The 1153433-nt window shown below is 34.7% G+C and overlaps 1 protein-coding gene, 2 long non-coding RNA genes and 2 pseudogenes across 3 annotated transcripts; 3 read left to right on the top strand and 2 right to left on the bottom strand.

Annotated features, from left to right (window-relative positions):
- The first annotated feature begins 295260 nt into the window (after positions 1–295260).
- LOC119627282 (uncharacterized) lies at positions 295261–852250 on the top strand. The gene is made up of 4 exons (XR_005243430.2): positions 295261–295604; positions 731389–731471; positions 766373–766494; positions 852124–852250. It is a non-coding gene; the product is annotated as an uncharacterized lncRNA (long non-coding RNA).
- Positions 458922–515429, bottom strand: LOC119627281 (uncharacterized). The gene is made up of 6 exons (XR_005243429.2): positions 515375–515429; positions 510558–510700; positions 509420–509559; positions 496747–496958; positions 491858–492089; positions 458922–459222 (listed from the first exon to the last, which is right to left on the bottom strand). It is a non-coding gene; the product is annotated as an uncharacterized lncRNA (long non-coding RNA).
- Positions 573500–574763, top strand: LOC103219994 (phosphoserine aminotransferase pseudogene; annotated as a pseudogene).
- Positions 852251–866800: 14550 nt separating the features above from the next.
- On the bottom strand, positions 866801–867453 carry LOC140713438 (peptidyl-prolyl cis-trans isomerase A pseudogene; annotated as a pseudogene).
- A 230038-nt stretch (positions 867454–1097491) lies between these two features.
- LRRTM4 (leucine rich repeat transmembrane neuronal 4) lies at positions 1097492–1110150 on the top strand. Its single transcript, XM_007970074.3, has 3 exons — positions 1097492–1097759; positions 1098045–1098195; positions 1100037–1110150. Exons 2-3 carry the CDS (start codon positions 1098192–1098194, stop codon positions 1101587–1101589), a joined length of 1557 nt encoding a protein of 518 aa, XP_007968265.3. The 5' UTR covers positions 1097492–1097759; positions 1098045–1098191; the 3' UTR covers positions 1101590–1110150.
- The last annotated feature ends 43283 nt before the right edge of the window (positions 1110151–1153433 follow it).

Below are 1153433 nucleotides of genomic sequence, written 5' to 3'. Positions count from 1 at the left end.
TTTATAGAGGGCATTAGGGCCATAGAGAAAAGCTATGAAATCACTCTTTTCAAAGAATGCAGAAGTGAATTGACGAGGAGTTTAGTAAGTGGCAATTTCGTAGCTGGCTGTGTTCCTCCAATTTGTCATTGTCACTGGAAAAGTTGCCAAACCACAGTTTTATCCCAGGATAAAATTAAATATAATTTGGTTAACTGAAAACATCCAATATCCACAAATACATAGAGGCATATCTCTATCCCAAGTTCAAGTACTAGGTCGATTGTATTCAACCCGTATATTAACAAATGTTTTTATTAGTTGCTTCAGTAAAATAGAATTTTTATCACTCTGTATATTCAGCAACACTCTCTAAATATAAGAAAGCACTCCTTCTTTTATTCTACCACTATCATTAACAAAAAAATTCAAAGAGTGATATAAATATATATCAAAATAATATTCATATTATAAAACCTACATATGATAATTATGTGAAGAATTACTACTAATACAGTTAACACTTAATACAGAGGGACTTGGATGAAAAGTTATGGCCTCTTAAGTCTGTTTCTTGCTTCCTCTTTTTATCATTCCTAACTAGTAACCCTAACTAGGATACGTGAAGAACCAAAATATACTAAAGGCTGAATACCTTGGTTTGTCTAATTGTGCTCTTTTTCTGTTGGTTAAGAACTTTTGTGGTAGAGATAAAGTCCCAGACAGAGATGTTTTCCCCCTTCTCGTGAATAATTTCAGGTAAAAAGATGTATTCTGGGGGGACTTCTCGCTGTCTTTTTGTCAGAAAAGGTGAGGAATGACTCTTCTACTTATCCATGTGATAAATTGCAATGTGGGAAGATAATTTACTGAAATATTAATGTGTATATATTTTATTCTTACAGTGGTTCTTTTTCCTTCCTCTCAAGAAGATAAATGGGCCTTTTTGGGATTCTTGCCTGGCAGGAGTGGGCTGGTCTGATGAGACTCAGGGATTCATGCTTATGGAGGAAAGGACATTGACAGAAATGGAAATGCCGTGGATTTCTAGAGACAAGGTGGGAACTGAGATCTTCAAATTTTCTGAGAATGGAGACCTATGTGCAGGTCCAGGCCCCTGGTCGGGAGGCATACTCTGGGAAGTGCAAGAACTTGTTTGCATGGTGCACCCCAGGGTGGGATCATAATTTTGTGCTCAAACTCATAATGAAAGTGGCACAACCCGTTGGATAAGAAAGATGTCAATAGCCAGCCGGTGGGTGAGGGACATATATGCAACTTCAGGAAAGGTAAAGTGTCCCTACAAATGACTGAGTGTAGATGCTCTGTTGTTCTGATAAAATAAAGTTTCAGTGTCAGATTTCTTTGATTTGATTAAAATAAAGTAGTATGATATTTCTTTGTCACCCCTCAGTTTGCAGAGTGAGATTTACCCCTGTTAAATGAATTAAATATGATTAGACATATGTTAGATATAGGGATACTGGCTGTTAGGAAGACATATGCTTGAGATATCATGGAATGCTGGGAAGTTTACAATGTCTGTGGGTATGAGAAATTTAAATTCTTACATTGATGCTGTTGAAAATGACTTGATGTCAAGACAACTTTTGGCACACAGCATCCTCCTTCTCCTATACTTTATCTTCATATTTCCTATTCCAAAACGTACTTGCATCTGGTCTCTGTGAGGTCAGCCCATTCTGAATTCCTGGATTCACATAATTTTCTTTCACTACTGCCTTATATTGCATCAAATGACTTTGTAGATATTTTTTGAAACAATTTAGAATGAGGTCCCAGAAACTGTACCCAGGCACTCTGTTGTAGAACTCTCCTGAGGAGGTACACTGCCTTCTAATAACATCCTTGGAAATACTGATAGGCAGAATTTTCACTATGTTCAAAGACTAACATGGACACATTAATGTATAAACATATTTAAGTAGATACCAAAAAAATCACAAATATGCACATATGATTGTGCCTGTGAATATTGCCACACATTGAGAAACCTTAATATACACCAATAAATAAATTATATTTATGTAGATATTTCTATTAGTGTTGTGATTTGTTAATTTAAATATTTTAAATGATTTATAAAACACTCTAGTGTTATGAAAATCACATTTTTAAGATAAAAATGTAGCATCTCATAAAATATAGATTTTGATAACTTCAGTTTATCTAACAATGTCTATCTGGCTATGCCCATTTGGAGCACCAGAACTCAGAACTAAAATGGTTAGTTAGGATTCATTTTGTTGGGGTATCAATATTTCCTTAATATTTCCAGGTGACTTTTCATTCTAGAGAATGATGGAATTACATAGTAAGAATAATTCAGTTAATTTGGTAAAGATAGCTCCTATCTTATTCAATATTTATCTGTGAAAATCTTACACATTCTAGATGCTGAGCTCAGTGCTGGGGCTTCAGTGGTTAAAGTTAGATCCTTCTGGCATGAAGTTGGAAGTTTAACAAGATCTATAAATGTGACTATAATCATAAATGTAATCATAATTATGAATATATGGCAATTACAACCTTGTCTGTAATTATGACTATAAATATACCTATAATTAGAGCATTTACTATTCAAGATTATTTACAACTATCAATAAAGGGTATACCGAAAATTTTGTTGTCTGTTATCCCTCATCAGGAATTAGTGATAACTCTTAATAACTTAATAAGTTAGCATTCTGGATAGGGAATATTCTGCCTGAAAAAAGAGTTATTCTCCCAATGATGGGAGACAGTAACTGCATATTGTTCACATTCTGAGTTTCCATTTCCGTATTCTCTGATACATTATTACTGAGCATTAATTTCACTCCTTTGGAAAACTTCAGACGTTATTACTAGTTATTAATGCCTTCATCTTACAGATCCATCAGAGACTATCACCTTAATATGATATAGCATTCCTAAAATTCATTGAGATGTACATGTTACATGGAAAATGGGCCTTCTTATTATATACAAGAAGTAGAAGGCAGAGGAACATTGCACTCCAGGAAAGAGGCAAGAGTCCAGAGATTTAAGAGTCTAAACTAGGCTGATTGCAGTAGTTTCGGGAAATGAGGATGAATAGAGTGATACAATCAAGGAAGAGCTAACAAGCTTAGTATTAATAACTAAGGAGACACAAGGAGTGAGGGTGACAGGGGATTGGAGCCTTCTAAAATAAATGCCTTGATATTTAGAAGAGAGTCTAAATGCACAAATGAGAAATTCGGGAGAATCAATAAATATGTGGAAAACATGAGTTTATTTTTAAATATGTTGATGACTTTGATACGTTGATGAGAATTCCAAGTGAAAGAGTCCTTTAAAAATTTAGAAATATGGGATTAGATTTCACAAGATAAGGTAGAGCTGGAAACTTAGTTCCCTGAGGACGTCATTTCAGAAAAGACATTGAATGACCTCTATCTGGGTCCTATAAATAAGAACTCTAGGATTTATAGTTTCAATCCATTTATATAGCCTAATTCATAATTTTCATATCTGCTTGCCTTAGTAAAACATTCTAATCATAGTTTTGAACATAGAAAGAATGAGTTTTAATTTAGTGCTAGGAAAGAACAAGGTACATTGGCCATTGAATTCTATCTAAAAAGAGCCATAAGAATTGAGAAATTGCGTGCTTTGGAGATACTGGAGAAAACTGATTTCTTACTTGCTAAGGCAAAGCACACATTTTTGCTGAAAATACCCATCACCTTACCAGCAGAGTGGTAACAAATGCTTTACTTAGACTCTGAGTATTTTAGCATCTCTCTGCCCTAGACAGCAAAGTTTTCAGGAATTTCCTAGGTCCTTGCCAATTCACTTTTCTATTTTAATCATGTATTTCTACTCTTCGCCTCTTGTGGATTCAGAATTCTTAACTCTTTAATAATAGGTCTTGGAAATTGTAGGAAAGAAACAGTCTCAAATTTGGAAGGCTTTTGTGTTAGCATACAGCTCTGTTCATGTTTTGAGGTCTTGTGACTTTTATGTGATTTCTGGTTTATGCTTTGATGCAAATCTGAACATAGAAACTGGTCATTTTTCTTCTCTGGCTAGTCTGTGGGATTACTGATTACTGTGATCAGCCTTTGACATATTAGATGCATATAATAGTGGCTTCTTGATGCTACTTTCTTCACAATTTTGCAAAAATAAAGTTAAATAAAAATAGATATTCCATTTTGTTTCTTCAACAGTTACATATACATTCTGCATCCCCTACCGAAGCTCAGCCAGCTTTCCCACTTACCGTGAGAAAGGCTTTGGCAATACCCTATATCTACTCTGCAGTAGTACTTCTCAAATTTCTGTAGTGAGGAATCAATTGGTTTGCTTTTCAATCAGAGATTCATTATTTTTTAAAATACCCTGTAAAACAGGACAAGTCTAGTAATCACATGTTGGATGTTGTGACTGTGTTAGGTTTCTCTCTCTATATATATATATTTAAATTACTCTCAATTTTATTGCTATCTCATTTTGGACCAGTAACAAACATTTTTATGGCTACTCAAGTCCATCGGCCAAAATTTGGGTCACACTGCATCTAGAACATGTACCAATATTTTGGAGTTCCAGAGCAATCTTGAAAGTAATTTATTGAAAGGGTAAAAATAATAGATTACATCTAAGATCTCTCAAAGCTATAAAGATTGACAATGTGATTAAATGACATTCTTCAGCCATTTCATTCTTCTCTATAACTGTAATCCCCAATACATTTAAATAAAATAAAATAATAAATTATAATTACATCTCACACTATTTACTGTGAGCTTACTACGCATACATCAGGACCCAGGATAAGCAATTTGGAGACATTATTGCATTTAATTCTCACATTGACCTTATGAGAGGAGTAATTTTATAGAAAAGGACTTGAGGTGCAGGGAGCTTAATTATCTCTTCAAAGTCACACACCTACACCATGACTGATAAAACTAACAAAACATCTGCAATCCCAAAAATAAAAATTAATTAGATTACAGCTTTGTCTGTTTCTCAGCCCAGAGAATTTACTCTGGGTATTGTGCTGAATTTCCTAACTCTCAAATCTCCAATAAGAAGACATTATATTCCAAGTTCCAAGCTCCAGGTTGTCATACCATGGCCTTCTGCATACTGATAATAGAAGATAGGCTGTGTTCAACTCCACAACCCAACCGAATGCACAGGACTATAGAAGATGCAAGGGACACTTCTGTACATATCAATCATAAACTATCATGGAACAAGTAACAAAACAAAGCAAGATGAATCTCCCTTAGACCTGTTCAATTTCCCTTAGGCTGACAGAATTAGATTATGAAATATTTTGGGTAGCCTTCCATTTTCACCATATCTTCTCATCTTGCTTAGTAAAATGTGCTCAACACATTTTCTCCTTCGAGTATTTGATGAAAGGTGAAACATGTGATTTGGTGAACTTCCTGTTGCAGGAAATATTGAATATTGTATGAGTGAGACTTTGATTTTTGTTCTGATTCACACACCTCTAATTACAGAGTAAAACTCAGCAGTAGCCTGGACCCCTATGGTAAATAACAAAATTTTAGCAGTAAAATGGAAATGATAAAGACATTTCACTCCTCAAATTCTGTCAGGAAATACTGGGAAGGTATTCACTGCTAATAAAAATGTGCATGTTTGCCAAGGTTGTTAATATATTGCCTGCATTATCACTGAAACAGAATCACAAAGTTTTATAACTTGGTAACACTATACCCAGTCTCTTTTAGACATTTCATAGAGACAAAGCATTTAAAAGGAGCATTGTAATCAGGTAATTCTAAAAGTTACTACTGTGGTTTGTTTAGGGTACCATAGGGAAATTTCAAACTTAAAATTCATCTAGTCAACTATGTGCATTGTATACATTTTACAGGTAGATGATATCCTGTATTTATAATAGTTGTTGACAAACTTGCAGCTCATATACAAAAATGAGTGGCAGGGGCCATGCCAATAAATGCCATCAATTTGTGAAACACTGACGCAAAGCCATGCAGATGTGCAGTGAGTAGTTGTCAGTCTTGGAAAAAGGTATTTTATTACTTCCTTCCTGTGTGTGGGACTAATTAGAGGGTGATGGTGTGCATGTGATGGCCACTAATGTTCATCAAAACCCAGTTGCCAGGATGTGGAATAGGAACTGAAGTAGACATCATCATGTGTGTAATTGCATGTGATTGTTTTATTATGGCCATTAACGTAGATGCCTCCTTTTCCTCTGTCTTTGTGACAAGCCTCTCCTCTTTCTTCTCTTATTTGCCAACATTTTCTTTTTTTAGTATGCTTGGCATCCATTCTGGTGTGGAGCATCACAGTTAGTTAGATTTTCAATTACTTCTCACAAAAATGTAAATCATCTTAAAGGAGTCTTTAACATAATATGTTTGCATATACACATACATATATAGTAAAATCTGATACACAGATTATGTACTATTGAACTATTGTACTGATGAACTGCTGTACTATTGAAAAGGCCTGTGATCCCATGTGGTTATTTAAAAATATATCGATAGATTATTGACACTCTCTTCTTCAAAAGGTGAAGCGTGATTCCCCCTGTAAAAAATGTAGGTTATATATTTTTTTCTCTCTCTTTTAGAAATGGAGTCTCGCTCTGTCACCCAGACTGGAGTGCAGTGGTGCAATCTCAGCTTACTGCAAGGTCCACCTCCCGGGTCCACGGTATTCTCCTGCCTCAGCCTCCCGAGTAGCTGGGACTACACGTGCCCACCACCATGCCAGGCTAATGTTTTTGTGTATGTGTATTTTTAGTAGAGACGAGGTTTCACCGTGTTAGCCAGGATGGTCTCGATCTCCTGACCTCATGATCTGCCCGCCTCAAGTTCCCAAAGTGCTGGGATTACAGGCGTGAGCCACCACGTCCAGCCTGTAGGTTATCTTTTGTAACTCACTCTTAAGGAATAGAATGTGACAGAAGAGTGAATTGTGATGTCTAAGATTAGGAAATAAAATGCACCATGTCTTCCTCCTCACTTTCTTGGAAAATTTGCCAGGTGCCTTATTATGAGGATACTCAAACAGTCCCATGGAGAGGTCCAGTAAGCAAGAACCCTGTAGCAAAGTACAGAGCAAGGAAATGGAGCCCCAAACTAACAGCCGTCTGGGTTAGCTATCTTGGCAGCAAATCTTCTAGCAGCAGTCATACCTTCAGATGACAGCAGCCCTGGCCAATCATTCGACTGAAACCTGATAAAAGACCCTGAGCCAGACCCACCTATCTAGGCAATTCTTGGATGCTTGACCCTGAAAAACTGAGAAGATCAATTTGTTTTAAGCTACTATGTTCTGGGTTAATTTTTCATGCAGCAATAGATAACCAATATGCGCAAACCTCCTTATATAATTTAATTGGACAGTTTCTGATTCTATTTCATCCAGGTTGGCTAAGCCATTACTATGCATTTGAATAAACAGCAAGGAGAGATGCACTGTGATGGCAAGTGCCACTTGACATTAAAAATCACTCAGACACATGACATAGGTTCTGTCTGCAGTGGCAATTTACTTTGTAAATCATTCTACATTCAGCGGAGTTCAAGGCATAAATCTAAATGCTAGGCAACTCTTTAATTTAGTTATTGAGTCTTGAACACCTACTACGTATCAATATATATTACAGATACTGGTGATACAAAGATACTGAAACAAACATAACTGATCCCCTACCTATGATTGTTTAATTAAGGGATGTGTAAATCTAGCCACAGTATTTCTGTTTGGGATTATTTGTTACAAAATACACTTACCATTAAATGTACAATAGGTCCTTAAATTGAAAAATGGAAAGATCTTTCTCTCTCTCTTTTCTCTGTCTGTCTGTCTGTCTCTCTCTCTCTGTATGTCTGTAAGTAATTATTTGTGTTCAGGAATTGTCTACTCAGTTTGTCATTTCCTATTTCTAGTGCATGTGATGTTGGAAAGGCTCTAAAGAAGAAGCAAAAATGATAAAGCAGAATGTTCAAGGCACTGAGTCAGATCTCCCAGCTCTTCTGCAATTTTGCCTGTGACTAGTCATGTGTCTTTGGATGAGTCTCACATGTTTCTCAAAGTCCTTTATGCAGCAATGCTGTGCTCCCTTTTCTATGCCCTAAAATTGTTATTTTTGAGTAGGAAAGGGGGCTATTACTTAAAATTCCCACTAGTGTTCTGATTTCACAGCTGTGTGTTTGTTTGTTTAAAAGTAAAGGTGCAGTTAATTTTAAGTCTACGTGTTTTAAAGTACCTGCCTAAATCGCTTCCTTTGCCCATACTCTCTCCATCTTTTTTTGGTTTCTATTGCAATGTGCAGTTGTTCCTGTCCTCTCCCCTTCTCTTCAACACATAAGGTGGAAAAGTTAACTGATTTGTGCAGATATGCAATCCTCAGTGAACTTACCCAACACCAAAAGTGTTGACATTAATCATAAATTGGATTTCTGACCTTCAGTTTCTGTTTCTTAAAATAGAGTCATGTCCCCGTGAGTCAATCAATCACTACAAAAATAAAATATTCATTGTAAATTATTTTTATTCATAGCACGGTGCTATGGTATTATGAAAAATCTTAACTGTAGTTGTGTAAGTCTTTATCTGTAAAATGTAATAGTGCTACTGGTGTCCATCATTTTAAAGTCTGTGCCAAATTTGAATATACTTTTTATTATTACATTTACACATTTTTGCATAATTGCCATCATGGTACAGAGAAAGTATTTTGCATGCCTTCATCACATGGCCTGATATTGTATTTTCCTTATTTTCTATGTAATCTTAACTATGTTATTAGTTGAATAAAGTTTGTGTAGCTTGCATGTAGTAGATGACAACTCTGAACCTAATGTTCCAATTCTCAAAAATAATCAATCAAAGGCTAAAATATAAGGAGGCATAGCAAACTGCAAAACATAAACCATGAAGTTTATAAGCAGAAAAATGATAAAAATGACTGTCATGTTTTCTTTCTAAGAAAAACCAACAGAGTCTCGAGAGAAACCTACAATGCAGATAATTGTATGCACGGTAGTTTAGAAAGGGAATAATGAGGCTAGGCTGAGGTTTTTTTCTGTTCTATCAGGCAGATAGAGACTAAGGGAGTAGTCAGTGAACAATGGGTAGGAACCAGCCAGTTTGTAAATTATGCCTGGATGCCTCACAAGCCCCTCTGACAGGAATGGCAAATGCTCATCGCTGAGTTACTTATCACTGTGGAAAAATCACTCATTTGTTTGACATTGCTCTCCCACCAAGGGGGCCTTCTGTTGTTATCCCTTTACAATTTAAAAATTTATAGTGAAATTAAATTCTACTACTTCTTGTGGCTGTGTACAGTCTTAAGCTACCATTAATCACAAAGGCAGAGAATACAGACAGATGAGTCCAATGCTGTGTCTTTAAGGAACTGAAAAGAGGTAGGAAATCAAATGCACAACTGGAAAGAATAGGGACTAGATAATGGCAAGAATAGAAGAACTGCCTATTTTGAGACCTTTTCTGTTAACAGTGGTAATAAATTACCCTGTAATTCAGAGCATATGTATTGCATTTGTAACACGTTATTTTGGGAAACAAAGCCAAACTTCATTATGTCATGCTGTGTTATTTCTACAGCTGGTACTATTGTTGGCAAATGTTTTTTGATAAAACTTAATAAGACAAGGAAAATGCTCCAATTGGTCTCATTACTAAGAAGTGATGTTTTCATTTAGACTTTTCACATAGTCTCTTGATCTCCCTTGATTACACGGATATGAACAAATGCTTGGCTTGGAAGAGCCCTTGGTTTCTACAGACCTGGAGTCCACCAATTGCTCTTTCTGGGTTTCATGCGTTCTCTGGGGCACTTTCAAAATATATCCACAGATTCCTTTACACTATTCCCACGACCAGGAGTTATCTGTATCATCTTCCCTTTGAAATCAGGCAAGTTTTGCGATGTTTTTGAGCAACAGAGAGTGTCAGAATTGGCATAGCACCATGTGACTTCTCAGTCTAAGTCACACAAAGGCACTACAGATTCTGCATTGTTTGCTTGAATACTCAGTCTTGAAAAATATTGGCTGCCATGCAAGGAGTTTGACTACATTTTTCTGTTGACATGCTATGAGGAAGCCTAAATTAATTAACACTGAGAGGCTACATGGAAATAACACAGGTAAAGACTCTAAGACTCCTGGAGGAAAGAGTTTTGCCCAGACGTCCCCAGCTGTTCTATCATCCCATATATCTTACTCTATTATTGAGTTGGAGCTGAATGAGAGAACCAAATTATCACCACCTGGTTGAGCTCTTTCTGAATTCCTGAAGTTAACAGAATAAAACGACGTTGTTTTTTAAGCCAGTTGGTGTGGGGCAATTTGCTATGCAGCAATAGATAGTCAGAACATGCGAAATGAAGATGTTTCCTATATGGCAGGATAGGTGAGGGCCGTACTTATGTGTACATTGTTCTACCCCAAGCAGTTACTCAGTAAATTGGAGCACTAATAAATTTTGAAACTATACAAAAGATTCATAAATAGAGGAAAACATCCAGTCAAAATTCCATCCTTCTAGTGTAATAGGCATGAAATTACCCACACTTTAATTGTCTACATCAACTTTGATTTGTTTAAATCAAATAAAATCTGTCTCAAACCATAAACAACGGGATGGGGAGGGTAGTCCAATCTCACTCAGTCTCTGCTTTCTCCCTGCTTTGGATAATCTCAGAACCACAGAGAGAGTGTATTGCTCTGAAAACAGTTTCCCTTCTCAATCAGAAAAGGTCCTGAACCTCATTGCCTTGCTGCTGGATACTGTATCTCCTCCTGTGCCTGCCCAACTCTAATGGAGCCACCATGGCAGAGTTGTACAACTCTCACTTCCGATTCTTTCCATTCTGCATGCATCCTCCTTCTCCAGGGTGTCTGCCTCGAGGTAGGGCCCTTTGTAGAACCCGTAATCTTGATCTTCTTCTTCACAGTGCTGCTAATTTATTTTTTATACTCAATACAACAAATATTAATGTCATTCTCTACTTCCACGATATCTTCTGAGGACTCATCTGGAAGGCCTATGGCTAACTCTAACTTCAGGTGTTAGAAGCCAGAACAGTGAAAATGTCCCTTTTTAATAGAAACAATTCTAGTATAATGCCATTCTGTACACTTTCACTTGATAGTTAATAACCATTTTATATTTTAACATTGATTTTATAGTAAATTAATTAAATAATTTTTAAAATGTATTGTTTTTATGTCTTAGTATAGAACTATAAAATCTTGACTATTTTATAGAACTTTTTTGTATATTTTGTTGAAAAAAGCAAATATAAAATATTATGGTGATTTTTTTTTGGTTTAGATCCAATTACCCAGCATTCAATAACAGCTATCATTCTTATTTCTGTATGTTAACATGTACATTTATGTACAAATACATTTTATGTATACACATATGTATATAACTTGCATTCATGTGTATGCAAATCCAGCATTTTTATGTTACTGAAACTACACTAAAAACAATGTATGACATCAAAATAATCATAAGTTTTTCAGCGAATTGACAATAGAAATAATTGCTATATTTTATTAATCAGTTGTCCAGTTCCTGGGCCAAATTAATTTGGATTTTAAGTGCTATGCAACAGTTTTACCACTAAACAGCTATTAACAATGGCTTAAATAATCTTCTGAAGATTTGATTAATAAATTCATCATTAATAAATAATACTATGATATTGAAGACTTAAATATAAAGTGTATCGCTTCCCAAAAGCAATCTAAAACGTTAAAAAGCAGTTATGATTTGTTCATTGTTAGACAATTTACTCCTCTCTGTGTTAGCCTCAGAGGAAAGATGTGGAAGCAATTGCTTTTTTACTGTTCTTATTCTGACTGATATATGTTTATTCAGTGTGATTTCATGCAAAATGAAGATGTCATAAAAAGGACTCTTCTGCTCTAAGAGTCCCTTTGGAAATCAAGCATTCATAGAAAATATCATTTTTAGATTTAACGAAAAGCTGTCTTGTTTTCAAGTTCCACATTATGCAAAAATCACTTACTTAGAGTTATAGAATTTATGGGCTGTCTTAAAATTCCATCCTGACAAGAACTGCCTGAAAAAAATTTTGTCTGGTGTTCACATAGCCAGTCTCAGTCATGTGCAACTTCACCATGTGTGTCTTCACCATGGCTCAGAAGTCTTCACTGGTTTCTAGTTAGAACAAAAGAGGAAAGGAATAATGAGACCCGATAACACACACTTCTTTTGCTAACTCATTATGTTTAAATATGATACTGTGCTGTGCATGTCTCTCTCACTGATAAGTCCTTTGGCCCCATACAGTCAAATGAGTTCTGTTGTTCTTTGACTTTTTGATTTTTGCAATAATATCTGTGATTACTTCTTGCCTGTTTCACTGGGCAATACTCACATCTCTCACTCATGTAAGCAATGGACATAGGAGTGACTCTGGCTGCTCTGTTGCATCAGGAAAGGATAGAGATGATAGAGTGTAACTTTTATTTTACCAAGAGACAGGAAATAAGAACTTACTTAAAGGCAAAATGGCTAGCTGATGGGCAAGCCAGAGGTGCTAGCATTTCAGTTAGGAACACTGCCACCATCTTTACATGTCAAAAATGGGGGAGGGATTATCATTGTCTGGAGCTGCTGCTCCTGCGGTTATTATTTCAGACTTTCAACTGCATTTTATTACCTTATCTCACCCTTCCAGTGTGCCAGATTTGAGCTACTACTGATTTTTCATCTCATAGGCTGAACTCTGCATTTCCAGATGACATGTGACTCTGTACTTCAGCAGTGCCTGGTCCTCAGCTATTGGGATGTCCTACAAACCACTGTTCCTATCACTGACCAGAGGTTGCTTCCTGTTCACTGCATCGACCTCCTGGACTGTTTTTATTCATCTCTAACCACTGACTTCTTTTCTCCTTAATTGTCTCACCTCTGTTTTGACTATTATCTCCAAGTTATTGCCACCTTCTAATCTTTCTGATTACATGTTATGATAACAGATTTTTCAGATCCTAGTACCCAAAACACCAATAACTGGGTCTCAACTCGTCAAGGTGATGGTCTTGTTTATGCTTATTTTTAATAGAGTAAGTAGACTTGCTTTCATCAGACTAGTACATCTTTCTAATTTCTATAATTTTCATCATGGTAAGCCACATTTTTCCCTTTGGTACCCTCATTTATTTACTTTATAATATAGAGTCAAACCTTTGCCATGCTTTTTAAACATTAGACTAATACAGTACTCCATTTAAAATTTTCTCTTTGTGTGGTTAATATATGTCACTCCATGATTCATGTTAGTTGAAAAGTGTAGTGCTATGTTCTGATAACTCTTATTTATTATTTGCTTTACACTAGTAAGTATAAAGATTGGGTACACAAATGAACAATGGTCACGGTATAAATAAAAATAGAAGTCTGACTCACAACCTGCAGCAATCAGTCAAGGAAGCCAACCTACTGTCTGTTGCAACCACTCTAGGAGGTCAAACAATACCCCCTGTAGCTAAGTATAATTAAAATAGCTTGCTTCCAGCAGGAAGTATAACAGAGAACTTTTTTCTGTATTTCTAATGCTCTATTTCTAAAAGTTTTTTGATTAATTTTTCCTTGGTAGAGAGGATGGAAAACATACCTCCTAAGAAGAAAATACTCAGACTATTATAACTATATTAATTTTGTATTCTTATACGTTTTAAAGACCATGTGATTCCATTTTAAGCAATTGGCTCAAAATGACCAGAACTTGATTAATAACTGAGAGCTTTCCTATTTTTTGCAGCTGCTTCCCAGTTAGGACCAACTGGAGAAAGCAAAATAATGCACTCTTAATCACATATGATCCCCCACTTCTAGTTAGATCACCTCCAGCATTCCCATGCCAACAGCCTCCAGAAAGGGCAGACCTAAAACCTCCTGTTTTTTCTACTACAAAGCTTTCCCAACTCTCAGTCTGCCCAAGTCTCTGTAAAATTCAAGTGATAACTGTTTCTCTTGCTATAGTAAACTCCAAAAAAAACTGCCTTTGCTTGTTCTCATTTGGGTGATCTTCATCTATTTTCACAGTTAAAGTCATATTGTGACGTATTTTAAGACAAGAAAAGGGTTAAGGGTAGTCTTTCTCTGATAGATCCAAGATGACGCTCCTTAGACATGCCTTGAAAACCCAGGAAACTCCCTTGACTAGAATCACCACCACGGGTAGCAGGCATGAATTGGTTACATAAGAACTGGTTGACATATAGGTTTCCTCGGTCACCGCTGATGTCTTACAATCTCTTTGAGCCTAATTTGCCTCGTCTGAAAAGAGGAAGATAAAGAAATCTATCTTATGAGTCAGTTGATTGGAATACATAAAGAAATAAATACAAAGTAACTACGATGGTGTTTCTCAATGCTCCTTTCTTTTATCCTTTAAGGGCATCTAACATTCATCATCAAAGAAAAATTGTGGTGGACTGTCATTTCCCCAGAGGCCATTTTTCTGGTTGAGAATGAGGTATGTGTATTTATTCTTGCTCTCTTTTATTCTTAATATATTAGTTAATTTAATTTAATTTCAGTGAATGCTTACTATATACAAGATTCTTACTTAGATACTGGGGCCATGGAAGAACACAAGCATGATTCCTGCCATCTGACAATGCAAATTTAGGAAAACAAGTGATACACAGTGTGATGTGAACAGATAGAAGGGGAAATTAAAAAATCTGTAAGACTGTTTAGAAGCACTATTTAGTTCAAAATTGCACACTGATAGCATATGTCCAAATATGATTGAAAGAACCATATTATTGCTAAAATAAAAAAAAAGTCATTATCATACAAGGAAGTTTAGGAGTTGAATAATTACTAAATAATAGAAAATAGATGGAATGAAAGTGGTAGAATTATCAAAGAAAACAAGCCAAAGAGAACAGATACTAATAGATACTGAGCACCATGTACAATGCATTGTCACTTAATGCTTGATGAAGTAGATATAACTTTTTTTACTTAGTCTTTTAAATAAGTCAACAGTTCCATGATAACGTGTCTGAAGTCACACAACAGAAGTGAAGAAGCTGTACTAGTAAACCATAGCTTGGCTCCACAGCCCATGCTCTTAACCACTGAATTTTACTGATTCCTGAGGTAAATGAAAGCAAAAATGTAAACAATTATCCTCCATGGAAAAGTGCAGATTTCAAATTCTACAAACAAAAGGAGGAGGAGTTTCTTTCAAGGTTTCTACTTTGGCAATTCAGTAGGTAATTGTGCCGGTTAATAAGATAAAATCTCCGGAAGACCTATGTGGATTTTGGTGGGGTGTTTTGGTTTCTTGGTTTTGTTTTTGTTTTTGACCAGGAAGAGACTGTAGGGTGTTTTATCCAATGTCTACAAAATTGAAATAATAATAGTAATTTAATGATGTATAGTTTTTATTATAGTAAATATATAATCTTTGAGCTAATTATGCTACTGCATTATTTATAATATAGAAAAGCTTAGTGGAGGCTATTTAAGGAAGGGCTATTGCTCTATCTAGAATAGTTTATAAGAGAAGAAGATACAGGTTTAAAAGTATTATTTATTTTACTAACACTTTAGTGAATAATCAAAATGTTTCTTCTGTAAATTATGTTAGATTCTATTGTATTACTTTTGTGCTATATAGTGCCTAGAATATAGTAATTGCACAATAGAACACTAAAAAAAAATACGTTTATTATAATATATATTTATTTAAAGAATTTATAAGTAGAGACCAGAAGTCAGATTTTCTAGATACTGTTGTGTGTGTTTTCTCCGTCTCCTTCTTGAAACAGGAGATGAAGTACAGCACTGGTTAAAAAACTCAAAAAAACAAACATGGTTCATCACCAAATGAACCATGTTTCTAAATTGTCAGTGCAATATGCACTGTTTAACCTTTATTCAAGTTACTGAAACTTTGCAGTAATACTTTTTAAAAAATATTGAGTAACTTTTGAAGAATTTAAAGATTTGGGGCTTTGACATCTGTACGTGTGTGTGTGTGTGTGAGAGAGACACACACACAAACACAAACTTACATCCTCTTGACATTTTCAAATGTCATTTTGATATATTAAATGCTATTATACAATGATAAAAAATCTGCTCCCCACCCCCAGGAAATGTACTTCAGGGAGCCTGAATAACATTTTGGCTGAAAATACTCAAGATGAGCCAAGTATAATGAAAATAGCTTGAAACTAGCAGGAAGTATGACAGAGAATTCCTTTGCTGTGTTTCCAATGTTCTATTTTATTTTAAATTGACTATTTTTTTTTCTTTGGCAGAGAGGATGGAAAACATACCTCTAAAGAAGAAAATATTCAGACTGTTATAACTATATTAATTTTGTTTTCTTATACATTGTGAAGACCATGTGATTCAATTTTAAACAACCTGAAGGAAAAAACAGGTTGTATTAAGATTCTCAGTTTCTTGAGAAATGTATTTATATGGTTTGAGATTTTTGAGCTGTTATGTAAGTAATGCTTCAAATCATCTCCCTTTCCTCCCGCCAGTGTTTTAGAATATCCTAAGTTGATTCTAAATTATTAACATATTTAAGAAGTCTTCATTCTTTCCACAAATTTTCACAGGTAATATAATTTTTCCCTGACCTAGACGAAAAGCAAATCAAAGACATGTTCTTTTCATAATTTTCTTTAACCAATGTCTTTAATTGAGGGAGTAATGAAAATAATTAAACTCACTATTTATGGGCATGGAATGAAGTAGTTATACAAGAAAATGACAAATAAGAGTCTTATCATTCAGGCTTTATCACAAAGACTGCCAGTTTGAAGTCTTTGTCTCCCACTTATGGTAGCTCATTACCTGATATGGGTCCCAGTGTAGGTAGAGATAATTTTTAAGACAACTGTAGTTAAAGGGAATATTAAGGGGGTCTAAATGTTGTCAATGTAGCTACATTTCACTTGAAGTGGTAAATATTCAGACTTCTATCTTCTGTTTGTTGCCATCATCTTTATTTTCTTTAGACTTTTTTAAAATCAAGGTTTCTTTGACTCCACATTGCCAATATTTCTCAATTATCTTTAATTTGTCCTGAAGATTTTTTATGGGAGAATTAATATAAAGCCACCATTAGTGTGAGCATTGCCTTTTAAGTAAAATGTGCATACTATTTCCCGGTAATGTAAAGTTAAATATATTATTTTGGTGATTAAGAAATCTGAAGAAATGAAGCATTCTGGTGAGGTTTAAAAACGAGTCCATTTAAAAATTTTCAGTCCTTATTTCTAAAACTCTTTACGAATACAAATCATCTTTCTTCTGTAGTAGGTGTGTAATGAATTAATTCAATCCTTGTAATATTAATTGAAAACCTCTAGAGAGTCAAACTTAAAAATATATTCTAACTTTTTACTCTTGATAGATTAGAAGTATTAAAAAAGTATTGTCAACTAATGTGCATGTGCATCCCTCCTCCAAAAGTTTGCTTTCTTATTTGCATATTTTTCTTAGGCATGAAGTACCAGTGAATAACTGTCAAATTCTCCTTTGTGAGGTAACAAAGGTTTTTGTTAGCTAATGCCTCACAATTGTTCTTTCAGGAGAACATTTTATAGCACAGAGCAGCATAGTTTATAATTCAATGACAACTTGATAAGCATTGCATTGGGAAAAGCCACCCAAAGTCTTAGTATTGGAATCAGAGTGCCTAGATAAAAATAAAAATCGATTGGAAATTTGAGATTTCTCTGGGGGCAAATAAATAAAATGTGTTATCCTTAAAGGTAAAGTAACTAAAGTTTATACCCTGCAGAGAAAGCATTGTTTTGATTTGAAATTGGAAAAGAAACAAAAATGTAATGCTAACCATTCTTTTGGGCAATCAAGGACCATTAAAACTATCAGTGACAAAACTATGTAAATGCCAACATTGAGGTCTTTAGTAGCCACGCCTCATCAACTGCCAAATTTGGTTTAATTTGATAGGTATGAGGTCACACAGGGATGTCAATTACCAGTCACCATCCATCTGATTTACTTTCTGGAAAATGGAAATCTGTGTATATCATATAAGCCCATTTATAGAGAAGTTTCCTAATAAATCCACAGTAAAGAAAAAAAATGACTGAATTAACATATATGTAAATAAAAATAGTGAAGACTTCCATTCAATGAAGCAGAACACTGAAAAGCTTAACCAGCAGGGCCTCAGTATACTTATTCTTTCACTGCTTTTCTTACAAATGCAGATCAATACAAGAAAGAGAAATATATTCAGTTCTTACCAAAAGTGCTTGCGCACTTGCACACACACACACGCACACACACACACGACAAAACAAACAAACAGAACAAAACAAACAACAGCACCAACGAAAGGCACCATGTTACATAAACCAATTTGGAAATAGGCAATTTAAATTTTATTTTATTTTAGTGCCACAGTATCTTCAGTTAAACTGATCAAATAATAAATGGAGTTAAACACAGCTGGTTTATACTGTGTTAAAATATTCCTCTAATCTAAAAGAAATACATACTCATAGAGAATACATTTGAGTTTGATATCTGTCTTTTTAGTCATTTTTCTCCCATTTGGCATATATAATTGGATATATATTATGATCATTTACCTAAAGGTTAAAAGTTTATATCTAATATATCATATATTTTTGCCACTATGATTTTTAGAGATCACACAATACAGATTTGTCTAAAAAATACCTCAGAAAATTTACCATTTTCCATTAACTTATAATATCTTTCTCTAATGCTAACATATAACCATAAAAATGCATCAAATCTAAGAAATTAACGTAATGAAACTAATAAGTAAACTAGACTTGCTTCGAATTTTACCGTTTTTTCCATTAACATCGTTCTTCTCTTGCAGGATTCAATTCGGTATTTCACATTGCATTTATTTTATGCCTCCTTAGTCTCCTTCTACCTGTGACAGCTTCTCAGTTTTCCCTTTTATGATTTAGACACTTTCGAAAAATTGGTAAATTACTTTGTTTAATGCACCTTGATTTGGGTTTGCTACCAGTTTGATGTTTTCTAATGGTAAAATTGTGTTACATGTTTTTCTTGAGAATACCACAGAAGTACTATTTTCTTTTCAGTGGGTCATATTAGGGGTTAAAAACATTAATATGCCTTATTACTGATGTTACTCTGAATCACTGGTTTAAGGAATAACTGCCAGTTCTCTCGACTATAAGGTTTCTATTTTACTTGAGGTTGATGCAAATATACTATGTTTCACTTGTTATTTTAGTATCTACTATTGAAACTTGCTTGCAAAAATTATTACTGTGGTATTTTAAGGGGATTCTCTATTCCCTTCATTTTTGTACATTTATTAATCACTTATGGTTAACGCTTTTTGAGACTCTGTTTTTTAAAAGTCTGCCTTTCCCAAGCTCTTGAATGAATTATCCTCTGTCATCTTCAATGGACTTTATTGTCTAATTATCTATACTCAGACCTAAGTTTAAATGTATAATTAATTTTTGTGTATGGGATGAGATATGGGCGCAAATAAATTTTGTATGTAAATCCGATTTACCCAACACTATTGATTAAGAAGCTTATTATTTCCCTATTGTATTGCAATGGCACCTTTGGCATAAAATAACTTTGAATGTATGTGTAGGGCCTATTTATGAACTCTACTCTGTTCCCTTTGTAAATGTGTTTATCCTTAACCTGTATGTGTAGGCCTATTTATGAACTCTACTCTGTTCCCTTTGTAAATGTGTTTATCCTTAACCCATACCCTACTGTCTGTCTCAAATACTGTGGCTTTATACAAATTCATGATATTTTGTATTGTAAGTTCTCCAATATTGTTCTTTTTCAAATATGTCTTGGGTATTTTAGACCTGAAACATTCCCAAGTCGACTTGAGAAGCAACTTCCCAATTACTAATAAAACTTGCGGGGATGTTGATTGTGATTTTGATGAATTTATGTATCTTCTTTACCATATTGAATTCTTCAATTCATAAACATGTTACAAACTTCCATTTACTGATGACATCCTCACGTTTTCTCAATAGTGACAAAGCTTCCAGTGCTGAGGCGTTTCATATCTTTCATTATATTTATATTTTCATATTGATGATTTTTTTTTGCTGTTGTAAATGGTATCATATTTATAATTTCATATTCTAACAGCTTGTTGATGTTATACAGAGATAACTTCTCCTTTTATTGTATATTGGCCTTAAATCTCGCAACCTTCCTAACTCAATTTTTATAGTTTCCTTGTAGATTCTTCTGCAGTTTCTTTAATTTTATTTTCCCTGTATAAAAATTATTTCATACAGAGGAGTTGTATATTTTCCCTGCATATTTTCTTGTATGTCTTATTTTTTCTTTCATTATTGCTTTGGTAGTAATTTCAGTAAAATATAACTAGAAATAGTGATACAGGATTTCTTTACCTCCTTCCAAATTTCAGAGGAAAGTTTTCACTTTTTCTGTAAATGATATTTGCTGCAACAATTTGGTTATTGTTACATAACTTCTTCAGCATAATAATGTTCCTTTTTTTTTTAGCTTGCGGAGAGAGTTTGATTTTTATATAAATAGGTGTTATATTTTATAAGAGCTTAATCTGCATCCATTGAAGTACATAAAGTTTTTCTTTTTTTATAAATTTGGAAAATTACATTGGCTGTTTTTTAAATGTTAAATAACCTTTACAGACCAAGATTAAACCCAGTTTTGTCATGATGTATACATTGCTTTGTCATATATATTTTTTAATTGCCAAATTTGCACTTATATTTTGCATCTATGCTGACAAGAGGTATTGTCTAAACTTTTATCCTTTTAATGTCTCTGCAAGCTTTCAATTATCATTGCTTTGCTTACTTCATAGAATTAGTTGATAAATGTTTCTCCTTTTTCCATTCTTTGGAACATATGTTTAAAATTGATATTATTTCTTTCTTAAATGTTTGAAAAAATCTGCCAGTCAAGGTTACTTAATTTGAAGCTTTATTTATGGGAAGGTTTTTAGTTATAGATTCAATTATTTTAATTAAATATAAAACTATTAAGACTTTCCATTTGTTTTGTCTTAATTGGGGTAAATTTAATTATAATATCCTTAAGATCAGTAGTGAATTTGCCTGTATCATTCTTAATATTGGTAAGTTGTACCTTCTTTGTACTTAATTAACTTTTCTAGAGTTTAACCCAAAAGTCTTTTCAAAAACTAACATTTAGGTTATGCGGGCTCTCTTTTGGTTCCCTATGAATTTTAGGGTGTTTTTTTCCAGTTCTTGAAGAATGATGGTGGCATTTCAATGGGAATTACATTGAATTTGTAGATTGCTTTTAACAGTATGGTCATTTTCACAATATTGATTCTACCCATCCATGAGCATGTGATGTGTTTCCATTTGTTTGTGTCATCTATGATTTCTTTCAATAGTGTTTTGTAGTTTTCCTTGTAGAGGTCTTTTACCTCCTTCATCAGGAATGTTTCTAAGAATTTTCATTTTTTTTTTTTTTTGCAGCCGTTGTAAAAGGGGTTGAGTTCTTGATTTGATTATCAGCTTGGTTGTTGTTAGTATATAGCAGAGCTATTGATTTGTGTGCCTTAATTTTGTCCCCTGAAACTTTCCTGAATTCATTTATCGGTTATAGGAGCATTTTGGAGGAGTCTTTAGGGTTTTCTAGTTATATGACCATGTCATCAGAAGTGACAGTTTGACTTCCTCTTTACCAATTTGGATGCCCTTTATTTTTTTGTCTCGTCTGATTGCTTTGGCTAGGACTTCCAGTACTATGTTGAATAGAAGTGGTGAGAGTGGGCATCCTTGTCTTGTTCCAGTTTTTAAAGGGAAAGATTTCAACTTTTCCTGTTCAGTATTATGTTGGCTGTGGGTTTGTCACAGATGGCTTGTATTATATTAAGGTATGTTCCTTGTATGCCGATTTTGCTGAGCATTTTAATTATTAAGGGATGCTGGATTTTGTCAAATGTTTTTTCTGCATCTATTGTGATGATCACGTGATTTTTGTTTTAAATTCTGTTTATGTGGTTTATCACATGTATTGACATGCATATGTTAAATCATCCCTACATTCCTGGTATGAAGCCCACTTGATCATGGTGGATATGTTTATGTGTTGTGTGTGTATGTATGTATGCATATGTGTGTGTATGTATGTGTATATGCATATATGTATGTGTGTGTATATATATATATATAAAAATACCTCTGCTCTTTTACTTTGCTTTGTTTTTAATCAATATTTTTTCTCTTGCTTTAGTTTGGATATATTGTATAGCCTCATCTTTCATGTCACTAAAACTTTTCTCATTAATGTCCACTTGACTAATAAATACATACTGAGTTGTCAAATTCAAGATTGTAATTCTGTTTCTAGAATTTCACTGGATCCATTTTTCCCAATACGAATTCTATTTATTTAGTGAAATATTCAACCTCATAGTCTATTTTGTTGAATACATTAAGTGTTAAATTCTGAAGGCACCTAATGTATTATAACTGACCATCATTAGTTAGGGAGTCCATTGATATATGAATAAATCATGCATTTGCCATTGTTTGGATGATGTGTTTAAGTAATGCATCATTGTAGGTCTTTTTCTGGAATCAAAGACATTTTTTATTGGAAATTTTTAGTAAGTATTTATAAAATTTTAAAGTAAAGTATAAAATATTAAAGCAATTTAATAGATTACTATGTCTGTGAAGAGTGGGGTCCACCTACCTATTTTCTAGTTTATAAAATCTTGATTTGTTGAAGTGGAGATAGATCTAGTGAAAAGTATTAAAGTGGTAATTGTTATAGATTGGCCTTATGCGCTTTATATCTTACTCAAGTGATTAAAGCATGTTAATTTCAGATAGTGAAGCTCTCCAAGTCATTTGAAACTGAATGTATTATTGAGTGAGGATAAGTATGACTTGGTCATTAAAATTAGACAAGCAGCACTGACCTTAAACTCAGACAGAGAATAAAGTACATTTGATTGTAATGGTACAGGTCTATAGTTTGTAAAAGAAAAAAAGCTCACTTTTCTCCCTACTGCTACAAAAGACGGTGTTGACTAATTTGACTATATTCCATTTAAAATAAGTCAAAACCTTTTGTTACATGATTAGGCATAGGGGAGACAGTCCCAGGAGGTATGTTAGTGACTCTAAATTTATGCTAAAGTGACTATTATTAGACCCATACTCAAAGGCAGGTTTGAATCTAAGTTGTATTGTGAGGATAGTATCATAGGCAAACTTCTCTTCATAATTCCTCATTGTTATTAGCACCTGTACTTTATATTAAGTTTAGATGTATATGCTCATTTCTCATGAAACAATATAAACGAAACTGAAAATTGATGTCTAAACATTAGCAACATACATAGGAAGTTTGAAATGAAGAACAAAGTCTTAGTCTTGGCCTGGCTATATTAGTATTACTTATGCATTTATCAGAGTTTGGCTTCAATAGATAATAGTTACATAAACTGTATACCTATTGTGTATAAAAATTTAGACTCAGTATTTAGGCAGCTATATCATCTTTTCTCAAATATGATTTGTTTTCTTGTAGTATTCTTGCTACCTATCTACACAATTTCTCGGCATTTCTAACTTACCAAATCACCCATTTTCTTTTTTCCCTCCCCTCTCACCACTATCTTCCCTTCCTGTCAGATAATCTCCTCTGGCAATACATGCTTATCTAATTATGTTCTTTTTGAGAAATCCCAGAGGCTAAACTTGAAACAAACCAGGCATGGAGCCCCTGTGGAATCCTCCCACTTACAGGGAGTTGGCAACAATTAGTCCACAACCATTGGGTGGATGTCAAGATGTCATCAACCAGACCTCTAGATGGGTGATTACCCAAGATAGCCATTGGAACAAAGACACACATACCCTCCACCTCGTACCATTCCTGCATGTCTCCCATACCAACTTTCCCTTTAAAAACCCTATGGTAAAATTTAAAATGTAGGATGGTACTTTATTCTTTTTATTTTTGTTTTTAGTTTTTGTGGGTACTTTAGAATGCTAGTTCATCATCTCAGTTTTCAAACTCTCTGAATAAATCTGCTTTTCCTCCCACCAACTCCTCTCTCTCATGTCTGGCTTTTGAGCAGCAAGCAGTTGAGCCTGGGTTTCATTACAATAGGATTAGTAAATTGAGTTGGAGTAACATTCTCTAGAATTCAGACCTGTTTTAGTCATCAACATAGAACTTGGTTGACCTTTGAGAATTCATTTTATTTACCTCGTTAATGATTTAAAAAACTAGAGAGATGAATAGTATCTATTTCTTCATTTTATCAAAAGAGTATATTATGTTGATGTAATTCTTTCAAATCTTATTTGATGTCAGCTAAATGCTTTCTTTATATTTGACACTGTTTTCCTATGGTACTTGAAATAAATTCAAACAAATTAAAAGAAAATAAAATTTAAGTGCAATTTCCCATTCCTTTGAAAGGTAACTTTAGAAAATAATCAAGGAACTTAAAACTACAATACCTCTCCATTGTTTCTAGGAAAACATCCAAACTTCTTCATGTGGCTTCCAAAGTCATTTCGCTCATGCAGACATTTCCAGTTTCATTTCTTTCTACTGTTTCTCACTCAAATTCTAAGCTGTAGCTATCCCTACTAACTCTTATTTTTAGAAAATACCATTTTTCTCTCTCTTGTCCTTCTTACACCCCTTTCTCCCTCTCTTTCTTGTTATATCCTTCCACCCTCTCTTCTCTCTTTCTTAAGTATGTACTAAATGCAAGCTGTTCTTTTTTACTTGAATGCATTTTTTTCCACCATCTTCACTCCTGACTTCTCTATTCCTTCTTCACGTCTCAGAGATATCTATTTAACTGCTTCTCAAAGATACATTCTTTACCTCTAAATTTGGTATACTACTTTAGTGCACTACTACTCACTTCATTTACACCATATTTCATACTGTATTATACTTCTCTTTTTGCCTGGAATCCCAGGAATGTGTTAACCTCTTTTTTTTTTTACATATTCTCTTTTTTTAAAATTATACTTTAAGTTCTAGGGTACATGTGCACAATGTGCATGTTTGTTACATATATATACATGTGCCATGTTGGTGTGCTGCACCTATCAACTCATCAGCACCCATCAACTTGTCATTTACATCAGATAAAACTCCCAATGCAATCCCTCCCCCCTCCCCCCTCCCCACAATAGGCCTCAGTGTGTGATGTTCCCCTTCCCATGTCCAAGTGATCTCGTTGTTCAATTCCCACCTATGAGTGAGAACATGCGGTGTTTGGTTTTCTGTTCTTGCGATAGTTTGCTGAGAATGATGGTTTCCAGCTGCATCCATGTCCCTACAAAGGACACGAACTCATCCTTTTTTACGGCTGCATAGTATTCCATAGTGTATATGTGCCACATTTTCTTAATCCAGTCTGTCACTGATGGACATTTGGGTTGATTCCAAGTCTTTGCTATGGTGAATAGTGCCGCAATAAACATATGTGTGCATGTGTCTTTATAGCAGCATGATTTATAATCCTTTGGGTGTATACCCAGTAATGGGCTGGCTGGGTCATATGGTATTTCTAGTTCTAGATCCTTGAGGAATCGACATACTGTTTTCCATAATGGTTGAACTAGTTTACAATCCCACCAACAGTGTAAAAGTGTTCTTATTTCTCCACATCCTCTCCAGCACCTGTTGTTTCCTGACTTTTTACTGATTGCCGTTCTAACTGGTGTGAGATGGTATCTCATTATGGTTTTGATTTGCATTTCTCTGATGGCCAGTGATGACAAGCATTTTTTCATGTGTCTGTTGGCTGTATGAATGTCTTCTTTTGAGAAATGTCTGGTCATATCCTTTGGTCACTTTTTGATGGAGTTGTTTGTTTTTTTCTTGTAAATTTGTTTGAGTTCTTTGTAAGTTCTGGATATTAGCCCTTTGTCAGATGAGTAGATTGCAAAAATTTTCTCCCATTCTGTAGGTTGCCTGTTCACTCTGATGGTAGTTTCTTTCGCTGTGCAGAAGTTTTTTAGTTTAATTAGATCCCATTTGTCAATTTTGGCTTTTGTTGCCGTTGCTTTTGGTGTTTTAGACATGAAGTCCTTGCCCATGCCTATGTCCTGAATGGTATTACCTAGGTTTTCTTCTAGGGTTTTTATGGTAGTAGGTCTAACATTTAAGTCTCTAATCCATCTTGAATTAATTTTCGTATAAGGAGTAAGGAAAGTGTTAACTTCTTAAGGAGAGGCTTGACCTATTGTGTACAACATTGATTGTCCAGCATCTAACACAGTGTCTGACATACTGTAAGTTTTCAATAAAATTGTATTAATGAATAACCATATAGTATGCACTTACAGTTTTAGTAGAATATCTGCAAATGCTACTTGAGAGATTACCAACTGGATATAATTAAAAACTAAATGGCATTGTACCAATCTATGCACCATTAGCTCTTTAATTTTGATTCTGATATATGAGATTTTTAACAGCTGTTTGCTATTTGAAATGTTTTGGTTTTGTTTCTGAAAATATTTGTGGTATTAAACACTCAGAAGGCTGTTTTCAAGATACATTTTTATTACACTAATTTTATTATTGATCAGGTATGTTTGGTGTTTTATCTTGTGATGTAACTTATAAGTAAGTCTACCAATGTCTATTCTTTTTTTTTAGGGGCACTGGGGTGTTTTCAAAAATTACAACAACAGTTTACCTCTACATACTGCACTCTATAATAATGTTCATGTTATCAAGGAAAGAGAAAGCGCATAAAGTTTTTCAAGATGTACGATGGGAAAATTGGCAGTCAACTTCGATAATAGCATAATAAAAACTTTTGGCTAAAATCTTTATATTTTTGTAAAAGAGAAGTTCCGTAAGAGTTCCAAGTTTCATTTGTATTCAAATCTGCCATTTTTTCCTAAAATGAAAGATTCCAATTTAATGATTTTTATAAAGTACAATCTGGAGGTGAGAGAATATGCATTTGTAAAGTTAAAGAGAGAACTTTTCAAAAGCAGTTATGGTTCTTAAACTCAATTTGAATCATTAACACTTTCTCCTATAGTTAAAGAAAATGAACTTATTTAAGAGTATGTTTAAGATTAATATTATACTTCATCCTCATTTCTTAGGATTTGAAATAATACAGAATTGTATATATTATTCAATTTAACTTTATATCAAATAAGATTTCAGACTTCTTATTCCAAGTTTGAAAGCTCATAGGGCAGTCTATTAAAATTCTATTAACAACTTATATTTTGGCATTTAAAACTGACATAATTTTAACAGCTTGGGATTTTTAATGTTTCCATATGAAATGATATCTAAAAATTTCATATAGTTCAAAATACCTATGATTTCATCATGCTTGATTAACATTAACATAATTGCTTTAAGAGGCAAAAAAATCATTTTCTTTGATTTCATTTTATTAAGACAGATGGGTGGCAAATGGCCATTCAACATGTAATTCTTTTCGTTAACATTTCATCTTTAAGGGTATAATAGATAAAAACGAGGCACACTAAGTAAAGAACTACAGTCCTTTCTCATCTCTCTGATCCTATTATCTCCCTTTCAGCTTTCCTTCATAAGTTCTTTCTGCCTTTGCCCTTTCAAGGAAAGAAAGTCTTTGATTTTCCATAGCATCTTGTCTCTACAGGTAGTATTCGTAACCTCTTTGTACCTCACTAAGACTTCCAGTCGTTTTCTTTTCACATAAATGAAAAGGGCTAAACTCCTTTAGGAGCCAAAGGCATCCAAACACAAATTTCTGCATCGTCTTTTAGTTCATCCATTATCTAACAATTTCTGGTCTTTTGTTCATAAAGTATATGAGCTTGCATTTATCAAGTTCCTCATTCTGTCTTCATTCCACACTAATTTCTGCTACCATTCTGGGCAATTCACAGTCTAGTACCTAAGAACTTAATTGCACATTTCGTTTAATGTCTCAGTTCTGAAGACACATGGATCACCCCTTTTCTTAGCTTTTCTGTGGACAATTTCTTAACAAGAATTATAATAACTTAAAATATGAAACCATAGTATATGATACTTTATTCAAAAATTTTTTCTTTACAGCTCTTAGGAAGCCCAGCAAATTGCTTTCTCCAACTTTAATTATCAGATAATTATACACCATACAATTTCATATGGAATGTAGTGTAACCACTAAGATCTCTTTAATTCTTTATTCTGAATGTGCAAACCACAATCTGAAACGACACACATTCTTCTTTGCTTTCCCCAATCACAATCATAGAGCATGTCAATTATCCATTTATTATCTTTTTCTTTGGATGTCATCTTGTCCCATGTCTAGGTTTTTGGACATTAATTATCACTTTTTTTCTTATGGTCCCCTCTTGTCTCTACTAACTCTCTTCCTTCAACATACACATTGATCAAATAATAATTCTTTCTTGATCTATTTATTCATCAAATAAAAATTAATTGAGTACTAAATGCTTGTTATTGTTACAGGTGCTTGAGATACAGCAGTGAAAACATCAGACATAAATCTTTCCTCACATGAAGTTAGATCTTGGTGGAATCCTGAGTCTCTCTACAGCTACCACTCGATGTATTAATTGTCTACTGCTGAGTGACAAGTTACCACATTTAAGGGCTTAAAATAACACATAGTTTCTACAGGTCTGAAAACTCAGTAGACTTGACTGGTGTCCTACAAGGACAAAATCAAGGTATTGATAGGACTGGGCTATTATCTGGAAATTTTGTTGAGTAATCTGTCTTCAAACTCATTGGATTGTGTGCTGAATTCAGTTTCTTGCCTCTGTAGGACTGAAATCTCCATTTCCTTGCTTGCTTTCATCTGGGGGCCGTCCATAGCTTCTGCAGTATACCTGCATTTCTTAGTATGTGTCTCCCACCAGCTTCAAAACCACCAATGGCGGGTAGAATCTCCCTCATTCTTTAAATCTCTTATTAATTTTCTGCTCCCAGCTAGAGAAGGCATTCTGCTCTTAGGGCTCATGTGATTAGATGAATCCACCCAGACAATCTGGCTATTTTAAAGTTGATTGCTCCATATATGATAATCATGAGAACAATATATCATCATAGTCATAGGTTCTAGAAATTAAGGCATGGGATATTGAACTGGATGAGAAGTGCACTTTTAGTATTCTGCCTGTCACACTCCATATTTTTGCTATTTTTTTCTTTCACAATTATGCTCGTTAGTGGTTAAAAATATTATTATTGTGGTTACAAAAATATAACATGAGATCTCCCATCTTAACAAAATTTTAAGTGTACAGTAGAGTATTGTATACTATTGAGAGACAGGACTAGCTGGATTTCCTAGGCTGACTAAGAATTTCTAAGCCTACCTGGGGAAGCTGACTGCACCCACCTTTAAGCACAGGTCTTGTAACATCCGACCAATCAGGTAATAAAGAGAGCTCACTAAAATACCAATTAGGCTAAAAGTAGGAGGTAAAGAAATAATCAAATCATCTATCACCTGAGAGCACAGGGGGAGGCAATAATTGGGATATTAAATCCCCGGCATTTGAGCCAGTGATGGCAACCCTTTTGGGTCCCCTCCAGTATTATGGGAGCTTTGTTTTCACTCTATTAATTCTTGCAACTGCACACTCTTCTGATCCGTGTTTGTTCCGGCTCGAGCTGAGCTTTCGCTCGCCATCAACCACTGCTGAACACTGCAGTCACAGACCCCCCCATCGACTTTCACCCGTCCGGATCTGGCAGGGTGTTCCCTGCACTTCTGATCCAGCGAGGCGCCCATTGCCACTCCCGATGGGGCTGGAGGCTCACCTTTGTTGCTGTGCGGCTAAGTGCCTGGGTTCGGCCTAATTGGGAACACCAGTTGGCTGAACACTAGTCTCTGGGTTCCACGGTTGACCCACGACTTCTAATAGAGCTATAACACCCTCTGCATGGCCCAAGTATCCATTCCTTGGAATCTATGAGGCCAAGAACCCAGGGTCAGAGAACAAAAGGCTTGCCCCCATCTTGGGAGTGGCCTGCCCCCATCTTGGGAGTTCTAAGAACAAAGACCTGCCAGTAACACTATAATCACAACTCTATAAAAGACACCTCTAAACTTTGCCATCCTGACAACCACCATTCCACTTTCTGCTTCAAGGGTCTGACTACTTTAGAAACCTCACATAAATGGGATCATGCAGTATTTGTCCTTTGTTATCTGGCTTACTTCACTTAACATTATGTCCTCAAGGTTAACACAGTTGTGTCATATGACATAATTTCCTTCTTTTTACATTTGAATAATATCTCATCATCTATATAAATCACATTTTCTTTATTCATTCATCCCTCAAAGGGCATTTAGGTGTCCTTTGGCATTTCATTTGGTCCTAAATGTCCAAGTGGACATTTGGGTGTCCACTTGGCATTTCTGAGTAATGTTGCTATGAACGTGGGAGTGCAAGTATCTCTTTGAAAGCCTGATTTCAATTATTTTGGATAAATATCCAGAAGTGGAATTGCCGGATCACATGGTAATTATATTTTTAATTTTTTGAGAAACCTCCATACTCCATACTATTTTCCATAGTAGCTGCTCAATTTTACATTCCCACTAACTACACAGGGGATTTAATTTCCTCACATTCTTGTCAATATTTATCCCTTGTTTATTCATAATAACCATCCTAACAGGTTTGAGGTGATTATATCGCTGTGGTTTGTGGTTCTAATTTGCATTTCCTTTTGTTCCTAGTTTGTTGAGTGTTTTTTTCTTTTTATCATCAGGAACGGGGTTGAATTTTGTCAGATGCTTTTTGTGCATCTATTGAGGTGATTATGTAATTTTCCCTTTGTTCTGTTAAATGTGATGTATTACACTGATTGATCTTTATGTTGAACCATCCTTGTATATCTTAGAAATTAATCCCATTTCATCATGGCGCATGATTCTTTTAATGTGCTGTTACATTCAGTTTATTAATGTTTTGTTGAGAACTTTGGGACCTGTATTCATCAGGGATATTGGCCTGGAGTTTTCTTTTATGGTAGGGTCTTTTTCTGGATTTGTTATCAGGATAAATGAAGGATTATGCATGGAATGCTAGAAAATCTTTACTATTGGCCTTACTCTGTCTACCCCCAAACACAGAGTTCATAAATTCCTTGTCCTGAAATGACTACCTTCACACATGACACTAAAAACAACATATACAAATATTGGTGGTGTTATCTTATTTGTTTTTCAGATTATTTTCTGCTCCTAGGATTCTGCCAGAAATGTCAATCTGCCCACTTCCTGAAAAATTTATCCAATTTGTTAGTATTAAAATTATGTAATGAATACAATGACAATCAAATACAATACAATTTTTTGGTTGGGGGTTGCTGTCACAAAGGGATATCAATGTCAATATAGAAAAAAAATAAAAGTTTCAAGGAAAAAAACAAAGGAAAGAATAATAGTAGGTGTGGACTTATTCATTAGATACTAAAATTTAAAGGTACAGAAGTTAAGATAGGAAAACATTAATAAACAAAATAAGAAATCCAGAAAATTGAAAATATTTTAAAATATATTTGGCATACATGAAAATATAAATATATTTCACATGTATTGAAAACTCAGAGTAGAAATGTATAATTCACAACTGTAGCTGGAGACTTGAAATGCTTCTCTAAGTTATCAACAGAATAATACATTTTAAAATCCTCAAGAATAGAGACTAGCTAAGCAGTATCATAAACTGAATGGATATAATTGGCATTTATAGGACACTCTACCAAATAACAGTAGAATACACATTATTTTCAAGTTGGCATGCAATCATTCATTAGTATTAATCGCTATCTTGTAAAAGATAATGAAACCTTATGCTAAACAATTGAAAGCACACAAGTATGTTCCTCGATCATAATGAAATTAAATATAACTGGAAAATCTGCAAATATTTGGAAATTTAGAAATATACTTCAAAGTTATTTAAAAACTTAAATAGGAAATCCCAATAGATATTAGACAATATTTTGAACTGAACAAAAATTAAAATACAACATTATCAAAAGCAGTGCTTAGAAGGAGGTTTATTGCAATAAATGCTAATATTAGAAAACAAAATCTCAAATCTAAAATCAAAGCTTTTCTAAAGAAATTTGAAAAATTAAAAACAGTAATTCTAAAGAAATTAGGAGAAAAGAAATAATAAAAATAAGAACAGAGAGCAATGAAACTAATAGCAGAACACACACATGCAAAATGAATAAAACTACAAAAAGATGGTTAATGGGAAAAATTGACCAAATTGATAAACTTCTAACTAGTTTGATAAAGAATAAAATGACGGAAGACATAAATTTTTGTCAGTATTAGAAATAAAACAGTGAATATTACTACAGACCATGCAAAGGTTAAACAATTAATAAGAAGATACTGGAAGAAAACTCTATGAACAAAAATATTTACAACTCAGATGACATGAACCAACTTCTTGAAAGGGAAAGGTGTCTTCGTCCCTTCTGTTGCTATCACTGAGTTCCTGAGACTAAGTAATTTATAAAGAAAATATTTCTTAGAGTTCTGGAGGCTGAGAAGCCCAAGATTGGGCAGCCACATCTGGTCAGCTTCTGGTGAGGGCCTGATGCTGCATCATTACCTGACAGAGGCCATCACAAGGTGAGAGAGGTGCATTGAGAGCCAAACTGTTGTTATAATGGGTCTACTCCCATGGTAACTCATTAACCCACCTATCCATTAATCTATTAATCCATGAATACATGAATCCATTTATGGGGGCAGAATCCTCATGACACAACTTCTTAAATGCCCTATCTCTTAATAGTGTTACGTTAAAGTTTCAACATGAGTTACAGAGGGAGAAAACATTCAAACCATACCAGAAAGCCATCAAAATTTACTCAAAAATAAGTTAATTTATTAAGAAACTTAAAATGATGGTTAAAATGGTATGGGAAAGGACACTTTATGCACAAGTCATGTCACTGGGAAGTAATATCAAGCATTTAAAGAAAAAAGTCAATTCCAAAAATTTAAAAAATGGACAGGAAGTAGACCCTTTCCAATTTATTTTACGAGTCAAGAATAGCTGTGATATCAAAACCAAATGGAAGATAGTATGAGAAAATGAACACATGAATTTTCATCATGAACATAGATCTGAAAATTCTCAAAAAAATTAGCAAACTGAATACAGCAATATATAAAAAGAATATTATACCATATCCAAGTAGGTTTTATTGTAGCAATAATAACTGGTTAAAGATTCAAAAAAATCTATGAATGTAGTACATTATATCATCAGTATAAAACAAATAAAAATGTGGTTATATTAGTTGACAGAGAAATAGCATTTGAGAAAATTTAACATCTGTTCATTCTAAAAGCTTCCAGTAAACTTGGAACGTAATAGAATCATAATAGAATGTTTACAAAATTTACTTAACCTACCTAACCTCATATTTAATAATGAAGTACTGAAAGTTTTATCTTAAGATCAGAAAAAAAACCCTGAATGTCTACTCTCATCATTGATATTAAGCATTATACTGGAAATCCTAGCTGGTATAATAAGGCAAGAAAAATAAGTAAAATGACACATATGTTTGAGATTAATTTCCAAGGTGTTCTTTGTGCTTCTGTATTTGGATGTCTAGGTCTCTAGCAAGGCTAGGGAAGTTTTCCTTGATTATTCCCCAAATATGTTTTCCAAACTGTTAGTTCTTCCTCAGGAACACTTTAGGTACCTAGTTTTTGTTGGTTAACATAATCCCAGGCTGTTTGGAGGCTTTGTTCGTATTTTCTTATTCTTTTTTCTTTGTCGATGTTGGATTGGGCTAATTTGAAGAGATTGTCTTTGAGCTCCGAATTTCTCTTCTACTTGTTCAATTCTATTGCTAAGACCTAACAGAACATTTTGCATTTCTATAAGTGTATCCAGTGTTTCCTGAAGTTTTCATTTTTTCCTCTATGCTATTTTCTTGAATATTTCTCCCTTCACTTCTTGTTTTGTTTTTCAGATTTCCTTGCACTGGGCTTCGACTTTCTCTGGTGCCCCCTGATTAGCTTAACTAACCTCTTGAATTCTTCTGCAGGTAAATCAGGGATTTCTTCTTGATTTGGATCCATTGCTGGTGAGTTAGTGTGATTTGGGGGTGCGGGGGCATGTTAAAGAGCCTTATTTTGTCATATTATCAGAGTTGGTTTACTTGTTCCTTCTCATTTGAGTAGACTCTGTCAGAGGAACCGTCTAGGGGTGAAGGCTGCTCAGATTCTTTTGTCTCACAGGGTGTTCCCTTGACGTAGTACTCTCCCAATTTTCCTACGGATGTGGCTTCCTAAGAGCCGAGCCGTAGAAATTGTTATCTCTCTTCTGGGTCTAGCCACTCAGCAAGTTTACCAGGCTCCGGGACTGGTACTAGGAGTTCTCTGCACAGAGTTTTGTGATGTGAACTGTTTGTGGGTCTCTCAGCCATGAATACCAGTATCTGTTCCAGTGGAGATGTCAGCGGAATGGGATGGACTCTGTGAGGGTTCATAGCTTTGGTGGTTTAAAGCTCTATTTTTGTGCTGGTTGGCCTCCTTGCCTGGAGGTGGCGCTTTCCAGAGAGCATCAGCTGTGGTAGTCTGGAGAGGAACCGGCAGTGGGCGGGGCCCTAGAACTCCCGAGTATATGTCCTTTGTGTTCAGTTACCGTGGGTAGGGAAGGACCATTGGGTGCCCGCCGGGCTAAGCTTGGTATACTCAGACTCTCCTTGGGCAGGTCCTGCTGCAGCTGCTCTGGGGGTTGGATGGGAGGTTCCCAGGTCAATGGAGTTGTGTACCTAGGAGGATTATGGCTGCCTCTGCTGAGTCATGCAGATTGCCAGGGAAGTGTGAGAAAGCCAGCAGTCACGGGCCTCACCCAGCTCCCATGCAATCAGAAGGGCCGGTCTCACTCCCACCCTGAGTCTGTTTCCAGGCAGTGGGCAGAGCTGAGAACTTGCCCCAGGTTACCTGCTTCCCAGCTGCTAAACAAAAGGGAGGCTTCTCAGCGAGTTCAAATTGTTACCAAGTTCAGCTAGAGATTTCCTTCTCCCTGTGGCGTTTTCCCCATGCCACTGGCTGCCCTCCAGAAGAATTCCTGTGATGCCAGGCCGGAATGGCCTGGTTAGAGACCAGCGAGCTCCTAGGGCCGTTCCCGGTGCTTCCTCTACCCCTGTATTTCACTGGGCTGTCTAAATGGACTCAGCTCCAGGTAAGGTCAGAATCTTCTCCTGCAAACTAGACCTTCTGTTTCCCCAGGAGGTGTGTGTGTGTTGGTTTGGGATGGTTGGGGAGGGCAAAGGATCTCCCTTTCCCACTTCCGAGTTTGGGCACTCACAGTATTTGTGGTGTCTTCCGGGTCCTGCAGAAGCAGTCTGCTTCCTTAGAGGGTCTGTAGTAGGTCCTCTTACCATTCCTGATTTATTCCTGCGGTCGTTCTGGAGCTAAAATTCACTGCGCGAGCCTCCGGGCACTGCTCTGTCAGAGTCAGAGCTGCAATCTAGTCTGCCTGCCGTCCGCCATGATGGACCCAAAGTGGCACATATATTTAAAAAAAGAAAAAAAACTACAATGGTTTCTCTTCACTGATGATATGATTATCTATTATAAAGTTCTAGTTTTTTTTTTTTTTCCTAAAAATGTCCTAAAACTAATAAGAGAATAACAAGATCACAAGTTATAAGTTTGGCATACAGGAATCAATTGCATTTCCACGTATAATAATTTTGACTTCATAAGCAATTAGAAACTAAAATATCAGTACTATTTAGAATAGCTCTGAAATACAACAAGAATAGCTGTGAAAATATGAACTACAAATCTCACAGAAAATGTGCACTGTCAGCTGAAAACTATGCAATATTGATGAAAGTAATCAAAGACCTAAATAAATGCAGAGACATAACAGGTTCCCAGTTTCGAAGTCTCAGGGTAATAAAGAAGTCCCTTATCCTCAAATCACTTTATGAACTTGAAGTTAAAGTTAGTTTAATCGAGGTCCCAGTAGGTGGTGTCATTGATATTGACATGGTAAATCAAAAGTTTATATGCAAAAGTAAAGGAACTCCAAAAAATGATCAATTTTGGAAAGAAGAATAAAGTTGGAGAAATCACAATACTGGATTTTAAGCCTCACTAAAAACCTGCAGTAAAACAGACAGTGTGAGCTAGAATGATACATCAATGGATTAAAATAGACATTACATAAATATACTCAAATGTACTTGTGCTTCTCCTATACTTCCCCCAACAGTAGTCTACTGTTACTTGTTTTTCAGAAAGCTAGATGGCTTAGTGGTAGGAAGAAATAAGCTGTGATCTCTGTTGTTCTGGTTGAACCTCTGTCTTAGGCATGCACTGTTTTCTTGTGTTTAGGGACTTCTTTAACTCTGCCCCTTCTATGGCTGTAGATGTGGGGTTCAGTGCATAATCCTGTTCCTCCCACAGAACTATAAATTTCTTTTTCTTGTTCCTTTATCCCTTCTTCAATGAGATCTCACCAATGTCCTTATAGGTTTTGTAGACTGAGGCTTTTGTTTCATGGTGCGGATGGTGAAGAACAATCCAGGCAAACTTTTTTGCTGCTTCTGCATAGGTGTGTTCTTTTTCTCCTCCAGGTCTGTCCTGCTACTTAGATTTTTTTTTTTTTAAATAATATTTTCTGTAAGCATCCAATGGAGTTCATGGAGGAAAACGACCTAAAAGATACATATTGCCCCAGTTTTTTTTTTTTTTTTTGCCTGCCTCCTAGGTGTTTCACATTTATGCATCAGCCTGCACTCCATTTTCACTCATTTTTTTCAATTATTCTATATTCTAACTGGTCATATGTGTAACTGGTTACATTTACTCCAGATGTGCACATCCTCTCCTCTCTCTCCCTACAGACATCTCCTTAGGTTTTGGGTTGCTGGTTGTTATGGTACCTCAGCTTCTCTTTGTTAGATTTAAAAAAAGTCATAATTTGAATTTAATTTAGCTCTTTGTCTAGGTCTTTGCGGCCGTGAAGATGGGAGTAATGCTTCTTCCAACCTGGGATGGAAGGTAGAATTCCCTTACAAGTTAAAATTTGAAAAATAATTTATCAATTAATGTTTTTAAAAGTGAATTAGTCAGTCTTATTCATCTTTTTTTGCCTTATTTTAGAATATTTTTCTTTTTTTTATTGAAACAGAATCTTGCTCTGTTGCCCAGGCTGGAGTGCAGTGGCACCATCTCAGCTCACTGCAACCTCTGCCTCCCAGGCTCAAGTGATTCTCCTACCTCAGTCTCCCAAGTAGCTGAGACTACAGGTGTGCAACACCACACTAGGCTAATTTTTGTATTTTTAGTGAAGACAGAGTTTCGCCATGTTGGCCAGGCTGGTCTCAAGCTCTTGACCTCAGGTGATTCACTCACCTCGAGAAAAATGTTTTGAGAGAATCATAGATTCATGTGGAGTTGTAAGAAATAGCAAGATTCTGCATACCCTTCACCGGGTTTTTTCTGTGGTAATATTTCACATAAACACAGCAAAATCAGCAAATTAATATGGATAAAAGGCACCAACATTATTTGGAATCCACAGTTTTATAAGCACTGATTTGTGTAATTCATGTGTTTGTGTGCACGCATCTGTATGTGCATGTATTTATTTCTAATCACTTTTATCAGATTTGACGATACATGTGACAACCACAGTCAAGATACAGAACAGAGAGTTTCATTTCAGCGTTCTTTCCTGATACACTTTTACAGAAACATCCATCTTCTTTCCATCATTCCTTCCCCGGTTCATAATCCCTGGAAATATCAAATCTCTTCTTTTTCTCTCTAATTTTGTAATTTCAAAAATATTTTATAAATCGAGCAAGTATATCTAATCTTATGATTGGAAATTTTTACTCAGTAGAATTATCTTAATACACAAGTTGGTCTGTTTCTTCTTATCGCTAATTAGCGTGTGTTCTGTGGTGTGATTGTACCACATTTTGTTTAACTGTTTACCTGGTGGACATTTGAGGTGCTTCCATTTTGGAGCTATTATGAGTAAAGTAACTATGGGCATTAGTTAATATACAGTTTTTTGTGTGAACATCGGTTTTTCTGTCTCTGATACAAATGTGCAAGAGTACAGTTTTGGGATGTGTAGTAAGTGCATATAGTTCGTAAGAAACTGACATACTGTTTTCTAGAGTGCCTATGTGATTTTGTATTTCCATTAGCAAATGTGAGTTATGCCGTTCCCCTACATCTTCATCAGCATTTGGTGTTATCGTATTTTGTTTATTTGTTAATTTTTAATTTAGTCATGCTGATATGTGCATAGTGATATCTCATGTGGCTATTGATTTGCATTCCCTGAGGATAATGATGTTGAACATCTTTTCATGTTGTCATCTGTTTATACTTCTTAGTGAAATGTCTGCTTCTTCTGCATAATTTTAAATTAGATTATGTTTTTATTGCTGAGTTTTGAACTTTATTCTAAATCAAATGCTTTGTTGCTAGTGTAATTTGCAAATGTTTTCTCTGTCTACAGCTCATTTTTCATCTTCACAGAATCTTTTGAAGAATTAAAAGTGTTAATCCTAAATGTAATTATTACATTTTCCTTTTTTGAAACATGCTTTTGGTGTCAAGTCTAATAAATCTTTGCTAAATCTAAGCTAAGATTTTCTCTTCTTTTTTTTTTTCCTAAAAAGTTTATAACTTTACTTATAAGCCCATGATCTGTTTTGAGTTAATTTTTATATAAAGTGTGAAGTTTTAGGTTAAGGCTCTTTCTTTTACTTGCCATAATTTTGCAATTGCTCCAGCACCATTTGTTGAAAAAACAATCCTTTCTATATTTGTTTCTTTTCTTTTTCAAAATTTGTTTGACCATATTTATGTGGTTCTGTTTCTGGGCTTTTTATTCTGTTCTATTGATTTATGTTCCCTTTTCTCCACCAATAAAGCATTATATTGATTACCATAGTTTAGTATGCCTTAACATTCAATTGTATGAATCCTCTACTTTAATCTTCATTAAAATTATTGTAGTTATTATACAGCCATCTTGCCTTTCCATATATATTTCAGAATAAATTTGTCTATGTCTATTTATAAAACCTTGCTGGGATTTTTATAAGAATTGCATTGAATCTATTGATCAATTTGAAGAGAATTGACATTTTTGCTATGTTGAATCTTCGAATTCATGACCATAATATAATTCCACATTAAATTGTCTTCTTTAATTTCTTTAATCAGTGCTATTTTAGAATTTTTAAATAAAGATTCTATACATTTTTTTTGTTTATATATGAGTCATTTTTTGGAATACTTGAAAATGATGCAGTGTTTTCAATTTTGGCTTTTGCACATTTATTGTTGGTGTTGAGAAATTTAATTGAATTTTGTGTCTTAATATTGTATTCTGTGACTACTATAAATTTACTTATTACTTTTGGAGCTGTTCTTTATAGATTCTTGGAATTTTTTATGCATGTAAGCAGTCATATAATCTGTTAATAGCGACAATTTTGTTTCTTCCTTTCCAATTGGCCCCTTCCCTCTTTCTCTCTTTCCTTCCTTCTTTCCTTCTTTCCTTCCTCCTTCCTTCCCTCCCTCCCTCCTTCCTTCCTTCCTTCTTTCCTTCCTTCCCTTTCCCGTTCCCCTTCTCTTTTCCTTTCCCTTTCCCTTTCTTTCCTTTCCTTTCCTTTCTTCCCAATTGAGAAGCATAGAACTTCCAAAAGTGATGACAGAGGACATCTTTGTTTTGTTTATGATTTTTGAAGGAAAACATGCAATCTTTCCATTAAGTGTGTTTGTTAATCATCGGAATTTTTATAGATGCTTTTTATCATATTGTAGAAATTACCCTTTATTTGTAAATTTTTGAAAGTTTTTTTCATGGCTAGGTATTGGATTTATTCAATGTTCTTTGGTATTTATCCTGTCTATAGAACAACAAGCACAGTCAGCTATCTTAAAATTTAAAAAATATATATTTTTATCAGTGTGGAAAAACTCTGTCTCATGTCTTTTGACCTTGTTTCTTGATTTGGTAAAGAGATACATAAGAGAATTTAGAAAATCCTTTCACAAGGCAGTAGCCCATCTTATAAGACTCTAGTCTTGCTGCAAAATTCTATGTTAAGTGTCTGAAACTAAACATTTATTCTTTATTTTTCATTATATTCATTTGTAATGATCATTTTCTGATCCTTCAGATTAATGCCTGAGTCAAACGGGCAGAAGGTCATACACTAAGAAAAAAGAAAAACATGTTCATATTGTCTAGATATCAACCTTCTCACATTCAAATAGTTGCTTGAAGGAGCTTAAATTTTTAGGCTTTAAGGTCATGAGAGAATACATTGATTTCAAATCTTTCTTAGAGTGCTTTCATATCTGGTTTTCAACCAGAAACCAAAGAAAATTGATTTATTGACCTCCTGTGTGGCCTACTCTCTGTTTCTGCCTCCTTCCCACCACAATCCAGAATTCAGTTGAACAAAAGAAACCCCAAATATAAAAATCTCGAATTATTTCTAGAAATGTCTTGTGGTTATAGTGATAGGAAAAAGCAAGGTTTTCTAATTAAACAACTTTACCCTCATTTTCAGGGAACTCTTTTAGAAAATGTGCCTGCAATTTAGAAAAAGCCAAGATATTAGTTTTTAAAAAGTAATTTTCCTATTGGGTAAATGTATTTTACAAGTATTATCTGTGACTAAAATTAATTCATAAATACTTTTAATTACTGAAATAAGAAAATGGCAAGCATTTTCAATTTCGAACATTTACTTTTTTCTCTACTCTCTATTTCTAGAAGGAATTATAGTATAGTCATGAATGACTGAACAATGGAAATACATTCTGAGAAATGCTTCATTGGGTGATTTTATCATTGTGCAAACATTATAGAGTGTTCTTACACAAACCTAGATAGTAGAGCCCAATATACACCTAGGTTTACGGTATAGCCTGTTGCTTCTAAGTTACAAACCAGTATAGCATGCTGCTGTACTGAAGGCTGTAGGCAATTCTTGCACAGTGGTAAGTATTTGTGTATCTAAATCTGTCTATACATAGAAAAGGTACAGTAAAAATATGGCACAAAAGAAAAATATTTTGTACATAAGAATAGACCTGTATAGGGCACTTACCAGGAATAGAGCTTACAGGACTGGAAGTTGTTGTGGGCAAGTCCGTGAGTAAGTGGTGAGTGAATGGTAAAGCTTAGGACATTACTGTGCACTACTGTAGACTTTATAAACACTGCACAATTAGACTACATTGTTTATTTCAAAGAGTTTTTCTTCAGTAGTACATTAACCTTAGCTTACTTTAACTTTTTACTTTATATACTTTTTCTTTTTAAAACTATTTTATTCTTCTTTGATAAAGCTAGCTTAAAACACAAATGCAATGTACAGCTGTAAAAAATATTTTCTTTTTTTATATCCTTGTTCTATATATTCTGTTTGGGATTTTTTCTTTTTTTTTACTTTGTACACTTTTTTTTTGTTACAAATAAAGCTCAAGCCCACACATTAGCCTAGGCCTACACAGGGTCAGAATCATAAATATCAGTGTCTTCCACCTGCACATCCTGTCCCACTGAAAGGTCCTCAGGGGCAATAATACATGAATCTGTTATCTCCTATGATAACGATTCCTTCTTCTGGAATACCTTTTGAAGGGTCTGCCTAAGGCTGTTTTACAGTTAATTTTTTTAACAGGTAGAAAAAGTACACTCTAAAATAGTAATATAAAGTATAATATAGTAAACACAAGCCAGAAATATACTTGTTTATTATCGTTATCAAATATTATGTACTGAACATAATTATATCTGCTATAAAGTCAAACACGAGATAATGACATTTTGGACAACAATGAACCATGTATACAATGACATTGTAAGATTATAATGGATCTTAATCATTTCTATTGTCTAGTGATGTTGTAATGTCATAACACACTTTATTTTTAAAATGAATTTAGTGTATCCTAGGTGTACAGTATTTGTAAAGTGTACAGTAGCGTAAAGTAATGTCCTAGGCCTTCACATTTGCTCACCGTTCACTCACTGACTCACCTACAGCAACTTCTAGTCATTGACGCTCCATTCCTGGTAAGTGCCCTATACAGGTGGACGCTATTTATTTTTTATAACATATTTTTACCGTATAATTTCTGTGTTTAGATACACAAATGCTTACCATTGTGTTAAATTTACCTACAGCATTCAGTACAGTAAAATGCTGTACAGGTTTGTAGCCTAGGAGTAACAGGCTATATCACATAGCCTAGGTGTGTAGTCTACTTTACCATCGAGGTTTGTGTAACTATACTCTATCATGTTTGCACAATGCCAGAGTCACCTAATGAGGCATTTCTGAGAACATATCTCCATTATTAATTGACTGTACTTTTATACATCATTAATTACACTTTTATGCAAGTGGCAATGCATTAGGTTTGTTTACACCAGCAGCACCACAAACACGAGTCGTGTGTTACACTATGACATTACAACAGGTATAATGTCACTAAGCTCTATTACAATGTTAAGGGACAACCATGTATATGCAATCTATTGATGACCAAAACCACATTATGTGGCATATGATTGTACATAAGTTAAAGAAGGAATCTCTTATCTAAATCTGAGAAGAAATTACAAAAACATATAATGTTAGTAATTGAAAAGATAACAGCGATTATCTAGTTCAGGGAAAAGCAAGTTACAGCCTGTGGTTTAAAATCTTTGCCTATAAAGGTAAATTGGAACACAGATACACTTACTCATTTACATATGACCTATGTTTGTTTTCATGCCACAGAGGCAAAGTGTAATCGTTGAGACAAAGATTATATAGCTCACAAAACCAAAAATGTTTACTATCTGGCCCTTTATATATAAAATGTTGGCTGCCTTGGGTTTAGTTTAGCCTTTTATATTTGTAGATAAAAATTGGTCCTAAAAGACGGATTTTCGAATCATAGAACCAGTGCATTACTGAGCTTAAAATAAAGTGCAAGATATTTGTATTTGTACCTTTGTTTATTGTAGACTGATTTACAATACCTGATTTTTGTGTGTCAAATGGAGATAGATACATAGATGATAGATAGGTTGGTAGGTAGATAGATAGATAGATAGCTAGATAGATAGATAGATACATTACTTGAACTTTGGTTTATAGTGAACGCTCCACTCAAACTCTCCTTCAGGAAAGAAGAACTTATTTCCCCAACTACTGGAAGCTTTGCCAGAAGAAAGCCTTCATCAGTTAGAAACCTACAGGAATTGAGTTGAAAAGAGCTGCCTTGACCAAGATCACACCTGCTTCACAGGTGGTCAGCCAGAAATGGGTATAAAGATCTGTCCCCATGAACTCAAGTCAGGGCAACATTGAAGGGATTTTTCTGCTATATGTCTCCTCATGGATCGGCTAAAGAGCTTTCATGTGGCTCAGTTTCTCTCAGTACCTCACTTTGCTTCCTTTCTTTCTTACTCCTTCCTTCCACAGGTGTTGATCCCAAGAACATTTTCTAATAAGCCTCCTGCTGGCTGCTTCCCAGGGAGCACATCCTGGATAAACTGCCATTAACAAAATAAAGACTAAGAGCACTTCCAATTCAGTGTCTGAGGATCAACTCTCAGATCATTAATTCAACAGCACCTAGTTAGTAAAGATACACTACCTTTCATAAATGTCAGCTTTTCCTGTTTCTTTGTTGAAACGTATCATCAGTTGTTTGTGGAGCTCGTTTTCTGATGTGAGCTAATGGTACAATTATTGGAACTAATTCCTTCAGAAGATAAATTCTAGAATGCTGCAAATTGTGGAGAATCTCTCTACCCTTTACACTGGTAAACAAGAGAGACATCTTGGCCCCTTTTAACCACCATGTTGCTAACAGCACAGTGATTAATGAAAACTGAGAACAGATCATTGTAATGGTGGAGGAAGGAGCACAATAATATCCCACTGCCCACCAGCATGAAGTTTATCCTTCGCGTCTTTTTTTTTTTTCACTCTTTTCTATTTTAAGCCTTTAACCATACAGAGAGAGAGAGAGAAAATAGGTGGTTAGCTTAAATTTGATTTAAATCATGGTTTTACTTACATATTAATGATTACTGATTCAACTTAAGCGAGAATTAAAGGGCTTGAACTACTGAAGTATGCAATAATAATGGAAGGGCTGCTTGAGGAAAAAAAATACAGGTTATTATTTTTATTTCTGCTATCTTGTGACATTTTCAGTGGCTTATGCCAACTGAACGGCTTTACAAAGTGAAACTAAACAAAAGCGAATGGGGATATAGAGAGAAATGCTTAAGTACCCCTGTCAAAGATAGAATGATGAACTATTATAAATATTTGGCATGTTCTGTAAATATGTGGCACTCAATCAAAAGCCATTTAAATCTTGAAAGGACAAGAAACATAATAAAACTGAATGAGACTCTTTCAGTTTTACCTGTTTTCTTAGAATGCTTTATTGTGTTTTTTTTTTTTTCTTTCAGATATGGATTTTTAACTCCCAAATTCACATTGAAGCATTAGCTTTTAAATGTGTCATCAAAATGCATGCTGCTGACACACACACAAAAAAGGATTAATAGTATTTAGATTTCTGTCCTGGCTCATACAATTTACACTGAAAGCTTCCTGGTAAATCACTGCCCTTTCATACTATCACAAATAAGTGGAAATTCACTGCAATTTACTGATTGAATTGAAATTATGACTCTGAAATACATAAGCAACAATCTGAGAAAACTAACACCGTTATGAAACGCAAAGGCCGACTAATGCAATGAAACCTCCAGTTTGTGGTACTATTTGCTAATATTTTTTAAAAGCAAACAAAATTTTAATAAAATATGCCTATTAAAAACAGAATGGCAAACTCAGAAACTGCTGAGATTTTGTTGAGAGAAAGGTGGTCTTGTTTGAAGATTGTTATTTCAGCTGACCCGGTTGATATGTCTATGTATGTTTGTATATATTTAAATGGATGGCATTTCAGGGCAAATCTCAGAATTTAGCAATGATAACTGCTACTAGATGATTATACTAATATTATTACAATAGTTAATGCAGAAATAACAGATCATCCAATTTCAGGCATGAGTGACTGAGAAAATGATAAATATTAGTATGCTCACGTTTTATTTAAAAACATAAATCTATTTTTTTATTAGACCAATGACAAGCTACCTTAAGATCCTTAACTTAATTTTATATTCTAGCACCCAATTTGTTTTTAAATGCAACTGTCCAGTTTCTCAAAGCAAAAGAATGAGAAAAAGCAAAAGGCTTCCAGGGCAGTGTTTCTCAAAGTATGGTTTCTATGGAATACTTGCATCAGTGCTTCTGTGTGATTGACTAAAAATGCAGACAACTGGGCCACACTTCAAACTCCTGAATGGGAAGCTTTGGGGATAAGGCTTGGAAGGTACATTTCCTGGAGGTTAGCCTCTTTAGAATTACCTATCCCCAATATTGTGTCCTGAAGCCTGGTATAAATGGCAGTGGAGCCAGAGGGATTTGTGGCTCTAATTCAGACTGTGGTTTCTAAATGCTCGAATGTAGCCTCCAGATGTACTGGAGACAGTCCATATGCAGGAAGTATGTGCGAGCTGCTGAGGTACGCAAACACTCATCACTCATTCAGGGGTAAGTGTGATCATGCCTTGCCCAGTCTTAAGTGATAAGAGGCTACGATACCTGGAAAAGGGATAATTGGATGCTTTTTAATTTTATCTGTAGCCATCAGTAATTTCCAATTTATCTGGCTTATGGTGGATGCTCAGCATGTTTTGCATTGAATGGGATGAATTCATTTTAGTCCGTGCTTAGCCACAGACACAATTAGCAACAGGCTTCACTTCTCTGAACTTCATTTTCCTCATCTGTAGAATGAGATTGGTAATAATATCTTTCCTCAGAGGTTGTTTTAAGGTGAAATAAGATAACAGGCATGAACTTTCTCTGGAAATGAAAATCCTTCTAGTGATATTAACTGTGAAAGATTTGAAATGTGTGTATGTATTTCACTTATTTTGTTATATGTCAATATAGAAATATTTTAGTAGTAAAAAAACAGTGCCAGTTTTCTCATGTACATAGTTTTAGTTAATAAAGTAGATAATCTTGATTGGAGATATACATTTTTATAAGACTCAAACTCTTTTAAATGTATAGCTTATAAATACTAAATTTTTTACATATTTTTCTAGTTTTTCATGCAAAAAAATATAAGCAGATAGTGAAGTGGTAAGATATTCCTGTACATTTGGGATCCTGCTAACCTCTCCATATTTAACTGCATTTATTCTTCTGTATAGTAACTAAACTACTATCAAATTCCAACCTCTCTATGCTTAAAAAAAAGATAAAATTTACTACATGACTTCTCACTAGAGTGTCTTATATAAATCTCAAACTTATACAGAAAGTAAAAAAAAATCAATTCTAGCTCTCTTCTTTTCATATGCAAATACATAATCCTCCCCCATTCTTCCCATTGGCTGAGTAACATACCATTCATTATATGGATGTAACAGACTTTGTTTTTCTATTTACCAGACGAAAAATGTTTGGTATGTTTCTAATAATTAGCAAAAAACACCATAAGCATTTAAATAAGTATTTTATGTGTGTGTGTGAACATTAGTTATTTTTTCTTGAAGAAAAGAAGAGGCACTGAAACTCTCCCTGGGGCTGTGGGAGGGGGCACCAATAGCATCCTCAGCACTGTCTGACTTCTGACCATGTGCATGTATTAATTTTTTAATTAAAAAAAGTTTACATTGGCCAATAAAAGTCAACTCATGGCCCAGAAAGTTTCTGTCTTTCTCCCCAATATCATCACATTTTTTTTCGCTTTTTCTATGTATCCCATCCTTCAATTTGTTTCTTAAATGTTGAAGAAATCCTTTACAAAAGTTCTTCATTCCATTTGGAAACTTTTCCTCTGCTCCCGTTTTTTCTCTTTTGCCTGGCTTATTCTCCTTTGATCCTTTAGAACAGGTTAAGATACTTGGTCGTACACTCTCATGACAGCTGCAGCATTTTCTTTGCAGCAGTAATGTGTTATTTAGAAAAGGTCCTGTTATAAGTGGGAAAAATCTACTCAATATGAAGAGAAGAAAACTAAATGTCCTCTTCAGTAGGAAAGTCCAAGTTTGGATACTGATTCAGATAAGGCTGCCTTCAGAAACAGGTTTCCAGTGCTGACTCTGCCTTCTGTTCTGTTGCCCTCCCATTTTCAGGTGTCACATGGTAGTCTCCAGCAGTCCTAGGTTCCCATTGTCCACAGTGAGAATCCACTGATAAAGGAGCATTCTTCTCTTCATACAAGCAGTGAATATCTAATTGGTTCTAATGTGTCATATGCTCACCTCAAATTAATCAGTGGAATTAGGGGATGAAATGCTGTGGGAAGGCCACCTACAAATATGTAGGACCTACTTCAGCAATAGAAAGGAGGCTTACCTTCAAAGCAAGACCATGGACAGAAAGTCCATCCTTTGAACTGGGTAAAGGGGAGCTCCTATAACTGATCCAGGTAATGTTAAGACTAGGCTTAGAACCAAAATGTTATTTAGTAAACCCACTCATTTAGCAAGGTAGACAGTACTCAGTAATTGTAGCAGGGAAATCATAGGAGAAAACAGGAACTATAAAAGCATAAAGACTTTATATTCTAACAAATCTTTTTAAAGAATCAGCAATTATAATTTAGGAGAAGCAAATTGACCCTGGAATAAGGACCCTACATTTCCACAGAGGCTGAAACACTCAGAAAACCTTTTTATTGCAAAATAAAGCAAATATACCTTACACAACGCATTCATTCTATCAGAACTTAATAAACTGTTAATGCAGTATAATTATTTGTTCCATTGTCAATGACAGGTAGCAAACTCAATATTCCCAGAAAAAAAATAAAGAAGTCCAATAATTGAATTCTTGAGAGAGGAATTTGTAGATATCTGCAACTAAATACAGGCTTGAGAAGGATAAGGAGATTTTTAGACAAGCTTGTCCTGTCAAACCTTTATGCACCTTATTAAGTTCAAAATAGGAAACTGAAGTTAATGTTTTTACAGAAATTTCAAGATCACTTTGAAAGAAAACATTAAGCAAAGAATAAAAAGTACATATAATTCTTAAATAACCTTAAGTATTTTACCTGCATTACATATATTGATTAATCATAATTATTATTATTAAATAATTATCAGTGACTACTAATTATTTGCACATCATTGCCTGCAGTAGCCGCACAAAAACAACTCGTCTTGAGGAGGCATACTTAAGTATTTCAAATAGCCAGGTGAACAAGAATTCAGATATTGGTCTGATGAGCCCTCAAAATAATGCCAATGTGGTTCCCTTATGGCAATCTTAAACTGACCAAGTGATTCCTAATATGTGTTCACATGAATGTGTTCACATGATTTTGGCAAAAAAATCAAGATGCCCAAGGAGTTTGGTGTGTCTGAAGCCATCCCTGAGCATCCTGTTATCAGTGTGTTGAACTTCTCAGTTTGTGAGAAGTGAACATGTCTGAAGTAGACTCTATGTCCCTAATAATTTGTGTCCAAAGATACCTGTGGTTTTGGAATGATCCTTTTTTCTGGCATACTCAGCTTTTTCAAATTGTTAATTTTGTTAATTATAACTACATATTTGCAGAGGCCAATCTGTTTTGGTTATTTGTATGTACAGAGTGACACATTTGCCTGGATTAGTTTTGCTGTTAGCCATACTGTTGAAATTATCACCACTCCCAATATCTTCAAAAGCTCGAATTCAGGCCTGTTCTTTTAGCTAATAATTCTACCCAAAACACATGTGGTGTTAGGTCTTTCTGGGAATCAGGTCCTCAATGCTACAGCATGATCTCTGGCTCAGATACTCAATCTATTAGAAGCAATCCAGCCCCAAAAGATGGGGAGTCCATTACCAACTGTCACCCCACTTGCCACAATTCTGATGCACACACCCAATATTCCCAAAGGATGGACAACATTAGGTCTGCTCTTGAGCAGACTCTCACCTTCCTTAGCATCTTATCCTCTCATAGCACTGTTACCTAAGACTGAGGGCTTCTAGACAGGTATGACCCCAATATTACATCTTTATCAACAAGTAGTGAGGGTTGTTTGAAGCTGAAAAGATAGCTTATACAGCAGGAGCACAGACACCAGTGTTAGAGAGTCTGCACTTCAGCAGTGTTTGCCACTCAAAGGCTATGTGACCTCTAGCCAACCGTTAAACCTCTGTAAATTTTGGAAATGATAATGTCAATAATACTTAAAAAATAAGGTCATTGCAAAGATTTAATTAGTCTCTGATCACAAAGTAAAATTCCTGGAATAGAGTAAGGATAAAAATAAGTAGTAATTATGATCTTAGCCATATTTCCCTAATTTTCAGTTCTGTAATTTTTATGTAATCAATAGTAGCTTATGTCTCCACTGGTTGACTAGACTGTTGTGGTAGCCAAATTTCTAAGACAACCCAGAAAATTTTCCCCCCTGGTCTATTGCCTCATGTAATCCTGTTTGTTTGTATGTGAGTGGGATTTAAGCACGTGATGGGATTTTATTTTCATTATTATTGTTATACTGTGATCTAATAAGAAATATATATTTGGTTTTTATCCATGTCTCCTGGCACAGAACTTCTAAAACTCTTGTAATTTTCTGAGTTGTGGAGGTGAGGGAAACATCTTTTGTTATTTGTAATATTCCCTTTCAACCATACCTGAGTTCATGCTAATTGAGGTAACTCTTGGTGGGTCCCTGCCTAGCTTTAGGATAAGGGCTGATTACCAGAGGAACCAACCATGTTATTAGAACTCCAGGGAGGGCAGAAGGGTGGAGATTGAGTTAGTCACCAATGGTCAATGATTTAACCAATTATGCATATGTAATGAAACCTTCATTAAAAAAACCTAAACAAGGAGGTTCAAAGACCTTCTTGGTTTTTGAACACATCCACATGCCAGAAGGGTGGTGCAGCCAAACTCCACAGGGACAGGAATTCCTGTGCTTAGGACGTTTCTGGACCTCATCCCAGGTACCTCTTCAACTGGCTACTTACTTGTATCCATTAAGAATAATTTGGTAAGAGTAAATAAAGCACTCCCCTAAATTCTGTGATACATTCTAGACAGTTATCAAGCTTGAGGGTGGGGTTGTGGGATCTGCACAACTTTATGGCGGATCAGTCAAGAGTACTTAAAGCTGATGTCTGAAGTGGGCGCAGTCGCGTGGGACTGAGCTCTAAATCTGTGGAGTCGGTACTAACCCTAGGTAGTTAGTGTCAGAATTGAATTTCATTCTAGATCAGGCATTTGGCCTCTGGAGAGTTGGCAAATTGGTTGGTGAGGTGTGAGGAAAAAACCCCACATCTTCAGTATCAGGATTGTTACGGTTAACAATGCCATTGAATTATGTTATACTGTATAAGAGATTTTGCATATGTAGTTAAGGTCCCTAATGAATTGACTTTGATTTAAACAACATAGAGACTGTCCTAGATGGGTGTGATGTAACCAGATAACTTCTTTAAAATGATTTATCAGGAGTCAGAGAGATTAAAAGTCAAATACATTTTCCTGATGTCCTAGAAAAAAAGCAAACTGCTATGCTTTGGAGAGGGCCACGTGGCAGAGAATGACAGGCAGCCTCTAGGAGGTAAATGACCTAGTCCTACAGATTGAAAGAACTAAATTGGGTCCCAAACCACTGAAGTGACAGTAAACTCTGAACTTGAGATGAGATTGAAGCCCTAGTCAACACCTAGATTTCAACCTGCTGAGAAACTGGCCAGAGGACCTAGCTTTTCTGTACTTAGATTCTTGACTCATAAAATCTGTGAGTTAATGAATAGATATTATTTTAAGCCATTAGGTGTGTGGAAAGTTGCTAAGCAGCAATAGAAAACAAATATAGGAGATTATATAAAAACTATTCTAAGATGAATTTTATATTATATGTACAGTTAAATTATTTCAATACAAATAATATCCCAACCTGTTGATTTTAATTGAAGAAGAAAATAGAAAAAATACACTGTATATAATAAGAAAGGACCTATGTTGATTGTGTTTCCTGAAATAATGATCAAAATTCTATTAACCATGGAAATACTTGTATGTAGCTATTTCAAAAAAGAGAAATTGTTTTGTTATGCAATGTCAACATTACAGGATAATTTCTGCTGACTTTCCAGGGTTAAATATATGTTCAGAATTTATTTGCAGCTCTTATAAAGAAGGGCATTTACTAGCATTTATCTATATTGCTATTTCTTTATTGTTTAGGACATCATAGGGAAAATAATATAAAAGGGGAGCATTTTGGTTCTGTTTATTATCCTCTTTTTATACGGAAGAGAGAAGTCATCAGTATGTCTGTTTGTATAGGTAAATCTCAGAGGCTTTACTGAAAATCGAAGAACAATAAAACCAGATGGTAGTTTTGCGTGAGAAATGCCTATCTTAACTCCACTTCTGAGGTTGCGTAAACATATAGGGACATAAAATAACCTAGGGCAGTACTGAATTATCTCACATCATTTAAATGGTGGCACCCCTAGGAAAAAAGATAGCTGCATATACAATCAATATCATGATTTGTACCCATTTGTTTAATTTCCTATTCTGGTCAAATTTTTATTTAAATGTCAAAGAAATACAAATCATTAGGAAACATATGTATCATCATTTCAGGATGGTAAAAGTTAACATCCACAGGAGAGAAAACTTCAAGGCATTCCTTCAGGGTATCATAGCACAGAAATAATTGAAGGATAGAGGTAAGCATTGGATTGAGTGTGATTTCTAAAACAATGGAGATGGCTCATGCCTGTAATCCCAGCACTTCGGGAGGCCAAGGCAGGCAGATCACGAGGTCAGGACATTGAGACCGTCCTGGCCAACATGGTGAAACCCCATCTCTACTAAAAAGACAAAAAATTAGCCAGGCATGGTGGCATATGCCTGTAGTCTCAGCTACTCAGGATGCTGAGGCAGGGGAATCGCTTGAACCCAGGAGGCGCAGGTTGTAGTGAGCTGAGATCGTGCTGCCGCACTACAGCCTGGCAAAAAAGCAAGACTCGGTCTCAAAAAAGAAATAATAAATAAATATAAAAAAATAAAGCAAATACTCTATTACACAGTTTCAGTGAGGGAAAGGGCACCAGCTGCAGAAAGCAGTTAAGTTCTAAATAAATTTGGGCTATCCCAGCAAACATAGAAAAGTGAAGTTATTATTATTTGAGATCTATCTTGGTCTTGTTGCCCAGGCTGGAGTGCAGTGGCGCAATCCCGGCTCACTGCAACCTCCGCCTCCTGAGTTCAAGCGATTCTTCTGCCTCAGACTCCTGAAGAGCTTGAATTTCGGGCTTTTGCCAGCACGCCTGGCTAATTTTTTTGTGTGTTTTTAGTAGAGACAGGGTTTCACCATGTTGGCTAGGCTAGTCTTGAACTCCTGACCTGAGGTGATCCACCCACCTCGGCCTCCCAAAGTGCTGGGATTACAGGTGTGAGCCACTGTGCCCAGCTGAATACTGAAGTTTTATATAGTAGTGAAGTTTCTGGCCACAAAACCATTTATTTAAACAAACAATAAATAAAATATTAGGAAAAATATTCTAGCAATCTAGGAAAAGAATAGTAAAACATTAAGTTTTTTTCTAGGAGTGCATAGATATTTCCAAATTATAAGTCCTCAAGATTATTTATTTCACCAGTGGGCAAGATTATAATTAGTAAAACTGGGATACCTACTAAGTAGTTCTGCAGTTCCTAGTTTAAGTCACACCTCTAAAATAAAGCAGAAACTGCAGAGAGAGAAAATTATCTGGCCATACCTCCAATGCTCTGAATCCTTGCCTCAGTTCAGTAAGTGTGGCATCTAAATAAAAATATATATGCAAAATTTATTTGGGATGTTTATGTAAAAAATGCCAAGCTTTGGTGAAATTTTAGCAATTTTCTTACAAAGGCAAATACATAATATCTGATTATGGTGTTAAAATACATTTTATGAAAAATATTGATCTGTACTATCCTTGTCTTCCTGACAAATCTGTTTAACTTGCCCTCCCAGGAAATAGTTGGCACCTCCCCCAGCTCCCACCAGAAGACTCCGAGGTCCTTGGGCAACGTGGTGTGCATATATCCTCTTCAGTTTAAAACTACATGGTTGCAAAATTCTGGACCCTGTCAAGAAAGGAGAGGGAGCAGGGAAGGGATTAATGCCAGACGGGCAATTAACAAATGCCCACTAAAAGAATTAAGTTTAGAAAGCCTATTGTAATAGCACAATATTTATGTTGAAAAAAATACACAAAATTTTCAACTCAAGAATTTAAAAAATGAATAACATACTAAACTAACCAATGAAAACTAATGAGAATAAAAAAACAGAGTTGAGATCAAATTTAGATGATCGTTTTAATGATAACAGTACAATACCAAAATTGGCTAGAATCTCATTATGGAAATAACCAGAGGTATTAAATTAGTTATCAAACAAACATAAATAAAAAGAGACAGCCAATATATTTCTGCAGGAGGATCAGTAAACTCCTCAAATAATAGATGGTTTAAAAATTGTATTTCCCTTTGATGGAGAAAACATATTTATTGATGCAAAATCCAACAACAAAACCCAAACCCCAAATGTAGTGTTACAATACTAAAAATGTATTCACGCTTGGTACATAAGCACTCTTACCCCTGGGTATTTGAATAGGATGGTGGTGGCTTGGAGTTCTAAGTTTTATTTACATTGTGGGAAGTTTAGATCCATCAGAGAATATAATCTGTCTCTCCTTGTACACAGTCACTTTTGGACAAAATGCTATCTTTTCATGTTCCACTCTCCTCCTCTTCCTCTCCAACTCTGCCCTCCAAGGCTTGGACTAGATGTTTAGAGAGGGTCCGTGACCTCAGATTAGCAGAGAAAGCCTTATGTATTTGTATGAACATGTTGTCCTCCGCAGGCTTGCTAGACTGTCTCCAGGGTGCCTGGTCTAGTTTCCTCCTGGACTGGTAGCTCCTGAAGTTAGACATAAAACCGTCTGGCTTTTTGAGGTTATGATGCTCCAGTCAGCGGTGGCTGAAGTCTTTGATCCGGGCCGTTTATCGCTTGATTCAAAGTCCCCACAGCTCACACGCCTTTATTTTAAACCCCAGGCCTCTGCTGGTGCAAAAACTTTCTTAACACATCTGTGTTTCCTTACTGGACACATGGACACTTATGTGTCTCTTTCTGAAAACTCACAGCACACAGAGATCCAGAATGACTTCCAGCTCACCTGTGTAGCTGCTTTTTGCCTATTTTACTGCACTGTTTCCCTGCAGTGTTGGGAGAAGTGGCAGACTGTGGAGCATCTCCTAAAGGCCTGAAAGTGGGCCAATACCCCCCAATCCCTCAGGTTCCCCATATAGCTAATTCTTTCTACTCCTGTATCTATGAGTTCATTCTCTGGAGGCATAATTCCTGCATGTTTGACCTAGAGCTCCCTATGTCTCCTGTCTCTTCCCATAATCAATGGGACTAAAAGACTTTGACTTTTGCCAAATCCTTTGAGTCTGGTTATGATCCCCCCCACCGCCTCCAATAATATTCTATATTTATGTTAGCCAGGGCTACCTCTTTTTATGATAAAGGTCAGAATAATGAAATTCAGAAAAGCTTTCTCTCTGAACAACTCTCTACTAAAGAGGTCATGAAAGTCAGCTTTAAGACTCAAAGCTGATCAATGACCTCTTTATTCTAGGAAATAAGTAAAGATTGCAGAACATATAGATTTTCTGTGAAGACTAAATGACATAAAGCAGGCCAAGTCCATAGCACAGTGCTTACCATAGAGTGATCACTCACTGCATGTTGGCTGTTATGATTGTTGTGGTTATTCCCCTGTCATCAAAGGAGAGATTCCCAGTCATTTCTTAAAAGTCAATTTTTCTGTTCAAAGAATGCTTTTGAATATTGTTCTGGATATGAGGTTTCTCAGCAGGGCCCTACTCAGTCTTCTCAGACAGACCTTCCCTTTTCCTCCTCTGTATAACTTGCCCTGAATTCCAATGAATTCCTCTGCATATTCCCTTTGCATACTCCTCCTGCCTACCCCGTCTCCTTACCCTCCCTGCATATCATTCTCCTGGTGCATTTCTCTGCATATTCTCCCTAGTTTCCAGCTCTCTCCCACCCTGAATATTTAGAAGTAATTAAATCCCTCTGTCTTATTTTGCATGATTCTTGTCTTTCCCACGTTTCTAACTTCATCTGTAAGAGCTAAACTTTTCTCTTATAAACGTTTCTAATTCTTTAATTCTTATTGTGTTCCTAATTGGCTTTCAGTCACCTTTAAAGCTAAAGTATTTTTCTTTCAGCTTAAAATACCTCATGGTCCTGCCATCTGCTTTGTCTGCGGTTTCTGTTAGCAATATGATTTCTTTTCCCAAATGATTCTGGATGATACTATTTTTTGCCTTTGCATTTGAAATTATTCTTCTTAGACATGGCAGAAACTGGGAGGTACGTGAGTACTCCAAAATCAAGCTCCACAGGTCATTATTTAGCCCTTTCTTTTACATTTTAGACAATCCCAATCTGCTGACTTTCAGAAATCAGTGTTTACTAAAGACATAAAATATGAAAAATGAGAACAAAATTTTCCTCAAAGAGATTAGACACTTCAAATTAATCTATAGTACGTCATTTACAACACCTTTTTAAAAATAGTGAAACAAACCGCATTGTGGATTCAAAAAAAATGGATCTGAAGATTTTAAGGCAAAATATAAAAAACTATTAATTGTTTTTCCTTCCCCTTGTGTGAATTTGGGCCTCACTTTAAGACGGCTCAGAGATTTACATTCTCTCACCTGCCCTGTTAAGTAAGATATTAGGTGTACTTAGTTGAGACTCTTTAGGAATCAATGGCTTTAAGAATATTAATAACTTAGGAATTCAGAGGTCTGACACTAGATTTGCCTACCATAAATTAAAAAGTGTCTTGATATTTACTAGATTTAGAAGAAATACTATAGTGAAAATTAAAACTGTATTCCCTTTTATTTACTAGTTATTTGACATTATTTCTTTAAGTAGAATATTTTTTCAAAGAACAAATATTGTAAAATGGGTTTTATGTAATTCTTTTGAATCCTAACTACTAAATTGAGGATATTGCCATGTACTTCTGGGAGAATATTTTGCCTGTGGTTAGCTATAGTTACCAGGTGCACAAGATTACAAATTATAACACCAAAAAAAAATTGTCCCTATGTATTAGGTATGATCTAGTTTTTAGGATTTTTGAAACTATACATGGCTTCTTTGGAATTTGAAAGGATGAGAAAGATTTCTAGGTGATAATATTGAAACTCTTTCTTGCTGTTCTTTTATGGGTTACCATGGTGACCTTGCTGCAGGGCTACAAACGGAGAGGAATGGGCCAAATTTCCTATCCATTGTTTTTAAAGAAAGTAAGTCCGGCAACATCTGACTTTTATGTCATGTTTGTTGTATGATCAATAGAATCATTCTAAATTCTGAGGCTCAGTTACCTTCAGTGTTCTTTGATCAAACCTGTCACCCTAAGGCTAATGAGTATCAAGGCTGGGGGTGGAAAATGGATCAAGTTCCCGTTCCTAATTTACTATAATATGGCAGGCTTGGACCAAAAAAAAAAAAAAAAAAAAATTAGAATATAATTCAACTGAGAAAAAAGTAAACTTGCTGATTTAGTGACATGACAGGTGGCTGTGGCCATGATTTGAAAGAATGTAGGGGTTATGGGGTATCAAGTGCCAGGGAATTTGGAAATTATTTTATTGGGAAGCAAATAACTTTAGCTGATAAAGGTGGCGGTGGCAAAGCAGAAACAATGAGTGTTGGATTAAGAAGAAGTCAATAGACTTCTAAATCACTTCGTTGACACTATTTTATATGTCCTCAATGCGTATGTGAAGTAACTGACTCTCTTGGCTCTGATGGGGTGAGGAAATGGGAAGGTGAGGTATGATATATAATACATATACATATTTTTTTTGGTCCCTTGTTCCTGGTACACAGTTTCAAAAATTCTTGGGATTTTCTGACTACAAAGGATGTCTTTAGGCTGGATGCGGTGGCTCACACCTGTAATCCCAGCACTTTGGGACGCTCAGGCGGGCGGATCACCTGAGGTCAAGAATGTGAGACTAGCCTGGCCAACATGGCAAAACCCTGTCTCTACTAAAAATACAAAAATTAGCCAGGCATGTTGGCGGGTGTCTGTAATCCCCGCTACTCTGGAGGCTGAGGCAGGAGAATCACTTGAACCTGGGAGATGGAGGTTGCAGTGAACCAAGATTGTGCCACTGCACTGGAGCCTCGATGACAGAGTGAGACTTCCAGCTCAAAAAGAAAAAAAAAAAAAGTGTCTTTGTTATACTAATAGATGAGTTTTGGTAGAACCTTACATAGTTTCAAGACGGAAGATGGTCATTTGAAAGATGAAACATATGACTTAAGGGTTAGACTTTCATCTGCCAGACATCCTAGGAAAGCAAGGGGTTGGAAATTATATTAGATTATGTGGCCAATGATTTAATCAATCATGTCTACATAATGAAACAACAACAACAACAAATCTTTGGACACTGAGGCCCAGTAGAGTGTGCTAGTTGGTGAACACATTCACCTGGTTGAGAAATACTGATATGCAGGTAGAGTATGCCCTGACTCCACAGGGAAATGGCACAGACACTCTCTTACTTTATATATATATCCTTTATAATAAATCTGTAATCTTAAATATAATACTTTCAATGAGTTCTGTGCATTGTTCTAGCAAATTATTGAATAGGCATGGACTGTTAGAATATCTATATTTTTAGCCAGCCAGACAAACACTAACTCTGGATGGTTAGCATCAAAATTGTATTTCAGTATCCTCATTTGGTATTATACCAATGAAGATAGAAACAGAATAGAAGGGGAAGAATCCTGGTTTTCTGATAAGTGTCTCCTGATTAAGGATGCATAGAGATAATGTCTTTGAATATAAATAGATATTTTTCTGCTTTATTTTCTGGCAAAGTCACTTCCCATTATAGTTAAGAGGAACTTTTTGGAAGTACTTTTCAATATAAGGTGAGAGCAACTTGGTAAATTGGTTTTTCTGAAAGCTGATGCATACCCAGTAAGGAGGGCTGTGTAGTGGGGTGAAATTTGAAAACAGTCACTTAAGAGTAAAAATAAAGCTTGAGAGATTAAACAAGACTTTTATTCTGATATCCATAGGATCCCACTGAATGACTTTGAGCAAGATAGCAACATTTTTAAAGGACCACTTTAGCTGCTGTGCTGAGAATAGGAAAAGCATAGGAATGGCAAGCGTGAACACAGGTGACCAGTGAAGATGCTATTGCAATAATTTGTGTAAGTGATGATTATAACAAGGAGACAGCAGTTGCTAAAGTAAAGGGAAGGGTCAAAAGTAGTATATAAAGTTTTAAATGAAATTACTCATGTAACCAAAAGCAATTTTAAACTTTCTAAATTACCAGGAGTAAAATACACACATACACACACACATACGCACACATGAACTTCTACCTATCCATAAGTAAATGCAGTCTCATCCCAGATATTGAAAGATAAAGAACATTGTATGTGTGTGTGTGCATATATATATGTGTGTGTGTGTATATATGTGTGTGTGTGTGTATATATATATACACCACATTTTCCTTGTCTATTAATATCTGTTGAACAATTAGGTTATTCTCATATCTCCATATATTGGCTATTGTGAATAATGTTGCAATAAAAATGGGAGTGAAGATATTGCTGTAGAAGTCACACTTTTGATTATTTTGTATGTGCTGGATTAGATGATAGCTTATATTAACTTTTGGAGGAACTCCATACTGGTTTCCATAGGTCCTGCACCGTTTTACATTTCTACCAAAAGTATACAAAGAGTTCTAATTTATTCACATTCTCACTGATATTTCTTTAAAAAAAAAAACAACAATCCTAAGACACATAAAGTGACATTTAATTATAGTTTACTGAAGATTACTAATACTAAGCTCGTTTGCATATTCCTACTCTTCATTTGTATGTCTTCTTTGAAGGAATGTCTATTCCATCCTTTGCCCATTTTTAATGAGGTTATTTTAATTTATTCTATTTTATTTTATTTTAATTTATTTGCTATTATCAGGTATACGTCTTGGAAATATTTACTCCATTTCCCTGGGTTTCAGTTACATTCTGTTGATTACTTTCTTTGCTGTGCAGAAGTCTTACAGTTTGATGTGCTCCCACTTGCTTATTTTTTTCTTTTGCTGCTTGTGCTTTTCACATTAATCCAAAGAAACTATTGCCATAATAAATATCATGAAGCATTCCCCTATGCTTCCTTTAAGAGTTTTACAGTTTCAGGTCTATACTTAAATCTTTAATTCATTTGAGTTGATTTTTATGTATGGTGTAAGCATCTAGTCTCATTCTTTAGCATGTAGATATTTATTTTCCTCTGCACCACTCCTTGAAGAAACCATTCTTTCTCCAATGTGTAGCCATCATCCCTTCAGAACTAGAAATCTTTAGCTATTCAAAGTGATCTTTTGACTTCTTCTTCACCATATATGCCTAGTTATGTGCCAATTCCTCTCCATTTTTCCTCCCAAATATTTCCCAACCTGAAATCATACTCTGTTAACTAGCTCCTGCTTTACTAGGGGCTACCACTAATTCTTACTTGAGTAACAAAAAAATTTTTTTTAACAAGGATTCCCCCATTCCCCATGTCTCCTCTCCAGTCTATTTTTTATTCTGGACCAGTTATATTTCTAGAAATATTATTATGCCATTCTTCTGCTAAAAATCTATAATTACCTCTCCATTGTATATAGGAAACCACTCAAACGTCTTCATGTGGCTTTCAAGGTCATTCTGCTTTATGCTGACTTTTCCAAATTCGCCTCTAGCTACTCATTCCCACTCACATTTTAAACTGTAGCTATCCCTCCTATTTATTTCTGGAAAGGATCATTGTTTTCTCTTTGCTATCAGTTTTCTGTCTTAGTACATTCCCTATTGCTTATAACAGAATACATGTGACTGAGTAATTTACAAAGAAAAAGATTTATTTCTTACAGTTATGGAGGTTGAGAAGTCCAAGGTTGAGTGTATGCATCTGGTGAGAGTTTTCTTGCTGGTGGAGACCCTCTGCAGAATCCAAGGCAGTGCAGATCATCACATGGTGAGGGGGCTGATTGTGGTACTCCAGGACTGTTTCTTTTTATAAAACCACCAGTCCCACTCCCACAGTAACCCAGTAATCCAACTCTCAGTACTGCCACATTGGGGATTAAATTTCAATATGATTTTGGGAGGTCACAAATATTCAAACCATAGCACTGTCCTTCCACTGCTTCCTCTCATCCTCAATTCCTTCCTTCCTTCTTTCTTTCTGTAATGTACCAAATATGAGCTGTTCTCCTTTACATGATGTATTTTCTTTACCCCCCTTCACTCCTGACTCCTCTGCTCCTTTCTTATATCTTGCATGTATCAATTTGTCCATTCCTCAGGAAAACCTTCCTTTAACCTTCACATCTGGTATCCTAACAATATATGCTACCTGTCTCATTACACCATATTTTTAACATATATATGTTATACTTAAAATATATATATTTGAACAGATATGTTTCTCATACATTAATATATTCTCTCCCTATATATATTTGTCTCTACAAATCTCTCATTTTTGCGAATCAAAAAGTTCAATTAATTACTAAAAGTAGGAATAATATAAACTATTTTCTCTCAAAAATGCTAGATGCTGAGAGTATAAAGAGACAGAGAAAGAGACAGAGAGAACTCCTGAAAATTAAATATGTTTTTCATAAACAACTATTGAATAAAAGAAAAAAGATAAAAGTTGACATTGCAAAATATCTAGGAAATAATGATAGTGACTAAGATGATGCTGAAAACAATTCATAGACTTAAATGCTCAAATAAATAAATGCATAATGATCAATCCTTGAAAACGTCTTAATTCTCAGTCTTTACAATCAGCTCTGGCAATCATATAAAATTTTTAGAGAAGAATTTTTGGCAACTCCTGAATTTGGTATCTACTTATATTTCCTTTAATTATTATTCTATTTTAAGTGTATGAGGCTTCTGTTTGATATGTTCCATGTTTCATGGCTTTCTATTCTATCTTTTCTTCTCTTTATCACCTTTTCTTGCAGATGTTAGGAGGGCAGGTTGTCTGTAGTTTCCAGGACACTTAGCTCAGAAACTGAACCACAGAATTCTTTTTTGTTTGTCTATTTGTCTGTTTTTTGAGATGGAGCCTCGCTCTTTCGCCCAGGCTGGAATGCAGTGGCGGGAACTCGGCTCACTGCAAGCTCTGCCTCCCGGTGAACCACAGAATTCTTAAGCCCAGCATAGATGAATGAGATGACTAGAACTGGCTAATAGGCTAGGTTTTTTGGTGATGTCCACATGGAAATAAAAGAAAGGGAGGGGCTTTTATTAAAAAAAGTCAGGGTCGATTTAGGGAATTATTCATTCATTAGGATATACAGATTTAAAATATAGGATCCTAATATGGGTCACAAGAAGCCCTAGTGGGTAAAAATTTCATAAACTCCACTGGGAAAGAAATTTTGAATCCCCTGAATTCAGCTTGTTATAATAGCTATATTGATCAATAACGGCCATCTTGTCATTCTCTTTTTTTCCCCTAGCCCTCCTTTTAAGATACCTTTGTGGGGAACTTGAAACATGTTTGTTTGAGGCAGACCACTGGCCTCTATCTGTGTGACGATGCATGGGGAAAGGTGAAGATTCCAATTTTTTTTTTTTCTATTTAGCATGTAATAGTTAGGTAATTAATGATTTTTGACATATGATAATGAGCATTAAGATATACGTTCATGGCCCCCTTGAGTTATAAAGGATTAAGACAAGGTCACAGAAAAGATACAATCATAAGCCTCTCACTTTGTGTCACTTCTTATGAGGGTGACTTGAAGCATGTTTTTAATATTGGAGCCGTAACATCTTTGAGCAAATGGCTTTCTTGGTATCAACCATTAACTGGGTCATTGACTGACTCATAATGTATGAAAAATGCTAACCGATCAATACGATACCCTCCGTATCTATAGCCAGTTGAGGTTTCTGTTATTTCATGACATCCTGTACACCTACCCTCTGCAACAAGACTACAAATAGAATATGTTGCCTTCTGGTTCCAATCTCAGTATTCTTTGATGGATATTTATTTCCAATTATATTAAAACTTATTTTGTGAGTAAAGGTGCATACATTAAAATGATATTTGGTATGTGTTTCTGACTATACTTTGTTATCATTGACCAAAAGTAGGTGAAAGAGAGTTAAGAACAAAAAAAACTGCTTGCCTACAAATAGGCCAATATGTAATCTCCCCACTAAACTCTTCTTAAGTAATGTGGCACAGATTTGTTTTTGAATATTCATTAATATTAGATGCTATAGGAGACCAAAGGGAATAAGGACACACATTTAGGTTAATTACATAATATATGGGTAACTATATATTTTGTATTTTGCTGGAGACTTTTTCTTGTAAACAAATACGTAAATTTCTACCTGTCTACTTATTTCTGGATTTGTTGTTCTGATTAGAAAAATCAATTTGCCCAAATATTATATAAATAATCCACATATTTAAACAACAATACTTGTCTTTACTTGAAAGGAAAACACTGCTAACTTCCTATTGAAAATTCTCCTAAAAATCAGTAAGAGAAAGACTAACATTCAAGAAGTAAGAACATAGCATCATCAGCTATATTTTTCAAGATACAATCTCAATATATGCCCTTCGATTTTAATACAATATTGAATATGTGCAAAATTATCCATCAACCAGGGATGGTTAAGTGAGTACGGGACATCTAAAAATGCAACACTGTGGAGATAGTAAGTGGATGGTGAAGATTGTTCTCTCACTCTCTTCCTTTTTAATGTTCATCAAAATAAGTCATGTTCTCATGGTTGGACTTCAGAATATTTATTTTAAAATTATTTTTTCTTTATTTTTTATTTTTTAAAGATATTTTTCTTATAAAGTTAATTTTAACAAACCAATATTTGAAATTAACTCTATTAATCTAATTGTTTAATCTTCCAGTTTTTTCTATGTATGCTTTTTCATACCTTATTGCAGTTAAATAAAAAGTATTATAACATTTATATTCCATGTCCTAATTTGTGTTTGTGGATATTTGATGTTCCTACTTGCCTTAGTTTTATGTATATAACTTAAGGTTCCAATCATTACTTTCATATGGACCATTGAATTTCAAAATAATTTCATAAATTCACTTGCTAAAATTTGAGGAAGCCTCTCAGGAATATAAAAGCAGTTTTAATGGACTTGATGTTAGAGCAAATGGTACTAAATAAGCCTGAAATGTTACATTGTTTAAAAAAAACAGCTCATTGAACCTCCTCTTTCAAACTGTCTTTTTTGCACCATAAAATTTACCAGAATCCAGTGACCATGTCTATAAGTTTTTGTTGTTGTTGTTAATAGTTAACATGTAAAGACACATATCGGTTATATATTTAAATGTCAAATTTTCAAATCGTACCAGGGTTTGAAGTCACTATCTTTAATCTCACTCTGTAAGTCAGGAGTTTTCGATGTATTCATACTTTAGTCAATGTTTATGACTTTCTGTATATGATTACAAATGATTTTTTCCAGAAGGTAGACAGATTTTACAATGATTACTTTCTGGCAATCAGAATCCTGAATTTCGGCCGGGAGTGGTGGCTCACACCTGTAATCCCAGCACTTTGGGAGGCCGAGGCGGGCGGATCACCAGGTCAGGAGATCGAGACCATCCTGGCCAACACGGTGAAACCCCGTCTCTACTAAAAATACAAAAAATTAGCCGGGCGCGGTGGCGGGCGCCTGTAGTCCCAGCTACTCGGGAGGCTGAGGCAGGAGAATGGCGTGAACCTGGGTGACGGAACTTGCAGTGAGCCGAGATCACGCCACTGCACTCCAGCCTGGGGGACACAGCGAGATTCCATCTCAAAAAAAGAAAAAAAAAAAAAGAAAAGAAAAGAATCCTGAATTTCATATTCTGCCGAGGAGTGTTTCAACTACACACAAACTACAACTAGAAGCTGAGTTGCATCATGCATTCCTATTGTGAGAAAGCTGTCATTCTGAACATTTACAGCTATTTGAAAGCTTTTATTTTCCAAACAAATTGTACTTTTTATAGCTTCATTCTAGCTATTAATTTTCTAAACTTTTGCTCTGTCCATTGTTGTTATTGTATTATTGGGAATAACATTTTTTCTTGGGTGGGAATTTGTTTTATGTGAGTTTGTTTTATATCTTTGAAGATTCAAATCTTTGGGTTGATAGCCCATAATTTGTCTATTAAGAGACAATGGACATGTACAGAAATAAAATGATCAATTGCCATGGAGATGAGCATATCACCATAGCAACTTGCACCATGTATGTGTGTATGAAAAATCCTGAGGGGTGGGTCAGGAAGACAGTGTGTTTGTGTGTGTTTTTTGAATTCTCAAAGACTGAGGAAGAGTCATTTATCTTCTTTTAATTAGAGACTATCTTAGCAATTTGTTGAAGAAATAGATTAACAGTCACCTTGTCAGTTTGAGTGTTTTGCTCTGTGTTTAAAACGTACTCATTCTATAGATTAGTTCTTCTCTTGCTGATCATAATATCCTGATATTTTGGAGTTCATAAATAGCATTTCCAATTATTTGCACAGTGGGTCAGCTTAATTAATAATAATAAAAAAACACTGCAGGGCATTCCGAACACCGTAGGACACAAATAGAATATGATAGATAGAGAATAGGCAATTAAATTTCTGAGATAAAATGGAGACAGGGACAGTGACACAGGTAGATACCAACAAAGAAATTGAATTTCTCATCCTAGTTACATTTTACATTTTAACGATCCCAAACTTAGAATTATAGTGAGAAATACAAAAGTGGTATAGATTGTATTCACAATTAATAAGCCCCCTTTCCTTCCACTTGCCTGTAAGGATATTGATTATACATCTTTGCACGCTGCCATGTGACTTCAATGCAGAGAAATATACCCCCCATTACTTTGACTTTGGATTAGGTTTGTAACCTGCGTTGACCATTGGAATGTGAGTGGAGTTCACCAATGCTGTGTGAGAGCAGGAGCTTTAAGAGACATTGTGGTGCTCTGCCGGCCCTTTACCTCTCTTTTTCTTTGCGCAAAAATGATGTCTCAATCCTCTCAGCCTGAGTCCTGGAATAGAGGATATGTGGAGTACAGTTCTTGCAACTTACTCTCAACCACCGTTATGTACTCTGGAATAACACGTATTACATAAGCTACTTTTTTTTTCTTATGATTGCATAGTTAGCAGAGATACTAGTTAAAGTGACTGACTTATTTATGTTGTTCAGTCATTTCTCATCTCTCCTCCCTTCCCGATTCTTTATGTGCTTTCAGTAGAGCTGGCTCTACCCCAGCATTGTGGCTTATGCTGGATCGACCAGAGTATTGCTTTCTTCATATGGTCTACTGAGACAATAGAACCTCAGCTGAAATTGTTGGAAGAGAGGCATCACATCCCTCATTGCTACATGGGGACAGAGAGTGGAATACAAGTTGGTCCTGCTGCAGCAACTTGCATCAATGAAGAGAGAGCCAAACCAAGAAGAGCTGTTAAATCAAGTAGTATCTGAAGCCACTAACCTTCAATTATTGGAAATAAATGTTTTCTATCCTTGAAACCTATCCAGTTGGGTGTTTTGGTCACTTTGCTCTAGAGAATAAACAATTGTATTTTCCTAAATTTCTATTATTTATCTAAGTTTGGTTATATTAATGCTGCAGATGGGCACATAATGATTAATGACTCAAGCTTTATGTGGATTTTGATTTTAATGAAATGTATCTACTGTGATTTTATTTTTCTAGAGTTCTATTTTGTCTTATGTAATCATTGTTGTACGCACTGGCTACATTTTATTACATGTTGCCTCATCTTTATGTTTTGGTCTTTTTTTCTGTCATTTGATTTTAAGCGTTTCAAGAAAACAACAAATATATGAGTGTTGTTTTTGAGCAAAATGTAATGTTTATCTTAAATAAGTACTTTTATATTTCTTATTTTTAAAAAATTTTTATTTTAAATTCAGTGGGTACATGTGCAGGTTTCTCATGCAAGTATATTGTGTGATGCTAAGGTTTGGGCTTCTATTGATCCCATTACCCAGATAATGAATATAGTACTCAATATAAGTTTTTCAGCCCTTTTTCCCCTCTCCCTCCCTCTTTTTGGAGTCCCCAGTGTCTATCATTTTCATCTTTACGTCTGTGTGTACCCAGTGTTTAGCTCCCATGTGTAAGTGAGGATATGCCATATTTGGCTTTCTGTTTCCGTGTTACTTCGCATGGGATAATAACCTCCAGCTGCATCCCTGTGACTGCAAAGGACATTATCTCATTCTTTTTTATGGCTGCATAGTATTCCATGGTGTGTGTGTACCACATTCTCTTTATTCAATCCACCATTGATGGGCACCTAAATTGATTCCATGTCTTTGCTTCAAATACTTTTAAAGTGATTGTGTATTTTGAGGTTTTATTTTTCCTTTGTGTAGGTTTTCACTGCTCTCCTTTGCTGTTTCTTAAATTATAATAGATCCATTATTCTTTACTTTTTTTTTTTTTTTTTTTTTTTTTTCCCTACGTGTAACTTAAATCATCTAGTTTGGTTCTGTTGGTTAATTCCCTTAGGTTATTATATTTTAAAATTATATTAGCCCAGACTTTACGCAGTGTTCTCCATGATGCTTTTTTTCAACATAAGAAAATAAGATGATTGCTCTTTTATATCGATCACTTCAGAGCAATATCCACATACTTACTTTAATTGCTTCCTAGTAAGCTTTAGTTAGTCATTTTTTTAAATAAAATCTCCTCATTTCACTGATTTATTTTGAAATGCAATATTGAAGTGAATATTTCTGTGCATGGAGATTTTTGTGAAGCAATCTAAATATTTCTTTAATGGAAATTACTGTAACTTTATATCATAGGTCAAACAGTATAGGTTTTTTAAAAGCCTTTGTTACACATTGCCAACTTACTCTCCAGAATAGTTCCACCAATAAATGCTGCCACTGTGAGTGCATGCAAATGCCTTTCTTCTCACACATTCATTCCAACATTGTCCATCTGATGAGTATAAATTATCTTCATGCTTAAAATACGTTTCCATAGATAGTTCTCAATCAAAATCAAGAATACACAAGTATCTTTTAGTGAGGAATAGGATGGGAAGAATTCCGACTCAAAAGTAGACTGCAGAAAAATCAAACCCTGTCTTATCTGTTTTCCAGCTGTTGACTTACTTTTATCTGTATAATGGGGGAAATATAGGTTCTATTTTATAGGGTATGTGTGAAGATTAAGTAAGTAGAGTGATTAGCAGACTGTCTGTGTATAGGAAATACTACATAAGTATTGATCACTGTTATTATTATATGTAAGATAAAATGTTCAACATATTTAGATTTTCTTCTTGCTTTTTATTATTTTTCTTTACAAAATTGTAGAACTTTTTACTTATATGTTGTTCTGCACTTTCCTTCCTTGTCTTTCTTTCATTATTTTAAAAACTTTCATTAAAATGTCAGCAATCATTTATGCTTTATAAATTACTTTTAATCGTTTGGTTGTTTACCATAATTTCTTCTCAAGTAGTGCACTTCAGAACTTAAATATGTAAATTCTTATGCTGTACTCCAGATACATTGAACTAGACATGCTGCGGGGGGAAGGTACAATCCATGGTTTACAAGTTTTTCAGGTAGTTTTGATGCATACTCAAGTTGAGAGCCACCACTTAAAACTACTCTGTGGGGAATAAGGGAAGCAAAGGAAAGTGTTATGACTCTAGTCTCTGAATCAGGTAGTATAGTTTGAAAACTGAGTCTATTACTTAGCTATGTGACCTTAAGCGAGTTAATGTTTCCGTCTCAGTTTCTTTTCTTTTTTTTTTTTGTAAAATGGAGATAAAAGAGTTATGAAAATTATATGAAATAACATTTTTAAGCAGTTCAAGCAGAACCTACTCCAAGGAAATGCTTCAGTGAATGCTAACTAATTTATCTGCCCTTTGCGTGAGTCCTCGGTAGTTCTTTGTAACAGTCAATAGGACTATTTGGTCAACATACAGGATTTTCTGAATCTGTCATTTATTTTCTTTCCCATGCAACATGAAAATGTTAACAAATGAGAAAAAGGAGAAAGGTATAGGATCAATACTTTAGTACATATTCTTATCTTATTCCTGGTTAAAGATAAGTATCTTTAAGTTTACCTAACTCACTAACTCAGTCATTTCTTCTGTTTCTCACTCCAACTTCAGTCAGAGCAGTTCTTCTTTTATCTATATTGATAGTTTTCACATAAAGTTTTATTTAAATAAAGAACTCTGCCCAGAGGAAAAGATAAAAAATCCAGTAATCTAGTCTAATCCTTTCATGTTAAAAATGAGGAAACTGAGACTCTTTAAAGTTAAGTTTCATATACAAGGTCACAAGGCATAACAAAAAATCAACATCAAAGTGCTGGAGCTCTGATGTCTTGAGATTTTATTTTTCAGTAGTTCCACTTGGCAGCATGTGGCTAGAAACATGTCTATGTGCCTGCTAGCTTCTGATGGAAAAGGGATTAGAGTGTCACAGTATGTAAATAAGTAAAACTGTTTAATTTAGGCCTTTTCCTTTATTCTACAATTTACAGCCACTAAGCAAATGGTAAAAAGGCAAGAAATTTGAGATTTCTCAGTCTTGATATTTTCTGCCTAAAGACTCCCTATTTGGGGAAGTTATCTGCTGTGCTTCTTTCTCTATTTTTATTTTATTTTATTTTATTTCTTGAGACTAACTCTCGCTGTGTCACTCAGGCTGGAGTGCAGTGGCCTGATCTCGGCTCACTGCAAACTCCGCCTCCCGGGTTCACTCCATTCTCCTGCCTCAGCCTCCCAAGTACCTGGGACTACAGGCGCCCGCTACTACGCCCAGCTAATTTTTTGTATTTTTAATAGAGACGGGGTTTCACCACATTAGCCAGGATGGTCTTGATCTCCTGACCTCGTGATCCGCCCGCCTCGGCCTCCCAAAGAGCTGGGATTACAGGCGTGAGCCACTGCGCCTGGCTGCTGTGTTTCTTTATTATTGACTCAGTTAAATTATACCTATAACTTTCTATTATATCCTGAGATTTATACAACTGCTTTACTATATTCATAGTTTATATGTTATATATACTATTTATGTATTATAGATATATTTAATATATATTTAACATTTTTTAAAAAACCTTTAAGTTCAGTTGTACATGTGCAAGTTGGTTATTGGTAAATTGATATCATGGGGATTTAGTATACAGATTATTTCATCACCTTGGTGATAAACATAGGACCTAATAGGTAGTTTTTCAATCCTCATCCTCCTCCCATCTTCCATCTTCAAGTAGGCCCTGGTGTTTGTTGTTTCCTATTTTATGTCTCTATATTCTCAATATTTAGCTCCCACTTACAAGAGAGAACATTTTATATGTTTTTCTGTTCTGTTCCTGTGTTAGTTTCCTTAGGATAATGGCCTCCAGCTCCATTCATTTTCCTGGAAAATATGTAATCTAACTCTTCTTCATGGCTGCATAGTATTCCATGGTGTATACGTATCACATTTTCTTTATTCAGTCTACTGTTGATAGGCACTTAAGTTAATTCCATATCTTTGCTATTGTGAACAGTGCTGTAATGAACATACACATGCATGTGTCTTTGTGGTCGAATGATCTATATTCCTTAGGATATATACCTAATAATGGGATTGCTAGGTCAATAGTAATTCTACTTTGAGTTCTTTGAAAAAATCTCCAAACTGCTTTCCACGATGGCTGAACTAATTTACATTCCCATATGTACATAAAGTGTTCACTTTCCTCACAACCCTGCCAGCATGTTAGTTTTTTATTTTTTCATAATAGCTATTCTGGCTGGTGTGAGATAACATCTCATTGTACTTTGGATTGCATTTCTCTAATGATTCGTGATGAGCTTTTTTTATATATGCTTGTTGATCACGTGTATGTCTTTTTTTGAAGAGTGTCTGTTCATGTCCTTTGCCCACTTTTTAATGGGGATTTTTTTTGCTTGTTGATTTAAGTTCCTTACAGATTCTGAATATTAGACCTTTCTCACATGCATAGATTGCAAATATTTTCTCCCACTCTATGGGTTGTCTGTTTCCTCTTTTGATAGCTTCTTTTGCTATGCAGAAGCTACCTATTTTAATTAAGTCTCACTTGTCAATTTTTCTTTTTGTTGCAATCGCTTTCAGCATCTTTGTCATGAAATCTTTGCCAGGGTATATGTCCAGAATAGTATTTCCTAGGTTATCTTTCATGGTTTTTACAGTTTTAGGTTTCAGATATAAGTGATTAGTCCACCTTGTGTTGATTTTTGTTGTATAGTGTAAGGAAAGTCAGTCTTATGCATAGGGCTAGCCAGTTATCCCAACACTACTTACTGAGTCCTTTCTCCATTGTTTGTTTATGTTGGCTTTGTGAAGATCAGATGGTTTATAGATATGTGGTATTATTTCTGGACCGTCTACTCTGTTTCATTCATCTATGTGTTTGTTTTTGCAACAGTACCATGCTGTTTTGCTATTTGTTGCCTTTCAGTATATTTTGAAGTTGAGTAATGGATGACTCCAGCTTTGTTCTTTTTGCTTAGGATTGCCTTGGCTGTTCTGGCACTTATTTTTCTACATGAATTTTAAAATAGATTTTTCTAATTCTGGGAAGAGTGTCATTGATAGTTTCATAGGAATAGCACTAAATCTGTAAATTTCTCTGGGTAATATGGCCATTTCAGCAATGTCTCTTCATATCCATGAGCATGGAATGTTTTTCCATTTGTTTGTGTTGTCTGATTTATTTGAGTAGTGTTTTGTATTCTTGTTTTGGAGATCTTTCACCTCCCTGGTTAGGTGTATCCCTAGGTATTTTATTCTTTTTTTTTCTGACTATTGTGAGTGAGATTGCATTCTCAATTTAGCTTTCTGTTTGGATATTATTGGTAAATAAGAATGCTACTGATTTTCATACATTGATTTTGTATCCAGAAAGTTTCCTGAAGTTGTTTATTAGATCAAGAGTTTATGGTCAGAGATGATGGGGATTTCTAGGAACAGAATCATATCATCTATATACAGCAGTAGTTTTACTTCCTCAATTATTATTTGGATGCCTTTTATTTCTTTCTTTTGCCTGACAGCTCTGGCTATGACTGACAGTACAATGTTGAATACGAGTGGTGAGAGATGGAATCCTCATCTTGTGCTGGTTTTCAAGAGGAGTGTTTCCACCTTTTTCCCAATCAGTATAATGTTGGCTGTAGGTATGTCACAGATGGCTTTTATTATTTTGAAGTATGCGTGTTCAATGCTAGTTTGTTGGTTTTTTTTCTTTTTTTACACAAAGTAATGTTAAATTTTATTAAGAGCCTTGTTTTTAGTTCTATTTATGTGTTGAATCACATTTATTGATTTACATATGCTGAACAAACCTTGCATCTCAGGGATAAAGCCTACTTGCCTATGATAGATTAACTATTTGATGTGTTATTGATACAGGAACTAAAAATAAATTATTTTTCCAGATAGTGAGGTTAATGAGTCTCAGCAAGGCTTCCCTTTTAACAACAAAGAGCAGCCTGTAAAATCAAGCTGCAAACATAGATAAGCAAGCTGAAAACTTGCACAGGTGAATGCTGGCAGCTGTGCCAATAGGAAAAGGCTACCTGGAAGCCAGGTATGTTCAACATGGAGACTCCATCTTCCCTTTCCTTTGTCACCACGTGTACAGTAAAAAAAAAAAAAGAAACAACAACAACAAAAAAAAACAGGCAACATGGCATGAACTAAGTAGAGAACCCATCTGTATAATAAAAGATTAGAGTGGGGCAGCCAGCTTCTTTGTGTACTATGCAAATGGTACACCTGGTCCAACCAATCTTTCATGCCCTATGTAAATCAGACAAGCTCATCTAATAACTTCCTGCAGATTTTTTTTATCAAAGACCCTTTTCTGCACAGATAGTTTTTCTCTTTCTTTCACCTATTAAACTTCCACTCTTAACCTCACTCTGGTGTGTCTGCATCCTAGTCTGCCATGGCCATGGGACAATGAACCTCAGGCATCGCCCTAAACAATGATGCCACTTCACTATTGGATTCAGTTTGCTAAATTTTCTTGAGAATTTTTGCATCCATGTTCATCAAAGATATTGGCCTGAAGTTTTCTCTTTTTGTTGTGTCTTTGACAAGTTTTGGCATCAGGATGACAACAAATGAGTTAGGAAATAGTCCTCCCTTCTCAATTTTTTTGAATAGTTTCAATAGGAATGGTATCAGCTCTTCTTTATACACCTGGTAGAATTTGGCTATATATCCATCTGATCCTGGGATGAATTTTTCGGGTTTGTAGGCTTTTTATATCTGACACAATCTTAGATCTCATCATTGGTCTGTTTAAGGATTCAATTTCTTTCTGGTTCAACCTTGGGAGATAGTATGTTTAGAGGAATTTATTCATGTCTTCTAGGTTTTCTAGAATGTGTTCACAGAAGTATTCATAGCAGTCTCTGAGGGTTTTTTGTATTTCTTTTGGGTCAGTGGTGGTATCTCCTTTGTAATTTCTGCTTGTGTTTATTTGGATCTTCCCTCCTTTTTTCTTTATTAATCTAGCTAGTAGTCTATATATCTTATTAATTATTTCAGAGAAAAAAATTAATAATTCATTGATCTTTTGTATGGTTTTCGACTTCCAATTTTCTTCATTTCAGCTTTGATGTTGGTTATTTCTCATCTTTTGCTACATTTGGTTTTGGTTTGCTCTTGGTTCTCTAATTCCTCTAGCAGTGACATTAGGTTGTTAATTTAAGATCTTTCTCAATTTTTGATGTGGACTTTTACTGCTGAAAGTACTCTCTTAACACTGCTTTAGTTGTGTTCTAAAGATTCTGGAATGTTGTGCCTTTGTTCTCATTAGTATCAAAGAATTTATTGATTTCTGCCTTAATTTAATTATTTACCTAAAAGTGATTCAGGAGCAGGTTGTTTAATTTCCATTAAATTTTATCATTATGAGTGATTTTCTTAATATTAATCTTGTTTTTATTGCACTGTGATCCAAGAATATGCATGCTATGATTTTGAATTTTTTAATTTGTTGAGTATTGTTTTGTGTCATTTGTGTGTTTGGTCTTTGAGTATGTGCTATGTGCAGATGAGAAGAATGTATATTTTGTTGTTTTGGGTGGAGAGTTCTGTAGATGCCTATCTACTATATACACATGACAGGTTCATTTTGTCACATGTCTAGTTCAGGTCCTGAATATCTTTGTTAGTTTTCTGCACTGATGATCTGTCTAATACCATCCGTGAGATGTTGAAGTCTCCCACTATTATTACATGGTTATTTAAGTCTTTTCAAAGGTCTCTAAGAACTTGATTTATGTATCTGAGTGTGCCTGTGGTAGGCACATATATACTTAGAATAGTCAGGCCTTCTTGTTGAATTGAGTCCTTTACCAATATGCTATGTCCTTCTTTGTCTTTTTAGATTTTTGTTGGTTTAAAGTCTTTTTTTGTCTGAAATTGAATAGCAGTCCCTGCTTTTTTCTGATGTTTTATTTACTTCGTAGATTTTTCACCATCTCTTAACTTTGTGCCTGTGGGTGTTATTGCATCTAAGATGGATCTCTTGAAGAAAGCATACTGTTGGGTCTTGCCTTTTTAGCCAACTTGCCACTCTATGCCTTTTCCTAGGGGAATTTAGTCTATTTGCCTCCAAGGTAAGTATTGATATGGGCAGATTGTCATTGTGTTTTTAGCTGGTTATTATGCAGAGTTGGTATGTGGTTGCTTTATAGTGTCACTGGTCTGTGTACTTAAGTGTGTTTTTGTGGTGGCTGATAATGGTCTTTTCTTTCCGTTTTTAGCACTCCCTTAACAATCTCTTGTAAGGCAGGTCTGGTGGTAACAAATTCCCTTAGCATTTGCTTGTCTGAAAATGATTTTATTTCTCCGTCACTGATGAACTTTAGTTTGGTTGGATATGAAATTCTTGGTAGAAATTCTTTTCTTTAAGAGTGCTACAACATAGTATTAGAAGTTCTGGCCAGGGCAATCAGGCAAGAGAAATAAATAAAGGGTATTCAACTAGGAAAAGAGAAAGTCAAATTGTCCCTGTTTGCAGATGACATGATTGTGTATTTAGAAAACCCCATTGTCTCAGCCCAAAATCTCTTTAAGCTGATAACCAACTTTGGCAAATTCTCGGCACAAAATCAATGTGCAAAAATCACAAGCATTCCTATACACCAATAAGAGACAAACAGAGAGCCAAATCATGAGTGAACTCACATTCACAATTGCTTCAAAGAGAATAAAATACCTAGGAATCCAACTTACCAGAGATGTGAAGGACCGCTTCAAGGAGAACTACAAACCACTTGCTCAAAGAAATTAAAGAGGACACGAAAAAATGGAAGAACATTCCTTGCTCATGGATAGGAAAAATCAATATCGTGAAAATGGTCATACTGCCCAAGGTAATTTATAGATTCAATGCCATCCCCATTAAGCTACCAATGACTGTCTTCACAGAATTGGAAAAAACTACTTTAAAGTTCATATAGAACCAAAAAAGAGCCTGCATTGCCAAGACAATCCTAAGTCAAAAGAACAAAGCTGGAGGCATCATGCTACCTGACTTCAAACTATACTACAAGGCTACAGTAACCAAAACAGCTGGGTACTGGTACCAAAACAGAGATAAAGACCAGTGGAACAGAACAGAGCCCTCAGAAATAATACCACACATCTACAACCATCTGATCTTTGACAAACCTGACAAAAACAAGAAATGGGGAAAGATTCCCTATTTAATAAATGATGCTGGGAAAACTGGCTAGCCATACATAGAAAGCTGAAACTGGATCCCTTCCTTACACCTTATACAAAAAATAATTCAAGATGGATTAAAGACTTAAATGTTAAACCTAAAACCATAAAAATCCTAGAAGAAAACCTAGGCAATACCATTCAGGACATGGGCATGGGCAAGGACTTCATGTCTAAAACACCAAAAGCAATGGCAACAAAAGCCAAAATTGACAAATGGGATCCAATTAAACTAAAGAGCTTCTGCACAGCAAAAGAAACTACCATCAGAGTGAACAGGCAACCTACAGAATGGGAGAAAATTTTTGCAATCTACCCATCTGACAAAGGGATAATATCCAGAATCTACAAATAACTTAAACAAATTTATAAGAAAAAAAAATCAAATAACCCAATCAAAAAGTGGGCAAAGGATATGAACAGACACTTCTCAAAAGAGACATTTATGCAGCCAACAGACACATGAAAACATGCTCATCATCACTGATCATCAAAGAAATGCAAATCAAAACCACAATGAGTACCATCTCACACCGGTTAGAATGGTGATCATTAAAAAGTCAGGAAACAATAGGTGCTGTAAAGAATGTGGAGAAATAGGAACGCTTTTACACTGTTGGTGGGACTGTAAACTAGTTCAGCCATTGTGGAAGACAGTGTGGCGATTCCTCAAGGATCTAGAACTAGAAATACCATTTGACCTAGCAATCCCATTACTGGGCATATACCCAAAGAATTATAAATTATGCTACTATAAAGACACATGCACACATATGTTTATTGCAGCACTATTCACAATAGCAAAGACTTGGAATCAACCCAAAAGTCCATCAGTGACAGACTGGATTAAGAAAATGTGGCACATATACACCATGGAATACTATGCAGCCATAAAAAAGGATGAGTTTATGTCCTTTGTAGGGACACGAGTGAAGCCAGAAACCATCATTCTGAGCAAAGTAGCACAAGGACAGAAAACCAAACACTGCATGTTCTCACCCATGGGTGGGAATTGAACAATGAGAACACTTGGGCACAGGGTGGGGAACGTCACATACCAGGGCCTGTCATGGGGTGGAGGGACAGGGGAGGGATAACATTAAGAGAAATACCTATTGTAAATGACAAGTTAATGGGTGCAGCACACCAACATGGCACATGTATACATATGTAACAAACTTGCAGGTTGTGCACATGTACCCAGAACTTAAAGTATAATAAAAAAATTTTTAAAAGGTTTTTAAAAAGAGTGCTGTATGTAAACCCCCAGTCTCTTCTGACTTGTAGGGTTTCTGCTGAGAGATCCGCTATTAACCTGATAGAGTTACGTTTGTAGGTGGCCTATCCTTTCTCTGTAACTGCCTTTAACATGTTTGCTTTAATTTTGACCTCAGAGAATCTGATGACTATGTGTTTTGTGGATGGTCTTCTTGTATAGTATTTCACAGGGGTTCTCTGCATTTCCTTAATTTGAATGTTGGCCTCTGCAGTGAAGTTGGGGAAATTTTCATGGATGATATCCTGAAATGTGTTTTCCAAATTGCTTGCTTTCTGTTCCTCTCTTTCATGGATGCCAATGAGTTGTACATTTGGTCTCTTTACATAATCCCATATTTCTCAGGGGTTTTGCTTATTCTTCTTTAGTTTTTTTCTTTATTTTTGTCTGGCTGAGTTATTTTGGAGAACTGGTCTTTGAGCTCTGAAATTCTTTCCTCAGCTTGGTTAGTTCTGGTGTTAATACTTTTGATTGTATTCTGAAATTCTTGAAGTGAGTTTTTCATCTCTATCAGTTCAGTTTGGTTCTTTCTTAAAATGGCCATTTGATCTTTCATCTCCTGTATCATTTTATCATATTCCTTAGAATCCTTTGATTGGGTTTTGATTTCCCACTGAATCTCAATGATCTTTTTTTTAAATTTATATTCTGAATTCTATTTTTGTCATTGTGGCCATTTTATCCTGGCTAAAACCATTCCTTGGGAACCAGTATGGTCGTTTGGAGGTTAGGAAGACAACCTGGGTTTTTAGTTGCCAGAGTTCTTGCACTGGTTCTCTTTCATCTTTGTGGGCTGATGTTTCTTCAGTCTTCAAAGTTACTGTCCTTTGGTCAGGCACAGTGGCTTATGCTTGTAATCTCAGCCTTTTGGGAGGCTGAGACAGGCGGATCACCTGAGGTCATGAGTTCGAGACCAGCCTGGCCAACATAGTGAAACACCATCTCTACTAAAAATACAAAAATCAGCCGGGCATAGTGGTGTTTGCCTATAATTCCAGCTACTCAGGAAGCTGAGACAGGAGAATCACTTGAACCCAGGAGGCAGTGGTTTCAGTGAGCCAAGATCACACCACTATACTCCAGCCTGGGTGACAGAGTGAGACTCTGTCTCAAAAAAAAAAAAAAAAAAAAAAAAAAAAAGTTGCTGTCCTTTGAATTTTTTTTTTTTTTTTTTTTTTTTTTTGGCTTTTATCTTCTTTGATGTCATTGGTGGTTTTACTGTGGTATAAGGTGGGTTCAGTGGACTGCATTAATTTCTAGAAGATTTTAGAGGGCCGAGATTCAGCTCAGCATTGCTGTGCTGCATGCTCTAACTCCAACAGGATTGCATCACCCCTGGCTCTGTTCTCTGGCCCTTTGAGGCTAGAAACCTGCTGTGCTGGAGGAGCTGAGATATTCTGGATCAATGGCCACAACACTGCAAAGGGTGGTGACAGCCAAAACACTTTATTGAGTGGTGGAACCAGGATTTGTGCTTGTTTGTGTGTGCCAGGAGCTGCAGCAAGTTGAATGTTCGTCTACTGGGGTGACGTACTGGCAAACACAGCTGTGATATCCTCTGTGCAGGTGTTTGTAGCTGTGGCAGTGGTGGAGCAAGGATAAATATGTTGGTGGGTGCAAGGCTGGCAGTCTCCATGAACATATTCATGCCGGTGGCAGTGGCAGTGCAGGGTGGAACCAAGGGGGTCCGTGCACATACTCACGTCTGCCATGGTATCAGCATAGTTGTGGGAATTTGGTGGGCACAAAGCAAGCAGCTTCTGTGTGAATATTCATGCTAGTGGCAGCGGTTGCATGGGATTACTGGTCTCTGTGCGTGCATTTAGATCGGTAATGATGGTGCAGTAGGGAGGGAAGCAGGGTACACTCATGCTGGCAGCTATGGTATGGTGGGGCGCATGCATCAAACACACACACTGGCAGGGAAGGAGAGATGAGATCTGCCTGAGCACACATGCATTGGAAAAGTGATGTGGGGGTGACTGTGGGCAAGTGCATGCTGGCAAAGTGGTGCAGAAGAGGCTGCAGTGGGGGTAGTGTGCAGATGTGCTAAGCCACATCAGTAAAGGCCACTCTGGTGGAGCTCTCCAACAGTCAGGTGTGGTTTGCCAGTGCAGAAGGTATGATACAGGGTCTCTGGAGGCACATCAGCAGGGCATCCAAACCTACACTGCAAGCAAGCATGGCAGTATCAGGCCCTGAGAAAGGCTAGAAGACAGAGGAGTGCTTAGGTTGGAGTGGCAACATCTGATAGGTAAGGGTGCCCTGCTCTGTTCAGATCCAAAAGTTCCCCTAAGGCTACAGTCTCACAGGGAAGCATGGCAAGCCTTGGGGCGAGGGAATTGGGGAGTGATGGGGGAGTATCTCTGCCTGTGTTCCACTGCAGATATTCCTGCACAGACTTGAGTACTGCCCCTACCACCTCTTTAAGCAGCTGTCCCTGCCAGCTCAAGTGTCTATGTGGGTTGTAGGGTCTCCTGCTGCCAAGATTCCAGAGGTTTGTGGCAAGAGCAGATTGCTCCTTGCTTACCTTGCTCACCCCTTCCACAATAATTGTTGACAGCCAGAAACAAGTCCCAGTGCATTGTAACCCTGTGTAGGGTTCCCCGTTTCTTTCCCCTTTAGCCCATCATCTGTGTCCTCCTTCTGTCCATTCTCAAATGAATTCCCTCTGGAGATCTGCTTGGAGTGCCTCGGTCTTCCCAATATTCCAGTTCCTCAATGGCTGTTTCTAGTCAGCCATCTTGCCTCTAACATACTTTTAAAAATTCATTCAAGTTTTGCAGTTGATATTTTCTGTTGTCTTTTACTTGTATTACTGTCTGATATGGTCTGGCTCTGTGTCCCCACCCAAATCTCATCTCGAAATATAGCTCTCATCATTTCCATGTGTCATGGGAGGGACCTGGTGGGAGGTAATTGAATCATGGGAGTGGGTCTTCCACATGCTGTTCTTGTGATAGTGAATAAGTCTCACAAGATCTGATGGTTTTATAAAGGGGAATTCCCCTGCACATTGTCGTGCTTGATGCCATGTAAGACATGACTTTGCTCTTCATTTGCCTTCCACCATGATTGTGAGGCCTCCCCAGCTATGTGGAACTGTGAGTCAATTAAAACTCTTTTCTTTATAAATTACCCAGTCGTGGGTATATCTTTATTAGCAGTTTGAGAACAGAATAATACACTGTATATAGTTAGATTGTATCTAATTATAACATGACTGACTTTATCATTTATTTAACTTTTTTCACTTCAAGCTCTTTTAATGCACCACAAATATTATTCAGTTTAACATTTATTTTATCAGTGTTTCATCTCATCTATCTGATATTCTTAGTTATATTTACTGATTTACTGTGTTTCTTATAATGTTTATGATTTAATTTTTAACTCATACAGTTGCTTGAATCTTGCTTTGGCTTCTTTTGTTTTATTTATTTTAGCTTTATTTTGTATTTTTGTTACTCAGTGTATTTTTAGTATCACATTTGTTTTGTTTACTTTGCTTAGGCAATTGGACACAGGAGATGTAGCTATAGGGAAAACTTAGGATGAGTTGGTCTCCAGGGATCCTTTTCCAGCTTCAATGAAATAACTCCACATTGTCCTCAGTGTTGAAACCCCAACCATAACTACTTAAACTAAAAAGGAATTTACTCCAACTCTTTTAAAAAGTTAACTTTATTGAAATATCATTCACATACCATAAAATCACACGATTCAAGCAAGCAATTCAATGGTTTTTCCACAAATTTGTGCATTCATAACAATAATAATTTTTTGAACATTTTCATTACGCCAAAATATATCCCATGCCCCATTGCTGTCACTCCTCATTCCTGCCTCCCTGTAGACCATAGGCAATCCCTAATCTATTTTTTTTTGTTTCTATAAATTGGCCTATTCTAAGTATCTTATGTGAGATAATACAATATGTGGTCCTTCACAAGTGACTTATTATTATTTTTTTGCATCGTGAACTGTTTTCTAAGCAAAACCATGTTGTAGAATATATCAGTAATTCATTTTTATTGTTGAATAATACACCATTGTTTGAATATATTTCATTTTATTTATCCATTCATCAGTTGATGGACATTTAAGTTGTTTCTATTTTTTGTCTATTATAAATAATGCTGCTATGTACATTTGTTTGGCATATTTTTCATGGACATATGTCTTTATTTTTCTTGGTTACATACCTAGAAGTAAAATGGCTGGGTTATATGGTAATTCTATGTTTAACCTTTTGTTGAGCTACAAACTATGTTTCAAAGTACCTGTACCATTTTATATTTTCATCAGCAGTGTATGAAGGTTCCAATTTCTCCATATCTGTGCCAACCATTGTTCTTATATGTCTCTTTTCATTATAGCCCTTCTAGTGGGTGTAAAGTAGTATCTCGTGGCGTTAAGTGTTGTGGTGTTACAAATTCTTGATAGCTAATTACATTGAGTATCTTTTCAAGTGCTTATTAGACATTGTGTTTCTTACTTGGAGAAGCATGTGTTCAGATCCTTTGCTCATTATTTAATCAGATTGTCTTTGTATTATTGAGTTGTAGCAGTTATTTATATATTCCAGTAACATGGTTTGACTCTCTGTCCTACCCAAATCTCATTTCAAATTGTAATCCCCACATGTTGAGGGAGGGCTCTGGTGGAAGGTGACTGGATTATGTGGGAGGTTCCACATGCTGCTCTAGTGATAGTGAGGGAGTTCTCATGAGATCTGATGGCTTTAAAAATGGCAGTTTCCTCACACTCTCTCTTTCTTTCTTTCTCTCTACCCTGCTGCCTTGTGAAGAAGGTGATTGCTTCCCCTTCTGACATGATTGTAAGTTTCCTGAGGCCTCCTCAGCCATGCAGCACTGTGAGTCAATTAAACCTCTTTTATTTATAAATTACCTAGTCTCAAGTAGTATCTTTATGGCAGTGTGAGAACAGACGACTACATCTAGACACACATGGTTTGCAAAATGTGTTCCTTATCAGATATGGGGTATGCAAAATTTCCTCCTACATATGTGTTTTGATAATTACATTTACTGGTGCTCTTTGTTTTCTGTTTTAGATTTAAACATCCATCTAAGTGTACATGTTTTCGGCCTGAAGATTTCCTTTAGTAGTTCTTGTCAGGAGAGTCTGCTAACAACAAATTCTTTTAGTTTTACTTTATTATGTGAGAGTGTATTTTTGCTCTCTATTTTTGAAAGATGTTTTGCCTATTGCCTCTATTATTTCTGCTGAGAAGTCAACTATTGATGTCATCTTGGTTTCTGCCATGTGACAGTTGTCTATCACTTGCTTCTTACAAGATATTCTCTTCACTTTTACCTTTCGACCATTTTACCACATTATGTCTGGATGTGGACCTTTTGTGCCTTTAGCCTGCTTGGAGTTTCTTGAGCTTCCTGGATGTATAGATTAATGTTTCCAATGTTTATCATCAAATTAGAAAACTTTCAACCATTGATTGTTTCAATATATATTTTTTTCTGTTTCTTTCATTCTCTATTCTTCAGTTTCTGCTAGTGTGACCCTCATGGTGACATGTGGTACCCCTTGCTTGGAAACTGATGGGAGAAGTAGCCCCATCTTTTCAGCCACAGCCACTGCTTTGACATATCTCTGGAGCTTTCGCATATATTGTTAGTCATTCCATTTTCATGCCCACATGTTAGCAGCTTATTATAAGCTTCTTGAAGATAGCGTTGGGTCTTATTTATTTCTAATTATTCAGTAGAAACAGAAAAGTATTTCGTATGTACAATGTAAGTGATAATCAAAAGTGGTGATATAAGTGTATAGTATAAATTAATTACTTTCAAAGATTCCATTTTCTTATTTTGATATGTTTATTGTTACTTTACCAGAAATAGGTGACTAATCTTTTTGTTGTTTAGTAGTAAATCATAAAAAATTAAATTCAAAGATTATTTAAAGTCACTCTTCTCTGCAGTAGTATTTGTGTGATAGCTTGAAATGTTTGTTGGCTAATTACCCAAGGTGTCACTGGTGTCTGAAATTTTTCCAATTGTGAATATTCACCCAAATATTTACATATTTTCTCTTACTTTATACCCAAGAAAAAAGGAAGAAAACTGCATTGCCATAAGCAAACCTTCATGGTTTATAGTCTTGCATAGGTTATAATCAAAGGAAAAACATGATCTGCTTCTGAAATTAGGATATAAAACACTGGAAATAATTCAAATTTGAATCCAAAGACAATAAATAGTTTTAGAGATATATTTTTGAAAAGAGTCTTGTTGGAATTTTGATAACTCAAGCATTTATGTGGACAATGCAAAAAAATACAGGTTCTTTAAGAAAACTCAGGATATATGTTCAGATAGTTGTAGACCCACTTTCTTGTCTTCTCAAAAAACTTCTGATATTAATATTTGGGTGTGTTGTTTAGAGAGTCAGTTTTATTTAGAGTAACTTTTTGCTGAATGAAATTTTTGCTGCTGAATCAATTTATATATGTTTCACCAATATTAAATGACATTTTAAAATATCAATAAGATGCAGGCTTCAGGCAAGTTTAATTTTAATCTATACTTGAACTCAGAAGAACTTTCCTAAACACACCAAGCCATTATTGTTTCATAATTTTATTTCTTAAACAACCTGTAAAAAAGATTAAACACAAATATGCTGGCTGGGTGCACTGGCTCACCCCTATAATCCCAACACTTTGGGAGGCTGAGGCAGGTGGATTCCTTGAGCCCAGGAGTTTGAGACCAGCCTGGGCAGCATAGGGAGGTATTCATATATTAACTCCAAACAAGTATCTGCAGCACATATTAAAAGGAAGGGCTTAATATTCAATATATAGATATATCATATATAGATATCAAATATCTAGATAAGAACCTGTTAAAATAATAATGATAATAATAAATTTCACAAAAAATATTCTTTTTAAAAAAGTTTACATATTTAAAGTATGATCTTTACAAATGCCCACTAAATGATTATACATGTACACACACACACATTCATATATACTCATACATGCATACAAAAACATCTAAAAAGAATTTCAAAGCAAGAGTGTTTGTCACTAACACACAAGAAAAAATTTAAGTATCAATAGGAGTGCTGCAAACAGGACTAGATTGAGAAAAGTACTAGCCAAGCAAGAATTCAAAACATGTGAATGATAAAATGAGGTTTTAGAAGCCACAAGGTCTCTTGGAAAACATTCTAAATCTCTTGATCTTGAAGAAACATTGAGTAGAGCTTAATGTGTACAACAGGCTACAATGTACAGTTTAGGCACACAACAGGCTAAGACGTGTGCATAGGGAGGAGAGACATTAACAACACTGATTCTAAAAAGAAAGTCATCTGAGTATGAGGAGATCAGCCTAGCTAACCCGTAGATGTCACAATTCCTGCAGAGAAATATATATAGGCTGATAGGCTCATAAAGACATGAAATGGTGGAAAGAACTAGATGTGCTCCAGTCAGTGCAGGTGGAGGTGAGGGCAAACTGCAAATCCATGAATGAGTTCACACTGTTCAGCAATGAAATGACTAACCTTGATATTTACTCAAGCATCTTAGAGAGCATATTCAGCAAGCTAACTAAAGCAGAATATATCCAAATTGTTGATAGATGATTGGCATTTTCTTATTTAATTTCTGACTTAAATAATTGAAATAAAAAGAAACTTTGTATCTGGTAGAGATTCCTTTCACCCTTCAAAATTAGTAAATACATAATTTAATAATAAACAAAAATAGAATATATGTATACATGTAGATGTATTTCTGGCCAAAATCTCTGAAAGGCAAACACAGGATTTTAACCTGTATTAGTTCCCAATGACAAGGAAACTGATCTTCATCTAAAAGTACAGCAAGCAATTAAAAATATCAATAGAAATTTAAAAATGATAGTTGTTAAAAGTAGAGAAACTTACATAATTAATTAAATATTTTTCCATATAACAGACTGAAGATCTCATACATACTATAAGATGTATGAGATGTACTGGATAATATTTCAATTGATGTTTATATTAATTTTATATTACTATAAATTTTACGGTTTAAAACAACCTGCAGTTATCTCATAGTTCGGTAGGTCAGAAGTCCAGGCAGGATCTGTCAGGTTCTCTGCTCAGTCTCTCAAGGCTGAAATCAAGGTCTTGGCTGAGGGAGCTGTTAGCTGGAGGCTCTTGGGAATAGTTAGTTTCCAAAGTCACTTGTGTGTTGTCAGAATTCAGGTTCTTAAGGTTATAGGTCTGAGTTTTCCCTTTCCTTAATGGCTGTCTCCTGGGGCTACTGTCTCCTATTAGTGCCTGTTTAAATTCCTTCTTTTTCCTTTTTCCCATTTTCCTTTTTTTTAAAACACTTATTTTAAGTTCAGGGGTACAAGCGCAGGTTTGTTACATAGGCAAACTTGTGTCATGGGGACTGTGGTACAGATTATTTTGTCACCCAGGTATTAAGCCTACTACCCATTAGTTATTTTTCCTGATCCTCTCCCTCCTTCCATCCCCACCCTCTGATAGTCGCCAAGGCATGTGGTTCCCTACTGTGTGTCCATGTGTTCTCATCATTAGCTTCCACTTACAAGTGAGAACATTTGGTATTTGGTTTTCTGTTCCTGTGTTAGTTTGCTAAAGATAATGGCCTCCAGCTCCATCCTTGTCCCTGCAAAGGACATGACCTATTTTCAAAGGTGGCAGCAGCCCATTTGGTTCTTCTCAGGCTTCAGATCTCTCTGACTTTTCTTGTCTCCCAACAGAGAAAACTCAGCTTTGAAAGGGCTTCTGTAATGAGATTGGGCCTATCTGATAATCCTTTGCTTGCACACTTGCTCAATTGGCCCATCAGACTTCACTTAAAAAACGTAAGTTCTAAGGCGAAATTATTAAGTTTAAAGAAGGTGAAAGCAGAGCATTAAACCAAGTGCAAACTCCTTCTGAGCATGAGGCCCCTGCAGCTGCGTAGGCTGCCCACCCTTGAAGCCAGATTTGACCAGGCAAACCGTGATCACTTTCTCCAATATTATATAAGCATGTTGAATAATTTAGGGTGACAACCAAAATTATAGAACCTCCAGCTGTAATTCCAAACCTCCAAGAAAAAATGGGGGAAGAGAAAACTGTTTCAAAATCATGTGATGCAGCGTGGACTGAAATGATTCACTCTACATTCATGTTAATGGTTGTCGTTGTAAAGATTTCAGGATATAATCAAGGACTCAGGGAAAACGTCGAATTGATTAATTTGTAAATTTTTATTTTTTAATTAAAAATCTGACAAAATGCAATATAAAAATATTTGTTTATTTGGGTTGGTAAATACTTGTGTGTAAACAGTAGTCTCTAAAAATGTATGTGTGTATGTGTATGTGTATAGTAAAAATAAAATAAAATAACTTCAGCTGTAATCCCACCAACTCAGGAGGTTGAGGTGGGAGAATTGCTTGAACCCAGGAGGCAGAGGTTGCAGGGATCACGCCCCTGCACTCCAGCCTAGGCAACAGAGCGAGACTCCATCTCAAAAAAACAAAAACAAAAACAAAAACCAAACAACTTCAAATCACTTTTGATTTCTATTAAAAAACAAATAAAGATCTCAAACATGGAGCTGCTATACTAAAATTAAAATGAACAATAAAATCAATTAATCATGTAATAAATAAATACCTGTAACCATGATCTTAAAACATTGCAAATGTAGTAATAATTCTTGAAAGTTTATATGAAAATTAAATGAACAATAATTAAAATGAACAATAAAATCAATTAATCATGTAATAAATAGATACATGTAACCATGATCTTAAAATATTTTAAATGTGGTAATAGTTATTGATAGTTCATATGAACATTGCAAAAAAAGTAATATTAATTGATTCAGTGTTATATTTTTTAACATCTGTAATCTAATTGTCCCAGTATATTGACTGATTTTCGTCATGGATAGAGGATGCTTTTGATAAAATTCAACACTTATAGAAGATTAAAAAATAAACCCTGGCAGACCTGAAATAGAGAAACTTTCTTACCTTGATAACTATGAAATATGTACAAATGGTACTGTACCTAAAGGGAAACTCTAGCATTAGAACAAGAGAAGGCTACAACTTAACATGGAATTACTTCTATCTAATGCAGTAAGAAAGAAAAAAGAAATAAGAGATATCAGAATCAAAAAATTTTAAAAAGTGCCATTATTTGCAGTGTTTGTAAATAGTGATATTAAATAATTTAATATGATTATCTCCTAGGAAAAAAATGGAAATAATAATCAACAAAACATGGTCACTTATAAAAGAGTTTGGTAAAGTCTCCACAAAAAAATGTATATTTACAAAAATCAATTACAACAAACTAACCACAAATAAAAATAAAGATATTCTTCATATTAGCAACAAAAATATAAGGTCTTTAAAATAATACAGAAAACCTCTTTGTATAAGAAATTAATATTTGATTAGAAAACATAAGCAGATCTGAAGCAAATTAAGCCATTTTATATTTTTCACGGGAGGAATCAACAGTATCAAACACTGTTTCCCTTCAACATTTTAAAAGAAGAAACTAGGAAAGGAGTGAAGGAATCCACCTCTCAGATTGTAAGGACTAGAAAACCCACTGATAGACCAAGGCATGTGTAAGAGTATGGTTTATAATGGAGCTGAGACAGAGAGAGAGAGGGAGAGAGAGAGAGAGAACATCAGTAGAAAAAGATGAATAATTTAATAGTTTCCGAAGGTGGACTCAATAATATCTTCCATCACACATGCTATTCTGCAGTGTGACCTGTGACTGAACAGATAATTAGAAGAGAAAAATCCCAAAGGCCTTGTAGCATATGAAGAGATGCTGAAATTCATCAGTAATTAGAGCCAAATAAAGTAGTAATGAAATATCACACTGTACCTATCAGATTGGCTTAAGTGAAAAGTTTTATGTCATCAGTTGGTGGGAGGTGTCCCCTCATTCAGGCTGGCACATCCAGTGAATATTATAGTTCAGAGCAAAAATGAATATGTGGATAGCCTTTTGGCCCAATAATAACAGCACCTTATAGAGATCCAAAAGGAAACATACAAAGATGTTTGTTGTAGTTTTGTTTATGGGAGTTAGAATTTTGAGGCAATGAGGGACCATCACTCGGGCTTGATTAAGTAAAATATGGAAGATACACTATATAGAATATTAAGCAGCAGATAGATGCATGGTATTGAGAGTAGATTTTAAAAAGGGTTCTTTCTCTCTCTTTCTCTCACCCTGCCTAAAAACATAATCACATTTTTGGCAAATACCATTCATATAAAACAAAAATACATGCATACAAATTTCTAATGTATATTTTACAAGAACCCATTTTAAAAGTAAGTCTGTTACATATATTAGAATGATTGCACAAGGGAATGGGGATAATAACTATAAATAAATCAAGAGTGAACCATGATAAAATAGTGATATAAGATGAAAGGTTTGATTAACTGAATCTACTACTTATTAGATTGAAAAGAAATTTATATATTTTCTCAAGACCTAGCCAATAATAATTGAGAGAGAGGATATGCATTCAAGTATTTCTGATCATTTAATTTATTCACTTAAATGTTAAGTAGTCCCTCATTTTCCTGTGGCAACTACTAACGGAGTGGAACAATACATTTGTGCCTTTGGGATTGCAGACCTGAAGTGAAACCTAGCACAGTGCAAGTTGCTGGCTGAGGCAAAGCTTCAGAGCTGCTCCTATATTTCCCAGGCCAAGTCTCATTTCTCAGGTGCCTTTGTCTTCCACATCTGGGAATTGCATTTGCCCCAGCACCTACAGCAGAATGGAACCCATTGTTCTTTTTCATTTATTTACTTCATGTCTTATTTCTGAGTAGAAAGATGTCACTAGCATTCTAAAGACATGAATTCTAGCCTCCCTTCTTAGCATGCTATCGTTGGGAGAATCATCATCAAACATCCAAAACAGAGGCAACGGTTTTCAAGCTCTAGCTCATTAGACAGAACATGGAAATCAGCTATTCTCCTAGCCTGCTTCATTCTGATCACTTTTGCTTTCTTACATTGTACATGCTGGGTTACGTGTACAATTTTGCTTAAAAAAAAAAAAAAAAAAGTCTGCTTCTACAAATATGTAGGGCCATCTACTTTGTGCCAGAAACTGTGCATGGTAAGGACGGTCTTTTCTATAATGTGACAAAATTTTTAAAATCATGAAACATGTCTCCCTTTTCTTCCTTCCTTTCTTTGCACATTTACTGAGTATCATCAAATCATCTGTGGCTGGCTACTGACTAATAGAGACATGTTTTAATATTGTGCATTGTTTTGATCATTGGAACTGTGACCAAAACACAGATAATTAATTATATATGTGTTTCATGCTTAAATAATTATTAATTATTTGAACATATCTAGTTACGGAGGCACAAATGTGCAAGTCACGAGCTATGGATTTTCAAATCTGAGGATTGATACCACTCAGCTGTCCTTATTAATAAATATGCTGAAGTTCCCACAGTACTAACAAACGGAGCAGAATATTTTTGTAATAGAAAGAAAAAAAGGAAAGAATTGATTATAAATGCCTACCTCATTTTAGTTACCATGTAAGGTCAATGTTATTCTCTCTTTTTTCACGGAGGAGGAAATCCTTGAGATCCTGAGACTTTCAGTAACTTGTTCACAGTTACCAAAGCTCCTAAGTAGAACAAAGATCTCAAGAGCTGCTCATTGCATGGCTCACGGATGGCAGTAACAGCCATCCGTTACTGGGAGATTGTTAGACAGGAGGAATTTCAGGCCTCACCCTTGACCTTCTGAACCAGAATCTGTTGTGCTGGAGCCAAAAAAATTGTGTTTTAACAAACCTTCCAGATGATTTTTAGACACACTAAAATGTGAGATCCTAAAGCTATGCTGATTTGTCTCTAAGCCTGGGTTCTCTTCATTATGCTATGAGAAGTTTCTACAAGACTTTATTCTCTTTCCAGCATACTTAAAAATTTTTGTCCTGAAAAAGCAATATAAGGACACAATGGACTAAGGAAAACTGGAAAGAAAATATTTTTGGCCAGGCGCGGTGGCTCACGCCTGTAATTCTAGCACTTTGGGAGGCCGAGGCGGGCGGATCACGAGGTCAGGAGATCGAGACCATCCTGGCTAACACGGTGAAACCCCGTCTCTACTAAAAATACAAAAACAAACAACAACAAAAAATTAGCCGGGCACGGTGGTGGGCGCCTGTAGTCCCAGCTACTCGGGAGGCTGAGGCAGGAGAATGGCGTGAACCCAGGAGGCGGAGCTTGCAGTGAGCGGAAACAGCGCCACTGCACTCCAGCCTGGGCGACAGAGCGAAAACTCCTTCCCCCCCCCCCCCCCCCCCCCCCGCAAAAAAAAAGAAAAAGAAAGAAAGTATTTTTATAGTATTATTTTTTCATCGATCATTCCAAAGAGGAAAACAATGTCGCCTGAGTAACTTACTTTATTATGCAGGGGAATTCCATTGCATACTTGTATTAGAAAGCAAAGAAAATTATCTTTCAAATGATTGTCATTTATGGAGAAATATCCTGAATCCTCTTAAGCCAAAGTTGGGATTTAAAATGAAATACAATTCTTATATGAACTGATGCAGTTGATCCCACCCTAATTAGTCCATTAGTTCAAGGATTAATTGTGCCTTTCATTTCTCTGTTAAGTAGTGAATGTTTAATTTTTGGCTGCATTTGAAGTGTAATTTCATTTGCAGCACTTGCCAATGTAGGATCAGCCCTTATTTCTTTTCAGCTATGGTAATATTTTAAGTGTGATACATGAAATTTTTATCTACTTGTATAGGGTCCAGAAGTCTCTAACAGCTGATTATTTAGAATTCACTATAAACGATTGCATGCCTCACAGGGCTTTATTTAAGTGAGTCCGAATTGCCAGTAAATTTGGAAAGCTGATTAAGATTTATAAAAGACTCTATCAAGGTAGATACACAGAAAAGAAGATATTGCAATTTCAACAAAGATGGCAACTTAGTCGGATATGGATACATTCCTCTTCTTTTAATTAACTGCTGGGTTAAATTTGTAGTTGCTTGATAGTCTTGGTTCAATTTCCCTATCATATGACCCCTACCTTCTTTTAATATTAATACATTTGAAATACTATTGTCTTTAAAAATATACTTAAATATATGTACTCTCCAATATGGAGTCTTTTAAAATGCTCTTTTCTAATGTCCAGGTGCTGGAACCTCTCTCTAATATCCCTCAATACATGGTCAGCCAGCATCTCCAACACATTAGCCCACTGACTTGTATTTAGTTTGAAGGAGTTCAGACAACACCATTCCAAGTGTGTTGCTCAAGTATGTTGAATATTTTTAGTTTAGGGCACTTGAAAAAGAGCAGGTACACAAAGAACTTCCTTCTTGTTCCTAAAAACAGGAGACCAAATTCCCATGTGAAAGATATTCACCCTAAACCGAAAGGAAACTATCATTCCTACCAATGACAGGAAGCTGGGGACACGGAGAATCTGTACAAAGAAAACTTATTAAATTAACCCTTTCCTTCCTAGACTCTTCTCCATCCAACTAACATGTGCCCTTTCGCTTTATCACATTTTCAAAATTTACTACTCTTTGTCCAACTCAGTATGCAAGTGTTCAACTTTAACTGCTTTATGTAGGAATCCATATAACATAAAACTTAAACTGAACAAATGCATATACTTTTCTTCTCTCAGTCTTATGTCAATTTAATTATCAGACCCAACTGAAAAGCTTAAGAGGGTGGAGGTAAAATTTTACCTCCCCTACACCTTTAAGTTGATCTGATCTATAAATATATTATCAAGTTTTAATTATGCTGCAATGTCATCATCATTGCAATTTTGATGAGTTATGATCTATATAAAGCCCTTTACAACAATTTCATACTTGTCATGTCAAGTATTATTTCTCTGTGTACTTCTAGATATCAAAGTCGAGTTCCATAAAACATCTAGCCACACAGTACACTTTATAACCTATGAATATTTCTATATTAATATAAATATCTGATCCTATGTTGTAAAAATATTTGCTCTAAGTAAATATATAAATAGAGTTTTGTATATTTAAACAAAATCGCTAACGTATACATAAACATGTATTTTCTGGCCTAGTTTAATTTTTCTTTATAGAATATATTATATTGTATATACTATCTTGAAACTTGACTTTTTTATATGATGGTCAATCATAGGCAATTTCCAATAGCAGTACATTTAGGTTTATATAGAAAAGTACAGAATTTATATATTCTAATTTTTGTTTCTTATTATCTAACTGTAGAGGTTGGGGTAAACAAAAAAATACAAATGATGGTAATATGTTAATTTTTTGTTTGTTTTTTATTCTTTAATTAAACACTATTATATTTTTCCCCTACCTCATGTGAAAAAATTAAAAATGAGGTTATGATTTAAGTGTTTAGAGTTTACATACTATATAGAATTTTGTTTAAACTATTGGTGAAATAAAAGTTTCATTTGGCTAGTCAACCTGACTAGTAAGAAGATATTGCAGTTTACTAAATTTGCCTTTCTGTGATACATTGGTCTGAGTAAATTGTAACTGAACTGTCTCTTTTTGGCTATCGTGTAAGTCAATTAAAGATAAACCTCTACTTCTGATGTGGTATCACTGGAGGAGAGAAACAAATAAGAAACTTTTTTATGTGTTAAGTCGATAACAGCTTATACTGCACATTTGGCACATCCTTAACCCATTGGCTTGTGATACACTGAATGACATTCCTCATTCTTCAGCTCTCCCTGCATTCCAGTGTATAAAACCCAGAGATCTATGCCAGGGTTCAGAGGGAGCCATTAACACAGCATCTGGCATCCGATTTATCAATCACAAAGGAAAATGACCAGACCTGGGGGAATATTGTATGCCAGGACCAAGCATGCATGTGGTCACGGGTGCTGGTGAAGTGGGGTGGGAGGCGTGCGAACAGTAGACGACTAACTGGTGGTGTGATACTTGGCCTTTTATACTCAGTATAAGTAAATATGTAATTTGGTTGAGAAATGTGTATCCCTTAAGATAGCAGTTGGCAGTTTTTTATTTTTTTTTTTTCCCAGAAGATCTGTGAGTAAATATTCTAGGCCTGCCAGCCTTACTGTCTTTGTAACAACTACTGATTTCTGCAATGTGGTATGAAAGCAGCCGTATACAAAGATAATACATAAATGAATGGATGTGGCTGTGTTCCAGTGCAACTTATGGACATTGAAACTTGATTTTTATATAATTTTCATGAGTCATGAAATAATCTCCTATTGCATTTTTTCAATTATTTAAAAATGTGAAAACCTATCTTAGCTCATAGGCCATACAAAAACAGCACTTAAATAAGCTTATATATGTAAAATTTGGGTTTTAGCCCAAAGGACATATTCTGAAAGAAATAAAACGTAATCTTTAAAAGCAATTTATGACTTATATTTAAATAAAAGGGATGAATAGATGATGTGTATCTAATAGGTGAAATAGATAAGTTATTGATAGGTATGATATATGTCACACAGAAAGATGTTTATTCAGGAAATATTTACTGATGCAGATTATAGAGGAAAAATACAAGATAAAATCCCAAGCCCTAAAGTATTTTTGCAATTTATTGGGTGAAGATCAGCAATAAATATTAATATAAGAACAAATGTGATAAATATTATAAATATTATAAAATTTGTATATTTTCAAATATAAAGGAAGATTAATTTTGATTGTTTAATAGAAAATAGCAATAGTTTAATAGAAAAGGTAGCATTTTATATAAACTTTAACAGATGAGTAGAATTTCAAAATAAATAAAAACTACTTTCAGGCATATGGAGTAAGAGCAGCAAAAGCATTGAGATATTTAACGTTTATAGAAACTGAAAGTTAAAGCTGAATGTTGTTTGGAGTCTTACATGGGAATTAAAGACTAGGTGGCAAAAAATAATTTGAAATGAGGAGCTATTACCTTTATGGATAAAAAATTAGTTATAAACATAGATAACTTGTGTGTGCATGGAAAATATATTGGAAGAGATAGGATATTTAAGAAAGAGACAGGTATTAGAAAAGCATTAATTCAGTCTTGGCATGAATATGTGGTTAAACCAGGGCATTGGCAGGGGAAATGAATTTGTCAGTTTAGAGAAATGTTCTTGAGATATTGTTTATTCTATAGAGAGATGGAGAAGTATGGCTACATTAGCTTTCAGCCTTGGTGACAGGAAGGCGTTAATCCCAAGTGTTTAGGATTTTACAGTTCAAATGCATTTCCACATATGGTATTTCATTTAAACTTCAATTGACCCAAGCAAATCAAGCATTAATATTTCCCCATTATTATTATTATTGTTATTATTTTGAGATGGTGTCTCACCCTGTCACCCAGGCTGGGTGATCTTCGCTCACTGCAACCTCCACCTTCAGGATTCAAGTGATTCTCCCACCTCAGCCTTCTGAGTAGCTGGGATTACAGGTCCGTGAGCCACCGTGCCCGGATAATTTTTTGTATTTTTCAGTAGAGAAGGGATTTCCCCATGTTGGCCAGGCTTGTCTCAAACTCCTGGCCACAAGCGATCCACCCACCTCAGTCTCTCAAAGTGCTGGGATTACAGTGTGAGCCACCATGTCTGGCCTCTCCTTTCTTGAAAGAAAATTTAAATTCAATTAATTAAAATTTTGGTTATGTGGTACCATAAGGGCAGATAACAAAGTATGTTTGAGTCTAACTCTATTATCTTTTTTCATCATTTGAATGTTCCCTAACAGTATAAACTTTGGACAGGCCAAGTTTAGGACTAAAGAGACTTTTTGAAAGTTAGAAATGTAAGAAATGTGAAGTATAGATTTTAATGGATGTTATTATCGAGACAGTAGCAGAAGTAGGGGGAATGAATAAAATTTCCCCAGGGCAGAAAGTCTAAAGTGATAGGAATACAGAAACTAATGTCTTTTTCAATAATGTTTGTGATGTGAACTTGAAATGAAAATACAGGGTGATGCGTGTCATGGCAGTACCCTGCTTATTGACTTTGGGGCATAGCTTGATAAAATTCCTGATGAATGCTACATGATCAAAGTAGCATTTATGTGATCAGATGAGATAGGCACAAGTCAAGGGGGAGAATGCAAAGAAGTAACCACAAGGAAAAACAACTTAGAGCAATTTTCTGTAGCTATAGAGAGCTGCAGAGGGCATAAACAGGTCTGTTAACCTTACATCCTCCCATTAGCAATAGAGGAGTTTTGCTGGGAAAACTGTATATCTCAGACAATGATATGGAGTGTTGAAGAACATAAATATCTGGATTTTGTCACATCTAATATAATTATCTATTTTAAGATGAACCACACTTATTATAAATCAGTAATACAGGCAAACTACTGCTAATTAGATGCTGACAAAACAAATTTTTATACAGAATTTTGTTTTGTGTTTAATAAATAAGTCTTTAGATGGATCTTGATTTATATATAGCTTTGTACGTACGTAAGTGGAAAATATAAGCAAAGTAAATTCAGGATATCATTAAAACTGTGTCACACTCATGGTCTGACCTACTGATGAGTCACTTTTCAATTTCACGTTATCATTTGTCAAAATAGCATCGTCTATGCTGTTACAAAAGTTGATGATTTAATATTTTATTTTAAAAAGTATTAAATATTGGTGTATTGGCTCTGGAATTTTTTTCAAAGATGTTGAATATCCTATGGGGATATGATGTATATGACATGTTCTCAAATGGCTTAGGAAAAGTAAATAGATGATTGATAGACTCTGGTGCAACTTCCTGGAACCACTGAATTGGCTCCTCTGTCTACTTCCTTGGTTTAATTTTCCCCTCTTATTTTTTCGTTCTCTAAAGTTACCTTTCTTTAATTTAAGTACAAGTACATACTCTTTAAGATATATTGTCCCCCACCCCCGCCCAGCATAGAATTGTCTATAAGTTGGGAGTTACTTCTGCCCTATTGCTGGAATAAGAATTATCTCTTCTAATAATTGACACATTCTCACGGAGAACTGAAGAAAATTGCTGCTGCTGTTACTACTAAAACTGACAGAGAAGGAAAGAAGTCCATTGCAAACAGTAAAATATGAAAAAAGAAAGCAATTGCAAATGGCTTCGGGTTGAAAACTTGTACAATCAGACCGAATACTATGTACTGTTTTTCCTGCTTAGTAATCAGACTATCCATGGTACCTTATTATTTATTAACTTGTTCACAATGCCTTTAGATTTCTGTTTAGACACAGGAAAAAAAGTAGTGAAATGTACTTCTCACAGAGTACAATATTATTTTCAATTAAAAATAAGATTAACATAAAATATAACTTTCAAATTTAGATTTTTAAGTGAAAGGAAGTGATATAAATGATTACAATTACAAATACATGTTTATGTGTGTGTATAAAAGGTGTTTATGTATGTATTTGAAAATTGTATTCAAGAACCAATAAAACACTTTTTTAAAAATATATTTGCAGCCATTTATTTTTCCCAAAAATATACATCAAGTAGTTGACAGAAAAATATTATCTATTGTTACATCCACCATGCCTGAGTACTGGAAGAAAGTACTTCCCTTTAGCAACTTTACCCTAGCTCACTGTTTTACCAAGCACTCTCTGGTAGACTGGCCTTGAAAAAGAGGTGTTAGTGACACATAGTCTGGAGAGTATCAGAAAAGGAATAAAAAAGTTATTTCTAGTTGTCTTCTTGATTTAACCATGCATAGAAGTGAGAACTTAGTTCGCTGTTTGTATGTTTCACATAGTATCAAATAAGATTGGAACAGAAGTGTGCAACACTCAGCAGAGGTCTACCAACCTATGACCGCTTATATTTATGCAACTAATAATACTCATTTAACAGATAAATACAGTATCTCACACAAATATGAAACTACATGGATATTGCAGTGACAGGTATAAGTCATCAGTTTTAGGTAAATGGGAAAATATGAACATAATAATTATAACTTTTAGTAACATTTGTGTGCTTTTATATGCTGTTCCTTTCCGTAGCTCTATTACAGATCTAAGAATAGTTACATTTTATCAAAAGGAAAACTTTCCTATAAAATGTATATTTACACTTATTTATAACTTTGCAGTTTAACCCCTAATGTGTTAAACAACAACAACAACAACATGATTTGGATAATGGTATTTGGCTTTTCCAAAGGAACATGCATTTTAATCATACATTTTTATACTTAAAATATATTCCTCACTCAGCTGAGATTTTCAAGTTGGTGCAGTATTAATAATCCTCTCCTTAAAAAATTACTCAGTAACATTGTTCATCTGATGATGGAATCAGTAGCATCAAGAGTGCATTGGGCCAATAAGGGAAGAAAATCATAACTTGTGTTTTGAAAAAAAATGTATTGCCCATTGTGATATTGCCTAGTGTGATTTTTTTTTTTTTTTAGAGAAACCATAATTTCTTGGTAAGGTGTTATTAACAATGTCCAAAATGCCAGCCAGAAACCAACAAATTTAACGATTAGATTTCAGAATGAATCAAAGGTAATTTTTCATTCCAAGTGGAAATTCTTTTCATGTGTATAACTTTTTGCTTTTTGGAATTATTTTTTAAATATGTATTTCAGCCTAAAGTATTGCACACAAACTCAAAATATTTTGAATAATTTTTCTTAGCCCAATATTTGAGTTTAATATATATTTCTAGGGTATTGTAATCTACTTATAGAATTGTGATAATATTTATCTTGTATATCTCTTCTTTTATATATCAATTACAACTTCTTGCTATATAATTTATATTAGTTTTTAACATTCAGACTGTTTCTATTTTTTTTTTCTATTGCATCAGTGGATTACCTGGAAATTTGAAAAATGATCACCAAGTGTAAAATAAAATATAAAATTGAAAAATGGACACTGTTTGTTTGAAGTAAAACTTAATCAGGCTCAGGATAAAATGACATGTCATACTGTACAAGAACCAAATGTTTCTTCAACTAGCTTAAATTTCCCTGACAATGTCTTTCAAAGTTAATAACATAACAAAACACCACACAAAGTGACTAGGAAGTAAACATTAAAAGCATATAATTTTGACTAGTTAGTGGTTATTGTAAATTCCCAAGTCATTGAAGTATCCTTAAAATGTATTGATACATAATAATCATACATGTTTATGGGATGCGTGTAATATTTTGATACATGCCTGCATTTTATCATGATCACACCAGGGTATTTAGGATATCCATCTCATGGAACGTTTATCACTTCTTTGTGTTAGGAACACCTTAAATCTTCTCTTCTATCTGTTTTGGAATATACATTAAGTTATTGTTAACAATGGTCACCTTACTGTGATATTGAACACTGGAATTTGTCCTTCTATTTATCTAAGTGTTTATGTGTACCTGTTAACCAACCTGTCTTCCTCTCCTCTCTTGATTGAATTTAGAATTTAACTTTAACACCAGTAGTGGGAAAGAAGAAAAAATGTAGAAACAAAATCCCATCAGGAGTAAAACATAGCGTCGTTAATTAAGTGTTATTTGGCTTTGGTTTTGAATTTTTTCATATTTGTTATGTCAGCTACTTTCTTGTTTTTCCCAAGAAAATGATACATTGCTTGGGATTTCAAAATATTAAAGGAATTAATTTACATTGCGCTAAAAAGGTCTACATACTTAATTATATTTAAACTTATGTACAAAAAGAATATGCCCTCTCTCCAACTATTTTATGATGTTAGGAAAAAAAAATGACACGCCCAACTGAAATGTTTACTTTTTAATTAATGATAGATGTCTGTGTTTTTAAGCACTTTTCTTGGTTTAATATTGATGCCTAGGGAGCTTTTTGTATCTTAGATGACTTAAAATTAAAGTCTTAAATTCCATGGAGGCAATTATGTTTCTTCATACCAACATTCCCTTTTAAAAATTTTAACAAAATCACTATCAAAGACACTAATGTGTTATTATCTTCTCTTTTCAAGCTAGTTATGGGACTTTAATAGCTTCTATTCCTTTGACAGTATCATTTTTTCCCGACAAGAAAAAATGATCATCCAATCAATTTATGGAAACATTTTTCCTCTTTTTGATTTCCTATTTAGAATGTCCTCTAAATTTAGATAAAGGACAATCTTCTTTAAATTTGAAATGATTCTCAAAATTGATTTATTTCCCTGCTCCCTACTTTTATTATTGCTTCCATTCCCATGAGTTCACAAATTCTTTATAAATATTTCTATTTAAAATCCTCTAAAAAATCAAATGTAAAGAGTGGTGCTTCTGGGACAAGACACTTGACTGTTTTAGATATCTAAATTTCACTTTGAAATAACTCAATCAATATAAAAAGTCATCTACTATCATCACTGGAAAGTAGAAAAGGTCCATTCACCTCCCTAAAATTTAAAGAAGTATTTTTCAAAATAAAAAGTTCAGAGTGAACTGAGAAAAATGGAACACAAGCCAAACATATTTCATTGGGTACCAAAGGAAAGTCTACTGCAATAATAAGTGAGAAGTTCCCATCTTTTCTCCTGCTATCTGCTTGCATTTTATCACAACAGGAACCAGAAGTAAGGACAGGAGGCAGTGTGCGCCGCAGGGGGAGACGGATCTTATCACTCTCAGATCATCAAATCTGCTCCACTGACCATGGCAAGTGGACAGCTCAGAGATCTGTTCACAGCTTTTTCTCCCCACCTGATGTGGCACCATGTCTGTCATTTCCCCACATCATGTGGAAGTAGGACTTCTTTCTCTCAGAAAGCCCGTTTTCCCCATAGTTCAAATCCTTCTGCAATGCGGTCTCAGAGCATATTTAACCCCCCCACACACACACTTTGCAGAACTGTTGAGAATTATTTTATATTTGTTTGCATAATTATATGGTTAATTTCTGTATCTCATGCTAAACTGCAACCTCCGTGAAGGTAAGTTTCTCATCTGCTTTTGCTCACCACTTTATTATAGCCAGCACAGTTCCAGTTATATTGTAGACAATCAACATGTTGAAGAAAGGAAGAGTCGCTGATCTTTATTGGTAGTTTTGTGATAACAAAGTATGAATGCACTCCAGCAAAACAACTTGAAATTGTGTATTAGAAACCATTGCTTTAACATCCATCAGTCATTCTCTGCCATAGGCAATATTTCCACTGGCTATGTCACACTTAGATTCCAGATTACTACAATCTTATTCATTGTCTTTCTACTGATACTTCAGGTACTAGTCAACCAAATCTAACTCCTTTTCTTTGCAAAATAAATACTTTGTAATTTTATTTTTGCTTTTGCATCTTCTTATGAGCTTGCTATTAGATGAGGAGTGTTTCCCATTTACACTGATGGTCATCACAAAGCTATTTTCTCAATGAATGGTGACAAAGTGTAAAATCAGAGTGGTAACTATTTTTTTAAATGAAAATTTCCAAATTCATATATTTCTAAATTCATTTATTTCTTATTCCTATGTGAATTTCCAAATTCATATATTTCTTATGAATTTCCAAATTCATATATTTCTTATTCCTGTATTTTTGTGTTCTATAAAACCATATACATATATATATACACACACACATACATGTGAACTTAAGAGCAGTTATCTCTAAATGATGACTATTTTACATATATCTCTAAAAGGTGAATATATATAATAATATATTAATATATATTATATATATTAATATATAAATATTCAGCATTTAAAGATAACTGCTCTTAAGTTCACATGTATGTGTGTGTATATATATGTGTGTGTATATATATAGTGTGCATGTGTGTACGTGTATATATATAAATGTATATATGTGTGTGTGTGTGTATATATATATCCCAGGAGAGATGTGGTAGGTGTTTAGGGGTATCATAGAAGGTGTTATCTGAAGCAAATACAGTCAACTCTATCGCTGAGCTTAGTGGGTATTGGAACTTCGGTTATAGAGCAGATTGTTGGAATTTCTGAAATGTAGTTTCTGAAATGTCTACAGTGTACTTAGGTAATAGTAAAAAAGTTTGCATTTATAAAAAAGGTTTTAAATAACTAAATTTTGATGATGATCTCTTTCCTCTTATTCCCAATTTTTCAATAAAGCAATCCAAGTACATCTTGTTTGATACAGATTTCTAAACGTCAGCTCAAATCATATCAATTATGAAACATTAATAACTTCACTTACCATGTAATTTAACTCACACTATTAAATTAAAATGCTTAAAACACAGGACTCACATTATATCTATTTTCTTCCACCAATACTTAAATTACTCTCTCTCCACTATACATATGTTTAGAATAAATAAGACACTCTTATCACCAACATATATAATTTTTTTACTGACAAAAATCAAACACTGAAGGAGGCAATGTATCTTTTTATTCTCAGATAGCCTAGCCTGTTCACCACTGATGAAGCCGTTACTCATAAGGATATTCATGCTACCTGGAACCTCCATACATTTGAGCTAAGCTTCACTTCTGTGTAGTTCCATATCTAAAATAGGGAGCTCTCTTTCAGCATAGGTCCTGCATGGAGCAATGGACTATAAATGCTTTACTATATCATTAACTAAATCTGCACCAGAACCTTTTTTCTATAGCCCTGGCACTAAATAATCTTTTCTAATTCTAACAACAATTTCATGAAGTCTGGGGGTGGGGAGTGGGTGGAAGGGGAGGTGAGAATGGAGGAGTTTGCATTTCTTCTTTAAAGATAGACTGCAATAAATAAAAATACCAAGTAGTGAAGGCAAATGTTCCAACTAGATGTTATGAACAAATAATTATTTTTCCCCACCTTATAAAGTGGTATTTCAATGGTTCAGGGGGGAAAGAAAAATGAAAGAAAACTAAAGAAAAGAATAAAGAAACCAGAAATCAGAATCAAAACCAGACTGAAACTATCTTTAGGAGTAGACTCCTTAATTTTAATCACTATTAGGGAGACAGGGAACAGGACTTTAGGAACATGCAACATACAATTTAGGGTTCAAAGTTGTATAATCCATGTGATCTGAAAAACCTTAAATTGTGACATTTATTTATTTATTTATATTTTTTTTGAGACAGAGTCTCACTCTGTCGCCCAAGCTGGAGTGCAATGGCGTGGTCTAGGCTCACTGCAACTTCCACCTCCTGAGTTTAAGCGATTCTCCTGCCTCAGCTTCCTGAGTAGCTGGTACTACAGGCGCCCGCCACCACACTCAGCTAACTTTTGTATTTTTAGTAGAGATGGAGTTTCATGATACTGGTCAGGCTAGTCTCAAACTCCTGACCTTGTGATCTGCCCCTCTCGATCTCTCAAAGTGCTGGGATTACAGGCGTGAGCCACTGTGCCTAGCCAATTATGGCATTTATTTAGGATACCCCTGTGTGGTAGCTCCCCTAGTTACATTCCAAACATTCATATTAACACCATAAACATTAATATTTGGAAGTCATAAACATCAAGCTGCAAATTCCAGAGTATCTACCTCTGGCTGCATGGGAGAGGAATGAAACTGCAAAAAAGTTTTACAGAGAACTGAACATAGTCTGGCAACATTTTGTTTCTTAATCCACATAGAATGAGCATACTGTTTTCTGTAAGATTCTTTCTTAAACCTTTTTATATATCTATATCTTCTAATAATTTACATTTTAAGTAAGAATATAATTAGTTGAATAATTTATTTGTGTGATGACATTAAACACATCAAAAACAATATATTAAGAAAAATATTAATACTACCGTCTTGATAAAAGATTTAAAAAATTTTAAAATTTGCATTTTAATTAAAAGACAAGTAAAATCTAGGCTATCTTTGTATCATATAAACAAAAATGGTTAATACTGATGAATTTATTTCATTTTGCTTTTAACTTAAAACTCTTATTACTTTTTTTTTCTTTTTTTTTTTTTGAATTTGTGGAATATTGATGTGGAGCACAACCCAAAATACACAAAAGGAATAGTTATCTTAGAAGACTATGAAGAATGTAACTGATTTATGAACCTACCAATAATGAATAGAGAAGAAACATGAATAAACAGTTTGCAAAAAAAATTAAAATGGCTGATGTATGAAACTAGCATGTAGATTAGTTTCTATAGGCTAACCTTTTGTCATCTGCAGTGCATTTCAAAATACGTTAATAGAATAGAGAAATTAGAATAAATGTTCAATATTCAGTTTAGTATTCCATTTTTCAGCATAAATTTAGGAAATGTTTGAAGCTTTATTTAGCCAAGAGCAAAGACTCGTAGCCCTGTCTCTTCCTAGTCCTCTTTTTCCTCTGTCATGTATTTCTGTCCCAGAAGAGGAGTGTGTTTTCTTAAGTCACTCTGCTCTTCTTCATTATTTGTTTGCAAGGTCCCTCCAGGTCTCCCTTTCTTTTCTTATTGAAAATGTATGTGAACATCCTCTAGTGCTGTTCTAGCTGTTCTGCTATTGCTTGAGGTTTTTTTTTCTTCTTCTTTTTCTTCTCCTTTAGATCCTTAAATGTGAATGTGCTATGTCATTCCATGTTGTAGCTGATTTTGTCATTCTTTCATTTCTTCTGTTTCCTTACTTATGTCTCTTGATGGTGCCTCTAAGAAACTGTTTCCCTGACTACATGAGCAAGGAATGGCAAGGTGAGAGCACACAAGGACAAACATGTGGATGCTGGGACTCTGGCTCTAGAAGAGCTCCACCTGTACCTTGAAGAGTTTATTACACTAGTAATGAGAAACCCTTTAGACCTCAGTTCTACCTTTCTCTTCCTGGTCATCTTGCATAAACTTATTGAACAATTCTGAGTCAGCATGGAGCTTCTACTGATTTCAGAAGTTTTCTCTTCATATTAAATTCAAAGAAAATGTTGTTATCTCATAGTAAATACAAAAATAAATTGTGCTAAGAACAAACCTTGAGATTTTAAAGATAAATTGAATTTTCTTGTGGTTGCTTTCAAATTATTTTGGGGTACACTTTTAACTCAAATGATATTTAAACACATTAGCATGGTGAAGATTTTGATGAATAGAGCATGTCCCAAAGTTTTATAGAGCTTGGGAGTATCAACAATAGTAATTTTTCGTAACTAGTATTTTGTGAAACATTGGCGGATGTTTCTCCAGTCCACATAATGTAAACCAAATATCTGAACATTGTAAAAGTTCTGAAAATATTTAAACATTTAACATTGAAGGAATGAGAGCATTTATAGCTAGTTCATTTAAGGTCAAACAAAAAAATAAGATTTAGAAAAGTTAGAAGAAAGTTAAATACACATACACACACACACACACGTTTTCATATGACTCTCCGTGATGAATACCACATACATATTTATATTTTATGATTTACTATATAATAAAATAATCAAGCTTATTAACTTATAGGCACAATTATATTTTCTAAAATGTGACATGTGGGACAGCATTGTTTATGTTTTGAAATGAACAAACACAAAAGAGATAAACTATGTCTCCATTTTTCCTTAAGGCATCCTCTAGGATCAAGAGGTTTCATTTCTGCTTCCCTCTATTTTCTGAAGCTTTGTGCTCAAATTACTTTTCTAATTAAAAGCAAATTAAATCATAATTTCTTCCAGGCAAACACACATATACACATAAACAAGAATGATTTGCATTACAATTAGAACTCTTTCCATAGTTAGTCAAAGATAATGAGAGTTAAAGGATTCATACACTTGGATAATATGCAAAATCATAATTCAAAATATAAATCAATGTATTCAGAGAGTATTAGAAATTCATTTCAAATATCAGCCCAAATTGTCAGGTAATTAAACTAATGCTTTATTGTAGGACATGATTATAGAGACCGCCGTATTTTCTGTTGTTCTGACAGCAATGAAATGCCTTGACAACATAGTTACTGAAGGGAACTTCCAGTAGGAAAATAGGCTTTAACATTTTTTTCAAAAATAAGAAAATGTACAATTTCACCAATGATATCTCAAATAATTTTTTAAAATAGGTAAATAATAAATTTGTTGTAAATGTGATGCTGTTTAGCTTTGAAAATGTTTTCACAAGGATTAATTGTTTTGATCAACTATGCTAGTAAGAACATGACCATCATTCTTATTAGGAAGATTAGTAAACAAGTAATTAATTAAATATCATTACATGTATTAGATAATTAATAAACTATTTAATGATATAATTGCAAACATTCCAGTCAAAATTGAGCTCAATGATTCTGAGCCCAAATTGTTATCATGTGTTTATTTTTAAATGTATAATTTCAACTTCCCTTCGTTTGAAAGGCTTTTAAATTACTGGTAGATAAAAAAGGAGCAAGCTATCCTGCATTTAAACCTAACTTCATTTTTATGTTTCGTTAATACATGGAAGATACTTAATCATTCTGAGTTCAATATTAATGTGCATCTTAGATTTCAAGTGATAAAAAGCCAACTCAAATCAATTTTCAAATAAACAAAAAAAGGAAAAGGGACATTTATCTGACTATGCCATTTTAAAGGCCAAAGGTATGCTAATACAACTGGATATGGACCTCAAAGATTCATTTGCTCTGGCTCTTTCTCTTTTCTCTTGATTTTTCCTCCCATAGTAAATCAAATTCATTCTCAGAAAGACTCTTCTTCATAAGGAATATAGTTATCACTAGCTTTTTATCTCTCACAGTAAAAAATATAGACATTTTTAAAAGATGAGATTCCCAAGCTGTCTTGGGAATGAGATGAGATAGTCTCAAGAGAATATCTTGGGATATTCTGTGGAAAATTACAAGTAAAACTCTGGTCATGCTTTTATTTATTTATTTATTTATTTATTTATTTATTTATTTTTTGCCCATCTTTGAAATAATCGTCAGTGGAGTGAATTCAAGTATTCCAGCTGACCAGGTTGAGCTACCTATACTCCATGTGGTGGCAGTAGCAGGCATCTCTGTATGCTTGACAGCTCCTTAAAATTATGATAGTGAAAGAGAATGAGTCACGTCAGACCCATGTGTTGCAGATTGCTTGACAAATATTTTATATATACCACATTATTCTTAGGACATTATTCGTAGGACAAGCATTCCTACACGCTTCTTTCTATATATGCATGCATACTTACACCAAAAACTCCCCCGCTATATACCATAACACTATGTACCCTCATCAAAAGAAGCTGTCTTCAAGTTTTTCAAGTTACTCGACTCAGTTTCAAATCTCCGCTGCTAGGGTGATACTCATTTGTGTCCACCACTGCTTGCCAAGTGATGATGAAGAGATAAATATCATCAACGCTAATACACTCAAAAAGTTTTTAGTAACCTATTTATAGGTTACATATAAAACAATATTTAGTAAAACAGGGAGGAAAGCCTTTGACAAGAATGCTTTTTAACTTACAAATGTGGGTGTGCAAGAAAATATCACATTATTTTATTTTCTATGAGTCAACGTTTTATTTCAAGTCCCTACTCTTTCAAAATAGTGAGAAATCCTACCACGGAGAGCATTGTCCTTCTTCAAGTGCTAATAGCTGTGAGATTCAGAGTATTAAGATATTGAGAGTGGGAAATACAGAAGAACTACTTGTAGGAGAGAGACCCCCATTGATGATTATGAGGACATGCAATATCCTTTATCTACATGGCATGTCTTCTTAAAAAATCTTACAATATTGTCTTCTAACAATTCATTTCATCCCCCAAATGGAGGTTCTGTTAACATTTTTCTTGCATGCAGTGCAAACCTAGATATTTTTGGTGAAAATTCCTCCAGAATATCCAAATCATAGGTAGTTGAATCTGCACACTTATTATTTTACAAAATAAAAGGTGAGAAATTTCTCATTTTTGAAGAACTTTCTCTTTCCTTGTGATTCATACCACAGAAAGTTATTTCTGTATTATATATTGAGAAGGTTAGTCTAATATGGTAGACAAATATTCAAAATGAGGTCCTGAGGAATTTGCAAACTACGCTGTATGTTATAGTTTAAAAACTTACTTTAGTGATTATGCATGGTGAGATATATGTAACATGTAGATATTTTGGTTTCATGTCTTCCAATAGTTCCCAGTAACTCTGAATTCAGTCTAATTTTATAACTTATCATAAGTACTGCTTTCAGTGAGACCGAGGTCAGCCCCTAATGTATTATCAGATGAGGAACTAAGTCTGCCAGCAAAAGTATTAATATTTTTCAAAGTATAACTCTTTCTTGATAGTAATCTTCAACTCAGACTCTGGTTTACAGAAGATCGGTTGGATTAGAAAACTGTATTGCTTTTAAGAACAATGAATTAGAAATTAGATCTTGTATTCTTACACTTGTGTAATTGTAATTTTCAATACAAATATATATGTGTATTGCACATAATCATGAATAATTACAGACTTAATAATGTTAGTGTGACTATATATATGCAGATAAATGTAAGCAATATAAACAGTCAAATTTCTATTTCTATCAAACGTCACTCTTGTCATACTTTTATCTATTATTTTTGCTTTTTGTTGAAGTCTCTGATAAACCACTGCTACCTGGAGAAACAAAGTAACATTATTCTCCATTTCATTTGTGGCAGGTGCTGCCTAATTATGACCATCAAAAGTCATAATTAACACATTTTCAAGACAATTCTTAAATTCAGTAAAAATGCACATTAGCTTTTGTGTGTGTGAGAGAGTCAAGGAATGAGAAATAGGTAGAGAAGATTTTTCACTTGCAGTCTAAGGATTTATGGTTTCTAAAATGTGTTCTGCTCATGTTAGTGGGCATTACATATACTTGAATAGTTCTGGGAATCAAGAAGTTAAAGAAAGGCAGAGGTTGCTTTACTCTTGTAATTCTCAAAGTTTTTCTATTCTAAAGTACAATTTGAACTTCCAAGATGAGTAGGAGAATTCTGTGTTTCTCAGGCTATTTTACAATGAGCCATTTTTATGGCTTATCCCATTGAACAAATATGGGAAAATTCAATATAGGCATATTGTATTAGAGTTGTAAGTATTCTTGCAAATTACCTAGCTGAGCACATTTATTTTATTAATGAGAAAATTGAGGCCCCCCCAAAATTTTCTAAATTTGCCTAAATTCTACTTGATAGTAGAATAAGAAATATTCTCATTTCAGATGAGGGATTTAGAATAACTTCTAAAACTGAAGACTTGTTGGAAGAATCTCTCAGTTCTCAGCTTTAGAAGTTACTCTCACATTGCTTTAGAATATTCCAGTATTGGCCAATCATGAGTTTAATTTTAAAGATTGCTTTCCTATTCAAGTCAGGATAAAAAATAAACCAAAAATATTAAAGTTCTCACTATCAAATGTTAGAGCCTGGAAACTAGGGAAAGGTGACATTTATACTCTCAAACCTTGAAATAATTTTAGCAGGACATGTAACAGTTGAGACAAGACTGTAGGATACTTCCTGTAATGCACATAACCATGTGGGAGGTAAGGAAATGGGACCTTAGCAGAATTGCAATAACAATGTCAAGCTCAGTAGAGAAAGGAATGACAGTGAGGGTATATGAAAAATAATTAAATGGAGCAGGTTTCTTTAGACCTTGAATGATTTATCCCCAATGAAAGCTTCGTGGTTGGAAAGGGGGGAAAGTCTTACTCTGGCTAATTCTTAATGAGGTTAGATTTACCAATTAGTAGTGTTAGTACTAGATAAGCAAAGTCTTTGTAACCTATGTATTTGATCTAGAAAGAATTTGAGATAAACCTGGAATACAGAATACATCAGTTCTACCCCCACTTAGCCACTGATTTATGTGACATCACTGAGATATAGCACTGAGGAGAGATAAGACAGTTCAGGTTTTTCCTGAAGGCGAACATGGGAGAGAAGAATATGTGTGTTTCAATTCATTCTCTTTTTTAAAAAATAAAACAATATGTTTGTTACCCAGGGTCAGAGTTTACCAGATATATATTTGTAATCTCTTGGTCTACCAGTGATTTCATGGGTCAACTCCCCATACATCCACTTGGAGTCAATGAAATGGAAAATTCAGTCTCTCAAGAGTCTCTTTGATTTTTCCTTCAGAAACCTGAAAGATATCAGGGTTGGGTATTACTTCAATTCATTTTAATCCAAAGCTACACTGTACAGTAGATCAATACACCAACCACTTCATTCTCTTCTCAATTTCCCACCTTGATAGTTTACAATGAACACTAATTTATTGTGCTATATGTGCACATACTACAATATCACTGACTTTTTTTTTTCAAATTTTCTATCATCCTATCAAAGCAAGCATGTTGATTCCACAGAAAATATCTATTTCCTGAAAATAAATCTGCCATTTATTTTCTCAAATAACTATTATTGCTTCATATTATAAAAAAGGAAAACAGCTTCCCTTGTCCTCTTGTTCTTCCTTTTTGTCTGTTTCTTTATCTGTCTCTTTACCATTTTATTTCCAGGAAGAAATCCTTATAGGGGTCTTTCTTCAAAGAAAACTGATAAAATTTCTTTATTATATTTTTTTCTCTGAACCAGATTATCTTCTGCGTCATGACTTTCCAAAGCTCTAGAATATCATAGTAATGCCTAGAAAAGTCACGTTTGTCACCTTACAAACTCTTAGTTTAGAAAACACAAGCAAATCCTTAGCAACAAACATGAATACCACAGAAGCTAACATTCTATACAACCTTATACAATAGCATCATCATCAAACCAAAGTTATGCCTTGAGAATCAATACTTAATATAATACAGACCCAAAATTCTCTTACTTGTCAATGGATAGCCTAAATGTGGTATTATCTGGGGAGAAAAAAAGAGAAGGATAGTTTTTATTTTCAGGCAATACATGAAAGTTCTCCAAAGTCCCACTTATGAGCGTATCCTCAAAATGTTAATTAGGACACTAAAACTATATTATGGTAGGCAAATTTTGTTAATAGCTCTAAAAATTATTTTCTCTCTGCAATAAAATCTCACATAATTTAGAAATTTTTAAAATGCCAGCTCTAGTTTGATGATCTTTCTTGAGAACACTTTCTTCACTTATATTTACGTTGTTAAACATCCATTTCCATTTTCTAGAGTGCCTTTCCTGTAATAAGCTAAAAAAGGTCTTTCTTTCATTCAGAAACTTGAAAATCTTACCCTTTCTTTTTAAATCCAACATTAATAATGAAAATACTGATATCAATTAGATTCTTCTTTCATTTGACTTTTTGACTTCATTCTTTTTCACGTGTTTCTAGATACTTTTTTTTTTTTTAATTTTAAGTTCCGGGATACATGTGCAGAACATCTAGGTTTGTTACATAGGTATACGTGTGCCATGGTGATTTGCTGCACCTATTGTCCCATCTTCTAAGATCCTTCCCCTTGCCTTGAACCTTACAACAGGCCCTGGTATGTGTTATTGCCCTCCCTGTGTCCATGTGTTCTCATTGTTCAACTCCCACTCATGAGTGGAAGCATGCAGTGTTTGGTTTTCTGTTCCTGCATTAGTTTGCTGAGGATGATGGCTTCCAGCTTCATCCGTGTCCCTTCAAAGGACATGATCTTATTCCTTTTTATGGCTGCATTGTATTTCATGGTGTGTATGTACCATATTTTCTTTATCTAGTCTATCATTTACGGACATTTGGGTTAGTTCCATGACTTCGCTCTTGCAAATAGTGCTGCAATAAACATACATGTGCATGTATCTTTTTAATAGAATGATTTATATTCCTTTGGGTATTACATAGTAATGGGATTTCTGGGTCGAACTGTATTTCTAACTAAACTAAAGAGCTTCTGCACAGCAAAAGAAACTATGTTCAGAGTGAACAGGCGACCTACAGAATGGGAGAAAAGTTTTGCAATCTACCCATCTGACAAAGGTCTAAAATCCAGAATTTACAAGGAAATTAAACAAATTTACAAGAAAAAACAAACAACCCCATCAAAACATGGGCAAAGGATATAAACAGGCACTTCTCAAAAGAAGACATTAGGAGAAATACCTAATGTAGATGATGGGTTGATGGGTGCAGCAAACCACCATCGCAAGTGTATACCTATATAACAAACCCGCATATTCTGCACATGTATCCAGAACTTAAAGTATAATACAAAAGGAGATATTTACGCAGCCAACAAATGTATTTTTAAAAGCTCAACATCGCTGATCATTAGAGAAATGCAAATAAAAACCACAATGAGATACCATCTCATACCAGTCAGAATGGCGATTACTAAAAGTCAAGAAATAATAGATGCTGGCGAGGCTGTGGAGAAATAGGAGTAGTTTAAAACTGTGGGAAAGTAAATTACTTCAACCATTGTGGAAGACAGTGTGGTGATTCTACAAGGATCTAGACTTCATTCTTTAAATGTTTTTATTGTCTTATTTTTAAGCTTGGTGTTGTTTTCTTCCACAGCTATTAATTTTTTTGTAAATATTTGTTTCTCTTATCATCTAAGGAAATTTTCTTGTATTCTTTAATTTATTTCTATATAAATCATGTCTACTTTGTTTTCTCTATTCTTTCTGGAACTCCTAGTAGTTCAACATTAAACTCTCTACAATGTTTCTCTGTATTTTTTCTCTTTTAATTAAGATTTTTTATGTTTAGGCCTCATAGAATGAGTTAGGGAGGAATCGTTTCTCCTCAATTTTTTGGAATAGTTTCAGTTGGAATGGTACTAACTCTTCTTTGTACAACTGATAGAATTAAGTTGTGAATATCTCTAGTCTTTGGCTTTTTTTTTTTTTTTTTTTTGGTTGCTGGGTTATTTATTACTGCCTCAATTTCAGAACTCATTATTAGTCTGTGCAGGGATTCAATTTCTTCCTGGTTCAGTCTTGGGAGGGTGTATATGTTCAGTAATTTATTCATCTCTTCTGAATTTTTTTGTTTATGTGCACAGAGGTGCTCATAGTACTTTCTGATTGTTGTTTGTATTTCTGTGGGGTCAGTGATAACATCCCTCTTGTCATTTCTGACTGTGTTTGCTTGAATCTTCTTTTTTCTTCTTTATTAGTCTAGCTATTGGTGTATTTTATTAATTTTTTCAGAAAAACCAACTACTGGATTCATAGATTGTTTTGAAGTTTGTTTCATGTTTCTATCTCTTTCGGTTCAGCTCTGATTTTGGTTATTTCTTATCTTCCACTAGCTTTGAGGCTGGTTTGCTCTTGGTTATCTAGTTCTTTTAGTTTTGATGTTAGGTTGTTAAATTGACAGCATTCTAACTTTTTGATGTGGGCATTTAATTCTATTAATTTCCCTCACTGACTTAACTGTATCCCAGAGATTCTGGTACGTTGTATCTTTGATCTCATTAGTTTCAAATAACTTCTTGATTTCTGCCGTAATTTCATTATTTACTAGAGAGTCGTTCAGGAGCAGGTTATTCAATTTCCATGTAATTGTATGGTTTTGAGTGAATTTCTAACTTTTGACTTAGAATTTGATTGCCCTGGCGTCCGAATAACTGTTTGTTATAATTTCAGTTATTTTGCATTTGCTGAGGAGTGTTTCATATCTAGTTTTGTTATTGATTATAGACTATGTGCCATGTGGCGATGAGAAAAATGTATAGTCTGTTTTTGGGTGGTGAGTTCTGTAGATAGCTATCAGGGTCATTTGATTTCATGCTGAGTTTAGATCCTGACTATCTTGGTTAATTTTCTGTCTCAGTGATCTAATATTTTCAGTGGGGTGTTCAAGTCTCATTTTATGAGGCCAGCATCATCCTGAAACCAAAACCTGGCAGAGATACCAAAAAAAAAAAAAAAAAAAAAAAAAGAAAACTTCAGACCAATAACTTTGATGAATATCAATGCAAAAATCCTCAACAAAATACTGGAAATCCAAATCCAGCAGCACACCAAAAAGCTTATTCACCACTATCAGGTGAGCTTCATCTCTGGGACACAAGCTTTGTTCAACACACACAAATCAATAAATGGGTTTCATTGCATAAACAGATCTAAAGATGAAAAACACATGATTATCTCAATAGATGCAGAAAAGGCTTTTGATAAAATTCAACATCCATTCTTGTTAAAAACTCTCAATAACCTAGATACTGAAGGAACATACCTCAAAGTAATAAGAGCTGTATAAGACATACCCATAGACAACATCATACTGAATAGGTAAAAGCTGGAAGCATTTACCTGGAATACCGGCACAAGACAAGGATACCCTCTCTCACCACTCCTATTCAACATAGTGTTAGAAGTTCTGACCAGAGAAATCAGGCAAGAAAAAGAAAGAAAGTTCATCTGAATAGAAAGCGAAGTCAGACCATTCCAGTTTGCAGATGACATGATCGTATATCTAGAAAACTCTATAAGCTGATAAACAACCTCAGCAAGGTCTCAGGGTACAAAATCAATATACAAATATCACTACATTTCTACACACCACAGCAGTCAAGCCAAGAGCCATCTTACAAATGAACCTCCATTTACAGTTGTCAGAAAAGAATAATAAAATACGTAGGAATACAGCTAACTAGGGAAGTGAAAGATCTCTACAAGAAGAAATGCAAACCACTGCTCAAAGACATCAGAGATGACACAAACATATGGAAAATCATTCCATGGTCATAGATAGGAAGAATAAATATTGTTAAAATGTCTGTTCTACCCAAAGCAATTTATAGTTTCAATGCTATTGCTGTTGAACTACCACTGAAATTCTGCACGGAACTAGAGAAAACTCTCTTAAAATTCATATGGAACCATAAAAGAGACTGAATAGCCAAGGCAATCCTAAGCAAAAAGAACAAAACTGGAGGTATCATGCTACTCAACTTCAAACTATACTACAGAACTACACTAACCAAAAGAGCATGGTACTTGTACAAAAACAGACACATAGACCAATGGAACAGAATAGAGAACCCATAAATAAGATCGCACATCTACAACTATAGGTTCTTCAACAAACCCAACAAAGACAAGCAATGGAGAAAGGATTCCCTATTCAATAAATGGTACTGGGAGAACTGGCTAGCTATATGCAGAAGATTGAAGCTGGACTCCTTCCATACACCATATACAAAAATCAACTCAAGATGGATGAAATACTTAAATGTAAAACTCAAAGCTATAAAAACCCTGGAAGACAACCTAGTTAATACCATTCATAACTTAAGCAAAAGCAAAGATTTCATGAGAAAGACATTAAAAGAAATTGCAACAAAAGCAAAAATTGACAAATGGGACTTAATTAAACTAAAACTTCTAGGTCGGCATGGTGGCTCATGCGTATTTTCTCAGCACTTTTGGAAGCTGAGGCAGGAAAATCATGTGAGCTCAGCAGTTTGAGACCAGCCTGGGCAACATGGTGAAACCCTGTCTCCACAAAAAAATACAAAAATTAGCTAGGCATGATGGAATGCAACTGTAGTCCCAGCTACTTGGGCGACTGAGGTGGGAGGATCACTTAAGCCCCTGAGGTGGAGGTTGTGGTGAGCTAAGATTGCACCTTTGCACTCCAGCCTGGGCAACAGAGTGAGACCCTGTCCAAATAAATGAATAGCTTCTGCACTGAAAAATGAACTATCAACAGATTAAACAGACAACCTACAGAGTGGAAAAAAATTGTTGCAAACTCTGCATCCAACAAATGTCTAATATCCAGGATCTCCAAGGAACTTAAACAAATTTACAAGAAAAAAGCAAACAATCCTGTTAAAAATAGGCAAAGAACATGAACTGACACTTTTCAAAAGCAGACAAACATGTGACCAACAATCGTATGGAAAACAGCTCAACATAATTGATCATTAGAGAAATGAAAATCAAAACTCCAATGAGATACCATCTAGCACCAGTCAAAACGACTATTATCAAAAAGTCAAAAACTAACAGATGCTGGTAAGGTTGTGGAGAAAAAGAAATGCTTTTACATTGTTGGTGGGAGTATAAATTAGTTAAGACATTGTGGAAGACAGTGTGGCGATTCCTCAATGATCTAAAGACAGAAATAACATCCAATCCAGCAATCCTATTACTGGTATACACCCAAAGGAATATAAGTCATTCTGTGATAAAGACACATGTGTGCAAATGTATATTGCAGCACTATTCACAATAGCAAAGGCATGGAATCAACCTAAATGCTCTTTAATGATTGACTGGATAAACAAAATGTGGTGCATGTACACTATGGAATATCATGATGCCATACAAAGATTGAGATCATGTCCGTTGCAGGCACATGGATGGAGCTGAAGGCCATTATCCTTAGCAAACCAACATAGGAACAGAAAACCAAATACCGCATGTTCTCACTTATACATGGCAGCTAACACATGAACACATGAACAAATAGAGGAGAACAACACACACTGGGACCTTTTGGAGGATGGAGGATGGAGGGTGTGAGAAGGGAGAGGATCAGGAAAAATAACTCTAACGGATACTAGGCTTACTATCTGGGTAATGAAATAATCTGTACAACATACCCCCATGACACAAGTTTACATATATAACTAACCTGCACTTGTGCCCCGGAAAGTAAAATAAAAGTTAAAAAATATTCTGTTTTTTTCATTACCTTCAGACCTTTTCTTAACTTCATTTTCTAATGATTTATTGGTTTAAAAAATTGGAAATCATATTTCTAATTAATAATGATACCTTTTTGTTTTTGTTTCTCCTTTTAGAAATTATATTGGTCTTGTTTAATAGATGACTAATGTCTTTAATCTTCCCTTAATTATCAGGAAGAAAGCTTTGTCTTATCTTTTCCAACTCTAGCCAATTCTCTTTAGTTATCTGGGCATTTCTTTGCCACAATTTAGGCTTTTCAGAAATATACGATGATTCATGGTTTTCCATTTATTTTTCTTAATGTGACAAGAATAAATCTGCTCTACATTTTACCTGAAATTTATATTTCTGTAGGCACAATTCCTGTTTTATTTTCTGCCTGGAATTTTCTATTTTTAATTGCTATATATCTCATTTTAAAACTGCTTCCTTTATTGTTTCCATCTAACATAGATTTTAAGTTCCTTGATTTTTTTCTATGTTTGTCTCTGCAGATCTCTCTTTCCCTGTCTTGACACATATTTTATTTTATTTTTATTTTTGGCTCTTGCATTTCACATAGCCAAATTGTGTTTTCTTGCTATTTCATTTGTGGCTAATGCTTTCCATTACAAGTGTGTATTTATTTTATTGTGGATTATGTAAACACTATTTCCTTGTCTCGCTTTGAGTCTCATGATGGTGACTGAGTGTTAGAAAGTCAACTTTTCCATTGCTTGATATAGTAGTGCTGATGAGTGGGAAAGCTCAGCCATGAATGGTGGACATTGAACTCCATTTTTCCCTTGGATTTTACTAAAACTATAACAGCATCTTTCATTTAAATACTCTAGGGGATACAAACTTACTTTAAGTTATTCTCAGGAAATAATTAGCCCCAGGCCGCAAGTTGTTGTTGTTTAGTTTTTTTTTTTTTCCCTACATGTTACCTTTTCTTTACTTGAAATTGATACTAATTTCAGTCTTCATTAGAGAGAAAATAAGAAACTTTTTTTTTTTTTTTTTTCTGGGAGGAGGTTTGCCTCTGACATCTACTTGTGCAAAGGTCTAGGTTATGCTGCATAACCTCAAAGTTAGCATATGTTACTCTCCCTCTCACCTGTATAGGAAGGTTTTTTTCTTATCTCCATGTAACAAGGAAAAAAGCAGTAGTTGGGTACTTAATCAAATTATCCAAGGTAATTTGCAAATATTGCAAACATATGAAGTGGGAATACCTACTGGATCTAAAGTCTATAATCCAGAGTCAGTGCTTGCTTTCTGCTTTTTTTGTGTTTTTGTTTTTGTTTTTTTTGTTTTTTTTCCACTTTGGTACTTCTAAATTTGTAATTCATTCTGAAGAGGTAACTGGATTTCTCAAAGTGTTTTTCAAAAAGGACAGGTAGAATTGAAGTGTATCCTTTCTTACTCCCTAACCAAGTTTATTTCACTGTTTCTCAAACAACTTTAAACAACCCAGATCACAACTGAGGCAGGGGCATGGAAAAGGAGGGTGGCATTAAAAATCCATTACAGAAAATCAGTTGAAGGCTCTTTACACTTTGGAATCAAGTAAGGTTTAAATGCTTGATCACAAAGTCAAACATTTTCAGATGCATACACTTCAAGCCAGCCTGTGCATACTATTTTACTACAACTATAACAGGAACTGTAACAGATGGGTTGAAACATTGATGACCAAGGATGGCAGATCCAGTTATCCCTAAGGAAATGTGATTTAAGAAGTATCTTGATAAAGACAGAAAGACGAACTGAACGAAAACAGCTGCAATTGCAAAACAAAATAACAACTCAAATATGTCCTCTATTTGATGTGTATTCTCTTGACAATATAACTGTCCACAGAAGAAATGTGTGTGTCTGTGTGTATGTGTGTGTGTGTATAATCTGCAGACTTGAGACAGAGTTTGCACAAAGAACAGTATCAGCAGTTACTTTTCTTAAGAAATTGAATGGTAAGGATTTTTCATTGTTCTTGATGTTATCTTAATTCATTCTAATGCTTCTTAGTTCTACAATCTCCCAGACACACACATAACAAATTGGCTAACTTTATTGTTAGCATATGGTTAAAGAGTGACTTTTCATGAGGATGAGTTAATTTATGCGTGCACCTGGTGAAAGCAGCTAGAGAATCTTTTGTCTAACCAAAAAGGTTGGCTAGTAATGGAAATGGAAAATAATGTTCGGCATTATTTTGGAAATCAAGACTAATATTACTAGAAGGTAACTTAATCACAACCTTAGCATGGAAGCAAAAATTTAGCTACTTAAATACCGTGGGTGAAAAAAAAAAAAAAAATCTTGTATTCATTGCCAGGTCTTTGCTGAATAAAATGGTCAGCTCTTGCCAAGGAAATTTGCCAGACTCCAAGGTCTGACTCCATCAAAGGCACATCTATATCATTTTAATTGATGTCCTCCATAAACAGATAGTAGAGAATCATCTTTTTTACTGTATATTATTTTACAAGCCAATGCACCTGACCTTGGTTCAGGCACACTATATCAGACTTGGAGATACAAGGACAAATTTGCAAAGTAATCTTGTCAGCAAACTACCCATAGGGGATTTTTGAGCTTTAGGTATCATGTTATCATTGAGCTTTATGGATTCCTTATACTCTGACTTGATTCTGAAGTTTACCTTTTGATTAGAAAACCCAATAAAGGTAAAGTGTCATTGTAATGGCTAATTATGGATGGAAACAATTCTATTTGGAGGTTTCTTAGCTGAGTCAACAACTGTCAAAAAGTTTCAGTACAAAAACAAATAATTTAAAGTAGAAGGGGAGGCATAAAATGAATAGAAAATGTAAGAAAATGTTATGCTAACACATTACCCAGGAGACAGGAAGTCTTGAAAAAGTTTTCTACCTGTCTGAAATGTAGAAAATGCTAAGGATATTTTAGCCACTCCTCTTAGAACCTCTGCAGTGCCATTCTCCAAGTTAACATTTCAGATCTCTCTATGGAATTACACCACAGAGTTTTTATATTTGGTGTTACCTTAGCTAGAATTATGTAAAACTTGGGAAAAGTTGCCCTATATTGAAAAAGGAAAGAATATTGTAATTGAAGAGCAACTTTTTAAACTTTTCTCATTTTTTGATGCTTGGAATAGATTCATGGCTAGTGATTGAAAGAGATGTTCAAATATGCCCCCAACAAAATGTGGTGATGACGTTTGCGTAATTCTTTTGCTTTTACAACGATTGCCTCAACCTAAAATAGCGAACAAAAACAAAACAAAACAAAAATTCTTGGCTTCAGTTAATAGATAATTTGTTTCTTCACACAAATCCAGGATTTTAAAAATATTTTGTTTTTCACAAAGTATATGCTGTTCTTGCAAAGTCTTTTCTGCCCTAATAACTCAAAGCACTGAATCTTACTGGCATATTGTTTTTAGCTGATATATTATTTTAAATTTATTAGGAAGAAAGAATGCACACATTATGTCTTGTCACTTGCAGGACTCTTGGGGGCCACAGAATTTGTACACTTAATGTAATACCTACTTGAAAACATGCTTTTATAATGTGTTCTCATGTATGAAATAAAATTGTTGCTGTGCACTTTTATTTTTATTTTTTGAAATGGAGTCTCACTCTGTCACCTAGGCTGGAGAGCAATGGCTAAATCTCTGCTCACTGCAACCTCCACCTTCCAGGTTCAAGCGATTCTCCTGCCTCAGCCTTCCAAGTGGCTGGGATTACAGGCGCATGCCACCACACCCAGCTAATTTTTATATATGTAGTAGAGATAGTGTTTCACCATTTGGTCAGGCTGGTCTCAAACTCCTGACCTCAAGTGATTCACCTACCTCAGCCTCCCAAAGTGCTGGGATGACAGGCGTGAGCCACCGCGCCCAGCCAAGGACCACTTATTTAAAGAATAACTGTAGTTCTCCAGCCCATGGCCCCCTCTGAGGCTCCCCATTTCATCTGTCACAGGGTCTGTCCCTCTTGGTCACTGGTAGGCATGGTCACTCACTTGAGAAGAGGCCAGACAAGAGGAACCACGGTGGAGGGAAGGTGAATAATGGCTTGTGGGAGCTTAAAAATAAAATGGTATGCATGGCTGAAACCAGGTAAGCAAGACTGATATTAAGAAACATTAAAGCTTTTCTACAATGTATTTTAACCAGGTTTTACTGCTTAAAAAAAATGTATTGCAAGAAAGAAGAAGGAAAGCGATCATCAACCAGGGAACTCACACACAGCACACCAAAATTCTTTATCTCAACACAATGTCAGGTTTTAATGTATATTAGAGTATAACCAAGACCCTCTTCAAGATTTTTCCCACTGATTGGCAGGGATGGAGAGGACTTTTAAATTTCAGTTTATAAAGATGAGACATTCTACTGCTCAACAGGGAGGCATGACGCCTGCATGAAAAGTTATTATCAAATAAGAAAGTTATTTTTGATGTGTTACTCCCTTGAACAAGCTTCCTGAGTCTTTTACAGATCTTCAATGTCCTACCTCCTTTGTTCTTCAGAACAAATATGGTAACTTCCTTTGTTTTTACGTATAAATATGACCTCCTTTCAAAGGCATAGTTGACCTTTCAAATATATGTTATCAATGTACCTTTTAAGTAGCCTCTTAAAGTTTGGTAACTTATGGCTACAACTTTTTTTTCCCATCCACTTGGAATATCTGTTTATTATTTAAAGGTAGTTTTCATCATAAGCTGTAACTTTTTAAACTAAAATACCTCAGATATAAAACCTTATTCTTCTCTCATCTAAGCTAAATGATTTGAATACAAAAAGAACTCACAATTTATAATGCGGGCAATTATATTTTTTGTACCTTAGAAAGAATAAGCAAAGAAAACAAATAGCATTAGGGATATGAGTATAATAAACAATTAAATATAAGTGGAATAACCTGAACATTGGAACAAATATACTTTCATAAATCATTTTGGAAAAAATAAAGTAAATCCTTTGAAAATACTTTGTTTTTAATTGGAATCCTGTGAACCTTTATATTACATATGATCTCAATTTAAAATTGCTGCAATTGAGCAAATGTGATTTTCAGAAACTGTAAAGAATCTACACACAGGATTTGGAGACATGTCAGAAAAATTTCTCCAAAATCATGCAAAAGAATATAGACATTAAAAAGAAATCTGTGATTAGTCAAAGACAGAACTGTAACTAGAGAAATAGACAAAATTATAGGTAGAAATGCTAACATTTAGATACAGAATTTTGAAATTATAAGGAACTAACAAATTAAAGGACCACACATATGAAAAAGTAGTAGTCAAAACTGTAAGAGAAGGAACTAATCCTGAACTGAAAAAAGGAGAAAAAGGGAGTAAAAATTTCATACATATACATTTCAGTAAAAAATACATTGCATAAGTAGAAACATACTGATTAAATCTTGAATATTTTGCACAGAAAAAAAATAATGTGAGCAGCCAGACATTAAAACAAATAAAACAGATGACCTAACTCCTTTCACCACTCTCCCAACCCCTTGAAAATAATCTGGGCAGCAGTCTCATTGACAATAAAAAATAGTTTAGGATAATAAAATAGATTCAGTATTTGTTGTTACAAAATTGTTATTATAAGTTTGTTGTTATAAATTTGTAAACTAAACATACTAATGTTTATATAAAAGGACAAACTAAAAGGCAATTGTTCTCATGTAGGTTTTCTTTTTGTTTTTTGATAAGTTACATTGTAGTACACCTACCAGTCAACAAAACATCAATGACTTATAAAGGTAACATGTTTATTTTCCATTCATACAAAAAAGAAAATATGATCAACATCTCAAAACCCCTCTTTATACATCAACCTGTCCACAGGCCTCTGTCATTCCTTCAGGGCAACAGTATCATGATTTTTATTGTAATATTTCCTTTCATTTTCTTCATCATTTACTACCAATGATTATACAATCCATTTGCATTTTAAAAGCCATTGTTTCTTTTTTCCTCCTATTTTTGCATTTTAAATAAATGAAGTCATGGATGATTGTGTTGGTAAATTTATGTGTCTTGTTTTTGTTTTACTCTAGTTTGTGTACAAGGTTGTAATGGATAATATGCCACAATTTATCCATTTGGCTGTGAATGGGCATTTTAGTTGCTTTCTTTTCGCTATTGTAAGTAGCATATCTTGTATAATATTTTCTGGTATGCACAAACACTCATTTCTGCAGGGTAGGTAACAAGTACAATTGTCAAGACATACTACACAATAGTCTCAATTTTGCTAGATAATTTTTGATTTCCTGTCCGGATTACTCAGGAAGTTGAGCATACACACACACACACACACACACACACACACATATACACACACATATATATATATAATTATTATTATTATTGAAACGAAGGCTGGCTCTTATCCTCCAGGCTGGAGTGCAATGGCACAATCTCGGCTCACTGCAACCTCTGCCTCCTGGGTTCCAGTGATTTTCCTGCCTCAGCCCTCCGAGTAGCTGGGATTACAGGATCCTGCCACCACTCCCGGCTAATTTTTGTATTTTTAGTTGAGACTGGGTTTCACCATGTTGGCCAGACTGGTCTAGAACTCCTGACCTCAGGTTATCCACCCGCCTCGGGCTCCCAAAGTGCTGGGATTACAGATGTCAACCACTGTGCCCAGTGCACCTTTTTTTTTTTTTTTTATTTAAATTTTTTATTTTTTTTATTTTTTTGAGACGGAGTCTCGCTCTGTCGCCCAGGCTGGAGTGCAGTGGCCGGATCTCAGCTCACTGCAAGCTCCGCCTCCCGGGTTTACGCCATTCTCCTGCCTCAGCCTCCCGAGTAGCTGGGCCCAGTGCACCTTTTTATATTTTTTTCTTGTCATTTGAATTTCTGCACTTTGTGATAATTGAAGTTAAGTCTTTGGTGCATTGTTCTACTGGATGGTATGCCCTTTACCTGGAGTTAAGACTTAAAAAAATTACACTGAGTGAGACCCTTTGTTAATTTCCTGAGTTATAAATACCTACTCCCACTCTATGATGTATAAGTATATTCTGTTGATGGAGTGTTTGATGACTAGAGGATTTTAATTTTAGTTATCTCATTTGCCAAACTTTTTCTTGAAAGTGATTGTACTTTTCTCTTTCAAACTTTACTGTGGTCTAGTTCTAATGCAATAGTCTAATATTTATGTACATAATTCAACTGGAGTATGTTTTATATTTATGATATGAAGTATGACTCCAATTTTATTCTCATTCATGTGTGCATCAAGTGTCCAAGTTGTTTATTGGAAAAACTCTTCCTTCTCCACTACCATCTTTTTTAAATTATTGTATGTCTGTATATCTGCGGTTCTGTTTATATGCTCCCTTTTTTATTCATTTAATCTTTAGCTAAGCTGGCAACCTTACCACACCTATTTCCATAATTTGAGCTTTATAAATCTCCACAACATTTTTATCTTCAAGAATGTCTGGACATTCTTAGTCCTTTACATTTCTGTATGCATTTCAGATTCAGCTTGCCATTCTGAACATGACACACACTTACACACACACACACACACACACTCCACCTCACCACCTCAGTAGACACAACTGTTAGCAAAGGATTGAGATTGCACTTTTTGTTAATTATGCACTGAATCTATAAATGCTATGCAGAGAACTGACATCTTGACAACAATGAATCTTTGAATCTAGGAATCTAGTATATATCTGTATTTTTACACTTAACTTCTGGGCTTTAACATATTTAATGCTTTTTAAATGTTTTTGTGTGTCTTTATTTTAAGATAACACACATATTTACTGTGTTTTGCTGCAGTTTATTATGTCATATCAAATTTATGTCCAGTAAATTTGCTGAACTCTCTTAATTTTAATAATGTATCTAAAGATGATTTGGATTTTTTACTGGCATAATTGTAGCATATGTGAAATAATGTTTCATCCATTAATTGTAAACATTTCCTTTTAAAAAATTATGGATTCATAGCCTTAATTTAAATGTATATAAATTATGTTCTAGATATTTGGATGCATCCTACATTGCTTAATGCACAGTATGTTTATTATTCAGATAATTTTTTTAAATTTTTTATTTTGATCTCTGAGCAATGAGTTACTAGAAATGCATTTTTCAACATTCAAGGATATAGATAGTTCTACATGTCTTCATTGCTGATTTCAAGTATTGCTTTGAATCAGACAATATATTGATTGTTGTGTTATTTGGTGACATTTGCTTTATGACCCAGTATACCTAATTTTAGTTAATGTTACAAGTACGCTTGTAAAGCATGCATATCCTATGGCTGTTTGTGAATTATGTGGTTCAAATCTATAACCTATTTTTTTGGTCTGGTAATTCTATAAATTACTAAGAAATGTGTCTTAAAATCTCTCACTGTAATGTAAGGCATGTAGACTTTTCTTTTGTTTTTCCTTATAGTGCTTTTCTATTTAGATTACTGGCTGAATAAAAATTACAGATTGTTTTATCTATCTTGATCAAACGAAGTTTTTATTATCATAAACAGATCTTTATCTCTAGTAATACTTTATTTTGTATTAAAATCTATTTTGCCTATTCTAATAAAATTATTTTGCTAACTTTGTTTGATGTTTAAATAAAAACTTGTCAGTTTTCATCATGTTTTTTTGAATCTTTCTGAATGTTTATGCTTTGATGTGCCTCCTATGAACAACATAATATTGTAATTTTATTTCTTTTTTTTGTTGGCTTCTTTTATTTTTTTTAAGCTACATTTTATTACTGAGAAAGAAAAATATACAAGATGTGGGGAAACAATTATTTGCTTCTACCAAAAAGATTTTAATATATTTTTTGAAAAACATTATAATATATCATAAAAATATTTATATTTCTTTTAAAGATAAAGTGAAAGTTAAGTAAAAATGGTAGCACTATTTCATATTACTCAAAAACTCTAGCCTGTAGATATCTACAAATTTTAGTCTTTTACGGATAACTAATGCCTTTAAAAATAAATTACAATAAGATTAAAATATTGTCTAAAGGAAGAATTTTAGTGAAATTTTATAAAATAGAATACTCCATTGTTCATCTCCTCCACAGGAACATCAAATTGAACAACTTTTTATGTTAAACAAACAAACAAAGCAAAACAAAACAAAAAACACTTTCACAAGAGCTAAGTAAACCAGGCGAGAGATCACAGGACCTGGTTTTAGCATAATAACAAGAAAAGACACATTGAAGAGGGTAGAAAGAACACTGTCACATTGCCTACACAACCCTTCACCTAACCACAGGCAGCAGAGTGTGAAGAAATCTGTTAACTTGGGGAATCAGGAGGAAAGTGTGCATGAGACTTTGCCTTGGAACTGGCCAAGTCACTGTGAGGATGTACTTGCATCCCCTCTTTCCAAGCTGGTGCCCATGGATGGATTTCCTAGACTCATCTATGACAAAAGTAGATTTGTCATATGAACCTGAATCCTAGCTGACTCCCCTGATACCTGTCTAAAGTGGCTTCAGGCTCCAAATAAATTTCATTGGCAGGCAGGCTATAGCGACTATGGCCCTTGAGTGAGCTTCAGTGCTATTGTATTCTGGGAGGTCATGAGCTTTGACTGCATCCCAGCTAGGTACCAGCTGTGCTAGACACAGGAAAGCCTGCTACACTTATCTCCTGCCTCCAGGTAGCACAGTGCAGATAAATTTGAGGGGAAGGAAAGGGAAGAGAGTGATGGACTTTGCATGCTAAACTAGAGAACTCTCCTTGAACTTACCCATGTCCTTCAGGGATAAAGACATCAGAATATGCTATAGAGTCTCAGCAAACAGGGAATTAGGCTGCCCTATAGTGCTGACATAACTGTATGACCACAGGCTTAGGGCTCAACAGTCAGTTCCCTTTGCATTCCTAGAAGGCCCTCTAAACAAGGAAGGGTACAAACAAGGCCACAGTGTGACAACTGCAATAAATACTTAATTCTTCCATACACAGACATCAACATACATGTACAAATATCAAGAACATTCAGGGAAATATAAATTCACTAAAAAGACTAAATAGGACACCCATGACCAACCCTGGAAAAATGAAAATGTGTGATTTTTCAGATAGGAAATTCAAAATAGTTGTTTTGAGAAAGCTTAGTAAATTTTGCACACACACAAACGCACACACAGACAGAAAAGCAACTCAGAAATTATCAGTGAAATTTAATAATGATATTGAAATTATTTTAAAAATTATACAGAAATGTGGGAGATAAAAAATGCAATTGCTATACTTAAAAATGTATTAGAGGATATCAGAGCAGAAGTGATAAAGCAAAAGAAAGAAAAAGTGAGTTAAAAGACAGGCTATTTGAAAATACACAGTCAGGTAAGAAAAAGAAAGAATAAAAAGGAAAAAAGAATGCTTATGATATCTATATGATAGCATCAAATAACAAATGTCAGTCATTAGTCTTCAGAAGGGATTAGAGAAAGAGAAAAAGGTAGAAAGCTTATTCAAATAAATAATAGTACAAAAATTTCCAAACTTAGAGAAAGGTATAAATATCCAGTTACAGGAAGGTCCAGTATCACCAAGCAGTTACAATCCAAATAAGAACTTGAGGCGTATAATAGTTAAACTCTCAGCCGAGTGAGGTGGCTCATGCCTGTAATCCCAGCATTTTGGGAGACCGAGGCAGGTGGATCATGAAGTCAGAAGGTCCAGACCATCCTGGCTAACACAGTGAAACCTTGTCTCTACTAAAAATACAAAAACAAAATTAGCTGGGCGTGGTGGCAGGTGCTGGTAGTCCCAGGTACTCAGGAGGCTGAGGTGGGAGAATGGCGTGAACTGGAGAGGCAGAACTTGCAGTGAGCTGAGATTACACCACTGCTACCCAGCCTGGGTGGCAGATTGAGATTCCATCTCAAAAAATAAAACAAAATAAAATAGTTAAACTCTGAAAGATCAAGAACAAAGAGAAGATTCTAAAACCAGCAAGAGAAAAAAAAAAAAAAAAAGGATAACATATAAAGGAACTCCAATATATCTGGAAGGAGATTTCTCAGTAAATCTTTACAGGTCAGGTGGGAGTGGTATAACATGTTTAAAATGAAGAAAACAAAAACAAAAACCTGTTGCCAACTGAGAATATTGTAGCCAGTTATTCTTCAAATGTGAAGAAGAGAGATAAGGTTTTCCCAACAAAATGCTGAGAGAATTCATCAATAACAGAGCTGTATTTCAAGAAATACTAAAAGGAGTTCTTCAATCTGAAATAAAAGGACATTAATATGCAAAATATTAGAAAGTATAACACTAATTCGTAAAGGTAAGTGCACAGACAAACTGAGAATACTCTAATACTGTAACTGCAGTGCATAATCCATTTGTATTTCTAGTATAAAAATTAAAGATAAATCTATCAAATATAATAATGACAGCAACTTCTTAAGAGGCAACATAAAATGATGTAAATTTACACAATGAAATATCGAAGTATGGAAGGATGAACTGAAAGAGTAGAGATTTTAAATTTTTTGCATTTTTTAGTTTTTGTTTGTTTCTATTTGTTTCTCTGTGATCAAAGGTAAATTGTCATTTATTTTTAATAACTTGTTATATTTATTAATTTTTTTTGTAAGTCATAGACAAATATCTATAGTAGATACACTAAAAATAAAAATGAAGAACTTAAAGCATAGTACCAGAGGAAATCAATAAGATACAAGGAAGACAGTAAGAAAGGAAGATAGAAGTTTCAAAATAACTGAAAACAAGTAGCAAGATACTAATAGTAGGTTTTTACGTATCAACAATAACCTCCATGGACTAAATTATTTAATTAAAATGCAGAGCAGCTGAATGGATTAAAAAAAAAAAAAAAGACCCAACTATATACTGCCTACAAGAAACTAACTGTCCTATATTGACACACCGGGTGAAAGTGAATGTACAAAAAGGATATTCCCTGCAAATGAAAACCAAAAAGGAACATGAATTGCTATACCTAGATAAATTTGACTATGTCAAAATATTTTTTTTAAAAAAACAAAAAAAGGCTATTACATAATGATAAAGATGGCCAGTGGATATAACAACTACACATTTGCTAAGATTTGCTTTGTGACCTAAGGTATGGTGTGTCCTGGAGAATATATTATGTGCTGTTGAATAAAAGGTGTGTGTTCTGCAGCTGTTATGTGAATGCTCTGTAAATTTCTGTTAGATTCATTTGGTCTGGAGTGCTGTCTGTCTCTGATGCTTCTTTGTTAATTTTCTGTTTGGATGTTCTCTTCACTGATAAAAGTAAGGATAATGAAGTTACCTATTTTTATTGTATTACAGTTGATAACTACCTTTAGGACTCTTAATGTTATCTTTATATATTTAGATGCTCCAGTGTTGGGTTCATATATGTTTATAATTGTTATATCCATGTGATGTTATAATTGTTATATCCACTGGCCATACATACATACCAACAAATTGGAACACCTAGAAGAAATGGACAAATTTCTAGACACACAACCCTTACCAAGATTGAATCATAAAAATAGAATATTTTAGCATACAAATAGGAAGTAACAAAATTGAAGCCGTAAAAAGTTATCCCATATGAGAAAAGCTTAGTACCTGAGACTTCATTGTTAAATTCTACCAAATATTCAAAGAAAAACTAATACCAATTCAGTTCAAACTATTTTAAAAAATTGAAAAATAGGAAATAATTCTAAACTCATTTCACAAGGTCGGTGTTACCCAGATATCAAAAACAAACTAGGATAAAACAACAAAAGAAGAAATTTATTTATTCCAGATAAACAAAGATGCAAAAATTCCCAGCAAAAATACTAGCAAACTAAGTTCAACAAAACATTACAAAATTGATTTACCCTGCTCAAATTAGATTCATCCCAGAGTTACAAGGATTTTTCAACATAATAAATTAGTTAAGATGATACATCACACTAACAGACTCAAAGACAAAATTCATGTAATCATTTCAATAGATGGTGAAAAAGCATTGAAAATAATTCTCTTCATAATACAAACTCTTTAACAAATTGGATATAGAGCAACATACCTCCGAATAGTAAAGGTCACATAAGACAAAACCACATCTAACATCATACTTAAAGGGGAAAAGTTGATAGCCTTTACTTCTGAGATTGGAAACAAGGCCAGAAAGTCCATTCTGACCACTTTTGTTCAACATACTATTGGAAGTTCTAGCCAGAGAAATTTAGGTAAGATAAATATATAAAGGACATTCAAATTAGAAAGGATGAAATTAAATTGTCCCTGTTTGCAGATGACATGATCATATATACAGAAACCCTACAGACTCCACTAATCCATGGTTAGAAATAATAAGCAAATCCAGTAAAGCTGCATTATTATAAATCAATATACAAAAATCATTAGCATTTTTATATGCCAATAGCAAACTATCTGAGAACAAAATTAAAGAACAAAATCAAGAAAACAATAACAAAAACAGGAAATACATTGAAATAAAACCCAAATGAATGGAAAGATAGCCTATGTTCATGGATTGGAATAATTAATATTGTTAAAATGTCCATATTACAGAAAAGCAATCTACAGATTCAATACAATCCCTATCAAAATACCAATGACATTCTTCATGGAAATAGAAAAATCAATTTTATCATGTATATGAAAAAAGTGGATTTCAAAGTAGAAAGTAGAATTGTGTAACCAAGAGACTGGGGAGGGGAGAGGGGATGGAAGAGGATGGAACTGGGAGAGGTTGGTTAATGAGTAGAAAGTTGCAGTTAGACAAGAAGAATAAGTTCTGCCCTTCTATTACACTGTAAGTTTACTATAGCTAATAATAATGTAGTGTGTATTTCAAGGTAGCAAGAAGAGAATATGTCAAATAGTCTCAGTAAAAAAAAAAAAATAAATGTGTAAAATGGTGAATATGATAATTACCTGACTTTTTATACAATGCATACCTGCATCAAAACATCAAACTGTACCCCATAAAATGTACAATTATTGTGTGAATTATAAATTAAAATAATTAATAATAATAGAATGAACTATTGATATATGTACCATAGATTAATCTCAACATCATTGAATAAATTAGAGATTGTACCAAATAAATACACATATACACATAATGTATGTGTATATATTACTTACATATACCTATATAAGTATATTTTTGTAAATAATATATAAAAATTTGTTTTTATAGAAGGAAAATAAGCTGAAATAGCTACAGTATCTGATATCTTCAATAGAAGATTAAATGTAACCTTATGTTGACTTTGATATATGCTATGGTGGTGCTAAATGAGAGATAAACAATCAGAGCTAAAAGTTCCATTTCTTTTGGTGCTGTGTATTTTTAGAAATACAGTTTAGTGTAATTATTTGAATATTCTGCTATTTGTAAATGCAAGAGATCAATTTAAATTATGTTCATAATATACACTTCACAGGCCAAATCTATTGATATGTTATGTATGCATCCATCCTATATGTATTTAAATACATTGTATATGTATAAGCAATATTTATTTATATATGTATAAATAATATGTATTATATATAATATAACTACATAATAAGTATACCTATCTATACATATACATATACAATACATATTTAGTCATTCCAAATGGTGGCTTTTAATCACATTTGAAATATCATATGGACTTTACATCATTAAAATTGTATTCAAGGATGACTATTTATAAGAAAGAAACAGAAAATAACAAATGTTAGAGATAACGTGGAGAAATCAGGCCTATTGCTCAATGTCTCTGTAAATATATAATGGCACAGAAACTATTGAAAACAGTACGATGGCTTTTCCAAATAGTAAAATAACTTAGCGATTTTACTTCTGCATATATACCCAAGAGTTGAAGGTAGTGTCTTATAGAGAAATTTGTATACCCATGTTCAAAGCAGTATTATTCACAATAGCCAAAATCCAGACACAGTCAACCCAAGTGTCCATCAAGTGATGACTAGATGAGGAAAATATGATGTATATATACAATGGAATATTTTCCAGCATTAAAAGGAAGAAAATTCTGATATATGCCACAACATGTATGAACCTTGGGGACACTATGCTAAATAAAGTCAGTCAGTCACAAACAGACAAATATTGTATGATTTCACTTACTTGAGATACATAACATAGTCAAATCTGTAGTAACAGAAAGTAGAATGGTGGTTGTCAGGGGTCAGCAAGAAGGGGCCATGGGAGTTGCTGTTTAATGGACATAGAGTTTCAGTTTGCAAGAAGAGTTTTAGAGATTGGTGCACAGCAATATGAATGTATTTGATGCTACCAAACTGTACATCTAAAAGTACTTAAGATGGTAAATCTTGGTATGTATATTTTACTAAAATTAAAAACAATCAATAATGAACAAAATAATTCTTTAAATGTTAAAAAAAATTGCCACTTAATCTAAAAAATTGTCATTGTTTTCCTATAACTTGTGATCTCAGAGAAGTCACTTTTTTCGGACTAAGTATTGATCCAAGAACAAAATGTAACACCTTAAAATCTTCAAAATATACATTCCCACAAAGCATCTGTGAGTGCACTGAAATTCTCAAGATTTTTTAGGGAGGTGGATCATGGCAAGAGAAAGCGCTGTTAAAGGTTTTTAAAGCAGAGTCCTTAAAATATCCATCAGCAGTTCAAAACTGTGTAACTGCACTCACCTCTCAATCTGTCTACACTTCATTGTGTCATCCTTTGTCTTCCTTCTTTCTCTTTCCTTTTCATGACATTAGGTTGTAAGAATTCTAGGAACCATGAATGATGGGCTTATCTTTTAACACAAGTACTTATTACACCATTCTTTCAAACAAAGGCTGTACTCTCTTCCTAAGATGAATATGATGATTAGAATTATTTCCCTCATAGCTGTTATAGAACAACTATATTATAAATAAAATATTGGCAAATGCCACTCAGCTATATAAGAAAAATACAACCCTATAAGATGTTTCAGAAATGTATTAGTCTGTTCTTGCACTGATATAAAGATACTACCCAAGACTAGGTAATATATAAAGAAAAGAGGTTTAATTGACTCACAGTTCTGCATGGCTTGGAAGACCTCAGGAAATTTACAGTCATGGTGGAAGGTGAAGGGGAAGCAAGGGCATCTTACATGGTGGCAGGAGAGAAAGAGAGAGCACAGGAGAAAAAGTGCCAGACACTTATCAAACAACCATATCTCATGAGAACTCCCTCACTATCAGGAGAACAGTAAGAACTGTGCGATCCAATCACCTCCTACCAGGTCTCTCCCTTGACATGTGGGGATTACAATTTGAGATGAGATTTGGGTAGGGCCACAGACCTGAATATATCATGTTTAGACATTAAAAATTTGAAAATATGCAATATTGTATTTTTTAAAAGTAGATTCAGGGAATACATGTGCAGGTTTGTTACGTGGACATGTTGCATAAAGGTGAAATCTGGGATTTCAGTGTACCTATTATCTAAATAGTGAACATTGTATTCAATAGAAAATTTTTTTCAACTTCACATCCTTCCTGCCTCCTACCTTTTGAGTACTCAGTGTCTATCATTTCCCTTGGTATGTCTATGTGTGCTCATTGTTTAGCTCTTACTAATTGATGATAACATGTGATACTTGATTTTCTGTTTCTGTGTTATTTCACTTAGGATAATGACTTCCAGCTCTATTCGTCTTGCTGCAAAAGACATGACTTCATCCTTTTTTATGACTGTGTAGTATTATATGATGTGTATATAACACCTTTTCTTTATGTAATCATACACAGATGGACACTTAGGTTGATTCTATAACTTTGCTATTGGGAATAGTGCTGCAATAGACATATGAGTGCAGGTTGTTCATTTTTTTCATATAATAACTTGTTTTCCTTTGGGAAGATACCCAGTAGTAGAATTGCTGGTTGAATAGTAGTTCTATTTTTAGTTATTTGAGAAATCGCCATACTGTTTTCTGTAAAGTTTATACTAATTTACATTCCCACCAACAGTGTGAAAGCATTCCCTTTTCTCCTTATCTTCACAACATCCGTTGTTTTTTTTAACGTTTTAATAGTAGTCATACGGACTGATGTATGAGTTGGTGTCTCATTTTGGTTTTAATTTTCATTTCAGTGATGATTTGATGCTGAGCATTTTTTCATATGTTTGTTGTCTGTTTCCTCCAAACATAAAATATGAAAGAATTACTAGAATTTCTTTGTAGAAAGAATTGTAGTCCATGTTATAGCAACATAATTTTTACATTATAATCAATTCATTACCAGTATTTTGCTTTTTGTGAGAAAACAGGCACTTTCCCACCAAATAATAACAAAACTTGTATCTGCTATCAGTACAATTATTGAAAAATTTTGATCATTCCTATTAATTTGTTTTGACAACAGAGCAATTAAAAGTTTATAAAAATCTAAATGGTGGATGCAACCTATTATTTTCAGATAACTGTTTATCTATTAAATTCAAGAGAAACAGGTGAACAATTGACCAATTATACCTGCTGAAGCAATAATTATATCATTAATTTTTGCCTGTTAATTCAGACTTCTAAAAATTCAATTTTCGTGTTTTATTTTTTATCTGAAATTATTATTTCTTTTGAAATAATATGATAGCTAACATTGATTAAGTATTGCTATGTTGGGGTTTGGCGAAGCACTTTATATCAGTAATTTCATAAGTAGATATCATTATCTATCATTGACACATTTTTAGTGAGTTTAAAAAAAAGTCTTGATCACAGAGTTTTCTAGTTAGATTTTGAACATCCCACATTCAAAAGCCTTAATAATTCTGTTTTCCTATCCCCACTAGATTAAAAATAAATTATTTCTTTCACATGATAGATTTAAAGCCCAAATTTTATTAAATGTTATTGAAACTGATCAGAATAAATTTAACATTGTCTTTTACTTGAAGTGTGAGTCATTTACAATTTTTTATATTTACCTCAGTTCAGATTCTTACCATAGATGAATGAGGTACTGTTTTTGATATGAAATATTAAAGGAATAACGTGAAATACCATCTTAAAAAAGAACTGCTTGTCCTCATCTAGGTAATACAGAAATGTGAAATTATCATGAGTTTAAAGAGCGGCAAAATACTTTCTAATGTTGTCCATCCACACTAAAGCTGTGAAGGAATTGTCAAAAACCTGTGATACTTAATTCGAATTGCTCATGTTGAGTGTCCGCCATAGTGATGTGAATGTTCCTTCAGTATTCCTTCCTCTAATAATTGTCTGTGAAAGCAGTTTCAATTTCTATCTAGAACAGAAAGTACAAGTGATCGATATGGCCTACCGAAACCTGAAGAGCTAAGCCAGAAAATTAAAGTCTTTCATTTTATTTTTGATAGTAGCCCTGTTTACTTCAGAAATAATATTTTAGGCCTGTTGCTTTAATAATATTGACAACAATAATCTCAAGACTAATGCTAATCTTTGCCATAGACTAGTGAGATGTTACAGTAATATGATGATCTGATTTTATCCTCAAGTCTTCTAGCCACTTTTGTTATCCATGATCAGTCCAAAGTCTTTAATTACAGAATATTAAGGCAGTTTCAATCTGTAATAAAAGGAAAGCTTTTATACACAAGCTCAATTCTGATGGTGCTTGTTTACTGCATTTGGTAGGCAAGACCATCACTTATTTTTAACTCCAAAATCATTCTTCTCTCCAGAGCCCTCTTTCAATTAAGCATATATGTACTTGCCTCCTTCTTTCTATTTAATTTTTCTTTGTCAGCTTTAACACATACAATATCTTAATTATGGAAATCCAACATTGGTTTTAGAGGCACATCTTCTATAGTGGACCAAAGATCTCTTCCACATATTTTCCTGTTCAATGCCAATTTAGGCACAGTCTTTAATTTTTGTATGCTTTGAACTCAATCTAAGTCATGAGATGACGTACTGAATAAATCCTGGTACATTAAGGCATGTAATGTGATGATACAAAGATATGACACGGTATGATATGATTGATATGATATAATTAATATATGAAATAATATGATATAGCGTGGCTGTTAGTATCTGGCCGTGTAAAAGAATCAACACAGATAACTTCTAAACATCTCAAGATCTCTGGCTTTCACATGTCCTAACAATAAAAATCCAACATTTTTGATTCTCTTCTAAAGTGGTAATACTGTAACAGCTGCAGCCCTTCTAATTCTTCCCAGGTTGGATGATGTTCCTGATATAAATACTTTTCATTTTTCCTCCTCTTAGTTTGTCTAAATAATTGAAACCAATTTAAAAACTGTATGTTTGTTCTATAATCATATACAATTTATCAGAACAGCTTATTGAAATTTCTTTCTGGAATATTTGCTAGTGTATCTAATAGTAATTTTAATAATGCCTTATGAAAATATTCTCTACACATAACATATATGATAAATGGCTGGCACACTGTCAAACTTAACTACTTTAACAAGAGAAATAAACCACTGTTGTGTGCTTTTAATGTGAAAATTGGCATCTCGAAATAGATTAGCAATCACAGATGCAATATCCTCACCATAATGTGATAATTAAAACTGATTCAATATGGTTACAACAGTCATAGATGAAAAAAATATATTAAGATCATTAGTTAGTTTGTGTCACCAGGGTTTCAATTGACCTAGTTGGTCCAAATAGCAAATTATTATTTTCAAGTTTTGTATCATAAAGGGAAAAATTTCTGACTTCAATTTCCTGTTTCTTGAGATAATGTGTTAGTCAATTTTCACACTGCTGATAAAGACATTCCAGAGACCGGGCAATTTTAAAAAAGAATTTTAATGGACTCACAGTTCCACGTGACTGGGGAGGCCTCACAATTATGGTGGAAGACAAAAGGCAAGTCTTACATGGCATCAGGTAAGGGAGAATCAAGAGTCAAGCAAAAGGGAAAGCCCCTTATAAAACCCTCGGATCTTGTGAGACTTATTCACTACCAAGAGGACAATATGGGGGAAGCTGCCCCCATTATTCATTATCTCCCCCGCCAGGTCCCTCCCACAACACGTGGAAATTGTGGGAGCCACAATTCAAGATGAGATTTGGGTGGGGACACAGCTAAACCGTATCAGATAACATTAAATGTTTTTGGTCAGTTTTATTTTTTTCCTACTGTGTCGGTAATGGTATTTCTTTTTATATACATATAGAATATTTTTGCCTGTAATCCCAGTACTTTGGGAGGCCGAGACAGGCAGATCACGAGGTCAGGAGATCCAGACCATCCTGGCTAACACGGTGAAACCCCGTCTCTACTGAAAAATACAAAAAATTAGCCAGTCGTGGTGGCGGGCACCTGTAGTCCCAGCTACTTGGGAGGCTGAGGCAGGAGAATGGCGTGAACCCGGGAGGCGGAGCTTGCAGTGAGCCGAGATCACGTCACTGCACTCCAGCCTGGGCAATAGAGCGAGACTCCATCTCAAAAAAAAAAAAAAAAAAAAAAAAGGATATTATTAATATATTTTACATATAACATACATAATTTTTAAAACTTAGAAAAAATTTCAGATTTACTGAATTATTACAAAAATAGTGTTCCCATATACTCTATGCCCTGTTTCTCCAGTATTAATGCCTTAAGTTAGTGTGGTACATTTACCACAATTAATGAACCTATACTGATACATTATTGATAACTAAAGCTCACGCATTAGTTACTCCTGTATCCTCAGTATTCCCTCAGGTTCTTTTTGTCCTCCAAAATCCCATACAGGTTACCAAATTACGTTTAATATTCATGTATGCTTTAGCTACTCTGTGTTTGTTTCTTAGGGCTGCCAAAACAAATAACTATCTGTTGGGTGGCTTAAAACAACAGAAATGTATTCTGTCACACTTCCAAAGCCTACAAGTCCAAAAACAAGGTGTCAGCAGTACCATACTCTCTCTGAAGTTTCTAGGGGAAAATCTGTTCCATTTCTTTCTCTTATTTTTAGGTTTTGCCTGCATTTGTTAGTGTTTCTTCAACTTGGTGTTTAATGTACCTCAGTGTACATTAAATATTTTTGGTCAGTCTATTTTCTAATATATTCACACTGGCATTTCATGTTATATCTAAAATATATATAAATGGATGCAGCACTCTAATCTCTGCCTCCACTGTAACCTGACATTCTCTCATTTGTCTGTCTATTTCTCTTCTCTTCTGGCTATAAGGATACCTATCAGATTATATTTTTCTCTAGTGTACTAAGTTGGAAACTTAGGTTATTTTATAACCTTCCTCTTTTCTGATACGTGATTTGAATGTTATAAATTTCCCTGTAATGACTGTGTTCTCACATCCTACAAATTTTGATAACTTGTATTTTTATTACCATTTACTTCAAAATGCTTTTTACTTTCTTTTTACTTCTGTGCTATTTAGAAATATGTTGTGTAATCTCCAAATATGTGGTTACTCTCTAGCTATCTGTCTGCTATTAATTTCTAGTTTAATTTTGTTGTGGTCTAAGAACATACTCTGTATAATATCTATTCTTTTAAATTTGGTAAGATATGTATTAGGGCCCGAATGTGGCTTTAATAAATATTCCATGAGAGCTTTAGGTGGGTATGTTTTTGTTATGTTGGATGTGGTAGTGGCTCGAAGTTAATTAGATTTATTTTTAAAAAACACTGTACAGATCATCTATATTCTACTAATTTTAGCTTAATGGATTTATCAATTACTGAAAGAAAAATGTTAAAGTTCCGACTATAACAGATTTGTCTCTGTCATCTATGAGTTTTATCAGTTTTTGCCTCATTTGTTTTGATACTCTATGATTAGTTATATACACATATAGAATTATTACATCTTCCTGGATAATTGATCCCTTTATCATCATATAATACCTGTCTTTGTCCCCAGTAATCTTTACTGATCTCAGCTTTCCTTGTCTAAAATTAATACTGGTTTTTAAAACAGTGGTGGCTTCATACAACTTTCTTCATCTTTTACTTTTAACTTTTTTGAGTATTAACATTTAAAGTTGGCTTTTGTAAGCAAATTTAGCTGGATGTTTCCCCCCTCTTATTCACAATATATCATTTAATTGGCATATTTAGACTATTTACATTTAAAGTGATTGTTAATATAGGTTTATTAATATCTATAATATCTCTGCTATTGATTTTGATTTTGTTTCTTCTCCCTTTTTTGTGCCTTCTCTACTTTTAATTGAGTATTTTATATGACCCCATTCTATCTCCTTTAGCATAAATTATACTAAAGGATAGTACCAGGGTATTGGTAATTACCCTAGATGTTGCAATTCACATTTTAACCTAATTAAGTCTATCTCCAAATAACACTATACCTCTTCACAATCAGTACCTCATACAGATAATTCCCAATTTCTCCCACCCCTCCCTTACACTGTTGCTATCAATCATTTCATTTATTCTTATGCTGCCATCACACAATGCATTGATACTATTATTGTATTACCAGTTATCTTTAGATTTTATTAAAATAATTGAAATAAAATGTTTTATTTTACTTTTATTTTTTCTCTCCTAAACACTTGCTTTCTTTACAGAGATCCAAGTTTCTGACTTATGTCATTTTCCTTATGCTGAAAAAATATTTTAGTATGTCTTTCAGGACTGAAAAGATGTAAAAATGGGAGTAATGATTTAAAAACATTTTACATATTGAAGCTGAATTTGGAATTCAGTAATTTAATTCTTAAGCAAATAATTTGCAGAATCTCCCTGCTTCTTTAAAAGTTTTATATTTCTCCAGTTTATCTCAGTGTTTCTTTTTCTTGGTCTATGTGTTTCTTACATGACCTTGTAAATATATCTAAATATCTCCATCTACATATGTTGTTGTTTGTTTTTTTCTGTTTTTGGAGTCATGGTCTCATTCTCTTTCCCAGGCTAGAGTACAGTGGCATGAACATGGCTCACTGCCAACTTGGCCTCCAAGGCTCAAATGATTCTCCTGTGTCAGTCTCCAAAATAGCTGGGACCACAATTGTGAGCCACCATGCCTGGCTAATTTTTAAAAAATTATTTGCAGATATGAGGTCTCCCTATATTGCTCAGGCTGGTCTCGAACTCCTGGGCTCAAGCAATCCTCCCACCTTGGTCTCCCCATAGTGTTGGTATTACAGGTACGAACCATTGCACCTGGACTTATATATCTGTTTTTATTGAAGAAAGAAAGACTGCATTGGTTACTTTATTTATTGGCACAATTTTTCTCTGTTATTAGGTAGGTATTTTCTGCCCCCAAACTATTCTAGATGAATTAGAATATCTAACTGGGGCTCTGTCAAAGAGTCATGGATCAGTGGCATGGCGGCTCATGAATTTTCATTTTTTAAAATTTATTTTCATTATGTATTGAAAAATTATAGTTGTATATATTTATGGGGGTACAAATTAATGTTATAATTTTTAAACATAATGAAGAATGATTAAATCAAGCTAATTAACATATCTGTCACCTCAAATATTTAACATTATTTGTGATGAGAACATCTGAAATTTACTTATAAATCTTCAAAAATTGAGAAGTTGGCATTTACACTGAATCTCTTCAAATGCTAGAATGAGGAGATAATTATTCTAGTGATGCCAGTACCATACCAACAATATTATTTTTTGAAGATAGGTAGTTGCATTTATTTTTAAAAATCTCCCTGATATTTTTCTAAGTAATAAACGGCATTGTAGTAAACTTCTGTCGACAGACTTCCAACTAATGGAACTGTTTTTGTAGCATTTTCACATTCCAGACTCATACCGTCAGTCATCTCTTTTAGGTTTCTATTCCTTCAGTTATTCTCTCTCCTACTAGTATTCAGGACTTCAAAAACTATGGTTTGAATAATCTGTTAGCAAGCTTAATCTCTTTTTCAGCTTTTGGAAATGTGCTTATCATTCTTATCTCACCTCTGCCTCCATACCTCCCCAAACGTCCCATTCCTATTTCCATGTCACTTCATTCTCTCTGCTTTCAGGGATTTTTCCACACTTTTATACGTTTTCTGTCATATTTTGCACAGAGTTAAGTTGAATAGAAGCAAAAGGACTTTGTGTTTTTTTTCTCAGAATGCTTTTGTGACTCATAACAGAAATTCAAATGATGTTATTTGAACACTTTTTGTTTTATAATTAAGTCACGTTATATAGTTACAGCCAAAATTATCTGGTCTGAAGTTGGATAAGAAAGAAAATAATGACACTTGCTGGAACCTTGACTCTATGATACACTATATTTCCTATCTTCAAAAATATTAACATAGAATCACATATTCCATCTCCTGTTATGTTATTGTTGTTTGTGCACATTTAGTTTCCTCCACTTGTGGCTGCAAACCTTAAAGATAAACGATAGCAATGTGCACACATATATTACCTTTCTTCTTAGGTTGCAAGTTCTTGAGGTATTAGAACACACACTCTCCATATTTGCAAACTACACAGTGCCCATTAAAAAAAATTAATATTGATAACATTTCAAAGGGGTATGAACAGAATTGAAGCATTAAAAGCAGCCTGTTAAAATCTATACTGATATGGTCTGATCACATTAAGTTCTTAACTCAAACTCCTCTAAATAGAGATATTTTCTGCAGTATACACAGAAAGAAGTAATTCTAAATCACAACGTTCTTATCCTTCTAATATCAGATTTTCTTCAACGATTTTGCTTTTCCCTCAATAACTCCTGCCCCTCTGTTTTTCCACCTCTGGTGCAGAGAGCAAGATGATTCCACTGGATTAACTTCATATAGACCAATATGCCTGACAATAGATGTAATATTCATGATCCCTCTTTGGCTCCAAATTTACTGCTGCTATCTTTAGTTATTTATCCTTATAGACAAAATTATAGAAGTTGTGATTTGCTTTCAGACATCATCTAAATGTATCTGATGTGCCCAATAGACACCTTTTTGACCTCCTCCTGCTCTGGTCCTAGAACACAAACCCTGGGACTTCGTGGTCCATTTCTCCCAGCTCTGTAACATTGTAATGTTTTCAGTGACTCTTTTACTTCTAAACAACCATCAGAGAAACTGGGGCTCACTTGTTTTTAGCTTGCTTATTTCACTATGTCTAAGGGAACAAGGTTGAATACCACCATAAGCTAAATTATTATGTCCAGATCTGGAAACTAAAAAGTTAAAGTAGTCTCTTATTTATTTACTCAAAAAAAGAAAAAAAAAAGTGGCTTGCTTTGAACATTTTGTTTAAATGAAGGAGGAGTATAAACATCATTTGGTGTGATTATACTTCTCCATTTGGCAAAATAATCAGAAACAACTTTCATTAAGAGATGTTTCATGTTCCTATACTCATCAACCAAAATGAATAAATCAGAAATAATTTAAAATGTCTTTGAATACACATGCAAGCCTTGAAGAACTGAGTTACACACACACACACAGACTCATACACATACACATATTTTCTAATATGGCTCAAGGGCAGAAAATTTAGTCACGAAATAAGAGCTAACAGTGAAAGAGCTAAAAAGATTCAACACTCTGGCATGCACAGAAAAGGCTTAGATTTCTCTTTTCCTATGTTCTTTATTATATAGTAGCTTCTATTTCTTAGAACTAATGGCCTGTATAACTGGAATAATTGTAAAAACTTTGGCCTTCCTTATAGATGAAGTTTTTCCCAGTGTGGACCTCTTGTCTTGATAAAAAGAGACTTCTGGATCATATATTCCCTTCCCCAGCCCAGTTCTCCAGAAGGAGGTCATTTAGGGGTTAAGGCCAAATAACTCTATTAATTAGTGGTCTTTCAGCAACACATTGCTCTCAGGAATATGTGGTAAAGGTAGTTTTCTATTGCCCTGTAATAAATTACTACAAATTTAGCAGCTGAAAATAGCGTGTATTTATAATCTGGAAGTTTCCATGAATAATGAGTCTGGGCAGAAGTTATCTGGGTTTTTCTGCTCACGGTCTCATGGGATGCAGTAAAAGAACTGACTGGGCTGCTTTTTCATATCAAGGCTCGACTGAAGAAGAATCCACTTCCATGCTTATTCAAGTTTGTTTCAGAATTCCTTTCCTTTTAGGTATATGACTGAGGCCTCCAGCATTTTCCTTACTGGCTAAAGACTACACTCAGATCCTAGGGGCTACCATAGTTTCTAGAGGCTTCCAGCAGTACCTTGTCATGAAGGACTTCTTAACGTGGTATTTACTTCATTAAACCAGCAGGGATAATCTCTCTCTTCAGCCTACTTAGATGAAGTCAAATAACATCATGCGGTCAATCAAGTGATATCTAGTAACCTTTGCTTTGTAACGTAACTCAATCGTGTGGCTGCCATTCCATCACCTTTGCCATGTTAGACAGGTTAGAAACAAGCCATAGGCCCCACCCACCTGCAAGGGGAGGAATTATACAGGGTGTGAATATGAAAACACTTAAGTGTTTGTCTGCCACCTCCTGGTTGGGTTGGTATCATCAATACTGCATCCTGATTGTCTCTCTTTCCATCAGAAGTTTTCCTATCATTTTCTGTACATCATCAATTTGAGGTCAATGTATGCATAACACATTATAATTTATGAGAGGGAGCTGTCGAAAAGCAGGATAAATAATTGACAAAATCACACATGGAGGGCAAAATTTCAAAACTGGGGCAAAATGATGTGGTTGGACTGAGATATTGGCAGGACGCTTAGAGTCAAGACATATCTGCATATCTAGTGCATTTTTTACACTATCGGTAATCTATTTGGAAGGGAATTGGATTAGCTTTAAGGACCAGGGCAGCCTCAATTCAAGGATGCAGTTTATGTGTACAAGTATTTGAACTGATGGATGATATATTGTTTACTAATCAAGCTACCTGTTTTTTATTCTTTTACATAATGACAGCTGAGACACTGAATGGCACCAAGTCTTCAATATTCTCATATATATTTATGATTTGAAATATAAATCCAAACATAATATATTTAGGAAAATAATGTTTTTAAGAAATAAACAGATAAAATTAATGTGAAAAATACTATATATACTTTCTGTATTGAGAAGATCAGGAAAAAATGGAATTATCAGAAAGCTAAGCATCAAGGAAAAAGTTAGAAGACCTGTTTTTGGAACACTTTATCTCAAAGAATTAGATTTGCCATGAGGCAAAAGGAAAGCCACAGTTAGCAAATTAGAAAAAAATAAAGTCTTCAGAATTTTGTAGTGAACAAAAAGAAAAGCTCAGACTTTGAAAAGAGGACATCAGAAACTCAGGAAGATATAGGATCAACTTAAAAACAAGTTTTGATCTTGTGGTCAAGACAAAACTTCTAGGCTAGAAAGAGAAAAGAGGATCCAACAATTCTTTTAACCTACATGTGGTAGAAGAAGAAAGAGACCAACCTGAGAAAGAGGTAAAATTTTTTAAATATAGATAAACTTTCATAAAGAAGGCAGATATACACTATGTAGAACTGAAATGTAACAGAAAGTTTCTGTTACATAAAAATACAGTGGGCATGTGCATGTTGATGCTACTTTCAGTAAGAGAAAGTTTCTTCATGGCCTTGGATATTCAGGTACACAAGTGTATAAGGAAGCACACATGGAATATGCTGCTTCCTACAGCTTTAGGATACACAACAACAGCATTCCCAATTCAGTAATTTGTTGTAGTGAGTACCAACTAGGAAATGTTGAAAATTAAGTGTTAAGTTTCTTCAGATATGCTGGATGTAAAGGCTGAAGGAATTGAGAGCCAGAGACGACAGAGTTGCAAAAATAGAAGCAAATGGAAAAAAAAAAAAAAAAAAAAAAAAAAAAAAAAAAATTCCTACCAATATTTTTAGTGGTAAAATTAGCCCGGGATATCTATTATCAGAAATGCAATACTTTGGACATTGAAGAGTAGATAGTTAGAAATATGAATTATCCTGTTAAAGAGAGAGACAGAGAAAGAGAAAGAAAGAGAGAGAAAGAGAGAATTTCTGGGCAGAAAAAATACCTATTTAATCTTGGAAATAAAAGGAAGGTAAAAATGAAAGTAGACATGAAAAGGGAAATTAGGCAACTTTCATATTGAGGATCATACGATGAAAAATATTGCATACATTTAGGACCATACTGTTACGGGATCTCTGGGGTGTCGATTTTTCTGGCCGGAAATTTCTGTGGCTGTGGCCCCTTTGCCTGAATTCTAGTCCTGCATCCAGGAAAAATGAAGTCTACAGACAAGTGAAGGGTGAAGAAGATGAAGAAGAGTTTTATTTAGTGTTAGAACAGCTCAGAGGAGACCCACAGTGGGCAGCTCCTCTCCACAGGCAGATCTTCCCTTGGAGTGTTCAGCTACACCCAGTAGAGAGTAGGCCCTCTACTCCTCTCAGCAGAGAGGAGGCCCCGCATCAATACTAGGGAAACTGACCTCAGCATCACATACTCTTACATTTTGTCAAAGGAAGGTAAGCTATACCAATGGTAAATTTCTCCCCTAGATATGAAAATATTAGTGTTACATTTTAGATATTTAATGATAAATTACTTCAAATTGAGGGGTTTTGCTCATTTCTTTCTTTAAGAGAAGAGGTCTAAATGTGTGCCCAAGCTGGTCTTGAACTCCAGGCTCAGTCTCCTGAGTAGCTAGGATTACAAGGGTGCACCACCACATCAGGCTCTGAGCTTTTAAATTCAGAAGAAAGTTGGGTACACAAGAGAAGCTGAGTCTATTAAGATATTCTTCTCCTTCCCTATCCCCTCTTATTTTCCTGGCCCCTCTCCTTGTCTCTCCTTCTCATTCTCCTCCTTTTTCCTTGTACGTCCCATCTTTCCTAAGTGATATTCAATGTGTGTGATTGGCAGACACAATATAGGTCTAATAGCAACGAGTACTAAATTCTGACTTACATATTTTACTCAGAGAGGGGTATTTTGCTTATTTTTTAAATAACTGAAATAATGTTGTTTGCTTCTTGGCTATTTTAATGTAATATTTGACACATTGACTAATGTGTCAATTAGTATATGACACACATGGGTATGTGTCATATCCCAACAGTCATCACCAAGATCGATGTCATGGAGATTTTCCCTTCTGTTTTCTACCAGAAGTTGTATGGTTTTGCAAATCATGCTTCAGTCTTTAATCCATTTTGAGTGAATAGTTGTGTATGGTGTAAGATAAGGATCCAAACTCATTTTATTTGTGTGAATATGTGGGTACCTAGTGTTCCCAACATCATTTACTTAAAAGACTATCTTTTTTATTGGGTATTTTTGACACCTTTGTGGAATATTATGACCTTTGACCTGGAAGCACCTGTTTCAAGTTGCCCGGCCTTTGCAGACCAAACCAGTATACATCTTACATGTACTGATTCATGTCTCGTGTCTCTCTATAATGTACAATCAAGCTGTACCTCGACCACCTTAGGCTCATGTCTCAGGATATGTCATGATGTGTCCTTAACCTTGTCATAATAATCTTTCTAAATTCATTGAGAGCTGTCTTGGATAATTTTAGTTCACAAGTCTTTTAATATGCTGTTGAGTTTAATTTGTGAGTATTTTGCTGAGGAGGTTTGCATGTGTTTATCAGGGATATTGGCCTGTAATTTTCTTTTCTTGTAATTTTCTTGTCTGGCTTTGGTATGAGGGTAATGCTGGCTTTGTACAATGAGTTTGGAAGTGTTCCTTTCTCCTCATAGATTAAGTGACTATGTTTCAAGTGATATTTCTTGATATTCACAATAGTACATTTACACCAACATAGATATTGGTATTAATGTAAGTGAATCATGATTTTTACAATGAATTCAATAAGAGCAGGTCTGAATAAATGTTTAATCCAAATCAGTGGTGATTTTTCTAGTAGTATTGTAGAAGACTATGAAAAGTAGCATACTGTGTTATTAAAATGTATTTACATATTTAAATAAGTGGAAGTATAATAGTAAGAACTGATATTATGGTCCCTGTGGGAAGAGAATTGCCAGATTTGCAAAACCAAAATAAAAAAATAGGTTTTAGGCCTAATTGACAATTTAAATATTGTCATGTTTGAAAGATTAATTGTTGGTCCTCAGATGCTTAGGAGTTTAGCTGAGGAAGCTGTTTTTTTTATATCCTTAATAAGCAGTTAATGGCCCACAACAGAAGATGGAAAATCTCCCATCAGTCTAATACTGTATGGGGTTTTCCCTTATTGCTCTACTATGTAATTTTTTAAAGTGTGTTAATTGAGTTTTCTACTTCTCTAGAGGGAATCTTAAGATACAAACACATACATAAACAAACAATCAAACAAACAAAAACTAGACTGAATCTGCCAGTGTTTCCTTTAGTCCCTAGTAGGTCTTATTATTTTGTGTTTGCATTAATTTTAGTGGTTTTTTACTCCCTAGTTAATTATTAAATATAACAAACAAATCTATATTCCCCATTTATGCCAACAACAGTAAAATATTATCATGTAGGTATTATTTTTTTCTCTCAACACTTTGGGAAGAAAAGACTTTCATGAACATATTTATGCCTATTGCATCTTCTAAACATCTTGACCTCTTTTCTTGTAAAATAACTCATTGAAATTAATCAAATTAATTATGTATTTTTCTCTTACTGTTTATATTTGATACAGATGGAATTGATACATTTGGTTAGAAACAGAAAAACATATTCCACAGGACCTAATTAGTTTTCAATGTTGTACTCAGATTTACATGATAAAAAATTCAAAAAGAAAAATCAGTATACAAAGAAAGGTTTGAGACATTCAAAGAAACAAGATCAATCTGAGAGAATAGAGATAATATTCCCTTATGAAACTGACATACCATTAGAAAGAGGTCCAAAGAGCTGGATAATAATCTTAAACACATATAATTTGTATTTGTTAATGAGATTTGATATGGCATGTCATCTTTGACATGGGCATAATTGGAGATCAGAGAATGTTGTCTTATGAGCTGAAATATAACAGAGAGGGAAAATAGCACATTGTATCATATAGAAATCCACATCAGTGTGTTGTCAAATGTTAGCCAATATTAGCGCTTCTCATTTTATCTCCATTATCATATGTTTTATTTTGGGGTAGCGACATCTTTTGAGTGAGTGAGTATGTTTTATTAGAGGACAAGCAATCTTACATCCTTGATTATTTACTTAAGTTGTTTATTAAGCATTGGCACTAAGAAATACCTTTAAGGATATGTGTCCACAAACAATTAGCCTTTTACTACCTTCACATGAGCATCCATAATGTGGCAGATATTTTGCTAGGAGATGAAGCAAAAGTAATGGTCATAACATACAAAATGTCTGTTCTTGTCGGGCTTACATCTCATTGAAAGAAACAGATAATGAATAAACAAATAAATATATACTATTTATATAATTTTGGTAAACTTAATAATGCCCCTTCAAAGATATTTTTATCCTAATCCATGGAAACTGTGACTATGCTACTTTACATGGTGATAGGGACTTCTCAGTTGTGATTAAATTAAGGATTTTGAGAAAGGAATCATTTCGTTAATTATTTAATTAGGCCCAATATAATTACAGGAATCTCTATAAGAGGCAGGAACTAAGGTAGGATAGAGAGAAGCAGAAGGAAGCAGAGTCAGAGAGCGATGATACACCACTGGCTTTGACAATGGAGAAAGGAACCATGGGGCAAGGAACAGCAGCCTGTAGGAACAAAGTGGCTCTAAGTAAGAAAATGATTCTCCCTTAGATTCTCCAAAAGAAACACAAGTTTGCTGATTCAGTTGTAGTCCCGTGAACCTAATTTCAGACTTCTGATTCCCAGAACCAAAAGAAAATAAATGTGTGTTAAACTACTGCATTTGTGGTAATTTGTTACAATCAGATTTAAATGATAGTAACAAAAAATTAGACATGGTACAGAAATATAAAACATGGCCATTTTAAATAATATGAGCAAGCAAGAAATAACTTTCTGATAACATGTCATTAGTGTAGATGCATAAATGAAGAAGTGAAACACATAGCTACAACTATGTTCCTTGACAAGATAGTGCAACGTCCCTGAAGCCTGGTTGGTTGTATTCTAGGAATATGCACAGTACCATTGTGGCTAGAATATAGCAACTTCGATGAAACAGAAAGGAGATACAGAAGAGAAGGGAGGGAAGCCAGAGCACTCAGGAACCCATGGACCCTACTAGGACCTTTGCTTTTTTTGTATGTATATGGGATTAGAAAATGCTGAGATGTTTTCAGAGAAGCCATGACATGTAACAAGATTTCCTTAGGTGCTCTGTGAAGAAGAAACTGTAGGATCCAGGAAGCCTACCTGGTGCCATTGTCTGGACAGGAATTAGAAAAACAAGTTTTTTATCCATATAAAAACACTTTTATTTGTGTTTTTTAATATATTCTGATTTAACAAAGCCAGTGTAAATCCTTCATTAATAAAAACAACATTTAATTCAATACATGTATTAGAGTACAAAATCCATTAACTTTTCATTCATTCATTCATTATCTACAAATGGATAAACAATATCTGGTATAGACACAAAACAAAATATTATTCAGACTTAAAAAAGAAGAAAATTATACCATGTCTTAGTCCATGTGTCCTGCTATAATAAAAATACCACAGACTAGGTGCCTTATAAACAACAGCAATTCATTTCACACAGTTCTAGAGACAGAGAAATTCAAGATCAAGGTGCCAGCAGATTCACTATCACTTCCTGGTTCTCACATGACCACCTTCTCACTGAGTTCTCACATAGCAGAAGAAACAAGGGAGTTCTCTGGGGTCTTTAAAAAAAGAACATTAATTCGATTCTTGAGGATTCCACCTTTTAATCACTTTTTAATACCATCACTTTGGGAAGATGATTTTCAACATACGAATTTTAGGGGGACATAAACTTTCAGCCTATAGCAGGCAATGTAAAACAACATGGATAAAACTTGAAGAAATTATGCTAAGTGAAAAATGTCAGGCATTGTAGCACAAATACTGCATGATTTTACTCTTGTGAAATATTTAAAATAATCAAACTCATAGAAGCAGAGAATGGAATGGTGCTTACCAGAGGTCAGGAGGGAGAGTTCTCATCAATGGATATAATGTTTCATTTACACAAGATAAATAAGTTCTAAAAATCTGCTGGATATCATCGTGTCTCTAGTTAAAAGCACTGTATTATGCATTTAAAAATTTTGTCAAGAGGGTGGATCTCATGTTAAATCTTCTTGACAATTTTTTTAAAGTAAAACTCTGTTGGCATATTTTATAGTGTTGTGTTTGAAAACATATTTCCAACATAGAACAGAAACTTCATCAACATATTAGCTTTAATGAAAGACTTGATACATAAAAAAATCAACAATTAAATCTAACATAAAACATCTACTCCTCAAGTACAATAATCATATTTATGTGTACTGAAATATTTTCTGTTTTTAGAAAAGAATTCAAAAGACACAAAAAGCTATTATTAAAATATTTACTTTATTAAAATATTAGAATGACATATTATTCTCAAAATTACATTTTATTTTTCCTCCATTGATTTATTTTTAAAATAGTCCTGTAATCTGAGATGAATCTATGATAAAAATATTTTGCCATATCCTACATATACCTCTTCAAAATTTCTTTTGAAATGACCACACACACACACACACACACACACACACACACACACATACAGTAAGAGTTATAGTAGTAGTATCAGCAATATCCTTAATTTACATGGAATGATGGAAGGAGCTTTGGGAAATATTTACAAGATTAGTGCAGTCAACTATATATTTGAGACATCAAGCTGAAGTAGTTTGGAGTAGTCCGGGGGGGTCGGGGGTAAAGGGAAGACAGCAATTGGAAGTGACCCATGCATTTTTGCAAAAGGAAAACTTGCCATAAACATCAAGATTGACTAACAGGTTTGTAAATGAAGGAGATTTGTACTACAGTTGGAGAGGCATAAACCTTTAATATGGCCTGGCGGAAGTGGTGTTTAGCAAGCTTCTAACACCATCTCAATTTCTTCCCCTCCCTTCCTTATTGTACTCATGGAAAAGAATTCCCTGATTTCAGGTTATACTTAAAGTGTGAGAATTTATACTCTGAAACCTGATGGGCAGAGTGTTTACATAAATTATTGAAATTCTTCTGTATAGGAAATTTGGTTATCCTCCTCCATTTATTTGCATAGTCAATCATGCATTTATATCAGTATAAACCCTTGGAAACTTATTTTATATTTTGGTCAAGGCTTCTGTAACCAGTACCTAAAAATGTGAATGTGGCTTTGAACTGGGTAATTTAGGTAAAGGCTTGGGAATATTGAGGGTGGGATCACTGCCCCAATGGTTCTAAAAGGAGAACATTGAACCAAGGATTGTTCTCAAGACTTGAAATCTAATGAAACTTGCTTTGCTAAGTTTTGAACTTGCTTAGAACCTATCACCTTTTTCTTGCCTCTGATTTATCTCTTTTAGGATAAGAATGTCTGTCCCACAGTTGTATTTTAAAAGCATACTACTTTTTTGATGTCACACGTTCACAGCTGCAGAGGAATTTTGTCTCAAAATGAACAGTACCTTGAGTATCGCACACATCTGCTTTAGATAATATTTAAATTTTGGAATTTTTGCTTGAGAGTTGATGCTGATATGAGTTGAGTCTTGAATTTTTCATATAAGAATATGAATTTTGGGGGCCAGGACTACAGTTCACTATGGACTGAACTGTGTCACTCCAAATTTCATATGCTGAAGCTGTAACACCCAATGTGGTTGTATTTGAAAATAGGGCCTTTAGGAAATAATTACGGTTAAATGAGGTCATAAATATGGAGAATTAATCTGATAGGATTTGTGGCCTTATATTAGGGCTATATGTGGCTTTATATAGATTGGTGTAAAAGTAATTGCAGTTTTTGCCATTAAAGGTAATGAGAAAATCCTCAATAACTTTTGCGCCAACCAACCTAATAAGCAAAAGTTCTCTCTCACTCTCTCTCTGCCATGTGAGTACACAGGGAGAAGTCATCTGTCTGCAATCTGGGTACAGACCAATCTCCAGTAGCCAAACCCTGCTGGGCCTTCATTTTGGACTTTCCAGACTCCAAACTGTGAGAAAATGAATCTTTATTGTTCAAGCCATTCAGTCTATTTTGTTATGGCAGCCCTAGCCAACTAATACAGGTTTATAACCCAACACAACATAATGTATTTTATGCTCAAATTATTCTAGCTTTGGCCATTGGGAGCTCTTTCAGGTGACTTCAGTATCCTTTTTAAGTAGGCTCGTTACTGTGTGAAGTAGGGATGTATGCGGTTTGTGTGTGTGTGTGTGTGTGTATCTGTGTGTGTGTGTGTGTCTGTGTGTCTGTGTGACCACATGCTAAACATAACCTTACTTTCTGGCGTTATAACATACTTCAGGCTCATAGTACATATTTTATGTTCTGCCAAGTCTTAGAATAATTCAGTCATTTCTGTGAGAAGACTTGGTACTTTGTATTGAATATTAGTATTAGAAATAAGTATCTCCTTAATAATATGTTCTGTGCTTCTATGCTACGTTTTATTCTAGGCCCTATCAGCTGATAGATTTTTAAAAATGTACTTATAACCTCTGTACACTCACCTGAACATGAGTTCATAGTGATGTCACCAACCGTAATTAATTACCATACGTATCATTCTAGCCTCTTCCCCTTATATGCAACTTCCCATTTCAACTGTGAAAAAAAATGGTTCTTACCATTCACCATCCATTATTTAATTGTTAAATTCAAGTACACACATATGGTGGTAAAATGGTGGTAAAAGAATTGATAATCTATACATCCATGGGGAACAACTTTATTAACTACAATATAGTACTTACGTCCAGTTTATTTTGTCTTGAGTCTTACATACTCCTTTCATATCAAAATCAGAATTGTATACCACAACCAAGTGGGGTTTATTCCAAGTACACAAGAATAGGATAGACAATTTTAAAGATGTTTACATGTTCTTGTTTAAACTGAAAATCTCTCATATAATTTTAATTTTTATGATGTTGAGAATATTTACTATGTTTTTCAGCCATTTGTACATAGTGTGTGTGTGTGTGTGTGTGTGTTTAAAAGAAAAATTGATAGTCAATCGAAACGAGATAATATTTGAAGTATATATTATTGATAAACGGCATGTAACCAAACTAAACACAAGTCAGTAAGAAAAAGACAAATAATCCAATAAAAAAGATGTTCTTGATATAATTTATTTCTCCACTATTCAGATTTATTGACCACATACACAAAATATCGCCTCATGCCTGGTGCTGTGGCTAATTATTGCCTGTAATCCCAACACTTTGGGGGGTGAAGGTGAGACAATTGCTTGAGCCCAGGAGTAAAAACCGGCCTGGGCAATGTAACAAGATCTTGTCTCTACAAAAAAACAAAAACAAAAACAAAAACAAAAAAACACTTAAAAAAAAAAAAAAACTAGCCAGTGTGGTGATGTGTGCCTGTGGTCCCAGATCCTTGAGAAGCAGAGACAGCAGTGAGCTATGATCATGCCACTGCTCTCCAGCCTGGGCAACAGAGTTAGACCCCATCACTAAAAAAATAAATAAATAAAAATAAACAAATAAATAATCTCCTAAATCTATTCACTTATCTTATTCTGCACTTTTATTATCTAATGCAAAATGTTGTCATCTTTTACATGAACACTATTAATTGCCTGTAAATTATTTCCTTTCTTCTGGATCTGCAAATTTTTATCCTCTGCAGTGAGCTGAGTGATTTTTAAAGCACAAACATAATTCACATCTATGCTTTAAATTCATTAGTACCTTCCAATTGCACATAAGATAATATTCACAATTCACATTACAGTCTCCAAAGCCTAATATGTTGTTACCACTTCAACTTCTTACACCATCTCCTACTCACATATATGCTTTATCAATTCTCACCTTTGTATTGTTTCCCACATACACTGACTAGTATGCTTGACTTACATGATTTTCTCAGCCTGAAATTATTTTATGTTTGCATAGTGAGCTCTTCCTTGTCATTGAGATTTTAACTTAAGTGTCATTGACTAAGAAAACCCTTTTCTTATCATCTAATTTAACATAATCTATGTCAATTCAAATATTTATAGCTATATGTAAGAGAACCTCTTATGCAAGTGGCCTACATCATAAGAATAATATGTAATTCACTTGATACGAAGTCCTGAGTTGGGGCTAGCTTTAGTACAATTGCTAACATGACTCTGTCATCAGAGACTCCATTTTTTCCATTTTATTGCCAAATCATTTTTATGGCATCAGCCCAGGAAACATTACAGAGAAGGCACAATAACAGCTGGACAGGCAACTCATGGTGCCAGCTAATTGCAATCCTTGCTCATAACATACATTTTTTGATAATCCCTTATTCTATTTCTCATTCTATTTCTCAGCCTAGGATTTATTACTATTTGATATTTTCTTATTTTTTTTTAGAAAAGGAATTATATAATGACAAAAGTTACAGATTCTGGAGTTTCTTTGCTTACCTTGAATGTCTGACTTGACTTTTCCCTGTTTAACCAATGTATCTAGTCTCTGTGCCTTAGTTTTCGTAGTAAAATAGGAATGGTTATATTGGGTATCCATATTAAAACACTGTTGTAAGGATTGAGTAAATTAATATAGGTAAAACACTTAAAGTAGCACCTGGCATGTATTAAGAGCTGTGGCAGAGTCTACTATATATTATTACATATAATTTATTGCTTTTTTAGTCTCCCCCTCCACAGTCACACACACACACCAGAGAATAAGTTATAACAGAGCAAGGTTTATTTATGTGACTTTGTGCAGAAAATAGTTAACATAGCAGATCTGAGATTGCTATCCTTATGAAGTCTGCTTACAAAGTAGGCTGTTGTCTGGTATTTGGAAACTTAGATTTCAGAATGGTTCCCACAATTCCATAACTGGTAAGAATGATTCACTCAGTCTAGACTGTGCAAGCAATATGGTTTATGCTAACTACTTGCTTTCCTTCTGGGACTCTGAAATGTTGTATATGTTAGGCAGAGTGTGCTTTTGTGAGGAACATACAATAAAACCCCTGCATACTGAGTCTTTAATGAGCTTCCCCGGTAGACAGTATTTCTCATGTGTTGTCACAACTCTGCTGTAGAAATTGTATTCTGTGTGACTCCACTATTAGAGGCCGTACACCTTGTCTTTGCTAGACTTTTCATTATGCACCTATTCCCTTTGCTGGATTTTCTTTGTTTCTTTTTGCTGTAATAAATCATAGCCATGGGTTCAACTGTATACTGAATATTGTGAGCCCTCCTAGTAAATCACTAAACCTGAGAGTGTTCTTGGGGGCCTTGACACAGACTTGTTTACCAAAATCTAAAGCAGTGACTGATTCATAGTATTAGGTTGGTGCAAAAGTAATTGTGGTTTTGCATTACTTTCAATAGTAAAACCCACAATTACTTCTGCACCAACCTGATAGATTCTCAATGAAAGTCAAATACATAGATGAAATAATAAATGGATAGCTATCGCTCTATATGATCACACACCTGTTTGGACAAACAACAGCATCACCCTTTGGCACAGAGAGTAGGTTGTTTCCACTGCAGAGACTGTGCTCTTTGATGGTTGTTTACTTAACACCATTTATCATAAATGACTCAAATATCAGAATGTTAGGCCATGAGGAAATTGGGGGGAAGGACAAAACATGATTCTACAAACAACTTATTATCTCTGCAAGCTGTTTTGGTCAATGTCTTAACCATCGGCTCAAAATTAGTGTGGAATATAAATGCTGGAGTGCTATAATAAAAAGCTACTTATAAAGATATGATAAGCATTATGGTTAAATCTGATCTTTAATTCTACCCCAGGTGACTAGCAAGGGGTAAGTGAGACAAGTGAGGTATGTAAGCTTAGGTCATTTTAAGTCAATGGAGTTAAGGAAAAGGGAAAAAACTCAGCAGTGATTCCGGAAGATGCAACGGACTACGGTCCCTTGTTCCATGCGTGAGCTCAGCAGTTTCTCATTCTCTTTCCATTTTGAAAAAATTAAACTGTTAAATTAGTATGTTATTTATTTACTTTTTAGGCTGGATTTGAATACGTTTAAGAGTAGCCTACACGATACTGTTGTTGCTTTTTTCTTTCTATTTCTATTCCCTAACATAATGTTTGACAGACAGTAATTGCTCACCAGAGGGAAGTTTAGAATCATGGCTACCGGGGGTGTTCAATCTTCTGGTTTCCCTCGGCCATACTGAAAGAAGAATTGTCTCGGGCCACACATAAAAAATGCACTAACACTAACAATAGCTGATGAGCTAAAAAACATTGCAAAACAATCCCATAATGTTCATGAATTTGTGTTGAGCCTCATTCAAAGGCTTCCTGGGCTGCATGCAGCCCAGGAGCTATGGGTTGGACAAGCTTGATGTCTACCATCTAGCAGGTGAATTCTCTTGGAATAGATTTCCCTTAGCACATTTAGGCAGCATTGGACAAATAATTTGTACTGGGATTTTCTTTACTTATCTGTAAATTGTAATTACATTTAGTTTTCTGTGTCTGTGGGTTCTGCATCTGTGAACACAGAAGCTGACTGGGGGACTTGAGCATCTGTGGATTGTGGTAGTTGTGGAGGAGTGGGTAATCCTGGAACCCATCCCCAACAGATACTGAGAGATGACTGGAATCATAGAACATTTGTAAGAGTTAAGTTGAATACTATAACTTAGAAAATACAAGCACTTTAGAAAGGCTGGATATTATTATTATTATCTAAGAAAGTAGTAAGAAATTAAAGAGCAATGTTTTGTCAGATTACATAAGGACTTGAATGTTAGCATTTATTTATACGACAGCAATAAAATTTTCAGCGGAAACGTGGCATAGTTATTGTTCTGATTTTATTTATATATTTTTATAGCCAAATCTTATTACTGCAAAGAGTATCTAGAAAAAGCTTACCAAGTTCGTTGTGAACATTCAGTTGATAAGAAATTAGCATTAGTGATGATTAGAAGAGAGGATCCTGATCTTTTTAAAAATACATTACATGTTTTGAGACATAATTAGGTATGCCAGGAACATGCATAAGTATTATATGTCAATTAAGAAAAATAAAATTTGTCAAGAGTGGAAATACAAAGAAAATTGTGGGTAGACCACTTAAAGAATTTATCTATATTTTGATTCCTCTTAATTTAGCCTTTCATTTTCAACTAAACAATATCCTGTTTATTAATTTATACTACATATTGCCTGGTATAATTATTTCTTTATAAATTTAAAAATTGGAAAACTTTCTTCCATTATATTTCAAGATTTCTGATAATAACTATTTAGGAGTATACAATTTCTTTTTTAAATTTAGTTTTATTTTATTTTAGATTCAGAGGGTATATGTGAAGACTTGTTACATAGGTATATTGTATAATGCTGATCAGCTTCCAATGAACTCATCACTCAAACCATGAACACAATGTCCAATACATAGATTTAAAAACCTTGCTTTCTTCCCACGTTCCCCCCTTTTGGAGTTCTAGTGTCTATAATTTCTATCTTTATGTCCATGTGTAACCATTGCTTACCTTCCACCTAGAAGTAAAACATGTGGCATTTGAGTTTTTGTTTCTGAACTATTTATCTCGTAATAATGGCCTCCAGATCCATCCATGTTGCTGCAAAACACATGATTTTATTCTTTTCGATGGCTGCTAGTATTCCATTGTGTATACATACCACATTTTCTTTATCCAGTCAATACTTGATGAACACTTATGTTTGTTCCATGACCTTGCTATTGTAAATAGTGATGCAATAAATGTATGAGTGCAGGTGGCTTTTTGATAAAACAATTTATTTTCCTTTGGGTAGATTTCCAGTAGCAAGATTGCTGGGTTGAATAGCAGTTCTGTTTTTAGTTCTTTGAGGAATCTCCATGCTGTTTTCCATAGGAGTTGAAGTAATTTACATTCATACCAACAGTATGTAAATACGTGTATTTCTTTAAACAGCCCATGGCTTTTTAGATGGTTTTTTTTTTAATACAGTCTACATTTAACAAATAATTTTTGATAGAAAAAAATCAATTGCCAAATTAATGAATCATTGATTATTTTTAATCGCAGGAAATCGATAGATGACAACCAAATCCTAACAACCCTTCAGAAGTTAAATCTACATTACTGTGAAGAAAGTCTAATATCTTGGTTTTTAAAAGTTTTAATTTTTTTTTAATGGCAATAAGTTTTGAGGAAAAAAAATGTGCTCAATGATTTCTTAAAGGTATTATTTTTAGGTCATTTGAATTTAATAGTTTATAGGTAATGAAATTTCACTTTTTATTTCTGCATGTTCAACTGTTTGAGGAAAGAAGGCTGAAAGTCAAATATGGTAACATTTTCTTTCACTTAATTCAAAAGGCCTCTGAAAAGTAGTAAGATTTATTCTGTAAATTACTTTATAATTGTTCTTTAACCACACTGTGATATTTGATAATGTCAGAATGATTTTGCTTTAGGGAATGTGATTTTAGCCCCTGAAGAAAATTAATTATTCTCCCTAAATAAACAGCATTTCATATATTTTATATGAACTTAGGGAATGTTTTTAAGGTTAATTAATCTGTCTCTGACGATTGCAGAAAAACTGTAGGAAAAATTACTTATGCATTCAGGTCAGTTTGCTTATGCTAATACACTAACACACAAGAAAAATATCACATTCATTCAATCATATTTGAAGAAAATTACTTCCATTTACTCTGAAATCTAAGATATAACTCTATTGTGTTATCCAGTTCCCAATGTGGTTTCTTTAAAACCTTGTACCAAAAATTGTGCTAATCAATTTACCAAATGCTTCATTTACTCTAAAAAATATATATATATATATATTGCTTGCTTACTTGATATTTCATCCCTTAATGATCTTTTGTATATTATACTAAACTCACCAAGGCTTTGCAGAGAGATATATGGAGAGAGATATATATAGAGAGAGTGTCACAGATTAAAAATCCATAGGAAAAGGTCAAGAAGAACTACATCAATCTGTTCATTGCGCTTATCCTTTGGAAAGAGCAATGAGATGCAGGAGGAAGTAAGGAAAATCTACATGAGCTTTTAAAAATATATATATTTTTTCGGCCAGCCACGGTGGCTCACGCTTGTAATCCCAGCACTTTGGGAGGCCGAGGCAGGCAGATCATGAGATCCGGAGATCGAGACCATCCTGGCGAAAACGGTGAAACCCCGTCTCTACTAAAAATACATAAAAATTTAGCCAGGCCCGGGGGGCGGATCACAAGGTCAGAAGATCGAGACCATCCTGGTTAAGACAGTGAAACTCCATCTCTACCAAAAATACAAAAAGTTAGCCAGTCGTGGTGGCGGGTGCCTGTAGTCCCAGCTACTTGGGAGGCTGAGGCAGGAGAATGGCGTGAACCTGGGGAGCGGAGCTTGCAGTGAGCGGACATCGTGCCACTGCACTCCAGCCTGGGCGACAGAGCAAGATTCCGTCTCAAAAAAAAAAAAAAAAAAAAAAAAAAATATATATATATATATATATATATAATTTTTTCATATTATTTATTTCTCATGACTTTTCATATTGTTCTAATTAATTTGAAGATTCGTACACATATTTTACATTATTTGTCATGTTTTTAGAAGAAAAATAAAATCTCTTCCTCTGTCACTCCTGTAGTAAATGTTCATGACAGAGAGTGGGACGTCCGGCTTCAGAGCAGGAACCATCCTTGTGCCAGCGACGAAAAACAGAATTAAATATGGGTGATGTTAGGAAGGCAAGAAGGTTTTTTATTCAGAAGTATACCAGTGACACACTATGGAAAAGGGAGGCAAGCACAAGACTGGGCCTAATCTCCATGGTCACTTTGGGCGGAAGCCAGGTCAGGCCATTGGATTCTCTTACACAGACGCCAATAAGAACAAAGGCATCACCTGGGCAGAGAGGATACACTGATGGAGTATTTGGAGAATCTCAAGAACTACATCCCTGAAACAAAAATGATCTTTGCCGGCATTAAGAAAAAGGCAGAAAGGGCAGACTTGATAGCTTATCTCAAAAAAAGCTGCTAATGAGTAATAATTGGCCACTGCCTTATAAAACAGAAATGTCTCATGACTTTTGTATGTGTACCATACTTCAATAGATCTCATACGCCAGAATTCACATCATGAATGACTGACAGAATATTTTGTTGGGCACTCCTGATTTAAAACAAAGAGGGGCTTGTGGTTAAATGAATATGTTCAGTTTTTGAATTTTAATAGTAATTGCAATTCAGTAAATGCTATCACTGTTTACCCCTTCTAAAGATATGATTAGACTTCATTCGTAATGTTCAACTTTTCACAAAGATGATGACTGCCATCTTAAAACTTACTGGAATTTGGTTTATATTTAGATTTCTATAACTGGTCATGTGAATATATTTAAATACTGGGGAAATTCCTTCACTGTCTCAGAACCAAGCAAGATTCATCTGTGTTTTGTGTTCATTTGCCTCTTAAAAGCAAGGGCTGAAGATAAATAAGGTAGCAAAGTCTACTTAATATTTTTGGCCTTAATTATGCCAATCTAATTAGAATTCCCTGTATTTAAAATGATTCTTTTTACTTATTGAAAGACATTTTAGTGTAGTTTATGTGTAATATCAAAGATTATTTAACACTTCTCACATTTTATAGATGATCTATAGGGTCACATGTTTTTAAAATAGTAGCAAGTTAAACTTCACTCTTGAATTCTTTACAATCTAAGTCAAACTAAGTTACAATTTAAGATTGTCTAAACAGCCATTCAGATACATAAAACTGCAGAACTGCTCCGTATGTATGATTGTGAATAGTGTTTTTGCCAACTTAAAAGAATTAAAGTAGAGGAGATATACATAAATTTTAAAATTATGTGTGATCATAAAACTTAAGATAATTCAAAAGAAACTCACAGATCATGAAAAAAAATGTTCATGGCAAAGAAAAGACATACTCTAAATACATTAATAATTACAAATGTGTCAAAAATACAATTCTAGAATTTATGATATAGGCATTAAGTTCATAAAATACTATAATGAAATATGTAATTTAATTTAAATAATATTTAGAAATTATATCCATATATTCAACAAGTAATTATTAAGTGTATTTATGTGCCAGATACCATTCTAGGTGCCTGGGATGCATCAGTAAACAGAATACATGTAGTGCTGCATGAAGGAGCTTCCTTTTCAGTGAAGGAGGACATTAGACACATATGTATAAATGAGTCATTGAACAAGATAATTGCTGGCAGAGATGGATTCTATGAAAGAAATAAATCAGAGTGATGAGAGGGAAAGTGACAGAGACATCTCAGCTTTAGGTTGGAGGCTAAAGTGAGGCCTTTGAAAAAATGATAATTCATGTGAGACTTGAATGACAAGATAAAATGTAGAGAGTTAGAGGCTGAGGATTACAGGCCAAGGAAATAGTCCCGTGCATATGTTGTGAGACGTAGCTCCAAGACATAGACATGCATAAAGTTTAATTCAATTTGACTCTTCCAGAAATGAATTGAAGGTCACTAGGCCTGGAGTATCAGGAAGCAGAGGAGAAGCTGTGAGAGAAGAGGTTGAAGTGAGATGTCCGTGTCATTTAATGAAGCAAATCACATGAAAAATATCACTGGCATTTATGATTATACGACTTATTTAAAAACAGCAGTAAAATTTACTTCCTACTTTCTCCTAAGGTTCTGAAGCCCTTTCGATGGTATTCTTGTGGGAGAGTTTACAATTTTGGTGTGTATCATGATTGTAAAGATACCCCGATCTCTTTATAAAATAGAAGTAAACATAGAAATTACAAAAACAACACTTTCCAGGTCTCTTAGTCAATCACTGACAGTATGCAAAATCATTGTCTAGTTGATAAATTCATTCGAGTCTTTCATTTTAGTTCAAGGAGACTTTAGGTTCCTCCTTTTGGATTATAAAATGGAAGTTACCTAGACCCCTTTTGTATATACTATTCATGACTTACACATACCAGTTTTGTACATGTGTTGTAAATAGCTACTATTGTAAAATAAAAAATAATTTTCACAGGAATATTTTCTGTGTATAACAGAAATGGCTTACTTATATGTATTTGCTGAAAATATGTCCATAACTAATATAAGGAATATTCTGAACTTTATTTAAAAATTTTAAAAGAATATTTTTATGGATAAGCAATCTCAATATTATAAAAATAACTTCTCTTTCCATGTAAATGTAAAACTTCCCATCAAATTCTGATAGAACTTAATATTAATGGATCTTGATACAAGACATAAAAATCATGTGAAATATAAGGGACCAAAAAATTGCAAAAATATTTTTGAAAATGAATAAATAAATTAGTGTGACTTAAGCCATAATATAATAAGTCTTACAGCACCTGAAAGTCATATTGTGCAGAGATAGATAAATAGAAAGCTAAGTAAAATAGTGATTCCAGAAATCAATCAATAAATGAACACATACACACATATATTTGATATATGACTATTGCCATTGTAGACTAACAGGAAAAAGAGAAGCAATTTTTTTAAATGATTAAAAATTAGTTATACATATGAAGAAACATGAGATGAGATTAATAATTCCTTCCTTATATTACATATAAAAATAAATGCTATATTTATTAGTCATACTATGTAAACTAACATTAGAGAGATTTTAAAGAAAATATAATAGTATGTCTTTAAAACAAGATATGAAGAGCATTCTAAATAAAAACCCCAAAAGTGAATCATAAAAATGGTTGATAAGTTTGATTATATTAACATAAACCTTTATTTCCTGAAATATACATTCTTCCTGTGCATGCACATGCGTCTGTATATTTAAAATAAAAACAAATTCAGTACAATTTTTATTTGTAAAAATACTAGAAATCTTATATGATGTTGTTCTGCAAGTACTAGACATTTTATATTAAGAAAGCATTGTAATACAGTGTTTAAATATTGATACATGGGAGGATATAAGATCAGTGTCTGTAGCTAATATGAGCATAAAGCTGTAGATCATGAGAGAATAAAGGATATTAGAAAACTGACATTGTTGATAAGCCAATTCTCTTTAAATGTAAGACAATCACAAAATAAAACTTTTCTTGAATTATTTGAATTGCATAATTTCTACTTACCGAAAATTATTAAAAATCATCTGGAACAGTTAAGCATTTATGATAGCAGGTTTATGAAAAAATAATTTTGAAGAGTCACTAGATCTTTCAGATAGAGTTAGCATGCTTTACTTATTAAAACCGAATAATATTATCATAGAAATAAACACATTAATCAAAAAGAAGTATGTAGATGAATTTTATGGTAAAGCTAAGATTTCCAATCATTAAAGAAATAAAGATAAATTCTTCATTGAATTGTTTTGAAAAAATAATATGACTCTATATTTCAAACTTATGCATTATTTTAATTTAAATGTCACAAGGAAGAAAACGTTAATGTTAAAGAAAGAAATTAGAGAGTGACATCAGCAAGATGACTGGCAAGAGATGCCTGGCACTCATTCTCCCACAAGAAAATACAAAAGCAATAAACAGATAGATTAGATTTGCCTGAAGTGTCAGGGGCAAATGTTGGAGTGAAGAGACACTTATGCAGGAGGGCACGGTGGAAGCACCTAACATCCGCAGCCCAATTTCTCCACCTTGATTGGATCTGCCTGGAGGCAGGAGGAACTTTCTGTTGTGGGCAAAAGGTAAGCATAAGATCCCCAACATCCTCTATTGCCACTACCGATAACGATAGTCCTTACTACAGGAGAATCCCACAGTCTGCACAAGCACTGTGCCCGCGTTGGAAGGATGCCAGGAATTCACACAGCTGCTTTGCCTTAGATTAGGAGCCAAGGTGTGCACTGCCACCCCCACTGACTCCCTGTGAGCCAAGCTGCTGCAGCACAGTACCATCTTGAGACCAGGGCCACCTCTGGAGCACACCCTGCTCTGGGGACCAGGCCACTGCACCTCTCCAGCACTGGGGCTCCATCTTCATTATATTAATACCTGCACTATGCAAGGGGCTGAATACCACAACCCCAGTAGCATGGAGCCTGGACCCAAGACTCACTGTGATCCTAGTCCTACAAAGTAGGGAAATCAGCCCCTGCCACCCTCACTTCCACCTAGGGGAACAATCTGCCAGTCCCATGCAGGGCGAACCCCCCTTGATCTGGTCAAACCACTGAGCACCCCGCTGTGACTGGGAGCGAGCCCGGAGCCTCTGAGCAACTAACCCACTCCTGAGCCAGTGAATGGCTGTATACCCATGCCCGGGGCCTGAGAAACAGCCCTGTAGACCATTCCCGGCAGACACTCAACCATGCAGGCCAAGCAGCCATGCACCCATGCCCCAGAACTGTGAAAAAAATCCTGCAGCTGCCCCTGATAGGCCTTCCCTCAAGCCCACGAAGCAGCTGTGTGCCCGTGTCTAGATCCCAAGAGACAACCCATAGGCCACCCCTGTGAGGCAGGCTTCCAGATCAATGGAGCAGTCTTGCACCCATGTTCCAGACTCGAGAAGCACTCCCACGGGCCACTCCTGGCAAACATGCCCAGAGGCTGGATGAGCAGCTACGCTTCCACCTCTTTAGCCTGAGAAACAGCCTCTTGGGCTACTCTCAGTAGACATACCCCTAGGCTGGCCAGGAAGCCTTGCACCCCACATTCCAGGCCTGAGAAGCAGCCCCATGAGCCAATCCTGGCAGACTTGCCCCCAGGCAGGCCCAGCATTCTTCATCTGTCATCAGGAGCCTGAGAAGAAACTCCCACCAGGACACCCCCAGTGAAGAAGAAGTACAATCAAGCCTGGGGCTTGAGAAATTGCCCTTCAGGCTGCTCATGGCAGGCATGCCACCAGGATGACTGAACAACCACGTGCCCATGCTCCTGGTCATAGTACCAGCCCTGTGGCCCGAAGTTGTGGGGCTCCACATGCCCCCATCCTGGGAAACAGCATGACAAGCCCACTCATGGAAAAGCCATATCACCACTACCACAAATTATCTCAGCTGAAGTCACTGAGACACGTACAAACATCACTCGCAAGGATTACAGTTGAAAAAACTACATGGAAACTACACTAGTGCATCTACCTAGAAACAAAGCCAATGTACTCCACCAAACTGACACCCGAGATCCATTCACACAAGTAAGTCTTTCCCTGTGCAAACTACTCCCTAAAATTAGACACCAGATGTGTAGAAATCAGTGTAGCAACACATCAAACAAGGACACATAGCATCTCCAAAGAGATACAATAATTCTCCATAACAAACCCCAATCATAAGGAAATATATGAAATACTAGAAAAAATAATTCATAATAATAATCTTAAGGATACTCAGTGAGATACAACATAATACAAGTATTTTTTATTTCAATGAAATCGGGAGAACAATTTATGTCGTTGAGTCCAACAACCGGTGAATGGATAAAGAAAAAGTTGTATATGTACACAAGGGAATGCTATTTAGCAATAAAAAAAGAATGAAATTCTGTCTTTTGCAACAATATGAATGAGAATGGAGGATATTATAAGTGAAATAAGCCAGGAACAGAAAGTTAAACACCACATGTTCTCAGTCATAGACAGAAGTTAAAAAAAGTTGATCTCAGAAGTAAACAGCAGAACAGAGATTACAAGAGGCCAGAAGGGTCATGGGAGGAAGGGAATAGGGAGAGATTTTTTTAAAGGATACAAAATTACAGTTAGACAAAAGAAATAAGTTCTAGTGTTCTATAGCACAGTAGCATGGCTCTAGTTAACAAAAATGTATTATATACTTTCAGATAGCTAGAAGGAGATATTGAATATTCTCAACACAAAGAAATGCTAAATGTTTGTGATGATGAGTATGCTACTCACCCTGATCTAATCACTATACATTGTAAATATAGAGAGGCATCTTTATGTCTTCCATAACATGCAGATAGCTCAGTGGGCCTGTCCCCCTTCCACACAATAAAAGTTATAACTCAGTATGAAGTTCCAGGACAAATTGAATTAGAGTTATGCAAAGGTAACTTAGAATTCTATTTCTCTAAGGATTCCTTGCGGTGGTGACATCAACCAAACTTCATACAAAAGTGGGACATGAATGAAATTTTGGACCCAGGGCCAGAAGATTCTTTAAAAAAAAAAAAAAAAAGGCATAAAAGAAATGCACCCTCTGTCAGATACTTCAGCTGCTGCTAAACTCCCACTGGGAGCAGTGAGAAACAGAGAGCCACTCATCTGGAGGCTGCCCTAAAAGGCTTTGGGCTCAGGGTATCTCTTAAAGGTTGCATAAGTAAGATCTTAGACCAAAGTAAGATCTATTAATGACATGGTAAGATTAGAAGATTAAATGTAAGTGACTGAAAAATTAAAGGTGACAAGAAATAATCATATGTCATTTAGAATATGTTAGCAGAGATACATGTCAAAATACATGAAAAAAATAATTTTAGGAAAAAAGTAACAAAAAAACTCAGTAAGAAGTTAGAGGGTTTATATGGCAATGCACGAAAAAAGGAGGCATCTGAAAAGGACTTTGCAGTAATTATATTTCAAATTCTTTCAAGAGATAAATGACAGAGTTGTAGTTAGAAAATAAGATTAATAAATTACAATGAGAAATAAAAATAACAGAGACAAGATAATAATGTAAAAGACAATGTTTGGGCTTCAAGGTGGAGTATAGAGAGAGAAAGAAATGAAAAACATCAAAGTGAAACACCATGAAAAATAGAGTGAAATATCTAGAATAAGTAATAGAAGAAATGATGGAAAGGCAATATTTTAAGAAAAACTGGCTATAAAGTTTGTTGGATTGAAGAAAGATAGGTGCTCAGTTACAAAGCACACATAAATAAAAATAAGTGCATACCCAGAAACACTGTAGCTATGTTGTAAAATATCAATGATAAAGAGAGAACCTTAAATGCATCCAGAGTAAAAAGACAGATTATCAATGGAGGAAGAGCAGAGAGACTTACAACAGGCTTCCTGCAGAAACTTCAGATGCCAAGTGATAGTAAAACCTTCAAAGTACTGAGAGACAGTAATTTCCAATGAAGAAATCTATACCTAGTAATACTAGCATTCAAGGAAGAAAAGAAGATACAATTTAAAATTACCACCAAAGACACTGTCAGAAATAATCCCAAAGGGTGTCAGTAAGAGTGACAAGAATACAAAAAGGAACAAATGGAGAAAATGTGGAAAGAAAAGAGAAATAATAAGTTAGATTATTGATAAAAATAGATATAATCCAGTTTTGTAACCAGTCAAAAGTTATTTTTTTTCTGTTGTGAAAATGCAATTAAAATTCTCGATTATAATAGCATGTAAGGTAGGTAGTCACAAAAATTGTGAAGCTATAAACCTGTTCACTTAAAATCAAGATATATTAAATGAAACCATTAAAAAATACATACCTGTATATTTGAAAACATAACAGAGAAGATATAATTTTCTACAATGACCAATAAAAATTAAAATATTTAATTAGTAACCAAACTCTGTCAAACCAAAAATAACTGACCCAGATTTAAAAATTCAGTAAGAGTTAATGATTTTTATTTGAATTATTTCTGAGATCTAAAATTTTAAGGCTGCCTATTTTATTTTATGAAATTAGGTAATCTTGATACAAAAACTGAATAAGAACAATATGATAAAATTTATTTTTAATATTCAATTATAAACATTAGGACATCCACTAACAGTTGTGGAATTCTGGGCTATAGTCCAAATGGAAATTACATGTAACATATATCTAAATATTTGAAAGCTACAACTCAAATTTAAAAACTAAATTACTATTCTTTGTTACTACTTTGAAAAATATATCAGTTTATTAAGGATCTGGGTGGCTATACTGATATTTAGAATTCGAAAATTTATTTGAGTTTCATGTGGGAATAAATTACTTTAGGGAGAGCTGGTCAATATTTTCTAGTCTTCACCTACCCCTTGTCTTTCAGCACTATTTCTTTATTGTACAGTGAATGGTTCTATGTATACTTATGGCCAACATCGATGTTTGCATGTGCAAGCTTTGTCTACATACTACCAAATTAGCTGCCCTTTAGGTACAAGCTCTTATATCCAGGCATGCATACCTACCCATAAAGTAGTTCAGCTTCAGGAGGAAAGACAAGTAAAAAGTCTGTCTTAACCCTGGTAGTATGATCAAGGCCATTGCAGAAAGGCATTCAGAGATCATAAGAGCTCAGATAAGGCATAAGGGATTGTGGGCATCGTTTGGTCACATCTCCTTGACCCTATGACCTTCTTACCTCCTTGAAAAAAGCAGAGTCTGAGCCTAATGATGTTTCCAATAAATGCCAATGCAAATAATCTTAACAAAATGCTTGGTAAAATAAATTTAAAAATATAATGGTACATTTATCATAACCAAACACAATTTAAAGTACGCATGTGTAATCTAATATAATTGTGGATTAAATAAACAAACCATCTTACAAGATGATAAAAAACATGAAAAATTAAATTGTCTTAACATGATGAGAAAGATAATTCTTTATAAATTAAAAACGGAGGAGTACTCTCTTAATTTAATTTGTTAATCATATATACCCACAACCAATCAGAGACATCAAACTTATGATAAACTTTGACAACATCGATTCTGATAAAAACAAAGATGCCTCTTTTTGCCTGCATCTTTTTCAAAATAGTTTTAGTGGCCTTTATTCATTAAATTAAATTAAATAAAAAAAGGAGACAAAAATAATTTGCACGTTATTTGGTATTTTGTGTACCAAAAATTCCTAACAATGTACAGAAATGATTGAAACTGGCAAATTAATTCATCAAGTTGTAGAAGAGAAATAAATGTAAAAATCAATACATAATTTGTGTGCAAATAATCATTAAATCTAGAAAATACAATTTTAAAAGCAGATCAACTATAACAGCTACAAAACTCATGAATTCATGAGTGGACAAAACTCATGAATGGAAAAATTTTGGTAAAAGATATTCAAGAGCCCTATGAAGAATATAAATGAAACTAATTGAATTCATGAAGAGATATATGAGATACTAAGAGGAAGAAATATAGAGAAACGAATTTATAAAACAATAGAGACACAGAAATTTTTAAAGTAATAACCTTATTAATATTACTAATGGCAAGAAAGAAAAAAGAGAGTAAAGAAAAAAATCATTAAATATAGAACTTTTAAGAAAACTACATGGTAACACAAGAAAACAATTCAAAAATAGAGAAATTTAACAAAAAGATTATGATAATAAAAAATTGGAAATCTAGGTGCGTTTTCCCCAACTTCATCTCTAAATATAAATTTAAGTAATTTTAATCACCAACAATGAAATAAGATGCCTAAAATTCACATGTAACTGTAAATACACCGAAATACTCGAAAACCTTTCTTAAAAACAAAAACAAAAATGAGGAACTTTTTTTCTACAAGGCATTCAAACTTGTAAAAAATTAAGCATAGCAATTATTTAACTTTTACATGAATAGTAACTGCGAAAAAGCTGCTGTTACCATAGTATGGTAATTGTTACAATAAATAGAGTCAAAGACAAAGAATAGTGTTAAAATAAATTACTTAAAAATAACACATGCCAGGGAAGAAATAATAAAATGAATTATTTAGAAAATACTGCTATTTAATGCTAATGCTGTTTTATTATATTTGTTTTTATTTGTCTTTTAAAATGTATGTATAGCTCACATTTATGTCCATTTTTTAACTTTTTATTTCAATCGGTTTTTGGAAAACAGGTGGTATTTGTTCATATGAATAAGTTTTTTAGTGGTGATTTCTAAGATTTTGGTGCACCCATCAACTGAGCAGTGTACACTTTACCCAATGTAGAGTCTTTTATCCTTCATCCTTTTCCCACTCTTTCCTCTGAGTCCCCAAAGTCCATTGTATCATTCTTGCCTTTATGTCCTCATTAGCTTAGCTCCCACTTATGAGTGAGAACATACGATGTTTGGTTTTCCATTCCTGAGTTACTTCACTTAGAATAATGGCCTCCAATTCCATCCAGGTTGCAACAAATGCCATTATTTTGTTCCTTTTTATGGCTGCGTAGTATTCCATGGTGTGTATATATACCACATTTTCTGTATCCACTTATTGATTGATGGGTATTTGGGCTGAATCTGTGAATTGTGCTGCTACAAAACATGCATGTGCTATTATCTTTTGTGTATAATGACTTCTTTTCCTCTGGGTAGATAGCCAGTAGTGGAATTGTTGGATCAAATGGTACATCTACTTTCAGTTCTTTAAGGAACTCCATACTGTGTTACATAGTGGTTGTACTAGTTTACGTTCCCACCAGTGGTGTAAAAGTGTTCCCTTTCACCACATACACACCAACATCTATTATCTTTTGATTTTTTTACTGTGACCATTCTTGCAGGCATAAGGTGGTATCTCACTGTGGTTTTGATTTTCAGTTTCCTGATCATGACTGATGTTGAGCATTGTTTCATATGTTTGTTGGGCGTTTGTATATTATATTTTGTGAATTGTCTATTCATGTCCTTAGCCTAATTTTTGATGGGATTGTTTCTTTTTTTCTTGCTGATTTGTTTGAATTCCTCGTTGATTCTGAATATTAGTCCAATGTCCGATGCATAGTTTGTGAAGATTTTCTCCCATTCTGTGCATTGTCTGTTTGTGCTGCTCCTTATTTCTTTGGCTGTGCAGAAGCTTTTAAGTCTAATTAAGTCCCATCTCTTTATCTTTGTTTTTCTTGCATTTGCTTTTGGGTTCTTAGTCATGAAGTCTTTGCCTAAGCCAATGTCTAAAAGGGTTTTTTCGATGTTATAATTTTTACGGTTTCAGGTCTTAGATATAAGTCTTTGATCCATCTTGAGTTGATTTTTGTATGAGCTCAAAGATGAGAATCCAGTTTCATTCTTCTACATGTGACTTGCCAGTTATCCCAGCACCATTTGTTTAATAGGGCACCCTTTCCCCAATTTATGTTTTTGTTTGTTTTGTCTAAGATCAGTTGGATGTAAGCATTTGGCTTTATTTCTGCGTTCTCTATTCTGTTCTATCGTTCTATGTGTCTATTTTTATACTAGTACCATGCTGTTTTGGTGACTATGGCCTTATAGTATAGTTTGAAGTCAGGCAATGTGATGCCTCCATATTTGTTGTTTTTGCTTATTCTTTCTTTGGCTCTGTAGGCTCTTTTTTGGTTCCATATGAATTTTAGGATTGGTTTGTCTCGTTCTGTGAAGAATGATGGTGATATTTTGATGGGAATTGCACTGAATTTGTAGATTGCTTTTCACAGTATGGTAATTTTTACAATATTGATTCTACCCATTCATGAGCATAGGATGTATTATTATTTGTTTGTGCCATCTATAATTTCTTATTATTTGTTTGTGCCATCTATAATTTCTTATGTTTTGTAGTTTTCATTATAAATGCCTTTTACCTCCTTGTTTAGGTACATTCCTAAGTATTTTATTTATTTTATTGCAGCTCTTGTGACAGGGGATGGGTTCTTGATTTAACTATCAGCTTGGTTGCTATTGATGTTTAGCAGAGCTACTGATTTGTGTATATTAATTTTGTGTCTTGAAACTTTGCCGAATTCATTTATCAGTTCTAGGAGCTTTTTGGATGAGTCTTTAGGGTTTTCTATGTATACAATCATATCATCAACAAAGAGTGACATTTTGACTTCGTCTTTACCTATTTGGATGCCAATTATTTATTTCTCTTGTCTGATTGCTTTGGATAGGGCTTCTAGTAATATGTTGAATAATAGTGCTGAAACTGGATGTCCTTTTCTTGTTCCAGTTCTCAGAGGCAATGATTTCAACTTTTCCCTGTTCAATATAATGTTGACTGTGGGTTTGTCATAGATGGCTTTTATTACCTTAAGGTATGTCTCTTCAATGCCAATTTTGCTGAGGATTTTAATAACAAAAGGATGCTGAATTTTGTCAACTATTTTTTCTGCATCTATTGAGATGATCATGTGATTTTTAAAATTCTGTTTATGTGGTGTATCACATTTGAATTGTATATGTTAAACCATCCCTGTATCCCTGACCCACTTGTTCATGGTGGATTATTTCTGTGATAATGCTCTTGGATTTTGTTAGCTAGTATTTTCTTGAGGATTTTTGAATTTATGTTCATTAATAAATTTATGTTCATTAATAATTGATTTGTAGTTTCCTCTATTTTTTTTTCTGGTTTTGGTATTATCATGATACTGGTTTCATAGAATGATGTAGGGAGGATTTCCTCTTTCTTTTTTCTTTTTTCTTTTTTTTTAAGATGTAGTCTCACTCTGTTGCACAGGCTGGAGTGCAGTGGCACGATCTCGGCTCACTGCAGCCTCCACCTCCAAGGTTCAGGTGTTTCTCCTGCCTCAGTTTCCCAAATAGCTGGGACTACAGGCACTCGCCACCATGCCTGGCTAATTTTTTTTTTTTTTTTTTTTTTGTATTTTTAGTAGAGACGAGGTTTCATCGTGTTTGCAGGATAGTCTCAATCTCCTGACCTCATGATCTGCCTGCCTCGGCCTTCTAAAGTGCTGTTATTACAGGCGTGAGCCAGACAATTTCCTCTTCCTCTATCTTATGCAATAGTGTCAATAGGATTGGTCCCAATTCTTCTTTGAATGTCTGATAGAATTCAGCTGTGAATCCATCTGGTGCTGGACTATTTTTGTTGGCAATTTTTTTATTACCACTTAAATACTGCTGCTTCTTTTTGGTCTGTTCAGAGTTTATATTTCTTCCTGGTTTAATCTAGGAGGGTTGTATATTTCCAGGAATTTATCTGTTTTTTCTAGGTTTTCTAGTTTATGCGTGTAAAAGTGTTCATAGTAGCCTTGAATGATCTTTTGTATTTCTGTGGTATCAGTTGTAATACCTCCTGTTTCATTTCCAGTTGAGCTTATTTGGATCTTCTCTCTCCTATTTTTGGTTAATCTTGCTAATGGTCTATCAATTTTGTCTGTCTTTTCAAAGAACCAGCTTTTTGTTTCATGCATCTTTTGTATTGTTTTTCGCTTGTTTGTGTTTCATTTAAACTCTGATTTTTGTTATTTCTTTTCTTCTTCTGATTTTGAGTTTGGATTGTTCTTTTTTCCCTAGTTCCTTAGGTGTGAGCTTAGATTGTCTATTTGTGTTCTTTCAGATTTTTGATGTAGGCATTTAATGCTATGAAGTTTCCTCTTACTTCATAGTATTGAACTACCATCTTTGCTATATCCAAGAAATTTTGATAGCTTGTACCACTATTATTGTTCAGTTCAAAGAATTTTTTTCATCTTGATTTAATTGTTGACCCAATGATAATTAAGAAGCAGGCTATTTAATTTCCATGTGTTTACATAGTTTTGAGAGTTCCTTTTGGAGTTGATTTCTAATTGTATTTCACTGTGGTGTGAGAGAGTACCTGATATAATTTCAATTTTCTTAAATTTATTGAGACTTGTTTAGTGGCCTATAATATGGCCTATCTTGGAGAATGTTCCATGAGCTGATAAATAAGGTGTATATTCTGCAGTGGTTTGGTAGAATGTTCTGTGAGTATCTGTTAAGTCCATTTGTTCTAAGGTATACTTTAAGTCCATTTTTTTTGCTGTTGACTTTCTGTCTTGATGACCTGTCTAATGATGTCTGTGCAGTACTGAAGTTCTCCACTATTATTGTGTTGCTGTCTATCTTATTTCTTAAGTCTAGTAGTAATAGTTTTATATATTGGGGAGATCCTATGTTAGGTATATATGTGTTTAGGATTGTGATAGTATCCTGTTGGACAAGTCCTTTTATTATTGTCTAATGTTCCTCTCTGCTTTTTAAACTGCTCTTCCTTTAAAGTTTATTTTGTTTGATAGAAGAATAGCTACTCCTGCTCTCTTTTGGTGTTCATTTGCACGGAATGCCTTTTTCCACCCCTTTACCTTAATTTTATGTGAGTCCTTATGTGTTAGTTGAGTCTCTTGAAGACAGCAAATACAAGGCTGGTGAATTCTTATCCATGCTGGCATTCTGTATCTTTTAAGTGGAGCATTTAGGCCATTTACATTCAATGTTATTATTGAGATGTGAGGTACTATTCTATTTATTTTGCTATTTGTTGCCTGAAGACTTTTTTAAAATTGTGTTATTGTTTTGTAGGTCCTATGAGTTTTATACTTTAAGGAGTTTCCATTTTGATGCATTTCAAGGGATTATTTCAAGATTCAGAGCTTTTTAAAGCAGTTCTTGTAGTGGTGGCTTGGTAGTGGCAAATTCTCTCAGCATTTGTTTGTCTGAAAAAGATTGTATCTTTCCTTCATTTATGCATTTGTTTGTCTGAGAAAGATTGTATCTTTCCTTCATTTATGATGCTTAGTTTCACTAGATACAAAATTATTGGCTGGTAATTATTTTTATGGAGGCTAAAGATAGTACTCCAATTTCCTCTAGCTTGTAGGGTTTGTACTGAGAAATCTGATGTTGATCTGGTAGGTTTTCCATTATAGGTTACCTGATGCCTTTGCTTCACAGCTCTTAAGAATCTTTCCTTCATCTTGACATTAGATAACCTAATAACTCTGTGCCTAGTTGATTATCTTTTTGAGATGAATTTCACAAGTGTTCTTTGAGCTTCTTTTGTTTGGATGTCTAGATCTCTATCTCTAACAAAGCCAGGAAAGATTTCATCAATTATTCCTTCAAATATGTTTTCCAAACTTTTAGATTTCTCTTCTTCCTCAGGAACACTAATTATTCTTAGATTTAGTCATTTAACATAGTCCCAAATTTCTTGGAGACTTTGTCCATGGTTTTTTGTTGTTGTTTTTTTTTTTTTTTTTTTTTTTTTTTTCCTTTTTCTTTCTTGTTGAATCGGGTTAATTCAAAAGCCTTATCTCTGAATTCTGAATTTCTTTTTTCTGCTCATTTGATTCTATTGCTGAGACTTTGCAGTTTATTTTGCATTTTTCTGAGTGTGTCCTTCATTCTCAGAAGGGGTGATTGTTTTTTATTTATACTATCTATTTCTCTGGAGGTTTTCCATCCATATCCTATACTTTTCTTTCTTTCTTTTTTTTTTTTTTTTTTTTTTGAGACAAGGTCTCACTCTGTCACCTAGGGTGGACTGCAGTGGCGCAATCTTTGCTCACTGCAACCTCTGCCTTCTGGGCTCAAGCAATTCTCCTGCATCAGCCTCCTGAGTAGCTGGGACTACAGGTACTAACCATTGTTCCTGGCTAATTTTTGTATTACTTTTGTAGAAATGGGGTCTTGTTATACCCAGGCTGGTCTCAAACTCCTGAGCTCAGGTGATCCACCCACCTCAACCTCCCAAAGTGCTAGGATTACAGGCATGATCCACTGTGTTTGACTATTTTGTTAAATTTCTTTGAATTGGTATTCACTTTTCTCTGGTGCCTCCTTGAGTAGCTTAATGATTGACTTTCTGAATTATTTTTCTGGCAATTAAGGGATTTCTTCTTAGTTTGGATCTATTGCTGATGAGCTAGTGTGATCTTTTGGGGGTGCTAAAGAAACTTGTTTCAACATATTCCTGGAATTGTTTTTCTAGTTCCTTCTCATTTCGGTAGACTACATCAGAGGGAAGATCTGGGGCTCAAGAGCTGCTGCTCAGATTCTTTTATTCCACAAGGTGTTTCTTGGATGTGGGAGCTCATGGATGTGACTTCCTGAGAACCAAACTGAAGTGATTGTTATTTCTCTTCTGGATCTAGCTGCCGGATGGAGCTACCAGGCTCTGGGCTGGTACTGGAGTGTGTCTGCCAAGATTCCTGTGATGTCATCCATCTTCAGGTCTCTCAGCCCTGTATACCAGCACCTGCTCTGGTGAAGGTAACAGGAGTATGAAGTGGATCTGTGAGGGTCCTTGGTTGCATTTTTGTTTACTGTGCTGGTTTTCAGTTGGTTTGACACCAGCCAGGAGGTGGCACTTTCAAGACAGCATCAGCCGCGGCAGTATAAGGAGGATACAAGATTACCCTAGGGTTACCTGGATGTGTTTCTCAGGTCGTGGGCAGGGCCATAAAGCTCCCACTAAATTGTATCCTTTGTCATTGGCTACCAGGGCAGGTAGAGAAAGACCATCAGGTGGATGCAGGGTTGGATGTGTCTGAACTCAGACTCTTCCTGGACAGGGCTGGCTGGGGCTGCTTTGAAAGATAAGGGTGTGGTTCTTAGCCCAACAGAGTTCAGTTCCCAGGGGGGATTATGGCTGCCTCTTCTGTATCATGCAGGTCTTCAGGGAAGTGGGGGAAAACCAGCAGTTAGAGGCCTCATCCAGCTCCCATGCAGCCTGAAATGTCAGTCTCACTCCCACCATGCCTCCCCCAACAGCACCAAGTTCATTGCCAGGCAGTGAGTGAGCAGGGCTGAGGACTTGCCACAGGTTCCAGGCCTCCCTACTCGGAAAACAAGCAGGACTTTCAGGTTTTGCACCTCACCACCTGCCACAACTTCTGAACTGTGTCTGCACTCTCGTTTCACACTCTCCCCCAGATTCTGTCCAGGAAACTCTGCATTTGGTTGAAATTGTTACAAAGTAAAGCTGGAAGTTTCCTTCTCCATGTGGTCTTTTGTCTATTCCACTGGCAGCCCACCTGAAAGACGCTTCATTGAGCAAAGTCAGAAATGGCTTCCCTGGGGACTGAGAGTGCCCACAGGGCTCTTCCTGCTCCTTTCTCTTCCTCTGGATTTTGCTCAGCTCTCTAAGTTTGTCTCAGCTCTAGGTAAGGTCAAATCCTTCTCCTGTCATCTGGACGTTCAGGTTCCCCAGTGGGGATGTGTGTTCAGGGACAGACGATCCCCCTTTCACACTTTAGGCACTTACAATTTTTTGGCTGTCTTCCAGACCCTGCAGCAGCAATCCTATTTTAATGCTAATGTTATCTTAACTAGTGTGATGTAATTGTGTATAATCTAGTGTGATGAGTTCGCATAGGACCTAAAAAGATATTTATAATAATAGGTTTTGTAAAATGTTGAAAATGAATGAATATACAAATTAGGAAATCACAGAAAAAAAGAAAACCAAAGAGAATAAAAGGCAAAATATAATAAAAATTTCAAAAATATTGTGATAAATCTGAAATATAATTTAAAAAAAGTTAAACAGGTAATTTTCAAGGAACCTGTAAGAAAACATATCTTAAAAAACTAAAACAAGCCAGACAGTGAAGACTGAAATAAATAATCCTTGAATGTGAAGACATAGTTGTATGATCATAAGAAACAAGAGCAAAGAGGTAATCATGACATCCTCAGACAGATCAAGAAGCGAGTAACTGACCCTAATGAGACAATGATATATATTTGAGCTCTCACGTGAAGAATTAAAAATAGTACTTGTAATAAAACTACAAGACAACACAAAAAAGCAACTCAGAAATCTATCAGAGAAATTTAAAAAGAGATTGTAATAATAAAAGATTATAATTAAAATATCAAATAGAAATCCTTGGACTGGAAAAAATACATTTGTGAAACTGAAAAATACATTTGAGACTCTTAACAGCACAATGGACTAAAAAGAAAAGAGAGTCAGTGAGCTTGAAAGCATGCTAATTGAATATAGAGAGTCAGAAAATCAAAAACAATAAAAAGGAACAAAGAACTATATCTTATAGGATATAGAAAATCAGCTCAAAAGAGCAAATCTGAGAATCATTGAGATTCAAAAGAGAGCTGACAAATAGTAAGGGCTAGAGTGCTGATTCAAAGAAATCATAATACAAAACTTTCCAAACCTTGAGAGCGATAGAAATACTCAGGTACAAGAGGGTCAGATATCACCAAATAGATTTAGCCCAATTAAGACAATCAAAAGGCATATAATAATCAAAACTTCCAAAGTCAGTAGAAAAAGACAGGATCCTAAAAGCAGCAAGAGAAAAAATAACCAACTAGCATCATGATGTTAGCATTAAATTCACACATAGCAATATTAACCTTAAATATAAATGAGCTAAATGCCCCAATTAAAAGACACAGAGTGGCAAGTTGGATACTTCAAGAAAGTCTCAGGATGCCAAATTAATGTGCAGTTGGTTACAAAGACAATGTGAAAATTAATGGTAAGTTGGATACAAAGACAAGACCCCACCAGCATGTTTTGTTCAATAGACACATCTCATGTGCAAAGACATACATAGACTCAAAATAAAGGAATGGAGAAAAGTTTGCCAAGCAAATGGAAAGCAGAAAAAAGCAGAGGTTGCAATCTTAGTTTCTGACAAGATAAACTTTCAAACAACAAAGATAAAAAACAAAAACAACAATAACAACAACAACAAAGAGGACATTACATAATGGTCAACGGGTCAATTCAACAAGAAGAGCTAACTATCCTAAACATACATGCACCCAATACAGGACCACCAAGATTTATAAAACAAGCTCCCAGAGACCTACAAAGAGACTTAGACTCCCACACAATAATAGGGGAGACTTTAACACCCCATTGTCAATATTAGACAGATCATCAAGAAAGGAAATTAACAAAGATATTCAGGACTTGAACTGAGCTCTGGATCAAGTGGACCTGATGCATATCTACAGAACTTCCCATGCCAAAACAACAGAATGTATGTTTTTCTTGGGGCCACATGGCACTTACTCTAAAACGGATCACATAATTGGAAGTAAATCACTCCTCAGCAAATGCAAAAGAACTGAAATCAAAAGAGTTTCTCAGACCACAGCACAATCAAATTAGAATTCAGGATTAAGAAACTCACTCAAAACCATACAACCACATGGAAATTGAACAATCTGCTCCTAAAAACTCCTGGGTAAATAATGAAATTAAAGCAGAAATCAAGAAGTTCTTTGAAACCAATGAGAACAAAGAGACAACATACCAGAAACTGTAGGATGCAACTTAAGCAGTGCTAAGAGGGAAGTTTATAGCACTAAATTTCCACATCAAAAAGCTAGAAAGATCTCAAATTGACACCCTAGCATAACAGCTAAAAGAACTAGAGAACCAAGAGCAAACAAACCCCAAAGCTAGCAGAAGACAAGAAATAACCAAGATCAGAACAGAATTAAAGGAGATAAAGACATGAAAAACCCTTCAAAAAATTAATGAATCCCGGAGCAGTTTTTTTGAGAAAATTAATAAAATAGACCACTAGATACACTAATAAAGAAGAAAAGAGAAAAAAATCAAATAGACACAATGAAAAACAATAAAGGGGATATCACCACTGACCCACAGAAATACAAATAACCATCAGATAATACTATAAACAGCTCTATGCAAATAAACCTGAAAATCTAGAAGAAATGGGTCAATTCCTAGACACATACACCATCCAAAGACTGAATCAGGAAGAAGTCAAATCCCTGAATAGACCAATAGCAAGTTCTGAAATTGAGGCAGTAATAAATAGCCTACCAACCATAAAAAAAGAAAGAAAACCCAAGAGCAGATGGATTTACGGCTGAATTATATGAGAAATACAAAGAAGAGCTGATACCGTTTCTTCTGAAACTATTCCAAACAATTGAAAAGAAGGGACTCCTTCCTAACTCATTCCATGAGGCCAGCTTCATACTGATATCAAAACCTAGCAGAGATAAAACAAAAGAAGAAAACTCCAGGCAAATATTCCTGATGAACATCAATGCAAAAAATTATCGATAAAATACTGGCAAACCAAATATAGCAGCACATCAAAAAGCTTATCTACCATGATCAGGTTGGTTTCATTCCCAGGAGGCGAGGCAAGGTGGGTTCAACATACAAAAATCAATAAACGTAATTCATCACATCAACAGATCTAAATACAAAAACTACATGATTATCTCATTAGACACAGAAAAGGCCTTTGATAACATTCAAGGTCCCTTCATGTTAAAAACTCTAAATTAACTAGATTGAAGGAACATACCTCAAAATAATAAGAGCCATTTATCACACACCCACAGCCAATATCATACTGAATGGGCAAAAGCAGGAAGAATTCCCCTAGAAAACCTGCACAAGACAAGGATGCACTCTCTTACCGCTCCTATGCAACATAGTATTGATTGGAAGTTCTGGCCAAGGCAATCAGGCAAGAGAGAGTAATACAAGTATTCAAATAGGAAGAGAGGAAGTGAAATTATCTTTATTTGCAGATGACATGATCCTATATTTAGAAAACTCCATTGTCTGAGCCCAAAAGCTTCTTAAGCTGATAAGCAACTTCAAGAAAGTCTCAGGATACCAAATTAATGTGCAGAAATCACAAGCATTCCTGTATACCAGCAATAGGCAAGCAGAGAGCCAAATCATGAATAAACTCATTCACAATTGCTACAAAGAGAATAAAACACCAAGTAATACAGCTAACAAGGGAACTGAAGAACCTCTGCAAGGAGAACTACAAACCACTGCTCGAAGAAACCAGAGAGGACACAAACAAATGGAAAAATATTACTTTATGCTCACAGATAGGAAGAATTAATGTTGTGAAAATGGCCACATTGCCCTAAGAAATTTATGGATTCAGTGCTACTCCTACCACTGATATTCTTCACAGACTTAGAAAAAAACTATTTTAAATTTCATATGGAACCAAAAAAAGGCTTGTATAGCCAAGACAATACTAAGCAAAAAGAACAATGCTGAAGGCATCATGCTACCGGACTTCAAACTGTGCTATACAGCTACGGTAACCAAAAAGGTATGGTACTGCTACAAAAATGACACATAGACCACGGAAAAGGATACAGAACTCAGAAATAAGACCGCACATCTACAATTGTCTGATCTTTGACAAACCTGACAAAAGTAAACAATGGGGAAAGGATTCACTATATAATAAATTGTGCTGGGAGAACTGGCTGTCCATATGCAGAAAATTGAAACTGGATCCATTCCTCACACCTTATACAAAAATTAACTCAAGATGGATTGAAGACTTAAATGTAAATCCAAAACCATAAAAGCCCTAGAAGAAAACCTAGGCAGTACCATTCAGGATATAGGCACAGACAACAATTTCATGATGAAATTGCCAAAAGTAATTTTGGCAACAAAGTTTTGCTTTGTTTTGCTTTTGAAACAAAAACATTTGACAAATGGCATCTGATTAAACTAATGAGCTTCTGCACAGCAAAAGAAACTATCATGAGAACAAACAGGCAACCTACAAAGTGAGAGAAAATTTTTGCAACCTATTCATCTGACAACGGTCTAATATCCAGAATCTACAAGGAACTCAAACAAATTTACAAGAAAAAAAAATTAAAAAGTGGGCAAAAAACATGAACAGACATTTCTCAAAAAAAGATATTCATGGAGCCAACTAACATACAAAAAATATCTCAACATCACTGATCATTAAAGAAATGCAAATGAAAACCACAATGAGATAACATCTCATGCCAGTTAGAATGCTGATTATTAAAAAGTTAAGAGAAAACAAATGCTGGCAAGGTTGTGGAGAAATAGGAACTCTTTTACGCTGTTGGTGGGAATGTAAATTAGTTCAACCATTGTGGAAGATGGTATGGTGATTCCTCAAAGATCTAGAACAAGAAATGCTATTAGATGCTGCAATCCCATTACTGGGTATAGGCCCAAAGGAATATAAATAATTTTATTACAGATATATGTGCATGTGTATGTTCACTGAAGCACTATTCACATTAGCAAAGACAAGGAATCAACCCAAAAGTCCACCTATGATAGACTGGATAAAGAAAATATGGTATATACACACTATGAAATACTGTGCAGCCATAAAAAGGAATAAGATCATGTATTTTACAGGGACATGGCTGCAACTGGAATCCATTATCCTCAGCAAACTAATGAATGAACAGAAGACCAAACACGGTATATTTTCATTTATAATAACTGGGAGCTGAATAGCAAACACATGGAGACATGGAGGGGAAAAACATACACTGGGACCTGTCAGGGGTTGCCGTGTGGGGAGGGAGAGCATCAGGATAAACAGCTAATGCATGCTGGACTTAGGATCTAGGTGATAGGTTGATAGGTGAAGCAAACCACCATTGGACACATTTGCACTCGCCTATGTAACAAAAATGCATGTCCTGTACATGTATCCCAGAACTAAAAATAAAAAATAAAATAAAATGTATTTATGGGCACTGAAAAAAAAAAATGCTCTAATTTGTCCTGAAATGGACTTCTCAGAATTAACATTACATGCCGGAATGGAGTGGAAGGACATATTCAAAAATAAAAATACAAAAAATACAAAAAATACAAATACAAATAAAAAACAAACTGTTACTTGAGAATACTTTGTCTAGCAAAGCTATCCTTCAAACCTGAAAGAGAGATAAAGTTTTTCTCATACCAAAGCTGAGAGAATTTATCACTGCCAGACATGTTTTATAAAAAATGCTAAAGAATGTATTTCAGGCCAGGCGCGGTGGCTCACGCCTGTAATCCCAGCTCTCAGGGAGGCAGAGGCGGGAGGATAGCTTGAGCCCAGGAGTTCGAGACCTGCCTGGGTAATATAGCGAGACCCCGTTCTCCACAAAAAGGAAAAAAAAAAAAAAAAGACAAAAAAAAAGAATGTATTTCAATCAGTAAAAGAAGGACACTAACACACAAAACGGAAACATTTGAAGGTATAAAACTCATTAACAAAGTAAACAGACAAACTCAGAATACTCTAATATTGTAATTGTGGTGTGTAATGCACTTGTATCTAGGCATAAAGACTAAGAGACAAACCTATCCAAAACAGTACATAACTAAGAGATAGGTAATATAAAAATGTATGTAACTAATTTAGAGTTAGGTAACATAAAAATTTAAATAGAGACAACAAAAATTCAAAATATAAAAGGATATGTATTTAAAGTGAAGACTTTTACTAAGTTTTTTCTTTGTGTCTATTCTCTGTGATCAAAGATAAGTTGTCATGTGTTTAAAATAACTTGTTACATATATTAGATTTTTTTGTAAGCCTCAGGGTAAACACAAAGCAAAAACCTATTACAGATACAATAAATGTAAAAAGCAACAAATTAAAACATACTTCTGGAGAAACTCACTTAAGCATGAATGAAGATAGTGAGAAAGAAAGAAAAGAAGACAGGAACTACAAGACAACCACAAAACAAGTAACAAAATGGCAGTGGTAAGTCCTTATCTATCAATAATAAAATGTATCTAAATGAACTAAATTATCCAGTTAAAAATATAGTTAGATTCAATAAATTTTTAAATAACAAGACTTAATTACATACTACCTATAAGAAACCCGTGTCACCTATAAAGACACACACAGAGCAAAAGTGAAGGAATAAAAATAACAAATTTCATGTAATTAGAAATGGAAAAGACCAAGGGTACACATACTTATACCAGATAAAATAAACAAGTCAAACACCATAAAAAGAGACAAAGAAGGTCACTATATAATGATACAGGATCAATTCAAAGAAAGGTTATAATAAATTGTAACTACATGTGCACACCCAACATCAGAGCACCCAAGCAAAGAAAGAAATCATTAATAGATCTAAAGAGATATAGTCTACAATATAATAACATAAACACACAGTCTCAATAAAGGTCACAGCTTCCAGAAACAAAACACATCAAAGTTAAACTGCACACTAGATCAAAGGAACCTATTTGACATTTAATGAACAATTCAGTCAACTGGTGCAGAATACACATTCTTTATATTAGCACATGAAAAATTTTTCAGAATACAGCATATAACAAAACAAGTCTCAGCAAACACAAAAAGTCAGAATAACATCAACTATTTTTTCTGGTACAATGGAATAAAACCAGAAATCAAAAATGAGAAAAGTCTGGAGACTATACAAGCATATGGAAATTAATAATATGTTCCTGGATTATTAAGAGGTCAATGAAGAAATCAAGAAGCAAATTTAAAATGTTATGGAAAACATGAAAATGGAAATACAACATACCAAGGTCTATGGTTACAGAAAAAGCAGTACTAAGGGGGGGAGTTTATAGCAATAAATGCTTACATCAAGAAAGTAAAAAGACTTTTTTTAAATAAGAACCTAATGATCCAGCTTAAGAAACTAGAAAAGCAAGAATGAACTAAACCCAAAATAAGCACAAAGAAGGGGATAATAAATCTCGGAGCAGAAATAAATGAAATTGAGACCAAATAACAAACAATATGAGAGAAGAATAAGATGAAAAGTTGGTTTTTTGAAAAGGTAAGTCAATAAACCTTTATCTAGACAAGCAAAGGAAACAAGAGGAAGACCTATATAAATAAAATCAGAAACAAAAAGAGGAAACATAACAACTGACACCACAGAAATACAAAAAAACAAATCATTAGGACACACTATAAACAACTATATGCCAAAAAATTGAAAAACCTGGAAAAATGGATAAATTCCTTCAGACATACAACCTGCCAAGATTGAACCATAAATAAATAGAAGACCTGAACACACCAATAAAGAGTAATGGGATAGAAGCAACGATAAAAAGTTGCCCACCAAAGAAATCCCAGGCTTCACTCTGAATTCTACCAAACATTTTTTAAAAAAACTAATACTACTTCTATTCAAACTATTAAAAATATCAAAGAGCATGGGATATTTCTGAATTCATTATTGATATTGATAGCCAGTATTATCCTTATGCCAAAAACAGACAAAGCCACAAGAAAACCACAGACAAATATCACTGATGGACGTAGTTGCAAAAATCCTTAGCAAAACATAAGCAAATCAAATTTAGTACATTAAAGAGGGCATTCACCACCATCAAATGGGATTCATCCCAGGAATAAAAGGATGGCTCAATGTACGCAAATGAATAAATGGCATATATCAGAGGAATCCATAACAAAATTTATATGATTAATTCAATGGATGCTGAAAACACATTCACTAAAATTCAACATTCATTCATAATAAAAACCCTCAAGAAACTGGGCATTGAAAGGAACATATCTTAAATCAGTAAAGGCCGTATATGTCAAACCCACAGCTAACATACTGAATGGAAAACAATGGAAAACCTTTACTCTGAGATCTGGAATAAAATAAATATACCCACTTTTACCATTTTTATTGAATATAATGCTGAAAGTCCTAGCCAGAACAATTAATCAAGGGAAAGATATAAAGGGCATTCAAATTGGAAAGAAAAAAAGTCAAATTAACCTCATTTGTAGACATCATTACTTATATTTAGAAAAACCTAAACACTCCACCGAAAAACTTTTAGAACTGATACTTGAATTCAGTAAAGTAGCAGGATAAAAAAGAAAACACACACACAAATTTAGTAGCATTTCTATACCCTAATGGCAAACAATCTAAAAAAGGAATAAAAAGTCAATCCCATTTATAAGAACTACAAAAAGTATACAATACTTAGTAATTAGTTTTACCAAAGAAATTAAAGATTGTTACAAGGAAAACTCTAGCACACTAATGAAAGAAATTGAAAGCGACACAAAGAAAAATGGAAAGATATCTCATGATCATGGATTGGAAGAATTAATATTGTTAAAATGTCAATACTGCCCAAAAAACTTTACAGATTCAGTGCAATTTCTGTCAAAATATCAATGATACTAGTCACATGAATAAACTTAAAATTTGTATAGAACCACAAAAATCCCAGAATTATCCAAGCAGTCTTAAGCAAAGAGAATAAAGTGGGAGGTATTATACTACCTGATGCCAAAATATACTACAAAGTCATATTAACCAAAACAGTATGGTACTGGCATACAACAGACACACAGACCAATGGAACAGAATAGAGAACTCAGAAATAAATCCACACATTCACAGACAACTCTTTTTGACAAGTGTCCCGAGAACATACATTGGGAAAAAGCCAATCTTTTCAATAAATGATGCTGGAAAAACTGGATAACCATTCACAGAAGAATGCAACTAGACCCTTATCTCTCACCATATACAAAAATCAAATTAAAGTAAATGAAATATTTAAATTTAAGACATGAAACTATGAAACTACTAGAAGAAAACATAAAGAAAAATGATTCACAAAGTTGGACTGGGCAAAGATTTTTTTGAGTAAGACCTCAAAAAGCACAGGCAACAAAAGCAAATATAGGCAAATAGAATTATATCACACTTGATCTTAGCCAAAAGGCCAAGAAGCGATAGAATTATATCAAACTAAAAAGCTTCTGTAAAGCAAATGAAACAATCAGTAGTGTGAAGAGACAACCTATAGAAATGCAGAACACATTTTTGCAAATTATCCTAGAAGGGGTTAGTAACAAAAATACACAAGGAACTCAAACATATTAGAAAAATAAAGTAACCTGATTAAAATATGCCCAACATATCTGAATAGATATTTTCAAGATAAGACATACAAATGGAAAGCAGGTGTATGATTAAATATTCAACATTGCTAATCATCAGGGAAATGCAAATCAAAACCATAGTGAGATATCATCTCATCTTAATCAAAATGGTTTTTATTAAAAAGACAAAATACAACAGATAGTGGTGAGGATAGGAAGAAAGGAGAACACTCATACCCTGTTGATGTATGAGTATTTCCACTATGGAAAACAGTATAAAGCTTTCTCAAAAAACTCAAAATAGAATTTACCATAGGATCAAGCAATATCACTGCTGTATGTATGTCCAAGAGAAAGGAAGTACATGTATCAAAGAAGTATCTGCACTGTCTTGTTAATTGCAGCTACTATTCATGTTAGCCAAGATACAGAATCATTCTAATTATTTATCAGTGAATGAATGAATAAAGAAAGTGTGGTATATATACACAAAGGAATATGATTTAGCCATTAGAAAGGAAATCGTATAATTGCTGCAACATAAATAAAAATGAAGACCGTATGTTAAGTGAAATAATCCAGGCACAGAAAGAGAAATACCACATATTCTTGCGCACATATGGGAGCTAAAAAAGTGGTTCACGTGAAAATAGAATGTTCACCAGAGGCAGGGAAGGGAAGGGGAAAGGGAAGATGAAGAGAGGGTGATTAATGGGTACAAAAATACAGTCAGAAGAAATAAGAACTTGTGATTTATAGTTCAGAGGTTAACAATAATTTATTGTATATTTCAAAATAACTAGTAGATAATAATTCCAATGTTTCTAGCATCTTAAAAAATCAGAGAAATGTTTGAGGTGATAGATATCCCAATTACTTTTATTTGATCCTTACACACTATATGAATGCATCAACATATTATATGTAATTCAAAAACATGTACAATTCTTAGGTATCAATAAAAAGAAAGGTGGTCTTCAAAATACATGTATCTGGCATCATGATCTAATGTAAGCATTTCCTTTAAAAATCAAGAATAAAAAACGAGAGTAATTGTTTTCATCGTGTTTATTCAAAATGTTACTAGAAGTTACAGTTTGCAATGTAGAATAAGATAATTAAATAAAAAGTTTAGAAATTTGAAAAGAGAAAATGAAATTCTTACTGGGAAATATAACATGATTGTCTACAAAGTATATGCAAAATTTATGGGAAAATATTACAATTAATAAAGTCTAACACAGCCAATAGGTCTCAAATTCACCTGTTTACATTTGCCACAAGTCTAAAAATATGATTAGTAGATCATAACTTATAACAATAAAGAAATGTTAGAAAACTTTTTAAAAATAATAAAATAATTGATGTGTAAAACAAGAAAATTATAAAACTATTAAAAACGTTTAACAATAAATATGAAAATTTATGCTATTATCATAATGAGTAAATGTAATAAAGGTATTTATAGTCTATAATTTTTTTCTACAGATTTGATGTACTTTAAATTGAAATCTGAAAGGACATTATCTGGGGACTTTGATGGATGATTTTAACTTTTATATGGAAATAAAATCAGATATTGAGAAAATACGAAATTATATTCATTAAGTATGATGTCAATAAATTGCAGACAGAAATAGAATAGTGTGTTTTCATATGTAGTCTGTCTCCAAATGGACAATTGAGACACCACATGCAAAAACCAAATTAAAGTGGACTGGAACTTAAATGTAAAAAACAAAATTTAAACACTTTCAAAGTAATGTATTGCAAATGTACATGCATATATAAATGCATGCATATATAAATATATGCATATATATACATGCATATATAAATATACATGCATATATAAATATATACACACACATACAATTTGTATATATTGTAGTATGTGCACATATACTACACACACACGCATACATTTATACATAACAAAAGACAATCTGTATACAAAATATAAAAGCAACCCCACTAAAAAGTTAATAATAAATTTTTAAAACTAGGCAGGAGTAATAAAATATTAATCAATATTAAAAGACATTGTATTTAATGAAAGTAAAATATACTTTCACGGCATTGACAAACATTTAAATATCTGATAATGTGAAGTGTTAACAAGGAAGCAAGGAAAGGAAATAAGATGTTACTAGGTGGATTATAAGTTGTTTTGGCTTTTGTTTGTTTGTTTGTTTGTTTTATTGAGACGGAGTCTCGCTCTGTCGCCCAGGTTGGAGTGCAGTGGCAGGATCTTGGCTCACTGCAAGCGCCGCCTCCCAGGTTCAAGCGATTATCCTGCCTCAGCCTCTCGAGTAGTTGGGTGTCACCATGCTCGGCTAATTTTTTGTATTTTTAGTAGAGACGGGGTGGAGTATAAGTTTTTATAGTAGTTTGGGAAAGTCATTTGGCATTTTCCATTGAAGCTGACAAACTAGCAGTACCTACAAAGGCTTTCATAACCAATGATTGTTCAATGGTGTAATTAAGAGAAATCAAGTCAATACAGGGAAGTGTAAACTCCTTACAGCACTCCACTGGTGGGGTTAAAATGATGAGGGCAGCAAGATTTCAAGTGTTGGTAAAACTCCCAACTTCCTGTTATTTACCAGTAACAACACGAGCGGAAGCCTGGGTTTAAATATCAGAGACGCACTGTAAGTCATGGACTGAGGAGGAATCACATGGAGAAATCAACCCCTATTTTCTCTGGTAAACTAGTAAAGAGGGTCCTCTGAAAAGAGGGCAATTAGTTGAATTGCACACATAATCCTTAGAAATTTATTCTTCAAAACTCTCACAAGAATTATTTCTACCTCCATCCTACTCCTCACCTTTTCTTTATCATACGGGTAGTTTTGTTTTGTTTTTTTTTTTTTAGGAAACAAATATAGTTATCTTCACATCTAATAATGTATTATATTCTAAAAACTGCATTGTTAACTCCCTAGATTTGCTTAATTTGAGAATTATAATTAGCTTCAATTTTCTTGAACAGAGCGAATGCAAAGTGTATTGGATTTTAATTTAAAATGCTATTTCATAGTTGATTTAAGTACTAAAATGTTATACACAAATTGCACCTTTAGTCAAATGACTCTCAAGTATTTTTTGAAGTGTATAATTAAAATAGTTAAATGTGTAGTGACAAGCCACTTTCAGAAGCTCTGGAGTACTCCTAAAGGTGACTTGGAAAAAAACCCAAAACCAAACTTTCCTCCTTCCACAACACCTGGTAGCCACTTTGAATAATTGGTTTTTGAAGTACTTCAGAATAAGGATGCTTTTCACTAGTTATTAACATGACTCAGCAGAGTTAGTGTGGTTCCCATTTTACAGGCATTTAGAAGCAGGATATATTTTCAAAAGACTACACCTCATTACCTGTAATAAGAGCAACCTTATGCTCTTTCAATAGAAGCTATTCACAACCTTCATTGGCAAGCGTGATTTAATAAACGTGTTTATCTTATGCACATAATCATTGCCATCTCATCATAATAGAACCTTTTAAGCCCTTGACTTTTCTTCAAAAGAACTTATTCTTAAAAGTAAATAACTTCGATAATTTTTTATGTTGACTTTCCACATTTTCTCAAAGAGCTCAGGTTGCCTGCAAGATACTGTTTTGTCATCTAAGCTATGTAGCCAGCTGAAAGAGACATGTGGTATTATATTTTATCACATGATAAAAGTAAGGTTGAAAGGTGGTTGTTTCATTGATCCTCTTGTCTCAGTAATCTCATTGTTTACTATGTTGTACTGTGTATTGGATCAATAATTTTCTGCACAATGTGTATCAGTTACAATAATTTTTCACACAGTGGTTTGTATGTTAGTCTGTGGGTTGAAATTTATCATAAATCCGTAGAAGTTTATAAACTACTCACATTTTCCCTGATATTAACCCAATTTTAGAAATCCAAATTGTCATTTATTAATGTGAAGGCCATCGATCTCCTTCTTGTCAAATGTGATGTAAACCCTTTCCCTTCTAGAACTCATTAGGGCATACAGTGTCTTTTAGCCTTAATTTATCTCACATACATGGTATGCAGACCAGCCCTGAATCAGATGCTGTCTGTGTTCTCTGGTTATAAGACAGAGATTCAAAACAAGACCACTTTCTGTCCTTCATCAAATAAAAAATTTTGTCTTAAAATGAAGTTTAGACTGAAAACATATATCACTTAAGAGAAAAATTAATTATAGGATTGGTGTAATAAGCTTGAAACTCACTGATAGCATCCTGGTACAGTTTCAACAAAATGAAAGTAGCAGCTTTAAATATCCATGCATTATCATCCATGAGTGTATATTGCTTGCCTTCAGGGTCATAAATTAACAGCTAACACTCAAGTGCAATAATTTTCAAATTGCAGTCAATGATCAACCTGAATCAGAATCTTCTGAGGTCTTTGTCAAGAATGCAAACTACCTGGATGTTCTCCAGGCCTACAGAATTGAGTATGTGCAGCAACATGGATGTAAGTGGAGGACATTATGTTAAGTGAAATAAGTCATGCACGAAAGACAAACTTCACATGTTCTCGTGTATTTGTGGGAGTTAAGAATTAAAACAGTTGAACTCATGGAAATAGAGAGTAGAATGATGGTTACCAGAAACTAGGAAAAGCAGTGGGGTGGGGGTAGTGAGGATGTTTGATGGGTACAAAAATATGGTTAGATAGAATGAATAAGATATATTATTTGATAGCATAACAGGGTGACTACAGTCCACAATAATTTATTGTACCTTTAAAATAACTAAAAGAGTATAATTAGAATGTTATAACACAAATGATAAATTCTTGAGGTGTTATATTACTCATTTACCTGATATGATTATTATGCATGGTAGGCCTGCATCAAAATTTCTCTTGTACCATATATATATATATATGTATATGTATATGTATGTACACATATATGTTTGTGTGTGTGTATATATATGTATATACTATGTACCCACAAAAAAATGGAAAAAAAAATACTCATTTAACCAGCTAGACCAACAGTTTTCACTGTATGAAAGCCCTGGAATCAGAGGAGTAAGAGCCACATATATCAACCTGCCTTACAGCTGCAGATCTGAAGAGATGATGTGAACATCAATACAGTGAATAGAAAGTAAAGTAAAATTGTAATACCAATAATTCCAATAGAAAAACACAAAGTGAGGCCATACTCTATTTCTGACATATTTAAAGGTATGTTAGAAGTACTAACATGAAGAAAGCAAGTAAATATTACATAAGACAGGTTCGAAAAGCAAAAATACTGCAGAGCAAAGAAAAAAGCACCATGCTGGAAACTGGTAGGATGGTCAGACTTCTGAAAGTTGTTTCTATCAAAGCCGAATTCTTAGACATCCTCTCTCAGAGGAAGAAATCCTTGTGTACTAGTGAAAGAGCAGAAAGGCTCTTTGAGAACATACTCCTTCAGTGAGTCTTATGGAAATGGGCCTCTCCCCCTCCAAGGATGAGTGCTGGGATTTTGGAAGGGAGACAACAAAACAATGAAATTGACTAAAAAATTTGAATAACTCTTTGCCCTCCTGGGCAAATAGGGCCTAATAAGCTCCAAAGGGCGGTACTCCTAGCACAGGCAGTCACATCTTTATTGGGTTCCTCATAGTGAGAGCAGGCACAACAGACAGAACAGGCTTAGAGAAGCTTCTAAGTTAGAAAACTGTGGGAAAGACTGTGACGCAAAGAATAGATATGCCCTGAAGAATCACCAGAAATGAGTATTTCTCAAACAGTGCTGTATAAAGAAATAGAAGAGCATTTTGGAAAAAAGTATAATTTCGGGTTTTTTTTTGAGATTTAAAAAATGTCTATTTTTGAAACTAGAACAACAATTTACATGAAGAAAAATGTTCGTATTTAAAAAGTGTGACAGTAAGATATAGTACAGGATCATAGCATTTTAATTATAATAGAGTGAGCATTTCTCAAACATAAAACAGAATTTCATCAGCATAAAGAAAAACAAAAAGAGGGAGGATAAATGTATGGATATTTTTAATTAAGAGAGAGAATGATCGGTTTATATTTACTTAATGGACATTTTATTTTCGTAACACCAGACTCGTCTTTTGCTCTGGCTAACCTACCTTGGAACTGGGTTTTCTTGTCATCTTTTAATTTCTAATTGCTCTTTTGATATACATTATTTCAACTTTTTTTTTTTTTTTTTTTTTTTTTTTTAAATGCCGTTTCACTTCTGTTGCCCAGGCTGGAGTGCAATGGCACGATTCGGCTTGCTACAACCTCTGCCTCCTGGGTTCAAGCAAATCTCCTGCCTCAGCCTTCTGAGTAGCTGGGATTACAGGCATGTACCACCAGGCCCAGCTAATTTTTGTATTTTTAGTAGAGATGAGGTTTTCCATGTTGGTCAGTCTGGTCTCGAACTGCTGATCTCAGGTGGACCTCGGCCTCCCAATATTTCAAGTTTTTGGACATTCTATGCCATCCATGTTTTCTTGATGTTTATATTTGCTGCTGCTGTTGTTGTTGTTGTTTGCTTGTTTGTTTTGAGATGGAGTCTCACTCTGTAGCCCCAGGCTGGAGTGCAGTGGCAGGATCTCAGCTCACTGCAACCCCCGCCTCCCAGGTTCAAGCAATTCCTCTGCCTCAGCCTCCCGAGTAGCTGGGACTACAGGTGCGTGTCTCCATGCCCAGCTAATTTTTCGTGTTTTAGTAGAGACAGAGTTTCACTATGTTTCACAGGCTGGTCGCGAACTCCTGAGCTCAGGCAGTCTGCCCTCCTCGGCCTCCCAAAGTGCTAGGATTACAGGTGTGAGCCATCGTGCCCGACCTATGTTTGCCTTTTAAATGTGTTTATTTTATTTAAAAATAGTTCAATGGAAAATATTTTTCTTCTATATCTTTTGTCTGGTGACCATTTAACTCTACAGAGCAACCCCTGTTGCCAAACTCTTAAGCATTTTGAAAGGAACATAATGAAAGAAAAATAATAAAAGGAACATAATATGTTTACATAATACATATCTATAAATGACCATGTGTATATGTTTGTGTATATATATGTCTATATTTATCTATATATCAATCTCATGTCTATGTCTATATCTACGTATACTTTTGATTATCACAACAGGAATTGTACCTTCTGTCTGAACCTTGCTTTTTTTTATTATTATACTTTAAGTTCTGGGGTACCTGTGCAGAATGTGCAGGTTTGTTACATTGGTATACACATGCCATGGTGGTTTGCTGCACCCATCAAACCATCATCTACATTAGGTATTTCTCCTAACGCTATCCCTCCCCAGACCCCCACACCCCAATAGGCCCTGGTGTGTGATGTTCTCTTTCCTGTGTCCGTGTGTTTTCATTGTTCAACTCCCACTTACGAGTGAGAACATGTGGTGTTTGGTTTTCTGTTCGTGTGTTAGTTTGCTGAGAATGATGGTTTCCAACTTCATCCATGTCCCTGCAAAGGACATGAACTCATCCTTTTTTATGGCTGCATAGTATTCCATGGTGTATATGTGCCTCATTTTCTTTATCCAGTCTATCATTGATGGACATTTGTGTTGGTTCCAAGTCTTTGCTATTGCGAACAGTGCCACAGTAAACATGCATGTGCATGTGTCTTTATAGTAGAACGATTTATAATCCTTTGGGTATATACCCAGTAATGGGGCTGCTGGGTCAAATGGTATTTCTGGTTCTAGATCCTTGAGGAATCGCCACACTGTCTTCCACAATGGTGTAACTAATTTACACTCCCACTAAAAGTGTAAAAGTGTTCCTATTTCCCCACATCCTCTCCAGCATCTGTTGTTTCCTGACTTTTTAATGATTGCCATTCTAACTGGTGTGAGATGGTATCACATTGTGGTTTTGATTTGCATTTCTCTAATGACCAGTGATGATGAGCTTTTTTTCATCTGCTCGTTGGCTGCATAAATGTCTTCTTTTGAGAAGTGACTGTTCATATCCTTTGCCCGCTTTTTATGGGGTTGTTCTTTTCTTGTAAATTTAAGTTCTTTGTAGATTCTGGATATTAGCCTTTTGTCAGATGGACAGATTGCAAAAATTTTCTCCCATTCTGTAGGTTGCCTGTTTACTCTGACGATAATTTCTCTTGCTGTACAGAGCTCTTTAGTTTAATTAGATCCCATTTGTCAATTTTGGCTTTTGTTGCCATTGATTTTGGTGATTTAGTCATGAAGTCCTTGCCCATGCCTATATCCGGAATGGTATTGCCTAGGTTTTCTTCTAGGTGAACCTTGCTTTTTAACATGCATTTATATATCTCAAGTATTGTTACATATCAACAACTTAGTACATTTTAAAGAATGATATAATATTATCTTAAATGAATACTAGAGAATTTATTTAACCAGTCTCCTACTGGAAGACATTGAGGTCATTTCTTATCTTTTGGTATTACAAACTATGCTGTGATAGTATCTACGAAAATAAGACATTTTGTATATTTTTGCATGCATCAATAGGATATAGTTTCATGTGCACCTATAATATCACTTCCTAGAAGGAGAATTGCTGAGTTATAGAGCATTGAAAGATATTATTTAACAAATGTATATCATAAAGGTTTTCTATTTTATAATCCAATTATTAATACAGAAGAGTATTTATGCCCTTTCTTAGAGTACATTAAAAAATTCATTGATTTCTGCTAATCAGAAACATTAAGACTATTTTATTGTATTTCAGTATTTTTTCTCATTTGGAGTGTGTTGAGCATAATTTCTCATGGGTGTAATTTTTTTCTTTCCAGATCATTAAAATTGAATAAGACTCACATATTTTTTCTGGTGTTATTTACCTTTTGCTTTGATTACTATTTATTTCATTTTGTTCTATGTGATTTTTTTCCTGGTTTTCCCTAATCTTAGACCAAACAAGCAGTTGATTGCTTCTCTAGCTCAAAACTGATCACTTTTGTAACTTTATTATTAATATTTTGCATGATACATGGCATATATAAAAGTTTCTTATAGAGTAATGTATTCTAATCACTAAGGCAAAATTTTCTTTTCTCAGTAATTGAATTATTTTGAATTTTTTAAATCCACAGTGAAGTTGAAAGTACAATAAATACCCAAACATTTCTCTTCTAGATTTGCTAACTTTGAAGATCTTGCCACCCTCTCCATATCTATATCATTCATATCTATGTCTATATCTACATCTATATCTGTATCTATATATCTATCTATATCTACATCTATCTAGATCTATAACCGTCTGTATTTATATCAAATATAGACATAGATCTGTGACAGACATAGGTTCATATATCTGTCATCTATCTACCTCTTTATCTCTCTGTATGTCTTTTCATCCACCCACAAACACTTCCCTTTTGCTAACTCATCTAAAGGTAACTATATTGATAGTCCATCCCTAAATGTTACCCCAAATAATTAAATTCTTCTATGAAACTATATCACATGAAGCATATAAGATAATCAGCATTATTTCAATGCCATCATCCAATATATGGCCCACTTTCAAATTTTTCCAAATACTTTCAAGATGTCCTTCATTTTTTTCAATACAAAATTCATTCAATGTCCATGCATTGCATTTGTTGTTATGTCTTATTAGCCTCCTTAAATAAAGAAAAATACCATTGCTTACTTCTTTTGAGAAACTCAGGCCAGTATTCCTGACAACATGTAATTCTGAATTCAACTGACTGTTTTTACTTGATTAAATTGAGGCCAGTAATTTTCAGCAAGAGTGACACATAAGTCATGTACTTGTTCCACTGCATTACATCACAATGGCAATGCCAAGTTTGACTGGTTAGTTAAGACCATACCATCAAATCTTTCCATTGTAAATTCTTTCCTTCCTTCCTTCCTTCCTTCCTTCCTTCCTTCCTTCCTTCCTTCCTTCCTTCCTTCCTTCCTTCCTTCCTTCCTTCCTTCCTTCCTTCTTCCCTTCCCTTCTCTTCCCTTCCTTTCTGATGGAGTTTCACTCTTGTTGCCCAGGCTGGAGTGCAATGGCACTATCTCGGCTCACTGCAACCTCCACCTCCCAGGTTCAAGCAATTCTCCTGCCTCAGCCTCCCGAGTAGCTAGGATTACAGGCATGCGCCACCACGCCCGGCTAAGTTTGTATTTTTAGTAGAGACAGAGTTTCTCCTTGTCGATCAGGCTGGTCTCGAACTCCCAACCTCAGGTGATCCGCCTGCCTCAGCCTCCCAAAGTGCTGGGATTGCAGGGATGAGCCACCGCACCCGGCCATATTTCTTTTTTATAATTAAATGTAATCTGTGCAGTAATACTTTGAGACCTTGTGAATATTCTGTATCCTAACTTTTTGCCCATTAGTGTTAGCATCCATTGATGAAATTGCCTGATACAGTTATTATATTGGTTATTACGAAAAGATGATTCTGTTCTAATGAACTGAAAAGTCTTTATATGTGCTGTAATTGTTTAATAAAGAAGATAATGTTAGAATGATATCTGTATCATTCACAGTGATAACATCATAATATGATTTAAAGGCCTTATATTAAAAACTATTTTAAAACCCACCACCACCAATTCTTATCCAAGAAAATTCATTCACTTTTGAAGTCCTTAACTTGGTTTAATAGCTTTAGTGTTTATTCTATTTTAGAGTTTTTGTTCTTTAATTTTCAAATAGATTAGCAATTTCTGTGAACAAATTAAGTTACAGAATCACATGCCTATGTTTATGATTAATGTTTTACTAATATAATCTACAGTATAGGCAATATTCTTGTTGATGATCAACAATTCCAGTCATAATTAGGGATGAACAACTTATTATGGCAGCAACAGGAGAGTCATGAGGATTTTCCCATAGACAAGCAGCATTGGTAATGCTCTGAAAACAGAGAACAGTTTTAGGGCAAAGTACATCAAGGTATAAAAATGTAGAGGTGAAAAAAATACCCAAGTATGGAGAAAATGTATAGGTAGCCATGTATCTATGTGATGTGGATAATCGTTACAGTTCTGTAACTGAATAAGCATAAACACTATGATTTGAGTACATCATTCACTTATAAGGCACTGATTTATATCATTTTGCTAAAATAAAATGATCAGCACATAATTCATAGCAGGATCTTTTCTTGTTTAACAAATTGAAGTACTTGGTTTGTAACTAACCATGTGAAAAGCTCATAAATATTAATGAAATATTCTGAAATGTTCCGTTTATTGTCCATGAATAGTCGTGGAAGATAGTAAAAGAACTTGATTGAAAATAAGCCTTAAACTTCTGTAATAAAGACACACTCCATTGGAAATTTTCCTGTAATGTCACGGTTTTATCTTTTGTTATTCTTTTTCATCAGTAATAAAGAACAGTGCAGTGAGGTGACTGAGAAGTAAAGGTCTTAGACTACTTACCATAGCAAAATTCATTGCTTACATGAGGCTTAATGATCTTTACATTTGTTAAGTATTTGACTCTGTAGATAGTCCTTTACCATACTCAACCAGAATATGATACAGTTAAATAATTTATCTTTTTTAGTTAATTAGTTATGATTCAAGTATGGAAAGATCAGATTATTAGGAATTCCATCTCCTTCATGGGAATCTTCTCTTCACTTTTGATTTTCTGAAGACTACACGGATCTTGCGCTGCCCAAAAGAGGTGTCAGTCTGATTTCCATAAACAACTGGGAAAGGTCCAGTGCCTGAATTGCAGGCTACTACTGCTTATTATTTTGGTGCACAGTATCACTGCAGAAGCTCCCCAGACTGGCAGGTCTTTCCTTCAGTATGAAACCATTCTAAGGCAGTCTTCTATTGTAGAAAAATAAGGACAGTTATCCCACTGCTTCCAAGCAAAATTAGAAAAAAAAAAATCTTTGTGAATTTGGATTTCACAAATATTTTTTTAGATAAGATACTAAAAGCAAAATTCATTTTAAAAGATGCATAAGATTTCATCAATATTAACATTTCTTTGCTTTTAAAGAAACTATTAAGAGATTAAAAACACAAGCTAAACCTGAGGAATAACACATGTAAAACACAAATCTGGTAAAACCTGTGTCTAGACTACATTAAAAATATTCATGTGCTGGGTGCGGTGGCTCATGCCTGTAATCCCAGCACTTTGGGAGGCCAAGGCGGGCGGATCACCTTAGGTCAGGAGTTCAAGATCAGCCTGGCCAACATGATGAAACCTGGTCTCTACTAAAAATACAAAAATTAGCTGGGCGTGGTGGCAGGCGCCTGTAATCCCAACTACTCGGGAGGCTGAGGCAGGAGAATCTCTTGAACTCGGGAGGCAAAGGTTGCAGTGAGCCAAGATCACACCATTGGACTCTAGCCTGGATGCCAAGAGCAAAACTCCATTTCAAAAAATAAATAAATAAATAAATAAGTATTCATAGCTTCATAAGAAATAAACTCATAGCTCAAAGAAGAAATTCATAGCTCAAATAAACAACAGCAAACTAACAAAACAATTAAATAGGCTAAAAGTTTGAGCAAAAGAGAAATGGATGACAATTTAACACATTTAAGATGCTCAACATTATTACTCTTCAGTAAAATGTAAATTAAAACCATAATAAAATATCACTACACACATATTTGGATGGATTAGAACAAACATACAGCTGAAAACCTGGCTATATCAATTGAAAAAATATTAGAATACTCATACATTATTGGTGGGACTGCAAAATAGGAAGGTCATCTCAAAAATATTTTGGCAGTTTCTTTTAAACACATTCAAGAAACAACAAGGAGGCTCTTTTAGTTTTTAAATACAAAAAATTTAAAAAAGAACTAGTGGGAAATTTGGAGACAATGCCCTCCATAAATTTTAGGGAAGGCCTTCCAGAAAAAAAGAAGTTTAATTTATTTTTTCTATGAACAGCCAGCTATTTGAGAGTTTTGATTGGGATGGGGGAAGTAAAAATTATTATTTTGTCTGTTCTTTAGTACCTCTGGATTATAGAGGTACCAAAAAGATACATACGATTTCATCAACACTTAATCTATAATCCAGAGGTACCAAAGAAAAATCACGTACACAGGTTAGGTAACACTGCAATTGTCTATGAGGAAATCATCATTAGATTAAGTTTATAGATTTGTAGGTAGAGTGAAATGGAAGGATTTCACGTGTATTTTGAAAGAATAAGAACAAATATTTTCTGATTTACAGCTTTTTGGCTGTAATAACTGCATAAATTATAGTACATTTCATGAGAAGGGTAATAATAGGGGAATAAAATGTTCAGGGAAGATGGGATTCTAGTGGCAAACAAGATTTAAGATTAATCTAATCTTAATCTTAAAATTTAAGAACTTCTCCTTTCATTAAGCTATGTTTCTCGGTGTCCACATAGACACTTGCCAGAGTTTTCTAGGCATGGTTACTACAATGCCGATGGCCATGTCTATGTTAGGATTACGGAACTTCTTATCAAAAAGCACCTTCCTAACAAAAAGCACTGTGTGTCCAAACTCCTTTAGCACATCCAATTGTATTGTAAAAAATAGACGGTGTTAAGATAAGTTGGGAAAAAAGTACAGAATAAAGGAAAAGTGAAATCTTGCCAAAAGTATAGAGTAGATTAAGAACCAATAAGCCTGGAGGAATTCTTTGCAAATAACACAAATGATTTTGTATGTATTTAGAGTATGAGTTGCATGATTGCATTCACACAAATAGTAATTAAGTATGAAAAATGTAGCCATTTCAGATTAACTCCACTAGGCATGGCAGGCCCAAGTTTTCTTTTTTGTACCCAACAGAAATACATCACACTTTGGAATTTCTGATAGTGAATTTGGGGCTCCTCTGGCCATTTTTTCTAGACTGCAAGGGTCTTTGTGTTTCATACTGGTCTAGGTGAGAAAAGACAAATCGTGCAGGTTTATGAAGAAGAGCAGATGAATAGGATATATTTAATTGATATCTAGAGGACTAGTTTTACATTAACTATGTTTCATATATAAGGCAATCTCACTGATTAATCTCTTCATTTGAAGAATTCTATATAACAGTCTTGTAATTTGAGATATCAGTATGTAGTGGGTGGAAGGGAATCCAGCTTTTCTTTATACGTGGCATTGGGACTGGCAAGATGAAGGCATTTCTGTCAAGAATGGTGACATAAAAGGGCAGGTATGAATTTTTTCCAGAGGAGCAGGCTTCCTTCAGTGAGACTGAAAGGAGGCAATGCTAAGTAGTTCCTTTATCAATTCCCTCAGAAGTAGGTTTATGTTGTGCATGTCATGACTCACCATCTTTTTTCCTTCCTTCCTTCCTTCCTTCCTTCCTTCCTTCCTTCCTTCCTTCCTTCCTTCCTTCCTTCCTTCCCTCCCTCCCTCCCTCCCTCCCTCCCTCCCTCCTTTCTTTCTTTCTTTCTTTTTCTTTTTCTTTCTCTTTTGACAGAGTCTTGCCCTGTTCCCCAGGCTGGAGTGCAGTGGCATGATCTCAACTCATGTAACCTCCGCCTCCTAGATTCAAGCGATTCTCCTGCCTCAGCCTCCCAAATAGCTGGGATTACAGGCACCTGCCACCATGCCCAGCTAATTTTTGCATTTTTAGTAGAGATGGGGTTTTGCCATTTTGGCCAGGCTGATCTTGAACTCCTGACCTCAGGTGATCCACCTGCCTCAGCCTCCCAAAGTGCTGATTACAGGCGTGAGTCACTGCACCATGCCATGACTCACCAATTTTAATACAAAGAGAGACTCAATACACTCATACTGAAGGCATGCGTGAATAATATAGTTGCATAAATTTTAGTACAACTTTGGGTCTTCATGAGGAAAGGAGAATGGTCTGCGTTAATGAATTAGTTTATATCTAATTCACTATCTACAAATTTTATTTTAGTAAAATTGGGAGACCATGAAACTCACAGGTTTTAGCTTTATCCACTAGGTTTGCTGCCCTGATATCTTCCTTCAACCCTCAACACTGCATATGGTCTCATTTAAGCTATATAGAAAACAATTGGAACCCCATGTATAGATAGCTATTAAATATGCTTATGTTGGAGTCAACCACAATTTCACTACGTGAACAAATACACTAATCAGTGCTGTTAGGTGATTCAAATGTTCTCAGTAAGTGTCATGCAGACTGTAGAACATAAATATGACCACAATTCTTTATGTTCTCAGTTAAGAAGTAGAAGGAAATCTTGGGACGGAAATCTTGGGAAGGAAATCATGTGTACTTGGGACCTACTGCACTGAAGAACATTCTAACTTAGAAAAGAGATACCAACCTTCCGCCTACCCTGTCCCCCAAAAGTAGCTTAATTTTCTGCAGTTTGGAGAAACCGTGGTAGTACTCATAAAATTGTGTTTGGACAAGCATGATACTATACATGTGCTCAAGGCCGAAAGACTCTGAACTACCTGCTACTTAATTCTGCTAGGGACACATTAAGTTATGTTAGGAGGGTGACTGACATTTCACTTTTTCTGAGACACTAAGGAGTAGAATTCTCAAGCAACTTGACACCTCAAATGATTATTTTCTCTCTAGGTGGATGAGAGAAAAATGCTAAAGCCTAGTGAGTAGTATCCTGGTGCTCAGGATGAACACAGAAGCTTTTGTGGTTTTTTTTGTTTGTTTGTTTGTTTGTTTTTTTTTTTTTTTTTTTTTTTTTGAGATGGAGTCTCCCGCTCTCTCCCAGGCTGGAGTGCAGTGGCGCCATCTCGGCTCACTGCAAGCTCCGCCTCCTGGGTTCACGCTATTCTCCTGCCTCAGCCTCCTGAGTAGTTGGGACTACAGGTGCACGCCACGACGCCCGGCTAACTTTTTTGTTTTGTTTTGTTTTGTTTTGTTTTGTTTTGTTTTGTTTTGTTTTGTTTTTGAGACGGAGTCTCGCTCTGTCGCCCAGGCTGGAGTGCAGTGGCTGGATCTCAGCTCACTGCAAGCTCCGCCTCCCGGGTTCACGACATTCTCCTGCCTCAGCCTCCCAAGTAGCTGGGACTGCAGGCTCCCGCCACCTCGCCTGGCTAGTTTTTTGTATTTTTTAGTAGAGACAGGGTTTCTCGATCTCCTGACCTCGTGATCCGCACGTCTCGGCCTCCCAAAGTGCTGGGATTACAGGCATGAGGCACCGCGCCAGGCCAAAGCTTTTGCTTTTTGCAAGTGGTTGTAGGGTAGAAGAATAAAATACTGGAATCAGCTCCTTAAGAATTGTGAACCAAGATCTTCCAGTAACACTACTGAGAAGACCGTGGTAACTTCTTTTAATATGTCTTATATGTGGCTTGAAAACAAAACAAAACAAAACAAAAAAACTCTTGAAGATTTAAGATGTCTTTATTTGAATGTTCCAAAATTTCACTGTGATAAGCTTGGTATAGGTGTTTCATTCTCATTAAGCCAATTGGTTGGAAGATTCTTTCAGTCTGGGCACTAGCAACCATTAGTTCTAATAATTATTCTGATACATATTAAACTTTTCTGAATTTCGGCTCATCTGTTTTCTCTGTTCCCTCTTTCTGAGACCCCTAGATTGCATTCAATCCACTTTTCACATCCGTTCTCTCTGTATTTCTCTTTTTGTGCTCTTTAATTCTATTTGCTAAATGATTTCTCTTTCAGAAGTTCTATAGCCTTTTTAAAATATATGGTATCATGATTTTCTTTTTCAAATAACTTTCTACTGACTTTCTAATTTCACCTTTATTATGTTAGATCAATTCTGTGCTTTCTATCACGTTTACTTCTGTTTCCTCTTAAATATCTTTCTCAGTAAAGGTGCATCGGTCATAACTTACAGTAAGCAACATTCTTATTTATATCTTTACTTTTCTTTGAAAGTTTAAGACTGTGGTTCAGTTTTCAATTCCTTCCACATAACAACCCACCATGCCCACAATCCGTATCTATAAAACCCAGAATCATCTCACTGGTTTCTCCTATGTAGACTGATTCTCACCACCACTGAAGACTTCTTTTGCATCTCTTCTTTTTAGCATTTGGCTTTATTTACTCTCATCCTTTTATGCTAGTGTTCTAAACTGGTGGCTACTGAAAAAACATAATTGTCTACTCAAATTACTTTCTCATTACTCCTGCAAGCAGATATTGGGGTTGTGGTAGTGTTAAGAGCTGGTTTGAGTGGTTTCAAATTCTTTTACTATCTTCAGTATACCAATTTTTTTTTAAATACTATGACATAAATCTGAAATACTACTGTTATGTCGATACTGATAATGTTTTCTGAATTTTACTATTTTGATTTGATTTGTTTAACTTGTACTGGTAGTAAGATTCTATGTATAACATCATTGTTTTATCTTTGACTGAGTACAAGTTTGTTTTTGTAACAAAAACAGAGAACCCTAAGCCAGAAATTTTACCTGCATTCCAAACCTAAGCAAAGATTATGACCTAAATCTACATTCTGATAAAATCCACTAACAAATTTTCTTGGATTTTTCTCTTTTAAATGATTTGAATATGTATTCAAAGAAATTATCAGCAAAGTAACCCATAAGAAGTCAAATCATATCTGTAACCTTTAAAGAATAAGAACACAAAGACTGGGCATGGTGGCTCACATCTGTAATCTCAACACTTTTGGAAGCCAAGGCGGGGGGATCACTTGAGCCCAGAAGTTTGAGGCAAGCCTGAGCAACACAGCAAGACCCCGTCTCTACAAAAAATAAAAGAAAAATTAACCAGGTGCAGTGGGGCATACATGTGGTACTAGCTACTCAGGAGGCTGAGGTGAGAGTACCTTTGAGCCCAGCAGGTTGTGGCTGCAAGTGAGCCATTATCAGGCCACTGCACTCCAGCCCGGGTGACAGAGTAAGATCCTGTGTCAAAAACAAAAAAAAACAAAAAACAAAACACGGGGTACATTTTTATTCCTTAACTACAACACACTTGGAATTATAGGAAGTTAATTACTTTTTACTCAAACATTTTCAAAGCTTATGGTTCTAGTACATACAAAGCTAGAATTCTATTAAAACATATAATTAAGCATATCACATTTTGGCTAAGGCACACACACTAATAATACATTCTGAGGAAAAAGTTTTCTAGAATATTTATGAAAATAAAACAAAAATAAATTACTTAAAAGATATTATTGTGAGCAATTGTTTAAAAACTTTTGGCCTGTGATTTATCACTTTTATTGTCATATTTATACCAAATTCTCTAGTTCACACAATTACTGAAACTGTTGGTATCGTAAACATCCCATTAGAATGGAAACTTTCTGTTCTAAGAAAGAAAAATTGGAAACATAAATTTACAAAGGGTAGTTCTTTACTATTTATATTGAAAAGTTTGCAAGGCTTCATAGGAAGCTGTCTATTTATGATTATATTTATTGTATATATTTATGATTATAGATCTTTTTTTGTTTGTTTGCTTTTGAGGCAGATTCTTGCTTTAGAGCCCAGGCTGGGGTGCAGTGGCACAATCTTTGCTCACTGCAACCCCCTAATCCCAAGTTCAAGGTATTCTCCCGCTTCAGCCACCCAAGTAACTGGGATTACAGGTGTGCACCACCACACCCAGCTAATTTTTGTACTTTTAGTAGAGACAAGGTCTTGCCCTGTTGCTTCGGCTGGTCTTGAATTTGTGAGATCAAATCATCCTCTCTCCTTGGCCTGCCAAAGTGCTAGGATTAGAAGTGTGAGCCACTCTGCCCAGCCTATTTATGATTATAATTATAATTATATTTAGGATTACATGGTTTTTTTTGTATAACTGTGGTAAGCAAGAGTAGCTTGCAAAATTGTAAGAAGACAAGGCTCTCTCCTTTCCTTGCCTAACCGCTTCTTTGGGATTTTTCACGTAGTAGCATTCCGTCTCTCAATATTTCTTTGGAAGGGTACTAGTTTATAAATTGTTGATTGAGAAACATGGAAATCAAATTCTATGTCTTTATTCATCGATGGTCATAATATTTATAAACTAATCAGAAAAAAAATTATTCTGTGTGGTAAAAATAATATATATTTATAATTAGAATTGCTTGAGATGTTGGTCATCTTTTCTTATTGTTTTCTTATTCCTTTGTATAATACATTAAATAACTACTTGTACATTAAGGTTCATCATAAAAGATGTACGCTTGATAGTTTTGATTTTCTAATTGAACACAAACCAGAAAATGAGGAGTACTCCTCAGTAAAGAAAAATGTTAGCTCTTTCAAAGATGAGTCCTTTACTAATATATCATATTTAGCAGCTAGGATGAGAGTGGAGGTATGGCAAAGAGGTTGACTGTTTCAGTCTAGGAGATAGCATGATTATGTTCCTATTACTTCCTCATTCTATTCAGCTCATAAAATCATTTTTTCATGTTTTCTTATGTAATTTGAATGTTTCTTAATATTTTCTAAATATGTATTAGGTGTCTTTGTAAGCAAAAAAAAATCATCATGGGCCAGAAAAAAATACAAATTTGGCTAGCCAATGCTTTCAGCATAGATTAATAAGAAAACTTCAATATTAAAATCATGATACTTCAGTTGAGGTAATAATGTCTGCATATTCAATACACTGACTATATTTTTGAGATATGCCCTTTGAACAATTCACTCAAAAAATAAATAGAAATGGTCTTTAGAAGTTGTATCATGTAGTCAAGATGTTATTTATGCTGTCATTTTTTAATATATATTCTTTCTCATTTTAAAAGTATGAGTACCTTTCTCTTCAAATCAATTGTGCATCTATGTAAATTTAAAATATTCTATGTATATTTAAAATATAGTTCCTCTTTGTTGGCATAAGGCACAGGAAATACAAATTGTCTTTATAAAAATCATCTAAGATTTCAGTTAACATTGAAACAACAAAATGAAGAAATGATAACTATTCTCTGTGAATAAATACTGTTCAGTAGATATCTAATTATATTTTTATTTGTATGATAGCACTTCTTCTTCTTTACATATAGTTGATACTCCAGCAGCACTAATTTGAAAACACCTATTGAGATTTACATAATAGTTTGCAAAATAAACTTTAAATAAATGTAAATTTCCTCACAGTGTAATGGAGTTCCACAGATAAGGGTACAAAAACATTCATCAAACACACTGATCTCTTACATTTACCACTTGTACGCCAGGAATTGTTTTGTAGTTTGCATATCAGAGGTTTAATCTGACTGTAAAACAGTATATTTACTGGGACATGTATACATCAGTAACGGCTATTACAGATTGGGTGTCAATACAATTATGGAATGTGAAATAACACCATTTGATAAATATTTTTTTTCTAATAAAATATCATGTTTCTTTCCCAGCAGAGCACATAATGCTTTCCATCAATTTTGTGATCAGTATTCAAGCTTCTCAAAAAAAGTACACTGGTACAATTCCATCTCTTAGTTTCCTTTGAGAAAATACTAAAAATATTTTCTGGTTGTCCAGACACTTAAATTGTAACACCGGAGAGCTCCTTTTTGTAAACATGAAAAGTTTTCACACTCTTTCTCCTTTATTTGGACAAAGGGTTTTTTCGTTAAAACTATCACACAGATTCAATTCTCCAAGCCCAAACAGATTCATAATAGTTTGGTCTCTATAGGATCATTTTACTATGCATACTTATTCTAAGTTGTAATGCTTATATTAATATTTTTATCTCTAGCTTTCTTTTTATTAATTCAGTTTTTAACTGGAAAAATGCACATGAATGACAAATAAAAATACAAAATTAATGTAAACAAGAATAATTATTTACCTACCTTAACCAGCTAGAAAAAAAAGTAACACAAAATAACAATTTTCAAATGAATAGGCAACACAAAACTCCAATCCCTGAAAGAAGCTTTAAAAAACAAGTGAGCATGACAATTTCATCAGATCACTATAACTGAAAACAATCCCAAAGCCATAATTCAGGAAGGGAAAATTCAAACAGAGGAAAGCAATTGTTAACATTTAGCTTCATAGGTCAACTTTGCTAGGTTATGGTGTCTAGTTGTTTGGTCATACACTAGTCTAGATATTGATGTGAAGGCATTTCCTAGATGTGATTAATATTTACACCGCATTGATTTTAAGTAACAGAGATTGCCTTTAATAAGATGAGTGGACCTCCTACAATCAGTGGAAAGCCCTAAAAGCAAATATTGGGATTTCCTGCAGAAGAAGAAATTCTGCTTCAAGACATTAATATAGAAATGCTGCTTGAGTTTCAATCGTGCTGGCCTAAACTACAGGTTTCAGACTTGCCAGCTCTCATAATCATGTGAGCCAATTCTTTAAAATAAATAAAGAAGGTAAACAAAAGCACAAATATGATAAGGAAAAACATCAGGTACGTAAGTGATGAAATAAAAGTTCTAGAGATAAAAATATATCAGGGATTTTTAAAATACCCTGAAATGAATTAATATCAAAAGAAAAATGTCAATGAAATTAAAAATATATCAATGGAAATTCTCCAAATGATGCAAAAAATATTGAAGAAAATTAACAGAGGATCAATGACATGTGGAACAATCTCAAATTCTCTAAAAAAAAAATGCATAATAGGGAGAAGGATGTAAAAAATATTTGAACAAAATTGAACAAATGTGATAAAAATATAAACCAAGACATCTAAGAAGCTAAAAAGCTACTCAAGCATAATACACATAGAGGAAACCACATAATGCATTGTAATTGAAGTACATATATCAAGTAATACAGAAAAATTTCAGAGCAACCAGAAATAAAAATAATTTAGTTATAAATGAATGAAGAAAGATAGTGAACTTCATATTAGAATATGTGCTAGCTAGAGGCAACTGAACAGCATCATTGGAACACAAAGAAAAAGAGAAGACAATATATCAACTTGAAATTTCAAGCACAACAAAAACACCTTTGAAAAATGAAAGTAAAATAAGGCACTTTTCAGATAAACAAAAGCTGAGAATATCCATTGCCTACATACCTTCACTATAATAAATATCAACTGAATGTTTTTAAACGAAGGAAAAATTTGCCAGATGAAATTTTGGAGCTGCCCAAATAAAGAGTGCCAGAAATTGCGAATATTTGAGTAAATTTAAAAAAACTCTCTTTAGAGGTTAATGGAAGGAATTCTGGGTATCCAAGGCAACAGTAGGAATTTAGCTCTGATATTCCCAATTCCTCTTCTACAAAACAATGAAAACTAATTTTTAGTATTGGTGTGAGGATATTTATATACCCAATGGAGATAAACACAAAATCCCGAAGTAAGACCACATACTTACATCCAATTGTTTTTTAACAACACGCCTAGGTAATTAATTTGGGAAGTAATATTTTTTCAACAAAAGGGCTGAAAAATGTTACTTATATCAAAAAAAAAAAAAAAAAAAAAAAACCCGGAATAAGGTTGACATCACATCCTACATAGAAAAATAAAAATGCACCATAAACCTAAAGGTAAGCGAAAACTAGAAAACTTCCAGAAGAGAACAAGAGAATGTTTTTGTGTCATTATGATAAACATAAAGTTATCAGTTAAGACAGGGCAAAAATATCCATGATGCGTTAAAAAAATGAATAAAATTATCTTTTTCAAAAATAAAAGTGTTTGCACTTTAAACAATACATTTAGGAAAAATAAAAGGTAGTTCCCAGATATGAAGACTGTATTTATAATGTATGTATGAAGGATATGTATCTAGAATGTATATGAAAGTCTTGCCATTCAATAATAAGACAAATAAACTGATCCAAAAATGGGCAAAATGTTTGAATAGAAAGTTATGAGTTTTTAAAAAAAGAGTGGATATGCAAATGGAAACTAAGCCTGTTAAAAATAATGTTTTCATCCACTGGGGCAATAGAAAATGAAATTATAGTGGCATCCCACTACACACTGACTAGAATGGCTAAAATGAAAAAAAAAAAAGAAAGAAAAGACAGACAAAAGCATTTGTTAATGAGAAAATGGAGGAACTGAAATCCTATATTGCTGTTGGAATGCACAATGACACAGCCATTTTGAAAAATAATTGGCAATATCTTATTAATTTAAATATGTTTATAAGATATAACATTCACACTCTTAGATATTTATACTAGATAAAAACATATGTCCACACAAAGGTTTCTACTTCAGTGCCCATAGCAATTTTATTCATTATAGCTAAAAATGCTGGAAAATACCATTGTTCCAAAAGAGGTGAATAGGTAAACAAAATTTCATATGTTGACATACAATTAAAGACCAATAATAAAAGCAAAAGAATTACTGTTACGTAGAACAACATGGATGAATCACAGAAGCACATTGCCCAATAAAGGAAGCCCCAAACAAGAGAATATATATTATGAAATTCAGTTTGTATGAAATTCTAGATTCTAAGGAATCAAATAAATCGTTTCCAGGAGCTCAGGTGGGCCTAAGGAAGTGTCTGCAATAAAATACAAAAATACTTTTGGCCTAATGGAAATATTCTATAACATAATTCTGATGATGGGTACAATACTGTATAGATTTGGAAAAATTTTACCAAATAGTATACTTAAAATCAATGTTTTTTATTATATGTAAATGATACAAGAATGAGGCAGCTTGAAAAGAGAAATATATATTGATGCACTATTAATCACCAATTTAGTACGAAGACTTTTCTGTACTTGGCCTCAGTGTAATTAGTGATGACTCAAGATCGGTATAAAACTTCTGAAACTGCTTTATGGGAATTACAAGGAGTCCGAATCTCTCTCTTCCATCAGGATTCAGATTGTCTTTCATGTTCATCCTTCCTGTTGTTTATGCCATTCTCACTTTCAATTCTGTTACATTTGTGTGTGTATATCGGGGGGCAAATATTGGATGATAGGACACAGGTTTATTTCCTTTTAAGATAGGCAGACAAAAACTCAAGTCACGGTGTTCACATTATTTGCCGTACAGAGATAAGTTTATTTACAGCAAAAAATTAATACTTGTTAGGCCAGGTTATGCTAACCAATGATATTTATTTTTTCTTTATACTTTAAAAATGATAACTACGCACAATAAATGGGTATTTAGACTAATTTCTAGACTGTAGCACTAAAAATAATGTGGAGGAAAATTCTAAATAATAAACAGAATGTTTTCATCCTTTTCAAGAAGAGAACATAAAATGCAAAATTTAAGAATTATCCCCTGCAGAATCCCAATTTAAAGATGAAGAAATCAAGGCTCACTGTAGCTAAGATATTTGACAGCTAATAGGTTGCAGACATGAAGTTATGACAGTCAGTGAGGTGCCCTTTACATTAGATTTTTTTCACATATATTCAGTCAATAATTTTTGGTCTGTACAGGCAGAGTGAAGATAAATTCACCAGTTATAAGAGACATATAGATGTTGACAAAAAATTGTGATACAGATGATTGCAGACATGTGGGATTCTCCCTACCTGTCAGTGGTTCCTAGTTAAAAATTAAAAGTTTGTGGGGTGCATGAATGCCACAGATGTGAACTGAAGGGGATATTGTGATGCGTCTCTATAATCACTGTTGATGCACATACATCATTCTTGATTGTAAATACACTGAAGTTAGTCTTCTGGAAATATTATCATACACTGCAAATCCATGGTTACAAGTTAAGTGCGTGTGTATATTTGTGTGTATTTATATATATATATATATGTATTTGATACCTCACATCATGTATACATATATAATGCATACACTAAATATATACACAAATGTACACATAATGTGAGATATACATTCTCTATATACACATTTTAAAGATAGACACCTAATCTATTAGGAGTACATATCCTAAATGTTCAAAAGCTGTTCCTTAACTTTTAAATATTGGAGAAAAATAAGTCGTTTAAACATGATTAACAAAGTTTAGGAGAAAAATAAATACATTTATATTGAATAGCTTAATTTCAGATTTCAATTTTAAATAGTGTTTTTTCTCCATCAGTGTAAGTGCTTGATGCCAGCCTGTGTGATGTTTAAATTCACACTTTTGAATAAGTTTGAATATCTTCCCTCAACAATTTGACAGTTTAATCAGTAATGTCAGGAATAAATGTAAATTAACAATGAAGTAGAGTAAGATGCAGCTTTATAATTTCTTGTTAATATTTCTAGCGGTAACATTGTATTCAAAGAGATTATAAGATGCCTTAGTGAAATGAACAGGCTGTTATGCTCATTAAGAGCTCTTAATTAATTTACTTCCTTCAGGTGACATCCTTGCACACTGATTTAGGACACTGCACAAATGACAAGGATGCCACTGGATCATTAAGAAGGTTATTTAATGAATGCCTAACCTAATAAAGTACTGTGTGAATCATTTAATTGGATGAGTTACTTAAATAACTGTTTTGTTCTGTTTTAGTTTAGTTTGGTTGTTTTTTCTTTCCTACTCCTTTCATCTCACGTACAGAGGTGACTTTTCTTTATTTGTTATCATTTTAATACTATATAGATAAATAGAATTGAAATTGAAGTAACCTTTAAAATACCTATTCTCATTAATCCTCAAAGGAATTTAAAATGTTAGTAGGGGCATTATTTCTTCTCTATATGATTTATTGTTTTTCATTGCTTTTCATTTACTATAAAAATAATGACATGTTTAGCTATTAATATTTGCTTGTGAAATACACGTATGTGGTGGTTTACAAATCACACTGATTTCAAAACACTTCATAAAAGAGAATAGCAAAGATGATGAAAATTGACAGGATTTTCTGTTTAAGTAGTAATGACTGACTAGAATTGGCAATTCAACACGTGGGGACACGCTTTATTGGTTCTAAACATGGTTTCTATTAATTTTTCAGATAACCAAGAAGGTCATTTTTTTTAAACATCTCGATCACAGCAAGGATGGAAAGTTGCATCAAAGAAGATTTACTTTTACTATAATTCTCCTTTCTCCCAAATCTCATAGATGTTAGAATAACGTTATTCCAGGAAAGATGATTCTGATAGATAGAATTGAACATTTTTGATATTAAAAATTACTCTCAACTTATAATGATTTTGGAAGAGTCAAATACATATATAACGTTTTCCTCTGTTTAAAAAATAACCTGGTATAGTAAGTGATCACTCATGGTTTATTCTATCTCTAAAACAAATTATTCTAAATATGTTTGGGTATAATAGGAGCAATTTGAGGATGAGAGAAATTCACCCTGTTCTTCCTAATTACTTACTATTTGATGTACATTTCCTTTGTCTTTATTCTGCTTTGCCCTGACAGTTATGAAATTTAATTCTTCTTTATTTTACTGTGGAAAAGTTATTTTACAAAATCCTTTTGCCTCTACATGCTTCAAGTTTTATGTTTTCTTCTGACCTAGCTTTAGTTTATTAATTCTTCTTTTTCTTCATGAGAGTCTCTTGCAAAAATAAAGAGCCACAGTTTTTTTTTTTTTTTAATAATAGGCAAACACTATTTATATATGTTGCAATCACTGAAATTTACTTTTGTCATGTTTGTGTATTTCTTATTTACTGGGTTTTCTTGTTTCTTTCATTCTGAACATTTTCTTCCCAATACAAAATTCTTCTACACTTTTGTGGGTCACAATTTGCCAGGAATTCCAAGATGATTCTTTCTTTGTCAACCAAACTCCTTTGACAACACAATTTGGAACAGAAATTGAGTTGGTTAATAGAGCGATTCTACCGCTCTACTTCTTTAGCCTGAGGACATATTCTCAGACTATCTAGTTAAGGAGAATTTTTCTGGTAGTTAAACTTTCTAAAAGGCAGTTAATATTTACCTTAGTATTTGTCCCCAAACTCTTTTCTACTCTTTCTCTTCATAACTTGGATTTTTAAGCAAGTAAATCACGTAGTCTGACCTTGGTTGTTGCCTTTTCCTGTGTGTGCCATGTTTGTTTGACTTTGAGTATTATGTATGGTTTATGTATTGCTTTGGGGCTAACTCTCTGCTCTGCTGTGACTATCAGTTTTGTCTTGTATTCTATTTGTGTTCCAGAAATTCAACAGTGTTTCTTTTTATCTGTTGCTGTTTTGTGTACGTATGTTGGGTGGTGGATTTATTGTTCTTGTTTACATCTTTTCTGCCACTTCAATAGACTTTGAAGTGAGATAGAGGTAAATGTATCCCAGCCTTTATTCATTCCAAGAACTATTGATTGTGGCCTAATTTGTATCAAACATTATTCTAAGTGTTGGAGATATAATAGTGAATAAAACAAATTTCCTAGTCTAATGGCCCTGGCATCATAATATGTGTTAAGAGAGATAAATGCAATATAATATATTGATAAAACTATACTATTTCAAATACTGTGTTATACTATTAACAACAACAAAAAATAAGGCAGGGTGAGCAGGTAGAGATTGAAAAGAGGGAGGTGCTGTTTCAGATACAATCATCAGGATCAGAGAAAGCTCCGTTGATAGCAGTCATTTTCTCAGTCACCTAAATGAAGTGAGGGGTGAGCAAAAAGGAAAAAAATCACGAGAAGTAGTCATAAACATATTAGATAATGGAATACAATTAAGGAAGGCAAATAAGGATAATTTTGGTATACAAGAGAGAGATCAAAGAGATGGTGGTTGCCAAAACTTGAAGCTTCCTTCCCCATCAGATAAGGAGCATTCTGAACCATATGGCACATTTGGAAGACTTACATCCTCCTCAACATCTAATGCCTTGGCTCAAACTTAATAATTCTTCAGGAGTGCTTCCTTGGGGAGAAGGTTATTAGAATTAATACTGCAGAGACAATATTTTAAAAGACAGGTTTAATACAGAAGCTATGGAATCTATACCCTCTGTCATTTTCAGAATAGCACACTCACAACAGCATAAGGAAATGAGATATAAAAATAAAATGAATAAATTTCCAACAGTGGAGAGTTCTCTGGTATCTGAAATTATTACCAAGGGTTTAGATTATTGAAAATCGAGAAAACAATGTAGATTCAAATCCTCATCACCACAGAATGGGACATTCCACAATGTAATAAAAATGAAAACCTAGCAACAAAGAACTTAGTACCAAGAATGTATGGAAATATGAGATAAAATGTTGACTACTGGCTAAAAAGGATGAATTTAATGGATATAATAATTTCCTCTTTTTAAAATTTAATAAATGAGAAATAAGATAATGTATAAAGTAACATAGACAAATAAAACCAAATTGAAGATAAAGACACGTAAGTTTCTTTAAAAGATTGCAGGATGGAAAATAGAAGGAAGGGAGATAAATCCTGCTAACAGCAGAGCAGAGGAAGTTGAAATGTTTTAGCTCTCAACAGGAAAATGAAGTTAAAAAATAAATTTTTTGTCATCCTTGTTTGTTTGTTTGTTTGAGACAGAGTCTCTGTCGCCCAGGCTGAAGTGCAGTGGCGTGATACCAGCTTACTGCAACCTCTGCCTACCGGGTTCAAACGATTCTCATGCCTCAGCCTCCCAGGTAGCTGGGATTACAGGCATGCACTACCACACCTGGCTATATTTTTAGTACAGACAGGGTTTCACTGTGTTGGCCAGGCTGCTCTTGGAGTCCTGACCTCAAGTGATCCATCTGCCTTGGCTTCCCGAAGCACTTGGATTACCACGCCCAGTCCCTCAAAAAGTTTTTGAATCTCAAGAACCCAAATGTCTCTGAAATTGGTTGCAGAAGATACCTGTGAAGCTTAAGTGTTTATGGAGCTGAAAGGAGGTGATCCGGTTGACACTCTGTATGTTAATTAACACTTAAGATTTCCACCAACAACCCCCACTAGAGATATAATTGCTTCTCATCCACAGTTATCTATGACAAAGATTTACCATATGCAAAACATGTGCCTAAGAAAATGTAGAATTTGGAATATCAAAAACAACTGTGTTAGGCATAGGGGACAGTAAGTCAAAATCTGCATACTGAATGGTGAGACATTGCACCAGCTGATTTCATCTTCCTGATTCCCATGGTGCAGTGTGCAAAACTGGAAATTGGAAGTGTCATTGGTGAAAAACAGTGAGTAGCCAAGTATTAATGTTTAGTGGTTTCCCATTAAAATACCAGACATGGCCGGGCACGGAGGCTCCCACCTGTAATCCCAGCACTTCGGGAGGCCAAGGTGGGCAGATCACCTGAGGTCAGGAGTCCAAGATCATCCTGGCCAACATGGTCAAATCCTGTCTCTCCAAAAAAAAAAAAAAAAATTAGCCGGCATGATGGCGAGTGCCTGTAATCCTAGCTACTCAGAAGGCTGAGGTGGGAGAATCGTTTGAACCGGGGAGGCAGAAGTTGCAGTGAGCCGAGATCTTGCCATTGCACTCTAGCCTGGGTGACAGAGCAAGACTCTGTTTCAAAAAAATAAAATAAATAAATAAATACATAAATAAATAAATATCACCAGACGTCTAGTTAATTAACATATGATGAGGAAAGAAAGTCAACAAACGCTACCCATGTAAACATCACCTGATTTCATTTTTAGTGCTCCTTTATTAAATCCAAAGGAAAAGAAAGAGTAAGTTACATTTGAGTGAGGCATCTAACTGGGAAAATAAGGTCTTAGAATAAATACCAGGAAAAAACGGTAAAGTAGAGAAAATTAGTGAATCATCAGAAAACCTAAAAGGACACTGCTCTCTACAAAAACATCCGGAAGTCTCCAAAAAGAAACAGGCACTATAATCTGGAATATTCAGAGAATAATATTAATATTTTGTCAATTAAAAATTTGAACCCATACCCAAAAACACAGAAGTGCTGGAATTTTAAGCAGTCTCTATCCCACAGAAGGTAGAAAAATCCTAGTAACAAACATTGACAATATGAGCAAAAATTCTAAAAATCCAATCAATGAAGGCTAACCTCATGTAAACAGATAGGCTTGAAAGAAAGAACAGAGAAAATGAAGAAGATAAAATTATCACAAAATATGCAACAAGAAAATTCTATAACAAAAGAGTATGGGTCTTCACTTCAGTAGAATCTTCAAAGACTCAAGACAATAACAAAAATAGAATCCCCAGATACACCATTATGAGATTCTAGAAGATAAGATATATGTGTATATAGATATATCTTCTGTATATCTCTACATAGATATATGTTGAAGATATATGTACTATATATAAATATAGATCCACCATATCTATATGTAGTATATATAAATATAGATATATATATCTATATAATTTATATATAGATATATATATCTATATAATTTATATATAGATATATAACATATATACTATTTATATATAAATGCCTATTTATGTATCTTCTCTCTAGATATATCTCTATATGTCTTCTAGATATACACAGAGAGATATATATGGAAGATTTATCTATCTAGAGAGAGAGAGAGAAACAGCAGAAAGAAAGGGAAGGGAGTAAGTTACTTTCAAACATTCAGTAAGGAGAATTGCATTGGACTTTTCAAAAGTAATATTCCCTTTTAGCATAAAATATAAAATATATTTCCAACTTAGAATTTGAGAGTTTTTAAAATAGTTACAAATATGTAAGGTAAAATTAAGACTTTTAAAGTATTCAATGTCTCAAAAATACCACCTATGTACTATTTTTCAGAAAGTTGTATAATTTTATGATCCAGTAAAATGAGGGCCTGGGAAATAAGAGTATCAACACAGGAGAGAAAGATGGGTAATTTGAAGAATGATATGAAGGGTGAAATAAAAGGAAATCTCAGAGTCCTATCCATCCAGAAATTCTAAAAGCAAACAGCAAGATGAAATGTGACCAGGATTCCAGAAACTTCCTGAAAATAGCCATACCTGAGGCTTTTTATAACACTGGATAGAGTTAAAGAAAAGTCTAGAAAATCTTAAGCAGAGGTATATAAAGAAAAAAGAATGGAAGAAATCATTGTTCAGGGCTGTACACTTGAGTGTGCAAACTTGGGTGTGCATCAGAATCTCCTGTGTGTTTATTAAATTGCAATTTGCTGTATTGTGCTCTTCCCAACTCCCAGCCCCCAACATGCACACACAACACGCACATCTGCCCAAGGGTTTAGTGTAATACTGGGGAAAGTAATGAGACTAGTTATGTGAGTACCAAAGAAATGTGGGAAATAAAACAGTAATTTTGCATCATGAGAAGAAACCTTTTCTGGGTTACTGACTAGAACAGAAAATGGGCAGGAAGGTATACAGCCCTTCTCCCTTTTCCAGCTTTGCTGTCTCCCTCAAGTACTTAAGACCAGGAATTAGACGTTAAGCTAAATTACAGAATACTTTAAAATTTAAATATGAGAGTAATGATGATGGGTATTAAGAAATTCATTTAGGAAGAATCCTACCAAAAGCTAAGTCGCTATACGGAGTTTCTCTAATGAGAGACGTGTTGTTTTGGAAATATAAGACGTGGAGACAAAATAAACAAGGGAATTGTGTATGCTTTAATTTAGTTGTTAACAATTGCCTCAAAATAATACTAGCATTACCTTGTCTCTGACAAAAAAGGTAAACTGAAAGTTGGGTGATTTAGCAGCTCTGTGGAAATCAGGCGATTTCATTTCTGTTTCACTAGCCTAGCACTGGCTGCCATCTTAAAGGTTCTTTGATGCTCACAGATAACTGAGGAAGCTCTAACTGTTCTGTGATCTAGAGTGGCAGAAAGATTAATGTAGGAAAAACACAATAGCACACTTCCCAACTTAGTGTCCTGCATGTGGGTTTTCCCAAATCTCACACAGTTTCATGCCATACATTACTGCTGGTGAGGCACAGAAACGCCATCTTTTAGCCAGGCTTTTTGCATGTCTAAATAAGTTGTAGATTCTGTAATTAAAGAATGAGGATGTAAATGTTATTGGCAGGCAACTGGCAGGTGTGTCCCTGAAGCCCGATACAAAAGCTTAAATAGGAGTACTGTGTAATATTTGCTATAATTTGAATGTATTCATCTGTCTAAAATTCATATGTTGAAAACTTAATCCCCAAGGCAAACGTATTAAGGCTAGTGAGGGGGCCTTTAGGTGATGATTTAATCATGAGGGCTCAACCATTATGAATGAGTTAGTTCCCTTATGAAAGATGCAGGGAACTAGCTAGCTCCTATGCTCTTCTCTCTCCCACTATGTGGATACACAGCATTGGCCCTTTCTGCCATTTGAGGACACAGCAATAAGATGCCATCTTGGAAACTAAAAGAGAATCTCATCAGACACCAAACAATAAGTTTAGGGGGAAAAGAGAGTTTCAGGAGAAAGAAATGAACGTGAGAAATACAGTAGTTTCCAGGAGTCCAGATAATGAGTTCTTTTCAAGGGACTATAAATATGTCCCTTCTCTAGCTTTGCCTAGAGAAGTTTAGAATATACAAATTCCATTTCAAAATAAGCAACCTCCTGTACAGTTTTGGGGGATGATAGATATGTTATCCAAGTAATGCAAAACAATACATTATTAGCTGGAGTTTTTGGCTCCGAAGTCTGACATAAAGCTACATTAAACAGGTTCAATCATCCGGGGCTTCTTCATATGCTAAACTCCTAAGCAGTCTTGGACTAAGTGTGACAAAGCTCTATTTATCTCCCCCTACATTAATTCCCAAACCTGACTCTCAGGCCAAACCCCTCTGATGCAAGGACATATAAAAAGCAGATCAACACACACACATCTGTCAACATAAATGGAGAGGAGTCCTTGGCCTGGTGCCCAAGTGGAGCAGGCACAGTGTAGCTATTATGCACAAGTTGCCCTCACATTGCCATGCCTGGCCACAGAGTACTTTCCAGGCTACACATCTAGTACTTGATATGAAAAGTTTTCAATTTTTCAGTCCGTGACCTCACTGATTCTTTGAGGTAAGTACATTTACACAAGAAACCTGGATTCTAAAGAGATTATGTCTCTTGCTCTGATCAGAATGGTTGAGCTGCTTTGTAAAACAAGGCAGCCTGAGTCTATAGCGTTCACTCTTTCCCACCATGCTACTATTAATGTCTCGTTGACAAAGTATTTTCATTCATGTTCTTTCAGTTGACCTTCTCAGCAAAACTGAGAAACACAAAGTAGGTATTACCAGCATTTCACTATATAAGTTAGGAAACCAAGGTTCAGGGGATTTTATTCAATGTCCACAACTGCTAACTGGCAGAGTGGGGGTGACATGTTTTATAATCCCAAATCCAATTATCTTTCCTCTCTGCCATCTCTTAAAATTTGTAAAATTACTGTTGTTTTCTGTTTTCAACTCATATCTAGGCAGCTTCAATTCAGTCACATGCTTTGGAGAATAATATAATACATTTCTTGAATATCTGGGGTCATCTATCAGAATTCGATAGTGACTCATACTTGTACACTTATTTTGCACATTACGTTTTAGTTGATAATAAAAGAAGTGTTCTGAAAGCAGTAGGATTATCAGAGGCTTTACTAAATCATGTGGATCACTTCCTATCTCTGTCTGGACATTTATAGATTCAGAATTCATTCATTTAAATATCAGGGCTCCTAAGTCAAATACACACACACACACACACACACACACACAGCTTATTACAGAATTTGAGGTAGAATATATGTCCTTTAGTTAGGTTGTGTTTAAATTATTCATCCTGCCTGTGGAGTCTGAAACAACAATATGGAAGAATAGGATTTCAAACATGTGAAACATTATTGCTGTAAAGCCAAATTAAGTATCTGGGAGATAATAAAGTTAAGGACTAAACAGAAAATGTTCAGTGGGACATTGAATCAGGAGATCTCAGTGAACTATAGGGAATGTTGGAGGAAGTTGTTGACACATACACAAACAGTACTAGCATAATGCTGAGTCAATTTTCAACCCCAACTTTTAAAATTTGAAAGCAGTCTTTTAAAAAAAGTGGCATCTAATTAAGTTGCATTATTATCAGGAAAGACTGCCATTCCCAAACCTTTTACAAAGTCTTTATTAACTGACTCAGTCCCAATGAAGCCATTTTAAAGCCAGAGGGAAAACATAAAGAGGCATACATGCCTATTAAATATTTAAAAAGAAAACAAACACTGTGCTCACTTAAGAAATATGACCACACTAAGTCATAATGCCAGTTATGAACATTCTGCTCTCTAGTTTTTTTATACTTAAACTTTATTAATCAATTAATCAATGATTTATTTTGTCTATCTATATATGGTATATATATCATCAGTATATCTTTTTATTTCCTATCAATATTTCATATAAATTTTCTATAATATTTTCTCTTAACTTTTAAGGTGAGTTTCCACATATCCACAATAGAGACCACTTTTGTAAATAGTATTTATTTTTAATTTTATTTATGTGTTCCATAAAGAAATGTAATTAGCCAAAACCTTTTAATACTCCATCCTTACTCCAAGGTCCCATTATCTTAATACTATCTTAGACCTATCATAATACTACCATTTTCAGTCTTCATAAATAAGAAAATGATTTACTTTTCCAGTTTTTCAAGTCGTCTTTGACAGCCCTCAGTTGCAATCAAAATTTTTCTTCATTGGGAGCTTATACATTTCCTGCCAAGTTATTCTTTTTAGGTATATTAATTTTTGCATTAATGCAGAAATGAATATTTTATTTCATTATATATGTACAATGGTTTTTACTTTATAGATATATATGCATAGTGAGATAAAGATATATGTTTATATTATGTAATTAATATTGATTTTGTTTATATAGCTAACATACTAAATTATCCTATGTTGTTTTATTTTGATTGCTGCAGTTTTCATAAATAGTTTTGACTTTAATTATGCTCTGTAATCTTACATTTATTTAGCCTTTTTCCTATAGTGAAAGTAATTTGATGCTTACCCCTGAGTTTTTTCCCACAATTTTTCTAGGGAGAAGATTCCTCTAAAAGGTCTTGAATTTTCACATTTCAGAACCTTATCTCTTGCCTTTATCCTTGGACAGTAGTTTGGTTGTGTATAACATCCTTGGATTACAATTCTTGAGGGTTTTGATGGCATGGCCCCACAATTTTCTCATGCACATGCTGTTATGATGAAATCTGAACCTAGCTTTATACTTTCTTCTCTTTTTTCTCATTTGGTCTGGTTGTTCTAAATATTCTTCCTTGTTTTAAAGTTTAATAACTTTACTGGCCTGGAGAGGAGTTAGGCTGGGGATGGTTGGAGAGGAGATCGGCTGCTGGACAGCGGAACTCCATGGGAAGATCATCCTCCCATTCCATCCCTTTTCCAACGTCCCATCCATCCAATTTTAAATGAGGCAATTGCTTTTAACATGTGGATTTTCAGTTTCTATTTCTTTGAAAATATTCTCTGTATTTTTATCATATTTACTTTTCTTGAGAGGCAAGGGATGGACTCCAGTGGTTTATATGCTGGTTTTTCTTTGCACATCTCTATTATCTACCATTTCTTCCTAATCAGGTTCATAATATTTTGCTCACTATTCTAATTTATGATTTGTGTACCTTTTTTTCTGCTTAGTAGTGACCATTCCAAAACTGCTTTTCTATACTACTGATACAGACAGGAAACAGGGAAATACTGGATAGAAAAGGGCAGTTCCCTGGCAAAGACCCCACCCTTAAGCCTGGAAACCCACGGCCCTAAATGGGAACAGGTATTCCTGTTTTTGCACCCAAAAGTTGCCTTTTGGCCCACAATTCCCCCTATCCTCTATCCACATAAGCCACAAACCCCAGGCTCGGCTCCTCAAGAAGACAAACAGACGAAGATGAAGAGAAGAGCAGAAGAATGGCAGAACGGCATGGCAGAGAGAAGAGATGGAATATCTGTATGCTGAGAGGACTTTGGCTGGGGATGGTTGGAGAGATCAGCTGCTGGACAGCCACACTCCATGGGAGGATCATGCTCTCCCTTCATTCCCCTCCCAATTCCCCATGGATCTCCCTGAGAGCCACCTCCACCACTCAATAAAACCCCCACACTCATCCTTCATGTTTGTACGTGACCTGATGCTTCCTGGTCACCAGACAAGGACCTGGATACCAAAAGGGCACTGAGCTGTTTAACACTTAACCTCCATAGACAGCAAGGCTGTCCTTTTAAGTGTGCAATGTAACATGTGCCCACTTGGGCTTCGGGAGTCACAGGCTCCCACCCCTGGACACTGCTGTGGGGCTGGATCCCAGGGGTGCTTGCCCTGGCTCCTGCACCTGCCCTTCTTTGTGCTCTCCCTTCTACAAGGAGTTTGACAATGCGTGGTGACCAAACAGATGAGCCACATCCCTATTGCACGTCCTCTGAGGGGAGTCAGGGAACTCTCCCATTCCACCACCTCTACATGCTTTGTCTTTCTGACACTATCTCTTTCAATACTACCTTTGTTCAAATGTCATCTCCTGAACAGTGTCTCAACATTTTCTACATGAGATCTTGAATACCCAGTTCCCTACTCTACTGGCTTTTTAAAGGTAATAGTTCACTTATATTTTTTTAAGTGAAAATATTTGGTCATAATTTTGTCTGTAGCACATCATTCTTTGGCATTTTGTTTAATCAGTTATGTATTTGTTTTACATTATGTATATTTCCGTCCCCATTATAGCTTCAGAAATATTTCCAGGAAATTGGAAATGTTCACTTAATACCATAGTCTTCAAACTGAAATGTTAACTTTTTAAAATAGAAGTATTAACACATCATTTTTAGTTTTTATATTCTAATGAATCAATATAAGTTTCTAAAATGGACTTGAAGCACAGATTCCGATATTTTGTACCTATAATTTTTAACATACATATTGTTGTGTCTGAATTTAAAACGTTTTGACTTTCCTTTTAATTGATAAGATTTGAAAAACGATCCTTATAAAACTCAAACACATATTCTAGTTTTTTTGTGATCTTTTGGTTAAATTGCATTGAGCTTAGAAAAAGTTGTGTGTATATGCTTATTTATTTGAAATGTGTTATGACTTACTTTGTGATCCATTATATAGTCAACACTTTGTAAATGTTTGAGGTTTAAATAGAGTATATACTTTATTTTCTGTAGAGTCCTCTCACTTACCATCCCCAAATATACATACATATATACATATACAGTTATGGAATAAAACATAGACTTTAAATGTTCTAATTTAAATTTTTTACCATCTAAGGGATTTGCTTCAGAATGCCTGATTAGTGTTTAATTAAAGAAAATTATATATTAGCATTTTCCTTTTTCTTAATTTCCCTTGTTACATATTATTTGCTTTATGATATTATATCTGATACTATTATGACCATTTTATCCTTTTTGATTGCTATTTGTATTAGCTACCTATGACTGATATATAAAATTCTAGCAAACAAAATGGCTTAAAACGAAAAAATTATCTTATACTTCTTGGAGGTCTCACTTGAATGACTTCTGGTGGACTCAAATTAAGGTGTTGGCAAAGCTATGTTCCTCTCTGGAGGTTCTAGAAAAAAATTTATATTGGTGCCTTCTGCTTCTAGAGGTTGCCCACATCCCTAAACTCATTGACCCTTCCTCCATCTTTAAGGCCCCCAAGAGCCAATCAAGTCTTTCTCACACTGCATCACTTTGACATATATTCTACTGTGTCCCTCTTCTCACCTGAAGGATTCTAATAATTGTATTGGGACCACTTGGATAATATAGTTTAATCCCCCCCCCTTTTTTTTAAGATCACTAACTAGCAATCTTAATTACATAAGAACTTTTATTTCTCTTTGCCACGTAACTTTGCATAATCACATGTTCTGGAAATTAGGACATGGACATATATGAGAAGATATCATTCTTCTTACCATGATATTGTCCCAATTTTTAAATTCTATCACTTTACTTTCAACGGTAGGGATTATGTTATTTTATTATGCTTAAGGTAAATGAGAGAAAGTTGGGTTTCTCTGTTCATTTATTTTTATCTTGATTTATTAACCCTTATTTTTGATAGGTGAAGTTATCAATTTGGTTTATTACAATTACTACTGAATTTGCTTAATCGTACTTTCTTGTTTTAATTTTCGTTTTGCTATACGTTTTTATCATATCTTTTTTTTCTCTTCTTGCCTTTATATTCTTTATTCACACATCTTCTTTCTTTTTATTCTGGTTTCCTTTGACTTTGTACACAAACCTTATCATGTAGTTTTAATACAGCTTATTTACTCCATGAATTCCCCATCCTAGAGTTCTTGATATATAAAATTATAATTTCTACTTTATAAACACAAAATACCTTTCTGTAGTCAATAAATAGATTTACTGTGTTATACTGAATTTATTTCCACATGTTATTTTTAATTTCTCGTTTTATCTTTGTCTTCATTTTTTACTCTCTATAAATATATTCTACACTAAATACTTCATCAAGGTTTTGAAGATAATACATTTCATTAGCTTTTTATGTCTGAAAATATGTGCCTTGATTAATACATTTGGCTGAATATATAATTTGAAGTGATAGTTACTTTCCTTCAACATTTTGAAGACAATACTCATTGTCTTTTTGTATCTGGAGTTGTTTATTCTGTTTTTATTCTGTGATTTTTCTGTAATTAGCCTGATTTTGTGTCTTTGTATATCATTTTGCTTTTTTCAGGTGGCTTTAATATTTTCTCTCTAACATCGATATTCTCAGTTTCACTACATTTTATCTAGGTATGAGTTTATTTTCATATATCTTTGTTGGCACTTTTAATAAATATTCCATCTATGAACTCACTTTTTATCAATTCAGATATTCTTAGTTATTGGATCTTTGAGTGTTTAATCTGCCACTACCTTTATTTTTTCTTGACACTCCTTCCATACTTTAATCAAAAATGTGTTAATAATTTCCCATTGTCTTTTAAAACCTCTCATATATTTTAATGGTTTTTCTATGCATTACTCTCTGGGTCAATTTCTTGTTAGTAGAATCCAGTTAGTGTATTTTCACTTTTGCCATGTGTAGTCTAGGTTATCAAAACAGTCTCAAAATTAAAGATGGCCTGTGACTTCTTGAGGGTTCAATTTATGATTTTTAAGCTTTATGATGGTATGAAAGTGAAACACATTCGGTAGAACTGTACTCTGATCTTCATAAAACCATTCTGTTTTTCACTTTCAGTATGGTATACAATAAACTACACAACATATTCAACACTATTATAAAATAGCCTTTGTGTTAGATGATTTTGCCCAACTGTAGGGCTTAATGGAAAGAGATATTACAAAATGAAAAGAGAACTTTGAGTCCCCAAACTTCTATGGGCATGAAGATAGTTGAGAAAACAACTTAGCTGCAAATACAAAATAATTTTTTTATGAAAAATAATGGATAATTTAAGAAGTAGAGTCAAGATCCTAGAAGGGAAGAACCGAGAGCCATGATGAATCATTCTCAAGCAGTAGGACTGAGAACTCATCAAGAAACTAGCTTTTATCTATCTGCCTATTATCTTTCATTGTCTGACCTGCTTACGTAGGGAATTAGCATGGCAGTCTCAGGAAGTGATCTCATTTTTTTTTTTTTCAGTCTACTGTTTTTTTGAGGGAGAGACACAACGTTGATCCACAACGGTGGTTTGAAATATTCCTCTGGATAGAAAGAGATAAAAATGACCCAAAGACCACACAAATATTGACATATTACATTCCCAGCTCAACTCTAACTGTAGGCCATGAAGTTGTTACCCAATGTGCATGTTTGCTTAATTTTCTCCAGAATCTTGAGAAATCATAGGCAGAGTGTCTGACAAACAAATCAATCCAGGGCTAGAAGTTTGCTGGTGAACATAAAGAAAAGAGAAATGGAGCAAAAAGTTGTGTATTCACACAAGGGTTGTTAAGCTTTGTACAAAGCAATGTTACAAACGTAGGAATGGAAACTAAAGTAGGAGAGTTTGACTAGGGCAAAGGTAGAGACCAGGGAATGAGGAACCCCCTTGCCTGCATGACGTAGCTGATTCAGAACAAATGGGTAATGGATGGTTTTGTAGAAAGATGGGTTTAGAAAATAGATGTCTGAATTTGATAATTTGGATTTAGACATTTTGGGATTATCTAATGACTCAAAATATGGTCATGTGAATGAGTAGAATGGAACTAACTTTACCAGAATGGAATAGTTCCATTTAAAGCATTGGCTTGGGGATTCTCATAGACACCAATTTCCCCAGCTTGATGGCAAGACCAAGGACAATTACCTACCTGGTAGAATAAGTTAGTCAATGGTAAGAGGTTGAGATGTTGATGGTTTGACCAAATTGGTAACATGAGCAAGTAGTCATATTGTTATTTAGCAAAAGTAGATATTTAAACAGTATATGTGTATGAATGTTATAACCACTTAATAATGTGTGTGTGTGTGTGTGTATATACACACACACACACACACACATAAAATCCTTAAAAATGACAAGAATTATGTGGAACAAAATGTTAACCATGCTCAATATCTTTGTCTTTTCTGGTTTTGTACATTTTTTCCTTCACTGTTCTACATAGCTTTTTTATAATAGAAAATGAGAAATGCATTTCTTTAAACCATATTTATATACTTTGAAAAATTTTAATGACATCTATAAATGTTTTAACTGTCTTTACCTTATTTTCTTGTGATCAGACATGTTATGGTTCTCATAAAAAGCAATTTATCATTGAGTGATATGATATTATATAAGAAAAACTAGTCAAGAATATTAACTAGCTGAATATTTTCATTTTCATATCTCTTTGCCTTTAGAACAGTCATCTATCTCTGTCTTTTATGTTCGCTATGTGTAAAAGAGTGAATTGTTCTGAATAGTCCTTAAAATGGTTTCCCAACTCTAATATTCTAGTATTTTAAGTGTTTGTTAATTACTTACAATGAACTAATTATTATAAATAGTCTTTAAGACAAAAGACACACTTTGGGAGGCAAAGTTGGGAGGATAGCTGGAGCCCAAGAGTTCAAGACCAGCCTGAGAAATATGGTGAGACCTCATCTCTACAAAACTTTAAAAAACTAGTCAACGTGGTGGTGCATACCTGTAGTCCCAGCTACTTGGAGGGCTGAGGTGGGAGAATCACTTGAACAGGGGAAGTCAAGGCTGCAGTGAGCCATGATAGCACCACTGCACTCCAGCCTAGGTGACGACATGAGACACTATCTCAAAAAAAAAAAAAAAAAAAAAAAAAAAAGATGAAAGGCAAAGAATGAGATGGAATCCCTAACTATAAAGCTATTAAAATTGAGATGATCATATAGCCATAAAGTCCCAGAGGATATTTTCCTGATGTATGTGTATAAGTGTCATGTACAGTTTTGGGGGTGACCTTTAATAAGATTCTAATGTAATTATGCTTATCATGATTTTGCTTGAAAATAATTTTACTAGAAAGTTTAGTAATTTCTTTATACCTAGGGCATATGAATAGTGATGGAAGTATCATATCTAAAACAGTGACATCTGGTGGCTTTAAATGAGTCTTGCAAAGTTACTATATTTAAATTGTAATATAAATGAGAGTAATGAGGCTAAAGTCCGTGATAAAATGTGACAAATATGTTTACATCTATTTCTTTAAGAAAAGATGCAAATACTTGTATATACATGTAGTTTTACCTTACACGATTATGATGTAAACTCTATTATGAAAAAGCAAAAGACACAAGATACCTTTGGTCCAGTATTCATTTTTGTCATGCTGTAGAAATTACAAAAGTCCCACATTACCATAAATTTATGTTTACTTTTTATGTTACCTATTCCAAAATGGAAAATCTTGATTTGAGAGGAAAAAGGTCTAGTCATCTGAAAAGCCCTGTCATATTCCTTGACTTTATAAGATATAAGATGTAAATAATATGAAAAGTAAGGCTCTCTCTCCCTGTTAGACTATTTTTAAGGCTATGTTTTCCTTAAGAGCTTTATTTACCTTTCAGAACCATTTTTCTTTTCTTGCATCTACTGAATCAAATATCTGAATTATGATTTCTTCTGAATAGCCGTAACTTCTCTCATCTCTACCATTTCAACTCTCCAAAAGATTGAGATTATGACTAGAAAACACTTTAAGGGCTTAATGCATCTTCGATTTCTCTGAAGTCTTCCTTGGAATTTGTACAGTGCCAGTAGTGCTGAGAACAAAGTTATGCGTTCAATAAATTCTTACTGAAACGACAGTCATCCTGATTCTGCCTTATTCACCACTGTAGTCATTTCCCTCTCAACCTCAAAGCACACCCTCATTCATACAACCTTCCCCCTTCTAAGGCTAAACTTTCTGCCTAGTCTCTTGACCCCACCTCCAACTATCTCTTCCAGGAACTTGCTCCATCAATTACAAATTCTCTTTCCAGACTTTTCAATCATTTGCCTTTCATTTGACATCTGTTTTTTTCTGCTTTAAAAATGTCTCCTCTACAGTTGAAAACAAATCAAGCCAGCCAACCAAAAAAGCAAGCAAGAAGCAATAAGAAACTTTTTACCTCAAGCATAATTGTCTTTATTTCCTTTCATGGTCAAAATTCTAAAATGTGTCAACTTTGGTGCTTCTTTTGTATCCTCTGACTCCCAACTAATTTAAGTCTGTCTCCAGCACTTTAACAAAACTTTTTATTTGAATTACCTCTCTGAGTACTTTTTTGATCCTAAAGAACTTATATTGAGAATCTCACATTTATCTCCCTATGCCCAATTATATCTGCTATTCACAGTGGCATTATGTACATTGTGCAATCCTGTGCCTTTGTGTCTTGAAGATTCTGAAGTAATAGTGTATTTTACCTAAATTAATGTCTCATCAATCTGTCCCTCACTGATGTGGGGCCCCTACCTGACAACATTTTGTTCAGGTCCACTTCAATCATGCTTCTTATACTTAGAAAAAAAAAATTATTATTATTGTTATTGGTACTGTGACTTAAATTATCCTTCTTTTCCTCAAATTCTGAGGCTCCTTTCTACCAAAATCAAGTCTCGGTTCATAGAAAGTAATAGAAAAATTTATTACTTTATTAAAATCAGTTGTAAATTCCACTGAAATCTCTTCCACACGAACACATTTGCCGATTTTTTAAAAAACAAATGTTTTAAAATCTCCTAAGTAAAAAAGCCAACAACTACTGAAATAAACTCACTGCTCTACCCCATCTTCATATTGAAGAAGTGAATGCATTAATTTATGTTTAAATAACAGTATTTTCAACCAGGTGTAGCATCTCATGCCTATAATCCCAGTGCTTCAGCAGCCCATGGTGAGAGGATCACTTGAGGTCAGGAGTTCAAGACCAGTCTAAGCAACATGACAAGACCTGTCTAAAAAAAAAAAAAAAAAAAAAAAAAAAAAAGAATTAGTTGCATGTGGTGGGGTGCACCTGTAGTCTTGGCTACTTGAGAAGCTGAAGTGAGAGGTTCATTTGAGCCTAGGTGTTCAAGATTACAGTGAGCTATGATTGCAATACTGTACTCCAGCCTGGGAGACAGAGCAAGATCCTATCTCTGAACAAAAAAAAACTGATTATGCTCCATAGCAATCATGCCAGGTATTTTCTACAGCCTAAAATCTTGACTATGATTTATCTAATATTATTCTCACTCCAGTTCACTTCCAACAAGATGTCTTTTTATTACTTCAGCCTTAACATTTATTACTTTATTCTTAAAATAGACTTCTGTTTTACTTCAAATTGTCTGCTTCGTCTGATTTCCCTCTAGTTTTACACTCCTGTAAATAAAAACAATTTTTATTTATTTCTACTACTAGTTTCCCACATGAAAATGGTTCTTCATACATATTTCTTATATATACGTAATTAGATTTACTTGGTTATTCACTTCTAAGATTCATTTGTGGACTTGGTAATTTATCCAATTACTGGACTCATCAGATTTAATATTAAATAATAATGTGGTCATTTCTTATTAAAGAGAGAAGTATGTGTAAGGTGAGACATTTATAGTGAACATTCTCTGCTATATTTCTTAAAATTTACGTATATATCAGGCATAATAAGTGTGTGTGTATTTGTACATTTTTCTGCTTTTTATGCATTCCATTGCATACTTTTTTTCTTGTAGGTACAACTTCAGAAACAATGACAAAAGGACTGACCTTGCTAAAGTAATATTCTGCAAGTCGTAATCAACCTTTACCTGCACATGAGGAGGTTGATGTAATTGTATGTTGACTGAAGCTCACTTAAGTACTTCTCTTTAACTTATTTCTTTGCTCAGCACTTGTAAATTCAATCAAATAATTATATATAAAGATGATGATAAAATGTTATGTATTGTAATATATGTATAACATGCATACAGACATATTCAAAATATATTTTTTAAATATAACAACGTACAAGTTCTGCACAGATCTAATTACCACAATTCCAGCACAAGGTAATGGGAATAGCTTAGATCTGAATCTGATTTGAATCTTCTGTTTTATTATTTCAGCTAGTGATGCTCTATTGATCTTTGAAAGTTCACATTAGTCTATGTCAGATGCTTAACCTTCTGCATCTGAACTCATAAATTAATTTATCTGTCATTCTCAAGTTGCTAAAAACTCAAAGGTTAAATGAAGAGTTGTCATCTATTTTTATATCTTCAGTTCCAATATTATTATATGTTTCACAGATTTATGCACATTGAAATGCCAAGCACATTTAGTGCTTCTTACAGTGCTCTGAAAACAAAAACAAAAATCTTCTACCAAGTTCCTAACATCGTAACATCTAAATATCTTTGACCATGTTATGAGAGGATAGATGTTTATACTGAGAGTGCACAAAGATTGAGGTCTGAATAATAAAGTTCTTCACAAGTCTATATTAAGTTCTGTTGTATAACTAAGGACCTCCAATTATGACAATAGAAAGTTTGCTGTTTAAATATTTGGCAAGCATTTAGGTATATACTGTACAAGCTATTAATGGTTTTGAAAGAAAATGCAAATTCAAACTGATCAATAGAAAAATATAAGATAACATTATGAATATTCAAAAAGTGAGAAAGTTATTTCAGTTTGAGAGATGAGTTCATGAAGATGATATTTAATGTGTATCTTAAAGGCTAAATTAGTCCGATGTTTAATGTAGAGGGTAATCTAATCATCTACATGGCCTTTTCAAATATTATGCTTAGATCACATTTAGGAAGAACTCCCCAATCCCCTTTTGTATTTAGATTCAGTCTATTCTACCTGTGATTTCCCATGGAAATATATACCTCTAGCTTTGCTTGTATATTTTTGGCATAAGATGCCTCTCACTATATCTTGTAAAAATACAATATTATATTATTGTATAATAATAAAGGTTCAATTCAATGAGAAAACTTAACTCTCCTAAATATATACGCACCCAACATTGGACCATCCAAATTTATAAAACGTGTACATCTAGACCTGCAAAATACTTACACAGCTACCCAATAACAGTGAGGAACTTCGATACCCCCTGGCAGCATGGACAGGTCATTGAGAAAGCTAACTAAGAAGTTCTAGACTTAAATTTGCCACTTGAACAATTGGACCAAATAGACATTTAAGTAATACTGAGACAGCTAAGCGGGAAGGGCTATCTGGCAAAACTCCCACTGACCTGCACACTAGAAGGAATGTGCACTGGAGCGCAGCCACAGAAGTCTGCACCCTTTGCAGTGGGAAGGAGCCTGGCCCCACCTCTTCCTGTATGGGACCTGGGATTCAAACTGCAAGGTGGGAAGGGCAACAGCAGGGACTCTGGCTTTGCGGAGGGTCCCTGTTTCCGTTTTTCCTTTTCACCCAATAAAACCCTGCCTTACTCACCCTTCAAAGCATCTGCAAGCCTAAATTTTCATGGGGGTTTCATAAAGAACCCCCATCTTTAGCTGAACTGAGGAAAAGTCTTGCAACATTTTTGCAGTCCAACGTGGGGCTTGCAAGGCGGTGAGTAAAATGGGAACTCAAAACCGCTAACTGGCCGGGCGCGGTGGCTCACGCCTGTAATCCCAGCACTTTGGGAGGCCGAGGCGGATGGATCACGAGGTCAGGAGATCGAGACCATCTTGGCTAACAGAGTGAAACCCGGTCTCTACTAAAAAATACAAAAACAATTGGCTAGGGCTGGTGTCAGGCGCCCGTAGTCCCAGCTGCTCGGGAGGCTGAGGCAGGAGAATAGCGTGAACCCGGGAGACTGAGTTTACAGTGCGCCGAGTTCGCACCACCGCACTCCAGCCTGGGCGACAGAGAGAGACTCCGCACAAAACAAAACACACACACACACACACACACACAAACAACAACAAAAAACCTCTAACTATCATTTCTAAGTCTTTTCATCCTGGAACTTCTGAGGTTAGAGGAAACCAGGCCCCAACCCCTGTCGCTGCAGGGGGTCAGGAAGATCGGCCTAGGTCTCCATGGCCTTTTCATTCCTTTCTTTGGACAGAGGAGCAAGCAGTGGTTCCCCCTTCCCCTCGCCACTTCCCCCTCCCCGCCGGGCTGGGGCACGTGGCTCCGAGGGCGCCGCACTGCTGTTCCCTGCCAAGCACCAGCAGAGCCTTCCTCTTTGCAAACCAAGGGTTTCAACTCTATCAAACAGTAGTTAAACTTTTCTCCCCAGTGGAAAAACCACTTGCATAAGAATAAAAGGTTCTTCCTGAGGCGTTTTTAAACTATTTCTTTTGTTTTATCTTCTCCACCCTATCAGCACTTAACTTTTAAGCCAGGTTTTTCTTTTTGTAAGATCTTTTACTAGGGTAAGAATGATAAGAATCACTGTTTATAATCTCTGTAAAGTTTTGGTTGTTTAAAAGAATCTTGAAGGGACTGAGTTTTCTTCTACTTGGTTGTGTAACTATATATGCGTTGTGTATGATATCTGTAGAAAGAGCTCTAATTAATTTTACCTAAAGGTAGACAAGCACTTAGATCTAATATGTTTTAAAAGGATGATAAAAGTTCACATGACTTTAATCTTCGAGAAATATAAATTTAACAACTATTGATAAAATGCAGGTGTCATCAAAATATAAATAGGTGGAGTAAATTATGGCGATGAGAAGTAAGATTTGCTAAGTGTTTCAAGGTTACAAACTGCTTTTGGGGTTTTGAGAACTATTTGGCTTTCTGGCTTCACAATCGTTAAGGCCTGGGAACATATTGAACTAACCATGCCCTTCATTATGCTGAAAAAGTCAAACCTTGGCTGCACTTAGCACACAATTAAAACAAACAACTTCCCAGGTTTTACATTAAAGTTAAAAATTGGTAGGATTTACCATAATAACATGTAATCGAGATTACTGAAAATAAATTTACACACAAGCTGTGTGAGAACAATAAAATGTGTTTTTTAAGTAAAGGGTTGTAAAAAGGCATGAAAATATAAATTTTTGCCTAGAGTTAAAGGATTGTTTAGAGTTAGATAGGAAAAGCTGAAAGTTCAAACAGGTAGGTAGAAGGATTGTGGAAACTAATCTTGCAGAAGAGGTTCTCTGTGTGAACATATTGAGTACACTCAAAAGAAGGATATTGTATGGTTTTTCTAGAAATTGAACATTGAAGTAGAAGCACAACAAGGTATTCTTAAGGTGCTAATCTGCTTTTTGGCAAAATTTGTAAAGGGTCATGAAAGGTTTTTACTTCTTTAAAATTTCTGAGTCATCATTTTGGCAAAATAAATAATTTATGGTAATCTGGAAATATATTTCATAATATCAAGTGTTTTAAACCTTGAACATATGTAACAGCCTTCCCCAAATCAAACTTGTTTAAAAATTGTCTTTCTTAACGCCTGGCTTTTTGGATACTCCAGAGGGCCCCTGGAATGTCCAGAGAAGAGAGGTAAACAGGATTATTTTACATGTTTAGGCACCTGGGATTACCAAAATGCTGTTGAATCTTCTTTAGGTTATATCTTGGTAAATAATGCTAATATATGTTCCAAAATTGTATGGGATTTCTAAAATTCTATTTTCAAAGTATTTACTATCAATCATAATTAGGGTTGTTATGTTAAGTCATTGTAAATCACGGAGACAACCAAACTTTTTTGTCAATTGTGTTTCTAACTGTAACTATCCTGGACATTTTGCTATTCACAGACAACTGTGGTCTTTTTTCAATCCTTTTCAGTAGATGGTTTATAATAGGCTATAGAACTTTGACAGATGCTCTCAAATACAGGCTTCTGATAATTTTGGAGATTGTAACATTGGAATAAAGGAAAATGTATAGGACTCATGAAGAGCCAAAATGGTCACAAGTATCAAGCAAAACAAGAGTTAACTAAATGGACTGAACTCAGAGAGCTGAAGCAACCTTTCTGATTTTGCTTGGAATATTGCTGATTCTTGTTTTGTTTTTCAGAGTCAAGGAAACTTATTTCAAACTATTTAATAATTGCATAAGGTATACTCCTATGAACAACATTTAGAGCATGTTTCTCTCCGAAACTTTGTTGGTTCCTCTAGAATTTGAAAACGATCTGTCAGTGTTCTTATGGCAATATAGTTGTTTGCATCATTACAATAAGAATCAATTTTTCTTTTGCAACAGGATGCAATTGGAAAAACTGGTCATCTTACCAAGACTTTGAATGGAAGGGTATGCTTCCCTTTAAAGACTCAATGTCGACTTGCAGAGCTGGTAAAACTCCATGGGAGACTGATCTCATACCCTTATCTACACAGCCCCTGCACAGGGTTCCTGACCTGTGGTCAGTAGAGAATGTCACTTTCTAACAGGTCCAAGAACTCCAAATTTATTTTGGGACCTTAAGAGGAAAGGATCACCCAACTCACAGGTGTTTGAGGATACAAACCCATGGCTGGGCTGGGTGTTAAAAGGTCTTATCTGAGATTCCTTGGGGAACAGAGTTCTATTAAAGCCAATCCAATGCCTGTGTAGAAATAATTATTCTTGCCGTACTTTATGCCAATCATCAGGCCAAGTATAAGACTAACGTCTATTTAAACAACTCAGTCCTGTGATGATTTTTCTATTTTTAGCAAAAATGAGGATTAACAACAGAGAAATTATATTTTAAAACTTATCATATATTTGTCATTAAATTCTAAACTAATTAGTTGTTTATACATTTTTTTTTTCTTTTTATACTTACCCTGCTTGTTCCTGTGAACCAACCAGCAATCTCTGGCTGCCCCTAAGAAAAAAACAAGTGGGATGGGTAATGGAAAAATCTGGATTAATATTCTAGTTCTGAGCAATTATCCTGCACATCCTGCCAGGTGATGGGAATAAAAAGGGTGCCCATCACCCGCAGGTTTCCTTTTTGTGAAAGTAAGACCAAGGGAGCTAACCAAAGCCAGGCACTATGCACCCAAATCCTAGCAAACTTAACTATAGCCACCAGTTATCTGGGAATGTCACAAGATATCCTTTACTGTCCTTTTGAGGAGGACTCAATTCCTCCAACAAGGAAGCTTCACCTTAGCATTTAGCTCACGATGAGGAATCCATGCAACCACCTCAAGACACATTTTCATCCCAAACTTAATTCCAAGCTTCAGGTCAAAACCCTAGGAAGAAAACTGGATCTAAGGGATCCAGAGGCAACTGATCACAGGTGTTAAAAGGCATGGTGCAGGGGAACATGGTTGATTCCTGCCGATTCAGCCTAGCCCAAGCTTCCTGTTTTATGGATAAAGACCACGCTAGTATCCATGGTATAAATGAGATCTAAGGGACTCCAAGGCTACTTATAGTAGGTGGGAAAGAGACATAGATGAGCGCAGATAATTCCTATTCTCTAGGCCCTCTTTGCTTTATGGGTTCAAGCTGCTTTGACACTCTTGGTGGTGCCCGCCAAGGTCCCCAGGACTCAGGGATGCAAGGACAGAAGAGGGAAAGAGGATACTCTTTCCTTTCTCCCTCCTGTACCCCAGGTATCTGCTAGGAAAAGAAGGGAATCAGAGATGCCTGCTCCCCTTTTTCCAGATGAGTAGTCATTCATCTTCAGTCTGTACCCCTTTCTAAAGTATCCTGATCCCCTGGGACTCCTTTGAAAAAAAAGTTCTCTTTTTTCCTTTCTCCTCCTCTGTCCTCTCTTCACTAATAGGTAATTGTGTCTTTGTGCTATGGGACATTCCCTTCAGATGCATCCTCCAAAATGGAAAGAGTTAATTTCTCAAATTTCAATGGCTTAAGATTAGGCTCAGGGAAGGAGAACCCAGAAGCCTAACATGCCGGCAAAAGGGTAAAATTTTTGTCTGTTGGGCTTTTGGCCTCCCTCTCCCTGCGCGAACTAGTAAAAGTCTTCAGGATTTCTGAGCTGTCCTTACCCCTCCCCTTGTTTTGTTTACATACATGTTTTCTAATAGTGTGGTTTGTCTGTTCCTGCCTTCAGTCCATCAGACTCCAAATGGTCATGAAACTGGAGCCTCAGAGGATGGCCCCTTCTGCTGAGAACCCTTAGATAGGCCTCTCTTGGGGAGATCTGACTTCTGTTTTCCCCAAAACATCACCTCCTGTCAGCAGGAATCAGTTAAGATCAGTCTGCATCCTCATCCTTACAGTTATTCTAACAGCAGTTAGATATACTTCTTTAAAGGGGGTAATGAGACAGCTAGGTGGGAAGAGATCCCTGGCAAAACTCCAATTGGCCCGTGCACTGGGCGGAATGCGCACTAGGGTGCAGCTGCAGAAGTTTGCGCTGTTTGCAGGAGGGAGGAGCCTGACCCCTCCTCTTCCTGTGTGGAACCTGGGATTCAAACTGCAAGGCAGAAAGGGCACCAGCAGGTACTGTGGCTTTGCAGAAGGTTCCTGGTTTTTTTCTACCCAATAAAACCCTGCCTTACTTTTCAAACTGCCTGAGCACCTACATTTTCATGGTCATGTGATAAGAATACCTGTCTTTAGCTGAACTAAGGAAATCCTGCAACAATACTCCATCCATCAACCACAGAATATATCTTCTTCTCATTTGCATAAATAATATGTTAAAAGGTTGACCACATGCTCAACCATTAAGAAAGTCTCAATAAATCCAAATAATAAAAATTGAAACCTTACCAACCATACTTTCAGACCACAATGGAGTAAAAATTAAATCAATAGCATGAAGATCTCTCAAAACTGTTACAGGTGTTCCATCTAGAGTGACTCCATCTTGAATAGGGGCTGGGTAAAATCAGGCTGAAATCTACTGAGCTTCATTACCAGGAGGTTAGGACATTCTTAGTCATACGATGAGATAAGAGGTTGGCACACACAGTTAACAAAGACCGTGCTGATAAAACAGTTTGAGGTAAAGAAGCCAGCCAAAATCCACCAAAACCAAGATGGTGATGAGAGTGGCCCCTGGTCATCGTCCCTGCTCATTATATGCTAATTATAATATATTAGCATATGAAAAGTCACACCTATCAGTGCCATGAAAGTTTACAAATGTCATGATAATGTCAAGAAGTTATCTTATGTGGTTTAAAAAGACAAGGAACCCTCAGTTCTGGGAATTGCCCACCCCTTTCCAGAAAACCTATGAATAATCTACTCCTTGTTTAGCATATAATCAGGAAATAAAAATAAGTATAAGTAGCTGAGAAGTCCATGCCACTGCTCTGCCTATGAAGTAGCCATTCTTTTTTTCCTTTAGTTTCTTAATAAACTTGCTTTCACTTTCCTCTATGGATTTGCCTGAAATTCTTTTTTTGCATGAGATCCAAGAACCCTCTCTTGCGGTATTGATCAGGACCCCTTTACAGTAACAAAAACTCACAATTACATGGAAACTAAATAAACAGCTTCAGTAAAGTTTTCAGGATACAAAATTGATGTACAAAAATCAGTAGCATTTCTATACAGCGGTTACATTCAGTCTGAAAGCCAAATCAAGAATGCAATCCCATTTACAATAGTGGCAAAAATATAAAATATCTCGGAATGCATCTAACCAAGGAGGTGGAAGATCTCTCCAACGAAGACTACAAAACATTTCTAAAAGAAATGACAGATAACACAAACAAATGGAAAAATATTTCATGCTCATGGATTGGAAGAATCATCATTAAAATCGCCATACTGCAAAAAACAATCCACAGATTCAATGCTATTCTTATTAAACTACCAATGTCATTTTTCACAGAATCAGAAAAAAAACTGTTAACATTTATATGGAACCAAAAGAGAGACCAAATAGCCAAGGCAATCCTAAGCAAAAAGAATAAAGGTTGATGCATCACATTACCTCACTTCAAATTATAATATAAGTGTCAGGCCTCTGAGCCCAAGCCAAGCCATCGCATCCCCTATGACTTGCACCTATACGCCCAGGTGGCCTGAAGTAACTGAAGAATCACAAAGGAAGTGCAAATGCCCTGCTTTGCCTTAACCGATGACATTCCACCACAAAATAAGTGAAAATGGCCGGTCCTTGCCTTAAGCGATGATATTATCTTGTGAAATTGCTTTGCCTGGCTCATCCTGGCTCAAAAAGCTCCCCCACTGAACACCTTATGACCCCCACTCCTGCCCGCCAGAGAACAACCCTACTTTGACTGTAATTTTCCTTTACCTACCCAAATCCTATAAAACGGCCCCACCCTTATCTCCCTTCGCTGACTCTCTTTGCGGACTCAGCCTGCCTGCACCCAGGTGAAATAAACAGCCATGTTGCTCACACAAAGCCTGTTTGGTGGTCTCTTCACATGGACGCTCATGAAAATAAGGTCACCTAACCAAAACAGCACAGTAGTGGTACAAAAACATACACATAAACCAATGGAAAAGAATAGAGAACCTAGAAATAAGCCTAGAAATAAAGCATGTAATGTTCAACAAAGGTAACAAAAATAAGCGATGAGAGAAGAACTCCCTATTCAGGAAATGATGCTGTGATACTTGTCTAGCCATATCCAGAAAAATGAAACTAGACTGCTACCTTTCACCATATACAAAAATTAACTCTAGGTGGATTGAACATTTAAATATCAGATTTTGAACTAGAAGAATCCTAAAAGAAAACCTAGGAAACAGCATTCTGAACATTGGCCTTTAGAAGGCTTTATTACAAAGATCTAAAAAGCAATTGCAACAAAAAACAAATATTGAAAAATGAGACCTAATTAAACTAAAGATCTTCTCACAGCAAAAGAAACTCTCAGCAGAATAGACAGAAAACCTACAGAATGGGAGAAAAATATTTGCAACTATGCATCTGATAAAGGTTTAGTATCCAGACTGTATAAGCAACTTAAACAACTAAACAAGTGAAAAAGAAAAAACAAATAACCCCATTATAAAGTGGAGAAAATCATGAAGAGACACTTCTCAAAAGAAGACATATAAGCAGCCAAAAAACATGAAAAAGTGCTGTGTATCACTAATCATCAGAGAAATGCAAATCAAAGCCACAAGGAGATATCATCTCATACTAGTCAGAATTTCTATGATTAAAGCCAATAAAGAACAGATTCTGGGAAAACTATGGGAAAAATAAAACACTTATATTCTATAGGTGGGAATGTAAATTGGTTGAGCCACTGTGGAAAGCAGTTTGGAGATTTCTTAAATAACTTAGAACTACCATATGAGCCAACAATTCCATTACTGCGTATATATCCAAAAGAAAATAAACTATTCTACCAAAAAGACATATACTCATATGTTCATGGCAGCAATATTCACGACACGAAAGACATGGAATCAACCTAGGAGCTCATCAGTGATGAACTGGATAAAGAAAATGTGATACCCATACACTGTGTAATACTATGCGGCTAAAAAAAAGAACGAAATCATGCTTTTTGCGGCAACTTGGGTACAGCTGGAAGCTATTATCCTAAGCAAATTAACAAAGGAAAACAAAACCAAATACCATATGTTGTCACTTGTAAGTGGGAGCTAAGCATTGGATACTCATGGACATAAAGATGGCAATAATAGACACTGGGGACTACTAGATGGTGGAGAGAGGTAGAGACATAAGTGTTGAGAAACTATCAGATACTATGCTCAAAACATGGATGATGGGATCAGTCATACTCCAAACCTCAGCATCATGCCATATACCCAGGTAATAAACCTGCACATGTACCCCCTGAATCTAACATAAAAGTAGATATTATGAAATTAAATATATGCATACATACATACATAAATTTTCTATTGTAAACTTCTTCGTGTTTCTAAATATATGTTTTTCTGAAAAACGAATTTCTCAATTATTTCTCCTATACTGATATTTTTTGAATATGCTCAGTAAAGATTCCCACTCTCAGTCTTTGAATTTCTAGAAGTAAGATTGCTTAAAATAGAAAGTGTCTCTAAATTTTTTATATGAGAAGTTATTATTAGCTGATGGAAATCTAGGTGCCAACGATTATACTTCAAAATGTAAAATTACTGAGTTGAAGCAATATTCAGAAACAGCTTTTGCCTCCTAGATACCATAGCTTGTCTTCTGTGGACATGATGTACACTGGGAAGGGACTTCAGGCTTCTCTGACTTGTTAACTAAATAGAAAAATAAATAAGCAAACAAAAAAGGGAGCCCATGCAGACTCCAATGTCCTCTCTCATTGCCAAGTGTGACTGTGCCACATGTGTGGGTATCTTGCTCCAGCTGCAGATACATCTGCTCATGCTTTTTTTGGCATCACAGTAGATATCCCAATAGGGTTTCACCAAAACAGCAATCTGTCAGTGCAAATGTTTACCAGCACCATTTTCTGGAAGAAAAGTCTTATTTTTATTTTCAAGAGAAATAACAAACTATTAACACATTTTAATTGAAATAAATCATTTTTACTGAAATAAAAAGTCTTTCATTGTGAACTACTTCTATCTAGTTAGAAAAGATTGAAGAAAAATATAATAAACACTCTTTCACACTCTTAGTTATACCAGTATTGGTTATTATGTGATATTTATTCAGGTCTTTGAAGAAAAAAACATGACAGAGATAGTTGAGAGTCTATGTTTTCTTATCTAATCTTTCCTTCTCACCTCGATGGTAACTTCTATCATAAATTCAATGCTTATGATTTTTGTGTACATTTTACTAAATATTTATAAATATTACTTATCATTGTTTTGCATATAGACTTATTTAGATAGCTGGAATCATACACCATACATATGTATGTGTATACATGCATAAACCTGCAAATTGCAATTTTCTCTTCATTATTTTTTAAAATATATCTATATAATTTACTCATTTTATCTTTTACCCAGTAAAGAGCTTGTACATATATAACATTTTCTTTATCAGTGCTCACATTGACTGACATTTATGTTGTTTTCAAATATATTTTTTAAATATTCAAAAATTCACATATTTGTAACTGTACGCATAGCTGTATGGTTTTCTAATGTGTAGAGAAATAAAGGGAATTCGTCATTTGAAAATCTTCAATTTTACGGTGTATTCTTAGATATCTCATACAAGGATATAAGGGCTTCTTGTTTTACCCATCTTTTGTAAGAAAAGTATTTGTCAACCTTTCCAGGTTTGCAAATGCAATGGATATAAAATGATGCTAGTTGTAGAAATAATATATGTTCTTCGAAAATTAGTAGTTTGAAATTTTTCAAATTATTGATCTTTTTTATTTTCTTTTGTATTTTTATTTTTAGTAAATTTGTCTTTGGAGCTTTGGATGCATTGTAGATAATTACAAGGCTACATAAGAAGACAGTGGTAGTTTTTACCCTCTTGTTCTTGAATTTGATGAGAATGTTTCTTAAGCAAGAAAAAGTTTAATGTTTCTATTTTTTTAAAATAAGTTTTTTTCAAGTCAAGTAAGTTTTTTCTAAATGTATTTGGCTGAGTTTTTTAAAATTCAAGAATGTATTTTGAATATTTTCAATTGCTTTTTCTTTGCTATAATAATATTTAATTATTTTTATCCTTGAATTTTATAATACAGTTTTTAAATAATTTTCTGATATTACACTCTCTAATTTAGGTCAGCTAATATTTTATCTGCAACTTTCTTCTAGTTTTTAAAATTGAGCTATTGTGTAGTGTTTCTGTACTATCCTTAACTAAAAAAAAAAATTATTAAAGTTCAGTATCCTTTTAAAGGAGTGATATGGCTATTTCTTTTTGTTATTTTTCTATAACAATTAATATACACTTAATATGACCTAAGAAATTTTACAACTCTGGGGTAGCATGACAGTATTTGCTTAGTATTTAAATATTCCAGAATTTGTACATAAGAGCACTAGAGGAACTAGACAGCAAACGAAAACCGACAAATAGCATTAACACTAAACTAGATGACAAGGTGTCCTCATGGACCCCAAAGTATAAGTAAGTGCAAAAGGGAAAGGAGGACATAACAAAATGAAGCAAAAACAGGGAGAATAGAGGGGAAACCACAAATACCCAAGATTCCAATATTCACTGGACTGGACGTTGTGGTAATATGAGAATGTCAGTTGTATCTGCTGCTAGAATTGCCTAACTGAATCATGGTTTAATGCAAGGAGTCAGCAGTAAGTTCTATGAAGCTTGAAACATATGGACTCATGTCTTGGAAACAGATACATAGAAGCTTCCTTACAGGACAAGATTAAACACTGAAGGAAAACTTCTGGGAGTAGAATCATAGACAAAAAGATAAGGACAACAGAGTTGAAGGCAAAGAAGGTACAGATAAAGGTGGAGAGAATAACAAAGCAAATAAATCTCAAAAAACAAGAGTCATGTTTTGGAGCACTTCACAGAAACAATGGCTTATGGGACACTGGGAAGTTTGCAAAACTGTCCTGTTCAACGGTCCTTCTATACAGGCAAGGAACCATCACATAGATTAAAAACGTCACTAAACAACAAATAAACAAAATACATGTTAAAATTTTATTTTGATAAAACATTTCTGAAATTAAAAATATTAAAATACATAAACTGCATAGTGAAAAAGCAAATCACATATCTTGAATGACTAATAACAAGCCATAGTCTAGTAAAACTACTGGACTTTCAAGAAAAAAAAAATTTCCTTTGGGCCTCTCTGAAAAGCATGATCCTTAATGTGGAAAAAAATGGATACATATGTAACAAACGAGTGGTTAAGTAAAAACTCCATAGTTCCAAATTGAAGTTGTGAGTATGAGTGTAAATACAAGTGAATATTTATCTTTAGAAATCATAATATTGCCAGGCATGATGGCTCATGCCTGTAATCCCAGCACTCTGGGAGGCTGAGGTGGGTGGATCACCTGAGGTCGGGAGTTCGAGACCAGCCTGACCAACATGGAGAAACCCTGTCTCTACTAAATACAAAATTAGCCGGGCGTGGTGGCACATGCCTGTAATCCCAGCTACTAGGAAGGTTGAGGCAGGAGATTCGCTTGAACCTGGGAGGTGGAGGTTGCGGTGAGCCGAGATCGTGCCATTGCACTCTAGTCTGGGCAACAAGAGCAAAACTCCGTCTCAAAAAAAAAAAAAAGAAATCATAATATTGGCCAATGAAAAGGCCAAGAACAATGATCAACCAGTAACAATTAGCCTTCCCAGCATCCAGATTGTGAATATGAGTTAGCATTTTCATCTGAAAGGAAACAGAGTTTCTTGGGTAAATGGATGATTCCAGGTCTTAAGCAGGAAATGTGTAAGCTTACACTAATGTTAATATACCACCACAGAAGTTAGTAATTGAGCATAGAAGTGCAGCTATTCATATTTCTTTAACATACTAATTTAATTTCCTTTTGATATATACTCAGAAGTGAGATTACTGCATCATATAGTAGTTCTGTTTTTAATTTTTTGAGGAAGCTCCATACTGTTTTCCTGAGTGACTACACTAATCTACATTCCTGCCAATGGTGTGGAAAGATTCCCTTTCCTCCCCATCCTCAACAACACTGGTTACCTTTTTTCTATTTGTTTTTATTCTTTTTTTTTTTTTTTTTTGTAGCTCCAAATTAATTTTGGAACTCTTTTTTCTATTTCTGTGAAAGATGCCATTGGAATTTTGGTAGGAATGTAGGAATTGGATTGCATCTGTAAATCGCCTTGAGTAGAGTGGTCGTTTTAATAATGTTAATTCTTCCAATTCATAATATGGGATATTTTTCCATTTATTTGTATATTATTCAATTTATTTGATCAATGTTTTGTAGTTTTCAGTATACACATCATACATCTCCCTGGTTAAATGTATTCCTAGGTGCTTTATTTCATTTTGTGATGTTAAAGTGATTTTAAAAAATTGGGGAGGAGGAGTTTCATTTATTTGTGTATAAAAATGCAATTGATTCCTGTATGTTGATTTTTGTATCTGGGAACTTTGTTGAATGTATTTAATACTTCTAACAGATTTTTGATAGAGTCTTTAGGGTTTCTATATATATAAGATCATGTCATCAGGAAATAGAGACAATTTTATGTCTTCATTTCTGATTTAGATGTCTTTTATTCTTGCATAGTAATTCTGTCTTCCAGCCCTATATTGAGTAGAAGTGGCAAGAATAGGCATTATTGTCTTGTTCCTGATCTTGGAGAAAAGACTTTCAGCTTTTCACTGTTGAGTATGATGTTAGCTATGGGCGTGACATATATGGCCTTTATTAGGTTGTGGTACATTACTTCTATACTTATTTTGTTGAGGTTTTTTAATATAAAAAGATATTAAATTTTGTCAAATATTTTTTCTGCATCTATTGAGATAATCATAGATGAACGATTAATTTCATCATTCATTCTGATAAAGTAGTGCTTCACATTTATTGATTTCCATAAGTTGAGCTATTCTTACAATCCAGGGATAAATACAAATTAAATATGATATATGATCCTTTTAATGTGTTACAATTAAACATGAAATATGATCCTGATAATGTGTTGTAGAATTTGGTCTGCTAGTATTTTTTTTTAAGATTTTACATCTATTTTCATTGAGAGGACTGGACTGTAATTTTCTTTTCTTGCTGTATCCTTGTCTAGCTTTATTCTCAGGATAAGGGGTAATTATGCCCCTGTCAATAAGTTTAGAAGTGTTCTGTTCTTATTAGTTTTTCTGAATACATGAAGAAGAATTTGCATTAATTCTTCTTTAAATCTTGGTGGAATTCACTAGTGAAACTGTCGTGTCTTGAGATGATTTTTTGTTGAAAAGTGTTTGATTACTGATTCAATATGCATATTCAATATTGGTCTGTTGCGATTTACTCTTTTTCATGATCCAGCCTTTTTAGGTTATATGTTTCTAAGAATTTATCCATTTCTTTTAGATTATCCAATCTGTTGGCATATAATTATTTATAAGAGCCTTTTTTGATACTTTGACTTCCGTGATATCAGTCATAATGTCTCCTGTTTCATTTATAGTTTTATTTATTTGAGTCTTTTTTCTCTTTATCATAGTCCAGTTAAACGTTTGCCAACTTGTTGATCTTTTCCAAAATCATCTCTTAATGTCATTGGCCTTTTCTATTGTTGTTCTATTCTCTTTTACTTATTTCTACTCTGATGTTCATTATTTCTTTACTTTTGCTGACTTTAGAGTTGGTTTGTTGATCTTTTTCTAGTTCCTTGAAGCATAAAGTTAAATTGAAATCTTCCTTTTTTTTTTTTTAACTAATGTAGGCATTTACTGCTATAAACTTCCCTCTTAAAATTTATTGTGCTACATCCTATATTTTTGGATATTATGTGTTCCCATTTATATTTGTTTCAAGATGCTTTTTATTTCTGTTTTCATTTATTCTTTGATATATGGGTTATTCGGGAGTGTGATGTTTAATTTCCACATATTTGTGAATTTTTCAGTGGCCTCAAGTAGGAAAATTTATGTAAGTCAATTAATATATGTAAAGATGCACAATATTATTTGTCATTAGGGATTTTCAAATTAAATCAAAAATAAGATACCACTACATGCCTATTAGAATAGATAAAATCCAAAAATACTAACAGTACCGAATGCTAACGAGGATGTGGAACTCCAGGAACTTTTATCCATTGGTGGTGAGAATACAAAATTGTACAAACATTGTGGAATGTATCTTGGTAGTTTCTTACAAAGCTAAATCACGTCTCGTTAATACGATCAAACAATTGTACTCTTAGGTATTTACACAAGTGATTTTAAAAGTGATGTCTACAAGAGTCTGTATTTGTGCACTTATAATGGCTTTATTCACCCAAACTGGAAGCAGCCAAAATGTCTATCATGGATATAAAAACTGTGATATATTCAAATAGTGAAATATTCAAAAATAAAAAGAAATTAGATATTAAACAAAGAAAAGATACGGAGGAAACTTAAATATATATTGGTAAGTGAAGAAACCATTCAGAAAAGGCTCCCTAAAGTTTAATTCCAATTATAAGATATTCTGGAACAGGCAAAACTTTTCAATCATTAATGTTTGTCAGGGATTTGGATGGAAGTTGGAGGACATGAGTAGATGAAGCACAAGAGACCTTCAGGGTGCTGAAAATATTTTAGTAATATTGTAATGGTAATTGGCCAACACAAAAGTGACTCTTAATGTATGCAAACTAAAAAAAAAAAAAAAAAAAAAAAAATCATTTAAGGGGTCAGGGATCCCTAGAGGGAATGCAAGCTTCTGATAACAGGATAGAAATGTATTACAAATATATGTTACCACCTCACTGGAAAGGGCAGAGGAAATACCAAACTCAGTAACTGTAGAAATGAGTGGAGTCTGTACAACTAAAGACAAAAGAAATTGCATGCAAACACTGTACTCTCATTAATAAAATTGTTTCCTAAGGGAGTTCAGGTTAACTATTCTGATACTGCTTTGTATTCATAATGGAGTTTGTGAACATGTGTGTGTGTGATTATATATAAATATATTTTATTTATTTATCTGCCTCCTGAAAAGCCTAGAGATGATGAGACCTCAGTCACATTAAGCACACTTGGTACCCACATCTTTGTTTCTAATATTATTTTTCAGTAAAAGAAACCTGAGAAACTGGGATAAATGACTGACTCTAGGACTTGAGTAAATGTATAAGATGAGGCTGTAGTATTTTATCAAGTCAGAAAGTAATAAAGTGCTAAAAATAAATAAATAAGAAGACACACATGAAGGGAGTATTTCAAAGGGTCAGAGAAATTAGTTGAAAGAGCTCTCAATGGGCAAAGTTGGAAAAATTTGAGCAACAAAATAAATAAAAAAGTACTAAATTATACTGTAATGTAGGAAATAAATATTCATGAGTCTACAATGATATAAATAAATAATTGAAAAGGTTCATAAGTGAGAGACAAATGACCCATGTAGAATAATTACAAAAAGTTATGTGGATAATCCATCCTCAATTAGATGGAGCTTAACATTCCTTCAGTGTAAGCTGTATGTAGTGACTTACTTCCAAAGAGTAGAATAGAATATGAAACAGAGCAAAATATCCCACTTTGCAGCGGTTAAACCTGACAAGCACTATCTCACCCAGGTGACCATGCCAACATCAACAGTGGTAAGTCATGTTGATAGTATGTACTGTAGATATGATGAGATGAAAAATGGTAATTAACCTCAGTAATCTTCTTCCCCCAAACCAACAACTCCAATGTAATCACATGAAAAATGCTCAACTAATTCCAACATGGAAGCATATACCTGAGCATTACTCCTCAAAAACATCATGGTCAACAAAAACAAAGTCTGAGAAGTTATCAGATTCAAGAGGACCCTAAGTAGACACTACAGCAAAATTTAACCTAATATACTGAATGGGATCCTGGGAAAGAATAACGTTATGCAAAAGCCAAAGAAAAATTGATAAACTTTAGCTAATACTTCTGTACAAATATTTGTTCACTAAGTGTAACAAATGTTTCATCATTGCAATACATTAATAATGAGGATACTGGGTGTTGAATATTTAGGGCCTCCCTCTATACTCTCTTCTCCATTTTTCCGTGTATCTAAAACTATCCTAAAAAAATGTTCAGTTAAAATTAGAAAAAATAATCAAAATTAAAAGAGAGAAAGATTAAATTTTACTTTTAAATTATGCACACTTTAGTAAAAATATAAAGAAGTGCAAAACAGTAACTATGAAAATCATGATGGTGGTTTCTTTTAGTAGATGGGAAAGGGTTGTAATTGATAGGATCCTAATTCTTGATCTTGTTAATGATTTATAAGCATATAAAATATGTATATGATTGCCATTATGTTTCTACAAGTTTTCATTCTATTTTATAATGCATATAATTCATTTTTCTAATCTGATTATCTTTTAAAAAATACAATTCTGCATTCCCAGCTACTCGGGAGGCTGAGGCAGGAGAATCACTTGAACCCGGGAGGCAGAGGTTGCAGTGAGCTGAGATCACGCCACTGCACTCCAGCCTGGAGACAGAGCGAGACTCCGTCTCAAAGAAAATAGTATAAAATAAAAAGATAAATAAAAACATTAAAAAATAAAATAAATACAATTAACATTAATATACATTTCTTATTCAGAAACACACAGAATAAATTTTATTTTATTTTTGTAATTTAAAATTCTTACATTTTTATATCTCACTGACATAAAAAATATAAAGAATATAATTTTAACTAATCACATTTCAGATGCTCATCATAAAATTCTACAAATGTTTTCTACTGATGATGAGATCTTTTCAGGGGACATAAAGAATTGCAGGTTTTCAACTGGCCTCATTGACATCTTTCCTCCGGCTGGCCTATTCTTGTCGCCAATTATTTTTGTTATGATTCGCTAAATAAACTTTATTGAGGTAAACATTACCTACAATAAATTATATCCATTTAAGGTGTATGATTTGGTAAGTTTTGACAAATACATAATACACCTGGGCAATAATTATTACAATAAATATAGAGACTACGTCTACCACACCAAAAATTTTCTCCATAACCTTGGTTTCAATTCCCAACACCTCCCCAGATCTTATGTCAGGAAAGCAAGGAAAAAATAATGTGATTTCTACTACTAAAAATTAGTTTTATTTGGTCTGAAGCTTTATAGAATTGAATTTATATATGGCTGGCTTATATATGACATATTTTTATATCCATTCATTGTATAGGATGTGTCAATATTTTTTTATGGTAAGCTGTGTTAATATCACAATTTTCTAATTCCACTTGTGACTTTTGGACCTATTTCTACTGCTTAGTTTTTTTTCTTCAGGTAGTATGTAACATTTGCCAACCTCTTGGCATCCAGAGATGCTTCTTTTATTAAATTATCGACATGTTCTATGTTATTAGTTGAATGCCTAGATCTTTTTGCACGACTTTAATTACTGTTGATTTTTTTTTTCTTTTGAGTCTTGCTTCATACTTAACAGTAGTGGTTCTAGATTAGCCTTTACTCTTGTCCTAATTTAGTCCTTCTTCAAAGGTATAGCTTTTTTTTTAAGTCTCTACAGAAAATCACTGGTATTCAAGTTTTTCCAATCTAGTTACTTAAAACTTCATTGTTTCCTGGCTTTCTTCTCAATGCAGTAGGTATAATTCTAGAACCACCTTACAAGATTCCAAGTACCTGTCATGCTAACACCTTCTTCAGCTATTTAATCAAATAATAAACTAGATACAGCTGTGGTGGGATTTTGCAGCTATAAATGAAGTCACACATTGTTTGACCTCATAATATTGAGATGATCCAGGTAGGCTAACTTAAACACATTAGGCTTTTTAAAAAAGAGAGTTTCTGCAGAAGAGAAAGTCAAAGAGATATGCTCTGTCTGGCCTGGAATGAAAAACAAAAAAACTAAAGAAAACAACAACAACAAAAACACATCGATACTGTTAACTACCTAAGGGGACCTGTAGCAAGGAATTGTTAGGTGTCCTCTAGGAGCTGAGTGTGGTTTGTGAATGAGACATGGAAGGAAAATGGGGAGCTCTTTCCTACAACCATAAAGAAATTAATTCTTTCAACAATGACTTGGCTTAGAAGACCCTGATTCTAAATAAATCCAAAGCCATGGTTGGCACCTTGACGTCAATTTCATGGGATCCTGAAAGGAAAATTCAGTCTGTCATGCTCACATAACTGATCCATAGAAACTATAAGGTATTTTTTTTTTCCAGCTGCTAAGTATGTAAAAGTTTATTTTTTTCAGAAATATTAAATATACCCCTGTAGTTCTTTGTCTGGCCTTAGGCAGTTTTTACAGCTTAAATTTCTGTAATCCCAGCACTTTGGGAGGCCAAGGCCGGGGGATCATCTGAGGTCGGGAGTTTGAGACCAGCCTGACCAACATGGAGCAACCCCCTCTCTACTAAAAATACAAAAATTTAGCCAGGTGTGGTGGTGGGCACCTGTAGTCCCAGCTACTCGGGAGGCTGAGGCAGAATAGTGTGAACCCAGGAGGTGGAGCTTGCAGAGAGCCGGGATGGCGCCACTGCACTACAGGCTGGGTGAAGAGCCGCACTCCATCTCAAGAAAAAAACAAAAAAGAAAAGGTCTGTGAAGTGCTCTCTGTACGTATTTCCTTCCTTTTGAATAGTATGTCCTACCTATGTCAACTGCTTTAGCCATCACAAACTCAGATTTCTGACTTTTCAGCTCAGGAACAATATCATTCTTTGGTTAGATTATCTCTCTATGTTGTAGTCAGATATATGCTTCCAGGGAAAAAGCTAGAGTAACATTTCTTTTACCCTCAAAAACCTTAGCCCTATGTTTAATATTTGAAAGTATTAAAAGATAAACTGGAGCACAATAAAATTGTAAAGAGTTTGTCTAACTGAACAGCAATTCATGAATTTGGCAGTTTCAAACTGGAGGTTGTTTGGGGACTCAGGAGAGAACAGGGACTGCAAGAGGAAGGCTTTTATGGTGCAAACAGGGCAATAAAGCAAAGAAAATACTCAACTGGTTACAGTGACACAGTTGCCTTATTTGGTCTAACCTCTTGGAAGGTCCCTATATAAGTTAGATGCCAGCTTCTAATCGGTTAGTCTTAAGTATCACTTTTGTTATAAAAAGGTATTTATAAGAAATAGCTTGGCCAGTCCCAGTGACTGACACCTGTAATCCCAGCACTTTGGGAGGCCAAGGTGGGTGGATCACCTGAGGTTGGGAGTTCGAGACCAGTCTGTCCAACATGGAGAAACCCTGTCTCTACTAAAAATACAAAATGTACCGGCCGTGGTGGCACATGCCTGTAATCCCAGCTACTTGGGAGGCTGAGGCAGGAAAATCACTTGAACCAGGGAGGCAGTGGTTGCGATAAGCAGAGATCCTGCCATTGCACTCCTGCCTGGGCAACAAGAGCGAGATTCTGTCTCAGAAAAAAGAAAAAAGAAGAAGAAGAAGAAAAAGAAATAACTCAGTATAAGTTTAATGTGTGTTTGCAAATTAAGCAAGATTAGGACAATTTATGAGGTTTAATTGGCTTTGTCTGCTCAGGGATTCATCATGGCTTGTCTCTGTTTTAATTTACTTTAACAAAAGCTATTGTTTCAAATATTTTGTCAGTTTTCTAGTTGTTTATGGAGGGAGCATTAGTTTGATACCATTTCACCAATAGACCCCAAAGTTGAAGCTAGAAGATTCTTAGGATTTCATCATGCTTTCTTCATTATACAACCCTTCATGTGTAATATGCATACATTTTTTATTAGATACTATTTTTCTGTTGTTTGTTCCCTGCTGGTTTGGAGATTTTGAGCTATACTTACATAGTTTTAGTGATTGCCTTCAAATTTCTAAGCTATTTGGTAATCAATAATATTTTTTCCAAGAAAATCAGCCATTAAGTTTATATTCTTTCCTTTTCACAACATCCTTACTAGGAATTGATCATCATTTGAATACTCTTCTCCAATATTATTATTTAAATATTTAAATTTCCTTTTTGCAAAATGAAAGTTTTTCTTAAAGTGTTAAATACGTTTATCGTTACATTATATTAATTTCTGTTCTCAACAGAGTTTCTTAACATCTTTATCTCAGTATTTCACTTTTCTTTAATACTTCTTTTAAGTCAAGTTCTGTGGGTGGTCAAATTTCCTATTATTCTGTGTGTCTATAGCTGAAAGACATTTTTATTTTGCTTACTCTTGAAAATATTATGCTTGGATATAAAACTATATGTTAGAGTTATTTTCTTTTAACAGTGTGAATATAGTACCCCATTCATTTTTGGCATCTATTGTTGGAAATAAAATGTCCATTGTCAGTCAGGCACTTCTTTATTGTTAAACTGTCTTTTCACTAGCAGCTTTTCTGACCTGTTTTATCATTCATGTACATTTTTCACTATAAAATATCTAGATATGGGGTTATTTATTCTATTTATAAGAACGCAAATTTTATTAGAGCTCTCTTCTCCCCTTCAATTTTGAAAACATTAAAAAATACTCAAATACAGCTACTTCTCCATTTTTTTTTTTTTTTTTTTTTTTTTGAGACAGAGTCTCACTCTGTCGCCCAGGCTGGAGTGCAGTGACTGGATCTCAGCTCACTGCAAGCTCCGCCTCCCAGGTTAACGCCGTTCTCCTGCCTCAGCCTCCGGAGTAGCTGGGGCTACAGGCGCCCGCCACCACGCCCGGCTAATTTTTTGTATTTTTTAGTAGAGACAGGGTTTCACCGTATTAGCCAGGATGGTCTCGATCTCCTGACATCGTGATCCACCCGTCTCGGCCTCCCAAAGTGCTGGGATTACAGGCTTGAGCCACCGTGCCCGGCCACTTCTCTATTTTTTACTCTTTTGTTTTCAACTCTTAAATTATTATTGGAGATTTTGAGTGTATCTTCCATGTCTCCTAAGAGTTTTTTAACATTGTATAGTGCAACCTTTCTACATGTGTCCTGTCTGTTCTGCACACGCATTCTCTCACCATCTTGCATTGACCACTTAATTCTATCCAAGCTAGATTTGCAAAGACTTTTTTGAAAAATATTTTAAGTGAAATATAATTTATGTTATGATTTCTAACCCTTTTTATATTAATGGAATATTATTCTATTCAAAACTTTATGCTAATTTTAAATGTAATATGATACATTATTTCTATAGTTGAATTATGAATAGAGTTTTAAAAAGTATTTGCTGAGATGGTAATGCAACTTCAACAGATAAAAGTTAAAGTTTCAAATATGATTTAAAAAAATTTTTTTTCCCTGACATTGAATTTCTTCAGGGTCTTGGATATCTGCATTTTCAAGTGGGTTTTGTTTTGTTTTTGTTTGCTTTTTTGGTAGTTGTTTTTCTTCGATGTAAAATCTAGTACTCTATATTTGCATTTATGCCTTGTAGTAATCTAGATAACATGGCAAATCTAGTCATCGACCCAAAATGGGATATCCTTTTACCTACCATTCGTTAGCCTGGCACTTGCAATTGCTCTAGGTAGCATTGGGCATTATTATTTTTCAGACTCCGTTCTTTAGCATATGGGGTTCATATGGAGTCTGTAGTTCTAATATGTAAGCATGATTCAGGTGTGCCATCTTGGTTGGGGGACGCTTAGCTCTTTGTTTTCCATAGAAGCAAAATTTCTGGATGCTGCCACCCACTTCTGTATTCATTAAAGCTAAAGGAGCCCATTGATTCAACACATTTGCCATTTTATCTTCTGTCATTGTTATAAAGATGTTTGTCTTGTATTTGATTTTTGACTGGTATGTTTTCATATTTTATATACTATAATTATTTGCCTAAGAGGTGCTTGAAACAAAACCTCAATTTACCATCCCAGATTTTAACTCTGAGAATAAAGTATCATACAATTCTATGTTTGACAAATTGGCAACTCTATTTCTAGTCAAACGTTTAAAACTATTTATTAATGATTTTCCCTTATGACAAATTTTTATTATAGTCATGGTATTCTAGAAAAAAAATTACCCTCATTTTAAACATGTGTAAAACTAAACTAATTTTCCAAGAAAGAATACTTGTTTTATGCATATACATTTCAATGTTTAAAAAAGCATTTTAAAACTTAAAAGTGACAAAATCTTTTTTGTAACTTTGAAATATAAAAAAAGGTTGTAATTAAAATTTTATAATTTTTTACATTGACAGTTGTATTGTTAGCAGGTCTTTTCCTAAGTCATTCTATATAATATAAAATTTGGGCTTAAATAATCATTAAAAACACCTCAACCAATAGAAGCGAATGAACTGTATGCTATTTTATTCAAAAAATTAGGATTTTTTTTTTAACACTTAACTTCTATAATACAACATGCTTGAATGGCAATCTTATATAAATAAAAATATAATTTACTGAAATACTGTTTTTCAAGTTTTAATGGAAGCAAATGTTTGAATTAACTTATTTAAATTAAATTACTGAATTATATTACTTTCAGTAGTAAGCGTCACTAAGTTCAACATTTTGTCTAAAACATTGGGAGACATAATAGATTCATAGTCTCAACATATTAATGTAGACTATTCCCATAAAACTAAGCTGGCATTTAAAGCTGAGATGATTGAAAAAAAATAAAGGTCGGGTTAATCATTCTGATTTCTGATCTCCATGTTTGGATATTTATGTCTTTTAGAAACAATGATTATCTATATGGTTTAATTAACTTATGGTCAGAACAATACTAGTTTCATGATACAGAAAATTATATTTTAGATACATAGTAAATGTAGCATCACAAATCACAAATTTTCTCAAGAGAAAATAAAAATTGCATTTGGTCTTATTAAACTTTGTGTGCACTGTGCCATAAAAGAAGAAAAATTTGTTGTTGAGTCTTTCTGGACTGTATTAGTAAATCAGATTTGGACTTCGTTTTATTTTAAGACTCAGTACGAGGCATCCTGTGCACGCTGCCATGGATTACCCACATCTTTTGCTAAACATTGTTTCTGGGTGTGCCTGTGAGGATGTATATGAATGAAATTAGCATTTGAATCAGTAGGTTCTGTAAAGAAGACTGACCACCCATCAAAATGGGTGGACATCATTCAATTCATTATGGCCTAAATAGAAGGACAAAAGAAGGGATAATTTACGCCTTCTCCCTGACTGCAGTAGTTGGGACATAAACCTTCTCCTGCCCTCAGTCTGAAACTCTCACTATTGATTATCCTAGTTCTCAGGCCTGTTGATCTACATTATTGGTTTTTTGGATCTCCATCTGAAGATGGCAGATCATTAGATTTCTCAGCCTCCATAGACATGTGAGTGAATTCTCCATAATTAAACATATTACACACACACATACACAGACACATATATATTTAGTATGTACAGTTATATTAGTATATATATATAAATTAAATATAATCTTCTATTGGTTCCATTTCTCTACTGAAGCCTAATAGCACACTGTCTTAATATTTAATGTGTTTTTATCACAAAAAATGTTGTGATAAAATATCACATAAAGCATTGGCAAAATATTTTTGTTTCAGCCTTTGAGTTATAATAATATAATTTGTATGATTGCAATAATATCACACATACATTGTTATTTTTCTTTTTGTAGATCTTTATCTCAGTTGTTTTTTGTTATACAAAACTCATAGTTGTGCTTTTTAATAAGCAAAGTATTTACTTGAGAAGATATAAATTACTTTAAGACATTTATATCTTCTAATTTTTGATAGTGCATATTTCGGTTAGAATTCTGAAAATTTTATCTTACATGGGTATAAGTCAATCCATACATTATTGGTGATACTCTGTGAAAAATTTCATAACACAGAAGAATGTATCTTATTGGTGCAATCTTTCCAAGAACGTTTTCTGTAATTGACCATCATTCTTATCATTGTAATTTATTTATTCTATGTCCTTTTATCTGGGTCAAACATAGTACATTTATCCTTTCATCACATACTTTTCTGATATTTCTGTTCTACATTTTTCAGTTTCAAAAGTCACATGAATTTTATTATTGCATGGTTAATTTAATTATAGTCATTTCATTGTTCTTATATCTATTTTCTTTCTACTGTATAGTGTAATATCCCGTGTGTTTTTAATAAACTTTCATTTCATAATGCCTTTAGATTTATAGAAAAGTTACAAAGATAGTACAGAGCATTCCCATGTACCATGCACTCAGTTTCTCTATTAGTGCCTTAAATTAGTACCATTCATTCATTCATCTCAGACTAAGGCTGGTACCCACACAGGCTGACCCTAGATCCCTGTCCCAGCCTGAGCCTGGATCCCTACCTCGGCCCACCCAAGCTGACCCTAGATTCCTTCTGCAACCTGAGCCCAGATACTCACTCCAGGATAAGCCTGAGTCCCTGCTCCAAGCTAAGCCTGGATCTCACTGGGCAAATCAGAGAAACTAGCTGAGATTCTCAGAGCTAGGTGGGAGTGGGGCTAAGAGCCCATCTGCAATCAAGGCCTCATCTGAGGGTCGGACCCTCCCTGTGCCTTCAGCCTGACTTGCTCGTCCCCATATGCTGGCGAGAGTGACTGTGCCACCCTTCTCAACGTCCTAGAGGGGCGAGTGTCGTGGAGAAGCTCCATGGAAATATTAATAATGAAACATTATTTTTAGCTAAATGCCATATTTTATTCATATTTCCTATTTTTTACCCATCGTCTTTCTTTGTTGGAATTCCAACAGGATGCCATACTATATTTAGTTGCTGTGTCTCTTTAGGTTCCTTTGGCCTGTGACAGTTTTTCAGACTTCCCTTGTTTGTGCTTACCTTGACAGTTTTGAGAAATACTGGTCAGTTATTTTGCATTATGCCTTTCAATTGGGATTCGTAGAATGTCCTGGGTATTTTGGGGAAATCTACTGCAGTAAAGTTCCGTTTTCATCATGTCATATCAAGTGTACATACAGTCAGTCTAACTTACTTTTGTTGGTATGTACATTGATCATATGGCTCATGCAGCATTTGTCAGCTTTCTCTGCTGTAAAGTTATTCATCTTCCTCCCCGTTACATGTTGTACTCTTTGGGAAAAAGTCACTATGCGTCACCCACACTTAAGGAAGGGGGAAGCTGTGTTTCATCTCACTGATGGTACAATAGCTCTGTAAACCCTATGGAATTCTTCAGCGCTAGAGGTTGTCTATTCTCCCTCATGCATTTATTTATCCGGCTAGTTACATCGATATGTTTATTTATTATATACCTTTTTAGTGTGTCTGTGTCTTACATGAACATTGCTATATTTCTTTGCAATTTTGCTTTTCATTCATCAATATTTGGGGCTTTTCTTCTTTTGACATCAGTTACTAGGTTTTTCTTTCATTTTATTGGTTGCATTATGTTTAATGACAGATTTGACGGATTCTAAGATGCATAATTTTGGGATATTTTAGAAATTCTGAAATAGAGATGCTTTAAAATTAATGTCATCTTATGCTTACCACAGGTTGAGGGTTTTGTATCATATCTGTCACTGCCTACACCCATATATACTTGGTAAGAGCTCTTCATATTGTCATTACTTCAATTGTGTTTGCCATGACTGTACTACCTGTGCTTAATTTGATATTAAATCGATTTTAAAAGCTTATGGTTTCATTTCGCATTGAAATGAAAAGTTATTTTCTATGTAGGAAGGGGTAGAAACAGACAACAAAGTGGAAATTTAAAATAGAGGAAGTATTCTTCATTGTAGATTAGAATACAATTCCATGTTTGTTTGATTGTTTGCTTTTAAACAACATCCAAATGCTTTTTAGGACCTAAGAAAGGAAGATACCCATAGCAACTATTACTGACAAATGCACAAAAGTTTAAATTTCATATGTCACACAATGCAACTATTTTTTTATATATATATACGAGAGACAATCTTTTTTAATTGTTGAAATACATTTTACAGTAAATAATGTCTGCTTTTTATTAAAAGTTTATAAATAACTACATGAAAGCATTGTATTTTATTTTAACTGTTATTATTTGTAGTTTTCTCAATTATACTTACCATAAAAACTCATATTACTATCAGGTTTACCTTGCCTTCAATGTAATAAAGAAACATAAATTTATCATGATATTTTTAGTTATTCAGTTCATTTATGATTTTGGCTTATTAAAGCTCATTCTTTTATGGATATGTATTTTTATGACTCTGTTTATTTTTCATGTATTTACTCTGGGTAAATATCAAGTAATGAGATTGATGGTAACAGTATACACACACTTTAAAAAATAGTATATGCACACTTTAAAAAAATAGTATACACACACCTTTGAGGCTATTATATTGTTTACCCAGATATTTAGAAAATTTTTTTCAATTTATCAGGAGTGTGTGAGACTATAATTTCTCCCCTCCTTTGAAAATATGAATCATAAAATGTTTAAATTCCATAACTGTAGACATAAAAGTGTTGTGCTAGCAGAGTTGTAACTTGCCATTTAGCTGCATTTACAATTAATAGTCTTTCACTGTTCACATTAGAAATGTCTATCATCAAAATCATGATGATGGAGAAAAAAGAGGGACAGAAATTTAGGTCCTATTTGTTGAGTGTTGGGTTTTGTTCCTCTTGTTTTCAGAGTTGAAAAGGAGCAAACAATACAAATGAATGACACTGTATTTCAGAAACAGTACCATTCCCAAGGACTAAGGCATACTTTGAGTTCTTTAAACCAAATAGAAGATAATCTTAGAAATGTAAAGCAGTACTGAATTGTGAAGTTTATTTATATTATAACAAGTAAAATGGACTTCATTCTTTAAGTGACAAAAGACAGTTAAGCCTTTATACATGTAAGTGACACAATCTGAGCTGTAGTAGTAAAGAAAATATTGACCATGCTATGAGCAGGGTTTTAAGAAATCAGAGGTAAGAATATGCAACTAGTTATATAGAAATGTATTAGCAAAGAGGCAATAGTTATGGAGAGGTTTTTGGAGTTTGACAAATGGAAGGGATACTGTGCAAATGCAAGTACAAAAAGAGAAAGGCAGAGTCAGAGACACTGAAATCATCCTTGCACAGGCAACTAATGGATAAGAAATTCATTTTATTGAAATTCAAATGGAAAGGACCTTCATAAAATACAATAATATAGAAAGCTGTGATGGGGAAAAGATCAACTAACAGAGAGCCAACACCAACTTTAATTTTCCTATCTGAATGAACTTAAAGAGTGGCAATTACCTTTGAGGACCAAATTTGATGATATAAGCACAATAATAGTGACCTCATCTTGTATAATTCATACTAACTTTACTCACAGGGGTATACATAGAAGTACCTTGTATCAGTGGAATCAATTAGGGGAACAGATGAGACCAAGGTAGTCACAAATTCAATTGATGTGGCAATTAAAAAGTCATTTTATTGTGCCTGTCTTGGGTGTTCTGAGGCCCTGTTGAGCTGAATCCATAATGCATAATCCCCTATGTACACCCAGGCTGCTCTCACTTTAGCTTGGTCTTGAGAGAAATTCATTCTCTTTAGCAAATGGTCCCTTCCTATCTCCTGAACCCTGAATCCCACCCCACTGCTTCTTTCTCAATGGCTGAAGAATCTGAATTGGGAGGTCCTTTATTATACTGCCCTTGATGCTACAGCTGATAGCTTTAATAAGTCATCCCAGAGTGACTTCCCACATTCAGCCTTAGAAGTCCAGAGTAAATAAAAGGTATTCCCATCCTTTGTTGAAAAATTTCTCTGAGCTGGCTCTGGCTGGCAATGTTTTCACAACTTTTCCTCTATCCCAGCATCCAACCTCTGTCTTATTCCTGACTCATTCTCTAAACTAGGCCTGTCTGTAGAACAAACCATGGGAGAAAATCTACAATACCAACTTATTAATTAATAATGAAAAATAAAATATCAACTGTATCAAAATGCTTGACTTGAAAGAACTGCTGCATGAAGTTAATTGTAATGTGAAGCTCAGTTTATTACTTTACTGTGAGGCGGAATATTTTTAAAGCATGCAGCCATATTCTTCAGGTAGATCATTCTCTCCTTGTGGGCATAGTATTTGGAAGGCAAAATTATAATCGAATTTGTATAATCATAATTTCATAAGTAGTGCATGGTGTATAATTTGATTTTTAAGTGGAATCTCATAAAAGGAAAATGATATTTAAATCACACAGTCTACCTGAAGTCTATTTGGACATTGTCTTTGAATTCCTGCACTCATTTCCCTGGACAGTGCTAGAAGAGCATTATTATCCTTTGTCTCTTTAGGTTTCCCCTATATAAAAAATATAAGAGATTGTGTATAATCAGCATTGAGTTGGTATATAAAGACAAAAAATGACATATCAGAAATACAGAAAAATGAAGTGAACAGAGGATGTATAAGGAATACAGTACTAAAGTAAATGTATCATGAATTGGCAGACCATGAGTTCAGGGGTAGTATAAAAAAGATACTATGTTAAACTATTAAAAGAAAATGGGTTATACATTTTGTAGCTGTCTTCTCAGAAGAGCAATTGCAAATTTATGACTTCCATGATGATGACGTAGTTTTAGAAGTTACAAGGAATTGGTCATGGTAATGCTGAATAAATGCACTCTGGACAGGCACAACTGCCCACTACATCCATTTCTCACATCAAGAAACATTGTAGAAGAACTATGAGTTGGATCCAGAGGCATTCAGTCCATCTGAGACTCAAGCCAGTCTAAATTTAATCAGACCCTACAGCCAGCCAGAGTCAGCTTTCAAACAGGTAGAACTACTACTCCAAGTATTTTGTTGTAAGGTCACAGATAATCACAGATGGCAAACATTGGGGCTCATCAAAAGAATAAGGAATTTGGGAAAATGTTGCTTCTATAGGCAGTCATCAATACTGCCTTAATTTTTGCATCATACGAAGTTACAAACATAGTTACAGAAAAATATCCAATGAAATATTAAAAACACCTTCTCTCTGAAAGGCCTCCTTAGAAACGTATATATCTCAACAAGAGAAAAAAGGGAATGGACCAACTCTCTTATTCATTCCACCATTGACATATCTAAGACCTGTTGAACCACCTCAATTATGCCAGACTTAGTAAAGGATACTTAATAACAAGTGATTCTCAAGTAATTGACTTAAAATTTTATCTTCTTTTTGGTCACTTAAAACATCTACAATTAGTTGAATTAGAAAGCAAGATCTGATTCCACAGTACATAGGTGATATCCAAGATGAATAAGTAGAAAAAAATAAAAATCCCTCACATATTTACTTTATTTTAAAGTGATGGCTTTCACAATAAAAAAGAGAATCAGAGAGACGTGCTGATATTACTTTAGATATATTTCATCTTATGTATGACTAGTACAGTGCTTGTTGCAGAAAGTTCACATTAGACTTGATGCACACAGTTGAGTCATTAAATTTCACCAGGAATATTCCACATATTCTTTGAGTGTTTGGAAAAGATATGAGGTATTTCTTCTGTACAGTGGTAGTCTGGCTAATGCAATTTGATGTTTTTATCAGTTATTCATAGCAGAATTTCTATTGGGGTACAAAGATGGGAGTTTGGGACAGGATTTAAGTTCTTATTTTTCAGCTTTGATTGGTCCTAAAAGGAGTCATTGTACTGCGGGATAAGGATGAAGGCCATTCTCCAGTCCTTTATCCAGGTTGATAGGTAGATGGGCTTAATCCTATATTCCATACCTTAAATCTCATGAGAAGAAAACACATCTCTCTCTTCAAACACACTAGTCCTGCTGATAGTTGCCATGTGAAAGGCAACTGCTTAGAATATAGTCTTTTCCTATGTTTTATTAATGATTGAAGCTAATAAGGCTAATCTGACTTGTAAGAATAATTGAGGTCAATATGTTCAGACTAGAGAGTGGAAAACTTACTGTTAAATACAAATGAAATTATAATCATCTCTATCTCAACAATAAGCACAGAGAAAGGAACACTCAAGCAAAGTGTAGTCTAAATAATTTAAAAAATTGAAATTCAGAATGCTTGGGTTACAATGTTTACCTACTTGACATTTCATGGTAGACTGAGCAGAGGATAAAAACATTATAGCATAAAATAACCTACATATCTCAATTACTTCTTACTAAACATAATTAAAATTTCTTTATAATTTAATTGCCTGCCATCATGGTACATACAGAAGAAATAAACACATTTCTTAGTAAAATATCACTTGAACCTCTTTTTTAGTAGATTCACATTCAAGAAATCACTTGGTAGATACAGTACTGTAGAAACAATAAAAACATAATTAATTTTAAGTATATGTACATCATTGTAAAATAATACCCAAAGAAGGGCAATGAAAGCAATTTATCTGATTATAAATACACATCATAGAATCAATCAGGGCATGAGACTTCACTCATTTATTTTTTCTTTCAAAATATTTCACTGGACACTTCAATATACTGAATATTGTCCCCAGCACAGTGTAGGCAACAATGACTTTTATGTAATAAGTATGAACAAATATAGGTGATGATGTATTAAACCCGTGTACTTACAGCTTTTAAATAATTTTTTTATTGGAATAATGTGTATCAATAAAAGTAGTAAGCCAAAGAGTAGAAACGTATTTATTGTTAAATTTGTCATCAGACTTGGCACAGTGGGTGCAAGCCAATAATCCCAGAACTTTGGGAGACCAAGCCAAACAGACTACTTGAGCTTAGGAGTTCGTGGCCAGCCTGGGAAACATAGTAGAACCCACTATCTCTACAAAGTATATATTCAAAAACAAAAAAGGTGATGTGTGCCTGAGTCCCACCTACTCAGGAGGTAGAGGTGGAAGGATCCTTGAGCCCAGGGGGCTGAAGTTACGGTGAGCTGAGATTGTGCCACTGCACGCTAGCCTCCAGCCTGGGCAACAGAGTGACACTCTGTCTCAAAACAAAACAAAAAACAAAAAAATTGACATCAGAAGTACTTTTGACAATTAAATTTTAAAAAATTATAGAGTATTGCCTCCCACATATTTTTAAATATACCCAGTTTGTGTATAAAATTAAAAACAGCTTCGCTAAGCACTATGTTGACTATGACCAAAAGTCACATGCCCTCATCTGTGAACATGGCAACTCTATTGTGGCTTTTTCCCGCTAAGCCTCTCCACTCTTTCCTGTGTCTGAGTGAGGTAAAAGCTCCCTTTGGAAGGGAGGTTACTACTGAGAAGTCACAGCCTCAATCAAAACGACAGAGCAGTTACATCCAATAATGCTCTGTTGGAAGCTGGATGCGCTGCTGGAAGAGTCCAGCTGTCAGCCAAAGACCTGAGCTTAAAATTAATTGAGAATGCAAGGAAAATTACCTCAGGGAGACTTCAGGGATAAAGGAATTTGAAGGAAGAAAATGCAGACTACTTAGTCTCCAACTTGGACAAGCTAATAGTATCCTGAGCTGTAATTTGCTGCATAGATTCTCATCCAAAATGAAGCAATAGCCTAAATACTTTGAATGTATCATGCTGATCTATTTCCTCACAGAACCAACAGAGTGAAATGCCAAACAAAAAACAAACGTGATATGAACAGGCTCTCATAAGTCCACAGTTTCTGACCTGAGAAAAATAAAAATAATAACACAGGAAGTATGTTAAACATCAAAGTTACTGTTCGCTTCCAATCTAAACATTTCAGCTTCACTCATTCAAAGGGAGCTGATCATTTGAAAGAAAAATATAGTTTCATTGTTTATATTTTTAATTGAGATATAATTAACATAAAATAAACTCCACCTATTTAAAATATATTATTTGATAAGTTTTCATGTAGGTAGCCCTGTGAAAACATCACAACCATCAACATAGTGAACAGATCCTTCAGCTGCAAAAGTTTCCTTTTGCATCTCACAGCTTCTCCATGCCTCACTCTATCCTCATTCTTAGGCAACTGTGATGGTGTAATACTAAGTGTCAACTTGATTGGATTGAAGGATACAAAGTATTGATCCTGGGTGCATCCGTGAGGGTGTTGCCAAAGGAGATTAACATTTGAGTCAGTGAGATGGGAAAGGCAGACCCACCCTTAATCTAGGTGGGCACCATCCAATCAGCTGCCTGTGAATGTAAAGCAGGCAGAAAAACATGAAAGGACAGACTGGCCTAGCCTCCCATCCTACATCTTTCTCGCACGCTGGATGCTTCCTGCCCTCCAACATCAGATTCCAGGTTCTTCAGTTTTGGAACTCAGACTCTCTCCTTGCTCTTCAGCCTGCAGACAGCCTATTGTGGGACCCTGTGATCATATGAGTTAATACTTAATAAACTCCTTTAAATAAATAAATATATATATTCCATTAGTTCTGTCCCTCGAGAGAACCCTAATACAGCAACTATTGATCTAATTGTTGTCCCAATTGATTGGTTTGCATTTGTATAATTTTACATAGAAGAAATCAAAGAGAATGCACTCTTTTTTGTCTAACTTCTTTCACAAGCTTTATCATTTTAAGCTGATGCTGAGAAGCATTCCACTGTAATGGATATACCACAGTTTGTTCATCCATTCACCTGGTGAACACTAGGTTTATTTTGAGTTTTGGTTTATAACAAATAAAGTTGGATAGAAATATGTGTACAAGTCTTTGTATCAAATGCGTGTGTGTGTTTTTTAATACATCCTTAGGAGTAGAAAGGTTGGATCATATATGGATGTTTATCTTTATAAGAGGCTGCCGAGCCCAGTGCAGTGGCTCACGCCTGTAATCCCAGCACTTTGGGAGGCCGAGGTGGGCGGATCACGAGGTCAGGAGATGGAGACCAACCTGGCTAACACGGTGAAACCCCGTCCTACTAAAAATACAAAAAAGTAGCTGGGTGAGGTGGCGGGCGCCTGTAGTCCCAGCTACTCGGAGAGGCTGAGGCAGGAGAATGGCGTGAACCCGGGAGGCAGAGCTTGCCCTGAGCCGAGATTGCGCCACTGCACTCCAGCCTGATCTGAATAATAGTAACACTGATCACCAAAAATTGATTCCTTAATAAGTGGCAGGCATAATTTCCATTAATTTTTTTAATGTTTTATTTTGTGGGGGCTGAAATGTGATGTTTGCCAAAGGATACAAAGTTTCAGTTATGTAAGATGAGTAAGTAAAACATGTGACTGTATTTAACAATATTATATACTTGAAATTTGCTAACAGGATGGATCTCAGGTATTCTTACCATAAAAACAGAAAGACAAAAATGGTAACTGAGGTGATATATATGCTAATTTTCTTGATTATGATTATTTTATAATGTATATGTATATCAAATAATTAACCATACTATTTAAATATTCATATTTTTAATTAGTAAATATATCTAATGATATTGTTTATAGAAATAGATAAAACAATTCTGAAATTCATATGGAATAACACCAAATGCTACCAAGGACATGGAAAAACAGGAACTCTCATTCATCGTTCATGGAAATATACATGGTTCAGTTACTTTGGAAGACATTTTAGTAGTTTCTTACAGAATGAAATAGTCTCATATCATGTGATCCAGCAATTGAACTTCTTGGTATTTACGCAAAGGAGATGAAAACTTGTTTCCTCACAGAAACCTGAACACACGTTTACAGTAGCTTAATTCATAATTGCAAGAACTTGGAAGCAACCAAGATGTCTCTTAGTAGAAGAATGGTTACATGAATTGTGATACATCCAGATGATGAAATATTATTCAGTGCTAAAAGGAAATTAGCTAAGAAGCCATTAAAAGGGATGGAGAGTTGGGCACAGTGGTTTACAATTGTAATCCCAGCACCTCGTGAGGCTGAGGCAGGAGGATTGTCTCAGGCTAGGAGTTCAAGACCAGCCTGGCAACATAGTGAGACCTTGGCTCTACAAAAACACAAAGTAAATAATAATCCAGACATAGGTGTGTGTACCCGTAGTCCTAGCTACTCAGGAGGCTGAGGAGGGAGAAGTGCTTGCGCCCAGGAAGTCCACTCTGCAGTGAGCTATGATCCTGATACTTTATTTCAGTTCAGGCAACAGAGTGAGACTGTCTCTAAATTTTTTTTTTTAATTTTAAAAAATACAGGGTTGGGAGGGTGGCTTACGCCTGTAATCCCAGCACTTTGGAAGGCCAAGGCAGGCAGATTGCCTGAGGTCAGTAGTTCCAGACCAATCTGGCCAACATGGTGAAAACTCGTCTCTACTAAAAATACAAAACAATTAGCCGGGTGTGGTGCTGTGCACCTGTAATCTCAGCTACTCAGGAGGCTGAGGCAGGACTATTGCTTGAACCAGGGAGGTGGAGGTTGCAGTGAGCCGAGATCATGCCACTGCATACCAGCCTGGGTGACAGAGTGGGACTCCATCTTAAAAAACAAAACAAAACAAAACAAAAACTGTAGAGGAGGTGATTAAATGCGTATTACTAAGTGAAATAAGAGAATCTGAAAGGCTACATGCTATGTGATTGCAGCTATATGACATTTGAAGGAAGGCAAAACTTTAGAGATAGTAAAAAGATGAGGAGTTACCAGTGACTGGGGTGAGGGAGGGATGAATGGGCAGATCACAGAGGACTTGTAGGGTGGTGGAAATACTCTGCATATAATAATATAATGATATATATATGCAATTATACATTTGTTCAAACTCATAGAATATACAACACTAATCGTGAACACTAATGTATACTATTGACTTTGGGTGATTATGATGTGTCAATGCAGGTTCCTCAATTGTAACAAAGGTACCAATCTGTCCTTTCATATATGCCAAGCCAAAAACAAAAAGCACCACCCTGATGAGGGATGTTGAAAACAGGGGAAGCTACATATATGTTGGGGAAAGGGTATATGATGATTTTCTGCACTATCCTCTTAATTTTGCTGCAAACATAAAACTGCTCTAGAAAAATTAAGTCTTTTAAAAATTCAAATAGAAATACAAAAGACCTTCATTAGCCAGCGCAACTTTGAGCAAAAAAACAAAGTTGAAGACATCTCATTTCCTAACTTCAAAATATATTAAAAAACAATAGTTATCAAAACAGTAGGGTACTGGCATAAAGACAGACATATAGACCAATGGAACAGAACAGAGAATCCAGAAACAAATCCATGCATGTACAGTTAATTGATCTTCCAGAAGGTTGCTGGGAATACATAATTGGAAAAAGATAGTCCCTTCAATAATTGTCTTAGGAAAACTGGATAACCCCATGCAAAAAAAAAAAAAAAAAATTTGGACCTCTATCTTACACCACACACAAAAATCAAATCAAACATTTGATTTGCTTGAAGATGTAACCATAAAACTTGTAGGTGTAAAACTCATAGAAGGAAACATAGTGAAAAATTTTCATGGCATTGGTCTTGGCAACAATTTTTTAGAGATCATATTCAAATAATAGGCAACAAAATTCAGCTATATCAACTTGGTTCTTCTTAAAACAAAATAAGATCATATTATTGGCCAGATGAAAAACTGAATTTCAGAATGGCACTAATTACCACAGAAATGAAAATCCAGACTCCTCACATGGTCTGCAAAGCCTGTCTGCACTTCCCACATACAATTTTTCTTTCTACTTTCTGTCCTCCAGACTCACTACTGTTCTTTTTATTCTTTGAAAATTAAAGCACTTTCCAAAACTAGACATGTTGCTCTTGCAAAACTCTTGAGGAAAAACTCTTTATTCACTTCACATGGCTCACTCTTTCTCATAATTTAACTCTCAGTGCAAAAAATCTACTTGGAGAGAACTTGCAGGACCTTTCATGACCTTGTGTTGATTATCACATTAAAATAATTCTTTATTTTTATCTATACCAATAATTATTATACATAAAATGTATTTACTTTACACTTTTTCTCATTAGCATTTTTTTTACTATTTATGTTTCCAGCTATTCAATGTCTTTAAGATACACCAACATTCCCAACTATCTATTTCTATTATTACTTTTGTAATCAAATAGCTTTGAAATTTGAAGTCTTTTTTTTTTTTTTTTCCATTTATCTTCAATACTTATATACATTCATATATCACATTTTCAGGAATATATTTCTCACTCAACCATTATAACTCCTTCTTCTTTTAACACCTGCTATCATATCCTACTTGATAATATTATATATTTGTTATATAATCAAATTTGATAACATTATATATTATCAAATTCTTATTATATCTCTTCTGAATCATGATGTGTTATCAGGAAAAGCAAATATTTTAAAGACCCTTTAAAAATAATATTTAAATTGTTTTTAAATGTTAATTTATTAGGTATAACTAGTTTTTTCGTACTCTTAATTGCATGTTGTTCACTTGAGATTGCTTCACATGAGACTACACTGTTTATATTACTTATGTTTCCTGTTCTTTCACCATGAAACATGCCACACTTATATTGCCAATTTGTAAGAAACACATAATTTACAGGAAATTTTGATAATAAAATCTATTTGACATAATATACAGCATTTTATCTAAAAATGTCCCCATTATATCCATTTTTCCTTGGTCTTATAGAAGCCTCCTCTCTTTGCTTTTACCTCTAGCATTCAATATTTTGAATTTTTACCTCCCTAATTAACTAATATTTTCCTGTATTATTATCAAGGTTCTCTTCACATTGCTTCGATCCCAAGCACAGGGTCAATTATGTAATTTGTTGGGCCCAGTGCAAAATAAAAATGTGGTCTCTTGTTTAAAAAGCAACTAATAAGCTTCACTTTCTCCTCTAGATTTATTTATTTATTTATTTATTTATTTATTTATTTATTAGAGATGGGGTCTTACTCTCTCAACCAGGCTTGAGTTATTGAACTCCTAGGCTCAAGTGCTCCTCCTGCCTCTCAAACTGTTGTGACTACAGGTGTGCACCACCACAACCAGTTAGTTTTTAAAAAACATTTTTTGGGGGGAGTCTCACTGTGTAGCCCAGTCTGGTCTTGAACTTCTGGCCTCAAGGAATTCTCCCACCTCAGCCTCCCTAATAGCTGGAATCACAGGTGCAAACCACTATGCCTGGCCTTCCAGTCTCTTTTTAACCCTCTTATGGTGCTTTTCTATTTGCTATTTAATGATACATTGCCTTTGACATAGTCATACTCATGGGGCCCCCACTTGGGAGGCTCCCAGATGCCCCAACTACTCCACTGTTTGTTACATGGGGCATGGGCTAACTCTAGATTTTCTTATGCCCTGAGCAGGAGCAGAGGTGAGGGCACCTGAAAATCTATTGTAGGAAAAAAGAGAGGCAGTAAGAGGTAGGATTGCATTTCAGCCAGTTTCAAGCCCCTGATGCATGCTCCATTGTCCCATTAGGCTTTAATTACATATCATAATTCGAAGATAAAATTATTATGAGTTTTAAGAGAAAGGACCAGGCACGGTGGCTCATACATGTAATCCCAGCACTTTGGGAGGCTGAGGCTGATGGTTCACCTGAGGTCAGGAGTTCAAGACCAGCCTGACCAATGTGCTGAAACCCCGTCTCTACTAAAAATACAAAACTTAGCCAGGTGTGGTGGCTGATGCCTGTAATCCCAGCTACTCGGGAGGCTGAGGCAGGAGAATCACTTGAACCCAGGAGGCGGAGGCTGTAGTAAGCTGAGGTTGCCCCACTGCACTCCAGCGTGGGCGACAAAACAAGACTCCATCTCAAAATATATATGCATAAAGAGAATATATACATTTATATGTGTGTGTGTGTGCATGTGTGTGTATATATACATGTATATATATGTGTATATATGAGAATTTTGAAGTCTTACAATTATATATACATAATATATATGTATATATAAAATACATAAATACATAAACATATATACATATGTATATATACATAATACATAAATACATATACATATATATGAATTTAGAAGTCTTACAATAAATGTGTGTACATATATATATTTTATATATATATGAAGAGAAAATAACATAGCATTAAATCAAGTACAAAGCTCTTTTGAGTCCAGGACCCTGTGTTACTTGTGGTCCTGTCTATTCAAATCAATATAATTCTAGCCCAATTCAATCTGAAAGCTTAAAAGTTCCAAAGATTATTAAATTTTTCAAATACACAATAAGTTATAGTGCACATGAAGAGATTGTTTGCTCAGCAAACTAAAGATCCTTTATGACAAAAATCAATCTTAGAAGACAGTATAATATGGGATAAGTAACAACTGCATTTTTTCTTCTATGTTCAATATAAAAATGCATTATATCCACTAAAGGTAGAAAAACCAAATTATGTTTTTGCATCCATATGAGGATTTGCATATGGAAAATACATAGATATAACTATGTGTGAAAAATACATGAATTAATTGGATTATCCCATCTGTATGTGAATGCCTAATTGGAACCAATAAATGCTGCCCTCCTGGCTTTAATCTGGTATATCTCTTCGTTTACATAATTAGACTTCAGCTTGGTTCTATCTGTACCTCACCCCTGCTCAAATATGTATATCATTATATTTCATTATTCTTCCCTAAGCATAACTATTATCATGTATTTCTCATCAAAAACTTTGTGTTTTCCCATTGTACAAAGTCTATATAAAACATATAAAAAAAATTCCACAATATAAGCAAAATTTACATTTCAAGCACCAACCAAACTGGATGACGTATTTTTCCTTAATGATGTTTCCATGGTCATTGAATGAACACATATCTCTATTTGGCCGGGGGACTTTTAGAAAAGTATGGTAAATAATTGAATAACTTATTTTTGTAGAGATATCATCTTATTACTTTTCACCAACCTAATACACAACACATGTTTTAACATTCTTTTGTGACATTTGTTTCCTCTATCATGCAATGACATTACACAGTATCCCACTTGTTTACATCTATAAACTCTTCCACATACATGAACCCTGAATGACTCAATGACCACAGAAGGTATTTTTATCTTTCTCTGAGTTAGGAGGTAAGAAGAAGGGAACATATCTGAGAATAGAAGATCTTTCAAAATCTTTGAAGTCAGCTTCCTGCCTTTTAGAAACTCAGCATCCATTTTGCTTTGTTTCTAATGCTAGTTTCCTTTACTTCAGCTACTTGCACATATTTTATAAGACTCTATCCCAAATCAGTAAAGCTTTTATACAAAATTTAATATAATTTAACAGTTCTTAATTCTGCTACTACTGACAGTAAATAGGGCAAAATCACCCCAGTTAAATGCCAAATGTGTAATCAAAATTTTAAGTCTCCATAACAAACTGATACAATTGTTTAATGACCTATCATTAAAGAAAAAACAATTAAAACCGTGGCGGGTAAATGAAATAATAAATGCTTTGTTAATGACCTTTCTGTTTAAGCCTCCACATTAAAAAAAAAAAAAAAAAAAAAATTCAATCCTCAAAATTCCTCAAAGAAAATATCGTTATCCCTGCTTTATTAATACAGAAACTATGGTTCAGGTAATGCATAATTTAAACAAGGGCATGTGGTCAGTAACTTGCATCTGAAGCTAAAGTTTCTGTTCTTACTATCTGTTCTAGCCTTGTTTAACAAAGGTCGTCTGGGGATTGGCTATGACTCTGTGTTTGACAAAGGTCGTCTGGGGACTGGCTATGCCTCAGAGTCCACCATAAGAGTGGTGAAAAGTCAAAGGTGATGGACCCTCTGATGCTTCCCTATCATCAGTGAGAGAAGCCTCATGTTTATGTATTTTCTATGCTGAGATTTCACTCAATATTTAATGTAGAGGAAGGATTTGGCTGTCTAAAATAAATACTATTAATATTTTTAATTGTATCCAATTTGTTATATTTAGCAATATACATTGCTGATTATCTTTGACCTATCTTCTTATTTTATTTATTTATTTATTTATTTATTTATTTATTTATTTATTTATTTTATTCTCCTCTACACTGCTTTGTGCTGAAAGACTGACTTTGCAAATTGAAGTACCGTGGCTCCCTTGTCATCTGGTTGCTGGTTGGATTCTGCCAAGGAGAATGACAGAGTTCTGATTGTAACAAAGGTAAAATCAAGAAGTTACAGGATTAATTTTCTCCACTTGCTCTTTGCCCTACTAAGACTCTAGTAGTAGCTGTGTTTCCCTACCATGTGCCTTTAGGAGGGAGAATAACATAGTAGGTAACGGTATGCCCTTACATATCGGAATCTACACTCAGATATTCCTGGGTTTGACTCCCAGCTCTACTCAACTTATAGGCTGTTTAATATTGGGAAAGTTACTTGACCTTTGTGAACCTCAGTTTTTCTCATCTGTAAAATGGAGATAAGTGAAATAACCAGGCATGCAAACAAGCAGAACAATACCCCCCACTATATACAGAGAAAAAAATAATTGATTGAAACCCATTAAAAAATGATAGAAACTTTAAAAAATATAAGGTCTAAAATGTCAAACTTGATGAAAATTATAAACTATACATACAATAAGCCAGACATACGAAACACCAAGTGTGATAGAAAACTAATGATAAAGAGAATGCATTAAAAGGAGGCAGACTAGACAGCAGTGTATAGATATAGCTAAATAGATGGACAGCGATCACAGGAGGAAAAAAAGCTAAAACTGACTAAATTTTTAACGTATATGATGATAATAGCAGAGCCAATAAATACTGGAATGAGCTTTGTTTTGCATATTACCATGGCATCTACAGGTGATATTTAGGAGAAAAAAATGTTAAAGTCTAAGGGAATATGATTGGCAGACTGCTAAATGCCCATATGCCCATATGTAATAACCCAATTAAAAATTGACTAAAAACTTGAATAAACATTTCTCAAAAGAAGAAATGTAAACACTCAGCATGTATATGAATATTTGCTCAATGTCACTCATCATCAGAAAAATGTAACCCCAAACCACAATGATGTATATAACCTCATTTCCATTAAGATGACTATGATCAAAAAGCGAAAGACAAGTTTTGTCAAGGACGTGGAGAAACTGGAACCCTTGTACACTGTTGGTGAAATGCAAAATGGCTCAGCTGCTCTAGCAACAGCATGGAGGATCATCAAAAAATTAAAAACAGTACTACCATATGGTTCAACAGTCCTACTTATGTTTATTATCCAAAATAATTAAAACGATCTTGAGGAGATATTAGCATCCGATGTTTACCATAGAACTCTTCACAGTTTTCAAGATGTGGAAACAACCTAAATGTTCATTGACAGAAGAATAAAGTAAATGTGGTATATACGTAAGAATTAGTCAAGGTTCTCCAGGGAATTGACACAAATAGGAATTGACTCACATGATGTGGAGGCTCAGAAGTCCCAAGATCTGCCATCTGCAACTTGGGTAACCTGAAAAGTTTTAATTAAATCTTAGTCCAGAGGCCTAAGAACCAGGGTAGTTGATGGTATAATTCCAAGCCTGAGTCTCAAGGCCTGAGAGCCAGGGGTGCTGATGGCTGAGGACAGGGGAAAATGTATGTTTCATTTCAAATATGGAGAAAATGTTTCCTTTTTCCACCTTTTTATTCTATTCAGGCTCTCAGTGGATTGGATGATGCCCACCCTAATTGGTGAGGGTGATCTTCTTTACTCGGTCTATTTATTCAGATGCTAATCTTTTCCAGAAACATCCTTACAGACAGACATAATCAGAAATAATGCTTTACTAGCTATCTGGACATTCCTTAGCCCAGTCTAGTGGACACATAAAATTAGCCATCATGACATACAATGCAATATTATTCAGTCCTTATAAAAGGACAAAATCTTGCAATATGCAATAACATAGATGAACCATGAAGATATTATGCCAAGCAAAATAAGCCAGTAACGGAAGCACAAACACTGAATGATTCCACTTACATAAGGTAGATAAAATAGTCAAACTTGAAAAACCGTAGAGTAGAATGATAGTTACCAGGGCCTAAGGGGTGGGGGAGGAGAAAATTTAAAATTACTAATAAATTGTTATAAAATTTCCGTTAGGTGAGATGAACACATTCTAGAAATTTGTTATACAATATTATGCCTGTGGTTAAATATTGTATTGTATACTTAAAAATGAATTAAGAGGCCGGGCACGGTGGCTCACACCTGTATTCCCAGCACCTTGGGAGGTCGAGGTGGGTGGGTCACCTGAGGTTGGGAGTTCGAGACCAGCCTTACCAACATGGAGAATCTCCATCTCTACTAAAAGTATAAAATTTGCCAGGCGTGGTGGAGCATGCCTGTAATCCCAGCTACTCGGGAGACTGAGGCAGGAGAATCCCTTGAACCCAGGAGGCAGAGGTTGAGGTGAGCCGTAGCAAAACTCTGTCTCCAAAAAAAAAAAAGTATTAAGCGTACATCTCATGCTATATGTTCTCACCAGAATAAGAAAAAATAAAAAGGAAGAAACAATTTAAATTAAAAAATATCTTCTATATAAACCATTTGTCATATGGACACAAAAGTGGAAGTATAAAGACGAATTCAGGAGAGTTTGCAACTTCTAGGAGAGAATTGATGGGGACTTAGACCACAGTGGACATACAGGTGCCAAAGGGAAAAAAAGAAAAAAAAAAGCTGGCTATTTGATATATTTTGTAAATAGAATTGATTTTATGTCTTGCAGAATTGAGTTTAAGAATTTTTTGAGGCTGAAGGAACAGTTAAAGAAATCTAGATTTCATATTGCACAACTTCTTAATGCTAAATATAAGTATAAAACTGTAGAAGGAATGGAGCAATCAGATGAAATTTTCATTAAAGAAGTTTCTATTTAAAAAAATTATTTTGAGATGTTTAAGACATAGCCATGTGGAGAAATCAAGCAGAAATTGGGCAGAGGCTTCTTAAATTTGGGTAATAAATCTATGTTAAAGTAGTAGATCTTAGGATCAACATAAAATTTGTGGACAGAATTAACTCACAGATTCTGCGTTTTAGGTTAGAGCAATGTCAAATATTGTAGATCAATTATAGAAAGAGAATATAGTATAGGAGACTGGTCAAAGGTAAAGAATGCTATTTGGTATTGAGAAATATGAGGATCGAATTTGTGGCTGATTGGATATTGTCTGTAATACTGACAAGAACAGTTGAAATAGCTATTTTAAGCTAAGCACTACAATTTTAAATAGTTCATTTAAAAAGCTGGTAATGAATGCAAGCAGGAAAAATATAGTAGTTGGAGAAGAATGCAGTCAGGAAATGATTTTCTTTAAATGGGAAATAAGGTAATATCTTTGGATGAAAAAAGCAAATACAGAGCAGACAGGGAGAGTCACACAGGCAAGAGGGGATAATACATGCAGCACAACCTTGAGAGAATGGAGAGGACGGGATCAAGTCAATGTGTGGAAGGACTGCCTTTGAGAAGAAGGGAACGGCTACTTTTTTTGTAAAAGAAAGGATGAAGATGGTTCAGTGAAAATAGGACTGTAAATTTGGCAATAGGAACATGAAGAAATTGAGTTGTAATGGGTTCTATTTCTTCAGAATACAGAAAAAAAAATTGTGAGAGGTTTGAAGAGAAATAAATCATTAAGTAATCCTCTCATAGAGCAAAAAAGCATGGCCACTAGTGGATAGGCTTGCAGGACAAAATTGATTACTAAATTCTGATGTGAGATCGTTAAAGTGAAAGTAGTTTACTCAGTTATATGATTTTCTGCAGAAAAGTCATGTGTGTGGATGGTCTTGGACAGCATTAAAGAGTAAGTTTGCTGTCCCTAGCCCATAAAAACACTTATACCAATTCAAGCCTTTATTACTCATTAAATGTGTCAAATATTGGGAAATTGTTATTCTGCAAGCCTTCATCCCATATAAGACCATTAGGTAGGAAGTCAGGTTGCCTATTTGCTTTACGAGACAATAAAGGATTGCTGTGTGTGTGTGTGTGTGTGTGTGTGTGTGTGTGTGTGTATACACACATTCTTTTATAGAGGAGAAATGGAAGCAAAGAGACTACATTGAAAAATCCACAAATAATAATTTACTTTTGAGAAAATCCCCCAGTACTTCTTTGAATAAGATCAAGGACAAAAGCGTGCTCTTTTACATGCCAGAAACCTCAAGAATTTTTCCTAAGGTAGAGTTCAAGGAAAACCAAGCGACTCTTGACTCAACAAATGAAAATGTAAGTCTGTCTGGAGAATTAGTGAACCAGGGCACCCAGTCAGGTTTCTCCTAAAATAAATTTGGAGAGCTGAAAGATATGGAAGAGGTCAGATTTCTAAAAAATCAGTATACACAGAGTGTTTTAAGAGTAAAAAAACAGATTAAAAGAAAAAATAATTTGTAAATAACAGAAGCCACACCTTAGAGATAAAAATAACTGTCCTCTGATTAACAGAACTTCTAGAATGATGAGAAAAATTAATAACACAGTTAAATATATCACAGTGACTTTTAAAAATATTTCAAGGTTGAAGAAAAAATATTCCTATAAGAATGAAGACTGAAAAAGAGAAAGTAGAATGAATCAGGTTGGTATCAGAAATTTCAATGACATACAATGAAGGAATGAAGTGGAGCAGCAGCTATAGTTTTGAAACAATGTATTTTCCAAGGTTCCTGTACCCAATCAAATTGTAACTTATGTGCTAGGACAATAGAGAAGTAATTTTAGCCAAATAAATAATCTGAAATTCTAGCATCTATGCACATTTATTGAAACAAGAAACTCACAGAAATCAAAATAGCAGAGAAATTAATAAATATTCAAATGGAGGAAAATAAATTTTAGAATAAAGCATAAAGAGTAATAAAATCAGTATGACTTTTTGAAAGTATAAAAATTGTTACTTTTTTCTGTGAATATTTGCTCAAATTTAAAGTAGTAGATTTAATGTTGTAGCAGAAACTGCTAAGTATTCAGCCAAGAGGTAGAACTAATAAATAAAAATGATAGTTCTTTTAAAAAAACACAAAATAATTATCTCATGAGTAGCCTAAGAAAAAATCAGAGAAAGCATGCAAATATATAATTTAGAATAAGGAAGGACGTAAAATATGATTTGGAGAACATAAGAGAACATAGATATGGACAAATGTAAAATCTTGATAAAATAAAATTTATTTCTTTTCTAGAAAATACTCATATATTTAAAAAATAAACCCATCCTGGTAATTGTGTTCTAGTTTTAAAAGACTACTCCATTATTAACTGATAATCTATTTAGTGGTGATAAAATATATTTTCATAAAAATGCTTTTGTTTTCTATTAATTTGCCATATCATTACCAAGATTATTATTCATGAGAATAGGGAAAATTCTTCTCTTCCCATGTGTATTATAATATTCCGAAAAGAATTACACTGTCTTATACCCAGCCCTTAACCAATTGCCAAGTGCATTGTGTGTCCTCTATAATTGGGTGAGGAGCATTTAGGGTAATTCAAATTATCTTCCTTGAGGAAATGGTGTTGAGCTGCGGTGGGAAACATAAATAGGAATTAACTAAGAAAAAATGGTGGTAAATTATCTTTTCAAACAGAAGGAAAGCGTATGCACTATGAGAATATGTAATAAGGCTAATGTGACTAGGTGAAGAGAGAGTAATTTGGTGCAAGGTGATGCTGAATATGTAAGTAAGGACTAGTCCAGGAAGGAAATGTGTGTATTAAGTGACTTTACCTTTAACTTTATGAAAACAGAGCATCATTCAGTAGTTTGAATCTGTTTCCCTAAATGACTAACTTCTACTCTCAGAATGGCCTTTGGCTCTGCGGTGTCTACAGCGACCTCCTCACGGTCCTTAATTTTGGGTGGAACATTTGACAACTTCAGTTTAGGAACTGTTTGTTTTCCTCTGACCCAAACAAAACCAGCCATTTGGCAAACCCAGGCCACATAAACAGAACTCCCAGTCAACTTTTCTAATCCTAAAAGAATCCTCCATAGGGGAAACATGTCCACATGTAAACAACAGAGGAAAATTATATAGTTATAATAATCATTGTAATCCTTTATTCCTAAATATCAAAAGACAATTAAGAATTTCTGGGCACAGGTGAATGAATAACCAGCACCATAAAAAGGAAAGATTAAGATTAAATATACGTGTATTAATATATAAAACTAAACTCAAGGAAACTGAAGGTAATTTAGGGCATCAAAAATAAATATATTGCTGTTTCAAGATATTTGGGAAAAAATATTACATCCACAAAAAAGCACAGAATGACCTTCATGCATGTGGTAATTCAAATATCTTTGCCAGACTGTGTTGAAGCAGCATTAGGTACAATCATCTGAAAAACAAAACACCAGAAGTTAAGAATCATGAGCCCCGGCCGGGCGCGGTGGCTCAAGCCTGTAATCCCAGCACTTTGGGAGGCCGAGACGGGCGGATCACAAGGTCAGGAGATCGAGACCATCCTGGCTAACCTGGTGAAACCTCGTCTCTACTAAAAAATACAAAAAACTAGCCGGGCGAGGTGGCGGGCGCCTGTAGTCCCAGCTACTCAGGAGGCTGAGGCAGGAGAATAGCATAAACCCGGGAGGCGGAGCTTGCAGTGAGCTGAGATCTGGCCACTGCACTCCAGTCTGGGCGACAGAGCGAGACTCCGTCTCAAAAAAAAAAAAAAAAAAAAAAAAAAAAAAAAAAAAAAAGAATCATGAGCCCCGAAGCTTAGTTGATCTTCAATCCTTTCTGAATATTTTAAACAGCTATAAGAGCTTTGAGGCCATCCCAAAACCAAAACCTGGCCTCTCTTAACCCAGAAACTGTGATTCAGTGGATGCAGTGGGATTCCTGCACATCAGAAGCTTTTAGATTTCTCCAGAGTATTTGACGGTGCATCCAGGTTTGAGTCCCACTGCTTTAAGACAGATACTGCCACACAACCCTGACCTTTGCTATTTCCACATAATATTTTAAATTCTGTCTGATCTCTATTCCAGGCTGGAGATAATTTTCATAAAAGCTTTTCACACTGTGCTACAGTGCTATGTTCCTCATGTGAATCTGTCTTCAGAATTCATAATAGTGCATGATACATAAAATAGATTGAAAGGAAAAAATAAGTCTGTTTATTGATGGTACTCCTTAATTCCAACAGGAATTTACTAGTTCTAAAATGTATCATTTATAACTTATTATAATGTACCATATTAAGAATGCTCTCAGCTTGCAAATATCAGTCATTTGTGATTCTGTTGGATTTCATTTATTTTACAAATGGTGAGCTGTTCCTTTTGTCTGATGCAGATGTGACTCCAAACTGTACTTGAGGGGAAGAAAATGCATAGCTGCTGTGTTTTATAGTGGTACCAAAGCCATTCAATAGAATGATTGCCTTTTTCTATTATATATTATTATATAGTACATAATATATTAACTTTCTGCCATTGAATAGCAAAAATACCTCTTCTCCATCGTGTGTTCCTACATATTATGTATCACAGTATTAATAAATCTACATTCTCTTAATATTGTTCCCGAATTGATTTAGTTTTATGCAGCAGGACATTCAAACAGCCTTGTCAATTCAGATCATATGTATCATTAAAATTGTAATTGAAATAACAAATCCATGAGAGCCCTTAAGATTTCAAGAATATATTTACATGGCACAGAGCTACAAAATGAGGACTGGTAATTTTTCTTCCTTTTTTCCTGTGGTTACTGTTTCCAAATGCAAAATTTTATGTCCGTGTTCAAATATATTGGTGTTCATAAAAACGCAGAAATTCATCACTTGCTATTAACTCTTATGCCTATAGGCATAAAGTTATAAACAATTTTGTAAGTGCCACACCCATGTGACTACAGCATTAAGGCTTCTGAAACTGGGGTTAGAGATTGCCAAGAGTTCCCTGAAATGGCACAGTGCTCTTAAACTCGTACGTAAACAGTAATTGAATGAGAAGACTTCTATATAAACTGGTCAGATATAATAGATATCATATGCAAATTATGATCAAGTATGAATTAGTTGAAAGTTGAGAAAGATAAACAGATAATTTATCTTTTCAGAAAATTAAATAATCCTCTGAAAACAAAATTTAGTGAGTATATTTTAAAAAATAAGAATTGAAATACAAATCTGTCTTATGGGGAGTCAAACTATTCTGGAAGGGCTCTGAGTCAATCAATCAGCTCCCTTTGCAGATGAGTTTTATTCCTTAGCTAAATTTCTACAATGTATTTCTTAAAATAATGAGATGCAATTTTCCAGCCATATCTTATGTTTTTGCATGTCTTTCAACAAAGTTTGTCTGCACAGGTAGTACAGACAGCTTTAATTCTGCACTATCCTCTTTCAAAGATGTTCGCATCACAAAGAGCATTGAAAAATAGAGATCACTTTGGCTTGTGGAGTAGAGAGCTGGAATGTTTGCTGTTCAATGTAATTAATAGAATGTCTCACTCTGGGGCTATGGTTGAGCACATTTTCCTGCAGCCCATTACAAAACATGTGGATTTCTTAAACTCAGGATTACTTGGCTATGAAGCAATCTCACCGCCTATGAGGCATTCAGGGGTCTACTTACCTCTCTTTCTTTGGAGACAAACAGTTCTTCCCATTATGCAGCCTCTCATTGACAGGCAGCCTCTCAACAGACAGCCTTCACATTGAATTGGCATAGTTTACTATTACTTGGTATATTACTATTAATCTAGAATCTGAGGAGGGATGGCTACCTTAAAAAATGTGGCTTTATTAAGAATAAGAAGGAGAAGATGCACACTATATAAGAAACCAAATATCATTACTTGTGAAAATTTCTGGTATTAGAATTTTAATACGATAACTTGTATCTATGTGTGATCTTGATATTAATATGTATTATCTGGACAGTTTTAGGCTTATTAATAATTTGGAATGATTTTTAAAATTCTCTTCTGAAATTTTCTAAGTATAACATTATGTTATCCACAGAGTGATGATATTTGAAAAGAGGAGGCGAATAAATACATAAATACTTCTCATTATTTTCTTTTAAGCTGTTTAATCCAAACAACATAAAACTATTTTGATCAAAGCAACCATTCTTACCTTTTTTTTTTTTTTTTTTTTGACACAAGGTAGCCCCGTCATCCTTGCTTTGTCATCCAGGCTAGAATACAGCAATGTGATCTTGGCTCACCGCAGCCTTGATCTCCTGACTTCAGGAGATCTTTCTACCTCAGCCTTCCTAGTAGGTGGGACTACAGGCACATGCCACCACACTTGGCTAACTTTTCTGTATTTTGCATAGATAAGGTTTCACTATGTTGCCCAGGCTAGTCTGAAATTCCTGGGCTCAAGCAATCCACCAGCCTTGTCTTCCCAAAGTGTTGAGATTACAGGCGTAACCCACTGCAGTTGGCCAAAATAACCATTCCTGACCAATCATTTCTAAATTTTATTTTAATATGTTTAAATAAATATGTTTTGGCTGGGCACAGTGGCTCATGCCTGTAATCCCAGCACTATGGGAGGCTGAGGCAGGTGGATCACGAGGTCAGGAGTTTGAGACCAGCCTGGCCAATATGATGAAACCCAGTCTTTACTAAAAATACAAAAATATTAGCTGGGCATGGTAGTGGGCACCTGTAATCCTAGCTACTCAGGAGGCTGAGGCAGGAGAATCGCTTGAACCCAGGAGGCATAGGTTGCAGTGAGCCGAGATCATGTCATGCCACTGCACTCCAGCCTGGGCAACAGAGCAAGACTCCCTCTCAAAAAAGAAAAAAAAATGATATATATGTTTTATTATTTATCATTTTATTTTATTTTTTTAGAGACAGGTCTCACTCTGTTGTTCAGACTGGAGAGCAGTGGTGTGATCATAGCTCAATACAGTCCTGAGGTCCCGAGCTGAAGTCATCTTCCTGCCTTGGCCTGTCAACATGTTTGGATTACAGACACGAGCCTCTGCACCCAGCCTGACCAACCATTTTAAAGTCATATTATTTTCTAAATGAACCAACCAGTAAAAAGTGGCTTTCATCTAACAGAAATTTTGAAGCTTAATAAATGGTGGTAAAATTAATCTGGAAGAAATACCAAGAATAACAGTTTTAAAAGGTATATCACGTATAAGCTCCTTACGAAGTAAGAAAAAAATTATAAATTTACAGTAACTAAATCAGCTTGATTGTGGTATAGGAATAGACAGATAAATTACTGAAGGTATGCATCCTATTTAAATATGAATCTGAATATATGTGAATATTTAGTATATGATAAATATGGAACTTAAGTTATCATGAAAATAATACATTTCAATAGTTATGAGACTGCAGATATTCTGGTTGCCTAGTTAAATTATTATACTAAAGATAATGTTGAGATGTATTAAGGATATTTATGTAAAAATGAAGAATAAAAGCACTAGATTAATTATTTTAAAATAACCACATAATCTCTGGGTAGAAATGATCTTTTTACATATTTTAGGCGTAATGTATCTAGATACATTCTACTCTTAAATAAACTGCATAGATGATTCCAGTAAACCCAGTAGTCTGTACTTTGAAAATAAAACCAAGGCTTGATTTTGAGATCCAGCAACTATACTGGAACATTCTAGACGTCTTGTGCTAAGTGTAAGATTGGTTTGTCATAATTTTTATGGCAACAATGGAAAAGTAGTACAGGAAATCCTTGTTTATGTGATACTCTGAGGTCAATTTTTCAGAACTAACAAAATTACAAAATTAATTATTCATTGACTTAAATATGTAATTTCTATTGACTTACATTTCAACCATCCTCAGATGGACACACAGAAATAAAAGATCCAAAGATATTAATTTTTAGCATTGTTTGTACTAGCAAAACTAAAACAAATAAATGAGAACTACATAAATAGCCATAAATAAATTTAATTTTTATAATACACAATATAATAAAATATTCAGCAGTATATTGACATAGACTCCTCACTGTTGACACAGAAATATCACTGAGGTAAAATGTTTGCAGCCTTTTAAAAAAGTTAAAAAGATTTGTATGTGTGACATGGGAATATCGTGATTTTATATCATTGATAAGTGGAATACATTTCTGATTATAGACTCTCTTTTTATATGAATACATTAATCTACAATGTTTTATATCTAATACCCAAATGTAGGTACATTTTTCAGTAATAGTTTTGGGGGAATAATAGAAATAAAAAGTCAGGAAAGTTTTTATTTGTATTTTTCAATCTTTTACATTTTTTAGTTTCTACAAATGCTGGCACTATTTAATAATCATGACATGGACAACTACTTTACACATGGAGCATATCTTGTGTTTCAGGAGGTGGATAAGGTGTGCATGCGTACCTATTATTATATGTGCTCCATATCCCAAAATAAAAGATTTTCATTTACATGACATAATCATAAGAATATACCTCATTGGATAGTGAAAACTAGAGGAAGTAGCCATCCAGTTCCGAGAAAATTCAAGGAAAAAGCACTGGTGGTAAACGTAGATCAGTTTATAGACTGTGCTATGGACATTCATACAACTTTCTTTACTGAGAAACAGCAGCATACTTGGATAACAGGGGGATAACACATTGCAAAAACCCTCAAACACCTGCAGATTTGTAGGTCAGGTTAGGAGACAAGCTTTACCCATGGGTCACCAAAGCAGCAGGCCACATATACAGTCCCTGATGGTGTAAACAATTACAATTCCACACAGCACAGTGGAAAACACAAGTAGGAAGACAGGATTTGGAGATCACTCCTGTTACAGCAAGTTATAGGAAACAGAGAGGGATAAATGCAGCAACGAGCTGGCAGAACGGGTAGCTTAAGAGAAAAGCTATGAAAGAAAAAGCACCAGCTTCATCAAACACAAAATAAAAAAAACACAGAGATCAATTTCTCTTGGACTGCCAACAGTTCTGACACCCCTCCCAATTAAGCTGATTCACTGCTCAAGTAGTAACATAAATTTACATTAGCCAGAGTTGCAGCTTAAGCTTTGAACGGACCTTCTAACAGATTGCAAGTGGACGTTACTGGTACCAAGGAGAAGCCACACATGAAATTTTTAGTAGAGTAAAAAACGTCTGGGTGTCATTCATTGATGTCAGCTAATGAGAAAAACATTCAGAAAAATAGCATAAAGTCTATAAACTAATTTCGCAGCTTAAAGAAAAGATTTGAGACTGAGAAAAGTAACCACTTTTATAAAAATAAATAATATAACAACAAAATTGATAACATGTCAGCTTTGTGTTTTCCAAATCTTGTTTGAAAAAACAGTGGCATTAGACAGTACATATTTAAACTTCTGTGAGATAAGCAAAGAAGTGCTTGGAAGAAAATACAAAGCCTGAAATACTTTTATTTTCAGGGATAAAAGAATAAAAATAGTAAAATTAGCATTCAATGCAAGAAGGCTAAGAAAACTACTAGGAGAAATGAATTCACAAACAGAACCTAAAATCAATGAAAACAGAAAAAATTTAAAAATTAACCCCAAAATTGGTTCTTTGAAAAGATTAGTAAAATTAATTTAAAAATAGTTTTTTAAAAAATAACTATTAAACATCTAGTAAGTATATTGAAAAGTGGGGAAAATATCTGTAAAATGTGAGTCTGTAATATAACATGCTGCAATATATTTTGGAAATATATATTTATATGTATATACTTAACACATAAACACACACAGAGACAGAGAGAATGTGTGTGTGTGTGTGTGTGTGTATGTGTGTTGGTTTTAAACTATATACTAAAGCTGTTTAGGTACTATAATTGAGATATGTTTAGTTCAAGGAGTGGTTAATTATTATTTAATCAGGGATTATAATTCAGAAGTAGCTATCATAAATACTTCAACTTCCTTTAACTCTAACTCACCATTATAGGACTTTTAAAAAATTAGCTGCATGAATGCTACAATTATTTTTTCAAATTGATTAAATTGTGGTAAATCAAATATATGGAGTTGCTAGAAATATAATATAAATACAGTGTAGTATTAAATAAATTGTGCATAAGTAATGAACACTGTAGTCTGCACTTTGAAATTGAAACTGAGCTTGGTTTTGAGTCCCGCAACTATACTGGAACACTCTAGGTTTCTGATATCTAGATAACTGTAAGTTTAGTTGAATCCTGGATTACTGCTATATGTCTCTACGGAACAATTTAGTCTCAAACACCCATTTGTCCCCTTTTTCTAACTTTTGGAACCTACAGAAACCAAATGAGAAACTTGCACATGAACAAAATAGTTCAGGTAAATTTGCAACATGCATACACAAAATGTTAGAATAATAAAGAAGACATTATCATATCTTTTGTAAGTTAAGAACAGTTTATAAGACAACTACATGTAGACTCAAATCAGTGAAATAAGAAAATCCTCGATGAACTAAACAATCTTCTAGGAAGAGGTTCTCAAAGACTAATGAACATAAAACTAAAATTTAAATCCTGTCTTAGATTTAAAAGAATCAAACTGCTTCCCAAAACAAGGCTTAAGATTATTACAAATACAAAAATATTTAGCACTCAATCAGATAAAGTTTACAATGTCTGATGTCTAATAAAACAGTACGAGGTATGGGATGAAACAGGAAAATATGATCTATAACGATAAGAAATGAATTAGTTGAAAACCACCCAGAACTGACACAGATGTTAAAATGGGCAGGCACAGGCATTACAACAATTAGTGTGACTGTATTCCATATGGTAAAGAATAGTTTAGCAGCTTCTTAAAAACTTAAAATTATACCTACCATATGATCCAGATATTCTACATCCAAGAAAATTAGAAGCATATGTTTATACAAAATATTTGTAAGTAAATGTTCATAGCAGTTTTATTTTTAATACCTGAAACCTGGCCAAGCACAGGGGCTCATCCCTAAAATCCCAGCATTTTAAGAAGGTGGAAGTGAGCGGATCACTCACTTCAGCCTAGGAGTTTGAGGCCAGCTTGAGCAACCTGGCAAAACCCTGTCTCTACAAAAAATACAAAAACTGTAATAGCTGGGTGTGGTGGCATGTGCCTGTATTCCCATCGCCTGGGGAGGCTGGTGTGGGATAATCACCTTAGCCTGGAAGTTTGAGGCTTCAGTGAGCTGTGATCATGCCACTGCAATCCAGCACGGTGTCAGAGTGAGACTCTGTCTCAAAAATAATATTATTAATATAATAATACCTACAACCTGAAAACATCTCAAATATTCAGTCACAAGCTATGCGATAAACAAATCATGGTATATCCATATAATGGGATGATACTCTGCAATATAAAGAAATGAGGTAGTGACAGATAAGAAGAATGAATCTCAACATAATTATGCTATGTGAAAGAAGATAGAGTACATGTTGAAAAATAATTTATTTCTATGAAAGTCTAGAAAAAGCAAACAAATCTATAGTGACAGTAAGGAGAACAATTGTCTTCTGAGAACTGGTGGTAGGATAGAGGGTATACACAAACACACAATGATATTTTGAAGGGTGATGGGCATATTCATTACCCTTACTGTGATTATTTTCTTATATGCATATATACGCAGAGAAATTTTTCTCTGTATATACACAGATATATGCTTATACATATATACAGACATATATGTATAATCTATATATATGTGTGTGCTGCCAAAATTTATCAAACATTAATATGTGTAATAGACAAAATGTGAAAACAAGCCAATGTCAATCTACAAGCTAATGGATAAACACTGCTATTTATTTTACGTCAATTTATACTTCAATAAATCTATTAAAATGCCAAGAAAATGTAGTTTTTACTAGCTGGAAATTAAAAATTACCAAGTTATAGAAAATATCTGTACTATTTTAACTGTGTGTCATCATAGAAAACTAAAAAATTTCTTTCATATATTTTTACCAAACATGATTTTAAATTTTTACATAGTACAAAAATGTAGTGTAATTTCACATTTAGAAATTTTAAATAACATTTTGAACAGACTCCAGAATTAACCTCAATAAATTAGAGGAACAATTATTATTGTTTTTTTCCACACTATTTTATAATTCTATTTTAAATATGAAAAATTAATTAAAAATAAAATAATTCACACAAGAAAACAAAAGTATTTCTATTTTATAATAACAGTCTTTGCAAAACTCCTAATACTTAGAAAAACCATAAGAAAGTAGACAATTATTACAAGATCTGATTGAAATGTAGAAATACAAAAAAAGTAGTTTCTCATAGTTCTTCCATAATCATTTATAAAATAAAAGAAATAAAAATTGTACTAAAGAATACAAAATATTCAGAAGTATGTTAACATACAATAAATGTCCTATGTGAAGAAAATAATAAAACGTTACTGAGCACTATAAGAAGGCATAACAATGTTTAAGATATTTCTTATTTTTTGATAGGATAATTTAGCCTTGTAAAGATGTCAGTTGTTCCTAAAAGCTTGGGAATAGTGTCTTAGTTTCATGTTGCTGTAATAGAAAACTGGAGACTAGATAATTTACAAGAAAAGAGGTTTATTTAGCTCACAGTTCTTCAGGCTAGGAAGTATAAGAAGCAAGGCACTGGTGTCTGGTTAGCTTCTGCTGAGGACCACATGCTAGGTTAAAACATGGTAGAGAAGGTCAAAGGAGAAGTAAACAGGTGAGAAGAGAGAAAACTTGAGGGGAGCCCTGGTTTTATCACAACCCATTTTGGAGGAAACTAACCCGTTCTAGTGAGAACTAATCTAGTCTCACCAGATTGAGGACACACTACCACAAGAAAGGCACCAAGCCATTCATGAGGGATTCACCCACATGACCCAACACCACCCATTAGGCCCCACCTCTCAACACCTTCACACTGGGAATTACATTTCAACATGAGTTTTGGTGGGGACAGTTGTATCTGGACTATAGCAAATACCTATATTTAAACATATGGTCTTTGTCCCTGTAGCTCAGTTTTCCAAACACTGTTTTCTGAACTTTAATAATGCTGTGTTAATTTGGAAATAATCACTGATTTTACAGTATAAGTTTTCTATTGCCATTAACTTCTTCTTCTTATTATTATTTTTGCTGAAGATGAAAAGGAAAGAGGGATAATGTAAATTTCTATTTAGGAATATATTCCATTATAGGGGTACTCACAGACATACAGAAATACCTACCTTTTCAAAGAACTCCTGTGCAAAAATAACCTGTGTGAATGTGTCCTGTTTCTTATAGGATATTTCATAAAGTTCTAGGAAAGTCATTGTGTTAAATTTCTGTTTCAAGAGTCCAGGTCCTTAGTGGCTTCATGGTATGAGTCCTATAACTTATACTGCAAACTCCCTGGAATATCGAATGCTAGGAGTGGTTTTTGTTTTTCACTATCAGCTCTCGGCAGCAAAGTCAACCCTAGCGTATTTCCAGTTCATCTGTATCTCTGTGTTATATCATACCTTTGGTCTTCCAGCCAAATTCTTTAGTAGGAGTTACTAGATAGCACAGCATATCGAACATTACAGCATAAAATGTTTTAAACCCTATTCCCTAGCATTTTTTAGGCTAGTACATCTGGGTAAGAGTACTCAGCATTAAATAACTACGGTTCAATCTAGCTTCCTGCTGTTTTGAATCCCCCTTTATATTCATAATTATTGCTTCCAGTGGTGTTGAGTTTTTCCCTATGGTTCTGCTATGAAGAGTTCATTGTTTTTCTCCAAAAATATCAGGATTTCAAATGGAAAAAAATTGGTACAAATTCGTATTCTGCATGAGTCTTTCCACAATGTTCAGGGACATATGAAATCATGTCCTTTAACTATCCGTGGGTCTATCTTGACAAATCACAAAAAAGGGTTAAATCATAAATTAGCAGATCTTGGTTATAAAAATATTGAGAAAATATTATGTACTTAGTACAGTTCTGCCACTGGGGAATCATTTGAAATTTTTAATTCAACAATTATTTATTGAGTACCTACTCTCTCTCTCTCTCTCTGTGTGTGTGTGTATACATATATATATATATGTATACACACACACACACACACACTTTCGGTTATGTGCTTCAGAGGACATGAAGGTATAAAGGTGAATCAGAAACACTCTTTTGCTCAAGCTGCTAGTATTTATCTTGGCATTAAGCAAATGAAAACGTTTTTACAATACAAAGTGTATTTGTACAAGAAGAACAATAAAAATGCTTTGTGGGGTTTGATGATTCTAAAGAGGAACAATTAACTGCCTGAAAAAAAAAATGCACCATGAAGTCAATACTGAATAGGAGACATTTGAAATGAAAGACAAGTTGAATTTTACTATCTCTTTACATTTGTATTGAGAGAGTAAAATACAGTTGTTCTGAACTCTGCATTCTTAGATTGAATTATTATTCCATCTGAACAAACAGTATAACCTGTGTAAGGCTTCAAATACAGTATATATGATAGCGATAATAGCATGTTAGCACAGTGGTGCTCTTAAGTTTAAATGAGAAAATATTTACAAAGCACGTAGCACTGTCCCGGGTATATAGTTCAATCAAAGTTAGCTATTATTAATATTGCTATGATGGTAATTGTCATTATTACATCTACTGGTGGAAAAGACATAAGAACAGTGAAACAAATTGAGCGAAAATCTGGAAGCCACAAAGCATGAACTTTTCTGAGAAACGGTTAAATTTGATTTGATCATAAGGTTCGTTTGGAAATGAGTGACAGAGTAGCAATACTGGCAAAAATAGATTAAGGATCTATGGAGGGCCTTAAGTGCCAGATTAATAAATATATAATTAATTTGGCATACAACAATGAGTTACAGATGTTAATTGAGCATGGCAGTGGCATCATTGGGCCTGTTCTTTAAGAAAACTAGCCATAGATCTCAGTAGAAAAAAAAAAAAGAGAGAGAGAGAGGCAGGAAGGCCAGTTTGAAGACTATTGAAGTTGTTATTGCAAAGAGAATGATATCTTTTACAAGAATAATAGCTATAATAATAGAAAGAAGTATTCTAGGAAGATTAGTGAAGAAGCAACTGAATTTTTTTGCTCCGGGTAAAAGTAGAATATGTGGAGGCATAGTTGACCAAGACCAATCTCTACAAGTAGAAGTTGAGTTGGGATTATAAATAAATACAGGGAAGTAAGGTTAGAAGTGAGTTCGTTCCATGGAAAATGTGGCACTTTTTTCTTTAGTACATAATAAGCCTAATGAGCCAATGAAACATACAGTTTAAGGACAAGAAGTTAAAGACCACGCTGGACATGGAGAGAGAGCTCAGGGCTGTAAACAGATATTTTGGAGATACTTACAATGAATGTAAGTTTAAGACATTGAAGAAATTAAGTCCTAAAGATGAGAGGTTTGAGAAAGAAAATAAGAGGTTGGAGGAGACTCCTAGTTTAATTCTTCATGTCTTCTGACCAGTTCCAATGCAGCTGGGTCATGTAGGAAGAACAATCTAAATTGTGGGCTTCTACAGTGAATTACTCCAAATCTTAGCACACACAGGTTATACAAGTCTGTAGGACACTATGTGCTTGTTCATTTGTAGTTCAAGGTTACTTATCATCCACTATGCAGAAGGGTAGAGGTAGTAACCAAGGTAAGCAGCTGTGTGATCTGTTGTCTATACTGACTTGTACATCAGTAATGAAGCAATGGGTTAGTGCCCTACCTACGAATTCTTCAATAGGCAGGTTCAGTATTAACCCTTTTCCTTCATGATTTTATTCTCAGTCAGCTACTACAACTCAGCTTAATTTCACCCTTAGATTATCCCTCAAGGCAAAACTATTCTGTTAAAGTCTTTCTAAATTTATTATTCACTTTTTTTCATTGTACTTTTCTTTTTGGAGTACCATTTAGGATGAGTGTCATTTTTTCCCTCCCCAGCTGTACCTTTGATACTTTGGAAAACAATGTTCTTGACTCATTCTACCTTTATGATCATATTCTTGCAAGCACTGAAGAATTCAATTAAACATTGAGAGTATCCCCTGAGTTCACTGAATTCAACATTTTATTTGAAATTATGTTGAAATAATCTCCCTTGGCCGGGCGCAGTGGCTCAAGCCTTTAATTCCAGCACTTTGGGAGGCCGAGACGGGTGAATCACGAGGTCAGGAGATCGAGACCATCGTGGCTAACACAGTAAAATCACATCTCTACTAAAAAAAAAAAATACAAAAAAACTAGCTGGGCGTGGTGGCAGGCACCTGTAGTCCCAGCTACTTGGGAGGCTGAGGTAGGAGAATGGCGTAAACCCGGGAGGCAGAGCTTGCAGTGAGCCCAGATCTGGCCACTGCACTCTAGCCTGGGCGACAGAGCGAGACTCTGTCTCAAAAAAAAAAAAAAAAAAAAGAAAAAAAAAAGAAAAAGAAATAATCTCTTTGGAACAATACATAATGCCCTCATCAATATTTTCTAATTAATACTAACGACAGAACCATAGGCAACTCCTCTTTTTCTTTCAACCACTGAAGAAGAAAAATAGCTTTTAAAAAACACAAAAAGAAAATTTTCACAACATGAGAAATTTCCTTTAAAAAGTTTTAAAGGAATGTCAAGTTGTCCAAACACAGAATAACTAGCAAGGAACAATTTGGTAATCTAAAGGTTTTGTTAACAACTGAGGGATACATTTCCAACCAATATTAACAAAGAAAGTTATACTATAAGCTAGAGGAAAATGAGGTCAACACATATCATCAATTATTTCAAAAGTTAGGCATTTATGGAAGAAGATTGGAATTTTCATCTAAATAAAACTATCATATTAATGGTCTTAATATTATTGCCTTTGGTTTTCATATTATGAAAAGAACAAGGAAAACAAGGGGAATAAGGTAATAAGATGGTAAAATCCTGGCAAAGTATTTAAAATAGTATTTATGATTTATTCATATTAGTCAATATTAATAATATTAGGTTCTCATTTGCTTTACCTTCCATTATTTGCCAAAAATGTTGAATCTAAAAATAAATGAATTGATATTTCTAGTTTTTATATCTTATTCAAGTTTTTGGATCTAATTTCCAATTAATAGTTTCAAATCCTATCTCCTCTCCACAGGGAAACAAAAGTGTTCATTCTTCAAAACGTCTCTTAAAATTGTTATTTACTGTCATTCTAATTGATGGAATAGTGTTCTTTTCTTTAATCCCTAGGGCCTGTAAAGAAAAATGTCACAGATTCCTAAGAGACCATTCTTAATAGCCTTTTTTCAAAAAGCCCATTTTATCACAGCTAATATTATTTATCCTAAACCTTTCAACATCTACTTTTGTCTGCAGGGCACTGTCTGTCACTCAGGAAACATGAATTACAGTGCTTACCACCTGTTAACACTCCCTCGAGTTACATCACGCCCATTCTAGACTTTAAATGCCCCTTTGAATAGTTCATGACTATCAAATCCTAACCACAGAATATTCTTACTTCACTGTAATCCTCCAATTTTCTTGACACTTCTAATTCTTTCTACAGCTAACATTCATATTCATAGCATTCTACCTTATAGTTTATTAAATACCTTCATATGTATATCATATATTTTTAAGTTTTACTATCTTTCTTATCCTGGTTCTTGAAGCTAGTCCATTCTATATACACATAATGAAAAAAATATAGTAACATAGTAATTACTTGTCTCTATCTATCTGTATTTAAATACTTCCATAGATATTATATCTTATTCCCATTTTGTAACCGAGAAGAAATCAGTTCAAGGAGGTTAATTGACTTGTCCATATAAGGTAGCTAGTACATGGCAGAGGAAGTCCCAATTTCTGTACCTAGGCCATTTCCTATACTTCAAGCTCACTATTTTCTTTCATTTCCAATTACTTTCTCCACATAAATATAAAAAGCCCAGCACTACAGAACAAAGTGCTGTATATAGATTAGCATTTGTATTTTCTATTTCTTCAAAGTGCTGAAGTGCTGTCATTAAATAAGAACTTTGGGTTTGACTTTGCTTTGGATAATACACCAGTTAAGAGATGCAAGCTTCAATCATACAGGATAATAGATAATCGGCTGAAGACAGAAATTGATTTTAAAGTTGTAATTTACTTGAAGTGTTTGATGATCTCATAAAATACAGGCACAAAATTGAAGTTATTTAGTATTTCATGGCTCCCTTACAGCTTGAATTACTACTTCAGGGCCAAAGTCCTCACAAAAGAGCCACAGGTTCCTGTATTACAGACTACATATTTATTGCAGTGTAAATATATTTCCTGGTACAGAAGCTTTTCCTTTACTCTCTTAATATCTCATTCATAATATTTCTCTCTCTCTGTCTCTCTTTCTGCACCTCAAAAATTACCCAATCCCATGTTCTTTGGCTGTCTGGTCATGGTCTACATTTCTGTCAAAAAATGGTTTTGTTTAGGGAAGTGGAAATGACCCTGTATGTGTTGTTAGCTATCAGCCACTTCCCTTTAACACCTTTCTAGTTTTGTATTATTATATGGGACTTTATAATTTACCTTTACCATTTACCATTATTGGGCATATTTAAGCAAAGACAGTAACATCCAGAAAGGGAATTAGAGAAAAGAGTCTTCTATGGCTTTTCTTTTTTTTCTTTTCTTTTTTTTTTCATTAAAAGAGAGTGAAGTAGTAGCATAAGAAGCTTGAAGGGTTGCTCTAGTGCAGTGATTCTCTATCTAGGAAGCATAATAGAGGTGCCTGGAGACCTGACCAGACAAATCAGAATCTCTGGAGGAAACAGATTTTTAAGCTCTCCAGGTTATTTCAATGTGCAATTAATGACAAGGACCACAGCTTTAGTGGAATCCCTTTATCTGAAATATGAGAACTTTGGAAAGAACTACCCTTTCAATCATGTATATGTGTGGAGATGTATAGGTAGGTATGTAGGTAGGTAGATAGATAGATAGGAAAAGTAAAAATCAAATTAAAGTATGTATTGTATCTCTAAATTGGTCCAAATCTATACAAATGTGATTAATTATCATTAACCCAAGGCTTTACTTGGGGCTAATATGTTGCCTACATCTTCTATAGATATCTGGAAGTGTGAATGACATAGATAATATGGATCTCATATATATATTTTTGACAACTAAATTTCTATACACCTTTTTTTCTATACATTCTTTTTAGTGATGTCTAAAGACCAATTTTAGAAAGAACCATTATTTAAATCAAGTTTGTAAAAGCATATATAGTAAATAAAAGTAAGTGGGACTTTGTTTTGTTGCTGTCATAGTGGTGATGATGGTTTTTGAAGTGTTGTTAGGCTGTGCTTAAAAATAGAATTTTAAAATCACAAAGGCATTTAATTTAAATACTCATGACAATTTTAAGAAAATACTCCTATAATCTTTGTATATATACGAATACCAATATAGTGAATAACTTAGCAGTATTTTGGTACTCAGCAAATAACTGCCTAAAAATTTACACTAACATTATATATTCGATCTTTAGGTAACTGGCAAAGAGGGTAGGTCTATTTTATTTTCACTAATCTATAAAGAATCATCCGTAAATCTTTCCATTTGTGATGGAATTTCAAAGCCAAAAAATAAAGCAAAGAATGATTTTGCAAAACCTATTTTTAGAAATAATAAACATTCAGTAATCATAAAAATAAATATGCAGGGAGAATTAGAATAGGAAATAATTATCATTTACACTCCTATATTTAATAAGGACATAAAATCAATGTACAAAAATCAGTAACATTTCTATATACCAATAACATTCAATCTGAGAACCAAACCAAGAATTCAATCCCATTCACAATAATCACAAAAAAATGGAATACCTAGGAATACATTTAATCAAGGAGATGAAAGATCTCTAGAGGGAGAACTAGCAAACACTGATAAAATAAATCATAGATGACACAAATGAAAAAAACACCCCATGCTCATGGATTGGAAGAATCAATGTCATTAAAATGGCCATACTGCCCAAAGCAATATACAGATTCAACACAATTCTTATTAAATTATCAATTGTCATTTTTCACAGAATTAACAAAAATAATCCTAAAATTTATATGGAATAAGAAGAAAAGCCCAAATAGCCAAAGCAGTCCTAAGCAAAAGAACAAAGCCAGAGGCATCACATTACATGATTTCAAACTATACTACAAGGGTATTGTAACCAAAATAGCATGGCACTGGTACAAAAATAGACACAGAACAGTGGAATACAATACAGAACCCTGAAATAAAGACACCTACCCATAGTTAACTGTTCTTCAACAAAGTTGATAGGAACACAATAAGGAAAACATACCTTACCCAATAAATGGCACTGGGAAAATTGGATAGTCATATGCAGAACAATGAAACTGGACTCGTACCTTTTACGTTATACAAAAATCAACTGAAGATGAATTAAAGACTTAAACATAAGACCTGAAACTACAAAAATACAAGAAGAAAACTTACAAAAAACTTTTCTGGACATTGGCCGACGCAAGGAATTTATGGTTTAAATCTCAAAAGCAAATGCAACAAATGCAAAAATAAACAAATGGTATTTAATTACACTAAAAATCTTCTGCACAGATAAAGAAATAAAATAAACAGACAGCCTACAGAATGTGAGAAAATATTTGCCAACTCTGCATCCTACAAAAGACTAACATGCAGAATTTACAAGGAATTCAAACAAGTCAATAAGGAAAAATCAACCCCTTTAAAATCTGGCCAAAGGACATGAATAGACATTTCTCAAAAGAAGATACAAATGGCCAACAAACATATGAAAAAATGCTCAACATCACTAATCATCAGAGAATTACAAATTAAAACCACAATATGATATCATCTCACATCAATCAGAATGGCTATTATTAAAAAGTCAAAAAACAATAGACATTGGCAGGGATATGGAGAAAAGGAAATGCTTTATACACTGTTGGTGAGTATGTAATTTAGTTAAACCTCTATAAAAACTACTATGGAGATTTCTCAAATAACTGAAAATAGAATCACTATTTTACCCAGCAATCCTACTATTGGATATCTACCAAAAGGAAAAGAAATCATTTTATCCAAAATACAACTGCACTTGTATGTTTGTTGTAGCACTACTCACAATAGCAAAATTGTGGAATCAACTTGCGTGATTCATCAACAAATAATTGGATAAAGAAAATGTGCTATATATACACCATGGGACACAACACATCCATAAAAAGAAATGAAATAATGTCTTTTGCAGCAATATAGATGGAGCTGGAGGCCCTTAGCTCAAGTGAAATAACTCAGAAAAAGAAAATCAAATACTGCATGTTCTCACTTATAAGTGGGAAGTAAACAATAGGTAAAGATGGACATAAAAACGGAAATAATATACCCTGGGAACTCCAAAAGCAGGGAGGGTGGGAGACAGTTGAGGTTTGAAAAAATACCTATTGGGTACAATGTTTACTAATTGGGGTGATGGGTAACTCAAAGTCTAAACCTCACTATTATGCAATATAGTGCATATAACATGCACATAACACACTATATATGCACATAACATACTATACATGCACATAATACACTCACATGTATACATCCTGAATCTATAAAAATGTTAAAAAGGCAAAAAGCCTTTTAAAAAGGCAAAAAGCAAGAAAACATTGGAACCATGAAAGTAATTGTGAAGATACTTTTTAAAATTTGCTGGAGTTATTTTAATGGTAAACATATAATCAGTAGCAAATATGCACAATGTTTGATGTAAGTTAAACTATATGGTAAGTTATAGAATTATAGACATTGTCAGAATGTTGATTTATCAATGATTACACCTAGTAACAAAGTTAATACTCTTCACTGACAACTGTTGATAAGACAAATAAATAAATTCAGTCAGTCATTTGACATTTATCAGATAGTAGTTGCCCAAGAATTTCCAATTTCTAAACAAGAAAGTCTGTAAACTTGTCCTATACCTATAACTGAAAAAGATCATTTTCAAGCTGGTTGCTAACTTACTTATTTGAAAACAAATGAAACTCAGCCTAGAAACTATGTTTTAGAAAATGCATACAGGATGGTAAAGCCATAGTGAGTCTAATGTGAGTATTGTTCCTCAAATCCCAGTTACTTCAGTTTTGCTGCTTTGGGTGCAGAATGGACTCAAATATACACACATGAAAGTCCACTTCCCCACATACACTGCATGAAGAAATGTGTAAATCATATAATAACAGGCCATTCAATTTTTATTCTCTCTCTTTCTCCCTATGTCCCTCATTGTCTCTTTCTCTCTCTTTCTGTTAGACCATAAACAACTCGTTTTACAGTGATGCTTATTTATTGGCCTTTTCTACACTAACCTTTTCTTCCTACATTATTCAAAAGAATCTACGGTCTTCTGAACAAGACTTTTGTTTCAGAGATAGTACATGCATCCTTTGTTTAGCTTTGCATGTTAGCAGACTTCGTTAATTCACTTATCTTTAGAGCCACATTTATATCAGAAAATTTAACTTGATGATTAAAAAATTGGTGAAATACGTGTAGACTTTTGTAATTGGATTTATAGTTTCATCTAAGAACTCACTAAAAATATTTTGAACTTCAGGAAGAGATTTTTAAATGACTTTGGTAAGCCATTTAAAAGTCCTGTTTTCCCAAACGAATTAGTGCTGGTGTGTGGATGAGGAACTTTGCCATTGCTCTCTGAGCATTACCCGATAAGAACTAATCAGATGACAGATGGAATCTGAAGCTTGTTCAGATGAATTTTTGAGGTGAGTTGGTTACACACAATTTCTGTTTTACTAAGAAATTTATGCATAATAACCTATCCTAGGAGAAATCACAGTTAAACAATTTTGACCATTCATGACTATATATCTATGAGTTGAAAATCTCAAGATACAGAGCATCATAACTATAGGATAGAATTAAATTTTTACATTATAATTTCTAATTTTTAACTAGGTGACATCAAGCAATTATCAATTGTTTTGACTGTTTTCAGCCTCAAGCTTTTCTTTAAAATTATTTACAGGTAATATAGCTTCGCAAACTAGGTCAAGGCTTTCGTTTTATAATCGATCTCATTTGAATATGGCTTTAATTTAATTAAATGATGATTTGATATTCTATTTTAAATTTCATTATTTTACATTTAATTTGGCAAGTGATATGGGAATTTTTTTTTTAGGACTGTCACCCTGGCTGGAATGCAGAGGCACTATCTTGGCTCACTGCAACCTCTGCCTCCTGGGTTGAAGGGATTCTCCTGCCTCAGCCTCCCAATTAGCTGGGATTACAGGCATGCACCAACACATCCTGCTAATTTTTTTGTATTTTTAGTGGAGACAGGGTTTCACCATGTTGGCTAGGCAGGTCTCAAACTCCCGACCTCAAAAGATCCTCCCACCTCGGTCTCCCAAAGTGCTGGGATTATAAGAGTGAGCCACCGAGCTCAACTGGGAATTTCTTTAAATGAAATGATACATAATTCTTAGTAATTTTTAACAAATTGAGGAACAAGTGGATTTAAATAAGTAACAGTAACACAGTGGTGTGCAGGTACACCAGATAGTTAAGATGATATAAAAATGACCTAAGTTGTTAAATATTGCTTACATCAGTGCCAGTTATTCTCCATGCCACTTACTTCATATTGACTTACTCTCTTAAAATATCCCCTTCTCAAATATGAAAAATACTATTTGAGCAGAAAGATATCAGACTAGTAGAAGTACAGCAGATAGAATTAGCTATCTATCTCTTTATTTGATTGGCAGAGATTGTTTCCCCAATTCAGGGAAAAAAACCAGTAGGGAATAATAATTAAAAAAAAAAAAAAACTACTCACTTTCACTGAAGCCTGACTGAATTTATTCTGTTTCTCCACTGTCCCCACACCATTCCATGAAGTTCTATCTCCATAATAGTGTATTCTAATTTAATTTTTGAACCTCTAAATAAATATTGGCTAGCAAAATTTTGTAAATATTATTCTTCCAGAATAACAAAATAGTGGCTGGGAGCAGTGGCTCATTCCTGTAATCCCAGCACTTTGGGAGGCTGAGGTAGGTGGATCGTTTGAGGTCAGGAGTTAGTGACCAGCCTGACATGGTAAAACCCCATCTCTACTAAAAATACAAAATTAGCCGAGCACGGCAGCACATGCCTGTAATCCTGGCTACTTGGGAGGCTGAGGCAGGAGAATGGCTTGAACTTAGGAAGCGGAGGTTGTAGTGAGTGAGCCGATATTGCACCATTGTACTCCAGCCTGGGTGACAAAAGCGAAACTCTTTCTCAAAAAATAAATAAATAGGGCTGGATGTGGTGCCTCACGCCTGTAATCCCAGCTCTTTGGGAGGCCGAGGTGGGCAGATCACAAGGTCAAGAGATCGAGACCATCCTGGCTAACACGGTGAAACCCCGTCTCTACTAAAAATACAAAAAATAAAAATAAAAATTAGCCGGGCGTAGTGGCGGGCACCTGTAGTCCCAGCTACTCTGGAGGCTGAGGCAGGAGAATGGCGCGAACCCGGGAGGTGGAGCTTGCAGTGAGCCGAGATCGTGCCACTGCACTCCAACCTGGGCGACAGAGCGAGATTTTGTCTTAAATAAATAAATAAATAGAAATTCAATAAAATCATAAACAAGTGAAACTAATGTAATGAACATATACCACTAAGTCTTCTGCCATATTTTCTTTACATTTTCCATCAGCTAATAAACTGACACAGATACAACTGTATTTAAAACATACTTTGTACTCCCATTTGTAACATAGTTTGAATTCATATTTATTCATTCCTCTCTCTCTAAAGGAAATCAATTTCTGTGTGTTTTAAGCATCTATATATCCATAATAATGTATTTATTCTTTAACATGGTATTGTTTTTTAACATTTACATAAATCTATCATACCATTCAGGTGTTTTGACCTTTTTATTCAAGAAATACGATGTTTTAGAATTAGATATGTAGACAAATACAGTTTATAAGTTGTAAATGCTGTATTGATTCAATGAATGAATATTCTATATTTTATTTATGGTTTCTTCAACTGGTAGGCACTATGTTGTTTCCCAGTTTTCAGTCTCATAAATAATTGTGAAGATACTTTGAAAAATTTACTGGGGTTCTTTTAGTGGTAAACATAAATTGGTATTTCAACATCATAAGCATATTCCACGATTATTCTTGTGCATGTATATTTTTATGTATATGTAAACATTTATCCAAGACAGATTCATAAAGGAAACAATGGATAGTGTTACGGTCTTTCTGCTCCTTAGGTCAGCTTGGTCTAAGTTCTTGTCTCACGAGGAAGCATTAGGTGCACAGACACCATAGAGTGAGTACAGTAAAATTTATTAAGCAAAAGGAAAGCTCTCAGCAAAGAAGGGACAGGGGGGCGGGTGGTTCCCCTATCCAAAGGCGGGAAAGTCTCCCATGTGACTGGTTCTGGGGCCTCTTATGGATTCATAAGTGTGTTGATTGGTTTGTGAGTATGCAAAAAAAGATTAAAGTGAAGACACCACTCAAAGGTAGGCACAATAGTGTAGAAGACCAGTTAGGAAAGGGTAGGTATATGTAAAATCGGTGAAGGGTGGGGATCAATCAGAGGAAAGCATGTCAAACAGAAAGACAAGTTCTCAATCCATTCTGAGGATTTAACTTGTAGCTTACATTTCAGGCTTTAAACTGTCTTCAGCTTGGAGGTGGAGTTTTACTGGGGACCTGCCCCTATTTGCCTAGGTATTTGGTTGTCTCCTGCCACTCTCAATAGGCAGTTAAATATTTCAATCTTAAAATTTAAAATGTACTGCCAAATTGTTATCAAAAATGAATGGGTCTTTATATCCTATTCTATTGTAAGAGAGCTCCATCTTTCCAAATCCTTAATACAAAGTGACAATGTCAATCTTTGCAATTTTGCTAATCTGATAGTTATGAATGTACTCATTTTATGCTTTCTTGATTCCTAGTCAAAAGCACTTTTCACATGCACATTGGCTACTTTAGTATCCTCCTCTGTTAGTTACCTGTTTATATCCTTTGTACATTTCTCCATTTAGGCGGTGGAATCTTTTTTAAATGAAAAAAGAGTATTCTAAGTATTCAATTTTGTTGGTTATATACATTGAAAATACATTTTCCCCGATGTGGCATTTTTCTAGTCTTACCTTATAGAGTATTTTCCATACCAATAATAAGTTTTAAACTTTAGTGTGATCAAGTCTTTTTTTTCTTAATGGTTTGTACTTTGGTGTCATTGAGAAAGGCTTTAATCCCTAGAGGATATGAAAACATACTACTATGAATATTTATAAAAGTTTCAAATTTTTCATTTTACCAATAATTTTATAATCTATGTGGATTTTTGGTATGCTATGAGGTGGTGGCATAATTTTCATTTTCATATGCAGATGCTATTATTGTATACAATTTATTGAACACTTGAATTAATCCCCACTGATTTGCCATGCCGTTTTCTTCTCTGTCACAACTGTCCTTAAATGTTTGGGTCAGTTTATTTTGTCCTCTATTTTTTAGTATTGGTCTGTTAGCTTTTCACTCTGCCAACTCCACAGTATTTTTTTTTTATATATATAACTTCAATATGTCTGTAACTTCAATAAGTCTTAGTAACTGTTAAGTAAAGGTCAAATTTTCTCATGTTTCTTCTTAAAACATAATCTTGGTTATTTCTACTTCTGTATTCTTCTCTATATCATTGTGATCAGCTTAATATTTTACATGTCTTTATCGATGCTGCTTGAAATTAATATATAAATTTGGAAAAAGCCAATGTGGTTACTTATGATATGCTGCATGTGACGTGATTTTGAGTATTCTCATCCATGCAAATGGCATTGTCTGTTGCCTTCTCCTAAACTTGAGATACAGAACTAAGTCTTGTATTTGTGGGTTAGAGATTCTGTATTACAAGTATATTAGAGATACTCTAAATCCAGTCGCTGGATTGTCCTTTCAGTAGGTGCCTTGTCTTTCTTGGCTGCATGCTTGCATATGTTCACCCCAACTTCTCTTCTAAGCCCCTTTATATAATCCAAAAACACATGCTGTGTTTCTCAGCTTCTTTTAAGATGAATATACAGCTTCAAATTTTAAGCAATGAAGCTGATGTTGTTCCTCATCTTGAATTAACAATTTTTGTTGTTGTTTTTCTTTTCAGCAGCTACCTCTCATTTATATTTACAAAATAAAAAGCAGCTGTCAATCAGCTTCAGTTCTAGGAATCCTTTTGTTTACAATCCATATTCTGTTCTTCCACATGTATATTTTGTTATTTAATGTAGATATATTTAATTCATTTTAGTTTAATATTTAACATATCATTATTCTCTATTTGGTTCTGAGAATTTCAAAATATTAACTCGTAATATTGTACTGACCAGAAATCTACTGCTAATAATCTTTAAAAGTCTGAGGGATGAGGCATTTTATATTTGTTTGTTTTGTTTTCAGAGGAAGTTGGCAGAAGCTATATTGGGGCAGTCATTAACAAAATCAGTTGAATTAGATGACTGAGAAAATATTACTAAAAAGATAAATATAGTGAGTATAATGAATCTATTACCTACATTCTGATAAAAGCATTTAATGATAAAACTGTTTGCACATTTATTACAATATCAATGGTGATTGGAACTCATTAGAGATTGTTAAACTGCTATTCCTTAAAATAAAGAAGTTAATTAGTTTACTTGAAGTTCTTATTTACTATCAATTAAAATTTGGTAAAGATAAGTTGTACTCTCAATAGCTCACAATGACTTTTATTTTTAGTTGTAACAAAAATAGTCTGAAGGCTTTGCCTTGAGGAATTTAAATTGAATTAAAGCTAAATAGGAATTAAAGTTATATTTGGCAAAATGACGTCAGGGAAATATAGCCATAGCTATAATTTTTGACTTCAATATGGATATATGAATAGAGATATAACTGGAATACACACAGACATATGCACAAAAAATTTACAAAAACTATGACATTACAGTCCTCACTTATGTATCTGGTCACATTTTAATTGCTGGTATTTATAACTACCTCTTTCCACTACTCATTCTGTACTCCCTTTGTCTTCAGCAAGCGCCTTAGCTGGTCTTGCTTCTTCACCTGGTATGGTGACCCAAATCTTCATTCTAGAAGGGGCTGGACCATTAGTTGTCCTGCCTGAATTGAGTTGTAGTTTTCCATTGACCTTAATTGCAGGGCACGGTAATACTGAGAGACACTCTAAGGAATCTCCTATATTTAAGACATATTTTTCCTTACCTCTAAGTTATAGTAGTAGTCCAATTTCCCTTTGTTCATCAAGATCAATTATCTCCAACAGCATTGTAATTCCTTCTTTGCCTATTGATTCAGAAGTATGAGGAACCCAAAGTGGCCTGCTGGAAGTCTTACTTTCCAGGTCAATGAAATCACTGTTGTGTCTCCTGGTAGAACTATTCCTCCTTCTGAAAGTAAGACCTACAGGCCCCCAGTGCATAAGAGCACAAGAACAGGAAGTTAAAAATTTGCTAGTGTGTCCAATTTCACCCCGTGATTCCTGGGCCCATAAATTCTGCCTATTAGAGGAACAGTACCAAATAATGTTAATTTGGAGTATATAAACCCCTCTGGAGGACTTTGCCCTAATCCTGCAAGGTACTGCCACCTAGCTGGTGTTATAACTGAATCTTCTAAAGGCCTTTCCACTGTTCTAGCAAGCCAGATGCTTTAGGGTTGCAGGAAACATGGTAGGACAAGTGAATTCCATGAATGCCCCCATGTACCCACTGTCACACTTCTTGGGCTAAATTGAATTCCTTGACCAGAAGCAATGCTACATGGAACAAAATGACTGTGGATAGGCTTATTATTCTGTAGGTCCATGGGTGGTTGTTTTGGAAGAAGCATTGCATGCAGGGAAGGCAAATTCTTCTCCAGAGTAAGTATCTATTCTAATAAAGGCAACACACTTGCCTTTCCATGTTGGAAATAGTCCAGTGTAATCAACCTGCCACTAGGTAGTTGGAATGCTGCCATATCAGGGGGTCAGTGTTGATCTCTGCTGCTGACAGATTGGGCACTCAGCAGTGTTGTAGGCAGGCTGATTTTGGTGTGTGGAAGTTCATGTTTCTGAGCCCATGCATAATTTTCATTCTTACTACCATGGCTACTTTTTCATGAAATTTGAAAAATACATTAAAGTGGCTGCATTTTCCTTGGATTCATGGCATTAACTTTTCTACTGCCAGAAGAAATAGAACCTTCACTAACGTGCTAAGGTTTTTTGTTAAAGATACATTTAATTTCTACATTTTTTCCTTCAAGTTTTGCAATTGAAAATTCACCCAATCTGCATACATCTATGTCATCACAATAGCACAAAATTGTTCACAATGCTTATATTTTTTATCATATTTATATATCTATTGATATATCATTAGATATATAATCATATATAATTTCTTAGGATAGAGAGAACTGTTTGGCAAAGTGAATAAACATTTCAGCTAGTTAGTTATATATTTCCAGAATGTTTTTCAAATGTTTTTGATGAGTGGACAGCTACACCTTTTTCAAATGGGAGAAATTGGCCAAAACAAAGGAATTATAGGCCCTGTACAATTCTAAAATCCAATGGGCCAGTCAAATCTTAAAGGTCCAAAACAACCTCCTTTGATTTCATGTCTCACATCCAGGTAACACTGATGCATGAGATGGGTTCCCATGGTCTTGGCAGCTCCACGACAGTAGCTTTTCAGGGTATGGTTCCTCTTTTGACTGCTTCCACAGGCTAACATTGTCTGTGACTTTTCCAGATGCATGGTACAAGCTGTCAGTGGATCTACCATTCTGGGGTCTGGAGGCCTGTGGCCCCCTTCTTATAGCTCCACTAGGGAGTGCCCAGTGGGGACTCTGTGTCAGGGCTTCCACCCAACATTTCCTTTCTGCATTGTCCTAGCAGAGGTTCTCCATGAAAGCTCTGCCCCATTCAGCACACCTCTGCCTGCACACCCAGGCATTTCCATACATCTTCTGAAATCTAAGTGGAGGCTCACAAACCTCAATTTTTGACTTCTATGTACCCGTAGGGCTAACAGCATGTGGAGGCTGCCAAGGCTTAGGGCTTACATCCTCTGAAGCCACAGCCTGAGATGTACCTTGGCCTCTTTTAGCCATGACTGGGACACAAGGCACCAAGTCCCAGGACTGCAGAAAGTAGCAAGGGCCTGCACCTGGCCCAGGAATTTAATATTTCCTCCCAGGCCTCTCGGCCTGTGATGGGAGTAGCTGCCATGAAGACCTCTGACAAACTCTGGAGACAATTTCCCCATTGTCTTTATGATTAACATTTGTCTCCTCGTTACTTAAGCATATTTCTGCAGCTGGCTTGAATTTCTCCCCAGAAAATGGGCTTTTCTTTTCTATTGCATTGTCAGGCTGCAATTTTCCAAACCCTCATGCTCTGTTTCCTCTTGAATGCTTTGTCACTTAGCCATTTCTTCTGCTAGATACCCTAAATCATCTCTCTCAAGTTCAAAGTTCCACAGATCTGTAGGGCAGGGGCAAAATGCCCCCAGTCTCTGTTAAACACAGCAAGAGTGACTTTTACTCCAGTTCCCAACGAGTTCCTCATTTCCATTCGAGACCACCTCAGCCTGGACTTCACTGTCCATATCACTATCAGTATTTTGGTCAAAGTCATTAAACAAGTCTCTAGAACCCAGTCATGATACGAATTTACTATGTTGGTCCATTCTCATGCTACTAATAAAGATATATACAAGATTGGATAATTTATAAAGGAAAGAAGTTTAATTGACTCACAGTTCCACATGCCCGGGGAGGCCCCACAATCATGGTGGAAAGGAAAGCAAGACATGTCTTATGTGGCAGCAGGCAAGAGAGATTGTGCAGGGGAACTCCTACTCATGAAACCACCAGATGTTGTGAGACTTGTACATTACCATGAGAACAGTATGGGGGAAACCACTACCATGATTCAATTACATTCACCTGGCTCCGCCCTTGACCTGTAGGTATTGTTACAATTCAAGGTGAGATTTGTGTGGGAACACAGCCAAATCCTATCAGAGGGGTTCTAATGTTTAAATAATACTTTAATCCTATTTACAAGGATAAAGTTTTAAGTCATGGCAACAGATATGAAGGTAATTATTTATACAAGCACATATAAATGGAGATGGGACTGTGGCCATTTGTGGAGTTTCTAAGTTTGCCCTATTTTCTCTAGAAAGCAAAACATAGTTGAAAGTAAGAATTAAGAAGTATGTGTCAGATATTTGAGGAGAAAGAAGAAAGTAGAGAATGCTTGTCATGAGAGAATGTTTGGACTAAGGAAATATAATATGAGTGCAGGCAAGTGCTATGCAAACTATTTCTGTGCGCACTCATGGTCAAATCTCTCTGTATTGAGTAAAAAGAAGATTTCTCTTTCAAGCATCTTTGCAGTTACTTGGCTCAGTGTGATGTGTTCTGCCCATTGACTCTGAGTAGAAAAGGCATGTGTAATTTCTCATCTGAAGTCAATGGAAGCCACCTTTCAAAATGGTGCCATCAAAGAGTGGGCTAAGTCTGCATGCTCAATTGTAGGTTGGATGTGAGATACCTTGGTAACGTGAAAAACCTATAGCAGACTTGCGTGGGTGGAAAATAAATATATGTATGTTAAGTGGCTGTTTTAAAATAAACTTATGTATGTTAAATGTCTTTGTTTTGTTACTATAATGTATACAAATGTAACCCGAAATAATCGAGCGCTAAAAAGCCACTCTAGCACTAGTGGTTATGACTTTAAAAGTGAGTTTCTTTCTCTTTTCTTTTTTTTTCTTTCTCTTTCTTTCTTTCTTTCTTTCTTTCTTTCTTTCTTTCTTTCTTTCTTTCTTTCTTTCTTTCTTTCTTCTTTCTTTCTTTCTTTCTTCTCTTTCTCCTTCTTTCTTTCTTTCTTTCTTTCTTTCTTTCTTTCTTTCTTTCTTTCTTTCTTTCTCTCTCCCTCCTTCTCTCTCTCTTTCTTTCTTTCTTTTTATTTCTTTCTTTCTTCTCCTCCTCCTCCTCCTTTCCTCCCTTCCTCCCTTCCTCCCTCCCTCCCTCCCTCCCTCCCTCCCTCCCTCCCTCCCTTCCTTCCTTCCTTCCTTCCTTCCTTCCTTCCTTCCTTCCTTCTTTCCTTCTTTTTCTTCCTTGCTTAGTATCTTGCTTTCTGTGCTTTCTTGCTTTCTTCTTTTTCATTCTCTCTCTTTCTTTTCTTTCTTTCTTTTGTTTTTTTTTTTAATAGAGACAGGGTCTCACTCTGTCACCCAGGCTGGAGTGCAGTGCAGTGGCAAAACATCCTGTGCTCAAGCCATCCTCCTGCCTCAGCCTCCTTAGTAGCTGGGACTACCAGTGCAGCACCATGCCTAGCCATTTTTCTTTTCCTTTAATTTTTTATAGAGCCACAATCTCTTGCTATGTTGTCCCGGCTGGTTTCAAAATCTTGGCCTCAAGCAATTCTTCTTTTGCTTTGGCCTCTTAAAGTGCAAACTGTTGAAATTACAGGTGTAAGCCACCATCCCCAACCTAAAAGTCATTTCTTTAAACAAATACGGTAGCAGGGGTCCAGGTAGAAGGCAGGCAGAATATTGGCTTCTCCCAAGGAAGTATAAAAAAACAAGAAAGGGGCACAAAAATTGAATGAGTATACAATGAACTATTAGATTACTGGAGCAATGAATTAATACTGGGTTAGGTGAAAAAGAAGAAAAGTAAAATTCAGGAAAAAGTTGTAGGAGTAATAATTTGTGGTTTCTGAGAAGCTCAGAGAATTGTTGGTTTTGAGGTAATAGGATGAATATGGAAAGACGGAGTGATGTGGAGAGATGGAGTTGTTGTAAAGGAAATGGAGCACTTGCAGTTGCAATTTTTGTGTGTAGGAATATGAGCAAATCTATGGAATGCCATCAGAGTAAGGGGATAATACGGAGTAGGGCACTTGGACAGAGAAGGAGATTGAAATAACCAAGAATTTTGTGAAAATAAATGACCATGTAGTTGGTACATAATGAACCACATCTACTTGAAGATGCGTGTCTTTTCTCAAAATTAGTGCAATTTTCTGCTGTTTGTTTTACAATTTTCTCTCACCTGAAATAATTCTATGTAAAAGTTTCTTCTGATTTTCTTTTAATTTTGTTCACATTTGCTATTATATTGCAATCATTATATTAGAACCATTTATCTGTTTTTCCTAAGTTCAGGAAAAAAGTCTCAAGGTACCCTTTCTACTATACTGGTTACTATTCCCATTGCATAAAATATCTGGCACTGGTATATTTTAAATAAATATTCTATTTTCTTATCAAAATATAAGATATGTAAGAATTATAGAAGAAGCAAATATATCCTGCAAAGAACCAATATCCCTTAATTCTCCGGAAAATTTCTGTCACATAAAGATGTACCTTATGCTTTCTAATGACTACTGATCTCTAAGTTAATACCCAACATTTTAAAACAGCTTCCTCTGAGATTTCTTCTTATGTTTACCTTTGAAATATGAAGCCTGCCTTCCCCCACTTCATGCTCACGTACTACTGGAGACAGGATTAAGTGCTTTGCATTTTATTCCCATTCATTGCCAAAATAATTATATATTACATATATAGGATAAAATATTTAATATATAATTATGTTATATATTAATTACATAGTATGTGCTATCAATATGTTAGATTATGTTAATTATAATAATATATTACATATTAGAAGTCACATATTAAATCATTAAGAAAATCATGGGCTAATATGTAACATAATTACATGGTCATACCTGAGAAATAAAACATAAGAAAAAGATTAATAAAGATAGTTGGAAATAGCATGATTAATGATAAAAAGTTAGCAGATTCTGGAAATTCTAATATTTGAAGTATGTAAAAAACAAAGAACAATTTACTTATGCAATAGTATGATAAACTTGAATTTAAGGGAAATTTTTTAAAAATAGGATTATAATTGAATTTAAAAAGTGTATGAATTTTAAGTTTATATTGTATTTATTTGTAAAAATTGAAATTGTGTAAATATCAACATAGATTTGACATGTTAAAGTGAATTAATTATACAAATAAAATACTAGGTAATCAGGTAATCACCATCTCAAACGTAAAGTTTTTAAAATTGAAATTTATTTTAAAAAATTATTTTGAATATTAATATAGTTTTAAGAGATAAAGAGGGGAGAATCTGATATCAGTGCCATTTTTTTAAGAAAAATGGATAGAAATCTAATTGAAGTAGCATTTCTTAAGTCAGGAAGAGTGGAGAGATATCAACTTAGAATATAGGGGTTTATAAACTTTATAAATGTTGTGAGAAGTACCTTGTTACAAGTTAAGAGACTTCAACCTTTATGTAAATACATAAACATATGCATATATAACTCTACTTATCCTTCAACAAAGCATGAAAATCCCACATTTAGAAAAGTGTACTCTTCCTTATTGATCATAATATCACAAGTGTGAAACAAAATATTTCCTTTGAAAAATTTTAAAAGAGGGAGAAAGAATTGCTTTTTAAACATGAGGTAATACTCTTGTCATACACAATATTATTTATAAATCCACATATTTAAGTGGAAAAAAACTAAATTTGGCTGCAGAGATGTGTCTTAGGATGAGTAAAAATCAGCATTTTATATTTACTAAATTGCTTTTAAATGATTATAAACTACAACAACATATATTTGTCTTATTTCATTTCTATGATGTAATTTTCCTTTATTTTATAAATAAATTTATCCTTTGTTAAAGAATTTATCTGATTTAATTTTTTTCCTCCTGCAGGAATATAATTCTCTGTCATTTGCTTTATTTATTTATTAATTTAGAGACAGTCTTGCTCTGTTGCCCAGTCTGGAGTGCTGTGGCAGGATCTTGGCTCACGGCAACCTCCAACCACCCAGGTTCAAGCGACTTTCCTGTCTCAGCCTCCTGAGGAGCTGGGATTACAGGCATGCGCCACCATACCTGGCTAATTTTTGTATTTTTAGTAGAGACAGGGTTTTACTATGTTGTCCAGACTGGTCTCAAACTCCTAACCTCAAGCTATCTGCCCACCTTGGCTTCCCAAAGTGCTGAGATTACAGACGTGAGCCACCGCCCCTGGCCTGTCATTCGCTTTTATAATAAAGTATATACACAGTATTTGCAAAGACAGTTACATCTGAATAAAATATATTTATAAATTCTTACAATATTTTCTCAAAAACCGCTTAACCACCTTTTAAACTTCAAATATTCTGTGACATTCTGAGAATAGAAGAAAAAACTAAAAATGTTATAGGAACAAAGCAAATAGAGAACTCTTTAACTGGGAGATGGTGGGGAAAAGAAATAAAGGTGTTGACATAGATGTAGCCATAATCTAAAACACATCTCATTTAAATTTAAAGATTAAATTTGTTCCACTCTGGTAAAATGTAGCCTCAAATATTAATTTTGGGTTTGTTATCACAAAGTACATAATGCTATAGACTGTGTAACAATTAGAGAAAGAAGAGAGAAACATAAAGGGCGGCTCGACAGTAACAGTGATAGGTTTATTTTGAATAAACCTGAGAGGGGCAGCTGACCGAGTTAGGTCAGAGCTATACTCTCTTATAGACTAAGAGTTTTTAAGGATTCAGGATGGGAGAGTTTATCAGAGGCTTGGACTGATTCTGTGCCTCTTTGTTGTGCTTATCTGGGAGGGAGAATTGTGTGTCTGTTCCCATACATCTTTCTGCAGCTGCAGGCATACCCGCTGCGGAGTCTGCTTTTAGCCTCCCTATCTCAGTGCACCTGAAAGGAAAGGAATGTGCTTATTAAGGCCCACTGTTTTACTGGGGCCCATTGTATGAAAGTGAAGTTTGGCAGTTACTCGAGAATTTTCTCTCACCTCCCTCTGTGCCCGAGCTGTCTTATCTGTGTTTTATGGTCTGCTCTTTCTGGCTGCTTGTAGTTCCAAGAGAAATGATATACTTGAAATGCATGAGGCTAGAAAAGGAGCTGGAATTTAAAGTGGTGGTGTTTGTGTGAGATGATGGTGCTCCTGCTCTATCAGACTGAAATTTACATTACATACCATTTGATAATTTCAAAGAAAAGAGTACTAAGATATATACTGAAATATGTGTTTCTGTTTCTCTTTGGGCTCTTTGGTCTGCCTTTGTTTCTTTTTTATTTATGCATTTGCATAAAAGATTAATATGTGATTTTTAATTTTAGAGAAATGTACTATTTCTAAAATTTAAATACATTTTGACACACTAGGACTTGATGGTTTCATTCAAGATTATGTTTTTGGAGAGAGTCACACTGATACATGTAGCTTGAATTTATTCATTGTAGCTGCTATATGGTATTCCGTTGAAAAGGGAAACATATATTTATTATTCTAAAGGGGACTGGTTTTAATTTGTTTTTTTTTTTTCAGTTGTTGGAAAAACGTGTTGCAATGAACATCTTCAATATCTTTCCTTAGATATAGCTGTGTGTGCAAGAATTATTCCAGGTAGGCACTGACAATTAGAATTTCCTTGTGATCTGGGCATGCACTTCTATCTGTTTAAAACAGTTTTTCTGCCAGCCCTCAGGTCACAATTTTCAGTACAGATTAATGCTGTACCAGTTTGTTGGGGATAATAACATTCCTTTGCTTTGTTGGCTGAGGAAGGCAGAACTAAGTCTATTTCTCTTCGCTGGAAGGGTTGTAGTAATTTAGGAAGCTCTGATTTCAGATTAATCTTATCAGCATACTCCAGAAAGGAGGCATTTGCTTAGTTTTCTTTCTTTCTGACAACTATCACATCTCTGTCAAATATCTAAATCCTGTTGTATCACTTTTTGCAACTCTGCTTTATCACAATCCATGGGATATTTTGAAAATCCATGATAAATATACATGTGAATTCTATTAAGGAACATGAGAATTGCCCCTAGATGGCCTGTACTGGACTATAGTCTAGGGTGTATAGTCAGTCAAAAATGCAATGAGTACAATAAAATACATCATAAATTATTCTTTCATAAATTATTAGGAATAGGCACAGATCTTGCTCAACAGGATAAATGGGTCTGACCTCTGTTGTCTTCATTTATCCACAATTGTTGCTTCATTTTCATCTGTAATTCAGTCACTGTTTCCTTTCTCAAGGAAATCTTGAGATAGTGATCTTGGTTTTATATTTTGTTTTCACATTACCTTCAAGCATACTGGAAACATTCTACTATATCAGTATGATACAAATAGTGAAGTTGACTAGATTTCACCAAATCAATTTTTAAAATAAAAAAAATACAGATGTTTTGCTGTTCCTGCTCCATTTAGCAGTTTCACCACATTTCTGAATTCTTCCTCAGATTAGGAATATATTTAATTCTGCTCTTGTATTATAAAAACTAACTAGGGTATCTGTCACTGTTGAACGCATGATAGGATAGTGTCTTCCAGGCTCATCCAGATTGTGGCAAATGGCAATATCTCATTCCTTTTTTAGGACTGAATAATATTTTATTGCATATATACATATACCATGATTTATGTATCCACTTATCCATTGACAGAGACTTCGTATCTTGGCTGTTGTGAATAATGCTACAATGAACATGGAAGGTCAGGTATCTTTATTAGGTGGTAATTTAATTTCCTTTGGGTATATCCTCAGAAGATGGATTGCTAAGTCATATGCTAGTTCTATGTTTATATCTTTATTTTTGTTTTATTTATTTTATTTTAAGTTCTGGGATACATGTGAAGGATGTGCAGGTTTGTTGCATAGGTAAGTGCGTGTTTACCTATATAACATCACCTAATACCTAGGTAGTAGGTATTATTCCTTAGGTATTGAGACCAGCATGCATTAGCTATTTTTCTTGATGCTCTTCCTCCAGTTACACCCCACCTGACAGCCCCCAGAGTGTGTTGTTCCCTCCCTGTGTCCAAGTATTCTCATTGTTCAGCCCCCACTTGTAAGTGAGAACATGTGGTGTTTGGTTTTCTGTTCCTGCGTTAACTTTTGCTGAGGATAATGACTTCCAGCTCCACCCATATCCCTGCAAAGGACATGATCTCATTCGTTTTCATGGGTGCATAGTATTCCATGGTATACATGTACCACATTTTCTTTCTCCAGTCTATTATTGATGAACATTTGGGTTGATTCCGTGTCTTTGCTAGTGTGAATGGTGCTTCAATGAACCTACGTGTGCATGTATCTTTATAACAGAATGATTTATATTCCTTTGGGATTCCTGGCTCAAATAATATTTCTATTCCTAGGTCTTTGAGGAAATGCCCCACAATCTTCCACAATAATTGAACTAATTTACATTCCTATTAACAGTGTAAAAGCACTCATATTTCTCCACAGCCTCACCAGCATCTGTTGTTTCTTGACTTTTTAATAATTACCATTCTGACTGGCATGAGATGATATCTTATTGTGGTTTTTGATTCGCATTTCTCTAACAATCAGTGATGTTAAGCTGTTTTTCATGTTTCTTGGCCACATAAATGTCTTCTTTTGAGAAGTATATGTTCATGTCTTTTTGCCAACTTTTAAATGGTGTTGTTTGTTTTTTCTTGTAAGTTTGTTTAATTTCTGTGTAGATTCTGGATATTAGACCTTTTTCTAATGGCAGCATGCAAAATGAGTAGATTTTAGCTGCTCTTACCATAAAAACACACAAAAAATGGACAACTATGTGAGACAATAAATATATTAATTTGCTTAACTATAGTAACCTTTTTGCTATCTGTATGTATCCTGTAACATCTTGTTGTATATCTAAATATATAAAATAACATTTATTTTTAAAATTAAAAAAATGCATGATAGAGAGCCCTTCTTAGAGGCCCAACTGTATATGAACTCTTTTTATTTATCCTTCTAAGTATGTTTTTTTCTGGAACCTGTAGAATCTCAGTTTTGGTTACTATATGATATGGATTGAAAGAACTTTTTTCTATTGATTATGTGTTCTTCCATAAACTTTGCTTTTACCAGGTCCTGACATTTGAGAATAAAAAAGTTAAAATCTGGCCCTCTTTTTCCTTCTGTCTGTACTCTAATCATGCATCCCTTCCTTGAAGCGATAAGTATAACACACCTTAGCTACCTTCCCTACCATAAAGGAATAAAAAGTGATGCAAGGATTCAAAAACAGAACAACAACAAAATATTATTGATACATGAAGACATAAATAATATTAATTCCAGATTTACATATCTGGTTTTAAAAAGGAAAAGTAAGATGGTCTTGATTTATACTTAAATGAAAATAATTAGAAAACAAGGAAAAATCTAGAAATCATCTATTTTCAGTTATTGTACAATAGACAGTGGCAAAGTATGATTCTTGAGAAACAAGAAACAAATGAGGTGAGTCTTACTATGTCGAGGAAATTCCTGACCTGCTTTCTAGTAAGAAAAGAAAATATAATTTGGTGATGTTGATATGTTGAGAATTTATTTATATGACATGAATTTAGAATAGTCAAATACACTTTGAGAAAGGAACACTTTTGGAAGACTGACACTATCTGATTTCAAGACTTAACAAAGTTAAAAAAAAAACACATTTTGGTCTTATTGTAAGGATAGTCACATTGACCAATGGAACTGAATAGATAGGCCTATTCATATATAATCCATTTTTGTTTTGACAAAGTTCCTAAAGATGACAAGTTAGTATATCACAAGAAAAAATAGTATTTTAAACAAATGGTAGTGAGACATACAGATATCCACATGGAGAACAAAAAGAAAGATCAAGCTCAAATTCCATGAAAACAATCCCTAAATAAATCATAAATCTTCAGTTAATATATTCCTTCTATAAACAATAAATTTTGAAAAATGACTTTGGGTTAGGTAGATATTTTTCAAGTAGTACACAAAAAGTACTCAAATTATACATGCAAAAGTATTGAAAGAAATGTTTTTATAAACAAGAAAACGGCCAGGTTCAGTGGCTCACGCCTGTAATCCCAGCACTTTGGGAGGCCGAGGCGGGCGGATCACGAGGTCAGGAGATCGATACCATCCCGGCTAACACAGTGAAACTCTGGCTCTACTAAAAATACAAAAAAAAAAAAAAAATTAGCCAGGCGTGGTGGCAGGTGCCTGTAGTCCCAGCTACTCGGGAGGCTGAGGCAGGAGAATGGCGTGAACCCGGGAGGCGGAGCTTGGAGTGAGCGGAGATCGCGCCATTGCACTCCAGTCTGGGCGACAGAGCGAGACTATGTCTCAAAAAAATAAATAAATAAATAAAAAATAATAATATAATATAATTTAAAAAAGGCACCAATGACTGGATTTAGAGTCCATTCTGAATTCAAGGTTATTTCATCTTGATCCTTAACTAATTACATCGGCAAAGACCCTGTTTCCATATATGATCACATTCTGAGGTTCTAGGTGGACAGGAGTGGAGGGAAGAGGCACTTTCCAAGTCACATATCGTACTTTAAATATAGATTGATTTCGTTTTATTTAGGTGATTATTTTGGCAAGGAATAAATACACAAGTTACATTAAATATGGGAAACTCATCATATGAATATTAAGCATAAAATCAGGAAAGAGCAAGAATCTAAGTCATGAATAGAATGAATGAATAAAACCTACAAAGGTGAGAGCAGGAGTGTTAAAATCCTAGATGACCATGTTTTTTCATACTACATGGGTGAGAATATAAATGTGCTTTTTTCTTTCTCCTGAATTTTTACTCCAAGGATAGTAATGAATTATACAGATGAACATTTTTTCTAGTAAATGCTTTGCTATTATTGTAATACAAAAAACAGGAAATAAACTTACAAAGTACTATCTAAATTATTTATAGTCACGTAATGGATGGAAAGTTAAATGATACTTGAAAAACTACATTAGCTGTCAGAAATCTATATATGATATACTTAAACTACAGAGTACCTTAATAAAAAGAAATACAACATAATTAATTTACGTGTTAGAACAATAAAAGCAACTTAAGATTTTTCTTTCCTATGAAATACAAGTCTGAATCCAGAGTCTTATATTTGTAGTGAGAAATAGTTCTGTAACAACTGTTGTATTTTCCCTCAGTGTTATTGATTTAGTCAGGCTTCCTGTAAACATGGATAGTTCTATCAATCTATATATTATCAATATTTTCTAAGTTTTAGCATAGGCTATAATATATTACTATTTAATTTTTCTAATCTCTTGAGTACTCAAGTCAATATACTTGTTATATTTTATTTTTCATCTATATATTTGTATCTTCTTCCTTTTTAATTGATTAGCCTTACTAGATTGTAACTATTACATTGATTTTTAAAAAAAAAATATGTTTCATAGAATAATTTTATGTCATTGCTTATAAAATAAGCTGTTTCGTACTTAGAAATGTAAATGTGTATATTTCAGAAATTACATCATGTAAATCAATGTGAGCAGACACAAGAACTCTGTGCAACGGCTCTACCCTGAGAAAATCTAGCAATATTAGTCAGCCTTAGCAATTAACTTTAAAGTTATATATGAGTGGTATGTCCAGGTACACTTTGGTTGTTTGTTCTAATGCCTATTGCAGAAAAATAGCACCATTAGCAGAATTTGTCCAAGCTGGTTTGAGAAAGCCTGTAAGTTAAATTTATTTAAACAAACAAACAACAACAATAAAACACTACTGAGACCCAAGTAATTCTGTTATGCCATCCTTTTGAAAGTGTTAAAATTCAAGAAAGAAAAAAAACGTATTTCTCTATTTTACAATGGAGAAGTAAGCATCATTTATTAGCAGAATGGAGTTGATGTCTTAAGAAATATGACATGAGTAGAAAATAAGAGCTTGCCCTGGAGCAGGGCACCTGTGAAGTCAGGGCCCCAAGTGGAATGGAGGATAAATGGCGGTTCCCAAGCAGGACAGCATCTGCTGAGTGTGTGACAGCCAAACACTAAGAGATGTGTTCTGGTAACCAACAAAGATTTTTCTCAGTTATGGGATGAGGCAGGTTTTCTTTTGTAGAGTATCATACTCAATTGTACTTTCAAGCTATTTTACAATGAAGTTAAATGTTATGTATATACTTGTTATAATAAAAATTTTACTATCAAAATAATTTTACATGAAAAAGCATGCATTCATTTAATAATTCTAAAAGATTCACAACTACACAAATACATTTACATTGTTTAAAACACACAAGGATTTTTTAAAATTTGGAATACTGAAACATGAATTCAACTTTAGCTATTCAATTTCTTACAATAATAAAAAAAAAAACTTTTAGTTTCAGAGGTATATGTGCAAGTTTGTTATATAGGTAAATTGCATGTCATGGGGGTTTGGTGTACAGAATATTTTATCACCTAGGTAATAAGTATAGTACCAGATAGGTAATTTTTAAATCCTCACCCTCCTCACACTCTCCACCCTCACGTAGACCACAGTGTCTATTGTTCCTTTCTTTGTGTCCATGTGTACTCAATGTTTAGTTCCCATTTATAAGTGAGAACGTGTGGTATTTGGTTTTCTGTTTCTGAATTAGTTTGCTTAGGATATTGGCCTCCACCTCCATCCATATTGCTGCAAAGGACATAATCTAATCCTTTTATATACCTGCACAGTATTCTATGATGTATATGTGTCACATTTTTTTATCCAGTCTATAGTTGATGGGCATTTAGGTTGATTCCATGTCTTTGCCATTGCAAGTAGTGCTGAGATGAACGTAGGCATGCATGTGTCTTTATGGTAGAATAATTTATATTCCTTTCAGTATATATCCAGTAATGGGATTGCTCTGTCGAATGGTAGCTGTGTTCTAAGTTATCTGTGAAATCATGAAACTGCTTTCCACCGTGGCTGCACTAATTTACATTCCCACCAGCAGTGTACAAGTATTCCCTTTTCTTTGCTACCTCACCAATTTCTGTTATTTTTCTGACTTTTTAATAATAGCCATTCTGACTAGTATGAGATGTTATCTCATTGTGATTTTGATTTGCATTTCCCTAATGATTAGTGATGCTGGGCATTTTTTCACATGTTTTCTGGCCATGTGGATGTCTTCTTTTGAAAAGTTCTGTTCATCTCCTTTGCCTACTTTTTAATGGGGTTATTTTTGGCTCATAAATTTAAGTTCCTTATAGATGCTGAATATTAGACCTTTGTCAGATGCATAGTATGCAAATATTTGCCCCCATTCTGTATGTCGTCTGTTTACTCTGTTGATCATTTCTTTTGCTGTGCAGAAGCTCTTTAGTTTAACTAGGTCCCATTTGTCAATTTTTGAATTTCTGTTGCAATTGCTTTTGGTGTCTTTGTCATGAAATCTTTGCCAGGGCCTGTGTCCAGAATGGCATTTCCTAGGTTATCTTCCAGGGCTTCTATAGTTTTAGGTTTTACATTTGTCTTTAATCACTTGAATTGATTTTTGTATATGGTACAAGGAAGTGGTCCAGTTTCAATCCTCTCCATATGGCTAACAAGTTATCCATAGCTGTTCAATTTCAGAGTGCAAGGTAATGTTTATAAGCCCCCACAAGTTTAAAATATTATAGAATCAAGATGATAAGCAAATTACAATTCATGCACCTGAATTCACCTAAAAGGCAAGATTACTTCAAAATAATGTGTCCCAGAGCACGGGATAAAAAAGACAATGTGTGAAAAGAATCATGAAGGATTTGTAGTTTGGTTATTCTTTTATTCAAAATATTTGCTCGGGAGTCAGAGACACCATAAATAAATATGTAAGTCTACTAGTTACGAGCTGTATGTCTTTTTCAAAATTACTTTATGCATCAGTTTCCATTTACTTGTTTATAAAACAGCACTAGTAATAACTATCTTATTAGATTTTTAAAATAAATATTATATGGGAAAAGATATAACATAGTGAGCCCAGTGACCCATATAGCATTCTCAAAATAGAAACTGTGATTAATATATAGAGTTAAATATTAGTTCATAAAAGTATTGATGACTTTAATTACACTACAACCTTGATAAAATAAAATGTATTTGAATGGTCTTTCTGATTTCCTGAAGGTCTCCTCACTTCATTTCTCATGCCACTAGAAGTTATAAAACGTGGTGTATGTTTAATTAAGAATTCCTATATCCCTATTATAATTATAGAACGCATAGCCTTTGTTAACATACAGTATGCAGAACACGTTTCCTAAAGCAAGTTCTAAATGGGGGTAGACTCAGAGGTCCCTGAAGGCAGTTACCAATCAGCTGACTGCTAAATGGAATAACCTCAGAATTGCATTAGAGACTTTGATCAAACATAAAAAGCTCTTGTTGAACAGACATAATGAAAGAACTCATTAACTATGGGGTAGCTGTGTGTGTGTGTGTGTGTGTGTATGAATGAATGAGATCATATCATTTTTCAATTAGAGAATAGTTAACTAATTGTCTGGTATTTGTATTATATGTGGAGACAGCCCCTGTGTTGGTCTCGATTTGGATTAGATTGCTAAAATTCATTTGCCATTTCACCTTGAGGTTTAAGATCTATTATTAAAAGTTTTACATTTTACTGATTCAGAATTAAAAGATTCTTTTGGCTGGTGAGTCTAGAAAAATATAGAATGCCCCAACTCAATTAAACACTTTTTTCATGCTTTGTGGAAGGAGCAAGTCCTGAGAAGTTATTGTTGTTTGGATTATTTCTGGTACCTGTATTTCTTGGTTGTCTTCCAGTTTTGATTTTTTTTTTTTTTTTTTTTTTTTTTTTTTGAGACGGAGTCTCGCTCTGTCGCCCAGGCTGGAGTGCAGTGGCCGAATCTCAGCTCACTGCAAGCTCCGCCTCCCGGGTTCACACCATTCTCCTGCCTCAGCCTCCTGAGTAGCTGGGACTACAGGCACCCGCCACTTCGCCCAGCTAGTTTTTTGTATTTTTTAGTAGAGACGGGGTTTCACCATGTTCGACAGGATTGTCTCGATCTCCTGACCTCGTGATCCGCCCGCCTCGGCCTCCCAAAGTGCTGGGATTACAGGCTTGAGCCACCACGCCCGGCCCAGTTTTGATATTTAAGCTTTCTATTTTGTAGAAGCTCTTCCACTGCCCGTTCTCTTCTTTTTAAACACAAATCAAAAAGCAGCAACATATTCCATAATTGCAAAAGCTATATTTAAAGCCAAATATGATGAAGTCAAAATTAAACTATTAGCTGGCATACAAAACAACTATGTAATTGCTTTAGTTTACCTTTTAGTTGGTAGTCAAATGTTTAATGTTACAAATTTGAAGTTCTATTATCCTATGTTTAATTGTCCAAAAAAGTTCACTATACAAAATTTGAATCCACCAGTGTAGTAGAGTAGTAAATTATAAACACAATACATTATAACTTGCAATTGCACAAGTTGCGTAAATACCACACATGTAGACTACCACTAGAGGCCTTTTGTCGCAAAATTTCTATCTATCTGTCTATCTATCTATCTATCTATCTATCTATCTATCTATCCATCCATTTATCTTAATAATCTACCTTCTCTTACCCCCACTGTCTTTTGCCCAGTTGCTCTATTCTTTACAACAGGCCCCCTGAGACTTCTCGGAGTTTTTAGGATTTGGCTTGCATCTCAAGCAAGACATGGCATGACATCCTCCTCATTGTACTTCTGTAACATTTTTTCAAAAGCACCCAACAAAGTTTATAATTATTTCCTTATTTGAATTAAGTTTGTGGCTGCCCCATGAGACATGTTATAATTTAATATGACATGTATTAAACTATAACAATATTTGTGTGATTTATGAATTCAAGAAAACAGAAATTAGAGCAATGTAAAGTGCCTGAGTTCAGTAGACAAACAAAAATTAAGTTTTGTGTATGCACTTCTGTGTTTATGGACTTTTGTTTTTTTTGAGATGGATTCTCTTTCTGTCACCCAGGCTGGAGTGTAGTGGTACAATCTCAGATCACGGCAACCTCTGCCTCCTGGGTTCAAGCGATTCTCCTGCCGCAGCCTCCCGAGTAGCTGGGATTATAGGCATCCCCCATCACATTCAGGAAATGTTTGTATTTTTAGTAGCGACGGGGTTTCACTGTGGTTGCCAGGTTATTCTAAAATGCCTGACCTCATGTGACCCGCTCGCCTTGGTCTCCGGAAGGGTTGGGATCACAGGCATGAGCTACGATGTCCAGCCTGTTTATGGACATTTTAAGTTTGTGTATATGCCAAAAATTGTGAAAAAAAATTAATAATTTGATAGTAAAACAAAATATACATGAAGGAGAGTTTTCTGGACTAGAGATGTGTTGAAATCCCTGGGAACTAATGAGATCACAGAGTTAAGCAATTATGTACTTAACTAAGAAAGCTAGAAGTCATCTTCAAAACAGCATAACTTCCAAGTTGTTAGTATATTACGTTAAAAGTAATAGATTATAGGCTGGGTGCATAGGCTCACGCCTGTAATCCCAGCACTTTGGGAGGCCAAGGTGGGCGGATCACACGAGGTCAGGAGATGGAGACCCTCCTAGCTAACACAGTGAAACCCCATCTCCACTAAAAATGCAAAAAATTAGCCGGACGCGGTGGCGGGCACCTGTAGTCCCAGCTACTCGGGAGGCTGAGGCAGGAAGATGACGTGAATCCGGGAGGTGGAGCTTGCAGTGAGCCCAGATCATGCCACTGCACTCCAGCCTGGGCAACAGAGCGAGACTCCATCTCAAAAATAAATACATAAATAAATAATAGATTAAGTTAAAAATTACATTAACAGCATAGAAAGCTGGAAGGAGTGTTGCTTTCATCCTACAACAGGAAAATATCTGAAGTAACTTCATATTCATTTTTTTTTAACCCATTGAGAGCTGAGATAACAGAAACAACTAGCTCCAAATCAAATACAAAGACCAGCAGGGAGAGATGAAATTCAAGTACTTGCTCACCTGGAATATATTAACATGACTGATCACAAGTAAGACGAGTTTAGCCAGAACTGTTGATGACTTGTTGAGGATGGAAAGCAAGCTGGTCGGCCAATTTGAACCCCCAGAGGGCCACAGAACTGATGGAAGTTCAAGACCTTTTGCTGACTCTTTTCTCTTTTCTCAGCAGTCCCACTGATTGCTAAGAAGGGTTCAGAGTGGTGTAGCTCTTAGCTGGGAGGTGGGAGGAGGGCAAAGGTATTGGGAACTGTATGCAAAAGGCGAGAAACTCTATCCAGATACTTCTCTCCTACAGGAAGAGGGGTGAATTCAGAACTTGAAGGGAAAGGGGAAAGAAGCAATGCTTTCCTTTGGCATCAATAAAACTCATGGCAGCTGGGGGAACAAAAAAAACGGGAAAAATTCTACTCTTGCAGTAGAAGCAACATTATACATTGGACAGTAGTTTACATAGCTATAAATAAGGAAAGGACAGGAGAACTAAGAAAGTCACATCTGTGACTTTCCAGGACACATTCAAAACCTTAGAACGATTAGAATAAGAGACTCCTAGCACCAAGCTAATAAGGCTTAAATAACAACAGTTTAACACTACTGGGAGAGAGAAAGGAGAGGAACAAGGTCCTGAAGAATGGTCCTCTCTGATAACATTTCAAGGGGAAGGTGAAAGCTTTGAATCAAACATGCTCCAGTAAATCTACACCCACCCTGTAAACAAAGCACTGCTATAAACTTTGAAGCTTGGGATGCACCATGTACTATGCACATAGCATAACAAACCTCAAACACAGCCAAACCCCTACCTAGCTTAACTCAAACACTCATGACAAACGCCTGGCACAAAGAATGCTTTGCTCTTTTCAAGGCATAAAAATAATTCACCTTAGTCTCTAATGTCTTATACAAAATATCTGGCTTTCTAAAGAAATGTAAAAGCATACGAAAAGGAAATATAAGACACACTTTGAAGAGATAAAATAATCAGTAGAATACTCAAATATGGTACGGATAGTGAAACTCTCTGACATGGGTTTTTAAATAATTATAATTAGTATGTTAAATGCAGAAAAATTCCTGAGTAACATCTAAAAGCACATGAGTAATATGATCAGAAAGATGGAAATCATAAGAAATAACCAAACGGAGCTGCTAGAAATGGAAAAGACAGTAACAGAGATGAAGAATGCCTCCAGCAAGCTCACGGATAGACTTGACACAAATGAGAAAAGAACCAAACAACTTGAAGATAGGTCAAGAAAACACACACACACACACACACACACACACACACAATGAAAGAAAAAAGCACAAAACGTCCTAATAATATTGGACAATATCAAATGATCTAACATGCTGATAATTGGAATTCAAGAAGAGAGGAAAGAGGCAGAAGGAACATTTGAAAAAAATGACAGTTGAGAATTTTTCTAAATTAATGATATAATGATAAAATCCCATATTCAAAAAGCCCGGAGAAGACCAAGCAGGATGAACACCACTGTCCCTTAAAATTGAAGGAGAAATACATATTTCTCAGGCAAACAAAAATGAGATGATGTCTTGCTTACATAACTACTCTACAAGAAATGTTAAAAGAAGTTCCTCAGAAAGAAATTATAAGGGATTAGAGCACAATCTGAATCTATACAAATAAAATAAGAAACGTTGGAAAAGGAATATATAAAAGTGCAATAAAATTACTCTTTTGTGTGTGTTTAATTACTGTAAGAGATAACTGGCCCTTGAAAGCAGAAATGGGACTATTTCATGATGTAATACTTTTTACATATGTAATAAGTACTTCTACTTATTACATATGTAAAAGTAAGCAACATGACAGTATAGCCCAAATGACTGGAGGAGGGTTTTGAAAAAACAGTATTGAAAAGTTTTAAAACTTCATGTTAAATGGTATTAGTTTAATATAGTGTAATGCAGACTCTCTTTAATTGGTAGTTTTAGTTTATTTTAAATGTATAAATGATATGCCAGAAGAGGACAGAAAATTAAACACAAAAAGTTTTGAATTGACACAAGAGAATATTGTGAAAGAAAGGAGAAAAACAAAGAAGCAGAGAGTACAAATTGAATATGAGCTGCAAAGATGGTTGAATGTAATCAATCATATCAATAATGTCATTATGTGTGAATTGTCTAAACACAACATTTAAAAGACAGAGATTATTAGATTGGATTTTTAAAAGTATAAATGATGTTAGAGTTATATTATTATCAAATAAGTCAATTTCTAGGTAGAAAAAAAGTCTCTGCAAAGATGCCCTCATTCTAATCCCTCAAACCTGTGAATACGTTACTGTACATGACAAAAGGGATTCTGTAGATGTGACTAAGTTAGGAATATTAAGATAGGGAGATTATCCAGGAAGGCCCAATGCAGTCACAAGGGGCCTTAAAAGATGAAAGCAGGATTCAGGAGGACGAAAGGAGGAAATTCGATGGTGGAAGCAGAAGTCACAGAGAAAGAGAAAGATTTGTAAAATAGGCAATATCATCCCACATTAAAAAGATAATTGAGAAATACTATGAAAAAAACTCTATGTCACTATGTCCGCAAAATTGACAGCTTTGATAAAATGAACAAATTCCTTAAAATCCACAATCTATCAAAATTCAGTCAAGAAGAAATACTCTGAATAATTTTATATCCATTTTAATTATTCAATAATTGAAATTTTTAGTAAAATAACTCGTAACAAGAAAAACTCCTGAGCCAAATGGTTTCACTGGTGACTTCTACCAAACATTAAAAGAAAGAAAACCAGGAAAAACCAAGAAAATAATAATATAAAAAGTAAAATAAACAAACAAATTCACGCATAAATAAATTTTGAATCTACCTTCTTTTGGCCATCTCTAGCATCATTAGCTCTGCTCATGGACCATCAGTCTATAACTTGTATCATCGCAATGTCTTCTTAACCAGTGTTCCTGGGTGCAACCTTGATTCTTCTAGCATAAAATCAATGCAGACATCCGCACATGTGCATGCTTGTTTACATCTCAATTTATGTCACTTAAAGCCACTCAAATATGTTCCATTGTCTCTAAAGCAAATCCAAATTCCTTACTAGACATACAAGATTTACGGGTCCAGATCTTTTCTTTCTATTGGATCTGATCTTGTCCACTCCTTTCTTGGCTCACTGTCTCTGGCACCCTTGCATAAATAAGATTTATTCAAATTATTTAAGTTCATCTCTGTCCTAGAAATGATACCTCTACCTAGAATGTTCTTGACTATTCTCTAAATGACTTACTTCTTTAATTTCATAGGTTAGGATTTAAATTTCACTTTTTTTAGGAGTCTCCCTGACTAAAGTAGGCTTCTAAATTAAGGTTCTTATTTACACACTTAATAAAACTTATTGCAAATTGCAAGTATAGAACATATAGGTCATATATAGAAAAAGCATAATTTTAGTTCTGTCTCCCTGATACAGGTAAATATGAAATCAGAATTAGCAATCTTTAAAAAGGAACTGCTAGGCGCCGTGGCTCATGCCTGTAATCCCACACTTTGGGAGGCAGGGACGGGTGGATCACCTGAGGTCAGGAGTTTGAGACCAGCCTGACCAACATGGTGAAACCCTGTCTCCACTAAAGAAATACAAAATTAAGTTGGCATGGTGGTGCATGCCTGTAATCCCAGCTATTTGGGAGGCTGAGGCAGGAGAATCGCTTGAACCCGGGAGACAGAGGTTGTATTGAGCCCAGATCGTGCCATTGCACCCAAGTCTGGGCAACAAGAGAGAAACTCTGTCTCAAAAAATAAAAAAATGCATAAATAAATAAATAACAAATAATAAAGAACTCATGTTAATTAGAGAAAAATTCAAAAGCAAATCATTGACTTCTAAAACTGCTTTGTTATTTCCAGTGATTCTTAAACTTGTATGTGCATCAGAATTACATGGAATACTTATAAAAATGCAAATTATTGAGCCACGCCCACATATTTTTTGACTACACATATCTGCGTTGGGTTCCAAGAATTTGTAGGTCTAACTCGTTCTCCCTTGAAGGTGATGATGCTGGTGTAGACACCACTCTGAGAAATACTGATGTATTTATATTTTCATGGCACAACGCAGTGCTGAATTTTTAAACTGAAAAGTGGTATGTTTCTGAAACATATCACTTTTTTTATAATACAGATAGCTAAGCAATTTGAATGACTAACTAGTTTGACTTGAGGCTTTCAATTAAGGTTAAATTTATATCTACTCTGTGCTTTATTAATGTTACCGATTATGCTGTTTTATTTTCCTGTCATCTGATGCACAAAGATAAGGACTCCATCATTTTCAAACTATTTTATTAAAAAGCCGTACTTGACCCATCTGAAATGTAAACCTCTATATTTGTAACACCGATTTGTGATGCACAGTTTATATAATTGTTGAAAATTATATAGCATGTTGTAGTAGGCAGAAAGATAGCCCCTTGTACACCCAAACCTCTGGAAATGTTGCCTTACATAGTAAAAGTGTTTTTGCGAATATTTTTGAGTTAAAGATATTGAGATGGGTGAATTATCCTAGAATATCTGATAAGTCCAATGTAATTACAAGTTTCTTTATAAAGGAAAGAGGAGGTAGCAGAAATAATCAGAGGGGACGTATCAACATAAGCAGAGGTTTAAGTGATGGTATTCCTGGCTTTAAGAGGGAATGAAGGGAAACTAGTTGATTGGTACACATACTTGAGTTAGGTTGGTGCAAATGTAATTGCTCTTTTTGCCTTTACTTTTAATGACAAAAATAGCAAGTACTTTTGCACCAACCTAATAGCTAGAAGAAATCAATTGCAATGTCTGAGAGTAGAATAGGGCAACTATAGTTAACAACAATGCATTATATATTTTAAAGTAACCAAAGAGAGACCTTGAAATCTTTGTAAAATGTAGAAATGATAAATCTTTGAGGTTATAATACTTAAATACTTGACGATCACTACACATTCCATGCATGTAACAAAATATCAGACATATACCATAAAAATGTACAAATAATATGTATCAATGGAAATTTTCAAAAGAAAGATTTATTTTAAAAAAGATTGACCAGGGACCAAGGTAAGTTTAGAAGTTGTGAAAAGAAAGGGAAGAGATTCTGGTCAAGGCTTTCGGAAGACACATAGCACTGCCAAAACCTTGATTTTAACCCAGGGGTACCCATTTTAGTCCTCTGACTTCCAGAAGTATAAGATAACCAACAGGAGGCCAATACATATATTAATATTGGCAAGACGTATGACTCATAAATTATACTTTTGCTAATCATTTTAAATAAAGCTTAATTTGCAATAAGCACAGGGGATTCTTTTTTCTTATTTGTAATTAAAATTATTAACACTGAAATCTTCAGTGTAACTTTGGTTTTGAAACAGATCTTTCAGTAAAAGTGCTTGACTAAGTCTAAATGTAAATATACCAATGTTTATCCTCTGTTTATTTGCTTTTGTGCATGTATTCTTTAGTATAATGCAAGTTTTTAAAAAATTGGTTATCTTGTTTATGAGTATATTCCTATAGCCAGTCACACAGCCTGACATATGATGAACACTCAATAACCATTTGATATAACTACCTTGATTAAAAAGTATAGCTAAATGATACATACTGGATATAAACTATAGAAGCTTGCAATTTCATTAAACTACACCCTGTGAACAACTGCTTACATTAACTTAAAAAATTCTTTGTGTTTTTGAAATGCCTCCCTAAAATTCCTTTCCATGAATATACCACACTTAACCAATTCTCAGTGATAATATGGTTTATAAATAGTGATTTTAGGTGAGAGTATAATTGTTCAGCTACAGTGATTCATCCATCTAATAATTCGCCTGAGATAAATGTACAGAAAAGGAGTCGAAGGATCAAAGGTGGTGGGATTTCCTCTTGGGAGATTGTAATGTGAGAGTCCCATACTACCCAGCCCTCACAGGGCATAATCCCTCCTTTTAGCTATTGCTAGTATAAATGATAATATGTATTCTACTGATGGTTGAATTTTCACTTCCTTCATGTTTAGGGAGAGTTTCTAACACAATGCCTGGAATTTCACCAACACAAGTGAACAACTCGACATGAGTGTTATTAGTACTAAATTTATCTTTTGTTCAACTATCACTCCAACAGATAATTTAGTGAAGACAGAACACATATTTTACAATACTATGTGATAGTACAAGCATGAGATGGTTTTTACCTTCTCCCGACATTAAAAAATGTATCATGAACATAGAATAAAGCAAAAGATATTGTCAACATAATAATACATCAAAATTACATGATGCAAGACAACACTTTCTGGTAATTAGTATTAAAAAGTAGTCAGAATGAATCTACACTCTCACCAACAGCATATAAGCATTCGTTTTTCTCCACAACCTCACTAGTATGCGTTATTTTTTGACTTTTTAATAATAATCACTCTAACTGCTATGAGATGGTATCTCAAAGTTTTGATTTGCATTTCTCTAGTGATGAGTGATGAACTCTTTTTTATATGTTCGTTGGATACATGTATGTCTTCTTCCGAGAAGTGTCTGTTCATGTAGTTTGTGCATTTTTAATAGGTTTGTTTGCTTATTTTATTGTATTTAAGTTCCTTATAGATGTTGGATATTAGACCTTTGTCAGATAGCTGGATTGCAAAAATTTTCTCTCATTATGTAGGTTGTCTGTTTACTCTGTTGATAGTTTCTTTTGCTATGCAGAAGCTCTTTAGTTTAGTTAGATCATAGTTGTCAATTGTTACTTTTGTTCTAATGGCTTTTGGTGTATTCATCATGAAATCTTTGCCTGTACCTATGTCCTGAATGGTATTACCTAGGTTTTTCTCAAGGGTTTTTATAGTTTGGAGTTTTACATTTACGTCTTTAATCCATCTTAAGTTGATTTTTGTATATGGTGTAAGAAAGAGATGGAATTTACGTAAATGCTCATCAGTGATATAGTGGATAGAGAAAGTGGTGCATATACACCATGCAATGCTATGCATCCATAAAAAAGAAACTAGATCATGTGCTTTGCAGGGACATGGATGGAGCTGGAGACCATAATCTTTAGCAAACTAACATAGGAACAGAAAACCAAATACTGCGTGTTCTCACTTATAGGTGGGAGTTTAATGATGAGAAAACATGCATATATTGGGGAAGAACAACACACAAGAGACTCTGTCAGAGGGTAGTGGGTGGGAGGAGGGAGAGGATCAGGAAGAATTGCTAATGGATGATAGAGTTAATACCTGGGTGATGGGATGATCTGTGTAGCAAACCACCATAGCACACATTTACCTATGTAACAAAGCTGCCCATCCTGCACATGCAACTCTGAACTTAAAATAAAAATTGGAAATCATAAAAAGAGTAATTAGAAAATGTAAGCCTCCAAATAAAGGGCAAATGAGGAATCTACAACAGTCTGCCCAGTAAGAGTGAAGAAAAAAAAAAAAGGAAAAATCTGATAGAAGAGGGCAAGGCTAACAGGCAGAAGGAAAAGAAGGAGGAATAATTGAGACAGGAAAAGGCCGGACTCCCATTGGTTTTGCACCATCATGTGTACTTTCTGTATGTTTGTGACTAACACTAGTCACGATCATATTTAGCATTTTCAGAACTTTGGAGTCTATAAAAGGTTCTGTTAGTAAAGAGGTAAAACAGGAAGTTGGGGAATATTTGGCTCATTCTGATCATTGATGTTCCACCTAATCTTCTGCAGTCAAACACTTTTGTGACTATTCTAGACCTCCATAATCAGAAAGCATGTGGATTTTTATATACCTAGTATAGGAAATATACACTCTATATATCTACTTCCTCAAAGACAATGTCTTCATTTATTTCCAGGAAATAATGCCTTCATAATATTTACCATGAGGCAAGTGCTCTCTATTACAAATCTTATGAGAAAGGAAATTCATTTTGAAATCCAAGTCATTCAGCATTAGAAGGGACTGGTTGAAATATAGAGGAAACATTAGTGGGAGGTTGGTATTAGAAAGAGTAAGAAGAGATTTTTTACAACCTTCTGTTATTCGGCTCAACTTATTCTATTTCTTTTTGTACAGTGTTCTTTTGTATAATTAGTATTAGGCTCCTAATATTAAAAGATTTATGAATGCATGACTTTGAATAGTTATGACAGTCTGAATAAGTGATGCAAGCACCTAATTGGAAATGTAGAGAGAACTTGGGTCTCAAAGTGTGAAATCCTAAATTCTAGTCTAATATCTGGCATTTAATATGTATGTTAACTTTGTAAACCATTTAAGTCTTCTGGGACTCAATCTCATCATTTTTAATATGTTTTTGTTACAAAATCATTAAGGCTTAAAGGAGAATGTGGAGGCAACTTGTTAAATATTATTTTTGATAGAAATGTATTGTTTTCAAAAATAATTAATTTTTCCCAGCTGCCCTCCTTTTTGGAAGAACTCTATGTTGTCTGACTATATGCCATGTGGCTCTTGTGGGGGCTGTCGATTACTGCAATCAACATCCAGGGCACCAACCAAAGGTGAAAATGTTATCTCCCCCACCTCCACATCAGTGAAATTCCTTTCCTGGGAATTTTTAATTGGAATCAATGAAAGCAAGTCTTTCTGTCTGATGGTGAGGATGTGATCATGTGGGATAAATAGAAAGAATAAAATCAGCATGCAGACACAGGCAGATATTTAGATAGAATGGAGGCTGGCATATCCCCCTGAAACCCTGCCTCTGGGGTTCACCTTCATTGAAACTCTTCATGTGGTTTTATTCTCTGAGCCAAATAATTTTTGCCCAAGTAGATCAGATTGAGTTTTTGTAACCTGTAAACAAAAATGATCTCATACAACTATAAGAAAAAGGTCAACATTCTTTAGCTTCCCAGTGGTCCTGCAGCCCAAAAAACATCAAGGATATTGTTTCCTGGAGAAGATAAACTTATTTTTCACTACAAATATATTTAATAGGTATTACATAATAAGATATAGATGTTTTTGTACATATTACCACCCTCTCCATAATGAAAGCAGAAGATAATGGAGATAAGACATAGCTATAATTCTGAAGGCAACTTCCTGAATATAAATTTGGTTCTGCCAAAATCTTATTTCCTTTCATTTCTAAGCAAACATTTTACACAGTTCTGAGGTCATTGTTTCCAACCCAGGGTAGTACTGAAGTTTCATTGGTTTGTCAGTATTTAAAAAGTGCTGTGATCTTTTGGATGATGAGTAGATATATCACATTTATATAGTTTTTTCCTGAATACTATCAATCCAGTTCATGATAAATATTGTTTGTCCTGTACAGTACAAATCAATATTATTTGTACTGTAATTAAATCTTCTTTCATCATATGTATTGACATATTTCAAATTATTCATCATATCTGATAGTTTTTAATATAATTCAATTAAAAGTTTAAATGTTTAGCTTGCTTTTTTTTGTTGCATTTTCTTCTTTTTTAAAAAATAACTTCTACTACTGGGGAAAATGCAGGATAGAAGCAAGCTATCCTGCCTGCTCCAAGACAACCCCAAGCAAATACATAGTGCCAAAATTTTTACCAGCAACAAACCACAACTCAAATCTGAGAGTTAAGATAGATCCTAGGGACACAAAGAAGTTAAAACAAAAAACAAACAAAAAAATAAAACCTTCTGGGCAGATGGTAGGACAATCAAACTTCTACACCAGTGATGTGCCTCAACCCTGATTCTGCTCCTATAAGAAGCACACAAAAAATCATCCCCCACCTCATGGTACTACACTGAAAAAAGTTAGATTGAGATGGTTAACCAGCTTTCCCACCATCTTGGGTTACCTGGCAGGAGACCTGTCCTTGCCTTAAGCCATGGGAAGCATGTGACTCTCTGAAGAAGAGCTATTCCTAAGGTCAGTCAGAGACAAAAAAGGGGAAGTGGGATTGTAATTTCTACCTCTGGAAACTTCTCTGTGACTCAGACCAAGGAAATGCTAAATCAGAGCAGTTGTTCGGCAGTAGCACACTGTAGAAGATACATCCCATGGATTCCTTGGGCACAAAACCCTAGCCAGTCTTTCCACACTACCTGGATGATTCCTTGCATCTCTGCCATTTGAGATAAGCAGCACTGGGCTTAAGACATCAAGATGAGCTTAAAAAAAGGCAGAGACCTAACAGTCAAGATTTGTGAAGCAAATATATCCAGTAAAAAACAAATCAAGGCACAAAGATACAACTGAAATAAATAACTAATCTTTAAATGAAAAGACATAGACATATACCCACAAGAAACAGTAGTAAATAAGGAAGCATGACTTTCTCAAAAGGACAAAGCAAAAATCCGGTGACTGACTCTAAGAAGCTGACGGTTAGTGAGCTTTGTGACCATGAATTCAAAATAGCAAGTTTAAGGAAACCCAATGATCTTTGAGCTAACACAAGAAAGGAATTCAAAAATTTATTAGAGGAATTTAGCAAACAGATTGAAATAATTTAAAAAATCAAAAATCTTGGAACTAAGAAATAACATTTGCTGCACTGAAAATCTCAATAGGCACTCTCAAGAGCAGAATGTACCAAGCAGAGGACAGAATGAGTGAGCTCAAAGACTGGCTATTTGAAAATAGATAGAAGAGAAAAAAGAAAAAACCAAAAGTAACAGAGACTGCCTACAAGATATGGAAAATTATTTCAAGAGACCAAATCTAAGAAATATTGGTGCTCAAGAGCACTGGGTAGAAAGAGGATTCAAAGAAAAAATAACAGAAAACTGTTCAAATATTGAGAAAGATATAAATATACAGGCACGAGAAGCTCTAAGGCTACTACAGAGATTTAACCCTTGTAAGACTATCTCAAGTCATATAATAAAATTCTCAAAGAACAAAATAGAGAGAAGATCCTAAAATCAGCAAGAAAGAAGCAGCAAATAGCATATCCTGGAGATTCAATTCATCTGGCAACAGACTCCTCGATGGAAACAATACAGGCCAGGATGGAGGGGAAAATGTTTTTAAAGTGCTCATAGAAAAATACTGCCATTCAGAATCATTGCCTGCAACAACATTATCTTTCAAATATAAAGGAGAAATAAAGTTTTTTCCCAGACAAATAAAAACTGAGAGAATTCAACACCACCAGACTCGTCATACAAAATACTAAAGGGATTTCTTCAGTCTGAAAGAAAATAAAACACTCACATGCAAAAAAAAAACAACTTTCTTTGGTATAAAACCCTGATTAAAAACTGGTAAAATTAAGAACATGGACAAACCCATAATACTCTAATGCTGTAATTGTGATGTGCAGTCTACTTATAAATCTCTTCTGAAGCCACAGAGACAAATCTATCCAAAACACTAATGGCAACAGAGGCTGTTAAAAGATAGGTAATTTAAAAATATGTAAACTGAGCAACTAAGTCAAAATGTAGAAAGGGAGATGTAAAGTGTACAATTTTTGTGTGTTTGCCTATGTTTCCAGTCTTTCATTTGTGATCTAAGGTAAGGTGTCATTTCTTTAAAATAACTTGCTATATCTACAAGATGTTTTTTGTAAGCCTTACGGTAACCACAACACAAAAACCTATAATAGTATCTCTGAAAATATAAAACAACCAAGTAAAACATACTACCAGAGAAAATTACATAACCACAAGGTAGACAGTAAAAAATAAAAAATAAAAAAAGAACCCTCAAAACAACCAAAAACTACAACAAATTAGCTGTAGTAAGTTCTTACTTATTATTAATAACACAGAATATAAATGATCACAGTTCTCCAATTACAAGGCATGGCTGAATGGATAAAGAAACAAGAACTAACTAGATGCTACCTCAAGAAACACACATTATCTACAAAGGCACACATAGACTGAAAGTGAAGGTATAGAAAAAGATATTCCATGTAGCTAGAAACCAATAAGGAGCAGCAATAGCTTTCTTATATCAGAAAAAATAGACAGCAAATCTAAGATTATACATAGAGACAAAGAAGGTCACTATATAATGGTAAAGAGTTCAATTTAGCCACAAAATATGACAATAATAAGTACTTATGCACTCAACACCAGAGCACCCAAATATATAAAACACTCATTACTAGGTCTAAAGAAAACAATAGACTACAGTACAATAATAGTGGGAGAGTTTAACATCTAACTCTCAGCAATAGATCATCCAAACAGATTAACAACAAAGAAACAGCAGAGTTATGATACACACTGAATCTAAGAGGCCTAAGTGATGTTACAGAGCATTTTACTCAACAGCTTCAAAATAAACATTCTCATCAGCACAGAGTACATTCTAAAGAACAGACCATATCATAGGGCGCCAAAAGTTGTAAACAAATTTTTTAGAAACATAATTTTATCAACTATTTTCTGACAATAATAGAATAAAACTACAAATCAGTAATGAGAGGAACCTCAGAAAGTACACAAACACATGAAAACTAAACAACATGCTAGTCAATGACAAATAGATCAATGAAGAAATTAAGGTGGTAATTAAAACATTTTTTGAAACAAAGAAAAATGAAAATACCACATATCAAAACCTATAGGACATGGCAAAAACAGTACTAAGAGAGAAGTTTATAGCAATGCACATTTATATCAAAAAAGTAGATTTAAAATAAACAACTTAATGATGCACCTCAAGGAATTAGAAAAGCAAGAAAAAAAAAAAGCCCAAAATTAGTAAAGGGAAAGAAACAATAAATATCAAAGATAAACAAATAAAATTAGAACTAAAAAATGCAAAGGATCAACAAAATAAATAGTCATTTCTTTGAAAAAGTTAACCAAAATTGACAAATCTTTAGCTAGACCAAAAAATAAGACATAAAATTAGAAATTAAAAAGGAGACATAAAGGAGACCTCTGAAATTCAGTGAATTATTGCACACTTTTATGAACAACTATATGCCAACAAAATAGAAAGTTTAGAAGAAATGGATACATTCCTGAACACATACAACCTACGAAGGTTGAATTATGAAGAAATGGAAAATCTGAACAAACCAATAATGAGTAATAAGATCAAAGCCATAAAAAGTCTCCCACTGAAGAAAAGTTCAGGACCTGATGGCTTCACTGATGAATTCTTCCACACATTTAAAGAAGAACTAATATCAGTCCTACTCAAATTCTTCAAAAAACTGAAGAGGGAGAAATAATACCATTACTTATTTTATGATTCCAGCATTATCCTGATACCAAAACCAGACAAGGACATAACAAAGAAAGAAAACTACAGATCAATATCGCTGATGTTCATAGATGTGAAAATCCTTAACAAAATACTAGCAAATAAAGTTCAATAACACACCTAAAAGATCATTCACCATGGTCAAGTGGAATCCATCCCAGGGATGCAAGCATACATAAATCCGTAAATGTGATCCATCATATTAACATAATAAAGAACAAAAATTATGTGATTACCTTATTATTTGACAAAACAGCATATAAGATTCAATATCTCTTTATGATAAAATCCTCATTAAAATCTTTATTGAAGAAACATACCTCAAAATAATAAAAGTTGCATATAACAAACCCACAGTTAATATTGTATGGAACAGGAAAACTTTGAAGGCCTTTTCTCTAAGGACTGGAACAAGACAAAGATGCCCACTTTTACTTTTATTCAGCAAAGCCCTGTAAGTTGTGGTCAGAACAATTAGGTGAAAAAGGGGAAAAAATGGTATCTAAATTTGAAAGGAATAAGTCAAATTATCCTTGTTTGTAGCCATTATTACTTATACTTAAGAAAACCTAAAGATGCCACCAAAAATCCTCCTTGAAGTGATAAACAAATTCAATAAAGTTGCAGGATGCAAAGTCAACTTACAAAAATCAGTGGCATTTATATACACCAACAACAAACAATCTGAGAAAGGAGTCAATCTAACCAATAAATTAAAGATGTATACAAGAAAACCTATAAAACTCTGCTGAGAGAAACTGAAGAGGACACACAAAATAGTGGAAAGAGATTCCCTGAGCATGGATAGGAGGATTCAATATTGTGAAAATGTCAATACTACCCAAGTTAATTTACAGATTCAATGTAATCCTTATCAAAAATCAATCACATTCTTCACAGAAATGGAAAAAAAAAAATCCTAAATTTTATATGGAACTATAAAACACCCCAAATAGCCAATACAGTCCTGAACACAAACAAAAAGCTATAGGCATCAGACTGCCTGACCTCAAAATTTTTACAAGGCTATACTAACCAAAACAGCATAGCACAGGCATGAAAACAGACACACATAAACCAATGGAACAGAATAGAGGACCCAGATATAAATCTACACATTTACAGCAAACTCAACTTCAACAGAGATGCCAAGAACATACAGTGGGGAAAGGATTTTTTTTTCAATAAACGATGTTGGAAAAACTAGATTAACTGTATGTGGAAGAATAGAACTGGACACCTATGTGTCCCCTAAAATCAAGTTAAATGTATTAAATACTTACATAAAAAACCTGAAACTACGAAACTACTAGAAAAAAACATTGGGGGAAACACTCCAAGACATAGATCTGAGCAAAGATTTTTTATATAAGTCCCCAAAAGCACAGGAAACCAAAGCAAAAATAGACAAATGGAGTTACATCATGCTAAAAATCTTTCTGCACAGCCAAGGAAATAAACAGTAGAGTGAAGAGACATCCCACAAAATGGGAGAAAATATTTGCAAAGTATCCATCTTACAAGAATTAATGACCAGAATACATAAGGAAAACTCAATGGAAGAAATCTGATTTAAAAATTCTGAGTAGATATTTCTCAAATAAGACATAAAGATGAAAAACAGGAATATGTAAAAGTGCTCGCCATCACTAATCGTCAGAGCAATGCACATCAAATCCACAATGAGATGTCGTCTCACTCCAACTAAAATGGCTTTTACTAAAAATACAGGCAATAACAGATGCCAGTAAAGATGTGGAGAAAGTGGAACGCTTTTACACTTTTGATAAGAGTGTAGATTAGTACAGCTACTATGGAAAACTATGGAGTCTCCTCAGAAAAACTCAGACTAGAGACGCCATATGATCCAGCAATCCCTCTGCTGGTCATATATTTAAAGAAAATAAAATCAGTACATTGAGGAGATATTTGCACTCCCTGTTTATTGGAGCACTATTTACAACAACCAAAATATGGCATCCAACTATGTGCCCATCAATGGATGAATGGGAAAGAAAACGTGATACACATATGCAATGGAACATTATTCAGCCATAAAAAAGAATGAAATTCTGCAGAACCTGAGGTAATTATGTTAAGTGAAATAAGCCAAACTCAGAAAGACAAATAGCACATATTCTCACTCACGTATAGGAGTTTAAAAGTGGATCTCATGAAGACAGAGAGTAGCTAAAGGCTAGGAAGGATAGTGGAGGGGGGAGGTGAGGGGAAAACTACATATAAATATTTTTTACCACTGCACCATACATTTGAAAATGGTAAGCATGGTAAATTTTTTATGTATATTTCATCTCAATAAAAAATAAAAATGGAAAAAATGAACTTATCTTGAAGTACCTCACTTGATTAGAAAGTGAAAAAAATCATTAAAATGCACAACTCTAGTGTTTAGAGAGTAAATCTATGTAATGTTCCGTATATTAAAAATAAATGCATTATTGATAGTTGTAATAAAACTCTAGAATGTTACAAACCCAAATTTAAATAGACTATTGAACAATATTTAGTTTTATTTTAAATGTTAACATTTATTTAATGTGTTAACATTAAATTTTAGCATAGATTTTAAAATACACTATAATAAATATAACACCTCTGAGAACTATCAGATTATGTCCTTTGGTTTAAAAAATTCAAGTAAACTAATCAGTGTGGCAAGAAATATATTATTTGCAATAAAAATAGCAACTGTTTAAGAATGAATAAAAATCATAATTGAGGGTAGAAAATCTAGAGATCCAAATGCTACATAACTTTCATAAGTTTCACAAATTTTACTAATTTCATCAATATTCCCATTTATTTTTCCACAGATTTTTCTACCCTAGGTTTTTAAAATATATAGATGTATTGGGAATATTGGTAAAGTTCAATTAAGAAATGAAACTTCTCTTTGCCAATCTGTTCTGTTTGTGTGTGTGTGTGTGTGCACGTGTTTATTCATATTAACTCTAATTACTTATCTTTATCAGAAATAATCTCTACTTAAGCAGTGGCCCTATAGTTTTTTAACACTTTTTCACTGATTAGGATTTTCAGAGTTTATAATCTCATTTTTCAGTAACAATATTTTCGTATTATTCTTTCTATTTTTCAGACATCTCATTTATTCACATTTTCTTATCATATTGGCTTGTTACTCCAGAATATATGGTAGAAATAGAACAATCATCACCAAAAATGCTAAGTAGGATACAAATGCAGTACCACACTGTCATATTCTTTTGTAAACAGCATCCTAGAAACCATTCAAAGAAATTATATGTGGACTCCAATAATAAAATGATCTGAAAATGAAACGAACAAAACAAGTGCTTTAAAAGATCTAAATAATTCCAGTACACAAATCTTGGGCCCATCATTCAGTCTTAAGATTTCTAGGGAGACTTTAATAAAAATGCAAAAGATTTGGAATTTTTAAGATCATTTTAAATTTTAATAGGCTTAATAGCACATCTTTGCATTATTAATAATGTTACTTAATATTGGAGGTAAATAATTTGTAGTCTTTCTTTAATATAATTTTTCTACTGAAGCATGAGTCATTATCATAAATGTGTATGTGTACATGCATATGTATTTGTTTTTGTGTGAATGATTAAGAGTTTCTACTCATTCAAATAGTTTTGAAAACATCATCTTCTTACCAATTTGTAGCAAGTGATTTTGACATTATTGCACAAAATAATCTCTCAAAAATTATTTAATATGATCCCACAAAAATACCCTCCAATCTAGCCTTCTCCTTTTTAAACCTTGGCTGATGACTCTGGGTAGCAGTCCTACCATGTCACAACATCTCAAAGCAAATCCCCACTAAAACACGATAAAAAATCTTCCTAACCATTTTATTTTTCTTTGTTATAGTTCTCGAGTTTAGTAAAACCCTCTGTTGTATCAGTATTTCTACATGACGTTTTGTAGATGTCATGTTAGTCACAGAAGACATTTTACAGAATAATTCTGGGCTCTAGATAGTTATAGATCTTAAATTATTACTTCGAGCAGAGTTTTGGGGGCATAAACTGGAGATAAAAATCAACATGTTAATGACATCAAAACACCTATAATTGGTTGCACTTGACTGGAGGCAGAATATTATATTACTTAAAGAAGTGCATATCTGGCTAAATAACCTCTGTAGTGTCTCAGATGCCAGAAAAGTAATAAACATATGTGAAGTAGGATGTACCCTGTTTTCTGTAACTAATCCATGTGCTGTTATTTTTGAACTGACATTATATTTACAGTCACTTTTTCAACTATTGGTCTCAAGAAATAATCCATTATTAAATCCTTAAGAAGAAATATCACTGTATTTTTATTATAATTCTAATCTCAGAAAGTACCTCATGACCGTCTATGAATTATCCAATAGACTTAACTCTCACTATGCACATAGAAAATCAGAATACTGCTAAATTTTCTTAGTTAAGAATTTCCCTTAATGCATATTATCAGATTATAGTTGTTAATATTCTGAAGGTATATAAACTTACTTACAGAAAAATACTAATTGTAAAACCAGTTTTCTTTATAATCACACAATTTAATATCCCATTATATTTTTAGATATATTGATATTGATAATTTATAACCATCCATAAAGAATAGACCACTCATGCTTCCAGTTCTATCTTATTGTACATGACAAAGGATAGTTATTTCTTTACAGAAAAAGCTTAATATTTTAAACCACCAATGTTATTATTGCATAATTACTTTCATTTGAAACATAACTGATGAGAATTTGTAGATATTGATTTCTAAGATTAATAACCTCTCTCTAGGCAAATTCTCTCTGTATTGTCCCTTTTGTTCTGCAGAGATGACATTTCTCAGATAAATGTTGCTGTTCTTTTCTCTACAGGACCTATGATTAGAATATATAGGCTTTGTTAGTGGTTAAAAAATTATCTCAAGACCAAAATTTTTGAATGCACATGTATAACCCATGATTATACTAATAAAGAACTTTAAAGTTTGACAATAATCTCCCTTGCAAATTTAATGGTAAGCCATTTTTCCCAGATGCTTTTCCTTTAAAATTAAACTGCAATCTAACATATATTTCGACATATTTTTTAAGGGTGAGAGAGAGTTAAATGATCCTGATATCATTCTTAGCAAATTATATATTATAGTTTGATAAGAGATTTACGTGGAAGCAATTACTGAACAATATGGATTATATATTTTTAAAAGAAATATAGTGTTAATAGTCTGAATTACTCTAATGTATTTTTGAACTAAGTTTGCATAAATGCCTAGTTGGGGAACTAATTTAATAAATAAATGAGTATTTGCTAATTAGCATATCAATGCTCTGTGACAAGAGAGAAGATGATATTGTGTGTCAAAATAATTTTGCACATCCAATACCAAATTCATTTACAGTAATTTAAAAGTACTATGTTCTGGTAAATAAAAGTAACATATAACTTTGCACTTCTTTATTCTGCCTAGTTATGCACACACACACAAGGACATACTGGAGGCTGAACCACAACAGTAGTTACTGGGTTTTTCTCTGCTTTTAGGACCATCTAATGTTTGCACTCCAGATCCATTGTCTTTAACCCACAAATAAAAACAGTTTTTGTATCAGTCATGTTACTTGACTGTTGATAACTCTAGCTACCTTAAGTGCAAAAAGAAATTACTGGAACAGTATTAGGGAATCACAGACTCACTTAGAAGCCTGGAGAAACAGGCCTGGAAATGAGCAAGAAGCAAAAGTAGAAAAGTTTCTATAACCACGACCATTGTCAGGCCACTGGAAAGTCTAAAAGGTTTTACAAATATATGATGTTATATTTTTTTTAATTATTATGCTTTAAGTTCTGGGATACATGTGCAGAACATGCAAGTTTTTACATAGGTATACATATGCAATAGTAGTTTGCTGCACCCATCAACCTGTCATCTACACTAGGTATTTCTCCTAATACTATCCCTCCCCTAGCCCCCCACTCTCCAACACACCCTGGTATGTGATGTTCCCCTCCCTGGGTCCATGTGTTTTCATTGTTCAACTCCCACTTATCAGTGAGAACATGCAGTGTTTGGTTTTCTGTTCCTGTGTTAGTTTGCTGAGAATGATGGTTTCCATCTATGTCCTTGCAAAGGATGTAAACTCATCCTTTTTAATGGCTGCATAGTATTCCACAATATATATGTGTCACATTTTCTTTATGCAGTCTATCATTGATGGACATTTGGGTTGGTTCCAAGTCTTTGGTATTATGAATAGTGCTGCAATAAACATATGTGTGCATATGTCTTTATAGCAGAATGATTTGTAATCCTTTGGTTATATACCTAGTAATAGGATTGCTGAGTCAAATGGTATTTCTGGTTGTAAATCCTTGAGGAGTCTCCACACAGTCTTTCACAATGGTCGAACTAATTTACACTCCCACCAACAGTGTAAAAGCATTCCTATTTCTCCACATCCTCTCCAGCATCTGTTGTTTCTTGACTTTTTAATGACTGACATTCTAACTGGCATGAAATGGTATCTCACTGTGGTTTTGATTTGCATTTCTCTAATGATCAGTGATGACGAGCTTTTTTTCATAAGTTTGTTGGCTGCATAAATGTCTTCTTTTGAGAAGTGTCTGTTCATACCCTTTGCCAACTTTTTGATGGGGTTGTTTTTTTCTTGTAAATTTGCTTAAGTTCCTTGTAGATTCTGGATATTAGCCCTTTGTCAGGTGGATAGATTGCAAAAATGTTCTCCCATTCTGAAGGTTACCTGTTCACTCTGATGATAGTTTCTTTAGCTGTGCAGAAGCTCTTTAGTTTAATTAGTTCCCATTCATCAATTTTGGCTTTGTTGCCATTTCCTTTGGTGTTTTAATCATGAAGTCTTTGCCCATGCCTATGTCCTGAATGGTGTTGCCTAGGTTTCCTTCTAGGGTTTTTTTATGATTTGGGGTCTTACATGTAAGTCTTTAATTCATCTTGAGTTAATTTTTGTGAAAGGTATAAGGAAGGGGTACAGTTGCAGTATTCTGCATATGGCTAGCCAATTTTCCCAGCACCATTTATTAAATAGGGAATCCTTTCTGCATTGCTTGTTTTTGGCAGATTTGTCAGGGCTCAGATGGTTGCAGATGTGTGGTGTTATTTCTGAGGCTTCTGTTCTGTTCCATTGTTCCAAATATCTGTTTTGGTACCAGTACCATGCTGTTTTGGTTACTGTACCCTTGTAGTATAGTTTGAAGTCAGGTAGCATGGTTCCTCCAGCTTTGTTCATTTTGCTTAGGATCATCTTGGCTATATGAGCTCTTTTTTGGTTCCATATGAAATTTAAAGTAGTTTTTTCTAATTCTATGAAGAAAGTCAATGGTAGCTTGATGGGGATAGCCTTGAATCTCTAAATTACTTTGGGCAGTATGGCCATTTTCAAGATATTGAGTCTTCCTATCCATGAACATGGAATGTTTTTCAGTTTGATTGTGTCCTCTCTTATTTCCTTGAGCAGTGGTTTGTAGTTCTTGAAGAGGTCCTTCACATCCCTTGTAAGCTGTATTCCTAAGTATTTTCTTATCTTTGTAGCAATCGTGAATGGGAATTCACTCATGATTTGGCTTTCTGTCTATTATTAGTGTATAGAAATGCTTGTGATTTTTGTACATTGATTTTGTATCCTGAGACTTTGCTGAAGTTGCTTATCAGCTTAATGAGGTTTTTGGGCTGAGATGATGAGGCTTTATAAATATACAAATCACGTCATCTGCAAATGGAGACTATCATCCTGAATGGGCAAAAGCTGGAAGCATTCCCTTTGAAAATCGGCACTAGAAAAGGATGTCCTCTCTCAACACCCCTATTCAACATAGTATTGAAAGTTCTGGCCAGGGCAATCAGGCAGGAGACGGAAATAAAGAGTTTTTTTTTTTTTTTTTTTTAGAATGAGATTATACCTTCTATAATATTCTGAATGCTTTGCTTCCTGCACTTCTTCCATTTCCGTAATTAATCAGTCTTCTCAGCTGGCACTCAAGTCACCTGCTCACAAGAGTAACAAATGCTCTTCTCCTTTATGAATCCTTTAAAACTAAAACCCCTGGTGTGTTTAATGAATGCAGACAAAAGGCCTGTACACATTTGCTTCAACTAGTTCCCTAGTGATTACGATGGTATTAGCAACTGTTATGGTGTGACATGTGTCCTCCCCAAATTCACATATTGGATCACAAAACCCAAATGTGACTGTACTTGGAGATAGGACTTTTGGAGGTAATTAACATTAAATGAAGCTGTAAGAGTAGGGCCCTAATCCTACAGGGTTGGTGGTTTTATAAGAAGAGTGAAAGAGAGTTCCCACTCTCTCTCTCCCTGTCCATATGGAAGAGAGATCATGTGAAGGCAAAGCAAAAATGTAGGTATCTGCACCAGAAACTGAATCGGTCAGCACTTTCGTCTTTGATCTTCCAGTCCATAAAACCATGAGAAAATAAATTTTCATTATTTAAGTCACTCAAGTCTATGGTATTTTGTTATGGCAGCCTGAGCTCACTAACAGAGCAAGTATTATTTAGAGTACTGTTTACTGTATCATGTGGTAAGTATGTAAGTCTATAAAATTTGAGTTTGACAAGAAAATTGTATGAAAGCTAGGGTAATTGAGAAATATTCTGTGAGTTTGCTTAAAAACTGCAATCATTTTAGGCAGGTGAAATAGGCTAAAACTCTAGAAAATATGTACTCTAAAAAGTTTCTGTACTCTGTTTTCTTTATAGCTCTCTTAAAATGGTTTCATTTTAAATAAACTCAAAATAGGAATTTTTAAATTTTTATTATGTTGTGGTTTATGCAAGAGATTTAGTATGGAACTACAATCAGTGGACTAGTCCTTAATAATGATGTCTTAGCCCTTACTGAAACAATTCCTGGATAAATGAAACTGAAATGTTCCAAGTGATATGGACATAATTTAAGGCTATTTACATATTGCATATATATTTGGTAAATATTCAGATTAATATTACTTAAATGTTGGCAAATAAAATAAAAGAAATAAATGATGGTAACTATTAACATTAAAGTGTATATGTACATAATCTTAATCTATCAGAGACGTCTAAACCATGTCCCATTTTGTTCTTTCTTCTGTATTAGTTTGCTGGAGATGTCATAAACACATACCACAAACTGTGTCCTTTAGACAACAGAGATTTATTCTCTCACCATCTTGAAAGCTAGAAGTCCATGATCAAAGTGTTGGCAGATTTGGTGTTTTGAAACCTCTCTCCTTGTCGTGCAGATCGATGCCTTCTTATTCTGTCTTTATATGGTGTCTGTCTATGACCTAATCTCTTTTTATAAGGACCCCAGTTATATTATATTAGGGAGCACCTGGATGACCCCATTTTACCTTACTTACCTCTTTAAAAGCCTTAACTCCAAATCAGAAACATTCTCATTTTCAGGTACTGGGGTTAAGACTTCAACTTATTAATTTTAGGGGAACCCTTATCATTCCCACAAAACAATTTTGTGATTTAAACAAAATCCTTCTATTATTTATAAAATATAAGATGATATACCATGTTCAACTCAGACAAGTGGACTTACTGGGAATTTTTCCAACTTTTCACAGTTGAATGAATTTTTGTGTATTTTTCCTTAACATAGTTCACTGATCATTACTAAGGTTGACCAAGACTTCTAGCTATTTAATTTGTTGTTGTTGTTGTTAAGTTAATCTTTTAAAATGTTTGACTAGTTTTCAATTTATATTGTCTTGTTGTAATTTGAAAGAATTCTTTACATCACGTCTTAGTTTGGGCTGCTATAACTTAGTACCATAGACTGGGTGACTTCTAAACAATGAATTAGTTACCCACAGTTCTGGAGACTAAAAGTTCAAGATGAGAGTGCCAGCATGGCTAAGTCCTAATGGGGACCCTTCTCAGGATTGCAGACTTCTGACTTCTTCCTATGTATGTTCTCACAAGGCAAAAAGAGGGCAAAAAAGCTCTTTGGAGTCCTTTTTATAAGACTAATAATGCCATACATGAAGGTTCTACCTTCATGACTTTACTATATCCCAACCTAACTACCTGCTAAATGCCCCACCTCCTTATACCATCACACTGGGGGTTAGGATTTCAACATAAGAATTTTAGGAAATCACAGATATTTAGACTATAACACAGGGTGAGTGTATTCATTCTTTTTTTCTTTTCGTAAAAGTTGCAATTTTTCTATTTTCTCATGTTTTGTCTTATTTATACTTTTCACTTAAAAACATCTACTAATATTTAAATTATGTCTTCTATTTTTGACATTTTGAAGACATTAAATAATGTCTTCTCATTGTTCTAGAGGTCTTCTTACTCAGTACAATACAACTAAAATAGAAATATAAATATTGAAAAGAAGAAATAAAAATAACATTATGCTTATTTGTTATTATTGTATAAATTATGTACATATCAGGTATCTACTAACTATTTTAACTAACTGGGAGATATAATTAGGTCACTGGATAAAAGGTCAATTGTACTTTTACTTATAAGAGAAAATAAAAAATAAAATTAAAAAACATGTTTTACAATAACATTCAAAAATATGCAATTCTGAGGAATAAATCTACTTCTACATGAAAATGTGACATATCGCATATTCAAAGATCTGTAAAATATTTGGCTAACAAATAGCAAGCCTCCATTAATATACACAAAGGATTGCCCTATAGTCCAAGGATATATACATATTTGTGTTTTCTAAATTTCACATGAAAATTTATGTAGTGAGAAAAAACTAAAATTACAATGATTTTCATAAACAGAGATTGTATAGGCCATATCAGCTTATCATATCCAGCGGAGCTGAAATTTTAAAGGAATATAAATATTGAGAAAGAATTATTATGATATTATTTGAAATTTGGAAAAAAAAAATCTCCTTTAAGTTGCTAACACTGGGTGGAGGGTGGGAAGAAGGTGAGGATAGAAAAACTATTAGGTACTATGCTTATTACCTGGGTGGAAAAAAAATCTATGCACCAAAGTCCCATGGTACCCCATTTACCTATATAACACATCTGCGAATGTACCCCCAAACCTGAAATAAAATAAAACCACGACATATTTTAATTGAAAGAATGTACTTTAAAAGGTTTAGCTATGAATATATTTCATGAAGTTCTCCCTGTATATGTCTTTATTTTTATGAATGAATGTTCAATGGCTATATATTTTACACTGAGTTTATATTTTATAATTAAATCATTTGTTTTTTTAAAGTGAAGACATTGACTTTAAATTTTACTTTACTATTCTATTTTTCTTTGTGATTGCCTTGTATGTTTTATGCTTGCATTTTTCTATTCATCAATTTTGCTTTAGGTCAATTCTAAAATTAATGTCTTTAAAAAGTAATTCTGTCACTTGTCACTTATTTTGATAATAGATGCACTTATATTTTTTATATTATTTTCCTCTTAATATGTGTGGTTATGTTTCATTTTCTTACATCTCATTTTTTCAAGACTTTTCTCGTTATTCTGGAAATGCACTAGTTAATCTTAAATATGTATGTCTTTGTTTCATTAATTTTTCCTGATAGTGTTTTAAACCGAAAACTTAAGTAATATTGAGATTTTGATTTTTAAATTATTTCTGTAATTATTAATTCACCATTTCTTAATGTTCTCATCTGAAATTACTAACTTTTAGGTTTTAGGTATTCTACTCTCCCCATTTTTTATCACATTAATTATTTAAAAATCACTTTTTTTCTTTGATGTTCTCAGTGAATTTTCTCTCTTCAGTTTACCTATTCATTTATAAATAAACATGCTATGTTATTCCAGTTAGAAAGAATTATTGGTGTTGCATACTAAAGTATCCTTGATTATTCTCTATGCATTGTATTAAAATTCTCTCCTATAAATGAACCATAATAAATCCAAGAGTTCGTTCTTTTTTGTTTTTTCTGTTTTTTTTTTCAGTCTGTTCAGTCTTGATTGTTCAAATTGCTAATTAATTGTAAATGAATTACAATTTTTATTTGACTGTTCATGTTGACATGTGACCTCAGTACCCAGATAAGTAAGCTATTGGGATGGCTTAGGCAGAAGAAAACAGATGGGCAGTAGAATTTTGGAAAGATTTGTCCTTTATTACCTGGCATCTAATGAGCTGGACAACTGTCACCCTCTGCTGAGATACCATGATGAAGTCTCTTTGCTCCCACATTGCTGCCATTGCAAGTATTATGTTCTTCCAATCACTCAGATTTGGGCTATCTGTTGCACCTGTGGAGACACATGCAAGGTTAGCAGATCTGGGCAATCCTTCCAAGGACTACAGGCAGTAAGCCAGCCGACCACATTCCTTCTCTGTGAATTCCTTAGCCTACCCTCCACAGGAAGGGAAAAATGGTGAGGATTTAGCTCAGGCTTTAATAGCTGGCAAGCATTCTTTAATGTCTGTGTTGTCTGAGATTTCATCCAAAATATTGCATAATGAACTACTGAACTGTCTTAGTCAAAGATACTGGCATAATAATTTATTTCCTTTACTAACACCACGTGAAACTTTAACTACATTGGCAATCATTTTATTCCAAGCAGAGAGCTGAGAGAAAAAGATGGGTAAAGAATTTCTGTTTTGGTCACTGATATACCACTTTTGGTTATTTTTAATAGTTGTACATACTACAATAAAAATATTAATTCATCTAGAAGCACGTGTGTGTGTTTGTATTTAACTCCAAATTTATCTAAAAGTTGAGCCAAATTTTATGATTCCACTTGCTGAGAGAGACACACTTTCAAACTACAACATGTTGGAATTTTATAAACATATTTGTTTTTATTTTTCTGTCTAGTTGTAAAGACAAGCACACGGCACTAATGCAACACCTGTAGACTGTTATAGTATTTTTTCTATTTGAGACATAAACAATTTCATTCTCTTGTTTCCAAATATGTAGTTGAATACTTGCCTTAAGTGTTCTTCTCATTGTTTGTACCTTTTTCTCTTTTGAACTTGTCAATCACCCTACCAGATAGTTATCTAGATTACTAGATATTGGTTATTTTGTCATACTAATCAAGATAAAGTACAAAGTTATTAGTTACTTTGTCATGCTTATCAAGATAAACATGATGAGATATTTTAATTGGTATTGAGAGTAAATGAATTGCTCAGTAGTAAGCCCAAACTTCTTGTGTAAAATTCTTAGTGTGTCAAGACCACTGAAGAGCCCACTGTGGTTCAGAATGATAATATTGTCATTCTATGTGCCACAAGAAAAATCTGTATCATGTGAAAATAGTAATAATAATAAAAGCAGTCATATTACCAATAATATTTAACTTTTAGATGCTTTTATTATGTATTATGTTATATACCAGACACTATTTTAATTTCAAGGATTTTCATTCATTAAGTTATCTAGTCCTCACAATAACACTAATAAAAATGTTATTCTTACTTAGAAATGAGGAAATCAAGGAACAGAGACAGTAAATATCTTACTCAATTTTCCACAGCTAGTGCATGAAGAATATTGGGACCATATTCTTTGTTGAATGGGTGTGTCTCTGTTCCATTTTATTTGATTTCATGTAAGTTTACCTTAATCAAAACATCATGACAGATTTTAAAAAATGAAACAGGCTAGACTTAAATTCTTTTAGTTGATGTAGTAGATTCTTCATCAAGAATGGTTCTCTATACAGGGATAACACTTAAATCACATCCATGTACTTGGCTACTTGGTTCACAGTTGATTACTATCAAAGTGAGCCCCTAAATTAGGATAGAATAGGCATTTGTCTTCCCCAAGAGACACAAATATTGGATTATTGCATTGAATCTTGTCAATTCTATCTCATATACTTTAAACCTGGTATTTAGATACATAGAGTGGTTTTGTTGCCTGTCCTTAAAAAGGCTTAGTTCAATTATTCCTTAAATTCTGTGACAGCCTGCATTATTAATCAGGGGTGTGTGTGTGAGAGTGTGTGTGTGTGTCTGTGTGTGTAGGCATTTTTCATTCTCTAGATCAAGTCCTTTGCTGAAAATAATAATGCCTTCTCAGTTTTTAGCCCATTTTGCTAAATATATATATAAATGATGATTGATAATATATATAACACTTATGAAGGATTTGTAAATAATATAACATTTAATTCTGTAACATTAGTGCATCAAAACTCTATGGTGCCAGGTATGAATTATACTTTATTCCTTGCTTACAATGAACTTCTACAATGAACTTCTACTGCAGTGTAAATAAATAAGAAAATAATATGCTGAAGATGCACATATGCCAAAACTAGTTAAGATAAAATAAACAAAAAGAGAATGTAAAATAATTAATAAAATCATAATTTATGAATAAATGTCTTGTAAAATACATTCTGATCTGACTTGTGTTTCATATATACCTTAGACACATAACCTCTATGTAATTCATACAATCTGTTTAATAATTTTGTGTGTGAAACAAAGTGTGTGTACATGGGACCATCAGAAAGCAAGGATGTCACTATCTCAGCCACCTATGTGGACAATCTTAGTTGATTGGCACCATCCTCGCCTGAAAATTTCTTAAACTTATTCACACATAAGTACTTAAAAAATTTTAAATATCGTTAATGCAGCAAAATATAATGTGTTCAGTGTAACTAAGCAGCACATTAAGATCACGAGAATACCTGGATCAGCTGTGAAACAAAAGCAAAAACAAACAACTGCAGGCTTTCAGTCTCCAATTAAGACGCTGTGTTTTGATACAAGTTAATGTACACTGGCACTCTGGGAGGTTGATGAGGGCAGATCATTTGAGGTCAGGAGTTTGAGACCAGGCTGACCAACGTGGTGAAACCCCATCTCTACTAAAAATACAAAAACATTAGCCAGGTGTGATGATGCACACCTGTAGTCCCAGCTGCTCGGGAGGCTGAGGCAGGAGAATCACTTGAACTTGGGAGGCAGAGGCTGCAGTGAGCTGAGATTGCGCCACTACACTTCAGCCTGGGCAATAGAGTTAGACTCTATCTCAGAAAAAAGTATTAATATACACTGGTTTTAATTTTTTTGTTGAAAAACATTAGAAACATTTAATGGACCAGGAAGCGGTTCCTCTAGTGGTGAGGAGGTTTTCTGTTGAAAGGCTTTTAAAAATATTTTCTCCAGAGTCATCTGTCTCATTAATAATCATTCTTGTCTTAGAAACCTTTCTTTGACTTTATAAACTAACATAAAAACTTGTTGTTACCAATTTACACAACTCTAATCCTTCAAAAAGCCCATCACACATTTTCTTCACGTTGTCTCTAGGCATTTTTTCTCAGTGTTAGCAATATCATCTTCATCATCACTGATATCATAATCACCTTGCTTCATCAACACCAATGGCCAATGAATAAACAACCAGAGCCACATCACTGATGTTAAAACATCTTCAATATCTACTTCTTCCAGCTTACTGACAAACTCTGAAGATATGCTTATTTTTTTGCATATGTGAGATCAGACTTGCATCCACCCATACATCTCTTTTCTTCATCCCTCCCTTCTACTAGCATCTTCTCTCCATTTTTTTCCCACTCAACATAAAGAATCCTTCAAAGCTAGCAGTTTCTTCATCATCATCATTGAACACAGTTACAAGCCAGAGGTTGTGCCGGGCACGCACAACTGTGTCTTTAGTTACTGAGTTCCAAGCATTGACAACAGCATATACAGTAGCCTTCATGCTATATTCCTTTTGAAAACCTTCCAGTCCCATGCCTCCGTTTACTGCTGCTAAAATGCTGTTTAAGAAAGCATTTAAGAAGTGCTGTTTATATTTATTCTTCATTGATCTAAAGATACCCTGGTCACGTGGCTCAATCAGTAGAGTCAAATTTGGAGGAAAGTACATAGCATAAAGTTTTTTGGTGAAAAATTGAGCTTGAAGATGAGAAGAACAGTTGTCTAAATAAATAAATAAATAAACAAATAAATAAATAACAAAATCTTTCAGTTGTTATCCCATCCAGCTTTCTTGCAGCGAGCATAAACCACTAGTACCAACTCTCTGTGGAACCAATCAGAAAACAAGTTCCTGGTTTCCATGATTTTTTATTAGCATAATGTACTGGTAAAAAATCCACGGCTTGAAAATGGTGAGGATGCAAGCTTTTGCCTATCACAGCAAATTTACACTTATGCCTGCCTGCTGTATTGGCACATTCCAGCATAGTTATTCTGTTCTTGGCATTCTCAATTTTTGTAGAAACTGCCTCATCAGTTCCTTTCTCATTAGTGTCTTTCTGTGGCAATAATGTCAAAACTCTAATGTTTCATCAACATTAGAGACTTGTTCTACATCACATTTTCATTGGTGATGACTTTGGCAACCTTGTCAATGAATTTCTCCATGGGTTCATGATTATCAGATGCTTTATCACCGTAGATCTTTAAAAATTTAATGCCATGTATTTTCTTGAATTTCTTCAGCCCACTGAATATTCACAGTTTTCTACAATTTTCTGTTGTGTTAGATGTTTGCTTGTTTCTTGATCAGCATACCATTAGGTGGCATGTGTTCACTACAATGTTAACAGTTTCATTCTTCCAATACACAGTTGAGATCTTCATTTTTAGCTTCATACAATGTTTTCTATTTTTCATTACCTTCTGTTTATCACTAAAGTATATAACTTTAGCAATTTATCTTTTTGTTTCTTCAGGTCACATATGGTGGACATTCCAGTATCATACTCTTCCATATATTTCAAACTCTTACCATTGTTCAGAGTCTCTAGTAGCTTGAAATCTGTGCTAAGTATAAAAAAAAAGTTTCCTCCTTTTATCACTGTTACTCATGTAGGTATCTGCAGGTCTTTTTGACATTTTCAACAATACAATACCTTTCCGTTACAGATCAAAGGTTAGTGGACATAGGTCTTGGCCCCATGTAGAGCATTGTAAGGCCACTGATGTGTATGGCCTTCATAAGTACAATTTTGTTAACATTTGTGGCATGCTTATATAGGGGAATCTGGGCATGCATGGGAAAGATATTGGTATGGTTGGCTGTGTTTCCATCCAAATCTCATTTTGAATTGTATTTCCCACGATCTCCATATGTCATGAGAGGGACCTGGTGGGGGGTAATTAAAACATGGGGGCAGTTATCTCCATGCTGTTCTCATGATAGTGAGTGAGTTCTCACAAGACCTGACGGACTTATAAGGGGCTCCCCCGGCCTCTTTGGCTCTGCAGTTCTCCTTGCTGCCACCATGTGAAGAGGGGCATGCTTGATTACTCTTCGGCCATGATTGTAAGTTTCTTGAGGCCTCCTAAGCTCTGCAGAACTGTGAGTCAATTAAGCCTCTTTCCTTTATAGATTATCCAGTCTCAGGTATGTCTTTATTATTAGTGTGAGAATGGACTCATACAGATACATTCCAGCTGAAGATGGGTGAGATGATCTTTTTACTTTAGAGTCAATGAATGAACTCTTGTGTGCCTGTGTTTTGACTGGACCCATCGAATCCACACCATCAGGTGTGGATTTTCCACTTGTGGTGTCATGTCAGTCCTTAAAAGGTTTTAGAGTTTGGAGCATTTCAGATTTCAAGTTTTTGGATTGTGAATGCTTAACCTATACTTACATCTTTAACATTTCAAATTTTATCATAGTTAAGCTTATTATGTTCAAAAAGATAAAATACAAAATTACATATATCAGCAAAAACAGTGCACTGTGAAAAAGCAGACTATTAAAGTATAGTATAGGAAGAAGGAAGGAAAACAGAGAATAAAGGCTTTCAAAAGACAATTTTAGGCAGATATATTGGTGTGCATCTGTGGTCCTAGATACTCAACAGGCTGAAGCAGAGGGATCTCTTGAGCCCATGAGTTCAAGTCTGGCCTGGGCAGCATAGCAAGACCTGATTCTAAAACACAATGAATTTTATAAAAATTTAAAAAGACAATTTATCTGAGAGCCTATCCTCTTAAAATAATTAATGAATTATAGAGAAAAATGTGTATTTTGTATATTTAAAGGGGATAAAATACTGTACCTATGGAAATATCCTTCAGGAATTAAGGATGAATAAAAATATTTTGGGATAAATAAAAAATGGGATAATTTGTCACCAGCAGACCCACACTAAAGGGAATACTAATGAGCATTCTGAGAGAAAATAAAAAACTATCCAAGAGGAAAAGAATTATAATAAATAATCAACACGATATGCAACAATAACATATGTTTTAAGAAAATATTTATAAAACATCATATATAATATATATATTATATACATAACTTAGTGAAAGCTAAAATTAATTTTTTAAGATGCTTGCCTTATTCAGGCAGAAAATAAAAATGATAAAAATGTCACTTAACATTAAATTTTGTAATTTAAGGCTACATATTGTTATCTTTAAATAACTACTAAAATATAAATATTACAGATTTAAAAAATACAACTATATAAAATATGAACACACACAAATCAGTTGTGTTTCTATATGCCATCGTTAAACAATTTGAAGGAAAATTAAGAAAATGGTTGGTTTTACGAAAGCATTTAAAGAATAAAACACCTATGAATAAATTTAATTAAGGAGGTGAAATATTTTTACACAGAAAACTATAAAACACTGCAGAAGGAATAAAGTCCTAAAAAATGGAAAGACATCAAACGTTCATGGGTTGTAAGAATTAATTTTGTTAAGATGTCTTTTCTATCTGAAGTGATCTCCAGATTCATTGTAATCTCTTACAAAAATTCTACCAATGTTTATTTCAGTACTCAAATTCATGTGGAATTGTAAGGGGCCTTCCCAAATTTGCTACAAAACTACAGCAATCAAAACGACACAGTACTGGCATAGCGATAGAACTATAAACCAATGGAATAGAATGGAGAATCCAGAAATAGAAACAAACATATAATATTAATTGATTTTCAACATAAGTGCCAAGATTATTTATAGGAAAAGAATAGTCTCTTCAACAAATGGTGCTCGAATACCTTAATTTTCCCAGGCAAACAACTGAAATGAAAGATTTTTATGTACCTCTCTCAGAAATGTATCAAGTAAACAGAAAAATGTTACAAAAGCTCAGTAAAAGTATGTAAGAATCGAACAACATTATTAACTAAATGTACCTATTGTATACACGTAGAATGCTTTACTGAACAATCTCATAATACCCATTGTTTTTAGAAACATAAGGAAATTGGTAAAAACTGTTGTATTGTTTGATTTGTAAGAATAAAATGATATATTTAACTTCATGGATAAACAGATGAGGCAAAAATAGAAGATACTTCCTATCTTCCTTCTGTCCTCTTCCCACATGTCTGAATTCAATTATTTCTCCCTATTATTGAGGCATTCTATGTTGTCACTCTAAAACAAGTATTTTGTTTAGTCTAAATTTTAAATTTCAGCTTATTGACAGCTTTTTTTTGCCATAGTTCCTCAAGTGAACTCATAGAATGCTTAAAACAGTGTCAAGAAAAAAAAAATCTTTAAATTTTTACACTTTCAAAATTGTTTTCTATAACTTTTATAGTGAAGGACAGATTGGCTAGATACAGAATTCTTGGCTCAATGTCTTCCTTTGAGTGTTTTTAGCCATTGCTGTATTCTTTTGTGACATTAAATTTTGCTGTGAATAAATCTGAAGGCAAACTTTATTTTTTCCTCTCATAAGTTACTTGATATTTTTATCCTGGCCAGAGAAGGAATCTTTATATTTAAAAGATCAGAATTTTTACTCGGTTATATTGTGGTGTTGATGCTTTTGTTCCTGTTATCCTTTATATAGGGTCTCTCTCTCTCTCTCTCTCTGTATTCACTTCTTGAATGCATTCTCAGATTTGCATTTTATTATTTGGTTTTCTTATGTTTGTGCCCCAATTAGGCATATCTACTAATCTATTCGGCTAAATATATTTACAATCTATTAGATCTTCTTTGCTTACCTATTATGACTATGTTAATTTTCTTGACATTGTAAAACTGTTTTATTGTTTTGTTTTGTTAATTTATATATACTGTGTTTTTCAACTGTTCACTCCACAGTGACTAGTATTTCCTTTCAACTTCAACTTTACTTCCTTAATATTTCCTTGATTTTTAGCTTCTATTAAAAATATATTTTAATTCATTGTTTTATTTTCATTCTTAAATAATATTTACCTATATGGTTAAAAGAGATGTTTCATGTATATATGCATACATTATGAAATGATTAAAGCAAGCTAGTTAACCTGTCCATTACCTCATATACACTAATTTTGTGTGTGTGTGTGTGTGTGTGTGTGATGCAAACATTTAAAATCTACTTTCTTAGTAATTTGGAAATACAGCTGACTTTTCAACTACCTAGGGGTTGGGGTGCTGACCTCCTACATAGTTAAAAATCTGTGTAAAACTTTTGATTCTCTAAGAACATTAAATACTAATACCTTAGTGTTGACTAGAAGCCTTACTGATAAAATAAACAGTTAATTGACACATATTTTGTATAATATATGTATTACATGTCTTACAAAGTCTATTCTTACAATAAATTAAGCTAAGTATTTATTACTTGTTAAGAGAAACTGAATCATCAGAACCTTCATCCTCTTCTTGTTCACATTGAGTAGGCTGAAGAAGAGGAAGGGTTGGTCTTGTCTCAGGGATGGCAGAGGAGGACAATTGCCATTTAAGTGGACCCATGGAGTTCAAACCTGTGTTGTTCAAGAGTCAACTGTATGCATTTTATTATTATTAACTATAGTCACCATGCTGCGCAATTCATCTCAAAAACTTCTTCATCCTATCTAACTGAAACTTTACACCCTTTGACCCATCTTTTCCCATCCTCCTTTCCTTTAGCCACTTATAATCTTCATTCTACTCTCCATTTCTCTGAGTTCAACTTTATATATATATATATATATATATAAAATTGACAAGTAAAAGTTGCATATACATGGAGTACTACTGTCACTTGGATATGGTGTGTTTGTCCCCACCAAAACTCATATTGCAACTTGATTCTCAATGTGGTGGCCTTGGAAGGTGGGGCCAAATGGGAGGTATTTGTGCATGAGGGATCTGCTCTCATGACGGCTTGGTGCCATACTTGAAGTAGCAAATGAGTTGCCATTCTGGTGAAACTGGAACCATTCTCATAGGGAAGAATTGGTTTCCCAGATTCTGGGAAACAAATCTACTGTTATTGGTTGGATTGTTAAAGAGTCTAACTTCTTCAATTTCATTCTCCCTGCATCCTGTCTTGCACACACCGCGATATCCTTTTGCACACATCCTGTCCCCTTTTGCTTTCCTCCGTGAGTGAAAGCCCTCTGAGGCCATCACCAGTTACCCACCTCTGAACTTTCCTGACACCAGAATTATGAGCCAAATAATCCTCTTTTCCTTATAAATTATCCAGTCTCAGATATTCTGTTACAATAAACACAAAATGGACAAGACAGGTACAAGGTGATGTTTTAATGTATGTATACATTATGGCATTTGAGAAATATTATCTACAAACTACTGATTATTAAAAATAACTGCTCATTTTCTTTGTTGGTTCCAATATTTCATTTTGGTGGTATTTTTTGGATGTATAAGTAGTCAACTATATCATCACAGATTACTAAAAGTATAAAGTTTCAGGAAAAAGACGTGTAGTTTACCTAGTTAATGGAGATTTATTACAATCATGCATAAAACACAAAACACAAAACACAAGTAACACTGATTTCTTATTAGTAAGAATTTCAGAGAAAATATATTTTGTCTGTCTGGCAGGTGGTATTGTACTTTGGAATAGTAATTACTTTGTAATTGAAGAGAGAAAACACATAAAATATATTTTTTTAACTAGAAAATTTTCACATTATGCTCTTTTAATTTCTTAATCATAGGCTACAAACTGGGAAAAGTCATTTTATCTCACCTCTAATTTAAGAAATGGAATGTGACTATCAACTTGTGGGGTGCTGACACAAATTTTATCTTCAGAACTATTGATTCAAAGCTTTTATTATTTAGTAAATGAATGTACATTAACTGTAATAGACTTGAGTTGGACTCGCCGGTGGGGTCACCTAAGTAAACTGTTAAAGTGAGGGTTATGGTTCAGCTCCTGAACTAAATAAGATTTTTCTATCATAGATAGACCTAAGAATTTTAATTTCTTTTCTAGTTTTAGAATAAAACAAATGAGAAAATAGACAAAAAGAATGAAAATCACCCTTTAACTTCTTATGCTTCTGAAACATGTCCGAATAAAATTTACACAATGTTACAAGAACAAAATTCCCTTTTTTCTTAGAGCATTGAAGAATGTCTTCTAATATAATTATATGTTACACTTTATGTGATAAACCTTATAAGTCTTTAGAGTAACATTAACGTTAGAATTTCCCTAAACTTAGATTTTAATCTTGTGTGTTGGAAAATGAATGTCCATTACCAAGAAGTTGTGTCGATATTGTCAACACAGCTATAACAATTCAAATACAGTCATGCATATAAAGCACTTTTATATTTTACTAACATGCTTCACAACCACTTTAAAAACGGTTTACTACACTTTACCCATGAGACGTTAAGAAGCAGTGGTGAGGAGAATAGCACAATGCTTCCTCCCAGCAAAATGGACTTGCTTTCTAACACCAAACTCTTACCCAAAGTCCCATGTGCATGATCACATTTCTTACTTCCTATAGACCCAAATTGTCTCTCCTATTTTTTAAAAAAATCTTTAAATGCACATTCCTCTGCTTTTTCACCAGACCCATGTGATGTGTCAGGAAGCTTAAAACTTTAGTATGGTAGTTTTTCATGTCATTTCTAGTCTTTCCTTTTCTTTACTCCACCATTGAAACAAATAGTTGCCCTCATTTAATACATCCAAGAAGGTAAAGAATAGTGTAGATACATACATTGACTTTGACTAGAAATACATATTAAGATGTGTTCTCTTTAAAAATTGAAGTTTGTGACCACTTTGACAGGAAAAACAAAACCAAAAACTCTCTACTTCGTTGTCTCATGGACAAACTCTCACCTTTTATATCATCTGCTAGGGGAGAAGCAAGCTTGAAGTTTCTCCTGAGGAATCTGGAGGCTCTGGGTATCTTGATATGGCCTAAAGTTTAGTCTGACAATCAGTGAAATCATGGAGTAAAATGTGATTTTCGACATGGTTGCATTTAAAAGTGTTTCAGAGTCTCAGAATCAGTTTTGAGGTAAATAGTATTTTTTTTTGTGAAACTATATTTAATGGATTGTGCCTGACTTTTTCTTCAATTCTGGCTCCATGAATCTTTACAGAACATCCTAGAGCTCACTAAGGCCCATTTCAACACTTCTGATAGAGTTGAATTTATTTTTCAACTGAGAAACTGATATCTACAAGGACAAGTCAACCACTCTAAAGTCATCCAGTTAATCCAGAGGCAGAACTAGCAGTAGAATACGTAATTTATCAGTATGACTTTTTGTTCCTCTAAAAATGAGATAGGTCTAGAGATGTAACCGCATCTGAAAGCCATAGGTGCTGATATGGCCAGGAATTATTTTTTATTTGCCAATCAGTCTTTTTATCCTATTGTTTTCTGATAACATATCTTGATTGGGTGAAAGGAAAAAGGATAGAAGACACTAGTAGAAGGGAGGGGTGAAGAAAAGAGATGTATGAATGGATGCAGGTGGCCGGTATTACACATTTCAAAATTTTGCCCAAGGTTTACCCTTGCATTCACTGATGCTATAAAAACACTTTCTGTCAGTTGCTGCCAGGCAATGCTGACCTACTTTACTTACAGGTTACTCTAGGAAGATGATATCAATCCTGTGATGTGGTTCCAAATCAATTACTAAGTTAGATCAACACAAAATATGAAAGAATTTTCAGAGACCTGAAAAAGGTAGACAAGATGATAGGATCAGTTGTGCTTATTTACTGAATGGAGGCAGTAGCCTCTGGGAGCACCACCCTTGTAAAATCTGATGCCCAGTCAACACCTATACCAAGTCCATTAGGGAGAACTTCAGGGGAATACATTTTATCACTCACATATAATATCAACATCTCCATTAGAAATGTTCCTATAACAAAATTTCTGAGATCATAAGCAATTTTTAAACTATAGATATATTTTAGCTATTTGTATACATGTCTACAAATATGCATGGGTTTATGTTTTTTTGAAACATTGAAGAATTATGGAAAAAATGATTCCAGGTTTGAACATTTATTATTTCAACTATTTTTTTCCTAATGTTATCCTGTAAGTCTAATAAAAATTCTCATTTTTGGGACTATAAGTAGGCAGAGCCAATAGATTTCCCATTAAAACTCATCTTTATTAGCTCAGTTGAATATAAACCAATAATAACTCAAATTTGCTTCCTAATTTAGTTACTAAATAGTTTGAACTTTTGACTCCAACAAAACAATACTTAGGCTTTATACAAATATTTAGTATTAGTTTTTGAACATTTTATCCATTTAGTGTCATTCAGCGTTCACTAGAAATATTAGAGATGCAGATGACCTGGCATCAACATACAAGTTCATGTTTTACTAATTTCCAAGTGTATGCTTTAATCACTGAAGCTCTTTACCAGAGCATATTTACTTGAGTTCGCATCAAGTTGCCTAGCCTAAGAATTGCTCTTGTCTGAATATTGTTAGCAAAAAAATTCCTATAATAAGGAAGTGTACATGAAATTTATATAGATATAAATATAGATGTGTATATAGGTAGATAGATCAACAGACGTGGTAATTTATATTTTTTGTTACATAGTGATAGTGAAAAATAACTTTACTGTGAATTAGAAAACCATGTAAGATTAGAGTCAAAAAAGCACATTTTTACGAAATTGCATTTGACATAATAAATATTTATCTGAAGTCAAGACCACTCTGCCCATAGCAAAGATACCACTAACAAGGAGGTATTGCCTCAATCTTTTGAGGAGTACGTATGGTTTATATGTATTTTTATCTCTTTGCTTATTCAAAATGGCTCTCTCTCTTTTTCAGTATATTTTATATTTTTCATTACAAGATAACCTAGTAAAGGTTTTTCAAATACATGTATGTATAAAAAAACTCATAATACTTGGATAAAGCTTAATTATGATGAGTAGAATTAATTCAAGTCACTTATTTATTGCTTAGTATGTGTGTGTGCACGTGTGTGTGTGTGAACATAATATTTTATCTTGTATGCAAATTAATTTTGATAAAGCATCATAAGAACAATATTTTTTAAAACGTCATAGATAAAATGCAGTTTTAGTATCCCTTATCCGAAATGCTTATAATCAGAAGTTTTTGAGATTTATTTATTTTTTTTCAGATTTTGGAATACTTGCATATGCATAAATGAGTTATTTGAAACCAAAGTCTAAACACAAAATTTATTTATGTTTTATATATTTTTATACAAATAGACTGAAAATAATGTTATAGAATATTTTAAATAATTTTGTGCGTGAAACAAACTGATATTGAGTCATCAGGAAGCAAATGTGTCAGGTGTAGAATTTTGCACATGTCGTGTCATGTCAACACTCAAATAGGTTTGAATTTTAGAGCACTTCAGATTTTGGATATTTGAATTAGTGATGCTTAATATGTAATTTTTTTCTTAGGAATGATTGTTTTAATCATTTAACCATACTTGTTATTCTTAAATCAAAATCTGTATTAAAAAATCCTTACATCGGAGACTTTTAGCAATTTATATCAATTTTTGGCAGTAATTTTCTAATTGTATGTAACAATTCTCCAGTAATCTATCTGTATACACATAAAAATGCATACATGTATGTATAAACAGGCATAAATATTTAGGCTTCAGTAGCAATTAAACTCAATTGTGTATTTTAGAAACCCTAAATAAAAATGGTTTAATCAGAACAGTACAAATGTGACTCTTTCAAAAAGAGAATTGAAAAATAAGGAGTTGCGGATTGGTATCATGGCTCAATAGATACTAGAAACCTAATCTCCTTTTATATTTCTACTCTTCTCAGCACATTGCTTCTATTTTTGTTGATACATAATACTTATATATACTTATTGGATACATGTAACATTTTAATACAGGCATATAATATATCATGTTCGAACCAGAGTAATCAGGTTATCCATCATCTAAAGCATCATTATTTGTGTTGGCAACATTCCAAATCTTCTTTATATGACTATTTTGAAATATGAAATGTATTATTAACTATAGTGATCCTAATAATGATCCTACTCTTCTATTGGACAGTAGAACTTATTTCTTCTAGCTAACTATATCTAGGTATCTATTAAGCAATCTCTCTTCATCTCCCTCTCCCTCCTACCTGTCTTATCTACTGGTAACCATCATTCTATTCTGTACATCCATGTGATCAACTTTTTTACTTTTACAGAATAAGAACATGCTATCACTATCTTTTTATGCCTGGCTAATTTCATTTAATATAATCTCTTCCAGGATCATCCATGTTGCTGCAAATAACAGAATTTCATTTTTTAATGCCTGAATAGTACTTCATTGTGTAAACATACCAATTTTTCTTCATTCATTCATTCATGAATGCTTAGGTTGATTCCATATCTTGGCTATTATGAATAGTGCTGCAATAAACATGGGAGTGCAGATATTTTTCAACATACTGGTTTTATTTTATTTTTTGATATATACCTAGCAGTGAGATTGCTGGATCATATTATATTTTTAGTTCTTTGGGTAACTTACATACTGTTTTCCATAATGGTTGTACTAGAGTGAAAACTACAGAACACTGATGAAAGAAATAAAAGAATGCAAAAGAAAGTAGAAGGTCATCTCATGTTTATGGATTGGAAGAATTGATATTGTTAATATCTTTATACTATCCAAAGCAATACCCAGGTTCAATATAGTTACTATTAAAATGCAAATGACATTTTTCACAGAAATAGATCCTAAAATTTGTATGTAACCACAAAAGACCCCAATTAACCAAAGTATCACACTACCTGTCTCAAAAATATACTACAAAAGTACAATAATCAAAACAATGTGGTACTGGCATAAAAGCAGACACATGTATCATTGAAACAGAATGGAGAACTCAAGTAAATCCACATATTTACAGCCAGCTGATTTTCAAAAAACATACTTTGAGGAAAGACAATTTATTCATTAGATGATGCTAAGAAAATGAGATATTTATATGCAGAAGAATAAAACTAGATACCACATACAAAAATCAAGACCATAGGAACCCACCTCTTGCATCAGCATGACCTGGGTATGACACGTGGAGTCAAGAGATTATTTTGGAACTTTAAGATTTGACTGCCCTGTTGGATTTTGAACTTGCATGGGGCCTATAGCCCCTTCCTTTTGGCCAATTTCTTGCATTTGGAATGGGTGTAATTACTTAATGCCTGTACCTGCATTGTATCTACGAAGTAACTAATTGGTTTTTTATTTTACAGGCTCATAGGTGGAAGGCACTTGCCTTGTCTCAGATGTGACTTTGGACTATGAACTATTGAGTTAATGCTTAAATGAATTAAGACTTTGGAGGACTGTTGGGAAGGCATGATTAGTTTTGAAATGTGAGGACATAATATTTGGGAGGCTCCAGGGGTGAAATGTTATGGTTTGGCTATGTCCCCACCCAAATCTCATCTTGAATTGTAGCTGCCATAATCCCCATGTGTCATGGAAGGGACTCAGTGGCAGGTAGTTGAATCAGTGGGGCAGGTTTTCCTGTGCTGTTCTCATGAGAGTGAATACAGCTCATGAGATCTGATGGCTGTAAAAAGTGCAGTTCCTTACACATGTTCTCTTGTCCGTCACCATGTAACACATGCCTTTGCTCCTTCTTCGCTGTCATGATTGTGAGGCCTCCCCAGCCATGTGGAACTGTGAATCCAGTAAATCTCTTTTTTAAAAAAAATAATAATAAATTGCCCAGTCTTGGGTATGTCTTTATTAGCAGCATGAGAATGCACTAATACTCTCATATACTTTTTCTTAGCTCAAAAACTAATAAAGGCTAAGCTAAAAATAAATGTGGTACTGTTATATACTTCAGTAATTCACAAATGAGGGCTTACCTGCCTTTCAGAAATATTTAAAATTTACCTGCATGTTACATTTACTTCAGTCATTTGTTATAAAAATGTGCTTATTTTTACATTTGGAGTAATACATAAGTAGCCAACCACAATGATTGCTTTTTGTCAATAAACTTTTAACATCGGTTTGTAATCTTCCACATTCTTGTCTTTGCATTTTGAAATTGACACAAACGTGCATACTTATATTTTACAGAGATTTGTTCAAATAATACAAATTTGTTATTTTATATTTTTCTTAATATGGAATGCATAATGGACATTTTTCCAATTAAAAATTACACTTTTACATTATTCTAGGTTGGTATGATATTTTATATTAATTTAGATTTGGTTTTACTTAATCTATCTTCTTTGACAAGACTATCAGGCATTTTTCAACAGTACCACTCTCAACCTTATAGAAAAAAGGCTGAATATATACATTTGAAATGGAGAATATTTTCACACACAAAAAATATATCTTTAATACCAAGAGAATTAACCTGTCTTGATGGCATTTTATATTAGGGCAAACCTCTTAATGGCATTTTGTTTCAAGGTAAACGTATTTGCTCATCCCTTTACTAAATCATACCAAGGACATCAAAATAAGACAATTTCTTATAAGATAAACATAAAATTAATATGATACACTGCCTTTGTTTAGCAATTAAAAGCCATGATTATTTTCTGTACATTTTCTAAGTACAGTATAAGAATCCCTGGAAGATGCAATACGGATGCAAAAATGCAAGGTCTCAAGAAATATATTTATCATTAGAAGTCTAACTTTAAAAAAATTTTGTCAGTTGGCATGTATGATCAGTTATCCACAGGTAAACTAAATATTCAGTTCTGACAGAGGCACAATAACAATCCCAAGGCAGTTAAATCCCAAGAACGTTTTTTAAACAAAGCATTTATAGACCTGGTGTCAATTATTATTCAATGTAGAATAATGAGTGAAAATACTGATATGCTAAGAATTAGAATAATTTCTAAAAATAGAGCTTTAATTTGTGTACACAAATTAATTGACTTCAAGTCTACATAGTAGACTACAAATTGACTTCAAGTCTACACAGTTGTTAGAGAGTTACTTGGTTTTCCAGCTTACTTTGCAGATAAGAGTAGTTGTATGAGTCAGTTTTAACCAATGGTATATATGCAGACGACATCTGGGGGGCTGGTTGGAAAAGTCTTGCTCTCTGTTAAAGTATCAAGCATGAAAGAAAGTTGCTTAACTTGCCCCTTGTATCTCTTCTCCCTGACTCAATAATGGACATGGCATCTCCAGCACTACCTTCTTTGAACGATTGTGAGGCATTTAGCACAAAGACAAATAACCTGAACTATAGGGATTATGACACAGATCCTGGGTTGAAATCACAACTGAGTCATTACACAAAATCTAAAATTGCCTATACGTTGTTGTCTTGTTAAGTAATTTAAAATGGCCTCATATTTGCAACCAGTTTTAGTTTGTTACTTTCTCCTGAATGCAATCCTAACTAGTATATTTTTATAGCTGCATAATTTTTATAGCTGTATAATTTTTGCTCTATACATTCCAGTTTAAGAAATGTTACGTTGCTTTAATTTTTCTAATCCCATTTAATTGTCCTTTAATATCTTGTCTTTTGGGGGTGAGAAATATTTATCTCACTCAATCATGGTCAAGGCTGGGGAACTGTTTCCTCCTCACTGGAATTTTACAATTGCTCCATGGAGATTTACACTGACCAGAAAATTGGGGTAAAGCACTTCCCCATGCCCACACTTACTTCCCCTTATGATCTATTCAATACATGGAACCAAGACCTGTGCTCATTAAAAACTTCTAGCTTAGTTGGCTACTATCTTGTTTCTACTATCATTCACATAGACAGACCTAGTTGTCTAGTTTCAGATCAAAATCCTATGTGTCATTTTTCACATTCAGTCATAGGCAATTGCAAAGGCTTTGCCCTGACAAGACTCACAAGGGGATACCACAGTGCCCACATTAGACTTGGTACACAGCCAGTGAATTGCACTCTCTGGAAAAAGTTGCAGCCAAGGACTCAGGATCCTTAGTTGTCCATGTTCTTACATATATCTGAATTCTTAATCCAAGTGCCTCCCATTTGTGGCTTCTTTATCAGGGCCCGTTGCAAAGGCCTATCTCAGGCTCCTCTGTCCAGATCACTTATCAGGGGTTTTTAAAAATGTATTTATCTACTCTGTTCTTAGCTGTCCCATCTGTCTTCCCTCATCCCTTGGGGCTATAAAATTGCAGAAACTTATTGTTCCCAGATTTCTCTGCAGTGAGACAAACCCCATATCTGCAGGAATCTCCCTGACCATCAGCTAGGGCAATTTCAGGGATTAACAAGGAACATCATCAGAACCAGCACTTTCTCCTGTGTAGCCTCTTATTCATACTACTGCAGTAAATGATTATAAAGTTTGACCATTACATTCATTTGACTTGTTGTCATAATTCACTAACTGGACATCTGGGAGCTAATGTCTCCCCAGCTCAGCTCAGCTCTTGATAAGACCCATAGGAGACACATAGTCACACAACGTGTTGGAACTATGACTGGCCGTAGGGACATTTTTTGGGAAAATATCTAATAAACCTGTCTTTGAGGGTATATAGCTTTTTTCAGTTATGTCTTTTTTGTGTTTCCATATTTTGAAACATTGCTCTTCTAAAATTTGAATATCTTTCAAAATATTGTTGGGATTTTACTGTTGTCCCCTCAAATCCAGAGACACCACAATTCCTAGGACATGAAATTTATCTGACTTTGATGGGGAAGATAACAGATGCATCTCTTTTTTTTTTTTTTTTTTTTTTTGGCAATGGAGTCTTGCTCTGTCACCCAGACTGGAGTGTGCAGTGGTGTGATCTCTGCTCACTGCAACCTTTGCCTCCTGGGTTCAAGCAATTCTCCTGCCTCAGCCTCCCAAGTAGCTGGGATTAAAGGCATGTGCCACTACACCTGGCTGATTTTTGTGTATTTAGTAGACACAGGTTTCATCATGCTGGTCAGGCTGGTCTCCAACTCCTGACCTCAGGTGATCCACTCACCTCGGCCTCCCAGAGTGCTGGGAATACAGGCATGAGCCACTGCACCAGGCCCCGCCTCTCACTCTTTAGTGCTTAGGGTACAGTTGCAAGAATAAAAGAGAAATTAGCTTCCATTAAACAATCCTGTCAAATTTGTAATAGTACAACCTGTTTTCCATGTTTCAGTACTGTTCCTGGTTCTTTTATTTCTCCTATATCTTAAGCCAACTACTGTCTTTCTTGAGTCTCACCCTGCGGACTTGCCTCTGCTTCCTATGTGCTTAATATTTATGATAGCAGGTTTTTGACAACATTCTTTCCATTCTCTCTTATGATCTTTTCCTTTGCAGTCCTTTCTTTTCCTTTTTTTATTCTGAGAAAGAAAACTCAGACTCTTGGCCAAACTGCTCTGTTACATAGCACAAGAAAACAAAAATGACAATATGACAGGGAAATGAAGCAAACTCATGCTCATACACACACATGCACGCACACAAAAACACACATGCACCATCAGAATAGTGGATACTGCTCTGTTGCTAATGATGTCGTGCTTTATTCTTCTTGAAACTGTCTTTTTGCATTCTATGAACTTGCCATGCATCTGATGAATGTCTGTATCTAAAAGAGGGAGAAAGACAGAGAGGACATTCATGTCCTATTCTCTTCTCACATGGTTGTCTTTCTCTGTTGAGAAGTTACAGATCCTTTTGGAAAATGTAAACTTTTCCTCCTTAGAAGAAAAACTGGGTTTTGAAAGGAATAACATCATAAAATTTTGTGTCCTGTGGACAAACATAATTGGCTGCTGTAAGTCTAAAGCAAGAAAGGTAGAAGGGAAGATAATACAGCATATATTACGGGAATCTATATTTCTCTCTAAGATTATAAGAATATTATGATTTATTCTATTTCTTTATATTTCCTAAGTTTGAAATGAAGAATGAAGCCAGTCCCTTAAATATTAGTTCTCAAACAAATTTTAATATTTTAAAGAAGGAAAACATGTTTGCTTTGCTCCTTCAATAAACTTATAAAAATTAAATAATTTTGTTATCTTAAAATAGCTTCTAGATGCATCAGAGTTATTAGGATCTGAACAATAGTATAATACCAATCAAAAATAAACTATATCTTCAGTCCTACTTGCCTTTCTTTATGAATATGTAAATGAGGTATTATCAAATCACTCTTCAATTATTTTAGGCAGATCAGAATTCTGCTGTCAGTTGCTCAAACTTTTGACGTTTTCAGGTTGTGATTTTTTACTTGTAAGCTCACAATTCCAGCTGATCTCCAAAAAAGCAACTTCCTATTAAAAAGTCCCTGTATTTTTATTTGCTAAAATAATTACCAAACAAATAAACTAAAATAATGATGATGGTGATGATTATCATTATTATTATTTTGATAGAGGAAAGTCCTTGGAGGGCTTTCTGACTCTTTGGAGATGTAGGAACAATGCTAGTAAAAATAGAATGTTTGCTGATTAGAAAAAAAATCTATGGAAATCAGATTTGCAAGATAATAACAAAACACGTTGTACCACTATTATTCAGTAATCTTTTGATTACATGTGATACCAGTTCAAACTGAATTAAGTCACAAGAAGAACTCATCGGTCCACACAGTGGGAGGGCTAACTAGCAGTGCTAATTTAAGGTAAAGGTGATTCCCAGGGTTCAAATATGCTACTTGCAATGTGTCATTTTCTGCCTCTCTTGTTTCTGATTCTTTTTCTACACATACTCTTTTCATCATCATAAATGTGGCTCCCTGAGCTTCAGTGTAATTAAGCATCTGTTTTTTATGATCTTACATGCAGGGAAAACCTTTTTCTCAGTTTCCATATCAATATCTTCACCTATCTCTCTTTCAATCGCTCTGACAAAAGAATAAGTCACATCACAGCAAATCAAAACAATCAATCAAATAATCAATCATAATTCCGACTGGCTCAGCTTGAAGCAGGGTGGTCATTCTTAAACCAGTTACATGTGTAAGTGGAAGGAGTATTCTAATTAAAAAGTTGGTCGATGTGTGTTGCAGCAATTATTATTTCTAAACAAATTACTCAAAAGCCTAGTCTTAAAAAACAATAAAAAAATTATTCATTTTGCTGGTGGATTTTGTATATCACGAATTCACATCAGGCTCAGTGGGGGAGCTTTGTTTGCTTCACTTAGTGCCTGCCAGGGGGGGCCTCAGAGGCTGTAGCCTGGAATTGTCTAAATTCTTGCCCACTTACATATCTGGAGGTTGATGCTAGATGGTTTTGAGGAGCATAGGTATAGGATAGAGAAGAATCCTCAGGAATCTCTTTCTTGCTCTGGGTGTTCTCTTCTCCTGATCTCCCAGTATGAAAGCTTTAGGGTAGCCATAATTTTACATGTCAGCTGAGAGCTGCAGGGAGAGAGTCAGATGGAAGTTGTATTGTCTTCTTCTGACTTATCGTAGGAAGTCAAAACTCTGGCACTTCTGACACATTCTATGCATTAGAATTGAGTCAGTAAGCTAGTGCATGTTTCAAGGACTGTTTGAGAGGAGGCTTAAAGTATTCTAGGATGTATTTAAAACAATTTCAATGTGACTAACTTTGGGAAGGATAGATGACACACCTTGATAAAAATTCTCACCAGGGAGGAGGATAAGTAACAAAAAAATGTTGTGTGGGAGACTGTGTTTGTTACCAGAGGATGAGAAAAGAATATATAGCTAGAAACTACAATTTATTTTAGCTTCAGAGGTGTAATATACCATAGACATTACCTTATTAATTATAATTTGATTTCACAGTTCTAACAAAATTTCTAATTATTTACATTAACACTGTATTATCCCTAAGGCTTTCCAATTGTTATACATTTTACCAGGCTTGGTGTTTAGGAGTATTAATTTTTATTTTTCTCTCAATTTATAAGATTATGTCTGTATACAATATTTTAAAGGAAAGCAAACACATTCATATTTTTTGAAACTTACTTTGAATATTTTTTATTTAAAAATATGACTGCATAAAAAATTATCTTGTCACAAGCTTTTATTTTTTAACATTAAATTACTGATGCTGTTTTACTTTTTATATTTTTCTTCCATCCTTTTTAGTTTTAACAGAAAAGGTGAGAGTGATTAGTTTGTTTATTTTTTACTATCTGTATAAAGCTGATCTTCATTTTTTACTTTGCTTTTGACATTTTATGAGATGAAATTTCTCCTACAACCCCATTTGTTTTACATGTAGGTGTTTCAAGAATGATGTTGTATGAACTATAGTGAACTCCCTTATTATACATGCAGTAAATATATAATTATGGCTACCCCTACTGCCCTATTTGTTTTGTTCTATAAGTAATCACCAATAATCTGCATTTTAAATTACCAGTTTGCAGTTTCCATAACTACACTACACTACATCTTTTCTCTTTTAATTTTCATCTGTGTCCTGTGTATTCTGGGAAAGCATTTCAAATTTTTCCCTATATTATCTAGTCAATAACTTATTTTGTTCTTCTGAGAATCCAGTACTATTTCCCAAACATTTTTCAGATCAATGCCATAAATCATTTTCAGAATTAATATTATTCTTTGAGTTTTTGTACGTCATTCAATATATTTGATTCTGCATTAGATTTCCCTAAGTTACAAGTTGTCAGTATGTTTATTTTTTCTTTTAATATCATTTGAATTGCAGTCTTTCCAAGATTGTTTATCAACAGATGGAGTAAGTTAACTATATCTCTATCCTTATGACAGTGCCACCCTGTCTTGAATAACGTAATTTGTAGTGAGCTTTGAAATTAAGAAACATACATCTTCCAACTTTTTTTTTCAAGATTATTAATTATTCTGGGTGTCTTAAATTTCCATACGAGTGTTAAAGCAAGCTTGTAAATATCTACAAAAAAAAAAAAAAGTAGAATTTGAAAGAGAATGCATTGAATTTGCAAGTCAATCTAAGGTGGTCTGTTGACATTTAGCAATGTTAAGTCATCTGATTCATGTATATGAGATGCTTTTTATTCATTTAGATCTTCCTCCATTATTTTCAAAGCTGTTTTAGTTTTCAGTGTACAAGTTTTGCACTTGCTTTGATAAATTTATTTTTAACATTTTATTCTTTGTGAAGCTCTGGTAAACAGAATTGTTTTCTTAATTTCCTTTTTTGATTGTTCATAGCTACAATTAGAAATACAATTGATAGTTTATATTTATTTTGTATCCCGAAACCTTGCTAAACTTCAGAATTTGGTAAGTTTTTGGACATTATTGCCAGGTGAGATATCAGAGCCCCAGCATCAAAAAGTGTTCCACTCATGGGTCATATGGTAGTAAGAAGAATTTGCTGACAACAGCATAGCTTTGAAAAGGAAATTTTTATCAGATAGAAATATCGCTGCCAAATTTTACAGCCGGGTGCCTCAGCAAGAGAGAACTGAGCCCACAGTGGATTTTTCCTTAGGGATATTACAGACCTTAAAGTGGGATTTTAAGGGTAATTTGAACCACATGAGCCACATTGGTCATTTTGATGCCTTAATGTCAGCAAGGATTGCACAATGAATTTTGATATACACGCATTCCAGAGATGTATAGAAATTCTAGTTATAAATTTGGGGAAAAGACCCTGGAATCAGATGCCTGCGTTAGATAATAGGAAAAGCTCATTACTTCTGAATTCCTCAGGTATGGAGTTTTGCCTCCGGATAGTCTGCTTGATGTCCACCAAGCGATCTTTGCTGTCAATTATTAATTTTCGCTCTTTGTTCCTTTCCTTTTCTGGAATTTCCATTATGCAAAAATTGGTATTCTTGATGTGGTAACATTGTTCTTGAGACTAGGTTAACTGTTTTTATTCTTTTTTTATTCCTCTTTCTCTACCTGCATGATCATATCTAACCTATCCTTAAGTTTTCTTATTTTTTTGTCTTTAAGGACAATTCAGCTGTTCTGACCTGCTAGTGAATATCTAATTCCAATTACTGTAATTTTTGACTCTATAGTTTTTAATTTTGTTTATAATTTCTCTCTCTTTACTAACATTCTCTGTTTTACAAAACGCAATTCTCATTTTTTTTAGTTCATGAGAAATAACTTATTACTTGGAACATATTTATAAAAGCTGAAATAAAGTCTTTTAAAAGGAAATGCAAAACATGAGTTTCCACAGGGGCAGTTTCTTTATTCTTGTTTTGTTTGTGTGTACCACACTTTTCTGATTCTCTGAATACCTCAATTTTTTTTCTAAAAACTTAACATTTAAAATAATATAATGTGACTATCATGAAAGTTAAGATTTTTCTCCCTCTACAGATTTTGCTGCATTTTTATTTTTTATGTTTGTGGGTACATAGTAGGCATATATACTTATGGAGTGTATGGTATATTTTGATACAGGCATATGATGTGTAATAATCACATCGGGGTAAATCAGGTATTCATTACCTCAAGCATTTATCCTTTGTGTTACAAATAATTCAACTACACACTTTTAGTTATTTTAAAATGTACAATTAAATTGCTATTGACTACAGTCACCCTGTTATATTCTCAAATACTGGATAGTATTCATTCTTTGTAACTTGTTTTTTTTTTTTTTGGTACACATTGACTATTTTCACTTCCCCTCCAACCCCCCACTACCCTTCCCAGCCCCTAGTAACCATCATTTTACTCTCTATCTCTGTTAGTTCAATCGTTTTAATTGCTAGCTCCCATAAATAAGTGAGAAAATTAGAAGTTTGTTTTTCTGTCCTGGGCTTATTTCATTTAACATAATGACCTCCAGTTCTATCCATTTTGTTGCAAATGGTAGACTTTCTTTTTTTCACGACTAAATACTACTTCATTGTGTATATGTACCACATTTTCTTTATACATTCACCTGTTGATGGACACTTAGATTGCTTCCAAATCTTGGCTATTGTGAATGGTGCTGCAATAAATATGAGAGTGTATCTCTTCGATATGCTGATCTAGCAGTGGGATTGCTGAATCATATAGTAGCTCTATTTTTAGTTTTTTGAGGAACTTCCAAATGATTCTCTATAGTGTTTGTACTAATTTATTCTCCTACCATCAGTGTATAAGGGTTCCCTTTTGTCGACGTCCTTCTCAGCATTTGTTATTGTCTGATTGTTGGATAAAAGTCATTTTAAGTGGGGTTAGATATCTCAGTGTAGTTTTCATTTACATTTCCCTGATGATCAAAGATGTTGAGCACCTTTTCATAGACCTATTTGCTATTTGTATGTCTTTTTTAAGAAAAGTCTATTTCGATCTTTTGCCCACTTATTAATCATATTGTTATATTTTTTTCTTGTAGAGTTGTTTGACTTCCTTATGTATTCTGGTTATTAATTTCTTGTCAGATGGATAATTTGCAAGTATTTTCTCCCATTCTGGGTTTTTTGTGTTCATTTTGTTGATTGTTTCCTTTGCCATGCATAAGGTTTTTAACATAATCTGATCTCATGTATCCATTTTTGCTTTGGTTGCGTGTCCTTGATTGTGAGGTACAACTCAATAATTTTTTGCCCAGACCAATACCCTGGAGAGTTTCCCCAAAGTTTTCTTGTAGTAGTTTCATAGCTTGAGGTCTCAGATGAAGGTCTTCAGTCCATTTTGATTTGATTTTTGTATATGGCAATAGAGAGTGGTCAAGTTTCATTATTTTGCATATGGATATCCAGTTTTCCCACCACCATTCATTGAAGAGACTATCCTTTCCCGAATGTATGTTCCTGGCACCATTGTCAAAAATAAGTTTACTGTGTAGATGTATGAATTTGTGTCTGGATTAGTCTCTTCAATGTTTCATTGGTCTATGTGTCTGTTTTTATGCCAGTACCATACAATTTTAGTTACTATAGCTCTGTAGTATAATTTGAAGTCAGGTAATGTGATTTCTATACTTTTGTTCTTTTTGCTGAGGATAACTTTAGCAATTTTGAATCTTTTATGGCTTCATATAAATTTTAGGGCAGTTTTTTATTGCTGTGAAGAATATCATTGGTATTTTGATAGGGATTGCATTGAATCTTTAGATTGCTTTTGGTAGTATAGAGATATAAGCAATATTGCTTCTTTCAACCTGTCAACATGGATTATCTTTCCATTTTTTGTGTGTCATCTTCAATTTCTTTTATCTATTTTTATAGTCTCATTGTAGAGGTATTTAACTTCTTTAGAGTTTCATTGTAGAGGTATTTGACTTCTTTATAGTTTCATTGTAGAGGTACAATTTCATTGTAGAGACATTTATTTTTATTTGTAGCTATTGCAACTGGAATTACATTCTTGATTTCCTTTCCATATTGTTTGCTGTTGGCATGTAGAAATGCTACGATTTCTGTATGTTAATTTTTCTTATCCTGCAACTTTACTGAATTTGTACCTCAATTCTAATCTTTATTTGATGATTTCTTTAGGGTTTTCCAAATATAAGATTACATCATCTGCAAATCAATAATTTGGCTTCTTCCTTTCCAATTTTTCTTTTATTTCTTTCCTTTGGCTAATTGCTCTAGCTAGGACTTCCAGTAATACGTTGAATAACAGTGGTTTAAGTGAGTATTCTTGTCATGTTACCAATCTTAGAGGAAAGACTTTCAATTTTGCACATTCATTGTGATACTAGCAGGGGTCTGACATATATGATATATCATTTTGAGGTATGTTTCTTCTATAAGTTTTTCAAGGGTTTTCATCATGAAAGGATGTTGAATTTTATCAAATGCTTTGTCAGTGTCCTTTGAAATGATCATATGGATTTTGTCCTTTATTTTATTGATATGGTATATTACATTGATTAATTTGCAGATGTTGAATCATCTTTGCATGTCTGGAATAAATCACAGATGGTCATGGTGAATGATCCTTATAATGTCCTGTTGAGTTCGATTTACTTATATTTTGTTGAGGATTTTTGCATCAATACCCATCAAAGATATAAGTCTGTAGTTTTCTTTAATTGATGTGTCTGTCTGGTTTTGTAATTAGGGTAATACTGTTCTTGTAAAATGAGTTGGGAAATATTTTCTCCTCCTTTATCTTCTGGAATCATTTAAATAGGATTGGTATCAATTCTGTCAAAATCTTTGGTAAAATTTAGCAATGAAGCCATTGGGTCCTGGGCTTTTCTTTGCTGGGATATTTTTATTATGGCTTCAATTTCATTACTTGTTACTGATCTGCTCAGGTTTTTTATTTCTTCATAGTTCAATCTTTGTAAGTTGTAAGTGTCTAGAAGTTTATTCTAGATTTTTAAATTTACTAGCATATTGTTGCTCACGGTAGCATCTAATTATCTTCTTTGAATTTTTACAGATCTGTTGTGTCTTCTTTCTAATCTCTGATTTTGTTTATTTAGGTTGTCTCTCTTCTTTTCTTAGTCTGGCTACAGGTTTGTCCATTTCCTTTACATTTTCAAAAAACCAAGTTTTCATTTTGTTGATCTGTATTTTTTTCTTCATTTTGATTTTATTCATTTTTGCTCTGATATTTATTATTTCTTTTCAACTGACCTTGGGTTTCATTTGCTCTTGCTGTTCAGGTTCTTTAAGATGTATTATTAGGTTGTTTATTTGCAGCTTTTCCTTTTTGTTCACATAGGCACACATTACTGTAAAATTATCTCTCAGTATTGTTTTTGGTATATCTCATGGGTTTTGGTATGTTATATTTCCATTATGATTTCTTTTAAAATTGTTTTCAATTTCCCTCTTCATCTCTTCATTAGTCGACTGGTCATTTGAAAACATACAGTTTAATTTTTTTCTATAGTTTCCAAAATTCCTCTTGTTATTGATCTCTAGTGGTGTTCCATTGTGGTCAGAGAAGATACTTATTATGGTTTTAATTTCGTTAAAAATTTCAGACTTGCCCTCTGGCCTAACATGTGGCCATTCTTTGGTACCATATGTGCTAAGGAGAAAAATATACATTCCTTGGCCATTGAATAAAATGTTCTTCAACTATCTATTAAGTCCATTTGGTCTATAGTACAGATTAAGTTTAATATTTATTTGTTGATTTTCCATGTGGATGATCTGTTTAGTGCTGAAAGTGGGATGTTGAATTATCCAAGTCTTATTCTATTGCAGTCTCTCTCTTTAGCTCTAATAAAATTACTTTATGTATCTGGGTGATCCAGTGTTGATTGCATATATATTTATAATTTTTATATTCTCTTGCTGAATTCACCCGTTTATCATTACGTAATAACTTTTTCATTGTTTTTTACAGTTTTATTTCTGTTGAAATCTGTGTCACCTGATGTAATTATAGCTACTCCTATTCTTTTTTTTTTTTTTTGGTTTTCACTTGCATTGTATATCTTTTCTAATGTCTTTATTTTCAGTCTATGTGTGCCTGTATAAGTGATGTGTGCTTCTTGTAGGCAGGAGATCATTTAGTCTTTTTTTTTTTTTTTTTTTCATCTATTCAGCCACTTTTGTCTTTTGATTGGAGACTTTAGTCCATTTACATTCAATATTATTATCAATAGGTAAGAACTTACTCCTGCAATGGTGTCATTTGTTATCTGTTTTTTAGTAGTCTTCTCTTCCTTTTTTCCTTCCTTTCTGTTGTCCTTATAATGAAGGTGATTTTCTCTGGTGGGGTGTTTTAATTTCTTGCTTCTTATTTTTTGTGTATACATTGTATATTTTAGATTTGAGATGACCATGAGTCTTGCAAAGAATCTCTTATAACCCATTATTTTAAACTGATACAAATTTAACACTGATTGTATAAACAAACTAATAAGCCAAAAGAAAACTGTTAAAAACTCTACACTTTAACGTTGTCTCCCCACTTTTTAATGTTTTACTGTTTATATTTATAACTAAATGCGTGGTTTATCTCTTAAAAAATTATTATAGGTATTATTTTTATCAATTTATATTTTCATCTTCATACTTAGGATATGTGTAGTTTACCCACCACAATTACAGTGTGTTTTTTCTAACCCTAATCCTGCCCCTAACCCTAACCCTAACCTGAAGCTCACAAGCTTACCAGTGAGTTGTACTTTCAGACAATTTCTTCTTGCTCGTTAATATCCTTTCTTTTTTCTCAGATTGAACAACTCCTTTGGTCATTTCCTGTAGGACAGGTATAGTGTTGATGAAATTCCTCAGATTTTGTTTGCCTGGGAAAGTCTTTATTTCTCCTTCATATTTGAAGAATATTTTCACCAGATATATTCTTCTTGGGTGAAAATTCTTTTCCTTAAGCACTTTAAATATGTTATGACATTCTCTCTTGGCCTGTAAGGTTTCCACTAGAATGTCTACTGCCAGATATATTGGAGCTCCATTGAATGTTGTTATTTTTCTTTTATCATGCTGCTGTTAGGATCCTTTCTTTATTCTTGACTTTTGGGAGTTTTATTATTAAATGCCTTGAGATAGACTTCTTTGGGTTAAATCTGCTAGGTGTTCTGTAACCTTCTTACACTTGAATGTTAATATTTTTCTACAGGTTTGGGAAGTTCTCTGTTATTATCACTGTGAATAAACTTTCTGCCCCATCTCTCTCTCTCTACTTCCTCGTTAAACCCTATAATACTTAGATTCATCCTTTAGAGGCTGTTTTCTAAATCTCGTTGGCATGCTTCATTCTATTTATTATTTTTTCTATTATTTTCTCTGACTGTGTATTTCCAGATATCCTGTCTTCAAGCTCAGTAATTTCTTCTGCTTGATCAGTTCTGCTATGAAGAGACTCTGATGCATTCTTCAGTATGTCAATTGCATTTTTCAATTCCAGTATTTATGCTTGATTCTTTTAAATTATTTTAATTTCTTTGTCAAATTAATCTGATAGGATTCTGAATTCGTTCTCTGTGTTATCTTAAATTTCTTTGACTTTTCTCAAAATAGCTGTTTTGTATTATCTATCTGAAAGGTCACATATTTCTGTCTCTCCAGGATTGGTACCTAATGATCTTATTTTGTTTATTATTTGTTATTTATTTATTAGGTACCAGGATTGGTACCTAATGGCCTTATTTTGTTCATTTGGTGAGGTCACATTTTCCTGAATGGCCTTGATTCTTGTGGATGTTCATCCGTGTCTGGGAATTGAAGAGTTAGTTATTTATTGTAGTCTTCACAGTGTAAGCTATTTGTACCCATTCTTCCTAAGATGTCTTTCCAAGTCTTCAAAAGGACTTGAGTGTTCTAAGTTTTTCGTCATTGCTGCCCCATCTGCATTAGGGACCACTCCAAGCCCAGTAATGCTGTGATTCTTGCAGACTTGTATTCTTCCACCTTGGTGCTCTTGGAAAATATTCAGAAGAATTATCTTGTTTACCAGTCAGAGACTATTGCTTTTTTCTCCTTACTTTCTCCCAAGCAAGTGGAGTTTCTCTCCTTCTTTGTTCTAAACTGCCTGGTGCTGGGAGAGAAGTGACACAAGCACCCCTGTGGCCACCACCACTGGGATTTTGCTGCGTCATACATAAAGTGAGCATAGCATTGAATTTTGCCCAAGGCCCACTGTAATCGCTATCTTGCTACTACCTATGTTTACTGAGGAACCTAGGGCTCTACAGTCAGCAAGTTGCAAAGCCAGACAGGCTTGTGAATTGCCTGAAGAGCAGGAATTTCTTGTGGGCTTCAGGAAGATCCAGAGTTACTGTGTAGGAGCCAGATCTGGAGGTGAAAACTTAGAAATATACTAGTGCCCTATTTTACTGTGGCTGTGCTAACACAGAAACCACAAAGCAAAGTCTTTCCCACTCTTGCCTCTCCATTTTCCAGGCAGAGGAGTCTCTCATCATGTCCACCACAACCGCAGGTCCATGGCAACTAGTGCCAGGATATGACCGATGTTCACTTAATGCCCAAGGGCTCTGTAGTCAGCTCATGTTGAATGCTTCCAGGCCTGAGACTCAGCCTTCATAGCCATAAACTCCCTTCTGGCCCACAGTAGGTCCAGAAATGCCTTCTAGGAGCCAAGGCCTGGAATCAGAAACCCCAAGAGCCCGCCTGGTTCTCTTCCCCACTGGCTGAGCTGGTACCTAAGCTGGAAGATAAAGTCTCTTTCAGTCTTTCCTCTGCTTTTCTGAATCAGAACACATCTGTCTCCTCTGCCACCACAGCTGTGAATGTGCTAGGTCACAACTGAAGCCTGCACATCTTAGAATATCAACCAAGGCCCCTGGCATGTGCCATCTGGTTACTGCTGCTGATTATTCAGGGACCCAAAGACTCCTTAGTCAGCAGTTGATGAATCCTGCCAGGACTGCATCCTTCCCTTCAAGACAGGGAATTTTCTTCCTGCCCAGGGTGTATTTAGAAATGTCATCTAGGATCTAGGGCCTAAAATTGTGGCCTCACAACTGCCTCATGCTCTATCCTACTGTGGCTGAGCTGGTATCCAAGTTGTAAGTCAAAGTCCTCTTTCCTTTTGTCTCTCCTCTCCTCGAGTTGAAGAAAAACCCCTTTTATACAGCTCTTTCACCTCCTTGGTTACATTCATTCCTAAATATATTATAATTTTTATAATTATTCTGAATAGCATTATTGTCTTAGGTGTTTTATTTCAGATGTTAATTGTTAAGTTCAGAGAAATGCCATTAATTTGTTTATTGATTTTTCATTCTACATCTTTACTGAATTCCCCTGTTAGTTTTTTTAACAGTTTTGTAGGCAAACATGAGGCTTTCTAAATATAAGTTTATATTATTTGTAAACAGGGACAATTTTACTTCTTTTCTAATTTCAATGCCTTTTGTTCCGTTATTTCCCCTAATTACTCTGGCTCAGATTTGAATACTAAATTGAATCGAAGTGATGCAAATAGGCATCTTTGTCTTTTTCCTGGTTTTGGAGAAAAACTGTCAACTTCAGAGAATTAAGTATAGTGTCAGCTATGAGCGTGTCATATATTGTGTTGAGCTACATTCTTTCTATATGTAATTTGTTGAGAGTTTTCATCATGAAAGAATATTGGATTTTGTAAAAATCCTCTTTCTGCATATATAATGTGATTATATGGTATCATAGTAATAGTTATACCAATTTCTAAAATTTTGAGATGAATTCGAGAAAGTTTGATACTGTGATTTGGGTATAATTTGTTCTCAGCAAATCTCATGTTAAAATTTGATTCCTAGTTTGATGGTATTGGGAGGTGGGACTTAGTGGGGATTGTTTGGGCCATGGAGGCAAATTCCTCCTCAATGGCCTGGTGCTGTTTTCACAGTAGTGTGTGACTTCTTGCTCTCACGAGACTGGATTGGTTCTTGGGAGAATAAATTTTTCCTCTGAGAGAGTGAAATGTTTTGAAGCCAGATGTCCCATGGGTTTTCTGCCTCTTCACAAATTCTTCCCCATTGACCTTCTACACTGCATTTGGATGCAGCACAAGAGCCTTTGCCAGAAGCAAGAAGATCCCTGTGCCATGCTTTTTTACAACCCTGAGAACAAAGAGCTAAATAAACCTCTATTCATTATAAAGTCCTCAGCCTTGGGTGTTCTGGTATAACAATACAAAATAGACTAAGAATATTGGTACTGATTCTTTTTTAAGTATTTGGTAGAATTCAGCACTGAAGGTACCTGATCCTGGGCTTTTCTTTGATGGGAGACTTTGTATTACTGATTCAATTTCCTTCCTCATTATTGATAGATTTTCTATTTTTTTTAAAATTTTAAATCTAGGGGGTACATGTGCTTGTTTGTTACATGAGCATTGCATGAATAATGGTGGGGGTTTGGCCTCTAGTGTGCTCATCACCCAAATATTGGACATTGTACCTAGTAGTTAATTTTTTTACCCTCATGCACTTCCAACTCTTCTCCCTTTAAAGTATCCAGAGTCTAATTTTTTCATCTTTATGTTCATATGTACCCTTTGCTCTCACTTCTAAGTGAGAGCATGTGATATTTGATTTTCTGCTTCTGTCTTAGTTCACTTAGGATAATGGCCTCCAGCTTCATCAACATTGCTGCAAAAAATATGATTTTATTCTTTTTGATGACTGTATAGCATTTCATGGTGTACCATATTTTCTTTATCCAATGAACTGTTGGTTAACACTTAGATTGTTTCCATGACTTTGCTATTGTAAATAGTGCTACCATAAACAAACAAGTTCAGGAGTCTTCTTAATAAAATGATCTTTTTTTCTCTCTAAGTGGACATACCGTAGTGGGATTGATGGGTCAAAAGATAGCTCTGGTGCAGCAAACCGCCATGTCCCATGATATACCCCTATGTAACAAACCTGCATATTCTAAACATGTATCCCCCCCTTTTTTAAAGAAGAAACAAATAAATAAAATAAAAAGAGAAAGAAAATCCTATTTTTAATTCGCTAAGATATTTACATAATGTTTTCCATCAAGGTTGAACTAATTTATATTCACAACAACAGTGTATAAACATTCCTGTTTTTCTACATGCATGTGAACATCCATTGTTTTTTGACTTTTGAATAAAAGTCATTCTGTTGGGTATATCTTGATGTTTGTGTGGTTTTAATTTGAATTTATCTAATAATTAGTAATGTTGAAAGTTTTTTATGTGTTTCTTGTATTTCTTCTTTGGAGAAATATCTGTTCCTTTCCTTTGTCCACTTTTTAATGAGACTGTTCATTTCTTATTGAGTTGTTTGAGTTATTTGCAGATTCTGGAAATGATTTTTTTTTTTCCTTAGAGGCATAATACATAAATTTTTTTATGTTGTCCATGAACTTTAGAATATTTTTAATTCTGTAAAAATAGTGTTTGTAATTTAATATGAATGACATTACATATATAGATTGCTTTGGACACAGTGGGCATTTTAACAATATTGATTCTTCCAATTAATGATCATGAAATGTATTTCCATTTATTTCTGTCATCTACAATTTCTTTCATCTGTGTTTTATAATTCTTGTAGTTACCTTTCACCTCACTGGCAAAATGTATTCCTAGGTGGTTTTCTTTTCCTGTGGCTATTGTAAATAAAATTGAATTCTTAATTTTATTCTGGCTTAAATGTTATCAGGGTTTAGAAATGCTACTATTTTTTTGACAGTGATTCAGAATCCAGAGACTTTAGTAAAGTTGATAATCAGGTCTAAGAGTCTTCTAGAGGAGTCTTTAAGGTTTTCATGGTATGTCATCAGCAAACAGAGATAATTTGACTTTCTTTTTTTTTTCAGTTCAAATGTCTTTTATATATTTTTCTTGCCTGAGAGTTCTGGCTAGAACTTCTAGTACTATGTTGATACGTAGTGGTGAGAGTGGACATCCTTATCTTTTTTTCCAGTTCTTAGAGAAAATGGTGTCCACTTTTCCCCATTCAGTATGATGTTGGCTGTGTGCTTGTCATGTATGTTTCCTACTATTTTAAGATACATTTTGACGATGACAACTTTGTTGAGGGTTCTTATCATAAAACGGATGTTGGATATTATGTAGTGCTTTTTCTGCATCTATTGAGATGACCATAGGTTTTCATTCTTAATTCTGTTTGGGTGATGGATTATATTCATTGATTTGCATATGTCGCACCATCCTTGAATCCCTGGAATAGAGCCCACTTGATTATGGTCAGTTATCTTTGGGATGTGCTGTTTAATTTTGTTTGCTCGTATTTTGTTGAATTTTTTTTGCGTCTATGTTCATAATGGAATCTGTAGTTTCCTTTTTTGTTGTGTTCTTGGCTAATTTTGCGTCAGAGTGATACTGGATTCATAGAATGAGTTAGGAAGGGATTCCTTCTCAATATTTTGGAATAGTTTCAGTAGGATTGGTAACAGCTTGTCTTTGCACGTCTGTGCAAATTCCACTGTGAATTCATCTTATACTGGGATTTTTTGTTGTAAAATTTTTAAATTAATGATTTGATTTTATTTCTCATTATTGATATGTTTGGGGTTTCATTTTCTCTAGGTTTTCTAGTTGGTCCTCATAGGGATACTAATAGTATCCTCTGACAATCTTCTGTTTCTCTGATATAAGCTGTGATGCCACTTTTATCATTTCTGACTGTACTTATTACAATCGTCTCTCCTTTTTTTTAGTCTGTCAGTCTGGAAGTTTTGTTTATCTTTTCAAAAAATCAACCTTTCATTACATTGACATTTTGTGTCATTTTTTGGTCTTAATCTCATTTGGTTTTGCTCTGATCTATATTTCCATCTGCTAGATTTGGGTTTGGTTTGCTTTTATTTTTCTAGTTCCTTGAGCCGTGATGTTAGATTGTTAATTTGAGACCTATCTTTTTGATGTAGGCATTTAATGCTATACATTTTCTTCCTAGCACTACTCTTGTTGTATCCTAGAGGTTTTGGTATCTTTGTCTCCATTTTCATTCATTTCAAATAATCTTTTTAATTTTTGTCTTGATTTTGTTGTTTACCCAAAAGTCATTCAGGAGTTAGTTGTTTCCATGTACCTGTATAGTTTTAGGAGTTCCTCTTTGTATTGATTTCTAATTTTATTCCATTGTGGTCCAAGAAGATACATGATATAATTTTTTTTAAATTTATTGAGACTTGCCATATGAACAGGCATATAGTTGATTTTGGAAGATATCCCCTGTGCAAATGAGAAAAATTTACATTCTATAGTTGTTAGGTAAAATATCCTGTAGATGTATATTAGGTCTATTTGGTGTATAGTCCATTTTAATTCCAGAATTCCTTTGCTGATTTTCTGCTTTGATGATCTGCCTAGTGATATCAGTGGGGTGTTGAAGTCCCCCACTATTATCATATGGCTATCAATCTGTTTTCTTAGGTTTAGTCATTTCTCTTGTGAATCAGAGTGCCCCAGTATTGGGTTCATATATATTTAGAATAGTTAAATTTTCTGGTTGCATTGAATTCTTTGTCATTATATAAGGCCCTCTTTTTATTTGTATGGTTGTTAGTTTAAAGTCCATTTTATATGATAGGAGAATGGCTATTCCTGCTCACTTTTGTTTTCCATTATTATTATTATTATTATTGTTATTATTATTATTGCCCTTTTACTTTGTGTCTGAATGTGACTTTAGCCAGTAGGTGAGTGTCTTGTAGAGAGCAAGTGGTTCGATCTTTTAAATCCAATTTGTCACAGTGTATCTTTTAAGTGGAGCATTTAGGCCATTTACATTAAAGGTTAAAATTTATGTGTGAGGTTTTATTCCTAATGTAGTGTTGTTAGCTATTTGTTTTGGAGTTTTGATTGTGTCATTGCTTATAGGATCTGTGAGCTTAGTACTTATGTGTCCTTTTCTAACGGTAAGTATAACCCTTTTGTTTCCATGTTTGGAACTCTTTCATTTCTTGTAGAACCAGGGTAGTAGTGACAAATTCTCTCAGTCATTGCCTCTCTGGGGAAGGCTTTATTTCCCTTAGTTTATGAAGCTTAAATTGTCTGGATATAAAATTCTTGGCTGGCTTTTTTTTCTTTAAGGAGGCTAAAAGTGGGTCCCCAATGTCTTCTGGCTTATAAAATTTTTGTTTAGAAGTCTGTTTTTAGACTGTTTTCATTTGTAGGTGATTGACCCTTTTCTTTAGCTGCCTTAAGATTTTTTTCTTTAGCACTGACCTTGGGTAGTCTGGTGACTATATTCTTTGGTGATGTTCATCTTACAGTATCTCACAAGTATTCCCTGGATTTCTTGTATCTGGATGTGAACCTCTCTAACAAGATTAGGAAAATGTTCTTAAATTATTCCCTCAAATATGTTTTCCAGGTTTTTTAAATCTTTCTCAGGAATGCCAATAATTCATAGGTTTGGTTAATTCTTTATTCCTTGAAGGTTTTGTTCATTAAAATTTTTTTTCTTTGTTTTTATCTGACTGGATTAGTGTGAAAAAACAACCTTCAAGTTCTGAAATTCTTTCTTCTATTTGGTTTAGTCTATTGATAAAGTTTTCAATTTTATTTTGAAATTCCTTAAGTGAATGTTTTATTTCCCAAAGTTCTGATTGATTTTTCTACGCATATTTATTTCTTCCTTTATTTCTTAAATTGTTTGCGTTTTTTGATATTGATTTTCAATCTTGTCTTTGATCTCATTGAGCTTCCTTTTAATCCATATTTTGAAATATTTATCTGTCATTTCTGAGTTTCCATTTAGTTAAGGTACAACCCTAGAGAGCTGACATAATCCTTTGGTGTTGTCACAACGTTCAGATTGTTCATGGTGCCAGAATTCTTATGCTTGCTCCTTCTCATCTGAAGAGGGTGCCACTTCTAATTTTTCAAATGATGTTCATATGGGTAGGATTTTTTTTTTCTTTTTTCCTTTATTTTTTTCTTTCCCATTCCTCCATTTCCAGGGAGTGTGACTGTAGAGTATGTGAGTTTGGATCTTTTGGCTCTGCCTTGATATTCCTATGCAATTCTGTTGGTGGATTTTATTTTGGGCTATAGGGTTCAACCTATAGGCCAGCAGATGACGCTTATGAGTAAGAGCCAGCTGTGACACAAGCAGATGTGACACAAGAGAGCTACTCATAGTGTCAAGTTTACCATGAGGTCTTTGTTTACTATGTTTTACTAGGAGGTACTCTCTGTTTACTATGTTTACTATGAGGTACTCTCTGTTGTTTTAGGTGATGGACTGGACAATGGAGTGTCTAGTGCCCTGAGCTTCCTGTTCCATGGATGTTGGGGTGCACTTCTGTGTGGAGTTGGGTCCCCTTGCTTGCCCATGAATACCCAAATGGTGACTGTAGGCGCCAACCCTGACAAGGGTGGTTGGGCTGTGGAGAACTCCTGGTGAAATTTACTGATGTCTGTGTAAGGTTTGAGGGGGCTGCACTGGCTTCATGTCTTAGATAGGCAGAAATGTGATGTCGTCCCTCTCAAACTCCTGTCCTGGCACTCATGACTGCCTGCTTAGATGCACACTGTAGTTTATTCCCAGACATCAATGTGACTGAGAGCCATGGGAAATACCTATCTTGTGACTCTTTGTGAGAGTGGTTTTGAAGAAGAACCTCCTCACTCGGCCCAGTAAAGACAGCTATATGGCTTCCCTATTCTCCGATATGGTAAGGCTGCTGCTTTGTGTGTGTGTATGGGTTTTACCTTTGGGCTTGTCAGTCTTGCCATTTCCCTTGTAAGTCCCAGAATTATCTCTATCTATTCCAATAGTCCAGTAGATCTAAGTAACTTAACAAAGCTACTTTCTTCAATGCCCTAGTAAAATGTTCCAAATGCCTCATGACATAAATTGGGCCTCCTGATCATCTCTGAAATGATTTCTGTGGGTAGGAGAATGAGAGTTCTTAATGGAGTATATGGTGAGTCAATACCACAGAAACCTTAAAGTATAAATGGGGATTGGAGATGTTATTTCACAGATTAAAAGTTGGGTGCCTCAGTAAAAATTCTGAAGCATAAATGTTGGATCAGGGAACAACAAATATCAACTTTAGGATGAATACCCTTAATAGTATTATGCATTCCCTATAGAGTCATTTTTCTCCACATGGAAGGCTTACTCAGCACGTGTGACACTACTTCATCTCTGTTTTCTTCAACAGTTTAAAGGTTTTCTTAATGCCTTTTTGTTCTTGGCTTCTCCTGTGTCAACATTTTCAGTTCTAACAAGTTTTTTGTTTTCACGCTTTGATATTGTTCATAGGGTGTTTAGATGCTGTTCTGTAACAGAAAGGCTTACATGAAGAAGCAGTACATAAATTTTGCAGCCAAAATCTGTCTTACAACGACAGTCAGTATTGTAGTATTTGTTATTCTCTTGCTCTATTGACAAATGAAAGCAAGTGAATATAATTTGAAGAAATCTGTTCAACTGTGCAATTATCAGGGTCAAGCTAAAGGATGTAGGCTGGCTGCTTCATCTGATTACATATTCATTTGTCCTCACAGGAAAAAAACAAAGAATCAATGATGTTGACCATCTCTGGAGTGCACAGTCAACCCGATACGAAAGATCTCTCTGATGAAGGAATCAGACCAATTTCAGAGTCCCAAGATGTGTTGCACTTTTCTGTAGAAATACAATACAACTTTGGAAACATATTTAAAGTAGGAATGTATTCACATTATAAAACATATATGAAGCTCTGGACTTTTTATCTCCTAGCTGTAGGTGTTAGTTTGAACAAGAGCAAAAAGACAGACCCTATCTTTAAATATAAGAAGTTGTTTAGAGAAAAAATGCATAACTACAAAAATAGCCATAATAAATCTATCTAAGACTGCTGAATGGCAAGGTTTATAATTTTATTTAGGAAACTTGGAGTTTTTTAATGATTAACCTAACTCTTAAACTTCAGTTAATTATTTTACTTGGTTATGCAATGTGTAATGTTAAAGGATTTAAAACAGGCTTTTTTTTTTTTTTTCTCTAACAAAGTAGGCGTTTAATAAACATTAGGGAAAAGAAGGTATAAAAAGTAAAAGGGTATGTCTTGATACTGCACATTTTGTTGTATTGAGAATAAAAATTAAAATGTTATGGAGGTACAGATTTTAATCCTCATGTTACAGTTTATAAAATTCAGATGGTAGATATAAACTTTCTACATCTTAAAAACAATATTGCCAGTGTGGTCAGGCAATCAGGAAACTTTCCAGAGAAGAAAGCATAAAAGACCAATACATACAGTCAGATGTTTTGAGTTCAAATAAAAGAAAGTCCCCAATTTCCATTAAATAGTATATATATGGATTATTGCATACAAGGTATTTAGAGACAGGACTAACAAATTTAGAAATTTCAGCCACCCAATGATGTCAACGGAAATCCACTTTTCATCTTTCCTCTCTGTCATCGTGACTGCCTTTAATTTGCCTTACCTTTAGATGAGGTTAATGCCTGGCAGATAGTAGGGAAGGTACTACATGTTAATGCAGTCATAGCAGAAAAATTCACTCCACATTAAAAGCAACTTTTCCCAAATGAAAAAGCTGATAAAGTTAGTTAGCATAAAGCCACAAGTAAAATGTACAGTACAGTTGCCCATATTACCAAAAACCCTTGAAAAGGCTCCCGTTGCGCCCTTACACAGTCATGTAAGCAAACGTAAGACTAAAGTATTTCAATGAGATTCTGTCCTAAATACATTGATTCCTTGTGCACCTTGTAGAGATTTCTACAAGATTGAGATTTTTCCTCACTAAATGTGAATAATTAGCCTTTTCATCTAGTGTGACATAGGTAGCCACTGCTGTAGTCATTCTGAGAGTCTTATGTGCTCAGTTCTATTTAGATATTTTGTATTTCTTAATTATTCAAGCTAATTTTGTCTGTATTTTATCTAGGAGTAATTTTTAATGTTAAACTTGTGACCAAAATTGTCTATATTGCTGAAAAATATTTTTAGTTATTATATATTTTTTGATTTTATTGAAAATTTGAAAGACTAAGCCAGTAGGTGAAAAAAACACATTCCAGCATTTTTATTCTTTACTTTACAAATGGCAATATAAGGCCATATATTTTCATGCATATACACCACAACACAGTACTAAAAAAAAGTTTTCATTGATATGAACATTTTGATCTGCTGTATTTTCTTAAATTATTTTATAGAAAAAATGAACTATCTGATCATAGCACTGTACGATATATAATTATTGCTATTAATACAATTCATTAAGATAAAAAATAACAAATTACTTTTATTGAGTCTCCTAGACATAAATTTATTTCAGTCTACAAACTCATTAATATCTTTGTAGTATATCCAAAGTAAATTAGCACTCTGATATTGACAGAAGTGCTCTTTCTTTGCAAAGTAACAAACATAGCACATAAAACCATTTTCTAAGAGGCAAGCTTGATATCACTTTCAAAAAAATTAATAATATTTGACAAATTTTCTACTTCATTTTATTTTTATTTTTATCTTTTCAAATGAGTAAACTCAGGCATCTCTATATGAAGATGTGCAGTAGAACCATAAAAAAGCAATTTGAAATAACCAGTTACATAGAAAAAAGTTCATGAATTTCTTATACAAAAAATTGCAAATATTGCTGTATTATTGTAGATATAAAAATAAAAATTGTAAACTCTAGGGTCAAGCTGCTTAGATTGAAATTCTGGATCAAACACTTTCTGATACGGGCAAGTAACTTAAAACCTTTATACCTTTTTTTTTTATATTTAAAGTAAGCACAATTTTAGCATCTTCAAATGAGTTATTACGGCAACTGAATGTTTTAATATAGGTTAAAAACTCATTAGGTTCATATCATTCAAATTGCTAAATAAGAGAATAATTTCCGTACCTTCAACCTATTTGTTTTACATATATAAATATTATGCAATATATGCATATCTGTACATATTATTATATTTGTTAATTATATAATATACATTAATAACAGATATGCTATCCATCCATCTATCTGTCCATTCACACGCACACATACAATGTATGCACAAAGTAGAAAGTAGGACCTTCCAGAAGATGATAAGTATTACTATATTTTGTTGGTAATTTGTATTAGTATTTTAAAATGTTTTTTTCTTTAAAATTTATATTAATTTTTGCACTTACTCATGCTTACCTTTCTCTGCCTCTTTTTGCCTTTAGGTGCATCTTATCATTCTCATAGACTCTTCTGCTATTGGCTTGACACTGCAGTGTATTAGGTCTTAATGCCAACTTTTTAACACATGAATTTAAAATGGCATACCTTCTGAGAAGCACCATGCAAACGCAGCAAATGCAGAGCACAGAAATGATCTATTTGTGGTTAAAACTTGAAGAGATAATTCTACAACAACTAATCACAGTTAACTATTTTGAAATGCTGAGAACTTGGAGGTAAGCACTGATAACCTAATCAGATGGTTTTGTGATCTGTAGTAGTGTTCAATTTTAATGACGTATCTGATCAAAAATTAAAATGCTATGTATAATCACCACTGGACATTTTATTTTAAGATGTATGAGATTCCTGTTGATTTCATGGTATTTGTTGTATTTTCCTTTTTAGCTTGCAAAGGGCCCTAGAACTTTATTCCTTCTAATTATCATCTGCTTTTGGTAGCTACTTCGTGTCGAGAACTGTGTTAGCCTATCATATTTTTTATAAGTCAAGCAAAAGACTCCTGGATCAAGGACAAAATCCTCTATTACTCATGGCACAGAAGCCAGCATGAGCTGTGCACTCACATGAGTTCTCCTTGTCCCCGATTATTATCAAAGTGATGTGCAAGAGGGCATATTGAATGCTGTACACTCAGTGGTTTGTGTCACAGCTGAAGAAACTTAACATTTAAAGGAGAATGCTAGCAAACATTCTCCATTTTGCCCTGGAGGAGGGAGATATTGTCATTAATGTTCTAGACAGCGACCGTAACCACAACCACAACAATGTTGCCCTATTCCCCAGAGGAACACACTATGTATATTTTCTAAGATTATTTGCCATTAAAATTCTTGAAAAGATAGAAAAAAAGTTGTTAGCACCTCTGCTGAGATGATTTAAAGAAATATAATAAACCCATGGAGAATTATGTCCTAATATTTAGGTTTCTTACATTCATTATTATATCAAGGAATGTTACTGGTCAGTGTAAATGGGATAAAATCTTGTATAAAATTTGGGAACATATGCTCTGAATATAGAATATAATTAATAGAACATTTGTCTCATATAATATATTTACAAAAAACCCCTGTGGATTAAAGATTTAATATGAACTGTAAAGTCTTAATCTTTTACAAACATAAATAAGAATATGTTTTGATTCTAAGTTGTGATGTATTTACAAACAACACGCTAAAATTAAAGGATTGATAAATTTAACTGAATTTATAACATAGCATGTGTAAAAATCTTTTGAAAATCAGTTATAAACTTTTCACAATATTAATTCTACCCATTCATGAGCATAGGATGTGTTTCCATTTGTTCTTGTCATCTATTATTTCTTTCAGCAGTGTTTCGTAGTTTTCCTTGTAGAGGTCTTTCAACTCCTTGGTTAGGTATATTCCTAAGTTGTTTTTTTTTTTTTTTTTTTTCCAGCTATTGTAAAAGGAGTTGAGTTCTTGATTTGATTCTCTGTTTGGTCTCTGTTGATTGTGTAGAAAAGCTATTGACTTTTGTACATTAATCTTGTATCCGGAAACTTTACTGAATCCTTTTATCAGTTCTAGGAGTTTTGTGGAGGAGTCCTTAGGGTTTTCAAGGTAAACAATCCTATCACCAGCAAATAGTAACAGTTTGACTTCCTCTTTACTGATTTGGATGCCCTTTCTTTCTCTTGTCTGATTGCTCTGGCTAGGACTTCCAGCGCTATGTGGAAGAGGAGTGGTGAGAGTGGGCATCCTTGTCTTGTTCCAGTTCTCAGATGGAATACTTTAAACTTTTTTTCATTCAGTATTATGTTGACTGTGGGTTTGTTATAGATGGCTTTTATTACATTAAGGTATGTCCTTTGTATGCTGATTTTCTTCCAGTTATTTTGAAATACACAATAAAACACTGTTAACCATAGTCAGTCTGGTATGCAATAGAACTCCAGAACTTATTCATTTTATCTAATTGTCACTTTTTACCTATTGGCCAATCCATTCCTATGACCCTATACCTCTAACCTTTCCAGCTTCTGGTAGCCATTATTCTACTCTCGACTTCTATGCGGTCAACGTTTTTAGATTCCACATATGAGTGAGATCATGTGGTATTTATCTTTCTGTGACTGGCTTATTTCATGTGATATAAAGTCATCCAGGTTCATCGATGTTGCTGCAAATGAGAGGATTCATTATTTTATGATTGGATAGCATTCCCCTGCATATATATATGATCCCAGTAGTGGGATTTCTGGAGCATAGGTAGTTTTATTTTTAATTGTTGAGGAAACATTATACTGTTTTTCATAATGGCTGTACTAATGTATATTACATTCCCACTGACACAGTGTATGAGTTATCTTTTTTCATCATCAGCAGCATTCGATATATTTTGTCTTTTAGATAATAGCCATTCTAAGCAGGGTGTGGTGATATCTAATTTTGGTTTTGATATGCATTTCCCTGACGATTAGTGGTGTTGAGCATTTTTTCATATGCCTAATGGCCATTTATATATATATTTTTTTTTGAGAAATGCCTATTCACATCTTTTGCCCATTTAAAAAAAAATCAGTTTTTTTTTTTTTGTTTTTGTTTGTTTTGTTTTGTTTTTTTACTATTGAGTTGTTTGGGTTTTTCAATACATAATCTCATTGTTAATCCCTTGTCAGATGCATAGTTTACAAATATTTCCTCCAATTATGTAGGTTGCCTCTTCACTCTGTTGACTGTTTCCTTTGCAATACAAAATATTTTTACTTATACAGTCTCACCTGTCTGTTTTCACTTTTGTTGCCTCTGCTTTGGGGGCCTTATCTGAAAAATTCTTGCCCAGACTAATGTCATGAAGTATTTCCCCTATGTTTTCTTCTAGTAGTTTCATAATTCCAGGTTTTACTTTTAACTTTTTAATCTATTTGAGTTGATTTTTGTTTAGTATGTAGCTATCCAGATTTCCAACCATTTATTGAAAAGGCTGTCTTTTCTTCATTGTGTGTTTTTGACAACTTTGTCAAAAATCAATTTTAACTGCCTGAATTTATTTCTGTGTTTTAATTTCTGTGCCATTTGTCCATGTTTCTATTTTTTATGGCAGTACAATTTTATTTTGGTTATTATAGCTTGTCATTTATTCTGAAGTCAGGTAGTGTGATGTGTCCAGCTTTGTTATTTTGCTCCAGGTTGCTTTGGCTATTTGAGGTATTGTTGCTCTATATGAAATTTGTGATTGTTTTTCTATTTCTTTGAAGTATGTCATTAGTATTTTGATAGGGGTTACACTGAATGTGTAGATCACTTTGGGTAGGATGGACAATATTTATTCTTCCATTATATTATCACAAAATATCCTTCCATTTACTTGTCTCTTATTCAGTTTCTTTCACCAATGTTTTCTAGTTTTCAGGATAGAAGTTTTTCACCTCCTTGGTGAAATTTTGTTCTATTTTATTTTTGGAAGCTATTGTAAATGGGATTGTTTTCTTTATTTTTTTTTTTCACATAATTTGCTATTACTGAATAGAAATGCTACTGACTTTTGTAAGTTGATTTTGTATTTTGCAACTTTACTAAATTTTGTATTAGAGCTAACAAATTTTTAGTGGAGTTAGTTTTTTCTATATAAGACAATATATTGTCTACAAACATGAACAATTTAACTTCTTCCTTCTCCAGCTTAGGTGACTTTATTTGTTGCCTAATCGCTCTGGTTGTGACTTCCAATATAATGTTGAACAGAAATGATGAAAGTAAATATTCTTGTCTTGTTCCAGATCTTAGAGGAAAAACTTTTAATGTTTTCTCATGCTGGATAATAATTAGCTGTGGACTTGTCATATATGGCTTTTAATGTGTTGAAGTATATTTCTTTAATATCTAATTGTTAAGAGTTTTTATCATGAATGAATGTCATCAGATTCTTTTATTCATTTATTGAAACAATCATATGATTTTTGTCCTTTATTCTCTTGATATGATGCATGATGTTTATTTTGTACGTTGAACCAACCTTGTATCCCTAAGATGAATCTCACTTCATTGTGATGAATGCTCTTTTTAATGTGCTGTGGAATTTTATTTGCTAGGAATTTTTTTTTGGAATGTTTGCATCTATATTTATCAGGAATAATGCCAAGTTATTTTCTGTTTTTGTTGTGTTGTCTGGTTCTGGAATCATGGTAATGTTAATTTTGTAGAATGAGATTAGAAGTATTTTCTTCTCTTCAATGCTTTAGGACAGCTTGAGTAAAATTGATATTCTTTAAACGTAGAGTTCATTGGTAAAATCATCAGGTCCTCAGCTTTTCTTTGATGGGAGACTTTATTATTGATTCAATCTTATTACTCATTATTGATGTGTTCATATTTTTAATTTATTCATGCTGTATTCTTCTTTGGTTGTATGTGTCCAGGAATTCATCCTTTTTTTCCAGGTTACCCAATTTAGTGGCACATAATTGTTCCTAATGGTATCTTATGATCCTTGCATCTCTGTCATATCAGTTGTAATGGCTTTTTTCATCTATGATTTATTTATTTGAATCTTTTTTTCTCATTTAGTGTGATCAAAGTTGTTGATTTCGTGTATCTTTTCAAAAAGTCAGCTCTTCATTTTGTTGATCTTTTTTATTATTTTTTAATCTCTATTTCATTTATTTTTTTGATCTTTATTATTTCCTTCATTTTTTTTTGATTTTTGATATGGTTTTTCTTTTTCTTGTTTCTTGAGGTACAATATTAGGTTGTTTATTTCAGATCTTTGTTCTATTTTGGTGCAGGCTTTATTGTAATAAACTTCCCTCTTAGAATTGCTTTTGCTGTATCTCATAGGTTTTGGTATGTTGTATTTTTATTTACATTTGTCTCAAAAAATTTTTTAATTTTCCTTTTAATTTCTTCTTTGGTTCTTTAACCGTTAAGAAAAATGTTGTTGGATTTCCATGTATTTGTAAAATTTCTGAACTTTCTCCTGTCATTGATTTCTAGTTTTATACCATTGTGGTCAGAAAAGATACTTGATATAATTCTTATTCTCTTAAATTTGATGACTTGTTTTGTAGCCCAGCATGCAAGCTATCCTGAAGAATCTTCCTGGTGCAGTTGAAAAGAATGTATATCCTGCAGTTCTTGAATAGAATGTTCTGTAAATGTCTGTTAGGACTATTTGGTGTACAGTGCAGTTTAAATATTTTTTTTGTTGATTTTTGGTTTTGATAATCTGTTCATTAATGTATGAGTAGGGTTGAAGCTCCCTAAACATTACGGTATTACAGTTAATTTTTCCTTTTATATTAGCTGGAACTACAGGCGCCCACCACCACGCCCAACTAATTTTTTTGTATTTTTTAGTAGAGACGGGGTTTTTCTTTTTTTTTTTTTTAATCCATTCAACTATCCTATGTCTTTTAATTGGAGAATTTAATCCATTTACATTAAAGGTGATTATTTATAGATAAAAACTTTTTACTGCCATTTTGTTAATTGTTTTCTAGCTGTTTTGTTAATCCCTTCTCTTTTTTTCTTTCTTTTTTTTTTGAGATGGAGTCTTGCTCTTTCGCCAGGTTGGAGTGCAGTGGTGCAGTCTCAGCTCACTGCAACCTCCACCTCCCAGGTTCAAGCAATTCTTCTGCCTCAGCTCCTGAGTAGCTGGGACTACAGGCATGCACCACCATGTTCAACTAATTTTTGTATTTTTAGTAGAGACAGGGTTCCACCATGTTGGCCAGGATGGTCTTGATCTGTTGACCTCATGATCCGTCCGCCTCAGTGTGAATGCTTTCTACCTTTTTTTCCTCTCTTGCTGTCTTTAATTGTAGCTAAATAATTCTTAATAGTTATATGTTTTGATTCCTTGCTTTGTATATTTTGTGTATATATTTTAAATTTTTGCTTTGTGCGTACCATGAAACTTACAAAAAACATTTTATAGACATAGCAAGTTTTTTAAAGCTGTTAACAACTTAACTTTTATTACAATTACAATAGACTTTACTTTTTAATTATACCATCCACATTTTGGATTTTTGATGTCCCAACTTACATATTTTTGTATTGTATTTATCTTTAAAATTGATAGTAATTATTATTTTAATAGTTTTATTTTTTAACCTTCATGCTACAAATGTAAGTAATTTACAAGACTTCATTATAGAACTAGAGTATATTAAATTTGTATATTTTATAAATGAGTTTTACTTTCAAATGTTTTCATGTTACTCACTAGTGTCCTTTACTTTAAGCTTTAAGAATGTCTTTTAGCATTTTTTTAAGATATATGGTGGTGAGGAACTCCCTCAGTTTTTGTGCGTGAGGAAAATCTTTCTCTCTCTTTCATTTTTAATGGTCAGATCTGCCAGATGTAGAGATGTAGTATTTTTGGTTGACGGGTTTTTATGTGTTTTTTTTTTTTTTTTTTTTTTTTGTCTTTTACCTTCAGCACTTTATATGTATCATCACACTCTCTCCTGGTTTGTGGGGTTTCTGCTAAGTAGTTCACTTATACTTGACAGTCCTTTGCATATGATGTGTTTCTTGTCTCTTGCTGCTTTCTTAATTTTTTTCTTCATTTATTATTTTTGATAGTTTGGTCATTATATGTCTTGGTGTAATACTCTTTGGGTTGAATTTTGTTAGAAACCTCTGTGCTTCTGGCATCTATCCCTAGATCAGGGTGCTTTTCAACCATCATCTCTTTCAATAGTCTTTCTGACTCTTTTTCTTTTTCTTCTCCTTCTACAACACCTCTTATGCAAAGGTTTGGTCTCTTGATAGTATCCCATACATTTTTGTAGGCTTTCTTCATTTAAAAAAATATTTTGTCTTTTTTCTCCTCTCTTATTTTTACTTTTTAATTTTTTAAAATTTTTCGATCCAGAGGTACAGATGACTAGATAATTGTAAATACTCTGTCATCCAGCATATTAATTCTTTCAATTCTGTTGTTAAAGCTTTCTATTGATTTTTTTCAGTTCAGTCATTGTATTTCTCATCTCTAAGATTTACTTATTAATGCTATTGTTTCTGTTTATTTGGTGATTTGATTTTTTGTGTATTTTTTCCAGATTTCATTAAATTTTCTATCTGTATATTAGTCTAGTTCCTAGATATATATAAATTATATATTTCTGTATACATATGGCATATATATTTGTATAAATTTACATATACATTTGTATATATGTATATATTTATATTTTTCTGCATATAAATATATAAGGCATATATATTTATATATATATATAAAAAATCCAACTTTTGGATTATCCAAAATAGTTCAATTTTTTTGGCATATTCATATATATATGTATATATAGTAGTCCAATTTTTTTCAGTCATTTCATGATCTCCATTTGGAGGGGCTCTGTTATTAGAGCCTTATTAAGTTCTTTTTGTGGTTTCTTGATTTCCTGATTCTTTGTAATCTTTATGTCCTTGCATTATTATCTGTGTGTTTGAAGAGATAAACCTTCTTCTGGCTTTTACAGGTGCTTGTTGGCTGGAATAAAATTTCACTGTTTTGTCTAGCTTGTTTATAAACCTGAGGCAGAGTTTGTTGTGATTTCTCTAGTTGTCTGGGTCACTGCCTTTGTTCCCATGTCAAATGAGGATGCTAGCTGTGTCTCATTGACCTGTGAGACCACTGGTTGGGGTTACTACAGGGAATTGCTGTTTGCTGGGTATTGCAGTGACTTCTGTTCAAGCTGATCACGTGATGTATTTCCCGGGCAATTCTGCTACTTAAAATCTACAGCTTGACAGGACTGCAGATTGTGCAATCAGGTTCGGTGGAGTTGGTCAAGAAAGGCAGGAACCAAGGCAGTGCTCTTTAGAAATGCATAATTGGAGACTGCCTTCCTGTCTGGGTGGTGTTCCGGGTGCAACTCAGTCTTCCGACAGAGCTGAGTGGCAGTATGACCTTCTGGATTAAGCAGAGTTAAACCTTGTGTTTTCCCAAAATGCAAAGAGTTGGGTGTCTCCCCACCTAGACTGGGTTGGTGAACAGGATTTTTGGCTCAGTAGAGTCTCTGCTTGCTTTGCTGGTTCAAGTTGGTGAAGCCTCTTTAATTCTCTCAGGTCCATAGAGGTGGAAATCTCCCTACCTGGGCCAGGACTTTTGGGTAGGTTTTATGTCTATGTAGGGAGACTAGTAGTCTAGGGGCTGAAGCTAGATTGTACTTCTTCTATAGGAGACCAGCTCAGCTTTGCAGGTGTGATATGACATTACTTCTGATGGAGTACCGCACCTACCAGGAACACCGAGAAGAACACACTCATCACTTTTTTTGTTCCTACGTGTACCCCAGATGATCAATCCATTCCATATCCCCTAGTGTTCCCTGGGAAGTGACATCAGAGTAACATTCCTAAGAAGCATCTCAGAATGCTAGGGAACCAGAATCATGGCCCATGGTTTTTTTTTTTAACCCATGAAGAAACTGTGGGCATAGACAAAAATCTCTCAGTCTGGAAATACTAACTTGGGGTGAACGGTAGGGTTGCACAGTTGTAATAATACTGTTCATCTTAACCTGTAGATTTCATTCAGTTCTGTTTACCATGTGGATGTCTCAGGCTCATTTCCAGATGTTAGGTTATTCAAAAGAATGTTCTGGTCTGCAGATAGTTGCTTGCTAAGCTTTCTTTGAGGAGGAGTTTATCCCAACACCTCTTACACTGCCATCTTGCTGACATCATTTGCTATGCTTTAGATTTTCCATATCCTTGCACCACTCAGTAGTTTAAACTTGAACAGCACTTGATATTGTAGTTTAGTTCTTAAAATCTTTGCTATACATCTTGGTGCCTGTTTGCACATATACAGATAGAGTTTCCACCCAGGATATTTTTTGGTTTACTTAGAATTAATGATTTCTTTTCTTCAGTGCTCTCCTGGAGGATTTTCTTCACTCTCTAACTCCCAAGAGTACTTTTTCTTATTTATCTGATAAGAATGATGTGTTTCCCTCAGAGTGTCAGTCCCTTGGTTTGTTGCATACATAATTCAGCATAGTTTGAATCACCCTCTAGGCAAAGGAGAGGGAGAAGAGGGGCAAAGAAAAAATTAAAAACAATTCTTACCACATTCTTTGAACCACTGTGAACTATTCTCTGGTTCCTCTGAGCGGTGGAATAGGAATTTCTTAGAGTTTTGCATAATGTGATGCTGCTTCAGCTGTATCACAGCTCCATTACTGGGGTCTTCCTTTGGATGAAAGCCAGAAGAGGAGAGGAGGAATAAAAGAAAAAAAGTAAAACAAAACAAAACAAGGCTTTACTCCTTCCCACCAACCCTACTGTCCACTTCACAGAAGTCCATGTTTTTGTCCTCTTGCCAGAAAGAGATGACATCTTATGGGTTTTTGCTGTTCTTACTTTTCTACTGTGCAGTACTGGGCCATCTTCAGGCCAAAGCAGGGAGATGCAAGGGGAAACATCAAAACAAAATAAATAATTAAAGAGTTACTGGTACAGTTTCAAGTTTTGACTTCTTTGCCTTATCTGTTTGAAACAAGTTATTTAAAGTCACAGCCCTCAGGTAGTTGCTTTTTGTATTTTGTTTAGAAATTTAGTTGCAAGTTATGAAAGCTATAAACTTTAGGGGACCTACTCTATCTGGGATGACACAAAAAGCAAATGAAACATTTCTGAAAGTTAGAAAAACTTTCTGTATAGAAGAGAGTTTAAGATGATATACTGTTATCTGCAAGGAAACACTTGTAATACATTTATAAATACCTCGTAAGCATGGATATGAATGGTCCTAGTGCAGGCGGTTGCTGATGTTGGAACCTGTATTTCCGTACTCCATGTATCTTATCTTCCCTATCCTTTTATATTTTCTATGCCATTGTCCTTCCTCCCTAGTTTCACAGATTTTTTCCGTCCAGTCTGAACTTCTTTCTCTCTAATTTGTTCTTTATTTTACCTTTTCTGCTATTTATTCCTTTATTTTTGCTATCAATTTATAATCTTCATTCTTCCTTCTTCCATTTGTTTCTTTTTATGACTTCCTCTTCTTGTTTCATATTACTAATGTCTTATATGACCTTATGGGAGATATTATTATAATAATTATGTTAACTTCTAGATTTTTAAATTCTAGTTATTCTGGTTCATGTTGTACATGTAACTTGATTGATGTCTTTCTTTTTTAGAACTAGAAACTGTGATTTATCTAGTTACTTTAGCAAATAAGTTACATGGCTGACAGTATCACTTCTCCTGTCTGGTAATGTGTAGTGGAAAATATTTAGATCATATGAAAGTTTTAAGCCCTATGAATGGGTTGAGGCAGAAGACACAGAAAACTACTCATAGTTACTTTTGGCTATTAATATTCTACCAGAAAACCACTCCACTCATTAAACACTTACAAAGGGGCTGGCATTGGAAAAGATACTCTCTGAACTCCACAGTTTGATGCACCACTGGTTTTTTGTTGTTGTTATTTTGTTTATTTTTTTGAGATGGAGTCTTGCTCTGTCGCCCAGGCTGGAGTGCAGTGGTGCGACTCGGCTCACTGCAACCTCCACCTCCTGGGTTCAAGCGATTCTCCTGTCTCAGCCTCCTGAGTAGTTGGGATTACAGGTGCCCACTACCACCCCCGGCTAATTTTTGTATTTTTGGTAGAGATGGGGGTCTGCCATGTTGGCCAGGCTGGTCTTGAACTCCTCACCTCAGGTGATCCACCCTCCTCAGCCTCCCAAAGTGCTGGAATTATAGGCATGAGCCACTGTACCTGGTCAATGTACCACTGTTTTTATTAAATGACATTCACGTTGTGTTTTGATTCAAAACCTTTTATCTTTATATAGTATCTAAATAATTACACTCTTTACCCTTACTATTTATTATTCAAATGATACATACTCTTCACATTTCATTTATTGTTTTCAGGAAAGAAAGTATTATCTACTCAAATGGATCTTAAACCCTTAACTATTTAGTTAGCACCATGCCTTATACTTTATTTTTCAGTTATTCTGTATACTTTTAGAGTAGGTGTTAAATGAATAGTTATTCATTGTTAAAGTATGTAATTAATTGAAAAACTGAATTTACTAACCATGTTGAATATTTAGGATTATATTCTACATAATGCTATCTTATCTTTTGGTTGGTTATAACCTCTACCTGCCTTTAAAAGTATATTATTATTATCATGACCATTTATAGCACTATTAAAATAAAACATATTATTTAAATGTGTGAAGAAAATGTAAGTTGTGCTGGAGGCATGTCACCTCTATTCCAGCACTGTTTAATAAAAGATTGTAACTAGGTAGCTTATCTAATACTATGCATTATCTAGTACTCTGAGCATTTCATCAGCAGAATGTATTATTTGCATACTAATGAAGACACATGCTCTGGGACAGGCATTAGATCACTTTTTCACATTTGCTTTGTTTTTCTACAGACTTCTAGCCCAGGCTTCCTACGTAAATATCTGCGTTTCATAGTGAAGAATAGGAACTATTTATGCATTTGAATTCCTCTCAACAATACTTTACCATTTCAGCTTTAAGTAATGAATTATTTTATCTTTCAAATAATCAGGTTATAATAGTTTTAAAATATATATTGATTACAATATTTCAGTTGAATTGTTGAATATTTCAGTTGAAATATTGAATTGAAAATTACAATCTTCAAAGCCTCTGAAAACAAGGAAATGCAAAAGCAATCCTGCAAATTTTCTACTGAGAAACATGGAAATAATACAAATAATACTAATGCATTCTAATGTATGCAATTAAACAATTCTGAAATATGTTCTTGGTGATTTGAGGATTAAAGGACTGGAACTCCTTTTGGATTTTGGATTAAAGGACTGAATCATTTGAAGGAATGAAGTTCAGCGGGGCTTTTAAAAATTAGGGAAAACTGCAAAAGATATTAAAGATTCTTGACAAATTAGAATGGCCACTATTTGTTTCCTCCAAAATCAGCTCTGGAGAAAATACAAAAGTCACAGGTGAGTTTGGATATAAGAAATGAAATAAAAATTATTGAAAAAGCATAGGGATTTAAAAAAAACAGTTATAAACCTTGAACTCATTGAATGGGAGATTGTATTGCCTTCGGAAGAGAATACATTGGGGCAAGATTTAAGCTCTACTTTTGTCATAACCTTAAATTATTTGAGAAAACTTTGATTAACCTACCACAATAGAAATGACTAGCATCAGTCAGGCTACTTAGTGTGAGTGAGATAATGCCATTGGGTTTTTTTGAGCACAGGAATTTGTCTGGCTTGTATGGAGAAATTTCAGAGCAATGTATAAATAGCTATCTGCTACCTTCTCTGCAGTGATATAACTGTACTTTGGCCTGTATTGAGTACAGTTTATGGAAATGTAGTAAACATGGATTTGCAATCTCTATTGAACATAGATTCAAATATTATTTTACTTTTTACTAGTTCTATAACCTGGCCAAGTTACTTAAACTCTAATACTTGAGTTACAATGTCTATGATAGCATTAGCTTATATTGCACAATTGTTTGACACTGTGTTTTAATTCAGTTCCATGACTCTTTTTAAAGAAAAGTAAAGGGGTGTGAAGAGTAGGGCTTAGATGCTCAGGTCGTGTTGATACCTTCTATGAATGTCCTGGTTACAGCCTTTCTACTGACCTCTACCCAGTTCCTACTTTAAATCAGACACTGAAGGCCTAAAGATGACTACATTGCTTAGTGGAGTTTTGCAAAATGAAGGACAACTCCCTTTGTAAGAATATTTTATTGGAAAGGTACTTAAACGAAGCTACCTATGTTACGAAGTCCAAAAGGGATTTTAGTGAAAATCTTTTCGTGTTGTGACTTAGGTGTGTATCCAAAGGGGCCTCAGTTGAGAGACGTATTCAAAAAATGATAACTTTTCTATACTCAAAGTTTCATCTCTCATCTAATGATTAGGGTCCTTCATGGGCTGGGACATTTTATCTAGTTTTTCTTCTGTAATCAATTATCTCCCTGATTAGTCCTCAGTCCCTAATGTGAAGACCATACCATTTGGTTGATATATAAACATGCTCCAAATTGCATGATGGTCAGTGAAATTTTATATTGTTTCTGACTTTTCTTCATAATAAATACTGGGAAAATGAATATCTCCATTTTGAAGTCTTTTTGCTTACAATTGTTTATTGTTTTGGGATCACTTCCCAGAAATGGTATTACTTTTTCAAATAACATGAATATATTTATGATTTCAGATGAACTGTTTAGAAAAAAAAAAACTGTGAATATATTCATAGTTCTTCTAAAAGTGTAAGAACTGAGCCAATTCCACTGTACATGTACCATCACTGGGAATATTAAAAGAAGAAAGAAAAATAGCAAAATGCAATTTAGCATTACGAAAATAAGTTTGAAAAAGATAATATGGATGATTTCTACAAAAACATAAAATATAATATTATCTTAAAGCCAGAAAAATGTGACTATACCAATAAGCTTAAAATTTATTGGATTTTTGTCAAAAAATTACAATACTAAAGGCAGTAATCCTAGAACATTATAAGGTGAATTATTTCAAATACATAATGGTCATACTAAAATCTGATGTGTATCATATTATTTTTAAAAATAAAACAATAGCAATAAATTAAAACTACTTCTACGAAAAACAATTAGCATTCACAATTATCACCAATATCCAGAAAAAATTAGCATAAAATTTTATTCATAAGAATAATGGGAAATATAAACCATTATGACATTGATTTATATACGAAGGACACTCAGAATTAATTTGAGGAAAATAGACAAGTTAGTATCACATATTTAGGGATAACCAATAAATATAGCAATTATTTGTATGGCAATGGTGGAGATGGAGAAGCTGTTCACAATTCAAGTGAATCAGAAATATGTAAGATCAGTAATATAGAAGTAAAATGGAAGATCAATGTGAACTAACTTGTCTTATCAGCTATTAAAACATATTAAACATCAACAAAATTGGTGCCTAAGTAGAAAGATTAATATAAATATCAAATAAAATTTTAAAAATAAATTAATACATGACAAGTTGACATCCCAATCCTGTATTTAAAAAGATCAACAAAACCAAAAGAAACCATAGTGTTGAAATAAACTTATAGCCATCTGGATAACCACATTTAGAATTTTACTCACATCATACTACCATAAGTTCAAAATGAATCAAGAATCTTGAGTAAAACCATTAAAAAAATACAAGTTACAAAAAAACTTTGAATAATACTTTCAAATATAATATACCATAAATTAAATAAACCATTTACAAAAGTGACTCAAATTTGTGTATTATAAAAATAACCTGCAAACACACATGCATACTTTAAAACTAAAAAATAAATTATATATAAAAGAAAACTAGGAATAGTATTTCCAGTTTGAATCAGAGATAAACTCCATAACATATAAATCTCCATAATATATAAGAATATTTGAAAGTAAAAGATCTACAAGAAAAGAATATCAACCTTGCAGAAAAATGCATCAAGTCACATGATACAGATGAATAATTTCAAATGATCTTTAAACATAGGGAAACAATCAACTATATATATTAAAGGAAGCACAAAGTAAAATTACAGTGATACCACTTTTATTAAAAATTGCCAGAATTTAAAAATTTGACCATACTCTCTTAGCAAGGATGTAGGGAAACCAGTATACAAAACGTTATTTGTGTCAATAAAATCTGTTGTTTTACCTACCGAAATTTCAGATATGTAAAGACATTGACCTAGCAATTCTTTTCTATATACTTCTTATATATTTAAGCAATTTCTTAGCATTATTTATTAGGCTTATTTGTAATTGAAAATTGCTTTGAACAAGTGATAGATTCAGCAATAGAGAATAGTTAAACAAATCATGATATGACTGTAAAGTGGAATAGCTAGGCAAAGGTTCAAAAAGGATGAGAACATATTTTTAAGGTAAATCTAAATCAAAAATTCTAAATCTAAATATTTAAAATTATTAGAAATTACAAATGCATGCAAATAAATACAAATAAATCAGAGAATAAAATGAAGGTAGAATTTAATACTGCAAATATATGCATGATTCAAAAGTGAAGACATTTTTTGAAAGTTTGTTTAACCAAGAAAGCCAGTGATTTCCATGGATAGATTTACATTAAGATTACAAAAATTAAAAAATAATGACACTTTCCCAAAATAAATTAGTTGAACATAGAAGAAAGTCAAGAAAGTATTTGAAAATAAATACAAGGAATATAATTAAGGTAACTTTCCAAGTTTGGTAATAAGAACAGAATATTCAATAAATGTAGCCTGGATGCAGTGGTGGCTCATGCCTTTAATTTCAATACTTTAAGAGTCCGAGGTGGGAGTACTGCTAGAGCCCAGTAGTTCCAGACCATTCTGGGCAACATAAGGGGACTCCGACTTTACCAAAATATATATATATATATATAAAAATCAGGTATAGTGGTATGTGCTTGTGGTCCCAACTATTCGAGAGGCAGCGGTAGGAAGACCACTTAAGCCGAGAAGATCGAGGCTGCGGTGAGCTATGATTATGCTACTAAACTCCAGCCTTGGTGACAGAGCAAGACTCTGTCTCAAAGAAAAAAAAGTAAAGAAGTGTATAAAAAATTAATAAATTGATAACTATAGCTTTATCTGATACTCCAATTAAATAAAGAATATTTTTATAGTGGTTATAATAAAATAAAGTTAATATTTGTTGGCCTTTGCTACATGCTAAATATATTCCCTAAATTACCTTACTAATACCCAAATATCTCTGGGTTCATAAAGCTCTTTTACAAATCAAATTGATATTCAAACGTTCAAATAGTTAAACTATGAAAGGTTAAAAGTGTCAGTGGAAAAGGACACAATGTTGCTTGATTTAAAAAATATTTGATTTATAGTATCGCTAGGGCTCATCTGGCATAAAAATGGAGTAAAAATGATCTGTGTGTGTGTGTGTGTGTGTGTGTGTGTGTGTTTCTTTTGTTCTTTCTGTATGTGATGGATTCTTTTCATCACTGACTTCGTGACAAAGAGATGTGGGGAACTTACCTGGCCACCATCTTTAAGACAGATAGTTAACAGCAACACTTTCTCCAAAACATTAAACAAAATCCCAAGGTTAGAGTCTGATTGGTTCTTTTTATGGCACTTACTAATCAACAGAGTTATCATTATGGCCTCAAAATGCTTATATCAATGAAGTTAAGTCTCAGTCACATGCTACAACTTACATGTAGCTGGATGGTGATGGGAAAAAATAGGGGTACTGTAACCCAGAATAAAAGAAAGCTGACTCTATCAGAGAAAACACAAACAATTAATCATGCCAAATATGTGTGACAACTAAAGTATAAACATCACAATATTAAGAATATTCTTAAATCACTGAGATATAAACTAACACTCTTCCAAAAATATCAGTTACGAAAATAATACGAATGTTTCTGTTAAAAAAAAAAAAAAGTAAAACGCTGATGCAAGGGGTGGGGCGAGGCTTGGGCTCTTTAGTAGTGATGAATGGAATGGCTAATTAAACTATAAAGTGATAGAAATTTAGGCCTATAAATTGACCTGTAATACTTTGATTGTCTTAAAATATAATATTCTTGATGATAAGAGAAAGCAAAATGGTTAATTTTGATGCTAATAGAAGTGTAAAGTAATACCTATCTATCTATACACACGTCAATAATTTTAATATCTATGCACAGGCACCAATGTGTGCATAAGCATATTGATATATGCGTGAGTGTGTAGCTAGGATAAATTTGATAATGTCTTTGAAGACCAAAAAACCTTCTCTACCATGGTTTTTAAAAACATTTTTTTAAACTTGAGATACAGGGAGTACATGTGCAGGTTTGTTACACACATATTGCTCTCCGGTAGTCAGCAGAGTACCCAATAAGTAGTTTTTTGACTCACGATCCCCTATCTCCCTCCTCCCTCTGGTAGTCTGCAGTGTCTGTTATTTCCATGTTTGTGTTCATGGGTGCTCAGCGTTTAGCTTCCAGTTTTAAGTGAGAACATGCAGTATTTGGTTTTCTGTTCCTTTGTTAATTTCTTAGGATTGTAGCCTCCAGCCCCATCCATGTTTCTACATAGGACAAGACTGCATTCTTTTTTATGGATGTGTAGTATTTCATGGTGTGCATATACCACAGTTTCTTTAATCCCTCATTGCTGGGTAACTATGTTGATTTCATGTATTTGTTATTGTGAATAGCATGGCAATGAATATCGAGAGTGTGTCTTTATCGTAAAAGAATCTATTTCCCTTTGGGTTTATACCCAGTAATAATATTGCTGTGTCACATGGTAGCTCTGTTTTTAGTTCTTTGAGAAATCTCCAAACTTCTTTCCACAGTGGCTGGACTAGTTTACATTCCCACCAGCAGCATATAAGTGTTACCTTTTCTCCACAGCCTTGCCAGCATCTGCTATTTTTGGACTTTTAATAGTAGCCATTCTGACTGATGTAAGATAGTATCTCATTATGCTTTTGATTTGCATTTCTCTGATGATTAGTAATGGTGAACATTTTTTCATGTTTACTAGTCACTTGTATGTCTTTTGACAAAGGTCTGTTCATGCTCTTTGTCCATTTTTTAATGGGATTATTTGTTTCTTAATTGATTTGTTTTAAGTTCACTGTAGATTCTGGTTATTAGACCTTTGTCAGATGCATAGTTTGCAAATACCGTTTGAGAGAGAAAGATTGATTTGAGAAAAATATACATATATAATAATGGTGGAATTTACTTCTATTTATATAATATCTAGTAATTTCATTCTACAATTGAGAAAACAGTGGGAAAACCTCCAACTGGTCTATAGAAAGGTATTAGACAGTGAGGTCAGAGTTAACTCTAGAAGAGAAGTCCTCTTAAGAGTATCCATAGTCAAGGGATTTTGATTGTTTGAAGTCCGTCAGGATTCATTTTTACCATTACAGACATAGGTCAAGTTAGCAGCCTTATTAAATCTAAGCACAAATATGGTGGTGGATCTGACTTTTATTATGCTTCCTGTAAATGTCATGAGTGTCACTCCCTCTGTTGCAAGATTGAAGCTGACTTTGGGCCAATCAACTGACTCATATGCATAAAAAAGAAAAGTGTAAAGTCACACAAATAGGAATGCTAGGATTGACAACAGTGATGTAATCTGTCGATCTCCAGTAATAAGACCAAAACCTTAGGATGAGTTCCATGTTCTGATACTAACACTCCGGTCACTTTAGCAACACACTTAACGCCTGAAGTATTCACGAAACTATTGCATTCTTTGTTACTACTTTTATTTCAAAATCACTGTTTTTCTCTCTAGCTCTCTCTCAATTTCTTCCCATATATGTATACATGTTTTGTGTGTTTTTTTGGTTTGTGTGTGAATGTGTGTGTGTGTGTATATATATGTGCGTGTGTATATATAGAATCAAATAGAAATTGGAATTCATGTATACTAAATATAATATAGTTTGAGATTTAACAACTGTCATCTATTCATTTTGTGTATTTTGTGTCACACAGAAATGATTCATGACTAGTTTCCACTAATTTTACAACTATATTTTCACAAGCAGTTTTCACAATGTTTCTTGCTCAAAATGTATAACTGAGTCAAACATTCTATAGGGATATTAGAAAAAACAAAGAGCATTAGCCTGATTTAAAAGATGATTTAAACCATATCTATCTGGTTTAAAATATATCTATCACTGGCATGAGAAATACTCTGGCAACATATTATTTTCTATTACAATAGTAACAATTTTAACTCAATCTTACAAATTAGTTCAGTTCATCATTTTATAACATAAAAAATGTTTAATTAAATTAGGAAATTCCAGTAACTTCCTTTTAGTATTAAATAAAGAAAACAAGCTTTCATATTTAACTGAATTATGGTTGAATATAATTTATTTTTAGTTTTTTTGTGTATATGTCAACCTTGGGCAAGCCACCAAATTTATATTGATTATAGGGGTTTACAGGTTCTTATTCATCAGCTAATGCATCTCTGCCTCAGAAGTATTGATATGGTTTTGGTGTCTCCACCCAAATCTTATCTTGAATTCCCACGTGTTGTGGGAGGGACCCAGTGGGAGGTAATTGAATCATGAGGTCAGATCTTTCCCGTGCTGTTCTTGTGATGGCGAATAAGTCTCAAGAGACCTGGCTGTATTATAAGGGGGAGTTTCCCTGGCCAATCTCTCTCTTTGCTGCCATCCATGTAATATGTGACTTGATCCTCCTTTCCTATTGTCATGATTGTGACGCCTCCCAGCCATGTGGAACTGTAAGTCATTAAATCTCTTTCTTTTGGCAATTGCCCAGTCTCAGGTATGTCTTTATCAGCACCTATTGAAAATTGTATCAATTGTATCAATAGGGAAATTATATTGAAATTTTAATCAATTGTATCAATAGGGAAAATATTACAACTGAAATATTTTTGTTTACTGTCTCATCTAAAACCATGGGCAGAGTGAGATTAAACAGAAGTTGTGCAATTGTTTCCCAAGAGGGGAAAATGGCAAAGCCGTAGTATTCGGAGAAAAATAGTTAAAATTAGTTGAAGGAAATAAATGATCACCATAGTGGTGGAGAAGAAAAAGTGAGCTGAATGGTAAAATCTTCAAGAAATGAGGCTGGAACAACCCCACATTCTGTAGAAGGCTAAAATGAAGAGAAGCAGCAGCTTGAATAAGCTTATTGGCATGAGCTGTAAATGAGCTGGAGGTTTAGGATATAAAAATGGAGAGTAAATATGAAAGTGTCGATAAAGAATAAGGAGAATACTTACCCACCTCCAGGCTCTGTGGAGTATTGACTACAGAAACAAAAATGAAAACAAACAGAAAACAAGCTTCACTATAAAACATGTTCAGAGAAGTGCTTGAAAATATAAGTTATTGTACTAATGACTGAAAATGCATGCCAGAGATATAGAGGAAGAGTTCTTGGTTTGTAAAAGAGTAAGGAATTGAGTTAGACTAAGAAATTATAGACCTAAATGGGGATGAGAGTCCATAAAGGAGTCAAAGTAGTAAAGATTTTAGAGGGATTTCACTAAGATAGTTTCTCCTAAAGTTAAGGCACAAGTTTCAAAAGCGTATATGAGTAACAAAAAAATGGTGAAAATGAAGGTAGACCCTGAGCAAGAATAATTATAATGATGGTTAATGCTTCTATATTTATTTTAAACAAAATGGTTACATTTCTATTATGAATATTTAACTTTTATTTAGTTTTCGTTAATTTACAAAGCCCTTCACATAATCCTTTCTACTTGATCCCCATAACCAGAGGTACAAATAAGGTAACAACCTCCACTATTTTCTAAGGTCACCAAGTTAGTGAATAGACAGCTAAATATTTGAATCTGGGTTTTCTTCTGTTATAAAACTTATTTTTTTTAAGCATCACCTCTGTGTATAATAAGCCAAAAGTCCCTGACCCATTAAAACGGACCTCTCAATTTAGAAACAGAGAAGGTTAATTTACTTTAAAAATCTAATGCAAACCCAGTGTTACCATGATTGCATCTACTATGAGCAATAGCATTTAATAATCATATGATATTTGGATATGCTTTGCTAATGATATGTGCATTTATTATATATTAAAAGAAGGACTTGCAGATATTATTTAAAAATTACCAAATGTGTAAAAGTAAATCTATATCAATAAAAATAACAATATGTGCTGTCTAATTAAGTGCAGAGACATCCTGATTAAAAACATCTTCTGGCCTTGAAAATTAAATATAAAGACTGCCAAAGCATAGAAGTGGTTATAATGAAGATCACAGTCTTTATATTTAAGCCTTGTTAAATAAAAGCTTAGAATATATAGCAAAATAATGTTTACGTTTGATGTGAAAAATTGAAAAGGAAATATATGATAGGAAAATATGTAATAACAGTTGTTTGGAGGGTAGACTTATGGGTAATATTCTTTGCCTTTTTAGAAAAGTTTCATCATATGTTTGTCATCATGTTTGAATTATTTAAGAAAGAGGAATGCACATTTTGATGCTACCATCTTGATAATTAAGTGTATCTTTGCATGATTGTACCTATTGGATATTTTTCACTTGCATTTGCCATTACTCATTCTCTGAGCTTTTACTTAAAGCTGTGATTTTGAACATAAATTTAGTGCTTGTAGTGATCCTTAACCTCACTCTGCAAATGCAGAAAATGTTCTTTCTATTTTACCTCTATTATTATTTACTAGATTCTGTCAGGCCAGTTATCCCTCTTCTGCCTGTTGAAAATTGTGTCCAAAGGAGTATGAATGTTGACCCTCGGTTCATATACATAATTGTGGAGAATAGAGAATGTTTATGATATTAGAGCTGACAACAGCCATTAATTCAAGTAAGAAGAACAAGGACAGCAACCCTCAGGAAAGTTTTATCATAACTCCAGTTATGTTATTTGTGGCATTATCCTTTATATTCATGGATGGTAAATGAATTATTCACAATATAATTAAAAATGCACACCCTTAGTTTTACTTTCTTTAGCAATTTAAATGATCAATGTACAGTGTGATTTAACAAGCTCTTTCAAAATCCCTTAAAATGGACAGTTTGTTAATTATCCTAGGCTACAATTTAAATCAGAAATGAATAAAAATGTATTACAATAAAATTCTATACAACTTAAAATATGCAGTTAGTGGGACAATTTAAAATCCTCTGGGAAAAAGACATCAGTTTTTACTATGAAATGCAAAATATATGAGATCTAATTAACAAATTTCATTCACTTTCAATAATCAGCACTTGCCAATTTCATAATCGCTTATTTTGAGCTATTTAAATATCGTTTACTTATCAAGGGTAAGTAACACATTCTGTAGTACTACTAAAAGCAGGACTTACACCTCTTGTGTAATGCTAGGATTTTTCAGGCAATTTTCTTCAGTTTAAGTAGTAACAAACATATCTCACTAAAATAAATACTCTAGTGGATTTATAGAAGTAATACCAGTGAAGGCAAAAGGAATAATTCATGATCAGACCAAAATGATCTTGAGCTCAAAGGATTATTTGGGAAAATATATTCATGCTGATATATGACATGAAAGCTCTAGAACACATGGCTTCCATCTGCTTGTATTCACTCTTGATGATGTTAAGACACAATCACCATCCAAATTCATGAATCTCCCGAGTAAAGTGTCTAGTCCATCAGTCATGGGCATACATGTTTCAAGACAGGTGTCAGACGTTGAGGAAAAGAAACACTGGTGATTTTAGGTAGTTGCATTATATTTAATATTATATTGATTATGAAAGCAAAAAGAAACTGAACAGCAAGTATACCTTGGTATAAAATATACCAGTCTGAATCAATTATTTCCCTTTCTCTCACTCATATTATTTCTGTAAATCCACTAGAGTATTGGTTTTAGTGAGATTTTTTTTCACTACTTAAACTGTGGTATGTGAAATATACTACTCTTTTATGAATAATTTAGAAAAGCCTCTGATTTACAAAAGCTAAAAAGCCAATATTTAACATTTTTTTTTTTTTTTACAAATATAGAAAACAGGAAAAAGGGTGACATGATTAAGAAACAAATTAAGATTACTTAATAAAAATGGCATATGTTTGTTTTAATTTTCATTAAAGAAAATAGTAGCTTCAAGTGAAAACTTATTTAAGGAAAAAAGACTTTATATATTTTTTACCTATAAAGATATTTGATATTTTAAAATGTATACTTTTCATTATATTTAGGAATTCTTCTAATGTCAAGATATTCAATAATATGAAAGTTGGATTTATTTTCCTATTTATTTCAATTTTATTTGTCACAGCAGAAAAATAATAGTGACGAGTATGTTAAGAATATTGAATTTAAATGTAATTATATTTTATTATTAATAAATTTGAATATTAAAAAAGACTGTTATTTAGTGTACTATATAAACAAGATTAAGTTTAAAGATATATTTTGATTGTGACATATATTTATACAAAATGATTTGATGAACTCAGTAATTGGTTTTATGATTATAATTATATAAAAAGTGTATTCTTTTAATATTCATTCAGATTAATATAGAGGAAAGCAGAAAAGACCATTTGGCTTTACTAGCAGTTTTAAATATAAACTGAATAATGATTCTACAGGTGGTACATCTATAGATTTTTACTGTCATTAAATTGCTGGCCAATTTATTAATTGGATATTTGTTTTCCCAGGATGTTAAAAAATTTGTTTCAGAATAATAAATATATATATATAAATCCTTCATGTGTCTTTAAGAGAAAGGAGGCTTAAAATCAGTTTGGATTTCTTTGGTTCATTTTTTTAGTTGCAAGTGTCAAGGAGCATCCCCTCCTCCCAAGGCTTCTGTGATGTGCGAATGTAAATTACCATTCACTTTTGACAGGCTGCTGTTTGGACGAATGTGGCTATTTATTTCAACAGGAAATTTTTCCAGGCTACTAACCTTTCTAGTGTTGAAATGAATTTTCTAATACACAACTGACCTTTCAACTGTCTAACCTCTCTAAACACATAAACAATTTTCTTTTCTATTTTTTAAAATTACTCTCAGTGTATTATTTGTTATGCTTCTCTCTATGTATGCATTTTCCCAGAGTATGGTGAGGGTAGATGGAAGAATTAATAGGAGGGAGAAGTTACATTTGTGAATTCATAATCCATAAAAAATATTTTTAAATGAATTACATTTTTCTTTCACTAATGAGGAAGGATTTCATTCTAATTCCTATAGTAAACTTTATACTTTTTATGTGTTATTTCACCTGTTTTTCTTTGTTTTGAATCATAAAATTTGTGAGTAATAAATCTAAATCATTTAAGAGGTTGTAACATGAAAATAATGGTCCATTGCTAGAGAGAAACTGAAAAAATAATAATAATTATTATTATTTTTTAATCTCCAGGAGTTAAAAATATAAATGGATGGACAAAATAAAGATGATTATTAAGACAAAAACATTTCCTGCTGAAAGATGCCAGGGGTATGAAAATTTATAAAAAGTGACTTCTATGTCATAATAACTTCAAATACATATATGTCCTAAAGTTAGCAACTTATTTAATGGGGAAACACTAGAGTCATCATCACCAAAGTTAGTAATAAGTCAAGAAAGCCCACAGTTTTCATTTTTATTTAACAGCTTGTTGGAAATATTAGCCTATAAAATTAGGAAAAGGGCAATATATGCAGGCATAAAGTTTGCAAAATCACAAATACTATTATCTATATGGATTATATGATTTCCATCACCAATTCCTTTGTGTTGCTCAGGTAGATTAACTCAAAGCAAAAAATTATACACACACACACACACACACACACACACACGATGCAAAATCAACAGACAAAACTAAAGAACTATTGTGTACAAAAAAATAGAAAGTTTAAAATTATAATGAAAAAGAAGAGCTTATTTACCATGGGCATGCAATTCTATCAGAATACCAATGACATTCTTTGTATAAATAGCAAAAATCATTTTAAAATTTGTATGGAAGCACAAAAGACCCCAATTAGCCAAAGCAATCTTGAGCAAAAAGAACAAAGCTGGAGGCATCATACTACCTGACTTCAGAATCTACTACAAAGCTATAGTAAACAAAACTTCATGGTATTGACATAAAAACAGACACATAGATCAACGGGACAGAATAGAATATCCAGAAATAAGTCTACGTTTTTACAGCCAACTGATTTTCGACAAAGACATCAAGAATACACACTGAGGAAAAGATACCCTGTTCAATAAATGGTGCTGGAAAAAAACTGAATTTTATATGCAGGGGAATTAAACTGGACCCCTGCCTCTCACCATATGCAAGAAAAAAGTTAAGATGAATTAAAGCCAGATGTGAGAAATAAAACTAAAAAACTACTAGAAGAAAACATGGGGAAACACTTAGGACATTGGTCTAGACAAAGATTTTATAGCTATTACTGCAAAAGCCAGGCAACAAAAATAAAAATAGATGAAATTATATTAAACTAAAAAGTTTATGCACAGCAAAGGAAACATGCAACAAAGTGAAGAGACAACATGTTAAATAGGAGAAAATATTTGCATCTGACTGGGGACTAATATCCCGAAAACACAAGGCATTCAAACAACTCCACAACAAAACCAAAAGACTCATAATCCCATTAAAAAGTGAGGTAAAGACATGAATAAATATTTCTGAAAAGAAGATGTACAAAGGGCCAACAAATACATGGAAAACACTCAACATCACTCACTAATCATCAGGGAAACGCAAATCAAAATCATAATAAGACAGCATCTTACACAAATAGAATGGCTGTTATTAAAAGATTAAAAATAGTGGGGTACAGTGGCTCATGCCTGTAATCCCAACACATTGGGAGGTTAAGGTAGGAAGACTGCTTGAGGCCAGGAGTTCCAGACCAGCATGGGCAACATAGTGAGATGTCATCTCTACAAAAAGCAACCAACAAAATTAGCTAGGCATGGTGGTGCATGCCTGCAGTCCTACCTAGGCGGTTCAGGTAGGAGAATTGCTTGAGCCTGCGAGGCTGAGGCTGCAATGAGCCATGACCACTGCCACTGCACTTCAGCCTGGGTGACAGAGTAAGAGCCTGTCTCAAAAAAAAAAATTTAAAAAAAAAAATAACAACAACAACAACAAAAACTTTGGCAAGGATGCAGAGAAAAGGGAACATGTATACAGCACTGGCGGCCATGTAAATTATTACAGCAACTATGAAATAATGGTATGGAGATTTCTTGAAAAACGAAAAAGTAGAACTACCATATTATCCAGCAATCACACTACTCAGGATTTATCCAGAGAAAAAGAAATCAGTATATCAAAGGGATACCTGCATTCTGATGTTTACTGCAACACTGTTAACAATAGCAAACATAGGAAACCAAACTAAGTGTCCAGCAAGAGATGATTGAATAAAGCAAATGTGGCATATATAAACAATGAAATATTATTTAGCCATAGAAATATATAAAGTCATGTCATTTGCAGCAATGTAGGTGGAACTGAAGGTCATTATGTTAGGTGAGATAAGACAGGTACAGACAGATAAATATAGAATGTTCTCATTTATATGTGGAAGTTAAAAAAATTGATCTCATGGAGGGTAGAATGATAGATACCAGAAGCTAGATAAGGCATGTGGGGAGGTGGAGGGATAGACAGGTTGGCTAACAGGTAGAAAGAAACCTACAATTAGATAAAAAGAATACATTAAATGATAATGTTTGATAGAACAGTGTGACTATAGTTAAAAATAATGTGTTATATATTTCAAAATAGATAGAAGAGAGGATTTGAAATGTTTGCAACACTTAGAAATGATAACTTGAGCTGATGGCCACCCCTAATACCTTGACTTCCTCACTTTAACAAAACATCAAATGCATGCCATATATATGTGCAAATATTTGTATCAATATAAAATAGTAATGTAATGAAATAAAGAACTGTAGAACTTTAGTATATAATAAAGGTAATATCCTAAATTGCTGGGCCCAAAATAATGTTGTTAATAAATGATGTTAGGACAACTGGATAGCCACTTAGGAAGGAATAAAATAGCATCCATTTTTAATATACACCAGTAAACTTTAATGGATAAGATATTATGTAAAAATGAACATTATAAATGTAGCAGAAGAAAACATAACAGCATTCCTTCTTTTTTTTGAGACGGAATCTTGCTCTGTCACCCAGGCTGGAGTGCAGTGGTGCGATCTCGTCTCACTGCAAGCTTCGCCTCCCGGATTCACGCCATTCTCCTGCCTTAGCCTTCCGAGTAGCTGGGACTACAGGTGCCCGCCACTATGCCTGGCTTATTTTTGTATTTTTAATAGAGACGGAGTTTCACCATGTTAGCCAGGATGGTCTCGATCTCCTGACCTTGTAATCCGCCTGCCTCCCAAAGTGCTGGGATTACAGACATGAGCCACCACGCCTGGCCCGTTCCTTTAAATTCTATATGGAGAAAAACATTTTCAATTACATTTCTAAATTCAGATTCAATAATAATGATTAATAATTGAATATATAAAAATTGTAGATCATTTCATTTTGGAGAGTAAAAGAGTTAGTAATAAGAAAAAAGAAATAACTAACTGGGTTCAAATATTTGCAACATGTGCTGCAAAATAGAAGGGCCATTAACCTTAATGCGTAAAACAGAATTTCTAAAGACCTCGAGGGAAGACTAAAAACTTGTATTAATTAACAAGGCCTGAAATTAATTTTTAAGATGTTCAAAAATATATTAAAAAGGTCTTACATATATGAAATGATACTAAAAATCGCTTATAAGTGAAATACAAATTATAACTACACTTAGTCACAATGTCTCACCTATTGGATTGACAAACTCAAAGACATGACAACATATACTGTTGGCCAACCTGTTGGAAAATGATGTATCACTGCTTTTAGAACTGTAAAATGATACAACCATGAAGGTGAACAATTTGGCAATATCTATCAAAACTACAGATGTACTTACCATTTGTTTCATAAATTACACTTCTCAGAATTAACCCTGTAGTTTTGCTTAATGCATGAGGTGAAAAAAAAATGGCACTAAAAAGTTCTAATTTATTGGCTTTGCGTAGGAAATAACAGGAAAGAAATATATATGAACAGACCTGCTTAGATTTGCAAAAAAAAGTATTGGCTGCTTACAAGAAATAGGATAAAAAGAATGGCAGAGAGAGGAGAAAGACCAATACCTGACTTAAATGTTTTTAATTTTTTGTTTGTTTGTTTTTGTAATATAGGTGAAATTCACATAACATAATAGAGTGAAAATTCAGTGGCATGTATTACATTCACAATGTTGTAAAAACACTATTTCTATTTATTTCCAAAATATTCTCCTCACTCCCAAATGAATCACCATACACATTAAGCAGTTACTTCCAATTCTTCCTTCTCCCCATCTCTAATCCCACACAACTGGAAACTACCAATTTGCATTCTGTCTCAACTGATTTACCTCTTCGAGATATTTCATATAAATTGAATCATATCATATATGTGTGTCCTTTCGTATCTGTCTTCTTTCCCTTATCATAGTATTTTCAGGGCTGATCCACATTGTAACATTCACTTCATTCCTGTTTATGGCTAAAATGTTATATCATCCACTGATGAATACTTGGGTTGTCTCACTTTTTGGCTAGTGTAAATAGTGCTGCTATGAACATGCATGTACATGTATTTGTTGGAGTAACTATGTTCAATTCTTTTGGGTGTACACCTAGGAGTGAAATTGCCAGGTTATGTGGTAATTCTGTTTAACCCAAGGACTCACAAAACTGCTTTCCACAGAAGCTGTACCATTTTACATTCCTGAAGCAAAGTAAAAGCATTCCAATTTTTCCATATCCTCAACAATGCTTGTTATTATATGTCTTCTTGATCATGGCCATTCTAGTGGGTGTGAATTAGCATTTACATTTGCAGTGTGATTTGCATTTACGTTTCCCTAATGACTAATGATGTTAATATTTGCAAATATTAGCTACCATTCCATACATTGTCTTTTTACTTTATTGATAATGTTCTTTGATGCACAAAATATTTTCTATTTTTAGTAAGTCCAATTTGTTGAGTTTTTGATATTGTTGCTGATACTTATGGTTTTATATCTAATAATCCATTGCCAAACCCAAGGTTGTATTTATCCTTATGCTGCCTTCTAAGTGTTGTATGTTTTTAGTTTCTATGAGTAGGGCATTGATCCATTTTGAGTTAATTTTTATGTGGTGTGAGACAGCAGTCTAACAACATAATTTTTCATGCAGTTATACACTTGTCACAGCACCACTTATCCAAGAGGCTGTATTTGTTTGTTTGTTTAATGACCTTGGCCCCCTTGTCAAAAATATATTGCCGATAGATTAGATGTGTGTGTGTGTTTTTGTTTGTTTGGTTTTTTGTTTTTCAATTCTATTTCATTTGTCTGTCTGTTCATATGTCAGAAGCGTACTATTTTGGTTAGTATATCTCTTTAGTAAGTTTTAAAATCAAGAAGTGTAAGTCATCCAACTTTGTTCTTCTTTTTCAAGACTCATTTCGCTATTCAGGGCTCCTTGCAATTCATGTGGAAGTGTTGGAAGTTCATACACGTTTTCATCTGTACTCAGATTATAAGAGGACATTTGGGAGCAAATTAAAATATGATACACGACAAAAGACTGCCAATGTTTGTATACCAGATTCCATTAAAAATATAAGTAAGAGTTTCTAACTTAATTCATTTAAATTTGAAATTTAAAATGCTAAATTAGGAAGGCAGGGAAGAAGGAAGAATGAAGAAAAGAAAAAAAAAGAAGCAACTGGTGAGGCACAGTGGCTGACGCCTGTAATCCCAGCACTTTGAGAGTCCAAGGTGGGCAGATCATGAGGTCAGGAGATCGAGACCATCCTGGCTAACACGGTGAAAACCCCGTCTCTACTAAAAATACAAAAAACAAAAAACAAAAAAACAAACAAACAAACAAACAAAAAGGCCGGGCATGGTGGCAGGCACCTGTGGTCCCAGATACTGGTGAGGCTAAGGCAGGAGAATGGCGTGAACCCGGGAGACAGCTTGCAGTGAACTGAGATGGGGCCACTGCACTCCAGCCTTGTCAACAGAGCAAGACTCCATCTCAAAAAAAAAAAAAAAAAAAAAAGAGAAAAACAATTAGTTCGGACTGGTGGTGCATGCTTGTAGTTTCAACTGGAAGGCTGAGGTGGGAGAATCACCTAAACCCAGGGCATTGAGGCTGCAATGAGTCATGTTCATCCCACTGCACTCCAGCCTGGGCAACAGGAGTGCAGACCCTGTCTGAACAAGACAAAACAAACAAACAAAAAACAAACAAATTTTAAAAAGCTTTGATTTAAAGAAAAAGTTTAAAACTAGAAAAATAATTATTTTGAAAAGTAACATAATTGGAACATTGATGCTGACAAATTTAACTACATAATTGTAAATCTTTACATTTTTATTAAGTACTAGATAATAAATTTTAAATGCAGGACCAATTTGGAAATAAACAAGACAAAGAAAGGAATCCGGAAGAAACTGATACACACCAAAGCTAAAATAAATTATGAAACAGTTAATATAACGAATAAATCCTAGAAAGGTGACTTTTTGACTGCACCAAAAAATAAAAGTCAAAACTAAAAATAATAAAAGTTTGAGATTTAAAAATTAAACTATTAGAAAAAGACAAGCACCTATAGTCTCAGTGACAGAGATGATTGAACCAAAATGATTACATAAACTCAATGTAATATAATTTCTAAATATTCACAAACTTCAATATTATGAGTATATTTTAATTGTATATGAGTATTATAAATTGCCATTATTTATTAAGGTGAAATTTCTTTTTAGACCAATGATCTGGTCAGGTTGTAAACTGTTTCATAGAATTGCAATAAAATATTCTGAAACTGAATTTTTGGCAATAAAAATCTATAAGCAAAGTATTATAGGATATTAAAAATTTCCTAGTTTAAAGAAAAAAGATGCAGTCCAACTCATTTAATAAAGCTAGTCTAAACTGACACTTAAAACAACAAAACAAAAGAAATTACAAAACTAAACTCAGGACCAAGCAAGTGATTACAAATTGCAAATTATAAAAATGTTGCGGGGATTTTGAAAAAATTATTTTATTTTCTAGGTGATTTTATAAAAATATATAAACAGATTATCTTACTAGACAAGAAAATAACATTTAAAATATTCACTGTCCATTCATAACTTAATAGTTTTAAGAATATGAAAATAGAAGTATAAGTCATAATTTTAAAAGATGCAATCTTATAATCAACACCTTACACAGTGTTGATAGCAATCGCTTCTAGTTTTCTACATGTGGCCAATTTCACTTTATTAATAGTCTACATGTGGCCAATTTCACTTTATTAATAGTCCTTGTCTGATACAGAGAAAGAAGTATGAGATGTTGATTAGGGTATTTTTTACTCAGTGAAGAAAACAAAACATCAAAAGAAACTTATTAACTTTTTCTCTTTTCTGGTCACCTTTTTCTTTCTGGGGTTTAAGATGTGATTGCTGTAAGTGCAGGAATCATCTTGCAACTATGAAGACAAAAGCCTCAGAAAAGAACGGCAGAGCACTAAGGTAGAAAGAACTTCAGCTTCTGCTGACCATTGAGCAGCTTCAGAGCTTGTACTCCTACCTCCAGGATTTCTTTGATTCAGTTTCTATTATGAGTATCAGAATAAAACACAAACGATGTTAGCACGATATTTATGTGTGATTTAATTGTGACCATCACTACACTGTGTCATCTATTGTTTTATAAATTATTGATGAAAACTAATGAAAAATAAGAAAAATAAATATTGGAAAAGAGATGCCAACATTATTATTGATGATATGTGTGTTCAGCAGGAAAACAACACTGTCAGTTGAAGAACTACATGCATGGATATACATATATAAAAAATATATATTATATATTATACTACTTGCATGGATATACATATATAAAATATTATATATATTTTATATATATTATATATTATATATATATATCTCTCATTAAAAATAAGGTGTGATTCCCTGGAAAAAAATGTCAGGAATGCAATTTTTTAGTTCTTTTTTCTAAAAACCTACTAAATGTTTAAAGAAAATAAAAATAGGGAAGCACAAACAGTAGAACAATGCTAAACTATAACAAAAATTCTACAATCACTGAAGTTAACAAGTAGAACCAACCACACACTATATGCACCCTAATGAATGTATGGTAAATATTTTTGATCCACATTTAATACAAATAACAACTTTACCAGAGGTTCCTTTTGACAAGGATGGCATGAGAGGAAAGGTCTGGATGAGTAGAGAAAATGCTTAGGAAGAGACAGCATCTTCTTACAGTAGTTACATTTTAGCTACTCGATCTCGATGGATATGAAAGTGTTTTTTTTTTTTTTTTTTTTTTTTTTTTTTTTTTTTTTTACGGAGGCTTGCTCTGTCACCCAGGCTGTAGTACAGTGGCGCGATCTCAGCTCACTGCAACCTCTGCCTCCCAGGTTCAAACGATTCTCCTGCCTCATCCTCCCGAGTAGCTGAGACTACAAGGTGCGCCACCATGCCTGGCTAGGTTTTGTATTTTTAGTAGAGATGGGGTTTTATCATGTTGGTCAGGTTGGTCTTGAACTCCTGATCTCAGGTATCTGTGTGCCTCGGGTTTTCAAAATGTTGGAATTACAGCGTGAGCCACCGCACCTGGCCTGAAAGTGTTTGATATGGGAGCCATTGATGCCAGATAGGAGAGTGACTGTGATGAAATATGAAACAAGTAGTACTAAAAAATGAGACCAAAAGAATTGAAATTGTTTAAAAAGACAGTATTGAAAAATTTATAAGCTATAGATGAATATGAAATAAATTGAGTTTCCTTAACAATTTTTAAAAGTTAAAAAACATATAGAGGTATATGAGTTTCTGTTACCAGAAACAGAACACAGAGTAAAGATTGAGAAGTTCATATATATATGTGAAGAATTTATATGTATCAAATATATGCATTTGATATATATTTATATATTTTGATATATATTTAGAAATGTATAAGAATTTTTATCTATTATATATGTATTATATAAATATGTATTTGTCATATATAAAAATTCTTTACATATATATGAATAATTCACCAATGTTCAAATATACATGCATTCTTTTTCTTAAGTAAAAATCAGCCACAACATTTAAAGGTCTGTGTACGTAATGATGCTAAACTGGGGATATGGCAGAACATTCTTGGGAAAAAATATCAAAGTTTCCAAGAACATATGCTTCAAAAATCACTGTGTCCAAACAAAAACAAGCATACTCTTTACAAAGTCTTATCCTCCTCCGGTATTCTCTGTTAATGCTACCATGACCTTCCCAATCAATAACATTACCTTCATTCCTATTTTTTTGCTCACACACTCCTAACCAATAAGTCACTATATTCTGTCAAATCTTTCCCTTTAATATCACTTGAGTTTATATTGTAATTTTTATTTCTATTGCCTTTCCTTTCGTTCATATTATCATATCTCATTTCAATTACTACAACTGCCACGTAAAACTTTTTTCTAGTATGACCCCTTTTAAATCCTTTCTCTTCTCTGAACTGCAGTTGACTTTCTAAAATACAGAATTGCTCCTGTCACTTCCCAGCTAGATTAATAGCTATAATAGTTTATTTTTTAAAATATAATTGTTTAGGTTTATAGTCTATGCAACCCACAATTCTGGCTGACATCTTAACTGGCAATATATAAAACAGCCCATGGATATTCGACATTGCCAAGTATCTAAAGGGTGATTAATAGAAGACACAGTGTTCTATATAGCTAAGGGAGGATGCATTTTTTTTTAAAAGAAGAAAGTTATCAACTAGAAAAGCTGAAAGATAACTTTCTTTACTAAATAAGAAACACCAAAATGGATTATCAAAACCATGTATTATAATATACATATAGTACACATATAGTATATTGTCTTCTCCAAATTTCTAAAGAAAGAAACGATGCTGGTGTTAATGTGAAAAACTTCAGTATATTCAGCAGTTCTGTAAATGATGTATCATCTACACTCTTCCTATCTTAGAAATGCATGTAGTCTCTTTCCACTGTATTCTTCAGTGCTTCTCTTCAGGTTTATCTCTAAATTAGTGGAGACTCCAAATTGAGGCAAGTTAAAAAAAAAAAAAAAAAAAAAGTCCTCACAGTCTTTCTTCCCTGTGCAGTTGTTTTATCTATTCCTTCTTTAGAGATGAAAAATCTGAAACTCCAAGACAATACACTACTACATCAATAGCCCCATATCTATTTTATACAAGAGTAGAGTGTTGTTCAACATAAGAAAACTGATGAGAGGGTCAGAGTATAGTCAATGTCAAAACAGAAGTACAAGTCTGGCTTACTCAAATTATAGTTACAACTTAATGGTGATACTTGTTCTGAAACTAGGATATCTAGTTTAAAATATGTTTTCTTCCTTTATGCTTTATGTTCTGAAGTACAGGTGCAGAACGTGCAGGTTTGTTATGCACATATACATGTGCCATGGTGGTTTGCTGCACCCGTCAGCCTGTCATCTATATTAGGTATTTCTCCTAATGCTATCTCTCCCCTAGCCCCCCACCCCTGACAGGCTCCAGTGTGTGATGTTCCCCTCCCTGTGTCCATGTGTTCTCATTGTTCAACTCCCACTTATGAGGGAGAGCATGTGGTGTTTGGATTTCTGTTCTTGTGTTAGTTTGCGGAGAATGATGGTTTCCAGCTCCATCCATGTCTCTGCAAAGGACATGAATGAACTCATCCTTTTTCGTGACTGCATAGTATTTAATGGTGTATATGTACCACATTTTCTTTATCCAGTCTATCATTGATGGGCATTTGGGTTGGTTCCAAGTCTTTGCTATTGTGAACAGTGTTGCAATAAACATATTTGTGCATGTGTCTTTATAGCAGCATGATTTATAATACTTTGGGTATATACCTAGTAATGGGATTGCTGGGTCAAATGGTATTTCTAGGTCTAGATCCTTGAAAGAATGCCACGCTGTTTTCCACAATGGTTGAAGTAATTTACACTCCCACCAAAAGTATAAAAGCATTCCTTTTTCTCCACATTCTCTCCCGCATCTGTTGTTTCCTGACTTTTTAATGATCACCATTCGAACTGGTGTGAGATGGTATCTCATTGTGGTTTTGATTTGCATTTCTCTAATGACCAGTGGTAATGAGCTTTTTTTCATCTGTTTTTTGGCTGCATAAATGTCTTCTTTTGAGAAGTGTCTGTTCATATGCTTTGCCCACTTTTTGATGGGGTTGTTTGTTTTTTTCTTGTAAATTTGTTTAAGTTCTTTGTAAACTCTGGATATTAGCCCTTTACAGGTGGATAGACTGCAAAAATTTTCTCCCGTTCTGTAGGTTGCCTGTTCACTCTGATGATAGTTTCTTTTGCTGTGCAGAAGCTCTTTAGTTTAATTAGATCCCGTTTGTCTATTTTGGCTTTTGTTGCCATGGCTTTTGGTGTTTTAGTCATGAAGTCTTTGCCCATGCCTATGTCCTGAATGGTATTGCCTAGGTTTTCTTCTAGGATTTTTATGGTTTTAGGTCTTACGTTTAAGTGTTTAATCCATCTTGAGTTAATTTTTGTATAAGGTGTTAGGAATGAATCCAGTTTCAGTATTTTGCATTTGGCTAGCCATTTTTCCCAACACCATTTATTAAATAGGGAATCCTTTCCGCATTACCTGTTTTTGTCAGGTTTGTCAAATATCTGATGATTGTAGAAGTGGGGCATTATTTCTGAGGCCTCTGTTCTGTTCCATTGGTCTATATATCTGTTTTGGTACCATTACATGTTATTTATATTACTGTATACTTTAGTATAGTTTGAAGTCAGGTAGCATGATTGCCTCCAGCTTTGTTCTTTTTGCTTAGGATCGTCATGGCTATGCGGGCTCTTTTTTGGTTCCATATGAAATTTAAAGTAGTTTTTTTCCAATTCTGTGACGAAAGTCGATGGTAGCTTGATGGAGATAGCATTGAATCTGTAAATTCCTTTGGGCAGTATGGCCATTTTCACAAGATTGATTCTTCCTATCCATGAACATGGAATGTTTTCCATTTGTTTGTGTCCTCTCTTATTTCCTTAAGCAGTGATTTGTAGTTCTCCTTGAAGAAGTATTTCACATCCCTTGTAAGTTGTATTCCTAGGTATTTTATTCTCTTTGTAGCAATTGTGAATGGGAGTTCACGCATGATTTGTCTCTCTGTTTGTCTGTTATTGGTGTATAGGAATGCTTGTGATTTTTGCACATTGATTTTGTATCCTGAGACTTTACTAAAGTTGCTTATCAGCTAAAAGAGATTTTAGGCTGAGGTGATGGGATTTTCTAAATACACAATCATGTCATCTGTAAGCAGGCACAATTTGATTTCCTCTTTCCTAATTGAATAGCCTTTATTTCCTTCTCTTGCCTGATTGCCCTGGCCAGAATTTCCAATACTATGTTGAATAGGAGTGGTGAGAGAGGGCATGCTTGTCTTGTACCGGTTTTCAAAGGGAACACCTCTAGTTTTTGCCTAGTTAGTATGATGTTGGCTGTGGGTTTGTCATAAATAGCTCTTATTATTTTGAGATACGTTTCATCAATACCTAGTTTATTGAGTGTTTTTAGCATGAAAGGCTGTTGAATTTTGTCGAAGGCCTTTTCTGTGTCTATTGAGATAATCATTTGGTTTTTGTCATTGGTTCTGTTTATGTGATGGATTTCACTTACTTATTTGCCTATGTTGAACCAGCCTTTCATCCCAGGGATGAAGCTGACTTGATCATGCTGGATAAGCTTTTTGATGTGCTGCTGAATTCGGCTTGCCAGTATTTTATTGAGGATTTTCGCATCGATGTTCATCAGGGATATTAACCTGAAATTTTCTTTTTTTTGTGGTGTCTCTGTCAGGTTTTGGTATCAGGATGATGCTGGCTTCATAAAATGAGTTAGGGAGGATTTCCTCTTTTTCTATTGCTTAGAATAGTTTCAGAAGGAATGGTACCAGCTCCTGTTTGTACCTCTGGTAGAATTCAGCTGTGGATTTTTTTGGTTGGTAGGCTATCAATTGCTGCCTCAATTTTGAGAACTTGTTATTGCTCTATTCAGACATTCAACTTCTTCCTGGTTTAGTCTTTGAGGGTGTATGTGTCCAGGAACTTATCAATTTCTTCTAGATTTTCTAGTTTATTTACGTAGGGGTTTTTATAGTATTCTCTATTGGTAGTTTCTATTTCTGTGGGATCGGTGGTGATATCCCCTTTATCATTTTTTATTGCATCATTTGATTCTTCTCTCTTTTCTTTTTTTATTCTCTCTAATTCTTCTTTATTAGTCTTATGAGCAGTTTATCTATTTTGTTGATCTTTTCAAAAAACTAGCTCCTGGGTTCATTGATATTTTTCGAAGGGTTTTTCGTGTCTCTGTCTCCTTCAGTTCTGTTGTGATCTTTGTTATTTCTTGCCTTCTGCTAGCTTTTGAATTTGTTTGCTCTTGCTCCTCCAGTTCTTTTAATTGTGACTTTAGGGTGTCAATTATAGATGTTTCCTGCTTTCTCTCCTGGGCATTTAGTGCTATAAATTTCCCTCTACACACTGCTTCAAATGTGTCCCAGAGATTCTGGTACATTTTGTCTTTGTTCTCACTGGTTTCAAAGAACATCTTTATTTCTGCCTTCATTTCGTTACGTACCCAGTAGTCAGTCAGGAGCATGTTGTTCAGTTTCCATGTAGTGGTGCAGTTTTGAGTGAGTTTCTTAATCCTGAGTTCTAAATTAATTCCACTGTGGTCTGAGAGACAGTTTGTTGTGATTTCTGTTCTTTTCCATTTGCTGAGGAGTGTTTTGCTTCCAATTATGTGGTCAATTTTAGAATAAATGTGATGTGGTGCTGAGAAGAATGTATATTCTGTTGATTTGGGGTGGAGAGTTCTATGGATGTCTATTAGATCTGCTTCATCCAGAACTGAGTTCAAGTACTGGATATCCTTGCTAATTTTCTGTCTCAATCTGTCTAATAATGACAGAGGTGTATTAAAATCTCCCACCTTTATTGTGTGGGAGTCTAAGTCTCTTTGTAAGTCTTTAAGGACTTGCTTTATGAATCTGGGTGCTTCTGTATTGTGTGCATATATATTTGGAATAGTTATCTTTTCTTATTGCATTAATCTGTTTACCATTATGTAATGCCCTTCTTTGTCTCTTTTGATCTTTGTCTGTTTTATCAGAGACTAGGATTGCAACCCCTGCTTTTTTTTTTTTTTTTTTTCCTTCCATTTGCTTGGTAAATATTCCTCCAATCCCTTTATCTTGAACCTATTGTGTCTTTGATAAGGGACAGACTGCCTCCTCAAGTGGGTCCCTGACCCCCGTGTATCCTGACTGGGAGACACCTTCCCAGCAGGGGCCGACAGGCACCTCATACATGAGTGCTCTGGCTGGCATCTGGCAGGTGCCCCTATGGGATGAAGTTTCCAGAGGAAGGAACAGGGAGCCATCTTTGCTCTTCTGCAGGCTCCACCGAAGATACCCAGGCAAACAGGGTCTAGTGTGGACCTCCAGCAAACTCCAGCAGACCTGCAGCAGAGGCACCTGACTGTTAGAAGGAAAACTAACAAACAGAAAGGAATAGTATCAACATCAACAAAAAGGATGTCTACTCAGAGACCTCATCCAAAGGTCACCGATTTCAAAAACCAAAAGTAGATGAATCCATGAAGATGGGGAGAAACCAGCGGAAAAAGGCTGAAAATTCAAAAAACCATAACACCTCTTCTCCTCCAAAGAATCACAACTCCTCACCAGCAAGGGAACAAAACTGGACAGAGAATGAGTTTGATGAATTGACAGAAGTAGGCTTCAGAAGGTGGGTAATAACAAACTCTTCCAAGCTAAAGGAGCATGTTCTAACCCACTGAGAGGAAGCTAAGAACCTTGAAAAAAGGTTAGATGAATTGCTAACTAGAATAACCAGTTTAGAGAAGAACAAAAGTGACCTGATGGAGCTGAAATCACAGCACGAGAACTTCCTGAAGCATACATAAGTATCAATAGCCAAATCGATCAAGTGGAAGAAAGGATATTAGAGATTAAAGATCAACTTGACGAAATAAAGTAAGAAGACAAGATTAGAGAAAAAAGAGTGAAAAGAAGTGAAGAAAGTCTCCAAGAAAGAAGGGACTGTGTGAAAAGACCAAATCTACATTTGGTTGGTGTACTTGAAAGTAACAGGGAGAATGGAACCAAGTTGGAAAACACTCTTCAGGCTATTATCCAGGAGAACTTCCCAACCTGTCAAGGCAAGCCAACATTTAAATTCAGGAAATACAAAGAATACCACAAAGATATTCCTCAAGAAGAGCAACCCCAAGACACATAATTGTCAAATTCACTGAGGTTGAAATGAAGGAAAAAATGTTAAGGGCAGCCAGAGAGAAAGGTTGGATTACCCACAAAAGGAAACCCATCAGACTAACAGCAGATCTCTCAGCAGAAACCCTACAAGCCAGAAGAAGACAGTGGGGGCCAATGTTCAACATTCTGTTTTTTGTTGTTGTTGTTGAGATGGAGTCTCGCTCTGTCACCCAGGCTGGAGTGCAGTGGTGCGATCTCGGCTCACTACAAGCTCTGTCTCCCGGGTTTACGCCATTCTCCTGCCTCAGCCTCCCGAGTAGCTGGGACTACGGGCACCTGCCACCACGCCTGGCTAATTTTTTGTATTTTTGGTAGAGACAGTGTTTCACCATGCTAGCCAGGATGGTCTCGATCTCCTGACCTCGTGATCCGCCCGTCTCGGCCTCCCAAAGTGCGAAGATTATAGGCGTGAGCCACCGTGCCCGACCTCAACATTCTTAAAGAGAAAAATTTCAACCCAGAATTTCATATCCAGCCAAAGTAAGCTTCATAAGCAAAGGAGAAATACAATACTTTACAGACAGGCAAATGCTGAGAGATTTTGTCACCACCAGGCCTGCCTTACAAGAGCTCTTGAAGGAAGCACTAAACATGGAAAGGGATGACTGGTACCAGTCACTGCAAAAATGTACCAGATTGTAAAGACCATTGACACTATGAAGAAACTGCATCAACTAACAGGCAAAATAAACAGCTAGTTTAAAATATTTAAGTTTTAAATGCTCACATATTCATCGCTAATGATATTATGTTTCCAATATCTAAATACTTTTACTTTATTAGATGTCTACAGACTGCATTGCGTATATGTTTGCAGTTGTGACAGATAACATGAAATGAATCTAATTAGTTTCATAAGTAAATTAGAATATTAATAATAAATTATGGACTTTAACAGCTGGATGAAAGGATTATTTATTCCATTAACTGTCCAGAGTAACATATACATGTCTATGGACAATTTTTGGATGTTTAACTCTAGATTCAAGCAGATGGGGTTAGAGAAGAAGTATAGTCTCTGGTCTTCTGATCCTATAAGATAAAAATACATTTTGAATGCCAAGGTAATGAAAATTATTCAATTGTTTCTAACAGAAGAAACAGAAAGTTACCAATCATTGATATATAAACAAATGATGTTTACTCTGGTATGTTGTTCAAATAAGTGGATTTTCCTTAAGTGTCTTGCAAAGTGCTTGTTGGCACCTGTGTATATATGTAAGACCAAAAAAATACCCACATATGTCTAATGGTGCATGTAATCCAGGCACTTTGGGAGGCTGAGACGGGTGGATCACCTGAGGTCAGGAGTTTTAGACTAGCCCTGACCAACATAGAGAAACCCTGTCTCTACTAAAAGTAAAAAATTGACCAGGTTTGGTGGCGCATGCTGGTAATCCCAGCTACTCGGGACGCTGAGGCAGGAGAATCGCTTGTACCCAGGAGGTGTAGGTTGTGGTGAGCTGAGATCACACTATTGCACTGCAGCCTGGGAAACAAGAGAAACTCCATCTCAAAAAAAAAAAAAAAAAAAAAAAAAAAGGAGGGAGGCTTTTATTTCCATAAAAGTAGTGAAAAGTACAAAGGAAAAAGGAGTTTAAGTTTCATAAAAATATTATACTTGAAGTGCTGCTTTTATAAGTGCAAATATAAGAAGCAATAAGAATTGATAAAATATAATTATTGAGAATATAAATAACAAAAGTATTAAATTATTTAACATATATAAATTATCTCATATTTCACATTTTAGAAAGTCCTAATAGTTTTGAGAAGTATACAGATGAATAAATGCATATGAACATAATGTGTATAAAGTTGTCAGTTATTTGAAATATACTTATTTCTATTTGTATTTTATTCTACATTTTCCTCTATCACTGATGATTTTATCATGTTTTTGTATATGTATATATTATAAAATATACATATATCTATCGTGTATCTGAAATATTAATCTGTTTCTAAACATAGGTACTGTAAAAAATGGCAAACTTGGAAATTTTACTCCTGTCTTATTCCTTCTATTCTAGTCTATCTTCATCCTTGCCCATCCATTATCACACATCCCTGTAAGAAAACATCTTATGAATTTAAAAATTTATTCTTTCTCTACTCCTTTTACACCGATGAGCAGATATAGGTATATACTTTATTTTTCTGATATATAGAGTTATGTGCTGAATTTTGTTCCCCCAAAATTCATATGTTGAAGACCTAATACTCAGTTCCACAGAATATGACCATATTTAGAAATAGGGCCTCTAGAGTGGTAATTAAGCTTAGATGAAGTCATATGAGTGGACCTTCATTCAGTAGGAATAGTGTCATCATTTTAAAAAGAAAATTTGGACATAGAGACACAGGATGCATAGGTACAGAGAAAAGACCATGGGAGGACACAGGAAGAAGGCAGCCATCTGAAAGAAAAGGAGATAGACTTTAGGAAAAACCAAATTTGCTAACACCTTGATATCAGACTTAGAGCCTTTTTAAAGCTGTGAGAAAATGCATTTCTATTGTTTAAACCACATAGTCTATGGCATTTTTTTTATGACATTCTTAGCTAACTAATACACATCGTTATAAAGCCTTATTGTATGTATATAGTCAGCAATTGACATTTAAATTTGAAAATAAGAATAATTATTAGGGATCATTTAGCCATAAACCTCTGTAAGCTATCTAAGTACATACAAAAAGAATAACTATTAAGTTATGTTACAGCCAGTGGACATAATTTTTTGTAGTTATTATTACAGTTCATTTAGATGAATAATTATATAATGTTTATAACTTTCTGTGCTAACTGGTTCTAGAAACTACATTTGGAAAAATAAGTACACGAGCAATAGAAAACAACTGCAAAGCCTCTTCTTGTGTTGTAGATTTTGTGTGCCACATTACCAACATTAATCTTACCCATACTGGAAGCCCACAAAAGTATTTTTCATAGTTTTGGGATCAATGTTTTGTAAAAATCATATTAGTAACTGCTAAGCCACTGAGGCAAGGAAGCAGGCTGTGTCATATGGTCAGCGTGCCAGGGAGAGGCAAGATGAGCAGTAAGCCCAAGGACAGTACATTGCTCTCAGTCTTTAAAAAAGCCTCCGATGCAGTGCTGGCTTCACCAATTCTGTCAACAATGCAAGAAGAAATATATTTGCCATTTAGAAGAATCAAGTGATGGATGTGAAAGAAAGTAAATAAAAGTGCTATATTTCCTCAGCACAGATGCAGAAATGGCACCAACTGCTGACCTGAAAGAAAGCCTGTCTTTTGCTTCCAACATAGCAAAGTATGATTGAAGCAGTTTGATAGTGAAGACTGTTTTCTGTTTTCTGTAGTATTATTCACCTTAATTTCAGTACTTGATGTACTTCCAAATATCAAGCCTGTTTCATGATGTTAGCAAATTGAGCATTGGGAAATGATATCCTTGCAAACAAAGGGGGTCCAAAAGTAAAACCGAAAATTATATTGAATGGTTGAAATTTCTAAGAGTGAAAGGGAAATTCTCAAAGAGTAGAAGAAATATCTGTGGCTTTGCTTTAGAGATTTGAGTATCCACAGGAATAATCTACTAATTTCCAAACCCATAGTTTGTTTTTACTGTTCAGTTATGGCAGGAAAAATAACCCATGGTCAAAGTGGATGTTTTAAGGAGATTTTAATAAAGGGGGTATTTTTAAAGATGTGAGGAGAATTTAGACAAAATATAAAGAATGGTGCAGTACCAGAGAGCTGGTAAGAGGAGGACGAGGTCTGTCACCATTCCTCTCTGGAAATAGGTCAGATAAAAGGAAAGTAACTACTGGAACTGGAAAGACAGAGTCACAATGTACAGGATCTCCTTGGCCGGAGCTGTGAAGTCCATGGTAACACAGCCAATACGAAACCAAAGGGCTGATTTTTTTGATGTCTTGCTTCTCCCTCCCTCATAACTCCTGCTAGAATTCACCATTTAATAAGCCTAGATGTTAGGGAATATGAAGGTTAATTTTAGGTGTCAATTAGGTTGTGTTACAGTACCCAGTTTTTAGTCAAACACTGTTCTGGGTGTTGCTGTTGAAACCACGTCGTTCGTCAGGGGTCATACCTGAGGTTCGTTGCCTCATGCTGAGGAAATCAAGGACATCGACGCACGTAGAGTAAGGTTAAGAGCAGAGGGTTACTTTGGGAGGCTGAGACGGGCGGATCACGAGGACAGGAGATCGAGACCATCCTGGCTAACATGGTGAAACCCTGTCTCTACTAAAAAAAAATACAAAAAACTAGCCGGGCGTGGTGGCGGGGGCCTGTAGTCCCAGCTACTCGGGAGGCTGAGGCAGGAGAATGGCGTGAACCCGGGAGGCGGAGCTTGCAGTGAGCTGAGATCCAGAGGGTTAATAGGCGAAGAAAGAGAAAAGCTCTCCCTGCTGCAGAGAAAGAGGGGCTACTGAGTGGGTCTTCTGGTTCCCTGGTGAAATGCACGGGGTTTTATAGATGAGTTTCAGGAGGCGATGCCTGATTTTAGGGCACGGGAGATTGGTTGGACCAGATGTGCCATTTGTATATAGCAGGAAGAAACTGGACGCCTCACCTTAATCTTTTATTATACAGATGGGTTCTCTACCTAGTCAGCACCATGTTGCCTGTTTCTTTACTGTACACGTTGTTGACAAAGAGAAGATGAAGCCTCCATGTTGAACATGGCTGGCCCCTAGGTAACCTTTTCTTATTGGCACAGCTGCTGACATTCACCCTTGCAAGCTTCTAGCTTGCTTTTCTACGTCTGCAGTTTGATTTTTCAGGCTGCTCTTTGTTAGGAAAGAAATGATTTGGGGACTGCGTTTGTGTTAAAAGGGAAGGCTTACCAAGGACTCTCTTACCCTCACCAACTGCCTAAATAATTTCTTTTTAGCTCCTGTATCACTATGAAGGTAGTTTTAGAGACATGATTAACATTTATATTAGTAATCATTGAGTAAAGCAGATTACCCTCCATAATATGCATAGACTCCATCCAATCAGTTGAAATCCTTAAAAGAAAAGAGGTCTCTCTGGAGGAAAAGAATTCATCATCCAGACTGCCTTTAACCCAAGAAAGATTGCAACACCCATTCTTGCCAGAATTTCCAGCTGTTGACCAGTCTTGCAGATTTTGAACTTGCCAGGCCTCACAATCACATATCCCAACGTCTTAAAAATGTTTTTCTAGATAGATAGATAGATAGATAGATAGATAGATAGATAGATAGATAGACAGATAACTTCCTTTATTTCTGTTTCTCTAGGGAACTATGACTCAGAGAGAGAGAAAAAGAACTCACTGAAATAGTATATATATTTATATATATATATATCAGCGTCTTGAAAAAAGAGTAGGGTGGAAAAAGGGGAAGAAAAGACCAGTTGAGATGAATAAAAAAAATCCAGCATGATCATCAATCAAATTTTTACGTACAGTATCTGTGCACACATTTTTGCATAGAGATACAGTAATCCTTCCCTATCTCTGAGGAATATGTTCCAAGAACCCTAGTCAATGTCTGAAACCATGGATACCAAACCATATATATACTGTTTCTTTCCCATACATACATATGTAATAAAGTATAATTTATAAATTAGGCACAGTTGGAGATTAACAATAATAACTAATAATAAAACAGAACAATCGGCCGGGCATGGTGGCTCACACCTGTAATCCCAGCACTTTGTGAGGGCAAGGCGGGTGGATCACGAAGTCAGGAGATCAAGACCATCCTGGCCAATATGGTGAAACCCCATCTCTACTAAAAAATACAAAAATTAGCCAGGTGTGGCAGCGCACGACAGTTGAATTGCTTGAACCCAGGAGGCGGAGGCTTTAGTGAGGCAAGATCGTGCCACCACACTCCAGCTTAGGCAACAGAGGGAGACTCTGTCAGAAAAACCAAAAACAATAGTAATAATAATAATAAAACAGAAGAGTTATAACAATATACTGTAATAAGTTATGTGAATTAGGGTTCTCGTTCTCAAAATATATTCCTGTGCTGTACTCGTCTATTTTCAGATGTAATGGACTGCAGGAAACTAAAACCATGGAAAACGAAACCACAGTTAACGAGGGACTAGTATAATACTAGCTATAATGAAAACAATTTGAAAATTTCCAGAGAATACTAAAAGGATAAACAAAACTTTTGGAAGTTACCTGATTGACAATATGTAAACCTTGACCTTAGATAAACCTGTCTTTCTACTGTGCTAATGTAAGTGTCCAAAGACAAACCTAATTATTTTACAGCAATGAAAAAGTCACATTATTATTACCTGGGAAATTGTTAGAAATGCAAATTCCCTGGTACCACCCCAGATGTACAGAATCAGAAACTTTATCGTTAAGGCTAGGCAACCTCTGTTTTAGGCAAGCTTCTGAGTAATAATAATATATACGGAAGTTTAAAAATCAGGGTTAATTAGTAAAATAGAAAATCAAATATATTTTTAACATAGTGCTAGTTTTGTATTTATTATTATATTACTCATTTTGTGATTATAGTAAGAAATCAAAATCACCATACCATTTAAGTATAGTCTATATGCACTTGTACCCCGAACTTAATACAAAAGTTTTAAATAGGAAAATATTGAGTTACAAATTTAGTAAAAAAGTTTTTTAAAAGTAAAGCCTATTGATGTACATTTTCAGCAAATGTACAGGTAAAAAACTAGAACTAGGGCTGTTAGCAGGCTTTTGTTCCAAGCCTGTAAATAGTGGTACCACGGAAGTCATGGACAAATATATGAATATGATACATTAGTCATGATTTTTAGAGAGAAAGTCACCCATGGAGAGAAGGAAAAGCAGCCTTGACTTGCTATAGGAGGGAAATGGCAATGCAGTGTGGAGAATCTGATCCAGGTGTCAAAATTGGGAAATAGACATATTAATGAAATATTAGTGCCTATGTGATCAGAAACTCCTATCCAGTACCGGTCCCAGATGATGACACAGAGAAAAAAATAATCAGTGCCCAGGCTCAGGGTACACCATGGAAGGATGCGGTATGCAGGAAATGGAAGTGGCCAGTCCCAGGTTGTGGTACTGAGACTGCTTTAAGGCACAAACCATCTTAAATTCACCGAAGAGCATAGGGAGGAGCAGGACATCCGCCACTCTCCCGACGTACATATTTAATTACTGCTAAAGTGACTGATGTCATCAAGGGAAATGCACTAATGGAAAAAATAATTAGATAATTGAGGAGTACAATTGCTGTTAAAATAAAGATGACAAGCTGAATAGATTTATAATAGAGAAAATAAAGCTATTGAGGGCTTGATATAAGTATTTGCAATGTGAAAAATCATGGAAACACTAAATGTAAAAACAATATTTTAAGTTTAAAAAATTTAAAAATAGAACAAAATTGAAAAAATAATTATTGAGCAGAATAATTTGAGTAACACTTTTCTTCACAGCAAAACATGATAAAAAATGGGAAAAAGAAAAGAAAATTTAAAATACATGGAAGATAGAAAGAGAAATGCCAATATCTGTATACTAAAGTATACTAAAGTTCAGTAGTTAAATGTTTGAGATCATAATTTCTGTTCTTAGGATGCCACAGAAGTTTGTATTGGACTAAGACTATATATAGCTCATAACAATGATAAAATCTGACTTTAAAAAAGATGATATTTGAAGCCATTGGATAACAACCATATGAAGAAGAAATAACATAATCCATCTCAGGCCCTCTAAATCATCCAGTATGCCAGACACCAGGCATATGAACAATGTCATTCAAGATCACTCAGCTCCTAGCTGGCCTAAACCAGAGCCACCTATCTCAAACTACTAAATTGTTGGGGGAAAACAGTTTTTATAAATTATTGTTTTATGGAAGTTTGTTAAGCAGTAAATACAGATACCCATGGAAAATCACATGTAACCATATATAAATTGGATGTCCTATTTTATAACTTCTCCCATATTGTATTAGAGAAACAATTCACATTATCAATTCTTTTAATTTTAATTATTCTTATCACATGTACTAGTATTTGGTTGTGATTTAACTTTATGTTTTCTTAATGAATAATAATATGAGCATCTTTATGCCCATCACTGTATTTTTCTTTTGGTCAAGTATAACATTTTATTTTATTTTATTTTATTTTATTTTTATTTTATTTTTTTAAGATGGAGTCTCACTCTGTAGCCCAGGCTGGAGTGCAGTGGCACGATCTCGGCTCACTGCAAGCTCCGCCCCCTGGGTTCACGCCATTCTCCTGCCTCAGCCTCCCCAGTAGCTGGGACTACAGGCGCCTGACACCATGCCCGGCTAATTTTTTTAAAATTATTTTTTTATTTTTGGTAGATACGGGGTTTCCCCGTGTTAGCAGATGGTCTCTATCTGACCTTGTGATCTGTCTGCCTCGGCCTCCCAAAGTGCTGGGGGATTACAGTCCTGAGCCACCGCGCCTGGCCAAGTGTACCTTTTTGTTTGTTTGTTTGTTTGTTTGTTTGTTTGTTTGTTTTGAGTCGGATTGCTCTGTCGGCCGGGCTGGAGTGCAGTGGCGCGATATTGGCTCACTACAAGCTCTGCCTCCCGAGTTCACACCATTCTCCTGCCTCAGCCTCCAGAGTAGCTTGGGACTACAGGCGCCGGCCACCACGCTCGGCTAATTTTTTTTTTTTTTTTTTTTTAAATTTTTTAATAGAGAGGGGGTTTCACCGTGTTAGCCAGGATGGTCTCCATCTCCTGATCTCGTGATCCACCCGCCTCAGCCTCCCAAAGTGCTGGTATTACAGACGTGAGCCACCGCGCCTGGCCAAGTGTACCATTTTTAATAGAGTTGTTTTCTTATTGGGTTTTGACAATTCTTCATATGCTGTTATGAGATATAACATAACTTGCAAATATTTTCAACCAATCTTTGGTTTTAATTCTCTTACAGTCTGATTTGAAGAGGAAAATATTTTAATTTGAAATCCAATTTACCAATATGTCATTTTATGGATTGTATTTTTGTAGTTACATCATAGAAATTTTAGTCTAACACAAAGTCACAGAAGTTTTGTTCTATTCAAGTCTTGGCTTAGGTGAGATGAGTAAGTGACCTAAGGTACACAACTTAAGGAGGCACTCAAAATCACAGTCACGCAAGAAAAGCCCGTGTATTTTCCCTTACCTGGGCCCCTCCCACCATTAAAGTATAATCTCTGTAAAGGTAAATGTTTTTTGTCTGTTGAGCTTTTTTCTGTATTCCCAGTTTCTGTCACATACTAGAAATTCAACTGGCATTTGTTCAAAGAGCACATTAAGAAATGTTTTTTAATTTCAGAGAGCCAATAAAAAGGTAACTACAGGATGCGAAAAATTCATTGTACTCCCATTTATGTATGAGATTTAAACCATTCTGCAGAGGACTGATTCATTGATTCTAGAAATAAATATATGTTTATTTATAATAGCTATGAGATTAAGGAGTTAAAGTGATTTCAGTTTTCTTCTTTATAGTCTTCTAGTTGCAATTTTTAAAATAATCATCCATTCTTTTAATAATTGAGAGAAGAAAGGCATGAGGTTGATGAGTTAAGTTAAATCCCACTAGTATAACCAAAGCATGCTCACACATCCTTTTAAATGCTGGATGTAATTTATTTTTATCCTTAAAATCGTCAGAGTCATATAATGCCTGGTATACATTAGAACTAAATAAAAAATGATATACTATTCCATTTCAATTATGAGAGTCATGTATTATCTCATATTTTAATTAGTCACAACTGCACACCATAAGTAGATCTTTAAATATTTAACTATAAACAGTAAAATTATCTGTGTTTAGGTCAAGAAAGTTGTCTCCAAAAAATCATATTGGCTTTTCTGAAAAAGGGAAAAGATCTGATCTCTAGGCTCTAAAAAGCATGTTGCCTTTGTAGATGCTATTACTTTTTACCTAGATGTATTATAAAATAATTTATGTGCATTAAGCCTTCAATAAAGAAACAAGTTTACTTCTCTTTATGGTTCTCCTTCCCTCAATATCTCCACCAAGCAAATACACCTACCACGTAGTAGTTGGGAAGGGTGTGGTCTCTCATGCTTCTATCAGTTTTTTCAGCTTTTTTTAGGAATGACACAGCACTAAGTATGATTCATTCAAAATTTACTTTTGGTTTATCTATCATTGCTATTATTACAGTTTTTTTTTTTCAATTTCTCTCTTCAATTTTTTTTTTAATAAGAGTATTATGTCTAAATCTCAAATTTTACTTGAGGGCTTAAAATAATGATTGGAAAGAATATGAATGCTTAACTTTTGTGAAATAAGTAGGGATATGCATGTGTGTGTCTATGTGTGTGCATGTAATCACAATTGTGAGTAGAGACTATAATTTTAAGTTTTGTTATTTATTTTCTTTAGAATTCTAAAACTAGCCTGTTATGGTTTACTAACTTTGGTTTATTATAGAGTACATGAGTCTTGATTTTTGAAGAAATAATAGGTATCTTTGGTGTTTGTTATCTTATTTATTTTTTTATAGATTGAGAGGGTACATGTGAAGTTTGTTACATGGATATATGGTATAATGATTAGGTTTGGGCTTCTAGTTTATTATTGTTTTATAGTGTATTTGCCCTGAATAACAAAGTCCCTGGAATATTTATACTATTTACATTTTCAATATGTCTAATTTATAATGAGTACATTACTGAAAACACCTATCTAGTCATTAAACCATAATTCTTTAATTTTTAGGTTCTATTTAAATGGGGTTACTAATAAGGCATTAATGCTTTTTGGCCACATTTGTGGCCAATGGTTTAGGAAGTTTAAATCTACCAGAAGAAGCATAGTTTGCTACCAAATTATTTACCTAATTACCTCTGCTTATTTTATTCCCAATATTTGGTACATGTATTACAAATAATGCCTCTATAAGATATTTGTTTGTAGGAATTCTGGTTTATTTACTCAGAACAAATACCTGGTCATAATCAGTAAAAAACAATCTTATAATTAATTGTTCCAGTTTATTAAAAGTGTTGAGGAGCAGGGTAGAGAGCCAAAAATTGCCAACCAAACTTGGGAAAACATAAGAATCTGGAAGGATAGGAAAAATATCTCCCAAATACCTTTTGCTCTGAAGGAATTTTCAAGCAAGAACATACCGAGGCTTTAAATCGGTGATGACACAAAAGTCAAGGTTTAGGATCTCCTCATTATAGGAAACCCATATTTAAAAAGCTGTGAACCCCAAAGATTACAGAATTAGGAATGAAATTAAAAGGAAAACACTTTTTTCCATGAGAACCCTTACTTCCAGGAGACTGCAGGAGTGGAGTAGACAAAAAAGAAAAGGAAAAAAATATATCTCTGAGGAATCTTGGTTGCTATAAGTCACCTCTCTTACGTTGTTGTTGTTTTTGTTTGGCTTATTTTTTGTAGCTAGTTGATTTGATGCTATAAATGTTATTTGCCTTGTCTCTGACTACCAGAAACTTTGATACCCTGCAGAAGCAAAAGACAATCCTCTCCAAAATACCTGTTTTTCAGATGAGAAGGAATCAATGCAGTTAATACAGGCATCACTCATTGAAGACAATTTGGTTCACAATATAGCATATATGAAATACATCAGATATAGAAATTATTGGATGTGTGTTGTAAGACAGTAACATTTGATATTTTTGAAGAAACATAATTTTACAATAGCTATAGAGAAAAAGAAATTATATAGCAGGATATTACAGATATAAGAAAAAAATAGAATATACAAAATCAGGAGTTGAAAGGTCACTTTGACAACCAAAGTGATGGAACAAAGAGAGAATAATCGAACTGGAAGAAGGACCAGAAGAAATTATCCAGAATACGGCTCAAAGACAAAAAAAAAAAAAAAAATTTACCAAAAGAAACAGAGTTTTAAATATTTAGAGGATAGCATGAAAAGGACTGAGATATATTTATTTAGAATATCAGAGAGGAAAGAAAGATAAAAACAGAGGCAATATTCAAAAAAAAATGGCAAACAGTTTTCCAGAACTGAGGGAAGACACAAGCTGCAGATTCAGATTCACAATGGAATTGAGGCAGATTAAATACACATAATTTTACACTGATAGTGCATCCTGATGAAATTCAAACAATTAAAGAAAAGAAAAGAAAAAAAAAAAAGAAGAAAAATAACCAGTGATTATAAAGGTAGCCCAAGGGAAAAGATGGAGTGCCTAAAAAGGAATCGCAATAAGATTGAAGATTTCTTCACAGTTTACTAGAAACCTGAATACAGTTAAATTATTTTTCCATTGGAGAGAGAAAAATAATCACCAACCTAAAATTCGAATATTAATAAAAATGAATTCCACAAATGAGGAAACAATAAGTATAATTTTTAAAAACACACATATATACACACACACACAAATATACACACATTAATTACCAGCAAAGCCATTGTAAGTGAAATTCTAAAGGCTGTAACTCAAGCAGAAGGAGAATGAGCACTGAATTAGAAAATTGATATGGAACCAAAGTATGATAAACAACTTAAGTAGATAATAATAACACATTATGAGATTTTTTTAAAATGGCATAGAATTAATAGTCATGACAAGAAAACATAAGTTGCAAAGTATGTATGTGGCCTAAAGTATTTTAAATGTATTAACTATAAAAAATGGGGTTTTTAAAATTCGACTTATGTGTTGATATAACTTCATGATTTAACTTTGAAGGTAGCAAATGGAGGAATGGACACATATATAACTTTCACATTAGTATAGTGGCAATAAAATTAATGAGAATAAATGAGCCAAACAAGGAAGACTAAAGAAAAAATAAACTTGAGTAAAGCAGAAAAATTATAACGCACAAACAAAATGTATTTAACAGGAATATGTCAGTATTTATATGAATATTGTATGAACCAAATGCTCTATTAGAAAAAGAGTACAATTTTGGAATAGATTTATTTTTTTAAGAGGCCCAATTATTTATAAGGATAAATCTGAAACTAAATTCAAATAATAAAAAAAGCATGAACCTAAATGGTGATACTGTTACGGGATCTTTGGAATGTCGCTATTCTGGTCAGAAACCCTTTGACTGGTAGCACTTTTGCCTGAGTTTTGCTCAGGTCTGCTAGGCTCATTCTTCCCACTTGGCCTGGCAGGTTGGGCTTGGCTCATGCTACCAGACTGGATCCCATGTTTCCAAGGGAGACTGTGAGTCAGGCATGGAGCAGTGAGAGGTGTGTGAGAGCATGGTGTCTGGCCACTGTACAGTCAGACATGCCAGCTGCTTCCGTGGGGTGGGCAGCTCCAGGTGCCAGCATGAGTGCTGGCTCACTTCAAGGCTGAGATTAGACCAGGCACACCTCAACATCTTCCCTGGCTAGCACTAGGTAATGTGGTGGTGCCTGGAAGCTTGTAGATGCCAGGAACCTCAGGGCCCCAAACGGGGAGTCACAGCCCTGGTTCGGGCAGCTCCAAGGTCTCGACTCCTTGAAGGACGACCACAGCTTTTCTTTCCTTCTCTGAGCCTGCAACATGGTGAGCAGGAGACCTGTTTCAGCCCTGTTTGTGTTATAGCTCTTTTAGCCTTGCCATCTGGCAGGGCCCAAATTCTTATCCTGCCACCAGGAAGAATGAGGTACACAGAAAAATGGAGGGCGAGAAAGACTGAAAGGAGCTTTATTGAGTGATAGAACAGCTCAGAAGAGAACCACAGTGAGTAAAACCTTTCTGCAGCCAGGTTTTCTGGACAAATGTTCAGCTCCCAGCAGAGAGGAAACCCTGGAGTGGTAAACTCCTCTCTGCAGACAGGTCGTCCCATTGAGTGCTCATCTTCCCAGAGTGGAAAGCTCTTATCTGTAGGCAGGTCATCCCATTGTCTCTGCATCCCTCATCAGAGAGGGTAGTTCCTCTCTGCAGCTGGTTGTCCCATCTCTCCAACTCTAACCAGAGAGGGTAGCTTGACTCTGCAGCTGGTTCTCCAGTAGTCGGCTCTGCTGTAGCTGAGTTCAAGGTTTTTATGGGCCTCAGAGTGGAGGAAGGATGCCCCAATTGGTACATGAGCAGCCGTGGACAGCCCAGAAAAGGCACCACAAGTTCCCACTCTCATCTGTGGGACTGGTAGCCCAACCACCAGCCCTCGGGACTTCCCTGGCCTACAGGTGGGGCCTCACCAGGGATCCACCCCCTTCTTCCCAAGAGCCTTTCTGCCTCTTGCTGATGTCCATCCACCCAGGCTGTTCATGCCAAGGGGCACCTGTAGGCCAGTGCTGAGCTGCTCTCAGCTCTCCTCTAGACTTCCCCACTGTGCTTGTTGATGGCCAAAGCCTGGAGGGGCCTAAGGCCACAGGGGGATTATGTGTCAGTACTACCCCAACAGTACATACAACCAGCTGGTCTGTGACAGCACCCAGGCTCACCCTCAACCTTTCTCTGAGATCACAGTGGGCACTGGGAGCGGGTAGAGGCCAAGCAGTGGGAGCAGATGCCCCTGAGCCTGTGGGGGGTATGGGAGACTGTCCTAGATCCCTAAGGGTGCAGAGTGCAGAGATGCCTGGTGTCTACACCTTTTTGGTAGGGCTCCCACTACCTCTGTGGAGTGTGCAGACAACCCTGGTCTTGCCTCCTTACAGCTTGGGGCAAGGCTCCAGGTCCTCACTGGGCCCGGGCTGGTGTCTGGGGCAGGATGATGTCACCACAAGTTTATCTTGTGGCCCTGGTGCTCAGGGGTGGCCCAGGGCTCCCCTTCACTTGTTTCAAGGCCCTGACCGTGGGGGGTTTCTTCAGGAGCAGATCGTGGCCCTGGGCCCAGTCACTGGGAGTGTCAGGCCCAGCAGTCACCACAATGCGGGGCAAACCCTGGGGATGCGGCCCTGGTCGGCCCCTTGTGGAGGCTCCTCCTGAGGCCCAGGAACCGAATGCCATCAGCAGAGTGGGCATATGGTGGCCTTGCTGCTAGCCAGGTCCCCAGAGCAGGCACTACTTCTACTTCCTTTCCTGGGACCCAGAAGAACAACCCCAGCTTCACACCCCGGGTCCACACACTCTAAATGCAAATGCAGCACTGCTCCAGCCCCAGCTCCACCTCAGGCCCCTTTCTACACGTCCCTCCATGCCTACCATGCTTCTCTTCTGCTGGTGGGCAACTCGGCCAGGTTCCAATGCAGCAGCCCCCAGGGCAGTGGGCTCCCAGGGGCTCCCAGGGGCAGACTCTGGGGATGGTCCACCTCTTCCCCACATGGCAGGAGAGAGCAACGGTGTGGGGCCAGGGTCTGCAGTGTTGGAAGCTCTGAGCCTTGGGGCAGGTTCTGCCAGGCTGCATGAGGATGGTGGCAGTGCAGTTGGCTGCCTTGGGGATGTGGTGCACAGGGGCTGTGGGGCACAGGGGTCTCACTGCCACCACTGCCGCTCCCGCAGCTGCTCCTGATGTCACTACTTGCACCTCCCCACTGTAGCCAATGTGATGGCAGTTACCATCCTGGATGGCCCGCCAGCTACCATCAATACAAATGTAAAGCAAGCAAATGATAACCAAAGAGAACTGGGTTAAGAATTAAGTATATTTATTCAATAATACTTTCCCAGAATGATATAGCTTTATGCATCTAGACTATAGCTTGAGTATACAACAAAGATGAAAAACTATTAGAATTAAATATATTCATTTTGTCTATTTTTATAGTTGACAAAAAGTGATTAGAAAATGAGAAATGAAAGAGAAAAACAGAAAGAATCAAATATAGAGGGAACTTTGAACATTAAATGGACATTTATAGAAGAATACAGTTAACAATTGTAGAATGTACATTTTTCACACACACATGGATCACAATACTGAACATATACTGAAGTCTAAATATCATGTTGCCTTACAAGAATTATTTGGAAATCAGAAATAAACCAGAATACCCTCATATGTTTGCAAATTAGGAAAGAAAACACTTTTGGATTACAATACAAGAATAAAAACAAAATTTAGAACCAAAGGATAATTAAATGTCCATCCAAGGAAGTATTGAACAGAAAATTTCTGGTTTTATTTAAAAAGAGAAATATCAGAAGATTAAACTAAGTGTTTATCTGAAATGTTGGCAAATAAGGAAAACACCAGAAAAGTAAAAAAAAAAAAAATGTTAAAAATACATATTAACAATGTGATATTTAACCTAAGTCAAGCCATTTAGCAGAATTTTTAAAAAGTCTTAAAATAGTAGGTAGTATCAGCAATGTATAGATTTTACTGCCGTGTTTGACATGCAAATTAATAACAGAATGCTACTATCTTTTTTTATTATTATACTTTAAGTTCTAGGGTACATGTGCACAATGTGCAGGTTTGTTACATATGTATACATGTGCCATGTTGGTGTGCTGCACCCATTAACTAGTCTTTGACATTAGGTATATCTCCTAATGCTATCCCTCCCCCTTTCCCCCACCCCACAACAGGCCCCAGTGTGTGATGTTCCCCTTCTTGTGTCCAAGTGTTCTCATTGTTCAATTCCCACCTATGAGTGAGAACATGCGATGTTTGGTTTTCTGTTCTTGCAACAGTTTGTTGAGAACGATGGTTTCCAGCTGCATCCATGTCCCTACAAAGGACATGAACTCATCCTTTTTTATGGCTGCATAGTATTCCATGGTGTATATGTGCCACATTTTCTTAATTCAGTCTGTCATTGATGGACATTTGGGTTGGTTCCAAGTCTTTGCTATTGTGAATAGTGCCACAATAAACATATGTGTGTATGTGTTTTTATAGCAGCATGATTTGTACTTCTTTGGGTATATACCCAGTAATAGGATGGCTGGGTCAAATGGTATTTCTAGTTCTAGATGCTTGAGGAATCGCCACACTGTCTTCCACAATGGTTGAACTAGTTTACAGTCCCACCAACAGTGTAAAAGTGTTCCTATTTCTCCACATCCTCTCTAACACCTGTTGTTTCCTGACTTTTTAATGATCACCATTCTAACTGGTGTGAGTATATGTTTGGATGGTATCTCATTGTGGTTTTGATTTGCATTTCTCTGATGGCAAGTGATGATGAGCATTTTTTCATGTTTCTGTTGGCTGCATAAATGTCTTCTTTTGAGAAATGTCTGTTCATATCCTTTGCCTACTTTTTGATGGGGTTGTTTGTTTTTTTCTTGTAAATTTTTCTGAGTTCTTTGTAGGTTCTGGATATTAGCCCTTTGTCAGATGAGTAGATTGCAAAAATTTTCTCCCATTCTGTAGGTTGCCTGTTCACTCTGACGATAGTTTCTTTTGCTGTGCAGAAGTATCAAAACAAACATATACAGAGAGAATATTATAGAGTTAATCCATTCATCTAAATTATTTTACATTTATTTAGAAACTATTTGACTACATATTTACTATATAGCACTATAGGCAGGAAAATGACATTAACCATTGCAGAAAGTCTTCTATGGAACAAATAAAGAGAAATATCAAGTTCAGAGATGCTATTATGAGAGATATTGTTAACTGGGAGGTGGGAGGTTAATGGGAGGTGTCTGAATACAGAAATTGGAAATGTGAGTATGGCCTCCTCTTATATGCATTTTTCAACAACTATTTATCGAGATGTTCTTGTATGTCAGGCTTATCTATAAGAATCTGATAAAAGAGTTAATACCCTGCTGTCATTTACCAGATAGTCTAATGTTGAGAGACTTTAATATTAAGTAGTAATAAAAGCTATGACAAACACAAGATTGGATGAGGGGATAGGTGATACAGATGTGAAGAAATAATCACAAGTTGTAAGAATACCTGGGGAGAGAGTATTACCATTTCATAAAAATTTCATTAATTTTTAAAATTTTGAGCAATTCTGAGATGTTACACTTCCAAATTTACATGATGAAGTCATTTAATTTTTAGGCTCCTGGAAGCCAGATTGTTTTATGCTTACTTTGTAAATCCCAGAGGAAAAAGTGATTATTTATTCCAATAATATTGAGATGAAACGGTGTGGGTTCTATTAAAACTTGTAAAAGTTAATGTATAGAAACCCAATACTTTTAAGTGTATTTTAATAGCATACTTAATTAAAGAAAAAAAGAATTTAATGACAACATCCCCAAATCTAGAGGTAGTCATGCCAGTGGTCATGACCAGGGTCAAGATAATGAGCATTCACTGGAAGATTCACAATGAAACAGAAGCTGAAATTATATATACGTACTAATTTCATACAGTAGCTTCCATTTCTCTGCAAATGTCATTGGCAGTTCACTAAACTATTAAATTTTATAATCTCTCCAACTGTTTTTATGGGTAGATAACTAGAGAGTCTGGCATGCTCACATATAAGACACAGCTTGTATTCCTCCTATAGGGCAATGAGCTAATGAGCATCCGGTATGATTTATATTAAATTACTTGATGATTTCTGTCCCACATGTAGCATTTAGAAAGTATATAATATATGCCATTCTTTACTTTGGAAAATATATGATACACACTGGTTAGTTTATTCTTGTTCTTAGAAACAAATTTGTATTGATCCCGGAGTCAGAATTTATGGAAAAAGGGTTTAATACTTCCACTTAATACCTATGTTATGTGAGAAATTCACCTAATAACTTTGAAACTTCGTTTACTCTTCTTTAAAAAAGTTGATAGTGACTGCCCTAGATATATTGTTAAAATTTCTATACAATCTTATATTTTGTAATGTTTACCATGGTATTTGGCACATGGTATTAATAATATAGTTGCTCAATATTAATAGTTATTGCAAAAATGTATTCCAAGTAACTATTTTCTATTTGGATGTTTGTAGTATAAAGTAGAGCAGATAATATATTTTTTGCAAATATGATTCTAAACAAAATAAAATGAATTTAGATTATTCATTAATAAAACAAATGTAGAATGTTTAGCAGTGTCCTGACCTCCACCCATTGTCAGTAGCACCACACTAGTTGTGAAATATAAAAATGTCTCCGAACATTTTCAAATGTTCTTAGGGGAGTAAAATCGCCCATGGTTGAGAACAATTGATATAGATGATTTGTCATCATGAGAAAATTGTACAATCAATATACGATAAATATAAGAGTAAAATCATACTTGTTAGAATTGTAGATGGAAATATCCTTTTACCATTGGTCTCAATCCTGTGTTGCCCCAGAAATTATAGATAGAGAGTGGCATAAAAGTAATCAATCAACTGGGTAAGACATAAGCTCTTCCAACCTCAAAAGACACCCATTAAAAGGTTTATCATTAATTATGCCAATATAGAAGTGACATTTGATTTGCTTGTGACTTTGCAGACAACATTCAAAAAGTTCCTTGGAGGGGGAAAAAAACGGGAAAAGTGTTTTATTTAATCTGCCTAATCCCAAAGGTCTTTAAATGCAAAATGATAGTAGGGTTTTATTGGAGTTCTATCACAAACAAATAATATGAGAAGAAGATAAAATTAATCTAAAAGAGATATGTTTTTAAATCCATTAACATATTTAATAAAAATGTAATTTATTTACACCTATTTCTGGAAGCATGGAACAGTAAGTATGGAGAAGAAATGTAGATACTTTTTAAAAAGTTTTAAATGCATAACTGAGCTACGAAAAAGAGAAAAATCCACAAAGTTAAAATATGTAGAGAAAGCAGAAAATCAGAAAAGTAGAAATTATAAAGATGAATTTGTTTATATTTCACATATTTTAAATCTCATGCATGAAAATCTGCTATTTATTTGTAGTTGAAAATTTTTATAACAATACCTTTTAAAATATTAAATTATTTATACAAATAACATATTTCCATTGACACACATTGAGTAAGACATAAAATCAAAACAAAAATACAAAATTCATCTAAAATTCGACCATAATGAAATAGAAATTTACATTTTCTTGGCCATCTATTTATGCGTAATATATGCCCCAATATATTCATCAACACACTCAAATAGAATTAATGTAATTGAAACCACACATAGCGTTTGTATTAATTTTTAAAAGTCTCATGTGTACTCTTGACGACTTGTTTTACTCCTTACTTAGTAACACACGGTGGAAATCCTCCTAAATCCTTCTCGTAGATTCAACTCATGCATTTTACCAACTGGAATACTAAACAATTTGTTCATTTCCCTATTTGTGTAAATTCATTTTGTAGTCAACATTTACTACAATAAATAAGGCCGCCATAAGCATGTTGGATGCATTTCTATACATGGTAAAAACTTATTTTATAATTTAAAAATTTCAAGATTTAGTTCACAAAGGATAAAATAGTATGTTAATGGACACTGTTTAATGTATACCTTTCAAAATGAAGTGTCATAATTTTTTGAATTTTATTTTCAATTTTTAGATAGAAATTTTTATTTAAAAGTTTTTCTAATTTTAATAATGGAATTTATCTAATGTTTATAATGGAATTACAGCTTTTTTATTTAAAATACTTTCTATCATAAAATTCTCTGACAAATGTAATGCATTTTAAACATATATTTTTGCTATATATGTCTAAAGTCTTACCATCCTCAGTATATAGAGCATATACTATATATGCTGTTGAATTTTATTGAATGTTTGAGGCTAATATAATAGTTTTGTTGCTATTTTTGAATTACTTGGGTGTCACAAAGTAAGATATTTGTAGAGCATATGTTTCAAAATCTCTTCATACAGTCTACATACATTCATACACATATATTTAAAAATATAAAAGAAAAAGGTGCCTAAACCTTAAGTATACAGCTAAAAATTATTTAAAAAAAATACCAGAGATACCATCCAGATCCAAAAAATAAGAATAAACAGAAGACCTCCTGATATTCCTTCTGGATCACTTCATTCTTTCTTCCTCATGAAGGTTAAAAATTGCCTGGGCCTGCAGCACATCAATTTATTATATATTTTTTAAAATTTGTATTGTTAGAGTCTAATAGTGTTGTCTCTAGCCTCTTTCACTCAAAATTATAACATTGTGAGATCTGTCAATATGTTATGTGTATCTGTAGTTCATTTTCAAAGTAGTACTTTATACACTAGTATGCATTGCTGCTTTATAAACAAGTGTATCACAGAAGTATGTGAAGCTCATTAAAAATTATGTAGAGCCTTCCATTAATCAAGTATCATCTGAATCATCTATTTCAGTAGTTTTATTCCACGCTTCCCTCACTTATAGGAAGTTTTTATAATCTTCATGAGTTTTGGATTTCCAGAATTCAATAGTGTAACATTGGTGGTAGATAAGAAGGAATAAAGAAGAAATATATATATGTGTGTTTGCAAGTGTGCATGTGTGTGTATGTGTGTGTGTAGAGGGGTGTTTGTATTCGATGATGACTCTTTTGTAGTTATAACCATTCAAAATTATTCTATTAGTAATACATTCAACTCTTTAAATGTAATTATTAGAAGTGGTCTTCAATTAGTTTATCTCCTATACAATTAGAGGTCCCAAAATGTGAGGGGGTACTACTTCACAGAAATTTTAAAAATGTAAACAAAAAGGTAACTCTCTCATGTAAGTAGAGGAAATCTTTGTTTTATTTAATAGGTGGAACCAAAAGTTTTGCTGATAATAAGAGTAATCTTTGTAGAATTATCCACTGATTTGGAGTGCCATAAAGAAGCTGTTGTCAATAAAAAAACTGTGATTGTTACAATGTTTTGTTCCATTTCTGTGGTAATTGGTTATTATCATTATTTACTACTTTATTTTATGGTTATTGCTTGCAATTTTGGACTTTAAATATGAAAAGCATAAAGAGTGCTAATTTAATTACAGTATTGAATTCTGAAAACTGTATGCAGTGTTAAGATTATTAATAAGTATATTTCAAATGGATATTCTAATTACAATTTGCATTTCTGCCTGGTTTCTTGTTCATCATAATTTTGAGCAAATTGATACATTTGTAGTCTTAAAAATTGTCATGCAGAAATGAATGTCATTCTCATGGGGCTGGTTTTAGGAACTAAATTTCGTGATTTTGTAGTTAAATAAGGAAACAGAATACTGTGATGGAGAGAATTCTTAATAAGTGTCTTAGTGCATTTTCACACTGCTATAAAGAACTACTCAAGACAGGGAAATTTATAAAGAAAAAAGTTTTAATTGACTCACAGTTCTGCATATCTGAGCCTTAGGAAACTTACAATCATGATAGAAGGCACAGGGGAAGCAAGTACTTTCTTCACAAAATGACAAGAAAAAGAGAAAGAAGGGGGAAGCACCAGACACGTATCAACCAGATCTCATGAGAATTAACTCGAGAACAGAATGGGGGAAAATGCCCCCATGATCCAATCACCTCCTACCAGGTCTGTCCCTAAAACATAGGGATTATAATTTAAGATGAGATTTGGGTGTGGACAAAGAGCCAAACAGTATTATTCCTCCTCTGGCCCCTACCAAATCTCATGCCCTTTTCACACTTCAAAGCCAATCAAACCTATCCAACAGTACCCCAGAGTCTTAACTTATTCCATCATTAACCCAAAAGTTCAGGTCCAAAGTCTCATCTGAGCCAAGACAAGTTTCTCCCACTTATGAGCCTGTAAAATCAAAAGCAAGTTAGTTAATTTCCAAGATACAATGGAGGTACAGGCACTGTGTAGATGCTCCCTTTCCAAATGGGAGAAATTGGCCAAAACAAAGGGGCCACAAGCCCGGTGCAAGTCTAAAACCTGGCACAGCTTGAGTTCATGTTTCACATCCAGGGCATGCTGATAAAAGGGATGGGTTCCCATGGCCTTGGGCAACTCTCAGGGACTGTCATTGAGTGCCTGTGGCTTTTCCAGGCACATGGTGCAAGCTGTCAGTGGATCTACCATTCTGGGTTCTGGAGAACAATGACCTTCCTCTCACAGCTCCACCAGGCAGTGCTCCAGTGGGGACTCTGTGTTGGGGTTCCAACCTGACATTTCTCCTTTGCACTGCTCTAGCAGAAGTTCTCCATGTGGACTCTGCCCCTGAAGCAGACTTTTGCCTGGACATCCAGGCGTTTCCATGCGTCTTCTGAAATCTAGGTGGAGGTTCCCAAAGCTCAACTCTGTGCACCTGCAGGCCCAAAACCCACAAGGAAATCATCAAGGCTTGGGACTTGCATTCCGTGAAGCAATGGCCTGAGTTATACCTTTGCCCTGTTTAGCCGTGGCTGGAGCTGAAGTAGATGGGATGCAGGGTACCAATCCTGAGGTGCACAGGGCAGAAGGGCCCTGTCCCTGGCCCACAAAACCATTTTTAACTTCTAGGCCTCTAGGCTTATAATGGGAGGGACTGCCACAAAGATCTCCGACATGACCTGGAGACATTTTTCCCATTGTCTTGGTGATTAACACTGACTCCTTATTACTCATGCAAATTTCCACAACTGGCTTGAATTTCTCTGCAGAAAATGGGGTTTTCTTTTCCACATGGTCAGGTTGCAAATTTTCCAAATTTGTTTGCTCTGTCACCTCTTTAGTACACTTTGCTGATTAGAAATTTCTTCCACCAGATATCCTAAATCTTTTCTCTCTAGTTCAAAGTTCCACAGATCTCTAAGGAAGGGGCAAAATGCCACCAGTCTCTTTGCTAAACAATAGCAAGAGTAACCTTTGCTACAGTTCCCAGTAAGTTTCTCATCTCCATTTGAGACCATGTCAGCCTGGACTCCATTGTCCATATCACTATTATCATTTTGGTCAAAACCATTCAACAAGTCTCTAGGAAGTTCCAAACTTTCCTACATCTTCCTGTCTTCTTATGAACCCTCTAAACCATTCCAATCTCTGCCCACTAACCAGTTCCAAAGTCGCTTCCACATTTTCAGGTTATCTTTATGGCAGTACCCCACTCTACTGGCACCAATTTCCCGTATTGGTACATTTTCACACTGCTATAAAGAACTACCCAAGACTGGCTAAATTATAAAGAAAAGAGGTTTGACTCACAGTTCTGCATGGCTGGGGAGGCCACAGAAAACTCACAATCATGGTGGAAGGTGAAAGAGAAGCAAGTACCTTCTTCCCAAGGCAACAGGCAAAAGGGGGAGTAAAAGGGGGGAAGCACTGGACCCTTATCAAACAACCAGATCTCATGAGAACTCACTCACTATCATGAGAACACCATGGGGGAAAGTGCCTCCATGATCCAATCACCTTCCACCAGGTCCCTCCCTGGACACAGTTCAAGGGATTACAGTTTGAGATGAGATTTGTGTGGTGACAAAGAGCCAAACCATATCAGTAAATTATATATATTCATTATTTAAATACTACTTCTTAGAGAAACATAAAAACTATTCAAATATCATATAATCTGAAAAAGTGTAAAAAGGAAGGACATTTATGCATCGTTCCGTTTGTTTCCTCTTTGATAAGACATGATAAAACATAGGGTTTCTGACAAATGTATGATAGAATGGTATATAATTTATCTCAAACTTTGCTTAATCTATTCAACTTTATACTTTCAACAACATGTAATGTTTATCAAAGCATCTGTGATTTGCATTAAGACCTTAATAGATTTAATAAGTGAGAAAAAATAATCCCATTTGAGCAACTAGAAATTACCAGGAAAAAAGTATAAAAATCGATGTGATTAAGGGTATTTTGAAGGTCTTCTTTCATACCTTAATGAGAGTCAGTACATTTAGAAAGAGTAAGGATGTAAATAATGTGGCAACATCCTCTTGCAACAACATCCTTAGATTGATCTGAGATAAAAGGCATTCCTGTGTAGAGTAGGAAGGGCAATACCCACCATGTACACACATGTAAACATACAAACATATATACACACACATGCAGAATATAAAGATTCAGTGGAGTTTTCAGATTCACAGAAAGCAAGACAGAGATATTTCCGTAGAGACAGGGATGTAACTGAATGTCTTCATCCAGATTTCCTAGGAAAAACTGAAAAAGGAATTTGCAGGCTAGAAGGGTGTTGAGCAGTGTTGTCAGGAATAACATCTGTGAGAGAGCAAGGGAAGCAGAGCTTAGGAAAAAAAAACAACTAATCACCTTCAGCTGGTTCCATCAGGCGTTCTGAAACTGGCATAACCCGTCAGAATCATTGCCCAATGAGACATCAAGGAATCTTAGAATCACTATGCAGACTAGTCACTGGAGGTGGGCTGCTGCTGATGAATCTGTAAACTTGGGCAAAGCAGTTCTTTAAGAGCAAAGGCAATTCTCAGGAGGAGACTCCGCTCTGACCTGTCAGTTACCAAGACTCCTGAAGACTGGAGGAATGAATGAGTTCTAAAAAGAGGAGCTGGGTGGCACATTGTATCATCGACTTCAATGTATGGTTTCTGAGGATGATATATATCTCACAAAGTTCTCAGAGGTGACATAAGCAAGATGGAAAACTAGGAAGCTCCAGACCTTATCTCCCCCGCAGAAGACATCAAGTTAACAACAATATGCAGACTAAAATACCTCTGAGAGACCAGCTGAGAGCACAGTGGCCAGGCCAAATTAAAGCCAAGGAAAGATCCCAGCAAAAGGAACATTCAATGTTTTATGTATCTATATTTGCCCATCTTCTAAGTGGCATAGCACATGCATCCAGGAGGAAACGTCCTATACTGGGGCTTCTCCTTCGGGAGGGAAATGAAAGATTGGTCCGTGCATATATCAACACTCGCAAATCATATATATGATAATGGGTTGACATGCAAAATATATATGAAATGCATACAATTCAGTATCAAAAATCCAAATAACCCAATTAAAAAATAAAGGACTTAAAGAGACATTTCTTTAAAGAAAAGACATGAAAATGGCCAATAAGTATATTAAAAATGTTCAAGATCATTAATAATTAGGGAAATGTAAGTGAAAAATGAGGTATCACCTCACACATGTTAGAATGGCTATCATCAAAAAGACAAAAGATAAACAAGTGTTGGTGAGGATGTGGAGAAAAGGAAATCTTTGTACATAGCTAGTGGAAATGTAAGTTGGTACAGCCATTATGGACAACAGAAAATAATTTAAAATAGGACTACCATATGATCCAGCAATGCCACTTCTAGGTAGATATTCAAAGGGAATATCTGCGCTCCCATGTTTATTGTCGCATTATCTGCAATGGCCGAAATATTAAAACAACCTGAATGTCCACTGACAGATGAATGGATACAGAAAATATATGTGCGCGCACACACACACACACACAAACAGAAATGCACACATTCAGTGGAAATATATGCTACAATTGTATATTACATGCATACATGCAGGGAAATATTATTCACCCTTTAAAAAAGAAAACTGCCATTTGTGATGACATGGATAATGCTAGTGGACATTACACTAGGTGAAATTACCCATATACAGAAAGACAAATATTGCATGATCTCACTTATATGTGAAATCTAAAATCATTAGCAGTGATAAATTTTAAAAATCTCTTCAGGTGGAATTCAAGCATCAACATATTTAAAGTTTCTTAAACAAAATCATGTACAGCCAAGTTAAGAAAACCTGACCTAGTAAGGCATTAAACTAGTCAGTAGACCTAGTAAATGCCTCTAAAACTCAACTTTCTTTTGTATAAAATGAGCATAATAATACTTATTCCCAATATATGAGAAAGAAATTTCTAGACCTCAAGGAATAACCCCCACCCCCTGCACCCAAAATCTAGCTTTAAAATAAAATCTTGATGGTAGAATCTAGATGTTAGGTATCTGGATTTTCATAAATTATCTCAACTCTACTGTATATTTGAAAATATTTTCAGTTAAAAATCAGGTTTTGCTGTCTTGCAACAAAAAATGCTTCCCTCAAATTAGACATTATTTTATAGCACTAAATTTGAAAATATTCTTAATCATTTGACAGAGTTGGTCCTAGTTATTTTCTTTACCTCCCAGTGAGAGAATTGTATTTCATTGCCCTGGGAACATCAGGGTTGGCCTTGTGACTTCTGGGCAATTAAACTTGACCAAGAATGACATATGCCTGGCAGTTCTGAAGTTCTTGTTATCTCTTTTTCACCATGGCTCTTACTTGTCATGAGGTTATCTTTCCCCAGATCCATCCCCCAGGGTGGATTTGCTTCTTCAACCTTGATTACAGAATGAAGAGAAGAACTTAACGGGACCCGTAAGGATATGTAAGAGGAACAAAAATAAAAAATAAAACACTGTTGTTAAAAGCAACTAAGTTGTAGGAGTCTTTTATTAATGCAACATGAAATAAATTCACCTGATGAAGAAGAAAATAGGCTAACATCCGAGGAAATTAGTTTGTATAGGGAGTTTCAGAAACATCTAGTTTTAAAAAATAAACATTTTAAAAAATAAACATCTAGTTTTAAAAAAATAAACAAATTATAGAATGAAGAACATGTAATTAACTATACAGTTGACTCACAAACAACAAGGATTTGAACTGCCCATATCCACTTATGTGCAGATGTTTTTTTCAATAAATATACCGGAAAATTTATCAAAAATTTGTTACAGTTTCAAAAGACTTGCAAAAAAACCATGTAGCCCAGAATATTAAACAAAAAGAAAGAGGTATACCATAAATCAAAAAATATATGTAGATATTAGTCTATTTTATCATTTATTACCATAAGATACACAAATTTATAAGAAGTTAAAATGTATCAAAACATGGACACAAACAATTACAGACCATGCATGGTGCCATTTGCAGTAGTGAAGTAAATGCAGTAGAGAAATAAATGTAAATAAGCAATATTAAATTCTAACTGCATAAATTAACTCTAGGACAAATCACACTGCTGTAATAATTTTACAGCTACTTCCTGTTGCTATTGTGGGGAGCTCAAGTGTGAGAATCTGTTTACAAGGCTGTGCTATGCTAATCATTGTGTGACCAGTCGTGTCTTCAGTAAATTGCATATTACAGTAAATGATCTTACAGTTCTTGAGTATCTCTCCTTGTGTTTGGGTCAATGTTGCAAACTCTTGTAAACTTTGAATAACATCATGGATCCCATACGAAGTGCCACTAGTGATGCTGGAGGTGCTCCCAGGAAGCAGAGAAAAATCATGATATTACAGGAGAAAACTAAATTACTTGATATGTACAGAGGACTGAGGTCTGCAGCTACAGTTGCCTGCCATTTCAGGAAGAGGTTTATTTTATAAACAGATGACATATACTTACAGTATCAATACATACAGTATAGTACTGTAGGTATATTTTCACTTCTTTATAATTTTCTTAATAACCTTGTCTCTTACTTTATAGTAATGATACAGTATACAATACATATACAAAGTATGTGCTAATCAACTGTTTGCGTTATTGGTAAGGTTCAAGAGTAGGCTTTTCGCAGTTAATTTTGTGGAGTTAAAAGTTATATGTGGATTTTCAACAACGAGGGGTGTTGGCGCCTCTAACCCCTACATGTTTAAGGGTCTACTGTGCTCTTAAGTTATATCTGCAACTTCCTGCATGTAACACTGTCTTTTGAGTCATACCTATTATTACAAGTGAAACCTACCATCTTTTTTTGAAGGATTTATAGTATTGCATTTTAAAGCTGTTTATACTTTCTTTAACCAGTTTTCTAGTTGAAACAAGATTTTAATTTAAGTTTTATTAACATGAACAAGGCTGTAATGAAAATCTTTGTAAAATTTAAATACAGTTTACTAGGTAAACTTACTTTCTTGTGTTTTAAGGACTGTGTCTTTAAGTCTGCTTTGTGAGCTCATATCTTCTCCACGCTATGTAAACACGTGTGCAAGTCCTTCAGTTTCTCAGTCAGGCTCAAGTAATAAAATGTTTTCAATCATTTATGGTAAGACAGCCCAATAAATATCATATCAAAGTAATGAGTTTTCATTTGTTTTTCCTCTCCAATTTGGGCCTGCCCCGACTGTGAAATCTACAGTGAAGTAGATAACAAGATAAGCTTGTCTATCTTTCTTGTTCTTATTTTTCTGTTCAGTAACTGCGATTTGGGGCCCCTCTAGGTCTGGAGTATGGAGTAATGGAGAAAAGAGAAAGCATCAGAAATATTTCATTTGACAGGTAGAAAAACCTTGCAAGAATTTTGTCTGGTAAGATTTTAATCTAACACTGTTGGCCTCTGGATGTGACAGAATCCATTGTTTATTCTTTCCCTCCCGTTAGCATGTTTGAATTCTTTAACTAGTCCTTCACCTCAAGTTGCTGAGGATCTTTCATCCACAGTGTATTTGCCATGGGCAATGCAGTCTTCAACTGGCAACTGAAAAATCTTCCTTCCCATTCGAGTTCCAGAAGTACAGCCCTTTGTAAACGGCATCTCAGAATTCCAGAAGTAGTTATTATGGAGTTAGTATCTGTTCCACGGGAAACTTGCACACTTCTGCAACTACAGCCTCACTATACCTCTGTGCTTGTGCCATCCCACAGGGAAGGGCAGCTGCAACGCCAGCATCTTTCTCTTTGGATGAGAGTGAGACACTGAATGCGGAATACTTTTTAAACCACAGGTTAAACACAACAAGCAATCTCTGAATTTTATTGAAGGCCCATTACTTGGCTTGAGAAAAGTGGTAATTCCTTTCTCTCTCACATGGGAAAAATGTGGAATAAAGTTGTGTACTGAAATATTCTTAAGTTATCTCTGAAGTTATCCTCATTAGTGGCTCCATGAATCACTCAATAAAATGATACAATTTTTCTCGGCTAGTGTGAAATAGATGGATTTAGGGCGTGAGGATGATGGCAAATTGGTACAGAAAATAGGAAAATAAGAAAAACGAACACTCATTTTTCTTATTGGTTCATAACTTTATAGTTACATGTAATCTGTGTTTCGGATATATCCCTAGAGGTATAATTGTTTTGTCAAAGAAAATGTGCACGTTAAAGTTATTGTCTTAATACTCTCCAAAGAACCCTCATTCATTTCCACTACAACAAAGAGTTTGAAATGACTTGTTGACCCAGATCCTTGTTTCACTCCATGTATGAAGAATACTACTTTTGTCCTTTGGATACATGAAAACACTATAGTAATTTTTTATTAATTCTTTTAAAAATTAATGAGGTTGCATATCTTTTCATTTGTTAATATGTCTTTTTACAGATCTACTCTGAGTTTGTATATAAAAATATGTACTGCTTCATCTATTTACAGGTCATTTTACAGATAATATAATAATATTTTAAGTATAATTAAATTTCTCTGTATTTGTGTCAGATTGAATAACAATGGGGTGTATTGGGCTGTTCTTGCATTTGCTGTAAAGAAATACCTGAGACTGGGTAAACAAAAGTGATTGCATTGGCTAACAGTTCTGTAGACTATGCAAGAATGGCGCCAGCATCTTCTCAGCTTTGGGTAAGTCTCAGGGAACTTTTACTGATGGTGGAAGGTGAAGTTGGAGCAGGCACATCAGGTGGCAGAGGCAGAGGAGATACAGAGTGGGTGAGGAGGTGCACACACTTTTAAACAACCAGCTCTCATGAGAACTCACTGTCATGAAGCCAGCACTGAGTCATGAAGGATCGGCCCCCATGATCCAAACACCACCCACCATGCCCCACCTCCAACACTGGAGATTACAATTCAACATAAGATTTGGAGGGAACACATATTCAAACTAAATAAGGTATAAATTGTTCAATGATAAAAAGATTCCATTATTATATATTATTTAATTCACTGACAATCATATTGATAATTAAATTGCATAAGCCAGAAATCTCAGCATCATCTTTGACTTATCTCTCTTCAAAGTAAGAATCTTTGCTACATGCTCACTTTTGTTTATTCCCAGGTCACATCACATGCTTTAGAATTTTGTACATATTTTGACTCAGAAATTCTCCATCTAGAAAGTTCTAAAACATGTGTTCAATGATCTATGTACAGAAAAACTGGTATAAGTTCTATCGAGCAACTGAGAAATGTTTATGTAAATTAATTTACTTCCATAGTAAATTAAGTGATTCATAGGCTTGCCATAAAGCATTTATTTCAAATGCTTGTTTTTAAAATATAAAGTAAAAGATATTTTAAATAAGTACAGTATTATATCATTTGCAAAAGCAAATTTTTCCATATATGTTTGAATAAATATAATATATAATTATATATGTATCTAGAGTCAATTCATGGAACATAGAATTTGCAAGCGACATATGCAATGTATGTAATTATGTATGCATTTATAGGCCCATCGAGGGGACTAGAGCTAGATTTAGAAACACATATAATTTAGCTACAGTACTTGGTATATTCTTGCTTTAGGTAATGGGATTGTTCATTCTTCTATTGTTTTTGTTCTTTAAGTACCCTCTATTGATCATGCAAGTTGCACATGAGAAAATAGTTATATGTGATTTTAATATATATGAACAAAATATTTATAACAATTTTAGTGAGAATAAATATAAAATTAGAACAATAATGCAAGTAAATAATAATAATCAATTGTGATTTTAGAAAACAGAAATGGATATATATACTGTTGTATATCTGCTAGAGATGAACCATGAATTCTATTCTTCTTTACACATCAAAACACATAGATAATAATAGAATTACTAAACTGGCAGGTCAGAAAAATCACAAGTTTCGCAGGAAGTGAAAGTTTAGTATCTTTTTCTCTTTTTGTCCATTTAGAGAGGGCCCTGTGAAGTGTAACAAGAGACATCTTTTCAACATTGCTTCTTAGGAATAGTGGCAGGTTTTATTAAGTGGTCTTTTAATACATTCCACGTTCATAAAATAATAGTATGTATTCTATTACTTGAAAACATAAAAATCCTATGCCAAAAAGATAAACTAGCACCAAAACAAAAATAATTTTTGAGGAAGTAGGATGGATGAAAAAGGAAATAATTTAAAACAGGTGTCAAAGCTCATGATTCTCCTATATAAAGTTTGATCTTGATTATATCTTTAAAAGGTTAACATTCCCTGTGGGAAGCTCCCTTTCTGGGTAAAAACATTCTATTTTAGAATTACCCATGATGAAAACCTACACGTGCCCTAAAGAAAAACTATTTCTGAGATATTTAAGTAAGATATTATTTGGAGAAATCTTCAAAATAGAACATTTCTTGAAGGTGCACTGAATGTTCAGAAAAATTATATTAATTGACTATTTACAATTCTACCATGAGAGAATACAGTCTATAAAAAATATCCTGGAGCAAAACTTAGAAGTATGGAGGAGGATGTGTATTGTTTAACCAACTGCTATAAATTTAATGTGGTAACATTGTAACAAAGAATTTTATTGACTTTTTTTCCAAGTTACTTATCTACACATTCATTGTGTGAGTTCCCAAATTTATTTTACTCTGAATTCCAGTAAGAACATATTAATTAGCTGATATTTAAAATGGAAGTAAAGAAACCTGAATTAGTTTGAAAAAGATTTAACTGAATACAAAAATTATGCTGACATTTAAATGCTTCATTTTTGCTTGATTTTGAAAAATGTCACATAAGTTGAAATTTAATTATTTTATCAACAAATGCAGCCTGATCTTTGAAACAAAATTTCAGGTTGTGTTCTTTTCCATTGTGTGTTATATTTATTAATCTAAATGTATTATTCACTTGATCTGTACCAATACCATTAAAATCTGTGGATTCTTATAACAGTTTGCTTAGTTTTTTTAAATACAGAAAGACAATCTGTCATACAGGGCATAGGATAGTGAACCTAGCAAACAGTCTTTAATTGGCACTCTCTTTTCCTATTTTATAACAGTGAATTAAAAACATTAAGATGAATGTCATTTTAGGAATGTTGCTTACAAAGATAGTACTTCATTTCTTAGCTTACTTTTGCTTTTCTGTTTAAATCTGCAGGTGTTCAAATCTGAACCCGAAGACATTTTAATTACTAAGATATCACAACTCACAGTTCTTCCTCTTCATGCAATTCTGGGAGAGAATGGGTTTGTGGGATACTAGTAATTTGTTTATATGGTGCTAATTGTTTGAGCTATATACTTATATTTTGTGCATTTTTTGCATTTATCTAATATTTAAAAAGAAAAAAATCTCTATATTTGTGTCTTTCTATGCTAAAGCTGATGCTCTGTAACCTGATTTCAGCATTTAACGCCTAATAACAGCCCTTATCTGTATTTCATGAATACTGGCCCATGCTTCAGATATTGGAGTTTAAAAGGGCTATTAAATGACATCCCTCCTACCAACTAGCTGTTACTACAAAAATGCTACATACTGCAACATGGCTGAAAACCACAGTCATTTATTCTCATGGATACAGATCAATTGGGAATTGTTGGTGTAGGGTGGGTTTGGCTGTGTGACTCTACTTTGCACCTGGGTTTGGTTTGGCTGGGATTAAATAGGGCAGGCCATTTTCCGTGTGTTCATGATAGTATCCATGCTGAAGGAGCAGAAGCTGAGAAGGGGATCATAATTTGGCAAAGTGCAAGCCTCCCAAGGTCTAGACTTGGGATTGGAACATTGCCAATTTCTCCTCATTCATTAGCAAAAGAACATTCCTTTCTCCTGATTGTAATTCCAAGCCAACTGAAAGAACGAGAAGAAATAGTAACTGAAATGTAAGCTTTAGTTATGGGCTAACTTAGCTCAGTTATGTTTCACCCCTTTATTAGGCTAGCTTAACTCATATGTTTCTGGTATCAGTAAAAAACTGAAGACTCAACTAATTGTGAATTCTGATAAACTTCCAACACTCTAATACTGGGCTGCACATGCCAAATGTGTTCACATACCTCCATTAGATTAACTACTCCTTTTAATCCTGGGGTGGGCCAAGAAGACACATTACAGAAAATTGGTACAGAAAGAAAAATAAGAAGTGAAAAATGAATTTTAAATAAAATAAACAACAAATATAATTAAAAAATAAAACATGTAAAATACATTAACATAAATGAATTTTTAATAACTGAATTTTTTAAAGAAAGAAGTAAAACATAATAAATGGTACAAAAAAAAAAGATATTTGGGTGATGAATAAAGTGGTGAGTCCCTGCTTTAAAGACTATGTCATGGTGAGGGTTCATGGATACATCCCTCTTATAACATATAGTAAAGATATAAAATAGGTTTGATTGTTATTCTTACAGGCATAGAAATAGAATAGTGTCCACAACCTCTTTAATTCTTGGTGTGACAAAAGAAGTGTGCTTATTCTGGAGAGGATGTTACTGAATCCAACACAGTTAGCATTCCAGAAGTCATACCTTCATAATGTTCAATATGTTTGTAGAAAAAAAGCCAGAAACATCTATGTGAATATACAACAATGGAAGTTACTCTAAGGAGAGACAAATCATAGTATTTACTTTTTAACTTGGGTAAAGCATGGGAGAAAACAAGTGGAAGCCTTAAAAGTGGGTAAGAAAAAAGAACAGAAGAGTTAAAAAAAAAACTTTTCAAAAACTGGGCAAAGTCTAACATCGCAATTTAGAATTTCTATGTGTCCCAGACACAGGACAGCATGCATCTACCTGCCAGGAATTTCCATAGGCTTTTGTAGCATCCTCCTGAAAGACACAGGTGCAAGAAAAGAGATCTAAGACTCCCTTCATGGTACAGATATTCAGGACTTTCCAATGTTTGAGGGTAGAGGCAATACACTTCGAAAACATACATCCATAATCCGCTTGTATGTAAGGTGAAGGCTGTATGTAAGGTGAAGAAACAACTGGGTTACAGGCATAAAACCTGCCTGTGCCCTTGCCCCCTACCTGATGCCAGTTAATTGTGTGCTGCCTTTGAGGAAGGGTAGAAAATGTACTCATTCCATCAGAACGTTTTATTGACACTAAATTATAAGACCCTACTGCTTGTGTAGCAGAAACGTGCTTGCTCGTATCTCCAAATCCCTGCTGATTCAAGGCAGAGTTAACCTACCACAGGTAGGAAGCACAGGAAAACAACCTGTGCTAAGTAGCAGTATGCTGGCTAGAGTCTGGAGCTCATTCCATCTCTCAGTCTATTTTTGGCAAGTCTGTGAGCTAAGAATGCTTTTTTACATTTTATAATTGTTAAATTAACATATGTGACTAAAAGCTTAAAATACTTACTATTTGATTATTTATGGAAAATCTTTTATAGCCTTGATTTACAGCCTATAATGAATAATAAGCATTTTTTCCCCCTGAGAAATAGGCAGGAGTGTTATATCAGTGTTGTTTCCAAGTTGTGGTTACAGAGTGCCTACCTAAGACTGAGTCTAAAGAAAAGAGAACTGAGAAACTCCTATGAACTCACTATGAATATTGAATCAAGTAAACAAGCACCAATGGAGAAGAGAGATGTCTTTTGTGATACAGGTGTGCATAGTCCCCTGATCTGAGGATGAAGCGGGATACTGAGAAGAACTCTTCAAGCCCTCTAGGCCTCATATCGCAAGCAACCTAACCCCTTTTTATTGAAGTTACTACTCTGCACACAATGACCTTGAAGCAAATGGTACATTGAAAGTCATCACACTAACATAGTCAATCCTCACTATTTGTGGCTTCTTTGTTTGCAAATTCATGACGTTGAAGCATATGGTACATTGAAAGTCACTAGGCAAACACAGTCAATCCTCACTATTTGTGGATTATTTGCAAATTCACCTGCCGCTAAAATTTATTTGTCATTTCAAAGTTCATGCCTGTAGCACTTTTATAGTTATTTGTGAATGCACAGAGGAGTGAAAAATTTAAGTTTCTTGATGCACACATTTCCAGATGACATCAAACGGGGAACTATTCTGCTTTCTTGTTGCAGACCTTATATTATAAATGCATCCTTTCCAAGGATTACTTAATAACACAGTTTTTTTATTCTTATTTTTATTTTGGCCCCTAAGTATTATGCTAAAGTGTGTTTACTGTTTGGAAGCACAAGAAGGCTAGGATGTGCCTTACGGGGAAAATGCCTATGTTAGATTCTCTTTGTTATATTAAACAAGTTGTCTTTACACAGGAAAACAAACAAAACAAAGTTATATATTGATTGGTTAATAAAAATGTTGTAACCAGAAGCTCTCAGGAACCTAGATCTGTATTTTTCCTAGAAGCAATGGTTCAGTGTCTGGAAACATTTCAGAACATAACTACCAGAGATAATGATTAGTGACTATACAAAATAAACCAATTCCAGATCAGCTACAGATTTATAAGATTCCACCCCAACACTGATATTCAGACAGAAGAAAATACATGTTAAACAGAAATATTATTTCCAGTATCTATTCTTCTGCACACAATGTTTAGAATTAAAATGGAAATAAAGCTATTCACAAATGCAAAAGAACTACAACCTATTATTAACAGGTACAATAGAACGAAAAGAGACACAGAAATGTCTATCAGATGTTGTATCAGAATGAAAACAAAAATAACTATGAAAAATGTGTTAAATAATCTTGAAAAATAAGACAACATATTTGGAAGACACCAGGAATTTCAGAACTATAAAACAGAGTAAAACTGAAATGGCAGAAATGAAAAACACAATTATCAAAGGTGAAGATTTCGTTTGATGGGATTATTACCAGAACTGACAAAAAAGACTAGTATACCAGTTGACGTGAAGATAAACAAATATGAATTCTCCAAAATGAAACACAAGTGAAAAAAGAACAAAGTATCCAGCACCTATGTAAGAATATAAATGCTCTGTACAATATTTAAGAATATAAATGGTCTGTATGATACATACATGTAATTGAAATACTGAAAGCAGTGCAAAGTGAGTGAAAGAGAGAGAGATACATAATCAATTCGAAAGAATTATAATTTTGCAGGTTTCATGAAAGTAAAAAACCTAGGTGTACCTGAAGCTCAGAGAAACATCAGTAGGATAAAATGATAATAATAACCCAGTGTATTATAGTCTAATTTCTGAAGACTGGAGATATAAAGAAAACCTTGAAGGCAGCTAGAGAAAAACAAAATATCACGTATTATCTAACTAGGATTAAAATGAGAGCAGACTTTTCCTCTGAAACTATGCAAGTTAGAGAAGTAAATCATGAATAATCTTTAAAGTACATGGGGGGAAAATAAGTCACAACCTAGAATTACATTCCCAGTGAAATAACTTTTAAACATAAAGGCAAATAATTCATTTTTAAATAAACAAAAAGTGGATATTTACTGACAGAAGGTGTATACTATAAGTATTGTTAAAGGCACTTTATCAGGTAGAAAATTATGACACCTTATAAAAATCAAAATTTATGAAAGTAAATGAAGAACACAAAAATGTTATAACTGTGGGAAAATGTAAATAATTTTATTGGATTTTTAAACTGTATCTAAAGATAATTGAGTAAATGGAATAAAAAACTGATACTAATAGACAATATCTAAAACAAAATTGGCAGGAGAGTGATGTCAGCAAAATGGTGGATTAAAACTTTTCAGCAATTATCTCCTCACAGAAACATCAGTTTGAACAATTATCCATCCACAAAAATACTTTCATAGAACAAAAGGATGCAGATAAGATGTTACAGTAGTTAAGATTAACATGGAAATTAAAATTGATGTATTATAAATGTTAGAAAGGACAGTTTCAAATTATCTACATCATTCCTCTCACAAGCCTGGAAAGCACAGTATGGAGAGAGATATCCTTTTCATAAATAAAGAAGAGTGAATTGAGTATATGATTTCATTGTAAACGCAGCATCAGGCATACCACAGAAAACCTGGGGACAACAGCAGCAGAAGACACATTCTTCTTAAGCAGGTATGTAACAACCTCCATGATACATCATATGTTAGGCAACAGAACAAGTCCCAATAAACTTAAGAATATCAAAATCAGGTCAAATATCTCTATCAACCACAGTGCAATGAAACTAGAATCAGTAACAGGTGAAAAATTTAAAAATTTATAAACATGTGAAAAATAAACAACATATTATTGAACAACCAGTGGGTTATAGAGGAAATCAACGCAAAATTTTAAAAATTATTGATAGAAATGAAAATGGAATCACAACATATCAAATGCAGCAAAAAGCAGTTCTAAGAAGGAACTTTAGAGTGATATATTCTTACATTAAGAAAAATGAAAGATCTCAAATAAACAACCTAACTTTAAACCTCCAAGAAGCAACTTAAAAAATTAAGTCAAAAGTTAGCAGAATAAAAGAAATAACAAATATCAGGGAAAATACAAATAAAATTGGAAGTAGAAAAAATATAAATAACACAACTCAGTTGGTTTCTTTAAAAGATAAACAAAATTGACAAATTTGAGCTTGACACACCAGGACCAAAAGAGAGGGGACTTGAATCAATAAAATTATTAATCAAAGAAGAGACATTACAACTCATGTAAAAGAAATGCAAATAATTTAAGAGACTGCTGATGAGAATTATATGTGGCAAATAGGATAACCCAGAAGCAATGAATAAATTTCAAGAAATACGCACCCTGCCAAGACTGAACAATGAAGAAATAGAAAATCTAAACAGTTCAATAACAAGTGAGGATATTAAATCAGTAATCAGAAACCTCACAACAACCAAAAAGACCCTCAGAACCTGATAGCTTCAATGTTGAATTCTACTAAACATTTAAGTAACAAGTAATACCTATTCTCAAACACTTCCAAAATCCTCAAGAGGAGGAAAAAGTACTAAAGTCATTTTAGAAGATCGCCATCACTCTGTCACAAAAGCCAAACAAGGACACCACAAGAAAAGCAAACTACAGGATAACATCTCTGTTATTGATGCAAACATTCTCAACAAATTTTTATAAATCTGAATTAAGTAGCACATTAGAAAGATCAAACACTAGAATGTAACCTAATCAAACATTAGAATGATCAACTAGGATTTATCCCCTTGTTGTAAGGAAGATTGGACATATGCAAATAAATAAATGTGATATATCACTTTTAGAGAATGAAGGGAAAAATAATAGGATTATCTCGGTGGATGCAGAAAAAGCATTTTAAAACTTCATATCTTTTTATTATAAAACTCAACAAATTAGGAGTAAAAAGAATATACCTCAACACAATAAAGACCATATATGGCAAATCCATAGATAACATTACACTCAATGATGAAAAGTTGAAAGGTTTTTCTCCAAGATCAGAAACAAGACAAGGATGCCCACTCTTGGCCAATCAACCTAAGGGTCCATCAAAGGAAAGATAGATAAAGAAAATGTGTGTGTGGGTGTGTGTGTTCGTGTGTGTATTTGCAACAACACGAATACACCTAGAGAACATTATGTTAATTAAATAAGCCACACACCAAAAGATAAATCTCATACTGCATTATTTCACTCATATGTAAATTCTAGCAGAGAGAAACTCATAGAAACAGAAGGCAATGGTAGTTTCCAGGGATTGGGGGCAAGGGAGTGAAATGGGGAGATGTTGGCCAGGTGGTACAAACTTTCAGATAGACAAGATAAATAAGTTTTTGGGGTTTACCATGTAACATGGTGACCATAGTTAATATGTATTATGTACTTGAAATTTGCTGACAGAGTAGATCTTAACAAGTATTTGTTTACAAAAAATAAACAAAGTATGTGATATGATAGATATGTTAATTACCTTGATTGTGATAATAATTTCAAAATATATATGAAGACATTCCATGGAAAAAAACACAAGCATAGAATAAAAATAGCTGTAAGACCTGCTTACTCTAAGAAAAACGTGTGACAGAAGTTGAAGACAATGAGAAGAATCATAATATCTGGAGTTATTAGTAGGTACTTACCACAAAACATGGAGGGTCTGTCTGGGAACAGCAGTAAAACCACAGATCCTTCAATTCACATCAGAGGATATGAGGTTGACTATGATACGGTTTGAAAATGCTGAAGAAATCTGAGTCTAAGAAACTTTCAAAACCAATAATTTAAATATCCTTTCTACAATAAAGAAATATATCAGAACAAGGACAAAAAAAAGAGGAAGTGCAGTTAAAGTGCAACAAGAAAACAGTGGAGGCAAATTTCAGAGAGTAGGAGGGAACATTTTGTCATTTTACAAAAAGAAGAGAAGAAAGAATTGTCAAATTATGTACGTGGAAAGACTACTCTGATATGTCTTTCCCTACTAAAGGTACAAAACTTATGTATAAAAATTGTGCAACAATAAAGGGCTGTGTTTAAATCTCTCATATGTTTACTCTACATTATTGTAAGAATCAATATAATGATCCAACAGTAAATGAAAGCATGCTCAAATACAACCCTGCAAACTAGTAAAAATAGTTTCTAATTTTACAAAATAAGTTCAAAGAACTTTAGGAAATCTAGGTATATACTCTGATTCATCAAATAAAAAAAATTCAAAGCAATGAAGCAGTATCAATATATAATGTAATAAAAATCAGTGTTATTGTAAATGAGTTTATTACTACTGTCTTATTATTCCTAAAATAAATTTAAACACACTTAAAGCTACATATTGAGAGGACACACTGCTTACCTGCAAAATCAAAGCAGATTAGCCAGCCTTGAAATATATTCTAGTAATCACATTTGTGATTGAAAGAGAAAGAAAAAAAAAATATTATGAGTGTTCAAATAAAGACAATGTCACTTATAAGAAAAAAAAATTGAGGATTCAACAGACAATTTTGACAGAAATGTCCAATTTCAGTGAACAACAGAAAATATAAATATGTGATATAGTCAAGGGGTTATAATTGTATCCAAAAATTTATATTCAGTAAAACATGACTTCAAATATAAAGGCTGGGAAGAACTGTTACTAACATAAAATAACTCAGATAACATAAAAGTGAAACTTTTCTGAAGAATCAGCTAGAACCTTTGGACAAACACAATAAATGATGAGAGATTAAAATAATGGTGGTGCACATTAAATATATTTTACCTATAGAATCAAGGCAATATGATGGCCAACAGGGAGACAGAGCAGTATATAATGGATATATTCTTTCCTAATGTATCTATAAAAAAAGGTGTGAGGTATGAAAATGACACATACAAAATTAAATGAGCTCTCTAAGAGACTTAAGGAAGTATTAACTAAAAATAACAAGATCTTAAATGAGTTGGAGGTAAGGGCAGGGAAAGGAAATAAGAGGCTACTAGTTAATTTTAATATTATTCTTAATGGAATAGCAATGGAAAATGGATTTCTCATCAAAAGTAAAAGATAAAACACTTATATTATCCTTGAGATAATAGTACAAAGGTAAAAAAAATTTTAAAAACCTTCATAGAGAAAAATTATTGATATATATGTGTGTATGTGTGAATGTGTGTATATATACATACAGAGAGAGAGGAAGGGAATACTTTTTCACAGGATTACATAGATAGAAAATCTTTATTTCAAAATAGAAGACAAAAGGCCAAAATATCTAATTTCTGTCTTTGTTCATTTATAAATTTAATGTAATGCTAACAAAAATACTAAGGGATATTTTTCACCTATCAAATGGACAATATCCAAAAGTCTGATGACATACTCTCTTGAAAATCCTATGAGAATATAGTTACTTGCAAAATTGCTGTTGTAAACTAAAAATAATACAACCCCAGTTTCAAAACCCTCATTTTGAAAGACATCACTCGAAACCACTCTGCAAATAATAAATTTCCTTGAACTCATCAGAAAACTGAGATTGTACGGCACGCGACCAAACTGAAGAATGAAATGTGGTAAGATTATAAGGTTTTGAATTTCAAACGATTGTCAGAGGTCAGAAGATTATATTTTACTAGGGGGAAGAAAATAGGTGTGCCTAAAGGAAATGTATTTAAAGTGATTTTTCTTCTCTCTCTCTTTTTTATTGATTTTGGAGAGGAGGAAAATGGTCCAGAAACAACACCTGGTAGGAGAGAGAGAACTAATTTCATTTCCCTAAAGTAGAGAAAACACATTATTTTAGCTAACCCCTATTAAGGGATTCCAGAACATAAACAAACATTGGACACCCTGTAAAATTTGAATATCAGATAGATAAGAAATATGTTTGAGACTTATGTTCCGTATAATAACTGGGATATTCTTATATGAAAACAATTATTCATTGTTTTATCTGAAGTTCAAATTTACCTAGGCACTCTGCATTTTATCTGTCAACACTATTTAGGAAAAATGTGATTAATTTCACCAAAAAAATCATGTAACTACTCATTTATACTATGAATTGTCACTCAGAAGCTTGGCATTTGAGTAATTTTTAAAAACTATATTGAGAGTAAAAATGATGTGAAGAGATAATATACAGGAATCTTTGTTGCAGGTTTTTTTTCTATTTCTCCTGTTATCATGAGTTTATGTTCCTATGTAACTTTATAATCCAACGTGTTACTTAAAAGACAAAGATGTCATAAATATATTTAGTTAGATTAGTATATTATGTAGGGTTCATCGGGTTGCTGGAGAACTCGAGAATCATGACAAATTAAGCTCTTCGGCCATGTACAGAAGTAGAGGGTGGAGTTGATAGATGAGAAGGAAGCAGCTGCAGATTCTAACTTCATTTCTCAATTATATTCATTTTTCTTAGTGGCATAATGAGTATCTAGGGAATGCCTAATGCCAAGAGTGGAAAATAAATAAAGTAGAGGAAGCGTAAGATGAAACAAAAAGATCCAGAAATGCCACATGCAACCTGAAGAAATAACTCACTATTTTGACCCTCATAATCAATGTATGGTGAAATAGAGAATTAGCAAAGGAGTGGGTACCCCTAAAACTTCCCTCTCCATTTTAATAGGCTGCTGTAGACTTTCTAGAAGTAAATTATGTTTTAGCTAGAATTTAAATGTTATGTTCTATACTATAGTTATATTTCTTTCTAATTATAGTATATATTTAGAGAGAAATATGTATGATGGTTTTAATTGTGTTAATTGTTTGGTTTAGAAAAGTCAAGACCTAAAGGATATCGCATAGTGGCTAATATTGCTAGCATAACTTATTTTAATTTTAATTTTAATTTACCCTCTCTCTCTCTTTCTTTCCCTCTCATTCCTCCTTATTCTCTCCCTCCTCTTCCTTCAGATTTTCAGAAAACATGCTTTAAAAGAGAGATTATCATTGCTTGCTATAAAATTCTGGTCTTTAATTGACTCAAGCTTCACTACAAAAAAGCATAATCAATGTGCCCAAACATGATTATGCCTGCCTAGTTGCAGAATGCAACCCTTAAAGTAAGAAGAAAACATTTTTGTGTTCCTAATGGTTAGTTCATTAAGAAATACTCAATGGCTGAAGAGTTGCTGACAAAAGTACTGAAATCTTATTACACTATATCCCATTAAAAAACATTAACAGCTTTGAAATTTTTAAACAACAGAATCATGGTCATGCTTATTTGCTACAATTATTTGTAAGCCCATGGTAAAATAGAAAGCTTCCTGGATCTGAAAAGGAACATTCTTAGAATGATACTAAAATGATCTTAAGTTTCTGTGTCCACCTCCCTGGCCTGGCCTTGATTCAGTTGAACATGGAATCCCTCACAGTGTTTCTCTGTGGATCACATGATCAATAACTACTTATATCAAACAGTGCTATTCCTCGCCGGCCCCCGGAGATGGAGTCTTGCTATGTCGCCCAGGCTAGAGAGCAGTGGTGCAATGTCTGCTCACTGCAAGCTCCGCCTCCCGGATTCACGCCTTTCTCCTGCCTCAGCCTCCCAAGTAGCTGGGACTACAGGCGCTGGCCCCCACGCTCGGCTAATTTTTTTTGTATTTTTTTAGTAGAGAGGGGGTTTCACCGTGTTAGCCAGTATGGTTTCGATCTCCTGACCTCGTGATTCGCCCGCCTCAGCCTCCCAAAGTGCTGGGATTACAGGCGTGAGCCACCGTGCCCGGCCCAGTGTACTATTTTTAATAGGGTTGTTTTCTTACTGGGTTTTGATAATTCTTCATATGCTGTTATGAGATATAATATAACTTGCAAATATTTTCAACCAATCTTTGGTTTTAATTCTCTTACAGTCTGATTTGAAGAGGAAAATATTTTAATTTGAAATCCAATTTACCAATATGTCCTTTTATGGATTGTATTTTTGTAGTTAGATCATAGAAATTTTAGTCTAACACAAAGTCACAGAAGTTTTGTTCTGCCACCACGCTGTGCTCGTTTTTTGTATTTTTAGTTGAGACGGGGTTTCACCGTGTTAGCCAGGATGGTCTCTATCTCCTGACCTCGTGATTTGCCCGCCTTGGCCTCCCAAAGTGCTGGGATTACATTCGTGAGCCACCGCTCCTGGCCCAGTGTTTTACTTTTGTCTTTAAACTTTGTTACATATTTTTACCCAAATATTTTGTGAAGTCCTTAGAAATAGTAAGGTTTATTTTGAATCATGTATTTTCCATAATACCTACCACTTTCTGTGTAAATTTATATGTGAGTCCTTTCTGAGCGGTTACTTATTTAAGCTCTGTTGTTAGGTTACATGCATTACATCAATCACTCTTTCTTAAAATAAGAGTATTATCACTTTCCTCTTTTTCTAGACGTGTAAAGTGAGATTTAAAGAAGTTTTGTATCTTTTAGAAAATCACACATATATTGAATGGCACAGTTACTATTTTAAGAACTAGGGGTATTTAATTTCCCAATTGAAATAGAGATGAGACACTATGCAATCCTGCCCCTCTATATCTTAAATGCCAAATAATTAGTGAATCTATCAATTAATGTGATGTTTCAAAGTACAGACTATCATGAGGCAGATAATAATATTCTAAAAGAAGTGTGAACTTTTTATATTCTTCGTTAGCATAAGTATCTATTGAAAAGAATGTGGGGTTATGGGTTCCAATGTAAACTTCTGATTTTGTGTTAAATGATTGTGCATGTATTAACACCCACTCCAAAATAGTGAAAACTCAAGAATATCTATAGTCCTGTGGTGGGATATTTTAGGAAAATTATAATATAATAATAATAGTAATGCCATGTCTCAGAAGCAATCTATTGTTCCATTTATGGGTTGGAATAGACCTAGTGCTTCTCAACGCGATTGTGCAGAAAAGGCACCTGGGAGGCTGACGTAAGATTCCAATTCGTGGGCTCTACTCCCAAATTCTAATTCAACATATATTGGAATAATTCCATACGTATGCATTTAAAAAAAAAACACAGTTTATTCTAATGTAGAAAAGTCAACACTCAAAATATTCACTTAGCTTGTTGCAACCACATTCTTAAGTGAGATAATTACTTGACATTGTAACAACATTTCCTTCCATTTCTCCTTTAGAAAAAATGGGAACTTCATAATGGTTAAAGAACAAACATAAATTCTCAATGAAATAATGAATGAATGTAAAAGTATTAGATAAAAGATCAATAATTTTAAGTCACTCTGGTAGTTAACAATAAAAACAGTATGAACAATAATTTAAATAATTTTAAATGCTTAAATTATAATTGAATGCAAAACAAGATTTTTGGAGCTAGTTAATTCATAATAGCATTGCATTTTATATGCTTTAAGAGCAATGTTTCCGTCACATATTTTTCACTTGTAATTGTCTTTCTGTTACATTTTAATTGTCTCTCTGTTACATTTTAATTGTCTCTTTTATACGCTGTATACTGTAAGGGAATACCAAAATGTTTAATGCATGATCTTCAGTTATCTTGTTTATTTCCCTTATATAAGCAAATCCCTCTCAAATAAATCAAAACATAGCAATATCTTTAGTTGTAGTTATTTTTATGACATTCTGAGTATTTCTCAAGTTCATGAGCTCTTTTTAAAATAAGACAGAAAGTGGAAGTAATCATATGAAAGGCAGGTTAAGAAAAGAAAATTTAATAAATATAAAATTTTAAAACTCTTATATCAAGTAGGCGTAACTTTTTTTTTTCATTAGGATTAAAGTTGACCCTGAGAATAACTAAAAATAAACAAATAAAAATACCTATTGAACACTTAGAATGTGCCTGATACTTTCTTGAAACATAGTAACAAGTTCATCACAACCTTGAGGTAGGTATCAGGGGAGAAACTGGAAAAGACATTTATAAGTTACTTTTACAAAGCCACATATTAAATAATATAGTTGAAGATTAAAAATACAGATTAAGCTTATCTTAAAGAACATGTTTTTACTGTGCTATAAAATCCTGGGGTGGGGGGGGGGTTTGGAATTATCTTAAATCTTAAAAATATGTAACCTACAAAATTAGATTAAAATTATTTAGTTGGTGGCTGTGATGTAAAACGATGAAAGATTCAAATAGTTTATTTTAATGGGATAATTTATCAACTGTGATAATCCATTGTCTAAGACACTTAAGAATATGATCTATAATAATATTACAATTCTAGATATGTAACCATAGGTAAACAAAATACACAAAAAGCATAAAATAACTGTTAATATTCTTCTTTGCCATCAATATTTTGCATTACTTAACTGTATATGCAGTAAAGCATAAAATCTGAGTGAATCATAATCATTTCTTTATGAAATATTTTTGGCATTTGAAAATCTTGCAATGAAGAAATCAGACACCAAAGTCCAAGCAATTTATCTTACCATAGATAAATGTACAATACATGTGTACTTGATAAGAAATATTAATCAGTTACCAATTAAGATAGTTTCACATTTTAAGTATTATCACAGAATACCTCCGTCATGTGGTTCATAGTAAAACATGGGAGAGATATTTTAAAAATATCTAAAATACACGCACTTTCTTCAAAAAGAAAAACAAATGCCTCTCATAATGTGAAAGAGAAACCAAATCTATAAATGGTAAGAAGACAGAAGCCCCAGGCCTACTGCCAACTAGTTTTTAAACTAATGTTGATGTCAGGGAGCTGCATTTGATGTGACCATAAGGATCAAAATTCCTATCATAGAGGAGTGGATAAAGGATGTTTGAAGGAACTGACAGACACAAAGACAGCCTAATAATAAACAGGATTTTTAAAATACTGCAACTTTTTATAAAACCCTTAAAAATGTCTTTGTTACTCAACTAGAGTTTCACGTATAATTTCTAATTTGAATCTCTTGCCTTGTATCTGCCAGTGATTGTTTTTTATCCCATATGACTGAATTTGACCAGAGGTCACCTACTTACTCCTGACAGAATCAGACATAAACAGTTTCTTGGTTGAATACAGTAAAGAGGGAATTGGGGAGAGAAAATGCTGAGGACAGAAGGAGAAAAGAGGTCTTTTCCTTTGCCATGATCGCACGCGTGTGTGTGTGTTTTAAATGAACCAAAAGAATAAAACTGAAAGCATTTATAAACACATTATTAAGTGAAAGATTCCTGGGTAAAAATAAAATTGAAGCGGTTGACTCAAAAATGACATCAAGCACCATTAAAAATGCATAAATCAAGAACAACCAGACAGAAGATCAACACAGAAATCAGCACTTCTATTTAATATAGTACTGAAAGTCCTAGCCAGAGCAATTAGATAAAAGAAATAAATAAATATAATGCAACCAATAGAAAAAAATAAACATAAAATGGTATCTTCAAAAGACATGATGTTATTCACAGAAAATTCTGAAGAACATACACAAAAACAGTTACACACACAAACCAGTTAGAACTAATAAATGAATTCAGAAACATTGGATGATACAAAAATCAATGCAAATAGCCGCATTTCTATACACTAACGGGAAACTATCCAAAAAGGAAATTAAGAAAGCAACGTCATTTATAATAGCATCAATAGAACAAAATACTAAGGAATAAATTTAACCAAGGAGACAAAAGACTTATGCATCAAAAATTTCAAAATATTGTTGAGGAAAATTAAAGAAGACACAAGTAAATTGGAAGACATTACATGTCCCTGGATTTTCCATGGATTTGAAAATGGTCTTGTTAAAATAGCTATACTATCCAGATTGATCTACAGATTCAATGTAATGCTCATCAAAATTCAAATGGCATTTTTCTTTTTGCAGAAATAGGAAAAGAAAACAAATTCTATGGAACCTCAAAGTAGTCTCAATAACAAAAGCAATTTTGAAAAAGGAAAAGCCAGAGGTTTCACACTTCATGATATCAAAATACATTGTAAAACTGTAGTAACCAAAATAGTGTAGTATTGTCATAAAGACAAATAGACCAATGGAATAGAAAATAGAGTCCAGAAGTAAATTCTTGCATACATGGTCAAATAATTTTTCAAGGGTGCCAAACCACACGATAAAGAAAGAATGGTCTTCTCAACACATTGTGCTGGGAACACTAGATATTCACCCACGAAATAGTAAAATTTGATCCTAATTTTATACCACATGTAAAAATTAACTAAAAATCAATTAAGAATCCAAATGTAAGACCTGAAACTATACAATTTCTAGGCCTAAATAAATGGAGAAAACTTCATGACATTGAATGTGACAACACTTTTTGGATATGACCCCCAAATCACAGGAAAGTAAAGCATTAATAGATAAATGAAAGTATATCAAACTTTAAAAGTTCTGCACAACATAGGAAACAATAACAGAATGAAAATGCATTCTACAGAAAGGGAAAAATATTTGCAAACCACATATCTGAAGAGGAGTTAATGTATAGAATATACAGTTTTAGCATCCCTTATCCAAAATTCTGAAATACAAAAAGTTTTAATGAGCATTTCCTTTGAGCATTATGTTGGTGCTCAATAAGTTTCAGTTGGAGTATTTCAAATTTTGTATTTTTGAATTAGAGCTGACACTTGTGTTAAAAAGTCTTACAACTCAAAAACAAAACACTAGTAATCTAAATTATAAATAGGCAAAGGACTTCGATAGACTAGACTTTTCTCCAAAGAAGATGTACAAATCACCAATTGGTATATGAAAAGATCATCAATATCACTGATTATCATGGAAATGCAAATGAAAACAACAATGAGATATCATCTCGTAGTGTTAGGATGGTAAGTCTGAAACAACAATAACAAGAAAACAAAATAAGAAGTGTTGCCTAGTATGTGGAGAAATTGAAATTCTTATAAACTACTGGTGGGAATGTAAAATGGCATAGCCACTAGGGAAAATAGTATAGAAGTTCCTCAAAAAATTAAAAATAGAAATACTATATGATCTAGCAATCCCATCTCTGAGTATATATCAGAAAACTTAAAAACAGGATTTCGAAGACATATGTCTGTCAATGTTCATTGAAGCCTTATTCACAACAGCCAAGAGGTTGATGTCACCTAAACGTCCATAGACTGAGGAATGGATAAGGAAAATGTGGTACATATACATGTAATGAAATATTATTCAGCCTTAAAAAAGAAATCCTTTCATATTCTGCAAAATGGATAAACCTTGAAGACATTATGGTAAGTGAAATAAGTCAGTTACAAAGAGAAAAATATTGAATGATTCTACTTACATGTGGATTCTAAACTCGTTAATTTTTTAGAAATAGTAAGTAAAATGAAAATTGTCAGAGTCTGGGGGGAAGTGGGGGGAAGTGGGAGTTGTTCCATGGAGTGCAATAAGAAAAGTTTCAGAAATCTGATACACCACAATGTGCATGCAGTTGACACTTTTGCACCACACACTAAAAAACGGTTAAGTTGGCAAATTTTATATTATGTGCATTTACTACAATTTTAAAAATGCATAAATAGTATATAGAAGAAACATATGCTTGTCAAGCTAATGAAATTCAGAGATACAGAAAGAGTCCTTGAGGCAGCCGGGTGTGGTGGCTCAAGCCTGTAATCCCAGCACCTTGGGAGGCCGAGGCGGGTGGATCATGAGGTCAAGAGATCAAGACCATCCTGGCCAACATGGTGAAACCCTGTCTCTACTGAAAATACAAAAATTAGCTGTGCATGATGGCATGCGCCGGTAGTCCCAGCTACTCAGGAGGCTGAGGCGGGAGAATTGCTTGAACCTGGGAGGCAGAGGTTGCAGTGAGCCGAGATTGTGCCACTGCACTCTACTCTGGCGACAGAGCAAGACTCCGTCTCAAAACAAAAAATAAATAAATAAAAGAATAGAATCCTTAAAGTGAGTATTAAAAAAAAAAAAATCAAGTCAATTATAGGAGAACATAATCATGCCGACCTCCAAAGTAACATTCAGTTTTAAAATAGAGAGAGGCATACAGTAAAACTTACTAGAAAAGCAGGTATTTACATGAGAAAGGGAAATAAAGCCAATGTTATCGATACAAAAAGGCACCAAATAGAAAAACGAGCAATGAGAAAGAAAGAAACAAACAAAAAATACACAAAGCAATCAGATAACAATTAATAAAGTGAAGGAAGTGTATCCTCACCAATCAATAACAACCTTGTAGGTAAACAGTTTAAATTCCCCCAAATAAATGCTAGAGACTAGCTGAGTTTAAAAAAAAAAAAAAAAGAAGAGGACCATATTGTACACTCCCTAAGAGAAGGTAATGTCACCTAAGAAGACACACATAGACTGAAAATATAAATGGACAATGACAATCCACACAAATGAAAACCAGTGATGTGAAAAAACAACTATATTTACATTACACAAAATAAACTTTAAGTAAAAAAAAATAGAAAAAACAAAGAAAGTTATGTAATGATAAAGTAGTCAATTTAAAAGGATATAATAATATAAATATATATGTATTCAAAACTAGAGCACTCAGATACATAAAGCAAATATTATTAGAGATGAAGGGAGTGATAGACTCCAAAACACTAAGAGTAATGGACTTCAACACCATACTCTTAACATTAGACAGATCATTGTGACAGCAAATTCATACAGGGGAATCTAATTTAAACTGCACTATAGATCAAATGGACCTAACAGACATTTGGAGAACATTTCATCCAGAAGCTCCAGAACAGACATTTGTATCAGCACATAGAAAATTCTCCAAATAGACCACTTGTTAGGCTACAAAGCAACTATCAACAAATATTTAAAAATCAAAATTATATCACATATCTCCTCAGACCACAATAGAATAAAACTAGAAATCAATAAAATAAGGAGGTTTCAAAGCTGTACACATGCATGAAAATTAAATAAAATGTTCCCTAATTACCACTGGGTGAAGAAAAAAATTAAGGAGAAAATTAAGTAGAAAATCAAAAGATGTCTTGAAACAAATAAAAATGGAAATGCAAAATACCCAAACCCATGAAATACAGCAAAAGCAGTACTAAGAGGAAAGTTTATAGCAATAAATCCTTACATCAAAAAAGTAGAAATATTTCCAATGGACAACCTAATTATGCATGTCAAGCAATTAGAAAAGCAAGAACAAACAAAACCCAAAATAAGTAGAAGGAATGAAGTAAAGATCAGAGCAGAGCTAAATGAAATAGAGATCGCCAGGTGCGGTGGCTCAAGCCTTAATCCCAGCACTTAGGGAGGCTAAGGTCTTAGGATTGTTTGAACCCAAGATCAGCCTGGGTAACATGACAAAACCCTTTCTCTACTAAAAATATAAAAATTTGCTGGGGTGACGGTGCACACCTATATTCTGAGCTACCCAGGAGGGTAGGGCAGGAGAATCACTTGAACCCTGGAGGCGGAGGCTTCTGTGAGCCAAGATTGCACCACTGAGCTCCACATGAAATATTCAATATTCAGCCAGAAAAAGAATAAAATCCTGTCATTTGGAGAAACATAGATGAGCCTGGAGGAAATTGTGTTAAATAAAATAAGGTTGGCACAGAAGGACAAATATTGTAGGTTCTCACTGATATACAGGAGCTTAAAAAGTTGAACTATGGAGGAATAAAGTAGAATGGTGGCTGCCAGAGGCTGGAAAGGGTACGGAAGAAAGTGAGAATGAAGAGAAGTTGGTTAATGAGTACAAAATTATAGTTAGATAGAAAAAACAAGTTCTAATGTATGATAGCACAGTAGGGTGATTATAGTCATTGATAATTTATGGTGTGTTTCAAAATGGTTAGAAAAGAAAATTTAGAATGTCTTCTATCCCCAACAATGATAAATTCTTGAATAGATGGATATTCTAAGTGTCCTGATTTGATTATCACACACTGTATACATGTATCAAAATATTGTACATTCCCTATATATATATGTATAATTTTAATGTATGAATAAAAATGGAACTAGTAGACTCAAACAAATTATACACCATGACTATGAGATATTTATCCTAGAAACATAAGGGTATTTCAACATATAAAAACTAATATGTTATATAAAAATAAATACATATAAAAACAAATACACATAAAAACTAATAACCTAATATATTATTGACATGAAGGAATAAAAAAAATGACCATCTCAGTGTAGAAAGCTATTTGACAAAATTCAACATGTTTTTATATTACAAATACTTAGCAAAAAGGAGTACAATAAATTTCTTCAACCTACCAAAGAGCAATATAAAAAACCCACAGCTAACATCACACTAGATGGTGAAAGACTAAAGGATTATTATCTCCTAAAATCAGGAACAAGAGAATGATAGCCCCTTTCACCATTTCTACTCAACTTTATACCAGAAATGCTAGCCAGAACAATTAGGCAAGAAAACAAAATAAAAGTCATCCAAATTGTAAAGAAAGAAGTGAAACTATCTTTATTTTAATGGAAAATGATTATGCATACATATACACATGAATATATATATACATACATATACACATGGATGTACAGATATGTACCTATACACATGGATGTATATATGTACATATATACACATGGATTATATATACATACATATATACGCACATGGATGTACACATACGTACATATATATACACATAGGTGTGTACATCCACACATATATATGTAAAATCCTAAAGAACTCCCATACATATACACAAGTACACACAACTGCTAGTGCCAGAAAAAATTAATTCAGCAAACTTGCAAGGCACAAAGTTAACACAAAAAATTGATTGTTTTTGTATAACAGCAATTAATCAAAACAGAAGTTAAGATCAATTTTATTTACAATAAAATCTAAAAAATAAAATACCTAAGGAAGTGTAAGACCTGTACACTGAAAGCTATGAAACATTCCTTAAATAAATTAAGGAAAACCTAAGTAAATAAAAAGATGCCTTGCATTCATGGATTGGAAGGCTTACTATGGTGAATATGTCAATACTCAAACTAATCTATACATTCAAGGAAATCCCTATCAAAATCCCAACAGACATTTTTTCTTTTTTTGTTTTTCTTTTCAGAAATGGAAAAACTGATCCTGAAACTCATACAGAACACCAGCTACCTCATGTAGTCAAAAAAATCTTGAGAAAGAGCAGTAAAGTTTGAGGACTCACTTCCCAATTTTAAAATATACTACAAATCTACCATAACTGAAACAGTGTTGTACTAGCATATAGAGCCCAGAAATAAATCCACATATTTTTGACAAATTAATTTTTGGCAAGGGTGCCAAGATTAATCAATAAGCAAAAAATAATAGGCAAAAAATAATCTCTTCAACAAATACTGCTCAGAAAATGATATTCAAATGCAAAAGAGTGAAGCTGGACCCCTACTTTACACCATACACAAAAAGTAACTTAAAGTGGGTTATATCTAAACAGTAAAGCTTTCAGAGTAAAACACGGGGGTAAGTTACATTTTATTGATCTTGTTCAGGCAATGGATTTTTAGATCAGAAACGAAAAGCATGAACAACAAAATAATTTTTAAAAAGCTAAATTTGACTTTATTAAAAATGAAAATGTGTATTAAAGGAAAATATAAAAAAGTAAAAAGACAACCAACAGGGTGGGAGAACATTTTGGTAAGTCATATGCTAATAAGTGTCTAATATCCAGAATATATAAGGAACACTTATAATTCAACAGTAACCACACACACAAAAAAAGCCCAATTTAGAAATGGGCAAAATAAATAGACATTTCTTCAAAGAAGGTATTAAAATGGCCAGCCAACACACAAAATGCTGCTCAGCACAATTAGTCATTAGGAAAATACATATCAAAATCATATTGAGATACTACTTCACAATCACTAGGATGGTGATTTGTTTTTAAAAGAAAAATACCAAATGTTGATAAGAATGTGGACAAATTGGAACTCTCATGCATTGATAGTGGGAATATAAAATGCTGCATCTACTATGGAAAATAGTGATTCTTCAACCAGCTTAACATGGAATTATCTCATGACACATACTCAAAATAATTGAGAAGAGACATTTAGACAAACATGTGTACACAAATGTTCATAGTAACACTATTCACAATAGCTCAAAATGGCAATCCACTCAAATGTCCATTAATAGACGAATGAATAAACAAATTTTGGTGTATATATATATATACAACACAGTATTGTTTAGCCATAAAAAAGAACAATGTCCCAAAACATGGTACAACTTGGATGAATCTCAGAAGCATTAGGCTAAGAGAAAGAAGAGTGACACACAAAGTTATATATTGCACTATTTCATTTTATTATATGTACTGAATGGGTAAATCCATAGCGACAGAAAACAGATTAGTAGATACCAGAAGCTTGGCTGCGGGAGGAATGAGAATTCATTGCTTAATGGGTATGAGTTATTTTTGTGGTTGATGAAAATGTCTTGTCACTAAACAGAGGTATTGGTTGCAGAACACAGCAAATTTACTAAATGCCACTGACTTGTACATTCTAAAATGGTTAGTTTTACGTTACAGGAAATTTAATCCTCAACCACGTGAAAAGAAAAAAGATATATTCAGTAAGATCGGTATATATAGAATATAAGTCACTTACTATAAGAAAAAAAATTGAAGAATGCCATTCATTTCCCTTCAAAAAACTCAATTTCTAGAGTTTCACAGTTAACGTTCACCAATTATTTAAATAATATATTTCTTTAGTGGTTGGATGGGTTCCGAAATATTTAAAAACAAGACATAGCCTTTGATAATTTCAATAATTAAATTATAATAGCTTATTTCTGGTAATAGAAAATGATTTTTATACATGTTGAACTTATATCCTGCAATGTTTCTATCTTTAAAAAGTTAAGTTGTTGATTCTTTTAGATTGTCTATAGAGACAATCATGTCATCTCAAAGACAATTATTTCTTCATTCTAAAATTGTATACGTTTTATTTCATTTTCTTGTGTTACTGTATTGACTATGACTTCCTCATAATTTGAAAAAGCCATTCTTGCTATGTCCTCCATGTTAGGAGGAAAACACCTAGTTTGTCATTATTAAGTATAATGTCAGCACAAGTATCACATATGAAACTACCTCATTTCTTATAAGATTCCTGTGGTGTTTGCACTACTAGCTATATTTTACAAATAAAATGAATAGAAACACAAAATGAAACATTAAGTATGTTTAAGTTATATCAATTGGTCCCATCTATACTCAATATCTGTGTCTCAATAGTGATAAACTGATGATCTGAAATGTCTATCTACATTCTTTTCAACATTAAAACAATTTTAACACATCAAATGTGGCTGGAATATATTAATATTAATATATATTTATAGCATTATAATACTTGCTGATATTTAGTTGGTTACCTGAAGAAGCACATCAGTTGGTTGCAGTTGATATCTGCCCTCAGTTAGCACATAGCATAGACTACCATGCTATTGGTTAAGTATATATGATTCCCTCACCACTGCAAACAATGCATTTTTTTCTATTATAAACTAATTTTTTAAGACTCAAATTAGCAACCTAACATCATACCCAGAAGAACTAAAGAAACAAGAGCAAACCAACCCGAGACTAGCAGAAGTCAAGAAATAACTAATATTAGAGCTGAGCTAAAGAAAATTGAGATGTGAAAAATTGTATAAGAGATTAACAAACAATCAAAAATGACAAAGGAGACATTACCACCAACCGCACGGGGGAGAAAAAAACCCAGATACTACTACAAATGCATCTAGGTACACAAACTTGAAGCCCAGGGGAAACGGACAAATTCCTGGACACATACAGCCTCCCAAGACTGAACCAGGAAGAAATTAAATTCCAAAACAGACCAGTAATGAGCTCTGAAATTAAATTCTTCATAAAAAGCCTACTAAGCAAAAATAGCACAGGACCAGATGGATTTACAGCCAAATTTTACCAGATGCATAAAGAAGAGCTGGTATCCATTCTATTTTAACTATTCCAAAAAAACTGGGGAGAAAAGGACTCCTTCCTAACTCAGTCATCAGGATGAAGCCAGTATCATCCTGATACCAAAAGCTAGCAGAGACATAACAATAACAACAAAAATCTTTAGGTCAATATTTTTGATGAACACAGCCACTAAAATCCTTAACAAAACACTTGGAAACCAAATCCAGCAGTACATCAAAAGCCAATCCACTACAGTCAATTAGGCTTCAACGCCAGGATGCAAGGTTGGATCAACATACACAAATCAATAAATGTGATTAATCACATAAACAGAAAAAAAAACCACCTGATTATCTCAATAGATGTAGAAAGAGCTCTTTACCAAATGTAACATCCTTCATGTTAAAACCACTCAGTAAGCTGGGCATTTAAGGAGCATACTTCACACTAATAAAAGCCATCTATGACAAACCTACAGTCATCATCATACTGAACGGGCAAAAGCTGGAAGTATCCCCTTGGGAAACCAGAACAAGACAAGGATGCTCTCTCTCACCACTCCTATTCAACATAGTACTGAAATTCCTGTCCAGAGCACTCAGGCTAGAGAAATAAATAAAGGTATCCAAATAGGAAGAGAGGAAGTCAAACTACCTCTGCTTGCAGATGACAATGCTATACCTAGAAAATCCTATAGTCTTGCCCCAAAAAGCTACTTGATCTTATAAAAAACTTCAGCAAAGTTTCATTTTGTTGAACAACGGTTTCAAATTATGTCAATTGTAAAATCAACATACACTATTTGTCAACAACATCCAAGCTAAGAGCCAAATCTGAAATGCAATCTCATTTGCAGTTACCACATAAAGAATAAAATGCCTAAGAATACAGCTAACCAGGGAGGTTAATGATCTCTACCATGAGAATTACAAAACACTGCACAAAGAAATCACAGAAGACAAAAACAAATGGAAAATCATCTCATGCTCGTGGATAAGAAAAAATCAATATCTTTAAAATGGCTATGCTGACCAAAGCAATTTACAGATTCAATGTGATTCCTATCAAACTAACAATGATGTTCTTCATGTAACTAGAAAAAAAAAAAAAAAAAAAAACTTTTAAACTTCATGAAACCAAAAACATAGGCCAAATAGCCAAGATATCCTAAGCAAAATAACAAAGTTGGAGGCATAGTGTTTCCCAACTTCAAACTATATTACAAAGTGACAGTAACCAAAACAGCATGGTAATGGTAGAAAAACAGACATATTGACCAATGGAACAGAATGGAGAACCCAGATATAATGCTGCAGAATTACAATCATCTGAAATTTGATAAAGGTGACAAAAACAAACGATGGGGAAAACACTCCTTATTCCAGAAATGGTGGTGGGATAACTGACTAGCCACATTGAGAAGAATGAAACTGGACCACTTCCTTATACCATATACAAAAATCACCTCAAGATAGATTAAAAATTTAATTTTAAAGCCCAAAACTATAAAAATCATGGAAGAAAATCCAGACTATGCAATTCTGGACATAGGATATGGCAAAGATTTAATGATGAAAGTGCCAAAAAAAATTTCAATGAAATCAAAAACTACAAATGAGAACTAATTAACCTAAAGTGCTTTTGCATAGCAAAAGAAGCATCAATAGAGTAACAGACAACCTACAGAATAGGAGAAAATATTTGCCAACTGTGAGTCTGATAAAGATTTATTATCTAGAATCTGCAAGGAGGTTAAACAATTTTATTTATTTATTTATTTATTTATTTATTTATTTATTTATTTTTGAGATGGAGTCTTGCTCCGTCACCCAGGCTGGAAAGTTGGAGTGCAGTGGCGTGATCTTGGCTCACTGCCAGCTGCTCCTCCTGGGTGCATTCCATTCTCCTACCTCAACCTCCCGAGTAGCTGGGATGACAGGCACCTGCCACCACACCAGGCTCGTTTTTTGTATTTTTAGTAGAGACGGGTTTTCACCGTGTTAGCCAGGACGGTCTGGATCTCCTGATCTCATGATCCGCCCGCCTCAGCCTCCCAAAGTGCTGGTATTACAGGTGTGAGCCAAGCCGGAGCTTAAACTAATTTACAAGAAAAGGAAACAATCCTATTAAAATGCAGGCAAAGGACATGAAGAGATACTTTTCAAAAGAAGACATATGCAGCCAACAAGCATATGAGAAAATGCTCAACTTCACTAATTATTAGATAAATACAAATTAAAACCACAATGAGATACCTTCTCACACCAGTCAGAATGGCTACTATTAAAAAGTCAAAAAATAACAGATACTGAGGAGGTTGTGGATAAAAGGGAATGCTAATACACAGCTGGTGAGAAAGCAGATTAGGTTCAGCCATTGTGGCAAACAGTGTGGCGATTTCTCTAAGAACTTACAATAGAATTATGATTTGATGCAGCAATCCTATTACCCGGTATACACCCAAAGGAATATAATTCATTCTACCATAAAGTCTCATGTACATATATGTGTATTGTAGCACTATTCACAATAGCCAAGACAGGGAATCAACCTAAACACTCATCAAACATTAGATTGGACATTAAAAAAAAAAAAAAAAAAAAAAAAGGTGGTACATATACACTATGGAATACTATACATCCCCCACAAGAAAAGAATAAGATAATATCCTTTGGGCTGGGCGCGGTAGCTCACGCCTGCAAGACGGGAGGATCACAAGATCAGGAAATCGAGACCATCCTGCCTAACACGGTGAAACCCCGTCTCTACTAAAAATAAAAAACAAAAACAAAAACAAAAACAAAAAAGCTGGGCGTGGTGGCGGGCGCCTATAGTCCCAGCTACTCCGGAGGTTGAGGCAGGAGAATGGCGTGAACCCGGAAGGCGGAGTTTGCAGTGAGCCGAGATCACGCCACTGCACTCCAGCCTGGGCGACTGAGTGAGACTCTGTCTCAAAACAAACAAACAAACAAACAAACAAACAAACAAACAAAAAAATGCTTCGCAGCAACATGAACACAACTGAAGACCATCATCCTAAGCAAACTAACACAAGAACAGAAAACCAAATATTGTACATTGTCTTTTATTAGTGGGGTTTATAAAAGGAGAACACATGGGCACAAAGAAGGGAACAATAGACACAGTGGTCTACTTGAGGGTGAAGGGTGGCAGGAGGGGTCGAATTTTTAAAAAATACCTATTATACCTTCTCTCTCATCATTGTTTATTCTAATTATGTTTTCCACAAAGATTAAGTATGAAAATAGAATTGTATAATGACATTGTGTCTTTTCTAATAGAAAATGAATTGACCATGAGTTTTTAATTTAATTTTCTCTTGCTGGTTTTGTTTTACCTTAAGCCAATTTGGCATTTCTTTTCATGATAATTTGTGAAGTGATACCTTGTTACTGAGGAGTGCATTGCTTTATGCTTCTGACATGATTCTTTGCTTTACTCATGAAACGTACAAGGAAGTAAGCTATCTTCCTTTGCTTTTAGAATTAGATATTAAAGAAAAATGGCATGCGTCGTATTTCAAAGGATGCTCGGTAACAAAATTCAAGGCATCATAAAATAGCATTAGGCATTTGGTTAGAATAGTGTGTACTCAGGCACATCCTGGTCAGTTGATTTTTAAGTAGAAAACAAAAAATGTTGGGCACACAAGACCACCCTGGAGGCTCATCAGACTCCTGCAGCTTTTGCCTGTGTGAGACTAAACCTCTCCTAGAATTACTTAAGATTGGCAACAGTTGGTATGACTAAGGATGCGTTCATTTTCCTGCTAGCTCTCTTTGTAAAATACACTCCTCTATTAGTTTGAAATGTGAATATGAAAAGCATGTGTGTGTTGATGAGACAGGAAATATATCTATTTCCTAAAGTTGTTTTACTCATGAATTACAATAAAAAATTTTATCCACCAAACAGCAACATCATGATGGAAAAAAATTTCTACATCCGTTTTCAGTCTATTTAATTTAATCATGGAGTGTTATTTATGTCATTGGAGTTTTTTCATGAGGATGGATTTTCACATTTTTATTTATAAAATTTCTCAGGCATAATTTCAGAAACTTAAGAAATATAACCAATTTTACTTCTTAGGATTATTTGAGTACCATTTAATACATCATCTTGTGAGTTTATTATAGTATATTCTATGACTTGTAAGATTATTTTTTTTCAAAAGTTTATAAGGAAATCTATAGAGATAATTTGCACAATTAATAGAAATATACATATAATCCTTTGGACAAACACATTTTTACATGTTATTTGATTTTTAATTTACAAAATTTTTTTATGATTCAAGTTTTTAATCTTATAAAATAACTTGTAAATACCAGATTATTTAAGACTTATGTGCTCTTTGTATACTTTATTGTATTTTACTTGCAGCAATAAATATTATAACTACATAATCACGTTGATGTCATTGCATAAATATGTTTCTGACAATTTCTTGTCTGCATGATACTTTCTAGCAGATGTAGACTATCATTATAACCTTAAGGAAAACATGTTATTTCTGTTTCTTGCAAGTTTAAGTTAAATATGTACAGCAAAGTTGGGTTAATAAAACCAAGACAATGTAGATTTTCTTCATTTATCTATACACATTTGTGTGTTCAATAACAGAATATGACTAAAATTTGGTACATAGCTATTTCTCCACAGGGAATAGATCTCACCATCACTCATTATATTTGTATATAGTAAAACTCTACAGAAAAAGAAAAGTTAGATGTTGAATGTTTATTAAAACATTTTGTGATATTTATTATAGTTGTTCATTAAAAATCTATAATTTAAATATATTTAAATGAATGCATTGTGACCTGTAAAGTGTTAAAATATTATATTTCCATTAAAGAAGAAAGATAATATTGTAGATAATTTATGAATAATACAAAATAAACTATGGTATTAGTCTAGCTATATTGTAGCATTCAAATTCCTACCACTTTGCATACTCTGTATGCAACACATTACAGTTTATCTAATGCATGTAACAATTCATGACTCTGTACTCATAATCTATGGATTTTTCCAGTTATTCAATTTATTGATGGAAATTTATGGATTCCTATCTTCTCATCAAAATACTTTCTTCATTTGGCTTCACTTAAAAAAGAAAATTCTAGGCCTGGGGTGGTGGCTCATGCCTGTAATCCCAGCACTTTGGGAGGCCGAGGTGGGCGGATCACGAGGTCAGGAGATCGAGACCATCCTGGCGAACATGGTGAAATCCCGTCTCTACTAAAAATACCAAAACAAAAAAACAAAACAAAACAAAAACAAAAACAAAAAGAAACAAAAAAAATAGACCGGCGTGGTGGCGGGTGCCTGTAGTCCCAGCTACTCAGGAGGGTGAGGCAGGAAAATGGCATGAACCCGGGAGGCGGAGCTTGCAGTGAGCCGAGATCGCACCACTGCACTCCAGCCTGGGCAACAGAATGAGACTCTGTCTAAAAACAAACAAACAAAAAAAAAAAATGAAAGAAAATTCTAGTTTTTCTACCTCATTGATTTCTTCATTTAGTATATTTCACTATTTTAGCTCACTTTCTCTGTCTCCAAATGCTGTCATGCCTTATTTTCTTCTCTTATTTCTCTCTTTGTTACTGTTTCTCTTCCTAATTTCTTCTTCTCTCTATTTATACCTCTCTTTCTGTATAATCATCCAGTTTTAGGATTTCTAATACCTTTGACCTCTCCATTACAGACCTCTCCACTGCTCTGTAAACGCTTTTGTATTAAATTCCACACAAATATGTAATTGACATTTCAAGATTCACACATAGAAAAAATGTACCAATTTTACCTCTAAATTGTCTCTTTCAACAGCCTTTCCCATATGTATAAGTGGATACACCGATCTCTTTCTACTCAAGGCAGGTATCTTGGAGACTGCGTTTACTTTCTTTTTCTCAAATCTTATAACCAACACATCAGTTAGTACTGTAAGCTATATCTGCAAAGCATTTCAAACTTCTGAGAGTGTGTCTTTATCCCACTGTGCATCAAGCCATGATCATGTCTTATCTGGAGCAACTGCCTACCTAGTATCTTTTCTTCTGCACTTGCTTCCCTGGTGTCTATTTTGGACACAGCAGCCAGAATAATTCTCTTAAGCTGTAAATCAAATCTGGTCACTCATCTACTCAAACTCTCCAGTGGCTTCCTATCTCTCTCAGCGAAAAATACTAAAGTCTTCACAGTGACTTACAAAGTTCTACATGTTCCAGGCTCCTGACACCTTTCTTGAGTCATCCCTTGTTAGTCTCCTTTAGATTTTCTGCTTCAGCTAAACTGAATTGTATCCTGTTCTTTCCATTCGAAAGGGATGTTCCTGCCTCAAGGTTTTTCATTTAAACACTATTCTATCACTATTTGTCTCCTCCAAGTACATGTATGATTCATCACTTTCAGGTTCTTACTCAGTTACTCAAAGATGTTTAACTAATCGTGTTATTGAATTGTAATTGAAACTAACCTCTCCAAGCCCAGAAATCCAATGTATAATTATAGCTTAAGTCTATTTCATAGCACATTTTCTCTTTACCATTCATTCATTCAATTGTTCCTTTCTTATTCATTTATTTATTCGTTTTCTTTGTCTTCTCACTAGACTATAAGCTACGTAACAGCAAGGGGTTTTGTCTCTATGCTTCACTGCCATATACTAAGTACCTAGTATTCAATACATAGTAGATTATTTAATATTTATAAATTAGTGGAACTTATTTTGTATAATATTCTAATTATAAAAGTAAATTTATTCTGTATCATATCAGAGACTACTTCATATATTGCTAACGATATGATCATTATTTTTATTTCGTATTTTTGCCTAATTGCAAACTCTGAGAGAAAGAGCTATCTTATTCATTTTCATATCTCCACTACAATACTAGGCCACATTCTTTGAACTCAACAGATATTTTTAAAGTGAATTGGTGGAACCAATTTCAAAGTGTGGGTTAGCAGAGGTAAAAATAATATAGTGCTGACTAAATACGTAAGTGCTACTGAGGAAATGCTAAAAAGTAATCAATTTAAGTGGTATCAAGAGCCAATTTTTTTCCAGAAATACATAATAATACACAATTCTTTTCTTCAGCTTACAAGGTCACTTTGAGAGAAGTGAATATATCACCCTGGTGTTTACTCTCACCTACTGATACAGAAATTGCTATGTGAATTAAACATATCGCCAAGTGTAGAATGTCAAATAGATTCATAAATATAACTTGTTTCCTGCTTATCAAGTGACAGTTGCCTATCCTTTCTATTCCTCAGCACCAGATGTAGAGGACAGCCATGTATTTTGACCCCACACATTTCTACTTTCAAAGCACACCTCTGCCTAATCTATTAGGGGTCATTAGTACCTCTGGGTGTCACCATCTTTGTGTAAAAGTACTGCCATTTCTGTTTTACTAGTGTTTCTGCCAGAAAGACCATTGCTGGCGGGCCCCACTATCTTCCTCTGGGTACAGGTACTCATTTGGTATTACTATGTTTGCTGCATACCACTTACACATGTTTGGCCCTACAGCTAAGGAGATGTCACGACTAAAGCCTATTGATTGATGAGTTCAGGAGAAATGCCTCTTTCCTCTTTTGGGAATGCTCTGTTATACTTCAGTGTCTCGTGGCTTTAAGAAAGTAATTTTTACAATGTAAATACTTCCCTTTTAAAATCTATCACAACAAGAAACTGAAGCTGACCAGTAACTGAAAACTGAGTAAAAATATTTTATTGTGTTGAAAGCTAGAAGCCATTCTTCCAATGGCAAAGTGTATGTGGACAAATTTGTTCTGTCTAACAGCAACTTCCCTTAGGATTTGTTCTTACTAAGTGAAAGAACTTCATCATTTTCTCATTAGACATAAATGATCAATTTTCAACTCTGCAAAGGATGCAGATTTGGCCCAACCTAGATCCCATCCCCAATCATAAAGTGTGTTTAATTATCCCTCTTATAAATGTCACAACTACTTTGTGAACTTGATCTCATAAGTATTATCTTCATTTCAAAGTTTCTTTGATGTTCTAAGCATTGAAGTGATAACTGTTGAGTAATTACTTAGTGATAGAGTATAATCACAAGTTTCTGTATAAATATAAATAATTGCATTATTCTTTCACAAGAACTCTAAGAGATAATGCAAGAGAAATATTCTGAATGTTACAATGAATTATGTCAGGATAATTACTTAATTCCATAAATTGACTTAAAAATTTATTCTCAGTCTGAGTTTTGAATAACATAAAACATTAGAAATACATTTATAATAGGCAATTTAAAATACTTAGTAGAATTTCTAGCCTAATTTCAGGACAAAAAGTTTTTTTAGTACAGTTTAATCCTTGATAAAGATAGTTTTTTAAAAAAATTGATTGCTTTTACTTAAAAGCATATACCAAAAGGTAATAATCTCAGAATATGTATAAAATAGGTGATACTTCTTAAACTTTAAATATCAATAAAGCACAGGGGAAAGATGTATAATATCATAAGAACCACCTGTTCTGATAAAGAGCAATGCACTTCCAGGTGGAAAATCTGGACTCATTTCACCCAGAGGTACTAGTCACATAAGAAAGGGGGCTCCTGGGTGCTGAAGATGGGAGCAGGATAAGCAGGACTGATATTAAGAGCACTAATCCATAGAGAATTAATAAGACATTGGACAGTGGTAGAATTTTTTTTTTTTTTTTTTTTTTTTTTTTTTTTTTTTTTTTTTTTTTTTTTTTGAGACGGAGTCTCGCTCTGTCACCCAGGCTGGAGTGCAGTGGCCAGATCTCAGCTCACTGCAAGCTCCCCCTCCCGTGTTTACGCCATTCTCCTGCCTCAGCCTCCCGAGTAGCTGGGACTACAGGCGCCGGCCACCTCGCCAGGCTAGTTTTTTGTATTTTTTAGTAGAGACGGGGTTTCACTGTGTTAGCCAGGATGGTCTCGATCTCCTGACCTCGTGATCCGCCCACCTCGGCCTCCCAAAGTGCTGGGATTACAGGCTTGAGCCACCGCGCCCGGCCAGAATTTAAAGTAATTCAAAAGTATAACTTGATTGAAGAATCAACTATAAAGGACTCATGGGGAGGAAGATCCAAACATGAGAAAATGACACAAAAACCTAGAATGCAATTCAAAAGCCAGATGTGAAATGAACACATGGATGTAATGGGAGCCATTTCCTCAGGCTGCAGCATTAGCCACAGCTGTTTGTTTAAGGTCTCATTAGCTTCTACCAGAAGACCCACTGAAGAGCATGGTTCCCCATGGTTTCACCAATTTAATTCAGCCACATAATAGTTGTTTGCCGTTCTTTTTGTTCCTTTAGAGCCAGAATTATAGCTGCATAGGAAAAGAATATTTCTTTACTTATTCAAACTTATTACGTATGTGAGCATGGGTTGGAAATATTTAATTATATCAGTTCAATAGAAAAAGCTGACAAATTGCAATAGGTTCTTTCCGTGGTAAATGACGTCCACTCCAGCTCAAATTCTCAAAAGGAATCTTTAATACTTCCACGTCCCCAACTCAAAATTACTCATCTAAGCTATTTGATATGTACTCACTTGTACACAACATTTTAAAAATATTTAATATTTTAAGAGTCTGTCAAATATCCCAATCACTATGCTACTTAGGGTATATATAGATGAACCCAAACTTATATTTCTTATCAAAGAATTTAACATATGGTGGACTTATCATTTTCTTCCTATTCTGTAGTTGGCTCTGAAATATTGCATCTCTTATGTGGATGATTGTGAACATACCAACCAGCTTACTCTGCCCAGCAATATTTCTCCATTATGGCCCATCTACTAATAGGCTAAATATTTGTAATATAGTATTGTTTATGTCACCTTCTGTAAGGAAAATGACTGTGCTTTAGTTAGGAGTAGGCCGTGGCGGCCTTCTGGAGCAGTGGGTTTCGAGTACAGGCACATAACCCTGCACATTATGTAACCACGCCATGTGAGACGCATTAGGTGGTCACCCACATGAGCTTGTGATGGCCCCTGAGCCACTATTGTCTGTAAAAGGTATAATAAAAGCTGTACATATGGCTCACTCATGCCCAGAGAGAGAGTAAAGCCATGTGAAAACTGTCTACGATTCCTCAAGCGTTTTCCAAGTTACCTGCCACTCGCCGACCAACTCTCCTCAGACTTCAGTTAGAACCTGACAATTAGCATCACGAACAGGGTCCCGAGGTGAGTGAGCCTTCATACCCTGCTAGTTCTGGGTCAGCCATGTGGCTGCAACATGGGTTGTGGTACCCGGTGGCAGCTGTGCTGCTGGGATGGGCCTCAGTGGAAACCTGAGTGGAGGTAGATGGTTCCCAGCAAGCACGGAGAAGGCGCTGAAGCAGCTGGAAGCATAGCATGGAGAGGGAGTGATCTTTTGCCAGAAGAGTTGAATAGACATTTTTGACTGTGCTGCAAGTACATACCCAGTCCCTGAGAGACGCAGTGCAGGTCAGGCCCCTCCAGGTGCAGGCAGGGCACCTAGAGGCCTAGCTACACAGCTTAGAAAAAGAGATAGATACTGCCATGAATGGACGCCTCCAGACACAGGCAGGGCGCCTGGAGGCTCTGCTACATAGCTCAGAAAAATAGATAGAAGCTGCCATGAATGGAGACCTCCAGGTGCAAGCAGGGCCCCTGCAGGCCTGGCTACAGAGCTTGGAAAAGGAATTAGAGGCTGCTGTGAATGCAGGCCTGGGTCCCTCATCTCAGTTGGACATCCCCACTCAGTCTGATACCAAGGAGGAAGAACCCCCGTTGTGCTGTTGCCCAGTGGTCCATCAGAAAGCAGATCACGAACAGCCATTGGGGCCGCAAAGGCAAACTCAGGGACTGTCCAAGGTAAGGCAACATACCTCATATACTGCCTATACCCCAACTGAGTTGTGGGAATTAGGCAAGCATTGCTGTCAGCATCCAGGGGAACCTCTCCCTGCCTGAGTGCTTCATTTGTGGGAAGAAGAAGCAGATAGTATCTCCTGTTCTGCCTTTGAGATGGAAAAGCTGGCCTCTATCACAGCTCACCCCTCCCTCCATCAGCAGTTGCAGATGAGCAGGTGGTTGGTGCAAGGGCAAGGTAGCCACACCCTGACTAAGTGACTAGGGACAGCCATACAGACTGTGGAACGACACCAGTGAAATATGCAAAACCGTGAGTAAACGGCAGTTGTATGCCGATTTGGTGCAAGTCATCCGAGAGATAAGTATGTGGCAGGCTGTGTTTGACCTGAATACCCATGGGCCAGATGATGAACGTTTCACCTCCCACATGAGGAATATTGTGTTGGGTTCTGCACCCCCAAGTACCTTTGGTCCGTAGCTACTGTCCTTATCCCATACGTACAATGCTGCATACGTAAAGTGACCACTGCTCTGGTGGCTCTTGGGGAAGCAGAAGGCTGTCAGTGAAACAGAGGGGTCCACGCTGTAAAGAAGGTGAAGATATCCCACCTGCAGGGGTCCCACAATGGATGAAAAAGGGGCCCCAGTGAGTGGCACACTCACACGTGTGGATAGATTTGATTTTGGCCAGGGTTGACCATGAGCAAATTGATACGCAGCCCAGTAAAGTACTCTTAACTTTGAGCAGACGGTTGTCTCTGGAGCAGCAGTCCCAGAAAATGCCTAAGGGGGAGAAGGATATTGCTGTATGATCCAGTCCCACCGGGTGATGTAGCTCAAAGACTACTTGCTGCAGACAGGCAGAAATATAATGCCTTTTTTGTTTGATTAGGGAGCTGGCCGAGGGGCCCGGCTTAGGGGAACACAAGTTGACTGAAGGCCATGTATGGAATTAGCAATCCACTGGTTCTCCCACCAGTGTACGGTGAGTACAGGCACTGGTTGATACTGGGGCAGATTGCAGCCTTCTTTATAAGAACCTGGATAAGTTTCCTCCTACTTACATTGATGATTATGGAGGCCAGTCAGTGAAAGTGAAACCTGTATCTCTGCTCCTTGGCATCATCCATTTGGCTCTCCATTTTTATGCTGTGTATGTCTCTCTCATTCTGGAATACATTCTGCGGGTGGATATCTTGCATGACCTGATGTTACAAACCATGGCCAGGGAATTCAGACTCTGAGTGCATGTGGTGAAGCCGGTGCTGTGTGGGCATATGCATCACCAGCCTTAGGTCCTACCAAAACCCAAGTCAATATCACTTGCTGGGTAGGCGTATGGAGATAACTGAGACAGTTAAAAAAGCTGAAGGAGGTACAAATAGTGCGTGGCACCCTCAGTCCCTACAGTTCTCCAGTGTGGCCAGTTAGAAAGTCTGATGAAACCTGGTGGATGGCGGTGGACTATCAGGAACTGAATAAAGTGACACCCCCTTTGCATGCAGCTCCACTCTCAATCATGGATTCAATGGACCATTTGACAAGGGAACTGGGAGAGTACCACTATGTAGCGGACTTGGCCAATGCATTTTTCTCCACAGACGTCGCCCCAGAGAGTCAGGAACAGTTCACCTTCACGTGGGACGGGTAACAATGGACTTTTACAGTGTTGCCGCAGGGCTATGTGCATAGCCCCACGAAATGTCATGGTCTAGTTGTCATGGATTTAGCCACTTGGCTATGTCCAGAAGGGGTCTGCCTATTCCATCATATTGATGATATTATGTTAACCTCTGTTTCTCTTGCAGATTTAAAAGTGGTAGCACCCCTCTTGCAGCAACATTTGGCAGCATGTGGTTGGGCCATCAACAAATCCAAGGTCCAGGGGCCTGGATCATCTGCCAGATTCTTGGGAGTTATCTGGTTGAGTAAGACAAAAGCCATCCCAGAGGCTATCACTGATAAGATTCAGGCGTATCCCCAGCCCACCATGGTGAAGCAGCTGCAAACTTTTGTGTGCCTCCTGGGATATTGGCAGGCATTTGTGCCCCATTTAGTTCAAATGATAAAACTGTTTCATATGTTAACAAAGAAGGGAGCTACCTGTGATTGGGATGATGCAGCTGAGACCACCTTCCTGGCAGGCAGTCAGGCTATTCAGAAGGCACAAGCTCTTTGGGTAGTTTACCAGAGGTGCCCATTTGAGCTGGGTGTGCATGTGAGCACAGATGGTTTTGGCTGAGGCCTGTGGTAGCTCACAGAGCACTTGAGAATGCCAGCAGGCTTTTGAAACCATAGAAGAGAGCTGACCTCCACTATTCCCTGATAGAGTAACAGTTGTGTTTGGCACCCTTCAGGCTTGTGAGAGTGTGACAGGATGGGCTGCCATCATCATGTGGATGACTTATTAGATAGCAGGATGAGTGAGTTCATGGGTAACGGCCCCCTGGACTGGAATGGCACAGACATCCACTTTGGTAAAGTGGGGCGCCTACTTGGAGTAGTGGAGTATGCTGAGTACAAGTCCCTTAGTAGCAGACCTGCAAGAGATCTTGGGACCAGTAGTCCTAATGCAAGGTAAGTTCACTGGGCTTGAGGCACCCCTAGACCCTGAGCCTTCACCATTTAAGGAAAGGCATCCCCCTCATTCCTGATGGGACATGGTACACAGATGTGTCTAGCTGAGGTGCTACTGCTGCCTGTATCACTGTTGTAGCCCAACCTAGTACTGACACCATATGGTTTGAAATCAGGTGTTGACAAAGTAGCCAATGGGTTGAACTTAGAGACGAATGGATGGTAATCACCCAGGAGGTGATACCTATGGTAATCTGTACCAATAGCTGGGTGGTCTACTGAGGCTTAGCCTTGTGATTAACTACCTGGAAAACACAGAAGTGGCTAGTCAGCCACCAACACGTTTGGGGCCAAGCCATGTGGTAAGACTTCTGGGAAACTGGACATCAGAAAGAGGCAACTATTTATCATGTGTCACGCCATATGCCTTTGGCCACCCCGGCAATGATGAGGCAGATGCCTTGGCCAAGTTTCGGTGGTTAGAGTCAGTACCTAGACATGATGTGGCCTTGTGGCTACACCAGAAACTGGGACATGATGGGGGTAAACTGATGCAACAGGTCAATAAGCGTTGGGGTTGGTCTCTGCCCACACAAGACATTTGGGATGCTTGCACATGCCTGGCATGTGCTCAGGCATACCCTACACGGAGGCAGGTGCCCATTGTTACACAATAAGTAACAATAGGGTGAGTGGTCTTGACCAGGTGGCAAGTAGACTACACTGGGCCCCTGCCAAATGCAGGGGTGGCCAACCAACAGCATGCCATCCAGGCCCTGAAACACTTATGTGCCTTGTGTGGTCACCCTCTGGCTGTTGAGAGTGATAGGGGAACACATTTCACTGGAAAACAGGTACAACAATGAGCACAACACATGGTCAAAAAGTGGGGATTCTATGTGTTATACAACCCGCAAGCTGCAGGTAGGATTGAGTGATGTAACAGGCTCTTGAAGAACGGGTTACACTTGCATGTCACATTCTGTCTTTGTGGGGTTGGAGTTCTAGGCTGGACCCAGTGCTCCAAACCTTGAATGAATGGCCATGGAAAGGTGACCCTTCCCCGGTGGAGGCTTTGTTACACCAGGCTGCTATTCACATTTAGTTTCAGATACATACCAAGGATGGCCTCCTCCAACCAGGTATGGGGATGAGTGGTAACCTGTTGTTGCCTGCCCCAATGCCCCTACAGGTAGGGGAACAGAAAACCTGGCCGTGACCATGGACCTTCCAAGCCCCCACTGCCAGTGGTTGGCCATCATAGCTCCCTGAGGGGAGGACCTATAGTATGACTTTCATGTCACTCCTTGGGTGTTCAGTGCATGGCCCCCATGGTTGACTGTTCATAGGGAATAGCCAGGGAAGGAATCATCCTCCAGAGGACATATGTATGACAGTCTATGTGGCTTATTATGATCTCCCCCATGACTTTGGCATAGATACAGGACCTAAAGGAACCATAGGGAGCTGAGAAACTGTGGTACCATTGCCCAGGGCAGAAGCCCTTGGAGGCTGCATTGTTATCCAGGGATGAAAGGTTAGCCTGTATTTTGTCTGAGGGATGTGATTTACCTCCATCAGTACCTGTGTCTTCTCTGTCATTTCAACCATAGGTTAACATGCTCCAACTGCATTGTGGACTGGCCCCACACCTATGCGGAGGTGACCAAGGTTTCTAACTGTTGGATCTGTGCCTCCCTTCCAGCAGCAGCTGCAGATGGCTTGCCTTAGCACATATATTCAGTGCCTGCAGAGAACTGGACATGGCTGGAGACTTGGGGTTCCACGGCCAATGCCTGGAATGCAATGTGACAAGCTTTGAACAAAGGATCCACAAGACCCATGGTATACCTGCCCCCTGGTTGGCCCATAGTATTTATGATGTGTGGGGCTGGCTAGTGGGGAAATATGTGGTAGTCCCAGCCCAGGAACCACAGTGCATAGAGCAACACGGAAACACCACTGTAGGGCGGGTACCCATCACGGCCTGTGTAAACATAACACACGTTGCCACTCTGAAGGTACGGTGGAACAAGTGGCCCCACCAAGGTCAGGTCCCGATGGATTTTGTGCCCCCTGGGAGTTTATGGGTCTCTGGGGACAAAGGGTGGCTTCCTTCCTTACCAGTGGATTGAACTGGATGGTGTACATGAGGGTGGCCTTACGTACCTGCCACTGTCCTCCCCATGTTGCCCAGTTGCCCATATAACTGGGAGGAGGTACAACACACTTGTTTTTGTGAGTGTGATGAGCCCCCTCGTGGTTATATCCCTTGGCAATGACTATACCTGGAGCAGGTGCTATAACAGTAGAAGCACAAGTTACTGTTCTTGCAGAGCACACTGCTCAGATTCTAAATTACACCTGAGTGGTCCTCCTCCTGTTAAAAGATGAGGTTGATCAGGTCAGAAAGGTGATATTGCAAAACCAAATGGCCTTAGACATAATAACTGCTGCCCAAGAAGGCACCTGTGCCTTTTTAGGAGCACAATGTTGTACCTTTATCCCTGACAATTGGCAGAACATAACAGCAGCCCTGCAAGGGGTCTCACGGGAGAGTAAGGTGCTCAAGAGCTGTACTGACGACTGCCTGCAGAGATGGTGGGAATCCCTAGGCTCTGGCCTACATTGGGCCTTAATAGTCATAAGTTGCATAGCTCGGATCCTAGTAGTGAGCTGTTGCTCTCTGTATTGCTGTTGTGGGTTATGGAGTCAGGGCTTCGCCCTAATGGCTCGTGTCCCTGCCCAGAGGACAACCTCAGCGTAGAGGGTGGGGTATAAGGGAATGGCTGCGCTTTAGTCAGAAGTAGGCTGAAGCTGCCTTCCAGTGCAGCATAACTCAGCAAGTTTGGAGTTCAGGCATACAATCCCACACATTATGTAGCCATGCTAGGTGAGGCACATTAGGTGATCACCCATGTTAGCTCTTGCTTGGCTTGGAACTATTATTGTCTGGAAAAGGTATAATTATCCTGATAACACCATACATATGGCTTGCTTGTGCTCAGAGAGAGAGTAAATCCATGTCAAAACTGTCTATGATTCCTTGAGTGTTTTTCCAGCTACCTGCCACTTGCCCACTCAGTTAGAACCTGGCACACTCCATCCTGAGAACCTTCATTGTCTTCTCACTGACTGAACCCTGAAGACCATATTTAATCTTCAAGGCCTTTCACCCTCAAGTCCATGTTTATATTTTCAGACTAATCTGCCCATTACTTACCCATAAACATTTCATCTATGGAAAAAATTTCTTTTTATTATTTGAAACTACAGATGCTTAATGCTCATTCTCTTTTTAACAATAGCATGTTAATCTACTCATAGTCCCTTTATGTATTTTGATTTTTTGTGTGTGGCAAAATATATATAACATGAAATTAGTATTGCAACCATTTTAAGTATACAATTCCGTGGTATTAACTGCACTTAGAATCTTACACAACCACCACCACTATCTATTTATAAAATGTTTTCATTATCCCAAACAGAAACTTCATAACCATTGAGCAAAACCCCAATCTCCAATCCCATGGCCCTTGGTAACCTCTCATCTACCTTCTGTCTTTACAAATTTGCCTGTTCTAGATATATCATGAGTGGCATCATATGATATTTTTCCTGTTGTGTTTGGCTTATTTCACCTAGCATAATATTTTCAAGGATCATACATATTATAGGATGTTTCACTCCTTTTTAAGGCTAAATAACACATCATTTATATATACCACCTTATAATTATATATTCATCTGTTGATGAATACTTGGGTTATTTCAATTTTGTGGCTATTGTAAATAATGCTGCTATGAACATCAGTGTCATAAATCTCTTTGAGAACCTACTTTAAATTATTTTATATATATACCCAGAAGTAGAATTGCTGTATCATGTGTTAATTTTTGTTTGTTTGTTTTGAGGACTAGCACACTGTTTTCTGTAGTGGCTGCAACCATTTTACATTCTCAACCACAGTGCACAAAGTTTCCAATTTCTCCATATCCTCATCAACACTGACATAAAGTAACCGCATGAGTGACTGTTTTCATATTCTTTGTGTATATACTAGGAGTGGAATTGCTTAGTCATACAGTAATTCTGTGTTTAGGTTTTTAAAAAAACCTCTAAACTATTCCACATAGGGGCTTCTCCATTTTATATTACCACTAACACAATATCTTCATGGACTTGCCCAAACTTGATATTTTCCTTTTATGTTTTTTAAATTTTTTTAAGTTGTTGAAATGATGCAGAATTTTTTCTCAGCCATTTTGCCAGCTTGAGACCTCCGACTGGAGATTTCCAGCCAGCAGTGCCCCTGCTTGACCCACATTCTCCACAGGAGGTACCCCAACCACTCAGCCACTGGGCCACACCTGGCTTTCACTCTGGCATGAATCCTGCAGCCACCATGATTATGAGTTCAGCCCCTGGATGAAGAGGGTGCATAGGTGAGTGAGTGAAGGGTCTGGCCAGCTGCTTCAAGTACTGGCACAGGAGTGGGTTCCATGCAGGGCTTACAGCTTGACCAAGCATGTTGCAAGTGACTTCCATGGTGGACTCTAGCATGTAGACAAAGGGAACATGAAGGCACTCAAGCAGAGAAGTCTATGACCCAGAAGTCCCAGAGTGGCTGTTACAGTGTGAATAATAACTCTTTTAGTCCCACTGTCCACAGCCCAAGGCACAGTGGCAAGTTAACAACTCAGTCCCATCACACTGCTCTGGCCTGAGGCACCTGGATTGGCTCAGCCCCAGCACTGCTTTCCATGGAGTGGGGCAGTTCCCTTCTGCTGGTAGAGGTTGGAGGCCACAGGTGTTACTGCTTTCTTTGTACCTTTGCTCAGCCGGGTGCTGAGTTCTTGTTTGGAGTCCAAGAAGAATGAGCTTATGCTGACAATCAAAGGGTGAGGAGAGAGGATAAAAGTTTCACTGAGTGATGAAAAAGCTCTTAGTGAAGAGGGAATGTGGTCAGGTGGTCTCTCCCTCAGTGTGGCTGGGTCTGGGGCTTTTATGGGCCCAGAATATGAGAGTGCTGTGCTGACTGGTTTATGAGTATGCAAAAGAGGCTAAAACAAAGGCATCATTCAAAGGTGCACATGACAGTGTAAAAAAGCAATTAGAGAAGGATAGGTATATGTAAAATAGGTGAAGGGTGGGGATCAATCTAAGAAAAGTGCACCAAATGGGGATAGAGGCACTCAATCTGGTCTGTGGATTTACCCAGGACTTGTAGTTAGGCTTCAAACTGCCTTCAACTTGAAGGTTGGGTTTCACTGGGACCCACTCCTGTCTGCCTAGGATTTGTCTACCTTCTGCCTGTATTGCTGTCAATAACCATCTTAGGAGATGAGGTGTGAGTGGTTTCTCATTGAGGTTTTAATTTGCATTTCTGTAATGACTAGAGAACATGAAAATATTTTCATGTTCTTATTAAGCATTTGTTTGTCTTGTATGGAAAAATGTCTATACAAGTCTTTTGCCTAATTTTCATTGGGTTTTTTGTCATTTTGTTCTTGAGCTGTAAGAGTACTTTATTCAATATATTAAGCTCTCAAAAAAATATACAATGTATAAATACTTTAAATACTTAATAAGTTTTATTTTCACTTTCTTGATAATTTTGTTTGATGCACTAAAGTTTTCAATTTTCATGAATCTTAATTCATCTCTTTTCACTTACATTGCTTGTTTTCTGGCGATATATCAACAAATCTGTTGTTTTATCCAGGGACATAAAGTTTTATGCCTAGGTTTTCTTCTGAGGGTTTTATGGGTTTAGCTCATACATTTGTTGATTTTTGTATAAGGTGTAAAGTGAGGTTCAACTTAAATCTTTTGCTTGTGGAAATCCAGTTATCTCAGTATTATTTATTGAGGATAGTTCCCCTTCCCACTGGGAAAGATAACTATATTAAAAAAAAAAATCAATTGTCCATATATGTGAGGGTTTATTTCAAGACTTTTAATTCTATTGAGTTATATATTATTTCTAATCTTTGTGCCAGTATCACACTGCTTTGATTACTGTAATAAGTTTTGAAATTGAGAAAGATGAATCCTCCTTTTTTTTTTTTCTTTTTCAAAATTGTTTTGGCTTTTTTAAGCTCTTTGGAGTTCCATATGAATTTGAGAAGAAGCTTTTTCATTTAGCCCTAAATGACTGTTAAATTTTTGATACAGAGTGCATTGAGGCCAGAGCTTGCTTAGGGTGGTATTGACACAAAAATATTGTCTTCCTACCAATGAACATAAAATATCTTTCCATCTGCAATATTTTGTACTCTGCAGTGGTATCAGAATAACACGGGACTCATGGAATGAGTCAGGTTGTGTTTTCTCTTCTTCTATTTTGTGTAAGCATTTCAGGAATATTAGTGTTACTTTAAAAATGTTTAATAAAGGCCACAGTAAAATCTTTTGATCCTGGACTTTACTGGGAGGTTTTTGATAACTGATTCAATCTCTTATTGTAGATCTGTAGTTCTCTATTTATTCTGAGTCAGTTTAGACAATTTGTATGCTTATAAGAAGTTTCCATTTCATCTAGATTGTCTATTGTTTGAGATACATTTATTCATAATATATTCTTATAATCCTTTTTGTTTTTATAAAGTCAATAATTGTACCCCACTTTCATTTCTGATTTTAGTTATTTTTGTCTTTTTTGATTTGTCAGTCTGACTAAAGCCTTGTTAATTTTAAAAAAAATATTTTCAAAGAACCAACTTTGGTTTTTTTTTTTTGTATTTACATTTTTTCTTTTTATCTCCACTGTATTCTTATTTTTGTTTATTTATTTGTTTTTTGGTCACCTTTGGGCATAATTTTCTGTTTGTTTCTAGTTCCTCAAGGTATAAAGTTTGCTGATTAATTCAAACTTTTTCTTCATTTTTAACGTAGTTATTTGAATCCATAAATTTTCTTCTGGGCACTGCCTTCTCTACATTTATATTAAATTTTGGCATATTGCATTTTTTGTTTTTATTCATCTTATTTTCTAGTTCCCATCATTATTTCTTTTTTGACATGTTGGTTGTTTCAGAGCATTGTTCATTTCCATGTATTTGTTAACGTTCAAGTTTTCCTTCTGTTATTGTTTTCCTGTTTCATTTTCTTATAGTCTGAAAAGATACTTATAGGATTTCAGTCTTTTTGTTAATAAGTTTATTGAGACTTGTTTGGTGTCTAACATATGATCTATTCTGGAAACATATGGTCTATCCTACGGAATGTTTATGTATTAAAATATCTTAAAGAACATCAGTCTCATAGAAGGGGAATAGAAAGGTGGTTGAAAGAAACTTGTGTGGGTAGTGGGGGAGAAAGGGAGAGATGTTTGTCAAAGAATAAAAGTTTCCCATGAGGAGGAATAAGTTTGAACAGCATTGTAATTATATTTAATAATACGTATTGTATACTTGAAAACTTCTCAGATAGTAGACCTTAAATATTTTTGATACAAAAACCTGATAAATATGTGAAGTGATTGATAGGTTAATTAGCTTGATTTAATCATTTCAGAGTGTATGTAAATATCAGAACATCATAAATATGTACAGTTTTCTTTGGCAATTACACTGCAATAAAGCTAAAAAATCATCATCAGATTGTCTTAATGAATTGGCATTATTTTCAGCATGTCTTTCTATGTATTTTATAACAGTTTTTGACTTAAAGTCTTTTATGTCTGATAACAGTAGAGTGACCCCAAACCCTTATTTTGTTACCACGTGCATGGGATATCTTTTCCCATCCATTCACTTGCAATCCATATATGTCTTTATATTTGAAATGAGTCTTGTAGATAGCACACAGTGTAATCATATATGTTTTTCATTTTTCATTTAGGCAATTTCACCCTTTTGATTGGAGTTCAAACCATTTGCATTTAGAATAATTACTGGTAATGAAAGACAAAACTTCAATTTTGCTTTGCTTTCTCTATGTGTTTTACCTTTTTGTCAACTATTTCCTCCTTCCTTCCATTATTTTCTTTCTTTTGTTTAGTTGATATTGTGTAGCAACCATTTCAATTCTATTCTCATTTCCACACACACACACACACACACAAAATGTAGATTGGCAGAATGGGTTAAAATCATTATATTTACATATATAATTATATATTATATATAACACATATATATTACATACAAATTAGTATATATGTCAGTATATATAAAAGTACATACAGAAAATAAAGTATATATTACAAAGTATATATTACATATACAATAACTTGTGTGTGTATGCACACACACACACATACTTTTTTTTTTTATTTTTGAGACGGAGTCTCGCTCTGTAGCCCTAGCTGGAGTGCAGTGGCACAATCTCGACTCACTGCAAGCTCTGCCTCCCAGGTTCACGCCATTCTCCTGCCTCAGCCTCCCGAGTAGCTGGGACTACAGGCACCCACCACCACGACCGGCAATTTTTTTTTTTTTTTTAGTAGAGACAGGGTTTCACCGTGTTAGCCAGGATGGTCTCCATCTCCTGACCTTGTGATCCGCCCACCTCGGTCTCCCAAAGTGCTGGGTTACAGGCGTGAGCCACTGCGCCCAGCCCACACACACATACTTTTTAAAGCAACTTTAGGTTTACAGAAAATTTGTGTGGAGATTACAGAGTTCCCTTATGCCCTCTAACTCCCAGCCAGTTTCATCTATTAACATCTTGCATCATTGTGGTACTTTTTTTTTTAACTATTGATGCACCAATACTGATACATTATTATTAACTAAAGTCTACAGTTCACATCCTCAAATGCATGTGATCACATGAAGAGGTGCTCTGTGTATAGAATAGAAGGTAGTAAATATGTGTGAAAGAAAGGGAAGTGAAAAAATAAAGAAGCTAACACATAATGCACACCTACTAAGCTCAGAATACTGGTAAAGATATTTTCTTATGTCAGAAAATGTCAAAATAGAAGTTGTAAGTAAGAGAGAGATTTGTACATGAAGACAAATCTCCAGTTTAATCTTACATCTGGGAATGAAGAACTTTTGGCCTTTGTGGTACTTTCAAAGTTAAGAGTAGATTCTAACTATGTGACATCTCAAAAAGAACTCCATTTGGAGAGACTGCTATAATTTAGTTACACCATATATTTCATAACGTGTAGTTATCAACTAAAAGATATAAAATAATTATTATGTTTTTGAATTGAATTTAAGTTCAAGAAAATAATATTAGTTGTATTAGTCAATTATCGTTTTTATCTTTGTGGGCATGCCTTACAGATACTGATATAGCCAGAAATATTTATGCACATTTATTCTTATAAAAGTTAGTCTTAGTAAACAAATATAGAGTATCAAGGGTGTTAGAGTAAGATCACCAGGGAAAAAATTAAAGAGAGAGACAGAGAGAAAGTAAGAAAGAACTTTATTGGCTTACAGAAGGAGGGATACCGGGAAAATGAAAAATATACTTAGAGGCAGACAGATGTGATTTTATGTATTAGACTTCTATTTATTCATTTATAAGCTGCAATATCACTTTGTTGCCATTCTAGAAAGGCATCCTTGTGTTATGGAGAGAAATGATAATTTTTCTCTTTTTCAGTGTTTACAATTCTTTATCAATTTTATTATGGAATTTTACAAGGGCTATGTTAAGTATTAGTGACATCCATTGGCTGTTCTCATTTCTTAAGCAACTTGCCCCTTGAGTTCCTATTGTCCTAGTAGTAAGTTCTAGCAGTTACAGAAATGTAGGTTTACTGCCTTTTCTTTGTACATTCAACACTACACTGATCATGGCATTTTTTGCTTCCTGCATAGTCTCCAAACCAGGTTCCATGTTTTCTCTACCACTTCATTTTGATCCCAGACAATTTTAGCTCCTGAACTCAGAAATGTTTTGCTGTTTTACCCAGAGCAGAATTTTCTACTGTGACTTTGCTCTTCTGGAGCCATTCCACTTCCATGAAAATAAATGTATATTAATCTGTCTTTTAATGTTCATACCTATTGTCATTTGTCTGTTTGGTATTATTGACTGAAACAGCAGAAAGAAGTGCCGAGAAAATTATATTTGTGATCAACAGCATTTCATTACAGTCTCATTTTTCATCATAACTTAAAAAGGGAACTTGAACAAGGTCTTTGAGCCTCAATAAATTGGCCTGCAAAGTGGGGATAATACATACCTAACAGAGCTGTGATGATTAAAGATGATACTGTATTGTCTTTCTCTCATTTAGAAAGCTTCCCCTTGCCTTCCTGGCAAGATTCTTCTCTTTAGCTAGGTCCCAGTTGACTTATCACTTTATTTGTAAAGTATTTCTCTTTACTTTAAGCAGAATTAATTGCTGCTGCTTCTGTGCTCCCACAGCACCTATTCTTAAGCACTTATCACGTTTTTAGCTACATTCCAGATTGCCCTTAGCCAGCAACAATTTGTGAACATTTTTTAAGGCCAGTAATGGAACCAATTTATCTTTAAAAACTTAGCACTTTTCACTTTACCTATCATAGAAATAAAAAGACATTCATTGAATTTCAGTTGAATTGTCTCCTCTGCAGAAAATCCAAATACTTGGTCATTTTATGTTCAGAAAGTTGTTTGCACCTCTTCAGATCAGAGGTAGGGAGTAAAGTGACCTCAGTAATCAAGCCAATAGGCCACCCCACCCCCACGACCCCCATCTGCTTTCTAAGGACACACCTCCCAAATTAAACAGAATATTAAGGCTAATTTTTCAGGGATGGTGCCCTCTATATTTGACAGTGGTAGAGACACATGGAGGGTATTTATACTTCTTTAATTTTATATTTTGTACATTCTGAAGGCAATTTATTTTCTTAATTCACTTCATTGTTTCAGGCAGTCAGGTTATAATGTAAATGATTATCAACAGCTATCATTTTTTTTTCATATTCCATCTATGTTCACAATTCATTCGCAAAAGAATCCTGGATACTTCTCAAGCAACAAATTATTTCTAAGAAAAGGCCCATTTCCATAAATGGATATGTATTCATTTAAAAAGCATTTCATTAATTGTACTTCTCAAAAGACACTATTTCGCAGGTAGTGGCTTTAATTTTGGGGAACTGAACGTTCAGATCATGCAAAGAGCATATATGCAAAGAACATAACGAGTGAGGTTGGGTGGCATGATATAATAAAAATGTTAAATGATATATGTTAGATTCATTCACTTAGTGAAACCCTTTGTCTTGGAAGAAAATATCCGGTAAAGATGATAGAAAATTTCTGTTTTTGCAAAATAAGTGAAAATTAGCCAGGGTTTTTGAAAAATTGTTTTTGGGGTCTTAGTCAAAGTCTTTTAACATATGAAAACAACAAGGAGGAAAATATGTAAATTTAAAATGTATGTTCAGGTTTCCTGAAAAATTCGGTCTTAAAAAAGTCTACTAAAATATAACAACCAAAAGAGACAATAGATCTTGTTCAAGGCAAATTTATGGCTATTGCATTGCTTTTTGCTTGTGTCAGCTAACCCTGGCAAAAAAGAATCCTTTTGCTATTGGTGTGCAACCTGTAAGCTTAGATGTTTTCTTCCTCGCTCTAAAAATCTTGTTTATATCTTGTGTCTTTTTCCATTCACCATAGCTATATTTAAACGTGGGTAAAATTTTGGAATGTTTGATTTTTATTATACTAAGGACACTTATGTTTAACCTGACTGTGTAATTAATAATTAATTGTAATTAATAAATATTATTCTTTGTCCATGTATAGCAAATACTTGTTAATTTGAAAACATACCTTTTTGGTTTGGCATTACTCTGCTTTTAAATTAAAACAAAACATAAAAATAACTATTTTTTGTAGGACATGTTAAAAAATAATGCCACTAATTTTCATTTGTAGCTTATATAAATAATTTTTATACATTACATGCAAACTACATGCCTATGTATGTAAAAGCACTAGGCATTATTCTATATTCTATGTTGTATATATCATTATGCTGATATATGAAATATGTACATAAGATCTACAGTACACTACATGCAGGGGCATGGGCTTCAAAATTGTATGATTAGATTATTTAAAAATATTTAAACAACTACAATGTAAGCTTGATTAAAAATGCTCTGTCATTTATGTTGCCTTTACTATATATTTAATTTTGACTGTTGTATTTAATAAATTATAAGCATTTTCCTTTTATTGATGAGTAGTTTTTTGTGTGTGTGTGTGTGTTGTTTTGTTTTGTTTTGGAGATTTAGTCTGATTGTGTCGCCCAGGCTGGAGTGAGGTGGCACGATCTCCGCTCACTGCAACCTCTGCCTCCCAGGTTCGAGCAATTCTCCTGCCTCAGCTTCCTAAGTGGCTGTGATTATAGGTGCATGCCATCATGCCCAGCTAATTTTTGTATTTTTAGTAGAGACGGGGTTTCACCTTGTTAACCAGGATGGTCTCGACTTCCTGACCTCGTGATCCTCCCGCCTCGGCCTCCCAAAGTGCTGGGATTACAGGCACGAGCCACCGTGCCCGGACGGGTTCTCTTTTTTTCATCATCACCAGCATTTGATATCTTTTGTCTTTTTAATAATAGCTGTTCTAAGCGGGGTGTGGTGATAACTCATTTTGATTTTCATTCCCCTGACGATTAGTGCGTTGAGCATGTTGCATATATATGGGCTAACAAAGGGCATTTTCAGGGCTAACAAAGGAATTGTTATATATTATATATATAACAATATATATTGTATACACTATATACGTGTGTGTGTATATATATACAGTGTGTATATGAGAATCTCTTTGTTAGCCCTAATACCAAAGGACAGTTATACTTTGTTGCCTAGTACAATTGATGATGACTTTAAGTTATTTACCTATACTATGTCTGCCAAATTGAGGCTTAATGTTCTCCTGACTCCACGGCTAATTTGATTGCTATGATAAATCAATAGGTGCATGAGAATCCAAAATCCAAAGCTTAAAGCACCAGCAGTGCTCTTTGCATCAAGACTTTTTTTTTTTTTTTTTTTGAGATAGGGTCATGCTCTGTCCCCCACGCTGGAGTGCAGTGGTGCAATCATGGTTCATGGCAGCCTCGACCTCCAGGTTCAAGTGATCCTCTTACCTCAGCATCTCTCGAGGAGATGGGACTACAGGTATGCGACACCATGCCCAGCTAATTTTTGTATTTTTTGTAGAAATGGGGTTTCACCATTTCAGCCAGGGTGATCTTGAATTCCTGGGCTCAAGCGACCCACTCACATCGACCTCCCAAACTGCTGGTATTACAGGCATTAAGACACCACAGCCGGTTGAGGACTCTTTCCAAATGATTTATTGTAGATATCACACTTTTAGAGACACACTTCTCCGCTTCAAGCATCTCCCACATGTGATCTGTTGTCTTGCATATAAACAGAAAGAGATACGCTAGATAGAAAAACTGTAGTATAGTGACCTCAAAAAACAAAACAAAACAAAAAAAACTATAGATATAGGTAGATAGATATACATATAGATGTAGATAAATAAAAGGCACCTCAGATTTGGGGTTATAAAAACTGTAAGACTGGGATCAGCGAGACATAATGTAGGTACCAGAAGAGGCAACCATTTACCACTTTTTAGCATGTTAGACTTGCTTTTTCACATGTAAGACAGAATTTAGCAATATCAATTTTCAATTGTAAATTCAATTTTAATTATAGTTTTTAAGTAAGTATGGAAATTTACCCCCAGATTCGAATAGAAGTTTGTCTTTTAATCTCTTCGTTTTTATTGTTGCAAGATTAATTTAAAATAATCAATAAAATCCCTATTTATTGATGTGCTATACATGTTAGGCACTGTTTCAAAAAAAGTTTTACATAATATTTGATTTGTTCTTCACAATGCCTAATGTAGCTGATATTTACTTATTTACTTTTCTTGTATTTTTTTTTTTTTTTTTTTTTTTGAGACAGAGTCTCACTCTGTTGCCCAGGCTGGAGTGCAGTGGCTAATCTCGGCTCACTGTAAGCTCCGCCCCCTGGGTTCACGCCATTCTCCTGCCTCAGCCTCCCAAGTAGCTGGGACTACAGGCGCCCGCCACCACAGCAGGCTAATTTTTTTTTTTTTTTTTTTTTTTTTGTATTTTTAGTAGAGACGGGGTTTCACCGTGTTAGCCAGGATGATCTCTATCTCCTGACCTCGTGATCCACCCGCCTCGGCCTCCCAAAGTGCTGGGATTACAGGCGTGAGCCACCGCGCCCGGCCACTTATCTCCATTTTTTAAAAAAGACAAAGCCAGTATTAGAAAGATAAACTTACCTACAATTATACAAATGATAATTGTGAATAATTAAAACCGAACACTCTTCAACTTCATGTATGGGATCCCTGTACTCTTATGACTCCTTTATTTTGTTGTATGCTTTTATATTCTCTTTTCTGAGACTTCTGTGGTTGTTCTAGTGAAAAAAAAATTGATACGGTGAGTCATGAACTTCTAACTAGAGGTCCTCTTGAACCTGAAGAAAATTTGCTCAAGTAAACTTCTGAGATTCTAAGTTTTTACTTATTCACCTTATCTACTAGAAAGGTGAGTAATGACCAGTCTTTTGCATTTTATTGATTAAACCACATATATAAATAGATGGATAGACAAAATCCAAATATTAGTGATGAATATAAAAACCAAATTACAGTCCATTATTTGACCCAGAAGTGAAAGTTTGAAGACAAATAAGTATATAACAGTAAGTGATAACATTTGAAATTAAACAACAACAACAACAACAAAAAGGTGTCACTTATGAACATCAAACAAATATAAATGAAGAAAATTCTTAAGTGTGAAAAACCAGTGTGAAGAAAGCTTTATATGGCTAGGAGCTATAAATAATAAAAGCAAAATATAGTAACTAATGCAAAAGTTGTGCATAAGAATTGTATTTTAAAATGATAATATTTTAGTGACTATATATAATAATTTTGAAATGCAATATGTCACTAATGTTTATTTTTTAACATGTTGTATCATGGACTTAGCAGTTTAGGTAGAAACCTCTGTGAAAGTAAAAGTTATCCAGAGGCTATAAAAGAGCTTTCAAAATTCAGGGACATTTTCATAAGCCACCTCAAATTCGTAAAGCAAACTGTCAACAGGATTGAACAGCAATATTTACCTACTCAGAAATATTTTCTTTCTAAACGTAAAGGGTAGTGAACATATCACTCAGTACAACTACTTGTTTGAAATTGTTGTAATTACAATTTCTGTAACACAGCATCAAAACATAAATTTAAGAAATCAGTATTTGCAGGTGCCAGACTCCAAGAAGCATTTTCTTGGAATATTGAATACATTAAAGTCACAAAATTGACAGCCCGGATAACTTTTATAACTAGAATGTCAGCAGCCTTTTGCATTTTTAAAACATGTGAGGGATGGAATTCATTTTCTTACTTAGATTCCAGCTGTGGGAGGCCCATGGGAGTTTCTGAATTCTCTGCTCCTTAGAAATATGCTGAGTTCCATCACTGGAACAGGGACATAATTGACTCAGGTGTCCTATTTATAGTAGAAGCAAAAGGCTTTGTCTTTTGTCTCTTTGTAATTTGAAAAAAAAAATAGTACTTTAAGTATATTATATTATAATCTCCAAAAGGATTCCAGATTTACTTGCAGAATGACCAACACACCCATATGCAGCTATTGCAAAGTGTCCTTTAAAATAGTGATAAGTACAACACAATGAAAACACAACCCTACAAAGAAATTCAAACTGCTAGTCAACATACTAAAAGTGTGTGAAGGGCTGTGGAGGTAATAGGCTACTAATAATGCTAATGGAGTTATATTACATAAAATTTATTTTCACCTCAAGCCAAAGTTACACCTTGATACATAAAATAGATTCCATAGAGGAAATAAAGCCCCTCCTGCACTATAGGTCCCTCAGTGTAGAAACTGCATTGAGATAATGGGACAGCTATCCTGCACTGCACTGGATATTTCTTTTAGAGGTGAAGTCCAATCACCCGCTATACCCTCAACCCTTAAACTTTATAAACTACTCAAACATAGCAACTTCCAGAGAAGAAAAGTGAAGAAAGAAAGGGACTGGAAGAATCAGTAAGTTTCATATGTCACATTTTTCTATGGGAGGGTTTCACCATAAATATACTATTCTAAGCAGAAGTAACTACAGCAAGAGTTCTCCTGTGTGCCATTTATGGTGGAATCTTTACCTTTTATTTTTACATTAGTATAGTGTATTATAGAACCAAGTTTTAAAGTTAGAAGTCACAGTTTAGTGCAGTAGTCTTGCACTGAAAAACTTTCTGAGAAATTAAAAAATTAGACCAAGAACCATGCCCATCAACCTGACCCACATCTTAAATTTGAGACAAGAATTCTGTCATCATCTAGTGGAAAATAAACCTTAAATTTTAGAAAATATAGATCGGGAAGATATTTATGTATACATAATTTTTTTGTAATAAAAAATTTTTAATTAAATTAAAATTTAAATTAAAAAATTAAATGGAATTTAAATTTAAAAAATCTGTGTTCTCATATTCCGTCAGTGCTGGTTTAAACATTGTTAGATTTCTTTCATATGTCTTAAACTTCAGGCCAACTGTTTGTGGACTTTCTCTTTACTTAACCATGGCTTAATTGGGTATAGGTAGAGAGCTTACTTATAGTCCATTGCCACAAAATAAATTTTGCCACTTTGTTATTTCATGTCAAATGTGATGAAAATGAAGCAGTAGGAACTGAAATATATTTATGAACTTATTTTCAATTGACAAAAAACGGTTGTGTATATTTATGGAGTATACAATTTTGACCTATGTATTCATTGTCCAAAGAGTTAATAAAGCTAATTAACATATTCCTCACCTCATCAATCTGTCATTTTTTTGTGTGATGAAGGCATTAAAAATATATTCTTTTGCAATTTTGAAATATACAATACTTTATTGTTAAATTTGGTCATGATACAGTGCAAAGGATCACTAAAACTTTGTCCTCCAGCTTAACAGAAACTGAAAGTCTGATTTGTGAATCGAGCAGACCAGAACCAGGGGAGGCTCAAAGCCACTCTGTACTGCCTTGTGGTCCAAGAGGATTTAGCGATAGAAAGAGGAAAGAGATGTACAGTAAATAGAAGTGAGGTAGAGAAACAGCTGGAATGGTTACAGCATAGCATTTGCTTTATTTAAATATGGTTTGAACAGCTGGCTGCCTTTGATTGGCTGAAATGTGGTAATAAGCACAAGAGTAAGTTACAATCTGTTTATATATTCAATTAGGTTACAGTTCGCTATGTACAGAGAAACTATAGGTCAAATTTAAAAACGGAAGCAGCTTTAGGCTCAATGTAATTTAACACCTTTGATCAACATTCCCCCTTTTCTCATCTCTCTGCCTCCCTTTCAGCCTCTGGTGGCCACCTTTCTACTCTTTGTTTCCATGAAATCGACTTTTCCATTTGGTTTTGTCCAGATGTCTGTGGTGTCAATATTATACTTCAATTTTAGTGCTAATATAGGATTAAAGCAAATAATCTTACAAACAGTTTGCCACATAGAAAACCTTTGTAATATATTGTCTTTTGTTATTAATACTGCTTGTCTCAATGTGGAAATATTTGACACTTGGTGGGATCACACTTGATGGTAGGTATGAGCATATTTAAATTCTAATAAACTCAAGTAATCTAAGTCAGCCTCTTCAAATCTCTTCCAAAGCTAATTTTCATTCACTGTCTATTAGGTTGTCCTGTTTATTTTCTTCATAGAACATATTACTATCTGATATGTATTTGCTGGTTGAACAATAAAAATATTAAGTATAGATAATAGTAATTGCATCCTCACAATATATCAGTCCTTACACATCGCTCATTTAAGCCTGATTCTCATCCTACAAGAAAAGGCATGAAAATTTGTATATTTAAGAGGTTATTGTGGTGTACTCATATGTTAAGTAATTGCTTTAAGATCACATGATTATCACATGAAAACGTAAGAAATTAAATCCAAGTTTTTCTTATATAGTAGCTCTCACTATGTTATTCCGCTTTAAGTAATATAGTTAACATTTTATATTATTCTACTAGTTATAATTTAATTTATTACTTTAGTCCTACTATTGCAATTTTCTGACATTTTCCCACACACAAAAGAAAAAAAAAGAGATAACAAGTTTATGATCTCATATTAAGCCAAGCATTTATTTATTTTCAATCCTTCATGAAAAAAATATGCTTTTCCTTTTTTGCAAGATGATTGAAATACCCAAGATAGATCTCTCTTATGAAAAAGAGTTGACATTAAACTATTAGAGCAATAAAGCAGAATATCCAGAGAGACTTTAACACTGTGAAAAGCGGTTGCAAAATTATTCTGCTAGAACTGGAGTCTCAAAGGGTTCTGAGTGATAGTTACAATACAAAATAACAACTGAAACATGGGTAGAAACAAATTGTAATCTATTAGAAATGCAAATTATCTTTATTGCAAAGGTAATATATGCTTACTGAGGAAAATTTAAATAACCTTATCCAAAATAAAACAAGAAGAAAAATCTAAAACTCACATGTAATCTCACCAATTAAGAGACGACAATTGTATTGGCTATATTTGGCTATAACATTTCAAAATCTTTCTATATTTATGTGTATACAAATAGGTTTATATTATACATAATTTTTAGAGTTCTTTTACTTAACAATAGGCTGCAAAGATCTATTCATCACAATCACTTAGTTATCTGTATTATTATACTATTAACTATGTTTCCATTGTTGAACTCAGGAGAGTTTTTTAGTTGTGTTACTAATTTAAATATGCATGTGAATCAACATTCTTGCAGGTGAAAACCTGAGCAGACTCTTTGCAACTCCTGTATGATAAATTCCTAAATGTGAAGTTGCTTTACCAAAAGCGAAACACACACACACACACACACACATATATAAAAAATACTCATTTGTATACATTCACTCATTCAATTTGCACATCCATAGGTTGCTAGTAAACATGGTGATTTTCACCCATATGAATGTGGGTGACATTTTCAACATCTCTACCATTATTAACTACTCAGGCGTCTAAATTATATGTATTAACTAATTATTTTTAAATGCTTCCAGCCTTTCTCATGTGATTAGTTTTTTCCTAGGGTATTTTTCTTTCCTCATAATTTTTACATGCTCTTAATTCGTTGAAGATTTAATGTTTTTCTCTATCATGTGTTTCAGATAAGCATTTCTGCATCAACCATTATCATTTAAAGATGAATGATAAAATAATAGTACCTAGTTACTAAATAGAGTATAACAGGATGGATTATAATCAGAAAATCATTAATAAAATATAATATATTGAACATCAAAGGGATTATACAAATGATAATCTCAGGTGATATTAAGTTTCTTTTTAGAAATTATTTTCAACTTCATTCGTCTTCTCTTCCAATTTTGCTGTTAATAAAATAACTATTCTAATCCTTCCATCTGAGCTCTAGATGCCTTCTTTTTTTGCTTTCTTATGAACTTTGCTTATTTTATTTCTACTCTCCTATCCTGTAATTACAATTTATCCATATCTATCGACATTAGTATTATATTCACATCAAGTTCTAGGAAAGACAAAACTAATCTACAGTGAAGAAAAATATGCACACTGGTTGCAGGATTTGGGGAGAGGTTTGGTCTATAAATAGATTCAAAAATGGCATAAGGGAACTAGTAGTACAGCTGAAATCCCGTGGGTGATCTTTCGGGCCTGACGATAGTCAATCAAAAAGGCTTGGTCTGGCAGGTCTCATGGGGCAAAGCTACATACCCGACATCAAATTTAGCATATAGCCAATGCATTGCACCAAAAAACTCAGACCCATATGGTCAGCTGTGCCCCGACAAATATCTGCATTCTTATCCCAGGTGCCTTCATTTGGAGGCCCCCTTATCTGAGGTCTTCCTCAGTCACCTCTGCAAACACTTCCTTATGGGGGTAGAAGAGGAGGCAGAGGGACCTTGAGGACCCTTCTCTCCACTCTGACTTAGTACTCCATACATTTTTATTCCTAGCTCTTCCATCTAACCCTCTCCAGACCCCAGCTACAAAAAGCTGCAGGAGACTTTTAGAAAATACACTGCAATGAATGCGATGGAAATAAACTGCCACAAAACACACACACACATACACACACACACACAGACACACACACAGAAACTGAGATGCTGCTAACAGCAACAGGAAACACACAGGGAAAGCAGTGCCCTCTCCCCTTCTCCTCCAGCTTCCCAGTTTCCCTTCTGGTCTCAGAAGAATCTGAGCAGCTGGTGATGTTGAAGTGTGATTTGCAAAGTTCCAAACACTCGTTGCCAAACAGAGTGGAAAGTAAAGGGATTGGAGCTGAAAGATGATTATTTAACAAAGGGCATACCATTCAACTATTACCATGACACCTATCACCTCAAGCCTCAATGTCCTCATCTTAAATGCATATATATGTGCGTGTGTGTGTATGTGAATAATGATTAACATATACACATATTTATGTATGTGTCCAAATACACACAGATATAAATACACATGTATGCCCTATACCAGACCAATAAGATTATTTGACACTAAATGTGGAGGAAAAAAATACTCGGGACACCCTAACCAATAGAAGAATGTGATTTCTAATATTTATAATAGAATATTGCTATCGGAATCACTGCAGTTTTTGCTTTTACATAATTAAATTTTGTTTTAAGTTTTTATTTTTTAACAAAGGAATTATTTCAAGTTTAAATTGTGTTTGTACCATAAAATAATGGTAAACATAAGATAGAAACTGACAATGTAACATATCAATTACTGTCTGATCACACATAATATTCAAATTTGCAAATATCCTGGAAAATCTTGAAGTTTATTATTATAAAGATATGTTTTGAGCTATACATTTCTCTTTATTTTATGGAAAATAAGGTCCCTTCAAAAAGCATGTAGGAAGCCTTGATAATCAATCCAGTGGGTGCCGCCCAGAATGTTTCTGAAAATTTGATGATTTGTGTGTGTGTGTGTGTGTGTGTGTGTGTGTGTGTGTGTGAATTTAAGGCCTATAACAGTACCTGGAATAGTAGGTTCACAGTAAATATTTCTTAAATGCAGACATGGGAAATATCATATACATACGTTTGTATATTAAAAGGGCAATGTAACAATTTAAAGACTAAAATAATAAAAATAAAAGTGCATTGCAGAACCTTTTCTTTAAGGTCCAGAAGGAATTTGGACCTTTGGGTGGACTTAATCACAAGCCTTACATCTTTCAGCAGATAGCCTATTAGGGCCATTTATCATGCTTGAGATGTGCACTTTATTTTGCTGACTTTGTTGTAATAGATTGCATTTATTGCCATTTGTGGGGTATTTGCACTACTTGAATAAAACATACGAGTTTTTCAGGGTAATTGTTTCATTTGTTAGTCTTCTTTTTGTCTCCTTTATAGCTTTCCTTTTTCTTGACTTGCTCCTTTTTAGTTGCTTCAGTAAATTTTTCTCATGCCTAAATTCAAGGCAAGTGTGATAGAAATTATGTAGCTCCTTATATTGTCAAAGGAGTTTAATATAGCTTAACTGCGTATAGAAGTTAGCACTAGCTATTATTCCATGGAATAGTTCAGAACCTGAAGGGAAGAAAAGTATGTGATTTTTACTTTTTTTAACAAATGTGAAATACTTCATTTTTAAAATTTCATGGTAGTGAATTTTGTATTGGTTACATGCATAGAGGGAAGAAATCTATATTTATAACTAAATCATTGAGATAGAAAAAAATCTCATTGACTATATATTTTTACAATTGTGTTTTCCTTTCTGCCTATTCCCTCTTCAGGTTTGTCTCCAGGAACCAAAGTGACTTGTTCTTGTTGCATCTTGGGTTTGATGACTTTGGTTAGTACCACTACCTTCACCTTCCCTCCTTATCTCCCTTCATTTTGGAAATAAATTTCTGCACATGTTGAGGGAAAAAAGTTCATTGCAACAAATAGAAACAATAAAGATCCTTCCAAACTCTAAAGCTAGAAGACATCTACATCTGCTAAGATTAAGTGGTCTGTGACTAAGTGCCAGTCATTGGGCTAAGTACCTATGTACATTTTTCATTAAACTTGTGAAGATCACATGAGCAGATGGTACAGAGACAGCATTCAAATGTGGATATATTTGCCTCCAAAGGTATAATTCTTCATCATTTATTCTACAATACTTCAACAATTGGTCACCTTAGTACATGCTAAACTTGGAACTATGGCATTTAGTCACTAATTTATATGAAGGAATTTTGTTTTTAGTTTTGGCACCTTGTAATAATGTAAGCTGAGCATAAAAGTAGTAAGTGGTTGAGGTCTAAAATAGATACATGTTAGAGGTCGACAGTGCAGAACATTTCTTCCATGATCCTTCAAAACTATGGCCTTTTGAAAAGTGGTATTTTAAAAGACATCATTCTGGCATGATAGAACATGCGATAGAACATGCATTGTGGAAAAGGCATACTCTTGTTTGTTGGTTTTAAATCAGATTACCTATCTAAAACCAAATACAGATATCAATCAGGATACTAAAGTAGGGAAAAATCAAAATTATCTAAAAGACTGGCTTCTTCACTCTGGAAAGCACTTTGGAGATTTCTGAAAGAACTTAAAGCAGAACTACCATTAGACCCAGCAATCCCATTACTGGATATACATAAAAAAAAACCCCAAATCATTCTACCAAAAAGATGTATGCACTCACATGTTCATCGCAGCACTATTCAAAATAGCAAAACAGGGGACCATCCTGATGTTCATCAGTGGTGGACTGGATAAAGAAAATGTGGTACATATATACCATGGAATACTATACAGTTATAAAAGATGAAATAATGTCCTTTGCAGTAGCATGGATGCAGCTGGAGGCCATGATCCTAAGCAAATTAATGTAGGAACAGAAAACCAAATATCACATCTTCCCACTCTAAGTGAAAGCTAAACATTGAGTACTTATGGATATAAATATGGCAACAATCAAAACTGGAGACTACTAGGGGGAAGTGAGGGGAGAAACAGTTGAAAAACTATTGGGTATATGCTCAGTACCTTGGTTATGGGATTATTCATATTCCAAACCTTAGCATCATACAATATACACAGATTATGAAAATGCACATGTATCTCCTGAATCTAAAATAAAAGTTGAAAAAAAGATAGGCTTCTAAATAGCATTTTGCACATATTACAGTGTGATAAATGATATAACACAAGATTCTTTTACTATACAGGACAGGGAATCTTCATTTTATGCTTCCTTCTTGACACAATGTAGTGAATTTACTAGGCCAAGCACCAAACTCTTCCACAGAGCAGACCAGAACAATAGATTTGTGGTTGTTGACTAAAATTCTATTTTTATTTCACTTTAAAACATACAGGTATCAGAGGCACTACCTCAGGAAATACTGGGAAAACATTATTTTCGTGGCTTGCTTGCTGCTTTCTCTCTCTCTCTCTCTCTCTCTCTGTCTCTCTCTCTGTCTCTGTCTCTCTCTCTCTTATTGCCTGCTATCTCTATCTTAACATATTTGTACATGTGCTCACACAAACATACATACACACCTCAACTTTCTCGTGTATTGCAATTATGTATAGCATATAGTCTTACTCAACTCAGGCTGCCATAACAAATCACCGTAGATCGGATATCTTAAGCAAGAGGAATTTATTTTCTCACAGCTCTGGGGGCTGGAAGTTCAAGATCAAGGTGCTAGCATGGGTGATTTCTGGTGAGGGCTTGCTTTCTGCCTTGTACACAGATGCCTTCTCACTGTGTCCTCATATGCAGAACCTTCCACATTTTTTAACCTACATTTTAATAGAATTCAATTCATCTATGTCCTGTCCAGAATATCTAGCAGGTACTTCACCTAGACTTCACTTAGAGTATATATTTTCAATATTACATATGCTTTAAAAACATGTATCTTATCTCTTTCTGTTTAGATATTCAATAGACAACGAGAGACTGTCAACTCTGGCTTTTTCTAATTTTATATATTCAGGTGAAATGTTGAAGAATCAGAATTAATTCCCAGAGGCATTTTCAAGTGTGTGACATATGTGAAATATCACAAAAAAACAAAGGTTACTTTGTGAAGACTTTATAATTATTGCCTATGTTCCTCCTTCTTTATCACTCTCCTAGAAGAATAGCTGAAATTAGAGCAGTTAGTTTTTAACACTACTTTTTACATTATCTCATTTATTTTATTTCAATACATAATGGCCACTATTTTAGTCTTGGTTTTGGACTTTAAATTTTATGCAGAAAGTTAGATATTCTTTTTTATCTGTTCATCTGTAACATAAGAAAGTCCTGTTTGATGTTACTGAACCTCAGAAATGCTCCCTTGAAAGTCTGATCATTTTATGGAATGCACTAAGAGGCCTTATGCCACATGAGAAGGTTTATCTGAGACCTGGACATTATCAGTGCCAGTTCTCAACCCTTAGATTTGCTGTTTTAATAAGAGCTGCTCTCCACGGCACCAGGAAATGAACTTAACTTCATCTTGGTGTAGGTGTGTGAATGTGTGCTTTCCATGGAAACAATCAATCTCATAGCAAATCAACCTTTTAATGCCATACTATTCTACAAGTGTCTCTAAAGCACAGAACATTATGGCAAAACATAGCTTGTCTGTTAGGCACAGTTCAGAACATACCAATGTGTTCATATTTATCTTATAACCATGACTTCAAGGCCATTCTTATTTCATGATCGTGACAAAATAGAAGTACATCATATCTCTGAGAAATGTTCTGTTTACCTCAGCTTCCAGATTTTTTTATTGTTGATATTAGGCATTCTACTTTACCTTATGAATTGGCAGTCATCTTGAATAAGAAATGTTCCATCATAACCCATTTCATTTATCCCATCAGTACATGTTTGAGCTTTTGGGCAATATTCATTCTCATGCTATAGAAGCTGATTGATTACTTTTATTCTAATTTCATTCTTTCAAAGCTATTATCATGAAATCCTCCAAAATTCCTCAATCAAAAGCTATTTTTTTCTAAGCTATAAAATGAGCACAAATAAAAACTGGTGTAAGCTTATTATATGATGATTCTTAAATGCATATATATAGCCTTAAGATGTGTGTAATCTTTAACTAGTAGTTCATGTCTGAAAACATGTCAATGTCATAAGAACGTATTTAAGCTTGTGAGCAAATTTGTCATTAAAATGGTGTATGTTATATCATTGTTTATCATATCAAAAATTTAAAGACTACTTGATGGATAAACTGATACAGCAGCTTTGAAAGACAGTCTATCAGTTTCTTACAAAGCTAAACATAATCTTTATATATTATCTAGCAATTATGCCTGTACTTATCCACCCATATGAGTTAAAAAGTCATGTCTACACAAAAAAATCTCCATGCAAATATTTATAGCAGCTTTATTCATAATCTCTAAAAATATGAAGCAACTAAATGTTCTTCAAAGGGTAAATGAATAAGCAAACTGTGGCACATCCATACAATGGAATAGTGCTCATTCGTAAAAAGAAATGAGCTATTGAATCACAAATAGATGTGGAGGACTATTAAATGCATATTGCTTAGGGAAAGAATCCAGTCTAAAAAAAGGGCATGCTATATGATCTAACCATATGACATCTGTCAAAAGCACATCTCAAAGATGTAGAGACAGTGAAAATGTTCAATGGTTACCAGGGCTTTGGGAGAAGGAGGAGGGATGAATACATGGAGCACTGGATATTCTTTAGGAAGTGAAACTATTCTCTATGATATTGTAACTGTGGAAACATGATATTATGCATTTGTCAAAACTCAGAATTACATAACACAAACCATGAACCCTAACACAAACTGTAAAATTTAGTTCATAATAATGTATCAATATAAGTTTATCAACTAAAATATATGTGACACACTAATACAAGATGTTAATAATAGGGGAGACTATGAACAGGAAAGAAGGGGAATATTTTGGGAACTCTCTTTACTATTTACTCAATTTTCTGTAAACCTGAAGCCATCTTAAAAATAAAGTTGTTTAATTCAAAAGAAATGAAAGTGATTCTCCACTCCTAACATCAAGTACATTTTGAGCCATGTAAATACTTATTTATAATTATTTAGGATGCTAAATATTATCAGAAAGATAGAAAATTAGAGAAAGAGAAACAAAACACAGCAAATTGATAAACTTATTATGATGAAACTTAATAATTATTTAAAACTTTTAATCAAATTATTGCTTATTTATAAAAGTATTTGGGACAAAATAAAATAATATCCTAAAATTTAAAGCAATATGTTGTGACTCTGTACCAGAGCAAAATGCAAATATGTAAAGAAATAAAAATTATAAAGTAAAAATAAAAAGGCAATAAAGGATAAATTCAATATATCTAGCTACTGTGCATTGTGAGTTCTATGAGATAAAAATCTAAATCATGGAAAGCATAGCAAGAAATGAATTGCATTAGTTTGTTGAAAATAGCAGCAAAAGACTTAGCTTAGGTTTTTGACTAAATGATTGCAAATTCTAAGAAAGATAATATGTATTTCAAGAGAACAAGGTGAAGCTACTTAGCAGTTAGAGAAAATTATCCAACTAACATTATGTCAAGGAGACAAGAGAAGACATGGGAATAGAAAGTAGATAATAACGGTTGAATAGCATCTGGGTCATAATCAACATGAGTTAGCAAAAGAGAACTCTTTCTACAATTTTTAAAAAGTTTTAAAATACTGCAATAGCTAGAGAAAAATAAAGTTCAAAATATATTTTTTTAAAATGGGAACAATAAATACATATTATTGGCTAAGGACAAGGCACTAACTGTCCAACAGAGTGAATATACAAAAGAGAAAGGATATGTTCAATGAGGAAAGTTCTTAAGTTATGCTGTCAAGGAGAACAACAATGGCCCAGATTAGGAGAAGAAGGACTAATCATTTCAACAAATGAGACTAGATAAGCAAGACCTGTATGCTGATGTTTCTAAGTTTGTGAAAGAGACAATAATTTAAGGGGAAATTATGGAAGAAAGCAGCACAATTTTTTTGAAAGTACAGCTGGGATTTCTATTATTGGTCTTTGTATTTGGAATACTGTTTTTTAAAATGGGTGAAGTAGGGTATAGAGGTAAAATTAAGTGATTGATAAATGGTACTGAGGACATTTTAGTTTAAAACTCAGAATTGTTATTGGTGACCAACTAGTTCAATGATTTTCTCCAATTGCACACAGTAATGCAGATATAGGACTATTAGAGTTATTTAAAATTTTCCCCATTTTTCTGTTTATTTTTCTCTTTTCACGGGGAGGGGCTATGTAACTAGAGTAAGACATGAAAGGGAATTCAGATGCTGGCAAGAGAATATTTAAATGTAAATAATAGGATGCAGAAGGTAAGTTAGCTTAGCTGATGCATAATCTAAGAAACACTGCCTATCATGAAAGCATAATTCTATGAGGTCTAGAATTTATGAATGGGAGTGAGAAAGAGATAACAAATTATGAGGTTGTGTCCAAAGATAGTATTGAATTTTAATATTTACTTGGTGAAGTAACTTTGTGGGTTAGAATATCAAGGTCAGTGTTTCTCAAAGTGTAAGCAGGAGCACAACCTGAATCAGAATTGCTTGGGGTTTTTATGATTATGGAGGTTCTAGGGCCCTGTTCCAGAACTAAGAAACCTCTGAGGGTGCTGCCTGGGGGGCATTATTGTTTACATAGACCCAGATGATTCTAAACAACAGTTGAAAAATCTGTAATAATAATTGCGATCACTAAGGATATGGCAGAAGCTGAAGTGAAGTTAACTGGAGTTTGGGAATTAAAAGATAGTGAGTAGAATTTTAAAACAGTGAAACCTTAGACATTGATGAAAAATATTGGAATGAAGAGAGAAAATAAAATGAAGTATTATTTCCTTAAGTCATCAAATAAGTATACATTGCAACAAGTCTGAGCTTCCTTGCTGATATTTGCTAGTCTGAATCAGGTGAAAGCTGGAGTAAACAATCCATGTATACATAGTGAAAGTTAGGAACCAATGAATCACAGGTCAACGGTAAAATCTCAAATGCAATGCTGAGTTCTATAGCGCAGCCACTGATTCTTTCCATATGCCTCAATCAAATAACCTTGACAGATTTATTATTAATGTCACCGATCTTTGATATATAGGAATGTTGAATATGCCAGAACATTTAAAATACTTTAATTCACCTTTTTCATGCTATCATCACTACCCATCCTTACCATCAGGGAGTCAATTGGTAAAAGAAAAATTCTGACATAGTATTTAGCTTTTATTTAAAGGAAGTGAGGCAAATATTTAGGAAGAATCACATTGAGACATTTTCACCTCTGGAACATGGCAAGAAACAGGGAAAGCCTGGGAAGAGCTGTCATCATGAGCCCAGGAAGGACCACTATCAAGGCATTCTGAATACCACCAGACAAAAGCTAGAGTTATTTCCTTACTTTATGTACTTCTGTGAAGGAGTTCATTATATGATTCCTTTCTTATACAGAATGAGATCAGGAACATGTAAAACTGAACTTCAAGAGTTTGACAGTCATGACTTCATCTGGAAGAGTTACAGAAATTCAGGAATTCAGAGGCAGATCCATTTAACTTTTAAATGAAGCACCCATAGGTATTAGCATGATCTTCCATTTTCAGTTGTCTCTTGTGTGGAAGGAAGTGCATCCAATGTGGAAGCAGTTTTGCATAAAGGAAGCACGAGACAGTTTGACTTGTACAACAGAGGAGAACATGTATTTATAAAGCATTTAACCAAAGAGAAAATAATATAAATCGTAAACCTAGGGACCTCAAAGTCATTGAATAGTGTGCAATGAAAGGTGTGTTTTAAATAGAAATGCCAGCTTTTGAAAGCTTTTCTTTCATTCTTCATGTTTTGATTCCTCAATATTGGAGTTCTCCAGATAGAAAACAAAGAATAGGCTGAAACAATTAGTTAATTGATCTCATTCAAATAGAGTTAAAATTGCAAAGAGGGATTTGAATTAACTGTGTTTCAGAATTTCAGACTACACTAGACTAGACCCCAATCAAAAACCTCCTCATATTTTTACTTCTCTGTGCATGTGTGTCTGTGTGTATGTCAGTGAGGAAGAGAGGGAGGGAGAGACAAAGAGGGAAAGAATGTAAGTGTGTATATGTAGAGTATTACATGAGCATAGTCTACAACTCCATGTATTATTGTGTGTTTTGGTAGTAGGCTTACTAAAACATAGAAGGTAAGGCACTGAGAATTAAATTTGTTCAAGCTGCTTCAGATCTCTGGATATTTTCAATATATCAAAGATCCCTGACATGTCCCTTTTTAAATGGAGGAGTGAGATGTGAGATTATACTGTAAAGTGTTATAGTGGCCTTTTCTATGCACAAAAATGTGGACTGAAACACAACGAACTTTTTTTAATGACTTGTTGGTTCAGAATTCACACCTAAATAAAAATTTACTAAGATGCTCTTTGATCCAGAAGTAACAGTCAAGTGTATGTAGTTAAATTGATTAAAGAACAAAACCAAATGCAGAAAAGTTGTTACTACCAACTCTGACTACTGTGTCGTCGTTAACCTAAGTGCACTCACTACTAATTTCTTTAATCCAATCCAAGCAATCAAACAAACAGATTTTGAGGCACAATGCTATTTCCTAAAATAGTCAACGCAATATTTTGAATGTTGTTATACATAATCATGGGTTATTCATACCATTAAAATAGCTTGATGCCATTGAATGTAATACAAGAATAATCTTCACTAAATCAGTGTTTTTAGTTGCCTGGAAAACACTGTATTTTGCTATACTGGCTGTAGGTAGAATTCTGCCACAGTCAGCCTACCTGAAAGCTGCTACCACTCAGCGACCCAGCTGGATATCAAAGAAATCTCTTTGATCCAGCGATTAAATAAGAATTACTGGCCTAACTGGTTTATCTAGGATCCTGCTCTAGCGGTAAGACCAGCATCTATGCTGAAGAATTGGTGCTACACCAATTGTTAAAGATTTTGAACATTGCCTCTGCCATAAACTCATCTGAACTCAGAGACATTCAGTCAAGGTATCTGAAGATGATATAGCCACAGAGGGCAATAAGAAATGAAAACAAAGGAACATATTTTTAAAAATCTGCATTGATGCCCAAACCTACAATTTGGAGAAGCTGAACTGAATTACAGGCAGCAATGTGATTTTGATAAGCTAATTTGGAGTCAACAACTTCACACCAAACCACACACTTAACAATTGCAGGAAAGTATCTTCAATGAGAGAAAGACAACAAAAAAACCCAGAACTTATCACTTGTCTCATGTGCCTGGTGATAATCTGGCTCAGGTTGCTGGACTACTGCTGGTTAGTTTCCTGCTGGCCGTCAGATGGGAGGAGGGAAAACATAGCAGACAGCTGGGCCTGCACACAGGGAGCGTACCTTGGGGCCCATTATGCTCATACAGCATATGTGCAAGGCAGAAAGGAGGGCTTCCAAAGCATGCCTGGATCTTATCTCATGGACGAGGCTGTGGTTTACAGCACCACAGTGGTATGAAAAGGAGAAACGAAGCCACTTCCACGCACATCACGCTCAGCACACTTTGATCCTGCCAACATGTAAATCACCATCCTGCAATCTATCACTCAGCTTAGTATTAATATCTGAAGTGTTTTTTTTTAACAATTTACAGATTTGACCTTATCTACGCCTACAAATGCTATAGATAATAAGCCTAGTGCTTTCGTATGTTTCTTTAATTTTGTAAATTATACTTTGAAACTCATTTTTGCAGAAATGTTGAAGGTGACTGGGTAGAAATTATAAAAAAGGAGAAAGGCTGCTTGCTAAGACAGGGCTTCACTAGTAGAAATGGAAGATTAGAATCTAATCTGCAGTTTTAAACATACGATTTTTTTCATGTTTATTTTCCCTAAATTTTCCAAAAAGAATTAGATATGCCAGGCACTGTGGCTCACATTTATTTTATAATCCCAACACTTTGGGAGGTTGAAGTCGGAGGACGGCTTGAGCCCAGCAGTTTGAGACTAGCCTAGGCAAGATAGAGGGACTCCATCTCTACAAAAAACAAACGAACAAAAAAATTAGCTATGTGCATTGGACATCTCAGCAATTTGGGAGTCTGAGGTGGGAGGATCACTAGAAACCAGGAGTTGGAGGCTGCAGTGAGCTATGACTGTGCCACTGCATTACAGCCTGGATGACAGAGTGAGATCCTGTGATGGTTAATATTGAGTGTCAACTTTATCGTATTGAAGGATGCAAAGTATTGTTCCTGGGTGTGTCTGTGAAGGCGTTGCCAAAGGAGATTAACATGTGAGTCAGTGGACTGGGAAAGGCAGACCCACCTTCAATCTGGAAAGGTACAATCTAAACAGCTGCCAGCGCGGCTAGAATAAAAGCAGGCAGAAGAACGTGGAAGAACTAGACAGCCTGAGTTTTCTGACTTCCATCTTTCTCCCGTGCCGGATGCTTCCTGCCCTTGAACATCAGACTCTAAGTTCTTCAGCTTTTGGACTCTTGGGGACCTACACCAGTGGTTTACCAGGAGTTCTCCAGCCTTTGGTCACAGAATGAAGGCTGCACTATTGGCTTTCCCACTTTTAAGGTTTTGGGAACTGGCTTCCTTGCTCCTTGGCTCGCAGATGGCCTCTTGTGGGACTTCACCATGTGATCGTGTGAGTCAACACTCCTTAAAACTCCTTAATAAACTCCCTTTCATCCATACATCTATGCTATTATTCCTGTCCCTCTAGAGAACCCTGGCTAATACAGACGCCAACAAGAAAAAAAAACAAAAAAAACAAAAACAAAAAACAAACAAACAAACAAAACCTGATGTATAAACTAGGATTTCTTTTCCTCTGTACAGAATCAGAGTAAATAAAGTTACCTGAAGACTCTTCATAGGAACAAGCTCTGGAACCTATAACTACCATCACTGCTATAAAGACATATTTGCCATGTCAAAACATTCATCTCTCTGTGGGCACAAGGTCATCTGGAGAGAGCTCAAGACACATCAATAAATAGTTACTCTAAACAAAAACTCACTTCATTCAACTAATTCTACTATTCATAACGTTATATACATTAATCTTCCCTTAATTTTTGCCAAGTTTAAAGATTACTTAGCAGTTATCTTGATTAGATGTCAGCGTATTGTCAGCCATGTATTTGCAGAAAATATCCTTGGGTGAATTACTTCTACAAATAATAAATAATATACATTAGGCATTGAATTTTGAGGCTTGTCTGTCAGTTGGTCATTTTATAATTAATCTTTGAAGGAAAGTTACTTTAGCCCTATGTATTTCTTCTTTTCTTTCTTTTTTTTTTTTTGAGATGAAGTCTTGCCCTGTCACCCAGGCTGGAGTGCAATGGCACGATCTCGACTCACTGTAACCTCCACCTCCTGGGGTCAAGCAATTCTCCTGCCTCAGCCTCCCAAGAAGTAGCTGGGATTACAGGTATGCACCTCCATGCCAAGCTAATTTTTGTATTTTTAGTAAAGATGGAGTTTCACCATGTTGGTCAGGCTGGTCTCGAACTCCTGACCTTGTGATCCACTCGCCTCAGCCTCCGAAAGTGTTGGGATTACAGGCATAAACTATCACCCCTGGCCAATCCTATGTATTTCTAAAGCATTCTTGCATTTAATCCTCACATGCCTTGAGAATAATCTGGGTTTATACTTGATATTGTTGTTTTTGGTGTGTTTGTTTTATGCTGCCCACATTGGCCTACTCACTTGTGTCATAGATTTATACCATCCATTATTCTTTCTAGTTGCTCCCACCTATAGATTTCTTGGCAACATTTTAGTATTAGTTTAAGATTGTATCACCTGACTCTTTGTCATTCTCTTTACTCAAGTTCAGTAATAGATTATGCAAAGTTAATTAGGCATGCAGACTGACATCCAACATGTAAACTTCTTAATTCCATAACGTTCTCAACTTCTGGGACCTTCACTTTGACTCTATTTCAGCCACTGATTTCCATAATTATCTAAACTCACTGCAATTCTGAGCTTTTGAAATCAACTCTCCCACTTTTTCCATCCTAACCTATCCTTGTAGCTTTCACATGTGACTGCCCCCTAGACCTGTCTTGCATTCTCACCAAGAACTCTAGGCCTATTATTCCTGTAATATCTCTTTATTGATTAGCCTCCTAGCCATATCCCCACTACTGAATTTTCTATCTTCCCCTTTTATCTAAATTCTCTGCTGCATCATTTTAATCATTCTCTTGCCAACATCTCAAATTCTTCTCCTTTTTTGCATGCCTATTACATGCTGCCAGTTAAACTGTGATTTTGTAAAAGTCTAAATATTGGCTTCTCGGCTTTTCCATCTAGCTTTCAAAAGCTACTGGAAAAAAATAACAACTTTATTTTAAGTGTTATTGTATTCTTAATTGACAAATAATGATTGCACATATTTATGAAGTAAGACTGGTGGCATTATATTGTCCATGGGTCATTCTGCATTTACCTCATCATTGTAAGTATTGGTAATAGTCTCTAATTCTCTCAGAATATCTATCTCATCATATCTGCCCCTTATTCAGAGAAACATAAAGAGAAATAGAAGCCTCATCTCATGAATATCATTAACTTTTTTGGAACCACATCATATTGGAATTTTATCTCAATGTGACACAATTCGGTAATTACAGCCTTTCTCTCCTTTGTTGTTCTTAGTTCACATCTCTTCCCTTCCATTTTTAAACATGTTTAATGTTCTCACCCATTTAAAAAAATATTCTATTGACTTTAGATCCAAGTAACAACCAAACAACAAAAAAAATTTCAACCTTTTCACAAATAAGGTGTTTGAGATAATTTTATATATTTGTTATTTCCAACTTTTACCTTCTCTGTACTCCTACAATAAAGAATATATGTAACCACTCACATAAACTGTTTTTGTCAAAAAGGGCACACGTACAATTGATTCCAATGAATACTCCTTAAAATGCTTGACTTCTCTAGCACATTTGACTGTGTGGACTGGAAAATAAAGCAGACTTTGAATATTTCACTTCCCACAATCAGGAGGCAGGCTTAGAGACTATATGCTCTAAGAGTAGTAGTATTCAAAGAACTATAACTCAAGAAAGCAGTTTTGGATACACCCAAATAGGTATATAGGTGCCAATATTCTTCAGTGTGGAGAATTTCTAAAAAAAAGTTGGGGGTCATTTTATGAGTAATGGCAAAAAAGTTACATAAGCTTGAGGCCTGAGGGCTTATGGTGATGGTATAAATCCTATTTTTTGGGTTGAGCTATGTAGTATACTCTATTTTTTCTTTTCTGTTCTCATCACTTTTAGTTCTTCAAGGTCAGTACATGGCATGAAAGTGTTCCAATATGCTTGCATGTTTCAGTGGGAAATCAAAGGGGTATCAAAGCAGAAAGGCATCTTTGGTAGAATAATTTACGACCATGGGCAAATATCTAGGATCAGGGACTTCTGCCATGAGTGCCAGTATATCATCAACTCACCGATGAAACTCATTTGCCCTCACTGGTTATCCCAGAAAGAGGAGCATGGCACCAATTTACTGCAGGTCTCAGAGTACTCAGAAAACACAATGTGTATATGTGGACTTCATCTCTCACAACACGAGATCATGTTAACCATACCCCTTTTTCCTACATCCAGATAACACATCAAACACGAGCATATGGGATATGAAAATAAACTTTAATCAGACAGTAAGTTGCAAAAAGACACAGTCGTTAGTTTGGGCACGGATTACTGGAACTGGCCATTATGACACTCCCTATTCCTCATGCACCAAGCAGAGTAAGGGAGATAAAATCAGCAACAAAAAAGTCAAGGAAATAGCTTTTCTTTTCCCGTATAATCTAATATGCAAGTAAATTTATGACTAGACTAGAGTTACACTACTGTTATTCCACTAATTGTTAAATTTTAAGGGAGAAATTCAATTACTTTAACTTCTAATTTCCTCACTGATTGAGAACAAGAACCTGTGATTATTAGTTTCTTTCCTATAACAATTGTGTGTAAGTCATTTTATCTTGAAACCTTTTTCTCCTATTATACCCTTGGATAGAAGGCCTAAAATGATCCCATTTTATGTAGCGTGTCTTTGGCGGACTTCTTTAGGTAGTAATATAAGTAGTTTTCTCAACATGTAGACAATTAGAAGGATGTGCTTGCAGTTGGTTCTGCTAGGTGAGAAGAAAATAAATACCTTCAACTTCGGCATAAACACATTAGCTACATATGAAGATTTAAACCATTTAATTTGCATAATGATCATTTTATGCCACATTATTTGCACCTGGTTTACAAATTTACTGAGCTTTTCACAACAATTATCAATGATTGTATCAAAATGTCAAATATCCCAAAGTGACATTTTGCTAGGCAGTTATCAAAAAGATTTGCTTTCCCTTTGATATTTCTTGACAGTTTAATTTGTGGCAATTTATTTTGTAAGGAAAACTATTGAAAAAAAGTTTTTTTTCACATTTTCTTTATTAAGGAGAGAATGAAGAAAAATAGATGAAGCTTAGACCTCTCAAAATTTCAACATTTAATATTGTTTCAGAGACAAACATGTACATCTTTTTAAATATGCAGATTACAAAAATTATTGATGACAAATTTTAAAATGCAGACAAGCAGCCAGAACACATTTTATGTCCTAAATCTCACTCCTTAAATTGTAATATTTGTTTCCTTTACTTTCAGCACTTTATATTATGCCTCTCTTTTAAATACAGTGAAGTTGAATATGTAGTTCTGTAATCCTTTATCAATATAAATTGTATAAAAATAAATAAATCTGGTATAATTATTTATCAGTAAATCATAAACATGTTAATGCAGATAATATTTCTAGTAAATATTTTACTTTTTATATTGCATTTTATTGCATTGTATTATAATTTATCTAATCAAAGGCCTACATTAGATAGTTATAGTGTTCCTAATTTTTCTATTGTAATGAAGAATGTGATGGAAATCTTAACAGTTCAACCCTACAATAGATCTGTGTATTTCCTTCACATAAGTGTTTTAAAGAAGAGTAGAATTTTTAGGTCATAGTTTAAGGTAAAAATCTAATACATTTTCGTTAGTATTGCTAAATGGCTTTCAATAATTATTTCAATAGAATAATACATTTAGGAAATTATTTATCATCTTTTGCTCTTTTCTGTGTATTTTTATTATGTGGTATTCTTAATACATACAGATATATACTGAGAAGTATTATTGAAACTTTAGTGAAAATAATGCCTTATATCTACCATTTCTTCTCAGAACCCACAACCTTAAAAGTGAAGTAACCAGAGCTCTTCCTGTGTCTGAAATATATGAGAAATACACCTTTTGGATATATTTTATTTCCACTAGTTCCATATCCCCAACTTTCATCCTCTCCTATTCAGTTTGTGTGTGTGTCTGTTTTTGCTTTTTTTTTTTTTTTTGAGACAGAGTCTTGCTCTGTTGCCCAGGCTGGAGTGCAGTGGCGCGATCTTGGCTCACTGCAACCTCCACCTCCCGGGTGCAAGCAATTCTCCTGCCTAGCCTCCAGAGTAACTGGGATTACAGACGCCCACCACCACGCCCACCTAATTTTTGTATTTTTTTAGTAGAGGTGAGGTTTCATCATGTTGGCCAGGCTGGTCTTGAACTCCTGGCCTTGTGATCTGCCTGCCTCGGCCTCCCAAGGGACTGGGATTACAGGCATGAGCCACCACGCCCAGCCTGCTTTTGCTTTCTTAAAAAATAATAGTTATTGCCGCTTTTAATAAAATGATTAAGGATTGCATAGAGCTTTATGTACGCTCTTATTTCATTTCCCCAGTGACTAAATATTAATTTACCTGAGGTCTTTCAGAGTATATTAGAAAGGCATAATAGATTATTTATTTGAGATATATTTAATATAGAGTTTCTCTAAAATTTAAGATGAATATTTGTGTAATAACAATGATATCAGTTTTTTTTACCAGCAGTTAAAAATATATCCAATGAACAACAAATCTCTGGAACTGTTTAGATTAACTTCTTTAAGGGCAGCTCACATTTGCTGGAATTTTGTTTTGCTCTTTGGCTAAAGTCATAACACTTAGAGTCACGTAACCTTTCCAACCTTTTCAAAATATAAGCCCAGCATCTGAATTCAGGAGATCAGGATAATATATTTACTAAAAAATACATTTTTGGGGACAGAAAAAAACTTCAAAATAATTGATAGTATTGATAATTGCAAGTGCTCTTACTAAAAACTTTAATGATTGTTTTGTGTGAACATTAATATTTGGACAAAATTCATTTATTTTGTAGCTGATTCAGGGCCTGTGGATTGTGATATTGATCATTCCATTGATTTCCTGTCTGGCACCAAGAGAGGTACTTAATAGCTATCTGTCAATACTTCTTAAAATATGGAGTTGATTGTACTTATAATACTGTTTTGAAAGCTCAGTGGTAAAATGTCAAAACAATTACAAATCAACATATTTTAATAATGTCACTTTCATGTATTGCTAGCATGACTGCCAATTTGTTGTCATATTTTAAAAACTACTCATTTATCCTCAATCTTCTACAATGCCCATCAACTCACAATTCTTATAGGGTAGAACTTCCCAAAACAGAATGAAAAATATATTTAAGCAAAAATTCAAAAAGTATTTAGGTTAATACTTTAAAACTCTTTATAAATGTTTTAGGAGAGTAAATAATACCCTTGCTATGAGAAAACGGTAGGCATTTTCCCTCTGTAAAACCATGATTTTGAAACTGGGATCTCAGAGAAAATATGCACAAAAATAGAAAATTTTTAAGAATTTAAAGATAAACTATTACCTCAGAAAATTAGACTTACAGATTGTGCACATATATACATGTGCGTGCACACACACACACATGCACACACTCTCCCATAATTGAGATTTGGGCTGTAATTTCCAACTGTATTAAATATTTTACATAATGAACTGAGAAAGAAAAAATGAGCTTTTCTGGAGACACTTATAGTAAGCTAAAGCGTGGAGCTTTTTTTTTTTTTTTTTGCTCTGCCATAATACATTACGTGTGAGAGAGGTAAGAAAGTAAGAAACCACAAAAATGCATTTAGCAGCTACTGTGAGTCAAACCTCATTCAATTAGTTTCTGCAACCATGTAAAACAGAAAACACCCAGAAAAAAACCTTAAAGGGTCTCCAAAGAATTTAGAACCAAAAAAAAATGGTTTTTGGACACAGGGGAGGACTGAGACGGTTTTCTGACAATTAGACTAATTAATTACACTAATAGTATGTGATAGTAATAAATGATATAATATACACTGATAGCAAAAATTAAGTAAATTGTCTGTAAAGGAAAACATCACAACCATGTTCAGTCAAGATGACATGGTCTAAACTCAGAACTGGAAAATTGTAATACAAAAGAGAATAAATTGAATTTATTGTACCTGATGGAAAATCTTTACTACAGAAATGTTGATAGTTAACATGAATTAAGAAACGAAGAATAAACAGAGTTTGAGAGTGTTTACTCAACACTGTCCATATGAATAATCTTGAGACTGGAAAATAATCAGTAATCATTATTTTTGTCACAGTAGTGAGCTGTATTTTTTTCCTGAGAAAAAAAGAGTAATCTATGAGTCTTCTCCATCGTTTGGATAAAATGGTGTTTGTTATTACTTTCTTTTTTAATGTATTTTAAACTGTTCTTTATCTAGCATACTGGTTTCCAAGTGTTGTTTCGGGATCAGAAGGGTCCATTTATGTTATCGCAATTTAAATTATATTTTTCTGCTTCAGTACCTGTCTTCAAAACAAAGGACCAGAACTTGGAACCTCTAGATAGTCTTTGAGTCTGAGCTTTCTTATCCGTAAAATGAAGAAAATTGTATCAATAATGATGATGCTGATACTGTTTGAACCATTTATATTAAAATATAAGATTGCTTATTAACATAACAATATGTTAATGAAATATAATCATAATTTTTTACAAAGGAGATTTATATATATACTGTATATATACTGTAACACTATATTAAAATATACATATATAGAAGTACATTATTATAAAAATAGAAGAGAAAAAAGCAAATATCACAGTGTCAGCTGTGCCAATTTATATGAAGGTTATATTCTAGAACTAGAGTAGAAGTCTACACACTAAGAACCACAGACCAAATCCCGCTCACCTCCTGTTTTACTGTAGCCTATTTTTTCTCTGAGCTAAGAACAGTATTTACATTTTAGGTGACTAAAAAAGGGCAAAAGAAGAATATTTTATGACATATAAACATTATATGAAATCCAGATTTCAGCATCCATAAATAAAGTTTATTGGAACGCAGCCATGCTCATTTATTTACATATTATTTGGCTACTTTTATTCTAACTACAGAGTTGAGTAGTTGAGACAGGGACCACATGACTCAGGAATACAAAAATATTTACTCTCTGGCCCTTTAGGGAAAACATTTGTTAATTCCTGCCCTAGGTTATTTCTGTCATTTTATTTTTGTGTTTCTCCTGACTTTTTTCAAACTTTGAAAATCTAATTAAAATTTGTTTTGTAAAATTAAAATAATTATTTACTAATAATTGTAATTCAATTTAAAACATCATTACATTCCCTTGAATTTGTATCCAATTGATTCCTTTAAATATTTATTATTACTCTTACAAAGTAAATATGAAAATACTTTACTGGTGACTTCATTTCAAAAATATTTCAAATGGGCCGGGCGCGGTGGCTCATGCCTGTAATCCCAGCATTTTGGGAGGCTGAGGCGGGCGGATCACGAGGTCAGGAGTTTGAGATCAGTCTGGTCAACATAGTGAAACCCTGTCTCTACTAAAAATACACAAAAAAATTAGCCGGGTGTGGTGGTGTGCGCCTGTAATCCCAGCTACTCAGGAGGCTGAGGCAGGAGAATCGCGTGAACCTGGGATGTGGAGGTTGCAGTGAGCCAAGATCGTGCCACTGCACTCCAGCCTGGGTGACAGAATGAGACTCCATCTCAAAAACAAACAAACAAACAAACAAAAATATTTCAAATAATGTTACTTTGATATTGTATTTGTACATTTTAGCATAAAACGTGTAAATCTATATATTCCTTTTTTCTTTTTTTTTTTTTTTTGCTTTCTATGATTGAAGTTAAAGCTTCTGTTAATGGTAATATTTGGCCAAGTTTTAAGGTGAAATAATTCAAGTGAGTATAAAGATTATTGTACCTGGCTTGTGCCCAGAAAAACTCTCAGACAGAAGTATCCCAGGAGAATAATCTGTCCAACCTTTCAAATATCAAATGGTTCACTGCAGTTCTAATTACTGCCTCCCTTCAAAAACAACTTCCCATTGAGAACACATTGAAATGAAATAACAAAGTATATTCCTGTGAGATAAGATAATTGATTATGGCCTTTAAAGTCACCGATTATAGACGATTTGGCTTGTGAACCATGAATACGTGTGTGTACATACATATATGTATGTGTGTATCTGTGTGTATGTATATATATACGCACAATACAGAATAACAATTTAATAATATGCCCTATGCTGCACCATTTGCAATACAATGAAAACTCAAGTTACATGTCCATTTAATTTTTAAATATAGAAAAAATTAACCTTAAAACCCTTTAGCTGAACTCCTTAGGTACATACTGGTTTTGAACATTTATGTTTGAAGGAAGAGTTAAAAAATATAGGGCTACGCATGCAAATATGGGAATTCATTATACCAAGAATGGCCAAATAAATAAAATGTTACATGATCTATTACACATCAAGCTCTCCGAGAGAGTAATTTTATAGCATCCTTTTGCTCTGTATTCTGCTTCTGTTTGCTAGACTGAGGAATCCAAATATTACGCATAATATGTGCCTTTGCTCATCCTTTTCTAGTGCTCTAGAAAGTATTTATGCATTGCTTTGATGAGCAATGTGTAGTTCAATGATGTTTATTCTAGGGGTGGCTAGTGTAAATTGGATTCTAGGAATTTAATTATAGATCATCTTGGTGCCTTCTTCCAGGAGTCTAATAGAGAGACTAATTTGATTGCTAGTTGCAGAGTTTCATTGAAGAAACTTCCCCAAACAGGATTTCCTGCCCACTGCCTTTCATTTCTGTTTATGCAGGTTGATCAATGTTAAGATTATTAAATGTCAAGGACCACAAATTTAAATAATTTGTTCTTATTTTTCATGTGTTTTATGTTTCTCTGTAGCTGGAATTTAAATTGTTTCAGACATAAAGGGTATTTTATTTTAAATTAAAGTTGTTTAGCATCTTTCCCATGTGAGACATCAGGTTTTCAGGGAAGATACAAAAATGAAAAAATATGCATCACCTAGTAATTTACCCAAGTCATTACAGGTATTATATATGAAAAAATGGTTTTTTGTTTTGTTTTTTTTTTTTACTTGTAGGTAATAGACTGATTGAATGTCAGACTACGAGTCTTTCTTGTGGAGCAATTTTTAAGGTCATGGGATATTCCGAGATTTGGAACAAAGAAGCAGTCCATTACTGAGCAGTGGAAGAGCCATTGCGAATTAAGTGGACTATGGGAATTTCAAGAAAAAGGGAGATACATTTAACTTTCCTTATTTGAGCGGTGCTTTCTTCAGTGTTGTCTCTGACAAAAGTTGCCTTTGGCACTTAGGGACATTAAAGGATGCCCTTGGCCACTGGATCTGCCAAATTATCAAGGAAAACAAGAATTTCCTGGGAACTTCATGGCCCCTGGGACAGCCCATGGCCAATGACTAACCTGTGGGGAATACACAACTCATGCCTTTTGTTACTGAGTTCAGTTTATATTCTACAGTTCCTAAGAGACCAGGTTGAGGCTGGGACATTACCTGTAATGACCATTCATTTGACTTCTTCCCTTTTCCTAGCTTGCTTCCTTCACTCCATTGCCCTGGGAAGAGTTTTCACTAAATCACTTGTATTAAAATACTTAGATCTGCTCCTTAGCGAATCCAACACTAGAACACACACTCACAGTGCACATAAGACTGTTTTTCTGAAACTTACAAATTAGTAAGAATAACGGGCATGTTCACAATTAGGTATAGAGTTAGTTGAAAGAGATACTTGCCATTTACAGTATGTTTCCAGATGATTCCGGTGAAGCATCCATGGTCAGAGAAGGATAAGTAATTTTCATTTGGCATATCTATTCATATTAATTTAAAATGGCTGCCTGAAATATTGTCTGGGATGATGGATTCAAAAGGATTCGGCTTCTCAACCAAATATTACAGAGCCTGACACATAATAGAAGCTAAATAAAATATTTTTCAAATATCTCTTAAATGAAGGAAAGAAAGGAATAAACTGTTTTATAATTCTGGCTTGGTGATACTGCCTAATGAAGTTTTAGTATGCTTTTATTTCTTTGTTGTTACAATGACTCTAGGTTGGTTTTTTCCTAGAAATTATTTCTCAAGAGGTTTCCACTTATAAATCACTGTAAACAGTACCTGAGAACTAAACTAGCCTCTTGAGAAGTACCCATTTATATCACTAGAAGACAAAGCCAAGAGTATTCTTTATGTAGACCTAGGATTGCTCAATTAAAGAACCTTATCAACAGATTCAGCTATTTGGCTAATTTTCTTGTAAACTAAAAATAAATCATGGTAAAAGAAAGAGGTATGTAGAAGAAATTTCCCCACAAGGGAAAATGGTAGAACACCTTATATATAAACAAAAAATCTTGGCTCAGAGAAAGAAACTCATTATCTACATTATTTGAGCCAGAAATAAAGAGGCTATAAATTTTTTAAAGATATTTAAATCAGGACCTATAATTAGTGCCTATAGTAAAATAAAACTCATTACTTTTTTATCAGAATAGAAAGTCATTGTAAAACTTAACCTTGTAAATGATAATTAATAGTTCACAGTTGGAAATACTGTAAAAGTCTACCAAATTCTCAGTTGTGATGGACATTTAAAGTTCAGTATTTACTGTCTCTGAAACTTGCCTGTGTCCTAAAGGGCATCTACTTTGTAAATTCTCAGTTATCACTGTTACTTTACTGGTAAGGGATGATAGGATGTTTGAAAATTCATAAACTCAGTAATGAAGAGTAAATAGTCTGGTGTTAAACAGAATCAGAATCTTAATACTTACATCTATGTGACCTGGGAAAGTTATTTAGTCTCATAGAGCAACAGATTTATTTTTGGCAAAATGGGATTGAGGTTTGTTGAAAGACAGGACAAGAGGAGGGGAAAGGCAAATTGAAGGAAGAAATGAAAAAAAATCCATTACATGTTGTAAACTGACAGTCTCTCAGATTCAGTAGAAAAATCAAAGGTTCCAATATGCAGTATAAAATATTAACTAACCTAAAGCTAAATGAATCAGAAAGGGATAAAGCAAAATGTGTACAAAATAAGTAGGAGTTAAAATACTAATTTCATATTTAAAACATTATGAGAAGAGAAAAATGAAACATTACCAATATAGTCATTTAAAGAGTGGAACATTTCTAATAAAAAATATGCGTCATGAATGTTCATAACACTAACATGAACAAAGACATCAATAGGTACTGACAAGGATTCTTTACCAAATGTTATTTATCCTACTGAATATTTATTTGACCCAGCTCCCTGCTAAGTCAATCTAACAAGAACCTCTCATTCTCCTTATCTGATCGCCCTGAATACCTAATCACGTTCTCATCCTTGACCACCCCCAAATGATGTCTGATTAGCCCATCTTCAGCAATAAACCTGTCAGGAGGAATTAGCCAGATTTCCCCTCGCCCCTGAGGTTTCCTCTTAGTAATTTACCATCCACACTGATGCCCATCATGTTACTTGCCTACAAATTTTCAATTCCCATGCTGTTTTTAGAACTGAGGCAAATTCTGTGCTAAAGTGTCTTTTTCCATATTGCAATATGCCTGAATAAAATCTGTTTTTACCACTTGAACTGCTGTCCAGCTTTCTAATTTTTCTTTGATAGTATGTACCCACATGCTTTGTAGATGATACATTTTATTGTATGGTTTTACTATAACTTATTTACCCACTGTTTCATATGTTTGACATTTTAGAGATATCTAGTTTTTATTAGCATAAAAACATAATATACTTGGCTGGGTCTTTATGATGTATTACCAATATATACTTAATAAGGTATATCCATGTGTACATATACATATAGACATATACACCCACATCTATAATATAGAATGTATTATACATTAAATGTATGAAATATTCCATCAGATATTTTGAAACTCCATAAACTTATTTTTATTTATAATTATTATGAGCACTTTATAGTTGTATATTTAGGGAACATGTAATGTTTTCATAAAGGCATACAATGCATAATAATCAAATCAGGGTAATTAAGGTTCCATCACCTGAAGTCTTTATCACTTCTTTGTGTGAGCAACATTCCAATTCCACACTTATAGTTATTTTAAAATGTGCAATCAATGATTGTTAACTATAGTCACCCTATAGTACTACTGATACTAGAATTTCTTCATTCTACTAACTATATTTTTGCACCCATTAGCCATCTACACTTTATCCAGTCCTCCTCATGACACACCCCCTCCTCTGGCAAACATTGCTTTACACTCTATCTCCATGAGTTAAATTTTCTTTTTTAGCTCTCACATGCACTTGACATTATGTGATATTTGTATTTCTGTGCCTGGCTTATTTCAGACAACATGATGTTTCCCAGCTCATCTATGTTCTTGTAAATGACAGGATTTTATTCCTTTTTATGGATGAATAGTATCCTATTGTGAATACGCACACAGAGACACACACAGACACACACACACACACACACACACACTTCTTTTTCATCCAACAATCCACTGATGAACACATGGGTTGCTTCTGTATTTTGACCACTGTGAATAGTGCTGAAGAAACATGGGAGTGCAGATAACTCTGATATACTGATTTCCTTCCTTCTGAATATATCCTCAGCAGTGGGATGGATGGATTACATAGTAGTTCTATTTTTAATTTTTTGGGGAATCTTTATAAGGTTATTCATAGTGGTTGTACTGATTTACTTTTCCACCAACAGCATACAAGCATTCCCCTTTCTCCAAATCCTTGTAAACATTCATTATTGCATCTCTTTTGGATAAGAGTCATTTTAACTGGGGTGATATATCTCATTGTGGTTTTGGATTGCATTTTCTCATAATTAATAACATTGAGCAATTTTTAATGTGCCTAAGGGTCATTTGTATGTCTTCTTTTGAGAAATGTTTATTCAGAGCTTTTGTCTACTTTTCAATCAGATTATCAGTTTTGTTTCTGTTGAGATATCTGAGCTCCTTATATATTTTGGCTGTTAATCTCTTGTCAAATTCGTTCTTTGCAAATTTTATTAATACATTCACCCACTCTCTGTCTTTGGATCGGGTAATTTAGTTCCTTTTCTTTCAATGTTATTATTGATAGGTAAGGTCTTACTTCTGCCATTTTGTTATTTGCTTCCTAGTTGTTTCACTGGCCTTTCCTTCCTTCCTTCCTTCTTTCTTTCCTTCCTTCCTTCCTTCCTTCCTTCCTTCCTTCCTTCCTTCCTTCCTTCCTTCCTTCCTTCCTTCCTTCCTTCCTTCCTTCCTGTCTTCTGTATAAAAGTGATTTTCCTTTCACTATATTTTAATTTCTTGCTTTTCGTTTTTTGTGTATCAGTTATAGGTTTTTGTTTGTGGCTACCATGAGGCTTGCAGATAACATATTATAACAAATTATTTTAAACTGATGACAACTCAACTTTTATTACAAGAAAAGAGAAAAACAAGCAAAAAAAAAAAAAAAAAAAAGAAACCTAAGAAATTCTACATTTTAACCTCATTCTCCCCTGTTTTCTGACTTTTTGCTTTCTCTATTTTTTTTTTTTTTTTTTTTTGAGACGGAGTCTCGCTCTGTCGCCCAGGCTGGAGTGCAGTGGCACAATCTGGGCTCACTGCAAGCTCCGCCTTCCTGGTTCACGCCATTCTCCTGCCTCAGCCTCCTGAGTAGCTGGAACTACAGGCACCCGCCACCGTGCCCGGCTAATTTTTTGTATTTTTAGTAGAGACATGGTTTCACCGTGTTAGCCAGGATGGTCTCGATCTCCTGACCTCATGCTTTCTCTATTTAATTATTTATATGGCCTATCTCCTAAAAATTGTTGGAGTTTTTTTTTTTTCTTTTTTCATAGGTTTGTCTTTTTGTCTTCCTACTGATGATATGAGTGGTTTATATCACCACTATTATAGTGTTATTCTGCGTTTGTCTGTGTACTTACTATTACCACTTAATTTTATACTTTCAAATCATTTATTGTTGCTTGTTAGCCCTTTTTTTTTTTGGATTGTAGAACTCTCTTCAGCATTTTTTGAAAACAAATGTAATGTTAAAGAAATCCCTCAGACTTTTGTTTTTCTGGGAAAGTCTTTATTTTTGTCATAACCATAGAATAATTTTGCTGTCCTAGTATTCCAGGTTGGACTTTTATTTTCCTTCAGCATTTTCAATACGTCATCCCACTCTCTTCTCTTGCTGCTTTTAGAGTCCTTTCTTTATCCATGACTTTTGAGAGTTTGATTATTGCACGCCTTCAGGTAGTCTTATTTGGGTTGAGTCTGCTTGCTATTTCTTGGCCTTCTTTTACCTGGAAATTTATATCTTTCTGTAGGTTTGAAAAGTTCTCTATTATTATTTATTTGATTAAAATGTTTATCCTGATCTACACTTTTATTATTTACTCTCCTCTGATTGTGTATTTTCATATAGTCTGTCTTCAAGCTGACTCATTTTTTCTTCTGCTTTGTCAGTTCTGCTGTTGAGAGTCCCTGATGCAGTTTTCAGCTTTTCAATTGGATATTTTAGTTCCAGAATATCTGCTTACTTTTTAAAAATTTTTTTCAATATATTTTTAAAATTTCTCTGACAGAACTCTGCGTTCCTTCTCTGTGTTATCTTCGTTTGTTGAGCTCTCTTAAGACTGCTTTATTGATTTTTCTGTCTCAATAGTCACATATCTCCAACACTCTGAGATTTGTGACTGGTGCTTATTTAGCTTGTTCAGCAAGGTCATGATTTTCTGGATGTTCTTGATACTTGAAGATGTTTGCTGATGTCTAGGCATCGAAGAGTTAAATATTCTAGTATTGACTTGTTTGTGGTCATCCTTCTTGAGAAAGCTTTCTAAGTATTCAAAGGGAATTGAGTGTTGTGCTCTAAGCCTGTAGTCACTGCAACCATACTGGCACTGGGGGCATGCCAAGCCCAACAATGCTGCAACTCTTGCTGACTCTTGGGGGTGCCACCTTGGCAGACTTGGGTAAGATAAGTGAGAATTCCCATAGTAACCAGGCAAAGTGTCTCACGCCTTTCCTCTTTTTTCCCCAAACAAAGGAGTTTCTATGCATTGTGCTACCTGGAATTAGAGAAAAGGTTATGTTAGCATTCCCATGGATGCTGTAGCTGGCACTGCACTGGGTAACACCTGAAGCCAGCACAGTACTGAGTCTTGCCCAAGGCCCATGGCAACTACTGCCTATTGCTAACATTTATTCAAGGCCAAGGGGCTTTTTTATACGTGGTGGTGAATCCTGCCAGGATTACATTCTTTCTTTAAAGGCAATTGATTTTATTCTGGCCTGGAGTGCATCTGGAAATGCCATACAGAAGCTAAGGCCTGAAATTGGAGGCTTCAGGAATCTGCTTCATGCCTTATTTTACTGTGGCTGAGCTGGTACACAAGTTGCAATACTAAGTTCTCTGTACTCTTTCCTCTTCTTACCACAAGCAAAAGGAGTCTCTCACTGAGCTGCATTGTCTAGAGTTGGGGGAGGAATGATGTAAGCACTCCCTTGGCTACCACAGCTGGTGTCATGCTAGGTTACACATACCCCAAGTCCACTGCCTTTGAGACCAGAAAAACATTAGAGCTTATACAATGACTGCAGTTCTTGTGGCCTGACTGCTGCTCAATTTTCTTCCAGATTCCAGGCCACTTTAGTCAGCGAAAGTGAAGCCAGCTAAACTCAGGTTCCTCCTACATGGGTGGGGAATTCCTTTTTGGCCCAGGGCTGATATAGATGGTCCCCTGCAGGAACCAGCAGAATTCTGCCATGTGTCATGTTCCCCTGTGACAGAGCAGTACTGAACTCCAATGCAAAGTTCCACGCTCACTTCACTGTCCCTCTCCCAGGATACAGATTGTCTCTCCCTATAACACAAGGAATGGGAGAGGGGTAATGTAGGTAATGCAAGAGTCTTCAATGCCTCTTTCCTAGATATTATGTTAGAACTAGGTGCTATCACTACTCACTTGATTTTTATTTCTGATAAGGATGCTTTTTTTGCATGGATAGTTGGTTCAATTTGGTGTTGCTGCATGGGGACAAACGTTGGAGAGTTCTATTCCGCCATCTTGCTTTGCCTCCTTCCTCTATAAACTTATAATTAATAAATGAATAAACAAAATCAATTATTCATAATAAAAGGCCTAGGTGAAGGCATTTTGGTTTGCAATATAAATAGGTTAGCATTTATAATTGCTGGAAAAAAATTGGTTATTCAACAGGTAATGTTTGAAAAAAAATACTTACCTCCGTTATTCCCACCAAAGCAGGAAAATAAGGTCTCCATATCACGTATCAACCCCAAAAAGAACTCTAGTAACTTAAATATTATAAAGACAAATGTAAAATCTAAAATGATTTTTAATATCTTTGTTATTTTCAAGTAAGGGAATCATTTAATAATTATTTTTGCGAATGTACATATGAAAAAAAATATTGATGGGATATGTTTTTCTTTTTAAATGTATGCCATATGTCAACACAAAAGAAGTTTCAAATGTGAGCATCTTCACCTGACAAACTTTATATAAGCTAATAAGGAGAACATAAAGATTAAGAACATGGGCTATGATCTGTGTGACCTGGGGAATCTACATTGGTAAATGAATCGAAGTACAAATGCTGATAAACGGATAAATTGTTGATATTTCTGAATGAAAATTTTAATTAAAACAATTATAAAATAGAAGGAAGGAAGATAGCAGATAGGAGACAGGGTGTGCAGCTGCCACTTGGATGGACAGAACAGTGTGTGGAGACTCACACAGCGAACTTTTGTTTCAAGAGCCACTGTGGGAATATCCCAGGAAAACTAAAAGAATTCACTAATCCTTTGAAAGAGGTGGCACGCCGCTGCAAATTCCACCAGACAGGTGAAAAATTGTGTGTTCCCAAAATCTGAGGAGGGAAAACCTTCCTTCAAACACACATCCCCACCGGGGAATCTGAAAATCCAGATCACTAGAGAAGGACATAACTTGAGCTAGAGCTAGAACAGATTTAGGGAGCCGCGTGAAATGTAAAAGTAGCAGTGGGAAGACCTTATAGGCACTCCCAGTCGCCAAAGCTCAAGCCTGGGAAAGCCATCCCTGGGTATATCTCACAGGGGCCCTTAGGGAACGCAGCCAGCAGAATTAGGGAGGAGTCACAGGGTATAAGAAACTTCTGAACAAATTTTGTAATAATTTTGATGGAGCAAGGGCTTTTTTGAGTAGAATCTGGGGAGCAAACAGAAACTGCTGCAGATACAAGCATGGGAGCCACCGACGACATTGTGGGAAGACTGGGAAGGGAGAGGCCTGAAAGCCGAGCATGATTTCTCAGCCGGGAAGTTTACGGCCTGGAACAAGATCAGTGTTCTGCAGGCAGGTTGCCTGGATCTAAACTTGGTGCTGTTAGCAGGGCGGGGGGCAAGACCAGCCTCACCAACTGTGCGGGAGCTGGGTGAGATCTTTTGCTACAAGCTATCTCTCACTTCTGCGGTGAGCTATATGTCACAGCAAAGACAGCAATAATCTCCTCTAAGGTAAAACCTCATTGGCCTGAGAACCACACCCCATCTCCCACAGTGGCTGTAGCAAGCCCGCCCAAGGAGAGTCTGAGCTCAGATCGCCTAACCCTGTTCCACCTGATGACATTTCTCTACCCACGCTGGTAACTGAACACAAAAGACAAAAACTCTTGAGAGCTTTATGGCCCCACCCATCACCTGAGATACCAGAATATCTCCCCTGATCAACTTAGGCCAAGCTTATATTCCACTGCTACTACCACAGCTGATGCTCTCTTGAAAGCACCACCTCTTGGCTAGAGGCCAACCAACTCTTGCCATTACAGCAACTCATAACAGAATAACCCTGCTCCCAGGAAGGAGGACGCAACAGCTAATCCTACTGCCAGAATAATCCTGGATAACCAGAGGTCCTGGTTACCTTTCTCAAATGCTGGCTATTCTAGCAGTGAAGTTGCTAGCAGTCATGGACAACTTCACTGCTAGCATAGCCAGCATTCAAGAAAGCCAGAACACTAAACACATCTTCAATCAGTGTTCTCACCAAGTCTACTCTACTTCCCTGCCACATCCACTAGAGTTGTGCTGGTATACATGGCTGTCTCGGAGACCTGAAGATGGATCACATCACAAGACTCTTTGCAGATATTCCCCAGCACCAGCATGGAGCCCCACTGGATGGCTAGACCCAGAAAAGCAGTAACAATTGCTGCAGTCTGGCTCTCAGGAAGCCCCATCACTAAAGGAAGGAGGAGAGCACCACATCAAGGTATTGCCTCATGGGACAAGAATCTGAACAGCAGGCCTTGAGTTCCAAATCTTCCCACTCGTAGGTACTTTCTTTCTCACAGCAGAGACACAGTATCAGTGCTAGGTGAAGTAGAGAATGTCTGCCCTTATTCTCCAACAGGCAGGCAGCCTCTATAATCATAAAGGGCCTCGGAGCAGGGGTCCTTGTTCCCCACTGGCATACTACCACAGACACAGCTGGGGCTTCCCCCACAGGAATGCAGCACGGATGCACCTATAGACAGCCTTTCTGGAACAATCCAGGGTGAGTACAGCTCCACAGGAGTAGTGAATTCCAGATTCAGCCCTGCACTAGAGGTAGAGTCATAATTCCTCCCTACTTGGAACATCAACCTTCCTATAGACAGAAAGAGATGCCTGTATGATCTGAATAGTCACAACACTGGGACAAAAAAGTGAGACTGTGAGGTGGATGGCTTTCCTGCTGACCTGTCAGGGGAACTGAGGTAGCTCCTAATCTTCACCCTGACAAAACCTCAACACATCTAATAAAAAGTTCCCCCAGCAACTTTCATCAAGGCTAGGACATTGGCCGACCAATGGGCATTACATCTACCCACCTGCCTTAGCCACAGCAGGTGCCTACCCAGAATTACCTACCATCAACTCCGTAAATAAAATACCAGGAAAATAATAAATAAATAAATAAACTATACACTATGAGAGAACAAGATGTTTCAAGGGATACCTACCATCCCAACTCCATAGAAGACAGAGAACTCACCTATACACTAAAAATACAACTACTACAGCAGGCATTGGACAAAGTCAGCACACAAAGACTCTGTAACTAAGGACCTTATACAGTCTTCACCCACACAAGCACCAAAATTCAAATTAGGCTAAAATAAATATTAAACTCTAATCCTTAAGAGGAAAAAGCAAGAACTAAAAAAAAAAAAAAAAGAAAAAGAAAAAAAAGTCCAATCAGAAATAAATTCAAGAACAATTTTTTGAAATAGTCTTCCCAAATGAGAGGAAACCAGAAAAGTAATTCTGGTAATATGACAAAACAGGGTTCTACAACACCCCCAAAATATCATGCCAGCTCCCAAAATATGTATTCAAATCAAAAAGAAATCTCCAAGTTGCCAGGTAAAATAATTCAGAATGTTGATTATTAAGCTATTCAAGAAGGTACCAGAGAAAGGTGATAATCAACTTAAAGAAATTTTGAAAACAATATGCAATATGGAAGAAAAATTCTACAGAGAAATAAATATGAAGGAAAAACAATCACAACTCCTGGAAATCAAAATCACACTTAGAGAAATATAAAATGCACTGGGAAATTTCAACAATAAACTAGAATACATAGAAAAAAGAACCTTGGAGGTTGAAGACAAGGCTTTTAAATAAACCCAATCACACAAAGACAAAGAAAAAAAGAATTTAAAAAAATGAACAAAATCTCCAAGAAATTTGGGATTATGTTAAATTATTAGCCAAACCTAAGAAGAATTGATGTTTCTAAGGAAGAAGAGAACCTAAAAGCCTGAAAAGTTTATTTGAAGGAATAATTGAGGATAACTTACCTGGCCTTGCTAGAGATGTAGACATCCAAATACAAGAGTCTGATAGAACTTCTGGGAAATTCTTCATGAACAGATCATCACCCAGGCACATAGTCATCAGCTTATTAAATTCAAGACAAAGGAAAGAATCTTAAGAGCTGTGAGACAAAAGCACCAGGTAACTTGTAAAGGAAAACCTATCAGATTAACAGCTGATTTCTCAGCAGAAACCTTACAAGTTAGTAGAAACTGGGGTCCTATCTTTAGCCTCCTTAAACAAAATAATTGTCAGCCAAGAATTTTGTATCCAGCAAAACAAAACTCCATAAATGAAGAATAAAGCATTTTTTAGATAAATTTAATACTACCAAGCCAGCACTATAAGAAATATTAAAGGGAGTTCTAAGTCTTGAAACAAACCCTCAAAATACATCAAAACAGAACCTCCTTAAAGCAGAAATCTCACAGGCCCAATAAAACAATAAGACAGTGAAAAATAAACATGATATTTAGGCAACAACCAGCATGACGAATAGAACAGTACCTAACATCTCAATACTAACATTGAATTTAAATGGGTTAAATGCTCCCCTTAAAAGATACTGAATGGCAGAGTGTATACAAATTTACCAACCAAGGATCTGCTGTCTCCAAGAGTCTCCAAGAGACTCACCTAACACATAAGGACTCACATAAACTTAAGGTAAAAGCGTGGAAAAAGATATTCCATGAAAGTGAAAACTAAAAGTCAGCAGGATTTACTATTCTTATATCAGACAATACAGATTTTAAAACAACAACAGGGTAAAAAAAGACAAAGAAGGACATTATATAATAATAAAAGGATTAACTTAACAGGAAAATATCACAATCTTAAATACATATGCACCTACCACTGGAGCTCCCAAATTCATAACGCCATACTACTATGCCTAAGAAATGATATAGATGGCAACGCAATAATGTTGGGTGACTTCAATACTCCACTGACAGGACTAGACAGGTCATCAAGACAGAAAGTCAACAAAGAAATGATGGTTTTAAACTATACCTGAGAGCAAATGGATTTAACAGATATTTACAGAACATTCTACTCAACAAATGCAGAATATACATTGTTTTCATCAGCACATGGAACATTCTTCAACATAGACCATATGATAGGCCACAAAACAAGTCTCAATAAATTAAAAAAATCAAAATAATATAAAATATTCTCTTACACCACAGTGGACTAAAAGTAAAGATTAACTTCAAAGGGAAATGGATTCACAGCTGAATTATATCAGACATTCAAAGATGATTTGTACCAATCCTGCTGAAAGTATTCTAAAAGATTAAGAGGAAATCCTTCCTACATTTTTCTAAGAAGCCAGTAGCACCCTAATAACAAAATCAGGAAAGGATATAACAACAACAACAACAAATAACTAGAAACCAATATCCCTGATGAACATAGTTACAAAAATTCTCAACAAAATACCAACTAAACTAATCCAACAGCATATCAAAAAGATAGTACATCATGATCAAGTGGATTTCATACTAGAGACACAGAGATGGTTTAATATATGCAAGTCAATAAATGTGATACCTCATATAAACAAAATTAGAAACAAAAACAATATGATCAATAGACACATAAAAAGCATTCAACAAAATCCAGCATCTGTTTATGATTAAAACCCTCAGCAAAATTGGCATAGAAGGGATATACCTTATGTAATAAAAGTCATTGATTACAAACCCACAGCCAACATAATCCTGAATGGGGAAAAGTTGAAAGCATTCCCTTTGAGAACTGGAACAAGACAAGAATGTCCACTTTCATCACTTCTATTTAACATAGTACTGGAAGTCCGAGCCAAAAAAAAAAAAAAAAAAAAAATCACACAATAAAAAAATAAAAAGGGCATATAAATCAGTAATCAAACTGTTGTTGTTTGCTGATGTTATGACCTTATACGTAGAAAAACCCTAAAGACTCATCTAAAGAGCTCCTAGGTCTGGTAAATGAATTCAGTAAAGTTTCAAGGTACAGGATCCATGTACACAAATCAGTAGCACTGCTATACACCAACAATGACCAAGCCGAGAATCCTATCAAGAACTCGATCCCTTTCACAACAGCTGTAAAAATAAAATATAATACTTAGAAATATAATTAACCAAGTAATTGAAAGATCTCTACAAGGAAAACTGTAAAACACTGCTGAAAGAAATCAGAGATGACATAAACAAATGGAAACATATTCCATACTCATAGATAGATAGTATTAATATTGTAAAAATGGCCAGACTGACAAAAGCCATCTACAAATTCAATGCAATTTCCATCAAAATACCATCATCATTCTTCACAAAACTAGAAAAACAATCCTAAAATTTATATGGAACCCAAAAAGAGCCCACATAGCCAAAGCAAGACTAAGCAAAAAGAACAAATCTTGAGATATCACATTACCTGACTTCAAACTGTACTTCAAGGCTATAGTTACCAAAACAGCATGGAATAAAAATAGGCACATAGACAAATGGAATAGAAGAGAACCCAGAAATAAAGCCAAATACTTATGACCAAATGATCTTTGACAAAGCAAATAAAAAAACATTAAGTGGTGAAAGGGCACCCTATTCAACAAATGATGCTGGGATAATTGGCAAACCACATGTAGAAGAATGAAACTGGACCCTCGTCTCTCACCTTATACAAAAATCAATTCAAGATGAATCATAGACTGAAATCTAAAACCTGAAACCATAAAAACTCTAAGATGTAATATCGAAAAATCTCTTGTAGACATTGCCTTAGACAAAGACTTCAAAATCAAGAAACCAAAAGCAAATGCAACAAAAACAAAGATAAATAGGTGGGACTTAATTAAACTAAAAAGCTTCTGCATAGCAAAAGAAACCACAAAGTAAACAGACAACCCACAGAGTGGGATAAAATCTTCACAAACTATGCATCTGACAAAAGGCTAATATCCAGAATCAAAAAGGACCTCAAACAAATCAGCAAGAATAAAACAATCTCATCAAATAGTGGGCAAATACATGAATAGACAGTTCTTAATAGAAGATATATAAATGGCCAAGAAACATATGCAAAAATGCTCAACATTACTAATACTCAGGGAAATACAAATTAAAACCACAATGAGTTGCCATTTTAATCTTGTGTGAATGGCCATAATTTAATAATCAAAAAATAATAGACATTGGCATGGATGTGGTGGAAAAGGGACACTTTTACACTGCTGATGGGAATGTAAAGTAGTACAACCACTATGGAAAACAGTATGGAGATCCTTAAAGAACTAAAAGTAGGGAATAGCCAAGATGCTCACCCAGGAGCAGCTAGTGTGTATGCCTCACGTGGAGAGAAACAGAACGGACAAGTAAATACAACACCTTCAACTGAAATATCCAGGTACTTGCCTTGGGATTAATCAAGGAAACAACTTGACCCATAGAGAAGAGAAAAAGCAGGACAGGACCATGGCCCACCTGGGAGCAACACAGAGCCAGGGAATCCTCCCCAGTCCAGAGAAGTGGTGAGTGAATAAGTGTCCCCAGGAAACCATGCTTCTCCCACAGGTATTTGCAACCCTCAGGTGAGAAGACTTTCTTTGTGGGCCCACGCCACAAGGGACTTCAGTCTTCAGTCTGACAAACAGAGCTACATGGAGTGCCAGCAGTACAGCTGCTAAGGCATGCCTGTGGACCCTAGAGACTTAGATAGTTGGGACTGCCAGAAAAAGTAGCTTCAGCTCCTGCAAAGTGAGATGTTAGACTCCTGTACATATCCCTTGGAAAGAGGCTGTATCTAGGGGGCTGAGCAGCAACAACTCACAAGTCTCACTTCCACAGCACTTCACAAAATAAGACCCATTGTCTTGGAATTTCACCCAGTTACCCATTCCTCCTTACTGGGCAGGACCTCCCAACCAGGGCCTCTAGCCAACTCTGCCTGAGCTCTCCAGCCACAAAGATCTGAATTCCCCCCAGGACAGCATTCCCAGAGGGAGGAAGTTTGGGCAACTTTGCTGCTTGGCAACAGCCATTCTAGTGTTTGAACTTCAGAGGGTCTGAGATGACCAGAGGCTGAAGTGGAAACCAAGCACAGGAGAGCTACTCTACCAAAATGTGGCCAGATTGCTTTTTTGGGTGAGTCCTGATTCCATTCCTTCCCACTGGGTGGGACCTCTCAACCGTGGTCTCCAGCCACATCCTCTCCAGTCACGTCCTACATGTTCCTTTGGGCTGACACCAGGTCCGTACCTCCCTGGGACAAAACTCCCAGAGGGAGAGACAAGCTGTCATCTTTGCTGTTTCACTGCCTTCACTGGTAACACTTCTAGGTTCTGGAAAATCCAAGGTGACTAGGGACTGGAGCAGTCCCCAAGCATACCACAGTAGCCCTATGGAAAATTGGCCAGGCAGTTATGTGGGTACCCATTCCCATATCTCCTCACTGGGCAGGTCCTCCAGGCCTGGGCCTCCAGCACCCCTCCCACTAGAACTATTGAGCCAGTACCAACTAGGCAATGCCCTGAACAGAGCATCCAGGGGGAACTGAAAGTTTTTCTGCCACTGCCTCTGTCACCCTTGCCACCCTTGGACTAACAAAGGAGCAAAGACCCTAAATGCCTTATTTATACCTCCAACAAGCTGCAGTTGACCCAAAGAGAGGAAGCCATTCCATCTTCTACAGGTCCCACACACCCCCTCACAGCTCATTACCAGACAGGGAACCCCTGGCTTGGGTCTATAGGACAGACTCTCCATCTTGAGCTGACTGCACTGAGTGACTAATGCCCTGCATCTCTCTGGGGTAGAGTCCCCAAGAGTCAAGAAAATAACCCTTGGCCACAACCACTACTAAAACTTCTTCCTCTGCTGCCTCTAAGCTGGGAAAGAAACATAAAAACTGAGATCGCCCAGAGCTGCAGTGGCCAGCCCAGGAGTGCCAAGTCATGTACCATAGCCAGCACTCAAGGGGGATAGAAACCCACATTTTCAGAGCACTGAGAAGGAACACAGCAGTAACTGTGAGGAAACATGGGGGAGCCACACAACTAAGCAAGAGTCTAATGACTTGACCAAGAAGCTTAAGTGTTACCAGCTGGGTTACACCCCAAAACTTGAACACCAAAAATACCTCACTAACATACTCTTTTCTGAAACTAGAGACAAAACATCAGCTTTAAAGAAAGAACTTCCACAAATCCTTGGCCTGGTGAAAACATCCAGAAAAGAAGTCTATTGATAGTATTCAATCTACAACACAGTTAAAGAAGCATTCACGTGCAGAGATGAGAAAGAAGCAACACAAGAACTCCAGTAAATCAAATGGCCAGAGTGTCGTATGTCCTTCATATGACTGTACCAGTGCTCCAACAAGAGTTTTAACAAGAATGAACTGGCTGGAATGACAGAAATATTATTTGGAATATAGATAGAAACAAAGATCATCAAGATTCAGGAGGATGGCAAACCCCAATCCAAGGAAAATAAGAATCACAATAAAGTGATACAGGAGACGAAGGACTAAATAGCTTCTGTGATAAAGAACCTAATGAGTCTGACAGAGCTGAATAACACAACAAAAAGATTTCACAATACAATCACAAGTATTAACAGCAGCATAAACCATGCTGAGGAATGAATCTCAGAACTTGAAGTCTGGTTCTCTGAAATAAGACAGTCAGGCAAAAATGAAGAAAAAAGAATAAATACAAATGAACAAAACCTCCGACTATTATGGAATTATGTAAAGAGTCCAAATCTATGAATCACTGGAATCCCTGAAAGGGAAAGAGAAGAAGCAAAGAACTTGGCAAACATATTTCAGGACATTGTCCATAAAAACCTCCCCAACCTTGCTAGAGAGGCCAACAAATTCAGAAAATACAGAGAACTCCTGCAAGATTCTACACAAGGTCATCCCCAAGATACATAATCATCAGATTTTGCAAGGTCAAAATAAAATAAATTATGTCAAAGGCAGCTAGAGAGAAAGGACAGGTCACCTACAAAGGGATTCCCATCAGACTAACAGCAGACCTCTTAGCTAAAACACTAAAGCCAGAATAGATTGGAAGCCTATATTTAACATTCTTAAAGAAAAAAAAATTTAACCAACAATTTTATAACCAGACAAATTAAGCTCCCTAAACGAAGTAGAAATAAAGTTCTTCTCAGATTAGCAAATGTTGAGGGACTTCATTACCACCAGATCTGCCTTACAAGAGATCTTGAAAAGAGCATTAAAATAGAATAGAGAGACTGCTACCAACTAAGACAAAAACAAACAAACAAAAAACAAAACACAATTTAACAAAGACCAGTGTCACCATAAAGGAACCACACAAACAAACAAACGTAATAACCATATAACAGCACAATGAGAGAATCAAATCCACACATATTGATACTAACCTTAAATGTAAATGGACTAAATGCCCCACTTAAAAGGTACAGAGTGGCAAGCTGGATTAAAAAAAGCAAGACCCAATGGTATACTGTCTTTAAGAGACCCATCTCACATGTAATGACCCTCATGGGCTCAAAATAAAGTGAGGAAGAAAAATCTACCAAGCAAATAGAAAACAGAAAAAAGCAGGGGTTGCAATCCTAATTTCAGACATAACAGATTTCAAACCAACAATGATCAACAAAGACAAAGAGGGGCATTACATATTAGTAAATGGTTTAATTCAACAAGAAGACATAACTGTCCTAAATATATGCGCACCCAACATAGGAGCACCGATTAATAAAGCCAGTTCTTAGAGACATTCAAAGAGACATAGACTCCCACACAGTAATAGTGGGAGACTTCAACACTCCACTGTCAATGTAAGACAGATCACAGAGGCAGAGAATTAACAAACATATTCAGGACCTAAGCTCAGCATTGGACCAAAGGGATCTTATAAACCTTTACAAAAGTCTCCTCCCAAAAACAATGGAATATAAATTCTTCTCATAACCACGTGGCATATATTCTAAAATTGACCACTTAATTTGGCATAAAACAATCTTCAACAAATGTAAAAGAACTGAAATAATACCAAACATACTCTCAGATCACAGCACAATGTAAATAGAAGTCAACATGATGAAAATTGCTCAAAACCATACAAGTACATGGAAATTAAAAACCATGCTTCTGAATGACTTTTGGGTAAATAATGAAATTAAGGCAAAAATCAAGAAGTTTGTTGAAATGAATGAGAATAAAAATACAATGGACCAGAATCTCTCAGACACAGCTAAGGCAATGTTAAGAGGGAAATTCATAGAACTAAATGCCCACATCAAAAAGTTAGAAATATTTCAATTTGACAACCTAAGTTCACAACTGAAAGAATTAGAGAAGCAAGAATATATCAACCCCAAGGCTAGCAAAAGATAAGAAACAACAAAAATCAGAGCCGAACTGAAGGAAATTAAGACCAAAAAAAAAAAAAAAGAAATCATTCAAAAGATCAATGAATCCAGGAGTTGATTTTTAAAAAATCAACTAAATACATAAGCCACTAGCTAGATTAATTAAGAAGAAAAGAGAAGTTCCAAATAAACACAATTAGAAATGATGAAGAGAATATTACTACTGACCCCACAGAAATAAAAACAACCATCAGAAACTCCTATGAACACCTCTATGCACACAAACTAGAACACTTCGAAGAGATAGATAAATTCCTGGACACATACACCTTCCCAAGACTGAGTCAAAAAGAAATTTATTCCTTGGATAGATAAATAACAAACATTAACATTGAATCAGTAATAAATAGCCTATGAACCAAAAAAAAAAAAAAAAAAAAAAAAAAAATCCCAGGATCTGACAGATTCACAGCCAAATTCTACCAGATGTACAAAGATTGCTGGTACCATTCCTGCAAAAACTATTCAAAAAAACTGGGGAGGAGTGACTTCTCCCCAATTCGTCCTATGAGGCCAGCATCACCTTGATACCACAACCTGAGAGAGACACAACAACAACAAAAAAGGTTCAGGCCAATATCCTCAATGAATATCATGCAAAAATCCCCAACAATATATTGACAAACTGAATCTAGCAGAATATCCAAAATACTACCCACCATGGTCAAGTAGGCTTCATCCTGCGATGCAAGGTTGGTTTAACACACACAAATCAATAAATGTGGTTCATCACATGAACAGAACTAAAACAAAAAATACAAAATTGTCTCAGTAGATGCAGAAAAGGCCATTGGCAAAATTCAGCATCCCTTCATGTTGAGTACTCTGAATAAACTAGGTATTGAAGGAACATACCTCAAAATAGTAAGAGTCATCTACGACAAACCCACAGCCAACATTATACTGAATGAGCAAAAGCCAGAAGTATTCCCCTTGAAAACCAGCAAAGGATGTGCCCTCTCACCACTTCTATTCAACATAGTATTGAAAGTAATAACCAGAGCAATTAGGCAAGAGAAGAAAATAAAGGGCACCTAAATAAGAAAAGAGAAATTCACACTATTTCTGTTTGCAGGCAATATGATTTTTTATCTAGAAAACCCAATAGTCTTTGGCCAAGAGCTCCTTCAGCTTATAAATTACTTCAGCAAATCTGCAGGATAAAAAATCAACGTACAAAAATCACAAGCATTCCTAGACACTAATAAAAGACAAACCAAGTGCCAAATGAGAAAGGTATCCCATTCACAACTGCCACAAAAATAATAAAATACCTATGAATATAGCTAAGTAGGGAGGTGAAATATCACTATAATTAGAATTACAAAACACTGTTCAAAAAAATCAGAGAAGATTGGCAAATGGCAAATACTCCATACTCAAGAATAGAAAGAATCAATATCATTGAAATGGCTATACTCCCCAAAGCAATTCATGGATTCAATGCTAGTCCTACCAAACTACCAATGACATTCTTCACAGAATTAGAAAAAAAATTTCAAAATTTACATGGAACCAAAATACAGCCCAAATCGCCAAGGCAATTCTAAGCAAAAAGAACAAAGCTGAAGGGATCACATTACCTGACTTCAAACTATATACTGCAAGGCTACAGTGACCAAAACAGCATGGTAGTGCTACAAAAACAGGCACATAGACCAATGTAACAGAATAAAGAGCCAAGATATAAGGCTGCACATCTATAACCATCTTATCTTTTACAAAGTTGACAAAAATAAGCAATGGGGAAAAGTCTCCCTATTCAATAAATGGTGCTGGGATAACTGGTTAGCCATGTGCAGAAGATTCACACTGGACCTCTTCTTTACAACATATACAAAAAATAACTCAAGATAGATTAAGGACTTAAATGTAAAACCCAAAACTATAAAAACCTTGAAAGACAATCCATGCAATACCATCCTGGATCTAGGAACAGGAGAAGATTTTATGATAAGGACACCAAAAGCAACCACAACAAAAGCAAACATTGGCAAGTGGGATCTAATTAAAGAGCTTCCATACAGCAAAATAAGCTATCAACAGAGAAACAGACAACACACAGAATGGGAGAAAATACTTGCAAACTATGCATCTGACAAAGGTCTAATATCCAGCACCTCTAAGGAACTTAAACAAATTTACAAGAGAAAAACAAACAACCCCATTAAAAAGTAGGCAAAGAGCATGAATAGACACTTCTCAAAAGAAGACATACATGCAGCCAACAAGCAAATGAGAAAAGCTCAATATCACTGATCATTAGAGAAATGCAAATAAAAAACACTATGAGATACTATCTTACACCAGTCAGAATGGCTATTAAAAAACAAAAAAAAATAGATGTTGGTGAAGTTGAGGAGAAAAGGGAGTACTTATACACTATTGGTGAAAGTGTAAATTAGTTCAAACATTGTGAAAAGCAGTATGGTGATTCCTCAAATAGCTAAAAGCAGAACTACCATTCGACCCAGCAATCCCATTACTGGTTATATACTGAGAAATAAAAAAAATTCTACCCTAAAGACACATGTATATGAATGTTTATTTCAGCACAGTTCACAATAGCAAAGACATTGAATAAACCTAAATGCCCATCCACGACAGCCTGGATAAAAATAAATGTGGTACATATATACCATGAAATATTATGCAACCATAAAAAAAGAATGAGATCATGCCTTTTGTGGGAACATGGATGGAGCTGGAGGCTATCATCCTTAGCAAACTAATGCAGGAACAGAAAACCAAATACCACATGTTCTTATAAGTGGGAGCTAAATGATAAGAAGTTATAAATACAAAAAAAGGAAACTACAGACACTGGGGTCCACTTGATGAGGGATAGTGGGAGAAGGGAGAGAAGCAGAAAAGATGACTGGCCAACCTCCTGTTGACTTCTATTTTTATTGGGCTGTGACCTGAGAGTGAGTTTAATACCTTGGTGATGTAATAATATGTACAACAAATCCCCATGACCCTTTTGTTTATCTGTGTAACAAACCTTCACATGTACCCCCAACCCTAAAATAAAAATTAATGAAAAGTAGAACTAACGAAAAGTAGTTCTCAAAGTAGAACTACCATTCCACCCAGCAATTTCACTGTTGGGTATCTCTCCAAAGGAAAATATATCATTATATGAAAAAAACACTTGCACACACATGTTTATAGCAGCAAAATTTGAGTTTGCAAAAATATAAAACTAGCCTAAATGCCCATTAACCAACAAGTGGATAAAGAAAATGTGGTATATATACACCATGTAATACTCCTCAGTCATAAAAAGGAACAAAATAATGGTATCTGGAGCAGCCTGGATGGAGTTGGGAACCATTATTCTATATGAAATAATTCAAGAATGAAAACCCAAATATTGTATGTTCTCACTGACAAATAGGAGCTAAACTATGAGAAGGCAAAGAATGATATAACAGACTTTGGGGGTATTCAGGGGAAAGTGTGAGAGGTGGATGAGGGATAAAAGACTACGCATTGGATACAGTGAACACTGCTTGGAGGATGGGTACACCAAAATCTCAGAAATCACCAGTAAGGAACTTAATCATGTAACAAAAATACACCTGTTCTCCAAAAACTATAGAAAAAATGATATTAAATAAAAATACATGCTGATGAGATTGCAGGGAAAAAGGGATCCTTGTACACTGTTGGTGGGAGTGCAAATTAGTTCAATCATTGTGAAAAATTAGTTTCACATTGTGAAAAACAGTGTGGCAACTTTTTTTTTTTTTTTGAGATGGAGTCTTGCTCTGTCATCCAGGCTGGAGTGCAATGGTGTGATCTCAGCTCACAGCAACCTCTGCCTCCCAGGTTCTAGCAATTCTCCCGCCTCAGCCTCCAAAAGTAGCTGTGATTACAGACACCCACCATCATGCCTGGCTAATTTCTGTATTTTTTGTAGAGATGTGGTTTCACCATGTTGGCCAAGCTAGCCTCAAACTCCTGACCTCAAATGATCCTCCCACCTTAGCCTCCCAAAGTGCTGGGATTACAGGCATAAGCCAGCAAACCTGGCTGACAATTTATCAAAGACCTAAAAAAAACTAAAAAGACCTAAAAGACCTAATAGCAGAACTACCATTTGACCCAGTAATTCCAAAGAAATATAAATCATTCTGTCATAAAGACACATGCATGCATATGGGCATTGCAACACTAATCACAATAACAAATACATGGAATCAACCTACATGCATATCAAAGATAGATTGAATTTTAAAAATGTGGTATATGTACACCATAGAAAACTATGCAACCATCACAGAAAATGAGATTATGACCTTTGCAGGCACATGAATGGAGCTGGAGGCCATTATCCTTAGCAAACTAATGCAGCAAAAGAAAAGCAGATACCACAAATTCTCACTTATACTCGAGAGCTAAATGATAAGAAAACATGGACACACACAGAGGAACAGACACTGGGGCCTACCACGAAGTAGAGGGTGAGAGGATGGAAGGGATCAGGAAAAATAACTAATGGGTACTAAGCTTAATGCTTGGGTGATGAAATAATCTGTACAACAAATCCCCATGATAAAAGTTTACCTAAATAACAAGCTTGCACATGTACCCCTGAACTCAAAATAAATGTTAAAAAAAAAAAAAAAAAAAAGAAGAGAGAGAGAGAGAGAAAAAAAAAAACTTAATTATAAGAGCCTTAAAAATACATATAACTGTCCTGCGACTTTCTACTTTAAAAGTGTTTTGTTAGTCTGTTCTCATGCTGCTAATGAAGATGCATCTGAGATTGGGTAATTCATATAGGAAAGAGGTTTAATTGAATCACAGTTCCACATGGTTGGGGAAGCCTCACAGTCATGGCCGAAGGCAAATGGGGAGAAAAGTCATGTCTTACGTGGTGGCAGGCAAGAGTGCATGTGCAGGGGAACTTTCCTTTATAAAACCAGCAGATCTCATAAGAACTATTTACTATCATGAGAACAGTAAGAGAAAAACCTATCCCTATGATTCAACTATTTCCTACTACATCCCTCCCATGACCTGTGGGGATTATTACAAGTCAAGGTGAGATTTGGGTGGGGGTACTGAACCAAAGCATATCATTCCACCCGTGGCCTCTCCCAAATCTCATGTCCTCACATTTCAAAACCAATCATGCCTTCCAAAAGTCCCCCACAGTCTTAACTCCTTTCAGCATTAACTCAAATATCTAAATCCAAAGTCTCATCTGAGACAAAGTACTTTCTGCCTAGGAGCCCGGAAAATCAAAAGCAAGTTAGATACTTTCTAGATACAATTGGGGGTAGAGGCATTTGGTCAATTTCTCCCAAATGGAAGAAACTGGCCAAAACAAAGGTATTATATGCCCCACACAAGTCTGAAATCCAGTGGGGCGGCCAAATCTTAAAGCTCCAAAATGATCTCCTTTGACTATAGGTCTCACATCTAGGTCACACTGATGCAAGAGTTGGGTTCCCATAGCCTTGGGCAGCTCCACCCCTGTGCATTGCAGGGTACAAGCCCCATTCCCAGCTGCTTTTACAGGCTTTTATTGATTATCTGCAGCATTTTTAGATGCATGGTGCAAGCTGTTGATGGATCTACCACTCTGGGGTCTAGAGGATGGTAGCCCTCTTCCCACAGCTCCACTAGGTAGTGCCCCAATGGGGACTCTGTGTGGGGGCTCCAATCCTGCATTTCCTCTTGCACTGCTTTAGTAGAGGTTCTCTATGTGGGCTTCACCACTGCAGCAGACTTTTGCCTGGACATCCAGGTATTTCCATACATCCTATGATATCCAGGTGGAGATTCCCAAAGCTCATCTCTTATCTTGTGTGTACCTGCAGGCCCAACACCCATGTGGAAGACATCAAGGCTTGGGGCTTCCACTCCCTGAAGCCATGGGCTGAGCTGCACCTTGGCACCTTTTAACCATGGCTGGAGCAGCTTGGACACAGAGCACCAAGTCCCTATGCTGCACACAGCAGGGTGGCCCTGGGCCCAGCCCAATAAATTACTTTTTTCCTTTTAGGCCTCCAGGTCTGTAATGGGAAGGGCTGCCATAAAGGTCTTTGATCGTCTCTGGAGACATTTTCTCCATTGTTGTAGTGATTAACATTTGGCTCCTAATTACTTATGCAAATTTCTGCAGCTAGATTGAATTCCTCCTCAGAAAATAGGTTTTACTTTTTTATCACATTGGCAGGCCGCAAATTTTTTGAACTTCTATGCTCTGCTTCCCTTTTAAACATAGATCTAATTCTAAAATGCATCTTTGTGAATACATAAAACTGAATGCTTTTAACAGCACCCAAGTCACTTCTTGAACACTTTGCTGCTTATAAATTTCTTCTGCCAGATACCCTAAATCATCTCTTAAGTTCAAAGTTCCACAAATCTCTAGGGCAGTGGCAAAATGCCGCCCGTCTCTTTGCTAACATAATAGTAAGAGTCACCTTTGTTCCAGTTCCCAACAAGTTCCCCACCTCTGTCTGAGACCACCTCAGCTTGGAATTTATTCTCCATGTCACTTTCAACATTTTGGTAAAAACCATTAAACAAGTCTCTAGGAAGTTCCACATTTTCCCACATCTTCCTGTCTTCTGAGTTCTCCAAATCTCTAGGAAGTCCTAAACTTTTCCACATCTTCCTGTTTTCTTCTGAGCATTCCAAACTGTTCCAGCTTCTGCCTGTTACCCAATTCCAAAGGTGTTTCCATATTTTCAGGTATCTCTACAGCAGCACCTCACTACCTAGTACCCATTTACTGTATTAGCCTATTCTCAGGCTGCTAATACAGACTTACCCAAGACTGGGTAATTTCTAAAGGAAGGAGGTTGAATTGACTCACAGTTCCACATGGCTGAGGAGGCCTCATAATTATGGCAGAAAGTGAAGGAGGAGCAAACTCATGTCTTATATGGTGACAGGCAAGAGAGCGTGTGCAGGGGAACTCCCCTTTATAAAACCATCAGATCTCACAAGACTTATTCACTGTCATAAGAACAGCATGGGAAAAACCTACCCCCATGATTCAATTAACTCTCGCAGGGTCCCTCCCATGACATATGGGGATTATTATAAGTCAAGGAGAAAGTTGGGTGGGGACATAGAGCCAAACCATATCAAGTGTCATGTTAGATACAAAATTTTACATATATTATTTTAGTTCATTGTTTCTTTAATAGTAAGACTGAGTAAGTAAAACAAAAATAGAAAAAATACAGAATTAAAAATTTTATTTATGGTTTTTGCTAAAACGAAATACTACATGGCTATTAAAGTCAGGTAGTCAAATGACATTCAAGAACATGTCACAAATACTTGAAAAATGATGTTATTGGGAGTAAGACAAATTCTAACAATACAGTCCTATATTTTAACATGTATTTATTACCTATACTTATGTATTTATTATCATATATTTATCTGACTTTAACAATTAAACCATGTCCTTTCCCTCCTAGTAACACAAGATTAATAAAAGTAAGTTGGAAAAGAGATGGAAATCCACATTTTCTGGGCACTTAGAATGTGTATATGTCACACTGTGCTTTACCTAATCAGTCTCATTAAATCTTTACAAGGCTTTTTAGTTATTATTACTATCAGAACATTTCAAGGGTTCAGAAAAGTTAGAAAAGCCACTAAACCTGGATGAAGTAGTTCTAGAATTCAAATCTGGATTTTTCTGGCAGTTAACCCCTTCTTTTTTCATTAGATTAATCTATATGTAAGTGGTACCCATTATCAACTGGCAGCATATCATCTTGGCAGCAAGATGGTCTGTCACATAAGACAATCTAAATCTAGAAATTGCAGTAGGGGAACTTAATCTTTCTCAGTACTCCTTGAAGCCTGATGGGATTCCTTAGAGCCTCCCAACTGTTACTGCTTCCTTTTACTACAGACGCAGACTAGTGAAAACAAAGTCAAGTGCAAAAGCAAAGAAAGGATAGGTTGAACTATGTGATTTTTAGGAACATTGGACTATTGGGAAAATATTTCTCAATAAAAGATTATAGATGCCACACAGTTACACATCATCTCTTTGCTAGAATTAAAACCCTTTGATTTAGCAGCATTTTTTTTACAGTGCAAATGCTTTATCTTTTTATGACTCAATCACCAGTAATGTAGGTGAGAAGGTCCATTTCAATGATAAATAAGGATCAACTGTGAAGGAAAGGGAGAGTAAAGTTAATGGACTGATGAGCAGAAAGAGATGATTTTAGAATATTGAAGTGAAGGGTTTGAATATGGGAAATTACGAAAGTAGCAGACAGAAGGGAGAGAGACAGGGAAGCACAAACTGGGGCATTTTCAATATGTTTTTTCCAGTGCCCAAAGTATCATGCCTTATTCACAGTACCATAAAGAGTCTAACAGAGCCTGACTGAGTTTGAGGAAACTCTCTTTAGCATAAAATCTTATTTTTTCTGCAACTTTTTCACATATTTATACTACTAAGAAAGTTGTCGTTTCAGTAGGAAGAATTCAAAGCCAGAAAGAGGGAGATCTTTGTGGTACATTGATAAATAAGTTGGTAATTGGCTATACTGCTGCTTTTTATTTTATTTTTTCAGTCCTTTATTCATTCCTTTGTTTGTTTCCTATTCACTTCTTAAAGTTCTTCATTTCTTCTATTTTTGTTTCTCCATTGGTCCCTCCCTTCACAAATATTTACTTCCCTTGTAAAGTATGGTGGATCCTTTACAAGGTGCTAAATATGAAGAAGAAAATGAGACATTGTTCTTATGCCAAAGGAATTCACAGTCTAGTGTTTCTATTACCAAAAATAAGTACTAGGAAGAAGAGCCATTTTCAACCATACATTAAAAAAATAAACTTCACAAGTTGGGTCTATTTTAATTAAGTGAGAAATAAAATTATATGCATTTATTTTGGATTTTAACTTTTTAATGAAGAGTTTAAAGATGGAAATGAAAAATCATCTCATTTTAAAATTTCACTCTGTATCCTTGGACCAGTGTCTCCCATTTTCTCCATCCCCCAGCCCCAGCAACCTCCAAAAATCATCTTTAATTAAACAGTACAGATGTTGGTTTCAGGATGTTTTCACTCTTCTTAATCTAATTCTGCTGTGTATATACTTTTAGCCTTATTGTTATTTCTCTGCATAATATAATTTATATGCCAATAACACTTGCTACCTGGAGTCATGGAGGGGATCATGCTCTAAGGCAAGGTTCACCAGAATCCTTGGCCTAGGTGGAAGGACAGGGGTGGGAGGTGTTGTGGAAGGGAGGATCAAGGGAAGTTAAAAGGTTGTAGTAGAAATTTATATATGCTGTTTTTATTTGCATTTGCATTTTTTCCTATGGATAATATTTATGTTTTTCTTTAGATCATCGGAAAGGTCTGTGATTTCCCTAAGTTTAAAAGCCATAGGTTTAAATTCAAATATAAATTAAATATGCTACTTTTTACTTCATCGACCCTTTGACATATTTTTTTCAGATTGTTCCATTAACACAGAACTTTGGCAAACACACCAAAACCAGAACAAAACAAAACAGAAAAAAGTATATTTAAATAAACACTTTTCTTCCCCTTTCAAACACTTGCCTTAGCTTAGTTCTCTGTATAATATAGTTACAATAAGTATAAATTGGTTTCTAAAAATTAATTTTACATAACATCTGAAATATACTTTCTACCAATACAATTATAGACATTAACATTTTTGTTTCTTTACAGGAAAACGTTACCTTAACATCGTATCCTACGGAGACATTTGACTTCTCAAGACTGAAAACATGAGAATATCACGTTGTTTGTTAACATCACCCCAACCCAAACACATTTTTGCCCAAAATCTGCAATTATGTCCACTTTTTAGTTCATGATATTACACCCATATCTACATTATCTAGTAAAAATGACCATGGCAGCAGCAGTAGGAGGAGAAAATTAGCTGGATTGAAGAGAAATTCATTCTCCATGATTATTTAAATTTATTTGCTTAAAAAAATTGGCAGTTGTTTTTCAGTATAATCCTCAGAGCTGTAAGGAAATGCACAGAAGTGATTACTTAGGAATAGAAAAGCTATTTTGGATCCAGGGCTAATAGATTGCAAATAGTCCAGATGTTGCTATATGTACTTCAGACAGATTATTGAAGTCTCTAGTGACACTACTTTCCTAGTTAGAGAAATGTTTTATTTTTTAAAACTGGGTAGATAGTGTATTTTGAGAATATTCCTTCAATATAATTAAAGAATTATAGAGAAGAAATATCTACTGAGAGATTTTTTTTTTTCAATCTCAGAAATGCTGCTTGAAATTTAAAATCATGTAGAGTCAATTCTGCTCCTTGGAGTCTAAGAATCTGACACTGGGTTTTGATACATATTGTATTAGAACAAGATAATCTCTATATAGTATGAACAGAGTATTAAAATTGACTCTTACACATAAAATGTTGTTCCTGCTATTTCACCACTACCCTGGTTTCCCACTTCTTAAGGCCTTGTCTTGAAAATAAACCTATTTAAAGGCATGTTACTTGAGGAGAAACAGCTTTAGAAAATTTGGTGGGTGAATTTATCACTCTATTTTTATCTAGAAAAGCAAGGCCCTACAGAACTAAAAAAAAAAAAAAAAAAAGAAGAAGAAAAATAAATTTTAATTAAGCCACATGAGAGTATGGCAAAGGCATTAAATTTATTTATTTATTAAATACTTCTTTTTAGTTTCTTTCTTCATTATATTTACCAAGTATATAAAAATGACAACAGTTCAAAACACTGCTAAAATTACAAGTGTCCTTAGAATAAAAATAACAGTTTCTGAACTCTTTAAGCATACCTTCTGATTGATGAGACAAAAACAACTACCGTCCTTTGATTCTAAAAGTAATAGACGGTAATTGGGAAAACTACATGTAAGGTATTTTTTAAATGTAAAAGCACATGCATACACAAATAAACACACGACACAAGTAGTCTTACCCATTCCTTAATTCCAATTTCCTAAAGTAATTTTAAAAGATATTTTTGCTTGCTAATTGTAATTATTAACATATCTCCAACAGTTTTCTTCTTTCTCTCTTCTTTAGCTTCAAGTTGAGCTCTCTATTTTTATATTTCTGACAATTATTAAGGAAGAGAGTAACGGGGCTCTACAAGTCCTGGTCAATGGAGAAATCTAACAAATGCAAGAGAATCATGAGCATCTCCCTGGATAAAAAGACGTTTCATATGGGCTTGAAAATGGAGATTAAGTAACTCAGTGCTTAGGAAGTATTATGAAAGTATGGCTTTCAGGATTTTTGAGAGCTTGGAGGTGGGAAAGGACTATATGACTTCTGGTATAGAAATAAGGCCAATCTAGTTGATATGAAAAGCTAAAGTTTCTGGTTTACGATGCAGCTAGGCCAGTAGGCAGCAGTTAGCTCCAACTGCTACTTTTGGACAGTTTATGCTAAGAAAAGCCTTCTCAGCTATGGAACGTTACTGAAGGGTTTTAAGTAAGTTCCTAGCATGATCAGATTTGAATTTCTGAATTATAACCCAGGATGCAAATCACAAGAAAACCGTAGTGGAAAAACACGGATGGAAGTACAATAGTCATAAAGCTATTATAACAGTCATAGGGATCAGAGATGGTATTTTAGACAAAAGTCACAGCAAAAGGAATGGAGATCTATTATCGAGGTACAGTCTCAGTAGTTCAGTATGAGGTTCTAGTGAGGATGATGAAGACTTCTAAGTTTTAAATTTTACCTAAAAATAAAATATACCTACACTTAAAAAAAAAACTTGAACATCTATGAAATCAGGAGTAAAAACTTAGTCACCCATAAAGATTAAGGCAGAGGAACCCCAAGACAGAAAGCACTTAAAGTCGAGTTACCTACTTTCTAACTTTGCCAAACCCGGGTAAACCCCATGCGTCATGTGAATACCACTTTCCACTTTATCCTTCATTAAAGATGTGAGGTATATACATTAAATCTGGGATAAAGACCTATTTGCCTCTAAAATCTGTGTTTCCATTTCTGATTTACCTACAAAACTCACATGGTGAATTTTTCACCTCTCCCTAAAATACTTAGAAAGGCATAGACATGGATAAAATTTTAAAATAACCCATGAAAGGTGAGAATGACAGCCTCTTGTCAGAATCTCAAAGAACTTTCCAATTAATTAAAAAGTGACAGTTGATTGGTAAATCACTACCCAGTCTTCACCTTAAGCTTATCCCTACTTCACCTTATGAAATAGAGTGCACGCCAACAAAATGATAGTGATCAAACTTCCCACACAATCTCAGATAGGTTCTCTACCAACCAAAAGAGCAAGCTGCTGTCTACCTTGCATTCAAGTTAGAAATGTGAAGGGACCCTGAGACGTATCTTTTCCACCCTAGTTTTGTTCAAACTCTGATCTTTATCTATTCAGCAACTATTTATATATTCCTTAATGGCATAGAGCTAGGATCTGAAGATACAGTGGTGAAGGTTCACAATGACCCTGTCTTCCTAAGATCTACGGTTTTCAAGAGACTGCAAATTTAACACTAATAGGACAAGATAGTAATTCACAGGTGCACTTTGGGTCTCAGTTCAATATTACTGAATGGTCTTCTCTGAATCTCCCAATTCATAGGTTGCATTATAGTGGCCTGTATTCCTTTGGAATCCTTTTCAATCAGGTGTAAATTTTGTGAGTTCTGTCAATGTGTAGACATTATCAGCATCAGTCATCACCCACCACTGAAACTCTGATACTAACAGGAATCAACAAATGGCCTATGTATGGCTTTGGAACTAATAACAGTTCTCACTTTTTCAAAGGGTTGTAGAAAAATTGGGGGAAGAAGAAGTAGGAGGAGGAAGACAAGGGGGAGGATACTACAAAAAACAAAATGTGTGTGGTCCACAAAGTCTAAAATATTTACTGTCTGTCCATTTACAGAAAATTTGCTCACCTTCTTAGCACATAGTAAAGACCCAAGTAATATGTGTTAAATAAATGCATAAATGATGTTTCAGAGCATTGGGCACTCAAAAGTACAATGACACAGATAGCTCCAGATACTCACATGCTCACTAATAATTACCAATGGCACGTACTAGGAATTGTGGTTTCTATGAGCTTGATTAGTTCAGAGTGAAAAATAAGAGCTGGAATAAATAAGTTATACTTATCAAAAGAACAAGTGTTCACAATGAAAGTCCACTAAAATGACATAATTAGACTATAAGATGGCACATTGTCTTAGTATATATCTGAGAAGATTAATTTTATTTGTCAACCTGATGGGGCTAAGGGATGCTCAGATAACTGGCTAAAAATACTTCTGGGCATGTCTTTCTGAAAGAAATTGCCATTCGGATCAGTAAAGAAGATTTACTCTTCCCAGTGTGGCCAGGCATTGTCCAAGTAATTGGGGCCCTGCATAGAACAAAAAGGTTGAAGAAGGACAAATTATCTGCATCTTTCCTTGAGTTGGGACACATATCTTCCCCTCAGGCAATAGAAATCCTGGATCTCAAGCCTTTAGACTCCAGGGCAGGAAAACTTACAGGAGTTCTCCCCACCCCCGCCATGTTTTCAGGTCTTCAGCTTTGGACTGAATTACATTTGCTTTCCTAGTTCACTAGTTTTCACTAGTTTCTAGCATCCATGTGACAGATTGTGGGACTTGCCAGCCTCTATAATTGTGTGAGTTAATTTCCGTAACAAATCTTCTATATCTATATACTAATAGTTTTGTTTCTTTGGAGAACTTTATACAATATCAACAAAATAATTCATGACGTTCAGAATACACAGTTAAAATGAAGTGAAGAAACACTAAGAAGAAGCTTGTGGATAAAGAGTACTTGCCTGTTAAGAAACATCTTGTTTTAATTATATCGTAATGGAGATGGGGATCACCTTGTTTTGTTTTGTTTTGTTTTGAGATGAGTCTCACTATGTTGCCCAGGTTGGACTCAAATTCCTAGGTCAAGAGATCTTCCACTTTGGCTTCCCAAGTGGCTGGGACTACAGGAGATCATCTTTTCAAAGCTGAATATCAAAGTCAGAAAATCAACTAAATGAAAGGTAGATTTATCTATAAAAATCAAAATGTTATTTATCATAAAATTCCATAAATAGCTTTGAATAAAAAGACTTTGTAAATAATGACTGCCACATTCAATCATTCATGATAAATTTATGTATTCATGTCATATTCAAGTATTTCCCAGATTTAGTTTTTTTAATTAAAAAATTCTATGCTGCAATAAAGAACTAAAGCATGAAAACACATTTCAATCAGGAATGACTACACAAAATAATATGTTTCATCTCAAGCAGAGAAGTACTCAAAAATTGAGGTTAATGGTATGAACTCTATAATAATAATGGTCACGTTCAAATAAATGTCAACTCTAATGGTCCCTGTTGTGAGGACAAAGCTATTTAATCACTTTTTGTGACTATTACTTTATCCACAAATGAACATATTAATAGTACTTACTTCAGAGCTATATGAGAAATAAATGAGTTAATACAGATAAGGAAATTAAATGAATTTAATACAGTTAAAGACTTAGAACAAAAAATAATCACTATATATCAGTAATGGTGTTAGTAATCCATAAAATAAAATTTAAAACAGTGGTGATTATACCACCATGTTACACCATTTCGATTTACCAAGATTAGAAAAAGAAAAAAAAGAAAAAAAAAGGCCAAACATGGTTGCTCACACCTATAATTTAAGCACTTTGGGAGGCTGAAGGAGGAGGATCATTTGAGTTCAGCATCTCGAAATCAGCTTCTTTATCTTATTTTCTCTTTGCATTTTAGTTTGAATTTGTACTGAAGGATCCTCAAGCTCACTAATTATTTCCTCAGCCATATTCAGTCTGCTGATGAGTCCATCAAATATATTTTTAATTGTTATTAGTTTTTTATTTCAAGCATTTTCTTCTGATCCTTTTTCAGTTTCCATCTCTCTGCTTATATTACCCATCTATCCTTGAATGTTGTCTAATTCTACCTGTAACATCTTGGCCATTATAAATATCCCTACATATGTGTGTCTGATAATTTCAGTGTTACTTCTGAGTCATATTCAGATGCTTGCTTTGTCTCTTCAGACTGTCATTTCCTGACTTTTTTAATGTCTCACAATTTTTTTGTTGAAAGTTGAGCATATTTGTATCAGATAATAGGAAATGATGCAAACACACCTTTACTGTGAGGCTTTCTGTTAATTTGACTGTGAGTTGTGTTGTGTTTAATCTTTGTTATAGCTGTAGGTGTCAGGAGTTTCAAATTCCGCTAGCATCTACTTTCTTTCCTCTGTTGCTTTTGTGTTCTCCTAGAAACTTCTTAAAACCTGAGACTTGCAGCTATTTAAACTGTAATCCACAGTTATTAAACTAAAACCTTGTTGATTTGGTGGTTTTATGGGGGAAAGGAAGCTTTCTATAATATTATAATTAAATCAATCTTTTAGTGACCTTGCATCTCTTGGCGGTGACCTTCACAAGTGTTTCTTTCTCCAGCTGGTGAGACAGAAAGGCCAGAGGATGCTTCGTTAGATAATTGTCCTATTCCCAGGTGTGATAATGATCTGATAAGGTCTTTTCTCCTACCTGCCAGCCAGGTTTTTGTTATGGAGAGTGATCTGGGTATATTTCAAGTTGGTTTCTCTACTGCTCCCCAGGCCAGAAGCACCAGGGAATTTCTTGATTCTTTACCATAAGAACTTACTGGAGGTAAAACCCATCAACATGTTAGGGACTTCAAAGACTGCGAACCTCAGGAGTTTATTCCTCATGCTATTTTGCACTCCACTTCCAGCCATTTGTTAAAATTACTCTTTAGGTGCTTCTATCAGGTCATGGCTTCAGCATCTTCTATTCCAGGTAAGCTGATCTGTTTCTTGTGAGATCGGTGATTTTTCGGGCAGTGTCTCCAGATTTCAGGGTACCAGTTTACTCTACTATCTCAATTCTTTGATTGTTCCTAGAAAATCCATTGATATTTAGGTTGTTCTGGTTTTCTCGTTAAAAAAAAAAAAAAAGTTAATGACCAGTATGCTCTTAACCTATTAGAGCTATCACTAAAGTCAAATGCTTACAATATAATGTTTGAAGAAAACCATGTTTTATTTTTAAAGAAAGAAAACACATCAAAATGCAGAATGTATAGAAATTATTGCAACCCTGTTAAACCTACTAACAGTTTGAAATGCTTCCCTTTAGGTGGGAGGGTTACAGTTGGTTGTCTGTTTTTTACCATTCTATGTTTTCCAAATTGTGTTCAGTGACCATATTTTACTTTTATAATTACAAATATATTTGGAAACATTCTAGAACTCAAAGCAGAGACATAATGTAGTTATCTAATGACTTTGGAGAAAATCTGCTTAGTTTTGATTCTTGGCTTTCCTCGTATTCTGAGTGATCCTGGGTGACTTTCTTAATTTTTCAGTGTCTCAGATTTCTCATCTATAAAATAAGAATACCAGTATTGGTATCCCCATAAAACCATCATCAGAATTAAGAGATTAATATATGTAAGCTTCTTAGTATCTTCAAAAACCTTTATTTATTATATTATTTGAAATAAGCAATTGAGAAATCATTTAATTGTTAAAACAGATGTAATCTATTTTTCATTTCCCTTGACAAAGCCATAGTCTGAGTAACTCATCATCTTCTCAAGTGGGCCAATTAACTATTCCTCACCATCTGTTTGGCCAGTGATCTAGTCCCTTGCTCCTAGTCATATGCAACGGCCTTTAAGAGTTGTGGAGGTCTAAGAATGCCGGAAGGGCACCAGATTGAAGAGAATTTGGCCATGAGAAATCACCAGAGGGGGAAAAAATACATAAATATTGTGTGTGTGTATTGTGTGTGTGTACAAATATTTAGATGGAATAAAATATGCCACTTTAAAAAATTGTTTTTGCAATCTTATCTTGGTTTGCAACTCTGACATCAGTACAATAAATGTGAATATAATGTTGACCCACTTGACTGTCAATCCTCTGTGAAAATCAATGTGTCGTTTGTGTGAGGGATTTTAGTGGAGTTGGCAGGGATCATATCTGACCTTCCTTGTTTATGATACATTTTGCTAATATTTGTTTTATTCTTCTTTATAAGAACAAACATATTTCTTTCTGACTCTTAAAAAATGAAATATTTTAGTGGGATTGAATCTGTCAGAAGCATGACTTGATGTATTTGATTAAGCCATTCCTGGGAAAAAGGGTAAACTTTAATTGTTAATGGTAAAAAATAAAATGTATAACAATACTGCATTATAGAAAGCTTCTTAAACTATGCCTGTCATCACCTAATATTTTTCATACTTGTCTGTAATCCACATAGAGCTTTAATTGACACTACTGTTTTTAACATGAAAGAGAGTAGAATTTTTCATTCTGAAACTGCAATTTTAAATATGATTTTGAAAGTAGATTCTAGAAAATTACAGAGAATATTAAAAATGTTGGGCAGTATTCAAAAAGAGTTTATTCAAACTCCTTATTTACAGTTTATCTTGTATTCAATGTAGAAAAGGCAAACAATGCAGGGATACACAATAATTTGAACCTAATATGGAGCTATATGAAAACCATGTTTTTCTCTATGATCAATAAAATCTCTCTATTAACTTTAAAGAAAAACAAATTTAAAATGCAATGTTAAATGCTGATAAAAATAACTAATTTTTAAGCCCGTGCACACAGTGTTGTATACTTTAAATCTAATATCCCTTTTAATCTTCACAATTGCCAATGAAGTAGATGCTCCTGTCACTATCACTGTATATATGTAAGTAATAAAGTCCTTGGGAAATCTAGAAGTGTTTTGTTATCAGAGAGATATGATGATACATAACAGTCAGCAACAGTTCTGAACAAAGTCACACGATCATTAGGTTTCTACACAAGAAGACCACAATCTTTGCATATATAATTCATAAAATTTTGATAACTAAAAATGCATATCACACAAAAAACAGAATGAGAAGTGTATTTTGCAGGTGGTATTAATAAAACGTGGTTTGTTTTGTTTTGTTTTGTTTTTTGTTTTTTTTTTTGTTTTGCGACGGAGTCTCGCCCTGTCACCTAGGCTGGAGTGCAGTGGAACCATCTCGGCTCACTGTAACCTCCGCTTCCCAGGTTCCAGCAATTCTCCTGCCTCAGCCTCCCCAGTAACTGGGACTACACGCATGCACCACCACGCTCGGCTATTTTTTTTTTTTAAGTAGAGACAGGGTTTCACCCTGTTGGTCAGGCCTCGGACTCCTGACCTCAAATGATTTGCCCACCTCGGCCTCTCAGAGTACTGGGATTACAGGCATGAGCCAATAAAACATTTTTAAGAATACTTTTCATTTCATACTTCCGCCATAAACTAGAATGACATTCAAAGTGAAAAGATGGTTGTAAACAAGCATATCAAAATCTGTAAGTTCAAATAAATTCTATTTGTCCAACACTTGGAGAAGCACTGTTGGTAAATATCTGAAATTGAAAAAATAAGAGCAGTGTAGACTCTCACCGCAGCGGCCGGAAACACAAGCCATTCACGTGTTGGGTCCTCCTTGGCTGACTCGCCGCCCTCGCCGACGCACCATGGACTCCCGGAGGCAGGTGGTCAACTTTGGGCCTGGTCCCACCAAGCTGCCGCACTCAGTGTTGTTAGAGATACAAAAGGAATTATTAGACTACAAAGGAGTTGGCATTAGTGTTCTTGAAATGAGTCACAGGTCATCAGATTTTGCCAAGATTATTAACAATACAGAGAATCTTGTGCGGGAATTGCTAGCCGTTCCAGACAACTATAAGGTGATTTTTGTGCAAGGAGATGGGTCTGGCCAGTTCAGTGCTGTCCCCTTAAACCTGACTGGCTTGAAAGCAGGAAGGTGTGTGGACTATGTGGTGACAAGAGCTTGGTCACCTAAGCCTGCAGAAGCCAAGAAGTTTGGGACTATAAATATTGTTCACCCTAAACTTGGGAGTTATACAAAAATTCCAGATCCAAGCACCTGGAACCTCAACCCGGCTGCCTCCTACGTGTACTATTGAGCAAATGAGATGGTGCATGGTGTGGAGTTTGATTTTATACCCAATATCAAGGGAGCAGTACTGGTTTGTGACAAGTCCTCAAACTTCCTGTCCAAGTCAGTGGATGTTTCCAAGTTTGATGTGATTTTTGCTGGTGCCCAGAAGAATGTTGGCTCTGCTGCAGTCACCGTGGTGATTGTCCCTGATGACTTGCTGGGGTTTGACCTCCCAGAGTGCCCCTCGGTCCTGGAATACAAGGTGCAGGCTGGAAACAGCTCCTTGTACAACAGGCCTCTATGTTTCGGCATCTACCTCATGGGCTTGGTCCCGGAGTGGATTAAAAACAGTGGAGGTGCCGCGGCCATGGAGAAACTTAGCTCCATCAAATCTCAAATCTCAAATGATTTATGAGATTATTGATAATTCTCAAGGATTCTACGTATGTCCAGTGGAGCCCCCAAGTAGAAGCAAGATGAGTATTCCTTTCTGCATTGGCAATGTCAAAGGAGATGATGCTCTAGAAAAAAGATTTGTTGAGAAAGCTCTTGTACTCAATACGTTGTCCTTGAAAAGGCATAGGTCTGTGGGAGGCATCCAGGTCTCTCAGTATAATGCTGTCATGATTGAAGATGTTCAGAAACTGGCCGCCTTCATGAAAAATTTTTGGGAGATGCATCAGCTATGAACACATCCTAACCAGGATAAACTCTGTTCTTGAACAACATACAAAGTTTAAAGTAACTTGGGGATGGCTACAAAAAGTTAACAAACACAGTATTTTTCTCAAATGAACATGTTTATTGTAGTCTCTCCTTTCTTGAAAGAACAACAGCAAAACATCTACGGCTCTGTAAAGCTGGTGGGACATAATGTTCACCTTAATTCTAACTTGAACTGGAAGCATTTTAAGAAATCCTGTTGCTTTTCTAACAAATTCCTAATTGTTTTGCCTTTGCTGCTACTATTTCTAGTTAGATTTCAAACTTGCCTGTGGACTTAATAATGCAAATTGCAATTAATTATTTCTGAAGTCATGGGAACACCCAGCATAGAGTGTAGGTGGGGCTCCCTAGGTGCTGAATCTAGACATCTGTGGGGTCTCCTTGGTTCAGCAGCTGTTGATTCAAGGTCAATATTGACCATTGGAGGAGTGGTTTAAGAGTACCAGGCAAAGGGTAAACTGTAGATAGATCTTTAAACTGTTATTACAAGAGAAGTGACATACTTTATATATGTTTATATTAGCAAGATCTGTTTTTAATACCATATACTTTATATTTCTATACATTTATATTTCTAATAATATGGTTATCAGTGATACATGTAGACACTTTTAGAATTTATTAAATCCTTGACCTTGTGCATTATTCCATTAGCAACAGTTTCACCCCCTCCCCAGTCTTCCCCTTCCTCTTTTCAAGCTGTTTTATGAATAAGATCTAGAAGTTCTTGATTTATTTTTACTGTTCTTTCCATAAGTAGAAGAGAAAGTTGATTGGTTGGTTGTTTTTCAATTATGCCATTAAACTAAGCATTTCTGTTAAATTACCTTATCCTTTGTTCTCTTGACTGTTTTCTTTGTAATGTTTGACGACGAGAGTGATACTTTGCTGAAAAGTCTATTGTTTATCTATTGTCAGTATTTTATGTTGAATATGTAAAGAGCATTAAAGTCCTAAAACATCTTAAAAAAATAAGAACAGTGTAACAAATTTGGTTCTGGGCAAAATTTTCAAATGAGGAGGAGCAATCTGGTAGTAGATGGTATTAAATTGACAATATAAAATTTATTTAAATAGCATTAAAAATAAACCAAATTTAGAAACTTTCATTTCCTGAAGACATGGCATAAAAAATAATAGGCCCCTGTTTTTCTCCTTCCTGGAAGTCGTGCCTAAAGATAACACAAAAGTGAGTTCAAAAATGAAATATCTGAAAACCTAAGACCAGAATTCTGAGAAGTCCCTCATGGGAGAGATGGTGTTTTGTCTCTAGATTTGAATGGAGAAGTGGTAGGGAGGGAGGAAGAGAAAAGAGAAAAGAGAAAACCATAGGCAAAATAATGCTGGGGTTTCCAGAATATCATATAGTTGGAATAATGCAGTATGCAGCATTTTCAAATGGCTTTCTTTCACTTAGTATTATTCATTTAAGTTTGCTCTAAGTCTTTACATTGGCTTGAGAGTTCACTTCTTTTCAGTACTGAAGAATATTCCTTTATCTGGATGAGCCACAGTTTATTTGTTCATTCATCTTGAAGGACATTTTGATTACTTCAAAGTTTTGGCAATTGTGTATAAAACTGTTATAAACATCTTTGTGCAGGATTTTGTGTGGAAATAAGTTTTTAAATCATTTGGATAAATACCAAAAAGCACAATTGTTGGATTGTAACAACCACATGCTTAGGGAAATGCCAAATGTCTTCTCAAGTAGCTGCTATGGACTCAACTTTGTCCCCCCAAAATTCATACACTGAAGGGCTAACCCCCAATGTGATGGTATTTAGAGGTGGGGCTTTTGATAGATAATTATGTTTAGATGATCACTTAAGGGTAGAACCCTCATGATGGGATTAGTACCCTTATAAGAAGAGACACAAAAATATCTTGCTTGCTTTCTGTCCACCATTTAAGAACAAATGGTTCTTAAAACAAGAACCATTCTATATTCCCACTAGCAATTAATGAGAGTTCATATTGCTCTACATCCTTAACACGATTGGTTGTCATTAGTGCTTTGGATTGTGTTTGTTCTAATATACGTGTAGTGAATCTCATTCTTGTTTTAAATTGCATTTCCCTGATGACATAGGATGTGGAGCATCTTTTCGTATGCTTGCTTTTCCTCTGTATGTATTTTCCGGTGAAGTGTCTGTTCAGGTATTTTGTGCATTTTTTAAATTCAGTTGTTGCTATTGGAAGGTTCTGTATGTATTTGGGATAACAATCCTTTATGACATATATCTTTTGCAAATATTTTCTTTGAGTTTGTGGCTTATCTTCTCATTTCCTTAGCAGTGTCTTTCATAAAGAAGAAGATTTTAATTTTAATGAATTTCAGCTTATTGATAATTTATTCCATGGATTGTGCTTTTGGAGTTATATCTGGAAAGACATCTCTGTACCCATTCTTTTGTGTTATCTTCAAGTATTTGTATAATTTTGTATTTTAGAATTAGGTCTATGGTTAATTTTGAGTTAATTTTTGGGAAGCGTATAAGGTCCAGTTTATGTCTTTCCTCTCTTTCTCTTTCTTTTCTTTTTTTCTTTCCTTCTTTTTTTTTTTTTTCAACTGGAGTCTCACTCTGTCGCCTAGACTGGAGTGCAGTGGCACAATCTCGGCTCACTGCAAGCTCTGCCCTCTGGGTTCATGCCATTCTCCTGCCTCAGTCTCCTGAAAACTGGAACTACAGGCACCTGTCACCATGCCTGGCTAATTTTTTTGTATTTTTAGTAGAGATGGGGTTTCACTGTGTTAGCCAGGACGGTCTTGATATCCTGACCTCATGATCTGCCTGCCTCGGTCTCCCAAAGCACTGGGATTACAAGTGTGAGCCACTGCACCCAGCTTTTTCTTTTCTTTCCCCCGCCTTCCTTCCTTCCTCCCTCCCTCTTTCTCTTTTCTTTCTCTCTCCTTCCTTCCTTCCTTCTTCTCTTCTCTCTTCTCTCTCCTCTCCTCTCCTCCCCCTCCTCTCTTGTCCTCTCCTCCCCTCTCCTCCCTTCCCCTCCCCTCCATTTCCCTTCCCTTCCCTTCCCTTCCCTTCCCTTCCCTCTTCTCTTCTCTTCTCTTCTCTTCTCTTCTCTTCTCTTCTCTTCTCTTCTCTTCTCTTCTCTTCTCTTCTCTATTCTCTTCTCTTTTCTATTTTTTCCATATGGCTGTTCATTTATCCCCGGATCATTTGTAAAGAAGAACACCTTTTATCCATTGCATTTCCTTTGTTCCTTGTCAAAGATTGGTTAACTAAATTAATGTTGGTCTATTTCTGGGCTTACTCTTCCATTCCATTAATATATATGTCTACTATTTTACCAGTACCAACACTGTCTTCACTGCTATAGTCTTATATTAAGTCTTGAAGACAGGTAATGTCAGTCCTTTAACTTTTTCCATCTCGTGCAATATTATATTGGCTAATTTGGGTCTTTTCCTTTTCCATATAAACTTCAAAATTAGTTTTGCCAATATCCACAAAATAATTTGCTAAAACTTTGGTTGGAATTTAGTTAAATCTACAGATTAAAATGGGATGAACTGATATCTTGGTGATATTGAATCTTTATTCATGAACTTGAAATACCTCTCTAAGTATTTCTTCTTTGATTTCTTTCATCAGAATTTTGGAGTTTTCTTTATATAGATCTTGTACGTCTTTTGTCAGATTTACAAGTCTTTTGTTTCTTAGGGTGCCAGTGTAAATGGCATTTTGTTTTGAATTTCAAGTTCTACTTGTTTATTACTGGTATATAGAAAAGTGATTGACTTTTCTTTTTAGTACATTAACCTTGTATTCTGCGACTTACTATAATTGCTTCATAGTTTTGCAATTTTTTTCAATTCTTTAAGATTTTCTACAGAGATAATCATTCATCTGCAAAGACAGCATTATTTCTTCTTTTTGAATCAGTATTCATTTAATTTCTTTTCTTTTCTAATTGTTAACTAAGACTTTAATTATATGTTGAGAATAAGTGGTGAGAGAACATCCTTGTCATGTTTCTGAGTTTAGGGAGAAATATTTTAGTTTCTCACAATTAATTATAATGTTAACTGTGTTTTTTTTTCCCATAAATGTGCTTATCAACTTGAGGAATTCACTCTCTATTTATAATTTGCTAATTGTTTTTATCAGAAATTGGTTTTGAATTTTGTTAAGTGCTTTTTCTGGTTCTGTTGATATGATCATGTGATGTTTCTTTTTCACTCTGTTGATGTAATGGATTACATTAATCAAATTTTCAATGTTGTGCTAACCTTAAATGCCTGGAATAAGTCTAATTTGGTAATGGTGTTGAGGCAGGAAAGAAAGAAAGAAAAATAAACTTAAAAAAAAGGAAAACAGGCTTTCTATATTAGGCTGACTCATCCCAAAGATAGTAACAGGCAAAGCCTGGACCCAGGTGACATCTTAATAACATTATCTAGGAAGCTAATACTCAAAAGAATGTGCTTTGGAGATTCTACCAGCACTCCCTCAATATAAGGATAAGAAAAAATAAATTTTCCTCTCTCCTTTTGTAATTTCCCCCTCGAATCCCACCCCCCTCCATGTGATTGTACCTTGCTCTGCAAGTTTTATAACATTATAGATTCCTGTTTGCTTTCACTGCATTCCACAAATTTAATGTCATACTTCTGTTTTAACTTACTTTAAAGAATTAAAAAAAATTCTCTTGAGATTTCATCTTTGGTCTATGCATTATTTAGAAGTGTGTTGTTTAGTCTGTATGTATTTTGGAATTTTTCTAGTTTAATTCCATTGGTGTGTAAGAGCATACACTGTATAATTTATATTCTACAATTATATTTTTACTACATATACTTTATCACATATCTGTCTATTTATCGATACCACTACATATCCATCAATCAATCTTGCTTCTTTGTTTTAATAAAAATACATTTCAGAGTAACTTTCTGACTTCATACATTTCCTCCTAAAATATTATTATGCACATTTTTAATATAATGTTTTCTTACAAAGTTTTCTTTTCTAGGAAAATTTACTTATGGGAAAATTTACAAATCTTTATTGTACCACTTGATGAATTTGATAGTATGTACACTTGTGTAAAGCAAACTCATCCAAATAAAGAACTTTATTATCATCCTAAAACATTTCCTTATGCTCATTCTCATTCAAATACTTTTACTCATACTATAAATATAAACAATGTCCTCATTATTTTCCCACCAGAGATTAATGTAACCTCCCTTAAATATTCATACTAATTGAGTCATAATTATGTACTCTGTATCTTATTTGTTTTACTCAGAATAAGCATCTTTTTTATTGTTTTGTTTTTGTTTTTGAGAAAGGGCCCAACTCTTGTCTCCCAGGCTGGAGTGCAGTAGCACAATCATGGCTCACTATAGCCTCAATCTCCTAGGCTCAAGCCCTCCTCCCACCTCAGCCTCCTGAGTATATAGGACTACAGGCATGTGCTACCAAATCCAGCTATTTTTATTATTATTATTATTTTAGGAGAGATGAGATCTTGCTATGTTGCCCAGGCTTGTCTCAAATTCCTGAGCTCAAGGAAGCCTCCCACCTTGACCACCCAAATGCTGGGATTATAGGTGTGAGCCACTGCACTTTGCCCAGGATAAGCACCTTAAAATTAATCCATTTCATATTGCAGATCAGAAATTCACTCCATTATATTACTAAGAAATATTCCACAGCATGAATTTATCTTACAGTTTGTATATATTCCCTGGGTCAGGGACACTTTTTCCAGGTTTAAGATATCACTAATTGAACTACTATTTCCATTTTATTGGCAGCATTTTTATTTATCTAGGTGTGAGATTGCTATGTTGTAGAACAGGTGCGTGTTTAACTTTATAAGAAACTGAAAGACCGTCTTTCTGTAGTGCTTGTGGTACTTTACATACATCAAAAGTGTTCTGGTTGCTTCACTCCTCAACATGTAGTTCCCTGGTGGCTATACAGTGATATTTCACTCTAGATTTAATTTGCAATTACCTAATGGCAAATGTCTTTAAGTACTCTCTCATGTGTATACTGGTCACTCATACTTCTTCCTGTTAAGTGCCTGTTTAAATCATTACCCCACTCAAAATACGGGTTTTTTGTCCTTTTAATGTTGAGGTATAATTTTTCTTTATTACCAGTGTATCAGTGTTTTTTGTCAGGTATGTTTGTGAATATTTTCTCCCTGATTATTCCTTGCCTATTTATTTTTGACAAAGTTTTATATAAGGAGAATTTTAATAAGGTAAAATTTATTGATGGCCAGTGCTTTCTGTGTACTGCCTAAATAACTTTAACTATCTCAGGTCATAAAAACATGGTCCTTATTTTCTTTTGGAAAGCTCTTTAGTTTGGATTTTAAACTAAGATCAATCTCCAATAGAGGGTCAAGGTATATATACATATATACACACACAAATATATATACACACACACGCATATATGTGTATGTATATGTGTGTATATACATGTGTATATATATATGCCATGTGGCTTTCCATTTGCTCAATGTTACTTTTGTTTTTTCTATATTTTATCTATCCATATGGCTACACAGCCCAGTTACTATATATGCTCTGTGTTTTCTCCATATAACTATCCAGCTGTTATAAAATATTTTATGAAAAGACTTTCATCATCCATTGAATTGTTTTGTGCTTTTTGTTTTGATTTTATTTCTTGGGTGTATATTCTGTTCTGTTAATATTTTGATTGATCTTTACGGCAGTAACCCACTGTCTTGAATCCTGAATCTTTTTATAGTTCAACTTTAAGTCAGATGGTGAAAGTGCTTCAAATTTGTACTTTGATTTTTAGGATTGCTTTGGAAAAATCTATGTCTTGTACATATACATTTATATTTCTAATAAAAAATGCTAACTGGAGCTTCTGATTTGCATTTTGTTGTATCTACATAATGAAGATAATTGAATATTAACAATACTGAGATTTCAACACCATGGACATGACATATCTCTCCAATTATTTAAGCCATTTTTACTTATTTCAGAAAATATTTTACTTTCTGATTGTATGTATTTATGCATTTTCTGTATCTTTGTTAAATTTCTCATTAATACTATCAATATTATTGATACTTGAAAGTGGTATTATTTGTTGTCAGTATGCAGAATTACAATTCATTTTTAAGTATTGTCTTTTTTAAAATTATATATTTATTTATTTATTTATTTATTTAGAGACCAGGTCTCTCTGCCACCCAGACTGGAATGCAATGGTGTGATTATAGCTCACTGCAACTTCATCTACCCAGACTCAAGCAATCCTCCAAGCTCAGCCTTCCGAGTAGCTGGAACTACAGGCAGATGCCACCATGTCCAGTTAATGTTTGAAAATTTTTTTCGTAGAGATGGGGTCTCACTTTGCTGCCCAGGCTGGCCTGTAACTCCTGGGGTCAAGACTCCTGGTCTGTAACTCCTGGGTGCAAATAATCTTTCCACTTTGCCTCTCACAGTGCTGGGATTACAGGCGTGGGCGACCATGCCCAGCCTAGTATTGTCTTTTTATAGTGTGGTCTTGCTCAGTTTAATTATTAGTTCAAATAGATTTTTTGTAGATGCCATAAGGATTTCTAACTAAACCCTTATGTCATCTGGAAGTAAAGAAGATTTTACTCCTTTTCAAAAAAAAAAAAATCAATAGGCTTTATTTTATTTTTCTGACCTTATTATAATAGGTAGATCTTCATTAAAATGTGAGAATGAAATGATGACAGTAAAAACTTTGCTTTAGTCTCAAAATTGAGAGGAAAGTATTCAAAATGTCATGACTAATGCATTTATTTTCCATTCTTTTTCTAGTATATTATTAAACCTGTGTGTTGTATTAACAAATTCCTTCATTTTACTTGTGTTTTCAGTTTGATTTTTTACTCTATTCTCTATTTAAATCTTAATTTTTTCAAAGTTTTCCATTGTCTTTTTAAATTTTCTTTAATATATTAACCATTGCTCTTTTAAAGTCTCCAACCGATTTTTTCCAATAGATTATTTTTTCTTCTGTTGCTTTTTGTTTGCTTGTAGTTTCTTATCAGTTAACTTTGTTTCTTGTTTGTTTATTTTGATTTGTGTTTTAGGTTTTTTTTTTCTTTTTTTTTTTTCCCATGGCTTACTAATATATTTAGATATCGAGAATCAAAGATGGAATTCTGGTTCAAGATGGCTGACTAGAGACATTGGACACTCGCCCTCTCCAGAAAAGAACCAAAATTATGAATAGAAAATAACACCTCAAATAGAATATCTAGGAAAGAATACTAGTCTAACAGAGAAATCACAGGATACAGCTGAGACACAGAAGAGAAGGGAGCAAGAGACCAGCTTGGTGGAGGTGGGCCAGGATCCTAGAGGGATTTGGCATTGTGGGGATAGAGTAAGTGTAAGAACTTCAGTGGCTCACATCCTACCATGGACTGCTGCAATCTGAAATACAGGAGAGCTCCTCTGCCCACATGAATGCTGACATAAGTGTGAGCAGTGATCTAGAGACTCTACGAGGGCATCATACCAGTCAGGGACCTTGGCTGGGTGGCTCACACCCTCAAGACCTAAGCATTGCAGTAGGACATCATTTTAAGAACATAGCCATTATGAAACTGCATGCTGCCTTAGAAACCACAGCCCCCATGTCTCCACATCCCAGGACCCACCCCCAGCACACACACACCCTTGTCCATCTAGAGGGCTACAGCAGCACAGCACTAACTAGAGCCAAAGTGCTGTGGGTCCCCAATACTGAACCCTACTCCCTTAGGAAAGAATGGTGCAGCACACCCAAAAGATAGCCCAGGGACAAAGGAACTCAAAGAGTGCATTTTCAGAGCTGTAAGAAATAACCTTGCCCTTAGTAGTAGCACAAATTCTGTGCTTGGGCTCCCAAGAAGATAGTGAGACCTCCTGCAAACACTGCTTCAGCAGTTGCTGCCACTGGTGAGCCTGACAACGGATTGTCGGGTTGGGTACAGTGACCCCACCCCCACCAGTGGAGCAACCTCTGTGCTCAGGCTCACATAAAGAACATAGAGCGCAAGATACCTTTCCCCATCTGCACAGTGCTGCAGCTGTAGCCACTGCAGTTGCCACCAGGGGCTGGGGCAGGTGAGCAGAAGGCTGCCAGTCTGGGGCTGTCAGTGGCAACCTTGTCTCCTCTGTCAGCATGATCTCCATCCTCAGGCTCAAGTGCGAAGGGCAAGGTTCCTCCCTCCCTTGCATGGTGCTGTGGCACTACTGTGCCACCAAGGGCTAGTAAGCCTAAGTGCTGCCTGGGGTTCTCTAGGGCCATGGGTAGTGATCCCACATCACAGCCACTGCCAAAACCAATGCACACTGCTGGAGACCCAAAGAAATAAAAGGCATCCAAATTGGAAAAGAGGAAGTCAGATTGTTTCTTTCTGCAAACTGACTTGACCTCATGTCTAGGAAAAAAAAAAAAAAAAAGACTCCATCAAAAAACTCTTAGAACTGGTTAAAAAAAATGCATTGAAGTTGCAAGATACAAAATCAACATACAAAATCCAGTAGCTTTTCTATACATCAATAATGAAATGGCTGAAAAAGAAATCAGGAAAGAAACTCCATTTACAATAGCTACAAAAAATTGCCTAGGAATAAATTTAACCAAGGAAGTGAAAGATCTCTAGAGGGAAAAGTACTATACACTGATGAGAGAAATTAAGGAGGACACAAACAAATGGAAAGACATCCCATGCTCATGGATTGGAAGAATCAACATTGTGAAAATGACCATACTACCTAAAGAATCTACAGATTCAGTGCAATACTATCAAAATAGCATTGCCATTTTTTTCACAGAATTAGAAAAAGCAATCCTAAAATTTGTCTGAAAGAAAAAAGAGCCTGAATAGTCAAAGAAATCCTAAGAACAAGAACAAAACTAAAGGCACCACATTACCTGACTTAAAAACTTATTGCAAGGCTATAGTAACCAAAACAGCATGTTATTGGTATAAAAACAGACCAATAGACCAGTGGAACAGCATGGAGAACCCAGAAATAAACCTACCTGTTTGCAGCTTTGACAAAGCCACCAAGAACATACTTTGGAAAAAGGTTACCCTCGTTAGTAAGTGGTGCTGGGAAAACTGAGTAACTATATGTAGAAGAATGAAAATGGACCCCTATCTCTCACCATATACAACAGTCAACTAAAGAGGGATTAAAGAGTTAAAACATAGTCAAAACTATAAAACTACTAGAAGAAAACATGGAGAAAATTCTTCAAGGCATTAATCTTTTTCTCTTTTATTTTTATTTTGAGACAGAGTCGTGCTCTGTCGCCCAGGCTGGAGTGCAGTGGTGCACGGTCTCTGCTCACTGCAAGCTCTGCCTCCGGAGTTCATGCCATTCTCTTGCCTCAGCCTCCCAAGTAGCTGGGACTACAGGTGCCTGCCACCACGCCCAGCTAATTTTTTGTATTTTTTTTTAGTAGAGACAGGGTTTCACCATGTTAGCCAGGATGGTCTCAATCTCCTGACCTCGTGATCTGTCTGCCTTGGCCTCCCAAGGTGCTGGGATTACAGGCATGAGCCACCACGCCCAGCCAAAACATTAATCTTGACAAAGATGATATAGTTAAAATCTCAAAAGCATGGGCAACAAAAACAAAAATAGACAAATGGAGCTATATTAAACTGAAAAGCTTCTGCATAGAAACAGAAACAATCAACAGAGTGAAGAGATAACTTCTTGAATGGAGAAATTATTTGTGAATTACTCATTTGACAGAGGACTAATATTCAGAATATGCAAGGAACTCAAACAATTCAATAATAAGTAAACAATGACATTAAAAAGCAGGCAAAGAACATGAATAGACATTTCTCAAAATAAGTCATACAAATGATCAACAAACATTTGAAAAAAATGCTCAACATCACTAATCGTAAGTCAAATACAAATCAAAACTACAAGGAGTTAGAATGACTTATTAAAAAGACAAACAATAACAGATGCTGGTGAGGATACAGAGAAAGGAGAACAATTACACACTGTTGAATTGCTTCCATGACTATCATAATCTCAACTGTATATGGCAGCTAAATATATAATATAGTACAATATGTTATATGGAAATATATTTTACTCATGTCATCTTGAATATTTTGAATATTTCTATTGCATTGATCAAATAAATATGTAACTATAAATTGAAGTCTATTCTTCCTTTATAATATTATATAAAGGAAGTGCTGTGCATTGGAAAAACATATTGGACTAGAATAAGAAATAACTGAATTTTTTAATCAACTCCACAAATTTTATGGTATTTGATAGATAGTCAATTGGTCTTATGTTGTTAGATAAGAAATGTAGGTACAATACAGTAAATATGACTGACAAAGGGGACCAATATAGGATAAAGCAAGTTATTTTGTTCAACTAAGTCCATTTTAAAAATTAACATAAAACCTAATCCCTATTACCATCACTTTATAAGAGAAAGAATATATTCCAATGAAAATATAAAAACAACATAGTCTTAAGAGTTAAAAGACACATCAATTAATGGAATAAATTTTGTTGTAGGACAAATTCATCAAACAATCTCCTTCCAAAATTAATTTTGCTTTGGATTGTTGAAAATTTTACCATGAAATTTCGTTACAAAAAAATAAATAAATAAAGGAAACTTTACCATGAATCTTTACTTAGGATTAGATCAACTATACTAAACCTATTTTCTCTCCAATTTCCCTTTAGTAAATTCAAAATATTTTAAGTTTTACCAAATAATATCCGAGAGGATTAATAAGTAACATGGGGAACATATAAGGCAAAGAAAAATATTTCAGAAAAGTACATAGCTTAAATTTTAAGAATATATGCAACTTAAATAATTCCTTCCTGAAAAGCAGTGTGCCCTAAACAATTGAAAAATATTTTGTTTTCTTTCATTTTTATACATTAATAGATTTGCGTATCCACTTTTCCAGTCAGCCACTATGGTTTATATGTAAATTTACTTAGTAATTTTATCAGTTCTCATGCATTTGGACAGACACAAAAGAGGCGTAGAACTGTCAAGACAGGTGGTCAGATATTTAATTGTCCTGGGAACACTTATGTAAATATGCTCTAAAGCAATTTGCATATACTTATTTACATACGTATTTTTGTGAACCACTCATGATAGAGCATGTGCCACCTATCATTATGAAGAACTAAGAACATTTAATTGTATGTAACATGTGAGATTTGTTTTGATATTTTTCTAAGGACTCTGACAGGTAAATGTTTGTGAGTCAATCATCTGGCAGAATAGTGCAGTCAACTTGATGACATAAAAATAGAACTTTAAGTAGAACAGCTCCCAGGAGCAGATGGGAGAGCAGTAAGACTTCAAAATCACCCGTCATTTTTTATGGGTCTTTTTGGGACTACCTACGGGATAGAATATAGTTGGTTAAGCCACACAGACTACATTAACAAAGACTTTTGGACTAAATACTTTCAGTAAGGTGGGGATTCTTGTCCAAAAGTAGGAGAGACACAGTTCCATATCTGAATGCGCAGGAAAGGTTAATAAAGTGTTCAGCTACATGGATTAATTTATATACAAATGCTTTTACTTCTAAATGAAACTAGTTTGGTGCTTCTAAAACTAGCCAATATAAAACACAAAATATGCTTATGTATAAATTATTTTTTAGTTTTTACTTTTTTCTTTTCTTTTCTTCATATCTCCCACCTTCCATTACTTCTACCTTACCTCTGAACTGCCTATCACAGATATAAAACATATTATATGATGTATTAGGTTATAACTAACCCTCATTAGATATGCAGAGCTATTAAGCAAAGAAGAGGTAAACAAACTCCTAATACTCCACAAGTTGACTATGTATTAAGAAAATAAATATCTCTACGTTTACAAACAATTTCTAATTTTTAAATAAAAAAATTCAGGGCTTATAATTATATTTATATGTATAAATATCCATGCTTTTATATTTCATACTTTTGCCCTTAAGTATGTATGATATTAAAATTGCCCCTTTGCTATTTTGCTTATATTTTCTCAGAAATATATGTAGTCTGTTTTTTGTTATAATGATTTGAGTCCCTACATCTTCTTATATTGGATTGTTCCTTAAACAATCGACAGATATTAATATTGGAAAAATAAAATTTAGTTCTGGAACCAACTGAAAATATTTTCTTAAGAGACTTAACTTCCTTTATTTTAGCACATAAGATCTATATAAAGTATTTTGATCTAGGCCACTTCAGGATAGCAGTGTCACAGTTCAACTGCTGTGCATACTAAATATTGGTAATTATGAAACTTAAAGGAAGCAGAACAAGAAAAGGAAAGAGAGATTAAAGATTTGTGAATAAAAAAGAGAGAATAATAAACAGGATAACAGGTTTGAGCCTAATTATAAGAGTCAAGCAGTAAATTCTCTTACAGGGCAAATGACTAACAATTAATTTTAAATTCTTGCTAGAATATGTTTTGTCATTTTTCCCCAATGCCTCTTTCTCAAATCTGTTGCATACTATATTGAAGTGATTGTTCTTTGGTGAATGAAAGGGGTAGGATGCTATTCAATAGGTCAACATTCCTAGAGAAGGGACATCCTATTCAGATCGTAGAACTACGGATATAGTTGACAATTCATTAGTAAGAAAATCTCTGTGTTAGAGGTGTCTAGAAAACTAGGAAAAACACTTGACACTCATGAATGCCATATACAGTTTCTTGTTGCATTAAGGATGGGATTTGAGACATGCATACTAAAAAGTCAGAGTGTAGGTTAATCCCTGTGAGATTCCCAGCTGCAATTAAAATAAATATTAGTTATTAATAAATATTATTAAGCATTAATGTCTTTACAACCTCTCCAGTCATCATCCGTAATGTGAAACTTCCTCTTTTCCATGGCCCTCTTCACTTTCTAGGACTTGTGCAATAAAATAAAATGTGTTTTCAGATACATTTTTTCACATTATATCTGATTTTTAGAAATCTATAGAGTACATAATAATCAAGAATTATTTAGATTTGACTGCCATCCACCTTCTGCTACTGATAATCATTGCCTCTCATAAGTTATACCTTTCTTTATTGAATTCTGCATGCTAGCTTATTTTTCATTTTTGTCTAAGTCATTAAATATGAGAACTATTGTCTTACACAATCCAATACTTTCTTAAAATGTAGCTGTGCTCTGCAGACCCAGCTTAGTAGAATATTTAATCACAGGAGCCAATCTTCACAAGAGCCTTGCTTGACACTTTTGGTAAAGATGTACAATTTCTTACAAGAAGGACCAACTCCACTTTGAACTAGGTCCTATTGAAAAGGCTGTTCATGAACTTTACCAGCCAGTAACTCTTGTCCTTTTCTTGTTGGATGCAGAAGATGAAACACCCTGGCTAGAAACAAAATGGCCATGATTTTGGAGAGATGACGTTTCAGGACAACTCGAACTGGAGAGAAACAGAAATGGAAGGTGTGTGTGCTGCATGAGAGCAATGAGCTAGAGCAACATTAGAGAATTAGCAACATAGAGAAGTGAGGTGAGGTGTAAAGGAAAGATAGTCATCTTTGATCAGCTGTTCTTGGCCAAAACTGGCCATATTCTAACCTCTGTTTTTCACAAATGTGTGAAGTTTACAGGCATTTTGGCAAAAATCTCAACTCCCATGATCACATGAAATGCTGTTTCTTCTCCAAGGGCAGGAAATTCAAAGGCTTCATAGGTAGGGTTGACAGGTGGGAATCTGAGACTCAAGAAACTACATCCTGCTTTTGTATATATCAAGATTATTTTGGTGCCAAAAAGTAGATATTAAATAAGAAATTGAATTAATTTTAAGTAAAACAAAGTTAATTTTGATGTTTGACATGACCATTGAACCAAAAAAAAAAAAAAAAAAAAGCAAGAATGACTGATACCATGTTTATTTTAAAAACTATTTGGAAATCTTTGGGAAATGAAATAAAATTTTAAATCTTGGAAAAATTATTAATTAAAAAAAATGTTATTTAAGGAGATTTAGGATCAACAAGCATCACTTAAAATCCTAGCTCCAACATAAAGTAAATAGCTTTAGTGCTTGAGTATGTCACTTAACCTCATTGATCATCATTTTCCTCTTTTGCAAAAGTAATATAATATTGATACACAGCTAACATACTGATCACAATTCCTAATATAAAATAAGCACAAATAAAAACAGCTATTCTTACTTTATTACTTCAGTATAGAATAAAATGAGAAAATATGAGAAGCTTTTTCTGGCAGAGTGAGTATTCAATAATGCTAGTCATTATTTTATTATCATTATTATAGTTACTAAAGGGCCATAATAAAGAGGCTATGAGGGATAATATATAAAATTAATATTTTTCTATAAAACAGTTATAAATTCATTTCTGATAAATCAAATCCATAGACTGCCTAGGAACAAATTTTGAAAGATATGTGCAAAATTCTTGTGATGGCAAATGAAATTTTATTAAGTAATATACAAAATGAATAAAGAAAGACACATAATGACTAGCTTATATGGAGCTTATTCTATTCCAATCTTTTTAGCCTATGAGTGGGGAAAAAAGTTGCTCATGTGTTCATGTCATTCTATAATTTCAGTCTGGAATTGCCCATATCTACTGAAATCCTCTCCTTGCTTGTCTGCTCCTTAAGTCTGCAGGCTCTGAGGATGGAAAATGAACAACAACAACAAAAAAACCAAGTGACTGGCACTTTGAACAAGAAGTTGAATGAAGAAGCAGAACAGACCTGGCAGGAAAGGCATTGGGTTTAAAAGCTAAAGCAACTATGCTTAAGAGAGGGGAAGAAGCGGTCAGAGAAGGGAGACTCTCAGGACTCCTCTAAGGTGGACCTCCTGTGCTTGGATAAGTGGTTCTAGCAGAAAAGTAAAAAAATAATTATGTACCACATCTGACCTCTGTGTGTCAAAATGTAAGATTGCTGGTAATGGACTTTGGCTAAATTAGTTGCATAATAAAGAATATCTATCTATGCATCTATCTATCTGTTTTATATATATACATATATATCATTATTGTGATAAAATTATAGTCTTTGTTTTCTTAAACAAAGTTGCTGCAAGTAAGAGAGAAAATATAAACAAATTTCTAACTTGTATTTTCAATAAGATTTAAAAGGATGTAACGACTATGGTAAACAAAAAAAGCAGGAAATGACAAACTGGATTAATATCTTAAGAGGCAAGTACATAGTAGATAGAGAAGTAATGGGTTAAAAAAATACAACATCATTTTCCAGAAGTAAATAAAACCTGAGTCTTAAGATAGCAAGAATTCATTAAGTATTAAGTAAAATAACAATAATAATACTGCCATCAAATTAGAATACCTCAAACCCATAGATATCCTTACGGTTTCTCAGATTAATTCAGTTATACATATAAAATTATAACTTACAAACATGAAAGAGATTACTTGCAGACTTCTTTCCAATAATAAATATTTATTGGTAGTTGGTATAAATTTAATTTTGTTCCCCACCCCAAATTCATATGTTAAAATCAGTACCCCCAGTCCCTCAGAATGTGACCTTATTTGAAAATAAGCTCTTTATAGAGATAATTCAGTTAAAGTCATTAGTGTGGACCATAATCCAATATGACTGCTACCTTTATAAAAAGGAGACATTGATGCAGACATGCATATAGAGAAAAGGCCACATGAACGTGAAACCTGTCATCTGTAAGCCAAGGAAACAGGCCTGAAACAGATCGTAACCTGATAGCCAGCAGAAGGAACAGTGTCAATACCTTCATTTTAGACTTCTAACCTCCAGAAAGGAGAGACAATTGTATTTTATTATTTAAGCCACACAACTTGTATAGGTATTTTTTTTTACTGTGCTTCTCTTTATGGCACTTTGCAGATACTGTATTTTTTGCAAAATGAAGGTTGTGGCAATCCTGAATCAAACAAGTCTATTGGTGCTATTTTTTCAACAGCACGTGCTCCCTTGGTGTCTTGATGTCACGTTTTGGTAATCTCACAATGTTTCAAACATTCTCATGATTACTGTATTTGTTATGGTGATCAGTGATCTTTATATTACCACTGTAATGTTTTGGGGACACTACAGTCTGTACCCATATAAGAGGGCAAATTTGATCAATAAATGGTATGTGTGTTCTGACTGCTCTACCAGCTGGCCGTTTCTCCAGTCTATTTCCATCTCTTTAGGTTTCTCTGTTCCCAGAGAAACAAGAATATTGAAATAAGGTCAATTGACAACCCTCTAATGATCTCTAACTGTTCTCACATCTCTTAAAATCAAAAGCTAGGAATGATTAAGCATAGTGAGGAAGGCATGTTAAAGGCAAAGATAGGCCAAAAGTTAGGCCTCTTGCACCAAGCTGTTAGCCAACTTGTGAATGCAAACAAAAAGTTCTTGAAGAGTATTAAAAGTGCTACTTCAATGAAAATATGAGTGATTAAAAAAGAAAAACAGACTTACTGCAAACATGAAGAAAGCTTTTGTGGGCTGGATAGAAGACCAAACCTGCCACAGCAGTCCCTCAAACCAAAGCCTAATCTAGAGCAAGACCCCTAACTCTCGTTAATTCTCTGAAGACTGGGAGAGGTGAATAAGCTATAGAAGAAAAGTTTGAAGGTAGCAGGGGTTCGTTCATGAGGTTTAAGGAAAGAAGCTGTCTTCGTAACATAAAAGTACAAGGTGAAGCAGCAAGTGCTGATACAGAAGCTGCAGCAAGTTATCCAGAAGATCTAACCAAGATAATGGATGAAGATGGCTACACTACACAACGGATTTTCAATGCAGACAAAACATCTGTTTATGGGAAAAGATGTCATCTAGGACTTTCATAGCTAGAGAGAAATCAATGATTAGCTTCCAAGCTTCAAAGGGCAGGCTGAATCTCCTGTTAGGGGCTAATGCTGCTGGGATATTAAGTTGAAGACAATGCTCATTTATCTTTCTCAAAATCCTCGGGCCCTTAATAATTATGCTAAATCTACTCTGCCTGTGTTCTATAAATGGAAACACAAAACCTGAATGACAGCTTGTCTGTTTACAGCATGGGTTACTGAATATTTTAAGCCCATTATTGAGATCTGCTCAAAAAATATTCTTTTCAAAATGCTACTGCTCATTAACAATGCACCTAGTCACCTAAGAACTACAATAAAGATGTGCAAAAAGTTTAGTTTTGTTTCCATACCTGATAACACAATATCTCTTCTCATCCCATAGGTCATAAGTAATTTTGACATTCAAGCCTTATAACTTAAGAAATACCTTTTGTAAGGATATGGCTGCCATAGATAGTGACTCTTCTGATGGATCTGAGCAACATAAATTTACAGCCTTATGGAAAAGATTCACTACTCTAGATGTCATTAAGGACATTCATGATTCATGGGAGGAGGTCAAAATATCAACATGTACAGGAGTTTGAAGGAAGTTGATTCCAATCCACATGGGTGACTGAGTGTTTAGAGACTTCAGTGAAGGGAAGAACTACAGATGTGGTAGAAATAGCGAGAGAACTATAATGGAATTGAGCCTTAACATGTGACTGAATTGCTGCAATTTTATGATAAAATGAATAAATAAGGAGTTCCTTCTTATGGATGAGCAAAGAAAGTGGTTTCTTGAGATGGAATCTAATCCTGGTGAAGAAGCTGTGAAAAAATTTTTAAATGACAATACAGAATTTAGAATAGTACAAAAACTTGTTGATATATCAGTAGCAGAATTTAAGAGGATTGATTTTAATTTTCAAAGAGGCTCTATTGTGTGTAAAATGTTATCATTAGCATCACATGCTATAGATAAATCACTTATGAGAGGAAGAGTCAAACGAAGTGGCAAACACCATTGCTGTCTTATTTTAAGATATTGTCACAGCCACTCCAACCTTCCACAACCACCACCCTGATCAGTCAGCAGTCATTAACACAGAAGTAAGAACCTCCACCAGCAAAAAGATTACTACCTGTGTAAGGCTCAGCCAATTGTTAACATTTTTTGCCTTTTATCTTGGGCCAATTCCCCTAGAGAGCAACTCTTTAGACACTTATGTTCAAAGGCTGCAGGCCTACTAGCCCATTTAGAGCCAAGAAGAAGGGAGCTGAGATGCCACTATTCACAATGTAGACATTACTTAATTTTCTTAATATCACCATGAGACCTTTATGATACATTTTCCATCAGCTACATCTAGTGTCACAGGACCAGATTTTCTCTGATCCACCATTGCAAGGAAGTAAACATCTGTTACTGTGCCTAAGAGATTGGGTCAATAATTAAGGTGTACAACCTAGGACACGAAATAGAGTAAAGGCTTTAAAAAGTACTTCTGAGTTCCAGTTCAATTACATCACCTTCATGGGCACCTAGTTTCTCAAGATCTGAGCCCCTCTGAGGTGCTATGGTGTGACTCAGTTTACTTCTTGGTTTGGCTTTCAGCTCTTTTAGCCCTACTAATTTAGTTACCATACATTCATGTGTTTTCTAGCTCCTAACCCTGTGTTAACCTCCTAACTTCTTTTTGTCATGGCCTCCTCTCTTCTCGTATCCTTGTAGTTTTGTGTCATGTTAATTTGTTATTGCATTGTAGTAACTTTTCAGAATAAAGTGGTGAGAAATGAGTAAGTAATAAGTAAATAAGAAATAAGTATGTTTAATCTACCTTTACACAATTTAAAAATACTTTTTTCCTGAATGTCATAAGTAAAGCTATCTTATTATTTTCATTTCTGCATCATTTACTTAGCAATCTTTCAATTGTCTCTGAAAACCATTATTTGTTTGTGTCCTCACAACCAAATACAAGCATACTTTATTCCTTAGACTTGGTAATATGATTTTGGCTTAGATATAGACATTTATCTTCCACTATATTTTTTTTCTACTTGAGAAAATCATCTAAAACTATAGATGGTAACCTCTAGTTGTTAAGACTGTGAACTCTAGTACTAGACTCACTAAATTAAAATCCAAGCCTTACCATCTTGTAATTGTGGACCACTAGCAAATTACTTGATCATCCCACAGGTTAGTTCAACATTATAGGAATTGATTCCATGTATTACAGCAATGCAAATACTTAGTAAGCACTAAAGTACTTATTAAGATAAATTGATAAAAATTGATGTACCAGTGCCATTGCCAAGCTATATATATTTTTCCATCAGATGAAAAGCAAACAAGAATAGTAGACTCCTAATGTTCATCACTAAGAAACATCGAAGTCTCCAAGCTTAGTCCAAAAAACGTTTGTCCATATTTAGTAAGAAAAACAAATTAAGGCAGTAACTAAAGTACTTTGTTAAGGTTTTATTCCTCCCAAAAGGCCAGCTTCTGTTTGAGCTTAGTGCTTGCTTGCTACCTGGCTTTTTAGATGACAATTTTACAAAAAGTTAGCAAAGCTTAAAATACAGCATATCAAAGAAAATAATTTTTTCTTTGGATATTTCCATGAGCTCTGTGTTTTGCCCTTTGTGAAAAAGTAAGTGGGACTCACCCCTTCTCCTCATTTTCCTTTTTCAAACCATCTTCTGGCCTCACTTGCTTATAAAAGTAGAGCTGTAAGTCACAGGGAAAACTTTTATTGGGATAGAGAGACTTTTCTTCCAGAATGATTATAAGCTGTTCCTTTGATTGTAGAAGCCCAACTTAAAGGGCAAAAAGCTACATCAGAAACATTTAAATAAAAATAAGTCTTGTGATTAATTAGGGGTATGGAGAGAAAAAATATGTAGATGGTTTTATGTATTTTAGTATTCTCCAATTTCTGTTTTATGCTGTTCAGAAGATCAAAGCCTAGCTTTGCCTAGAAAACGGACTTTCCTAAGTTTTGACATATTCGACTTCTATTTTATATTTTCTTTGCATTTTTTACATTCGCTGTCAGTATTTTGATTATATTTACAAAACTGTAACATTTTATTTTTAAAAACTACGTTCAAATCTCTTTTCAACAGTTTTATGCCTCAGTCCCTAGTGCAAGCTATGTTGCCCTTTGGCGAGTTCTTCTTATCAGTTTCTTTGTTTATTTCTTAGACTGAAAAAATGTATGCCATTAAATACTTACTTTTAAGGAGTTTTTTTAAACTTTATTTTTCAACCTTTGTTATCAATAATAATGAACATCGAATTGAGCTATTTCTGTGTTCCTCATACTTCCTAACATTCTTAGATACACATCTTAACTAATCTTCTCATTAAACCTCCAAGGTAGATATTATAATGAAGAAGCTCAGATAAATAGATTGCCAAAGATACAAAGATAGAAGTTGAGAGAGCTCAGTTTCAAACCTAAGTCTGAAGCCTAGAAAACCCAAGCTATTAAACACAGTGCTATACAACTGTATGCAAATTAATAACTGAATGTCTTTGTTTTTCCCTCACTCATAGAGGCTAATTAGTTACATAAAAATGGTGGGTGTTAGTGATATGAAGGAAAGATATTGAGGATTTCTTTTTTAATTGGTTTATGTTTATATGTGGAGACACTCTCATTAATGTAACATTCTTATCCTGTCTCCACTTTCTCACCTATATTTCTCATATATGATGTAGTGGAGTGACACAATAGAGTAACATCTTGGGGTTGAAATACAACCAGGGTAGCTGAGCCTCTTCCTTCCCTTTTCTCTTTAGAGTCAGGCGGTTCTCAAAAGTGTGCAATTCTTGCCTAACTTTCTGTATTTAAACGTGCAGGGTCAGACACCCACTGAGGAAGGCTTGCAATTGGTTGATTCCTTCTTGGGTTTGGATTAGTAAATCCAATTTTTAGATTCACTTTCAAGAAATCCATTGTTCCTGCATATCTAAGGACTGTGCCCAAACTCAAGCTTTTATCAGTATAAAGGTAACATTTTGAATCTGTATACCTGAATAAATTGTCTATTTCTCCATTGTTTTCTAAATTCAAATGTGTGTTTAACTTATGGCTCTTTAATTAAAGCTCTCAAAAGGTGTTACAGTCCTTTTACCTTTAAAATATCTAACACAGAATTTATATCCATTCCCTTTTGTCTTATTTTCATTGTTATGGTCAGTGACTCTATGTCTGTTTTGTTTGTAGGTAGCCTGTTTAATGGGTTAACATTTAATAATTTTTTAAGGTTTTAGGAAATTTGCTATTAGTTATATTAATATTCTAAATTTCATTGATTTGACTGTATGGCTGATACTACTATTGAAATTCACATGAAAGTCTTTAGCTCAGGAGAATTATATTTATTACAACTTTATTATTACTTCTATTTATAATTAATACTTCAAGAATACCATTTATACATGTGTTGAAAGTATTATATTGCATTTTCTTCTATCTTGTTGTATTATCTCTCGCAGACTCATTTTGTTATCACTTCATAATTTTCTGTGAATTCTAGAAAAGATTATTTCTATTTCATCCTAAAGGTTTACTGTCTCAAATGCAAATTGTATTTCTTCTGAAGTGCTTTTAGTTTCTTTTAAGTACTTATATTAGATTTTTAAATTTTTCTGCTTTTTTGAGATCATTGTGTTCCTTTTTTTCCCTTTTTATTGATTTTTCTCTTGTTTTTATTTTAATTTTGTTAAAAATGTATGTGCATATTTTAGAAAAATTTATTTCTACAAAGTTTGTCACTATAATATATCTTGTGCAGCCCAATTCACCTACAACTTCATAGTTTCCAGGTAGTGTAGATAATTATTTAGGTATTTAATTCTGTATCTAGAAAAACATGACTTTTTTTATATTTATAACTACTTTCACTTTTACTTATGCTTGTTATTATCACTGTTATTATTATGATTACAATGATTAAGTTTCAGGCATTTTAAAAGGTAAGATTTTCACTTTATTTCTTTCTCTTTCCTTTTGGCCACTCAACCTTTTTTTTCCTGTCTGCAATTTTATATAATAGCCCCTTCTTAGTCACAGAGGATACGTTACAAGATGGCCAGTAGATGCCTGAGACCATGGATAGTATCAAGCCCTATATATACTGTTTTATTCTATGTGTACATACCTATGATAAGTTTAATTTATAAATTAGGCATAGTAAGAGATTACCAGCAATAATAATATAGTAGAATAGTTATAACAACATGCCAGCATCTTGTTGTTTGGGACCATTGTTAAGTAATATAGGCTTACTTCAACACAAGTACTGCAATACTGTGACAGCTGATTTGATAACGGAGATGGCTATTAAGTGACTAAAAGGTAGATACTGGTGATAAGAAGAAGCAATTGAGGATTTTTTTCTTATTGGTTTATGTTTGTATGATTTATGTTTGTATCCAGATTGTGTTTGCATCCGGTTTGTATCCAGATTATGTTTGTATCCAGTGATACGCTCATTAATGAACACCTCTTATACTATCACCACTTTCTCACTCACATTTCTCAAGGTTGGTGAGGTAATGTAATATTCCAGGTGGGATCATTAACATATTAATTATATAATAAATATCAATTATATATTAACTATATATTAAAAATTAATAAATTTAAACCTCTAATATTGAATGAAACATTATTATATATAATTATATATCAATTATATATAATATATAGTTATATATAACATTATTATATAATACAGTTATAATACAGTATTAATACAGTTATATAATACAGTTATTATTCTATTATTATGTAATACAGTTCAAGTAATCTTATGTTACTTAACAGTGGTCCCAAAGAACAAGAGTAGTGATGCTGGCATACTGTTATCATTATTCTGTTATATATATAGTATCTATAGTAAATTATAACTATATCATATAACTACATTATATCATAACTATATTATATAGCTATCATATATTATATATTATAGATATGTTATATATAATAGATATAATAAATAACATATCTATAATGTATACAATAATTATATATTGTGTTATATATGTTATATATGTTATATATAATAATTATCTATAATATATATTATATATTATTATACATTACATTATATATGATTATGTATAACTATATAAATTCTATATAAATATATAAATAAATATAAAGTGTATTATAATTATGTATATTATATAATATATAATATATAATTGTATATTATATAATATATAATATACAATTATATATTATATAACCTTATATAATATATATTATAGACATAATATATAATATAATATATTATAGACATAATATGTTATATAATATATATTATAGTCATAATATATTTTATAGACAATATATTATATATAATATATAATAGACATAATATATAGACATAATATATATTATATATAATATATACCATATGTAAGATATAATACTGTATATTGTATAATACATAGTATATTATATAGTATAATTATACATATAATATATATTATATAATACACAATGTTTCACTCAATATTGAAGTTTTAAGTAATAACTATGTATGATATTCAGAGATAAGCTACATAACAAATTATAACCATTTCTATCCTATCTGCACAAATATCAGTTTTCCATGTACTCAAAATTAAGATTTTTAGTTTTTAGCCTTTTTTGGCAAAGATTTTGGGCACTTGTCAGTAATTTTATAATTTGCCATAATCTGAAGTGTTTGCATTTTATGGATAGCATTCAACTGTCTCTCTGGGAATTCTCTTTATATAGGGCTTGATACTATCTGTGGTTTCAGGAATCTCTTCTGTTTGGTATCTCTTATTTCCTTTTTAATTTCTCTCTCATTCGACTAAGAAACATTTCTAATGAGCTCTTGAGAAAAAGCATAGGGCAAATAAATTTATTGAACCATTCCATGTCTGAAAATATCTTCATTCTGTGCTTACCTTTAAGTGATGATTTTGTTGAACAGAGAATTATAGTCTGATACAGTTTTGCTTCATAATTGAAAAGGTATATTTCATTGTTTTGACCATTCAGCATTTAATTAGAAATTTAAATGAATTAGAATTTCTCATTGTTTGTATGTGAATGATTTTATCTCTTTTATGAAATTTCACAAGTTACTTGAATGAGTGTATTATCAACTACTTTGCTCAATATTCTTTGCAGGCTTTTCAATTGTATTCTTTTTTTGAAGGAGGAAACTTTATTATTTTTTAAATTTTTTATTGCTATTTAAATTGTTAAAAGTAATTCAAATATTGTAATATTTTTAAACTTTTATTATTTTTTTAATTTTTTTCTACTTTTTTCCTTCTGTAATAGTTCTGAACCTCCTTTTTTATTTGTAAAAACCTCTTGGACTGGTGATCTAATTTTTAAAAGCCTGTTTTCAGTAAACTTTGTCTTCTTTATATTTTCTCAGAAAATTCTTCAACTCTGTCTTTTAAAATTTATATTAAATTTTTAGTATCTGTTTTTATACTTATAAGTTCCAAGAGCTCTTTTCATTTTCTAAAAAAGCTCATTTTAAAAAAGGTTATTCAGGGAGCACATCAGTAAGATGGCAGAATAGGAGTTTCAAGTTTCCAAAAACTTGGAAATAAGCCTGAGATACCTTTGTGAACCATAGAACTGAATAAAACCTGCTTTATATGGATAGGAGACCATTCCTCTCATTTTGAACACGCTATCCCTCCCATTCCCCAAGTTGGCACAGTGTCACACAGAGAGGATTCCTTTCGAGAATCTTAGTTCCTATAGATGAAACATAAAGCCAGAGATGGACATTTATTTCCCGAGCATTCCAAGACACTCCTTAGGAAGTCCAGTTTGGACTCACCTCATGGGGAGCACAGAGGGTAACAGTATTGCTAGACCACCTGGGTGAGACAGAAACAAAGGAAGGAAGCATTCCTCATAGAAACCAGGATCTTGGCTGTAGTTCTCTGTTACTACTGCCCATGAAGTACCCAGTAAAAGGCACAGTAACATTACTCACCACTAAAGCCAAACTGGTCACTTCTAGAAGCCTGCTGGAAATTTAATCTGGCTTAAGTCCTGAGACAGCCAACCTCCAAACCCAACCTCAGACCTCATTCCAAGGCCTGTAAGGGAGATACCTGTGATGGAGATACTTTTATTTCAGAAAAGCACAGGTGCTATACTTGTGCCCCCAGACATTCAAATAGCAGATCAACCTTAAAGCCAACCTGAAGACCTACTTAGAGAGAGATGCCCACCAAATACCCTTCAGTAAGACACAGAGTCTAGGTGTACACCACCTGGGAGTTCAAAGAGTGGCTAAGTTAAACCTCCAAGCTCACCTCAAGAGCTCACCCAAGGAGAACGACACCCACCACAGTGCATTTGGCAAAGTGCAGAGGCTAGGCTTTAGCCAATTGGCTTTCAAACAGTGCCTCAACTCAGCCTCAAACCCACCCCTATACTTCACCAAGGCAGGAGGCTAAGCATCAACCATGTATTTCTACTGAGCATAGTACCTTGTTCCAAGCATCCTGAGCAAGGCTTTATCTAACCTCATGACCCAATATGCAATCCCACTCAATTCCAGAACTCAAGTAGTGGTACCTTCTGTGAAGGTCTATCACTGTCAAAGAATACCTGTAAAGATGAAAAGAAGTGGCTGTGTTCTTAAATGCACAGACACCAATGTACAGACACAAGGATTATGAAGAATTATGACCCCTCCAAAAGAAACTAATAAAGCTCTAACAATGGGCTTAAAGAAATAGAGATCTGACAAAGACTTCAGAATAGCCCTCTTAAAGCTCAGTGAACTACAAGAATGTATGAAAGAAATTTTAAATGAAATTGAAAAATAATACATGAAGTAATTGAGAAATTTGACCAAGAAATAGAAATATTAAAAAATAGAAATCCTACAGATCAAGAACACAATGATTTAACTAAAAAATTCAGTAGAGAGCTTCAAAAGCAGAATGGATCAAGCAAAAGAAAGAGTGAGCTTGAAAACAAAACATGAAATTATTTAGTCAGAAATGCAAAAGGAAAAAAATATAAAAAGGAAGAAAGCCTTCAGGTATTATGACACATCATCAAGATACCTGATATTCACAGAATAGGAGTTTCTGGAAAAAAAAAAAAAAAAAGAAAGAAAAGAAAAGATGGGGGCTGTGGAAAGAGCCAGGAAGTATATGTAAAGAAATAATGGCTGGAAATCCCAAATCTGAGGAAAGATGCCAACATCCAGATACAAGATGTGCATAGATCTACTATTATATTCAACCTGAACTTAATTCACCAAGACACACAACACTGAAACTATCGAAAACAAAAGACAAAGAACTCTGAAAGCCACAAAACTTTAAAAAAAAATCATGTATGTGGGCATTCCAAAACAATGATTAAAGATTTCTTAGCAAGAGCTCTGCAGGCTGGGAAAACGTAGTATCATATATTTAAAGTTCTGAAGGGAAAAAATGTCTATCAATATTACTTTACCCAGCAAAGTCGTCTTTCAGAAATAAGGGAGAAATAAAAATATTCTTAGACAAACAAAAGCTAAGGAAATTCACCACCACTAGGCTTGCATTAGATAAATTACTAAAGGGAGTTATTGAAGCTGAAACCGAACGCCACTAATTAATAACATTAAGACACATTCTCAGTATGTTGTCAAATATTAAGCAATGAATTACAAAGAGAGTTAACATGGTGCGGTGTGAATTATTTGTGTCGTCTTTATAATTTCCTTTAACATTTGGTGGTAGATGACTAAAGAGTTCATCATACTCTCCGAGTAAATAAATGGGTGTATCCATTTTGAGCGTTCTTTGCCATTTGTTGAAGGAGGCCTTATGTCATCATCTTTTAATCTTTCCCCTCAAAGTGATTTTCACATTTCCTAAAGAAAGCATTTTAAATTTCTTACCAAGAGATTGAAGACCTGGCTCTAGCTGTCACCTTTGCCTGGTTTCCTCTAGTCAGGAGGACTGGAAGGAGTTCTTTCCAATGTGTTTGGAAAAGGAGAGTGAATTAGTTGTTGAGAACATAAGGTTCAGAGGGGAATTATTGATCTAACTGTTTCTAAACAGCTTATACTAGTCTATTATATGAGTTTATAGTAGTTCCTATTATTTTAGGTCTTCCCACTGTCACCCTCATTTTGAGGTACACGGCACTCCCAAAATCTAAGTCATTTGATAATTCTATGGAATAAGTTGAGTTGTTTCTTGGATTTTCCATCTGTTCAAATAGTATTTGGCTTTCTTAGCTCTGTTATGTAAATTATTACTAATCCATCTGAATTCTCTGATTATGTTGCTGTTGCCTCTTCTTTTATTTTCATTACACTCACGAATTTATGCCTATTTAGGAGATAATTGCTTTACTACAATATTAGTGGGAGTTTATGAAGAGCAAAATTGGATCAGAAACTATCTTCACCCGGAATTCACCTAGTGTTTTTTGTTCTCAAATTGTTTTTCACTTACAATATTTCTTTTCTCTTTCTAAAAGGCTATATTTGCTTCTAATATATTTGAAGGTGCTAATCAATTTTCTGCTATTTACAGCAGTGTTATAACTCCTGAGATTTCCAAATGCTCTTCCTCTTTCTCCATTCTACATTTTCTCTCTATTGGTTTCATGTTATTATTTTCTTTGCATTTCTGTCAATTTATTCATTTTTTTAACAAAACAATATTTGTCTAGAGCCAGTGTTTTCCATTTTTTAAAGTCCCTATATAATAGTATTTCACTAACTTAAAAAAATCTATAATGCAGAAAGGGGTAGACCCCCTATGTCCTGGTTACTAATGTCCTAGAGGGGGAAGAAAAAGAAAGGAGGGGGGGAGATACGTGGGTCTCAGGCATCGTCTCTTTAATAAAGCTTACTTGCAATATAAAAACAAAAACAAAAACAAAAACAAAAAATCTCTAGGCCTGTCATAATGGCTCATGACTGTAATCCCAGCTTTGAAAAGCTAAAACTGACAGATTGCCTGAACTCAGGAGTTCTAGAGAAACCTAGGAAACATGCAGAAACCCCTTCTCTACCAAAAAAAAAAAAAAAAACTTAGTTTAGCATGGTGGCATGTGGCTGTAGTCCCAGCTACTTGGGGGGTCTAAGTTGGGAGGATTGCTTGGGCCCACGTGGTTGAGGCTGCAGTGAGCCAGGCTCACACCACTATACTCATCCTGGATAACAAAGCGAGACCCCGTCTCAATTAAAGAGAAAAAAAACAAAGACAAAACAACCAGCAAGTTTGCTTATTAATCTGACTCCCTGTACATTACAACTATTATTAATACTTCCCGGATGTTGCCTTTTTCATGGTTAGTTTTTTTTTAATGTTTACTTCTCTATTTTTGTGTCTTCATTAATTATTTTCCTGCAAACTTCTGAATGGCTGCTTTGAAGGCTACTAATATTGTTTTTTGTTGCCGTTTTTTTGTTTTTTGTTTTTGTTTTTGTTTTTTGAGGCAGAGTCTCGATCTGTCACCAGGTTGGAGTGCGGTGGTGCGATTTCGCTCACTGCGACCTCTGCCTCTCAAGTTCAAGCGATTCTCCTGCCTCAGCCTCCCAATTAGCTGGGATTACAGGCACGCATCACCCCACCCTGCTAATTTTTGTATTTTTTTTTTTTTTTTTTTTTTTAGTAGAGATGGGGTTTTGCCATGTTGGCCATGCTGGTCTCGAACTTCTGACCTCAGGTGATCCACCCGCCTCAGCCTCCGAAAGTGCTGGGATTAAACGTGTGAGCCACCGCGACGGGCCGCAGATATATTTTTTTAGATTTTATGTGTATTAATATATCCTGCATTAGCTTAGAGCTTTGAAATTCATTTTCTGTTTTATTTCTTCTCCAAGACAACCCTCAAACCAAAAATTCACAGTAAACCGTTTTGAAGCCTGTGATCATTTTTATGATAATATTATCAGCAACCTCAAAAACCAACAGGGAACTGATAATCTTTATTTTCTTGCTGTAAATGATAGAAAAAAAATCCGAGCAAATTTTGTATCTTACATTCTGGCTTTCTCATAACCACATTGGCAAAGTTCTGTTTATTTATAAAAGAAAAGATGAATATGTACTATTCACTAAAAATTATAGCAATTTAGCCATTTTATGAGACAATACATTGTTTTACTTTATTTATGTTTTAAATCAATGTTTTATACAATGATTCATTTCCACATAAATTGGAATGTGACCTAAATTACGCTGTCTTGTTTTCATTTAACTTTGAGAAACTACAGTAGTCGTAATTCTCTGAATTACATTTTTGAGAAGTCATAAATTCTGATTTTGTTTTTACATCTCAAATGATCTTATTTGATTGAATCATTTTACTCTTAGATGATTCAGATTACACTGACACAGCATAAAATAGCTAGTTGACAACACAAATTCACTATAATCAACATCCCTTTACCTGAATCCAATCTGCTTTCAATAGTGAAAAACTGACTGAAAACTCAGAGTATAATACTGTGTAAATTTAAGTAAAAATTTCATGAAAGACATAAAAAATCAGTGTTATCTCTAAATTTTTAAATCTTTACAAATTTGGGTTACAAAAAAAGCAAAAAAAAAATAAGTGTTATCTCTAAATTTTTAAATATTTACAAATTTAGGTTACAAAAAATGTATCAAGTATCAATATTTTAGGCTAAAATATTACTCAAAGACACAGAATTTGTTTTTTTGTTTTTTAGAGACATTGTCTGGCTGTGTTGCCCAGGCTGGAATGTAATGGCGTGACCTCTGCTTACTCTAAACTCTTCGCCCAAACCCAGGTTCAAGCAATTCTCTTGCCTTAGCCTCTCAAGTAGCTGGGATTACAGATATGTACCACCATGCCCAGCTACTTTTTGTATTTTAAGTAGAGACGGGGCTTTATCATATGGGCCAGACTGGTCTTGAACTCCTGGCCTCAAGTGATCAGCCTACCTTGGCCTCTCATAATGTTGGGATTGCAAGCCTGAGCTACCATGCACAGTGAAATTTGCCTTTGTATAAAAAGACTAGACCCAAATATGGAATGATATCATTCAGGATAGGTATTCATTTTTCTTTTAGCACAGGATCTCCTCTTCGGAGAATAAACAGATATTTTAGCGTACAGAATTGTGTGTTATTGAATGAGTTTGTGGAGGTCCTATCGTATGATTAGGCAACAATAGTACATGCAAACTTATCTTTTAATGATTTCATCTTCTTAAATATTTATGGCCTGATATTTAAATGTCACTAATAGTTCCAAGAGTCAACGATTTAATTACTTTCAGGTAAACAGTCACAATAAAAAATGTCACTGTGGCCACTCTTTAACTATTTTATGATAGTTGTTAGAGTTGTCAAATGTTATGAAGGTAATTTTTAAAGAATCTATATTCAATAATATTTAAAGTCATTTTAACTGATCTTTCACACAGAGAGTTATTTAATTTTTTTCTTTATGGGAAAACTTATCTCTTTGCTATACTGAGAAAGTGTATGTAGGTATTTGTGGTTGGGAGGGAAAGAAAGAAGCATCAGCCTACCTAGTGAGTGCTGACTAATCAGGACAAATAATGCTGGCAAGACATCTGCAACCATATGACCCTCACAATCTGTTGGTGTGAATTTATATGTTTAATTGACTGTTATCTTCAAATAAATAGTAAATTCTGTAAATTGTTGATAGAATTTGGTTTACATAGAAGTGTGAAGTATCTACTATCTACTGAGATATCAATGTATCAAATTATTTTGAAACAATTTGTAGTACAGTTTAGTTTATCACGTTAAAACTGATGAGATTTCTTCATTTATTTCAGATGTATATACTATCACATATATAATATAATCATTCCCAATCATTATTCTCAATCATAATCATAATTCTCAATCATAATCATTATTCTCTATTATTTTGATTGGTGTTTGGAATTCAATGCCTTCTGTGTTCTTTCCACAGTTTTTAAATTTACTAAAAAATCGACATCATATTAAACACTATCTTTCTCTCTTTTGATATGTGTAAATTAATCTGTTTTCTTTGAAGTTCTTCCATATACCCATTTGAGAAAATAACTCACTCTGTTTGGTTTCTTTTTTAATTTTTTAACAAAGTCAGAATCAATAATACCTTGGTCTAGAAGACAAATAGAACAGCAGATTCACCTCATCTCTTCAAATGGTGATAAAATTGTCTATTCGTAAACTATCAAAAAAAGTTTTCAAGTGATTATTTTTTAGAAAAATGATTACATTAGTTTTTCTTACCAAATTGCGATGAGAACCAGTTTTAAACAGCAGTTAAAACTTCTTAAAAGTTTATATAGAGATTTTTTTTTCCTTTTTGCTTCCTTTCTTAGAAAGTATTCTCTGGTTCAGATGTTCTTATACTATTTTTAAAGCATACATTTTGTAGACATTCCCTCTGATTTTTAGTACCAAAAGTTAGGGCAAACAATGAATTAAAATTATAATTATCTGCAGTCAATAAAAGGAATGAATAACTTAATATATAATATGCTATCTGCAATGGAAACATTAATTCAAGTTGTAGATAAAACTTTTTTCTAGTATTTGTGATATGACAGAAAAATAAATTGAGAACAGAATGTCTGAAGTCAAAAATGAATGTGACTTACTCAATTTTGCAGCTGGTAATTGGGCCCTGGAGGATTTATCACACAGAGTTACTCTTTTTACCTGCGGTACCTGTCTCTTCCATCTTTTTCTCTTAGCAGTCTCATAGTCAGGTTATTTTGACAGGAGCCCTGAGGACAAACACCTAAAAAAATAAAATAAAGCTGGCTTTGGGGGTCAAATTAAAAGGACCTTGGCTTCATTCAGTTAAGCTATCCTCTCAGGAATTGAATCATATGTAATATGAAAGAAATTACTATTTTGGTCTGAAGGGGAAAAGTCAAATTTGAACTTAGGCACTCATCTTCTATAATTGTAATACCATGTTTTGTTTAGAGAACATTTTAATACTTTCTCTTAATATTCTATTGAAATTATATCATGCCTTTTAATCTGACTGCTATCTTTGTGAATTTATTGTGGTTTGGAACACATTCACTGAAATTAGAATGGTTTTGAGCATTACATATAAGGGACATAGAGCTCGGTGGTTAAGAGTTGGATTTCTAAAACCATGAGACACCCCCAAGAATGGCAAAAATTAAAAAGACTGGAAACACGAAAATTGGAGGAAAATGTGGGACAATCATAACTTACTTATTGCTAATGGGAGTGTGCAATGGTATAACCATTTGCAGAACTGTTTGCCAGTTTCTTGAAAAGTTGGCATCTACCTTCTGACTCAGCAATTCTACTCCAAGTTATTTACTTTCTAAAGAGAAAGGAAAACATAGGTCCACGAAAAGAGACCTGTACAAGAATAGTTAGAGAACTTTTATGAATTATCCTCCTTCCCCCAAAGTAAAAACTACTCACATGTTTGTCAATACAGGACTGGATAAGGAATCCGTGGCATATTATACAAGAGAATACTAGTTCACAATAAAAAAACAGGAAATTAAATAGGCAACAATATGGATCAAAGTTTAAAACTTTATGTTGCACAAAAGATGCCAAGATAAAATATTATATACTATATTTTCATTTATATAAAATTCAAGAATAGGCAAAGCTATTCCTGAGGTTATTTCCTCAGGAGTAGGGATTGACTGTGGAAAGCCTCTGAGATGTTAAGAGTTGTTCTATAATGTGGATTGAGTGGTACCCTAGTGTATATAACTGTCAAAGCTCATTGAACAGTTCGGATCTGTACATTTTAATGTTTGCAGTTAGTTCCAATTTGAAAATTCTTCTTTAAGCTAGAAATCTACCATCTGAAAGGATTAGAATGCAGGCTCCTCATCCTGATAGGTGTATCTCTGTCGTAAGTTTATTATCTGGTCTGTGCTTCCATAAAGGAAGTGTCAGTATCATAGTACCTCTATCGGGAAGAAACCAGTAGTGACATATGATGAACTCAATATATTTTAGCTATTAACATGTTTCCATGGCATATTTTTGGTATTTTTTTCAATTGCAACCACTTTAATAATAACTATAATTACATTTTATTGGCCAAAATTTAGTGTATATTTGATTTTAATGTATCATTTTGTCTTTTATAACATGAACTATTTTTGTGTGTGTATGTGTATGTACAGAGAAAATTTAATATATTCAGAATTAAATATACACACCTATGGATAAAGAAACTTATTCAATGCGTTTGAATTATTTGCCAACAATCACTAAGCTACATTTGACAAAGCTATTAACTCAGATCCCTCTTCTCTCTGATTTCTTCACTTAAGATCTTTCACAGGAATTCTCAAAAGGAAAGTAATGCATAGGATAGGACTTCTAAGTTGACTGATTAATTGGTTGGTTGATTCATTTGAAAACTTTATTCAATTTTCGTGCTGTGTATATAATTATTATTCCTTACCCAGAAATTAAGGAAGTTTTGCACTCTCTGATTTCATGACTTCTTCAGAGTAAATGTTTATTTTATTAATTGCTATAATATGGCCTCATTTTGTATTTAAATTGGCCTCTCAACTTTGAGAGAATTTTGTTTCTTTAAACATGTCTTATTAAAAACCATTTGATAAATATATCTAACTAAATCATGTCTACATCAATTATACTATCATTACTAATATAATTATTATATTAAAAGTTGTACCATGTGATTTTAAAATTAATTTAACATAATTTGTTCATCATCTCTATTTTTGCCTAGTTCAACATGGCTGCAGTAAACTGGATATTGTTATCTATGAATAAGTTATTGACATCTCCTTAGAGCCCTATCTACTTTGTATTTTTCTTGTGTATCTAATTTATGCCTATGTAATATAGATATCAAGTAATGAAACTATATCATTCATTCCATAAATGTGCTTTTTCTTTATCAATTTCTGTTTTCCTTGGGATTTTAATTAGAATTATGTTTAATCTGTATATTCAATTGAGAAAATTCTATACTTTACAATATTGAGTATTTCTTTAAATCATTCATTAAGAAATCAATTTGTCCTAGCAGTATTTGCTTGTTTTAATGTAGAGGTTTTTATATATTTTTGTTACCTAGTTAATGTACTGACAGTTAATGTAATGATTTCCATTAATAATGCTACTGTTGTTTTACTTTAGTTTTTGTTTTCTGTAGTTGCTGATTTGTAAATATACTTTCTTTTTATAAACAAGGCGGGGGGGCTCATTATTAGGTTGGTGCAAAAGTAATTGCGTTTTTGGCCATTAAGGTCACAGCTAAGATCACAGTTACTTTTGCACTAACCTAATATGTTGCCTAGGCTGGTCTTGAACTCCTGGGTTCAAGTAATCCACCCACCTTTGGCCTCCCAAAGTGCTGGAATTATAGATGTGAGCCACTGCATCTGGCCTACAATTATTTTTAAAAAATATTAAACTTGAATCCAGCAATGTTAATAAATTTCCTATTGATTTTAGTAGTTTGCCTATAAATTATTCTGGATTTTCTACATATATAAATATTTCAGTGTTTCACTATTTTTCTGTAATAGCCTTAGAACAAATAATGCTACTTAAGGCTTGTTTATTATTATTATTGGAAATATAATTTTAAAAGAATGTATTTCTTAAATTCACAGTTTTTTATCTTGGTTTATATTGTTGATTCTTTTGAAAAGACCCATATTATTTATATCCTGAGAGAGAATAGTTCTAACATTACATATATACATACATATGTATGTAAATGTATTAGATATTTGTTATATGTATGTGGTTTTCCCAACATTAAATAAATATAACAATCATATTGAGGAATTTTTAATGGCTGAGATGAGACCCAGATGCATGTTATGTTACCTTCTTTCTAAACCTCTTCTCAGATTTCTACTTTTTCAGTATGTATTTCTCTTGGTCAATGTGTGTAGATTTTATTTTGCGACTAATGTAGGAAATTTTCATTTTGATTGGTGGCAAGACCATGAGAACATGGAGGGAAATAGGACACTGACATGGATCTCTTTCCTGTTAGGAACCTGACTTTAATTGAGTTGAATGAGTAGTGGAGAACGGACCAGAAACCAATACATTTATAAATCTGTTTCACAAGTAGCTTGATAAAAATTTGATCAAATGGTGCTCATTAGTGTTTAAAATATATGTTAAAATAAGACTTTGTGACACTTGTGGATAAAGAAAGGCTTCTGACTGGGCACGGTGGCTCATGCCTGTAATCCCAGCACTTTGGGAGGCCAACGCTGGCGGATCACGAGGTCAGGAGATCAAGACCATCCTGGCTAACATGGTGAAACTCCGTCCCTACTAAAAAAAAAAAAAAAAAAAAAAAAAAAAGTTAGCCAGGCCTGGTGGCAGGCGCCTGTAGTCCCAGCTACTCAGGAGGCTGAGGCAGGAGAATGGCGTGAACCCAGGAGGTGGAGCTTGCAGTGAGCCGAGATCGCGCCACTGCACTCCAGCCTGGGCGACAGAGCCAGACTCCGTCTCAAAAAAAAAAAAAAAAAAAAAAAGTTTCTTTCAAATCCAGGTGAAAAATGTTCATATAGATTTTGGGAGGAGCAGTTTTTACCATGTATGTCTGTAACACAGCGATGCTCTGGCATCATGAATGTTGGAAGCAATATGGGCGTTCCGAAATTGTACCCTTTCCATGTCAGAGGTATTTTCATAGCCGCTAGGAGCAGCAGTGTTGTTTCTCTGAGTTGTTCTGCAGGCAGTGAATCCAATGGACAAGTTGAAGGTAGAACAGTTAGAGAGGACAGGGTGATGTCAATGCATTTGTATACATAATGGCAAGTATTTAGCTATGCCTAAAGTAATAAGAATGAATTTCATCACTGCAAAGCATTCAAATATTCAATAACGTTACTATATCTAAAATAATATAAGGGCCCCAGATCCATTCATTAATGTACCAAATGGTATTAAGAGTCCAGTTGCATATCCATGTGCTTAGTGTCTGATTCATATAGCAGTTAAAACTGGGAAGAGAAATCATTTAACAATACAATAATTTTATGACAACAGATTAATGATCAATTTTAAAGAACTAAATCTCTATCAATATAATTATAAAATATGATTCAGCAGGTTTATATGATTTAAAAAAAATAAAATCCTAGAAGTAGAAACACAAATATTTTTCTAAACAAGGTAAAAACTCCATTTAGTTATTTTTTCATATATATATGATAATGTATTCAGATATTCTTGTGAAATATTTTAAACTATGGGAATACATTTAGTAAAATATAAATATCTCCATTTGTGTTCACCCCAGAAATTATCATTGTCAAAACTTTCCAAATTTTGTCACCTTTTATGTAGTTATAGATCTATATCTATATTTAAATATATTTAGATATAGACACATTCACAAGCATAAACATACACACATAAAATAGACATAAAACATAAAAATAGACATATTTTATCCTTTGTATATAATATGGATAGTACTAGTTATATTTTTTCTTAATAAGTTTCAATGCATTTATAAACTATATTGAAAACTCATACATTTGCATAAAATGTAAAACTTCTACATTAAAAATAATAAAAAGCCAACTCTGGTTTCATCAGTAACAAAATAATAGATCAGTTGATGATACTCTTATGAGAAAAGCCATTTCCTCTTTTGAAATGGAATGGAGAATCAGCCAGAGTTAGAGTAGCAATGAGCATATTTAATTCTACCCTTGGGAAAGTTTAGAATAAAACTAACTAATATACAGTAAGGTTGAGAGGAATAGGAGTTTTAATGAATTTTCTTGAATATAATATTTTATACCGAATCTATTTTTCTTGGAAATTTTGTAGGTCTTAAAGTCATAATGAATTCCCAGGTGGCAAAGTACAGTCTCTGAAAATGATGAAATAAAGATTTATGAATTTATATAGAATCAGTTATCTGTCTAATGGCATTTTTGAATGGAAGCAATTCCCACTGTAATAATAAAAACACAAAACAAAATAAGTAAGCAGGTTAACAATTAGCTTTGATTCAAACAGCATTCTTTGTGGGAATTACCTGAGGATTCTCATTTTTGAGTGAGAAAATTTGGCACCAGTTAAATATATTTTTCATGGCTAGTTTATTGTTTCATTTTTTACAAAGTGATTGATGATCACCATGGTGAGTGGAATTCTCCCATCTGTATTAGATAGTCAAAAATCAATCAATTACTTAATCAATGAAGGGTCTATTACATTTTTTTATACTGTTAGCTCTGCAGCAGGAGTTAAATGTAATCTAGAATAAATGAAAAATATGACCTTCACCAGCAAGAAGGGAATATGAAATTGAAAAGTTAAGATCAGTACACTGTAAATATTTACATCATCTAAATCACAATATTTGCAATACATTTATCATAAAATATATAAATCAGTAATTTGAAGAATAGTTCTAGTTAATTCAATATTATTTCAAGGAAAAGGAAGTTTACTGTGTATTTTGTTAGAAGAATTCCTGAGGGTGTATGAGTGGAATATTGGGTAACATTTGTATAAACTAACAGGAAAGACAGATCATTTCAACAAAATAAATACACATGAAGACAGTATTAAGAATGATATGTTCGGGAGGCCAAGGCGGATGGAGCACCTGAGGTCAGGAGTTTCAGACCAATCTGATCAAAATGGTGAAACCCCGTCTCTACTAAAAATACAAAAATCGACCGAGCTTAGTGGCACATGCTTGTAATTCCATTTACTCAGGAGTCTGAGGCAGGAGAATTGCTTGAACGCAGGAGGCGGAGGTTGCAGTGAGCCAAGACGATGCCGTTGCACTCCAGCCTGAGCAACAAGAATGAAGCTCCATCTCAAAAAAAAATAAAAATAAAAATAAAAATAAAAAAAAAGAAGAAGACTTGGTGGACTAATGAACTACCTGATCTTAATGAGTCAAACCGAAAGATAATGCAAGTGAGCAAAATCAGCCTCATCTCCTGCACATCCTTCTTATATCACCATTTGCAGGGTGTTGTTATTCATCACTAAGTGAGGGAGAAAGTGATATTCTGAATGTAAAACCTGACTTATGTATGTTAAATCAAGATTCCTAAGTGAAAATAATTCTATACCCATTTTTAAATTTAGGCTTTAAGTGGGAAAATGAAATGATGCAATCATGGTACTTGGTGACAGTAGGATTAAAAATGATATACCTTTGGTATGTGTCATAATATTGTAAAAATCTATTTAGTATTGATTTTTAAAATTAGCATCCAACATTGTACAGATGATAAGGATAAGAGCCTACATTTTATCATCCAGGTAGTTTTATAAGTATATTTTTCTCACGTATGGTTACAGAGCAATTCGTTTGGTTGTCTAGTAGGTTAAGTTTCATGGGAGGATATAGAATATAACTGAAAAATAAAACAGCTTGCTCATTTTTGATCTATTCCTGGTAAGCAGCCAGTTTATGGACACAACAGAATATAAGACTAAAGATGAAAATTATACTTCAAAGGTGGAGATACCTACCAGCGCATGGTTAGATTGTAGTGATTCTCAGAAGGGAATGCCACAGCCTTACACAATCTTGAATGATATTATTCCTGAAATAAATCACGGGTGTCACCAGACTTTGAATAAAAATGTCCTCACAAACAAAGAATTCAGGAATAAAAGAAAAGGAAAATAAAAAGTATGGAAGCTAGCCTGGGAAACTTTCATGGGCCAGACTCTGGAAGAAGATCGTGAGCGGAGTGTGTAAAAATTATTACGGGACAGGATTCATCACTTTTGTCCACACAATACTGGCATGTTGTTTCCCTAAGTAGAAAGAAGTCTGGAAAATATAGTGGAGCTTTGTGACTAGGATAGGATGGAGACAGAATTTGGTAACATAAAGCAGTCTTTAATTATCCTTCCTGAGATCAAAAAGTAGCTTGGGATAATGAGTAATACAAATAGAATATGTCTTATTCCAGTTTGTTTGGATAAAATCACAAAGCTATGTATCTTTTTTTTTTTTTTTTTTTTTTTTTTTTTTTTTTTTTTTTTGAGACGGAGTCTTGCTCTGTCACCCGGGCTGGAGTGCGGTGGCCGGATCTCAGCTCACTGCAAGCTCCGCCTCCCGGGTTTACGCCATTCTCCTGCCTCAGCCTCCCGAGTAGCTGGGATTACAGGCGCCCGCCACCTCGCCCGGCTAGTTTTTTGTATTGTTTTAGTAGAGACGGGGTTTCACCTTGTTAGCCAGGATGGTCTCGATCTCCTGACCTCGTGATCCGCCCGTCTCGGCCTCCCAAAGTGCTGGGATTACAGGCTTGAGCCACCGCGCCCGGCCATGCTATGTATCTTATAATGGACACACTATGTAAAGTATCCAGGGCTTGAGAATAATTCAGTATGAAATGCAGCCGTTTACCATCAACCATACGTTTATCTGACAAAACCTTTGGCACAAAGAAAATAAACATTTTCAACGACTTTATTCATACATCAAATCTTCAAAAGTAGTCATTTGGTTCACTTTTAAATGAACTTTATGAAAATTAATATATAATTTATTATTAATCTTAAAATACCTGACAGGAATATACTTCTTCCAGGCGGTTGCGTATAAATGTAAAATTCAAAGAAGGATTCATTCTCCTGTGAGAAGAAAAATTAAAGTATCCAACTGTGTAAACCAGGTAAAACAAGGATCAATTGTTTGTATTAAGAGAGTCTCATGGTAGGCATCCTTTAATGATGACTCTTCCAACTAAGATTTTAATTGTGAATTACTTATAACACACAACTTAAATAATTTGCATTTGAGCTTTTGAACATTCTTATGAAAAAATGAGATTTTCCACCGCAGATTTAATTATTGAAGCATTAATTTTCTCATATTTATCATCACATAAATAAACACAAAACAGAACTAAGTAGACACAGTAAAAGAATGTAAAACTATACCCAAAATTGTCCTGTAGAAATAAATCCTAAAATACTAAATAAAATATTAGGAAATTGAATCCAGCATAATATAGGTGTATATGCATAAAGTTGGATTATTTCAAGAATTCAAGGTGGTTTACCTGTATAAACTAAATCAACATAGTTCCTTACATTAATAGATTACAGGAATATATGGAAAAATATTGCTCAATATAGAATTTCCAGAGAATACATGTGAAAAAATTCAATACTATTTCTGATTTTAAAACACTCTTGACAAATGGTGCATAGAAAGGAACTTCGTTATCCTAATAAAGAGCATCTGGAAAAATCAAAAAGTAGACATCAGTATCATTAATACTGAAATGCAACAATTTTATTTTTAGAATCAGGAGCAAGTTTAAAATAGTGGCTATGACTACTTCCATTCATCATTATATGGGAGGTCCTAAAGTGCTTAGGAATAATTAAAACCAAACATAACACTTGTAAGAATTGGAAAGAAATAAACCAAGCTTTTAAAGTTAATAAAATAACAAATACAGAGATAGAAAGTCAGTGTTCAAATATTCAAATATCATTTATGTCTCTCTGTTTAGAGACAAAGCATTACAAAATGGAATAAAAGAATAAAATTTTTAACCACATAAATAAGGACTCAAGGAATTCATCAAATAATACACTTGTAAACTATGGGAGGAAAATATATAACTGTAGGAATACATTAAATAGTGCATAGGTAAATAGAGAAATCTGATTTCTTCATAAATATAAAAAGCTAATATTTTAACAAAATAAAAAACGTCAAAATGACACAAAATTTATGCTATATCATTGAATTCTGGTGGGATTTTTGAATGGAATGCAACAAATTTTAAAATTTATGTGACGGGAAAAAAGGCCAATAGTCATGAAGACCTTCTTGAAAGAAGATTGAGTAAATGTAAATTTCAGTCCTAGACAAATTGACCAGTGGCACTCAGTAGGGAGCCTAGATGCACACTCACACATGTGGAACTTTAAGGATCATAAAGGTAGCATCTGAGAAGATGAAAAGAAATGACTGTCCAATATAAATACAATATAATATTTTTTCATATTTAAAAAATGTTTAAAAAATTGATTCATACCCTGTGCCACAAACAAAAATAATTCTAAAACAATGAAATATTTTAAGTCAAATAAAATAATTATTTACAAGAAAATGTAGAAAGCTATTGTATAATTCAGGGTAGAAAATAATTTCTTAACTAAAAAATTAGGGTAACTATAAATAAAATGATGCATTATAATTATAAAATGTTCAAATGCAACAGACACTGTAGTCTACTTAAGGGTGCCCACTTGAGAACGGAGGGTGGGAAGATGGAGAGAAGTAGAAAAAATAACTATTGGGTTCTAGGCTTAGTTCCTGGGTGACAAAATAATCTGTACAGCAAATCCCTGTGACAGGATAAAGAACAAACCTGCACATGTACCCCTGATCCTCAAATAAAGGTTAAATAAATAAATAAATACAATTTTCTATAATGCAAATAAAATAAAATAAAAGTAAAATGTTCTAATGTATTCAAAGATTCCATAAGAAAACACCAAATAATGCCACACTTATAATTACCAAAGTGTTATTGTTTAAAACATGCAAACATGTAACTACACATGCATGTAATCTCTTACAAATAAAAAATGATACAATGTACAAATTTATAGGCAAAAGAAATAAAAGGGTATTTCAGAATATATGAACCACCCACAATGAATAAATGTGAAATGATTAGTAACATTGGTGATAGTTCAACTGACATTAATAATTAAGTAAATAAAAAACCACAAAAATACAATTTACACCCATTGAGATGGCAAATTTAACTCTGAAAACTTAATTTTTGAATTATTTAAAAAACAAAACGATTTCATATTGTTGGGAGTAAAATTTGAAAAAAAACTGATTTGGGGAAATACTGTCATATTCTTGTAAAATTAAATATGTGGAGACCCTAAATCCCAACAATCTCTCTCCTAAATTACCTTTAACCTTCCCTTGCCTGCATTCAGTGTGCACCAGAAGAAAGACACTAGTATCCACTGTTGGATACAAATGTCCACTCTTTGGAGAACAGATAAATGGAGTAGTGTCTAAGTATCCTAATGGGCACACAAAAAGTAGAGTTAGTAAGATCTACTATTTGATAGCACCACAGGGTGACTATGGTCAATAATAACTTAATTACACATTTTAAAATAATGTAAAAAGTATAATTGGATTCTTTGTAACTCAAAGGATAAATACTTGAGGGTCTGGATACCGAATTCTCCATGGTGTGCTTATTTCACGTTGCATGTCTTTATCAAAATATCTTATATACCAGATAAATATATACACCTACCATGAACCCACCAAAAAAAATTAAAATTAAAATTAAAATAATAAAAACAAAAATGCAACTAAAAAACTAATATATAATATAAACTAATATTTATATATACTGTGTGTGGGAATCATTTTACACAACAAAATGAATCATTCCTAAAAACAAAAGTTTACATTAGAAAGAAAGATTCAGAGGAAAATATACAGACAGAAAACATGGACAAATATAAAAAATAACAAAACATATATAATATAGTTCTACAGATACATGCAGGTATTCAAGACATTATTAAAAAACCAACAGGGTAAAAATTTTAAAAATGTCAGTATACCTGTTTAGTGAAGAAGGACAAGTGAATAGGATCAGAAAGACAAGCACGTTAGAGATTCCAATAACAATGAACAAGTTATACTTACTTTTTAAAAAGAATGTTCCTAAATTTCAATTAGGCAGGGAATTGTCCATTTTTTTAAGTTTTATCTTATTTATTTAGTTTTATAATGATATTATAATCTCAACATTTTGAGGTTTGTGGACATTTATTTTGTGACTTATTACATGTTTAATTTTTGTCATTGCTCTTTGCGTGTTTAAAACGTGTCTCACAAGCAGTACAAATTGTTAGAGAAGGTTATGAATTCAGTTTGAAAATCCCCTGAATGCTTTGTTAGTTTTTCCTAAGTCATCTGAAGTTTTGAGAGATTTGTTGTTGTTCTTATTGAATTCTCTCATTTCCATTACGAGGTTTTAAATTTCCAGACATTTGTATGTCTTTCATATTTGTCTTCATAATTTGAATAGGATTTATTTATTTATTATTTTTTTATTTTTTTTGAAGCAACAAAAGCAGATATTTATTGAAAATGAAAGCACACTCCACTGGGTGGGAACAAGCCCAGGCAAGCAGCTCAAGAGCGTGGTTAAAGAATTTTCTGGGGTTTAAATACCCTCTAGAGGTTTCCATTAGTTACTTGGTGTATACCCTGCGTAAATGAAGAGGATATTCCCTGTCACAGCTGACGTGTTACCATTTAATTGAGTTCTAGGAAGTCCTTAGGTTTTCTACCTCTAGGTCTATTCTCCTGTCTCACTAAGTCTCTCTTTCCAGGATTCTCCTCTGTCTCAGGACAGGTCCAGAAATGTCATCAAGGAGCTAAGACTCCAGTGTGGCTGAGCTGTTACCCAAGCTCAAGAGAAAGCTTCCATTACTCTTCTCTCTCCTTTGCTCAAGTGGAAGGGGTCTCTCCCCTTAGCCACCACAGCTGGTTATGTGCTGGTTCACACTTGGAGTCAGCATGGTTTTGAGGGTCACTCAAGGCCCACAGTGAATACTGCCCAGCTACCATTGCTGCTTGTTGAGGGCCCAAGGGCACTTTAGTCAGCTCATGATGAATTCTGCAAAAACTGGGTCCTTTCCTTGAAGGCAGTGAGTTCCATTCTGGCCCAGGATGTACTTCAAAATGTCCTCCAGTATTTATTTTTAGAGGAGTTTTAGGTTTACAGCAAAAGTGAGCAGAAGGTTCAGGGATTTGCCATATAACCCCTGCCTGTCCCACACATGCACACACAGCCTCTCCCACCACCTACATCCAGTGCCACAGTGGTACATTTATTACATTCATAATACATCATCATCACCAAAGACCATAGTTTACATTAGGCTTCACTCTTGATGTTGTACATTCTATGTGTTTGGAATGACATGCATCCACCATCATAGGCTCATACAGAATAGTTCCACTGTCCTAAAAATCTCTGTGATCCACCAAGTCAGCCTTCCCTTTCCATTAACACTAGGCAACCATTGATCTTTATTCAGTCTCCATAGTTTTGCCTTTTTCGGAATGACCCTATAGTTGAAATCATATATTATGTAGCTTTTTCAGGTTGGCTTTTTTCACTTAATAATATATATTTAAGGACTGTTTGTCTTTTCATGGATTGATAGGGCATTTCTATTTAATGCTGAAAAAATATTCTGTAGCTTAAATGTACGACAATATATTTTCCCATTCACCTACTGAAGGACATCTCGGCTGCTTCCAAATTTTGACAACTACGAATGAAGCTGCTATAAGCATTAATGTACAGGTTTCTGTGTGAACATAAGTTTTGAACTCATTTAGGTAAATTCCAAGAGGTACAATTCATTCATGGACCATATGGTAAGAGTATCTTCAGTTTTCGAAGAAACTGCCAAACTGTCTTCCAAAGTGGCTGCACAATTTACATTTCCACCAGCATTATGTGACAGTTCTTGTTCTACATCCTGGCCAGCATTTGGTATTGCCAGTGTTTTGCATTTTGGTGATTCTAACATGTACAGTGTAGTGGTACCTCATTGTTTTAATTTGCATTTCCCTAATAACACATGATGTGAGAATTTTCTTATGCTTATTTACCATATATATGTATCTTCTTTGGTGAGATGTATGTTTGGGTGTTTTGCACATTTTTTGAATCAACTTATTTTCTTATTGTTGCTTTTGAACAAATTTTTGTTTATTTTGGATAACAGTTTTTATCAGACATACATTTTGCAAATGTATTCTCTCAGTGGTTTTTCTTATTCCTTTGACAGTGTCTTTCATAAAGCAGAAAAAATTAATTTTAATAAAGTACAGCTTATCGATTATTTCTTTCCTGGATCACATCTTGGTGTTGTATTAGAAATCTCACCAAATCTAGATTTTCTCCTCAGTTATATTCTATGATTTTGTAGTTCTGTGTTTTACATTTAAAATAATGATCCATTTTGAGTTAATTTCTGTGAAGTAGCATTTGTTAACCATTATATATTTTGAAACCTGATTTTTAGGATAAAACAGGTTCATGGTTATTACATAATCTTGGTTTAAAGTAACTTTTTTCATCATCAAATTAAACACAAGTTTCAAGATTTGTCTAATAGTTCAGAGTAGTCAACGAAGTTAGAAGAGAGACTGGATAATCTATTTAATAGGAAAATATTTTCTGGAAATGAAGCAAATAAACATACCTGTAACAAAAAGCAGAAAAACGAAAAGAACATCTTGTTGATATATTGTAATAAATTTATAATGTCAAAGATATATCAATAATTAATAAAAACAGAAAAATAGTTACAACAAATAAACAGATTTTTACTTGATAATATATTGGCAAAATTGGGTTTAAGAGGACTACAGAGCAAAATCTTTTTTTTTTTTTTTTGCAGAAAAAAATCATTATGAATTTCAAATCTACAAACGATCAAAAAATCATCCAAACAGAAAAAAATAAAATTATGCTCAATGATTTAAATACTGAAGAATTCTAATACTTGTAGAACACATCTGAAAGAAAGCAAAATAAAACAAAATCCACAAAGTAACATGTAGGATACAAGAAAGGAGTCATAAAAAAAGAATTCAATAATATATATAGGTAAGTTTAAATTGAGTCTATTTTTATATTAAGTGCAATGTGTTTAATTTCCCTACAAAAAAAATAAATTCTCAGATTAGATTTTGGGGAAAACAGCTATAGGGCATTTTCAATAGGAACACTTAAAAATATTACCAAAATTATTGAAAATGAAAACATGGAAAATAAATACCAGAAAGAAATAGTTATTACCACAAAAAGTAGTAGTGTCAGTTATAATTTTAAGAAACATAAAGAAACAAGAATAAATATTTTAGAAGTATGTTGTTATATTTCTTGGTTTAAGTGGTGGATTGATATATGTTTTCTATCATACTAATAAACAATTTGTAAATATCAAATGTTTCATAATTTAGCAATGTAAAACATGACAGTAATCAAATCCAAAAGTAATCTAACACATTTAAAAGCTAAACATATTTAGGCCGGGTGCAGTGTCTCATGCCTGTAATCCCCGCATTTGGGACGCCGAGGCGGGTGGATCACCTGAGGTCGGGAGTTCGAGACCAGCCTGACCAACATGGAGAAACCCCATCTCTACTAAAAATACAAAATTAGCCAGGCGTGGTCACTCATGCCTGTAATCCCAGCTACTCAGGAGGCTGAAACAGGAAACTCATTTGAACCTAGGAGGTGGAGGTTGTGGTGAACCAAGATGGTGAGCCCAGATTGTGCCATTGCACTCCAGCCTGGGCAACAAGAGTGAAACTCCATCTCAAAAACAAACAAACAAACAAAAAACCCAAAAAATTAAACATATTTACATATATAGTTCCCAGGTTATGCATATATATGTGTATGTACATGCTTTTGTTTTACAATCAAATTGTGCATCATAAATGTGTTCTGTGAACTTTAGACATGTTGTATATTGAGAATTCCCTATAGATGTAAAGATTTTTAATAAATTATTAATAACAAAGTAATATTCCTTATATTGAGAAAACTATAAGTAATGTCGTTATCTGACTACCTTGAGGCCATTGCATTGTCTTATTTTTAATTATTTCTGTTTGTTTTTGTTAGAATTCTCTCTTTTATTGTACCTTTTTATTGCTGTATCACAGTTTTACATATTTCAGGTATACCTGTGATATCTTGGTATATTCACAGAATGGACTTTTTCTATATTCCATATTCACAGAATTCTTCTTTTTGGCTGAATAAAATTTCATTGTGTGTATATACAACATTTTATTTACCCATTCATTCACTGATGGATGCTTAGGGTGATTTCATACCATGGCTATTGTCAATAGTGCTGCAACAGTGCAAATGTCTCTTTGATATACTGATTTCCTTTTTTTTTTTTTTTTTTAAGAAGTGATAGTTGATGTTTAATATTGCATTTAAGTGTAACATGTTAGGGACATTCTCCCTCTGGAATACATACACAATATGTATTATATTATGTGTTTACATGTTTCTAATGCTACAGTGGGTTATTGGCAGAGTCTTCCTCCTTCAAAATAATTTGAGGGATTATAATATCACACTAAATATAGTGATATGTTAGTGTTGCCAATGAAAAGTGAACTGTGGATTTGTGTTGAACAATACAAAGCAATGGTGACTCAGGCAAGGGTCATTTGATCTCTTTTCTCTTTTTTTTGGTTTCCCTTTAATTTTCTTTTCTTTTTTCTTTTTTCTTTCTTTTTTTTTTTTATTATACTTTAATTTCTAGGGTACATGGCCACAACGTGCAGGTTTGTTATATATGTGTACACCTGCCATGTTGGTGTGCTGCACACGCTAACTCGTCATTTACATTAGGTATATCTCCTAATGCTATCCCTCATCACTCCTCCCACCCCATGACAGTCTCTGGTGTGTGATGTTCCCCACCCTGTGTCCAAGGGATCTCATTGTTCAATTACGACCTATGAGTGAGAACATGCGGTATTTGGTTTTCTGTTCTTGTGATAGTTTGCTATCACAAGAATGATGTTTTCCAGCTTCATCCATGTCCCTACAAAGAACATTAACTCATTCTTTTTTATGACTGCATAGTATTCCATGGTGTATATGTGCCACATTTCTTAATCCAATCTATCATTGATGGACATTTGGGTTGGTTCCAAATCTTTGCTATTGTGAATAGTACCACAATAAACATATGTGTGCATATGTCTTTATAGCAGCATGATTTATAATCCTTTGGGTATATGCCCAGTAATGGGATGGCTGGGTCAAATGGTATTTCTAGTTCTAGATCCTTGAGGAATCGCCACACTGTCTTCCACAATGATTGAACTAATTTACAGTCCCACCAACGCTGTAAAGTGTTCCTATTTCTCCACATGCTCTCCAGCACCTGTTGTTTCCTGACTTTTTAATGATCACCATTCTAACTGGAGTGAGCTGGTATCTCATTGTGGTTTTGATTTGCATTTCTCTGATGGCCAGTGATGCTGAGTATTTTTTCATGTGTCTGTTGACTGCATAAATGTCTTCTTTTGAGAAGTGTCTGTTCATATCCTTTGCCCACTTTTTGATGGGGTTGTTTGATTTTTTCTTGTAAATTTGTTTAAGTTTTTTGTAGATTCTGGATATTAGCCCTTTATCAGATGAGTAGACTGCAAAAACTTTCTCCCATTCTGTAGGTTGCCTGTTTACTCTGATGGTAGTTTCTTTTGCTGTGAAGAAGCTCTTTAGTTTAATTAGATCCCATTTGTCAATTTTGGCTTTTATTGCCATTGCTTTTGGTGTTTTAGTCATAAAGTATGTCCTGAATGGTATTGCCTAGGTTTTCTTCTAGGGTTTTTAGGGTTTTAGTTCTGACATTTAAGTCTTTAATCCATCTTGAATTAATTTTTGTATAAGGTGTAAGGAAGGGGTCCAGTTTCAGCTTTCTACTTATGGCTAGCCAGTTTTCCCAGCACCATTTATTATATAGGGAATTCTTTCCTCATTTCTTGTTTTTGTCAGGTTTGTCAAAGATCAGATGGTTGTAGATGTGTGGCATTATTTCCGGGGTATCTATTCTGTTCCATTGGTCTATATCTCTGTTTTGGTACCAATACCATGCTGTTTTGGTAACTGTAGCCTTGTAGTATAGTTTGAAGTCAGGTAACGCAATGCCCACAGCTTTTTGTCTTGGCAATGCAGGTTCTTTTTTGGTTCTATATGAACTTCAAAGTAGTTTTTTTCCAATTCTGTGAAGAAAGTCATTGGTAGCTTGATGGGGATGGCATCGTATCTATAAATTACTTTGGACAGTATGGCCATTTTCACAATATTGATTCTTCCTATCCATGAGCATGGAATGTTCTTCCATTTGTTTGCGTCCTCTTTTATTTCATTGAGCAGTGGTTTGTATTTCTCCTTGAAGAGGTCCTTCACATCCCTTTTAAGTTGTATTCCTAGGTATTTTATTCTCTTTGAAGCAATTGTGAATGGGAGTTCACTCACCATTTGGCTCTCTGTTTATCTGTTATTGGTGTATAGGAATGCTTGTGATTTTTGCACAATTATTTTATATCCTGAGACTTTGCTGAAGTTGCTTATCAGCTTGAGAAGATTTTGGGCTGAGATGATGGGGTTTTATCAATATACAATCACGTCATCTGCAAACAGGGACAATTTGACTTCCTCTTTTCCTAATTGAATGCCCTTTATTTCTTTCTCTTGCCTGATCGCCCTGGCCAGAACTTCCAACACTATGTTGAATAGGAGTGATGAGAGAGGGCATCCCTGTCTTGTGCCAGTTTTCAAAGGGAATTTTTCCAGTTTTTGCCCATTCAGTATGATATTGACTGTGGGTTTGTCATAAATAGCTCTTACTATTTTGAGATACATCCCATCAATACCTCATTTATTGAGAGTTTTTAGCATGAAGGGCTGTTGAATTTTGTCAAAGGCCTTTTCTGCATCTATTGAGGTATTCACGTGGTTTTTATCTTTGGTTCTGTTTATATGATGGATTCCATTTATTGATTTGTGTATGTTGAACCAGGCTTGCATCCCAGGGATGAAGCCAGCTTGATCATGGTGGATAAGATTTTTGATGTGCTGCTGGATATGATTTGCCAGTATTTTATTGAGGATTTTTGCATCGATGTTCATCAGGGATATTGGTCTAAAATTCTCTTTTTTTGTTGTGTCTCTTTCAGGCTTTGTTATCAGGATGACGTTGGCCTCATAAAATGAATTTGGCAGGATTCGTCTTTTTCTATTGATTGGAATAGTTTCAGAAGGAATAGTATCAGTTCCTCTTTGTACCTCTGGTAGAATTCGGCTGTGAATCTGTCTGGTCCTGGACTTTTTTTGGTTGGTAGGCTATTCATTATTACCTCAATATCAGAACCTATTATTGGTCTATTCAGGCATTCAACTTCTTCCTGGTTTAGTTTTGGGAGGGTGTATGTGTCCAGGAATTTATCCATTTCTTCTAGATTTTCTAGTTTATTTGCATAGAGGTGTTTATAGTATTCTCTGATGGTAGTTTGTATTTCTGTGGGATCAGTGGTGATATCCCCTTTATCATTTTTTATTGTGTCTGTTTGATTCTTCTCTCTTTTCTTCTTTATTAGTCTTGCTAGTGGTCTATCCATTTTGTTGATCTTTTCAAAAAACCAACTCCTGGATTCACTGATTTTTTGGAGGTTTTTTTATGTCTCTGTCTCCTTCAGTTCTGCTCTGATCTTAGTTATTTCTTGCCTTCTGCTAACTTTTGAATGTGTTTGCTCTTGCTTCTCTAGTTCTTTTAATTGTGATGTTAGGGTGTCAATTATTGATTTTTCCTGCTTTCTCTTGTGCACATTTAGTGCTATAAATTTCCCTCTACACACTGCTTTAAATGTGTCCCAGAGATTCTGGTATGTTGTGTCTTTGCTCTCATTGGTTTCAAAGAGTATCTTTATTTCTGCCTTCATTTTGTTATGTAAGTCATTCAGGAGCATGTTGTTCACTTTCCATGTAGTTGAGCGGTTTTGAGTGAGTTTCATAATCCTGAGTTCTAGTTTGATTGCACTGTGGTCTGAGAGGCAATTTGTTATAATTTCTGTTCTTTCATATTTACTGAGGAGTGCTTTACTTCCAACTATGTGGTCAATTTTGGAATAAGTGTGATGTGGTGCTGAGAAGAATAGAGGAATCATTCTATTGATTTGGGGTAGAGAGGTCTGTAGATGTCTATTAGGTCTGCTTGGTGTGGAGCTGAGTTCAATTCCTGGATATCCTTGTTAACTTTCTGTCTCATGGATCTGTCTAATGTTGACAGTGGGGTGTTAAAGTCTCCCATTGTTATTGTCTGGGAGTCTAAGTCTCTTTGTAGGTCTCCAAGGACTTACTTTATGAATCTGGGTGTTCCTGTATTGGGTGTATATATATTTAGGATAGTTAGCTCTTCTTGTTGAATTGATCCCTTTACCATTATGTAATGGCCTTGTCTCTTTTGATCTTTGTTGGTTTAAAGTCTGTTTTATCAGAGACTATGATTGCAACCCCTGCTTTATTTTGTTTCCATTTACTTGGTAGATCTTCCTCCATTCCTTTATTTTGAGCCTATGTGTATTTCTGCATGTGAGATGGGTCTCCTGAATACAGCACATTGATGGGTCTTGACTCCTTATCCAATTTGCCAGTCTGTGTCTTTTAATTGGAGCATTTAGCCCATTTACATTTAAGGTTAATATTGTTATGTGTGAATTTGACCCTGTCATTATGATGTTAGCTTGTTATTTTGCTCATTAGTTGATGTAGTGCCTTCCTAGTATCAATGGTCTTTACAATTTGGCATGTTTTTGCAGTGACTGGTACCAGTTGTTCCTTTCCATGTTTAGTGCTTCCTTCAGGAGCTCTTCTAAGGCAGGCCTGGTGGTGACAAAATCTTTCAGCATTTGTTTGTCTGTAAAGGATTTTATTTCTCCTTCACTTATGAAGCTTAGTTTGGTTGGATATGAAATTCTGGGTTGAAAATTCTTTTCTTTATAAATGTTGAATATTGGCCCCCACTTTCTTTTGGCTTGTAGAGTTTCTGCCCAGAGATCTGCTGTTAGTCTGATGGACTTCCCTTTGTGGGTAACCCAACCTTTCTCTTTTGCTGCCCTTAACATTTTTTCCTTCATTTCAACTTTGGTGAATCTGACAATTATGTGTCTTGGAGTTGCTCTTCTTGAGGAGTATCTTTGTGGCATTCTCTGTATTTCCTGAATTTGAATGTTGGCCTGCCTCACTAGGTTGGGGAAGTTCTCCTGGATAATATCCTGAAAAGTGGTTTCCAACTTGGTTCCATTCTCCTTGTCACTTTCAGGTACACCAGTCAGACGTAGATTTGGTCTTTTCAGATAGTCCCATCATTTTTGGAGGTTTTGTTCATTTCTTTTTACTCTTTTTTCTCTAAACTTCCCTTCTTGCTTCATTTCATTCATTTGATTTTCAATCACTGATACCCTTTCTTCCACTTGATCAAATCGGCTACTGAAGCTTGTGCACGCGTCACATAGTTCTCTTGCCATGGTTTTCAGCTCCATCAGGTCATGTAAGGACTTCTACACACTGTTTATTCCAGTTAGCCATTTGTCTAATCTCTTTTCAAGGTTTTTAGCTTCTTTGCAATGGGTTCAAACATCCTCCTTTAGCTCGGAGAAGTTTTTTATTACCAATCATCTGAAACCTTCTCCTCTCAGCTCGTCAAAGTCATTCTCCATCCAGCTTTGTTCCATGGCTGGTGAGGAGCTATGTTCCTTTGAAGGAGAAGAGGCGCTCTGATTTTTAGAATTTTCAGCTTTTCTGCTCTGGTTTCTCCCCATCTTTGTGGTTTTATCTACCTTTGGTCCTTGATGATGGTGACGTACAGATGGGGTCTTGGTGTGGATGTCCTATCTGTTTGTTAGTTTTCCTTCTAACAATCAGGACCCTCATCTGCAGGTCTGTTGGAGTTTGCTGGAGGTCCACTCCAGACTCTGTTTGCCTGGGTATCACCAGTGGAGGCTGCAGAACAACAAATATTGCAGAATAGCAAATATTGCTGTCTGATCCTTCTTCTGGAAGTTTCGTCTCAGAGGGACACCTGGCTGTGTGAGGTGTCAGTTGGCCCCTACTGTGAGGTGTCTTCCAGTTAGGCTACTCAGGATCAGGGACCCACTGGAGGAGGCAGTCTGTCCATTCTCAGATCTCAAACTCCGTGCTGGAAGAAGCACTACGCTCTTTAAAGCTGTCAGACGGGGATGTTTAAGTCTGCAGAAGTTTCTGCTGCCTTTTATTCAGCTATGCCCTGACGCCAGAGGTGGAGTCTACAGAGGCAGGCAGGCCTCTTGGAGCTGTGGTGGGTTCCACCCAGTTCAAGCTTCCCGGCCACTTTGTTTACCTACTCAAACCTCAGCAATGGTGGATGCCCCTCCCCAAGCCTCACTGCCACCTTGCAGTTGGATCTCAGACTGCTGTGCTAGCAGTGAGCGAGGCTTTTATGATCTTTGTTGGTTTAAAGTCCATTTTGTCTAAAATTAGGATAGCAACTCCTGCTTTTTGTGTTTTTCCATGTGCTTGGTAGATTTTTCTCTATCCCTTTACTTCAGCCTATGTGTGAGATAGGTCTCTTGTAAACAGCATGCCATTGCTTCCTGCTTCCTTATCCAACTTGAAACTTTGTGCCTTTTAATAACGGCATTTAGCTCATTTAATTAGAAGTTAATATTGATATGTACAGATTTATTCCTGTTTTCAAATTGTTAGTTGGTTATTATGCAGACTTGTTTGTACGAATGCTTTATAGTGTCACTGGTCTTTGTACTTAAGTGTGTTTTTGTAGTTGTTGGTCACTGTCTTTCCTTTTCATGCTTAGCACTTCCTTCAGAACCTCTTGTATGCGAGGTCTGGTGGTAACAAAATCCCTTAGCATTTGCTTGTCTGAAAAAGGTGTTATTTTTCCTTCCCTTATGAAGCTTAGTTTGGCTGAATATGAAACTCTTGGTTAGAAATTTTTTGTTTTAAGAATGCTGAATATAGGCCACATTTTTTTTCTGGCTTTCCGGGTCTCTCCTGAAATATCCACTATTAAGTCGGTGAGGTCCTCTTTGTGGGTTAACTGCCCCTTTTCACTAGATGCCTTTAACCTTACTTCTTTCATTTCAACCTTGGAGAGCTTTTGCCTATGTGGCTTGGAGATGGTCTTCTTGTGTAATTTTTACAGGGGTTCTCTGCATTTCCTGAAATTGAATGGTGGCCTCGCTAGTGAGTTTGGGGAAATTTTCATATACAATATTCTCAGATATGATTTCCAAGTTCCTTACTTTCTCTTTCTCTTTTTCAGTGATGACAGTGAGTTGTAAACTTAGTCTCTTTACATAATTTCATGTTCCTTAGAGGATTTTTTTTCATTCCTTCGTATATTTTTTTTAAAGTGTGTTAATTCAGAGAAACAACTCTGAGGTTCTTTTCTCAGCTTGGTCTATTCTGCTATTAATACTTGTGACTGAATAATAAAATTCTTGTACTGTGTTTTACAGCTTAGCATATCAGTTTGCTTTATTTATTTATTTTTTTTTTTCTGAGATGGAGTCTCCCTTTGTTGCCCAAACTGGAGTGCAGTGGCACAATCTTGGCTCACTACAACCTCTGGCTCCCAAGTTCTCCCATCTTAGCCTCCCAAATAGCTGGGATTACAGGCACTTACCAGCACACCTGGCTTATTTTTTGTATTTTTAGTAGAGAAGGGGTTTCACCATGTTGGCCAGGCTGGTCTCAAATTCCTGACATAAGTGACCCACCTGCCTTGGCCTCCCAAAGTGCTGGGATTGCAGGGATGAACCACTGCACCCGGCCGCTTCTTTCTTATACTGGCAATTTTGTCTATCAGTTCCTGCATCACTTTATTGTAATCCTTAAATTCCTTGCTTTGGTTTTCAACTTTCTCCTGAATCTCAATGATCTTCATTCCTTTCAGTATTCTGAATTGTATTTCTTTCATTTCAGCCCACTTAAGAACCCTTTCTGACTGTATGCAGTGGCTCACACCTGTAATCCTAGCATTGTGGGAGGCTGAGGCCAAGTCATGTGGTTTTCTTGAGATAAGGAGTTCAAGACTGTCTGGGCAACATGTTAAAACCCTGTCTATAAAAAAATATACAAAAATTAGTCGGGTATGGTGGCACACACCTGTAGTCTCAGCTACTTGGGAGGCTGAGGTGGGAAGATCACCTGAGCCCGGGGAGGCTGAAGCAGCAGTGAGCTGTGATTGTGACATTGCTTTCCTGCTTGAGCGACAGAGTGAAACCCTGTCTTGAAAAAAACCCAGAAAATAAAAACAAAAAAAAAAACTTTGCTGGGGCACTATTGCCATCGTTTAGAGAAAAAAGAAGACAGTCTGCTATGTGGGTTGCCAATATTCTTGTGCTGTTCTTTCTCATCTATGTGAGCTGATGATTCTTTACCTGCTGTGTAATTTGAGTAGTCAGTAGACTCTCTTCTGGATGTTTTCAGAGGACCTAGGCTTTGTGCAGGTCTTTTATTTTTAGCTGAATTATTGTCTTTGATTTCATGAGTGGGTGTATTAGAAAAGTATTTTTGGTGTTGAAGTTTGGGCAGTGATCCAGTAGATGGCATTTAAGTATAATGGTCTGCAAGTAGGCTCTTGTTGAACCTCATGGCTCCTCTGCATTTCTTCATGATTTCAGTCGTGCACCTTCTCAGTACTGTGAAAGTGTGGGTTCCTTTTTTGCTAATATGCTGTCTGCAGGTCTCAACTTGACATCCTGGGCTGCACACTGCAGCTCTGGAATAAACTCAGGCTTCATATTGCCTACCCAGCTTAGAGGCAGCAGGGAAACGGACATTATCAGTGGCTGCATCACAGGGCCTTTCACTGGACTCCTGGAGCTCCAACCCAGAGATATGCAGAGCCACTACCAATCAGTGTGATCGGCCTGGGGTGGAGCTGTACACTCTACACCCAAGTCAGGGGTGGGGCATCTTTGGTTATGAGTGGGAGGTGAGGAGTTTACAGGGTAGACATATTGGTCTCTTCTCTGTAGGGTAACTGTAGCATGCTTGAGTTGTGTTCAAAGTGCTCAGAATCTTTGTTCCTTTCCCAGTTCCTGGGCAACAAGGAGAGTACCTCTGCTGTGGCAGTGCCAGAGGGGATTTTGCTTGCTTCTGGGAACTCTACCTCAGAGAAATTCAGATCCTCTGCTACCGGAAATGCCCAGCTGGGGCTGGGGTGTCCGTGCTGCTGGCCCAAGCTTGATGAAGAGCAGGGGGTTGAGGGCTCACAGTGGGAAGAGACTGGGGACCTCTCCATAAGGTGACTGTGGCATGCCACAGTCATGAGTGTGAGTGAAGCCTTCAGGCTCTTTGTTTCTTCCTCAGCCTGCTCAGACTGCCATGGTAGTGCCAGAAGGGCTGCCCTGGAGCCACTACCAGTGAATATGCTCAGGCAGAGGTGGGGCAGCTGTTGTGTGGTCCCAAGCAGTGGCCTCTGCCTGGTGAAGATTAGAGAGTAAGGGCTTACAAGAAACAGAGATTGTGTTTCTCTCTGTGTGGTGGCTGTAGTTTGCTGGCGATGTCAGCATAGCAACCAGGCCCTTTTTTGCTTCCTCAGCCCAAGGGCAGTTAGCGTGATTCCACTGAAGCTGCAGTGACAAAGGGGTCTATAGGCTGTTCCCGGGATTTTCAAAAAAGTGCAGAGGCACCTCTGACTGAAGTGTTCAGGCAGGGTCAGGGTACTTGTGGTGGAGTCTCAGGTTGGGAGGTCCCAGCCAGTGAGGAGAAACAGGAATAGGAGCCCATGTGGAGAACAGTCTGGCCGTTTTTCCATGAGACAGCTTCCCTGTGCTAGGGGTCTGCACAAATCCCTAATCACTGTGATCCCTGCAGAACTTGTGGGCAACAGCTCTGAGGACTGTGGGGTAGCAAAAATGGGGGCCTGCCTCTCCCACTAGGAGCTCTGTTCCAAAGAAGTACAGACCTGCTGCTGGCCAAAGAGTCCGGGTATGGCTGATGTGGCTACACTAGTGTTCCAGGCCAGAGGGTCTTATCTTGCAAGGTGCAGTGGAGGCTAGGCCTGTATTTGTTACTGTGCAGCCCTCTGGATTCATCCCCTTTCCTGGGGGCATGTAAGGGAGCCTGACCTCCTCCATTGCTGGAGCTGTAGTTGCTGATGCCAGGATGCCCAGCATTATGACATACAAGGCTCCTGGGACTCCATGTATGCCTGAGTGATGGCTCTGCCTAGGCTCTATGTAGCTCTTCATGTTAGTCTGGAGGCTCCAGTAGGGGGTGGGGAGCAAATGGAGGAATCTCCTGGGCCCAGAGTTGCAAAGGTCTATGGCAGACATGTGGTTCTCCTCAGACTTTCACACAACATTTCCCCATGGTGGGGGAGCCTCCTGGGACTCCATGTCATGCCTGTATGTGTACCACCCATCTTTCTTGCTCCTTTCTGTTATCTGTGGGTCAGGTTGTTTCCTTGATGAATTCTAATGTGTGCATTTGAATGTTCCAGTGGAAAATCTGGTATTTACTCACTGTTCTTTCTTTTCTAAGTTTGGCACACACCAGCTGCTTGTAGTCAGCTATCTTGGTTCCTCCACTGTCATTAAGATTTTGACTGGGATTGCATTGAGTCTGTAAGTTGCTGTGGATAGACATTTTAACATTAATGATTATTCTAATCCATGAGCAAGAGCTATCTTTTTATTTTCTTGTGCTTCCTTTAATTGCTTTGCCAGTGTTTTATATTTAGTTTTCTTTGTAGAGATCTTTCACTTCTTTGGTTAAATTCTTCTTTTTTTTGTATGTGTGGCTATTGTATATGAAATTGCTTTCGTGATTTCTATTTTAGATTGTCCATTGTTCATATATAAAAATACTACTGATTATTGTATGCTAATTTCATATCCTGAAACTTTGTTCAATTTTCTTATTGTTCTCAGAGTTTCTTGGAATCTTTAGGTTTTTCAAAATTTAAGATCATGTTTTCTACAAATAAGGATAATTTGGCTTCTTCCTTTCCAATTTGGATGCCCTTTATTTCTTTTTCTTGCCTAATTGCTCTAACTAGAATTTTTAGTACTATGTGGTCTAAAAGTAACGAAAGTAGATATCCTTGGTGTGCTCCGGATCTTAATTTTCATTTTTGTTTTCCATTCAGTATATTAACTGTAGGTTTGTCATATATGGCCTTTATTGTGTGATGTGTCTTCATTTGATGAAAAAAAAATAAACTCTGCTAATTATTTAGAGTTTTATTCTGAGTCAACTATGAGTGAACAGGGCCCAAATCACAGTCTCAGGAGGTCCTGAGAACATGTGTCCAAGGTGGTTGGGTTACAACTTTGTTTCATATATTTTAGGGAGACATAAGACATCAATCAGTTCATGTAAGTTATACATTAATTTGGTTCAGAAAGACAGGACAACTCAAAGCAAGGGTTACATGTCATAAATGGATTCAAAGATTTTCTGTTTGGCAATTTGTAGGAAGAGTTGTCACCCAAGACCTGGAATCAACAGAAACGAGTGCTAGGTTAAGACAAGTGGTTGTAGAAATCAAATTTCTTATTACGTAGATGAAGTCTCATAGTTGGCTGCCCTTAGAGACAATAGATGGCAAGTGTTTCCTGTTTAGATCTCTCCAAGGTGCTGGATTCTCAGTTAACATATTTAGAATTGGGAAGGCTTCAAAGGAGAAAGATCTATGTTAACAGAGATTCTTTGCAGATGCAAACTTTTCTCCACTAAAGACAGGTTTTCAGGGCCGTTTCAAAATATGGCAAAGAAACGTGTTTTGGTGTAAAATATTTTGATTTCTTTTTTTTATCTATCATGATATTATACTAGAGTCAGGTTATAATTTGGTAAGTTATTGTTGCAAAGAATCTGTTTGGTCAGTCTTAACATCTTTGTTTTAATGTTAATGCTAGTAATTTGTGCTTGAACCCAAAGAAAGGAGAGTATAATGAGGCATGTCTGATCCTCCACTTCCCTGTCATGGCCCAAACTATATTTCCATGTTTCTTTGGGTTCCCTAGGCAAAGAGGGGTTTTCTTTCAGTCAGCTGGAGGGCTTAGAATTTAATTTGGGTTAAAGTTCCTTCTATGCACAATTTGTTGAAAGTTTTTATTATGAAGGCAGGTTGAAATTTATTGAATGACATTTTTATCCTTTATTGAAATGATAATATGGTTTTTGACCTTGTCTATGTTGCTATGATGTATAAAATGTATTGATCTGTGCAGGTGTAACCATTATTGCATCCTTGTGATGAATACCACTAGATCATGGTGAATGATCCTTTTACTGTGTTCTTGAATTTGGTTTGCTAGTTGTTTTTTTTTTTTATAGAGACATTTTGCATCTATGTTCATCAGGGATATTGGTCAATAGTTTTCTTAGTTGTATCTTTGTCTAGTTGTGGTAAAAGTTAGTGTTTGACTTATAGAATGATTTAGAACAATTATTTTAAGCAGTCTTTTTATATTTGAAAATATTTGAACTTCTAAAATTATTTCTTAAAATATTTCAGTGAATAAAATATGATATTAAACTTTAAAAACAGAACACACACCCATAATCAAATGAAAAGTTCAATTTTTGGTATAGAGACTTTCAGAAATACATTGTAGTGACCAAAGGAAAACTTCCCTTTCATCCTCTGAAAGTTTGCTGAAAAATTAATTCACAAAAGATGGATTAATTAGCAAAAAGGCATACAATTTTTATTAATATGTACATGGGAAGCATCACTAAATGATTACTCAACCCACTAATGGAACAGAGAAAGTTGCTAAACCATCTTGATGTTACAGAAAGATTAGCGATTTGGATCATGTCAAATCAGGTTACATGAGGGAGAGGAGATGTGGCCTTGCTAGCAAAAACATTCTTGTTATGTAAACAAAACCTCACAGGTAGCAGCCCTCAGAGAAAATAGATGCTAAATGTTTATTTTAGACCTTTACGTGTATCAGATTCTCACTTATTATTTTTAGAGTCATCAAAGGGAAGGACCGGCTGCATCAATGCAAGATTCTCTACAGATGCAAATTTCCCCCACAAAAGACAGCTCTTCAGAGTCACTTAAGTTGGCTGGTCCTGTTTCAGCCATCCCAAAATATGTCAAATATATATATTTTGAGGTACAATATTGTAATTTCCTTCAATATCATTAAAATAGGAAAAACTGCAAATTCCACAATTTTTTTAAATGTGTGTTGAATATTCAAGAAGTAGTTAGTAACTATTTTCCTCCTTTCTTTTTTGCTTCTCACTGCTTGTACCTAAAGTGGCACAGGTTTGACTCAACTAAATTATTGGGCAATTCTCTTCATGAAGTTCTGAAGTATAAACCAAAAAGTATCTGAAGCAAGTCTCAATCAATTTATAAAGTTTACCATGCCAAGGTTAAGAACACATCTGTGACACAGCCTCAGGAGGTCCTGATGAAGAGTACCCGAGGAGGTCAAGGTACAGCTTGCTTTTATACATTTTAGGGAGACGTAATACATCAATCAATACATGTAACATTTACATTGGTTCTATCTGGAAGGGTAGGGCAACTTGAAGTGGGGGAGTTTCAGGTCATAGATAGATTTAAATATATTCTGAGTGGTTCACAGTTATTATCTATGGAAAGGAATGTCTAGGTTAAGATAAAGGGTTGAGGAGATTCAGATTTTATTATGCAGATGAAGCCTCCAAGTAGCAGGCTTTAGAAAGAACAGACTGTAAATGTTTCTAGTCAGGCTTAAAGTGTGTGTTGATGTTAATCTTGGAGGGGTATACTGAGGCATGTCTAACTCCCACTTACTGTCATGACTTGAACCAATTTTTCAGTTTAAATTTTGGGGTGCCCTGGGTGAGGAGGAAGTCCATTAAGATGATTGTGGGGAGGCCTTCAAATTTTGGTTAACACAAGCAATTCCTATAGGTGGTAAATTTTTTTCAACAATTTTATTTCTAGAAATGTATTTTCTTACCATTTTCTCATGAACAATAATGTGGCCAGAAATAGACAAATAGTTTTACATTTGGGGTGATTTATTTGTGCTTCACCATTGTGAAAGCATCATTTCTTAAGCAGATCTCTTGTCATTGTGAGGCAGGAGAATAGGGTCTGGAGGCAGGGAACCTAAGGCCAACATGGGTTGACTTCCTAGAACTGAATCAAAAGGAAGACTCCACCTCTCCACACCCAAATAACAAAAAGAAAGTAACCCCACCTTCTCTATGGCTTCGCAGATGAAAACTGGAAAGCACCTCCAATTGTTCACCTCCAGCAACTGATCAGACTGGTCGCCAGCCGGGTCTTCATTTACATAGGGTGTAGCTAAGTCACCAATGGGAAATTTCTAGAGGGTATTTAACTCCCCCAAAAGATCTGTAACTAGTGCTCTTGAGTTGCTTGCTCAAGGCCAAACCCACTCCGTGGAGTGTCCTTTTTTTTTCTTTTTTTTTTTTTTTTTGAGATAGAGTCTCACTCTGTTGCCTGGGATGGAGCGCAATGGTGCAATCTCTGCTCACTGCAACCACTGCGTCTCTGGTTCATGCAATTCTCCTGCCTCGGTCTCCTGAGTAGCTGGGATTATAGGCATGTGCTACCACACCTAGCTAAATTTCTGTATTTTTAGTAGAGACAGAGCTTCACCTTGTTGGCCAGGCTGGTCTGAACTCCTGACCCCAAATGATCTGCCTGCGTTGACCTCCCAAAGTGTGTCGGGTGTGCTTTTGTTTCAATAGATCTGTACTTTCATTGTTTTGTTCTTCAATTGCTTTGTTTCTATGTTTTGTCCCACTCTCTGTTCAAAATGCCAATAACCTGGATGGTTGGTAGTCAAGACCCTCCACTGGTAACAATTATTGCTTCAATTTTTATGCCAAATTTATCTAGGCAAAATATATACATATATATGCCTTGCTTTGTGGCAAAATCATTTTTCTCTATACATTTAAGTTTGATTTTTTTCTTTATTGTTGCACATTTCTAGTTATGAATTTAGGCATTTCCTTAATTGACAAAAAGTTATTTTCTTTCTTGTAATAAATTTTATATATTTTATTACAATCCTAATTATCCTTATTTATTCTTTCTTAAGTGCTCTGGCAAAGTTTGAAAATTTTACCTCCTAATTTGTTTATGCAAACTATTATTTTCTTTAACATTTCCACTTCAAATCTTCTTTGTTTTTCTCTCTTATGTATGTTTATATTTTTACTTGACAAACTTACTATTGATAATAACATAGTCTATTAAACCCTTTTTATGCAAATATAAAAATTTAAATATTTTTCTTCTCAACCTCTCACTGTATCTATTCAATATATTTCAATATGTATCTATTATTTCAATCTATTATTTCAATATATTTACAAATAAGTTACCCTCAAAATTTTACTTTCAAAAATTGTTCTCATCCTTAGCATTTCTTTTAAAATAATACTTTAAAAATAATTGATTCTTATTTTTATTATCTGTGGATTTAATATTCATTATTGTAGTTTTCATACAATATCCTATTTTTTTACATTTTTATTTTAATTTATGTAGTGTAGTAGTTTTTTAGGAGAGGTATATAATTGCTATATTTTAAAATTCCTTGAGCATTTAAGCATGATATTGCTTTGATTACACACATAAATTTTCTGGTGATAAAATTATAAAATTATAATTTCTTCTCTCAAAATGTAGCTATTTTTCCAATAATTTTTGACTTGTAAGTTTTTTATGGAAAAAGACTAAGATTATGCTTTTTTTCCTATAAAAATACTCCTATTATTGTTTTCCCTTGTCAGGTTGCTTGTCAACTTTTAAATTCAAAATTTTGATATAGTTATAAATTCATATATGTAGATATGTAACCACTTTACATTAAAATTAGGCTTTAAACATGGTGAAATAAGGATTATGACTTTTATTTCATGTGTGGTAGTGGAAGGTAATGTAAACTATATCTGTAAATTTCCTTAGTCACCACAGAGAAATCTATCACTAATAAAGATGAAGCTGAGTTTATATTAGGATTGTTAGCAATTTTACTTCAGTACAGAATAGGAAATATGTGCTAAATAGCTAGAAATTTCAGATATTATAGCAGCATGACTAGAGCATATCTATTTTCTTTTATAAATCACAAAGTTTTTAAAAAAATTTAATTGTAATGTTTTGGGTTCTTTGTACAAAAAAAGAGAAAGCAAAATCTTTTATATATATTTTAATTATTAACTCTACCATCCTTGTCTCCTTGTTGAATTAATTCAGAACAAATATCCTAGCTTTTTCTCATTTAGACTTTTACTTTTCATTTGAAGTACAGTGATTAGAATTTAGTTTTAAAAGCCTTGCTTTTATTTTCGGTGCCTCTGTCAATCTCTTAACAATTGACTTGACCTTTCTTTTCAATTGGTAATAGCAGTGGAAGTAATGACTTTCTCCTGCAATAATAACCATAAGAGAACAAATAATTTTTATAATGACAGTCTACACTTAGTGAAGAAATGTTCTACAAAAGAAAGATTTATTATCATTATTATATAATTTTCTTGTATATAAGGCAATTATGAGACCTTACTTGTATTTCTGGTATTTTCAGAGGACTGCTGAATGACCTTAAATATATTTCCTAAATTCTCTATTTGTCAGACAATGATGGAATCAATGCATGTTTCATGCTTTAAATTTTTTTGAGAGAGAATTATGGTTTTTAAAAAGTTACTCTTTTCCCCTGCTCTTATTTATTAATTTTTCCTGGTACTTGATAAGCCTCCATTTTTTCATTCACATGAGAAGTATATACTACTATTTCTTGAGCTACTTTTTTTTTTTTTTTTTTTTTTTTTTGAGGCAGAGCTGGCGTGCAGTGGCACCATCTAAGCTCACTGCAACCTCCACCTCCCGGGTTCAAGTGATTCTCCTGCCTCAGCCTCCCAGGTTGCTTTTTCTATACTCAGTTCTTTCCTCCTGGAATTATCATGTTAAGTGTGTTAGTTCTCTTGAATTTCCTAATAACACCCACTAATTTAATTATTTCCTTTTATTTTTGTAAGAATTCTAGCTTTAAGTCAATGAAGCTGTAACTCATTACATTAAAAAGTTTTAGAGTTTTGCATTTTATTTAAGATAATTTTCTCTTCCCCAAATTATTAAATTGTTTGTGATTTAGTATTTCTGTCTTATTAAGGCCCAACTATATATTTAAATTAAGTATTCTAAATGTATTTTTTTCTCTTTTTCTGATTGTAACTATTGATGATGTTGAACCTCTAATGCTATTTCCTTCTTATGAGCCTGTGATTTATTAAATAATTTTACTTGTAAATAAAAACTTATATTTACAGGCAAATGGTGTAGGTTTTGACTAGAATGTGGGTTACAGTTTCAAATATCTGTTTCATATAGATTTTTGCTCTAAATAATACACTTTTTATTCATTATTAATTTATTTTCTTCATTCCTTCTTTTTCATTCTTCTTCATTGATAAATTTGGCTGTAAAAATTTATTTGTTAGCAAAATGTAATTTGAATTGACATGAAGATGAAGGATGCACACACACACACACACACACACACACATTCTACCAACTGAATAAGCATAAACTTCCTGTTTCTGGAATCAATTTAGATAGTTTTAAAAGCCCTTTTTTGTTTATATTAAACTAATTCTTCTCATTATTCATTTATTAAGGAGCATTCCTTTGCCACACAGTGACTATACCCGCTTATTTCTGTAAGTCATTGTGTTTTATAAATTTATAAGACATGAGAATAATGTTGTTAATTTCAGAATTCAGTAGGGATTTCTGAAAAAAACATGAGCTGAAGCACAAGCTGTTATCATTAACATACCCTCTGGAATGATGTTCTTACTAAAAATAATTGACTTCTTTTTATTTTTACAGTAATAGCCTTATTATTTTGCTGTGAAAGATGACACCCCCAATAAGAAAAACTTAACTCTTTAGCCACGTTCCAGGAATTCACTTATTTTAAAATATGAGCAAACTAGTGAAAGAATAAAAGGGCAATTATACAGTATTATTTCTCATAGATAGAAAAAAATAGGATTGGGTAAATTAAATTTAACTTTATTAAAATACTCTAAGCCTTTCTAATGATAAGAATATTAAATAGAATATATTCCATTTCAAAAATACTTTCAGAGTTGTAATAAGTAGCAAGAGAAAATTTACATATCATATACAATTTTCCAATTTATTAACTTGATTACATTATAACAAATTGATAGTATAGGATAAAATTATAATTTAAAATGTATATCAATGCAGACAAATTAATCTCAAAGTGCTTTATAAATAATTTTATATCCAACTTTCAGCTTTGTGTGTTTTCATATTATTTTAGAAAAATAAATTACAATATATACATATATGAGTTTGAGGCCCTATCTAATATATATAAATCTCAAGAGTTGTAACAACCCCAACCTACTTTCTTCCTTTTTTTAAATTGATAATTTTAAGTCTAAATGTTATTTGTTGTTAATTTAAGTCAAAATATTATTTGAACTGATACATGGATGTAGGGGATATGTAACCTTCACTGATATTAGTTGGAATGAATGTATATATTTATCTGCAAAATTATAATGGATGGCTTTAATTACAGCATGCTGTTCCAAACCATTCATGGCATTGTTAGTGATACACAGCTTACGTGCTCCTTACTATTATGTACTATGAGTTTAGCTATTTAATGTTTCCTCCATGTATGCAAGAGTTTAAATTGTTATAACATTATAATTTCATAATTGTGATGGAGAATTACATGGTGTCAAGAAATTATGCTCATAGAATAGACTTAGGAATTCAAAGATAATTTAGCTAAAACCTAAAAGATAGGAATTAGCTAGGCAAGTCACTTGAGTGGAATTTGGGAAGATTATGCAAAAAATAGTTTTGAGGACGGGTGCTGTGGTTCATGCCTGTAATCCCAACACTTTGGCAGGCTGAGGTGGGCATATCACTTGAGCCCAGTAGTTCAAGACCAGGCTGGGCAACATGGCAAAACCTCATCTTTACAAAAAAATAAAAAAAATAGCTAGGCATGGTGGTGCACTTCTGTAGTCCCAGCTACTCAGGAGGCTGAGGTGGGAGGATCACTTGAGCCCAGGAAGTGGAGTCTTCAGTGAGCTGTGATCACACCACTGCACTCCAGCCTAGGTGATGGAGTGAGACACTGTCTCAAAAAATAATAATAGTAATTTTTAAAAAGGAGTTTTGAATGATTAGTATAGCATGTGTCACAGTCCTGTAGCTTAAGAAAACAGAGTGAGTTCAAGAGTTACAGGAAGATAAATATGCCTATAGTGAAGATCATGAAGGTGAACAGGGTGTAAATTGAGACTAGTAAAAAGGGTAGGGTTGAGTATACAAGAATTACTATATTATGAAGTTGTTGCTATCATAAGATCAATAGGAGGCCTTTGGGATGTTAACAAAGTTGTCTTTGGTTGATTTTGGAATTAGGATTTTGCATGGCAGTTAGTGGGAAGTGAGGTAGCTAGATCAGTAGATCAGAAGGCTGTAGGAATAGTTTAGGAACATAACCTGTAGTCTTAGATAATCTAAGACTGGGATGGAAATGGTGGATACTGAAAATAGTAAACAGATTCAAGAGAGACTCAAGATAACGTGTTTAAGGGAGGAGATATCATGAAAAAAATGTGTATTTCTTGAATGAGTAGAACCCTATTTACAGATGGGAAATTGGAGCAGGTTTGGCTAAGAGGGAGGAATTGTGACTTCCATTTTGGACATTTTGAGTTTCAGATTCCTTTGTAACAGCCAAGTGAAGATTTTAATATAACAATTGAATATGTGAGTCTAAAGCTTAAATGAAACGGCTATGCTAAAGATGTAAATTTGTGAATTATCTATTTATATGTGGCCATTAAAGCTATCGATATAAATAAAAATACCTAGGAAGCCAGAGAGTTGAAAAAGAATAGGGCCTATGGTTGAGTACAACACTTTTTAAGAAGTTGAATTCTCAAAGTAAAAAGAGAAGAACCAAAAATATAAAGTGGAAAATAAGGAACATACTGAGTCATGATATTCAAGAAAAAAATATTTTCAAGAAGGGGAGCCATAAGGGAAGTTTCTATAAGCCAAATAACTTAATGTGTTGAAATATGTACTTTATGTTTATAAAATTAAGGTCTTTCAGAAAAGATAATCTGAGTAGCTAGCAATTGTATATTATGGACAATGACTGATCAGACACTAATTATAAAACTAAAACGAGACCCTAGAAAACCCCTGGTATGGCAAGCCCAACATAAAGTCACTGAAGATAATGAAAAGGAGAAGAGGTGTTGTCTGATAAATTTTATTTATTTATTTAATATTTTGAGACAGAGTCTCATTCTGTCTCCCAGACTAGAGTGTAGTGTCAGTGATCTCAGCTCACTGCAAGCTGCGCTTCCTGGGTCCAAGCAATTCTCCTGCCTCAGCCTCCTGAGTAGCTGAGACTACAGGCGCATGCCACCACGCCTGGCTAATTTTTTGAATTTTTAGTAGAGACGGGATTTCACCGTGTTAGCCAGGATGGTCGCGATCTCCTGACCTCGTGATCCGCCCACCTTGGTCTCCCAAAGTGCTGGGATTACAGGCCTGAGCCACTGTGCCCGCCAAATACTTTTACAGAGTACACTGAGAGAAATAAATATGTAACTGGGTGAAGATAAATAGTGAAATGGAGTTGTTTGGTTAAATAATAATATGTTTTATAACCAATATGACTTATGGGGAGACATGGGGAGAAAATAAGCAATAAATTGCACACAGTGGCTCAGGCCTGTAATCCCAGCACTTTGGGAGGTCAAGGCAGGTGGATCCCCTGAAGTCTGGAGTTCGAGACCAGCCTGGCCAACATGGTGAAACCCCGTCTCTGCTAAAAATACAAAAATTAGCTGGGCGTGGTGGCACACACCTCTAATCCTAGCTACTTGGGAAACTGAGGCAGGAGAATCTATTGAACCCGAAAGGTAGAGGTTTCAGTGAACCGAGATCACGCTATTGCACTCCAGTCTGGGCAACAAGAGCAAAACTCTGTCTCAAAAAAAAAAAAAAAAAAAAAGAATAAATAAACAATAAAAAAAAAAAAGAATAAATTGACCATTGTGCATAGTAACAGAGTAAGTTAACAAGTGTACTCACTGGATTACAAAGTTTTGACATTTTGATTATGGATTTGAAGTTGAAGCAATTCATCATGCTTGTGCATTTCTGTAAAAGTATGATGCATGTCTCAGTCTCTTTGGATGTATCCTTGAAAAAATGGAATAATTGAGTTTATCTGTTTATCCATGGACGGAGGGTAATGAAGCCATAGAGAGTAATGGAATTAATGTCGTGCTAAAAGATCATCCTTGGTAAAAGCATGAACCCAGGCATTGTGAATCAAAGTAAATGAAAGGCAAATATTCCAGGACAGGAGAAATGAGAACGGTCAACATACCTAAGCAGGAACACTGATTTGATAGCTCTATGCTGTCTTCTTAGTATGTTTTCCATCAGCTGTAGATCAATAAGAAAGAGTATGGTTCATCCAAAACCTCTATCAAAAATACATCTAAATTCATATTACTGCATCACATCCTCTCTTGGCAAAATTTTACTGAACAAAAGTGATATAAAAATGAAAAGGGACTATTTCTTTGTTTTTAGAATAAAGCAGAGTTTTTAATTTGCAGCTATAAATTTGAGGAGCTGGTTGTTAAAAAGAATACCTCTCATGCTCTGTAAATCAACTTATAATTTTGTAGTAAATTCATCATTTCAAATATTATATACTATTTAACTTGAAGATTCCCATGTTCCATGAAGTTTTCTCTAAACACCGTAAGTTAATTATTCAAATAAGTCTAGATAAAGGATGGATATTATCATTGCCTTCAGTTATTTTACACAATGACTGAATTAGTCCATGAGGGTTTCTTTTTCTTTTTACCTCTTACCACTTCTATCAGAAAATGAAGAATCTGCATCTTCTCTTCCCATTATATAAAGTGAATGCTTTCAGAGCTTAGCTGAAAAAAGATTTAAGCCAGATCCAAAAATTTTTAAAAACAAAATTTTACATAAGGAAAATATATTTTTGTAATTCTTATTTTTAATTTTTGTGGGTACATAGTTGATGTTTATATTTACAGGGTATATGGGATATTTTGGTACAGGCATGCAATGTGTGATAATCAAATCAGGGTAAATGAGGTGTTCATCATCTCAAGCATTTATCCTTTGTGTTACAAAATATCCAATAAAACTCTTTCAGTTATTTTAAAATGTACAATCGAATTATTGTTGACTACAATCATCCTATTTTGTTATCAAATACTAGATCTTATTTATCCTATTTTTTGCACCCATTAACTCTCCCCGTTTTACACCCCCACACTCCCTACTACTCTCCCCAGCCTCTGGTAACCATCATTCTACTCTCTAACTTCATGAGTTCAATTGTTTTAATGTTTAGCTTCCATAAATAAGTGAGACCATGTGAAGTTTGTCTTTCTGTACCTGGCTTGTTTTACTTAACATAATGACCTCTTCTTCCTTACTTGTGGTTGCAAATGACAGTATCTTCTTCATTTTTATGGCTGAATTTTCTTTATCCATTCATCTGTTGATGATCACTTAGGTTGCTTCCAAATCTTGGCTGCTGTGAATAGTGTTGCAATAAATATGTGAGGGCAGATATCTCTTCAACATACTGATTTCCTTTCTTTTGGGTATACATCTAGCAGTGGGATTGCTGGATGATATAGTAGTTCTGTTTTTAGTTTTTTTGAGGAAACAACCTCCAAACTGTTTTTTATAGTGTTTGTGCTATTTAACTTGAAGATTCCCACCAACAGTGCACAAGTGTGCCCTTATCTCCTATTTCGATAGGAATTTCATTAAATCTGTAGATTGCCTTGGGTAGTATAGACATTTTAACAATATTGATTCTTTTATTCAATGAACACAGAATATCTTTCCTTTTATTCAGATTCCTTCATCAATTATTTATACTTTTTATTGCAGAGATCTTTCACTTCTTAGGTTAAGTTAATTTCTAGGAATTTAATCATGTTTGTGGCTATCACATTTTTTATTTCTTTTCCAGATTGTTCACTGTTGACATATAGAAATGCTACTGATGGCCAGGCATGGTGATTCATTCCTGTAATCCCAGCACTTTGGGAGGCCGAGGCAGGCAGATCACTTGAGGTTAGGAGTTTGAGACCAGCCTGGCCAACACGGCGAAACCCCATCTCAACTAAAAATGCAAGTGTTAGCCAGACACGATGGCACACCTTGTAGTCTCAGCTACTTGGGAGGCTGAAGCAGAAGAATTGCTTGAACCTGGGAGGCAGAGGTTGCAGTGAGCCAAGATTGCTTCACTGCCCTGCATCCTGTGTGACAGAGTGAAACTCCATCTCAAAACAAACAAACAAACAAACAAGCAAAAAAGAAATGCTACTGATTTCTGTACGTGAATTTTGTATCTTGCAACTTTACTGAATTTGTTTCTCAGTTCTAATAGGTTTTTGGTGGAGTCTTTAGGTTTTTCCAAATGTAAGATTATATCATCTGAAAACAAGGATAATTTGATTTCTTCTTTTCTGGTTTGGATGCCCTTTCTTTCTTTTTCTTGCCTCATTGCTTTACCCAGGACTTCCAGTATTATGTAAATAACAGAGGTGAAAGTCAGCATCTCTGTCATGTTCCAGGTCTTAGAGAAAAGGCTTTTTATTTTTCAGCATACAGTATGATACTATCAGTCTCTAGTATATGGCTTTTATTATAGTGAGATATACTCCTTCCATGCTCAGTGTGATGGTTAATATTGAGTGTCAAGTTTATTGTATTGAAGGATGCAAAGTATTGTTCCTGGGTGTGTCTGTGAGGGTATTGCCAAAGGAGATTAACATTTGAGTCAATGGACTGGGAGAGGCAGACCCTCAATCTGGGTGCTCACCATCTAATCAGCTGCCAGCACAACCAGAATAAAGCAGGCAAGAGATGATGGAATAGCAGACTTGCTGAGTCTTCCAGTCTTCACCTTTCTCCCATACTGGATGCTTTCTGCCCTCTGACATTGGACTCCAAATTGTTCAGCTTTTGGACTCTTGGAATTATACCAGTGGTTTGCCAGAGGATTGAAAGCCTTCAATCACAGACTGAAGACTGCACTGTCAGTTTCCCTATTTTTGAGGTTTTGGGACTCGAACTACCTTCCTTGCTCCTCAGCTGGCAGGCAGCCTATTGTGGGATTTCATCTTGTGATAGTGTGAGTCAATGCTCCTCAATAAACTTCCATTTGTATATACATCTATCCTATTAGTTCTGTCCCTGTTGAGAGCCCTGACTCATACACCCAGATTTTTTAGGTTTTTATTTTTTTCATCATGAAGGGATACTGAATTTTCTCAAATGTTTTTTAGCATCAATTGAAATGACCTAAGGTTCTTGTCCTTCATTCTGTTTATATGATGTATCACATTGATTGATTTGCATATGTTGAACCACTCTTGCATCCCTGGGATACATCCCACTTCATCATGGTGATCTTTTTAATGTATTGGTGAATTCAGATTGCTGGTATATTGTTGAGAATTTTTGTGTCAATATTCATTAGGTATATTGGCCTGTAGTTTTTCTTTTTTGAATGTGTCTCTATCTGGTTTTACTATCAGGGTAGTAATACTGGCCTCATAGAATGAGTTTGGAAGTATTCCTTCCTCCCCTGTTTTTTGGACTAGTTTGTTTAGAATTAGTATTAGTTTTTGTTTTTGTTTTTTAATGCTTCATAAAATTCAGCAATGAAGCAATGAAGGCATTGGATTCTTTTTTTTTTTTTTTTCTGGGAGACATTTTATTTCAGCTGCAATCTTATTACTTACCACTGATTTGTTTAGATTTTAGATTTCTTCATCATTCAATTTTGGTAGGTTGTATATGTCTAGAAATTTATCCATTTCTTCTAAATTATCCAGTTTATTTGCATGTATTTGTGCATAATAGCTACTAGCGATTCTTTGAATTTCTGCAGTTACCAGATGTAATTTATCCTTTTTCATCTATGATTTTATTCATTTGAGTCTTCTCTTTTATTGTTAGTGTGGCTAAAGGTTTTCAATTTTGTTTATCTTTTCTAAAATTGAGATTTTTTCCATTAATCTTTTGTATCTTTTTGTTATAATATTCTATTTTTTTTAATTTCACTTCAATTTCATTTATTTCTACTCTGATCTTTATTATGTCTTTTCCTCTGTCAACTTTGGGTTTGGTTTGCTCTTGCTTTTCTAGTTCATTATGATGCATTATTAGGTTGCTTAGTTGAAGGTTGTTTTTTTTTTTTTTTCATTTTTTATGTAGACATTTATACCTATAAGCTTCCTTCTTAGTATTGCTTTCCCTGTGTCTCAAAAGTTTTGGTATGCTGTGTTTCCACTATTGTTTGATTCAATACATTTTTAAATTTTCTTCTTATTCTCTTCAGTGATCCACTTGTCATTCAGGAGCATATTGTTTAATTTTCATTTATTTGTATAGTTTCCAAAATTCTACTTGTTATTAATTTTTAGTGTTATTCCATTGTGGCTAGAAAAGATGCTTGATAATATTTCAGTATTTTTAATGCTTTAAGACTTGCATTGTTGCCTGTGTGGTCTACAATTGAGAATGCTCCCCATGCTGAGGGGAAGAATGTGTATTCTGCTGTCACTGGATGAGATGTTTTGTAAATACTATGTCCAACTGGCCTATAGTGCGTATTAAGTCCAATTTTGTTTTTGTTGATTTTCTGTCTGAATGAGGTTTCCAGAGCTAAAATGAGTTGTTGAAGTATCCAGCTATTATAGTATTGAGTTCTGTCTCCCTATTTAGTCATAATAATATTTAATTTCTGTATCTGGGTGCTCCATTGTTAGGTGAATGTATATTTATAATCATTATATCCTCTTGCTGAATTGACCTCTTTATTACTGTATAATTATCGTGTCTCTTCTTACAGTTTTTGTCTTGAAATCTATCTTGTCTGATATAAGTATAGCTATGTCTGCTCTTTTTTAAACTTCCATTGTCATGGAATATCTTTTTTCATTCCTTTTTTTATTTCAGTCTATGTGTGTCTTTATAGGTGAATTGTGTTTTCTTTAGCCAATGGATCACTGGGTCTCATTTTTAAAAATCCATTAGGACATTCTATTTCTTTTTATTGGAGAATTTAGTCCATTTACATTCAATGTTATTATTGATAAGATCTTACTCCTGCCATTTTATTATTATTTTTTTTTTCTGGTTGTTTTGTGTTCTCTTCTTTTTTCTTTTCTTTTTTCCTGTCTTCTTTTTAATGAAGGTAATTTTCTCCAGTGGTATGTTTTAATTTCTTGCTTTTCATTCTGTGTAGCCCTTGTATGTATTTAGATCAGAGGTTACCATGAGGCTTGCAAATAATATCTTCTAAGCCATTATTTTAAACTGATAACTCTGCCAATTAACAAATAGACAGAGAAAACTAATAGAAACTACACTTTAACTTCATCTCCCCACTTTATAACTTTTTGTTATTTCTATGTATGTCTTACTGTATTCACTATGTCTTGTAAAATTGTTGCAATTATTATTTATGATCAGTTCATCTTTTCATTTCTCTACTTATGATTAATTTACAATTACAATGTTATAATATTCTATGTTTTTCTGTGTACTTGCTATTACCAGTGAGTTTTGTACCTTCAGATGATTTCTTCTAGCTCATTAATGTCTTTTTCTTTTAGATTAAATAATCCCTTTTAGTATTTCTTGAAGGGCAGATCTGGTGTTGATAAAATTCCTCAGCCTTTGTTTGTGTGGGAAAATCCTTTTTTCCCTTTCAAGTCTGAGATATATTTTCACCAGATATGCTTTTCTAGGGTAAAAGGTTTTTCCTTTAACCCTTTAAGTATTTTATGCCAGTGTCTTCTGGTGTGTAAGATTTCCGATGAAAAAACTGCTGCCAGACATATCGGAGCTCCATTTTATGTTATTTGTTTATTTTTTCCTGCTGCTTTTAGGATCTTTTCCATATGTTTGCCTTTGGGAGTTTATTAAATGCCTTGAAGTAGTCTTCTTTGGGTTGAATCTGCTTGGTGTTTCATACCTTTCTTATATATGAGTATTTATATCTTTCTTTAGGGTTGCAAAGTTCTCTGTTATTATCCCTTTGAATAAATTTTTACCCCTATCTATCCACTTTTATGTTAAGTCAAGAACTCTTAGATTTGCCCTTTTGAGGCTATTTTTAGATACCATTGGCATGCTTCATTATTTTGTATGTTTTGTTCTTTTGTCTCTTCCTTTCAAATAGTCTGTCTTGAAACTCACTAATTCTTCTTCTGCTTCATCAGTTCTGCCATTAAGAGACTCTGATGCATTCTTCAGTATGTCAATTGTACTTCTCAACTCCAGAATTTCTTCTTGATTATTTCTAATTATTTCAATTTCTTTGTTAAGTTTATCTGATAGGATTCTAAATGATTTCCTTGTGTTATATTGAATTTCTTTGAGTTTCTTCAAAACAACTATTTTGAATATTCTCTCTGAAAGCTCACATAACTTTCTCTGAAATGGTCCCTGGTGCCCTATTTAGTTCATTTGATGAGGTCATGTTTTTCTGTATGGTCTTGATTGTTGTGAATGTTTATCAGTGTCTGGGCATTGAAGAGTTGAATGAAGCCAGTGAAGCTTGTGTACTTCACTTAAGAGTGGCGAGTTTCCTCAGACCCTAGGCACATACAGAGATGCCTGGAGCTGGAAACCTTAGAAATCTACCTTGTGCTCTATTCTATTGATATTGAGCTACTGCCAAACCCACTAGAATAAGTCCTTCCTATTTTTCTCTTCCCTTTTGGCAGGCAGAGGAGTCCCTCCCCATGTCCACCACCATCACAAGCCCAAGGCAAGTACCGCTAGAGGGCTGCCTATGATCATATCTTCTGAGAACATCAGAGAAAGACTGTCCTTGCCATCTATCTATACTACAGCAAAACTTCAGGACCTTGAACTTCAGGTTCATAATCTCACTACTGAGAAGGATCCTTCCATACTCTTGGAACAGTGCACGCATTGGAACTTTGAAGGTTAAGCTCACCAGGAAAGTTTCTCCCCAGAAGAAGATAACACCCTTACTGTGAACAGCTTTTCCCAAAATCATGGATTGAAATTTCTCTACAATCATGAGACTCTTATCTTTGAATATTTTCCCTTGCTTATGCTTCTATGAACAATAGTCGTGAAAAGGGAGTCTGTTGTGTGCACTTATGGGGTACACTTTTATGTGTGAAGGATTTTTTCAGCCAGGCTTATACATGGATGACCTTATAGTTTAAGAGATAAAAGACAAAAACCCAATGCAGGTAAGAAACTTTACTGGTACATATGTTGCCTCATAGTCAGTCAGAAACAGAATATTGATTCATTCCTCTTAACCCACATTATGGGTTAAAGAGAACATTGCCAGGAGGCCTTCACTCTTCTAGAAGCACACTGCATCATTTGTTAGGTCCTTTATCCATGGTTTAAAGTAGAAGAGGCAATGATTAAAAATGTATCCCTTATGATAGGCTCTATAGTAGATTCTACTGTAAATGCTATGGTTTCACAATAAAATTTAAATTCTCTTATAAAATTTAGGCTAAATAATGGAATTGACTAAATAGAAAAATATCTGTGCAGCTGCTGGCACTTATGGCCTGTGGAGAAAACATCGGGTGTCACAGAGATTCAGGTGTAGGAGATTAACAAAAAGACCACCTAGTTAAGTGAGTAGATCCTTTATCTAACTCATTCTTTGATCTATTTGATTTTAGGTGGTTGGTTTATGGGAACCCTGGGTAAGGAGCATACTCTAAACTCTTGGTCTCATCCTCTTGATAATCATAATAGTAGTCTTTTTGGTGCTCTATATTCTCTCAAATGTTTTAAATGTTTGCATACAGCTATCTTTAGAATGTCAAATGGTCTCTCTTCAACTGAAATGACAAGAGTTGAAAGAAATGTACAATCATGAGGATGCCATACCCTATAAATGACATGCTGAGACCAGAAACCCAATTATGATGGTGACAGAGAGTGACGCTAAGGCCCTAAGTTTTGGTCACACTCTCACTTAAGTGAGAACCTGGCCAAAAAGGAAGAATTAAATATATATGAGAGGCTATTGTTTTGGGCTGAGCTCAGGCACTAGACCCCAAAAGACCAAATCAAATCAAAATAAAGTTGCTCACATTAAGTGTCACATAATCAAACTAAGACTTTAAGATAACACACAGATCCTAGACCAGATAAGGAAAGTTTTTTTCTCCTGAAAACAGGATGTTCCAGCATAAAGAGGTACCCTCTACTCAGTCCTCACTCCCATCTTACAGAAACCACTGTTCTGCTGTTGCCCAGTGGGTTTCAAGACCAACGACAACATCAATAACTAAAGTTTTGGTAAATCTCTAAAAACAGAAAATGACCAAAAAGGGGCAATTGTTAACCAAGATTAGCCTCAAGCTGCCTCCTTACATATTTAAGTTTGACCTAAAGGTTTTTCTGTACATGATGAACTATAACAAGTGGAGGTGTAAATCAGTCATAGCCTACACCTGTACTAATCCCTGAGTTTTGGCCAATCAAATGTAGCCAACTGTTTGAACCACGTTCAAATAAGGCAAACACCAACCTGTAACCAATCCAGCTGTTTCTGTACCTCACTTCATATTTTTCTACATCATTTCCCTTTTTTTTTTTTTTCTATGTAAATCTTCTTCCCACCATGTGGCTGTGTTGGGGTCTCTCTGAATCTGCTGTAGTTCTGGGGACTGCCCGATTTGTGAATCACTCATTGCTCAAGCTCCTTTAAATTTAATTCAGCTGAAGATTTTTTTTTTTTTTTAATAATAAGAAATTCAAGAAAGCACCCTATGAAATTAAGAACATTCTTTTTTTTTTTTTTTTTTTTTTTTTTTTTTTTTTTTTTTTTGAGACGGAGTCTCGCTCTGTCGCCCAGGCTGTAGTGCAGTGGCCGGATCTCGACTCACTGCAAGCTCCGCCTCCCGGGTTCACACCATTCTCCTGCCTCAGCCTCCCGAGTAGCTGGGACTACAGGCGCCTGCCACCTCGCCCGGCTAGTTTTTTGTACTTTTTAGTAGAGACGGGGTTTCACTGTGTTAGCCAGGATGGTCTCAATCTCCTGACCTCGTGATCCGCCCGTCTCGGCCTCCCAAAGTGCTGAGATTACAGGCTTGAGCCACCGCGCCCCACCAAGAATATTCTTAATCCACAGAGCATAAAGAAGTCAGGGCAATGGGTGCCAATGAAAAATACTCATGTACTATTTTGTAAGTCTCCTTCCCCATTTCAGCCAAAGGTGGGGTCAGATAGCCTCCTGCCATAGCAAAAATGTAGAAAAAGCAAATGCAACTCCTATCCCCAATATTGTTAGCACCATTGCTATAAACTGACAAAGAGACGTGTCCATAAAGTAGGCTACATTTACCATTAATTATTCACTCCCCCAAGGAAGCCTTCTGGTCTAACCAATGCCATCACAAATATTTCTGATCACTCCAATCTTCCCAGGAAGAATCCTCCTTGCTTCTATTTTATCTTTCAGACTGTTTATCTCTGGCTCTTTACAGCGGATCATGTGACTCAATCACTAACCTCTTATGAACTCCCAAATACTCCAATTTGTAATTCATGATCAAACGATCCTGTAACATCTTTAGTCGTATCTGTGAAAGTTTGTTTTCCCCTCACTACACTGTTTTCAATGACTCTCTCAAGAAAATACTATTTTATGTACACTCTACATACTACCGTGTCCGGAAGTGAGGCAGTTGCTGTCCTTGTTCCGCATAGCATCTTTCCACCCCTTCCTGCCGAGACCAGCTCAGTCGGGAGACCCTAACCCAGCGGCACTAGATGAATTAAAGACACACACATAGAAATATAGACATGTGAAGTGGGGAATCAGGGGTCTCACAGCCTTCAGAGCTGAGAGTCCCAAACAGAGATTTACCCACATATTTATTAACAGCAAACCAGTCATTAGCATTGTTTCTATAGATATTAAATTAACTAAAAGTATCCCTTAAGGGAAATGAAGGGATGGGCAGAATTAATTGCAGCAGGAACACGCCCTTAAGACACAGATCACTCAGGCTTTTGTTTGTGGTTTAAGAATGCCTTAAACAGTTTTCCGCCCTGGGCGGGCCAGGTGTTCCTTGCCCTCATTCCCCTAAAACCACAACCTTCAAGTTTGGGCGTTAGGGCCATTATGAACATATCACAGTGCTGCAGAGATTTCGTTTATGGCCAGTTTGGGGGCCAGTTTATGGCCAGACTTTGGGGGGCTTGCTCCCAACACCTTCCTATATATGAGAATATAATTCTCATATTTTCACTAAATCACATTTCCTCTGTGATAATATCCCACTCTACAGTATAACCTGTATTTTTCTTTCTACTTTTTAAAATCTGTATAATAATAACTGTAATATTTATGGTCTTAAAGAAGAAAAACCAGTCTTTTGAACCTAGATTATTTACCAGTTGGTTTCTTACTTTTATGCTGTCTTCTGTGGTGAAACGACTTGAAGACTTAATGTTTTGCTGTCTCTATTATCTTTTTCCAACTCTGTTTAATAGTCACATCAGTCAAACTTTTGTCTCCACAGTGTATTTTTTATTCTGTGTTCAAAGATCACCAATGAGATTCCCAGTTGCCAAATCCAATCTATAGTTCTCATCTTAGTTCCTCTGAGCAACACCTGAAAAAGGTAGTCATTTCCTTTTCTTTTTTGAAACACATGAAACAATTAAGAATAAAAGAATAGCAAGTAAGCCAGAATAATAATAAGTTTATTTTAGAATATTTTGAGTTTAGTTTAAAATATGTGTGTGTAAATCTTTATCTCTGTAGGATAAGCTCTGTCTTGGAGCTTATTTTGCATATTTATTAAGGTATATCCCTTGTTCCATTAGAGATCCCAGCTAAATGGACAGCATATGATAAAGGTTTGCACATTTTGATGTGACTCTGGATTACCCAAGAATAGCTGGATAGCAGAAAATCCTTGGTTGATGATACCATTTGGGCACTGCACAACTCTTAGCAGGTCCGTAAGAATGGAAGAGAAATCATGTAGAATAAGAAACAACAAAGACAAAGACGAGAGGCCTAGGAACCAGTAGCCTGCAAGAGGCATGCACTCATTAGAAACCAGTATTAAGCTGTAAGAAATGCTCAAAAATATCCAATGTTCACTATTATGGAAAAATGAGTAAATTAGAGAAACTGAAATAGTAAATCAATTTTTACTGCATTATAACTGAACTTAAAATAAAACTCGATTATGTTGTCTGATAAAGCATGTTAATCATGTGTAAATTATTATTTTTACCTAAGCTATTATTCGAAATGACCACATATTATGTGTACTTAAAATATATGTAGGTATCACTATGTAAGAATTTAGTGCATCTAAAAATAACTTCTGCTTCCACCAATAAATTACCCCTAAAATGAAGAGAAAAGCAGATTCCAGAACTTGTTTCTTATTATTTCTATAATGATAGGACTGAAATGGCAGTTTAATGATAGTAGTCCCAGTAACTCCATTCAGAGAAAGAAGTGAGAATTGCACATTTATTTTAGCAAATAAGCATGCAGTTAATTATAGGTCTTGGCTTTAGTCTGCCTTTCTCTCACATCTTTGGAAGCTAGATTCACATAGTTCATTAAAATAGCAGTTTTTGTAAGAATTACAATGTTTCTTTAAAAAATACAGATATAAGAACTCATCTGCTACCTAAGGGGAAAGTGCTTCCCTTTTATTGTAATGACCCAATAACTATTTATTGCCTAACAAATGGACAGTTGAATGGTGAAGTATTACCAATATTGACGTTCATCTACCTTTCAAATAACTTTGTGCTAACCACCATATTTGTTTTCCATATCTGTCTTAACTGCTTGCACTCTGAATGTCCTGTGTTTGGGTGTACTGCTCATTGGAATTATAATAGATTTTTAAACTTAAAATGTGGACCAAAAATGGGTATTTATGTTACATAAATATGGTTGAAGAAATACAAGTTGCTTCAAAACCCTGTGATGACAATACAATGGAAATTCAGCGGTCCCCTGTAAGCTTAATATGAAGACGTGAGGAACATAGAAGCAGCCGCGGTCTCATGGTTGGCCACCTAAGGGTTTCACAAAGAACACAAAATACATATAAATATCACAAGGAACAAATAATTCCCATAGGCAAAAATAAAAGGGATTCTAAACAAAAGTGATAGAAAAACTTCACATAGCTAAATGTGGCCATATCAATGCAATCTATACAAGGAACTGAGTAGTTGTGAACTCTCACTCCAACTCCAATAACAAAAGGTGTTAAACTAATCCTTTTAAGGTGCCACACTAGATACTTGCTGTAGTGAACCTTTGATCATTCTAAAGCACACAGTGAGATCAAATAGCATCCTTTTGTATTGCTCCCGAATTAATGGGGTCTAGTGAACATTAGGTCCTATGGAAATTGGTCCTTGAGGGGTTCATAACGTATTTACTCCACTCTACAATTAATAAGGAATAGAGAAAAAAAGAAATCTACTCCAGACTACCTATATTTTTATTGCAACACCCAAATAAATGAGACTCTGCTTTATGGGTCTAAATTGAAAAATACTTTATTTAATAGTACTTTTCCAAAAATGGAGGAAAATTGGGAGTTTTATCAAGTGTTATGATCTTTAAATTTCAACAACAGTAAGAACCTAACATGGAAACATATTTCATGTATGCTTCAGACCAATGTTCTCCTGTTGTCTTTGAAAAATCTATAACTACAGTCTAGGAAGCTCAGAAGTACTGAATCAGATACTAGTTTTATATGCACAATTTTAAGAGATTTTTGACTATGTGTTGCAGGGAAAAACTTTAGAAATAGATACCACAAGGGAAATTGCAAGCTAAAAAATTTGAGTACATTTATGCAAAAATAATGAAGTCACTCCCGCTTAAGAATGAAAGATCTCCCACAATTCTCTCCCAGTTCAGCCAATTATTATCACCTTAACAACCCACCTTTCACATTCAGGTGAGCGGTTACACTGCTCAGAGAAGGGTAATAGTATCTTCACAGATATGGCACTCCCCCTATCCAGCAGTAGGGTTGTTTGCCATAAGTAACTTAAGAAGTATGCTCATGCTTCAGGAACCTCAAGTGGAATTTGGTCATCTTAATCACCTCTGACAGATAAAAACGAATAACCTTTTCCTTACCAACCCCCAGAATTTATGAAACATAGCAATGTGCAATTAGCATTCACAAGTCCCTCATTATATGTGAGCAGTCCCGGACCCTGGAGCCAGGATACTACTGTATTTATTCTCCTCAACATCCAGCATCAATAATATATCAAAACAAAGCAAACAGAACATTAAATATAACCTGCATGGCAATTTTGGGAAAGGTAAAGTATTAAAAATCTAACTTTGTTCAATAATATGCACAGACACACATACACATGTGTACATGAGAATAGTAAGAATATGCATAGTGGTTAAACAACGCTTTATTAACTAGAGTATTAGAATACCTCAGCAACATAAATGAAAGAAAAACAAAAATCTAGAGGGAACTGCAAGCTAATGGGCAGAGTCTTTTGTGCCAACCTTAGTATTTTACTGTCTAACAAAATTAACATTGTTGCTGCCCTGTTTGAATAACCTATTTTAATCACATTAACATGTTCATTTTAATATTTTTTAAAAATAATATGGCATAGTACACCAAAAATCTAGCTGCTAGTAAATGATAACCATTTACTTAATATCTAAAGCTAAAAATTCTAGTGCCATATTTTATTCTTCTCCCTTTATTACTCATGGCTTCATTACTTCATCATATTTTGTGAAGGTTAACAGAAAAGAAGTTTCTAATAGAGATTATTTTTATCCTAAATATGGTTCCATTGAGGCACATATTTGTTGAATAATAGATAATTTCTCTTTCTGAGGTATACAAACAGCACCCTAATATATTTCCCTGCCACATTCTTGAAATTCCAGTCCACTCTCTACTTTGTAACCAACGTTGTCATTCTCAACATTGAAATTGCTCATACCTTACTATGCTAGGCTGAATACAATTCTTCACCACCATCCCCCCAATGCCCATGCCCTCATCTTTAGAATTTCTGGATACCTTCTTTTACATGACAAAATGAACTTTTCAGATATGATTATGTTAATGATCTTGAGGTGGGGAGATCATTCGAGATTATTCAGTGGACTCAATGTAGTCACAGGTGTCATTATAAGAGAGAGTCAGAGGGAGACTTCACTACAAAAATAATTAAATAAATAAATAATAAATAAGATGTGACGCTGGAACCAAAGGTTGATGTGACACATTTTGAAGGAAGTAGAAGAACACCTGAGCCAAGCAATGCAGGTGGTCTTTTGAGGCTGGAAAGACAAGGAAATTGATCTCCAGAAGGAAATTGATCTCCAGAAGGAAAGCAAACCTACCAACATCATAATTTTTGACTTACAAACCCCGGAAATGAAAGAGAATCAATTTATGTTGTTTGGAGTAAGCTATTAAGTTTGGGGTATTTTGTTACGGTGGCAACAGGAACCTAGTACAGATTTTAGTACCTGGAAGTGGAATGCTGCTGTAATAAATACCCAAAAATGTAGAAGTGGCTTTGGGATTGGTCCATGGGTAGAGTCTAGAAGAATTTTCAAAAACACAATGGAAAAAGTCTATATTGCCTTGAACAGACTATTAGCAGAATTATGGATAATAAAGATTTTGTCCATGAAGGCCCAGAGGGAGTAGATGCATGATACAGGAAAACTATATTATCTTAGAGAAGCAGACAGTTAGTAGGAAACATGGATGCTAGACCCACTGCTGAGGGCTCAGAAATGAGTGAATATGTCATTAGGAACTGGAGAAAAGGAGATCTTTGTTATAAAGTGCCAGAGTCTTAGCTGAATTGCTTACTAGTTACATGGAAAGCAAACTTTGTAAGCTGAGATTTCCTAGGAAAATATTAAAGGTGTACCCTAGTTTCTTCTTCGTGCTTATGGTAAAATAAGAGAGGAAATATAAATTGAGGAAAACATGCTAAGGGGAATCAGGGCTTGATTATTTGGGAAGTCCTCAGCTGATCTAAATTGCAAAAGAATAAAATTGGGAAATTTACTGTCAGAAAATTATCTTCAGGAAAGAAAGCCAAGATGGTGACTGACAACCTTTTTAATGCCTGACAAAGACAAAAGGTCACGATATTCAGTCACACAGAAGACTCTTTGAAGGGATCATATAACACATGGATCCCCTCAGCCATCTCAGCAGAAGCCAAAAGTAGAAATGATATAATCTAGGACAAACCTGTGGAGAAGCTTCTTGTCTAATGGCAGGAATCCCTAGGACATACATGGGAACTTCACAATGTTCTTGAGGATAGCAGCAGAAATATTATCAGCATCAATCAAAAGAAACAGACAGGGGGCAAAATGAATGGACATCATCAGATTACCAAAATTCTGCAGTCGGGAAACAGGTTGATAAAACTACTCAGCTACAAACAGGTGCTACTCTTTATGAAAAAAGAAAAAATAAATAAATAAATAATGACTCAGAGGTCAGAGCCTTGGGCACAGAGGGTTAAGCTGAGGGCCACAGCGGTGAATCTTGGTGGGTGAAACTTGGACACAGGGGATGAAAATGACAGCCACAGATTATTTCTAGTCCTTAAAACCTGAGAGAGTTTGTCTGGTTAGATTTTAAATTTGCTTGGGACTGGTAACTCCTTTCTTCCATTTTCTCCTTTTTGAATGGGGATGTTTATAACTCTTATATTATTACTGCCCCATTATAGTATTTTGGGAGCAGATAATCTGTTTTACAGCTTCACAGGTACAGAAATTGTGTGGAATTTTGCTAGACATTTGTTTATACCCAGATTCTCACCCATACCTGATTTAGAAAAGACGGATAATGAGATTTGGGACTCTTGAAATGATGTAGGTGAAGTTTTGGACCTTGAGTTGATGTTGTAATTGGTTGAACTGTTCAGGGATGTTGGAATGGAGTGAAGGTATTTTACATTAGGAATGGATCTGAATTTTGTTGGGCCAGTGGACAGACTCTATCAGGCTAATTAGTGACCCCCAGCATATCCATGATCTACTCCTCATAATCTATCAATATGTTACTTTAAGTAGCAATAGGAACTTTACAGATGTGATTAAATATCTTGAGATGGGGAGATTCTACCAGATAGGACTGATGCATCTAATACAATGACAAGTATCCTTGTAACAGAAAGATAAAGGGAGATTTAACTACAGAAAAATGATGTGTTGAGGGAACCAGAGATTGGAGTGATGTACTTTGAAGATGGAGGAAAGATCATGAATAATGGAATGTAGATGGGCTCTAGACACTGAAAAAAAAAAAAAAAAGTCATGGATTCTCCCATAAAATATCCAAAAGGAATGAAATCCTGCAAACATCATGATATTAGACCTCTGACCTCCAGAAATGTAAGACAAATTCATGTTGTTTTAAGCTACTAAGTTTGTGGCAATTTGTTTCAATAGTCCAGGAAACTCATAAAATTACCTCAATTACCAGAAAGCAAATTGGTAACTTTACACCCCTTAAGGACATAGTCCAAATGTATCATGACTCTGAGATATTTATACCCTAGTCCAAAAATACATCACAAATCATGCTTATAATTAAATGCTCTTATGAACTACACTCTAATTTCCATTGGTTTTCTAACATGACCTATCAATGTTAGATAAATATATCATGAATATTTTTCTATTTCTTAAGTGCTGTGAACTTTATCACTTGCTAAAGAGTCCTTTTCTCTAATTATTAGCTTGAATTTCACTTCTCCTCTGTACTCTCCTTTAACTCTAAAAGAGGCATGACCTACTCCTCTCATGTAAGCACTGTAATGGCCATACTTCAACCATACAAATTGTTTTCTGGCATTTGCATCAGAATTTACACATCTGGCTCTCCTACAAGATTGATAAATTCTTCATAATGAGGTCTGTGCCCTAATCATTTCTCCATCTGTTATTATTAGCAAAGTGTCTGATACAAAGTGGTTGGGAAAAGGATTCAACGTATATTATTAGCTGGATCTACGAATTTACAAATGTATGAAAAAAATGAATAGATAAGTGCATGAATGAGAAAAGGAATAATAAAGCTTATATACAGTATTGGAATAACATTGCAGCTAAGTGAAATAGCGTCGAATATGCAAAAGGTATAAAATAATATTTAAATATTTGAATTGATCTTGCTTCAGGGCACATATTTGATGAATGTGATATGCATGAAAGATAAAATGAAAGTAACTGTTCGAGGTCATATAAAATAGGTCTTCAAAGAAGAAAGATAATGATTTCCCATATACTATGATAGATAATCTGTAAAATGACAGTAATAATGTACATATTCAGGATTTGTAATAAAGTGTGATTGTTCTCCACTGAAAAAGGAGAATAAGAGAAAATAAACTAAAATGTCCTCAGCATAATTTTAAGTTAGACCTAAAACAGAACAAAGAAAAAAAAAAAACGTACTTCTACAGTAATTCAAATGATCTAAGTAATCCATATACCTGTTCTTTTTTGTAGAAAACAGGATAGTGATAGTAATTCCCTGCCCACATTTTGAGTTCCATTTCTATTCTAAAAAAAAAAAAAAATGAACTCTGTTGTGTTATGAAGAATCAATGCACTTTTCAAGCATCTATTTGTGAAATTTATCCAATTCCTTGAAATAAATCTTTTTCCACATGTAACTGTAAAGTGGCTTAGTTTTAGTTTTTTGATAATCAAAATTCATGTACTTATTTACTCAGAATGTTTATGAGCATCTTCACACTTCCAAACACTATAACAGATACTGCAGATACTTTTGTGAACAAAAACAGGCACAGTTCAAGCCTACAGGCCGGTGGGAAGAACAAAATTAATCAAACAATTATAAAATATATCCATAAATATAAATGGGGATAAGTTCCATGAAGGGAAAGGACATAGTTCCATAAAATCTTGTAATAGATAGAACTAATTTTACTTAGTGGGAAGGAAATTTCTCTCTGAGAAGTTTTTGTTAGTTTTTTGTTTGTTTGTTTGTTTGTTTTGAGATGGAGTTTCACTCTTGTTGCCCAGGCTTGAATGCAATGGTGCAATCTCGGCTCACTGCAACCTCCGCCTCCTGGGTTCAAGTGATTCTCCTGCCTCAGTCTCCTGAGTAGCTGAGATTACAGGCGCCTGGTTAATTTTTTGTATTTTTAGTAGAGCTGGGTTTTCACCATGTTGGTGAGGCTGGTCTCCAACTTCCGACCTCAGGTTATCCACTTGCCTTGGCCTCTCAGTGTGCTGGGATTACAGGTGTGAGCCACTGGCCACTGAGAAGATTATGTGTGTTTATATGTGAGATTTTGTGGATGAGTAGAAGTTACTTTGGTAAAATCTATATGAGTGTTAGCTTTATCTTAGATTAAGTAATAATTGTTGAAAAGGTGGCTGTGAAGTTTGATATACTTGTAAGGAAAGGGGTTTTAAAGTAGAAGAAAAACAATAGCCGAAGCTCAATAATAATAATGAAAAAAAAGTATCAATTAATTCAAATTAAATTCTGATTTGGCAATGGAACTATAGAATGGGATGAAATGATGGAGAAAAAATGGTGTATTTTGTTTGTGGTTGTAATATAAATTGTTCATTCCTATTTGTTTGTTTAGAGACCAGGTCTTGCTCTGTTCGTCAGTTTGGAGTACAGTGAAATGATCACAGCTTGCTGTAACCTCGACCTTCTGGGCTCAATCCTCTCACCTCAGCCTCTGATTAGCTTGGGCTACAATTATGCAACACCATGCCAGGCTAAATTTTTCTTAATTTTTTAGAGATGGGGTTTCACTGTGTTGCTCAGGCTGGTCTCAAACTCCTAGGCTCCAGGTATCCCCTTTCCTTGGCCTCTCAAAGATGGGATTATAGGCATGACCCCACTACACCTGACCCATTCCTAATCATTATAATATAAATTAAAATCAGTTTGGTAAAATTTTTAAACAATTATTAGTACAATGTGTCTACAAATAGGACACAGAATATTTTTTCAATGCAGGAATGAAAATTTAATAAACCCAGCAAAAACAGAAGAAAACTCAATAAATAGAATGACAAGATTATTGCCTAAAATGAGAACAAGGGATCACTATAGTTGTGAAGAGGGCTAAATGCCCTGTTAAAAGGTAACACATTTTGGCATATTGCTTAGATTCAGCTATATGCCATTTTTCAAGATGTTATTTTTCAAACAAAATGTTTTCTCTCTTTTTCCAGTGTGATAGGCAACCTTGAAAATGGCTCCAAATAATCCCTGCCTCCAGGTATTCATGCTGTTGTCTAATTTCTTTCCCTTGCAGATGGACTGGATTTGATGACTTTCTTCTATCAAAAAGAATATGACAGAAGAGATAGTATGTCACTTTCACTTGAGGTTTTGTTTTGCTTTAAAATAAATATATTAATCTTCACTGGGTAAATCTGTGACATGACAATGCCACTCAACTTGTACGTGGCAGTTTTTGTCACATCTACATCTCCTTTTTACAGACTAACAAAACAATATTTGTGTCCAGAACAGTTAAAGAGTTGTGACAATTCTAAGGGAATCTTTAACATTCTTTGCTCATTTTATCAGCTTCATTTGAACAGCTTATGTAACCCTCTTCTGCCACAGGTATATGAGTTAAGGGACATTTAGGGTGGGTATGAGAAGGCTTTGCTTTCCTAAAGATATAAAATAATCATAATCATAATCATAATAAATTAGTGAAGGCCTTCCCTCCTGTTCTTTGATTTTAATGATGGATGAGCAGAGCCACAGAAGCCATGTTATAGATACCAGAGAAAAACAATGACAGCTCTGACATCATAGAGCAAGTCTGTCAAATTCAGCAACAGCTGTTTTATAGACTTCTCATCATATGAGGAAAAACAAACCTGATTTTATTAGGCCACTGAGAGTAAGATTCTATAACTTGTTGCCCTCAAACATCCCTGATTTGTTACACATGAGAAATATACATACTTAGTATTGACACATCAGAATCTCAAATATACTTTATAAAGAGCCACCAAAATAATGACACCTGTAAGTAGTCTGGGAAGGGAGTCCACCATCCTACCTGTATCATCCATTTGTCTGCCTAAATAACTTGCTCTAAGTTTATACTGTGTTTCAGTCCCAAGCGATATGATAGTAGTATTAGTTAGAAGTGATATTTCTGGCTCATTTATCTTCAGAGATTTTATCCCTTAGAATCTTAGTATGTTCTAAATGCAGAATCTGAGGTTACAACCTCAGCCAGAATTCTGAAAGTAGCCACCACGATCTATTTTAAAAAGCAGAAAGTTATTCTATAGGAACCTCATCTATCTGTATTACAATTCTATTGTGTTCTAATATAAATTAATATTATAGTTGCAGAATATTTCATCATATTTGTAAAAAGAGTGAGTCTGAGAACCAACGAAGCAACACATATGCCTGAATAAAAAATTCTACTAATATTTTCTTTTCCCTTTGGAAATGTTAAATGGGCTGATTAAATTAAGGATTTTCATGTTCATTAATCTTAAGTGGGTAGCTCATAGCCATTAAATATTTGTGCTTATTTATAAACCATTACAGACTCAGAATAAAGTGAACACCAGTAGTTTTGAAGAATTAAGTATCCAGATATTAGGTTTAGAATGTTGATTGTGGAGGAGACTGTTTTATTTTCTAAGTAAATTTGAATTAGATTCTATGTCACAACTGCCTGTTTGACTAGAACTGTGTGATGTAACATAGTTTACTGTGAAGAAACCTAATTTAGACCGAGAAATATCTGAGTTTATTTTAGTTTCTGGCATTTTTTATGTAAGTGATCTTGAGCAAAATATTTCTGAACATTCATTTTCTCATATGCAAAAATAGGTAATAAAATGGTTAACCTGGGCCAGGCGCGGTGGCTCACGCCTGTAATCTCAGCACTTTGGGAGGCCGAGGCAGACAGATCACGAGGTCAGGAGATAGAGACCATCCTGGCTAACACGGTGAAACCCCGTCTCTACTAAAAATACAAAAAATTAGCCTGGCCTGGCGGCAGGCGCCTGTAATCCCAGCTACTCGGGAGGCTGAGGCAGGAGAATGGCGTGAACCCGGGAGGCAGAGCTTGCAGTGAGCCGAGATCACACCACTGCACTCCAGCCTGGGAAACAGAGCAAGACTCTCTTTCAAAAAAAAAAAAAAAAAGAAGAAGAAGAAGAAGAAGAAAACAAACTGGTTAACCTGTTGGAATGGAATGTCACTGTAATCATTAATGCCAGTGACCAAATGTAAGTAATCTTTCCTTTTTTGAGCACGTGATTATTGCACTTTTCACTTCTATGGGTTGGGTGGAGCCAGGTGACTTGCGCCAGCCAGTAAGTTGTGAGCCAAGAGCTGTTTCTTTGGGCAAGGGAATTTAATTGCTGTAACCAGATCAGCAAACATTGTCTTTCCGAAACTCTGTGCTAATGGCAAGGAATGTTATGTGTAGTAGCTATTCCATGTCCCAGAGAGAGGAAAACGCAGAAAACAACCCAAGCCAACCCTCGATGGACATGTAGAACAAGCAATAAATAAGCCTGTCGTTTTCAAGCCTCTGACCTTTTGGTAATTTTATTGCATCACAACCTAAAATATCTTTGGTGACAATTCTTAAGATGACTAGTGCTAAAACAAAAAAAGAAAAGGAAACTTTGCTAGTTCTGAACACTTGAGGGTGCCTCATAAGTAATACTCACAGTTACTATTGGGAATAGTCATTGTCTTTGTCACTTGGTAATTTTAAAATTTTTCTGGTAACTGCATTCCAGAATAAAATGACTAATTTTAATGACCAGTGTGGTAGTTTCCACCTATAGGTTGAAAGGTAAAGAGGATTTTAAAAGATGTGATTGAGGCCAGGGGTTGTGGCTGTTACCTGTAATCCCAGCACTTTGAGAGGCCTAAGCGAGAGGACCACTTTAATCTCAGGAGTTCGAGACCAGCCTGGGCAACATAGTGAGACCTCATCTCTACTAAAAATCAAAAAAATTAACCAAGCGTGATGGCAGGAGACTGTAGTCCCAGCTACTTAGTAGAGGTTGAGGTGGGAGGATTGATTGAGCCTGGGAGATACACAGAGTGCTTTTAGCCTGATTACACCACTGCACTCCAGCCTGGGTGACTGAATGAGAGATCCTGTCAAAAGAGAAAAAAAAGACATGACTGAATAAAATGATGGAAAAACTCTGCTGTATCTAATACTGAAGATTGACAGGAGCTTCATTCTCTAAAGCTAGGTTTGATATCTAGAGCCTAGAGTAACTGACAAAGGTGGCAGTATTTTAAAGGAATTAGCTTATATGGATTTCAGTTGTTTTTCACAGGAAACCAGTAAACCAGTTATTGTTTTCTTGAAATAATAGTAATAAGTAATAATAGAAGTCTTCAAGCTAGAACAGGAATAGCAATGATACTTTCACAGTTTATGCTTCAATGGTTTCTATGGCATAAACTGAAAAAAATTTCTATCTCTGGATTTACTATGGTACCTTCAAATGACAACCGCAGTTAAAATTATCTATAATAAGAAAATATAATGCGTATATGAATTCTGTTTCTCTCCCCGCTTTCCCTCTCTCCTTCCCCACTCTGTGTATAGAAAACACTCTCATACACCCACACAAATATGTAATTTCATTGTTTCAAAATTGAGAAAATATTTCCTCTGCACCAAGAAATCATTAGAAAGAATTATTGTATCTCAAAATTGTTTTGTTTTCTCAATCATATCTTCAAAAACTCATAAAATTATTTTAAAATGTGTAATATATTATATTGCATATTTCAATCTATGTCAAAAAGGACAATTAATACTATAAATTTATGATATAATATTATGTCCTACAAAGTACAGATGCTATGATATGATTTCTTAATACCCAGTAAGAGAAAAAGCCTGCTGTATTGAATTTCCAAATGAAATAAAACAATGATTTGGATTTTTGCAATTCTCATATTTTCCTACTTTGGGTCTATGTCTAAACTACCAATTCTTCAGGAGTGAAGAAATTCTTCCATGAATTTTTCACTTCTTCCATATTACAAATCTAGCTCTGGTGTTATCAGTAAAATGAATTTTCATCCTGGGATTAAAAAAAGCTTAAAACCAGAACTATCCTGTTTAAGATGTCTACCTGATCATTGTATTCTAGAATGATTATTGCCCATACTGCTTTTCCCATTCCATCATAAATTTGTATATAATAATAAAACAAATACTTAGCTGTTATCGAGTTTCTCTAATTTACATTAATTATTTATAGTTGTTAATATGTAAAAAGAATAGTTTGGACAAATTATTAGAAGTTTATTTTCCCATACAATATTATAATTATATGATTTTTTAATTAGCTTGTTATAGACATCAAAATATATAAAATTTCTAAGTAGACATTATGAACATCTAAGCTACAGTCATGTTAGGAAATATATTAATTAGATTCTATGAACTCTGTAAGCGAGAAAAAAACCCCTATGCCCCTAAAGTGACACTAAGGGAAAAATAAAAATTCAGCTGATAAATTTTTATTTATAAAGCAAGAACGGTCTGAGATATTAATCCATGAGTTTCTGTAAATCTTAATCTTCTTAATCTATTATACTGTTAAGTAATATCATCTTATTAATAATGATACCATAAGATATAGGCATATTTAATTGTGTAAAAGTAAAAAAAGAAAGATAAAATAGGATTAATAATTCAACATTATTTTTAATAAGGTTTTTATTGAGATAAAATTTACATAACATAAAAATTACCATTTTAAAGTGAAAAATGCAGTGTCATTTAGTACGATAGTGTTACACAACCACCACCATTATCTAGTTCTCAAATGTTTTTATAGGCCCCAAAAGAAACCCTATACTCATTAAGCAGTTACTTCCCATCCTCCCTCTTCTGAACCACTGGCAAATACCAATAGGCTATCTTTATTAATCTACCTAATCTGGACATTTTATATAAATAAAGTCATACAATATGTGACCTTTTATATCTGGCTTCTCTCATTTAGTGTAATATTTTTGAGGCTTATCTGCATTGTACCATGTATAGGTACTTCATTTCTTTTTATGGATGAATATGGTCTCTTATATATACCATTTTTTGTTTATTTTTTATCTGTTGATGAACATTTGCATTGTTTCTATCTTTTAGCTGCTGTGAATATTCTATGAGCATCCATGTGTAAGCATTTATTTGAGTATCCATTTCAATTAATTAAATATATATATCTCTCTCTAAATATGTAATTTCTGGTTCATACGACAATACTGTTTGAGGTTTTGAGGAATTGTCCAAATGCGTTCCACAGTAGCTGCACTATTTTACATTCCCACAAGCAAAATAAGAGTTTTCAATTTCCCTACACCCTTATCAACATTTGTTACTTTCTGTTTTGCTTTTTAAAGTATTATTATAGCCATCCTAGGAGGTAGGTTTGAAGTGATATTATTTGTATTTGATTTTTATCTCCCTAGTCCTAGTTACTAACACTGTTGAGTATATTTCCATGTGCTTGTTAGGCACTGTATGTCTTTGAAGAAATGCCTAATCAAGTCGTTTGCCTATTTTTTAATTAGTAGTTTGTAGTTGCAGTATGAGTTCTTTATACATTATGCATATTAGATCCTTGTGAGATCTGAAATTTACAAGTATTTCCTTTCATTCTGTAGGCGTTCATTTTCTTGATAATATTTTTAGATGCCCAGAGGTTTTTCATTTTGATGAAATGTAACTTTTTTTTTGTTGTATCATTGCCTATATTTTTGTTTTTATGTCTAAGAATTAACTTCTAAATCCAAATCTATGAAGATTTACACCTATCTCTTTTTCTAAGACTTATATGGATTTAGCTCTTACATTTAGGTCGTTGATCCATTTTGAGTTAACTTTTTAGAAAGGTGTGAGTGGGGATCCAATTTCATTTCTTTATATGTAAATATCAATGTGTCCCAGCAATAATTGTTCTAGAGACTTTATTTTTTTATTGATAATCTTGGCATTCTTGTCAAAAATCAATTGACCACCTAGATGTGAGCATTTATTTCTGGACTCTCAAGTCTATTCTATTGGTTTATCATTATGCTAGTACCACACTGTTTTGATTACTGTAAATTTGTAGGAAAATTTGAAATCAAGAAGTGTGTCATTCAACAATGTTGTTTTTCGAGATTGACTTGGCGATTTGGGAAAACTTACAAATCTATATAAATTTAATAATTGTTTTTTCCATTTTGTAAAAAAAAAAAAAAGGCCATTCATTTTTGACAGGGATTGACTGCAATCTGAATAATAGGTCATATAATCTACAAAAACAGGGTGTTGTTCCCATTCTTTAGTCCTTCCTTAATTTCTTTTAGCAATGCTTTATAATTTTTAGTATACAAATTTTGCACCTCATTTATTAAATTTATACTTAGCTATTTTATTCTTTTGAATGTTCTTTTAAAATGGAATTCTTTTTTTTTTAAATTTTAAGTTCCAGGATACATGTGCAGAATGTGCAAGTTTTTACATAGGTATATGCGTGCCATGGTGATTTGCTGCAAATATTAATCCATCACCTAGGTTTCAGCCCTGCATGCATTAGCTATTTGTCTTGATGTTCCCCCTCCCCTCATTACCCTCCCTCTTCAACAGGCCCTGCTGTGTGTTGTTCCCCTCCCTGTGTCCATGTGTTCTCATTGTTCAACTCCCACTTATGAATGAAAGCATCCAGGGTTTGGTTTTCTGTTCCTGTGTTATTTTGCTGAGGATGATGGCTTCCAGCTTCATCTGTCCCTACAAAGGACATGATCTCATCCCTTTTCTGTGGCTGCATAGTATTCCATAGTGTATATATACCACATTTTCTTTGTCTGGTCTATCACTGATGGACATTTGGGTTGGTTCCATGTCTTTGCTATTGTGAATAGTGTTGCAATAAACATACACGTATGTATATCTTTAAAATAGAATGAGGTATATTCCTTTGGATATATACTCAGTAATGGGATTGCTAAGTCTAATGGTATTTTTGGTTCTGGATCCCTGAGGAATCACAACACTGTCTTCCACAGTGGTTGAGCTAATTTACATTCCCACCAACTATGTAAAACCATTCCTAGTTCTCCACAGCCTCACCAGCATCTGTTGTTTCTTGACTTTTCAATAATCACCATTCTGACTGGCATGAGATTTTTGTGGTTTTGATTTGCACTCCTCTAATGATCAGCGATGATGAGTTTTTTTTTTCATGTTTGTTGCCTGCATAAATGTCTTCTATTGAGAATCATCTGTTCATATCCTTTGCCCACTTTTTGATGGATTTGTTTGTTTGTTTCTTGTACATTTGTTTATGTTCCTTGTAAATTCTGGATATTAGACCTTTGTCAAATGGGTAGATTGGAAAAATGTTCTCCCATTCTGTAGGTTGCCAGTTCGCTCTGATGATAGTTTATTTTGCTGTGCAGAAGCTCTTTAGTTTAAATAGATCCTATTTGTCAGTTTTTGCTTTCGTTGCAATTGCTTTTGGTGATTTTGTCATAAAATCTTTGCCCATGCTTATTTCAGGAATAGTATTGCCTAGGCTTTCTTCTATGGTTTTTGTGATTTTGGGTTTTACATTTAAGTTTTTAATCCATCTGGAGTTAATTTTTGTATAATGTGTAAGAAAGGGGTCTAGTTTCAGTTTTCTGCATATGACTAGCCAGTTTTCCCAGCACCATTTATGAAATAAGGAATCCTTTCCTTATTGCTTGTTTTTGTCAGGTTTGTTGAAGATTAGATGGTTGTAGATGTGTGGTCTTATTTCTGAGATATCTATTGAGTTCCATTGGTCTCTGGGTCTTTTTTGGTACCAGTACCATGCTGCTTTGGTTACTATAGCCATGTAGTATAGTTTGAAATTGGGTAGCATGAAGCCTCTAGCTTTGTTATTTTTTTTTTTAACTTTGTTTGTTTTTTTACTTTGTTTGTTTGTTCTGTTTTTTTACTTTGGGCTGTCTTAGTTATACAGGCTCTTTTTTGATTTCATATGAATTTTAAAGTAATTTTTCCTAGTTCTGTGAAGAATGTGAAGGTTAGTTTGATGGGAATAGCATTGAATCTATACATTACTTTGGGCAGTATGGTCATAGCATTGGAAGTTCTGGCCAGGACAATCAGGCAACAGAAAGAAAAAAGGGTATTCAAATAGCAAGAGAGGAAGTCAAATTGTCTCTGCTTGCAGATGACATAATCCTATATTTAGAAAACCCCATCGTCTCACCCCAAAACTCCTTGAGCTGATAAGCAACTTCAGCAAAGTCTCAGGATACAAAATCAATGTGTGAAAATCACAAGCATTCCTAATACCAACAATAGACAAGCACAAAGCCAAATCATAAATGAACTCGCATTCACTATTGCTTTGAACAGAATAAAATACCTAGGAATACAGCTAACAAAGGGTATGAAGGACCTCTTCCAAGAGAACTACAAACAATTGCTCAAGGAAATAAAAGAGGACACAAACAAATGGAAAAACATCCCATCCTCTTGAATAGGAAGAATAAATTTTTTTTTTTTTGCATCATGAAATTTTGTATAGAAGCACAGGTAATTTTAGTGTGTTAATCTTATGTCCTACAACTTTGCTGAATTTGATTTTTAGCTGTAATAGTTTATGTGTGTATATGTGTGAATTCTTTTGGAATATTTGTATATAAGATTATGCCATCTGTGGATATATATAGTTTTAGTTCTTCCTTTTCATTTTTGATGTGTTTTATTTATTTTTCTTGCCTAATTGTTCTGGCTAAAATGTAAGGTACAATGTAAATATCAGTGGTGATTTCAGGTCTCCTTTTTTACCTAAAGAGTAATTTTTTGTTGTTGTTTTTCACCATTGAGTTTATTATTAGCTGTGACTTTTTTAACCAATGCCTTTCATCATGCTGAAAAAGTTCTTTTCTATTATATATTTTTTCTGAATTTTTTTTTTTTTTTTTTTTTTTTTGAGATGGAGTCTTGCTCTGTCGCCCAGGCTGGAGTCCAGTGGCAGGATCTCGACTCACTGCAAACTCCGCCTCCCGGGTTCATGCCTCCTGCCTCAGCCTCCCGAGTTGCTGGGACTACAGGTGCCTGCTACCAAGCCCAGCTAATCTTTTTTTTTTTTTTTTTTAGTAGAGACGGGGTTTCACTATGTTAGCCAGAATGGTCTCCATCTCCCGACCTTGTGATCTGCCCACCTTGGCCTCCCAAAGTGCTGGGATTACAGGCATGAGCCACCGCTCCCGGCTTCTGACTTTTTTTTTTTTTTTATCATGAAAGGAGATTGGATTTTTACCAAATGCTTTTACTGTGTTGGTTGGGTGATCATGGTTTTGTTTTCGTTTTCATTTGTTCTGTTAATGTAGTGCATTGGATACACTGATTTTCTCATATTATGTTCTTAGAATAAATGCTCCTGGTGTAGAATCCTTTCCATATAATATTGAAGTTAGTTTACTAGCATTTTGTTTAGGATTGTCTAATCTAGATGCATAAGAAATAGTGGTATATAGTTTATTTTCTTGTGATACTTTTATGTGGTTAGTATAAGGGTTATTTTGGGCTGATAGAATAAAATTTTAAAAAATGGTCCCTCTTCATTTTTGGAAGACTTTGAGAAGGATTGGTGTTAATTAATTTTTAAATGTTTAGTGGAATTTACCAGTGAAACCATCTGGCCCTGGGCTTTCCTTTATTGGGAGGTTTATAAATACTAATTAATAACAACAAATATTATGAATTTATATTCACAAATTATTTACATATTATTTCACAAATATTTAATTAATACACAATTTGTTATATAACTGTTTAGATTTCCTGTTATTTATTGGCTCAGTTTTGTTATTTGGGGAGTTTCTAGGGAGTTATTATATCACTGATGTTATCTAACTTACTGGCATACAGTTGTTCCTTTTATAATCTTTTTTTCAAATTTTTGTAAAGTCAGTGGTAATATTCTAGTTACTTCTCGGACTTTGATTATTTGCATGTTCTCTCTTTGTTTCTTTGTCAGACTAAAGTTTTGTATTATTGATTTTTTAAGTAAACAGCTTTTGTTTCATTGATTCTATTGTTTTTCTATTTTTTATTTCATTTATCTCCACTTTAATCTTCTTTCTTTCCTTTTTTCCTTCCTTCTGTTATATTTGAATTTAATTTGCTTTTCTTTTTCTAGTTCCTTGATGTGTTAAGTTAGGGTATGAATTTGAGTTTTTTTGGTTTAAGTGGAGATATTTGTAACTGTAATTTTTTTCTCTGAACATTGCTTTTGCTGCATTCTAGAAGTTTTCATATGCTGTCTTTTTGTTTTCATTTGTCTCAGAATAATTTCTAATTTTGCTGTGATTCTTTGATTCATTGATTTTTAAAGCTGTATTCTTTAATTTTCATAAATCTGTGTATTTCCTAGCTTACCTTGTGTTACTTATTTCTAGCTTCATTCTGATCAGAGAAAATACTTTGTATACCTTCATTATTTTTAAATAAGGAATGTATTTAGAGTTATTTTGTTGTGTAATACAGTGGTCCCCAACCCCTACTCTGCAGACAGGTATCGGTCCATGGGCTGTTAGAAACCAGGCTGCACAGTCAGAGGTGAGCAGTAGGCAAGAGAGTGTTACTGCCTCCACTCCATCTCCTGTCATATCAGCAGCAGCATTAGATTCTTATAGGAGTGTGGTCCCGATTCTGAAGAGCGCAGGTGAGGGATGGAGGTTGTGCATTCCTTATGAGACTCTAGCTAATGCCTGATGATCTGAGGCTGAACACTTTCATCCCCAAACCTTCCCACTTGCCAAGTCTGGAAAAAATTGTCTTCCATGAAACTGGTCCCTGCAGAATTTTCTACAAGCATTTGAGAATAATATGTAATAATAATATTGAGAAAAATTATTCTGTCATTGGCTTGAATATTCTGTATATGTGTGTTAGATCTAGTTGGTCATCTAGTTAGGTCTAGATAATCAGGATCATCTCAATAGATGCAGAAAAAATATATGTCAGAATTCAAAACCTTTCATGATCAAAAGCACTCAGCAAACTAAGACCTGAATGAAACTACTTAAACACAATAAGACCATAAAAGAAAAAAACACAGCTAGCATCAAACTAAATGGCAAAAGACTGAAAGCTTTTCCTCTTATGATCAGGAACAAGCCAAGGAAGTCTGCTTTTGCCACTTCTTTTCCACATAATATTGGAAGTTTTAGTCACAGCAATAAGCAAGAAAAAGAAATAAACAATAAAACTATCTCTATTCACAGATAATATGATCTTACATGCAGAAAATGCTAAAGATGCCATATACATAAAAATTAGAACTAATAAATCGATTCATGAAATTTCAGGGTATGAAATCAACACAAAATAATTCATTGTGTTTCTGTTCACTAACAATTCAAAAAGGAACTTAAGAAAATAATTCAATTTATAATTGCATCAAATTAAATGAAATAGAGATTATGTAAACAAGAGATGTAAAATATTTGTACACTGAAAATGACAAAACATTGCTGAAAAAAATTAAAGACATTAATAAATACAAAGGCATTCTGTGTTCATGGTTGAAAAATTTAATATTGTCTGGATGTCAATACTGCCCAGAGTGATCTATAGGTTCAGTGCCAGCCCTATCCAAAGCCAGTGATGTTTTTGCAGAAATAGAAAAGCCCATCCTAAAATTCATATGAAATCTCAAGGGGTTTCACATAGCCAAAACAATTTAGACAAAGACGAGCAAAGTCAGAGTTTTCACATTTCCTAATTTCAATATGTACTGCAAAGCTACAGTTATCAAAACAGTGTGATACTTATATAAAAACAGACATATAGACCATGAAATAGAAAAGAGTTTCCAGAAATAAACTCTTGCATAGGTGGTCAAATTATTTTCAACAAGGATGCCAAAACCACTCAATGGGGAAAGATCAGTCTTTTAAATCAATACTGAAAGAAACATCAAATATTTACATGCAAAGGAATAAAGTTGGACCCGTATCTAAAACTGTATACACAAATTAGCTCAACTTCTACACAGCAAAAGAAACTATCAAAAGAGTGAATAGACAACCTATAGAATGAAAAGAAATATTTACAAGCTATGCATTTGGCAAAGTCTAATATCCAGAATCTATAAGGAACTTTAACAATTGAACAAGCAATAAACAGTCACATTAAAAAATTATCAAAAGACATGAACAGACACTTCTTAATATAACACATACAAGCAGCCAAAAACATGAAAAATGCTCAATATCACTAATCATCAGTGAAATGCAAATCAAAACAACAATGAGATAGAATCTCATACCAGTCAGAATGGTTATTATTAAAAAGTCAAAAAACAACAGATGTTGATGAGGCTGTGGAAAAATACTTATACACTGTTGCTGGAAAGTAGGGACTAGTTTGGCTACTGTGGAAAGCAATTTGGAATTTCTAAAAGAACTTAAAACAGACTGAGCACAGTGGCTCATGCCTATAATCCCAGCACTTTGGAGGCTGAGGTGGGTGGATCTTGAACCAAGGAGTTCGAGACTAGCCTGGGCAACATGGTGAAACCTCATCTTTACAAAAAATATAAAAATTAACCAGACATGGTGGCATGTACCTGTATCCCCAGTTACTCAGAGCCTGAGATGGGAGGAATGATTGAGCCTGGGAGGCTAAGGCTGCAGTGAGTCATGATCACTCCACTGTACTCCAGCCTGGATGACAGAGAGAGAGAGAGAGAGAGAGAGAGAGAGAAAGACCCTATCTCCAAAAAAAAAAATAGAACTACCATTTGGCCCAGCAATTCCATTACTAGGTATACAGCCAAAAGAAAATAAATCATTTTACCAAAAGACATGCACACATGTGTTGATTGCAGCACCATTCACAATAGAGAAGGCATGGAATCAACAAGGTGCCCATCAATAAAGATAATATGGTACATATATACTATGGGACACTACATAGCCATATAAAAGAATAAAATTATGTCCTCTGGAAAAACCTGTATGGAGCTGGAGGCCATTATTGTAATTGTTTTGTGTTGCCATGAACAGCGACCATATAAAATGATGAACTGAATTGATAGATGTCTGTGTTCTGACTACTCCATGGAACAGCCGTATTCCCATTGTGTTAGTCCATTTTCATACCGCTTTATAAAGAACTGCCTGAGACTGGGTAATTTATAAGGGAAAGGAGTTTAATTGACTCACAGTCCAGCATGTCTGGGGACACACCTCAGGAAACTTACAATCATGGCAGAAGGCAAAGGGAAAGCAAGACACTGTCTTCACAAGGCAGCAGGAAGAAGAAATGCTGAGCAAAGAGGGGAAGAGCCCCTTATAAAGCCATCAGATTTTATGAGAACTCACTCACTATCATGAAAACAATATAGAGGAAACACTCTCACTATTCAGTTACCTTCAGCGGGTCTGTCTCTTGACATGTGGAGATTATGGGGATTATAGGTATTGCAATTCAAGAGGAGGTTTGTGATTTGGGTGGGGACACAAAGCTTAACCATATCATCCATCCTTCTCTCTCTCCCCAGGATTCCATATTCCCTAAGACACAAGAATATTGAAATCCTGGCAATTAATAACCCTACAGTGACCTCTAAGTGTTCAAATGGAAGAGAGAATCTCATTTATCTGACTAAACCTAAAGTTAGAAATAATTAAGCTTAGTGAGGAAGGCATGACTAAAGTTGAGATAGGCTGCAAGGGAAGCCTCTTGCACCAAACAGTCAACTTGTAAATGCACAGTAAGAGTCCTTGAAGAAATTCAAAAGAGCTACTCCAGAGAACACATGAATGATAAGAAAGTCAAACAAACTTATTGCTGATTTGGGGCAAGTTTTAGTGGGACTGCATAGAGCCACAATAGTCTCTCAAGCCAAAGCCTAATCCAGAGCAAGCCCCTAACTCTCTTCAACTCTATAAAGGCTGAGACAGGTAAAGAAGCTACAGAAGAAATGATTGAAGCTGGCAGAGGTTGGTTCATGAGGTTTAAGAAAAGAAGCTGTCTCCATAATATAAAAGTGCAAGGTGAAGCAGCAAGTGCTGATGCAGAAGCTGTAGCAAGTTATCCAGAAGATCTAGCCAAGATAATTGATGAAGATGACTATACTAAACAACAGATTTTCAATGTAGATGAAATAGCCTTATATTGATATTGGAAGAAGATGCCATCTAAGGATTTCATAGCTTTAGAGAAAATGTCAGTGTTTGGCTTCAATGCTTCAAAAGACAAGCTGACTCTAGTTAGGGACTAATATAGCTGGTGACTTTCAGTGGGAGCAACTGTTCATTTACTATTTCAAAAATGTTAGGGTCCTTAATAATTAGTCTAAATTCCATCTGCCAATGCTTTATCAATAAAACAACAATGTTTCAATGAATGACAATGGATTCAATTTTTCAATGAATTCAACAATGTTTCCTTAAAGATAGCACGTCTGTTTACAACATGGTTTACTGAATATTTCAGGCCTACTATTAGGATCCACTGCTCAAAAAAAAAAAAAAAAAAATCCTCCAAAATATTTCTGCTAATTGACAATGCGCTTGGTCATCCAAGACCTCTGACAGAGATTTACAAGGAGATTAATTTGTTTTCATGCCTGCTAATATAACATCAACTTAGTAGCCCATGGATCAAGAAGTAATTTTGCCTTTCAAGTCTTGTTAGTTAAGAAATATATTTTATAAGGCTATAGTTGTCGTCAGTAGTGATTCCTCTGATGATCTGAGCAAAGTAAATTGGAAACCTTCTGGAAAGAATTCACCATTCTAGATGACATTAAGAACATTTGTGTTTCATGGGAGGAGGTCAAAATGTCAACATTAACAGGGGTTCGAAGAAGGTGATTCTCATGAAGGACTTTGAGGAATTCAAGACTTCAAGGGAGGAAGTAACTAAAGTTTTGGCAGAAATAGTAAAAGAACAAGAATTAAAAGTGGAGCCTGGAGATGTGCTGAACTGCTGTAATCTCATAATAAAACTTTCAAAAATGAGGATTTGTTTCTAATGGATGAGCAAAGAAAATGATTTTTGAGATAAAATCTAATCCTTGTAAAGAAATGACAACCTAGATTGGTCCATAAAGTTGATAAAGCAGTAGTAGACTTTAAAAAGATTGACTCTAATTTTGAGAAAAGTTCTACTGTGGATAAAATGCTGTCAAGTAGCATCACATGCTACAGGCATGTCTTTCATGAAAGAAAGAGTAAATCAATGAAGCAAACTTCATTGTTGTCTTATTTAAGAAATTGGCACAGCTTCCCCAACTTTCAGCAACCACCACCCTGGTCAACCAATACCCATCAACATTGAAGCAAGAACCTCCAAAAGATTATGACTTGCTGAAGGCTTAGTAGATCATTAGCGTTATTTTAGCAATAAAGTATTTTAAAATTAAGATATATACATTGTTTCTTAGGCACAATGTTATTGCACAATTGATAAACTACAGTGTATTGTAAACACAACCTTTATATGTATTGGGAAATAATAAAAGTATTATTTATTTTATTGCAATAGTTTAGAACCAAACCCACAATATACCTGAGGCATTCCTGTAATTATAAAGAGATTAATTTTTTAGGAAGATACCTTAATCTTGAAAGTGTAAGCATCTAACAATAGTGAGTCACAACCAATGAGATGAAAAAATGGTAAATCTGGGAAGACAGAAATTCAGTATCATAGTTGCTGACTTCAATACCCTTTTGTCAGTAATAATAGTTCAAGTTGGTAGGAAACTAGTAAAGATATAGATTATCTAAACAGCACTATCACTCTAATTAGTGAATTAAATTTATAGAACAATCCTTTCAACAACAGTGAAGACACATTCTTCTTTACCTCCCTCATAGAACTTCCACCAAGATAAACCATATTCTGGGTTGCAAAATACATCTTAACAAATTTAAAGGATAGAAATCATACATACATAGTATGTAATATGGTCTGGCTCTATGTTTTCACCCAAATCTCATTTTGAATTGTAATTTGGATTGTAAACCCCATGTGGTGGGGGAGGGACCTTGTGGGAAGTGGTTAGATCATGGGGGCAGCACACATTAGGACACGTGTGCTGTCATGATAATTGGTGAGTTCTCATGAGATCTGATGGTTTTATAAGGGGCTTCCCCCTTTGCTCAGCACTCGTTCTCCCTCCCACTACCCTGTGAAGAGGTGCCTTCCACCATGACTGTAAATTTCCTGAGGCCTCCTCAGTCATAAGGATCTGTGAGTTAATTAAACCTCTTTTCTTTATAAATTACCCAGCCTCAGATATTTCTTCGTAGCAGCATGAGAACGGACTAATACCGTGTGTTTCCATGCCACAATGGAATTAAACTTGAACTCAGGAACAGAATGGTCATTGAAAAAATTCGCAAAATATTTTGAGATTTAACAACATACATCTAAATATCACGAGCCAAAAAATCTTAAGAGAAGCTGAAAACATATTTTTAACAAAATAAAAATAAAAATATGACTTAAGAAGAATTGAGAAATGCAGCAAAAACAGTGCCTAGTGGAAAATTTATTGCATTAAATACATGTATTGGAAAAGAGTATCTAAAATAAAAAACCTGAGCTTCCAATTTAGAAAACTAGATGAAGAATGGCAATGTAAACCTAGAGTAAGCAGAAGAAAAAATAACAAAAATTAGAGCAATAATCAATAAAATTGAAAACAGAAAAAAATAGGGAAAATCAATGAAAAAAACTCATTCTTTTAAAAGATAAATAAAATTGATAAATGCTTAGGCAGATTTCATTTAGCCAGAGAAATAAAAAAAAAGACACAAATTACTTACATTTGTAAGTCAATGAAATGAAATAAAAAAGATGTAGAAATGAAGGAGGAGCTATCACTACTAATCCCACAGCTATTAAAATGTTAATGAAGGAATACTGTGAATGACTCTGTTCTCACCATTTTGATAACCTGAAATGAAATTAATCAAATCCTTATAAAACATGAGCTACCAAATTTCAACAAGAAAATATAAGTAATGTGAATAGGCCTGTGTCTATTAGAAAATAATAAATAAATAATTAATAACCTTCCAAAAAAGAAAACAAAAACGGCCAAGATGGGTTTACTGGTGAATTCTACCAAACATTTAAGTCAAATCTTACTGGTTATGATCACGCTTTTTTGTTTGTTTGTTTTGAGACAGTCTCGCTCTGTTGCTCAGGCTGGAGCGCAGTGGTCCGATCTCGGCTTACTGCAAGCTCTGCCTCCCAGGTTCGCACCATTCTCCTGCCTCAGCCTCCCATGTAGCTGGGACTACAGGCGTCTGCCACCACACCCGGCTAATCTTTTGTATTTTTAGTAGAGATGGGGTTTCACCGTGTTAGCCAGGATGGTCTTGATCTCCTGACCCTGGCCTTCCAAGATAATGTTATTATGATTAGTTTATTTATAATAAACTAATAAATGTAACTTAAGTGCTTATTTGAGTTCTGTGAGCTGATAATAAGTAAATCCATGGTCTTTATTTTTGGTTCCTGGCACAGAACTTTTAAAAAGACTGTGATTTTCTGATTGTTAAATTGAAAAGAACATTTATTGTTATGTATAATAAGCCCCTTTATGCCATACCTGAGTTGATGCTAATGACATGACTCTTGATGGGTCCCTAGATAACTTCTGGATGAAAGCCGGTTGCCAGAGAAACCAATCAGCGATAAAAGAAATGGGACTTTCAGCTTTACCTTCCCTACCTCTGGGGAGGAAAGAAAGGGTAGATATTGAGCTCAGTCTCCAATGGCTATTGGTTTAATCAATAACGCTTATGTAATGAAGCCTCCTTAACAACCTTAAATGATGGAGTTCAGAAAACCCCAGGTTCACCAAAATGATGAAGACGTTCATGTGTCTAGAGAGTAGCCCACCCTAACTCAGTGGGACAGAAGCTTCTGTGCTCAGAACCCTTCTGTGTCTTGCCTATGCACCCCTTCTTCTGACTATCTATTTGTGTCCTTTATAATGAACTAATAAATGTAACTTAAGTGCTTACTTGGGTTCTGGGAGTTGTTCTAGCAAATCATCAAACCTCGAGAGAGGATTGTGGAAATCCAATTTATAGCTGGTTAGTTAAAAATGTGAGTGGCTTAGACTTTCTATTGGTATCGGAAATGAGGGCACTCTTGTGGGACTGAGCCCTTAACCTGTGGGGTCTGATCTAAGTCCAGATAGTTAGTGTCAGAATTGAATTGAATTGTAGGACACCCAGTTGGTGCCTGGAAAGTTGGAGAATAGGTTGGTGTGGGGGAAATGGCCTTAGAATCATTCTGAATATAAATAGATCATAGTATCTATTCTCTACAATTTTTGAAAAAATAACAAAGGCTTTCAGTGGAGAAATAATAGACTTTTCAACAAATGTTACTAGAAAAATTAAGTTCATGTACAAAAAAGAATGTAGATGGACTTTACAATTTTACAGAAATTGAAATGCATTGTAGACCTAACGTTAAAATGTTTAAACATTAAAAAATATTTAGAAGAAAACTTCGGATAAAACTCCATGTGACATTGGGCTTGGTAATGAGTTTCTAGATACAGCATCAAAAGCATGACATAAGAAATTTAAAAAATGATAAATCAGGCTTTGCTGAAATTAAAAACTTTTACTCAGGGAAAGACAGTTTAGAGAATAAAAAGAGAAGCCATAGACTCGAAGAAAGCATTTGCAAAAAAAGCATATCTCATAAGGAACTTATATCCAAAATAAAAAACAGCTTTTATGCTTAACAATAAGGAAACAACCCCCAAATTGGCAAATGATCTGAACAGATGCCTCAGCAAACAAGATATACAGATGGCCAACAAGCATAGGAAAAGATATTCAACATCATTTATCATTAGGGACTTGTACATTGAAACAACAAAATGCATTACAACTAATTAGAATGACTAAAATCCAAAAATAAAGAAAAATAAAACCAAAGCCCAATAAAGAACAGCTATTCCACTTGCTGATGAGGATGAGAGGCAACAGGAATTCTTATTCTTTGATGGTGGGAATGCAAACTGTACAGCTACAAAATGGCGCAGCTCCTTTGGAAGACAGTTTGGCAGTTTCTTACAAAGCTAAACATAAATGTAGCACACGATCCAGCAATCCTGTTTCTAGATATTCACTGACTAATTTCAAAACTTATGTTCACACACCACACACACAAAAAGTGTCCTGCATATGTTTGTAGTAGCTTTACTTATAATTTTCAAAAATGGAAACAACCAAGGCCTTCTGTAAAAGATGACTGGATCAACTGTGGTATGTCAATAAAATAAAATAATAAAAACAAATGCACTATCAAGCCCCCCAAAACCATAATTAAATGTAAATGAATGCTACTAAGTGTAAAAGCCAGTCTGAAAAGGCTACTTTCTGTATGATTCCCTTTATATAACATTCTGGAAAATGTAAAAGAAGAGAAACGTTTTAAGTAAGTAAAGCCCAGTAGATATTTTTTAATGCAGTGAACTATTCTATTTGTTGATGTAATGAAGACTACATGGCAATATGCATTTATAAAGCACATAGAAATTTACAGCACAAAGAGTGAATATTAATGGATATAAAAATTTTTAAAAGCATTTAGAATATCAAGAGATCCCAGAAGGTAATGCAGAATGTGAGAAAACTATATTATAAATGCATGAAACCTCACTGAATGGGGTGGGTGTAAAGAGTGCTGACCTAAGTAATTTTGGAAACAAGTGGGTTCCATAAGACTAAAGGCAAAGAAACTGCATAAGTACTGTGTTCCAACTGATGAAATATTGGCTATGAGGATAGGGTTTAAAAATTCTGATTCAACTATATGCATATTCTGGAACTAAAAAATTAAGTAAATGGATGACAGATGGCAGGAGCCCGATTTCTCACTGTTGTAGTGGAAAGTTACAGATGAGCAAAGAGAAGTTGCTAGAAAAGTCCATGTGGTAATAGACTAGAATTGTAGATATCAATGTGAACTCATTTTTACACTATTATAGATGTTGTTGATGACATATAGAAATATTTATATGTATATACATAGACTGATAAACACACATATATGTCCTTCTTTGTCAGCTGAGTAGGCCTAGAAGAAATGATATCCAGAACAACGAGTGTACACCTAGCATTAACATCTCAGTTTCTAATACCATCCTCCAACAAAAAGAAACAAACTTACGAGAAAATGACTGAGTTTGGCCAGGCACAGTGGCTCACACCTGTAATCCCAGCACTTTGGGAGGCCGAGGAGGGGCAGATCACCTGAGGTTGGGAGTTCGAGACCAGCCTGACCAAAATGGAGAAACCCTGTCTCTACTAAAAATAGAAAATTAGCCGGGCATGGTGGGGGATTACATCCCTGTAATCCCAGCTACTTGGGAGGCTGAGGCAGGAGAATCACTTGAACCTCGGAGGTGGAGTTTGTAGTGAGCAGAGATCACACCATTGCACTCCAGCCTGGGCAACAAGAGTGAAACTCCATAAGAAAGAAAGAAAGAAAGAGAGAAAGAGAGAGAGAGAGAGAGAGAGGGAGAGAGGGAGGGAGAGAGGGAGAGAGGGAGGGAGGGAGGGAAGAAGGAAGGAAGGAAGGAAGGAAGGAAGGAAGGAAGGAAGGAAGGAAGGAAGGAAGGAAGGAAGGAAAGAAAGAAGGAAGGAAGGAAGGAAAATGACTGAGTTTAAGATCAGAATATAGACAAGATAAGCCTAGTGCATCTTTTAGTGTAAACACATGCACACAAAATGATGAGGTTATATAAAGTGACACAGAAGCCCACAGAAAGAGCTGCCAATGACCAAAGATAGAACAATTTGAACAACAAAATTATAAAGTATTCAATATTTTATTTTACAAAGTTCACAGAAATTTACCCCACAAAGAGTGAACATTAATATATACAAATTTTTTAAAAAAATTTAGAGTATCAGGTAATCCCAGGATGTCATGCAAAATGTGATGGTATAAAATAAACTATGAATCACTATGGATATAGATAAAAGCAATGAAAGTCAAAGAAAGTGTCATAGCCAAATGAAACCTAGGAGCAAGATTTGGACTACATTAAAATGTAGCATTGAAGTACAGGGGCATTTATTAGTGTCATTGTTACATTTTGCTATGTTTATTCAAACACAAGTTTAGATTCTGGGCTGCAATCTTTGAGGGTAGTACCATGTAGATAAAATAATCAATGTAAGCAAAGAGAAGGTCAGGAAAATAAAGCATGCTAGATACGATGTTGGAAAAAGAATTATGCATTATTCCTGCCTGTGTTATGAACATTTAGAAGGCAGAGTTTTGATACCCACCTATCCTTCATATACACCATCATTCTATATAATAAAAATATATTATGTACTTTTAATCCCAAAGAGAAATATGTTTCCCTTTCTTCACTTTCTTTGAGTTAGTTCAGTAGGCTATACCATTCCAATTAAATCACAAGTAGATTTATGGTCAAGCTGTCTGGTAAATGATTTTTTTTTCATAATATGTTTTCTACAGGGTATCTTTTATCACACCATGATTTATGTGTGAAAAGAACCAAAGAAATTCCCCTCTGCTTCTTACATCAACCTGTCCCTTTGTCTGAGCAGCCAATAAGTTATTAGCCCAAGAGTAATATATTATTTACTTTTCCCTTCATATGGGTATGTGTTATATTTGTGTGTATGTGTGTGTGCACTCAACATTATTATTAGGTAATTGTTTATTAGACAACATAGTCTATACCTTAATGCAAAGATGTGGGATTTCATGAGGTTGTCCCTCATGGAAATTTAAGGATTTATTAGTAGAAGGACCTTGTTGAATACATAAGTATTGCTCTTGACCCTACAGAATTGCCTTCTGTGGCATTTTAAGGAAATGCTAGTCAGAAATGTCTTAAAAGGCATTACATAGCATTGTTTAAATCCCCCACTTCTCTTCACTTGCAAAAGAAAACTTCTTTTCAGTCATGTTCTTCCACTGCCTAATAAAATTCTGCATCTGATGAAGTCAATGAGGATAGAGTTCAGAGAGTTTTGTATCTTTTGTTTCAGGGCAAAGTGTGAGACGTAACAACAAGGTACTTACTTAGAGAGGGGAGAGACTGCTTTCTCTGCTCTTTCCCAAGAGGCCACTCGCTATTGATAATCAAGATTCTTCTTCCATTTGAATTTGGTAAATTTTTAATGCATTTCAAGATTTTTCTGTAGCAGATAATACTGCTGGGTGAATATCTGTTTTGTGAATTGGGCCCAGGTATATACTGAGTAGATCAACTAAGTTCTTTAAATACTATTACTTTTTTCTTTCTGCTCTGGCATCATAAAGTCAGTTGTCACAGCATGTTCTAATAGTTATCTAGAAGAAAGTGAAGCTTTTTACCACTGGTTTTACCTTATTTTTGACTATCTGGTCTCCTGAATCTCAAATGATCCCCAATCACATTGAAAGTTTGAGAGTAATTTAATCATTGCTAATACCAACCTCCAGTAACTGAAGATGTTAGTAAACCTAGATACGATTTTTTTTAAAAAAGAAAAAAAAATGCTTCTTTTGCTTTGCTTCTTTTGCTTTCTGGTCTTACCAAAGGAAGAAATAGGAATTAACGTTATGTTGGTCTTACTTGATCTTTTGATTGAATTGCTTTTCTTTAATGATGCTTAGCAGAGCTCCTCTCTATTTTCAGTCACAATCTAGAATGTTTGCATCTTCTGTTGGACACAATGCAATGAACTATTAATATTAGCATCCTGGCCTCTGATTATGCCTCAACTATTTTGCCCAGTATTTTCATTACCTCATATCCATTGATGTATGTTTATGTACTCCAGTGTGCAAGATATTTAAAATCTGGAGTAAATGCTGATGGATGTTTATGAATGCATCGTTCTTTGTTTTCACACTATATTCCACATAGTCAACTTAAACATTAACAGTAGAGGAATAAATGAATTGTGGTGTGTTCATGCAACAGGAATTATCCACTAATTAAAATATGCATGTCACCTTAGACCTCACAGAGAGTATAAATCTCACAGATGTAATACTGAGCAAAAACAACAGACATAAAAGAGGTGCAAGCATGTGCATAATGTGCCCAGGCAGAATTTGTCTGCTCTAATTTAAAAATAAGTTAATTTCGAGATGAAAATTCCCGGAAGAGGGCAGAGGAGGCTTCTTTCGTACTGTCAATTTCTGTTTTTTGGTTTGAGTGGCAGTTATATATGTTTTTACTTCGTAAAACTTTGTGGAACTGTAAATACATGTCTAATTTTTTATGTATGCTGTGCTTAAAACAGTTTAAGTAAAATAAAATGTAGGAAAATAGAGGACTATAATTGTTGGGATAATCCCCAGATCAGTGCCAGGGTATGTGTTATCATGTGCCAGTGTTGTATTTGATTGTGAGATGGGCATGATGTTAGACTAGAGATTTCTGGCCAGGCGCAGTGGCTCACGCCTGTAATCCCAGCACTTTGGGAGGCCGAGTAGGGCAGATCACGAGGTCAGGAGTTTGAGACCATCCTGGCCAACAAGGTGAAACCCCGTCTCTACTAAAAATACAAAAGTTAGCTGGGCGTGGTGGCGCATGCCTATAATCCGAGCTACTCGGGAGACTGAGGCAGGAGAATCACTTGAACCAGGCTGGTGCCAGAGCGAGACTCTGTCTCAAAAACAAGAATAGAGATTTTCACAACCTCTCTCTACAATAGGTCCCACTGTGAGAAGCTGGAGTTCATTATTTTTTCAAAGTCCTAAGTATGCATGTTTTATTTCAGTCTCACCATCTTTATGCTTCCTGAAGATTTTAACCCAGAATTTTCCATTAGATAAATTTTGTTCAAGAATTTAGGTGGTCCATCGACCTTGGTTTTTCTTATTCTCCTCTCCAACCATGCTAATCTTCTTGCTATTTTTACACCTACTGTTTCTTTTGCCTGGATGCCTATTCAGGGGCAGATGTGAGACTCCATTAAACAACCAGCTCTCAGGAGCACTAATGGAGCCAGAACTCACTTGCTACCGTGGAAAGCACACAGAGCCATTCATGAGGGACCCGGCCCCATGACCCAAATGCCTCCTACCAGGCCCCATCCCCAACCTCGGGGATCACACTTCAACATGAGATTTAAAGGGGACAAATATCCAAACCGTGTCAATGACTGGAATATTCTGTTTATCATTCTTCTTCATGTTTCACTCACTAGAAATAGGATCCCCAAACCCCTGCTCCCTTTTTTTTTTTCATTGCTATTTTCATAACTTCACAAAGTGCCTGGCAAAAGGTATATTCTCAAGAAACATTTGCTGAAATAATAAATAAAATATGTCAAGAATTATTTTTTTTCAACTATAAAGCCTTTGGTTTCTTTTTAGTGTATAGACAAATGTAAAATTAATGAAGAGACAATTATTGTCTATACTGACATGAGATGCAAATCATGTTGTGTAGAAATTATAAATTGATAGATGAAAATAAAGTAAGTTCACAACACCTTTGAATATATTTCTCTTGATAAAATTAAAACCATTTACAGCAAATATTATCTCAGAATCTGGTACTTAAATGGATTATTTATGCAAATATAAAACAGTGATAAGAGGAAAATTTCAGGAAAATAATGCACTTTATTATGTCATAGCATTAAAATGAGATTTATATTCCTGATAGAGATTAAAGAAATATTCTATTCACCACACACATAGGCATATGATCAAATCTTCACAGCCTTTTGTTGTTGTTGTTTTTTCTTTCTAGTCCTCTGCCACATGATGTATTTTCTTCTTAGGCAGGCATAGTAATGACATTACTGGTGAAGTAAGTAAATGAAATAAGATTGCATTTCTCTAAAGAATTCCCAGTTGTGAAAAGGTTGTGAAAAGAAATGTTGACTCATATATTCAAAGCAGTAATGAATCTAAAATGAGGAAATAGATAAAATGAGAAATAATAAACATATAATCAGAATAAAAAGAATAATAAATGAGAATGTAAATGGACTATCTACTGACAATTAGTTAACTTCCATTTGTTAAATGTGGAAAGCAGTAAGATCATTATTTTTGGTATACTACCTGGAATTGAAAGCACAGAGCTATTTCCTTTGTACTCTCACTAACCCATCAGGTGTTTTATTGTGGTACAGACATGGTTCAAAAATGTTTTACCCCTTTTAAACATCTTATTTTAATAACTGTTATTGCCCCCTCACCTTCAGAAGACTTTAGGGGTTATGGAGGCAGTAGATAGTAAGTGGATACCATCACATACTGTGAATGTGTATATATTTTCTTGAAATGTTACTATTTGAAATGTTACTATTTTGCTATTCTCTAATGTTGCTGTTTCTGTTCCTGTTAATCTGTTTCTGTATGGGAATTTGAAGCTAGTTAAATCAGTAAAAGTATAATGTGACATGTTTTCTCATGTTTATTATATTTTAAAAATACAGGGTATCTCAGAAAAAAATGGGAAATTAATATTTCAAGGTATTTTCAGCCCTGAACTGGATGCCCCAGCTGCGGTGCTGTCACAGCTCACTGCAACCTCTGCTTCCCAGGCTCAAGCCGTCCTGCCTTCTCAGCCTCCCCAGTAGCTGAGCCTATAGACACGCACCACCACACCCAGCTCATGTATTTTTATTTTTATCTTTATTGGAAGAATGGGATTTCCCATGTTTGCAGTCTGGTGTCAAACTTATGAACTCAAGCAATCCACTCACCTCGGCCTCCCAAAGTGCTGGGATTGCATGTGCGGGCCACTGGGCCCAAGCATATTTTTTATTTCTACTTATGTTTCTAAAACTACATGCGTATCACGAAACTTAAGATATTCAACTATTTTATATCAAGTGTTTTCCTCATGATCAGTCTGGTCCATCAGCATATAGCCTATTGTCAGGTTTGTATAAATAGTCTTTGTACAAATTTATGCCTCTTTCTATGCTGTCCCATTATAACAGCTTAGTCCTATCATGACTTACTCCTGACCCTGTGTGTGTGTGTGTGTTTTTAAGAGCCTGTCATTTGCTTTCAAATGTATATTAATGAGCCTTAATTACTTAACAGACATTAAGTAACTGGTGATAACATTTGATTTTTCTCTAAGCTTCCAGATGTAAAATCAAATATAGTGATAAAACCATAGTAGCTTGAGATCAAATCTTAATGAGAGTTTTATAAAGTAGATATTTAAACACTTACTTTAAAGTCATTTTCGCCTATATTAATTCATTAAAGCATTCTTAGCAACAGGAACAATCTGCATACTACCAGTGAAGGACAATACACAACATTTAATACACAAAAAAATTCTATGAAAAAAAGTCATTTTAAAATAAAGACATTACACATAAGACATTTCATACTGTTTAATAAGTAGTTTTTAAATTTTATAATTTAATCTCTCTCAAGCATTGCAACAAAAATCAACACACTTTTATTATTTTGCCACGACAATTATTTGTGTTCATTGCAACTGTAAAATTCAGTGGAAGCTTATCAACACCTACCTCCTTCTTTTAGAAAAATGCACTTCTGTGAGTCTTCAGTGTAATTATTGTGCTTCATAAAAACTGTGTTATTATGTTGGCTTAGTATAATATGCTTTTTACATCAAAATAACTTATAGTTATTCTCTCCTCTGTTGGTAATTATAACCCGAGTCCATTGTGGTAATAAACTTGGGCTGAATACTTGATGGGCCACTTTATTTTATTCTAACTACCCTTTTTCTATTATGACTATTTATTATGTCTTCATAAATGTGATGCACAGCAACAGTAAAGTGCAAAGACACCAACACATCTAACTCGTTTCCTGAGGTAGGCTCTTTTTTTCCTTAGGCAAAGGCTTCAAGTTTTATTTATTTGCAATATCAGAAAGTATTCAAAAGCCATATTATCCCAGGTGTTTTCATCATGAAAAGGAGCTTTTTGAACATATATTATTGGACAGAACCAACATTCCCCATAAGAAATGGCCTTGTTGCCTATAGTCAGGCAACTTCACACCTAACTTCGCTGCAAAAAAGAAAGAAAAAGCATTTGGACTGAACACAAGAAAGTGTTTGAGTAGGTGGAAATATGCTTAGTTGTGTCCATTATTGGGATTGCTAAAAGATGAGAATTAGTCGAACATACAGTCTTTTCAATATTGATCAAAGGAAATCTACCCATTAAGTTTTTATAGTATATATTTTATATGTCCTCATCCTTCCATAACAAGAGTGATTATTTTGTTTTTTGCATTCTTTGTATTCTTTTTATGACTGTAGAAAATTTACAAATTCTTTTGCAGAGATAAGACATTTCCTGAAATTTAATGTACACAAAAGGTATTATGTGACCTGTTATAAAAGGCATGTGATAATCTCACTGCCACAACCTCCAGTCATAATTTTACAAAAAAAAAACCCTCTAATAAAATGCTATTTAACTGGATTGTGTTGATGTGTACATTGTATGAGCCCATGTAGGACAACATAGTAAAGAAATATTGCACCTAGTGGTATTGTTCTCCAGACATTTTCACCTATTATGATCCAACCTAATTTGTCCTGTCCTAAGTATTTCCAAATGCTGTTTCGCCTCTTTTGCCAAAATTAAAATTACTTTTCCATCCCACATCTGATTATTTTTATTATTTTTTTTTTTGCACGTAAATGTTTGCTACTCCTTTCACATAGGTTCTATATTCTCTGAGGCCTTCTAATTCTAGGAGTTACAGCATTATTCAACTTAGAAATACCAAAAAACAGAAACCCCCCCCCCAATTTCATTCATGTAAATTCTTCCAGATGGATCCATGATCCATCCTGTGGCATTCGTTTTTAAAAAGAATGTTGGGCTTTACTAATATTCTTAGTGTTAAACCACTTTTTTCCTAAGCTGAGCCTTCTATTCTGAGACATTGAAATTGTAATTAATATTCCTAATGATTCAATTCCTGCATTTCTGAAAACATACTCTTTGGCCCTAGATCTAACTCTAAGTGTTGAGGTTGTGAAAGTCACAAATCTGTGTCAAATGTTTAGGTTTGTAGTATTTATTAAAAATTATTTTATTGCATAAATAATTCACATATATGATCTTTAATTGTTGAGATTTTTATGCCACTAAAAAATGCTCATTTAGGAAAACAAAATAAAGTAAGAATTTTTAGAAGCAAATTTATCAAAAATCTAACCCATAGAGATAATCATAATTAATATAAAATATAGTTTTAAAAATGCAAATATGTTCATGGGTATGCATCTTACACATGATAGATAAACCAATATAAGAAATCTTATGTATTATTTACATGTTCGGTCATATTATCCACTTCTTTTTGCTAATAGACCTGTAACTAGATTCATGTCCCAACGGAACCAAAGAGTACATTACAAAGTGAGGTTAACTATGAGGAGGTGAGGTAAACACCAAAAGAATTGCATAAATTTTCAAATTTATGTAGACATAATTAGCAAAATATGGGTGGAAATGGATATTTAGGATGTGGAATTTAGCAGGAAGGAGTAAGAAAGGAGATCTGTTTAGATTTAGTGATGTAGGTCCATTAAATAGAAATTTTAGATTCAATGTTTTACATGCAGGGATATTTTCATTAGATATTAAATTCTGGGTTGATGGTGTTTTCATCACCATTGTATCATCTTCTAATTTATAGAATTTCTGATAAAAATAACTGTGATTCCTAAAGTTTCATTTTTAAAGGAAATGAATATATATTTTTTCTTTTAGCCATTTTAAAATATTTGTCCTTGATTTTAGTTTTTAATATTTTTATTTAATGTACCCTATGGGCTATGTGTGGTTGGGCAGGGAGGTTCTTCTGCTTGGGGTTTGCATGGCTCCTTGAATTTTTGTGGATAGGATTTGTATTAATTTGATAAAATCTCTTCTACTATCTATTCAAATATTGCTTGTGAAACTATTCTAAACCTGTTTAGTATTTTAATCACCTATTAGATTAGTGATTAGAACTGTATATTTTTAGTATATAGTATATTAGTATATTAGAACTGTACATTTTTTTCATAATCATTTTATGCTATTATCTGTATTTTTTAACTTTTTCTACTTTCCTGTTTCACTCAATGTTTTCTACCGATCTGGAAAATATTCTGGTGTCTTCTTCTGGTTGGGCTCCCATAATTTAGTACTACAGACTGGGTAGGTTAAACAACAAAAGTTTATTTCTCACAGTTCTGAAGACTGGGAAGTCGCAGGGTCTGAGTGCTAGCTATTTAATTACTGATAATAGTCTCCATTGTGACTTGCAGACAGCCTTTTTCTTCCTGTGTCCCCGCACAGCAGACAGACAGTCATCCAGCTCTCTTGTATCTTCTTATAAGGACACTAACCCTATCATGAGGACCCAACTCTCATTATCTTTTCTTAAGCTAATTAGTTTCCAAATGCTTAGTGCCATTTCAATGGAGATGTTACATCTACTCTACTATCATACCCATCTACTGATTTTTAATTTTGGTTATTATATTTTATTTTAGAATTTCTATATAATTATATATTTTTAAGATTAGGTTTACTTGTGGGATGCTCCATCTTGTCATCTATTTCTTAACCATATTAAGCAGAGCAAACTGAAGGTCCGTGCCTGATAACTCCCAAATCTGAACTATTTCAGGTGTCTTTATGTTGACCTTTTATCTTAGCATTTGATCACTACCTTCTATTGCACCATGCAGCTACCACATTTTATATTTAGTTTTAGATGCCATACATATTAAATCACAGAGTTTCTGGATGATACCACCTGTCTCCAAATAGAAGATAGCTCTCGAATGGACAGTAGTGCGAGTAGGATGAATAAGCAACTGACCCCATTAGCAATTGCATTTGTTTGAAGTCCTTTGGACCTGGAGTGGTTGTTAAAAGGGAGGAAGTCATGTCTAATTCTAGTTTGCCCTACTCCTAGGTTATATCTTATCAGGGATCTCAATAGAAATACTACCATGCTGACCAAGTACACAGTTTCTTGTTAAGCTTGTGCATTTTATATATATATATGTGTATATATATGTGTGTGTATATATATGTGTGTGTGTTTGTGTGTGTGTGTGTGTGTGTATATATATATATATATATTTTTTTTTTCCCCTCAGCTCTATGAGCCAGCTTTATAGCTGGTTGCTGTCTCTTACCCCTTTAGAATTTGGCAATAAATTGTGGTCTAAATTCACATAGAAGGTCAGGCTCATATCTGTAGTTTCCTTTTCTTGGCTTCTAATATCTGGTTCCCTAATCTTGGTTTCAAGACTTTGCTACGGTAGTTGATCTGGATTCCAATTTTCATCTTCCCAGACCTTTGATACTTTTGCAAAACCTCTAGGTTGCTGCTTTTGACCAGGCTGCAAATTTTTGAATCAGGAATCAAGAAATGACCTTAGAGGAGAAAAGATTCTGGGAAAGAATATTTCTTCTATCCCCTTCAAGTCCTGAATTTATTGCCCACTTTCTCATGACTTCAAACAGTTGGGATTTTTATTTTCTCGGTGTGTTACCTAGTTTTATAGTTGTTCTCAAGAAAAGATTTTGTATAATACAAGCGGAGCCATGATAGCTAATTATAGAAGTGTTTCATTTAGTTTTATTTCTTTGTCATCAAGTACTATGAAAGTTCGATATAATAACTTTACATCAGAGCTCTTTGACAGTTATATATGATAGGTTCTGATATGTAGTTTATTTTCTAGATTCTGAAATTTTAATTTAATCCGTAATTGTTTAAAGGGAGTTTACAATTTTCCAAGTACAAGGTCTATTGCCTGACATTTTATTATTCATTTATAATTTTTTTGAATTTCCATAAGAGAATGAGTTTATATTTTTATAAATTTATTAAGGCTTTTTTTGTGGTTTCATATATGATGACTGTCAAAAGTTCCAGTGATATCTGAAATATTATATTTTGATATATTTCTATATCTCTCTTAAAAATTGTGAGCTTTTTGAGGTTACAGGATAAATTTTCTTCCGTGTATGTGTTATGCCTGACAAAAGAAAGCTGCCCAATGAATTGCACTGATTGGAATGCTGAAATAAATGCCATACATAATTAAAATACAGTTCCTGATTCATTAGAGAAATAGCTCTTTTAGAGGAGATAAAGCTTTGCATTAGGACAGATTTAATATCCCTAAATTATCCATCTTTTCCTTCAAGAGAGGCAGCATTTTTATCTTCTTAATCACCATATACCAAAAAGAAAATTAGACATATTCTTTTAAAATGGTTTTGATGCTAATGTTATGAATAATTTTCTCCTTCCTATTTTCTTGATTTTGGACATTTCTAAATCTCATCTAAATACCAGAAAAAACTGTTTAAAACACAAAGTAAGTAATTAAAACACAAAGTAGGTATTTAAATAGTATTAAATACATAAGACTTTTAAAAATATGATCTTGTCATAGTACTCTGTTAATTCAGAGAAGTCTGCCTCCTGTTTTTTCTTCCCAAAGTAAAGATTAAAAATTCTACTCACTGAATACCAAAGATCATGATGGCAAACAATAGAGGAATTAGCAGTGTTGCTAGTAATATTCTCTATCTTTCCACTGGTTTGTCTAGCTACCCACCTATTTATGTAACATAAGGACCTCTGCAAGGAAGTGCACACTCCAGTGTTTTCTCCTACAGATTTATTTATTTATACTTACTGAATTTCTCTTCATACATTACGTAGTTAACACAATACAAATTTTACACTATTTCTATATTTTGTGAGGCAGAGGGTGGGGGTCTTTTGAAAATGTGTTCCATTTCCCCTCATTCTCTTAAAGAAGATTGCTTCTTAACATTTAATACACAATAGGAAATGTTTCCATTTTCATGTAAAGTTCAGAATTTTAAAATCTTATTATCTTTTAACATGACATCAATAGTGAAACATAACAAGAATTCTTTTCGAGTAGTAGATAATACTATGAAATGTCAACTTTTATTATGTGCATTTGAGTATTCTTAAATGACAACTTTAAAATGAAATTGTACCCTGACCAATAGCTTTTAAATAAGTTTTATAGATTTAACAGGTACTTTATTATAAATGTGTTACATCAAGAGTAGTGTAAATGTTCTTTCTTTCCCAACAGTAACTTAATGTCAAAACCTAAGGCAATAGTAACAACAAAAATACCAACAAATATTTTCTTTTAATATTCAAGTTTTGAACATTTATTTATTTAGCAGCATCTAAGCATGTGAGATTAAAAAAAAGCAAGAAATACAACAAAAATCATACATTATATGTTGGATACTATTATAAAATTAACACAACTATTATCATAAGAGTAGTAATTTAACAATCCTCACAAATATTTTAACATACAGCCTACATTTTTGAAATACTTTAAGCCCCCACTTCTGAGTTGGGAATCACACACACACCTCATCCCACTCCACCTCTGACACAGATACACACACAGAAAAGAGAGAGAAAGAGAAAGAGAGAATATAATATTTTAAGAACAAATCTTTCATAACTGAACTATGCATTCAATTTGGACGTTGATTAGCATATTTTGAGCCCTCACAACAGGGTAACTGACTTCAAACAGGTATGAAATGTAGTTATCACAAAAAATTTGCAATCTGGATTCTACTTTTATTATTAAACATATCATTACTTAAAGAGGAAAATATTCAAAAGACCTCAATGTCTCACAACTGGTAAATGGTGAATCCTGAATTTTAATTCTAGTCTAACTATTTTCAATGTGCATGCATTTTACCTTGTATGTCACTACTTTCAGTCTTAGATCTAGCAAGAAGTATGATGTTAAATTGGGTTAGGAGACCAGTGGATCACAGCCTTGAAGGCCAACTAAGGGAGATTATAAAATATAAAACAGCATGCCAGGTGGATATTGTGCTCGGAAAAGATGTTCTCATCATCTATTTATGGGATACATGGACTATATAGAAGCAGGTAGAGACAAAATAACCAAGGAGATATACTCATCTATGGCTTAATTCTAATTAATTAAGAATAAGTCAAAGGGGCCACGGACAGTGACTCACACCTATGACCCCCGCACTTTAGGAGGCAGAAGTGGGAGATCAGATTGTGTGAGTCTAGAAGTTCAAGACCAACGTGAGCAGTACAGTAAGACTCCATCTCTATTAAATAGAAAAAAAATTAAAAACAAAACCAAAGAATAAGCCAATGGGCCTTGGAAAAATAATGGTATTGGCCATTATTGAAAAAAGTCAAAAAGGGAGAGAATAAAAAGCTCTAAGCAGAAAGGAATTAAGACAAATTATATGGAAGAATGAAAAGATGGCAAATTTAAAATTACATAAGATTGTGTTATTAGGAAAATTTGAAGCAGTGTGAATATTAACAATAACTAACTTAAAAACACCTCCAGTAAGTGTGAGGAGGGGAATTATGTTTTTTAATTCCTCATATATGAAAATCATTCTTTTTTAAAAAAAACAATGTATATAGATATTAGTATGTGTTCCATGGAGCAGATGAATAAAATTAGTTGTCAAATTTATTGTCAGGCAACCGATTATTTAAAACCTTTCCTTATTTTTTTACTTTGTGGTCATTAGGAAAAAAGAAAAAATATATATTAGTTTTATTTAGTCACCTGTAAAATAGAAGTATATACATGGTAATATCATGAAAGTTATGTAAGATGCATATCAATTATGCTTGGATAGTATAGTATTTGTGGGTTACTGCATCATTATTTAATATACATCCTTTTACATAAAGTATATGTAAACCTTCAGTTTTGTTTTTATAACCTGATTTAAAGGAATTATAAAGCTATAACCCCAGTGTGTATTAAGTGATACTATATATTATTGCCTTCTGTGTTTTTCTTCTGTAGTTAAGTTTTATATTTGCCAATGGTGAAGCACATTGAAATAAAACTTTTGAAATAAGGAGTTGGGTGCTCATTTGTTTTCCAAAACCAACATATATAGGAATATCTTTGCAAATATTAGCCAACATAGATTGTTAAATGTTCTAAAGGTCACTTTAAAAAAAAGAGTATTTCATTGACAACTCTAATCTGATTGTTCCCCCACTCCTCATAATTATCAAAAACTGCAATGATAAATCCTTATGTTTTTTAAAATTGATTTTGTTGTCCCATAAGTACTTCATATAAAGACTTTCTTTAGTACAAAAAAGGATTATTTGTTCTATCACTCATTATATTTTTTATCATTTTTTCTGCACACAGCATTGCAAATGATCTTTCTATTGATTCTTTAATTTTCTCTTCATATTAGTTATTTTCACTTATTTTTCCATTAAAAAAATTAATATAGGATAAAAGTTCCTGTGTTTGTCTTCCATGGTGCAACTGTTATTTTTGGCTTCATTACATCAGCCTTTTACTCCTGCCAGTATGGATTCTGTAAATTTGCTTTAATTTCTTTATACATTTTACTTCATGCATTCTTATTTTATTGCTCCTGATGCCTGTTTCTTCCTCAGACTTTATATCCTCAGAACTTTTTGCTACTAATTTACAGGAGCTAGATATTCTTACATTCTAAAGAAGTGGTCCTCAGCCTTTTTTGGCACCAGGGACTGGTTTCATAGAAGACAGTTTTTCCACAGATGGTGGGTTTGGGATGGTTTCACGATGAAACTGTTCCACCTCAGATCAACAGACATTAGTTAGATTCTCATAAGGAGCATGCAACCTAGGGTTCACTCTCCTATGAGAATCTAATGCTGCCACTGATCTGACGGGAGGCAGAGCTCAGGTGGTAACTGAGAAATGATGGGAGGCTATAAATACAGTTGAAGCTTCACTCACTCACCCACCACTCATCCCCTGCTGTGTGATCTGGTTCCTAACAAGACACAGACCAGTATTGGTCTACAGACCAGGTGTTGGGAACCCCTGTTCTAGAGAATATCAAATGTTTTCTCCTGAATCTTGTTTCACATACTTTCAAAGATATACTTCTCTTTCTTTGTGATTTTCAATGTGTTCAATGTGGTCAGATAAATTATTTGCCAGATATAGGGAGACTGAATTCTCATTGGGCCTGTTTACTATTTATGCCCATGGTAGTAAGATCAAAACCTTTCTCAGACCACTAGAGCAAGTGACACAGGAATTTTCTCTTGGTCCCTTTGCTGGACTCACAGCAGGGATGCTATGTCTACTTGGCCTGTTACACTCAACCCCTTGCAGGAAGAAGCATGTGAGCAAGTGAGTGCAGGATCTGGTTGGGCACTCAGTTGGCCCCTGGCCCTTTTGTGAGTGGTGGCTGCCCTCTGCCAGTGAGGGCAGAAGGTCTGTGAGGCAGACTTTCTGGGTATCCACTCTTGGTGGATTCCAAGTTCTTTTACAGCACCCAAGAAGAATGAGGATACGCTGACAATCAAAGAATGAGCAAGTTGAGGAGTTGTATTGAATAATGAAACAGCTTTCCACAGGAAGAGAATGCAGGGGTGGTCCCCCTACCAGAAGGCAGAAAAAGTCCTCTCAAGGTGGCTGAGTCAGATTTTTATGGGCTCAGAATAGGGAAGGAGCAAGCTGTAGTATAACAGTATTGGAAAAGGCAACATTTGTTTCGTTAAAAGGGATTGTTTAGAAAGAATCAATCAGGAAAGGGTGGGCAAACAGGAACAAAAGTTCTCACTCTGGGTTGTGGTTTTCATCAAGGACCAGCAGTTAGGTCTTTCAGACTTCAGACTGTTTTTTGTCTTTAAGGTGGGGTTTTACCAGGGACCCATCTTTATCTGCCTAGCCATTTGGCTGCCTCCTGTCACTATCAGAAGTACAGGTTAATACATGGAAATTCAACTCAACATTATAGGTTTAAAGATTAGTCCTCAGTAAATACTGCTACTTGGTTTCTTTCAGTGTTTTCCCTTTCCTACTATTTTACTCAAGTAGATCAAATCAAAGATTATAATATCACTTTGCTTGGCAAAATATAAAATTACTGTGAAAACTTAAGGGATTGCCATCTTAGTTTTTCACCTGCACAATATTTTGTTCCCTTTACTATACCTAAAATAGTGATGGATTATCATAGATGAGTTTCCATAAGAAGGAGACTCTGACAAAGATTTGTGTGCATGAGGTGATTGCTGAGGAGAGCTTTGGAGAAAAATGTATGTGAGTAGGTGAGGAAAATACAATTGCTTAGAGGGGAATATTGTACTATAATGCACTTTTCGCAGAGTAGGGCATCTGGCTCCAAAATCTCCATTCAATTGTCAAAGGTCAGATTCTCTAAGAAAGAGTCTTAAAGGGAGATTTACTTGCAGAAGATTGATTGAGGAGAGCTCTCAGGACAACACCTGTAAGGAAATGGAAGTAACTGACTTTCACAGAGGGAGAGGTTAAACTGAGATATATTTGCCTCCAAAGCTTCAGCAGATTGTATGGCAGCTGCTGCTGAGATTCAGAGTTGTTCTGAAGTCAAAAGATTTAGCCTTTGTACCCTTCATCAACCAGTTATTGAAAATAGGCCTGCCTCAAAGAAGGGACATAACTTCAGATGAGACAGCTCCTCTTTGCCAAGGTCAGTCAATGGAGAGGGATGCAATGCCATTAAGAGGCAATATTTCCAACACCTAGTAAGAATGAGTACCTTTGTCTTGAGGGTACTGTGATGTCCATGACAAGGATATGAAAACTATTAAAATGTGTGTAGTGGTTAAATATATTTGCAAACGTTTATTCATTTATTTCAGGATCTTCTATGTCTTTTTGCCTTTTATCTCCATACTGACCTATCAAGGGGTATTTGATGCTAGCTAGAACTAAAATGCAATTATTTACATATATGTCACAAAACTTCTTGTATGAACATAACAATGATATTGTTTTAAGAGAATCATTAAGAGAAAAGAGGTCTTTCTAAATTCTTCGGCCTGCCACTGACATACCAGGGGCCAGAACTACAGGGTTTTACCTTGGTGTTTTACAGAATGGAAGTCTTCTCAGGGAGAAGGATGAAGGGAATAAGGCAGAATATTTCTAGGGCAGAGGACTACAGTAAAGGCAAGAGACAGACATACCCATCTTTGTACTTTTTTCTCTATTTCTCTCTCTTGCCATTTGAACCTCAAGGAGAGATAAATTGTTTAAAAATTCAAATAAATTGGCCAGCCAGTGATGAGTAAGGGCATACTTAGACAGGGAAGAATAGCTTGGAAAGACTCCAAACCTTTAAGCCATACCCAATATGTCCTTGGAGAGAAGGTACACAATTTGCTGGGAAATGTGTCCTAATTGACAGCCGTACAGAACACTCCTGGCTCAACAAGTTCCACAGAGGCATGCATGCACTCCAAATGTTCCAATAAGTCACAATGAGGCATTATGGAAGGGAGGAGAAGGCAGGACCACAAGCAGTGGACTGGTACAGAACAAAGAGATAGGGAGAGTGGATTGACACCGGTGTAAATTTCTGATCAGACTATGGCAATGGGTGCTATTCAATGCCCAAAAGACTAGATTGAACAGTTTGCAAATTAGTGGTCATAAATCCAGGGACCAGAGTAGCAAAAGACATCACAGACTAGAGGAATTACCCTTCAGCTAGAATTGTGACACCTTCTCCCCTATCCTAACCACTCAGAAAGCCATCTGGAAGATGAACAGGCAGTATAGGACACCTGAACAATCACCTGGAAGAAACTGATTCATCAAAAGGAGACTAAACTAGCTCAGAAGAAAACTATGAATCTCAATTCACTGCAAATTTAAGAGACCGTTCAAACTGGAGGATATTGTGAGGTCATTAATTAGTAAGTTACTTTTTCCATCTCTCCAGCAAAGAGAGGACAGTGAAAGTGATTATTCACTTATGGGATATAAGGATGTTAGATTTTGAGTAGCATGAGTAGCTTGAGTGAATGAATTAGCTATACTATTCCAAATGTGTAAGTGAATCGACTTAAATTCAGAAAGCTCATTTAAAACTCTGGTTTTTTTTTGTTTTTTTGTTTTTGTTTTTTCATTTACTTCCTCTATTTAGTGCATAAAGGCCACCAGGGATTTAAAAATAAGCTCATCTGTGGAGAGCCATACTGATCAAAATTCAAAAGTACCCATCAGTTTTAAAATAAGAAACAGAGGGATATTCTGGAACTCAATAAATTTAAGGCAAAATTGGAGAAAAGTAAAAATAAGTATAAAAGAGAGTCATGCAACATTACAAATATATTCTAATAATTAATTGTCAGAAAGAAGGTAAGCTCTTTGGAATCCTGAAAAGAGAAGGCTAACATCAGCAACTGATCTTGCTCATACTTCACTGTCTGATAAACATGAGAATTTCTGTCACAAGAAAAGAGTAATCTACTTTAGGCCAAAGGATTTTTACTCATTTGTTCAATCAATGAATACTTGAGTGCATAAAATAATTGAGACTCTACGCTGCACATGAGGTGCTCAAAGATGAAGAGGACATGGTCGCTGTATCTAAACATTCCACGGTTTTCTGGGAATAACAGACAAAAAAGCAAATCATTTCAATAAGGTATATTAAATACTATAATAGAGGTTTATGTGGAGGGGGGGATCATGTGGTTTGTAAGGTTCATAAAAGACTTTTGAATAAAGGTAGGAGATAACTCTGAGTCAATGCTTGATGTTCAAACTGAGGAGAGACAAGGGGACAAACCTAAAAACAATTGAATTTTTAAATGGCTAATAAAGAGAAGCAGAAACTTTATGAGAAAAAGAATAGGGGTGGCTGGATATTTGGTGGAAGACAAAATTGATTCCATTATTAGAAGTTTGCTCTAGAGGCCAAGAGAAGGTATAATTTCAAAACAGATATATTCGTTAGTATCATCCTATACCTCAGAGAAGGAAAGTCAGAAGAGACAAGGTCCCAATGAATGCACAGGCAAAATGATTAAAAAGTTAAAAATAAAAGTAAATAAATAAATAAATAAATGAATAAATAATACAGAATAGTCTGCTCTTTTTTTTGAGAAATTTGGCTACATATAAGGGAAATTACTCCTGAGGTCACATTTAAAATAACAAATTGAGGCCAGGAATGGTGGCCCACGCCTGTAATCTCAACAGTTTGGAAGGCTGAGGTGGGTGGATCACCTGAGGTCAGGAGTTCAAGACTAGCCTGGCTAACATGGTGAAACCCCATCTCTACAAAACTATAAAAATTAGCTGGGCACGATGGTGGGCACCTGTAATCCAAGCTACTCAGAAAGCTGAGGCGGGAGAATAGCTTGAACCCTGGAGGCAGATGTTGCAGTGAGACAAGATAGCACCATTGCACTCTAGCCTGAGTGACAGAGCCAGACTCCATCTCAAATAAATAAATAAAATGCCAGATTGAATTTTATTCTCCTTTAAAAAAATGAGGCAGAAAGTTTAATTAGCAAGAAAGAAGTTGTAGTATTAAAGAATTTTTTTAAAAGTGTTATTGAACAAGATTCATTAGCAGATTTTGGTATTACTGGCATGTGTACCAGATCGAGCCCTCTTTTCCAGGGTTAGTGTTTGAACTTAAATGAGGTAGAAGGATGCAGTAGGGAGGGAGATTTGAAGAGGTTTACATTTAATGACCTTTTCTCATCTCAAAAGAGAGTTGTACTCTGTCAAGGGTCTAAGGAGAGGCGTTCAAGTGTGGAGATTGAAGACAGAATATTTTTTGAAAAGAGGTTACAAAACATGAGAGAACAGCACTGAAATCTTGTTGTTCAGTGGAGGGGACCAACTTATCTATTTTCCTATCTAATAATAGATAGGAAAAAGTTGGAAATGTCAGGAAATATGAGGTGTCTATCAAGTTGGAAAAGAGGAACAGTGGAGGAAGAAGAGATGCTTGGGACGATTCTGGGTATTCTGAGTTGGATGATGTAGTGTTGAAAATGTCAGAAAAAGTCTTTCCTAGAATGCTACCATTTTAAACAATTTCATCAGCCTTCGTCAAACGAAGGGAGAATTATCAAACATTTTGAAAAAAATAGACCAAGGGGCTGCCTCATTTGTGGGGCTAAATTCAGTTAGCTTTCCATTTTCGCATTAGGTTTGTTATAGATACAAGTTGTTTTACATTGGACAATCCACAAATATTCTTTGCCTAAGTTTCTTATTCATATAATGTTAAATTGTAGAATTCTTGAAAAATTGTAATTCACATTTTACTGAATATTAGATACGCGTGTGAAAACCTTTAAACCTTACTAGCTCAGAAGATGAGCAGATGTTGCCATTTTAGTTATTAAATATGCAAAAATTAAGTGGAATTTAAAAAATATTTTATAGCTTATGGTAACTAAAATGTAGTAAACACCAATAAACAATAATTCCTTTAAATGACCATATTACCAGACCCCTATAGCTTGCAAATATAATTAAAATCTGGTTCCATAAATACTCTAAACGTTAGTAGTTTCATTTAGGGGTAACAGAAAAAAATGCCAGCAGGGTTTCAAAACAAATTTGAAAAACAGTTGCCTCCTTTAAGGTATTTGTTAGATAATAGCCTCCCCTTATTCATTTGAAGTTTCATATAATTAGATGTCATTGTGGGAGTGAACTAAACATATAAGAAAAATTCACATGGGTATTTTTGGAGAGGCTTTTGTGTTAGATTAATTGGAGTCTAAGAGGGTAATGGAAATGTAAGTATATTTCATTAAAAAGAAAGAAACATAGAATATGTAACTTCACATAATATTTTAGTTCCTCATTGCTACCAGCATCCTAATGACACATTCAGTTCTTAATCTTTATATGCCTTTTGACTAATTTAATGTATGCTGTTTAGGCTACAGGCACTAATCTCAAAGCTTCATAAGTTGTTTTCTTTTTATCAGTGAAACATTTTGGGGATATGCATAGTTATTTAAGAATTTTTTAAAAACAATAAAGCAATGCCTGAGTTAAAATATTAAATTTGAGTGAGTGGAATTGTGTTACCTTAACAATATTAATATTTTACAAATGTTCTGTCTCAAAGTTTTTGGATCAAATCAGCTTGAACAGCAAGTATTTTTGTTCATCTAAATTTTAAATTTAAATTATAACAGTGATTGAAGCTTATCTAAAGGGTCAGAATTTATTTAATGAACAGTATCTTTACAGTATCTCCTAAATTCTGCCTTTATTTTTGATATACTTAAAAAAATTTTACCATTAAAAAGGTAATTCCAGAATGGTAAAGATTTGGGGGAAAAAAAAAAAAAAAAAGCATACAAATCAAACATAGCCTGATTTCCATAATACAAAGTGTAAATGTGTGTATTTACATTTGACCGCTAAAGCTTCCTAATTGTTGCAAAGCCATTTATTAAAGGAAGGGTAATATTTTCCATGGATAGTGATGGTGTAACTGGACATCCATAAGCAAAAAACAAACAAAACAAATGAAACCCTCAATTTAACTTAAAACTCACACTTTATAAAAAAACTAACTCAAATGAATTATAGATTTAAATGTAAAACTATGAAGACTTTTAGAAAAAAAAATATAAGAAAAAATGCTTGGGGCTTGGGACTTGGGATCTAGGGCAAAATGAAGACTTTTCCTAATCTATAAAAGAAAAAAAAGTAGATAAATTGAACTTTACCAAAAAAAAAAAGAAAAAAGTTATTATGTAAAAAATGGAAAGGCTGAAGATTGGGAGAAAATATTTGCAAGCCACATATCTGACAAATAATTTACATCTAGAATATAACTCAAAACTCTCAAAACTCAGCAATAGTACCACAGAAAAATCAAAAATGGGCAAAAGACATGAATAGACTTTCCACTAAGCATGCAATATGTGTAACAAATAAGCACACAAAAAATATATTGAACACACTAGATAGTAGAGCAATGCAAATTAAATCAAAATGAGATATTACTACACACCTATCAGAATGGTTAAAATGTAAACATAAATAAATAATAATACCAAATGCTGGCAAGAATGCAGAGAAACTCGATTTCTCAAACACTGCAAGTAAGAATGTAAAATGACAGAAGCACTAACAAATCATTGGGTAGTTATCTTAAAACCAAGCATATTGGCCGGGCGCGGTGGCTCACGTCTGTAATCCCAGCACTTTGGGAGGCCAAGGTGGGCGGATCACGAGGTCAGGAGATTGAGACCATCCTGGCTAACACGGTGAAACCCCGTCTCCACTAAAAAAAATACAAAAAATTAGCCAGGCGCAGTGGCGGGCGCCTATAGTCCCAGCTACTCGGGAGGCTGAGGCAGGAGAATGGCGTGAACCCAGGAGGCGGAGCTTGCAGTGAGCTGAGATGGCGCCACTGCACTCCAGCCTGGGTGACAGAGTGAGACTCCGTCTCAAAACAAGCAAATAAACAAACAACAAAAAAAGGCCAAGCATATTGTTACCATATATTCCAGCAATTGCAGTCTTGGATATTTATCTCAGAGAAATAGCAACCTATATTAACACCAAAATTTATAAACAAATATTCATAGAAGCTTTATATATAGTAGCCAAAAACTGGACACAACTCTGTCCTTCAATAGATGAATGACTAAATAAACTGTGATATGCACATTCCATGGAATATTAGCAACAAAAATAAACAAACGATTTATACATGTAACAACTTGAGTCTATCTCAGAGGCATTATCTTTAATAAAAAATCCCAATCTCAAAAGGTTATACACTGTATGATTCACTTTACATAACATTTTTTAAATGGCAGTGCTATGGAGAACAAGAACAGATTAGTGATTTATAAAGGATAAAGTGGGGAGGCAAGGTAGAACTATAAAATCAAAAGGAAATTTCTTTGTAGTGAGGAAACAGTTTGGTCTTGATTGTGGTGGTCATTACATACATCTCTGCACACACACACACACACACACACACACACACACACACAACTGGTGAGAACAGTCTGAAATCTAGTTCACAGCATATACCAGTGTCAATTTCCTAGTTTTCATGTACATTACAGTTATACAAACTGTTACCACTGGAGGAAGTTTAGTAAGGGTGTACAATTCTCAGGACTATTTTTGTAAATTACACTAAATTATAATTATTTCAAACTAAACATAAAAATATAAATAATTTAAAAAGAGCAGAAATTAATGAATTTTAAAAATTATGTTTAATTTAAAGAAACAAGTAAAATAGCCAAAAGTCCGACAAATACGATGATTAAATAGATACTATGTGGGAATAAAAGAGGCAACTATAGATTTAACAATATGTAAATAAAACACTTTAAAAAATTTGCCCTATGTATAAAAAATTTTTGAAATAATTATTTGCAAATATAAATTAAAATACTGTGAAAAAACATTTAAAAATTTGAATCCGTTCTTAAAAGCTGCATGCCAAAAATCATCCCTGCCAAACAACTCAGAGGGAAATTTTACAAACATCAAAGAATGAAAATGCACCTATATTTCACAAATGTTGCACATTAATAGATAAGGTCACGAGGCAATGTGTCTAATTCTGTTATCGCACTAGAGAATTCTTGAGAAACCCAAGCTGAAGAGGACATACGCAACAGAAATAACTCAGTTATGGATAGAGAGGCACACATCATAAATAAAGTTAGACAAAATCATGTACATGCAAACTTGAAATTCATGAGAAAGATGAGTTTTCTCAGCACACTAAGAATTACTTATAAATTAGAATATCAATTGATGCAATGTACTACATTAAAGCACTAAAGGAGAAAAACATTTATATCAAGAGATGCAAAAAGCAAATCCATTAGATTTCCTATTAGCAGATATTATGTATGTGAGAAATTTTAAAACATTTTTAGTAATTTCGGTATAGCAAAGAACATCCTTATTTAGAGAGAGTACACAAATATGTAATACATATATTTATCATTGGCAAATATTAGATCATTTAAATCCAAGAAAACAATAAAGAATTTTCTTGTACTTGGAATAACAATTAGTGGAGGAAGAAGAACATATAGATAAATTAAGAAGAAAGCAGTCCTTTCATAGATGATGTAACTATAATAAAAGAAAACCCTATAGGTAGCTGTAAAATAGAAGATTTAATTAAAGAACTTAGCAAATTTTTGGATGTAACATCAACTTTGAGAAATCACTTACATTCTATATACTAGTTATAAACAGTAAGTATACATCATATCTCTTTTCAAAGTCCCGTTCATAAAGATAAAAGTATGATGTACATAGAAATAAATTGAACTAATATGCATAAGACCTTCATGGATAAAATTATAATATTTTTGAGAAATCTCTTTGAAACGTCCTACAATGAAAGATATTTGAAGTTTATGAATGGAAAGATACAAACATTTAAAACATTAAAAGCATATTTATAAATTCAATGTAATTCCCCAAAAAATTTCAAAATTTCACCAATGTTTATAGAGCATGAGACTTTTATTTCATCTAAGAGAGAACAATTACCAGTTCCAGTTATGTATGTTATTCATATGAGAGGAGAAAATTACCAATCTACATTCTATAAATAGTCTGAATTATGAGAAATAATAAACATTGAACGCTTCTAGGAAAAAAATGTAGGAGATTATGTAACATGTTTTTGGTAAAGAAAAATTCTTTAAATAAAACAAGGCTGAGCAACATGTAAAAGAAGAGTTTGAAAAACTTAATTAAAATAATATAAAGTGTTTTTGTCAAGAGCTATAAATAAGAACTGTAGAAAAAACAAGTTATAATCATGAAAATGGTATATACAAGTAATATGAATGGAAAACGATTAATATTCGTTTGGAATATTTCAAAATTTTATCCTTTATTCTGGGGATCCTCAAAAGGGATTTTTAAAAAACTTGTATTATCTTCTATCTCTCTCTAAGAATTTTTTTATCTTTAATCTCTCTCTAACAGTTAGAGGAGTATAGACTGGCAGGCTTAACTTTATTTGTATAAAAGAGGAGAGGTAGTAATGGCATCTGCTCCAATGCAAAAGTAAACAAAAATCATTTGGCATGGTAATTTGCGTTCTGACATTCTATGTCCTCCCTAAACATACCACTCCACTTCTTTAAAGAGTTTATTATGTGCCTTAACCTGTAGGCCAAAGCAAATGCTGTGCAAGCAGGATAGTATGTGGGAAATATTTCTTCCACAGACAATTCTTAACTCATCTCTTCAATCTTTGCCCCACTTAAGATTTCTTCTCTCTACAGTTGTCAGATACAAGGCTGCCTTTTTGTTACCTCTAATTGACTTTATCCATTAAAACGGTAACTCACATTTTCAGTTCAGAAATAAATCTAAATCTTCCGGCTGTTGAAATCTTCAACTCTATGTCCCGCGTGTCCATGTGAAGAGACCACCAAACAGGCTTTGTGTGAGCCATAAAGGTTTTTAATCACCTGGGTGCAGGTGGGCTGAGTCCGAAAAGAGAGTCAGCAAAGGGAGTTAGGGGTGGGGCAGTTTTACAGGATTTGGGTAGGTAGTAGGAAATTACAGTCAAAGGGGGTTGTTTGCTGGTGGGCAGGGGTGGGGGTCACAAGGTGCTCAGTCGGGGAGCTTCTGAGCCAGGAGAAGGAATTTCACAAGGTAATGCCATCAGTTAAGGCAGGAACAAGTCATTTTCACTTCTGTGATTCTTCACTTGCTTCAGGTCATCTGGATGTATTCCTTCAGGTCACAGTGGATATGACGGCTTAGCTTGGACTCAGAGACCTGGCAGTCTAGTTTTCAAGTTTTTTTGTTATTATTAGTTTATTCTACCATATGGAATTTATTCAAAGTGTTTACACTTGAAAGTGAGAGGAATACAAATATATATACCTTGGTTTCATTTTTAATCAGAACAGTTGTATTTTTTAAATGAAAACATTGATTATTTATTTTATTTATTTATTTAAATGAATATTTCTTCAGTAGAAAGAGTGCCAGAATGTAAACAAAGTAACTTAGCACCAATAATTTTAAATATAGCCAATAGTTTTAAGCACTTAATATTTGCCAGACGTGTTGGTTAATACACCTTATGAATATCTTAGTCACCACAACAATCATGTGGGTTGTGAATAATTTTACTAATTTTTTGAAAGAAAGAACTAAGGAAGTTTACTTATGATCTCACAGTTGGTAAATATAGTAAATGAGCTAAGCTAAGTCTGATGCTAAAGATGGTTTTATTACCTGTACAAAAATTTCTCATCTCGGGATTTTTAACCTAGCATTTAGAAATTTCTTTTAGGGTGCTTGTAGCAATAATCATATATGTTTTTAAATAGGAAAGCAGGCAACATTTAAAAAAGAAAAAATGAAATAACTGAAAATGGAGAATCTGAATAGGCTGGGTGAGTTAGGCAGTAGAACGGCAACCAGCATTATGGTGAGTTAAGAAGAATACCATGGATTTCTCTTTCGTAAGACAATTATAGAAAGTTCTGTATTAGTAAAATTGAAGACTACATGTAAAACATAATTACAGTGAAATACAATAAAATCACAGGCATTTACAAGGATTCCTTGATCTCTTGAACCGTGTTTAACAGTGCTTATTACCACCTTTGTTAATTTCTTCAAACCGACTAAAAAGGTGACAGCCTTCGTAAAACTTGAATAGTCAGTAGATTTCTGTATTCACAGGAGAAATTGTATACCTAGCACTAGTCTGAGCTGCTTTGCATGCACCACTGATGCTCAATGTAATGCTGCGATTAAATCCAGATGCTTTTTTCCACTTGTAAAATTATATTGAAGAAAGGATAATGTACAATATTAATCATGTCATTTTACTTGATAAATCATAAGGGGTTCTCCTAAATAATCAAAGGCACTAAATAATCTAAAAACATAAATGTCATTAAAAGAAAATAAGTGAAATTCTCCCATGGGTTAACAGTTCAATTAAAATGGATATGCTTCATCAACACCTGCAATCTGCAAGATGAGTAGATTAGGGAACATCATCCGTGAAGTAATGGAGAAAAAAAAAGTCAAGATACCAGTATCAGCATAAAGAGTTTAGAGATAAATTCTAATAGTTTAAATGTTCAAGCCTAACTTACAGCCAGTCCTCTTCATTAACAGACTTCAGGGTATAATTTCAGTGATTAAAAAAAAAAATATTTAATATCTAGCAAGTGATGTTTATTGAAAGAAGTGTTATTTAACAAGTCCATATACACAAATACCTCTCCTTGTTCACTAAAAGTTAATACATAAATGCATAAATTACAATACACAGCTCAAATTATATATAGATATATGAACAAAATTATATTTAAGTACAAAATCTGGAGAGCCTTACCTATGCTTGAAGAAACCTTAGATCCTTTACAAATAATTTTCTGGATTGCAAAAAAGCATGGAATTTTGTGAATTGTATTCAGTTGAGTTCAAGTATACAAATATTTCAGAGACCCTGCAAGAGAAAAGGAAGTTTTATAAATTGTTTTGAGGTACATACACTTTATGAGAACCAGAAAAAGAAACAATCATTTTAAATAAAATGTGGTATTTTGAGATGTTAATATAAAGATACTCACACATGAGATTATGAGGGGTGACAGGAAAAGAGATGGAGAGCTGGGTATAGGAGAGTTATGGAGCAATGTGAAAGTCACAGAGGTATGAATGAGTGACTGACATGGTTTGGCTGTGTCCCCCGCCAAATCTCATTGAATTGTCATAATCCTCACATGTCATGGGAGGGACCCAGTGGAGGTAGCTGAATCATGGGGATGGTTACTCTCATGCTGTTCTTGTGATGGTAAATGAGTTCTCATGAGATGTGATGGTTTTATAAGGGGCTTTCTCCCTTTTCTCGGCACTTCTCCTTCCTGCTGTCATGAAGAAGGACGTATTTCCTTCCTTTTTTGCCATGATTGTAAGTGTCCTAAGGCCTCCCCAGTCATGTGGAACTGTGAGTCAATTAAACCTCTTTCTTATATAAATTACCCAGTCTCAGCTATACCTTTATTAGCAGCATGAAAACAGACTAAGATAATGACTCTTTCCACCCCTATTCCCAAACAGTTAATACGGTGAGCATCTTGGACAAGGCTGGAGTGTGGATAACTCTACACAATTTGGATCTATTCCATGATGATTAGAGACTGTGGATGTTAAGCAGAAAAGTGAAATAGTTGACTGTTTTCCAGGAGTTGATAAAGAATGGCATGGTGCAGTAGAGGCTACTGCAGGAAGTCAAAACTGATAAAGACCTTCATACATTGTCAGAAGCAGGGTCTAAAGAGGAGAGGCAAAATTTTACAGATATTTTTTAATACAATTCATGTAGTCTTGTGGAGAGATAGATTGATGTGAGGAGTGGAGAAAGCCAGAGGAAAAAAAGTGAAATATATGTTTGTGTTTATAGCTTGGTCTCCGTGTTATAGCTGAATAGCATAATTCAAAACATGGTATTGACAGGTAGTATGAATAGGAGGCTGGGACTGAGGATTTAACAGGACCTAAAATGCATACCTTTTGAGTATTTTTTAATGTTCGAAATGCCTATGAGATGTATAAGTGGAAACATCCTGTAGACAACTATAATTCTTCAAATAAATGACAGGGAGAAAAGTTATAGAATCATCACTATTTAGACATTAGTAGAAGCCGTAGGAATCTTTGCAATCCACCGGCAAGAAATTATGGATCAGAAATAAGAGGTCTTTTTTATTGTTGAAGGCTTATAAATAAACACTCTTAGGAAATCAGTTTCAATTTGTTGGAGGATTTAAATTCTCATGATCAATATGAGTCATGATCAATATCAATGTTTTTCTTCCTACATTATAAGGTGGAAAACAATTTTTTTCCACTTTAAGTGTTTTCCCTCAAGACTAAATCCACCAGAAATGAGGAAAAGAAAGCAGCAAAGGTATCTGCCATTTATTGTGTTTTGGGGGCCAGAGTTTTTTTAGAAGCTGATTATACACTTACCATTGTCAGAGAAGTAAAAGATAGAAGCTCACCATTAGTAACTCAGGGTGAAATTAAAGCCCAACACAGAACTGATGGGGAATGAAAGTAGTTTGTACAGAAAATTTAAAAGGTTAACTCTCCAGACAACAGTTCCTTTGCTTTGGCTCTCTCCTAGTTTCAGAATAGAAAAGTAAATAGCAAAAGAGAAATCTCCTAGGTGTATATCATGTCATCTCATAGAGATGTGTAAAAGATAAAAATGCCGCTAGCTTTCAGAATGACATTTCAACTATTTGCTTCTCTGAGAAATTAACTGTATCCAGCTTCTTGTTCATTTTCCACTTCTCCAGTCCCCTTCCCCTCAATTCCCCAGTTGTCTGTGCTTCTAAACAGTGCATGTCTTTTAACCTGTACACATTGATTTAGATCCTGCTTAATTTCATAATCTTTTCAGGCCACTACTGTTCACTTAGACAATATCCCCTTAGCTTGGATTTAACCATGAACCATTGATCATTTACTTGGTTTCTCTTGGAGTTCAATGAAATCATTCTGGTTTAGTTCAAAAGGACATTGCGTTTGGGTAAGAGAACCTATTTGTTATACCCTTGCTTGTTACTATTCCCTCTACCAGTTCTGCTCTTCCTTTCTCCCTTGCATCAGTGTTGGGCTATGTCATTAAGCCCAACACTTTCCACAGCATCACCCTTCCTCTACCATTGTAAGTACACATGCACAGTTAGCCATCACTCTCTCCCATGTGCTACAACACGAGGCACATGCTGCTATTGCAGCGCTCTCCATATTTGGGAGCTCCTTTGAGACAATAACCATCTGGGTTAATGTTCATCCATCCTACTTGGTATCTACCATAGTTCTTAACACTCAATAACACACAGTTGTTAAACAATCTGTTAATTGTTGTCATATCGCAAGATGTAAATGCTGTATCTTTAGTCACGTCAATTTTGATATTTTATGTCTAGACTCCTGATGTCACAGGAGATGTTCTTATAAATCCTAAAAATATGAAAAAGAGAGAGAGGGAGTCCCAAAGATAGATAAACAGTCTTTTGAGATAGAATAAAACAAATATGGAAAATGCAAATTTTTACAGCCTTCATAGCAAATGTCCAGCTCTAGGGCTGGTAATGTCATGGGCTTATAGGTGGACACATATTCATGTGTTATACCTTTTGCTCAGAGACTCTCAGCACTTTTTCAAAGCCATTTTTTTATGTAATAAAATAACTGATAGTGGTATATCTGATCTCAGCATACAAGTCACAAAATCACTATCAGAAAAATAGGTTTCCATTTCCATATTTTACTTTTTAATTGTACATCGACAAACTATAGTTGTATATCTTTATGGGTTACACAGAGATGTTATGCTTTTTAAATATGTGAAATAATTAAATCAAACATTCAAATATTCATCACAAGTGTTTAACATTTTTTGTAATAGGAATATTTCAGATCTAGTGATTTTGAAATGTATGGAAATCAATTATTAGCTATACTTACCATGATATACAATAGATATTCCAAAAAAAAAATTAAATTTATTTCTCCTGTCTAACCGAAGCTCTATACCCTTTGACTATCATCTCACCATTACCCTCACTCCTCAGCCTTTGGCAACCATCATTCTACTCCCTGCTTCTATGAGTTTGATTGCTTTAGATTTCATATATACAACAAAGGAAATAATCAACAACAAAGGAAATAATTAAGAGTGAACAATCTTAGATTGGGTAAAATATTGCAATGCATATATCAGATAAGGAATTTAATAACAAAAATATATAAAAATCTCAAACAACTTTATAGAAAGTAAAAAAAAAAAAAAAAAAAAAAAAAAAATTCCAGTTAAGAAATGGGAAAATGACTTGAATAGACATTTCTCAAAAGAACACATATGGATGGATAACAGATATATGAAGAAATTCTCAAAATTACTAACCATTAGGAAGGTGTGATACATATTAAAAGTTCAATGTGGTATCAGCTCACTTTTCTCAGAGTGACTATAAACAAACAAAAGATAACAAATGTTGGTAAGGGTGTGGAGTAAAGGGAACCTGAGATGGATCAGGGACCTTGTCTTAGGGACCTGTGGGCTTCCACCAAACTGGAAAGTAAAGGAAAATGTTGAGTTCTTTCAAGGGAAATTCCTGTCAACTAACTATCCCTGAAAAGTAAATAAGCAACTTGATAAACAAGAACGTAATAGTAGCCTAAAATAATAATGAAGAAAGCTAGAATTGTGAAATGTTTGGTTCCCTATAGAAACAAATGATAACATTTTGCCATTTGTCTCTGAGTTGTTTTTCAGAAACCTGGATCGCCACCAAGCAGTCCACCAGCATATAGACCTCAGGTAAGAGGTAACTGAAGACCAAACTCTGATCACCAGTGTTTTAAACTTCCTCCTCCAGGGCCTGGAGGAAGTCACGGTCATGAGCCAAAACGTGTCTGCTTACCTTAAATTTGCAAACAAAGTTTATCTTCCTTAACCAGCTGCCAGTGAGGAAATCTTTGAATCTACCTATGGTCTGTAAGCTCCTGCTTCAAGATATCCCAGGTTTTCAGGACAAAAACAATACCCTCTATGTATTGATTTATAATTTTGCCTGCAACTCTGCTTTCCGGAAATTTACCCCTGCCTTTAAAAACCCTAAAATCTGCTAGCCATTGGAAAGATTAAGACTTAAGTGTGAACTGCCTAATCCTCCTTGCTTGGTGCCCTGCAAATAAATGCTTTCCTTTCTTCCTCCAGAAACCTCGGTGTGGATATCTGGTCTTAGTGCACAAGGGAGTGGACCCGAGTAGAATTCTATAACAAATCCATGCACACTGATGGTAGAAATGTAAATCAGTAAAACCATCAAGAAAAACAGTATGAAGGTCCCTCAAAAAACTAAAAACAGAATTACTGTATGATCCAGAAACTCCACTTCTGAGTATATACCCAAAAGATTTAAAATCAGCATGGCAGAGAGGTATGGGCACTTCCATGTTCACGACAGCACTAATCAAGCCAAGATACAGAATCAACCAAAATGTGTATCGATGGACGAATGGGTAAAATGTGATACATATACACAGTGAAATACTATCATGCCTGAAAAAAAAGAAAAGAAAAGAAAATTCTGTTCCTTTCAAAAACATGGATGGAATTAGAGAACGTTTTACTAGGTAAAATAAGCCAAACATAGGAAGATAGAGTCCATTTATACTATCTTTTCTATGGGTCTCATTTTCACCAGTAATTCCTTTGCACTAGTGAAGCAACTTTGATTTGTTAGCTTAGTTTCATTTATCAGGTTTTTAAATCAATTATGTTGATCTACAAATCTATACAAGTATTTAAGTATGAAGAGTTAATATTTGGATGCTTTCCATATTGCTTCATAAATTGACTATATATGCATTTATCAACATTTATCGGTTCCATTTAAAAATAATGAATGGTTTGGCTATCCAAGTCCATTGCCAATTATTTATATATATATATGACATATATGTATGACATATATATGACATATATATATACACAGAGACATATATATATAAATGCTATTAAGACTTTCTAATCCCCTTCACCCCTTCATTATCATGAATTTAATTGTCTTCCATGCCCCATCAACATGTCAAAAAAATCTATAGTTCTTTTATTCTCAGATTACTGTTGTTCAAATGATGTATAGGATACTTTCTTATGGATAATGATATCGATATTTGTCTTAGTCAGCTTTAGCTGCCATAGCAAAATACCATAGACTGGGTGGACTAAACAGTGGACATGTAGTTTTTCACAGTTTTCGAAGCTAGCAGTCCAAAATTAGGCTGCAAGTTTGGTTTATAGTGAGGGCCCTCTTCCTGGTTTGTAAATGGCTGCCTTGCTGAGTCTTCTTGAGAAAGAGGGTGATCTCTCTGGTGTCTCTTGTTATAAGGGCACTAATTTTGTCATGATAGTCCCACTCTCATGATCTCATCTAAACCTAATTTCCAAAGGTGTCATTTCCAAATACCATTACACTGGGGGCTAGGACTCCAATATTTATATTTGGGAGAGACAGAACCTTTCAGTCTATAACAATATTTACAATCAGTTTTATAGTATGTTACTTAAATTTAGGCTCATCGCTATTTTAATTAATTCTAATTCCAGAAATCATTGCTACATTTGCTTATAGTATGGCCTTGCCATTGTGAACAAATAAGATTGACTTATCCTTTGGCTCTTTCTTATTTATCTTCCAGTGATTCCTTTCCAAAAGTTCTATGAGTGCTATTTATGAGTCATTCTTTATTTGAGAATATTTCCTGGTTGCCATCCACATGGACAACAATTTAATTTGGTTTGGTGTAAGATTCTTCAAACATACCTCTTCCCTAAATGTGTTCATTTATTCATTGTCTCATGGCTTGTACTGTTGCAAAAAAAAAAATCTTAATCTAATCTGATTTATGTGTGAAATTTAACCTTCATTTTCAACTGTCTCAGCATACTTAGGACTATAATTTGTTCTTCCAGCACTGACAGTAATGAAAACAACAACAAAACCAAACCATCTTTCTTGGTTAGAACCTACTTTAAGCCATTTGTCTGAAACATCATTAATACTTGCATTTGTATCAGCCTGATGGGTTTATCTTGTATGATGTCCAGAAAAGTCAATACACTGAGAACAGCAGGTATTTCAGCAAAGAAAGAGTTTAACGAACAGAGGCCAAACCAAGGGGTAGGATGAGACTCGCTTCTCAAATCTGCCTCCTCTGGAGCTAAGAGGGTAGGGTTTTTAAGGATAATTTGGAGGGGAGGGGGCAGGGAATGGGTGCTGCTGGTTGGTTGGGGATGAAATTAAAACAGGGTCCAAACTGTCTTTGTGCACTGAGTCAGTCAGTTTCCGGGTAGGAGTCACAGGTCTGGTTGAGCCAGTTTTCTGGTATAAGTCATGGGTCTGGGTGGCATCAGCTCATCCACCGAAATGCAGAAGTCTGAAAAATGTCTTAAAGATCAGTCTTAGGTTTTGACAATAGTGATAAAAGCAATAGGAGAAGTTACAAATCTAAAGGCCTCTGGCTTCATGACACAGGAGCAGTAGATGATTGCAGAAAAGCAAGCTAGGGAACAATGACTGGTTATTGTTTAACAATGTATAAACTTAGCGGAATTCATGCCCCTCCCATAATCCTAAAATTGGGGGGTTTCATTAGTCTTACAAAGGTAATTTCAGTCTCAGAGCAAGGAAGAGGCTAGTTTGGGGAAGAACATGTTATCACCTTTGTTTTAAATTTAACAAGGGCAGCCAGCTTGTGAAATTGTAAGAAAGATGGAGTCACCTATGTCAGATTTCTCTCACTGTTATAATTTTTGCAAAAATAGTTTCATGATGTGAATAGGTATATTTTACTTCATGTCAGAAATTGATTTCTTATGATTACTTCTTAAGTTATTGTTCTTTATTTGTTCTTCTCTTCTTTAGAAACACCTGTCTCTGGTAATAGTATTTCTGAGTTCTTGCCACTCCACATGTATCAGCTTTCTTTTTGTTGTTGTAGTTTCTCTGTTTTTATATTCTGTGGAGAGTCTTGGGTTTGTCCTCTTAATCTAGATTTGATTTTGGAGAGAGCAATTTTTATTTTATTTACTGCCTGCAGTATACTTCACAACTTGGCAATTGTGTTTTACTTTCTGGAAAATGCTTGCTTATTTCACGAGTCTCACTTCTTATCTCATTTTGGCCTATTTTTATCTCCTGGCTTCTGTTCATCTTCACCTCTCTTGTTCTCTAATCATGCTGTTCTTTTGATTTATCAAGATCATTCTACTGGCATTTTATATTCTAGTAAGGGTTTTAAATCTTTTTTCCTAAGTTTATTTTTGTGAATTTATAGTACTTTATTATTATTATTATTATTATTGTTAAACACTGCCTCTCGGTCTTGAAAATAAAAGTCTACTTCACTCCACCTGACCTGCCTCAATTGGCTGCAGCAGAAAAAAATATACTTTATGTATTTTATATTTCTCTGTGCCCCCTGGGAATGAGTCCTAACCGCCGTATCTAGAATCCAAATTCACATTCCTGTTCACTTGTTAGTTTCTAGTGAGGATCACCATACTATAGACTTGGTCATCATTTCGGGCTTTGTTTTCTTTCTTCCATTCCATTTGTCTAGTTAAATTTTCTGAGCTACCATTTTGAATTACTTTTCATTGTTAAATTGACCCAACACTCTTGTATACCCATTTTGTCTATCTGAAATTCTTCTCTTTCTCTCTTCATTCTGAAAATTCTGTGAGCATTGATTCTTTCTCTGACAATATGTTTTTTTTCATGCTAACTCTATTTCACAGGAGTTATGTGCCATTTTAGTCTATCTCCTTCACTAGTCTCCATTTGTGTTCTGCGACACAGTGGCTAGGCTTTACTTCCTAACCATGTAACCTTCAGAGGTTACCTTACCAACCACCTAACCCCTTTAAACTTCACATGCAAAATTAAGATTTTAACATTTATTCTCCAAAGGTTTGCTTTTAAAAATAAATACACACCATGCAATGCTGCTTCCATATAACTCCTGATATATAGCATTGGCTTCTCATGAATTGAGCTAATATCATTCCTGTAAATTGCTGACTTTCAGTGATTATAGAAAGGTGGGCTAAATACTTCAGTAATCTGATTACTGGAACAGAAACAAATAGTTTCATGGGGCAGAACCTCATGATTCTGAGTTCAGACATAGGCAACCGAGTAGGAGAGATACATCTTAATGTGAAACGTTTGATCTTGTTTAAATTAGTTAAAGTTCAAAAACACCAATTTGTGGGTAGGTAGTATGTCCAAATTAACCTATAAATGCTTCACGGTTAGCAGGACATTTTCCTCAATTAAAATTGGAATTAATATTTTGTGGTGTCAACTTAAATTAATCAAAAGGGTCAGATTCTAGTAGAAAGAGTATTTATTGAAGTGCCAAACTTGAGGATGGCTGCCTGGAAACCACAAATTCTAAAGAATGGAAACGAATGTTTTGAAGTATAGACGTTTAGGATCACTTATCTAGACAAAGTTTCAAGAAGCTTAACAGAATTTCAACATTATTCTATGTAAAGCTTAATGCATAGTTTTTAAACATCTGATTAGGTGAGTTTTTTTGTATGTTTGTTTGTTTTGTTTTGTTTTGTTTTCGGAAAGGTAGAGTTAACATGGCACACTGAAGATGTAGCAGTCATGGTGTCTTTTGTGCTATCTGGTCTGAGTTAGGTATAGAGACAATCTGCAACAAAGAACAGTGATTATAAGCAGGAACAGGGGCAGGAGATCTTGTCTCTGATCTCTCCTAGTATCTTACAGGAGAAGAATAATGAGGAAGAGAGTTAATTTATAATCTAACAAGCAGAAGTTACACACATTCCACATGACTCAGCCTCCAGGGCTTAACTTCCTACTTGGCATCATAAATTTAGATCATTTTTAAGTTTGTTTTTTTCTTTTACCTTATTTTTTTTTCTTTTTTGCATTTGTTTTTATTTTAAAAATTCAACTAGGAGCTAGGTTGAATGAAGTTCTTACTCTGATTTCAGTACTTGGGGCCTGACATTTGTGGTAGCCATCTGTTTTTTTCTTCTATTAAGGCTACTAGGGTTCATTCTTCTCTTTCTGTTTTATTTTTCATTTCTTAGTGCTTGAATTCACCTCAGTTATTTTAAGTCACCCTTCATTGTTGGAAGATGAGAAAAAATCATTTCCTATTTTTAAATGTGTTTTTTTTTATTTCTTAAACTAGGTTAATCATTATTATTATTTTATTTTTAGGCTTAATTTTCTAGAAAAACAGCGGGGTATTAAGGTTTTTCTAATTTATTATAAATTCTGTAGTTCACACTCAAAACGAACAGACTATGTCATAGATATATTAAGATTATACTATGTGAGTAAATAATATATTACTGTATTGCTGTTAATATTCTTATTTTAAAAAGTTCATTATAGTTATACGTTAAGCTGATTGAGAACAAGTATCTTCATGTTAACTTCTCTGTTTCTGGTGCTTAGCCCAGTGTCTCACACAGAGTAGGCACTCAACTTGTTATTTTTCGATAATTTAAAGGAAAAATGGGCAAATGTATATTACAATTATCAATAACCTTGGCTAATTTTATTCAATTGGTTGCATGATTTTCAAAGGTGAATTCTTTTTTATAATTTCTTCTATGTTTGGATCCTGACATTATTAATCAATGCCTAGTATGGTGCTACAGAAGTCACACATTTACTGAGAACAATCCAGTGACCAAATACTGTTCTTCCAGACATTTCTGGCAAGTGAAGTACATGAGACTAAATATGCGAACAAAATAGAGAAGCTAAAAGTATCCACACTGTATTTGCCTCAGACCAAATTAATACACCCATATTTTGTAATTATTTATGCTTCCACCATGAGGCCTAGTTATCCACAAGCTTTCCTTGCAAACAATTGCATTGAGACTCGGAATAGAATTTAAAAGATTTCCTCAGAGATCTCATGAAACTCTACACTGGATGTTTTTTCTTTCTTCTCAAAGCTCTTTCAGTTCTATTTTGCCAGATTCGATTCCATGTATCATCTATGCCTACCACCTTAATATAGAGGGCCAGTCCACAATTTTCTTTCAGTGTGAATTTAATCATGTCACAACATATACATAAGTCAAAACATCATGTTTCACATCTTAAATATATACATTTTTATTGGTAGACTCTAATTCAATAAAGCTGGGAAAAATAAATTATTTCAAGTACTATTTTGAGTGTCAATTTTTAAAAAAGGCCTAGGATATAATCCACAGCTCTTTATGCCAGAAACTCACCAAGCTTAGCCTCTTTCCTATTCTGGGTTGGTTAGCACATCTTTCAGGACCTTGGTAAGCAGTTGTGCTGCCTCATCTTAATAACTAGCATACTTCGCAGACACAATAAGGATGATCTGTGAATTTCTAGTAATTTGTCAAAAATTCTATGTGGCTTTTTTCTCTTTATATGAGTAAGAGCAAGAGGAAATTTCTCCTGAAGCTCACTTGCTAAAAATAGAATGGCTTTCTAGTGAGAATAATTGATCCCTTTTTACAGAGAAAAATCTCTTTTTCCTTCAGTCATGTCTTTGTTTTGTAGGATACAGGACCTACCTTTGATCCAAATAAGCATATCATGAAAGTAAAATAGCACCTATGAGATTTGTGGAAATGAACTGTTAAAATGAACTGTTAAAAGTCTGTGAAAATTTGAAGGAGTTTTCCCCAGAATAATTCTAAGAAGTTTTGAAAGATAACATTATTGTAGCATTCATCTTTAATTTCAGTGTGTTGCAGTAAAAGGTTTTGGAATATTGCCCTAATAAACTTTGTCATAAATGAATTAAGAAGTTTGTGACCAGAAGATATGGTTAACTTTTTGGCTATTATTATCTTCTCTATTAAATACCAATAGATAGAAGAAATCCATTTAAAATAGTGCTTACAACATAGAATGTAATAAATTATATGCATACCATTTAGAAAATAATTAGAATGATTAAAAATCCACATTAAGTATATCCAAACAGATTTGTTAGGATAGATAAGTGACTTTTTAAAAGACTGGTAGCAATGACAATGAATCTTGAAAAATACATGCCTCTAAAACAACAACAAAGATGTAGTTAACTAATATCATATTCATGTATTCAATAAGTGATTATCTACAATGGGTAAGATATTCTTCAGGTGCTAGGTACACATCAAATCCAAGATCTCAGAGGGTGTGTAAGGCTAATAAATACCTAAAGAAAAAAATAAAATTGTGTTATGTGTGATTAAAACATAGATTCAAGTAATAGTGTTTGGTTTACTTTAGAGAAGAACTTTCTGAACTTTCTGAAGAAGCGACAGTTAATCTGTACTCTGCTTATCAGATACTATGCTAAGAAAAGAATTATATTTTCTGCATAAAAAGTGAGTATCTGTGGAGCATAAAGTGCATATTAGTCACTCTGGAGTTATAAAATTGCAACACCGTCTCTTCTCTCCAGGAGGCTGAAATATAGTATCTGAGACCTGGTGTTTACACACAGGTCTAATATAAGAGAATTTGCTTAAATAAGGTTACTCTAGTTTCGTTCACTATATTCCAACCCTATTATGAAAGTTCTCCACATTTTAACACTTTTAATCCTCCAAATGCATTATGAGGTAGCCTTTACTATTATATATAAGCAAACTGAGACTAAGGACTAAGTTTCCCTTGTCAAAAATATAATAGTTTGCCAAATTTGGGATTAAATTCAGTCTAGCATGCAGCTTACATTCTTAATTTCTATGATAAGGAATGAATGCTATGACATAAATGCAATACTATAAAATCATAAAAAGTAGGTTTCTGAGATGATCTGAGAAGATGGCAAGGTATATTTGTTCAAAGGTAAGCTGCTCATAGTGTATCCAAGGAAATGTGAAAGGAGTTATCTTTTAGAGATGTTTCCAAGACAACAATGACAACAATCACGTTGATACTAGATTGGCAACACAAATGTCAATAGTAGCTTAGATCATAAAAGACCCTGTGGAGTCCACCTAGAAATTTCTCTTGGGACATTTGCTCTATATCCACAAAGTGTTAATATTATAATCACTAACACATGTTAGTGTATCTTATAATATTAACATACTCAAGTGTTATGTGTTAACATTAAAAAAGGAGAGCCATGGTTATTAAGCAAAAATAAAAGAAAAAATATTAATGAGCAAATGTCTTATGGAGATACATTCATTTTGAAAAGCAATCAAGAAAATGGCAATTTAAAATGTAAGTTACATTACAATAACATTGACAAAGAAGAAAGAAAGGAAGGACAGGAGAAGGAATAGAGAGATGGTCCGGAAAGAGGAAAGAAGGGGAAGAAAGACCTCCAGCATCTCAAAAATGCGAAAGCAGCAATCTTCATATAGAGGAAATACCTTACAAACATATTTAAAAACCTGTTAACATTTCAAGTCCTTCAACAAAACAAGTTTGCTTCAATGAGTTAAAAACACATATAAATGTTTAATGAAATGATTTTAAAATGTATGGATGACTATCATAAAAACAATTAAAATGTAAATACATTTACTCATGTAAAAATACACTAACAATGAATTGAGTTGAAAAATTATGCATACAGACTTCCTATTTTGCCTGTAAATGGAAATATATTTTTGTCAGAGTCAGGTTTATTTGAAGCTAAGAGTTTATTTTAAAATGTAATAAATGTCTGCTAATCCAACCTTTTCTATTTCAATTTAATATATAACACTATGGCACTTTTATTCTATTAATATAAGAAACATATCAAAGTTAAAATTGCTATAAGTTTGAATACATTTATTAAGGTATATCTGTTCTTCTGTCTAGTTTAAAAGAAATCAGTTTTCCATATTTTTAAGTGTATTCGCTACAATTTAGGCATGGCTGATTTTGATTCTTCTAGCATTGATTTTTTTATTGCTTTTGTTTCTTTTAAAAGTGTTTGCAAGAGAGAGTGATTTGTACAAATATATTATTTAGCTCTGTTGTATTTTTTAATTAATATGTGTACACTGAGTTAATTATAGATTCACAGTCTGTTGTAATAAAATATTAGAGAGATACTATGAATGCTTTACCCATTTTTTCCCCGATAGTAACATCTTACAAAACTGTAATACAATATCACAACCAGGATTTTGACACGGGTACAGCCAAGATATGAGATATTTCCATTCTCCGGAGGATCTTTCATATTGAGCTTTTATAAACATACCCGTATCTCTCCCTTGTTCTGTCCCTAACCCTTAGCCTGTCCCTATCCCTTGGCAGTCACTGATCTGTTATCAATTTCTATAAATTTGCAATTTCAAAAATGTTATAAAAACAGACTATGCAGGGCTGGGCATGGTGGCTCACACTTGTAATCCCAGATCTTTGGAAGGCTGAGGAGGGTGGATCACTTGAAGTTAGGAGATCAAACCCTGCCTGACCAACATGGTGAAACCCTGTTTCTACTAAAAACACAAAATTAGCCAGGCCTGGTGGTGGGTGCCCGTAATCCCAGTTACTGGGGAGACTGAGGCATGAGAATAGCTTGAACCTAGGAGGCAGAGGTTGCAGTGAACTGAGATCAAGCCACTTCACTCCAGCCTGGGCCACAGAGTGAAACTCGGTCTCAAAAAAAAAAAATATATATATATATATATACACACACACACACACACACACACACATATATATAGATTATGTAATAGGTAAACTTTTGGGATTGGCTTCTTTCATTCAGCATGATTTAATGATAATTCATCTCAGCTTCACATATATTAATATTTTCTTTCATTTCATTCCTTAGTAGTATTCTATAGCATGAATGTATCATAGCTTGGTTTACTATACACATGTGAAGGACATCAAATTACTTCTAATTTGGGGCTATAACAAAGTTTTTTCATTTAGAAACTGTTATATAAATGGAATAATGCAGTATGTGACCCCTTGAGATTGGCTTTTGTTTTTTCATTTAACATAGTGCCCTTGAGATTTTTCCAGGTTGTTACATATGTTACTAGTTTGTTTTCTTGATCCCTGATTAGTGTTAGATGGTACATAAGAATCACAGTTTTTTTTAGCCATTGGCCATTTAAGGACAGGGTTATTGCTAGATTTTGGATACTATGAATATTAATAAAACTGCTATGAACATTTATTTAGGTTTTGGTGTTACTTTAGGTTGTCATTTCTCTAAGATGAAGGCCTGACAGTGCAATTCCTGGATCATATGGTAAGAACATTTTAGTTTTATAAGTAATTGCCAAATAATTTTCAGAATGACTACATCATTTTATGCTCTCACCTGCAATGTATAAATGATTCAATTTCTCCATATTCCTGTCAGCCTTTGGTATTATCATGATTTCATTTTGAAATATTAGCCATTCTGATAGGTGTGTTAGTATAGCTCATTGTGATTTTAACCTGCTATTTTCTAGTGGTGAATGAAGTTCAACATCTTTCTTGCTTATTTGCCATCTGGATATCCTGTTTGGTTAAATGTATGTTCAATTCATTTTTTCTCATTTTCTGATTGGATTGTTCATTTTTATCTGGTGAGGTTTTTGAGTTCTTTATATATTTTAGATAAAGATCTTTTGTTGAATAAGAGGTTTGCATTTATTTCTTTCCCAGACAGTAGCTTATCTTTTCAATTCTCTTAACAGGGTCTTTCACGGAGCAAGGGATTTTAATTTTGATGAAGTCCAATTTATCACTTTTTTCTTTTTATGCTTTGTGCTTTTGGTGTTAAACCTAAGAAGTCTTTGCCTAACTGCAGTTACAAAGATTTTTTCCTACTTTTCACGAAAAGATAGTGTCATATTTTGCATTGAAATACAATACACATTTATTTATATTAACTTTTGCATAAGGCGTGAGGCTAAGGTCAAGATTTTTTTTTTTTTTTTTTTTTTTTGGCATATGGATATCTTATTGCAGCAATATCATTTGTTTGAAAAGCTATTCTGGATGGATGTGGTGATTTACGCCTGTAATCCCAGAACTTTTGGAAGCCGAGGTGGAAGGATTGCTTGAGGCCAAGATTTCAAGACCAACCTTGCCAACACAGTGAGACCCTCACCTCTACAATAATGTTTTTTTAAAAATAAATTAATCAGGTGTGGTGGTATGCACCTATAATCCCAGCTATTTAGGGAACTGCAATGAGAGGATCTCTTAGCCCAGGAGTTTAAGGCTGCAGTGAGTCATGATTGTGCCACTGCACCCCAGCCTGAATGAGAGAGTAAGATCCTATCTTCAAAAACAAACAAACAAACAAACAGAAGGCTATGCTTTCTGCATTGAATAGCTTTTGTGCCTTTGTGGGAGTCTAATGTTAGGTTCTCTCTTCTGTTCTATTGGTTTATGACCTATTCTTCCACCAACACTACACTCTCATGAGTATATAGCAATATGGTAAGACAATGTTGAATAGACTCATCTCAAATTATTATTTTTCAAAATTGTCGTAGATATTCTAGGGCTTGTGGCTTTACATAAATATTTTAGAATAAACTTGTCAAAGTGTAAAAATATGAAACAAAACAACAACAAAACTTGGTGGGATTTTCATAGGAATATCACTGAACCTGTGAATTAATTTGAAGAGAAATTCAGCTTTACTATGTTGGCTCTTCCTGTGAGCATGGTATACATTTACATTTATTTGGTACTTCCTTCATTTCTTTTATCAGCATTTTGTAATTTTAGTGTACAGATACTGTACATGTTTTGTTAAGTTTGTACCTAAGTATTTTATAATTTTTTTGGAAAAATTATAAATGGTATTATGATTTTAATTTTGGTTTTGATATGTTCACTGTTACTATTTAGAAATGTGATTCGTTTGTCTGTGTGTCTATGCATGTGCTGCTTTCATACGCTACAACTTTGCTTAACTCTCATATTAGTTCTACGAAATGTTTCCACTTTGCAAATCACTTGAAATTTTCTACATAGATAATTGTATCATCAGCAAATAGAGACAGTTTGTCCTTCCTTTCCAATTTGTGCCTGTTATTTCTTTTTTACTTGATTCACTGTAGTTTTATGTTGAATAAGAGTGATGAGAATTGCCTTTTTTTGCCATGTTCTTCACTTTAGAGTGGAAACACTAAATATTTCAACATTAAGTATGATATTACTTTTTCCAATTTGTGCTTTTTTCCTTCCTTTCCAATTTATGCCTTTTATTTCTTTTTTACTTGATTCACTGTGGTTTTATGTTGAATAAGAGTGACAAGAATTGCCTTTTTTTTGCCATGTTCTTCACTTAAAGTGGAAACACTAAATATTTCAACATTAAGTATGATCTTACCTCTAGGTTTGTTTATATATCTTTATCAAGTTGAGATTTTTTTTTCTACTGAAAATTTGCTGAGTTGTTTATTATTATTATTACAAGTAGATGCTAGCTTTTCTCAAATGATTTTTCTGCATCAATTGATATAATCGTGTGATTTGCCTTCTTAGTCTGTTGATACGTTGGATTGCATTTTTTTTTTTTTTAATATGGAACCAGCTTTGCAAACTTCTAATAAATCCCACTCAATCCAGTGTATCATTTTTTAAAAACATTGTTCAACTCAATTTGCTAATATTTGGTTGAGGATTTTCGTGTCAAAGATTATGAGAAATATTCATCTTTTTTTGGTATTTATTTTTGTTTCTTGCTCTTGGTTTTGGGATCAGGGTAACATTATCCTAATAAAACGAGTTGAGAAATATTATCTCCTCTTCTTTTTCAGAAAAGAGATTGTGTCAAATTGGTGCTAATTCCTCTTTATTTAATGGAATTCTCCAATGAGATCATATGGGCCTAGATCATATGGTCATTCTATGAACTTTTAAATTATGAATTAAATTTCTTTAACAGTTTAATACTGTTCAGATTATTTATTTCATCTTGGTTCAATTTTAATAGCTTGTATTTTTTGAGGAATTGATCCATTTGTTTCCTAAATTGTTAAATTTTGGAACATAAAGTTGTTTGTAATATACTGTGATTATCCTTATCACAGGAGAGATTTTTCAGTGACAACCCTGCTTATTCCTGATACTGGTGATTTGTGTCTTTTTGCTTTGCTTTTGATGTTTGTCAGCCTTACTAAAGACTTACAATTGTATTAACATTTGGAGGAATAGGCTTTGTGTAATTGATTTTCTTATTTGTTTATTGTTTTCAGTTCCTTGATTTTTAATCTTATCTTTATTATTTCCTTTGCACTGCTTTTGTCAGATGCATGTGGACCAGAGTGACTCCATTTTGAGTGAGGGCTAGGAAAATGAGGCTGAGACTTGCTGGGCTACATTCCCAGACACTTAGGCATTCCTAGCCTCTAGAAGTTTATGGTTAAGGGAATGAATTAACAATGTTTACTAAGCAGACCCAGACTTGGGAGTGCCCAGATACCCCAATATCTGGAGAACAAAGGCATTCCTAATTTTGCTTTAAAGATTATAATATCAATTCTTGCACAATAAACTAATTAAGAAAATTAATCACTTATCCCAAACCCTTGTAGCAGAACACAACACATCTGTCCATATATACAAGCATTGTACATGGGGTGGGTGCGTTCCTCCTCTTGCTTTCAGGAACCTCCGACTCTGTCTATGGAGTCCTTTCACCACTGTGCTTTCTCAATAAACTTGCTTTTACTTTGCACTGAATTCTTTCTTGCTTGAATTCCAAGAACCCTCTTTTGGGGTCCGGATCAGGACCCCTTTCCTGTAACACTTTTACTTTAAATTACCTATGCTGTGAAATTTGAAATCAATTATTTGTAAAACAACATAGAGTTGGTTTGTGATTTTCCCTCCACTCCACCAATGTCTGACTTTAACTGGTATTTCTATATTATTTTCATTTAAGGATAATACTATGGTGTTATAACTTAAAACCATGATATTGTAACTTAAAACTGCTATTTTATGTTTTTGATTTATTTTCACTACGTGTTATTCCTCTGTATCTCTTTTATTACCATTATGAACTCTTTGTCTTAATTTGTTTTTTGTTGCTGCAATGAAAGGTCATAGAGTGGGTAATTGATAAACAACAGAAGTTTGGTTGGCTTACAGTTCTGGAGGCTAGGAAGTCTAAGAAAGTAGCACCAGTGTTTGCTGAGGGCTTTCCTGCTGCATTATCCCATGGTGAAGGTGGCAGAGCAAGAGAGTATGAGAGTGAGAGAGGAAGGGGCCAAACTTATCCTTTTCGTCAGGAATCCACATCTGTGATAACTAAATCTCTTCTATGATAACAGCATTAGTCCATTCACGAGGACAGGCCTCTCATGATCTAATTATCTGATAAAGTCCCACCTTTAAATACTGTTACCCTGAGGATTAAGTACCCAACATATGAACTTAAGGGAACACCTTCAAACCATAACATTCTTTCATATTCTTTTAGTTATTAATCATTTGCTTACTGTGTTTTCAGTCTCATTTCTCAATTTTATTTCATATATTCTGTTAATAATATGAAATTGCCTTAAGCTTCTTTATGTCCCCTACCCTAATCTGATTTAGCAGATCTTGTTGTCTTTGCTAAAAGTATCTTTCCCCAAATTTTCATTTTGATCACATTGTACATATTCTTCAGGATTTAGCATTGTACTCTCTATTATAGAAAATATGCTCTGCCTAATTTTCCCCAACCTTGAAACTTTGCCCCAAAACTTGCATTTCCTTTACTAAGAATCACTTATCTAAATATTTATTTTATGTCATGTATTTCTCAATTATGAAACCCATTGCTGCATTTTATAATTATTGGATTACTTATTTGTCCCCCATATCAGATTCTGAGCCTTTTGAGATCTGGGTTTACATTATAATTCTCTTTATATTCCTATTTCTTAGCCCTATATCTGACATATAGAATTCACTTGTTAAATTCCGGTTATATAACAACATTAAAACACTTCACATATAATTTATTTTAGTGAAAATATGTCAATAAAGATATTTTATTATTAATTTTGAACTTCTCTACTTAGAAAATAAAGTGTTAATTAACAAACACTAAAAATTTCTAACTATATGTTCAGTACTGAATTGGGTAGGGTTTGAAAATACATAAGAAGAGCAATCTACTCTCAGGTTATAGTAATCTGATTGATCAGGCGTGCTTCCACCATAAAATAGTGCAAACTATCCAAAAATTAATTGATTTTCAATGAAATGGTGGGTCAATGAGCTTTTGCACTAACCAGGAAGGAAAGATAGGAAAAAGTGTGAGTCTGAAAGCAATACTTTCCAAGCTATAATTTTCAATTGCTCCTGGATATTCCAATATTTTATTATGGCCAAACCAGTTTATTCATAGTTAAGATCAACAATAAAATAGAGGAGGGTAGCCAGAGAGTAAAAGAAGTTTTATTATGTAAACTTAGAAAAGTTAAACTTTCATGCGTTGCTTTTCTCTTTGCTTACAAATATTGAGTTTTAAATAAAATTATATCTATTTGTGAAGGTTATGAATAAAATAAGGAACAAAAATCTGGGTCTTATAAAAATGGAGGATCTTCAAAAAATAAGCAGAAAAATTATCAATCTGCTTATAACACTGAAAGAAATATTTTCTCATGATAGAAAACACTATACTCTAACATTTTTAATCCAAAATACTTTTTATGGACAAACTTGTCTGAACAGTACTCTCCTGAAAGCCCATAAACCCCTCTGAGATACTCTCATATTAATGAGTTTTAATGGTGCCTTTGAATAACACCTAGATGACTACAGCACTACTTAAAAGAGAAACACATCTCTCACACTAATTAGAGTTCTTGAATGACATTGAAAGAACGAACTGGTTAAATCATTTTCTGCAGCACCAGGTTTAATTGACATAGATATAATGCCAGTGATAATTTTATGCAATTGCAAGATCAGGAGTTTAATATATCTGGCAGTAAGGCAGGGATTTTCTTTCTCTGACAGTGCTGAATAAACCTCTCTAATCCTTTTCCTTTAGCTTTCCCTTATTTCTAGGCTTAAGTTTAATAAAAGGCTAAAAAAAAATCAAGATTCCTCTAGGCTTCTCAAAGCTTAAGCATAGAGAGAAAAAGATGTTATCTCAGGGAGGCTGTGGCTCAGAATCATTAAAAAGACTAATGGCAGGATCACAGGGCTAAGTTTACAATTCCCTTTGTATATCGCAGAGGCACCCTCTCTTGTAGTAAACACTTTATCTACTTCCATCTTGCTTCCAAATTGCCAAAACGGAGGCAGGAGTCCAAGAAGGATTGGATGATTATAGTTTATAAGGTGCTTAAAATGTTTCCTTGAATGTTCAATTTGGCTTACCTATGATGCTTGTTTATTCATTTACAAGTTATTCCAAAGCCTTGCTACATAGAACTAGGATATTTTGACAAAGTGAACTTCCACAGCATGTTTTCTGTAACATTTAATGTTTTACAGTTTAGAATTGTCATGTACTATAGAAGGCAGCATCTTATGGGCCATTTGGCAGAAGTGATAAAAAGCATAATATTTATGAAAGCCTCTGAAATAGGCCAAATGGTTTTCAGTGTAATCATCCAATTTTTTTTTACTTTGTTTTAATTATAAATTGAGAAGTGCAGAACTCAGGCATATCTAAAGGCTGAATCTTTCTGCCCCTGGGACATTCCTGCTTTCTGTATTTGTTTTATGCTTTCTTTTTAACTTTTTGAGCAGAATGCCTCATTTATGATGTTCTTTCTTACTTGACTTTTGATCAGTATTATAGGTGGTCATATACAATGTTTCTCATTTTCATTGTTTCCAAAGCGTATGTAATTGTGTTTTTTTAATTAACATTTAGACACTAAAATTATTTAATGCAATATATTTTTTCTTGTGGCTATTTTTCTCCGTTACACCTTTGTAAACCATATTTTAGATTGAATGCATGATGATCATAAAAGGTAGGTAGCCTTTGAAATATCTTCTTTTAAAAATTCATTGAGATTTTATTTGTAATCTAAAGTGTAATTTTCCTTTTTTTTTTTTTTTTTAAGAAATAGGCTGTGGAAATTAAAAGGGCAAGTTGTAGAATGGAATTTCATAAATATTTATCAAGTCCTTTGAAATAAAAAAACGTAATTTATAATATGTTTAATTTTAAAAAAGTAAAGTATTATTTTATCAATAAAAATGAAATAAAAAGTACCTGTAAATTGATAAATAGATCAACGTAATTCCATATAGTAGCATAATATGCAACTATTAGAATTTATGGCATACGAGAATGTTACCAAGTTATAAAAAGCAGGTTAGTAGAATATACAAATAATGTTCACAAATAATATATCTTGTTTTTTTGTAATCCTCAAAGGATAAAAAACAGATGCAATCACATTAAGTCAAATTTTAATTTGAGGACACTACATAGCATCAAAATAAAGAATACAGTGTGATAAAATCATGAAATTAGATATAATTCTGATTCTTCTCCTTCTCTCTCTCTTTTTTTTTAATGTAGGAAGGGAGAATGATTTGAAAATGGTAATGAGGAAAAAGAACGTCACTGACACCACCTCCAGGTCCCATGGAATGAGATCTATAGTAAATAGTGTTAACTATGGTCCTTAGAAGAGGTTCAGATTTACATTTAAACATAAAGATGAAAGAAATATTTTGAGCACATGATGAAAGTATGTGATAATTAACTGTTAATGGAGCATACATTTCAAATGGTATATAGAAACGAGTTTAGAATTTGAGGAAGCATTGAAAAGGAGACAGAATAGTAGATACATAAAAGTACATGATGATTCATGTGAAGAATACAAGACGTTACTAGGAATATGAGCATTTTCTTGGGACTAAATTAATGAGATAAATCTATCTATCTATAGATATATAAAGATATATAGATAAAATAGATAGATATAGATATAGATATATAGAGAGATTCCTGGTGAGTTTAAGGCAGTGTTTGCATCAGGATAAAAGAGAAGAATAGATACCTCTTTACTGTAATACTTGGGTAGATAGTGAGCAAGGAATGGTCTTACACCCAGGGTGGCAGCTCACTCTGACTTCCTGTTTAAGGAGAAGAGATCTTATTCCAGATACATACACTATCTTGATAGCTTATAGAATTCTGTAGAAGGTATGTATGACAACAATCACAAGAATCCTTTTATTGTAAGAAAGTTATGCTTGTGAGTGTATATACATTTGTACATATGTGAAAATGTCTACAGACATGTACTTTCTATCTGGTTTTGCTAGATAGAAGTGATGCATTAAAAGTCTATTTTTTTTGCCTCAGAAATCTCTGAAATATTATTTTCTGTCTTTTCTTCCAGATGCCCTTAAAAAAAAAAAAGGAACCTACCCATATAAAGAATTTGATCACCATTACTAAAGCTGTAGAATTTAGAGGACATGTACCTCATGAGTGTCTGGAATTAAAATCTCAAAAGAATCATTAACTTTTTTACACTCACTTGAAATTCTGCCTTTATGAGATTTTTTTCTGTTGAAATACTTTTGTGTATTCAGTTCTTAAGGAGAAGAATTTGCCATCATGTGTTTTTGTCCTCTGTTGATGTAACTGAATCTAATGCTTGCATGTATTTGTGAATTTTTTATGTGTATGAAGGTTAAATTTTGGCTTAGGCAACACTGGGCTATTACTTTCTTGTGTGGTTTTATGAAATATTTGGATATGATCACAAATCTTTCACTGGTAAAGTTTCTTTTTAAAAAAACAAAAAATATATCAGGGATTTTTCTTTTTTTTTTTGTAGGTAGGATTTTTTTTTATGGACTTCATTCTTGCTTCTGGAACACCAAATTAGGAATCATCTAGTTGGCAACCACTTTTTGTTACTTGAAGAAATATAGAAAAATTGTGCTTTGTTTTATGCCAGCCATTATATTTTTTGTTAAATGGAATGACTTATTCATTGATTCACAAATTACCTATTGAGTTTCTACTATGTACCAGGCAGAGCTTACAGTGTCTGGAAAAAATGGTAAATAAAACAAACCATAATGCTTGCTAATGCCTAGCTTATTGGGATGAGGGAATAATATCAATTAAACAATATAAATGTGAAACAACTAAATATAATGGTTAGAATACGGTACTTGTTATGGAAAAAATAGAGTTGGATGAAGGGAATTAAGAGTATGAGAGTGATAAGTGGGTTGCAATTTTACATAAGGTTGTTGGCTCAGGTCTTACTAATCAGGTGATGTATGTGAACATATTGGGAAAGCAATACAGAGAGAGGGAACATCCCAGTGCAAAATGCTTGAAATGGGATGGGACTTGTGTATTTGAGGAAAAACAGAGAGGTCACTGTGATAGGAGCTATATAAGCAAGATAGAAGGAAATGAGGCCACAGAGCTAACAAGGGTCAAATAATTTTGACCATTACAGGCTATTTTAAGAACTTTCCATTTAATTCTGAATAAATAAAAAGAGAGAGCATTGAATGACTTGAATAAGAAAGTGGCATGGTCTGACCTCTATGTCATAATGGATAACTCTGACTTCTGTTTTGATAATAGACTGGTAGGGGCAAGGAGATGAACTTAGAGGCTATTAGATCAATCAATAGCAGAAACAAAGATGGCTTGGATCAGAATTGTAGTGTGTAGATAATGGTTGAGTTATAATGTATTTTTTAGTAAAGTCAAGAGAAATTCTTGACAGATTCAATTTAATATGATAGAAAAAGAATCAAAAATGACTGAAAGCTTTAGTCTGAACCATTAAAGGAAAGACTTTGCCATCTGCTGAAGTAGAGAAGATTATGCTTTGTGTGTGTGAGTATGTGTGGGGGTGTATCTGTGCGTATTTGGGATATCTATTAGGTATCTTAGTGGAAATTAGCAAGTTGAATATATGCCTCTGGACTTAAGGAGAGTGACCAGCCTGAAGATAACGTTTTGAAAGTCTAGGCACACATTTGTCTATAAAGACATCTAACTGAATAAAATGATGGTACAGTGAATGTGGGCAGGAAAGAGAAGAAGATCAAAGACTGATCTCTAGTATCTACAACACAAAAATTTTGGAAACAGAAAAGGAATTCAGCAAATAGCCCTAAAAAGGAGAGACTGGTAAAGTAGGAGGAGAAAATAATTATCTGACACCGTAGAAGCTGACTAAAAATTAATAAAAAGGGAGGGGTTTGTAATAACTTAAATGCTCATAATGGTACATTCCATAAAATGTGAGGCTAGTGGTAATAGTAAGGACATTTAATTAGGATGAGACACAGGCAACTTAGAGTTAGGAGGTCCAGAGTGGAAGGGAATGAAAAGGAAAGCATGAATATCTGTATTCAAGAGAGTCCAGCATGGAGTTTCTTTGGGAGTAGCCGACTGTCGCCTAATTCTCAAGCCAAAATCATCCTCTTTGGAGTAAGTAAGACTTTTGTTTGCCTATTGTCACCATACCTGCTGGTTCTGATGTGTTTGTTTGATTTATTTAGGCTGTATGTGACCCCTCTCACTTCTGGTGGTAGATCTCTCATTCTGTAATACTTTGGAGGAAGAAACATGCTAAGCAAAATATTTCTTTGCAGCAAGTTTTAGAATTTGGTTTTCCTGAGGTGAACATCCAAATTTCTCCACACTCATCATATTTCTAGAACAGAACATATGAAATAATATGACATAGAAGAAATCTTGACATTCCATCTCTGACAATAAAATTTTAAAAAATCCTGCCATTTCACTTTAACGAATGGAAATTAGTCTCTGTGTGGGTCAACCTCTCTTGAATCTCTTTATAAAGTAATATAATTGAGTTGCATGAGGTAAAGGCTAGGGACAGCATCTTTCAGCAACTTTCGTAGCCTAAGACATAGCAAATTAACCAATAAAGACCATCACATCAACAGTCTAAGGAAAAAACATTACATAATCGTGTCATTTGATATAGAAATAGCATCAAAATACAGAAACAGCATTTGACACAGAAACTAATTCTCATTTATGATTAAAAAGAAAAAATACTCAGAACACTAAAAATAGAGGGTGACATTCATAATTTAATTTTAAAATTAAAAAAAGTCCCAAACCAACCAAACAAAAATCATCTAATCTCATTCTTAATGGTGAGAACTTGAATGCTTCCTCTCTAACCTTTGGAACAAGGCACAGGTGTCCTCTCCACCGTTCTTATTCAGCATTGTACTGGAAGGTCTAGCCAGTGCAGTGTGACAAAAGGAGAAAATAAACGATATAAAAATGGGATGGGAAGAAATAAAACTGCATATATTCACAGATAACATGATTGTTTCTGTAGGAAATGCCAAAATATCAACAGCAACATTAGCAATGACAACTCTTTGAACAATACGAAATTATTCCAAGGTTTCAGGATACAAGATTAACATACAAAAGTCTATTGCTTTCTTATATATCAGCAATGAATAATTGTAATTTAAAATTAAAAGCACAGCACTGTTCACATTAGATAAGAAAAAAAGAGAAATACTTAGATGTAAATTCTAACCAAACATGTATGTGATCTATATCCAAAAAAATTACAAAGTACTGATTTTAAAAATCAAATATTTAAATAAATGGATGTTCTGTGTTCATGAGTTGAAAGAGCCAACATTAAAGTGACAGTTCTTTTAAAATTAATCCATAGATTTAACGCAAACTCAGTTAAAACTGCAGTAAGCTCTTTTGTCGATATCAGCATTGATTCTAAAGTTTACATAAAATGCAAAAGACCTAGAATAGCTAACATGATACTGAGAAAAAAGGAAAACAATGTTGGATGACTGACATTACACTATTTCAAGACTTATAATAAGGCTACCATAATCACGATCATGTGGTATTGGTGAAGAATTAGAAACACAGATCATGGAACAGAATAGACAGCCCAGAGAAAACCCACCCAAATACAGTCGAAATGTAGTAAATTGATCCAGAGCAAAGGCATGTGAATGAAGAAAGAATAGTCTTTTTAAAAAATCATCGTGAGACACCTGGATGTCCCATAAGTAAAACAATGAACCTTGACACAAAATTAACCTTACAAAAAAATCAATACAAATTAGATTAAACATCTAAATACAAAATGCAAAACTTCTTGAAGACCACCCGGGATACAATCAGTAGGACTTTTGTGTTTGATCAAATGTTTAAATACTGAAATAAAAAGTGGATAAGCAGATTATTGGTTATTCGTTGTGTTTGATAAGGGAGGGTTAAATAGGTAAAGCACAGAGACATTTTAAGGCGGTAATTTTATTTTGTATGATTCTATAATTAAGTGTTTGCCAAAACCCACAGAAATTTACTATGCAAAGAACAAATCTAATGTACATAATTTTTTTTAAATAGTGTTGAAAATTGGAGGATGCTAGAACAAAAGGGAAAATGTTACCAAGGAATTTAAGTCTATCAGAAATGTATTGAATAACATCAATTAAAAGGCTGGTAGAATCAGATGATGAAATACGTAACTTTGAAAATGTGAAGTCTTTGAGACTAAAGCAAAAATAACTATGCATAAGCGTTATATCTTGTTGGAAAGTTGTGTCCTATGGGGTTACAGGTTAAAAATTCCAAAACCACAATACATGGATACAGGAATTGAATTAAGCACATAAATATCAGATGGTGATGTTTCTTATTATTGCAAGGAGAGGTTACAGATAAATATGGGGCAGAACCTAGAACGACCCATGTAGTACGGATTAGATTTGGAGACAGATGATTTTGTATAGAATTATCTACACATATTTATGTACATAAATTAGTGTACACTCATATGTTTTCTTCCTTTGTCAGCTGTAAGAACCTAGAAACAACGACATTTCAGTGCCAGTGAGAAAACTTTACATCTAGATCTTGGTTTCCAATACCATTCTTCAATAAAAGGAACCAGGGCTGCTTGGATGAATGACTCACTCTAGGACTGGAGCATAAAATATACAAAATGCAGGCCGGGCGTGTTGGCGCACGACTGTAATCCCAGCACTTTGGGTGGCCGAGGAGGGTGGATCATGAGGTAAGGAGATCGAGACCATCCTGGCTAACACGGTGAAACCCCGTCTTTACTAAAAAAAAAAAAAAAAAAAAATACAAAAAATTGGGCGTGGTAGCGGGCACCTGTAGTCCCAGCTACTCGGGAGGCTGAAGCAGGAGAATGGCGTGAACCCGGGAGGCGGAGCTTGCAGTCAGTGGAGATCACGCCACTGCACTCCAGCCTGGGCGACAGAGCGAGACTCCGTCTCAAAAAAAAATAAAAAAATAAAATATACAAAATGTGCCTGGAGCCTCTTGTGTATTATAGTGTGAAAAAGTATGAAAGTGCTCAATAAACCAAAACACAACACGCACACACTGTTAGGGACTACGAAAGGGACATAGGAGCAAAGGAAAGAGTTCCAAATGGCAACATTGGAACAATTTCAGCAATAAAATAAGTAAATCGTGTATGATTATAATCCAAAATATAAAATAAATATTCATAATGTAAATGATCAAATTCACAGACAAATGGAGAATAGATAAATCTCACTTGCAGAAGAATTTCAAATAATTTATGCAGTAAATGAACCTTTAAGGATGTGGAGCATCACCCCCGCTCCTTAAAGATTTTCTTCACATAATTTATTCTAAAGAGTACTATGTGTAAATTAAATAAAAAAAGAGTAAATTTACTCTTAAGGAAGAGTAAATTTGAAATGGAGAAAAGTGACAAATAATTCAAGCTAAGCAATCAAGGTGAACAATTACAATGATAAGTTACATATTGACAGTGTATGCCCTCGATATGATGTGATACCAACTTTACCACTGTGATTTTCCTCCCAAAAAACCCATAGCTCCTGTATAATCATGAGAAAAATATCGGGCAGTTCCCATTTAAAGGATATTCTGTAAAATATCTGAACAAGTAATTCTCCAGGCAGTTAAGCTTATCAAAAAACAACCAAAGTCTGAGAAATATCACAATGATTAAGAAATTAAGGGGACATGACTACTTAAAATAGTGAGGTATCATGGATGGGCTCCTGGAACAAAAAGAATATTGGGGAAAGACTAAAAATCTGGATACAATAGACTAAAAAATAATAGTATATCAATATATTGGTTTACTAGTGGTGACAAATATACCTTATCAATGTAAGATATAATGTCCTTCTATCTCCCAGAAATGTCTACCTCCTAATCCCCTAAATCTGTGAAACTCTTATACTACATGAAAACAGGAAACCTACAGATATAAATTAAGGGTCTTGAGATGGAGAGATTATTCTGGATTACCCAGATGTGCTTAATCACAAGAGACATTATAAGAGAGAGGCAGGATTCTCAGAGGTATCGATGTGATGATGAAATTGAGATAATAATGGAGAAAACCCAATGTGGATCATACAGGAATATCTGGGTTATCTTTGAAATAATTCTGTTAATCTAAAACTGTCCCAAAAATAGATGATTAAAAACCAATTTCAGTAATTGAGCTGTATGACATGAAACCCAGTACCTGGGGTAACAGCTTACAGGCCTCTGATATATAGCCCTTAGAGCACACACATAGCTTTGCATTGTCTTCCCTCTGTCTTTGCTTATTTCATTACCAATGGTTACTCAGCTCTCTGCTCAAGTGTCTCTTCCTTAAAATGTTCTTATTTTATCAACTCTAAAATCAGAATGCATTTCTTCTTCAGATTTCTCTAAATTTGTTTTTTTCTCTAAAAATAATGTTAAGGAGTATAAATAAACGTTGAAAATTGGAAGAAGAGAGTATTTTGCCAATTGAAACTGTTCAAAATGATTTACAATGAAACCACATAATAAACTATCATGCAGCCTTTGAAAACAATGAGAAAAACTAAAGGAGGCTTTAGGGAGGAAAAAAATAAAACAATAGTTCAGTTGTATTTAGATATATATACATATGTAACTAACATGGTTTCTACTGGCTCAAAATGACAATGCCATCGTACCCCTTAATAGTGGTTTTCAATAAATATTTAAAAATCATTAGTGCCAGTAATATACTGTATACTATAAAATAGCTAGAAGAGAGACTTTTGAGTGTTTTCAATACAAAGAAATGATAAATGCATGAGGTGATAGATATGTTAAATATCCCTGATTTGATAAATAAACAGCATATAGACATATTAAAACATTAAATTGTACACCTTAAATATGTACAATTATAATGTGTCAACTAAAAAATAAATAAAAGCTGGGCATGGTGGCTCACACCTGTAATCCCAGCACTTTGAGAGGCTGAGATGGGCAGATCACTTGAGGCCAGGAGTTCGATACCAGCCTGATTAACATGGTAAAACCCCATCTCTACTAAAAATACAAAAATTAGCTGAGTGTGGTGACCCACACCTGTAATCCCAGCTACTTGGGAGGCTGGGGATGAGAATATCTTGAACCTGGGAGGCAGAAGTTGCAGTGAGTTGAGACTGGGCCATTGCACTCCAGCCTGGGCAACAGAGCGGGTCTCTGTCCCTAAATAAACAAATAAAATAAAATTATTGGTGGAAATTATTTTTTCTGACAAATAAATTATAATATTAAAACACATTATGTAAAACACACAAAACTAGAGCTGTCCTGGTATGAAACTAAATAGAGGTAAAGAGAACCTTGCAAGGCTTCTTCCTTCTTCCCTGTATGTCTCCTTACAACGAATTATTTAATGTTTTTGAATTTCCTATCGACATTTCTATTTATGTGTTTATAAGTTATAAACCATACTAACGTATTTTATATCATACACAATATACAATGTTTGAATCAAAACATTCACATTTTTAAAGGGTAAGATTTTAAAACTAATTATAAATTCAATTGTAATATTTTTTTCTGATGCACTGACGCATTCTCTTACACACCGTTTGATTGACTTACATGTGACTTCAGAGACCATGACCCTAAATCAACAATCCATAGAAGGCTGTTTTCAATCTAGATGCAGTCTGTGACAGAATTCATAATTGTAAATAGTGAAACCTGATAAATAAGAACAACATAATCAACTGTTTATAAAGTTAGATTAAGTTTGGAGAACAGTCCTTTATTCTGAAATTATTGACTTTCTTGTGTCTAGCAAACTAAATAGCATTGCTTTATATTCTGAATGTCATTGACAATATGTGTATATTGTTCTAATTTTTATAGTTATTAAAGTCTGCTAGTTTCCAATGTCTGGGAATTGCAGTTTGGCAAAAAAATTGTTATATGGGTACAAAATAAATAGAATGAAGAAGGCATTGAAGAGATACTGATGACGTCTGCATTCAAATGATGATTATATTGACATTCTGAATAGATCTCCACTAAGTGCCACAACAGTGTCACAGCTTACTGGTGACATCTCATGAGTCCTGTTCCATGTAAGTGGGGAAAACTTCTGTCTATTAGAAATTAAAGAAAAACACATCTTGGGGCAAAGATATATCTTTCTTGAGTACTTTTGCAAAGTGCAAATATAACTATAGTAAATACCACCAGAGATGAGAATAGTCAGTTCACTTATCTCTAGTTAAATATGAGAGTAAAACTACAATTTTAAGCCTAGAAAATATATGCTAAAGGCATGTTAACTTGGAATTTGGAACTTGCTCTATTGACTACATTTTTTCTATATTGGTAAAATCAGTAAAAAAGAAATGGAGAATTAAACATTATAGAAAACTAAAGAAGAGCAAAAATATAACATGCTTTAATAGAAATTTTAAAAATATAGCACTTACAAAATTTAACCATGACCCTGAATTTATTTTTGGTTCTTTAACTTAACTCATTAAAGAATGTGAAAGATCAATGGTATCTAAGTTTGATCAATGGAATAATATCAAAAATACTTTTTCACAAAGTTAAAGACTTTAACATATATAAAAAAGCTTTTTTTAAAAAAAATAAATAACACATTTTTCCTTATTAACCAAAAATATATCTTCTCAGTTGCAAGAAACACATACGTAAACTTATTTTATGAATGTCTGATTGATGGGAGAAGAGTGCCTCAGTTACCTGCTATACAAAACTCCAATGTGAAAAAAAAAAAAAAGATTGCCCAGAACTCCGTTCACAAGTGGTGTCATGAAAACTTGAAGGCAAGTTCTCTAATCCTCAGTGGCTCATTCCAAAGCAGTCATCTAAGTATTGCAAATAGAAATATGTTTCCCCTTGAAATATAAAGTGGCTAAAAAGTAATTTCAATATAAAACTGTTGTTTTACAACAGTAAGAGCTAATCTTATTTTATATTTGACTTATTTAGAATAAATTTTAAACACATATCCAAGAGTAAAGGAAATAATATAAAAATGTTTAGGATCAAATGTATTTCCTGTTGTGGAATCTAATTGTTCTGGCAAAGGATGGCCAAGGAGAAGTACAAAATAAGTAAGTGAATTGCTGACTGCTAAATGATACACGAGTAAAGCCAGTCCAAGGAAATCCCCATGAATAAATATTCTGAGAGAAGTTCCACACTGCTGAACTTTTAGAGAAACATCTTTAGGCTCTTTGCTTAGTGAAATGTCCTCAGATAGACAGAGATATGAAACTTCTTGATATTCTTCGAAATACTAACATTTTATACAAAATATGACTTCTAAATGTTCAATAAAACCTCATGGCACTGAACATCTAGGACACAGGAAAAATAATGTCATGGCAAAAATATAAGTTTGTAGAGTTTCCATGTACAAAAACATCAATTTAGTAAGTATTTCAAATGTTCTCAACTTGTAGATATATGTGGAGAGATATGTAGAATAACGAGAAACTAGCTCTTTAAGAATTTAAGACATTATTATCCATGTGTTGTTTAAATTTTCCCCCACTAACAGACAAAATGGACTCTCCTTGGCTAACTGAGCTTCTCAAAGTTAAAACAGAACCAGGCCACCATAGTCAAGAGAGGGAACAATCACGTACTCTGCATTCTTAGAAAGATCTAAGTGTCACAGGACCTCCTTTTTACAACCAAGCCAAAGAAGTTTCCGTTGTCAGTGTCAGGATTAACTGTGACCAGAAACTCCCCCTGTCACTCACTGGCTGTTTGAAAGAAACATCTGACAGAGACTTGACCGATTTGGGGTCTAGAAACTATCTCATCAGGGTCAACAATTTTGACGAATCAGAAATGAATAAGTTTGAAACTTTCATTTGCCTAAGTGGATCTGGTTGATAACCTAGGTGAGAACTTTCCCTATTTAAGCCAGTCCCTCCCTTTGTTCTGTGGAGAGCATACTTCTATTTGTATTGAATGTTATGCCTCCTCAATCTACAGATTATTTTTTAATAGAAAATAAGCTTTCCCTTTTTTCTCTAAAGATCTCATGACCTTTGGTTGACAATGTGAATAAACCTTCCAAACATGCACACAGTTAATCACCTATGACAATTGCTTTTAAAAAAGTGGTAGTATAATAAATGTTATATTATGTTGTCTGGACATGGTAGCTCACATCTATAGTCCCAGCACTTTGGGAGGCTGAGGTAGGAGGATCACTTGAGTCCAGAAGTTCAAGACCAGCCTGGGCAACAGAAGGAGATCCTGTCTCTATGAAAAAATAATTTAAATATATTTAAAAATTATAAATAAGAATAAATGTCATAGTGTTCAGAAAAGAGATAAGAATTTAGGAAAGATGCAGTGGAGAAGGTAGGCGGGAAGTTTTCCTAAAGGAGTACAACTTGAGAGATCATATACGAAATATGTCAGCTTTCAAAGTATGCTCCACCTTGATCCCTGATCTAACCAGATTTATGATTACTTTGGCCTCACTATATTAGAAGACAAGGCCCAAAACCTAATTGTGATGTAAATAGTTTTTTTTGTTTGTTTTTTGTTTGATATTGTATGGTTATTATTTTAAATACTCTCTTCCTTTTAAATTCCTCACAAATGATTGGCCTATGTTTTTGAGAAAGAACACTAATACTCTCAAGAACTTGAAAAGAAAAATATCAAATTCATATGACTCTTTATCTAAAGAGACCATTTATCTCCTGAATAGCTGCCCAGCATCAGTCATGTTCAGAGAAGGGGAAGTAACATTGTCTCCTCTTTTTTGGCCTGAACAATTTGTGGAGGGTTCCTCTGTGAAATTTTTTAGAAATTGTGTGTGCGCGACCATTTTTCTAAAATAAACTTGTAAAATGATAATGTTGCCAAAATACGCAAACCAACATATGTGTTTTCTTTCTCTACCACCTTTTTGAAAAGCATTTTTGGGCTGGGGAAGATTATCTTAAAATTGTATTTCCCAATAATATTCAAAAAATAAGGAAATGCTGGAGAAGCAAATTCCTATGAAATTAACAGCAGTAAAGGCTTAAAGTGGTGAGAGTTTGACTTAGTTGAAAAATAACACAGGATGTCAGTGAAGCTGATTTTTGTGAGCTAGAAAGAGAATAATAGGAGACGAAGTTGGAGAGGTAAGAATATGTATTTACCTACATTATTAAGGAAATGCCATAAATAAGAATTTATGTTTTATTCTAATTGCAATAAATAGATGTTTATAGTGATTTACACTGTATCTAATTTGTATTCACAAATGAACCAATGGGCTGCTATGTTGAGAATTAGTTTAAAGGCTAAGAATAGAAGAAGGGCAGCTGCTATTATGGTATCTTTGGAAAGACATAACAATGCCTTGTATTTTTTTTTTTTTTTTTTTTTTTGAGATGGAGTCTCGCTCTGTCGCCTAGCCTGGAGTTCAGTGGCGCAATCTCCGCTCACTGCAAGCTCCGCCTCCCGGGTTCACACTATTTTCTTGCCTCAGCCTCCCCAGTAGCTGGGACTACAGTTACCCACCACCACGTCCAGCTAATTTTTTGTGTTTTTTAGTAGAGACAGGGTTTCACCATGTTAGCCAGGTTGGTCTCGATCTCCTGACCTCATGATCCGCCTGCCTCAGCCTCCCAAAGTGCTGGGATTACAGGCGTGAGCCACCGCGCCCTGCCAATAATGACTTTTTAAAGGTGAAGAAAACTTTCCTTCCACCCTCTGAAGGTCTGAGCTCTGTAATGATCTTGACAGTAGACAGATTAGTAAGACAAATCTGGATGCTCTGGTTCATGCCGGTAGTCCAGCTATTCAGGAGGCTGAGGCAGGATGATCCCTTGAGCCCAGGAGTTTGTGGCTACAGTAAGCTGTGATCCATCCCAGGCCACTGCATTCCAACCTGGCAAGACTCTCTCTCTTAAAAAATAAAAAAGAGCAAGACTCTATCTCTTAAAAAAAAAAAAAAAAGAAAAGAAAAGGAGAAAAGGCATACAAATTTATTATATGCATATGCACAGGAATCCCACAAAATATAAGACTCAAAGAGGGGCCAGATGGTTGAAGCTTAAATAGCATTTTGAGCTACAGAAAGAAATAGGGGCTTGTTGTGGAGAGGTGGCAACACAAGCCATAGGAGGTTGAAGGGAGGACATCCATGATGAACAAAGGTTGTTTTACTATACAGATCAAGTTTCTCTGGCAGCCTTCAGAATAGGTGATAGGCTATGCAAGATTCTTTCTGGGCTAAGCATTGATATGATCTTTTCTAGATCTGTTTTAGACAGATAAGGAAGCTCAGAGAAAGCCTGTTCTTACATTTGCTGTTTACTAATGTAGATAGATGTAAATTTCTTTTACAAAAGGACAGCTTTTCAGATCTATTCCTGTGTCTGCAGCTTCTCTGAATAGTTATCTCAAAATATGCCAAGAAGTATATTTTGTGATAGCATAGATTAGTCTCCTAAAGTCCCATTTTGGGGTGGTATGTCCTGAGCCCCAGCAACTTCATTATTAGGAAATACAAATAAAAAAAGGGGACATGTATACTTTGTAATTAAAGCAAAATGTAAAGGTCAATATAATATATGTAGACAGGGAATAGGGACAAAAAGCGTAACCAAAATAATCCTTATGATTTTTGGCTGGAGCAACAAGATAGGTGTTAAAATTCTTAACTGAAGTGAATAAAATTGAGAAATAACAGATTTGGGTGGAGTAGAATACAAAAATAATTTTGATTATCATTTGTTTTCCGTCCTTTTGAATATAATACAAGATGTCCATCTATTTTTTTTAATCCTTGATTTTTCATTAGGTTATGGCATTCTGCCTTATGAACATACGCTAATCAGATGAACATCTCTCTATTATTGAATATTTGTTTCTTTAAGTGCTTTGAAGCTATTGACTGTTGCCCTCCACAAAGACCACCTGAAAAAGCTGTTGATTAAGCAAATTTAAATTGATGAGACTTACTGCAATAAGGAGGGAATATCAACTTGAAATAGTATTAGTAGTGTCTCAGTACGAAAACAATTGAGGATAGTTACAGATTTGGTGACCTGATTTGTGTAATATTAAGATGGGACTTGTAATCTGTGTAAATGCCTAAGATTAGGAACAATTTATGATAAAGTAGCTTTGAATTGACTGACAACGTGAATTAAGGGTCTTGAAGTAAGTCTTGAGCAATCTGTTAGTCTTGATAAGAAAGCTATATTAGGCTGGGTGCGGTGGCTCACGTCTGTAATCCCAGCACTTTGGGAGGCCGAGGCGGGGAGATCACGAGGTCAGGAGATCGAGACCATCCTGGGTAATACAGTGAAATCCCGTCTCTACCAAAAAAAAAAACAAAAACAAAAACAAAAAATTAGCGAGGTGTGGTGGTGGGCGCCTGTTGTCCCAGCTACTGGGGGGGCTGAGGCAGAAGAATGGAGTGAACCTGAGAGCCAGAGCTTGCAGTGAGCCAATATCGCACCACTACACTCCAGCCTGGGTGACAGTGCAAGACTCTGTCTCAAAAAAAAAAAAGAAAAAGAAAAAAGAAAAGCTATTTTAGTTGACTCACTGTCATATCTTCCAGAAGCAAATATTTGATAGTCCCTAGCATTTAACGATAAAGACACAGAAATTGTCCAGTATTGTTCAATATAGGGACAGGAAATCACATTGATTTCAGCCCTCAATACATATTGTCAAATAGCCCTCAGTGAAGTTGGCATTAATTTAGACGTTTCTATATTTACTCCTACTGATTATATTTTTACTTGGATTTAATGAATAATTACCTGAAAGATTGTTTATCATACTCAGATTTTGATGTGCTATATTGCTATATCTTATTTTTATTCATCTTTTAATTTTTAATATCAGTTCATAATCCAATAAAGGATAACTAATAATTATAATTATTCAATAAATATAATTATTAAAAATATGCATGTGGAAACCAAGCATTAGCCTTCTAAGAAGAAATACTAATTGAGATAAAGGTGTTGAAAATGGTGCCCTAAACTTTAGGGAAAACATATGAATGTCCCTTATAAGAACCACTTTTGTAATATTTTCATTATAGCGTTTCAACTGTCAGAGGGATTAGTGAGCAAAGATGGCTTTGGCATATTTTCAAAATGATCCCAAGTATTGAATCCTTCATTTAAGGAGCCATAGCAATGTTAGACAGATGATGATAGACTTTCTTCCCAGTGGGAACACTTGAGTTGCATCCCTCACTTATCATTCTCATGCATAGTGACTATCACAAATAGCTGTAGGAGATTAGCCTGTTTGGCTGGTTTTATCCAGGCAGAGCTTTCATGGCAGGTATCAAAAGAAAGACACCTAATACTCATAATCCTTGTGAAATATAACCTAAGGCGGAGAAATTCCATTTTTTATAGAAACTTTGCTGGAAAATGTTTTATAAAGCAAAAAGCGTTTCAGATAATACGTTGCAATCTAATTATTTCTCTATTGGCAACAATGACCCTTTTTACTAAAAAAACTTCCTTAGACCCAAAACAGTTACAAAAGAGTAAAAATGTCTAATTTATATTCTTTAAAATTGCAGATACACATACATATATAAACTTTTTAATGCAAAAGAGTAAAATGCGAAGGGTACTAACTTGTATTTTTTAACGATGAGTGAATGCAGCATATAGTGTGAATTTAATGGGTTCCTGATAAGATTTGGCTCTGTGTCTCTACACAAATCTCATCATGAATTGTAATCCCCAAGTGTGTCAAGGAAGGGACCAGGTGGGAGATGACTGGATAAGAGGGTAGCTTTCCTCATGCTTTTCTCATGATAGTGAGTGAGTTCTCACGAGATCTGATGGCATTAAACTGGCACTTCCCCCTTTGCCCTCTCTCTTCTACTGTCATGTAAGACAAGCATTGTTTCTCCTTTACCTTCTGCCATGACTGTAAGCTTCCTGAGGCCTCCCCAGCCATGTGAATTGTGAGTCAATTAAACCTCTTTCTATAAACTACCCAGTCTCAAGTAGTTTTTCATAGCAGTGTGAAGATGGCCTAACACAGTTTCTTTTCAAATTTTATCAACATTTTATCATAAACTGACACTATTTATTTAATATTTTACTTAAGTTTTCAATATATAGGTTTACCATGTAAATATGTATTTTCTTATCAAGAAAGCAGTACCAAATATTTTAAAATTCTTAAAAAATAAAAAAATTATTAATAACTATATTATCAGAACGTCATTGTTAATAGTTTTATGTATATGTATGTGTGTGTGTATATATACACACACACACACACACACCTCATTTACTATTCAAAAATTTAGATCATGCAGCACATTTTTTGCAAATTTCCAATAAGCTATAATAACACATATATATGAAAAAAATGAACTGAGTAAACCATTCATTTCATAGAACTAGAAGACAGAATCAAATTACAGAAGTATAAAATAAGAAATTATATTTTTAAAAAATGTAACACAATTAACCAATTCTAAGACAATAAACCATGAAAAATTATGTGATTGCTAGGAGTTGCATAGATGGCATAAAAGCTTACTATTAGAGCCTCTAAGTCAGTTCCAGTCATCATTCCTCCACTGTCCTGCACCAGGGCCATTTTCTACTGGACAAATTTTCATTCCTCTAGGAAAACAAAATTCTATAAACTTTCTTAAATGGAAACATCCTATTACCTCACTAACTCTTCAATAATTCTACACACACACACACACAAATACACACACACACATAAATTTATTCTTTGAAAAGCAATTGTAGCAATTATGTTATCACATAATATTATAGAAGTAGGTGGGATTTTTCCAAATAGTTGGAGTTTGTGCTTTTCATAATTTTCCAATAAGTGCCATAGTAAAAGTTTTTTGGTCCCATGGCACAACTGTCATGCTAAACATTTACCATAACTTTCACTGTAAAGGAGTCCCAAGAGAGGATTCTTAGATCTTACACGAGAAAGAATTTGGGGCTAAACTACAAAGTTAAGTGAAAGGAAGTTTATGAGAGAAATAAAGAAACAAAAACAATGGCTACTCCACTGAGGAGGGCATTCCTGAAAGCAAGAAGAGAAACATGCCCACCTTAGGCAGAACCCTTGTTTATATAGAAGTTAAAAAAGCAAAAAACAAAGAAAAATATTGCATTAGTCTGTTTTCACGCTGCTGATAAAGACATACCTGAGATTGGAAAGAAAAAGAGTTTTAATGGACTTACAGTTCCATATGGCTGGACAGGCCTCACAATCATGGCAGAAGGCAAGGAGGAGCATGTCACGTCTTACATGGATGATGGCAGGCGAAGAGAGAAAGTTTGTACAGGGAAACTCCTCTTTATGCAACCATCAGATCTTGTGAGACTTATTCACTATCATGAAAACAGCATGAGAAAGGCCCACCCCCATGATTCAATTACCTCTCACTGGTCCCTCTCATGACACATGGGAATTGTGGGAGTTACAATTCAAGATGAGATTTGAGTGGGGACATAGCCAAACCATATCATATATATATATACACACACACACACACACACACATATACACACACACACAAACACACAAATATATGTGTGTATATATACACACACACAAACACACACATATATGTATGTATATATGTATACACACATATATGTGCATATATGTATACACACATATGTATATGTATATATGCTATACCACTAGGGCTCATGACAAAGGATTGTTAATCTTTGTGTAGTTCTACTGATTTTGCAAAAATCTACATAATAAGCAAAATATTCTTAAACTAAGAATGCTTTTGTCTTTAAGATGTGGGGACATCAGGACACTTTCTGGGTCTGTTAAGTCCTGGGTCTGTTTAGTAAACATTATTAATCTGTTCCCTTGACCATCAACATCTTATGATTATGAATGCCTAAGTTCCTGGGAATGCAGCCCAGCAGGTCAGTCTCATTTTACCCAGCCAGTGCCTCTTCTGGATAGAGATAGATCACTCTGGTTCAAATGCCTCTGACATATTCACAAATAACACAACCTTATGACTACTTTGAACTTGTATTATTTTTAACTGTAACAAGCAATCCTTTTGATACTATCATTTAAAATAAATGACAGTTTAATCTGTGAAGAAAAAAAAGTAAATTTTTATTTGAGGAATGCGAGCTCCTGTAAATTATCAGACCCAGAAAGGAATTTGAATGAAATAGCGGTCACATCTCTCCCATTAGAGCAAAACAATTACCTCTTAAAGGCACTTGCTATGTGAGTTCTAGATTAACTGATGCCAAGAAGCCTTTAAATCCCATGTGATGGGCACCCTAACTCATAACATTAATTCAATAATGTATAGCCAATCACTAATCGATGATATCTCTGTAGTCAATGAGAATTCCCATTAGATAACCTTGTATCAGTCCACTCCTTGTTTTCTTTGCCTTTAAAAAACCGTTTGTAACAAGGGTTGATGGAGCTCTCCCCAAAACTACTTGGAAGTGTGCCCTACACAGCTAACCTCACTTTGGTTCATATAAACTCTTAAAATTATATTTTGTGCTTCAGTCTTTTTCTCGTAGGTCAACAAGTGAAAAATAAGAAATCAAATGTATTTTAAACTACATTATTTTCCTAATTTATTTAATAAGATTTAATTAGAGTTTAGGAAAACAAAATTCTATAAATTTTTTTAAATAGAAACTCCCTGTTACCTCACTGGCTCTTCAATAATTCTATACACAAAAAATTATTATTTAAAAAGCAATGGTAACAATTATGTTATCGCAATATTTTAGGATTAAAGATTTCTTTCAAATAATTGGAATTTGTGCTTTTCACAGTCTTCCAACAAGTGCCACAGCTGAACTCTTACTCATTTTAATTTCTTTATTTTTAAAAAAATATCTGTATGTATATATAAATATTTGTGGTTATTTACTTCAGAGTGATTTAAATTATTTTCTTTAGCCTTCCTTGTTGTATTCCTTCTCATACTGCTGTAAAGAAATACCTGTGACTGATTGGGTAATTTATAAAGCAAAGAAGTCTAACTGGCTCATGGTTCTGCAGGCTGTACAGAAAGCATGGCAGCATCTGGTTCTGGGAAGGCCTCAGAAAAATTATGATCATGGCAGAAGGTGGAGGAGAAGCAAGCAGGTCTTACATGGCAAGAGCAAAAGGAAGAGACAGGGGGAAAGTGTACACACTTTTAAACAACTAGGTCCCATGAGAACTCATGATGCCTATGACAGCGTTGTCATAGGAATGGTGTTAAACCATGAGAAACTGCTCTCATGATTCAATCACCTCCCTTCTCACCAGGCCCCACCTCCTAATACTGGGAATTACATTTCAGCATGAGATTAGGGTGGGCACACAGATTCAAACCATATGATTCTGCACTTGGTCCCTTCCAAATCTCATTCCCTTCTCACGTTTTAAAAGACAATTGTTGCAGGACTTTTTCTTAGTTCAGCTAAATATGGGTTTTTTGTTCCACAGCCATGAAAATTCAGGGTTACAGACAATTTAAACGGTGAGTAAGACAGGGTTTTATTGAGTAAAAATGAAGGAAATGGGGAAACAGGGACTCTCTTCAAGGCCAGAGTGCCTACTAGAGTGCTTCCTGCCTTGAAGTTTGAATCCCAGGAAGAGAAGGTGTCAGGCTCCTTCCTGCTGCAGATGTTGCAAACTTCCTGAGGCTCCACTGCAGTGTGCAGGCTGGCTGGAGTTTTGCCAGGGACCTGCTCCCACCTGGCTGTGTCACAATTATCCCTTCACAACAGTCCCCCAAACTCTTAACTCATTCCAGCCTTAACTCAAAAGTCCCAGTCCAAAATTTCATTTGAGACAAGACAAATCCCTTCTGCCTTTGAGCCTGTAAAATCAAAAATAAGTTAGTTACTTCCAAGATAGAATGGGGTTACAGGCATTGGGTAAATGTTCCCATTCCAAATGAGAGAGATTGGCCAAAAAAAAAAAAAAAAAAAAAAAAAGAAGCGCCACAGGCCCCATGCAAGTCCAAAGTCCAAAACACAGCTTGGCGGTCATTAAATCTTAAAGCTCCAAAATCTCCTTTGACTCCATGCCTCACATTGAGGGCAAGCTAATGCAAGAGATGGGCTCCCAGAGCCTTGGGCATCTCTGCCCCTGTGACTCTGCAGGGTATAGCACCTGTGGCTCTTTCATGGGATGGCATTGAGTGCCTCCAGCTTTTCCAGGCTCATGGCACAAGCTGTCAGTGGATCTACCTTTCTTGGGTCTGGAGGATGGAGGCCCTCTTCCCATAGTTCACCTAGACAGTGCCCCAGTGGGGACTCTGTGTGGGGGCTCCAACCCCACATTTCCCTTCTGCTCTGCCCTAGAAGAACTTCTTCCTGAGGGTCTGCTTCTGCACCAGACTTCTGCCTGCACATCCAGGCATCTCCGTACATCCTTTGAAATCCAGTTGGAGGCTCCCAAGCCTCAACGCTTGCACTCTGCACACCAGCAGGCTTAACATTTTGGGAAAACCACCAAGACTTCTGGCTTACACCTGCTGGAGCATCAGCCTGAGCTGTTCCTGGGCCCCTTTAATCCAAAGCTGGAGTAGGAGACACATCTGGAACTGGAGCCACCAGAATACAGGAGACAGTGTCCTGAGGCTCCACAGAGCAGTGGAGCCCTGGGCCTCACAAACATCATTCAGTCCCCCTAGGCCTCTGGGCCTGTGATGGAAGGGGGCTGCCAAGAAGGTCTCTGAAATATCTTTGAGGCCTTTACCCCATTGTCTTGGATATCAGCACTTGGCTCCTCTTTACTTGTACAAATTTCTGTAGCCAGTTTGAATTCCTCCCCAGAAAATGGGTTTTTCTTTTCTACTGCATGGCCAGGGTGCAAATTTCCCAAACTTGCTCTGCTTCCTTTTAAAATTGAGTTCCTATTTCAGGTCATTTATTTGCTTATACATATGAGTATAGGTAGTTAGAAGCAACCAGGCCACTTTTTGAATGCCATGCTGCTGAGAAATTTTTTCTGCCAGATACCCTAAATCATCACTCTCAAGTTCAAAATTCCATAGATTCCTAGAGCAGCGGTGTAATATAGCCAAACTCTTTGCCAAGACATAAGAAAAGTGACCTTTACTTCCATTCCCAGTAAGTTCCTCATCTCCATCTGAGACCTCCTCAGCCTGGACTTCACTGTTCATATCACTATCAGCATTTTGGTCACAACAATGTAACCAGTTTCTAGGGAGTTCCAAACTTTCCCTCATCTTCCTGTCTTCTTCTGAGCCCTCCAAGTCGTTCCAAATCTGCCCATTACCCAGTTTTAAATCTGCTTCCACATTTTCGGGTACCTTGATTGCAATGGTCTACTCCTTGGTACCAGTTTTCTGTATTAGTCTATTCTCCCACTGCTATAAAGAAAAACCTGAGACTAATTGATAAAGAAAAGAGGTTTAATTGGCTCATGGTTCTGCAGGCTCTACAGGAAACACGGCAGCATCTGGTTCTAGGGAAGCCTCAGAAAACTTACAATTATGGCAGAAGCTGGAGGGGAAGCAAGCAGGTTTGAGGTGGCCAGAGCAGAAGGAAGAGAGATGGGGGAGGTGCACACACTTTTAAACATTCAGCTACCTTGGGAACTCACTATCCTGAGGACAGCAGAGAGGAGTGAGGAGTGGTGGTGTTAAATCATGAGAAACCACTCTTATGATCCAATCACCTCCCACCAGGCCCCACCTCCAATGCTGGGAATTACATTTCGACATGAGATTTGGGTGGGGACATAGATCAAAACCATATTACCTGTGATTTTTAATATATCTATTATTAACCCATGTTACATTTTGATTAAAAAGTCTAAGTTGAAAGATTGTTTAAAAAAAGGCTGCAATCATATTGAAGACTAACAAAATACTAAATGTATGTTTTTCATTATTTCAATTTTATTATTCATCTCCTCTTAGGAAATACTGCCTGAGTTTTTCCTTCTATTAGTGTACCGTATTTTGTTTATCTAATCACATTGTATTGGATATTTAAACGTTTTTACAATTTATTGATTTCTATATGAAATTCATAATGAATATAACATGAATATAGATCTCTGAAAATATGTTGTTTGCTTTCATAGGATCTACTCTTTAAAAAGGTGAACTGAAACAAGTATTATGTCATTTTTCAAAGAATTTTATGATGTCTACATTTTGGTCCCTCTCCCTTGAGATTTTTCTCTTCAAATTTACCCTTCCTTCAAGAGTTTATGAATTTAACCATTTTCTAAAGGTCTTAATAACACTGGGCATTGCCATCATTTCTACTTTTGCCAGTTTACAATAAAAAATTCTTGTTATTGTGTTTTTTGATTAATAATAAAATTAAACTTTGCATATGTTTATAGATTTTTTCTTTAACAATAACTTTTTTAAGGCATTTGTACATGTAAAACTGAGATTTGCATGATTTTATTAAACTTAATTTTAAAGATTCATTTAAAATTAAGGTGCAGTGGCTCACACCTGTAATCTCAGCATGCTGGGAGGCTGAGATGGGAGGATTTCTTGAGCCCAGGAATTCAAGGCTGCAGTGAGCTGGGATTGTGTCTCTGTAATTCATCCAGTGATCATGTCTGGACAACAGAGTGAGATCATGTCTCTAAAAGTTTTCTTTCTTATATTTATTTATAAACTGATGAAAGTATATCTATTAGCATACATAGTAAACACTTTTTACCTCATATCGACATTTTTCCATAATCTGTGGATTTTTGTTTTGACACAGTGATTAATTTTTAGTATCTGTTTATTTTTAATGTGTTGCAATTTTTTATTTCACACTTAAATATTTAAGCTTCCCATAATTATTTTTGTGTAAAATATGAGGTAGCTGTCTAACTCATACAAAAATCAATCTAGCTTTAATATTAAAAAAATTATTGTATTCCATGTATTCTTCTGTCATTAATATTAATAATATTAATAATTGGAAAGCCTTTCTTGACATAATTCATTTGTTTTCAATATTTTGAAAATTATTTCTTTTTATAGGTGCTATAGTATTTTTTAATTGACAGAAATATTATCTGTATTTAAGGTGTACAATATGATATTTTGAAATATAGAGTCTGTATTTGTGTTGTAATTGTTCAACATTTATGTCCATATACCAATGTTTGTTATAAGTACTGAGTACATTTAAAAAATTAGATTTTTTTTCTTAGCTCAGTAATATTTAAAATAACATAAGAATTATCTCTTAACCTTATCTGGTAAATTCTGGAGGCCTTTAGCTTCCCTAGAGGATACTTAAGTGACATCACAATATTGAAAACAGCAGTTGAGTGTGATAAGAAAAAAACAAACAAACAAACAAACAAACAAAAAACAAGAGTTCAAGCTTTAAAGTCAGAAATTCCTGGGTTTAATATGTTAGCCAAGCAAATCTTTTGAAGCAGCAAGTTATGTCTTTAATTGGACATAGCAATGTTGCTTGATTTACGTAGGTACCCCAAAGTCTTGAATACATCTGGCACATATCAAAGTTTTCTCATTATTATTTAAAAAACTGTTTCTATAGAGTACTTGAAAAATAACAGAGCATTATCATAAATGAACTATAATAAAAGCATAAAGTTTATCCAATACTAGTGAATAAATTTATATAATCAATGACATCAATAAGAAAATAAGAAATTACCATTACCTGGATAGACAAAAAAGACTTCTGAAAAAATACAACATTCATTTTGTATATAAACTTAAACCCAATTAAGAATACAAACACACTTTCTTTATCTACTAATGAATAACTGTTTTAAACAAAGACCCAAATTATTGAAGTCAACAATGAAAATAATGTAAGACACTCAAGAGAAGTTTTCATGTGATGGAATTCTAAAACAATAGCTTTTTCTTTTACTTCTACTTTTTTTTTTCTTTGAGATGGCATCTCACTCTGTTGCCCAGGCTGGAGTGCAATGGCACAATCTCAGCTCACTGCAACCTCCGTCTCGCAGGTTCAAGCAATTCTCCTGCCTCAGCCTCTCAAGTGACTGGGATTACAGGTTCATGCCATCATGCCCAGCTAATTTTTTTGTATTTTACTAGAGACGAGGTTTCACTGTGTTGCCCAGGCTGGTCTCGAACTCCTGAGCTCAGGCAATCCACCTGCCTTGGCCTCCCAAAGGGCTGGGAATTCAGGCTTGAGCCACCGTGCCCAGCCAACAATTGTTTTTTCTTACATCAGTAATAATTGGGTAGAAAATATAATTGAAAAATGATGAATGTTTAAAATAGCAAAACATTAAATATTTAGAAAAAATAGCATAACAATGAATAAGTATAGAGAAAATTATTAAATTTTACTAAGCAAGATAAAATTTTTGAGCACATTAAAGACCATTGTGTTAAAAGCCTTATTTTATCCAAACTGCTTTTCAAACCAAAAACAATATTTTTCAGGTTCTAGACAATGATGTGCTCTTCTCATGGAATTTACCACATTTGCAACTCCTCTAATGAGTCAATTCATGGATGCAAAAAGGCCATTTGATAGAGTGAAGATAAAGAAAGACACGGTGTGAAGGGTAAATAATCTCTTCAATAGCTGTTGAAAGAGCACAAAGGCAGCCAATACACACATACATAAGGTGAAGGGCAAAGTTATACTGCATTAATGTCAGGCCATTCATGTTAGGCTGCAAATTACTACTCCTGAGCAACTCATGGTGCATTCAGTCCAGCTAGGAAGTTGTGGTATAGTTTAATAAAATTACTTAAATTTTTTGCAATTCCTGTCTCTTTAAATGCTATAGAAATTCTTGTAGAAAAATCCTCTCTAGGCTGGGCATGGTGACTTATGTCTATAATCCCAGCCAGCATTTTGGGAGGCTGAGTCAGGAGAATTGCTTGAAGCCAGCAATTTGAGACCAGCCTGAATAACAAAGCAAGACCATGTCTGTACAAAAGATAGAAATCAACAATTAAATTTTTTTAAAAATGGAAATCACGTCTAATTCAGGAGTCACTCATTACTCCTTACTGGAATAGACAGTTTTAGTTTAGAAAATCCTAAAATCTCTATATATCTGTATATTTGCAGAAACTGAAATTATATACAAACAAAAGTTTATTTTATTTAATATTGCATCAGTAATATCTATTTGTGTATTTAAGATTGAGAGAGAAGGACAGAGGCAGAGATGACAGAGACAGATAAAACTATATTTTGGGCCAGGCACGGTGGCTCACGTCTGTAATCCCAGCACTTTGGGAGGCCGAGGCGGGCGAATCACAAGGTCAGGAGATCGACACCATCCTGGCTAACACGGTAAAACCCCGTCTCTACTAAAAATACACACACACACACACACACACACACACACACACACACACACACACAATTAGCCCAGCGTGGTGGCACACGCCTGTAGTCCCAGCTACTCGGGAGGCTGAGGCAGGAGACTGGCATGAACTCAGGAGGCGGAGCTTGCAGTGAGCCGAGACGGCGCCACTGCACTCCAGCCTGGGTGACAGAGTGAGACTCTGTCTCAACAAACAAACATCTATATTTCGATCTGCATGCCTATGTATCAACAAGAAATGACCAGGTCTCTCAATAAACTACTCCACCTCCCACGCTCCCCGCCCACATACACACACACAAATACTACCAAGCATTATTGTGAAATAAAAAGATAAATGTAGGTACAAATCGAGAAATAGACCAAAGTTCTGGATGGCAACTACTGAAATACTTTCATAATTAGTTTATAATTTTAAATCAAGTAAAATAAAATTCTATATTCAAAAGTTTATTTATATGCATTACTAAATAAGAAAAGATTCTTGTAGGAATTTTTCCTGTGAATAAAATATGTTTGTCATAACTGTGCAGGTATTCTCTTTTTTGTGTGTAAATTTATGTAATTTCAAATTTATAACATTTACAAGGATTAATATAATAACTTTCACCAGGATTTTCCGTATATGCCCCTATTTGATTTGTTCATATTTTGCTCCTATTTTCTCTGTTTTTCTTCTTCTCCCTCTCCTTCTCATTATCTTTCTTATTTATCTTCTTTTAGATATTTTCTCAGTATCTAAAATATGTTTGCATATGTATGTATACTTTTGTGTATGTGTATGATATATATTTTTTCTTTTGAAAACAAGAAAATAGAAATTCTGTTCCTTGCCTCTTAATAATTTAATTCTAATATCACAAGAAGAAGAAAATTATGTTAAGTTTAGTTTCTTTGCCAAAACTGAAGAAATATAAATACAACACGATTGCCTCATATTCATACTTGAATTGTTTCAAATACCTAATTAGGCCGGGCGCGGTGGCTCAAGCCTGTAATCCCAGCACTTTGGGAGGCCGAGACGGGCGGATCACGAGGTCAGGAGATCGAGACCATCCTGGCTAACATGGTGAAACCCCGTCTCTACTAAAAAAAAAAAAAAAAAAAAAAAAAAAACTAGCCGGGCGAGGTGGTGGGCGCCTGTAGTCCCAGCTACTTGGGAGGCTGAGGCAGGAGAATGGCGTAAACCCGGGAGGCGGAGCTTGCAGTGAGCTGAGATCCAGCCACTGCAGTCCAGCCCGGGCTACAGAGCAAGACTCCGTCTCAAAAAAAAAAAAAAAAAAAAAAAAAAAATGCCATTAAAGACTGATGACTTTTTCCCATACAGGATTCACATTGCATTTACTTAACATGTGTTTTTAGTCAACTTTAATTCAGAGAAAATCCTGAGCCTTCACATTTGTTTCTGTACCTTACATCACTGGTCAGTTATTTTGTTGAATGTCTCTGTGTTTAATTCTGTTGGATTTTTACTCATTAACAATTCAATGTATATACTCTTGGCAGGTACACAACTGAAACAATGTGTCCATTTCAGTGCATTGTATTAGCGGGAACGTGGAATTTGCTTCCATAATAGTGATATTAGTTTTGATGATATAATTAATATGGTATTCTCCAATTTTCTTCACTGTATTTTTCCCCTTTGTAATGTAACAGTACTTTTTACACAGACACCTTGAGACTAGTTTTAGCACTCAATATTGGGTTTCTAACTTCATCATTTCTTTTACTTTTATTAGTTACCATTATACTATAACAAGCTTTCTTTCCCGTTACTAAATTTTATCTTGAAAGTTTTGAAACAGCTCAAGTCAGTAATACAATATAGGTTAGGATTAAGTCTATTAGGATTCAGTCATACAATAGAATACCATAACTATTGACATCATAATGGATGGATAGATAGACAGATACAAAAATACATGCATACATGCAGACTATTTGTCATAGGAGTTTAGATTCACCACAAAACTGATTAGAAGGTACAGAGATTTCCCATATACCCCCAGCCTCCCACAAGCATATTCTCCCCCAATATCAATATGCCTCACCACCATTTTACCTTCATTATACTTGATGAAGCCTACACTGATACATCGTTATCAACCAGTCTATATTTTACATTAGAGTTTACTCTTTGTGTTATACATTCCAATGACATGAATCCATCATTGTAGTATCATACAGAGTAGTGGTCATTAGCCTAAAAATCCTGTATGCTACACATATTAATTCCTTCCTCCTTTCCAATTCCTATCAATCATTGATCTTTTTACTGTCTTCATAGTTTTGTTTTTCCAGAATATCTTCCTTATATTGGGAATTAAATGATATGCAGCCTGTTCAGGCTGGTTTTCACTTAGTAATATGCATTGAAGAACATTTTAATGGCTTAATAGCTCATATCTTTTGGCACTAATTAATATGCCGTTGTCTGGATGTAACACAATTTACCCATTTCCCTGATGAAGGAAATCCTGATTGTTCCTTAGTTTTGACAATTACAAGTAAAGGTACTCTAATAATCAGAGTGCAGATTTTTACATGGACATACATTTTTTACTTCTTTTGGTAAATATCAAAGGGCACAATTTTGGGGTTGTAAGGTACCAGTGTATTTAGTTTGTAAGAAACAACCAAATTTCTCCCAAAGTGGTTGGACCATTTTGCACTTCCACCAGCACTGAATGAGAGTTCCTGTTGTTGCCCATCCTTACCAGCATTTGGTGTTCTCAGTGTTCTGAATTTTGGCCATTCTAATAGATGTGTAGTAATATATATTATTGTTATTTTAATTTTTGTTTCTCTAATGTCATATGATGTAGAACACCTTTGCATATGCTTATTTGCCATCAAAATATCTTCTTTGATGGTGTTTGTTAATTCCTTGCTTCATTTTGTAACTGAGTTGTTCATTTTTTTTTATTGCTGACTTTTAAGTGTTCTTTGGGTATTTTAAATAATTCTTTATCAGATACATTTTTCACAAATATTGTTTTCTCCCAGGCTGTGGCTCGTCTTCTTGTCCTTTTGACAGTGTCTTTCAGAGAGCAGAAGTTTTATATTTTAATTATGTCCAATTTATTAATTTTTTTTTTTCACAGATTGAGTCTTTAGTTGTATATCTAAAAAGCTGGCCAGGCATGGTGGCTCACGCCTGTAATCCTAGCACTTTGGGAGGGTGAGGCAGGAGGATCACGAGGTCAGGAGTTTGAGACCAGCCTGACGAACATGGTGAAACCCCCTCTCTACTAAAAATACAAAAATTAGCCAGGTGTGGTGGTGTGAGCCTGTAATCCCAGCTACTTGGGAGGCTGAGGCAGAAGAATCACTTGAACCCAGGAGGCAGAGGTTGCACTGAGCTGAGATCATGCCACTGCACTCCAGCCTGGGTGACAGAACGAGACTCCATCCCCCCTCACCACAAAAAAAAAAAAAAAAAAGCCATCACCAAACCCAAGATTTTCTCCTACATTATGGTCCAGGAGTTTTATAGGTTTGTGTTTTACGTTTAGGTCTGTGATCCAGTTTTTTTGTTGTTGTTAATTTTGTGAAGAGTGTAAAATCTGTATTTAGATTAATTTTTGTTACATGTAGAATGACTGTTGTTCCAATATCATTTGTTGAAAAAGAGCATCTTTTCTTCATTGTATTGCACAGGCTCCTCTGTCAAAGATCAGTTGACTCTATGTTGGTCTATTTTGAAGATTTTTATTCTAGTTCATTTAATCTATGTGATCATTCTTTTACCAAGAACACATTGGCTTGATTTCTGTAGCTGTATAGTAAGTCTTCAAGTCGGTAGTATCAGTCTTCCAACTTTGTTTTTCTCCTTAAGTATTGTGTTGGCCATTCTGATCTTCTGCCTCTCCATACAAACTTTAGAATCAGTTTATTGATATCTACAAAGTAATTCACTGGTATTTTTACTGGGATTGCATTAATTCTCTAGATCAAATGGAAAAGAGCTAACATCTTGACAGTATTGAGTCTTTCTATATGCAAATATAGAATATCTTCACTTAGTTTTTTTGATATTTTTCTTCAAAGTTTTATAGTTTTCCTCATGTAGATCTTGTATTCATTTTTCTAGGTATACAGATGATTATATTAGAAGATGGTGCAGACATATATTTTTGACATTAAAACATTAAAAAGTTATTAAAATGTGTCATTATAAAGAAACAGAATGATAAACCCACTTCAAACCGCATTTTCTTACTACTCCATACTTCTACTAAGAGCTTTGAAAGATCTTTGTATAAAAGCATATCTAATTTTAAAATCCCAGGGATAACCAATTTAATTGAAATGATTAAACACATATAAAATACAAAAGCAGCAGAATAAATTTTGAGGAAGGGGAGTCAGAGTACTACTATCAAACACAGTTTCAGAAAATGTGGGTAATAAATAATATTTATTCTTCATTGTGTGCATCCGTAAAAATTCTGTATCGATATCAATCTTTCCTTGAGATGAAGATGCATGCATTTTTTGTATTTTTATTTTACGGAATTAAATAATTGCAGAAGTAATTTTTTCAGTTATTTTTTGGAATACAGAGCTCTCTCCTTAATGTTCCCCTTAGAATTAGTCCACCTAAATGGGATGCTCATAAATATATGCTTTTTTCTTTTTTTTGAGACAGAGTCTCGCTCTGTTACCCAGGCTGGAGTGCAGTGGCACGATCTCGGCTCACTGCAAGCTCAGCCTCCTGGGTTCAGGCCATTCTCCTGCCTCAGCCTCCCAAGTAGCTGGGACTACAGGCGCCCACCACCATGCCTGGCTAATTTTTTTGTATTTTTAGTAGAGACGGTGTTTCACTGTGTTAGCCAGGATGGTCTTGGTCTCCCAAAGTGCTGGGATTACAGGCGCGAGCCACCGTGCCCGGCCAATATATGCATTTTTTTTAACTTTAAAGCTATAAAAAGTTTAAGCATTCAATTAATATTTTTGAGGACCAAGTATATGCAAAGAGCGTAGAGGATTCAAATATAATGGAAGAATTGTAATTACTTCGTTACCATGCTAAATAGAAACCATTGCAGCCACAGTTGTTCTTTTCTAGTGCCTTCTGAGTAGACACTTTTTGTCATTTTTCCTTCATTTTTTATCCAGAACAAAGTCTGGCACAGAGCTTTGCATATAGAAAGTGTCCAGTTCTTTCTTGAACTTGTACATAAAATTTACAACTCCACTGAAAAATCTGTAGTTGAAGAGAATAAATACAATTTAAAGTAATAACATATAAAATATTCAGAAAAATATAACACATCACATAGTTGTACTCTAAAGTGTCACAGAGTTGCCATCAATGGCAATTATTTGTCACATCTCAGTGAATTCATTTGAGAGATTCTTAATATTGCTCTAGAGATACTCAACAGTATTAGAGTAAACTTTACTGAGGAGAAAGAATAAATAAATTTAACAGTATTAGAGTAATCTTTACTGAGGAGAAAGAATAAGTGGACCTTCTCCCACCCCTGACACCCCCTGACACAACCCCTAAAGAACTGAAGAGTACTCAGCCAACTTTTTCTCCCTTTATAGAAGCTCTCTCTATGTCAAAGGAGAAGTATTCTGTTGGCATTTTTATATCTTGTTTGGAGCTAGTGCGGGCTCTTGTGACAAGCATATATAAAAAAAAAAAAACAGATGATTTTCTTTCACTTTTAATACATAAAATGGATACTATCTAACTTTTTGATATAATGTTTCTGGATCCTTCAATACTTAAAATATTCCAGAAACCATAGGATGTCTAAAGCACAGGAATTTATATGATGTAGTATTGTAGATTTTGAGATACATAGAAATCTAGGAGATAGATTATATTAGCATACTGAAGATGGCAACACCAAAAGCCTTCACTCAGGTTTTCTTTTGTCTCCTAGGAGGTGTAACTAGCTACAGTGATACGGAGATTAGTGGTATATGGCGAAAAGCTAATACAGTGGTTCCTGCATACTCATGGGCTCTACATCCCTAGATTCCACTAACCGCAGATTGAAAATATTTTTAAAAAGAAAATAGATGAGTATGTCTCTCCTGAACATGTACAGACTTTTTCTTCTTGTCATTATTTTCTAAACGACATAGTGTAACAACTATTCACACAGTATTTAATTGCTATTAGGTATAATAAGTAAAGATAACAAAATAGACGGGAAGATATGTGCAAGTTACATGAAAATACTACACCTTGTTATATCAGGGACTTGAGCATAAGTAAATTTTCATGTCTTCAGGGGTCCTGGAGCCCATCACCCACAGATATTGAGGGACACCTGTACTGGGGGTAAAAGTATCCTCTGAGGCACAAATAAAGTGGTTTCACCCTCATTCATGGCATCCCGTGGCCACTTTTTTTTCTCTCTCTCTCACTCTCCTCACCATCTTTCTTTCTTTTATTCACTTCCCCTCTTTCATTTTCCCACCCCCAAACCTAGAGTAAACTGGACTTTGAGGTTTAAGGCACAGTTCTCCAGAATGTCAAATCTGCCCAAAACTTCTGACCCCAGCTGCAAGAAATTAGAGTTACAGGGAAGAGTCCGAAGTTAAAAAAAGAGAGTCCTACAAGACAACTTTTAAAACCACACTCATGTTTAATAATTCACTAAAAAGACCCATGGAATGCACTGAGAGCTACTATACTTATGGGTATTTATACTCATGGATGTAGTTATTAAGGGGAAAGCTTACAAACTAGAATCAGCTAAAGAGAGAGACTCTTAGGGCTGACTACCGGAGAGTTCTAAATTTGAAATTTGCATTGTCCTCAGGATTTATTACCTGCTGATATTCATGTGTAAAAATATGCCTGGGGTATTACCAACCCCGAAGTTCACTTGAGGTTTAGGATCCAGTCTTATGGAGACTTCATTATGTAGGCACAATTGATTTATTGCCCACATGGCTAAATGCAGTCTCTATAACAGTGAAAGCCTTCTGACTCAAATCCCCACCCTAAATCCATGGCTGTCTTTCTGAAATGATCAGCCGCCACACTGACTGTCATGTGTGGCTGTGCAAACTCTGAGTCTTCTCCTTAGCCTAAGCTATCAGTTGTCAGAGGAGTCCACCATGAGTAAAAAAGGACCAGGAGAATCTGTATTACCTAGAAACTTGTAGGAAATAAAATTTCTGAGCTATTCCCAGGCTACTGCATCAGAAATTATGTGAAAGGGGCCCAGAAATCTGTTTTTAACAAGCCCTCCAGGTGATTCTCATTCATGCTCAAGTTTGTAATCCATTATTCTAATCCTGAGACCCATAATAATCATGTGATAAGGCAGAAAAAAGAGTAGAGTTTAAGAGCTTTTTCAGAGAATCAATATCACTTTAAAAACAAGTAGTATTTGAATACACAGATTGCTATTCGTTTAGTTCTTAAAATTTAAATTAAGTTCTTTATATTTATATAGAGAAAATTTACATGAGACACCTTCTTTATCTTCCTTTCTGGTATCTTTTGTTTCATTTTCAAAAGTTACTAATTTAGGGTAACAGAAATTATCAAAGAAGTGTGCAAGAATATTTTTAATGAAATAAAACTATGCCTACATTGTCAATGTTGGGTTTGTATAGAGTATTTTTTTCCAGTTGAAAACAAAGATTATTCTCTCTTAAGTGAAGAACTTGTATCATATTCTGAAATATGAAATAACTTTTTTAATAGCTCAGCTATAAACCATTCAACTTGGGGTCCATGATATGAAGGCCGACAGTTTGTAATGTAGGATTTAATTAAATTGGGCACTGCTATAATTAAGGGTTTTGAGTTATTAATGCATCACTCTGGCAAACATTTAATTTTTTATCTCTCTAGTGAAACCCATATTAAAAGAGGATATTAGGACAGTTAAATAGAATTTGCTGCAGAAATGGCTTGGATTTTTAGATGTAATTCACCATAATACACTGCAGTAATTGTTTTCATTTCAAATAAAAAAGAGAACTTTTAGAAGCTCAAGAATATGAGTATAGTCTGAAATAAGAGAGCAATTCCATTTTTAAAAATCTTTTTTTTTTTTTTTTTTTTTTTTTTTTGAGAGAGTCTCACTCTGTCACCCAGGCTGGAGTGCAGTTGGTGTGATCTCTGCTCACTGCAAGCTCTGCCTTCCGGGTTCACACCATTCTCCGGCCTCAGCCTCCGGAGTAACTGGGATTACAGGCACCCAGCACCATGCCTGGCTAATTTTTTAAAAAATATTTTTAGTAGAGACGGGGTTTCACTGTGTTAGCCAGGATGGTCTCGATCTCCTGACCTCGTGAACCACCCACTTCGGCCTCCCAAAGTGCTGGGATTACAGGCTTGAGCCACTGCGCCCAGCCTCATTTTTTAAAATCTTGTATCAGGTATAATAAAACTAACTTGGAGAAGAAATTGCTGTAATGTTCAATGTTGAAAATCTGTCTATGCTTACCCCAAACCACCCCAGCAGTTTGGGCTCTCAAATGGCATCTGAAGTTTAGGTTATTTTAGTATCACACACTATTTTAGAAAATATTTTGCATATTTCATTTGCATCTACACAAGGCAAAGGGGCAGATAGATGTTTAACCTGTTGATTACCAGTTTTCTCTAATAGTTGATATTAATTAAAAGCATCATTTTTATTTATCCACCATAGGCTCTCAATGACTCTCCCAAGTAGGGGTATTTTTCTTAGTCCATATTCCAAGCAGACTCAGTGATATTCTTTCACTGATAGTTAGAATCTGAACTCTGGAGTGTAGAATCACAAAGTCCAGCATTTCCCAGAGAAATTTCTAAGGAACTTTAGTTTTAGGGTTTACTCTGCCATAAAACAAACCCAAACTTACATAAAATTGATTTGCCAGGCATGGTGGCTCAGGCCTGTAGTCCCAGCACTTTTGGAGGCGGAGGTGGGTGGCTCACCTGAGGTCTGGAGTTTGAGATCAGCCTGACCAACATGGAGAAACTCCGTGTCTACTAAAAATACAAAATTAGCCAAATGTGGTGGCAGACACCTGTAATCCCAGCTACTCGGGAGGCTAAGGCAGGAGAATCGCTTGAACCCGGGAGGCGGAGGTTGAAGTGAGCTGAAATCATGCCATTACAGTCCAGCCTGGGCAACAAGAGTGAATCTCCATCTCAAAAAATAAAAATAAGTAAAAATAAAATTAAAGAAAAAATAAAAAAAGAATTCAAATTATTTGATAGCATATTATAAATTATGAGGAGTCACCTGGTTAGAAAATACAGAAAATGTTATTTATTTCAACATTTATAGAACTTAATTTAGCACAGGGTCTCTTTTTCACTCTGCTCATAATACAGTTCCAGCGAACACACATTGGAAAATGCTGTTGTAATGAAAAGAGGGCTGGTTTAGGCATTAAGAGACCCCAAATCAATCCTGCTTTCATTATTTGCTAACTGTATTAGCTTAGAAAAATTAATTAAATTCTTGAAGATTCAGTTTCTCATCTCTAAAACAAGGTTGGTAACTATACCTACAGGCTTGTTGTGAGGATTAAATGAATATATAGGCTTAGAATCTTGATAAACTTTAAAGTGCAATTGAAAAGTTCATTTTAATTTCTTTGTCTTGTCAACCAAAAATAATCTAAAAGGTCAGCATCTAGTTTAAAGAGAGTTTATTCAAGCACAAAATGTAAGGGCTGACTGCCCGGAAAGCTCAGATTCCAAAGAATGGAAGTCAGTGTTCTGAGCTGTAGAAGTTTGGGTTGAATTATAAAGACAAAATTTAGGGAAGTTTAAAAGATGTTCAGTATCTTTCTATTTAATGCTTAATGTCTAGTTACAATGATTTGATTAATTTAGTTGGTCTTTTCAACATTTAATTTTTTTTTTTTTTTTTTTTTTTTCCAGACGGGTTCTTGCTCTGTCACCCAGGCTGGAGTGTAGTGGTGTGATCCCGGCTCACGGCAGCCTTCAATTCCCAGGCTCAAGTGATTCTCCTACTTTAGCTTCCAGAGTAGTTGGGACTACAGGTATGTGCCACCACGCCTGGCAAACTTTTTAAAAAATTTGTAGAAACAGCATGTCTCTATGCTGCCCGAGGCTGGTCTCAAACTCCTGTCCTCAACCAATCCTCCTGCCTCAGCCTCCTAAAATACTAAAGTACTGTGATTACAGGGGTGAGCCCTGCACCCAGTCAAAGTGGTTTTTTTCTTTTGGAAGGGTATATTTAACATTCCACACTGAAGATATAACCTACACAGGGTCTTGGGTGCCATTTGGTCTGAGTTATGTAGAGGATAATGAAGGAGGCAGTTAATCTATAACAAAGATCAGTGATTAAAATGAAGGGGAGGTCTGGTCTCTGGTCTGTCCTAGTCATTTACAGAACAAGAACCGAGGAAGAGAGTTAACCTATAATCTGAGAAGCACAATTGCAAACATGCTATGTAAAGCAGTCTCCAAGGCTTAACTTCTCCCTTGTTATAATACATTTAAAGAGTCCTACAATTTTATTTTCTTTTATATTTTCTCCTTTTCTTAAAATTTTTCATAGAAAGCATTGCAGAAGAATAATGTATTTAGGGCAAAATCACACATCACTCCAGAGTTCAGATTCTACACTCCAGAGTTCAGATTCTAACTAGGAAACTAATAAAAACTCAAAAACAATGGTTAGGGCTGGAATCTAATAACAGGTATCTTATAGTTTTCCTCTGAAACAAAATAGTTCTCTCTTTAGTTCCCAATTTTTACCAAATAGAAATCTTAGTAAGACCAATTTACTTGCAAAGCAAGTTTTGGTGTTATACTTGGCATGATTATTTGCATAAAGTGCAACAGAGATAGTGAATGGCCATATGGCATTTTAAAATTGGCTTTTCTGGAACGTTTTTCATAAGGTATAACTTATTAGACTTGTAAAAGCCTTTCTAGGTCAAGAAGCAAAGACGGTGATTCACAATGAGACTGTGCCTATACAAATTGGGTGAAATGATCTTATTTTGCCATCCCAAAATATCTTGAGGTTCCTGGGCCTGTCAGGAGGTGACATTCGTTACTTACCACAAGATCAGGAATTTTTAAGAGAACTGTGTAGACAAGGTACCAGGCCAGTCTTTCCAAATGGCTTTTTTTTATCAGCTCCATGAGGTCAACCGTAATTCCTCAAAGTAGTGTAGTCAGATCTTAAAATACACCATTCCAGTCAAAGCCCTGGTAAATAAAACAAACAAACAAACAAAAACCAATGTCTTCAACTGTTGCAAAAAAAAAAAAAAAACATATTCTTATTGAATTTATACAAATGACTATATTTCCATAAATCAAGAATACTCAGAAACAGTCCCCAAATTCTGGAGAAGTCAGTTTAAGAGAAAAGCAAACATTTTAATTTTCCTCACAAATATGTGCTTTACCCAATTTCTGTGAGCTATAGATCAAAAGAAGAAAGGTTTTTTTGACTCTGGAAAACATCATATAAAAAGAATTAGTACTCTTAAAAAAAGTCATAAAAATTATTTCAGTCCACTACTAGTTCAATTCCATGTAATTAATTATTGTTCTGTTTGATGTTGTGTTACCAATTCTTATGAATGCATCAGCTATTTAATTAAATTGTGAAACTTTTTAAACAGTCCAAGTGTATGATCTTCTGTATTCAAGAGGACTGGTCAATGTCTTTTTAAATAATTTTCTATCTTAAAAAGGCAAAATTTGGACTGTAGCCAATTGCAAACCACTTTTTGACAAACGACTTCAGATAGCCATGGCTAAAGATACAATTGACAAGAAAATTTGGTTATTTATGTGGCATACAACAACTTAACATAACAATCATAATTATGGCTGATAATATATACCAAAACATATAAGAATTTAGGAATATCATACAATTTTGGAGCACATATTAATGTCACATTTAAATATAAACAACTTTAGAATTTGAAATCTGATTTGGGGAAGTATGTGAAATATCAAAAATTTAAAATGTTTAATATCAAAATAGAACCACAGATCAATTCATTTAGCCAGAGTGATATTTCAAATACTTTAAAAAGAAAAATCCTGTACTCTTTTAGAGAGACTATTCCCCCAAAATCAAAAGATCCAATGAAATAGTATGAGCCCAACAGAATCTAACTCTCCCTCCATTCCTTTTGTGAGTTTACTGACGAAACCCCCAAATCTTTTACTGTCACTTACTAATAGTACATGAAATACTTGTTCAAAGGAGGAAGTTGAATTTCATTTTATATTAGTGTGTTATCAGTACTAAGGCTAATTTTAATAAAATCTTATAAACAAATGCATCTAATATTAATGAGCTTTGACCAAATAAGATTTCCACCGTTTTACAACCTCTTACAAAACTTTCGTATTTTTTTCTCCCTCCAACATATCAGATCAACTTATGCCCTTCCTTCCTTCTTTCCTTGCTTCCTTCCTTCCTTCCTTTTTTCCTTCCCTCCCTCCCTTCCTTCTTTTCTTCCTTCCTTCTCTCTCTCCTTCCTCACTTCATCCCTCCCTCCCTCCCTCTCTTTTTCTTTTTTCCTTCCTTCCTTCCTTCCTTCCTTCCTTCCTTCCTTCCTTCCTTCCTTCCTTCCTTCCTTCCTTCCTTCCTTCTTTCTCTCTCTCTCCTCTCTGTCTTTCTCTCTCTCTTTCTGTCTTTCTTTCTTTCTCTTTCATCTCACTGTGTTGTCCAGGCTGGTCCAGTAATCCACCTGCTTCCACCTCCCAAAGTGCTTGCATTACTGATGTGTGTCACCATGCTGAGCCTAAATTCATTTCGTTATACATATATATAATTTTTCCTTCATTTTGAAACAAACTTTAAGTAACCTTTAAAGTAGATACATTTATATTGTCTCTAATAAAAACATATTTTAATCTCTTTTTTATAAACTTGAAAAAAACATTCCATTAGCTGTGGCAAATCCAACAGGTTTGCGGCAAACTTGATACTTGCCTCCTTGAAGCAAAGAATTTGGCTGAGGGGCATAAGGCAGAGGGAGAGCAGGAATGAAAGGAAGTAAAGTACACTTGGAGGAGGCAAAAGCAGGCAACTTGAGAGCTCCAAGTACCTCATCCACACTTCGACTCGGGGTACTTACACATTGGCATGCTTGGGGGGTTTGCATTTCTCCTCCCTTGGTGTTTCCTTGAGGCAGTCTGTCTACAAGCACAGTAAACTGCCAGCTCCTGGGATGGGCCACATTCACCGTGTTTACTGAAATTGTGTGCATGCTCATTTGAGGCATTTTTCCCTTACCAGTTGAATGTTTTTAGGGAGAGGTCATATATCAGTTAAATTTCACCATTTTTCCTCTTAGTATCCATGGTTAAGCCTGCTTGCCTAACTCCCGAAATCTTATCAGAAATCTGCTTATCACCAGGTTCAGATGTTTTCTATCTGTTGGGAGACTGCCTTTTCCTGGTGTGGGCTGCAACCAATTATTATTTTAAAGAGAGACTTTAACAATCACCTGATGGGCACCTGACATTCCTGAGTATGGGGGGCACTCTCCTGTCTGACTCATGCCTGCCTAGTTACCTAACATTTCCCCCACTCAAGAGTCTGTGACCCAATTCTTTGGGAAAATAGACAGAGGTCAGTCTTCTGTAACTGCTTCCTGATGACAAAGGGACCGTGGTGGTTGTTTCATGGGTTTTGAACTCTTTCTAGCTGTCAGGGCAGTGTGGCTCTGTGGGTTGGTGAAAGTGCTATTCAGCCAGGTTCAAGGGAGACAGGGGCAGAATTTTGCCTCTGCTGTGTCCCACTAATGGGCATTCTAGGGGTCCTTTATAGAAGGGTGGCTCTTAAATATTGAGAGGCCAGTATCCCTCACTGAGGGTTATCTGGAGCTTGATGGTCTAAAGATGAGAAGAGACAAATCACATTATTAGGTTTAGAAGACATGGACCAAAAAGGAGCAAGAATAAGAGAGTAACAAGTAGGCCTAAAAAGGGAAGAAACCAGGAGAATCATTTCCAGGTTCTTTTCCAATTTAAGCAATACTAAGAGGCTTGTTCCCATAAACGAGAGGCTTCATTTAGGAGTTGTCTGATGTTGTCGTGTACATCTGTGGATTTATTTACCTAAAAGCAACATTCTTCATCTAAGGCTAAACAAATTCCTTTATGTGCTGCCATTAACATATCTACTCCTCAACAACTTTGGATGGCTATGATTGCTAAAGAGCCCATTTGTTCTTGCACAGTTACTAAAGTTTCAGCCATGGTGTCAATCTTGTTGGCTATTTTCTTTGAGAGTTGGCTATAGGTCAAGATGACTTCTGTAATTCCTGCAATTCCAGGTCCTGTACCAGCTATAATGCCAAGTCCCATGAGAAGGGGAATTAACTGGATAACCCTCCTTACCCTGGGCAAAATGGAATGCCTATAGATTGGTACTGAAAGAAAGAGATTGCCAAGGGCTATGAAGATATGCAGGAATACATAGCCTGTGGAATAAGTTCCAATACAGCTAGTAGAGAAGCATTGGCAAGCTAAGTGACCACAAACATAGAAGGTTCCTTGCATTTTAAGACAGGTGAAGATGTCAATACAAAATAAAAGTCTGACTTTTTCCAGGATAGCTAGGGGACATAGCTGACTCCTAATGTTCCCAGTCCTTCCCTAGAATTTAATGATTTTAAAGCAGGCAATTTGTACAGTTATTAAAATTCATAGCATCAGTTTATGACCTTAAAGCATTCAGTACTCCTAATACCCTTTAAAATTGTACTACATTACTTTCACAAATTCCATTTTATGTATCCTCTTATGGCTTACATGGACCGTTTATGACATGTTTGGACTTTTTGACTTGTCCTAAACATTCCTCTTTTTAAACAACCATTTATTTCAGTTTAAGACAAGAATTTACCATGCAAGATCTCTTTTTATACAAAATCTCTTTTCTTTACTACCTTCCTTACCAAAAATACTTATTTACTTTTATAACTTTTTAATTAGACAGAAGTCTTTTTTCTTCTGTTAGGAAGTTATAATTTTACTACATGTTGCTGTGTGAGTCCAGTAAAGAGGGGAGCAGACAAGGTTATCTACCTACTGTAGAAGTTATCCCCAGTTTATCTGGCGATAAAAGATTGTTCAGACAAATGTTTGCTAGGACTTGTCAAGATAAGTGTGGGTTCTTTCTAAACCCCTGAGGTTGGAATTTCTAGGTTATCATTATTGGTTAAAGATTTATGTGTAAATAACAGATGAATTTAGATGTTGGAGAAATATTAAGCAGGCACCCATTTTGGAAAGTATGTTTTTACCTCAAAGGAGTATGAGTCTTTTATTTTGGAGGTATGGGGTGCCATTTGCCCTTATTACCCAACAGGATTCGGAGGACAGTGGTTCAGAGAAGATTAGCACAGAGTAGGCAGCTCTTAAACCCAAAAGAGAAATTTGTAATTTTACTTCCTACCTGTAGGGTTTCTCTTGGCTTTGTTCTGTTGATAATCATATCTGATTTGGAAGCCAGCTGGAAGAGAGAACCCCTTCAGCTCAAGGCCATCAGGGCTTGGGATTCTGTCCCAGGGCCCTTCGGACCTCAGGGCCATCCTGTTTCCAGTGGCCAAGCTTGCAACAGACAGGCCAAGTCAGGTAGGGCTTTTTTCCATTTATCCCACTGGCGAAGTTTGCCTTCCAGTGGCCTGGCTTCTCACACTGATGATGACAGTTACTTGCAAGGGTATTCTGAGGACAATCTGAAGTGGACTACAGGCCTGGTAAACCAGTCAATAGCTGAGCCTGCCTCTTGTCCATGTTTCTTCTTCTTCTTAGTCTGTATTTATTCTTTATTCTGCTCTTTTATAAAACACTGAGGAGTTTAATTTGAGGATTTTCTGTATAAGGGCATTGACTGGGTTCTATGACTGACTTTTGTAATTTTTCCCCAGTTTGTATTTAGGCCACACAGTATTACAAAGGAAACCTAGTTGTTTGTTTCAAGATTTGGGGGAATCAAACTTTTCCGAGTTTTTGAGGCTATATTTGAGGGGCATGTCCTGTGGTATGGAGATGCTATTACCCATCTGCAAAGAGAAAGCAGAGGAGAAAAAAAAGAGATATCCCCTCTTATTTCCTAGTATCCTTTCTTGAACAGAGCATCCTCCATTCATCCTTAGGGTTCCAGCATGAACTTGTCTCACCAGATACACTTAAGGTTTCATTTCATCACAATTGTCCACCTGAGAATGGAGAAAATACCAGAATGAACAAGGGGCCCCCTATTCACCCTTGGTGTTCCAGAATGAACTTTTCTTTCCCAGTACCCCTAACCTTGCCTTCATCTCTGTTCTAATGGTAATCTGTTCTGTGCCTAAAGTCTGGGATCAGACTTCATCTCTGTCCTATGGGTCCTTTTGTTTCTTCTGCCTGTGGTCTTGATCCAGTCTATATCTTGGTCTCTAAGATCTTAAAGTGACTCTTGTTCAGAGCATCCTAGCAACAAAATGAGTATCTCTTTTTCTCATATTCCCATAATCCATTTTATTTAAAGATGAGAAACCTGATTTTTAGCTAGGTGCCACAGATGGGCAGGACTTTCCTCCTTTTGAATATGACCCTGAAGTGTATTGAGAAAAGCATGAAAGTGATTAGAGGAATGGAGGAAAATTTGTATTTGGGGTTCCTTGTCTTCCTGGGGTAACATGCAGAACAAATTTTTAACTGGACAGGACAATCACTTTGCTACAGGAGATAGTGGGAGGAAGTGAGAGAGATACTCATAGAAAGCTTTCATATGCTCGCAAAAACAGCAGCCCTTGGATTCCATAGGGAACGTTTATTTGCTCTCTTGACATAAACGAGGACCTCTGGAGGACTTGGGGCTTGGAATAAGGGTTTGCATATGGCAAATTAAGAATTTTACCCCTTCAAGAAGGGTACTGAATCAAAAAAAGCAAGTAGGTGCATTTCTTAAAGGTCCACAGAGTGAGGCCCTATGCAGATGGACAAACTACTTCAAAAGCCACCAAAAACCTTAGTTCTGGAACATAATGGACAAAAAGCACCTGGTAGGTCAAAAGAAGCTGGAAGAGGCAGGGATCCAAGTAGGGTCTGTCCTAGCAGTGAGTCAACAGACAAGGGAAGGGGTGGAGGTCATCTGAGCTAATAAGGTAAAAGCAAGTATAAATCTCAGAGGATACCAGCAAAAGAACTTGTCTGTTGGCTGCCAGGCAAACAGCAAGAGCCATGGGAACACAAATAACAAACAGGCAGTGTTTGTTAAGGCAGAGAAGGAAGTCATGTAGCACACAAAGTAAAAGCAGAGGAAAGGCAGACTTACACCCATGGTGGATGGTCTGATGAGTATGCAAGTACATTTTAGAATACAGATAAAGAAAACAAGAGAATAGGTGGTGTGGGTTTTGGGAAAGAGCTGATTTTAGTTGCAAAAGCCGAGGAATTCCCAGATATTTCATGGTCTTAGGCTTCAGCCCTACAACACCCGTTAGCCTGTCATCCAAAAGGGCCATTAGTATCTCAGGTCTCCTCAGTGTAGACTCCAAGGTTCTTCCCATTCCCACAAGACACCCATCATGGTGAGCAGAGAGATCAGCTGGCCAGAGAAGAGCCACTGTGGCAGAGATGAATTGTTCTGGGAATTGGTCAGTAAGCAGGAGCAAAAGGAGAGAAAAAAACCATGTTACAGGCATTGAATGTTTCCAGCTGAAGAAGGCAAAACATAGAAGTTTCTTGCCACTTGGGAATGTATCCACATCACAGCACCAAAGTATTTTAGCAGCAGCAAGTCCAATGAGTCTGCCGCAGACTTAATTCTTGCCTCCTCAGAGAAAAGAAGTCATCTGAGGTCCATGAGGCAGGGTGAGAGACCAAGGCAAGTTTTAGAGCAGGAGTGAAAGTTTATTAAAAAGTTTTAGAGTAGGAATGAAAGAAAATAAAGTATACCTGGAAAAAGGCCAATCCGGCAACTTGAGAAATCCAAGTGCCCTTTCTGACCCCTGACTTGGGTTTTTTTATATATTGGCATGGTTCCAAAATTTGTGTTTCTCCTCCTTTGATATTTCCTTAGGGGTGGGCCATGCAGTGGCCTGCCAGCACTTGGGAGGGGCCACATACACAGTGTGTTTACTGAAGTTGTATGCATGCTCCTTTGAGGCATTTTTCCCTTACCGGTCAAGTGTTCCTAGAGGAATGTCACATACCAGTTAAACACCACAATTTTGCCTCTTAGTGCGCATGCTTAAGACCACTTGCCCAACTCCTGAGATCTTATCAGGAAGCTGCTGATCACTAACCTCAGGTATTTTCCATCTATTGAGAGACTGCTTTTTCCTGGCATTGGCTGCAAGCAATTATTCTTTTAGAGACATAGTTTAACAACCAACTGACCATCACCTGATTGTCACCTGACATTCCTGTGGGTTATGAGTGAGGCCCTCTCCTGCCTTGCACATGTCTGCCTGGCTACCTACTGTAACAATCCCACTTTTCTCATACAATTAATATGTAGAATTGTTTTTCTTATATTTATAATCTCAATTACATATATTAATTTTAATTTTAATTCTTAGTAATCCTAATTTTCAGTGAAAAACTTAGGAAGTAAGTAATTTTGAACTATTTTATACCAGTGTAGATAAAAACCATTTCATGATTTTTAGAGATATGTTCTCAATTTTTTTTGTTTATTAACAGATCTAAATATATTTAGCTTTTCTGTACCATATAAATATAAGATGCCAATATATATAAACTGAAACTTTTATTTAATAATGTTTCAGTATTTTAACTTACTTAGAAATGACTCTGAAATTTTATGACTACATATTAGTTAATTTACCATAACACGACTTTAAGATTTTAAATTACTGAAAAGAATTTTGAAACTATGAAAAGTTCACTTATGACCTTTTATCACATTTACATTCACTTAATTTATTCTTAACAATTATGCTTGAATAGTTCATTAAACAAAACTAGCCTTCATCTCAAGTTAATTTTTCTCTTCATAATTTTTATATTACTGTGTGTTAGGCAAGTATCATAAAAGCAAAATCCATAAAGTTAAATACATGTAGTTTTTTTCAATAACTTAGAAGACATAGTTGTTTTTATTAAACCAACAATATTCAACTAGTATTATTTGTGAAAGATGTAGCCAAGTCATATGAACTAAAAGGCATTTGACCTAGGTTCTATTTTTTTGATAAAATACTTAAGTGTTTACTTTTTCTTTAAGACAATTCTCTTTCATATATTTTGATAGTGAAATATCACAAACACATGACATATATAAACATGTAGACAGAGACACTCAGAGGCAAATTTCATAGCTTCATAAACCCTTCCTCCGTCAGATTTCAAATAGTTTATCTTTTCCCTTTACACTATTCTAAACAATTGTTAGCTAGTCAACTCTTAAATTTGCACTTTCAAAAACATGACTCAGGTGATATTTACATCCCAAAGGAACAGAACTTAGGTCCCAACACCATTATTTGCTGAGACAAAATAGGACTTAGGTAAGGGCTCAGACAAAACAAGATTGCCCAGAAAAATATCTTAAAGGTGAGGCTAGCTGTGTAAGCTTAAAGCCAATGTCTTCTTCATTATGCAGAGAGAGAGAGAGGTCTTTTTGTGTGTGAGAGACAGAGTTATACTCCATCTCCCATGCTGAAATGTAGTGGCATTCCACAGCTCACTGCAGCCTCGATCTTCCAGGCTGTTCATGTTCTTTGCTCATTTTTTAATGGGGTTGTTTGTTTTTGTCTCGTAAATTTGTTTTAGTTCCTTATAGATGCTGAATATTAGACCTTCATCAGATGCACAGTTTGCCAGTGTTTTTGTCTATTCTGTAGGTTGTCTATTTACTCTGTTGTTAGTTTCTTTGTTGTGCAGAAGCTCTTAAATTTAATTAGATTCCACTTGTCAATTTTTGCTGCAATTGCTTTTGATATCTTTGTCAGGAAATCTCTGTCTCCTCCTGTGTCCAGGATGGTATCACCTACATTGTCTTCCAGAGTTTTTATAGTTTTGAGTTTAATATTTAAGTCTTTAATCCATCTTGACTTGATTTTTTGTTCATAGTGTAAGGGAGGTGTCCATTTTAAATCTTCTGCATATGGCTAGCCAGTTATGCCAATAGGATTTATTGCATAGGGAGTCTTTTCCCCATTGCTTGCTTTTTTCAGCTTTGTCGAAGTTTAGATGGTCATAGGTGTCAGTCTTATGTCTACACAAAGCACATTTAACACAGAGAAGACTCCTTCAAAGAATTTGATAATCAACTTCCTGAAGGTCAAGGAAAAGGAAGGATCCTAAAAGCCACAAAAGGAAAGAGACAAATAACATACAGTGGAGCTCCAATACATATAAATGGAAACGTTACAGGCCAGGAGAGAGGGGCAAGACATATTTAAAGTGCTGAAGGTAAAATCCTTTTAGCCTAGAATAATATACCTTCCAAAAATATTCTTCAGTCATGAAAGATTAATAAAGACCTTCTCAGACAAACAAAAGCTGAGGAATTTCATTAGCACTAGACCTGTCCTACAAGCGATGCTAAAGGGAGATTTTTAGTCTGAAAGAAAAAAAATGTTAATGAGCTAGAAGAAATCATTTGATAGTTTAAAACAAAACAAAACAAAACAAAACAAACTCACTGGTAATTGTAAGCACATGGGAATGCACAAAATATTATAACACTGTAATTGTTGTGTGTCAGCTACTCAAGTAGAAAGACTAAATGGTGATTTAATAAAAAATAATAACTATGATCACTTTTCAAGACATAGACAGAACAATAAGATGTAAAGAGAAACAACAAAAAGTTAAAAAGTGGGGGAACACATTTTTACTAGTTTTTTTTAATGTAAACAGTACTAATTTGTCATCATTTTAATATAATGGGTTATTAGATAGTATTTTAAAGCCTCATGGTAACCTCATGATAAACATACAATGTATATACAAAAAATAAGAAGTGAGAAATTAAATCATACCACCAGAGAAAATCACCTTCACTAAAAGGAAGACAAGAAGGAAATAAGGAAGAGAAGACCACACAACAACTAGAAAACAAATAACAAAGTGGCAGAAGTAAGTCTTTACTTATTAATAATGACATTGAACGTAAATAAATTAAACACTCCAATCAAAAGGAAGAGAGTGGATAAATGGAAAAAACAAACAAACAAACAAACAAAAACAACAAAAAAAAACACCCAATGTTGTTGCCTACAAGAACACACTTCACCTATAATGGTGTACATGGACTGAAAATAAAGAGAAAAAGATATTCCATGCCAATGGAAACAAACAAACAAACAAAACGCAGGAGTAGCTATTCTTATATCAGGCAACATAGATTTCAAGACAAAAATTGTAGGAGAAAACCGAAGATCACTATATAATAATAAAAAAGATCAATTCAGCAAGAAGGTAAAATGATTGTGACTATAAACGCATCCAGCACTGAAGCACCCAGAATATACAGCAAATATTATTAGAGCTAAAGAGACTTTAATAAAATAATAACTAGAGACTTCAACACCCCACTTTCAGCATTGGACAGATCTTTCAGACAGAAAATCAAGAAAGAAAAACTGGACTTAATTTGCACTATAGAATAAGTTGATCTAACAGATATTTACAGAACATTACTTCCTGTGGGTGCAGAATCACATTCTTCTCAACACATAGATCATTCTCAAAGACAGACTATATGGTAGGTCAAAAGTGAATCTTAAAACATTAAAAAATATTGAAATAATAGCAAGCACCTTCTCTGGCCACAATGCAGTGAAATTAGAAACCAAAAACAAGAGGAATTTTGGAAACTACACAAATACGTGGAAATTAAATAATATGCTCCTGAATGACCAGTGAGTCAATGAAGAAATTAAGAAGGAACCTGAAAATTTTCTCAAAATAAATGATAATTGAGGCATGACATAAAGAACTTACGGGATACAGCAAAAGCCGTAGTAGGAGGAAAGTTTACAGCTATAAGTGCCTCCATCAAGGGAAAAACTTAAACTAATGATGCATCTTAAGGAACTAGAAAAGCAAGAGCATACGAAATCCAAAATTAGTAGGAAAAAAGAAATAATAAAGATCAGAGTAATAATACATGAAATTGAAATGAAAATACACAAGATTAACGAAACAACATGTTGGTCTTTTGAAAAGTTAAATAAAATTGACAAATCCTTACCCAGACTAATGAAGAAAAAAATAGAGAAGATAAAACTAATAAAATCAGAGATGAAAAAGGAGACATTACAACTACAACTGATACTACAGAAATTTAAAGAGTCATTAGTGGCTACTATGAGGAACTATATGCCAATAAATTGGAAATCTAGAAGAAAGTGACAAACTCCTAGGCACATACAACCTACCGAATTGAACCAGGAAGAAATCCTGGGACCCAATAATTTCACTGCTGAATTTTACAAAACATTTAAAGAGGAACTAACAGCAATCCTACTTAATCAATTACAGATTTAAAAAATCTTAAGAAAACACACAAAAAATAAAAAAAAATTCCATGTTCATGGATTGGAAGAATTAATATTGTTAAAATGTTCACAATGCCCAACAATTTACAGATTCAATGCAATCCCTATCAAAATACCAATGATATTTTTCACAGAAATAGAAAAAAAAACCCTAAAATTTATATGAAACCATAAAAGACTCAGAATAACCAAAACTATTCTGAGCAAAAAGAATAAATTAGGGGGAATCACATTACCTGACTTCAATTATACTACAGTGCTATAGTAACCAAAAGAGCATGGTACTAGCATAAAAGCGGACTCAGACCAGTGGAAGAGAATAGAAAACCCAGAAACAAATCCACACATATACAGTGATCTCATGTTTAAAATGGATGTCAAGAACATATACTGGGGTAAAGACAGTCTCTTCAATAAATGATGCTGAGAAAACTGTATATCCATATGAAGAAGAATGGAACTAGCCCCTTATCTCTTGTCATATGCAAAACTCAAATAAAACTAGATTGAAGACTTAAATCTAAGACCTCAACCTATAAAACTACTAAAGAAAAACATTGGAGAAACTCTCCAGGACATTTGACTGGGCATAGATTTCTTGAGTAATAACCCAAAAGCATAAGCAACCAAAGTAAAAATGGACAAATGGGATCACACTAAGTTAAAAAACCTTCTGCACAGCAGAGTAAACAATCAACAAAGTGAAGAGACAATCCACATAATGGGAGAAAATGTTTCCAAGCTAACCATTTGATAAGAGGTTAATAACCAAAACATCTAATAATCCGATTTAAAATGGGCAAAAGATCTGAATAGACATTTCTCAAAAGAAGACATGCAAATGGAATACAGTTATAATCACTGATTATCAGAGAAGTGCAAACTAAACTACAATGAGATATTGTCTCACCTTGGTTAAAATGGCTTTTATTGAAAAGACAGACAATAACAAATGCTGGAAAGGTTGTGGAGAAAGGCAGCCCTCGTACATTGTTGGTGGGAATGTAAATTGGTACAACCACCATAGAAAACAGTTTGGAGGTTCTTCAAAAAACTAAAAATATAGCTACCATATGATCCAGCAATCCTACTGCTAAGTACATACCAAAAAGAAAGAAAATCAGCATATCAAACATACATCTGCACTCTCATATTTGTTGCAGCCCTGTTCACGATAGCAAAGATTTGGAAGAACCTATGTGTCTGTGAACAGATGAGTGAAAATAGAAAATGTGGTACATATATACAATGGAGTAGTATTCAGCTATAAGAAAGAATGAGATCCTGTCATTTTCAAAAACATGGAAGGAAGTGGAGGTCATTGTGTTAGGTGAAATAAGCCAGGCACAGAAAGACAAACATTGCATGTATTCACTTATTTGTGCAAAATCTAAAACTCAAAACAATTGAACTCCTTGAGATATAGTAGAAGGATGGTTATCAGAGACTGGGAAGGGCAGTCAGGGGCAGTAAGAGGGAGGTGAGAATGGTTAATAGGTACATAAAAATGCTTAGAAATAATGAATAAAACTTTGTATTTGATAGCACATGGTTACTATAGTCAATAGTAACTTAATTGAACATTTTAAAATAATTAATAGAGTATAATTAGCTTTTTTTTTTAACACAGATAATAAATGTTTGAGAGGAGGATACACCATTTCCCAATATGTAATTATTATGCATTGTATGTTTGTATCAAAATATCTAATGTGCCTCATAAATATATAAACCTATGATACCCACAAAGATTAAAAGTAAAACATTAGAAAAAATAAAACAAACAAACAATTAAAAAATACATTTCTTATAGTTCTAGAGGCTGGGAAGTCCAGTATCAAGGTGGTTGCATCTTGTAAGGGCCAACTTGCTTTGTCATTCCATGGTGGAAAGCCAAAGAGCAAGAGGGGACAAAAGGAAGAAGAGAAGGGGGCCAAATTTATCCTTTTATCAAGAATATACTCTGCCATGACTCATCCACTTCTGTCCTGTAATAATGGCATTATTCCATTCATAAGGGCAGAACCCTCATTAATCACCTCTTTAAAGTTCCTACCTCTTAACACTGTTGCCTTGGAGATTAAGAGGATTGGGGACACATTCAAACTACAGCAGTATTCAAGTACAATAAAAGGTGCAAATCTATATTCATGAAAGTTTCTACTAGCTAGTAACAGGATTTACTTTAAGCAAAACAATTTTGTGTGTGTGTGTGTGTGTGTGTGTATAATGATATATATATATAATGTCTATGACATGTAATGCGAATTATTCTTTTAAGACTTTATTCAAATAGTTAGAAAGAATAAAGACCTAGTATTTTCTCACACAACAGGGTGACTGCACTCAAAAATAATTTAATTGCAAATTTAAAAATAAATAGAAAATATAATTAGATTGTTTGTAACAAAAAGGATACATGCTTGAGGTGTTGGGTACTCCGTTTACCCTGACATGATTATTATGCAGGCAAAACTGTATCAAAATATCTCCTGTTACCCATAAACATATACAAATAGTATGTACTCACAAAAATAAAAAATAAAAGTTAAAAAAAAGTCAGGACTCCTACAGAGAACAGGTGGTCATCCTCAAAGAGAATGTGAAATATCCCCCTTAATAAGGGAATAATCCATTGATCAAAAGCAAAGAATTTCTTCAGGAAATAAGACTTGGTTATAGTATGAATGTTTGCAAAGAGAGAATATCCGAAAAACAGTGTTTTGTCTAAAGTAAAGATTTTTCTTATGAACAGTGTAGGAGTAGAAGTGGGAAGAAATAATTTAATAGCAATGTTATTTTCTTCTTGGTGATGAGAATCTTCCTTGAGAAGATCGAATAGAAGTGATGGATCTCCAATAGACTTTCTCACAGACATGCTTGTGTCCTGCATCAACTTGATCATGATAAGAAAAAGAGTTTCTATTTTTACAAAGTAAATATTTGAGAAGGACATACTTTGCCTCTGTAGATTACTTATTATAAATGATCCTGGATTTATAGATGTATAGAACATAACTGTCTAGAGAATGAGAAGTTGTCCAGTACGCACTTTGTAGTCATACAACTAACAGAGTGTAACACTGGCAAGCCCCGAAATTGAAAAGCTTCTCTTGTGAACTATGTTTTTTGAACACATCATTCAGAAACTTAATCTGTTAATCCAATAACAAGCAGTGTTCTAATGTAAGAAAAAAAAATTATTGGGAACTGTGGTTAATAGTTGCCTGCTCCTCCAGAGCATAGATTTTGCTTGGTTTTTGTTTGAATCTGTGAATTATTAATCAAGTGTGGTATCAGGTGAGAATTATCATTCCTATGAGCCTGCTTTAACAGCTTAAACCTTTGTGTTAACACAGACGGTTACAACATATTTGTTATTTTAGCATCATTGATTACCATTCACCATGCATATTCATATGCACATGGATCACGGGTGAAATACTCTTTCAATGTCCCACCCAAATCAAAATCAGAATTCCTAGATTTCAAAAATTTTGTTGCAAGATCTCAAGCAATTAATAAGTCCCATAAAGTTTTATAACGGCTATCATGGGCTGCATTTGTAAAACAACTTCAGTTGGTTTGCAATGGTTTCATCCAAAATATAGTTTGTACCAGAAATTTTATATGCCAGATACTGTAGAGTAACAGGGTTCACTAAGAGAGGAATTTGTAATATTGCATACCTCAGGAGGTGACTGACAGTAAATGATTTTAATATAGGATAGTCATGTCGAGGATTTAACTGATTTTGCATAAAGAAGAATGTAAGCATGCCATCTAATGTTTATTTTAAACTTTTAAATACTTTAAATATTGAAAAATGACTCCTTTTTTTAAATAGAGAACTTAATGCAGATCAAAATTCCTGAACGTAGAGATTATAAATGTTTAAATTTTCTAGCTTTAGAAATAGTCTTTACTTCTTGACATCTTTCCAAAAAATTCTATGACAGTGGCAGTATTTATCAACCTTATAAAAATCACATATTTAAAAATCTAGCGATCTCGTGCAGTATCTTACTTGAATAGTCACCATTTAAATGCAAATTTTAGGTTCTTTCTGTCATAAAAAGGATTTTTCAATAAAAAAGAGGTGTATGTTTTTTAATGCTAATAGACTGTTTATTCCACTGCATGACTTGGCATTAATATCCAAGCACAGAAGGTTGGTCTTTGGAAGGGGATAAAAAAGATAGATGCACAGGAAAAACACACAAATCTTTTTGGGGATGGGGGGCAGATTTACTAATGACATATGAAAAAGTTTTTAAAGAGGAATTTGAAAATGGTCTCTGTTAGAAAACTTAATTCTCTTTTCTAATAAAATATAAAGTAAAATAGTCTCAGTGGCTGCAATTTCCTGTAGGGGAAAGGATTTGCCGTTTTATAAATCTTTTTATGACAGTGTAAAGAGATAGATACCACTGGAGTCTGCTGAGTTCAAAATTTAAGCAATGTCTTTCCTTTTTCCTAATAGCCTGTATTTTTTAAATGAAGAGTGTTCAATAGGTATTGAATAAGTGTTTATAGCAGGCCCCTTATGCACAAGGCACCGTGGTAGTCAGCGTGACGGGATGGTCAGCTCCAGCTTTGCTTTCTCTAGTTCCATTCAATTGAGTAAATATATGCCTCACAGTTTTAGGAACTATTCCAATTCCTGCACCAATTCTAACTGAGCAGGTAATTGGAGCAGTACCTGAGTCTTCCCGCTTTAAATATATTATGAGAGATATAACATAAAAATGATTACCACCAAGACAAGGCAAAATGTTATAAGTAATCAATATGCAGAGAAAAGACAGGAAGAAAAATTATGTTGGTTTCAGGAAACTAGTATCATTTACACCTTGAAGAGAGGCAAAGACGTATACGAGGAAATGGTGAAAAAAGTGCATTTTCCATCTGGAAAATTAAACAAATAAAAAGACACTAAACTAAATATTAAAAAGTTTTACTTTGTACAGTAATTTTAAAGCAATATAAGATACTGAACCAGTAAAATAAAAGTTTGTTTGAGGTCAAATTGTGGAGGGCCTCAAGTTGCAATGGACTTAATTGTAATTTGAGGGGTAATAAATTAAAAACTATAAAAGGCTTCTATAGAGAAAATGCAGATATCAGAACTATATCACTTGGAAAACTTAGTAATTCAATCCTGATCACATTATTCAATGTATTTTTGTCCTGCTTTCTAATGTTGATAACATTTATTATTATACAAAAAGAAGAAGACTGTTTCCAACTCACTCTAGTTTCAAGAAAGCACTAAATTTAAGTCAAGGCTAAGAAAGTGATTTTGTGAGTCAAAAGCTGGATTCTGCACTGTAGTAGCCTCGTGTGCTTACATTTTTTTAATACCAAGTTGACTCTCCAATAAAATGTTTCCTCCCAGTTTCCTGGTGTATAACAATGGTTTGGCTAAGGTTCTCAATTGAAAATTTCTATGGATTGGCAATTTAGATCAGCTCTGCTTTGGGTCTTCAGAACAGACCTCTCTTTCCCTTTTTATCTTTGCCTCTGTCTCTCTGTGTCTTAGATTCATTATCGCCTTCAACAAGTTGGCGTCAGTACATACAATGAGACAAGGGATCTGAGAGGCAAATCATATCAGATCGACTAAGTTAAAGACTAGTTTTAGTTACAACTGAAATTCTATAGGTAAAGTCTTCAGATTACAAAAAAAAAAACCCAAAAAACAAAAAAACACCAACAAACTGGCATTTTTATTAGGATAGAATTTGAAAATAAAACCTGAATGTCAGGAATTATTTCTAAAGCAGGATTAGTTAGGCAGAGCCGTTGTATCTTAGGAAAAGTTAGGAGGTTTAGGTTTTCTTTCATTTCCCAGTCCCTCATCTTTTCATCTCCACCCATGAAACTGTTTACTAGAGGCAGAGTAAAGGCATCTGAAAATAGAAATAATTTTATGAAGTAGCTTTGTAAGTTTTCTTAAATAAGATTTTCAGTAAAATTATTATTTCATATGATGAGTGTTCACTTTTCAATTGCTCCTACAGTGATTTGTTCGTTTGATTGTTTCCTTTCTTCAATTTGTATATTTCTGTGCTATTTTCAATGAGAATCTTGAGGGGGGTTAAGGGAGATGTGCTTAGCAGTATATGCACAAACAAGAGCAGAGGCTTTTGAATGGTACCTGGAGAACAATGTGGAGATGTTTCAAAGGTAGCAGTGTTTCAAATGGAAGAGGAAAGCAATCATGATTAAAGAATTCACTCCTTAGGTCACTATTTTTTTTTTCTATTAATATTAACAATGCTTTTGAAATCAGAGCCAAAATTTTGGGAAAAAAAGTGAATGGAAGATCAGGAGTAGAGGGATACTAAGGGTCATTTGAGGGCTTGGAAAAAAATACTTATTGTGATACAGGAAAAAAAAAAAAAAGCTTCCATGTCTAAGAGGAGGTAAGAATAGTACTCATAAGGGTTCCTGTTTGTAGTAGTCAGGGTTCTCTAGAGGTACAGAACTAATAGGATATATGTACATATGAAAGGGAGTTTATTAAGGAGAATTAACTCACACAATCATAAGGTAAAGTCCCACAATAGGCCGTCTGCAAACTGAGGAGCAAGGAAACCCGTGGTGGATCAGTCTGAGTCCCAAAACCTCAAATGTAGGGAGGTCAACAGTGTAACCTTCAGTCTATGGCCAAAGGTCTGAGAGCCCCTGGCAAACCAGTGGTGTAAGTCCAAGAGTCCCAAAGCTGAAGAATTTAAGTCTGATGTTCGAGGGCAAGAAGCATCCAGTATGGGAGAAAGATGAAGGCCGGAACACTCAGCAAGGCTAGTCCTTCCATTTTCTTCCACCTGCTTTCTCCTAGCAGCACTGGCACCTGGTTAGATGGTGCCCACCCAGAGTGAAGGTGGGTCTGCCTTTCCCAGTCCACTGACTCAAAGTTAATCTTCTTTGGCAACACCCCCACAGACACACCCAGGAACGAAACTTTGCACCCTTCAAGTCAATCAAGTTGACAATATTAACCATCACACTGTTGAAGGCGCAATAGGCAGGAAAGATGTTGCTAAGACTCATTCTTCATAAGTCATCATTAGAGAATATTTTACTTACATAATTCAGAGGTTTAAATGTAAAGTGTTCAGATCTTAAATTCATAACACCAATCCTGGGAACTAGAAGATTAAAAAAGAGAGGGTACTCAAAACAGGTATTGCTGCTGAAAATTCTACAATGCCTACGTTGGGTAGTAAAATTTTATTCTAACACAAGACATCAAACTAATGAGAACAACCTTGCAGAACACCAATTAAAGAATTTTTGTCCAAGCCATAAAAGACTAATTTTTCTGGAGTAAATTTGTGTGAGCGCACTATGCATTTACTTTGTTGACAAACTAAATTTAGCAGCAAAGATAGCAATCTCTTAGAATTTTAGCTGTACAGATGACATGAAGGAAATCTGAAAATGGTAAGACATTACCATATAGAAGCTTGGCTGGCTGGGAGCAGTGGCTTACACCTGTAATTCCAGCACTTTGGGAGGCTAAGGTGAGAGGATCATGGAGCCTGGGGATTTCAGACAACTCTGTACAACAGAGCAAGGCCCAGCCTCTAATAAAAACAAAAACATTACCTGGACATTGTGGAACATGCCTGTTGTCCCAGCTACTTGGGAAGCCGAAGCAGGAGTATCACTTGAGCCAAGGAGTTCAAAGATGCAGTGAGCTATGATTGTACCACTGCACTCCAACTAGGCAACAGAATGAATCCTGTCTCAAAAAGAAAAAAGAAAAGAAAAGAAAAGAAGGCAGGCAGGAAAAGAAAGAAAGAAAGAGAGAAAGAGAGAAAGAGAGAAAGAGAGAAAAAGAAAGAAAGAAAGAAAGAAAGAAAGAAAGAAAGAAAGAAAGAAAGAAAGAAAGAAAGAAAGAAAGAAAGAAAGAAGGAAGAGAGGGAAGGAAGGAAGGAGGGAGGGAAGGAAGGAAGGAAGGAAGGAAAGAAAGAAAGAAATAAAAGGAGGGAGGGGAGGAAGGAAGGAAGGGAGGGGACAGGGAGGAAAGAAGGAAAGGTGGAAAGAAAATAAAGAAGAAAGAAGAGAGAGAGGGAGAGAGGAAGGAAGGAAGGAAACAAGGGAGGGAGGGAGGCAGAAGGAAAAGAAAGAAAAGAAGAAAGAAAGAGAAAGAAAGAGAGGAAGGAAGGAAAGAAGGAAGGAGAGAGAGGGAAGGAAGGAAGGAAAGAAGGAAGGAAGGAAGGAGTTGGCTATATCTTTAAAGTACAGATGCAGATTGTAACCACTTTTATATTTCTTTTGCCACTTCTACTGAAAGGAAGAGGAGGAAACTAAGGGAACTTGGATAGGTAACCTAAGTTTTTTACTTACTTATTTGTGAAAATTCACACAGACTATGAGTACTTACTTTGCTCCTTATTTTTGCAAAGTATATTCTCATGTTGGAAAAAAATAAACACAAAGGTAGTTCTAATAATTATTCTCATGACCATTATTACTATATATTCCATTCAGATTTCTTAGACTATTTAGTCTTAGATTTTCTATCCTATTTCTATTTTTTAAAAGTCTCCTGAACTTCATTTTCTTCTAAGTTTATTGGTTTTTATGGTACTGAGTATTATACTGTGATTATTTCCGTTGAAACATATTCACTTTAAATGTTTTGCTCTAATTTTTAGTACAAACCTATTTACAAGGAGTTTGGCTCTACTTCACCTTCAGAATAAATAATACTACCATCTTGATTTCTTCACTAAACAGTGCCACTTAAAACTAAAATATTTTTCAGTCATAATATTGAGGGCTTGTGGAAAAGAATACTTTCCGTTTCCACTACATCTGGAGTACTGTGTGAATGGAATCATACAGATTATAAAGTGTGGTATTAGAATTAATTTTATTACACCAGCACTCAATTTTAACTTGAGAACACTCTGTGTTATGTAGGGGAAAAGGTCAGTCTATGCAAAGTCTATAAATGAATATAAAAATATGAGAGAATAAAACAGCTCCAAAATTATTGTGTGCATCAAGTTAATATGTTTCCTATTGAAGAAGATGCTAAGTAAAATTGCTGAGTAGCTCCTCAAAAGAAAATAATAATCTGCTCATCATCTTGTTCAGTCTTCCAAAAGAAAATTATCATTAAAACAATAATGAGGTTATTACTTTCATATGCCTTGAAATAAAATAATTAACATACATGTTAAATTGTAATAAAATATTTTTTAAAAAATCTTAAACTTGGTATATAAAAACAAAATAGCAATATTTTATTATCTGTGTTTTTTAACTAGAATATTACTGGGAAAGACATGCAATTATTGTTTCATTGCATTTTCTCATGCCTGATTAGGGAAGAATTGCATTTTACACGTAACTGAAAAACAAAATCAATTACACATAACAAAGTCCAAAGCAACAGAATGTTAAAAGAGCCACTTCTACATATTGCATCTTTTATTAAAGTACAGGTTAACATATAAATATTGGTATATATAGGTCTTTCATTTGGCTCTATAAACAGATCTCCATTTTGCATTACCCCAGATGAACTCAGCTTTACCTGACCTCTGGTCTATGCTTACTTGCTTCGGTGCTGGGTTAGAGGTCATTCCCAAGGTCATAATGGCCTTTGCTGATGTGATTCAGCATGAAAATGAGAATGTTACTAGTGAGCAGACCATATCATTCATCTGAAAAAGAAGATGCATCTGTAATGCCTTGCCTTCTGTTTTCCTTCTTCACTTTCCCCCAGCTTCCACTACTTTTGTTTTTCCCTCAGTCTGTCTTCCCAGGATTGTACCTTCTAATAAAGTGTTAGTTTCAAAATTTACCTCATGATTTGTTTCCTGGGAAATGCTTTAAAGAAAAACTGCATAAGCTACTATTTTCCCTTAAATATCTTCTTGACAAGAAATGTAAAGTGTCTACAAAATGCTTTATTATTTTATAGCACTAAATTACAATTTTTAAAATAATTTTGGCACCTTTGTTTATATCACCTGTGAGGGATTAAAAAAAGCTAGAGCAGTATCAGCCTGTGAGTGACACACTTTCTAAATAATTTCATTCTATCTTGACTTGAATATATAAGTAAACAGCATTTTGAGATGGTTTGCTTTTATATACAGGAGAGATAGCTTTGTACTGCCCAGTACTGAAATTTCAGAGAAACTTTCTTCTTTTTTTTTTTTTTTTTGAGACGGAGTCCTGCTCTGTCCCCCAGACTGGAGTGCAACACGCAATCTTAGCTCACTTCAATCTCTGCCTCCTGGGTTCAAGCAATTCTCTGCCTCAGCCTCCCGAGTAGCTGGGATTACAGGTGCCCACCACCACACCCGGCCAATTCCTGTAGTTTTAGTGGAGACGGGGTTTCACCATCTTGAACAGACTGATCTTGAACTCTTGACCTTGTGATCCACCTACCTCGGCCTCTCAAAATGCTGGGATTGCAGACATGATCCACCATGCCCAGCCAAATATTTTAATTCTCAATTATTATTTAAACTCTGATCTTCTAGTGAAAGTTGTTGAATGAAGAACAATTAAACATTTAATTTTTTGAGTGATTTTAAGAGAATGTAAAAAACAAAAAACAAACAAACAAACAAAACAAACAAAAAAACCCACTCTTATATTGAGAGGTGAAGCCGGCTGGGCTTCTGGGTCGGTTGGGGACTTGGAGAACTTTTCTGTCTAGCTAAAGGATTGTAAGCACACGGGTCAGCGCTCTGTACAATGGACCAATCAGCAGGACATGGGCGAGGCCAAATAAGGGAATAAAAGCTGGCGAAGCTTTGTTTTTTGCTCTTCATAATAAATCTTGCTGCTGCTCACTCTTTGGGTACACACTGCCTTTATGAGCTGTAACACTCACAGCAAGGGTTTGCGGCTTCACTCCTGAAGTCAGCGAGACCAGGAACCCACTAGAAGGAACCAACAACTCCGGACACATCTGAACATTTGAAGGAACAAACTCGGGACACGCCATCTTTCAGAACCGTAACACTCACCGCGAGGGTCCACGGCTTCATTCTTGAAGTCAGAGAGACCAAGAACCCACCAGAAGGAACCAATTCTAGACACAATATGAGATAAAAACATGGCAGAATTTCATGTGCTACCACACCCTTGACATTATCTGAAAACAGAGCATGTCAAAACTAAAACAAACAAACAAAAATTATGGAAAAAAAAAAAAAAGAAACAATAAATACAAGTGCCAAATTCTCCGTGCTTTCAACAGCTGTTACCAGTCAAAAAGCTTAGTCTCAGAACAAGAAAAACTGTGGACAGAAAATTGGAACATTAGGGAAGAGGCCTGAGTGTGAGATGCAACACACACCGGAAAGACAGATGACGCCCTGAATAAGAAAATCCTAAAAACAGTAACCAGGGCCAGGCACGGTGGCTCACGCCTGTAATCCCAGCACTTTGGGAGGCCGAGGCGGGCGGATCACAAGGTCAGGAGATCGATACCACGGTGAAACCCCGTCTCTACTAAAAATACAAAAAATGAGCCGGGCGCGGTGGCGGGTGCCTGTAGTCCCAGCTACTCGGGAGGCTGAGGCAGGAGAATGGCGTGAACCCAGGAGGCGGAGCTTGCAGTGAGCGAGGATAGCGCCACTGCACTCCAGCTTGGGGCGACAGAGCAACACTCCGTCTCAAGAAAGAAAAAAAAAAAAAAAAAAAAAAAAACAGTAACCAGGTATATTTGATTTAATCACAATAAAGCTGATTTAAAAGAATAAGCACAATTTAGGGGGATAGCCTCAATCCGTGTAGTCTGGAGGTATCAAAAACCAAGAGGAAGGAAGGAGTGTCATTGGCCAGTGGATGACGAAGAAAAGAATAGGGAGATTTAGGCCACTGGAAGACATATTAAGACCACAGAGTTAGAGGATCTGCAGCTTCCTTCTTACTATACAAAAAAAGCAAATAAACCCTGCTAAAGTACATGGACTTCGCTAGACTGACAGAAGAGTGTCAGCAATTATTTAAAACAGTTCATTATATTAAAAATTAACAAAACCAAAGTCAAGTCCTGCAGAGAACTGTTGCAGGAAAGCAGGAAAAATAAGTTAAAATAAGAAAAAATAATCATAAAACAGAAGAAAATTGTAATCTACATTTTAAACAGTTAAATATACTCAAAAATATATTAGAATATGGAAAATGACTTTCAAACAGAAATTCCAACACTCACACACACACGCACACACACACAAACACACACACACAAAAACACACACATCAGGAAAAATACAAAAGAGCTGAACTCAGGAATAAAACCAATGAAAAAAGATAAAATAATCTCAGAATTGAAAGAATAACTTACAAGCTTCCCAGGGGAGAATCTAACTAAATTAAACTTAATAACGGGCATAGAAGACAATTAAGCAAACCAAGAATAGAAGATGACATAAAGAAAGAAGAAAAAAGGATCAGCAGAGAAAATATTGAAGAAGTCAAAGAAGAGATAATATCTATCTTACGGAATTTTTTGATAAAGAAAAAGAGAACAATGGAACAAAGCTAATATTTAAAACTGTATTCTAAGAACATTTGCCAGAAATAGAAAAATATTAACATTCAATATTAACAAATTGAAAGGGCTCAGTGCATATTTGGAAAAATCACAAGTGTGAGAATAAATACAATTTAAAAGCTGTTGTAGGCCCCTAAAACACTTTAAGCCTTGAGAGAGTAGTAACTGTAATCTCAGTCATATTTGGTTACAACTTCTGTTCTTAGATTGTAGATTAACTGACTTTCTCATTTTTCTTGTTCTGGGCAATAACTAGAGAGAAGCAAATGATGTCAGGGACAACAACCTGCCTTTTTAATTAATGGCCCTTTTTATGTATGTTAATTCCCCTTTGTTCTGCTTTGCTTGGATCAGATGACAGAAAACCTATGACTAAGAAAAATTGCTGAATGTACCCTTTCCAGAAAGAAACACTGCCTGTAACCAATCAAGTTACTATAATTATGTGTTAACCTTGTGTGAATAATACTGTAATCCTGCAAAAAATTCCTTATCTCTACCTATATAAATGAAATCTTAACTGGAACTCTGACTCCATTCCTTTAGATCTGACATTTCTGGGTGGTCCATCTTTGCAATTTGCACATTAATAAACTTTAAAAATTAGATTCTGACTTCATTATTGTATGTTGACACCAAGAGTGATGAGCTCCAAAAAATATCGTAGTAAAACTATTAGATTTCAAAGATGAGAATAAGATCCTAAGAACTTGAGGCAAGAAGACCAAATAACTAACAATGGCAAAAAAATTTACACTAGCATGCTTTTCAAAACACCCAAGCAAGGTAGCATTTTTTTAAGTCACTGAAAAAAATGTCAACCAATTTAAAAATTTTTTTAAAAAATTTTCTTAGAGAAAGAGTGTCACTCTGTCATCCAGGCTGGAGTGCATTGGCACAATCGTAGCTCACTAACTGTGAATCCCTGTTCTTAAGCTATCCTCCCTCTTCAGGATCCCAAGTGGTTGGGACTACATGTGTACACTACCATGCCTGCCTATTTTGTGAAACATATTTTATAGAGATGGGGTCTTGCTGTGTTGCCCAGGCTGCCCTGGAACTTCTGGTCTCAAGTGATACTCCTGCTTCAGCTTCCCAAAGTGCTGAGATTACAGGCATGAGTCACAGTGTGTGGTCAAAAATTTGTTATTGTTCATATATTAGATTTCAAAAAAAATGTTTCATAAGGTAAAAATAAGTATTTACAACAACAATTTCTGGTAACAATGCAAACTAGAATTAAATAATAATAGCAACAACAATAATACAAAAAGATCTATTCATTTTGAAATAAGAAAATAAATTCTAAACTACTTTAAATCAACTTCTACTTGGAAAAGGGAATACAAACTGAAATTATACACATAAAAATAAGAAAATAAAAATATTTCATAACTGAATCTATGAAAAGTATTCATGATAATAAAATTTATTGAACTAAACATTTATATTGATAAAAAAGAATAAAATTTAAATAATTATATTCTTAGTTCTGAACACTAGAACATAACAACAAATTAAGTCAAAGAGAGCACAAAAAAAGAAATAATAAAGAAGCAGATATTAAAAAGGCAGATAATTTATTTTATTTATTTATTTATTTATTTTTATTATACTTTAAGTTCTGGGACACATGTGCAGAATGTGCAGGTTTGTTACATAGGTATACACATGCCATGGTGGTTTGCTGCACTCATCAATTTATCATCTGCATTTGATATTTCTCCCTAGCTCCGCATCCCCCAACAGGCCCCAGTGTGTGATGTTCCCCTCCCTGTGGCCATGTGTTCTCATTATTCAACTTTCACTTATGAGTGAGAATATGCAGTGTTTGGTTTTCTGTTCTCTGTTAGTTTGCGAAAATGATGGTTTCCAGCTTCATCCATGTCCCTGCAAAGGATATGAACTCATCCTTTGTTATGGCTACATAGTATTCCATGTTGTATATGTGCCACATTTTCTTTATCCAGTCTATCATTGATGGGCATTTGAGTTGGTTCCAAGTCTTTGCTATTATGAATAGTGCTGCAATAAACATATGTGTGCATGTATCTTTATAGTAGGATGATTTATAATCCTTTGGGTATATACCCCTTAATGGGATTGCTGGGTCAAATGGTATTTCTGGTTCTAGATCTTTGAAGAATCGCCACACTGTCTTCCACAATGCTTGAACTAATTTACATTCCCACCAACAGTGTAAAAGCATTCTGATTTCTCCATATCCTCTCTAGCATCTCTTTTTTCCTGAATTTTTAATGATCACCATTCTAACTGGAGTGAGATGGTATCTCGTTGTGGTTTAGATTTGCATTTCTCTAATGGCCAATGATGATGAGCTTGTTTTCATGTTTGTTGGCTGTATAAATGTCTTCTTTTAAGAAGTGTCTGTTCATATCCTTCACCCACTTTTTGATGAGGTTGTTTTTTTCTTGTAAATTCGTGTAAGTTCCTTGTAGATTCTGGATATTAGCCCTTTGTCAGATGGATAGATTGCAAAACTATTCCCTCATTCTGTAGGTTGCCTGTTCACTCTGATGATAGTTTCTTTTGCTGTGCAGAAGCTCTTTAGTTTAATTAGATCCCATTTGTCAATTTTGGCTTTTGTTGGCATTGCTTTTGGTGTTTTAGTCATGGAGTCTTTGCCTATGCCTATGTCCTGAGTGGTGTTTCCTAGGTTTTCCTCTAGGGATTTTTTTTTTGGTTTTAGGTCTTACATTTAAGTCTCTAATCCATCTTGAGTTAATTTTTGTATAAGATGTAAGGAGGGGGTCCAGTTTCACTTTTTTGTATAAGGTGTAAGGAAAGGGGTCCAGTTTCAGTTTTCTGCATATGGCTATGCAGTTTTCCCAACACCATTTATTAAATAGGGAATCCTTTCTCCATTGTTTGTTTTTGTCAGGTTTGTCAAAGATTACATGGTTGTGGATGTGTGGCATTATTTATGAGGCCTCTGTTCTGTTTCGTTGGTCTATATATCTGTTTTGATAACAGTACCATGCTGTTTTGGTTACTGTAGCCTTGTAGTATAGTTTGAAGTCAGGTAGTGTGATGGTTCCAGCTTTGTTCTTTTTGCTTAGGATTGTCTTGGCTCTACAGTATCTTTTTTGATTCCACATGAAATTGAAAGTAGTTTTTTCTAATTCTCTGAAGAAAGTCAATGGTAGTTTAATGGAAGTAGCATTGAATCTATAAATTACTTTGGGCAGTATGGCCATTTTCAAGATACTGATTTTTCCTATCCATGAGCATGGGATGTTTTTCCATTTGTTGTGTCCTCTCTTATTTACATGAGCATTGGTTTGCAGTTCCCCTTGAAAAGGTCCTTCACATCCCTTTCACATTGATTTTGTATCCTGAGACTTTGCTGAAGTTGCCTATCAGATTAAGGAGTTTTGGGGCTGAGATGATGGGGTTTTCTAAATACACAATCATGTCATCTGCAAATAGAGACAATTTGACTTCTCTTCCCTTTTGAATACACTTTATTTCTTTCTCTTGCCTGATTGCCCTGGCCTGAATTTCCAATACTATGTTGAATAGGATTGGTGAGAGAAGGCATCCTGGTTTTCTACCAATTTGCAAAGGGATTACTTCCAGCAGAGAATTTAAAATAAAAGATCTAATAAATTCAATCCCAGGTTTAGTTAAGAAAATGTACTCTATAAGCCAATAGCTAACTTTATCAGGAAGACAAAGCAGAAACAAAAATACACACAGTAAAAAAATAACAAGAGGAAATAATAATTAAAAAGAAGAAATCATAAAGAGATTAATATGTAGACTTTCATGCAAATATATTTGAGAACCTAAATAAAATCGATAATTTCTGCAGGAAATTCAGGTTACCCAAATTGACCCTATTGGAGTTAAAAAGCTTAAACATACAAATTCTCATAGTGTATGAAAAGATACTAAGAACTACCCTTCCCCAAATTGAACTAGGTCCAGATATTTGAGAGTGTAATTCTATCAATTCTTCAAAGACCAGATAGTCCTAATGCTTTATTGTTCATTGCAGGCTATTGAAAAGGAACAAAATCTTTCTAATCATTCTTGAGATTCAAGGATAAATACAATTCGAAGAGGAAAACTTCAGACCAATTTCACTAATAAATATTGACAGAGAAATTCTAAAGAAAATATTAAGAACAGAATCTGACACCACATTAAGAAATGAATACACCATAACCAAGTGAGATTTACAAAAGGAATGCAATGTTACCTTGGTTTTAGAAAATCCAATAACAACACACAGATTATGAATATACCTGAGGGAAAATACGATTATTTTTCTACATGCCAAAAAAGCCTATAACCAAATTCAACATCCATTCTTAATAAAAAACATTCATTAAATAGGAATTAAAAGTTACATTCTTAACATGATAAAAATACATTTACTTTTGTCCTAAAGCCATTGTCTTATTTTATGAGGAAACACTAGAGGTATTTTTGATAAAATTAGGAATGCAGCCAGGATGTCCACTATTTCTGGCACTATTCAATATTGTGCTAAATGTATTTGCCAGTGCAACTCAAACACAGAAATCAATTAGATGCATAAGAATGGGTAAAGAGGAAACAAACTTATTTCTAATTGCAGGAGATAGAAAGAAATTATTTAGGCAGGTAGTGAGGGCAAAAGAGTCCTCAGAAGAACTTCCCTCCGAACAAAGCAGTCCAAGAAATTGTTATTTTCTTTTCTAACAAAGAGTAGCCTGAAAAATCGAGCTGCAAAGATAAATAAGAAAGCTGAAAGCTTGCACGGGCGAATGCTGGCAGCTACGCCAATAGAAAAGGACTACTTGAGGGCCTGGCATCATGTCCACAACGGAAATTTCATCTTACTTTTTTTTTTTCTGAGATGGAGTCTCACTCTGTCGCTCTAGTTGGAGTGTGGTGGTCAATCTCGGGTCATTGCAACCTGCACCTCCCAGGTTCAAGTGATTTTCCTGCCTCAGGCTCCCGAGTAGCTGGGATTACAGGTGTGTGCCGCCACGCCCGGCTAAGTTTTGTATTTTTAGTAGAGACAGGGTTTCACCATGTTGGCCAGGCTGGTGTCGAACTCCTGACCTTAAGTGACCCGCCTGCCTTGGCCTCCCAGAGTGCTGGGATTACAGGTGTGAGCCAGTGTGTCTAGATCCATCTTCCCTTTTTGTTTGCATGTGTACAGTAAGAAAGAAATGGGCAACATAGAGCAGCTCAGGCTGAAATCCCGCCTGCATAATAGAAGACTGGGTAGGGGCTGCCAGAGATTCACGCCCTATGCAAATGGCACACCTGGTCCTAAGCAGTTTTTCATGCCCTATGTAGATCAGACACAACCTTGACATCAACTCATCTATAAAACCCCCTGCATTTTACTAAAGATTGGCAACCCATTTTTCCGGGACCCCTCTTTGTAGGAAATAGCTATTCTCTTCCTTTTGCCTATTAAATTTCTGCTCTTAACCTCACTGTTTGTGTGTCTGTGTCCTTGATCTCCTTGGCTGTGAGACAAACCTCAGGTGTGTCCCCAGACAATGAGGCTGCATCAGTAGTATACCTGGAAAATCCTAGAAAACCATTAATATAACTAACTCAAACAATGAAAGTATTCAGTGAAGCATGATATGAAATTAGCATACAAAAATTAACAGCCTTCATACATACAAATAAAAAAACAGAACTGTTGACGAAAAGAGTCAAACTCTGAAGTTTGAAGAGATTTATTCTGAGCCAAATATGAGTGACCATGGCCCGTGACACAGCCCTCAGGAGGTCCTGAGGAAGTGTGCCCAAGGTGGTCGGGGTACAGCTTGGTTTTATTTTTTTGAATTGATCATCTATTTTATAGAAAGCAGAAAATGTGGAAGGTATATTTTCTCAAAATATATTTTGAATTTCTGCCACGGTTGCAGCTTTCTATTTCTTATGACTTTTTTTTTTTTTTTTTAAGTTCTAGGGTACATGTGCACGACGTACAGTTTTGTTACATACGTATACATGTGGCATGTTGGTGTGCTGTACCCATTAATTCCATTAACTCGTCATTTACATTAAGTATATCTCCTAATGCTATCCCTCCCCCATCCCCCCACCCCACGACAGGCCCCGGTGTGCGGTGTTCCCCACCCTGTACCCAAGTGGAACTGAACAATGAAATCAGCTTGGTTTTATATATTTTAGGAAGGCATGAGTCATTGTTGGGGAAACCTGTCCCCCACCACCCGGTGGGTACCCCGAGTCCGGTGCAGACAGAGGGATTAGAAAGAGACAGAATAAGTGTTTAAAAGGTGGGTCCAGGGGACTGGAGCATCTCAGGCTTGTTCACAGCCCAGAGCTCTCGGGTTCCATCCAATTTATTGGTTTACAAGCTCCTTGTTCTTAGGACAGATGGGAGGGGTAGGAAGGGATGAGGAAAAGGATTAATCAGTGAAGGAGAACTCGTGAATCATTCCATAAGAGGTATAGCAGTGGCGGTTTCTGTGAATTTCCTTGAGCAAAGGCATGTGTCTAAAGTACTTAAGATCTTTAACTTATTGGAGCTGAAACAGGTGGGAGTGGGTTTCAGGAGGAGCCAAGATGTTTGATTATACTCCACTGCTTCAAGGGAGTGTTATCTCCCTCATTTACCTGTGGCATGCCACTGAGCGGTTATGCTCTCGGGGCATAAAGACATGAAGGCAATAAAGAGACTTTTCTCCTCAGAGGCCGCCCATGGCTCCCACAGGTGTCTCACACAGGGGAGACCAACTCATCTGGCACCCCAGAAACTCTCTTTCCCACAAGCTGTCAAGCAAATACATTTAAGAAATACATTGGTCTGGTTCAGAAAGGTGGGACAACTCAAAGCCGGGACTTCTGGGCTATAGGTCAATTTAAACATTTTCTGGTCAACAATTGGTTGAGTTTATCTGAAGACCTGGGATCAATAGAAAGGGAATGTTCAGGTAAAGATAAAGGATTGTGGAGACCAAGTTTTATTGTGCTGAGGAAGCTCTCAGCAGACTTCAGAGAGAGCAGGTTTTAAAATGTTTTATATCAGACTTAAAAGGTTGCCTGGCTTTTAGTTGATTATCTCCTGGACCTGGAAAGGAAGGAAGGAAAACAAAGGGGAATGAGGATTCTTTACAGAATGTGCATTTTTGCCACAAGAGACTTTGCAGGGCAATTTCAAGATATGTCAAGGAAATATATTTTGGAGTAAAACATTTCAATTTTATTCCTTGTTATGCCAGAGACAGACTGGAAAGTAAGTCACAATATACAAGGTTAAATAAAACCCATCTGATGAAAAAGTAGGGCACGACTCTACAGACCCCTTAGATAGAAATTTGGGCAAGATAAAAAGTCAGATTTAGTCCTCAGAACATAGTAATACATAGAATCCTATTTATAGCAACAAAGAACACTAAATACTTAGGAATAAAGTTAACAAGAAAATGCGTCAATCCTCTCTTTGAGAAATTTAAAAATACTACAGATCCTAAAGACATAAAAATATATTTGAAGAAATCAAAAGATCTTAGGTAGGTTCATATGTAAAGTGACATATCATAGAGATTTCAGTTTCAAGTTAATTTATAAATTCTATGAAATTTCAATAAAATAGAATAAACTATTTTATATTGTTAGAACTAAGTTGACATAGAAGTTTATATGGAGGGGAAAAAACATGCAAGAATTGCCAAGATATTACTGAAAAAGATAAACTACAAAGATTGACTAAGCCCTACCAGCCATTAAAACACACTATAAAGCCTCTGTAATTAAAACAGCATGTTCATGGAATAAACAGACAGTATAATAGTGTTACTGAAACACCAGATGTTCGGTCCAGGTCCTGCTGCTTGCGGAACAGAAAGCCAATGACTGTGATGATGAGTATTGCCAAGAAAGAAGGCTTTAATCCGGTGCTGCAGCTGAGGACATAAGAGCTCAGTCTCAAACCCCTCTCCCTGACCGAATACAATTAAGGGTTCATATAGCAGGGAAGAAATGTAACTACATGTGAGAAAACAGAAACTTGAGGGGTAAGGAGGCTGAGGAGAGCAAAATCACCTGGTGATTGAACAAGTCCCAGAGACAAAACCTTCTTATCTGAGCAATTTAGAAGGGAGCAAAGACCACCAGGTGACCATCAAAAAGGCCATCTGGGCTGGGTGTGGTGGCTCACGCCTATAATCTCAACACTTTGTGAGGCCAAAGAGGGTGGATCACCTAAGGTCAGGAGTTCGAGACCAGCCTGGCCAACATGGTGAACCCCCTCTTTACTAAAAATGTAAGAATTAGCCAGGCATGATGGCGGGTGCCTGTAATCTCAGCTACTCGGAAGTCTAAGGCAGGAGATTTGCTGGAACCTGGGAGGTAGAGGTTGCAGTGAGCCAAGATCATGCCATTGCACTCCAATCAGGGGGCCTACAACAGCAAGACTCAGTCTCAAAAAAAAAAAAAAAAAAAAAAGGCCATCCGGAGGCAAAACTCCTTGTCTGGGGGATTTAGAGGTAGTCAGACTTCCCTGGTATCTAAGCCGACATCTCATTCCGGGCCTCTTTCAACTTTGATAAGTAGCTAAAATTTCTATACATGCTGAAACTAATTTTACAATCCTAAACTCCTGCCATAAGGTCCATAAATGCTCCTAAGGAAAATCCACCAAGGCATGCTCAGTACTCTTGTTGAGTCACCCCACCACACCCTTTTGCACCATTATTCCTTTCTAATAAACTTTCCTTTTTCAAACCTATACTGTTGTCAGAAAATTCCTTTTACCAATCTGTGAGTCGACCATTTCCCAGTGCCAGGGCTCTGACACCTCGCCCAGCAGAAGCAATCATCATGAATGAGGGACCTGAAATCTCATTGTCTGAATGCGATGATCTGGTGAGTTTCAGTTCTTTGATACTTTTTGAGAGACCTGGGGGTCCTTTCCTGAGGAAGGCACTCAGATAAAACAAATGTAGGTTTCAAGCATTAAGACCAGAAGGGTCAATTTTTATGTTTATCCAAAAAAAAAAACTATCTATGGGACTACTGGGTAGGTTTCAATGGAACAGTAAGTTCAGCTTAAGATCCTAATAACTGTTGAAGAAAGAAGCCACAAGAAAAGAAAAAAGATTGGCTAAAATTAGCTAAATGGTATTGAATTAAAAGCCAACATACCATTATAAACTTATCATTTTTAATAAATAGATGGATAGATGGAGATGAAATCTCACCAAAAACCCAAAGTAGCCTAAAGGATTTCCAAATGGCTAAAGCTGGCACGAGTTGAACAATAAAATATTTATAATATTGGATTGTAAACCAAAAATAAAATTCTAAGGCCCCCAACCATCTGAATGTACTTCCTTTTCTGCCAGGGCTCTTAAAATTTAACGTGAAAGGAAGAAGAGATCAGATATGCCTCATTATACCTTTTGGCATTAACAACAAAGACTTTAAGTCTGATAGGACTCATTTTACAACCTTATCTCCCTGAAGCCTGCCAGCAAAAAGCTTCATCTACGTAGTAAAACTTTGGTCTTCACAACCTATTATGGCAACCCAGACCCTTCTATTGATCTCAGGGTTTTAGACAAACTCAACCATTGTCAACCAGAAAATGTTTGAATTTACCTGTAGTCTGGAACCTACCCCCTCGCCACCCCTGCCAGCTTCAAATTGTCCTGCCTTTCTGTACCAAACTAATGTGTTTCTTAAATATATTTGATTAATGTCTCATGCCATCCTAAAATGTATGAACCCCAGCTGTACCTGGACCACCATGGGCACATGCTCTCACGACCTCCTGAGGGCTGTGTCACAGGTCATGGTCACTTCACTCATATTTGGCTCAGATAAAATCTCTTCAAATATTTTACAGAGTTTGACTCTTTCCAGAAAGATTATAACCATCAAATAAAATGAGCATTTATGAACGTATACTAACACAAATAAATAAATAGAGCAGAAGGATTCTGTCTTCTTTTTAAATGTAAAATGTAAGAGGGAAATAGAAAGATCACCATTTGGAAAGAGGACCACTTTAATAATTAATGAAGACAGCATTCACTGGTCGACATTAAAATTAGTGAGTAAAAATTTAAGGAGAAATAGAATTACAAACTCTCAAAGCATGTACTCAATATATTCATTAATTACAAAGGGAATGATAGTAACTTTATAGTGGTGAAACCTGGAGAAACTACCTTGCACAAGTGATCCAGGGCAACACCACCAGTAATAAGATATATCAGTATCATGATCTCTGGAATGCAAATGCACTGAGGAAACACTGCCATTTCTATGGTACTCTTGCCAAGAAAACACAATTTAGTCCATTCATGAGGAAACAGCACACTCAAACTAAGAAACAATTGAAAAACGCAACTGATCAATGTTCTTCAAAAGTGTCAAAGTCATAAAAGACAAAGAATAAAAGGGTAAAATGTTATAGACTGTAGGAGACTGAAGAAAATAAAAAGGTATATGCAATGTGGGATTCTAAGTGGGATTCTGGAACAGAAATAAAATAATCATAGTTAAAAAAAAACAGGTGAAATTTGAATAAGTTCTTTTAGTATATACTATTATGCTGGTTTTAATTTTCTGGTCTTGATCATTACACAGTGGTTATGCAAGATGCTAACATTTGGTGAAAATATGCAAGAGATATATGGAAACTCTCTTTACTATTTCTGCAATTTTCTGTAAGTCTAAAATTAGATCCCTTCCCCAAGAGGCTTAAAAACATCAAAATAGAAGGTAGCCTTACTCTAACAGATAGAAAATAGATGACTTACTGCTACACTGTATTACTCTTGTTTGGATAAAGCCCTGAAATGCAGTATTATCTGGAGGTGGAAAATATACAGGCCAAAAGCAGACTCTGCCCTGGAACAAAATACAGGAAAAAAAAGACAAAAATAATTAGTTCTCCACCCTTGTCTAGCTATGCCCAATAGTTATGCCTCTCTCCAAACTTTTCTTTCGTCCTTTTAAAAATTTTTGCTTGACTGAAATTTCAGTCATGTGTAGAAAGTAAATAATTTAAGAATGTGGTTTCTATAGACCTTTAATTAAAAATTACTGAAACTGTTTCTCTTTATTGTGTTATTCTAGGTTCTTATGGGTTAACATAAATATTCTCTTTGATTTTTTCTTTTTTGAATTTTGGTAAATGGCACAACCAGGATGGATAAAAACAAGATTGGACATTTTAAATAAATATATTAAAACCATCCCTGCACTGTAGATGTACAAGCGTACCTATTTAACCTAGGAGTTTCCGAAAGTCATGTGTCCCTATAAGTACGTAAAAACTGTATAAAAAGATACCAACTTAGTGCCAAAATTTGTTTAAATTAATCCTCCAGAAAGGAGAACTAAAAACAATGCCTGAATATTACCAGGAGGTAGATGAAAAGTTATGAAACGTATATCACTTTTACAACTGTGCATGATGACATGCATTATAAACGTTTAGGGTTAAATTAGGAAAAACTAAATCATTCAAAAATACTTGGTGACAAGTTCTTATAAAAATTTGTCATGTATGAACAATAAAATCATGAAATCCAAGACTAATTAGTGTAATAAAAAGAAACATTCAAATTAGTAAAGTTTTAGTATGTTTTATTTGAATTCTATTCAAACGTATTTGATAACACTAACTTAATTATATTGTTATTGCTGTACTTATTCTCTTTCTGAACTTAGCACTATCTTAGTGCTATCAGTTGTTAACTTAGTATGATGCCCAGCCCAAAGTAGACACTCTACGTATACTTAAAACAATACATAAAAATAGTATACTAGTCATTCTGGATATTTCACAATACAGTTCCTACTTCTTAAATCTATTCTTTTCAAAAAGTACTGCTATTTTCTTAATTAAAAGTTATGTGTATTCTCTGGGATAATTTGGAAAACTGAAAAAGCAAACTCAACAGCCACCTTAGACATAACCACTGCCAGTGTTTGGAAAACATGCTTTTAGTATTTACCACTTTAGCTCTCTATATACATCAGGTACATTAAGTTTGTTTTTGCATTTACATGGCATATTGGGTATATTCTTCCTGTCATTTAAGATTTTTCTGTGATGTTACTTGTAATTATTCCACAACACTCCATTATAAAGAGGTACCATATTCAAGGATGTTTTTGATTATTTACATCACTATAAATATTAGGACATAATATATAGCTGTGCAATAAATGTTCTTGAGGCTAAAATGGAGAACAATTACAGTTGTATATTTTGAATTCAACCCACATAGAAGAATTCCTCACTTCAATGTGGTGCACATGATAAAATTTTACTATTTATTGTCAAATTGTTCTCCAAGAGTGCTGTGCATTTCCACCCACATGGGTAGGAGTTTCTGCTTCTCAATAAAATGCGTTCTTTAATATTATTTGGAATGGATTATTTCAATCTAACTAATATAAGCTTATTTTAAATGATATTATAGAGGAAAGCTATGAGATAATATGAACCATTCAAATAATTAAGAATATATATGAAAGTATAGAAAGAGAGAATATATCTGATCCATCAAGCTCACTTATATAGGCCAGTATTTTAACAGTCACTTGCATATTCTAAGTAAGAGAAGTAGGAACAGTACTTACTCTCCTTGTGGTAAAAAACAATAGTTCAATACGTATCTACACAACTGCCACAAAATTTTTTTAAAAACCATTAAAACGCTAAAAACAACAGCAGAAAAAGAAGTAGACACTTCAAGGGAATGTATTAATAGTTCCTCCAAGTTATTCAGTAACTATTATTAGTTTACAAGCTATTTAGCAAAGGATACAAAAGTTTAGCTGAAGGGAGGTGGTCATAGTAAACAGAAACAGTTGCAGCTTTGCAACGTCTAATTACGAAATTCTGCACTTGGAGCACAAATCTACCAGTGCTAACTTCAATGTAAAGAGTAATTGCGACGAAAGAGGTTAACAGTACAGCAGCCATGTTATAACACACATATATGCATATATTATACAAGAAATCTATATATTATGAAATATATGATAAAATAATTGTGAAATATATTATAAAGAGTATGTATATTGTATATTGTAAAACATGCCTATATATTGTAAAAATATCTAAATACATAAATAAAATTAAAGGAGTGTGTATGTGTGTGTATATATACCTATATACATCTATAGAATATGGTATACACCTATATATACCTATGGAATATAATATATATAGGCATATATATAGGTGTATATATACACACACAATACATACACATGCACACACAGACTCTTTCATATTTGGGGATATTTTCAGTAACCACTCTTTCACAATAAGTGTCCCTAATAGGAAATCTTTTCTGAAGGAACTTACTTAATTTTCTAACCATAACTTCACTCAACTTCAACCAGGACACATTCCAAATTGGAAAAATTCTTCTCATTGCCTGGGGAGGATTCCTGAACAGTTTCCTTTTCTATAATATTTAGTTACTGAAGCTCATTTTATTACGGTATTCACTATTCTTTGAACAAGTACTACTTTAAAGATGTAGATTAAAATTATGAAAGAGAATATAGATGCAATAATGTAGAAATAATGGTAATTTTTTCCAGATATCATTGGTATAATCAATGTTTATGACAAGTGCAGTAATTTCAAATGACCTTTTATTAACATACTTAATTTTTAAGAAAATAGTTTATTTTTTGGAACAAATACAGGTATTCACTACATATAAAGGGTTGTTTTAGAGTGAAAATGTGCAGGTCTTGTTATCAAGAAGATTAAAATTTATTGGAAGATCTAAAATAGGAACAATTATCAGTACAATAAGGTAATATTTAAAAAGTAACATAAGGCAAATACATAGTGCTAGTAGGTATAAAATATCAAGTTTAGACTATGAGAGAGCTTTATGAGGAAGCATATTATGTAGGTTTTTTCTCAGCTTTAATGAGGTATACTTGACAAATAAAAATGAAATATGTTCAAGACATAATGTGATGATATGATATATATCTATATTTTGAAATGATTATCACACTCAAATTAACACATCTATCACAATTAGTTATGATTTGTGTGTGTGTGCATGTATGTGAATATATTTAAAATTTATTCTCTTTGCAAGTGATTAATGTAATAATATTAACTATAATCACAGTACTGTACATTCTGGAAATATATTCATCTTATAACTGAAACCTTTTACCCATCGACCAACATCTCCCATTTCCCATACCCTACAGACCCTGGAAACAACTATTCTATTTCTGCTTCTATGAAGTCCATATATACACACACACACACACACACACATATATACACACACACACATATATATATGAGATATCTATACCTTTTTGTTGTGTTCATTGCAGAATTATTTACAATAGCCAAGATATGGGAAGAAATGAAGTGGCCATCTGTTGATGAATGAATAAAATGTAGAATGTTATTGGAATATAATAAAATTAAATATTATTCATCCATAAAAAGAACGAAAGCTTGTCACTTGCAACAACATGGATGCATCTGGAGGATGTTATGCTAAATTGAATAAACCAGACACAAAAAGGCAATTACTGTATAATCTCATATGGAATCTAATCTACAAAAAATGTCTGTGGATTTTAAATAGATTATGTTCTTACATGGATATTTGCTACTGTTGTCATATGTGTTACATCTGTGCACATTATCAATCCCATAGTACAATATTATGCTACTCTTTTTTTTCTAAAAGTTTTATAGCTTAATGTTTTACTTCCAAGTCCATGATGAATTATGAGTTAGTTTTGGTATAAAGTATGACATTTAAGTCTACATTCATTCTTTTGGCCTATGGACATCCAAATACCCCAGAATGATTTGTGAAAAAGGATATCCTTCCTGCATTGAATATTTTTGTGTGTATGTGTCTTTGATACAATTTAGTTGGGCACATTTGTGTCTATTTCTGGGTTCTCTATTCTGTTTTATTGACTTATGTGTTTATTTCATTGCCAGTATTGCCCTGTCTTGATTAATATAGCTATGTAATAAGCATTAATATAGAGTGGAGGGATTTCTTCTTTTCTTATTCTTTGTCCAGATTGTTTTAGGTATTCTAAGATCTATATATTTCAAAATGATTAGAAAAAGCTTTTGTATATGCACAAAAACTTGGCTGGAATTTTGATAGAAATTGCTTTAAAACTATAGATTAATCTGTAGAGATTTGACATCTTTACTGTGAATCTTTGAGTCTTCCTGTCTATGAACATAGTATGTCTTTTCGTTTATTTAGGTCTTCTTTGAGTTCTTGAGCATTTTATAATTTTGAATATACATATATATACATATACACTGTACATGTTTATTAGGTCTATTTCTATGTATTTCATTTCTTTGAAGCAATTGTAAGTGGTGCTATATATTTAATTTTTGTTTCTACATGTTCCATTTTAGTAGATAGAAATATAGTTTATTTTTATGAGTTGATGTTTTGCTACAGCCTTACTGAACTTTGTTATTGGTTTTGGGAGTTTTTTCTTTTGTATATTCCCATGTCTTCTGCAACAACAACAACAAAAAAAGTTGTATTTTTTCCTTTCAAATATAAATGTGGGTTTTTAATTTTTTTGTTTGTTTTACCTCATTGCAGTGGGTAAGACTTTCAGTACTATGTTGAAAAAGTATAATGAGACTGTATATACTTGACTGATTCTCAATCTTCGAGGTAAATAATTTAACATTTCACATTAAAGATAATGTAGTTACAGGGATTTTGTAGATGTTCTTCATCAAGTTGAAGTAGTTTTCATTCATGCCTAACTTACTGTTTTTATCACTAATATACCTTGAATTTTGTCAAAAGCTTTTTCTACACCAAATACTATAATTTTTATTCTGAAGACTGTTGACATGGAAGATACCATTGATTGATTTTCAAGTGTTAAACCAGATTTACGTACTTGAAGAAAATCCCAGTTAATCATGCTGCACAATTCTTTTTGTGTATTGTTAGATCTAATTTTCTATGTTTTGTTGAGTATTAGAATATCTAACTTCATGAGGTAACTTTATCTATATTTTTCTTTTTATATTGTCTTTGTTTGGATTGAATATCAGGATAATATTTGCTTGATAAAATTTCCCTAATCTTCTATTTTCTGAAAGAGATTGTGTAAAATTAATATTAATTATTCCTTAAACGTTTGACAGATTCTTCAGTTAAACCATTTAGAATCTGGAGATTTCTTTTATTGAGAAGATTTTAAATGAAACATTCCAGTTTTATTGGTTATAGCTTCAGTCAGATTATCTATTTAATCTTTGATGAGTTTTTGCCACTTTTGGTTTTAAGAAATTGGTTCCACATTTTGTTTCTAAGTTGTCAAATTTATAAACGTAATTTTAAAAATTATTCCTTTATTATCCTTATAATAAAGGAATTGTAGTGCAGGATCTTTAGTGATAACTCCTTATATTCTTAATACTGGTGACTTCTTTATTCTCTATTTTTGTCAGTATTACCAAATAGAGTTTAAACAATTTTACTGAATCTTTCAAATAACCAGCATTTAGTTTCATTGATTTTTCTCTATTGAGTCTCTTTTTGTCATTCTATTGATTTTGGGGTCTCATCTATATTATTTCCTTACTTTTTATCCCTTTGGGTTAAAATAACCAATAAGATAGATCTTCCCTTACTAGTCACTCAAGGTGGGATATTAGATGATTGATTTGATACTTTTTCTTTTTCCTAACATAAGTATTATTACTATACATGTTTCTCTCAGCACGGATTTAACTGCATCCTACATGTTTTCGTATGTTGTATTTTCATTCTCGATTATGTATTTTAAATATTTTTAGACTTTTTTAGACATGTGTTATTGATTTTGTTTCTTTTTATTTCTAAGTATTTCAAGATTTTCCTGTTATCTTCTGTTTTCAACTTATAGTTTGATTCCATTATGGCCAGAGTATAATTTCAATCTTTAACATTTGTTGAGGTTTATTTTAAGCCCCAGGATACTGTCTTTGTTGGTGAATTATCCATGAAATTCCTTTTTTTTTTTTTTTAAAGATGCGTCCTAATGTTATTCAAGCTTTTATAATATTAACCAGAACTGTAGTTACCTTATAATTAAAAAAATATATATCTAAGAAGTTACCTGAAGTGTAAATGTCTAATTACGGCTTAATGTGTTATGCATCTAAAGAGTTCAGCTTACTTCTAGAATCATAGTGTAGTGTCAGGAAGAAAAAAGTCCCTAGACTTATTAAAAAGGGTTTGGGATGCTGTATTTGAACTTGAGCTCTGCCTTTTGTTACCTCTTTGATTTGGGGCAATTCATTTAAACATTTTGAAGTTTGGTTTCCTTCCCTGTAAAATAATAATTATATAGGGCTTGATGTAGAAATATTCCCTAAAAATACTGAAATATTCTTTAATACCTGTCTAAAGATAAAATGAAACTTCACGTGATAAACTAGTAAACTCTCCAGATTATATTCTATTTCATTGTAAAATCTATTATTTCAGTGGGAAATGTATTTTGATGACATAAGTGCCAAATTTTGAGGGGACAGGTAGAAACTGGGGGAAAGGTAGTGATTTTTTTTTTACCTCATTGACTTGTTTATCAAATTGGACCCTTATAGTCAAAAGTAACATATTGAATTTGTACCCTTTACCAAATATTGGTCTGAGATTCGGAGGAAAATTAGGCACAATTCCTGCTGAAAGAGGTTTACATGGTGGGGGAGATGAAAACAGAAATAAACAAGAAACTGTTTTAATATGGTCATAGAGAGGTGAAAAGCAGAAGGAGGTTGCAAACCAGGCAGCTAGAAGAGTAGTAACATAATTAGCCTTAATATGGGATTTCACTGAAAACTCAGAAGGAGCTCAAATCTGCCCTTGGTTGAGCCATTATTCTCATGTTAAGCACTCAGCCCCTGAAAGGGACATTACAACGAAGCACAACTTAATCCTCATATTCCAACTTTGAAGCTTCAGAGTGTTAGTTCCAGAGTTTGTCCAGTTTTAGTATTTCCTCTAACTTTTGTATAATTCGCTGCTTTTTTGTCACTTTCACTAAATTATGCTTATTGGTAGAGACCAAAGAATGTGTACATTTTACAGAAAATGCTACACCACTTATTTTTCACATATGAGTTGTTTGGTACATTTTAAATTTAATATGTAAATAAACTACATAAAGAAAATTCCTTTTTTTCCAAGTTTAAAATTTCATCAATAAACTGATACGATGGCACATATAAAGCACCTCTCTTTAAAAGTTTTGCTAACTTATTCTTTTTGTTCTTTTATTGTACTTGCTGATTTACTAAACAATAAATTAGAAGGGAAACCAGTAGCTTGGTTTCCTCAATCAACTCACTATGTGGCACGGGCCAGGGCAAGTCTAATATTCTGTATCTGATTTCCCTGCTTATAAAGCATGTTTTGTTGCTGGTGGTACTAATGACTGTCAGGAAGATCCAGCTAAAATAACCTGCCATCTGTAAATAAATCTATAGATACAATGAAACAAAAACTATTCCCCTCTACTTTACTAACTCCGTATCTCCATCCGGTGGTGCCAAACAGTAACTTCAGGCAATAAAAGCTGTAAGAGAAAAAGTTTTGCTTCAGTGTTCAACATTCTTGTATTTATGAATGTGTTATGGCAAATATTATCTACTGCTCATAAAAGAGCATAATTAAATAAAGTGTTTATTTTCTAAATTATAATATATAATAATACACTATGTTATATGTTGATAGAAAGTTGGAGGTGATTGAGAGAAAAATAATTCTTTACTTTTTAGATGGAATTTTTGACTTAATTTAGTTTTTGACTCATTTTTTAAAATAAAAAAATGAAGGTCAAAAAATTCGATGTTTACATCATATTACCTAACTAAATATGTAAATATTTATTCTTCATTTTATGGTTGTTGACTTATCTCAGTACAAGAAGAAATTATGACTGCAAAAAATATATTATTTAAAACTTGACGTTACTAAAGAAAAATCGTGTTGAGTTTTGGCAGTAACTTACAGTTTTAACAAGTTATCTGTGTAAGTTATTAAAGGAACCACCCAGTACTTTTTTTCTCTCTCAATTCTTGTCAATTTTTGTAAAATACCACTTTTTGTTGCTTAAATGTTCCTCTGCTCCTTAAAAAAAAAAACCCAACAGAAGTCAAAAATTTCTACCTTTGACAATGAATATAGTTGCTATGGAAATAATTATGACTTTTGGTATAAAAAGGATACAAAAGCTAGAGAATTTGAAATGTTAAGAAATAAATACACTATTATCATGCAAAACTGCTTGGTAAAAAGAGACATTTAAAAAATATATACTGAATTAATCAGAATTGTTTCTAAATAGATTTCCAAAATCCTTTTCTTTTTTTTTTGGAAAAGTTTTGTCAGCCTCAAAACTTTTAATAAAGTGCAGTAAGCAAATGGAAGCTTTGTGTATGACCACTCCACACTGACTCATAAGTTACTTACATGTAAAGCGAAGAGGTTTTAAAAATTGAATATTTTTTCCCAATAAAAAGTTGAATACTGAGATTACCTGGCATGGTTAATACACAGTTTAAAAATAATTATTGTTTTCTACTGTAGGTAATGATTTTACTTTTCCCCTTTCTGTTGTCATATTTTTCTCCTTCCTAACTCAGTTAAATACACGATCAGGAAATAATGTTAATATAGCAGCTTCTTTTTAATTATTTGTGTTCAATTGTAAACTGAATAAGTAGAGTCTGTTTTTATACTATAATGAGTCAATGTCTACTAAACATATTTTTGAGAATTGAAAGAATATTCATGTGTGAATGCATACACATTGTTCTAAGCCTTTTTATTTCACATTTTCATTTTTTTCTTAACTATGCATCATGCATCTCTCCATGTTAGTACATAAGGATTTACCACAGTGTTTCAAATGATTGTAAAATGGTAAAACTATAGATACATTGTAGTTACTTAATCAATATACGATTAAAATACATTGAGAATTTTAAAATGTAAATAGTATGCATATGTAAAAAGAACATATTACATAAGTAGATGCATATACATATGGAAAACCAAACGGAATCTTTACAACCATTTTGTGAAGTCTCTGTTTATGCACATACTTTTTGAATCCATGGAAGTTATTTTAATTGGATAAGTTTCTAAATATTAAATCATTTAAGGAAAATAAATATACTTTTAGAATTTTAATTAAATTTGCAAAATTGACCTTCACAAAGACTGAAACAGTTCATGTCATTTACTGTCAGTAGTGAGAAATTTTAATATTTTGGTAAGAATGAGGCATTTTATTGGATGTCAGACATTAATTTGTTAATAAAATAGACATAGGCTGGGCACAGTGGCTCATGTCTGTAATCTCAGCACATTAGGAGGCCAAGGTAGGAGGATCATTTAAGCCCAGGAGGTAGAGACTGCGTTAAGCTGTGATCATGCACCTGCACTCCAGTCTGGATCACAGAGAAAAGCCCTGCCTCAAAAAATAAAACAAAATAAAATAAAATAAAATAAACTTTTAAAAAGCTAAAAAAAATAGGCACATAATATATACTTAAGGGAAACGCAGCTTTATAAGAATTACAAAAATGTTAAAACAGTTACCATGGAAAAATATAAGTTATTGTTTAAATATGTTTAGAGTTCTGAAAAAAAAAAAAAACTGTGATGGGTCTTAGGGAATCCAATTTAAGTCCTCCATTAATGCACTATGCTTTTGTTATTATTATTATTTTTAGATCCTGTGACGTTTCCCTTAGATGCTTAGTTTACTGGAACACCCTGAGAATGTGGGAAAATTATAAACTTTCTAAAACTTGGTAATTTCAGACCCACAAACATAAGTAGTAATACCTTCAATAAATCAGCGGAATAGCATAGTAAAGTCAAAGGTTAAGTAAACTGAGCTAAACTCCTGCCACAGTTAGAGAAGTGAACTTAACTTCTTTCGGTTATGTTTTTCTTCACATGGCAATATCATTTACAGTTGCTCTTCTCATAGCCATGAAAATGTATCCCAATGATAGGTAAATGAACACAATCGGGCAATGCAGTTTGTGCCTCAGTGCAGAGGTGCTCACACTCAGTAGTCGCATATGAACAATCATTAAAATCAATTGGCAGAAGAGCAAAGAATGAGGAATGGATGTCCCTTAATTAGCAGTTTCGGATGAGAAGCCAATGATAAAGGGAATGTGGTTGTCAGAAATGTGATAAGCACAAACTTATGAAAGATGTTATTTATGAACGATCAGTCACTATTTTAATTATTCTTTCACAGGATACAAATAAGCCAATTTTACATTAACAAAGAAAGAAATACCAACATTTAAAATGGTAGCCCTTAGCAAGACCTACTGATTCAAATCTCAAGCATCTGTTTTTCAGTAATTATTTTAATTTATGTATTTTACCAATATAATTTGGCCAATTAACATTTAAAATTACTTTTGGGTCAGGAAGCTTTCAAAATCTTGGTCATGATGCAGTGACTAAAGTTTCTGGTGAACTTCTCAATATCAGTAACTGTGTTGTATAGCCCCACTTTAGACGATTTGACAACGATGAACAATTCCAGTTTTTTTCCAAGACAACCTTAGTCATACAAAAGGATAAATAAATGGGATTGCAGAATGTCATGGTATGATGATGATAATAACATTAGCAATTATAATAATAACCAATTACAATAACAACTGATATTTACTTATGATTGAAAAGGTCCAGAGTTTATGTGAAATATTGTTTTAACCAGGATAAAATAGGTTTATGTTACATTAGGATCACACACATACATGCGAACATAAGCATATACAAACAGAAACAAGTTCATTTCTAGCTTACATGAAATCCTCTGTAGGTATCATGAAAGTAGAAAGCAGCTGACCTTCATGGAGCTGTTCAGTGGTCTGAGCTGCTGCAGTTTTGTTGTGCTGACAATGGCCACTCATGCCTCTGAAGGCGAAGAAACAGAGAATGGTGCACTAATGCCTACTGTTGTATACTTTTGTCTTGGAGAAGGTACTGTGAACTTCTCTTCTCAGCTCATTGCCTCTGCCATGTATATATGAGGAATGAAGGGAAGCAGGGAATACCTGAGGAACGACCATAAGCCCTTTGTGTATATTTACTGTTCATAACAACCCTGCGTAGGAAAGCAAGAAAACTACCCCAACGATTCAAGAAAGCTTATGACTAGAGGCACTCAATTTCAGTTTTGTATCTTCTGTTGATGTCTTCACATTGAAAAGGAGACTACTGCCTCATATAAGTAATTAAAGAAGTATTATCAAGCAAGATCACTCATTCGAACTACGTAAATACATAAAACATATTTTTATGCCTAACTCTGAGCCTATTTAAACAGTTATAATAAAAGATATAATGACAGTTTTGATTAAATACTATTCAGTAGATGCATATATATATAAAAGTAGGCATATATATATAATGAAATAAAACAATGTTAGAAATAATTAATAAAAATTACCTACTGAATAGTAGTTTATGAAGTACTTTCAAACCATCCTTTGGTTGATGAAAAGCAGCTGAACACAGTCATTAATAGCACAGACCTTGGAGTCTGAATTGCTTGGGGTGCATCTGGTAAACACTTAATTCTGCATTTCTATTTTGTGTGTAAAACATCAATGATAATACAACCAAGCCCAAAAGGCCATGTGTAAATTAAATGAATGAATACATACAATTTTCTTAGAACCATGCCTGGAATATAGCAAACATACAATAAATGCTATTTTTGCAGCTATTATGTAAATTTTCCAGTCGCTTCTAGGGAAGCTTCTAGTTGCTTCTAGTCAATATTGTAAGATTGGCTCTTGTACTCATGAAGACATCCAGGCTTAGAAAGTGGAGTTGGCCGGGCGCGGTGGCTCACGCCTGTAATCCCAGCACTTTGGGAGGCCGAGGCGGGCGGATCACAAGGTCAGGAGATCGAGACCATGGTGAAACCCCGTCTCTACTAAAAAATAGAAAAAAATTAGCCGGCCGCAGTGGCGGGCGCCTGTAGTCCCAGCTACTCGGGAGGCTGAGGTAGGAGAATGGCGTGAACCCGGGAGGCGGAGCTTGCAGTGAGCCGAGATTGCGCCACTGCACTCCAGCCTGGGCGACAGAGCGAGACTCCGTCTCAAAAAAAAGAAAAAAAAAAAATTAAAAATTAAAATTAAAATTAGAAAGTGGAGTTGTGCCCAAACATCACTTATTGCTCTACTTCCATGTCTAGAATTAGAGGCAATAAGTAAAACTCAAGGATTAGCAGTTTTCCAAACATTTCTCTATTCAAGTCGTAAAAATCAGCAAAATTTCCATGCATGTTTTTAGTGTTTAGGCAGTGATCGTCTGGGACCTGTGATTGCATATAAAGGCTCGTGATTGAATGAAGACTAGTTTTCCATTTTTCTAATACCTTACAGGAATTTATTCACGTCATTAAATTTGTAATCTAAGTGCTGACAAGCTCATAATGTATCTCAGCGTAAAAATCCTCATTCACATTCTTCTTACTGTTATATTTATTTTTTGGGTTCAGGCACAGGGGTGGAGTGTGAGGAGAGGCAGTGTTATGATTCAGTAAGAATAGAATATTCTCTTAGTCATACAGATCTGGATGCAAAATATACTTCTGTCATTAACCAGCTGAACAACAATAGAAATGTCTTTTTAAAAGTTAGCCCTCCTCTGTAGAACAAAAATTCAAATAGCTTTCCCACATGTTATTGTAGGAATTAAAAAGTAGTTTAAGTTTCCCTTGGTCAACTTAAAAATGATTCAATGTATGCATCTTGTGTTGGAACACAGATTTAAATGAATTTATGGAGTGAACAGGTAAAAGTCAAACTATAATTACCCATTAAGGGAAATAATCTACTACTGTTATTAAAACGATAGAATCTTAGGAGTGTTTTATGACTCTGGCATATCTTGCCCTTTGAATGAATTAATCTAAGGTCAGATAAAGGAAAAATAATATTTGGCTTTCTTTACTTTTTTAGTTAATGAACACAGAAGGTTCTTAAAACATCAGAGTAAATTTCAGCCAAAAAAGAGCAACTGGCTATTAGCTAATGCAATCTGCCCAATAGCAAACTAAAATGTCTACAGAAAATCAAAAATTATGGAAATGAAAAAAGACTGAAAACTAAAACTAACAATTTAACCTAGATTTTGGAGTCTCCATTCACTGAAAGGTATTTAGCACTAAATTTTCAAAAATGCAGAAGCCTAATTAATATATTATTGTGGGGAGCAAGAAGATATTCTGTACTTCTCCCATTTCTAACTATGTTTGGAGACAGAGACCTATGTTTTTATTCATTCCACTGACAGAGATTCCCCTTTCAGATGTCACCTACCTACATCTCTTATATATTTCAGATAACAATATGGCAAAAATATAATAGTTGAGGGTACACTAAAAACTAAAAGTTATAAAACATACCACGTAAATATATACATCTAAGAGGCGGGCAGATCACGAGGTCAGGAGATCGAGACCATCCTGGCTAAGACGGTGAAACCCCGTCCCTACTAAAAAATACAAAAAATTAGCCAGGTGTGGCAGCGGGTGCCTGTAGTCCCAGCTACTTGAGAGGCTGAGGTGGGAGAATGGTGTGAACCTGGGAGGCGGAGCTTGCAGTGAGTGGAGATTGCACCACTACACTTCACCCTGGGCAACAGAGTAAGACTCCGTCTTAAAAAAAAAAAAAAAAAAAACATAAAAATAAAAAAAGAATATTATTTAAAAAGACAAAAAATAAAAATAAAAGTTATGAAGTCACTAACAATATTGTTTCTGAAATGAAATTCTTGGACAAGATGCTATGTTTTATCTATAAAATGTAATACTATACTTACCTCATAGAATTGAATGATGGATGCATTAATTTTATATTTCCTGAATTCCCAGAAATGTGAGAATGACTTAGTCTTCACAGATCAAAGGTACTTTTGTTGAATATAGAACTCACAGTTGGTAGAGTTTAAGTTCAAAATTTTATGTGTTTTCTTCAATTGTCTTCCTATGTAGTGTTGTACAGAAATATGAGAAAGCCTAATTTTGGAAAACAATAATAATTATTAGTTTTAAATTCCCTGATTTTTGTGAATTCAAAACTGATTAAGTGAAGAGATACAAATGATGTGGTACTAAAATTTCACACATTGTGTTTGGACAAAAAAATTGGTACAAGTAGATGAAGGAAATCGTTAGTGCGGCTTCAAATCCTTAAACTTTCCTTGACCTTTGGATCCAAGGATTCCAATATGTGTAATTTATCACTAAATACTCAGGAAAATATAAAAATATATGAAGAAAAATATGTTTTTGATTATGAAAGCCTGGAAATACACTTTTCATTGATAAAGAATAAATACAGCTGTCTAAGAGAATAAAACGCAGCCACTAGAAATAGTGACATACAGAAAGAAATAGGTACATGGAAAACAATTCTTAATATGTTAAAACCACTTTTCTGAAAACAGTATTTGTAACATGATTCCATTTTTTGCATGTCTTATTTTACTTTATTAAAAATTATAACGTGACATGCAAAATGTTTAATGTAATTTTTCTAGGTATTGACCCTTAGTTTATCTATTTTTTTTCTATTTTATTTCCTGTTTGATCTTACTATTTTTGAGACTGGACTCAAATAAAATAATTCAAGAAAATTAAAATCAACTTTTAAAATCTAATAGGGTGTTTTTGGATCTTTTGTGTTGTTTGTGGTATTGCTAGGCTGATAACGCTCTCTAGGTTTTAAAATTAAAAAAAACAACAATGTAATTTTACTTATTTTCTTCTCTTTCTTTGAAACACCCTGTCCCCTAGTCCATAGAATTTTATACAGTTTCAAAGACATACTATTTGAGAACAGTTAAAGTAGTCGGCAAATAATATGTTTTAAATAGACAAAAGCAATTTTTGAAAATGCAATAATGTTGTATCTCATTTAGCATACCAAGTAGAGGACTATTTTTGTGTGTATGTGTGTATGCTGTGTGTGTGTTTGTTTTCCAGTCTGCTTTTAGGAGAACATTGGCCTCTTCTTGTTTACACTAAACATAGACCACTTTTATCATTAAAATGACACATTTTTAAAAATTAAATTACTGTCTTGTTCTTTCCCTAACATTATTCCCTCAACACCACACATAATTTGTATATCAGCTAAAAAACATGAAACTATAAAAAAAAATTTCATGATTTTTGGAGTTCTTGCCCTTTGAGGAAATATTGTTATCTTTTATAAATAAATGCAAGAGCTGTAATTTTCAGGAAGCATAATCACATGTTTAAGTTAAAGGTATGCCTTTTTACAACTTTTGACCTTTCTCATAGTCAAGGCAAGATATGTAATTGATACTTATTCTTTAATGGCTCTAAAGGAATGAGTAAAAGTGACCTTTAGATAGCAGCTCTACTAAGTGATTGTGCCAAGCCTGCAATTGGCATAATAGAATTTACAAAATGAGGCCCAGGTATGTGAGTGTGTATGAATGTGTGTGTTCTTTAAATACCCATAATGAAATGGAAATACTAACTCGACATAGGTTTTCTGCCAGCTGGTCCTGGACAAATAACATTCAGCTCTTTTATGATTCACCTTCAGGTGACAGACATTTAGACTGCAAGTTTTCTGTTTTGCTTTGTTTTGTTTTTTAAACTTTTATTCAGCCACGGCATCAAATCTGGCAGTACAATGGGCTAACAATTTAGTAATAAAATCAATTATATTGCGTTTCCCAGGTATTTTTTTTAGCACTTTTGCATTTATAATCTCATTGATTTATTAAATCATAGAAGGTAGATATTAATAAATGCATAGATATTAATATATGCATAATTTTCTAATGTTAGAAAAATGTCAAGCATATCTTCTGTCATAACTACTATTTAGCCTTTATTGGTGGTCTTTTCAGTGCAATAAGGCAATAAAAATAAATAAATAGTATAAATGACATTAAGAAAAAAAGTATAATTCATTTTATCAGTTGAACACGATTGTTTAAATAAAAATAAAAAGGAATCTACCCCAAGCCTACTAAATCGAATAAGTGAAATCAACAAAGGTACCTGAAAAATGTTTAAATGAAAAAGCAAGTGCAATTTTATATATATACACATATATGTATATAAAACCTTAGAAATTGAATAAAACTTTCAGTGGCAATAGCGGAAAAATAACATAAAACACAAGAAATAGAGTTAATGAAATATATGAAAAATGTGCTTACGGATAAACACAAAGCATTAGTGAGAAAAAATTATGATAATCTAAATAAATAGATATTTAATGCTTCTAGTTGTTAAATGTAATGTCAGAAAAATGTTGTTTCTGCCAAGTGACCTATAGAATCAATGCAATTCTGATTAATATTCCAAATGTATTTTTTGTAGAATTTCATAAAGATGAAGTAAGACTTAGTGATATAAAATCTATGGATTTATCACAATTATCTTGCCAAAGAAGAATAAATTTGGAAGACTCCATACTGTCATATTTTAAGTTCTACTATACACCTGTGATAATTAAAACAGTGTGAAGTTTCTGCAAGATTAGACGAATAGTGAAACAGAGAGCAAAGTTAGATATACATATATACGGTAAATGATTATTTATAAAGGTGACAATAAAAGCAAAGGTAATAGACATTCATACATTTTGCTAGAAAAACTGAATCTATAGGAACAAAAATGAACAATGTTAAGCTATATTTCATGCCACACAAAGTTGACAGGGATGATTGCAAATCTAAATGCTAAAGTGAAAACTGTATAGCTTCAAAAAGGAAACATAGAATACACTAATTACCATGAGTTAAAAAAAAAAACAAAAAACTTTTTCTTTACACAGAATTCGCAAACACTGAAAATAAAATAAAGTAAAATAAATTAATTGATTCCTCTTTTTATTAGAAGACTAGACCAGCTTCAGATTTAGATAAAATATTAATAATACATATATCTGACAAAAATCTTCATAAACAAAATATATAAAATAACTCTTGGCTGAGTGTGGTGGCTCATACTGTAATCCCAGCACTTTGGAAGGCCAAGATGGGTGTATTGCTTGAGCTCAGGAGTTTGAGGCTAGCCTGGGAAACACATTAAAACCCCATCTCTACAAAAAAATACAAAAATTAGCCTGGCATGGTGGAATGTTCTATAGTCCCAGCTACTCAGGAAGTTTAAGTGGAAGGACCACCTGAGCCAGTGGAAGTCAAAGCTACAGTGAGTGGTGATCATGCCACTGCACTTCAGGCTGAGTAACAGAGTGAGAATCTGTCTCAGAAACAAAAACTACAACAACAAAAAACTAGAAATCCAGTTTTTTAATAGGCTAAAGTATAAAAATAATGTTGAAGAGACATTCCACAAAATAAGATATATGAATGGTTAACAAGGTTTTGAAAAGGTATCCAATATCACTAGTGATTAGTGAATAGCAACTAAGTCAATGTGAGAACTTACCAGAAACCTATTAGAATGATAAAAGCTAAACCAAATGTTGAGGAAGATACACAACAACTAGAACATTGCTAGGACAAAATTCATTGGCAACAGAGTGTAAGTTTATCATAGAGCTATCATATGACCTAGTAATTTAATGTCTTTCTCGATATTTATAGGACTATACACAAAATTGATTTCACTATGGGGAAGATTGTGACTCACTGTAAAGGACTGTGAAAGATAATCTTTGGGTTTTGGTTACACAAGTGTTTTAGTTTGTTTCATGCTGCTAACAGACATACCTGCGACTGGAAAGAAAAGGAGGATTAATTGGACTTACAGTTCCACATGACTGGGGAGGCCTCAGAATCATGGGGGCAGTGAAAGGCACTTCTTACATGGTGGTGGCAAGAGAAAAAGAATATGCAAAAGTGGAAATTCCTGATAAACGCATCAGATCTCGTGAGACTTATTCACTATGAAGAGAAAAATATGGAAGAAACAGCACCCTTGATTCAAATTATCTTCCAACAAGTCCCTCACACAACTCTGGGGAATTATGGGAGTACAATTCAAGATGAGATTTGAATAGGGTCACAGAGCCAAACCCATTCTGCCCCTGGCATCATGTCTTCACATTTCAAAATCAATCATGCCTTCCCCACAGTCCCACCAAGTCCAAAAGTCCATAGTCCCAAGTCTCATCTGAGACAAGGCAAGTTCCTTCTGCCTGAGCCTGTAAAATCAAAAGCAAGCTAGTTATTTCCTAGATACAATGGGGGTACAGGTATTGGGTAAATACAGCCATTACAAATGGGAGAAATTGGCCAAAACAAAGGGGCTACAGGCCCCATGCAAGTCTGAAATCCAGTGGGGCAGTGAAATCTTAAAACTCAAAAATGATCTCCTTTGACTTCAGGTCTCACATCTAGGTCATGCTGATGCAATAAATGGGTTGCCATGGTCTTAGGCAGCTCTGCCCCTTTGACTTTGCAGGGTACAGCCTCCCTCCTGGATGCTTTCCTGGGCTGGTATTGAGTGTCTGTGACTTTTCCAGGGATATGGTACAAGCTGGCAGTGGATCTGCCATTCTGAGATCTGGAGGACAGTGGCCCTCTTCTCATAGCTCCACTACGTAGTTTCCCAGTAGGGACTCTGTGTGGGGATTCCAGTCCCATAGTTCCCTTTTTCACTGCCATAGCAGATGTTCTCCATGAGAGCCCTTCCCCTGCAGCAAACTTTAGCCTGGGCATCCAGGCATTTCCATTCATCTTCTGAAATCTAGGTAGAAGTTTCCAAACCTCAATTCTTGACTTCTGTGCACTCACAGGCTCAACACCATGTGGAAGCTGCCAAGTCTTGAGGCTTCCACCCTCTGAAGCCATGGCCTGAGCTCTACATTGGCCCCTTTAAACCATGGCTGAAGCTGCTGGGATGTAGGACACCAAGTCGCTAGGCTGCACACACCACAGGGACTCTGGACTCAGCTTACAAAACTTTTTCCTTCTAAACTTTCAGGCCTGTGATGGGAGGGGCTGCCATAAGGGTCTCTGATATGCCCTGGAGACATTTTCTCCATTGTCTCAGTGATTAACATTCTGCTCCTTGTTACATATGCAAATTTCTGCAGCCATGCAGAATTTATGAATTTGAAATTATTTGAAATTATGAATTTCTTCTCAGAAAATGGGATTTTCTTTTCTGTCATATTGTCAGGCTGCAAATTTTCCAACATGTTATGGTCTGTTTCTCTTTTAAAACTGAGTGCCTTTAACAGCACCCACATAAACTCTTGAATGCTTTGCTGCTTAGAAATTTCTTCCTCCAGATACCCTAAATCGTCTCCTTCAAGTTCAAAGTTCCACAATTCTCTGTGGCAGGGGCAAAATGCCACAAGTGTTTTTGGTAAAACATAACAAGAGTCACCTTTGCTCCACTTCCCAACAAGTTCCTTGTCTTCATCTGAAACTAACTTAGCCTGGATTTCATTGTCCATGTTATTATCAGCATTTTGGGCAAAGTCATTCACAAGACTCTAGGAAGTTTGAAACTTTCCCACATTTTCCTGTCTTTTTCTGAGCCCTCCAAACTGTTCTACCCTCTGCCTATTACCCAGTTCCAAAGTTACTTCCACATTTCCAGGTATCTTTTCAGCAGCACTTCACTCCTGGCACCAATTTAGTCTGTTTTCATGCTACTGATAAAGACATACCCCAAACTGGGCAATTACAAAAGAAAAAGAAAGAGATTCAACGGACTTACAGTTCTACATGGCTGGGGAGGCCTCGCAATCATGGCAGAAGGTGAAGGCACGTCTCATATGGTGGAAGACAAGAGAATAGAGCTTGTGCAGGAAAACTCATGTATTTAATACTGTCAGATCTTGTGATACTTATTTACCATTGCGAGAATAGCACAGGAGAAATCTGCTTCCATGATTCAGTTACCCCCCACCAGGTTTCTCCCACAACACATGGGAATTTTGGGAGTTATAATTCAAGATGAGATTTGGGTGGGGGCACAGCCAAACCATATCACAACCCGTGAGTACTGTTTCGTTAACATAACTGTGACATTTATACCTATTATAAAAATAATTATCTCCATTATGTGTTATAAATTATATCAATATTTTAATAATTTATAATTTTAACAAATTAATATTTATATGTTAAAAGCTTCCTATAATTTGTTTCTTCTCCTCCATTACTTCATCTAAAGCAGAAGTTTGTAAACTATAGCTTGTAGGTAAAATCGGCCTCTCCACCTGTTCTTGTAAATTAAGCTCTATTGGAACATGGTTATATTCATTTGTTTATGTATTGTCTAAAGCTACTTTTTTGTTATAACAGAAAACTTAACTAATTGCAACACAGTGTATATGCCCAATAAAACTAAACTATTTAATATACAGAAAAAGTTTGCCAACCTCTGATTTAGAGCAATGTTCTGTGTAACTTCCAGAATCTGATGCAAGAGCAGCTTCATCATATTAAAAGATTTTTCACTCTGCTGATTTTCAAATTGATAGTAACAGACTGATTTTAAATGGAAACCAAACAATCTAATGTGTCTATGCGTATAGTATGCTTTCATGAAATCCTGAAAACTGTCAAAGTTGTGCATCTTACTTACAAATTTTAATGTTAATTTCTCTCATTTATTTGTGGCAGGAATATGTCAGTGTAGTTCCACTACTCAATTTTACTCATATTTAGAATAAAAGAGGTGATGTTTAAGACTTACTCCATTAGTAAGCTGCAATTCATGAAATCTACATATAATTGACAGAGCCTGGAAATTTTATTTTATAATTTATAATAACTCTTCTATAATATAAATTGAAATTAATTTCAAAATGGAGTAAAAAGGAAATTGAAAATATAAAAATAAAAATATCATCTCTAAAACACAATGGGACCGAGAAAGATCTATTAACTGATACTGATAGCTGATATCATGATAAGTATATGCTATATAAACTAAAGCACCACCAACATCAACCTTGCAATTACAGTGATATATTTACAAATATCTAAAAGAAACGTGAATTCAATTTGAAATATGAGATCAAAATCAAGTCTGGAGACATGTTTTATTTGGTCCTAAAAAGTACTCACATATTGCTATAATTAGTATGAAAATATCACTAGTAGTCTAAGTGCCATAACTATGTTTTTAAAAAGCCCTGAAGTAAAAAGATGTAATGAGAGAAAAGATGGGAAAATAAAACAGGAGAAAATAATTCCCTATATATTCTCCAACATGAATATATCTTGTTACATATGGTAAGAGTCAAATTAAGGACTGGCCAGCTGGGCAGTTGCCCATGACACTTAAATATAAAATACAGAATTTTCAAAATGAAACAATTTGGAAACATATAAATCAGCCCTGTTTTCACTTAGAGGGTGATATCTTTTTACTTTTCATTTTGCCAGTTCTATCAAGACACAACTGACAAATGAAAATGACATATATTTAAGGCATACAATGTGATCTTTTGATGTATGTATACATTGTGAAATGATTACTATAATCAAGCTAATTAATGTATCCATCACCTCACATAGTTACCATTTTGGAGGTTGGAAAAACATTTAAAATTGACTCTCAGCAAAGTATACAATACAGCATGATTAAATAATTTTTTAAAACAAAAATTATTTGATATATATATATATCCATAGCAAAATGGTTACTGCCATCAAGCAAATAAACATATGTATCAGCTCACATAGTTAATGCATTTTATTTTTGTAGCAAGAGCATTTAAAATCTACTCTTTTAGCAAAATCTTAAATATGTTTATTTAAAAAACAAAACAAACAAAAATTATTTAACACAAAATATTGTCTAGTATGTTTCATTAAGCCATGTGTACATTCTGTTGCAAAGAATGGGTAAATTTGTCCTGAGTATTTTAATGCATTTTATTTTTGTAGCAAGAGCATTTAAAATCTACTCTTTTAGCAAAATCTTAAATATGTTTATTTAAAAAACAAAACAAACAAAAATTATTTAACACAAAATATTGTCTAGTATGTTTCATTAAGCCATGTGTACATTCTGTTGCAAAGAATGGGTAAATTTGTCCTGAGTATTCCAACTGGTGGTGATCTGACGTGGAACTGGAATCTGAAATTCTGTTTGTTTGTATACTGTATTCTACATTTGTCCTTCTGTATTTCTGTAGGTGTTACAAGTTTTGTTTTTGTTTTTGTTTTTTAACTTTTATTTTAAGTTCAGGGGTACATGTGGAGGTTTGTTACTTAGGTAAACTTGTGTTTACTGATGTGTTGTACTGATTACTGGTGTGTTGTACTGATTATTTTATCACCCAGGTATTAGATCTAGTACCCATAGGTATTTTTGCTGATTCTCTCCCTCCTCCCACCTTCCACCATCCTATAGGCCCCAGGCTGTGTTCTTCCCCTCTATGTGTCCATGTGGTCATCATTTTGCTATTTAGCTGCCACTTATAAGGGAGAACATGTGTTATTTGGCTTTCTGTTCCTGTATTAATTTCCTAAGAATAAAACCCTCTGGCTCTATCCATCTCCCTGTAAAATACACACACACAATCAATCAAATACAAAAATTACAAGTAGCAAACTTAATACAGAGTCAATGTCCCAGACATTGTGATAATATCCCTTTATAAGACGATGTCTCATAATTATGATAAAATTTCTGACTTCAAAAGCTTATATTTAGTAAAGTTATGATAAACATATGAACATATGTATACACAAATATGCACACACATCCTCTCACACGAAGACATACATATATACTAGAGGGAAGGAGGAAAGAGAGTGGAGGAAAAGAGAAAGCTGACCATGTGGAAATCCAGTAGAAGATTACGAGAAGTGGGTGCAGGAAATATCAATGCCTTGAAGAGTTCCAACTGTGAATTCACTGTTGTACATGACTTCAAGCCTTTTACATATTTTAATTCTACATTTTTCTTGCTAAATCAATTTCTAGGTTCAGTTATGCATCTTGATTAGACTTTATTCCTTCAAGACAGAGAACATACCTAAATGACAAAAATTATCTTTTGGTATTTAAAGTAAATGCATGGTTACATTACAGTACTAACTTCCTGTGAAAATCAGCTTTGCATTAGTATATAATGATGTGCTGCCTAAAATACTTGGAAAACGACAAACATAAAATAAAATTAGTAATGTAAGCAGAAGACATACATTTTGAGAAACGCATTATTAGGCAATGTTGTTGTATTTGTTTTCATGCTTCTGATAAAGACATAGACAAAACTGGTCAATTTACAAAACGAAGAGGTTTAATGGACTTACAGTCCCACATCCTGGGGAGGCCTCACAATCATGAGGAAAGGTGAAAGGCACCTCTCAACATGGCAGCAAACAGGAGAAGAGAGTGTGTGCAGGGCATCTCCCCTTTTTAAAACCATCAGATCTCATGAGACTTATTCACTATGATGATAACAGTAAGACCTGCTCCCATGATTCAGTGACCTCCCACCAGGTCCCTCCCACAACATGTGGGAATTCGGGATGAGATTTGGGTGGGGACACAGCCAAACCATATCAGTTTTCATTGTGCAAACATCATAGAATGTACTTACACAAACCTAGATGGTATAGGCTACTATACACCCAGGCTGCATGGTATATTCTGTTTCTCTTGTTAGTGGTGGAGAATCCAGAGCAGTCGCCAGCAACCTCAATTCTTGCCTCCTCAGAAGAAAGAATTTGACTGAAGTGCATAAGGCAGAAGAAGACACCGAGACACAGTTTAAAACAGGATTGAAAATTTATTAAAAAGCTTTAGAGCAGGAGTGAAAGGAAGTAAAGTACACTTGGAAGAGGGCCAAGTGGGCAATTTAAGAGATCAAGTGCGTGGTTTGACCTTTTGACTTGGGCTTTTCTACGTTGGCATACTTCTGGGGTCTTGCATTACTTTTTCCCTGATTCTTCTCTATGGGTTGGCTGTCTCCATGATCAGTGGCCTGCTAGCACTTAGGAAGGGGCAGGCGCAGTGTGTTTACTGGAGTTGTACTCATGCTCTCTTGAGGCATTCTTCTCTTACCCGCATGGCATTTCTAGAGAAATGTCATATACCAGTTAAACTCTGCCATGTTTTCCCTTTAATGTGCATGCTTGAGCTCACTTACCCAACTCCTGAGATCTTATTGGAAAGTTGCTGATCACAAGTCATGTGTTTTCTATCTATTGGAAGATTGTCCTTCCCTGGTGCCGGCCGTGACAAATTAGTATTTTAAAGAAACAGTTAGCAACCATCTGACCATCACCTTATAGTTGCCTGATATTCTGGTGTGGGCTGTGGCAACGGGTGGGGAGGCTCTGCTGCTCTGCTCATGCCTGACTAGCTACCTACCATAACATTTCATCTCTGCCCTGTGGGTTTCTTGTGCCTGCAGCCTTGGGCTGGCCTATATCCTTGTCTCTGTTACTTTGTAGTGACTCTTACTTAAAGCATTTTAGCAACAAAATAATTTTTTTTTTCTCATATTCCCATTTCCCATGTTCTTTAAGTAGATGAGAAGTCTGTTTTTCAGCTAACTGCCACAAGGGACTGGACTTCCTTCCCCACCCCCTTCCAATATGACCTTGAAGGTTTTGATGCATGTTGAGAAGATGGAAGCAATTAGAGAAAGGGAGGCTACAGGAGAAAGTGAGAGGAAGTGAGAGGAATACTCATGAAAAGCCTTCATGTGCTCACAAAAACAGCAGCCCTTGCATTCAAGAAGACAATGTTTATTTACCCTCTTGATGTAACGTAGGACCGTCCGGAGGACTTAGGGCTTGGGCTAAAAACTCACAAGTGACAAAGGAAAAATTTTCCCTCCTCCCAAAGGGGTGTTAACTCAAAGAAAAGGAAGTAGGTGGGACCTTCAAGGGTCAAAGTGAGGCCCTATGCAAGCAGACAAACTGCTTTAAAGACCACTAGAAAGCTTGGCCTTGGGGCATAACAGGAATGAAAACCATATGGTAAGTCATAAGGAGCTGGCAGAACCAATGTTACAATTAGTAACTGGCCTGGCAATTTGCCAGCAGACAGGGAAGGGTTGGAGATCATCTGAGCTGGTAGGATAAAAACAAGTATAAATCTTAGGGATATCCTCAAGGACGCCCATGTCTTTGCTGCCTGCAAGTGCAGTAAAAATAATAGGTGCACAAATAACAGGGAATGTGTATAAGTCATGTGTCATGTGAAATGAAAGCAAAGGGGCAATTTACCCATGAGCAGCTGGTCCAGGTGGTGCCCAAGGCCATTTCATCATGTTGGTGCAAAAGTAACTGAGGTTTTTCCTATTACTTTCAATGGCAAAGACTGCAGTTACTTTTGCACCAACCTAATAGAACAGACACAGAGAAGACAGGTAAATAAGCAGTGCACTTTCTTGGGAAAGTCGATTTTAATTGAAAAAGCAGAGGAAACCCCAGACATAGCACAGTTTTAGGCTTTAGTTCTACTGTTCTAAGAAGCCTTCTGTCCATTAGTGCCTCAGTTCTACTGGGAGTAGACCCCAACCTCCTTCCCACCCCTACAAGCCACCCACCAGTGTGAGCTGAGAGATCAGCCAAGGATTGTGGGAGCAAACCACTTGTGCCCAAGAGAAATTGTTCTAAATGCTGGTTAGTAAGCAGGAGAGTGAAAAGACAGAAGAAAACTGCCTACAGAGGTTGAACATCTCCAGCCAAAGAAGGTGAAGTGTAGAAGTATCTTACCACTGGGGAATGTACCTGAGCCAGGTAGAAACTAGGTATGTTATTGGTGGCAGGTGCCCAAGTTACTGACAGTGAATCCATATGAGTCTGCAGCAACCTCAATTCTTGCCTCCTTAGAAGAAAGAATTAGACTGAGGGGCAAAAAGCAAAAGAAGACACCAAGGCAAGTTTTAGAGCAGAAATGAAAGCTTATTAAAAAGCTTTAGAGCTAGAGTGAAAGGAAGTAAAGTACACTTGGAAGAGGGCTAAATGGACAACCTAAGAGATCAAATGCATGGTTTGACTTTTTGACCTGGTATTTTATACGTTGACGTCTTTCTTGGATCTTGCATTCTTCCCATGATTCTTCCCTTGGGGTGAGCTATCTGCATGAGTAGTGGCCTGTGAGCATTTGGGAGGGGAGCGTGTGCTGTGTTTACTGGAGTTGTACACATGCTCACTTGGGACGTTTTCCCCTTCTCAGTGTGGCATTTCTAGAGGAAGCTCATATACCAGTTAAACTCTGCCGTTTTGTCTCTAAATGCACATGCTTGAGCCCACTCACCCAACTCCTGAGATCTTATTGGAATGCTGCTGATCATCAGTTTTAGGTGTTTTGTATAATATCTACTGGCAGACTGCCCTTCCCTGTGGCCAGCTGTGACCAATTATTATTTCAGGTAGACAGTTTACCAGCCAACTGACCATCACCTGATGGTCACCTGACATTCCTGATGTGTGTGTCTGGGGGGGCCTCTGCTGTCCTGCTTATTATGCCTGATTAGCTACCTACTGTAATACTAAGCTATAAAACTTTACAGTATATGACTGTACTGAATGTTATAAGTAGGCACTTATAACACAAAGGTAAGTAGTTGTGTATCTAAACATAGTAAATCTATAGTAAACCTATGGTATTATAATCTTATAGGACCAGTGGTGCATACCTGGTTGGTTGTTGGCTGAAATATTTGCAGTGAATGGCAATATATACATATAAGTGTATGTTTGTACACTTCACAACAGCTCCGTAGATAAACGATCAAGCATTAACTAAAATAACAGTTGCTTTCTTGTCACGTCTTCTCCTTTGTTACAAGTTGTTTGCTGACATTTATTGGTAAATTTCAAAACGCTCATAATTTTGACTCAGCAATTACACTGCTATGAAATTATATTGAATAGTAGTAGTATTCTATATATATTTAGAGTAAAAAGATATATAAGTAAATAAATATATGGGAGAATGGAGTAAAAATAGCTAGTAACGTTAAACTGTGAAAGAAATGGTGTTATCTGAATATTAGTTAGAAAAGAAAGATTGGCAATTATATTTTATTCCTGTTATAAACTCATCTTTAAAATAATGCATAAGAAAACTTCAGGAAATATATATGTTAATATAATAAGTTATAACCCTAAAGCAATAGGAAAATGTGGGGTTGGATCCTCCACCCATTGTCTCTACTGGGACAACACCTAGCGGAGCTATGAGAAGAGGGCCACTGTCCTCATGACCCCAAAATGGTAGAAACACTGCCAGTAGATTATTTTGGAGCTTTAAAATTTGCCTGCCCTGCTGGATATTGGACCTCCACTGGGTCCATAGTCCCTTTGTTTTGGAAACGGCTGTATTTACCCAATACCTATACCCCCATTTTATCTAGGAAGCAACTAACTTGCTTTTGATCTTACAGGCTCAGAGGTGGAACAGACTTGCCTTGTCTCAGATGTGACTGTGGACTTTTGAGTTAATGTTGAAATAAGTTAAAACTTTAGAAGACTCTTGGGAAGACATTAATGGTTTTGAAATGTGAGGACATGATATTTGGGAGGGACCAGAGGCAGAATGAGATGGTTTGGCTGTGCCCCCACCCAAATTCCATCTTGAATTGTATCTTCCATAATTCCCATATGTCATGATGGGAAGAACCCGGTGGGAGTTAATTGAATCATGGGGTGGGTCTTTTCTGTGCTGTTTTCATGATAGTGAATTAGTCTCACAAGATCTGATATTTTTAAAAATGAGAGTTTCCCTGCACAAGCTTTCTTCTCTTGTCTGTCACCATGTGAGATGTACCTTTTACCTTCTGCCATGACCGTGGGGCCTCCCCAGGTATGTACAACTATAAGTCCCTTAAACCTCTTTCTTTTGTAAATTGCCCAGTTTAGGGTATGTCTTTATCAGCAGTGTGAAAATGGACTAATACAGGCTGTAATCAGAAAAGGTTTCATATTGTACTATAATTATCCTTTTACTTTGGTTTGTGTGTGATTTTTTTGCTACTGGTTGATGAAAATGAGGGTAAGCTCCATGATATTTGGATCACAGTCAAATAAAATTGCAATCTCAATTAATAAATAATATGTCAAATCTAATATAATTATAAGGCCTTTAGATTTTACTTAAAGTTGTAGTTGCCATCCTTGCTTAGCTTGGACAGGAAGCAGGTTGGTCTTTTGTAGAACAAAAGAATGTGCCCATCTCCTACCCAGCTGACTCATGATTTCCATGCCATCCAGCTATGCTAAATAGAGAGCAAGGTGAGAAAGTGGGCAGAAAAGTTCTTACTTGACTAATATTCTCATGAGGTAGCATTAAGTTCTTTGGGTATGAGAGGTATTTAATCTATTTAATTTTTCTGTAGGAAAGAAATAGAAATCTAACCTGTTAGCTAGAGATCTCAAATGTGAAGTTCCTGTGAAGTGTGGAAGAGAATACTGAGTCCACAGTTTTGTGGATTAGCTCTGTTTTCTAAGCCTTTTGGCATCAGAGGTTGACTTTCATTCTGGTGAGGTATAGCCCCCATTCTAGGGGATGACCATACCCTGAACCCCAAACTATTGTGGCTCATATCTGGTCCACGGGAATCACTCACTTTTTTTCTGAGATACTTCGGGAGATCAGACCAATCCGCACACACCCACCTCTCCCTGGCCCCATAGTTAAGTCAGGCTGACCAACTCTTACTTTCTAGACTCTAGACCGTGTGAAACACACAGTCTCTTATTCTCTCTACTCTGAAGAGATCATGTAAAACTTCTCCAAGCTGGAGGAGCTCTCATTACAGCATCACTTTTTGCACTTGGGATAAGGGGGAAACACCAACAACTCTGACAATATTAAAATATTCTCTTTACTTGCCAACAACTTCCAATTCACTATAGTTTTTGGCAGTCAAATTTAAGAGCTTTGAAACTAGATCAGTTACATCCTTTATACATTTTACATCCTGACTTCTCTACTCACCTTGGAGTGTGGCACTTACTGCTTTAGTGACCCAGGCAAAGGGCTGAGCCTTTGAAAGGTAGTGAAATCTGTGCACAGCAAAACTTTAGAGTCTGCGAATGACACTACCTGGGCTGCTGTGGATGGCAAGTCTTATATACCAGAAAAGAAATGAGAAAAGTTGTGCCTTTTTTTTTTTTTTTTTTTTTTTTTTTTTTTTGAGACGGAGCATCGTTCTGTTGCCCAGGCTAGAGTGGTGTGATCTCAGCTCACTGCAAGCACTGCCTCCCGGGTTCATGCCATTCTCCTGCCTCAGCCTCCCGAATAGTTGGGACTACAGGTGCCTGCTACCAAGCCTGGCTAATTTTTTCTATTTTTAGTAGAGACGGGGTTTCACCATATTAACCAGGATGGTCTCCATCTCCTGATCTGGTGATCTGCCTGCCTCAGCCTCCCAGAGAGCTGGGATTACAGGCGTGAGCCACCGTGCCCGGCCGAAAAGTTATGCTTTAACATCCAATTGCTCACGTAACATTTAATATTATCAGGAATTTGATGAATAAGTTGCAGCATCTTATTTACATATTTGGTCATCATTGAAATCTAAACATATTTTAATACTTGTCATATTTGATAAGGCAGTCCATCTTTAACAAGGCAAGTCCACTGGTCCCTCCTTTTTGATGAACTCTGATTTCTTTAGCACCACCTGGGTTTGTTCTTCTGATATTACAAGTTTATTGGTTTCTTCTCAGGTTCAGTCATCAGTTCCTCCTCTTTAATTTATCATTAAATATTAGAGATCATTATAACTCAATCCTGGACACTATTATTTCTTATACTGTCCATTTTCTCTACAGAATCTCATCCAATTAACTCAGTTAGCATTTATAAGATGATGTGTCTGGTAATATAATTTTAAATCATGCATTGCTATAATAGGTGTAACTGTCTACCTAATATGTCTTTTTTGAATATCTGAAAGATACCTCGCATTGAACATGTCAGTAACTGTATGTATGACTGACATGCACACAGCCCAGTCTTCTCAATTTCTTCTTCATGTTTTTATATTTATGTGTCCTCTTCAAGCCTGTATTCATTTGTTTCTATAAAAGTCCCACAGTACATACATCATGTACAACTGTTATGGGATCCTTGGGTTGCTTTTCTGGCCAAAACCTTTGTGGCTGGTGGCATCTTTGCCTGAGTTCTGCTCAGGCCCACTGGACTCGTTTCACCCCTTCAGCCTGGCAGGCTGTGCTCAGCTCATGCTACCAGCCTGGATCCCATGCCTGACAAGGGAGAATCAGGTGTGGAATGGCAAGGGATGTGTGAGCAAACATGTGCACACTGCACACAGTCAGACATGCCACACACTGTGTGTGCACATTACACACAGTCAGACATGCCACACCACTGGACGCAGTCAGACATGCCAGCTGCTACAGCAGGGCTGGCCGCTCCAGGTGCCAGCATGGGCTCTGGCTCTCTCAAAGGCTACAGCTGGACCCAGCACTGGGAAACACAGTGACACCCAGAAGTTTAGAGACACCAGGAACCACAGGGCCCCAAAGAGGGAGTCACAGCCCTTGCTCGGGGAGCTCCCAGGTCTAGGCTCTCCAAAGGGCTGTAGATCTTCTCTTTTTCTCTTTGTCTGTCTGTGGTGAGCAAGAGGCATGTTTCAGGCCTGTTTGTGTTACAGCTCTTTTAACCTCACCATTTGGTGGGTCCTGAGTTCTTGTTCTGTGATCAGGAAGAATGAGGTACACAGACAAGGAAGGCTGAGCAAGGTAAAGGGGAACTTTGTTGAGCCATAGAACTGCTTAGAGGACACCTGCAGCAGGGAGCTCCTTTCCACAGCCAGGATGTACTGTCAAATGTTCAGCTCCTAGCAGAGAGGGCAGCTCCTCTCTGCAGCTGGCTGTTCCAATAAGTGTTCAGCTCTAAGTGGAGAGGGTAGTTCCTCTCTGCAGCTGAGTCTGCGTTTTTTTGTTTGTTTGTTTGTTTGTTTGTTTTGAGATGGAGTCTCACTCTGTTGTCCAGGCTGGAGTGCATTGGCGTGATCTCAGCTCACTGCAACCTTTGTCTCCCAGGTTCAAGCGATTCTCCTGCCTCAGCCTCCCAAGTAGCTGGGAATACAGGCGCACACCATCAGGCCCAGCTAATTTTTGTATTGTTAGTAGGGGTTTCACTATGTTGGCCAGGCTGGTCTCGAACTCCTGACCTCGTGATCTGCCCACCTCAGTTTCCCAAAATTTTGGGATTACAGGCGTGAGCCACGGCACCCAATGGAGACTGGGGTTTTTATGAACCTCAGAGAGAAGAAAAAACATTCTGACTGGTTCATGGGCAGCCATGGGTGGGTGAGAAAATGGCACCACAAATTCCACCTCCACTCTGTGGGACGGGCAGACCAGTTCCCAGCCTTCAGGCCCTCCTGGCGACACACCCTGTTTTGCCCAGGAGCCTGTCTGTCTCCTGCCACCATTGATGATGCCCAGACTGCTTGTGCCTAGGGACACCTGCAGGTCAGCAGCAAGCTGCCTCAGAACCCTCTCTGTTTCACAAACCCTTGTGCTTGTTGGCACCCAAAGTCCAGAGGGGACCAAGGCGGCAGGGGGCCAATGTGTCAGCACTGCCCTAAGTGCGTGCACACCTAGCTGGGGTGTGACAGTGCCTGGGCTTAGCCCCAACCAACCCTGCTCCAAGACTGAAGTGAGTGCCAAGAGTAGGGAGAGGTCAGGCACCAAGAGAAATCCCCAAGCCTGTGAGGCAGGGTGGGGGGCTTCCCAGGCTCTGAAGGAAGCAGACTGCAGAGAGATCCGGTCCTGCACCTGGGAGGTGCCTCCTCGCAACTTCCGGGTGGGAGGGCTCCGGGTGCTTACTGGGCTGCTCTTTGCCCACCGCTTTGTGTCTGACTGTGCTGCTCCCCCACCAGCAGGTGACTCAGCCTTGGTCCCATTTTGGCAGCCCCCAGGGTAGCGGGCTTCAAGATGGCTCCTGCTTGTGGCTGGCTTTCAACAGCGTCATGGAGTGTGGCACCCCACAGGGTCCAGCTCCACCTCCTTTCTGCACCCTCCTCGCAGCAGCATCAGGCAACAGCCTCAATGAGGGGCCAGGGTCCAGATGAGCAGAGGCTCTGGGCCTGGAGGCAGTTCCTGCCTGGCCAAGTGAGGGTGTAGGTGGGGCAATTGGCTGCATCGGAGATGCAGGGCACAGGGGATCCACCGCCACCACGGCAGCTCCTATAGCTGCTCCTGCCCCCACCACTCGCACCACTTTACTGTATCCAGCACAGAGGCAATGGCCATTCCAGACAGCCTGTGGCTGCCTTTAGAACCCTCATATGATTCCACATCTGTCTACAATTGCTATCCCCGATCTCCTTTATCTAGTTATAGGATAATTATTAAAACAAGCTCTTAGTTCAAATAGTATATTCTTGGTGAAACAATTCTTAGGCTTCTAAACAAGGTCAGGTCTCATTTTATATGCTCTTCAATCTAACTTCTGATTAAGTTTTTCCTAACACCTGTCAAAATACTTTTGACTGATTTTTTCCTTTTTTTTTTTTAAGATGGAATTTCACTCTTGTCACCCAGGCTGGAAAGCAATGGTGAGATCTCGGCTCACTGCAACCTCTGCCTCCTGGGCTCAAGTGATTCTCCTGCTTCAACCTCCTGAGTAGCTGGGATTACAGGCACCCGCCACCATGCCTGGGTAATTTTTGTATTTTTAGTAGAGATAGGGTTTCACCATGTTGGCCAGGCTGGTCTCGAACTCCTGACCTCAAGTGATCCACCAGCCTTGGTCTCCTAAAGTGCTGAGATAACAGATGTGAGTCACTGCGCCCTGCCTGACATTTTTCCATAATTTTTGTTATTCCTAAAGGTTCTATGAAAATGGAGACTTACTATTTTATTCACCACGGAAATTTTAATACCTAACCTATTGCTTGATTGAAAAACAGCAGACTATTTTTGGATGAATAAATAAACATGTTTCTACAGAGTGTAGTGAAATTAATAAAAAATAAAGTGTGATTTTTATACCTTTATTATTAGGGTAAATTATGTAAAAATAATAAACAATGACTTAGAAAACTGAGGACAATTAATCTTTTCTAGCAAGAGTAAAATTATTTCAATATAATTAAGTTACAAAGAAAAGGAAAAATAAAAAATAATAGCATGTTCCTAAATAGTGAATAATTATATAAAATATTAATATATTTTTTAAACTATGAAAAACATAAGTAGCTATTTCTAAACTACTTGAGAAAAATTAAATTTATTTACATCAGGAAGACTAAAATTAACCCTTTCTTGTTTTCAAATTTTTTTCTGTGTATTTAAAAACTATGCAATATAAAAGATTTAAGAAATAATAAGTAAATACTTTGGCGGACTATATATAAATAAATATGTGTATGAATATTTCTTCTTCCACTGCAGTATTTTCTTTTCTTTAATTGTATACTCTGCAAGGATTGCCAGTATAGTATTAAAAGTTATACAGTATTTAAATATCTGTCTATTATACGGCATTAAATGTCTGTGTCTATTACACACATATTTTAATACTAGGTTTTATTACAAAGTATTATAGGTTTTATTACAAAGATATTATGTCTAATGTATCTATATTAAGCATGATGCTTGTTGTGGGTTTTTGACTGATACATTTTATTAAAACAAGGAAAAACATCTCTGAGCCTATGTTGATAATACACAGCATGAACAGATTTTTAAATTTGATCCAATACTTCTTTCTGCATTGTCTTTGATGATCGATTCGTTTTGTCTTAAATATTTTTAATTTTTATTTACATTCAGCAGTGTTCCAGTAATAAAACACCCTTGCATTTCTAGAATATAGTCTGTCATGTCATATAATATGCATGTAATGTGCATGTATGTATCCAAACCATTCAAACATATATGCGCATGTGTGTATACATCATATTAATATGTTTCATGATAGATATTACACATTTTCATACACACTATATATACTTATATTTACATGTATATTGAGGTATATATATGTAAAATCTAATTGTATATACTAATTTTATGTCTTAGCATATTGTATACAGTTTCCTAATACTATATAGTGCTTTAGAGTTTTAAATTGTCTGAAGCAAAAAGAATGGTGTATTTTTATTTTCTTAAACTCTCCTTGCCCAGTTGTGATATCTCAATTATACTAGACTTATAAAATGATGTGGGTATGTTTTATTTCCCCTAATATCTGATAAAGTTTATGTAAGATTAGAATGATAATTTCCTTGGGTGTACTGTAGAACTCATCTGTATGAAACAGATAGATGTATTTTCTACGTGGAATTTTTAAAATATAGGTTAATTTTCTTCACTGTATAGGAGAAAGATTTTCTAAATGTGTGTAAGTCAGAATTTCAAAAATTTAATAAAATGGCCAGGCGCAGTGGTTATCAGCACTTTGGGAGGCCAAGGTGGGTGGCCTCTACTAAAAATACAAAAAAAAAAAAATTAACCAGACATGGTGGCAGGTGCCTGTAGTCTCAGCTACTCTGGAGGCTGAGATAGGAGAATTGCTTGAAACCAGGAGGCAGAGGTTGCAGTGAGCCAACTTCACGCCACTGCACTCCTGTCTAGGCAACAGAACGAGACTTTGTCTCAAAACAAAACAAAACAAATCAATAAAACATATTTTCATATTGAAATTACATGAGAAAATTGATTCTGCTTCAATGAAATGGAAAGTGGTATCCAGTGAAGATTAAGAAGCAATACAAATAAGGAAGCAGATATTCTTATTAAGTACATGCTTTATCTCTGGGTATTTTTATGCTGTGCACATGACATCACTGTTAGCTGACAAGAGATGTCTGCTGGAGAAGAAAAACCAAACCAAACCAAACTAAACTAAGCAAAGCTGGAGAATTATTTAATAAACATATCTTTATTAATAATATGGTACCTTATGTCAAAACTATGTTATTTAAATACATCTAAATGATTTTGTAGGGTCAAAAAAGGTGGTTTTTCATATGTTCTCACTTATATGTAGGAGCTAAATGATGAGAACAGATGGACACATAGAGAGAAACAACACACATTGGAGGGTGGGAAGAGGGAGAGGATCAGGAAAAATAACTAATGGGTACTAGGCTTAATACTTGGGTGATGAAATAATCTGTACAACAAACACTCATGACAAAAGTTTACCTAAATAACAAACCTGCACAGGTACCCTGAACTTAAAAGTTAAAAAAGGAGGTTTTCAATAATAAAATTTGCTTACAAAAATAATTTTCAAGCCAATTTTATTTCCATCGGTAAAAGCAGAATTCAAGTTTTGTTTTGCTTTGTTTTTTAAACTACCCAAATATTAATTATGTATCTTTGTTTTAATTCTGTATTCAGTTTTCTTTCCCAAGTTTCAACAGCAGACACTTACAAAAGCACATCAAATGTTTTAATGCAATGATTAATTCAATAACTTTATTCTTGTCCCCAACTGTATCGTAACAGTACAGCACTTTAAGATAAACTCGAATTCTTTAGGCTAAATGAGTAATCAGAATACTTTAGTTTTATTTTATTTTTGTCTCTCAAATAAGCTAGACATAATTATTATTATTTTATAAAATTAATGTTTATTTAAATTTACCAACATGTTTCTCAACTTCTTCATTCAGTATTTCCCTATTCGTCTTGGGCTTTTCTTCTGAGATAATTTTTTGCTTTCCAGAGTCTGTTTTTTGGAAATTATTTTAAGATACACTCATTGATGGGAAATTCTGCTTTTTAATTTATCTAAAAATGTCTTTATTCAACTGATTTTTTTTATTATTTCTAGATATAGATTTTGAGATTGAGTATCATTTATTTTCCTCAATTTGGATGTAGTCTATCTGTTTTGGGTTTCTCTTGTGTCTATTGAGAAATTATCCTTCAAGCTAATTGTCTTCTTTCTCCTGTGGAATTTGTGTGTACGTGTATCTTTCCAGCTGCTTTCAATAATTTTTAGCCATATGTGTGTATATGCATGTGTGTGTGTGTGTGTGTGTGTGTTCTGTATTCCGTTACAGCCATACCACCACTAACAAACCTTCTTTTGATTATCACTAAGAATGTATAAGCATCATTATGTTGAATATTGTCTTTTGCCACTTTATTTTTTTCTCCTTCTGAAACCCCTGGTGAGAAATGAAAAATTTCTCATTTTTTTCATATATTTCCAAACTTCTCTGAAAAAACTAAACCTGCATCTGGAAAGAGTAATGCCATCCAGAATCAGCAAGGCACATAAAACAAAGAAAAGATAAAAAGCAACTTGAATTTTTAAAAGTTACATTATTGAAAGACATTCCCAGTAACACAACCAGTGTTTTATGGGATCTAACAAACGGAATCTACAAACTATTCGAGGGCAAATCACTGGTGAGACTAGATTTAGTTGCCTAAAAGCTTAAATGCAAAAAATAGCTAAAAGTACAGAACAAAAACTATGAAAGTGTGAGGAAAGATCAGAGATTGGAAGTGACATCCAGGGGACTTAGCACATATATAATAATAAATATGAAGGAAGATAATAGAATAGATGAGATTATACAAAAGCAAAGAAATGTTCACTGAGCTATAAATAGCCCTGAAACTGCACCCTGAATTGCCTCACTACAGCGAGGAAAAATTATGAGAAAAGACGTGTATCTCAGTATTGTCTGTAAAATCCCTTAAGTCTTGTGAAAATTAAAAGTGTTGCATGCCTCTTGAAAGGAAGGTGCATGATTTCCATAGGTAAAGCATCTGCTGCTTTGGACTCATCTGCAAAATGAGATATTGAAAAACTATGGAATAGATGGTATAGACACGCGAGAAAAGAGTCTTGTGACCATGGACACAAAGCAAGATATACATAGGTATTTGGAGACATGCAAGAATTTAAAAAATGCTGTCATCCACATAAAATATCTAAAGAAATACTTTAAAATTAATCTTTTAAAAAAAGAACAAGAATGTGACATCAATACAGAAAAAAAACTGAAGAGGAAGTAGTGGAATCAGTAAACCCACCAAAAAAAATGCATGAAATAGTGAAAACATCTATTGAATTCCATAAGGAAACACCAACAAAACCATATGTTGTCAGAGGTCAGAAGCAAAACTGAAAGCATTCTGAAGGCGTACCGAGAGGCATAAATAGGAAGATGAGGGAAGGAATAGTAAAAAACATTGTAAAAGGATCATTGTATTAATCAAATTTTTGTTGCTTAGAATAGAATATCTGAAATGGTAATTTCTGTAGAAAATAAATGTATTTTTACAGTTTTGAGGCTCAAAGTCCAAGGTTGAGGGGCCACCCCTGCTGAGAGCCTTTTTGCTTGTGGAGACTCAAGGGGTTCCAAGCAGGTGCAGGGCATCACATGGCAAGGGGCTAAGTGTGCTAGCATGCTAGCTCAGGGCTCTCTTCCCCATCCTTTCAAGCTACCAGTTCCCCTTTTGTGATAACTTTTTAATTTATTAACTCACTAATCCATTAATCCACAAACGGAATAATCCATTCAGAGTTTTCATGATCACCTCTTAAAGACCCCGTTTTCGTGATCACCTCTTAAAGACCCCACCTCTCAACACTGCTGCATTCGGAGTTAAGTTTCAGTATGAGTTTGGGAGGCAACATCCAAACCATAGTAGTCATCCTATTGGGGTTTAGTAATTAAAAGAGAAACAGTGGGTTACCATCAGAAAAAAAGTTTGGGTTAACTTCAAAACTGTGGTAGAAAAATAGTTTCTGTTTCTGAGTTTTGAGCGCTAAGAAAAAAATGTAACTTCCATTTTTCTGAAAGGTAATGTGTCAATATGTATCAAATATAAATATACTTGATGCAGCAATTCCATCTTCAGACATTTATTTTTATGATGAAATTCCACAGATAAATGTTTATCAGATGTTCTTCAAAGAAATTTTTAAACCACTATAAATGCTTAGTGATGAGATTGATGAAATAAATTATAGTGCATTGCAAATGTAGTTTCAATAAAGTATGATGCTAAAAATAATTTGTTGACTTTAGAAAGCTTCTCTGATGATAATACAGCTTATGATATAGTACTATGTCCTTCCTACAAATATCTATGTGTGCATTAAAAAATGACTAGAGAAATAGACGACTAAATAGTTTCAGAGATCTTTTGTTTAATCTATTTCTGGTCAGTTTCCCTTGTGCTTCTATATCATATCAGTAGATCATAATGTATATCCATAGTTTGAAAGTTTAAAACAATTTTAACTTAGAAATCAATAGGAATAATGTTATGATATAAAAATGATTATCATATGGTGCATAATTACACAAATGTTATTCTCAAATTGTTATCAATGAGTCAACAGTTAAACAGTATTTCATTAACTCACATTGAAAATTGAGAAAGTATTAATCCAGAAAGAAGCTGAGTATACTCTTTTTTTATAACAAACTTTCCAAATTTGTAGCAAATGAGTAGAAAATGTATTCAAATTACAAATGAAAGAGGGGGATTATTACCAACTTAATATTTGCTAAAATGTACCAGTGCAGCCATCTGGGCCTGGGCTTGTACTTGTGGTCATTGTTTTCAATTATACTATTATTTACTAATTCTAAATTTTCTTCAGTAAATATGTATCACCAATAACATATTTTAAAATTGTTAATTCATAAATTTAACAACTTTATTAAATTAATATTTAATAAAAATATTAAAGAGGCACAAGTAATAAAGCTAAAATTCAATTGACAAATTAGGAAAATCACATGCTTGTAATGTTAACATTTTGGGAGGCCAAGGTGGGACAATATCTTTTTTTTTTTTTTTTTTTTTTTTTTTTTTTGAGACGGAGTCTCGCTCTGTCGCCCACGCTGGAGTGCAGTGGCCGGATCTCAGCTCACTGTAAGCTCCGCCTCCCGGGTTCACGCCATTCTCCTGCCTTAGCCTCCCAAGTAGCTGGGACTATTTCTTGAGGCCAGGAGTTTGAGATCGGCCTGGGCAATGCAGCAAAACCTTGTCTTTACATAAAATTTAAAAAGCTAGCCAGGCATGGTGGTACACACCTTTAGTCCCAGCTACCAAGGAAACTGAAGTGGGAGAATCACCTGAGCCCAGGAGTTCAAGGCTGCTGTGAGCCATGATCACACCACTGTACTCCAGCCTGGGCAACAGAGCAAGATCCCATCTCGAAAAACAGAAAGAAAAAGAAACGTGAGGTATTTTGCAAATAAATTGACACTTTGGGAAGAACATTTTCTTTTCCAGTTTATTTGTACTTCACTCTTTCTTTTTGTTCCAGTTCTTCTGATGTCCTCAAATTGATTCAAATTCAATTAGAGAAATTTTTTTATTGAGAGCCTACTATTTGTTAGCCCATCAAATGATGACTAAAGTGATGAATAAAGATTTCTGACTTAAACATGATTCAAGTTCATTTAACTATATTTTCATGAGGTAAATTTTCCTCCAATTTTAAATTAAAAAAGTTTTCCCATCCTATAAATTTTTCAACATTACACCACCGCCACCACCAGAATAACAAAACCTGTCTAGGTACCTTAGGTATTTTAATATTAAATAGCAATTTGCTTTATACTTAAATGGAAGATGAATCTCCAATTCCATAAACATAAAACAGAATAAGATCATAGGAAATGTAGACATCTGCATTTACTTAGAGATGGAATCAAAATTAGGTCCTTCTTAGAGCCTCTAAGGCTGAACTGTACTAAAAAAGCTCATGGCAATTTACCATTTTAATATTCACCCTATGATATATAAATACATCACAAGCATGGCAAGAGGAATCTCTAGAATCTATAGCAGTGTATTTTGCTTTTGATGATATGCTTTTGCTGTTCACATTGTCCATTTGAGTCATGAACTTTGGTAAATTTTTAGTTGTCATTTTTTTTCACTTCAAAATTATCTTTATTGGTGTGTGAGTTTAACTTTTGTGATAAAGCTTCTTGCTAAAATATTTTTAATACTAAATGATCACTTCAGTCATAATTTCATGTCTAGAGCATTCACTGAAGGACATTTAACTTATTTCTTTTCCCTTCAATCTCACATATTCATAGTTAAAAATTTTAGGTTCTATGTAGTAGGCTCCTGTAGTGACCTTTTGAGAGACTTTTGAAAAAAACAAAGTTCTTGTGGTCTTTAAATTTTACTGAAGAAAACATTTATATTGTAAATGCATATAAAATATAAGGAATTATTAAATACTTAAAAATGGAAAAAACACACATGCACAGAGTGTCAGGTTATTCTTACTTTCTAGAATGGCTTCCTCAATGTGAAGTTTTTGGTTTCGATTTGAAGCTAAAAAACAGGTTCTAAAATTCTCCAACCCTGTGAAATATTCACAAATTAACACAATGTCGATTTTTTTGAACCATGTTAGAGAAAATTCAGTAATCTACAAATTTAATCTTTATGGATTTAACAAATATGGAATTGGTTTGCTAGTGCTTTTGAGTCGTAGACTGACTTGTATCATATAAATATTTCACATAAAACAATAAAAACATCAGGATCAGGAATCTACTTTGTTTTAGATGGTTTGGAAGTCATCATCCAAATCAAAAAGTTATTTTTAAATTATAGGCTCATATTTACCTACTTCTATAAAGAAGTTTTAAATATAAATGTACCTTAGATTTAGCTGAATGATTGTGCCTTTCAAATCATTCGATTATCATTTGAACTACCTACTTTGGGTAATTATAACCCTTGGGAATTCTACTTTCTGTCAAGATGGAATAACATGGATAGATTTATCCTGAAATGATGGAAAACAGATGAAATTTATAAAACAATGGCTTATGAGACACTGGAAATTAAGCCACAAAGAACACTGATTTCTGAGAGATGGCAAACAAATAAGGTGAGTCTATGATAAACGCAGCTTGAGAACCTTTCTAGGCTGAGGATTGGGGTACCCAGCAGGACACTGGTGGACCCCTGAAATTGAAGAGACAGATCTGAGAGCCCGAGAAACTTAGGTGGCAAAAATTCATGGGATAGAGGACTGGATAATATACTGCTGCACAGAGATAGAATTCCAGAAATCTGCAGAGGTTCCCCTTTGAGTATTTAGCTGACAACTGATCAGTGCAAATATGTGAGAAAATTAGCCAAGGCTGGAGAAAGAGCCTATCTGAAAAGATGAGAGGTAACAGTGCTCCGTACACACACAGGTCCAAGAATAGCGCCTCTTCCCACCATAAAGTGAGAAACTTCGTGATTCACAGGAAATTGTGTAGACTGCAGACTGGTTGTGCCTTAGTAGTGGGAAATGAGGAGCATAATCAGACTCAAATTGAGTACTTGCTCAGGTCCTGACAAATTTTAAAAGTAAAACCCAGAAGGATGAAACTGTGTTCAAGTAACATTACTGCATATCAGAAAAAATCCCCAAAACAGGAATACAATACCATCTGCAGGAATACAAGTATTTATCAACCACAGAACTGTACTACATGAAATGTTAAAGGAAGTCCTTAAAACAGAAGGAAAATGACACTAGATAAAAATATTGATCTACACAAAGAAATAAAGCGTGCTGGAAGTGGTGGCTACATAAGTAAATATACAAGATTTTTTTCTTATGATTTAAATATCTTAAAGTTAAGTGAACCTTTAAACAAAATTAATGACAATGCCATAGGGAGTTTATACCCATAAAAATAAAATATATGACAACAATAGCACAAAGGACAGGGGAACAAAATGGGAGTATATTATTGTCAGGTTCTTACACTATATGTGAAGTGATGTAATATCACTTGAAGGTAGAATCTAAAAAGTGACAGGTGTTTAGTATCAACCAGAAAACATGCACTAAAATAACAAAAAAAGAGTCACAGCTAACACAGGAGATGAAATGGAATCCCAGAAAGAAATTTATTTAAAAGAAGGCAGATGAAGAGGATAGGGGAACAAAGTAAGATGGGAAAAATGCAGAACAAACAGGAAAATAGGAAGTTTATTAACTTAAAGATATTGATCATCACATTAAATGTAAGTAATCTGACTACCTTAAATAAAAACAGAATATGAGATTGCATTTGCTAAAAAAGCAAAATCACACTTTATGCTGCCTAAAACAAGCACACCTTAAGTATACAGAAACCACGCTAACACAAATTTTTAAAAATCTGTAATGACTATATTAATATCAAAGTAAATTTCATAGCAAAGAATATTACTGAAGACAAAGAAGTTTGTTTCATAATACTAAAGAATCAATTCAAGAGGACATACTAATCCTAAATATTTGTATACCAAATAAATGCGATTCAAAACACAGAGCTTACAAAACTCAAAGATAAATAAATAAATCCACACTTATAGTTGGAAGTTTGAATACTTTTCTCTTGATAAATGATATAAAAAGTAAATAAAAAAACAGTAAGAATATAAGTGATCTGAACAACACTCAACAAATATGACCTAATTGCCATTTATAGGATACCACACTCAACAATAAGATAGTATATATTCTTTTGAAGATCACATGGAACATTTACCCAGAAGACCATATTCTGGACCGTTGAAAATTTCTCAGTAAATTTAGAATGAATCACATTATACGAATAATGTTCCCTGGCAACAATGGAATAAAATTAGAAATGAAAAACAGAAAGATTGAAGGAAAATCTGCAACTATTTCGAACCTAACACACCCATAAATGAAAGATGAAATAAAAGTGGAAATTAGAAATTCTTTTGAACCGAATTAAAAAAAAGTCACAACATATCAAAATTTGTGAATTGCCAACAGAAAGTAGTAATGTGGAATTCATACCACTGAAAACCACTATTAGAAAAGAACAAAGGTTTCAAATCAGCATCTACCTTAAGAAACTTTAAAAAGAACAAATGAAACCAAAGTAAACAGAAAAAGGAAAAAAAAAAGATCAGAGAGAAAATCAGGGATATATAAAATAAACAAAAACAACAACAACAAAATAGAGACAAACTATTATACCAAAAGTTGCTTTTATGAAGAGCAACACGCCTGTAGTCCCAGCTACTTGGGAGGTTGAGGCAGGAGAATGGCGTAAACCCGGGAGGCGGAGCTTGCTGTGAGCCAAGATCACGCCACTGCACTCCAGCCTGGATAACAGAGCAGGACTCTGTCTCAAACAAACAAACAAACAAACAAATCTGTATTTCTACAACTAAAATAAAAATTGACATTAAAAATACTCTTTAAAATAGCATTAAAATGTGAAATAGGGATAAATCTGACAAAAGATATGGAAGACCTGTACAGTGACAACTACAAAACAGTGATGGGATTAAATCATATCTAACTAAATGTAGGGAGGTATTTTGTTCATGGGTAAGAAGATCCAGTACCGTTAAGTTGTTCTTTCTCTCCAAAGTTTTCTATAGGTTCAGTGTAATCCAAATCAAAATTTTAGCAGATTTTTTTTTAATTGATGAATTCTAAAATCCATATAGAAATACAATGGACCTAGAATAACAAAAACAACTTTGAAAACATAGAACACAGTTGGAGAACTCACACTATGTGATGTCAGTAGTTATTATAAAGCTGTAGTAAACAAGACAGTGTGGTAGCATGTCAAATTCTATAAAACAGATCAATAGAACAGAACGAAGGTTCCAGAAACAGACGCACACATATATGGGCAAATGATATTTGAAAAAGGTACTTCTGTTGTTCACTCTTGTTAAATCAAAAGAAGGAAGGAATTTTGGACTCTTATTCTTACCAGATCTGCTAAGACGTTTCAAATTTGTTCCTTCTAACCTCATTGTACTCTATAGTGAGAATGTAACATATGCATTAATACCCTTTTCTTTCTGTTTTTTAAATAAACTTTTTGTTTTACTGACTATAAAAGTAATACATGTTCTTCATAGAAAATATAAATAATTCAGAAAATTAAGAAGAATATAAGGCTCATCTATAATCCTGCCACACAAAGATAACTACTGTAATTTTTTTTTTTATTATACTTTAAGTTCTAGGGTACATGTGCACAATGTGCAGGTTTGTTACGTAGGTACACATGTGGCATGTTGGTTTGCTGCACCCATCAACTCATCATTTACATGAGGTAATTCTATTAATGCTATCCCTCCCCCAGCTCCGCCACACCCCAATAGACCCTGGTGTGTGATGTTCCCCTTGTTCCCCTCCCTGTGTTCATGTGTTCTTATTGTTCAACTCCCACTTATGAATGAGAACATGTGGTGTTTGGTTTTCTGTCCTTGCGATAGTTTGCTGAGAATGATGGTTTCCAGCTTCATCCATGTCCCTGCAAAGGACATGAACTCATCCTTTTCTTGGCTGCATAGTATTCCATGGTGTATATATGCCACATTTTCTTTATATAGTCTATTATTGTTGGACATTTGGGTTGGTTCCAAGTTTTGGTACTGTGAATAGTGCTGCAATAAATGTTAAATTGATCATACTTGTGAAAATTGGGGAAAAAAGTTGTAGAGATTATAACATAACAACATTCTTGAAACCTAAATCCACAAAAGAATCTGTTAGAACCTGAGAAACCTTCCTCATGGTCACTTGAAATGACATTCTTGCCTACCTCTTAAAAGGGTACCATTAGCCTGATCATTATGGTAAAACAAACAAACATAAACCTGTTTGTTTTCCTTTAGAGTTTTACACACAGTTTATCTTCGCTGAATTTTTGAAACATGCAAAAATGAATTAAACAGTATGTATTATTTTTGTTTCTGGTTTCTTTTGCTCAGAATTATGTTTGTGAAGTTCATTCATGTTTTTTAGGCCTCGTTTGTTAATTTGTCAGTATTGGTAAGTTATATTTTTCTAGGATATTGCTATCCATTTACATTTTCAATTTCATTGGTACAAATATCTTCATAATATGCATGTTTTGTGCTTTAGTATCTGCTGCAACTAGGTGGATATTCTAATTCCTTTCATGAATTATTTGTTTACTTTCTCTTTTTGTGATCATTCTTGTTATTTAATTAATTTTTGGATCTCTTGGAACTAACTCTAGTTTTCTTAATCCTCTATGTTGTACCTTTTTTTTTTTTTTCTTTTCCAAGCTTTTGGAGGATTTCCTTAGCTATTCTTTTTCATATCAGGAGGATATGGAATACATACACTGAAATTTGTTTAATTTTGTTTCCAATTTATTTTTAAATTTTAAAAAATGCTCATAAATTAAGCTTTTGAGAATCCTTAATCATCAAACAAACATCAGTGACAGAAGCTTTCTCTTCCTAGGATGACACAGATGCTCTACCAGCCAGGTGCTAGGCAGGGGCTTTAGCGCTGGTCTTTTGGGCTTGCTTCTCCAACATCCCTACGGGGGAGCTGGGGTAAGGATGGTGTGGAGCAACATCCCTACGGGGGAGCTGGGGTAAGGGAGTTGAGTGCTCCAGGATTCTTAGGTAGAAGGAGGGAGCTCACAATATCGTGACTACACTCACTTGGAACATGGAGCTTGAGGGAAAAGGAAATGTCAGTGTCTTGCCCTTTCCCGGGAGATTCCACAGCCCTTGACTGGGAACTGGGGGGTGAAGGGAACCTAATCTTCTTAGCCATACCCACTCAGAGTGGGGCTTTGGTCACACTGACCTGAGGGTAGGAGGCAAACATGGGTATGACTCAAGTGCCACAGACTCTCACTCCTCTTTCTGAGATTTAGTAGCTTTCCTCGAACAAATGTGGCTTCATTTGATATACGCCCTTAGTATTGCAGGACTTTCTCCTTAGTTCAGCTAAAACCGGGTTCTTGTCACATGACTAGGAAAGATGAGACTCACAGACACATAGAAGGATGAGGAGCATAATTTGTTGGGCAAAAAGAAAAAAAGAAAAAAAAACTCAGCAAAGTGAGATGGTGTCCTCCTAATAGGCCCTCCACCTCACAGATTGAATCGTAGGTCACCATACAGGAATTGAAGAGGCCTGGTCTCTCAAACTCTATCATTAGATCACCTGTCTTTACAACTAGGAATTGAAGAGGCCAGGTCTCCTGTCTCTATCTCCAATCTCGTGTCTAAATTAGGACAAAATTTCCAAAGACTTTTTTATGTGTATATTGTATATAGATATAAACCTATGACAAAAGTTATATACGTATACTAATTTTTCCAGTTATGATTGCTTCACTGGGGAGCATATCCACAGAGGCCCTCATGCTGTCATCCTGCAAGTTGTCTTTCATATTTTTTTCTTTCTGTTCATTTTTGCATTTATATTGTTGCCTACCTACTTCCTCTCAAATAAGTATATCCTTTAAAACAGAGGTCATCAAATTACTTCCTATGCGTGAAATCTGTCCCACTGTCTGATTTTTTTTTTTTTTTTTTTTTTTTTTTTGAGACGGAGTCTCGCTCTGTCTCCCAGGCTGGAGTGCAGCGGCCAGATCTCCGCTCACTGCAAGCTCCGCCTCCCGGGTTTATGCCATTCTCCTGCCTCAGTCTCCCGAGTAGCTGGGACTACAGGCACCTGCCACCACGCACGGCTAGTTTTTTTTTTTTTTTTTTTTTTTTTTTTTGTATTTTTTTTAGTAGAGACGAGGTTTCACCGTGTTAGCCAGGATGGTCTCGATCTCCTGACCTCGTGATCCGCCCGTCTCGGCCTCCTAAAGTGCTGGAATTACAGGCTTGAGCCACCGCGCCCGGCCCCACTGCCTAATTGTGTAAATATTTATTGTAGTACAGTCTTCACTATGTGATTATATATAGTCTGTGCCTGTCTTTGTCAGCTATGCATCACTACATCAGAGATAAGCAGTTGTGACAAAAGCCACATGGCCACAAAGCCAAAATATTTGCTGTCCTGCCCTGTACAGAAAAACATTTACCAACTCTGCTTTAGAGTATTCGAGTATTCATGTTCTCCATCCTTCTCTTGATTTTTTTCATCTCCTGGTTTTAGATGATATATTTTTTAGCTTTTTAGTTCTGTACATATATTTGTAATTTCTTTACAGCATTACATTTTATAATACACATATTTTATAAAAATTGTCTACTATTAATTCTTGTTATCCTTATCATATTGTCTGCTTTTTTAAAAAAAAAAAAAAAAAGGAATTTTTATTTGTTGATTAGAACATTTTTTTCCGAGAACTTTTCTTATATTAATTGTATGGATGCTACCCTCTTTGAATTCTTGCATAACTACAAATTCTTTCTTTTTCCCTGAGAGGTGAAACTATTGTAACTGGAAAGAAGGTTTTTGGGTCTCTGTACCCTACTTTGAATAGTTTATTTGTTGCTCTTCACTTTTAGTCTTCTTATAAAGGATACATCTATTGTTAAATTTTCTTTCTCTGTTAAGATATTTATCCTCTACTAATAAGATCATTGTCTTTAGTCTCGGAATTCAAAAATATCACTATTGAAAATTATTAATATTAAAATTGAATTTTAATTTTGTTATTCAATATTGATATTGAATTTGGTTTTCTTTTAGTCTTTCCCAGGCCTTACAGAAGTCCTCCAGTCTGCAGACTCAATTACTTATTTACATAACGAACGCTTTTCTCTACTAATTGAGCCAATCTTTCTCTCTAATTTTCTGTTTTATGGAAAGCCTATGTGCTCTGTGTTACAACTCATGTAAATGTACATCAAATTGCTATCTTTTGATCATTTTTTCATATCTTTTTGGTTTTGCTATGAATATTAAGGTATTTCTTCCACAAGAAATTCCAGAAGATTAAATTGGTTCTTAGTAGTTACCCACAAACTTCTACTCTGTGTATTAAATTTTAAAATTCAATAGGCTAGGCTTAATGGACCATGTCTTCAATCCCAGCGCTTTGGGAGCCCAAGGTCAACAGATCTCTCAAGTCCAAGAATTCAACACTACCCTGGGCAACATGGAAAAACCTCTATCTTTACCAAATAAAAAATAAAAATATATATATTTTTAAATATATATATATAATATATATAAAATCAAAATTCTTGATACAGGTTCTTAAAAATATTTTATCTGTTAATTTAATCTCTTTGAAAATCTCTTTATTATTCTTTGTATTTAAATTTCCCATGTGGATTTCCAAGTTCTACTTCAGTGGGAAATCCTACTCTTTATACTCAGCTTCACCTTTTTCTTGGTGACCTGCGTTCACCTAAGTTCAGCAGTACTCAACATTGGCTGCACATTGGAATCACCTGTGGTGTTTTTGAAATTACACTTTACCGTCTTCCAAAAGGGCCTGTAGAGCACGAAATTGTCCCGGTGAGATGCCCTTCAATGAGCTGCCAAGGTTGAGTTCTACTACTTGACTTGGTTGCTTGATTACGGTTTGGTACACTCTCTAACCTTGTCTCTCTTATCTGTTAACCGAACAACAATTATGACACTGGAAGCTAGGACATAAATATTGGATCAAAAGTTAGAAGACTAATGCTGAGATATTGCATAGCCATAAATTGAAAAGCTCCCCAAATCATAATTACTCTTAGATCATAAACCTGAAAAATTGACTTTTTAAACAATTAAAATATAACTCATACAATGCACAGTAAATTTATTTTCATTTTATAGATGCTGTATCAGTATCTTAAAAAAAATAAATACATATAGGGCCTAAACTCTATCCCAAGCAGCATGGAGGTATGGGGGCAAGCAAGATAGGGTGGGAAAAATGTCCTCAGATGCCCTCCATATTTTCTTGGGCAAGTGTTAGTTTTCCTCTACTTATGTGTCTTTTTTCTGTGTAAATCATAACTATTTGAAATATTTTCAAATTAAGAATCGGGGGGTTTAAAATAATTTGTTAACATTAACTTCTCTCTAAGTATTTGAGTCCATGTTGCCCAAATAACCTCTGCCTCTAATATACTCTACAATTCTAGTTGGCTTATCCAAAGAGAATTTCACTGTTAATATGCATCTTGAGGTAAATCATTTTCCTCTTCCATTCTACTCTGAACTTTGTCTCATTGAACTAAAATAAAACTACTAATTTTAACAATTATTCATATACTTTTTTCTATAATTGTGCAGTTCGTGACCACATGTCTTGATAATGCAAGTTACATGATATTGGAGTCAGCACCTTATTGTTCTTTATAATCCCTTTGAACCCTGGCATTATGTTAGACAAATGACATATATTAATATGACATTTTTATCCTTAAACTAGTTGTATGGATATACTGTAAGAAAATGAAAACATTATAGAAGCATAAAACTCAGAAAGTTTACTGTATTCCCATTCTTCAAAGGAATAATTTATAAACAATTAAACATACTAATTTACAGTTAGTTTCTGTTGGTATGCTGTCTTCTATTGAATATATCATTTACTTTTTAGAAATGAGATCATTCTATAAATACTCTTCAGCAGTTTGCTGTCTGTCACCAACAAAAATCTTAAGCATTTTTGATGTTCGTATACATTTTTGTAATTAATTTATTATAAGAGTTAAATAATTTCATTGCTATTTTTGATTTAATAGAAATATCCTTATACTATGAGGCTTAAGTGAAATTTACAATTCTATATACAAACAGGGTGTTTAACATTATACATTTAATATAAAGATAGACAAATATTGGGGAAAGTGTAGTGTCATATTTTAGGGTTAAAGCTGAGCTATATATGAAAATTTTTCCTTCTGAACACCTGTTTTCTTCATCCTCCTCCTTAGAATGTTTCTCCGCTCCCCTTTATGGTACCTGAACTGATTAAAAACGAGCTGCATTTGCTTTCTTTATTGGAATACAGTCCTCACATGACAAGACTAGTGAAAGAGAACATGATTTCCCGGGGAAGAAAGCACGGACTATTGCATAGGTCTAGCTTCAGTCCAGGCTTAAGAGTAGAAATAATTTTCTTTTATATTTGTAGCCTGATTAGCTTAGCTCTCTAGAGCATTAAAACACAGATTCAGGAATAAATAAGGCTGAAAATCAACAGCTCAGGCATATATGATACTCTGCTATCTCCCTAAAAACTTAATTAGAAATTAAATTAATTATTGGAGGTTGACCTCATATATTTACATCTTCTCAATTTAATAATAAAATAAAACAGTTTATATTCCCAAGGACAAAGAGAACTGAAGGAAAGGCCACAGTGGATCTGATATTTCAACCAAATTTGAAGACTAAAAGGGAAGTAGAAGAGCGGTAAACTGATTTAGGAAGCAAAGTTATTATCCGAGTGACTGCAGTGTGGAATGCCAATGAGCTAAAAGTCGATTGTGTCACGGAGCCTTCTATAGTCTTATGGGAAGAAACTGAGTACGGCAAAGGCTGGGATTGGAAAGAAAGACTGACCAAAGACTTGCAGTTAGAATCTCCAGATACTGTTTATCATTGGGAGTCATCCAGCAATACCCATTTTCTACATGGTAGAGAATACGGTATAGTCTGTGAGTAATTTGAATGTGAGATACTTCAGATGCAGAATCACGAGCCACTCTGGAAATCTGGAGTAAGTTACCTGTTGAAAACTGAAGGATTGATTAAAAACCTATGCATCAACGGTGGCATATTTACCTCGTCCTGGGTCCAGCTTTTGCAAAGCAAATAGTTAGGTTTATACCCTATAAACAAGAAAGAGGCAAAAGAAATTCCCAGGTACACAAAAAGGCACCAGCTCAAGGCACTGACAAGTTTATTGTGATCCTTGAGGATTTAATTCTGTAAGAAGATCTCCATGTATGAACCGGAGAAGTGTGAAGAACACTAAATAGCTATATATTTGGTGGGTGTACCTTTGGCAACATTTTTGACACATATATGGCCGATCTATTAGAGCATTTGGAATAAAATAAAAGTAGAAACCTTATTTAGAAAAAATAAAAAGAAATAACTGCAAGAAGAAACAAACAATTTAAAGGGGTTAATTTTGAGAATTGAGGTTGAAGTAGATATAGAGGCATCGGCAAGTTGTTTTTCATTGTAAGTATTTTTAGGCATTATTTTATCTTTTTTGATTATGGGCTTACACTACTTTAACAAAGTACTTTTAAAAATAATATTTAGGAATTCAGAGATAAGACAAACAATTAGTTTACCAATTGTTGCCTTCAGTTGTTTGCTTCATTTATAGCTTGCCTTTGTTGATATTCATAAAATCATGCATATTTAAATACCTATATGATTGAGTTAATTATGTGAATAAGACATATTATCGGGAAAATATGAAACCTTTTTTATAACATTTACATAACAGGACTTTGGACAATAGAAAAAAGTTGAAAGATAATAAAAGTAATAAGTTAAAATACTTTTGGTGAAAGTGAAAGAAGTTAAAACAGGTAAAGTTGCTTTTTTAAAGATAGGATCTTGCTCTCTTGCCCAGGCCAGACTGCAGTGGCACACTCATAGCTTATTGCAGCCCCAAACTGCTGGGCTGAAGTGATCCTCCAGCTTCAGCTTCCCAAGTAGCTGTGACTACAGGCACAGGCCACCAAACCTGGCTAATTTTTAAACACTTTTGTTTTGGTAGAGATGAGGGCCTTGTTATATTGCTTAGGCTGGTCTCAAACACCCAGCCTCCAGTGATCCTCTCCCCTCAGTCCCTGAAAGTGTTGGGATTATAGGTTTGACCCACTGCACCTGGCCTAAAGTTGCTTTTAAAGAAGTGGATGTCTGTAACAGAGTAGAAGCAGAATAAAGAACAGCGAAGAAACGGAAACCTTAAATCATGAATAATTTGAATATTTAGGTTTTCAAATACACTATAATCTGTAGTGGGTGCTACATAGAAAAAACGTAAATTTGTAACTCTCAAATAAAAACAGTAATACATGTTGTTAAAAATATTGTCCTGGAAGCATAATTTATCTTGTACCTTCTGGCCGAAACAGGCAAGGTATTCATCAAGACTGTTTTAAACGACATTTACCAGCCTACCACAGTTATGGGGGAGGAGGTTATATGACCAAGTTTTAGACAACAAAAAGTGATCAGAAAGTATGTGCTTTACTTCCAGTCTGTCCATAAAATCTTCCATATGTTTTCCTCTAAACTCTTTTTAATTTCTTTTGTTTGATACTAATGATCACTGAACTCTTGGAAGCCCTTCGTAATAGATGGCAGAACTCCAAATGAAGGAAACCTGAATACAAATATCACCATTGCTTTGAGAAACATCAATCAGAGACGTTTGTTTTTACTCTGTATGGTCAAAAAAATAAATTTCCATCCCATTTGAGCCATTACACAGTTTTTGGCCTGTGTGTTACAATAACAAATATAATTTAACGAATACGTTCCATATATAAAATGAGTGATATGTACCAGCAGGTAAAAAAGTGATGTCAAAATAGGCAAAGGACTCTCTCCAATTGAGATCTCCAGTGGAAGAGTATGCAAGAACACTGAAGGAGAAGAGGGTGTGCTCTCAATTTGCCAAAAATAATCCAATTAAGCCACTAAGAAACATTATGAAAAGGGAGATTTCTGAATTAAACATGATTTTTAAAAATGTATAATGGCAAATTGTTCTCAATAATGGTTGCAGCATGTAATATTCTTACCTGGAATTATAATATTATGTGATTGGTCTTTCCTCCCCTTAACTTTACTAGTTCTTTGTTAGTTTTTCCTCTTCTGGTGCTTATTATCTTTTTCTTATGAATGCATAAGGATATTTTGTATGGTAAGGAATTATATTAGTACATGTTTTATATATATTATAATATATATAATATACATAGTAGCTACTCAATGTATGCCAGAGATTTCTATATATTATATATGTTATATATATACAATATATATTATATTATATATGTATATGTTCTTTTTTTTTTTTTTTGAGACAGGGCCTTACTCTGTCACCCAGGCTGGAGTGCAATGGCATGATAATGGCTCACTGCAGGCTTGACTTCCCAGGCTCAAGTAATCCTCTTACCTCAGCCTCCCAAGTAGCTGAAACTACAGGCAAGCACCACCATGCCTGGCTAATTTTTAAAAAATTATTTGTAGAAACAGGGTCTCTTTGTGTTGCCCAGGCTGGTCTAGAACTCCTGGCCTCAGGAGATTGTCCCATCTCAGCCTCCCTAAGTGCGAGGATTACAGGTGTGAGCCACTATGCCTGGACTACATTTCCTAACACTATTCAAAAATCCGATTTTTATTTAATACTCAGCATTTGAACAACCATCTTTAGAGTAACATATTAACCTTCCATGGCCCTGGATTTTCTTGCTATAGAAAAGAAGTGCCCTTCAGTGCCCTTCAGAATGTCTGTGTATGATCATTTACACCAACCATCAACGTGAGCTGGCATTGTCAAAGCATTCATATATGCAAACATCCATGAGAACACACTTTTAGAAATCCAACCTCGAACCAATTTGAGAAAATATCATACGCGGAATTAATCTCTGGCACACATTGAGTAGCTATGACTTTTAAAAAATATATATTTATTTATTTAGAGTCTCATTCTGTTGCTCAGACTGGAGTGCAGTGGTACAATCTTGGCTCACTGCAGCCTCCCCTTCCTGCGTTCAAGCAATTCTCCTGCTTCAGCCACCTGAGTACCTGGGATTACAGGCACGCACCGCCATGCTCGACTAACTTTTGTATTTTTAGTAGAGACAGGGTTTCACCATCTTGGCCAGCTGGTCTTGAACTCCTGGCTTCTAGTGATCCACCCCCCTTGGCTCCCAAAGTGCTGGGATTAAAGGCATGAGCCACCCTACCCAGCCAGCTATGCCTTTTTAATAACCTTGAAATTGAAAATAATTATTACTTACAGGCATCCTGAGTACCTTTCACACATTTTTGTTTTTGAAATTGGACATGATAAGTAGAAAAAGGTAGTTTAAAATTAATCGTATCTAATTAACAACTAATGTAGCTTTAAGCCTCTTACAATCTTATGTGGGGTTAGTATTATAATTTCTATGTTTGTAGTCCTCTTAATTTTCTAAGTGTTTCTGTAATTACGATTCCACTTGATTCTCATAGCAGCCTAATAAAAAGAGATTATTGCTTCTAATTTATAGATTAGATTAAGGAAATGAGGTTTATTTTTCTAAGTTAATATAACCAAGTGAATCTTTATGTCAAACCACTGTCTCCTTCTCTTTTCTCTTCAAAGATCATTTTCATCAATGTTACTTCATAAATGTTCTTCAGAACATAGTTTCCACAAGATAATCTATAATAAAATGTTCAGTGTTATTTAGAGAAAATATGCCTAAAACGCTAAAAGTATAAGAAATTCTACTATAATTAGAATGTATATATATTGATTTTCTTTGAATAGAATTCTCCAAAATGATTCTATTACAGAACTTACTTTTCATGTAATACCTATTTATATTTTAGGAATAGAACTTCAAATCGAAAACTTACAGAATTCTGAATGCTTTTATTTCAATAGATTTTGTTCCTCTTTAAGTGCTGTGGATCATTTCTAAATATCAGAAAATAAAATCTCCCTAGATATGCACTCTTGTAATATAATATACTTACTCTTAATAACTATTGATCTTGGATAGTTCTAACGTGTCTCCATCTTATGTAGAATTTTACTCTAAATTTAACTGCAGGCTTGGCAATTATTTGTGTAAAATAAATTAGCAAATATTCACAGTTATCTTCATTTAGCTATTCTTGTTTTTAAAAATGTTTTATCATGTAGCACGTGTTTGGTAAGCACCTGGAGGTAAATAGTGAACAAAAGATACACAAACCATGCACTTTAGAGTCATAAATATTGTGTAGGAACAGATATGGATTGCTCACAGTTATTGCTTCCTAAGGACCAATGGGTATTCTATATACTTAATTTTTATATTATTCTATTCTATATACTTTATATATATTTTGAGTTAAATTTAGTATATATTTTATATTATACTTATTCTATATATTTAATTTTCAAACTAGTTAGTTATGTTTTATTCTTATGCTCTGTAAAGGAAAGATCCCAAAGGTTAAATAATTTTTGGACAAGGTCACAGAGACAGGTAATGGCAGAACCAATATTTGAGGCCAGCATATGTTTCTGAATATTAGTAAATGCTACAAATAATTGGATGAACAATATTTAAGAATTTTAGCAACTGAACATACAGATAAAAAACATATTTACACAATTTATATTTGACAATTCTAACCTAAAACATAGCCAGAGGGTCTCTACAGGGTAAAACAGAGTTTCATGGTATCCCCGTTTTATTCAGAAAGAACTGTAAATTCTACTTATAGTTCTGTTTTTATAACATTAATAACACTGGTGTCATCCTGTGGCACTAAAATAGTAATAAAAGCTGTAATATTCTGGAAGTAAAAGATGGTTATAAACAGTTATATGTGTTGTAAAGGAAAGAACAGGGTGCTATGACAGTTTATAATAGGGGTCAGCTAATCCATCCATGGACTATGTCAGTAGAGTAGCAATTTGATATGTGATTAAGATTTAACTGGGTCCGGAGATGGGGCAAGCATTCCACCAAGAGGAACCAAAAGAGCAAAACCTCTGTGACAGGAATGAAGGAACATGGTGTGTTCAAGGAACTGAATGAAGATTGGGAGGTAAAGCATAGTGAGGAAAAGGCAAATTAGTTTGAAATGAGTAACAAGAGGGTCTGCGTAAACACATTGAGAGAAACTCCCTAAAATAAAATATTTATTCAGGAATGGACATTGCAATGGGAATACATGTGCCATAGTAAACCATGTGCATATTCAGGAAGGTAAAGAAAAACAAAGGTTTTTAAAGGACAAATGAGGAGAATTATAAAGTTTTTTGAGATAATTATTCTTGACTTCAAGGATCAAGAGCATAGGTGGCACCAGTTCAAGGTTTGTTAGGCAGGTGTTGGGCAGATGTTCTTGCTGAAGTATTTCTTTTTGTGCAGGTTGAGATGGTCTTTGTACAAGGTCTTAGTTTTGGTAAAATGTTTTATGATAATTCTTGTTGTCAGGCATTTCTGCATGTAAACCATTCACTTCATAGCCTTCCCTGGCAACGTTTGTCACGGTTTTTTAAACAGCGGTGACTCTACTTTGATTCTGACAACGTTCACAAGAGAAAGAAGGGATCTCCTCCAGGCAAGTCTTTCGGACCATGAATTTAGCTATGATACCAAATGCAACAAGATGTGATTGCAGAGTTTAAAACTGTATAACATAATCAGCTACATTTCATGAAAGATCATCCTGGCTGCTATGTAGCAAATGAATCCGGAGAGACCCAAGGCAGGAAATGCAAGCCAAGTTGGTGGTCAGCTCGAAATTTAAAGGAAAGACCATACTAATCTGTGCAGTAGATGGTGTTGATAAAAGAGGGTAGAGATGGCTCAATGCAGAATATATCCTGGATGTATATTTTCATGTAGAAGGAGGAAGGAAAATGATGTGTCAAGATTTCTAGCATTTTAACCAGATATAAGGAGTAGAATTTACTCTATGAGAACACCACGGGAGTGAAACATTTGTGATGAGAGAAAGAAAAAGTTTGGATTTTCTAAGTATGAGAAAAATATATAACATATATAGGAATATATAAGTAAAGCATCTAAATATAGACACTTGAAAGGAGAGCTCTGGGCTTGATGTGAAATTTGAGAAATATCTGCATTTGGTTATTTTTGTAAAGAGTTGGGAGTAAATGAGATTGGTGTGTACAGAGACAGTACAGAAGAGTAAAGCACAGGTAAGAATCTATGAAATATTAACTTAGTTTCATGTAGGCACTGATAAGGGTGGCCAAAAGTTGAATGTCAGAAAAGTATTAACTTTGATTAAATGCTGTTAAGAGGTCAATAATGTCCATTAAATTTAACAGTGGGTAGCATACTAGTGACTTCCTGCGAAGACATTTTATGTAATGTTGTAATAGTAATCATACCACATTGAGTTAAAGAGCACATTGATTGGTGGAGAAAGACTGAAAGACAGAGAGGAGGAAACTCTCCATCTGAGTGAGAACATTGTCTATTCAAAGGTAGTAAGAGCTAGAACATATCTGGGGTATCTTGCAAGGTCAAAAAATGGTATTGTTTCTTTGGATTTTATGCTTCATTTATTTTTTAATTTATATTTATTACTTTGAACATACAGAAGAAAATAGGCAATTATAACCTGTATCTAAGTACCCTATACTGGAATAAAAGAAATGCTAAAATTTACTTCTGATACACTTTTCTGTTAAAAAAAAAAAAATTCTAAATTTCCATTTCACCTCATATTTTTCCTTCTTTTCTCCAAAGAGGCAGTACCTTACATAAAGTATGTGTGAATGTGAATCAAAAACACAAGTTTTGCATTTTTAGTTTACATGAGCTTTAAAATAAATAATATAGAATTTTGTTGTATGCTTTGCCATTTATAAAAACTGTCATATTCACAGTCACACATTGAGAATGTGTGTGTGTGTGTGTGTGTGAATTTACTCTATACAGTTGACCCTTGGGCAACATGGGTTTGAGCTATGAGGTTCACTTATAAAAATAAAGTGACTTATAAAAATAAAGTGTTTGCCCCATGATATGTTTTGGCTCTGTTTCCCCATCCAAATCTCATCTGGAATTGTAATCCTTAAATGTCGAGGGAGGGGCCTGCAATCACCACGTGTTGAGAAAGGGCAATGATTGAATCACTGGGGTGGTTCCCTCAGGCTGTTCTTACGATAGTGAGTCCTTGTGATATCTGATGGTTTGTAAGTGTTTGGAAGTTTCTCCTTCTCACTCTTTTGCCTGTCACCTTGCGAAGAAGGTGAGGAAGGTGCCTGCTTCTGCTTCCTCCATGATTGTAAGTTTTCTGAGGCCTCGCCAGCAATAGGGAACTGTGAGTCAATTAAACCTCCTTTGTTTATAAATTACCCAGTCTCAGGGAAGTTCTTTATAGCAGTGTGAAGACAGACCAATGAACCCTGTATCCACAGGTTTCACATCTGCCATCAAACACTGATAGAAAATACAGTATTAGCAGGATGCAAAACCTGCCTATATGGAGAACCAACCATTTAGATACAGGTTCTTTAAGGGGGCCTGTGGACATTGATTAGATATGAATTTTGGGATATGCAAGTGTTCTGAGACCAGTTTTCCATTTACAAAGAAGGATGATTTTATATGGATTATGTATAGCTTTCCCAAGACTTAATTTTAATTTGGTTTTAAAATAATAAATGTTTATGTTAAATCATCAACATCATTATAATCATAAGCAGTACTTATACAATACTTACCATGTAGTAACAAGCACTGCTCTAAGTACTTTGCATATATTAATACATTTATTTTTAATATCAACTCTAAGAAGTTTATACTATTTATAGTATAAATTAATATCATTTTAGATGAGGAAATAGAGGCACTAAACTTTAAATCTCATCCTTGTTTTGCAGATGATAAATGATGAAGTCTGGATTTCAATGAGAAAGTCTAGCTCAGAATTAGTGCTGAGTCCTCTACTACAACGGCTCACAACTTCACTTACTACTAAAACTTCATTTACTTTATTTTCTCATACATGGAAATGGAAGTACATCCAGCAAGTAATCTGGAAGAAGTGGACTAATATCAGAATGAGAAAAGAAATGAACTATGGTTTTAAAACAACTGAGGAAATTATTCTGAGTTGTTGATTGTGCAGAACCACATAGAATTATCAGGGACTCCTGACCATTTCTCAGTGTGTCTTCATGATGAAAACAGGTTTTTAAGTGATACTGAGCTTGGGTTGAGAACCAGGGAAGTTCTGTTCTCTAGTTTTCCTCAAAAGGAAAGAACAAACAAATGAGTTTTTAAAAGCTTTTCTTGGATAACAATGTCACCATCAGTAATGAAAAGGGCCACTTCACAGCATGAAATTAGGTTCTTTCCATTAGACAGCAGGTTACATAGTTCAGTTAATGTCACTAGTAGCTGCTTGCCAGTTAAGGGGCTTTTTTGTTCCTAAGAAATCTGTGCTAAGACAAGTTTGTATTTTTTTCGTTCTCCATCTTGCCAAAGAGCTTCAGCTAAGTTTCTACATGCTTTAATGTATAAATTAGGAACTTAAATTAGTCTTGCCAAGTATATCTATGGTTTCTTTCCACCAATCTGAAACTTTGTTGTGATGTTCCAAAAATCTTAAAGAAACAAGACTATCACATAAGAATGCTGGTGTTTATTTAAAGAACATGATTACCATTTTACTTTTTTGTTTCTTTAAAAAACTTTTTAAAGCATTATTCCAATTAAGAAAATGTATGCCAAACAACCTGTTTCATGTATAGTGAAGAGAAGACACTGTCAAAAAAGGCAAGTATTTTCACTTTCACACCCATATATTCACTCCTACCTGAAGCTTAAATGGGAGCTCTAACATGGGCAGAATGTTGTTCTGAATGCAGTTCCTGCTTTTGCATTTAAGGACTAACAACATTCTGAGAATGTTTCGAAGCTGGGGAACTCGTTAAACAAAATAACAAAAATAATAGCAAATAAAAAATGGTAATCATATTAATAACAGAGGTTGCATTCCAAAGAGGTGTTTTTGCATGCTTTGACTTTTATACTAGGAAAATTGAGACATGGCAATACATTTCCCATTGATAAAAACCATAAACATTTTACTCTGTAAAGTTATTCAGTTCAATCAGTGAAGCATGCACCTTAATCAAGTACAGTGAATGGGGAAAAACACACAAATTGCAACAGTAAAGTTTGTTTCTTGAGTTGTAGAGCAATCTAAAATTATGAACAAACCAGACATCTATGAAATTATGCAACATTTTAATCAATTGTGCCCTGAAATGCCTTGTTAAGAGAGTAGACAAATCATTAAAATCTGGAACTCATTTATAGACTAGTTCATATTGATCCTTACATTAATGTTCTTGATTACCAGTGGGTAAATACACATCAAAATTCATCCTATTTATTTCTAACTTTTTATCTACTAAAAATCCCAACCAAAGAACCATGCCAATAAATTATCATATATATGAGATATATATATCTCATATATATATATATGAGATATATATATCTCATATATATATATATATAAAAACACATACAAACACACACACACACACCCCAATATCTACATTTCCTTAAAAAGAAAGAATAAATGATAAATGAATGGATTTAAAATAACTCTTCCTGGGTAATGATGTCAGCCTCGGTGATGAACATACATATATATAACTTTTCACAAACCTCATACATCCCAGAGTTCATCATTAACTACCCCTGGGACCCAGGGAACATGTGAAAAGATGTTCAAGTAAAGGCTGACTAAGTTTGACTGTAGCCTTGAATTCTGCAAATATTCCATGAATCAGGAGAAAAATAAACTAATTCTGCGTTTTCTAGCTGTGTAACTACACACAATTTCCGGATCCTATTCTTAAGCTAGACCTACAAAAGATACGACCTCATCAATTGGCAAAAGGATTCGAGGTTGTCTCAAGTTCTTTCCTTTCCTTTTTTTTATGGTTGGGAAATGAGGCTCTCCATTTTTTTTACATGATGCACTTAAGGGAGTTGAGACTTCTTCCTATTATAATGTAAATTCAATAATTTTATCTAATCATAGACTTTATAATAGAATAATTATAAATGTGAGGTGAAAAAGCATGACTCTTCCTTTGCTGTGTCTTGCTGTTTATTGTTCCTCCATCCCAGCTAACATTTTATATTACTATTGTCACTGTTCTTTTATTTCTAATTCTTCACATTTCCAATTTAGATGATCACAGATTACTCTCCCATACTCTCCCATATCTCCCATGATTCATTATACAAGTACATAATTCACAAATATATACACCCACATGCATAAACACACACTTTTCGTGGCGGATTAGCTTCCAAAAATGTCAACAATATGATTAGAGCTATGAATCACAAAGTATGTAGAAGGGCCTTTAATTTTAATGTAACATGCTTTGTAGGTTGTCGTTTGGTGCCAAGCCACCCACAGGCCCTCATTCAAAAAGTACAAAAGCAAGGTAGAAATATAAAAAAGAAGTAAAAGTACAATGATGTAAAAACAACAGTGTGAGGATGTGGAAACGGGGTGGGGGGAATAAACAAAAATGTGTAAAACCATATCTGAAACACTTTGTACAATATATAGACTCAAACTTTTGTCAACCTATGATACGTCATGGTGCTTGATTACCAATGGGTAACTACACATCAAAATTCATCCTATTTATTTCTAACTTTATATCTACTTAAAATTCCAACCAAAGAACCATGCCAATAAATTATCATATATATGATATTATCATATATAGGATGTCATATATATGATAGAAAGGCAAGACTCCTTAAGTCTTGCCTTTCTAAATGTTATAGCAATGAAATTTCTACGTATCAATAGTCAAATCAATTTGAGCTTTATAGGATGACCTCGTGTTCAGCAGCAAGCTAGTGTTCTGGAAATATATGAAAATAAAGCACCACTTCACTTATTTTTAAATATTGAAGGTAGAATGAGATGGTATAGATGGTGAAAAGTCAGTCCAATAACCTTCCTGGCTTTCCTGGATATAAATCACAGTTTTCTCTAATATTGAGTAATGAATTGTTAGGTATCTTAAAACAAGCATTGTATATGGAACAGAAAAGTTTCTTGCTGTCATTTATACTGTGTGTCAGGTCCTGTGGATTTGCAACGGGTGATCTAAAGAAGCATAATCTATCAGAAAAATATATCTATAAAAAAATGGAGGGACATGGTGAAAAATGTAATTGAATACTTGTAAGAAAATTATTATCTTGAACTAAAGGCTTTTAGAGAAATTTAGTTTGGATCACTAGACATATTTTGACCACACTGATGAGGTATCTGATTTAACTCACGTAATGTTAATAATATTTGCAAAGACTCAAATTAAAAAGTTGTTTGGTAAGTTAAAAGAATGGATATTTGATTAGTGTGGCTGGACTTTCATTATAGTTAGAAATAATGTGCAGAAGCTGATTATGAGCAATTCTGTAAGTCATATCCAAAGCCCTAAAATTGGGAGAAAAATCATGCATTCAAGATTCTGTTCCCCTATAAGTACATGATCTAGTGTATAAACTAATTTCCTATATTAGTTTAAGACAGTTTATTCTTATTATTCACTTTAGGTAAGTTTTTATTGTGGATATACATCCACTGTTATCAAACTTCTGTTATCTATCTAACCATCAGTTGTTTACTTTTTTGCCTTTAATGGTTTACCGTAATGAATGGAGTTGATAGGTTTTCTAATGTTGAATCACTCTTCAATTTCTGGTCATGATGTATTCTTCTGCTCACCTGGAGTAAGTATTCTAATGTATTGTTTTGGATGCTTATATCTACAGGGTGACTGAGAGTGCTATTTTTTTCTCTAATATCTATTTTATCATTATCGATTCAGTAATAAAACCTAACACTTTAGCTGAGGATGACGCATAGGTGGAGACTGCATCTCTCACCCTTCTATGTAACTAATATTGGTCCGGTGACTGTGCTTTAGCAAATGATAGATGAGAAGAGGTATGTGCATACAGGTTATGGCCTTTGAAGAAAGCTGCTCACTCTTCCTGACTTTATTCCTAATTCTCCTACTTTGGAATTTGGATATAGTCATAGTAATCTCATTGTGGTTTTGATTTGCATTTCTCTGATGGCCAGTGATGACGAGCATTTTTTCATGTGTCTTTTGGCTGTATGAATGTCTTCTTTTGAGAAATGTCTGTTCACATCCTTTGCCCACTTTTTGATGGGGTTGTTTGTTTTTTTCTTGTAAATTTGTTTGAGTTCTTTGTAGGTTCTGGATATTAGCCCTTTGTCAGATGAGTAGATTGCAAAAATTTTCTCCCATTCTGTAGGTTGCCTGTTCACTCTGATGGTTGTTTCTTTTGCTGTACAGAAGCTCCTTAGTTTAATTAGATCCCATTTGTCAATTTTGGCTTTTGTTGCTGTTGCTTTTGGTGTTTTAGACATGAAGTCCTTGCCCATGCCTATGTCCTGAATGGTATTACCTAGGTTTTCTTCTAGGGTTTTTATGGTTTTAGGTCTAACATTTAAGTCTCTTATCCATCTTGAATTAATTTTCGTATAAGGAGTAAGGAAAGGATCCAGTTTCAGCTTTCTACTTATGGCTAGCCAATTTTCCCAGCACCATTTATTAAATAGGGAATCCTTTCCCCATTTCTTGTTTCTCTCAGGTTTGTCAAAGATCAGATGGCTGTAGATGTGTGGTGTTATTTCTGAGGACTTTGTTCTGTTCCATTGGTCTATATCTCTGTTTTGGTACCAGTACCATGCTGTTTTGGTTACTGTAGCCTTGTAGTATAGTTTGAAGTCAGGTAGTGTGATGCCTCCAGCTTTGTTCTTTTGACTTAGGATTGTCTTGGAGATGTGGGCTCTTTTTTGGTTCCATATGAACTTTAAAGCAGTTTTTTCCAATTCTGTGAAGAAACTCATTGGTAGCTTGATGGGGATGGCATTGAATCTATAGATTGCCTTGGGAAGTATGGCCATTTTCACGATATTGATTCTTTCTATCCATGAGCATGGTATGTTCTTCCATTTGTTTGTGTTCTCTGTGTCCTCTTTTATTTCACTGAGCAGTGGTTTGTAGTTCTCCTTGAAGAGGTTCTTTACATCCCTTGTAAGTTGGATTCCTAGATATTTTATTCACTTTGAAGCGATTGTGAATGGAAGTTCATTCATAATTTGGCTCTCTGTTTGTCTGTTACTGGTGTATAAGAATGCTTGTGATTTTTGCACATTTATTTTGTATCCTGAGACTTTGTTGAAGTTGCTTATCAGCTTAAGGAGATTTTGGGCTGAGACAATGGGGTTTTCTAAATATACAATCATGTCATCTGCGAAGAGGGACAATTTGACTTCTTCTTTTCCTAACTGAATCCCCTTGATTTCTTTCTCTTGCCTGATTGCCCTAGCCAGAACTTCCAACACTATGTTGAATAGGAGTGGTGAGAGAGGGCATCCCTGTCTTGTGCCAGTTTTCAAAGGGAATTTTTCCAGTTTTTGCCCATTCCGTATGATATTGGCTGTGGGTTTGTCATCAATAGCTCTTATTATTGTAAGATAAGTTCCATCAATACCAAATTTATTGAGCGTTTTTAGCATGAAGGGCTGTTGAATTTTGTCAAAAGCCTTTTCTGCATCTATTGAGATAATCATGTGGTTCTTGTCTTTGGTTCTGTTTATATGTTGGATTACATTTATTGATTTGCATATGTTGAACCAGCCTTGCATCCCAGGGATGAAGACCAGTTGATCATGGTGGATAAGCTTTTTGATGTGCTGCTGGATCTGGTTTGCCAGTATTTTATTGAGGATTTTTTGTTGTTGTTGTTACTTAGTTTTTATTTCATAATCATAAACTTAACTCTGCAATCCAGCTAGGCATGGGAGAGAACAAGGAAAACATGGAACCCAAAGGGAACTGCAGCAAGAGCACAAAGATTCTAGGATACTGCGAGCAAATGGGGTGGAGGGGTGCTCTCCTGAGCTACAGAAGGAATGGTCTGGTGGTTAAGATAAAACACAAGTCAAACTTACTCGAGTTGTCCACAGTCAGCAATGGTGATCTTCTTGCTGGTCTTGACATTCCTGGACCCAAAGCACTCCATGGCCTCCACAATATTCATGCCTTCTTTCACTTTGCCAAAGACCACATGCTTGCCATCCAACCACTCAGTCTTGGCAGTGCAGATGAAAAACTGGGAACCATTTGTGTTGGGTCCAGCATTTGCCATGGACAAGATGCCAGGACCTGTATGCTTTAGGATGAAGTTCTCATCTTCAAATTTCTCCCCATAGATGGACTTGCCACCACTGCCATTATGGTGTGTGAAGTCACCACCCTGATACATAAACCCTGGAATAATTCTGTGAAAGCAGGAACCATTATAACCAAATCCTTTCTCTCCAGTGCTCAGAGCATGAAAATTTTCTATTGTCTTTGGAACCTTGTCTGCAAACAGCTCGAAGGAGGCACGGCCCAAGGGCTCGCCGTCGACGGCAATGTCGAAGAACACAGTAGGGTTGACCATGGCTAGTAGTACAGAACTTTCCTTGGCGGCACCATCTGCAAAGCCTTATTGAGGATTTTTGCATCAATGTTCATCAGGGATATTGGTCTAAAATTCTCCTTTTTTGTTGTGTCTCTGCCAGGCTTTGGTATCGGGATGATGTTGGCCTCATAAAATGAGTTAGGGAGGATTCCCTCTTTTTCTATTGATCGGAATAGTTTCAGAAGGAATGGTACCAGCTCCTCCTTATACCTCTGGTAGAATTCAGCTGTGAATCCATCTGGTCCTGGACTTTTTTTGGTTGGTAGGCTATTAATTATTGCCTCAATTTCAGAGCCTGCTGTTGGTCTATTCAGAGATTCAACTTCTTCCTGGTTTAGTCTTGGAAGAGTGTAAGTGTCCAGGAAATTATCCATTTCTTCTAGATTTTCTAGTTTATTTGCGTAGAGGTGTTTATAGTATTCTCTGATGGTAGTTTGTATTTCTGTGGGGTCGGTGATGATATCCCCTTTATCATTTTTTATTGTGTCTATTTGATTCTTCTCTCTTTTCTTCTTTATTAGTCTTGCTAGCAGTCTGTCAGTTTTGTTGATCTTTTCAAAAAACCAACTCCTGGATTCATTGATTTTTTGGAGGGTTTTTTGTGTCTCTATCTCCTTCAGTTCTGCTCTGATCTTAGTTATTTCTTGCCTTCTGCTAGCTTTCGAATGTGTTTGCTCTTGCTTCTCTAGTTCTTTTAATTGTGATGTTAGAGTGTCAATTTTAGATCTTTCCAGCTTTCTCTTGTGGGCATTTAGTGCTATAAATTTCCCTCTACACACTGCTTTAAATGTGTCCCAGAGATTCTGGTATGTTGTATCTTTGTTCTTATTGGTTTCAAAGAACATCTTTATTTCTGCCTTCATTTCGTTATGTACCCAGTAGTCATTCAGGAGCAGGTTGTTCAGTTTCCATGTAGTTGAGCAGTTTTGATTGAGTTTCTTAGTCCTGAGTTCTAGTTTGATTGCACTGTGGTCTGAGAGACAGTTTGTTATAATTTCTGTTCTTGTACATTTGCTGAGGAGTGCTTTACTTCCAATTATGTGGTCAATTTTGGAATAACTGTGATGTGGTGCTGAGAAGAATGTATATTCTGTTGATTTGGGGTGGAGAGTTCTATAGATGTCTATTAGGTCTGCTTGCTGCAGAGATGAGTTCAATTCCTGGATATCCTTGTTAACTTTCTGTCTCGTTGATCTGTCTAATGTTGACAGTGGAGTGTTGAAGTCTCCCATTATTATTGTATGGGAGTCTAAGTCTCTTTGTAAGTCTCTAAGGACTTGCTTTATGAATCTGGGTGCTCCTGTATTGGGTGCATATATATTTAGGATAGTTAGCTCTTCCTGTTGAATTGATCCCTTTACCATTATGTAACGGCCTTCTTTGTCTCTTTTGATCTTTTATGATTTAAAGTCTATTTTATCAGAGACTAGTATTGCAACCCCTGCTTTTTTTGTTCTCCATTTGCTTGGCAAATCTTCCTCCATCCCTTTATTTTGAGCCTATGTTTGTCTCTGCATGTGTGATGGGTCTCCAGAATACAGCAGACTGATGGGTCTTGACTCTTTATCCAGTTTGCCAGTCTGTGTCTTTTAATTGGAGCATTTAGTCCATTTACATTTAAGATTAAGATTGTTATGTGTGAACTTGATCCTGCCATTATGATATTAACTGGTTATTTTGCTCGTTAGTTGATGCAGTTTCTTCCTAGCCTCGATGGTCTTTACATTTTGGCATGTTTTTGCAATGGCTGGTACCGGTTGTTCCTTTCCATGTTTAGTGCTTCCTTCAGGGTCTCTTGTAAGGCAGGCCTAGTGGTGACAAAATCTCTAAGCATTTGCTTATCTGTAAAGGATTTTATTTCTCCTTCACTTATGAAACTTAGTTTGGCTGGATATGAAATTCTGTGTTGAAAATTCTTTTCTTTAAGAATGTTGAATATTGGCCCCCACTCTCTTCTGGCTTGTAGAGTTTCTGCCGAGAGATCTGCTGTTAGTCTGATGGGCTTCCCTTTGTGGGTAACTCGACCTTTCTCTCTGGTTGCCCTTAAGATTTTTTCCTTCATTTCAACTTTGGTGAATCTGGCAATTATGTGTCTTGGAGTTGCTCTTCTCGAGGAGTATCTTTGTGGTGTTCTCTGTATTTCCTGGATTTGAATGTTGGCCTGCCCTACTAGGTTGGGGAAGTTCTCCCGGATGATATCCTGAAGAGTGTTTTCCAACTTGGTTCCATTTTCCCCCTCACTTTCAGGCGCCCCAATCAGACTTAGATTTGGTCTTTTTACATAATCCCATACTTCTTGCAGGCTTTGTTCATTTCTTTTTCTTCTTTTTTCTTTTGATTTCTCTTCTTGCTTCATTTCATTCATTTGATCCTCAATCGCTGATACTCTTTCTTCCAGTTTATTGAGTCGGTTACTGAAGCTTGTGCATTTGTCACGTATTTCTCGTGTCATGGTTTTCATCTCTTTCATTTCGTTTATGACCTTCTCTGCATTAATTACTCTAGCCATCAATTCTTCCACTTTTTTTTCAAGATTTTTAGTTTCTTTGCGCTGGGTACGTAATTCTTCCTTTAGCTCTGAGAAGTTTGATGGACTGAAGCCTTCTTCTCTCATCTTGTCAAATTCATTCTCCGTCCAGCTTTGATCCGTTGCTGGCGATGAGCTGCGCTCCTTTGCCGGGGGAGATGCGCTGTTATTTTTTGAATTTCCAGCTTTTCTGCCCTGCTTTTTCCCCATCTTTGTGGTTTTATCTGCCTCTGGTCTTTGATGATGGTGACGTACTGATGGGGTTTTGGTGTAGGTGTCCTTCCTGTTTGATAGTTTTCCTTCTAACAGTCAGGACCCTCAGCTGTAGGTCTGTTGGAGATTGCTTGAGGTCCACTCCAGACCCTGTTTGCCTGGATATCAGCAGCAGAGGCTGCAGAAGATAGAATATTGCTGAACAGTGAGTGTACCTGTCTGATTCTTGCTTTGGAAGCTTCCTCTCAGGGGTGTACTCCACCCTGTGAGGTGTGGGGTGTCAGACTGCCCCTAGTGGGGGATGTCTCCCAGTTAGGCTACTCAGGGGTCAGGGACCCACTTGAGCAGGCAGATTGTCAGTTCTCAGATCTCAACCTCCACGTTGGGAGATCCACTGCTCTCTTCAAAGCTGTCAGACAGGGTCATTAACCTCCGCAGAGGTTTCTGCTGCTTTTTATTTTTTGGCTATGCCCTGTCCCCAGAGGTGGAGTCTACAGAGACAGGCAGGCCTCCTTGAGCTGCCGTGGGCTCCACCCAGTTCGAGCTTCCCGGAGGCTTTTTTTTGCCTACTTAAGTCTCAACAATTGTTTGTGCCCCTCCCCCAGTCTCGCTGCTGCCTTGCAGTTAGATCTCAGACTGCCGTGCTAGCAATGAGGGAGGCTCTGTGGGCATGGGACCCTCCCAGCCAGATGTGGGATATAATCTCCTAGTGTGCCATTTTTCTAAGACCCTTGGTAAAGCGCAGTATCAGGGTGGGAGTTACTGGATTTTCCAGGTGTTGTCTGTCTCAGTTTCTAAAGGGATTCCCTTCCCCCTTGTGCTTCCCAGGTGAGGCAATGCCCTGCTTCAGCTCTCACTGGTCCGGCTGCACCAGCTGACCAGCGCCAATTGTCTGGCACTCTCCAGTGAGATGAACCTGGTACCTCAGTTGAAAATGCAGAAATCACTCGTCTTTTGTGTTGCTCACGCTGGGAGCTGGAGGCTGGAGCTGTTCCGATCAGTCATGTTGCTTGCACCCTCGTTTCTTCATTTTTAGTGCCATTTGTATAAAAGTTCCATAATTTTGATTTTTTTCACATATTTATCCATATATGTAGTGAAAGTTTTCTACTATGAACACTTTGTATTTCTTAGAACATATATATCAAATTTTTCAGAGGTATATTAATAACAGTAGCATTCCTGAGGGTCACAGAATATGCATATATTTGATTTTGTAAAATAATGGCAAATTATTACTGTAATGGAGCAATTTACGATTTCAAGAGCCATAGTGTAGACATAAGCACCAATACTCGATATTCATTGTTAAATGTTTTAATATGTCCCAGAGTTGTGAATATAAATAGTATCTTATTTGTTTATTTGCATTTCTCTAAATATGAAGTTAATTAAATATTAAAATATTAAATATTTTAATGCATTTTCTGTCACTTCATGTATCTTTCTATAAAGCACACAGTCAAGCTTTTTACCTACTTTTCAAACCTTTAAAAATATTCAGGAAATACATTCTTTGTCATGTTTATATGCTGTTAACTTATCTCAGTTTGTGGATTACTTATTTATTTTCTTTAGCATCTAAGACCTTAATTTTAATGTGTTTGAATGATCAATCATTTCCTTTATAGTCTGTACTAAGTGTGTTTTATTTAGAATAATTTAGACCTTTCTCCCCTCAGGAAGAAAGACTGGAACATTTTTCCTTCAGCTCCTAAAAATCTTGACAGATGACAGGTCACTCAGCTGAGTCTCCACTTTCCCTCCCCCATGGCCTCCACCACCCACACTGCATGGAGTATTTTGTTAGGTGAAGAAAACTGTATTAGTCCTTTCTCAAGGTGCTATAAATAACTTCCCTGAGACTGCGTAATTTATAAAGCAAAGAGGTTTAATTGACTCACAGTTCCACAAGGTTGGGGAGGTCTCAGGACACTTACAATCATGGCAGAAGGGAAAGCATGTACTTTCTTCATAGGTTGGCAGGAAAGAGAAAATCGAAGGAGGAACTTCAAAACACTTATAAAAATCTGAGAACTAACTCATTATCATGAGAAGAGCATGGGTGAATCTGCTTCCACGATCAAATCACTTTCCTTCCTTGACACGTGAAGGTTACACTTTGAGATATGATTTGGGTGGAGACACAGAGCCAAACTCTATCAAAAACCATCTCCACAAAAGTTTTCTTTCTTCCTTTGAGGCATTTTGTATGTATCAACTTGTCATTGTGGTGATAGTAAGGGATGGCCCCTTGCCCCCATATTAGGACATTTCAGTAGGGCCATCTCAGTCCCAAAACTACCACTGGGATTCGCCGAGGTCTATGTTAGGACTGTATCACAATTCTATAACACAATTTCTTCATCTGACCAATCCTGCTTCCATAGTTGGTAACTAACAATAGTATTCCTTAATCTACGTAATTAAAATAAAGGTGAATAATCCGAATACTGAGGGTTATCAGCCATGCCAATTAAAAATAAAATCACTGTCTTGAGTGAAATCTTAAACTCCGAAGCTATTGACTGAAAGAGATGGCAGATTTCCATGGGAAGATGATGTGGGGTTCCCTTGCAACAATATAAAATGATTATTTAGTAATAATTCCCCAAGCCCTTCCTTAAAGAATCCTATTCAGGCAATCATACACAAGGAAAGAGGAATACTCAGATATTTTGAGAACTGTTAAATGCAGAGTACATATAGACATGGACACTTGAGGAGAGAAAGCATCATTTATAATTCCTTGATAGAGCAAGATTATGTGAGATAGTTTACAGATGGAGTTCTGGCCAAGGTGTGGTTAACATTGTGTTCACTGTGTTCACTATGTTCACATACCCATCATGGGTCATTTCCCTGGTCTTGAATTGTATCTTTGAAATAGATATATTTCACAGTTGAATCAATAATTAATAATCAAAATGGTTTTGTAACCTGTAAGGGCTGCCATAGTGAGAAAAGCCAAATAGAATCCTCTAACATAATGATGCCTTCACTGCTTCCAGCAATGGTAGTAGATCAGAATCAGTAGCACATAAGGGTAATGACAGGCAATAGGGACATCTTTGAAGACTCAAGGGATTAGGACTCATGATCTCCATTATAACTCCATTTAATTTACTTGCATGGATGCTAAAAAAAAAAAAAAAAAAAAAAAAACCTGGAATATTACAAAATCAACCAAGAAGTAACCCCAATTAAACCCACTGTGGCAGATATGCTACCTTTGCCAAGTCAGATAAGAAACCATTGTGGAACAGAGTGTGGCGATCCCTCAAGGATCTAGAACTAGAAACACCATTTGACCCAGCAATCCCATTACTGGGTATATGCAAAGAATTATAAATCATGCTACTATAAAGACACATGCACACATATGTTTATTGCAGCACTATTCACAATAGCAAAAACTTGGAGCCAACTCAAATGTCCACCAGTGATAGACTGGATTAAGAAAACGTGGCACATGTATACCATGGAATACTATGTAGCCATAAAAAAGGATGAGTTTGTGTCCTTTACAGGGACATAGATAAAGCTGGGAACCATCATTCTCATCAAATTACCACAAAGACAGAAAATCAAACACTTCATATTCTCACTCATAGGTGGGAATTGAACAATGAGAACACTTGGACACAGGGAGGGGAACATCACACACTGGGGCTTGTCAGGGAGTAAGGGGCTGGGGGAGGGATAGCATTAGGATAAATACCTAATGTAAGTGACGAGTTGATGGGTGCAGCAAACCAACATGGCACATGTGTACCTATGTGTCAAACCTGCATGTTGTGCACATGTACCCTAGAACTTAAAGTATAATAATATAAAAAAGAAAATGAAGACCAAGTGTGAATAATTAAATTACTATTCAGTTTCACAGAGCCAGACAGTTGAAGAATCAGCATTTGAATCAAAATTCATGGACACAAAATTTTGTGTTCTTAATTAGTTTGAAATAGAGCTCATGTACCATAGACTGCTTCCTTATTCTATCAGCAGCTGTTCACTGGCCCATCACTTAGCCATGGAGATATCTTCCTGGTAAGAGGAAATTTTAATGATGTTTGGTAAAAAGGCACCAATTTGGTCCAATTACTAAATATCCTAGTAAAAATATTAAGCCAAAAGCCATATATTTGTCCTTTTTGACTTTCCAACCTCTTTGTATTAAAGAAAAAATTACCTAAAAAGGCAGGCAACAGGCAGTTAGAGTCTGGCCATCTCCATAAAAGCCATTATAGATAAGATTTTACATCACCTTACCTTCTGAGAATGCTGGTCAAAGATCATTTGTGGCAAATGTGACAGAAATAAGTGCCCAATGATATGGCAGTAATGGGTGTGGCAGCTTGAACAATGCACAAAACCTAATCAGCATTACTTGTAATAGAATTTTAGCTTGGCTGTGTTTCTCTTGGTGCCCACATTCATTGGATTTGAAATATGATTATGTAAGCTAATTAATGTATTTATGAATTCATTTTTTCTTTTTTCCCTTCCCTTTCTCCCCTTTTCCCTTTTCGTTCTTCCTTTCCCTTCTCCCTTCCCTTCCATCTTCCTTTTTCCCTTCCCTTCCTTCCTTCCCTCTTCCCTTACTTTCCCTTCCTTCTCTCCCTTCCTTCCCTTCCTTCCTTTCCCTTCCCTTCCTTTCCTTTTCCTTCCATCCCCTCCCTTCCCCTTCCCCATCCCCTCCCCACCCCTCCTCTCCCCTCCCTCCATCCCCTCCCCTCCCCTCCCCTCCTCTCCCTTCTCTTCATTCATTGTTTCTTCTTTCTTATTTCACCTAAAATTATTTGAACTGGATCTTGTTGTTTGCACATAAGAAAGACAATTACTTGATCACCATGTGGCATAAAGTCCAAACAGAAGGCAAGGCTTTTGCTTATATAAGCCAACTACTGCAATAGAAACAAAGGGCATAAAAATTCAGCAACCCTACATTGGGCTGGTATAATTTTGTTGAGACCTACACAACTATCAAAACCCGATTCAATATATTTGAAGGACTGTTGTTAGTTGTTTTCAGAAAATGAAATTTAAAGTACCAGTAATTCTGTTATAAGTTAAGAGGAAAACAAGCCAAAACTTTGGGAAGCAGGATGCTGTCAATAATTTGTCATGTTACAATCACTCTGCAGCATCACTACAAAAAAATGCAGCACTTCCTGAGAAACACAGTGTGGGAGTGAGCTACAGACCTCTTCAAAGCATTTCAGTGACCATTCTCGGTTATTGACAATTAAAATAGACTTCATGATTTCAGGAAGCTTAGGAAGATTCAAGAAAGACAAATAACAATGAGTGGCACTTAAATGAAAGATGCAAAGTTAAGCTAAAATTATAATCGGAATGGTTTTGTCTGTAGATATATTAAACAATGGCTAATATAATATAGAAATAAACAGATAGTCTATGTAGGTAACTATTATTTTAAAAATGAAAAACATTACACTAGTTGAAGATATGTTTGACCTGAGCCCCAATAGTATGCAGGTGGTATTAAGAATGTAGACAAAGTTCTAGTCTTGAGCTCCATAAGGACTATGTAAAAGATCCATATAAAGTTTAGTTACCAGAAGCCTCTCTAAATCACTGCACAACATTCTGGTCCCACCAGTGCAGTCCTCATGCCAAAGCAGAATTAGACAAGGGTCCGCTGTAATAGTATTCTTTTGAAATGGGAAACATTTGAGTGGCAGGTAGTACAAATGCATTCCTTTATTAAACTTTTAGTTGGTTTCTGCCACTGTCAGTCTGCTAAATTGCTTTGCACTTGTCACATGCTTTGGATGACCCTACATGACAAGCTCTCACTTGCTACACAAGGGAAATTAAGAGTGGTCACAGTGTGCTTTTCCTTCATTACAAATGCTTGCATCAATTCGATTTTTACTGCTTTCTATTTTCACTTTCTATTCAGAATAAACTTTGCATTAACTCTCACTGGTTAACTCTATCTGATGTCCCTCAGTTGAACTACTTTTCCTAATTCGAAACTAAAACAAGACCGATTTCTTTGAGTAAATAGTCTTGTCTTTGATTCTTTTTTTTCTTTTTTTCTTTTTTTAAATTATTATTATACTTTAAGTTCTAGGGTACATGTGCATAACGTGCAGGTTTGTTACATATGTATACTTGTGCCATGTGCTGCACCCATCAACTCGTCAGCACCCACCAACTCATCATTTACATCAGGTATAACTCCCAATGCAATCCCTTCCCCCTCCCCCCTCCCCATGATAGGCCCCGGTGTGTGATGTTCCCCTTCCCGAGTCCAAGTGATCTCATTGTTCAGTTCCCACCTATGAGTGAGAACATGCGGTGTTTGGTTTTCTGTTCTTGTGATAGTTTGCTAAGAATGACAGTTTCCAGCTGCATCCATGTCCCTACAAAGGACACAAACTCATCCTTTTTTATGGCTGCATAGTATTCCATGGTGTGTATGTGCCACATTTTCTTAATCCAGTCTGTCACTGATGGACATTTGGGTTGATTCCAAGTCTTTGCTATTGTGAATAGTACCACAATAAACATATGTGTGCATGTGTCTTTATAGCAGCATGATTTATAATTCTTTGGGTATATACCCAGTAACAGGATGGCTGGGTCATATGGTACATCTAGTTCTAGATCCTTGAGGAATCGCCATACTGTTTTCCATAATGGTTGAACTAGTTTACAATCCCACCAACAGTGTAAAAGTGTTCCTATTTCTCCACATCCTCTCCAGCACCTGTTGTTTCCTGACTTTTTAATGATCGCCATTCTAACTGGTGTGAGATGGTATCTCATTGTGGTTTTGATTTGCATTTCTCTGATGGCCAGTGATGACGAGCATTTTTTCATGTGTCTGTTGGCTGTATGAATGTCTTCTTTTGAGAAATGTCTGTTCATATCCTTTGCCCACTTTTGGATGGGGTTGTTTGTTTTTTTCTTGTAAATTTGTTTGAGTTCTTTGTAGGTTCTAGATATTAGCCCTTTGTCAGATGAGTAGATTGCAAAAATTTTCTCCCATTCTGTAGGTTGCCTGTTCACTCTGATGGTAGTTTCTTTTGCTGTGCAGAAGCTCTTTAGTTTAATGAGATCCCATTTGTCAATTTTGGCTTTTACCTCTAAGTTTCAATAGAATTTCTTTTAACCATACCAACCTGGGACAGTCACAACCCACTTCTTAGTGCCAAGCAATCTTGTTTTATTAGTCATACTGCGTGGGAAAAGTTAGGCTTTTTAGATAGTGCTATCCCTTCCTACTCCACCAACCCACTCCCCATAATTTGATGCTTGGTTTCTTGATTTATAGAATAATTGTGGATTGTGTGTCTTCTTCTTCACATAGAGTATAGTTGGTGGCTGAATATAATAATGTCTGTGAAAGTACTTTCTATTCCTTAAATCACAAAGAGATAGAAATAGTTTTTATATTAATCTTCAAATATACTTCCCATTTTTATATTATTGTAATTTTTATAAAAATATTTTCTAAATGTTGCTTTATTAGCTCATTCATATCTCCTACAATGCCTTTGATATAGCTTTTCTATGTCTCTGTTTCACAAGAAAAGCAAAGAAACAATCTGACCTGGGTTAAAAGTAGTGATAAAGTCAGTATGAAAGCAGCTCCGAGATTCAAAATTAGTGGGACAAATTATTCCCCAGTTCTTGATCCCTTTCATCAGACTATATTCTCACATTTATTCCAAACTATGCTCTTATGGCATCATATTGGCTCCCATCAAACTGATTTTTTAAATGTTTTTAATTTCAAGGATACATGTGGCAGGCTTTTTATATAGGTAAAAGTGTGTCCCAGGGGTTTACTGTACAGATTATTTCATCACTCAACTATGAAGCCTAGTACCCATTAGTTATTTTTTGAGATCTTGTCCCTCCTCCTACCCTTCACCCTCTGATAGACCCCAGTGTGTGTTGTTTGTCTGTATGTTTCTCATCATTTAGCTCCCACTTATAAATGAGAACGTGCCGTATTTGGTTTTCTGTTTGCTAAGTATAATGGCCTCCAGCTCCATCCATGTTCCTGCAAAGAACATGATCTTGTTATTTTGCTGTGGTAGCATAATATTTAATGGTATGTATCACATTTTCTTTATCCAGTCTATCATTGATGGGCATTTGGGTTGATTTCATGTCTTTGTTATTGTGAACACTGCTCAATGAACATATGCGTGCATGTGTCTTTATAAAAGAACAACTTATATTCTTTTGTGTATATACCCAGTAATGGGATTGCTGTGTCAAATGATATTTCTGTCTTTAGGTCTTTGAGGAATTGCCACACACACTCATAGATAGGAAAAATCAATATTGTTCTAAAGGCCATATTGCCCAAAGCAATTTATAGATTTAATGCTATTTCGATTAAACTACCATCAATATTCTTTACATAACTAGAGAACTATTTTAAAATTCATACGAAACCGAAAAAGAGACCAAACCACCAAGGCAAATTTTAGCAAAAAGAACACGATGCTATAGGCATCATGCTACCAGACTTCGAACTATACTACAGGGCTACAGTAACCAAAACAGCATTTTATTGATACAAGAACAGACAAATAGACCAATGGAACAGAAGAGAGAACGTGGAAATAAGACTGCACACCTACAACCATTTGACCTTTGACAAACAATTCAAAAACAAGCAATGGGGAAAGGATTCCCTTTTCAGTAAATGATCATGGGATAACTGGCTAGCTATATGCAGAAAATTGAAACTGGACACCTTCCTTACACCGTATACAAAAATTAACTCAAGATAGCTTGAAGTCTGAAATGTAAAAGCCAAAATGATAAAAATCCTGGAAAAAAACCTAGGAGATACCATTCAGGATATAGGCATGGGCAAAGATTTCATGACAAAGATGCCAAAAGCAATTGCAATAAAAGGAAAAATTGACAAATGGGATCAAATTAAACTAAAGAACTTCTGCGCAGCAAACTGAATTGCTTATAGGATTTGAATATGGCATAGGTTTCCCTGCCTCAGCAGATTTGTTTAGCACAGTATTTACCATGTCAATATCTTTCCATTCTCCCTTGTCATCTCCATTCTGATGTCCTTTCCTGATCTGTTGTGTCAAATGTGAACTCATTCTTCCCAGGTCTCTAGGTCTTTGAATTTTCATGAAGGCACTGCCCACACTCTGCTTTATGTTAGGATTGTTGTTGAATCTGTCTTCTTCCCACGTCCTTGGAAGTTCTCTGCGGGCAGGGTCTACACTTACAAATTTCTACATCCTCTACAAAGCATACTATGCCCATAGCAGGAACAATTAACATTTTGAACTGAATAAAATCAAGGAGTGATTTAGAGCAATATACTGGAATGCATCTTTTAGAAAGGCTATTACAAAGTTTATAACTCAGCCAGGAAAACTCTTAAACGTAAATTATCAAGGTGAGATTGATTGCATTAGACCCAGAGCAAAATTATGACTGAAAGTAGAAAGATATTACATGTTCTGCAGATACCATCAGAGTCAGGAGCTTTGCTGTTAACCCATGGTTACTCTGGGATTTAGATGGCAGAAATATTTAGCTGTAGGCTATTTCCTTCTACTCAGTATGTGACCATGTGCTCACTACAGTTCCTCACGGACGTCCACTATGTAACCAATTCTAAACCTATCCATTGCAAGGTTTTTGTTTTTTTCCCCCAGAATGTTTTCACTTTCTCTTAGCAGTTAGAAAAACAGAGATAAGGACCATAACTGCTCCTTTGGGGTGTTGTGAGAGACGTTTTCCATATACTGATGAAGCAATGAAATACTATTTTGTCTTCTAATGAAAAGTTCCAAAGTATTTTTTAGAACTACTTCAAACCTTTTTATTTTTGGTAGCAAAAGGTATCCCTCTGATTTAGGCTTACTATTGCATTTGATTTTTAATTTTACCATTGTTGACCAGACCCTGACTAGTTTATGGATCTTAAAAATTATCAAATCTTGAATACTACTTCCATGAAAATCCGTGCAAATAGAACTTACAATGGACTTCCAGATTATGTCCATTGTCAAAATCCAGTAATCAACAGCTCTCCAGACCCCTTGAAACAGGGGATTAGGCTGTGTTCACACAGGTGAGGAGTAAAGATGTCAACTCTTCACCCTGTATTTTCCTATCTAGATAGAAGAATGAATGAGAAATAAAATTGAAACCTCCTAAATAATAAACAGCAATTTTATAACTTCTGTAAAGAGTACTGAACTAAAGGAATTATTACAAGCATGTAAAATATTTCTGGTAGCTATGTCCTTGAGAACACTATATTTATCCTTTCTGAAATAGCTGAGCATATGAATTTCACATCCCATACCTTTGAGAATTGAGAATTACAGGGAAAAGTTGTTTTGTAGCTATGTTTGTAATGGCCAGCTAATATCTCTTGTTTGGTAGTTGGTCTGTTACCATATTAAAAATCTATACTCACAAACTGCTCTGTGGAATGCGTTTTAGCATAAACTGACAAGCAATTTCGTCATGGTTATGATGATGATGATTAAAATGAAGTAGAAATATAAGACCCTATAAGAACTTATTACAAGTCTTGGGAAAAAAGGGCTTGAAGTTACCAAGGTAACTTGGGTGGGCATTTTCAAAACACAAATATGATTCTCTTTCTTTATTGAGTCAAAACAATGATATATATATATTTAAAAAGGTAACAGATTGAGTACACTCATGATCACATTCTTATCAACAAATACTTATTATAATATTACATTTCTGCATGACAGAAAAGCTAAAAGTCCATAAATTAAAAATACCAAGACATTGACATCAATTATTTCTTAGGGGTATAATCTATTTCATTTTCATTCTTTGTGCTTTTTGTATTTCCCAATACCTTCAAATAAATTAAAATAAGATTCAATATGAATTCCAAGAGACTTTTTAGTTATTTATGGTCAGAAAACTGTGGACCTAGAGCCAAATATAGACCACCGCTTGTTTTGTAAATAAAGCTTTATTAGAGTACAGGTATGCCCGTTTATGCCTATTTGTTTACCCACTGTCTAGGGTGTTTTCATACTACAAAAACAAATTTGAGTAGTTGTTAAAGAGACCATATGGCCAGCAAATCTTCAAATACTTATTATCTGGCCTCTTACAGAAAAAAGTTTTCTTAACCCTACTTTATATCATTGTTTTTCAACTCACCCTGTGTAGGATAGTCACACAGAGTGTGTTCTACACTCTGTGTAGAACAGTATATAGGCCAACAATTTCTTTAACACATCATCTTACTTTTATAAAGAAAAAGGATATTTCCTAGGATTGAGTTGTTACACAGCCAGTTTAAATTCACAGGTGGAAGAATATGTCAACAGATGCAAAACTTTGATTCCTGTTACATTTTGGTAAGCTATTTCAACAGTCATTTTTATTTAGTTAAAAATATTTTTATTACAATTCAAGCTTAAATAAGCTCTGTGTCTGTCTGTTATGATACTTTCATTTTCTGGCCTTTCTTCTGAATCCTTTTCTGAATAAAAAACAGATGGGATTCCAGAACTAGAGAAACTGTATGCATATTTGAGTTATACTTGTTTTAAAAAAGCAGAAAAAGAGAAAAGTATATAGATATTTTAAAATTAAATAAATAACCTAGAAATTTAACGTCTTGCATGCAGACCCTTTATGACAAAAGTTGTCGAACCATTGTTTTGCTTATATATAATTTGTATAGTTACAATATATGTGATTAAGCAATGTAAATGCATTGTCTTTCAACAAGTGGATTATGCAGATACCTGACACATAGTAATACACCAAAGGTAGATCAAACTAATACGGCTGGATAGATCGAATTGAACCAGGGAAGATGTTCAATACTTTATTTATGAGTCTTCAACATTCTTATAGATGGGTCATAGAGCTGATTAAGATTTCACCCAGGCAACATAGAACGAGAAGTTTCCTTAGTCATAGCGTTTCTTGTTCACCAGTTGAAATAGATCCATTGCCTACAAGCGTGAATGTTCTTACTTAGTACAAAGCCAGGCAAAGATTTCCTTAGGATGCTTCATAAAGAGGACACTGAGTGATTGAGAGCCCCCTCCACCTCATTCATGCAGTAGCAAGAAAAAGAAACTTTAGAGCATTACATTATAAGTTGATGATATCACACAACAAAGGACAATTCCTTTATGTATTTATTTATTTTAGTGAAATAATGTTCTAATGAGTAGCCTACTCAGATCTAAGGCAGGAATAAATGTTAGAATAATTAAAAATAAGTTAATGGATTATTTAGCTGGTCAAAGAAACTGCTACATATATTATACATATAACACATACATGTAAAATATCATAGGTAATATGCATGTTTTAATATAAGTAGATATACACACACATATGATTTTCTCAAAAGTTTTCTTCATATAGTGAGTGAAAATGACCCCACAAAAGTCAAATAACAACATTGTTAGCAATGGATTTCTTCTACTTAGAAGTGACTGATTTGATTTCTTTCTTTAACTGTGTCTTCTGGAGTCTAAAATAGTCATATTACTTCTTCAATAAGATACAATTTTAAACAGTTATGCACCTCAGTCTATTATAATAGTCTATCAGATTACTGATTTTTCTCCCCTTTATTACATGTATTAACTTTTTTATGGTTTAGTCTTCAATCATCATTTATAATTTTAAAGTGGACCTGACGAAAAGTTTGAAGCCCCCTTACTACCACTAAGTAATAGTACACTAAATCATAATAAGGGCAGGCCGAGGAGATACAATTAACCTCAAATATGAGAGAAGGCACATGTGATATAATTATGAACATGTTGTCACCTTTAATTTAGAGTTAGTATATGTGTAAGGATTTATTGAAAACCTTAAATTATCTAATAAAAATGTGTCAGATATTTCTTGTAAGTTTCTCAGTAACCAAATAAATACAAATTAAGAAGGAAATGCCATGTTTGAACTATTGAATTACAATGCTTCATTCATTTTTTGATGCTAATTTCTTCACCAGTGAAAGCGTGTAGGAATTCTTAGAGCATGCTCTTAAAACTATTATTGAATACAAAACTTCTGGATAATTGTTTATATATATCAAAGCATGACCTTGAAACAATTAATTTGTAGGAGTTTATACACAAAAATAACAGCAGAGGTGTGCCAAGATTTAAATACAGGGATATTCTCACTTATCAATCAGTTCCAACAAGCAAAATAGAGGGGATTTAATAGAAAGAATTGGCTACATAAGTAATGGAAGAGCTGAGATGTCAGTTGGGGAATTGTTAACATAAGGTTGACAAGAGCAGGAGTCTCCATTACCCTAGAATGGAGGGTCAAAGGAAGCAGGCTCAGTACCCAGAAATTGACATTGTTTGATAAGAACAAGAACCATGGTGAGCTTTTTCAGCGGGAGCTGGAGCCTCAGAGAAGATGAAGCTGATACCAGAGATATCACTCAAGGCAGAGAAAAATAGAGAATACCTTCTTTCTTTTTCCTGCCTTCCAAAGTCTCCTTTATCAAATCAGCCAGAAGACACTGCCTTAGGAACCCACTCAGACAGCCAGCAGGAGGCTGTGTTGCTGTGTTTAGTTAAGATTAAAATTAAAAATTTTAATTTCAAAATTAAAAGGTTGAGAAGAGCAGGAGTCACTACCACCCTAGGATGAAGGGACAAAGGAAGCAGATGCATATATTACCTCCTTCTGCCCTCTTTTTCTCTCTTCCTCTCCCTCTGTTTTCTTCTCTCACTCACTCCCAAAGACTGAGAAAATAAATTATCAGACACATATTAAAAAAAAGAAGTTGTTTTGTTTGGTGTTTGTTGATTATGATGGGGGTTACAGTTTAAATGGGGTTGATGGGAAGTCTGTGATCTCAACACATACAACATAATTGCTATACTTAGATTTGAAGCTTTCAGCAAGCTACAAGAAGTAATTATCTTCATAAAATTAACAAATATATATTAACATGTTTAAAGCACTACACATTAGATATCATACACACTTCCATTTGAATTTGGAAAATTTGTTTATGCAAAACTTAAAAGCCTATATAATTTGGATTTTATCACTTCAGAGATTCAGGTGTACATGTACTTTTAAGGTCTATCTATCTGTGTGTATATAAATCCCATATATTTGAAGGGGTTTAGCAGGACAAAACTGTGCAGTTAAAAGCTTATTCCTGGTTGACTTGAAGATAGAGAAACAAGGAAAAAATTAACACATTCTCAATGCTATATGGTTTTATTAAGGAAAAAGCAGAAGTTTGGTTAAGAAAAGTAAAAAAGAAAGAGAAAGATATAGGCAGCTTTAGTATTGGAAATATTGACAGACAGTGGTATTGAGGAAATAAGTCCTTTTACGGGAATAAACCTTTTTTGAAAGTTTTATGTTGAAAAACTGAAACCCTTCCCAAAAGTTTGTTATCAGTATGTCCATTATGGAACTTTTGAGAAGTTTCTTAACTTACTATTGCAAAGACATCTTCCCTCCAGGATATCACACGCATCTCTCTGCCGGAATGCCAGGGAGTCTCCTCTCACCTCCTGCACACACTAAACGCCACCCATCCTGGGTGTCATGAAGCCTTCTTCCCATGATGCTCACAAAATCTTTCTCAGAAATGGTCTTGATTGGTGCTCTAGGTAAAAGACAGCCTACAATTTTATGTAAGGGGTGTGACACTCCCAACTCCCAACTAGTGAGAAGTTTTTTTCCTTTCTGCAAAGCAGGTTTTTTTAAACAAATGATTAAAATTATCCATAAAAGATTTTGAATTCTGAGTCTATGGTTTTATGTTCCATAATAGTGAAAAGATGTAAGGTTGGGGAAAATGACATTAAGGTAATATATTCATGTTTTGTCACACCAAGTTTTATTATTTTAATGATGTATCCAAGTGGAGATGTCCTATTTGAAAATAGGGCTATAGAACTTGGTTAAAAGTTAAATCTATGATGAATATTTGATTCAATAATGTCATAATTGAATTATGTGAAATAATTCAGAATTTCTGATTATTGTTAAAAATAAATTAGATACTCATTTGCTCAGGACACTTAAGCATTGTTCATTTTAAAGAACTGTTAATAAAATGTGTTTGTATAATCACAATCTTTGCTAAAAAAATTTTAAAGAAGAAACAGCACATATACACTTCAACTTTGCAACTTAAGACATACTATAAGTTATTGCAAGTTTCTTCCAATGTGTTTTACTATAGAAAAAAATTTAGTTTTTTGTACTTTTTTCTCATGCTAGAGTCAAGAAAGTATTTTTATTGGAAGTTGTGAGATACATGAAATGAAATAAATCTTAGTTCTCAAATAGAATATTCATATTAAAATTTAATCTTTGAATAGTATTATTAATATTTTTCTTTATTGATATTAAGGAATGCCACAAAATTTCACTGGGGCAGAAAGGAATACTTTTAAATCCAAAAAACTACCCAGACAGATGGCTCATTTTGGAAACATAAAAATTGTAATTATTCTTATTTCTTAGATAATTTGGCACTTTTAGTATATACAATTTTGAAACATAAACTTAAGAATTATCATATTATTTGTATATTTTCTATATTGTCTTGACTCATGATTCACCTACACATATTTTAGGTAAGGAATTGAATTAGATCTTACTTTCCTGATATTATAAATCTCTGCTGTTACCACATGAGAAAAGAGATGTAAATTTATTTATCAGCTTGCTTAAAAAATATAAAAAGATTATGACATTTTATATTTCACCTTGCTTTTACATGTAAGGAAAATATATGCTCCATAGATTGTCTTTAAATCATAAAGTTTTAATTAATTAGAGTTTTCTGGAGAAACAAATTAGTTGACATGTAAATAATGAGCATTTTACAATTGAGATTTAATTAGTCTTCCTAGATCATAGACACTACATTTATTTTGTATTCACCACCTTCCATTTTTTCCTAAAGATTTTCCTTAGGCATACAAGGGACTAAGCAATACAAAATATGTATCATTATAAAATTTTACTTCTATATATTAATGGTTTACTGTAAGCACAATTGAAACAAGGGATATCATATCATTTACTACATCACTTGGTATTTAATTGCTTAAAACTTATTCAAAATTATAAAATATATAGAATTTATGGAATAAAAATAAAATTTGAATTTGAACCATATTTTAGTAAAAACAATCTCTTTCCTTGAGAACTGCCTCTTTTGGTATGCACCAAGTTTATTACTACTTGAATGTAGCTAAGTTGCAGAAAAGTATTTCATTTTACTTTGATGTAAGAGTGATATTATAAGTCAATATATTATAAAATTTTAATAAGTATTTATACTTATCTAGTAAATCTCAAGGTAAAAATAACAGTGAATATATATTTTAAATATAAGTGTTACTGTACACCTATTTTGTTTATATTAAAAATAATTTGTAATTGAAATGATAAATAGCACTTGAATAAACAGTAGAAGGGTTTGTCATGGTTTCCAAGGCCCTGGATAATCTGATCCCAACTAATCTTTAAAATCTTATACAACACTCACATTATCTCACTGTGCCCTGGACTCATTGACTTTCCTCATGCTCTTTCATCATGCCACACTCATTCCTGTTACCAGGCCCCAATTCATTACATGTGATTTAGTAGATGACTTTACACTTTGTCCCTTACTCTAGTTTCAATGATAGAATAAACGAAATTATGAATATTTCCTCATTGTTCTCAAACGTAGCTACAAATGTAGTCACCCACACATACATATATATGTATCATGCCTACACACATACACACCACACAAACGCTTTCGACTTAATAACTCTTAGGTTCACGCGTTTTGGAATAAAAATAAATTATGTATCTAGTTTCTTCTTCATAAAAAATGTTTTTCTATTCAAGAAATAGAAAAAGAGTGTTGATGAGAAGAGTCATACTCTGTAATATATTTGAAGATATTTATTCTGAGCCAAATATGAATGACCCATGACCCATGACACAGCCCATAGGAGACCCTGAGAACATGTGTCCCAGGTGACTGGGGCAAGTACAGCCTAGTTTTATACATTTTAGGGAGACAAAAGACATCAATTAATACATGTAAGGTGTACATTGGTTTGGTCTGGAAAGGCAGGACGACTGGAAGTGGGGGGATTTCAGGTCATTGGTAGAGTGAAAGATTTTCTCATTGGCAGTTGGTTGAAAGAGTCAAGTAACTGTCTAAAGACTTAGATTCAATAGAAAGGAATGTCTGTGTTAAGATAAAGGGGTTGTGGAGACCAGGGTTTTATCATGAAGCATCCAGGTAGCTGACTTCAGAGAATAGATTGTAAATATTTTTTTATCAGACTTAAAGAGTCTGTTCTATCAGTAATTCTAAATGAGAGGAGGGTATAATAAGGCATGTCCAGCTCCCCTTTGCCATTATGTCCTGAACTAGTTTTTCAGGTTAACTTTGGAATAGCCTTTGAGGAGAAAAGAGGGCCTTTCCAATGGCTCGGCAGCTTAGAATTTTATTTTTGGTTTACACTGGTATTATACACTTAATTTGTTTTGTTGTTACTAAATCATATGTAAATAAATAATGTTTATTGACATACAATATTTTAACTCTATATAATCAGCTGAGTTCAATTTGATAATTAAGTCTAGATCTTATTATACAAGTGAAAATTATATTTTCTAAGTTTCATGTTGCGAGGCCATTAGCAAATTTATTAGCACTAAAATGTTTGTGATGAGATATCGTAAGGTTAAATTATTAAGCCACTGAAAGTTTCATGCACAGAAACAAGTTCCTAAACTTGAAATTAATCAGAGCATAGAAAGAAGTTCTCAAAACATTCAATATTATTAATAGTTATAATACAACATTCTAATAATGACAGTGCTGTGAATGAAAGCAATAGACCCATAATTTATAAGAATATTGATTTTTAAATAGCAATGTATGTGAGTAAATGTTATTAAACAGTACATTAACAAAATAAGTTATCATCCTCAAAGAATGAAATATCCTAGAAATTCAAGGTTCAATAACTGAAAATATAATACATAATTTACTTAGTTAGCATATTTTTATTCAGCACCTACTACGTGCCTAGAACAATTAAATGTCTATGGGGGCTGAGGCGGGGAGATCACGAGGTTAGGAGTTCAAGACCAGCCTGAGCAATATAGTGAAACCTCATCTCCACTAAAAATACAAAAATTAGCTGGACGTGGTGGCACATACCTGTAGTCTCAGCTACTCAGGAAGCTGAGGCAGGAGAACTGCTTGAACCCAGGAGCTGGAGGTTGCAGTGAGCCGAGACCACGCCATTTCACTCCAGCCTGGGTGACAGAGTGAGACTTCTGGAAAAAAAAAAAAGTCTATGGGATACAACAGGTACAAAATTACCCACACTCATGAAACCTGCATTTTAGATAAAGGAGAGAGAAAATGATATTTAGCACAATATTTAATTTGTTTAGTAGGTTAGAAGGAGATAAGTGTTTTCAAAAAATAGGAGAGAATAAGAGGGATTGAAATTATTCATAATGCTCAATTTGACAAGAATAAAGGTAAGAACATTGATAGATAAAATCTAAGAAACTTAATACTGAAAGGAATTTGGAAGATGAGATATCTAACTAAAATATTAGGGACCTTGGGAAAATAGAAATAGAATAATAATTTTCTATCATAAAAATACCTGCAGCTGAAATTAACAATCAATAGAATTAGTTTCCGTTGTGTGTGTGTGACCTATAGCTTTTTCTATTTTTTTGTCCTGAAAATGTATTAATTTATTATAATATATATTTTTCCTGTGTGCTCATCTTGGATTGAATTTTGGTTCTTTTTCAGCTGGCATAATTGTTTTCCATCTTTTTATTTTCAATCTGATATTTATTCATTCATTTAATAAATATGTCTTGAAAGCCTACCAACTTCCAGGCACAATAATTTTACTTACAAATGTCAATGCATAAAATAGACACAAACGATAATCATCACTAATAAGTGAATCATAAAACATTAGAAAGATCAGAGTTATGGAAAATAATAAAGGGATATAGAACTCATAGATTGTCGTATAAAATACATTGATCAGAATAAGCCCATTGAGGAGGTAACATTTTAGCAAAGATTTAAGGAGGCTAGGAAATTTTCCATGATGATATCTGAAGTAAAATTTTACCAGACTGGGGAAATATGCAGGTCTATAGACAAGACGGGGCATAGTGTGTTTGAAAAGAAGCAGAGACAAAGGATGTGAGGAGTGAACATGTAATGGGGAGTAGTAAAATGTAAGCTCTAAGAAAATAAGGGCGGTGGAGGCTTGCACAAGTCCTTGTGTGCTACTGTGTGTATTTCGTCTTTTAACTCGAGCAAGATGCAGAATCATTAGGTGATTTTAAATGAAGGAAAAGCAAAATCAGGCTTATATGTTAAAAGGAACATTCTGTTATTTTTAGGTACAGACTGAAGAGGAAATTGTCAGAAATAAGAAACCAAGCATTTATTGCAAAAATCAACATTACCTGAGAGATGATGATGTGTGGGAAGCACCAAGATGTTAATCCAGTACCTAAGAAATAATATGATTATATTGTGAGGGTAGATGAACCAGTATTTTCTGGAACAGTGGATTTGTTATGTGATGAAAAATGATCAGCTATTAAGATAGGACACTTAGAATATGTGTTGTCATAAGCTCAAATAAGAAGATTATGCATGGAATAAGTTTGAGAGGGAAAAACAAAAAGTTTAACTTGGATTTGAAATGACAGTGTTTGCTAGGTCTCCAAGTGGAGATGTTGAGGAGAGAGCTGGGTATGAATCTAGAGTTAGAAAATAAATATGAGCTTTCAATATAAATTAGGGAATGACCAGAAATTAAGTGATTTTTAGAGATCACAGAAGGAGTTAATGTAGTTAAATCAGAGAAGAGAATCAAGGACTGAATCATGGGAGTGAATCTTGAGACAGAATCCTTAACAATGACAAAGAAAAAAAGTTGTTTAAGAAGAAAAAATAAGTAAGGTAGAAACACAACCACATGAGTGTGGCATATTAGAAATCAAATATATAAAAATGAGGAGCGCATGATAACATTTTACCAACACTTCAAATAACAGTACTTAAAATTAGCCATTTGGTGCAGCAATTGTAAGGTTAGTGATGACCTGGGTATGAACAATGGAATGGTGGAAGAAAAGCCTGATTTGAATGGGTTTAGGAGAAAATTAGAATACAAGTATTAGAAACAATGAGTAAAGAAATTTCTTCTTAAAAGTTTTCCTGCAGATAGGAGTATAGAAGCGGAGCATAACCTGATAGAAAGGTAGAAAAATATTGCCATATTAATACTTTATAAAATTGGAAAAATATCAGCATAGTTCTTTTTGATGGAAATTATATAATAAAGAGGAAAACTTAACCAAGTATGAGAGAGGAAAGAATCTTTGGAGTCACTTCTTTAAGTTACTGAGAAGGGATGAGATCTAGTATATAAGTAGAGATATTGGCTTCATATAGAGCACAGATGGTTCACTATAGTAACAGGTGGGAAGGTAGATAATTTGGGTACAGATGGTGGAGGGTTCGTAAATGAAGTTGTGGGAGTTTATGGAAGTTTTCTTCTTATTATTTCATTTTTTTCAGTAAAGTAAGAAAAGTTCATCAGCTGAGAGTAAGCATGGGGAACATGTATCACAGAATTTTAAGATATAGAAAACGTAAAATAATTATCTAGGGAAATCATAAAAGATATGGGTAGAAGAATCTGGTATAGTGTACGTTTAGAGAACACTTCATGATCGTGGTCATGAGTTAAAGTGGGAATGTCAATATGACTTTTTTCCCCCATAGCTACATTCAGTTGCATGGGTGTGGGTGTGGAGTAGGCTGAATTATATTTAATCAGAGTTGTGATCTTAGGAAGTTAGCATGATGATGCATGAGCCAATCTGAGAGTGGTGAAATGGAGGGTGTTTTCATGGAAGCAATTATGGTGCTGGACCATGGAAGTTAAGTTCAGTCCATAGAAAAGAATCAGGGTAGTGAAAAGGTAGTGAGATAAATAGATTGATTGTATTAGTGGGAAAAGGATTTTGTTAAGGCAGTAGAAGGTGTGAGAAAAATGTGTATGGGTTTGTGGACATGAGTGAGATGCACCAAATGAAATTTGTGGAAGGATTATAGTTACTGGAGAATGAACATTCTATGATAAGACTTTGAGAACATATGGTTGAAAGTGGTTGATGGATACCACCATTTAAGGAGAGTTGAAGGAAATGAGAGACTAGAGTGTTGGGAGGATCACCCACGTGTATTACCAAAACCACTGAGAATAAAGGTAAGAGTCATATGAGAAAGACTAAACGGTGATCCAGAAACAAATTCTTCAAATTCTTGAGAAATTAAGGAGAATGACTCACTGATAATTAACGACAACACTGAAGGGAAGTCTAATGCTAGGCTTTTAGGTAGTACAATATTTTAGTTGGACTAAAATTGTTGGGCATATTTTAACACACCTCCCCAATCTCTCATTATCTTAATATCTTTTTACCAGTCCCACCCCTGCTCCATTTCTCTTCTTTCTTTTGAACAAAAATAAATTTACCAGAGTTTAGCTTTATTCCACACCCAAAACTTTTAGTGTATCCTGGATTATTTTATGCTTTTAATCTTTGAGTATCTTATCCTAGATTTTTAATGTGGGTCTTTGTTTGGTAAAGACTCTGAGGGCTCGAATGTTTGTGCATATTTGGGGTATGCAATAACATTTGAATGGTGATTTGACTAAATACAGAACTACAGAATAAGGTGCATTTCTTGAACACTTTAAAACTATCATTTTATTATTTTTTACATCTAGCATAGTGTTCAAAATTATTTTATAAATCTGGATATTGTTCTTCTGTAGTTGATGTATAATTGACTCTTTCAACTTGGAATTAAATTTGTCTGCTGTAGTCTTTTACAATAATACAATACATATAGGTTGAATTTTGCCTTATCCCTCCTATTTGTAATTCTATAAGCACATTCAATCTGTAATTTTCCATCTGTTTTGAATTTAGAAAAAAGTGTCACTGTATCTTCAGATATTCCCCATTATAATTTATATTTCTCTTCTTCTGAGATAGCTATTATGCACACAGTGTCACGACTATCTCTCTTCTCTATATTCCATGGGGTTTATAAATTTGTTTTCATTTCTTCATTGTTTTATATTGCCTACCATTTTGCTTCTACTGTCATTTTTAAATGTAGCATTCTGAAGGCATTGCAATGTCCTTAGGAATGTCACTTTCATCTCCTTAGCTGTTGTTGGCCTAAGGAATTTTGTCAGCAAATATCTTCTGGGCAGCTCTAGTTTCATCCCAAGTTTGTACCGACTAATTTTCTCTTATTTTCTTAAAACTTAAGTATGTGTGTTTGTGTGAAAAGAGAGAGACTGTAATATTTTATCAAGCATTTTCAGGTGTTCTGTAGCTGGGGAAATTTTCAGAATATATAGTCTGCTATTTTTTTTTAGGTCTGTAAATCCCACGTATGTCTAACTTTTAGTATTGTGGATGAGAAGCTGAGTCCTATGTTGGTATTTTTTTTTTCTTTTATATGTAACTCTTTTTTATAAACTCTCCTCTCTTACATATTTTTCTTTATCATATGAATTCATAAATTCCAGCAAGATACAAGTGCATTTTTTTTAAGTTAGTATATCTGACACTCAAACATTTTAATCTGAAAATCTAAGTCTGCCATGCTGGGGACTTTATTCCCTCATCCATTTCTTCTGTTTATGATTTCTTCATGTCTAGCCAATTATTTCCTTCAGTAACTACTAATTTAAAATATATAATTTCTTATTTTCTATTTTCTTCAGAGGTTGCTCACTTGTGTTTTCATATCATCTAGATCAATCTTCCTTTAAAAAAAATGTTTTACCTGTGCTATAACACATACCCTCAAGTGAGCCATTGTTTGGATTTTTCACTGCGTCTATTCTTTTGCCACGAAATAAACAATTGTAGTCTGTAAAACGTCGTGTCATCTTTCAGAAGATGATTTTCCAAGACATATTCTTCTGTATCTTTCCAGAAGAGTTTCTTTTTCTGGTTCTGCAGTGTTTGCTCCCATGACCCTAAAATATAATTTGTTAGGGTTGTTCTTTAAATTAATCTCCTGCTGTTACCTTGATCTTACCTTGCAAAGCAGCAACTTGATGATTACAATCCTCAGGTTAATTTTCAGTTTTCAAATAATTTTCTCCTAGTGACCCTCTATTTTCCAGAAATGGAAAGTTCTATACCTTCACTGCCTGTTTTGTTGTTGTTACTTTAATACTCTGAATAAATCAAATGTTTCAAAAATAGTAATCAAAACAATGTACTTCACTATACTTGCTCCTCCCAGAGCTTCCAAAACAGTATCTTTGTGTTCTTTAAATCTGTGAGTTGGAGGAGACACCATCTTTTGAAGCAAGAGATCATATATGCTAGCTGTGGTACAGGCAGAAGGCTATCAAATTCCGGCTCCTCATTCAAGAGGCTCAGAAGCTGTTTCCTTAGTAGTGCTGTAACAGGTTTCCTGGACTCTTCAATGCATATATAGATATATAGGCAGTGCGGGAGATAGAAGTAATTCTCACTTTTGCAAGTGATCTGTTTTATAAGATGTTTACAGAAGAGCTTCTTCTTAGTTGGTATATTTTGAGTAGGGAGTTCTTCAAGCTCTTGCTAATAAATTGTAATTTGGGGGTGGTTTGATGAGTTGTTGCAAAGATTATTTTATATTCCTAATCTCTTTACAGATATTGTCATTAGAAAATGAAATCAACTACACTAGGGACAACTATTCAGATCTCCTTTGCAGAGAAGTCATAATTTTATTTCTTTTGTGCAGATATATCTGATTTTTGCTTTAGAATCCAACTGATTCATTAGGGGATTAGAAATCATAGACCTGTTTTTATTTAAACTTGTATCTAATAACTATTTCTTCTGTTATTATAATATTTGAATTTTTTAAATGGCTTGTGTTTTAAAAGGTCTTTTATTTTTCATATTTAGGAGTCAAATAATCGACTTTTAAAAAGTTAATATAAAAGGACTGAATACATTTTTGTGGAAAATCCATGCCAGGGATGTTTTCTAATGCCACAGGAGTCATAGTCAGAAATTTTAAGGTAAATTTTTTAAGGTAAAATAATATAATATTTTATATTTAACTTATTTAGAACTTTGTATTTTATTGAGTAAAAAGTAAATATGTAAAATTAGAGCTGCACTGTTCTGCAAAATATGGTTTGTTTGGTTTTGTTTTGGGGGACTTCTAACTACACAAGTGGTAAAAATGGTGGAAAGGGAGAGTACACCTTTAAAGGTGTAGATGGTGGAATGAAAAGGCATTACGTTTCTTTGCTACAATGCTGTCATCCCCATTTACGATTCAATTTTGATTTCTCCCAAACACATTTAGCACAAGTACTCTTCTTTTATTCTGTTTTGCCAGATTTCATACAGGTTCTGATGATTGAATTAAGGCATTTTTAACAGTAGAGTGCAATGACAGCCCCGTATTTATGTAGGTGTATGTGTATTCGAAACAAAAGAAAAGCAAAAAGAAGCATCAGTGATGTCCTCAGGATGAAAGAGGGTTGCCTAGGCACTGACTGCTGTTCTCTTATCATCATTTCTGCTGCCTAACAGTCTAACAGTCAGAGACTCAGAATATATGCCAGCAGATTCTGTTTAACTGGCAAACACAGTCATAAAACATAAAAGTAAAGAAAGTGATTTTTTTTGCAAGTCTAGAGAAGCTAAGAATTAGTGAGACTGACACTGAGTTTTGGCTTCAAATTAACCCACAAAGTCAACAAATAAATAAATATATTCATTACACATATAACAAATACACACATACCATATTTGTTCCTTAAGGAGATTTAGAAGTTTTTGAATAGTGTTACTTTCATTCTAAACATACTTTTCCCTCATTCCTGATCTACCAAACTTATTTGATTTCAAAATAACTTCTTATTGATTTTAAAACAGATTTTTAAAAATCACAGTGATTATAAAATAGAATGGAATGAATATAAGATAGTCTTTAACTTAAATTGTAGTCATTTGGATACATCAAGATAATTTGTTTCAAACCCCACAATATTTTGTATCATTAAATGCAAAATATCAACTGCATCATTGTTATAGGTACAAGTGCTGTGATAGCAATCTTACTACTGTCATTGTCCATCTGAACAATGAGTTCTGTAAATGCATTAGATGTTGAATTATGTTCCAGTTAGCTATGGCTTTACAAGTGTCTCCCAAACTTTGTGGCCTTAACCAACAAACATATTATTTTATTTCATTATTTTGTGGTGAAGAATTAGAGTATAGATCTCAGGGGAATCTTTTTGTTTCAACACAGCGTTGGTAGGGATCACTGAATGGTGGTTAACTTGTGGTATGGATGGTTCAAGATGGCTTCACTCATATGTATGGCACTTATTAGGGATGGATGGAAGACTGGGCTCAGTTGGGCCCTTCTTTTTCTCCATTCAGTCTCTGGAACCCTGACATGATCTCTACAGTAGGGTTGCTGCCCTTCTCACACGGTAGCTGAGGGAACCAAGAGCAGTATTTCTAGAAACTCAGCCAGGAACTGTAAACCTTTAGATGACTCAACCTTGGAAATCTCGAAGTAACACTACTGCCACATTACACTGGTCAAGCATGTCTTTAAGGCCAGCCCAAATCAAGGAAAGGAGCATTAAACCTTATCTCTCAGTAGGATGATTGTCAGTGTATTTGAGGCCATGTTTAATATGCCACAACTGTGTTTGATCGTTTATGCCTAGCTCCTCTCCAGGACATCCTAGATAAATAAATAGCTTTTTGTTTCTAACATTAAGAAACTTTTGAAAAAATAATAGTTTCTGGGAATAAAGTTCTGATGGCACTTCTAGGAATCAAAGGAATTCATAAGATTAAATACGTAACCTTTCCTCTGGAGGATGAGAACATTTTTGGGCAAAACAGAAAGGTTTCTAAATTATGAGGTAGATGAAACTACAGAAGAAGTGAATAGAAAACCAGTTGTCATGGTGAATCTGAAAGACATAATGGAAGGAGAGAGTGAAGAGGTAAATTAAGATATCATGAGATTAAACTCAGCAGTAGCAGAAAATTAGATTCAAACCTACTCATCTGCTGCTTGGAAACTGTAGCCAATTCATTTTTTAAAGAAAGAATTTATTTCCTAAGCAGGACCCATAGTTGTAGAGCTTGGTTACAGCTAGGTTGTGCATTTCATCTGTTCTTTGTTAATAATAATGTAATTTTGTAAATTTTACTTAAAGGCTTAATATTTTTGAGTTGTAATTTGCATTGTCTTTATGAAAGCAAAACTAGACAATGGATGGAGAAATTGACAAATCACCATGCAAATGTCAGCTTCCAAGTCTAAAGTGCTTTGGATAAGATGGCCTCACTAACAAGATAGAGTTTGGTAGGAGTGTATTTTTTAGTGGTACCTAGGGTCAGAACAGAGTGGTATATGATAGTCAAAAAAGAGGATCAAACATAGTTTGGATATTTGTCCCCTCCAAGTCTCATGTTGAAATGTAATCGCCAATGCTGGAGGTTGGGCCTGGTGGGAGGTGTTTAAGTCATGGGGATGAATCTTTCATGAATGACTTAGTGCCTTCCCCAGAGCAAGGAGTATGCGTGAAATCTGCTTGTTAAAAAGAGTCTGGGACAGCCTTGCTTGCTCTCTTGCTGCCTTTCTTGCCATGTGACACACCAGTTCTCCCTTCGCCTTCTGCTATGATTAGAAGATTCCTGAGGCCCTGACTAGAAGCAGATGCTGAGGTCATGCTTTTTTATACAGTCTGAAGAACTGTGAGCCCAAATAAACCTCTTTTCTTTATCAACTACCCAGTCTCAGGTATTCCATTATAGCAAAACAAAATGCACAATTACAGGGTCACTTGAAGGGAACAGATTCTAGAAATGAGATATTAGAAAGTGTCAGAAACCACATACATTTCTTTAACTATTTGGCAATCGGGGATATTAAAGTCAAAAATAGAAGTAAAATGTGTGTTTTTGTCCTGTAAGCCATAAAAATCATGTGTCATAGATTGAACATTTTAATCCCCCACCCAAACTGTTGTTTCCTTGTTTACCAATATGTAGACCACTAAGGTGGGCAAAAAAGGGCACCCAAATCCCAACTGTTGGTCTAGAGATATGGCACATGATCAAGGCTTTCCCAGATTAGAAGCAGAGGAACTTCAATTGAATTTAACTACAAAAAACTTGAAGTGACTGGGACACACTCAGAATCAATTTCTTTTTGGAAATTGATGTCACTGGAGACATTCAAAGCGTCACATCTTAAAATATGTGTCCAATCAGCTGGTATAAGTATTATTAATGGAACACTGTGTGAGAAGTTTACTTATGTATCTTCCAAATTATTAATTTGGGTAAAATGTTTCTGTATATAATCCTAATATTTAGTTGAGTTATCCACCATGTGTCCAGTATCATACTAGGTATAATGCACTGGATATATTTACATACCTAAATTCTGGTGGAGACTTTTTTTCTGTACTGGTTAATGAAATTATTCTTAGAGAAGAATTAACTTTATTGGGTCTATGAATTTAGTGTAAAAAGCAGTGTAGTTTTTTGTTTTTGTTTTTTTGAGACAGGGTCTTACTCTGTCACAAAGGCTAGAGTGTAGTGATGGCTGCAACCTCTGCTTCCCAGGCCCAAGAAATCCTTTACCTCAACTTCCCAAGTAGCTGTGACTACAGGCATGCCCGACCACACCTGGCTAGTTTTTGTATTTTTAGTGGAGACAGGGTTTCACCATGTTGCTCAGGTTGGTATCAAACTGCTGACCTCAAACAATCTGTCCTCTTTGGCCTCCCAAAGTGCTGGGATTACAGGTGTGAGCCACAGTGCCCAGTCAGAGCAGTGTAAATTAAATGGATTTTATAAAACATTTATCAAATGATTGTCTTGAATTTTGATGGAGCTTGAAAAGTAGTGTTGAACAATATAGACATATAAAGGTTAAGGAGGTTGAGAATCATCATGCAGACAAGAAAGATCACAAAATTAAAGAATTATCAAGGATCCATTTTTAATAATAGCACATACAAATTTTCTTTATGGAGTATAATATTGCTTATTTTACTTCTTTCAGAAGGATGAAGCAGCACAGGGATAGGTGTTCCAGGTCAAGGAATTTCTTCTCTCATGAATACTTAATTATATGCCTCTCTTAATGTTTTTTAAAAATAATTTCAAATTTTATTCTAGATTAAGGGTGGGGGTACATGTGCAAGTTTGTTAAATGAGTATATTGCATGATGCTGAGGTTTGAGGTACGAATGATTACATCGGCCAGGTAGTAAACATAATACCCAATAGTTAGTTTTTCAATCCTTGGTCCCTCCTGCTCTCCCTTCTCTTTCTAGTAGTCTTCAGTGTTTACTGTAGCCATTTTTATGTCCATGAGTACCTGATGTTTAGCTTCCACTTATAAGTGAGAATATGTGGTATTTGACTCTCTGTTCCTTTGTTAATTTGCTTAGGATAATGGTCTTCAGCTGTCTCCTCATTGCTGCAAAGGACATGATTTTGTTCTTTCATATGGCTGTACACTGTCTTTATTTTCTTAAAGCAATTTATAATTTTCTAATTGCCTACATGCCTCTTAATTAACGCATCCAAAGCAAACATGTAATACAGTTCTTTCTGATTTAATAGATAAGAAAATAGGCACTATCCCACTATCTAGCCCTAACAGGCCCACTTTCTCCAAATGCTTTCCCATCCAAAACTTGGATTGTTAAGTAGATGAGAGTTGCTGCCATTTAAAAAATATGTATATGTAAAGATGCAAGAATTGGAGGTCATTAGTCTGGATCTTCACATAGTAAAAAAATTCAATAAACAGTAGAAGACACTGCTTTACATTATCAGTTTTAGTTTCAACTTTAAAAACTACAAAAGATAATTTAAGTGAGCCTATAATAGTTTCTGTTGAGACATGTGTTTTGGAGAAAGAACGAATGTTGGATAACACGATCTATCTATCAACCATGAGTAGCAGGGAATTCTTTTATATATGCAATATTAAAAAGAAAACAAAAACAATTCTAAATTTATAGTTGAAGCCTGAATTTTATGTTCCATAATAAATTTGTCAAAAGTAAAAATGGGGCTAAAGAGGATATGTAAAGAATCTATGATTAAATTTTTTGACTTTTAAGAGAGTTAGAATTAGCGTGAATGAGAAACAACTCCTAGGAATTGTGTTGCATTCTATGCAAATTGCTTTAACTGGGACATAAATAAATCAGAGTGAATTCCAAATAGAGAGCTGGGACACAGTGAAGACACTCAAAGCTATGACATATGCAAGGTATTATTTAACTGGAGTGTGTTTATGTTTTGGAAGAGACCCATAAAATGGCAAAGGAAATATTTCCTCAAATGCTTGAAAAGCTGGTCATGGAAAAGAAAGAAGTGTTTATGTGACTCTGGAGTCATAGTAAAGATGAGAGTGTGGAAGCTTCAGAGAAAAACATTTCTCCTCAATCAAAGGAAAAACTGCATACTAATAAAAGCTATCAAAAACAAGATGGGCCTATGGCAAATGCCATAATAAGGGTATAAGCACACAATATTATGTTTGGACCTTAAGGAAAGAATGAAGCAACAGCTAGAGAATAACACTAAGCAACTTCTAGAATGTTCTAATCCCTCTTTCTGCTATTTGGTTAAACGATATACTCAAAATTACAGGCCCTATTTATTTAAGGTTGATTTTTAAAATGTGGTAGAAAATGCTGCCAGAACAATTAAGCCTTGTGTACCTTATATAAGTTTTCATTTTACATGATTTTTAATCTATAATTTGTAATCTATTAGTAGGCAAGAAACCAATTTAGCAGCTAAGAAGAGCATTTTCAAATAAATTAAGTAAAAGAGACAAAAATTGCAAAAATGAAATTTCATCCAACAAGGATCAATATTGCTTTGCAAATCTTTTGTTTGAACATCTCTATGTGTATGTACATGTACGCGCACACACACACATGCAAGTACTCTGTAATGACACAAAATGTGCTTTTCACTGTGAACCATGTTCTAAAACTTTTTAAAAACACTGTCTGAAACCATGATTCCATGTATATTTTACATAATTTTGATTGCATTGGATAATGAGAATAATAATACTGTTGTAAATAAGTAACCAATTGCCTAATTTTTGTCAATGAATTAATTTTAATTACTTTTATTTACAATTACCATAATTCCATTTTAGTAGTCTTCTTCCATAGTGTTTCACCCTTGAAAGTGACTGCAATTTCTTTCTTTGAGATTAGATTAAGACTCTTTGAAACAAAGGAATGTTTAGGGACTGATGTTGCAAACAAGAATAGTTAAACTCCTGAGTCCAGTGCTCATTTAATATTGAGGTTTAATTCTAAACTAAGTTTAGAGAAGTTGGTGGGAAAATTAGTTTTAGAACTGGGCATATCTGGATTCAAATATTGGCACTTATATTTGTTTAACCTAGGACAAATTATTTCATTTTTCTAATCTCCACCTTTTTATATATAAAATGAAGATTACGTTTTTCAGAGTTTGACTTTTATGCAATATTCCTCCCCTAAATCTAACTTCATAGGACATATTCAGGTTACAGAGAACACTAGAGTGATTACATTTTATAGTGAGGTCTTCAGTTTTAAAAGAGAAAAGAGTGAGAGAGAGGAGAAAGAAAAGAAAGGGAAAAGAAAAAGACAAGAAAGAAAGAAAAAAGAAAGAAAGAAAGAAAGAAAGAAAGAAAGAAAGAAAGAAAGAAAGAAAGAGAAAAGAAAGAAAGAAGGAAGGAAGGAAGGAAAGAAAAGAAAGAAAGAGAAAAAAGAAAGAATGGGAAAGAAAGAGAGAGAAAGAAAGAAAGAAAGAGAGAGAGAAAGAAAGAAAGAAAGAAAGAAAGAAAGAAAGAAAGAAAGAAAGAAAGAAAGAAAGAAAGAAAGAAAGGGAAAGAAAGGGAAGGGAGGAAGGGAGAGAAAGAAAAGAAAGAAAGAAGAAAGAAAGAAGAAAGAAAGAAAGAAAGAAAGAAAGAAAGAAAGAAAGAGAAAGAAAGAAAGAAAGAAAGAAGAAAGAAAGAAAGAAAGAAAGAAAGAAAGAAAGAAAGAAAGAAAGAAAGAAAGAAAGAAAGAAAGAGAGAGAGAGAAAGAAAGAAAGAAAGAAAGAAAGAAAGAAGAGAGACAAAGAAGAGAGGGAGGGACAGAGGGAGGGAGAGAGAGAAGGAAGGAAGGAAGGAAGGAAGGAAGGAAGGAAGGAAGGAAGGAAGGAAGGAAGGAAGGAAGGAAGGAAGGAAGGAAGGAAGGAGCAGTCGAAATTCTTTTCATTTGTTTACTGTCTGTATTTGTTATTTTTTATGGAGAAGACTATTCCATCTATTTAGGAAACCCTCTCCTTCCCATGGGTATTTGAATCCAGAATAGGGAATTTAAGAATTGGAAAGGGATCAAGAAAGGTGGATCTTGTTTCACAGCCATAATTTGATTGGGGTAATCGGGATACTTGCTAAGACTTTTCCCACAGGACCCCAAGGTAGAATGCCAGCTAGGAATTTGGGACAGAAGGGCTATCTAAGAATTAAGAGCATTATTTTGACTAATGACAGCTATGTCATGCCTACTTGAGAATCCTAAATTTTGTTTCAGGTGGAAATTTAGTGTTCTGAGTCTTAAGAACAAGTCCCCAAAACTCTTAAGCAAGGTTCCCAAAGCAAATATTATTTGTAATGGTCCATTTCTTTATCTCAGCCAACAGATTATCACTAAAGTAGTTGACATTTACAGACTATATCCTTATATCTAAGGATATAAGGCTGACTACTACATTTTGATTATAATAGGACAACTTAAATTAAGATGCACATACACACACACACGCACACACACAAAAGTGTGGTTATATTTAATATTTTGGATCCAGCTTCAAATGGCTCATGAGAGCCAATTTTTAAATTTTCAGAAAAGTTTTTGAAAGGGGTTGTTAAACACAGCCAGTTTTAAAAATTAAATTGCATAAATGTACATTTTCGTAAATCCTTTTAAAGAGATAAATGCTTAAAATACTCAAATTCATCACTTTCTAATTAGCTTGATCTATTTCACTATTATCTATACTCTTGAGGTTATTATTCTGTTGTTTCATTATATTCATAAATATACTGGTGTGATACTGCACATCATTTTCCCAAAGTTCATTGACATCATGCCATTAACTTGAAGTAGATATTGTTGGAAATATTTACACCACAGATACTGGCAGGCACTATAAATCAAGGCTTTGTTGTTGTTGTTGTCGTTGTTGCTTTTAGAAGCATCAGTTGTTAAACATGGCCATTACACTCATGGATTGTGTCGAAAGATTTCAAAAGTATTGGTGACACACATTTGTTTAGGAGGCCCCCCAAAAACGAATGCTTACCTATGTTAACTTCATTATTACGCTCCACCACAAGCAACATTAGCCCTATTTTAGAGGGAAGGACTGACGCCTCTTTGTCCAGGGACAGCTGAGGGCCACAGTATATGCAGCTAGCCCCTTCCACTGCCTGAGAATCACTGAAGAAACTGTTCCTTTTTTTTGTTTTTTCTTTTGAGACAGAGTCTCACTCTGTCCCCCAGGCTGGGGTGCAGTGGCGTGATCTAGGCTCACTGCAAACTCCGCTTCCTGGGTTCATGCCATTCTCCTGCCTCAGCCTCCTGAGTAGCTGGGACTACAGGTGCACGCCACCACGGCTGGCTAATTTTTTTTTTTTTTTTTTTTTTTTTTTTTTGAGACGGAGTCTCACTCTGTTGCCCAGGCTGGAGTGCAGTGGCGCCATCTCAGCTCACTGCAAGCTCCGCCTCCCAGGTTTACGCCATTCTCCTGCCTCAGCCTCCCAAGTAGCTGGGACTACAAGTGCCCACCACCACGACCGGCTAATTTTTTGTATTCTTTTTTTTTTTTTTTGGAGACGGCGTCTCGCTCTGTCGCCCAGGCTGGAGTGCAGTGGCGCCATCTCAGCTCACTGCAAGCTCCGCCTCCCATGTTCACGCCATTCTCCTGCCTCAGCCTCCCGAGTAGCTGGAACTACAGGCGCCCGCCACCTCGCCTGGCTAATTTTTTTTGTATTTTTAGTAGAGACGGGGGTTTCACCGTGTTAGCCAGGATGCTCTGGATCTCCTGACCTCATGATCTGCCCGCCTCGGCCTCCCAAAGTGATGGGATTACAGGTGTGAGCCCTCGCACCCGGCCAATGTTTTGTATTTTTAGTAGACACGGGGTTTCACCATGTTAGCCGGGATGGTCTCCGTCTCCTGACCTCATGATCCACCCACCTTGGCCTCCCAAAGTGCTGGGATTACAGGCGTGAGCCACCACACCTGTTTTCCATTTTTTTAGATAAGACAAGAGCAAATTGAGACGCTGTGAATAATTCTTGAAACAATTAATATACAGCATTTATTTTGAAATAACTAAGTTTTTTTTTTTTCTTTTATCAATGTGATTTTGTTTCTCCTTAAGCTGAATAATTTACTCTGCACAAGTATAATTTAATACCCAAACATGTAATGGAAAATAAATTTTCATTAGATTGCCACTGGATCATTGTTGATCTATAGCAATGACTTTTCTTCTATTCTCTACTCTTCATGCCAAACTTCCACTACAAACAATAACTTTGTTCTAATACTGAAATTCAATGACAAGACCAGTGTGTAATGAAGTATCAAAATCATGAATCAACAATGGGGACTCTACTGACAGCTTCATAACCAAGTACAGAACACATCGATCTTTATGCTAGCTAGAGTTCTATTGCTGCATCAAGAGGGAGCTCATATATAGGGGTTTTCTGTCTACTAAGATGGATATAAAAAATGTATATTACCAAGATACAGTGAAAAGTTAAGGGGTTTTTTTTTTTTTTTTTTTTTTTTTTTTTTCAGACTAGAGGGTAAAAGAAAGAAAATCGCTGTATAGCTGTGGAAGTAAGAGCCTATGGCAAACTGCCTGCTGTGCCCTCTGTGGATAGAGTTCTTAATACAATTTATTCTGTTATCATTTCTTTGGAAAAAATATATTATCTTGAGGTGTAAGATAGTTGAAGATCTGTCTTGTTCAAATGCTGTATTTTAGTAGATGGACTTTTTTTTTTTCTATTAGAGCATATAGTCTATTCTCTTCCTGTGGATGCCATCAAGATGTTTCTTTTTAAACAGATACTTTTTAGACAGTTTTAGGTTCACAGCAATACTGAGCAGAAGGCACAGAGATTTCCCATATACTCTCTTTCCCCACAAATGCATAACCTCATCCATTATCAATATCTCCCACTAGAGGGGTACATTTGTTAGAACTAATGAGTCTAAGTTGACACATCATCACCCAAAGTCCATATTTTATATTAGTCTTCACTCTTGGTATTGTATATTCTATAGGTTCTTGAATTTTGCAATGCTTTATAAATTCTGTTTCTAAAAAAGCCAAATTATTTTGTGCAGATTCTACTATGGGGTATATCACTATGTGTGAATTTAAAATTTTAGTAAGTACACTGAGAAATCGATTTGCCACCTAATCTTTTCTCTAGCAATAAACCGTTGTTCAAAATGTGGCAGGGACTCCGGCACTTGCCTCAGAAATGAGAACTGTCAATAAAATCGTTATTTATGTTTAGTAAAAATCAATGTAGTTTGAAGCACTCTGAAGAGAACTACAGGTGGATTAAAAGTCAATTATAAGAATCAGAATCTTCACTAACATAATGTTCCTCAGACTTTGGTATTCTTTTCTTACCTTCACATTTACGTACATTTCTATTCCTCCATACTTTCTCTTATGATTGTTGATGTCTTGCATAGGTTACTCCATTTTGTAGAAAGATTAATTAAACACTTCATTTTTTGGGAGAATCTCAAGCTCAAGTTCAGACGAAGATAGCATATCATACTCCTGTGATATTTGAAACTTATCTTCAAACTAGGAAGGAAAGGTAAAGTTATCCGTTCAATGTTAGCATAACCTATTACGATAAATAACAGTTTGTTTCACTCCTAAGGTTGGTTTTTAGTAAGTTAGTATGCAGATGATATGTTTTATTTAGCTTTGTCTTACTTTTAGGTATATTTCACTATAGGTTATTAACCTCCATAATAGAAAGATATGTTCTGTAAGGAAAATATGAGGTTGTCTTAAGTCAGATAAACTACAAGAGCCTGAGATATGAATTCTAATCAAGTGATTCATTAAAGCAGTGCTCCAAAGAAAAGGGGAAAGGTAAAAGCTAAGTAAGCATGTAGACTTCCCTCAGCCTGCTCGTGTGGTGAAACTCTGGAGCTTGACTTATATTCATGGAGTTAGTCTTCTCTTTGAGTCAAAAAGACTCCCTTTTTACTCCCAAGTTGATTAATCAATCACTGGCTGTGTACTATAGGTTGCAATTGCCCAAGAACAATTTTTTGAAGAAGGGCAGCTATTAACTGCTAGTATGCAACAACCGCGGGGTCTAGAGGATGGGTCTGAAAGAATACCCACTTTCAGTGCTCTCCTCTTCATTGAAAGCCATGGGGCCTAATTATTCTGTGTGATTCTTGATGCTTGGCTTACAGTAGAACTGTCCTTGCTGCATTCCTCCAAGATAAAGGAGAGTCTAAATGAGGCATCAAGAGAAAGTATTAGAGAGATTTAGAAGAAAATTAACCAATAAACATATATATTTACATTAATTATATATATAAGAAAAATATTTGAGGTCTATAGTCCAATTGCAGTGTGAAGCTTTATTTTTGCCTAATTACCATTTTGATTTAAATTTATCTGAATCAGAATGTTTCTAGACTAGATGTGACCAGGCACTGCTTTCTAAATTCCTATAGTATTATATTTATTTACCCCACAAATTTTTATTTTAGTCCCCTTGGATCCTGAAGGCATCTGAATCTGCCAAATAAGGTATAGTTGTATTGGAGGAACTTAATTGTAACAGCCTAGGATAGTTATCTCAAAACTAGGATAGGGTGAGGCTAGGGCTAGGATACTTATCTCAAAACTATTCAATCTTCAGTCACCTCTTGGTGCTACCACTTTTCAAATCTTCGGTTTTACATCATAAAATCAGTATTAAAGAGCTTCAAGGGCTTAAAACTACCTAATTTTATAAATAAAATAAGTTATAAACGGTGCTTAACACACGATGAATGAATATATAAAATGGATGTATATTTGTATGTATCATTATTATTACTAATTTTGCTAATCTTGTCATTATTTTTATCCAAGTAGCCTAAGACAACACTAAAGCACAGAAAGAAGTTATTGGCCTAGAATTTTTCAAGTAGTGAGCAAAGAGTCAGGACTTGATTAACAAATTTGGGATCAGCACGTCCAACTAGATCAAAAAACTGAACTTGATCACCAAGATATATTTTCTTTTCTACAATTTCTAGTGTGAGTCCTTACAATCAATACTTTTTCTATTCTACAACTGAAATTTTTCCAAGACTAGAGCTGAAAAAGAATACCCACTTTCAGTGCTCTCCTCTGCATTGAAAGCCATGGGGCCTAATCATTCTCTGTGATTCTTGATGCTTGGCCTAGAGTGGAAGTGTCCTGGCTGCATTCTTCCAAGTACTAGGTTCCGCTTATTGTCTTAATGTCAGAAATGCTTTTTCCATTCCCTTAAATTTCTATTAAGAAAACCTCTCCTCAGTCATTGTCTTTGATTATGTGCTGTGGTGAAAGAATGCCATCATAGGAATGAGCAAGTGAAGTGCTGGTAAGAGTGGGCATCTGCTAATGGTAACGGCTGAGTTTATTACCCTTTTTGATGCAAGTGGTTTCAAGACCTGTTAACTAGTGGCCTAAATAAGCAGACAGCAGGCATAGATTTGTCTACTTCACTTCCCTTCGTATTTGAAAATTTAATCTCACCTATTGATCTCCCTTGTGCCTTGATTTTAGTTGAGACAACATCATGTACTCTCTTCCAATTTCCAGAGCATTAATTCATTTTCGTTCTCTCTCTCTCTTTCTTTTTTTTTTTTTCTTTTTTAAAGACAGCTCTCTGGGCTCACATATAATCTTAATATCTTTTCAAGTATTTTCTGATCCTGTGCCTTTGCACTGTGACTTTCTAATTTTCCCTATATTTGTGGTTGCTTTTGTATGTCCTACTCTTTAATGCCTGCCTCCCAAAAGAGGAAAAAGATAAAAATGAAGAAGGTGAAAAGGCACTGCCCTGGAAGTTATTTCAGCTGCAGAGGGAGTGGCTTGCAACAATTGAAGAGTTGTAACAGCAATGACTGACTGCTTCTGTCTCTGCCCCTCCAGGATTAGAAGCAGAAATCAGTGATCAAAACACCAATGACTGATATTTGGAGAACAGTGTCCTTATTACTCACCTTTGATCTTACAAAATGCATGTATATTGCTCCAGAAATATGTACATAGTTACCTACCATAGGGGAGGGAGGTGGAGGATGGGTGGCTGTTGCCAAGCTAAAACTAAAATTGACCAACATTAGCCACAATTGACTGTCCAAGCCTCCTTCTGGACATTGAATGCCTTCGATAGATTCCAAAGTTCAAAAATAGTCACATCAGACAATCCTGCCAGTGTAATTGTTGTCTGAGTTGAGAGATGGATTTCTGGTATATCCTACTCCACATTTTCCCAGAATTCTCTAAACTCTTATTTTTATCTTTATTTATTCATTTTCTCAGCTTTTCTTATTCATTATATCTACAATTCTTTGCCAAATTATTTATTTATTATTATTATTAGTCTTTTTTTAGAATAAAAATGCTCACACAAAAACTTATCAGAAAAAAAAAGTTGTTCCAAGATCTCAGCTTGGTCACCTCAGTCATCCTCCACAAAAACACTGAGGGGTATTTTTAATTTTATTAAAACCGGTGAGTAAACCTATATCTCTAAATAATGGTTTATAAAACTTGTTAATGTTAATCTTCATTAATTATCAGTTGTTCATTTAATATTGATGATTTGTTCTATCCATTGCTATGTTTTTTTTTTTTTTTTTTTTTTTTTTTTTTTTTGCCCTGAAGACTCCCTTCCAGGGAACTCTATGATCTGTAGACCAGCTATGACTATAGGACTCCTATTCACTTTTTTCTGGAATTAGTGCCACTGTTTACTGATTATCCATGGCTTTCCCTTTATTTTCACATCATTTTGCATGTAATAACATAACATGAATCTCAAAAGCATCATGCTAAATAAATCAACCCAGATACAAATGACTAAATACCTTATTATTTTATTTATATGACATTTAAAGAATGGTAAAACTATACAAAGGCCAGAAAACAGATTGGTATTCGATACTGTCTGGGAGTTGGAAGGTGATTAACTGTAAAGAGGAGTAGTGAAAATATGTGAGATAGTGAAATGTTTTATGTTTTGAATTCGGTTATGGTTATACAACTGTACACATATGTCAATATTCATTGAGTGATATCATTTATAGAGATGAATTATTTTATGCTATTAATATTTCAATTTCAAATAATTGTTTTTTAAAAAATTCTGTTATTTATGGTCAATTTCGATATTATTACAAATATATCCAAATTTTCAATATCGTAAATAGATATTTATTTTTTCTGCCATAAAGTTTGAGTTGGTATAATATTTCCTTTCAACAAAGGCAGCAAAGGCAGTCACGCCTGCTACCCTCAACCTCGGAGGGTTGAATATGACTACTCTAGCTTATGCCCAAATTCAATGAGTAGCAAAAAGGAGGAAAAAAACTAAACCTATTTATTTTAGGAACCATACCCATTTATTTTAGGCACCTATTGGAATTGTATTTGACATTTCCTATTGACCTGATGTGTGAATAAACAAAGATAACCCAAAGGAGAACAAAACACAAACTATATATTTAGAGTTTGCAAGGGTGTCAACCACTGATGCCTGCATTTGGCACAGAGCTAAAGGCAGGTAGATGAGGAGAAAACTTTATAGAAAAAAAAAAAATTGGAAAGGATTCAGATATAATCTGTTTGTATATTTTTTGCTATAGGAAAGTTGGAGCCAGGCTAACTAGAAGTGAGTGTCTTATGTGCTTTGGTTGGTTGGAGCCAGGTTAACTAGAATTCAGCATTTCGTGATTTATTTGAAAACCATATTTGGGTTTCTTTGGCCCTGAGTTGGATTCAGGGGCAAAATTATCCAAGCAAACAATTGATGACCCAGTACTGACAGTTCTCAGCCAATTGCTCCAAATTTTGTGGTTCAGCTTCTCAAGTGGTTGATGCAGATTTTGTGCTTTAGAATTCTATTGTCATATATTGGCAGGCCATTGCCTACTTGTATATTCAGTCTAATAAGCAATTGGTCACATGGCAATACTTTCTTAAAATGGAGACTAGGCAATGTATTTTGTTTTTCTGGTTGGGTATCATCAAGCCAAATGTATATTTTTATACAAAAAGTGAACCCCCATACCCACACTTCATTACAGCCAAACATTTGTGTATATATTTGTTCCCATGCATAGAATACATTCAATGATACCCTAAGAGATATAATCCAATGTCCAAACAGATTATTGCTTACAATCTAAAGTTTTGGATCTTTGAGTTATATACTGTTCCCTTTGTGTCTCTATATAATGCCCTCTTGGTGAGGATGTCCATAAAATAAATACATATTCAATATACAGTAGTTGAGTAGGAACAGAATAATTGCAATTCAATTTCCCATCAAGGACAATGAGAAACATGTCATTGCCACCATTGAATAAAATGACCAGATCCTGTAATGAAGAAATTGCTAGGAGTCCCCTACTCCAGAAGTAGAATATGTTCTAAGTTCCTTGGATAGCCCACTTTGATACCACTGATTATGCTTTCTGAGTGCTACGTAGTCAACCTTAACCTAGTGCAAAGTTTTTTTCCTTTTACATTATCTTCTCTGGCCCATCTGAAGTAGGCATTAAAAGAATATGACCTTCTTGGAATCAGGTTTTCCAACTTACAGTCTACTAGTCCATTTGGGGGTCTCTCTGAGGTTATTTCAGGCATCTAACAACCATAGGATTGCTCAAGCAAACTAGTATTTGGAGCAATATAATCTCTTCAAAACTTTAGTAGGTTTCTGTCTATTGGATTCCAAATAATTCTAGGGCAATGATATTTAGAAATAGTTTCTAAGCCTAAAATATCTAGTCTTTTATATACTTGTCTTGTGCTTTGTCCATCAGAGTCTCTCTGAACTTAATCACATATAACTTGGGGCCATCTGAAACAATAGGTTTCAGTGAAGAGAAAAAGACATTCTTTTCATCTATCCTGCTTGGCTGGCTCTCATTATCTGGTAGAAAACAATTACTGGGAGATGTTTCAAAAAGGCTTAAGGGCACAATCTTATTTTTTGAGAGCCATCTCTTATAACAGCTTTATTTTTGGGATGGGGGATAGGTTTTTTCCCATTTTTATAGAGTTCAGTCATCTTGAAGTTCAAGCTATAGCCAAAGAGCATCCCTAACAGAGGTGTTTGCAAAAAAAAAACTTACCTAATGCCTATATTTAAACTGAATTCATCCTGTTTTATAAGACTTTTGTAAAAGCAGAGAAAATAGTAGCCATATGCATTAAATTCTTATTTAAAAATTATTAATTTACTTTTGTAAAAGCAGAGATAATTTTAATATGCATTAAAATTCTCATTTAAAAAAGTTATTTCCTCTAGAATTTTGAGCTCTATTGGTATATAGTTTACCTTAGAAGGTATTGTACACTCTACAGAAACCACCAGAATTCTAGACTATGTTATTTAGTCCTTGATGTCCAGTACTTCACTGCTAAGCCATGTCACATATTTAAATATTTAAGATTTTGCTAGGTCATACCCCACTTCTAGATATTAAATTTTGTGTAGGATAAGACAGCATTTCAATTCATATAGAAGAAACACAAAATTAACAATGACGTAAAAAATATTCATTTATATCATTTTCATATGTCGTTGAAGCTTGTAGATTGAATTTTTATGTTGAAACTTGACATGGTCCTAGGCTCCCTGTAGCTTGTTGCTTTTTTCCTGTTCTCAATTTGTGGCTTCCATTTCACATACATGATGACTGTTCCAGTGTTTGCTACCATTCCAACCAGTAAGCATAAAGGAAAGTCAAGCAGTGACAATTAAAAGGCATAATCAGAATTGTATATTGTCTAGATAGTGCTTATATGTTGATACTTGGCTGGAAGAAAATTTAGGAGATATATATTCTGGCATAGAAGTTCACTGCATGTGATTCAAACTATTAAAGAAAGTTTATGAGATAAAAGGAAAATAATACTAGATGAGGACTGAGATACACATGAAGGAATTATGAGCAGTAGAAATGATAAAGATGTGGGTAAATACTTTTTAAAAAATATCTAATTTATTTAAAAGATAACTGAATATTTCAAACCAAAAATAATAACAATAATACACTGTGAGGTATAAAAGGCATTTAGAAATAAAATCTATGAAAATAATATCCCAAGATAGAGAAAAGGAGCTACAAGAAGTATATTTTCATAAGGCCTTTTCCACATATATATGGAGTAATATGATGTTATTTAATTATAGACAGTAATAAGTTAAACATGCATATACAATCCCTACAGCAATCCAAAATAGAGATAAATATGTAAAATGGATAACATAATCAGCTATTATAAAAATAATCAACTAACAGTAAAGCAGGAAAATGAAGAAACCTGGATACCTTTCCCATTTTTATAAATTTTTATTTGAGAAAAATTCCCACCCAGTGTAATAAATGAGATAACATGGATAACATAATCATCTATTATAGAAATAATTAACTAATACAGAAAGCAGAAAAATGAAGATATATTGGATACCTTTCCAATTTTTATGAGTGGAAAAGTCCTCACCTAGTGCTATAAGGGGTGGTTAAGACCCCAGTAGAAAAGCGATTGTCTCAACTGACTTGAATAACCAGAGTATGTAAATCCAGATAACTGCCACAACTGGAAAAGGAGGAGGAAAATGTCTTTAGAAACAGAGCAACAGAAGGCCTCGTCTTTCTTACCTATAAACTAAATCTAAATATTGGTCAGGTCTGCAAAATTCAAATTCCCAGAAAATACTCCAAGTAACACAGCTAGAGCTAAAAGAACAGAAAAGATTTCTGCTGCTTTCCAACACAGGAGAGACAGACATCTTATTTCAAATACTGACACGTTATCTTCCTTTTAAAACAAACAACATTAAAAAAATAGAAACAGGTCACCTCAGAAGGCCAAAACAGAATCCAGTCTCTACAATGTATCATTTACAATGCCTAGGAAAAATCTAACATTATCAGATATGCAGGGAGAAATATGACCCTATCTTAATCCATTTGTGTAGTTATAGCAAAAGACGATCAACTGGGTAGCTTATAAACAAAAGAAATGTCTTTCTCACAGATCTAAAAGTTAGGAAGTCCAATGTCATCATACCAGCAGAATCAGTATCTGGTGAAGGCCTGCTTTCTGGTTCAGAACTAGATTTTTTTTTTTCTGTGACTTAACAGGGTGAAGGAGCAAGAAATCTCTCAGAGGTCTTCTTTACAAGGAGAGCAATCCCATTCTTTAGGGCTCCATCCTCCTGACCTAATCACATGCCAAGGTCCCACCTCCTAATACTATCACATTGGGGTTAGAATGGCAACATATGAGTTTTGGGAAACATATATATCTAGACCATAGTAGACCTACATTGCAAAAAATAGGGGCAATCAACTGTGATATACATTGAGATGAACTAAATATTGGCTTAACAGAAAAAATTATAAAATAGCTACTATAGTAATGATAAATGACATAAATGAAAACATGTTCATAATAAATGAAAATATATAATTTAGTCAAAATAAGATTTTTTAAACCAAAAGCAAATTATATTTAAAAAATAAAATTTATAAAATTAAAAACAAATACTGAATGAACTGATCATCTTCATAAACATGATAGAAAAGAGAGTCAGCAAATGTAAAGACAAATTAATAGAAATATCAGATTTAAAGAGCATAGAGGGACCACTAGAGAGGAAAATGATGAATCTTTGTGATCTGTGGGACTGTATCAAGAGGTTTATCATATCATTTTAAGGGTTTAAGAGGTTTATCATATCAATTTAAGAGCAAAGTACTTGATAGCCTAGAGAAAGAGAAGAGATATTTGTGGAATAACAACATATTTGATGACTTTTTTTAGAAGACTTAAAAAGGCAAAAATTTCCAAATGTGCTAAAAGATATTAATTTATAAACATAAGTTTAGAGAACCCCAAGCACATATAGTATAAATGAACATTTAAGGTACATTAAAAAAAATCTTACAAGCAGTTAGAAAAATATTACATGGAATAAAGAAAACAGCATTATGAATTATTACTGACTTCCTTTCAGAAAAGTTATGAACCAGAAAACAGTGGAAGTCAAATAACAAAATGGCAGGCATAATAGAAAACATATAACAAATCACACAAAATACAAAGGCACCAAACAATCCAATTAAAATGAGAGTGTATCAGGATGTATTAAAAAAACAAGACACAATTATATGCTGATTGTAAAAGATTCACTTTATAGTTAAAATTAAACATTTGGATGCACTATGCAAACACCACTTCCAGAAAGTTAATGTCTCCACATTAATATCCAACAAAATACACTCTAAGATGGTGAGTGCTACCAGTCACCATCTTAAAATAGTGCTTCATAATTTAAAAATAGTAAATTTATTTAAAAGATATGACAATGCCAATGAAGATAAAACCAATAAAGATATTCAGAATCCATGATGCAGAAACTCACAAATATATTGAGAGATTTTTAACATCTATTTCTCAGTAATTGATATAATAGACAAAAAATAAAGATGTAACCGATTTAAACAACTTCATAACCTCACAGATATTTATAAAAATTGTACTCAAAAAGGATAAGATCCAGGTTTTTTTTTTTGAGACAGAATTTTGCTCTGTCACCCAGGCTGAATTGTGGTGGTGCAATAGACAAACATTTTTTTCAAGCATACATAGATCATTTAATGAGATGGAACATATGTTGAGTGATTCTTTTAAAAGTCTCAGGAAATATCAAAGATTTGAAATTATACAGAGTCTGATTTTTCATTACTAGGGATTTAAATAGAAACCAATAACAAAAGTATGTCTGGAAAAATTGAGAACAATTTGAAAAATAAGAAACACACTTTTATGTAACTAATCAAAGAAGAAATCAGAAGGATATTTAGAAAATATTTCAAAGTGAAAAAAGATTTGTAAAATATCTTATTAAAATGTGTGGGGTACAAATTCCTTCTATATGTTTAGAAAAATTATAAATCTTGAGTGCTTGTACTATAAAAGAAGAAAGGTTTAAAACACACACTTTAAATATTCACCCAAAATTTTAGAAAAGAAAGTTATATCCAAAAAAATAGATAGAGAAAATGTATCAAACCAAAATTTTGCTCTTTAGAAAGACAAATAAAAAAGGAAAAACCACTATAAAATCTGATGAGGAAAAAAGAAAGAAAAAACATAAATTGGCAGTATCTATAATACAACAGGGCACATGACAGTTGATCCTATTTATACATCTGGATATGTCTAAATTAGGAATCAGCATATAAATTCTCAAAACCAAGTATTGCCTACAGCCTGTTTTTGTGGGGGGGTGGTGGGGGAAATTGTACTGTAACATAGCCACATCCATTTATTTTTGTGTTCTCTATGGCTACTTTCACATTACAACAGATTTGAAGAGTTATGTCAGAGACCACACTAACTGAGAAGCCTAAAATATTTCCAATCTGGCTTCTTGCAGAAGAAAAGTTTGCTAGCCTCTGCTACAAGTATTACAACAATAAAAAGAAAAAAGTATCAGTAAATCTTTGTCAAATCTGACATTCTTGATGAAATGTGCAAGTGCTTTAAATAATATAAACTAACAATGTAACTGAAGAAACATAAAACCAAAATAACACTATGTCTGTTAAAGAAATTAAATTAGTGAATAAAAATATTCTAATAAAGAAAAATCCTGGGCTAATTACCTTCGTTGTTGAATTATATCACATATTTCAAGAAAAAATAACACTTTTACACAAAACTTTTCCAAGAAATTAGTGGAAAATACTTAAAACTCATTTTAAGAATTCATCATTATAGAACAAATTAGGTCAAAGCTTTAAAAATACAGATGAGTACCCTTAAATATAATGCAGTGATTTTTTACAGAAGTTTAACAACCAAATCCGGCAACATAAGAAATATTTTATTCCAGGAATGAAATGTTAGTTTAGCATTCAAAATCAATGAAGGTATTTTCTCCACATTGCTATAATTAAAAAAAAAAAAAATCTATAGTCATCTCAAGAAGTACAGAAAAAGCTTTTGACAAAATTAAAAATTTATTCATTATAAATATGATCAGAAAAATATAAATAGCTGTATAAAGGGTATCTAAAAATTTTACAGTAAAGATCATATATAATGGTAGAAAATTGATTATTCCTTCCTAATTTTTGAAGAAAGAAAATACATTTGCTTCCATACTTCCAATTAGCATTCTACTAGAGACCCTAGCTAATACATTTAAGCAAGAAAAAACATTTAAAAATATATTGATTGGAAATAAAGGAGTATAGTGCATTTGTTTAAAAATGACTATTCATGTAGAAAATCCTAAGAGAGATGTTAAAAATTTAAGAACAATACGGAAATTTAATATGGCCTCCAATACAAAGTCAATATATAGTAAGAATAGACCATTGAAAAATAAAATTTTAAAAATACAATTTTAAATAACATCACACAACATTAAATTGATAGGGATAACTTCTATATCCCTAGTAACTTAAACCTGAAACAAATGTTTACAGCTAAGTCTGTTTATTTTGGAACTGACAGTGTAACTAAGATTTCCACTTATTAATTTCCATGTGCAATACAATGTTTATTACATTTATGTAGGAAAAATGTGTTGATTGGAAAGTTATATTTTATACTCAAAAAATTTACTAAATTCCCATAGTAACCATAGCAATTGTTTCTCCATTAAACCAGGAACTAGTTTTATGTTTAGGGGGACAAGCATTTTTTCCCCGATGATTGTAAATGATGATAATAATAATCAAACTCACGTTTTTATTGTTGTTTTAACATATTCCACATTAACGGACTCTAGTGTGATTCCTGGAGCAGCAGCTGTAGTATTATTTGTCATTGTGTTGAAATGCAACTTCTTGAGCCCTATATCAGATGCTCTTAAATGTTTGAGAATGACTGCTCCTTAGATAATGCACCTTAGATAATGATAACATATTAACTGCACAAGCATTGACAGCTCATACAACTTCACTCTTGGTATCTGACTGCTCAAATCTGTTTCTCCTGCAGTCTTCCTCTTTCACTTAATGGCAGCACTATTATTCCTGTTGCTTTCTCTCCCTCTTCCTATAACTATATATGCTGGTTGATGCAGAATTGGTGCTTATTAAATATTTTTGAATGAAGGAAAGAATACTGAAACCCCAGGTGATTATGTCACCTGTTCAATTTCACAAAGTGTATTAGTAACTTTTTATATTCTTAATATTATTGTTCAAATACATGAGCTTCAATAGCTAATATTTAAGTGCCTACTGTGAATCAGGCACTGCTCTAAGATCTTTGTATGTATATTTGGGTTTTAAACTTGAAAGAACTTGATGTGAGAGGTACTATTATTATACCTGCTTTATAAACAAGGACATTATTATATAGAAAATTTATAAATTGACTAAGGTAAAGAAGCTAAGAATTATGGAGCCAGAAATTCATCACAGGTCATTTGATTATAGAGTCTATGTATTAATACTTAACTGTTTTATTTATGTATTGTTTCATAACAAATAACCCCAAAACTTAAGAGCTTATTCAACAAGCATTTGTTACATCACAATTTCTCTGAATTATGAATACAGGCACTATTTAGCTGCGTACCTGTGATTCAGAATTCTCATAAAGCTACCATTAAGGTCTTTGCCAGGGTTGTGATTATTTAAAGCCTCCACTAGGGGTAGAATTCTCTTATAAGGTCACTTATTTGGCTGTTGGCTGCCCTCAGATTGTTACTGGCAGTTAGCCAGAAAGATAAGCGTTTTGGCACACGTGCCTCTGTGTAGGGCTGTTTATAGTATGTATTTTAATTTAGGATCCTTAAGATAGAGAGTATTATTTCAATGATCTGGCAAGACACAAAATGAAAATAAAGATTTTATTACTTAGAGGTCATGAGATTTACACTCATGCTGGAGGCCACTCAAAGAGATGAGGGAGTGTGCAGAGAGAGAGAGACAGATAGAAAGAGAGGCCCCTATCAGCCAATGCCTTTATTGGATCCAGGACCTTATCCAAATAGGTTACCCACAGAGAGTTCTAGTTGGTGGGTTTAAAGCAAGCAAACATGAATTTTGCAGTTCCAGGATGTAGTGCTGTGACTGGGAGGTAGTCACTGTGACATACCTGTAGAGTTCATGTGAGGTCTGAGGGTCAGTGGGGCCAGTCAGGTAGGCTATATCTAGCTGTCCCATAGGGAAGTAGAAGTGGTCACCAGGGAGCAGTTGTTTCAGACAAATATGTGGACCAATCAAATTTGGGAACTGAGTGGGGATGTGGTTAAAGAACTGGAAACTGTGTCAAGTGTGACTGAGTCCTGCTTCTAGTATGAGAACATTAGATTTACATTCAAAATGGATGCTGGGCCAAAACAAAAGTATGAGAATTCACTAAAATATACCTTCCTGTTTTCCTTAGAATCAGGGCTTTGACAGAGAGAAAGAGTGAGAGACAGATGAACAGAAAGAGAGACAGAAAGAGAGAGAGAAAGAAAAAGAGAGAGAAAGAGTAAAATAGGGCCCAGTAGAGAAAAAGTCATAATCCCTTTATAATCAGTCTTGGAAGTAACATCACTTTTTCCATATTGTATTCATTTGAAGTGAGTTACATGGTCTAGTCCATGCTCAAAAAGAAGGAATTCCACAATGACATAAATACCATGATTTGGGGATTGGTTGGGGGCCATTTAGAGGTTGTATATCATAGTAACATCCTTTCTGAATGGATAGATGAATGAACAAATTAATTTTAAAATGTAGCAAGACTAGTGAAATATAATGTCATGCTTACCATGCACTCTTACAATAATGGTTACATTTTAGTCATAAGTGTATATAAATCTTTAATCCTGAATTTTTAATAAAATTGCAGGGTGTATTTTTTGTTGGTCTGTAGCAAAAAACAAAGCTCATTACATTATTGATCTTTTAGTTCTTAAGGCCTTTGTGGTAATCTAAGCATCTACTTGTGAATGCATTGTATGTGTCAGTGGTCATTATTTATAATTGACTGAAAGTCAGCTAATTATAAATCTGGTCCATTTATGGGACTCTCATGGCAACAGGTCGAAGAGTGAAATAACTTTTATCCAAAATGTTTTGTTTTATTGGTTCTAAATTTACCTATCATTTATTTGATTCAGTGACCTCTTGTTTTCAAATGATGAGGCAATCAATTATGTTTGGTATTTTTGTTAGTTACCAGGTAGGTCCAGCAATTAAACCCAACTGTAGAGTGATTTATTCTCAATGGGAGGAATGTATTTTGCTGTTTCTCTCAGTCAGTAATTTCCACTCTCAATCCTACCCACGGTGCTAGAAGGTTTTTAGCCACCTAATGGTTAGGTGCATGTCAGCAAAAATATTTCCATATTTATGTTCTTAGGCAGTGGTCCCCAACCCCTGGGCCAGGGACCTGTACCAGTCCATGGCCTGTTAGGAACGGGGCTGCAAAGCCAGAGGTGAGCAATGGGGAGCAAGCATTACTGCCTGAGCTCTGTCTCCTCTCAGATCAGTGATGGCATCAGAGTCCCACAGGAGCATGAACCCTACTGTGAACCATGCATGTGAGGGATCTAGGTAGGGTGCTCCTTATGAGAATATAATTCCTGTTGATGGAACAGTTTCATCTGCAAACTGTACTCCCCACCCCATCTGTGGAAAAAGTGTCTTCCACAAAACTGGTCCCTGGTGCCAAAAAGACTGTGGTTCACTGTTCTTAGGTATCTGAATGATGAAAATCCAGTTGTGACTACTGGAGCAGTGAAAAATATCTTCATTATTATCTTAATAAGGTCCTGTTCTAATATATAACTGCATTGCTAATGTGAAAGATAAGAGAATGAAATCTGCAGTGTATATGCCACTAAATAAATTGTAGAGACTCAAAAAATATTACTTAACCTCACTTTTCTTAAAAGTGATTGATATAAATTAAGGCCCGTGAAATAAAAAAAAAAAAAAACAAAAAAAAAAAACCACACAGGTTATTTTGTATTAGGTTGGTGCAGAAGAAATTACAGTCTAATTAGAAGTATGTAGAAAACACTTAGAAGTATGAGTGTTTAAAGTATAAAATAGATAAGAATTAATCCACTTATGCACAGAGAGATTGTTGTTATATGAGGACAATCATGGGAAATTCTTTGAATGTGGAATGAAAGGATTAAGCTATGAGGCCAATCCCATACCTGGTGAAAGGAGTTTTGAAAAGACCAAGTAGACTGAAGTGTGTTTCTTCCATTAGTCCTTGGTGACAGTTTACTTACAAATGATAGTAATAAAAATAATATAATTTGCCTAAAATATCACTTTTAAATATTAAATTCCGTATAATGGAGTTTTACAGGAAAAGGTATATTTGATAGCTATATTGTGATTCAACTGTAAAGGTAGTATTATTTTCTGTCATAACATGTCACAGAAATAATATGATCACTTTCTGAAAAACAAAACAAATACAGATATATGTGTTATGATCTGTCCCCCATAACACATTTGTGCCCCCTGCCACCAAATTCACATTCTGAAATTTTAACACCCAGTGTGATGATAATAGGAGGTGAAGACTTTGGGTGGATATTAGGTCATAAGGGTCAAGCCCTCATGACTGTAATTAGTGCCCTTATAAAAGAGAACACAGATAATTAACTAGACCCTTTCACCATGTAAGTGTGCAGTAAGAAAATGCCATCTGTGAGAAATGCGCGCTCCCAGACACTGAATCTGCCAGTGCCTTGCCTCAATCTTTGACTTCTCAGCCTCCAGAACTGTGAGAAATAAATATGTGTTGCTTATAAACCATCTAGTATATGGCATTTTTGTTATAGCAGCCCAACTGGACTAAGACACTGTGTAAACAATTACAAAGAAAGGTCCATTCCATTAGGACATGGATTGCAATGAACAAATTATAAAAAGGGAACCAAAGCATTTTAATAATGAATTAGTAAGCTTTTAATAATGAGTTAGTAAGATTAGTCCTAAGCTGACAGAGTTCTGAGTAGAAATGCAGATCCATTTTCTGATGTAAGAAGTTGTTCTGTAATTAGAAAATTATAGAGAGCTGGTTTTAAGAAAAGATTTGGGGCAAAAAATTAAATTATTAATTTATGTGTGGGTAACAGAACTTCCAATTCATATAATACAGAAATGCAAGCTCTTAGCTCCTTTCCTCAGATACTGTAATAGAACCAAAAATAAAAAAATAACTTAAGGTAAAAACCTTTTGTAAACTCAGGCATACTGAAGTCACCCTATGTGCCCTGAACACTTCAGTCAGGTAGAAGATTTGTGAGAAAATAATGACTCAAAGAAAGGAGATTGCCCTTGTTTGGAAAAGGCAGAGAGGTCCGTGAGAATTCAGGTAAAAAGTACACAAAGGACCTTCACTCTTTTCACCAGCAATGGTTCTGAAAGGTAGAAAGATGTCAGAAGGAATAGGTGTTTTGTGTGCATAAGGAGGTATAGAAATTTAAGAACCGGCCTCAAGAAAGATTCAGAGAAGAGAGGCAATGTTTTGTATTTTTAGAAGTAGTGGCTTGAGTTTGAGCAAAGGGAATATTCGGCACAAACCTGAAAACCCAGGAAAGAGAAGACTGTGTTAACTATCTACTACTGCATAGCTTATTATCAAAAATCTTTGTATCTTAAAGAAACAAGCATTTATCATCTCAATTTCTGAGGATCAGGAATTTAGGCATGGCTTATGGGCACCTTTGGCTCAAGGGCTCTCCTGAATTTGCTGTCCAGTTGCCAGTTGGGGTTGTGATCTTATCTGAAGATTCATCTCAAAGGAGGTGGTGGAGGGATCTTCTTCTAAACTCACTCATGTGCTTTCTGATGGACCTCAACACCACCACCCTGTGGATTACTCCACAAGACTCTGCCTCACATCATGAGAGCTGGCTATCTACAGAGTGAACCATTCAAGAGACCATCTGAGACTGCCTCACATCATGAGAGCTGGCTATCTGCACAGTGAAACCATTCAAGAGACCATCTGAGAGCGAATACCCAAGATGTAAACCACAGTCTTTTCATCACCTATAATTTTGAAAGTGAAATAGTCTCTTAGAATTATTTTGAAGCCAGTCCAGGTCACACTTAAGGGAAAGAGGGGATAACCTAAGGCTGTGAATACTACGAGGCAGGAACTATTAGGGATCATCTTAGAAGCTGCCTACCACCAGGTACTTTAGTATGTTTCAGATACTTTACCAGCAAAAACAACCGGTATGAAATTTTCCACTTGTCCAAAGGGATGGAAGATTGAAGACCCAGGTAATTTAAAGATAAAAGCAAAGAATTTTTTAACTTTGTGCTTTTGAGATTAGCATTCATAATGTTACAAAGAGAGAAATGAGAGTCAATGGCTCTATAAGTGAGGTTTCTACTATTTTCAATAGTTTTGACAAACTTAATGGCACAAACAAAAAATAGTGAATCAGGAGCAATGTGAAGCCATTAGCATCCCACTCTCAAGAGGTAAAAGGATGACGTCCTGAGACAATATAACAATATTGAGATCTTACTTGATTTTTTTCATTCTCTCTCTCTTTCTCTCTCATGTGTAAAGTAAGTAGAGTTTTCCAGAGACTACATAATGTATGATATCACAACATACCGAAAGCAGAAGTAGATCTAATAAATCAATATGTCTTATATTAAGTCAAACATTAAAGAAATTGTAAAAATATAAAACAATGCCATTCTTTATATCTGTAATGAATATTGCCAGTGAACAGGATGAATTTTTTCAAATGTAATATCCAGCATAAAATCAAAGATAACCTAGGACAGAAGGAGGAAAAACAAAATGAATGAAAACAAGGAAAAAGAGCAAAATAACAGAAAAGACCAGCTAGTGATTGATAGAGACAGGAGGCAGACAAATCCTTAGGCAGATGGGGACGGGTTCCCTGTGAAATCCAGCCTTCAAGCTGGAAACTGTACTGGGTAAAGCCTTGTATTGGATTGAGACCCACCTTCTTGTTTGGTATGCTTTCTTCTGATTGATCCTCATTTTTCACCTATTTTACCTATTGTTTTCTTTTCTTTTCTTTCCTTTTCTTTTCTTTTTCAGACAGAGACTTGCTGTGTGGCCCAAGTTGGAGTGCAGTGGTGGGACCTCGGCTTACCGCAACCTCCGCGTCCTGGGTTCAAGTGATTCTCATGCCTCAGCCTCCCAAGTAGCTAGGATTACAGGCACATGCCAACCTGCCTAGCTAATTTTTGTATTTTTAGTAGAGATGAGGTTTCACCATGTTTGCCAGGGTGGCCTTGAACTCCTGACCTCAGGTGATCCAGTATCCTCGGCCTCTCAAAATGCTGGGATTACAGGCATGAGACACTGTGCCCAGCTGCCTAATTGATTTTCTACACTGTCATGCCCACCTTTGTGTGTTGTCTTTGCTTTAACCATTTTGCATACTCACAAACCAATCAGCACACACTACCTATTCAGCCCATAAAAAACACTAGGCTCAACCGTATTGGGGAACTTTCCTGTCTTTGAGTAAGAGAACCAACCCCCACATCCTCTCTTTTTTGCTGAGAGCTTTCCTTTCACTTAATACATTCTACTCAATCACTCTTTGATGTACACTTGTCTAATTATTCCTTGTTGTAAGACAAAAATCTGAACTAGCTGAGCTAAGGAACAAAAATTGTGCATCACTAGTAGAATTATCCCAGGTAGTAGAATTATTCTGAAGATAAAAAACAAAATATAAACATTTTATTAAATAATTGGAAAGCTTAAAATTGGCATTTCAGATGTGAAAAGGAAACAATATAAAAAAACACAATAGACAGGTTGGAGAGTAATTGATAAGGAAATTAATGATCTAGCAGATATGTTAGAATAAAGTGTGTAGAATCAAACGTGATAAAGAAACGGATAGAAAATATTGTAGAGTGCAAAGGTTGATGAAAAGTCTTACATATAATTACGGGCTCGAGAAAGTAGAACAAGAACAAGGAAGATACGCTTCTAAATGAATTATTAATTGAAAGGGAAAAATGAATCCAAAGCAGAAAAACATGAAAAGCAATTCAAAACCTGATGACACAGAAAGGAATTACAGAAACATAGAGTAAAAGAGAAAAATATCATGGAAAGTCAGGAGAAAAACAGATTACCTTTAAAAGAACACCTTTAGACTCTTAACTTGCTAAGTGAAACAATGTAAGTGAAAAGACAATAGGATTATAACTTCTATGCACTAAAAGAAAATAATTTATAATCTTCATTCACTTATAAACTTCACAAGTGAAGATAATACAAAAACCTATTTAGATCACTGAAAACTGAAGTAATCCATTAAGACAGAACCCACACTCATGGTTACCTTTGAAACAAAAATGAAATGGTATTAAGTGGTAGTTTATAGATTCAGGAAGTAGAAACAAAAAGTTGTATTCAAGTGGGTAAATTTAAATGAATATTTACAATGTAGCATAATAAGAGCAATGACGATATTTTGGGGAGTCATAGTATTTACTAAAATGTATTATAAAAATAGCATGGAAGTTGGAAGGGAGACATAAATGGAGTTACAATTTTAGAAGGTCTTCATTTTGCTCTAAATTGAGGCAAATATTAATTCACGTTATAGTTTAATACATCATGAATGCATGTTGTAAATGTTAGGATACTCTAAATGTCAACAGAAAAGCAGAAACTTTCTGCCAGCAGAGGAAAAAATGGAATAAAGGATTATGATTATGAAAGCAATAGAAAATGCATAGTGAAATGGTAGATTTAAGGGAAGTGTAATTTAAATATATTCATAGGATGCGGACTTTTTCTGTAAACTGCATGTAGTTATTTTATTTGCTTTTGATTACTACTGTTCTTATTTTGTTCCCCAAATTATCCAGAATTGCATCTGTTGTATTAGAGGTAATATAAAATAATTGTATCAGGGTGGAGAAACCAGAGACTGACAGCAAAACCCACTCTATACATTTGACGTAATATTTATAATCATGCATGGTATACTATATAACATAATTTTAAAAGTTTAAAATGTATGCATTTTAATTTCAGTAAATATTATGAACAAAATTATGAGGATAAATTATTCAATAAAAGATAAATTTGACACACATATAAAAATGATTGATGGCATTATTATATAAATAGTCCTACACAAATAAAAATAAAAATAATGCTAACAGGCAATTCAAAAGTGAAAAATTGAACTAATAAAATTAAAGACTATAAAAATTAAATGAGATAGTATATGGTGTACTTGAACTTCAAAGATATTTGGATTGTTTCTTCTTTCTAATTAAGATTGTTTTATGAGTCAGGTGAAAGAGGGCCTCCAGCCATGCCACTTAAGAGTTTAAACTTATACAAATTTTCCCGAGTGCAATTTAGGGACACTTATCAGAAATCCTAAAAGTAATTGTACTTTGGGCTCAATAATTCATTTTTTAGATATTTACCCTGAAGAAGCAGAGGTAATACTACAAGGATTCCTGCATCAGAATGTTCATTGACCAATAATTTTCAAAACATTCTAAATATGTTTAGAATGATTCAACTATAAAGAATAAAATCATTTGATTTTAGTATATTGAGAGCATAGAGTTTCATTCAGTTTTGTATGTACTTTTAAAGGAATTGCTAATAATTTTAGAACATTATAGCATATTGTCAGTTTGGGTAGAATGCCAAAGTGAAATAAAACACATTTTCAATTTTGTAACAAATACAGGTATAAATATTTTAATGAAAGCTCTCAAAGGATATATACATATGTGTAATAATCATTTTGGGGGTGTTAGATTTATTGTTAATTTTGTCTTTATTTTCCTTACGTTTTCCACATTTTATAATTGGATCCATGTTATAATTCATTAAATAAAAAATGTCAGTTGACAATTGTTGTAATTCATCATTAAAACAAAATGACGCTCAGTCTGCTAAGTCACTGTTGTGTTGGAAGTATTATGCACTGGTTTCTAAGAAAGCCCATTTCTGCATCTTTTCCTGGTGCTATGTTCAAGATCTCATGTCAGTAGCTTGAAATTGGCCACTGGGAATTTTTACACCATGAAAATCTGAAAATACCATCAATCTGGCTTTTTATTATACAAAGCTAGTTACTAAACATTTACCATCACACTTCAGTACTAAGAAAAAAAAAAGATATTTCAGAAAATATATTTGTATACAATTCACAATTCTTCTGAAAGACATAGATGTATACACATTTATTCCTGCAAAAATAACAACATTTATATTTAAATAACAGCTAACAAATATATTCTTTCTGTGACTCTTATTTCATGGTGTTCTTGTCATCTTACTTTACATTTAAGCTAAGTTATTATTTTCATTTATTGTTCAGTCATTTTTGTTTACTGCTTACCCTCATATAATTATGCAAAAGACCCTAATAAGATTCACACCTCTAGCAGTCACTATTTATGAAGTAAACAGATACTACAGAAATAGCTATAGGCTTGGTTCCACATAATAACATAGCAAAATGAGCGATATATAAATATAACACATATTAATAAAACTGCATCTTGCTGGGAGAAACTCAGGCTTTTAAAATCACAGGTGTTAATGAGACCATCCCTGCCGAGAATGAGAGAAGCCGAACATCTTATGCAGCTATATGGATATAATACTCACTGTGAAGTTTGTATCAATGTTAGCCGGTCCTATAAATGAAGATTCATAAACCATGTGGAGAAAAAAATGTATTTTAAAGCTTGTATTTTTAATATGGTTTAAAAAGTATTTTTGCGGATTTTGAATGCCAGATTTTTTATACTTCTTCCTAAAAATAAGCTTATTTTTTGTTATTAATAATTGAATAATCTATTGTTACTCATAGTTCATAGAAGAACATCAGTCTCATCTTGAAGCTTGTGAGAAGCATAGCTTCTCAGGTCAGTACAGAACTACTGAAACACAGCCTCTGTTTTAATGAGATGCCATCATATATATGAATATTAAAGTTTGTGAAGCGACACTCTAATCAATACTCATTGTCACCTTAGTAGATAGTTTCTTTTTATTTGTTTTAAAACCAAGCTAGTTTATAAATCAACTATTTTAAATGAATGTGATTGATGTTACCTTATTCAGGTAATTATTATTTTACTATAAAATGTTGAGAAACTATGTCATGCATATGCTGTATACAACAATATTCTTTTAAATGCCACTTTACAGAGTCATATTTAGCCAAATCCGTATTATAGAGCTATATGAATTTATTATACTATTACATTTATTACGCTAGCTGGAAAGGTAAAAAGATTCATTTCTTTCAGTATTTGATTTTATTTGTAGTATTGTGCTAATGCTAGCTAGATATCTATTTTTGCCTGGTTTATTATAGAAACTACTTCAAATACCTTTGGAAAAATAAAATGAGTTTGTTGATAAAAGCTGCTGACATGCATTAGTTAATAGAAATTTGTTCATTTAAATTTATTAGCATGTAGATTTCTGATATATTTGAGATATTTGTTTTTCTAAATTCTCCAAATCAATATATTAGAGACATATAATTGGCTTTGATAATCAAGATCCAGTTTAGAAAGTTTATTAAACCTGTTCTGGGTATTGTAAGTTTTTTCAACCATGCTACAAAACAAAAACAAAAACAAAAACAAAAACAAAAAAACCCCGATTAGCTTGTTTTATTAGGTTTGGCACTAAGGATGCTTCATGTGATCATCCCACATAGGAAGCTTGAGATTCCACACAGAATCTTGCCAGATATTTTATTGTTTTGGAAAGCATCTAAGGAATGGAATGCAGATATCTTGAATGCAATTTGAAGCAAATGACTACAGTGTAATCCTGTGACTTTTATGACTATACAGACACCAAGAAGATCATAAATTACTGGATCCGGCATGCAAATAATCTTCCTGATAGGGTTTCCTGAATACCTTCTATAATCCCAGATGATTTTTAGTGCATTCTTGGGGGGTGTCATAAGTCCTCTAGGTCTTGATTGAATTTCATACACTCTAAACTAGAGAACAGGTCCTTTAAGTCTTGCCTAACTTAAGACTGTCTTTAATAATGTTCATCACAGTATCATTTACAATAGGAAAAGTTTTAAATAACATACATGTTCAAATATATTAGACAGAAAAATTAAATATGGCATGTTTTTACATGGGGGTAACCAGCTGTAAATATATATATAAATATTTGTTGACATAACAACCTATTTATATTATTTTAGTATATTGTTCTATCTGGAAGAATATAAACCAAACTTTTAAAAGTGATGATATCTGGTAAAAATACAAATGATTGTTTTTACTATTTAATCATCTTTTTTTTCTGATTACTAATTAAAAACAGATATTTGATCGTATGTTCTATAAAATAAATCCTTATTTCAAATGTAGAATTTCTTGCAAATTTTATGTAAAATATCACAAAATTTTTAATGTTCATATGCTTTATGATGAACGTTAAGAAACTGCTATTTATTCACTCATCAATAGAAGGTATACAATTAATTTAAAGCACTATAAGTTGATTCAGCCTTCCATTTTAATATGAATCAAAAACGAAATCAATCAAGATATCCATGTAAAAAAATGGTATATAATCTTTAAGCAAAAAATGTAGCTGTGCTTCCTTTTTCTGTTGGAGTTTCTCTGTTCTAATATCAATAACTTAGACATTTTTGACACTAGAAAAACAATTGAATAATAAAACCATGTAAAATATGTGATTTCACTGCAGAAATGTGATTTCAATTTTTCATGAAAGGAGCTTTTTTTCTACACATAATACTTTTATATGTTAACAAATTATAAAATTGAATATAAAATAAAAATAACATACATACATGGTGAATATTAAAGTTTACTTTTTATATATGTTTAATATTTTGTATCAATGACTTGTCTAAGAATATTTACCACTGATTTGAATATCATTTCTGTGTTTTAAAGAGAACAGGAAAGAGTATTTGTGAGTTGCACAACTGTCAGAACAATAATAGATTTGAGCAGTTGAAAAGAGATTTCTTTTCAAATAACTTCTATGGAGCAAACCACATTACTTGAGTAGAAATATCAAATAACTAGAACTGTATTTAAAAAGTCATCACTTGGTACAATTTCATGTAAGTTATACAGAAGATGAGTAACTCAAGATTTATTTTTATTTTACAAGCATGTAATTTTTCAATTTTTACAAGGTTATATATTCATTTAATGTATTTGGTAGATATCAAACCAAAACCTATTTTTTCATGTATCATGCACTTTCTTACACATCGTAGATTCTCTTGTCATCTCTTAATCTTTCTTTCATGACCTTCCAGATTATTCTAGCATAATACACTATTTAATGGTGTAATTTGTCATTGTAATGAATTGATTCTCTGTGTGATTCCCACTGGATATATAGTGGCAAAAAACCAATTGCCATGACTATGTTTCTTTATATGACAGAAAAGAATAATAACTATTGTTTAGAGGTAGCATTAGGTATTGTGAGACAGCAGAGGCAGCATTTTTTAAAAAGTTTGGTTCCTATTTTAATATTCGGCATATTTCACGAACACTACAAAGAATGATTCTACAAAGAAGGGTAGTATAAGATAATTCAGCAACGCAGCTTTCATTCTTTTAACACGTGGATTGAAGCACCATGTAAAAGGCGTGGTGATTCTTAATATGTAGGGTATCAAGAATAAAACTGTCATCTCTCACAGAATATTTACAGTTAAGATACCACCCAAAGCATTATAATAATCAAGATTTTTAAGGTTAAATATAATAAGAAAGAAATACATCTAGCATGGTGGACATTTGGAAAAGAAAATAATTTCTTTTTTCTTATGGAGAAGGGACATAAATTCCAATAATGTAACTTTTCTGAGTATGTAAAAAGATTTCCTATATGAGGAGGAAAACCAAAGTAAGCTTTGAAGAAGATATAAAATACAATGCATCCTATTGTTAAATAAACTGTGACTTTTGCTTTTAGATTTCAGGAACCATGGTAGCTTTCATAATTAGAGGTTTGATTATTTGTTGTACGACTTGATTGCTACATTCTGTATCCTAGGTCTACTGTGTTCCACATTAAAATGTTTTATAATTAAAATACAGCATCTCCATGTTGTATAATTAATTATAAATTCTAATTCCAAAAGGACCAAAAACATGGCTTTCCTCAAAATGAAGTGCTGTCTGACATGTGAAAAACAGTTCAGTGCATGAGGTTAAGGCTGACGTTAACTTTTTCACACAGCCGGTTACCTGCTTTAATTGTTTGTTAGTGGCACTTTCATTTAAAATGAATTGTAATGACACTTTTTTGAGTCACTAGAGAGGTACCTGAAGTGATTCAGTGTTTCAATAAAGCAAAGTCATAAAAATAAGTTTTTGTAAAAATAGTAATTCATAAAAGTATGCTTTGAGTTCATATTCCTCATCTTTTTTAAACTTTGCTAATTGAGGGATGGTGAAGAAATGTTAATGAAATTTGGCTAAGTTTTCTAGAGTCAGCAAAAATCCCAGTGTATGATGTATCTTTATGCAGCTGGGGGAAGATCTCAAATTTTTTACAAGAACCAACAAACTTTGCTACACATAAAGGAAATAATATACTGATTACAAAATTAAATGCAACTTTTCAAAAGTTTTTGAAACTTCTTGGTTACTTCTTTACCTGTCCCAGAGAGGATGAGGACAGTTTCACTCTCATCTGGCTTTAAAATTCCTAAATTAAAACCATTCGATTTGTCATTGTTATCAACTAACTACCACAATATCTGTTAGAAAACAGTTTGGCATACATTTGTGTAGCCATAACAAAAATAAATAATATTCAAGGACTAAAGTCACTTTTCACATATTGAAAATATTGGATTCAATTATTACAAAGCATATGGTTCTTAGCAATGTCTCTAATCAAATAAAGATAATTTAGGTAATAGAGACTCAATGCTTCTGTTGGTTACATAAAAATACATTCCCAAGTCATTAATTTAGAGGAAGTATTGTGTCTCAATAGGCTGTATCCTCTGTCTTTAATTAATTGCTATTATTCCCCAATGTTCTAGGTGTACTTCTCCGATAGACTAGGAAGGGGACAAATTTAGGATCCCAGTGGCAAGTGTAAAAACTCCAGAGATCATGGACAGTAATATAAGATCAAGTCTACAATAAAAGTCAATTTCTCAAGTTTAATTTTCAGAAAATGTACAAGAATTGAATTAGAGGGCCAGATTCTCAAGCTATTAGTTAGATGTTGCTTGAGTTGTTGGAGGAATACAGGCAAGACTCCAAAAGTGAATTGCATTGCAAGACAGAAATAAGGACATAGCCAAGGCAAAATAATAACTTTAAACTCTTTTATTCAACTGGCAACTCTCAGAGAGGGTAAATTATATTTTAGATATTTTGTATCCACAGAAAATTGCTCTGTAATTGTCATGAATTACATATTTAGTATTTTGTACATGGTTATCACTAATTACCTGACTTTTAAAGAGAAAATGAAAATGACAGTCTAATGTTGAGACAAATAGAGGGAGGTGCCAGGATACAAATGACACAGATAAATGTGCCTGTGTCTTTACCTCAGTTAATCCAACATAAATTAGAGGTGGATATCAAAAGAAGACTTTTAAAACACACAGGGTGAGAAATTGGTCAAAAGGGGGAATTTTTAAGTTTGGGACACAATAGATATTATTATTGTTATTCTTTATAGCACTCAGGATTCCATTTCTGTGCTTTTCCTTAATTCATATTTCTTGTACTTTGTAGACATTTTAACTTTAACATATTTACTTTTTTCTTTCCTGATATATAAATTCTATTGTAACAAAACACACACAAAAATAAAAATATACCTAATGCAAAGCCACAGTCAACATGTGGTTCACCTAGACATTTTATATTAATATGAAATACTGATTTATGCACACACATGTGAGCATATATAGATTTGCACACACGTAAATTGGGAGAAGATAATTTTCGTTTGCTACCTATTTTTACACTTGACTATGTATTAGATCACTACATATTCTGTCACATTTAATGGGCTCACAGTTCTCCATTGTATGAGGAAATATGACTCTTTAACACGGGATTAGCTTCTTGTATAGTTCTAATTTTTGCTCCTATAAACATAATTTATAAAGATCCCTGTAACTGTGTCACACTTTTATTATTTATTTAGGATTAATTCATTGAAAGGAATAGTTTGGTGAAACAAATGCACATTTCATTTGCTAAATGTTTTTAAAAGTTGCCAAGTAGAAAACCAGAAAATTTGCCAGTTTTTAGTTCTTTAAAATATGTAGGATAGTGCCCATATCAGTTCATTGTAGTCACTGCTGGATATTGCAACATATTTTTAGTTTTGATCATTGAACAGAAAAATGTGACAGCTTGTCATTTAAAAAATGTATTAATTTGACAGTTTATTGAGGTCCAACACTTCTTTAGATGCATATTAATATTCAAACTCTTTATTTTATAGATTACTTTCAGTGAACGTTTTTCTACTTTTCTATGAGTTAAATTTTTATTGATTTGTAAGAGCTCTTTATGAAATAGTAGTACTTTTTATTTGCATTTATTACAATTTTAAAAAATATTTGCTTTTTAATATTAATTGTTACATATTTAAACAGGTTCCTAAATTATCTCCACTTTCAGTGTCACGACTAGGCAGTTCTTCTCCAGCTAAACTTTTATACATATTTGCATATAATATTCTATATTTGTAATAATTCTCTTATCACATATATATACTTGTTATGAAATAAATTTAATTTTCAGTAAATGCAGGGGAGGAATCTAACTTTAAATTTCCCTGAATCGTTAGAAACTTATGTCAAAGTCATTCAGTGAATAATCTAATTTTATCTCCTCTAATTATTCGTAAATATTTTTTAAATTATTAAATCAAAATATATATTGAGATTTTGATAGAAATTCTGTTCAATCAACGGATTAGTGGATTTTCTCTTATAAAAATATCATCAGGGTAATAACACTTTGTTTTCTATATTTGCCTCTCAAAAACGTTCTGTGCCGTAAGTTTACTATTTTGTTGTGTATCACATTAATGCTGTTCATTTAAATGTGAACATTGTTCTCTTCAATAGAATAATCATATCACCAACGAATAGAAGGATATACTGATTTTATTTCAATAATCACGATACTGATTTTTGTTTTCTTGTCTAGTTTCAATTGTTACGATTTTCAGAAACAAATGTTAAACCATTTATATGCTTGAAAATTTTTTTTTTAAATTTTAAATGTTAATGTGGATGCCTCACAGTAAAATAAACTCAACACTTGTGTGGTATATGTACATATCTATATAGATGTTTATATGCATTTTATAGAATTTTTAAATCACTGTCAAGACAACCATTAAATTTTTCACTCTGTACCATTCACAGAATAATTGTATTTATAAGCTGAAATGTTCATGAAATAAATTCATCTTCAGAAGAGCTTATTAAATTCTTAATATAAAATGAAATCAATATCCCAGCTCCGTAATATAGGTTCCCCCAATATTCCTAAATGACATCTTGCTGTATTTTCTTCTCATTGATATTGTGGTGATTGTTTTCTGTGCTCCATCAGATTTTGGAATCAAATAGAATACGTTTTATATAATCTGGGACCCATTAAATATTATAAATTAGCTAATATAAAAGGATTTGAAAAAAAAAGCTTAAAAATGGCTGGGACTCAAAATTTGGAGTAAGAATTTCTTTGCATTATATTTTCTTTTTCTGAAGTTATGGTCTTCAGGTTTTTTACTTATTTAAGTCACAACTTCATATTTTCCTAGAGAATTATAATGCTAGGTGATTCTCTAACTTAATTTGAACAAAAATAGTCTTTGCTTTTAAAATAAAATAATTAACCTGACAAATAAGTATCTTTTTAAAATTCTTATGCTGCTTGTTTCATGTTTTTCTACTAAACATGTTAGGAATGGCAGATTATTGGTCTTTTTAATGACACAGTTTTATTAAAGATACTTTTAAAAACAGTTTTATAAATGTATAGTGTAAATACTATAAAATTCACCTATTATAAGCGAACAGCTCAATTGTTTTCACAAATATTTGTGACACAATGATAACTACAATCCAGTTTTAGAGAACTTTCTTCACTTTAAACAAATTCCTTAATGCCTATTTACAGTCAGTATCCTTTCTACTCCCAGACCAGAAAATCACAGGCCTAGGTATTCTTTATATATTTTTCTTTTCTGGACATTTCATAAAAATGAAAAATCCGATATATAATTTTTTGTGTCTGGCTGCAGACTGTGCAGATCTTCAAATGTCTTCTTCTTTCAAAAATACTTTTGGCTAGATTATTTTTGTTTTCACAAGAATTTTTTAAACAAATGTTGGGCTCCTCTGGGATTTGAACCCAGGACTTCTTGCACCCTAAGTGAGAATCATACCTCTAGACCAACCATCCGCACTCACAAGAACTTTTAAATGGCTTTTCAGTTTCTATTTTAAAGCCAGCTTAGATTTTGATTGGGATTGCCTTAGCTCTATAGATCGTTTTGGGGAGAATTGGAATATTAAGAATATTCTGTTTCAACCAAGGAGCATGGTCTCTCTCTCTATTTAGTTTGGTCTTCTTTAATATCTATGAGCATTGCTGTGTAGTTTTTAATGTGCATATCTTGCACATATTTTGGTAAATCTGGTTTCATATATTTTAGGTTTTAATGCTATTATAAATGGTAGGTTTTGTGCTTCAGAAATTTATTCCATTTTCTTTTTTGGGTACTCAATGTGTTGGCATATAATTTTTCATAGCAGTCTCTTACTGTCATTTTTTTATTTCTGTGACATAAATTATGTCTTCTCTTGCAATTCTGCTTTTATTCATTTGAGTCTTATCTTTTTTTTTTAGTCTAGCCAAAGGTTTGTCAATTTTGTTGGTCTTTTCAAAAACAACTGAATTTTCATTGTTTTTTAATCATTTTATTTGTCTCTATTTTATTTATTTCTATACTAATCTTTAATATTTCCTTCTTCTTTTGTCTTGGACTTACTTTGTTTTTCCAGTTCCTTGAGGTGTAAAGTTAGGTTAGTGGTTTAATAACTCTCTTTGTTTTTAATGTAGAGATTTATTACCATAAACATTTCTCTTGCTACTACTTTTGCTGCATCTCATTAAGTTTTGGTGATTTCTGTTTCAGTTTTAGTTTGCCACAAGATGTTTTTTAATTTCCCATTGGATTTCTTTTTGACTCTGGTAGTTCAAGAATGTGTTGTCAATTGCAATGTATTTGTGAATCTTCCAGTCTTTCTTCTGCTATCGATCACTAGTTTCATTCCATATATATTAGAAAATGTACTTGGTATGATTACCATCTTCTTAAATTTGTTACAACATGTTTTGTTACCAAACACTATATATTCTAAATAATGTTCTATGTGCATTTGAAAAGAATGTGTATTCTGCTGTTGTTGAGTGGCACGTTCTCTATATGTGTCTTTGGTTAATTTGATCTGGAGTGTTTTTCAAGTTAAATTTTACTTTTTTGTTTTTCTGTCTGGTTATTTTATCCATTATTAAGAATGGAATATTGAAATATGCTACTATTATTGTCTTGCTATTTCTTTTTTTAGTTTTATCAATGTTTGCTTTATATATTTGCGTGCTCTGATGTTGAATGCATGTATATTTATAATAGTTATATATTTCTTGTGAATTGACCCATTCATCATTATATAATGTTCCTCTTGTCTCTTGTGACATGTTTTGGCATAAAACCTTTTTTGTCTGATATCATTATGGCCATTCTGGCTGTTTTTGCTTACTGAATACACATTTTTTCATTCCTTCATAGTTAGGCTATGCATGATTTTAAAAACAAAGTGAGTCAAGGCCAGGTACGATTATTCATGCCTGTAATTCCACACTTTGGGTGGCTGAGGCAGGTGAATCATCTGAGCTCAGTGGTTTGAGACCAGCCTAGGCAACATGACAAAACCCTATCTCTACAAAAAATTATGAAAATTAGCCAAGCATGGTGACGAACACCTGTGATCTCAGATACTCGGGAGGTTGAAGTAGGAGGATGACTTGAGCTTGGAGGTCAAGGCTGCAGTAAGCCATGATTGCACCACTGCACTCCAGCCTGGATGACAGAGTGAGACCTGTATCAAAACAAAAAACAAACAAAATAATACATAAAAATAAAGTGAGTCTCTTGTGGAGAGACTTATACTTTATAGGTAGATGTTGTTTTATATATATTTTTAAATACAGTCAGCCATTCTATAATTTTTTAACTGGAGAGTTGAATCTGTCCACTTAGGCCAAGGCAGGAGGATAACTCTAGGCCAAAACTTTGAGACCATCTTGTACAATATGGCGAGACTTCATTTGCACACACAAAAAAAATAAAATAAAATAAGGAAAAGAAAAAGAGAAAGACAAAAGACAGAAAAGAAAGAATAAGAGAAAGAAAGAGAGAGAAAGATAAGGAAGAAAGGAAGAAAAGAAGGAAGAAACAAAGAAAAACAGCTGAGTGTAGTGATGTGTAACTATAGCCCTAGCTAGTAGGGTAGTTGAGGCGAGAGCATTTCTTGAACCCAGAAATTTAAGGCTGCAGTGAGCTATGATTGCACCACTATATTCCACGCAGGAAAAGAAGGTGAGGCCCTGTTTTATAAACATTTTAGTTCCCATTTTCTTGTTTTTCAGTCCTCCTGTGTACTTCACTGGTAATCTTTACTGACATCTTATGATATCTTTCTCATTTTCTTTGTGCAATTTTTTTTTTTTTTTTTTTTTTTTTTTTGAGACGGAGTCTTGCTGTGTCACCCAGGCTGGAGTGCAGTGGCCAGATCTCAGCTCACTGCAAGCTCCTCCTCTCGGGTTCACGCCATTCTCCTGCCTCAGCCTCCTGAGTAGCTGGGACTACAGGCACCCGCCACTTCGCCCGGCTAGTTTTTTGTATGTTTAGTAGAGACGGGGTTTCACCGTGTTAGCCAGGATGGTCTCGATCTCCTGACCTCATGATCCGCCCGTCTCGGCCTCCCAAAGTGCTGGGATTACAGGCTTGAGCCACCGCGCCTGGCCTCCTTGTGCAATTTTTATACCTTTTTAACTGATTACCAACTGGCTTACTTAAAACATATTATAGTTAATAACATGATATTTTAGCTTATAACTTAATTTTAAATAAATGAAAAACTCTTTTACTCCCCACTCATACTTTAAAATATTGATATCACTAGTTACATATCTTTATATTCTCTTCAACAGTACATTTTTATAGTTATAGCTATTTTTTATACTTTTTTTATTTTACTTCTGTACCAATATTAAAAGTGACTTATGCACCACCATTTCAGTATTATCATATCTGTATTTGTTTATGTCTTTACCTTTACCAGTGACCTTTATATGTCATACGCTTTTGTGTCACTTACAAGCATTTTTGCATTTCAACCTGAAATTCTCCATTTAGTATTCTTGTAAGGCAGATCTAATCATGATGAATTCACTTTTGTTTATCTATGAAAGTATTTTTCTTTAAATTGAGAGATAGTTTGATGAATATAGTATTTTTGGCTGACAGGTTTTGTTTTTGTTTTTGTTTTTTCTTTTCAGCACTTTGAAAATACCATTCCACTCCTTGCTGGCCTGGAAAGTTTCTGCTAAGAAATCTGGCAATAATCTTAGGGAGGTTCCTCGTACATTAAAATTACTTCTTGCTACTTGCAAAAAACAAAACAAAATGAAAACAAAAACAAATTGTTTCACTTTTGACCACTTGATTATGTATCTCGTTATGTATTTCTTTGCCTTCATTCTGATTTTTGCCCATTTGTTTCTTGAATCTGGATGTCTGCCCATTTGTTAACCAAGATTTAGGTAGTTTTTCTTTATTATTTTCAAAAGTAATTATCAAAAATAATTAAATAATTATCCAAAACTAAATAAAAATAATTATCAAAAAATATTTGATATTTTTATTATCAAAAGAGTGAAATTAAACAGAGATTTTACAGAAATCAGCACACTTTCCTCTTTTAAACTTTTGAAGTTTTTCATTAACCTCAGGAATTTCCTACATGCAATGGTATTGTTCTTAATTAACTATGAGGAATGATCAGTTCCTGGCACTCAAGTTATCACCACCTCCTATTATAATCTTACTTACACAAGACAAGGAGCCATTGTGGTTATTCTCTCAGATGATCAGTTGGCCAAAACTGAATAGAGTTGAAATGCCAAAAATTCCTTCATGTAATGTAGAAGGATGAATCCAGTGATTTTGGGATAGAAATGTTAGATGATTTGCCAAGGATTCCCTGAATGATTCTAGATATGCCCCATAAGAAAGCAGGCAGCATAACATATTTACCAAAGCTTAACAAATTTTTTTGTGTGTGAGTTGTGTAGTTTTTATTCTTTGTATGATGGTTGAATATTTAATTTTGGAGCAAATTACTAGAGCTTGGTCATGAACTCACTGGAGTCTCTGTGAGATTAATCTAAACAAAAGTTCACTTATTATTCAACCCCCTTGACTTCTACTTTAACTGATGGATTAGAAAAGTGCTCTGAGTCACCCAAGAAATGAGTTAACAAAGAGCTAGTGTCTAATAATTTTTGAAAGCTCTGGGAATTTTACTTACTCTGTGAGTCCAGTCATCTTATAAATAACCTCTGTTTATACCTTTAAGCATTCTAAGAATATTTAGAGTAAACAGTTGTGGAATATTTTAGAGACCTTCATTACTATCAATTTCCATCTTAATTTGAGAGTATCTGGGGCTGCAAATTGAATCAGACTTGGAACTAAATGAAAGATAACGAATGTCTGCCTTACTGCTCAGATTAAGTTCCCATTGCCATAACTAGTTTTTTGTTGTTATTGTTGTAGTTGTTGTTGCTTCCAATTATAGAAATAAAATTAGACTGTAATTTCTTATAGTGTATTTGCTTTCCTAGTAGCACAATAATCAATTAATAATTGCCAGTGATTACTTGGACAAAATCAGTTTGACCTCTGGAACCTACTACATTGTATGCTAACTGCTAAAATTCTGGCCTTTAATCTCTCAAACTCTATGTTTGCATCATCCCTTGAGAAACGAGCGTAAGTATTTATGTTCTGTAATCTCCCGCTTAATTCGCAGCTGACAAATTACAATGACTACAGTTTTCCCTCACTAAAATCTCAGGAATAAATTGTCCTCCTTTCCCTTTGGTGGGGCTTACATGAGATTGAGTTAATGGGTTAAAGTATAAATCAAATGTGACACCTCTAAAGGTTTTGGATGCCTTCCTCAACATTCCTGGTATCTCAACCCTTTTTAATGTTGTCCACTATTGAATCTAGGTTGGACTTTCCCAATTGAGCAAGGATACAGAAATATTTCTAGCTAGTTAAGCTGAAATGCATAATGCAGTATCTCTAATAAATGTACCATCTTGACAAATTTGACTTGATTCAAAATTTTCTTTTTTAGACTTACTTTAGCACATTTAAATTTTATTTTGCATGTATATTATTTGGGTACTCTTGATAAAATTCATCAAAATATAATTCTTACAGTATGTGGATTTTTTCTCCTTTGCTTAACTTTTATTTAACGAGTCATTTGTTTTGTGTTTAGAGATCTGATGGCAAGGAAAGGTAGCAGATGTGAGACATGCAAGGAAATAGGTATCCCCTTCCTCAGGTATTATTATCTCTGAAAAAGGGAGAGTGTGATTCATCAGACAGTGAAGAAGAAACTATGTCTCCAGACAAAAGAGCTCTGGGAATTTTGGACATAAGTACTTAAAATCATATAATTGCCTAAGCATTCCTATTTCAGTTTTTTGAGTCTTAATCATTCTCAAGTAACACCTAACTTTTACATAGGAGATCCGAAAAGATTGTGAATTCATCATAGTAATTCAACAACCCACAGACTGTAACTTTGACTGTACTTGACCACTTCAGTCTTATGTCTTTACGATAAAAAAGGTTGGTTTAAGGAAGTAATAGAAACTTGTTGGTCCTTTAATCACACATAAAGCCAAGCTATTATCTTATCATTTCATTTACTTAAGCTGCACAGCAGAGATAAATGCAACTAATTTACACTTGAATGTATGTATTTTTCATTGCCTTAGTGTCAAAAGGCACTTCATTCTAGTAAGTTAAAGGAAATATTTTAAGTTATCCTTTTCCCTCTGAATGCCATGGTGAGTAATGATGAGGGAGTCAATCACATAAGTGAAATTTATTCAAGATTTTTATATTTCTATATCTTTATGTTTCTTCCTTTTTTCTTTTTTAAACAACAATCTTATTTTCTAATGGAAACGAGTTATCACTACCTACAAACTCTATCAGGTGATAGAAGTTCTTAATTTGTGTCCTTGAGGGTTTGTTGCTTGCAATCATTTCTTAAAGTTTCAAATACTTTTTAAGTCAAGGTTAAGTTACAAAAAATAGAAACAACGCTAGTATATTAAAGTAGAAAGCAATTTAATATCAAATATTAGATTTTTTACACAATCTTTAGAAGAGCTGGATAAATATTCTCTATCTTGAAATGACTTTCAGATTAACATTGCCAGCCTGATCCAAGAGGGCTGTTGTTACTTTGCTACAACTAAAAAAATGGAAATAAGGAAGCTACCTCTGAATATATTGACACAAGAACACACCATTTTTTCTATGATCTAAATATCAAGATATCTGCTACTATTGTAAGTAACTAAACCACCATCTAGGTCTAGGGAGGATCTTTGTGTCCTATTCATTACTTCCTCAATAGTGCAGCAGAAGAGAAATAACATCTGCAAAAAAACAAAGCCTCCTCCTTAATCATATCCAAGCTCCCAGCTGTAAGATTGTCTGGAAAAAAAAAAGAAAAATCCATATTTGAGTTGTCCTGCCCCTTCAATATAGATGGACACTAGAAGAAGGGTGGAACAGACGCTGAGAGTCATTCAACCATATATCCCATTTGCTGGATATTCCTAAGGGGGCATATTATTCCATTAATTTATATCGCAAACTCAGTGAGACTTTAGATTGGAACATCTTTTTGGGAGCAACCCCACCATAAACTGGCACCAAAACTGGCCATAAACAAAATCTCTGCAGCACTGTCATGAGTCCATAATGGCCCTAATGCCCAAGCTGGAAGGTTGTGGGTTTAGGGGAATAACGGCAAGGAACACCTGGCCCACCCAGGGCGGAAAACTGCTTAGAAACAATGCTAATAACTGGTTTGCTGTTAATCAATGTGTGGGTAAATCTCTGTTCGGGGTTCTCAGCTCTGAAGGCTGTGAGACCCCTGATTTCCGACTTCACACCTCTATATTTCTGTGTGTGTGCCTTTAATTCCTCTAGCACCACTGGGTTAGGGTCTCCCTGACAGAGCCAGTCTCGGCAAGTGGCATCCATTGTGGGGGCTGGAATCCAGTAATCCAGTTTGAAGGGTCCCTGGAGCCACGGTTGGAATGGAAAACTAGCTGGAGGACACCTGAGTACTCTTAAAACAATCCCTGTGGTGAGTAAGAAGGGGAGCTCAGAAGTGTCCAAGTAACAATGGGACATGTATGGGGTCTGGTTTGTTCCACCTTGGAACTCTTTCATACTACTGAGGAGGAGGAAGGAGAGTAAAGTGAAGTTACAGAAGAGGTTACAGAGCATGTTTATTTGCCCGCTAAAGCTAAAGCGGCAAAGGAAGGAGAGGTTCATCCCTACCTTTCTGCACCCCCTCATTATTATTTTGAAGAAAATGACCCCCCAGATCTTTCTTTTCTGGAAGACACTGGGCGAAAAGTAGTTGCCCCAGTGACTGTTCGAGCAGCTCCTCGAGTGACTGCTCTTAGTTCTATTCGGGCAGGAATTCAGCAAGCTAGACGAGAGGGTGATTTAGAGGCTTGGCAGTTCCCTGTTAGAATACACCCCCCAGATCAAGACGGAAATATTATAGCTACATTTGAGCCTTTTCCTTTTAAATTACTCAAAGAATTAAACAGTAACATTCTTTAACAGTCCCATTACAAAAGAAGAACGTGGTCCATACTGATTTATTGCTTGTTTTTAATTTAGCATTATTTGGTGAAAAGATCCAGTAACAAAAAGTTGGGAAATAGGTAAAATAATACTTTGGGGTAGAGGTTATGCTTGTGTTTCTCCAGGCCAAAATCAACAGCCAATTTGGATTGGAACCTTATCCAATCTTAACCTTACCTGAAACCTTATCATGAACCAGATGCGGAGGAGGAGATTCCGGGAGGATCCCGAGGACCCCCCGGTAGCAGCCACGTCGAGGTTGACGCTGAGGAGGGCCCCATCTGTTATGAGCAACACCTGTCGAACACAGCCAACCACCTGGGCACAGATCAAGAAGCTGTCACAGATGGTGGAAGGAAACCTAAGGAAAGCGGGACAACCAGTCACAATGAGTAATTTAATGGTAGCTATGATAGCGGTTATCACCATTGCCCTAATATTCTTTCAATAAGGGCTGGCAATAATGCCTGGATTCAATCACTTTGACACAGTTACACATGCTTTCTGATCTCAGTATTTACCATAATAAATCTGCTCCTATAATTGAGGCATACCACCCTCAAAAAGCTTTTTGTAGACAGGATTGGACCCAGTTAGAAAAAATGAACGTACTTGTTTAGGAAGATTGCTTTACAGAACAGGCAGATGTGCTGCACAACGATTCCTATGGAATCATTATTAATTGATCCCCTAGGGATGTTTAGCTTGAATTGCACCTCTCAGTCTGCGTGCCATGGCCACACTATGTTCAGATGATCTGAACAAAACAGTCAGATGGTAGATATGATAAGAAGTACAGCACAAGTTCCTATTATCTGGAACCATGGCGGTATAGTGGCACCTCAACCTCAAATGATATGTCCCGCTCTAGGAGCTAAACAGAAGGATTTGTGGAAACTAGTGTATGCTCTTAAAAAGATCAAAATTTGGGAAAGAATAAAAAAGCTTCTAGAATGACACTCTACAAACTTGTTTTTGGATATAGCAAAATTAAAATAACAAATATTTGAAGCATCCCAGGCACACCTGACCTTAATGCCAGGAACTGGAGTGCTTAGAGGAGCTGCAGACAGATTAGCAGCTAGTAACCCATTTAAATGGATGAAAACACTTGGAAGCTCTGTGATTTCAATGATGATTGTACTTTTAATCTATGTTGTTTGTCTTTGAATAGTCTGCAGATGCGGATCCCGACTCCTGCGAGAAGTAGCTCACTGTGACAAAGCTGCCTTTGCTTTTATCTTTTTGCAAATTAGAGAAGGGAGACATGTTGGGAGCAAGTCCCCCAAAATCTGGCCATAAACTGGCCCCAAAACTGGCCATAAAAAAAATCTCTGCAGCCCTGTGACATGTCCATAATGGCCCTAACACCCAAGTTGGAAGGTTGTGGGTTTACGGGAATGAGGGCAAGGAACACCTGGCCTGCCCAGCCCAGGGCGGAAAACCACTTAAAGGCATTCTTAAGCCACAAACAATAGCAAGTGATGTATGCCTTAAGGGCATGTTCCTGCTGCAGTTAACTAGTCCAACCTATTTCTTTAATTCGGCCCATCCCGTCATTTCCCGTAAGGGATACTTTTAGTTTATTTAATATCTATAGAAACAATGCTAAGGACTGGTTTGCTGTTAATCAATGTGTGAGTAAATCTCTGTTTGGGGCTCTCAGCTCTGAAGTCTGTGAGATCCCTGATTTCCCACTTCACACCTCTATATTTCTGTGTGTATGTCTTTAATTCCTCTAGTGCCGCTGGGTTAGGGTCTCCCTGGCACATCTAAAGAAAATGTCGGTATATTATTATTATTGTTGGTTGTTGCTGTTGTTTTCTTTTCATGGCTTCTTCACTAATTTTTAAAAATCCCTCAATTCTGCTTCAAAATTACTGTGACAGTCAATTTATTTGCCTGTTCTGTTACCCAGTAAATGATTCATAAAAAAAGAATAATTACACACACACACACACACACACACACACACACACACGACAAAACGTAGCAGAATTAAAATGCTAGAAAGGATGCTATTGAAGAATAAGAATATTCAAAAAATTGCTGATATAAAAGAAATGCCATTAACAGCTGAAAAAAGTACAATGCCATACAGCATACAAGTCACAGTGAGTTTTCCCAAAATAATAGCTCAGATTCCCAATTCAGTTTCAGAAGAAGAGGAGAGTGAGAGAAGCCCACAGAGCAGCCGCTAGGGTAATTAATTACACAATTTGGGAAAAATTGTCTCCTCACATGCTGTGATGTTGAACCCAGATTAAATCCAGAAACCCTTCTCTTTCTATGATGAGAATAAGCCATTGGGAAGTTCCTTTGCTGACCCTATGGATGAGAGATAAACATGGCAATACTTGCACATGACTGCTAGCTTTCTCTAGAGACATGTTTAATAATGTTTATGCCTGCACAGTTTATTGCTGTCAAAAACTGGAAATAACCCAAATTTCCATCATCAATAGGTTAATAAATACATTGTGGTATATTCATAAAATGGATTGTTACACAGCTATAAAATAAACTAAATGGAACAGCATGCAATAGCATGGATGGATCACATAAATATAATATTCAGTGAAAGATGACACACCTACAACAATCCATGCTACATAATTACATCTATTAATATATCAATTTCAAAGAACAAATCTAAATGATGATCTTTAGATATTTACATATTAGATAAAAAAATCTTTATATCTTAATTAAAATGTCAAGATGGTAATTATCTTGGCTTATATAGACAGGAATGAATTTTGGAGGAGAACATCAAGTGGCGAGTTTTGGGGTGCTGGCAATGCTCTCGTGACCTGCCTTATGGATACGTAAATATCCATGTTGTGATAATTCATCAACCTGTAAAATTCGGTGTATGTGCTTGTTTTGTATGGATAAATTATTTTATGGTTAAAAAATAATATCAACAGTATTGTATACAGCAAATTGAAGAGGAATTAACTATCCTCAAGCCAAAAAGCAAGAAAAATAAAATATGTTTTTAAAAGAAAATAATCAGCTTTAAAATACTAGCCTCACAGAAAACCAAGAGATTTTATATATTTGAACAAGAAGAACCAGTGGCGAGAAGAGGCGACAGAGAGAAAGCGAGAGGGGAGAATGCTCTTGAAGCTGTTCCTTGAAAATAAAAGAATTGACAAGTATAACTGCATAACTAGTTATCATATTAATTACATAAAAAACCTGAGGAGTCCTTTTAGAAAATTGTTCAATACAGCAAAGATAAAAATTATGAAAAACTTGAGAAGTTAATAATTAATCCAATGTTTTAATATCCATTTATTATTTATGGGAAAATCCAACAAGAAGGATATAAGGTAACATCCATGCACAAATACAAACACATAATTAAAAAATATATGCCAAAGCTTATAAAAAACGTGGAAAGACACCAAAGTATCTTTCAAAATTATTAACATTAATTTGAAATAAACTCATTAATATGTACACAAAAAATATTAAATTCAAAAGATAATCAGGAAGTACTAGATGTCCTACAATAGGAGACTACATTTACATGAGAATGAAGTGATGGCAGTTTGTAGACTATTTACCTGAAATACACAATATGAAAATGGTGGAACACTGCCTTCAAATTCTAAGAGTAAATATTTTAACTTAGTATCCCATAGCTGGACAAACTTTTGGTCAAGATGAGGCAAAATAAGCCCTTTTGGCAAGTGAGGACTCATAAAGTTTATATCCCATATATTCATCCTAAAAAATATTTACTGAAATCTAAGAAAAGAGAAGACATAGATATAAGAAATGTGATGAGAAAAGTAAGTACTAAAACATATAATTAGGACTAAGTTGCAGAGAATTCACTTGAGAAATTTAAAGCAACTATTAAGGACTCCCAAAATAGAAAAAATCATAATATTTAAGTGAATAAACTTCCACTTTTCTTCCTAAAATATACAAACAGAAGAAACAAAAATGGCCAAAGGATTTTTAATAAAAACTGTGACTAAGGATATTTTAAGCAAATTTCAATATCAATAAAAGCAGAATCTATAATATTAAAATTAAAAACAAAATAACCCATAATAGCATTAAGCAAATCATAATAGCATATTAACAAGATTTACACAAAATCCAACAGATTAACAACAAAATTCTTCATGCACCTTGAATGATAACATTAAATCATAATGTTGAAACTATTCAATATAAAAGGACAACAGATAATCTCAGTGGGCATATTTAACAAACTCACTTTCAGACACAGGTAAAGTAAGTCCAGAAAATGAAGTTAGGGCACCTATAGAAATTAAGAAAGGTGTAAGCATACATGGACAAATTTTGACATACGAGTATGTTGTAATTGAATTTGCCAATGAAATGAAGTATCTTTAGTGCACACTATAGAACTTTGCATGCTGAAGACTCATTCTTGCTTTATATTTTGTTCCAATAATTGATCCGACCATTTCTGAGATTCTATCAAACTGTTGTAATGATTGTGGTTTCAAAGTGGTTTAATGGTAGCCAATGTAAATTAGCCACTATTCTTTTAAATTAAGATTTTAATTGTTGGCTCTGCATCGTTCTTATATTCTCAAATTCCAAAGGTGATCAAATTTGTGATGATGAAGATAATTTGATCTTTAAACATCTGAATATAAAAATAGGTTTATGATAATATTGAGTTGTCTTGTCCATCTCTTTAACTTGTTTTTTGCCTCTCACTAAACTTTACAACCTGTTTAATTTTTGGTTTCCTCATTGATTACGGATGGGTTTCCATCTCAACTGCATTCCCTAACCAATTTTAGGCTAGTACTTCCGCCAGTCTGGGCCATTCTTTCTCATCTGCTTGCTCTTTCTAATAAATGTGCTGAAAGCTCTTGTCTATTATGGCTCACCATCACTGCTTCTTGCTTATGTGAATCACTTTCCCTTATCTTGCTTTACAAAAAGTAAATGCAGTGATTGGAAGTTGAGACATGAGTTTATTTCTCCACATTTAATTGAAATTCACTATCTGTGTTTAAATATTCTTATTTGTATTTTGCATTAGAAGCCCAGCTGTGGGAATCTTCTTGGGAGAAAAGTAAGCTAGCTGACTGACTTAAGTTAATTTATTTTCGCTTGGGTATATGCATTTGGAGCAGCAAGCAAGATTGTGATGGGTTGCTTGGGTTGCTCTATAACCATATAAATTTCTGTATTTTATTTCTTTTTGTAGCAGGACGAGCCACAGACAAGAATCCTTCAGACACCGAGTTGTGGAAGGAAAGGGCTTTATTCAGCTAGGAGCATTGATGGACTCATGTCTTTAAAAACCAAGCTCTCCAACTGAGCAATTCCTGTCCCTTTTAAGGGCTTATAACTCTAAGGGGGTACACGTGAGAGGGTCATGATCGATTGAGCAAGCAGGGGGTACGTAGCTGGGGGCTGCATGCACCCGTAATCAGAATGGAACAGAACAGGACAGGGATTTTCACAATGCTTTTCCATGCAATGTCTGAAATCTATAGATAACATAACTGGTTAGGTCAGGGGTAGATCTTTAACCAGGCCCAGGGTGCGGCACTGGGCTGTCTGCCTGTGGGTTTCATTTCTGCCTTTCAGTTTTCACTTCGTCTTTCTTTGGAGGCAGAAAGTGCACATAAGACAATATGACTGGTTATCTCCTCCCTTATTCTAATAGTTTCGATTCTAATCAAATGATTTTTTTTTGAAACTCATATTAAAGCTGACAAAGAATTTAATTTAAAACTATTCCTTCTAGAAAATATTATGAAGAATGATGGTAAAATATAAAAAAACTATTGTTTTCCACAAAAAAACAAAAATGTTCTTGGAAAGTCTTACAGTAATAGAACAAATAAAAATATATCTTCTTTCTACTTCTACAGTTATATGTAACTTAAATTTACTTATTAAAGAATCCTAAGAAACATATTATTCACTAAAGGATAAATAGTTTCACTGAAGCAGATAGCTCAATTCATTTCATTTGTATCATTTAAGTTAAACATTTTCTGAGGAGTCTGAGGAAGAGAGAGGATATATGGAATTAGCTGGTCAATGTTTGCGAAGGATACAAAAATTGACTCTTCTCACTAAGCACCTCCACACAATTTATCATTATTCCATTTTATATATACATGAGAAATAAAGGGCTAAAATTGACCAGAAAAGGAACAATGCAAAGTTGTGATTTTAGCCCATAGCTTCTCTGAATTCTCCTGAGTTAGAAAGGTCAAATGGGTGAATTAATTAATTATCATGCACATAAAAATTGACATAGATTAAATGTTGTCCTATGAATTTTACTTATTTTAGGAAACAATGCTCAATTATCCCATGTAATTCAATGGCATGACAAAAATTTGGAAGCCCTTTTATGCTTATCTGTGATAAAATGGTCAAAAATAGCCATGATCTGTTAGTAAAGTAAGAATTTTATTTTAGCCAATTCTTTCAAATGACTTTGTGGCAGCTTCCAATTAATCATAACAAATATGACATAAGATGGAATAATCTGATTCATCCAGTTAATTGGAGGCTGCCTCAGTCATCTTTGTGGTGAAAAAAATCTTAAGACTTTAAAGGATGTTGCATGGTCCATCGCCATGCAAGGTGAACTATTTTCCTCCCAAATCTATGACAGGTGTCCGTGTGTTTGTTCCTAGTCTAAAATGGTCCATTCTCTACAGAACATTTAGAAGCCTTGATAGGTTACTTACTTTCCATACTTAATTTATCTTACTACTTCCTCACTAACTATATACATCTTTATCACTCTTCAATTCCACCCAAATTCATCTCCTTGTAAAGGCTTTTCTGTTAGTTGCAGGTCTTTCTTTCAGTTCTCTGACATTTACCTGCATTTATCTTCTATCACTTTCATTTGTGGAGATTAAACGTGACTCTGTATCCTGTTTCTTTTTATCACAGCTTTCCAGCAAATACAAAAAATATAGAGATTGTGATTTATACTTTTTACCCATCATGACACCTAGCCCAGTTCTACATGCATATGAGGCTCATAAAATATCAAATGTAAATTAGTAAGATTTAAAACTAGCATTTTTCATTAAACATAGCGCCTTTGAGTTTGGCTTATTTTACAGCCTCTAGTATATGTACAGCTGTAAATAATTAAGTCACATTCATAAATGTCATCACTATATATCTCTACAAAAATATAATAAAAACGCTTATTTTTCTTCCTAAAATTTTTAAAATAATGAGCTATGCCGGGTGCGGTGGCTCAAGCCTGTAATCCCAGCACTTTGGGAGGCCCAGGCGGGCGGATCACGAGGTCAGGAGATCGAGACCATCCTGGCTAATACAGTGAAACCCTGTCTCTACTAAAAAATACAAAAAAACTAGCCGGGCGATGTAGCGGGCACCTGTAGTCCCAGCTACTTGGGAGGCTGAGGCAGGAGAATGGCGAAACCCGGGAGGCAGAGCTTGCAGTGAGCCGAGATCCGGCCACTGCACTCCAGCCTGGGCAACAGAGTGAGACTCCGTCTCAAAAAAAAAAAAAAAAAAAAAAAAAAAAAGAGCTACATAGACATTATTAATACCTATTCTGCTCTCTGAAAATCAGCATATTTCTACAAAGCTGAGAGAACTATGATAAACATATGAAGAGGCTTTTAATTCTCTTTTATTTTTTCTAAGCCTTTTGTTGTGAATTTGATAGTAATAAAATTTAGTAAATTTTTCCTATGACTTAACACTAGATACAACCTATGATATTCAGTGGACACATCCCCTTATTTCTTCATTGATTTATTCATTGATCTATTGAATTAATATCTGCAGATTATATACTTACTATGTGCCAAGGCCTCTATTAAACTGTAAAAATAAAATGAGAGAGATGAGATGCCTACATCCAGAAACCTTACAGCATATAAAGAGAAACAGATACAATTATAGTAGAACTAGGTGGGTGCTACAAGATAAGATGCTTGATATGCTTTAAGAACCCATAGTTTACCCTCATATGTCTGAAGTTGATGATCTCCTCAAGTAAGCCATTTGAGCTAAAATGTAAAGAAATTAGACCTTGGAAGAGAGAATCAGCTATGTAAAGACTCAGAATCCACCAAGACTCTTAGAAACTTTGTGAAAATAAAAATAATTTAGTAGGTCTGTAAGTAAAATGTATGGAGGATGTAGAAATATGTGACTGGAGAAGCATCTTTGAAAGTGATGGTAAGGTATTTGTGAGAGGAGAAGCCAACTGGGCTTCTGGGTCAGCTGAGAACTTGGAGAACTTTTCTGTCTAGCCAAAGATTTGTAAACACACCAATCAGCACTCTGTGTATAGCTAAAGGTTTGTAAATGCACCAATCAGCGCTCCATAAGAACACACCCATCAGAGCTCTGTATATAGCTAAAGATTTGTAAATGCGCCAATCAGCACTCTGTAAAAATGTACCAGTCAGTGCTCTGTGTCTAGCTAAAGGTTTGTAAATGCACCAATCAGCACTCTGTAGAAACAGACCAATCAGCACTCTGTGAAATGGACCAATCAGCAGGATGCTGGCAAGGTCAAATAATGGAATAAAAGCTTTCCCCCCAAGCCAGCAGCAGCAACCCACTTGGGTCCCTTTGCACGATGTGGGAGCTTTGTTCTTTCACACTTCACAATAAATCTTGCTGCTGCTCACTCTTTGGGTCCGCCCTACCTTTATGAGCTGTAACACTCACAGCGAAGATCTGTGACTTCACTCCTGAAGTCAGGGAGACCACAAACCCTCCTGGAGGAATAAACTAACTCTGGACGCACCACCTTTAAGAGCTGTAACACTCACTGTGAAGGTCTGCTGCTTCACTCCTGAAGTCAAGTGACACTACGAACCCACTGGAAGGAATAAACTCTGGATACATCTGAACATCTGAAGGAGCAAACTCTGGATACACCATCTTTAAGAACTGTAACACTCACTGCTAGGGTCTGTGGCTTCGTTCTTGAAGTCAGCAAGACCAATAACCCACCGGAAGGAAACAATTCCTTACACATTGGGACATTATCCAAGAGGAAATAGTGCACCCGTGAAAAGTCTGCATCAGAGGCATGTTTATGATTAAACTCAAAGCATGGCATTAGGATTCTTGACTTTAGAATCAGCTAGCATGGATTCAAGTCTCAGAACTAACACTGGGATTTGTTAATTTATGACAGGTAACAACCTCTGCATGCCTCCATTTGCTTGTTGTAAAATTAGATAGTTGTAACAATACCTATCTCATAGAATCATTTGGAGGCTGAAATGAGTTAATGTTTGATGCTTAGAAAAGTGGCACATGTATAGTGTTAAATCATTATTAAATATTAATATTATTTGGAATATTCATTTTTATTAAAGAATTGAGAATAGATAGAATCAGGAAACTCAGAGAAAGATCAATGAAAGCAATATTAATGTAAATGAAACAAACAAAGATTGGTGGACTCTGATTCCATCAGGAGTCCCACTGATTCCATTAAGGTGGAAGCTGAGGCTGCCCTTTGTCACTTTAATCTCTCATACCACTGACAGAACAGGTAACCAAATAAATTACTATACTACTTGAGGTGTTGTATTTGCACTATTAAGAGTAAATAACAGAACTATGGATGAGTCCTAGTATACCTCTAAGGTGCATTATTGTATCTAGGAGCCAATGTGTGGGAGACTATAGTCAAACAGTATCACTAAGGATTAGATCTTGGAAAACTGAAGCTTTGATTATACCCACTAGGTAAAGAATCCCAATGAAATAATTTCATTGAATGATAAGAAAACCTATAATAGGCAGTAGAAGAAAGGAGTAAAAAACCCAATAGCCTTAGGACCACTTGCAGAAACAAGGGCTGTAGGATCTACCTTTATGACTTTTTAAAAGTATTTGTATTCATTTGTGTAGCGAAAAGGGACACATTAGTTAAGGCCATTTTTGAATAATTGCTTTTTATTTACAACATTTTTATCAACACGAGTCAGTCTTTCCCAAATAGAACCCAATAGCCTTAGATTTTTCTTATAACACTAGTGCATTCCTGTAAATTAGTTATACCAATCCAGCATGCATTTTTGAGGCTTGGATTAAGAGGTAAATGAGCAAGGGATGGAAACTGATCTTTTGACAAGTATAGTTACTATGGTAGTAAACTGTTTAAGAGCAGCATATGGAGAAAAGAGGGATGACATCAGATTCTTATTTCAAAAGGATAAAGCATAAAGAACACATTGCAGAAGAGGTAAAAGAGTGTATGAAGTTGGAATAGTCAGAAAGAAAATCATTGTAGTAATCTTAGGCAAGAGATGATGGTGATTTGGACTAGGGTGAGGGTGGTGATTCAGCAGAGGAACATGCTCATTAGAAATGTGCTGCAGATAAAGCTGGAAAAGCACCTTAATGAACTACTAGGAGTAGTGAGAGAAGCATGGGGCTGGAAATGAGGAATCAAAGGCCTAAGCTTATCTAGATAAATAGCACGTGGAATGATTACTCTTGTGAGCATATTTTACTGACTATTTTTAAAAGTTATGTGTTGCTATAGTTGCTTCTGGGGTATGAGTCTGTTATCATTCTGCTATGAAGAAACACCCAAGATTGGTAATTTATAAAGAAAAGAGGTTTAATTGACTCACAGTTCCCTGTGGCTGGGGAGGCCTCAGGAAACTTACAATCAAGGCAGAAGGCTCCTCTTCACAGGCAAGCAGAGAGAAATAAGAGCGAAGAAGAGGGGAAAGCTCCTTATAAAACCATCAGATCTCACGAAAACTCACTATCACGAGAACAGCATGGGGGAAACACCCCCATGATTCAATTACCTCCTACTGGGTCCCTCCCACAACACATAGGGATTATGGGAACTACAAATCAAGATGAGATTTGGGTGGGAACACAGTCAAACAATAACAGTGGTGAATAAAACGTAAAAAGTAAATAAGACAAAGCCTTATGAAAATAACTCACTGAGAAAAGTAGAGAAATTATTGTCAAAAATTACTGGGATTTTTGTATTTTTCTTTTTCCTAAAATCAATGACACAGTTCTCGTCCAAAACCTCTTTGGGTATGTGTATAGATAAATTACTTGGAGACACAATTTCCTTAAGAGTCATTTTTAAAAAACTGAAGTGAAAATAGAAACAAAATATCATATATCATTGTTTCCTATGAGCTTTTCCATGGATAATTTTTTTTGTCTTCAAGTGAATTACCTAACTTTGAAATGAGTTATATTAGTCAAGTAAGATGTTAATTTTGCAATTAAGAAATCAGATAATTAACCATATTTTTCAATGTCAATAAGAATACAGGCTCTTCTTCTCAATCTGATAGGCATAAACTAATTATGAGGAGAGATTATTAGAGCAGGTGCTGGGCCATGGAAACTTATTTACTCTTCCTATGAATGCCAGAAATTAATAATTTTTATATATACCCTTTCTGACTTTATGTATGGAAAAATTATTTTTGTTGGTAGAGAAAATAAATTGTTGTTTAACAGAGTCTATTTGTTATATTACCTTGTTTACCGTGATTTCAGCTTTTTTTTTTTTTTTTTTTAGGTGGAATTTCGCTCTTGTTGCCCAGGTGGGAGTGCAATGGTGCAATCTCAGCTCACTGCAACCTCTGCCTTCTGGGTTCAAGTGATTCTCCTGCCTCAGACTCCCAAGTAGCTAAGATTACAGGTGCCTGGACTGTAGATTTTGGCATTAGATATTTCAGTAGTTAATTGTGAATCATGATAGGCTTGACCCAACTAATCTTGATTTTTTATTTTAAATATGGTACAGTAATGTTTTCCTTTGTTAGCCTTTTGAATGTTTGAGAAAGGAATAAAGATGAAAACTTATTTTTCAGATATTCAACAAAAATGTCAAACATCAGTATTCCACATTCAAGAACATGCAATGCAGAGTATGATTATGGGGGAAGAAAAAGTAAGAAATAAACAGGAGGTAGGGAAATAAGGCTAAGTAAAATGGAATTTGGAGGATACTGGGTGTTGGATCAACTAGTTTTGGAACTGTCAGAAAAAAAGTAGTCCTAGTAAGCCAATTGTGTTAATCTTCTCAAGAAGAAGAGCTCAGTCATAAAGCACCTAACTTTAGATTCAGTCTGCCTGACCTTTTCATGTGGTACTAATGTTATTTTGAATAATTTAAGTAATTCTTGTGCATCTTATTCTATTTCTTCTGTAATGGGGACACTATTGATCCAGATGAAAAAGTTGTTTCAAGAAAGAAATGAGTTAGGATCTATGATGATGATGATGATAATGATGATCTAAGTTTCTGTGAGTCTGGATTAACAGCACAAACTCCAAGATCTATTGAGGAATTATTTATATTGCTCCTGCCTAGGTCATCTGAAAATCCAGGCACAACCCAGGCACAACCCAGGCATACTAGACCTTGACCTCACTGGAAGCGCGTGAGCATGGGGATGTGGTGTTTAAAGCAAGAAAACATAGGGACAGAAATACAATATGGGAGAGATCACTTGATGTCTTTTCTGATGACTTTTATCCATCCTGCCCAAATAAAATAAATAAATTTCCCTGGTATTTTACCATGCCATTAATTTTTTTTTTAATTTTATACTTGGTTTGTATTTAGCTGGATTGCTCTAGTGTTCCTCTGATCTAAACTAGCTGCTTCTGTGCTTTTTCTACTTAATCCATTAATATTCTAGTAAACTAATAACCAACATTTATATAAGGCTCTATATTTAAAATTCTTTCACATTAATTATCTCACTAAATTCAATTTATCCTACTCCACAGAGACAACCTGATATTTCTAAAGTATAGCTTCTATAGAATCATTACTGAGTTTTTCCATCATTCCTATTTTATATTAATGAAGGTTATTACCGTTAGGTTTTTAAAAGAATCATTTTGATAGTATCTTAAGCTTTCACTGAAAAGTTAGGAGGTAAAGATATATAACCTAAAAACTACCTATAATGATAGTAACAACCAATTAGTTCTCAAAGTTTATTTCCCATCTATATGTTTTATCTATTGAAATTACATTCTTGCAGGGTATGCAGCACTCATTTCTGCTAATGGTAAACAGCTCAAGTAACAGCACTTACTGTATAATCTAGTATTTACCACTTATTTTAAAACTTTAACATTATTGCAGTCTGCATTTGGATGATTTCCTGGATCTCTAGTTCTGAAATTATTTTTGTCTTTTATAAAATTCACTTTGAATCTGAATATCAGAAAATTTTAATTATTAAAGCCAGTAACATGTATCAATCACTTAAAGAACAAGTGCTCCTCTATGACTCATTTAGTTTATATTTCTGGCTATTTCCCATCTGAATATATTTTCATTGTTAAAAAGACAGTCAATGAATATTTGCATATAGCTATATGGATAGGTAAATAGATAGATAAGATAGATAAATAGATAATGGATACATAGACAAACAGATAGAAATATAGATACAGACATGTGCATGTGTATGATAACTTTTACACAAAGTTGGGCCTATATATTTCCAGTTAGTATTTAAATTTTAGGAAACATATGTTTTTCCTTATGATTAATTTTAGTTTGTTTTAAAGGTAAATAAATTACTACTTTCCAAAGTCAAATATATATAACAAGATATAGTCCCTTCTAGAATCTATCTAAAGTTTACACTGGAAAATATTGATCTACATCTATCTATCTATGAATCATCTATATGATATTGTGAATAAGCTGTTAATTTCAGCCCTGTTTGTAAAAGACTGAAAACAATTCAAATAGCCATTGCTTGAAAACTAATTGAAATAAACTGTAGTATGTTTACAAAGGGAATACTAGGTAGTTAGAAAGGAAATTAATGCCTCTTTATACTAATATATGTATTTTTAAATGGAAAAAGAAAGTTGCACAACATGTACACATTTGAGTTCATCGCAACCAGACACTAGTAAGAAGAGATCAGCTAGAAAAGTTGGTAATTTGGTGAAGGCCAAGTGTGGACTGGCAAAACAGTATAAAAATACTTGAGAGTGTGAAAATGAATTTTCTCCCACTTTCTACACATTCTTGTAGGCTGTTTCTCCATGCACGAACCTCACTTCACACTCACAGAAAATACTGGAAAAGCCCTAGGAAGTGTTCATCATAGAGCACAACTACAGGAGGAGAATAGTAGCTGTGCAGAATAGGCAAGAAACTCTACCTGAATCTGTCTTTCCAGTATCTCTTGTGAGCCAAAATTTTAACCTATGGTGGAAAAGGTAGCAAGGAACGCTTCCTCTTTATCACTCTCTCCTTTTTTCGGGGCACATACAAAGCATTTGCTATACATAAAATTTATAAAAGGATGAGTGCAAAGTACAAATGTGCTTAATCCATGCATGAATAGAGATGGGTTAAAGGAATTGCTGGAAGATATTGGTGAACACTTTTTGAAACCAGGAGAAGAGAACGGGGACACAGAGACAGGAGTAAGTGCTGAATCCAAAACTATATATGGAAGCAGAGCAGGCAAATAGCAAACATTATATCCGCTGATATCCAGAGAGAAGAACCTGCCTAAGGCTGATCCTTAATCAGAATAGCTAAAAAATACGTTCCACCAACTGTATAATGCATTCTTGACATAACTAATTCCATCTTAGATAAATATCCCATTTTATATTTCATAGGGGACTTTCCCAACAAGGAGAAGGTATTTTGCTTAATAAATGAATAGAATAAATAAAGACTACATCCAACCAGATAAGGTCATAGGCAAGTACACTCTTCAACTATCAGTTCTCACCAGAAGACTCCATAACCATAAAAGAGCAAGACTTTCAACAGCTCAAAATGACCGTCTTAACTGGCACCATCTTACAGTCACTTGTAATAAGAACTCTTCAACTTCTGCGGCCAAAGACTCTGCCACATCAAAGACTCTGGAATCTTCCTTGCAAGACCTAAGGACTGCCCTGGCCCAGATCAGGACTCCTTTTGTCTTCACTTTCCATGGACTAATTTGTTAATCCTTTCTCCTATCTCTTTTTCTCTTGATGTTAATTCTTACCTTGTTTGTTGTTTAATGTTTAATCTACAACACTGATATACTGATTAAGTGTACTATTATGTATGCTTCACAATATTGATTTACTTGTGGAGTGGCTTGACCTGTGTGCCCACAGCTTTGACTACCAAGTGAATAAAAAGTACTAAGAAAAATTTCCTCCTTGAGAACTATATGTAGCTTGTGGCTTTTGTGATTAAACTAACATCAATAAACGTCTGACATTGTAAAAAGACACAAACATGCGTAGACCTGGTTATCGCTAACCTTACACCTCTCATGACACCAACCAAGCTAAAAAATCTCAAGTAACAAGCAACAGAAGAATACCACTGGCAAACCTATGAAGAGCCCAGTGAGACCTACCACACTTCCAGCTTTCAACACAAAATATATGGTAGCCCCTTACAGAATGGTGAAGGAATAATCTCTGAAAAATTCATCCCACCAAAAAGAAAATGAAAACACTGGCAAAAATTGTCCAGCTTTTTCAGAGTTTAGAAAATTCACCAAAGACTTAGGAAATCTGAGGAGGACTTAAAAAAAAAAATTAGTGGAGCACAACTCTCTCTTATGTCTATATTCCCTTTTCTTGAGTGTGTACTTTTTGCTTTGCAATAAATCTCCTTCCTTTCATGAGAGAAAAAAAAAAGGGTGAATCTTGGTAAGAACAAAACTTTGTGAAGTTTTAATCTTATTACCATCCTTCTTTCCTCAGCTTTATGATGATTTAAAAAACCAACAGTTTCACAATTAAAGTAGCTATGAAAGGTTGAAGGCTAGTAGTTACTTAAAAGAGCATAACAGATTTGAAGCTACCTATAAACTCCATCCCTAAAGAACTGTGAGTATTTGACCTGTTTGGCAGTTCTCTGGGAAATCTCTCTATTAGGCTTTTCTTTATTTAGCCTGATTCATAACTTACTCATGAAGAACAACCTTTCCCTGTGGCATTTATCAAAAATAATCAGCAGCAATTGTTTAAACCTGCAGCTAACCAAGCACGTACTTCAGTGGCCTCATCTGACAAAAAATATGGGTTCTAAATAATTCGCTTAGAAAAGACACCAAACAAGCAGTCACAATAACAACAACAACAATAATAACAAAATGAAGCCCTGGAAATGAAGTGAAACGACTTCCAGAGATTTTGTATATTATTTTCAAAGTCTAATTTTTTAATTAAAAAGTATGTGCAAAGGTATAGGAAAGTATACTAGTAGAATTTGCTTCTAAAATATCCTAGACATTATAATTGTTAGACAAACACCTTAAATCAACTATCATAAATATGACCATTGTGATGGTTAGTTTATGTATCCAGTTGGCTGTTTTAATATGTTATTTGATCAACACTAATCTTAAGTGTTGCTGGAAGCTATTTTGTAAATGTAGCTAACATTGACAATCAATTGACTTTAAGTAAAGGAGATTATCCTTATTAATGTGTGTGAAATTCACCTATTCAGTTGAAAATTCTTAAGAGCAAGGTTGCTTAGGAAAGGAATTCCACCTCTAGACTGCAACATTAACGCCTGCCTGAGTTTCCAGCCTGCCAATTTGTCCCATAAATTTCAACCTCATCAGCCCCCACAGTTATAGTGCATTTCTTTTTATATCCTTATATGCTATTAGTTCTGTTTCTCAAGAGAATCTTTACTGATACAGATATAAAATTGAAAGTAACCATTGCCATGTCTATGGAATTAAGGCATAGTGTGAGAACAATCTCTAACCAAATAGAATACAAAAAACAAAAAGAATGTGTGTATGTGTGTGCATGTGTATGTGTGTGCATGTATATGTGTATACATATAAATATAATAAATTACATATACATATAATACAACACAAATAATAAATTCTAGAGTTGAAAATTAGAATAACTCAAATGAAGAATTCTCTAGAGTGGTTCAATGGAAGATTTGATCTGGTAGAAGAAAGTATTAGCAAATTTGAAAAAGGAACCATTGACATTATCTGCTGTAAGAAGCTGATGGGAAAACAAAAAGGAAAAGTGAACAAATTCTCAGAAGCCTGTGAAATAACATCAAGTCTACCAACATTCACATAATGAGATCTTGGAAGCTGAGTGAACTCCAAATATGGAAAACTGACACTAAAGATAAGAAGACATTCTACAGTGATGAAAGTGTGAATCTACCAAGAAGATAAACAGCTATAAAAAAATATGCATCTCTCAGCAGAGCTTCAAAATAAATAAAGCATAACGTGGCATAATTGAAAGACATAATATATTATTCAACAATAGTAGTTAGAGACTTCACTTACTTTAAACAATTGTTAGAACGACTGTTCAGATCAGCTAGAAAATAGAAGCCTTGGCCAGGCATGGTGGCTCATGCCTGTAATCCCAGCACTTTGGGAGACCGAGGTGGGTGGATTACCTGAGGTCAGGAATTCAGGACCATCTTGGTCAACATGGTGAAATGCTGTCTGTACTAAAATATACAAAAAAAAAAAAAAAAAAAATTACCCAGGAGTAGCAGCAGTGCCTGTAATACCAGTTACTCAGGAGGCTGAGACAGGAGAACTGCTTGAACTTGGGAGGCGGAGGTTGCAGTGAGCTGAGACTGCACCATTGCACTTCAGCCTGGGTGACAAGAGCGAAACCTCGTCTCAAAAAAAATAAAATAAAATAAAAAATAGAAACCTTGATCAATACCATAAATCTACTACATCTAACAGACATCTAAAAAATATGATATTCACAAGAGCAGAATACACATTCTTCTCAAGGGTGGATAAAAAATATTTTAGAATAGGCCATATGATCATATGTAAAACGAGTCTCAATAAATTTAAGGAATAAAAATCACATGAAATATATTCTCTAACAACAATGAAATGAAACTGGTTCTTAATAATAGAAAAATAACATTTGGGAAAGTTACAAATATATGGAAATTAAACAACACTCTGCCCCCAAATAAGTAATAGAACAAAAAAGAGATCACAGAGAAAATTATAAAAGATACATAAAAGAGAAAAACACAACATACCAAATGTTATTTAATTGATTTAACTCAATGCCTAGATCGATATGCTAGCTGGAAATAGCTGCATTTTAAAAATATATCTCAAATAAATAAGAAAAACTTCCACCTTAAGGAACTAGAAAAAGAACAAAGTAAATCAAAGCAAGCAGAAGGAAGAAAATACAAATAATTAGAGTGTATATAATGCAAGAGAGAATAGAAAAAAATTGAAAATAAAGAATAGAAAAATAGAACATTTGTCAAAATAAAGAATATCAACAAATATTTAAAGTATATTTTAAATTATTCATAAATTGACAAACTTATAGCTAGATTGATCAAGTTAAAAAGACAGGAGGACAGGCACAGTGGCTCACACCTATAATCCCAGCATTTTAAGAGGCCAAGGTTGGTGGATCACTTGAACCCAGGTGTTTGAGACTGGCCTGAACAACATAATGAGACTCTATCTTTACGAAAAAGCTTTAAAAACATTAGCCAGTCATGCTATTTAAAACATTAGCCAGGTGCACACAGGTGATGTGCACCTTTGACCCCAGCTACTTGGAAGGCTGAAATAGGAGGATCACATGAGGCCAGGAGGTTGAGGCTGCAGTGAGCCATGATTGTTTCTCCAGCCTGGGCAACAGAGCAAGATCCTGCTCCCCCCCCAGCACAAAAACATAGGGAATTCAAATTACTAAAATCAGCAGTACTCAGAATGAAAACTAAATAAATAAATATAGGAGTAAAAAAGGGGTAATTACTACTGATCTTAGAGAGTTAAAAAAGATTGTGAAGGGATACCATTAACATACCAATTTTATGCTAATAAAGTAGGCAACGTAGATGAAACTGATAAATTTATAGACATAAACTACTGAGCCCAATAAGATGTAACAGTGTATTGCTGCTGAGTAAAATAAAATAAGCAAATAGATTGAATTAGTATTTAAGAAAAAAAAAAAAAAACTTTTCATAAAGAAAATCCAAGGTCAAGATGTCTTTATTTCTTAATTCTACTGAACATTTAAGGAAGAATTAAACAAAAAAATTACACAAACTGTTCCCCAAAAATAGAAGAGAAAGGTACTTCAGATGGTTGACTGGAGGCCTACAATACTCACCTCCTTCACAAAGAAGAACAAAAACAGCAAGTAAATAATCACACTTCAAATACAGCATCTAAAAGAACACTGGAATTTAACAGAAAATTGACAGGGAATACCTGAATCACGGAAGGAGAAAGAAGGTAGGCAGCCAACTTTGCTGTGATTGGCTGGGAGCCTAGAGAGGTTCCCCAGGCAAAGAAAGGGCAATTGAGAGGCACCTAGCAGTTTACATTCCCACCATGGACTCCTGCAACCCTAGCCATAAAATAATCCCTAGCAGGCCCTGAGAATAGCCTGGAGACCATATTATGGCTTACCAGGTCTCACATACCTCCCAGGGTCTAAGCAGCTGCAACACACTAGCATTTTGAAAGTCAGTGGGCATGAGACTACATTCTTCCATGGGGCCAAATAACCCTTACATCTCCGCATCCCTGGAGCCTCACTGACATTTCTCTCGAATCCACCCAATGGGCTGCAAATGTGTGACACTATTCAGACCACACAGAATGGCAAGGTCTTCAGCACTCTAGTAAACATAGGTTATTGTACCCTGAGAAATGGGCAGTGCAGTGCACAAAGGAGGCTTACTCCAGGACAAAGGGAGCCAAAGTGTGTCCTCCTTAGAACCTGAGAATAGTTACCTGGGACAGCTAGCACAGACAGCAACCTAAACTCCCAGCAGTAGTGGTATCACACACACACTCTGAGGTCATGCTCTGCTGCTGCCCTTCACAGCCACTACTGCTACCACTGAGAGCTGAAGTATACACCCCAGAGTCTTACAATTACATGCCTGTGGCTGCAGTTATTGTCAGCAATTTTACTCTCCAATCAGCGGGGAGAGCCACAGCTCACTTGCATGTGCCCTGTGGATAGGCTCCCTTGCCCATCATCGCTGCTGCTGCAGCCACTTAAGCACTCCTCCGGGGGGCTGAGATATCACCCTGCCCTCCTCATCACAGCCTGCCTGGCCTGAAATTGACCTCCAATGAGTGCCTGAGCATACAGTCCAGGGACTTGGGGATTACCCCACCCTGTGCATGCACCACTGGCATCATGTACTCCAGAGACAGAAAATAGACTTATCTAGTTTACTGCTTTCACCACAGCTGGCACCCACCCAAATGTGCCACCTGGGAGAATGAGGACCGGCTCACCAAGTCCATTGCAGTACTACTAACACCATTATGTGACTTCATGGCCCAAAAGTTGTCCTGTGACCTCTACTGCTATTGCCAATGTTACCCAAAGTACCAAGAACCAGCCCATTCACCTTACCTACCACTTCCATTGCTACCACCAGAGAAAGAAACCTGGCAGCCCCAAATTTAGTCCATTTGGACCCACTAACACCAATGCCTGAGTATACCAACATGTGTCCCAAAGGCAGACACATTCAGCCCACAACTGCCACCACTGAGGCCCAAAGACCCAAAGACTGACCACCCTGATGTCTCCATTCCCAGCAAAACCTCACCCAAATTACTGCTAACAACTATAGCCTAAGACACTAAGGGAATCACAGACACTCATTAGAACACTTACAGTTGGAAAAAAAAAAAAAAATTATATGGTGACTACACTACTGCATGCACCAGAATCAAAACTAAAATGTCCTACCCAATAAACACCAAGATGCATATTTAGAAAAAAATTCTTCCCTTATGAAAGTCAATGCAAAAAATTTGAAGAAGTAACTGTTATACCAGATGCACAGGTATTAATGCAAGAATACAACAAACATGAAATAAAGAAAATATAAAACCTCCAAAGAAACAGAATAATTATCTAGCAGCAGCTACCAATGAAAAAGAAAAAAAAAATTATAAATCCCAGAAAAAGGATTCAAACTAATGTTATTAAAGAAGTTCAGTGAGACAAATACAACACCAATAAAAATAAATCAGAAAAACAGTAGAAGATATTACTGAGGAATTCACCAGGAAGCTAGAGATCATTAAAAAATGTAAATTCTAGAACTGAAGGATTCAAAAAGTAAAGTGAGCAAACTCATTACAGGGATTCAACAATAGACTAGAACAAGCAAAATAACAAAGTTTAGAACTTGAAGACAGATCTTTTGCAATGACCCAATAAGACATAAAGACATAAAGAAGAAATAATTAACAAGAATGAACAAAACCGATATGACATATACAACACCACAAAGCAATCAAATACACACATTTTGTTCCAGAAAGTGAAGGGACCAAAGGAACATAAAAAATTTACTTAAAGAAATAATAGCTAAAAAGTTCCCAAGTCTACCATGAGATCTGATACTAGATACTAGAAGCTCAGAGATCTCAAAACACATGCAACCCAAAAATCTGCTCTCCATGGCACATTATACTTACATTGTTCAAAAAAACAAAGAGAAGAACAGACAGATTGAGTGAGTGAGAGAGAAAGAATTCTTAAAAAAAGCAAGAGAAAACTGTTTAGTCACATATAAGGGAACCCAATTCAGATTAATAGTGGAATTATCAGTAAAAATCTTACAGGCTAGGAGAGAATGGAATGATATTTTCAAAGTTCCAGGGAAAAAAAAAAAAAAAAAGGCCTGTCAGCCAAGAATACTACATCCAACAAAGTTTTACTTCAGAAACAAAGGAGAAATAAAGTTTTTCTTAGACAAGCAAAAACTAAGCAATTTATCACCACTAGACTGGCCCTATAAGAAATTCTTAAGGTTATCCTACACCTGGAGGTGAAAGAATATCTACCATCATGAAAACACTTGAAAGTATAAAACTCACTGATACAGCAAACACAGAAATGAAGAAGTTACAGGATTCATATGTTCTTGCTGCAGAAAGCCACAATAATAAACAATAAGAGACAAAGAAAGCAACAAAGGATATACAGTTCAATCAGACAACAATGAACATAATGAGAGGAATAAATGCTAACATATTAATAATATGTTAACACATCAATAATAACCTAACATAATAATAACGTTGGGTTTAAATGGACGAAATTTCCCACTTAAAATACAAAGACTGGCTGAATGGATTTAAAAAACAAAAAACAATAAAACAAAACAAACAAAAAAAACTCACAGGACCCAATTATATGCTGCCAACAAGAAACTCATTTAATCTATAAGAGCACATTTAGACTGCAAGAAAAGGGACATATGCACTTCCACATAAAGAGAAACCAAAAGTGAGCAAAACTAGCTATATTTATACCAAAAGAAAAACATACTTTAAGTTAAACATAGTAACAAAAAAAAAATATAATGAAGGTTATTATATAATAATGTATTGACCTATAAGGGAGCAATTCAAGAAGAGGATATAATAATTATAAATATGTATGCACCCAGCACTGGAGCACATAGATCTATAAAGAATATTAGCAGATCTAAAGGGAGAAATAGACTCAATACAATAATAGTTGAGGACCTCAACATTCTATGCTTAACAAGAGAAAAATCATCTAGACAGCAAAGAAACATTAAATTTCAGCCACATTTTGGAATAAATGGGCCTAACTGACATATACAGAATGTTTTCTCCAAAGTTGCAGAATATACATTCTTCTCATCAGTACCTGAAAAATTATTCAGGATAGAATCTTATATTAGGAAACAAAACAAGTCTGGATACATTTCTAAAACTCAAAACCATATCAAGTATCTTCTCAGACCACAATGGAATACAACTAGAAATCAATAACAAGAGAGATTTTGGAAACTGTACAAATATATGAAATTTTTAAAAACAGTCTTGAACAGTCACTGGGCAAATGAAACCATTAAAAATATTTTGAAACAAATGAAAATGGAATACAAACCTATGGAATACTGCAAAAGCTGTTCTAAGAGAGAAGTTCATAGGAATAAATGTATACATTAAAAAAGCAGAAACATTTCAAATAAAGAATATAACAATGCACCTCAAGGAGGTGGAAAAGCAAAATGAAACCAAACCCCAAATTAGTAGAATAAAAAACAATAATAATCAGAGCAGAACTAAATAGAGAGTAAAAAAACATAAATGACAAAATGTAAAATGGTTTATTTTAAAGATAATGTTGTTAGACTAGCCAAGGAAAAAAGGAAGAAGACTCAAATAAACAAAATCAGAAATGAAACACTAGATATAACAACTGATATTACAGAAATACAAATGATAATCATAGACTATTATAAACAACTACATACTAACAAACTGGAAAACCTAGAGGAAATGATTAAATTCCTGGACACATACAACCTATCAAGACTGAATTGAGAAGAAATAGAAAACCTGAACAAACCAGTAACAAGATTGAATCAGTAATAAAATATTTTCCAACAAAGAAAATCCTAGTATCAGATGGCTGCACTGACAAATTCTACAAAACTACAAATAAAAATTAACACCAACTTTTCTCAAACTATCCAAACAAAATTGAAAAGGAGGCAGCTCTTCCTAGCTCATGCTATGAGGCCAGCATTACCTTGAAACCAGAAGCAGACAAGAACACAATAAAAAAAATCTTTAAAAACTATTAGCTAATATCCCCAATTAACATAGGCACAAAAATCCTCAGCAAAATACGTGCAGACCAAATCTAACAACATGTCAAAAACATAATAGACTGTGATAAAATAACATTTATCTTAGGGATGCAAGGCTTGTTAGACATATTCAAATACATAAATGTGATACATCACATCAATGAAATGATAGACAAAAACCATATGATCACGTCTCAATATGATAAAACTTTCAAGAAACTAGACGTAGAAGAAGCATATCTCAAAATAATAAAGGCCATAAATGATAAACCTACAGCTAATAAAATACTAAATGGAGAAAAGCTGAAAGCCTTTTCTCTAAGAACTAGAAAAGACAAGGATGCCCGCTTTCACTGCTCTTACCTGACGTAATACTCAAATTCCTAGTCAGAGCAACCAAGCAAGATAAATAAATAAAAGAAGTCCAAATTGTAAAAGAGGAAGTCACATTGTTTCTCAGCAGACAACATGATCTTATATTTAGAAAGATCTGAAGACTTCACGATAATACCTTAGTAATCATGAACAAATTCAATAAAGTTGAGGGATAAAAAATCAGCATACAAAAATCAGTGGGTTTCTATAAACCAGTAATGAATTAGCTGATATCAGGAAGACATTTTATGTAGCTATAGAAATCTATAAATAAATTTAACCAAGGAGGTGGGGTTAGTATGTTTGCATTGCTATAAGGTGCTACCTGAGGTTGAATAATTTATAAAGAAACAAATTTTCATTTGGTTCTTCAAGCTGTACAAGAAACATGGTGCCCGTATTAGCTTCCGGTGAGGCAATCAGGAAGTTCCCACTCTTCCATTCTTGGGAGAAGGGGAAGGGGGGCAGGCATTACGTGGTGAGAGAGGAAGAAAGAGAGGGAGGAGGGAGTTGCCAGACTCTCTCTCTTTTTATCTTTTATTTTTATTTTTTTTTACAGTGAAACTTGCAAAAACTAAGACTGAGAACTCATCCACTGTCATGAGAATGGCACCAAGTCATTCATGAGAGTTCCACCACCATGACCCAAACACCACTCATCACATTCCATCTCCAATACTGGGGATCAAATTTCAACATGAGATTTGGAGGGGGCAAATATCTAAACTCTATCAGAGGTTAAAAACAAAACTTCTAAAAGGAAAACTACAAAACACTGATGAAAAAAATTGAACATGACACAAACAAATGGAAATACATATCATGCTCACAGATAGAAAAATTAATATGGTTAAAATGACCATACTACATGAAGAAATCTACAGGTTCAGTACAATCCCTAGGAAAATACCAATGCCATTTTTCACAGAAATAGAAACAAAATATTCTGAAGTGTGTATGAAACCAAAAAACGGTCCAAATAGCCAGAACAATCTTGAGCAAAAAGAGCAAAGCTAGAAGCATCACACTACTTGACTTCAAAATACATTACAAGGTTATATTCACCAAAACAACATGCTATTGGTATAAAAATAAACCAATGGAACAAAAATAGAGAATCCAGAAAGAAATATATGTATTTAGAGTTGACTGATTTTCAAAATAGGCACCAAGAACACTCATTGTAGAATAGATACCTTCTTCAATAAATAGTGCTGAGAAAACAGAATATTCAGATATAGAAGAAACCAGACTCTTATCTCTCACATATACACAATCAACCCAAAATGATATAATGATTTAAACATAAGATCTAAAACTATCAAATGACTACTAGAAGAAAATAGAGAAAACATTTCAGAATATAGCTCTAGGAAAATTTATGGCTAAAACATCAAAGCACAGGTAATAAAAGCAAAAATATACAAATGGGAATATATTAAACTAGAAAGCTTCCGCACAGCACAACAACCAACCAATAAAGAGACAACCTGTTGAGTGAAAGAAAATATTTTCAAACTATATATCCATCAAGGAACTAATATCCAGAATGTACAAGGAACTCAGAAGAACTCCACAGCAAAATAGCTAATAACCCCATGAAAAAATGGGCAAAAGACGGAGGCATTTCTCAAAAAAAGCATGCAAATAGCTAACATGTATATTTAAAAATGCTCAGTATTGCTAATCATTGGGGAAATGTAAATGAAAACTACAATGAGATATCATCTTACTCAGAATAACCATTATCAAAAATACAAAAGAAAAACAAAAACAAAAACAAAACACAGATTCTGGAAGTTGTGGAAAAAGGGAATTCTTATACACTATTGGTGGGAATGCAAATTAGTAGAGCCAATATGGAGATTTCTCCAAACAAAACAAAAAAGCTAAAAAAAAAAAAAAGCACCTAAAAAGAGAACTACCATATGATCCAGTATTCCTACAACTGGGTATTTATACAAAAGAGGAAAATCAGTACATCAAAGGAACAACTGCACCACCATGTTTACTGCAGCACTATTTACAATCGTAAAGTTGTGTGATTCATCTACATGACCATCAATGGATAAATGAATAAAGAAAATATGGTATATATAGACAATCTAATACTACTCAGACATTAAGAAGGATAAAATACTGTTATTTACAGCAATGTGAATGAAATTGGAGGTCATTATGTCAAGTGAAATAAGCTAGGTGCAGAAAGACAATTATCATATGTTCTTACTCATATGTGGAAACTAAAAAAAGTTATCTTTTGGAGGTAGAGAACAGATGGATAGTTACCAGAAGATAGAAAGGGTGTGTGTGTCATAGGGAAGGGATCAAGAGAGGTTGGTTAATGGGTATAAATGTAAAGTTAAACAGAAATAATAAGTTCCAATATTCACTACCAGAATAGTGAACTATAACTACAGTTAACAGCAATGTATTGTATATTCAAAATAGCTGGAGGAGATGACTTGAAATGTTCCTAACATATAGAAATAAATACTTGAGGTGATGATGGATATCCTAAATACCCTGATTTGATCATTATACATTATATATACATATAATATATAATAAATAAATATAATAAATAAATATATATACAATTATATATTTTTATATATATAAAACAAAATGCCACATGTACCCATAAAAATGTACAAATATAGTTGTTTTTATTAAATAAAGAAGATACTTCCCAACTTATTTCATAAACCTGTATTACCCTGATGCCAAAATCAAAGTCATGACAGAAAAAGAAAACCTATCAAACTCTTAAACAAATCACATTCTTAAAACTTATGAAAAGGCAACATAAAAAAAACCTCAAAATTTGGCCATATTAATTTTATACTATGGCCAGGTACATATGAAAATCAATCTGTTTAAAATACCATATAAATATAATAAAGGACAAATCAAACCCATATGATCATGTCAATAGATGCAGAAAATGTATTTGACAAAATCTGAACACATTCATACTGAAAGTACTCAAGAACCTAGGAAGAAGGGAATTTTCTCACTATGACAAAAGGCGTCTATGATAAACTCTAACCCAACATCACTGAAAGACTTAAAGCATTCCTTCTAAGATCAGACACAAAACTACGTCATCTGCTTTGGACACTTCTGTTCAATATTTTACTAAAGGTTTATCCAGATAAATATGCAGCAAATACAGATAAATAACATTAATATTAGAGTGAAATAAGTAAAACTATTTACAGCTGACATAATCTTGTGTATAACAAATCCTTAAAAAAAAAGAAAAAAATAGAAAATTGTTAGAACTAATAAATGAGCCATAAAAGTTACAGAATACATGATAAATACACAAAAATTAATTATGTTTATATACACTAACAGTGAACTGTGCAAAATAAAACAGTGCAACTTAAAATAGCATCAAATAAAATAGAACATCTAGAAATAAGTTTAATAAAAAAGGAAATAATATATGCAACAGAAACTACAAAATATTACTAAAAGAAATAAAGAAGACTTAAATAAATAGAAGGACATTCTGTGTCAATGGATTAGAAAACCCGATATTATTAAGATGGTAATGCTTCATAAATTGAGTTAAAGATTCAACACAATCTGTATCAAAATTCTTTTTGCTTTTTTGGGAGAAGTTGACAAACTGATCCTAAAGTATAGATAGAAACACAAAGGAAACACAACAGACAAAATTTTGAAAAGGAACAAGGTCAAAGGATGCACACCTTCTTTTTCACAACTACTAATTAGCCATAAACATGACAGTGAGATACTGGTATATGGATAAACATATAGATCAATAGAATAGGAGTGGCAGTGCAAGATAAACCTATTAATAGTTGATCAATTAATTTTCAACAAGTGTTCAAAACAATTCAATGTATAAAAGAATGGTCTGGCTGGGTGTGGTGGCTCATGCCTGTAATCCCTACATTTTGGGAGGCCGAGGCGGGTGAATCACCTGAGGTCAGGAGTTCAAGAACAGCCTGGCCAACATGGTGAAACCTCGTCTCTACTAAAAATAGAAAAATTAGCTGAGTGCAGCAGCGCATGCCTGTAATCCCAGCTACTCAGGAGGTTGAGGCAGGAGAATCACTTGAACCTGGGAGGTAGAGGTTGCAGTGAGCCGAGATCGTGCTACTGCACTCTTGCCTGAGAGATAGAGTGAGATTCTCTCTCTCTAAAAAAAAAAAATAAAAAATAGTCTTTTCAATAAATAATGCTGGGACTAACAGATGGCCATATGGGAAAGAATGAAGTGGAATCTTACATTACATGCTATATAAAAATAGACTTGAAATAGACCAAATATCCAACTATAAGAGCCAAAACAATAAAACTCTTATATAAAACATTGTTATACATTTTCATTACCTTAGATTAGATAATAGTTTCTTAGATATGACACCAAAAACAAGATAAAAATAGACATATAGTTCATAACAGTTTTTTGAAAAAGTTTTGCTTTTTGAAGGTCACCATTGCTAGAGTAAAAAGACAAATTAAGAAATAAGAAAAAATATTTGCAAATTATATGTCTGACAAGGGACTTGTGCAGAGAATATTAGGAACTTCAACTCAATAATACAAAGAAAAATAGCCCAATTTAAAAATGGGCAAAGGTCAGGGATTTGAGAAAACTTAGGTGGTAGCCATGTAGTTACTTTAGGCCTTGGGCAAAACTCAGTGCTGTGCTGGCTTCAGGTCTGTCCCAGCACAGCCTCAGTGGTAGTGGCCACAGTGATGCTTGTGTTAGCCTACTACCAGCTCCACGCAGCTGAGAAAAGTGAGAGACACTCCATTTGGTCGAAGGAAGTAGGGGAAGAGAGAGTCTCTGTCTGATAATCCAAAGAGTTCATCAAGATCTTATTCAAGACCACCAAGGTTGTGCCTCTACAAGTCTTCAAGTGCTACAGCATTACTCAACTTGGGATGCCCCCTAATGCAAATGTGAGTTAGATTACAACACCTAAGTCCTTTTGGATACCTGGAAAGCCTTCCAAAGTAGGACAGGTGCAAATAAGCCCAGATTGCAAAGACTACAACAAATATCTTACTCTTCAGTGTCCAGACACAGATGAACATCCAAAATTATCAAGACAATTCAAGAAAATATGACCTCACCAAATGAGATCAATAAGGCACCAGGGGCCAAATCTGGAGAAAAAGAGATATGTGACCTTTAAGACAGAAAATTTGAAATAGCTGTGTTCAGGAAATTCAAAGAAATTCATGATAACACAGAGAAAGAATTTAGAATTCTATTACATAAGTTTAACACAGAAATTGAAATAATTAAAAAGAATCAAGTCAAAATCCTGGAGGTGAAAAATGCAACTGACATACTGAAGAATGCATCAGTGTCTTTTAATAGCAGAATTGATCAAGCAGAAGAATTAGTGAGATTGAAGACAGGCTGCCTGACAATACATAGTCAAAGGAGAAAAAAAAATAAAGAACACAAAATAATGAAGCATACCTACAGGAACTAGAAAATAGCTCCAAAGGGCAAATCTAAGAGTTGTTGGCTTTAAAGGGAAAGTAGAGAAAGAGATGGGTGTAGAAAATTTATTTGAAGTGATAACAACAAAAAATTTCCCAAACCTAAAGAAAAATATCAAAATCCGAGCACAAGAAGGTTATAGAATACCCAGCAGATTTAAACCATAGACTACCTCATGGTATTTAGAGCCAAACTCCCTGATATGGTTTGACTGTCCCCACCCAAATCTCATCTTGAATTTCTATGTGTTGTGGGAGGGACCCAGTGAGAGGTAATTGAATCATGGAGACAGGTCTTTCCCATGCTGTTCTCATGATAACGAAGTTTCACGAGATCTGATGGTACTATAAGAGGGAGTTTCCCTGCCCAATCCTCTCTTTGCCTGCCGTCATCCATGTAAGGTGTCACTTGATCCTCCTTTCCTTCCAACATGATTGTGTGGCCTCCCCAGGCATGTGGAACTGTAAATCCAATAAACATCTTTCTTTTGTAAATTGCCCAGTCTCCCGTTTGTCTTTATTGGCAGGCTGAAAATGGACTAATATACTCCCAAACATCTAGGATAAAGAAAGGATCCTAAAAGCAGCATGAGAAAAGAAACAAACAACATTTAATGGAATTCCAATACATCTGGCAGCAGACTTTTCAATGGAAAACTTAAAGGCAAGCAGAGAGTGGCATGACATACTTAACACACTGCAAAGAATACAAATTTTACCCTAGAATAGTATATCTGAAAAAATCCTTCAAACGTGAGGGAGAAATAAAGACTTTCCCAGACAAACAAAAGCTGAAAGAGCACCTTAATACTCAGTTGGTGGAAACGTAAATTAGTACAGACACTATGGAGAACAGTTTGGAGATTCTTCAAAAAACTAAAAATAGATATACTGTAAAATTCAGCAATCCCATTTCTGGGTATACAACCCAAAGAAAAAAAAAATAGTGTCTTGAAGAGATATCGGCACTCCCATATTTGTTCCAGCACTATTCACAACAACCAAGAACTGGAAGCAACCTAAGAGTCCATTAATAGATGAATGAGTAAGAAATACACAGTAAATATACATAATGGAGTACTATTCAGTCATCAAAATGAAATCCTGTCATTTGCAGCAACATGGATAGAACTGGAAGTCAGTACGTTAAGTGAAATAAGTCAGGCACAGAAAGGTAAACTTTGCATATTCTCACTTATTTGTAGGAGCTAAAAATTGAAATCATTCAACTCAGAGAGATAGACAGTACAAGGATTGTCACTGGAGGCTGGGTTAGAGAAGTGGGCAGTTGGTGGAAGTGGGGATGGTTAATGGGTCCAAAAAAATTGTTAGAAAGAATAAATAAGACCTAGTATTTGCTAGCACAACAGGGTAACTATATTCAAAATAATTTAGCTGTACATTTGAAAACAACTAAAAGTGGATGGGCACAATGACTCAGGTCTGTAATCCCAGCACTTTGGGAGGCCAAGGCGGGTGGATCACCTAAGGTCAGGAGTTCGAGACCAGCCTAATCATCATGGAAAAACCCTGTCTCTACTAAAAATACAAAATTAATCAGCGTGGTGGCGCATGCCTATAATCCCAGCTACTCGGGAGGCTGAGACAGGAGAATCACTTGAACCTGGGAGGCGGAGGTTGTGGTGAACCAAGATTGTGCCATTGCACTCCAATCTGGGCAACAGATCAAGACTCCGTCTCAAAAAAAGAAAAAAAGAACAACAGCTAGAAGAGTATGGAGATTGTAACACAAAGAATAAATGTTTCAGATAATGGATACCCCATTTAACCTGATACGATTGTTACACACTGCATGCCTGTATCAAAATATCTCATCTAACCCATAAATATATACACCTACAATGTACCCACAAAAATAAAATAATTTCAAAAAAAATGGACACAGAACCCAAACAGAGATTTCTTCAAAGAAGATATGTCAATGGTCAATAATCAGGTCACTTGAAAAGATGCACAATATTATTAGTTATCCAAGAAATGGCAAATCAAAAACACAATGAAACACCACTTCAAACCCAAGGGATGACTAAGATTTTTTTCTTTAAATCAGACAATAAAAAGTGATGAAAAGTATGTGGAGAACTTGGAAGTCTCATATATTTTTAGTGGGAATATAAAACGGAGCAACATCTTTGGAAAATGCTTTGTCAGTTCTACAAAAACTTTAAATATGGAATTATCATATGACCCAGCAATTCCAGACCTAGGTATATACCGAAGAAAAATGAAAATGTGTATTTATAAACATTTTTACACATGTTTATAGCAGAATTATTCATAATAGCAAAAAGATGGAAACAGCCCAAAATGCCCATTAACGAATACATTCATAAACTAAGTCATGTCTCTCCATACAGTGAAATATTTTTCAGCCATAAAATAAAATGAAGTATTGATACATTCTATAACATGGCTGACCATGAAAATATTAAACTAATTGGAAGAATCCAGACATGAAATACCAGAAGATACGATTTCATTTATATGAAGTGTCCAGACTAGATAAATGCATAGAGACAGAAAGAAGAATAGTGGTTGCCAGGGGTTGTAGGCAGGAGGGAATGAGGAGTACTTGCTAATGGATGCAGTATTTCTTTCCATGGTGATGATTGCACAACTTTGTGAATAAAGTATAAATAATTTAATCAAATATTTTAAAACATACCAATAAACTAAGAACATAGGAATTACACTTCATTCTTTTTCTAGAAAAATGAAGTCACCTTACCTGTTAGGGTAAAGTGAGCCTATTTCTCACACTAGTTTATCAATTCCTGCTCTATTGTAAGTACCTTCTTTGGAATATTGGGCCAGTTCTTAATATTCTTGTGATCCCATAAATCAATAAAAGGATAATTTTCTTTCTGTGTATTATGTTAAGTATCAAATGAAGATTTGGTAGACTAAATAAAGATCTAATACATTTTAGAAAACAAATATGTTAATGGCAAGGAGCAGTTTGGGGTCCCTGTGACAATTTTTTGAGGTGGTACATGGTGGTTTTAAGCTGCAAGGAGACGGAACCGTATGTGGAAAGAGGATGATCTTGGGGATTTCAAGTGAAGAGCATCCACTAATTCACATTACTCATAGGCAGCACTGGAGTGCTCTGCCAATTATTTGATATTGGCACACATAACTAACACCTTCCTTGCTACCTTACATGGTCACTTGGTCTTAAAAAGTACAATATAGGTCTCAGTCATATGGCTATGTAATGTTAAAACTGAGAGCCAACATTCACTGTATTATTAAGAGAATGAGTTTAGCACTGTTAAATGCTATCAACTGGATGGCCAGTTAATTGCTGGCTTGAGGATTTTTATTAAAATTCACATGTTTCATCCTGAAGATAAATACATTTGCTAACACTAAATTTCCACAAAGCCACTGCTTTCTGTCAGACATTCCATTTGCTGATAGCTAGTGGATGCATTAATATGCATCATTCTAGCTGTAGCTTCTGAGTTTATCATATGTATCAGTTGCAGCAGGGGATGTATTCAATTTTTCACACTATTTGAACAAGTTTTGAATATTAAAGAACAGACACAAAGAAGGACCACACTACCGGAACTGCTGACAGGGCTTTGGGTCCAGTTAATTGCTGTAAACAGAATGGTTCCTAATACTCTTTTTACTTATGTGCTTGCGGCTGCCAGCAGCATTCAGTGGGGCCTTTACAAATTCCCTCTTTATCTCCGACTCCAGTTGATTGACATGTGAACCATGAGCTGGTGGTGTTTGAGGAAGTGCACTGGATTTCTATAAAGCTATGAATATTTCCTGAACCAAACACAACTAGATCTAAATACTACAATTTCAACTGAAATTCTTTAACGTCTGAAAATCACTGGGGTGAAAAACCAGTCAAATATTTTACTGTTCAGTTCATTCCTTCATTTACTGAAAATGCATTCAGTGAGTACAGATTTTGTGGTGTGGGTTTTTTATTGCAATATTTACTAACAAATCTATTAAGTATTTACCCGTTTACATTGTTTTTAAGAATATAAATAAAGATTCTATTTTGGTTTGTGCTCTAATTTTAATTATTTATATTAAGAAAATATTGGCATAATGCAATTTGTTTGCTTTTTCACAGATTATATGTTACTAAAGCTATAAACAAGCCAATTACTACTAATATTGAGAAAATACGATAATTGTGATTTTTTTTCAGAGAGGAGGTACAATATTTCTGTTCTTTATCAGTAAAACATCCCAGACAATAATGTAAATACTCTTCTCTCTCTCTTGTCTCTGTCTCTCTCTCTTTTTATTCTATACCTCTGTGGTAACTCGCTGTACTTACAAGGGGAAGAAGTTTTATCCATGAATAGTTCTGTGAAATATCGAAATAGCACTATTGATAGGAATGGAATTAAAACACACTATATTATATAGTTTGACCTAAAATTATCTGTCTTAAAATGGAAGAAATTTCTCATCTGAGAGATAGTAATTAAAATCTTTTTCCCTGTTATAAATCCTTATTAAATCTTTCTAAAAAAGATTGCGACAGGGTATAATCCAATATGAATTGCCAAGGAAAAGAATACATTAGACTTTTTTTTATGCTGTAGGTTGCAACATTCTGCAGTGAATCTTCCCTTTGATAAGCAACTTCATAATAATTCTCAATTGCAATTGTACCTTTATATACTTTTTTCACTTCCTTTGTAGAAGTGTAATTTTAATTTTTCTTTGTGATATTTAATCTTTTCATAAATTGATTAAAGATGACATAGTTCTTAGGCATCGGCAGTGAATTCAGATAAGGATGATGAACAATACGGTCCAACCAGCAATCAATATTTTCTTTTCTTTTCTTTTTTTAAAATAAATACAGGGTCACACTATGTTGCTCAAGCTAGTCTCAAACTCCCAGGTTAAAGTAATCCTCCTGCCTTGGCCTCCCGAAGTACTGGGATTACAAATGTGAGCCACTGTGCCCAGCTGGAATCAATATTTTTTATTCTGAAAGAAGCATAGCCTCTTCAAAAGTGTGACTTCTTGGTATGGGAATAGTTTGTTTCATTATAAATAGTATTGTATATTTTCTCATATTATTTGGTAATCCAGGGTTCATTCTTAAGTTTTTCTTCCAGTCTTTGGGTTGAACAGAAAATACTGATTCCCTGAACTCTATTTACTGGGCCATGTGAAATTAATTTGAAAGTGTTAAGCGGAATATTTTATGTAAACACAAACTTCTTTAAGGATACAAAGACTTAAGTTTAGGCTAATCGTGTCATGATCTCTACATGATTTAAGGTTTCTGGTTAATAGCTCAAGGTCTCAAATTGATCATATCTGAAATAAGAGATCAGGAGAAAATGATATCAAAAGGTTTTGTATTCTAAAACTGTGATTTTTTTAACTAATAAAGATGTGCAGTGTTATCTTTCTAAATGATATATTTCCTTGTGGACATAGCAATATTGGATAACATGTATTTGTTTACCTTACTGTTCTACTGAAATGACAATAGAATATTCTTACAGACTTATTTTATAAGCTACTAATTTTTAAAGCATTGACAAAACAATGAGAATTCAATTGAACTTGACAGTGACAGAAGTTACTGCGTGCTAAAAAGTAACGGCTCTGATTATGCCTTGGCAAAACTTGTGCTACATGTAACACTCATCTGTTATGATTTGGAAACCAGACTAAATGACTCTGGAGCAATGGATCTTGTTATCTAACCACCAGAATGTTGGGACATAGTGGCTGTATCTACAGCTTTTTGTAACAGAGAGGACCTCCAAGAAGAGTTAGACAATTGCAGAAAAAATGGAAAGGAATACCGTTCTGTGAAACGTAGCTCTCTGCATGTGGGCTATTATCTAAACTGACTAGGAGTCCACTAATTTGGTACATCAAAGCCTTGGAAAAGGTAATTGATTAAAAAAAAAAAAACTAAATAGGAAAAGAAAATATTTTATCTTAGAGCCTTCTGGGAGGACCTCCAAAGCAATATTCTTGGCTGTGATATATGCAAGAAAAGAGTCAAAGATCCAATTATTTATTTGCACTTTTATAATTTTGCCATGATTTTTTTTTTAAATCTTCTTGTCGAGGCCCATGGTCTTCGATGGACTCAAGAAGGCAGAGACTGAAAAGCCAAGAAAAGACACCTTTAAATAAAAAAGAATATTTAGGTTTAAAAATTATGATCAGACGCTTTGGCTGTGCTTATTTTACTGTAGAACTTACCTGAACCAAATCAACTGGATTCTTTTAAGTTTTTAACAGAAAATTCATTACCAAGAAATCTGCAAACCTAGCCTAAAAATACTTGTGATAATTTAACCTATACTCTAAATATAAAAGCCTAAACTGGCAGGAAGTAGGCTAAAAATCCCCTGCAGGCTTTTTAGGTAGAATCTTTTATTGCAGCATTCTGCTTTCAATTCGTATAATAAAATTAGCTCAAAACTAAACTGAATAGAAAATTCACGTATATATGAGGATTTATATATATTACAGGTAAATATTATGGGCTGTATTAAGTTATATTAAAACCATGACTCACAATTTGAGAAAAAAAATAAAGTTTTTATATATATTTTTTATATACAAAAATAAATTCCAGGTGAATGAAAAAGCTCACAAAACAGTATACACACAAACATAGATACCAGCACTTACATATACAGTAGTCTATGGCTGTAGATATACACAATTAAAGATATTAATATAAAGTATAGATATAGACATTTAAAAAATATTTTTGGCCTTGATAAACAAGGTGACAAACCATCCAGAATTTATACAAATAATAAATTGGAACACAATTATATAAATTTTTATTTCAAAAGAATAAGGGGTCCCACAGAATAAATGGGAGCAAGTGTTATGAACTGTCATTAACTATGGACATGAGTCAGTTAATATAAGAAGTAATACAATGACCCATAAACTAAACAAACATAGTGAAAGTGTTTAATATCTCAAATGACCTCTGAAATTCAAATTAAGAAACCTGTGAAATACCGTTAAACCAATTAAAAAATACTTGATAATTGGCAAAGTTATGAGAAAACGTTCATTCCACACACAATTGCTGAAAGTTTACATGGATAGCCCTTTCAGATGATTTGGCTACCAAATATAAAATGCATATCATTTTACCCACCAATTACATGCTTTCTATTTATCAGAAATACTGGAAACAAAATATAAAGTTATGTGTTCAAGAACATCCATTGCAGCATTTTATAAAGAGAGAATATTTGGTACAGAGTAATACCTATTATGAGGAAAAATTTTTAGGAATATTCTGCTGTACTTAAAAAAATGATAGACCTATTTTTCATAGAGTGGAAGAGTTCCAAAATATAATTCAATTTATGTAAAATCAAAATCCAGGATAAAAATATGAGTATGTGGTACTTAGAGAAATATCTGTGAGGATAGTAGTTTCTGAGGTGTGTCATGGTACTTTGTGGGGACATTTTAATATAGAATGCATAAACAAGTACCTATTTGGATATCTTAACAATAATAATTATAATATTAATTTTCTAAAATATCAAAAAAACAGCTTTTCTTTTGTGGATTGTACTATTGCTATATGATGACAATTTATTTTGAGGTTTAATATGCATTGGCAGGGGTTTTGAAGAGTATTTATTTAATATGTTTCTTAAAATAACTCTAAAATAATAATTTCAAATATAATCTGTTTAGCTGCCTGAGGCAAAGTCTTTATCTCTTCATGTTCATTACAATAGAATAACTTGGCATGTATATATTTTGAAGAGCTGGAATTTGAAAAGAACAAGATTTCTAAAACCGTGGGACAAATTGCATGATTGTTTTTCATGAATAATAAAACATCTGCAGAATCACACAAATAGTGTCTACAAAATAAAGTGAACAACAAAACATCTATGGAATACAAAGCTTCATTACTTAAGTAGACAACAGAATATTACATTCTACTCTTATTTAATTAGCTTGTATGCTTATAAGTAAATGTTTAACCTGTTGAGATCTTAATTTTTGTCACTATCAAATGAAATTATAGACTAGACAATATGTACATTAAATATGGCTTTTGTTTCATATTTGTTCAATTTGTTTTTCAAAATCCCAGTTAGAAAACCTAATAGCCTCCCAAAAAGCATAGTCGCATTTCTTTCCTGTGTGGTGAAAAAACAAAAAAAAAGTTGAACAGGGATTAATAAAAGTTGTTGCACCTGAAAGTACAACAATTGAGTTAAGGAGTAGGAATATTTTAAATTTAACTTTAGAAGCAGGGCACCGTGGCTCCTTCCTGTAATCGCAGCACTTTGGGAGGCTGAGGCGTGGGAGGATCACTTGAGCCCAGGAGTTCGAGTCTAGGCAACATGGCAAAAACCCTTCTAGACAAAAAATACAAAAATTAACTGGGCGTGGTGGTGTGTACTGTGGTCCCAGCTACTCTGGAGGCTAACTAAAACATACACTATTCCAACTGTGCAGATACAAATAATCTAAAATTCTAATATTACCATCAGGAAGATTCACGTGACAACTATATGAATAGTAGTATATATAGTCGGCCCTCTGTAAACATGGATCCCACGTCTATGGATTCAACTAAGCATGGATTGAAAATATTTGGGGAAAAAAAGGATTGCATCTACACAGAATATGTACAGATTCTTTTCTTTATTATTATTATTCTCTAAACAGTGAAGCATAACAACTATTCATATAGCATGTACATAGTATTAGGTACTATAAGTAATCTAGAGATGATTTAATGTATATAAAAGAATGTGCATAGGTTATATGTAAATACTACACCATTTTATATAAAGGAGTTGAGCATCCATGAATTGTTATATCCACAGGGAGCCCTGGAGCCAATACCACACAGATACTAACAGACAACTGTACAAAGTGTTAAAGAACTTAAGAATTATTATGTTTGCATTTGAATTTAGCATCTACCAATAATGAGTGAATATTAGAAAACTTGCTTCCAGTCTATGGCCTCAGTAGTCTCATATAAACAATCAGAAAATAGCATAAGCATAGTTTTAAGTTTTTGTGTGTAGATCAAATTAGTTAATGTACATAAGTTCTTAGAAGAGTTTCTCAAACATATTAAAAATTCAACAAAAATGTCACTTCTCATTGCTGTCATAGAAGTTTCTAGATTTTTTCTGACTTGAGAAGATTATCTTTTCTTCCTAGGGGATAGATTTAGTGTAAATATTTTGATACACATTTTTTAGTATTACTTCAAACAATGAAGACACATAACAGAAAACAAAATCTTGGTAAGTTTCCCTTAGGAAAACAATACAAATTATAAAATTGTGCCTTTTATATGTTTTCCTCATATCCATAATATCCTGAGAAAATGGTGATTTATGCTTGATCCTTTCAAACAACTACTCCAACTTCTCCTGAAAAAAGAAATATATATATATAATGTATTACTTATCATTATATATAATGTATATATCCACATTATATATGTATTAATGTAATTAATATATTGATATATAGTCACATACATACATAGTAAATACGTATACATATGTTAGTAAAATACTATATGTATATATGTACAAATATATGTATATGTGTTCATATAGAGGTGTGTGTGCATGTGTGTGTGTGCACACTGTCAGTATCCCTTTGACTCTTTCTGGTTTATTGTCTTTTAAACAATGGCTCTTGCTCTCCCACTAGTTCATTTAAGATTTCAACGTCTGCCTAAATGTCTAAATCCTGTTCCTGAATGTGTGTGTATGACTTTTAATTTTCATGGGGCTTTTCTATGATTTCCGTACATTAAATTATATGATTTGATCACTTATTTTTATGTTAGTTCTAAGAAGTATTTCTTCTCTAATTCAGCCACCCATTCTCAAATGACTGTATATTTTATCAATAAAAATGATCATTAATCTTCAACTTTTATTTCTCCAGTTTATTGTCTTTTTAACTTACTTTATAGCAATAAATTATATTCTCCACACCTTTTAACTTATACCTGATGAAAATTGTAATGAAAATCAGAAGACATGTATTTCAATGGCACCTAATAACAAATTATAAAAGATGCTGTTGGTTTGTTTTTATTTGAGCACTACCTGCCTTCCTGTTTTTTACCACTAGGCTGCAGAACAAGATTGCAATTGTCATGAGTGTTTCCTCCTTCTGTTGTTAAAAACATATTTGTGCATGTATACACTTGTACTAAGAAAATATGTTCATTTTATTTCCTTTCTCCTTTATCATGTGACATAAGATTTATTGACTTCATATCAGCATTTAAGTATTATTAACTCTATGTAATAGTATTTGAGTTGGAGATTTGTGTGTTTCTGATGGTATGAAGGACAGTCGTCTTATGTTAGGCATAAGTATGACCTTATTGTTGTCTTTATTTGAAGATTATGCATGATCTCAGAAGACGTGTATGTGTTAAAGTTGACAAGAGGTGGACTTGTGATGGTTAAATTTGTGAGTGTTAACTTGATTGGATTGAATGATACAAAGTATTGATCCTGGGTGTGCCTGTGAGGGTGTTGCTAAAGGAGATTAACATTTGAGTGAGTGGGCTGAGAAAGGCAGACCCAACCTTAATCTGGGTGGGAACAATCTAATCAGCTGCCAGCATGGCTAGAATGAAAAACAGGCAGAAAAATGTGAAAAGAAAGATTGACCTAGTCTCCCAGCCTACATCTTTCTCCCATGCTGAATGCTTCCTGCCCTGGAATATCAGACTCCAAGTTCTTCAGTTTCGGAACTTGGACTAGCTCTCCTTCCCCCTCAGCATGCAGATGGCCTTTTGTGGGACCTTGTGATCGTGTGAATTAATACCTAATAAACTCCCCTTTATGTATCTATCTATTTATCTGTTTTATTAGTTCTGTCCCTCTAATACAAACAGCAAACAGAAAAAAAGGAACAAAAAGAACAGTAGAAAACAACTAAGATTGTAGTTTATTTAAATGTAATCATATCAATTGTTGCATTAAAGCAAATGGTCTAAAAATCCAAATAAAGTGCAGGGATTGGCAGATTATACAAAAATAACAAGGTCTAATGTTATACTTTAAAACTACTTTAAATAGAAAATGTGGATACATTGGAAGTAAATGATTGGAAAAATATGTATCATACCATAATTAGTTAAAAGATAGCTAAAGTACTTATGTTATTACATATTATTATTAGAAAAAATAGAATCCAGCAAAATTAATTTTATCAGAAATGAAAAAAAAAAAACCCATAAAATTGCCAATTTACGAGTGCTTCAAAATACACAAAGGAAAAACTGATAGAAATAGTAAATTCTTGAATTATTTTTGGAGACTTTACCAATTCTCTTTTGATACTAAATAAGACAAATAGAGACAAGATCAGTAAGAGTATAAATTATCTGAATAGAATTATCAAGTAGCATAATCTTTATTTATACTTATATTTATGTAACATTTCCATTCAAAATAGATTGCTTATTATCTTCAGGTACGCAGAAACTTCAGCTAGAGAGACAATATTCTGGACCATGGAAAAACTACCAACAAACTTAAAATAATTTAAAAAATAAATAATAAAAGGATTTTCTCCGGGAAAGGGAGTTAAACTAAAAAAAAAAACAATAAAAGAGAATTCCCAGATATTTGGAAGTAAAACACTATAATCTTTAACTACCATAACTCAGATATCAAATGGTAGTGAAATTTGAAAGCATTTTAATTTGAATTTAAACTGAAACCCAGATAGGCTACAGATAGAGCAGTGCTTAGAGGAAAATCAATAGCCCCAGAGCTCATATTCACAACTAAGAAATTATCTTTATTTCTGAGTTTTCTGTTCTGTTGGACTGGTCTATGTGTCTATTTTTATACAGGTATTGTGGTGTTTTGGTTACTATAGCTTTGTACTATGGTTTGAAGTTGGGTAATGTAATGCCTCCAGCTTTTTGTTTGTTTGTTTGTTTGCTTGTTTGTTTTTGCTTAGGACTGCCTTGGCGATTCAGGTACTTTTCTGGTTTTATATAAATTTTTAAATAGTTTTTTTCCAGTTCTGTGAAGAATAGCATTATTCATCTGATAGGAATGACATTGAATCTATAAATTTCTTTAGGTAATATGGTCATCTTAATAATATTGATTCTTCCTATCCATTAGCATGGAATGTTTTTTTCAACTTGTTTGAATAATCTCTGATTTCTTTGAGCAGTGTTTTGTAATTCTCATTGTAGAGATCTTTTACCTTCCTAGTTAGCTGTATTCCTAGTATTTTATTCTTTTTGTGACGACTGTGAGTGGGATTGATTTCTTGAGTTGACACTCAGCTTAGATATTGGTGGTGTACAGGAATGCTACTAATTTTTGTACATTGACTTCGTATCTTGAAACTTTGCTGAGCTTGCTTATCTTATCAAGGAGCTTTGGGGAAGGAACTATGGGATTTTCTGGGTAGAGAATCATATGATCTGCAAAAAGGGATAGTTTGACATCCTCTCTTCCTATTTTGATGCCATTTATGTTTCTCTTGTCTAATTGCTCTGGCTAGGACTTCCAGTACTATGCTGAACAGGAGTGGTGAGAGAGGGCATTTTTGTGTTTTTCCAGATTTCAAGGGGAATTCTTCCAGCTTTTGCTTATTCAGTAGGTTGTTGCTTGTGCTTTTTCCTCGATGGCTTTTTTATTTTGCAGTATGTTTCTTCAAAATCTGCATTGCTGAGGGTTTTTAACAAGAAGCAATGTGGAATTTTATTGAAAATATTTTCTGCATCTATTGAGATGATCATGTGATTTTTGTTTTCAGTTCTGTCTATGTAATTAATTACATTTGTTGATTTGTGTATGTTGAACCCTCCTTGCATCCCAGGGATAAAGACTACTTAATTATGGTGGATTTGTTTTTTGATATGCTGCTGGATTCTGTTTGCTAGTATTTTGTTGAGAATTTTTGCAACTTTGTTCATCAAGGATATTTTCTTTTTTGTTGTATCTCTGCCAGATTTTTGCATCGGGATGATGCTGACATCGTTGAATGAGTTAGGGAGTTCTTTCTGTTCAATTTTTTGGAATAGTTTGGAATGGTACCAGCTCTTTTTTATACATCTGGTAGAATTCAGCTGTGAATCCATCCAGTCCTGGGGTTTTTCTGCTTGGTAGGCTTTTTACTACTGATTCAGCTTTGGAACAATTATTGTTCTGTTGAGAGATTCAATTTCTTCCTTTTTCAGTCTTGGGAAGTTGTATGTTTCCAGGAATGTATCCATTTCTTCTAATTTTTCTGATTTGTGTGCATGGAAATGTTCACAGTAGTCTCTTAGCGATTTTTATATTTCTATGAGGTCACTGGTAACATCCTCTTTGCAATTTCTCATTGTATTTATTTGGATCTTTGTAATTTCTCATTGTGTTTATTTGGATCTCCTCTATTTTTTTATTTATTTGTCTAACTAGCAGTCTATCTATCTTATTTATTCTTCAGAAACTAATTTCCTGACTTTGTTAATCTTTTCTGATTTTTTTTTCCATCTCTATTTCTTTCAGTTCAGCTCTGATATTGGTTATTTCTTGTCTTCTGCTAGCTCTGGGATTGGTTTACTCTTGTTTCTCTAGTTCTTCTGGTGTCATGTTAATCTGTGGACTTTAGATCTTTCTAACATTTAGAATTGGGTGTTTAGCACTATACATTTCCCTCTTACCACTGTTGTAGCTGTGTCCCAGAGATTATGGTATGTTGTATTTTGTTCTCATTATTTTCAAAAAGTTTCTTGATTTCTGCCATAATTACATTATTTATCTAAAAGTGATTCAAGAACATGTTGTTTAATTTCCATGTAATTGTACGGTTTTCAACAGTTTTCTGTTTTGATTTCTATTTTTATTGTGTTGTGGCCTGAGTGTGTGGATAATATAATTTTTGTTTTTGTTTTGCTGTTTTTTTGAATTTGCTTTGGATTGTTTTATGGACAATTGTGTGGTTAATTTTACGTCATGTGCCCTGTGCAGATTAGAAGAGGTTATATTCTGTTGTTTTTAGGTGAGCAGTTCCATAGATGTCTATTAGTTTCATTTGGTCAAGTGTTGAGTTCAGGTCCTTAATATCTTTGTTTTCTGCCTAGATGACCTAATTGTAAGTAGGGTGTTGAAGTCTCTTACTATTATTGTGTGGTTATTACATCTCTTTATAGGTCTCTAAGAACTTTCTTTATAAATCTGGGTGCTTCTGTGTTATATGTGCGTTTATCGTTAGGATACTTAGGTCTTCTTGAATTGAATTCTTTCCCATTGTGTAATGCCTTTCTTTGTCTTTTTTGATCATTGCTGGTTTATCATCTATTTTGTCTGAAATTAAAATAACAATCCCAGCCTGTTTCTGTTTTCCATTTGTTTGGTAGATTTGTCTCCAGCCCTTTACTCTGAGCCTATGGGTGCCCTTGCATGTAGATGGGTCTCCTGAAGACAGCATTCTATTGGGTCTTTTCTTTCAGCTCTTGTATTGTTTTATTGCAATCCTTAGATTTCTTAGATTGGATTTTGACTTTCTCCTGAATCTTGGTTATCTTCGTTTCCTATCCATATTCAGAATTCTATTTCTGTAATTTCAGTCATTTCAGCCTGGTTAAAAGCCCTTGTTGGTGAACTAGTGTGGTCATTTGGAAGAAAGAAGATACTCTGGGTTTTGAGTTATCAGAACTTTTCTTTTATTATTATTTTTATTTTTATTTTAAGTTCTGGGGTACATTTGCAGGATGTGCAGGTTTATTACATAGGTAATTGTGTGCCATGGTGGTTAGCTGAACCTAACAACCCATCACTTTGGTATTAAGCCCAGCACGCATTAGCTATTTTTCCTAATGCTCTCCCTCCCCTGCACCCCACGTCAGGCCCCAGTGTGTGTTGTTTCCCTCCATGTGTCCGTGTGTTCTCATCATTCAGCTCCACTTATAAGTGAGAACATGTGGTGTTTGGTTTTCTGTCCCTGTGTTAGTTTGCTGAGGATAATGGCTTTCAGCTTCATCTATGTTCCTGCAAATGACATGATCTCATTCTTTTTTATGGCTGCATAGTATTCCATGGTGTATATTGTGAACTCCCAAAATCTGAGGGAGGTCTCATTTAATTTAGAAAGTTTATTTTGCCAAAGTTGAGGACATTTGCCTGTGACACAGCCTCAGGAAGTCCGGATGATATGTGCCCAAGGTGGTCAGAGAAGAGTTTGGTTTTATACATTTTAGGGAGACATGGGGCATCAATTAACATATACCAGATGAACATTGGTTCGGTCTGGAAAGGCGAGACAACTTGAAGCAAAGACAGGATGACTCAAAGTTGGGAGGGGGCTTCCAGGTCATAGGTAGATAAGAGACAAACGATTGTACTCTTTTGAATTTCTGATTAGCCTTTCCAAAGGAAGCAATCAGATATACATTTATCTCAGTGAGCAGAGGGGTAACTTTGAGTAGAACTGGAGGCAGGTTTGCTCTAATTAGTTCCTAGCTTGACTTTTTCCTTTAGTTTAGTGATTTGGGGGCCCTAAGATTTATTTTCCCTTCACAATATATACTACTTTTCCTTTATCAAGTCTATTGTTGACAGACATTTGAGTTGATTTCATATCTTTGATATTGTAAATAGTACTGCAATGAACATATCTGTGCATGTATCTTTACAATAGAATGATTTATATTTCTTCAGGTATATATCCAGTAATGGGATTGCTGGGTCAAATGGTATTTCTGGTTCTAGATCTTTGAGGAATAATACACAGTTTCCACAGTGGCTGAACTAATTTATATTCCTACCAACAGTGTAAAAGCATTCTTATTTCTCTGAACCTCTCCAACGTCTGTTGTTTCTTAACTTTTTAATAATCACCATTCTGAATACCCTGAGATGGTATCTCACTGTGGTTTTAATTTGCATTGCTCTGATGATCAGTGATGTTGAGGTTTTTTTCATGTTTTTTGGCCACATGAATGTCTTCTTTTGAGAATGTCTGTTCATGTCTTTTGCTCACTTTTTATTGGTGTTTTTTTGTTTTTTTTTTTTTTTCCCTTGTAAATTTGCTTAAGTTCCATGTAGATTCTGGATATTAGACCTTTGTCAAGTGGATACATTGGAAAAATTTGTCCCACTCTGTAGGTTGCCTGTTCACTGTGCTGATAGTTTATTTTGCTGTGCAGAAGCTCCTTAGTTCAATTTGGCCTCATTTGTCAATATTTGTTTGTATTGAAATTGCTTCTGGCAATTTCGTCATGAAATTTTTGACCATACCTGTATTCTGAATGGTATTGCCTACATTTTCTTCAAGGGTTTTTAATAGTTTTTGGATTTTACATTTAAGTATTTTTCTCCATTTTGGGTTAATTTTTGTAGAAAGTGTAAGGAAGGGTCCAGTTTCAATTTTTTTGCATGTAGTTAGCCAGTTCTCCCAGCACTATTTATTAAATAGGAAATCCTTTCCCCATTGCTTGTTTTTGTCAGGTTTGTCAAAGATCAGATGCTTGTAGATGTGCAGCCTTATTTCTGAGTTTTCTATTCTGTTCCATTGGCTTATGTGTCTGTTTTTGTACCAGCACCATGCTGTTTTGGCTACTGTAGCCTTGTATTATTGTTTGAAGTCAGGTAATGTGGTGCCTCTAGCTTTGTTCTTTTTGCTTAGGATTGTATTGGCTATATGGGCTCTTTTGTGGTTCAATATGAATTTTAAAATAGTTTAGCTAATTCTGTGAAGAACGTCAATGGTAATTTAATGGAAGTAATGTTGAATCTATAAATTACTTTGGGCAGTATGACAATTTTCATGATATTGATTCTTTCTATCCGTAAGCAAATAATTTCTTTTTTTTTTTTTTTTTTCATTTCTTTGTGTCCTCTCTGATTTCCTTGAGAAGTAGTATGTAGTTCTCTTTAAAGAGGTCCTTCACTTTCCTTGTTAGCTGTATTCCTAGTATTTTATTCTCTTTGTAGCAATTGTGAATGGGAATTCATTCATGATTTGGCTCTCTGCTTGTCTGTTGTTAGTGTATAGGAATGCTTGTGACTTTTGCAAGTTGACGTTGTATCCTGAGATTTTGCTGAAGTTGCTTATCAGCTTAAGAAGCTTTTGGGCTGAGATGATGGGCTTATCTAGATATAGGATTATGTCATCTGCAAACAAAGACAAATTGACTTCTCACTTCCTATTTGAATACTCTTTGTTTCTTTCTCTTGCCTGGTTGCCCTGGCCAAAACTTCCAATACTATGCTGTATAGGAGGGGTGAGACAGGACATCCTTGCCTTGTGCTGGTTTTCAAGGGGAATGCTTTGAGCTTTTGCCCATTCAGTATGATATTGACTTGGGTTTGTCATAAATGTCTCTTATTATTTTGAGGTATGTTCCTTCAATACCTAGTTTATTGAGAGTTTTTAACATGAAGAAATGTTGAATTTTATCAAAGGCCTTTCTGCATCTATTGAGATCATCATGTAGGTTTTGTCTTTAGTTCTGTTTATGTGAAGAATTACATTTATCTATTTGTATATGTTGAAACAACCTTGCATCCCAGGGATTCAGCCTACTTGATCGTGGTAAATAAGCTTTTTAATGTGCTTTTGGATTCAGTTTACCAGTATTTTGTTGAGAATTTTTTCATCAATATTCATCAGGGATATTGGCCTGAAGTTTATCCTTTTTTGTTGTTTCTCTATCCAGTTTGAGTATCAGAATAATGCTGGCCTCATAAAATAAGTTAGGGATGAGTCCTTCCTTTTCAATTGTTTGAAATCATTTAAGAAGAAAGGGTATCAGCTCCTCTTTGTATTTCTAGTAGAATTCTGCTGTAAATTCATCTGGTCTTGAGGTTCTTTTGGTTGGTAAGCTATTTATTACTCACTCAATTTCAGTAATTGATACTGGTCTATTCAGGGATTCAACTTCTTCAGTCTTGGGAGGGTGTATGTGTCCAGAAATGTATCAATTTTTTCTAGATTTTCTAGTTTATTTGCATAAAGGTGTTTATAGTATTCTCTGATGGGCATTTGCATTTCTGTGGGATCAGTGGTGATAGCCCCTTTATTATTTTTTACTTTATCTATTGATTCTTCTCTCTTTTCTTCTTTATTAGCCTAGCTAGCAGTCTATCGATTTTATTAATTAATTCCAAAACAGTTCCAGGATTCATTGATTCTTTTTTAAGCATTTTGTGTGTTTGTGTTTCTCTATCTTCTTCCGTTCTATTCTGATCTTGGTTATTTCTTGCCTTTTGCTAGATTTTGGGTTTCTTTGCTCTTGATTCTCAAGTTCTTTTAGTTGTGATGTTAGGATGTTGATTTGAGATCTTACTAGCTTTTTGGTGTGGGCATTTAGTCCTATAAATTTTCCTCTAAACAATGCTTTAGCTGTGTCCCAGAGATTCTGGCGTGTTGTCTCTTTGTTCTCATTAGTTTCAAAGAACTTCTTGATTTATTTACCCAGGAGTGACTCAGCAGCAGGTTGTTCAATTTCCATGTAGCTGTATGGTTTTGAGTGAGTTTCTTAATGTTGAGTTCTAATTTGATTGCACTGTGATATGAGAGACTATTCATTATTATTTCAGTTCCTTTCATTTGCTGAGGAGTGATTAACTTCCAATTATATGATCAATTTTAGAGTAAGCTCCATGTGGTGTCAAGAAGAATGTATATTCTGCTGTTTTGGGGTGGAGAGTTCTGTAGATACCTATTAGCTCCACTTGACCTAGAGCCGAGTTCAAGTCTTGAATATCATCGTTAATTTTCTAATATCGAAAATTATGGTATGTTAAAGTCTCCCATTATTATTTTGTGGGAGTCTAAGTCTCTTTGTAGGTCTCTAAGAACTTGCTTTGTAAATCTGGGTGCTACTGTGTTGGGTGCATATACATTTATGGTAGTCAGCTCTTCCTGTTGAATTGACTGCTTTACCATTATGTAAAGCCCATTTTTGTGTTTCTTGATCTTTGCTGGTTTAAAGTCTGTTTTGTCAGAAACTAATGATGTAATGCCTGTTTTTTTCTCTGTTTTCCATTTGATTGGTAAATTTTCCTCCATTCCTTTATTTTCAGTCTATGTGTGTCTTTGTTGGTGAGATGAGTCTTTTGAATACAACACACCAATGTTTCTTGACTCTTTATCTAGATTGTCATCCTGTGTCTTTTAATTGGGTCATTTAGCCCATTTACATTTAAGGTTAATATTGTTATGTTTGAATTTAATCCTGTCATCATGATGCTAGCTGGTTATTTTGCAGACTTGTTTAGGTAGTTGTTTCATAGTGTCATTGGTCTGTGTACTTCAATGTGTTTTTATAGTGGCTGAACTATTTTTCCTTTCCACATTTAGTGCTTACTTCAGGAGCTCTTGCAAGGCAGGCCTGATCATGATGAATTCCCTCAGCATTTGTTTGTCTGAAAAAGATTTTATTTATATTTGCTTACAAAGCTTAGTTTGACCAGATATGAAATTTTGGGTTGGAAATTCTTTTCTTTAAGAATGTTATCTCTGCAAGCCTAATCTCTTCTGGCTTGTAGGGTTTCTGCTGAGAGGTCTGCTGTTAGTATGATGGCCTTCCCTTTGTAGGTGACTTGGTCTTTCTCTCTGGCTGCCCTTAAAATTTTTTCCTTCATTTCTACATGGAGAATCTGATGATTATGTGTTTTGGGGTTGGTCTTCTCATGGAATGTCTTACTGGGGTTCCCTGGATTTCTTGAATTTGGACATTGATCTGTCTTGCTAGGTTGGGAAAGTTCTCCTGGATGATATCCTAAAGTATGTTTTTCAAGTTTGTTCCATTCTCCCCATCTTGTTAAGATACCCTGGTTAGTTGTAGGTTTGGTTTTTTCACATAATCCCATAGTTCACAGAGGTTTTGTTCATTCCTTTTCACTCTTATTTCTCTAATCTAGTCTGCTTGCCTTATTTCAGCAAGATTGTCTCCAAGCTCTGATGTCCTTTCTTCCACTTGGTCTATTTAGCTATTGATACTTGTGTTTATATTGTGAAGTTCTCATGGTGTGTTTTTCAGCTTCATCAGGTCATTTATGTTCCTCTCTAAACTGGTTATTCTGGTTAACAATTCCTGTAATGTTTTATCATGGTTCTTAGCTTCTTTCTTCTTTGCATTGGGTTAGAATATACTCCTTTATCTTAGCAAAGTTTGTTATAACCCAGTTTCTGAAGCTTGCTTCTGTCAATTCATCCATCTCAGCCTTAACCCAGGTCTGTGCACTTGCTGGAGATTTGTTGAAATTGTCTGAAGAAGTGACACTCTGCCTTTTTGAGTTTTCAGTGTTTTTACATTGATTCTTTCTCATCTTCATGGGTTTATCTACCATTGATCTTTGAGGCTGCTGACCATTGGATTGTGTTTTCTGTGTGGTATTTTTCATTTTTGTTGTTGTTGCTTTCTGTTTGTTTTTCTTTCAGCAGTCAAGCCACTGTTCTGTATGGCTGCTGTGGTTTGCTGGGGGACCACTCCAGATTCTATTTCCTGGGTTCCTCCTGCACCTGGAGGTATCACCAGTGGAGGCTACAGAACCCAAGATGGCAACCTGTTTCTTCCTGTGGGAGCTCTGTCCCAGAGGTGGACCAACCTGATGCCGGCTGGAACACTCCTGCATGAGGTGTCTGGAGACCCACATTGGGAGTTCTCACCCAGTCAGGAGAAATGAGTTCAGGAACCCACTCAAATAAGCAGTCTGGCTGCCCCTTGGTGGAGCAGGTGTGCATTACTGGGGGAATACTCCTCATTTGAGCTGCCGTGACTCTCCCAAGCTGGCAGGCAGAAAAGACTAAGACTGCTGACCTCAGATACCACAGCCGCCCCTTCTTCTAGGGGCTCATCCCAGAGATGTCAAAGTTCTGTTCATAAATCCTTGGCTGGGGATGCTGAAAATCCCACAGGGAGGTCCTGCCCAGTGAGGAGGAATAGGTGGGGAAACTGGTTAAAGAAACAATCTGGCCATGGACTGTCACAGCTACTGTGCTGCGCTGTGGGGGATTGCTCCTGGCCCAAACCACTCAGTCTCACTGGTACCAGTGGCAGGGGAAAAGAGCTGACTGGAACTGCAGTGATGGCAGCAACCCTACTCCCACCAGAACTCTGTCTTCTTAGGTGGTCTCCAGCCTGCTGTGTTGGCCAGTGGGGATGCCAAGCGAGTGGGTTTTAGCTTGTGGGGTTCCATGGAAAGGGGTCAACTGAGCGAGGCTGCTTGGCTCCCTGGTTTCAGCCCCACTTCCACGAGAATGGATGGATCTTTTACCTCACCACAGTTCCCAGAGTTGGAGTATGCAAAGACTCTTGTGTCTTAGTGTCTGCTCAAGTGGCGCCTGTATGCTCCTGATCTACAGGTTGCAAAAATCTGTGGGAAAAGCATGGTTTCCAGGGCAGAATAGGACAATCCCTCCCAGGCCCCTTGGCGGGGGGAGGGAGCTCCCTTTGTCCCATAAACTCCGGGGTGGTTCCTCGCTCCATTTTGCTTTTCCTCACTGTCTGTGGGTTGTGCCAATTGCCTAGTCAGTCCCATTGAGAAAATCTGGGTACCTCAATTCACGATGCAGAATTCACTCACCATTTTCGTTCTTTTTGGTGGGAGTCGCAGACTGGAGCTGTTTCCAGATGCTCCATCTTTTGAAAGTTATCAGAGTTCTTGTTCTGGTTCTTTCTCATCTGTATGGGCTGATGTTCTTTTAGCTATGATTTGAGAACAGTTAGCTGACTTTTTTTCTGGATGTTTTCAAAGGGCTGCAGCTTTGTGTGGGGCCTTTATTTGTAGCTGAATTTTTGTCCTTGGTTTCATGGGGGTGTGTTAGCAAAACACTTTTGGTATTGAAGTTTGGGCTGTTATCCTGCAGATGGCATTTAAGCATAATAGCTGAGTGGGCACTTTAGCCATGTGGCTCCTCTGTATTTTCTCACAATGGGAGGCGTGCTCTTTCTTAGTGTTCTGACACTGTGGGTTCCTCTCCTACTTGAGTGCTAGCTATAGATCTTGGTTTGGCACTCCCAGGTTGCACACCATGGCCCTGGGGTGAGCTCAGGCTTTATGTTCCCCTCCCAGCTTGGAAAGAGCAGGGGAAGGAACCTTGACAGTGGCTGTGGCAGAGGGCCTTTCATTTGTCTCTTGGGGCTTCACCATCCCAAGAGAAATGCAGAGTCACCACCACTCTGCAACTGGCCCAGGAGTAGGACAGTTGCATTGTGGGCCCAAGCTAGGGGGCCCTGCCTGGTGATGAGTAGCAGGACCAAAGGGCTTATAGTGGAGACAAACTGACCTTTCCTCCTTTGGGTGCTGTGGTTTGCTGCAGGTGTGGGTAAAACACTCAAGGTTTTTGCTCTTCCACCAGTCTGAGTGCAGCAAGGACAGTACCACTGTATTGGCAGTGGCAGAGGGGCTTTTAGTTGCCTCCGGGAGCTCCACCTCAGAGAAACACAGAGTCTTTGCTACAGGGAATGCTCAGCCAGGGGTGGGGTGACTTTGCTATTCGGCCAAGCTGGGGACCCTGATATGATTCGACTGTGTCCCCACCCACATCTCATCTTGAATTGTAGCTCCCATAATTGTGGGAAGGATCGGGTGGGAGATAATTAATCATGGGAGTAGTTTCCCTCATACTGTTCTCAGAGTAATGAATAAGTCTCAAGAGATCTGATGACTTTATATAGGTTTCCCCTTTTGCTTGACTCTCATTTCTCTGTTGCCTGCTGCCATGTAAAACATGCCTTTCACCTTCCACCACGACTGTGAGGCCTCCCAAGTTACATGGAACTGTGAGTCCATTAAACCTCTTTTCCTTTAAAAATCAGTCAGTCTTGGGTGTGTCTTTATTAGCAGCATGAGAACAAGCTGATACAGACCCCACTTAGTGAAGAATGGGAGTTCGGGGGCTCACAGAAAGGAGAGACTGGGCTCCTCTCTGTACGGTAACTGTGGTATGATGGAAGCACGAATGAAGTGCTCAGGTTCCTTGTTTCTTCTCCAGTCTGAGGTGTTCAGGTGCGGCAGGGTGTTTGTACTGGGGGCCCATGTTGAGAGGCACTGCCCAGTGAGGAGAAGCAAGGATGGGGACTTGCATGGAGAACTGTTGGGCCACTTTTCTTAAGACAGTTGTTTTGTGCTGGGGGCCCACATTAGTCCCTAATTGCAGTACTCTCTCCAGAGCCTGAGGGCAACAGGGGCAATGGCTGCAGAGCAACAAAAATGGCAGCCTGCCTGCTCCTTCTGGGAGCTCCATCTCTGGGAAATGCAGGGATGCTACTGGCCTGAGAGTCCAGGAAAGTGATGGCTGGGGTCCTAGGTTGGAAGGCCCTGCCCAGTGAGTAGTAGCAGGGTCAGGGACCCATGTGGAAAATAGTCTGGCTCCTTTTTCATAAGGCAGCTGTGCTGTGCCAGGGGTCCACATTAGTCCCTAATCACTGTACCTCCTCCAGAGCCTGTGGGCAACCAGAGTGATGGTTGTGGAACTGTAAAAATGGCATCCTGTCTGCTCCCTCTGGGAACTCCATCCCAGAGAAGTGCACAGCTGCTTCTGGCCCCAGAGCTCAGGCAGGATTGGGGTGGCCATGCTACAGCCCTAGGCTAGTGGGCCTTGTCTCCTAAGATGAAGTGGAGGTGAGGCCTTCAGTTTGTCCTCTGACTAGCCTCATGGATTCAGCTCCTATGTTAAGGGTGTACCAGGGAGCCTAGCCTGGTGCCAGGGTACTGGCAACCCAGGGCTCCCAGAACTCTGTGTGTGCCTAAGTGGCAGCTCTGCCCAGCCTCCACATAGCTCTCTATGTTAGTCTGGAGGCCCTGGTTGAGGGTAGGTCATGGTGGATCTCTTGAGCCCAGGGTTGCAAAGGACTGAGGCAGAAGTGTGGGTCCCCAGAGACTCTCACTCACTCACTGCTTCCCCATGGTGGGAGTCCTGCCATGGCTCCGTGACACTCCCTGGTGGGCAGCTGTTCTGTCTCACCCCTTTCCATTCTCTTAGGTTGTATTGCTTCCTTGGTGAATCCCAATGTGTCCACTTGCGTGGTCTAGTTGAAGAGCTTGTGTTTACTTGCAACTCTTTCTTCTCTCCAGAACCAGCTACTTCTAGTTAGCAAACTTTCACATCATTTTTTAATTTTAAAAAAGAACGAGTAAATGAAGGAAAATATTAGCTTTTTAACTTCTTACTTTTTTAATTAACAAATATTTCAGGCAAATAATATTGTATCTCCACTTTTTCCCCTAAGTTTTGGGAGGTCAAAAATTATATTCTTATTGTTAAGATTCTGATCTTTCTGTTTATAACCTAAGTTCCAACAAATTAAAAAGAAAAAGGAAAATAAAAATGCCTTGCAAGAGTGTGTATTCAACTCTTGTTGAATATCCCCAATTCTGTGAAATCACTTGTTGAGCTTAAAGTTCTCTACAGGATTATGCACTAAGATATTTTTTCTGTTTAAAGTCCTTCCATTTTCCTTTATACCTTGAAGCAAGAATTTAAGTTAGTGTTTGTCAGTCTCTCACTCTTAATGCTGCTATGAGCAGTGTTCTCCTTTGGTGTAATAGGAAAGATAATGATCAAGTTTCCCAACAAAGGCCAAATTAGCAATGGTTGAGCAAGATAAAATTTTAATGTTTGCTCACACTGCAGTCCAAATATAAGTAGCCTAGGGCTGCTATGAACATTCCTCAGTGTGGATATGACATCCTAAACTCTTGGATTCCATATTGTGGCCTAAAGTTGTTGCTTCAGCACCTTTCAAAAAGATTATTTTCTACTCATGGAAAAAGTTGGAAGAAAAAGTCAAGAGCATGTCCCTTTTTATTAATGGTGTGACTCAGCTTTCATAAATACATTCATTTATAATCCATTGGCTGGTCCTCAGGTACATGATCATACCTAACTACAGGTAATCAGGCATATGTAGTCTTGGGTCGGCGACCAGGTACCACCGAAATCTTGTGGTTCTCTATCTAAAGGAATAGAATCCCATGAATAAAAGGGAACAAAAAGTAGCCTTTATCACAACTGTCATTATTCATCTTTAAATTGATCTATCCCCATATTGATCCATTAACCACAGTCTTCATTCTCAGTGATCATTGTAATTATTTGAATATCTAATTTCCCAGTACATTCTGTATAATACTATCCCATAGAGAATATATATACAAATCTCGTTGAATACAAGTGATCTGTCTCAATGCAGCAAGATTTGTATTTGTATTCACTATGGGATAGCATTATATTTTATATTATTCAAATAATCACATTTCTTTCTAATAATTATGAATTATATCCTACACTTAATTTAAAGTCTTTTGCCTACATACTTCTTTTTAATCAAAGAGATTTATTTGTAAGTAACAAAACCCAAATCTAGTTAACTGAAGAAAAACAAAAGATTCTGTTGAAAGTATAGTGAGTGGCTCAGATTATCAAAAGGACAGTGACCAGCAGACACTTGAGATGTTGTCTCTCTTACTAGGATGGTGCCAGTTCCTCTTATCTATTTTTTTTTTTTCGGAGGCGGAGTCTCGCTCTGTCACCCAGGCTGGAGTGCAGTGGCACCATCTCGACTCACTGCAAGCAAGCTCCGCCTCCCGGGTTCATGCTATTCTCCTGCCTCAGCCTCCTGAGTAGCTGGGACTACAGGCGCCTGCCACCACGCCCGGCTAATTTTTTTGTGTTTTTAGTAGAGATGGGGTTTCACCGTGTTAGCCAGGCTGGTCTCGATCTCCTGACCTTGTGATCTGCCTGTCTTGGCCTCCCAAAGTGCTGGGATTACAGGTGTGAGCCACTGCACCCGGTCGTTATCTTTCTATTTATTTGAATATGTTTTTGACTTTTAGGAAGAGATGACACAAAAATTGCTCAATAATATTCTTCCCTAGCCTCTCAGCTAAGTATTTTATACTTGTTGAGCATCAGTTTTATATATTTAAGATTAAACTATTATTTTATTCCATGTTCCTTTGTGTATTTACCTTAGATAATTACTATGATACCAGTTATAAGAAAGACTTAAAAATACTATTTTTCTATGCCTGCCTAGTAATCAGTATTACAGAATTATTTAGTTTCTAATTCTTGCATTTCTGCTTCCTTTTTTTTTCTTTTGGCTTATGTACAAAACTGTAAACTCAAGAGATTATTCATTAAGCTAAATTGTTATCTTCTAAACTGCATAATTCAGAGCTAATCACTTATTTAGCATTCTATAAGTACTCCTTTATTAATTGATAGTTTTACCCAAGTTTTTCAACTGCCACAGTTTTACAAATTTCTCAGATTTTAAAGATAAGAAAGGGTAGGGCGCAGTGGCTCACGCCTATAATTTCAGCACTTTGGGACGCTGAGGCAGCCAGATCACAAGGTCAAGAGATTGAGACCATCCTGGCCAACATGGTGAAGCCCCATCTCTACTAAAAATACAAAAATTAGCTGAGTGTGGTAGTATACACCTGCAGTCTCAGCTACTTGGGAGGCTGAGGCAGGATAATCGCTTGAACCCAGGAAGCAGAGGTTGCAGTGAGCCAAGATCGTGCCACTGCACTCCAGCCTGGCAACAGAGCAAGTTTCCATCTCAAAAAATAAAAATAAAAATAAAAATAAAGAAAGAAGAAACTAATGTTATTATATAAACACTTACAAATCTATAACCCTCCATATGTCAATTTCAGTTGTTTGGGCAATGCTATGTGGAGTTGTTAGCGAGTGTCTTGATGCGTGTCTTGATTGATTAAGATTCAGTGGAAAAGTTTGCCTTGAGTAATTATGGTGAAGGTGAGAGTATGGAAACATGTATGATTACCTAACAAAAGACTGGACATCTCAAACTGTCATAAGCAATAGAAAGCACTTGGGGGACTTGTTGAAATGCAGATTATATTTCCTAAATTCTGGGGTGGGACCCAAGATTATGTATTTTTAATTACCTGTCAAGTGATGTGGATGCTTCTAGTTCACAGGCTGTACTTTGGGTATGAACGTGATAAATGTTTCCCAATCAATTAAACCATTTCTCATGGAGAAGTTGTTTTTTTTTTTTTTTTTTGGCTTGTATAAATGAAGATTCATACATGCATGAATGCAACAAATATTTATTGACTCTTCCTGTGTGCTAGGCAATTTTCTAAATGTAAAAATACAGCCATGAATAAATAAGTCAAGTTCCTGTTCTCACAGGTTTTATAGATCTTATATTTGTGTGTGTGTGTGTGTGTGTGTGTGTGTGTGTGTGTGTGTTTAAGCTGTGGGAGTGGAGCAGCACAAGAGAGGAGTAAAATGGTAGAAATTAAACAAGTTACCAAATAAATAAGAACCTAAACAAAGGTTATCTTGCAATTGGACTATTTACCACAACTCCTATTATCAGTTTAGAAGCTAACTAAGCCATTTATTCAAATAAACAAGCTTGAATTATTCTTTAGCAAATATAATATGCTGAATTGAGCAAAGAAAATACTAGGTATCCCTGAGATCTTTCTGGTCCACTTAGGTCTGATTGTCCTGCCTGACATAAATCATACAACAACATAGATTCCGATATCAGGTACCATAACTTTGTCCTAATGGATCAAATGAGTCAGCTGAATTAAAACAACTGTAATTGCTTCATGGGTTCGTCCTGCTCACTGCACAGGCAAAATCAATTCTCTGAGATCACAGCATTGCAGTAGAGAAGGCGTTTAATTGACATGAGGCCAGCCCACTCAGGAAAACTGGATTTGTCACTCAAATCTGTCACCCTGAAGGCTCAGAGGCTAGGGTTTTTATGGACAATTTCATGAGCAGGGGACTGGAGAACGGGTGGTGCTGATTTGTTGGGAACGAAATCATAGGGGTGTGGAAAACAGTCCTCAGGCACTGAGTCTGCCTCTGGGTGGGGTCACAGGACCAGGTGAGTCATGAGTCTTGGGTCTGGATTAGGTCAGTCTGAAAAACATCTGAAAAAAAAAAAAAAAAAAAAATTTAGGTTCTACAATAGTGATGTTATCTATAGATGCAATTGGGAAAGTCACAAATCTTGTGACCTCTGGCCACATGAGATTTGTGAACTCTGGCCACATGACTCCTGAGCAGTAAGGGATTATAGAAACTACTACTTGTGACCACTCGTTAGTCTTACAAAGGTGGTTTCAGCTCCCAAACAGGGAAAGGATCAGTTTTAAAGAGGGACGAATATCATTCTTGTTTAAAAGTTAAACTGTAAACTGAATTTCTCCTAAACTTACCTTTGCCTACTCTCAAGAATGGCCAAGGACAGCTTGGAGATCAGAAGCAAGGTGGAGTCAACTATGTCAGATTTATCTTATTGTCATCATTTTGCAAAGGTGATTTCACAATCACTAGTTTAATGATTAGTCTAGACCTCACCCTTGCAGAGTAAGCTGGCATATGAAGGGGTGTGTGTGTGTGTGTGCGCGCGCGCACACGCGAGATGTGTTTGTGTTTAAGCAGTGGGAAGGAAGTAAGGCAGGAGGAGAAAAATGGCAGAAATTAAACAAATTAGCAAACAAATAAGTACCAAAACAAATAGTACCTTGCACTGGGGATATTTATCCTAACTCCCTATCAGTTTAGGAGCTAACCTAGTCAATTATTCCTAAGCAAATAAACAAGCTTGAATCACTCCAGTTCCAGCTCAGGACTGGTTTTCACCATTACAATTAAAACACAGTAAGACTCTCACCCACATAGCCATCATATAAATAGGAGAACCCTGAAAAGTGGAAGAGCTTGGGAAAGAGAACTCAAACCTGAAGAGCTCCATGACAGAATTCATCAAATGGGATTTCAACCAGTCCTAAAGAGAACAACTTTGGATCAAATTAATATTTAAGCTGAAATAAAACTGATCAAACTAGAAATAAATGAGATACTGTTCATTGACAAGTCTAAGTGTACCTGCTACCCAAGAAGGGTGGGAGCTCATAAAAATGATAGAGAAGTCACAAAACCGTTACACATTTTTGCACATTTGATTGTAGTGTCACCAGCTTAACGATTACATTATATAGCCACAGAGTAAATTCTTAGACCCTTCTCTTTTGGTCCTGTTTTTTATATCCTTCTGCTACGGAGGACTTTTGTGATATTGTCACTTACCTGGACACTGATGCTGTGCAATAATAACAGAAAAAAATTACATGCATCCTTTGCTCTGGGAAAAAGTTGAATGCTCTTCATATCTGACCATAACCCAACTAAAATCTGAAGATCTTGGTGAATTCATTGCATAAAAATAAATTCAGGCTGGGTGCAGTGGCTCATGCCTTTAATTCCAGCATTTTGGGGGGCCAAGGTGGGAGGATCACCTGAGGTCAGGAGTTTGAGACCGGCCTGGCCAACATGGTGAAACCTCACCTCTACCAAAAATACAAAAAAGAAATTAGCCAGGCTTTGTGGTTTGTGCCTGTAGTCCCAGGTACTCAGGAGGTTGATGCAGGAGAATTGCTTGAATCCACGAGGTGGAGGTTGCAGTGAAGTGAGATCATATCACTGGACTCTAGCCTGGGCAACAGAGTGAGACTCTGTCTCAAAAAAAAAAAAAAAAAAAAAAAAGAAAGAAAGAAAGAAAGAAAGAAAGAAAGAAAGAAAGAAAGAAAAAATTCAGTACAGTGGCTAGATGAGTGTAGTTACTGAAAGTGGATTTTCTAAGAGATGGCATTCCCTTTGAGTTCATTGTCTTTCCTGGACTACTTTACATCCTCACATCACAGTTATTATGCAACAGCACAAAATAAATAATCATTTTTTGCCCACTTGGCAGCCTTAGGGGGAAAATCATTTTCATGGAGTACACATAATTTTATTATCAGAAATGAAGGTAGCATTTCGGCCTGAAGTGCCTCTCTCAGTTATTTCACTATTCACAGGTGCAATAAGGACAACTATGAGTAGGTCTTGTCTTCCATCTTTATGACTTGAAAAGTCCACTCTGATGTTGTCTGTCCCAGAAATAAGTGAGACTATTTCCCCAGAATGATTCCAATTTTCAAATTAAAAGCTAGAGACTCCTTCAATACAGTAGACAATTTTTCAGCTGAAATTAAAGTTTCAACTGAGTCTTTACTCAGGGCCTAATTTCTCTTCTTCTTCTCCTTCTTCTTCTTCTTCTCCCTCTTCTTCTTCTTCTTCTTCTTCTTCTTCTTCTTCTTCTTCTTCTTCTTCTTCTTCTTCTTCTTCTTCTTCCTTCTCCTCCTCCTCCTCCTCCTCTTCTTCTTTCTTCTTCTTCTCCTTCTCCTTCCTCTTCTTCCTCTCTCTCTCAGCTTCCTTCTCTCTCTTTTCTCTTTCTTAAAATATTCTGGATACTGCCTAGTCGAAAAACAACTCCATCATCTTTAAGCACTTGAGTATAAATAAAATGAGTACAGTCAACTATCCATATCCATGGCTTCTACATCCATAGATTTAATAAACGTGAATCAAAAAATGTAGAAAAAATAATTTTGTCTGCCTTGAACATGTACAGATGTTTTTCTTGTCATTATTCCCTAAACAATACAACAACTATTTACATGGCATTTACATTGTATTAGGTATTATAAGCAATAATCTAAGTGATTATACATGATGATTTAAAGGTGAGGATGTAACTAGCTAGAGATTATTTAAAGTATACAGGAGAATGTGCACAGGTTACATGCAAATATTGTGCTATTTTAAATAAGAGACTTGAACATCTGCAGGTTTTGGCGTCTTCAGGAGGTCCTGGAAACAATCCCCCATGCGCACAAAGGGACACTGTAGCCTAATGAGTATATTATATTTTTACAAGACTATATACACTGGCCATTTTGGAAATTTTTTTTTTAATCTTTTTTCTCTCTAGTTTGTTCTTTTCTTCTGTACCTCTGAAAGAAGCTGTATTCTTTACATTATTTATTTTGCCAAGAGGGATGACATAGAAGGGGCCCCTTGGCACAGACTGTTAAGGAAAGGTGGTCAAGGCTAAACACTATTCAAGATAAAGTAGAATTTTGAAAGGTTAAAAAAATTGGAAAATATATATTCTATTATTGATGTGAAATAGATTTTTTTATTTGGAGAAAAAAAAGGAATTGGCCTTGATGGCAGAAAGGAAATGTTAAACTCACAGAAGTCAAATGAATGTTTCTTCTAAAGTTGAAATAATGTAATTATCAATCATAAAGTGCCCTACATTTTATATCCTGTTACAATTTCTAAATGCTTCCCCATATGTTTTGATATAATTTGTCCTCATAAATATCCTTGTGAAGGAGGGTGGGGAGTTATTAATTTTCTCTGTTATTCTCAGAGGCAGCCCCAAATCCTTGCTGAGTAGATTAAATATGCATAACTTCATTTTTCATTCCCTGACTGATTCCAGAGTCAATATCTTAATATTGCTAAAAGAAGTTGCCTTCCTTAAACTAAGTCCTCTGTGATACAGGGAGAATATTTATAAGGTAATAAGTAAAGCATTTGTATGAAGAGGAGCCCAGGCATTATGAAAAAAAGTATTTCACATTTATTGTATATCTTTAATTATTGGAAGGGGAATGTTTCCACTAGGTACCTAGAAATATTTCCCATAAAATAGTGATACATGCTTTTATTAAAATACGTTTTTAAAATCAAGTTTTTCTGCATTCTAAGATTTAACTGTTGCCTACAAGATAAGACTCTGAGTCTCTTGCAGACTCAGGAAGGGCTTGCTTCACAAACACGGAATCTGTGAAAGAGAACACCAAATCGTGTATCAGAGGTGACGATCTCTTGTTGTGCACCAAGCCCTGGAATGGAAGTCAGAGCATCCGATGAGGGTAGTAAGCTTCACAAACAAATGCAAGCTCAGAATTAGGAGAATGGAGTTAACTTCATTGAATTCCAAGTCACACAATGTTAAAAAAAAAACCTGGGAAAATGAAAATGACATTTTTTTAAGGAGCAATGAACATGGCTCTTCCTTCTAGGAGGAAGTCAAGGAAATAAAGACAAAGAAAAACAAACAAACAAAGCAAAGTAGAGATCTCCATACATCTCTGTGATACTTATTGTTTAAGACTATCATGAAAACATTTCATTACTCAGATAGAGTCATTGTTTGGAAGGTAAGTCTTTACAGATTTTTGTGTTCCATGCAAATGTACATACACATATATTGCAGCCATCCATTTGAATATATATATATATATAGTGCCCTACATTATATATATATGAAATGATAGAAAATATATATATTCTATCATCTCAATATCCAAGACAGTACTGTCTAGTAGAAATATGTGAGTCATAATTTAATTTAAATTTAATTTTTATTTAACCCATATATCCACAATGCTATAATTTTAATATACATAATAAACATTTAATAATATATAATTATATATTGTAGTATGTAATCAGCATAAAGGTAATAGCTCATATTCTTAAAGATGGAGAAAACTAGGAAAATTTGTGGCATTATTTATTTCTATATCTATGAAAACCCAAAAACAAAACAACCAGGTCTATACCTTTTGAACCTAGGAATAATGACATGTTCATTTCATCCATCATGTGCATGTATTATGGAAAAATGTGAAAAATAGTTTTCCTTATCTTTATTCTTTTGGGTAATTAATACCTGAAACACAAGTCAAACACAAGTCAAGTTCTAGTAGCAACAAAAAATTCCTTGGCAATATTAAATAAATTGGAAAAAAATTGGTTATTTGATGAAAGTAACTCCTCAATTTTTGTGTTATGAGCCATGCTTGATAATTATCTTCATACACATATATTTGCCCAAAGGTACAACAAAATCATTGGAAATGCAAGTCATGTGAAAAGAGGGATTTGCATAGAAATAAGAGTATAGCTTGGTCTAAGATATTTGGCCACTATCTTAAGTTCTTACTCAGCTACCTTTTTCCTGCAGTTACCTGAGGACATTAAGATGCATGCAGGAGACAATAGTTCCTGAAGGAATATGTATCCAGGCATTCAGAAGTTTAATCCTCGTGATGTTCTGGAATGAGAAGACTTGAGTATATGTAAATATAGGTGCTTATGCTAAAGAAAGGAATAAAAACAAGTCAGTTCCTCCCTAACCAGTAGAGAGACAGGTACAATCCTGTGTCTTTGTAGCCTGTGATAAAAAGACATGTTTGTGAGTGCATGCATGGCTATGAGGAGGGTATTAAAACCTTTCCCCCAACACATCCATAATGTCTTGTGTTCTGCCAAAGTTCCTTTCTCAACCTCTTGAGAAAACAAGTCTTTCCCGTAGCAGAAGCAAGAAAGGTAATCATCTAGATGAAAACATTCAGGAGATGTACTTAATGCATTTCATTTTCCAAAGTACAAAAGTTTATGAATTCCATAACAGTTCATAGAAGCAAGTTGCTAACAAAGCAATGATTTAGTCCTTTAGTCATTCTGCCAAATCAGGTGACTTATTTTTACAAATTATTTTGTTCTCTTTAATTAAAAAATGCCATGTGAACAAAAACACTGCTGACACTCAAATGGACAAGTCAATGTTCAAGTCACACACCTGTTTTGGCAGTGGTTGGTCCAGATTTATTTTACATTGTTCAAATACAGAAATTAGGAGGTGGTGTATTAAGTACCATAGAAATCAGGAAGAGGAGGAAGGAAAGATCAGTATTGAAAGGACTTTAAATTGTTAAAAATGAACCACTTCAGTTTCCAGAGGAAAACTTTGATGTAATTGATAGGCTTTCTATGTGCAAAGTGAGATTAACTCCATAAAAGTGGTTCAGAAAGTCACTAGAGGAAAAGGGTGAAAAGAAAAGGAAGAAAGATAAATTACCAAGACAAAAAAATGGTGGGCAAATGGAGAATGATAGGACACGGAAAATTTTCTATACACTAAAATGTTCACAGAGTTTATTTGTTGTTTGTGCAGTTACAGTGAATTTTAAAGCTTAGTTTTCTTTTTATATATTTTCTAAAATCCCTGTAGTGCATGTGAAATAACTTTATAAAACAAAAAAATTTTAAATGGTATGAAATTTAAAGAAAAATTTAAATAAGCATAAAAAGTCTTGAAAATATACAAAAACATTATAAAATAATGGGTCTCCAGAATTAATGATTTCACTTCAGGTAAATTTTTAGAAAACAGATCATTCTAAAAATACACAAAATAAGAACAATATAGCACAACCTAATGTGTGTTTTGAACCTAATTTATATTTATAACAAAAGATAACTACAACAAAATGTTAATGAATGTATCATATTATAAACCAATATTCTGAAAATATTTACTAGGAAAGAGAATCAAATATTTCTGAGTATCGTTTACGTAACATTAAGTAGAATGTAATACATAGTATAACAGGTTGTCACCATATGAGAAACTCTAGTCTAGATTATTATAGACTAGAAGTGTTGCCCACTCCCCTAAAAAAAAAAAAAAATAAACAGTATTTTACTTTTTTTACTAAAAATTTACTAAAATTTTAAAGTAGTTATAGCTTTCTGATCCATGTATATATATATAGATATATATGTATATTATTGTGTGTACATATGTATTTATGTATATTTTATCTGAATATCTTTGCAGGCTTTTGGTATAGTTTTTAAAATATTAGTGCTATTATTTTCTCCTATTGCATGAACTAGACTCTCTGGAAAAAATTTAGGAGTAACGTAGGTATTATTTTTAATAGAAGCACAATTTATGGTATTCTATCCTTAGGGTATTAACTATTTTAAAACTATATATCATTATTATAAATAAAGTCTTCTCTGTTACTTTTCCATAAAAATACTAGTAGCTATTTTTTATTATATCAAATATCTATTTAACATTTTAAGAAGATTATATATATTTTCTAGTTTCTTTACATGTTGATGTAATGAATTATGTTTATAGATTTCTCAACAATAATAAGAAGAGCAACTGCAATGATAATAACTTAAATATTTTTTCTGGTTTAAATTTTATTTATATGCACCGTATTATTCTTCACCTGCCATCTTACTACTTTCAGAAATATTATTAGATTGTGACAACATTTAGAGGCTTTGTTATGCTATTTTTAGAGAAAGCATGTTCTTTGCTTTTGTGAGGCTTTCATTCATTCATTGTCTCTCTCTCTCTCTCTCACACACACACACACACCTCTGCATCTACAGCTGCCCGTCCATCCTGCAAATTTGCACCCAGGAAACTGCAGCCTCTTTCTTCCCTGGAGCTGAAAATTCTTGTGGGCATCAAAGGACAAGACACTTGGAGTCAATCCACGAATGTGATTATCACTCTAACAATGTAACTACTAGAGATTTCCTGTACATAGACAATTCTTTCTTTACAGTGCTATAGTCAGTTCTCTGTTTTTTTAAGTATGTTCGTGAATAATTTTTAGCAATAACTCACTAATAGAAGCAAAACTATGTATAATTTGCAATATAGCTTTATTTATAAAATATAATTCTTCCTAAATTTCTGACTTTATTTTAAAATATACTAATTTTATAATGAAAATGCCTTCCAAATAGCTTAATATAATTACTATTTAATTTGAAAAGCACCTACATTAGCTAACTACAAAGCAAATATTATAAAATGTATGCATTTGACAAAGGGAATAAATTATTAATGCTAGAGGAAAACTATGGCAGTATGATAAAAAGGAAAGGTAGAAATAATTTTAAATCAAGTCTGTTTCATTTAACTACCTTCCTCCTTATAAAAAAAATTCCAACTCACAAACACTGTTTTTCTGATTATAAATAATTGAGTCCTCTGCTGCTGAAATGACTAGGGAAACTCACAGATAGAATGATTAAAGCCAATTTCAGTTTATGATCATGAGACATTAGCTCACCCTTAATGCCTTCAGGCAGCCACACTAGGAGTCCCTGATCCACTCACACTTCATTCTTTCTCTTCTCTCACAAACTATTTCTCACCTCTTGTTTTCTGTGATTTAAACTTAATACCTCTTTATCCACCTTCATTCTCCTTTGATGCCCTTGCTTTCTGCTTCACTGTAAACTTAACTGAAGACAGGGGAAGAACAAACACACACCTCTCCCAATACCAACCCTGATCCACCATCTGGACCCAGCCCCCATTATCTCTCTCATGAATTCCTATAAAGGTCTTCCTAACTGCAAGCTTCTCTAACTTGTTTTCCCAAGTATGCCAACTGGTATGTTAGGGAACTCACCTAATTACTGTATCAGAACAGACTCGTTAGGTGGTCCTATGTCACACAGAGGTTCAGTTCTGAATAGAGCATGGTACCATCTACTGGGATTTTGGAACACGGGGTCAGGCGCAGGAAGGATTGGATTTCTGTGGTGTCTCTACAAACAGAAAGATAATAGCAGATGTCCCTAGGACCAGATGCAAGAAACAAGCATACATACAGACTGTCAACTTTGAGATACTCACCCTTGAGAGTCTCATTTGGCTTCTTGTTGTCTCGGTAAGGTTTTGGCAGTTTATAATCAATGGCCCTAGAACTGTAAACGTTCCAGATGTGTCCAGGTTCCTAATATATTGACACTTGGGCATGTGCCAAACCTATATCTGTCTTTCCTAGCTCTCCAGCATCCATAAATCAAAATCTTAAATACCTGCTGTGTAGCAGATAGAGAAAATGTGCTCCCTAGTTTTACATATCCAAATTACCAAGCTGACTAAAAAACACAAGTGTTCTAAGATAAGGAAATGGATATATTGTGGAAGAAAATGTACTTCATTGTAATTGGATTTAACAAAGAAAACGAAGACCATAGTTCCTTAAGCTGGTAATTCATTCTAATTTTGATTATATACATATATTTCCAAAAAACCGTAAAGCACTTTGCACTGACCAATGCCAGTTTTTTTTACTTTACATTGAACCAAACTATTAGACAGACTTCCATGTATTTTAAACATGATTAATACTGCCTTCAGAAAACTGTATCAATGTAATCCACCACATAGTATATTTAAACTCTCGTGATTCAAATGCCTTTTTATATCAGCACCCTGCTGTGACATTATCAAGATGAGCCAGGCTTTAAAAAAATAATAACAATTCTTTTTTAGCCACAGTTTATGACAGAAAAGAAAGGAAAGAAAGGCATTGATCATGATTTAATTGGTTGGCACATTCCATTTGATTGCCATTTGTCAAGGTGATGACAATGCCCTTTCCTTTTTGCTGATCTGTCAATATGCTTTTTGAATGTTGCAAATTACTCAAAGGAATTTGACATCTAAGAAGATGATGAAAAATTATCTTTCATCTAGATGTAATGTTCTTACAATTCTGAAGAACCGAGAATTTCAAATGTGTGCTTAAATACCTAAGCCTGTTGTCAGCATCACAGCCACCTCTGAATTCAGGAATACTACGGGCCACAAAATCCCTATAGTCTATGCATATTCTATTTTTGATTGTTTTATTTTTTTTCAACTTATCTGTCTTTCTCTGATTTCTCTCATTCTCTGCGTGTGTGTGTCTCTCTGTCTGTCCCTTTGACTCTCATTTTGCAGTTATCCCTACTACTAAAGGCTTAATTTGCCTTCACACTTTAAAAAATTTGCCCACATATACAGTCTACCTGGAAAAACTGTAAAATGCACCTGCTGGCTCTGATGGCTAAGGGCCCCCCTCTGGACTCATCATTTCATCCTCTCTCTCCTAGGCCCTCTTACTAAAACTGGATTTCAAATTTGAGATTTGCTTCTTTATATTTATATCTTGGTTACGTACTCCATCCAAATTTAGTTTTCCTTTTAATCCTAGATTTTGTTTCCTGGGTTAATTTTGGCACCATGATCTGCAGCCTGTCCTTCTCTGGTTCCAGTCCCTTCTCTTCTTTAAAAGAAAAGAGTATGAAGAAAAAAAATGAAAGAAAATAAAATGATACTTAAGGCAACAGCTTCTTTCTGTGTATATTGGCATAGAAAGGAAGGTAGATCTCAGATTGTGGGAAACCTTCATTGCCAAAGCATATAACCAAAGAGGTCTATTAAAACTTTTGTAATTAAGGCAGTAAAATGTTGAAAATGATATTTCTTGAAGCTTCATTTGACAAAAGTGTACAAGAGGGATTAAAGGAAGATAATGCTGAAAGAACAGAACTCAGGAGGCAGTGTGATGTGTAAGTGTGCTTCATAACCGAGTGGAATCAGGAAGATGGAATTTCTTTTCTCCTATTTGAGTAAATGTATTCAATATCCTAAGCCCAATGCACTAGGAAAAAGTGCTTTGATTTACAAGTAATTATTGAATTTTCCTCAAGTTCATTTGTCTTGACTTACAGCTCTATATTTGCAAGACAGTGATGATTTCTTGAGAATTGTTTCCCAGGATTCTATTTGCACATGTGTGCTTATAACTCCTTGAATTTTCCAGTCCTATGAGCATGGAGATATATTTTGATAACCACGCCACATGCAAATAAATTATGTCCCCCCTTGAAATTATTTTATGAAGCTCAAATAATTAGAAAATGATTGCTGTTTAAGACTTACATGTATGTTCTTTCCTTTGCTGTGAATTATATATCTCTCAAATTTAGAAAGTTTAAAAACTACTGCCAGTCAGAAAGAGCAGTAAATTTGATTTCAGAGTGTACATATGAAACATAATCAATTCTTTGTTCCATATCGTTGCTCGATGTGATAAAATAGGAAAAAAATGAACTTCGAGAGAAAGGCCAGTATTTTAGTTTTCTATATAACTACTAAATTTAGTATATTTTAGAAAATATGAATACTTTACCAAGTGCAAAACATATTTCATTTACTGACATAGTATCAGAGGATATATTTCAGAATTATAATAGCTTAATATGGAAGTGCTATATATTCTTAACACATGTTAGCTAGAGTTGTGGACTTGTGGCTTGATACCTTGTAGAACTATTTGGTAATGAAATGTGTCATTTCCAAATAGGAATGGAGTGAGAAAAACACTGAAAAATTATTAATATCAACACTTTGTTTTAAAAGAGGCAAAATAAGAATGAAGGAAGTTAATTTATTTACTCAGTGTCTCCTGAGCTTGACATCACTGAACTAGGACTGGGGCTAAGGTCTCCCAACTGAATTCTTTCCAAATTTTACTCAAGGGAGTCTTCCTTTAATTCTGGATGGCATTCCTTATGTCTTTCCTGTGAAAATTCAGGTATGTTTTTTAAGGTTTAAATATGACACCAGAATACAAGTTTCGACAATCCCTATGCACAAATATTACCTTGAAAAAGGCACAAATATTTTCTTCTCCAATGCTGATGATGTGTTTTCTTAAGAGCTTCACTAGCATGTGTATGCATATGTACACGATATTTCCACATTTCAAGTAGCACTTTTAAGTGTATGATTATATACATATACACAATTTTGCTCTACACATTCAGCTCTAATTACAAAAGAACTTAGCTCATTTTTCCTAGTGAAAGTAAAGAAAATTAGAAGAAACCCTTATATTTAATTTAAATAACAAAACAAAATACTGTTGAGCAACATTATAATAATAATAATTATTATTTTTTTGAGACAGAGTTTTGCTCTTTTGCCGAGGCTGGAGTGCAATGGCTCTATCTCGGCTCACTGCAAACTCTGCCTCCCCGGTTTCAAGAGATTCTCCTGCCTCAGCCTCCCGAGTAGCTGGGATTATAGTCGCACGCTGCCACTCCCAGCTAAATTTTGTATTTTTAGTAAGGATGGTGTTTTGTCATGTTGGCCAGGCTAGTCTTGAGCTCCTGACCTCCTGTGATCAACCCACCTCAGCCTTCCAAAGTGCTGGGATTATAGGCGTGAGCCACTATGCCCAGCCAACATAATTATTTTTGAAAATAAAGTAATGGAGCTTAATTTTTTTAATTTAAATTTTTAAATAGGAAAATATAACCATGTTTTTCAGTTTCACATGAAAGTGTTATCTATTCTCACGCTAACATACATTTTACAATTTGAAAAAATGTTTTCTAAGCTAAATGTTATAATGTTAGCAGGAGTAGATATCACTAAATCTATGTAAGCTTCTATAAGCACATGAAAAATACAACAGTTAGAACATTTATTAAAATAAAAACACTAATACAATTAACATTTTAATCATCCAGTCATGTGACATCAACATCATCTTACACACGAGATTTTGAGGAGAGAGGTGACATTGCCCAACATTTTATGTTGTTGAATTTGGCAGTAAATATTATCGGGGAGGCTAATATCCAAATATTTATCTAAACTCCCTCTTAAAATGATTTTTCGATGACAAATTTTAATCTGAGTATCATTTTTTAAGAGATGGGTCTTGCTATGTTGGCCAGGGTGGTCTCAAACTTCTGGCCTCAAGCAATTCCCCTGCCTCAGCCTTTCAAAGTGCTGGGATTATAGGCACAAGCCACCACACACCTGGTTAATGTCGAACTTTTTTTTTTTTTTTTTTTTTGGCCAGAGTCTTGCTCTGTCACCCAGGCTGGAGTGTAGTGGCATATTCTCAGCTCACTGCAACCCCTGCCTCCTAGGTTCAAGCAATTCTCATGCCTCAGCCTCAAGTAGCTGGGATTACTGGTGAGCGCTTGCACGCCCAGCTGATTTTTGTATTTTTAGTAGAGACGGGATTTCGCCATGTTGGCCAAGCTGGTCTTGAACTCCTGTGAACTCAAGCGAGTTACCCACCTCCACCTCCCAAGGTGCTGGGATCACAGGCGTGAACCACCGTACCCAGCCCAAACTTTAAAAATACCTTTTACATGCTCATAACTCCCACATTAAAATGTTCACCTGGGACTTCTTTTTTTTTTTTTTTTTTTTTGAGGCGGAGTCTCGCTCTGTCGCCCAGGCTGGAGTCACCTGGGACTTCTTTTTTGTTTTCATGCTGAGCTCTTATATGTAAGCAAATATTTCATATCTTCACTTGGATATCTAATGCAAGGACTGACAGACTTTTGCTGAAAAGAATAAATAGTAAGTATTTTAGGCTTTGTGGGTCATATTGAGCCTCTTCACATGTTCTTCTTCAATTTTTCCCACCCTTTAAAAATGGTGAGCCACTGTGGAATATAGAAACAGGCCTTAATTTTCTGACTCCTGATCAAATCCACTTCTGTCCTATAGAATTATAATGTGAACTTCAGATGTAATTTTAAATTTTCTAGTGATTAATTTTAAAATTTTACTTAATCTGATACATCCAAAATATTATTTTGTTGACTTGTAATTCAATATAAAATTCAATATAATTATATTTAATATAAATTATTAATGAAATATTTAAGATATTTTACTTTCTTTTGTTTCTACACTGTTTTCAAAACCCAATGTGTATTTTTCTCTTATTATTATCTTAATTTTAATCATTCATATTTTGAGTGCTCAATAGCTACATGTGGTTAATGGCTACTGTATTGGACAGCATAGGTTTAATCATCTAAAACTTAACTGTGTTCAAAACTCTTGATTTTTCTCTGTATATTTGACTTATAGTCTCCGTTGACTCAATAAAATATGATCCTTCCTAAGTCACAACATGAAGATATACTATTAATCTCACCTTTAGTATTAATCCAGTATCAAGTTCTACTGATTCTGCCTCTGAATAGAAAGCTAGACTCACCCTACCTGACTGCATTTCTCCAGTCTCTCTACCAAGATCCTGACAACACTCATCTAGACCACTACAGTGGCCATACTTCTACATCTGTTCTCTCTAATTTTTCCCACTGTTATTCTGTTACTTAAATCTATATCATACTAGGTCACCCCTCCACTTCAAACTTGAAAGTAGCTCTCAGATTTTTTTGTTGAATCTTTAAGCTGTTCTTTATACCTGATCATATTACAGAAACATAATGATTCATGATTTAAGCTTTTCTACATATGTGATCGTGTCACAGAGATGTTTGTACTTCTTTCTTTCTAATTTGGATTCTTTGCTTTTCATTTTTCTTGTCTATTTGTTCTGGCTAGGACTATCAGGCTTCCATGGAAGTTCTATGTTGAATAGAACTGGGTGGCAAGACTGGGCATCCCTACTTTGTACTGGATCTCAGAGAAAAAACTTTAAAGTTTTTTACCATAGATTATTGTGGATATTAGCTGTGAACTTTTAAAATATGGCATTTATTGTGTTAAGCTATTTATGTGTCCATTTTTGAGACTTTTGATCATGAAAGAATGTGGAATGTTGTCAAATGCTTTTTTTGGCATCTCTGGAGATGATTATGTGGTGTTTATCTCTCATTTTGTTAATATAGTGTGTAACATTGATTGATTAGAATATATTGAATTGTCATTTCATGTCAGGGATGAATCCCAGTTAGTCATGGTGAATAATCAGTTTAATGTGATGATAATTCTGTTTGCTAGTAATAAAGATTTTTGCATCTATGTTCATTAGGAATACTGACCTATAGTTGTCTTTTCTTTTACTATCTATATTTGGCTTTGATATCAGGGTGATGGTGGTACCAAGAAATGAATCTGGAAGTGTTCCCGTATACATATATATGTGTGTGTGTGTGTGTGTGTGTATACATATGTGTGTGTATATATAGATATAGATATATGTTTTAAAAATTTAAGAAGAACTGGTACTACTTTTTTGCATGTTCAATCGAATTCACTTGTGAAGCCATCTGATCCTGGGTATTGCTTTGTGGGGAGGTTTTGATTACTTGTTTAATTTCTTTATTTGTTATTGATCTGTCCAGGTTTTCTACTTCTCTTTGATTCAGTATTTGTAGGTTTATGATTCTAGATTCTAGAAATTTATTCTTTTCTTCTAGGTTTCCAATGTGTTGTTTACATAATTGTCTATGATTGTCCCTTGATTAGTCTTTTAAATAAACAAATGCAGTAAAGTTGCAGGACATGAAATCAATATACAAAAATTGGTGGCATTTCTGTATACTAACAATGAAATATATGAAAAGTAAATTAAACAATGAATTCACAAAGTTTAGCAACATAAGTAATAAAATTCGTAGGAATACATTTAATGAATGGAATGAAAAATTTGTGCACTTAAAACTATAAAGCATTGATGAAGGAAATTAAAGAAGACACAGAAAATGGAAATTCATCCTTTATTAATGGGCTGGAAAAATTAATATTGGGAAAACATCCTTACTGTCCAAAGTGATACATGCTTTACAGAAATAGAAAAATATAATCTTAAGAGTTATATCACACCATAAGTACCCAAAGTACAAAGAAATTGTGGACAAGAACAAAGATAGAGGCTTCAAACTTTCTGAATTCAAAGTATTACAAAACGATTGTAATTAAAATGGTATGGTATGGGCATAAGAACAAGAATAAGACAAATGGAAAGGAATACAGATCCCAGAAATAAATCCACACAGTTATCTTCAACTGATCTTCATGTGCCACGAGCACAGAATAGGAAAAGAATGGTCTCTCCAACATAAGGAATTAGGAAAACTTGATATTCACATGCAAGAAAATAAAATTGGACTCTTACATCATGTCGTATACAAAAATTAACTCAAAGTGGCTTAAAAACGTAAATATAAGATCTAAAACTATGAAACTGCTAGAAGAAAATGTAAGATAAATCCTCCTTGACATTGGTCTTGGCAATAGTTTTTTGGCCATTACACCAGAAGTTCAGACAACAAAAGCAAAAATACACAACTGGAATTGTATAAAATTAAAACACTTCTGCATAGTGAAGCAAACATTCAACAGAGTAAGAAGATAATCTACAAAATGGGAGAAAATGTTTGCAAACATGTATGTTATAAGGGGTTAATACACAAAATTGTTTAAGGGATTTATATGACTCAATTGCAAAGAAAACTAATCTTGTTTAAAAATGTGTAAAGAACCTAAATGAACATTTCTCAAAAGAAGATTTACAAATGGCACAAAAGTACATAAAAAGGTGCTCACATCAGTAATCATCAAGGAAATGCAAATCAAAACTACAATGAGATATCACCTCATATCTGTTAAAATGACTATCACCAAAAGGACAAAGATAAATGTTGGCAATGATATAGAAAAATGGGAACCCTGGTATATTGTTGGTAGAAATGTAAATTGGTACAGCCATCATGGAAAATAGCAAGAAGTTTCCTCAACAAATTTAAAATACAACTACCATATGATCTGGCAATCCCACTTCTATGTGCATATCCAAAGAAAATGAAATCAGTATATTGAAGAACTATCTTCACTACCATGTTTATTTCAGCATTATTCACGATAGCAAAGATACAGAAACAAGCTTTCTGTGTATCTGCAGAAGAATACATAAAGAAAATTACACAGAAACATACACACACACACACACAATGGAATATGCATCCTTAAAAGAGAAGGAAATCTTGCCATTTGCAACAGTATGAATGAACCTGAAAGACATTATGCTAAGTGAAATAAGACAGATATACAAAGACAAATACTGCATGATTTCACTTATATTTGGAATCTAAAAAAGGAATAGAATAGAGTAGAAGACTGGTTATCAGAAGCTGGGGGTTGGGGCTAAAGGGAAAATATTGGCCAATTGGTGAGAAGTTTCAGTTATACAAGATAAATTGAGGAAGGTGGCAGGACTAGACTCTGGAGTTGGGGCTCAAACTCCAGACCAAACTGAAGACTAGCTGAAATTGGAAGAGGTGAAAGCACCTCTGCATAAGACATGCCAACCAGTGGCATATCAGTTTACAATTGCCATAGCAACACCCAGAAGTTACCACTCCTTTCCAATTGTAACAACTCAGAAATGTCAAACTTTTCCTAGAAAATTCTGAATAAACTGTGCTTTAATTTGCATGTAATTAAAATTATATATAAATATGACTGCAGTACTCCCTTTCAGCTGCTGCTCTGGGCACACTGCCCATGGGATAGCCCTGCTTTTTAAGAAGCAGTATCTCCGCTACTGCTGCACACTACTGCTTCAATGCAAGTTGCTGTTTAACACTATTGGCTCACCCTTGAATACTTTCCTGGGAAAAGCCAAGAACCCTCCCAGGCCAAGCCCCAGGTTTTGGGCTCACCTGCCCTGCATCAAAATGAGTTCTGAAGATTCAATGTGCAGCATAGTGTCTACAGTTAGCAATACTGTATTGTACACTTAAAACTTGTTCAGAGAGTAAATCTTCCTCACCAACATAAATACCTAAATAAACATAACTGTGAGGTGACAGAAACGTTAATTAGCTTGTGTCAGTAATCATTTAACAATGTATACATATATCAAAATATCATGTTGTATAACTTAATACATATACAATTTTTATTTGTCAATTATACCTTAATAAACCTGGAAAAAAAAATGAGGCTTAGTCCCATCACCTTTAAAATCCTCCCTCCTTGTCACGGCATACAAGTTCATATTTAATACGAATTTCTTCTCCTGTCAGTCATTCTATACCATAAATTATTATGAGCATAAATTGATTTAGTGAATATTGATAAGCTCTTACATTTTTTAAGGTCTGCATGAATGTAATTTTTTATTTATCTGTAAAGGAAGTGTCTTCCTTCTGGATTTCTGCTGAAGGCAAAGTGTTAGTGTAAGTGCACTTAATGGAATTATTTGAGAGGTGACCTGATAAATGAAAAACCAACAAGAACATAGAATAATATAATTAATAATAATAATCTTAATAAATATTTTATGAAAAGGGAAGCAATTGAGGAAGATTTCATCAATATATTATTTAATGATATTGGCTAAATAAATTCCTCAACACATAAAAAACACTAATAGGAAACATCTGATTTATCCATAGCACTTTTTTTATTTCTCTAAAATTTTGCTGCTACTTCAGTACTGGAGACAATGTGAGCAGGTGGGGCCCAAACACATTTTTCTTCAAAACTATACAGAAGTATTTTTTACAGGGAAGAAAGAATGCATAGAATTAGTTGAATATCCACTTTCTCTGATGGCCTTGACAAGCTTTAAAGTAATAATTTAGAATATTTCTCATTACATTAATGTACATATGAAAATTTAAATATCAACTTACATAATATTAAAATAATGCAATAAAATCTACATGTCACTCAAAAGAAGTATAAAGGAAATAACTTGAAGTATTCAGTGAGTTTAAACTTTTAAAACATAACCTCAGATATAGGTTAAAGACTTTCTTTTTTGTTTCTTTGTTTGTTTGTTGGGTTTTTTTGTTTGTTTTGGGGACAGGATTTTGTTCTGTTATCCAGGATGGGGTAGAGTGGCACAATTGTAGCTGACTGCAGCCTTGTACTCCTGGGCTCAAGATTCTCTTGCCTCAACTTCCCAAATAGCTTGGACTAAGGTGTGCATCACCACGTCAAACTATCAAAAAAATATTGTAGAGATGGGGTCTTGCTGTATTGCTCAGGTCAGTCTCAAAATTCTGGCCTCGTGAAATCCTCTGGTGTCCACCTCCCAAAGTGCTGGGATTACAGGTATGAGCCAGCATACCCACCCTGTTGTTTTGTTTGTTTGTTTGTTTTTGGTTGTTGCTGTTGTTTTGTGCAGCAGTTCAATCATAACTCACTGCAGCCTTGAACTCCTGAACTCAAGGGATCCTCCAGCCTCAACCCCTCTGTAGCTGGGACTACAAACACATGCCACCATACCCAGCAAAGACAGAGCTTCTAATTACTTTACTTATGTAATTTATGTAGCCTCATTAAAGCAAAGTTTTCTGACTCTCATTCACAAGACTTCAAAAGCCAGTTAATAATAAGCCTATTCAAGCTCCTTCTTCCACAAACATAAGGCATGCACTGCAAAGAATGCATAACCTTTGGTTAATATTTCCTAAATTTGTAGAAATTGGGCAAAACCATTTCACTATGATTTAATGTTAAGAAGGCATCAAAAATATATTTTCAAATCTTAATGTATGACAGGAGTTGGAAAACAAAACAAGCTTTTAATATGTTATAAAGAATAATTATGTTATATTATGGACTACTCTCATATCCTGGAGAAAACATTAAATTACTAGAAAAATAATTATGTTCTCTCAAATATTTTAATTGTAATATTATAAAATACAACTTCATTAGAGTTAGCTTGGCTCTGCAGTGGCTGTATTATAACAATAGAATCACTAAGGGATTCTACTATAGTATGCACATATCCTAATTAATTAACATGGAGTCCTAAATGCTATAAATGATCAATCTGACTTTCTTCTTATTAATGCTTTTTTTTTCCTTGATGGTTATTTTACACATGTAATTACTACTCACAAGTTTGAAAGTAACAGGAAGGAGATGTTAATTCTATGCAATAAAAAGTGTCTTACTCAGGAAGTCAACAGGGTTAAAGGTCAAACAAAGGTGACGGAGAGTCAGCATAAATAGAAAAATCATAGTACAGTTTAAATTTACAGACATTCTGTTTGAAATTCAGGCATGTCACAAGTTAATACCAGCACAATAACATGCTTCTCCCACTCAGAAGGAAAAGAAATAAAAGAAGCTTATGTGAAATTTGGCTTGGCATTTATTGGCATGCTAACCAAACATTTTAAAGATGAAGCAATCCTGTGGCGAGATTTAGAAAACTCCAGTGTAGTAAGTAATTTTCCAGGATAAATACTTAATGAAATAGGCACTTCTTAGAATTCAACTCTTATCTCTTAGGTTTAATACGTCTTTCACATTTCTAGTGTTTTATAGTTTAAAATTTGCTGATTCCTTTTACCGCATAGGTATTGTGGCTCAGAAAAGCAGTTTGAATAATATCACCCTGGCTTTAAGAGTGGAAGCTTCTAACATAAACAAACTCTTCTGACCATAATATCCTTTTTGACTGCACAGTATAATTCTGCACAGTAATTCCACTTAAAACCTTTGATCACTCTTTTGTGATAAACTCTGATATTATTTAGTTTTGAATTTTGTTGTCTCTCAGTAATTTTGTCTTTTTATTATTGTTAATGGTAATCCTCATGCAATGGTGTAATTTACTAAACCAACTATAATTAATTTTGTCTCTTTCTAGTGCTCCTACCAAATTTGGATACAAGTCTAAATTTTCAAATTGTAAAAATGTGCTATGTTATGTTTTCTTTATCTACTATTTTCAAACAGCACTATCAAAATATAACTTAAATACAATATAATTTGCCCATCTAAATTATACAATTCAGTGGAATTAATAATTTACCCATTTAAAGTATACAATGAACTTTAGTATATTCACATATATTTGCCCTCATCACCACAATCAATTTTATTTTATAAATAAATAAACTTATTTATTTATATTATAAATAAATAAATCTCTTAGATTTAGGGGTTACATGTACAGGTTTCTTATGAGAGTATATTGTGTGATGCTGAAATTTGGGGTACAATTGATTTCATCACCCAGATACTGAGCAGAGTACCCAGAAGATAGTTTTTCAACCTTTGCCTACCCCTACATTCCCCCTCTTATGGTCTCCAGTTTGTATCATTGCCATCTTTATGTCCATGAGTACCCATTGTTTAGCTTCCATTTATAAGTGAGAACATTTAGTATTTGGTTTTCTGTTCCTGTGTTAATTTGCTTAACGTAATGGCATCCAGCTGCATCCATATTGCTGGAAAGCATATGATTTTATTCTTTTTTATGGCCACACAATATTCCATGGTGTGTATATATATGTGCCACATTTTCTTTATCCAATCCACCACTGATGGACACTTAAGTTGATTCCATGTCTTCCCTATTGTGAATACTGCTGTGATAAACATGCAAGTGCATGTGTCTTTTTGGTAGAACAATGTATTTTCTTTTGACTATATACCCAGTAATGGGATTGCTGGGTCAAATAATAGTTTAACTCATAGTGTTTGTGAAATCTCCAAACTGTTTTCCACAATGACCGAACTAAATTACATTCCCACCGGCAGTGCATAAGTATCATTTTCAACGCATCCTCACCAGTATCTGTTTTTTGTTTTTTTTGTTTTTTGTTTTTTGTTTTTTTTTTGCTTTTTAGTAATAGCCATTCTGTCTGGTGTGAGCTGGCATCTGATGGTTTTGATTTTCATTTCTCTGATGATTAGTGACGATGAACATTTTTTTCTTATATTTGTTGGCCATTTGTATGTCTTCTTTTGAGAAATGCCTGTTCAGGTCACTTTTTAATTGGATTCTTTGCATTTTTCTTGTTGATTTGTTTAAGTTCCTTACAGATTGTAGGTATTAAATCTTTGTCAGATGCATAGGTTGAAAATATTTTATCCCATTCAGTAGGTTGTCTTTTTACACTGTTGAGGGTTCCTTTTGCTGTAAAGAAGTTCCGTAGTTCAGTTAGGGTCACACCTGTCAATTTATGTTTTTGTTGCAATTGCTTTTGGGGACTTAGTCATAAATCGTTTCCCAAGACTGATGTCCAGAACGATATTTCCAAGGTTTTTTATGGGAATCTTACAGTTTGTGGTCTTGCATTTAAATCTTTAATCCATTTGAGTTGATTTTTGTATATGGTAAGAGGGAGGGGTCCAGTTTCAATCTTCTTCATATGGTTAGCCAGTTGTCCCAGCACCACTTATTCAATAGGAAGTCATTTTTCCATTGCATATTCTTGTCAGCTTTGTCAAAGATCAGATAACTCTAGGTGTGTGGCTTTTTTTGTGGGCTATTTCATTCCACTGGTCTTGTGTCTGTTTTTGTACCAGTAGAATACTGTTTTGGTTACTATGGCCTTATAGTATAGTTTGAAGTTGGGTAATGTGATGAGTGATGCATCAGAATTTTTTTTTTGCTTAGGATTGTTTTGGTTATTTGGGCTTGTTTTTTGTTTCACATGAATTTTAAAATAGATTTTATTACTTCTGCGAAAAATTACATTGGTAGTTTGCTAGTAGTAGCATTGAATCTATAGATTGCTTTGGGCAAATTGGTCATTTTAACAATATTGGTCCTTCCAATCCAGAAGCATGGGATGTTTTTCCATTTGTGCGTAATCCATGATTTCTTTCAGCAATATTTTGTAGTTCTTGCAGACATGTTTTATTTTCTCGGTTAGATGTATTCCTGAGTACTTTTGTGTATGTGTGGCTATTGTAAATGGAATTGTGTTCTTGATTTGGCTATCAGTTTGAACATTATCAGCATATAAAAATGCTACTGATTTCTATACATTGATTATGTATCCTGAGACACTGCTGAAGTCTGAAGTTGTTTGTCAGTTCCAAGAGCCTTTCAGTGGAATCTTTAGGGTTTTGTGGATACAGAACCATATTGTCAGCGAAGAGAGGTAGTTTGACTTCTTTTTATATTTGGATGCCTTTTATTTCTTTCTCTTGACTGATTGCTCTGCCTAGGACTTCCAACACAGTCAATTAGGGCATTTTCATCAACTTCAAAAGTAAATTCTGTACCCATTAGCTATCACCCCTCTACCTCCCCATTCCTCCCCAGTCCTAAGCAAACAGTGATCTTCTTGTAGTCTCTATGACCAGAAATGCCTACTCTGGGAATTTTGTATAAATGGAATTGTGTAACAATGGTTTTATTTTCACTTTCTTTATAGTGCTCTTTGAAACATGAATGTTGATAATTTTGAAGAAGTCCAACATATCTTTTTTTTCCTTCCCCATGCTTTTGGTTTCATACATAAGAATCTATTATCAAATCCAACTTCATGAAGGTTTCTCCCTATATATTTTTAACAGGTTCATCATTTAACTCTTATATTTATATCGTTAATCCATTTTAGTGAATTTTTATATATAGCACAAGATAAAATTAACTCTTCAGTCTTTTCCATCTGGCTATCTGACCAGAACCACCATTTAAATATGTCTTTCCTATGGAAGGACTTGACACCCTTGTTGGAAGTCAGTTGACTGTAGACACATGATTATATTTCTGGATTCTTAAAGTTTATTCTATTGATGTATAAATGTATGTTTATGCTAGTACTACACTATCTTGATTACCATTGCTTTGTAATAAGTTTTCAATTCTGGAAGAGTAACTCCATCAACTTTGTTTTTCTTTTCTAAGATTGTTTGGCTATTTTCGGTCACTAGCAATTCCAAATAAGTATTAGAATCAGCATTTCAATTTCTACACATAAGATAGCTGAGATTCTAATAAGGATTGTTTCAGATCTGCAAATAAATTTGGAGGTATTGTCATCTTAATGACATTAAGTCTTCTGATCCATCAACATGGGATCTCATACCATTTATTTGGTTTTGCAGTTATTTCATTAAATTTACTTTAAAGGATTTTTGGTGCTTTTTAAAATGGAAATGATCTCTTATATCAGTTTTTGGCTTGCACATTACTACAAGGCAGAATAGACTAGATTTTCATAAACCAATAGCTGTGGTCTGAATGATTATGTCCCTCAAAAATTAATATATTGAAACCTATCCCCAAGGTGATGGTATTAGGAAATGGGAACCTTTAGAAGGTGGTTAGGTCATGGGGGCAGAGCCCTCATGAATTGGATCAGTGCTCCTATAAAAGAGGCCCAATAAATACTCACACTCCCTTCTACCATGTAAGGACACAGCTATCAGCCACTATCTATTAAGCAAAAACTGGGCCATCACCAGGAGGCAAATCTGCCAGTGCCTTGATTTTGGACTTCCCAGACTCCATTATATATTATGAATAGAGATACAAAAATTTGGAAGAAAAGTTTTACAAAATACCACAAACTTGGTGGCTTAAAGAAATAAAATTATTTCTTCACAGTATAAATTTATTTCTTTAACTCACCCAGTTTGTGGTTTTTTGTTATAGTAGCCCGAACAGATTAAGACACCAATCTTGAACCTGACAACCTTGCTGAATTCCTCTACTATTTTAGAAGTTTTGTTTGTTTATAGTGAGTTTTAAAAATGTGCATGATCATGTTATTTGCAAATGAAGATACTTATACTTCACCATTTCCACTCTGGATGCCTTTTATTTCTTTTTCTTGCCTAATTGTCGTTGCTGGAACCGAACCTGCAATTCAATAGTGAACAGATGTGTCAAGAAAAGATGTCTCCATCTTGTTCCTGGGTTGAGAGGAAAATTATTTAATCTGCTGCCCACCACAGCCTCCCAAAGTGCTGGAGTTACAGGCATGAGCCACCATGCCCAGCCTATTTGCTTATTTTTTGATAATTTGTAGCTTTTTAGTGATATTCTCTATTTGATATAACATTGCCATGACACTTTGCTTTAAATCTTTAATGATGGTTTACTTTAGTTCTTCAAATATATATTTTAATGACTACTTAATGACTTTTTTCCCTATTAAATCCAACATCTGATTTCTCTCATAGGAAGTTTTTATTACCTGCTTTGTTTCCAGTATATATGTCATACCTTTATTGTTCTTTGTATGTTTTGTCATTTTATTTTTATTTTCTTGAAAGTATTTATTTTAGATGTCAGATATATTTTAGTAACTCTACAATCTATCTATCTATCTTCCAGGACTTGGTATTGCTATCTAATTGCTTACTTGTTTAGTGACTAACTGGATATTTCTAGGGGTGTATATTTCTCCTCTAATACATAATACTAAGCTCCTGATGTTTCTTCTCAGATGTTCAGCCTGAGTCATCCACATAGCTTGGGATGACAGTAATTTTGGTAGAGTTCTCTTTAGCTATCTTTTTCCATAAACACACCTGTATTAGTCTGTTCTCATGCTGCTGTAAAGAAGTACCCAAGACTGGGTAATTTATAAAGGAAAGAGGTTTAATTCACTCACAGTTCAGCATGGCTGAGGAGGCCTCAGGAAACTTATAGTCATGGCAGAAGAGGAGGCAAACACATCCTTCTTCACAAGGCAGCAGGAAGGAGATGTGCAGACAGAAGTGGAGAAAAGCCCTGTATAAAACCATCCAATCTCATGAGAACTCACTCACTATCACCAGAACAGCATGAGGGAATGACCCCATAATCTAATCACCTCCCACAAGTTCCCTCCCACGACATATAGGGATTTTGGTAACTAAAATTCAAAATGAGATTTGGATGGGGGCACAGCCAAACAATATCAACACTCAACATTTAAGCTCCACTAATTGTGGACTGATTGATCTACTGTTTTCAACAATGCCATGGAGTATAAATTGCTCCCTAGACTAAGCCAATGGAATTTGGCTCGTTTGGAGGGATAGTCCCAAGGTTAGTGTTTGAGATTCATTCAAACCACAATCAAGTTTTTTTCTGCTTTCACCTTTCTTGATTCTCTAGGGAAAATAAACTAGCTTACAATTGCGCCCATGTATCCAATATATTCACCAATCTCCACACAATTTTTTAAAAATCATAACGTCCACTCTTTTCACAAATGCCTTTAGGCTTGAACTTCTCTACATTCTGTTGGAAATTGTTAATTCCTTTCAGAAAGAGGTCAGAAGCTATATGTTTTACAGTTTGTTTTTACTACCAGTTAATATTTATAGGGCAGTCCTCTGGAGCTGGGCATGAGACCAATGTCAAATTCCTATCTGAATAACACTCCAGATTTAGGACTTGAAAATTTGGCAGAGTCAGGAAAGTGGGCTAAGATGTTCTTGATTTGACGCTCCTGTAATGGAACCACTGATTTATGAATTGCAGCTAGGGCAATTGAGGCTCTAATATTATTAATAATATCACACGGAAGGTAGAACTTCTATCTTACAGGTCATGGCTGGGTAGAAGTAAGGAGACCCTGTATATTAGCTACAATCTCCTGACACTTAGCCTTAGTAACAAGCAGGTGGGAGGAAGATGAGAATTCTCTCATGAGGGAATGCTGTCATTTTTCATCTTCCTCCCACTGACTTGTCATTGCATATCTCAGTACAAAATAACACAAACTATCATGATTCTTATTGAATTTGAGTATATCTCCATGAATATATGTTTCTTCATGTACTTTATGTTTTGGGAATCAATTCCAGAGGCTTTAAATAGTTTTAAAAATAATTTTAAACATTTTTTTAAGCAGCTTTCCTGGGGATTAGACTCATAAACTCTTCATGATTCCATACTATTCTTTATTTATTTTTAAACAATACAATTTGTTTTCAAAAAATAAAAATAAAGAATATTATTTTTTTTCAGCATTAATCCATGATGTAAATCATTTTCAGCATTCTCATTTCATTTAATATGTTGTCTCTGTATGAATGTAACAGAAATAAGAATAAAGATTAGGCAGTTTTTCTTCTAATTCATGCTTAAGTTATATGAACATGGCTGAATTCTCTAATCCTAAAATTATTAATCTGAAAGTTGTATCTTCTCAGGGCCTGGAGTTGCTAGTGCAACTTGGGTAGTCTGGAAAAATGGTGGCTCCTGTCCAAGTTTTCTTTACATCCTAGCATAGTGTTTTCTCTCAGAATATACGGTATTTCAGAATCACAGAATTAAAAGTCTTACATTAATGCTTTTATTTTAAACTTGGAGAAAATAGGATGATGTTTACTGTTATGCTCAAATTCACAGAAGTAATTTATGAGATCAGGATGACAAACTAAATTTGAAGTTAGTGCCCCCTAATTTTTCAGAGAGGATATCAACTGAGAAATAGAAAGTAACAATACATTCCAATTACAGAATGCAAGACCACAAATAAAGATCTACACTCAAATATAATGTGTGGTATATTCTGGCTGTGGGTATTTTCAATAAATAATACAAAAATTTGATTATGGTTTTATTTAATTTAAGTTTTAAAAGTTAATGATGGAAATAAAAAGAATTGAAATATACTTAGTGACCAATATTATATCATGGACAGCACTGAGACAAAGGAAAAACATGTAACATGGGAAATAGTAAAGGAGTATAAAAAGATATAACTAAATTAAGAATAGCTTAAAAATTCTACTTAGAATGCTGTTAATTAACATGTAAGTTAACAAAAACAAAAATCAAATACTACAAAGTCCACTTTCACATTGAAAAATATCTGAATAAAATATCAGACAAGTTAAACACAGTAAAATATTTAAAATAAAATATATTATGTCCAAATATGAATTATTAAAATAAGCATTAATGACATTATTTTAAGAAATTGAGATTCTATAGTTAGTCACACTGATGGTCAAATGAGAAAATACATAACTTCAATCGGTAAAACAAAGACTCATCATTTCTTATGTAGATAAATCATATGTTAAATGTGTCTTGTATTTCTATATGGACAGTATACATACATACGTATGCATATATATGTATATATACATATTTTTATCGATTACTATATATTAATGTTAATTAAACAGTGTGAATATGTATTTAATGTATAAACACACACATACTGCTACTCAAGTTAGAATGTAATATTTTAATATGTATATAATATATACATATTGAAATATATGGCTGAGTGAATGCAAGTATATAAATGTATACCTTAAATCAATAGTTTAAGATCTATATGTAAAATAGAAATATCAATACTAATAAAGTTAGTACACAGATGCACATAACTGGTTATAGAAACCATTATGAAAATGTTTCCAAAGATTTAACTAATAAAAAAGAAAATAGCAAATGTGTGAAATTTATAGAATATGAGTAATACACAGAAATTACATAAAATATAAAAATGTAAAATAGATAAGATTAAAATAAATAAAAAATCTAATTTATCAAAGTTCTAAGATCTGCTTACTTATTTTTTTTAATCTACTGATACTTCAAATAACTTGTTAAAAATTGGTTAAATTTCTTTTTGGAGCAAACACTACAATAATTTCTAGATGATTTAAAGTATGAAATAATATAGATATGAACAACGGGGAAAAATAAAGATAATTCGTTTTTCTATGATTTGCATTAGTATAATTCTTTCTAAACAAGACATTAAAAATGAAAAAACTACCAAATTAAATGTATCCTATATAAAAAAGAAATATAAATTAAGAAACAAATTTTTAAAAAAGGAGTATTAAATATAGAAACAAGATTAAAGAGATTAAATAGCAGTTATTTTCAATTGAGTTTGCAAATAATACATTAAATTTTAATTCACAACTCAAAATATAAACAAAGCTATAAATGAGCAATTTACAAAAAAAGCATAAAAAATACTATTAATAAATCATAAGGAAATCATACAGATTAAAAAGTCCGGGGGGTGGAACAAGCTGGCCGAATAGGAACAGCTCCAGTATCCAACTCCCAGCGCAAGCGACACAGAAGACAAGTGATTTCTGCATTTTCAACTGAGGTACTGGGTTCATCTCACTAGGGAGTGCCGGACAATTGGTGCTGGTCAGCTGCTGCAGCCCAACCAGCGAGAGCTGAAGCAGGGCGAGGCATTGCCTCACCTGGGAAGCACAAGGGGGAAGGGAATCCCTTTTCCTAGCCAGGGGAACTGAGACACACAACACCTGGAAAATCGGGTAACTCCCACCACAATACTGTGCTTTAAGCAAACGGGCACACCAGGAGATTATATCCCACACCTGGCCGGGAGGGTCCCACGCCCATGAAGCCTCCCTCATTGCTAGCATAGCAATCTGCAATCTAACTGCAAGGCAGCAGTGAGGCTCTGGGAGGGGCACCCGCCATTGCTGAGGCTTAAGTGGGTAAACAAAGCCGCTGGGAAGTTCGAACTGGGTGGAGCTCACAGCAGCTCAAGGAAACCTGCCTGTCTCAGTAGACTCCACCTCTGGGGACAGGGCACAGCTAAACAACAACAAAAGTGGCAGAAACTTCTGCAGACGCAAACGACTCTGTCTGACAGCTTTGAAGAGAACAGTGGATCTCCCAACATGGAGGTTGAGATCTGAGAAGGGACAGACTGCCTGTTCAAGTGGGTCCCTGACCCCTGAGTAGCCTAACTTGGAGACATCCCCCACTAGGGGCAGTCTGACACCCCACACCTCACAGGGTGGAGTACACCCCTGAGAGGAAGCTTCCAAAGCAAGAATCAGACAGGTACACTCACTGTTCAGCAATATTCTATCTTCTGCAGCCTCTGCTGCTAATACCCAGGCAAACAGGGTCTGGAGTGGACCTCAAGCAATCTGCAACAGACCTACAGCTAAGGGTCCTGACTGTTAGAAGGAAAACTAACAAACAGGAAGGACACCTACACCAAAACCCCATCAGTACGTCACCATCATCAAAGACCAGAGGCAGATAAAATCACAAAGATGGGGAAAAAGCAGGGCAGAAAAGCTGGAAATTCAAAAAATAAGAGCTCCTTTCCCCCGGCAAAGGAGCGCAGCTCATCGCCAGCAACGGATCAAAGCTGGACAGAGAATGACTTTGACGAGATGAGAGAAGAAGGCTTCAGTCCCTCAAACTTCTCAGAGCTAAAGGAGGAATTATGTACCCAGTGCAAAGAAACTAAAAATCTTGAAAAAAAAGTGGAAGAATTGATAGCTAGAGCAATTAATGCAGAGAAGGTCATAAACGAAATGAAAGAGATGAAAACTATGACACGAGAAATACGTGACAAATGCACAAGCTTCAGTAACCAACTCGATCAACTGGAAGAAAGAGTATCAGCGATTGAGGATCAAATGAATGAAATGAAGCAAGAAGAGAAACCAAAAGAAAAAAGAAGAAAAAGAAATGAACAAAGCCTGCAAGAAGTATGGGATTATGTAAAAAGACCAAATCTACATCTGAATGGGGTGCCTGAAAGTGAGGGGGAAAATAGAACCAAGTTGGAAAACACTCTTCAGGATATCATCCAGGAGAACTTCCCCAACCTAGTAGGGCAGGCCAACATTCAAATCCAGGAAATACAGAGAATGCCACAAAGATACTCCTCGAGAAGAGGAACTCCAAGACACATAATTGCCAGATTCACCAAAGTTGAAATGAAGGAAAAAATCTTAAGGGCAGCCAGAGAGAAAGGTCGGGTTACCCACAAAGGGAAGCCCATCAGACTAACAGCAGATCTCTCGGCAGAAACTCTACCAGCCAGAAGAGAGTGGGGGCCAATATTCAACATTCTTAAAGAAAAGAATTTTCAACCCAGAATTTCATATCCAGCCAAACTAAGTTTCATAAGTGAAAGAGAAATAAAATCCTTTACAGATAAGCAAATGCTTAGAGATTTTGTCACCACTAGGCCTGCCTTACAAGAGACCCTGAAGGAAGCACTAAACATGGAAAGGAAAAACCGGTACCAGCCATTGCAAAAACATGCCAAAATGTAAAGACTATCGAGGCTAGGAAGAAACTGCATCAACTAACGAGCAAAATAACCAGTTAATATCATAATGGCAGGATCAAGTTCACACATAACAATCTTAACCTTAAATGTAAATGGACTAAATGCTCCAATTAAAAGACACAGACTGGCAAACTGGATAAAGAGTCAAGACCCATCAGTCTGCTGTATTCAGGAGACCCATCTCACATGCAGAGACATACATAGGCTCAAAATAAAGGGATGGAGGAAGATTTACCAAGCAAATGGAGAACAAAAAAAAGCAGGGTTTGCAATGTAGTCTCTGATAAAATAGACTTTAAACCATCAAAGATCAAAAGAGACAAAGAAGGCCATTACATAATGGTAAAGGGATCAATTCAACAGGAAGAGCTAACTATCCTAAATATATATGCACCCAATACAGGAGCACCTAGATTCATAAAGCAAGTCCTTAGAGACTTACAAGGAGACTTAGACTCCCATACAATAATAATGGGAGACTTCAACACTCCACTGTCAACATTAGACAGATCAACGAGACAGAAAGTTAACAAGGATATCCAGGAATTGAACTCATCTCTGCAGCAAGCAGACCTAATAGACATCTATAGAACTCTCCACCCCAAATCAACAAAATATACATTCTTCTCAGCACCACATCGCACTTATTCCAAAATTGACCACATAATTGGAAGTAAAGCACTCCTCAGCAAATGTACAAGAACAGAAATTATAACAAACTGTCTCACAGACCACAGTGCAATCAAACTAGAACTCAGGACTAAGAAACTCAATCCAAACCGCTCAACTACATGGAAACTGAACAACCTGCTCCTGAAGGACTACTGGGTACATAACGAAATGAATGCAGAAATAAAGATGTTCTTTGAAACCAATGAGAACAAAGATACAACATACCAGAATCTCTGGGACACATTTAAAGCAGTGTGTAGAGGGAAATTTATAGCACTAAATGCCCACAAGAGAAAGCAGGAAAGATCTAAAATTGACACTCTAACATCACAATTAAAAGAACTAGAGAAGCAAGAGCAAACACATTCGAAAGCTAGCAGAAGGCAAGAAATAACTAAGATCAGAGCAGAACTGAAGGAGATAGAGACACAAAAAACCCTCCAAAAAATCAATGAATCCAGGAGTTGGTTTTTTGAAAAGATCAACAAAATTGACAGACCACTAGCAAGACTAATAAAGAAGAAAAGAGGGAAGAATCAAATAGATGCAATAAAAAATGAAAAAGGGGATATCACCACCAACCCCACAGAAATACAAACTACCATCAGAGAATACTATAAACACCTCTACACAAATAAACTGGAAAATCTAGAAGAAATGGATAATTTCCTGGACACTTACACTCTTCCAAGACTAAACCAGGAAGAAGTTGAATCCCTGAATAGACCAATAGCAGCCTCTGAAATTGAGGCAATAATTAATAGCCTACCAACCAAAAAAAGTCCAGGACCAGATGGATTCACAGCTGAATTCTACCAGAGGTAGAAGGAGGAGCTGGTACCATTCCTTCTGAAACTATTCCAATCAATAGAAAAAGAGGGAATCCTCCCTAACTCATTTTATGAGGCCAACATCATCCTGATACCAAAGCCTGGCAGAGACACAACAAAAAAAGAGAATTTTAGACCAATATCCCTGATGAACATCGATGCAAAAATCCTCAGTAAAATACTGGTAAACCGGATCCAGCAGCACATCAAAAAACTTATCCACCATGATCAAGTGGGCTTCATCCCTGGGATGCAAGGCTGGTTCAACATTCACAAATCAATAAACATAATCCAGCATATAAACAGAACCAAAGACAAGAACCACATGATTATCTCAATAGATGCAGAAAAGGCTTTTGACAAAATTCAACAGCCCTTCATGCTAAAAACTCTCTATAAATTCGGTATTGATGGAACGTACCTCAAAATAATAAGAGCTATTTATGACAAACCCACAGCCAATATCATACTGAATGGGCAAAAATTGGAAAAATTCCCTTTGAAAACTGGCACAAGACAGGGATGCCCTCTCTCACCACTACTATTCAACATAGTGTTGGAAGTTCTGGCTAGGGCCATCAGGCAAGAGAAAGAAATCAAGGGTATTCAGTCAGGAAAAGAAGAAGTCAAATTGTCCCTCTTTGCAGATGACATGATTGTATATTTAGAAAACCCCATTGTCTCAGCCCCAAATCTCCTTAAGCTGATAAGCAACTTCAGCAAAGTCTCAGAATACAAAATTAATGTGCAAAAATCACAAGCATTCTTATACACCAGTAACAGACAAACAGAGAGCCAAATCATGAATGAACTTCCATTCACAATCGCTTCAAAGAGAATAAAATACCTAGGAATCCAACTTAAAAGGGATGTAAAGGACCTCTTCAAGGAGAACTACAAACCACTGCTCAGTGAAATAAAAGAGGACACAAACAAATTGAAGAACATACCATGCTCATGGATAGGAAGAATCAATATTGTGAAAATGGCCATACTGCCCAAGGTTATTTATAGATTCAATGCCATCCCCATCAAGCTACCAATGAGTTTCTTCACAGAATTGGAAAAAACTGCTTTAAAGTTCATATGGAACCAAAAAAGAGCCCGCATCTCCAAGACAATCCTAAGTCAAAAGAACAAAGCTGGAGGCATCACGCTACCTGACTTCAAACTATACTACAAGGCTACAGTAACCAAAACAGCATGGTACTGGTACCAAAACAGAGATATAGACCAATGGAACAGAACAGAGTCCTCAGAAATAATACCACACATCTACAGCCATCTGATCTTTGACAAACCTGAGAGAAACAAGAAATGGGGAAAGGATTCCCTATTTAATAAATGGTGCTGGGAAAATTGGCTAGCCATAAGTAGAAAGCTGAAACTGGATCCTTTCCTTACTCCTTATACGAAAATTAATTCAAGATGGATTAGAGACTTAAATGTTAGACCTAATATCATAAAAATCCTAGAAGAAAACCTAGGTAGTAACATTCAGGACATAGGCATGGGCAAAGACTTCATGTCTAAAACAAAAGCAATGGCAGCAAAAGCCAAAATTGACAAATGGGATCTCATTAAACTAAAGAGCTTCTGCACAGCAAATGAAACTACCATCAGAGTGAACAGGCAACCTACAGAATGGGAGAAAATTTTTGCAATCTACTCATCTGACAAAGGGCTAATATCCAGAACCTACAAAGAACTCAAATAAATTTACAAGAAAACAACAAACAATCCCATCAAAAAGTGGGCAAAGTATATGAACAGACATTTCTCAAAAGAAGACATTCATACAGCCAACAGACACATGAAAAAATGCTCATCATCACTGGCCATCAGAGAAATGCAAATCAAAACCACAATGAGATACCATCTCACACCAGTTAGAATGGCGATCATTCAAAAGTCAGGAAACAACAGGTGCTGGAGAGGATGTGGAGAAATAGGAACACTTTTACACTGTTGGTGGGATTGTAAACTAGTTCAACCATTATGGAAAACAGTATGGCGATTCCTCAAGGATCTAGAACTAGATGTACCATATGACCCAGCCATCCCATTACTGGGTATATACCCAAAGGATTATAAATCATGCTGCTATAAAGACACATGCACACGTATGTTTATTGCAGCACTATTCACAATAGCAAAGACTTGGAATGAACCCAAATGTCCATCAGTGACAGACTGGATTAAGGAAATGTGGCACATATACACCATGGAATACTATGCAGCCATAAAAAAGGATGAGTTTATGTCCTTTGTAGGGACATGGATGCAGCTGGAAACTATCATTCTTAGCAAACTATCACAAGAACAGAAAACCAAACACCGCATGTTCTCACTCATAGGTGGGAACTGAACAATGAGATCACTTGGACTCGGGAAGGGGAACATCACACACCGGGGCCTATCATGGCGGGGGGGAGGAGGGAGGGATTGAATTGGGAGTTATACCTGATGTAAATGATGAGTTGATGGGTCCTGACCAGTTGATGGGTGCAGCACAGCAACATGGCACAAGTATACATATGTAACAAACCTGCACGTTATGCACATGTACCCTAGAACTTAAAGTATAATAATAATAATAATAAAAAAGTCTTTCAGCTTTTTCATCTTTAAGTTAGCCAATCAAAAAAATATAAATTTAATTTATTAAAATGATTAAATATTTTGTATAATGCTGCTTGAATACATAGGCATCATATTACCTTTCTACCAATTATTCAGAAGTTTTTAATAATATTCTAAATACACATTTCTTTCCATCTTGAGCCAATGAATCAAGGTCTAGTAATGTTGCTTTTTAAAAAAGTAAGAAATGTGTCTATAAATTAAGCAGATTGGTATGTTATTTTAATTCTTTGTTAAATATTAGAAATAATTTTGAATAACTACACTTTGGAAAAAGTAAAAATTTGAAATATATCACCTGATACAATTTTCTGAAGTAAATGATTATTATGGTTAAATAAACCTATTTTCTATGACTATTTTTTGAAGAAAATAATCCATGGTGAAACACAATATTACTATAAGCTGGTTCCTAAAAATGTTTATAAAATTAATACATTTTTACTTATATTGATATAGGAAAAAGACAAAAACATTGGGATGGAAATAGATCCAACTGATAATAAAAAGATAATAAGGACTATTAGGAACAAGGGAATACTTATATATATGACAACTTTGCTGAAATGAATAAAGTCTTGAAAAACACAACAGAAACTCAACCAAGAAGAAATTGCTAACCTGAACAGGCTTGCATGTATTAAAATACTGAATTATTAGTTGAAGACTTCCAATAGTGATAACTTCAAACTTAGAAAATTTCACTAGAGAATAATACTAAACATTTGAGGAAAAAATAATACCAATTTTACACAATATTATACCTAAATTTTTAATTATTATGATTATTCTGCTAATGATTTCATTGAAAAATTGGGAAACATGCAAGAAAAGATGGGTAATATAAAAAAGAGATTAAAATTTTAAGTGTGAATCTCAAGGAAATCCTAGAAATAAAAGACACCCTAACAAAAAGAAAACTTTTGATTGGCTTATCAAGAAGCAGACATGACTGATGAGAAAAACAATCACTTGAACATATGTCAGCATCTACTTCCCAAACTGAAAAGTAAAAAAAAAGAAGAAAGTGAAATAGAGTATAAAGAACTGTGGAATAATTACAAATGGTTTTATGTACATATATAATAAAATATAATATAAATAGATATATGTATATATTATATATACTATATATACATTTATTTGAATATATAATATATTAATATACTTAAATTATATAAATATAATATATAGATACATATTTATATATAACTATATGAATATATTATATGAATATATTGTATCTATTCATATTATATTAATATATTATAAATATATATCTATGTATATTATATTTTATTTATATATACATGAGAGACCATTTGTAATTATTCCACAGTTCTATATAAATATATATATGTTCACACACATATATAATGGAAATACCAAAATAATAAAGAGAAAAAGGAACAGGAGAAATATTTGTATTCATAATAGTTAAGAATTTTCAAAAATCAATGACAGACAACAAACCATAGATACAGAAATCTCAGAGAACAACATACTAAATAAGTACTCAAAAATCTACCTGTGGTTATGTCATAGTCAAACTGTAAAAAACAAAGAAAAGGGGAACATCTTCGAAGAAGCCAGAGGGGGCAAATATTTTAACCTCTAGAAGAACCTATAGAAGAAGAAGAATAAGAATTACACTTTACTTTAGAACCAATAGAATAGCGTGAAATATTTAAAGTGTTGAAATGAGAAACACAGTATCCAGCAAAATTATCCTTTAAAAGGAGAAATAGAAAATTTATCCATCAAACAAAACCTGGGAGAATTTTTCACCCGTTGACCAGCCTTGAAGAAGTATTAAAAGGTCTTCAGAGAGAAAAATAAAAATATTGCTCAGAAAGTTGAATCTACATATGGAAGGGAGCAGCATTAAAGAATAAATAAATGCAAATTTGAGAATACTTTTCTAATTCTTAATCGATCTAACAGATAACTGTGTATTCAAAATAATAATAGCAAAAATATATCAGGTGATTACAGCTTCTAGGTAAGTGAAATAAAAGACAGAAATGTTATTGGGGACAGGTGGACTAAATTGGGAATACACTGTTACCTGGTACTTGCACTACCTGTGAAGTAGTAAAATACTACTTGAAATTGACTTAGATTAGTTGTAAATGCATATTACAACCACCAAAAGAAATTCAAAAAGTGAAAGAAAACAGAATCATACAAACTGCTCAATTAAAACCAAAGAAAGAAAAACAAACAACAATGGTAATGAATGGAAAACAATTAGAAACATGATAGATATTAACCAGGTATATCAATAGTCAATATATAATGTGAATGGTCTAAAGTGATAGGCAGAAACTTTTAAAGTGAATAAAAACACCAGACTAACTATGTGTTACTGTGGTACAATGGGAAATAAATATTTGGTCTTTGCTCCTATTTCCTGGCATGCAGCTCCTAAAACCCTAGATATACCCAGAGTGATATGCAGGTCTTTTGAATACTAATGAGAATCCTGGTGGCTGAAAGTCCTAGATGAATTAAAGATGAGGGCTGGTCCCAAGAAGGACCAAAGCATGATTAAGAGAACTCAAACTTTAGCTCTACCTCTTGACCTTTGGGGCTGAAGATTGAGGTCATCACCAATAGCCAGTGATTAAATCAGTCATGGTTACATAGTGAAGCCTTCATTAAAAACTCTAAATGATAGAATTTGGAGAGCTTTGGGTTGGTGAACACATCAATGTGCCATGAGGGTGAAGCCACTTGAGAACATGGAATCTGTTCACCCTTCCCCAAATGTTTTGCTTTATGCTTCTCTTCCATTTGGCTATTCCTGAGTTCTATCCTATAAAATAAATTGGTAATAGCAAGAAAGCTGTTTCCCTGAGTTTTGTGAGCCATTCTAGCAAATTATCAAACATGTGGCGGGGGATGAAGTAGTGAAAAGACTCTGTTTATAGTCAAGGCAGAGAGAAGGGTGACAACCTTTCCCCTAAATATTTGGGATTGGTATCTGAAGTGACAGCAGTGTTGTGGGACTGAGCCCTTATACCTCTGGAGTTTGATGCAAACTATGGGTAGTTAGTGCCAGAACTGCATTGAATTACAGAGCATAAAGTTGGTGTTATCTGTAAGAAACCCATTTTATACATAAAGAAACAATTAGATTTAAAGTAAAGGGATGGAGAAAGATATGTCACGCTCATATGAATCAGAAGAAAGCTGGAATAGCTATAATAGTTGCGGACAAAGTAAACTCAAAAACAGAAAAAAATTATTCGTGATAAAGTATGGCATTACCTAATGATAAAGGGGACAATTTTCTTAAAGAAAAAACAATTCCTAATGTCTATGCACCTAAAAACAGAATGCCAAAATATGTGGGGGAGAAAGTAATAACAGCTGCAAGGAGAAAAAGACAAATCCACTGTTATAGCTGGAAATGTCTATATACCTCCACTGGTAATTGACAGATACAACAGGCAGAAAATCAGTAAGGATATAGTTGAACTGAACGACACCATCATTCAATTGGATTTAATTGACCTGCATAGAATAGTTCCATAACAACAACAGTAGAATATACATTCTTCTAAAGCTCAAATCAAATGGTCACCAAAATAGACTACAGTCTAGGCCATAAAACACACTTTAGGAAATTTAAAAGAGAAAAATTCATACAAAGCATGCTCTTAAGTCACAATGGAAATAAACTAAAAGTCAATAATAGAGAGATAGGTGGAAAATCTCAAAATACTTGAAGATTAAACAGCCCACTTCTAACTAACACATGGATGAAAGAAGAAATCTAAAGAGAAAATTTTAAACTAAAGCAAAATAAAAATGATAAATAACTCCAAAATGTGTGAGATTCAAATAAAACTGTGCTTAGGAATACAGCATTGAACAAATACATAACAAAAAAGAAAAATCTAATATCAATAATATAAGCTTCCACTTTACAAAACTAGAGGAAGAAAAACAAGTTAAACTCAAAGTAAACAGAGGAAAAGAAATGTTAAAATTCAGAGTAGAAATCAATGAAATTGAAATCAATAGAGAAAACCAATGAAACCAAAAGCTAGTTCTTCGAAAAGATTTTTTTAAATGATAACTCTCTGTAGCCAGGCTAACCAAGGAACAAAGAGAGAAGATGTAATTTGCTAATATCAGATATGAAATCATGGCTATCACTACCGATTCCATAGCATTTGAAGGATAATATAGTAATATTATGAACAACTCTATGCCCAAAATTTTATAACTTAGATGAAATGGGCCAGTTTCTCTAAAGATATATTCTATCAAAACTTACACAAGAAGAAATAGATGTTCTACACTGACCTATATCAATTAAAGAAATAGAATCAATGATTAATAAACTTTCAAAACTGAAAGCACCAAGTGAATTCTACCAATTAATAAAAAAGGCAATTTTCATTCAGAAAACACTCTAGTGCCCAAACCAAAGATATTACAAGAAAGTAAAACTATAGGTTAATACGTGTCATGAAAACATGCAAAAATTCTCGATGAAAGCTTAGCAAATTAAATCTATAATATATGAAAAAATTATATGCCATAGCCCAGTAGGGATTTCCCCAGATATCTAAGATTGATTCAACAATTAAAAATCAGTTAATAATATTCATTACATTAACATGCTAAAAAATAAAGTCATACAATAATATCAACAGATGTCAAAAAAACATTAGACAAAATCCAACACACATTCATGATTTTAAAAGAAAGCTCTAAGCAAACAAGAAATATAGTGAAATTTCTCAACTTTATTTCAAAAATCTACAATTAACAAAAACTGCCTCTGAAATCTCACTTAACGGTGAGAAACTAGAACTTTCTCCCTAAGGCCTGAAGTTTTTGTAGAAAATTCCAAAGAACTGACAAAACAAACAAACACAAACCAAGAAGTAATAACTTATAGTTATTATTATAGCAAGGTTATATGATACAAGGTAAGATATAAAAATCAATTGCTTTTTTATATAATAATGACATAATTTAGAATTTTAAAATATAAGCACATACTAGTTATATTACCACACAAGAAATGAAATGTTTAGATATATATCTAACAAAATATGTACAAGACCTATGTGAGAAAAAACACGAAACTTCGATGGAAGAAACAAAAAAATATTTTATTAATAAATGAAGAGATATTTCAAATTCAGAGAAGAGTAGGCAATATTGTTAGGATGTCAGTTCTTACCAACATAATCTATAGAATTAAGGAAATCTCAATTAAAATCATGGCCAATTATTTTGTTGATATTTGACAAACTGATTCTAACTTTTCCATACAAAGGTAGAAAATCCATAATAACCACTAAAATATTGAAGAAGAACAGAGTTGGATGATTGATATAACTAGACTTCAAAACTGACTATAAGGCTACAGTGATAAGGACAGTATGGTGGTGGCAAAAGAACATACAAATAGCTTAATGAAACAGCATAAGGAGTCTGTCATCGTATCTATACTAATATCAACTGATCTTTGACACAGAAACAAAGGCAATTCAATGGAGAAAGGATAGCCTTTTTAACAAATAATGCTGGGAAAATTGGACATGCACATGCAAAAATAAAAATGAATCTAGAAACAAATCTTACACATTTCACAAAAATTAGATTGTATGAGATCTAAATGTGAAACACAAACCTAGAAAAATTCTAGGAAATAGCAGAAAATCTAGGTGATCTAATTTTGGCAATGAGATTTTAGATACAACACCAAAAGCAGGATCTGTTAAAGGAAAAAACTAAAAGTCAGATTTTATCAAAATGAAAAACTTGTACTCTGAAAAATTTTTAAGAGAATGAAAAGATGAGCTGGAAACTGGTAGAAAATATTTGCAAAAGATATCTAATAAAAGACTGTTATCAAAAACATACAGAGAACTCAATATAAAACAATAAGAAAACAAACCTCATGAAAAACGTGCAGAGAATCTCATAAATACCTCATCAGAGGAGATATATAGATGGCAAATAACTGTGTGAAAAAATGTTCAATATTTTGCATCATTAGGGAATTACACATTCCTTACAACAAGGGCATACCACTACACAACTATCAGACATGTTAAAGTCTGAAACACTGACAATAACCAAATGCTGATAAAGATATGGAGCGATAAGAAGTCTCATTCATTGCTAATAGGAATGAAAACCGGTATATTCACTTGGAAGACAGTTTGGCAATTTCCTATAAAGCTAATCATAGCTGGGCTCAGTGGCTCACTCCTGTAATCTCAGCGCTTTGGGAGGCCGAGGTGGGTGAATCACCTGAGGTCAGGAGTTCGAGACAAGCCTGGTCAACATGATGAAACCCCATCTCTACTAAAAATACAAAAAAATAGCTGGACGTGGTGGCGGGCATCAGTAATCTCAGCTACTCGGGAGGCTGAGGCAGGAGAATTGCTTGAACCCAGGAGGCAAAGGTTGCAGTGAACCCAGATTGCACCATTGCACCCCAGCCTCAGCAATAAAAGTGAAACTCCATCTTGGGGGGCGGGGGGGCGGGGAAAGGCTAATCATAGATTCATCACACAATCTAGCAGTCATGTTCCTAGATATTTACCCAATGAGTTGAGAACATTCAAAACCTATACAAAAATATTTACAGCAGCTTTATTTATATTTGCCAAACTTGAAAGTAACCTATATGTTCTTCAATAAGTAAATGCATAACAACAACAACAACAAAAAACCTGTGGTACATCAATATAGTAATGAATATTATGCAGTGATAAATATAAATGAGCTATTGAGTCAGTGAAAGAGATGGAAGAACCTACAATGCAATTGTTAATGAAGTCTATTTCCATGGCTGCATACTGTACAATTTCAACTAGATGACATTCTAAAGAAAGAAAAACAACTCTACAGACAGTTAAAATATCAGTGGTTGCCAGGTGTTTGAAGAGATAGAAGAGAGGAATGAGTATGTGAAGCAAGGGGAATTTTTAGGTTGGTTAAATTACTCTCTATTATGCTAGGATAGTGAATCAATGTCATTATGCATTTGTTAAAACCACAGAACTGTACAACACAAAGAGTGAACTCTAATGTGAACTATATACTTCACATAATAGTGCATCAATATTGGTCATCAATTGTAAAAAATGTACATTATTACACTAAGGCATTATGCTAATAATAAAAGAAATTTTGTTGGGATATGAGGTAAAGAGGACACATGGAAACTCTTGGTACTTTCTGCATGATTTTTTTTTTTCTGTAAATATAAAACTGTCCTAAAAAATAAACTCTATTAAACCTTCGGAGAAAAAAAAACATATTAAAAAACTCAAGAGACGAGAAAGTAATGAAGCAGGACTCCCAACAAATCTTAATGCCATAAGGCAAAGATTATTTTATTTTTAACTTCACTTTTGTCTTAAAGATACCTAGAAAATACTAGTAAAAATTTTACTTATAATGATGCATAATGATAATAGCTCAGTACATTTTCAAAAACTATAAAAGCCTTATCTTCAGCTTCCTTACCATTATCTATGATAGAAATCACAGCTACTAAGATGATAGTGATTCTAACTGAGATATTATTTATACGACTTCATTATTTTAGTGAGTGGAGTTGGAGGTTGTAATGAGAAAAAGTATAAGACTAATATTTTGCTGCATTTTCTATGTAACGACCAATTTAAAAAAAATAGTTCGCAGACAATGGTATGCAATAGAAAAATATTTACACTCACTTGCATAGTGTTTGCTGGCAAAATAAAGTAGTACAACTTACTATGTAACTTTTCAATAGCCTGCTATGTTATCATCTAGACAGAGCCTTAATGTGTGCTTTCCTTTTATGGCCTGTAAATTTGCTAAATATAATACCATATATTCTCTTCTTAGTATCTAATAATCTGTCAGTTAAGGGCGTGAACATTTCATTCAGATCAACACTTTCCATGCAATTTGCATACATTGTGGACAATTTTATTTTCCTTGCCAGAGAAGTACTCTTAAATGAAATTACTCTCTTTGTAAAAGATATGCTATACTAGCATTTTATAGTGTAGGAGTTTTACATCCACCAGATAGCAAGAAATGACTCCTTCTAAGAAACATAATATAGATACACTTAAAGTAATGAGATCAAAATTTCTCTAAGTTGCTATCTATTCCTTAGAGACAATGTCAGATAATTTTTTTTTCTCCCTCCTGAATATGTCTGACAATTTTGAAGGTGAGTGGTCCTAATCAGAATGACATGCTAACCAGCATTGTCCAGTTTCATGTTCCTACCTACCTTAAACATGACCTCTGCCGCTGACATATGTTCTTTATGTCCTGTTAGATTCTGGATCCCGATTAATAACTTTCATTATGTCTCCTTTTCTTAAATGACGTGATTGTTTTTGCAAAGTCCATAGAAGTTTTCTGAAGATATAAGTTATCATGATAAACTAAATCTCCACATTAACCATTCAGTTCTTCTTTCATGTTCATAAATAACATGATCAGAATAAAAGTGTGACCAGCCATAACTGCAGGAAGCATTATTGGCAAAATGAAGCTGGAAATTGTATGCTTCATGGGAGCATGTTTGAATGCATCTTATCGTCACCGTAATTGAATTTTACTGCCTGTGGTTTACCACTGTCTTTAAATTATGTAGGGCCATTACCCCAAAAAGTATTTCCAACTTCAGCTATAACATATCCTTACTAAAACTCATAATTTCATGCTCATTACACTATATTCATGAATGTTTATTATTATAGTCAGTGTAATATCTGGGTCTGCATAATGTCAATTCCTATTTGCTGTTGGCAGAACCACATATCATTTAACTTCAAGTGTTTATTTCCCATTGCATATTTCCTACCGTGGTAATTTTTAAATCTTGCCTGTGAGTGCCTTAATTACATATTTATGTTGGATTCCTTCTTAAACAAGTTTGCTGGGAAAACTCTTCATTTTGGAATGGGAGATCAAATCTGTATAGATTAATTTTGATCACTCTAAAAATGATTCAAATAATAAAACAAAAATAAAACATATCATGAGAAAGTAAATCAAACTTTTAAAGAAGCCCTGAATGAAAAGAAATGCAAAACAATTATGCCAGAAATTCCTGTTGCAAAAATAAATTGATGTTTTTTCACCAACGCCCTGAATTACCTACAAGAAAAATTTTTTAATGAGTTTTCTGACATCTGCAATACCTTTGTTTTCAATATGAATGCATAAGTAATTGCCAGAGTAGAATTAAAAGACCTCTACAAATAGGTTGCTAACTTGAAAATCTGAATCATTTTAATATATGGAGATAAGACTTCTTAGTCTATAGCCAAACTGACAAGAATTGCATCCTAACTCTACTTTTCCTACCTGTGTGCCCTTGGGTAAATCACATATTTCTGGACATCTGTGTCCTTGAGTTCCAAAATGAAGGAATTAATAGACTTATTATATTAGATATTGATGATGCCCTGTCCAGGTTTCCCAGAGTGCATTTATCAGTTTTGTGGGTGTAATAATGTCCCGATGGCTGTGGTGCTTGGGTACTTTCCCTAACAGCTCACTGAGCATTTTAATAAAGAGAGTCTGTGGGAAACTGCGGCTGCCTGGCCTCCTCTCCTCTTCTTTTCACTTGAAAACTCTATCCTTTGGGACCACAGCCACTGCAAGACAGGAACAAAAGCCTGGCTTCTTTTACCCAAAGCAGGGTAGAGTTTAGAGAGAGAAATTTACCATTTTCAGAGGTGTTTTTGTTGTTGTTGTTGTTTATTTTTATTTTTATTTTTTTAGAAAAAGGTTTAGTTAAACCACTTTTGAACCCACATTATTGTATGAGTATAACTCCTTACTCTTTCCTATCTGGCTTTTTTTGCATGGTATTACTGTTACTCAAAGAGTACTGCTTCAATAAATCACATACTCATAAGTCTTCTTCTCAAGCTCTACTTCTGGTAAACTCAATCTAACTTATCTTTACCCTCTTGAGTGATTACAAGCATTGAGTTAATTCATTTAAAACATCTAAAGCCATGCCTGATGGATTGTGAGCACTCAATAAATGTTAACAATTTTTTTTTTTTTGAAACAGTCTCACCCCCTTGCCCAGGCTGGGGTGCAGTGGTGCAATCTCGGCTCACTGCAAGCTCTGCCTCCCGGGTTCACACCATTCTCCTGCCTCAGCCTCCTGAGTAGCTGGGACTACAGGCACCCACCACCGCACCGGGCTAATGTTTTGTATTTTTTAGTAGACACGGGGTTTCACCTTGGTCTCGATCTCCTGAACTTGTGATCCGCTTGCCTTGGCCTTGGCCTCCCAAAGTGCTGGGATTACAGGCATGAGCCACCGTGCTTGGCCTTAACTATTATTTTAATTTTTGATATTGCTTAATGAGAGGCAAGTTGTAATAGTTTAAAGGGTTAATTTTGACATGTTGAAGATAGAGGAGATGAAAATTATGTGAGCAACTTCAATAAACTGATTAATCTGTTAATGAATTATTAAGAATCATTTTATTAAATAGCCAATTTAAATGCATCTCAGTCAATAGATAAACATGTATATTTTTAAGTTTAGAGCAAGCTGGTGCAAAACAACAGCAACAAAAGTACAAGTAGATAGTGTTTGCAAACAATGTTAGAAGACCTGAAAATAATTCTGTGTTAAGAATGCTTTAGTGTGTGGATGTTTGTATGCATGTATTAGTATATAACTCATGACTATGCCTCACGTTCATTCTACAACTATAAAAAGTGTGTTCAAAATAATGACAGCTCTTCACATCCACATAATATATAATTGGGAGAAAATGGACTGAAAAGTACAAGTTGATAATCATTTGCTATTTATATGATTTTACAATGATAAAATAAATATACATGGAAGATGACTAGTTAGTAACTTAATACTTTGAGGAAATCATGAGAGAAGTTTCAAGGGTAACTGATAGGATGCTATCCATCAGAATATCATTAACGTTTAGTCAACACACAATAAGTTTAAATGACAAAACTGAGTCATTGTGTTCCATGTTTTGTGAAAGGCCATATGAAAGTCTGACATTAGTCTGTTTTAGCAATGCTAAATTTTATAATTAATTAAATTGTTTTACTTTGCATCAGTAAAAATGCAAAGTCATGCTCTCAGTATGAAAATAATTAACTATTATTAAAAACAATATTCACACCAGTAACTTGATTTTGTGCTAATATATTTTAAAGATAAAATTTGAATAAATTAAATTTTTTATTTCATAGAAACCACAACTCACAAAAAATTAGTTTTTTACTGAAAATTAATTTCCTAAAAGCTATTAATTTCCTAAAAACTATTAATTAATTAAAATTAATTAATAGTTAACTACTAATAATTAACTAAAAATTAATTTCCTAAAAACTATTCATTTCCTAAAAGCAGTCATTACACACAAAATAAAGTTAATAATAATCACAGTATTTCACTACTTAGAGACAAATATTATCTTTTTTGCTGGATAGTCTTCTAGTAATTTCATATGCCTATACTTATTTTTAACATAGATGTCATACCTATATACTAATTGTAACAGTTACAAATACTTCTATAAATACTATGAACAGTCTTCTATATCATTACATATTATCTGTGAAATTCATCAAATGATTATATTCTATTGTATAAATTTGTATATCATTTAACTACCTTTTATAATGTATAGAAATTTGAATTTTCCTAATGTTAAACACCGTAGTGATGCAGATAATCTCATACCAGTGTCCTTGCACTTATTCAGGGTTACTTCCTCAGAACAAATTTTTTGAAAGTTTGAAACAATATATGCCCATATGCCCATTTAGTTGTATTTGACAGTGTTCAATTCACAGAAACTTTGCTCTTACTTAGCTATTTTCTTTCTTTCTTTCTTTTTTTTTTTTTTTGTAAACACGGGGTTTCACCATGTTTGCCAGGATGGTCTCGATCTCCTGACCTCGTGATCTGCCCACCTCATCCTTCCAAAGCGCTGAGATTACCGGTGTGAGCCACTGTGGCCAGCCTATTTAGCTATTTTCTAATGATTGACAAATTCACATTTTTAAATTTTTTAAATGTGAAACTGAAAATATTTTCCTTTGCTTATTAATATTTATATTTATTATATTCACATTTTGCACATTTCTATAGAAATTTCCACAATTTTATTATTGTTATATTGTATATATCATATATAAAGAGATCTTATCTATCAATTAATAAAAACATTGTGGAAATTCTTATTTTTATGCACAGTTCTATAGGAATTTCCACAATTTTCTTATTAATTGATACATATATTACATATATAAAGAGATCTTATCTATCAATTAATAAGAAAATTGTGGAAATTCCCATAGAAATGTGTATTATATATGTAATGTGGTTGTTTTGTTTTGTTTGAGACAGTATCTTACTCTGTTGCCCAGGCTGGAGTGCAGCGTTGCAGTCTCAGCTCACTGCAGCTTCCATACCCGGGATCAAGAGATTCTTGTGCCTCAGCCTTCTGAGTAGCTTACATTACAGGCCTGTACCATCACACTCAGCTAATTTTTGTAATTTTAGTAGCGACGGGGTTTCTCTATGTTGGCCAGGCTGGTCTTGAACCTCTGACCTCAAGTGATCTGCTTTCCTTGGCCTTCCACAATGCTGGGGTTACAGTTGTGTGCCACAGCACCTGGCCTCTCTTTATATATATATATTTTATATGCTCTAGGCTTCTTTTGTTTTGTTTTTTACTTCCAATTTTCGTGGTATATCTAGCCATTGTAAAAACACTAACCATTTATATACAGCACTCAGTATTTTATTGCATGGATTTATGACATTTTTATGGAATGTTGATAAGCTTTATTGTCAATGGCTTTAAAGTGAATGTGACAAGGGCAAGGGTGAGAAAGAGTGCAGTGAATAAAGAAAGCACACAGAGCCAGCTGTGGTACAGAGCAGAGACGGTCTTTGAACCGATCAGGCTCAAGCTAGGACCCCACCGTTAGGACTTGGACAGTTGCAACAGACATAGAACAGCTTACTCAATAGCAATCATCTATAAAAATGCTAGCGGTATTTTCAAGCTTCAGAAATCATTTTAGATATCCAGCTTCATTATTTAATAGCACATAAGTAAGTTAAGGGTTCACAGAAATATCAGTTGGGGAAATGTTTAGGAAGTATTCTGAACTTCTGGGTAAGATAGTCATGTGGAATTTTAGGTGCTCTCTTTGTGACCTTATCGGGAAATGTTATTTACCAATTATAAAGATAACACTCAATTTACTTAGTTCTGCTTATTAAAATATCACTACTGGGCACAGGCCATATTTTTTGCTTACACACGGTTGCTGTTTCTTTTCCTTATGTGACATTTTTTAATCCCTGTGTTCTTGCTTTTTATCTTTGGATGTCTAATCTAAAAAAACTCTGTTTTTATTTTGATAATGAACTTACATTTATAGTCACAAATATTTTGTCTGATTATGCTACATGCTCTTTTTTTTTGAAATGTCAGACTATTTTTGTAGAAAGGGTGATCAATTTCAGGTAGCATTACTACACATGACTAAAAGGATGTTTAATATTTTAGAAAACTTTTAGATTTATAATAATGTTGTGAAGACAGTACAAAGAGATCCACACCTATTATTAGTGCCTTACTTTAAAGAGTAAATTTTTATAATTAATAAACCAATAACATTATATTATATTACTATTAACTGAAGCTCATGAAGTATTCGGATTCCTTAGTTTTTAACCTAATGTCTTTTTTCTGTTCCTGGATCTCATCTAGTAGGACACTTTACATCTAGTAGTCATGTCTCCTTAAGAGCATTTTGGCTGTGAGTTCCTCAGACTTTCCTTGCTTTTCATGATCTTGACAGTTTTGAGAAGTACTGGCCAGATATTTTGCGGAATGTCTCTGAGATTTTTCTGATGCTTCTCTCATGATTACACTGGGATTATTTGTTCTAGGAGGAGCCAACAGAGGTCAAGTGCCTTTCTCATTACATAATATCAAGGGTACATAGTATCAATGTGACTAATCACTGTCAAAAGTAACCTTGATCATCCAGCTGTAGGTAGCTTTCCTTAGGTATAGGCACACATTGAAGACAGGAATAGACTTTTCCTTTCTATCTATGAAAGTATTACATGGCATCTTCTTCCAATAGAATGCTATTTTGTCTGCATTGAAAATCCGTTGTTTAGTATAGTCATCTTCACTGATATTCTTAGCTAGATCAGGATAATTTGTTGTTGTAGCTTCTTCATCAGCACTTGCCACTTCACCTTTTAAGTTATGGAGATGGCTTCTTTCCACAAACCTCATGAACCAACTTCTGCTATGTTCAAACTTTTCTTCTGCTGCTTTCAGCCTCCACAGAATTAAGAGACAGGTTTTGCCCTGGATTAGGTTTTGGCATAAGGAATGCTGTGGTTGGTTTAATCTTCAGTCCAGACCACTAAATCTTTCTCTATGTCAGCAACAGTAGTTCCACTTTTTTATCATTTATTTGTTTGCTGTAATAGCACTTTTAATTTCCTTCAAGAACTTTTGCAGTGACAAATTAACTGGTGCAAGAGGCCTAGATTTTGGCCTATCTAGACTTTTGACATGCCTTCCTCGCAAAAGTTAATCAAGAAGTCTCTTGATTTCAATTGAAAGACATATGACTCTTCTTTTCACTTGAACACTTGGGGGTCATTGTAAGATGATTAGCAAAATTTTAATACTATTGTGTCTCAAGGAATAGGGAAGCCTGAAGAGAAGGAGAGAGATGAGGGAATGACCTGTCTGTGGAACAGTTAGAACACATTTACCAATTCAGTTCATTGTCTTATAGGAACACTGTTTGTGACACTCCAAAACAATTAGAATCATAACATCAAAGACACGGATCACAAATCATAAGGGCTATAACGATGATGAAAATGTTTGAAATATTGCAAGAATTATAAAAATGCAATGCAGAGATTTGAAGTAAGCACAGGCTGTTGGAAAAGTAGCTCCAACAGACTTGCTCAATGCAGGGTTGCTACGAACTTTCTGTTTGTAAAAATCACAATATCTGCCAAATGCAGTAAAGCAAAGCACAACAAAACAAGCTATGCTTGCACCTTCACTGCAAATTTATTCTCTTTTCGCCATTTCCAGATTTTAAAAGAAAGTCACTATGTATAGCCCACACTTTAAATGTAGTTATACTGCCCCTCCTCCACCTTTGAGAGTGGGCCATACACACTGTTTGGAAGTGTACTGCATGAAAAATTTGTGTTTTAGGCTACATTTATTTACGTATTCAATTACTTATTTATAGTAATGTGAATTTATAGATATTTATCTTATACTTTGAGTTATAACCTACTGTTATTTATTGGTTGCTCAGATTGTTCCAGCTTTGGCTATTAGGAACTCTTCCATTGGTTTTCATATTACTTTCACATACCTTCACCAGTATGATTTTAATATTGTTACTGTGTTGTTATGATTTTGAGTACCTCCTAAATTTCCAGAATAATAAGATGTTCAAGATTCACCTTATGTTCCTTATTGTAGCACTAGGATAAGATATTTTTTTTCCTAGGAGTACTGGTTCTACTTTTTTTCTTCTGAAAAATGGCATCAAAAACCAAAATATGGTGTTAGGCTTTTTATTACTCTTAGGGTTTCACTATTCCGTGTTGACTCAGAGCATAGAAACAGGTGTGTATACTAACCTTTGTCTATACAGCTGATCTTCAAATAACATCATTTTATTATAATGTTGATGAGAAAGAAATCGATTCCCAGACAGTACCTCTGTCTTTGTGGAGTTTGCATGTTCTCCCCATATCTGCATGTGTTTTCTCTGTGTTTTCCAGTTTTTTCTCAATTGTCAAAGAAATGCACATGAGGCAAATTGGTTTTCCTACATTGTCCGGGACTGAGTGAGTGTGGGTGTATGTGAGTGTGCCCTGAGATGGGATGGTGTCTGTTCCAAGGCTGGTTGTTGCTGCCTGGTACCCTGAACTGCCTTGATGGCCTCTGGTCACCTATGATTCTGAACTTAAATAATTATCTTGCTTGTTTTTTCTTTCTTTCTTTTTTTTTTTCTGACTCTTTCTCAAATGTATATACAGCTCTCATTTATTTTAATGTTTAATACTAGAAGTGTGTTGGTCGTTATTTAGAAGTTTGGTAATGTTTTTGTAATTAAAAATATGCCATAGGAACTTAAATCTTGTTTTTATCAATTACCCTTTTGTAAAATTGGTTGTGTTATAAGGTGTCGCATAAAGTTGAATTTCCAAGGAACTATTAGCAACATTAAGTGAGAACTTACTGTGTATAGATATCTATAAATTATCCATCTCTATCAATGTTAAGCTAAATACAAATTCATGCTGATGTCTCCAAATCTAATTTATTACTGCATGCGTTATTCTAACCTTCTCTGCTTGTCTGTAATCTCCAACAATGAGAAACCTGGTTTCCACCAACTGACACTAACTTATTTAGATTTTTAATTCTAGTATACTTATTATATAGTGGTTTCAAATCTGTTAACCTATATTCCCATGGAAACAAACAAACAAAAACAAAACATTATTAGTCACAGTACAGTGTTCCTGTATAGTTTCTTTTACATTTAGTCTTATAGTTCCCTCTCATTTCCAAAATTATTTAAGGCCAGCACCTTTTCCCTCACCCCCTTCAGTAAGGCTATTTCATACACTTGTAATAAACTGAGATTCTATTAACACAATCTGCATTCCATCAGGGGTGCTGTGATACTGCAAATTATTTTTAAAAACTTGTATACATTTAAGGTGAACTCTTTCTGTTATAAAGTTCTATGTGTTTTATCAAATGCATAATGTCTGTAACCATTACAGTAGTACACAGAATAGTTTTATAACCCTAAAAATACCTCATGATTAATCTCTTTAACCCTTTGCTTTTTCCAGATCCTTGAAAACCACTCTTTTGTTTTGTTTTGTTTTTTAGCTATTATTTTAAGTTCAGGGGTACATATGCAGATTGTTACATACGTAAACTTGTGTCACGGGGTTTGTTGTACAGATTCTTTCATCCCCCATGTATTAAGCCAAATACTCATTAGCTATTTTTCCTTATCCTCTCCCTCCTCCCACTCTCCCCTCTCCAATAGGCACCAGTATATGTTGTTCCCCTCAGTGTCCAGGTGTTCTCATCATTCAGCTCCCACTTATAAGTGAGAACATGTGGTATCTAGTTTTCTGTTCCTGCATTAGTTTGCTAAAGATAATGGCCTGCAGCTCCATTCATGTCCCTGCCAAGGACATGATCTTGTTCTTTTTTAAGGCTGCATAGTATTCCATGATGTATTTGTACCACATTTTCTTTTTCCAGTTTATCATTAACGGGTACTTAGATTGATTCCATGTCTTTGTTATTGTGAGTAGTGCTGCAATAAACATATATGTGCATGAGTCTTTATAATAGAACAATTCATATTCCTTTGGGTATATACCCAGTAATGGGATTGTTGGGTCCAATGGTCATTCTCTTTTTAGCTCTTTGAGGAATTGCCACACTACTTTCCACAATGGTTGAACTAATTTACACTCCCACCAACAGTGTATAACTGTTCCCTTTTCTCCACAACCTTGCCAGCATCTGTTATTTTTTGACTTTTTAAGAATAGCTATTCTGACTGGTTACAGATAATATCTCATTGTGGTTTTGTTTGCATTTCTCTAATGATAAGTGATGCTTTTTTTACATGATTGTTGGCTGCACGTATGTCTTCATTAGAAAAGTGTCTGTTTATGTTCTTTGCTCACTTTTTAAACAGGCTGTTTCTGTTTTTCTTGTACATATATTCAAGTTCCTTATAGGTGATGGAAATTAGACCTTTTTCAGGTGCATGGGTTGTGAAATTTTTTCCCATTCTGTAGGTTGTCTGTTTACCCTGTTGATAGTTTCTTTTGCTCTGCAGAATCTCTTTAGATTAGATGCCCTTTGTCAAAATTTGCTTTTGTCACAATTGTTTTTGGTGTCTTTGTCACGGGATCTGCCCATGCCTATGTCCTGAATGGTATTTCCTAGGTTGTCTTCTAGGGTTTTTATAGTTTTGGGTTTTACATTTAAGTCCTTAATCCATCTTGATTTAATTTTTGTATATGGTGTAAGGAAGAGATCCAGTTTCAATTCTGCATATGGCTAGCCAGAAACCCACCGCTTTATTAACCATGTTTACAATTTTGCCTTTTCCAGAATATTGTATAAATGGAATCATAAATTATATAGTCTTTTCAGACTGTTAGTTGCTTTTCATGGTTCCTTAAATATTTTCTATCTTCAGCTATGATGACTATAATATGTCTATTTTTTTATCTTCAAAATTTCAGGAACAATTTGAAAAAAAAAAAGTTACTTTGTATCAGTTAGCCACCTTTACATTTTTGAAAAATTCATTTTTATCTCTCCTGTTTAGAAATCAATTTTAAACATAAATCAATTTTAAAATGAAATGGAATGCATTTTAAAATGTATATAACATAAAATAAAACAATATTTATCTTTCTGTATGAAATATAAGAGAATTTGCTCATTTAACTTTTCCCATTTTATTTTCCTTAATTTGTTCTCTGTTTTAATTGGTATGACAAGACATTTTTGACTATATTTATATAGTTTTAAATATTTTTAGAGGTGAAATTTTGGTAAAATTCATTAGTAAATTCATTCTAAATATATTCACCATTTAATTAGCATATATACTTGGGTTTTTAAAATTTACATTATTTCGATAACGTTTTAAAACATTGCTAAAGATAAAATTTTAAAGTATTTTCTAATCATATTTACTTTTTTAACCCAGAATGTTTATAAGACTGTTTTTTGCACCGTTGATTCAATTTGCTTTTCATTTGCTGTTTATTTCTTGATTTTTTTCTTTATCATTTTTAAACAATGTAAAATCATACTGCAATTAATATCCATCAAACGAGAGTCTACTGCCAGATACCAATATCTGCCCTTCATTGAGTGTTAGATTACATATGTTTAGATCCAGTTGATGCTACTTACTCTATCAAATGTTAAAGGTTTCATTTTCATGTCCCTCATAATCAGAAATAAGAATGAAATTCTCATTCTCATACAGTCAAACAGATTGGTCAGACATTCTATCAATTTGTTCCTTTCAAAACAAATTTTAGAAGTTTGTGGGGTGAGAAGCATGTTTTAACTTGCTTTTCAGTGTTAAGTTTTGTTTTCTTATTCTTGAATTTCTTTGCTAATTTCTATGAAAATTTAGGAGACTAGGGGTCTTCAACCCATGGATTACACTATGCTATTTTCAGGAAATGTAAACACATTTTAGTTTTCTCCCCCTTAGATCACTTTGACAAAACTGTATTTATTTTCCTGTCATTTAAAGTAATTTTAAATTATTAAAGAATAGATGGCTAATGACAGCCAAACAATTTTTGATGAATTATTAACAGCATTACATAGAAAATATATGTGTCTATCCTCTATTTCTATCCCCTTCCTCATCACAAAAAGAAACGAAGAATCTATGGCACAGCCTAGTATTTTACCCAATACTGTTAGTGTATGATAATTTACATAATTAATGTTTATTTACTTGTGGTTTTTTTCTTAATGTAACACTGCAAGAAGCACTATACACACACATATATACGCTTTGGCTTATGACTGAAATAATGGAGCAAATTATTAAATACAGAGGGACTTAAGAGATAACTGAAAATTAAAATAACTCCTCTGAGAGAAAAAAATATGACACTGTTACGATGTTTAATAAAGTTGCATGATCATTTTTCATATATCTACTTGAGGCTAAAAGACATTTGCATCACTAATGTTTTACAAATATATTTCTTTAAGGGATAATATTCTCCAATCCCAAAACAGATACTAGGATAAAAATTCACTAAGAAACACTAATTGGACACTTGAGTATAAACATTTCACCTGTCTTTAAAGAATGTTTGTGTGTTAGCAGCAGAGTATTCCTACTATAAAAATATCTTAATTCTAAGAAAGGTATATATAGCAAAGTCCTAATATTTATTCATTACCCAGAATTCCCTCTGAACTAATATTTCTAAAAAGCTTACCTTATAAAAATTTCATGATTAAAATGATAATCCTGAAATGCACATTTTTAAGGCATTCTGAAAACATTAAAACATTTTAGCATGATTTTGGTTACTAACTACATTGATTTATAAATATTCAAACAAAAATATACCAATTACATTATATACCACACACATCAAAACTATTTCACTAAAAAGAAGGCCTAGATCCGTATTTTTATTTAATAATTGAGCTATAAGTGTACTTGACTAAAGACACTTAATCATACACACATGTTTTATGTTTAAAATACTAGTTGCTCCTGGGCGTGGTGGCTCATGCCTGTAATCCCAGCACTTTGGGAGGCCGAGGCGGGCGGATCACCAGGTCAGGAGATCGAGACCATCCTGGCTAACACAGTGAAACACCGTCTCTACTAAATATACAAAAAATTAGCCGGGCGTGGTGGCGGACGCCTGTAGTCCCAGCTACTTGGGAGACTGAGGCAGGAGAAAGGCATGAACCTGGGAGGCGGAGCTGGCATTGAGCAGAGATTGAGCTACTGCACTCCAGCCTGGGCAACTGAGCGAGACTCCATCTCAAAAAAAAAAAAAAAATTAATGGCTGGATGCCACTTCTACTTACATTGTAAAAGCCTCTTCTATCTCCTAGAGTCTTCTCTACTGACTTCCTTTCTCTGGGTAACTTTTAGTAATAGTGCTTGACATAAAGGTAAGAATTACACACACCAGCACACACACATATTTACCACAAATTCATTTTTTACTGCTTCATGTAATATCAGATAAAACACATACCAAAATTTAACTTTTAAGTTGTTTTCAATTTTTTATAAATCCTCACCCTAACTCTTCTTTGCAATGTACACCTGTTATCCTTGACTTTATAATGACATTAAATACCTTAAAAATTTCAAGTGTGTTAGAAATGTCCCACAAACTTTAATAAGTAAAACATTAATTTCACTTTCATCATTAACAAAGTCCTAATCAACAGAATGATCAGATGTTTACAAAATCCATATTAATTTCCAATTCTTTCAACAAATGAATTTGAGCAAATTAAGTTTCTAAATGAATGCCACTATCCGGGCTCACTTGGTAGCCACCTCTACCCCCTAATCTCACATTTCACAACAATGATCAAAACAATATAAACTGGAAGGAGGAAAACAATGTTAGTAGAAAAAAAGTGAAGGAGAGTGCTGAGGAGGTTTTAAATCATGTGTCCCTGGTTTTTTGACACACTTCTTTCCATTGGCAGTCTCCTTGAGGTCTGGTCGGTCTTGTGACTGCTTCATCATGGACTAAATGATGGTTTGACGCTGAGGCTCCAACATCTGAGATTGGAACCATGTGCTACTAAATAAGACCCATGTATTAGTCCATTTTCATGCTGCTGATACATACCTGAGACGCGACAAATTACAAAAGGAAGAGGTTTATTGGACTTACAGTTCCAAGTGGCTGGGGAGGCCTCACAATCATGGTGGAAGGTGAAAGGCACTTCTCACATGGCGGCAGAAAAGAGAACAGAACTTGTGCTGGGAAACATCCCGTTAAAATACCATCCGATCTCATGATAGTCATTCACTATCTGAAGAACAGCACAGGAAACACTTGCCACCGTGATTCAATTATCTTTCACTGGGCCCCTCCCCAAACACATGGGAATTCAGGATGAGATTTGGGTGAGGCCACAGCCAAACCATATCATTCTACTCTGGCTGCTCCCAAGTCTCATGTCCTCACATTTCAAAACAAATTATGCCTTCTCAACAGTCCCCAAAATCTTAACTCATTTCAGCATTAACTCAAAAGTCCACAGGTCCAATGTCTCACCTGAGACAAGGCAAGTCCCTTCCACCTATGAGCCTGTAAAATTAAAAGCAAGTTAGTTACTTCCTAGATACAAGACACTGGGTAAATACAGCCATTCCAAGTGGGAGACATTGGCCAAAACAAATGGGCTATAGGCCCCATGCAAGTCGAAACTCCAGTGGGGCAGTCAAATCTTTATGCTCCAAAATGATCTTCTTTGACTCCACATCTCACACCCAGGTCACGCTGATACAGGAGGTGGGCTCTCATGGACTTGGGAAGCTCCATCCCTGTGACTTTGAAGGCCACAGCCTCCCTCCTGGCTGCTTTCCTGGGCTGGCATTGACTGTCTGTGGCTTTTCCTGGCACATGGTGCAAGCTGGCAGTGGATCTACCATTCTGGGGTCTGGAGGACAGTGGCCTCCCTTTCACAGCTCCATTAGGTGGTGCCCCAGTAGGGACTCTGTGTGGGGGCTCCTACCCCACATTTCCCTTCAGCACTGCCCTAGCAGAAGTTCTCCATGAGAGCCCTGCCCCTGCAGTTAACTTCCACCTGGACATCCAGCCATTTCTATACATCCTCTGAAACCTAGACAGAGGTTCCCAAACCTCAATTCTTGACTTCTGTGCACTTGCAGGCTCAACACTACATGGAAGCTGCCAAAGCTTGAGGCTGCACCCTCTGAAACTATATTTTGGTCCTTTTCAGCCACCGTTGGAGCGACTGGGATGCAGGGCATCAAGTCTTCAGACTGCACACAGCATGGGGAACTTGGGCTTGGCCCATGAAACCTGATTTTCCTTCTAGGCCTCCAGGCCTGTAATGGGAGGGCTGCTGTGAAGACCTCTGACATGCTCTGGCGACATTCTCTCCATTGTCTTGGGGATTAACATTTGGGTCCTCATTACTGAATGCAAATTTCTGCAGTGGGCTTGAATTTCTCCTCACAAAATGGGATTTTCTTTTCTATCGCATTGTCAGGCTGCAAATTTTCTGAACTTTTATATTGTGCTTCCCTTATACAACTGGATGCCTTTAACAGCACTCAAGTCACCTCTTGAATGCTTTGCTGCTTATAAATTTTTTCCGCCAGATACCCCAAATCATCTTCTCTCAAGTTCAAAGTCCCACAAATCTCTAGGGCAGGAGCAAAATGCCACCAGTACCTTTGCTAAAACCTAACAAGAGTCAGGGCGGCAAACAGCAGTGGTGGATGGTGAGCGAAAATTCAGCTCCAGTCATAAAAAAACATGGACCAGAAGAGTGCAGTTGCAAGATTTAATAGAGTGAAATAGTGAGAAGACAGAGCTCCCACATAAGGGGAGGGGACCCATGGGGCTTCAATGCCTGGGTTTATATCCCAATCCTTGTCTCTCCTGCTGTGCTCTCAGGCAATAGATGATTGGCTGCTACTTTACCTCCTGTTTTGCCTAATTAGCATTTTAGTGACCTCTCTGATTGGTCAGGTGTGGGCTAAGTTGTAAGCCCCGTGTTTAAAGGTGGATGCAGTCACCTTCCCAGCTAGGCTTAGGGATTCTTAGTTGGCCTAGGAAATTCCAGCTAGTCCTGTCTCTCAAAGCCATCCAATCCCAGTTACCAGTCATGGGAGTGAAAAAGCTTTGAGTCATTCTCATCCTTTTGGCTCCCAGCTGAGGTCACAATGTAAAGCAGAGTTAAGCCACCCCCATTGTACTCCATCCATATTCCTTTCCCCAGAATCAGTGTGCACAACAAATGAGGTATTTTGAGCTGTTAAATTTTAATTAATTTATTTCAAGACTATAGTACCTTTAAAAATGCCCATCTGACTGAAGAATAAAAAATTTCGCTAAAATATACTGTGGGCTGGATGAGAGAAGGGGAAATTGGAACCCAAGAATTCACTCGACGTCTGTTCTGTAATAAATGAAAGGAACCCAAAAAGAACCATCTTCATCCTGACTTCATTAGAGTAGCAAACAGAAATTGTAAATGAAGGAAGGCTGTAGGGCAGTGGGTCTAGGATGCTTGTTCTTGAGTTTGAGAGAAGTAAATTTTAATCTCACTAGCTATTCCTGGATGTATATTTAGGGTGGTCATAATTGAAAATACTATTTCCAACTTACTTTGTGTTGGTCTGTGCCTTTAGTAACATACTGTATCCCTATGCAAGCCTATAATACGTCCATTTGAAAAGGAGACAAGTGTTCCAACTTTCTACACACTTCTAAACATCTAAGAAGTAGAAATATATGAGCATATTGCTAAGGTGCCACCCTGAATCTGCCAAGAGTATATCTTGTGCTGCCCTCTCAAAAAGGAGCTGTCCCAAGAGCATTGAGCAGAGCAATGACATGGTTTATGGTATTTTTAAAACATCATCTTAGCTGTTCAGTGTAGAATAGATTGGCAAAGAGAAAAAGTGGGATTGTAGAGATTTCTTTCAATAGTTAGGTGAGTGATGACAGTGCCTTAGATGAGGGAGGTCACAGGAGACAGAATCTCAATTTATCTTGAAAGTAAACTCTAAGAATTGTTGATGATTTGGGCCTGTGGTGGAGGTAGTAGGAGGTTATTTTTTATTGTTTTCGATCTATTTTATTGTTTCTTAGGGTGAACTTGTTTTGCATTTGGTATTTGAATGTGTGTGTGTGTGTGTGTGTTTTACTTTTCTGACTATTAAGAAATGTTCAGAAACTTTTCTAAACAATAGTCATCTTTATGATGCCTTTAACTTAATTACGACTTCTATATTATCTCAAGGAAATTAACCCTTTCACTTTACTATGTCTTAAAAGTACTTTCCCATCTTGTCACTCTCCTTTTACTTTTGTTTATAGTTTGACTAGATTGCATTATAGAATTGAACGTTTTTATTTGCAATTATTTGGCTTAACAAAATGTAACACTCTAAAAATGATTTATGTCTCTAGTCTAAAGCTAAGCTGTAGCTCATGCCAGTAATGCCAACACTTTGGGAGACCAAGGCAGGAAAATCACCTGAGCCCATGTATTAGTCCATTCCCATGCTGCTATGACGAAATATCTAAGACGGGGTAATTTGTATGTTTTTTTTAAAAAAAAAAAGAGGTTTAATTTATTTATAGTTCTGCATGGCTGGGGTGGACTCAGGAGACTTACAATCATGGCGGAAGGCACTCTTCACAGGGTGGCAGGAGAGTGAGTGCTGAGTGAAGTGGGAAGCTCCGTATAAAACCATCAGATCTCGTGAAAACTCACTTACTATCACGAGAACAGCATGGGAGAATTGCCCCAATGATCTAACCACCTCCCATGAGGTTCCTCCCCTAATATGTGGGGCTTATAATTTGAATTAAAATTCAAAATGAGATTTTGGCAGGAACATAGTCAAACCATTTCAGTCCGGGAATTTGAGACCAGCCTGAGCAACATAGTAAGACTTCCATCTCTAAAAGAAAATTAAAAATTAGGACGGTGTGGTGTTACATAACTGTAGTCCCCGCTACTTGAGAGGCTAAGGTGGAAGGATCACTTCAGCCCAGGAGGTCAAGGTTATAGTGAACCTTGACCCACCACTGCACTGTAGCCTCAGCGATGGAACCAGACTGTCTCAAAGCTAGATAAATAAAATAAAATAAAATAAAATAAAGCAAAGCTAAAGAAACAGACACCATTGTGGACTCATTGAAAAATTATGTTCTCTCTCCTCCCTAAATTTTAAAACTTTTAAAGCAAATAAACAGAAAATTATATCTTTGGAGAATAATTTATAACTCAGATCATTGACTTTACTCAAAACAAATTTGATTTTTGCTTTCTCAAGAAATGTTTGTACTACGAAGAGATCATTTTGCTCAGAAACTTATGCTACGTGTATATTTGATTATGCCGTTTTCCCCAGAATGTCAATCTTCTATGATTAACCTTGATAAGCAGTGTCAGATTCCCTTTGCAATTATTTTATTCTCTGAATCTCTAAATAAATAAAGAAAATTCAAGAAATCCGATTATTCTTTTTTAATTTTATTTTGGTTAAAAGATATGGATAAGACACAACTCATGTCTTCAGGAGAGCTGTTATTAATTCTAAATCCTGAAACAAGAGATTTCTATCCATATGGAGGGGCAAAACAATTTCTCACATTTATTCGCATGTATTTAAGTGATTTTTACCTTCCTAGAGTGAATTCTGACTCAGCGACTGGCTCATGGCATTGTCAATGTTTATACCCTGAATGAATAAATGAATCTTGTGCTGGCACATTTTGAAATGACAGTTATATAGATATTTGATTTTACAAAATTACACTAATTATTTGTAAATTTAATTTGATTGTTCAAAAGATGTGATCAATTAAGAAATCGGAGGAACCACAGATATTTATCTCATGGCATAAGGGCAAGAGGAAGAAATTAGATAAAATATAGTCATATTTGAAAGATGGCAACAGGAGACTACTTGACAGAAGACGGAGAGGTGGGGCAAAGGTTGTAAAACTAGCTGTTGGGTACCATGCTTAGTGCCTGGGTGAAGGGATCATTTGTATCCCAAACCTCAGCATCACACGATATACCCCAGATAACAAACCTGCCGATATACCCCATGCAACTAAAATTAAACTTGAAAAATATAAAAAAGAGTACAGTCATCTTTATCTTTATATCCGAAGCTAATAATCATATATATCGATCAATACATATTTTTTTTTTTAGAAAAGGAAACATTAAAAAAGAAATAATGCTTACTCTTTGGAAAAGGGGAAAAGGAATCAAAGTACAAAAAAGAGAACTTTTTGAATATTGTGTTGATGTACCCTCTAAAAATTTGTTATTCTATGTGTACTTTTTGTTGTTGTTGTTGTTGTTGTTTGACCCGGAGCCTTGCCCTGTCATCCAGGCTGGAGCGCAATGGCGCCATCTCGCCTCACTGTAACTTTTGCCTCCCGGGTTCTAGTGATTCTCCTGCTTCAGCCTCCCGAGTAGCTGGGACTACAGCTGCCCACCACCACGCCTGGTTAATTTTTGTATTTTTATTAGATACAGGGTTTCACCATGTTAGCCAGGATGGTCTCGATTTCCTGACCTTGTGATTCGCCCGCCTCAGCCTACCAAAGTGCTGGGATTACAAGCGGGAGCCACCGTGCCGGGCCTTATTTTGTTAAAAAAAGAAATGGAGGATAATTTTCATACAAAAATGCCATGTATGAGTTGGATATTTGTTTGAGTTCATGTGTGAGAAACTATGGCAGTACTCACATACTTTTGCGGCAAGTTCATTTTCAGTGGAGCATTGTATAAAGTAGTTTAAAAGGGATCAATTTTTTTTTCTGCAAAAATTCCGCTTGATTCAGTGATCTCACCTCTTAAAATCTTAGAGGACTCACTCCACTGTGTCTTTCCTCAGACTCTCAGCTAGTTGTGGTTCTGAGCGTGGGCATATTTGTTTCAAGGCAATGAACCATGACAGAGCCAGGCTTGTCTCTCTGGACAGGGGAGCGCCCACAGTATTTGCTTACACACACAGAGCAGCTATAGCAGAATCAAGATAATCCTAATAATCTTGGTTTAAAAAGCAAGAGATGCTGTCTTTGCAATGTAACGGTTTATTAATGTAGTAAGAAGAGAAAGCAACAGTATTTCATATTTTTATTATGCCATCAAAATTAAAGAAATAAAAGTAGACTCTGGGATTTTCAAGTGGTGAAAAGACACTCTTTATCGTATGAATGCACTGAAATAGGTAAATAAAAATACCATGTTGGCTAATCCTTTCATTGAGCTTTCAATTCTTGTTTTACTTCACAAATTATAAAAGTTAATCTATTTCTTTAAAGCAACTGAGATAAGCAATTTGGTTTATCCTATTCTAACCAAAAGTAGGAATTAGAGAAATTGTCATTTACAACTTTGAAAACCTTTCTCAGCTTACAGGTCACACAGAACACAAGCAGCCTGTCCCTAATGTACATTAAAAAGACACCTTTGGGTAAAGAAAGAACAAAGGTTTATCATTCTTCTAGACAGGACAGTGGTATGTGTCTTTTTAGCAGTAGCAAAATATTTACATTCAATTTAGATGATGATAAAATAAGGCAAATAAAAATGTCTATAATTCTTATCTCTCTTTACTATCTTTTCTATCTACCATACATGTATGTATGTAAGTCTCTATGGCTATTACTACATAATAGATATACATATACAAATGGCTTCTTTTTTTAACCTAAAATTATTTTCCTTATTGTTACAGAGTGCCATTAAATGTTAGTTAAGGGTTATATAATATATTATTATATTGATTGAAGCAATTTACTTAGTCTAAGCACATATGGAGCAATAGTTAGATGATTCGTTCCAATTTTAAATAGACATTGCTAAAAATGAACATCTTCCATTTGGGAGAGGTTTTTTTTTCTGCTCAGGATTAGTTTTCACAAGAAAAACTATATGTCAAAAGATGAAAGCATATACATGGTTATCGATAAATTTTTTTGAAACTGATGTGTGCATCAGTTTGTTTTCACACTGCTATAAAGAACTGCCAGGGGCTGGGTAATTTATAAAGAAAAGAGGTTTAAGTGAATCATGGTTCTGCACGGCTAGGGAAGCCTCAGGAAACTTACAATCATGGTGGAAGGGGAAGCAGGCAGCTTCTTTACAAGGTGGCAGGAGAGCGAGTGAGAGCACAGGAAAAGCTACCATTTATAAAACCCTCAGATCTCTTGAGAATTTACTCATGGGGAAAACCTCCCCAACTATTCAATCACTTCCCTCCCTCCAAACAAGGGGATTACAGGTCCCTCCCTGGATACATGGGGATTACAATTGGAGATGAGATTTGGGTGGGGATACAGAGCCAAACCATGTCAATGTACCAAGTGTTACGCTAATTAATATGTCCCACCAGAAATATTCTCCACACACATATTAGCATCCATGATTTTTTTAATACTTCTTAAATGCAGTACTTTTTCCTTTTTGTTTTACCTGGTGTTTGTTTTACTACAAAACATGACATTTTCCTATTTTCAGAACTTCTGATTCTATTTCCCATCTGAGAATTGCCTCTTATGCCCATTCCTACTATACCTATTGGAATATTGACATATTTTTATTAATACTTACATGCTTTTTTCCATAAAATGTATTTATAAGTGGGCTCTCAGAATTGCCTGAAATATTTTCTGAGTCTGTTTTTCTTTTTAATTATATTTATGTTATAAAGAAATTAGTTGCATTTTATGCAATTTGGTCATGATATTTTTCCTTGTGTCTCAAAGCCTGTAACTTCTATATTTTTTGTATTTTGAACCAACTTTTGTATAATTTTAAATGTTTATTTTTCCTTTTATGTCTTTCTGGACTTTCATGTTGTTTGTGATATGAAATACACATATACAAATTTTTAGGAATTGATCTTTTCAGTGAAAAATCTGCATATAATCCCAAACCACAAAATTGGCATAGCTGAAAAGAAAAGTCTGCAATCCTTTCTCTAAAAAATAACTTGCAACAATTTATGCTGACCCATTTCATCACAGAGGTGGTCACATTTCATGGCTGTCGCTAAAGCAGACTTTTATGTGTAGGATACTTTTCGAAAAGGCTGCCGCAGAGACTTTGAATCAGCAGACAGCCGCGGAGTTTGAATGGACTCAGACCTTTTTTTTCTGAAAGGAAAAATAGAAAGTAAGTGCATTGTGAAATCAATACACCTTGGTGATTCCCAAAGTGTGGATCCTGGACTAACAACAGTAGCATCACCTGAGAGCTGTCAGAAATGCACATTCTTGGTCTCCACCCATACCAACTGAATCCCAAACTCTGGGAATGAAGTTCAGGAATCTGTGTTTTAATAAGCTCTTCAGGTGATTCTGATGTACACTCAAGTTTGCAAACCTGAGAATGGCTGGTATACAAAGCAAGACCTGTATTTGACCAAATAGGTAAACATTTTATCATTTTCATATTTTATATGTTTAAAGATATTTTACTATTAATTTCTAGTCTGACATTAATTTTTAAAGAAGTCAAATTCTTTTATAAAACTATGGTATTTTGGAAGATATTTAACTTAATGAAGAGTCTGGGTTTTGATAATTGTCCTTTTTTTAAAATAAAGGTAAAACTGTAAGATCTTTGCAATTTATAGATTAATAAAGATATTGTATCATCTCTAATATGAAAGCACTTATACTATAGAGAACCAAAGAGAACACAGTTAAAATGGATTATTTTGTTTGAAAATAGGTATATGCATGCATTTGTGAATATGAAAGGAGAAAAAAAGTGAAACAGATCTCTATGTGTTTTAAATTTTAGCATATGGTGGCTTAAATCCATAAAGCCTCAAAAACTGTTATGTAAACAGAAGAAACTACGGCATATGCAATTTAGTTCCTGATGTCCTAGATCAGAGGCTTTTTAAGAAAGGTCTTCATTTCATCAGAGTTTTGAGAATATCAACAAAATGTGTGTGTGGCGGGGGCATACGTGTATGCTTTTAAAATTCTATGCTAGTTCCTACATTTGCATCAGTTTTCTGCAGATATTATTAAGCTTCCTACTAAGTTTTTGTGAGGGTTAAATGAGATAACGTAGGTAAACTTAATTACGGAGGTAGGCCCCACACAGAAAAGACATTGTATAAATGTTACTCATCATTGTTGGTGTTATTATTATCGCAAAAGTTATTTAGAGAGACAAGCATCATTAAAGTATATTTCAAATGTAAATTTAAAGAACAAATGTTAAAAAATTGTATAGAAAGAGAATATGACAACTGAAATTTTATGGTTACCACAATCGCACACTGTATTTATATTAGACTCCCTTGGATCTAGTTGTCAAGGTCTTAATTGCCTTATAAAAATATTAGCATAATATATAACAAAGTACAACATAATGGTATATATATATATAATAAAGGATCAAGTCATATTTCCACCCCATCTCAATCTCATTCACTTAATGCAAAATTATGGGAATAGTTTATTATTGGGTTCTTTACTGAAGAATATTTGGGTAAATAATGACTATCCACATGAGTTCTGCAAAATAATACAATCGTTTCTCAAATAAACACGTTTTTAACTAATAATCTATGAGAAAGATAAATGATTGCTGTGGAAAACCAAAACAATTTAAATTTTGTATATTCTTTACCATCTTCTAGGGGGTCATTGGGCACGGTTTAAAATGTATAGTCTGCCCTTCTAATGTCAATGTTTTAGGTAAGCTTCTGAAAAGTGCTAGAATAAACTCAAATCATGTACACAATACTTTGCAAGAAACAGTTTGACCATATATACTAATTTTATGATAAATTATCTTTGGAACTAAAGAAGTTTACAAATTAATTTTGAAATTTGGGTCCTGTTGTTTAATGCATCACCTTATCTTCAGTTTTCTCAACTATTTTGAATGATTCATAGTAAGTAGGTGACACAGTTTCTGAGATGTCCTAGATACATGTGCAATAATTAGTTTTATATCCTCTCTTCTTCATCTTTAGATCTTTCCTCTCTATAACTCAAATCAGTGAAAGCTTATAACGTTGAAACAGATCCTAGTTTGTGGGTTCAAAATATTGTGTGTCTGTGTATGTGTGTGTGTTAAAGAAACGTTAAAAAAATATTAAGGATGCCGTCTCCTTCAAAAAAATATATTATTCTTATTGCTATCACGGATGTTAGTAATTCTTTATTGTACCAAGCTTGCATTGATCTCACTTAATTCTCATAGTCACTTAACATTGGAACTCTTATTATTCCAGTTTGGATAACAAGATAAGACAAGTTGGTAAATTTCAACAGTTAGTAAAGTGTGAAACAATACAGAATGCAGTATATCCTGTTGATTTACCCCCCAAAAAGCAAATTAAAAGACAAAATAACACAAAATAGTACCAATGATAGTACAGTAAGCTAAAATAGATAAGCAGAAAAATTTCAAGATAACCTCTCCACAAATAAAGAATAAAGGATTAACGTATCAAAATATTCAAGAAAAGCATTAAGGACCTAGCTAAATAACCACCTTATGACAGAAGAAACTTCACGTGGAGAAAATATTTTTTCTTCTTTTTTTTTTTTTTTTTTTTTTTTTTTTTTTTTTTTTTTTTTTTTAGCTACAGAATCTCCCTCTGTTGCCCAGGCTGGAGTGTAATGGAGCAATCACAGCTCACTGCAGCCTCAACTTTCTGGGCTCAATCGATCCTCCCACCTCAGCCTTCCAAGTAGCTGGGACCACAGGTGCATGCCCGTATGCCCAGGTAATATTTTTATTTTTAATTTAGTAAATACACATTATCCCTTTTTCTCTGGCTGATCTCAAACCTCTGGGCTCAAACGATCTTCCTGACTTGGCTGGAATTACAGACATGAGCCACTACATCAGGCCTTGAATTTTCAAAGAAAAAAGAAACCTCATGGAAAAGCATGTTTAATTAGTGAAAGGAGGCCAATCGATACTCAGAAATTGAAGATAACCTCTTTTTATTAATTATTATGAGAGAAAATTGCAAAAAATTAGAAAAACATTTTGACTGATTTTATCCTTTCCAAATACATCATTGAAACATGATCACTACAAACATTTTAATGTGTAGTTCTAAAATTTATTTCTACTTTTAGACATGTGCAAAGATTTATAGAATTGTGGTCAATTCTACACAAATTTCCACTTTATGATCTGCTTTTAAAATTTAAAATATATTATAAGGATATCTCTATATCAATATATAATATATTATAAGAATAATATATTATGAGGATATCTCTATATCAATAACTACCAAAACACAACTAATGGTAAAGTCTAAGTAGTGCCCTGTTGTATATGAATCATTATTTAGCCAATCTCCTATTGAATGACAGCATTGCAATTTTAAGTTTTTAATTGTGGTAAAATACACAACAGAATTTACCATTTTAACCACTTTTTAGTTTATTGTTCAATGATGTTACGTATATGTAAATTGCTGTGCAACCCATTTTCAGAACTTTTTTATCTTGCAAATTGAAACTCTATACCCTTCAAACAACCATCCTTTAACCACTCCTCCCAGCCCCTGGAAGCTACCATTTTGCTTTCTGTTTCTATGAATTTGACTATTCTAGGTATCTTATATAAATGAAATCATACAGTATTTGTCTTTTGGTAACTGGCTTATTTCACTTAGTGTATTATCTTCACGTTTCATCAATTTCATGGCATGAGTCAGAATGTATTTCTTTTTAATGCTGAATAATATTATATTGTATGCATTAACATCATATTTTGTTTATTCATTCATCCATCGAGGGATATTTGGGTTGCTTCCATCTTTTGACTATTGCTAATAATGGTGTTATGCACATAGGTGTACAAATATCTTCCTGAGATTCTCATTTCAATTATTTTGGATACATACCCAGAAAATGATATTACTAGGTCACATGGGAATTCTATATTTAATGTTCTGGGGAAGTGTCATACTGTTTTCCATAGTGACTGTGTCATTTTACATTCCCACTAACAGTGAACAAATGCCTCGATTTTTCCACATTCTTTCTTGCTAACACTTATTTTCTGTTTTTGTTCGTTTGTTTGATTTTGAAAGTAGTATTCTAATAGGTATGAGGTAATATTTCAGTGATTTTTTTTCTAATAAAAACTTTGTAATTTAGGTTCAGAGGTACAAGTGCAGGTTTGTTATACAGGTAAACTCCTATCATGGGGATTTGTTGTACAGATTCTTCCATCACCCTGGTACTAAGTCTAGTATCTTACAGTTACTTTTTTCTGCTCCTCTCCCTCCTATGCTCTACCCTCCACTAGGGCCCAGTGTGTGTTGTTTCTCACTGTGTCCAAATGTTCTCATCATTTTGCTCCCACTTTTATTTTTTTATTTTTTCAGACAAAGTGTTGCTCTTGTCACCCAGGTTGGAGTGCAGTGGCATGATCTCGGCTCACTGCAACCTCTGTCTCCCAGGTTCAGATGATACTTTTGTCTCAGCCTTCCCAGTAGCTGGCCACCATGCCCATCTAATTTTTGTATTTTTTGGTGGAGATAGGGTTTCACCATATTGCCAGGCTGGTCTCGAACTCGGGACCTCAGGCCATCTGCCTGCCTCAGCCTCCGAGAGTTGCTGGGATTCTGTTCCTGCGTTAGTTTGCTAAGAATAACGGCCTCCAGTTTCATCCATGTCCCTGCAAAGGTCATGACCATGTTCTTTCTTACGGCTGCATAGTATTCCATGGTGTATATGTACCACATTTTCTTTGTCCAGTCTACCCTCAGTGCATATTTAGTTTGATTTCATGTCCTTGCTATTATGAATAGTGCTATAGTGAACATATGTGTGCATATGTCTCTATGATAGAGCAATGTATATTCCTTTGGATATACAATCAGTAATGTGATTGCTGGGTTCAATAGTAGTTCTGTTTTTAGTTGTTTGAGGAATCGCCACACTGCTTTCCACAATGGTTGAACTAATTTACACTCCCACAAACAGCTGATGAGTGTTCCCTTTTCCCTGCAACCTTGCCATCATTTGTTATTTTTTGGCTTTTTAAGAATAGTCATTCTGACTGGTATCAGATGGTATCTCATTTTGATTTTCATTGACCTTTTTCCAATGATCAATGATATTGAGGTTTTTTTTTTCATATGCTTGTTGGCCACATGTATGTCTTCTTTTGAAAAATGTCTGTTCATGTTCTTTGCCCACTTTTTGTTTTTTTTTTTTTTCTGATAAATTTGCTTAAGTTCCTTATAGACCTTTGTCAGATGCAGAGTTTGCAAATATTTTCTCTCATTCTGTAGGTTGTAACTTTACTCTATTGTTACTTTCTTTGGGTTTGCAGGAGCTCTTTAGTTTAAATAGATCCCATTTGTCAATCTTTGCCTTTATTGCAATTGCTTTTTGCATCTTTGTCACAAAATCTTTGCCAGTTACTATGTTCAGAATGCTATTGCTTAGGTAGTCTTCCAGGGATTTTATAGTTTTGGGTTTTACATTTAAGTCTCTTATCCATCTTGAGTTGATTTTTATATAAAATATAAGGAAGGGATTCAGTTTAAATCTTCTGCATATGAGTAGCCAGTTATCCCAGCAGCACTTATTGAGTAGAAATTCTTTCCCCATTGCATGTTTTTGTCAGTTTTGTTGAAGATCAGATGGTCATAGGTATGCAGCCTTATTTCTGGGTTTTCCAGAAATATTCCATTGGTCTATGTGTCTGCTTTTGTACTGGTACCATGTTGTTTTGGTTACTGTAGCCCTGTAACATAGTTTGAAGTCAGGTAGCATGATGCCTCCTGCTTTGTTCTTTTTGCTTATGATTGCCTTGGCTATTCAGGCTCTTTTTTTGGTTCCATATGAATTTTAAAATAGTTTTTCTAGTTCTGTAAAGAATGACACTGTTAGTTTAATAGGAATAGTATTTAATCTGTAAATTGCTTTGGTCAGTATGGCCATTTTGACGATATTGGTTGCACCTATTCATGAGCATGGAATGCTTTTCCATTTGTTTGTGTTATCTCAATTTTTTTGAGCTGTGTTTTGTCATTCTCATTGTAGTGGTCTTTCACCTCCTGGTTGGCTGTATTCCTAGGTATTTTACTCTTTTTGTGGCAATTGTGAATGGGATTGCATTCCTGATTTGCCTCTCAGTTTGGCTGTTGTTGGTGTATAGAAATGCTAGTGACTTTTGTACATTGATTTGCTATCCTGAAATTTCACTGAAGTTATCAGTTTAAGGAGTTTTGGGGCTAAAACAATGGGGTTTTCTAGCTATACAACCACATCATCTCTAAACAGGTGATAGTTTGATTTCCTCTCTTCCTATTTGGATGTCCTTTATTTCTTTCTCTCATTGTAGTTTTGATTTATATTTCTGTATATTTATATTTGATTAATGATGTTGAGCATCTTTTCATGTGCTTGTTGACCATTTGTACATCATCTTCGGAGAGATTTATACTCAAATCCTATGCCCATTTTTAACATTGAATTATTTGTGATGTTATTAAATTTTAGGAGTTTCTTACATATTTTAATGTTAACCTATTATCAATTTATACATTTTAAATATTTTTTTCCAATAAATGGGTTGTCTTATCACTGTGTTGATTGTGTACTTCAATGTATGAAAGTTTTAAATTTGTATATAATCAAATGTATTTACTTTTACTTACTTTTGTTGCCTGTGTTTTTGATGTCATGTCCAATAAATCTTTGCCTAATCCAATATCATGAAGATTTTGCCCTATGTTTTCTTCTCGGATTTTTATGGTTTTCAATCTCACAGTTAGTTCTTTGATTCATTTTGAATTAATTTTTGTATATGGTGTAAGGTAAGGGCCCAACTCCATACTTTTGTATACAGATACTCAGTTTCACAACACCATTTTTTGAAAAGACTGTCCTTTTCTAATGGAATGATCTTGGCATCCATTGTGGGAAATCATTTGACCATAAATGTGAGAGTTTATTTCTGGATTTCCTATTTTATTTCATTGGTCTATATGTCTATATGCCATAATTTCTATAGGTAGGTCTATATGACATAATTTCCCAAAAATTATAAATTTAATTTCATAGAGCCATAGAGTCTATGTAACTTTGTTGCACTTGGTCAGTTAGTGTCCTGAATAAATATCTAGACATATAATTACTGGATAAAAAGAATGCATGCTTTTACCATTTCTTCCAGATATCCTCCAAATAATTGTAAAAAATTGTTTTTAAAGACTTATTATCACTGAATATGAACTATTAAACTTGTAAATATTTTCTAACTGGCTCTGTTCTTTGCCTTTGGTCTATTAATTCATATGTAACTATAAATATTATTTATCAATTTTATTAAACTGTAAGGTTTACATATTTTTGGTATTTAGGTTTACATACATTACATGCACTAGACATTTACATAAAATACATGCATTAGGTTTACATACATTAGGTATTAGATTTACATACATTACATACATTAGGTATATACATAACAGGTATGCCTATTATGTATGGGCAGTGTGTGTTTGAAATACTGTCTTAAGAAATACCAGTGAATATTAATGATAGAAAAATATCACATAAGCATCTATTCCAAAAACACAGGTATCTACAAAGGGTGAAACGGTATCTGGTTGTATTTCAATTTTTCTTTTTTTTATAATTCAACTCTTTTTGGTATTCAGGGGGTATATGTGTGGGCTTGTTATATATGCATATTTTGTAATACTGAGATTTGGGGTCCAAATGATCCCATCACCCTGGTAGTCAAGATAGTAATCAATAAGCAGTTTTTCATCTTTTGTCTTCCTTCTTCTCTCTCCACTCCAGTAGTCCCGAGTGTCTATTGTTTCCTTCTTTATGACCATGTATACCCAATGTTTAACTTCCACTTGTAAGTGGAAACATGATATTTAGTTTTCTGTTCTCGTAATTTGCCTAGGATAATGGCCTCCATCTGCATCTATGTTGCTGCAAAGGACATGATTTCATTCTTTTTTATGACTATCTAATATTCCATGGAGGTATGTACCATTTTTACTTTATCCAGTCTACCATTGATAGGCATCTAGGTTGATTCCATATCTTTGCTATTGTACATAGTGCTGTGATGAATATATGAATGCATATGTCCTTTTAGTATAATGATTTATTTTTCTTTGGATATATACGTTGCAATGGGATTGCTGAGTCAAATGGTAGTTCTGCTTTAAGTTATTTGAGAAATCTTCAAACTGCTCTCCACAGTGGCTAAACTAATTAACATCCCCACCAAGAGTGTGTAAGTGACCCCTTTTCTCCACAGGCTTGCCAACGTCTATTGTATTTTAACTTTTTAATAACAGCCATTCTAACTTTTGTGACATGGTGTCTCATTGTGGTTTTGATTTGCATTTCTCTGATTATTAGTGATGTTTAGCATTTTTTTATGTTTTGTGGCCATTTGTATATCTTCTTTTGAAAAGTGTCTGTTCATGTTTTTGCTCATTTTGTAATAGGTTATTTGCACTTTGTTTGTTGAGGTGTTTAAGTTCTTAATAGATTCTGGATATTAGATCTTTGTTAAATGCATAGTTTGTAATTATTTTCTCCCACTCTGTAGGCTATTTACTCTGTTTTTAGTTTCTTTGGCTGTGCAGAGTTCTTAATTTAATTAGGTTCCACTTACCAATTTTTGTTTTTGTTGAAATTGCTTTTGAGGACTTAGTCTTAAATTCTTTCCCAAGGCTGACGTTCAGAATGATATTTCCAAAGTTTTCTTCTGGGATGCTAGTAGTTTGATGTCTGACATTTAAATATTTAATTCATCTTGAATAATTTTTGTTTATGGTGAAAGGTAGGGGTTCAGTTTTGTTTTTCTGCATATAGTTAGCCAACTATTTTCCCAGTCCTTTTCCCACTGGTTTTTGTTGACTTTCTGAAAGATCAGATGGCTATAGGTGTGCAACTTTATTTCTTGATTCTCTATTCTGTTCCATTGGTCTATGTGTCTGTTTTTGTACCATTACCATACTATTTTGGTTACTGTAACCTTATAGTATAGTTTGAAGTTGGATAATACAATGCTTTCAGCTTTGTTCATTTTATTTAAGATTGTTTTGACTATTTGGGCTCTTTTTTGGTTTTCTATGCATTTTAGAATAGTTGTTTTCTAATTCAGTGAAAAATGATTTGGTAGTTTGAGAGCAATAGCGTTGAATCTGTAGCTTGCTTTCGAAATTCAGTCATTTTAACAATATTTATTCTTCCAGTCCATGAGCATGGAATGTTTTCTTCATTTTTGTGTGTTTCATCTGTGATTTGTTTTAGCAGTATTTTGTAATTCTCCTCGTAGAGATCTTTTGCCTCCTTGGTTAGATGTATTCCCATTTATTTTATTTTACTGTTTTTCAGCTATTGCATATGGGATTGCATTCTTGATTTGGCTCTCAGCTTGAACATTTTTGGTATAAAGGAATACTCTCAATTTTTGTATACTGACTTTGTATCCTGAAACTTTACTGAAGTCATTTAATAGTTTCAGTCAAATTTCTCTCAATATAGAATGGTAGTAAACAATGGATGCATAATTTGAAGTTAAAAGATTATGATTGAATAAGTTGAAATATGCTAAATCATCATTTTTCTACAAATGTCTCACAAATAGACTCTCTAACATACAATGACTCATTTAGTGTGCCAGCCACCTCAAGCCTGGAACTATTACATATGAATTTAAAGTTAAATAATAATAAAAGAATAACATAATGATAAATAAAAATGACCAATAAACAATGGTGCCCATTGGTAAAGTATATTTTCTAATTGCAAATTGAGGTACAGAAAAAATTAAAATATCATTAAGATCAGATATTTCATAGAAGTATAGTAATCTGACCCTCAAGTAGCTTAGATTATCATGATAATTAGAAATATCTAGTAGTATAAGTATATTTTATACAAGTTACCTCATACCTCAGGTCTTAAGAATGGCAGATTACAGGAGAAATAAATAATATCCAAATCATTTTAGCCCAAGTGAGGAAGATTTGAGATGTGTGCTTAAAAATAGTGATAAGAATTAAAAACATAAAGGAAGACAATCAAAGTTGAAACAATCAAGACTTGCTTTTCTTCATCTCAAATTATGTAAAATATCATGTAACTAAAGTATGACATTGTGATATAATAAGACATTTATATTTTGTCTCTGCCTCTGGTTCCTCCTGGCACACAGCTCCTAAAACCCTTGGATTTCCTAGACTGATGATTGTTGTTTGTATGCTAATGAGATGACTGGTGGCCAGGGACCCCTAAATGATTTCAGGATGGGGCTGTTCACCAGAAAGACCAAAGCATAATTAGAGGATTGAGACTTTTAGCCCCACCCCCAACATATAGGGAAGGGAGAAGAGCTGAAGGTTGAGTTGACCATCAGTGGCCAACGCTGTAATCAATCATAACTTCAGAAATTATGAAGCCTTCATAAAAGCCCAAAAGGACTGGGTTTGGATAAATTACATATTGCTGAACATGTGGAGATACTTGGATGGTGGTGCATCTGCACAGAGCATGGAAGCTCTGTGTCCCACTGCTCCTATACTTTGCCTTTTTAATCTCTTCATCTGGTATTCATCTGTATTCCTCACAATATCCTTTACAATAAAATGGCAAATTTCAGTGTTTCCTTGAGGTTTGTGAGTCACTTTAGCAAATTAATCAAGTCTCAGGAAGGTGTCATGGGAACTCCCAATTCAGATTTGGTAGGTCAGAAGAACAGGTTACAACCTTCTACTTGTGATTGCCATCTGAAATAGAGCTAGTCTTGTGGGACTGCATTCTCAACCTGAGGGCTCTGAAACTACCTCCAGGTAGCATCAGAACTGAGTTCAATTATAGTATACCTCGTTGGTGTCCACTGGAGAATTGTTTGGTATGCAGGAAAAAATAGCCACACATCCAGGGTCAGAATTGTGTGAAATGGTGAGTACGAGCAGAGGGTAGAAAAAACACTTTGGTCTAAGGTAAGCTTGCAAATATTATTAGCAACATTATTTTATTGAAACAAAACAGATAATTTTATAAATATTAGGGTAAATTAAATTAATATGTCAGGACTTAAAAACCTCACTATCATTTTTGACAGCTAAAATATAGAAAAAGCAAACATTCAGAGAAATATTAATGTGATCATAGGTGTGTATGTATATTAAAAGACAAAATATTATAAACTATTAAATATATATGTATACAGACAGTCATGTATTATATATTAAACTCCAAATAAATCTCTAACATTTTTCCTACAGTTAAAAGCATTGAGTGTTTTTATCACAATTAAATAAATATGTGAAATAGTAATTTTAAAAATGTTAAATCTCGGGAAAAAATTAAAAATTAAAATTTATGAATAATGCTTTATCAGAAAATTAAAAACTTAAAATTGTAAGCTAAAAATGTTTAACACCAAATTAAAAATAAGAAATAATGTATATTATTTTAAAAATTGAGGATGTTTTCTGTAATCCTAACACGTTGGGAGGCTGAGATAGGCAAATGGCTTGAGCCCAGGAGTTCAAATCTAGTGAAACTTTATCTTTACAAAAAATGCAAAAAAATTAGCCAGGCTTAATGGTATGCATCTGTAGTCACAGCCAGTAGAGAGGCTGAGATGGGAGGATTGCTTGAGCCCAGAAGGTTCAGGCTGCAGTGAGCCATGATTGTGCCACTGCACTCCAGCATGGGCAACAGAGTAACATCTTGTCTCAAAAAAAAAAAAAAAAAAAAGGATCAACACTGTGGGAAAAGTTTATTCTCTTAAATTTTTATTTTTTACAAAATAAAAAAAAAACCTTCACTGCACTACTTAGAATATGAAAAACAACAAGAAAAAATATAATGGCAAAGTCTCCAATGATGACTTATTAAACAAATAGCAAATTATTTGTTGTTTAATAAATCTAAGCATGTTTTGGGCCAATAAAATTTTTGCTACATTTAGTAAATAAAATTATTATAAAATAACATTATAAATTGTAAAAATCTGATGGACTATAATAAGCATGACTGGTAGAAAAAAGAATATTTATAAATATTTATATTATTAATACATTTCTTTATAATTAAAAATACATTTAAATTCATCTAGAGTTTAGAAAAATTGAATTTTTCTAAAACCCCTTAAAAGAATCAAGATGAACACAGGTTAAAAATAAAATAACAAAGTGCAAAAAAAGAAATCACAGATAAAAAATTATTAAAAAATGTCCAAAATTGATTTCATAACAGCACAACATTTAAATTACAGCAGCAAAAATATAGTTCAATATTAGGTATCTATGAATATAATTTACCACATTAATAGTTCAAGCAAGAAAAAGTCATTTGACCATCCCTATTAATGCAAAAGGTAATTTGAAAAATTCAATACCAATTCTTGGTCCTCTCTGAGGAGCTACAAATAGGATAATTTCTTTTTAAACATGATAAATGAAACCCATTTAAATATACTAGCCAACATCAGACAATGCAGAAGCATAATGCCATTTTTTAATGTTCACTTCTTTAACTTTTTTTTGTAGTTTCTGATTAATATAATAAAAAAAAATCAGAGGAGTAGTTTACGGTAAAGCAGGAATTTTTCTTAGAAATTACTTAAAAACAGAAAATTATTTCAACAGATTTTGGTATATTCTGTTAAGAGTCATGCATAAAAATATCTGTTGATATGAATATATATGTATTTTTAGTAACAATATCATATTCAAAAATACATTTTAGCATTATTGTAAAGTATATAGGTAGGTGTACCTGTATATGTTTAATCATAAGATGATTTTAGAATACTGCTGAAGACATTGTGTTATCTCTAAAGGAGTGTACTATATAAAATATATATTTTTAAATTTCAAGTTTTACATGTTGAGTGTGTATTACTTGAAATGAAAAGTTATATTCTATAAATGGTGCTGTGATAACTGGCTATTGATATGCAGAAGGAGGAAACTGGACCCCTTCCTTTCACAATATACAAAACTTAACTCAAGATGGCTTAGACTTAAATGTTAAGACCTTGAAGTATAGGAATCCCAGAAAAAAGCCTAGAAATACAATACCTTACTCAATATTGACCTTGGCAAATAATTTATGACTAAGTCCCTAAAAGCATCGGAAACAAAAACAAAAATTGATAAATGGAACCTAATTAAACTAAAGAATTTCTATACAGCAAAAGAAACTATCAAGAGTAAACAGACAACCTGTAGGATTAGAGAATATATTTGCAGACTATGCGTCCAAATAAAAGTCATTAGACTTTGAACCCAGAACCTATAAGAAAATTAAACCACTCAACAAACAAATACAAATTACCCCCATTAAAAACTGGGCAAAGGACACAAACAGACACTTCTCAGAAGAAGACATACAAGTGCCAACAAACATATGAAAAAACAATCATCATCACTAATCATCAAAAGATGCAAATAAAAACCACAATGAAATATCATGTCACACCAGTCAGAATGCCTGTCATTAAAACATCAAAAAATAGCAGATGTTGGCAAGGCTGCAGAGAAAAAGGAACACTTATACACTCTTGTTGGGAATCTGAATTAGCTCAGCCACTGTGGAAAGCAGTTTGGAGATTTCCCAAAGAACTGAGTTGAACTACCATTTGACCCAGCAATCCCATTACTATGTATATACCCAAAAGAAAATAAACTATTCTACCAAAAGAACACATGCACATATATGTTTATCACAGCACTATTCACAATAGTAAAAGCATGAAATCAACCCAGGCACCCATCAATGTGCATTGGATAAAAACAATTTGTTACATATATATCACAGAATACTCCCACAGCCATAAAAAGAACAAAACAATCTTTTGCACCAACGTGGATGCAACTGTAGGCCATTACCCTAAGCAAATTAACATAGAAAGAGAAAAGCAAAAATACCACATATTCTCATAAGTAGGAGCTAAACATTGAGTGCACATGAATATAAAGATGGAAGCAATAGACACTGGAGATTACTAGAAGGGGTGGTAAGAGAGGAGGGCAAGAACTGAAAAACTATGTATTGAGTTCTGTACTCACTGAACCCATCACTACTAGCATGATGGGTTCAGTCTCACCCAAAGCATAGCATCACACAATATACCTTGTAACAAACTTGTACATGTGTCCCCTGAATCTAAAATAAAAGTTGTAATTATATTTTATTTAGTGGGAACTTTCCTTCAGCAATTGTAGTTAATAAGAAAGGTGTATTATATAACACTGAATTCCTCAGTTCCTTCTGAATATGGAAACTTGATAGTAAATGATAGAATCTACTATCTCACTCATATTTATAATCCTTTCATAGTCTTTGAATTTTGTACCCTTCAGGGATTTCTTTTTTCTTCACTTTGTTTTTCTCATTCTCTTACTTTTTCTTTCTCTCTTTCTTTCTCTTTTTCTCTCTCCCTCTTCTTCCCTTCCTGCCTGCCTGCTTGCCTACCTGCCTGCCTTCCTTCCTTCTCTCTCCCTTCCTTTCTTTCTCATTTTCTTTCTTTCTTTCTTTCTTTCTTTCTTTCTTTCTTTCTTTCTTTCTTTCTTTCTTTCTTTCTTTCTTTCTTTCTTTCTTTCTTTCTTTTCTTTCTCTTTCTTTCTTTCTTTCTTTCTTTCTCTCTCTCTTTCTTTCTTTCCTTTCTTTCTTTTTTCCTCTCTCTTTCTTTCCTTCTTTCTTCTTTCTTTCTTTCTTTCTTTCTTTCTTTCTTTCTTTCTTTCTTTCTTTCTTTCTTTCTTTCTTTCTCTCTCTCTCTCTCTCTCTCTCCTTTCTTTCTTTCTTTCTTTTTTCCTCTCTCTCTCTTTCTTTCTTTCTTTCTTTTTCGCTTTTTCTTTCTTCTTTCTTTCTCAAACCAGGTTCATTTCTCCAAATATTACTGAAAAGATTCAGGGAGTTGCTATATGTATGTTCCATCAATATTGCAAAAAATAATAAATCTGCTTGGTCATTTCTTGACACTCCACACACAGACCTTGCCCTAATTTTTAACAGTGATGGCATAATCTAAGCTTTACAACGTTTTGATGGCTTGTGAAAAATTTTTAAAAAGGAGTTACAGCCAGAGCTGGTTATTACATGCATGGCCTCCACGCTTTCCTTATTCCATGGAGTCACCAGCTTAAAGAGACTAGGTCACCTCAGAAATTGATTGACTTCTAGCAGCATCAGTTGTCCACTGTACTATTCTCAGCACATACTCCCTAAGGTCCTTTACTTTTCATCCCAGTATCTTCGGGGAACATTGACTTTGTTGGGATGATGATAGCTTTGCATTGGGAAACTTTAGGACAATCTGCAAGAAAATACAACAATCCTTACTAATTTTTTTCTAAACACATAGACAATCTGAAATGCATGTGAGGTATCAGCAAAATGATCGAAGTTGGCCTCCGTCTCTACGTCTCTACCTGTTCTTCTGCCAGTGCGAAACCAAGATGTCTGTATTAAGCCATTTTTTCATTGCTATAAAGAATGACCTGGGCTGGGCGTGGTGGCTCACGCCTGTAATCCCAGTATTTTGGGAGACCGAGGCGGGTGGATCACGAGGTCAGGAGATTGGTGAAACACCGTCTCTACTAAAAACACAAAAATCAGCTGGGCATGGTAGCGGGTACCTGTAGTCCCAGCTACTCAGGAGGCTGAGGCAGGAAAATGGTGTGAACCCAGGAGGTGGAGCTTGCAGTGAGCCGAGATCACACCTCTGCACTACAGCCTGGGCAACAGAGTAAGACTCCATCTCAAAAAAAAAAGGAAAAAAAAAAAAAAAGAAAAAAGAACGACCTGACACTAGGTAATTTACAAAGAAAAGAGATTTAATTGGCTCATAGTTCCATACTCTGTACAGGAAGCAAAGCTGGAGAGACCTCAGGAAACTTACAATCATGATGGAAGGCAAAGAGGAAGGATGTACATCTTACATGGCCGGAGCAGGAGAAAGAGAGAATTGGGAGAGGTGCTACACACTGTTAAACAACCAGATCTCATGAGAACTCACTCACTGTCACAAGAATAGCAAGGGGGAAATCTGCCCCCATGATCCAGACATCTCCCATCAGGCCACTCCTCCAGCCCTGGGGATTGTAATTTGACAAGAGATTTGAGTAGAGATACAAATTGAAGCCATATCATTTGACCCAGGTCCATCTCAAATCTCATGTCTTTCTTACAATTCAAAATGTGATCATAAACAGTTTCTCAAAGTGTTGATTCATTCCAGCATTAACTCAAAAGCCCATAGTCCAAAGTCTCATCTGAGACAAGGCAAGTCTTTTCTACTTATGAGCATGTAAAATTAAAAAACAAAACAAAACAAAAACCAAGTTAGTTACTTCCAAGATACCATGGGACATACCAGCATTGGGTAAGTACACCCATTTCAAAAGGGATAAATTAGCCAAAACAAAGGTGCTACAGGCCCCATGCAAGTACAAAACCCAGGATGTCAGTCATTAAATCTTAAGGCTACAAAACAATCTCCTTTGACTCCATGCCTCATATCCAGGCCACACTGATGAAAAGGATAGGTTTGCAAGGCCTTGGGCATCTCTGCCCTTTTGTTGCTACATAGTACAGCCTCTTTAGCTGCTTTAATCAACTTGCTTTGAGTGTCTGCAGCTTTTCCAGTTGTATGGTGCAAGCTGTCAGTGGATCAACCATTCTGGAGTCTGAAGGATGGTGGCAGTGCCCCAGTGAAGAGTCTGTGTTTGGGCTCCAACCCCACATTTTCCCTCTGCACTGCCCTAGAAGAGGTTCTCCATGAGGGCTCCAGTCCTGCAGCAGACTTCTCCCTGGACATCCAAGTGTTCCATACATCCTCTGAAATCCAGGAGGAGGCTACCAAGTCTTTACCCTTGCCCTCTTGGCACCTGCAGGCTTAACAACACATGGAAGCTGCCAAGGATTATGACTTGCACCCTCTGGAGAAGCAACCTGAAATGTATCTGTAGCCTTTTTAGTCACAGCTAGAGATGGAGTGACTGGGATGCAGGGAGCAGTGTTTTGAGGTTGCACAGGACAGCAGGACTCTGGGCCCAGCACACCAAACTATTCTTCCCTCCTAGGCTTCTATGCTTGTGATGTGAAGGGCTGCCATAAAGATCTCTGAAATGTTTTGGAGGCATTTGTGTTACTAACATTCAGCTCCTCTTTACTTAAGCAAATTTCTGCAGCTGGCTTGAATTCCTCCCCAGAAAATGGGTTTTTCTTTTTTACCACATGATCAGGCTGCAAATTTTTCAAACATTTATACTCTACTTCCCTTTTAAATATAAGTGTCACTTCCAGGTTATTTCTTTGTTCAGGATACATCTTGAATGTTTTTCTATTTAGAAATGTATTCCACCAGATGCCCTAAATCATTACTTTCAAGTTCAAAGTTCCACAGATCTCTAAAGCAGGGACACAATGACTCCAACCTCTTTGCTGATGCATAACAAAAGTGACCTTTATTTCAGTTCCCAATAAGTTTCTTATCTCCATCTGAGATCATCTTGGCACGGACTTTGTTGTCCATGTCACAATTAGCATTTTGGTCACAACAATTTAACTGGCCTCTAGGAAGTTCCAAACTTTCCCTCATCCTTTTTTTTATTCTTCTGAGCCCTCCAAACTGTTCCAACCTTCTGCTATTACCCCATTTTCTAAGTTGCTTCCACACTTATAGGTATCCATATAGCAATGCCCCACTCCTGGTGCCAATGTTCTTGTTAGTTCATTCTTACATCCCTATAAAGCAATTACCTAAGACTGGGTAATTTACAAAGAAAATAGGTTTAATTGCTCATTGTTCCACAGTCTGTACAGGAAGCATGGGTGGGGAGGCCTCAGAAAACTCACAATCATGGCAGAAAGTGAAAGGAAAGCAGGCATGTCCTACATGGCTGAAACAGGAGGAAGAGAGAGAAGTGGGAGGTGCTACACACCTTTAAACAACCAGATCTTTTGAGAACTCACTCACTATCATGAGAATAGCAAGGGGAAAACTCACTCCATGATCCAATCACCTCCCACCAGGTCCCTCTTCCAGCATTGGGGAATATAATTTGACATGGGATTTGGGCGAGGACACAAATCTAAACTGTACCAATGTCCTTCTTCCTCTCCTCTGGCCTGTGGATCAGATACCCTGCGGTTAGCTACCCGGCCACAGATCTTCCTGAAACGCAGAATAATTTTTGGGAGAAATGCAGTCTAAATCTAATATTACTGAAAGAAACATTATATGCACACATTAGAGCCAATATAGTAGCCATAACTTTTACAATGAAGAGACTGATATAGCCTCAACGGGAGCACCAACTTTACATAAATGGGAGCTTTTCACTTTTCAAGAGACAACTGGTTTTTAAATGGCCTTTACGTTTAGATAAAAGCCTAAAACAATTTCAAGGACTTAAAATCCACTGAGAATAAAAACATTTCAGCAAAAAACATTTTTATATAGTAATAGAGACCACATGACATATTTATTATTTTCCCACCTGTTAATCTCAATTTGAAAATCTATATGGTAGCTTTAGGGTTTAGCATCTTGTGGTGAATGAATGGTGTGATAAGTCATTTGTCAGTGTACCCCACAGAGAATACCCACTGGCATTGTGTGAATATTTTGTTTGTGAAACCCCTTGAGTATCTTGATGTGGTTATAATATTCTACTGCTTTACAAAGCAGTTCTATTTATAGAAATCTAAGGCACCACTGAGGAAGAGCGGTGAAGATTTTAAGAGGGTCTGTGGTCCACCACAGACATTTTTAGTAAATCTTATCTTGACTTGAGAATTGACATATCTTGGCTTCCAGAAATGCCAGAAGTTTTACCTGCAACTCAACAGCATAAATGAGCACATATTAATTTAGTAATTGGATATAACATATTGCTTATGTTTCCCCCTTAATAACATTAGAAATAAGGACAGGGACTTTTAAGACTGTTGAATTGTTCTGAGGCTGACACAAATTATAAAGTTTGGATTTATTAAGAATTCCCAAGTTTGAATTATTTTTATTACACTCTAGACACAATTAACTAACTCTAGGGTGATCTTTAATATAAATGATAATTTCTACTATATAACAAAAGAATGGAGCTAGTTCTGGTGAATACAAGTATTCTTTATGTCATGTTTATTTAAAGATAATGTTTAATTAAAAATTATTTTAATAACACTATGTTTCTAATTTCTTTGTCATAGTACTGTGTTTTCTGAGTTTCATGCAATGATTAGCTAAGTCTAAGAATTAATTTCGTGGTCACCATCTTTTAAGTACATGTTTTTAAAACATGTTTTTTTTTAAGAGGTCCAAATAATGTCTCTCTTATTTAAGATATATTTTTCCTCAATTAACCTTCAGTGTAAAATGCTTGTTAATTGGAGAACGCCAGTATTGATAAAGTGATGTATAAAATAACTCATTCTGAGAAGGTCGATCATTTTCAGAAACAAAATTATACTAGTCTTCAATTCTGAAAATTTTAGAAGATAGACTTTCAGGGCCAGATAATTTAGGACCAAAAGAACTGTCAAGAACAGTAATGATTTCAAACATTATATTTTCTTAATTTGGAAACATAGATGATCTTAATTTGCATTAAGTAAATTATTTCCATCTTGCAGTTGATTAACTTTAAAATATATATACATTACTAATCATTAAGTCTTTTAATAATTTTAACACAATAAAACACAGAATTCATATTTTCAATTTAGTTCATACTGAATGTGCTTTTTATGACTCAAGACCTTTCTAGAAAAATTTGTGTGCTTAGATCTTGCTCTTGATTTGTGATCTCTGAATTCCCTTAGCCCTCAAGTAATAGTCCTACTTAAAAAGGATGGGAGGTATATTTTAACTCCAGGGAACATTAAGTAATATTTGTAGGCATTTTAGTATGTCATAACTTTAGTGGGTTGTTGTTACTGGTATCTAATGAATAGAGACCAGGGATGCTACTAAATATGCTATAATGCACAGAACATCCCTCACAAAAATAATTTCCTGGTCTAAAATGCCAGTAGTTCCCAGATTTAAAACTCTTGCACTAATATATCTGTTTACACATGAAAAATATAACTTTAAACACGAAACCCAGAATTTCCTTTGAAAGCAAATCAAACTGCTTTGACATCATTGGTGAAGGCTATTTCAAGAAAGAGTGTTTCATTTAAGTGTTGCATTTAGTCAAGTGACTTATTAAGTTAACAAGTCAATCAACCACAAGTCTCAAATCAATAATAAAATAAGCTTCATTAGTTCCAACATTTTCTCCAAGGAACAGTTTCCTAAATCATACCAAGTCAAAATGATGTCATATGTGTGCAGGTCTTTGAGGCAACAAGAGAATACTGATAATACACGATTTTGTTATGCGATGGAAATATTGAACATATTGTTTCTTTATTACTCAAGCAGCCTTTTACTCTGAAATTTACCCATGTTTTTTTGTTGTTATTGTTGTTGCTGTTGTTGTTTCTGAGACGGAGCCTTGCTCTCTTGTCCAGGTTGGACTGCAGTGGCGCAATCTCGGCTCACTGAAACCTCCGCCTCCCTGTGTCAAGGGATTCTCTTGCCTCAGCCTCCCAAGTAGCTGGGATTATAAGTGTGTGCCACCAGGCCTGGCTAATTTTTTATATTTTTAGTAGAGACAGTGTTTCACCATGTTAGTCAGAATGGTCTCAATCTTCTGACCTCGTGATGCACCCACCTCAGCCTCCCAAAGTGCTGGGACTACAGGCCTAAGCCACTGTGCCCAGCCCATGGGTTTTATATATTGGTTGTGTTCACAAAAGCCAGCTATAATATTAAGTCAAGAAATAATGCTTAAATCAGCAATATTTTCATAAATATGGATTTCTGAAACAACGAATGATTTGGGTTATTTAAATAATACTTCCTTTTGATGTATATTATATTATATAATATACATCTGTATGCATCATGTGAGATGTATGTAGTTGTAAAATTATGGTTCTATGTTTATTAAAAAAATAGTCACACTCAAAGACTTGCTTATGACTGAAATGAAAAGTTAATATTGAATAAAAATTTAGAAATTACAGCTCAGGCATATCATCTATATTATGATTAACTGAATGAAAATTTGACCTAAAAGAAGAATGTACATAAGGATTGAATTGTTATGCAGCCTAAGAAGACTTGCATTATGAGAATTTTGCTGACATTTCTGTTGACAGACAAATGACTTCCAGCCTTACAAATTTGTTCTCTGTCAAAAGTTGCAAGAGCCAAAGGAATAATCCACCACATTCATATTCTACACTTTCAAAACTCAGCCTATGACACTCCTTTGTCATGCAATGTAGATTTAGTATGATCTTAATCTAAACTTTAAAATATACAAATTATTCCCTTTAGAAAGGCAGGGCTCCTTGAAAGTTAGATATATATCATAATTATTTGTATTTTCATTTATAATACCATTCTGATCCAATAGTAGACACTCAGTTAATGTCTTGTCATGGAGAAACACATTCTTGCCTTTCCTAGGCCATTGTATGATCCATGATGAGGTCAATTGTTTGGTTAAAAAAATTATATCTAATCTATACACACCCACCCACACCACAACAAAATGCATATGTTCGCTCTCTCTCTCTCTCTATATATAGATCGATATATAGATATCTCTCTATCTATAGATATATATGAGATATCTATATATCGATCTATATAGAGAGAGGTGTGTGTGTGTGTACATAGATAGATAGATGATAGAGATAGATAGATAGATAGACATATATCTATCTATACATACATCGTGAAAGGTCTGGTAACCCTCAGCCCAGCAGCCTTCTACCTATCTGTCTTCTATCATTAGGTTTAGTTTCATATGAATGATACCATCCTTCCCTTTATATGGAGATACAGTTATTCTTGGAAGCAGCTCAACATTCTCCATTGTCCCCCTGCTGGAGACCAGTCTGGTCTCAGCCCACACAAACTCTATGTGAGAGGGAGGATGCTCAGAAGTTACAGCTCCCACACTTTTCTTTATTCGGAGGGAGTTCATTGCCTAACTTAGTTCTGCAGGTTAGTCATTGTCCATATGACTTAATTTAGTATAAAAATCAACCTGGGCAGGAATGAATCTACCTCCAACACTGAAGGGGACTTATATTCCTGCTTGTGTTCCCCCACATGCTCAGAGCAACTGATCTGGGCCAGCTTTCGATGGGCCATCCTAGTGACTAAGGGTGTGAGCTCTGGCGTCTAGCTGCCTGTGTTCTAACACTGGTTTCACCAAATATTAGCTGCATATTCTTGAAACATTTATATAAAAGTTTGTGTGTCAGTTTCCTCATCTGTAAAATGAAAATAGTAATAGTATGTATCATATATGTTTGAAAAAATAGACTAACATCTAGTCTATTTTTGGAGCAGTGACTGTCGTAGAGTAAGGATTAAATAGATGTTAGTTGTTCCTTGTATTATGATGATTGCTGTCAATTCTGATTACCTTGTCTATCACAGACAGATGACAGGTTGCTCTTCCTCTGTGAGCTGTACATCAGCTGAACCCTACAGTAGTAATCTGAATAGATCCATCAAGGCATCTTTGGGGTTCTGGCTCCTGTGTTGAGGTATAGAGCATACATATACCCAGTCCATTTGTCCTTTGAAAAAGCTCTTGTGTTCCTGTTGCAGGAGTGAATTACTTGCTTGCCCAGAGTTGGCAGTCTGTTTTGCTTCCCCTCCAATTGGACAACATCACCTCCTGAAATAAAGCCTCTGATCTCAATTTGAAGTATAAGTAATGATCCCCTAAAAATAAGTTTTGATTCCCTCAGAAGTTTCCAAGTCTAAATGTTTTAATCTCCTACTAATACCTACTTCAATTTCACCTTACCTGTATTAAATATATTATATTTTATAAACTTGAGCTGTACATAGATGTGAAAACTGAAGCCCTAAATTTTTAAATAAGTAGGCCAAAGTCTTATTAATAGCTGGCATCTGGACAGTTCTAGAACTCTAGAATTTCACCACACTGTGGCAGGCCAATTCCATTTCCTCTCTTAATTTCTAGTAATGTCAATATTTCTTTGGAGATTTTTCTTTACAGCAATGACCCATTATAGAAAAGTTAAATGTGAACATTTTTATTCAAAAAAATGTTTAAAAATGACTATATTTTCATAAGCAGTAACTTGTGGCAAGTAAAAAGTTGCACAAGACAATCAAATAAATGTGTAAGTGTATGTGACCGTGTGTGTGCATGTGTACACATGTATATGAGAAATCAGTATTTTTTTCTTATTTCTTTTTTTAAACTTTTAAGTTTAGGGGTACATGTGCATGTTTGTTTTATAAATAAATCTGTGACATGGGGGTTTGTTGTACAAATTATTTTGTCACCCAGGCATTAAGCCTAGTATGCATTAGTTATTCTTCCTGATCCTCTACCTCCTTCCAACCTCCACCCTCAGGTAGGCCCCAGTGTCTGTTTTTCTCCTCTATGTGCCCATGTGTTCTCATCATTTAGCTCCTACCTACGAGTAAAGGCATAAATATTTGGTTTTATGTTCCTGAGTTAGTTTGCTAAGGATAATGGTCTCCAACTCCATCAATATTCCTGCAAAGGACCTAATCTCATGCTTTTTTATGGTTGCATAGTATTCTATGGTCTATATGTGTCACATTTTCTTTATCCAGTCTGCCATTAATGGATATTTAGGTTGATTGCATGTCTTTGCTGTTGTGAATAGTGCTGCAATGAACATATGTGTACATGTGTCTTTATGACAGAATGATTTATATTCCTTTGGGTACATGACCAGTAATGGGATTGCTGGGTCAAATGGTAGTTCTATTTTTAGTTCTTTGAGGAACCAACACACTGCTTTGCACAATGATTGAACTAATTTACACTCCCCCTAACAGTGTATAAGCGTTCCCTTTTCTCAACAACCTCGCCAGCATCTGTTGTTTTTTGACTTTGGAATAACAGCCATTTTTACTGATGTGAGATGATATCATACTGTGGTTTTGTTGGCATTTCTCTAATAATGATGTTGAGCTTGTTTTCATATGATTGTAGCTGCATGTATGTCTGCTTTTGAAAAGTGTCTATTCATCTCCTTTGACCATTTTTTAATGGGGTTGTTTGTTTTTTCTCATTAATTTGTTTAAGTTTCTTATAGATGGTGGATATTAGACATTTGTCAGATGCATTGTTTTTGAAATTTTTCTTTCCTCCTGAAGGTGGTCTCTTTACTCTTGACACTTTCTTTTGCTTTGAGGAACCTCGGTATTTTAATTAGATCCCATTTGTCAGTTTTTGCTTTTGTTGCAATTGCTTTCATTTTATTCATGAAATTTTTGCCTGTTCCATGTCCGGAATCGTATTCCCTAGGTTATCCTCCAGGGTTTTCTTAGTTTTGAGTTTTACGTTTAAGTCTATACGTGTTTATAATGGAGTATTTATTGCTCTAATTCATTGAGTATGCAATTAATCAGACTGTTAGCATCTAAAGTAATTGATGCCCTTGTTTGGAGATGAAGAAAAAAAATTATTGAATCTATGATGCTCTTAATATCATTTTACTGGCAGTTAAGCCTGGATCATAACACGTTGCAAAGGGTGATAACGCCAATGTGATAGGACACAAATGATGAAAAGACCTGAGCAGGCCTGCTAACACACCAGCAATGAGAGTCATTAAATAAATTGAAAGCCTGTTTTCTCCTTTGAGTAAAAAGTTGGTAGCAAAAAACACAAAATATCTACAAACTGGCTTAGATAAATATTACTGACTCTATTAGGAAAAAACTGAACATGTGTTAAATAAATGCAAAAATATTGGTATATCTGTCAATACAAATTTTGATACGAAGATACATACATTTAATAGTCAACAAAACCTTGGGAATAATGTACTATAATCCTATTATCTCCCATTTACAAATAAGGAAATTGAGTGAGGAATGCTTAACTTCATTTTTTATATCAAGCAACATAGGGACAGGGGTCTTTGTTTGGATCACTGATGACAGTCAATGACCAACAAATATTTTTCAGGGGGAGAAATAGCTACTAATCATGAACTAGAATGCAAAGCCATTTCCTTTCTACTTCAATATTCTTTTTTTCTAATACATTATTTTGCTTTCATTTGAAAAAAATGTACCAGTGGAGCAGAAAGGGAAAAAAATATTGATCAATAATCCATTTAAGGCTTCGTGGGTTAGCAGATGAAAAATAATACCTGATTGGGCAATTTCAGTGAAACTTGTCTGTATAGTACTTCACAGAGGACCATGCACAAACAGGCACTATCATATGACGATAACGAATATAGTTATCTAGTCGGTAATTATAAAACTTTTTTTTTGTGAAAATTATTATAAGCTACACCTTGTAGAAGACCAAAATTAATCAACAATGGCAATATGATGACATTTACTAAAATATAATTTCTTGATAATAATTTCTTGTTATGTCAGGATGACACTCAGAAAATAATAAATAATATGACTAGTTTATTAAATGTATTTTTTTATCAGTTGCATAAACATAACTTATTGGCAATGTTGCAGCACTAATCATTTTACAGGTCTTTCAATCCTTATTTAATCAACTCTCAAAATATCTGTACTATATAAATTTGTGTTACAATCCTCTTTCTTATAGAAGATAAACATGAGATGTAAAGTGTAATGAGGTATGCCAGCATGGTTCAGATACAAAAATAAGATTAGAATGTAAAATACTTACTCTAACCAATCGACTCCATCTGATGGACTGCTAATTGAATGTGTATATGTAATCAGAAAAGACATTTAGCTTAAAATCATTTACAAAATATTCCAGACCTTTCTATAATGAAGTCAGAAACTTGGATTTATAATGTTATCTGAAATTAATTTATCATAATTTAAAATGAAGCAACATTATTCTGGTACCATCTTCCATCCTTCTGATTCTTCTGTGTTGCAGAAAGAAAAGTGTAACTATAGAGAAATGATCAGAAAACTTACCAATTCATCAAGTTAATAATTTTTTTCCATGTTTCTTGTACTCCTTTTTTTGTATAATTTTGTTACATGGTTGTACTGATTTACTACAATTTTGCCTTCCAATTTTTTCATTTATCTTAAAAACGATTTTCATATTTTAGGCGGTGCAAACATTTTATTGATTGATAAACATTGAAGACAAACATTGATAACATTGAAGACAAACAATAATTATAAATGCTTGAGCCAAGAGTTGCTGCTTGGTAATGGAATTTCTAATAGGTATTGACAGTATTGGCTGTAATATAAAAAACTCATGGTATGTAAAAAACATGATGTTACTACACATTGAATTCTATTTATAGCTCTAATTGTGAGATATTGAAAAGGCTATTAAGCTTAACTATAGTTTTTTTGGCTGTATGTTTATATAGGTGATGTTTATACTACATACACTGAGAAGTTAAACATACTATTAGTATATTATTGAACAAAGTTAAATGACATATAATCAGAGTAAGTATTGTTTCATGAGAAGTACTATTAGTTTGGTAAAAGGTATTCTTTTCTGTGGATGATGTTAAAAACTATATATATATACTTATACATGAAAGCCACTAAACTAAAAGTCACTTTTTATAATTTTATCTAGTACACTAAATAATATTCTGTCAGCTTTGCCCAGTTTCCAATTAAATCTATTTGTGAAGTTATTGACTACAATTATTACGTTCACAGGTTTGGAATTTTGATTTGATACTTGTATACAGATTCTACTTCTGTACTGAAATCCCCCATCTTGAGATCTGTTAGTTTTAGTATAATAACAACAGTTATTTTAAAATCTTTGTCTGAAAACTCCATTATTGAATCATCTATGAGCCTGTTTCTATTATCCATTTTTTTTTTTTTCCTCTTGCAGTACTTCAACTAAATCAAGCAGCCACCTCTCTCAGGATTATTTTCTTATTGTTTTCTCTGCTGTATTTCTTTCTTTTCCTCCTTTATTTTTTCCTAGTTCATTTCTGTTCATACTGTAGGTTACACAAAGTTTGGTAATTTATTCATTCTATGGATGTATGAGATCAGTTTACATGAATGGCCGTTAAAATATTTTCAAAGACCCTTTTCCCAATATTCTATTTATTTTTGTTGTTATTGGTTTAATTTCCAAATTTCCATACCATAACATCAATTGAAATTGTGGAGTATTTATCACATGTTGCACGTTATCATTATCTTCTCATTAATAGCATAGATGACCAATTTATTTTTCTTGCATGATAAGTTAGTTCATTGGTTAGGAAAATGAGAGAGAATATTTTCTGTGACTACATAATAATATAATTGACTACATAATAATATAATCAGTATCTTTATTAACACACATATTAGGATTAAAGATTAGGAGTATGGGCATCAGGATTCCTAAATGCAGCTGAGCACATATAATAAAATTTTATTTTTCTTTAAATTTTTAACAAGTTAAGTAACCAATTATCACTACCATCAGAAATGAGGTGCTTTTAAATTAGGAAAAATTGAAGAGGAAAAAAGGGGTGTTCATTTTGAAAAAGATGATTTCAGGATCTTCATGTTAAAATTGAATTATGTACATAATTGAAATGTGTCTTGAGGAGTAAATTATTTTTAAGCATGTGCTTGTATAGTGTGGGTTTCAAAGTGCGTGTGTGTGTGTGCAATTGCCTTTGCAAAAATAACTGAGACAGTCATTACAGTGAAAGAGATCTGAACTAACTGACTCCAACTTGCTTCTAAACTCCAAGCTGTGCTTGTTCGTTCCTGGGCACAGGCCAAGCTAACTTTGGGAGGAATTTAGTTTATAGTTTAGTTTTGAAACAAAGATAGTAACAACTCTTTTCTAAAACAAATCCTCTTCCTGCCTGGGGACTAGAATGCCTTTGTAGGACTAACAAATTAGTCGTAAGATTAGAAATTACTGTGTAGAAGTCATGCAGCTGGAGGCTGCAAGATTCTAAATGTTCCAAATTGCTCCTAGAGATAACATTACTATTGTATTTTTAAAACTTAAGATGAGTGTTTGAGAAATTTTGCAGACCCTGTGCTCAATGGATCAGCTGGCACCACCCAGATGGATAAACTGGCTCATCTGGTCTTGTGGCCACCAGCTGGGAACTTACTCAGTGCAAGAGGACAGCTTTGACTTGACTCCCTATGATTTCATCTCCGGTCTGACCCAAATCAGCACTCCCCACTTTCCAACCCCTTACCCACCAAATTATCCTTAAAAACCTTGATTCTCAAGTTTTCTTGGAGACTGATTTCAGTAACAATAAAACTCCAGTCTCCTGTACATAGAGCTCTGCGTGAATTCATCTTTCTCTATCACAATTTCCCTGTCTTGATAAATTGACTCTGTCTAAGCAGCTGGAAAGAGGAGAACCTGTTGGGCAGTATTGTGTGTGTGTGTTTGTGTGTGTGTGTGTGTGTGTGTGTGTGTGTGAGGGCAGACACGATCTGTTAACTATGTTCTTTTACCAGTTAAAGAGTCAAGTTAGGAGGTTTAGGAATATTTGGTAAATAAGAGTAGGGAGATGTTTAAATATTGAGAATAAAGAAAACATAGGTACTACATGGACTTGATGGCAGGGTAGAGTGAGAGCAAATGAAAGGTATTGGGAAATTGCTGTGCTTTGTTAATATTGTTTTCTTTGGTTTTGCTTGTTACTTTTATTTGTATGTTGGATTTGTGCTTTATTTGCATGGTGTGTATATATTTTTTTGCTCCCAACATCCATCCTTACCTGTCATCTCATGTATACTGCTAATATAAATGATTCATTGAATTTTATTAGTTTAACAGGCCTTTAGAGTCCTGAGTTCTAGCCAAAGGAAGGGGAGATAGGCCCACTTTCCTAACGACCTTGCCCTAGAAGTGATACATATCAATTCTGCTCATAGTCCACTGGTAAAGATTAGATACATTGGTCCCCACCTAGATGAAGGATGTGTCCTGGCAGGCACCAGGGCAGTTTCTTTTTAATGACAACTCTGAAAGGGCTGCAAAAATGTGTGTTTTTCCTCCCATATTTTTTCCTCCCATTTTCAGTCCATATGTCTTTTTAGAAGCTGTTTCCCACAACTACCCCAAGGGTAGAATCCAGGAACTGTAAGTAAAACACCCATAGAGTCTCGTTTCTCTGGACATAGAATGTTATTCAGGTGTGAACAAAAGATACCACTAGAGCCAATGCGACATTTATTGTTTCTTGAATATTAATATACATAGGACTGGAGCTATCTTAAACCCAGAATCAGAATGGAAATAACGCATTGGGCATTAGGTCTGAGAAATGGATCAGAGGAAAGAAGTGATACATTGAATTACTGGATCAAGCTGTATCTGACTATGCAATTGTAATTTACACGAGCTAAAACAATTGTTTTCATTTTACTTTCATGCAGTTTGAATTAAGATTTCTGTTACTTGAAACTTTAAATTTCTTAACTGACACAGCCTTTTAATCTTTTAATTGGGGAAATAATATTTTAGAAATAAAGTATTGAAGGTACTGAAGGCAACATTAATTGTGATAATAGCAATTGACTGACTACTTGATTTATTGAATCATTGGTGTTTGCAAGATTAGTTGAGTAATTAATTGACTAATGCATTCACCCATTTTAAAATATTTTCTCGAGCATCTACAATTTGTCACTATGGTGCTAGGTGCAAACTGTTGTAGTACAAAACAGAAAAATCACATATGATGCTACCAAAACATTATTGTAAATTTCAATAAGAAATGCAGATACGTTCTTATTTCCAGTGTTCCCATGGTCTGAATATTGTAGGATTGTTTTATATGCAAAAAAGTGTCAGAATTGGAAAGGGGCCTCATGTTACTCACATGCAGTGTTTTATTTAGTTGTCTTTTTTTCTCTTAACATTCAATTGTGTCTGGGGTAAGAAAGAGAAGGATTCTTCAAAACCAGTCCATCACTAGCATTTATTTGTTAAAACAAGTTCATCTTTGGAGCAGTAAATATATTAACCCTAGGTAGAGTGGTGTGCTGATATAAATGTTTAAAAACTGGCTTTCCAGCTGTAATTCCAACATGAGTATTGTCTGATTTTTTTAAATTAATGAGTTAGATAAAAGTGAAACAAGACAGACATATATTGAAATTTCACTTGTTTTTCAATGACATGAGTCACTTTTTTGTTCAATGAGAAAATAGTTTTCAAAAACCGGAAGAATTTTTCTCATTTTTGGGCTATTTACAATTATTAGGTTGGTGCAAAAGTAATTGAGGTTTTTAAAAATGCCATTACTTTTGCACCAACTTAATAAATAGCTTCAGGCACAGTACATTTTAAAATTTAATCTATATTATTAATATTTTCTGTATCACTTTCTTAAGTCTAGATACATAACAAAACAATAAATCACACTTACTTTTTTTTTGAGACAGAGTTTCATTCTTGTTCCCCAGGCTGGATGCAATGGTGCGATCTTGGCTCACTCCAACCTCCACTTCCCGGGCTCAAGTGATTCTCCTGCCTCAGCCTCCTGAGTAGCTGGGATTACAGGCGCCCACCACGCCTGGCTAATTTTTATATTTTTAGCAGAGATGGGGTTTCACCATGTTTGCCAGGCTGGTCTCGAACTCCTGACCTCAGGTGATTCACCCTCCTCGGCCTCCCAAAGTGCTGAGATTATAGGTGTGAGCCACCTTGCCTTGCAATCACACTTAATTTTCAACCTTTGCTGATTTTGTTACAGTGGGTAGCTAGTCAGACATGAACAGGGCAGGAGAGGGCCCCCCTCCTCAACCCAGGAATATCAGATGACCATCAGGTGATGGTCAGGCAGTTGCTAATTGTCTCTCTAAAATAATAATTGGTCACAGCCAGCACCAGGGAAGGGCTGTCTCCCAGTAGATAGAAAACACATGAAACTGGTGATCAGCAACTTCCCAGTAAGATCTCAGAAAGTTGGGTGAGTTGGCTCAAGCATGCACATCAAGAGACAAAATGACGGAGTTTAACTGGTATATGACCTTCCTCTAGGAACACTGTACTAGTAAGAGAAGAATGCCGAAAGGTACCATGTGTTGCACTCCAGTAAACACACTGCACATGCTTCCCTCCCAAGTTCTAGCAGGCCACTGCACATGTGGACAGATAACTTCACGGGAAGAATGAGAAGAGAAGTAACATGGGACCCCAGAAGTGTGCAACATACAAAATCCCAAGTCAAAACGTCAAATCGGCATTTGTCTTTGAAGTTGTCCCCTTGGCCCTCTTCCAAGTATACTTTCCTTTCTTTTGTTCCTGCTCTAAAGCTTTTTAATAAACGTTGATTCCTGCTCTAAGACTTGCCTGGGTCTCGACTTCTCCTTTCAGCCTCCTAGGTCGAATTCTTTCTTCTGAGGAGGCAAGAATTCAGGTTGCTGCAGACTCGTTTGGATACAGATTCACCGCTGGCAACCATTTCTATGTTGTAAACACTTTCAACATTGTCAATTTCAAGTGACCCAAGGTGTGGTCTTTAAATGCTCTTTGGGGTAACAAAGAAATCCTATTATCTTCTTAGTATGTGAAGTCTCAATTTGGTAAATGAAAATATTAAGTCCATCATGTTGATCAATACTTTATATAAATTGGAAGCATTTTTCCCCATTCCCCCAGTAGGACCAGGTGCAAATGGGCTATCTGCTACCTAGGAAAAAAGAGGAAGTATAGTCAATTTCTCTCATTCTTGCTGACCCCCTCCCACACCTACTAACTGCTGTTTTGAACTGCCCAGGAAACGTCTTGGTTGACTGATATTGCTGTAAAAAGGATTTGTGATCTCTGAGCCTAAGAGATGTTGAAACATACTTCTTTTTTTGTGAATGCATTGATAGATCCTTAGTAGCCCTATTAGTAACAATAGACAAAGAATATACTTTTTATCTGGAGTTATGTGGTGCCTGTCCACACTTGATTGGTTTCCGTTTGTTTTCTGTTTATTTGCCTGATTTGGCAATGCACTCACACAGACTCTTTCCGTTGTGGGATGGTGGAGGAGGGGTCTCATCAGGATTTAAAACAGCTTCAAACTGACCCTCTCTCTCCCACATAGCCCTCCTCTCTTCCATGGAAAACACATGTACCTATTTTTATCCATACAAACTTTGAAAATGAAATTCAATTTCAACACAACACTAACTTTCCTTTGCTCTGGAAAACCCATTGTTTATCCTCTGGATATAACAACAGAGATCAGATACCATCCCTTTCTGCTAGGCTCACTGTTGGCAATACGTAACAAGCTCTTCAAGGTGCCTGTGGAAGTCCCTATCACTATAGTTAAGCTGAGGAGCCAACAAACCCACCACTTTTTCTTGGGTGAAGGGTGTGTGTGTATGTGTGTGTGTAAAGATGATACCAAAACAGCTTCTTCTAGGCAAATCTTCCGCACAACATCCACTACTTTTTTCAACTTTCTTTACCCTTTGTATCATTACAGTGTGTTCAAGAGACTTTTGGCCACTTTCTTTTTAAATTCTGCATTTAATCTAGCATGTACTTTGGAAGGTAGCACCTGTTAGATCTGGTACTTCGAACAAAATTTGCATTTTAGCCAGTTATTACACTATAGATATGCCAGTTATTACACTCTAGCTGTAGAGAATATCCTGTAGTTTTCCCGACATACTATCAAAGCTGTTTTTATATCCTGAATTCAAACAAAGAAAAATGTATACACACACACGTGCACACACACACACAAACGTATATTGATAGATATCACACATGACATATTCATTAGATTTAAAATTAGAAAACACAGACAATTTTACAATAAAAGATGAAATCAGATGCTTCTATAATCCATCTTCCAGGAAAATCTGCTCTGAATATTTTATTTTGCTTTATTTACAGTAATAGACTCCCTTTCACTGCCCTTAACTATCTGAGTTCTCTGCCCCCCTTCCTTACTTTATACATGATGGTGTAATTTCCTATCTGTAAATAACACCCTTTATTTTAATTTTAATGGCAGCATGTGTTCTATTTTATTACTTTATTAATTTTCCCTTCACTCATCCTCTACCATTAATATTTGGGTGGGGTTTGTGTTTCTATATTACACTACACCACTGTGAACAAATCGTATGTGTACATTTATATTGATATATTTATTTTCAGCAACCACAATAATCCTGCCTCTTTTGGCATGCATTTGCATTTTAATAGGTATTAAGCCTTAAGCCAAAGGCACACATTTCTAAAATAGAATTTCATGTATCAGTTAGTGGAAAAGGAATATATTTGGGGGACATATTATTCCTTTCTGTTCCTCAAGAAATCTTAGTAATGAGACAATTGCCTGCAACTGCCTACTCACAAATCTGAGTCAAATTATATGTGTTATTTATATGATAAGCCCCCTTAATTATTAATATTTTGGCAAACAATCTAAAACCAAGGCTCTTTCTAAAAATATCCATTTGCAGGGATCCACAGCAATTCTAAATGCTTATGTAAAATTCACTTAAATTTCTCACGTCTGCTAAATTAGGTTAGCAATCTTACCTAGCAGTCTCTCCCTGCATTACATTGATTCATTCTCCTGGATTATTTTAAAAATTGTTATCTGTCAGAGGATTATGGAATAAACTAGTAAAAACGAGGAAAAAATGGAGGTGATGCACTATATGTATGTTTTTCAACGTCTGTACAAGCTTAAAGAAAGTGTGTAGGTTCTTTTAAATTACATATATCAGGTGTTTTATCATGTTATCACTTCTACTTCTGAAGATATTCTGCACATTTTAGAGTAATACCATGATAATGCAGAACTCAAGTGCTTTTGTTTTTCTGGAAATGCACATTACAATAAGTGATTTGCATAAGAAATGATTTGCATTCTAAATGTAGATGATTTAAGGAAAGTGGCTGCACTAAGAATGTCAAGCTAGAATTCTACTCTTATCCCTTAGTTACCTTCACATTTGGCAATATACTATAGATTATACCTGCTTTAAGACTTAAAATGTAAACTTTTAGAAAGTGATGTTCTAGATTGTTCAATAAAATGCACAAAATTGTAAAATGCATTTTATTGTCAAAGGTTGAGAATTTTTAAATCAGAGTTAAACATTTTAAATGTAACCTGTTTAAAATTGATTAAAATAGCATTTTTCCCTTGAGTAAGCTTGCTTCTGTAAGTGGTTAGTTTAAAACAATGTAAATAAATAAAACAAACCAACAGCAACAGTGAATAAAACTTAAATTTCAACCATTTCTGTCATTTGCAAAAGATGATACATCTCCAGTGACATGTGCAGAAAAGACAAAATTTAGGTCATGGCAACTTTGAAAAATTATTAATTGCATAGCATTTAGAGAAACAGTATTTTACTTAATATTTTGTATAACTAAAAGGAACTCCTTGGCATAAACCTTTTAAATTATTGGAGAGAAAAAAAAATAGTGATTCTGTGCCTTTAATTTCCCTTTCTGAGCAAGGGAAGGCTGCACACCACTGACAGGCTCACTTGTTCCCGTCTTTAATGTGCAATCTGTTTTCTCCAGCGGAGGGCACTCAGTGTATCACAAACTCAAGCATTAGCACCAACAAGCTCTGAGCATCATCAGTCTCTGGAAAGCCTTCTGAATTAGACAAGGGCTGCCTCTCAGCACAGCTACAAAACACTTTAAACCTGACCAGCTAAATGGATAAACCTAGCCTGCATAGCTTTTAAACTGGGGTCTCATACAGCACAGGAGGCCTACTTGCTTCAAGAACTGAAAATCCAGAGGATGAATTGCTTTATCTGGGAATGGCAAAAGCCAGCACAATAAGGAATGCCAGGTATTCTGAAGATTTTCTTTTTTTCCTCTCTTTTTACGGAGAAGTTGGTTACCTCCGAGATGGGCTGTAGCTCTTTTGCACAGATTGCCAATTACTGCTGATGGGTCTCTGGTGAATTACACAATGGTCCTCAGAGCCTAGAGGCCCTCCCCCCTCCCTATCCCCCCAACGGCTTCCTTTTCCCTGCCCCCCTCACCATCCCACCCTGTGCTGATTTTTTTTTATATATATATATGTATATATATGTATTTTTTTTTTTTTTTTTTGCCTGTCCTCTCGGGGAAGTTTGTATGGGGCTACTAGCTCACATGCGGGATCAGAATGGTGTGAATGACAGCCGCACTGTGTCATGAAGGTGGTGGTGGTTTCCGCACAAGAGACCAAATAAGAAGAAAGCTGAGAGAGGGGGGAAACGTTTTTGGATGACAAAGGATGGGTAAGTGAACTTTTGTTGTTTTCTTCTGAGCAAAGCTGATCCTCTTGGCTTCCTATCCTCAGTCGTGGCATTAGCAGATAAAAGACGGGGAAACAGGCAAAGAGCAGCAGCCTCTGAGTTTGCCAGTTGATTCACTATACTTGCTATTATATTTTTAGATCATTTTCCTTTTTGCAGTGTTGTTTTTTTTTTTTTTTTTAAATCTGTAAATGCACAACACGAACTTAAACAGACTCTAGAGAAATATCTTTAAGACTGTCTCTGCTGTCTGCGCATCCACAGCTTGGGAATTGAGCATGAGATAAATATTGTGTTTGCTTCTATTTCTTGATGATATTAACGAGGCTTATGTTTCTGGTAGCTGTCACGATGACTATTAACACTTTGCTGCGTGTGTGTAGGGGTGGGGTCCTTACTTTATCAGAGGTTGCACACGGGTTTGTTTTATCTTTGAAGCTGGATTCTGAACACAGCTTCCGAATTTCCAGCAGTCATTTGCCAGTCTTATTTTTTCAAGTGTGACTGGCTTCCCCCCCCCGCCCCCCTTTCTCCTGTCTGGAAGAGCTGGAATGTATTTCAATGAGTCTGTAGCTGGCAAGAGGACAGACAGCAAGATCGGGTTTTAAATTAAAAAAAAAAAAAAAAACAAAAACAAAAAACCAAAAACTTAACTGAGAAGAAGGATGGGTTTTAGATCAGGGATTTGGTTGATTGCCTCTTGGTTAAAATTTTAAAAATTTAAGGAAAAAAAAAAAGAAACTGCAACACACGGTAGTGGTTTCTTTTTTTTCTCTCCATTAAGAAATAATAAATCTACTGTTGACAGAGGAAAGAAGTCCCTTAACATGCAATGACTTGGAAATGCAGTGTAAGTGCCAATAGATTGTAACTTCGCAGGCTTTCTGAAGTTAATTGAGGTTGGGGAGAAAAAAGTCAGTGAGAAATGAGCAGAGATCAGGCTGATGTGGAGAAAAATAGTAGTTGGCTGCTTCTTTCCTTGCTTATCTTTCGAATTTGCAAAAGCAACTCTGTTTAAAATAACGACAAAGTAATACTACACAATATTTTTTGCTTTTTAGGCAAATATTTAATAAGAATTTTGACAGTCTTAACTTTGGAGTGTTCTCCGTTAATGAGTGTTTAGATGTCTTAGCTCCTGTATCATTGGGTAGGGAGCCACAGTGTGCAACAATCTATGCTTATTAACAACTTGAGAGCACCTCGTACTGGTATTTGTCTTCATCCAATGCTTCATTGGCTGCCTATACTAGTCTCAATGCTGTTTTTCCAGAGCTCACACATTGCGATCCTATTATACAATAAGTACACGATTCAGGCAGGGCAAACTTGGGTTACCTTGACAGCTTACTGAAGCTCTTTTGCCAAATCACAGCCTGTTTGCTCAACTAGGAAAGATGTACAGGCACCAGGTTTACTATGTCACATTTTTGACCTTACCAGAGTACATCGTACACTTCCTTTTGGTACTGTCGTTCAATACAGTGGCTAGCCAAATATTATTGTTATTAAAATGTCAGCATTCAGTGGTGAGAAAGGCTCTGTGCTTTTCAATGTTGAAATAAGTAGGAACTCCTGAAACTCAAAAAGGCTTTTCTTAGTTCTATGGGACTGTGGTGATTTGAAGATCAAGGAAGAAAAAGTGAAACCTAAGCAGCAAACATGCAACACTGAAGAAAATAATGCTCAAAATGTTAATGCATTTTCCTTAAATCAACTGTCCCATTCCTACAGTAGAGGAAATGCCCCTGTTATTGGTAAACCGGCGGTGATTTATTTTAATAGCTTCACAATGTGCATCTGTCTTTTTTTTAATATCGTAGGTTTCCATTTAATTACGCAGCTGAAAGGCATGAGTGTGGTGCTGGTGCTACTTCCTACACTGCTGCTTGTTATGCTCACGGGGGCTCAGAGAGCTTGCCCAAAGAACTGCAGATGTGATGGCAAAATTGTGTACTGTGAGTCTCATGCTTTCGCAGATATCCCTGAGAACATTTCTGGAGGGTCACAAGGCTTATCATTAAGGTTCAACAGCATTCAGAAGCTCAAATCCAATCAGTTTGCCGGCCTTAACCAGCTTATATGGCTTTATCTTGACCATAATTACATTAGCTCAGTGGATGAAGATGCATTTCAAGGGATCCGTAGACTGAAAGAATTAATTCTAAGCTCCAACAAAATTACTTATCTGCACAATAAAACATTTCACCCAGTTCCCAATCTCCGCAATCTGGACCTCTCCTACAATAAGCTTCAGACATTGCAATCTGAACAATTTAAAGGCCTTCGGAAACTCATCATTTTGCACTTGAGATCTAACTCACTAAAGACTGTACCCATAAGAGTTTTTCAAGACTGTCGGAATCTTGATTTTTTGGATTTGGGTTACAATCGTCTTCGCAGCTTGTCCCGAAATGCATTTGCTGGCCTCTTGAAGTTAAAGGAGCTCCACTTGGAGCACAACCAGTTTTCCAAGATCAACTTTGCTCATTTTCCACGTCTCTTCAACCTCCGCTCAATTTACTTACAATGGAACAGGATTCGCTCCATTAGCCAAGGTTTGACATGGACTTGGAGTTCCTTACACAACTTGGATTTATCAGGGAATGACATCCAAGGAATTGAGCCGGGCACATTTAAATGCCTCCCCAATTTACAAAAATTGAATTTGGATTCCAACAAGCTCACCAACATCTCACAGGAAACTGTCAATGCGTGGATATCATTAATATCCATCACCTTGTCTGGAAATATGTGGGAATGCAGTCGGAGCATTTGTCCTTTATTTTATTGGCTTAAGAATTTCAAAGGAAATAAGGAAAGCACCATGATATGTGCAGGACCTAAGCACATCCAGGGTGAAAAGGTTAGTGATGCAGTGGAAACATATAATATCTGTTCTGAAGTCCAGGTGGTCAACACAGAAAGGTCACACCTGGTGCCCCAAACTCCCCAGAAACCTCTGATTATCCCTAAACCTACCATCTTCAAACCTGACGTCACCCAACCCACCTTTGAAACACCAAGCCCTTCCCCAGGGTTTCAGATTCCTGGCGCAGAGCAAGAGTATGAGCATGTTTCATTTCACAAAATTATTGCAGGGAGTGTGGCTCTCTTTCTGTCAGTGGCCATGATCCTCTTGGTGATCTATGTGTCTTGGAAACGCTACCCAGCCAGCATGAAACAACTCCAGCAACACTCTCTTATGAAGAGGCGGCGGAAAAAGGCCAGAGAGTCTGAAAGACAAATGAATTCCCCTTTACAGGAGTATTATGTGGACTACAAGCCTACAAACTCTGAGACCATGGATATATCGGTTAATGGATCTGGGCCCTGCACATATACCATCTCTGGCTCCAGGGAATGTGAGGTATGAACCATGATCCTCCTAAAAGCATTTCTACTGCGGGGAAGGAGAGGTAAATGTTTGAAGCCCTAGAGGTGTCTCTAATCACTAGAAAGATTAATGACCCTTTTGCTTTTGGGTTTTGCTCAGTATGAAAGGTTACTTAATTAAATTACAACCACCAGGAAATTGACTGTTTTTTTTTTTTTTTTTAATGGTTGAAACTTGAAGGAAGTTCATTCAAGGATAAGTTGGAATAAAGCACTATGTTAAAACATCTGCTTTTTAACAATTTGTATACAGGGGTTGGACTTAAAAACACACATACAAACAAAACTCTTTTCGTTCTGAAATTTGTCTGGTTCTTGGTGTTTGACTTTTGTAATGGAGTAAAGAAGAGGGGCCAGCTTAATTTAAAAATAAAGTGAGTTTACCAAAATTCCAGAAGGTAATGAAGATTTAAACCAAAGAGCAATTTTCCCAAGGGTTGATTTTGTTGTAAATTTTTAGTTTGAATGAAAGCATGCAACAGGGATCTTACACCCATGTTACTTGCCATTTAGTTATTATACCAGCATAGAGAATGTCAGAGGCCTACTGTGTAATTGTATCAGGCTCCTAAGGTGTCTTTTATTTTTTCCTTCTTTCCTACTTTCTTTCACTCCTTCCTTTCCTTCCCTTTTCTTCTTTCCTTTTTTTTTTTTTTTTTTTTTTTGTTTTTTTTTTGTTTTTTAATTACTGGGTTATAGATCTGATTTAAAAGGTTTCTATGCACTGGCTATTTGTGTTTAATAAGAATGAAACTTCAATTCCATGCTTTGGCTTTGTCCCTGGTAACTAAAATCAGGTCACAATTTTGTGGATGATTTAGCAATGACAAAATGGCAGTCATAGCAAGGACTGTTTGTCAGTATTGCTGTCATCCCCAAAAGAAATGATATGTATTCTTGAAGTAAGTGATACAAATATTCATAAATAAAAGGGGAGAGGTTTGAGTTCTGGGTATTCTCCCTTTCTGTAACAGCCTCAAATAAAGGCATACCTTCCATGTTATATTATTTTTGTTTTTATAAGAATAAATTTGGACCCGGTTTCTGATTATTTAATTTTAAAGATCACTTACAGGAACATGTTAATGAGTAGACACATAGTCACAAATTTCAAACTTGTCAATAAATAATACAGTATGTAGATTGTTCTTTTCTTGGTAAAGTTGATCATTATGTGCAAAGACTGACTACCAAGGCCTTGTTGCTGGAAGAAACTAGTGAAGAGAGGTTAAAGTCTGGGAATATAATGTTTTAGTATCTGATTTTAGATGATTACGCTTTCAAAAGACAGTTTTAATGAGTATTTAAAGATGTTGCCCTTTCTAATGCTAGTTAACAGTTGGAAAATATAATTTGCTCTTTGATAGTGTATACTCCAATTTTTCCATAGTCCTAACTGCAAATGCTAATGAAAATGTTTTCAGACAAAGCACTGAATTTGAAATAATCTCTAACTCAGTACAATTTGGACTATTGAACTGTTCTTCAAAGAGTTCATTTTCGCCTTTTTTGTGTATCATTGAAAATAAGAGAAGTAATCCCAGATAATAAATTCCTAAAAGGAAACTGTATAAGCAATTGCCCTTAAAAATTAAAGAGAATAAAAGATTTTCTATAAAAGTCTAACAAGGCTTTATGTTTTTATTGCAGGCCCACAATTATAAAATATACTTGAATATTAGTAACACAAGTTCATCATATTTTATTCTGGGTTCTCCTTATATTTTGTGATCCTCTTAAAGGCTGGTAACATAAAAAGTAAAGAAAAATCTAGATGCATTAATTCATTTTCTCTTGACATTTGGAGTAGAATGATGATTTTTATTTTTGAGAATCACCAAGAAGAAAGAAACATTCTTAAAGAACCAGGACTTGAGAGCCGGGGTTCTAAAACTTTTCCAGAGATCTTAAGTTTCACAGATTATTGCATCAAAAACCCTAGGCATTACCATGATAGAAACAAATTTAAAAGATGGTTCATTTAATTAAAACGTGTATTTAAAAACACATTTTGATATTGTATGTGTTATATAGATTGACATTTAATGTCATGAAATTGCACTAGTATTGTTGGAAATGAATGTGTTGTTAAGGCATTAAATAATGAAGAATGTAATTAAATATTGTAATAATTCTGTTGAGTCAAAATGGAATCCTTACTGAAGTAGCTCAAACTTTCTGTGGCCTAAAACATGGAAATTAGAAGGCTATACATTTAAGATCATATGTCCATTTAGGATGGGGGGGGGTTGCTATAAAACTACATTTAAATGAATGTCAACTTGTTTTAAAACAAAAACATACAAAACAAACATTGCAGGGGTCACCCCATTTTTTGACAGAATGTTTGCTGTATTACAGTTATAGGTAGATATAAAGAATGAGGAAAAGCAAACTCTTAGAAATTGTTATACAGAAAGCCCTAATTACTTCCTACTTCTTTGTCACTCAGTAAAATTTCTCCTGTTGAGAAATATTCCTTTGGACAAAATTTCTCTACAAAATAGAGTCAAGAGAGGGCAGTGATTTGCCTAAGTTTACAATGTTTTTGGAATAGTAGAAGTATGCTGAATTTTAACCTGGCATTGTTTCATAAGTCTCATACATCACTAGTTTAGCAGAGAACCATTAATATATTTATAAGACATTTTTTGTGAGGTAGGTTTTTTTAAAAAAAATATTCAAAACACCAAACTCTACCCAATAAAGCCATAAATATTTAATTGGGAAACTTAGCACCAAATGCTAATTTTCGAAGATAGTGCCTTGAAGAAATAAAAATTGCATTAAATTTAAAATTCTACTTTCCACCTAACTTTATATTCAGTTACCATTACCTAAATAGGGTTACAAGATCCATTTTGTTTGTTTTTTTTGAGAGGATTTTTTTTTTTTAAATTGAGATTATTGATTATATTGGTGTTTGTGAACTTCCATACAAATATAGCATGCAATTTTCAAATTAAAGAATTTTGTCATTATGTTTTGCACCTTTTAATTCTGAAAAGTCTATGTGCACATACCATACTGATAAAATGAGGGATAATATTTTAATAACTTGGGCAGTAAAAATTGTTCGTATCTATAAAAGAGAAATAGAGTAGTTATGAGTAATTAATATGATATCTAGCACAAGTATAAGGGATACATACATCTCAATCATCATACTTTGAGTGGATCAGTGTGCTTGGTTGAACTGAATCATTCACTTTGTTCTCAATAGGTACTCAGAAAAGAGAATTTAAAGCCAAAATGATACAGCTTTTCCTAAAACTGTAAGGTGTTACTATAAATAGACAAAATGCAAATATTTACTTTTAAAAATAGCTTGTGTAGCTTGGCATAATGTTATCTCATTAAAAAATACGATCAGGGCTATAAAGTTGCTTCATTCTGCATATCAAATGTTTCCTTCGAAATTTTAAAGAACAAAATTTTGAATTTCTAGTTCTTCTAGAATTTGTTTCATCAACTGAAAATAACAAGGGCCTTTATATATTAGACAATGTGAATACAGGACCAGAAAGAACATTTGTAGTGTGGTTTGTACATTTAAAAAAATTAAATTGGTAAAAACTTAAAATGAATGAATGTAGTCTCTAAAGAGACTCTCCATCCAAAGTGTTTCAATAGTGAAGTAATTGAAATATAAAGTTTAATGATCCCATAGTGCTAACAGTGCTGCTATTAGGAAAATAGCAGTAAAGGTGACATTATAGGTGTATATTTTCCGAATATTTAATATTTTTGTTACTTTATTCAAAATTGAGTAAAATTAAAAAAAAAATACTGGTTTTCAGTTCGGGTTATATAATTTCTTTCACTGTTATGTAGAGGGTGGTATAAACCATTTCTAACAACTTATATTTATTGACTATGTTAGGTCAGGTTCAAACAGTTGGCATAGAGTAGACCATTAACTTCTTCTCACACTTTAGATATTTGATATTTTGCAGTGTACTAAGTGAATTTCCAAGGACTACTAAGCAAAATGTATGTACGAAGACGATTCTAAGGAAAGCAGACCCAGTTACCTTGAGTTTAATTAATGGTTTATCAACATAAAGCTATAGAAAATAAACTATTTAGGTGGCTGACTACAACTGTGTCATGATACAGTGTTATAATTGAAACTGTATTTGTATATTAAATAGAATGTGTGTGTGTTTGTATATGAGTTTATCCATGTATGTATGTCTGTATGTGTGTGTGTGTGTGTGTTGAGAGACAGAATATAAACATTTTTCCATCAGAATTAATGTCCATCAAAATTAATTAAATTTTGTTACTACAATTTAAATTATTAGTAACAAAAATTTGAGGTCAAAATTACCAAGATTTGTTTTAGTTAGGAATATGGTCCTTAAGGTAAATGTATTACCATGTCTAAATGTTTAAGTGTCGTCAGGCGTGGTGGCTCATGCCTGTAATCCCAGTACTTTGGGAGGCCAAGGAGGGTGGATTACTTGAGGTCAGGAGTTTGAGACCAGTCTGGCTAACATGGTGAAAACCTGTCTCTACTGAAAATAACAAAAATTAGCTGGTCATGGTGGTGCATGCCTACAATCTCAGTTACTAGGGAGGTTGAGGCAAGAGAATCGCTTGAACCCAGGAGGTGGAGGATGCAGTGCAAGATCACACTACTGCACTGCTGCCTGGGTGACAGAGCAAGACTCCATCTCAAAATAAATAAATAAACAAAATATAAATTATAAGTGTCTTACATCTATGTAGTCTAAAATTCTTTTTTAAAAAACAAAATTTAACATATAGTCAAGTCTGTATTTATACTACATATTGTCATTTTTTGTGTTACTTTAGACTTGTCACTTCATTTCTCTGTGACGTGTCACTCAAACGAGTGACTCAGCTGGCACAGTGTTTCCCAACACAAAGCAATTCCTAGATTAGCATAAAATTTGTAAAATCTCAATGGTCATTCTCAGAACTAAAAATGCAGGATGAGCTATGGAGAAAAAGACTGAGCTACTTCCATTCATTTGTCAATGAGAAAAGAAAGAGCTTCTTCAGTTACTAAAAACTGGGGTGCCCAGGTGAGCAGCCACACAATTTCTTTATGCTTGAGGGGAAAATATGTACCCCACATACAAACATGTGAGCACATGAGTGCACGCTCCCACACACATATATGTCTTTGAAATTCTGCTAAGTAACTAGATATTTTGAAAGCACTTAAAACTATGTCCGCTTTTTAAAAAAATCGATTGTCTGAATTAGGTCCAATTAAAATCTATTTGTGAATAGAGTTTTCATTAGAATTCACAAATGGTAGTGGTGAAGAGTGACAGCTGCCAAAAAAAGGACCGACATAGCTAATTTAGGAAAGATTTTAAACTGACAATAAATGACCCTTTTTTTTTTTTTCTAGAATTAGTTGGTATTAGCATCTCACCGACAAGGTTTTAATAAATGATTGCTCTCTAAGACTCTAAGCTGAGAAGTCTACGGTCTTAAGAATGTGTAGCTTTTGACACACCCCAATAATATCCACAGGATGCCACAATTTCCTTCGTGAGACCTTTCTATGTTTATAAAATGTAATCAACCCTAGTTCTTCTCAGGAATTGCGTTTAGAGATAGTTTTATGCTTTAGGAGTTGCTCAGTAATATTTTCACTGGGGACTTGGTGACTCATCTGAATTTTCATGTCTCTAGAGTTTCATGATTCACTAAATCAAAGCGAAGCAGAAGCAACCTGTATATCACTAGACACTGAGAGTTTTGAAAAACTAGTTATGTCTTTTGATCAGTGAAAAGCATGAAGTGATATTGAATATGTTTTAAAAATTAAAATTGCTTTTTATAGTACCAGAAGAACCATCATTCACTGAGTCAGTTTAATAAAATCTCAATATTCATGAAAGGAAAAAGAAATTACAGGACTATTTTTCTCATGCACTCCATAAGCCATTAAAATTGTAACTGTAAGGTAGGAAAGGTTGAGAAAAAAAAGCACAGTATTTCCCAAGGTATCAGAACAATTGGTTTTTTAAATACACATCTGCTAGAAGCTGCTAGATAAGTTCAAAGACTATGTATTTAAACTCCTGCTAAAGAGTTTAAAAATAATGCTTTCACTGCCAAGAGAAATTAAAGTCTAAACAAACATAACCACGGAAAATTAGTCCTTTACAAGGGAGGCCAGGTAATATGGTACACCTATAGTCCCAGTTACTTGTGAGGCTAAGGTAGTAAGATTGCTTAAAGCCAAAAGTTCTAGGTTGTCCTGAGCAGTGTTTGAGCCTGTGAATAGCCTCTGTGCTCCAACCTGGGCAAAACTTAGGGGCTGTCTCTAAAACTTACAAATAAAAATATATGAAAGGTAAGACCTTAAATTTACTTACATAAAGTTTGTAAACTTAAGTTTGGGGAATGAAATGATAGCAAAGTCATTTGATTTAATGTCATAAAGTTTGACCTTAAGTCAAATCTATACATTATAATATTGCAAACATAAGTTTGGGGAATGAAATGACAGCAAAGCTGATACATATTAATAAAATATTTAAAAATGGTGAAAATGTAAGAAATTCAGAAAAAAATATGAGGAAGCATGATTAAAAGGAAAACCCTGAACACAAACTTTAAACTATTAGTATATTTTATTTCCATATGCAACAATTATAATAAATGACATTACCTTATTATGTATTTGCTTAAAATAAGTTAGCAAATGTGCTTAAAATAAATGCATATGAGCAAATATATAACTCAATAAGGTTATGGCATTTAGCATTATTGTTTGTACATGGAAATAAAATATACTAATATTTTAATGTTATATTAATGAAAAAATATAAATATCAAAGTAACTTTGAAATATTTCATTTAAACAGCTATATACAATTAAACACTCATGTATCTTCTATAAATATTTCTAAGATACTAACATGTATATTGAATACAGATGGTATTGCTTTTGAATACAGACAGATAATTGCTTTTTAGTAAACACAGTTCTGTATTAACTTATCCAGTTTATATGAATTGTCTCAAAATTAAATATTTGTGGAAGATACATAAAAAGGAATTTAATGACAGAAATTTTTTATTTCCTCTCTCATTGCCTCAATTTGGTATGACTGTTTTCCAAATTTGGGGATGTCCACATACCATAACTTGTGAGGTATGTTGTCTTCTTTACCTAGTTTTTCATCTCTTTGTTTACTGAATGCAGACCTCAGAGAAAAGTGGAAAAATGCAATCATTACCTCTAGCAAGAAGAATCACTTTTTCCATTTTTTTTTTAAACACAAGTTCTTCTAGCGGAAGTAATTAAGGTATAGTAAACATTTTGACTGCAGGTTTTAAAATACAATGGTCAGGTATAGGGTAACTATAATGTCAAAACTTATGACACATAATTTTTACTTTTACCTACATTTTAATGGATCAAGTCTTCAAATATCATTGATTTTAAACCAAAAAATGAATAAATTTTTAACAAACAGATAAACTAAGATAAACATGGATGAGTTGTTTAAGAGAATTCACTATATTTTTAGGATCTAAATAAGCAATATATGCTTCAAAATAGGAATATATACAGTTATGATTTGATTCTATTTGGGCTAAATTTTTAAACTTAAAGCAAAATTACATAGACACTAATTTTGGAGTAGCAAAAAATATACCAAAAAATGCCTGCAAATGTTCTTTTATTTTGGAAGGACAGTGCTACTTAATTCATATTCACTGTATATTTTTCACTTTCAAAGTATAACAATTGTTGTTTAGTTGCCTTCTCTTAAAGTAAAATGTCATTAGGTAAAGCCTTGAAATTGTGATGATTTTATTGAGACAAATAGAAACAGTCTTTGGGTATAAATTCTAAATTTGCATTTCAATTATTCCCTCCTTCCTCAAGCCACATTAACTGAAACATACATTCTTTCACTTGCTCTTGAAGATCTAAATATTTGAGGTGTTAAATTATTAAAAGTTGATTCCTTATTTCCTTTCACTGACTCATATTAAATACATTTATTTTCAAATGACACCTTAAAAATATGTTTGTTTGTTTCATCATAAATTTCATCATGATGCATTCATTTCACTATTAAGTGCTTTGATATTTACAGTCATAAATTGATACCACTCTTGTCAATTGTTCCTAATAAGACTTAAAGAAACAATGGAAATACACATTAATTAGGTTTGAGTCTTTTTTAGTATGGTCACCATAGATGAAAAAAATGATATTTTCTTCTCTGTTTATAGCTCTGTAAAAGTAATAGCAGAGAGGTCAGCCTTGAAGTACTTTAGGTTGATGGTCAAACCACAACATGGACAAATATTGCCTTGGTCCAGTGGTTAGATCAAGGGGTGAAAAAGAGGTCTTAGATTTGAAGTGGACTCACTTTACTTCTTTAATATTGGACAAGTAAATATATATCTGACCTTTCTGTGATATAATTTTTTCATCTATTGAACTAGGATAATAACTTTCCAAGTAACTTGTTAAAATGATTAATGAGGTACTATTCAAAAACCACTCTGAACTCTGCCATTAAAAGCTTCAGTGTAAATATGAATGATTATTAACCATAAGCCCTATTGTTTACTGAAAAATGCAAAATACAATGTAGCTGTATTATTTTCATTGTTATTATTAGTTACAATGATGGTTATAATACTCCCTGATGTAGAAACAAGTGTTGTGGTTACATTTTTACTAAAGTGAATAATAAACATGACCTTTCTGTCCCTTGTCTGAGCTGTAATTTAGTTTGGGTACCAGAGCTGGCAATATTTAATAATACCCCAGGATTTGTAAAATACTCCCTTGACCGAACATTTTATTCACCTTGCAAAGAAAGCAGCATTTATAATTATTTTGTTGTTACTATGTCTAAAGAAGAAAGGAGTTAGAGAAACAATTTATAAATTCTCGATCTTATCAGATATCATACTTCAGTTCATTTTAACAAGCAGAACAGTTTGTTTGTTTGTTTTTTGGCTTTTTTTTTTTTTTTTTTTTTTTTTTTGATACAGAGTCTCACTCTGTTGCCCAGGCTAGAGTGCAATTGTGCCATCTCAGCTCACTGAAACCTCCACCTCCCGGGTTCAAGCGATTCTCCTGCCTCAGCCTCCTGAGTAGCTGGGATTCCAGGCATGTGCTACCATGCCTGGCTAGTTTTTGTGTTTTTAGTAGAGGCAGGGTTTCACCATGTTGGCCAGGCTGGTCTTGAACTCCTGACCTCAGGCGATCTGCCCGCCCTGGCCTCCCAAAGTGCTGGGATTAGAGGTGTGAGCCACTGTGGCCGGCCTTGGAAACAGTTTTTTCATTCCCCAGGTGTTTATGCATCACACATGACAAGTGGGAGTTTTCAGCAATACATTAAATATTCCTTTTGAATTCAGAAGTTATTAGTAAGTGATTTAAAGAAGAATTGATATGGCTTTAGGGCATATATATGTATGTTATATATAATTTAATAATTTGTACATAAGTATTTATATTGGTTAAGTATAAGCTCTTATATTTGTAGAAATATGTATTGCATCGTTCTTATTATTGTCCCCATAGTGAAATATATTTTAAACTGAATCACATTTCTTTCTAAGTTTTTCAATGGAATATTTCTCATGACATGATTGTGTGCTATGAAATAGGAGAGGGCACCACTGACAAAAAAAAAAAAAAAAAAAAAAAAAAACCCATAAAGACAAAATAGTAATGTTACATTTGCTTGAGGAGACAAATGATTTTCTTTGTCACTGGTAAAGCATAATTATTCCAATGAGGGGATTCTGCCAGTGGTTGAGTATATCTATTTTGATTATGTACCATGGAACTAGGGAATAACATGGTTTGGGTTCTCCCTGTGAGATGGATCAGAGTTAAAATGGCATTAATCAGTTGTCCTCCACGAGCCCTTCCTCTGACTGGAGGATCACAGGGATGTTTTGGATCTCCAAGAAATTAGTGTCACTTCAGGGTTTGTGCGGAGTAATCCCCAAAAAGTCTGATTACTTCACATTCCCGAATACACAGTCACTTTAGAAAATAGTTATAGATCTCGCTGGAGAAGGCTGGGGGAAAGTTTAACAGCATACATTTTTCATAGTATAGCAGGGTCTTTCCTCAAGGGGACCTGTATGCCTTTTCATTCAGTGGATTCTGGGTCTGTAAACTGACTCAAGTCTGGGAATTGATTATGGGATCATGACTCTTTTGGTGATTCACATTAGACTTCTGTTCACTTGAGCTAGAACTCTTCCACTTATGCAGATCAAGTATGAATTCAATGGATTTCTACGTACTTCTCTTCTAGGGACACCATGATCCACTAGTCAGCATCATAGATCTTTTTTGAGTCAGGGTATTCGGATCACTGCTTTGACTTTGCTATCATCATGGTAACCATGCTCACCTTGTCTTTGGTGATTAAGTTCTGACACCAGGTCCATGCCACTCTGGAATTCCATTTTGTTCATTGCACTTAGGGATTCCAATTTGATAGTAGCTGTTTGCTCTGTAACTTCTGAACCACAGAGAACAAATATTCTCAACCACTTTTTCCTCTCTCACCTTTGGGACATGGCGTGTAGTGTTCTAATTAGAATTTCTTTTCTTTTATCTTTTTTTTTTTTTAATTTCTGAGAAATGTTGCTTAGATGTCAATCTTGAAACTTGAGAGGTAAGGGAATTTAAAATTTAAATATAATTTTTTAACTTTTGCAAATCATAATCTCTTTGGTTCTCTGACAACTCACAGTGTGGCTTTTCCCAAATGACTGGAGGATAAGAGATGATTTAAAATAATGTGTTGCCCCTTTACCTTTGGTATAACGTCTTCCTTTGGAATATGTATATGATTCTCCAACAAAACATGAAGATTGACAAGGAATCCTTGGGCTAGAAAGAAGATAGCATTCATTCTCTTTCTCACTGAGTTTTTTTACTAAAAATTTATTGAAACAGATTATATAATTAATTATATAAGCAAATATATGATTTTATCCTACAATGTTTGACTATTTCTACTCTAATTATACTAAACAATTAGAAAGATACAGGTTATTCTGAGATATGAACAAGTATAATTTTGTGGATTAACATGATACATTTTAATTTCCATTATTTTCTAGTTATAAAGTAAATGAATGCTTTTTAAGAAAACATTGAAAACATAAAGTTATTTATAAAAATAATCAAAATAATTATCAACAAGTTCCACTATGCAGAGGTAATACTTAAAATTCTGGCACATAAATTCTATCATATGCACAGGTATGTGACTGTGGCTATTAGAGAAAATTAATTTCATATTAGAAACTGTATGTATATGATTGCCTAGTATTACTTTAAAGTTCACACTTTATTATGAATAGGAATGCTTTTAAAAACATAATTTTTGAAAGTATATTCCTAAGATGTGTCATTTTTTTTACTTATGCCTCCCTTTTTTGTTGAACATTTGCGATGGTTCATTTCACTGTCACAAAAATGTCTTAAATTACCTCATCATATTGATAGATTCCTACAAAAGAAAATACAAGGCCAGAAAGAATAAAAAATGTAATCTACTTAACACATTGCCAAAATTACTCTCTCAAAAACGTAACTTTTTATATTTTTTATCTTACCACATGCATTGTGTAGGAGTTCCTATTTTTCCACGTATACCCCTAACATTATTTATTATCTCTTTTTTTTTTTTTTAACAATTTGACAGGTTATTTTTTAGCATGTAATGTTTACATGTTTGACGTTAGTGTAGTAGAACCTTTTTTTCGCATTTTGTGTTACTGGATTTCTTATTTTGAAGTGTGGAATATAAACAGTCTTTGAGGTCAACAATAATAACGTTATTCATTATGTTTTCTTACACTGCTTTTACTTTAAAAATGTCTTTCTCATCCTGTGTATGCTAAATATTTACTATGTTTTAATAATTTCCTCTATAGGTTTATTTTTACTTTTAATTCTTAACCTATCTGAAACATACTTTAGCGTATCCATGTAAAATAGAGAACTAGTTTTTTTCCTGCTAAAACATTATAATTCTCTCTGTATATATTACTTAATAATAATGTAAAATTTTAATATATCCAGGTCATTTTTGTGCTTTCTATATTCCACTCAAGGATTCACTCTTTTTTACAATGTAAGAACCATATTTTCAAATGCTATTATAGTTTACAATATATTTTACATTTTATAAATAAGTATTCTTGCTCCAACCACTAAATTCCACATCTACTAAAAAAGAATTGTCATATTTTTTCTTTACCATTTCTATTTGAAATGAGATTTTTGCATCTCTCTCTCTTCCCTGAACACATGTATTTGGTATTTTGACTAGAATTATGTGAATCTATGAAACAATTTGGAAATAATTGAATCTCTGCATCTTTCAAAAGGAAATATTATAAAAAGTATTGTTATAGAGCTCGATTTATGTCATTCCTTTCTGTGTCCCCTTTAAAGAGTGTTCATTTGATTCATTTTAAAATTCTAATACAGACTTGATAATGCACGTGTATTTATGTCCATATTTATAAGCATCCATATTTTGAATATATACATTCATTTTAGTATAATTTTTTAAAAATTTCAATTCAAAAATAATTTTGCAAAACAGAGTGTTTATCTTCTCTTTTAAATAGTTACATTTCTTATTTATTATACTTCTACATATGATGAGGAAATCTTCTAGAATGACATTATATGACTATGGTGATTTGGAGCAACTTTTTTTGTTTCTAACTTTAATTTGACTTCTGTATTTTGGTCCACTTCATTTATTTATTCAACAAAATTATATTGTGTACCTATACGAGTATGTGGTAACACTGGACTCAGTGCTATTTTTAAACTAGGAAAACACTGTTTTTTAACAAAATCTTATTTATCACAATTATCATATAGTCTCATTTATAAAAATTAACAATTATTAGGACAGACACTAAATTTATTGAATGAATTTCTAGCTTTTTTTTGGTGAGGAATATCTTTTTTCCTATACTTTGGTTTTTGATTTTATGAATTTTATATATATTATTTCATAATATTAAATGTGATTTGTATTTCTGGAATAAATTATGGTTGTTCTTTCATTCTTTTCCAGATCAGCTCATATTGAGCTCACTTTGATTTGTAATTTACAATTATCTCTTAAATAAAAAGAGATCTCAATATTATGTTCTTTATTAGTAGAGTTATATTTAATAATTTGTCTTTTTCTAGCTCTAAAATCATTGAAATAATGTAGAAATTCTTTTCTCTTGAAATGTACAAAATATTCATGAAAATTTGCCTTTGTAGAACCCCTTTTGGATATAATGCTGAGAAAAAAATATAAATTTTATTCAGATTTTTCTTTTATGTCTGTGAAGCAGAATGTTAAACTATAGTTTCTTACAAAATCCACATTTCGTTGAAAATTTAGCATGTATAACAAATTGTTTATGTAATAATTATCCTTAAACATCTTCTCTAGTCATATATTTGTTCATTCAATTACTATAGACCATTGCGCTACAAACTATAAATAAGGGATGTCAGCTCCTTGAGTCTGTATTCTTATAAACAGAATAAAATTGTTAGATCATTAGATGTAATTTTTCCCTAAGATTGTAAATGCCCTAAAGTTCTGTTTCATTAATTGATTCTTGTTTATAATGGCTAAAGATCTACATACAGATTTATTGACTTTTTTCAAAGAACTAGTGGAGAATTACCTTCAAATTAAAGGAAATTATATCAATGTTCTACTTCCCAGGGTATAATACTGCCAATGTCTGTATGATTCCTCCATCCAATACTCTCTGACATTAAGTAATTTTACCTTATCAGTTACCTTTCACTTTTTTATGTAGTCAAATTATTTATTTGATCTGGATCAGAGGGCAGCAAACTATTTCTACAAATAGTAAGACAGACAATATTTTAGACTTTATGGGCCATATTGTCGATGTCATAACTACTTTGTCACTATAGTACAAAAAGCTATAGAAAACATGTAAAGGATGAATACATTTGTGTCATAGTAAAACCTATTTACAAAAAGTGGAGGCAGGTTGGTTTTAGCTTGTGTGTTAGAGTTTGCTGACCTGAATCTATATCATTTTTACAGGCTTTTAAACATACTTGAGTATTCCTACTCAAGAAAGGGTGGGGGAGGGGGGAAAGAGAGAGAGAGAGAGAGAGAAAGAGAGAGAGAGAGAGAATTTTCCTATAACTTTAAATTCTCCTCTATTACTACTCTGTCTTATACTTCCCTTTCATAGAAAATCTTTACAAAAGATTCTACCCCCGTCTACTTTTCCCCATCAATAGCTAAGTTCTTCAGCCTACTATCATGTGGCATTAGAGCCCACTATGCCATCCAAACAGCTCTAAGTTGCCACTGACTTCATTATCACCAAATTTTATAATTTAAACAAAAATTATTTGCATTACTTTGATATCTCAATAATATTTAACAGTTGGCCTTTTTTCTTTCTTTGAATGTTTTCCTCCCTTGACTTCTATACATGGGTTCATTCATTTTTCATTTAATCATGCACCTTTTCCATATCTTTGTAAGTTAAAATTCCTCTACCAAGTTTTATGTTTTTCTTATGGATACACCCTTGTGGTCTTCTCTTATTCCATCATATTCTCTCTCTCTCTCTCTCCCCCCCTTTCTTTCTGATCTCATTTACACACACAGAATACACTACCATTTATTCACTAAAATAAACATGTTATTTCTCTGTTGCTTGACCTCTTCTCTGAGTTCCCCACATGTATATACCAGCTTCTTACTTGATACCTGAATTCAGATATCTGAGACATCTTAAACTCATTTCCAAAAGTAAGCCAATATCTTTTCTCCACGTTTTTCTTCCTGGTATTTCTTGTTTTGTGAATGAAGCTATCCCTTGTGACAAGCCAGAATCTCAGGAATTATCTTTAAAGCCATCCTCACCCTCATACTCCATAAGCAAGCTATCTTGGAGTCTTATTGATTTTACCTCCTAAATATATTTCAAATTCATTCATGTCTTTCCATCTTTACTAGTGATAATTTTTGTCCTATTTAGTCCCCTTAATTCAATTCTTGTTCCATTGAATTTCTTTCTCTACTACAGGTAAGGTGCAGCTTTCAAAACAGAGGTGGATCATGTTACATCCTCCTTTATTTATTTAAAGCAATTTAGTGGAGTCCTATTGTTGATAGAATGAGAACCAAAATATAAGCTAAAAAAAAAAAACCTGAATGACCTGGCCCTGCCTTCACAGATTCTCATTTTACACTGTCTTTGCTCTACAATCTCCGATCGTGGATGACTCTACTCTCAGCACTGGCTTTATTTTGCTTTCCTCTCATTTGCATCCTCTCTCCTTTGACAATGTTTTGATGTAGGTCCGGCCCTAGATTACCATTCATCTTCATATAATGAATTCCCATTCACCAGCTCCTCAGGAAGCCATTGCAGACATCTTTGTATAGTCAAACCACCTTGTTCTATTCTTGCTCACCGATCTGAGATGTACCCAAGTTGAGATAATCCCTTCTTTTTCATAATGATTTGATTAATGTCTGCCAATACTACTTGATCTAATTTACCCAGCAGAAGGTAACATATGACTTTTTTTTTTGGACTTTATAATTCCAGTGCCTCACTCCATGTCTTATATACAATAAAAGCTTAATAAATACTTACTGAAAGAATAAATAATTACATTCCCGAATTTTACTTTTTAAAAAATTTTCTGGCTTTTAAAAATAATTAGATATCTTCTTTGAAAAGCTTCTTTATAAATTTTTATTTCAAAATATTTATAAATTTATATCACTAAAGTTCAACACTATAGATTAACTTTATGGTATAGAGTTTGTGTGGCCCAGTTTTTTAATATAAAATTTTTCTCTCATACTTTTGTTCATTAATATGCCATTTTATTACATGTTTATGTTCAAAATGATAAAATATATAAGAGCAAAAATTTAAAAAATTTATGTAACTTTTATGATCTTTTTTCTAAAACAATTGTGTATGCATTTTTATTACACAAAAATAATAATGTAAGCAAATTGCTTATAATCTGCCATTTTTGCTTACTGTCTTGTGAATATCTTTATATATCAGTAAGCATTCATCTACATATATTTTTAGTCAGTGAATAATATTAATTTATTTTACATGAGTTTCAATTCTCTTTTGGTAGTGTTTTCAATATTTTCAGGAAAAGCAAATTTAGGATGATAATGTTTGCACTTAGGTCATTTCTGATATACTTAATGATTAACAATTTATAGTGATATTTCAATTCATTTTCTCACCTCAACATTTAAATTTTTTTTGCAGCGATTTATCCTAATTGAGATCAAATGATATTTTATTGTTCTATTAATATTCACCCCCAGTGTGATTACTAGTGACACATGCAATTTCTTACATTTGACATTTGTATATTTTAATTTCTGTATTTTATGTTCATTTTCTTTGCCTATTCATAATTTTATTAACTTATAATCGGTTTTAAGTAGTTTATAAATCCTTTAGCTTCTATAAACATTGCAAATTGTTCAGAGCTTGCCATTCGGCTTTTATCTATTTTAGGTGGGATTTGATTGTGTGATTAGAAAATTAATTTCATTTATATATAAATTATTCTATATTTTATTTTATTGTTTCTGTCTTTATTGTATGGTACAAAGATTCTCTGAAAAAAATAGTAAATAACTTTTCACTTTAATTTCTTCTAATAGTCTCATGCTTTTTATTTGCATTAATTCAATTAACTTTTTATTGTCAAGCATTTTACCTAGTTCCCCAATTTCATGTCACTTAATTACAACTACAAAATTTTATATTTAAATTGTAAATCATTAAGTAGTTACTTATGGATACATACATTAACATTTTATGCATTGTATTTATATGTTATGCGTATGGACCATGTATTCATATATATGTTTTCATATATACAAATATATATGAAAACACCTGTGCTTCTATTACAATTTTTATTTTACTGGTGCTTTTGGCATACTGTTTAATCTAAAAGATTAAATTATGTTTAATTACTCTGGTTTAAAAATATATTTGGGGTATTATTTTCATCCAGTTTTTATATTTAGTTATAAAATGATATATATACATATATAAAATTATATATAATTATATTGATGAGTGGTTCTTTCCCACTATCTTTGTCTTCTATTGCCTTTTATCGTCTCCAGAACCATATTCTAGAAATAAATCATGTTAACTCTTTGTTCTGTTTTCTTCTGGATACTTTCTGTACTTATATGAATGAATATTTTCTTCTCAAAAAATATTATACTAGCTATACTGATCTAAATTCTGTTTGTATGCTTCTGGAATTATTTGTTTCACTCAATATATCTTGGACATTTTCTCATTATAGTAAATAAAGATCTACCTCTTTGTTTTTAATTTATTAAAATGATTCTCTAGTGGTAGACAAGTGAGATGTTTAGGATATTGAGATTAACTTTAGAATTATTATGTCAGTACCCTAATAAAGTGTCTTTGATACATTTAATTGGAATTGCGTTATTTTTTTTTAAGTAATCTGGAGTGAATGATTATCTTTTAAATTCTTAATCTTTCATTTTGAAATATGATAAGGCTCTATTTACTTATGTTGATTTTTATTTATAAGTCAAGTGTGCAGGAGAATACTACAGTGTTATGCATACAGGAGAAAATTTATTTTTAAATATATTACAGATTATTTTATGATTTTATTTCTAATATGAACATAAGTTTTCTTTTTAAATATTTTCTGATTTTTGATCTTCTGTAATACAGATTTTTTTGTTTGTATGGTTGTATGTTTAATGCACTTATTACAACCAGAAACAATATGCCAAATATTAATTCCAATTGTGCTGTTTTTTAGTTCAATAAATAATACATTTTTATTTTTTTTCCATTATTCCCTGAACACCATCCATTGTTCAAATTCACATTTTTTAAAATCAAACTTCTGAAATAATGTTGATTAATTAGGAAGCTATGAGAATGCTTAACAACTTTCTCCTCTCTTACCTCCACAATAATTCTGAGGAGGAAAAGCATTACTGTGGGGCATTCGGTCCAAGAACATGGAGCATTCAAAGTGATGGAAGACTGTTTACAACTGATAGTAAGACTCTTCTGCAGGAAGAGACTGCAGTAAAGTGGCCTGGCAGCTATCCTCAATTGAGAGTGTCTTTCTCCTGGGGAAGTAAAATTAGACATGCTAAGCTATAAAAAGAAATATCACTTTTTTTCTTTGGTATCTCCTATTTGGCTCTACTAGATCTTATAATTTCTGGAATGACAAGCACAAGAAAGTCAAAGTAACCATGTGCTTTAAGGGAAAATTTTTAGGAAAGTGCTCGGTTTAAATTTGACTGTGAGTTGCATTTAATCAAGCCTAGGTAAACTCATATGCCTTCCAGGGAAGGAGAGGTAAGTAACATAGATGGTACACAAAGCAGCATATATAAATAAAGATTATTAACTTTCAGGGACCATGGAAACTTACAGCTTGCATAATGTCTATGAAGGCATTCAGTATTTTAACACTATGCTGGACAAATAAAATAGGCTTAGTCATAGCTTTTTTGTGGTTCATCTAGTTAGAGTGACTGACTCTGGACTTCAAATAATTGACAACAGTCTTTGTGATTCACATGTTGTTCATTCCAGTTAAGCAAGGAAAGAGTGAGGAAGTAAAATCATTGCAGAACTAGGGAGCTAATGAAGCTTATTTTGAATTCTTTATTCCTGTCATACCTTAATATCTTTGCATCTCAGAGACGAGATTGACACCTGGTGTAGCTGGGCAGGGTCAGGTAAGTGCATAGAGAACTGGGACCAGGAAAATGTGACCTTAGGGACTTATAAATGCTAAGGCAGTTCTTCTTCCCATTGGCACATTTCTGGACAAAACCAAACAAACAAATAAACAAAACTCCTGAAGTAGGAAAGCATCTATTAAAGGGGTTCTCAGGTTCTACATTATTGACATTTCGGACCAGGTAATTGGTGAGGGCTGAGGTCTGTCCTGAGCATTGTGATAAAAATGCCTGGGCTCTACTCATGGATACCAACATCAGTGTCCACATGCCAATCGTGACAACCAACAGTGTCTCCAGATATTGCCCATTAACCCTGTGGGGAAGCAAAAGCAAAATCACCCGTGGTTGAGGATTATTAATATAGTGCATAAAACCTGGTCTTGGAGAGTCTAAAAATACATTTCTACAGCCAAGGAAGGTTCACTTGCAATTCTAAAACTTCAGGAGGTGGATGTCATAAGTAGAGAGCAAGGAGTAATCTATGTAGAGATTTGTAGGTATCTCGAAAGGAAACTGACGCAAACTTCTAAATTCAGAGAATTTCTATGTGCAGGCATTTAATAAAGTGGCATTAGGATTTTGTTGATGACATGGATGATATACTTCCCATGTTGAACTTGAAGAGCTGACAGGTTAGCAGACAAAACAATAATAGTCCTGCTACAGGATGAGAAAAATAATTTGTTGCCACAGTAGTAATACTATAGGCTTAAATAATTTTGGATCTGGTGAGGCAATGTTAGGAGTAAGTAAGTACATGGTAGAGAAAATACACTATCCCACAGGGTCTCTGAGGAACTGGGTTTGGGAAACACAAATAGCACCCACTAGGCCCAAGAATGTTTAATGTTTAGTTAGACATATTACTTTGCTTGTTTGCCTATCGTATGTATGGGAAGGGAAGAGATCCTAATAAGAGAGTGTCTGAACCCAGTTTAACAATGGGAGCCCTGCAAAGAAAGATTCAAGGGAGATCCTGAAAAGCAAATAAATGGTTTTGAACACACCAAATGAAAATGTGCAGGAGGAAACTAGCCTCAGGGAAAAAATTTGGAGTCTGGCAGAGGCACTTCTGTAATTTTCTACAATCGCTGAAAAGACAGTTTTTTAGATGACATGCTCTACTAGAGGAAGCAATTTTCACGGATGGTAGAATTTTCCTCTATTATATGGAAGAGACATGGTTAAACTCTTGATGAAAGATTTCTTCCAATTGAGTTTAAGGCTCACAGGTAATGAAATCTGAACAAATCTGAACAAATGCCATAGACTGACATGGAGAGACTGAAATTAAAAAGAAAATAATATTTTTTTCTTCTCTCTTCGGAAACATTTTGAAGTCTAAAAGACCTGTTCTTAAACACTAGCTCTGCCATGTTTAGCTCTTGAATCACAGGCAGACTATGTAGCTATGCCAATCTGTATTTATAACTATAAGATAATGATTCTCTTACGACTTTATAAGATGATATGAAGACATCACAACATCATATAGTAGAAGACATTACATAGTCTGATACATAGTGAGTGCTCTTACCAAATGGTAGCTATTATTGTAATATTGTTATTCTGCTTGTAATGTGCTAACTCAGATATCACTAATTTTTGGTGGTGACTATTACTGGTATCAGCAACGAGCCTAGAATAGAATATCTGGTATGATTTTTGGATATGCTATTATATAAGTAAGATTATATATTATAATTATATACATGTATAATTATATACAAATCCATATATACACAGATATATGTGTGTATGCATGTTCGTATGTATCCATACATACACATATGTGTATATAGTATAGTGGGTATGTGTGTGAATATAGATGTAGACATGGACTTAATATTTGTCTTCTTTAATTTTTAAAACTAGAAAAGTGTGGCATAAGGGAGAATAAGTGTGGAAGAAGATTCTTATTGTAGGGTCCCATAAAACAATAGCAAAATCACAACCAGAACTTAAAGGAAATTTGTATCAGTATATTCCTATATTAGAAAGAAAAAGTATCTCCAATCCACGACCTTAGCTTCTACCTTGATAAACTAAAAAAAAAAGGGCAAATCAAACACAAAGTAAGCAGAAAAATAATTAATAAAATTCACAGTTGAAATCAACAAAATAAAAAGCAGAAAAACAATATAGAAAATTAACGAAACTAAAAGCTGATTCTTTAAGAAAAGCAATACAATTGATAAAATTCTAGTCAGATCGATTGGCAAAAAAATGAGCAAATATACAAATTACCAATATCAGGAATAAGAGAGGTATGATCACCACAAATCCTAAATATATTAAAAGCATAGTACATTAAAAGCATATATATTCATTAAAAGAGAATATAATAAACATCTTTTTGCAGATTACTTTGATAACTTAGTTGTAATTTACACATTTTAAAAATACATAACCTATCAAAATTTACTCAAAAAGAAATAGATAACCTGAAGATCCCTATGTCTATTTTAAAAATTAACTGTGTGCTTACAAACTTACCCACACATAATAATCTAGGTATAGGTGGCAACACTAGTTAATTCTACCAAACATTGAATAAAGAAATAATACAAATTCTATATAAGTTGAAGAGGCTTGACAAAAAAATTGAAGAGAAGGAAACACGTTCCAACTCATTAAAGAACGCCATCACTACATCATTATAATGACGCAAAAGCAGACAAAATGCAAGAAACAAAACTACGGGCAAGTACACTTTATAAACATTTGTGTACAATTCTATACACATTTTATCAGTCATACCCCAAAATCATTACCAAATCAACTGCATACCGGGAATGCAAGGTCAGTATAGCATCCAAATATTAGTCAATGTAATTTATTACATGATTAACATAAAATCATCTCAGTACATGCAGACAAAGCATTTGAGAAAATTTAACATATAATTCTAATAATAATTCAGCAAAATAGGAATAGCAGGGAACTTCTTCAACCTGCTAAAAAAAAACCTTCTGTGAAAAAGTGATTACTAACATCATAGAGAATGAGGACAAAAGAATGTTTTCACCCTAAGATCAGGAACAAGACAAAAGTATCTATTCTCACTACTCTATCTGACATTTTACAATAGTTCTAGCAAGTGCAATAATTCAAGAAAAAGAAATAAAAGGCATAGAGATTAGAGAAAAATGTAAAGCAATCTGTGGTAAAGCCATCTATGTGGAAAATGTAACTGAATCTGTTAAGAAAGCTACTAAAATATGTGAGTTTAGCAAGTTTACAGAGTACAAGAATATTACACAAAAATCAACTACATATCTATATTAATAGCAATCAAAAATATATAAAAACAATTCCATTCATAATATAAAAATATGAAGTACTTAGGGATAACTCTGACAGAAATAGCCAAAACCTGTACTCCAAAAACCACAAAATATTGCTGATATTAAGAAGATGTCATAATGGATGAGGTGGATTGGAAGACAGTGTTGTTGAGATGTCACTTATCTCCAGATTGATTTATAGATTCAGCATGATCCTAACCAAAGTCTAGGCAGCCTCTTTATTAGTAGAAATTGACACATTTTCAAATATTAAAATTCATACAGAAATGCAAATGACCTAGAATAACCAAAACAAATTTGTAAAGGAAGAACAAAATTAGAGTGTCAACACTATCTTATTTCAAGACTTACAAAACATTGGTATGTAAAACAATGTGGAATTAACATTAAAACCGACAAACAGATCAATGAAACAGGGAATTCAAAAATAACCCACACACATAGGGACAACTGATCTTTGACAAAAGTGCCAAGGCAGTTCAAGGGAGAAAGCTTAGTCTTTTCAACAAACGATGTTTGTCATCCACACGCCAAAATCAAACAAAAATAACCCCACCTCACGCCTCATACCAATTTGATTTCATGGATCATAGACCTAAATGTGAATGTGAAACCATAAAAATCCTAGAATAAAACATAGGAAAAAATAACGGTGACCTTATGTTAGACAAGTATTTCTTATATATGACAATGGAAGTTTGCTGAATAAAACAACAAAGTGTTAAACTGGACTTAAATTTAAAACTTCTGCTCTTTGAAAGGCACTGTGAAGGAAATAAAAATATAAGCCAGCCACAGACTGAGAGAAATAGCTAAAATAAAAATGACAGATAAAGTATTGGCAAAGATGCAGAATAACTAGAACTTTCATATATTGCTAGTAGGGATGTAAAATTGTAAAAATCATTTTGGAAAGCCATTTGGCAGTTGATTAAAGTTAAACATGAACCTAACCGTGTACTTAGCCATTTGATTTTTAGGTAACCAAGAGACACGAAAGCATATGCCCATACAAAGACTTGTGAATGAAAGAACATAGTGACATTATTTGCAATATCCAGCTCCTGGAAACAATTCAAATCCCCATCAACAGATTAATGGATAAACAAATTGTATTGTATCCCTATAATGGGATACTATTCAGCAATAAAAAGGAATACACTGTTGATATGACAACATAGATGAATCTCAGAGTATTTATGTTGAGGGAAAGAAGCCAAATCAAAACAGTATTTTCTGTATGATTCCATAGACATTTTTAAATAAAATTCTAGGGATTGCAAAGTCATCTGTGGTGACAGAAGTTTAGTTGTTTCCTGGAGATGAAGGAGATTGGTGGTAGGAGGACTGTAGAGGGGAACAACGAAACTTGTGAGTGGTGAAAACATTCTCAATTTTGACTGTGTTAATGGCTTTCTCAGTACATGCACATCTCAAAAACTATTAAATTATATATTGTTTAAAATGTGTAGTATATCCTACATCAATTATAATTCCATAAATCTATTAAAAATGCAACCTGAGTCTTGAATGAGAAACTCTAACTAAACCATGAAGAATATAAAAAAAAATGGGAACAGCAGTACATAGATCTGGGCATTTTTCAGAGTGGTAGAAGCAAGAAAGGAGGAGGCAGACTCTTTTAATCCACTGCTGATCTATAGATCTCAGCCTCTGGAATGCCTAGGAGAGGTATCTAAATGTTGGAAACTGGACTGAGGGACCACAGGCACAACTCATTAATCATTATCCACCATTGTGGAGAAGAACCACTACAGCAGTGAGCAACATCACAATGAGTTGGTAACAGAGAACTAGGGAGTGGATTGCCTGAAGGTCAAAAACAGAAACAAACAGATGAAGTTGTTAATAGCACTGTGTCTTTTCATTTTTTAAATTTAGTTTCTTTTTGCTTTTTTACATTTCTAGCTTCATAAGTAAAAACTTGGCATATCTTCTGTGGTTCATTATTATATACAAGAAAAACAGTTGATTTTCACTGTAAATCCTTTAGCCTATTAAGAAAATACTCTATTTCTCCCAGTTTGTGATGTTTATAATAAATACATATTAAAGTTTATCACATAACTATGCAATATCAATGGAGATTTCTATTAACTAATTAAAAAAGTCAATTTATAAGGTTTCCTAATTTTAACTATCCTTGCTTTGCTACTAGAAATTCTATTTCAATTTCATGGTATAGTGTGATAAGATATGGCTGAAGTAAATTGCCTATTAAATATCAAGTATTTTGTGTCAATGTCTGTAAAGACAATTCATAGGAGAAACTTGTGTAATTCTGATAATAAAAATGGCAAAGAAAAAAATACTGACTGTCTTTACAGACATAACACATAAAAAATAGATACTTATTTCATTGATGTCATCCTTATAAAAACAGATATTTCATTGACATCATACTTACAATTCTTTGGATCCTACAACTTTTGGGGGAAAGATATATTTCTAAACTCATTTCTATATAACTTCTACAGACATGAGTCAAAAATATTATATGTTCTCTCCATGAAACTGTATTGAAATACCTATTTTTTAAAGAAATTGATCAATTTTTAAGAGATTCTCAACTATATTTGCAGAGTAATATAAATAAAGTTTGAATTTGAAAGTGAAATAAAATGACAGTCTTTCTATTTACAGTTTTATAAATCACTTCTTTTTCTGTGGACTTAATGCCTTTCTTAAACACTGATGTCTAGTCTGCTTTCTGGGTTTTACTTTCCAGAAGTTTGAATGTATATATCATTGTTTTAAAAATGGCTATAAGAAATCATTAATGAATATAATGTGTTGTCTCCTGATTTCTTATTACTGATTCATTTTCCCTGTTTGATATTTATTAATTTGTATTCTTCCCTAAATATATATTCTATGCCATTTATATTACTAAGTATAAATTTTAGTTTTCAAAATTTCCTTTCTTGTTGCATAATAAACGTATTTAACACCATGACTTTATTTCAGAGTACAGTGTTAAATACATGCTATGAATTTTGGCGAGTATGTTTCTGATCACTGATGATTTCTAAATAGATTTTATTTGTGCCTTTGTTTTCTATTTTGGCCTTGGATTTATTTATTGTTATGAGGTTTTTCTTTTTTTTTTTTTTTTGTCAGTATGTATTGATTTATAAGACTTTTAAAAAGCATTCTAACTAATTTCTAATTCTATTACACTGATTTGTTTTTACCTTTTGAGACAAATTGAGATTTTCCTAGATTGACCAGTGGATAAAGTTTTAGTAACATGAGATTTGGGCATTAAAATGTATTATTTATATCTAGGGGACAATTTTCAATACATTAACTATCCTAATGATAATATTCACATTGTATAATGTTTGTCCTGCCTTTTGCTTATTGATCTCTCAAAACTGAGAGCTGTGCATTGATTTCATAAAGTACCCTTATACCTTGATTCTTAATTTCATAATGGATCCTTACATCTTGATCCTTTTCTTTTTTAGTGTGAATATATTTTTATATATGCGTTGTTACTCCATATTATTTCGTATATAAAGTTGCAGGAATTTGTATGTCTCTTGGAAATAGCACCAATTAGAAATCTATATTGAAGCCAGGTGCAGTGACTCACACTGGTAACTCCAGAACTTTGGGAGGCTAAGACAGGAGCTTCTCTTGAGGCCAGGAGTTCAAGTCCAGCCTCAGCAATATAGCAAGACCCCATCTCTACACAAAATTAAAAAAATTAGCCAGGCGTGATGGCATGTGCTTATAGTCCAGCTACTCTAGAGGCTAATGCAAAAGGATTCCTTGAGCTCAGGAGTTCGAGGTTATAGTCAGCTATGATCATGCCACTGCACTCCAGCCCGGGTGAGAAGAAAGACCCTATCTCTAAAAGAGAAACAAAACAAAACATATATTGATATATTTTGTACACAAAATGCTTTCTGGATAAATTCTATAACATTTTAATTTTGTGAACTTTTTTCTAATATCCCTTGCATACTTTTTAATTTTATGCATGTTTTAAAAAATGGGGGTCACTTTCCTTTGATTTTAAGGGATATCTCATAAAATAATTTACATATAATTCAATTAAATTTCATCCTAAGAACCACTTGAAATCATTCTTCTAATTCGGTGATATATTATGTCTTATAATATGATTTTATATTTTCTATTTTTAGACATTGCTTTTGTTTCCTTTGTTCTATGTTTTTGCATATCACCTGTATAGCCTTGCCTCATCTTTATTACCATTTCAGAAAGTATATGTCTTGCTTTATGTTCTTCAAAAATGTGCCTTTATAATTTTTAAAGGTTTTTAAATAAAATTTCTGATGTCTCCCACATCTAAAAGAGTGAAAAATGAAGAAATATAAATAATTTCATTCCAACTGCCTGAGAAAAGGACTCTTATTCCTTTACTCTTTCCCTCTTCTTCAAAAATATATTCTGGTTATTTATAGCTATAATGTTGCTAATATATTATCACATAATTTTAATATTCTTTTTAATACTGTTTCTTACTTATATATTTTTCTTCAGTATTTTGTGGATTGATGAAGAATTTTAGACTTCTCTCAATGAGAGAAGTTCTTTTAGACTTCTCTCAATGTTGCCCCATTATATTACTACGTGATAGGACTTAATTTATTTGCTGGGTGGTGTGGAATCTTACTTTATAATATTCATGTATTTAGTCAGAATGAGTCAAACTGTTGGATTGATATTGTTTGGAATGTGATGAGCCATTTTAATCTATATATTGAATTTTTCCATCTCAGGGACATTTCTAATTTCCATCTGATTTTTTGTTGTTGTTGTTTTACCTCCTTTATCTCTTTTTCACTACCATCTTTTTCCATATTTGGCTTTCATATACCTTCCTCTTTAACTATCTTCTTGCTGTTCAGTATTTTCTACCTTTGTTTACTGATTCTTCCTCATTCAGGCAATCATTTAAAAACTTTTCTTCTGTGTCACTTTACTTTTCAACAGATTATTTAATGTAGAGCCTTTCTCTTCAATTTGTTCTCTTAAAAATTATTTCTCAAATCCCTTGTATATCTTCTCTGTCTCTCTCTCTCTCTCTCTGATCTTCTCTTCTATTTTGTCATCCTTTTGCATTTATTATGGCAACTTACATTCTTATTTGGATATTCTATCCTCTTTGGTACACATCCAGATTAGTTTTACCTTATTATATGAAAAAAAAAATGAATCATTTTGTGAACTGTTGCACTGATCCTTTTCAAAATTTTTTTCAGTTTGTTTTTTTTCCTTTTGTTTTACTATAATACTTCTTATTGGACTCACATTTTGTTCTTTCTAAAACAAACAAAGAACCATATTTGTTCCAATATGGTGTTTGCAACAGCACAGGGAACAGGACTATTGTGTCCAGCATTGAGCTTGTAGAATTAACTTCTTAGATCAGCAGCAACTCTAGAAGTTGATTTGAGATGCTTTCAGACTCAGTTCAAAGTTTTAGCAGGTGGCCTTTCTCTAATGGTTTATCATCTTCCCCTACGTAGCCTGCCTGTTTATTTTTACTTTTATTTTTGATACTTTATGGTAAGGTAGCATGGAAAAATAACAATTTGTGTCTCACGACAAAATATTTCACCATCTGCTAAGGATTTTTCTTTTGTGGATTACACCTCCCAGTAAGTACTGCTATTCTTCTCACTATAGGAGGAACTTAAGTCTCTGTAGAGATATTGTGTTTCTTTTCTTTCCTATGATGATTTTTTTTTACATTTAGCTTTACTTTTATTTCAAATTTATAAATAGTTTTCTCAAATACTTAGTGTATCATCAGCTTTCCCTTTCTTTTATAACACTTTTTTTCATTTTTATCTCTTTATTTTTCTTCAAGTCTTGTGAGATAGACTCAGTCTTCAATTTTTTGTTTGTTTGTTTTGAGACAGAATCACACTCTGTCACCCAGGCTGGAGTGCAGTGGCACAATCTCGGCTCACTGCAACTTCCGCCTCCTGAGTTCAAGCAATTCTTGTGCCTCAGCCTCCTGAGTAGCTGGGATTACAGGCACCTGTCACCACGCCTGGCTAATGTTTATATTTTTTAGTAGAGATGGAGTTTCACCATGTTGGCCAGGCTGGTCTTGAACTTCTTACCTCAAGTGATCTGCCCACTTCGGCCTCCCAAAGTGCTGGGATTGCAGGCGTTAGCCACCACGCCTGGCCAAGTAATTTTTAAAAGAACAAAACAGGCATAAGGGATATGACTTCTGGATCTTTCTACATATAGATACGTTTCACTGTTTACACTCATAAGTTAGCAAGACTGAACCCAAAGTTACTTTTAGATGCACACTTCTCCACATCTGGTATTTTGTGTTGCAAATATGGAATGTGTTTGAGAATCATAAATGGAAGAGCTAGCTGTCCAGTTTTCTTTGTGTCATGGTTCTCTAATATTAGGTTTTGTAATAACGGGTTTTGTCATATTGGTCTGTCCATCTACAATTCTTGCATGTTGTAAGCGAACATTACTAATTTCTTTAAATACTAAATTATTTAAGCATGTTCCAAGGCTGACTACAATAATTATTCTTAAGCACTGTGGTCCACATTTTTGAAATAAAGAAAACTCTTAAATATGCATGTTGTTTTAAATGTTGATATGTTTCCTAAAGAAAATGTAATTATCAAAAAAGCAAAGTAGTTTATTTTTGTGAGCACAACTATTTTTGGTTATTTCTCCTGTTGATTTGTGTACCACAATTCAGAGTCTATATTAGAAATTGTTGTTTAAATATTTTGAATATCAGTAGACAGTTCTACAAATCACAGTAAAAGCAGACCGCTAAAGAAGACCAATAAATGGTTGGTAAATTGCACTTCTGCATAAATGAAAACTTGAAGGACTACCTGTGGACATAACTTACGTGCTATCTGCTACCAAAGGGTAATATTTTCATAGGTCCAGACAGATTATAGTCTTCTGGACAAGAGGCAATTTGAAGATATCAGAAGTAAATGTCATAGAGTAGTACTGAAAAATGAAGATTTATAGAAAGACCATTTGGCCATCATTGTATGTATTACTAATACATATACCTGCTAGATAAAATAGTAGGTTTTTGGTAATGGTTTATGACGTTTTATAGTGTCACAAGTTGTTAATTGATTATTAATTTAACTTACTCTATACTAAATAGTTGAGTGCTTCATGTGAGACTCATTGTAGTACCAGATTCAAATATCGTCAAGACATTGAGTGGATAGGAAACGAGGACTTAAATCAATTTTATTAAATTCTGCAATTGACTAGATCATAGAATTACAACTTAATTCAAATTGGTTTTACTTTGTACAAAAGAAGAGCTTGTTATATTCCTTGATAAATCTGCAAATATATCACTTTAAAATTCCATTAAAGTCTCAACATGTTGCTCTTTCTGTCACGGGATCCTTGGGTGTCACCTTTCCAGGTGAAAAACTTTGTGATCAGTGGTGCCTTTGGCTAAGTTTTGCTGGGGCCCACTGACTTCATTCCACCCATTCGGCCTGGCAGACCACGGTCTGCTCACGCTACTGGCACTGATCTCACGCCTGCCAAGAGTGAGTCAGGTGTGGAGCAGCAAGGGGTGTGTGAGTGAGCGAGCATGGCATCCAGCTGCTGCACACAGCCAGTCTTGCCAGCTGTAGCAGGGCAGGCAGCTCCAGGTGCTGGCATGGGCGCCGGGTTCCTGTGAGGCTGTGGTTGGACCAAACGTACCACAAGTGGGTTCCAGTGCTGACACTGGGGAATGTGTTAGTGCCTGGAAGCTTGGAGATGCCAGATACTGCAGAGTCCCAATGAAGGTGTCATAGCGCTAGCTTGGGCAGCTCCTAGGTCTGGGACCCCCAAAGAGCCACAGTTCCTCTCTCCTTCTCTCTTCCCTCCTTCTCGTTGCCTGCAACATGGCAAGCAAGGTGTGTGTTTCAGCCCCATTTTTTGTTACAGTTCTTTCAGATCTGTCATTCAGCAGATCCCAAGTTCTTGTCCCAAGTCCAGGAAGAATGAGGTATGCTGACAACTGGAGGGTGAGTGAGGTGAAGAGGTGCTTTATTGAGCAACAGCATGGGTCTCAGGAGACCCAAAGTGAATAGGTCCTCTTTGCAGGCAGGTTGTCAGGAGAGCAGGAGTCTGGCTGAGTCCGGGGTTTTTATGGGCTTCAAAAGGGAGGAAGTGCATGCTGATTGGTCCATGGGTGGCCATAGTTAGGCCTGGAAAAAGCACCATGCCTTCTCACTCCATTCTGGGGAACTGGCAGCCTGGTCCCCAGACTTCAGGCCTTTGGTGACCTGAAGGTGGGGTTTTACTGGGGAACTGCCCCTTTCTGCCCAGGAGCCTGTCTGCCTCCTGCTACCATCAACCTACCATTCATGGCACCCAGGCTTTTCATGCTGAGGGTCACCTGCAGGCCCACACTGACTCTTGGCTTCTCTCCTGTGCTCGTGGGAATCCAAAGCCCAGAGGAAGCTGAGGTGGGAGGGGGTCGGTGTGTCAGCACCACACCAAGTGTGCAAACACCCAGCTGGATCATGACAGTGCCCAGGTGGCCACAACTTTATTCTGAAATCAGAGTAGGTACTGGGAGTCAGGAGAGGCCAGGCAATGGGAGCAGGCACTTTCAAGTCTGCAGAGGCAAGGAGCTTCTTGGACCCCCAAGAGCACAGGGATGCACAGGTCCACAGCCAGGGCTAGGTGGCTGCAGATGCACCCAGATGTGCAGGGCTTCTACCCCACCAACTCAGAAGGGGGTGGGGCTCCCTCCTGTTCCTGGCTCCTGCTGGCTCTGTGGATCCAGCAGCCCTGGCTGCGCCTCTCTCACTGCAGCTGGTGTCTTTGTAGCAGCTGCTCCAGATGGGCTGCTGCTGCCATTATTTCTATTTAATTTTTTAAATTTTTGTTAGGTACTAGTATATAAGAGGAAGTGAAACACAATCTTTCAATATGATTTAAATTATGTGTAGAAGTGGAAATGTTTAGCTATTGAATTTTGCATTTTTTTCTGCATGCAATGTCATCTCTGATGGTCATCTTTCATTAAAACAAGAAGAAAACATTTCTAGTATGGAGCTGTCATTTTTAGATCTTTATCAGAAGAGTTGGAAATGGGAATATCATCCTTACATACAAAAAAAATGGTATATCTCTTGGTGTATTAACTCATTACTTCCTTACAATGCACTTACTTAAAAATATACATAGGCCAGTGATTAATCACACCCTCTGTGTAAGATAGAGTTGCTTAGAGTAATTTTCCTTATATTCTCTCAAATATTTGCTACATTTTACATTCTGTGCATTCATTATATACTAAATATAACTGGCATGTCCTATGTTTAAATATTTTTTAATTAATTTTTTAAATTTGGTTAATATTAAAATTATTTTTTTCTTAAGAAATATGCCATTATACTGGATATATTCTTGTAATCCATAATCTATAATTATGCCATGTCTTTTCTTAACATGTTTGTAAAATAAGTACATTATAGTTTCTTATATTACGGTACATTCCAATTGAAAGAATGAATAAGAAAGATACTTTATTTTGTTTTTCTAAAACAGACAAATATACAAGAACGAAAGGCAATATACCAAACCCTCCGTCCTGTTTTTGAGTAAGGAAAGGATAACATATGCAATATTTAAATTTTTTTCTAAATCTATTAGTTAATATATTGTTAGCTTCATTAGAACAACTGCCACCCCTATTTATTTCTGATGACAATGCTTGATTGAGTTGGAAGGAAATGGATATTCCAATCAATGTGAAGCAATAACTAATTAAAATAGTCTTTATGACTTAATTGTAGAAGAAGCATAGATACAGAATAATCACTGGATATTTATTAAGCTTGTCCCTGGAATGCATGCTAGAGGTTCTACATTTTATTTTTTTAGGCTGGGCATGGTGAGACACACCTGTAATCCCAGCACTCTAAGAGACTGAGGCAGACGGATAGCTTGAGCACAGGAGTTGGAGACCAGCCTGGGCAAACATGGTGAAACTCCATCTCCACTAAAAATCCAAAAAAAAAAAAAAAATTAGCTGAGTGTGGTGGTGCATGCCTGTAGTCCCAGCTACTTGGAAAGCTGAGGTGGGAGGATCGCCTGAGCCCAAGATGTCTAGGTTACAGTGAGTTGTGATCATGCCACTGCACTCCAGCCTGAGCAATGAGAGTGAGATCCTGTTTAAAAAATAATAATAATAATATCATCCCCTCCTTTAAAGAAGTGTATGAGAGAAGCTGCCAATCTTCCCTTTTGTTTAGTGCTTCCAGACTGTCTTGTTCAAGAACAAATCCATGTCACAACCCTGATTTGAAAACCTCATTGGTTCCTTTTATTTTCCTGGCAACATCCAAACTCCTAACCTCTTTTTAATCCTTACAATCTTATCTAAAGCCTTTTCTCTGAATTCAAATCCTGGTAACCCCATTATACATTTCTTTGCACCATGACCATTGGTCCACAACTGTATAAAAATATCATGTTCTCCTTCAACCTCTGTGTCTTTGTTCATTGTTTTCTTTATGTGTAGATTGTTTTGTGTCCTATTTTATCCACCTGGAAAATCACCAAGATTAAAGATCCAGTTCAAATTTTATCTTCAGTTTTCCCTGTGACTTTGTGATGCCTTCTCATGTTTTCCCAAGGTTTACTTTCTCTCTTTGTCTCTCTCCTCACATTATACGACCTACTTTTAAAACATTATGTATTTACATACTATTCTCCACATTTGAATTTGGGCTCCATGGAGTAAATATCTATATTATATATATATATATATATATTATATCTAGGAGTCTAGTAAATTATCAGACACATGGAAGGTTGTCGAAATAAATTTTAAATGTAAACATAGTTTGTAGAACATGCTAAATGTTGCAAATAACTCACTGAAGAGAAAACAGTTGTGGAACTTGAAATAATTACACTAAATATCTAATTCATTAAGCATTTTTTAAACTTGAGTTTTCCTAGTCTTTCTGCACAGTTTCAATACCTAGATACTCCTTGGTGCTATTTATTGATAAACATGCTATTAACTTCTGTTTGTGCTTGGGTAAACTTAGGTTCCAGTAATTAAATTCAGTGATTGCAAGATTGTTCTTTATTAACTGTTAAAAACAATAAAGGAAATGTGAATTTATCTTTACAAAAGAAAATAAAACCCTGGAAACTTTTTAAAACTTTTAAGCATTTTTATTTAATCAAATAAAAATAATTTTAAATTAAATTTACATTGCCAGCACCAAATCACTTGTGTGGATGTCTGAAATATGTGTTTTTACTTGATATAACCATAATTATTAGTTTAAGCAAATTGTATCCTAATTACTAATGTTCTGGCTCAGGGCAATGCCTTGACCTTGATAAGATCCTTAAAAGGTAAACTAGAAAACTAAAAAAAACAGAAAATCCCCATACCGCGGACAATTCTCAAACCTATGGACACCTCTTTGCAGTCTCAAGTCTTGCTGAAAGGTATAATTATTCCTTTAAATACAGACCACTAGTCTTGCAAAAATATGTGAGTAATTCCCTGATCCAATATAGCATAATCCATCATAAAAGGGCAGAGAAAGGCTATTAGAGAGACAGAGAAAAAAAGGAGAACATACTGAATATATCATATACATTAGCATTGGGCTATAAAAACCACTCACATTATCTACGTAAGAAATCCCCTGTTGCTAGCTCAAGTGCTTAGTCACCCAGTGGCCACAAACTCTGACTTGCTAGCTCAAACATACACACTGCCTGCCTATGAATGCCAGCATTCGTTTATTGACCAGTGTTGTGTGTGTCTAGACACCCTTTAATTAGGCTCAAACCATTAAAATAAATGCAGCTAAATCGCACTTCACTATACTGTGATCTAATGGTAACACAACACCATATATGCTTTGGGATCTTTGACAAACTTTGTAAGACTGAGTTACTGGTGATGTGAAAAGAAAATAAAATATTACCTTGAGATGTTGAGATGAAGTTTCTATACAAGATTGACAGACTCTCTGATACAAAATAATTAATAAATTCAAGCTATTATTGTTAAAGTTAATTACCATTCAAGCTATTACTTGGACGATAAACTCGCTATACTAACCAAAATTGGTGTTAGTAAAATCTACTAAGTAGACTAAGTTGATTTTTTTAAATACCAATCCCCCAACATTTTCTTGAACCACATTCATTCAGATTTCAATTCATGCCAGAGGCATTTTTGTTTTTCAGCTACCTAGAGCTTCCACCACAAAGACGAAACTCCACTCAAAGTCCTCTTCCCTCCTGGGCGTGGTGGCTGATACACTTTGGGAGGCCGAGGCGGGTGGATCACTTGAGGTCTGTGGTTGGAGAGCAGCTTGGCCAACATGGTGAAACTCCGTCTCTACTAAAAATACAAAAATTAGCTGAGCGTAATGATGCACATCTGTAATCCCAGCTACTTGGGAGGCTGAGGCAGGAGAATTGCTTGAACCCGGAAGGCAGAGGTGGTAGTGACCAGAGATCATGCCGTTGCACTCCAGCCTGGGCGACAGAGAGACTCCGTCCCCCTCCCCACCAAAAGCAGCCCTCTTCTCAAGACTTTGTCACTTTGTGTTCTAAACTTGATTATCTTCCAGATAAATAGAAACAATTTTTGTGCAGTCTTTTAAATATTCATCTATAGTGAAAAACTTACTTACCTTACATAAATTGTTAGATGATGTATATGCATTGTAAATTAGAACCTAATGGCATTTAACACAATGCGGTGGAATTTGTTTTTATTATTTATTTATTTATTTATTTGAGACAGTCTTACTCTGTCCCAGGCTGGAGTGCAGTGGCACGGTCGTGGCTCACTGCAACATCCGCCACCTGGGTTCAAGCGATTCTCCTGCCTCAACCTCTTGAGTAGCTGGGACTACAGGTGCCCGCCACCACGCCTGTCTAATTTTTGTATTTTAAGTAGAGACAGGGCTTCACCATGTTGGCCAGGCTAGTCTTGAACTCCCGACCTTGTGATCTGCCTGCCTCAGCCTCCCAAAGTGCTGGGATTACAGGTGTGAGACACCATGCCTGGCCAATAAGGTGGAATTATAGATAAGCTTTTAAAAGATATTTGCAGAGGGACAAAAGGTTTTATTATTTTTCAGTTAATACTAGTTAGCTTGCCTAATAAATGAAATACATTATAAATAAAGGAGTTAAGGACATTTAAAAACTTGCTTTTGATGATAATTACCACCATTATTTGTACTTAATTACAGATAAAGAAAATATTTTTTCATGTCATCTTATGTCTAAAAATGTACCAGTCTTCATATTATGTAATTATTTTGAACTTTTAATAAATTTCTTGTGTGACAATTCTTTTCCTTTCAGAATCATGACTTCTCTAAAATTTATTTTTTTTATTTTTTATTATTTTTATTTATTTTTTTTTTTTGAGACGGAGTCTGGCTCTGTCGCCCAGGCTGGAGTGCAGTGGCCGGATCTCAGCTCACTGCAAGCTCCGCCTCCCGGGTTTACGCCATTCTCCTGCCTCAGCCTCCCGAGTAGCTGGGACTACAGGCGCCGCCACCTCGCCCGGCTAGTTTTTTGTATTTTTTAGTAGAGACGGGGTTTCACCGTGTTAGCCAGGATGGTATTGATCTCCTGACCTCGTGATCCGCCCGTCTCGGCCTCCCAAAGTGCTGGGATTACAGGCTTGAGCCACTGCGCCCGGCCGACTTCTCTAAAATTTAAATAAAGTTTTATTTCCTAATGCATTCAAATAGCATAAAAATTAATCACAGGTCCTTGTGGGGTGTGTGTGTGTGTGTGTGTGTGTGTGTGTGTTTAAAAAATATTTCTATGGATGTTTTTGTGTTCAAAATGCATTATTTTATGGTAATTTATATTTCTTTTTTTATTTCTCTGCCTCTTCATTTATTTCATGAAGTCTCAAAAATCTCATGTAGGGTATTCAATTTACAATCCAATGCCTTGCAGGAAATCAAATGAGAAGTAAAGGTTCCTCTTGTTCTCTCACAGTTGGAATAAAGATTGGCAAAATCATATTGGAAAAAAGCACCAGCAACTTCAAATTAGTGAGAATCATCTATGGTCATTCATAACATGCTTCCTTCATCTATTATCTTCTTTTTTAAAAAAAATCACTAATTCAAGCTCAGGACAAGCATAGCCATCCACTGACCTGAATATATAACATTTGATTTGAAATTTCAGAACATTTCTTATTGTCTTCATCTAGCTGGTTAGAAATCAGAGTTGTACACTAATTTTAGGTTGTAAAAATTGCAACAGAACTTTAAAGCAATCCATGCCTGCTGAGAGAAGTGGTGTATTTCATGCTTGGTGTCAGGTCCCAAAATAACTAGAAGTTTAAAAAAAAAAGAAAGAAAAAGAAAAAAAAAAAAAAAAAAAAAACCCTTCACTCTCTTTTTATGTTAGTCTGTAGTAATGTGAAATAAGTTAACCTAAAGCTGTTGCCTTCATCCTTTGGATTGTCACACATTTTTGGAAAAAGGACTTTCTATTTTATGTATCCACAGATAGAAACTGACAAGGAATATCTGAGACAAATAGTATACACATCCAGAAAGAATCTCACAGTTTCAAATTAAGAAGCAAAGAACATAGAAGGAGAAATAAAGAGTAGCTTCTGGTGCATGAGAAGACTTAGGGAAGTGGATCTCTGCCCTTGACATTTTTTTTTCTCCTTCTGGCTTTATGTAGAAGATAAAGGATGATCAGGCTCCAAAAGTTGGAGAACCACTATTTTTGGATGGATTTAATTTTATTAAGCCTCTATATTTGAGTCCCTTGTCAAAGGTAGAATACATTTACCCTAATCTGTTCATTCTGCGGTGTGCAATAAGGAGGGGAGAGTAATGTATTGCCTTGCTAAAGCCAGGTATTATTCATTGTTAAGAAGGCAGGATCTCAAACTAGATTGCCACATTTAAATCTCAGCTCTACCATGTTCTAGATCTGTGATCCTAGGCCGGATCCTTACTGAGTCTCAGTTTCCTCCTCTCTAAAATGGAGATAATAATAGACTCTGCTTCACAGGGTTATGACAAGAATTCCCTGAGCTAACACATGTAACAGTTTACGTTAGCAAAAAAGCTTGGTACAGAAAAGGTATTCTATAAGGTTAGTTAATATTCATGTTGTGTTTTCCTGATAGGTGCCACCAGGTGGGGTCTGGGTGTTTACTCCTAGTGGAAGACTTAGGAACATCTAGTTAGGGAAGAGGTAAAGGAATGGCAAGTGCTGTGTTTCTATGTAGATCATATACAAAAAGTCTTATATCAATTGAAGACTTTGTTACATGGGGAAGTTTGGGATGTGTTGGGTAATTCAGTGACTCTTCGTTGCATAATTTGGATGTAGGGTCCAACTTGAAAAAAGAGAAAATCCTGCATGAGAGCTTCTCTCTCTCTCTCTCTCTCCTCTCTCTCTGTCTCTCTCTCTCTCTCTCCCCCTCCCCTGCTAAAACAGCTACACATAGTAAGTTTGTTTTGAATGTCAGAGTGCTGGAGAGTGATGCTGAATGACTCATACGGGTTATTCTTTTTGTAAATTGTGAGATTTTATGCCTGTACTTTCCTTTTTACCTCCTGTACCTCCTGCTGCTGGTAGTGCTTAATATGCCTGCCTTATTAATAGTGGCAGTGTGGAGTAAGCAGAAAGAAATCTATCTAGGAATTGAAATGATACATTAATTGATTTTCTTGAGCTCGCTTGCCTTCACAATGCTGAGTTGAACAAGTGTTCAGTGTGCACTCAACATTAACCCTGGCTGATGCAGTTGGTGACTTTCCATGGACTGTGCTCTCTTCTCTTTGCATTTCTAACCCATTAAAATCGGAAATCTAAACTATTCTTTTGGAAAAATAGAACAAAAATGAGCACAAAGCATTTCTAATGAAGAGTGAATGCCTGTTGAATCAGTCGAAAATAATCTGCTCCCCTGCAATCGTGTTGGAGATATTTTACAGGGACTCTGCCAGTCTTCTTCTCTGTAGTTCCTTTCACTTGATCATCTTCTTTTTAAGGTAGAAATTCACAAATGTCAGCTTTACCGATTAGTCAGGATTTGCTGAGGTTGATAATTAGAGGCAATGTCATGTAATGGTAGGAGCATGGGCTGAATCAGACCCCATCTCTCTTTGACATCAAATTTCAATGCTGCCCGGCTGGCCAAGCCCTCTGGCTCTGTGAAGTTCACCTTCCTCCTCTAGATGGTGGTAATATCACCACCACATGCCAAATTAGGCTGAGAGCAATGATAAAATAAGATCCTAGATAGGAAAATGTCGTGTCATATGTAAAGTATTATTTGAAATATATTTTTACCTAGACATTTGACCTTTTCCTATTTCTGTATTATTCAAATATCAGCTGGTTTATAGCTTTTGTGAGAAGATAAAGCATACAATCATTCTAAAGAAGTCTGATGAGCTCTAGATGAGAAAGAGAGAGAAAAAGAGAGATCGAGAGAAGAGAGAGAGAGAGAAGGAAATGTCACAAAGAATTGGCAGGATTCCTTCCCTAACCTCCAGACTGACTGTGGCTCTGGATGACTTACAGGGCAGTCACAAACTGTGTACCTCCCGCAGGTCACATTGCTTTCTCAATCAAAGACACTTGTCTGGTAGTTATCTTTGTTTAGGAGTCTGGAGAGATTAGCGTCCTGCTAAGGTGCACACTGTCCAGTAAACCCCGACGACTTGCTTTTTGAAACCTCCAGAGTTTTTACAAAGTGGACTGACTATTTGATCTTTTTTTTTTGTCAGATATACTTTGTTAACAGAAAAATATTCATTTCTGGAGTATCAGACTTCCTATATGGTTTTTTAATGGCTGTTACAGAGCCCATTCAGAGACTTTCACATTTACTTTCATTAAAAAAAAAAAAAAAAATCAGACCTTAGCATTAATGAAAAGGTCAAAAAAGAAACTAAATTGCTTAGGGAACAGAAATGTCCTTACATAAAAATACTGAATTACAGCCGGGCACAGTGGCTTACGTCTGTAATCCCAGCATTTTGGGGAGCCGAGGCAGGTGGATCACTTGAGGTCAGGAGTTCGAGACCAGCCTGACCAAGATGGTGAAATCCTGTCTCTACTAAAAATACAAAAAAATTAGCCGGGCATGGTGGTGCATGCCTGTAATCCCAGCTTCTCAGGAGGTTGAGGCAGGAGAATTGCTTGAACCTGGGAGATGGAGCTTGCAGTGAGATTAGATCGCGCCATTGCACTCCAGCCTGGACAACAGAGTGAGACTCTGTCTCAAAAAAAGGTGAATCAAGACTAGCGCTTTGTTTTTTTTTTCTTTTTTAAAAAGACAAAAACTCTGAACACATCTGTGGCAATTATAGCAGACACCATCTTCACATCAAAGACCACTTACAGGTCTAGAAAAGTAAGTGCCTCTGAAATGACATGAACAAATAGAACTTCGTTTTATCTAATTGAATCTCTTGAAAACCATATTGTTTTCAAGGAAAGGTGTCAGTGTGTGTATAGCAGTGCATGTGTACAAAAGAATATTTCTCAACCAACTGGAGGTTGTGGAAAGTGTAAAATTTGCTCTGCACTAAATGAAATGTTTGCAAATATTTCTTTCCTTAGAAACCCAGAGAAAAGAATGAAATTTTTAAAATGCTAGCTGCTGATCTAGGACACAATATATTTATATATAAAAGTTTTCTAGGTAATCTATGAGGATTATAAAAAGAAGAGACTGGGGAGTAAGAAGTTGATATCAATGATGGCTCTCCATTTTGAAGATTGGGAAGCCTGAACTATGTCTTAATATTTGCATAGGTGTAGAGATAAATTACCAATTTTAAAATAACATTTTTATCTCAAATCACGTTTTGTAGTAACAACAAAAAGATGATTTTCGTAAAAAAAGTTTGAAATGGTGTGTCCCCATTATCTCCACATGAATTCTGATCAACTTAATCTGTGAGATTGAAAAGAAAATAGATGAAAAGAAAAATACTAAAGAGACAGCAAGTAAGAACAGGGACAGCTTTTGATTCTGTAAAACCTTAATTTAAATTTAGCAATTTAGAATATATGTGGCCTTGAAAAAGATACTGGAAACCTATATGAGCCTGGCTGCTTCATTCATAAGATGAAATTAGCAATAATTGCTTCATGTGGCTTTTTTTTCCCCCTTTTCATTTTTTTTTTTTGAGATGGAGTTTCACTCTTGTTACCCGGGCGGGAGTGCAGTGGTGCGATCTCGGCTCACCACAACCTCTACCTCTTGGGTTCTAGGAATTCTCCTGCCTTAGCCTCCTCCCAAGTAGCTGGGATTACCGGCATGTACCACCACGCCCAGCTAATTAATTTTGTATTTTTTTTTTTTTTTTTTAAGTAGAGACGGGGTTTCTCCATTTGGTCAGGCTGGTCTCAAACTCCCAACCTCAGGTCATCCGTCTGCCTCAGTCTCTCAAAGTGCTGGGGTTACAGGCGTGAGCCACCATGCCTGGCCTCATGTGGCTTTAAAGGGCACAAAGCATTAAATATACTTTCAAATACTATATGGCAATGACAGATATGCATCTCACAGTAAAATTTATTTTAAAAGGAAGATAAATGGAACATAATTTATCTATTTGCATTTATGGCAGAGTTTAAAATAAAGCTTCAAATCTGAAGAACAAGCTCTTTACCTTGACAAATTTCATCTCAGAATTTCCTTTAGCCAGCATGAGAGTATTTCTGATTAAGAAATTTATTGGTTTTGCCATGGAACTCGCCATCCATGATATCACTCAAAAATGTTCAGATACACCTCACTCAGTATGTACTTTTACTTTCTATGATGACTCTTGATCCAGCTGTACAGGATGCTAATGATTCCATCATGATGGGGTGCACTCTATCTTCATGATGCTAATGAACGCATTATATGGTGTACACTCTATCTTCCTCTCTCTCTCTTGTCCTTCTTGTCCTCTTGCTCTCAGCTTCATTCCTTCTTCTTTTTTTTTTTTTTTTCTTTTTTCTAGTTCAGGAGAGTGCATTAGAAAGCCCAATAACCAATTCTTTTCACATTTATGGCATAAAAAAGTACACACATACACACACACACACACACACACACACATCTCTTACAAATTTATTATTACACATAATTCTGCATTTAATTTTGCTATTATTAAAAGTAGCATTTTTTTGGCCAAGTGCGGTGGCTCACGCCTGTAATCCCAGCACTTTGGGTGAATCATGAGGTCAGGAGATCGAGATCATCCTGGTTAACACGGTGAAATCCTGTCTCTACTAAAAATACAAAAAAATTAGCCAGGCATGGTGGCGGGCACCTGTAGTCCCACCTACTTGGGAGGCTGAGGCAGGAGAAAAGCATGAACCTGGGAGGCGGAGCTTGTAGTGAGTCAAGATTGTGCTACTGCACTCTAGCTTTGGTGACAGAGTGAGACTCCATCTCAAAAAATAAATAAATAAATAAAAGTAGCATTTTTCAACGAGAAGTTACTAATATATTTGATGAAAAATAGAGAATTAATTATAACTTCACTCCTTAAAAAGTACCACCATTTACTTATTTTTTTCTAGTCTAATACTACTACTTTTGCACCAAATATACTGTAGTAAATTGTTCATTTAGATCATTAATTTGTAAAATTCGGCCCATTACTATAAATAATATTTGTACCTCACTTTAGCATGACAATGGCACTTATCATGAAATATGTCATTAGAACATTTTTTGGAGATTGTTTTATCTACCATAGTGAAGATTTTCCAAAACAAATTTGGCTTTGAGTTTCCAATTCGTAGTTTCTACTCTTTTCATTATATTCTTCAAATTTTCTAAATTGTGCTTTTGGACTTCTTTTTTGATATATGAGTTATTAAAGAGATTATCTCTTTTTATATTTCTAATATTTTACAAAAAAATCAATTTATGGCTTTTGCTGCACTGCAGTCAGATGATTTGACCTGTATATTTATCAATTTGAGTTTCTTATTCACATCATTATATAGCAATAATAATAGTTTTCTGAATAAATGAGCATGTGAAAATAAATAATATCCTTAAACAACTAGAAAGTATTAAGGTAGATGTTTACACAGGTATGATTGGAAGAAGAGTATCAGAGGCATAGCACTTATAAGACAAATAAGAAGACACGCTTTTGCATTGAGTCCATTAATGAACTCACATGGTTTATGAATCTTTCACATCTGTAAGCACAATTTCCCGAGCACTTTTTCTCGCTGAGAAAAGACTCTATTGCTTTTATTACATTTTCCAGTATTTCTGCATCAGAAAACATCAGTATTAATCAATAGGGAAATATAATAATTAATTCTCTCTTTGTGTAATGAAACCTTAAACTAAATTATAAGAAAAGAGATAATGTATAGAATGAAGTAATATAGTTATTTTATTAAATAGAAAAAGTGGGCCTTTAGACAAATTAATCAGTGATAAAATGTCATATATCTTACATAAAAATAGGCATAGAATGTAAACAGGTAATCTGAGGGCAAAAAGAAATATAAATTGGCAATATATAAAGAAGTGCCTAAATTCACACATAAATAAAAAGCACGTAAAGTATATACTAATTACACCAAACATTTATTACCTTCTCTTTTTTTTTTTTTTGCCAGATTAGTAACTATTTGTAAGTCTAGTATTGGTAAGAAAATAGGACAATGGGAATTTTTATGTATTAGTGAGGGAACATGTCAATCTTTGTAGAAGACAATATAGAAATATAGAACATTTTAAAATATGCATATTATTTAATCTAAAAAGTGTTTCTGAGTAACTCACTGAAAGGAATAATAGACCTTTACATGTGCCTTATCTGTAGAAGAAATTCTATAGAGAAAACAAATTTTATTTGAGATCACTATATATTACTTAAATAAAATACTATGTGCTTATTTAAAATACATGATATATTTATAAAAAATATTTTAGACATTGTTTATCATGATAGTAACGTGATATCTGGCAATATAAAATGAGTTATAAAGCTAATGCTGGCTATCTATCTGTATCTATCTGTACAAGGTTGAAAGTTTGAAGTGTTTTTCCCAAAAGGAAAAATATGCCCATAAACTTAAAATTTTAATTTATCATGAGCAATAAATTGGTTGCTTATGAATGAACTGAGTTGCAAAAACAGTACCACCTGTGCTTCTTTATAGGTGTGAATTGGAGTTGCTACCGCTGCAAAACACACTTGGTATATTAGCCAATAAACAATTTTCTCATCTTTAACATGTTTTGGAGAAAAACATTTTCCCCTTAACATACATTTTCTATCCTGGTCACAAATTTTTCTTGATATCTGTTTATCTGATTTTCAGAAAGTCAGTTGTCTACAATATACTCACTTCCCTCTTTCTCCCACTTTAAAGTTGCTTCACAAAGTGGAGTTTGGACATGTGGATATCTTCTAGATGAGCAAAATTTTATATTATCATTCTGTGATGCTGCCTGAAAGTCAACAATTAAGTTGTGAAAATATTAAATATATTCATATTATGAAGGCATGTGTTATTTGAACATTTCATCATATTTACCCTTTATTATTTGTAATGAGCACAATATGAAAGAATTACTGATCCCACACCCAACATAATTGAATCAGAGGTAATCACTGCTACATCTGCTGCCAACAACTAATTTTGATCCTCAATCAAAACATATTGGATTTAAAGCATTCAAATATAGGTTGATTATAAATTATAAGGAAGAAATCTAAAGCTCAATGAAAGATTTTTAATTTTCTTTAAACAATTTGGTACCAGAATTCCTATAACACTTATTTGAATTTTGACCAGTCTATTATCTTGATTTAATTTACACAAGTGTTGGTCTCTAATCTATTATATTGATTCTATTCCAACCTTACTCCTGACATTGCTGTAACCACCTCTATAGAAGTTTCTACTGAAATAGGTTTCTGTGGCTATTTTATATACAATAAATAATCTGAGAATTGGCAGTTGGGCTTAGTCAGAAAGCCATATAAATGTTTAAGTCAACAAAGGAAAAAAAATGGGAATACTAAAAAAATCACCTATATAAATAGTGACAGCCCCAGACAGATACCTTAAAATCTACTGAATGTCTTTTGTTTTTCTCTATCAGCCGTTGTCCTCCTCTTTTGTGCTTTTTCTCTCTTATCTTCCCTCCCTCATTTCTTTTCTTTGTGTTGGACTATGCCTCCACACATGTTAACTTTTAAAGTAATTTTCTTTTGATTTCTTTTTTCTGAAAATAGAAGAAAAGCACATACATTTTTTTGAAACTCACGATTGACTTTTTCTTTACCTCTGACCCAGAAATAACAAAAAATCATATTTCTGTTTTAGTGTAATAACCAATATGAGACTATATTAAAACAAGAACAAAACTCACATCCACCTGGCTCACATTCTAAATAAGTAAAGTGACAAAGAACACTTGCTAAATTGCCAGGAATAATTGAGCAAATGGTTATTTGTAAGAATGATGTACAAGCAGGCTTGGCTTGATGGTTGCAGAGCTTAGAATTCCACCTGCCAAAGAAAATGGAGAAAATGCACAATGGAATGAAATCTCTTTTTCATTTCTTTATTAGTGTCACATACACTGGTGCCAATGAAGCTGTCAGGCAGATGTTTCGGCTTAAATACCCCTGGCAGTAACTTTATTGAAAATCAACACAAATCATGGTCAACTATCACTTCTTACTCCCCAAAGAAACAATTAAGTCAATGTGACAGCTCAGAAGGCCTCATGAGGCAAAAACTAAAGCTCAAGGTCTGTGAGTGGAAGGTGTTCTGTGTCACAGTTGTCAAGCTGCAACTGGGTCAATGGTCCTTTCTTTATTTGATTTTACTTGTGCACCAGTCCCACTCATTTCTAGAAAGGAAAAAAAAAAAAAAAAAAAAAGGCTAATAGAGCTATCAGGTGAGCACTGTGCATAAAATCAATCCCATTAGCCTGAAGGAAAAGCAAAACTCTTGTGTCTGAGTGATGTTAATTTGTGTGTATGGCTTTGATTTCACATGGTTTCTTCTTATAAAAATGAGCTGATTTATCCTAAAACTGCCTCCTTAGGATTTTATTGGTAAACATTTGTTTTAAATATTAGAAAAATGATTAAGATTCCATAATGATTATTCATCATCTCAAGAATATATCATAACATTTAGCCATTTGCAAATTGCTTTTATATTCAGTTTCCTCCTTGATTACTCGGACAATCCAGGAAGACGGGCAGGGAAGATAATGCTTATATGTATAATAATGCCCCCTAAACTGCAGAAAAAAAGTAGCCTGAGATATATTTTCTGACTGTAGTTCCTTGATCTTCAATCTACTCTAGGCTGCTTCCAGGTTTAATTTTTGCATGTATCTATTTAGCATTTTAATGTACAAGTAATAATAGATCTTCATATCACAATCGATTTAATAACAAGTAATACGAGATTGCTGTGAGCAAAAGATGATTAATTCAGCTTAGAATTATGTATACCTGATATTGACTTGTTTAATTCATTCATTTATTCCTTCCTTTATCTCATTCACCAGTCATATAGTTTATCCACCAGCTTCACCTGGAATGGTTGGGAACTCAAACCAGTACCTGGTTTCACACCTTAGCACTGACAGTTACCATTGTTTGATCTTGAGCAGGTGTTGACCTGCTAGATATATGTTTCTTTAATGTACAATGCATGCAGTAGCCTCTACAACATTGAATTTTTGGGAAGGTCAATTGATATAATAATGTAGTATTACTACTCAGCACCTGCTACATTGTTGGTATAGACAAAGCCCTGCTCTTACAGAATCCCTTTCATTTTAGGAAGGACTATAACAATGAAACAAAAAGAGAACACATACAGTTGAATCTGATTCATGGTAGTTATCTTCTGTAAGTGTCCATGAACACTGAGTTAGCACGTCCTATCCCATTGGTCCCAGTGTAAATACAGGGTAGGTTCCTGTGAGCCTCTCGTAACAACACTTTTGTCAATCAATCAGTATATAATTTCTTTGCATGTGTTTATGTTTAAAGACACTTTCTTTATTATATGTTGTTGATTCACTAACTTTGAACTTACAGCCCATTGGTGCTATAAATTATTTCTGAACGAAGATCATCTAACACACATATTTTCTCTGTCAGGTACATTGCAGTCCTTTCTCACTTAGCAACACTAGACCGCACGTCAGCACTACACTTAGGGGCCATTTCAAATAGCAAAATCACCAAGAAAAAGCCCAAAATTGTAAAAAGGTGGTATACAATAGACTGCGAAGAGGACACTTGTTTAAATATGAGAGCTGAATAAAGAAGACAGAGATTTGCCTTCCTAGACTCTCAGCTGGTGCCCTGAAGGTGAAGCAAATTTTTCACAGCTCAATGCAGGCTTATGAATGACCATAAAAGCACCACAAGGATTAGATTTGGGGTTACAAATGCACTTCAGTAAGTAGTCAAAGTTGTAAATATAAAATTTACACATAATTAGATAAACTGTATATGTGTGTGCATCTGTAAAACATACCTGGTGGCAAAAAGCATCATTGAGGAAAATAAATCAGGATAAAGGAGGTAGAGAATCTTGTTGCTGGTGGTGGTGAATGTGTGTTATATATCTAAAGGAGTCAGCGCAGACCACTGTAATAAGCTGGCATTTGAACAAAGACCTCCAAAAAGTTAGAGAAGGTATCAAGTGGATTTCCAGGCAAAGAACATCAAGGGGAAATGATTTGAGACAATATCATAATGGGTTTGTTTGAGGATTAGCAAGGAGACCACATGGCTAAAGTGGAGGAGATGGGGCCAGAGAGGTTGCCAGAGGGCAGACCATGTGAGGCATTAAAAAGGTAATGGCCACTAAGTCAAGTGAGGAAGGGTGTGAGAGTTGAGTGACATAATCAATAAGTTATTTGGGCTTTGTAAAGAATAGATGGAAGGGTGCTAAGGATTAAAGTATACATTTAGGAGGCTATTGTGATTCCAGAGTTTATTATAATAGTTTGGCTGAGAGATGATATTTTGGGCCAGGATGGTTAGTAGTCAGTCAATCTTGGAATTTATTTGGAAAACAGAGTTGATAGCATTTGCTGATGATGTATAAGGTATAGGAATAAACGAGTCCATAGCAACTGTATGATGACTATCTGAGCAGCAAGAAGAACAGAATTGCTTTCAATGAAGAGGGGCTGTATACAGAGTAACTAAAGAGGAAAGAACAATCAATAATCTGGTTTTGTGTATGTCGAGTTTTTAGATGCACACTTAAAATGCAAGTGGAAATGTCAAGACTGTGGCAGTCATTGCATCTGGAGTTTAGGGAAAAGGCCTGAACTAGATAAAGATACATAGATATATAGACATCAGAAGTCAGCAACATATGGAGGATGTTTAAAGCCAAGACACTAGAGAGAATCACCAAACAAGAAGCACTGAGAGAGAAGAGGTCCTAATAGTGAGTCCTGCAAATTAAATTACTAGATGACTTGTGGTCTTAAGTCTTTATACTTACTTTATTGCTATTAATTGAGTCCCACAAAATTTCCTATGATTTCTGAAAAAACTGGCATGCTTCTGCTGTATCCTAATCCATATAATCTAAATGGAAAGGCAATGTTGTCTATTTAAAAAACATTGGGTTTTGTTTTAGAGACTGCAGAGAGTAGTTTTGTGTTCTCTCACTACAAAAGCAAAATCTAAAGACAAACATTATAATGAAAAACTCAGATGAAGCATTAATTCTGATCGGAATTCACCCTGTGGTACCAGGGTACATTTTTACAGGTTGTCAACAATCAAGGTTGTGATTGTACCTAAACTTTCTCATAGTACCTGATGTAACATCCTTGGACCTAATGCTTACTTAACTGATTCACCTTTCTGCTTAGTGTTTCTCATTGTAGCAAATGAATGCCTTCTTGTAGTTCAGTATTTTAGTTGTTCTAAAAATACACTCTTATGTCTTCCTTTTCAAAATTATTTTATGCTTTCAAACACTTGCTTTGTGTTATTTGGTCTCTGTTTTATGTAATTTTCAACATATTTGGCATCAACTTGGTGTGCCTTCCAAAATTCTTATGTCCATCCATCTGCCTGTCCATATGCCAACAACTAGGATATATGGCTCTTAATCCTTAGCTCTTAAGGGAAAAGCAAGACTATTTGGAATCAAATATTCTACCTTGTCATGTGATATGTAATCCTGAACAACAAGCACAGCTTACTTGCCTAGTATTGTGCATTTTTGAAATGGTTTTCCTCACAGCCCAAATATATGCCCCTGCTTTTCGATATCAGTCCTAACAAACTATGCCTTATAGAGCTAATACAAATCCTGAGTGACTTTCACTTCTTATCCTCTCTGACCCAACCATGCCTTTCAAAGCAGTTTATAATATTAACTTTCCAGAAATATAAATTCATGGTGATTAACTGCACTTTTATAAATAAGAAGTCTTTGTTTAAATTAACTACCATATTAAACTCATCATCGCTTAAAAATGGAGACAATTAGATCTGCCTTATCTGCCCTTAAGAGTTGTATAAAAATGTCATCAAGAGTATAAAGTACTATAGAAGAAGAAGGTTTCCCTTGAATATGTATAAATTATAATACCAAGCATAATTATAGCAATATATGTATTCATATATATGTTTTAAATATATATGCTATACAGATATAAAAAAATTCAATCGTCTTCCCTTTCCAGAGTGAGATTGATATCTTTAGTTTGCCGCAATTCATCATCTCGCTTTCTTAAAATCTTTTTATATATTCATCAAAATTAGGGCCTTTATTCTGGAATCAGATGGAAATGAAATAAAGTCTTTGGCTTTCTCATTTGCATAATTGCAAAATTTTGATTTATGTGTTAACCTGGCACTAATTCCCATCTATTTCTTGGCAGTGTCTTTACTGTTAGCAGCAAGCTTATTTTTTCAGTACATTAGCTCTCTATTACTAAATTTCAGTTCGAATTCTTTGTAGGATTTTTTTCCTGCCCCCTAACACATTCTCTCTTTCTCCATCAAATAGGCTTCTGTTTTAGTAGTTTATTAGTGGCCTTCTGTGAAATAAAGACGCTTCTGTGTGGGCTGCGGTTGCCCACTGCCCCTGCTTTCAGAGGCAAACCCTTGCTGCTTCCTTTGCCCAGACATACTCTGCAGTTATTAGAGATCACCACTGCAGTCTGACTACTTTCCCCAAATGTAAATGCTTAAGCAGAAATAAGCTAACCTCTTTCCCTCTTGCTTTCATTTCCTCAATGTCTTCTATCCTTCCTTTAAAGAAACTAGCTGAAGTTGGGTATTAAAGCACAGTTTCCGTACTTCTTGACTGAGGCTCCATCTACACCAATGGGGCATCGTTCAGCCATGCCTAAGGGAAGAGCTGGAATCATTTTCAATTTCAGTACAAACGTAGCAAAAACAGACATCATATTAGGTTATTCTAAGACGTTAAGATCTCAGAATGGGTCCATTTAGCAGATGTTTTCCGTCATGTCTGCAGTGACTGAAGGTGGGGTCTTTTGCTGCTCAAATGTGAGAAAGGAAAAGGGATCCATTTGGAACTTAGGGATATGGCCTGTGTGGGGGTAGATTTCACATCATGAGAGTTTGGCCAGGACATTGGCACCAGGAGGAGAGCAGGGAGAGAGTCAGTGTAGTATTTGATGCCCTCTAGACTCCTCCAATCAGAATGTTTGTCCCCAAAGCTGGAGTAAGAGCACTAGCATGGCCCCAGAGTGCTCTGTACCAAGGCCTGTGCTGGCATTCACCATGCTGCATGGGGATTGCCCCTTGACGTGTCTGTCTGCTCTATTAGCTTCAAAGCACAATGGGGACTTGGTGCCCAGATACTTCAGTATTTGAAGATTTCCAATACTTGAAGAATAAATAGGAGAATACTTCAAAAACACTGGAAGCAAATCTTGAATTTATAGCATGCTATAACACAATGATCATTTTGCCCATTCTTGTCTTCTTCTAGACAAGAAATGTGTATGATGTGCTATAAAATTCTCAATAAATAATGGTTCTTAGTTTACATGCTGCCCCAAACATAACATACTACCATACTTATATTGAAAAATAAATATTTGTCACATGAGGACACAAATGGAAAAATGAAAAAAATTATCAGTGATACCTAAACATAAAAATAATTAATGTGGTTTTGATGAAGAAGTCATTCTCTGCTACTTTCCTATCCTTTGGTTTCTATTCTTTTGAGAAGAAGTGATGGGAGGGTATAAAATACATACCATATCATCGTCTCTGGCAGGATATTCCATGATGGATATTTGTAACAGCATGAAAACTTTGGAGAGGCCGGGCGCGGTGGCTCAACCCTGTAATCCCAGCACTTTGGGAGGCCGAGACGGGCGGATCACGAGGTCAGGAGATCGAGACCATTCTGGCTAACACGGTGAAACCCCGTCTCTACTAAAAAATACAAAAAACTAGCCGGGCGAGGTGGTGGGCGCCTGTAGTCCCAGCTACTCGGGAGGCTGAGGCAAGAGAATGGCGTAAACCCGGGAGGTGGAGCTTGCAGTGAGCTGAGATCCTGCCACTGCACTCCAGCCTGGGCGACAGAGCGAGACTCCGTCTCAAAAAAAAAAAAAAAAAAAAAAAAAAAGAAAACTTTGGAGAAAAAAAAATCTAATGAAATAATACAAAAATAAATAGAAATCCATGTGGCATGACTTTTTTTACCCCTTAGCTGACATACAGAACTATATAAGTACCTCTTTTTGTAACTCAGAAGTAAACAGTACTGGGAGAAAACAGACATATCAATAAATAACCTTTATTTATATTTTTTAATTTTTTTTTTTCAGTGTTGATGCTCAATGTTTTTTTTAGCACACAAAAATGTGTTTCTTCTCTTAAGGTCTTGTCATTTTCCCTACCATCCAAACTTAAGATCACTCTGTCACATATTTCACATATTTTTCTTATAAATGTATAATTTTTAAAACAAAATGTAATTTTAAATTGTGTCCAAAGCTACTGTTACATTATATATGAACTCAATCTCAGTCTAACTAATAAACTGCTGTGCTTGGGCCTATTTTTATGTTAACATGCATTATTCTTAGCATACGCTTAAAAGATTACTCCTACTATCTTGATGTTTAAGAATACAAGTGTTCAAGGTTACATGTACACATGTGCACTCATAAATGTGTAAGTGAATATGTGTACTGTTGGGTCATCTGAAGTGGAATTTCATCCAAGCATCTAGACTGTAAAAAAAGTGACTAGATGGCTTTAGTCATCCTTGATAGTCACTGGTGAATAAGAATCCAGAGCAGCAACTGCATGGCTTTTGTCCTTTCTGAGTCCTACATGATAGAGATGTCATGTGTGGAACTGTCCATGGATGGGGCTGAGTCTTGCTGTCACTCGTCACATTGGGCATTCCAAACTGATAATCCATGAGTAAATAAAGGAACACTGTGCTGATTACCAGGGCCAAGTGGGAGGGCAAAAAAAAAAAAGAGTCAGAGCTGTGGATGAGACACATCTTTTAACCACACATATTCAACTTCTTCTCCGTAACCAAAATAATCAAAGTGATTACAACGACAACAACAAAACAGCCTGTTTTATTTAAAAAAAGTTAGCAT

This window comes from Chlorocebus sabaeus, chromosome 14 (genome assembly GCF_047675955.1).
Source record: "Chlorocebus sabaeus isolate Y175 chromosome 14, mChlSab1.0.hap1, whole genome shotgun sequence".
Classification (NCBI taxonomy): Eukaryota; Metazoa; Chordata; class Mammalia; order Primates; family Cercopithecidae; genus Chlorocebus; species Chlorocebus sabaeus.
Note: the sequence above shows the minus strand (reverse complement) of the source record. Positions and strands in the feature narration are given on the sequence as shown.